General features: G+C 39.4%; 3 protein-coding genes, 2 long non-coding RNA genes and 1 pseudogene across 9 annotated transcripts; 3 read left to right on the top strand and 3 right to left on the bottom strand.

The window, feature by feature from the left end:
- Positions 1 to 21087: 21087 nt before the first annotated feature.
- Positions 21088 to 58149, top strand: LOC119859013 (annotated as a pseudogene).
- A 33203-nt stretch (positions 58150 to 91352) lies between these two features.
- On the bottom strand, positions 91353 to 145280 carry A1CF (APOBEC1 complementation factor). The gene is given in 15 exon segments (XM_043519135.1): positions 91353 to 97225; positions 100058 to 100191; positions 103240 to 103376; positions 108078 to 108286; positions 111117 to 111390; positions 113433 to 113530; positions 120938 to 121102; positions 126016 to 126029; positions 126031 to 126175; positions 126178 to 126251; positions 127467 to 127597; positions 129255 to 129295; positions 129298 to 129388; positions 133090 to 133233; positions 145180 to 145280. Coding segments are annotated over 14 exon segments (1794 nt in total). The 5' UTR covers positions 133189 to 133233; positions 145180 to 145280; the 3' UTR covers positions 91353 to 97043.
- Positions 145281 to 211519: 66239 nt separating this feature from the next.
- On the top strand, positions 211520 to 1080907 carry PRKG1 (protein kinase cGMP-dependent 1). Of its 5 annotated transcripts, none has more exons than XM_038411702.2 (18): positions 211520 to 211923; positions 336250 to 336416; positions 540916 to 541029; positions 761113 to 761218; positions 820706 to 820769; positions 888947 to 889024; positions 894821 to 894915; positions 960434 to 960499; positions 970454 to 970528; positions 1021708 to 1021804; positions 1047483 to 1047622; positions 1052851 to 1052940; positions 1056484 to 1056625; positions 1060475 to 1060638; positions 1066413 to 1066535; positions 1066632 to 1066694; positions 1072714 to 1072780; positions 1075917 to 1080907. In XM_038411702.2, the coding sequence occupies exons 1-18, from the start codon at positions 211658 to 211660 to the stop codon at positions 1076013 to 1076015; spliced, it is 2016 nt and encodes a 671-aa protein (XP_038267630.1). In that variant the 5' UTR covers positions 211520 to 211657; the 3' UTR covers positions 1076016 to 1080907. The 5 variants fall into 5 exon arrangements, with proteins under 5 accessions (XP_038267630.1, XP_038267628.1, XP_043374597.1 ...); XM_038411700.2 differs by lacking the exon at positions 211520 to 211923 and adding an exon at positions 290887 to 292766; XM_043518662.1 differs by lacking the exons at positions 211520 to 211923; positions 336250 to 336416 and adding an exon at positions 412796 to 413155.
- On the bottom strand, positions 790334 to 800010 carry LOC122461000. The gene is made up of 3 exons (XR_006282682.1): positions 799999 to 800010; positions 794223 to 794226; positions 790334 to 790468 (listed from the first exon to the last, which is right to left on the bottom strand). It is a non-coding gene; the product is annotated as an uncharacterized LOC122461000 (long non-coding RNA).
- LOC122461001 lies at positions 830609 to 854354 on the bottom strand. Its single transcript, XR_006282683.1, has 3 exons — positions 854314 to 854354; positions 845727 to 845730; positions 830609 to 830929 (listed from the first exon to the last, which is right to left on the bottom strand). It is a non-coding gene; the product is annotated as an uncharacterized LOC122461001 (long non-coding RNA).
- An 8323-nt stretch (positions 1080908 to 1089230) lies between the features above and the next one.
- DKK1 (dickkopf WNT signaling pathway inhibitor 1) lies at positions 1089231 to 1091274 on the top strand. Its single transcript, XM_038410370.2, has 4 exons — positions 1089231 to 1089645; positions 1089738 to 1089900; positions 1090140 to 1090283; positions 1090624 to 1091274. Exons 1-4 carry the CDS (start codon positions 1089391 to 1089393, stop codon positions 1090872 to 1090874), a joined length of 813 nt encoding a protein of 270 aa, XP_038266298.1. The 5' UTR covers positions 1089231 to 1089390; the 3' UTR covers positions 1090875 to 1091274.
- Positions 1091275 to 1153433: the final 62159 nt, after the last annotated feature.

Below are 1153433 nucleotides of genomic sequence, written 5' to 3'. Positions count from 1 at the left end.
AAGTTAAGCCAATATAAGCTGTAGTGTAGATATAGCCTTTGTCTTTGTTCCTTGATTGTGGGAATCAATGTACATTCTGTCTGAAGAATTTGTTACTGGCTGCCGTCAGATGGTTTAGTGGACTAGGTGACCAGTGATTTGATGTAATATGTCTTTCACTTTGGCCATGTCTACACTAGAGACCTTGCAGCGGCAGAACTGTACAGATCTCCTGTGTAGCTGCTCTGTGCTGACAGGAGAGAGCTCTCCTGTCGATATAAGTAAACCACCTGTAATGAGTGGTGGTAGCTATGTCAGCAGGAGAAGCTCTCCAACTGACATAGTACTATCCACACTGGTGCTTCTGTCAGTGGAACTTAAGTAGCTCAGGGTGTATTTTCACACCCCTGAGTGACGTAGGTTATACCGACAAAAGGGCTAGTGTAGACATAGTCTTAGTTACTGTGTTACTTTACATTTGCCTTTAACAAGAGATCCGTTAATACTGAGTTCTCTAAATTACAGAGGGGACTGAACTGTTCCCCACCCATCCCTCGAATCAGGGGAGTGCAAATACCCATTGGGTCCTCTGCCAAATGCAGCTCAGCCTCACCTGGTGATCCGTACGCCTGTGTGTGGATGAAAGGATGGTCTTTGTGATGGTCCCATAGTTGATGGTATTTTGTGAAGTCTAGGTATGGCAGAATTCAGAATATAGAAATGTTCTTTTAGGAAACTGCTTGTCTTGGCCCTGTATCTTAATAACATTTAGATATATTCTTATATCACTGGTGGTTGTTTATACTCTCCCATGGTCAAATGGGTTTGGTCACATTCAGGCTGCCATGTGTTGTGGGAATGACACATTTTCAGCAGTTCTGTCACACCTCTGCATACCTGGTTGGATGTCACCTATTCTATTCTAGATGTAGGTGGTTAATCACTAGCATCTGAGCACCTTCCTGTAGTGCAACGTGACTATTCTTCTGTCACCTGTTTGTTCTCTCATCCTCTCCCTTGAGGGAGAAGCTTGTGGAGTGCAGTGTCTTGTTTTGGTAGGTTTGTTTGATTCTTTGGTTGTTTTTCCGGGGCTTTTTTACATACATGTTTGTATTTATACTAGAGAAGGCAAGTTCAAAGAAATGGACCTTTCATTTGAAGTGGGAAGTGGTGAGGTTTGGGATAGTCCTTAGTTCCTTGGGGACAGGTACAGCTGTAGGATTTTTGCTGCCCCAAGCAAAAAATATTTTTGGCTGCCCCTGCTTTTTTTCATGCCCCCCTGCCCACCCCTGGCTCCGCCCCAACTCCACCCCTTCCCAACCCCTTCCCCAAATCCCTGGCCCCCATTGCTTCCTGAGGCTTCCCCCCCGGCCCCCAACCCTAGCTCACCTTCACTCCACCTGCTCCCCTGAACACGCCACCGCTCCACTTCTCCCCTCTCCCTCTCAGGCAAGGGAGAGGCAGCACTTTCAGGGGAGCAGGGGAAGCGCAGGAAGTAACGGGGATGGGGGTAGAGGAGCAGCTCCCCGCCCCAGCTCACCTCCACTCCACCACCACCGCCTCCCCCGAGCGCACCACTTCTCTCTCCCTCCCTCCCAGGCTTGCCACGTGAAACAGCTGTTTGGCACGGGGCAAGCCTGGGAGGGAGGCTGGAGAAGCGGAGCGGCGGCAGTGCGCTCAGCGGAGCAGGCGGAGGCGGAGTGGAGGCGAGCTGGGGCGGCAGGGGCACATTTCTAGGGGTGGCGTGGCCGGCGCCAGAATGCCACCCCTCGAAATGTGCCGCCCCAAGCACCTGCTTGTTTTGCTGATGCCTAGAGCCGGCCCTGCTTGGGGAGTTCATTGCACTGTGTCATACCATCCCACACAGACAATCTTTATTCTTGTTGTTGACCACAGTCTTCATCCTGGAATTTTAAACAGTCTTTTAGGTATCCTGGACGCAGACCATAGAGTGCTTTAAAGATAAAGACTGAGACTTTCAACTTTATTCGAAATTCTGTGGGAAACCTGTGTCAAGACCAGAGGACAGGTGTGATGTGCTCACAGTAGCCTGTTTTGCTGAGGAGATGTGATGCAGTGTTTTGTACTAGGTGCAGTTTCCTAAGCACAAGAAACAGAAAGATGACTGGGGAAACTAATGGGGACCCGGGTATTTGAAGGAATATGGGACAACTTGAGATGGAGGGAGGGAGCCTGGGGCTTGTTTGGAAGGAAGGAATGAGAGAACCTAAGGCAGCTAAGAAGCAAGATAGGGAGTCTGGAGTTGAGTCTTAAAGAGGGGGGCCTGGACCAGCCAACCTTATTCTGCTCCTACTTCTGAATGTCTCACACTCCCCCACCCTCCTCCCCACTTTTACCTCATCCCATTGGCCTCCTCCAATCTTACTCTATTCCCTCTTGAACTCTCCGCCCCTGAATTGGTGGTTGCATATGTCAAAAGTATGCAGAGGTAGTCCCCTCCTGCCACCAGAAACAACTGTGACCCTGGTAACAGATGCATCTACCAAAGATTGGGGAGCTCCTGTGCACCAGAACTTTCATCCCTGTGGTAAACTAATAATAGACCACTTTGTGACCAGCCTGAACAAAAAATGCAAGAAATTCAGAGCAGGTTGCAGCCTGAGTTTTGTAACAGATGCTTTCCTGCTTCCTTGATCAAGCCTTCTGATATAGGTGTTTCCTCCTATTCCTCTAATCTTGAGGTTGATCAGGAAGCTAAAAAGAGACTCAGCAATTATAATTCTCATAGTATCAGTCTGGCCCAGGCAGTATTGGTACACAGAACTACATCAGCTCAGTTTGACATCCATAGGACCTCTGGTTAGGAACCTTCTGTCTCAGAATCAAGGCATTTTATTGCACTCCAACTTACAATCACTTCACCTCACGGCATGGACCATTTCAGAGAGAGCAGTGAGGAAAGAGTTTGCTCCCCAGATTCAAGCCATTTTGGTGTGCAGAAGAATGGCTCCCTTATGCAAGAAAATGGAAAAGGTTGTCAACCTGGGCTAACTTTCACCACCTGTCACCTAGCAGCACAGAAATTAGACATGTATTAGACTGCCTGCTGATGATGAAATCTTCTGGCATTTCCATCAGCTCTGTGAGGATCAATTTAGCATCCATCTCCGTGATACATCTGTCACTTTTCTGTCTTTTGTATCTAAGCTTTCTTAAAGAGCTTCACTCACATCTATCCTCCTGTCTTTGATCTAGTACCTTCATAGAACTTGAATTTAGTTTTGTCCCATCTGATGGAGTCTCCCTTCGAACCATTAGCACCAGCTTCCTTGTCATTGCTGTCAATGACAAGAGCATTTTGGTAGCAGTTACTTCTGTGAGAAGGGTGTTGAAGCTCCAAGTGCTACTAACTGACCTCCCTTTCACACAGTTTCACAAAGACAAGGTCTCCCTGAGACTGCACCCTAAATTCATGCTGAAGGTTGTACCTGTCTGTATGCTGCGTCAGTCAGACCATTCATCTTTTAGTATTCTTTCTGAAACTACATTCTTGCAAAGCTGAAGAGAAGCATCATAGTTCGGATATTTGGAGGGCCCTATCCTTTCACGTGGAATGTGCAAGGTCTTTCAGGTCATCTCCTAGCCTTTTTGTAGCCTTTGCTGAAAGGATTAAAGGGCAACTGATTACAGCCTAGAATATGCTACACTGGATTTCTGGCTGTATCAAGCTCTGCTGTAATCTATCAAAGGTTCCTCCTTCTCTGAGAATATGAGCCTATTCCACTAGGGCTCATTCCACTTCATCAGCCTTCTTGAGCAATGTAACAGTTGGGACATTTGCAAAGTGGCAACATGGTTTCTGTACATACCCTTTCCAGACACTAGACTATCACTCAAGCATCCCAGGAGGATTCCAGTTTTGGCAAAGAGGTCCCGCAGTCTGTCTTCAAGTAATCTGAAGTCCCACCACCTTTAAGAGACACCTACAGTGGACCGTGTATGTGCATAGCACACTTTGAAGACCAGCAGTTACTGTATGGGTAAGTAACCATTTTTTACTGTTCAGTGCTGTACACACGTTCATTCTTTTCATGCAGTCCTAATTGATTCTGAGAAGTATGAGATTTGAGCCATCATTCTTATTGCTTGAAGAGTTGCTAATGTTAATTATCTGAAATATATTTATTTCCTCTGTGAAATCCATGAGCTGCCCTAAGCAATTCAAGACTAATAGCATTAGAATCTTGAGCACTTCCTGGTGGCTGATTTCAGGAGTGTGCTTGACGTGTGATCACTTTGCTTTTTATTTCTTTTAATATCACTTAATCTAATTCTCATTTTTTGACCATTTTAGTCAATGTATTCTTTGATAAGCAATAAACATTGCACATTTTTATAGAAAAACTCATTTAAATATCTTTCCACTCACTGATATTTGATGGGATAACTAGCTATGTATCTATCTACACACACACACGTATATACACTCTATAGCTTTTTTTTAATCCATCAGATTGTCTTGCAGACAGAACACACTGTTAATTTCAGAGTCAATCTTACTTTTAACTTCCAAAGCTTTAATATTTGCCATGATAAAGCTGGTTGTGACTAAATTAATGTCACTAATGTTCAATACCATGAAAATATGGGCAAACCAACCAATTCTCAGCACTGATACAACTTGACCATCTAATTTCCATTATATTAGCATGTGTAAATAGATGAGGTGTCATGCATAACGTATGCTTGTAAAAATGCGGGGGTCTCCTGTATTTTAGTTGACAGACATTCTCAGCCAGGTTCAGACATGCAGAACAGTGAGCTGTCAAAATGATAAAACACACATTGCTCTTTTTTGTTTATTTTTTATTTTAAACTATTTATTTATTTATTTATTTATTTATTTAGGGAGTATTAACAGATTGACAAATCCTTGCCATGTAAACATCACAGATAAAACAATAACCATTACAACAGTGAGCTTTTGTTCAGAGAAGCATATAGTAATATAATCACCTTATCTCTCTATTAACAGGCTGTTACCATATTCGAGAGATTATCTTTACACTATCCATTACATGCCATTTTTGAGTTTATAAATATAGCCAGGAGTTAGAATATGGTATTTTAGTTATAAAATCGTATACTTTTAAAAAAAAGTCAGTGACCAAGTATTTTGTATTTCTATTCTATATTTGTTCTGTAACTACTAAACTCTCTTCTGTTTGAGTTTTTATATGCTTACTCTCTATCTAAAAATAGTGGGTATATTCACAGGCATGACACTTTTTAATGCTATGATCAATCAAATATTAAATGTATGTAAAATTATCAGGATATGGCAGTCCAGAATGTAGTCAAATAATTTAAATTCTCCAGTTTTCTCATAAAAGTCACATTTTGGTATAGATCTGATAACTGCATTACTCACTCGTTAGGCCCCAATGTTTGTTATTGGGGACTAACAGCAGAGTAGAGAAAAGTATTTGGTTTTTGTAACACCTTTCATAATGGAATGCTCTTGGAGCACTTTACCAAGTAACTATTTAAATGCTCTTATTACACTCATTGTGGAGGCTAACGGACTGATTGTTAATCAATCAGCAATGGTTCACACACAGCCTTGGCCTTCAGAAACATTATCAAAATTCTGCTTTTTTCACCCCCTCCTACCATCCATTCCAGAACCTCTTGGTCCTTTCATGAATTCTATTAGCTGTTTTCTCTAGCAAGAATTTCACTTCCTGGTAAAAAGCAGGATATGGAAGGATGGTCCAAAGATTAGAGCATTACTCTGGGACTCAGGAGATGGTTCCTTGCTCCATCACATAGGGTACGTATACATTTGAGCTGGGAAGTGGGATTCCCAATTCGTGTAGATGTATTCATGCTAGCTCTGCTTGAGGGTTCTGCAGGGATTGATTCTTGGCCTTATGCTATTTAACATTTTTATCAATGACCTCGAAGAAAACATAAAATCATCACTGATAAAGTTTGCAGACAACACACAAATTGGGGAGAGGTAAACAATGAAGAGAACATGTCACTGACAGAGTGTGATCTGGATTGCTTGGTAAACTAAGTGCAAGCAAACAATATGCTTTTTAATATGGCTACATGTTATTGTATACATCTAGAAGCTAAGAATGTATAACATATTTATGCAATGGGGGTGTCTCTCCTGGGACTCAGGAACTCTAAAAATGATCTGAGAGGTCCTGGATAATCAGCTAAACAGCTGGCTGCTCTTTTTTTGTATTGTTATTCCCCCTCCCTCCCTTTTTTTAATTTTTTTAAATCTTGCAAAACAGTTGAAAGACTACAACTACACTAAATTTCATAGCTACTTGCTGGAAGAGATCCTGGGCCATGCAACACACCAGGTACATTAGCTGGAGCTGGGCGCTCTTCCATGGGAATCCTCTCCCAATTTTGGCTTTATCTAAATAGTAAGCAAAAGAGGCTACAACTTCTTGACACTGCTGCTGCAGGAAGGCTCGGCTGATGAGCAAGCAGTGGCAGTGGTTTGAACAGAAGTTTTGTCCAGTTTGTGCCATCATAATACCAGTGCTAAGGGGCAGCTATTTATGGAAGAAGTGAAAGTGTATCGGACATGGAGTGTAAAAGTCTGCAATAAGAAGTACTTTTTTAGGTTCACCACTGATGGTATATAAAGTGAACTTCCCAGATATGATGCTTTATGTAAGTGGGGGGAATGGTCCTGGTATTGTGGGGAACTTTCCTGGCTTATACACTACCCTGGTGAAATGGGCTAGTGAAAGGATCTGAGTCCTCGCTCCCACTTCCTTTACCCAGAGGCCTGCCTGATCTCAAGGGCTCCCCTTCCACTCTCCTGTGTGGCAGAGTCCTCATAACCCAAACAAGTCTGGGCCCAGGATTCTGGGGGGGCTTGACCCCCAACCTTGTCGTGGTCACTTAGGGCAGCAGCTAGGGTGTCCCCACTCTGGGGTGCTCTCTTTGCATTGGATGCTTTCCTGATCCATTGATCATTACATACAGTTCAAAGCAAATACAATTTATTAAAGAGCAATCAATTTTTAAAAATAGGAAAAAATGGGAAAGGTTTAAGGAAAACACATCACCCCGCTCTGTGGCACAGGGACATCACAACCAGCCATCTCTGGAATGTCCGGGCAGTTCACAGTCTATTCCTCACAAGTCCCAGGCCTCCTTCTCATGCCCTGGCTGTGCTGCAGGGATGCTGCAGGTTGGACACTTGCTCTGGTGGTGGCCACACACCCTGAGGCTTTAGGTAGCAGGATCCTTCTTCTCAGAGTTGCCCCCGCTCTGTCTGGGTTATGATCCCCTCCAAGTCTGGCCTGCAAGGTGTCTTGTCTGGGGTGTGTCTCCAGCTCCATTCTGCCTCAGCACTGCTGCTGCTCTGTCTCCAGCTCCCTGGGCTGCTTCTCCCAGCACAGGTCTGTTGTGTGGGCTGATTTTGTGACTCTGCTCCCAGCTCTGATCTGCTTCCTGGGCTGCTTTTCTGGCCCCTCTGGCTGGCACAGCTCTGCTCCCCAGCTCAGCTTGGGCCCCTGCTTTCTCCTTAGCTCCGCCTACTCTGTCTGACCCAGGTAATTCTGGCTCACAGGGAGGACAGGACACACTCCACCCCCCTCTCCCCCCGGCTGCCTGACTCCCTGATTAGCCTGCCTGCCCTGTCAATCAGGCTGACATGGAATATTGGCCGCTCCCCATTGTTCCTGGGGACTGTCAGTCTTGGGGTCCTGATTTCCCATTGACCCCATCTCTCTTTTGGTACTGGGAGCTAGCTAGTGTGACCAGATGTCCTGATTTTATAGGGACAGTCCCGATATTTGGAAATTTTTCTTATATAGGCACCTATTACCCCCCACCCCCTGTCCCAGTTTTTCACATTTGTTATATGGTCACCCTAGAGTTAGCCAACTAAAACACCCCCACTGAGTTTTAGTAAGGAGACAACAGTCCCCTTACATTTAAGCAAAGAATGAGAATGTAACACATAGAGCATTAATAAGCAGGTGGTAGCAGCTGTGGGAATGCAGCCAGACGTTCTAGTTCCACAGCAGAATTTACAAAATGTTCCAATGTTTAAAAAAAATTGATTTAAAAATTCAGTGTTTCTTCAGGAAAAGAAATGTCAATGTATTATTCATCACACATAACCCCTGCATACCATTAACTTCCATTCAGTGTGAAGCAAAGAAAAATAAATACATCTAAATTATACCCTGGGTAGCTGAAAGATCACTTCAGAACATCATGAACATGGAAGATTGTGCCAGCTTGGTTTCTTGCAGTTACCAATTCCCCAAACTGGCTATTATTTTTATAAGTATTTCATTAACTTACAATCAGTCATTGCCTATGAATCTACAAATACAACAATAAGGAAGTCTTCACATATTAAAAAAACATGGCAAAAAACAAAACACCCTTGGCAATTAATTATAGAACAAGGCCCACACTTTCAAAAGCATTCTTGCAAATGAAATCCTGCATCCAATGCACTTATGCATTGAGTGTTGCACATGTACACCATTTGAGGGTGTAAGTGATGCATAGGAGTTTGATGAGGCCCTGTCATTTTGAGGCCACACAAGTTATTAAAAGACAAGCTAAAATGTGAACAATGTTCATTTACATTTGATTCACACATTACTCATCCCAAAATGATTTTGGTGAGATCAGAGGTAAGATGGGGGTTATTGATTTATTTGGCAAGAAAGCATGTTGAGAATTTTACTTTCAGATTATTGTTCTAACTGGTGTCAGGACAGTAATACAATGTCAGAATGGCAACCACTTTACAAAAGAAAATTGTTATTCTACATAGCATGAAGAAAAACATCCCCACTCCTCCTTCCCCCCACACCCAAAAAACAATAAAACTAAATACTTTTTAGTTAGAATCCAGCTCAGATCATTAATGATCAAAAGCCATTATTCTCCAATGATTGTTCTTTGGCCAGTGTGAAATGCAGTGGTTTCAGTCCAGTTCCTAGAGGGAGAAGTACCTGCATAATTGATATCCTTACTAGCTGTCATAGATAAGTGCCCAAATACTGAATGGACACAGAAGTTGAACACTTCTATATGGTTATTTCATAAATAAAAAAACATTATAACTGTGCTACCTACTGTGGATTAACAGAGGAATTCACTCTTAAGGATTTCTAGCCTAGTTCGTCTCATTAGTGCCACATTTATTAAAATAAATCAGTCAATCAAGTATTAATGTGTCAATAACCAAATGCCTAAAGACAAATGAAATGGTGTAGCATAAAGATAAAAAAACACTGTTTGATTGGCTTTGTTACATTTTTTGAACAATGTTGATCTTTAAGATCTTTGGCACAATTGGTGAAACAAGAATGAATTCAATATACATTTTCCTCCATTAAAGCTAGGAATCTTTTTCTTTTCTCCTTCTACATTTCATTGGAACAAAGAAAAAATGATACATTAACGTAAAGCCACTGATCAATTTGACAGGTAAATTCAATAATGTGATATCTAATCAATGTTATGCGGTTGTTTTACAAGCTGAATGTATCATCAGGAGACATGATGTAGTATATACTCTGCTTTATTTTTTTTCTGCTGTGTCAAGATACGTAGCAGCTATTTACCTACCATAGAATGTAAGCTGTGTCAGAGACTCCTTTTCGTGGTTCATTGCGATTTAATTAATAGGAAAGATTTGTAGATGCCAAGCTGTTGTTGAGTAAAATGAATGTCTTTTATGCACTTGTGCCAATAAAAAGGCAAAAATGCAACCTGAACAAGATCTGCACAATTATGCACATTTACTAGCACGTGTTCCCTTTAGTTTTGTATTGGTTTAAAATGGAGATCAGTTGCTTCACTTTACATATCAGAGAGAAAGAGTTGAAATGCTTTTTTTAAATAACAAGTTTCAATATACTGCTACTGTTTCACTTAAAATTTTCACAGTGTAATAACCAGCAAGGTTAGACATGCACAGACCAGTATGGCTGTTGATGAAATGTTCAGTGAATTATTCCTCTTAATTTCAGTCCGTGAAATGATTTTTCACTAATAACTGCAGGATTAGAAGGAGGAGAGGAAGGAAAAAAACTATATCCCATATCTGAAAAAGGTGAGGGGAAAAAAAGGCAAAGGAACAAAATAGGTGAAAAAGCATAACATTTTTCATCTGGTCCTTTTTTGGCCTGGCTAAAAAAATTTTTTTTCATATGTCTTACACCTGGAATGTAGATAAGTTGGTTCTTGGCATATTTCACTCCAGCTGGATTTCTAGGCTAGTAATCTATGATTCATGGTGCACAGAAAAAGAGTTAGTGTATGGCCCACTGCAAGCTCTTTTATTATGACACACAGAAATATATATATTGATTGCCATGTTAACCTTTTCTATCAGGATTTGTTATATATTCTTTCTGTAGAGCCATAATGTGCTTGGTGCTGTACAGATCATTTGAATAGATCTATGTCCCAGGAAATTTACAATCTAAATTTGGTAAAGGATAGCAAGGGATGGACAATGTGAAGTATGGATGAAAGTTACAATAAACATAAGAGAGGGTTTTGTTCCTCCACATCTTAGTTGTTGTTTTTTAAAAAACTAAACTATGCTGTATACAGGTTTTTTTTCCCTATAACCAAACCTGCATGCTGACATAGGAGGACAACCAAGACAGAAGGGCTCACCTTCATGAGATGTACAGAGAGGACACAGGTATTGTATGAATTTATTAGGACAGAACCTAACTACCAAACTAGCTAATTTTTAAAGTTATCTGTAAGGCTGCAAGTTAAGAGAGACTGAGATTCAAGAAAACAGCATGTCTCAGTTCTCAAATCTGGAAGGAAACATTTGCATATTGAAAAAAGGGGCAATGTAGTCTAACAATTAACTGGTTGCCTTTGTGAATTGTTGTTGTTTTTTTTTTAAACATACAGACAGGCATTGTATCTGATTAGGTTAATTCATGAAATGTGCAGTGAGGGGATGGAAATATAACACTTCCCATTCATCATCTTCCTGAGAATACAGTTTGTCTATAGCGTTGTCAATGTTTTTTTCCTTAGTTACCAGTTACTTACCTTATTGGTTACCCATTTGAGTGTCACATTCCTAGTGATTTAGAAGTACAATCTTACTGCTCAAGGAAGTATATATTTATAAAGTGTGTGTGTGTGTGTGTGTGTATATTTACTTTTACTCTCATCTTTGTTGATTTCTTTAGTGGAATGCTAGAATCAAAGACCTTCAGAGGTTTGTTATCTGTAATCAAGAGGGCATTGATCAAATGCTTTGAACTAAGAGAATAAATTTCTTTAAATATATTGCATATTTCCAATGCAGAAAAAATAGTCTCAGCTATAGTCCATTTATCTTGGAACTGAAGGCTTCATTATCTGTCTTATCTATTGAGCTGAAAGAACCTTTGAAGTATGATTGCTTTACAACTAAAAATACTTCCTTTTGGTCCTGCAGTCTTACAATTTAGCTAATAGTTTACTAAGTTTTAAATTCCACTCCCTAATCTTTGTAACACCAAGTAACTCTTGCTAAAATAAGTGCTGTCCTAATGCCACCAGAATGCCATCCTTCCACTTCAAAAAATCAAGATCGCTCTTCTCTAAATAATGGTTCATTTTTTGTTGCCATCTACTGTGTATACAAACTCAGTGGAACACTCCCCTCACGACCTAGCCTGTTGACCTAGATCCTAATAAAACACTCTAATTTTGTGTTATTAATTATATTAATGTGGCTCATTACTGATGATGCCATAGAAGAAAGGAAGTCCTAATAAGTGATTTAATATAGTCCCAGCATACATACAAACTGATGTATAGTATAGTGTATTTGAAAGTACTTTGAAGTGTGAAGAAGCGTATACATTTTCAGACACTTTCTCTGGTATGTCATGTATCATGTAGGTACATAATAATGATTCCAGTCAGAGAGACTCAGGAAAGTGAGATGATACTGTGATCTGTTTGGTTTCTGTAAAACAACTGTTTCACAACCAATGGCACACATTTCTCCAAGATCTAACTGCCTACACAGTCAATTAAGCAGAATTTGTAAGACTGTACCAGTGCCATCTGGTGACATACAATAATACAGTATGGTTTCTTGCAGCATTAGAATTCCATTTTTTTCTATAGCTTTCAGCTGTGGAATATTATTAGTCTTCCCTGCCCAAAAGTTGATCTAAATTTTTGTGTATAGTTGTAATTGCTTAGTTTATATAATTTCTTTAACATCATCTTTGTTGTTACCACTTAATACCTTTGAAAGGTACAATGTCCACTTTAGTTGAGTAAAAAATATAGATCAAATTATTGATTTCTTTATCTTATTTGGGTTGAAATAACAGATTGAGGAAGTCTGTGGGGGCCTGACAACGAGGTGATATTTCAGTGCTTCCTACTTATAACAGCCTAGGGAAGCTGTAATTCTCTGTTGTTTCTCTATTGTAAAACTGTATCTTCCAAAATAAATAGACTTTGCACAGTGAATTCCTATGCTATGATTTATTATCATTTGGAAAGCAGTTGAAAGGAGGATTAACTCTCCTGGTTATGATATATAATTTTTAGAAGCTTGTTGCATTCTACATATGAACATGTGTGTGTGTTAGGGGGCAGGGGGTGCGCATGTGTGCAGTACGCTCCTGTTTATTCAAATGTCCTGGGGAACATCTGAAAATTTCAGATAACTGAATTTTTGGATAAACGGAAGTGCTATTTTGAACTGCAGTTTCACTGAAAACATAGTTTCATTCTCAATTTTTTTTTAAATCTGACTGCCATTTGTGAGGATTTCTTTTTTTGTACAGCATTCTGAGATAGCTGATGCAACAGTAGCATCTGTAAGATTCTGTATTCATCTGGTTTCCTAGCCAGATGATAACTTTCTCCAGGCAGTTGGTGGCCTCACGATCACTTGGGATTCTCACATCCTCAGGCTCCACCTGAGTTTGTTCATTATTGATTTCAAAGACTTTGGTCTGCTCCTGCTCTAAGATAGTTTGCAGAACGTCACTGTCAGACAAGTCACTGTACCCCTTATCAGCTCCCTCAGTCTGGACCCAGTGTTCGACCTCTTGAGCATTAAAAGAAAATTGTTTGGCAAAGAGGTTGCTGACTGCTGCTTGCTCTTGACTGGGGGGTATCAGATTCAGAGGCATTTTTGGGAATCTGCAGCAGTGTATACTTAGTCCAGCTTTTTTTTTTTTTTGGTGATGTTCAGATATCCTTTCATGACTTGGCCACCATATGGATGGCATCCTTAATGGACATTCACTCACAGTTAGCTTCTTGTTTTCATCATTAAGGACATAGCGGGGCAATTTGCCTCTGTCCATTCTTTAGTGTTGCCAACATCTCCTAGTCCATTGGCTGAATTTTTGCTGGGGAGTTAGCCAGCAAAAATTCACATTATATGGACTGGACCATCAGCAGTTCTGAAGCTCTCTGTTGGTGCATAGTCCTTTTGAACGAAGAAAGGAGCATGCAGCAGGGACGAAGTTATCAAGAACGAGGCACAGAAGAGCTCAGTGTTCATCCCTGCACTCCTTTGGGCTTTGTAAATCATGGGAGGGGAAGCAAGGTTGATGTGCTTAAAACATTAGAAGTTGGCAGACTTCCCAATGAGTAGGAGAGGTTATGTGGTGTTACTGCAGGCTAATTTAGTCAGGCTCTCCTTTTTCTTTTTGAAGCCTGGGTCATAGCACTAGTCAGAAGAGGGCACTGTTTTTTCTATCCAAACACCACTGCCCATGGCTGCAGCAACGGTCTGCAGCTTGTCCCTCACTTTCCAGATATTGCAGATAGTGGAGTTACCAGCATTGTACAGCTGTGCCACATCGACTATTTTTCTCCTCTTTCTAGGTCCCTGAGAATCTTTAGTTTCTGCTTTAGATTCAACGTTGATATTTTTCTTTTTGGTATTGTCCTGCCAAGCTGCTCTTGCTGCTGCTGAAATATTAGGTCTCAGGCTATGTATCCACTTAAAATGCTACAGCAGTGCAGCTCCCCCACGGCAGTGCTTCTGTGTAGACCAGTGGTTCTCAATCAGCAGCCCAGGGGCTCCTTGTGACCCAGTCAGCACACAACTTGGCCCATGTGACATCCTCAGGGCCATGCAGGTAGTGTATTTATATTGTGTGGATACAGCCCACATAATACATATGTATTAGAGCTGCAAATGTGACCCACAATGGTAAATAGGTTGAGAACCACTGCTGTATACAATACCTATGCCTGTGGGAGGGCTTCTCCCAATGGGATGAGTAATTCACCTCCCTGAGAAGCACTAGCTAGCTCAACGGAAGAATTATTCCGTCTATCTAGTGTAGTCTACAGCAGGGGTTAGGTCAGCATCCTCTTGGGGGGTGGAGTTTTCACACCCTAGAGAAACATAACTGTATGGATGTAAATTCCTAGTGCAGAATGGGCCTCAGTTATTGCAGGTAACTGCTCATACAGAGCCACTGATTAGCTCTAACTGCTATTTGACACATTATTAGTAGGTGATTAATGCACAGGGGTGTATGTGTGTGTGTGAGAAACATACTGTGGATTCAGATAATTAAGCTTTTTGGGTAAAAGGAATTTGGATAACTGGAATTGTACTGTATGTGTATATTTGCTTATGTAAAAATAAATGTTCAGATTAACAGTTTTCACTTAATGTAGGTTTTATATTTTAGTCAAAAGTATGAGATTTCCTAAGATTTGGTGATTTTAATTACATAAAGCATTCAGTAGTGATCAAAGAGCAGTACTTACTGAGTTTTAGAGAAAGAAGGGAGGACAACTATACTTCTTTGAAAGTTGCTATTAGCAACTTATTTGCACATAACTCTGTGTAATGTCCCTGATACAGTGATAGCTATAAATATATTTATTTTGTACAGATGTAACCTTGTATGTCAAAACAGGCCAATTTTTGCTGATGGCAGGTGCAATAAATTCTTTCTGTATCATTGGAAAGAGATAATATATCAGAAAATGCTACATCTTGAAAAAGATTATTCTGAAAATTGCAGAGTCAAGCAGCTATTTATCTGACCTTAGCGTGTTGAGTTTGATTTATCATTCCCAGGGGTAACTGGGATATTAACTATTTGAATCCTATTAGACAAAAGTATGTATTAATTTCAAGAGGCAGTTATCAGAATCTCCTGGTTTTCAGATTGTGCACAAACTGAGCATTTAAGAAAAATTGGGATTTACACCTGCATTTCTTGATTTCAGTGTGAATTCAGAGTATTCAATGGGAGTTTTGGGTGTTTCAGGAAGTGAAGGGCAAGATTCCTACTGTGTACTTTTTTTCTTTGGTTACAAGTTTGGGCAACAACTGGTTTCAGGCATAGGTTGTAACCTAAACATATAGAAAGATTTGGTAAAATGGAATTGCTCCAAGCAACCATCAACATGTAAATGAAACCAGAAGGTGTTTTGCTAAAGCAATGGAGAAGTCTGGTTTTAGGAGATGGTGAACTCATGCAGTAAGAAAATTGAAGTCTAGATTTGGTAAATACAAAGAAAAGTGATTTTCAGAGATTTTGCTTTAAAATATAATCCGTTTGCAAGTTTTAAACCCATGTTCTGTTAATTATTAGAAATCTTACACTATTTTTTAAATTGTTTCCATAAAAATCTCTGCAGTTCACCTTTTAAAATTTGCATTTCTTTGCAGATATGAAGTAAGTGCATATTTGGGGAGGATAATGCCTGCAGCTCTCTACAGTTATCCTGTTTGGGACATACAACATTAATACTCAGCAGTGGTTAATGCATCGACTATAGCAGTTGCCTGATGAGACTGTTGCATCAATATATCAGAGTGACAGCTCTGATATATTTAAGACCAGATTTCTATTTAAAGCTCAACTATTCTAAGTAATCTAAAAGTCATTCGGTTAATCAGATTGCCTTGAAATTTGGTGTGCTTCTTGCAGGTGTGTGGTGCTGTTAGTGACCCAACTTTGAGTCCACTGACAAAACAGTTCCCAAAATACAGTCTTCATGGGGGAAAAGCTTTTCTTAAAGTTGACACATTTTGACAACATATTTTGCTCACAGGTACTGACCTGACCAGGGCTCAGATCGTTGCACCAGGGTCTCCAGTGCTCAACAGTTACCCCAATTATCGGGTACCCATCTGAATGTAAAAGTATAGTTGTTGCTCTACATCAGCCATATGAAGAAGAAACCCAACAGAATGTATAGCCCGCACTAGCCCTTTGGGGATAATCAAATTAAAATGTATTTTAGCAACAGTTTTTTTGTCCAGCTACGCATACACAGGCTCATAGGCCTACTTGGGTGCCTAATGGATTACGCTGGGCACCATAAGCTAATTTTCTGAAAACTACCTCAACATTGCAGGAACTGGGTAGATCTGAGCACTATCCTAGAACTTTGAGTTCTAATCCAACCCAGGGCAGAAATCTCAAGTGAAAGAGGCAGTCACGTTGGTCCAATCTGCCTTTATAAATTTTTTTTTCTTTTTTTTTTTTTAATTTTGAAGAAATGTAATGTGAATACAGCAGAATATTCAGGAGGTACTGAAACAATTTTCTGAACAGATGATAAACTACACAAGCAAATGCTCACTGGGAGACAAGGGTAATTAGGGTGAAAAAGTTTATGGAAATGTGGGAGAGGGGTTCCGGGATTAGATGATGGGGAGGGGATGAGGACTGGGGGAGTGAGAAGGGAGTAGGTTAATCAGGTGGGACACTGGGAAAAGAAACATGGGGCTGGGTGATAGGGACTGTGGAAGAATAGGGGCAAGGACACCTATTAGTCCACGTTCCCCTCCAATGTGTGTGTCATAATCTGAGGGTACCCAGTGCATCCATGGGGTGTGATCCCCCTCCCTGCCCCTTCACATGAGCCAGGTTCTCGGGGCTTGCTTTTCTGGGGGAAGGGAGTCTGAGCCTGTTTCCCTCTCCCTATGTGAGCCAGGATCTGGGGAGACCTGCACCTTTGGGTGGGGATAGGAGCATAAAACTGGCATGCTCAGAGCACGCATGAAGAACACACTGCTGACACTGGGGTGAAGAGCTGAGAATGGGTGTGTTGACATGTTCAGAAATTCTTCAACACGGCGGTTGGGGGTGCGAAGGGAACACCCACTGACATGAACAAAGCAGTTCACACATCTAATAGCTATTGTTTCAGGCTGTATTAATCTGCAGCAGGTATTCTATTTCAGCCTGTGAACAATTCATTGACTGGCCACTTCATACCTCTCTGGGCCTGCAGTGCTGCTGATCGGATGTGGAGTGCCCAATTTCTTCCATTCCTCCATCTAATTTCATAAAAAATTATGGGAGCACCAGCTCTGCTCTGGTCTTAACTCTATGGGCTCATCTACATTTCTAATGCTACAATGGCACAGCTGTGCCACTGTATTGCTTTAGTGTAGACACTGCCTATGCTGATGGGAGCTGTTCTTCTGTCAGTTTAGGTATCCACCTCCCCAAAAGACAGTGGCTAGGTCAACAAAAGAATTCTTCTGTTGACTTAGCGCTATCTACGTGGGTATTTAGGTCATTTTAACTATACTGCTGGTGGGGGGGGGGGGAGGGGGAGGGCTGGATTTTTCACTCCCCTGATTGACACATTTAAACTAGTCTAATTTTCTAGTGTTTGAGTTTTGCTGATCTTGATGTTCTGGAAGGGCACAAGATATCAGCCAGCAAACCTAACTCTATGGCCATGAAATTTGTTGCCATTTAATAAAGTACTAAGGTTGGATTACAAGGTAGGGTTACAAGGGTACTTTTAGAATCTATTAGTTCATTGTTAATAACAGTTATTAACATGATAAGATATGTTTTATTTCCAAATAAGCTTTTGTAGCGCCATGGAAGGATGAGCCCTTGATATTGCTGTTTATATTGTACAGAGATATTCACTCTTAGAACTGAACTTCTGAACTTGGCAGCCTTGGCCCAATAATAATGCAAGGATTAAAAGATCAGTGTTTTGATAAACCATGGATGTACTGAGGTTGTGCATGGCCTTCATGTCGTAGTCAATATAGAATAATTTATAAACTGAGCTTTCATAAAACAATGTTTTTGATAGATGTTGCTTAAACTTGCCTCCTGCTAAAAATATATATTTTACAGTTCCTAATATTATTGATGTATGAGCTTCTTATCTTGTACAGTCACTGACTCATAGGGGTAATAATAATAATTTCAATAAATCTAGAAAGCTTTCATGTTACTATAAGAATAACCTGACTTTCCTTCAGACCTCTAGAAGCTCATGAACAAAGAGAAGTGGGATACAAAAGCTGCACATTTTACTAAGGGATTATTTGAGTTTCCAGAATTCTGATATCTTTAATCAATTATATACTGTAAGGTAAGATTCTCTGTTTTGAGGTTTAGTCGTTGCAATTAGCAAATACTTTTGTTGCTGGTGGTTTGTTTTGGCACTTTGCTTGTTTGCCAGAAGCTAGGGAATGGGCAACATGGGAATGGATCACTTGATGATAACCTGTCTGTTCTGTTCATTCCCTCTGGGGCACCTGACATTGGCCACTGTCGGCAGACAGGACACTGGGCTAGATGGACTTTTGGTCTGACCTAGTCTGGCCATTCTTATGTTCTTATATAATAGCACAGGGACACATTCAAAATAATCTGGACAAATTGGAGAAATGGTCTGAAGTAAATAGAATGAAATTCAATAAGGGACAAATGCAAAGTACTGCACTTAGGAAGGAACAATCAGTTGTACACATACAAAATGGAAAGACTGCCAGAAAGGAGTACTGCAGAAAGGGATTTGGGGGTCAGCGTGGATCACATGCTAAATATGAGTCAACAGTGCGACTCTGTTGCCAAAAAAAAAAAAAAAAAAAAAAAGCATCATTCTGGGATGTATTAGCAGGAGTGTTATAAGCAAGACATGAGAAGTAATTATTTTCTCTACTCTGCACTGATTAGGCCTCAACTAGAGTATTGTGTCCTGTTCAGGGAGCCACATTTCAGGAAAGATGTGGATAAATTAGAGAAAGTTCAGAGTAGAGCAACAAATGATTAAAGGTCTAGAAAAACCTGAGCTATGAGGAAGATAGAGAAATTTGTTTGTTGAATCTGGAGAATAGAAGACAGGCGGGACATGGTCAGGGGGTAAATAACACATCCTGATTCACTTTCTCTACACCAGTCATGATGTCATAGCTCTCTAGCATATCCCCAACCCCTCTAGTTGTCTCTTTCTAAGCTGAACAGTCCCAGTCTTTTTAACCTTTCCTCATTTTTGTTGCCCTTCTCTAAATTTTTCCAATTCTAATATATTTTTTGAGATGGGGGGGGGGGGGTGACCATAACTGTGCAGTATTCAAGGTGTGGGTGTAACACATATTATATAGTGGCATTGTAATATTGTCTGCCTTATTATCTACCCCTTTCCTAGTGGTTCCTAACATTTGTTAGCTTTTTGACTGCTGCTGCACATTGAGCAGATGTTTTCAGAGAACTATCCACAGTGACCTCAAGATCTTTCTTGAGTGGTAACAGCTAATTTAGACCCCATCATAGTGCATATGTAGTTGGGATTATGTTTACCAATGTACATTACTTTGCATTTATCAACATTGAATTTCGTCTGCCATTTTGTTGCCAGGCAATAGTTTTGTGAGACACCTTTGTAACTCTTTGCAGTCAGCTTTGGATTTTAACTCTATTTTAACTAGTTACTGGTCCATGAGAGGATATCCCCTTTTATCCTTTGAGTGCCTAGATTTGTTCTTGGAAACAGCTGACCTGTTTTGGCTGAAACTTTCCAAAACAAACTCAACCTTAGCAGAAACCCCGCATGGAAAGTTCAGCCCCAGATGGTTTAAAGATTGGCAGTTATAAGGAACTGAAAAACAGAGGGAAGGGTCGGGCAACCATCATAATAGGCAGTGCTACCAGTCCTTGTATAGTCTACTTGAAAAATTCACAGCACAAGCTTTAGCATTGTGCTTCCTTCCACCTGTGTGGTTTGATATATTGCCTGCATGATAGTAAAATAGCATAAGGATGCATAACAATGTTAAAGGTGCAGGGGGAAATCAAAACTTTCCATTAAGGAAAACATTACTGAGGGCACATGTGCAACCCCAGGAAAATATATAGTTAAGGACGTGATACATTTTTAAAGTCCACACCCAGAAAAGACAACAACCATGTAGCTGAGGGGTAACTGTTCGTTAAATCCTATCCACTTCTTTCAGCACTGCGTAGGAAGAAAGCTGCCCATTCACCTGTCAGTTTACAAATGAAGTAGAGGTGATTTTCATTTAATATTCATAAAAGATCATGGTGTGGATGAAAGACTTGGTGAGAGAACTCTTTACTACAGAATGTGAAACCAAGAGTATAATATGCAGTATTTTTTATCCTAAGGAAATTTTATCTTCAATATTGATAATTTCAGCAGATAACTTTAAAAATCATATAAATTATGTTGTAACAGCTAAGTAGCAAAATATTTTCCATTATAACTCTCTGTTTTTTGAACATTTTGCCTCAGTTGGTCTCTCCGCATTGTTTTGGAGAGCTGGGTAAACATATTTAGGGCTTTATAATGTCATCACAATCATGACGTTTTCAAATGGAAAAAATGTTGCTGAATGATGACACTGAATTTGCCCTGTGTCCAATTCTACTGAGTAGTTTGTGTTTGCTAAGTTTAAAAATGTCATTTGTACAATGAATTCTGTACGTTTTCAGAGGTGCTCTGACATATGCACTGTAGGAAATGCTTGTCAGGTATAAGCTGCTATATTAACCTCAGATACTCTGTGAATGGAGGATTTTCATCCACTGAAGGGCTTCCAATCAGTAGGGCTTTATTTAAAAGTCAAGAACATTTTGTGGGAAACCCCAGGACGTGGTTAGAAGAGATCCCTCCTGCATCTGCTGTTCTCCCTATTCAAATGTGCACTAGATAGGGAGCAAGGAAGGTCCCTAAAGGGAAGGAGTTTCGTATGATCTGAAGGTTAGCTGTGACACCGGAGGTCATGGCCTAAACTTGCTTTGGACACACTGAACTGGGTCAATGTGCTGACTTCTATTTGAATTTCTTACAGCTTCTTCTTCTTCTTCTTTTTGTAGTTTTGTTCCTGCAATGGGTTGAAAGTGCAAATCCCGTTTCTCATGCCTGGAAGTGGTGCTCATTGTCCTCTTCACGCTGATGACAATAATTGCTTTGATTCTTCTCATTTTTCCTCTTTGCCCCTAAAAAAAGCAGGACTGCAGATGATAATGGCAAGTTACTTAAGGTATTTTGATTCCATTGTCAGATGCCATGCAAACTGTTTTGATATAGAACGTTGTACTGGTCCTTGATTGAAGCTTCATGAGCAAAGGCTGAAAATGAATTTATTACAAACTAACTGGAAGTGTGTGAATTTATGATACTTATTTCTATTATGTTGATGTTTAGTTAGAAGCATCAGCTAGGATTTGGTCCCATTGTGCATAAAACACAATATAAACTATAAACACATAGCGAGCGAGATTTCCTGCGCTCAGGATTTTACAGTGTAAACAGCATGTAGACTAACGTGGAAGAGGAAACAGAAACAGAAAAGTGAGTGACTTGCCCAGAGTTACACAGCAGAGACAGAATAAAAAAAATCCTTATCGCCTGACTTTCTATCCAGTGCGCTCTCCACTAGACCAGTGGGTTTCAAACTATGGGTTGCGACCCAGTACTGGGTCGTGGAACGTAAGGCTCTGGGTTGCAGTGGCTCTGGTCAGCACTGCCGACCGGGCCGTTGAAAGTCCCATTGGCGGTGCTTCCTGGCTAAGGCAGGCTCGTCCCTACCTGTTCTGACACCGTGCTGCGCCCTGGAAGCAGCCAACAGCAGGTCCGGCTCCTAGGCAGGGGAATCATGGGGCTCCACGTGCTGCCCCCACCCATGCACCGGCTCCCATTGGCCGGGAAGTTGGGGGGCGGTGCTTGCAGGTGAGAGCTGCATGGAGCTGCTTTCGTGCCTCCACCTAGGAGCTGGACCTGCTGCTGACTGCTTCTGAGGTGCAATGCCATCTGCTGTGCCAGGACAGGCAGGAAGCCTGTCCTCTGCACTCCTGCTGCAACTGCTGCACCTGAGCCCCACAACCTGGAGCCCCTCCTGTACCCAAACCCCTCATCCCCGGCCCTAATCCAGAGTCTGCACCCCCTCAACCCAGAGCTCCCTCCTGTACCCCAAACCTCTCATCTCTGGCCCCACCCAGAGCCTGCATCCCCCAGCCTAGAGTCCTGACCCCCTCCCGCACCCCCAACTCCTCTGCCCCAGCCCAGAGCCCCCTCCCACACCCTTGAACCCCTCATTCCTGGCCCCACCCTGCAGGCCTCACCCCCGCACCTCAACCCTCTGCCCCATCCCTGAGCTCCTTTCACACCCCAAACCCCTCATCCCAGCTCCATTGGGTCACGGTCATCAACAATTTTCTTCAACTGGGTCACCAGAAAAAAGTTGAAAACCACTGCACTAGATCATGCTGACTGCCATATATTGCTTAACAATTGAGTCATAATAATCATAAAATGAAAAGAGTCTTGCCCATAGGTCACTGGGAACTTAGGCTCCTACAACTACATTTTTTTCATAATAAGATCAATCTTTGAATTAACTGAATACGTCATCCAATTATGCACATACACAAATTGTGGTGAGCAAAAATTGTTTGTATAGTCTGAGTAGATAGACATAGGTATACCATGGGTTGTAGGTACTAGGACCCACTTGGTTAACACGAGTCAAGCAGAAGTAACTGCCTGTCTGACCAAGGTCTTAGAACCTTCCACACTGTTACACACCCTGTTATGTCCAATCTGTTCTAACTAAGTCTCTATATGAGGCTCCCTTGTCTGTCGAAGGATAACAACACAGAGGGTGAGATTGTGTCTTGCACCTCAAAGCAGCACACTCAGAGCCTAAAGGGAGGATGTGCTATGTGGTTTTAAGAAGGCTTTGCAGCCTCCTCATCCCTTGATTGCTACACAAAGGCTACAAGGGCTCCAGCATAATTTAATAGTACTCTGGGCATAAGTTATGGCACCCTTCTTGAGCTGTCCTGGGGGCCACTGTATGCCTGAAATCTTTGCAGTATATAAACAGTGCACACCCTGAGTACAACCCTTCCTGCATGTCTTTTCAAAGGAGGCCTTGGAGGCGTAGCCTTATGGCAGTTGCCCCTCAATATCTGCATCAAGAAATCCTCCCTCCGCATTTCTGGAGCTTGTAGGCCCCCTTTATGCTGCTCCAGCTCTTTTACCTGGTGTAGAGGAGCTGGAGTGGGGGTGAGGATCTGACCCCAAGAATTAAATGTTAAGTTTTGAATAGGTCCAGGATTTAATGGTCTGTTTTTCATCTTTCTTTATTACAAGTTTAGTGATTTGTTTTTCGGATTCAAACAACTGTCAGTAGTGTGAAACACTGACTGCCATGCCACTACCTATCTTAGGGTCTTTATGAAACTACCGGGTTCCTATCCACTTCTGTGAGGATGAATACTGAAATTGAATAATGTAATCAGCAGAATAACCTTTGAGTTATTTATTTTGATGTTAATTCAATTTAGTTTTCACTTTCCCCACATTTTCAGTTTTGATATTCAAAAGAGTTTTGCCCTGACAATGCAGAACTGCATCATAGAAGTTGTCAAGGACAAGCTTTAAGTTTAGCATATTGAAGAAGCATCATTGAAAAGAAATTATCCCATTATGGTTAGTGAGTTGGGCTGTATACATAGGCCTGGAACATATTTTTCAGCAACATCCGTTTAAAAAAGCTGGCAGAAGCTCTATGTGCATGTAATAGTGAACTACGCTGACACAAACAGAATATTGATGGAGTTGAGAAGACTTGTTTCAAAGGTTAGTGTACAACGATTGTGAATTTTCTTCAGCCTATAAGTAGGACCATGGGTGCTTGCTCTGAATGCAGGGATCTGAAACCCCATATATGCTACAGGAAGGTAGTTTTGATATCAGGTTCAAAGATGGTAAATCCCACAGCTATTTGGCAACCATATATTAATGGGACTCCTCACCATACACAGCAGTTATAAATAACAGAAAATTTACCTGATAATCCAGTGTCCTCCTGTTCAGTTTTGTGAGGAAAAAATATGTCTGTTCGTTTCTGATATGTTCATTGCATTCATGTTTTCACTCATATTAACTCAAATCCCTTCAGCTGATGGTTCCTAAAACTACCTGATTGGTGTTGGTCGAGCTGACTGCACTGGACCAGTTGCAGAAGTCCCTTTGGTATGTATAGGAACTTAATAAAGTATCTGTTGAAACATGTTATCTTAGTATTCTTTCATGTACCAAATCCCAGAGCTTGTATAGCACTGCTTATGTTTCTTACAAATAGAACTTTACATTACATTTACATTACATGGGGCAGGATCACCCTTTGTTTTCAGTCTTCAATCTACATAGAATGAATATCTCAAAGAACCATTCTTCAGAAATTTGCTTGATTTTTTTTTTTGCTGCCCAGATATTTAAATACTGAATCATCAAGTATAATTTTATTCAATGTTGGTAGACAGAAACCGGAAAAATCAGAGGGAAAATATTTTTTTTTAATTTTAAAACTTACATAACTGTATTATGAAAACTGGGTGAACATAATCACTGTGTAAATGTAATACTCATGGGGTGTGTATGTGCATTGAATATTTTTTTTACTGTATGCTATTCTAACTTACCCCTCCAAGCTCCCCTCCCGCAGCGCGCTGTGTCCCCGCTCCTCTGTCTACCTCCAGGTGCTTCCTGCCGCCAAACAGCTGTTTGGCAGAGCTAGTGCTTCCAGGAGGGAGGGGGGAGGAGCAGCGGGGAGCCGCAGCTCAGGGGAGGAGGCGGAGAAGAGGCAGGGCAGGGGCAGGGATTTGGGGAAGGGGTTGGAAGGGGGCGGGGGGGAGTTGGGTGGAGACTTCGGGGAAAGGGTGGGCAGGGCAGCGGTGGAGTGGGGGTGGGCCGGCGGGCAGGCTTTTGTACCTTATATGAAAAGTGTCAGTGATGCGGCACTTGGGCCAATATACTAGACCTCATGTGGCCCTTGTGGTGATTCAAGTTGAGATCCCTGAGTTATAGGATACTTAATATTAGGGCTGTCAATTAATCACAGTTAACTCGTGATTAACTCAAAAAAATTAATCGCGATTAATCGTACTGTTAAACAACAGAATAGCAATTGAAATTTATTGAATATGTTTGGATATTTTTCTGCTTTTTCAAATATATTGATTACAATTACAACACAGAATACAAAGTGTACAGTGCTCGCTATTTATTATTTTTATTACAAAAATTCGCACTGTAAAAATGATAAAAGAAATAGGTATTTTTCAATCACCTCATACAAGTACTGTAGTGCAATCTCTTTATTATGAAAGTGCAATTTACAAATCTAGTTTTTGTTACATAACTGCACTCAGAAACAAAACAATGTAAAACTTTAGAGCAGGGGTTCTCAAACTTGGGGTCAGGATCCCTCAGGAGGTTGAGGTTATTATGTGGGGGAGGCGGTCACGAGTTGTCAGTTTCCACCCCAAACCCCACTTTCCCTTGAGCATTATAATGGGGTTATATGTGTTTTTAATTCATAGGGGGAGGGCGCACTCAGAGCCCTGCTATGTGAAAGGGATTACCAGTACAAAAGTTTGAGAATCACTGCTTTAGGAGCCTATAAATCCACCCAGTCCTACTTCTTGTTCAGCCAATCGCAAAGAGAAACAAGTTTGTTATATTTATGGGAGATAATGCTGCCTGCTTCTTGTTTACAATGTCACCTGAAAGTGAGAACAGCACCAGTTGTAGCCGGTGTAGCGCCAGATGTGCTAAAGATTCATATGCCTCTTCATGGTCTGGCTATCATTCCAGAGGGCATGCTTCCATGCTGATGATGCTCATTAAAAAAATAATGCATTAATTAAATTTGTGACTGAACTCCTTTGGAGAGAATTGTATGTGTCCTGCTCTGTTTTACCTGCATTCTGTCATATATTTCATGTTATAGCAGTCTCAGATGATGACCCAGCACATGTTGTTCATTTTAAGAACACTTTTGCTGCAAATTTGACAAAATGCAAAGAAGATACCAATTTCTGAAGATAGCTACAGCACTCCACCCAAGATTTAAGAATCTGAAGTGCTTTCCAAAATCTGAGAGGGACAAGGTGTGCAGCATGCTTTCAGAAGTCTTAAAAGAGCAACACTCTGATGTGGAAACTACAGAACCCGAACCACCAAAAAGAAAATCAACCTTCTGCTAGTGGCATCTGACTCAGATGATGGAAATGAACATGCGATGGTCTGCATTGCTTTGGATTGTTATCAAGTAGAACACGTCATCAGCGTGGATGCATGTTCTCTGGAGTGGCGGTTAAAGCATCAAGGGACATATGAATCTTTAGTGCATCTGGCATGTAAATATCTTTCAACGCCAGTTACAACAGTGCCATGCAAAATGTCTGTTCTCATTTTCAGGTGATATTGTAAACAAGAAGCAGGCAGCATTATCTTCTGCAAATGTAAACAAACTTATTTGAGCAATTTGCTGAACAAGAAGTAGGACTGATTGGACTTGTAGGCTCTAAAGTTTTACATTGTTTTATTTTTGAATGCAGGGTTTTTTAGTACATAATTCTACCTTTTGTAAATTCAACTTTCATGATAAAGAGATTGCACTACAATCCTTGTATTAGGTGAATTGAAAAATATATATTTTGTTTTTTACAGTGCAAATATTTGTAATAAAATAAATATAAAGTGAGCACTGAACACTTTGTATTCTGTGTTGTAATTGAAATCAGTATATTTGAAAATATATAAAACATCCAAAATATTTAAATAAATGGTATTCTATTATTAACAGCACAATTAATCACAATTAATTTTTTTAATCTCTTGACAGCCCTACTTAATATATAACCTATATCATTCTGTTTTTAATGGTTAGCTATAATTTGGGTCCTGTGATGATTTTGCTTGGAGAAATATATGCAAGTGGAAATATGTATCAATAAATTGGTCAGTGGGCTTGGCCTAATGCTGTGTTCTGCTGCAGATGGGCTATGCCAATCCAAAGCAGCTGGCTGGTGGAATTCTCTCTCGTCTATATAGTCGAGCTTTCATTGTGGCAGAGCCTGATGATTCCAAAAGAGTGGTGTTTGTTAGTGCTGACATAGGCATGGTGTCTCAAAGACTTAGGCTGGAGGTATGTGAATAAAATCATTGCTCTTTCCTTTTTGTGTTAGTTTATTATTATTAACAATAATAAAAATAAATATTGTCACACTTACCCCAATCAGGCTTGCAGCCTCATTGTTTTAGATGCTGTATAAACATGTAGGAAGAGGCACTGCTTGTCCCAAAGAGCTGACAATCCTTTGATGGACAAAGGAGGGCTTTATTATGTTTGTATTAGTGGAAAACTTAGCAACAGATCATGCCTGACAGTCCCCTGTAATATATGATTTCCATTACTACTTAGTGGTGCTAACAGGTGTACAGAAATTCTGAAAATGTATTTAGAATAAAAATTTGTAAATCAAAAATGTATTTAATTGTTTTCTGTTTAGCTAACAGAATAGGTGGCTTCTAGATGATGTTTCAGTGCAGGTTATGCTACCTCAGGTAATTTAATTATGATGAGTCTAGTTTCAGCCAGAAGTTAAAATCGAGTATTTTCATCTCACTTATGTCCCAGGCACCCAGAACTGGTCCTATGGATAATGTATGATACTTGTCTGCGGTGCACACTTGGTTGCCAAAGCACAGTGGCATATTGTTTTCTTGCCTGTAGTGCCTTCTTGGTAGCCGGCGAGCTAGTGTGGGATGAATATCATCAATTAAATGTTCCTAATTTACATTCTTAGAAGATCAAACTGGTGAGAGTGTCAAGAAAGGGTGAATGGTGGGAAGAAATGGGAATCGTCTACATAATTTTCATATGTCTTGTAATAATAAATAAGACTGGCTATAAATAAACCTTAGCAGCCTTTATTTACTGGATTTAACAACTTCAAGGGTTCTTTGCTGAGTGGTCAGATACACTTCCAATTACTCAGTCATTAGTGTGTCGGGGAGAGGGTAGGCGGATGGCTATGGGAAAGGAGGACTATGCTATTACCAGAAAAATAAAAAAAAGAAAGAAACCCAGGATTATACATATCTATTACTGCCTTGATGCAAGGGCTGACCTTTCAGGCATAATAGAAAAACACTCCGTAATTACTGCCTCCTTCCTTTTAGGTAATCAAGAAATTGAAGAGTAAATATGGGGAGCTATACAGACAAGACAATATTATACTGAGTGGCACTCACACCCATTCAGGACCTGCAGGCTATTTCCAATATACTATCTTTTTGCTAACTAGCAAGGGACTTAACAAACCATCCCTTAATGCCCTTGTAAATGGGATTATAAAGGTAGGTGTTTTCAGTTAAATTTTCTCCCTAAAATTTATGAAACATGTATAGCAGGGATAACCTTTGGTGTTATTTTTTATTATTAGTATAGGAGTAGCCGAAGAACTGTCATGGGGAGATTAGTTTTTAGTGTTTCATGACATCATCATCTTATTTGTTGAAATGTTTTAGATTTATCATGACCAATTTGGTCAGGGTAGCAAACAAAATGCGGCGCTATTTCTTATGAAGAGATGATTTAATATTACTTAAAATGTTAAGTAGTTTGAGATATTAGCTCTTTTAATTTCTAAAGGATAACACTACATCAATGTATATTAAAAAAAAAGTGCAACAAGCAATAGTCGCAGATCATTATTGTAGGTATAATGATCATCTTTCCGTGTCTGGACTTTTAGTAAGGTCCTTAGACCGAGAAGACTCAACTTGCTTTCTATGTAGCACTTCTTCACGGTTACTGTACTGAATTTCCTTGCCTTTCTGCTTTTCAGAGCATTGATATAGACAACAGAATATGAAAAAAGGAAGACTTTTTATCAATAAAGGTTTGGTAGAAATAGCCAAATCAACCGAAGTCCTTACTCTTATCTTCAGAATCCAGAGCTTGAAAGAAACGGTGAAGAAGAAGGGGGAAGCTGTAGCTCTTAAAAACAAGCATGAACTATTGTCAAAAAAATGTTTGAAAAACTACATTTCTGTATGTCATTGAAGGCAAATCAGATGTGGAAATTGCCCTAACCTGGGAAATTCAGAGCCCAACTTTCCCCTACCAGGGGATGATGGGATCTGGGACTTTTTAGCAACAATAAAGTGCAAAAAACTGCAACTTTATGCTGATGGAAAAGGAGTACTTGTGGCACCTTAGAGACTAACAAATTTATTAGAGCATAAGCTTTCGTGAGCTACAGCTCACTTCATCGAAAGCTTATGCGCTAATAAATTTGTTAGTCTCTAAGGTGCCACAAGTTTCCTTTTCTTTTTGCGAATACAGACCTACACGGCTGCTACTATGAAACCTGTCTTTATGCTGATGGTAGCCAACGCACCCAGGTGGCTCATGCTTCACTTTTTACTGTGCTCCTGAGAACATGTGCTGGTACCTCTGGTATCTTGCTGTGTAGGGAATCTTCTACTCTAGATGACCTCATGCTGGGTTTTTGAAATTAAATAAAGCGTTCCAAGGTTAGCATTGTGGTCAGATACACCTCTTCCGATTGGAAGAACTACTACGTTTAAAAGAAACATTTGGGCATAATTCTGGCAGCTAAGAAACTAAACAGATTTACTGGGCCCGATTTTCAGTCAACACAAGCCTCCTTTATGGCCCCCTATCAGTGTAAAAAGGCCTTAAATGGGATCAAATAGCCCCTGAGAATACCCCCCCCCAATGGGAGGGCCTTCCTGACTGGGGAAGGGATTCTAAACCAGCCCCAACTCACAGCCCATGGTGTTTCTCGGACACTGGGTCACACAACACTATACCTGTTCTCTGCTACCCATGGTCCATAGGAAGCCTCAGAATGCAGAGCGTAAGTTACAGAGGCTCAAGGCTATTCTAAGGTTTGCACTGGGGGCTGCCCACCCACCCCTGCAATTGCCACAGAATATGGGATGCCCAAAGGGACCTACAAGTCACTCATTTTTGTCACTCCCCATTCCATTCCTGCCCTGAGTGCAGAAAAACAGTAACTGAGAATCTGGCCTCTATGTTTCATTTAGAAAACATGTCACTGTTATAAATTCAAATTTTGGTTAGATAGTGACAAAAATGGAAAGCAATATCTACAGGCTTTGTAGAAAATAGTTTTATCTCACAGCAAAATGAGAGTTCAGTTTTCTTCAGGCAAGCTGCACATAATACGGAATGTGATTTTTGTCATTGAATTCAGCAGCTTTTTACCAAAGCGCCTTGTAAATATAGCAGTTGGAAACTGATGATCTCAATTCATTTTCTTGTTTGGCATATAACAGAGTCATTTACAGGTCATGATGTTGGTTGTGGCACTAAAGTGATTTCTCTGTTTTGTTGTCCAGGTATTCATCAAACACAGACAAAGAAATGGTGGTACTGAAGATGGTAGATGTAAATGGACAGGAGCTAGGCCTTCTCAGGTACTGAATCCAAAAGTAAAATTCACTCTCAAACACTAAAAATAAGCTATGCCCCCAAACTTGTCTTGTCTATTGATTGTGTTCTTTGTAGTCATCAAAAATGCCCATGATAACCTTTCTCCTTGAAGTCATTCATTCAAATCCCTCTCATAGACCAAGGGCAGTGGAGGCTAAGGTAGCTTTAAGCCACCTTTGCACCCTACCTATTTAAGTTACGGCCACCTCCCCAGGCTGCCTCATGGGCTGCAGCACTGCCCAGGATTTCCTCAGTGCAATGTGCTGTGGCCGTGCCACTGGTGCACTCCCTACATCAGGGCTTGTGAAGTAGTCCATGGAAAGCAGCTCCACAGCTGTCTTTCCCCCTTAGCAACTGCACCAAGGGAATCCTCCCTTAGCTGGATGCAGGGCTTTTAGGGTCACTTTATGCTACTCTGGCCCTTTTACCCAATGCAAAGGGGCTGGAGCAGGGGATGAGGATCTTTCTTCTTGTGTCTATTTCAATAAAATATCTCATATATTGTGTAAAATATGCCATTGTCTCACTAAGGCCTTGACTTCATATGCTGAGATATCATGTAAAATAGTGCATGTCAGTAACTCATTTTCTATTAAGCGATTTGAAACTGAGTGTTTGGCTGTACAAAGTTCAGAAGTCAAGGCCAGGTACACAAATAACAAAACTTGCAATACTTGCCCAACTTTTGAACTTTCCCATTTAGCCCAGGGAATGAACAGCTGAGTGGGGTCCAGCTCTGTCACAAGGGACCTGAAGCTTTACTGTGCAGGGGGATTTTTGTACCTCTTTTTCACCCTGCTGCACACAGTTGTGCACTCTATAGGTGAGGGGGAAAGGTTTGTTACTTAGGCAGTTTGTAACATGGAATAAACCTTGTTATTTTGCAAGATTTTGTATGCATTCATATCACATGTCACAAGGTGCCATATAACACCTCCTTGCATTAAATATCACGATGCAGACATATTAATAAACATTGTTAATTTATAATATACCTCTTTACTACATGAAACTGGTGGCAATTACTGAGCCTAAAGCTGAAAGACAATTTGCATTACAAACTCCTCTTTTATAATTCTCCTAACTTTCACCTTTTGAGTTGAAATTTCTGTGCTTGGACTTGCTTTTTCTTCTTTCTGTGAGCAAAATGCTTAAGCCACTTTTAAGTGACAAAAAGGGACAAAGTGCACTTTCCCATTGTGACCATCTTTTGTCTGTGGGAACAACTCCAGGAATTGGCATGTAAACAGAGCTCAATGACCAGTATGTGCTTTTAAGTTTGGGGGGGAAAAACTGAATCTAACAAAATTATGAATATTTGAAAATGCAGAAGTAAGCATGTGCAGTCAGACGTTCAAAGATACAGTGAGCATATGACCACAGGTAGTGAAATACACAGTGGACACTAGGGGCCTATTAGCTTTTAAGCAAGGGGAAGCTGATTTGCTCTGGGGAAAGAGGATGGCAAGCTGTGTCAATGAATGACATGGAGCTGATGTACTTTAAGCTTCCATGGGAAAACAATGGAAGTTGTTTCATGTACAATCAGAATAGTGCAATATAAATGTGTTAGCTGTGCACTTAGAGTCTGATCCAAAGTCCATTGGGGTGAATGGAAAGACTACCATGGACTGCAATGGCTTCGGATGAGACCTTTAGCCTGTCATTCTATTCTTTGGCGAGCTGACATCTGTTATAGAACAGGGAGCCTTTATTTTTTACACCTCTATTTTTTCTCTTAAAAAAAGAGAAGGAAATCAAATGCAAAAAACTGACTAAATTAATGATGCACTTCTAATTTCACAAAAGTCAGGAAAGACAAAAGTTCAGGATGAAGCAACAAATGTAATTTTGCCTCCTTTCTGTTGGTACATTTTAGGATGTCATGTTACTGTGTATGTGTGTAGCTCACAAACCTGGGACTTCGGAACCTTAGTACATGAGTCTCTACTGCATGAGCTAAAAGCCACATGGCTCTGAGCTAAGGCTGTAGCAGACTCATTAATTTCCAAGTGGTCTTGGTGCCACTAGAGGGAACAAAGCACCGAACCGAGAAGGTGTGTGGGTTACATGATCACAGGTTATTTTAGTTACTAGTATATCAAATCTAGTAAGAAATGATATTGTGCTATATCCTCAGCAGTCTGCAGCTTGGGGACTGGGGCCACACTTCACCCTGATCCTCAAGCCATCAGGCACTGATCTATTCCTGAGAAGCAACTCACAACAGCCTCAAGCTGGGCCAGCTACACTGGTCCCCAAGGTCTCATGAATTTGGAGTACTCTTTGGTAGTAGGGAAAGAATGGACTTTCCCAAGCTTTTGAGCATGACAGCTGGCTGTAGTTAAAGGTAGATTTTAATCAGATGTCTGTATTCAAGTGAAGGTTGAGAGATGGAGGAGGGAAGAGGGGGCAGCAACTCAACATTTGCTGATATAGCTCCAAATGACTAACTGGCTTTTTTTCCCAAGAGGAAAGATACCAGTAGGTCAGCTATAACTAATATTAGTGAATGCATTTCCTTTAATATTTGTTTTCTGATTGTTTATTAGCTGGTTTGCAATTCATCCCGTCAGCATGAACAACACAAACCTTCTCGTAAATAGTGACAACGTGGGCTATGCATCTTACCTCTTTGAACAAGAGAAGAATAAAGGACTACTTCCTGGAGAGGTTGGACTATATTATGGCTATCCTGAGGAGTGGGGGATAAAACATAAATAAAAAAGGGCCAATAAAATGTCTTTTATGGATAGACGCAGTCTTATTCAAACCGTGATCGTAAACAGCAGGACAAATACTGCAGATGCACCGTAGAGATGTATCATACATTTTACCATCTATTTTTTCCTATTATAGAAAAGAGAAATTACAAGGCAATTGCTGACTATGTATTGCTTCCCAAAATAGCAGTTGACAGCATTTATTTAGATTTCAAGGGACATGCTGATCTGTTAAGATCCAAAATTTGATGTAGATTTAAAAAATCCCACAATTTTCTAATGACATTTGGTTCAATAGGAACTACTCACACGCATAAAGTTGAGCACATGGGTAAGTGGGATTGGGGCTTTGTAGGACTGGGGCTTTGGTCAATTTCACTTTATCATCAGTTTCTATGCAGTTCCACTTTCTGGTTTTCACAGGTTCTTGGAATTCTGCAGTATTTGGAATTCAAAAACTGTAGGACCATATTATTTCTTTGAAAAGACAAGGTTTTAATTGAAATGTAAATGTATATTTAAAATAGAAATAGGTGAACCTCATGAAGTAGAAGTGTTCAGAGCCCTTTGGAACTATTTTAAAAGTTTTTTCTAGTAGGTGAACTGCCTTAAAAAGCAAACCTGACAGAAGTGGTGCCCTATTTATCCAGCATAGAATATGAATTCACTTCTTTTCCCTTAGAATTTTTCTATTCTATTACATTTCCCCCCTCACAATTGGAAAGCAAGCCTAATACCCATTAGATAGAGTCTAACTTTCAAACCAAAGATGTTTGAATGAGTTGGAAATTAGACAAAAAATGTTTGCTCATACCTACATGAAAGCATTTCTTTTTGAGGTTAGATTTTATAAAAACGTTTATTAAACCCAGGATCCCAATCTTGCTGCCAAGGTTTCAGAGCTATTCTTACTCAAACTAGGTAGACCAAAGCAATCTTGGATATGTCTACATGTGCTGCAGTCATACCTCTGATTGCAGTGTAGACATACCCTAAATTGACATGTTATGGAGGGTGAGATATGCCATCTGTAAGGGCTTATCAGAAAAGTTAAGATGAATCAACTAAAGCTGCGAAGTTAAAGCACATTCAAAAGCTGTGTGGATGCTCTCATTCTAGAGTAAAGTGACCTTGAATGAAAGCATTAACACAAAGTTTTAATGCACTTTAACTTATGCATGTTAGCATTACAACTTTAGTTAAGTTTCAGAGTAGCAGCCGTGTTAGTCTGTATTCGCAAAAAGAAAAGGAGTACTTGTGGCACCTTAAAGACTAACAAATTTATTTGAGCATAAGCTTTCATGAGCTACATCCGATGAAGTGAGCTGTAGCTCATGAAAGCTTATGCTCAAATAACTTCAGTTAATTCATCTTAACTTTCCTAACTAAGAGATGAATACTGCATGTGATGAATTAGTGTTACATTGTATAAATGTGTAGTCTGTCCTTGATCACCCATTCAGTTTGCTACCTTTAATGCTAAATTTTGCTGTCTGTTTCTGTGCTCAGTGGCTCACTCAAATCATCAGAACAGAGAACGTTTTAAGCTAATCATCAGCTAAATCTGTCAGTAGAAATCATAGTGAAAAACAAGAGGTAGAATGGGAAAGTCAAGCAAAAGTGAGGGCAAGGATTGCTAGAATTCAATATCTATACATAAGAATTTACAAGACCTTGGGCTAAGTCACTTAACCATTTGTGCCTCAGTTTCCTCATCTGTAAAATGGGAATATCAATACTTAATTACCTCTAAATTGCTGAGATGTGTGAAAGATTAATGTTAAGTGCTTTGAGATGCTCAGGTGAAAGAGATATATAAATTCAAGGTAATGACCTTAAGTTTCTATTTGAAATATTTAAAAAATCTTTACTGCAAAAAATGTAGGGCCTACATTTTCAAAAGTAATGGTTTTTAGGTGCTGAAGGTTTTGAATGCCCAACTTGAGGCACTGACTTAGGGGGTTAGGTGCTCAGCATATTCCTGAGAACCAGGTGCTTTTAATGTAAGTCAAGTTGGGCACCCAAAAATTCAGTCATCCAGAGCTACTAGTCACTTTTGAAAACTTCACCAATGTCCTATCACTACCAACTGAATATGATATCAGTGATGATATGATTTTGCACATGTTGTCTGCAGTCCTAGGGGAATTTACACAAGCATTTGTTATTTTGGCAATTCAAGTTTATTTCACATCTTTGTATTACATGACGGGATTTTTTTTATTGAAACACCAGTATACATCTGATGTCCGCAGGTTGATGGTAATCAGTGAAAGAGACAGAAAAAGCCATAACACTTTATTTTCTTTTTGCAGGGATCTTTTGTAGCAGCCTTTGCATCATCCAACCTGGGAGATGTATCACCCAATATCAAAGGCCCACACTGCATAAACACAGGAGAGTCATGTAATAACCCCAACAGTTACTGTCCAGTAGGCGGGGTAGGTATATATCATTTTAAGGTAGATTTTAAGTATGGAACTGCAAATATAGGGCCAGATTGTGGTCCATCCTGCTGTAAAAGGATGTAAGGTGCCCCTATATTCTCCTGTACTGGTTACCCATATAGGCAGCCTCCTTGGGGTTGCCACTTACTCATCCTGTACAGCAGTGGTCTCCAAACTTTTTGGATTGTGCACCCCCAGGGCCAGCTCTAGGGAAGCGCAAAAAAAAAAAAAAAAGAGCTGCCGCTGAAGAATCAAAGGTCTGGGAGCGCTGCTGTCGCCATGCCAGTAGCACTCCTTCGGTGGCGCTCCTCCTGCCGCGCACCCCCATGAATGGTCTTGTGCACCCCACTTTGCAGACCACTGCTGTATAGTGTTGCTAGCATGCTGGGGGGATGTACACTGTGCCATGGATAAAATGCTGATTTCAGGGAGGCAGATTATGACTTTCAATATGCAGCTGGACTATAATACAGAATCTCTAGAAAGTTTGGGTATAGCATAAAATCAATATAATATTACAGTAAATAGCAGAGGATACTGAACTGAGGGCAAAATCCTCCATTTTTGAACTTACTGCAAGTTGCCACAGAAATTCCAGTCTTCCATGAAATTCGGCACTGGTGTGCTCAGAAACCATAGATCTTGCCACAGAATTTAGTCCCAGTTTATAAAACAGTACCTGGTGCATGGATTAGTTTTTGTTCTAAAAGCAAAGATTTTTTCATGAAAGTGATCACAATAATTTGTGCCCTCATTCACAGATCAAGAAAATCTTGATATTGCTAGAAGGATGTCTTATCCGTTTACATTTGTTTAATTATTTACTTTAAAAAATCCTTAACAGGCTAAAATGTGCATGGCTGCAGGTCCTGGCAGTGATATGATTGAAAGTACAAAAATTATAGGACAAAATCTCTATTTGAAAGCAAAGGTAAGTTAAACTGGGCTCTTTTACTTGTGTATTCAAATGCAATTATTGGAAAAGCCAGTAAACATTTTCTTTTTGACAAGTGAGTTTCTGAAATTTATTTTGCTAGAGATATTCTCAAAACATGTGGGTCAAGGCTGTAGGTCTACAGCTGTGCACTTAGATCCATATTTATGAACCTAAGTAAAAGTTGTCTGAAGTTCAAAGCAGTCACATTTTTATTTAGGTACCTAATTTTAGGCACCAGCATTTGAAAATGCTATCTTTTTATCATAGCCTCTCTGTTCCTCACTGTACATTTCTGTAAAATGTGAATGATACCTACCTACCCCACAGAGAAGGTGTGACAGTTAAGTAGCTAATGTTTGTAAAGAGCTATCTAGGCCCCCAAACTCACAAGTACCCATGACCCTTTCACGTAGCCCTTCAGTGTCTTGGGTTCCCGAGAATCACAGCTTATCTGGAATCAGGGCTGCCTGGTGGGGGGGGGCAAGTGGGGCAATTTGCACCAGGCTCCAGGCCCCGCAGACAAGGCGGGGGCAATTTCGGCGGCAATTGGGCTGCAGGTCTTTCAGTCCCTCTCTTCCTCGTTGGTGGCACTTCAGCGGCAGCTCAATCGCTCCACTTCAGTCTTCTGTGGCAATTCAGCGGCAGGTCTTCTTGTCCTCTTCTTTCTTTGGTGGCACAAGTTGGGTCTTTCTCTTTTTTTTTTATTCGCCGCCTGGGGCGGCAAAACTAACTTTTTTTTATGGAAGGGGCCCCCGAAATTGTTTTGCCCCAGGCCCCCTGAATCCTCTGGGCAGCACTGTCTGGAATATCAGTCCTGGCAAAACTCTTCCAAAATTGGATAACTGGGCACATATGTCATCATAAGTAGCTGGGCTCTACTTCTGCCACAGAAGCTAGGGAACAGAACCAAAAGGTTAACCTTTCCTCACACTTTACATAAATTATTTATTATTTATTATTTATTATTTTACAGCAGCTAGTAGAAGCAAACCTTTTCCTACAGGAATTGCATTATGTATGTATTTATTTATTTTTTAATTGCATTGTCATAGCTATGACCTGGGAACCTCTTGATGCCAACTTGCAGAGGGCACTGGGTTGCACAGGGTTTTGCAAGAATCTCCTAAATCAGAAGTCTGCATAATAATTCACTAAAGAGTAGCAAGAGGTAGTATCCCACTAGTCATTGCAATCACTGCAAAAGGTATGCATTCATAATATGTAAGAAGGTATGTGTACATACTGAAAATTATATTATTGAGGCTGGTAACCAAGAGTAACAGAACTCAAGGGTGTTCTTTTCAGGCAGATGGTAACAGATGCTTATTTCCCTGTCTGGTAATTGTGCAGTGGGTTTTGTCTGCTTCACAATGCATGGCAATTTGAGCCTGAGGCTAATCAGGAGATTATGATAGTGACAGGAGAGAAAAGCCACAGGAAAAAAACAACCAGCAGGGGGGTATCCTATTTTGAACAAGGACAGTGGATTGATCTGATATATGTAAGGGTACCAAGAGACACCTAGGAGACAAATTGACTGTGTGTCTCGTCTCATAAAAAAGGAATCCCAGCCTGCTTGGCTGGAAAGTGCTGGTGAGCGATACTTTATTAGACAAGACAGTAACTTGTTAATTAAGCCTAGTCTCTAGAATGCGTGTTATGGTTTTATTTTGTATGTAACCATTTGTTTCCAATACTTGTTATCACTTGAATCTTTATACTTTGTTAAATAAACTTTTACTTGTTTTCATTATAAACTAAGTGCTGTATTTTATGTGGAACAGAGATCTGAAGTGTAACTGATAAGCTGGGGCATATTGTTCCTCTGGGAGCAGTTGATCCATGAATACTGTGAGTGCCTAGTGGAACAGGGGCTAGACATTCCAGGGAGATGCTCCGAGGGCTCAGGGGTTGGAGAATGCCTATTCATAACCTGTAGTGAGTGGGGCCTGTGTAGGCTTAGAGGGGAGTGCTTGGGTTGCCTCTAGCCAGTGGAGTCTGAGCATTGACTCCTAGCTGGCATAAACAAAGCTTCCTCATGCTAAGGTGCCTCGCAGCCCCGGATGCTCCTGGGAAGCATCACAATAATGTTCAAAGGCCCAGTCAAGATAGAGACCTCACCATGATGCTAGGTGGTGTGGGTGGCATAAGAACCAATATACAATAAACTATGAAGACTAGAACTATATTGTGCACTGTAATATGTCAGAACACAATAAATATAGGCCTTCTCCACTTCATAGCTAACCATGCCCCCAAAATGCTTTTCTTTCCTGAAAGAGATACCCAAGAAAGCCACAGATTTCGTTTTTCTTCTAACCTGAAATGGATTCTCCTTTATCCATACTATCTATTTTAATGTTTGTCAAGGGCAGCAGGAGGAAGTGCAATACCATTGCACTTGGAGATTTCAGTGTCAGCAGCTTGCAGGATCTGGAACAGTTTCAGTAAATTGATGACAACAGCAGACTTGATTATAGCAGTTTTCTTTTTATTGCCATTTTTGAGTGTCTGCAATAGAATTACTCTAAAATGACAGTGATTTGTAGGTTAGTGGATAGTCTAGTCTAATTGTACATTAGGGACTTGCATGTGTATCTAATTTAGAGGGAAATGATTTTTGCCATATATGACCATTGTGGGTGGTGGTACTATGGATTTCAATATATACATACATACCATAGTAAAATGATACTTCACATGGTTACATGAAATGTTATCAAATCTGTATAACTTCTATTAATACTTCATATGTACTAGTTCTATGAACCTAAAAAAATTACTCATTGTGGAAGATATCTTTAATGAACAATTATAAATGAATTGTGAATTTAAATAAGGAAATTATATCTTGAATATGAATATCTAATGATCAAACTAGAATTGAAGAATTGGTAAAGGTGTTTCAAGCAGGTACATTTCCCCAATGAGATGGTCATCTAAGATGAGAGAACAAAAAAAACTTCTACTATAAAATTTGATGAGGCAACTGCTGTTCCCTTAATTTTAGTCATTCCTTTTTGTTACTAACTTATAGAATATCCTCACAAGAGCTTTTCCAGGTACTTGATGAGCTGGTTCATTTTGTATAATCTTTCTCTACTCCCTATTTGATATTTGAAGCCCTAATTTAATTTTGAAATTGCAATTTAGAGTTCTGGGTTGGTGGACTGCTGAAGGTCCACAGAAAACTTGCTGCATACCTGGTTGCTAATTTTTCTCCTTATTTCCGCCTGCTAATGGTATGCAAGACAGATACCAAATATTATTCTTCCCTGTAAGCAATAGCTGTAGTTGCCACAGAGATGTATGTGCTCAGGAATGGGAAAGGAGATGTTCTCTGCAACTGGGAACAAGAAGGGAGGTGATCCCTGAGGACACTCTCTCTATTGAGGTATGGCCACATTGCAGAAAAGTTAGAGAACTCAGTTCCAGTATAACTTATTTTTGGACAGTTGCTGTTGGAACACCCTCTTGAGCTCCTCATTCATGGAGGAGAAAATTGAGGTTGGTTGTGAGTGACCATCTACTTATTGCTTATAGGCAAAGACACTGATGGAATCCTCTGCTTTGGATCACAGAAAGCCCGATGATGCTGAGAGATCATAAAGGAGCAAAAAGGTCAAAATAACGACTGTGATCTCAGGAGAATAAAATTGAACTTTTAGCTGAAAAGAAAGGAACACCACAAAAAAATCCCACTAAAGGCTCCTTGAACACTGCTCAGAGAGGTAAAACTTAACAACAGAGAGGGTGTGCAAAGAGTGGTCCCAGATAGACAGGGATGCGGGGCATTGTTTATGCCCTAATCATGTCTGATAGCTTGGGAAGGATTGGCTAGTAAAGCGCTAGCCGCTGTACCTGACCCGATCACAGAAACATGTTCTCAAAGATTTAGGCACATCATTTCTTCTACCTGAGAGACTAATGGCTTCCACCTGCTCCCAAGGAAGCTGAGATTGTATTAAAATAGTTCATATTTGTCTTGCGTCTGTTTTAACAGTTCTTTGTGGGTCTAATTTCAATAAAATATATTCTTGAGTTTTTTGCACCCCAGTGTTAATCAGTATATATGGGTCCTGTGTTTTAGGAACTGTATACTTTAGCTTCCCAGGAGGTAACAGGACCTCTCCATTCAGCTCACCAGTGGGTGAACATGAGTGATGTCACTGTCCAGCCAATGCAACCCATACAGTAAGTACTGGGAATTTCCTCCCTGTAGATAGGGAATCCTCATTAGAAATATTCCAGTAGAATGTTGTGGTTTTACATCTGGAGTTGATATACTGGATGTATCTAATTTTAAAATACTTTTATTAAGGGGAAAACATGTAACCAGCCTTGGGCTACAGCTTTGCAGCAGGTACTATTGATGGAGTGGGATTCTTGAATTTCACACAAGGTAAGCAGAAGAACAGAGTCTGCAGATCTTGTTCACTGAGGTTTATTGTTTATGTGGCAATAATGCTCTCGGTCTTGTTCATGGAACTGTGCAAACACAGTCCCTGCCTCAAATAGCTTACAGTCTTAAAATACAGACAAGAGTGGGTGATAGGGATACAATGTATAAGGAAATTGGAGAAGGTGAGAATTGGAACATGTCTTTTACTTCCTCATTCATTCTTTATTTACAAATCTATCCCTATTGCCCCTCTACCTAACTATTGTTAGAGCTTTTATTTGATATTTTTAAAATCTGCCTTTATTTGCTCCCTCTTGCCATTAGTTCCCAAGCCAGTGAGGAGGACGGTCCTTCTATTTCTGTAATTCAGGGTCACTACCCACATAGTATGGTCACAGCCATGTTCGAAATGCTGATTGGTTAGAGTTGGAATATTTAAAGCAACCTATGGGAGTTAGGTGTCCAAAATCCCATTTTAAGATGAATGGATTCAAATCCCCTAAACTCCCCTGAAAATCCCAGCCTAGATACGTAGATACTTTGAGGAAATGCAGGTGAGGAATTAGACTTTGTCAAATATACACTGAGAAAAAACTGAAGAAATTGTATTAAAAGAGGTTTCTACTTACAGGTTCACTAGAAAGCCAGCCGTTCTGGGAAATTGTTCATAACAGCTGCTTGGAGAGCCATCCAATGAAACAAAAGAGTGCCACAAACCTAAGCCAATCCTTTTAAATACTGGAGAGGTAGAGTGTGTTGGTGTATATCACTCTGAGCAGAGCTCGGGCTTAACTATGCTGGATTTTCCTGCCAAGAGAAAGGATATCCATTTCATTCCCGCCATAATTAAACTAATGATGCAGAAGTAAAGGCAGTGAATGGTCGTATGACACTAATATTTTAAAGAGAATCTTACTTTAAAAGACATGAAAAGGAACACAAATATATGCTTATCAATATTCTGAAAAAGCACTAAAAGAGACAGGATTTTTATTAGGTTTTTATTAGGATTTTTATTATGAAAGAAGCAGTGTTTTCCATACATTCTTATTGTAGAACTTAAAAAAAGGGGGAAAAGACATACATGCCTCATAATGAAGGAGACATGTCTTTGTGATAAAATACAGTGCAGAAAATGTTCAAGAATGTTTGTCCTTATATAAAGATTATTACTGTGATGCTAGAAACGGCAGTTCGATCTTTGGTTACCTGCCAAAATATATAATTTCATGGTAGAAGAGTTTTTGACTTGTGGAAATGTGTGATGAGAAATTTTGGACTAAAAGGGCAATGCCATTAAAATTTTAAACCTTGGGGCTTGGATAGTATGTCAAGTTCTGGAATATTTAATTATATAAATGTAATTATATATTTGTAGCTCCAGTTACAAAAAATGGATAGAAAATAACAAAATGGGATTTGTTCTGGAAAAATGTAATCTGCAAAATTCAATCTAAAAAGAGCCCATCTATACTGTAATGCCAAGGAAGTAGTCTTAGAGCTGGAATGAGAGTGAACATCAAATTAAGATAGGGAAAGATTTCAAAAGTGTCTGAGTGAATTATGATCTTTAATCCCATTTCAAAAGAGACGTAGACATCTTACTGAAGTCTTACTGAACGCCAATAGGATTTAGGCTCCTAAATCACTTGGGGCTTATGAAAATTGTACTCGTGATCTTGAAATATGATTTGTGTTTTTTTTAAACAATATCTTTTTGAGCTGCCAGTTCCTAGGCATCATGTTGTTTTCACCAGAGTGCTCATGGTTCCTTTCTCTACGGTGTTGTTAGACTGCACCAAGAATGTTTCATACAGTTCTGGACACCTCATTACCAGAAAGATATTAACAAAGTGTTTAAATCCATGGAGGTATTGACCCATGGAGCAAAACATAAAAGAACTAACTAGATTAGCTAAATGCCAACTGAGGAATGATATGATCACTGCCTACAAGTATCTGAAAGAGAGAGGAATTATTTAAAGTAGGTCAAGTAGGTAAATCGAAGTAATGGGATGAAGTTAAACACAGGAAAATTTCGAATCAAATCATTGTTAATGGTGACATCTGTGGAATAATGTCCCAAGAGAAGGGAATGAACACCCATTGCTTCCATCATTTAGAACTGAACAGAACAAAGCATTTAAGAACGTAGGATAGGGAAGAGTGTTGCATGGGCATTTAGACAGACTAGATAATACAATAGGTTTCGTCAATTCCTAATGAATATGGTTCTAGTTGAATGATTTAATGCATGGGTAGCACAGAAGATAAAGTGAGACAAAGCATTAATTTTCTATAGACCAATGTAAATTTCTTACAAAAATAAATGTTTGCATCACTATTTTTATGAATATGGAAAGAACAAAACCAGATTGTATCTCATTGTCCTTATTAAAAAAAATGTAACACTATATTCTTTTTTCTTCTTCTTCCAAGATTTCATTACCTTATCCATGGCACCCTGAAATAGTTGATGTTCAGCTTTTTACCATTGGGTCCTTGGCAATAGTTGCTTTTCCAGGAGAGCTGACGTATGTACTATTTTTACTCTTATTTTGTATAACAAAGCAGACAGTTTTTATATCTAAAGAACTCATAGTACTTGTTATGCATATTTTTTATGGGAGGGATATAAAGCCAGAAACTACCTTATCACTGGTACAATGTGATATAAAGCCACTGTATGTCAATGTCCATTCTAAGGTTCTAATGCAGGTGCATTTTTGTGTGTGTGAGCATGTGTGCAGTCTTTAACTGGGTACATGGGGATTCCCTCTTCCCTATTTTTAGACCAGCAGTTGCTGATCTATAGTTGAGGTTGAAACTAGCTTCCCATTCTTATAGCTGATCAACTTTTTTGACAGAACCATTTTCCATCAGAAAATGTAGTTTCAATTCAATGGACAAAATTAGGAAAATTCTAGACCTCAGCCAGGGCCTGCATGATATCACATGTAGCTGATAAATTATTTATAGTCTCTTTTCCACATAGTGATGGTGATTTCTAAATGCCAAACTGTTGTAAAGGGGTGGATTCTTTTATTGGCTCTAAATATACAGATAGTTCAGGTGAGATTCAGCAGAGCATCCAGGTTTTGGGAGCCTTGTGTGATCCAAACCTTTCCTACTGATGCTCGTCCACAGTGATTCCAACTCACCTTGCATAGATTCATAGATTCATAGATACTAAGGTCAGAAGGGACCATTCTGATCATCTAGTCCGACCTCCTGCACAGCACAGGCCACAGAATCTCACCCCACCCACTCTATGAAAAACCTCACCTATGTCTGAGCTATTGAAGTCCTTAAATCATGGTTTAAAGACTTCAAGGAGCAGAGAAGCCTCCCTCAAGTCACCCATGCCACAGAGGAAGGCGAAAAAACCTCCAGGGCCTCTCCAATCTGCCCTGGAGGAAAACTCCTTCCCGACCCAAATATGGCAATCAGCTAAACCCTGAGCATATGGGCAAGATTCACCAGCCAGATACTACAGAAATTCTTTCCTGGTAACTCAGATCCCATCCATCTAATATCCCAACTCAGGGGATTTGGCCTATTTACCCTGAATATTTAAAGATCAATTACTTACCAAAATCCCATTATCCCATCATACCATCTCCTCCATAAACTTATCGAGTAGAATCTTAAAACCAGATAGATCTTTTGCTCCCACTGCTTCCCTTGGAAGGCTATTCCAAAACTTCACTCCTCTGATGGTTAAAAACCTTGGTCTGATTTCAAGTCTAAACTTCCTGGTGGCCAGTTTATACCATTTGTTCTGTGTCCACATTGGTGCTGAGCTGAAATAATTCCTCTCCCTCTCCTGTATTTATCCCTCTGATATATTTATAGAGAGCAATCATATCTCCCCTCAACCTTCTTTTAGTTAGGCTAACAAGCCAAGCTCCTTAAGTCTCCTTTCATAAGACAAGTTTTCCATTCCTCGGATCATCCTAGTAGCCCTTCTCTGTACCTACTCCAGTTTGAATTCATCCCTTTTAAACATGGGAGACCAGAACTGCGCACAGTATTCTAGGTGAGGTCTCACCAGTGCCTTGTATATGGTACTAAAACCTCCTTATCCCTACTGGAAATGCTACTATCTCCTGATGCATCCCAAAACCACATTAGCTTTTTCACAGCCACATCACATTGGCAGCTCATAGTCATCCTATGATCAACCAATACTCCAAGGTCCTTCTCCTCTTCCGTTACTTCTAATTGATGCGTCCCCAACTTATAACTAAAATTCTTGTTATTAATCCCTAAATGCATAACCTTACACTTCTCACTATTAAATTTCATCCTATTACTATTACTCCAGTTTATAAGGTCATCCAGATCCTCCTGTATAATATCCCAATCCTTCTCCGAATTGGCAATACCTCCCAGCTTTGTATCATCTGCAAACTTTATTAGCACACTCCCACTTTTTGTGCCAAGGTCAGTAATAAAAAGATTAAATAAGATTGGTCCCAAAACCGATCCTGAGGAACTCCACTGGTAACCTCCCTCCAACCTGACAGTTCACCTTTCAGTAGGACCCGTTGCAGTCTCCCCCAATTCCTTATCCACCTTTTGATGTTCATATTGATCCCCATCTTCTCCAATTTAACTAATAATTCCCCATGTGGCACGGTATCAAATGCCTTACTGAAATCTAGGTAAATTAGATCCACTGCATTTCCTTTATCTAAAAAATCTGTTACTTTTTACTGTTACCTTGCACTTCAGTATATCACACTTTCTCTACATTACTGGAGTTTAACATTACTATCATAATACTTCACAGGACAATGTCTGGACGGAGACTACGAGAAGCTATTAAAAGTGTAAGTTACTGGCTAAAAACTTGAAGAGAACTTTTCTAGATTGCAGAGTTTATGGAACCTTTATTCTCTTGCCTCATACTGATGTTGTTCCTTGGGTGTAGCTGGAAGGTGTAATTTCCTACTTGAGTAGACCTACCCTTTCAAGCTGTGATTGACCTAGTGCACAAAAATAGAAATATAGCTGCAGCGGCATGAGTAGCGGCATTGACTGACATTGACTAACTGCCTGAGTACATACCTAGAGTTTTAGATGAGATTGTACTCAGGGCGGCTGGCCCCTCCTGTCACTAGCAACGTGGTGGCTAGTCTTCTGTTTTTAGCATGCTAGATCCCATTGAACTAGTGTAGGTGTGTCTTCTGAAGCTGGAGCTTACATCTCCAGCTCCAGTGTAGACATCCTTTTGGTCTCACATATTATGAAGGTATTTTTTAAAGTTAGTTGTATATCTAATACAGGGGCAGGCCACTTTTTGGCCTGAGGGCCGCATCGGGTTTCAGAAATTGTATGGAGGGCTGGTTAGGGGAGGTTGTGCCTCCCAAAACAGCCAGGTGTGGCTTGGCCCCTGCCCCTATATGACCCCCCCTTCTTCTTTCCCCCTGACGGCCCCCCGGGACCCCTGCCCCCATTCAACCCTCATGTTCCCCACTCTCTGACTGCCCTGCCCCCTATCCACACCCCCACCCCCTGAACACCACCCCGATCTCCCCTGCCCTCTATCCAACCCCCCTCCCCCGTTCCCTGCCCCCTTACCGCACTGCCTGTAGGATTGGCAGCACTACAGCACTACAGCACTACAGCCGCACTGCCCGGCTGGAGCCAGCCACACCACCGCACAGCACAGAGCAGTGGTCAGGCCGGGCTCTGCCGCAGCTCTCAGCCCCACTGCCCAGAGCATTGCGCCGGTGGCACAGTGAGCTGAGGCTGCGGGGGAGGGAGGACAGCCGGGGAGGGGCCGAGGGCTAGCCTCCTAGGCGAGGAGCTCAGGGGCCAGGCAGGAGGGTCCCGCGGGCCAGATTGACCACCTCTGATCTAATACCTATCTATCAATCAGCATACCCGACCTCCCAATATGGCAATAAATAAGGCCATCCAAACAAAACATGGGTGAAATCTTGGCCCCACTGATATTAATGGGAATTTTGCAATTGATTTCACTGGAGCCAAAATTTCACCACTAACTCTTATCAGTGTGGTGCCACCGTGAGAATGATTAGAAACACTGTGACAATCAGAACGTTATCCATCCATCATACTGAATATTATTTTTATTAATCTTATTAATGACCACAGAAATGTCAACACCTTCTTCTCTGACCAACATAGCTACAACAATACTAAATAGAAAGTATAACATGTGATGGATATAATTGTATATTTAATATTTATTAAAGTAATTGTGTATTTGTTCCCATCTTTCTTAGGAATTTGAATCCCATGGGACCCAGGGAATGAATGTCGTAATTGCAGGCTTGTGCAATGTTTATACTCATTACATTACTACTTATGAAGAATACCAGGTAAACAAAATAGCTCTAATATAGGACAAAGATGTTTACAGGACATGTTTAACATGCGTTTTTACTTTTCAGTGATAATTTTCACTGAAGTTTAGATGCCTGTGGAATAATTTTTCTTTTTCACAAAGAAATAAAAACAGCAGCAACAACAAATCTGTGGAAGAAATGCAGTGATCTTTTAATCTCTTTTGCAGGCTCAACGATATGAGGCAGCATCCACCATTATGGGCCACACACTCTTTCTGCTTATATTCAGTTGTTCAGAGGACTGGCCAAGGCTATTGCTACGGTAATAAAGATCATTTGAATCCAGTGTACACTTTCATATTTATATATTCTTTAGAAGTGAGGTTTACATAATTTTTCTATCCTATTATTTTAAATGCCATGGTCCTGATTCTCTGATCTGATCTAACTGCTGTATTGCTCTGGCAGTGCAAAATCACCAGAAACCAGCCTAATCAGCTCCCTGGGAATTTCCCTTCAGTAAACAGAATCTCCAGCTGGTACAGAAGCAGCATGGTAGCTCTATGTGTCCCAGCTCCTGGCCCTGCCATGAGGGTGATGTCAGCGTTGCTGGAAAAGTCTCTGCACTCTGACAATTCCTGGCTGCTAAAACAACCCTGTTGATCTGTGGACAGCTGCATGTACGTTAGATCAGCCCTTAAGCTGTTGCAGCTTTTGCTTGGGGCTGAACAGGATGCTAGCTAGAGCAAGAACAGAGGAGCTGCAACTTGGTGTAAAGTCATATGGAGATAAGATCGAAGAATGAAGTGGTGCTGAAAGTGGCATATAAACAAGAACCCTCTCACTTTTTTGGGTCACTTTCTTATTCTTGGCATTACAGCCAATTAGAGTCATTGTAGTTAATTAAAAAGACACATTTGACTTCTTGGATTTTGTGAAATACATCATCATCTGTATATGATGTTTTGTCACAATTGTTCACAGTAGAATTGACAAACAATATTTCTGCTTATTAAACAAATGTTCTTTTTCCCTAGAATACAGTTCAGGATCTGCCAAATGGTCCAGAGCCACCATTCATCAGCATAACCAACATGACTTTGTTACCTGGTGTTCTTGCTGACGTTGCACCAATCAATAAAAAATTTGGGGATGTATTACAGGAAGTACAACCACAGTACAGAGTGGTAAGGCTGTCTGGGGAAATATCATTTATTTACTACTAGTCTGAATACTTGTCAGATTCTTAACCATCTTCTTAATTAGTGTGGGATCTCTATAGAGACATAGGGCCAAATTCTGCTTTTGGTTACACTGATGTTAATCAAAATTTACATCAGGATATATAAGAGCATAATCTGACCCGTGATATCTAGACTAAGTAATCTGGAGCTTGGTTGTGATAGCAACTCAGTTTACCTCTGCGTGAGTTGCAAGAAAAAGTGAAACTGAAATAAAATTATAATAAAAGCAAATGAGAACTGAATAAGTGTTCTGATGTTTATATAGCTGACATGAATGTCAAAATGCTCCTTTTCTTCCTTATTCTTTATAGCAATAAACCAAACATGCCCCTTGAATATGAAATTCACATATGAATGAATTACTGAGTAAAGAGTGTGCTTCTGAGAATGGATAATCACATCAGTGTTTTTATATTAAGGTTATTTGTCCTTATTCAGAGCAACAATATAGATATAGATATCCTATCTGCCAATGTCTGAATACGGAATGCAGCTAAAATCAGTGAATAAAAAAAGAGCCCTTGACATCTCTCTATGAAGGAGAATCTTCTTCTTTCTAAACATAAAATGAGGATTCACTGTGAAGTAGCAATTGTTGCGTTATAATGTTTTGAAACAGAAATCTGATTGTCCTTTGATATACTTGCTTTGGAATCTGAATAAGATAAAATGTCATAAGGATTAATTATTTTAAATACTTGACAAATTAGATGATAAGATATTCAGAACAAGGGTCGTGTCATCTTATTTGCATACTCCTGGGTGTAATAAAAGCAAGTGGAAGGTGGGAAGCAGCTACAATGTAGTACTTTAACCTTAAAATCCCACCTTCTTTTTTTTAATAGAGCAACTTAATGTCACATAATAGAATTCATCCAGCGGACAAGAGAGATGGAATGTTAAGGCACTGTACATAGTGGAATTCACGATAAAAAAAATCTACAATCCAATAGCAACTATTAAAATAATACAGAAATGTTAATAAAGATGTCTTAAATCATTGATTTTACTATATAACATATAGTCCACTCTCAAAATAAATTCTAACATTTCCTCAGGGAGAAGTTGCTGAAGCAACTTTTGTAGGTGCGAACCCCAGGAATTCTGCTCAGAACACTGTAAGTATAATTAAATTATGTTAAATTTTTCTATTCTTTCACAATGGCTAATGTTTAATTATTGTTCTGCTTGCTTACATGGAGGATTTTGAGCTGCACCCTTCTAAAGAAAGATAAGGAGAAGCGAGAGAGAGTAAAATGAGAAATAGAGGGGGGAAAAAAAGCAAATGGCATGGAGATAGACTAGGTCAGACATGGAAAGAGAAAAATAGGCAGAGATGTTAGGCCTGCTCTACACCAGAAAATTAGGTCAGCATAACTGTCTCTCAGGAGTGTGTAAAATCCACACTTTTGACTGGTGTCGTAAAGCCAACCTAAGACCCTATGTAGACAGCATTAGATTGACAGAAGAATTCTTGCATCTTCCTCTCGGGAAGGTGGATTACTTACAGCGAGGGGAGAGCCCCTCTCTTTGGTGTAGGTAGTGTCTACACTGACGTGCTACAGTGGCACAGCCATAGTAGCACAGCTGTGCAGCGATAGTGTTTTAAGTGTAAACATATCTTTACAAACACACACACGCGCGCACACACACACCTCTCAGAGAAGAAAATATTATTTGAGCTCTATTATTTTATTTCGGTGGCCAGTTGGATTAGTTGTAAACTGCAGGGAAGAGTCACTGAAGTTTATAAGTTTATAAACAATGATTCTTGCATATTATACTAAAACTATCATACTATAACTATGCATTTACACTAGGATGAATACTGCACATTAAATAATACATCCCAGATAAACTCTTCATTTTAGAATGTTTATAAATCACAACCAATGATATAGGTAAAGTATCCTAAATATAATTTTCTAAACTTCCTGTAACTAAACACCCATTGAAGGTTCCTATTGGGTCATATAAAAACATGTTCACCCTGTTGGTACTTACATGACTTACTGACTTCAGCATATTCTTTGGGGTCTTACATTACTAGAAGCTCTTTGATTGTAAAGTTCCAGCTTGGAAGTTTGTCCAGCTAAGGGGATTTTGAGCATTGAATAGGAAAAACTGCACAAAGTTCAGTCCTAGATAATTCCTGACCTCTTCATACCATGTGAGTCAAAATTGCACATATGAGCAATGCAGAAACCTTTTCTCTACGTTCTGATACAATTTAATGCAAGTCCAAGCTTTCATTCTCAGAATCAAAGTAAGTTCAAAATGTTAACGTTTTTTAAAATAGAGAACAGACATGTCATATTGGTTATTTTTACTGGAAATTTGTTAAATACCATATATTTTGCAGTCTTCTTGCTATGAATGTGTCCTTTATTATACCCTACATTATATGTACAGCCTAGTCTTGTTACGTTTTGCCAATAAAAAGTTAAAACAAAGAAAAAAATCTGTTCTTCAATTTAAGTTAAGCACTAGAAAGCTTACATGATTGGTCATTCAGTATCTGACTAGTTATATTAATTTTATTCCAGACTCACCAAACCTTCCTTACAGTAGAGAAATATGAGAATATTTCAGGAAATTGGCATGTAATGTATAATGATGCCTCCTGGGATACCAGGTGAGTAACTTCCCCGGGACTGACTCTTTCACAAATTCCACTGAGTATTAAGGATTCAGTGAACTGCTTATAAACGGGGTGGCTCTACCAATTTTGCCACCCCAAGCAGTCGCCACTGAATTGCTGCCGTGCCTGGAAGAGCGGCGGAGCTGCCGCCCAAAAGCTGCTGCCGAATTGCCGCTGCGGGACACGGACTGCCGCCCCATTCTGATGCCGTCCCAAGCACCTGCTTGGAAAGCTGATGCCTGGAGCTGGCCCTGCTTATTAAAACCCCAGGGACCATGTTCTGGGACTCTTTTGCATTTTCCTCAACGAGGTGTACGCTAACACTGTAAGACTGTTAATTGCACACACACATTCTGACTAGCCACTGTCTCATGCACAGTACCCCAGTGTAGTTTATGCCTATCCTTGTAGAAAAGAGTAACCTGCACGCACTCTGGAGATACTTGAGCTATGGCTGTGTCGGTAAAATGCTCAGATCACAGCCCCCAGACCTGCCTTTGAACATCAGCAGAAGGTCTGTGAAGCAGCCTTCTTTTTAGGTTGGAATGCAGGGAGCAGAATCAGAGTTGGAACCATTCTGCCTTGTGAATTCCCCTTCTGGATGTGACTTTCCTTTAATGTATATAAACAAGAGGCAGATTTTAGAATTATTCACAATTACTGTATAACCATGATGAATTACTCACAATTACTATCAATAGTGTGGAATGTAAGATAATTGAATAATTACTGTAAAAACAATGGGTAGAACTACCTCCTTCTGCAGAATGAATTCATTGTTTTAATAATTTTTAATTAAATACTGCATTTTGCACTATAGTACTTGTAAAGTAACTTATATGGACTAAAAAGGTTGCCTCAAGCCCAGTCATTGAGATGCAAGATGTTGGTTCACTAGAAAGTCAAAAATCTTTGTTCTCTGCACAGGACTTGGTTTAGGGGTGACTTTATGCAGCTTTTGTACTTTCCATATTCTGGGGCTGCCTGCCTGGAGGCCAGCTGGCCCATGGCATAAATTAGAGCAACCTCAGGGCTGCTTAACTATATGAGGATGCTGGTCCAGCAGATGAACATAGCTGAATGACAAAGGCTTGGCCACATTGCCTCTGCACCAGGTGATACAAAATGGAGGGGATTGCATAGTGTTGCTATGCCAGCTTTATGCTACATTGGGATTTGCTTTTGCCATGGGAATTCCCAGCAGTGGGATCCACAAACTTTGTATTCTTTTGTATTCAGTAAAGTGATGCAAGCAAGCCATAACATGATAGACAATTAGGCCTGTGGAGTCTTGAGATCTGGCCACAAAACTTTAGGGCTTTTGATATTGTGAGTTTCTGCCTGAGATATATCCTCACATTCCCTAGCCCCAGTACATTATAGAATAGTAACACACTGTACAGAGTTAGGCAGTGGAGATCATTCAATTTTGGTGTTACCATGTCCTTTTCCATGGTGGAAATGTAACAAAAGCCAGCTCTCCTTAAGCCAGAACTTTCATTTTTTGAATACTGTCGTCTGTATGGGAAAGTCTATTGTACATGATGTCAGTGACACTTGGCACACGCTGAGTTGAAAGTAAATTTAAAAATGGCATTTTAAAAGAATCCACCTCTAGAGACTAATTTGTGGTTTTGTACAACCTTATGCAGAGCTCTCACCAATACAGCACTGAGAATATACAACTAAATCTTATTTCATCTTAAGGAAAATCATGGTGTGAACCAACTTGACAAAACCCATTTTTGTTAAAGCATTTTTATTACATTTTCTAAACAATTTGTATTTAATGTATGGAAATTTCATGGAGATAGTACTATCTGGCTCTCACGTAGAGCTTTTCATCCAGAGAGCTCACAGTGGTTTGCAAAGTCACATAAATATCATTATGCCCATTTTACAGCTGGAGAAGTGACTTGCCCAAGATCACTTAGTAGGTCAATGGCAGAGCTAGGGCTAGAACCCACATCTCCCAATTCCTAGTCCAATGCCCCATTCACTGGTCCACATTGCCTAAGAGTTGGATATTAAAAAGAGGATATAAAAGGTTTCTACTAACACTGTTATTTTTGGGAAAAGCGTTTAGTGGCTCTGATATGTGGAGAAATTTCATTTAAAAAAAAAGCGGGGGGGGCAGTAGAAATCAAATGTGTGGTAGGCCGTCAGCCTTATGGGGAATGCATGTATCAGGAAGAAAAGATAGTGTGGCTTTTTAGAGCTATAATCAGTAGAGCTAATAATGTTAAGATACATAGAAAGAATACAGAAGGGTTGTTTATCAGATCCTTGTTCAAAGAAGTAATTGCCTAATCTGATTAAAAACCGATGACTTATTTACCTCAGTCTCCTAAACATCAGTAAAAGGATGGATCCCAAAAAGGATTTCAGGATCCTATGATGTTGGAGATATTCCAATAAAAACACTTTACACTTCAAAAGTAGAGAGACAAAGTTCCCAGTATAACAGACTTACATCAGTAGATTCTGCTTCTCTGAATTTATGATGGCTTCTTCCTGGTAGTGCATAATTTTCTCTGTCTGAGTGCAACCAATCGCTTTCTGAATCTGATCTGGTACCCAAAGGACACTGATATTAAATCCACTGTCTCCTGAGACAGCTTCTGACACACTTTAGTAGCATACATAACAGCACTAAACTGGGAGTTTTAGGAGATGGAAATCATGCCTGTGTTTATGGAATACAAACTGACACGCCCCTTTCTACCAGAGGTTATTCTGGCCTTTCCAGTGTATCTATGTATTTTGGGGGTTAGGGGGATTGTGTAGCTCTCTTATGTTGTCACAATATATTAGGATCCCCATTTCTGTAGGTTTTCCTCCTAATATAATCTACTCAGATAAAGGTAGTGCTGTGTTTCATTACTTGTCAGTATTATTTATAGGTTTCAGAGTAGCAGCCGTGTTAGTCTGTATTCGCAAAAAGAAAAGGAGTACTTGTGGCACCTTAGAGACTAACAAATTTATTAGAGCATAAGCTTTCGTGAGCTACAGCTCACTTCATCGGATGCATTTGGTGGAAAAAAACAGAGGAGAGATTTATATACACACACACAGAGAACACTAAACAATGGGTTTATCATACACACTGTAAGGAGAGTGATCACTTAAGATAAGCCATCACCAACAGCACGGGGGGGAAAGGAGGAAAACCTTTCATGGTGACAAGCAGTTAGGCTAATTCCAGCAGTTAACAAGAATATCAGAGGAACAGTGGGGGGTGGGGTGGGAGGGAGAAATACCATGGGGAAATAGTTTTACTTTGTGTAATGACTCATCCATTCCCAGTCTCTATTCAAGCCTAAATTAATTGTATCCAGTTTGCAAATTAATTCCAATTCAGCAGTCTCTCGTTGGAGTCTGTTTTTGAAGCTTTTTTGTTGAAGTATAGCCACTCTTAGGTCTGTGATCGAGTGACCAGAGAGATTGAAGTGTTCTCCAACTGGTTTTTGAATGTTATAATTCTTGACGTCTGATTTGTGTCCATTCATTCTTTTACGTAGAGACTGTCCAGTTTGGCCAATGTACATGGCAGAGGGGCATTGCTGGCACATGATGGCATATATCACATTGGTAGATGCGCAGGTGAACGAGCCTCTGATAGTGTGGCTGATGTGATTAGGCCCTATGATGGTATCCCCTGAATAGATATGTGGACAGAGTTGGCAACGGGCTTTGTTGCAAGGATAGGTTCCTGGGTTAGTGGTTCTGTTGTGTGGTGTGTGGTTGCTGGTGAGTATTTGCTTCAGATTGGGGGGCTGTCTGTAAGCAAGGACTGGTCTGTCTCCCAAGATCTGAGAGAGCGATGGCTCGTCCTTCAGGATAGGTTGTAGATCCTTGATGATGCGTTGGAGAGGTTTTAGTTGGGGGCTGAAGGTGATGGCTAGTGGTGTTCTGTTGTTTTCTTTGTTGGGCCTGTCCTGTAGTAGGTGACTTCTGGGTACTCTTCTGGCTCTGTCAATCTGTTTCTTCACTTCAGCAGGTGAGTATTGTAGTTGTAGGAATGCATGATAGAGATCTTGTAGGTGTTTGTCTCTGTCTGAGGGGTTGGAGCAAATGCGGTTATATCGTAGCGCTTGGCTGTAGACAATGGATTGAGTGGTATGATCTGGATGAAAGCTAGAGGCATGTAGGTAGGAATAGCGGTCAGTAGGTTTCCGATATAGGGTGGTGTTTATGTGACCATCGCTTATTAGCACCGTAGTGTCCAGGAAGTGGATCTCTTGTGTGGACTGGTCCAGGCTGAGGTTGATGGTGGGATGGAAATTGTTGAAATCATGGTGGAATTCCTCAAGAGCTTCTTTTCCATGGGTCCAGATGATGAAGATGTCATCAATGTAGCGCAAGTAGAGTAGGGGCATTAGGGGACGAGAGCTGAGGAAGCGTTGCCTGCTTGTCACCATGAAAGGTTTTCCTCTTTTCCCCCCCTGCTGTTGGTGATGGCTTATCTTAAGTGATCACTCTCCTTACAGTGTGTATGATAAACCCATTGTTTCATGTTCTCTGTGTGTGTGTATATAAATCTCTCCTCTGTTTTTTCCACCAAATGCATCCGATGAAGTGAGCTCTAGCTCACGAAAGCTTATGCTCTAATAAATTTGTTAGTCTCTAAGGTGCCACAAGTACTCCTTTTCTTTTTATTAATTTATAGTATGTCTATGCTTAGCATTCTAATAATAATTCCAGAAAGCAAATAATGCTACAAACAAGGAATCTCTCCTTTTGAGTAACAAAATTTAAAACATTTAATAAAATTTCTATGAAAATTCCCACAAACTTGAAAGAGAAACTTCAATAACATACTCACTGTTACAATACTGAAAAGACTGGGTACCATCACACCCTTACTTTTGCTAGTGCACAAATAAACACAATAAGTAAAGAGGTAAGATGCTGTAAACCACTATGAACTCCATGTATATTTAAGGGAAGCATTTCCAGTTACAGTATTCCAGAATAATGGTCCTATTTAATCACACATGCGGACAGAGAGCATACATCTCTGACATCCATACCATTTAGGATTTAGGACACCAGGTCAATGGATAGATGTTTATTATTGTTCTTTATCGGTAGCACTGAGAATCCCAGGATCCCATTGTGCTAGGTTCTGTACAAAACTGAACAAAAAACAAGGTTCCCACCTCAAAGAGATTATAATCTAAGTACAAAATAAGACACAACAGATTTTGACAGTCGCAATAGACAAGACAAGGAGGAATGAATATAGAGATAAACTAATCTATTTATAAACCCATTGGGGCTAGCTGGAAAAAAAACAATTCTGTTTCACAAAAAAAATTTAGAGGTTTTGAAATTGTTTTTATTCTGATGTAGAATGAAAATGAGACCTTTCAATAAAATTTGTGAAAAAGCATTGTGGGGTGTGTGTGTGTGTGTGTGTGTGTGTGAGAGAGAAATAGCTAATAGGCTCTCACCTCGGATGTGGGAAACCTGCCTGATTTAGAGCAGAGCCTTAAACCTGGGTCTCCTACGCCCCCCAGTGAGTGCCCTCACACTGGGCTATTTGGGGGTCTTACTCTCACACCAGAAACTCCATCTTACAAAAAGTTCCCAACAATTTTATTTGTCAAAATAGATACATAAAACATTTTGACAGAAACAAGTATTGTCAGCATTTTGGGGACTAGCTCTGTTCCCCATAGGACATGCATCCCTGTTGAGACACATTGGTGGGGGCAGTGGGAGGAAGTTTTGCTCTTGTCTGATGTATATAGCACATGCTCTATGGTTAAAAAACTTCAGGCTCCAGTTATATCAGCCTAAAGCGGTTCAGTTTCCTGAGCCCATTTTAGCAATAAACATGAGGAAGGGGATGTGTGATTCTGGCGCAGGTCTAGGACTCATCTTATTTAGGTTCAATTTCCGGCTCTTTCACAGATTTTGCCTGACCTTTCACAATTTTCTTGCTCATCTGTGCCTCAGTTCCTCTTTTGTTAAATGGAATAATAATTTCTCATCTGACAGGGGAGTTTTGAGGGTTAATTCATTAATATGCAATAAACATGATAATGATGTTGGGAGGTGCTCATTTAAGACACTATGGGAGCCACATAATTACCTAGACAGAAATACTTTTTACCTACAGAAATAACCACTTATTTGTCATTTAGTGTTCCCTGGTGTATTTCATTGTTGTGCATTGTGTTATTAACAAAACAACAAAAATAAAAACACAGTAATTAAAAAAAAAATCACAGAATCCTCTTGGACAAATGGAGCCGGAGTGAATTAGTTAGTGTCTGTCACTTAACTTGTAGTAAAAATATTTCTGTTATATAATGATTTGGGCATTCAGATATGTTTAATTCAGCCAATTAGAGATCTTGGCTGACTATTGCAATACACATTAACATGGATTATATTTTTTAACCTGTAGTTTATTATTTTTCCATTAGATTTTACTGGACCAAAGGATTGTTTGGCCGCAGCAAGGCCAAAGTAGATGGCATATTCCAAGTTCAACTGAACCAGGGTTCTACAGAATACAATACTTTGGGCACTACAAGTTCAAACCAAATCTGAAGCCAGCTCAGATTTATCCATTCAATGGCACATCTTCAGCATTTGAAGTTGTAAAATTGGAGCTACTTTCTCCTTGGGGAAAAAAGGTTGCTTCATAGGAATAGTGTGCATGTTCCTGATTTTATATAAATATATAATTTGGAATTGTTGTTAGAGTACCAGTAATTCAATCTTGTTCTTGTTCTTTGGAATGATTTTCTCTATTTGATCTTCAGTCCTCCTTGGCTGTTCTGATTATTTCCATTCTGGTTGCTCAGGTCCAGCCCTGTTATCGTTGCAATCAACTCCCACTCTAATAATGATTCACCATCTTTTTAAAGTCATCGACTGCACTTAATTTTCATTCCTTATTTCATATAGCGCACTCAGAAAGAGTTGTTTCCTAATGGGGGTTATTTCAGACAATCCAGTCCATATAATACGGTGACCACAGGCATGCGTACGGGTTGGCCGGGTGTTCCCAGGCACACCCTAATTCAGGGGTCGGCAACCTATGGCACACGAGCCGAAATTTAATGGCGCGCTGCTGCCTGCTGGGTCCCAGCCACCAGCCCTGCTCAGCCTGCTGCGATCCCAGGCCGGGACCCCAGCAGCAGCAGTGAGCCATTAAAAATCCTGCCCCCCCGGCCCCGCTCTTCTCCGCCCCCCCTCCTCCGTCCGGGGCAGGGTGAAGAAGCTTGGTCCTGCCAGCTGCTGCTGCAGAGCTGGTAATTTCCCCTCCCCCACCTCTTCCCCAGCGCGCTGGGTTCCTGCCCCTCATCCTCTCGCTCACAGCTGCCGATCACCTGGTGGCCCTTGCGAGGTGGGGGGAGAAGCGGGTAGCCGCAGCACGCTGGCTGCTCCGGGGAGGAGGCGGAGAAGAGGTGGGACAGGGCTGTGGGGAAGGGGGTGGGAATCAGGGTATATCCCCTCCAGCCCCCTGCTATGAGCCGTTCTGGGCAGGGGGCTGGGAGCACCCCCATGACTCCAGCCCGAGCCCTCTGCCCTGATCCCTACACCCTCCCACACACACCTCTGACCCCTGCACCCCCCTCACACACATCCAGCCCTCTGCCTGACCCCTCCACCCCCCATGATGCCAGCCCTGACTCCAGCATCCTGACACATACCCAGCCCCTTCACACTCCATGCCCTGACTCCTGCACCCCCTCACGTGCCCCCAGCCCTCCGCCCTGACTTCTGCACCCTCCTCACACTCCCTTAACTCCCTACCCTAAGTCCTGCAACCCCCCACACATACCCAGCCCCCCCATGCCCTAACTCTTGCACCCCCCACCTTCCCACCCCCACCCTGAGCACCAAAAGGGAGCTCCTGCAACCTACCTCACATTCCCACCTGCACCCCTCGCACTAAATGGAGCTGCCCAGGTAAGCACTCCACACCCCAACCTCCTGCCCCAACGCTGAGCCCCCTCCCTCACTCTAGCTCCTGGCCAGACCCTACACCCCAACCCCCAGCCTGCTCCTTCACCCCCAGCCCTGTGCTCAGTGCACTCCCACTCTCAGCTCAATGCAGAGAGAGAGGAAGAGAATGGGCTAGAACCAGGGAGAAGGTAGGTACCCACTCTATGTGGGCAGGGCTGGGATCCCAGATGGGCAGCAGGCTGAGTGAGCAGGGCCGGCAGCTGGGACCCTGGCTAGCAGGAGCCAGCGGATGGAATCCCAGGCCGGCAGCAGCTGAGTGGCAGTGGGCTGAGCTGCTCAGCCCACTGCTGGTCTGGGGTCCCGGCCGCCGGCCATGCTCATCACACTGCCAGTCTAGGGCTCTGACTGCCGCCCCTTGCCAGCCGAGGTCCCGGCCACAGGCCCCACTCAGCCTTCTGCCGGCCTAGGTGAACGTAACCCCAGGCTGGCAGCGGGCTGAGTGGGCCGGTGGCATAAGATCAGCATTTTAATTTAAATTAAATGAAGCTTAACTTTACATACAACAATAGTTTAGTTTATATAATATATAGACTTAGAGAGAGAGAGACCTTCTAAAAAAACTTTAAAATGTATTACTGGCACTTGAAACCTTAAATTAAAGTGAATAAATGAAGACTCAGCACACCACTTCTGAAAGGTTGACGACCCCTGCCCTATGTCTCCAAAAAAAAAAAAAAGGGGGGGGGCTTTGCATTTTAATTAATTGCATGATACGCTCTTTAGTTTTAAAATATGGATTGTTGTATTATGCAATAAGCGCTGAATTGCATAATATACATGTTGTAGAAATGTATAGAAAGCCCACGTTCACTCGCAGCATGCTTCCCCACTACTGCGGAACCGCATTACCATTGGTCCTCCCCTCCCCACCCTCCAACTACTATTCTACAAATTCTTTGCCCTATATAAGCGGGGTGTCAGGCGTGCCCAGCTCAGTGTCTAGAGTACTTGTGGCACCTTAGAGACTAACAAATTTATTAGAGCATAAGCTTTCGTGAGCTACAGCTCACTTGCATCCGATGAAGTGAGCTGTAGCTCACGAAAGCTTATGCTCTAATAAATTTGTTAGTCTCTAAGGTGCCACAAGTACTCCTTTTCTTTTTGCGAATACAGACTAACACGGCTGCTACTCTGAACCAGTGTCTAGAGTGTTTGTAATCTTTGTCACGTGTATTCTACTGAAATAGCATAACAATATGGATCGTTTTGGTTGTTAAGAAAAGGAGCAGACAAACTGAATTATAATGAATGTGCTGATAGTAGTGCAAATACCTCAGACTCCTCAGTTTAGAACTTACATGAAGATAATGCCGCCACCAGTTCCAATGCGTGCAATAAACTGAGTAATGGCCAACAGAAACAGACTTTGTCTCTTAGTTCAGGTCAGTGTATTTCCTATTCAAAGCCATCAAACATTCCAGCTAATGACCTGGTTTGTGATATTCCAAAAATAGATTAGAATGCCAGTCTCAATTATCTAGACCGTCCTTATCACCCTAGATTGAGCATGTTTCCTAGAAGTAAAATAGGGAATAAACAAAGAAGTTTGCAGTCTGATTGGTATGAAAAGTATAGGTGGTTAGAATATAGCCCATCAAAGGACACAGCATTTTGCTTATACTGCCGTTTCTTCTTCTCTAATGATGCAGCAAACAAAGGTCACACTGATCCAGCATTTATTGATAAGGGATTCAGAAACTGGCATAAGGCTAATGAATATTTTAAAAACCACCAACTGTCAAAATTTCATGTGTTGAGCTGTTCTTCTGGTCAAGTTTTAATAAAGGGAAAACCATTGATGTATTGTTGGATGAGGGCAAGCAGGCTTATCTGTCTTAACAAGAAGAGAATGGTGCCATAACTGAAGTGTAATGGAGCGACTGATTGACATTGTCTGTATTTGGCAAAAGGTGGGAGACCATATCAGGGGTCACAATGAAAAAGCTGACAGTTTTGAGAAAGGGTTTGGTTTTCTAAATCTTGTCAATATGCTCCAAAAATATGATCCCGTGATGGCAAAGCATGTGCAACAATCTCCTCAAACGCTACCTATCCGAGTAGCCCTAAATGATTTAATTGTAGACTTGCACAACCGTTGTGCAACAAAAGATTGTGTCTTCACTAAATGGAAAAATGGTCTCAATAATTGCCAACGACACTACTGATCATGGGACACCATGAACAGATGTCCATTGTGGTGTGGTATTTTGAAAAAACATAGTCAGTTGACCATTTTGTGTCTGTTCAGAGACTATTAACAGTTGATGCTCAGTCTATTTTTGACCACTTTGACGTCCTTGGCATTCTTAAAATTGACTGGTCATCAGTGATGTCTGTCTGTTTGATGGCACAACTACTATGTCTGGATGTACTGCGGGAGTTCAAATGAAATGTAAAGAAAAAAACAGTGAAATACACTATGTACACTGCTATGCGCATTGCTTGAACCTCCTCCTAGTAGATGCATGAACTTCAAGTAAACGAAACAGAACTGTCTTTGATTTTTTTGGTGGTGTTCAGATTTTTATGCTTTCGTGGAGAGGAGCCCTGTGCTACATGCAGTAATGGAGAAGATTTCACAAGAAGTAGGATCCCAGTTGAAGACTTTGAAGTCCCTGTCAAACACAAGATGAGCATGCAGAGCAGAAACAGTGGCTGCTGTAAAACCAAAACTACTCTATCATTTTACAAGCTTTACAAGAGATTATTGAAACAACTTGCCTTGCTGACACTAAAATAAAAGTCAGGAGGGCCTTTATCAGGAACTAAATTCATTCAGTTCATCTTTGCCCTTTACATATGCACCCTATTCTCCAGATGGTGGAACAGTGAGTAAGGCTTTTCAAGCCTCCAGATCTCAACTTACTTACTTCAATGACGGGTGAAAAGCTTGTGTAACTCTTTGGCTGCGATGAGAAGTGGCCCAGAATATTTTAAGCTATTTTCAATGACAGTGTGAAATGTGTGTAGAGAATGATCACTCGATTCCTCCAGTTAAGAAGAGAAAAGTCCACTCATATTGTTGACTGCGTTTGAGTCCCAGCATCACTTTGTACAAAGAGGAGCAGGAGAGAATAACTTCATTTTAACCCACTCCTAGACTCAATGATTACCTGCAGCGACCAGCGATTTGAACAGGAGACTTGTAAAATTGTGACTGCAATGGGAAAACTGCTGAGCTTAGACATTGGCAGGGATGATATGAGAATCATTGCCAACAAATTTAAAATGTCCTTGGATGAGTTGGAAGCTGAAGTTGGATTGCTTTGGGGTTATGATGGATCTGTTCCTAAAAGTAGCACTATGAATACCACCAGAGAGTGGCTTGATTGGCTAAAGGAATCGGGATCGGTCTTCCATGTTCCAGGCCTTTACAAATCTATTCAATGCTTTGCAGTCTTATCTGTTACAAGCTGTTCATGTGAAAGAGCCTCTTCGTAACTAGCACATGTAGAAACAAACTAAGACCTACAATGTCCCAATAGTGCCTCAACTCACTAATGATTTTGTACCTTGAACAGATTGGCTTCGTCAGTTATTACAGTGATCTGATTGAAGAATTTAAGTCCATAACACTTGATGAGCGACGTCTCATTCTCTAGGACAGGAAGATGAACAAATTCATCTGTTTGGTCAATTTGGGTTAGCTCATTATGTGGTTGAAGATAAAGATCATGAAAATAGACTGTATCTTTGTATATGCCTGATTATCACTACAGCAAAATTGGATATTTTCTGTCTCATTTTTTGTGTATTTTTAAGTAAGTTTAGTTCTTATTTAAAAAAATTAGTTTAGTTAAGTTTTAATTTCTTTAATTTGTTTGATGAATAAAAATGTCATTTATGTTTGAGTATTCAAATAAATGTTCGCCTTTAAAACAAATTCTCTGGGTGCACACCTTAATGAAATGTGCTGGGCATGCCTATGACTGTTACGATCTGGACGAAACTTGTTGTGATAATAGTTAGTTCCCCACTTGAACAGAATGGGTCAGAATCTTTCCCAGCCTCAGCATCCACAGTTATATTTTCAGATTTGGGGGGCGGCCATGCTGAAATCCTTTCCCCCAAGCTGTAGCATTAGCTGTCTTGCTTTTTGTTTCTCTCTTCTCTCTCTCTCTCTCTCTCTCTCTCTCGTGTGAGTTTCCCTCCTTCCCCTATCCACCTAGTCATAATACCCCCAGTGCAACCTCTTCCCATGTGGTGGTAGTTTCTTGGCTGATTCTATTAGACCTTATTTTAGCTGTTGTCCCTTGAGTGTTTATTACAACTATCTTAAGCAAAGAGTGTTCACACATCAGTTTGAATGAGGTTTTAACTCAACCCAGAACAAGGTTTAACTCCGCTCACAATCACATATTATTAAGTAGAACTTCGAAAATTCACAGTGCATTGAAAAAAAAAAAACAGGCTATGAACCTAATCCACAATCACATGTTGCAAACAACTGGAAAAGTTAATTTCAAGGGAGACACTGGGGGAAACATTATTATATACTTCCTCATCAATGAGGTCTAGGAGAGCAATGATTTTCTTCTTAATGATTCTGTACAAAACCAGTTGGGTTATTTTTTATGGATGAATAGAAGCCTTAATTCCCTCTGTTAAAACCATTGTAAATCATAAGTGACTTCACTGAAATAAATGAAATTACAATGGGGGGAAACCAGTGTAAATAAGATGTGACTCAGACCTAGGATTTCTATATTCTGTACACTGAACTTGGAAGTTTTTTTTATTAGCTTTTTACAGAATCCTATTTTAGCAGTCAGCCAATGGTCTAAAGCAGGAAGAAGAGGGTCAACAAACCTAAATAAAATATTATCATACAATAAAACAATTGTAGTTTTTTTTAAAAAACTATCACATTATTTTCCAGAAACGTTACTTGTCAGTTATGTGCAGTTCAAAATTAGATGTTTTGTGTGGGCTTTCTGACCAAATCAAAGGAAGCCAGATTATTATTGCTATTCCTTAGTATTGCAGCAGCTCTTAGACTTGGGCCTGGATATGGGCCTTAATTTGTTAGGTGCTGTACAAACACACAGTAGAATGACCACCCCTGCTGCAAAGGGCTTACAACAAGTACCGCACAGGTGTGTGTGTTTTGGGGGGAGACCACAGTAAAACAAGTATGTTTTTGCACAGAGTATCTGTGTTCACAATGTAGCTCACCACCTGCCTCGCTTTCATCAACTGGCAAGGGCCTGTACGCATCATAGCTCATAATCTTACAGAGAGAGCTGAATAAGGTGGCAGCTTCACAAATTTATTTAGGGAATTTATTACATACAATAAGGGCAGTGTGGGATAAAGTCCTGAAGTTCTTGTGGATTAACAGGTAGCAAAGGCTGGCAATGTTGATGAAGCAAAGCTGATAATCAATGACACTATAAGATTACTGGTATAATAGGCGGAGTGTGGCTAAGTTTTGTAGGAACCTAACCCCCTCCAGCAAAAACATATATTTTATGGGATCAAAAAGGGAGAAATGTCAGAGTGGGAAGGAAGATGAGAGTAAATCAACAAGAAAGGAAGATATTTGGTAAGAGCAGTTTGAATGGACTTGAGGAACGTTTGCTTTAAACAGGACATCCACAAGGAGATGTCAGAGAGACAAGGAGCTGCCAGAATAGATGGAGGGCAGCACAGACATAGTGATCAAAGTCATGAAAGGGGCTAAAATAATCTAGAGAGCCGTTTTAGAGACAGAAGAAAAGGGAGCCAAGAACAGAGCCCTGTAAAATGTACTGTATAGATCAAACAAACCAGACACTGAAGGTACAATCAGAGAGATAGGAAGAGAGCCATGAGGGAATGGAACTATGAAATCCAATGACTGTCAGTATTCAAGAAGAAGGGAGTGTTCAATGGTATTAAGGTCCAGGTCCAGGTCCGTGAGGAATGAGAGGTCCAGGTACATGAGGAATTTAATAGAAAACTAACACTTGTTTGCTGATTTGGATTTCTTTGTCTTAATTAGCCAAAAAAAAAGACAAATTACAGACTACATATGTGTATTTAAATTGACTATGCTCTGTTTCCCTGTTGTACATTTAGAACTCCCTTTAGAATATTCTCTAAATAATTCTTAATATTTTATTGAATATAGCAACACACATATATAGCATGGGGCATGGTTGACTTGAGGGAGGCTTCTCTGCTCCTTGAAGTCTTTGAACCATGATTTAAGGACTTCAATAGCTCAGAGATAGGTGAGGTTTTTCATAGGAGTGGGTGGGTGAGATTCTGTGGCCTGCGCTGTGCAGGAGGTCGGACTAGATGATCAGAATGGTCCCTTCTGACCTTAGTATCTATGAATCAGATATATTGTATATGCAATCTGTGGAGGTTTACAAAGCCTCATTATCCAAATAATTCTGCCCTTCTCAAAAATCAGTGGGAGAGAAGGAATTCTTCATTTAAAATCCATCTTCAAGTACGTGTAAGACACTCCTACCTTCACATCAGAGTACAAATAAATTTTAATATAGATTTAGGAAATAGAGGGTGCTGGAAAAAAATGCCTTGCATGTTTCCTCAGAGAAAACTGAGAGTTAACTCCACTATGCTTTAAGAAAATCCAAACTGATTTTTATAAAATGAAAACATTACAAGAAAAATGCTTTTCTGAACAAGGAACCCACACACCAGTATTATTTTCTGTTTTCAACACCAAGTGTTGTTGCCCCAGTGCCAAGAGATAGCAGATGTCTTGGTCTTGCAGGCTTGCTTGCCCCAAGAGGGGAGATCAGTGAGACGGAGTCTGGGTATGTTCTAAGTGTAACTTGATTTATTTACAAATGTATAACCAGCCCTGGAACAGCGGTGGTCACGGCCATCATGCAGGCAATACCTTCTTTCTGGTGAGTGCAGCTCACACAGGTCTTTATGCACAGAATCTTATACAACCAAAACTAAGACTAATACAAATATTGGTCACCTGCTAAGAAAAAGAACTTGGCAGACTGTGTAATAGGATGACCTAGTGACACCTGTCACAACAGGGTAGTTTTTAATATTTTATTTTAAGATTCTAGTGTGCTTCGCTGGAGCTTTGTACTTATGACTTACAAATCAGACTAATTTAATCAAAATACAGTTGTTTTGTACGGAACTGGAAATATGGGACATTTCAGATTCTCTATGTAGACTTATCTATTACATCATGTTATGTTGTGGGATGTTATTTTGAAGCAGATCCAGCTTCCCTGTATGTAGGCACACCAGGGCTGGAGCAAAGCAGCTCCGTTGCACAAGGATGCTGAGAGAAAATTCTGGAGGTCAGACTGGTGAGCTCTGCATCCTCTGTTACTATGGAGTTACTCTTTTTCAGCTCTCCCATTGGTAGCATAGAAGCATACAGGGACCTGGCCCTATGAAACTGTGAACTAGGTCGTTCCAGTGGCTTAAATCTTTATGCTCAAGGACCTCATATTGAGCTGAGAAACACTGCACAACTACAAAGAGTAAATATCTACAATAAATTACTGTTATATGAAATACCTGCAGAAGAGGACAAGCTGTACACATGCATTGCTGGACAGGTTTAAGAGCAGAACTAGTATCAATGCATAAGTGTACAATTGAAATTTGCTACTTTAATTGCAAAATGGACAAATTTACTGCCTGTTTTGTATAACAAACACTTTGTTCTGCTTATTTAGCAAACCAGGGAAGAACTCTCTCTTTCAAAATATGCAGTCTATCTTCCTACAGATTGTGCATAACTAGACAGGGGTTCTTGATTATATTAGTGATAGTCAGTAGCAGTTGCTTATTCTGAAAATTAAACAGCAAACTTTCTTTCCATGAATAACTAATCATTCAGATTAGATATAACATAAGATGTTATACATATTGATGGTAGCTGGAGGCTACATTTATTTAATTAGAAATGCCTGCTTTTGCTATTAGAGAGACAAGGTGGGTAAGGGAATATATTTTTATTGGATCAACTTCTGTTAGTGACAGAGACAAGCCTTTGAACTACACAGAGCTCCTCTTCAGGTACTTTTGCTATTGTCATCTATGTGCTTTATATCTAGGCCTGGCAGAATGTGATTTTTATTTTTTTTTATAATTGATGGATTATTTTGATGTTTAATTTTAAGCATTTTTTAAATCTATTTAAATTTTTACAATTCTGGAAAATTATGTGGGGGAGGTCAGGCAATAGTTTAATGGCAGTAAATGTTGAGATTCAAAAAGTTAAAGCTTTATAATAATTAAAACACAAATTCTCAACATCACAGGTCAAGATATACAAAACAAATACAGTTAAATGAAACTCTAATAAGTTCTCAAACACCATTTTTGTTACTTTACCTATCTGTAAGTTTCAATTATTATTGAGGGAAATATTTTTTGTTCATTTGTGTGTAGAGTGAAATCGACGTTTACTGATATTACTGAAAATTAAGGCTGCGAGTCTGTCATGGAAGTCATGGATTCCATTACTTTCCGGGATCTCCATGACTTTTGCAGTGGCTGGTGTGGTTGGCCCGGGATTCTGCCTGAGCAGCTCAGGCAGCCCCGGGGCCAGCCGCACTGGCTGCTGCTGGGACAGTCTCAGACCACTGCACCCGGCAGCAACAGCAGGAGTTTGGGTGGGGGGCTCAGGGAGCGGGTGGCACTTACCTGGGGGGTGCTCCCAGGAAGCAGCAACATCCCTCAGCTCCTATTGCTCCCATTGACTGTGGTTCCCAGTCTCGGGGCAGTGCTCGGGGCAGAGGCAGCATGCAGAACTGCATGGCCTCGCCTCTGCCTAGGAACTGAGGGATGTCACCGCTTCTGGGGAGGTAGGGAGCCTGCCAGCCCCACCAACTGGCCATGCACCGCTGTCTGTCCCCACCCCAGCACCAGCAGGGGTCCTGGGCCACTCCCCTCTCCCCCAGAGAACCCAAAGTACCTTCCATGCTCATTCTATCTTTGGTCTCTGGGTATGTTTTACTGCAGTCAGAGGGTGTGACAGAAATTTGAGTAGACATACCCAATCAAGCTAGATTATAGCTAGTTTGGGTCACTGAGCACTGAAGCTGCAGTAGTGCACTTCAGTTTGGGCTAGCCTTGCAAGTTATCCAGGGTTCTGGGGTGGCTTGCACACCCTATGCTGAAGTGTGCACTGCCACAGCTTCTCTGCTCTGGGACTCAAGTTAATTAGATTAAAGATAGCACTGGTATGTCTGCCTGAGCTGAGGTCATACCCTGTGATTGCAGTATAGATATACCCCCTGTCAGGAGATTTGCAATAAGGTTGTTTATTTGCCTGTTGAGATGAGGACACCTGCCTACTACAAATTAAGTAAGTTAATACTGCATAGCCCTTTTACACAGAATGTAGTGATCAGCTGTTGGATAACTCACAGTCTCTCTCAAGAAGAAGTACAATAGATAGTGTCACCTTATGTAAAAAGAAAAGGAGTACTTGTGGCACCTTAGAGACTAACAAATTTATTAGAGCATAAGCTTTCGTGAGCTACAGCTCACTTCATCGGATGCATTTGGTGGAAAAAACAGAGGGGAGATATATACACACACAGAGAACATGAAATAATGGGTTTATCATACACACTGTAAGGAGAGTGATCACTTAAGATAAGCCATCACCAGCAGCAGGGGGGGGAAAGAAGGAAAACCTTTCATGGTGACAAGCAATGTAGGCTAATTCCAGCAGTTAACAAGAATAGCTGAGGAACAGTGGGGGGTGGAGTGGGGTGGGGGAGAGAAATAACATGGGGAAATAGTTTTACTTTGTGTAATGACTCATCCATTCCCAGTCTTTATTCAAGCTTCCGCCGACGTGCACAAGCTGAAATTGTGGAAAAGCAGCATCGCTTACCCCATAACCTCAGCCATGCAGAACACAGTGCCATCCACAGCCTCAGAAACAACTCTGACATCATAATCAAAAAGGCTGACAAAGGAGGTGCTGTCGTCATCATGAATAGGTCGGAGTATGAACAAGAGGCTACTAGGCAGCTCTCCAACACCACTTTCTACAAGCCATTACCCTCTGATCCCACTGAGAGTTACCAAAAGAAACTACAGCATTTGCTCAAGAAACTCCCTGAAAAAGCACAAGAACAAATCCGCACAGACACACCCCTAGAACCCCGACCTGGGGTATTCTATCTGCTACCACAAGATCCATAAACCTGGAAATCCTGGACGCCCCATCATCTCAGGCATTGGCACCCTGAAAGCAGGATTGTCTGGCTATGTAGACTCCCTCCTCAGGCCCTTCGTTACCAGCACTCCCAGCTATCTTCGAGATACCACTGACTTCCGAGGAAACTACAGTCCATTGGTGATCTTCCTAAAAACACCATCCTAGCCACTATGGATGTAGAAGCCCTCTACACCAACATTCCACACAAATGGACTACAAGCCGTCAGGAACAGTATCCCCGATAATGTCACGGCAAACCTGGTGACTGAACTTTGTGACTTTGTCCTCACCCATAACTATTTCACATTTGGTGACAATGTATACCTTCAAATCAGCGGCACTGCGATGGGTACCCGCATGGCCCCACAGTATGCCAACATTTTTATGGCTGACTTAGAACAACGCTTCCTCAGCTCTCGTCTCCTAATGCCCCTACTCTACTTGCGCTACATTGATGACATCTTCATCCTCTGGACCCATGGAAAAGAAGCCCTTGAGGAATTCCACCAGGATTTCAACAATTTCCATCCCACCATAAACCTCAGCCTGGACCAGTCCACACAAGAGATCCACTTCCTGGACACTACGGTGCTAATAAGCGATGGTCACATAAACACCACCCTATATCGGAAACCTACTGATCGCTATTCCTACCTACATGCCTCTAGCTTTCATCCAGATCATACCACTCAATCCATTGTCTACAGCCAAGCTCTACGATATAACCACATTTGCTCCAACCCCTCAGACAGAGACAAATACCTACAAGATCTCTATCATGCATTCCTACAACTACAATACCCACCTGCTGAAGTGAAGAAACAGATTGACAGAGCCAGAAGAGTACCCAGAAGTCACCTACTACAGGACAGGCCCAACAAAGAAAATAACAGAACGCCACTAGCCATCACCTTCAGCCCCCAACTTAAACCTCTCCAGCACATCATCAAGGATCTACAATCCATCCTGAAGGATGACCCATCCTCATCACAGATCTTGGGAGACAGGCCAGTCCTTGCTTACAGAGAGCCCCCAATCTGAAGCAAATACTCACCAGCAACCACACACACACAACAGAACCACTAACCCAGGAACCTATCCTTGCAACAAAGCCCATTGCCAACTCTGTCCACATATCTATTCAGGGGATACTATCATAGGGCCTAATCACATCAGCCACACTATCAGAGGCTCGTTCACCTGTGCATCTAGCAATGTGATATATGCCATCATGTGCCAGCAATGCCCCTCTGCCATGTACATTGGCCAAACTTGACAGTCTCTACGTAAAAGAATGAATGGACAGAAATCAGACGTCAAGAATGATAACATTCAAAAACCAGTTGGAGAACACTTCAATCTCTCTGGTCACTCGATACAGACCTAAGAGTGGCTAAACTTCAACAAAAAAGCTTCAAAAACAGACTCCAACGAGAGACTGCTGAATTGGAATTAATTTGCAAACTGGATACAATTAACTTAGGCTTGAATAGAGACTGGGAATGGATGAGTCATTACACAAAGTAAAACTATTTCCCCATGGTATTTCTCCCCCCCACCCCCCCACCCCACCCCCCACTATTCCTCAGCTATTCTTGTTAACTGCTGGAATTAGCCTACCTTGCTTGTCACCATGAAAGGTTTTCCTCCTTTCCTCCCCTGCTGCTGGTGATGGCTTATCTTAAGTGATCACTCTCCTTACAGTGTGTATGATAAACCCATTGTTTCATGTTCTCTGCGTGTGTATATAAATCTCCCTCTGTTTTTTCCACCAAATGCATCCGATGAAGTGAGCTGTAGCTCACGAAAGCTTATGCTCTAATAAATTTGTTAGTCTCTAAGGTGCCACAAGTACTCCTTTTCTTTTTGCGAATACAGACTAACATGGCTGCTATTCTGAAACCTGTCACCTTATGTGTTTGCATGAACTCTCCATTGTGCTATCCAAGCATTAACAGTCTTCAATTATGTTAAGGGGTGTTATAAAGAGGATGGGCATCAATTCTTCATGTTACTGAAGGTAGGACTAGAAGTAACGGGCCTAATTTGCAGCAAGGGAGATTTAGGTTAGCTATTAGGAAAATCTTTCTAACTATAAGGTAGTTGAACTCTGGAACAGGCTTCCAAAGGAGGTTGTGGAATCTCCGTTATTGGAAATTTTTAAGAATGGGTTGGATTGGGGAGGAGGTGAGCAGCTCTCAGTGGTGAAAGGACAGATTAAGAGCTATTTAGAAAAGTTGGACATGCACAAATCTATGAGGACGGATGCAATGCATTCGAGGGTGCTGAGGGAGTTGGCTGATGTACTTGCAGAGCCATTGGCCATTATCTTTGAAAAATCGTGGTGATCGGGGGAGGTCCTGAACAATTGGAAAGAGGCAAATACAGTGCCCATCTTTAAAAAAGGAAAAAAGGAAAATATGGAGAACTACAGCCTCACCTCTGTCCCTGGAAAAATCATGGAGCAGGTCCTCAAGGAAACCATTTTGAAGCACTTGGAGGAGAGGAAGGTGATCAGGAACAGTCAACAGGGATTCACCAAGGGCAAGTCATGCCTGATCAACCTGATTGCCTTCTATGATGAGAGGACTGGCTCAGTGGATATGGGGAAAGTGGTGGACATGATATATCTTGACTTTAGCAAAGCTTTTGATACGGTTTCCCGCAGTATTCTTGCCAGCAAGTTAAAAAAGTCTGGATTGGATGAATGGACAATAAGGTGGATAGAAAGCTGGCTAGATTGTCAGGCTCAACGGGTAGTGATCAACGGCTCGATGTCTAGTTGGCAGCTGGTATCAAGCGGAATGCCCCAGAGGTCGGTCCTGGGGACAGTTTTGTTCAACATCTTCATTAATGATCTGGATGATGAGATGGATTGCATCCGCAGCAAGTTTGTGGATGACACTGAACTGCAGGGAGAGATATATATGCTGGAAAATAGGGATATGGTCCAGAGTGACCTAGACAAATTGGAAGATTGGGCCAAAAGAGATCGGATGAGATTCAACAAGGACAAGTGCAGAGTCCTGCACTTAGGATGGAAGAATCCCATGTACTGGTACAGGCTGAGGACCGACTGGTTTAGCGGCAGTTCTGCAGAAAAGGACCTGGGGATTACAGTGGACAAGAACCTGGATGAGTCAACAGTGTGCTCTTGTGGCCAAGAAGGCTAACTGCATATTGGGCTGCATTAGTAGGAGCATTTCTAGCAGACGGAGGGAAGTGATTATTCCCTTCTATTCAGCACTGGTGAAGCCACATCTGGAGTATTGCATCCAGTTTTGGGCCCCCCCACTACAGAAAGGATGTGGACAAATTGGAAAGAGCCCAGTGGAGGGCAACAAAAATGATCATATGACTTATGTGGAGAGACTAAGGGAACTGGGCTTATTTAGTCTGCAGAAGAGAAGAGTGAGGGGGTGTGATAAACTAAGTAGGGGGATAGCTCCCTTTGATGGACACCCAGCTAGCCAGTTAGCTGTGAAATCCCTCCTGGTAGCTGTTCTTTACTTGATTTACCTGTAAAGGGTTAAAAAGTCCCCCAGGTGAAGAAAAAAAGGTGAGCATGTAACCAAAAGAGCCAATGGAAAGGCTAGAACTTTTTAAAATGGGGAAAGAAACTTTCCCTTTGTCTGTTGTTCTCTGGGCTGGAGGGACAGAGCAGCCATGCTGTAAGCAGCTTTAAGCCAGGTATGATCATCAGATCATACCTAGAACTATTTATCTGAACTGTTATTTTTGTAAGGCTTGTGGATCTCCTCTGTGCTAACCCCTGATGCTTTTGTTTGCTTGTAACCTTTAAGCTGAACCCCCAAGAAAGCTGTTTTGGGTGCTTAATTTTTTGTAAAAAAAGCTTGCATTCCAGATGTATTTTTTCCCTTTTTGTTTTTAATAAAATTTACCTTTTTAAAGAACAGGATTGAATTTTTGGTGTTCTAAAAGATTTGTGCACATTGTTTGATTAGCTGATAGCCACAGCTAATTCCCTGGAGTGGTGGTGTGTGTGTGAAAGGGCTTGAGGGTATCCCACAAGGAGAAATTCCCAAGTGCTTGTTCCTGAGTTCAAAGGAGTTTTTTTTTTGCATTTGGGTAGTGACAGCATTTACCAAGCCCAAGTCAGAGAGAAGCTGTAACCTTGGGAGTTTAATACAAGCCTGGAGTGGTACTTATAAATTTTTAGAAGCCTTGCAGGTCCCCAACTTCTGCACTCGAAGTGACAGAGTGGGGATTCAGGCTTGACAGGTGGAATTTGATAGCAGTCTTCAACTACCTGAAAGGGGGGTTGCAAAGAGGATGTAGCTAGGCTGTTCTCAGTGGTGGCAGATGACAGAACAAGGAGCAATGGTCTCAAGTTGCAGTGGGGAGATCTAGGTTGGATACTAGGAGGGTGGTGAAGCAATGGAATGGGTTACCTAGGGAGGTTGTGGAATCTCCATCCTTAGAGGTTTTTAAGGCCCAGCTTGATAAATCCTTGGCTGTGATGATTTAGTTGGGGTTGATCCTACTTTGAGCAGGGAGTTGGACTAGATGACCTCTTGAAGTCTCTTCCAACCCTAATCATCTATGAATAAACTTTTATTTGGTCCTGCCTCAGCAGAGGGGTCTGCATTTGGTGACTTCTTGATGTTCCTTCCTTACATGTCTATGATTCTATGAATAGCATTCATGTGTTAAGCTGTAGATCTACAGAGTTGGAAGGTTTAGAGGGATTGAACTCTAGTTCCTTTTGTAGACAAAAAGAGGACAAGCTAGTTCTAGCAGGCTTAATTGTCTATTATAATGTCACCCCAGTGCTTTTCTGCCCAGCATTTGTTTTATTTTGCATGGTTTGGAGTTTGGTTGTGTTCTGTTTAGGAAAGCACATTAAATGATTATGTATATGTGTTTCTGTAAGGGGAGAATTTTGGGAGGTATACGTTGTGATAAGTGGGTCACCCTGGCTAAAGGTAGGCCTCTGGAAACAGCCCCAAACCTGAGGAGACAGAGAAAGATGATGGATTTTGTCTGAAATACCAGGGGCTAGGACTTTGTTTGGGGTCGTGCAGTGCTCTGGATTTCCCACCTGGAGATTTGGAACCCTATGAGGAGCATTTTCCACAGGATGGAGTAATGTCAGCACAAACCCTTAAGCTTAATTGAACCAGACTGGTGTTAGTGGAGTAGAGTAAACTCTATTGGACGAACAGGTTGAAGCAAAATGGAGTGGAGCAATACCTGGTGCTACGTGCCTCACTAGACCGAAAGAGATAGGCAGAGTTGTCTGCCAGCATGCACTTGACCACTACAGATCTATCTGGATTCATTAACAAGATTTTTAGGTGAGTGGGGATGGAATTCCTGGTCCACACTCAGTGGAGTAGCTAGCTAAGCCTCGGGTGGGCTGTACTTAGTGGTGAGCTGGAGCCGGTTGTTAAATTTAGAAGCCCTTTTAGAACCGGTGGATGGACAACAAGTTATAAAAGGGCTTCTAAATTTAACAACTGGCCAAAAGTGGTGCTTTAGGCGCCGACTCCATGGGTACTTCAGGGGTGGAGCACCCACAGAGAAAATTTGGTGGGTGCAGAGCACCCACCGGCACCTCCCTGTCCCGCGCTTGACCCCAGCTTGCCTCCGCTCCCTGAACGCGCCGCCCCGCTCTGCTTCTCCACCTCCCCAGCTTCCCGTGAATCAGCTGTTTGCGCGGGAAGCTTGGGAGGGCTGAGAAGCAGGCAGAGGCTTCCCGCTCAGGCCCAGGGAGGCGGACATGGAGGTGAGCTGGGGGGGGAGCGGTTTCCCTGAGCACCCCTCCGGGTTACCTGCTGCGGCGCGGGCAGCCCTCCTCGTGCCCCTGCTCACTTCCACCTCCGCCTCCCTGGGCCTGAACATGAAGCCGCCGCTTGCTTCTCAGCCTTCCCAGGCTTCCCGCTTGAACAGCTGATTCACGGGAAGTGGGGAGGAGGGGCAAAGAAGGAGAGCGGGGCAACCTGTTCAGAGGTGGAGTGGAGGTAAGCTGGGGCCGGGCGGGGGGAGGGGAGCTGCCGGTGGGTGCTCTGCACCCACCAAATTCTCTCTGTGGGTGCTCCAGCCCCAGAGCACCCATGAAGTCGGTGCCTAAGGCGCCACTTTTGATGTGATCAGTGGGGGAGTGGCCGCTCCCCTGTTTCCTCCTTAGCTATGCTCCCCCACCCCTAGGAGCCAGAGGGACCTGCCGGATGCTTCCTGGAAGCTGCCCCAGCTAAGCACCAGTGGGACTCCCCACCTTGCCCCGGCAGGTCCCTCTGGCTCTTAGGGGCAGGGTGGGGTGGGCACCCACTACAGTGGCCCATGAGACCCTCTTGTCCGGTTTTGTGGTCAGTCAGGGGACAGGGGAGGGGGTGGATGGGGCAGGGGTCCCGGGAGGGGGGGCGTCAAGGAACGTGGGGCGTTGGATGGGGCAGGAGTCCCGGGGGTGGGCCATGACTCCCTTGTGGGGTGAGGAGGGAACTGGTTGTTAAGATTTTGGCAGTTCATCACTGGCTGTACCCACATATGCTATATGGGTTTTCCTAATTGTATTTTATAGTTGGCAGTTGTGTTTTCCCCAAATACAAGATTTGAATGTTTTGATGTTATAGAGGGCTCCCATATGCTTGTGAGTAGAAGAAGAAACCTTTCTAAAGCTGAACAGGGAGGTTACATTTTAGTTTCCTACAGCTCAGAATGGAGCATACCTTTGGGTGAGGGCTTGAGCACTGTTATGGAACCTGACCTGTGATGCTGCAATCCATACTGACAAAAGGGTCACACAGGCAATCCCCTTTTTTCGTATTCTGAGACAAAATATCAATACTCAGTTCCCAGGAACCAACTGTGTCTCAATAATTGTTGTTAGAGAAATTAAGTCAGAGAACACATTCTCCTGCTGCTTGCAACAGTTCCCCCTACAACTGTTTCACAAAACCATCAAAGTTTAGCATGTTTTTAAGGACTAAATGCTGCTCTCATGCAAATAAACTTGGCAAACTATGTGTAACCATCTAGTGACTCCCATTTTAATAATAAAAAAAATCCTCATTCCTTATGTTTCTGTGCCACTTCTGCTGTCAGTATTTCTTACTCTATATAAACAAGAGCTGGTCAAAAAATGCTTGTTTACATGCTGCATTTCAAAAACGCAGTTTGTTGAAAGTAAAACATTTCACAGGATCATATGGATTTAAATGAAATTATTTGAAAGGAAACGTTACATTTTTTTTCAGTAGCACTGCTTCAATTCATTTTGTCTTGGCTTTTATATTATTAAAATAATTTAAATATATGTATGCAATATATTCTATATAATATTTTAATACCATATAGAAATTGAAATGAAATGAAATGAAATTAACTATTGAAACAAAACCTCCCGAATTTTTATTTAGCAAATTTGTCTATTCCTTTGGATTCAAACTGATAGTTTTCCCCTAAATGTTGGAATTTCTTATGGAATGGAAGTTCTGGTTCCTGATCAGCTCTGATATAGATGTTAAATATCAAGAGTATCAGTACCTGTGTGTGTGCGTGCTACAAATAATGGGATACCTACTGCCACCTTTGTAAAGCACTCTTGAGATCTTAATACAAAAGACGCTACTGTAAATAAGTGCAAAGTATTAATAATAGTAACTGGTTTAGAATGAAAGTAATTTGAATATTACCGGAAATGCCTTGGGAAGATGACTTGAAGATTGGGATTCAAATAACTTTTTCTTTGTTGTCTGCCGTATAAACACTGCAGAAATAAAAGGAAGGAAAAGCTAATGGGGCTTAACACTAAACAAGTGGTGTAACATAGTCCAGAAAGCAGACAAGTATAGCACACAACAAATAGATAACTCAAAGGCCCTGCTAAATATAAGTCCAGCAAAGATAGAATTTAAATTCTATACATTCAAAGATGAAGCAGACCCCAGGACACCTTCTTATTTCAAACCTCTTCTTTCACAAGGCATCTAAAAGCAACACATAGATATTAATTTAATAGACTTTAGGGCCAGAAGGGTCCTTTATGATTGTCTGAACTCCTGCATAACACAGGCCATAGAATTTCACTCAGGTTTCAAAGATATTTGATATATTATAACAGCATATGTTAAAAAGTGTTTATCCACGTTCTCTTGAATGCCCTTTCTATCCCTTGTTGACCATGATTACATAGTATTCAAGAAGCAGAGGCTCTCACAGCTTCTCTTGCTGGCCTGGTGATACTGCATTCTAGAAGTTAGTGATAGTTTGGTGTGAGCTACTTAGATCAGTAGTGATATAGTAGGCAGCCATTTAGAGTTAGCATTCAGGCTGGTCAAGGTAGCTGACCATCTAGTGTACCAAAAAAGGCTGCCATTGGAATTATAGGTAAGTAAATTGCCTCAGTTGCTTGTTGCAGGAGGATGTAGACTTCAGGCTCATTCTGAAAGAAAAGTGAGACAGCCTGCATGTGGCTCATGAAAGCAATGAAGAGGGGTTTGGAGTGGGAACTCCTGGTGGCTTACAAATTATTTAACTCAACTCTTATTTAGATCCTTCAGGAAATTGATGGGCAGGATCCCCTGAGGAGGGAAAAGAGTCCAGGAGAGCTGGCTGTATTTTAAAGAAGTAGTATTGAGGCTGCAGAAACAAACCATCCTGATGTGCAGAAGGAATAGTAAATATGGCAGGCAACCAGCTTGGCTTAATGGAGAAATCTTCGGTGCGCTTAAACACAAAAAGGAAGCTTACAAGAAGTGGAAATTTGGACAGATGATGAGGGAGGAGTATAAAAATATTGCTCGAGTGTGCAGGGGTGTAATCAGGAAGGTCAAAGCACAATTGGAGTTGCAGCTAGCAAGTTATGTGAAGGGTTTCTACAGGTATGTTAGCAACAAGAAGAAGGTCAGGGAAAGTGTGGGATCCTTACTGAATGGGGGAGGCAACCTAGTGACAGATAATGTGGAAAAAGGTGCTCAATGCTTTTTTTTTTGCCTCAGTCTTCACAAAGTCAGCTCCGAGACTGCTGCAATGGCCAGCACAGTATGGGGAGGAGGTGAGCAGCCCTCATTGGTGAAAGAACAGATTAAGGACTATTTAGAACAGCTGTCCATGGGGCCAGATGCAACGCATCTGAGGGTGCTGAGGGAGTTGGCTGATGTGATTGTGGAGCCATTATCTTTGAAAACTCATGGCAATCAGGGGAGGTCTCGGACAATTGGAAAAAGGCAAATATAGTGCCCATCTTTAAAAAAGGGAAGAAGGAGAACACAGGGAACTAGAGACCAGTCCGCCTCACCTCAGTCCCTGGAAAAATTATGGAGCAAGTCTTCAAGAAATCCATTTTGAAACACTTGGAGGAGAGGAAGGTGATCAGGAACAGTCAACAAGGATTCACCAAGGGCAAGTCATGCCTGAACAACCTGATTGCCTTCTATGATGCCCTCTATGAGAGAACTGGCTCTGTGAACATGGGGTAAGCAGTGGATGTGATATATCTTGACTTTAGCAAAGCTTTTGATACGGTCTCCCACAGTATTCCTGCCAGAAAGTTAAGAAAAATGAATTGGATGAATGGACTATAAGGTGGATAGAAAGCTGGCTAGATTGTTGGGCTCAATGGGTAGTGATCAATGGCTCAATGTCTAGTTGGCAGCCGTTATCAAGCGGAGTGCCCCAGGGGTCGGTCCCGAGGTGAGGTTTTTCAACATCTTTATTAATGATCTGGATGATGGGATGGATTGCACTCTCAGCAAGTTCACGGTTGACACTAAACTGCAGGGGAGAGGTAGATACACTGGAGGGACAGGGTCCAGAGTGACCTAGACAAATTGGAGGATTGGGCCTAAAGAAATCTGATGAGGTTCAACAAGGACAAGTGCAGAGTCCTGCACTTGGGATGGAAGAATCCTATGCACAGCTACAGGCTGGAGACTGACTGGCTAAGCAGCAGTTCTGCTGAAAAGGACCTGGGGATTACAGGGGATGGGGATGAGAAGCTGGCTATGAGTCAACAGTGTGACCTTGCTACCAAGAAGGCTAACGGCATATTGGGCTGCATTAGTAGGAGCTTTGCAAGCAGATCGAGGGAAGTGATTATTCCCCTCTATTCAGCACTGGCGAGGCCACATCTGGAGTACTGTGTCCAATTTTGGGCCCCACACTACAAAAAGGATGTGGACAAATTGGAAAGAGTCCAGCGAAGGGCAACAAAAATGAATAGGGGGTTGGGGCACTTGACTTGTGAGGAGAGGCTGAGGGAACTGGGCTTATTTAGTCTGCAGAAGAGAAGAGTGAGGGAGGATTTGATAGCAGCCTTCAACTATCTGAAGGGGGGTTCCAAAGAGGATGGAGCTCGGCTGTTCTCAGTGGTGGCAGATGACAGAACAAGGAGCAATGGTCTCAAGTTGCAGTGGGTAGGTCTAGGTTGGATAGTAGGAGGGTGGTGAAGCATTGGAATGGGTTACCTAGGGAGGTGATCACAGGTTTCAGAGTAGCAGCCGTGTTAGTCTGTATTCGCAAAAAGAAAAGGAGTACTTGTGGCACCTTAGAGACTAACAAATTTATTAGAGCATAAGCTTTCGTGAGCTACAGCTCACTTCATCGGATGCATTTGGTGGAAAAACAGAGGAGAGATTATATACACACACACAGAGAACATGAAACAATGGGTTTATCATACACACTGTAAGGAAAGTGATCACTTAAGATAAGCCATCACCAACAGCAGGGGGGGGGAAAGGAGGAAAACCTTTCATGGTGACAAGCAGGTAGGCTAATTCCAGCAGTTAACAAGAATATCAGAGGAACAGTGGGGGGTGGGGTGGGGTGAGGGGGAGAAATACCATGGGGAAATAATTTTACTTTGTGTAATGACTCATCGATTCCCAGTCTCTATTCAAGCCTGAAGCAAATACTCACCAGCAACCACACACCACACAACAGAACCACTAACCCAGGACCTATCCTTGCAACAAAGCCCGTTGCCAACTCTGTCCACATATCTATTCAGGGGATACCATCATAGGGCCTAATCACATCAGCCACACTATCAAGGCTCGTTCACCTGCGCATCTACCAATGTGATATATGCCATCATGTGCCAGCAATGCCCCTCTGCCATGTACATTGGCCAAACTGGACAGTCTCTACGTAAAAGAATGAATGGACACAAATCAGACGTCAAGAATTATAACATTCAAAAACCAGTTGGAGAACACTTCAATCTCTCTGGTCACTCGATCACAGACCTAAGAGTGGCTATACTTCAACAAAAAAGCTTCAAAAACAGACTCCAACGAGAGACTGCTGAATTGGAATTAATTTGCAAACTGGATACAATTAACTTAGGCTTGAATAGAGACTGGGAATGGATGAGTCATTACACAAAGTAAAACACTTTCCCCATGGTATTTCTCCCCCTCACCCCACCCCACCCCCACTGTTCCTCTGATATTCTTGTTAACTGCTGGAATTAGCCTACCTGCTTGTCACCATGATCACTCTCCTTACAGTGTGTATGATAAACCCATTGTTTCATGTTCTCTGTGTGTGTGTATATAAATCTCTCCTCTGTTTTTTCCACCAAATGCATCCGATGAAGTGAGCTGTAGCTCACGAAAGCTTATGCTCTAATAAATTTGTTAGTCTCTAAGGTGCCACAAGTACTCCTTTTCTTCTAGGGAGGTGATGTAATCTCCATCCTTAGAGGTTTTTAAGGCCCGGCTTGATAAATCCTTGGCTGCGATGATTTAGTTGGGGTTGGTCTTGACCTCCTGAGGTCAAGCAGATGACCTCCTGAGGTTCTTCCAACCCTAATCTTCTCTGGTTCTTCTAAGTTTATGCATGAAGATTTATGTCTCTGTGATTAGCACATAGCGAATCAATTATAACCCCTACTAAGTCTCAATAATGAATGAAGATTTTAGTAGAGAAGAGAGCATGGGCTGTCAGGCCTGGTCTACGCCAGAAATGTGTTTCTGGTATAACTATACCATTTAAGTGCTCCCAGTGGTTTTGCCAGTATAGCTTATTCCAGCCTCCTTGAGCTAAATAAACTATACCAGAAAACAACAGTTTCACTGGTATATCTGCATCTGGATAGGAGCTTTTGTCAGCATGGGTTTGTTGGTTACAAATCTTACCTCATTATACCCCTGACTGACATAACTATGCCAACAAAAAATTGTCATGTAGCCTTAACATTACTTGGTTCTAAAATCCAGTTTAGCACAGTAACTTCAATAGAATATTGACTCTGAGAGATATCATGAGGGTTATTCAAAACACTGAACTGTCATTAATTTCACCAGCCAGTGGGTGACAGTGTTGTTCTACACAAAAACAAGGCTGTCACTAAATAAATTGATGTATGTAAAATTCAATGAGAATGGTTACCTAATGTGTCAAATCTTCAGATTTAGAACTTCTAGTTTATAGATGCTTCTATCTTTCCCTAAAGTTGACCTGAAGAAGAACTCTGTGTAAGCTCAAAATCTTGTCTTCCTCACCAACAGAAGTTGGTCCAGAAAAAGATATTTCCTCACCCACCTTATCTTTCTGGGAGCAATATGGCTACAACACTGCATCTAAAATTTCTGTCCTTTAAAAACACACATTTGTGTCAGCAATCCAGAGTTGCACTTTTCATTATAGGACATGAAATAATTAGGGCTTTCAAGCGATTAAAAAAATTAATTGTGATTAATCATGCGATTAATCGTGCTGTTAAACAATAATAGAATACTATTTATTTAAATATTTTTGGATGTTTCTATATTTTCAAATATATTGATTTCAATTGCAACATAGAATACAAAGTGTACAGTGCTCACTTATTTTGATTACATATATTTGTACTGTAAAAAACAAAAGAAATAGTATTTTTCTCTTCAACTCATATAAATACTGTAGTACACGCTCTTTATCATGAAAGTTGAACTTACAAATGTAGAATTATGTACAAAAAATAACTGCATTCAAAAGTAAAACAATGTACAACTTTAGAGCTTACAAGTCCACTCAGTCCTACTTCAGCCAATTGCTCAGACAAACAAGTTTGGTTACAATTTGCAGGAGATAACACTGCCCACTTCTTGTTTACAATGTCACCTGAAAGTGAGAAGAGGCATTCACGTGGCACTGGTGTAGCTGGCGTCACAAGATATTTATGTGCTACATGTGCTAACAATTCATATGTCTCTTCGTGCTTCAACCACCATTCCAGCGGACATGCGTCCATGTTGGTGATGGGTTCTGCTCAATAATGATCCAAAGCAGAGTGGACCGACGCATGCTCATTTTCATCATCTGAGTCAGATGCTGCCAGCAGAAGTTTGGTTTTCTTTTTGGTGGTTCAGGTTCTGTAGTTTTCACATTCGAGTGTTGCTCTTTTAAGACTTCTGAAAGCATGCTCCACACCTCGTCCCTCTCAGATTTTGGAAGGCACTTCAGATTCTTAAACCTTGGGTTGAGTGCTCTAGCTATTTTTAGAAATCTCACATTGGTACCTTCTTTGCATTTTGTAAAATCTGCAATGAAAATGTTCTTGAAATGAATATGTGCTTGGTCATCATCCAAGACTGCAATAACATGAAATATATGGCAAAATGTGGGAAAACCAAACAGTAGACATACCATTCTCCCCCAAGGAGTTCAGTCACAAATTTTATTAAAGCATTATTTTTTTAATGAGCATCATCTGCATGGAAGCATTTCCTCTGGAATGGTGGAGCAACTATGAAGGGGCATACAAATATTTAGCGTATCTGGCACATAAATAACTTGCAATGCCAGCTGCAATAGTGCCATGTGACCGCCTGTTCTCACTGTAAGATGACATTGTAAATAAGAAGCAGGCAGCAGTATCTCCTGTAAATGTAAACAAACTGTTTGTCTAAGCAATTGGCTGAACAAGAAGTGGGACTGAGTGGACTTGTAGGCTCTAAAGTTTTACATTGTTTTATTTATGAGTGCAGTTATGTAAAAAAATACTACAATTGTAAGTTGCACTTTCACAATAAAGAGATAGCACTACAGTACTTGTATGATGTGAATTGAAAAATGCTATTTCTTTTATCATTTTTACGGTGCAAATATTTGTAATAAAAATAATAATATAAAGTAAGGATTGTGCACTTTGTATTGTGTGTTGTAATAGAAATCAATATATTTGAAAATGTAAAAAAAATCCAAAATATTTAGTACATTTCAATTAGTATTCTATTGTTTAACAGTGCGATTAATTGCGATTAATTTTTTATCACGATTAATTTTTTTGACTTAATCGGGTGAATTAACTGCAATTAATTGACAGCCCTAGAAATCTTTAAAATCTTTAAATCTTTACAATCTTTAAAAACGAAACTGTCAAAGAAATACTCTTGTAGCCTGATATGACCCGTGTTATGCTTAAGAGTCCACTGAAATATTTTACATTATTTTGGAGAAAAGTGCTAGGTTTAGCTGATATCATGTTTGCATTCATAACTTAAACAACCGTATCTTTCTAGGGATCCCATAAAGTTGAGCCTGATCCAAAGCCTATGAAAGTAAATGGAAAGTTTACTCATAGTTGCTAGCAAAGGTACAGATAAAGATCTGCCTAGTGATAGTCTGGTATAGCGTTAAAATATTTTCATGTCACATGTCAGCAATAAGAAGGAACTTTAGTACTTAACATGAACAAAACACATCATTACTAGCCTGATGAATTCTTATGCTGTTGCTCTGCCTGATTAAGGACATGTCTGTGATCCACTGCAATGTGCTCTAATCCTCTGTGCAAGTAGCTGCTTCTCATTCATTTCTGCATTATCATTTCATCTCTGGCAGTTTACATGCATAATTTACATCTGAGTTAATGCAAGTTAAATGTATACATGCCTCTTTGTGGAAATAAGCATTTACTGCAGTCATGAGGGGCTAATGGTGCGAAGCCCCACCAAACACATTTCCTCTTTTGTTTTCTTAACCCTCCCGCACGTGCCACACCAACTTTCTGCTAGTTCCCTTCTCTCCCAGTGCAGTCCCTGCCAGGGGAAGAAGTGGTGGAGGGGAGTGGGTGAAGGGGCTGGTATGATGGGGGCTGTTTTAGCTCTTGGAGTGCAGTGTACAAAGGGAGGAAATGTCTAGAGATCTGAGTGCAGTTGTAGCACCATGAGGTAAAGTCCACCAATAGAGGGAAAGGTGATTTTCATCAATCTGGACAACATCCACATTTTCCCCCTAAAAGCTCCTCCCTCCACTGAAAGAACCGGTTACTCCTCTAGCTGAAATGGAAGAAATCTCTTTTGTGGATCTGAAGCTTGTTGTCTCAAACTGAAGGGATGGAAAAAATACATTTTGTATGCAAGTCAGCGTGAGTACAAAAAGCAATTGTTGGAGTGGATTTTCATTTTTTCTGAAAACAGACCCTTCATGAATATCATGTCCACAGTATCCTAGAGAGGCTCCATCAACACCATCCTTATGCAAAGCCAGAAAAGTGTAAGTTTGACCAGGATGCTATTTACTTCATTTGGTATGTTATCTCACCCAGACTTCCGACCATGGAGTGCAAGGTCGCTGCCATATCCGACTGGGCTGCACCCAAGGATGTCCATGGGTTAAAGCAATTCATAGGGTTCACCAGTTTTAAAGGCAATTTATTAAGGCGTTTTCTAGCTTAATTACCCTTATGATTGCCCTTCTGTGCAATGGAACTCAGTTCATCTGGTCTCCAGGGGCACAAGCTGCCTTCAGTCAACTAAAAGAGACTTTCACCATGGTACATGTCCTGATCCATCTAGATGCCACAAAACCATTTACAGTAGAGGCAGACATGTCCAACTTCATGCTAGGGCTGGTCTTGTCCCAACCAGTGGACCCTTGTGATCGGCTGTACCCCTGAGATTTCTACTCCTGTAAACTAACTAAGGAAGAGAAAACTATGAAATACGGTTCAAAGAACTGCTAGTCATCAAAGCAGTATTTGAAGAATGGAGTCATTTACTGGAGGGAGATAGGTACTCCTTCCAGAGTCTGATAGATCACAAAACCTGGAATACCTCTGGACAGCGAGACATCTTAATCAACATCAGATCCACTGGTCCCTCTTATTTGCCTGGTTCGATTTTTGTGGTCACCTATTGCCTGGGGGCCAGAAATGGACAGGCTGATGCCCTACTCTGAAAAGATGAATACCATGAACCTTGTAGAAAAACTCCCTCCATGATCAACTAGGTGTCCAACTTTGTTTCTGAGACAGTAGGGAACAACCTGATGTCTTCCATCTATTCCCTGTTACCCCCGTCTCCTTTGCCACTCGAACCTGCCAGACTATGGGTGATGCTGGAACTGTCGTTGAGTTCAGGCTATACGATGGCATTCTATTACAAGGACTGTGTCTGTGTCCCAGACGGACAGTCCTGGCTTAAGGTCCTCAAGCTCTGCCATGATACCCCTCTTACTGGCCACTTCAGTTATTTCAAGAATTGGAACTTGGTCTCAAGGACCTTCTTGTGGCCAGGCCTGCATACCTCTGTCAAGCAATGTATAAAATCTGTGACCTCTGCATCAAATGCCCAGGCTCAAGACTTCTTGGTCTTCTCCAGCCCCTGCCCACTCCACCTCAGCCATGGCCCACCATATCTATGGACTTTATTGTGGAGCTGCGATGCTCTCAAGGGCATACAATGATTTTATTGATGATGGACCTTTTTGCCAAAATGGTACACTTTATCCCATGTTCCACCATCTTACCACTCCAAAGACTGCTTGTCTTTTCCTGGGGGACATTTTTCATTACTACCGATTGACAATGGTCATGTCAGACAGAGGCTGTCACTTCATCTGCCATTTCTGGCAGCAGTTTCTAAGTCTTCTGGGCATATAATCCCAACTCTTGTCTGTTTATCACCCATACAATAATGGGAAAGCAGAGGGGATTAACCAGGTCCTTGAGCAATATCTTCATTGTTTCGTGAATTACTACCAAGTTGACTGGATTTCCCTGCTGGCAATACTGGGAATGTGAAGTTAGGGGGACAGAAGTTATATTGCTGGGACCTCCTAGGTGTGAGGCCTGGTGGCCCTGTGGAAAGGGGAAGGAAATTGATCCCTGCCTTCCAGCTTTGTAGGCACAATTACTCCACTGAAACTAACTGTCTTTGTAAGTGCTATAAATATATAATATGCTATAGTTGAGACAGAGCTCCTTCTAAAGGAGATTTTAGTAGGTTATCCGACTTATTTTCAATGTGTTAGTGAAATAGAAAATTTCTATTCCCTGCCTAACATCTGCCTAGCTCCAAATATGGGATCCCACAGGCAAGGTTTGTTTTTGCTTCACTACCTCAGAGGCGTCACAGATACTCCTAGGAAAGCTCTGACAGCACCAGAGGGTGAGAACAGTCCCAACATAGTCTCAATCTTTGGCACCTTCTGTCCAATAAACTGATGTGTGTGTGGCCATCTTCAGGTTTTCCAGGTCTTCAATCTTCTCTCTGAAGGTTTCAATTCCCCATGTTTGGCCTATTTCAGAGAACTAATATGATTTTCAGTTGCATCTTACCATCCAACATGAGCATATTGGTTTAATTTAGGGAAGTATTATTTCTCTGGTCTTCTTTGGGTTTTTGAATTTCAGTCACTGGTATTCATGAAGAAAATCTGACTGTTGCTTGATGTATCATCTAGTCAGGTGAGAAAACAGAGTGAATGGCAGTTTCTGAGAGCTCTAAGAAACCTTCTGAAGGAAGAAAAAAACCTGAGTTCTGTGTTTGCCATGATTTTAAAAAGAAATGAAAGCAGGAAATAAGTGGAGTTAAATGAGGTAGCAGAAAATTAGTAAAGTAAATGAGGTAGAATAATAGAACTGGCAGAACAAATTCTTCGTGATGGAATAAAGCTCAGAATACAGCTGACCTCCTTAAAATTCTTCAGAAATTGCTTCTGGGTATTTAAGGCTATTCTTCAGTTCTTCCTAGGCTGCTGTTTTTTTTGATTAAGTATCTACCCAGCTTTGGAAACCTTCCTAGTGAGCTTTTATAATATAAATAGTTAGCAGAATGTTGAATTCTCTCTAATCATTAGGATTCAGTACTTCCATAAATAATGATATTGAAGAATGCAGGAACAAAGCAAATTGTAATGCTACCTATTCTAACACAGGGAGCTCTGGACACTACTGCCCAATTCAGTGGAACAGGTAGAATTCAGAATTAATGTAAAGCAGAAAAAATGTAAATATATACGTTCAAGCATTTTAAGGAATAATTTCCATGTCTCTATTCTGAGACAAGCTCAATGGAAACTACATTATAACTTCTGCTCACACAAGTCCCAGAGCTTGCAATTCTAGCAGGTTACCGATAATAGCATCATTGCTGACTGTCATCTCTTCTGTGTACCCTTCTCCACTGCCCTAAAATGAACTCACTGACACGGTATGATGGCTAAAGGTTTCGACAAAAATTTTGTTTTGAAAACTTGATTGAACTAAATTTATTTACTGCAAGAGTTAACTGGCTACCCACTCACCCTGTCCTTCCAGTCAACCAGTTCAAATTTTGGTCATGAAGAAGGCCATATCCTCCCATGCAACTATGAGATGGTCTCCTCCAAACTGCTCATTTCACCTCGTCTTTTCCTCTTGAAAGGAATTGGGGCTTCCCAAAGGGAGTAGTGTCCCAAGGAATACCCCAGCATCTAAACTAACTGGTGATGGGGCCTTTTACTCCTGACCCCTCACCATCTGCCTGAGGTCCTGTACCACCCGCTTCTGGCTGACCACCCACTTGTTACTTTGAATACTCTTACCTGACCTTGTGTGTGGTCTATGCAGCCCCACACCTTTCTGCGACTCATGTTTGAATGTATGTCAGGGGCAAAACCATTTCCCCTGTTAAACACTCAACTGACCTTTTATTTTCGTGTCTCAGCCTGTGGGCTCTGCAGTTGAATGGGGATTTAAACTGTGGATCAGAGTGGGGTCATGTCTTAGACACAAATGAGAATCTTGTATCCTTATCTTCCCTAAGCTACACTTCCTTGTTCAGGAATCCTGACTGGCCTCTTGCTGATACATACCTCCATATTACATGGTACCCGAACATAACAACACATCGATTTGGGTGTTTCTTCAATAGAAGGTTAGTGCTTTGGAAAATGCTGCTGCTGTGCAGTTGACCAATATAGTGGCATTTTTCTGACATTTTGCTTTCTTCTTGTCCTTGTTGGTACTGATACCAATGTTGCCTGATTGCACTTCGCAGAACAAGAAGGAAAAAATATCCCTGTGATGCACCATCCAAATATATTTCTTTGTCTCTTTCAACAAGTATAACCTACAGAAATCTCTTATTCAGCAAAAGGCTGCCTCTTGTCATGTCTGATCATTCCATTTACTTCTCTGCTAGCACTTTTCATTTGTGCCTTATTCCCTGAAAGAGCCAGGTCTAAGCTAATGGTGAATGGGCTAAGACCAGTCATGCCTATGTCTATCATGGGGGGCTAGACAACCCAACAAATGCCCTGTTCCCTTGGGAGTCTGAGGGGAAATTCACTGTGCAGGCCAGACACTTTGAGAGCTGGTTGTTATAGCCCACAGAAATCACTGCCTGTGCCAAGGTTAAGCATGCTGCATCCAAATGCATTTATAGCATGGTGGTATCTTTAGATAGTGACTCTGTTTCCATTTGTCAGCACTGTAACTGACATTTGGGATCATTTTACTCGAGATAGTCACCGTGTTAGCAGGAGAAATGAAAATTACACAAACCCGGAACTTTTGTAAACATATATTTTCAATAAACTGCAGCTTTTCAGATGTTAGTGAATACATTTGTGTTTTATGGTCCAAATTGTGTGTTGATATAAAGGAATGCAGCTCCACTGACTTTAATGAGGACACCCATTTACACCAACGGGAATTTGGTCTGATAACTATTGCCAGAAATCCAATTTCAATTGACATCTGCTGTAACAGTCCCAGAGAAGGTTTGTCTTGATACCCTTTTTTTTTTTTCCCACTTGAGTGGTTAGTCAAAGTTTGGTGCCCTGGGATGTTCCAGGTGGGAGAAGAAATTGATGGAGTCTGGTATTTTCTTTGATGCAATCTTGTTTATTTACAAGGAATGTACAAAGTCCTGCTTCTCTGAAAGCAGGAGGAACCACGAATAAAAGGAGCTGTTTCTTAGCTTACAGATACAAGCCTTTTTAGCCAACAGACCTCAGTGCTCTCTCTCTCTAGCTTTTTTTCCAGGGTGTCACTGTGCACACTGGCTATAACTTGTCTTTCTTGCTTTTTTCCTTTGCCTCTCTGTGTTCTTTCTGTGCATTGCTTTTCTGTCTCTCTCTCTCTCTCTCTCTCTCTCTCTCTCCTTTCTTTAGACAATGACCATAGAGTGCTGGGCTCTTTGCTAAACAAATTAAACGGATGATCCTTGCACTGAGGAGTTTATAATCTAATTAAAGAAATGATTCAATCCTGGCTGAAATAGGGTGAAAGGGAGGGCAAGAGACTGATAATAAATTATGGGGTTACTTTCATTATGAGTAATATCTTAGTGGTATTTCTATATGTTCCTTTAAATATATTTATGTCACATATTGAGTTATCTTAATCCATTCCATGGAATTTTATTAAATCTAGGTCCAGTAATCCAATTGAGAACAAGAGTAAAATTCTGGTTTCCTGAAAGTACTAGAAATATCATGAGACATTTTCTTCTTGCAAGATTCCTTGTTCAGTTTTACAGACCTAAGAAGCACAGGTAGTTTGGAAAAGATTCAGATAAGAATCCAGAATTTTAAATGCTTATATAACCAAAGTCCCAAACCCATCCTTCCTATAGCTCCGATTCAGATCTTGTATATACCATTTACAAATTCTTAGATTTAATGGAATTTATATTTTTCTTTAATAATATTTTACATTTACCAAAGGACTACATGTATGTGCCAAACCAGATTTTTTTTTATATGAAGCTTGGAAATTTGGATTTGAGACATTCCATGAAGAAAAAAAGCAGTGAGCTTTTGAAAAATTGTTGTTTTTCTAATAGTTCAGGGCTGGCCAGCTTTCAAACAAATGCTGTTATCTGAAGTATTGGAATGACCTTGGCTGTACAAAACAATTTAGTACTGTCTACCCTGATGGACTGCAGTTGTACAGGAAGCACAGATTGCTTTGAAAACGCGTTAGCTCTGTAAACTCTGAACTGCTTATGCTGTGTGTGCTCTAGCTCAGCCTAAAGCAGGAGAGAGGAACCAAACTAATATTGAGTTTTTTGCAAGTTGCAGGCTACATTTTGGCTTGCTTTTAGAATAATAACTAGGCTTTTCTGCCTGTTTTATACACATGAACCCACCTTGGATTCCAAACCCCTTAGACTTCCAACTATTCAGTTTAGAAGATGCATGTTTTCCTTAAAATTAAATAAGCCATTTAGTTCCCATTCCAGGAAAATAACAGGGCCTCTGGATCTTGATTGCATTATATCCTTATGGAATGTCCTTCTGAAATCCTCGTTTAAATTGAAGATGTTATATATCTAGTCCTGAGTGAGAGTCAGCAAAGGGCTCAGGGCTTACTGTTGCAGTGCCACTCCTATAGAGATCACCAGTACTTCTTTGTGAGTCTGGTGAGAGTGATCTGATGGGACACAGCATTGTTAAATAACGTATAGAACTATTCCTATTGTAACAATTTTAAAAAGCAAATGTAACTGTTTATTTTTTCCACTAGGTGGCACAGTTAAATTTAATTTCAGTGATCACTTATTTATTATAAATGGGACATCAAATCAAAGATTAAGGGTGTTTTCAGATTTAAGATGCAGTTTAATAATGATATTTTTATTAGCATACTTATTATATGGCATCACTATATTTACATCACTCCATACTGAGATATTTTTACATACTATACACAGAATGACCTTAGATGAAGCTATGGCCAATTGACCAAAAAACCCCAACAGAGAAACTTTCAGGTTAGTTTAGAAAGTTTAATGATATTTCAAAGTCCAGTTAATGCCCTTTGATGAGCCTAGAATTACAAAATTGCTTCACAGTATTTAATCCAATTCACAATTTCCCTTGAATTCCTGATTCTTAGATGGCAATTTTATTTTATTTTTTCAAAACAGATGATTGCCTTTCCAGTAAATGGATGGTATGATTTTTATTACATTTCACAGTATAGAATTCTATACAATATTGTACTAAAAGTACAAAAATAAGTGCTTTATGCACACACTTTTTAATACTGTTCCTGTCTCTTTGCTTTGGCACCTGTTATAACTTACCTTATATAAATAGCTGGAAAAAAAGAAGTATATAGTTATTTAACAAATAAAGTGAGAAACATTCTTTTTACTGACACTAGCCTTTTTCATTAATAGTAGATGTATGGGTACCTTAGTTCTTGGCAATTTTCACTGGTGAATCATTGCTAAAAATGATTTAAAATGGATACGTATAAGAGAAAATTGAGCTAAACACCAACAATACTATTAATTATTTAAACTTCTGAGTACAATGGCTGGGCTTAAATGATTTCCATGCAGTGCTGTCATTCTCTGCAAGCAAATAGTTCTGTAGCAATTGCAGAGGAGAATGCCATGGGTTTTTTACATCACCTTAATGAGATAGTTTCTAAAGTATATAAATAGAAATAAGCTCATTAGCTCCAGCAGTTACAGAAGAACTGAACTTTCACAAATGTGGCCAGATCTTGCACTTTTTATTCAGGCAAAACATCCATTGAAGTTAATGAGAGTTTTACCTCACCTAAGAAGAGCAGGACGGGCCCATTTCATTTCAGTGACTCTGACATATGAATAAGCTTTTGACAATACAACAATGAACTAAATTAATATGACACTCTAGAGACTAAGGGGCACCAAAGAATTGACAAACAGTGTAATTTCCTTTTTGTTTTCCAAAAATCCTTAAAGGGATACTGCCAAGGTGGGTAAATCCCAAATGATTTTGTGTCCCCTTTTATATATGAGTATTTTGACTTAGATACTCTCTATCTGAAGATATTAAAGTGCTTTACAGACATTAATGAATTTAATCTGTGAAGAACAGTTTTTTTAGGCAAGTTTTACAGATAAAGAAAGTGAGCACAAAGGCATTAAGTGACTTGCCAAAAGCAGGGTTCCTCATTCTAAGTGATAAAACCATCCTTCTTCCTACAAACTTTGCAAAGCCAATGTGCTTGATTCTCCTTTCATGCTAGCCTAAATCAAGAATAATGCCATTGAAATCAGTGGAACTACATGGGTGTATATCTGGTGCGTATACAATCAGAATCAGACCATAAATATATAAACTATTGTTTTTCTTACCAAAGCTAATGCTTTAAACCTTAAAATGAACAAACAACCTGGAAGCTGGAAACAGCATGGATAAGCAATCCTATGATGCCAAACCAGGGCATGGGTGTGATGGGTGGAGAGGCCTGATTCTGCTCCCATTGTAGTCCAGGGCAATGGATTTCAATGCCACTGTAGCGGGCCCAATGTTAAAAACATAGTTTACGCTCAAGCTTCCAGTGGGTTACAGAGAATAATGAATTAAAAAGAAAAAGCAAGAGTTTTAAAAATGATTACAAATATCTTGACAGTGTCCCTTTAAGTTTCCTATATAAATTCCATAGAGCATATACATGTAAAAGAGTGATTAGGGCTTAGAAGAGTGATCCCTGTCTCTCTATAACAAAGTTGCAAAACACTGCAGGAATAGGTAGACTAATAGCATTAGAGACTATACAATTTATACATTTGTTCCATTACTACTACAAGTAACTCAACAAAATACAAGAAAAAAGTAAATACAAACACTTAACTGTTACTAGTCTAGTAAACAGTATTTCATATACCAATGTGCTTTGAAGAGCTTTATATATTAAAAACTCTACTTAGAAAAGCAAAATAATTTTCACAGTGTCGTTGTTTCCCATATACTGGTTTACAAATTTGGAGCCTAATCCATTTCTCATTGAAATCAAGACAACACTCTTAACTACACTGGGTGCATGCAGGATTAGGTAATTTTTTAGCATTGAGTGCCTCTCATGTGACCAGTGTGTCAGATGGTGAAATGTGGTGAAAGTACTTGTTTTGCTCTTTGCGTAGCTGAAATGGTGGCATTAAAAAATGACTAGTGACTACAATATGAAAATCTGATAGTGTAAATCCTCTCCATTAATAATGGAAGGTGTTCGGATAACGTTGAGATATAGACTGAGATATTGTAAGCTTCCTTTCTCTCTGTACTAAATCTATTATCTATGGGGACCTTAATAACCATTTATTAACGTGCATGACATTTTGTCACTAAAAAGAGACTAGTACTGAATTATTTTGAATAATAACTTATTGCACTCTCTTGTCTCTCTGTATTTTGAACTCTACTAGTTTTGAACTTATAATTGCTTCATACTCCTAATTGTGCAATAAAAATATGATTTTTTAAAGGAAGAGAGATTTGGGTGAGGACTTATTTTTCTTGATTTCATATGCATAGAGTAAAATTTACAGTTCACCTAATAAGGAAAACCAAGAAATCCAGGACCATAGGTTAAGCTTTCTTATTCTGCTCTTATATGTGCAAACTGTAGCATTGTCTCAAGAGCATCCTGTTAGAGTGAAGTCGGTTGTCATCAGAGCACCTTACAAGGCAGTACTTTGTGTCTATAAAAGCAAGTTTGTGTTATACTGTGTGATTGCTATTGTCTGCAGCTGCACAACTGTATTGTGTCTGGTTCTTGCTTCCTCACCCTACAAACAATCTGCAGTGTGTTTTCTTGCTGATTATTTCATTTCATTTCAAGCATTGCAAATTATTGATGTTAATTAGGTGCAACTTCTGTAATTTAGTATAGTTTAGTCTTAGCTCAAGTTTTATTAACTAAAAATGGGTGCAAACCAAAACCTCATATATGGACACTCTTGAATTTTGGGAAAGTTGGATCCAGATCTGGTGCCTCAGGTACACTTCTGTGTGATATGTCTGGAACCAAAGAGCCCTACGTTTTCTATAATGTTTGCGTATTTACAGTAGTAAAAAGATCAAGTCTCATATTCAGCAACTCTTTTGGGCTTATCTTCTCAGAAATGTCGCAGCTTTCTGAGTATACAATTTCATAACTAGTGTTTCACTAGGCTTAAAGTGAAGTGAGTACCATAGGGGTACCATGGGATACAAACTAGGAGGTCTGTGTGGCTACAGTATGCATTATAGGCTCTACATCCCGCAGAAAGATCATGTGAAAGGAAACGCAAGCTTTCTGAGTTGCTCAGAAAGACCAGTCTGCCATATCATCCCCTCAGGAATTGGAATGCAGTATCTTACAGTTGGAAGCTCTCCACATTTGGGTGTGATTAAAATGTGTGCTATACCTCAGTCTTTTCACCTGTTGGAGAGAAGATGGTTATTCCTGGGTAGGTCTGAGGTGACTGATATTGCAATGAAAGGATGATTCTCCCATGCTGTAAATCAAAGGGGAATTTTAATATCACCATAGCTTGCCTGTATGATATAATGTCATTTTACAGCCTATAGACTCTGGCTAATGAAGTCATCAGGTCGTTTCAACAGCTGATTTTTAAGAAACTTGAAAGGCATATGTACAATGGCTTTTGGGAGGTTCAAAAGATCACCATCAACTTGCAACCCTCAGAAACTGTAATAAGATAGGCACTGCACAAACCCTTGCCATACTTGTTACAAAACTAATAAATATAATGGGAAAACATATTGTTCAATTAATTAGTCAATTGCAAGGGCCGGCTATAGACTGCAACACATGATATTTCAGTTATTAAATTGATACTTCACTGGATTTTGGCCAAAAGGCCATAAAAAAAATTCTATTGGTTTAAATTATAATGCAATTTTTGACATGGCTTCAGTGCCGTTGATGAACACACAGATTTCTCCAAAATTCCATTTTCTTACATTTTACATTACTTTAAATTTCTCTTAGTATAATTTTTATAGTAGAGGACAATGCTCTAAGGGACAATACGTAATTAACTGCTAGTGTAAGAGGGTGTAATTCCAAGAACTTGCTTACACCTGCAGTGAATTTGTCCCATTGAGATGACTTGCGCTAGTAGGACACTGACCTTCAGAGAGGTTTAGCAAGCATGATGATTAAATCTCACTTCTGAATTCTCATGGCCTGGTTTAACTGAAAATCAGCCACGATAAACAAACCCTTTTTTGGATTTCACCATTAGTAGTTATGGGATGCTTTTCTAAATTATCTACTCTGAAAGACAAAGGGATCGGAGCTGAAAATACTACATTATTTTGTTGAGATTTTGCCTTCTTCTATACAGACCTGAGCACTACAAGAGGATAGAGAAAACTCCAGTGACTGAAACCTATCCACTACATTAAACATCAAATCAGCTCTGAAATGCACATAAACAAGTACATTAGATTTTTCTGCTAAATGTTGAAAACCAGCTTTTGCTGTCAATTTCAACCTGGCCTTTGATATATTGGCCAGAGTTTTCAAAACATTTTAGATACCTAAACAAGCATTTAATGTCTGTAATCAAGTGTTTATATGGAAGATAGGCTCATATATGATTTTCAAAGGAAGCAAAACTGTGCACACAGGGTTGCCTTAAATTTCACACATTGTTTGCTTGACCTAGGGTATAGTAGGATTTTCTAGCTGGGTGGAAGTGTACATGGGCCAACATAGGCTCATGAAAGTTAGGCATGGTCAGGGCACATCTAACTCATTACGCTTATTATGGATGAGCAGGCAGAGAATCAACTCCCCATTGGCTTATGTGAATAAGGTACAAGTACAAAGAGGCATCCAAGGACACAAAAAGCCCCTCCTATCCATACACACAGCTGAGAGGAAGAAAGGAAAACAGAGAATGAGACATAAGTAGCTTGTTGGAGAGAGCCAGGCAATTAGGTACTGCACTGGGGTGGTAGCCAGCGAACACAGTCTCGGCTGCGGCTAGCATCGGAGCTTTGTTAGGTGGAGGAAGTGAATTGTTTTGTAGAATGGGGTGAGAGGTTTTCTGTGTTTCTCAAGGGGAAGGACAGTGATCCCACCAACCATTCATGTCATACAGTAGTGGTTGAGGTGCAATGCTACCACTCAGCAACCTGGAAAGAGGATTCTGTTCTAACTCCTTTTTGCTCCTCTCCCCACTGTGTATAGCCTAGTTGTGCCCCTGAGGAATTAGGAGGAGACTTAAAAAAATTGTGGGAGTTGTATGCCTAACTGCCCCCCTTTATGCTTTTAAGTCTTGCTAGGCACCACGAATATGGATATGATAACATAGCTGGCTTAGAGCATAGAGATGTCTGCTTTTCAAGCTCTAAAGTCGCTACATAATTGGGAATATTTCTGTGTTCGGCATGGATTATTGTTTGTAAACACACACAGTAATATATACCTGAGAACCTTTAAGAACTTTTTCCTGGGCCAAGGTAATTTGTTGTTGTTGTTTTTCCAGTGTGAAAATTGATTTTTAAAATTTGTTTGGTATATATTCCATTATAAAACTATCAATCTAGAAGTATAAAACTATTACTAAATCTAATTTGGACAATAGATTAGTTTAAAATTATGAGGTCACAATAATTATCAGACTGAGCTAGCCTCTTGCTGCACTTGATTAAAAGAAAACCTTCATTTAAAAAAACAAAACAAAACAGTCCTCTCAAACGTTCCATAACCATCACTACGAGTGGCTACTGCAAAGGCAGGGTAGGCTTCATACGTTGCGTAAGGTGCTAAATCTTGTCCCAGCGTCACTGCTTGTTTTAGTTGTGTAGCTGGTACAGTAGCAGCTGGATTAGCAATGGTGTATCCTGCAGTGAAAAACAGACACAAGTATTCATTTAATGCAAATGTACCTGCAAAGCATGATATAGCTGATAACCATCCTTTTGTCTACATGATTACATAAACAGGTGGAGATTTGATTGTCAATGGTAACAGTATATTTGTTAGATTAAATATACTTACTTGTTCTGACGTCTGTGTTTATCAGCTGTTGTTATAATGATAATTTTCTCTACTTTGTAGTCATATCAGACAGTGAAAATTTTGGTATAGCTAATTAGCAGAGTTTTCAAAAAGAACCTGTAGAACACATCATTTCCCAACTTTTTCCCCCACCCTGTTATTCACTGAATGATTTTCCCCAGTATTTGGTTATCTCGAAACTAAGGATGTTACTCTAGGCCTATATACTCTACTTCACACTTGGCATATGGAGGACAAGACAGATATCTGTAGCACAAGGATGTTCCCGGTCAGGTTTCATGCGGAGAAATCTGTATAAATGATGGAATTGCATACTACCATTCAGTCATGCTTAGTCACTATCACAGTCTCCTCTCAAAATGTGTGTGTGTGTATAAGTAACATGATGTAGAGAAGAGATATTTCCAATATGTAAACTTGGGGAATAGTGGAAATTAGCTTCATATGGCTATATAGCACACCTCCCCAGCATGTCAAGTGGCTCAAGTGGGATGGGCTAAAGTGGGTGGTCCCTGGGAGGGGGGGGTTCCAGGGAGGGGTTCAGGTACTGATCCTGGGATTGGGTGGGAGGCTGTGGAGAGGACTTCCATGTGGCCCCTGGGGCAGAGTTCAAGAGCAGCAAGACTATTGGGAGGGCTGGGGCTACATGTGAGCAGTGTTGCAACCCCATGCACCAGAGGCCAGGTTACAAAGCCTGGAGCAGAGAGCTGAGCCCAGCCAATAGCTACTTCAGCCAGGACAGGGGTTTTGGGGGTCAAAGTGGGACAGTCTTGCAAAAGCCAGGGCTATTGAGAGGTCTGGTACAGAGAATTTTCCATCTGAATGATTTTTCAACAGAAAATACAGTTTCCAAAAGTTGAAATGTTCTGTGTAAAACTTTTGAATTTGCTGAATTTTTTTGATATTTTATCAAGAAAACTGAAGCACAATAATATTCAATTTGGGTTGGTTAGACCAGAATCAAAATATTTTCATTTGTTGAACTGAGACGAAATCTTTTGTTTTGAATTAAGTCAATATTAAACTGCATTCCATAATCTCCCATGATGCAGCATTGTTTCCCCTCTGAGCAAAGGGTGTGGTGTATCATGGAAAATGTAGGCACACCAGGGAGCGTAGCCTAGACAGTGGAGAGGATCAGGCAATCAGAACCACAATTCTCATGAGGCAATGCACCAAAATAAGGAAATACAATTTAATCTTTAACTTGTTCAAAATGAAGTATTTTTGGTCAGTTCAACAACCAGAAGGAAATATTTAAATTTGAGAGTGTTGAAATTTTTTGTTTTTGATCAAAATTGCCCAAACATTCATTTCTGAACTGAAATTTTTCTAAGTTTTTATTTAATAAAAAATGCTGATTTTTCAACTTTTTGACCTGATTGAGAACAGAAAAAATGGGACGGAAATTCTGATTTTTTTGCTCAGCTTTAATATATATGTGTGTATTGATTATGTCAGTATCAACTCCCACTCCGTTCACTGTGAACACAATTGAATCACATGAACGAGAAGAGAAGTCCATACCCATGCCAGAAGTAAAGCGAATAAATGCACGTGGACTGGGATCTGCAGGCTTTCAGCCATCATTGACTAAGAATCTTTGTTCACTAGTGATACTTCATGCTCCTCTGAACATTGAAAGCAAGATTTATCCCCATATGCCTAACTTAGTATTCAGAAAATTATGGAAATATAACAGCAAGTCAAATGTGTTGCAGGCTGAAAAGTTAATGTACATGTATTTGTCAAGCTTCCAAGAGAAATAAAAAGGGTGGGTGAAAGAAAGGGAGATATTATAATTAAGCAGTAAGTGGAGACTGGATTCAATAAAAAGTCCATTTGGTTTACATGCTGCGGAAGCCTTCACAAACCCAGACAAATTGATTTTTCTGTGGCTTTTGCGGACTTCTGTGGCAGGAAGCTGGATATATATATAAAAAAATGATTGACTCCATCCTCAAGACACTGCGAAAAATTCAGTAGTATGATTAATGCATGCTTTGTGTGCAGTTTGGCTCAAGGCATTCCCAGGATCTCAGAACTACATTCACAGTGGAGAACAGTGTAAATGCAGTATCTATAAATTGGATTCGTGTTTCTGTCTGACATTTTCCATAATTTTCTGAGCCATTTTGGCTAGTTATTAACCTATTTATCAGAGATGGGCTCCCAGACTGGAATAATGAGTCCTAATGCTTTTGAATTTTGGGAAAATTTGGATTAGGACCTAAATTTAGTGACTGCCCTCATTTCTCTTGTGGGTCAAAGCAAAACTGTAGCTCCAAACACTCCCAACTTTGAGGAAGTTCTGATGTAGATTATAGTTCATAGCTCAAGCCCATCTCCAATACTTATTTAAACAAGTTTTCTCCTCCCATTCTCTCTCACTTGATCCTACTGTGGAGTCAGAGTACATCATTTGAAAACATGCATTCTTATGCCAGCAAACTATCATAACTTAGAGTATTATATTCTGTTCTCCACAAATAAGGGACAGGAATGGATGCATGGATATGTAGACAGATAGACAATATGTGCATTTCCATTCAGTAGATTTGAATCTGAACATGCCTGCAATCCTGCTATATGTAATTAAGTAGCTAACAAAAGTATATCTTCAGAAGAGCATCTCAGTACAGACCTTCACATACCTGGAAAAGCAGGAGCTGCAGCAGGAGTCTCTGCTCCCTCTGTGGGAATGCCCAAGATCTGAAGGGTATATTCTGCAGCATAGGTCTTGGCTTCATCAACATATGCACTAAGCTTAGGAGGTGTGAAGGGATGTCTATGAATCAGAAATAAAACATTAGCTGTTTTTAGTATTCTAAGGATCAGACACACACTCCTCACAGACCAGGATACACCAACTCAGAGTGGCACCAGCCCCTGCCAGAACAACAGATGCAAAACCTGCAGACCTACCTCCTCTGCTACAATGTTCAAAACTTCCCACAATGCACCTTTCAAGGTCTATAAACCCTACACCAGCCTACCACAACGTGTGATGTATCTCAACCAATGCACTATATGCCCCTCAAAACACTTATGTGGATGAAACCAGAAAAGTACTATGCTCTCAAATGAATTCAAATGATAAAAGACAAAAACACTGTATCACCCCTGGGTGAACACTTTTCACAAAATAATCACTACATGTCTGACCTCTCAGTTTTATCCTCAAAGGAAACCTGCATACACCTCCAGAAGATGAGCCTGGGAGTCTAAATTCATAACTTTGCAAGACTAAAAATCATGGACTGAACAGACACACTGGATTTATAGCTTATTACAACTAGCTATAACCCACTTACTCTTACGACCCCTCCCCCCGCATATGTCTTTGTTTCTCCTTTCCTTTCCCCCCTAACCCCCGAAGACTGGAGGGTGTTAACAGCTCACTAATGCTAGTCTGTTCTACCATGTATTTAGCTGTGACACTCTGGGTATGTCAGACACCTGCGGCTGGCCCATGCCAGCTGACACAGGCTTGTGGGGCTGTTTAGTTTTGATGTAGACATTTGGGCTCATGCCAGAGTCTGAGAGCTGGGCTCCTCCCACCTTGCAGGGCTCTAGAGCCTAGGCTCCAGCCTGAGCCCGAATGTCTACACTGCTATTAAACAGCCCCTTAGCTTGAGCCATAGTCAGCTGGCACAGGCCAGCTGCAGGTTTTTAATGGCAGTGTAGACAAACCCTCAGAGTACAATTGCCAGCCCTGAAGAACAGCTCTGAGTAAGCTCAAAAGCTTGTCTATCTCACCAACAGAAGCTAGTCCAATGTAAGATATTACCTCAACCACCTTGTCTCTTGCATATTCTGGGACCAACAGGGCTACAACAAAACAGTGTCCTATTCTAAGGATGACAGTTTGACAATTCATACTGCCTGTGAAGAATTTTGCTCAAATAGAAAAATGGTGCATTATTGATATTCTGTGAGAGAATACGTATTTGAGAAAAACACTACTATAAAAGAAAAACACTTACTTAATATTAATGTATGCACTAGTACACAAATGTTAGCAGCCTGAAGTTCACTGTTCATGCAGGAAAAAAAGACATGTATCTTGAAAACTTGCATATTTCTGCTTATTTTTGCAAACTTCCTCAAACTGGAGGTGTAACTTTTAAATCTAGAGTGGATATTTGCTAAATATGATTTGTTAACCATTCTTTTTGATTACATGATGTGGTGTGACCTGGTAAAATGAATCCAAAATATTGTTTAGGTTAGCAGTGGAACTATACCGTATTTGATTGCTAGCTAGTATAATTATAGACAGGGTTAGTGGCTCGACCTATTATTAAGGTTGCCCAACACTTCCCACTGTAAAACCCTTATACTTTGTTTATACTTTGCTAAATTTAACAGTTTGGACTGAAATTTTCCAAGCTAGTTGTCTGCCTCAGACTGATTTTAATTTGGAAAATTAAAAAATGGTTCAGCCATTTCCAAAAGTTGAGTCTATGGAAAAATGTATTGTTTTTGCTGACTGTTAAAAAATCCTGGAGAACTTGTCTTTGAAAAGCTGTAGTGCGCCAATGTTTTGGAGCAGGGGCTTGAAATTTGGCGGAGAGTCATGGTGGCCTTTGCATCAGGGATCTGGTTTTTGCCATCCCTGTGAAAAATCAGAGAGAGAGACATACTGAGAGTTGTGGGCAGGGAAGGACAGATCTGCAAGGAGCTGGAGTACAGGGGGAGAACTGGCATTGACTAGGCAAACAGACTGGGACAAGCAGCCAGTGGTGGGTGGACACTGAGTTTGGACGAGGAACTCGGGTTCTGTGAGACAGTGGGGATGAGCAAGATATATAAGGGTAAGATGGTGACTGGAGACCAGGGGCTGAGGCGACAGAGACAGATTAGCTGAGGGGCGAGGAGGGAGGGAACTGAGACTGGCTGGACAAAAGTCTGAGGAAAGGAACTTGGGGGAGATTGAGTATGGGAGGAGGAAGACTACAGCTAGCTGGGCAAGAGGCCTGGGATTGGTATGAGAAGCCTGAGGAATGGAGAATGGGATTGGGTAGATAAGAGACTGGGATGAGTAGCTAGGGTGGGGAAGAGTTGAACTTTGACAGGGGCAAGTTGGAGGGGACAAGACAGAAAGAGTCAAGCTTGAGGAGAATGGGCAGAAAAGTTTGAGCCCTCTACAGAACATTCCCCTGCAGACTGGGGAATAGAATCCAAGGTTCCTGAGTCTCTCCATTCCTCTGGTATCAGCAAATACCTGTGAAACCCACTAGCAGTGTGTGTGATAAATCCTCCTCTAGTGCTGATTCATGTAGAGCATAACAGCCCACTACTGCTATTAGCTCAGGTAACAGAAGTCTGTGAGGTGGGTCTAAAGGTTCCAAACCTGCTGATGAACCATGTGGGTATCACTATGATGCCACTTGACGGATTTTCTGTTTATTCAGTTTGCTTTTTAAAAATCCTCAGAAATTACCCAGCAAAAACTATTTAAAAAGCATTATTAAGGTTGAAAAGTCAAGCACTTAATTCTGGCATTTCCTAAATTTTAAGGTTACCTGTGCAACTTTAATTTGTCTCCCTTATACATATACTTTGATATAGCCTTTAATTACCTGATCATATACTATTTTTTCCACAGGACTCTTGCCTCATTCAGTAGACAGGATGGATAGTGCATACTGAATGAGTAGCTATCTAATGTTTTGTTTTATCCTCCTTGTTCAATGTAGAACTTTATCCTTCCTCTCCAAATCTAAAATTAATATAAATAGTGGTCTATGTAGTTGTTTCTAGCAATGATGCTAAATAAATAGAAAAATTTAAAAATTGATTAAAAACCATACAAAATGGAATAGTTACATACATAGTAGGATTCTGGCTGGCAAGGGCAGGAATAGTGATTTTATATAGGAATAGTTGTCTTTGGTCCTGGCCAATTGCAGAATGAAGCTGATAAACAGGTTGTCCCCAGTTATTTTTCTGGCAGATTTCTTCTAAGACCTATAAGAGAAAAATGTATACCAGTTACAACCACATTTTAATGTTCTGGCCCACCTCCGGCACTACCTGCTGCAAAAATATATTGCTTTCCATAAGTTTTCATCTGTAGATTATATGCTCCAAATTCTTAGTTATATATATAACTATATATATACAACTATATATACACACACACAGAAGTTTTGGATGTTTAAAGGGTCATAAAATCTAGGAATAGTGTAAGCAACTTAAACATTCAACCATCAATTATTTCATGAAGATAATTGTTACATCACTGAATCTGATGTATTTTCAGTTTAGCCCATTAACTGTTTTACTTTGATGCAGCATTGGAATAATTTCCTTTGACTTCTATTCATTAACCCATTTATGCACTCTAGAATTCTGCATTTTTAACGGCTGTTAAAGAATTGCGACTGTATTATCCTTCACTTTTTCTCTGCTTCTTCTCCTGCTTAGTTGTGTGTAGTGAATGAATAGTGGGGGTGTATCCCTCTCCAAATTATTTGCCTAAAACCTATTTAAGTTACATTTCTGCCCAGTTTATTGCAGAGGCTACTTGCTTGCTGATGCTCTTGGTCTGTAACAGAAATTCTGAGTGGTATTGCCCTCTTCCTTTTCATTAATTATTCCACAAAATAAATCATTGTACTCAAATGTTATCACCCTACTTTATATTCTGTCTTCCAATCACTGAATATATAGAGTATCCCAAATCAGTCTTAATATTAATAATTAAGAGTCCTACTGGGGCTCACTTTCTACATAGCTTTCTATTAATGATGCTCAAGCCAGTTGTTTGTTCAGACAATGTCATCCACCAGTTTTATGGATAGGAATCTTGATTGGATCCTCAAGGTGCCAGCTGGCTTTAGAATTAAAGGAGGAGTATCTACAGGGGAAGGCCCCATATCCCCTTGGGTGCTCTGCTGCTCATCAGCCAACAAGGGAGATGCAAGGTGATTGGTTCTTGCTTCCCACAATCATGTACTTAAACCCCTGTACAGGATTTATCAGGCCTCTTGCCCCATGTTTAGCTAAACTCACCCACCCTCCCTCCTGATAGTTATATAATATAGGAACTGTGTTTTTATGTTGCTTTGGGTCTGACTAATTACTTGTTTAAAAGTTCAGGAAGGAATTTTTCCCACTGGGGCCAAATTGGCTATGGCCTAATGGAGTTTTTTGCCTTCCTCATAGTATTGGGAAGACATATTCAGTTTAAATAGGTATAGGATTTAGGAATTTCATTTGAGGAACTTTATGAATGTTAGTTCATCGCAACTTGAGGCCGGTGTCCAGTGTGGACAGAAGGCCAAAGGGCCAGTGACCAGAAGAGCTGAAGGCCTTTTGCTGGTGGACCCCAGGTCTATGGGCAAGAGGGAGACTAGATTTGAGTTTACAAATGGCAGTGCTACATAAATCTGTGCAGACCCTCTTTGGTACCCTCTGTCCCCTTTGTAGGGGAAGCGGGGGAAGATAAGAAGGCTCAGCAAAGCAAGCTGAATCCTTGGGGTAGGCAGTGGAGAGTCTGCTCTGAGTTATGGGTTATATAATTGGAGCTATGGAAACCTCTCACTGAACCCACGTATATGCCTGTTATTGGGAGATGTGGGACAAGGTTGGTGAAAGATTAACATTGGAGAAAAGCACTAACAACGTTGCAGCCTGCTGCCTAAAAATCATCGCTGTCTCTGTCCTCATTCACTTGCGTATTCTGATCAAGTAACTCTACCATATACCATGTTCAGTGACCTTAAAATGGAAACACACTACTGCATAAAAGACTATCACAAGTTTTCCAGTTAAATTTTCATCAAGGCTGCCTCCTCTAAACTGTTTGTTCAGTGTTGTAATGATTTGCACTCAAATTTGCTCAAAGTGCATTACAAACACTAGTAAATTTACCTCCCTGCTCTCCTCTTAGCTGGGAAAGTATTAACTCTACTTCTTTGTAAGTGTGGAAATTGAGGCAGAGGGTAGTAAATAGACTTAAAAATGTCATAGAGGAAGGTCTCCTGATTCTGTTATCTGATTTATCCACAAGAATATCCCTCTTCTAATGTGATAGACCTTATCTTTGTTTTATAAAAGTGTGCAGGCTATTCATCCTCATATTCATTCTTATAGCACTGCTCTGGACAAGTTTTTCAAGGCATCACAATCCATCCATCAAAACCACATTAGTGATTTTTCACATTTAAAATTTTACATATGTTCAATTTCATTTTTAAATTTTTATTTGAATAACAAACTCAGATTTGAGTTTGCAAATGGCAGGAGTTCATAAATTGGGTAGTTAGGCATCTCAATGTAGCTTGTGTGCAAAAGGGCAAATGTTTGTGTATGCAAGAACTTAGATATGAAAAATTGCAAATGCAGAATCTTAAATATGAAAAATTGCTGGCAACATTTTAGAAGCTGCTTTTAAAATATTAGCCACCACAGCCCGAAGCTAGTTTATGAACAACTGGTTAGGCCCATTTTAAGATGTCCTATCAGTATTGAAATCCCATGTGAGACATGTACATATATATAAAAACTTAGCTGGGGAGAGGAAACAGAATTTGGAAGGGTCTGACATTTCAGCCTTTCTGAAATGGACCTAGATTAATGAATAATATTGACCAGGTTCAAAAGTGAATCTAAACTACTATCATTTATGCCTTCTTCTATCCTGCCACCATGAGTGTGGGTTTGGTACTTTAATTTATATCTGCGTATTAGTTGTTTTTCCTTCTAAACAATTTTTTTTTTACTCCTTAGCCTGTCAGCTACAATACCCTAGACTCTTTTAGATTCAGTAAGCCAAATGCAGAAGTAATGTGAAAGGGGGTATAAGTTCTATGTTTGGATATGAGTGTGCTCTCAGTGAGTCTGCTTCTCAACTGATATAATTTACATACTGAAGAAACTATGAATTACACCAGAGTAGTGTCCCAGGCTTAGATTCACTTAAGCCCACCTCAGAATTTGTCACTGTGACACCATTTTGTATGTTCCTAAGCAAACCACTTTATCAGGAAGATTTTCATATTAAATAAAAATAAATGTCAGTATCAGTTCTATTTCAGGTTGTCTCTTGTATATCCTTAAAATCTTTAGAGATAATTTATCTATAACAATCAAAGAACAGCCTCTGGGCACTGGGACACAGGATTCTCAGGAGACTCACATAGTCATACTTGTGATTGGAGAGAGAGAAGTTTTCAACTGTATTTTAGCGGGAATATGCATTCTACTACATGTTTCTTGTGCTAATTAACAGACCTCTTTTATAATAAGCAGTGTCACTTTTAAATATCAAGGGCAACATTTTCAAAAACATTTAAGTGATTTAGAAGTATAAATCCCACCATGTGGAATTAAGTGGTGCATCACAGAAGATATCATCCAACCAGGGAGCCCAGTCTATAAAAGAAAATGAGAGCATGAGGTACCTGAACTACACCTCCTGTCAGGCACTGCAGTGCTATTTTTAAATGGAAATGTTTAGGTTTTCAGATATTCCATATTTTGATGGAATATCAGAGTTTTCTGTGGAGAACAGACGCTTTTTGCAAAAAAACTCATTTAGTCAAAAACTCAATTCTCCACTGAAAAATAGTTTTGACAGAAAATTTATGACTGGTCTTAGCCTGTAGGTACTACTGTGATGGTAAGTATTCATAACAATAAGTTTATATCTAATCCAGAACTTTCCCAAAATTCAGGATAGTCTGAATTGAGAATTTTGCATTGCCCAATTAAAGAGAGAGAGGGCTCATCATATCATGAAGGTCAGACCCTCAAAATTCCAGGGAATTCTGTTCTGATCTGGGATTCTGTTTTGAGCCTCTCTCTAATTTCAACAAGTTTGTTATCTGTGTTGAGCCCAGTCCTGCATGTTTTACCTATAAATAACTTTGTGACTTCCATAGGAGTTCTGCTTTTGTCAAGGACTGAATGATTGGATCAGTACATTAACTTTAAAAGGAGGCTTTGTTGAGAAAATATTCAGGTTCTCAGCAGTAGTCTTTCATGTGAGATTTCACGGTATGCATAAAGTTCTGCCCTCGGATCTGGCGTGTAACTCTCATAGAAATTATGAAAGTCAGTGGGAGCTGACATGCTGAGAACTGAGGGCATGTTTAAGTTCATAATTTTTTATTCTGTTACCATATTGGAATGATTATTATAGTTTGAGGCCTCTAGCTATGTAATGTTAATATTGTGATATATTATGCTATGGAAAGCAGAAACTTTTTTTTAATTTGACACCATTCTTTGTTTTTCGGTTTTAATAAGTGTTTTTCATTGCTTCTAAACTAAATGTGTTTTTTAAAAATAAAACACATCAGTAATAATTTCTGAGCAGATATCTCTTTATTAGTGCACTTCCCAAGGATATGCTGGGGCTGAAGTGATAGTAAAAGTAACTTCAATCCAACTTGTGTAGTCTTCAAGAATAGTTGGAACAGGCCCTAAAACAGCAAAACCCTTCTTTAGGCATAACAATGGTAACTTGTAGTTATTTTCTGTAATATCTCTTTCAAAGGTGAGCAGATCACTGTGTGAACATACTTATGATCAACTATCAGCATTTTCAAAACAGGTAACCATTCAAACTGAGTCTAAATCTATTGTATTGTTCAGAAAGCATTAAAACGAAGACTAATATGGGTCTGACCAGAGAAATTTTTCCTAAGTTATTGTACCTACCTGAGGAGCAAGTTTAATTCCATGTGGTTTTAAAGCAATATGGTTCATTGGGGTAAGCTCCATTCCAGGCAAAAGATCATAGAGTTTGTCTTCTCCTCTCTTTTCTCCTTTGACCTGGTATCCACGACCCAGGCCAGTGTAAGCCAAGTATCCACGTCCTCCTAGTCCTCTAACTCCAGCAGCCCCTACAGGTACATTCATGTAAATTTCTAGGAATGTAAGAAGCATTAAACTGAATCAAATCACCGGAAAATCACCCTGATTCTTACTGTAATGGAAAAGTTAGCCCCATTTACTGATTTCTGATAAGAAGATGGGTAGTAACACTGACTGACTGAGAACTGCTGCAGATTCATACCACACTATTCACCATGAAGTAGAACTCACAAGAGGAAGTTTCTTTATTACCTTTGGAGGAAAATACAATAATACCATGAATATAGAGCTAGTACCTACATAACTGTATCATTCTGGCTTTTATCATACTTCTTGGGAGGGGGGGTTATTTATGTTTAGTGCCTGTAATTTCAGGCTGTAAGCTATGAGCAGCATAGTTTCCTTAGAAAATTCATTGCAGATGAGAAGATATGGTGAATCAGGAAATTCTAATTGATTACAGTACATAACTAAGATTGTCCTTATTCCTATGGTATCACTTCTCTTAGGGATTATCAATAATTTAATCAATATAAACCAGATCTCTACCCCTCTGCATCTTTCAAATTGTTTTCCTAAAGTGCCTTGAAATGTTTTAGTTAAGAGGAATGTCCTAGTTGTTTCTGACTGACTTTCCCATCTTCTCTGTTCTGTTCAGTCAACATAGGGCTTAACTTTCCATTGAATTAATGCACAGATTACTTTTGATTTTTTGCCATGTTTCTAACCTGATTTACAGTTGAAGAGTAACAGGGACAGTTAAAAATTAGATTGATTACTGCCCGTTGGTATAATTTAAGATTTTTAATGAATTTGGAATACATAGATTTCCCCCCCCACTTCTTTGAACTAATGACCATTTTCTCACATTACAACTGGTTCCTTTCAGAAGGATTGTTTGGGAATTTAGGAGATTAACAAGTGAGAGCATACTAAGGAAAAGTGAACTGAGTGATTTGGCAATTTTGACACTTTTCCAAATGTAATTTTAATGGGTTTTAGATTTATATATGCACAGTAAAGCTAAAGTATGGGCAGCAGCAGTGCAAATTTCCCAAACCATACCATCCAGCCAATGTAACTTGATCTTTCTCTGAAGGGATCACTTCTAGGGGAGTTAGAGATTAGGTTAGTTAATTCAGTCCTCATCAACTCTACTAGAGTACTTCAGACTGAGAACTGTTTTCTTTAGGACTTCTTTCTACCTGGAAATGGGTTGAGAACACCATCTGATTTCACTTAGGACATCAATCTTCTGTCAGTTATTAATGATCTCAGTCACTACTAGACATGAGTGAGAAGATTTGGATTTTGAACACCCCACCATTTAATTAAACCATTATTAAGTAAGTGGGCATGTGAAACATTCACGCCTTAGTTTTGGGAATTTTTTGGACTGAAAGCTTCATTCAGGCTTCTTTCTAGTCTTTCAAAAATTAACTTTAATTTTACCAATCTCTTATGCTATCCATTCCAATAGACTGTTGTTTTTGTTTTGTTTTGTTGCAGGAAACAAAACAAAACAAAAACCCTGCTAAGAAGTATGGCCTTTTATCATGTTAAATAGTTAATTGTCTACACTGTGATAGAGCAAAATTGGAACTATATTTTCAAATCTGTGGTGGTGAGAAATAATAAGATCCCACACTGAAATACCAATCATTTGATTGTTTCAAAATTAAAACCCAACCAACAAGATAGTGCAACAAAACCATCCCCAGTTTAGATTTCTGTAGTCAACATACTTGAAAAGATACTTAATGTCGACAGTGTAACCTGTTAGTGCTTATGGCCACTTCTTGTAGCACAGCGTGAAGCACTTTCTTGTTTTCATCTCTGTTTTGGAGGTTCATTTGTCATTCCCTGTAATGATGCTTAAGGCCCCAGGATGACTAGGGTAATGGCCTTGCCAGAAAATTTTCTGCTTGTGGGGAGGTAAGAGTCAATACACAGAGCACTGAAACTCGTGGGACTGGTTAGCTTTCCTGAAATCCAGCCTTGAGCCACTAAAAGGAGGAAAAAGTCAACTGCTAGGCTTCTGGGACTGAATCAACAGCCAGATGTGGGCAAGGAGTTCTGTTGTGAGTAGAAAACTCTTGTTTTGTTTGTTTTATCCCTCCTGGGACAAAATGGAGGATTTTTGGTTTGTTTACTTTGGAGCAAGAGTAATTCAGAGACTGTTAAAAAACTTTCAGCTTTCTCCTGGGCTGATGAGGGAGTATATATATTTTTTTGTTTGCTTAGCCTGCCTGAAGGTTCTCATCTGCTTTTAAAAGAGAGATTCCAAAGACTGTGGCTATTTTGCAGTGCATGAAGGCTTTTAGTCTCTTTCTTAAAAGGATGTATGACCTGAGGCTATGCAGAATTATAGAAAGCTGGGCTATATGCATAGGTCTGCCCCAGTGAATGGAGATTGTGGTAGGTGTAAAGAAGAGGAAGTAGCTGAGAAAAGCAGGAAGTTTGGGAGATGATTGTGTGTTCCAGGAAGATTTATCGAATGTTTCAGAGCTAGTAATGGGAACTCCTAAGAACAGGTGGGCTGGAGTACCTTCATAGTGAGGAACCATAGGACAATGACCATGAGACACTCCTCAGATCATTAAAGACTCAGGAGCAGCCCCAAATTACGGTCCTCTCTGAAAGACTCTGAAGTGCCTGAGTGATGGGGATATGCTTCAACTCATATAATCCAAGGTGGTTTATGCTAATTTCTCCATTTAGTTAAAACTGGTGGCTGGTGTAAGGTTTTTAAAACTGTTTAGTGGAACCAGCTTTAATGTGGTGCATGGATATTTGATTTCATAAATTTATCTCCTACTCTAGCTACAAAGCTATTTCAAAGATAGATTTCTGGGTTGCCGTAGACATAGCTGCTGGAGTTACCTCTAATGGATGGAGTCCTGATAATGCCCCTACTGCTGAGGTCACCTTTGGTGGCAGGGAAATGAAGGTTAGGAATAGTCGCGAAGGCCTGAGGTGCATAGAAGACTGGAGCTCCAAGGTAGGCTGTGGAAGGATCATACACATGTCCAAATGTGTAAGTGTATTCTCCTAGTAGCACGGTACCTCTTCCCCCTGTGCCTCTGGTGTGTCTAACGTAACTGTCTTTGTCTACTGGTTTTGCTAATGTCACTTCAATAGGGGAACCATCCAGCACCTTTAAAACAAGGAAAAATGCATGGAAAAATGCAAAGGAAGCACAAATGCAGTACAATATCCAGCATCATAATGACTGTTTTGTATAAGGCCAAAGTTCTGCATCTAAGCACAGCTACTTAGGTGGGGTGGCTGAAAGAGTTTGAGAATCTTCTGCAGTGAAGTCATGTTCCCATGAGCAGAAAGGGAAGACGGCCCCTGGCTGCTGTTGCAAAATGTGTGAACCATGCCAGTCTGCTCGTCTTCTGCCTGCAGCTGCTCTGAGGTTAGAGGAATTTCGGCTATATCTACGCTTGGAGCTAGAGTGTGTGATTCCCAGGAGCTAGTGCTAGCTCATGCTAGTGCTCAAGGAGTTAGTGTGCTAAAAATAGTAGTGTAGCTGCGATAGCTCAGGCAGTGGTGAGTGTCAGCATGGGCTAGCTGCCCCAGGTACAAACCTTCCTGGACCTCGTGGGTGTGTACTCAAGATGCTGAGCTGTGTCACTGCTGCCTGTGTTACCATGGCTACACCACTGTTTTTATCTCTATGAGAGCTAGCACAAGTATGCTTATAAGAGCCGGGAATCGCAACCCCAGCTCCAAGTTTAGACATAGCCTTAGAGACACTCCTCTTCTGCCCGCAGTAATGTGTGGATTCAATCAACTGCTCATTTTAAAACTACACTTTCTGAGAAGGTTCAAAATTAGGTAAGATCTGTTTGCCCCTTTCCTAACCCAAACATTACCATTTATATTAACCTGAAAACAATAATGAGCACATGAAAACGGAATCCAGTTGTCATTGTGATGTTAATTGTAAGTACCACAACTTCAGTGCTGATTCCAACAGGTGATGCAAAATATGTATCAAAGGGCTTGATGCAGTTTTTCAATGAGGTACTGTAGTACAGCACCCTTCAATGGAAAAGTGACTGCATTACCTATTTTCCAAAGACAGATGTTCAAGATACTGATTGCACATCTCAGAACATGTGGAGTACATTTGTACATGCACAAGGTGGCTTTATTCAGCTTCTAGATTGAAAAGCACTGCAATGATAAGAAAAATAGTCTCTGTGAAGAGAGTTTTTGAGCTGTATGATACCTGATCAATGGCTGTTTGTTTTACCAGAGACAAATGGATTTATTTTCTTAGCAAGCATGTATTCAGTTGCAATGCAAAGCCTATCGAGCGTGTGAATAGAATATCCCATATCTTTGAATTCATGGACACTGAATTTCCTCTCTTGCTGTCATGTTCTCAGCACAAGAATATATTTTTAATAGGTGTTTAGCTCCTATTAATGTAAGTTGGGGTTATGTTAACACACTGTTTTGAAAAGCTTATGCTCAAATAAATTTGTTAGTCTCTAAGGTGCCACAAGTACTCCTTTTCTTTTTGTTTTGAACTGTACACTCTTCAGAGCAGGGGCTATTCCTATGTGTTTGGAAAGGATTTGGCACATTTGAAGTGATTCCTCAGTAGAAGCAGGAATAAAAGAGGGATGAGTAACACCCCATGATAAATATGTAATACTATTACATAATATTATACACAATATTTGCCACATATGAAAATAATAAAATAGTTAACTCTTAAGACCTGGTTATTGCATTATAATGCCAAAAATTGTATATGGCATTAAAATTGGCTGAATTCTGAAAAAACAACAACAGTTTTGACAGATCTTGGTTTGAATTCTGAACAGATGTTTTGGTTTGACCATGTTTGCAGTCATCATTTACTATTGCACATTGCCTTGTTTTTTGTTGACACATAAGGAAAAGGTATTCAAAGTGCAAGCATGAGATTTTGTGACCTGTTATTCAGTATTAGTCATTTGTTCATTATTCTGTTTCTTGCATCGAGTCAGAACAGAACACTACTATATGATTTAGGTGATCAGTTTCCCATTATGCAGATAAATAGTAAATAGTCAAAATGAATAGTTTGGGAACACCCAAAAGGCCGAAACTTAATTACATAAATTGCAAACAATTACAAAAAAGCAAATTCAGTTGTATGACACCAATATACTATGAATGCTACTAGTGCAGCATTACCTTCCCGTTTAAGGCTTTCATAGCTTCAATTGCATCGTCTCTGTTATTAAAGTGTACAAATGCATAGTCTCTGATTTTCTTTATTCTTTCAACTGCACCTACAAAAATGTTGGGATATTAGTTCTGCAACTGTCTTTTCAAAGGAATACAGATTCGAAATTAACATTCTGGGTTGTGTTTTTAGCACTCAGTTTTACAAAGCACAGTTCTGATCTGCAGATGCTTGTGCATATGAGTATCTCACTGAACTCAGTAAGATTACTTGTGTGTAAAGCTAAGCCTGTGCATAAATAATTGTAGGGTCATGATCAAAATGAGTAATTACTGAACCTGTCATGCTATTGTTTTAATTTGGTCTGATTACCCAACTCAGAATGTTACACTTCTCAGAGTTTAAAAGTTTAAACAAAGTTAACTAAGTAGTCTACAGATCTGGTATTGCCAAGTACTTTTTAAAACTACATTGGTTTAGTTTTTCATTTATGGTTACAGAAAAATACAGTTAATTGAACAGAAAAAGTAAACTTAAATATACGTGATGTTAATACACACTAAGATAAGAAGAAAAGGAGTACTTGTGGCACCTTAGAGACTAACAAATTTATTAGAGCATAAGCTTTCGTGAGCTACAGCTCACTTCATCGGATGCATTTGGTGGAAAAAACTCTCCTCTGTTTTTTCCACCAAATGCATCCGATGAAGTGAGCTGTAGCTCATGAAAGCTTATGCTCTAATAAATTTGTTAGTCTCTACGTGCCACAAGTACTCCTTTTATTTTTGCGAATACAGACTAACACGGCTGCTACTCTGAAACTAAGATAAGAGTAACCCTCTTTTACCTAACAAGTCAAGGCAACCCTTGCAGTCCTATTTTCAGATATATGAAGTCAGCTAGATCAGACTTTGTAAAAATCAGGGCTGAGAAGGAAACCATGTGCAGTAAATGGAAATAGAGCAACAATCTTTACCGAGTGCAAGAGAACTATGATCTTAGCTTTTAAGTGAAGCTCTTAAGTATTCTAGAACCAGATATATGAAAATTTAAAAAAAAAATTACAGTGAGAAAGTGCATTCGAGTGCATTTCAACTCTGAGGATTTTTTATGTCTGGTAGTCTCCACCAGGATGGCTGAATGAAATTGTCAGCTGGTTATGTAATATATTCTTGAATTATGTCAGATTCCATAGAACATTCACATTTCAGTTTGTTTAAAATGTCATTTGGTGTCATATGCTTGCATGATGGATTCAGATTTCTTCTAGGCATATGTGATACAAATTCACTTTGGTTTGTTTATTTATTGCAGCTTGTCCTGACTTTTACATCCAGGCAGCCTCAGCACAGCCAGCAAGTTTAGAAGCACTAGTTTTCTTTTACAAAAATGTGCCTCTTTCTCACTTTGTATCAGAGCCTTTTCCTGTGTTTCCACTGGCTACATGAGATGTGATAGGTTTCAGAGTAGCATGTGTGTGTCAGTACCCATTATAAAGTCAACGAACAGGTTTGTCATCTGTCTTGAAGAATGCAAGGCAGTCCTGATTTCTGAATATTTGTTCTACCTCCAGGGGTGAAAGTAAGTCGAGTGACTTACCGGTACTCTGGGGCCAGCTCTGGCCCCCGGAAGGGGCGGGGCCTAGGGTGGAAGGGGTGGGGTTGAGGGGATCAGAGCCAGCCCCAGCCCACCCCACCCTGTAAGGTAAGTGCCCCCCCACCGGGATAGCAGCACCAGCCCGGGGTTCCGGGAGCTATTTAAAAGGCCCGGGGCTCGCTTCTTCTACTGCCCTGGCCCTTTAAATAGCTGCTGGAGCCCTGGGGAAGCGGCTGGGCTCCAGCGGCTATTTAAAGGACTGGGGAGGCAGAGGCAGCTGGACCTCAGACCCTTTAAATAGCCCCTGGAGGCCTCGCTACCCCAGGGCTCCAGGGGCTATTTAAAGGGCCCACAGCTCCCCTGCTTCTACCGCCCCAGTCCTTTAAATAGCTGCCAGAATCCTGGAGTAGTGGCGTCGGGGCTCTAGTGGCTATTTAAAGGGCCTGGGCGGTAGAAGCAGGGGAGCTCCAGGCCCTTTAAGTGGCTGCCAGAGCCCTGCAGCCGCTACCCTAGGGCTCCAGCAGTGGGGCTCTGGAGGCAATTTAAAGGGCCTGGGCTCCAGCAACTGCTGGGAGCCCCAGGCTCTTTAAATTGCCCCCTGGTGAAGCCGGGCTGCCCAGTACGGTGCACCAGCTCTTACCGGTACGCCGTACCGGGACGTACCGGCTTACTTTCACCTCTGTCTACCTCCTGATTGCCAAGCAATTTTGCAGAACACATGAATATACAGACACATCAGCCAGACAGCAGGAGTGGGGGGAACAAGGGTCAGAGAGAGAAACATTACTCTAAATCCAATTAGTTTATAATCGATGGTGTATTGAACATGCATCAGCTTACAGATTTTCAGTGAAAATGTCGGATTTTTTTTATCAATACAACAGGCCTTACTGCCCCATGCTGAATACAATGCCATCAACAGCCTCAGGAACAACTCTGACATCATAATCAAAAAGGCTGACAAAGGAGGTGCTGTTGTCACCATGAATAAGTTGGAATATGAACAAGAGGCTGCTAGGCAGCTCTCTAACTCCACATTCTACAGGCCATTATTCTCTGATCCCACTGAGGATTACCAAAAGACACTACACCATCTGCTCAAGAAACTCCCTGAAAAAGCACAGGAACAGATCTGTGCAGACACATGCCTAGAACCCCGACCAGGGGTATTCTATTTGCTACCCAAGATTCATAAACCTGGAAATCCTGTATGTTCCATCATCTCAGGCATTGGCACCCTAGCAGCAAGATTGTCTGGTTATGTGGACTCTATCCTCAGGACCTATGCTACCAGCACTCCCAGCTATCTTCGAGACACCACTGACTTCCTGAGGAAACTACAATCCATCGGTGATCTTCCTGAAAACACCATCCTAGCCACTATGGATATAGAAGCCCTCTACACCAACATTCCACACAAAGATGGACTACAAGCCATCAGGAAAGGTATCCCCGATAATGTCATGACAAACTTGGTGGCTGACCTTTGTGACTGTGTCCTCACCCACAAAATATTTCACATTTGGGGAGAATATATACCTTCAAGTGAATGGCACTGCTCTGGGTACCCGCATGGCCCCACAGTATGCCAACATTTTTATGGCTGACTTAGAACAATGTTTCCTCAGCTCTCATCCCCTAATACCTCTAATTGCACAACACTGATGACATCTTCATCATCTGGACCCATGGAAAAGAAGCCCCTGAGGAATTACACCATGATTTCAACAATTTCCATCCCACCATCAACCTCAGCCTAGACCAATTCGCACAAGCAGTCCATTTCCTGGACACTACTGTGCTAATAAGCTATGGTCACATAAGCACCACCCTATACCGGAAACCTACTGACTGCTATACTTATCTACATGCCTTCAGCTTCCATCCAGGACACACCACAAGATCCATTGTCTACAGCCAAACTCTAAGATACAACCGCATTTGCTCCAATCCCTCAGACAGAGACAAACACCTACAAGATCTCTATCAAGCATTCTTAAAACTACAATACCCACCTGATGAAGTGAAAAAACAGATTGATAGAGCCAGAAGAGTACTCAGAAGTCACCTACTACAGGACAGACCGAAAAAAGAAAATAACAGAAAGCCACTAGCTGTCACCTTCAGCCCCCAACTAAAACCTCTCCAGCGCATCATGAAAGATTTACAACCTATCCTGAAAAATGATCCCTCACTCTCACAGTTCTTGGGAGACAGACCAGTTCTTGCTTACAGATACCCCCCCCAACCTGAAGCAAATACTCACCAGCAACCACACACCACACAACAAAAACACTAACCCAGGAACCTCTCCTTGCAACAAAGCCCGATGCCAACTCTGTCCACATATTTATTCACGTGACACCATCATAGGACCTAATCACATTAGCCATGCCATCAGGGGCTCATTCACCTGCACATCTACCAATGTGTTATATGCCATCATGTGCTAGCAATGCCCCTCTGCCATTTACATTGGTCAAACCGGACAGTCTCTACACAAAAGAATAAATGGACACAAATCTGACATTAAGAATCATAACATTCCAAAACCGGTAGGAGAACAGTTCAACCTCTTTAGCCACTCAGTAAAAGACGGAAGGGTGGCAATTTTGCAACAGAAAAGCTTCAAAAACAGACTCCAACGAGAAACTGCTGAGCTTGAATTAATATGCAAACTAGATACCTTAACTTGGGTTTGAATGGAGACTGGGAGTGGCTGGGTCAATACACATATTGAATCTATTTCCCCATGTTAAGTATCCTCACACCTTCTTGTCAACTGTATAAATGGGCCATCTTGATTATGACTACAAAAGTTTTTTTCTCCTGCTGATAATATCTCATCTTAATTAATTAGCCTCTTACAGTTTGTATAGCAACTTCCACCTTCTCTGTATGTATATATATATATATCCTCTTACTATACGTTCCATTCTATGCATCCGATGAAGTGGGCTGTAGCTCATGAAAGCTTATGCTCTAATAAATCTGTTAGTCTCTAAGGTGCCAAGAGTACTCCTGTTCTTTTTGCAGATACAGACTAACACGGCTGCTACTCTGAAACCTATTATCACTAAAGTTAATGGGAAATGTGGGTTTCAGAGACTCTTTGGGTAATCTGATCCATAGTGGCAGCTCTAGATTTTAACTCCTCTAAACTGAACAAATTGTTACTGGATGCTGTATTACTGTCAAAAGGCTTTCCCGGTACAGAATCACTGGCTCAAATGTACAATTCAGTCCCAAGGTGTTGCAGTACAGTATTATGTCCAGTGCAAGAGGCTCAGGGGAGGGGGGAAAATCATTTCAGACTGTTGCTGACATTTCTGATTATAATTTCACTATAACCTAGAGCTGAGCTCGTTTCCCCAAAGCTCAGATTTTCTACTATATAACCAGTTTTTTTAGAACATACAACAATCTCAAAAACGAGTTGTTCCAGAATTTTAATCCATCTAATATAATAATAATAAATATTATTAATAATAAAATAAAAAAGAGGGAGAGACAGAGAAATTTCAGTTTTCAAAATGATCAAACTGCAAAAACATATCATTAAAGCAAATGCAATTTAAAAACTTCCATAAACTGTTTTGGAATCCATTTCCTTTGAGCAGATTTGGTTTAAAAAATGATGGAGTTTTATAGACACTTCAGGTGACTATAAACGTGTTTTTTAGGGAGTGCTAATAAGTTAAGTGTTCTGGAGCAAATTGGGATTAATAACGGGGGAAGAAGCTGAAAGTAAAATGATTTATCTAACAACTTCGTGTTTGCTAAAAGTATTATACTGAGGGATTAAAAGACAGGAATGACTCATAAAGGAATTTCTAATATATCTTTCAGCTGCAGCCTAATGTGAAAAAGAGAAATATATGTAGCAGAGACAAGCAGAAGAGTTAAGATGCTCTGTAATACATCTTTAAACTTTAAGGAGAAAGATAATAGAAGTGAGTTAAATTATGAATGATTTCCTGGTGCTGAGCACAAGAAAGTAGTGCAGAGATTATTGTATTTCTTGGAGTTCCAAAATGCACTTCTTTATACAGAGTTGGATTTTCAAAAGCTTCTGCATGATTTAGAGCAAAACTCCCATTGAAAATTAATGGAACTTGTGCTCAACTCATGTAGACACTTTTGAAAATTCCACCCTACATACTCATAGGTGGAAAGGATAATATTAGGATAATTTATGGATTAAATTATAAATATTGGTTTGTATTTTTATATAAGTTTCTATATGTTATTCATTTCTATGATGGGCAATTAAGCTTATAAATTTTCAAACGTTGTATTCGATGCGAGTTTTAGAATGTAGAACATACGAGAATTAAATCCAGAGCAACCCACCCATCTCACTTGGTGAGAACATGAATGGACCTGCAGTGTGGTAGGCAGCTGGGCGGGGTTGGGGAATACATGCCTGGGAACTCAGGGGCGGCTTTTCCCCTGCCTCCCATTGGCCACCCAGAGGGAGATGAGATCTGAGTGACCCCTCACCCCTATAGCCCTTTATTATTTTAACAACTGCCTGGGGTTTTTTGGAGTATCTAGCTCCAAAAAGCTGCTCCTTAGCTGTCCCACTCTCCCTCTCTGTAGTTGTAATATAGAAGCAGTGTTTTTTGAGTGTTGTGGGCCAAATGCCTCTTTTGATATCAGGAAGGAATTTTTCCCTTTGGGGCAAAATTGGCAGATGCCTGCAGGGTTTTTTGCCTTTCTTGAAGCATCATGGAAGCACATTTTGGTTTAAATAGCAGTAGAAATGTAGAAATTATTAGTCATTTGTAGGAATGTTGCAACCGGAGTTCAGTGTGGTTACAAAGCCAAAAGGGCCAGCAGCTATAGGTAATTTACTGGGATTTTGCTGATGGACCTTGTGCCTCTGGGACAAGAGGGAACTGAAGTCTTCACAGAGTGAGATATCTTTTTAGTACCTTCTGTCCCACTTCTGGAGGTGGGGAAGGTGAGAGGATTCAGAAGAGTGAGCTGAGTACTATGCGTAAGCTGAGGAGAGTCTATCCTGATGGGATATAGGGTGGGAGCCTGGAATGCCACACTGAACCCACTCAAATGCCTGGTACTGAGAGATGGAGAAGGAGGGGCATACAGCCCTCTCCCCAGTGTTAATAACCTTGTGGTCTGTCACTTAAATCCCTCACTGTGCCTGTCTTCATTCACCTGCATGCCCTGGTCAAGTCAAATATGGGTTTAAAAAATCCAAGTGCTTTGTGATTCTTCAGTGTGCAAGTTTTATGTCAATATTCATTATATAAAACCACCTTTACAAAGCGTATGGAATTTTCAAAGTCAGTCAATCATTGTGGGGAGGAGTGAAGCAGCCATACTGAATCACTCTCTTTTGAACATTATCCTTTTTCATAGAAGAAGAATAGTGAAAAGAGTCTATCCCACTTACATACGCTCACTCTCCTTGGAGGTAAAACCTACCCCTGTAACAAAGCTAATGTTTAAAAAAATCAAAATAACCTTTCTGCAGAAATCAAGTTACTGGAGAGCATATATACAAAATCATGTCACAACAGAAGTAATTTTACTAACGTAGAATCCTTAGGACTTTTCATATACCATTTTGGACTGCAGCAGAGCTATTTGACTTGCCAAACCGCCCTGAAAATGTCAGTTGTCCTGTCAATTGGAAAACAAGAAACTTACTGGATGATCTAATGCCAGCAGTCGCTGTTTTAGGAACTTAAACTGGGTGAAAATTGTTTCAGCACTTGAAGGTTTTACAGGGGAAAGAAACAGCTATTTCATCCTTTATGCTGGTGTTCCACCAATTTAATATTTCAGAGAAACGACCACTACTGTTAGTTTACTACAACTGAACAATATCTACCAATTTAATGGACTCAAACCCGCAACAGCTAAAACCTGCTTTATGTCATTTCCTAACCTGGTTTAATATTGTTGAATTCTTTTTCAATCGTCTCTTCAGTGGTTGATAGCATAAGGTTTCGCACATAGAGGATTTTAACTGATGACATTGTATCTTCATCAACTTCAACTTCTGGTTCTGCCCAGTCTACAGCAATAGGATGTCCCCATAACTGTATTCTTCCTGCAAAAAATAATAAATAATTGAAAGTACCATTGTTCAATTAGTTTCTAGGCATATTGATGTTTTGTATAAAATTATGCTGTGGTAGTAGAAGTAGTAGAATGGACTGATTATACAGAAGGTCTAAAATTTCATGCTCAAAGCAATGGCACATGTTTCCAGAAACAGATAGTCAGATGCCCAGATCTTATTCTTCCAGCACTGCAGATGCGCAGCATCGAACAAGGATGGAGAGAAAACATGGTACAGTCCTCAAATATTTTCATTCTATGAACCATTTAGAGAGATCTCTTAATGAACCTGCTTCTCTTTCAAAAATCCCTTCCCTCCACTGCTTGGTTTCAAAATGTTTCTTTCTGCAGCTGACTGGAAAGGTTCAACAGACTACAGTATGATAAACACTGTGATTCTAAGAAGTTTAAGTAAGACTTATGTTCTCAGAAATTGATTTGTGTGCAGTAGTTTGGTCCCTATAGCATAGTGCTTCAATGGAAATAGTGAAGATAGGGGAATGCAAGGCAATACATTATTACAAGAAGGGCCTTATGTGGGGGAAAAAAAATCTCACTGACTTGGTGTGTTTTGGATGAGTCCCCCAAGGAGAAATTGTAACTGATTTGGGGAACTCTAAGGGGAAAAAAGGGAAAAAGTTAGATGGCTAAAAATCAGTGCTATGGCAGCATCATGCATCTAATGTCCATAATAATAATTTACATTTGGTTAATTAATCCACTGCTTTTAAATTCATCAAGAGTGTTGGCATACCTTTGCATGCAGCCACAAAGCTGGTCTTGAGGTCATGCAAATGATGCTAATAAGCACTGGCAAGCAGCCTTGTCTCCTACAGAGGGCAACAGTAACTGCTTCACCCAGCTTTCCTTCCATTCCTGCACATCTTGTAGGGAATTTCTCCTCTTCCAACAGTAACTGAAGCTTAGCTCAGCCACAAAAATCTCAGGACCTTATTTCCTGCCCAGTCTTGTCCTGGATTCACCCAATAACATCAGAGATGTTGTGACAGAGTCAGTACTTTTCATTGGCAATTTTAATGAGTTCAGCAAACAAGTTTTCTCCAGATGATGCATTTATATCCAGCCTAACAATGGAGGTTAACAGTGCAGTCCTTCCCTTATCTTGTCTTTCTAAGATTTTTTTTTTTACATTTGACAAAATAGAAACAAATTTTAAGGACTCTCTCCCCTTTTCCCTTGGGAACGGGGTGGAGGGAGGAAGGGGAAGAAAATAAAGGAAAACTTATTTTTGTTGAAAAACTTGGAACATTTACGAAAACAAAAATGTTTCCTTTCAAAACAAGATACTTTTTGTTCGAAATAAATCTGAAGTGACTTTGACCAACTCTAGCTCTATATCTTTTCAGTGCTAGCCTAAACTTGGCTTGAACTAGTAATGACTAAAAGTAGTCATCTGATAGCTAATTGATAGCCTATGTAACATGTATGGCTTTGGTCCAGTTCTCAGTGGTCATGTTCCGATCATCAGTAGAAATAACTGGCTGGTTTTGCCAGTAGTCTCTTCAAGGCATAAATAAGCTTGGATGCTGAACTTCCCTCATACTAAAACTTGATAAAAAATTGCATGGAGGGAGGAGAAGAGACAATGTTTTTTGCAAAAATTGTGTTCCTATTTTTGACCACCTCTACCTCTTTCCCTGAACTAGCCTTAGAAATAGTCCCTCAAGCAGTGGTTAGGCTCATAGTATGATATAGCTTGCTCTGCAACTACCTGAGTTCTTGACAGGTTTCAGGGTAGCAGCTGTGTTAGTCTGTATTCGCAAAAAGAAAAGGAGTACTTGTGGCACCTTAGAGACTAACAAATTTATTTGAGCATAAGCTTTTGTGAGCTACAGCTCACTTCATCGGATGCATTCAGTGGAAAATACAGTGGGAAGATTTATATACACACATAGAAAACATGAAACAATGGGTTTTATCATACATACTGTAAGGAGAGTGATCACTTAAGATGAGCTATTACCAGCAGGAAGTGTGTGTGTGGGGGGGACCTTTTGTGGTGATAATCAAGGTGGGCCATTTCCAGCAGTTAATAAGAACGTCTGAGGAACAGTGGGGGTGGGGTTGGGGGGAGAAATAACATGAGGAAATAGTTTTACTTTGTGTAATGACCCATCCACTCCCAGTCTCTATTCAAACCTAAGTTAATTGTATCCAGTTTGCAAATTAATTCCAATTCAGCAGTCTCTCATTGGAGTCTGTTTTTGAAGTTTTTTTGGTTGAAGGATAGCCCCTCTCAGGTCTGTAATCGAGTGACCGGAGAGATTGAAGTGTTCTCCGACTGGTTTTTGAAGAAAATCAGTCATCAAGAATTATAACATTCTTATACTTTAAAGCAAAACATATCTTAAAACTTTGCCCACTGCACCATGTGGTGATATCAGAGTATAATTTATTTAAAAAGCTTTGTGTGATATTAAGTTGGCCAGCTGCATATGATCCTAAATTATGCTCCCATGCCAAGGTGAATATAGAATAAACAAAAATGGCTATCTAGCACCATACTTCAGCGGAAGAGCATTTTACAATTATTTGACCCTCACAGCACCTCTGTGAAGTATTATTCCTATCTGGCAAATAGGGAAAACTGAAGGAGTAGGACTTGTCCAAAGTCACACTGTGAGAAACAGAGCTACTTAGAGAATCTTGAACTCTTAACCCCATCTCCTTGCTTTTGTCACTATTCCACACTTCTGCCCATATGTAAAGTTCAGTATAAACATGGAACTTTTGTAACACTAGATGTGTTGTAAGAGTGATGGTACTAAGATCTAGTTCTCTTTTCTGACTTTCATTGTTCACAATTTGAAGATCTAATATTGATGATTAATAATGCATGGTGACTTTCACATGCTGTGTGTGTTATGGAAGCGGATCTCCTAAAGGCCAGTTGTGTAAACTTATCTTGGGGACTGACAGTCAAGTTGCTTTCTTTTCACCTTGATCATTATCACAAGTATTAGAGGTGCTATAGGTCAATTATAAGCCACCTATATAACTCTACTGTATTCATATTACCACCTTGATAATACCTGTACAAGCCTACTTAAAAATTAATCAGATCTCATGGCTAAATACTAATAAACTTTGATCATGTCTTCAAATGTAGCATGTAGTAAATTCTTATTCAAAGATAATCCTTGTGTAATATAAGTCTAGGCATAAATGCAATTCCTCATTAGAGATTTCTTCATTAGACTCCAGTTAGGAAAGCATCCCAGTTCAGGAAAATGCTTAAGTACATTCCTAAAGCTAACTATGTTCATAGCCACTTTCCTGAATAAGTGCCTCAGATTGTATTCTCCAAATCCTGCAAGGTTCTGAGTACCATTGATTCCCACTGTAGTTAATTGGAGTCCCCAAACTTCTGGATTAGGGCCCATAAATATTCCCACATTCAGCAATCGTGCCATCTCCCATACCATCCTAGGAAGAAACATGTTTTTTTCTTTAATGCAACTTTATATCCTTGCAAAATCTGTACCAGCTATACTATTTCAAATATTAGACTGCACCAGTACAAAGAATGATAAATGGAGTTTATCAGAGATTTATTTCTAATTTCAGCAGAGATTGAGCCTAGCAAATCTCTTTGAACTAAGAAAATTCCCAGCAGGCTTATTCCACTGAATTCCACTAAATGGAGATTAATCTGACCTGTATTAACTGCAAAAGTATTGTCTTTTGCAGCTGATTTTGATGTATATAATAAAGTACATGCATGTGTATGTGTTGGGTATCTTTGTATTATATAAAGGTAATTTCATAAAATTGATGCATCTGAAATTAGACAGGAATTAAATCAGGAATACAGGGTTAAATTCCTGGCTCAGTAAATAACTTATCTTATCTTGAGCAAGTCACTTAATGCACAAATAAAAGGGACTATAATGGTGCAAAGTAGTAGTATTCAGGTGTAATAATAATTTACAGGGCCAAATTCAGTCCAGGAGACTCTGCAAAAGGAAGATGGCATAGACACTGAGTTGGGGCCTTGGCAGTTTTAAGTCCAGCAGACACACCTTCCCCTCTTTCAGGGGGCCTGTAAGCTGCCAGCGCTGCCTCAAGAGAGGGTGGCAATGGCTGGGGAAAGATCAATCCCCATCAGTGCAGCTCCTGAAGTGATAACTGCTATATAAGTGCTTGCTGTAAGGATGATTATTTATCGTGTTTATTATGGTAGTGCCTAGGGACCAACCAGAATGTGGTCCCATTGTGCTAGGCAATGTACAAAACACAGAGTAGTAGACAGTCCCTGCCTCTAGGCACTTTCAATATAAATAGATAGGATATGTAGGAAGGGGAAAAAGGTGTAACACACAATCAGTGTTAACAATGTGATGGTGGCAAAGATCACATTAGGCTTTGGACTAGAGTAGAACTGGCTGGGAAATTTTTGTTGGAATGATTTTTCAGATTGAAAATGCCCTTCTCCCAAAATCAAAACTTTCCATGGGAAAATTTCAATTTTGCCCCAAAATCTCTTGATCAAAATGATGGCTTCTCAGCTGCTCCCTTGGAAGGCTCTTTCCAATTGACAAAGCTTTCTGGGGGGCTACAAAGACTGAGCTGCCTGTCTCTGCCTCCCAGTGTTCCCCCAAGTTCCGGGACTGGATAGTCAGCCAGTTGGGAGACTCAGCCCCCACTCCTCGTGCCACTCCAGGGCAGTAAAGGCTAAGCATCCTGTCTCCCTCGCTGGCCCTGGGGCTTGGGAGAAGTGAAGAAGTTCAGTAGCTAGGCTTTCTGCCTCTCCATTAGCTGGGCAGGCAGGAAATAAGAAAGCTGAAAAATGTCAGTGTTTGCTGTTGGTTTCTTTAATGCTAAATGACTTCGTGAAGCGCCATAGTGAAGGAAGCTGCATGACCAACACTGCAGACAAACCTGGTAGCAGTTTTTCTTGCCATTGCTGCTGCTCGATGACTTTCATATTCCACAAAAGCAAAGCACGGTTTTTTTGTTTTGTCTGCTGCGCTGGGATACACAATGACATCAATGACCCCATCTGTGACTTTCCTCATCTCTGCTAAAATTTCTTCTCTTTCTTATTTTTTGGGATTCCTCCTACAAACAAACGGCAGTTGTCTACACTGGCACAAACCCCTAGGAGTCGTCCATTCCTGCATACAAACAACAGTTCCAGTTGTAATGAATCAGGCTTATTTCTTTGAGAAATCACAAGCCTCATCTTCCCAAAAAAACATAGTTTAAAACTTATCAATCAGACCAGTCCATTTGAGCAGTGTACTCCATCCAATACACAATCAGCAATCATGCCAGACAAAAAGGAATATATTCAGAATTGATTTTGAATGTTCACACACCGACAACTTGAAGGTGAAATTGGAGCTGCAGGCAGGTATCAGTATTTTGAGAATATATGCTTGGAAATAATTTGAGACTTTGGGAGAAATAAATTTCAATCTTTAACTTCCTAGGTGTTTATTTCCACAACCAGCCATTGAGGATTGTCTTTACCCCAGAACTTTACCATTGAAGGACACGACAGTGAAGAACTGTGTTTAGCTAATATGATGCTGACCGTGATTTACAGTCACTGTAGACAAGGACAAATCATGTTCACCAAAGTGTCAGCTAACTGGAAAATCATAGTCAGCCTATGGGTCAGCACAACTGGGGGTCTGGGGAAACAACTTCTCACTGTTCTCCAGCCTGCATGATTCAGGCCACAGGGAGTGCTAATCCCTGTTCTCTCTGGGTGCTTCCTGCTTCTCTCTGTGCTCTGTGGAGAGTCCCAGGGAGTGAAAACTCCTTTTCATTCCCATTTTACCTCCTCTTGTTTCCCAGCCCCTCTGGAGGCTTTTGAGGAGTTACAGCTTCCTTCCCCACAAGCCTTAAAAGGCTCTTCATTGCCTAGACAGCTTCCAAATTCCATCCCCAGACAGCCTTAAATAATACATCAGAAAGTCCAATCCCTCATGGGCCTTTGCATGATGCCCCACTCATACTCTGTGAACTTAAGAAGGCTCCCCGCCCAGTTCACAACTCCCCACAAAGCTCAGGAGGGGCTAGTCAGCAGCTCCTCTTGCCTCCCCAGGAGCCAAAATAGGGTTGTCAGAAAAGCTGATCCAGAATTTTTTTAATAAAACACATTTTTGTTAGAAAATGCAGATTTATCAAAATGGAAGCTTGTGTATTTTCATCAATGGGAAACTGACTGATTGTACAAGGGAATGGTGGTGGAAGGTGTGATTTTAAGCTTTAGATAACTACACATTCATTTTGCAAGTCGCAGGAAAATACATAATGTGTAATAAAACAGACTAATACATCATTTGATTTCAACTTTATATGAACATACCAGTCATGCTCACCTAATTTCATAATTATTAAGTTGCTTGATTGCATTCTTAGCCTCCTGTTTGTTAGAGAATGTTACAAAGGCATATCCCCTATTGTTTCCATTGAAGTCCATCATCATTCTCATTTCATAGATTTTACCAATCTGCAAATGAAAAGGAAAGTCAATAACCCATTCTGAAAGGAAACTTTCACCAACAGCACAGAAGCTATTTACACAAAGCTGGTTATTTCCCTGACTGTGTCTTGTGTGCATATCACCTCAGAGTTGTTTGAACATCTCCATCAATGTGACCATCAGCCAGAACCTATTTTACTTGAGAACTGTTTTCTGACCCATGAATGAAGTCAGAATAAATAAAGGCAACATATGTTTAAGTGACAGTTAGGGCTGAGTTAGCACTGCAGCTCTCTTAGCAAGGTAAATGACCTCTATTCACACCATCTGATAACACAGTACCAATGTTCCAATGTGTGCCTGAGGACCCTTATTCTGCAGTTGTCACAGTAATGATTTCTTGCACTGATTTGCTCTTTGTTTTTAAATATTTAATTTCAGTCTGTGCTATGAAGGAAAAGGACTGCAGGCTCCAAAGTCACACAGTCTCAGCCTCATTCTCAAAGTCAGTATGTGAACCTCAGTTAACCAAACTTTTTTCTGTGCCACTATTGGTGGGATTGTTCTCTTTCCATATAGAATTAAGAATGGCAGTGGAGGCTACTTAGAAGTGCTGCAGGAGGATGAGGACAAACTTTTGGGAGTTTCCTTATTTGGGAATGTGATTACTGTTAGTGATAGGGAGGGCACAGTATGTGCATGTCCTGATATAACCGTTATTATCAAGTACCTGAGGTAAGCTAAGCACTTTACAAAAAATAAGACATGGAATGAAATCCTGGCCCCACTGAAGTCAATGCAAGTTTTACCACTGACTTCATTGGAGCCAGGATTTCACCTATGTTGTCCCTGCTTCAGGGAACATACAATCTAATTTTGGAACTCATGCAACAAAGAGTAGAGTTAAAAAAAATTAAGGGGGGAAGGCAGAAGTTTTACAATAATGTAATTATGTGGTGACTTAGGTTAATCAAATGATCATGTTGCTGCTACTACTTTCATGCTGTTAAACTACTCCCTTCTTGTGTGTGCAAAAATATGTGAGTGACTGCATGCCAATTCACACATACAATTACAGTGGCTGCATGTGCATATCAGTGAAGGCTTGTTATAACCTGTGGTGTTTCATGCTCCAGTAGGGGACATTAGACAGGATGGGGCACATTAAGGGCCCTACACACCTGCTAGGATCTGGAAGGAGTCACTGAAGGAGCATGCTGCTCCTCTCAAAATCAGGTGGAAGCAATGCTATATCACGCTTTCTCTGCCCAGTGCTCCCGGAGGCATTCTGCTTGTATCAGCCCTGTGCAGATAGCATGCGTCAGAGCACCTCTGCTCAGTGCTTCTGATCTATACCCCCACATTTCCGTAGCTCCAGAAAAGTATAAGCATACAGCTTAGCCCTGTAATAGAAAGTGAGACTCAGAACAGATTTAGGTAACAGGAGCAAACTATACAGTAGCCTCACCAACACAGAAGTACTATGGGTTATACACTGAGCAATGTACACAAACAAAAGAATAGTCGCTAATGTTTGTGTATTAGAATGATATGCATTTCAATTTTCCATTTGTTATTTCATGTACCAGGCCTTTGAAAATGCAGCCTTCTTTCTGAACACAGTTTTATCAGGAACATGTGTATGGTACAAGAGGAGGAAAATCTCTTAAATGTAAAACATTACTTTTTCACATAATGGGATAAGTTCATCTTCAAAAAGGTCTCGGGTAATTTCCCAATGAAAATCTCACAGCCCCTCTCTGGTGGCGGGGCATCCCAGCCAGGCGGTGGACCTCCATACTTTCTTTGTCCATTTTCCTGCATCAAAGAAAAGAAACGTAGTTTAAAATATATAGAATCAACAGAAATCTCTAAAAATTGCCTTATTTGTTTCTATAACTCTCCATGGACTTATCTGCATAACCGTGCCTTTCTTTCTATTCCCGCCCCTCCTCCACTTGGCCTCTCTGCTCATCTAACACTGGCATCCTCTCTGACCCATCATAAAATCCTGATTCAATAACATCCTTCTTTTCAGCTCTTGCCATCTGAAACAATGTCTCTGTGCAACTCCCCCTCATTGAGACGTGATCCAGTGCCCAATGAAGTCTCTCAATATTTGCTAAAATGTTACCTATCTTTGTTTACTTAAAGTTGAACTAAGTGGATAGATCCTAGTCAAATACTACCTTTCTGATGCTGTAGTGTTTAATATAACATGATGTATTGGACAAGGATGCCAGCCTGCCATAGGCTAAAACTTTGCCTGCCAAGCATCAATCTCCTTTTACAGAGTCAAAGTTTATAATTTACTAGTGTTTATGAGCTTCAGAAAGCAACCAGGTGTCATAATCCAGCTCCACTTAGTCAATGAAAAAAACCTCCCATCGACTTCAATAAGAACAAGATCAGCTCCTGTGTGCCTTCTACAGTGGCTAATGACAGTTTCCTGATGTACTTGAGAGATGACCAGTTTGTACTGTAGACTAGAGAGTTTCTCTGAGGGTCACAAACAACATACGTTAGAGTATTGGAGAGATGAATGTCTTGACATCAGTTATTTCAGGCAACATTTTTCAAATGTTTGAGTTGGCTTAAAAAGTCAATGTCCAATGGCTTTTCTAAACCCGATGTGACAGGTGCACTGAGCACTGTTAGTTTTGGTTCTAGCCTAGTAACACATTCAACAAAAGTACAAGTTTTCAACAATCCGCCTACTGCTCAGAAGCATTTTATTAATTATTACATTTATACTGGATTTTTGTAGTTAATGATGAGTTTCTTACTATACACAACAAAGAGATGAGCTTACATGTCTGCTCTTGGAAGAATTATGTTTCCAGGAGGTATTAAAGAGGAGAGAGGTGGGACATTTATTAAGTTACAGCAGTGTCCACACAATGAGTTACTGCATGAGAAGCTGGTCCACTGTAGAGTCACACCCTGGCTTGCTGTATAGACAAGCCCTAATTCTCTAGTTATTTGCCCTCCGTAGTAATTCCAACCCTAAACTATTTAATAAACAGGGAAACTGTTTCAAGCTCCTTACATAGTAAGAGAGCACAGCAAAGTGAAACTGATTAGGATCTTGAAGGGAAACTAATTAGGAATATAAGCGATAAGGGACCAAGAAGTCTCTTCCAGCCTATTGTTTATGGATTATCACTTGGACAGATGTAGTAGTAAATTATCCATTTTCATTCTTACTGTAAAGATTTTCATCATAATGGGAGAGTCATAACAGTACTTTCAGGAGTGAATTCCTGCAGTATCAAATTTTAAAACATTGAAGCTGGCAACATTAAACACCATTTCCCTGAAGGTGTAATTTGCTGAGTGATGCATGAACTTCTATTGATTCATTTGGTATAGCTAAGGTTTGATAAATCTGTTCAGTTTTGTCACATTCTTAATTGTGATTACTATGTAATGCATGCTATGGATCCTGCAGGATCCATTCAAGAGAGGCTAAGAAAAGGAATTAAAAAAAAAACCCTGACCCAAAGTAGATTCAGATGAGAAGGTTTGAGAAGATATACCATGCCACTGCAAAACAAAGGACTGGAAAAACAAAACCTTTTATTTTAATTAGGTCATTGTGTTAATGTAAGTGAATGGGATGACTCAGCAGAGGAAAAAATCCCCTATTTCAGTCAGCAAGGTCTTCACTTCACCGGTTGAAAGAAAGAAAAAGTACTCCAACCCAATTCTCAGCTCTCCACAGATTTGGTGGAAGGAGGAAGAACTGTTTTCTTAAATCCCCTTCCCTTTTTGCAGGTGAGTGAGTGGGCAGTGGGGGGAGAGTGAGGGTGGATAAGGGGCAAGCTAAGAGCGCAGATACTTGGATACTGTGGTGACAAGTTTGATATAAAATCCCAGAGAATGTGAGGAAAGGAATGGGGTGAAAGGAGAAATAGAATAAACTCTGAAAATGGCAGGGAGGGACAAAGAACCTGGGAAGCAAAGAGAAAAGAAATGTCAGAGGAAGAAGAGATGAAGTAACTGTAAATGGAGGTAAATCAAATATTGAAAAATACAGATGAAGGTAAGAAAGAGAAAAGAAGACTGGGATAAAGAAACTAATGCAGAATATAAATACAGCAGACTTATGTGATTTTTATCTTACTTTGTGTAAAGTATAGTAGATAACAATGTTAAAATGCAGCAAACTCAAATGCTTGCTTACCTATAATGTGTGCACACAGCTTTATATGCTATAAACACTCTGTTTTTTGTTATTTTAATTGTCTGCCCTGTAGTTTTGGTAGCTCCAAGTTCCTTTTAGCCCCAAACTGCCTCTTTGGGCTACTGTGCTGCTTACCATACTTCTGTCCTTAAACAACTGACAGGATCTGAGCCTTAGTAAACTCCATAACGCTCACTCTCATTACCATTTGCAATTATAGTCTAAGGGAGTTTACCAGATTATTTCATAGTATTGCCTAATTTTCTATTGCATTTGAAAATGAAATATGTTGAGGCCATGTTTGTTTTGAGGATGAGTCCAAAATTCAGTAAACAGATGGATAATTTGACTTTTGAAGGGCTCCCCTGCCTGCTACAAATTTGGTAAAAATAAACAAAGATGGCTCCCATTTTGAGACCTTCTCAAACAGACTTTAAACAAACCTCTGATTATTAAGGCTGATAAATAATCTCTCTCCTATGTCAGATAAATGAAATACTTAATCTTTAGAGACTAAAAATGGTCCCAGGATGTCAAATTCAGCCCTGGGTCTAAACACTTTTAAAGTACAAAGGTTTCAGAGTAGCAGCCGTGTTAGTCTGTATTCGCAAAAAGAAAAGGAGTACTTGTGGCACCTTAGAGACTAACAAATTTATATGAGCATAAGCTTTCGTGAGCTACAGCTCACTACAAAGGGTTTCTAATTCAGGCCTGGTCTACATTAAATGTGAGGTTGACATAGCTACAGGACTCAGGGGTTGTGAAAAATCTACACTTCCGAGTGCTGTAGCTATGGCTACCTGCCCCCTGCTGTAAAAGCAACTAGGCTGCTGGAAGCATGCTTCTGTTGAACTCACTATCATTGCTTCGGAAAGGGTGTTCCTATGATGATGAATAACCTCTTCAATTGCTGTAGGCTACAGGGTTAAGCCAGTATAGCTACAACACCTCAGCTACGCCACTGTATGTCCCCACAGCATGGACATTGGGTTTGCTTTGGTATATTATAAAGATAAAGTGCAGCTGTGATGTTCAGATTGCAATCCAAAACTTCCCTGAGATTCAGAGACATTCAGCTCTAGGTTTTTGGTTAGCTTATCATTACTGGTTACAGTGTAACAAAAAAATCAATGGAAGAATTCAGTCCTACTTATTAAAATAAAGCATCTTTCAGACATACACAACAGAGAGAAGGGAAGAGAACCAACAAAGAAGGAAAGTTTCCTTGTTAAATATTTACCACTCAAGCCCTTGACACGCAACTACTTAATTAAAGCTAAAATTAAATAGTATGCAAAAAATATCACTCAAGCATGTGACCACACGTTCTTACCTGGATCAAACTATATCCTGTGCGGTGAATTAATGCACGGAGAGCAGCTTCTTTCTGTGTGCCGGTCAATCCATCCCCCGATTTTTGATTTGATTCCATTGTGAGTGATTATCAGCAAAAAATCAGGTTAATTAGGGGTGCTCGCTGCAATCAAATTTAAGATAAATTAAGTAAATTAATTTTTCTGGGAGAAGAAAGTCCATTTACTGAGGATATTTACATGACTCATTCTCCCTAAATAAGTAAGTTGAGACAACTTTGTCAGAAAACAACAGGACAAAAAGGAAAGTGACCTCTCCCTTTACTTTATGCAGAGTAGGGACATGACACAACATGTTGATCCTGCAATCGCTTAGATTTATGTATGTGAATAATCCCATTTAACTAAATGACACAAATCACATAATTAAAGTTGAGCAGAGTAGGGACATGACACAACATGTTGATTCTGCAATCGCTTAGATTTATGTATGTGAATAATCCCATTAAACTAAATGACACGAAATCACATAATTAAAGTTGAGCATTTGTTGACATGTTTGTAGGATCAGGGTCCTTGTGACAACTTTGGAAAACAAAGTATCTAAGTACTTATATGCAGAACCAAAGTCCAAAAAGACAACTAAACAGGATTGTTTATTGCAACGCTAATACAGCACATGGAGTGTAAAATATCCCAACCCTGCACACTTAAAATAATTTCTAGTATTACTTTCAATCTATCAGATAACACTAAAATGTCACACAGTTGCTTCCTTTTGTATAACACATCTGTTTACTCCTAGTTTTTTAAGGCAGGGCTGAAATCATTGCTTTAACCCCACTTTTCAGGAAAGCAAGGGGAGGGTGAATACATGACAAATTTTAGTCTTTAAAAAACTGTATATGGTATTTTGGGGGCACCATTGCTCCAACTGTTGCTCTTTCTTAGAAGCCCTGTATTCTGCTGCAAGTTGCTGCTGTCATCAGCATACCGTATAATAGAAACACCAGAAAGAGCAGCGGAGAACAATCAGCCTGCTGTTGCTTTAAAGTGAGTACATTGTCTGATAGAAGCGCAGAATGAGTGAAACTGGGTAACCTGTGTAAGTGTGTTAGAATGAGAAATTGGGGCACCTGTGAGAGTGAGTGAGTGCAGTGACTACCCCTGAGTGGCCATATGAGTGATGAGCATAGGGGGTAGGGAGGGAACAGAATGAAAGAATATGGAGGAAGGGAAAGAAAAGGAGAAATCAGGCTGGGGAAAGACAGGCATTAAAAAAGGGAGAAGAAAAGAATACTGCCTGCCATCGAAAGAAGGAAGAAAACAAAAAGCAAAGACCACCTTGTCAATTTATTTTAGTTAAGAATATGTAATCTCAAAACATTGTAAAAGGCACAATTGTATGACAGCTACAATATGCCATTTTTGGAGGGCCCCATAAAATTCTACTGTGCTTCCCCTCAGCACACCAGAACTGTTTGTGTACGAAGCATCTCATTATAAGCAGGTCTTATGCACCAAATTAGCCCACAGGGAGGGGGATGGAGAAAAAGGAAGGCTTTTTGTAGGGCTAAAAACAAATAACGCAGACTAAATTGAGTTATATACATAAAAATAAACCTTTATCCATTAATTTCTCTCTAACACCAAAATTATTTGATTTGCACTTGCTGTAGTGTGTATTGCTTTGGGGTTCATTGAGAAGGACCACATTTTTGAACTAGGAAATGGCTAGCATGCTGCTAGGCTACTTGTTGGTGACTGGGACTACAGCAGACCTCAGAGAGAGCAGAAGGGGAGAATTAAAAATTCAGTAATGCTAGGACTGAATTAGTGCCTTGGTGCTTTGCCATTGCAGTTGTCCCAGTCACTGTGCAATGGCAAGTGTTTCTCTAGTTTGTTACCCTAATAAGACGAGCCTTATGTGTCACACTTTACAGTGAAGGACTATGAAATATTGTTTTCTTCTAAGCTAATTCTCAATTTTTTTAAAGCCACTTGAGATGTAAATGGTTATAGCTGACTTCTCTTCCTTGAGCTGCTGCTTGATAAATATCTGTACATGGATACAACCTGCAATATAAGGGTCCCACCATTACAGGATGAGAGCCTGGAGATGCAAAGACAAGCGAATGTGCTTGATCTGAAATCAAGGGGATATCTCTTAGTGCATGAAGTTAAATGCATGCATGTGACCTTACTTACCAATTTAGGCCTCAGTCCTGTAACTCGACCTTTGTTAAGGTGTGTCCTTCAGTGAGAAACTTAATGTCATGAAAAATGTAGTCACTATAGCTATGTATATATGTATATAGCTATTTGACTAAAAGTAATCTTTTTTTATTCCAAAAGTGGTATTTCTCTTCACTCACTCTTTAGTTTGACCATTTTGTATTTATAATTTCTGCTCCCCCTTTTTCCTGCCATGTTGAGTTGAGCTGTAAAGATTTTAGGATGGACTTTAATTTTAGTGTGTTTAAAATTGTCCTTGTGATTTAAAGTGGAACCAGTGATAGCTGCCTCAGAACGTTGTTACATTAATGAGCTGTTTTCAGTTTTACTTAACTCTCTAACTGTGAAGCTAAAGGAAATTACATAATGTACAGTGACTGTATCACTCTGAGGTGTCTCTTCTTAAGTTTAGTGGCCAAATTGTGCTATCAAATGCATGTGTGACATTCCTATTGAAATAATTGAGTGAAAGGCAGATTTTGGCCTAGAGGATTTTTGAGTAGAAATTGGGTCTAAAGAACTCATGATCAGTTTTTGTTATGTGTTCATTGTATAGGTAAATGGACTCTTCTTCTTTAAGGTGTTGATAAAAGGCATAAAAACTACCTGGCTCCAAATCTTCACTGACATTCAGTACAGTTAGCTTTATTTTCAGATCTTATTGTTTTGTAGCTCTTGGTCTGTTGTTATTTATTTACAGTTTTCATTATCTACAATACAACTTAATGATGATAGTCCCTGTAAAGTTGTACACTTGAACTATTTATCACATAGGGTTGGGCCACCTGGGATATCTATTCTGATTCCTGCGTTTTTGTGTTTCGTTCCTTGTAATGTCTTAATTACCACTCATGTCCACTGGGTGGTGATGGACTAGAGAATATAATAGGTCTTTTCCACCTCTAATTACAGAGTGAATGTCTTCTTTTAAATCAACTAAAGCCTAATTATTGCTTGTTTTATAGGCACTTGTTTACAGAAGATAGTATATGTTTATTGCTTTGATTTTTAAAAATAGTTATCTGAATTGCAATTAACTTGCTATGAAATATTTTTGTGAAAACTACAAGGAAATGTGTAATATATTTCAAAGCTGAGGACCAAAGGCTACTCATGACCCATGCATGACCTGACTTCACAACTTTGTTATACTGCTCTAAGCCCTGATCCTGTTTCTACTGAAGTCAATGGCAAAACCATCATAGAACTCATCAGAAATGTTACTTCTATGGACATCTCCACAGCACATATGAAATATAATTTGTAATGCAAGAACTCCAGCTTTCAAAGCCTCTTTAAATTCCTGTCCTTACTTACCAATATGTGGTTCAGACCTGTCACAAGAATAGAAGTTTTTTGATTGATAAAGTTGAAAAGGAGAAATAAATGAAATGCTCTGACAATTTTGTTCTAAAAATGAAGAACCTAAATGTTGTGTAATAATCTCTTGTTTCAAAAGTCAACAGCTAATCAATGACCACTTAAAGGAATACAATTAAAAAAAATCAGATACTGCTCTTGAGTACTCCAGTCGCTTCCTGTGGTTTTACTATTGCATTTTCTTTTCACAAGGCAACAAGTGGTATTGTTAGGAAACACCCACACACCTATGAGCTGCTAAAGGCCTCATGTCCTGAAACTCTGAGGACCCTCAACTCCTGTTGAAAATATGCACCACCTTACGGGACTGTCCTTGCCAATGATATACTGGGATATCCTATATATAATTTTCTGTACATTAAAAGTTATTTTGTAGTTGCTAACTATTCAGGGAAATAGTAGAACTTATCCAGGCATTACCATAACAATCTCTGATCCACCTCCCCCCCGAAGTCAGGGATCTTCCCATAACCACATTTCAGATGCGGTTTGGAGATGGGAATCATAACTCCCTTTTGCTCTCAACCAGCTCTTAAACTCCTAATCACTTCTGATAAGCTTGATCTGACTTCAGCTCATGTCTGAGATGCCTCATGAGTGACTGGTTTCTACTTCGTTTGGGTTGAATTCCATTTATGGTAAATAAACAGATTTTATTAGCATAGCACAGAAAACAAAGCTGCAAAACAAAATCTCATGTTAGCTAAAAGACTTTAAGTCAGATTCCACTAACTAGCGACAATGTTTGATTTTCAAAGTATCGAAAAATGTACCTGAGCCCTAGTCATGCCTGAAAGCAGATGGCCTTGCATCAGCCACTGGTCAGAAGTTATGTCCAGGCTACACAAATAATTTCTCAAAGGCAATGCAGGCAAAGGAAATAATACTCACATTACAGTTCTTTTCCAGTCCAACCAAGATAATTTTGATCTTGTTGGTATTCCTACACAACTAATTGAGCCATCAAATCATGGATTTCTATGATGCAAGTGTCATAACAGCTAATGTCCTGCTCAAAATCTGGAGGCAGGTACCATTAGATAACACTTAGTCCTGCCATGCATGCAGGGGACTGGACTAGATGACCTCTCGAGGTTCCCTTCCAGTCCTATAATTCTATGATTAGTATAACAGCAATTTCCTAAACCCAAATGTTTCCGTTAAGAAATATATAAAAAAAGAGGAACAGAGATGAAACCACATGGCCCAAGAAGAATTCCACAGTGGAAGACTATGGGGTATGACCAAAATCAATTGACATTCCCATCCATACCCAACTGTGATCACACAGCAAAACCCCATTAGCTGTAATATCAAATGCTATTGATACACCTCCGAGGATCAGGCCTCTACTGTCCATTGCAGTAAATAGCTCAGTATTTTTGTCCTAAGCTATTGTAAAGGCTGTCATATAAATCAAGTGATATCTAATGAAGGATTTTTTAAAATTTGTGTAGGGGAATCAGCAAGTGGCAAAGAGGTTATATAGTAGATTCTTTCCTACCCTCAATCCCTGCTGACAGGGTAAAGGATATGGCTAGGGATTTCTTATGCCCAGATGATTCCAATCGGACATTGGTCCTTTTGAGACCATTAGCAAGCAGCCAGTGTAACAAAGGCTACCATGGCGCACAAACTGCACTATGTACTCCTCTGCTATGGGTCAGTATCTGAGTCATATTTTTTTTATGCTGTGTATCATAACCTACATTAGGAAATATGACAGGTTTCAGAGTAGCAGCCGTGTTAGTCTGTATCTGCAAAAAAAAGGAGGACTTGTGGCACCTTAGAGACTAACAAATAAATTTTAAGTGCCACAAGTCCTCCTTTTCTTATTAGGAAATATATTTATCTAGATGGAAAGATCACAGGTCAAACCCCATTTGCCTTACTAGCATTGATAGGCTTACTGGAATCTGTGAGTGAGGCAAGCTGAATTATTGCATTCTAATGAGTCATTTGCACAAGTGTGTTTCCATAGCAGCTGAATTTTCAGGTTATTACTTTAGTGCTGTCTCTGTCCTCTGTAGTGACCTAGATAGAGAACTACTGTAACAGGCTTTTTTCAGTTAATGTGGTATGAAGTAGCCCCAGTTCCTGATCTGTACATTTCTGAAACCCCATGTAGGTTCCCATGAATGAATCCCCATTTGCCCACTTGAATGCTGCATAGGTCTGTATTAGCCTTCTGCTCAGACATGAATTTAATAATACATTGAATCCAAGTTTATCCAAAGTGCTATAAGTACTTTACTGTATGAACTCTTCACCATTTTCCATAACTGCAAATGGTTAACGTGATGATTTCATGTAGGAGTCATGGTAGATAACCAACTAAATGTGCACTTTCAGTGCAATGGTCTGAAAAGAAGCTGACAACTTGGAAAGGTTTCAGAAAAGAGCTACGAGAATGATTTGAGGTCTAAGGAAAATTTGTCTTACAGTGAAGCACTTAAGAAATTCTATCTATTTGGCTTTTCCAAGAAAGAGTGAAGAGATGACTTCTTCGTGATCTAGATGCACCAATATACTGATTTCTGACAGGAGAGCACTATTTTAGGTAGCAAAGGCATAACAGGATCCAGTGGCTGGAAGTTGAAAATATGTCTACCCTTATTTAAAGTGTTAATTTTTTAAATTGAGGCCAATTAACCATTGGAACAACTTACCAAGGGATGCAGTTGATTACGCATCACTTGAAGTCTTTAAATCAAAATTAGATGTGATGTGTACAAAATGTGCTATCGCTCAAACACAAAATATGGTAGAAATTTCTGGGTGAAATTCTTTGGGCTGTGTTAGAAAGGAAGTCCGATTAATCATCATCATAATCCCTTAAAATGTACAGCGCTATGCAATTCTCACTTTTGTTTAACCGTTTTATTACTATCTGATAAACATGCTTTCCTTCTTTGCACCCTGCTAAATAGTTACTATATTTATTGTTGTAAGACATATTACATGTGATATGATCAGTTTTCAAAACTTCTAGGAATCTCTCAGCTGGAAGTAGCTTGTTTCTTACCTATAAAAGATGATACATTTTTTATGACATTTGCTTTTTGGTTGTGATCTTTTGTGCTCTGAGAACATTAACATATACCTTATCAATTTAAAAATTATATTTACAATTAAAATTGTAAAGTAACTGATCTCAAAGATACCCAATACTGAAATTTACTATTTCTCCTAAGGTAGCAAAAGCAACCCAGCTGGTGCTGTAACTTGGTTTTTGGTGACTATAGCAGCGGAAAGTAAATGATTTACTAAAGTCCAGTCATTTCAGCCTCTCTTTGGAAACATTTGTCTGGTGGGAAGACCTTACTCTGACTGTATGTTACCTGATAAAAAAAATGCACAGAGTATGGATTTATGACTGTTTGGTATTGTCATACTCCTGCAGAGATTACTGTGTGTTTTGGTGACTTATGCAATGCACGGGCATTATGCTGGCAGTCTGCAGAGCAATGAATTTCAGACTCTTCTTAAAATGTAATGGATATGTATTTATACGGATCTGATATGTTGAAGACTATTGGAGAATTTATAATAGGTATATACTGTAACATATAACTACCATCCAACACACTCAATCCTGCTTCAGATTTGAGAGGTATGTGCAATGCTGGCAGCAGCTTTTGCACTGTGGTATACTAGCAAGAAATAAATGGCTTTCATTATATGTGAAATCACGATTACCCTTATTTTTATTGATTTTAGTCTTTTAAATCCTTGGATTGGATCAATTTGTTTAGACCACAGTATGTCAGTAGCCTGTTCATGAACTCCAGTGAAAAACCTACTTTCAGCAAGCTGTTTGAACTAACCGGTGAGGTACTTTCAGGATAACACAAGGTATTAATCACTGGAATCTGGTGTTGACTATTTTTAATTTATTTTCTAAAGGAGCCTATGGAGAAATCCTTGCCTATCATGTTCCAAAAACATTTCCTAAAATTCTTTCTGAGGGGTAAGCAGAAATAGTGATCTCTGAACTTAACACACAGCATAACATTTTCACTGACAGTCATAAAAATCCTTCAAAAATGTATGGCAAACAAAGTAGGACATAGGTACCTCTGGGTTATGCTGTTGCCCTCTTAAACTCTGATTGTTCCAGAGATTTGGTTTGTTGCTGCTGTTAAGATTTTTTTAAAAAAATAGTGTCTTTCAGTAGGTAGAAACTATCCATCTGTGTGCTGATAGTGGATTAACTTTTAACCAATTAAATTCACATACACTTTTTTGAAAATTGATTTGTAATTCAGTTTTGTAATCTACCAGAAAACATTACTTGACTGCTGAATGAAGGGTTAAAAATTCAGAAAGTAGAAGCGACTAAGAGGAGCAGCAGATGGTCAATTCCTTGTATAGCTTTTTCACCTTTGAAATTACTAGTTCAAAGCCCTGTAGTAGCAAAGTTCTTTAGCATTTGAAGATTTTTTATGACTTAGGCTACATGAAATCTGGGCCCTTTCACAATTATACAATTACTTAGAAGGAAATGGAGGGGAGGAGGAAGGGAAACCTTGGCATGGCTGGACCAGATTTTCATTTGCAATATCTTCAGGGATGCTTCGGTTTTTTAGTAGACTAATACCAGCTTTTGAACAGTGCAAAATACCATAGGAGTCCACTCATACACAAGCGAGTATTCATCCTAGGATTGCCAGTTTTGGTTGGAAATATTCCTGGAGGTTTCATCACATGATTTAATCTTTAAGCAAAGATTAATCTTTTATTCCTGAAACCTGCTGGACAATCCTGGAGGTTTGGCAACCCTAATTCATCCCTTCCAACCTATATTCTGCTTTGTGCTTCTACAAGCTGCTATGTGAAGGGTGAATCATCCTCCCCTAAACCTTGCTCTAGCTCTTGTTATTTCATGTATATTGGGGACATTTACCAAGTCATAACTCCCATTAAATGTATTGATAAATTAAATAAAAACATGTTCCCACAAGCATTTGGACCTACAATGACCCAGGATTAGTATCTGGTGCTACAACAGTGCAATATTACCATATTTTACACTACTAGGAATACAGCCTTACCACTCTAGCCTGCCTGCTGGCCTACTCTTACTGAGTATACCTTGAGTAACATGACACCAGCAAGGAGATTGCTGCCATAAAAGTTGAGGGATAATTATTACTTTCCCTGTTGTTTCTTGCTGAAGTCAATAATCAGTTAAAAATGAACATTGCAACAGCGGAAAACCAATTTCAGTACTCATCATTAAAAAGCTGTTAATGACTGCATTTAAATCAAGGGTATGTTTATAAATGCATCTTAATGAACAGTGATCACTAAAGTAGTTAAATTTGTGACATCACATTGTTGAAAATATACTGCCAAGTTATCACTGGCTGAGAACCAGGAATATCGATTGACTCCACCCTTACACCCATTCGGCAAGTGCTCTAATATTTTTTCTTTTCTAAATGATTTTCTTTCACCTTTCTATGTTAAATACTTTGAAAAGAAAATGTAAACATAGTCATAATAATTCCCCAACATAAGAAAAATCCAAGTTTTTATAGTATTATTTTGCTTATGTCATTTTACTCTAGTCGTCTATAGTATCTTGTATGAACTATGAATCTTTCATCTACTGTGTTTTCCTGAGGCAATAAGCATTCAGGAACACTTGCTCCTTGAGTATAATTTTTGTGTGTGATGATGGTTTGGGGAAGCTCTGCTGAACATTATGCTTCATTTTAAAGTGAGAGAATAGGTGGTAATATAAAATATGAGAGCTATTTGTCCGATTAAGTGTGACAAAGTGTGACAATGAGGTTCTGATCACTCATGGTCTTCAGAGGTATTTCTTAGTAGATTGAGATTGTTAAACCCTCAAATTCTAATATGAATAGTTGTGTTCTGCCTACTGAAATCCCTTTGCAACTTCAATTGGTGCAGTACTCTCTACTTCCTTTCCTAAAATGTTGCATAGCTCTTTTTACTACAGAAACAGCAATTTGGTATGTGAAGTGATGAATCTTGAGAGTGAGAGAGGCAGAGTTTGTAAAATACTTTGTGATCTTTCAGGATGAAAGGCACTACATAAATGTTGCTATTTCAAAATCAAATTATATTGAGCCAAGTCCTGAGAGGAGCTGAACATATGCAAGTCAGTGGGAGTAGCTGCTGCAGTGGCAGAACCAACAGGGGGGCCAAGGGGATGGTCTCCCTTCCCCCACCCTGTGCCCTTTAGTGTGCATGGTACTTTTTCAAAACATTTTTCAATTATCAGCCTACCTACCGCCTCCCCTCCCCCAACTCCTCTTAGTTACAAAACCTGGCTCCACTACTGTGCAATTGCTCAGCATCAATCAATTAGTTTTGTCATGTGGCTGGTCTCTGTGGCACTGAATAGGGTGAAAGGATAAACACAATATTGAATGTGCTTGAATGAATTCTCAATGTCCAAATTATGTACTTTTGACACTTCAATATGCATTGTACAAGATTGGTCTACCACAAAGCAGCTGATACCATGAATATTTCTTACTCAGATGGAAATTTCCATTTCCAATATACTACTCTTTGCATTCAGGTCTTTTCATGTTTACGCATGCTCTGGTAAACCTAAGCCTGTACTGTTTATGCCAAGAAGATAAAACCGTGTTTATCCAGTGCATTACAGATCAATATGGTGTGGTGTGAACCATATGTTTGCTATTGCATTCAAACACATCTAATGAGCCATTTTGCTGTCATACTCACAGCAATATCACTGCTTGTGAAGAGTAGCGTTTTTTGAAAACAGCTACTCACTGAATTCACTAACTAAAATGTATATTTACTTGAGAAACCATTCAGTTCTTAACTGGAATTTTAAGGATACCTTTCACCCCTTTTAAGGCCTCAGCTAAGATTCTTAATTAACAAAGTATTCTTTCTTAAACTATTTTTTCCAATTAATCCAAAGAGAAGAAATGTTTTGCTTTCCCCCAGGCTTTTACCCCAGAAACACTTAGGGTATTAAGCACTTTAGTAGGTTGTATTTGCAGAATTGGGTCCTGTATTAGCCGTACAACCACAGAGCTCAATTCTGACACCCTTACATATAGTATCTATCTTCATGTGGTCATAATGAAAATTATTACTACTCAGTGTCAATAGGGGTAGCAAACTGGGAACTCTGAAAGCTAACCTACATTTAGGCTATTCAAAAGAGCCGACAGATGTGATGGGTAGTGATTACAGTCCACAGGTTCTTTACAAGATGAATATTAATATAAACTAAAAGCTTGTGCACACTCTATTTACATATCTTATTTACTCTTGAAAAATTGCTTATGCATACAGTTTAAAAAGATCTTAGACCACATAATTAAATATTTGTTCATTACCAATTGTTTGGGACTTTTGAACGTGACAGAAACAATCAATACAACTCTATTACAGAAAACCATAAACATGCCAAAAAACTCCCTCTAAAGATTATGTTTATTGCTGAATCCACTCCACCTCTTATTTTAAACATCAAAAAATCTAAGACTTTGGATTCATTTAATAAAGAATCAACCTCCCCCTGTGTGATCTTTGAAGCCTTATACCTTGTGGGAGTGAGGAAGAAGAAACTATTTGAGAAGCTTAATATATTAAACATTATACTTTTTTTTTCTGTTTTGATGAAGTTGTGCATATGAACTCAGATATTTTGGAGCACTGATTGCCTACAAAATGGAGAATAACATTTATAAAAGGATTAAGAAATATTGTAAAAATAGATCTTGGGAAATATACCCAGCTTGTTGGTGAAATGATCCAATATCCCTGGTGATTAGCAATGGAAAATTGTGATTAAACAACTCAAAGTGAATTATCGTGGGTAAAATCCCCCTTCTCTTTCTGCCAGTCCAATTTCTTAATAGATGAAAGTGACCAAGCACATTTTGCTCCTGTTCAGAAAAGGGATCAGCTAAAAAAAGCTTCACCTTTTCACTATCCATAAAAAATGATGGCAACATTGGGCAGATGGAGTTCTTTAAATGCCCCACTTGCTTTCTGGGGCCTGCAAAAGCTTTGGGGTGGCACTAGCTAAAGAGCCTGGGGCATAAAGACTGTAAGCTGATGTGAAATCTGATCAAGAGCAAGAAGTGCCGTCTCTAGCTGTTGTCACTACTATGTCTGCTTCAGCACTTTTCTGTCTGACACAACAATGAGAAATCTTGCACAGCCTGTGATGTTCAGTGGTGGTAAGCTTTCCAGAGTGTTCACGTTCTCATTGTTTCTGAGTTAGAGAAATTAACGCAAGAAATAAGCAGAACACATGAAAACTGTGAACGCAGGTCCTTCCTATATTCTCTAACATGTGCATTAAAATATTCCAGTGGCTCCTTTGTAGAAAGCAAGCAAGCTGTAATTAAAACACTCCTTACAAATCCTAGTAAAGCAGATAGCGATGAAAGCTGCTTTTAGCTAGATAACAATATTCCTTCTTTTTAGAGACTTAAGATGGAAAAACCAAACAACATGGACTGTACCTGAGCAATTTCAGAGATCACCACCCGGAAAAGTTCGCCTTGATTATGGGGAATTTGCGACGTGTCACTCTGGTTATTCTCTAATCATCATATCAAACTCCAAAGGTTCAGCAGCCTTAGCTTGGTTTACAGTCCCTGCAGGTTAAACTTTAACTCACCCTATCTCTCAGTTCCATGCAGCCCTTTGACCAGCTAATTGGTTCACTGCAGCTCAGACAATATCTACATGAACTGCATTTGTTTACAAAATTCAAAAGACTAAGTCAGAATTTTACTTGAATAGAAGTATATAAGCTGAGAATGCAATACCATTTTGAAATTGATTACTGTTTAGTTTTTATATCTAATTTCCTGGTTCACACATCCTCACTTTAAAGATCAGATTCTTTAACTTTGTTCTCTTAACAGGGTTCTAATGTAGCTCTTGAAGGAAGATAGTGGTGTCCTATCTCATCTATAAAAAGAAAAGGAGTACTTGTGGCACCTTAGAGACCAACAAATTTATTACAGCATAAGCTTTCGTGAGCTACAGCTCACTTCATCGGATGCAAATACGATGTAGGAAGCCATTCTCCAAGGATTTCCAGAAATTAGTAGCTCTATCCCAGTTTGTCACACTTCCTCTGATAAAAGTAGAAATATGAAAGCTAGTTAGAAATTTCTATGAGCACCCCCTTTCTTGCCTCATCACCAACCTGCCCCCATGAAATTCTCCCTATGGGAGGAATGCTGAATCACAGACAAAACAGGAAGTGATTGATCAACCACTTCTAGATGAAAATGGTTACTTATTCTTCCACACTATGAAGTCAGTGAGAATAGTGAGACAATGCAAACACCATCACATATATAAACCAGCAAGAAGAAAACATTGCCCCTTTGAGAAATAGCATATTTTGGAGACTTGCATGATGACTTCCCAATGGAGGAGAAATTAGTGATGCAGAGTCTGGATATATTCTTTATGCCACTTGTCCTATTTAAGAGGTCCTGGACCAGAGGAAGTTGCAAACAGCATGCAGGAAATTCCCTCTTTCAGGGGTCCCAGCTCAAATCCAAACACCTGGTTCCAAAAGAGCAACTCTACCCTAAAAGTTAACTCTAGTTAGATTAAGGAAGAGCACAACTTCCTTTGCTGCTTGGCACCTATGCTTCCCCAAGAAACTCAAGAAAAGCAACATCCTACAATTTTCTAAAAACTTGCTCTCCTGCTTAAAAACCCTGTAAGACTATGTATAACAGTGCCATCTGGTGACAACAATATAGCCCAGGATAGCAAATTGCTCATGGTATTAGACCAGTGTTTTTTAACTTGTGGTCCATGGACCCCTGCGGATCAGCAGACTATGTCTAAGATTTCCAAAGGGATCTGCACATCCATTCAAAATTCACAAATAAAAAATGTTGAAAACTACTGGTATAGACAAAACCTAACCATCCCTATCTGTTCTTCACATAGCTGGAACAGGCTGTACATTGCATCAGTTGAGCAGATTGTAAATATTTTGGGGAGAGTGGAAAATCATCACACTGCTTTTGAATGAATTTGCCACAGTTGGAGGCGAGTGGAAAGAGATTGATCATGAAGTCCAGCAGAAAAGTTTCCAGGAACTGTTTCCATTTAATGTCAGGCATCTAGACTGGCATAAAAGATCTCAAAGTAAGAATTAGTAAGTAAAGGAAAATTTCCCTTAGATTTCCTGAAATTAAGAATGAAGTTCCTGTATAATGGAAAATATTTTATTTCAATTTCACATCTCTTCAGAACAATTTAATAATGGAATTCAATATACTTGAATGACTTGACAGAGTATGCTCTAATGTGGGTCGCCATGTTCATTAAAGTTTAAATATATAACGCTAAAGATCTAATCCTGCACATGTTTACTGCTGTCAGTATTCTGTCTTGCATCAGTGAGACTGCTCAGGGTAGTAACATTCCAGTTGATACAAATGGTAGCAGGTTTGGGCCCTAATAAGCGTTCTGGACTTTGGGGAGTTTTCTATCATGCTATTGCACAGAATTAGTATTAAACTAAAATTTTTAGGGTTTGTTTTCAGGAATTTCAAATACAGTTTGCTCATACTTTAGAATTGGAAAAGTACCATATCACTGTTTGTCTAGTTTTTAAAGGAACTAGCCAATCTCCACAATGTGGCTAGATTACAGAGGGGCTTACCCAAAGCAAGCAGAATCTATTTGTTAAACAGTGGAACTGAGTCATGTTAATAAGCCAAACAAATCTCACTGACATTGCATTACATTTATCAATTTGATGGTGTTGCAGTGGCACAAGTTTACAATACAAAAATTATTTAAAAAAAAGCATAATTGGAAAAAAGCCAGGAAATGCAGAGTTCAGAGTAAAATGTAGGGACAAAATCCTTGGCACACAGACCAAAAAACCAGAACAGTACAGGTGGTGGTTGTAATATTTGTTTAATGACCATTGAATCTTCTGGTGCATATTTATCAGTAGACACCACCTCAATTCTAGCAGCACAGGCATGTGCAGGTAGAGTACAGTCTTGTAATATGCTTTATGCTGTGTTTATGCTTTTTGCAACCTCTTCCCACCCCTGTGGGAGCGTATTAAAGTTGATGGGAGGTAATTGCATGTGCATTGGAAGGGAGAACTTGTATATAAGATAAAACACATTTTCTGACAACAAAAGCAGTGGTGCACCATGGTATCCCTAAAAGTTATTCCTATTTTTAACTCTTGAAATGCTACACAGAGTTTACACTGTAGAGTCCTGAATCCAGACTGTTTTGTTTTGGAGCATTGCGAGGGGAATTCAGTCATAAAGCTAAATGGCTTTCTAAATAATCATGGGTTCAAATGAAGGCTGCCCTCTTGAGAGGGAACAGTAACATCAGCACAGCAGGAGGAACTTCTGGGCCACAAGGATGTCCCTTGAACTCATGAGGTTCAGACCTGGCTTCCTGCAGATATTTAATCTTCTGAGGGCCAGATGGCCAGGAGCCCTTGTCCCCATCCTGTCAGGTTTCACAGTAGCAGCCGTGTTAGTCTCTATTCGCAAAAAGAAAAGGAGGACTTGTGACACCTTAGAGACTAACAAATTTATTTGAACATAAGCTTTCGTGAGCTACAGTTCACTTCATCAGATGCATTCAGTGGAAAATACAGTGGGGAGATTTATATACACAGAGAACGTGAAACAATGGGTGTTACCATACACACCGTAATGAGAGTGATCAGGTAAGGTGAGCTATTATCAGCAGGAGAACGGGGGAAAAAAACTTTTTGCAGTGATAATCAAGGTGGGCCATTTCCAGCAGTTAACAAGAACGTCTGAGGAACAGTGGGGAGTGGAGGGGGGGAATAGACATGGGGAAATAGTTTACTTTGTGTAATGACCCATCCACTCCCAGTCTCTATTCAAGCCTAAATTAATTGTACCCAGTTTTCAAATTAATTCCAATTCAGCAGTCTCTCGATGGAGTCTGTTTTTGAAGTTTTTTTTGTTGAAGAATTGCAACTTTTAGATCTGCATAATCACAGGTTTCAGAGTAGCAGCCGTGTTAGTCTGTATTCGCAAAAGAAAAGGAGTACTTGTGGCCCTTAGAGACTAACAAATTTTTAGAGCATAAGCTTTCGTGAGCTACAGCTCAAATGCATCCGATGAAGTGAGCTGTAGCTCATGAAAGCTTATGCTCTAATAAATTTGTTAGTCTCTAAGGTGCCACAAGTACTCCTTTTCTTTTTGTGAACTTTTAGATCTGTAATCAAGTGACCAAAGAGATTGAAGTGTTCTCCAACTGGTTTTTGAATGTTATAATTCTTGATGTCTGATTTGTGTCCATTTATTCTTTTACGTAGAGACTGTCTGGTTTGGCCAATGTACATGGCAGAGGGACATTGCTGGCACATGATGGCATATATCACATTGGTAGATGTGCGGGTGAACAAGCCTCTGATAGTGTGGCTGATGTGATTAGGCCCTATGATGGTGTCCCCTGAATAGATATGTGCAGCCACAAACCCCACCTTTTTAGAGGAGAGACTATATCAGATTCTCTGCAGACTTTTCCCCATCTTGTGAATATTTTGAATATTTCTCTCTTATTTAAAGAGCTGTCCTGCTTCTTGTTTTTAGTGACATGTTTAGGAATAAAATCTAATCACTAATTTTTTAAAACCACATTACTGGTAAAAATTGTGACGCTTGCTTGATGTTTCATTTCTCTGATTGCTAAGTAGAGTAAAAATGCTTCAAACTCAAGAAACAACTTTTTTTTAATTTAATTTGAATGAACATGCTCCTTGATATTTTAATTGTTAGTTGTGTGCCATTGTGCAATCATAAAAGCACAATGAAGACGGTAGGAAGAACTCAAACCTCCTGATTAAGTGACTCAAAATCTTTATAAAATATAGTGTAAGGGTTTAGTTACAAAGCCTCAAATAGCACAATAATAAAATCACATAAAATCAAAATCTTTGATTTCTCTACCCATGTTCATTATGTGTTATTCAGCAGTTAGTAAACTGCCATGACACATTCTGTGCAGAGCTGGCTGGTCATTTGGTGCTTGCTGGTTTCACGGTGCTTGCTCTTCCTACTTGTTGAAACATCTGGAAATAGGTTTCCAAGTGTTGTATTGCAAAAAAGAATAGAAGAATTGTTCTTTCTCTCATGGGGATTTAAATACTCAGCCTCTTTGAAGTGGCTGGGTGGAGGGGGGCCTACTTTTTCTGATCCACTATAAAAGCCAAACGGGGCAGATTGCTTACAAAATACAAAGAATATGGCTACATCTCTATAGACGATCCACAGAAGGCTCACTGTACTTTTAGTTTTATCTCCCGAAATACTCCTGCTATCTACATATTTTTTTAAACAGGACCTGTCCTTGAAGCTGCCACTTGTGAAATTAATTTTTTTAACACTTGACATTTAATTCGTATCTTGTTAATGGAAATAGAAAAATAAACCCATCTCTTTTTCCCTGATCCATGCACAGTTGCGCACAGGAATAACTAAACATTTTCCTGACACTGACATTTGAAGAGAAAAGGCAGAGAGCCAATTATTTCCTACATTCTTAATGTAAGAGAGTGAAATTCACCCATGAGTGAGGTATCAGGCAAGTGTCTCCACACTACTTAACCTCTGCAGAGGGCATGAGTGAGCAGTGTGGTCATATTATGGGACTTGACACATGCTTCCTGTACTACAGTGGGCCAGTCTATTCTGGATCCAAATAAGCTGGTGCAGAGCGGGCTATTGGATGGACTGGGAAGGAGCCGTAGAATTTCAGACCTTCTAAAAGATAGCTGGTAGGGCAGCAGTTACTATCCAACCCATGACCAGCACCACTTTTGGCATAATTCCAGAGGATCACTGCAGACATTGCTGGCATCAGCTGCATCCCAGTACTTGGAAGATTTTCTTAAGGCCATGGTGAAACAACACAATATGCAATTTCACCCACTGATAAAATAAACAACTGGAGATAATGCAGGGATTTTATGAGAGCCACCTTTCATCAGCGCTAGCACAGGGGAAGGCAAACGTTATATATACCATGCAGAGTTACAGGAGAACAATCACAAATACGACTGGATTAGAAAATTCATTGTTTAGTACTGTCTCCTTCCTTCTTGCACAGGGTACCTCTTGATGAGCCTTCACAAGGACAGAGCATAGGTATAGCTGCCCACAATTCCACTAGAATGGTAATAGAAAAGCCAAATAACTTTTTTAAAATAAGATTCAGGTGTCTGTAATAGACTGGTGGCACATTACAATGTGCACATTAGTAAGTTAATATCTCTGAGGAGATAGATACACATGAATTAATGGAACCACTTAGGGAAGCTGAGGTTTGGGCTGAAAGGGGCTCAAGATCCATGAAGTGCTGGGGGAGCTCGGCCTACAAGTAGCATCCAGCTGGGCTGACTCCTGGGACTAGTAGGATAGGCTGGTCACTAAAAATTTTGTGGTGACAGCAGGCTGAATGAATAGTTGTGAAATTATTCATGTTGCCCGTGAAAATGTGACTGTTTTTTTCAGGATATGTGGTGCCTGTGGGCAAAACAAAAAGTTTAATCATCCTGTGAGGTGAGAGGATAATGAGGCTGGGGAATGGAAAACTAGCTGTTCCGACAGCCCAGTGATGATGCGGGGGAAGGACCCTTCATCAGCCTGTGCTTATGTCTATGCAGGATAGGGAAAGGGAAAGGGTGGGCTGTTGCAGTATCTTGTCCCAGCAACTGCTTGAGATTTTGCAGGCTTTCTGGCGTTGCTGGTTTTTAAGATTATCTGGTAGTCACTGCTTGTATTCTGTAAGGCTTACTGCTGGGTGCTAGGGTCCAAGAAAAGTGAAAGAACAGTTCTTAATATTTGGTACTTCATGTTCACAGCAGTTGCTGAGTACTGGAAGTTAATGACAGCTGCCTTACTGAAAATCTCATAGACTACAGACACAGCTAGTGTCAAAGCGCTCTGGCAGCTCAGACACCCAGACAGAGCTGAAAACTTCACAACCTTAGCACCTTAGCACTGTCCATTTCCTTTTTGGAAATGCCCCAGATTTCCAAATCATCTAAAACTAAGCACTACATCAAATACCTTATTGCACACCTGAGTCACCCTCCCCCTCCTTTGAAAATGACCTTTCCATGCACACTGGGTAGAAAAAGGCAAATTACAATTGTTAATATTGGGGAGTGAATTAAAGGAGCATGGGAGTGCAGGCCTACACTTCCAAAGTAGGCAGTGATTTCTGGAGGTCAGGCTTCAAACATTAGATCTGATTCCTCAGCAGTGCTGAGTCATTCATAGCTCTCATTGAGTGAGCTGGAACTGTAAGTACTCGCACTTCTGAAAATCTGATCCATTGCTTTTCAAGTTTGGTACACACATTTAGTCTCCACTTTGGGAATTTAAGCCTTGAATATGTCAAGAGTACATATTCCACTAAGAGAAATACCACCTCCGGTTTGGGAGTAACGAGGCTGGGAAATGCAAGTGAGACTTACAGACAAAGACATTCCTTTAATGCTTTTTTATCTAGCAAATGAATCACCAATGGAATGTGGTGTTATTTGAGCAATAGTGGGAAATACATAGAAAACACTTATATGTCTGTCAAGGCTTGTGTATTATATATTCTATTTAACTAATGAAGAAAAATCTTCTCAAAATAGCAATGTGAACATTTGAGATTTTTGACTCATAGCCAATAGGGATTGTTAATTGTAGACAAGATCGTACTTTTTTTCATCTGAGCCTTATTTTATTGGCTAAGGGGTGGACTGTGACTTTAAGCTGCTGTTCAGATGGGGGGGGGCGGGCAGAAGGATGGAGGGATGCTGCCCTGACAGTAGTTTCCAGAAGCCTTATGCCTCAGGTGGACACAATGTGTTCTCTCCTGAGCCTCACTCTGCTGCCTATTCAAGGCTCTTGCGGCATAAAGGGAGAAGAGAGCATCTAGATCTCCCCTGTTAGGGATTCCTCTGGCATGCATAGCCAATTCCTGTGCTACCACCCCCACAGCTGTCCATGCTGAGGGTCTGTTGGGCGATAAGAGGGAGCATGGCCAGTGTGTGCAATATGTCCTGGCAATCCACAGATGGTAGCAGGACCATTGTAGGTGTCAGTGGACAGCCAGGGTAGCATAGAGCAGCTCTCGGTGTAATTCTTACCATCTTATACCTGGCCTAAGGCTCAGGGAGCTGCCAGTGCAGGTGAGTGTCTAAGAAGAAAACAGTGATATAACCCAAGTGCATCCTATAGGCTCAAAATCCAGAGGGAAATAAAAAACAAAAAATAGCACACAAAAATAAAAAAAAATGCAATAGAAATAAATTATCCCATGATTTTAAAACCATCTCATAACTTTTTGGGGTCCTCACTCATGACTTCTGAGCCTTCAGGGGTTAGCAATATTGGAAATGAATTCTATATTTCTGAAAGTGTATTACCATAATCTAGCTTCAGTTCATGTGAGACGTGTCCCTTCACTCGCAATCCTCTCTCTACTAGTCAACAGTCTTGCTGTAGTGGCTGTTGTAGCATGAAGGGAGATGTGGCCAATCCACAAAGGGCTTTGAACATCAACAGAGAAGCCTTGAACTGTATTCAAAGGAAAGCCAGTACAGATTAGGTGGGGAAATGTCTTCATAGATTCATAGATACTAAGGTCAGAAGGGACCATTCTGATCATCTAGTCTGACCTCCTGCACAGCGCAGGCCACAGAATTTCACCCACCCACTCCTACGAAAAACCTCACCTATGTCTGAGCTATTGAAGTCCTTAAATCATGGTTCAAAGACTTCAAGGAGCAGAGAAGCCTCCCTCAAGTCAACCATGCCCCATGCTACAGATGAAGGCGAAAAACCTCCAGGGCCTCTCCAATCTGCCCTGGAGAAAATTCCTTCCCGACCCCAAATATGGCAATCAGCTAAACCCTGAGCATATGTGCAAGATTCACCAGCCAGATACCCAGGAAAGAATTTTCTGTAGTAACTTCTGGTCAACCTGTGTTGCTAAGCAGCCTGGTTTTAAGGAACAAGAATTATATATTATTAATTTATTTACTGTCTGTCTTTCCCATGAATTATACATTTGCACACTCAAAATGCCAAGACAAAAATGACATATTATTCCATTGTACAACCACAAAAGATAAAACTGAAATGTCCAATGGGGTTTAGAAGCAGTTCTCACATTTCAAAGTCCAAGAAGTGGCCAGAGCAGAGAATAGCAATGATGAGTAGGCTGACCAGAAAACAAAAATTCTGATTAACAGAACGCCTTTTGGGGGGGCGTGTTTGAAATGTTTCATTACAATGCAGCACAATATGAGATCTTTAGAAGCTTTATGGGGGGGGGGATCATCAGTGACTCTCACTCTAGAAGAACACTTGCCTGGGATGTGGGAGACCTATGTTCAAGTCTCTGCTGCTCTGCCTGATTCAGAGCAGAAACTTGCGCACAGTGTGTGTGTGTGTCTCTTTCTCTTTCAGTCTCTTGTTACCACTGTTCTGCTTTGTATAACTAATTATTCATAGGGCTGGGTTGAGAGACTGACTCCAGGGCACTAAATCCCTGCTCCAAATCAGGCAGGGCCAGGACTAGGACTTAGGTTTTCTATTTCTCTGGTGAGGGCCCTAATCACTTGGCATTCCTGCTCTCATTTTATGTTTCTGTGAAATGTTTTGGTTTAGACAAAAGGACCTTTTTTGATAAAGGGAAGTAGTTTAATTGATTTTTTTTATCAGCTGTAGTTGAGTAACGGATATTAATAATTATTAGCCCAGCACTGTATATTATCTTGAAAAACACAGAGTTGTTGTTTGTTGGCAAAGGGAATAGAATAAATAAGATTTGAATAAACACACAAGATAAGGCAATGTTAATAAGAAATATTCAGCATATAATATTTTGTGCAATGAGTGATTAATATAGTAAGCAATGTTCAAGCATTGAAATTACTTTTCCAATAACTAAGACTTTCTATATTCAGTTCCTAGTTCAGTGCTGAGGGATGTGTTGTTTTTTAAAGTCTGTTATCTTTCATGAGCCTTCATACCGATGACCTAATACTGGATATGATCAGAGACTTATGATTTTTTAGCTCTCCAGAGCTATGTGACATTTGTTAGTGACACTGATGGATCATGAGACAACAGATTTTAAAGATGTCGTTTGGATTACTATTTTACTTCCTCCCCCTCCCACTTACATTCTTGTACTATTTTAATGGTCACTGTCATGAAAATAGCCTGAAGTAGGAGGTAATGTTTTCTGCCACCTGAAACAGGGTAATGCCATCTGTTAAGCAGTATAAAGCATTAATTTTTAACTTTAGATGTCTCATGAAATTTGCTTCTAAAATCCATGTCAAAACTGAATTGTGAAAAAAGAAGATATGGCATAATAATGGAAGCCAGCTGCAACCTTTACTAAAGAGAGTATGCCTCCATAATATAATTTTAAAAATGAATTTTTCTGTATCTGATGGGAATGAACTTCTGATGTTCCAGAGTATGACAATAGAACCAAAGTTCCTGAGAAACTAATTATATGCTAATTCTTTCTAGTTACTCAGATAATTTCCCAATTTACCTCCTGGCCATCCTTTCCTCAATCTTATATGTCTGAAAGCTTTTATTTCTAATATCACTAAATTCTGGTTTAGAAAAGAATAATGATATATTCTATTACAAATAGCATTAAAACTTCAATATATGACTAAGCAATGAGTTAAAAGCAACATATTTATATAGAAATATCTTATGAAAATATGAAGGAAAAACTTAAGAACTCTTTATGTGAAAAAATGATGCTTTTATAGATTTTAGAATTTTTTGTTGACACAAACTTCTAAAAATACTCATTTTATAACAGAGAAAAATATTGTATAATGTCAGTTCTTTCCTTCCTACTAAATATACAAAATTAAGTTGGATGGCTCATCACTTTCTTTGATCACAGTTCTTGGGAAACAAATGGAAATATTACCAAACAGCAAATGCAAGCTGTAGGGGGACAAAAATTAAACAGTAATAAGTCACCAGGACCACCAGCTGGTATTCAACCAAGAGTTGTGAAGGAACTCAAATATGAAACTGCAGAACTAACTGTGCTATGTAATCTATCATTTAAGTCCACTTCTGTACCAGATGACAGGAGGATAGCTAATATGATGATTTTTAAAGAAGGCTCATGAGGCAACTCTGGCAATTAAAGGCCCGTAAGTCTAACTTTAGTACCCAGGCAAACTGATTGAAACTATATTAAAGAACAGAATTCTCAGACACATAGACAAATACAATTTGTTGGGGAAGAGTCAATGTAGCTTTTGTAAAGGGAAATCATGCCTTACCAATCTATTAGAATTCTTTGAGGGGGGTCAACAAACGTGGGTAAGGGTGAGCCAGTCAATATAGCATACTTGGACTTTTAGAAAGTCTTAAAAATAAATTATCATGGGATAAGAGGGATCAGTAACTGACAGGAAAAGACAGGAGACGGTAAGAATAAATGGTCAGTTTTCAGAATGGGGAGACAAGTAGGTAGTGGTGTCCCTCAATAATCTGTACTCGGACCAGTGCTGTTCAACATATTCATAAATGATCTTGGAAAAAGAAGTAAACATTGAAGGGCAAAATTTGCAGACAATACTAAAGTATGCAAAATAGTTAATTCAAAAGCAGACTTCAAAGAGCTACAAAGGATTTTACTAAGGATGTCAAGGGATTAAAAAAAGTAATCGCAATCAATTGCGCGATCAATCGCACTGTTAAACAATAATAATACACCTTATTTAAATAGTTTGGAATATTTTCTACATTTTCAAATATATTGATTTCACTTACAACACAGAACACAAAGTGTACAGTGCTCACTTCATATTTTTATTACAAATATTGCACTGTAAAAAACAAAAGAAATAGTATTTTTAATTCACCTAATACAAGTACTGTAGTGCAATCTCTTTATCATGAAAGTTGAAATTACAAATGTAGAATTATGTACAAAAATAATTGCATTCAAAAATAAACAATGTAAAACTTTAGAGCGTATAAGTCCACTCATTCCTACTTCTTGTTCAGCCAATTGCCCAGACGAAGAAGTTTGTTTACATTTGTAGAAGATAATGCTGTCCACTTCTTGTTTACAATATCACCTGAAAGTGAGAATAGGCATTCACATGGCACTGTTGTAGCCGACATCGCAAGAAATGTATGTGCCAGATACGCTAAAGATTCATATGTCCCTTCATGCTTCAACCACCATTCCAGAGGACATTCGTCCATGATGATAACGTGTTTTACTTGATAACAACCCAAAGCACTGCAGACCAATGCATGTTCATTTTCATCTGAGTCAGATGCCACCAGCAGAAGGTTGATTTTCCTTTTTGGTGGTTTTGGTTCTGTAGTTTCCGCATCGGATGTTACTCTTGTAAGACTTTTGAAAGCATGCTGCACACCTCATCTTTCTCAGATTTTGGAAGGCACTTCAGATTCTTAAACCTTGGGTTGAGTGATGTAGCTATCTTTAGAAATCTCACATTGGTACCGTCTCTGCGTTTTATCAAATTTGCAGTGAAAGTGTTCTTAAAATGAACATGTGCTGTGTCATCATCTGAGACTACTATAACATGAAATATATGGCAGAATGCGGGTAAAACAGAGTAGGAGACATACAATTCTCCCCCAAGGAGTTCAGCCACAATATAATGAATGCATTAATTTTTTAATGAGCATCATCAGCATGGAAGCATGTCCTCTGGAATGGTGGCCAAAGCATGAAGGGGCATATGAATCTTTAGTGCATCTGGCACACAAATATCTTGCAATGCTGGCTACAAAAGTGGCATGCGACGCTTGTCCTCACTTTCAGGTGACATTATAAATAAGAAACAGGCAGCATTATCTCCTGTAAATGTATACAAATGTGTTTGTCTTAACGATTGGCTGAACAAGAAGTAGGACTGAGTGGACTTGCAGGCTGTAAAGTTTTGCATTGTTTTGTTTTTGAGTGCAGTTATGTAACAAAAAATCTACATTTGTAAGTTGCACTTTGACCATAAAGAAATTGCACTACAGTACTTGTATGAGGTGAATTGAAAAATATTATTTTTTTATTTGCCATTTTTACAGTGCAAATATTTGTAATAAAAATAACAATATAAAGTGAGCACTGTCTACTTTGTATTCTGTGTTGTAATTGAAAGCAATATATTTGAAAAAGGAGAAAAACATCCAAAAATATTTAATAAACTTCAATTGGTATCTATTGTTTAACAGTGCAATTAAAACTGCAATTAACTCAATAAAATTAATCATGTGAGTTAACTGCGATCAATAAACAGCCCTAGATTTTTACCAAACTGCATGACTGGACAACAAAATGGCAGATGAAATTCAATTTTTGATAAATGCAAAGTAATGCACACTGGAAAACATAATCCCAAGTATCCATACTAAATTAGATGTTACCACTCAAGAAAGAGGTCTTGGAGTCAATAAAGCTAACTATGTTAGGAACGATTAGGAAATGGATAGATAATATAGAAAATCATAATTTCATTATATGTATCCATGGTATTCCCACACCTTGAAAACTGCATGCAATTCTAGTCACCCCATCTCAAAAAAAATATATTAGAATTGGAATAGGTTCAGAGAAAGATGACAAAATTGAGTAGGGCATGGAACAGCTTCCAAATGAGGAGGTTTAAAAGGACTGGGACTTTTCTGCTTGGAAAAGAGATATCTAAGAGAGGTATGATAGAGATCTATAAAATCAAGAATGAGGTGGAGAAAGTGAATAAGGAAGTGTTCTTTACTCCTTCACATAACACAAGACCCAAAGGACACCAAATGAGATGAATAGGCAGTAGGGTCAAAACAAACAAAAGGAAGTACTACTTAACACAAGGCACAGTACACCTGTGGAACTCCTTGCCAGGGGATGTTGTGAAGGCCAAAACTATAATGGAGTTCAAAAAGAACTAGATAGGTTCATGGAGAATAGGTTCATCAATGGCTGTTAGCCAAGATGATCAGGGATGCAATCCTGTGCTCTGGGTATCCCTAGCCTCTGATTGCCAGAAATTGGGAATGGACCACTTAATGATCACCTGTTCTCCTCGTTCTCTCTGAAGCATCTGGCGTTGTCCACGGTCTGAAGGCAGGATACTGTGATAGATGGACCATTGGCCTGACCCACTATGGCTATTCTTATGTAGTAGTAAGAGATGTTTTAATATTGGGCAAAATTTTCTGATGGCTGAAATTGAAGGCCACATAATTATGCTAATAAGGAACTTGACCAACAGAGGTCTTTCATTATTAAGTAATAAATATAAGAACAGGGACATGGAGAAGGAGTCATATGATTCTTCTTGGTCTGGAATTCGATGTATAATATTGCATTAATTCAACATACTGTAGTAGAGGTTTATGATATTTAGACTCTATGATTATTATTTCCTGAAGTACCTTTCTGACAGGAGAGGAAGGCCATGTGATCCTAGAAGTATCACCGAATTGCATTGTTTCATGTGTGGCGGGGTGAGGCCAGACTGCTATAGCAGAATGATTTTTTTAAATTTATTTTTTGTGAAAAACTGATCTTTATTTTCCAGAAATATACAAACTTATTCTCTTATTTCTCCATCTTCTTCTTCTACTCCTCTGATGTACAGGACATTGTTACATCTTATCAAAACTTCACCAATTCTTCCTGAAAATGCATCATCTACGTATTCTTCTGTGTTTGCAAGCTGCATGTTCATGTAGCCATTGACAGACCAGGTAGCCCCTGTACTCCATCCCTACTTCAGCTTCACCATCACTGCTTCCCATCACCTGTTCAGGGAAGGGGTTCAGGGGCAAGCTCATGGTAATGCAGTCTGGCATTAGACAGCAGTAAAAACAAAAATTACTCGCCGGGCTGCACGTGCACCCAGACAGGTATATTAGCCCCAGGTTAAGCAGGTTACTCCAGAGTAATTAGGACACCTGGGCCCAATCAAGGGCCTTCCAGAACCTGTTTAAAGTCTCCCCTCCAGTCAGATAGGTGCGCGCAATAGGAGCTTTGGGGAGCAGGCGTGCTACTGGAGAGCCAGACAGGACAGACACTGACAAATGCTGGAGACAGACCTCACAGGTACAGAGGTGAAGAGCAAGGGAAATCATGACCAATAGGATCCTTTAAGGCCCCAGAGGCTTGGGGAGAAGAGACCCCGCCAGACCGGAGAGACTGAGCTGGGTGCCAGGACTGCCGCCACTACACCCAGAGGAGTTACTAGAGACTAAGAGGCTCCTCTTCCCCTCCCCTGTCAGGGAGGCTGGAAGGAACCCCTGCCCAGACAATGTGAGGGCAGTAAATCCAGGCTTGTGGGGAAATTCACAGGGAGAGAGGAATCCCCCAGCGTGCTGCTAAGAGGACGTGCAGAACCCACTATGGTGGAGAAGGAGCTCTGCCACACATGAGTATTAATGTATAAGCAAGATCTGAATGAGCTCTCCCGTGCCATCTAGTGATGAGCTGAGGGGGGTGGTGGGTGGAAAGATTTCAGGAACAGACTGTAATTGCATAAACACACCTATTTTGGCTAGGTATTCAACAAGTGGAGCTGGTTTGCCAAAGTGATCAATTTTGGCTGGTGCTGGGTTACAAACCAATTTAGTATTGAGTGCAGGGACAATGAAATGTTACCATGACTGTATGAGTAAAGGGCAGCAGAATTGTACTTAGCTGCTTTGACTGAGGGGGTCACCCTAAACAATCATATGATTTCAAATCATGATTGTGGTGTTTTCATGAATTAATGCTGGGGTCCTTTTCCTACATCGTCTTTGCTATACACAGACTCAGTGCTTACAAGAGGGGAAGTATTGCCTCTTAGAGATGCCTGGGTTAGTGGTTAATTCTCCAGATCACTGGGTGGGGGAGCTCAAGCCAGTTCTGTTTTGTATTTTTGAGATGTACCCTGAGATATTGAACCCAGCCCTTGTTGCTGCTGCCTCCACCTTGCAGAAAGTTTCCTTTAGTGTCTGTAATGTGCATGTCTAGGGGCTCGTCTACACTAATGCTGTAAATTGATCTAAGTTACCCTAGTTCAGTTATGTAACTGAAGTCGACAAAACTTAGGTTGACTTAGCTGAGTATGGACACTGATGTATGTCAACAGGAGACACTCTCCCATTGACATAGCTTCCACCTCTCGTGGAGGTGGAGTTCAGACATTGACAGGAGATCACTCTTCCATCGACTTAGTGTGTCTTTGCCAGATCTGCTAAATCGACACTGCTGCATTGATCGCAGCTGTGCCAATTTAGCCTGTAGTAGACGTGGCCTGAGAGTGCCCCAATCATTTCTTCAGGCACTCCTCCTATTGGTAAGGTTAGGTCATTCAAACAGGAAACAAAAACCATGTCACATGACAGCTTCAAATGGCAAACTCCAGATGATGAATACTTGAGAGAGCATTTCAGTTGGGGGCAGAGGGGAGGAGACCCCAGAACATAGGTGCAGATGTTTGTAAAAGGTATTCAAACAATTGCAAATAATTAAAAAAATCATTAAAAACCATGATCTTTCTGTAGACAATTTCCAAACAAAGACTAAATCCCATAATTTGACTGTGGAACAAAATCCTTCAGGATCGAAGAATCAACTCAAACATTCCCATTTTTCATTCCACATGCAAGATGCACTTGATATTCCCAAACATATAGCATCACTTAATGCACTTGAATGTAGTGGCCTCATTGCCATAAAAAATTAAACAGAATAGAAGGAATACATTGTTTGTTTGTAACAAATAGTTTGACCAATGCTAGATGTTAGCCTTATAAAATGTGTAGAGTAAAAATGAAGCAGTAAAGAACAGAATGCAGAGACTTGTTAACTGCTTTATTTGTTTTTTATTCCTTTTTTCATTGCAAACAGTCTATTCTGTAAAAAGAAAAGGAGTACTTGTGGCACCTTAGAGACTAACAAATTTATTTGAGCAAAAGCTTTCGTGAGCTACAGCTCACTAACACGGCTGCTATTCTGAAACCAGTCTATTCTGTATATGCTGTATAGACAGTGACTTTTGACCTACTCATATTTTAATAATATCGTGGCCAGTGAACTCATTTTCAGATCTCATTGCTAATTTTTAAACATGTTGAGTCCCTTTTGTACTAGTATAAAATTAGACAACAAAATCAAACTTGTTTCAGAAAAATGCCAAGAGAGAAACAATGCTTGTTGAAATAGTGGAATTTTTCAAGTTTGGCCCAGCCTCTTAATGATAACATTTAGAAGATGCAAGAGACTTAGCTATAGATCAGATATTTTGATTCTGTTCTTGTAACAGAAGTCATTTTGAATAAGCTTCTGTTTTTTCTTATCTTGGCAGGAGCTTAGCTAGAGATTGAGGCCATGAATGGGGTGACGAATTTAGTTTTGCAAATAAACTATTTTTCATTAATAGACAAAGATGTGTTCTGGAATGATGTACTGGTACTTTATTGAAATTCATGCTGATCATTGGGCTGATTAGCCCATCGGTGCTGGTGCAGAAAAAGGAAAACCAGTCTCATAAATCTACAGTTGTCAGCTGTTCTGTCCTTTTTATTCCATTGGCAGGGCCAGCTCCAGGCACCAACTTTCCAAGCAGGTTCTTGGGGCGGCATTCAGAATGGGGCGGCAGTCCGTGTCCCCCGGCGGCAGTTCGGCGGCAGCTCCGTCGCCCTTCCAGGGGCGGCAATTCAGTGGCAACTGCTTGGGGCAGCAAAATTGGTAGAGCCGCCCCTGGCCATTGGTACACCTATACTATCTAGTGAATACATTTTCAGGCCTCAGGGACAATAACCAAGACATCAGGAGCCAATATGGAGCTGAGGAAGGCGACAGCACTGACATCAGCCCAAATTTCAGTGTATAATGAATAAAGCGGGAGATCATCTTAAAGTAGGAATATTTGGGGTGTGAAATTGGAGAGTGGCAAACCTAATGGCACAACTTTCGCCTTCAGCGGGGTAGGAGCTAGTGAGTGTGAAAGAGCAGAATTGCAGATATGTAATTTAGGGTAAAACGATCTTGTGTGAGAGAGGGAGTTGAGTGGCATAGCTGTGGGGGGAGAAGGGCATTATGAAGCAGGACAGTAGCTTGTCTTTTGGGTAAAGTAGTAGAGAATGCTACGTATAAGAGACTAGGGAACAGGCTGTGAGAAGATTAACTGAATGTGAAGCACTTGGTTTTGGATGTATTTATTATATTTTGAAATGATTAATATGGGAAACCACAAACACTAACTTACCATAAATTCCTTTTTTTAATCTGAAGTCCAAATGGTATTTACACAATTTCTCTAAACATGCTAAATAATAAGCAATTTACAACATCCAAACAGTAACAAAATATTTAACAATTTGATCAAGGTACCTACAAATGGGTCACCCTTATTTCCAGTATGAATCCAGGTAAGATTTGCAGCTTCTTCATTCCCAGGTTCTTTCCTCTCCTCCTTCTGACTGCCCATCAGTTTTTTCCCCATTGCACCTGGGTTCACACAGGCTTTAACACTGTTATGTTAACCCTGGTGAGTTGGAAAGGGCTATGCTGGCTCACTGTAAAACAGATTATTTATCTTATTTAAAACCATCTGTAATCACCCCTACCAGTCAGAGGCTGCCTTTTTAGAAACTTTCCCTTATTTCATTAGTGATTCTTTGAACCAGGCATCCTCCATATTTCATTCCTTCCTGCCTTATAATTTATTTTCAAAGCCTTCCTTCTACTTGCTAGTCAGGTTCCTTCTTTACAATACACACATTTCCTTAACCAAACTTCAACTAACTTTAACTCTTTAATTTCATATTTAACATACAATTTGGGGCTTTTTCTTGATTTTGTGGCCTTTTGGAGGTGGGAAAAGGGACTCTATTTTGGAGACATTTTCTTCAGATAATTATTGTAATTTGACTCCAAGGAAGTCTCACTTAACTCCTCTGTTAAAATGTCCTTGGTATGTTTCTGTCTCTTGGTCTGTTTTTGATCCATTCAACCTAACAAACTAAAGAATGCAAGAGGGAAAACTAATTCATGGCAGTTTTCCTAAGTTTCCTACATCTCCAAACACTCGTGTTATGGTGTTTGGTTAGTGTAATCTAACTTCCCCTGTATCAGAGGCATACTTAATGCTTCCATTGGTTAAGACAAATGGCATTGTACAAGACCTTTGAAACCTGATGGATTTCTGATTCACTTATCAAGTTTTTCTGACGATAAGCCCAGTTATATTTGTGCTGAGTTTTGCCAGTTGTCTGGCATGAGCTGAGAATTGTGTAAGGTCTGCAATGGGCATTATAACTGGATATTCCAAAGCGATAATAACTTAAAGCTTTTGGTGCTCATAAACTCCAGCTGGGTCAACCTGATCACACCTCACCCTTACCTGGGCTTCAGAAGCAGAGGACAACCGTATGGTCTTCTGGAATTCCAAAAAAAAGTACAGCGCTAATCTTCTTCATCTGCAGAGCTCCAGCTTGAGCTCTGTCCTACTCCACACTTGATGGCTCTTGCATAGAAGTACAACAGTGATGATGGAGCTCTTGGATTATTTATACAGTGGCTATGAAAGGACACGTTACAGGATATCAGAACATTATCCTATGGGGAGTGGAAGGATGGGATCTGTGGCTCAACAGCACTTCCTCCAATCCCATGGAAACCCCTATGTGGCATGTGAATCAGGATTGTGTGTGGAGAAGGGGGAATGGTTGGCTGGGGACAAGGACAGTGATACTGACACTGTATGTACTGTTCTTCCCTCCAGTTTCCCAGGACATCCAGCACAAGATATTAACCAAGTTAGCATTACACTGATAGATGTGGGCCACTGCACAACTGGGAATACACTTAAGAACAGTTCAGAGGTAGTGTCCATGTTGGGAGACTATGCAGCCATGAGGGTTGAAGGCAAGCCGCAGCCACAGGAATGTGCATGAAATCAAACAGGATGCTCCTGGGCCTTCTCCTGTTTTCAGAGATCTGTGGGTTTAGGAGTCCTGACTAATTCCATTGAGAAGAGAGGAAGGAAACCCAGCCTATCCACTGTGATGAGTCAGTGTTGAGGAAATCGTGAGTGCAAAGTTGCTGAATTTTCATAGTTTTTCTCTTACTGTGAGACAACCTACCCATTTGACATCCCTTTGGACTGGTCTCCACTATGGGGAGATGGACGCTTCTGCAATTGATGAAGCAGGGATCGATTTAGTGGGTCTAATGAAGACCCATTAAATCAATGGCAGAGCGCTCTCCATTCGACCCCGGTACTCCAGCTCTTGGAAAAGAGTAAGCGAAGTCCAGCAATCTAATTTCCTCTCAATAAGAACAAAATTAAAGCAAACACAGAAATCCCAATTCCTTCCCCACCCCCTAAAAGCATACATGACTTTTGTTTGGTTATAACCATTACACATTCCAGGACATGCATGTTAATCAGAATTCCTGGGTTTTGTTTCCAGCTTTGTCAGTGGCTGAGTAAGTGCCCCTATGTGCTACAGAATTTAAAGAATTATTATACTATAATAAAACAATAACACTTCTCAGGTGCATGAAAAATATACCTGTGTATTTTAGTATTAAACTATATTGCACACTCTCACATGTGATCTTACTACATACTGGGTATAACTGTAAAAAAAAAAAAAAGGAGTACTTGTTGGCACCTTAGAGACTAACAAATTTATTGAGCATAAGCTTCGTGAGCTACAGCTCACTTTCATCGGATGCATAACTGTACCACTCCTGTTCTTAGCACAGCAGAATGAATAAAACTTACAATGTGATTTAAAAACATAAGTAATGAATTCACATTTTCCTAGGAAATGTGTTTTTTTAAAGGTTCTAAAATTGCTAAAATGTTATGGAATCAATGTAGAACTGTTACCAAAAGTGTTACAATGAATCACAATTTAGAGTTTTCTTACCCCTCAGTGTCATAAGGAATGCATATCATTGCTTAGTAAGTTCACAGAGAAATAAACACACATTGTAGAAGAATTATTGAAAACAGAACAATGATAGAACTTCTAAACTTAATTACATATCTTTATAGCCTGTAGGTGCGGACAAGTTAGGCTGGGGAACACTATTCACTTGGCTACACCTGAGCCAATTTTCATCTAATTAGGGATTGGCCCAAACCAAAGACCTAGATCTAAATATGTATGTGCTACATCTTCCCATCTTTCTTTAAACAAGATATTTTTACTATTGTATTAGTAACTATCTACCATCTCAGATGTGCAAAAATCATCATTCAATTTACAATTTGCTTATTTCTACATCTGTTCTCCTAAAGCACTGCCATTTCCTATGTACATCCTTATTTATATGCTATGCCAATGGAGCTGAGTAAGGTATAGCTGAGTGAGGAGGCCAAGTGACCTTATTCTATCAACATGCACATAAGCCAAAAAATTCATCCAGTTACAAGACAAATTCTTTTTAATTCAGACATTTTTCTTCCACCCAAGTCATCACTCACGTATATGGTTTGTTATAAAATCTTGAAAAGGTAGAGGACCTGAAGCTGGCTTACGTTTATAGAGAGACAATTTCCCCCTTTCCATTCCTGTAACTTTACTTTAATTCCCTGGGAATTCTTGCTGATACATAAAACAAAACATAGTTCTTTAGGATTAATTCCCCACAGTATGCCAACATTTTTATGGCTGACTTAGACTCAGCTCTCGTCCCCTAATGCCGCTACTCTACTGGCACTACATTGATGACATCTTCATCATCTGGACCTATGGAAAAGAAACCCTTGAGGAATTCCACAATGATTTCAACAATTTCCATCCCACCATCAACCTCAGCCTGGACCAGTCCACACAAGAGATTCACTTCCTGGACACTATGGTGCTAATAAGTGATGGTCACATAAACACCATCCTATACCGGAAACCTACTGACCACTATTCCTACCTACATGCCTCCAGCTTTCATCCAGATCATACCACATGATTCATTGTCTACAGCCAAGCTCTACGATACAACTGCATTTGCTCCAACCCCTCAGAGAGAGACAAACACCTACAAGATCTCTATGAATCATTCTTACAATTACATTACCTACCTGCTGAAGTGAAGAAACAGATTGAAAGAGCCAGAAGAGTACCCAGAAGTCACCTACTACAGGACAGGCCCAACAAAGAAAATAACAGAACGCCACTAGCCCTCACCTTCAGCCCCCAACTAAAACCTCTCCAACACATCATCAAGGATCTACAACCTATCCTGAAGGATAACCCATCACTCTCACAGATCTTGGGAGACAGGCCAGTCCTTGCTTACAGACAACCCCCCCAACCTGAAGCAAATACTCACCAGCAACTACACACCACACAAACAGAACCACTAACCCAGGAACCTATCTTTGCAACAAAGCCTGTTGCCAACTGTGTCCACATATCTATTCAGGGGACAGCATCATAGGGCCTAATCACATCAGCCACACTATCAGAGGCTCGTTCACCTGCGCATCTACCATGTGATATATGCCATCATGTGCCAGCATTGGTCAAACTGGACAGTCTCTACATAAAAGAATAAATGGACACAAATCAGACGTCAAGAATTATAACATTCAAAACCAGTTGGAGAACACTTCAAACTCTTTGGTCATTCGAACAATGAAGTCCAAGATCTTTGCTGAAGCATGACTGATCAATGATTGGGAGTTGTTTCATTCTGGGAACTGCACACAGGTTGGAATCAAAGAGGAGAGAACCTAGCTGAGTGTCAGCATGTAAACAGGGAGGTGATATCTGGTCAGTATGATCTTCAAGAAGTAGTAGGCACATAAGGAAACAGATTGATGACTTAGGTAGTCAGCAAAGCAGTGTGAGATACCCATAGAAGAACTTGTTTTGAGATGGGGATGCATCTACTCATCCTGCATCTCAGCAATCCTGCTTTGTAAATGTGTTTAACAATGCATGTTAAAATGCCAGATATTTACCAGAAAAATGTGTGTGGACGCAAGGCACTTAGAGGTAAAATAACACATATTAACCCACAACAAATATCCAGTGTAGACAAGAGCAAATGGAATGTGGCTGCCCTGCCCTGATAGTGCTGCTCTGCTGGGGCATCAAGTTGGGCTTTAAAACCTAACTTGTGAATTAAATGACTGCATACTTCTTCCCAATGTCCTCCTTAAAATGGTAAGTCCTCATTCACAGAGTGCAAGTTCCAACACAGTACATAAACTACAACACATCTGCTTGTAGAGAAGAGTTGTTACAGGTGACTGGTAATTCTGTTGTTTAATGACAGTTTAATAATGGGTGATAATTTTGTAATGATTTTTGGACTCAGTGTGACCTCTTGTCACTCTCTCTTCATTTGATCCCTTGTCTGGGTGGTGGGCTTTACATGTTGCCATCTTCCCCACAACTGATTTCACAGATGCAGAGCAAAATATATCAGGGAGGATATGTGTAAATTCTGTAGTTGTTACTCAGGCTGAACTGCCACTGGAATAAGTGAAGAACTGGCTCTTATTCTGTGTTGTGAGTTCACCTTGCATGGCTTTTGGCGGGAAAGTACTTTGAAGTGGAATATTTCAGTTACACTGCAGATATGAGAAGTGACATGTGAGCTGGAAGAAACATTGGCATGAATACATTGCTAAGCTTTTTAAAATGCAATAAAACATATAAGAGAAGATTAAAATGTTAAGCTTTAAAAAAGTCACATGCTTGCAAAAATTAGTCTCTCAGAGGCACAGCATGGATGGATGCCAACTTCTCTGTTCAAATAGAAAGTTTTCTAAGTCATTGAAGTTATCTTAATGAGACTCTCTCTAGTAGGAACACAGCTCAATGGTCTGCCAGGTCCTGCCTGATGCAAGTGCACAGTTTAGTAAGTATAAAATGTATAAACAGATTTGAGATATAGTGAGAGAAAAAGGAGATAAAGTGGGAACTTTTACGTTTTCTTTATCTCAGGTTTGTGTCGTCACCCTTGTGCTAACTTCAAGGTCAAGCGGATGCCCCCTTTACTTTACTGGGCTTAGCTTACTAGCTACTTAGATCTTTACAGGGCTAGACGGGAACCTTATGATCCAACCCAAGTAAGGGGCAGTATGAGGCTGCACTGACCCAGGGGCAGACTTCTCAGACCTAACTTGTTCCCTGCTCTATGGGGAATTAAGCTGTTCATCCCTTTTCCTGGTGCAACTTACTCCCATAATCAGTTGCCTGGCATGTAGGAAAAGGGCAGAACCAAGGCTCCATTTACTGCCTGCTTCTGCCTGTCCACTTCTTAACAACTTCTGCAGGCAGTGCAGTTGCAGCCCAATACTAGCTGCTCTCCCCACAACTTGATTTGACCTGCAATGCAGGTACCCCATGTGGAAGAATATAGGGGAATCTTAACACCTCTTATCTCTCTCTGCAAGCACATAAGCTAGCTCACAATGTGAAATAGCTAAGGTCTCTTAAAAAATTGCTGAGGGCAGGCACAAGGGTTACTAAGAAGTCTTATTCCTTCTGACCATCTTTTGTTTTTTCCATTGAGCTTATGATATTTTGTTGATCTCTAGAAGTCTGGGGCCTGAGAGTTACAAGCTACAATGTCATACAAATTAGCTGAATATTTGTTCTGATGTATGAGATCCTGCTTGACCTCAGCAAAACAAGCAGGTGCTTGGGGGCAGCACATTTATAGGGGCGGCATTCCGGCCTCTAGAAATGTGCCCCCGCCACCCCAGCTCGCCTCCACTCCACCTCCACCTGCTCCCCTGAGCGTGCCGCCGCCTCCCCCCCCCCCCGGCTTGCCGTGCGCCAAACAGCTGTTTCGCATGGCAAGCCTGGGAGGGAGGGAGGAGAAGCCAAGTGGTGGCGCGCTCAGGGGAGGCGGCAAGGATGGAGCAGAGGTGAGCTGGGGTGGGGAGCGGTTCCTCTAGCCCCCCGTTACTTCCTGTGCTCTCCCCTCACCCTCGCTCCCCTCCACTCCACCTGCTCCCCTGAACACGCTGCCTCTTCCTCGCCTGAGAGGGAGGGGGGAGAAGCGGAGCGGCAGCTTGCTCAGGGGAGCAAGCGGAGCGGAGGTGAGCTAGGGCGAGGAGTTGGATGTGGAGCCGCAGGAAGCAATGGGGGGGAGGAGAAATGTGGCCCGGGGGAGGAGACAGGGCCCGGGATTTGGGGAAGGGGCTCAGAAGGGGTGGAGTTGGGGAATGGGGGGCACGAAAAAAAAGACGGGGCAGCCAAAATTTTTTTTGCTTGGGGCAGCAAAAATCCTAGAGATGGCCTTGTCAGCAAGAAGGAGATATGAAAAGTAATGATGGGTCAAAATGATTAAATTTGAATCCAGAGCCTCATCCAAAAGTGAACTTATCTGGGGATTTGGTTTTCAGGTTTAGTCTATTATTAGAGAAACCCAAGTCACAAAGTTACTATTCAGATCCGAATCTAAACTCTCCCAGAGTCCGGGTGGCTGGGTTGGGTTGATGTTCTGGATTCGATCCAACTCTAACAAAAAAATTGTTTGTGATGCAAGGGTAGTGGCACATATTTTTAGATGTGTGTGTACAGTAAGTATTTAATATATTAGGCTGGAAAAAGGAATGATCTGACTAGTCTGGGCAGGCTTATGTCATTTGCTGTTCTAAAAGGAAATTTAAAGTTTTTCTTCTTTTAATGTTTCTTTTTTGAATAAATATGAAAACATATTAGCCTTAGGTCCATCGAGGTTTTTCTCTTCTGAATTCCAGTAACTGGTATTTTGCCAGCACCCTCAGTGAAGTTGCCCTGGCATAATTATATGTGGGAAATGTAGCCATTTTGAAGCACTGGTTTACACAAACCATTTATTTTCTAATGAGCCAAGTTTAGACCTTAAAAGTTTTCCTGATTAGAAATATGGTGCTAGTTTAAATAATAATAAAACTCACTTCCTGGGGAGTCTTTTTCCACTCTTCCTTCCGAACTGTGGCAGAGGAACAGTTGTGAATGTCAGTTTAATGACACTTTTTTATATATAGGTTTCTTATGTTATTGAAACTGAGGTGATCAGAGAGATTGAGGCAAGAGTGGTGCAAATTTCTCTAAGCAGCTCTAATTACAACATATTTGAATCCTAACCCCCAAATGCTCTTCTTAATGTAGTCTTAAGCCTCTGCTGAGCAGAGAATACCAATCATGTCAAATTTTGCCAAGATATGTGTGGTGTTGACAAATGTATATCTGGCTTTTCGAATCCTGGACAAGACTCAACTTCAGCCAGTTAACTCTGTTCTTGATAAGATGCTGGCTAAGTGATACTGGGGGAAGCAGCTTGGAAATATTTACCCCTGTGATTGAAGGAGTGAGCTTTCCTATAGCTGCCCACTGAAGTTCAGTCTTGCATTCTCTTTTTGGTGACATTGTAACACTTACCATAGTTCCATAATATCACAGAGCTAAAGACTTGGATCTTGTGACCGGTATTTGCTAAGAGGACAAAGACCACTAATGGAACTACATATCCAGCCATGGTTACTAACTAGGGTCTCAATTATAGGTTGCCCTTGGTGGCCCATTTATGCCATCCCAGTAGCATAAGGGGTCTGTGAATTGGGTGGAAATGACACGCAGGGAAAACTCCTGATGTAGAATGATTTCTTACTCAGAACTGAGCTGTTGGAATGGCTTTGTCAACCTCACATGACCCCCAATGTAGGGGCATATGAGAGGAGGGATAGGGTGGGGCTGGAGCCCTACCATGCTCTCTGGCTGTTTTCAGCTGGTGAACAGCTTGTAGCAGGTCATTACAGCCAGAATAAATACTGTTTCTGTGCCTTGATGGAATGACGTATGGAGCTAACCAGAACAGCTCAAATTGCAAATATTAAACTGAATCTGAAAATTTGACATTCATTTTTAGCCAATTTTGAAACTAAAACTTGGCTTTTCCCTGAGTAGTTGCATTAGTTTGCAGAAAAAGACCATGAAAGTCTAACGGAAAGGGCAGAACTTAAATTCATTTTCAAATTCAAAGGAATATTCAGTGAAAATTTGTTCCCTACTCCTCGCTCCTTTTGTGTTTAGATTATATTTTAGATTTATAAAAGGTCAATTCTATTGGACCTTCTATTAGATTCTATTCTAATCTGTGTAGACTTCTCATAAAAAAAATCATTGCCATTAAGAGACAAACATAATTGTGGGACTGCTGTTTATGTTAAGAAACTATCTCCTGATGTAGTTGGAGGAATGTTCAGAACCCCTGATTTTAGGTCATATTTCCCAATGTCATGACTCCTTTTTTTAAAAAACCCATCCTTTATTTTTGCCTTCCTCTTTTCTCCTAACAGCTCTGCCCATTGCAAGTGTGAGCACTGTAGATCCTGTCTAAACTCAGTAATCAGTGGTACGAGAAACAGAATTTACCCTCTTGCCTTGCCCTGGCCTTTCTTCTGTGTGGTATGCATTCTCCCCTACCTTCAACCTCGAATTTCTGTTAAAGGCAATATTTACTGGGTAAACTTCTTTATTTTGATTGTCGCAAGATTTACAAAACGTGTCACTTTTCTGCCCCTTTGTGGAAAATGGCACAGAACCAAACTTGACTGTTTCTTACAGACAATTTTTTTTCACAGCTACTGTAGTAATTGTTTAATTTTATTTTACCCAATGCTTAGCGAGTAATGCTGTTGACTTCAGCTTTACAAATGGAAATATCTCTCAATGACCTCTGAAGCCATATATTCAAATTACTTGTTTGAAGTTCATTGACATTATGCTTGGCTACTCAATGATTAAGCAAAACATGGAAATTTTGAATCATGTACAAATACTTTTTTCCTGGAGTCTTTAATTTTACTCTGCTTACTGTTAATGATCGAAAACAGATCAGTTTTAAGTTTAGATGTTGATTTATTCAGATATGCATGAAGCCAGTTAAAATATCACAGATGTCCTAACAGTTGAGATTTGGCCAGCCTTGCCTCACAACAACAAAGTACTAGTGTTACACCTTGTTAAGCACAACCTTCCCCAAATAGGGACCAATGTTATATTTTAATCCGAGCAGTCTTTCCTGTAGGTATTGAAATCCTTTAAGTGCACTATTTTTGGTTTTCTCTTATTTTGGTCCAACAGATTCCTATATACAGAACTAAAAGCTAGTGAATAGGAAAGGAGACTAAACAGGAGCCATGTATGCTGCAGTTCCAAACTGGATGCATGGGATGAGGGAGGAAGATGATGGCAGTAATGCAGCCGGGGAGTTTCTCCAGGCAATCTCCTTTCACGTTTCAGATTCTCGTGGAGACTGTAGTCCAAACATGGGCCCATTCTGTGAGCAGTGTAAATCAGGTTTTCTTTTTCAAAATTTCACATTTAGAACAATAATGCCAGGTTATATATTTACTATTTTGTTCTGTTTCCCTTTGAGAATATGAAAGAATTGTTTGAAGTAACTCTCCTGTAGGTGTGCTATTGACCCTCCCTTGAAATGCATTATATGGGCCTCAGCAAATCCTCCTTGAAGTCTAGGGCTCTGATTCTCTGGTGCGATGACACTCAGTTTGGAGGGGATTGGCACCATGTAGTATATAGGAATTGAGTAGTAGCATGTTAAATAGTTTGTGAACTATCAAGTGGTGCTCGCCTTGTCTGGTTTCAGAAACCAGCCAGAGCAGTAGGTTGTATCTAGACTACAGTATATACCAAGGTTTGTGGGACTCAGGATTGTGTATTTGGTGTTTACAAGCCTACGCTTGAGTGTCCACATCGAATTGTAAACCTGGGCTTACAACTGCTGGACCTGGCTTTCACTGCCATGCTAATAAGTCCATACTGCACTGCACAACCCTTCTGACTCAGGTTTGCAGTTTCTGACTCAGGTCTCTGCATCCATGCTGCAGAATTATAGGGCTTGGATCCAACCACAGAAGGGCTCAGTCTCTGACCCATCCTCTAGCACAATTCTAAGACCTGGGTCCTGAGTGTTTTCTGACCCTAGTCAAACTGATTTGTGTGTGGACAGAAGGGAAGCTTGGATCAAACCTGAGTCAGAGTCTGGGCTTAGTGTGCAGTGTAGGCATACGCTATATGACTAGGCCTATTCATATAGGATATGTTGGTAAATGCCATTCTCTGGAGCTCTGCCATGCCTGTGTGGCTTCTACATGTTATTTTGTTGTGTAAAGGGACAACACACCACATTGAAACTTCCTGATTCTGGGACCAGCTCGGCATTGGTTCAACCCCCAACATAAGTAAAACCCACTCCTGGAGCCCAGAATACTGGAGCCCACCTCACCCCAGCCACATCCTTTTTGTTTCACTTTCTTCAATTCTGGGAGGATATGAATGGGGCAACATATAGTCTATGGCACCAGTCAATCCTCCTTATGCTGGGTGGATTTCCTGTGGCTTGGTGGGTTTTCCAACCCATGTGTGCTAACAGCACCCAGAATCAAGGCTAGGGAGTTTTTGTTTAGGCAGACAGAAATTTCAGGTCCTGCAATTGCTGAAGCCCTAACTTTATTTTTCAGTGGAAGGTGCTATATAGCCAGGTCTCAGTGGCGCTTTCCATGTCCTCTCTGGGGGGCAGGAAGGGGGGAGGATTGAATACTGCTCTATTCAGCTGCGGATTCATTTAAGACCACAGTATTAACAGTAATGTTCTCACCATATAAAAGTAGGATGAGTTTACTACAATTACTCAATATCAGATTATATTTTTTATTTGATATGAGACTTTAGGTTGTTTTAGCTAAGTGGGAGCTCTGCCGCAATCCTATGATGAAGAGCTTTCTAAGATCAGATTCTCATTCACATAAGAATTCTGGTCCATTTCACTGTTTCAGGTGACTTATAGTTACTTGCTATTGGCTGGTAAATTGTAAAACACTAGTATGTATTTGTATGATAAAGAAAAGCATCTGAGAAAACTAGAGCTGTCTGTGTGAAGAAGCCTTTATATACAAATATAGTATGTAGCTGTATATTATTCACAGACAAATGTCACCTTTATTAAATCCCATAATGTGACTGCGTTTTTCTGTTTAGGAGTAGAGGAACTCTGCAGTTTACTAATAAAATATATAACTATGTGCATGTCATCCATTCTGCACTGAACCATACTAATATTCATTTGACATGCCTTTTAGAAAATGACTTTTGGCAGATACAAATAGACAGCATTCTAAGAAATGACAAAACGAATTTACCCAAGTATGGCTTTCAAGCCCCAGCAAAATTCCTTACATGTATTTTAAAGAGAAATAACCTTGGTAAATAACTGTTTTTTAAAAGTATCTGTCATGCCGTCCAAAATGGTTCACAACGGTGAGTGCCAACCTAAGGGCAGACTGTCAAAAAGCAGGGCAAAGACTTCAAACTGGTTGTATGCTCTGTAATTAGATTTCACTAACTTTGTAACAAATGTGAACTCCTAAAGCCCTATAACAGTCTTACCGTGGAATCACAGATGGTCCCCTTGGGCATTCCAGTCTATCTTGCAAGCCCAGCAAACTAAATTTAGTGATAATTGATTGCTATACACCAGTGTTTCTCAACAACTGGTCTGTGGACCAGTGCTGTTCCCTGAGATCTTCTTGACACAGTTAGGAAGGCAGCAAGCTGGTCCTTGGTATCAAAAAGATTGAGAAACATTGCTATATGCCAAACATCACAAAAGATTCAGGTTGCTTCCAGTCCCAAGAGACCAGTAACTTACCCAAAATCAATTTGTACCTTAGATCTCTCATTAAAGACAAAGCTTGTAGCCAATTCTATAGTAAACTATTTTAGGATTTATTAACTAGGAAAAGAAATGCATTATTACAAAGTTAATGCATGCAAACCTATATACACACATGAGGTATAGTCTGTGGCTTTAAAAGGTCACAGAGCTGTAATCTGTCAGATCAGAATGTGTTTTAGAGCTAATCCAGGTTGACCCATAGGATCTCTGCTTTGTAACTCCAGCCCTGAGAGAGTGAGACATACGGGACTATGTGATCAGAAACAGTCAACATGGATTCACAAAGGGCAAGTTATGCCTGACCAAGACAATTGCCTTCTATGATGAGATAACTGGCTCTGTGGATAAGGGGAAAGCAGTGGACATGATATATCTTGACTTTAGCAAAGCTTTTGATATGGTCTACCACAGTATTCTTGCCAGCAAGTTAAAAAAGTATGGATTGGATGAATGGACTATAAGATGGATAGAAAGCAGGCTAGATCATCAGGCTCAATGGGTAGTGATAAATGGCTCCATGTCTAGTTGTCAGCTCATATCAAACAGAGTGCCCCAGGGGTCGGTTCCGGGGCCGGTTTTGTTCAACATCTTCATTAATGATCTGGATGATGGGATGGACTGTACCCTCAGCATGTTCGCGGATGACACTAAGCTGCGGGGCGAGGTAGATATGCTGAAGGGTAGGGACAGGGTTCAGAGTGACCGAGAAAAATTGGAGGATTGGGCCAAAAGAAATCTGATGAGGTTCAACCAGGACAAGTACAGAGTCTTGCACTTAGGAAGAAAGAATCCCAATCACTGCTACAGGCTGGGGATCGACTGGCTAAGCAGCAGTTCTACAGAAAAGGACCTGCCGATTACAGTAGATGAGAAGCTGGATATGAATCAACAGTGTGCTCTTGTTGCCAAGAAGGCTAACGGCATATTGGGCTGCATTAGTAGGAGCATTGCCAGCAGATCAAGGGAAGTGATTATTCCCCTTGATTTGGCACTGGTGAGGCCACATCTGAAGTATTGTGTCCAGTTTTGGGCCCCCCGCTACAGAAAAGATGTGGACAAATTGGAGAGAGTCCAGCAGAGGGCAATGAAAATGATTAGGAGGCTGGGGCACATGACTTATGAGTAGAGGCTGAGGGAACTAGGCTTGTTTAGTCTGCAGAAGAGAAGAGTGAGGGGGGATTTGATAGCAGCTTTCAACTACCTGAAGGGGGTTCCAAAGAGGATGGAGCTAGGCTATTCTCAGTGGTGGCAGATGACAGAACAAGGAACAATGGTCTCAAGTTGTAGTCGGGGAGGTCTAGGTTGGATATTAGGAAAAACTATTTCACAAGGAGGATAGTGAAGCACTAGATTGGGTTACCTAGGGTGGTTATGGAATCTCTATCCTTAGATATTTTAAGGCCCAGCTCAACAAAGCCCTGGCTTTGGATTTAGTTGGGGTTGGTCCTACTTTGAGCGGGGGTTGGACTAGATGACCTCCTGAGGTCTCTTCCAATCCTAATCTTCTATGATTCTTTAACTGCTCCTACATGGCGACCGTCCCTCCATCACAACCTCCCCTTCATAGCAACCGACCTCCAATTCTGTAATTAAAGATTGTATCATCCTGCATTTGCAGTAGGGAGTAGAACTAGGTTGCACAGGCCTTTCCTAACTTTTTGAGTGCTTGACTTTGCAACCTTAACTTTCTTTTAATGTAATTTACTTTTACGTAGACTGCAGTATGGGATATATATGGAAAAATATGATTTGACTGAGTGGTAATGGGATGTAGATGTGTAGTTTCTTAGTTTAGATTTGCAGCAACTGAAAGTTAACTTTGGAGAGCTGTTTTGTGGCGTATGTGAAATGCATTTGAGGTCTCAGATCAAGAACATCATAATGAGCATTGTGGGTCAGACCAATGGTCCATCTAGCCCAGTATCCTGTCTTCTGGACAGGACCAGTGGCTGGACCAGATGCTTCAGAGGGAATGAACAGAACAGAGCGTCTATCAAGCGATCCTTTCCCTGTTGTCCAGTTCCAGCATCTGATAGTCAAAGGCTTAGGGTCACCCAGAGCATGGGGTTGTGTCCCTTATCATCTTGACTAATAGCTACCTATAGACCTATCCTTCATACACTAATCTAATTCCTTTTTTAACCCTGTCAAGTTTCCTTCCCCACTCTGAACTTTAGGGTACAGATGTGGGGACCTGCATGAAAGACCCCCTAAATTTATTCTCAGCAGCTTAGGTTAAAAACTTCCCCAAGGTACAAACTTTGCCTTGTCCTTGAACAGTATGCTGCCACCACCAAGCATTTTAAACAAAGAACAGGGAAAGAGACCACTTGGAGATGTCTTCCCCCAAAATATCCCCCCCCAAGCCCTCACCCCCTTTCCTGGGGAAGGCTTGATAATAATCCTCACTGATTTGCATAGGTAAACACAGACCCAAACCCTTGGATCTTAAGAACAATGAAAAAGCAATCAGGTTCTTAGAAGAAGAATTTTAATTAAAGAAAAGGTAAAAGAATCACCTCTGTAAAATCAGGATGGTAAATACCTTACAGGGTAATCAGATTCAAAACATAGAGAATCCCTCTAGGCAAAACCTTAAGTTACAAAAAGACACAAAAACAGGAATAAACATTCCCTCCAGCACAGCTTATTTTACAAGCCATTAAACAAAAGAAAATCTAATGCATTTTCTATCTAGATTACTTAGTAACTTTACAGGAGTTGTAAGGCTTGCATTCCTGATCTGTTCCCAGCAAAAGCATCACACAGACAGCCCAAACCCTTTGTTCCCCCTTCCAGATTTGAAAAAATCTTGGCCCCTCATTGGCCATTTTGGGTCAGGTGCCAGCGGGGTTACCTTAGCTTCTTTACAGATGAAAGGATTTTGCTTCTGGCCAGGAGGGATTTTATAGCACTGTATACAGAAAGGTGGTTACCCTTTCCTTTATATTTATTGACAAACCCATTTACATTTTTGGCCTTCACAACATCCCTGGCAACAAATTCCAGAGATTGACTGTGCATTGGGTGAAGAAGAACTTCCTTATGTATGTTTTAAATCTGCTGCCTATTAATTTCATTGGATGACCACCAAGATTCTGCAATGTCTATTATAATAATATCCTCTGCTCGATACCAGTACGTCCCTCGGCCCACGCCGCTTCCAGCAGCTCCCATTGGCCTGGAGCAGCGAACCGCGGCCACTGGGAGCCATGATTGGCCAAACCTGTGGACGTAGCATGTAAACAAACTGGCCTGGCCCACCAGGGGCTTTCCCTGCACAAGCAGTGGAACAACTTTGGGAACCGCTGGTCTAGAGTATCCCCTCTAATAAATCCTCCCCTAAGGGATGACTGTCTGAACTGTGTGCTTCTTCTGGTCATTTCATTTCAAAATCTAGTTGTCATTTTACCACAAGTCCATTAGAATTGGCACTAATTAGGGCCTGTGCCAAAGCTAATTGGAGTCAATGGAAAGATACATATTGACCTTCTAGTAAGCTTTGGATCAGGTCCTTGTTTTTTCTTCCTTCCTCCCCCCAATTTTTTCTAAAAATGTATTTAATGAAGCAAGAACTGAATGAACACTGAGCCTGAACCACTCTTTTCTAGAGATGATACCTCTTGGCAAGAAGATGTAGTGTATTGACTGAAGAGACTTCCATTTTGCTGTCTGCATATTAAGGTCTTTGGGAATTTGTCATTTCCCTGTTTTCTGTAGCGCTCAAATGCCCTGTAACTGCACTGGTGCTCCACAAGTATTTCCTAATTTTGTGTGTATGTGTGTGAAAGAAATGATCCTTATTAAAGTACTGATAGTTTCCTAGTCTACCAAAATACTGTAAGTTGTCTATCATTTGCTATACAGTACTAGAACTGTTAGCATTTGAATTATGTCCCAACTGGCCCCTCATACTATTCTGTTGTTACCGCCTTTTCATCAGATTGATTAGCCAAAATGTTAAGGTCCTGTGAGTTGTTTACGTTAGGAGGAGAAATTAATGATGGAGTCAAGTATTTCTCTGCATCCTGTTTTATTTACATAAACTCCTATTTCGCTGAGCACAGTAGGAGACAGTTTCTTTCCTCACAGTTCAAAGACCCTTTCTAGACGGTTCTTTTTTTTTTTTTTTAGCTTTTCTGAGGGGTCATGTTAAAAGGCCTTCTCTGGCTATACTTGGCTTTCTGCTGCCTTCTCTGTTTTCTAGGGTGTTTATTTCTCCCCCCACTCTTCCCACTCGCCTATTGTGCACAATCTACCCAGTCACGTGCCCCTACCTTTATCAGATCTGTGGGAAACTCTTTAGGCCGAATGGCTCAACTCCTACTCTAGCCTTGCATGTGGCCTCCGTTTTGGGTGGAGACTGTGACGGTTTCAGCTAGCTATTTCACAATTGCTTTACTATGAGCTTGAATAAATGATGGCTCTTACGCCTGCCAGTTTCAGTGATGGGTTCACCCAGCCCCCCAGTATAACAGCACAGTGTTCTTTATTTTGTTACATGTTTCTTATGAACAGTAATCTATTTACATTCATTCTTTCTTGGGAGGGAAGCTTTTTATTGGACATTTCTTCACTTGGTAAGAGAAGTTAAATACGCTAACTGGGTTTTATTTGAGGATGCTATAACAAAGAGAGGGAAAAATTATTTGACTATTTGATAGGAATACTGACTTTTTTTTCCTGTTGTTACCACCAGGTTCTAAAGTCCTGTAAAAATATAAATTGCTATATTATCTTAAGGACCATCAATTTTATCAGTTAGATACTATAGGAGTTCTTTAAAAACCTTTAAGATTGCAGACTTTCACTGCATATTGTTCCACTGACGTGCAGCAAGGTCACCCAAAGCACTGTGGGAGACCTAACTGCTCATATTTCATATCAGCCTCAGGTGATATGAGTAAGTGGTTATAACTAATTAAATCACTTTGAAGAATGGCTTTAAGAGTCTTTGATCATATTAAGCATTAGGGGCTATGAAAATGCACCTGAATTATAACTAAAACACCAGAATGCATTTGGATTGCTAAAGGATATCAGTTGAATTTAAAATATTCCTGCAAAAAAAATATATATATTTAAACCCTGGCTTTCTTTATCAGATTTAGATTATGAAATAAATATTTTTATACACAGACTATTGCAAAGCTTTGAGTTTAAAATTCAAATCTTCACCGCACTGAAACCCATCTAGTTACTAACAATGACTTCTAGCAAACCACTTCAGATAAAATGAACTCAGTGAGTTGGTGAGGGATTTAGATAATGCTATGACAGATTATGAAAAACCAAACTGCCATAGTTTAACTTTGGTAAACAATGAATAAGGTATTTGGTGGTTTTCTGATACAGTAGACTTTCAGAGTTTACTTTCCATCTTTATGGCAAACAGCTCTGTGTCTCTTTGTGAGTGATATAGTGGTAAGTGCACACTGATTTTGAGTTTTAGAGACAGAGGGTTGGCTTCTTTTCATCATGACAAACTGGTTAAGATGAAATTCTTTCCCATGCAAAAAGCCTATACAAGACCCAATAAAAGCTTATATTAAGGCTTGGATCTGTTTGCTCTGTATATGAGGATGAATTTCACACTTAATGAACTAAACAAACTGACTCGGAGAACCAGCCTGTCCTTTATCATTTGCCGCATAAACTCTGGCCTTGATCCTGCATACAGTTATGTGTATAAATAATGAGGCATCCTTGTGGCACTTAGAGACTAACAAATTTATCTGGGCATAAGCTTTCGTGGGTTAGAACCCACTTCATCAGATGCATGGAGTATAAATACAAGAAAGGATGGGGGTTACTTTACTAAGTGTGAGGTTACTCTAATGAGATAAATCAATTAACAGCAGGATACCAAGGGAGGAGAAAAAACTTCTGAAGTAGTAAGAGAGTGGCCCATTACAGACAGTTGACAAGAAGGTATGAGTAACAGTAGGGAGAAATTAGTATTGGGGAAATTAAGTTTAGGTTTTGTAATGACCCAACCACTCCCAGTCTCTATTCAGGCCTAATCTGATGGTATCCAGTTTGCAAATTAATTCCAGTTCTGCAGCTTCACGTTGGAGTCTATTTTTGAAGTTTTTATTGTTGAAGAATTGCCACTTTTAGGTCTGTTATTGAGTGACCAGATAGATTGAAGTGTCCTCCTACTGGTTTTTGAATGTTATGATTCCTGATGTCAGATTTGTGTCCATTTATTCTTTTGTGTAGAAACTGTCCGGTTTGGCCAATGTACATGGCAGAGGGGCATTGCTGGCACATGATGGCATATATCACATTGGTAGATGTGCAGGTGAACAAGCCCTTGATGGTATGGCTGATGTGGTTAGGTCCTATGATGGTGTCACTTGAATAGATATGTGGACAGAGTTGGCACCGGCGTTTGTAGCAGGGTTTGGTTCCTGGGTTGGTGTTTTTGTTGTGTGGTGTGTAGTTGCTGGTGAGTATTTGCTTCAGGTTCGGGGGCTGTCTGTAAGTGAGGACTGGCCTGTCTCCCAAGATCTGTGAGAGTGATGGATTGTCCTTCAGGATAGGTTGTAGATCCTTGATGATGCGCTGGAGAGGTTTTAGTTGGGAGTTGTAGGTGACGGCTAGTGGCGTTCTGTTACTTTCTTTGTTGTAGGTGACTACTATAAGACAGGCCCAACAAAGAAAATAACAGAACGCCACTAGCCATCACCTACAGACCCCAACTAAAACCTTTCCAGCACATCATCAAGGATCAAATGACTGATTTTTTTGCCCTTTTCATCACATAATAAGAGCCAAATTCTCAGACCCTTACCCAGGCAAAACTCACATTAGCATCTTACTTTTTCATATTTCTATAGAATTGTCATTTAAAATTTATTTTTTCAAAGATGAACGCTGTCTACACCAGGAGTTCAGTCGGTAAAACTGCCTTGCTCATGGGTGTGCTCATTTTCCACACCCCTGAGGATGTAGTTATCCAACACAAATTTGTAGCATAAACTATGGCTTAATCTGCTGTGCAACTGAGGACACATAAACCAGTACCCTGACTTCTCTGAGAAGCCAGTATCATTGGTGATTATTTGAATTTTAAAACTTTCATTTAATTGCATGAATAGTAAGATTCTTTTCAAACAACTGGATATGGAGACAAGATTGAGGACATCTGAAAACAGCAAACAGCATACCAAACAGAAAGCCAGATGGTGAAATCCTGGCCAGTAAGGAAGAGTCAAGACTGACTTCATGACTTCAAAACCATCTGAGGAGAGCCTAACTACTTTATCAGATACTGAGGGGAACTTTGCATCTTTTAATAGGCTCCATGATATATTTGTTTTTGTAATATAAAGGTGGGGTAGGTGGGTGGGTGTGAGTAATGCCCTCTAGTGGCTGTTCCACAGACAGGATAAGGGACTTGCTACTTTTACTACCAACTAAGGGAAATCTTTTTCAGCTCAAGTGGTACTAGAGATCATTTTTTTTTGTTGATTGGAAGGACTAAGATTCTAGTCTCAGTTCTTCAGCTGTGTGTGTTGTTTATCTAACATTTGTGTAAATGATCTAGAACACATGGATTATCCCCCAAATATAGAAATTTTGATAGAAAATGGAAACTGCCTTCAAAATATTGAAGGGAATGTTTTAAAAGTGTTTTGACCACTCTGTTTTTGTTGTGAGGAATACGTAGTCTTGGAAACAGTCCCTCAAAGAGCCACTGTGCAAAGTACTTGGCTTGTTGTAGTTCACTTTTCACCACAGGGGGGTGCATTCCAGTAATTTTTATAAATTATGTAGTTTGTGAATGGCTTGGGATTCTTCAGGATGAAAGGTGTGACGAATGTGTGTATGTATATATATACCTAAGACAATGATGTTATACACATATGATATTTCTTTCCCATCTCTCTAATTGAAAGCAAGCCGTCCTGAGTTGGGATTAACTGTGCTTGATTTTTCATTTTAAAAACTATTGTTGCATAGCAACTAGACATGCTGAGATCCTGGACCTGCCTCGGGGGGCGGGGGGGCGCCACCGGGCCATCTGTGAAGTGTGGGAGACCCGGGGACCTGCCCCCATTCCATCCCAGCATGGGCTGCTGCAGGGGAAGGAGGGAGGCTGAAAGGGGAATAGAGATGCTGCAACATAACTACTACTTTGATCAGTTGTATCTCAAACTGCATGTAATGTTTAGGACACTATTTTCAGCTTATCAATTACTACACTAAAATGCTATTCCAAAATTGGTATCAGGAGTTGCTTATTGCAATGTGGTTGAATCAAGACTACAGAGTGTCTCATAAAATACGTCCCAAGTTTCATGTTGTCAACATGAAAATTATTCTGATAAAATGAATTTTAACCCAATTTTAATGCAGAATGGTTTTAGGAATGCCACATTTTTATAATGACCTCAATATATTCAATCTAAGTAGATACATTTAAAGTGTATCTTGCCTATACTAAGGGAACACATATTCCAGATTTTTTTCATTTTTCACCTCTACTATAGTTTTAATTACAACGACAGGTATGACTAAAACAATTTTTTCTTCACTAATGCTTAGTTTGAAAATATTACCATTCAAAGCATAAAGACTAAACGTCTATACACATTATTTTCCTCTAATAAGCACTAGCTGTAGCTTGGTCAGTTCCTCCCCTGCTAATACAGATATCACATACCAAGTATGTTCAAAAGAGATCAAAAGTTTTATTCTGCAAAGTCATTCATGTCTGTACTACCTAAAGACATTTTTTTCCATAACATCATCTGATCCTGCTAATGCATTACTGTACTAAAAAAAAATCCCTCAGTTTGATGTGAAGTTCAATGAAAATGTGGTGTTTGTTTTTTTTTTTCCAAAAGTTTGTGTCTTGGCTATTCCATGATTCAAAAATATACACTGAGTCACTTTGATAATTGAAGGGATGTGATGTCAATGAGAGAATTTCACTTAGTACTTTTGGATGATTTTGCTATGCACAGTAAATCAGTATTTGTAGTCCACGCAAATCTTACAAGGTTCACAATTCAAGCAGGGATTAACAGATTTGTAGCTGATGCCAGAGATTATAACTTTTCTTGAGAGGTCAGCAATGATTCCTGGAATATTTTTGCTCTCAAGATATAATGTGATATACAGATTAAAAAGTGTGTGTACTTTCTTTACCCTTTTTTTATCTTGAATTTCACACAGTAGCTGACAAATTCCAGCACAGATTTATTTCAAAGGAGATCACTTCAGTGTGGTAAAGTGCTAATTTTAAGCCTTTGTAGACTAAAGAATTACAAATATTAATATTTTCAAAAATTATATTGATATAATCTAGTCTAAATACAAATATTGAATAACCCCTAGATTATGATGTGAGCTATCAAAATTCAGTTACAAGAGAACTGCTCATTTTGAAAGGTCCCATGGTAAGAAAAAACATTGGCAAGATCCGCGACACCCACATCCCTCAGTCTTCTATAGTCAGCTATAAGAGGATACCCAAAAGTGTGGTCGCTAATATTGCCATTTTAAAGACCCTCTTCAAGACATCATGTAAAGATGCTATTATTACCGTTGGCACTTGAGACCTCCTGGCAGCAGTTTTCATATTGATTTAAGGTATAAAGTTATACAGAGCACATTGTAATAACCTAATCTTGAGGTTACACGGGCATGGATGATGGTAGCAAGGTCTATATCCAGTTGAAAATGTCTCAACCTCCTGATCAGACACAGATATAAAAAAAGCCATCCTGGTACTGTTATCTGTTATCTGATCATCTAACAGAATTTGGGAGTCTGACTGCCAAATTGCAAACTCAGCTAACAAAATCGGGTCTCAAAACCTCTGACAGAGGGGCAGATATAACTCCCTCCAGCTGCATAATTAGCAAATTTACATATATCCTCTCAATGACAAAATGTCCCAAACCATCTTACTTAATTCTCATTTGTTTATTGTGACTGTTATTAAACAGTGGAAGATTGGACAAATGACCAGGGAAGAGTATAAAAATATTGCTTGGGCATGCAGGAGTGAAATCAGGAAGGCCAAATCACACTTGGAGTTGCAGCTAGCAAGAGATGTTAAGAGTAAGAAGAAGGGTTTCTTCAGGTATGTTAGCAACAAGAAGAAAATCAAGGAAAGTGTGGGCCCCTTTCTGAATGAGGGAGGCAACTTAGTGACAGAGGATGGGGAAAAAGCTAATGTACTCAATGCTTTTTTTGCCTGTCTTCATGAACAAGGTCAGCTCCCAGACTACTGCATTGGGCAGCACAGCATGGGGAGGAAGTGACCAGGCCTCTGTGGAGAAAGAAGTGGTTTGGAACTATTTAGAAAAGCTGGATGAGCACAAGTCCGTGGGGCCAGATGCGCTGCCTCCAAGAGTGCTAAAGGAATTGGCAGATGTGATTGCAGAGCCATTGGCCATTATCTTTGAAAACTCCTGGCGAGCCGGGAAGGTCCCGGATGACTGGAAAAAGGCTAATGTAGTGCCCATCTTTAAAAAAGGGAAGAAGGAGGATGCTGGGAACTACAGGCCAGTCAGTCTCACCTCAATCCCTGGAAAAATCATGGAGCAGGTCCTCAAGGAATCAATTCTGAAGCACTTAGAGGAGAAGAAAGTGATCAGGAACAGTCAGCATGGATTCACCAAGGGCAAGTCATGCCTGACTAATCTACTTGCCTTCTATGATGAGATAACTGGCTTTGTGGATGAGGGGAAAGCAGTGGACGTGTTGTTCCTTGACTTTAGCAAAGCTTTTGACACAGTCTCCCACAGTACTCTTGCTAGCAAGTTAAAGAAGTATGCGCAGGATGAATGGACTATAAGGTGGATAGAAAGCTGGCTAGATTGTCGGGCTCAACGGGTAGTGATCAATGGCTCCATGTCTAGATGGCAGCCGGTGTCAAGTGGAGTGCCCCAAAGGTCGGTCCTGGGGCCGGTTTTGTTCAATATCTTCATTAATGATCTGGAGGATGGCGTGGATTGCACCCTCAGCAAGTTTGCAGGTGACACTAAACTGGGAGGAGAGGTAGATACTCTGGAGGGTAGCGATAGGATTTAGAGGGACCTAGACAAATTAGAGGCTTGGGTCAAAAGAAATCTGATGAGGTTCAAGAAGGACAAATGCAGAGTCCTGCACTTAGGACGGAAGAATCCCACGCACCACTATAGACTAGAGACCGAATGGCTAGGCAGCAGTTCTGCAGAAAAGGACTTAGGGGTTACAGTGGATGAGAAGCTGGATATGAGTCAACAGTGTGCCCTTGTTGCCAAGAAGGCCAATGGCATTTTGGGCTGTATAAGTAGGGTCATTGCCAGCAGATCAAGGACGTGATTGTTCCCCTCTATTCAACATTGGTGAGGCCTCATCTGGAGTACTGTGTCCAGTTTTGGGCCCCACACTACAAGAAGGATGTGGAAAAATTGGAAATCATCCAGCGGAGGGCAACAAAAATGATTAGGGGACTGGAACACATGACTTATGAGGAGAGGCTGAGGGAACTGGGATTGTTTAGTCTGTGGAAGAGAAGAACTACCTGAAAGGGGGTTCCAAAGAGGATGGATCTAGACTGTTCTCAGTGGTAGCAGATGACAGAACGAGGACTAATGGTCTCAAGTTGCAGTGGGGAAGGTTTAGGTTGGATATTAGGAAAAACTTTTTCACTAGGAGGGTGGTGAAGCACTGAAATGCATTACCTAGGGAGGTGGTGGAATCTCCTTCCTTAGAAGTTTTTAAGGTCAGGCTTGTCAAAGCCCTGGCTGGGATGATTTAGTTGGGGATTGGTCCTGCTTTGAACAGGGGATTTGACTAGATGACCTCCTGAAGTCCCTTCCAACCCTGATATTCTATGATTCTAAGGCACTGATTACATCATGCATTTCTGTAGAATAAATGTGAAATACCACACTTACATTTTAAATATTTGGTCTGTCAACTGTAATGAGAGGATAAAAGATGACATGAGATTATAACATGAACTTTTCCTGGCTGAGAGAGAATGATTGCTTAATGCAAACCTTCTAATGTGTTGTACTTCTAAAGAGATTCATAAGAATCAAAACATTGATAGACAGAAACAAATGGATCTAGATATGTGCATACTGAATATGACACAAATAATCCATCCTTAAATCCTTTCTGTCATTTCAATTTGAAAAATGAGTAACTGTTTTTGAGTAAAATAGTTTTATGGGCACACCTTGAATATCTATCAACTTTCAGCCTTTAATTCAGGAATTATCTGATATCCAAAATCTCTGAAGAAAAAAAAACCTACCACAGGAAGGATGCTAGTTTATAAACGGCATCTGCATGCTCTGTGTGTTCACCTCATTGAATTGGTCTCCATATAGAAATAGTTCAGAACCCCGCGTGGCTCTGGTTTTTATTTATGCATCTTTAACAAAAGGTGTAAAGTTGAGGTGGTAAATACTGACTTGGACTTATAAGTGAAAAATTAATAGACAGCTTGTCAAACTCTTTAAATTACAGAAAAGAGAGAGGTTTTCTTCAGAGTCTAATACTGATAACATTCTTTTGTGAGTTGTAAATATATTTCCTACATAAAAACCATAAAAATGTGACACTTAGGTAGACTGTGCTGCACAGTTGATTTTCTAATACTAAAAGTGGGATAAAACTCAGTGAAATATGTTTCTACTTTCTTGCACCACAGCAGAGCTATCACTTATTAGGCACTCTCTGGCATGGCCAGCCTTAGGGAAAATGGCACCCTGGGTGAACTTTCTTTGGCACCCCTTTAAGTACTGCTCCCTGAGCAGTGGGTGGCAGACAGAGCAGCAGTAGGTGGAGCATCGGCGGCTCTGTAGGTGTCATGCGGCTGGGACGGTGGAGAGAGGACTCGTATGAACACCTGGTCCTGCCCCATAGCCCAATTTCTCCCCTCCCCCCACCTCCCGGGTGGGCACAGCCCTTCTGAAGCCTCTTGACCACAGTGCCTTGAGCGGTTGCCCACCCGTAAGGACAGTCCTGTGTTCTGGCACTAATAAGTACCAAATACCACATACATCACTTCCAAAACCTTAACCTTTAAATATTGATATATTTGAACCTAATCAGACAACCACTTATTTAAAACCATTGGATCCAATGTATTCTCACTGAAGCACTGGGACTTTTGAAATGAACATTAGTGGGAGCAGGATTGGGCCCATAGGCTTTATGTATTACTTTGTGACAGAAAATTAGATTTTCTCCATTTCCCTTTGAGGCAAAACTTTTGCAAAGGGTGAGAACATCTGTGCTGTACTATGGTCATTGTTATTCCTTAGTCAGAGAGGTACTTATTCTGAAGAGTTTTGTAATTGGCAGCATTCAATTATACATGCAAGCTATTGTTGCAAGTATTTGTAGGTAGCTAAATAATTGCCCTCATTCTCCAAACAGTTGTTGGGTCAGCAGTTTACCGAATTGTAATGGACAGCAGAGGATTGGGTACCTGAGAATATCAAAATAGAATGTGTTAAGTACAGTGTGCTTAAAGGAAAAATACATTCTGTACATTTCAAAACATAACTAAGTTTTGCAACAATGAAAATATACATTGATTTTAATCAGTGTTGCATTTGTTAGTTCGTTATGATGCTATATTAATTCACTTAAAGGACTGTGCAAGAAAACTACAGTTGAAACCCAGAGAACAGTAAACCCTAAAATGCTACTCCAGGGCATCCTTTGAGATTCATACATTTAATGTGAAGCACCAAAATAAAACAAAGTTTTTCTGTTAAAAGGAAGAAGGCTTTCTAGCCTTTGTAAAATAAAACAGACAATAGTTACAGTAGAACAACCCAAGAGCAGTCAGTTCCACAAGATGAGGGAGTCTATGTGGCCATGCACTCAAATTTAGTTGAAACCTATGAATGGTTCTAGCGTGGTTTCCAAAAACATAGAGTGATTTGTTTTTTCTGAGGATCTGTAATAAAAGTAAGTTATAGACTGCTTGACTGGGTACAATGTGTTTTACAAGGAATCTCTGTCTATGCTGTTCATGGGAAAACATGCTGAAACTATGCTGGGTTTGAAATGTGATAATTACCTGAATGGTTTTACAAAGTCTATGTGTTCAGATTATAAAGCAGATGAGCTAGGGATGACCAGCCAGTCCAATGAATTGATTAAACTTTTTTATACAGTTCCTATGATCAAGATATTTTCAGCACTACAGGTCCTACAGCAAAATTCTGACATATTAGCCAGATTAAGTTGAGATCTGAAAAGAGGTTTGGTGGAGGATCCTGTCTTTAAAAATAACGAGGAGTATTTGTGGCACCTTAGAAACTAACATTTATTTGGGCATAAGCTTTTGTGGGTTAGAACCTACTCCACTGATGAAGTGGGTTCTAACCCAGGAAAGCTTATGCCCAAATAAATGTGTTAGTTTCTAAGGTGCCACAAGCACTCCTCATTATTTTTGCTGATCCAGACTAACACGGCTACCACACTGGATCTTGTCTTTGTTACCTTCCAGGAGTGAGCTTAAAACTGAGGTTTTAGCAACTTTAATATATTTGAGGCAGCCTGCATAAACCTTACATCAGTTTAGTCACACACATGCACACACACACACACACACACATCCCCAATCATGCCTTGCTTCCACACTTTGTTCCCTGTTACCTCTTCAGCAATGCTCCAAATCCTTAAAGGGACAGTCCACAGGTAAATTAACTCTTATATTCCCTTATGAATGTTACATTTTGAAGATTTTTTCTTGGAGAAAGAGCTAAAAGTTTTTCTTGTAAAAGTCTTTCTTTCTATTTTCTTGCTCTCTGGATGAACAACTCTTAATTAGTATTAAGCTAAATCCAAAGTATTATGGGCCTGAAGGCACTTTTGAGAGTTTTGGTTTTAAGGAATGCCCTAACTTGAGATTACAGGCCGAATCTTGATCCTGTTGAAGTCCAAGAGAATTCTGTCCATAGAACTTAACTTTTTTGGGATTTAATTCATGATGTTGAAATAGGAATAGTGTTGTTTCCAGAACTGAAGAAATTCTTTGAAACATTTACATATTGCACATAAATTAAAGGTCCACTAGGGAAGACGTACTTTGCTAGAGTGAGCATTGGCATTTTATATTAAAGCCATGGCCAATTATTTCTTTCCCTCAAACGCTTTATAATGTGAAAATACGTGGTATTTAAGGGGCTTGAGTGTTCTATCATTAATGAATCAATTAGCAGTCAAAATTAATATTAATGAACTCAGTGAATCATCCATTTCTATTTCGTGAATGAGCTTTACTTCATCAGAAGCCAAGTGATTTCAAAGTGGAAATAGTTTAATCTCTTACTAAGTGTCAGCCATCACCTTTTGGCTATACAGGATTGTTTTTCCTTGTAAATTAAATGGATAACTGACCATATTTAGAATGACTAAACACAGTAATTCAACAATATCTGTCACTTAAATGTTCATTCTTTTCATTGTGCAGAATTTTGCTCACTCAAGGGACCAAAAACTCTTCCTGAATTAAACTGATAGCAAAAGTCACATCAACTAAATTGTGATGGCTATAAAAGGAAGGTTGTATGGCTTGCAACAAATTACCTGTTACATTAATTTCAGCAGGTGTTTAAACAAAGATAAATGCCAAATCCTTTTTTCAAAATGAAATATGTATATCTTCTAGTGTTTCATTCTCAAGTCTGTTTCAGATAACATTTAAATTCGTAGCTATGTATTAACATGTAGTTATAATCAAGTGATTTGGTAAATAATGTGTATAACTGATGCAGCATGTCACATCTGCTAACAGACAGACCCCCAACCTGAAGCAAATACTCATCAGCAACTACACACCACACCACAGAAACAGTAACCCAGGAACCAATTCCTGTATCAAACCTCGTTGCCTACTCTGTCCCCAAATCTACTCTAGCGACACCATCAGAGTACCCAACCACATCAGCCACACCATCAGAGGCTCATTCACCTGCACGTTTACTAATGTTATATGTGCCAGCAATGCCCCTCTGCCTTGTACATTGACCAAACCGGACAGTCCCTATGTAAAAGAATAAATGGACACAAATCAGACATTAGGAATGGTAACATACAAAAGCCAGTGGGAGAACTCTTCAATCTTCCTGGACATTTTATAACAGATTTGAAAGTAGCTATACTTGAACAAAAAAACTTCAGAAACAGACTTCAAAGAGAAACAGCAGAACTAAAATTCATTTGCAAATTTAACACCATTAATTTGGGCTTGAATAGGGGCTGGGAGTGGCTGGCTCATTATAGAAGCAGCTTTGCCTCTCCTGGAATTGACACTTCCTCATCTATTTTTGGGAGTGGACTACATCCACCCTGATCAAATTGGCCCTGTCAACACTGGTTCTCCACTTGTGAGGTAAATCCCTTCTCTTCATGTGTCAGTATATTTATGTCTGCATCTGTAACTTTCACTCCATGCATCTGAAGAAGTGAGGTTTTTACCCACGAAAGCTTTTGCTCAAGTACATCTGTTAATCTTTAAGATGCCACCAGACTCCTTGTTGTTTATCTGCTAAGTATAGTGACAGGAAACAAATTTGCCACTATAAAAACTGTAGAGGAAGCTGTATTCATCAATAATCTATTTTGCCTCCTGGAAGTAGTAAAAAAGCAAAATTATTAACTAAATTAGGATTCCAGAAACTCTGTGGATATTTTTGTGATTACTTGATATAACATACTGAGCTTAGTGTTACCACTTAATAAAAAGAAAGCCTTTGTTTTTGTTTTGTAAATTAAAGTGGCTCAATACAAAAGACATTGGTGGAAAATAAATATGGAAATTCAAAACTAGATTTCAAGGTAGTTATTTCTTTAAAATTTACACAGACCTGCAAGCCCATTTTTTGGGCGTCATGTCAAGTTGCTTTTGATACAGCCTCTGCTGAACCTTCCTTATTTGGCAAATGAGTTTGTGGTTATTTTCCATCAGTTCTGTCACCTGCCTAATTTTAAAGAGCTATATTTGATACTTAAAGTGAGAGTTGCCTATTCCTTGGTACATTTTGGGTCCGTATATTTAGTACTGTGTTCAAATGCAGTGGATTAACTGATCTCAGTTAGGAAAAGATGGATTATACCTTTAAGTAGACTTCCACAAATACTGTTGCTAAAAATGCAGTCTGCTTTCAAAACTGATCAAATATAAACACTGACTGGTGTTTACAGTCTATTTGCCTGGTGTCATTTTCCCAAGATAATCTTCAGTTGTCATACTAAGTATGTTGGTTTTATTTTGGCTCTTGAACTTAATTATAAGAAGTAGAAGGCCTTTCGGATTTGTCACAGATGAGATGGTGAGCCTTTTAGAGAAACATTTCATTCTCCAAATAGAGCTTCTCTAGCTTAATGTATTTGTGGTTAGCCAGGTGGTGGTTAGCAGCTGTGTGATGCTGCTGAAAATTGTAATCTAACACATACATTATTTAGCATAACAAAACATAAGGAGGAAGGTATATGTAAAATCTATATTATTTTGCACACACCAATTTAAGCAAGAAAACCCCCAGTTATGGCTTAAATCCCTCCTTTAGGATTGACCCCTATTGAGATCTACTTCCCACAATGGGAGCTGCTGAGTGCTCAGAACTTTTTGAAAATCAGACCACTTATTTAGGTGCCGTGATGTGGAATTTTCAAAAGTTCCCAAATGACTTGGGAGCAGAAGTTCCACCAAAAGTCAAATGGACTTGTCACTTTGGCTCTTTGGAAAATCCCCACCACCAAATAACTGTTCAGGAGAACTAATTTTAGGGTCTGATGTTAGTGCTCAAGTTATTTCTGAGTAACAACAACAAAAAAAGGGTTTTCTGTTCTTTCCTATTATGGGTCCATTTGATGGTCACTAGACTCCATGATGATGGCCATGATTCCTTTAGGCTTTCGGTTAACATACTCAGCATCACTCTTTCCTGAGAATTATAGTTTTGGCAATGTAGAGGGATATCACTTCTGAGCTGTCTGCTAGCTCTTCCCTTTAGAAGGGATGGCCTTTTAAGAAATTATGTGTTCAACTTTGTCTGTGCCAGCCTCCCTGAAAAGAACCTTAAACCTTCTACTTCATGGAGAAGTGTTTTCTTCAGTCATTATCTACAAGATGAGATAATTGAAAGTGATGCTACAATATAGGAAATATAGAAGGATCAGGTAATATTTTGGTCATCAGCACCTGGAAGCAAGAAATAATAAATGAATTTATCTAGGCAATGGATATAATTTTTGTTTGAATTATGAGATTTTGTCTAAGGAATCTAAGGATCTAGGTGAATTTAACATTAGTCTGTTTATAGTCCATATCAATAAGACCTCAGAAAAAGTGGAAAAAGGAATTAATGAGTGAATCCTTCTATGGTAATTGTTGGGAAATGAAAACAAACCTTAAGAGACCTATTAATACATCCTGTACGTCATGCTGCACAGCGGTTTTGTGAATGCCATTGACATTTTGTACCAAAGAAATATGTAACATATTACATTGAGTTGTTAATCACTGATACATGAGAGCTGTTAACCCTAACTACAATTTTAAATTAATCTATTAACCCTGTTACTTTTTCTGTAAGAACTGCATGTTTTGTTGGCCATAATTTCTTATGGAACCACCTTTTAAATGACTATGAAGTCAGACATGGGATATGCAGTCTTTTTGAACAGTCTCATTAGATTTGGAGATGTTATCTCCTTTGTGAAATGGTTAACAGAGAAGCAAAATCTTAAAAGCAAACTTTCACCACCTCCTGCACTGAATGAATCTATGGAAAACAGCAAAAAGTGCCCATCTGATAGATACATAGTTAGTTCAAGGGGAAAGAAAAGGGTTTTATCAGTTTGTCATTTCGCATTAGGCTATTGGAATATTTGCCTTATGAAGAATTTAAGCTTTTTTAGTCTTTCTCATTCAGCTTTGTGTCAAGATTCTAATACCTCATCCTTTAATGATTGAGATCCATAGTTACTAATGTTTTGGATCAAATATTTATGTGCAGTAAGCTTATTTCATGGTTAAAATGCCATTAGCAGTCTATATTGTAAGACTGAGAACAGAACTCTGAAATGTGGTGGTTTCCTTCCCTGTCAGAATTCTGATAATATCTCCAAGGCTTGTTTAAGTCCTTTTCCAGCAAGGTGCTTAAGCTCAAGCCTAACTTTAAACATGTGAGAAGTCTTACCACTGAAGTGTTCAAAGTTAGATATGTTGTTAAATACCTGTTGAATCTTGGTCTTTTACCCAAAGATCTTGCAGAAGAAAATGAAGAAATAACAGAGGATGATTGAAATTAAATTTGCCCCAATTTTTCTGTGAGTGGTTTTCAGTACAATTTATAATGAATAGTTGCCATTGGTGAAAATTTTGTGTTCCAGTATAGACATTTTAAGAAGAGCATAATTGCTAAAATATTTTAATATGACCTGACTTCCACCCATTGTTAACTAGACAGTAGTAGAGGTAGAAATAGAAACCCTTTGTCAGATGGTAACTAATTTTTGTTTTCTATTTAAGATGGGGAGAAGAAACCTTGAAGTTGCGTTTGACTTTTGAAACCTATGTATTTTAAAATGTCTTTCAACATACTTTAAATTTTTCAAAGATGGGGATGATTTTGTAGTCCAGAATAGTAACTTCAAAGTTGTGGCTGATGCAGTTCATAATTTCTGAAGAAAATATTCTCTAAGCCTCCTCAGCATGCACATTTGAACAGTCTTTATTCACTACTGCATCATCTAGTTTCAGATCAAGCAGTTTGATTATATTTTCTTCCTTGATTCTACATAAATTCTAAAGCTATCTTAATTCCATAAGTTCTGATTGCAAATATACGGTGTCAGCAGAGTATACTAAATATTATTTGATATAAACTGACTCTTGCTTTGCTAGAGAACTATTAATGGCTCCACCAGCAAGCACTGTAATAAAACTCACTTTTCTATATGCATTGCCAGAATACTTCCTGAAGAGACTTTGTAATTGCTTATCTAATGTCTTTCATTGCATGATTATTGTTATAGTTTGATCTAAGCTACTGGTTCAGCCTTTGAGACAATTGTGAGCTATTTCAGAGGTATCCATCCCACATATGGAGGGTGAAATTTTCAAAGTGGCTTAGGAGCACAAGTTTTAGTGAAAGTCAGGGAGATCTGGTCCTGTACTAGGTTACTGGTCAGGCCAGAGAACTGAACTCAGTAATAAAAAGTTGTCACCTAAATTATTTTTATTGCAGAAGTAGAGTCAAGGGATGAAGTGGCCTGAAAATGTTTTGCTGGAGGTCATAGCCCTGGAAGATGATCATAGCCCTTATATCTTAAACTTCTCCTTAGGAAAGTGGTAAATATGTCTGGGTTTTTAGAGACAAAGCTGTAGAAATTCCAGTCTATGTGCTTGATGCTGTCATTCAATGTTCAGATACTAGATTTACCAAACTACAACTACCATTTACATAGATTCAGTCCTTTGACTCTATACAGTTGCCTACTGATAAAAACAGAATTGCCCCGTTATGGGAATATAACAAATTAATAATCTGCTGTACAACATTACACGGGTATTAAATGAGGGGGGAAAGAGAGAGAGAGAGCTCTAGATCAGTGGCTAAACAGACAGTCACACTTAAAACACCAATTACCCAAATGAGCATATGTGTAATTTTCTGTATAACAATTGATCTACAGCTCTCTCTCTCTCTTTCCTCCTCATTTAATACCTGTGTAAAGTGGTACAGAAGATTATCAATTTATATATTGTCCTAATAGGTCAATTGGTCTATCTGTCTAATCATGTATAATGGCAAAGCACACACCATGTCTTTCAGATTTCAGTGAATAAAACAGGGTGAAATCCTGACCCTATTGAAGTTGAAGGGAATTTGTCCTTTGACTTCATTGGAGCCAGGATTTTGCCCCCCAAGTGTAGATACTTTCCAGACTTAGCTGGTTATTCACTATTGGCTTGAAGGAGGAGCTAGGAGCACCACATTAATGCAGAGTCATTGTGAGCACTGAACAGCAAAAGCAGGCAGCTCTAATGGAGGGCTGAAAGTCATGCTATTGCATATGATAATGACTAGATTTCAAACAGGATGGACATTATAGTATTAAGTTGTTATAATTACTTGAATTTAAATGTATTGATGTCCATTCCAATTCCGTCTCAGACTTGTGATGGCAGTGCCATTTTAATTTTATGTTAAAGCAAGGATAAACTAAACATATAGAACCAAGTATGAGTCATACTCAATTTAAAAATAACTAAATAATAATAAAAAATAAAACAGCCCAAACTAGAACAAGGATAATGCAAAGAAATGCAACCATAGCAGCAATTATATTTACCTGAGAGAGGAAGACTGAAAACTTGGACAACAGTTTCTTTTCAGCCAAATACTACATCTTAGTGTTCATGGATAGGTGATCAGAATTTTATTCTAGTTTGTCGTCACATAAATAAAGTCTGTATTGCAATGCACAAGCATATGGGGCAGAGGTAAATTTTATGAATGGAACCTTTTATTATAATTTCTTGACTTTAACTGCACAACTAGACAACCTCGGTGTCCCTTTAACATAATTTTAATGGAATTTTCTAGGGTTTTCCCCCAATAGAGAAGAGGAATAGAATCATTTTTTGTGCACATCATGGAATACCTCACATAATCCACGGAAATGAGCCCTTCTTTTGCACAAGTTAATAGCTGCACAATTTACAAGTTGTGATGCTTTCTCAGGGTGGTCAGGACTGACTCACCTTGTCTCCCAGCTAAAGAAGTGCTTGTGCTTAGCTGGGTGTCAGCTCCTTGATACCTCCAATCTGTTAGACACACAAACAGTGTTTTCAACGCAATGATTGCCCTCACTATTCTTGGCAGGTTAATAGGTGTACTCCAATCCCTGAGCCCCTTTGAAGCATTCTCCTGTGTTATCCAGCCCCTGTCACTGGCTATTCACAGAAATATCACATTTGCTGCCTACCAAGGAACTGTGTACACACTAATTTCTCAAAAAGAAAAGGAGTACTTGTGGCATCTTAGAGACTAACAAATTTATTAGCGCATAAGCTTTCGTGAGCTACAGTTCACTTCATCGGATGCATTTGGTGGAAAAAACAGAGGGGAGATTTATATACACACACAGAGAACATGAAACAATGGGTTTATCATACACACTGTAAGGAGAGTGATCACTTAAGATAAGCCATCACCAGCAGCAGGGGGGGGAAAGGAGGAAAACCTTTCATGGTGACAAGCAAGGTAGGCTAATTCCAGCAGTTAACAAGAATATTTGAGGAACAGTGGGGGGTGGGGGGGGGGGAGAAATAACATGGGGAAATAGTTTTACTTTGTGTAATGACTCATCCATTCCCAGTCTCTATTCAAGCCTAAGTTAATTGTATCCAGTTTGCAAATTAATTCCAATTCAGCAGTCTCTCCTTGGAGTCTGTTTTTGAAGCTTTTTTGTTGAAGGATAGCCACTATTAGGTCTGTAATCGAGTGACCAGAGAGATTGAAGTGTTCTCCAACTGGTTTTTGAATGTTATAATTCTTGACGTCTGATTACTCACCAGCAACCACACATCACACAACAGAACCACTAACCCAGGAAACTATCCTTGCAACAAAGCCCGTTGCCAACTCTGTCCACATATCTATTCAGGGGATACCATCATAGGGCCTAATCACATCAGCCACAATATCAGAGGCTCGTTCACCTGAGCATCTACCAATGTGATATATGCCATCATGTGCCAGCAATGCCCTTCTGCCATGTACATTGGCCAAACTGGACAGTCTCTACATAAAAGAATGAATGGACACAAATCAGACGTCAAGAATTATAACATTCAAAAACCAGTTGGACACTAGTTTCTGTAATTCAACTGAGAGTTAGCTCCTATGTAACATCACAGCACTGAGATATAGTAAAAACAATCACAAGTTTACTATCAGAGGCTCAGATCTGAGGGTGAGTGAGGATAATGGAAACAAATGGTTACATATAAACCAAAATTATAACATGCTTCCTAGAGTCTAAACTTTAACTTGCTAAACCCTTGTCTAAAGTAGTTTCTCACCTAAAGCAATCTCAGTGTCTCCAACCAGCTTCAGTGGGATCCCTCTTTAATGAATGCAAAAAGCACTGTTCTTTTTGCTTCCTCAGTGAAGGACAAAAATATGTCCTTTTGTCTTCTCTTATCTCCCCAAAATCCATTATATGTACCTGGGGTCAGATGCATTACTGTCCACTGAGTCTATCCTACAGTGTGCTGACTTCATATGGAAATTGGGCTTCTGCTGTGTTGGCTTACAATGCTTGATTTACATGTGAACTGAGGCAGACAGGTGAATATACATCCTGTGTCTAACAGAAAACGGTTTGTCAACCCTGTTTTGATTCAGTCTTTAAAACTTATTTATCTGTGTGTGTACACACAACTTCTTAATATTGTTAGTACATACATTTCACAACACTAATGACCAGTGTGATCCTGGCTTTCATTTAAGATCTCACATGAAAGTCTTCATAGATCAATACTATGAAAGTAGTGTGCTATGTGTAGTGAGTTTGTCAGGTCTGATAGGAGTTGCTGTTATATAATAGTGAACCCTTTGCTAGCTGGTGTAAATGGTCCTTTGTGTCATATTAGTGAATTAAGAAAGAGCTTCTCTGGAACACCTTGGAAGCACCTCTTTGGAGCACTACATACCACCAATGCACTCTGGCATTGTGTTAGCCACACAAATTTAAACTTTTTGCCGAGGGCAATTTTAGTGGTAGAGCTTTTAAAAAAAAAATAGAAATATATTTTTGATAATAGGGAAATTATTCTCACTATCATTCCAAAACTACTCAACTATGTTTGCTCAAACAGAATTTACTTTCAGGTAGGTACCATATATGGAAAGTTTCAGCCAATACATTAAGTTTCAGAAATGTACGAATTGACCAAAAATGGGGCTTAAAATAGACTTATGCAACCTTAATTATAATGGGCCTTGATTAATGATTTGCTATATAATAAAAAAGTTGCAACATTCAAGGAAGATTTTGGTCAGATAATCTGCAAAATACATATACATTGTAGTTTAATTTAAAAAAACTTCTTATGCCTTTCCAAGATGACCACTTTTCTGTTCACATATTTACAAACTAACCTGTGGGGGAAAGGAAGTCTAGTTAACTAGTTTTAAATTATATATTGAAAAGGTTATAAACTGTATCTCCATAATATAATGTGAAATATATTATATATTCAGTCCTGATTCTGTTAAGAATGATAGTAATTAGGATAGACATGCCACAAAATTAATTCATTCTAACTCCAGGCTCATTGTAAATGATCTTGAATACTATAAAATGATGGGGAAGCAATGTGAAACTAAAAAAAAAAATGAAACTAAGGGAGATCATATTATTAAAACTGCATAGTTTACCTATCCACTAAATACTATGCAATGTTTTCTTTCTATTATGATATTCCAACTAGTAACATCATAGTCAAACACTAGCTAAATTACACGTTGTTTTGTACTTAGTATCACAGGTACAAACAGTTTTCAGTCCTGATTAATCACTGTTTGGGTTTTATTATGACATCTGCTTTATTCCACATGCAGATACTAATACATGAAACATTCTCACACTCTGTAAGCCCATGACATTCATAAAGAATGCACTTATCAATAAAATGCCAGTAGCAGACATTATAAAAAAGACACACTTCTGCATTTTTGGTCATGTCATACAATTTTGAATGTAATTTATTAGAATTTAACCTACTCCCAAGATGTCCATTACCACATCATTCAAATAAAACTAAAACCTAAAATAAGAAATTATGTAATTGAAATAGAGACATTAACTGTTCTAATGAAAGAATGAACTCTGTTTCTGAGATTCTCCCAAGAAGGAAAAAAGTATACTTGATAGATGTAGATTAAATCTAAATCTGGATGGCTTTGGCCTTATGGCCTCAACTTATGATGAGATACACCACTAGAGTAATTTACCTCTAGTTCACCAGTTTTATTATAGCCCAGGTAAACACTGACCACAAGTCATTGCCATGTGATGACTGCTCATTGGCCTATATAAAGTGAGTTGGTGACTTCGGTCAAGTTCCCCTTGGTCAGTTGTCTATTCGTCAAAAATCACTTTCACAACTGGCAATCACTGAAAGCCAAGGAATGAATAATCATAAAGACAGGAGCCCATCCGAAAGGGGGTAGAGGAACTTTAAGGAAGCAATTTGAGGTCATACTGTGCCTCTACAGAGGATAAAATAGTTCAGTTTCCACTGCTAGGTGTCAATCCTGCAGCCTTGAACACTGTATTTACTTAACACACAAACACAAAGGAATATAGCTTTATAATTTCAGCTAAAGTAAATATAAAAATGGAGAAGCTCTTTCTTCCTGTTAGGCCTCTTCTTTACTGCTAATTGACCATATTCATTTGGATAAAAGAATAATTTAGCTTCACATTAAAAAAAATAAGGCTACAGTTTTGTCACTCTTGAGTTATGTCACAATGATATATATGGACAGACTCAAAGCACTTATTGAGTCCACCTAGCTCCAACTTTTCTTAAACATCATAGGTCAAATCTGTGGCCTTAATTCTATTATACAGCCTCATAATTTGGGCATGAGGATTTCAAAGAAAAATAGTAGGGACCTGACACCTTTTGATCTGTTATACACTAAAGGTTTACTGGCATAGTTTCTAACGGGATAATTACAGCCACAGTCCGAGTAATGTCTACATGCTTTTCTTTTGTAAAGTGATCTCTTATTATTAGAGGGAGTTGTGAATGAAAAACGGAGGCGCTGGCTCTTCCTGGTTTGATAACTGGCATGTTCTGTGTGTCTGTTTTCTGTAGTCTGTTTTCTATAATGCTGAGTAACAGTGATGCAGTTTAGGACCAGGAGTATGCTTTGGAAATGCTAGCCCAGCCCAATAGTTACTTTCAGGAAATTAAATTTGCCTCTTTTATAAATAACATACTTTCTTCTTCTACAAGTAATGTCCTATTGGTGCGCCACTTCAGTTGCACATACACTCCATGTGCTTTTGATCAGAGATTTTCAGTAACAGTGCCCATTCTGCCTAAATATGCACACTCTAGTGCTCCTTGTGCCGCATACTGAGGATATATAAAGCTGCAGGGGTGAACTACCCTTAGTTCCTTCTCAAATGCTCTTCGGCCTGAAACAGAGAATCTAATTTGCCCACTTTACAGTAGTTTGTAGTTTAGCCCTTCTGCTTAGTTTGTAGCTTTAGTTTACTTGAGTTTACATAGTTAATTATTTTATTATTTGATAATTCTTTTACTTGGGGCTTTTCTTTCACTCCCTCCCCCCATCCCAGCTCTCCCCTTGTTGAGCAGGCCCTGAGACCAGCCTCCAATCCAGGCTCAAATAATCCAGCTGTGCAACAACCTTTAAAACCCACTTAGCCCCTCTCTCTCCCACCAACCTCTATGTTCCTGTCACAAGGCCTTTGTGGTATAAGAATGGCAGTACCAATAACACGTCCACAAATACAAGCTCTAGATCTCCCACCAGAGAACCTTCTTCAAAGAAATCTGTCACCACACAAAAGGACCATTTTCAGAAACTTCAGGTTGCAAAGTGAGTACTGTTGAGGCTCCATGTGGTTCCAGTACAGAAAATTTGTTGAAGACTTCAACTTCTCCAGGAACCACGGTACCAAGCATGCGCCTGTATTGAAACTTCTCCTGGTATTGACCAGACATAGCCATTCCAGCAGAGATCATATTTAGAAAAGTTCTACACCATCAGACTTCCTTATACTAACCCTGGTACCCAAACTGGTGCCCCAGGCTCTTATACCAGTGCACCAGAAGATGACAGCTTCTATAGTACCATCTTTGTCCAGCAAAAATGCATCACCAAAGCATTCAACATCCTCAGTACCAATGCCATCTTGATGGGCACTGATGTCCTCAGGTACAAACATCGGTCATCTGTGAATCCTATCAAGTTTCAGCTCACCTATGTCCAGTACTGCGGGAGTTCAGATATTCCAGAGATCTATTTGTTTCTGAGTCGCCAGAGTCCCCATGGCTAGCTGGTACTTAATGTTTGTTGGTAATAAGATCTTCTGGATCACTGAGACTGTAGCTCACGAAAGCTTATGCTCTAATAAATTTGTTATTTATTTGTTTGTAATTTGTTAAGGTGCCACAAGTACTCCTTTTCTTTTTGTTTTTCCCTGATAAACACTCCGGGGGACAACAGTCCCTATTTTCATTATCGGTTCTACCTTTGGAGTATGTTGAGAAGGATTCCTCTGATTCTCAGATTTCTGTCCAGGGATCTCCTATCTACCCTACAGGGCACTACTCTCCTCTGACCTATCCTGAAAGAGAAACTCTAGGGGAAGTATGATCTCAAGTCCCACCTCACTGATATGACCAACAGTGGATGCCTCCTTCCCTATCCTCTGGGCCCCCTTGGTGGCCTTATTTGAATCCGTTGGCTCTATATCACCAACAGTTCAAGAGCTCTAGTTTCTCCTGTGGAGAACGTATAGGGAGACATTTCTCTGATCCAGTTCTCCCTCATCAACAGCCTGAACATATGAAGGGGACTTTTGAGGAGCAAATAGTCAAGCGTCTTGGTTGCAATTATTGTGAAATTTCTCTAGGGAGGTTCAGAAGAACTTTCTTTTGATGTACTTAAGCTCTTCTGAGTCCACAGATAAATCTCTTGTGCAGGGCAAGGGGAAGGGTTTCTATTCAGACTATGTTCTTGTTCCAAAAAAGAATGGGGGATGGAGACTGATACTAAATCTTAGACTTCTAAATGCATTTGTAAAATCACAGCAGTTCAGGATGGCTAATCATTAGACTCAGATTGGTTCATGGCCCTTGACTTTCTGGAGATGCATTTTCATGTTGTAATTTATCCCTCTCTCACAAGAGGTTTCTTTTGTTTTACAGTCTGTCAGGATCACTTCCAGAATTCAGTGCTTTCTTCTATCCTAAGGGTGATCTCAAAGATCATAGTAGCAGTAGCCACTCTCCTATGGAGCCTAGGTATAATAGTCTTCCCCTATGTTTATGACTGGAAGTTCTTTCTGCAGTTCAGACAACCATGTGCCTGTTCCAGAGGTTAGGTCTTCAGCTCAACATCAAAAAGTCAACTTTGTCCCCAGAACACCTGAAGTGGAGCGCCCATGTGAAAACTACTTGAAGATTATTCACTTTTGTGCAGTAGCTGGAATTTTGTGAGATATGTCCCCCTAAGGGTGCTCCACTACCTTCACCCCTGTCCCCTTCTCTTCTGCTTCAGAGTCCTCCATCTTGGGGCTTTGCCAGGGATAATGAAACTGAGAATGGTTTGCCTGTGCAGCTTTATATATTTTTGGTACAGTCACAAGGAGGACTAGAACATGTGCAAGGCAATATTTGTCTTGAACTCCAGTTACTACTGCACAAGATGAATAACCTCTCCCTGTCACTGAGATTGTTCCTCTGTAACGTGGATTTAGTGATTCAAACCATGAAACATGCTTATTCAAAACATCACCTGTGGAGAATCTAGTGTGGATTGGCAATTTCCTAGAAATACTATTCTTAAAGTCTGATGCAAGATCCTTTTTTGCAGATAGAATGGATAATTATAATTAAGGCCCTACTTTAATTGTGGGATGATTATCAAATAGTTGTGGCTGAGTTGCAGACAAGACATGGAAAATCATAGAAAAGTAATTAATGGACCTTTATTAATTGAAGTAATTTGGAAAAGCCAGAGAAGACTTATTTGTTTTTTTTTAAATTGTTGAAACAATATAAACACTCAAGTATTATGTTATGCTTGCTAATTTTTTGATAACCAAACATTTTGCTGCAACTTTCAGCATTATTAGTCATTAATGTGTGGGGCTGACAGCCTGAGCCCCAGCCACTCGGATAAATGGGATTAACCTGTACTAATGGTGGAAAAAGGTGTAAGTTGCAAACCTCAAAATGTATTCAGAATTTTGGGCTGTGCAAAGTAAATTAATTAAAATAAAAATTGCAGTGGAAGCCTAATGTTGCAGGATCTGCAATTTCCCCAATGTCACAAATTAAGTAGGGCCTTAATTATAATTGCTTTGGGTATTACAAATTGGTCTCAAAATTATAGAAACTTAAAATAAAAATGCAATTGTAGAGCACTGACACTGATGCTATTATAAAGTCATCATTTGTCAAAAGCTGCAACTTAGAGGTGTCTGAGATACTACAGTTTTTTTTGCTATACTTACCATGGGAAATAAATATAACTTAGCAGTAATTATTAGCAAAGGTAGAATGTTTATTGGCAACCATTTTTGTTAAAAAGTGAATAAAACACTGTTTGTATACTTTAGCAGTGGAATTCTTTGCTATTGCCATCTATATAATGGCTTCTATGACATTAGCAAAATCGTCATGGCTTGTCTTCATTTAATGAAATTTTATCATGTATTCTGTTGATTATGTGTCACAGTGGAGGCTAGAAGAGCTTTTCTTTAAGGCTTTTCTGTAGCAAGGACAGGGAATTATCTATCTGTATGGAACTCTTTTGGATTTACGGGTATGTTGGTAGCATGATGAACATGATCTGCCTGAAACCTAGAATAGGCACAAATGTTTCTTCTTGTGATAATGTTTTTGTTTATTGGCAAGTAAATGAATCACATTAGAAGTAGCTTGATGATCACTATGGCATTATGTAAGCAGGAGGTAAAGAATGCCCAGTTTGTCCTGGCTATTTGTTGGACTTTGAGCTCTCCTAAATCCAAGTGGTGCTTGTGGCCTCAAGAGACTTGCGTTCTTTTCAACAGTTGAAGGCTAATGGAGAGGTTCTGATCCTGCAGCTTGTGGAAGTATGTAAAGTCTCCCTGGGAAGGCAGAATCTCATTTATATATAAAGGTGTAAAAGTGTGTTCCAAACTTAATAACAAGAGAGAATGTATTTTGTCCTCTCTTCTTGAGGGAGGTTATTGACAAGGGATTGAAGCTACCTAGCCACAGCCCTCTGGATCAGGCTAGCTTTTATGACCTCTTTTAATGTGGAATGATAAAGTCTGCATTGCATAGAAGCAACTCCAATCAATTTGGTAGATCATATTCTCCTAGCAATGTACAAATGATATATGTCCTTGCTGATGATGATAGTTCTGCGAGTGACTTTTGACACAGTCGATCAATGGAATGGCTAGCTAAGCTGAACTTTCTCTTTAATGGAACTGAGGTCTCAAAAGCTGGTGATGGGCACTTGATGTCATTGCTCAAACATTTCCCATTTGGGGTTCTGCAGGATTCTATCTTGCCCCTCCCAAGAGGGTATAAGCCTACATGTCACTGAAAGTGGCTGAATATACATAATGTTTTGGTCCCTTTAACTGTTGCTATGTTGTAGGCTGTCTTTTGTCTTTGTGATTATCTGGCAGATGCTTTTATGCTTAGATGAGATACGGTTGCTTTAAGCTGAACCTGGATAAGATGATGGCAATGTTCATGGTTGGGAGAAATGTAGATATTCTGTGAACTGGAGGATAACTTGTGCATGCACATTGCTCAGAAGTGAGACTGACATATGTCAGATAGGCCTGCAGTTTAGTGGTCCTTGTAAGTTGCTATCTCAGCACTGAAGCCCGTATTAAATTCCACTCTTATTTGGGCTTCTCCTGAAATTGACTTTGAAGCTGTAGCAGTTGCAAAATTGTTACCAATCTCCTTCTATGATTTATAGTAGCTGTCAGTGAGCTAACAAACTTGGTGTGTGTGTGTGTGTGTGTATATGTGTGTAAATAAATAAATAACTGTAACCCTTAATGTAGGTCCCAAGTAGTCCAGTTTTCCTCTGTTCCTCAGCTGACCTTTGTTATTTTGGAGGTATTAATAATAATCCTGCAGGCACTTTAGATGCACAAATAATTCTGTATTGAAGTAGAGGATATGGGGTCTCATGTGGAGGTGCTGAAAGACCAGGGATTACAAGAAGGTGGTATTTCAGCTTCTATTTCGACACATTGTTCTCCTGGGCTCCTAGTGAAGTGCTGCATAGATGTGGGAAAGAGCTGGCTCAGCACTGAGAGCAGGGGTTAAAGCAACTGGCTCCTCACCATACTTAGAGACCTTGTAGTGGAGAATGGTGAAGGAGGAATAAGGTAGAGGTAAAAGCCTGCAGCTCAGGGACTTCAGTTCACGCCACTGGTTCCTAGTAGCCTCCACACATTGTATGGTTTGCTGTGACCTCTGACTTTCCCCTTCTAAGGGTTGTGAGCCTTAATCTGAAAACTCCTGTTGTAGTTAATTCCATTGGTTTATATAGAAATGTGCAGATATTAATCATTAAAGTGCACATACCTTGTTAAAAGAAAGTATGACCTATCAATTTTTTTTATAATACTTTAAATTCAAAGTACTAATGAAGTTTAAATTACAAGAGGCCAATCGTGATCCATACACAGAAGATCTTTTGTTGTTGACCTCTTTTAAAATGCCAAATTGTATTAGGTGATTTATGAAACAGATAAAAGATAGGACTTGGTCTGTCCCCAAAAGATTACAATACAATTGTAGATGTGTTTTGTGGGCACAAGGAGAGTAATTAACAGTAGGAGTGAGAGAGGGTAAGTAAGGCCAAGGATTACAGTAATGTAGTCATGCTTTATTCAATTTAAGCATACATTTGTCTTTAAGCGTACATTCATGGTTCAATGTAGTCAGTGGGTGTCCCACACACAATGGAGTTGCAGGATGATTCCGTACTTACGTGGGTCTCTACTCGTGTGAGAAGTTTCATTTACTTTGCTGGGAGCACTCATGTAAATAAGGATCAGGAAACCTTCCTTCCTTTCTTGACTTCATGCTTTACATAATTTAAATGAGAACAACAGGCCATTCCATATCTATTTTCAATTTCCAGTCTGAGTGGAGTGTAATACATTTTAAATTAAGAAAGCTGGGTCAATCTTGGCACAGGGGTTAATGTGACCTAATAAGATTGGAATTATACACATACTATCCAGCCTCAAAATAAAATTTAAAGTGAGCATGCATTATTTAGCAGACTGTACAGCACCAGCTTCAGAGGCAATTTATAATGATATATTATGCTGTGAGCGCCCCAAAATAATAATGGGCTTGATCCTGTTCCCACTGAAAACACTGGCAAAACTCCCATTCACTACAGTGGGAGTAGAATAGAATCAAATAATTGATGGACAAATTAGTTCTCTAGCAGGTGCATGCTGTAAATTAATCTTAGTATAATATAGATTATTGGACACAGTAATATTGTGTTCCTAAGCTTAGCTCATAATTCCTTTGAATGGCAATGCTGAACAGAAACTTTGAACTTCCATGTTCTGGAAATCCTGGAAAAATTATATTGTTGGCTCTTTTTTTGAGAAGACTGTTTCTTCTCAAACCAGAGATTCAAACTGGAAACCCCAAACTACCAGATATTCTTCTTTTACAAATAATATGGGAAAGCTGCATGTAGTTAGCTTGGTAAATTTTAGACTTAACCACTAGCAATTTGTCTACAATAATATTTTTCCCTAATCTTGAAATTAACACCACTGTGTTAAAACTCATAATACGACTATAGAAAACTGTGATCTAGGGATTGGAGAACCTGTTTTGCCAAATTTAAATTGCTTGTGTGCATCTGTTGGTCTTGCCTTTTATTTTGTAAGATCTTCAGGGCAGGGACTGGCTTCTCTGTATGTGAAGTGTCTAGAACAATGGGAGATTGGGACCTTCAGGTACCACTGCAATATTAATAACAGATTTTTGAAAAGAACTAAACAAAGTTAAGACTAACACTTGATTTGATTTTGGCAAAACCTGCATATCTTTTTCTTTTGTGTTTCTGTTTTATTTTCCTGAAAATCCTGCAAGCTGGAGAAGAATCAAACAAGAATCTGAGTAGCACAGATTTCCATTTAAAAATACATGTTTTAATCATTTTTTCCTCAAAAAACAAGAGTTTTAGATGGAAAATGTTTAATAAAAATCCAGAAGTGGGAAAATAAGGCTTCTTGAAATACTAAATTGTATTGAATTCTCCATTTCTATATACCTGATCCAAAATTCCATGTAAGTACTACAGGACTGGACTGCCTTTAAAGTATTTAAATGTTTTTTTCTTTATTTTAGGCTTTTCAACAAGTGTATGGATAGCAATCATATCACTTATGATTTGTAGGTGTCTTTCCATCATTCCCGAAAGTGTTCTGGTATTGACCCTGGAAGCAGTCGTCAGGACCATGTAGCATAAAATGAACTGGTAAATGAGCTATTTGAGATTAGAGCACAGCTGAACTTTGTATCTGCCCTTTTTTTCAGTCTTGAATAATGTGATTTATAGACTTTATAAAAAGCTTGTTGCTTTTGTTCTACAAGTCATTTTTTCACACAAGATGGCGCTGTTTTCCTTTTAATGAGAAGTGTGCAACAAAACGAAGTTTCAGCAATCTGCCACTGATTTACAGTGTTGTTCACATTTCTGATTCACACGTGTTGAAATAAGACTCTTTGAAGAACTCCCTTATTAAATATGTTTCCTCCATATGAATGTTTTTAAAATAAATAATGGTGGCGGGTTCACAAATTCTGTAGCTGAGGATTTTTCAAACTTTAAATATTTTTATTTCATTAGAGAGACTTCATTGGGGCAAGAAATCAGAAGTAATTTCACAAGAGAATTAAAAAAATCACTTAGAATAGTTAAATGGAGGTGGCCAACTTGACTTTTTTTTTTAAATTGATATAGCTTATGTTTTAAAGTGTTCTTTCAAGAAAAGGAAATGCTTTCCCTCCCATCCCCCTTCCTTCTGTGTTCACATTTAGAAGGACGTTTTACGGGGACCTGAGAGCATGACACCAGACATGCTCAGACCCACTCTTTCTCCTTTCTTTTCATGCACACAAATACTTGAATGCAGTCTTTTGACTTTGAGTTTCATCCTTGCTGTTATTGTTACTAGAAAAGGACCTTCCAGCTTGAAGTACTCTTCAGGAAACTGTGAACCCTGACAATTCTCATACTGCTGTCAAATGCACAAAGATAAGAAACTAAAAAGAGATAAATATATTTTTCCTTTTATCTCTTTAAGCCATGGGGGCATTGAGTCTGAGGGGCTTACTGTAACACAATTTTCAGACAGAAATGTGATAGTAAAGTTGAATGGTGTCTTTTTTTTTTAAAGCTTCCATAAAAATCATGTGTGGTAGTCTGTTCTTAATAAGTACCATAAGGGTGATATCCTGGCCCAGTTTAGGTCAAGGGCAAAAATTCATTTGACTTCAGTGGGGCCTGATATGAGGCATCACTGTTTGGTATCATATAGAAATGTTCCATTGACCTCACCTATTGTAATAGATCAGATTCTGATCTCATTTACACTAGTGTAAATCCTAAGAAATCCCACTGATATTAGTATAGTTTCTTAGCACTGGCACTAGATAATATGAGAACCAGATCTTGCCTAGGTTATATGAAGGGGTAATAAGAAGAATGAGTAAGAATTTAGAATGCATTTCAATGTGCTGTGAATCACCGAGGCCCACATCCAGAAAACTGCATCATGTAGAGGCTTATTAACTTGCATGACATTTTTTATTTTGCTTATCAGTCAACTTGCTACAAATTTTAGATTTTATTGGATGAAAATTTTAACTTTCAGAGGCAGTGAAAGCTCTTTCTACCACCATTTGGTGAGTATGAATATTTTTTAATATTATAAAGAGGCATTGTTAAACAAGAGTAACAAGCAAGAACTTGGAAGTGTACTCCGGTGTTAGAGCCTTATAGTTTATAAGTGAGAGTGTGAATTGTTGAACATTTAGTACTATAATAAAGAAATACTGAAAATGCACTTCAGATGGGATGCAAAAATGTAATTTGATAAGAGGCTATACTAATAGTAAACTGTAATATTTTTTATTTTTTAGAATAAAAGTTGCTATAATTTATTTAGTGTCATGGGTGCATAAAATGCTTGGTTTTAAAATTACATTCCTTCCATATAATTACGTTAGTGGGGTTATGATAATGTAAAACTAAGCTGCTTTAAGCAACCAGCGATTGGATTTTTAGGGTGTTTTCTGAAGATCGGAAAAGCAGTTCTGATGCCCCATTTGTCCTCTTTCCAGGAGATAACTAGTATCTACTATCAAACAAATACTTTTTTTAAAAGTACAGTGAAAATGATGCCCTATCAGCGCTCCTCATATAAATTGGTAGAGTATGAGTACAGGTCATTAAAACAGAAGAATAATTCTGCACACTGAGCTTCTATGTACCTAAAAACTCAAACGACAGACAAAACAACCAAGCCCATAGATTTTTAGTTGTCCTTTGCCATCAACAGCTACTTACTCTTTGTTACCTTTCAGTTCATGAACATAAAACAGTACAGTCTTAGCCTCACTTAACGATTTAGTAAAAATATTGAAGCTTTATTGTGGGAAAAGTCCTGATTCTTGTGTCGAAATCTAGTTACAAGTGATCTTATCCACACTCGTCTTACAACAAACTGGACCACAAAAGCCTTGTCATGCAACCCAGACAGTGGCAAGAGATTGGGGGGGGGGGGGTGGAGAAAGAGAGAGAGAGAATGGATTCATGTAGTTATTAGCTGAAGACGCTTTAATATTTATGAAGTGCTCTTTTTTTTAATCCAAAGTCTTAGGATCCAGTTACAGGGAGCTGCGTCACCCTCTAGATCACATGGTAATTGTTGCTATTTCAAGGATCAAGTCTTGCAGAGTGGCACAAAGCCCCCCACCCACTTCTTTTGTACCATTTAATGTCGGACAGTGATTATTGTATGATGGAGGGAGAGCTGCTGTTCTGATCAAACGCAGTTTAGGAGCTCAGTGTACTGTGCGTACTCCTCCCCCCCCCCCAGTGAATTTGGGGGCTATCAAGGGAGGAAGGACAGCTCTAATTGGTTTCTCAATGAAAGATAATCACCTATTCCCAGCAGAGCGTTCGGATTAGCACTCAGCATCTCCTCTCCACTGATTTCAGATTTCTCTGCCTCCGTTTACAGCCCATTCAGCAGTAAGTGGATCGAAGAAAGCTGTTCACCACCCATTAGTGGCAGCAGATCTCCCTGCTCACTTATTTAGAAGCTTCATTCACTCAGCGCTCGCCTTCCCTGCTGCTGCTGCTGCGGGCTAACAAAGTTAGCAAAGGTTGGAAAATGAGCGAGCTGGAAGGGGACTTTGCCAAGATTTTGCAGCTGAAGGAAGAGAGAATTAAAGAGTTGGAGAAGCGATTGTCAGAGAAGGAAGAGGAGATCCAGGAACTGAAAAGAAAACTGCACAAATGCCAGTCAGTGCTGCCAGTGCCTACCACCCATATCGGACCCCGCACTACCCGGGCACAGGGCATCTCCGCGGAACCCCAGACCTACAGGTCTTTCCACGACCTCAGACAGGCCTTTAGGAAATTCACCAAATCGGAAAGGTAGGGCCAGCCGCTGGGGACATGGGCAGACCCCCTCTGCCCCAGGTCGTCGCCAGCATCGCGTTAGGTTTCGGGAGGGGTGGGCAGAGATCCTGTCTCCTCGGAGCTCCGCGCACCTCCGGTTTAGGGGACCAGGTGGCAGATGGTAGCGAGCCGAATGGGAAGAGTTGTTTCTGCCCGTCCCGGGCTGCTGTCAGAAGGGTCAGAGCCCCGAGCGCGGCGGGGGCTGAATCCCCCCTGCGGGGCAGCCGGAGCAGGGAAGCCTCCCAAAGTTTCTTTGGGCTCTTGTATAAATCGTGGGCTGACTCCAACCCGGCCCAGCTCCCAGGCTCGGGCGAGCCGCCTTCCCTGGCGCCCCCCCGCCTTCCGGGCCGCCCCCTCCCCCCCCCCGCGGTCGGGACGTCCCGGGATGGGCAGGGTCACAGCCCGCTCCCCATCAGCGTGTGCGCCCTGGCTGTTGTTGAGTGCCGGAGCGCTCTGCGCATGCTCACTAGCCACCCTTGGCCCCGCTAGACGAGCACCACCGCTTGCTCCCTCAACCCAATGGGGGTGCGGGGGGGGGGAGTCTGGTGTGCACGGGGTGGAGGGGGGGGTGCGGTTCAGGACTGGAGACAGTGACAGCGGAAAGCGGAGGGGAGGGAGCGGCTGAGAGGCAAAACCCGGCTCCGGGCCCCCTCCTGCCTGGCGGCTGCTGCTGCGAGACTCCCGGACACCGGAGAAGCCCCATCGATCGGCTCCAGCCTGAAAGCCCCTGTGGGCAGCCGCGGGAGGAAGCCCAGAGCGCATTAGGGGCTTTTAGGCGCGGGAAGTGCAGAGCACGCAATGCACACGGCAGGATATTGAATATCCCATTAACCCGAGCGCCCCCCTTCCCCTCCCCCGCCCGCTCTGGCCCGGGGTGCGGGGCGCGGGGGGGGGGAGCAGCGGTGCAGTCACGCTGCCGGGAACCCGGGGTGGGGGAGGTTCAAGCCATAGGCGCGTGACAAGTTGCTTGGCGGTGCGCCTCGGCTGCATCAGGGGTCACCCCCCAGAGCCCGCCCGGGCGGCCCCCCCCCGTGCTTTGGGCCTCGGGGGGTGCTGGCAAAGTGGGGGCCTGCCCCGCCGTTTCCGTGGCGGTGGAAGCGGAGGGGGCAGCGGCCGCTGCTCCGGGGCCCGGCCAAGCTGGCAGAAATGTCCGCTCCTCTCCCCCGTCCGGGGCTGGAAACTTTGAGCCTTCCCCGCCTACAGCCGCAGGGGCAGAAGAGGCGTTACCCCCCCCCCCTCCCCCGCATGCCCCCCGGCCGCCCTAGAGGCTCTGTTCCCCGTCCCCTACTAATCTCCTCTCTGGGAGCCGCGCTCCCCGCCTTCCCCAGAGAAGCGCTGGGTTCAGAGCGCGGCCCGCGGGGCGGCGAGGGGGTGGCCCGGGCACAGTGGAGGATTGTTGGTGTGAGGGCAGCACAGGTCCCCAGTGGGCCTGTGTGAGAAACGTCTGCGAGCCTGTGCTGCAGACACGGCCCATTTGAAAGAGCCAGAAGGGCGTGATTAAAAGTTGGCTTCGTCACGGCGTCAACTGCTGCGCCTCTGTGTGTGTGTGTGTGTGTGATGTGATTCCCTTGACTATTTCCCAGCTGGTTTGGGTGACTTACTCCCCTCCTTTCTAGCAGACCCAGACTTCGGCCTGTCTGCCTCTTGAAGACACTCAGTTCCCCAAAGATTGATTTGGGTGTAAGCCTGATTCCCCCCTCCACCGCCCCCCCCCCCCCCATTCAGTGGTTCCTTTGCTACATTTCGCCACGCTTTTTAATTGCTACTTGACGACTGGGTTTATTTTTAAATTCCTCTCAGTCTGACAGTCCGGCTTTTCAGGCTGGAGGGGGTTCCACCAGAGCTTGAAAGAGGGCACTGTGGGTCTACAATTAAAATGCATTTGGGCTTGCAATATGGCATTCCAAGTGATAATTGTCAAGTGTGTGACATTCCCCCTGGAAAAGCCTTTAAAAAGAGATTTGCTATGGAAGTGGCAGCCACCAGCACCCTCCTGCTGTGTCCAAAGTCCAGAAAAGCTCCTAGTGGAGGGATCCTCTAGCTGCAGACAGATTATTCATTCTATTAGATGTGTCAAAGCACATATTTTTCTTGCAATATACTTTGCAAGTATGTCCCCACTTCCTCCTCTTTCTGGTTTACACTAGGACAGAGGGTAAACTTTTCCACTCAGTATTTGGGCTCATGCTTTAGAATGGAAACCATAAAGTTTATTTTCAGCAGGCTGACTCACTATAGTGTAAAGAGTTATGACAAGTATAATATATGGATATAGCAATGGTTGAAATTGGGGTTGGGGGGTGCACCAGAACATTTAAAGGAGCAGTATGTGGTTAATAGCAGCATCGTACAATGCCTTTTTTTCTTTGTCAGAAAAATATGGCTGATTGGCTCATTCAGACCCAATATTTTATTCAGAAATAAGGGTGTGCCCTTCAAATTTCTGACATTCCACTTTAAATGCTTTACTTTTTAAATGTTGGTCTTGTTCTGGGTTCTGTTGCGAAAAGTTGAAGTAATCTTGATAGGGGCTGAAAGAGACAGTTTTATGGAATGACTGAACCTACAATAACATAGCCTCAAGCACTGTGCCAGTGACAGCTGTTAAAGTTATAAAGTCTTTAAGGTCTTATTTTTAATTGAAGGACCACTTTGAGATTTCTCATCAACAAGAATAAACGTACTATGAATATTTTGTTCCCATTTAGAACCTGAAAATGACACAATAAAAGCTATGTATGTGAATATGATTGTTACTGAAATTGTGTTCAAAATATTTGAACACAATAATAGAAAAATAGATATTGAAATATTTATTGCTACAAAATTCAAACAAACTTCTCGAACTACAAACTATAATCACTACTCAAATGCCTTATGATACATTATCCAGATTTACTTGCATTAGTGTATTTATTAAGACCTCCATAAATAATCTTCACAAAATGCATATGTCATCAGTGAGAACAGGGAGAAAAAGAGATCTGGGCTCTTAGCATATTTCAAGCAAATAATTACATTATTGAGAAAATATAAAAATCCTACTGATTGAATAAGGCCTGTGGACATTTCAAAATTCATAGTATTGATCAAACAGATGACTGAAATGTACAGCATTATCTGAATCTATACTATAAATTGCCCCCAACCTGATATTCAGTGGATGAGACAGCTGTCCATTAAAAAAAATTAAAAATAAAAAGCTAAGATCGGCATTGGAAATGAACCCTTTTCTTCAAATTAAAACAAACTCATCTTCATTCTTTCACAAGTGCTATTTCTGAAACTAAATATGTTTTCTTCAACAACCAGGCATCTGCAATATGTGAGCTGCAAAAACCGGAAGACCTGCATTTTTTAAAATTTGGCCAAATTATCCATAAAGAAATCAATTTGGATCATAGGCTATTTTGGTTGTCACTTCAGAAAACTGCTCTGCATTGGACAAATTGTTATAAAATAGAATCTCCCGATCTTTCCCCCATATCCCTCTCCTCCCCTGTGCTTTCCCCTGTAATGGTGAACAACACCATTGTCCCTGTGGCTTAGACCGGTCATCTTTGGCTTGGCCTTCTCCTTTGACCCATGCATCCAGACCATATTGAAATCTTGTCACTTCTTCCTGCATAATATTCCAAGATTCAGCTTCTGCTGTCTCCCCATGTTGTCAAAACTCTTGTCCAAGCTGTGATCATCTCATGCCTTAACTACTGTAACCTTCTCCTCTCCGGTCTTGTAATACATAGAGAAAACTACAACCTGATAACAGCCAGAGAGGTGACAAGCTGTGACCACTACTAGGGACTGGCTAGGGATCACACATTCTATTATATTTGTTGCTTTGTCTCCCCATCCTGCCCGATTTTTGTTCCATCCATCTTTTACTTTTTTGTCTTTTAGCCTGTGAGCTCTTTGGGACAGGGACTGTCATTTGTTGTGTTTACACAGTGCCTAGCACAATTGGGCCCAATCTGATTGAGGCAGTACTGCAGTGGGAAACTTTTCTCTCTTCCACCAGCAAAATGCCAGTTAATGAGTTAATACTTGCATATCCTTAACAATTTTTGTTTCTCCTCTTAACATTCTCTCCAGTTTTTTGACGTCTTTCTGCCACTGAGGTGCTCAAAAAGGGATACAGAGTTCTAGGTGCATTCTTCCAGGCCATAGGGGAGAGATGATTTTCTTGTTCAATGATGCCTCTGCATGTATATTCCAAAAATCTCAATGACTTTTTATATTGTTGCATCATACTCCAAGTTCACATGCTCTATCACCCCTGGTCTCTTTCAGCATTTCTGCTTTCCAAATATCTCCCTCACATTAATTATCTGTGTTTTCAGACTGTTTTTATCACATGTATTTGTTTATATTTTTCCAGAGTGAATCTCATTTTGGTCTTGTTCCTGAGAGATGCTTCTGTCTTTTGTAGGAGTTGTAGGTGCTCAGTATTTCACAGGATCAGACACCTATTTCTTGAACATATTTCTAACTTGGTAATATATTCTGCAGAATGTTTCCATTGTTTTCCATTGTATTAGTCCTATGCACTTACTATGTCCTTACTGGTGGTTGCAACATTTTTCAATTTAGTGTCTGAGAGTTTGTTTAAGGCTTTGAGTTCTTGTCCCATATAATTAATGAAGTTAAACAAAACTTGGCCCAGTAATGATCCTTGCAGCATTCACTAACCAACCTCCTTCTCCTCCATTTACTCCCAAACTAATGTATTGAAAATTACTGTATCATTCCTAACTATTTTTGCTTCATGAGTTTTCAGCGGGCATGGGTTATATCAAATCCAATCTTTCAAATATATAATGTATCAAAATGTTAAAATGATTTGCTGAAGTCTAGGTGTATTGCTAGTCTCCAACTACTGTGTTTTGTTTGTCCATTAAGCCTAAACCCTGCAGGTGACTGAAAATGAGATCTTATTTGTGTGGAATTATGCTTATAAACACATGATACTTAGTAATTATGTTCATACAAGTTTATAATTGCATGCAATTTTGTTCCAATATTTTACTAGGGTTAAAAGTGTGAGCTTCTAGATAGTAATTGCCAGGTAGATGTGGTATCATTTTTCTCTAGGTATCGATGATTCTCTGACTTTTCACCTAAAATTGCCAATAATTCAGTATCTTCATTAACTAATCACCTTGGGACTCCAGGATATGATATATATATATACATATATGTGTGTGTATCTCAGATAGGATTTCCATTGTATATGTAATTTTTCCAAATATTCCTCTGTCTGCTTTTTAGCAATAACTACTGACCAACTACTCTTATTGTAGTTCTTTAGAGCTGAAATTGATTTGGAGAGTACAGGATGAGGCTCATTTCTAAATCTGAAGACAACTTCCATATAGTAGAAGCCAATAAGATATTTAGACTAGGGCTGTTGATTAATCCTAGTTAACTCACAGGATTAACTCAAAAAATTAATCATGATTAAAAAAATTAATTGCAATTAATCACAGTTTTAACCACACTGTTAAACAATAGAATACTAATTGAAATTTATTAAATATTTTGGACGTTTTTCTACATTTTCATATATATTGTATTCCGTGTTGTAATTAAAATCAAAGTGTATATTATTTTTATTACAAATATTTGCATTGTAAAAATGATAAAAGAAATAATATTTTTCAATTCACCTCATACAAGTACTGTAGTGCAATCTCTTTGTTGTGAAAGTGCAATTTACAAATGTAGATTTTTTTTGTTACTTAACTGCACTCCAAAACAAAACAATGTAAAACTTCAGAGCCTACAAGTCCACTCAGTCCTACTTCTTTACATTTACAGGAGATAATAATGCTGCTGTCCTCTTATTTACAATGTTACCAGAATGTGAGAACAGCCATTTGCATGGCACTTTTGTAGCTGGCATATGCTAAATGTTCGTATGCCCCTTCATGCTTCGGCCACCATTCCAGAGGACATGCTTCCGTGCTGATGATGCTTGTTAAAAACATAACGTGTTAATTAAATTTGTGACTGAACTCCTTGGGGGAGAATTGTATGTCCCCTGCTCTGTTTTACCCACATTCTGCCATATATTTCATGTTATAGCAGTCTCGGATAATGACCCAGCACATGTTCATTTTAAAAACACTTTTACTGCAGATTTCACAAAAGGCAAAGAAGGTAACAATGTGTGATTTCTAAAGATAGCTACAGCACTTGACCCAAAGTCTAAGAATATGAAGTGCTTTCCAAAATCTGAGAGGGACGAGGTATGGAGAATGCTTTCAGAAGTCGTAAATGAGCAACATTCTGATGTGGAAACAAAAGAGCCCAAACTACCAAAAAAGAAAATCAACCTTCTGCTGGTGGCATCTGACTCAGATACTGAAAGTGAACATGCGTCGGTCCGCACAGCTTTGGATTGTTATCGAGCAGAATCCTTCATAAGCATGGACGCATGTCCTCTGGAATGGTGGTTGAAACATGAAGGGAAATATGAATCTTTAGCGCATATGGCATGTAAATATCTTGCAACGCCGGTTGCAACAGTGACATGCGAATGCCTGTTCTCATTTTCAGGTGACATTGTGAACAAGAAGCAGGCATCATTATTGTCTGAAAATGTAAACAAACTTGTTTGTCTGAACAAGAAATAGGACTGAGTGGACTTGTAGGTTCTAAAGTTTTACATTGTTTTATTTTTGAATACAGGTTTTTTTGTACATAATTCTACATTTATAAATTCCACTCTCATGATAAACAGATTGGACTAAAGTATTTGTATTAGGTGAATTGAAAAATACTATTTCTTTTGTTTTTCTACAGTGCAAATACTTGTAATAAAAATAAATATAAAATGAGCACTGTACACTTTGTATTCTGTGTTGTAACTGAAATAAATACATTTGAAAATGTAGAAAATATCCCAAAATATTCAAATAAATGGTATTCTATTATTGTTTAACAGTGCGATTAATCCCAATTAATTTTTTTAATTGCTTGACGACCCTAATTTAGACCAATATTGACATCAGTCTAACGTTAAGTTTTGAATTGTTCTTAATTTAATCCATTAGGGCCTGATCCAGAGATGTCAATGGGAATCTTCCTATAGATGCCAGTGGGCTTTATATCCCTTTGCTTGCCAAAAGAACACTGAAAATTAATTACGCTATATTTTTATAACAAATATTATTGTAATATATACAAATGAATCTGAAATCCTCATACTAAAGAACATTAAATAAACATGAGAGAAATTTTGAAAAACAATTATCTTACTGAGCACAGAAAATAGAGTAAATTGTAGTTATGAAATGTATTTGGCAGAATGTTAATATTATTTTAATGTTTTGTTCTATTTCATTCACAATTTAATGGGTCAGCATTTTAAAGATTCACTATGATCTGAAGAAATTTGTATTAAAATAGAAATACATTAATATTTTCCCTTTTTATATGCAAGTACTTTTCTTTTTCACCTTAATCATATTGTGCATTAAAGATTTGCACCTATAAGACCAATACTGTTTTTTTTTAAAGGTCACTATTGAGGAGTAATTTGTCTTCACATAACAGAATTAGTGTTATATGCAAACATCCTAAAAAGACTCTTAAACTATATCACTCCAAACTATTGGATAATATAATTTAGTTGTAATGAGAAAAGAAAAGCATTCTTGCGTACACTTCTATAGATTTCTGAATATTCTGGTATAAATTAAAACCTTGCAAACTTTACAGATAGTCATCCTATCAATGACGGCAGGTAGCTTTCTATGTGTGTGTGTAGTCTTCTAAAAACTGCAGTTCTTTCTGATTTTGGAAGGGGTTTGTATGTAAGTAATTATGTTGAAGAAATAAATGTGCTTGTTTATAAATCTCACAGAAAACTTTTGAGGAAGGGATCATGCTACCTTTTGAGTTTGAAATAGACCTAGGATTTTGTTGACTGGGGGGAAAATTGATGTGATTGAAGAAAATCATTAACATCAATCCAACGGTAATAGCATGTAATCTTCTATATTTGTGATTTGTTTTTATATTCACATACCATGGGTGTGTTTAAATACTTATGTATATAAATACAGAATACTAGATGAAGTCTAAAAGATCTGTCCTCTAGTTGCTGGTTATCTGAACCTAAAATGGAAAAAAAATCCCCTAAATTATTTCTTCTATAGCTTAGTAACAGCTATATAGCTAGTAACTAGGTACTATAGGCATGTCAGTAGTGTCTGAGAGAGATAGTATAGTATTCCTAGTTGTTAAGCAAAACTTTTGGGCATTGAGCACTTTTCATGTACAAAGCACTGCCAAATTTCAAACGTTTTGGTGCCTAAAGATGCAGATATGTGCTTAGTGGGACTTTCATACATCCTTATTTTACTGTTTCCACAACAAAGTAGCAAAATGGAAATGATCTGTCCACTGTAATTTTGCTGCAAGGAGTTTATCCCAAACTATTCAAAGGTGTTTTTGCTTTTAAGTTCAGAAAGAAGAGTTATGGTGTTTGCCACAAGATGGCAGTGGGACGTAATGTTTAACACTCAATTTTGATGTGTTTTGGTTTCCGTCAAAAATTCCATTTTTATTCTTTGTGCAACTACTTGTTCTCCTGACAAGAAGACATAATTCAGCTTTCCAGAATCAATAAACCATACCATGTCTTAATTTTTATGTCTTTGACATTGTCTAATATGTCAAACTATAGGAAAAGAATGTGTAAAGAGAACACTGTACAACTTATCTCTCTTCATGCTAAGATTTGCTAGATTTCAACATACACCTGTATGATTCATCCAGTATAATGCTAGGATTTGGCTCTTCCAACATGATCTCAGGGAACATTGTTGATGAATTCGCCATGACTTCATCTCAATAACATTTGGAATAAACAAGTGTCTAATAATTTTTCTTGAAATATTTAATCAAATAAATATCATGTAAGGTCTAGAATCTGACTAGGTACAGCCCTGAGTACACAGTGGTGGTGCATAAATTACACCACTCTAGGGGTAGTCCCAGGAAGTATTCTTACTCAGAGAAAGACACCATTGAGTCAAATTCCTCTTGCTCCCAGAAGCTAGTTACTTGCTGACCTTTATTACTAGCCATAAATTATGACTGCTCATGCTGGCTTGGATACTATAGGCAGGGAGAGTGGGGATGTAGCCAAGCTTTCGTCCATTCCCTGCTCTCCTCCATCCCACTTGGTTTGGTAAGGAGTAAGCAGGTGAATAGCATCGCTTATTCGTATGTGCCTGGATCCAAGGCCTCAGAAGCCTTCTTAAAGACATTTTTTACTTCCTTATGAATTTGCATCAGCATCTAGTCCTATGATTTTTTTTGCATCCTCTGTTGAAGGAGAAAGAACCTATTCCCCATAGCTAAGATACCATGGTAGGGGATGAGTTAATATGAGGTCATGTCTATTTCACTGCACCATTGGAAAATACCATTCAGCCTTCTTGTATGAAACCTATGCAATTCAGCTCTACCTGTGTGTCTACTCACAAGAACAGCCAAGAGGCTGGAAATGAAGTAAAAACTCTGGTGCCATGGCTTGTGTTTTTTATACCCTTGATGGAGACTTAGTACAGTATATTAATATATATATATAAAGCAAAACTTGAATGATGCTAAGGTTAAATCTTTAATGAAAGGAAGGGAATTCAGATCTAATGTTATGCATAGTATTTCTTGGACTCTGGATCACTTGCTGATAGAGCTGGAGTGGCTTCCCTAAAACAGTATTTTCTTGATTTTTTTTGTCTTGTTAAAGTTACTAAACTGTCTTGAATGATTTTTCGGTGTGTTTGTTATTTCCATTTGGCTTTAAATCTTTACTAAAATCAGAATTGTGTAAAGATTACTATAAATGTATATGGAACTCCATTTTCAATATAATTACTGCAGCATCTTTTGAGATTGTAAAGGCTTTGTTAAATATTTTATGAGCTTTACGTCTGAAACTGTGTCCAAGGTGCTTTGGGGTGTGTTGCAATAGGCCAAGCCTCATCATGCTCCTAGGTAACTACAATATGCAGAAAACAGTTACCAGTGGTTAATAGTCAACAAGATAGATAACCAAAGAATATCTTCTTTGTCTGTATAGGTTAGCCACCACAACATATTCAGGAAGAGTATAATTGTTTTAAAGGTATAGTTTAAAAAGAAAATCTCCATGTTAGTCATCCTCCAGATTACTGATACGATGCTATCTGGCTTCAGTGTGTTGCTACAGGGCATACTTTAAGTACTTAGTCCATGGCTGATTGACACAAAAGATCACAATGGCTTCATTAGAATCATTAGGCTCTATTATGTCAATATATTTTAAGGAGCCTTTATTCCATAGATCCTTTCGTAGAAAGTAACACAGCATAAAAAGCCCTTATGAAATTTTTGATGCAAACTAACTGCTGTGTGCGTTCAGCTGCTACCTCTAAATGGTAAATCGCTCATTTGCAGTTGTATTTCAGTAATAAATTCAGAAGCATAACTCTACTTTTGACTCACTTCCTGCAAAAAGAATCCCTTTTGCTAATGCAGAGAGCATGGTCTTGCTAGGTGATGAGTGTCCTTACCTTTGAAAAGCAGCTAACGTACTTGAAGTAACTACTTTTATTATTTCATTAGAGGCCCTAGCATTTTGCAGGCCTTGAGAGAAGATAATCTCTACAGGAATTCTACTGTAACTTAAAATATATATGAACATTCTGAAAATTATGGCTGAATCTAAGTCCGATCTTTCTTGACTAATCCTTTCTCGTTCAAGCTGTTCTGTAGAATTCTTTTGTGCAGAGATCGGGGCTTTAAGTTTTCCAAAGTAACAAACGTCCAATTCAGCTCATTTCATAAGTGTTTAGAAAAGGAAGCAAGAGTTGCAGACAAGTATCCAGTTACTATCTGGATCACTTAAGTAAAAAGAACTCCAGGTACAATCAGGGCTTGGCAAAACCACAAGCTGAAAGATCCCAGAAAAGAGAGGAAAAGCTTATAGTTTAAAATCACTGAAATGTGGTGTGGTTGATTTTAATGGGATGAGGTTGGATATTCTTTTATGTAAGGAGCACTGACAAGAATAGTGGGATGGGTGGACTGCAAGGAGTGAACTTCACTATCATGTCTGCTAATCCCACCTTCTCCTGAGAGCCACCATGAACTGTTTTGTTTTCTTGATGCTGAAGGCAGTTAACAGGACCAGGCCATAGAGTGGAAATCAGATGAGATCAGCAGCTTCAGCTAAATCCTGAACAACACCTGAGATGTGAGCCTGAGGTTTTTGCTGTCACCCTCTCTCTCATGTATCACTCTGCTCTTCCCCATCTTCCTTCCTACCTTGCTCTTTCTGCCTCTCTCTACTAAGAGTCTGGCATAGCCAGCAGAGACAACTTCACCTTTGCAGTGCTGCTGTGGCCCTGTGACCAGAAAGGCAAGCTAAGCAAAGCCTTTACTTCTGCCAGCACCTGTCAGCCTTTTATTAAGTCTTGGAGTGGCTGATCAGGCTGTGTGCTGGGTCTGTTTATCCAGAAGTGAGGTGGCAAGTGAGAGTCAGCCATAGAGATAGAAGTTGCATTTTCTATCTTTGCTATTATTTTCTCTTTTGTTTGTGTCTTTTTTTCCCTTGAAGGAAACAGAATTGATCTTGAACAATAGTTTGACTTGATGCTGTTTTCTCTATACTATTGTTTTCTCCACAAAAACAAAAAACCCAGTAAATACTACGTTAGCTCCATCTAAAAGGTTATCAAACAGAGGTTTTCCCTGTGCAAGACTATACAGCTACAGAAAAAAGGAATAAAGGATATCATTAAAATGAAAGTCTTACTTAATGTTTTAACTGTTTTCTATTTTCTGTGTCTTTAGTAAAGGGCTAAAAAGATATTTAATCAGGTTTGTTCCAATGGGACTAAGCCAGCAATAGCTTGACACAAAACTCTGGAACACACTTAACTGTTTAATGATATAACAGTGAACAAGGATTTTATTAACATCTTATCCCTGGTTGGTCCAAAGATACCTGATTATCAACACAACACTTCAGTGGAACTACTCATATGAGTAACACTTGCAGGATTGGGCTCAGAAACAAAAAAAGATCATCCTGTCTTTCCTCCTGCCAATACAGAGTTGTCCCCAATAGTGTATTCTTGAATGCTTTGTTCTGCCTTCTTTTAAATTATGTAAGTGATAGGACTTTCACTGCTTCCCTGGGGAGACTAACCCACAATCAAGCAGACTTCACTGAAATTGATAGATCACAGTATAATGCAACCTTAGCCTGGAGAAAATTTTCCTGTTTTTGTTTTAATAAATACTTAAAAGTGTTATATATAACTTTATCATAGCATTGCCTGGAACCACCTCTATAATTTTAAACTGTTTTTGTCTCTCAAAACTTTGATCTCATTTTAAAAATAAAAAAAGGGGGATGTTTATGTGGGGGATATTATCTTTCAAAATAACATTTGGATATAATAGAAATGATATGTGTGGAGCTTGGAAAGGAAAAAAAGTAAATCTCTCACTTGCTGTTGTATTTTTAAGACCAGTGCATAGATTTAGACATATATGTCATTGTAAGCTACTCCGCTACAGTGGACCTTTTTTTATTTTTTTTTTAGTCACACAGAATGTAGTTTTCATAAGAATTTTAGGCTACGCTTTCTGAAAGATGGTATAAAATATATAATATATGAATAATAATAAATTCCTCAGGGTGATAAAGTCTAGAAAAGGAAAATTATATACAAAGGGATAAAATAACAAAATAAGCCCTCTTTGCAGCCTAACTGACGGATGTAGGAAAAAAAGCCCTCCCAAGATACCCATTCAGTTGCACCTGGAGTTAGATGCTGCTCCTGGAAAATATCTTGCACAGCTCGGGTTCTGTGAGAATGTTGTAATGCATGTTGGCCTCGTTGCTGCAAAAGAAAAAGGACTGTTTCAACATTTTATTATTTAGCTTTTTAATATTCCATTCATGGAAGTTCTTTAAACATATTTGTTCCCTTTGTGTTAAACAATTTGTAGATGAGTGTAATTAAAATAGGTGGACAGTAGAAAAGGAATAACTAGTGAAAGTAATAAGGAAATAAAATGAAAATAAAATTCTTAATCAAATCCGAAAGTGTCCATTTTCACAGAAGAAGCTAATATATTGTAATATCAGTTATCATTGCTTGTAAACAGCAGGATTCATTAGCACAATATTGCCTTTTTATTTTGGGGTAAACTCCCCCCCCCCAGTATAACCTGAGAAAATAGGCTTTGTGAATGATACTACCCCAGGATTGTTGAGGGGAGTGTGGAATTCACTGCTTCAAGCCATGGGCAGGCCATGGCCACTCATACACAATATGTAGGTATGACAGTGTTGATGTATTCCAAGACTATCTTCCACTAAATTCGCTGTTTCCACTATTCACTGCTCACTAGGACTCTTGAATTCAAATCCAATTGAGAGAGAGACATGGTATAATGGTCTGTGTACTAGAATAGAGAATTTGAATTCCTGAGATTAATTTGTACCTCTGACACTTCCTGTGCCATCATCTATCTAATCTATATTTCCAAGCCACCTATTATCTTAGTTCTGCTGGTGCAGTGCCTGGGGGGAGCCCTGATGTTGAAAAACCTGTTAGGAGGGTGATTGTGATGGCTAACCCCCCACAACCTCCCTGCTACCAGGAATGATCACACTTGACCAATGCAAAATTGGACAGTCGTGATTTGGGAATGGGTTTGGGCATGGCAGCAGTAGGGTGTGTTGATTCAGTAGAGTCTTCAGTGAGGTTCCACTTACAGGATTACTATAGAGCTCCTGAAAGATTAAAGCTGTCCACCCCAATGAATTCCTGTTGGGATGCAGTGGCCCTTTCTGGTTCAGGGAGAGGCAATTTGCCTGATTCTAATTGTATATATATATATTTAGATGCTGTTCTTTAGTGGTTTCCTTTGTTGTTATTCAGTGGGCTCAATTCTGCCCCCAGATACACAGGCACAATGTGCATTGGCATCATTAAGAGTTGTGATTGTGTAATTGAGAGCAAAATTAAACGTATGAAACAGTGTGTAGTACTAGTCCCTGAAACCTGTAATTTGTTTACCTATAACCGTGGAATAATGTTGCTTGTATGTTATTTCAAGGACACACTTTTTTCTCTAATCTGATGAACTGGCCGAGACCTTTTAAAAAGGATGGTGAAGAAAAGGTGTAGAGGTCCCAGAAAACTCCTTGGTTCTTCAATGTGTATTCTGCTCAGCATATTTGTGCCATGTATGCTGGAGCTGGAGATTTTTTCCCTGCAGCAATACCCGTTGGTACGACTTGCCTCAAACCCCCTTGTGGCCCCTCCTGAGGCTTTATGAGGTTGGCACCACTCCAACCCCCTTTATTCATCTTATTGCCAGTGGCCTTAGTCAGAACTCCCCATGTGTGAGCCTTCTTTAGTTTTTCTTTGCATCACACTTGTGTCATTGAGTCTTACCCTATAAATAGTTAGTACCTGTAGTTTATTGTAGTTCCTAGTTCTGTTATTTTTATACTAATTTGTGATGCTTAGAACTGGAGAGTTTGCACCATTCTCCAGGTTTCAAATGTTGCCTGGGGTGGAGGAGGGGTCTTGATCCCCAGCAGTGACTCCTATGCTCGCTGCTTGCTATGTGTAGACAAAGGGAAAGTATAATATCTGCTGCTCCTTCAGAAAGAGAATGCAGATTTCACGAGACCTTTGCCTGAAGCAGCATCTGTTGGAACAGGCTATGAGGCATTCATTGGCACAGGAATCTTCTTCAGCCAGTGGGACTGGCTGCCCTCAACCATCTTCCACTTTATTGGTGATAGTGGATGGACTCCTGGGCTCTGATTCTTCCCTGAAAAAGGGAAGTGGGTTGATCCACATCTTCTCACGTATCTCGGAAAAGGACCCATAAAATGAATCAGGAATGTTCAAAGTCAACAAGAGATTTGTCCTCTTCATCAAAAATAGTCGCACAATGTTCACAAGAGTCAGGCACCCCGGGTAGAGCTGTGCCGTTAACTTGCGTCTCTCTGGTATCAAGGCAAGAAAATTCCAGTGCTGTACTGTTGACTCTGGTACTGTCTGGGAGATAGCTGCCAATTCCAGTACCTGTGGATAGTGTGATGCTACTTCTTTCCATACCAATGACACTAAAAGCCTATGTGACAGTGATGGACTTATTCTGCCTCCCCACTAATTCAAGAGGAGGACATAGTATTGGTACTGCTGGCTGTCCAGGCTCCTCAGCTTCTACAGATTCAGGGCTAGGGCTGCTACAATCAATGGCCTTGATACTGACAAAAAAGCAAGCACCTTCCTTGGTGCAGAGGCCTGTAGAGCTGGTACCGATATGGTCCTCATCCTGGCACAGTCTACATCCCCTATTTCGGCATCTGTCACTTTGGCACCTATGTGCCCCCAGGAGCCCACACCAACTCTGTTATACTCTTTGGCACTGACAATGGAAGATTTCCTGGTACTGGACCCTTTGGTGGAGAACTCTACTCCGAGAGGCTTTTCCAGTACCAACGATGGTTTCCGACCTTTGTACTGACTTTGCCTGTTGCCCGATGGCCTGTAGGTCAGATGCAAAGTGATACTGCAATCATTGTTCAAGTAGACTCCGAACCCATCCCCCAAACAGTACTGCTTGGGAGTCATCTGAGTGGAGTACAGACCTGCAAACACTCAAAGAAGAAAAAAGCTTACTAACCTGTTCTGTAACTGTTGCTCTATGAGATGTGGGTGCAGACTTGTGTTCCACAGTCTTCCCTCCATTCCTTCTCCACTGGAATTTTAAACCACCTGCTCTGGGGTGAAGCAACTGAGGGTGCATCAGGGTGCCGTTGCCCTTATATAGGCTCTTCAGGAACTGTGAGGGGGTAGGGTGTGTGCACTGCCCTGACTGGTACTGTTGCAGAGAGAAAACCCTCCAACAGCAGTGCGCTTGGCATGAACAAACTTGAGTGGAATATACGTCGGCACTCACATCTCAAAGAACAATTACAGAGCAGGTTAGTAACCATTTTTTTGTTATGAAGGTAACTGTGCTTTTAGAATGTACATCTTGGAACATGAACTATGTAGTTTGAGAAACTGATTCTTTATAAGGAAAAATAAGTTCATTTTTGCATGTGTGTACACAGAGCAAAATTGTGCATTGATTTTTTTCACTCTTCTGTTCCTCTGAAGTAACTGATTTTGAATGGGATGCAAGTCAATGCAATTTTGATCCATGATGTTCATTTGAGGCAGCTCATCTATTCTGAGGATAGTTTTCTAAACAAGGCTTTGAATCAGTGAATCAGACTTGTGGTTGGTGTAATGGGTTTTCTTGTAACTAAAATTATCTCATCAAATAGTACTAGGCCAAATGAATAGGTTTTTAATTGAATAAATAAATTCCTTTTTATTAAGCCTGGCTTTACAGTAAATGGGCCTATTAGTTACCTTTAGATTTCATAGTGCAATCTGATTCATTCACTTGAATGACAAATGAATTGACTAACGTTGTTTCTCATAATCAAAATTTGAACTTGAATAGGAAATATATATATATTTTTAAGTCCCTTTACACCATTTTTTAAGAAGGAGCTTTGCAGGACATGTAAGGAGGACAGATTTTTTTTTTTAAATTCATTGTTGATGTAGCACAGGGGTTGGAAACCTTTCACAAGTGGTGTGCCGAGTCTTCATTTATTCACTTTAATTTAAGGTTTTGCGTGCCAGTAATACATTTTAACGTTTTTTAGAAGGTCTCTCTCTATAAGTCTATATATTATATAACAAAACTATTGTCGTATGTAAAGTAAACAAGGTTTTCAAAATGTTTAAGAAGCTTCATTTAAAATTAAATTAAAATGCTGATCTTGCACCGCTGGCCCGCTCAGCCCGCTGCTGGCCTGGGGTTCCGTTCACCTAGTCCGGCAGCTGGCAAGGGCCTGGCAGCCAGAACTCCAGATCGGCAGTGGGCTGAGCGGCTCAGCCCGCTGCCAGTCTGGGGTGCCGTCCGCTGGCTCCTGCCAGCCAGGGTCCTGGCTGCCGGCCCTGCACAGCCTGCTGCCAGTCTGGGATCCCGGCCCTGCCCACATCGAGTGGGTACCTACCTTCTTCCTGGTTCTAGCCCATTCTCTTCCTCTCTCTCTGCACTGAGCTGAGGGTGGGAGTGCACTGAGCACAGGGCTGGGGGTTGGGGTGTAGGGTCTAGCCAGGAGCTAGAATGAGGAAGGGGGCTCAGGGTTGGGGCAGGAGGTTTGGCGGTGGAGTGCTTACCTGGGCAGCTCCCATTTGGTGCGAGGGGTGAGGTGGGAATGTAGGGGGTGCAAGAGTCAGGACATGTGGTGTGAGGGGGCTGGGTATGTGGGGGGGGTGCAGTAGTCAGGGCTGGGGGTGTGTGAGGAGGGTGCAGAAGTCAGGGCAGGGGGCTGGGGGCATGTGAGGGGGTGCAGGAGTCAGGGCAAGAGCTGTGTGGGGGCTGGGTATGTGGGGGGGTGCTGGAGTCAGGGCTGGGGTCGTGGGGGTGCAGAGGTCAGGGCAGGAGGCTGGAGTGTGTGTGGGGTGCAGGGGTCAGGGCAGAGGGCTGGGTGTGTGGGGGGGTGCAGGGGTCAGGGCAGAGGGCTGGGTGTGTGTGAGGGGGATGCAGGGGTCAGGGCAGAAGGCTGGGAGGGTGTGTGGGGAGGTGCAGGGGTCAGGGCAGAGGGCTGGGGGTTAAGGGGGTGTAGGGGTCAGGGCAGAGGGCTGGGGGTGTGGGCTGGGGTCGTGGGGGTGCTCCCAGCTCCTTGCCCTGAGCAGCTCACGGCGGGGGCTGGAGGGGATATGCCCTGATTCCACCCCCCCTTGCCCACAGCCCTGTCCCCACCTCTTCTCCGCCTCCTCCCAGGAGCAGCCAGCGCGCTGCGGCTCCCGCTTCTCCCCCCCTCACAAGGGCCACCAGCTGATCGGCAGCTGGGAGCAAGTGGATGAGGGGCAGGAACCCAGCACACCGGGGGGGAAGAGGTGGGGGAGGGGAAACTTGCCAGCTCTGCAGCAGCAGCTGGCAGGACCAAGCTTCTTCACCCTGCCCGGGGAGGGGTGGAGAAGAGCGGGCCGGGACGGGGGGGGGGAGGATTTTTAATGTCTCGCCGCTGCCTGCCGGGATCCCGGCCTGGGATCGGCAGTGGGCTGAGCGGGGCTGGTGGCTGGGACCCGGCAGGCAGCAGCGCGCCATTAAACATCGGCTCGCATGCTGTCTTTGGCACGCGTGCCATAGGTTGCCGACCCCTGATGCAGCGTATCTGTTCTATCTGCTGAGGCATTTCATAAGGCCAGATGCCTGAAAGACTTCAGTGAGAAGTCATGCCAATTGTCCAATACAAGTATAATATATTATTATATATATTTAAACATTTAAAATTAGAAAACCAAAGTAATTAAAGAATTCAAGTTCAAAAACATATCACTTGAACATACAAATTGCAGCCTGTCTTCAATCTTTAACTTGCTAAAAAACTGCATTATCAAGAGTATTTATTAATACAGCACCAGATGTTCATTGCACTTCATAATGAAAAGACATTGTCCCTACCCTAAGGAAATTATGATTTGGAATAGATAAGACACAAAATGAGAGAGAACACCTTACTAAAGGTGGGCTAATACTACAAAGAAAGTCTGACTACTTGCTCCAATTTTTAAATGAATTGGCTTGGTATATGCTTGCACCACTTTTGCATTTGCTTTCTTGGGTTATCAGTATATACTAATTCACATTTTCCCAGAATGTGCACGTGGAACTATTTGTGCCAGTGTGCTTGCAAGAGAATCAATACTCTGTGACTTACCTGACCAGTTACAACTCAGCACAGGTAAGATGTTGAATCTACAAAGTATTGAATGCTCTGAATGAACTTGTCACAATCTTTAAAATTTTAATCTTTAAAATTAAAATAGATTGCTTTAAATTGTTTAATAAATTCAACTAATGAATTACAATGTTACATACCATGATATGCTCTGATTTTTTTAAAAAATAAAATCTTCAGACAAATTATGAATAGTTCATTCAGTTTTAAGATGTATACAGTATAAGGCCATCAAGTTTCTTGATTTCCCTATGTTTTTTCAATAAAGATTTATGTATTGTAGTTAGTTTGGCATGGGACTATGGGTTTCTTTTGACAAGGCATTTGAAAGAGGTGGAGTTTGAGGAGGTATTTGGAGCCAAGAATGGAGGTAGTATGGCATATGACACCCAGGAGATCATTCCAGATGTATCTGAGAAATATGTATGGGAAGGCACAGAAGTGGTTATGGAAGAAGGATACAAAGTGTGTATGAAAGGAAGGAGAAGTGGCAAAACATAGGGTTTTAGCAGTCAGAGAGAGGCAGGAATGGAGATATGTAGAACTGTGAAGGTAAGGTTGAGGAGTTTGATTTTGATTCTCTCTCCATGCAAATGTATAGAAAACAGAATGGCCCAAACACTGAAATGTTTAACCCCAAAGCTAAAAAATTGTATGCTGAGAGAAAATGACGCCAATGTAACAATTAAAAAATTTTGTTTTTTTTAATTTACAGTATACAGTAAAAAAACACCCTTAGATTTTGCACATATAGAAAATTGAGAACAATTACAAATTGTGTTGAAAGGTGCGGTGAGAGTTTTATTATTTTTTCTGCCATTCTGAAGCTGCTGTATCAATCAATAATCAAAGATTATTGCAAGGATCATTTCATTTTAATTGGGAAATCAATACATTTCTATTTAAATTAGTTTTTTTCCCTTTAATATAATTATATGACTCAACCAAATTCTTGTTTTAAGAACATAAGAATGACTATACTGGTATACCTGACGTCCATCTAGCCCAGTATCCTGTCTTGACAGTAGGCAGTGTCAGAAGCTTCAGAGGGAATGAACAGAACAGGGCAATTATCAAGTGATCCATCCCCAGTCATTCAGTCTCATCTTCTTATTTTATCATTTATATGCTTACTTGCCCCATGTCCAAAATTGATTTTTTTTAAAACTTTTTTTTGGTGCTTTGCATAGTATTGGTAAAATATGAATATTTAGTTCTCTTCCTACCATGTGTTATTTATCCTCCGATGCATCCATTGTCTTGATTACTGGAAGGAACAAAAATTGAGTGTATAATATTCAAAGATCCCAGATGGATTTCCCAGAGTTTTCTGAATGACCTGGAATTCATGCAGCAGTTTGACATATATAGCATATGCCATTAAACAAGACTAATTATAATGCAGAAGTGCAATTATGGTAATTGGAATCAATCAGTGACTGTGAGAATGACAGGCCTCATAAGAAATTACACTTATTAAAGGTGTCCTAAAGGAAGGTTTCCAGTTTGGATATTTTTGTATAGCTTTGAAGAATCCCCTGAAGCGAAAATAGTACAGAATTAGATAATGGAAATGGGGGCATTTTAACAACTATGGAGCCAGATCCTGGAGTTTGGCTTGTGTGAGAATTGCTGGATTGGGCCGTTAGTTTAGAATTCTGCTACAAAGTATAGAAACATGCGGACATTTTTCATCTTCAGAATTTATACTTCGGTGGAGGTAACAGGTGGTGTTGGAATTACTGGCTTTATGAAATACTCTAGAAAAATTGAAAAAATATGTAATATTGATTTCTAAACAATGGTTGCTGTAAAAGTAGTTTTCAAAGTTTTTTTTTAAACTGTGTGCAGGGAGGAATATAGCATATTTACTGATAATTTTTAGCACAAAGAAACAAGATTTTAAGTGCACCTGAAAAGTGAATTAAGCTATTAGCAAACTTTCAAAAAATGGATGCGTCTAAATTCTGAATACATGTTCATTTTATAATATAAAATTGTTGTATTGTAATTAGAGGATGGATTTGTTTAACCTCCATAGGAGTATGTCTATTTCTGCACACCCAGGTGTGTATTGGTTATTGTATTAGTTGGTACAGTTCAACAATGTAAGACCATACCTTTTTGTAAAATATGTGAAGTCTGGATTCTGATCTGGGGATAAGGATGACTATTATTGAAAGAACAACAAGAAAGAAGCAAACTGAAGCAAGAGACAGTGTTTCCATCAAATATTTAAACAGTTTTTCATTCTACCTCTGTAACCTTGAGGTCCCGAGGCTCCCTGTCTGTTAGCATGAACCCCTAGCTTTCTCATTTCTCAGGGTTCAGACTATAATCACTCTTGAGCCTCTTTTTTTGTGACTTTGGCAGTGCTGGGTCAGTGGATTCTACCTGTTTGTTTTACATCATCCAAGAGGAGAGCTTTTCTTATCTTCCAGAATGGACAATCAGCACTTGGTCCCTCAGTATGGACAGCCAAATACAAATAATAGTTACTATTTATTTATGTAAGAAAGGAAACAGAAAAAATCCTCAGACATAAAGAAAAGCACTGTTCTGTTCTTTCCTGTGCAAGGACTGCACAGAACCTCAGTGGATCAAGTAGACATTCTTATTAAAGAGGTTAAAGGAAGGTAATTTACATGTTTAAATATATTGAACAAATTCTCTGCTAGCATAATTCTGACTTCAGTGGAGTTATGCCAGCAGAGAATTTGCTCTCAGGTCCGTACCTTTCCCTTCCCATCCTCTCTTTCTCTCTCTCTCTTCCCTCCCACACCCCACCATTTATGACCAGCTGATGAGCTCTTTTTTCTTAGCTTCCAAATAGTCTGTTTTCTCCCCCTCTTTCAGGAAGAAACTCCTCTAGATAGTCAAACTAGTCTTTTATATAGTCAAACTCCTGCCATATTATTTCCAGTCCATGTTCCTGAGGCATGTTTGAACACATTTCTTGCCTCTGGGAGTCTTCCTGTACACAAGTCCATAATGTATGATAATTTTTGTATGATTTTAGTAAGGCTTTTGATATAGTCCCTCATGACATTCTCATAAGCAAACTAGGAAAATGCGATCTAGATGAAATTACTATAAGAGTGGGTGCACAACCTGTTGAAAGACTGTACTAAGAGTAGTTGTCAATGGTTCATTGTCATACTGGGAGGGAATATCCAGTGGGGTCCTACAAATGTCAGTCCCTGGGTCCACTACTGTTCAATACGCTTATAAAATTTGCAGATGACATTAAGCTGAGAGCAATTGCTAGCACTCTGGAGAACAGGAGAAGAATTCAGAAGGACCTTGATGAACTGGAGAATTGGTTTGGTTTCAGCAAGATGAAATTCAATCAAGACAAGTGGGAAGTATTACACTTATGAAGGAAAAATCAAAGGCACAACTACAAAATGGGGAATAACTGGCAAGTGGTAGTACTGCTGAAAAGGATCTGGGTGGTAGAGTGGTGCAGTTGAGAAGAAAGGCTAATATTCTGGGGTGTATTAACAGGAATGTCATATAAACAAAAGGAGTACTTGTGGCACCTTAGAGACTAACAAATTTATTAGAGCATAAGCTTTCGTGAGCTACAGCTCACTTCATCGGATAAAGGCATCCGATGAAGTGAGCTGTAGCTCACGAAAGCTTATGCTCTAATAAATTTGTTAGTCTCTAAGGTGCCACAAGTACTCCTTTTCTTTTTGCGAATACAGACTAACACGGCTGCTACTCTGAAACCTGTCAGGAATGTCATATGTAAGACATGGGAGGTAATTGTCCTTCTCTACTTGGCACTTGGGAGGCCTTAGCTGGAGTACTGTGTCCAATTCTGGGCACTATACTTTAGGAAAGATATGGACAAATTAGAGAGTCCAGTGAAGAGCAACAAGAATGATAAAAGATAGAAAATCTGATCTATGAGGAAAGGTTAAAACTGGATATGTTTAGTCTTGAGAACAAAAGACCGAGGGGGACTTATAATAGTCCTTAAATATTTTATGGGCTGTGACCAGGTATTTTCCATGTCCATTGAAAGTAAGACAAGTAGTAATGGGATTAATCTTCAGAAAGGGAGTATGACATTACCCAGGGTACAGTCTGGACAGTTGAACAGCTGTGTCCCCTCAATTCTCCAGCCTGGGATTCCTTTTACACTGCTTTGCTGTGAGTATAATCACTCCTTGTCAGCTCACACAGCCTCCAGCCTGTATATTACTCCCAGCTACACTATAGGAGTGCTAAGGCCAACCACTTTTAAAGTGGTTACACTGCAGCCCAACACCAGCATTTCCCAGTCCCAGATTCCCTCCCCAGAAATGTCCTTTTTTTTTTTGCTGCCCAGCCCTCTCCAGGTCAGCACAAGCTCCACAAGCTCATATAAAGTCTGTCATTTTATTAGAAAATGATATGCACAAATCCTGTTATCTCAAATAGAGTTTCCCAAACACTTCAATTCAAGAACACTGGTTTAGAGAAAACAATAAACAAGTTTATTAACTACAGAAGGATAGATTGTAAATGATTACAAGTAGTGAGACATAAAAGTCAGAATTGGTTGCTGTCTCAGTGCAAGCAGACAGTGCCTTCTTCATTCCCTTGTGTGGCTAGAAAAGACCAACACAGAGGAGGAGAAAGCCAAGGCCAAGGATTTCCAGAATCATTTTCCACCTGAGAAACAGATCTTTACATTGTGGACATGAATTAATTTATTTTAATACAGTAAGAAAATGCTACTTTGCATTATACTGTCCCAACCATTCAGCACAATCCATGTATACAGAGACCTTCTTTCATCTGGTAAATATGTACTTGGAGATTTTTTACTTTGGAGATTGTGCAATTAAGGATTACCTAGCCGCAACTCATTTAATACAGACAGTAGAGTACCTTTCCTTCACCAGGACATTTCCGACTGCAGGAAAGCTTGGTATTTTTCCCCAAAGTCTTTCAGTGCAATTGAAATACCTTGAACTAACCACAAGTACATAGCTCAGGAACTTGAACTACGACTGTCTCCTTTTTACTTGCAGTATCTGTTCTGGAGGAAGGGTGGAAAAAAAGCCAGGGAAAAAAGTGTGGAAAGCTTTGGTGTTGCTAAATTCTGTGACATGTTACTGCTGTTTTCCAGGAAAATTTCCCCTTACTTATCCATGTCTTGTTGCTTTCCTATTTTGTTCTAAGACTATTCAAATGTACTTTACCTCTGAAGAGTTACTAGATCACAATGTCTTGTCTGTAAATAAATGCAGCTTTGCCAAAGTTGCAGAATAGCAAGAAGGATGACAAGGTGAATAAGATATATTATCTACATTCCACTATAGCAGCCTTAATTGCAATTAGTTTAGAACAAGAGGGCAGGCATTGAGAAGACTAGCATATCAACTTCATAGGCTACTGTGGCTTTAAAAATCTGTTTCACCTTCAGGAGAGTCATCAGTAAACGGATTGAAAGGATTAGTTAGCTGATACCACTAGCATCAACAATTGCTGCTTTAAGGGTTAACAAGGTGGCATGAGTCTTGTTTAAATCCCAGGGAATGGGTGAGATAAACACCTTCACCCTTGATATTTCTGTAGTGCTGCAGAATTATATAGCTTTCTTTTCCAGCTATTTCTTTATACAGAAAAAAGAATTTCATCTAACTAGAATGTCAGCTTCCTCAATAAGTGTTTGCTTTTGGCTCCTGGAGATTTTCTGCACTACATTCAACAGCTATCCTACAGTCCTATCTTGTTTTGCAGGTTATTGTGTAAAATTCAATTGCACGTTAAGCAAATCAAAGGCTATCTCAATAAGTCATGGCTAAAATCGTTAATGGATTTGGGCGCCTCACACTGGGCAAATAAATTTGAAAATTGTATTCTATATATTTAGGATTATCTCTTATTTGTATTACAGTAGTACTGCGCAACCAAGATTAGGTTCCCATTGTGCCAGGCTCTGTACAAACACACAGTGACAGCTTCTGCCTCAAAGAGTTTACAATCTAAATAGACAAGACAGAAGAAGGGTGAGCAGGGCAACTAAGGTACAGAGGGTGAAGTGACTTGTCCAAGGGCATATAAAAGGTCAGTGACAGAGTTGGAAATATTGTACCTCTATTTGTTTGAATCAGTCGCTTCCTATCTGTCTTACATTGGACTACAGGTTAGGCAGCAATTCTGAAGTTACTAGATAAATCACACAACGCACTGTGGAGCAGGGACTCAAACATCAGCTCTGAAAGTAGGCAGATAGGCCTCTACAACATGAGCTAAAAGAGATTGTCCTTAGATGGCAATATTTGTATTTGTTGTGGGCCAGCCATCTAAGACAAAATTGTGTTGTGTGTGTGTGTATAGAGGGGGGTGTGTGTGTGTATATATATATATGCATGCGTATATATATGTGGGCCAGCCATCAAAGGCAAAATTGTGGTGTGTGTGTGTGTGTATACGCATATACCCACCCACCCATACATGTGAAGTCAGTATATTCTAGGAGAAAGGATGTGTGGGTGAATGGACTAGTCTGTCCGTTTGAGATACAGAGAAAGGATGGAGACAGAGGGTACACCATTTTTCTTGGGAGGGATGTAATTTATTTTTATCCATGGACACTGTCTGGCAATAAAATAAACCAAATTACACCTAACTGAAAACATTTAAAAATATGCATAATCACATAAGACAGGCATTCAAAATCCAGTGCTTTCCAATTGATGTGACTGCAGTATGTTACATCCCACTCTAATTTCTGTTACTTGTTGCTTGCTAGCAGGAAAATGGCAGTTTCAGCTGATAAGTTTTATATTTTTAAAACTGACTATGTTAATTAAAAAAAAAACTTTAAATGAAAGTTAATTTTGAAACTTTTGACAGGTCTGGAGATTTTATTTCTATTTTCTTTTAAAATAATACAAAAAAGCACATCTTATGCTTAAAAAATAAATTTTACAAACAAGCTTGTTTCCGCTTTTTTGAAGGGCCCATTCTTTGCATTGACCAGAATGCAGCTTTTTAATAGTGGAACAATGTTTTGCTACACCAAAGTGCATAAAACTCCATTATACTTTAATCAGTAGGTGTAGTAGAAATAAAGCAGTTTGGCATAGCTGCTACACGAGATAAATATCTCCCACTTTAAAAATAAGTGTCTCAGCTTGGCCTCAATGTTTATCTTAGATAAATGCCAAGGCAAAGAAAAGGCATTTATCTACTAACAAGAAAAGTATGTTATAATTACAAAAGGGGAACACTCCATAGAAGTGTGATATTTGGAAGAATAAATAGTTGTCAAGATCAGTAGGTGAGGTTGTCCAATTAAGGAATTTCATTCCAGAGTGCCTAAACTGAGAGTAAGGAATAGCCAGCTCTCAGCAGGGCTTACTTGTGAGGTGTGGATTTCCTATGCACTTGGCCCAGTGTTCTCGGTACAATTCTTAGTCTTTCATATTAAAATTATAACATATCATAAATTTAATCATAAAATTAAACTGAATTCCAACAGTAGGGATTCTCTTTTTATAGACTTTTGTACTTACTTTATATTTGGTGAAAATCTTGGGGAAAAAGCCTTTTGGTTTGTTAACTATATAATGTTAACTGATCTTGACTTTGAACATCCTGCTAACAATTGTATCTAGTATTGCTTTTCTTGGAAAGGCAATTGAGAAAGGGGAATAATTCTAGAAGTAGCTGAGGCCTGAGAAATCCTTGAACTTGGCAACTTGGGGTACAGGATTTGGTATAGGATTTATGGGTACATTCAAATATCTACTCCTTGCAGCTATCGATTGGCATGAAGTACCCATCTTACTTTGTTAGTGCCTGAGTTTGAAACCATTGTGATTCATAGCAAGAGCTAATAGAATCCTTCTTGAATCATTGTGTTATTTTCTTCGTGGGAGCTCCCAGAGGGTAGTTTTGGGAAAGTGCTCTGCTGTGTATGCTAAGTACAGAAAGTTCTAGCTCTTCACCTTTGCTTCTCAGCATCTGTATAGGAAGGTTGGTAGGGATTAGGAAGAAGCCATGAGCTCAAGCATCTTTAGTTCTTTGAATCCTCTCTACATCTCCATGTCTTGTACCCAACTGGTGCAGTGAAACAAGTAACCTTGTAACTGAATGAGATTGGAGCTTGCACAACAGCTAGCTGCCTGAGGCTCAGCTCGCACAAGACTGAGGTAATGGGGGAAGCAACAGAAGAGGTGGCAAATATAGTCACAGTCAGAATACAGATTTACCATTTAGCATCCTTACTAGATTGTTGGGCTGCTCATAGATGCTAAGTCAGCAGCTGTAAGAAGAGCACTTTCTTTGTGCACCTGATGAATTACCTTATTAAGGCCATTCCAAAACCTAAGCTGGTGTAGAATGTTACTGTGCTTTAGATAGCAAACACATCACTCAAGTGTGCTATAAAAAAGCTTAGGAGTAAATTTTGTTGCAAAAATTACTGACTCAGGAAAAAAATATCTTTATTTCTAGTGTGGACTAGAAATTGTTACCTTGGAATCTGCAGGTTGCAACCTTGCTAATCAATGATCTACAGTAATCTACAACATTAAAATGTTTATTTTTATTTTTTTCTTTGAGCTTTTATACATTTTTAACATGAGCTGTTATGGTAATACCTGTCCTTTAAAATATAAGTTGTTTTGATGAAATTCTTGGGTACTTATGAGTTCATAAGTCTATACATACTGCCGGTATTTTCTATAGTTTCCTGAAGAGAACATGACATTTACATGTCTATGTTTTAATGATTTCATGTTAAATATTACATATGAAGGGCTGACACAAGGTATCAAAACTAAGCTTTCTGCTGCTGTCATGGTAAATGCTACGTGTTCTTTGCTTAAGTTGTGGGTGGTGTCACTTGCTGCGGTCCTGGCAGTGCTGGGAAAGCTTTGTTATGAACTCTGAGGTGATTCCATGTACTTTATGGCTGGTGAAGGTCAGCAGGGAAGTACTGAGATGGGCCTTATCAACTACTTCCTTCAGGAGGATAGGGTCCTAGTTCCCTTTTTCTGTTACCTTTTAGGTTCCAGGCTTTTGCAGATAGAGCTGATGAGGGATGTGGGATGATTGGTTCGTGGTCTTAGTCTTCATGATAGACTATATTTTACAGAGGATGTTGCACTGGGGCTTGACTGCTGCCTCTGTACAGTCTTATCTGAGTTGTGTGCAGCACCCAGAGCTTGGCCTGGTGCTATATTGAATTTCAATAATTAAATAAGCAAGTTTAGGTGGGTATTTTCTTTGTGTAAGGGTCACGTATATTTGCAGTCCCTGTGCTTTCCTGACTGCAGGAATAGCTCCATAGGGCACTAGCCACCCCAAAAAGGACAGAGAAGGGTGGGAAGAAGTCATAGCCATGGGACCAGTTACCTTTCACGACCATTCATCAGATCTGGATAGTCACAGAGGAAGCGAATGTTGTCCCCTCTGAAGGAGCGGTGGGACAGGCACAGTTGCTGCCACGAGGAAGCTCAGGAAGCATTGTGAATTCATGATGCACAGTTGTTACTGTTCATACTCTTTTATTATTTGTTTCCAAACAAATCCTATGTCCTTCTTATGCTAGGTGTTGTACAACTACAAAAGCACAGTCCCTTGTCCTAAAGGGCTTACATGCTAAGAGAGAAGGGGAGGGTAGGAGAGAAGAGAAACAAACAAGAAATAAATGGATCAGCTGGTAGCCACCATGTCCTTATGACACAGCAATGCTTCTGGAGCTCCCTTCTGGGCCGTGCCACCGTGAACTGCCACCGTCTCAGTCAGACTTGGGCCTGTAAGGCACATCTCACCCTGGTCTTGAAGCCTTTATTTGCGTTTGTCTTTTTGTACAGTTTCCATTGTAGAATTCAATCATTGCATAGGATTTTATTAGTCTGAGGATTATGCCTTTGGCTATATTTGCTATTGTTTCCCATTTTCTCAAAGATTGTGTTAACTAAGTGATGTCATATGGTGGCACTGGCCCATTAAGAAGAAAGAGGCTAGAGACCAGCAGACTGTGGGAGATCCCCAAGGGAAGCTGTAGCTGGTTCCTAGGAGAAAGTTGAAGGCCAAAGAGCAGAAACAGTGGTTTGCTAGATGACTGCCCCAAGCTGGAGAGCCAGGGCTAGGAGAGAGTAGAAGGTCAGAGAACAGCAGAGGGAGCTGCCTGCTGTCTTCAAAGCTGGAGGGATGAAGGTAGGAGGGAGAACAGCAGAGGGTCTTACCCACTAATACATCCAGGATGCTAAGCTGGAGCCAAAAGGGCGAGAGAGGGCTGAGGGCTAGGGGAAGTGAGGGATGTTCCCCTGGTGAAGATGATCTCCTAGCACAGACGCTGTGGGGGCTCCTGCTGGAAAGAGCGGGGTTGCTTTCCTGCTGGAGGAGCAGGGCTGGCTGTCCTGGAAAAAGGATAAGGACCAGAGAAGAGCCCAAGTATGGTGGAAGATGCCAGAGTGTGGTATGTGCTACCCTGACAGACTAGATGATGTGGATTTTAAGGATTTCATGCACTGGGGTAATACATGGAGTGTATGCACCAAGTTTTTGTTTCAAACCAGCCCCAAAAAGGCTTGTGTAGGGTTACTGGGGACTCTGAAGGAGGGAAACTGAGGCAAGCATGCCTGTTCTGCCACAATCTGCCACAGGAGAGGGCCTCAAGTAGGAGTTGCCCTAAACATGATCTTTGAGTAATCATTGAGGAGACAGAAAAGGGGTCATTTGGCATCTTCGTCACTAGAATAATAATGCACAGAACCTTGTGTATTCTACAATCAGCTACCGAAACTTTGGAATCTTGGAAATGAACTTCAGTGCTGTTTTAGGAATCTAGCTGAGGTGTTAATACAGCCAGGATACAGAGAGCATGCAAAGAAGTAGGTCTAAGCTAGCAGACTACAACACACTGCAACTGGTTAACCTAAGTAAGGTTTGATTTAGAATAGAAGAAGCAGTGAGTACTATAGATCTAGAGAAAATAGAACTAGAAGCAATAAGTGCTTTATCGGTTTGAGGTAAATTATGTTTACTTAGCCATGTACCATTTACATGAACACTTCTGTAAACATCTCCCCCTCTGCATCATAACAAGGAACAGAACTCAAAACTAACATCTCGGAGAGCTCTGAGATAGCAATGTCATGGTTCTGTGTTCTTCTTTGCTCATTTTGCTGTACCAGCTTTTGTAACCTTAAACTGGACTTGTGAACAGCCATATTAAGATACTAGTTATAACTAGGCTTTTAAATAAAGTCCAGTGGAGTAGTGCAGGTTGAAAGAAATATCTTACTGGTGTTCTCATAAAAGGTGGGTACTGTGACTCCTCGTGTTTACCTGAAATCCTTGAGACTTTATTTTGCAATGTGATGCAGTTTAATACAGTGGTTCTCAAAGCCAGTCCGCCGCTTGTTCAGGGAAAGCTCCTGGCGAGCCGGACTGGTTTGTTTACCTGCTGTGTCCGCAGGTTCGGCCGATTGCAGCTCCCACTGGACGCAGTGCACTGATCCAGGCCAATGGGGGCGCGGGAAGGGCGGCCAGCACGTCGCTGCTTCCTGCAGCACCTATTGGCCTGGAGCGGCGAACCACGGCCAGTGGGAGCCGCGATTGGCCAAATCTGCGGACGCGGCAGGTAAACAAACTGGTCCGGCTTGCCAGGGGTTTTCTCTGAACAAGAGGCAGACTGGCTTTGAGAGCCACTGGTTTAATGTACACATTGGGGCTGTTCTTGTGACTTAAAACATCAAATTAAATTAAATAGTACAAACGTTTTTACACTCACACAGGTGCATCCGCTTTGGAAGCAGAATAATTATGCTTGAATAAAAAGACTTTTATTTCAGAATACATCCACAATATAATTATTCCACTATAGCTATGCCAGTCAATTTCCGCATGTAGATGAGCCCATGGATGGGAGACAGCATGGTATGATGGAGAGGGTGACCATGGGCAAGACATTTAACCTCTCTGTGCCTCTGAGCAGCTGAGGTTTATCAGCCAGCGCAGGCAGTCCACCTAGGAGAAAGACAACACTGATTTCAAACCAAGCATGTCAGGTCTGGCCAGCCGGTTTGCAGAAGTTGTGCCAATCACACATGCTGTATGGCTTGCACCACTGACCGCAGCTAATGGTCAAGGTGAAGCAAGCCAGCAAGATAAGTCCATAGAGATATACTGTGTGTTTTAAATTCAATCCAAATAGTGAATCAAAGCTTAATTGAGGGACCAAATGAGTACAGGCTCAGGGTAATTTCTTAATTCGGTAGCAAGGACCTGGCGATATTTGATATATGCAAAGGTGGAAATATGCTGTTCATGCTTAAACATCAATAGCTATGAATCACAGAAGAGCCATGAATTAACTTTTAACAAGGTAACGAATATATATATTTATTATGATTGATTTAATTGAGACAAAGTTTATTATTTAAACACTGTCAGTGGTTGGTTGATCTCTGTTTTGTTAATTACATTTGAGGCATTAAATTATTACTAGCTTAAGAATAATACATTAATGTCAACTTCACAGCAGAAAATAGAATAAAATGTAGAAAATTGGTATGTAAGGACAAATGAAGGACCTCTGATGATGCATCAGAGTAAATTAAAACAAGTTTCAGATAAAATCTGTTTTTACTTGCAGATACTAGAGATGGCTGAGAAAATGGTGTTCAGTTCTGGATTGTGGTTAGACTTGGGGCTTGGGTCTAAGGCAAAGTCAGGCTATAGTTTAGACTTCATAGTGTCAACAAATCATGCAAATGGTTCTCATGAACCCAGAATTATTAAGTTTTCCTAAGATCAGCTTGTACAGTGGAAAACCAGCAAGGTCAGTTGCTCTTAGAATAATAAATATCCAGCACTTGTACAGTGCTTTTCATCTGTAGATCACAAAATGCTTTACAAAGAAGGTCAGTATCATTATCCCCATTTACCTCAGATGGAAAAACTGAGGTAAAAAAAGGGAAGTGACTTGCCCAAGGTCATGAGCAGGATAGGAGCAGAGCTGAGACTAGAACCCAGCTCTTCCGGGTCCCCATTCAGTGCCCTAGTTACTTCATAGGCAGAAATCTCATGAGAACAGCTGGTCTCATGACATTTCAGGGGCATCCAAACCAGAACAGGAAAAACAAGCTGCTTCTCAGTTTTGGATCCAATCTGGAGCCAAAGGTACTGGAGTGGGAGGGGGATCAGTCCTGTGAATTTGAATTCTAATCTTGCTGAAATGTGCAGGGATTTAGAGTCCAGTTTCCAGATGGAATACCTCCTAGACATCTCAGTTCCTCACTCCTGTACATAACAATCAGTTATTTATTTAAAGCTTTGATGTTTTGTCCTTTCTCCTTCCTAAAGTGCTCACATTAAATGAACAAATGATCTCAGATGGCCCTGTGGGTGCTTCCACTATGAATGCATTTGCAAATATGAGCTTCCCCTTGATGTGAACAACACCTACCTAGCACAAATGTTCATGGCATGTGATTGAACTGAAATCTAAGTAGAATTCAATGGAATGATTAGAGAATCTTTGTCATCAGGTGAAGTGCACTATTTCTCTACTGTTTCTAACCTTGCCAAAAGTCAGGAATTGCACAAAATTCCTTAAATTTGTCTGCATTAGACCTTTTTCCCCCAAGAGATTTCCCACTACTGCTATCATTGGTACTGCTCCACTAGTGGTGACAATTATGAGAGTGCTAATGTTGAGTGATTACCAGCGTTTCAACCCGTGTCATCTAACCTTGCTCTGAGCAGCATTACAAGACTAAGCTAAAATGCTGACAATGGCATGTCTATGCAAGTGCTCCCACTGTCACTACTAGCAAAGTTGCAATGATGATAGCACGAGTGAGAAATTTATGCGGGTGGGGGTGAGTCTAGACTTTCAACTTTCATTCCCAAATGGTCTATTTTTTTCCCTCAGAATGTTGTCTCTACATTATGATTATAAGACAACACAGCAGTCTTTATGACCGTGAATTACTATTTTCCACCAGGGCAAGTGGAATATATCTATGAACTTTAAATAACCTTATAATCACCATCTGTTTTAAATATATCCAAGTAATTACTAATGCTGTGCTATCTTACTTTTTTGTTCTAGAGTGTCTGGTTAAAATCTGTTGCATTAGATGCATTTTAAATATCTGCTGTGATTCACTGCTTTTATACAAATGACAGTTTCTGATCCAATATTTAAGTTCCAGGAAGTGACGTGTATATCCAGAGTGCAAAACACTTGTGTGTTTTTAGTTCTTGCATGGGTCTCTCCAAAAGAAGGAGCTCCAAAGATAGCTGTGTGATCCCTACCACTGCTGTGCAGCTAGCAGTCAAGGAGTCATCTCTTCAAAGAATCAGCAGATGACATACAAAATTAAATGAAACATGGTGGGTTTTTTAAAAAAAAGGATGAGTCACATGCCATTCATGATCAAAGTTCTTAGCTCTCTTTTGTCTGAACCTGGCTGGCTTTATAGCTCAGGAGAGACTAAGGAATATTTTAAAAAAGAATACCAAAGTAGCATAAAAGGTTTTTCTATTGATTTTCATGCTACATTAAGAAAACAAATATGTCTGTCTTAGGCTAACGGATGAAACCTATATATTTCCTTTTATTGCATAAGCTTTCAAACTGTATTTGGCTGGTGCATTAACCTAATGCTTTAGTAATAAAGCTTGGAGACTAGCATATGTTTGTTAGGCCTGAATGCCTCATTATTTGGACCCTGATCCAGATATGGTTGGGACCTTCCATTCTAAGCAGCTGGTAGGGAAAATCTGCCTCCTCCATGACAACTTCCCCCACCCCCCCTTAGATTTTCAGGAGGGCCTTCTGTGATCTGGGATTCCACAGGGGGAGGTTGTATGGGGCAGAGGATTGGCCTGTGGTTAGATCAGTGGTAAGAATCAGAAATCCTGGCTCCATATGAGTCAGTAGGAATTTTGACATACGTGTCAATAGAACTAGAATTTCACTCACAATATACTAGTAGGCTATAAAGTGTAATTTCAAAAGGGGTGATTTTTTTTTACTTTGGAGAATTATCATTGGTTATTTTTATGCAGGTAAAGATACCTAATGGGGTGTTTCTTAGGGCCTGTCTATATTTTTAGAAAACTTGCATGAGTGGACCTAGATGGATTCAGAATCAATTTAGTTACAATGATACAAACTTACAGTAGAGGCACTTAATGCAGTTTAAACCAGTGGCTCTCAACCTTTCCAGACTACTGTACCCCTTTCAGGAGTCTGATTTGTCTTGCATACTGCCAAGTTACGCGTCCCTTCAAAACTACTTGCTTACAAAATCAGACCTAAAAATACAAAAGCACACTATTACTGAAAAATTGCTTACTTTCTCATTTTTACCATAGAATTATAAAATCATTGGAATATAAATATTGTACTTACATTTCAGTGTATAGTATCTAGAGCAGTATAAACAAGTCATTGGCTGTATGAAATTTTAGTTTGTACTGACTTTGCTAGTGTTTTTTATGTAGCCTGTTGTAAAACTAGGCAAATAACAAAATGAGTTGATGTACACCTTGGAAGACCTCTGCATACCCCCAGGGATATGTGTACCACTGGTTGAGAACCACTAGTTTAAACCATGCTTAAACTGCTTTAGTTAAATTTAATAAATGTACTGGATGAAGCTAAATTGTTATAAGCATTGCTTCAGTGTGTGTACTAACCTGAGTTAGCTACATGTGTAGCTACACGCTTCCCAAGAGTACCCAGGGCTGTGAGATACCTCATTACCACCAACCCTTAGTGTGAGGGAGCCTTGTCAGATCATGACTGCAGGGGTCAGCCCCTTTAACTCTCCCAGCCACAGGCTACACAAGCACTTCCCTCTCAGCTGATGTGGGCTAGTGATAGGCACACTTTTGCCCCCTCCTCCCAGTCCTTTGAGCATCCCTCTGTTGTAACCAGTGCCTTCTCCACTGAACATTTACAGAATTACCAAACCTGCTCTTTCCAAAGGAAGAGTATACTGCAGCTTACTAGTTACACCTCAAATCACAGCTCTGCTTAACACACAACACTTAGATTTGTTTATAGAGAAAGGAAGTATGTTTATTTAACAAAGAACAGAGCTTCAAATGATAGCAAGCTGAAATACTGGAAACACAGGTTTACCTATAAAACAAAATTATAACATGTATTCTCGAGCCTAAACTCAATTAGCAAGATTAACTCTTGTTAGTTGTCTCACAATTAACAAGTGAGAAGTTGTCTCACAGCATTTTTCAGCCCGGATGATTGACACTTTTTTTGGAGGCCAAGTTTTCATCTTTCCCCTAGTGAAGGATGCCTGGGTGTCTTTCTGCACCTCTAGATGTATCAGCTCAGGCCTTTGATTGTCACCTGAAAACAGGGTCCCTTCCACTCCCTTGCTGATGACCTCTTTCTGTTCATTTTCCTTCTGAAGTCCTCTCATACTCTTCATTAGTATTTGACTCTGTATGCTAATAGACATCTAATGTAAGACACACAATGGTCAACCATGGAGATGCTTTCCATCTTCGACTTTCTGGAACCTGACCTAAGGCATAGTATCTCTGGGTGTCCTGCCTTTAACTACAAGGCCACAGGAATATATTTTCCAATATACATATATCTCTCCTTATGTATTATCCACACATACAGTTTGCAATGATTATGATGTTCTAGATGACACAGGCTTTCAGTGGAGACCTTACATGATGCTCCTTAGTGAACTAGAATGTAAGTACCAGGCCCAGGGGTTCCCTGTAACACTTAGGCACCTCTAGTTGGCATCACAACATGGTACAAAAACATGTATTCTTCATCTTTGCAATATTGGCAGATTAAGTCACAGTAAAATAATAATTTAAGAGATTTATTTTTTCTGGTTAGAATATGAGGGCTGTTATTCAGATGAGAGAATATTGTTTTTCATATTTATGCTCTATTTTGATCCATAATGATCAGACTGCTTCCCAGTTCCCAACAGCAAGGAGGAAGGGTAGGTGAGCCATGCTTATTTTTAGTCCTGCAACTGGTTGGCAGGCATGTATGGGTCTATTTCAGCAGTGGTGGCTGGTGCCTACAGAAATTGGTTTATAATTATCAAAGTGAAAAACTAGGACATTGGTTGGAATGTGTAGTTACAGGGAAGTGCTTTATTGAGGGATAAGAGAGGTTGGTGGAGAAGCAGGAAGAAAGAGGGCTGCCCTTTCTCCCGCTCCCCATTTCAGAATGAAAAACTGGGGTATATGTCCTATAATTCTGCAATGCCATTTTGTAAAACTAGACAACAGACCACTCCAGCTTTGGCTTGAAGTGAGAATTACAAACAGAAGGATTTTTGTATTTTCAAGTTTGTGTGAAAAAGGATCAGTTTCCCAGTATGTCACAGAAAAATGGAATCTCAGGGATGTGAAATTACCTGAAATGAATAGCTTAAAATGTTCATCTGAATATACTCCTCCCCCACAATATACATGTTTTTTGTGCTGCTTTAGCATTCACATTCTTAAAGGAGTAAGATGATGTTTGGATTGTGGATGTGAAAACTATGATGACTTTTGTCATGGCATTTTCTTGAATTATTTCACAAACCAAAATTATGTGCTTGGAACAGATGTTGGAGAAAAGAACCATTTTGGAGAGGAGAAAAGAAACCATATCAAGGATCAATCAAGAATGATTTCATAGTAATTTTGCTGTCTTCTGATTAGGCACAATAAAACAGTATCTGAAACAGTATATTAGCTTAGTGCTGTCCTAGAGAACGGAATACACTCAGTTTGTGCTGATTTCAAGTCAGCAACTATAATTATGGGGGAGAACCAGAAACAGTTAATGCTGTTATCTGTTTTATTATGCTGGTTCTTGCCATAATTATATGTCTGCAAATGTTCAGAAGGAATCAGAGGCCCTTGAGATGAATTTACTTGAATAATAATAAGAAACAATGTACATAATTTGATTCTTTCTTGATTTACTAATATATTGAAATTGTAAAGGTGCCGCAAGAAAACATGAGTTCCAAAATATGCAAGATTTGAAAAGACTCTCTTCAACTAACTCTATTTATTTACAATGAATACATTAATAGTAGCTGTTGAGAGCAGCTCACTCAGTCCCAGTGCTGTAAAACTTTTGTCTATTTTGGTTTTTTGTCAGATGTAGATGGTGTGCTAAGTGTCTGTTTCATAGGATTTAGGTTGCAAAAATAAATGCCCCTTAAGAATACATCTGCAAAGTGATATGCAAACTGGTGACCCTATATAATTATACCAATATGGAAATAACAGGGCAAAAGTCGTGTTCAGAGGAGGAGATGGGATAGGGCCTGGTCTAGAGAGCATTTCATCTCCATGTTTATCTTTTATTAATCCTCTTATGAGTTGGCTGTGTCCAAAAGCCATAGCTCCTTCATTGGCCAATACAAGTGAATTGGTGATCTCATATCAGTTACTGTGTGTGCACTCAGAAAAGCCATTCAGAAAACAAAGTAATCCTATCACTAATTAGCATCCTTCTTGACAATATAATCTATGTTCAGGAAACATAAGTACCTCAGCTTCAAGGAAGAATGGAGCTAGCCATCAAGGAATCAGAAAGGGGGGTGGCGGGGAGTCAGAGGAGGTCAGATGTTTGTAACCACTAAAGGCAAGAGGTCACTGTGACATTCTACATGACTGGAGACAGATGAGGATACTTGGGCTATGTCCACCAGAGAGAAGAGAAGCAGGAGGAATTCCACACTTCTAGAAATTTCAAATTGATACCAAACTCCTTTGAGTTCATTTGTGTCCCATGGGTGAAGAAAGAAGGCAGTAGATTATGAAAGTGAACCGCTGGCTAAGTAAGTGGTATGGGGTGGAGAGTTTTGGTTTTCTGGCACATTGGTCCACCTTCTATAGGGACGTATGGCTGTAGAATTGTCAGGAGAGCATTAAACTCATTGCAAAAGAGGAGGGTAAAAAAAGCGAAAATATGAGCACTCAGTTAACACAAAATCAAGATGCTGAGAACAAAATCAGGGAAATAAAGGACACAAAGAGAAGAAATTTAACTGCTTATATACCAATGCTAGGAGCATACCATTTTGTTTATCTTTTTAACAGTGCAAATATTTATAATAAAACTAATAAAAAGTAAGCACTGTACACTTTGCATTCTGTGTTATAATTGAAATCAATATATTTGAAAATGTATAAAAACATCCAAAAATACTCATAATACATTTAGATTGGTATTCTATTATTGTTTAACAGAGCAATTAAATTGCTATTAATCATGACAGTTATTTTAATCTCACAATTAATTGTGATTTTTTTTAATTGTTTGACATCCCTACTCGCAATAAAAGTTTATTTTCACATTCACAGGCATAACTTTCATTTATTTTAATAACAGATCTACACACATTCCTGTCAATTGATGGAGGAAGAGATCAATATTATTTCCAGTACATTGGATCTACAACTTTTTTGGAAACTGGTGACTAACTTTTATTTACACTAAGGCTACTTTTCATCCCTCTGGTAGTGTAAAGGGGCTTTAAAGAAAGTGCAAATGTAACTGTATAGTGGCCTTAGTGTACATGAGAATTTGACAACCTGGAGAACCTTATGATTGGATATTTCTAGCTTGGAGGCCATCCAAACTGGACCATCCCCTTTCCTCACAGAAGATGGACTAATGTTCCAAAAAACCAAAACCCTTTGCCTTGTACCACTTATCTAACAAGTTGTTCATTTACAGAAATATCTATCTTCTGTTTTCCTTCACTTGCAGGGCAGGAAAGATCTCTGAGAAGATCACTTGTATATTGTTCTAATACAGCACCTTTTAAAATTCCTTGAAGTCATCTATAATCTGTGAGGTATTCCATGAAGCAATGCCATTAGTGCCAGTGTGCACCATCACAATGGATCTTGGATCTTGGCCCACTGCCTTCAGAAGCCTATCCAGTCTTAGTCATATCATGTGCCTTGTCTCCAGGCAGAAAGATTTTTCTATACTTCTTAGCATAGAAGCTTTGACAAGGATCATCTGTCTTCCTTGGATATCTCCTTGTGGGAATGTTTTAGTGTCTTTCAGGTTTGGCTGAGCAGCTATCCACATATTATGTCATGTACAACTCTCCATTCCATTTGATGAGCTCAATTATTAGTTATTTTCTGCAGTTTCCAAGCTGAGAACATAATGGCTGGGTACCTCTACTATGTGGCCCTCATCTCTCTGGTGGTCACAACCTGCCTATCCTCTTGTACCTCCACCAGCTATGTGGAATGCTGCCTGTTCCTCTTGTCTGTAGTGGTTATGTACTGACAAGCTTCCTCTCTGGGTTCCATTGTCTGCTTCCTTCTCTCTTGAATCTGTGAATGGAAGGTGTCCTGAATTTGCTTGTCTAAGAACTCCTCACCCTCTGTGGTGCTCCCGTAGTGTCTGTACTTTTCACAAATCTCTTCTTCCAGCATAGTCACCAGCTTGTACTTTCTATAGAAATCCCTTCTGGCTTCCAGCAGGAAAGAGAACATGATGCATCTATTGTTGGTCACGATTAATGGAGATAGATCAGTGTAAAACTGGAGCAATCCAGTGGTGAATCATGGCTGAAATGGGGGCTGTCTAACAGTTTTGGATATATGTGTCTGATGCACAAAATAGGTGATGGAAAGGGTATTTGGTTTAATCAGAACCTCAGATTAATGGTTATTTTTGTCTTCCCTCCCCCCAAGTTTTAGATCCTCTCAGACCTCAAGTTTTAGCTCCTTTTATCTATTTCACTTTTTGATCTTTGGTTTTCATAGTCTTCAGTCCCATATAATGATAGAATCATTATGACTGCATTATATGATTTTAGACATAGTTCCCATTACAGATAGGTTCTGAAAAGTATTTTTAATACTGGTTTCCATTTAAAATCCTTCTGTCCTCCCACATTTTTTGTTTAAAAAGCCATGTACTCAAATATCTATTTAAGGCTTATACATTAAGATGAAATAAAATAATGAGATCAGCGCTGTTCATCAGTAAAGCAATGTGTCTGAAGAGATTCCTGGCACAGCATGAAAATAAATAGCATTTGTAACATTATTTTAAAAGCAAAACCATTATTTCATCATATAAAGGATTGAAAGCAGATTTTAGAACTTTCTTTCAAATAAAAGAGAACCAAATCATGGTAAAACATTTAAACAAAACATACTGGATCAGATTCTTTCGTGAGTTACACCACTGTAATAACAAAGAAACCAAGTTAAATGAGATATAAATGAAAACAGATTCACCTTCTGGAAAAGCTACAAAGCAAAAAGTTAAGAACTAGATTCTTTGGCCCATCCCATTCACCCTGCACTACCGAGATGGTTCAAAGGGAGCAAAGATTGGCCATATTCCCCTAACCTGGGGCTCCTGTGATATGCATGAAGTTCCAATGGGCACACATCTAGCAAAGCCAGCTCTTATACAGCCCTCCCTTCAGCCACTGGCACAGCTTCTGGTTAAGGCTAAATTCCACTATTTTTAAAGAGGCAAGACTCTCATTCAAATCCATGGGATTTTTGCAGGCACAAGAAATGCAGTGTGTGGCCCTTAGGAGACAACTGAGGTGTGTGTGTGTGTGTTGTGTGGCAGGGGTGGGGGGGTGGGGAAAGAGGAACCATGAAGTTCCTTAAATATTAACTGGCTTCTCCATCTGGAATAAAGGGGTCAAAACATTGGGTAGGGGGAAGCTTTATTTTAGAGCTGCACATACATATACATGTATTTTTAAATTAAAGGAAATAGATTACTGCAGGTGATGACAAATGTGCATAATTTAAGGTCCACAGTTGTGTGCAAATAATGTTACAAAATTAAGTATACAGATACAAGCAGAAGACTATTCAACAAGGAGAAAAGTTATTCAAGGCTTGGGCTTATATAAATTATTAGTTTTTTTAATGCTAATATAAAGGAACCATCATATGGAGTGAAACCATGTAGCTAGATAGTTTATTTCCTACGGTGAGGATTTTTCATTGCTAAGGAATCCTGCAAGTTCAGAAACTAATTACCAGTTAGTAGACCATGTTCAATCTTCCATTCGGCTGCTCTGATCATCTTAGTGGCAAGTTACAGTAGCTGGAGAAAAGCTTGAGTAACTTTGTTAAATTTGTTCACCAAATGCTAGTCATGCAAAGGTGGTGGCAAGACCCTTTCCCAAATAGCAATAAGAGCATTGATTCCAGAAAAGCTTGATAATATGCTAAAACTGTCACATACTGTCTGGTTTAAATGACCTGTGGCTCCATATCTTCTCCAAAATGCATCAATCAGAATTACCCATATTAAAACAGTTTATTGGCAGCTAATGGAAGTTGTATAAAGTAAATTTTTTTAAAATTGGTAATTAAATGACTTTTATAGCTGTAAACATCACTGATATGCCCATGGATTTTAAACTACTATTCTTCAGTATGAAGTAAATTAAAATACCTTTGGCAGGCTATGGCATCGAACTACTAATCGTAGAGAGAGTTTCGAGGGCAAAAAGAAACTAAATATAATGTAGGTACCTTTTGGACAGGAGTGAAAATGCATGATACGTTAGATTTCATTTAAGGGCTTTAAAAATGCCTTTCAGTTTTTGCAAGTAAAATGTCTGATCTCAAAACATTGTATAAGGGGGAGTTTACTAATTGGATACTTTCTGAAATATGGTCTAGTGTAATGATTTGGCTGTTTTGCAACTATAAATAACAAAACTGAAATATGCTTCACACATGACAATAATTAAGATCAGATGACAGATTGAGAACAGGGATGAGCCTGGATATGGGTTAGAGGGGAGAGAGAACAAGAAATTAAGTAATGTAGTTAATCTTTTCCATGTGTTCAGAGCAAGTACAAAGTTGTGTGAAGTTGGGATATATTTCTGTGACTCTAAAAGCACAGTTGACACACTGTTGTCATGTTATATACCTAAAAGAAGGCATGTACTATATCATTAGAAAACTAACTTTTCATGGTTCATTAATATTCTTGTGTGATGTATGTCCAGTAAACCCACAAATGACTTTATAGATATGTGCTGCAAATATGTTCTTAAAACATATTTGGCAAGTATTGCCTAAGCAATTTCTGTTTCATACAAAGGAATGTGGTTCCACCTGCTTGAATGTGTCTCCAATGTAAACTAAGCCAAGTGTGACCAAAGACAGAGAAAAACACATTTACATGCCCGGTAAACAAAGCCATCAGGAGAACAAGTGGGGAAAAATGACTATTGAACAATCTTGACCAGGGATGGAGACTGCACTTCCAGGAAGCCTTGCTGCCTCTTAAAGCAGGGTCAGTGAACTCTGGGAAGATATAAGAGGGAGAGAGCCATTTTGGCATCCATCTCTTGAGGGACTAAAGGGGTCACAGCTCTTGAAATCTGCAAGTATTGGATCCTTCAGACAAGGGGGTTGAAGTTTCTGGAAACTAAATATAGGTGAGAAACCTGGTTAGGCAAAGATTGTAACTTGCTGAAATTAAGTTTTAGTCTAGAAGCATAGTTTTACTTTGTTTGCTTGTAACCCTCTCTATTTTTATGCTGTATGCTGGTATCACTTAAATCTATAACCTTTTGTTTAATAAACTTGTTTTACTTTTACTATAATCCAATTCAGTGCTGTGATTAAAATAGTGTGTTAACCACAGTTAAGGTAGTAGGATGCTGAGTACTGTCTCTTTAAGGAAGCGGTGAACTTAATAATTTCTATTAGTGTTCAGTGAGAGGGGGCAGGTATTTTTGGAGAAATTTGGGCTTGGGGGTCGGTGTTACCCTGCAAAGGTAACTGGGCGGTGTAAAACGGGGTGTGACCTGGATGCTCCATTGCTGGCTGTTGGTGGCAGTTCTGTGAGTCACAGCAGCATAGCATATAAAGCACCCAGATTTGCAAGGCAGGCACCCCAGAACACCACACTTTACTAAGTACAAATGTGGGATTGAAGCACTGAAAATTAAAAAGAATTATTTTGGCTTGGGTTTTCAAGTGCTGATGGTAAAAGTATGACAAAGCCAAGTTGCCTTTTCTTTCCTTTGGCAGAGTCTTTTAGATTCAATGACTTTGATAGAATGTTTTAGTTAGTGTTCTGAAGGGGAAGAAAAAGATTCTGGTACCATTAGTAGAAGAAATCTGAGACCGATTAAGTCAGGATAAAAATATTCATTTAAGCCATTTGAAGATTCCCTCTACCTAGGGTAATCTTTGGGTGGCATAGAACTGCTATAGCAGTTACGATACCAACTTGTCTCCTGACTGCCGGTGCAGGATGGAGGAAAGAGGGCATGCCAAAAGCATCCCTATGTATCAGCAATCTTGAGTTACTGGAATGGCCCTTTGGGTCTATCAACAGACAGTGTAAGTTGGAACAGCCTGAAAGCTACTTTATCTTGTGCTGGAGACTTAGCCTGGTACAAACTAACTTTAAGATTGATGGAGAGCAAAGGTAGATTAAGGTTTCTTCGCCCCACCCTCAAGCTGTGCTAAGAGTACTGATCTGAGGCGTCCCTCAACTAAATCCTTAAAATTTTGATCAAAAGCAAGAGGCCTGTTTTTCAAGTAACACAGACCAGAAAGATCATCAGTAATATAAAATCCTAAATATTAAATACAGTAGAACCTCAAAGATCTGAACACCAGAGTTATTGGCTGACTGGTCAACTGAACACCATGTGAAACCGAAAGTAATTAATTAGGCAGCTGTGGAGACAAAAACAAACTCCAGGATATACTATACTGCAGGGGTTCTCAACTGTTTTCTCTCTGAGGCCCCCTCCAACATACTGTGAAAACTTGGGCCTTCAGCTTTGAGGTGGGGGCCTCTGGACTTCAGTCATGGAGGGGTTGCGGCTGTAGACACATGGTGGGGAGGAGTCAGGGCTCTGGGTGGGAGGCTCGGCTCGGGGCTTCTGATCCTCAGGAATACCAGGGCTCAGAGCTTCAGCCCCTAAGCTCCATTTCTGGTTTCAACCCCACAGGAGGTGCCAGGGCTTGGGGCTTCAGCTACGAGGGGGAGCACTGGGACTTCCTGCAGTTCTGCTCCGAGGTTCAGCCCCAGCGCTCCCCCCGTAGCTAAAGCTCTGAGTCCTGGTGCCTCCCCCAAGTCCCTGCGCCCCTCATAGGGCTGAAGCCGGGAATGGTGCTGCAAAGCTGAAGCGCCGAGCCCAGGCAGCCCCCAGGAGGCTGAAACTGGGAGCAGAGCCATGGAGCTGAAGCTCTGAGCTCCTGCGCTCCCCCCGGGTCTAAAGTCCTGTGAGGCTCCCCACCCGGAATCCTGGCATCCCAACTTGGGTCAGAAGCCCCCAACACCCTCCCTTGCCTGAAGCCCTGATCCCACCGCAGCCCCCCCTCACCCCTGAAGTCCGTAACGTCTTGTTCAGAGTTACAAATCACCTCCATTTTCATGGTATCCATAACTCAGGTTCTACAGTAGTATGCTTAAACCAATCGCAGAAAATTTTTGACAAGATTTTCAAAAGTGACTGATTTTGGGTTTCTCAAATATTGGCTTTTTGACTTGAGAAGCCTTAAAGGGGCCTGGTTTACAGAGGGTTTGTTTTTAGTACTTTTTTTTTAAAGGCCCTTTCACAGGGTCTCAAGCTTGGCACCCAAAAATGGAAACGTACCTGACTAGTCATCTTTGAAAATCTTAGCTCCAAAATATCTAGGGTAGCTGGGGTAGGGAGATCACAAATACTTTGGTTTTGAAGATTTTCTTTTTTAAACTAAGAGACTACAAGGGACTCTTGCCCAGGTGCACAAAGGCAGAGGAGTATTCAAGAAACTTCTCTGGCTCCTCCTTGCACAGCCGTGCAAGGGACTGCTACAGTAGCAGCCCTGTGCAATGGGGAGAGCAGGGACTGTTTTGGTCCTGTTCTTCCTCAGGAGTAAGACACCACAATGGAGGTTGGGAGGAGTAGGGTCAAGCTGACACAACCCCTTCACCTCAGACTTCTAAGAGGAGCTGGAATCCAAGAAGGGGAGTAGCCTTTCTCACACCTGTATGAAGCCAATTGCTTGTCCCTGTTTGCATAGAGAAACCCCCAGAGACAGAGTTCTTGGCTGAGATACTGTACACCTGCTATGCCTCCTGGGGCAATGTGGTTCCCCCCTATAGGCTGTGACTTAAATGCCATTAATTAGCCTTTTATATGGAGTAAATGTTAAAGGAGGGAAACATCAGTATTTTCTGGTGGTTTGATCTTATAACCCCTTACCCATGTGACTTCATTTGGGCTACTCGGATGAATAAGGGGTTTCAGGACATGGTAGGTTTCAGTTGTAAGACTTAATATAAACCAATAAACACTGTTCTAATTGATGCAATCTGACGAAGAGGATAAAAATGGGCAATAAGGAATGGCAAAATGTGATGGGGTATGCCTGGATCTTTGAGGCCCTATCCTGGGGGCCCTGCAGTCCTATCTCACCCCACCCCAGGAGAGGAGCAACAATGGTGAGTCCTTCAGGCCTGCCTAGATATGCTGCATAAAAACAGCCAATTAGAGCCTAGCAGGCTCAAATAAAAGGAGATGCAAGTCCTGAACAGGCCAGCTCCTGGCGGGGATGAGAGGAAGAGTGCTCTGCCCAGAGGAGCTCAACAGGCTGATTTATTGTCTGATTACTATACAAAAGGACCTGATTACTGTAACGTTAAGATAACCAGTGAAAGGAAAGAGGCTACATGGGAAAAGGCCCATAGAACAGCAGCAATGAACTGGAGGCAGCAGTACATGGCTGCTGTTTACAGGGTTCCTGGGTTGTGACCAGATTAGTGGGCAGGGTCCAAGTTCCCCCCACCACCCATGGAGAAAGTGGCCTAAGCCTTGTGAAGGGGACAAAGCTCGTCGAGAAGCCAGAGTGTTAAAAGGCTCAAAATTGGGGCAAAAGACCATGGTGAAGACCAACAGTGTGCTGAACCCTTTGCTACCCCAGAAGGGGTTCATCCATTTGACTGTGTGGCTTGGCTGGAGGGCTGATCCACTGAAGATTGCCTAGTGAGGTCAGCAACCTGCAAGGGGCGCCAGGAGAAAAAAAAGATTGCCGTACCACACTGAGCTGACAGGAGGCACTCACGAGAGGTGAGTGTCCTTCTATCACACCAAGTCATAAATTAAATGATAACATCTCATCATCATAATATAAATCTGGTAAGCAAATGCTAAAATCTAATCATTGTACTAAAATACTGTGGTCCTGATTCTCTTCTCATTTACATTGGTTTAACATTAACTTCAGTGCAGTTACACCTATTGACAGCAGAGTAGGAGGAGGGAAAATCTGACCATATGAATGAAAAAGATATTGACGTCAGTGCTGAGACTTCAAGATTTCTCTAAGTGTTTACGTACTAGGGGAGGAAGACTTTGTGGGGGAGGAGAGAAAGAAAGGAATGATAGATTCAAAATATTTTGAGATCCTTTCTACACCTACTGCAAAATAATTTGAGAATGTGTAATAATGTCAGACTGTTTTTCTCCAAAATTAGTGTTTACTGACAAAGAATAAAATGAAGTGACTACTTCTTTCATATTTTTTCAGAGAAATAAAATGGTTTATGGAAGAAGGTGCTGGAAGTTCCATGCCTAGCAGCTTGGAGTTCAAGTAACACACCTCTTGAAAGAGCAGATACAAAACCTGGTGAGGGAAGTGAAATCCAGAAGATGGCAATTGGCATGATATTAGGACGCTGTGTTGAAAAAAAATATATAAAAACATCTTATTTGCCAGTGAATGAAAGAGAAGGCAGTGTTGGGAGGAAAAGTTTTATATTTGTTGAAGGTTTGCACAGAGCCAAATCTTTCTAGTGCATGAAAAATACTTTTAAATTTAGGTCCTTACCTTATGCTTTGAAAGAAAGAAGTCTTAGAATTTCCTGAAAGACATAATTCTTTAAATAGATGGTTTGAGCAAGGTACAGTACATAAACAGTGGGCCAAACTCTGCCCTCAGTTACATCCATGAAACCTCATTGGCTTGAGTGGGCTTACACAGATCTGAGGGCAGAATTTGGCCCAGGGAGACCCACGAAAATTGAAAAGCTTCAGTGTTCAGTCACTGGTATTTTTATCTGAAAAAACAAAACAAAATAAACATTAGGCAGGGTGAAGACTGTGTGGTTTGCTAGCACACAAAATTTGGCCATATTAAATATTTTCATTGCTGTCAGGAAGATGACTATTAGCAGCAACTATAAATGGAGGGTCCATTTAGGTGACTGGAATGTTCACAAACAAAAAATCTTCACATAGAGTGAAGTTTGTAAATTATCTAGTAGTGAGTTTTGTTTTTTTTTATAATAATCCCAGTGTTTGAAAGTCTGAAAACTCAAAAGCTGTAAGGATAGTTAAACAGCTAAGTATCAAAAAGTCACGAAATAATGAGGATTCTGATGCCAGCTCTGCACTCCTTACTTTTACTTACCATACAGGTTCCACTGGTGGCAGAATGCAGCACATAGCTACCACAATAATGAGTTCTACAGAGAAAAAAACCCCACCTAATATAGAAAAGAATGCTACTAATGGTACTGAAAGCAATTTGTCTGTCCTTTTGTGTATGCGGTGTTTGACAATCTTGTGATCTTTTGCAATGCAGTGATTGTAAGTTATGACTTCCTTTCCAAGCAATAGTAAAAGTAGACTAAAACAGGAAGAGGAGCTCTCACTAGAGCCACCAGCCAAAGAGAAAGGAGAGTTCTCTTTCTGCTGTTAGCAGGGGAGCATGAGCTGGACTCACTTACCTTCATTATATTAGCCCCTTCTTCCACCTGGCACAGATGTTCTTGGACCCTCTTGCTAGGGTATGTGGGCCGCTGTATTCAAGGCAAATATATAAAATGCTGATCTCTGACTTATATTTCAAGAGTGTGTTTTGACCGATTATAGATTCGTGGAGTTTAAAGCCAGAAGGATTATCTGATCATCTAGTTTGACTGCCTGTGTATCACATGTTAGGTCTCTGGGTGAAGATATAAAGGAGACCTGGAGTGGAAAACCAGGGTAATGTCCATGGTAGGGCTCTCCTACTGGTCACCAAATCAAGAGGAGGAAATGGATTAGGCATTTCTACAACAAATTAGAGGTAGCCAAATCACAGGATGTGGTTATAATGGGGGACTTTAATTATGCTGTTGGCTGTGGGAAAAACAATATGGCAGGATACAGGTCATTGAACAAGTTCTTACTATGTATTGGAGATAAGATTTTGTTTTGAAGGTGAAGAATGTTCTTGTGGAGCTGCTATTTTAGAATCTGTTCTGACAAATCAGAGGGAACTGGCTGAAAATCTGAAAGTGGAAAGCAACTCGGATGAAAGTGACCGTGAAATAAGAAAAGGACTACTTGTGGCACCTTAGAGACTAACAAATTTATTAGAGCATAAGCTTTCGTGAGCTACAGCTCACTTCATCTGTAGCTCATGAAAGCTTATGCTCTAATAAATTTGTTAGTCTCTAAGGTGCCACAAGTACTCCTTTTCTTTTTGCGAATACAGACTAACACGGCTGCTACTCTGAAACGTGAAATAAGAGTACGTCATGATCCTAAAGAAAGGAAGGAGTCCAAGCAGCAAAGTGCAGACTTCAGCAAACTCCAGCAAACTCATGGAATTGGTGTGGTCCTAGATGGAGGGTTATCTAATGGAAATGGAGAGCTGGCAGTTTCTCAGAGACATTAAAAGCACAACAGCAAACTATCTTGATGCAGAGGAAAGATAGGAAGAATAGTAAGAGGCCAATATGGCTCCATCAAGAGCTCTTTAATTACAAGAAAATCAAAAAAGGAAGCCTACAAAAAGGAAACGAGGAAATATTTCTAAGAATGAATATTAATAGAATAGCACAAGGATGTAGGAACAAAATCAGAAATGCTAAAGCACAAAATGAGATAAAACAATCAAGGGACATAAAAGACAATAAAAAGAAGTTCTAAAAGAGGTAAGAGAATGACAAAAGAAAGTGTTGGTCCATTACTTAACTGGAAAGGAGAGCAAATACCAGACAAAAAGACTGAAATATTTAAAAGGGTTTTTATTTGTCATCAGTAAAAAAAGCTAATTGTGATGATTAACCAGATGATTAACACAATTAATATTAACAAGGCAAAAGGATCTTAGGCCAGAATAGGGAAAACAGGTTAAAAATACTTATCTAAGATAGATGTATTCAAGTCAGCAGGGCCTGATGAAATTCATCTTAGAGGACTGAAACTAGACAAAGTAATCTCCATACCTTCAGCAATTATCTTTGAAAACTCATGGAGGACAGGTGAGGTCCTAGAGAACTGGAGAAGGGGAAACATAGTACCTATCTATGGTGTGAAAATGAGGACCCTGGGGATTATAGACCAATCAATCTAACTTCAATAACCAGAAAGATACTGGAACAAATTATTAAACAATCAATTTGTTCAAATTTGGAGGATAGTAACGTGATAAGTAATAGCCAACAGGGATTTGTCAAAAAAAATCATGGCAAACCATTTTTTTTGACAGGGTTTCTGGCCTAGTGGGGGCTGGAGAGGAGCAGTAGATGTGATATATTTTGATTTTAGTAAGGCTTCTGACACAGTACCACATGGCATTCTCATGGGCAAACTAGGAAAGTATGGTCCAGATGAAATTCCTGTGAGGAGGATGCAAAACCGGTTGAAAAATCAAACTCAGAGTAGTTATTAACAGTATGCTGTCAAACTGGGAGGAGGTATCAAATGGTGTCCTGCAGAGTTTGTATTTGGTCTAGTGCTATTCAATATTTTGATTAACGACTTGGTTGGTTGAATGGAGAGTGTGCTCATAAAATTTGCAGAGGACACCAAGCTTAAAAAGGAAAAACCAAATGCACAACTACAAAATGGGGAATAAAGAAGTTGCTGAAAAAATCTGGTGGTAATAGTGAATCACAATCTGAGTATGAGTCAGTGTGGTGCTGTTGCAAAAAAGGCTGATGTTCTGGGATGTATTAACAAGAATGTCATACATAAAACATGGGAGGTAATTGTTCTGCTCTACGTGGCATTAGTGAGGCCTCAGCTGGAGTAGTATGTCCTGTTCTAGGCATCACACTTTATGAAAGTCGTGAACAAATTGGAGAGAATCCAGAAGAGAGCAACAAAAATAAGAGGCTTAGAAAATGTGACGTATGAGGAAAAGTTGAAAGAATTGGGCATGTTTAGTCTAGAGAAGAGAAAGTTGAGAGGTGACATATGTCTTCAAATATGTAAACAGTCATTATAAAGAGGATGGTGATCAGTTCTCCATATTCACTGAATGTAAGACAAGAAGTAATAGGCTTACTTTGGAACAAGGACGATTTAGGTTAGTGTAGCGGGGTTGTCATCTCGCTCTGGCCCTGAAAGGGTTAAAGCAGCCCTGGAGAGGGCTGTGGCGGGGAACAGCCAGGCTGATTGGGGGAAGCAGCCACAGCTGGGGCCATGCCCCAGTCAGGCCACAGCTGGCCATTATAAGAGGGCTGTGGGCCAGAAGTTGGAAGAGTCTCACTGTAACCCTGGCTAGCTGCTTGAGAGCAAGGAAACTGGAGCAGAGCAGTGCAGTGCTAGGGAAGGGCAAAGGGAGCGGGGGAGCTCCAGCCTGGTAAACCCCCCAGGCTGCAGGCCTTGGTGAAGGCCTACAGAGGTACTGCGGCTGCAGAGGTGTAGCCTGAGCACAGGAAGAGGCAGCAGGTCCTAATCCCTTGCCAGTGATGAATGACCATTACAGACTGCAGTCTGCCCCAGTGAAGGAGGTAGAGTCCTGTGAGAACTACGAGTGCAGCTAATATCTGGGATACTGTGGGATGTACCATGAGGAGAGGGCTGTGACTAGCATTTGCTCTCTAATGTGTGAGTTTGCAGTTTATGGGCTCTGATCTTGAGTTTTCTTTGCAGAGGAAGGGGAGGAATTCTGTTACCTATAGCTGAAGATTACATGGGGATAACTGTCAGAAGTAAGAGGGCAGAGATTTGGATGGTATAAACCTTTAAACTGTTTTTTTTAATTTTTGACTATTTTTGTCTGAGTGACAAGGGCAGACTTATAAAGTGATGATTTGGAGAAACTGGAGGCAAATTTCATAAAATAAATATATTAAACATGTCTTGGTTCTTCATGCATTTTGGACTTCTTATATTAGCCAAACCAGTACCTAAATGGCAACGGAACTTTTACATCCTTTTCTTTCAGCAAATCTTTTTATATGTAGACCTCGCTATGAGCAGGGTTTCCAGAGCCATGCTTCTGGCAAATATCGTTGGTGTCTAACCCATGTTTATGCTTATATATTGTTGTCTATTTACAGTATATTATCATGTGCTTTTTTCTGACCATCCAATATGCCTAGCCATTTGGTTACTTAATATACTGTAGATAAACATAGCAACTATGATTGTCTCTTCCTCTCATAATCCTAATAGTTGTCTCACTGCAGAATCTACACTTAAAAGTATGTCCAGGAAATAATTATATGATCCTTAGATGTAAGGAACTCTATAGAAAGGTCCCTGTTTCTGATATTTATTCCCTACTGTTACAAGCAAAATGTACATAAAGTCTAGCAATATAATTTATTGATCAGTATAGATATTCCACAATTTCTTGGCATGTGTAAAGAATTGGGACCTATCTTATACTGCCCTCCTCTGACTGAGCCAGGTTTTGCTCTTGCTGAGCCAGCTCACTCCAGGGGGCAAAGATAGGGAATAAGTTAAAGTCAAGAAAATATTGGTTCTACTGAGCTGACAGCAGAGATTCCTCATAAGAATGCTAGCTAAGGTACTCCATATTGCACAGTCCATGATTGCTAGGGAACTCTGTTAGTTTCTTGGTTCGTATGCTGGGGATTGTGGGATGTATGGGCAGACAGCTCAATAAAGACAGTAACTGGCAATAGAGATTTCAGCACTGAAGTCTTGTCACCTTAATGTATAATAGAAAGACTAACCAAACCACTTGCTGTGTAACAGAGAAATCTGTTCTTCTGTTTCCTTTGAACTTATCTGTGTCCTCCATACATCAACCACTAGAGGGTAGAAACAAATAATGCACTGATGGCATTTGATGGCTAAAAGCATTGCCTCCCACTTCCCTCCTGTAATCTCAGTGGTAAGGTAATACTGAGTATGGAATTTGCCCCCCAGGGGCAGCACTTTGCTCCATCTGCCAAGTCTAATAATTGGAGCTGGCTCCTAATAACTTTGAAAAGAAATCTAAGGTATAAATAATTAATACCTGTTAAATAATTCAAGATGAAATATGGTACATTAATTTAGCAAACTGAACTTGATAGGAATGTGTTTTATGGGTTAATAAAATAATCAATTAGTGGGATCTTCAGTAAATTCACTCTTATGATTTGCATTCTTAGGAATTGAGATAAGCCACATACTGTAGTAAACAAAAAGTAGATTTAAAAATATGGGTTGAATTTTAAGGTAAAATTATGAAAAAGCAAACTTTATTCCAATATGATTGTATCCAAAATGAAATACCTAACAGATTTTTTTTCTATTTTGCAATTTATTTTCTTTATAATGTTTTTAAGTCATAGTCCCTAGTAGCTTTAAAAACTTGAAACTGTTTCAAAGTTTTGCTAGCATTGTGATGGAAGAAGGAAGGAAAAGCTATCTTTTGAATAACTGTCTCTAGTGTTCCCTTTTCTTCCTACTACTTCAAATCCCTCCTAAAGACTCACTCCTTCCACAAAGTCCACAAACAACTAACTAAAATCATTGAATAGTGTTCTCCACCCTAATATAATGTATCCTAGGGGGATAGGAAACCTAAAATGAAAGTAAAGATACTTACTTTTGTAAGTAAAACCCCAGTTCCACAATAGAAATAAATAATATACAAAACCAAGCCCTAGTTCTTCAAACACTTATGTAAGTGAGTAATTTTAAACTATGGAATAGTACCACTGAGTTCAATAGAACTACTTGTATAAATTTACTCACGTGGGTAAGTGTTTGAAGGATGAGGCCCAAGTTATTTTTTCGGAGTTGTAAATTTAATTAAATCTGAAAGCACTGTACAAGGCTTCTCCAGTAGAATGCATAACATAGCTTAATAAAAAGCAACACCATAAAATTAATTTGTCATCTTAGAACTCATTAATATTAATTGAGGTTTTAGAATTTACTAATGGTCTATGACCAAATCTTCAGTACTTTTATCTGCATCATACCTCGCTGCAGACAAATAATCTGAGTTTTTCATGAAAGCAGAGATTTTTTTCAAACCATATGAATTGGTGTGTATTAATGTATGAATGATGATTTTATAGAATTGTATATAGTGTTTCCTGTGGAAGTATACCCATGATGACTCTCCCTACTTAAATATATAAACAGATGCACATTGATCTTTTTTTTTCTTCTCCCCTCCCACTTTGGCATTTTCTGTGTGCATAGACTAAGAGCCTCATCCTGCAAATTTAAGCATATTACATGAGTAGACACATTGATTTTAATGGCACTACACCTGTGAATAAAGTAGTGTACATGCTTACATTTTTGAAAAATCAGAGCCTTAGGCAGGATATTTCAAGAAGTTGTATTGGATTTTGAAAATATCACTTTAATTCTAACTTTATTCTCTGCTCCTGCTCAGTTAAATATTAATATATGTTGATTTTTCTTATAAAGGTAATTTTCATTTATTCTTGAGTTTTCACTGATATATCGCTACTTTTTTAGTTTTCTTCAGTGAAGTGGAAAATCTATGGGATTGTTTTCCCTTCCTCTATGTATCTCCATAAGTTTTATCTGACAGGTAAATGTGTTCATTGAAGAATTGGTAGGGCTGAGACACCCAGTATTACATTGCTGGCTTTTACAGGATGATTGTTTAAAGCACTGCTGAAAGGCTTTATTGCAAAGGGTTGTTTTACATTTTCTAGGTTTCTGGTGGTGTAAAGAAAAGGGAGTTCTTAGCTTAGAATCTCAAAACCAAGGCTTGAGTATTTTTGGTGACAGATTTTCATAGAATCATAGGACTGGAAGGGACCTCGAGAGCTCATCTAGTCCAGTCCCCTGCACTCCTGGCAGAACTAAGTATTATCTAGACCATTCCTGATAGGTGTTTGTCTAACCTGCTCTTAAAAATCTCCAGTGATGGAGATTCCACAACCTCTCTAGGCAATTTATTCCAGTGCTAAACCACTCTGACAGGAAGTTTTTCCTCATGTCCAACCTAAACCTCCCTTGCTTCAATTTAAACCCATTGCTTCTTTTCCTAGCCTCAGATTAAGAACAATTCTTCTCCCTGTAACAACTTTTTATGTACTTAAAAACATTTATCATGTCCACTCTCAGTCTTCTCTTTTCCAGACTAAACAAACCCAATTTTTTTTCAATCTTTCCTCATTGATCATGTTTTCTAGACCTTTAAACATTTTTGTTGCTCTTCTCTGGACTTTCTCCAATTTGTCCACATCTTTCCTGAAATGTGGCACCCAGAACTAGACACAATACTCTAGATGACGCCTAATCAGCGTGGAGTAGAGTGGAAGAATTACTTCTCATGTCTTGTTTACAACACTCCTGCTAATACATCCCAGAATGATGTTCGCTTTTTTTGCAACACTGTTACACTGTTGACTCATATTTACCTTGTGGTCCACTCTGACCACCAGATCCCTTTTCACAGTACTCCTTCCGAGGCAGTCATTTTCCATTTTGTATGTGTGCAACTGATTGTTCCTTCCTAAGTGGAGTTCTTTGCATTTATCCTTATTGAATTTCGTCCTATTTACTTCAGACCATTTCTTCAGATTTGTCCAGATCATTTTGAAATCCTATCCTCCAAAGCACTTGCAATCCCTCCCAGCTTGGTATTGTCTACAAACTTTATTAATGTACTCTCCATGTCATTATCTATATACTTAATGAAGATATTGAACAGAACAGAACTGGACCCAGAACTGATCCCTGTGAGACGCCACTCGATATGCCCTTCCAGCATGACTGTAAACCACTGATAACTACTCTCTGGGAATAGTTTTCCAACCAATTTTGCACCCACCTTATAGTAGCTCCATCTAGGTTGCATTTCCCTAGTTTGTTTATGAGAAGGTCATGCAAGACAGTATAAAAAGCTTTACTAAAGTAAAGATATACAATGTCTACCGTTCCCCCGCTCCCATCCACAAGGCTTGTTACCCTGTCAAAAAAAGCTATCAGGATGGTTTGACAGGATTTGTTGTTGACAAATCCATGCTGACTGTTACTTAACATCTTATTATCATCTAGATGTTTGCAAATTGATTGCTTAATTATTTGCTCCATTATCTTTCTGGGTACATAAATTAAGCTGGTCTGTAATTCCCTGTGTTGTCCTTATTTCCCCTTTTATAGACTGTCATTATATTTTCCCTTTTCCAGTCTTCTGTAATCTTGATGACAAGTATCAATATACAGATGTAATTTGTTTTTTGGTTAATACCCAATCATAGGAATATCATTTATCAATAAATGTGAGGGGCTAAGAAAAGTTAACTGTTCCAAATGAGCACAGTATAATTTTTTAAAAAATCAGACACCAATTCACTAGGGATGATTTGCACAGAGCACATTTTCATGTATGTGTGCAAGTTCATGAAACTGTTACAAATGCTTCCAGGTATTTCACATCTAGTCTTAAGATATACAGCTATTTTAGAACAATATTGTTAAGACACAAATGTCTATGGCCAAAATTGACTCCCTTTTCACAGGGACACAAATTTGCAGAACTGCTCATTTTTATGCCACTGCTTTGACATCTTATGTGCTAATTTTGGCATGCACTCTGTCAAGACTTATGCTACTAGTTCAACATTACATTTTTGTTACTTAAAACAGAGGGGCATCATATGATCTAGTACATTTTGGAAGTTTGTAAATGTATTGGGCAATTTGAATATCCAATATAAAAGGTGGCTGTGGCCACCTTTAACGACATTATTTTTAGGCCTGGTCTACACTAAAAAGTTAGGTCAACCCAGCGTGTTGCTCAGGATGTGAAAAATCCATATCCTGGATTGGCATCGTTAAGCTGACCTAACCTGCAGTGTAGACAGTGCTAGTTGATGGAATAATTGTTATCTTGACCTAACTACTGCCTCATGGGGAGGTGGATTATCTTCATCAATGGAAGAACCCTTCCCATGAGCATTGGTAGTGTCTACACTGAAGCACTACTGTGGCACAGTGGCAGTAGCGTTTCAAGTGTTGACAAGCCCTTAGAGATGCTGAGGCAGATCCTCAGATGGTGTAAATTGCCACAGCTCTATTGACATCCGTGGAGCTATGACAGTTTTCATCAGCTGGGGTTCTGTCTCACTATCTTCAAAAATGGCACTCCCATGAATTACATTACTGTTTTTGTACTTACTAGCTAATGCTGTTATTACCAGAAGTACAGCCTTTCATAAAAAAAATTCTCAGTCATGTCAAAGTATGATTTGCCAGTGAATAAGAAGGCTATTTAAAAGGTGTCCTATGGGTCATCAGAGGGAACATTGTACTACTCAAACCTAAACCTTTGGTAGTTTAATGTTTAGTTCAATATTAAAAATTGAACTTGCAGGTATCCAGCTTAAAAAAGAGCTAGTTAGAAAAAAGTGAACAGAACCTGTGTGAGCAAAGCTCAGTTACATCAAATTCTAGTCGTAAAACACATTCAATACTCAGGTCTCTGTGCTTCATGAATAAACCAAGATTTAATTATAGGTGGGTCTGGTAGCATCACCTGTTAAGGTTGCAAGTTACTTTGCATTATAAGACACTGTTTTTAATTGCTTATAACTTTGCCAGACATTAACTCTTTGGGCTGACATTTTCCATGACTGATATCTGCCTGAGGTTGCATATTTTTGGAAAATTGCAGCCAAAATACTTTAGCCATTTCTGAGAAAAGGGCTAGGGGAAAATATGTTCTGCTCACTTAAAAAAAAATCTGGTGACCTTTTTTTCGGAAAAATTATAGTGCCCACATGCTTTGGATCAGGAACTTGAAATTTGGCAAGGGGATGTCTTTTGTGTCAAGAGTCTGCCATTTGCCATCCTTGTGAAAATCTGCCTAAATTTGGCCAAGTTATAAACCTTTGAAAAATTGCAGTTCACATATGCTCAGTAGAAACTTCTTCAATTTTAGCTGCTAAAATTGAAGAAGATTCCATCCTTGCTAAGCATGATTGAGCTTCGTAGCATTTAGGGACCAGGTTGTGCATGTGCCATCCCCACATAGTAACTGATCATTCTCCTGCCCTGGGCAGCGGGGCAAAAGCCAAACTTTCCTTCTAATTGCTGCTCCAAGCCAGGAAGGGGCCAGCCACTAGAGCTGACAGCAGGAAGACTGTCTCCCTCACTCTTTAGCGATATACCTGTGTGCAGCATGGAGGAGGAAGCAGCCTTCTTCAAATCTAGAGGGGGGAACAGCATAACAAAGAGGAGTAGACTGGAACAAGGACAATAATATTATTGATCAGTATGTGATTAGTTTTCTATTGATATTTTAGATGACACCTTCTAGACACAGTTTACTTTATTATTGAGCTGGGATACACTGAACTGGTCACGCTAGTTGAAATGTACTACCAGATATCAGTGAGCGCCTTACTCTCTTGCATTGGGATGCTGTTAGGGTCACAATCATACACAAAGATACATTAAAAGAACATTGTTAAGGTTGCAAAGTCAAGCACTGAGAATTTAAGAAATGCCAGAATTAAGGTGTACAACTTTAATTTGGCCCCTTTGTATATGTTAGAATATAATCTTTAATTACATGATCACATTTTTTTTTTACACAGGATCATGTAGTGCACAGATCATTCAGTGTCTCATTCAGTGCATAGTATGCAAGGTGCTCACTTAATGAGCAGCTATTCCATATTTTGTTTTATACTCACTGTTCACAGTGACCCGAGGACTTATTTATTGCACACTATTTAAATCTTGCCATGAAGACAGAATTATTTGTTTTCTTATGGGCATTTCAATGGTGCTCATCATTCTAGTATGTGTGTGCTTCACAAACTTTAATGAATTTATCTTCAAAGCTCCTGTGAGGTGAGAGTGGTATTCTCTCCATTTTGCAGATAGGGTGCTGAGGCATAGAAATAAATGAAAAATATTAGGGCTGTCAATTGCAGTTAACTCAAGCAATTACTGCAAAACAAATTAAGTAGGTTTAAAAAATAGCCATGATTAATTGCAGTTTTAATCGCACTGTTAAACAATAATAGAATACCAATTTAAATGTTTTATATTATGGATGTTTTTCTACATTTTCAAATATATTGATTTCAATTACAACACAATACAAAATGTACAGTGCTCAATTTACTATATTATCTTTGACAAATATTTTCACTGTAAATAAAATGAAACAAAATAAATAGTATTTTTCAATTCACCTCATACAAATAATGTAGTGCAATCTCTTTATTGTGAAAGTGCAACTTACAAATGTAGAATTTTTTTTACATTACTGTACTCAAAAACAAAACAATGTAAAACTTTAGAGCCTACAAATCCACTCAGTCCTACTTCTTGTTCAGCCAATTGATAGGGCAAACAGATTTGTTTACATTTATGGGAGATAATGCTGCCTGCTTCTTATTTACAATGTCACTTAAAAGTGAGAACAGGTGATCACATGGCACTGTTGTAGCTCGCGTTGGGGTATTTACCTGCCAGATATGCAAAGTATTCATATGCCCCTTCCTGCTTCGACCACCATTCCAGAGGACATGCTTCCATGCTGAATTTAAATTGGTATTCTATTACTGCTTAACAGTGCGATTAAAACTGTGATTAATGGCGACTATCAATTAATCTCATGATTAATTGTGATTATTTTTTGAATCATTGGACAGCCCTAATAAATATATCCACTAATTTTGGGTATCCAATTTGAGATGACTAGAACCTTATTTTTCAGAGTACTTAGCAATATATAGAACTTACACATTCAAGTCCAGTTTCCATTGACTTCAAGTGCAGCTGTGAATTCTCAGCACTTCTGCAAATCAGGCCCAGGGTCGCAAGCTGGGCACCTAGAAAATGAAGAACACAAATTAATCCCCGCCAGTGAGAAGTGTGGATTAGGATCTCTGTCTTAGACAGAGGTAGAAAATATTCTTCCTGCACAGCATTTAACTGCCTTAATCATGAGACCATCCCTTTTCCTGGTTCCATCAACTTTTTTTTTTTACATTACTGTACTCAAAAACAAAACAATGTAAAACTTTAGCACCTACAAGTCCACTCAGTCTGAAACAGCAGTTTTAACTGCACACCTTCCAACTTCTGCAACAAACCAGCAGTGTCCTACAGACAATAGTCTTCTTTACTACATAACCCCAGTCCAGGCTATGCACTGAATGAAGCGGTGATCCTGTGGAAAAATAATGTGATTGTGTAATTAAAGACTGTATTATAGTGCATGTGAACAAGAGTACTGAATTAAGGTTTCAGAGTAGCAGCCATGTTAGTCTGTATCTGTAAAAAGAACAGGAGTACTTATAGCACCTTAGAGACTAACAAATTTATTAGAGCATAAGCTTTCGTGAGCTACAGCTCACTTCATCGGATTGAATTAAGGTTGTACAGGCAACCTTAGTGCTTGACTATGCAACCTTAATAATGATCTTTTTACATAGTTTTTGTGTGTAATTATGGTCTCACAGCTGCAAGACCGTAATTACAATTGCATCAGAATTTTCTGGCTTGAGAGCTATGACTTTCTGAATATTTACCTTTTTAAAAAATGGGGGGTGGGGGGGGGAATTATAGCTGAGTCCCTACTTAGTTTTCTGTCAAATAATTTAAAAAAAGTCACTTAGAAGTTGCAATAAAACTGAAGTTGTGTTTAAAAATGTTTTGTTTGTATAAAGTTCAAGTTAATTACTTAGAATATATTGGTTAGCATGATGCTGAGTGGTGAAATATGGACCTTCACAAAAATAACAATGGCAATAAACCATACATTGAGACACCAAATGTGTAAGTGCTTTTTTTAAAAAAAAAGCAAAGGAAATTCACAAAAACAAAACTTCCTTTAATAGGAATTAAGATAATCAATAAAATAAACTATGAAAAACTAAGAAAAACAAAATTAAGGATTAAAAAGGATTATAAAATTGCAAAATCAAGCACTGACAAGTTAGGAAATGCCTGAATGAATATTTTCCATGCACTCATATTTTGTTTCCCTTTGTGTGTAAGTATGTATGATACCACCTTTAATTACATGCAGAAGTGACTTCATGTGAAAAGTTTGGTGTGACTTGCCCATCATCACATAGGAAATCAAAGGGAGAGGCAGGAATAGAATCCAAGTCTCCAGGGTAGCATTCAACTTCCCTAACCATTAGACCATTCCCCCCCACCCCCCCTGTCTCATTCATTATAAACCTTCTGACTTCTGCAACAAATAAGGCAGGAATCCTACAGGAAATATGGGATCATGTAATTAAAAATAGTCTCATAATGTGTACGTACAAGAGGGTTTGTGACAGTATGTAGGGAGTGAACAGGTGAGCTTGCACGTTGATCACTTATGCTAATTAGTTCCCCAGAGGAAGCTAGTTGTGGTAATTATTTGATCAGGTTGGTGGGGCTGGGTGGGGTAAAAATTCAATTAGTCTATCAGCCCAGGTATGATAGAGACAGAGGAACAAAGTGCCCAGAGGAGGAGGGAAAATAGATTGAGAGGGGCGGGGAATAGGGTTAGCTGAGGCCAGTCATACAGAGGCCTCAGAGAAAGGAGACCCCTGTTCCTCTCAGGTCCTGAAAAAGCACTGTAGATATAGTGAATAGATTGTTGCATGGAGTCTGTAGTGATATTGGTGGAGGTAACTTGAAATAAAAAGTCACTGAGTGCACACCTGGTAGAGTTGGTGCAGTTCTGCAGGGAAGAAGATAGGAGTGGAGCCACACCCTGTTACAGGGTGTATGGGTAGTGTTCATTCTGGCATTTCCTAACTTGAGTGCTTGACTTTGAAATATTTTAATCGTTAACTTTGTTTAATGTTAGTTAAGATTGCTTTCACCAATCAACTAAAGCAGAGGAAAAATAGGAATATAAAGGTTTTTGTTTGTGAATAAGAAATGTGGAGCTGAAGACTTGGTCCCATTGAAATATATGGCAAAACTCCTATTGACTTCAATAGGGCTAGCATTTCATGCATAGCAACTAGTAACCTTTGGTGTAATGGCATTGCATTCAATGCCATTAAACTAGGGATGAAATTTGTCCCCGTTAATGTCTTAATTTAGTCTAAGTTTTTCTTAGTGTTTGGCTTTTTTTAGTTCTTCTGCCTCCTTGTAAATTTCTCAAATTGAAATACTTAAAATTTTAAATAACAGTACGCCTGCATGTATAAAATATTACTTTCTTGCAGTGATGATATATTGATTTTCTCCCCTCCCTCAGTATTATGGCCAACTACCACGGACCTGTTAGTCTCTCTCTCAATCAATATAAAATTTCTTCTGAAAATTACATTTTAATGTACTTTGTTAAATTTAACATATCTATATTTAAAGAGCTATAGAATTTTTTGAGATGATGCATAAAATTGCCATTTTAATGGTCTAAAATATTAAATCTGCTTTAAACTAGTTGAGTTTGACGAGCACTGGGAAAACAATGATTTCAAAGTGATTTTAGTAAGATAATCAAAAATATTTCTATATTTTGGTATTAACCCCCCCCCCCAGAACAGAGAAGATTGAATATATTTTTACTGAACAGCAATCCTTCAATTTTTAAGTATTTTTGTTCAAATTGGTCATGTTTAAGAATTAGATTTGTCTATTAATGTTCATAAATAGAAACTACACTATTAGGTTTATGTGCCCTTGAATTTGTATGAAAGCCTTCTGAGTTGTCTGTCCATTATTATAAAGGCAATAGTGGCCTAATACATTATTTTTAGGGCTGGAAGCCAGGAATTCCTTAGTTCTAATCAGGCTTCTTCCTGTGACTCACTAGTCTTGGTTCTGTGAGTGATTTAAATAAAACACTTCATCTCTTTGCCTCCCCCCATGGGAATTTCTGTAGGATATTGCACAGAATTATATCCCTGCTATAAGATTCTACAGAAATCTTAAAACAACCTATAGAAAAGTTACAGTTTTCTATTAAATTACATAGAACCCTTCCATAATGGGATTAATTCCCCTTCTGTAAAATGGAGATATTCCTCTGTCAGAGAGAGTTCTTGAGAGAATTCATTAGTTAATATTTGTACAGCATTTTGAAACATTTAAGAATGCTAAGTATTATCCCAAAGTCCAACTTGAGTACAAAGATTATGGTGGATGGGTTTGGCGAGGAGAAATAAATGCACACAATCTGCAAGTGCTTCATTCACACTTATTTCTTACCACCCTACATATCTTGGAGTCGGAACAGGGCAAAAGTAAAGCATCCTGCCCCCCCAACCCCAAACGAGATTCAGGGTATGGAAATGATGGGGAACAACAAATTTTTGTGTGGGGGCATTTTACATTTGTTTGGGGTCTTCTCTGAATATTGTTACATCCCTGCCAGACATAGTCAAAAATGCTTTAATTTAGGTCCAAATGTTTGCTAAGAAGAAAAGCTGTCATTGCAGTATGAGATGTTACCCTGCTTGCTTAAATAAAATGTATTATTCTAAATGCAAATATGACTCTTTAAAAATGTTATATTAACTTGTTCTAAATTCTAATAAGACAAAGAACCAATTATAAAATATCCTTTTAGTTACAAAAGTAACAATGTTGCCGAATATTATCATACTGATAGATGTACTACAGCTTGAGTTTGGATTGTGTTTCTTAATGTAACTGCATGTATTTGGATTTTCACTTTCAAATTTTTGTTTTCATATTGATATTTGTTTCATTTTCAGTAATAAAAAGGGTCTAGAGAGTGGTTCTGGTTGTCATCGAATTAAAGAAGCTAGACACTAGAGGGTGCAATTGTACCTTAAGTTTTGTCTGATGTTTACAAAAATTAACATTAAATAACGGGAAAAAATCTGAAGAATGTAATGCCTATAAAGCTATATAAGGGAACATATTGAAGGCTGAATACCCATAGAAAGGTGACAGGGAAAATGAAGGTTGAAATTACGTTATGCCAAATAACAAGTTTCAGAATAGCAGCCATGTTAGTCTGTATTCGCAAAAAAGAAAAGGAGTACTTGTGGCACCTTAGAGACTAACAAATTTATTTGAACATAAGCTTTCGTGAGCTACATCATATGCATCCGATGAAGTGAGCTGTAGCTCACGAAAGCTTATGCTCAAATAAATTTGTTAGTCTCTAAGGTGCCACAAGTACTCCTTTTCTGTTATGACAAATGAAAGAGTTGAAAACAATCCAATTACTAGATACCTATCCTTTATGTATAGGTAAAAACAATCATGTATTTTATAATAAAAGAACAGTGACAATTTACAAAATTGTCTTGAATTAATAATCCTGGCTCTCAATAGAGGACACACAATAAATTTACTTTGTATTTTCCATTATTGAACAACATTTTGGCAATGATGGATAATATTAATCATTTATATTATACCAGCAGTACATCCATTAACAAGGTGTCTAATGCTTTTAATTTGAAACTGAAGTTGGACTTCACATGGATGGATTCTGTATGAAAAGTTATCATGATTGTTTGGGGCAAGGTTCAAATAAGAGCACGGAAGATAAAGCAGTAGTCTTAGCCAAAATCTGTTCTTTCATAGACACAGATTAACCATGAAAGGTTGTGACCATCATAGGTTTGAGACTGAAAAGATTTGTTAGCAAAGCACAGACCAGCAGAACCAAGGGTCTTTTGTTTTTCCCTTTAGAATGACTATTTGAAAAGGTATTTTTATTGTGTATTGAGAAAGTTTGTATGAGTTAATATCATTGTTCTCTTGGGATTAAATTCATCTCACCCCACACTGCAGAACAGATATGAAGGTGAAGGGGCATAGGTGAAGCTGTCATGCAGCAGGATATGTACCCTGTCTGCATACTACAGAGAGGATTCCATGTTGGATCAGGAAATTTGAAGCTTGCAGTGATTGTGGAGGTAGGCTCAGGGGGTGGGCACTGGACCAGTGATTGCGTAGATCTGCTTGCTACAAATTCCTGTATAAGCAAACTGTGGTCATAATTTCAACTCCTAGGATAGAGTAGTGGCCATATAATAGCCTGTTGACGGGGATGAAATTCAACCCTAGTTCCCAAACCTAGGGTGGGTCATCCTTCACGTATGCACGTAGAAGAACTTTGTTTCACAAATTTGGTGTTTTGTGAATATGCAAGCAAGAGCACCATTCATCTCCTGAATTACAATGCAATTCCAGGACAGTCAAGATTTAAAATAAATAAAAAAAATCAGGGATGCTTAGTGCAAAATCTGACAAAAGTTGATCTATTATGTTTTGATGAATGCAGCCGTTACTTACTAAAAATATTAACAAAGAGAAGAGTGCTTTTTTTTATAAAGAATTTTTGTATTAACCTAAATATTTTTGCATACTCCAGGGATTGATGCTGATTTATTTTACACAGTGTAAATCAGAAATAATTCAATTTAAATCAATGGAGTTACAGCAATGTAAAATCTGTGAGATCAGAATTTGGTCCTTGACCTTTAGATTTTGCTTGGATAATCCCTGGAGACTACATCAGTATTCTTAGCATAAAAAACACAAGGCTAAGAAACAGTTGTGCCTTCAGTGTGAGAAAGCAGCATATGATGATGGAAACCAGCTTTTTTAAAGTTACGCCCACATTGGAGTTGTCTCCTGAAAGAGAGACTTATCATTACTGGAAACCTGTTATAATTCTGGATATAAAATCTTCATGGAAAACTTTATGGATTTCTAAAGCCTATTGAGATGCCCTACCTAAGTTAAACTTTTATAGTTGCATTGGACACATAGATATTATAAAAAAAGCTTCAGATTAAATTATTTCATTTTAGTCTCAAAATCAAAAAGAAAAGGAGTACTTGTGGCACCTTAGAGCCTAACAAATTTATTTGAGCATAAGCTTTCGAGAGCTACAGCTCACTTTATCGGATGCATGCAGTGGAAAATACTCTCGTTACAGTGTGTATGGTAATACCCTCCCCATTGTTTCATGTTCTCTGTGTATATAAAATCTCCCCACTGTATTTTCCACTGCATGCATCCGATGAAGTGAGCTGTAGCTCATGAAAGCTTATGCTCAAATAAATTTGTTAGTCTCTAGGGTGCCACAAGTACTCCTTTTCTTTTTGCGGATACAGACTAACACGGCTGCTACTTTGAAATTAGTCAAATCGGTCTCTAAAAAGGAAGAAAAATGTAAATTGCACTGAAACTGATCTGCAAGAAAAACATGTATCTCCTTACAAATAGTGCAAATACATACAATAGAAACAAATATTTTATAAGTATGTATACTCATAGTGAATATGGAATAAATTTAATAAGTATTCCAAGTAAATTTGATCACTTAGGTTATCTATTTGCTTATGATGCACCCATTCATAAACATAACTTTAAAAAAGTACAGGGTATTTTAATACTGGTAGAGTAGTAGACTTATATTACTCATCCAATTTCAAATATTATTTGAGATATTTTGAAGATTGGCTAGATCAATACAACAGACATAAGCATGATAGTTAAGTGGTACATTACTAGCAAAAGGAGGTAAGACAAAGGGCCATCAGAGGAAAAGTCCAGGACTAGACACCAGGAATTGACAATAAAGCTGAATCTTTTAGTTAGAAGTTGTAAAATATCACCAAAAGGCTTTTTTTTTTAAAAAAGCAGTAAAATAGAAAAACATTATGGAAAAAAATGACTTGGATAAAAACAATGAGCATCTCACTATTTCCTGATGTGCCTTTCTGAAAACATTCTGTTGCTATTTTGCTGTCTAAGAACTACAATAAAAAAGCATATTGGGAAGGTTGATAGAGGCTTGGGTAAATGAAGGATGGCACCACTAGAACATTGAGATTTAAGTGGAACTAAGCATAGATGTTTGAGAGTTTAGTTGAGATACCAAATAATGTTTTAAAAGTAGAATGCCACTATAGTACATTTTAGATTAACTTGTAAAACAAACAAAGTTGATATTTTCACTCAAACCATAGTATATTCTATATACTGATTTTTGTCAATGTAACACGGAATATTGGTGCAACAAATCACCATTCATAGATGTATGAAAAACGTATTTAGTTGTGTTACAGGAGTGTCTAGAGGACCCACATCTGTTAGGCTATATACAGAGTAAGGCTTTGTCTACACTGACAAAAGTTTTACCGACAAAAGTGCTAGTCAGGGGTGTGAAAAAACACACCCTGGATTGACAAAAGTTTCACTGACAAAAGCGCAGGTGTGGATAGCACTATGTTGGTGGGAGATGCTCTCCCACCAACATTGCTACCGCCGCTTGTTAAGGGTGGTTTAATTATGCTGGCAGGAGAGCGCTCTCTAACCGGCATAAAGTGGCAACACAGGAGACCTTACAGCCGTGCAGCTGCAGCGGTACAGCTGTTCCACCATAAGGTCTGTAGTGTAGACAAAGCCTAAGAAACAAACCCTGTCCTGAAGAGATTACAATCTAAATAGACAAGCTAGACAAAGGGTGGGAGGGGAAACAAAGGCATAGATACAGGACAGTGACAAAGAGAATAGAACATAATATGTCCTAGTCTGATGCCCTCTCATATGGTCCATGTACAACAATTGCCAAAACGTTTTCACTGAACAACCTAATAAAAATATTTTGAAATATGCTCTTTTAGCATGTGAAAAGATGGCCGGCTGCATAAGCTTCATTGTTTAACTTAATTATCTCCTGTGCCAAAGCCATTACCTGTCTGTAAGGATTCTTTCATCTCTGCAAAGGAAAATTTGCGATCTGCATGAAGCTTTCACTTACACTTGCCCCACCTACTGTGTGCTGATTTTTATCTTTCACATTTCTCATTTAAAATGCAAACTGTAGAGTTACTAATCTTCCAGTTTTCATCTTGATGAAAAAAATATAAAGGACTAAGAATTGAGTTGCTCTAGTACGGAAATGCGAAGGAGGGGGAGAAGGTACAGGGAGTCGTCCCCATCCTGAGTTGGATGGGAACTGTTGAATGGCAGTGTTTGTGTTCATTAAGTGCAAGGAATGGATCATCTAGGATGACATGGGGTATTCCATGCTCTAAAGAGTAGATGGGTGGAGGTCTACCCAGGGTGCTGCCCTTTGAACACTGACCAGCAGTCGGAGGCCTTGTTCCATAAACTGTAAAGGTGAGTATGGAATGAGGCAATGTTCCAAGGGAATCCGTGCTCTACTAAAGAGCCATGCCGCATTCCATATGGTCTATTAACATGCACATTAAATGACACAGAGCTCTGTAGGCCGTTATGGTCACACTTAGTTACATGATCACATAATATTTTTTTCTCAAGAACTCTGTGCTATTGTGTACAGAATGGATAGTAAATGAGGCAGGATTGTAAGGACTGAGTTATGGGGAACCCCTACCGAGTTTCTTGGGAGAGGGGGTCTGCATGATTACAATGAATGACGAAGAGATCTTACACTGACTACTCAAGATAAAAAAATTATCTGAGCACCATCCATCCTGCACACTGATGACTGAATTAAGGTAAATGGAATGTGAGAGTCTGATTGGGGCCTGAATGAGGCAGGACAACCAATTTCAAGGAGCAGGCCTGGCTTCCCTACCCTTACCACAGATCCTGCATCTTCAAGTGCCCTCCACATTTTGCAACCTCCCATATATCCTCGTCACCTCTTGTAAAGGACTGTACATGACGATCAGAGTGTGAAACATACTTGGCTTACATTTAACTTCATCAGTCCTTAGGTTCATATGTCAGTAGCTTTAGCTGGAAGGAAAAGGAAGCTATACTTACAGGGTTTTCCTTATTTAAGTGGTGCTTTTGCTGTAAGCAGTTTGTGCCCTGGGACTACTGAGAAGAGCTTATCTGTGCAGGGATGTACTCAATGTCTGACTGCAGTAAATGGAAAACAGCAGTAAGAACTTGTTTTGACAGCATTCAGAATGCTTAACATGTCCCCCAAAGGATTATTTAAGGTATCTAATTCCCCACTCATTTTGAAGATGCCTGTGACCTGATCCATCTTACACCACCATGTACCTCTGCTCTACACTAGATTGACTTATTCACATAGTCAGCCTTATGTCCTTGGGCATGGAGGGAAGGGGGAAGCATGGGTGTCGGGTGAAATGCTGGCTCGGGGAGGCTAGCCTCTAGGTCTAGCCCTAGACCTGCCCCTTCTGCCCTCGGCCCTGCCCCTTCCATGTCCCCTGCCCCCTGGAGCCAAAAGGTCTTCCCCCCCCACTGTGGCCACTGGCCCCTGCCCCAGACTAGCATGCACAGCCCCAGAGTGCCAGGAGGCCAGGCAGCACAGCCCCAGCTGGGGCCATGGCACAGGGGAAGAGCCACCCTCAGACTGGTAAGCAGGATGCAGACTGGGGGTAGAGTGTGGGCAAAGCCACACCTGGCTGTTTGGGGAGGCTCAGTCTCCCCCAGCCTATGATACCCACCGCCTATGGGGGGAAGTAAATAAAACTTCACCTCAGGGGTGCAGGAATACAGTTGCTCAGTATCAAGTAACTCACTCAATTGTGCTCCTGTTCTATCAGGAATTATAGGCTACTGGCCTACCTCAAGGTCCCAGGAAGGGATCCACACTCAGTCTCTTTGGGCCTTTCCTTCAGGGCACAGTTTTATTCTTCAGACATCAAACTTAAGCAAAACATTAAAACAGAGCCGTTCTTCTGCTCATCGTTGGCTGTATATCCCAGAATCATTTCCCCTTGACTCTCTCTATGATGAAAAGAGGGCACACTTTTCCCTTCAATCTCCCTGCTTCAGTGCCTATCTCAGGAGCCCATCTCTCTTATACAGCAGTGTGCCTCTGCCAACACTTTACAGGGATCACCTGATCCCTTCCATGCTGGGTCTGATTATAGAACAGGGCTGGATGGCTGTAGAATCCCCTGGCCCTGAAAGGGCTGACAGTCTTCTCTATTTTCATTTTATCCTGTGCCTCCATGAGGTAGCTGTGCAGGGAATGGGAATTATTCTCTTCCAAATGCTTCACAGTCCCAAAAGAATGGAGAAAGACTAGGTGTTGTCCGTTTAGGACATTAAACAACAGAGCAAATATCTGGATGAGGCATCCAACTCAGCTGCCAAACTATAGGGGACAGAATGAAAGCTTCTAATTCCACTCAGATGAGGAGGCGGTGGACCCATTAGTCTCTGACAGACTCTCCCAATTAAAGGGGACTCGCTTTTCCCCCAGCTTGTCTTAACCTTAGTGTTAGTGTGGCACTATAAAAAAAAATCTTCCAATGAAAGAGTGTCTCCTTTTATGTTCCTAGATGATATGTCTAGCCTGTTAACAGGGGGGTTAGTCGGTAGAGTGTTTTAGGCAGATTGGTCCTTTAGCAACCTTCACTGACAGCCTGCCAGTCAGGGAGGAACCTACTTACTCATCATGGGACATTGAACATGCATGTAGCACCTTGAACGTTTTCCTTGTTAGTGTTTTATGGGTGCAGAGAAAGAGACAATGCCCCTGGTGAATTGGGGAGAGATTACAGGACCCTGGTAGAAAAGTGCTTTGGTGGTATTACACGAGTATTTCTCAAGTGGAAGGAGCCACTGGTAGAAGCAAACAGCTTCTGTGACTGCAGACGCAAAGTGGATTGTAGAGGATCTGTGCCTTCTATAGTCACAAAGGCAGATTAGGGCCTTTTTCTAAGTAAGAGAAAAAAACCCAGAGGGGACAATTATGGTGCTCTATGGGAAGGACTGGATAATAGGATCCTTGAATGTGTATAAAAATGCTTCATCAGGCATGACACAAAATATTTTAAATATTTTAATATCATGTTTAAAATATCTCAACTTTAAAATTTTATGCATCTTCAGGAAATTTGCCAGTTTTGCCTCAGTATTTTTAGTTTTCAGAGTGATAGCCCTGTTAGTCTGTATCAGCAGAAAGAATGATCTTGGGAGACAGGCCAGTCCTCGCTTACAGACAGCCCCCACAACCTGAAGCAAATACTCACCAGCAACCACACACCACACAACAAAAACACTCACCCAGGAACCTATCCTTGCAACAAAAGCTGTTGCCAGCTCTGTCTACCTATCTATTCAAGTGACACCATCATAGGACCTAATCACATCACACTATCAGAGGCTCGTTCACCTGCACATCTACCAATGTGATATATGCCATCATGTACCAGCAATGCCCCTCTGCCAGGTACATTGACCAAACCGGACTGTCTCTACACAAAAGAATAAATGGACACAAATCAGACGTCAAGAATTATAACATTCAAAAACCAGTTGGAGAACACTTCAACTCCCTGGATACTCAATTACAGACCTAAAAGTTGCAATTATTCAACAAAAAAACTTCAAAAACAGACTCCAAAGAGAAACAGCAGAACTGGAATTAATCTGCAAATTGGACACCATTACATTAGTCTTGAATAAAGACTTGGAGTAGATGAGTCATTACACTAATTAAAAACTATTTCCCCATGCTAATTTTTCCCCGACTGTTGCTCACACCTTCTTGTCAACTGTTTGAAATGGGCCACCCTGATTATCACTACAAATTTTTTTTTCTCCTGCTGATAATAGCCCACCTTAATCGATTGGTCTTGTTAAGAGTTGGTATGGCAACCCCCATTTTTTCATGTTCTTCCTACTGTATTTTCCACTGCATGCATCTGATGAAGTGGGAATTAGTCCATGAAAGTTTATGCTCAAATAAATTTGTTAGTCTCTAAGGTGCAACAAGTACCCCTTGTTCTTTCAGTACTTTTAGTGTTCCCGGTTTCCTGTTCTTCCGGTCCCCAAACCAGGATTTGCAGATGCAGGCTCACCTCCAAAAGGGCTGAAGTGAAGGGGTATTTAATCTTTTTTAAAAATCTCACCAATGCAGTAATTTTCTCTTGGATGCTTTCTGTCATTCATGTGTCTAACTTCTATGGTTCAAAGGTCCATAAAAGAATACAAGAAATCTAAATATGATTTTTGTTGTTGTTGCAGAATAGGGTGAGGTGAGAGAAGCAGAATCCATTTTATTACGTAGATGATTTTGTGCTATTATGTAGTAGTAAAATCTTTTCACTTACGTGATATGGGCATTCATTTTTGCTGTTATGTCTGTAACATGATATCAAAAGCTAAGTATATTACTAATTATAATATAGTGCACTATTATTTGCCTTTGCAGCAAGCTTTTTTGTTCAGGTTTTCTTTTTTAATTTAATAGCTCTTGAGGTTTTTTTCTCTCATGTATTGTCTGGTTTTATCTGTTCAAAATGATCCTGCATCAGGATGACTTTCCTGGACTGGCAGACTGGAACAGTTGCATGTTCTTTACAAGTGCTGCCTCTAATTGTTCCTTTTTGATAACTGAAAGAATACAGGTTTCAGAATAGCAGCCGTGTTAGTCTGTATCTGCAAAAAGAAAAGGACTACTTGTGGCACCTTAGAGACTAACAAATTTATTTGAGCATAAGCTTTTGTGAGTTACAGCTGACTTCATTGGATGCATGCAGTGGAAAATACGGTGGGGAGATTTTATATGCACAGAGAACATGAAACAATGGGTGTTACCATACACACTGTAACAAGAGTGATCAGGTAAGGTGAGCTATTACCAGCAGGAGAGTGAGGGGGACCTTTTGTAGTGATAATCAAGGTGGGCCATTTCCAGCAGTTGACAAGAACGTGTGAGGAACAGTATCCTGACAGCAGGATTGTCTGGCTATGTAGACTCCCTCCTCAGGCCCTATGCTACCAGCACTCCCAGCTATCTTTGAGACACCACTGACTTCCTGAGGAAACTACAATCCATTGGTGATCTTCCTGAAAACACCATCCTGCCCACTATGGATGTAGAAGCCCTGTACACCAACATTCCACACAAAGATGGACTACAAGCCATCAGGAATAGTATCTCCGATAATGTCATGGCAAACCTGGTGGCTGAACTTTGTGAATTTGTCCTCACCCATAACTATTTCACATTTGGGGACAATGTATGTCTTCAAATCAGTGGCACTGCTATGGGTACCCGCATGGCCCCACAGTATGCCAACATTTTTATGGCTGACTTAGAACAACGCTTCCTCAGCTCTCGTCCCCTAATGCCCCTACTCTACTTGCGCTACATTGATGACATCTTCATCATCTGGACCCATGGAAAAGAAGCCCTTGAGGAATTCCACCATGATTTCAACAATTTCCATCCTACCATCAACTTCAGCCTGGACCAGTCCACACAAGAGATCCACTTCCTGGACACTACAGTGCTAATAAGCAATGGTCACATAAACACCAGCCTATGCCAGAAACCTACTGATGGTTATGCTTACCTAAATGTCTCCAGCTTTCATCCAGACCACAGCACACGATCCATTGTCTAAGCCAGGCTCTACGATACAACCGCATTTGCTCCAACCCCTCAGACCGAGACAAACACTGCAAGATCTCTATCATGCATTCCTACAACTACAATACCCACCTGTTGAAGTGAAGAAACAGATTGACAGAGCCAGAAGAGTACCCAGAAGTTACCTACTACAGGACAGACCCAACAAAGAAAATAACAGAACGCCACTAGCCATCACCTTCAGCCCCCAACTAAAACCTCTCCAACGCATCATCAAGGATCTACAACCTATACTGAAGGACGACCCATCACTCTCACAGATCTTGGGAGACAGGCCAGTCCTTGCTTACAGACAGCCCCCCAACCTGAAGCAAATACTCACCAGCAACCACACACCACACAACAAAAACACTAACCCAGGAACCTATCCTTGCAACAAAGCCCATTGCCAACTGTGTCCACATATCTATTCAGGGGACAACATCATAGGGCCTAATCACATCAGCCACACTATCAGAGGCTTGTTCACCTGCACATCTACCAATATGATATATGCCATCATGTGCCAGCAATGCCCCTCTGCCATGTACATTGGCCAAACTGGACAGTCTCTACATAAAAGAATAAATGGACACAAATCAGACGTCAAGAATTATAACATTCAAAAACCAGTTGGAGAACACTTCAGTCTCTTTAGTCACTTGATTACAGACCTAAAAGTTGCAATTCTTGAACAAAAAAAATTTCAAAAACATACTCCAATGAGAGACTTCTGAATTGGAATTAATTTGCAAACTGGATACAATTAACTTAGGTTTGAATAAATACTGGGTGTGGATGTGTCATTACACAAAGTAAAACTATTTCCCCATGTTTATTTCCACGCCCCCTACTGTTCCTCAGACGTTCTTGTCAACTGCTGGAAATGGCCCACCTTGATTATCACTACAAAAGGTCCCCCCCCCACTCTCCTGCTGGTAATAGCTCACCTTACCTGATCACTCTTGTTACAGTGTGTATGGTAACACTCATTGTTTCATGTTCTCTGTGTACATAAAATCTTCCCACTGTATTTTCTACTGCATGTGTCCAATGAAGTCAGCTGTAGCTCACAAAAGCTTATGCTCAAATAAATTTGTTAGTCTCTAAGCTGCCACAAGTACTCCTTTTCTTTTTGAAAGAATCCACATACTAAATAAGGACCTTGAATCTCCCTACAACCATAAGATAATAACATTCAATCATGAGACACTGACATGACTTCAAGCACATAAGAATCATTGGTGTTTAAGGTGCACTGTTCAGTGCAAAAGATTCTAGCTTTTCTGGACAGCTGTGTTCTCTCTTTCTTGTTCCTCCAAGTGGAGGAGGGATGGACTTTAGTTATGTTTTTGTATTGGCCACATATTCATTTAATAGTGCTTACTGGGGAAAGGAAAAAAGTCCAGAAACTTCCTCAATGTTGAATCATAAATATCATGAACTAGTGATGTTTATTTAGGAGAGAAAAAGGAAAAATACATTGCCTGCCATCATTAAAAAGAGTGAGAGTTATTGTAACTTAGTCTTAGTAAAGTAGACTTCTATGAACCAGTAACTACAGAAGCCCCACTATTAACTCCTAGAGTTGAATTGTTTCATAGTTCATTAATCTGATTCATACTGTAGGGCTCTCTGATACCTTTGAGAGGCTGTCTTGTGTTGTAGCAGCAGGGGGGATATAGAGCCTGAATGGGAGTTGCTGGAGGCATTCTGTGACGGACACAAGCAGACAGAATGCTTCTGAAAGCACTGGGGAATATGCTCATAAATGATAATGCTACACTGTTTTATAAGGCGTAATGTGTGCTTCTCCCCCCAGTACTATCCTCCATTTACAAGAAAATGTGCACAGGTTACAGAGCCAGAGCCAAACCCACCTGACCATGCCTCCTCTAGGGTGTGGAGTGCTCACGACCTTGCTGGCCCCTCCCCCACACCCCATTTGTGCTGGAGGAGAGAAAACACAGACATTCTGGATACCCTCTGTGTAGGTGCACTAGAGGGAGAAACTGAGGGTCAGGTTCCATGCTTTCTTTCTCCTACTTGTTTTTTTAGTCCTGTTGGTATCCAGAATCTAACATTTGTAGACTTTATTAATTTAAGGATGTAATGATAATTTGCAGACATAACATCTTGGACTATGATCTTCTCAGATCACCTAAACCAAACCAGGTCAGGTTTGCTTAGCCCTTCCTTGGAGACTTCAGGAAAAACTCCTATGCAGGGAAATGGTGTTGGTGTTTCAGTAGGTGGCACTCTTTCCTCTGAGTCAGTACCCCAAAATAATGAAATAAGGGAGCAGTGTGCAGCTGAAGGTATCATCTCTCAGATGGGACAGAATGCATCTTTTCTGATGAAATGTAAAACTAATGACCACTTGTCACCAAAGATAATATAGCACTTTTTATTGCTAGAATCCCAGTGCGAATCAAATTCCAGTTTACTTACACACTACTTATCTGAATTTCCACCTGTAGTTTTAATAGGGCTTGCTCTTCAGTTCTTGACTTAAACTGTAATGTAGTGTTGCTGTACACTATTAAATAGTAATGTATTCCATTTCATAAGTGGCTCTGTTCTTTTGGTAGTTAGAGATACATGTGATATTTATTTACAGAACTCTGGCATTGCGTATTCATATTTCTACTGCTTGTGGGAAAATGTCCTATAGACTCCCAGCAGTTCAGATCTCATAAACCCTGCTTCCTACTTAAAACTGTAATCTGATCTCCTCCTACAAATAGTTTGGAGAGGAGCCAGTAACAGGACTGCAGTGGATTAAACCAGAACAAATATCCCCAGCTGGAGGACGATATTTAGGCATGCGTAAACCATGCATCTCTGGATCCTGGGGCTCAGACCTCTCAGCTACTCTGGCTTGTTCCAACCAGATGGTGGCAAATCTGATCATTGAGAGGTGCTTATTTTCAATTTGATTGAAGGGCTTTGAGATATCTGTCTTCAATTTGGAGGATGGCAGTTAAGTGGAAGTGCTAGCTGCGTCTGTTGACAGATGATCCTTGCAGAAGGATTAGTAGCAATGCCATTTAAAACAGAGGAGCTAGGAATATAAGGACCATCCAACTTTAAAGGGATGTATAATCCCTACTTTCAGGAACAGAGGTGTGTGTCCTCTGTGGTGGGTTCATTCTTTTGGGCCAAAGATTGGAGGTCTTGTTAGATGATGGGTATGTATCAGGGTGCTGGCCCTTTTGGACCTGAAATTACAGCTATGTGATCTGAAATGGACTTGGGGGGTCCACAAGAACACTTACTCTTACAAAGATTTACACTGCCAAAGATTTCAGGTAGATTACAGCTAGAATTTGTTCTGTTCCTCAAAGAAGTTGCAACCTTCTTGTGTATAAATTGCCTTTTTGTTTTCATTCATTTGATCATTGCCTTACCTATGAGAGTATGGCAGCATTTAATATGCGCAGCATCTAGAGCAGATACTTAAGGAAAACTAAGTGGCCACTCTAAAATCAGAATTTTACCTTGGGGTATGTAGCTGCACATGAACTCATTAACTGTAGGCCCTTTTGTTTGCGTGCACATTCTTCTACTGTGGTTTGCTATACACTATGGAGCTCTAAGGTAGGTGCCTCACAAGGATTCCTCAACTGGAAAATAGAAGCATTAAATTATTCAATTAATACTTACAAAATGCAAAGAGAATTGGGATTAAAGCACTGTGATAAGGTGGCTGGCCCCTGTAAATGAAGCAGGTCTAGCTCCCCTCTACTGGAACAGGTACTCCCTGTCTGGCCAATTAAGAAGATGGGGCAGCAATTGGAGGCTATAAAAGATTAGGGAGTGATCCAGTGAGAGAAAATTCTAGTGAGTCAGCCAAGAAAAATCAGGAGAATCCAGGAAATCTGTGTGGAAAACTGCAGAGAGCAGAAAAGCTCTCTGGAAAAAAAGGAATGATCAAGAAGACAGTGGAGGGGCCAGCTTGCTGACTTTTAAGGGCCAAAGCCAATGAGAGAAGGCTGAAAAGGGTAAGGGGCTAAGAAACCAGTGAAGGGGCAGTCTGCTGTCCTTCCTGAGCCACAGAGAGCAAAGGCTGGAAAGGACTGAAGTCTGAAAATAAACAATGGATGATGCCTGTTGGCTTTAAGCTGGAGCCAACAGCCTTTGAGGGCTGAAGGTGGGGAGCAGTGAAGGAACTTACCCACTGACATTTCCAGGGCTGGAGAGCTGGACCCAGAGGAACCACCAGAAAGTCAGGGTGAGTGCGGGATGCTCCTAGCCAAGGGGCTATGGGGGTTCCTGTGAGAAGAGCAGGCTTGTACTCCAATTGGAAGGGCTGGAGTGGCTTCCCTGGTAGAAGGATGGGAGAAGACTACAATGAAGAGCCTGGGCACGCTGAGTGCTGCTGGGGCTGTGTCGGAGAGCCAAGTGTGATCAGGGGTGTTGAGGTTGTATTAGATGTGTTGCCGAGATTATAGTGCTGGGACTTCATATACACAGGGTTTTCCTCTTCTGATAAATTAACTCTCAAAGGGCTCTTTATATTCAGAAAAACTCTTTAAACTATTTGTGGGGATTGTGATACAGGAAAACTGAGTCATGGTGCAGCCTGCCACGGAGGGCGCTCTAGGCGGGGCTGCCTCATGACAAGCACATTTATTTGTAGAATTTTTTAAAAATTATTTTTGAGTGGGACAGCCCTCCAGGTCCCCCAAAGACAACTGTCACTGAGAACACAAACGAGATCACTAACCCATAAGCTGCCCCGGAGATTCAAAAAAGGAGATACATGCTGTTTTACAATTGCCCTTTGGTGTCCTTACAAACAAATGCTATTAAGCTAATGTCAACCGTCTTCAGAGTTGATCACCTGGCAAGATTTGGCTGATAGTTGGTAAAGTGCTTTGGGATTCTTTGGGATAATATTATCCTTACGTTTATTTGTTACATTATTTGTTTGCTGCAATGTGTCACTCAGACTGTCTTTGGATCTCATGGTTTCCTTGGCTACCACAAGAGCCTGTCCTTTATGCATAATCATGTTTTTTATTTTAGAAATAATTTAAAGTAACCCATTTTATTGCTCATAAAAATGAGAAGCCAATAGCAATGGCTTAAGCGACAGAGTAAGCAGAAGATATGTGCACTTTTATAACCATTGTTGTCAACCTATTTCAGAGCACCGTGTGTATGATGTTTCATAAAACACATCAGTCCTGACCTTCTACACCTTTGCCAGCATTATTGATCCAGTGTAATTTCATGGATGTCTTTTCTCTTACAAGTAACATACAGATATCTAGATCGTAGGTTATGCACTGTTAATGAAATCTAAATAAAAGAATTTTATGTAGCTTTGTTATTTGTTACTCAAAAGTTGTATGGAACAATTTCCATTATGTGTAACAAATGTTTTGTAGTCTTGGCTTGAATCAACAGCCTTAATCTCATTATCTAGGTGTCCGTGTCTGATCTGATAGAGAAGAAAATGAAAAAATAAACACATACTACATCCATTTTAACATTGGTTTCTAGTTTATAAACAGCTAGAGTATATCTGCTTAACTTTAAAATTGAAATATTGTGATAGTATTGGGTGTTGTGAATCTTAGTAAATTGTGCAGGTTTTATTTAAGTGGGGGAAAATATGCAGCAAAATGGGTTCTGAAGTTAAAGCACTTTAGAAAATGTCCATATTTTGGAAAGACAAATTAAATTGCATCACTTTTGGGTTTAACACCAATGCAGTCAAAAGATTTAAACTGCTGCATATTTATTTGAATGGTATTTGAACATTACATGTAACCCATAGTTGTTCCTTGAAAAATATATAGGGGACCAAATATATTCAAGCAGCACAGAGGCTCACAAAATATTTATGGTAAGTGTCGAGCCCCTTAAAACAATAGTTTACATACATGATTTCTGAAGTATTTTTCCCCCCAGCTCTTCATTCCTCTTAATATTATAGAGACCATCAGCAGGTGGAAAGCTGGGACCATGGAGTCAGTCAAATGACTGTAATCAACAACAGAAAAAGATTAAAAACTGGATACATCTGCAGTTTGTCGGATCTTGTATATTTTCAATCATGTGCCCTGAATTATACTTTCAAAATAGAGAACAAGTCTAGCCACTCCTACCACACACACAAAGTTTGCAGCACTCATGCAGTAAGATGTTAGGGCCCAAACACCCATTTGTGGCACCCTACACCTGCTATATTCTGCCAATTTTGGGGCCTTGCCCCAAAATTCTAATACCTAAAAGAAGAACAGATGTAGCCACTTCTACTTCACTGACAAAAACTGAACCATAACACATCTTGGTACATGAGGGCTGCAAAAACCCACATCCAGTACCTGGATCTCAGCAACTTCTGTCCCTAAACCCCTAAATTGTGTAAGTGTGATAGAACACAAGTACTGCCTGTGCATTGAGCCCTGCTGGATCCTTCCATTTTTGGCACCAACCCCCCAAGTTGTACTGTCCAAATCTATATCATTGCTCTACTAGACAAGAAAATCTATGCTCCAGCACATCATCTGCAAAACAAAGCTAAAACTCACATTTTGTGCCTGGGTTTTGCTAGATCTGGAAAAAGTTCTATTGCACATGTAGAAGCCAAGTGTGTCTGTTCCTATTCCATTATAAAAATATCATCTGATCCATCCTGGCACATGAACATGTGAAAAATCCAAATAGACACCTAGATCCAGCAGGCTATAGCCAAGTTTTTTTTTTCACTTACAGTATGGGGATTTATGGCTAAAGGATTGTGTGACTTTATGGACAGTGGAAGTTGGGTGGTTGCTGTCAAAAATTGGCAGGACCAAAATGTCGGGTTCTTTGCACTGTTGTTCAGTTGGAATTTGGTTGGGTCTGGCCTTTTTTTTTTTTTTTTTTTTTAAGTGCAGTAGAATAACAATCATTCTCTACTGATGCTGTGGAATTTGGGAGATGAGGGATTAAAAACTCTCTGGATACAGCTACTGGAACCATTTTTATGCCCTTATTCTATTGGAATGCATCAGAGTCCAGAAACTTTTATGTACCAAGTGGCTTGTTCTCTATCCATGTAGCGGAATTTTGGGGATTGGTGCCCAGCACTAGAAGGATCCACCAGGATTCAAATGATGTCAATTTTTTTTTGAAGCATCCATGCACCAGGATGTGCCAGCTACACACTTTTGGGGAGGGGGAGATGCAGTAGGAGTGGTTATACCTGTTCTCTATTCATGCTGTGCAATTTGGGATGTGGGACAAATCTCTGCAAGATCCAATAGGCACCCTCAGCAACACTATGAACGGATCTTGTGCTTAGCAGTCTGTTTCAGGCTAAATGAGAGTTTAAGTTTCTTCTAAATTTAAAACCGACTTACTGGCATGTGAAACATTAACCGTAGTTGCTTATTTCTAATAGTTGTAATGACAGTGAATTAATGAACTAAGTGTTGGCTGTAAAATCTGAATGCCTAGGAAAGGGGGAAGCAAAGAGATCCTACACTGTAACTGTACTGGGTGGAAACAGATCAAGTCGCGAAGATTTTTTTTCCCGTTGGAGTAGATTTGGCAGCCTGATGATGTATTTCTTTATTTGGGGGAGTGTAACAGGGGTAACTGCAAGAGTGTAGCGAACTGCAGCCCTGTCGGATGCCGGACGTGCCCTTAAAAATGTGGCATTGAAAATTAAGCGGCTGGAATGCAAAATCACCTTCTGATGCCCCCGCTTCCAAAACAATGTCGGGGCAGAGGCTCGTTAGCCTTCAAGCAGCCCTACCAGTGCCACAGTCATAGGGGCCGTGCATGTGCCGCGGCACCCAGCAGACGCCCCTTTCTCTCTATCTCCCCCGCCCCACTCTGGCTCTGGCTCTCTCCAGTCTAGCCTGACGCAGGCAGATCGAAATCACCCTGGACAACCCAGCCTCCGGTAGAGTGGTGCCGGTGGGGTTCCGTTTAAGATTATGTCTCTAATCCTCCTTCCGTAGCTCAAGCGCGGCTCGCTGCCAGATCGCCCAGCCAGCCGGCGCAGGCTGGAGGCGTGTTTAAAGGGCGAGCGGAATCTGCCGGCGGCAGGTCGATCGGGAGCGGTCGGCAAAGTTGGCTGAAGTGGGAAGCTGCGGCTACTTCGGGGAAAGTTGCTGGGAGCGGGGGAGAGACCGGCTGCGGAGGAAGGCGCCCCTGGCCCGAGGAGGAGCATGGGCACTTTGCGGGATTTACAGTACGCGCTGCAGGAGAAAATCGAGGAGCTGAGGCAGCGGGATGCTCTCATCGACGAGCTGGAGCTGGAGCTGGATCAGAAGGACGAACTGATCCAGAAACTACAAAACGAGCTGGACAAGTACCGCTCGGTGATCCGGCCCGCCACCCAGCAGGCGCAGCAGCAAACCTCCAGCACCCTGCAGGGGGAACACAGGACCAAGAGGCAGGCAATTTCAGCCGAGCCCACCGCATTTGACATCCAGGATCTCAGCCATGTCACCCTTCCCTTCTACCCCAAGAGCCCACAGTAAGCAGGGTTTAAGCGTTGTGTACATCCTGTCTTTGGTAGTTGAATGGTCTCTGTATTGTCTGTCCATCCACTTGTTTAGACGAGTCCTGCACCTTCTGTTTTCCATTTCTGTTCTCATTCTCAGAAATATTCCTCCTAACGCTTCTCTTGGGCTGCCCACATTTCTTCGACCACGGTAACTGCTCGCATCCCTATTCCGCCGTGTCTTTGTCAGAGGTCCCGGTATTCCCGAGCCCACTGGGAGCAGAGTTCCTAGACCGTGACGGGGGAAAGCGCGTTCTCTCTATTACTGGGGTGAAATTGCCCTTCCAAAAAATAACCCCGCTAACGGCTGCTTCATCAGACTGTCTTTTCCAATGTGGTACATTTTGATGTCTGTTTTTGTGCTCATGGTTTCTGCCCTGAATTTGTCCGCATTGCTGAAAGGTTGACGTTTGAACTCTATGAAGCAAAACAGAATTGACTATCCTGATTATTTTTCCCCTCTAAGAAAGGTGTTGCTAATTCCTGAGTCGCTATAGTTAGCGCCCAGAATTTGACAGGCAAATCCAGTCTTTCTTTCTTTCTTTCTTTCTTTCTTTCTTTCTTTCTTTCTTTCTTTCTTTCTTTCTTTTTAATTTGGTATTGCATCTGACAAGTGTGAGGTTTTTAAAGGTCTTATCTGACGCAGATCCATAGTGTTACTGGTTTCATAGCGCTCTGCACAACTGCTTTGCATGTTTCCCGGGGTCAAGGCTGTATCTGAGCTGTGGCTGCTGGCGCTGTTGTCAGGTAGCTAAGTTTGCACATTTTTAGGTTTAAACATCATCCTCAGGGACGGAGAACTTGGATATAAAAATTGGCTCCTGGCTGTAGCTTAGCAGCCAAGCCTACCGAACTACTAGATGAGATTTAAAATATAAATCCGACACACAAGACTCGCTATACTGCATTTCAGTCATCACCGATGTTGTAATACAAGTGACACAACCAAGGAAATTCCGAGGTTAAAAGTTGTGTTGCATGTATACACTGAGCCAATTATTGCTAAGTATTGGAGCAGATGTTGTCATGCGGTTCTGGGAAACCCCTACACTGTCTATGCGCAACAGGAGTGAAGGGCTGAGGGGAAGAGTGTTTGTTTGTTTCCTTGCTTTTTTGGTTTTATTTCCATCCTCAATAGTCTTTGTCTACAACATTTTGTAACTAGACTGCTCTAGCTGTAACTTGACTGCTGAAAACTTGGCAGTCGTCCTTGGTTCAGGTGTGTAAAGTGTTTTCACTGGTGCTCGTCATGCAGCATCTCCCCTTCAGCCTGGTGTGAGAGAAGGTGTTCATAGTTTGATGGGGCAGGGAATGTAGGTAATTGCGGATGCTGTTTAGAAGGGAATGTCTGCTGATTTTTGAGCTCCGAGAGCAGTTTTTGTGGCTCAGCTAATAACGCTTACTTGGCGACACAAGTTCTCACCCCACTTTTAACTTAGTCTTGTAAATTAATTTAAGAGATTCATAGATACTAAGGTCAAAAGGGACCATTCTGATCATCTAGTATTGGCAGACATACCTGTGTATCTAATGAGGCATGTGGCCTTGTCTACTTAGGCACATTTGGCTAAGGAGAAGGTGCTAAACTAACAGTTCCCTGGATAGTTCTGTGGCATTTTATGGAGGGCTTTGGAGTAATAAATATCAAGCAATTAAATGTATTAAAAGATAAAATGAGAGATAGCTAGTTTGGGGTGAACAACGATCAACACCAATAAGAGACCTCTTGTCAACGAAAAGTATAGCTGATCAAAGCTTTGCAGACGGTGTAATGTAGAGTGAGAGGTGAGGAGAAGTTGGTGGGTGAGTGACAGGTGTGGGGAATTCCTTATCTGCCCAACTACAGGACAAACGGGGAAGATCCTAAGGTTGAAAACCATGCGCAGGTTTCCATCAGACTCACGTTCTGAGTAATGCCCTGTCTTTCTTGATATTACTCCTCCCCGCGCTTCCGAGCTTTTTCGAGGGGGAGAAAGCTACTCCTGTGACTTGGTTGTCAACACACTAGATGAAGGGGCAGTTGCAATAAATCTCTTTCAAGCTTTAAATAAAACTGGGAGATCATCTATCCTTGTTTCACACTTGCCGTCACAGACTATGCAAAGTGGTTTAAGTGAGAAAACTGAGCATGTATGGAAGAGAGACACTATCCTCCATACAGTGCTTAATATCTTTTTCACTCCCCAATAAATGTTGATGTGTTTTGGTCCCATAATCACGAAAAAGCTTGTATACTCTTTAATTCATGGCTTATATCAAAACACGACCCGCAGTTTCATGTGTTATCAGCACGATTATTTTTAAGTCATTTTGGAAATTTTTCATTTTTGATATATAAAAAAGGTTTGCAGTTCAATATCTTAACTTAGAACATTCTCCTAGACCATAAGGTGAGTAGGAATTTGTGTGGGTGAAGCAAATCTGCTAGAGGAAATATCTCCTAAATAAAATATATACCCAATACTAAAAGCTAGCATTGAGTCTCTTGTACACGTTACAATAGGCTAGCCTCTTTCTGTTAGAGTCAGTTCATTGCTTGCCTAATGTTCTGTTTAATTATTTGACGCGTCCAAATGTATTTGTCTGGTCTGTAACCATCAAATGTGTCTTATTAAGAGTTAAAACTCAGAATCCCTGCTTCTGGGAAGTCTCTCTCTCTCTCTCTCTCTTTCTCTTCCATTCCCCCCCCCCCCCAAAGCTAGTCAAAGACTGGAAGGGGAGAGGGACCTCATTAAGTCAAATCTGTCTGATGTTTATAGCTGACGTTTTCCTTATGGTATGAGCTGTTAGTGAAAGGAAGGCGGGAGGGGGGGGATGTCTCACAACATGGCTTATGTTAAAACCATTCTTGTACTACTTTTTCCCATGTGGGAAGTATGAAGCAGGGCACTCCAGCAGTTTGACACGTGGCTATTGTATTCATTCCAGTTTGTATGGGATTTCCCATAGAAAAGTCTTTGAAGACTCTCTATTTGTGTCAGTGAAGCATAATAAGCAAGGATAATATAGGTCTGCACTGTCCCTCAGTCTGGCTGAAGTGAAAAACAAAGTGGCTAACAGATCTGGAAGTTTCAAAGTGAGCTATAGATTCACTGAAGTGGTTCTTGGAAAGTGACATAATGCAATAACTCTGATAGGTAATACAAGATCACAAAAGCTTATGCTCAAATAAATTTGTTAGTCTCTAAGGTGCCACAAGTACTCCTTTTCTTTTTGCAGCTACAGACTAACACGGCCGCTACTCTGAAACCTTAAATAATTGATATAGCGTGGTGTTTATGTGACCATAGCTTATTAGCACCATAGTGTCCAGGAAGTGGAGTTATTGATTATGAATATCCAGATTGTTTTAGATACATGGGTTTAAATGACCACCTTTTAAGCAAGTGAATGTGAGCGCATATAGAAAGTGCTATTCAGAGTTTACAGAAATATTGTCTTGCATAAGAACCACTTTCCCTTCAAGGTTAAGGGCAATTCAGGTCCAGTTGTGAGAGTCAGAAATAAGATATGTAATTCACTGTGTTATCCAAATATTGACGGGGGAGGGTGTGTGTGTCACGAAATCATACCAAAATAAGGTACTTTGCTGGCATCCTTTTTATTTAGGGAACAAATTCACAAGAGTGCCCTTCTAATTCTCTCGGGCCTCTTTAGGTAAGGGAGTGATTTCCTACTGTAGTTTGGCTGACTTTTTTCAATAGTTTAAGAATGTAGCGATAATGTGTAGTTTTGAGTGACTGTAACATTTGACTGAGAAGACTGTTACATCTCTTCAGGAGGAAAAGGGATTGTATTTTAAAATGCATCATTCCACGGAGTACTAATTCCATTGTGAAACCTTGCACGTCTCATCCTCTTAATTGTTTCAGTGCTGTATAACCCTTGTAGCAGGTCCATAACCCTCTTACGATTAGTAGAGATCACAAAACTTTAATAAAAGGCAGGAATCATTAACACGAGGCCTTCTTTAATTCGCACGGTTTGGCTCAAGGTTTGCAGCAGTTATTGCGTTTCCCGGCAGTTCCAGGTAGACGTGGAGTTATGTGTTTAATTTACTTATTCATTCATAGCCATTTAGGAGAGAATCCCCCAACTCCTTTCAGTGAGGGGGGAGGGATAGCTCAATGGTTTGAGCATTGGCCTGTTAAACCGAGGGTTGTAAGTTCAATCCTCAAGGGGGCCATTTAGGGATCTGGGCAAAAATTGGGGATTGGCCCTGCTTTGAGCAGGGGGTTGGACTAGATGATCTCCTGAGGTCCCTTCCAACCCTGATATTCTATGATCTATGTAATAGAATGCTAAACTGCTTCCACGGCCACTAGAACAAGGAAGACCTCAACAGGCTCCTGGGAGAGGAGGTAGCGGGATCGTTTGCGGGGCCGCCAAATGCTGCCCCGCAGAAGAGGGGGTTTATAATGGAAACGCTAACAGGGTCCTTCAAGACAGCGGCCCTCGCGGCTGCCCCTCGAATACAAATGGCAGTTTCCTCTGGCGGCTGGGGCCCCATTTCCAGGCTTGTGTTCCTGGTTTCGCTGAAGACTAGGGTTTGGTTTCCGGGTGGGGGAGGGGAGCAGACTCCCTTTCCAACGCTGCCATTGGCTGCGAAGGCCCGGCACTTGTCGGCCTAGCCCTGGAGGAGCTCCACGGTATCCTAGCAACCAGTGGCCCCCGCTAGGGCTGCGGGGTCTCTTCGCCCCCTCCCCTCTCGGGGCCCGCCCAGGCCCGTGAGTGGGCTGAGTTCGCCCGTCAGCCCAGCCGCGCTCACGGGCACCGTCCTGATTTCGTTAGTGTCGCTGCTGCCGCCTCTCCCGCCCCCCGCGCGCGCGCGCTCTCCGGTCAGTACCCGGGGGCTCGGCTGCTCGCAGGGATCTTTCAGCGATTCAGTCTTACGGGCGGTGCGTGGGAATTTTCTCGGCAGATTTAACAGCCCCTCCCGCAGCTAACGTGTGACGGGGGAGCAGCCGCCGGGGAGACTCTGCCGTGGACCAGCTCTCTCTCTCCTTTAAGACCGGACACTAGCATGGGTGGAAGCGTTTGAAGGGCTCGGCGGGTCCCAGACTCTCCTGCTGAGTCGACCTGACCCCCTGTGTGTGGAGTGGGAAGAGGGAGAAGCTGAGGATGGGGAGCAGAGCTAGCTAGAGAGGATACGGGTATTTCCACTCCCCCCCGCCCCCCCCCCACCTCAGCTTGGACACCTGGGTTACCTAAAGGTACGGTCGTGGGCGGGGAAGTTCAGCGGACCTGGCCTGTTTTGTGGGGAAGTTGGGGGAGAAGGTTGCACCCGTTCAAAGCTCCCTCCAGGCCTGACCGCGCTTGTGCTGTATTTGCAAGTCATCCGTATCCCGCAGCGGCTAATTCCCCGCTTTGCTGGGGGGGGGGGGGGCAGCGTTTCCCCTACGAAGCAGCTCCTGGGTATTTGCGATGGTGACGACTAGCTTGCATCGGAGGAAGACGTTCACCCTTCGCAGCTCCAGACTGTAGCAGCCTCCTCTCTCGCCCCCCCCTCCCCGCCCCCGTCTTCCCAGCCAGCTGAAGTTTTTCCATAGCTATTTTTCCTTTTAAGGCAAATAGCCGGAGCTCAACACTGGATCTCGAATTGAAACAGGCGGCTCCAGGAGCGAGAGAAGCAGAAAAGAGACACCCCCCCCCCCGACACCCCCTCCTGCCCAGCCCCCCCTTGTCTGGTTAATTACAAACATCCGGGTTCACGTTAGTCTAACTCGCTGCTCTGCGAGGCGCTGCGGAAACGAACGAGCAGCCGCCGTGACCAGGGGAGGTGGCGACACCTGGGGAGAGACAGAACTACCTGGGTCTAGCCCCACATTGTGGTGTCAATTTTCTCCTCCCTCTTCCCCGCTCCCCCCTTCACATTGTGCAATAAAAATACAGGGAACAAGTCTTGTTGTTCCAGTCCTACGGGGAGGAACCTGGACCTTGCCACAGCTCTGCTCAATACAGCCCCCTTCCCACCTCCACCCACTTCCCTACCAAAAAATGGGTCCAGCACCTAATTCAAGATGGAGCTACACAAACTTTTGCTTCAAATTCTAGTGTTTAGAAAACCTGTGTAACCATTCCTACCACGTGAGGACCATGTTTTTGACCCTGGCACATAGGCTAAAAGCTGGCTGTGGCTCCCAATTCCACAGTGAAGTAAGAGCAGCTACGCTTGTTTAATATTTAGCTTGCATAGTTCGGGGGTTAGGGTAAAAAGAAATTGCTCATATCCAGGTTCTGGATAGGCATTTTTGGCTGCACTCTTGTGCCCCCAACACACAGAGGTCCATATTTTTCTGGGAGAGTAGGAGTGACTCTTGTTCTCTATCCCATAGAATTTGGGAAAGTGAGGCCAAAAACTGGCAGAATCCAGGTATATACATCTTTTATTCCCTCCTCTCACTCCCAAGACTGCATATCTCTGAACTTCCATTGAAGCTCTGGCCCAGTTGCCACCACCTCACCAGCCCTCCTCATTTCTGGATTCAGGCTGATGGAGGGTACTGGTAGCTTATCTCTCCCTCTTACTGTAAATTCTTTGATAAATGGTTAGACACTTCTAATTGTTTCTGATAGGGCCCATTTAAACGTGTAATTTAATGATTTCTTAGGGCTAAGAATGGCAAAAGGAAAGGCTTTATATGCGAGATGAATGTTTAATATAATTGCAAATACCTCTGATGAAAATAAACTTCATCTAATCAATGTCAGTAGCAAAGTATTATTTTCCTCTCTGTCTTAACATATGAAAATGTATTCAGCAGTTATATAGCACAGTAGATGTAATAAGGATGTCTGGAGGACCAGAGGTGTTAAATTACAGAGGGACGTTAATCCTCAGGAAAAATAAATTTATTAGGAATAAATATTTGTCACACATTTGTTGTACCTAAATGTCATGGATAAAATCACATGAATTCTGATAGGAAAGATTAGTTTCTAATTTAACATTTTATTCTCCAGCAATTTGATGTGAAGGAATCCGAATGATTGTCAAAGCACTAGAAAATCCACAGAACCCTGCCTCATGATTTTCAGATAATATTACCAAATTTAGGATTTGTCACATTAAACTGTGTGGTCAATAATTGACTGTAAAGCTTGTGGAAGTGATGTGACTTGAAGCAAAACAGGTTCTGAATTTGTGCAGGGTATCATAAAATATAGAGAGCCTGGCAAAGTTTTGATATATCTAGTGTGTCTAATAATTCAAACTTACTTCCTCATCCCATGGATCACTTATTTGTTTTTTTTTCTGTACACATTGGTGATAATGGACTATAAGGTGGACAGAAAGCTGGCTAGATCATCGGCTCAATGGGTAGTAAGCAATGGCTCTGTCAGGGTTCCCTCCCCAGTCTGAACTCTAGGGTACAGACATGGGGACCCACATGAGAGACCCCCTAAGCTTATTTCTCCCTGCTTAGGTTAAAAACTCCCCAAGGCACAAATTCTCCCTTGTACCTTGGATTAGGTAACGCTGCCACCACCAAGTGATTTAGACAAACTCAGGGAAAGGACCACTTGGAGTTCCTACTCCCCTGTAATATCCCCGCAAGCCCCCACACCTCCTTTCCTGGGGAAGTTTGAGAATAAACAAGATGAGCACAGACCAACCTTGGCTTTTTTAGGACACTAAAAAAAACCCCCATCAGATTCTAAAAAACTTTATTAGAAAGAAAAAAAGGTAAAAGAAGCACCTCTGTAAAATTAGAATGGAAGATAATCTTACAGGGCAATCAGATTCAAAAACACAGAGGATTTCCCTCTGGGCCAAACTTTAAAGTTACAATAAGAAAACCAGGAATACACCTTCCACCCAGCACAGAGAAAAATCACAAGCCAAAACAAAAATAAGCTAACGCATTCCCTTGCTAGTACTTGTTAATTTTAATGGAGTTGGATTGCTTGCTTCCTTGATCTGTGTCCAGCAAGCACCCAGAACAGACAGACCAAAAGCTCCCCCCCCCCCCCCCCCCCCCCGATTTGAAAGTATCTTGTCCCCTTATTGATCCTTTTGGTCAGGTGCCAGCCAGGTTACCTGAGCTTCTTAACCCTTTACAGGTAAAAGGATTTTGTGCCTCTGGCCAGGAAGGATTTTTATAGTACTGTATACAGGAAGGTTGTTACCCTTCCCTTTATATTTCTGACCGGCTCCATGTCTAGTTGGCAGCCGATATCAAGCAGAGTGCCCCAAGGGTCAATCCTGGGGCCGGTTTTGTTCAATATCTTCATTAATGATCTGGAGGATGGCATGGATTGCACCCTCAGCAAGTTTGCAGATGACACTAAACTGGGAGGAGTGGTAAATATGCTGGAAGGTAGGGATAGGGTCCAGAGCGACCTAGACAAATTACAGGATTGGGCCAAAAGAAATCTGATGAGGTTCAACAAGGACAAGTGCAGAATCCTGCACTTAGGACCGAAGAATCCCATGCACCGCTACAGACTAGGGGCCAAACAACTAGGCAGCAGTTCTGCAGAAAAGGACCTAGGGGTTACAGTGGACAAGAAGCTGGATATGAGTCAACAGTGTGCCCTTGTGGCCAAGAAGGCTAACGGCATTTTGGGCTATATAAGTAGGGGTATTGCCAGCAGATCGAGGGACGTGATCGTTCCCCTCTATTCAGCATTGGTGAGGCCTCATCTGGAGTACTGTGCCCAGTTTTGGGCCCAACACTACAAGAAGGATGTGGAAAAACTGGAAAGCATCCAGTGGAGGGCAACACAAATGATTAAGGGACTGGAGCACATGACTTATGAGGAGAGGCTGAGGGAACTGGGATTGTTTAGTCTGCAGAAGAGAAGAATGAGGGGTGATTTGAGAGCTGCTTTCAACTACCTGAAAGGGGGTTCCAAAGAGGATGGATCTAGACTGTTCTCAGTGGTACCAGATGACAGAACAAGGAGTAATGGTCTCAAGTTGCAGTGGGGGAGGTTTAGGTTGGATATTAGGAAAAACTTTTTCACTAGGAGGGCAGTGAAGCACTGAAATGCATTATCTAGGGAGGTGGTGGTGGTGGAATCTCCTTCCTTTGAGGTTTTTAAGGTCAGGCTTGACAAAGCCTTGGCTGGGATGATTTAGTTGGGGATTGGTCCTACTTTGAGCAGGGGGTTGAGCTAGATGACCTCCTGAGGTCCCTTCCAACCCTGATATTCTATGATTGCAGCCTAATGCATTATGTTATGCATATAATATTAAAGTTCTATACAGTTACCTTAAATAATGCTTTTATTCTAAATTAAAATATTTTACAATGTAACTATTACAGTGAGAGAGGGTGATTTCCATTTTAATTGGCCACAATTTTGCAGGTGATAAATATGCTTTGCTCAAGAAAAATACCTGATATTTTCTTGAACAGTCATGACACAGTGGCATGAAGCCTTGTGCCTAAGGGTAATACCTTTTCAGGTAATGTGAAGTCTTCTGGAGATATTCTGTTCATCATCCTAACTGTCCAGTCAAATCTGTAAATTATGGCTTTGATAGCATTTCTAACTTGAGCCTCAGAATTAGGGGAGGGAAAGAGAGGGAGAGAGAGTACTGTCATGCCAAAGAAGAAAAATGAGAACAGTGAGTTTTGCCCCTCTGGAGTTACTGTTTATGATAGAATATAACATGTATTAGTCACACTCTGCCAGTTGTGCATGTACCTAGATAATGTACTGTATGAGGAAGCTGATACTCTTCATGAGGAAGTTGATACAACTGATACTCTTGTCATTTTTAGACTTAGTTTACTGAAATCCTTAATGACTGAATTACAAGTTTCACGTACATATTTACATGCAAAGAAAATATCTTCTATTGGGTTTACGTGGGTTTGGCAGGAAAACATGTCTTTTTGCTTATATAATTAAAGTCAAACTAGCAGACAGGCAAATCTTGGAATAGCATGTGATGTTCTGTGAAACAATTATGGCGGCAGGGGGAAGCTGGATACAGAACAGAAAATAACCCGGAATATGCATCACAAGCAGTAACATACACATGGGCAAAGCACGATCAGGGCCTTACTGCAAGTAATTCCATTGACACAATGGGATCAAACCTGCAATTTTGAGGAGCTTTGAAGGTCACTGGAATGCAGAACTACTTGGCCCATGTCCACTTTCTCCAGCTATACATCTGGTGTACTGTGACTTGAAAGTGAAGCAGCAGACATCTTCAGATGACTGGTTAATACATCTTTACAGGATCTGGCCTTGCTAACATGAGTAAGGACTAATCAAATCAATAACAGTTAATTAATCTGGGTCCTGAAAGTGCATCATAGGGACTAGGAAAAGTGATCCTAGACATTTTAGAAGGCACTATGCAGTTAGTTGTGTGGATGAATAGTACTGGAATGAAGCCGTATAGTAGACTTTTTGTGTACGAGAAGACCCTTGGTCTAATATTATTCACTTTACTCACATGACTGAGACTACTTATCTGAGTAAGATTGGCAGGATTTGGTCCTATTATAATTCTAAACTCATGAAGTCCAGATTTTGGGGGCTAGTAGTAATACTGAGTACATACAATGTTGCATATGAAAAGCTGTGTACAATAACAAACTGCAGCAACTCTCTGAGGATTTTCTGCAGATGGAAAAGTTGAGTCACAGAGAAGTTAAATAGCTTACTCAAGGTCACACAGCAAGTCTGTCAGACGCTAGAGCTGGGATTAAAACCCAGTCATTCTTGGCTCTTTGTCCCATAGCTGGATCACAAGGGCTAGGTAATCGATCAAAAGACAAATTTCGATTGCTTTAGTCAGACAAATAGTGATTTCAATTTCAATGGGACTACTTGCATGAGAACAGCGAACAGAAGGCCATAGGTTTGCTAAACACAAAGATTTATAATTAAAAGTAATGCCGGCCTAAAATTTTCTTATAACTGAATAGCTTAAAAGAAGTTTGAATAATTGGCAAAGATTTTGGGATAGCTGACTAGCTTTCTACTATGGAAAACTGGTCAGGCAATCCTATAACAAGTCTTGTTTTCCTATCTGTGAAAGTTGTCTCTGTTTTTCATTGCCTCCAATTTGATTTCCCACATGTTAATATATAAAATAGCATCAGGCATTAAAGGGATTATGTTAGACTGAATTTGTACCAAAATTGAGATTTATTTAAAAAAAAAATATTTAAATCTAAGACCAATAGAGTTTCCCACAACTAGGGAGTCTAATTTCTCCCAAGAATCAGGCTTTCATGCTGTTCCAATTTGCACCAAAATCAACAGGCTTGTGCCCCTTGATGCCTAGAACATTCCCTAAAATTTTTCAATTGATCAGATATGGAACTCCAAAGTTATTGGGTTACAGAGAAGTGCTGTTGAGTTGAGTGTTGGACCTTACGACACTCAGCTTTGGCCGAACAATTCACTCCACTTTTATGATTAAAGATGCTATTCACTTCTCTGTGATATGATTTGATTGGAATCAAATCAGGGAATATGACTAAGAGTGCTCTTTTAACAACTGTTAAACTTTATACTGGCTATTTTCCCATAGTAAAAACAAAAATGATTTTTAAAAAATTGTCAGAAACAAAAGCAGATTCATGCTTTCTGAAGGCTGTACAGTTTGTCCCTGTGGAAATAATAAAATTATGCTGGGAATACAAACTTAGTTTTACAGAAAGTAAACAGCTAATGGGTGTATAGCGTATATTGAGCCTAATCTTATTCCCATCAAAGATAATGGGCATTTTGCCATTGTCTTCGGTGAGAATAGGGTTGGGACCATAACAACTAGGGTGGCTGATTAATCACTGTTAACTCATGCAATTAACTCATACAAATTAACCGCAATTAAAAATATAAATCATGATTAATCACACTGTTAAAGAACAGAATATCAATTTAAATGTATTAGATATTTTTGGATGGTTTTTCTACACTTTTCAAATATATTGATTTCAATTACAACACAGAATACAAAGTGTTCACTTTATATTATTTTTGTTTACCAATATTTTCACTGTAAAAATGATAAAAAAATAGGATTCACTTCATACAAGTACTGTAGTGCAATCTCTTTATCATGAAAGTGTAATTTTCAAATGTAGATTTTTGTTTGTTTGTTACATAACTGTTTTGTTTTTGAGCAATGTAAAACTTTGGAGCCTATAAATCCACTCAGTCCGACTTCTTGTTCAGCCAATCATGCAGACAAACAAGTTTGTTTACATTTACAGGAGATAATGCTGCATGCTTATTATTTACAATGTCACCTGAAAGTGAGAACAGGCATTCACATGGCTCTTTTGTAGCCAGCATTGTAAGGTATTTACATGCCAGATATGCTAAACATTCGTATGCCCTTTTGTGCTTCAGTCACCGTTCCAGAGGACATGTGGTGATGCTTGTTTTAAAAAAAAGCGTTAATTAAATTTGAACTCCTTGAGGGGAGACTTGCGTGTCTCCTGCTCCGTTTTACCCACATTCTGCCGTATATTTCATGGTATAGCAGTCTCAGATGACGACTAAGCACATGTTCATTTTAAGAACACTTTCCCTGCAGATCTGACAAAACACAAAGAAGGTACCGTTGTGAGATTTCTAAATATAGCTACAGCACTTGACCCAAGTTTTAAGATTCTGAAGTGCCTTCCAAAATCTCAGAGAGAGGAGGTGTGGAACATGCTTTCAGAATTCTTAAAAGAGCAACACTCTGATATGGAAACTACAGAACCTGAACCACCAAAAAAGAAAATCAACCTCCTGCTGGTGGCATCTGACTCAGATAATGAAAATGAACATGTGTCGGTTCACACTGCTTTGGATTGTTATCGAGCAGAACCCATCATTGGCATGGACGCATGTCCTCTGGAATGGTGGTTGAAGCCTGAATGGACGTATGAATCTTTAGTGCATCTGGCACATAACTATCTTGTGACTTCGGCTACAATGGTGCTATGGGAATGCCTGTTCTTACTTTCAGGTGACCTGACATAAATAATAAGCAGGCAGCATTATTTCCTGCAAATGTAAACAAACTTATTTGTCTGCGTGATTGGCCAAACAAGAAGTTGGACTGAGTGGACTTATAGGCTCTAAAGTTTTACATTGTTTAATCGTGTGATTATTCACAATTAATTTTTTTAATCGTTTGACCGCCCTAATAAAAACACATTTTTCTTATGTAAGTATTTTCTGTAAATTACACAGCATTCTTCCATACAGTCTAGTAAGAAGAAAAGTGACTTATTTTTATCAGTTACCAAACTTTTAAAAATGCTGTGAATATAAAATTGGGAAATCTGCCAAAATCCCACAAATGCATTTTCTACAAAGAGGAAATTCTACAAGTCATTTATAACTACAAGAGTTATGATTTTTTTTTTAAAAGGTTGTATAGCCTTGGGGAAAGTACAAAATATATTTTATACACACACACACACACACACACACACGATTTAGATGAATCCTTTAGAAAGCTAAATTGGTTCTTTGAAGACATATGCATACATCTTTTGTGGACCAGAGGGATATTTTCAATAGCAATAAAGTAAACCAGAAATATTTATACTGAGGTGCTCTTTCTAGTTCAGAGTGTTTGCATAAAGTAATATACTAATTTATAAATGGTACATTTGTATCAGTTTAGATGGAACATAAGGGCCCAAAGAGTCAAAGGTGTCAATATGTCCCTGTAACTGTCTAACTTGATACAAGGTTTGGTATACAGAGATCTTAGCCTGCTTAGTATCATGGCAACCACTATTAAAAATCCTTTAAAATATTTTAATAAAGGTACTGAAAAAGAAGAAGAAACAGTTAAAGCATTTGAGGTGTGAAATATTATATAAGACTCTCATTATAACATATTTTATTCCCATTCCCTTTCCCTTTAGCTATGGAGTTGTTAGAAGGAGACCTCCCATACTCAACAGTTTCTAAAATGGTATTAAAGATGGAAATAACTGTCCTTTTTAGGGGAACAGAGAAGAAGTCAGATGAGATGGTCTGGAGCGGTGGTTGTTTCCTAGAAGACAAAGAAGACACATGCACACAAAAAGAAAGAAAATGCAACTTCTGTCTCTGCAGTTGGCTCTCGCTTGCAACCTGACTGTTTGGAAACACACAGCCCTAGTACATGGTCTTATGAGCTGACAAATATGTACCAGCAGCATTGGGCTGTTTTGGGCATTAATTTTACCAGCTGCTTGTCACACTTACAGCAGCATAGGCAGACTCTCTTAGTAGACAGAACGCAAAATAAGAGCAATACGAAAAAGAAAATGAGGTGTGAAGGGAAAAGTATCCACGAGAGGAGTGGGAGGAGGTGACCCAGCTTTAGCACTTCAGTGTAGATTCTACCTATGCTGGTGGGAAGGCTTATCTACTTCCCTGAGAGGCAATAGTTAGATTGATGGAAAAATTCTTCTGTTGACCTAGAACTGTCTACATTGAAACTTAGGTCAGCTTAACTGTGTTGCTCAAGAGTGTGGATTTTTTTACACCCTAGGGTAGTGTAGTTAGGTCGACCTAATTTTTTAGTGTAGACCAGGCCAGAGTCTCCCAGCCCAGATGGTGTTTAGCCAGAGCCAATGGAGGAAGTGATGTCATCTGGGTCCCTCAGTTTGGGCAGGACTTCACTCAGGATCAGGATGAAGAAGGTCTGACGGTGTTACGGTAGATTCCTGGGGTCCATGAGACAGCAGGGGTAGCAGTCATGATGGTAAAGCTCACTCCTTCCTTATCTTTCAGTGACTAATCATTGCATTCACTCCTCTCCCCCAAAATCTTTCCTTTTAAGGACACCAAAACGGAATGATAGGCTATTCCACCCATCTCCTCATTACTTTAGTAACCAATTAGGCCTGATTTCCAACACACCAATTTTGGTTCATTGGTTTCTGGTCCCACACTTTGTCACACACTGTGGTGTAGGTGGTGCAACCAAGTGGTCAAAGCAGGAGTCAGGCTTAGTGGTAACAACACAGCTAGAAGGCAGAACCAAAGTCCTGGTCACAAGGCAAGACAAGCCAATGGTCGGAATCCCGAGTCAGAACAGAACCAGAGTTGTGGTCAGGAGACCGGTGAGTGGCTGGAGATGGGGTTGGGAGCAGGAACAAGTGCAGGTCGGATCTACAGGAAGCATCTGTGGCACAGCTGTGGGTGGAGAACACATTGAGCAGCTGCTGTATTACTGTTGCTACAAGGCTTAAATGATGATCTGTTGGCTTTTTGGTCCAAGCAGGGAGCACAGTCTCTTAGTGAGAGCTCATTGGGCCTACTCAAGGTTGTGGGGTTGCCAGGCGACGTCACTCAGAGACAGTGCTTTTCTTGACGTACTTTTCTTGTTTACTAGGCATGATCTTAACACACTCCATGAGTTATTAAAGTAGGCCTTTTTGTTTAGACTAATTCAGCCTGTCTACTTTTTAAACCACTTTTCCATCAACATTTATTATTATAGGTTGTTGTGCTTATTTTATGAACTTTAATCAACTTTCCTATAGCTAGGCTCACAAGTGGGTTAAGTTTATAGGCCCAATTATCACAACAGTCCATGCTGCGGTAACTGGGAGCTTTACATTAACTAAATTCACAAAATATAGGTGCTTGAAACCCATATATTCTATTTGTAAAATGAGGTCAGTAAAAGCCATGACTAAATCATTAGAAACTAAAATTCATTAGGGAGCTCTCATTTGAGAACTACACAACCCCCAAAATACAGCTTAAATTATTACTATCTAAAATGGAGGGAGAAAAAAGCAGTCAAAGCTTACAAGTAATACTAGCATCTATACTTTAGTTACATTACATTATGGCTTCAGTGTTTCACTGCAGAAAATGACATCTCAAGAACAATGTTGTAATGGAAAACGGTGGTCAGTCATTCTAGCACATAGTAGGGGGATGGCATTATAGTAGGTTACAGGTATCATATCACCTAATGGGGTAATAATGAGAACTGAAGTTATAAACTAATTTAATTTGGCATATATTCAAATAATACAAGATAAATGCATTTTCAAGTGATCCTATTTATCATTCTTTTGACCGTAATTAGCATTTAAAAGTAACCACAGTGGGACAGTGATACAATGTTAAACTGACTGAATGTGGTTTATCTTGATTTAAAAAAACCAGAACAAACAATTTATGTACACAGGGAAATCTGTTAATTCTCAATTAAACAGTAAAATTCACTAATGTCAGTAAGCTTCTGCTGGTAGCAAAAGGTTGTGAGTTCCACTCCCTTGGGTTTTAATCAAATGCTGACATTGTGATGTAATAGCAGTGCAATGATGCACTATTAGAAATGTCAGCTTTCAGATGTGATGCTGAACAGAAGTCCTTTCTGCCTGTCTTTGTGGCTGTCCAATGGGAAGTTAAAGATCCCAGGTCAGATTCTCTCCTGCTGTTGTGATCATTCTGTACCACTCAGGCTGTATAAAATGGCTGGTATCTGGTGCTAGCTGAGAATGTCCCTCCACTATCCTGATGCGAAGGAATGATATGAAGAATAAGATGCCAATGTGGCTTCACCAGGAGCTCTTTAATGATCTGAAAATCAAAAAGGGGAAGCCTACAAAAAGTGGAAATGTGGACAAATTGGTAACTAGTACAGAAGAATAGCACAAGCATGTAGGAACAAAATCAGAAAGGCGAAGGCACAGAACGACTTACACTTAGCAAGGGACATAAAAGGCAATAACAGATTCTTTAAATACATTAGGAACAAGAGAAAAAGGACAAGTATAGTGTAGCAGTGGGGGGGGAGAGCTATTAGCTCATGACATTAAGAAAGGTGAAGTGTTGATGCCTATTTTGATTCAGCCTTCATTTAAAAAGGTTAAAGATGGCCAGATACTAAAACAATTAATATGAACAACAAGGGGCAAGGAAGGCAAGCCAACATAGGGAAAGATCAGGCTAAGGAATATTTAGGTAAGTTACATGTATTCAAGTTAACAGGCCTGATGAAATTCATCATAGGATACTTAAGGAACTAGCCAAAGTAATACTGGAACCATTAGCAATTATCTTTGAGAACTCCTGGAGGATGGGTGAGGTCCCAGAAGACTGCAGAAGAGCAAAGGTAGTACTTACCTTTAAGAAGGGGGAGCAAAGAGGACCATGGTAATTACAGACCAGTCAGCTTAATTTAAATACTTTTAAAGATCCTGGAGCAAATAATAAAACAATCTATAAGTACCTGGAGGATAATAGGGTTATAAGAAATAGCCAGCACGGATTTGTCAAGAACCAAATAATTTCAAACCAATCTAACTTCCTTCTTTGACAGGTTTACTGACTTTGTGGATAGGGGGAGGAGCAGTAGATGTGATATCTTAATTTTAGAAAGGCTTTTGAGAGAGTTCCACATGACTTTCTCATAAGCAAACTAGGGAAATGGGATCTCGATGAAGTTACTACAGTATAAGATGGGTGAACAACTGTACTCAGAGTAGTTATCAGAGGTTTGCTGTCAAACTGGAAGGGTATATCTAGTGAGGTCCCTAATGGGTCTGTCCTGGGTCCGGTACTAGTTAATATTGTGATTAATGACATATAATTTGTAGATGACCCCAAGCTTGAGGAGTTGCTAGCACTTTGTAGGACAGAATTAGAATGCACAATGACCTTGAGAAATTATTGAATTTCACCTTGTTGAATTCAGATCAAAGACAAGTGCAATGTACTTCACTTAGGAAGGAAAAATCAAAGGCCCAACTACAAAATGGGGAGTAATTGAAGAGGTGGTAGCCCTGCTGAAAAGGATCTGGGGGTTATAGTAAATCACAAATTGAATAATCACAGGTTTCAGAGTAGCAGCCGTGTTAGTCTGTATTCGCAAAAAGAAAAGGAGTACTTGTGGCACCTTAGAGACTAACAAATTTATTTGAGCATAAGCTTTCGTGAGCTACAGCTCACTTCATCGGATGCATCCGATGAAGTGAGCTGTAGCTCACGAAAGCTTATGCTCAAATAAATTTGTTAGTCTCTAAGGTGCCACAAGTACTCCTTTTCTTTTTACAAATTGAATGAGTCAACACTATGATGCTGCTGAGAAAAAGGCTAGTATTCTGGGTGTAGTAATCGGAATGTTGAATGTAAGACATGGGAGGTAATTGTCCTTCTCTATTTAGCACTGGTAGGGACTCAGCTGAGGTACTGTGTCCATTTCGGGGTGCCACACTTTAAGAAAGATGTGGAAAAATTGGAGTGAGTCCAGAGGAGAGCAACAAAAATGATAGGTTTTGAAAATCTGACCTATGCCGAAGGCTTTTAAAAAAAACTGGTCCTGTTAGTTTTGAGAGAAACAATACCGAGTGGGGACCTGATATCAGTCTTCAAATATGCTAAGGACTGTTGGAGGATGGTGATCGATTATTCTCCATGTCCACTAAAGATAGAACTAAAAGTAATAGAGTCAATCTGCAGCAAGGGAGATTTAGGTTAAATACAAAGAAAAGCTTTCTAAGTATAGGGGGCAGTTAAGCTCTGGAGTAGGCTTCCAGGGAGGTTGTGGAATCCCAATCATTGGAGGCTGTTTAAAAACAGGTTGGGTAAACACCAGTCAGGGATGGTTTAGATTTACAGCTCAGGGGGCTGGACTTGATGACTTCTCAAGGTCCTTTCTAGCTCTACATCATGGACGGCCGGTGACCCGGCCATTGCGGGAGGCTAGCTCCCAGCCCCTCCTCTTGTGTCCAAGGCCCTGCCCCTCCCTATCTGCGCCCCCACCGCAGCCCCTAGCACTGGGTGGCCATGGGGCAAAGTTCCAGCCCCAGTGCTCTGGGCGGCACAGCCAGCCCCAGTGTGCCGGGCGGCAGCGCTCCCAGCCACGGTGTTCCGGGCGGCCAGGCAGTGCGGCCAGTCCAGGTGTGCCAGGCGGCGTGGCCCCAGCACCAGCTGCCCTGACTCCCTGTGGGAGGCAGGCCAGCCAACCCCAGCCAAGGCAGAGCACTCTGGGAACTGCAGGCGAGGACCTAGCCTGGCCTGGCTTGGGGGCAGAGTGTGGGCAGGGCCATGCTAGGATGTTTGGGAAAGCACAGCCTACCCATGCCTACGATACCTGCAACCCATGCCCTACATTTATATGATGCTTTGGAATAAAAGCACCACATTCTCTGGTGTGGTGTAGCCAGAGCAAAATGACCCTAGAGTTGGTGTAATTGGACAAGAGAGGATCACTGCTGTGTAAGCATGATCCCTCAGTGGCATAGTAATGACAAACAGGGTTTTGTGCCCTTCAGTCTGTCTGCTGCTGGGATGGCCGAGGATCGTATAGGTATGGCCAGGTTGAGCCTCTGCCACAATGATTCCCCTACTGCTTTTTAGCTCCTTGAGGCTGTTTGTATTAGGCATAAATTAGAGCAATCCTTAGGATACTCTTACTTTGAGCTCTGTGCAGGACAGGACCCTGTGCATGGAGTGCAATGGTGATATTTAAAACCACCTTTTCACATGTACTCTGACCTGTGCTCTGCCAAAGCTTAAGATCGTGCCTAGGCTGTTTTAAGATTTTATGGGAAGAAGCTTTTCCTATGATTTTTAAGTAAGTTAAATTGAACAGTCTTCAGTTTGTTCCCCAAAGTGAGTATTTTGTTGTGACCAACTCTCCAGACTCATTGTGAAAGTACAATTAAGTTCTAGCAGCTTGTATTCCTGAAAGCATTGTGCACCTTACAGGTTGGGTAATTACTCAGAGAAATGAGCTAATGTCCTAATATTACAGAGGAATTACTATACCAGAACAGAGCAATGGCATATCTAACTTCTAGCAGTAATCTACCCTGAATGCTTAAGAGGAAGGCAAAACACAAACATGCCCACTGCACAAAACATAATGTTCTCTGTCTCTGAGATGATTTCATGAGTCAAAGGAAAAATTTGTTCTGAATCACATATTGGTGAAGAATTGTATGTATTTTTAGAGAATATAGCAAAGGACACACTGACTTGATATGTCACTGCTTTTTTGACTGCTGTGCTCTTTGGTACAGATATTGTATGATTCTAGTAGTCCAGAAGCACAGTCATATTCCATGCCTTATCCAACTATGTTAAGGGTAATGGAGAAACTGAAATCTTTTTAAGTTAAATTGTGGCTGTTAGTAGTTCCGATGCTAGATCCATTGTTACAACTCCATTTAATGTCATTGGACATCCTCAATGCCCTATGTCATTGCTACTTCTAGTCCACTGGCTTTCGTTCTGCATAAGACCTATTAAAAATTCCTAGAATTTTTACTGTTTTTAAAAGAGAAACATTGGCTGGAAATGTCTGAATATGTAGGTTATTTTTGAAAAAAAAAGGCTTATAATTTGGAAGAAATCAACCTAGGGTATATATGTATGCAGAGAAATCCATACCACTACCTTGTTTTTTATATTTTGTGAAAAGTTGGTGGAATGAGGAAGACTTTTAGTACAATGAAGCTTATTACTATTATTTTTTCCCCCCTTTTCTTCCTTTAACAGCCGTGATGGTTCACTGTCATCTATAGCAGCAAATCAGATGGATTGATTATAAAACGAGTGTAAAAGATAGGCACATGTATACTCCGTAGGGTGTTTACTACAACCTCTGCAATTGCATTAAAGTCTATTAGTTACAATGGTAGACTGCATACCTAACCTCCACAGTAGGGTTTGTATCATGGAAATAACAGCATACTTGTGGTACAACAGCAAGCACAAGAAACTACATTTTATAGTGTTCATGCAGTTCATGCATGGTTTCCTAGGAAACTAGTACCTGAACACATATGGTAAAACTTTAGCAGTGGTGGTTGGTTTTAAAGTATATCAATAGAAAATAATCTCAGACTTTTTAAAATGGAGAAATTAGGATTCAAATGATTGGACTCTGTGTAAGCCTTGTTTATGTTAGCAAAAATCTTGAAATAAAATATTGCTCGCTAAAACTGTGGTTGAGCCAGATTGTAGTAATCGTGGGGTTTTTTTCTGTCTGTGGCTGCATTTCCCCCCTTCCCCCGAAATCTATCTGTGATTAGGTTTATAAGCATATCTCTTAGAGATGCCTCTCTTTAGAATCCACAAAACTGTTGTGACATATGAGTCTCAGACCAGATCCGGGTACATTACAAAAAATAGATTTGAAGATTTCACTGTCAGAGCAGTTCATTTTGTTCAAATATTTAATTTTCTGTGAGCTGAATGAAAATCTCAACAAATAGGAGAGATAACTAACATCTGTCTGTTGCTCAAACCTGGATCTTGGACAACAAATACAAATATTTTTATAGCTAAAATATGCTATTTTAGGTACAAGAAAAATATGTAATTAATTTTACACAGGCATACTAATATTTATACTGACTTTTAAAACGGCACAGATATTGATTTTTAACATATATAATCAATAGATTCCAATATTAAATTGTGTGTGTGTGTGTGTGTGTGTGTGTGTGTGTGTATATATCTATATGATTCTGTCCAAAAAAATTAAGCTTTGCGAGTACAGAATCTCCATTGGTTTCTGCAGCTTGGCAGCCACAGTCTAATTCTGATTCAATAGTTTAAAAATAATTTCAGACATGGAACACTGGCTTTAGACTTTTCATCTCATCCTATTCCTTCCCTTTGCCCCGCTCCCATAACACAGTCCCTCAGACTGGCCAAGACTTATTACTATTTAACCGTCTGTCTGATGTGGATTTTTGCACCAAATTCACAAGGGGAGAAGGATTTGTTAGTGTCCGTGTGGCCCAAATATAAATGGAAAAAAACGAATTTCATGAGATGGACATCCTTTCTGATGAATTCTGTGGCTCAGACAGCAGAGGTTCAAGATCAGCCAGATTTAACCATCAGCATGATTTAAACCTATATTCTCAATTGAATTGGTGATTTGCTTTATATAATTACAATGTGTCACACATGAAAGAATGCATTTAAGCTGTTAAGTGGGTTCACAACACTGACAATCAGAATAGCTGTGGAGATGTTTTGAAAATGCTGAACTTTTAACATCTTGAAAAATCCCTTCACTAAATGGAAACTAAAGTATATTTCTATCATCAAATATTTTCACCTTCCTCTTTTATTATATATATATTTTGTACTGTAAAGTGCATTTACATTTGTGGTGATTGTTCTTAATTTCATTATTGTTTAGATCAGTGATTAGCACATGCACAATTTTATAAGGGAATGTGTATCAATCTGAATTTTTCTGGTGGGTAGTTGATACTCAACCAGAAATTCGAGATGAATAACTTTTTTTTATTTTTATTTTTAAATTGCTCTGAGAGGGTCCTTTTTCATGTTTTGGAGTGGTGTAAAAAATTATTTAAACCAATGATACCCAAATTGTGGCATTGAAGTTCAGTATATCTTTTGTGGAAACCCATGTCTGATTACAGCTGTTCTGGCTTTGCTTGGTCTTGACTAGACTGAGCAAAGTGTCAATTTGAAGAATTGACACTTAAGGCTGCAGAAGTTTGCTGGGCAGGTGGGCTGTCCTTCACAGCAAAAAAGGAGTTGGTGGTAAGGAGGTGGGGGAGAAAAGAAAAATACCATTTACTTCTCTGAGCCAACAGCAAGTAAGGAGGGGGAAAGGAATCTAACAAACCCTATCAGTATTTGGGAACAAGGAGAGGAAGTGGGGTGAGGAGAATGTAATGAGATTCATTTTATGCAGAAATCCACAAAATAGTCACAGCACCACAGGCTGACAGTTTTTCCCTTCTGACAATTCAAAGACTAAGTGGTCACACTTCACAGCTGCTGAAGGCTGAATACATTGCACCCACCAAGGGCTCCTTGCATTCCTCCTCACAAGTTCCTTGTGTGTCATCCTCTCACCCTCCTCTATTTCAGGGACTTTTTGCAAGTCCCCCATTTCCCCCTCTGCCAGATTCCAGGGGTGTGTCCCCCATGTTCCTCCCTTATACCATCGTTCCCCCCCCATGGCTCCCTATTTCTTCCTCCCCACTTCCCTGGCTGAGGCTCTGTGTCCCCATTTTACCTCCTCCCCCAATACCAGAGTCCTGCATTTTCTACCCTCATGCTAGTGGCTCTGTGCACCCTCCCTCTGCCTGCAGCATCAGGCAGTCTTGGGAAATGGTTTTCCTGATGTTTGTTTTGCACCAAAATCAATAGGCTTGGAATTGATTGGCTATGCATTCCAAAGTTATCACATTACGGACAAACAGAGAAATGCCATCAAACTGTTAGATCTTACTTTGCTTGGCCAAAAAGCAGATAATACCCATTCTCTGCCATAACAAACTTACAATGTAAAGGACACAAAATGAGACAGGACAGTTTGCCTTGTAACTTTGCATTAATTCATGATGACATTGAGTTATATCGACAAACATCATGACTCAAACAATCCAATGACAGAATGTCATGCTATGATTATTTGATGTTTCTCTGTGACTCCATTTGATAATAAAAGCTCTTCAAGGACGCAAACCACAGCTTCAGTATTATGAATCTTGTTTATTTTCCACTGAATGCATCCGATGAAGTGAGCTGTAGCTCCCAAAAGCTTATGCTCAGATAAATTTGTTAGTCTCTAAGGTGTCACAAGTACTCCTTTTCTTTTTGCGAATACAGACTAACATGGCTGCTACTCTGAAACCTGTTTATTACAGTGGTGTCTAAGAACCACCAAGACAGGGGGGGCCATTGTCATAGGCACTATATAAACATAAAGTAGGCACTGTCTAATTTCACACATACCTCAGAGGTACATAAGCATCTGTCCAACTTTTAACAGATGAATGGGGTGCTTTAAGTTATGCACTTATTAAAAACTTGCTGAATTAAAGCCCATTGCCTCTATTTTCCCCATGGTACTGTGCACACTGAAATCCCATTAATACGAGTGGAGTGGCATGCATTGAGAGAAGAACAGACCTCATATTAATCAGATATTTGATTCACTTTCCGTAATGGAAGTCTAGACAAATGATGGGAAGAAATGCAGAGCAGATATGCAATCACTTTTTCTACAAATAATATATCCAAAACAGGTGTGTCAAGTTGCTCTTATTTATGGAGCAAATCTGGATAAGGCACTTGTAAATCATAATGATGTGTGTGATGTAAGAATTTAAGTAGAGAAGATTCTATTTTATTTGATATTGCCTTGGTTCAGACCACTGCTTGCCTTTCAAGAGTGAAAAGCACATACTGTGCTTGGCGCTTGGAGATAGGCTTGTTACTGTGGGAATAAAATTACTCTTTTATGGACTTCCATATTTTGGGGAGTGCAGGTGGTGCAACTTTTTGTTACTTGTTAACTGCTCTGATGTGGCATTCATACTCATAGAATGCATTGACAGGGTCAGATCATGTGTCTTCTTTGGAGACAGTGTAATATTCCCTCGCATGATTTCTATTGTCCTACAGCAAAGCAATCTTTCTTTAGAGTACTCACTGGGGAAAGCTACATCTGTTGGTTTTCTCCATATATTTTGTAGATTTATTAATCTGCTTGCAGGAAGAGGTGGGATATGGAGTATGGAAGCGACTTTGGAAATATGGCAGGTTTGAATACCATAGTATTTTAGCCAATAATCACAAACTAGGTTTATGCGCCATTGTTTGTTTGATACCAGGCACTGGGGGAAAACTAGCTTTGATTCTTCATCATGCCAGACCTCTGCTCCTACTATGCAAGAACATCTGTTACACCTTCTGCTTTTACAAGTATCATTATTTTCCCATCAACCATCCTGGCAGGTACTTCACAAACATCTGTTGTCTAAGACCAAGAACAGATTATCATTTAGTCATCAAAGCCAAAACCATTCTGCAATCTTTTCTCAAAGTTTCAGTCACTCTAGTGTGTGATACAAAGGTGATTCCTCAGATCAACAACCACATAAAGGTAAACAACCACCATGGCAAAGGTAAAGCAAGTCTAAAATGCCTATCATGAATTTAAATTATACTTGTGTGATTTATCTCTAAGCCATCAGCCTTGGTGTGATACCACAGGCATAGCATATCAGGAAGTGTTCATGTAGCCAAATATTTTGTGAAATCACTCAGCGTAATTGTGACACATCCAGGGTACAGTCTGAGCTGGTGAACAGTTGTCCCCTCAGCTCTCTAACCTGAGGTGCCTTTTACACTGTTTCGCTGTGAGAGCTACCACTCCTCCTGGTCTGCTTACACACAGCCTCCAGTCTGTAAATTACTCCGTTATATTGTCTGAGTGCTGTAGCCAGCCACTCTCTTGATTTCATTGCAGAGTGACACCAGCAAATTCCCAGTCACAGACTTTCCCCAGAAGGAGAGAGCTGGACAGTACAATTTTGTATAAAGTTCATTTTATTAATAGAAAATTACATGCACAAACTCTGTTATCCCAAATGGAATTTCCCAAACACTTCAACTCAAACACACTGGTTTATATTCAACAATAAAACAAGTTTATCCACTCCAAAAGGATAGATTTTAGTGAATAAAAGTAATGAGGATGAAAGTCAGAATTGGTTACGAGAAAAAGAAAAGTAAAATGCAACTAATGCCTAACTTAAACTAGATTGAATTCAGAAAGCAAAGGTTTCTCACCACATTTCAGCAGTCCTGCTGGCTGAATTTGTTTAAGTCTAGATCCCTTCTCCAGTCCAATGCTGCTTCCTTTGTTCAAGTGCTGTGGGCAGAGAAAAAGGGAGGAAGGATTTGGGGTCTGCCCCACTTTTCTTAAAGTTCCTTCCCATCTTTGAGAAGCATCTCCAGCTGAGGTTCAGGAGACAAAATCCCATGATGTTTCTTTTTAAGATGTAAATTTTTCATATGTGTCCCTTTTCCTGCCAACTAATAGGCACTTAAGCAGGTGATGGCCCATTTCACCTGTTTACACCTGGCTGAAGTGTCTGCTGGTCTTTTGTCTCTGAGTAACTGATCTGGCTGCTCGCCAGACTTGGAGTATGTTTTAGAAACACCATACAATGGAATCTTATAACATCACATACAATGTGTCCACACATTTTATTAGGACAATGTCGACCAGCAAGTTGAGTTTCAAATGATACTTCACAAGCTGTAATTGTACAAAGATTATCATAAGTGTGCAAAGGGTGAATACAGGGATACAGAGCATCACAGTAATAGACAATTGCAATTAAGAACTAGATCAATTCATTGTAACACCTTTGAAAAAAATTCTATGCTATGGAAAAGAATCTGCAAGTAGTGAAAATTTTTTTTGCCATAAGACAAAGTGGTCTGAAGAAGATTGAATAATTGCATTTAGTAGTAAGTAATAGTACTTGCTGAACATAAAATTTCAAGACAAGGTTGTAGTGGTAACATTGTCACAAAATGGTGCAAATGGATAAACCATTTTTGTTTGAGGAAAAGCTTTACAAAATGAATATTTTCATAAATCTACTAGCCTATGGCATTTGGACTGTGTGGAAACTGGTAGCACATGTACAGTAGATGGAGAACTGGCTGACTTGTGAATTGCAGCAGTACACAGGTCTCCAGACATGACTGAGAGAACCAGGTAGGACCTGCAGACACAGTAATTCCTAAGGAAGGAGAGAATCTTCAAAAAATTTGGTGTAAATAGGTCTAGAAACAGCCTTAAAGATCTAAATTTTAATGCATTGATTATGCTATGGTCAAATTTACGAAATATGGTAGTTTTGTAATCTTGTTCTCTGTATGTATTCCGAATCTGAGTTTACTGAGCTTACTTTAGTGACATTATTTTTATCTTTTTGTTAGCACTGTGGAGCTCATACAGCTACTATAGAGTGTGCTGCATTCTTTTCAGAACAGCATATATTCAGTAGAGTAATTTAATAAGTTCTAATTGAAGTATCATAGAAACTGGTGGTACTACGCAAGCCAGAAACTAACTTGATTTCAAGTTCCCAGGCTGGTCACTGTGCAGCAAGTTAGAAATGTGTTGTCCTGATTCTCCAGTCGGACATAGCTGACAGCGCTGATCACAGGGATCTGGATGTGGCTCCCTAATTCAGGGACACCTGAGAAAGCTGGTGTAATGTCCCTTATGCTAGGAAAGGCTCCGAGGTAGCATTGCTCAGCTTTGCCAGATCCTTACTGTGACGTGCCCTCATCCCCCTTACCTCCCAGCCTCTGGCTTATCTCCATTGCTTCCGCCTGTTTGGTGCCATTGGAGATTCCCCTTACACAAGTAGAATTATCTGCTGGGAATCTCGGGGCATTTTAAGGCCACTCTGCACTGTTTAAGTTTTTTAGGAGACCAGAGACTCTGCCCAGATAGCTCTTTATTGGTAAAGGTAATACAGAGGTCACTGAGAGACAATAAATATTGAGCTCCTTGACCCTTTTTTGAGGATCGCTTTCTAGAATAACAGCACTTTTAAGCAGTGCCCATATAGAGGATAAGAGTTGCTACCTCAGCAAATCAATGTAAAAATATTGACAATGTTTCATATTTTTAAAGGGGTGGGGCGATTAGCAAAAAGGCACGTTTTTTCTCTTGTATGCCCTTTTTTGTTTTATATAACTGTATCTACTGTGTCGTAAGTATCTTGTCTCTCATTTAGTAGGCTTGATAAAATTGCAGGATCCTAAAAGGGTGTTTGTGTTTTGTCAGTAGGTATCATTGGAGAAGCCAATGTAGAGCTTCTCCAAAGCAATTCCTGGAAGTTAAATCAGTTGTCTGGTTGCATAACTACTTCCTGCACATTTCTCAAAAGATAAAGCATACCCTGAGAGTGATGAAGCTTCATATCTGGATTGTGAAACTTCTACAGTTTGAGGATTAATTTTTAATTTGGGTGATTAGTAGAAAAAAACATGACATTCATTGTTTCCATTTAGCAAGCTGCGTATATAACCATCCCTTTCTCATGTGTAAAAAAATTAGAAATATTTCTGAATGGAGAAAACGGGTGTATGTGGGGTAGGGGAAGGGGGTCCCTCTCTGTGATGCTGCCTAGGAGTCCCTTGGGTTGTGAGGTGCCTCACTACAACCTCCCCTTAGCATGAGGAAGCATGTCTGTGCCTGCTGTGAGTCGGTTCCCCAACACCGCCAGCCTCTGGTACCACAAACACTGCCTTCTAGGCCTCTGCGGGCTCTTCTCTCTCTTTATACATTAATGATAAGCACAGTTCAAACCCCAAGTCCTCTAAGTGTCTCCCTGGAGTGCCCAGTCCCTAATCCACTGGGCACTCACAGAATTTCCAGATCCTCTGTTCTCAAAGGAACAGTACACACAGCTTACCAGTTACATAGTAGAATACAGCTCTGCTGAACACACACTACTTAGATTTGCTTACAAAAAATAAAGTATAAATTTAACTAAACAGAGATTCAAATGACAGCAAGCTGAAATATTGGAAACAAAGGGTTACATCAGGGATCAGAAACCTTTGGCACGCAGCCTGCCAGGGTAAGCCCCCACTGGGCTGGGCCGGTTTGTTTACCTGCTGCATCCACAGGTTTGGCCAATCGCAGCTCCCACTGGCTGCAGTTTGCCGCTCCAGGCCAATGGGGGTTGCAGAAAGTGGTGGCCAGCACATCCCTCGGCCCGCACTGCTTCCCGCAGCCCCCATTGGCCTGGAGCAGCGAACCACGACCAGTGGGAGCCGCGATCGGCCGAACCTGCAGACGTGGCAGGTAAACAAACTGGTCTGGCCCGCCAGGGGGCTTACCCTGGTGGGTCACGTGCCAAAGGTTGCCAATTCCTAGGTTACATACAAAGTAAAATCGTAATGTGCATACTAGAGTCTAAACTTAACTGACAAGATATTCACATTGTGTAGAGAAAAAAGCTCATCCAAAATCCTTCCACCATATTGCAGTTTGGCTTGGCTGTAATCTTCCAGTCATGAGACAAGCATGCTGTCGTCTTGACTCCTCAGTGGAAGGATCCAGCATGTGTCTGTCTCTATAGTTTATATACAGTGTTGTTGTAGCTGTGTTGGTCCCAGGATATGAAAGAGAGAAGGTGGGATGATGTAATATCTTTTATTGGCCCAGCTTCTGTCAGTGGAAGGTACAAGCTCTCAAGCTACACAGAGCTTTTCTTCAGCTCTGTCTCTGCTTCCTTCCCTGGACATGAAGGAGAATGCTGTGTTAGCTCCATGAAGAGAAGTTTTGATCCAATAAAAGATATTACCTCATCTACCTTGTTTCTCTATGGGTATTGTCCACAAATCCATTGTCTTTACTTGCAAACAGGATAAGCCCTGCTGCTTATGTTTTCCTTTCTAGGATTCCCCAGAGTCTTTGCAATTACTAGATTAGGATTTTGCTCAGATTGGAAATAGGTGTACATTGTGAAGTATGATACTCAATTTACATGTAGAAAGAGCGATTAAACAAATATCTTCTGCATGAGAGAAACCTTTTTTTCCTCACATTAGATGACCAGCTCCAAGTCCAGACATTAAGAACATAATGTTAGGTGTATATGGACATAACTCCTCGCATATTATCTGTGCGTACATTTCACAATAATTATGAAGACCACTGTGACACAAGCTATCAGAAGAGACCTTGCATGACTCTCTTTGGTGAATTACTATGTAGATATACTGGGTCTTGCAGCCTTTATGCATCTCTCTGCCAGTTGGCACCAAAAGGTCCCTGGATCACTCTCCCTTCCCCCACAAGTGTCCATTGATTAGTCACATTTAACGAAGAAAAAAATATGTTGCAGCTACATAGTGCTTTTTATTCAAGGATTTCAAGATGCTGACTCAATTAGTCTTGCTTGCTAACTGAACAGACTTCTATAGAAGACAGCACGTGTTATGAATGTTATCTTTTACTATCATCTGTCTAGAATAATACCCCTTCGGTCAAAATTATGAAATGAATATCTAGATTTGACTGTAGGTGTTAGAGAAAAGTAGTACACTATATGCATTTATTTTCATTATTAGAGGCTCGATTCATATCCAAGCATGACAAAGCAGCAGTCTGTTCAGAGCTTCCTCATATAAGGTTGACTAAGAGCATATGTTATTACTAGCATTCTAGTTGAAATCAGGATGTGTACAGTAAAGCTTAAAATAGCTTTCATGGCCATTTAAGGCAAGTATTGCCTCTGAAAAATCGTATTTAGTAAGGACACAAGAAAATTGTTATAATGCATCCACAGAACCTAAAATCTTAGTCAAAATGGTGTATGGCATAGCAAAATTTTTAACTGAGTAGCTAGGCTGTATTGAGAAGCCAAGTCTACAAGTTCTTCTTTCTGTGATGCACAGACACCCCTCATAATTTCTGCTACAGAAAGTCTTAAAATGATGGCAATAATTAGCCTTTTGCTGTGTGTGGCTTTTTTTTTCCCAAAAAAGTTTTTATTCATGAACAAAAGCTCTGGAATTTGTTCTTTCACCAATTTATTTCTGTTACAGTAGTGCTGGCACTAGGTGTTATCTGTTTTAGCTACTTCCAATTACAAGTGCAAAATACTGTTTGTATCTTCCTAAAAGGGGAAAAGTATGTTTAAACTTCTGCCAAAACAGATGTAGGAGTAGGGGGTCATTTTTAAAAAAAAGACTTGTTTTAATCTGCACACTGGAACAAAAGTGTTCTATAATGAAAGAATAATTTAATACTGAACTTTGGTCACCTATAAATTGTAAGAAATATTTTATTCAATCTGCCTCATTATTCCTTTCCTATGGCAGGCTAATGTTGTTAATACATTTTAACTAATTTGTCAAATTAGAAAAAAAGCCAGTAATCATGGGGTATCCAATGTGCTATCTGAGATTAACAGGATACTGACCAGAAGAGTTAGTTCAATCTGTATTTACAGTAGGTTATACAGATCTTAATTTAATGCATCTGGTTTTCAAGGTGGATTATTAGGTTTTTGAAAAATCCTAATTTTTTTATAATTGAAACTATATTATACCTACTGAGCAATTACAGTTAAGAACTTGGTGATTGGAAGTTAGATTTTATAGTTTATTAAATGGCAAACTGCAAGTCCTTAAAAAGCCTAACACATACACAGTACAGTTACACATTCAATATTAGTTTATCTGTCAAGCTGTGAGCTAATGAACATTGATTATTTTACAAAGTCTTCAGCCAATATAACAAACCTAAATTCCTGTTTAACAAGAGTGCTTTCTTTCACTAAATAAAGCAGTAGGAACTACGAGTAATTTATACAACAGAAGCTCCATGATAGTTAGATCATATTTAGAAAGAGTCCAGAACCTCTCTATCCAGAATATCTTCCAGTTTTGGTGAGAGAGGCTATTCAGACTATCAGTGGTGGATCTGAACATCCCCACCTCTGATATTTTCTTTTTCTTTTTTTTTTTTTTTTGGTCAGAGCTGAATCTTGAAACGGTTCTATTTCCTAGCTCCGTTTCAGATATAGTCACTCTTCAGAAAACACACTCGGAGGGGTAGGACAATTGGACAGCTCTGATCTAGTGACCTCTTGCTATGCGTGCATTGCTCCTATTGACATTGTAAAAGATACATGTGTTTTGAGAGGAGAATAGGCCAGCCTCTAATTAGACTGCATAGACTGCATTCCTATTTGATGTTGGTTCCCTAGCACAAGACAGTATAGAACTCTGCTCTCAAACATTCACTAGTCCCTTGAGGTACTAGCAGGTGAATCTCATTCTGCACCTAGCTGCTTTAGAGTCCCAATTCTTGAGCATTTAACTTCCTGGCCATAGCCTGCTAAGGAATTTTCCTCATATTGTGACTTCATTCACTGAAGCCAGTTCTAGCCTCCAACAGTGAGTTGATCTGGATGGTATTTCTGTGCACTTTCATTGATATGCTGTGTTCCCTTTTAGTTCCCCAGGGCACCACCTAGGCTCTGGGGCAGGCCCCTGCACTCAGATGGGCCTCTGGTCTGCAATGTCTGGGTATTCCACTAAAGTCATAAAAGGCTGAGCCCCACACAGTCAGTCCCTTCCATAGTTGTCAACAAATGCAAAAACAAATTCTCTTTCAGAGAGCCTTCAGCTGTGGCCCCAACAAGGCTCACAGGCTTCTATGAAGAAATAGTCCTCTCAAAGATCAGTCAGTATTGGTCTGCCCTTCTTTCAGGGAGGGACCATCAGGCAGTGGTCATCTGAGGAGCTCTTGCCTAAAGCCAGCCCTCTTTCTAGGAGAGGAAGATTCAAGGTCTTCTCTCTTTTTGTCTGACACAAACTGCTGTGTCTTCTGGTTTTAAGGTCCTCCCTCCAGGTCTGACATCTCTCAGAAGTTGTCTGGGATGGGGGGTTAAGGCTGGCTGAGCCCACAATAATTTATTAGCCCTGTGTTGCCCAGTGTGGGGCACCTTTTGACTAAGACCACCGAGATGGGCCTTCAATCTCCCGGTGTCCTGAGGACTGTTTTCTGTTTTGGAGACAGCCTGTCTCTCTTAGAGTAGAGAGAAAACATCAAATTCCAACAAAAAAAAGAAGTCTTACATACTTAATCTGGATACTTTGCAAAACTCAGCAAGATAGGTAGACTAAACGTAATTAAAGTGAATATAAAGGAAATATATATTTGCATAAAGCAGCATCCTTTTCTTGGCTCTGCTTTGGTCAGAGAGATGCAGTCAGCAATTCCTTTCTTTTCTAACTCAGAGACCCACTGATCTTGTATCAATGCACACCTTCATTATTGTGGCCCATGATCTTGTTGCACTTGCTCTTCTTTCCCCGGTTAAATCTTGTCAAGAGAGATAATATGATATTTAAGTTTACAGAATTCACCATCATCTTTCACTATTTACTCATCTGTTCTGGTTGATTATCCCTAAAATGCTGGCCCCCAAATCCATTCAGGGTTGTATTCATTTCTAGACCTTCTATTCCATTTTATCCTGAAATAGCCCTTTTGAAGGCAGTTGAGCACATACAATAAGTGTCTTTAAAAATGAATTTCCCCTCTCACTCAGGAAGATCTTTAGGGATGCTAATTTATTTTTCAAATATTTAATTGTGTGTAAACACAGGTGTTAACTTGCTCTCACAGGTGTCACTCACTGTATCTTAATGGGATGAAGGGGTGTGTGTGTGTGTATTTTATTATAAATCTCTATTAGCAATGTTTGTCCTTCTCCTCCAAAAGAAATATAAGCTATGGATAGCTACCCATTCCTCTGTCAGCATCACTTTGCAAGTTTCCTACTTAACCATCTGAACCAAGTTATTTTGATAACTGATTTTTTTTATAGTCTTTTCCTATGATAAATACTCTTTGGACATCTATTTGTGGAGCTATTTGCTTCAGCTAAACAAGGATTTACTGGAATGCCATGTTCATGGCGTTACAGAGGCACTGGGAGTTGCTCCTCAAAATGAAACTCAGTGCCTCAGAGACCCCCAAATCTTTGAGAGCTAGGCATGTTCTAGTCTTGTGTCAGTGAGTGTGATGTCCCTATAGTTACAGTGAAATAATTACAAAGAATATGGTTTCCCATTGCCTAGACAGATAGGCTTTGAAAGACATTGCTAAATTTTAGGCTAAAGGTACACTTTAGCTTGGGTGATTGGGACATTGTATTGACATTCTTCCATGTAATTTTTGCTTGCACTTTAATGAAGAAAGCTAAAACATGATATAGTGAGCAAAACTGCAGGTGAATTGCATATTTAAAAAAAATTTAAATGAAGAAGATAATTTCAGCCAATATCAGCAAAATATATTAATGGCATATTTAGATATTAACACTGGGGTGCATGGTCAACACAGCTTATAATTTGGAAACTCTTTCCCATAAGGAAGTAAACAATAAAACTTTAGAAACAAGTGTGATAAATACTCTTCATGGTGTGGTGTGTTTGTGGTGTCTGTGTGGTGGGTTTTTTTGTTTTTTTAAAAGACCAAATGTTTCATTTTTAAAAAAATTTAGGTCAAAAACCACATTTAATTTCTCTAGGGTCTAGGTTTTTTCAGTTCCAAACACTCCATTTCAAAAGTTGTGTAGTAGTCCAAAAGTGGTGGTCCCATCGTTTTGTCAGATACCCTTCTTGCCAGTGAACTGTTGTACTCTGCGTAAGTGAACACTTTTAAAAATTCACTCTAATCACACGATTATAAGGCTTACAAATTCTCCTGTTGAGCAATGCTTCTATTTTCTTTTTTAGTTAAGCTGCTGGGAGGAACACAAAACAGGTTTTGTATTGCACTTGATGGAAAATTTGTTGTTCACAGGTGTTATGAATGCATGTTAAAGGAAAAGGGGTCTATTTTTCCTTCAGCTTTGGACTTGACTTTTATTCTGTTTCCAGTCCATGAGGTTAGACTATCTGTCAAACCTAGGAATTATTATATTTAAAAGTCTCTCTTAAAAAAACAAGAAAAATATTGCTAAAATACACAAGTAAAATACAACCACCTAGTGTAAGGAGGTGCAGCACAAACAAAATTTAAAGATTATTGCTAGGCCTAAATTTCTGCCTGATCCATTTTACCTCTAAGATTTCTTTATAGGACATTTCCTAGAATTCCCTATCCAAAAGATTTAAAATCGTCAACCACTTTGCTCCTGTACAACAAAAAAACATAATACTCATATGCTACACATATACCTTAATCCACTCCTTAATGCAAAATTCCCATAGTGAAAACATTTTTATTTAACCTCCCACAAATAATATGTCCTGTAACAAAATTGCCGCAAATACAAAACTACATCTGAAAAAGGGAATAAGTTTGATCTCTGATTTTTAGGCTATCTTCTCAAGCATACGGAGTCTAAGCTTCTGCCTGCATCTTCTATATAGGAAGATCCAAACCACACATAAGAGATCTAGGTACAACCACCAGAAGCGTGTGTGTGTGTAAACAGGTTTCCCTCAACTTTTTGCTGTTCTGGTGGTGTTCACTTTGATATGGTTAATGGACTGAGACATTTTCACTGTAGATCCCTCCATAACTTCTGCATCTTTGATTGCTCAGAATGAGTAGCAGTTTACAGCTCTCACAATTTAGTTGCATAAGCAAACATATAATTTACAAACCAAAAAAGAAGATATCATATGTGAATCAATATGCATGAGTAATCTGGTATACAACAACCCTCTCTGGATTGAATATCAGTTTGGTAATCTGATTCTTCTGTAATCTTCCTATGAAAGAACAAGTCACTTTTATGTCCTAACGGCTACTTCTGCATCCAGAACCTTCTAAATATCTTTCTTTTTGTACTGTACATGTAAAACCTTAACAATTCCTGATTATTTTTTTTCTCCCCTTTTGGTAAGTTAACTTTGCATTCTTTTAACATAATGGATATTTCTTAGGTTCTTTTTGTTCATGGTGTGTGTGTGTTTTTGTTTTTGTTTTTAAAGAGAAAAATAATCCATAATCTGTAACTATTTGGCCAGTCACCACCAGAAATCATCCTCTTCTGTAGGTATTCCCTGTTTCAGGACAGCAAGTACAAATTTAACGTAATGTACTGTACTGAACAGAGAAGGACTTGAGCATGTGTGTTAAAAGCTTTCCTGAATCAGGGCTTTAATGAGGAAAGGGTTGATAGATGAAAGCTTTGGAGATGTCATGAATGACTTAAATCAAAGGGTCACAGGTAGGCAAGCTGTTATAACAGTAACTTGAAAATACTCTGTAAATTTGGTAATAATCACATTCTGAATTAATATGCTTTCCAGCTTTTTCCTTTGGAGTTTATTACCCCGGGGCATGGATAATACCTTATAAAAAGGAAGTAACTCAAGGTATCATTTGAATTAAGTTTCTCTACTTCTCATAAATTGCCTTTGAGACTTTTACAGACAGTTTGGGTCCCATTGAATAGCTAATGGAATGCTAGATTAGACAACATTTCCTGGTACTTGCTCCCAGACTGTAAATAGAAAATGTGTATCTCTGTTGCCATGTTTTAATTTTGCAGCAAAATGTCCTCATTTTAAAACATCATGTGTGATGGATTTAAATAGGAGAATGCTGGGATGGTAGTCTGGAGTCCTGCACTTACACTCTAAAAGGAACTGATCCTACAGCATGTCTCTTTTACAGTAGTCTGTTGAACTCCAAGTGGGAAAGGACTGCAGTCCTACCCACTGATCTGGAGATATTCAGAGACCATTCCAAAAAGACAGAATTTAACCATAAATTTAAAGAAACCAAATGGATTTATTTGCATGTTATGAAATGAACTGTATTTGGCTCATAGGAGGTTTTTTTTCTCCCCATCATAGTGATGTAATAACACAAGAAAGACAGATACTATTGATGGTTCTAAGGGGTGAGTTTGCAAGAGATAAACCTCACCAACATTAAGATTTTATTTTTACCTTCTTGAACTCCATTCTCCTCAGTAAGCATTTATTGTGTATCTCATAACCCAAAGCCCTGCAAGTCCTTCCCTATTATATGTGGTACTTAGTCTGGGAGCCAGTAACTGAGAATTTTTGTATGGGTAGGCTCCAGGCAAGTTTGTTTCCCCTCTGTGATGATCTGCATGAAATTTCCATATTGAAGAGTCAAGCAGTTAGTTAAAAATAATATTTATTAAGTATATAGAGAGGTTCAGTTTAAAAAATTTTGTACAAAATTATTCTGGTTCTCTGGAAAAACTCTATCAGATACTTCAATTACACATAAGGGGAACTGAATACAAAATATGTTACCTTCTGAAAAGGCACTTTATTTTCTCTAGTTCTCTTAGCCAGCCAGTCTGCCTGATATATTTCCTTCTAGTTTTGCCCTTAACTGCCTCCCTTCAAGTGTTTCTGGTGTAGCTGATATGTTTATACTAGACTCCCCAAGTTATGTTCCTGATCTCTGTTCCTAAATTTGTTCTGGCTTGCTGTTTCACTTCCCATATACTTGGTCCACCTTTGTTTCTTTAAATGTCCCATTTGAAGGTACAAACCACACAAATGGCAGCCTGTCTAAATTAGGGAAATTGGCACCAGTGTAAACTATACTGGTTCAATCTTCACCAAAAAGTAGAGAGTAAATTCCTTTAAGCATGCTCCAGTTCATGCCATGCAGCACATCCACATTAGGGCTAGAGGTGGGTTCAGCTATACAAATGCACATTTTCCTGATGTTATGCAGGACCTGGATCTTTCCATCCACATTTGCACTTTCTCTTTCTTCTCCTTTGAGTTGAAAAATCCTTTTGGGATGTTAATTAAACTTTGTTCTCTTATCTATTGTGTGTCACCGAAATTGTTGTTCTAGCAGACAGCTAATTGCCTACTTTTAGCCCAGTGTTTCTAGAGACTGGGATCATATTCTTAACATTAATTCTGGTTTCTCTAAAATGTGAATTATTGACAGATTAACCCCAGTCTGTCACTGAGGTTTTGGTGCATTACTGTGTACATTACTAATTACTGTAGCATTAACTTATCTTGTAATCTAAGGTTGTGTAGTGCTTCATGCTATTTTGAATTGCCCACTATAGTAAATCTTCCTATTTTAGTGAAACTTCTCACATTTTATGCAGGTGTTATCAACAGCTTGTTCGCTAATTGGGCCAAACTCTGCACTGAAGTGTGCCCACTTCCAAAAAGCAGCTCTACACCTGGCATAGGTGGATCACTCCAGTGTAGAGAGAGGCTCTGTTGGCATATAGCTAGTGTAGTGGCTTCTGAGCCGCCTTCCACTTGCTGATGTAGGGGGTGTAGTTGTATCTTCCATGTGTTCTGGCAGTCTTCAACTGCCATATTGGCTCCTTGGAGCTGTTGGCAGCAACACAAGTTAGAGATACTCAACATACACACTTGAGTACAGAACTATTACAGGATTGGTAACTCCATAGGTGTTTTAAAGTCACTTTTGAATCTTCTCTTGAGAGAAGGTCACAGCTGAAGATCTGGGCCTTTATATAGTACAATTATTTAAATAAATGTTTAAGATACTCTTTTTCAAATCCTATCAATCCCAATATAATTAGTTTGGTCGTTGTCCTGTTGCCTTATTGATTATCTTGATGGTACTAAAATTGACTTGGAAAAGATGAAGTCTATGGAGTTGTTGAGTGCCATTATTTCCCCTCTTATTCCTGATAGTTTCTCCATTATAATTAATCATTAATTTCCTCAGAACACAATGACTGCTTATTGCCAGGGTTCCTATCTATTCCGGTATCTTCCTTTAGAGAGTAATAAGAAAATGAATAAGTGCTACTTTCTACTCTGAGTGTCCCGTACATATTAAACTCCGTACTAAATAAATATTCATGAAAGGGCACTCTTCTTCAAAAGGGGTCATCTGGAGATAGCCTGCTCCATTAAAAATATTGTAGGTTTATTTTACTTACAAACGGCCTCCATTGGGATAGCAAATCAGAAAATACAAATGAAATAGTGAGTCTCCTTCAAACATAAAAACAGAATGCAGTAACTGTCCATTATTAAACCACTTACTCTTGATGGAAAAGAACATACTTTGGGGCTGTTTATTCTTCTCCATCAAAAAGTTTAGACACATACTTTTGTTAGTTCAGGGATTGATGCAATTTTATAAAACTAAAAATTAAGGAATAATGGGTGATAAAATATGAGTTTATTATGCTGTGTATGAATTAATTTCACATGCTTGGATAAATGTCCTATATAAAATACATTTTTTTAAATCTGAAATACTTCCAAAATTAATTTTATTATATGAAAACTGTATTTATTAGACAAGCTAGAGAAAGTTAAGTATCTAGGAATGATACTGGACTTACACACGTAATTCTGTATATTACCAGGCTGACAAATATCCACCCCTTGGCACAACAGAATAAATCTTACTGTAATCATGACCATATATTTGCACTTAATTTTGGATTAGTTCAAGTTGAGCATTATTTTATAAAATGGATGCAAAAAAAAATTGATTAAAGGCATTCACATTGCTCAAGCAATTTTTTTTGAAGGTGGTGGTAAAATGTGAACACTGGCATAAGCTTACCATTCATTCATTCATATGTGGTTTCTCTGTATGAAGAGGAAGACTCTTTACAGACATTGAAATAGTGCTCATCACTGTGGTTGCTGTCTTCTACTAAAAATATCTAAGTCTAACTACTTCCACTGAATGCATCCAATGAAGTGAGCTGTAGCTCACGAAAGCTTATGCTCAAATAAATTTGTTAGTCTCTAAGGTGCCACAAATACTCCTTTTCTTTTTGTGAATACAGACTAAGACGGCTGCTACTCTGTAACCATTTTTAATGATATGTTGATGGGTAAATGTGATTGAAATCAAGATTATCCACAATAGTCTGTGGAGACATTTATTTTTATGATTTTTCACTTTTGGCTAAGATGAAGTATTATCAATATAATATTTGGCATATCTTTTGTCTCATCAGAGTGTCCTGTACTGGTAGGGAAACGATCTGAGTGATTTAGTGGGTCGTAGCCTTAATTTCTGCAATCCTTCTTCATGTGCTTCTTCGTAGGACCTTCATATGCAGTAAACATACTATGTTTGAGCTTTCCTTACATGGTGATAGGAAGTCTGTGTGAAAACATTACCAGTTCCTGTAGTTTGCTTGTATCATACTTCCTCTGTGGCTTCTGTTCCCCGAAAGAGAATTCCTAATGGTTTTTCTGCTCCTTCTGCCTACTATATCATTCAGACTTTCTGAGGCCCCTTCTGGAGCCCCTGAGTTGTGTCTCTCCTTCCCCCCCCTTACTTTTCATAGTCTCTGCAATAATTTATATAATTTCTGTTGCCTCCCTAACTGATCAGATTTGTCTTCCACTCTGTGTCTGAATTCCCTACAGTCACTTGATGGATATTCTTATTCTTATTTATTATTTATTATGAACACTCTATTTGAAAGAATTGGACCTTATTTTATCAAGAGGAGTCTTATTTTGACAATTAAAACTGAAATAAATGTCTGTAAATGTAATGTTAGTTGATATGATTAATGTGGAGGCTTCTGTTATACTTGTTGGCACTTGTGAATGTAAATAATGAACACTCTTTGGTGTGGTGAGCGTCTTTTTTTTTGGGGGGGGGTAGGAAGCACCAAGAAAGCACTTAGACAAATCACAGTATTAAAACAAAAAGAAAAGGCGTACTTGTGGCACCTTAGAGACTAACAAATTTATTAGAGCATAAGCTTTCGTGAGCTACAGCTCACTTCAGCGGATGCATTTGGTGGAAAAAACAGAGTGCATCCGATGAAGTGAGCTGTAGCTCACGAAAGCTTATGCTCTAATAAATTTGTTAGTCTCTAAGGTGCCACAAGTACTCCTTTTCTTTTTGCGAATACAGACTAACACGGCTGCTACTCTGAAACCAGTATTAAAACAGTACTTCTGAGAGCATGACAAAGGCTCAGTCTTGTATTAGCATAGAGAAGCCAATGAGGGAGGAAGCTGAATATCCATTTCTTCATCCTTGTAAATTTCCATAGTCTTTCATTACCAAGAACAAGAGCAATAAAAGAATAGGTGTGGTTTGGGTTGTTTTTATTTGCTTGCCCTAGTAATCATAATGATGAAATTTTAACTTTAATTAGATATCATGAAAGTAAAAAGTTTTCAACAAAGTTAGTCTAGCTGTTTTTCTAAGTCATACTGAAAAGGCTTGTGTGCTCTGGACACATCAATTAGGTCAGTGCTGTTTGTGTTTGATGTAAAGCATTTTGTTTAAAATATTTCAATGAAATAGAAGACTGAAAGCCATATTTGACATTAAAGAATAAATTCTATGCCTATGATCTGTGTTTTCCCAATACACATGAAACACACATGCTATATGGAGTAATATCCACAAGGCTTATTTTGAAAGACAATTTCTATAATGCAAGCAAAACAAGTGTATTTTTTTAGTATGTATTTTCTATATTTCATTTTTGTTTTAAGCTTCTAGAGCCACAACTTGGGCTCCTGTTCAAGAAAATGTGGTTGTGTCTTGAAATAAACTTGTTTTATATTGCTAGATTATACTTTCATATAGTAAACTTCATCCCAGTGCAGACTCTACACATGGTCCTACCTACCGCTTAAACTCCTTTCCTCAGATCAAATGCACAACATCTACTCTTAATAGTTGGACTGGGCACTGAGGAAATGTACAGGAGGAAAAGGTGGAAGCAACACTGCTCCATTAGGACCAAGCATCCACCTTATGAACAGGGAGGATGGGAGGAGCTGGGTGGCAGCAAAGCATCCTCTTGTAGCTATCAGCAGCATGTTGGTGTTCAAACAGCTGCTGAGAAGCTAAAACTAACATCATGCCAAGGATGTGTGATTCCTGCATGTTCCCCGCATATCTTGCTTCCACTTTATGTGGAGCTTAAGTGATGCATACAGTTTTGTGAGGGTCTGCAGCACTAGAATGAGTTTAACTGAGAACGGCAGATCATTTGGCAGGTTTCAATTGTCATTGCTCCATTGAAGTATATTGACTTCAGTATAACGATAACAATTTACACTGACAGAAAATATGCTCTTCTGTCTGAACGCCGAATATAGTAGTGACAGACTATCTGGTAATGTACTATATAAGAAAACTGACTACGCAGGGCACAAACCATCTGAGCCCTTTAGATGTGGGGCCTGATTTTGATGTCAGTTTCACTGGGAGAAATCATGAGACTTCATTTAAATCAAAAAGAAAAGCAGTACTTGTGGCACCTTAGAGACTAACAAATTTATTAGAGCATAAGCTTTCGTGAGCTACAGCTCACTTCATCGGATAATGCATCCGATGAAGTGAGCTGTAGCTCACGAAAGCTTATGCTCTAATAAATTTGTTAGTCTCTAAGGTGCCACAAGTACTCCTTTTCTTTTTGCGAATACAGACTAACATGGCTGCTACTCTGAAACCTGTCATTTAAATCAAGTAATCATCTGGTGTAAATGAAATCAGAAGTAGAACCAAGGAGTCACTAATCAAATTAATCAAGTCAAAGTTCTTCAATACAATAAGATACCTTTTACATCTTCTTTATTATAGATAGATAGGCTTTGAGGTGAATTTTTAAAATTCAAATTCTTACGAGCTTTTTCATCCTGGAACAGACCAATAGACCATTTGGTCCACTATTCTGCCACATACGAGTCCATGAAAGGACACTCCTCACCCCACGGACCTGGCATATTTTGTAATCTAGTATAAGGAGCTGGTTTTGGGGAAAATAACTCTTCCTAACACCAGATGGTGATTGGCTTACTGAACATTAATACTCCCTCTTTTAAAATCCCAGCTTGTAAATGTAGTAGCTGTTTTGTTTTTGTTAGTGTCTATTCTCTAAAAAGTAAAAATCATTTGCACTCTAATCAAATTTTTATATAAAGCCAACATGTGGATTAAAAGTGTATATGTCTGTGATCCCACAAATGCTAAAGACAAAGGTATCAAACAGAGATGGATTAATGACAAAGATATTGCTTCCAAATGATCCTTATTTAAATTATCTTTTTTAAGCCCTAGTCTGTACACATACCATCCTCAGGTATTCATTTGTACAAAATCATTTAAGAAGCTTTTTTTTAAAAAATTGTGTAGTGATCTTATTACTCTGTACTAACAGATGGCTTAAGATGGATATGATAGACAATCTGGGGGAAATGTGTTGAGAATGAATAATAGTACACTATTTAACAGTTACACCTGAGGACTCAATATAGGAGATGATCCTTCACATAGTAGGAGTTGATGATACCTCAGTAAAAACTTTGTAAAATATTTAGAAACGATTCTGTTGGTCATAGAAAATACATATTCTCTGGTGGCAGAGACACTGAAGTACTTCTGAAAAAACAGGTTAAACTGTACATTCTGCTATACGTTCCAGAATATTATAAGAATAAGGATGTTAAAATAACTGGTTAACAATTTATACCTTTTTATATTATGTTGACAATAAACTGCTTTCCTGCTAACACTATCAAAAGTTGCTACTTAAGTTGGGAACCTCTGACTTCTACTTCTAAAGCAATTGCATGCAAAAAACCCGAACAATTGTATATTTTTTGCACATGCTAATAAAATAATTCCTTAAAAACACCACTAATGTATAATCAAAGAAATTAATTCTTATTTCTGTAATAATGTTTTCTATGTTGTATTTAATGAACTTTTGGAATATCCTTAATACTACAGAAGGAATGCCCAACATGTACATTATTGCAACTTTTTGTATTCTCTATTTTTTGTCATTATTATACAAATATAAATAAACTACAAGTCACAAAATCTTAAATTTCTCTTTTGTTTTGTATACATTGAGAATAAATACTGGAGTAGTTATATTATTCTCATGACATCAGTATAAACATGAAACCTGTAGTTAAAAGAGATGACAAAATTATAAGTATTGAACTCTACTTCTCTTCAAAACTTGGTATATCTAATGTTCTATTTATGATAAGCATTCACAAGTTAACAAACATGTGCACACGTACCCTTTTGTATTTTTCATTTCTTCACAGATGGACTTTGCTTTCAGATTTTTTGGGAAAGTATTGGAATCTTTACAAGCAAATACATCCATCAGCGCACCAGGGCACTGTGTGAATGTTCTAAACTTCACATACTGTTAATTAACTAAATTGTCAGACAAGTGGATAAATCTTGCCTTTCTTGCCATAGGTCCAAGGATCTAATAAAGGAGGCAATCCTTGACAATGACTTCATGAAGAATCTAGAACTATCTCAGATCCAGGAGATTGTGGATTGTATGTATCCAGTGGAATATGGCAAAGACAGTTGCATCATCAAAGAAGGAGATGTGGGTTCACTGGTGTATGTCATGGAAGGTATGGTTTGTAACCCTGACACTTTGACCATTTCAATTTTTCCTTTTCATCTTAACAGCCTGCACCCAGACTGAAAGTATATTTCCTGACACAGATCTATTTTTATCTGTAGGGAAAGTGTGTGTGTGTGTATGTGTGTATTTGAAAACAAGGTGAAATACGACTTAGATATGATTACTGACTGGTGATAATCTATTACTTGTCCACCTCCTGGAGCGCTTTGAAGCTAAATTAACTAATGTTTGTAATGCACACTATGAGCCTCATATATGAAAAGCACCATGCAACTGTGAAGTATTCTTATTTAGGAGTAATGATGGAGAGTAACTATAGATTCATCACAATGTCTGATAATACAAATAAAGTAACAAGAAGACTTTATTTTCTCTTTTGGAACAAAATAGTGTGTATGGCGATGGGGGGGGGGGTAGTCTATATTCTTCTCTTGGGTAGCCACAGTATTTCTGAGAATCTCGTGATCTGATTTTTATAGGTGCTCAGCACTGTGAGCTCCCTTTGCTGTCAGTGCTCAGCCCCTCTGAAAAGCAGGTTATTGATGCATATCCTGAGACTCCTGAGTTGCTCTAAGACTTTCTATACACAGTATGTGACATTTTCAAGATACTTTTCTGAAAAAGAAAACTTGTCTGTATGGGAACACAAGAATTGTCATGTTGGATCAGACCAGGAGTTCATCTAATGCAGCATTTCTCAACCAGATGTCTGGGGCACCCTAGAAGGCCATGAGCAAATTTCAGGGGGTCTGCCAAAATAAACCAGACAGCAGGGCCAGTGTTAGACTCACTGGGGCCCAGGGCTGAAAGCTGAAGTCTGAGTAATTTAGCTTTGGAGGGCCCCCTGTGGTGTTTCAGAGTAGCAGCCGTGTTAGTCTATATTCGCAAAAAAGAAAAGGAGTACTTGTGGCACCTTAGAGACTAACAAATTTATTTGAGCATTTGTTAGTCTCTTAGGTGCCACAAGTACTCCTTTCCCCTGTGGTGTGGGGCTCCAGGCAATTGCCCTTCTTGGTAACCCTTAATGCCAGCCCTGGCTTTTAATCTACTGGATATGCAGAAAAACAGTTGTAGCACAGGTGGGCCGTGGAATTTGTATAGCATGTTGGGGGCACGGGAGGGGCTCAGAAAGAAAAAAGTTGAGAACCCCTGATCTAATAGAGCATCTTTTTTTCTGAGAGTGGCTAGTACCAGAGGCTTCAGAGAGAGGTGCCCCTGGCATTGGCCACTGTCAGAAACAGGTTGCTGTACTAGCTGGACTATGGTATATCTGGCTGGTATAGCAAAATAAATATACATGCATACAATAATTTTCCTATTGCTTGTCAGAAACATCTCTTATAGTTATGTTAGTTTGTTAGACCAGGTAAACATTGAAGAAGAACATAGTTTTGAACTGTACGTACCATACTGATTCAAGTCTCTGAACCATGTACTGGAAAACATGTATCTATGAATTCATTTCCTATACTTAGAATGTTCATTTAAACAAAAGGATGCTTAAGGCAGTAAGCCATGCTTTTAAACAGAATTTCTTGCCAAACTCTTAATAATGCTCTCCAGTTGCAAAATTCTTCAGCAGTTTCCTAAAACAGTTTTCATTTTTCCATCCTTTTAAGGCTCACTCCTTTCTCAAGGCACAGATTTGATTTCTTCAGCTTTTGATATTTATATATTTTATGCATTAGAATAATATTCTGCACTGTGAATTAGTAAATGGGAGAGTAAAAAAAAACCAGACAGGTTTTTCCCATATTATATGAAAAGGCAAGTAATTTTAAAAATATCAGTTTGATTGTATGAAATGTCAGAAATAGTCATTTTTACTTAACTTTAAAACGTACCATGTTGAAACAGAACACGTGTTTCAAATGTGTTTTTTTTTTAATTTTTTACATTTTTTTATTTTGTAGCGTGGTAAGTTAAGGTTCATAGACTTTTGCATGCATTGTTAAATGCCATCTCTCAATACAAAAGATTTCCAAAATGCTCAAAATCCAAACCTGTGATAACACAATACTACTAATATACGCAAGGAGCATGGCTGGTGACAGCCATTCTTTGCAGCATCATCCCTTGGCAAATCTGAGAGGAAATAATTACAAAACCAATGTTGACTCTGTTGGTTCCTGTTGTATGCCTTGGAGAGGAATTTTGGGGCCAAAGTACAAATGCGAAGAAAGGGTTCCTCAGGCTGCCATTTTGTCACTAGAATAAATGACACTAGAATTTTGTCACTAGAATCTGGTTGGGAGTACTAAAGAGGATTTGACTCTTCACTGGAAGACCTGGGCTTACATTACTCCACGAGAGTTATAGAATTTCTATAGACTTTAATTTTAATGTGTTAGTTTCACTGGAGAAATCTTTCATTAGTTTACTATCAACACTATTTTCTCAAATCATGTTGAAAACATTCTTTTCATGGATTCTATTCTTTACTCCTGAGGGAATTCTGCACCAAAAAAATAAATTCTGCACAAAATATTTGAAAATTCTGCAAATTCTATTTGTTGATAAATAACTGTGGAGTCTTCACCATGGCAGATCACTGGCTGAATGGAGGAGGAAGATCCTGCACCCAGGACAGAGACTTTGGTGGTGAGGCTGCACCCTTCCCTGACACAGCGCAAGGCCAGGCTTGCCCCAGACACATCCTGGAGTCCTGCCCCTCTGTGCCAGGTGCACCAGGTGTGGACAGGCATGCTCAGCCCAGCAGGATCCAAGTGTGGAGGAGCTTAATGTTGGGGGATCCAGGTGTGGGGCAATCTGGGTGCAGGCAGCTCAGTGGGGAATTTGGATGTACAGGAGCTTGTTGGGGGAGGGTTCTGAGTGCAGGGACAATGGGACTTTGCAGGGGGGGTCCATGTGAAGATGGTTGGGGCTCATGGGGAGGGGTGTCTGGCTGTCGGGGGATCAGGCTTGGCAGGGGGGATCTGGGTGCTGCAGGAGTGGGGCTAAATCAAGTGGGGACTTGAGTGCGGGAGGCTTGTTGAGGTGGTCCAGGAGCAGGGGAGTGGGGCTTGTTGGGGTGTGGGTTTGATGAGCCTGCTTGATGGGGGAGCTCCAGCTGCCACTGCTGCCACCATTGAGGGGGACACTACATGCTGGGTTTCTGATTTACTGCCCCTCCCCTCTATTCTCTGCTACCCCTGCCCCTCTTCCCTGCCCCACTGCTGGCACTCACCGTTGCACGGAAAACAGGATGGTGGCCATGTAGGGTACCAAGCGCACATAGACGGGAGGATGACTGGCACTAGGACCCAGGAAGTGGCCTCCAGCTGCAGAGTCAGCAAACTGGAAGGACACTCTCCCTCACCTGGACAGCTCTGCACTTGCAGAAATGGGGTTGGGGGGAGGCCGTGGCATGTGACCCTGCATGACCCCTACATGTCGCCTCTGGGGGGGAATGCCCCTCAAACTATGCCCATAGGCATCCCCAGCCCTATGGTGATTTACTTCTCCACCAGCTGCTCTGGGCTCCGGAAAGGATGCACCCACGCCGCTGGGGAGGGGTGAGTGATTGCTCTTGCTGCTTACCTTTGCTTCCCCGTCATCTTCTGTGAGGAGGCAAAAAAATCTGCAGGGGACATGTATTCCGCTCATGCAGTGGAGCAGAATTCCCCCAGAATTCTCTTGTATCTGTAACTCCCATGCATGTTAATGGAAGTTATTCATGTACAGCACTAGGTAACAGCTAATGCAATGTCTATTTCTAGCTTTTAGTTCAACATTCCGATGCAGACTTTTTTAATGTCTGAATTAGACATCTGTTCTGTTTCCTTTAAATATCTTAATTTTCTATTGGTCTAAATACTGTGTAGTGAAACACACATCACTTTTGTTGTCACTTTCTTCTACACACATTATACTATCCATTTCATGGAGGTTGTGATAACCTTACATTGCCCACATGTTGCACTGATATCTGATTATTGTGAAGGAACAATAGTGATTCCATGATTAAGTCTGAAAGCCATTTGTATTCACCCATGTGAGGTTTATAAAATATGCCAGTTCCACTGGCTCTAGTGAAGTTTTGACAGTTAAAGTCCCTGTGCTCCATAGTTTGAGTTCCTAATTTTTCTTCAGTTCCCTTTCCATGAACATTTTTTTAAAAAAATCTATGTATGTTTGCAGAATTCCAGAGTGAACGCTGTAGATCTGAGAATCTTGATAGAGTATTAAGCTCCTAAACTCTGGCTTGACCACTAGGGGTTTTCTACACTTTGTGAAGGTAATTCCAGATCTGCTAAATTCCTTAGCCTAGATTGTGTGGTTTTACCTGCCAAGAACAGCCCAGGGAAGGATTTATGACTGAGTTACAATTCCCTCCTTGGTTCTCCACTAGCTCCAGCAGGGAAGTAATCTGCTATTGCCCTATATCAATATCAGATTACTTTTCCATCTCTGCTAGCTGGTGTACTGGGAGTCAGTCTATCCGTTCCCCACCCTCAGCTACAAATATGGGTCCTCTGACTCCAGTTCCACTGACTATGATACACTCCCCATTGCTCAAGCTCTGACCAGTGATGTGGGTAGCCTATGCTGGGGAATATGGGGGCTTTCTATGCCTCCCTTCTCTATTGCACAGAGGCATACAGCAATAGACAGCCTTGCCTTATAAGGGCTACTGAGTGATCTCTATAGAACTATATCTTATAGTACCATTCAAGAAATAATTTTTAAATGTCTATATAAAAATTGAGGCAATTCTTATGGAACAGCTTTAATTAAGGCAATTCAAGCTGTAAATAATTATACATTGAGCACACATCTTTAGAACATTATCAAAAACTTAAATATTTAAAGTGAAAAATCACACTTAAGGCTCCTAAAATAATGTTACTACTTCCACATCACTCTCTACCATTCTGTCTTCAGTGTAATCCCCTAATCACCGGTACAAAAATACAGTAACACTATGTTCAATCAGGACCCTTGACGTACCTCCTTTCAAATTGTTTTTTGATCTTTTTTTTACTAACTAGTGTAATTTATTTACACTTTTAACTCTCAGATAAATTTTGTTTATAAATTCTATACATAGAATTATGACATTCTCTCTCTGTATGCCTTCTTTTTGCCAGTCTTTCTTCTTGGTTTCAGCTGAAGTGGAGAATGAAGGCATTACACAAGGACACGGATTTTTCTCTGACTTCATGTCAGGTTGTGATTGAATTACCTCTGAAATTAGAGGTATTTAGTTTCAAAGAGGTTATTTTCTTGTCTTTATTCCTTTGCTCCTTTCCCCCATCTTTTTATATATATTTATATATAATATTTTTTAAAAGGTGCCATGCATCTTTGTTCACTTGATCCAGAATTAAACAGCTCCTATTATGAGAATTTTTTTTCAGTTAAGTGAATTCTACTTTACTTAATCCCAAGTCTATAGCTCTTACAGTTCTTTTGTTTCCCTCATTACTCACTCCTCCATCCATCTTTCTGTTATGTAAGTACTGATTTTTATTCCTTTTCCGAAGAATGGTCCATTGACCATTGGTCCTTTAGCCTAGGACTGGGAGACATAGGTTTGGGTCCCTGCTCTTCTAAAGACTTCCTGGGTAATCTTGAGGAAGTCACTTAGAGTGTCTATGCTTCAGTTCCCGAGCTATAAATGGGTTAACTGTACTTCCTTACGCTTGCAGGGGTGTTATGAGGAAAAACAAATTAAAGCTTGCGAGGTGATCAGATACTGTGGTAATGAGGACCATATGGGTACCTTAAAAGGGTTGATACAGCACTGCTTATAACTTACTGGTTTTGTCATTTAACAATGATTCCCTCTTGCAAATAGATGAAACAAAAATAAATAATGAAATGGGGGAAATCATGTTCTATTTGTGCATCAATGATATTCCTGCCCATATTCATTAATGTTCAACATTTGCTAAGAGCATAAGGGTATAATTTTCACATGAATGAGGTCTTGAGTAAATTTAACATGAGAACATAGTATATTAATACTCTGAAGAACTTTGGCCTTATGTAAGTAAGTGTCTCTCTGTGACCATTGTCAGGTAAAGTCCACATGGTAAGCTTACTCTATTAGTAAGCTAACTCTGCTGAAGCCAATGGAATGACACTGATGTAAAGTGACAGGAGAATCAGCCCCACTGTCTCTAGTTTCTAACATCCAAGTGCATATTTGTTTGTCATTTACTTAATTTTCTTCAGAAAAGAAATTAAAATATGTATTCAGTCTATGCATCATAAGTTATTTCAGCATTATTAACATAGTGTAAAAACTAACTAAATTTAATCAGCCTTCAAGGCAAAGGGGCTAGGTAGTGGAGCTATTTTTATAACTGGTTTTCATCGTATTTTATAGACCTATAAGAAGATACAATCCCTTCTTTGATCTTATAATCTAAATAATATATCAGAACAGGTAATGACAATATGGCATGATGGCCAGATGGTAGTAAAGGGGTAGAAGAGAACAGCAAGCAATGAAAAGGGAATGGTGCCAGCAGAAAGGGCTGTTTCTCAGGATTATGTGAAGTTTTTTGTTCTTTATCTCATTTCACTTTTTTTCTCTCACTCTTTGTTCTTATCCTTTCTGTTTCTTTCTTTCATCATCAAGAAGTATTCTATGCCTTTTATCATACCATCTGACACATGTAGAAAAAGAAAAGACTGCCTCCTTCTTGCATTCCAAGTAACCTCAGTCTTTCCTCAAATCTCACTTCCTCTATCTTCTTGTCATTGGTCTCCATTCTGGCCCTACTCACTCAATTCTATGCCTATACAAAAGGCATAGAATTGTAAATAGGGGAAAGAGACAAGAGCAGCAATAATAGGAGAAAAGAAGGTGAAGCATAGGAAGCAAGAGAATAAGAACAAGAAGAGGTTTAGACAGGTTCAGAAGTATACAGATGTTTGAGCATGAGGGCAAGTAGTTTTGTCTTAATGTGGAAAAAGTATAGAAGCTGAAGAAAGGAAATGAGAAGTGGGTGACATGTTCACAGTGATGTGAGGAAAATTTTAGCTACAACACTTTGGATAACTGAAAAAAATTGAGAAGTAGGAAGCAGGACTTTTAAGTGTGCCATATTTTGTGGGAATTCATCATTTTGATGTAGTTAGACTTTCTGTTCAATGGTCCCACAAAGTCAGGCCCCAGAATGAGAGAGATCCCCATCCAAATACTTTTTAGTCTAGGGAAAAATCGACTCATCTGGGAGTCCATGTGTGACCTCTACTGATTGCTGTTTATATTTCTATGCATTTATTATTGAACAAAGCCTCATCCATCTCCCCTAGAAGATACTCAAGTATCATTCCCATTTTACAAATAAGTTTACAAAGAGGTTGCACAAAGTCACCTCAGGCCATGGAGGGCGTTTACAGTCTTGGTTGAGCTCCCTTTCTTTGATGAACACTAGGCAGCTGAATTTGGATCCATGATCTGGATCTGTGTGCTTCTAAACTCTCCTGGGCAGGCACCAGCCACAATCTCTGGCTTCTTGGACATACCTCCTGAGTGCCAGTGTTTCTGTAAGTACTGATAAAAAGGACTTGCGTATAAATGCCAAGTACACCATTACAGAAGTATTTATAAGTACAAGTATGCTGTGGAAATAGTACTTATGTATATATAAGTACAAGTACTTTCAACACCTGTATTCCCTGCAATTGTCTGGCTAATATATGGATGACAACAACCTAAATAATATAAGCACAGTGTGGAAGAGAAATAAAAAGAGCAACAGGATTTTATTCATATAAACAAGTAAGCATTGAATACCATGAAAAAATCTTTCAAATGTAAATAAATTTATACGTTTCCTTTTCATTTTGTTTGTGCGTGTGTGTGGGCATTTTTCTTCAGTACCAGCATAATTTCAAACATGTCATCCTGAAGACAGTTCCTTTTTTGGCAAAAGGATTTGTCCATAGGGTAGGCAACTCTCCAGGATTGTCCCAGAGTCTCCAGGAATTAAAGATTAAGCTTTAATTAAATATTGTCATGTGATGAAACCTCCAGGAATACATCCAACCAAAATTTGCAACCCTATTTTTCCAGCATTACAGAAGAGAAGGGAGTGGGGCATCATCCTGCTGGTGTAGCAGCAGGGCCAATGGAAAAAAACAACTGTCAAATGGAACTCAGGGCCTGAACACCCAAGCCAGTACAATGGGCAATGGGGCCCAGCCAGAATGCAGAATAGCTGTGACTGTTTCAAAAAAATTGTTTTTAAAAGTACTTAGATTTCAAAAAGTTACTTATGCTTTTTAAGTACCTTTTTAAAAAGTACCTAAATATAAGTCCTAAGTACAGAATATTTAAAGTACTAAGTATAAGTGTGAAAAATACCTCAAAATACTTAAGTACATGGTAACACTGCTGGGTACAGACTGTCTGGTACTACCTCTAGGGAATGGTACCCCAAATCCTGCTGCCCTGGGTCGCCAAATCAATTTTGAGCACCGCCAAGACCCCGTAATTATTCAAGCACTCCCTTCCCTTAACCGTGCCTTCATGGGTACTTTGATTTATCGTTTGTCCCTTCAGGGACATGTGGTAGTTGAAGCAAGTAATGTACAGACTTTGCAGAGGAATTTCTAATCCAATCACACTTTACTCATAGACAAATCAAAAAAGGTGCATGGCTGGGGTGCCAGAATAAGGGGTGATGGGGTCATGGCGAGCAACGGAGGGAGGGGAGTGGTGGAGAGGAGGGAGCTAGGTCTTGAGGGGGTGGGGGGAAAGGCAGCACAGGAGCAGGGCCTCAGGGGAAGTGGTGGGGCAGGGTCTTGGGGAGAGTGGGTGGTGTGAGGGCAAGTCTAGGGGGAAAGGGCTGCATGGGGGAGAATATCCACAGTGCAGGCAGCTGAGCCTCCCCCCAGTTTTAGGGTGTGTCCTCCACTCCTGTGCATGGATCTTTGGGCAATATAATAACCATGTGTGTGGAATTCACTCCCTTGTATTCCTTGCCACTTTTTGAGTGTTCTTTGGATTTTGTTCACTATCTTCAGGGGTTCCAAGACTCCAATTCTGGACTCCTCCATCTCAGGTTTGTTTTCATGGTCATGAAGACTTCTCAGACTCCTGCAGCAGCCTTCCTTCCATTGTTCATGACAGACAATTATGAGTTTCCCCACTTAACGAACAAGATTCTTCTTCTTTTTTTAAACAGTAACTCCTAACACTTTTTTTCATCTTTGTTTCTTCAAGTCTGTTGGGGATTTTCCACGGCTCCAACCCTACCCTCTGCAGACAATGTGGGGAAGAACCGATTTCATTAGGCTGCAGCCATCTCCTTGTTCAAGGGTGCTTCCATTTGAATGGAAATTTATTTAGATTAATTACTCTTAATTGTTCCTGTCAGACCTCCCTAGCCCAGGTGACACAGCTCATTAGCAAATGGCTTATTTAGTATACCCTGAGGCACTGAAGGATACAGCAATTTCATAACATCAACCAGAAATCATAAGTTTTGCATAAATTAGACTATCAGGGAGGAAATAGAATCCAGGTCCCTAAATGGCATTCTCAAGTCACATCTGCTCAGCTTTTCATAGTGAACGTTCCAATGTGCGTTGGCTGTCCTGTCTGTAACCATTTGACTACACTCTCGTGTCAGGAATAGAACACAACATTCTGCTATTGTTATGACCTGCTGAGAGACCTTATGTCATTTTCCCCACCTAGGTCCACAGAGAGGATAACAGTTATTCCTTTAAAAGAAAAGGAGTACTTGTGGCACCTTAGAGACTAACAAATTTATTTGAGCATAAGCTTTCGTGAGCTACAGCTCACTTCATTGGATGCATCCGATGAAGTGAGCTGTAGCTCATGAAAGCTTATGCTCAAATAAATTTGTTAGTCTCTAAGGTACCACAAGTACTCATTTTCTTTTTGAGAATACAGACTAACACGGCTGCTACTGTGAAACCAGTTATTCCTTTAGCACAGAGGTTCTCAACTTTTTTCTTTCTGAGGCCCTTCAACATGCTATTAAAAACTCAACAGCCCACTTGTGCCACAAGAAATGGTTTTCTGCATATAAAAGCCAGGGCTGGCATTAGGGTGTAGCAAGCAGGGCAACTGTCTGGGTCCCCATGCCATAGGGGCCCCTATGAAGCTATATTGCTCAGGCTTCAGCTTTAGCCCCAGGCAGCGGGGCTCAGGGACCTGGGCTTCAGCCCCATACAGTGGGTTTCGGCTTTCTGCCCTGGACCCCAGCGAGTATAATGCTGGCCCTGCTTGGAAGTCCCCCTGAAACCTGATCAAGGCCCCATAGGGGCTCCCGGACCCCTGGTTGAGAACTACTACTTTAGCTGAAGTGATAAAGGTCTGTTCTAGAGATCTGGGTCCAGGTTCAATTCCTGCTGACAGTCCATTGGGGGAGTAGTCTTTATGGCTGATGGGATGGAATTTCTCCAGTTTTCTTTCTTTAAAACTGTTTAATTCAAACACTGAAAAAATATCCTTTTAAAAACAAGTTTTAGAGTTGAAACCAATATAATCTGTCAACTCTGGCATGATGCTCAACAAAATACAGATGTTCCACTATCTGGCCACTTTGTCATATGCCTTGTGTCATACGTTTAGAGATTGAAGGTTGGGAGACAAGGCAAGGAGGCCAGAATGGATTGTATAAGTCAAGGAAGTAGTGGATAGTGCTAAGACTGTATGGAAAGTTCACACTGAAACCAAAGCCCAATCAAAATGAGGTTCTATGACACTTTTAAACCTTAGTCCAGGCTTGGGAAAGATTCTTAGGTATGGGCTCATACTACTTGCCCAGTCCTTCTTACCATTTTCAGTATTTCTCTGCCTGTGTTTAGTTATATAGTCCTCATCACTTATCTAAGTAGTGAAAAAATAGAAATAACAGCAACTCTCCCTGTTTCCCATCATCTGTGTGTGGAGCGGGAGCGGGGAGGAGAAAGAGAGAGAGAAGACCTTTTCTGGGAAAGCTAAATTGAAGAAATGAATTTTGCTTTTTGATTAGAAAGTAATTATCCTTCCCCTTTTTGTGGGAGTGAGCTCTACAGTCTAGTGCCCATGAAAGTTCTGTCTCTGACACTCATGAACCTCTGCTTTTTTGGCAGTGTGTTCTAGTGTAATGTAGTTGTCATGAGAGATTGTAGTCGTGGAGGGAGAAGTGATATCTTAGGCAGTTTGGGCCAGTCCCTTGGAGGGTTCTGCATATCAAGACAGACCTTGGACTAGAATAATCTGCACTATAGAGCAAGTACAGGGAGTGGACTACTCTCCCATTTGTGTATAACCTGAATTAGCTGCAGAGACATCCCACAATCCCTACCAACACCTTGGAGGTTCCTTAGAAACCATGCTGTGGTGAAGAAATTGATTTTTAGGATGTGAACAAATATCCACTAGAGAGATAATTCTCCAGATCACCTACAACAGGCATGTTCCACTAGAATGATGAAATTTTCAATGACCAGATGGAGACTTGTCTCTTGCACAAACAGTGAAAATCTGCTGTTACCTGTACATGTAAGATAACATCTTTGCCTGGAATCAAGCCAGTTTGCTCCAGCAGAAAATAATTTGAGAATTAAATAAATTTAGCAGAAATTTTACATTAGTGTTTTGGTTTTTAAAATCATATGGGGTATATGTTTTACTTCTATGTGCAGTTGAATTGGTTCTTTGTTTCCTGCTTGAGAACTGTGGTTTCCCTCAAAGCCTAAGAAGTGGTTGTCTTAATCAGACAGTCACTTTCTGCCCTGATATTTCCCTGTGTCCCTACCACCCTTAACTTAGTCTAAGGGCATGTCCTCACTAGCAACGTGGGTGTGTAGTGGCAGCACCAGCACAGGGAAGAGCTCTCCCAGTGCTGTAAAACCTGCCTCCAGGGAGTAACTACCAGCACTGGGAGCGGGCTCCCAGGCCTGTAACATGGCAGTGTAGACCGTGCTACAGTGCTGAAACTTTCAGCGCTCAGGGTATGTGTGTGTTTTTTCACACTCCTGAGTGAGAAAGTTGTAGCACTGTAAAGTGGCAGTGTAGACAAGTCCTAAATAAAAAACAAAATCAACAGTTCAGGGTCAGATATGGGGGGAGGCCCAGTGAAGTTATTTGTTGTCTTGTACCCTCTCTTTAGGCAAAATATTGCTGGAATTTAGCAATTTTAAACACGTTGTAAATATTGGGAAAGGTACATGTGTAAAGAATGTGCAGCATTTTCATACATCCAGCTCTGCTTTGTGTTAACAGTTTTGACTTGTGTGTGGAAGTTACTTCTCACTAATGAGGTGGTGTGATATATGCCATGTCGAAAACCAACTGTTTCCTCTTGTGCTCCTTCTCTGGAATTTATCTACATCAGTGTGTTCTATCTGATGGTTGGATTACAAAAGAAAAGGTGGTCAGTGTGACATTACCCATGGTACAATCTGGACTGTTGAATAGAGGTGTCCCCTTAACTGTCTCACCTGGGATGCCTTTTACAGTCAGTACAGCCATCCCTAGCCTGCTCACACAGCCTTCATCATGTAAATTCACTCCCAGATGAACACATGAACACTCTGACCGGTCACTCATGAATTACACACAGGGCAACACCCGCACACTCTCTAGTCCTAGCCTTGTTCCCCCACAAATGTGCATATTATACTATTCAGCTCGCTATTGAACAATGCAAGCACCGTAGAAAGTCCATCATTGCATCAAAGGAAAATATGTTCAACAGTCTAGTTTATCCCAAATGGAGTTTCCCACACAACTTAATCCAAAAACACTGGTTAAGATTAAACAATAAAGTAAGTTTATTAACTACAGAAAGATAGCTTGTAAGTGATTACAAGCATTGATGCATAAAAGTCAGGATTGCTTAAAAAAGAAAATAAAAGGTATTAGCTTTGTATTACTCTAATTTAATATGCTAAGTAAACTTAAAAGCAAAGATTTTGTCTCACTGTGATTTGTTGTAAATTTCACAGTCTAGGTCTCTTTCCAGCTTGGGACCACTCCCCATTAGTTTTGTTCTTTGAGAATCGTTGATGTTGAGATGAAAGGAGGAGAAGTAAAATGGAGGCCACAGTCTCTCTCTGATACCACCCTCCCCTCTTTGAGGATTGCCCCGCAACTGGGGTTCAGGTCACAAGTATTCTATTGCGGTCATGAGGCGTGAAAATTTCCTGTGACGCAATGCACATTTCTTTTTCATGCCTTCCTTCCTGCCAAGGAGTAGCTGTTTAACTAGGTGATTGTCCAATTGATTATGCTGATAATTGGCTGGGGGCAGCAAGGTATCTTTGGATTTGAAGAACTTGTTTGAGTCTGCCTTTCTAACTTTAGAACATGTTACAGCAATATTATACAGTATAAACTTATAAGTTTACATAAAGTGTTGGTACACATATTTTACCAGGACAATGAGTTTTCAAATGATACCTCACAAAATGTATGATAGTCTTGTAAAAGTGATAACCATAATAGTATAGACTGTCACAGTCAGGAAGTATAATAGATAAACCAGCTGATAATGTTCATCTTATAGGCTCTCATATGAACCTCAAATATGCCATTCTAAACAAATGTTCTGGCATTTAAAAAATCTTTTAATACGTCTAAAAAGAAATTTGTTTATGCTGTTTGTATGGAAGAAAGTGTATTTAACTGGGAAAAAATGTTATTTATTGCCATACCTGAAGATATTCATATCTGAATTTTTACCAATTTTTTTCATTTTTAATTTTCTATCACAATAGTGATAGATACTGTATATTACTCTGCACAGTCAATGCTTTTCATAACTCTGACACAGAATAGAGGTTCTGAACACTCAGTCTCCATCCCCACCTCCAACTTTGAAGATGTTCAGATTGAAATCTAATATCGGATCCATCCCTTGTCTTAACTGCTACATCAGATGTGTTATATTTTGTTGTTCTTAGATTTAAGTTACAAAGAACACATTTCTCAAAGAATGTTCATTTCAGGTAAACAGTTCTGCTATTTCTGTAACTGTTTAGTAATTGTACTTTTGTGGTGTTTACCCATAATTCTACAGCCTCAGTGTTTGCTGAATTGACCAGATATCAATGACCCTGTATGGGAATCTGGGGAGAGCAGGCTGCATTGTGCATATATTTGTATACATTAAAATGTATATGACTATATTTGTATACATGGAGAGAAATAAAACATAATTTGATTAGTATTTCTTAATTCCCATTATAAATTGACAACACAAGCACAACTTTTTTTAAAAAAAGACTACTTCCACAAACTGTAGGCTTTTTATTAATGCAGTGTGAAAAAGCTTGCAACACAAGAAAATCACCATAAATTATATACTGATTCAAAAAAGCTATACAATTCCTTCAGCAGTCTCTGAGATGTAGCTTGGGCAACCTATTTTGACATTTAATTGAAGGCCTTATGCATCTAAATAGCTTTTTGTGAATTTTAAAAATGCAAAATCCATCAGTGTACAGATAGAGAATGAGCCTGTAGCTAGGTTTTCTAGGTGAAGACTTCTTAAATATTATTGGGGGGAAAAATCTGGAATTGTTTAAATTTAGCATTACTACAATTGGAAGTCGTGACACTTGGATGCTTTTTTCAAAATAACAAGAAGTTATTACTAAATACATTTACATTAATAATCTGTGCAGTCTTTTTCATGCATTTACTGTATAAGCCTATATTAAAATGTATTTGTTTCAGAGTATTAAAAACAAGGTATATGTATACATCATTAAAAGATATGGGAACAAATGCTTTTGAACCAATAATTGTCAACCTACTTCTAGCAATCTTCAAGAATTTAACAAGGGTGTTGTTGAATGTTCAGTTACTCTGCTTACTTTTTCCATATCAAAGTAATATTAGAGAGCATCTGTTGAAGATGGTCAAACTCTTATGAAAAAAGTTTTTCTGTTGCGTTTATGTATTATCATTTTTATATTTAGCACAGTAAAAATCAAAGTCCTCCATAACTGCATATCTACTTAGTTTTCAGAGTAGCAGCCGTGTTAGTCTGTATTCGCAAAAAGAAAAGGAGTACTTGTGGCACCTTAGAGACTAACAAATTTATTAGAGCATAAGCTTTCGTGAGCTACAGCTCTTAGTGTAACCTTTCTTTCAAAATTCAAACTACCTTAACAGTTATGCTTCTTGAAAATAATTTTTTATTCCCTAATTCTAGAGAGAGATTATTCTATTTCCTGTGGATATTAATTTGTAAATTACATGGTCACATTTGAATAACGCGACTAATGAAAAATTGTATTTTGTTGCTGGCGGTGTTTGGGTGCCTTATGTAATGAGTATACACATATATACAGAATGATAGTAGTTACAGGTATAGCTGGTCTGGAAGTTGTCAATGAAACATTTTTTGGTGGAAAATATCAATTCATCAAACTTTTTGCAGAAACGTATCTATTTAAACTCTTGTTGGAAAAGTTTCTAAGGTCGAGGAAGGAATTACTTGTCAGAGAGTGAGGGAGGAAACATCCCACATCCAAAAATATCCAGTAGCCCAGTGGATAGGGTAGGAGATGCCTGATTCAGAACAGGGATTTGAGCCTGCTAATCCCATTTAAGTGTCCTAAACACCAGTTTATCTGTCTCTCTTTCCGTCTCTTCTGTTGGAGCTGTTCCACTTGGTAGAAATAAATGTTAATTGGGGCAGAGTGAAGTGGAATGAAAATTCCAAAACCTCAATGTTTTTGTGAACTGGAATTTTGTTTCCTGGCCAGCCTGAGTTACAGATCAAATACATTTGTTTTATTTGTTCTGTGTATCAAAATTTTTTTTTCCCTCGGTATTTTTCTAAAACTTACACAATAGTGCTTAGCACTTTAAATAAACAGATAAGAGAGGATGTGTTATAGATGTACAAAATAATGAAGAATACTGTGCAGAGATGTTGTATTGGGTGTTTCAATTTACCCTTTCTCATAATAGATGAGAATAAATCCAATGAATCTGTAAAACAGCATATTTAAAACTGATTAATGTGTTATGAAAATGTATTTCCATTTAACTGTGTAAGTTTGCTGCTATAAGAAAGCTTAATCAAACTTAGCAGAATTAGAAAAAATTGTTAGACATTTATGCAGATAATGAAAACATCCACAATTACATTAGACAGGATTAAAAACAAAAATTACAAAACCCATATGCTTCAGGACATTAACTAATTACTAACTAGTGGGAGGGCAGTAAGAAGACACTTCCATAATGGGCAGGTTATTCCATAATGGTCATTGTAGAGGTCTGTGGTGTGGTTTGTTTTGGTTTTTTTGGGGATCTTCATTTATGTATCTAGCACTAGCCAGTGTTAGGACATGATACTGGGCAACATGGGTTATTGGCTGTACAGAGTGGTATCCTGTGTTCCTCTGTACCAGTTTAATAATCAGGAGGGAAAAAAGAACTTTAGCATTTAAGAATGTTCACTAACTTTATAACATTAAAATTCTAATGTGGGCAGAGTATTAGTTACTTTCTCATTTGGTCTTGTATTTAATAATTAATTTAACCACAGCAATATTTAAATTAAATAACAGGCCCTTCGCACCTTCCAATGAGAGAATCTGTGGGAGGGACAGAGGGAGTGGAAAACTCAATGAGATTTTCCTTGAGTTTTCTCCAGAATTGTTTAGGCAGGACAGATAGTGTTTCCTTTTTGGAACAGGCTGCTGAGCCAGCTAACTCTCCCCTCGCCCCCAATCTTCTGGCAGAGCAATCGGGGAATATAGTAATTTTAACACTTCAGTAAAAATGAGCAAATAAACATGTCTATCCATTTATGATAATACTGTGCTTTAACATCTATTTAAATGCAGGCCTTAGACTTTACATTTTAAATAATGGCAAGAAGGATATGTGTGGTTTTTGTTTGTTTATGTTTGTTTTGTTTTTTTAAACCTTGAGGACCTGTTTGATGGCTAATCCAGTCTGATCAGATTTATATATGTTTCAGTGAACGTACTGTGGCCAGTGTAAAGCTCAACAGTTCAATACTAGAAAAAAACAATCCAAACATAGGCTAATGAATCTGATATTACAAAGTACTTCCATGTAACCACATTTAATTATTAATAAAACAATTTCTACATTAACTAAACATCAAGACAAACTCACAAATTTATAAACAATAGAAGAATGAAATATAGATAGTGCTTTTATGTATCTATTAGGTACTGAATAGTGAAGTATCTCATCTGTTCACAGGGTTAAATTGTGATGTATAGAGCTTACCCATTGGGTTGGGAGGCAAATATAAATGGTCAGTTTTTCATAAAATCTTTTTTTATTCTTGTACTACAATGAAGAATTTGTTCTAAAGCTGAAGCTGGAAGGCAATTTGGGTGAAAATGATCATGAAATGGCAGATTTTCATGATTCTAAGGAAAGGAAGGAGTGAGAGCAGTAGAATGAGGACAATAGACTTCAAAAAAGCAGAGGTATTGAACAAATTGAGAACTGGTAGGTAATGTCTTGTGAGAAGAAAATCTAAGGGATAAAGGCATTCAGAAAAGCTAGCAGTTTTTCAAGGAGACAATGTTAAAGGCACAACTGCAAATGATCCAGATGCAAAGGAAAGATTGGAAAAATAGTTAGAGGCCAATATGGCTCCACCAGAAGCTCTTTAATGACTCTGAAAATCAAAAAGGAATCCTACAAAGTGTAAATATGGTTGAATTGCTAAGGAGGAGTACAAGAGAATAGCACAAGTGTGTAGGAGCAAAATCCCAAAGGCAAAGGGACAGTGTGGGTTGCACCTAGCAAGGGACAACAAGAGGTTAGAATAGAAGGCAGTTTAAATAATTTAAATAACAATAGAAGTTCTTTAAATAATTAAGAGCAAGAGAGAGAAGAAGGAAAGTGTAGGCCCTCTATTTAGCAGGCAAGGATCGCTAATAAAGACATCAAGAAATCTGAGGTGTTAATGCCTGTTTTGCTTCAGTCTTCACTAAAAAGGTTTAATGGAGGCCAGATACTCAACACAAGTAATATTAACAACAAAGGGGAAAGGCACAAGCCAAAATAGGGAAAGAACAGGTTAAAGAACATTTAAATGTTAGATATATTCAAGTTGGCAGGGCCTGATGAAATTTTTAAGGAACTAGCTTAAGCCATCTCTGAACCATTAGCAATTATTTTTGTGAATTCATGGAGGACAGATGAAATCCCAGAAGACTGGAGAAAAACAAACATAAAACCTATCTTTACAAAAAGCGGGGTGGGGGCGGGGAAGAGGATCCAGGGAATTATAGACCAGCCAGCCTAACTTAGATAGTTGGAATACTGAAACAAATAATGTAAACAATTAATTTATAAGCATGTAAAGAATAATAGGCTTATAAGCCAGTGTGGATTTGTTTAGAACAAATCATGCCAAATTAATCTAACTTCCTTCTTTGATCCCATTACTGGCCTTGTGTAAAGTGGGTAAGCAATAGATGTGATATCTTGATTTTTCGTAAGGCCTTTGACACTATCCCATATGACTTTCTCATAAGCAAACTAGGGAAATAGGGTCTAGAAGAAATTACTATAAGGTGGATGCACAACTGGTTGAATGACCATACTCGGAATAGTTATCAATGCTTTGCTGTCAAACTGGGAAGGCCTATCTAGTGGGGTCCCAATGGGGTCTGGTACTAGTCAATATTTACATTAATTACTTTGATAATGGAATGGAGAATATGGTTATAAAATTTATGGATGACGTTAACCATTTTGGATGACAAGATTAGAATTCAAAAGGACCTTGACAAATTGGAGAATTGGTCTGAATTCAACAAGATGAAATTCAATAAAGGTAAGGGCAAAGTATTTCACTTACAAGGAAAAATCAAATGCACAACTGCAAAATGGGGAATAAGTGGATAGGTAGTAGTACTGCTAAAAAGGATCTGGGATTTATAGGGAATCATAAATTGATTATGAATCAACAGTGTGATTACAGAATCCTAGAATCATAGGACTGAAAGGGACCTCGAGAGGTCATCTAGTCCAGTCCCCTGCACTCATGGCCAGACTAAGTATTATCTAGACCATCCCTGACAGGTGTTTGTCTAATATGCTCTTAATCTCCAATAATGGAGATTCCACAACCTCTCTGATGCGACTGAGAAAAAGGTTAATATTTTCCTGGGGGTTATTAAAAGGAGTGTTATATGCAATAGATGGGAGATGATTGTCCCATTCAACTTGGCACCAGTGGGGCCTCAGCTGGAGTCATGATCCAATTGTGGGTGCCACACTTTAGGAAATACCTGGAGAAACTGGAGTAAGTCCAGAGGAAAGCAACTAAAATGATAAAAGGTTTAGAAAACCTGACCTATGATGAAAGGGTTTAAAAAATCTGGGCATGAGTTTTGTTTTGAGAAAAGAAGACTGGGGGGACCTGCTAAGTCTTCAAATATGTTAAGGGCTGTTATAAAGAGAATGTGATCAATTGTTTTCATGTTTGCTGGAAGTAGGATAAGAAATGAGCTTAATCTGCAGCAGGGGAAATTTAGGTTAGATATTGGGAAAATCTTTCTAACTATAAGGGTAGTTTTTCTCTAGATTAGTCTCTATACTTTCCAAGGGAGGTTGTGGAATCCCCATCATTGGAGGTTTTTAAAAACAGGTTGGACAAGTACCTATCAGTGAAGGTCTTTGAGTTCCTTTCCAGCCCTACATTTCTGTGATTCTATCACCTGAAAATTCTGGGAAAGTATAAATATTTTACAAATGATGTATGGTTTCCTCAAGGGCTCATTCATATTCACATTTATTTGATTATTCTTAACATTTTTGCAAACCATGTCTCAGGGTTCTTGGAAATATGTTAATTGTTTCTTTCCTCTGAGAGGTCACACTTAGATGTGATATGAAGAAAGCAAAGCAGGACTAAATTCAATCAAATCAAAAGCTTGGATTGATAGGGATGAATACTTTGAATGTATCAAGTAGAATATATCCTTTTGTAGAGGTATTCATGCACTTGGTTTCCCAGTAGCCAAGTATGCATTTCCCCCAGTATTCTACCTTTCTAGCGAAGAACATGCATAGCTATGGCTTCCTCCTAAAGGAGTTCTGACCCTCACAAATGTTAGTGTCAGCCATAAGTAACTATGGGAAACAGAGTAAATGTTTTTTCTCCCCCTTTAAATAAGAGCATGACTGACATTCTGTGCCATTTTAGTTTCGTTTTTTCAGCAGTTATGCAAAATACTCGTTTGGTCTTGAATGGTTTCTTTTACAAAATGAATTGTTTAAATAAAGATCTCATTCATTTTAGTGGTAGATGAAAAAGGGGAAAAGAATATGTCTTTCTCCTTTGCTTACTGTCATGCCCCCACCCCCCAAAAATTGCATGACTCCTATTTAATTTAAAACTCCCACAACTGAAAATTAAAATAAAAGGAATTTTTATTGTAATACTATACATAAATGTGCTCGGATTCTTGACCTTTAATTCTTCCCATTAAAATATATGTATGACAATGGAAAGAATACAATGTTAGAATCCAAAGCCATTATTCAAGGAATGTTAAATGTAAATCTTTCCTTTTATGATTTTTATATTTGTTGTGTAGTTTTTTGTGGGTTTGATTCTTAAAGGTGACCTCCAAAAATAATTAGGTCTTTTGCCCATTTTTTGCTGCTTTATAATGCATAAAGAAGACTTTAAATGTGTTTTGTTTGTGTTAGTGTTTGTTCTTTTTCTGCTTGTTCTATACAATGAAAGCTCAGTTCCTGTGTATTTTGGAAGACTATCTTATGACTGGAGAGTTAGTAAAAGGATGAGGGAATGAAAACTGAGCAACTGAGAAGGCAAGGGATTTTTAGTCATGTTGTTTAAAACCCTGTGGACTCCAAGCTTTGGTAGTGGCTGTGGAGTGCACAGCACAAGTCAGTAGGAATGGGCAGTGAGTTGGGACTTTAAGCCATCTCTGTGTTCCTCTGATTCTGGGACAGTGGTGTGCTGGTTCAGTCCCTCATAAGTAAGAAGTAAAATAACTGAGAACCACATGTGCTCGTGATTGTCAAAGATCTAACACCACTTTTTAAAATCAGAGTTTAACAGTATATGTGCACATACCCTACTCTTGGATCTTTGGTGATTGCTAGTTGATCTGGATGTAGTTTTAGTGATAATTTATGACCGTCACTACTTAGTGCTGCACTGAATAGAGGAACAGAGGCTAAAAACAGGGAAAGGGCACAGTGGCAAGAACTTTTAGTACTTATACATACTCCCACAAACCTTTCATTTTGTTGCTGTTTTTTATTTGTGACACACCCAGAGGTGAGCTAGGTGTGCCACAGAATACTGTTAATAGGTCCATTCCCCAAGGAATTTAGGGGTAGATCCATCTCCCATTCAAATCAACACTCATGGACCTGAATGAAAAAAGATCAAGTCCTTACACTCTAGAATTTAGGCATGGCATAAATGGATAGTGAGCATAAACAAGAGGTAATATAGTGGGTTGGACAGGGATGTGAATACAATCATACATAGACTCATTTCTATACATTGCTTAGTGAGCATTTCCCCCCCCCCCCTTTTATTTTGGTTTTTGTTTGGTATAGTCAATTCTTGTACGTTTCACTGCATGAGTGAGCCTTTGGGAGGAATTTGAAGATGGTCCCAGGAAACAAATACTTCATAAATATCAATATGTGTTATCTATATTTGCACTGCATTTTCCCAATAAATGATGAAAAGTACAAAATATCAGCAAAATATTAGCTGTTTAAAATTCAGCTCTAGATAATTATTAGGTGCCTATTTAATTCTGTATCATTAAAAATTTGAAAGTTATCTACCAGTTGAACATTTTAATGACTGGCAATACCTTTTGGAGTTTCTTTCATATTATGATTTCTAAGTCTGGTGTAAAATATTTGAAACTAAACTTGTGGAAATTATGATTTAGAAACTAAAGACATATTAAGAAGTTTGTAATCCTGTTGCTAAAGATTCGTATTAAGGAAAATACCTTTCTGGCCTTGGTTTAGGAGAGCAATTTCATGAAATATCTTTGGGAATATATTCGAATATTAAAAATAAGGCGACAGTAAGATGTTCTCAATGGTGTAGATTTTGAAAAGGCAGTATGTAAGCCTGTTATAGTTATAAGCCACATCCTTCCAATCCTGATCCATAAAGGACTCCTTTTATCACTGCCTAAACATAAACTCTTTTTATCTTGGAGAAGAGGGAGGAAAAAGGAAAACCACTCTTTAAAATAATGAAAAGCTTTGTAATAACTTCACGTTTCTCACATCTATCTTGTCTTTAATTAAAAAACACACTGAGAGCCTTAAGAAGAAGCAGCTTTCAGTTTAGCCATATTTTATGCTATTTCTTGCAACACAACAACTATATGGAATGTTTTTATAATCCTATAGTTATTCTCTAGGGACAGTGGAGATTTCCAGTAACATAAAAAGGAAGTTTGTTTAGGATTAGGTAAAATAACTTAGAAACTTCTCCCCCAAATTCAGTACATATTTTTTTGAGTAGATTCTTTCCGAGCATTTGAGTTCTGTGTTTTTTTTAAATTTTATTTGTGGATGTTGTTGTTTTGTTTTAATTCAAGGGCCATGCTCAAGCTGTTTAAAACAAAATATTACTCTACTTTTCTGTGTGGTCTTTATTCGGAAGGTCTTTTATAACCATCTGAAAATATGACACAAGATTTACTGTAAGACTGATAAATTGGTGCATATTCTCTATAATGGGAAATAAAGAGAAGTCAGTGGCAAAGCTTAATTAATTAATTAAAAAACACACTGAGAGCCTTAAGAAGAAGCAGCTTTCATAGATTTTTTCATTTTAGATTTCAATAGTACAACACCACATGCATCTGATGGTATGCCAAGTCACAGCTATTTTGTTAACAAATTTCAAATAGGTCATTAATACATTGCATACAGAATGAATATATTGCTAAATTTCAGAGGGTAAAATTTTCCTGTTCTGTAAGCAAAGAGAGGTTATTTTTGTGTTTCTAATTCTTAATAATGTAGTTTTAACACTCTGTGACACACTATCTAGGGGCTTTGGATGCTAATAATGTTTATATCCTCTCTAATTTAATGGTAAAAGGAACACGTGGCTTTTGTGCCTGCACATGGGCATCAGGTGGATTTAAGTCTTCCTCTTTTTGCCCATTTGTGATGTCTGCAGACCAAAGCCTGCATGCACAGGGGAAGATTAAGCCAGTGCCATGAGATCACTACTTCCCCTCTGTGAGCAAGTGGCTGGGTATTGGGTGAAGTGTCTAGACAATGCACTAGACAAAACAGCTGATCTGCCAGGGGGGAGCTCTAGTAATTTTCTACTGGTGAAGGCCTGTAGGAGATTACTACCCCCTGGAGCAAGGGGGAAGAGGGAAGGAATTGTCCTCCTTCCCCATGCTGCTGCTGAAGTGGAGCATCTCTGTGCTGCTTCTTATGCATGACACATTGCATATGTGTAATCTATCCCACCATAGTTTTTTAGGTCCTGTTTCTGATGTGATTTCTCAGCTCTTAAAGTCATTCTCTCAGACAGATTATAGTTTCCTGCCTATCTGAATTAAACAAGGACTGTTAATTTAACAATTGAAAAAACATACCTCAGATTAAACAAAATTCTGATTTGGTGATCAGAATTTGATGTGCCAAATGGTAGAGGGCATGAAGAGGTCCTTGGGTTACTTCATTCCAGCACATCCTTGTTCAAGGAAGAGGGCCTTGAGTCAGTTCAAATTTTTATGCCAAAAGCTCTTTCTTTGCTCATTTCTGGTAAACCAGTTTAAATGAGCATATGGTGGTGGTACCTCTCTGGTGTTTACAACCTAAGTGACTCACCTTAACTACCCCCCCCCACACACACTGCTTTTTGTTTCTTGGAGTAGTGGTAACCCTACTTCACCTGCCCTGAGTTGCATGCAATCACCAACCCACAGTGATGATTAACCCATTCATACACTGAATACAATATGGTCGTGTGACAGGGGGCTAGCTGTAGCACCCTGGTCACCAAGGTTGCTGCAATACAGAGAAAGCTTAATGTGGAAGCAATTAACCAGTTTCTGTTGGGGTGGGTGGGATTACTGACACCTGGGTGGAATTGCTGGGCTAATGAGGTAATTTGCTCATTAACTGGGAGGATATATAACTGGGAAGAACAGGAAGCAGGAGCTCAAAGGTTGAGCTGTGGGATGTGAGCCAGAGCTATGTATAAGTGCTCCGTGGTATACCTGATACGTTCATTTTGCTTGGGACTGAAGAATAAATATACACATGGTGAAAATGACACAGCCTGGGTGTGACTGAGAGACCACAAAAACAGGCTAGGCAGAGCTGGTCACTGGGTAGCTGATGAGGCACTCGGTAACATGTGGAGGCTGGTCTGGGATCCTAACCCTCTTGGTTGAGAGAAGGAGCCTTGAGGGGTAACTGATGCTAGGGCCGTGGTTCTGGATGTAATGGATGAGATGGTGCACTGGTCACTTGAGAAACAGAAACATACGGAAGACACAGCAGGTAGAGAGACGAGCACTTCTGAATTGGCAGGTGGAGTAGCAGCCATCAGTGTAAGAGTTCATCAAGGAGCAGTCTCGGGTACAGCAGCAACTGCTGCAGAGGCTTATGAATTCCAGAGTGGGAAATAGTCCCAAATCTACCACCTGATTTCTATGTGAGATGACCCTGTTGCCTTTTTGCGGACTTTCGAGTGGGTGGCTACCAGTGCTGGATGGGACCAGGCCACCTGGGTGCTACAGCTAGCCCACTAGCTGACCAGTGAGGTTCAGGAGGCTTATATGGCCCTAAGTGAGCATCAAGCTAAAGACTATGATCCACTGAAGATTACTGTTCTGGAGAGGGTGGGCCCGTCAGTTGAGAAATATTATCAAAAACTTAGAGCAGATGAAATAGTGGGATATGTCCCCAGGATTTTGCACAAAATTATCTGACTGGGCCAATCACTGGTTGAGGCCAGATATGCAAGACAAAGTCCACCATGGACTCGATTATTCTACAGCAGTTCATGCAGAGCCTCTCCTGGAAAAACACCCAAAGCAATCTTTCTGCCCCTGAACCTTATTGATTTGATGATATACTGAAATCAAGGGTTGTTTGTATGGAGGCTGCTAAAATTGCTGTCAGGCCCCCTGCCCTCTCCTGTTCATTCTCTCTCTCGCCCTGTGTGTGTGTGTATTTTTATGGGAAGTATGCTGACAGAATTGCAAGATGGTAACTAATACCAGAGGTCTCCTTTAAACAGGAATTTTTCATGCAGAAGTCAAGGCAGCTTTGGACTGTATTAACGGGGAATTCAATTCTAAATTGGTGGAAGAGGAATGTTTCTGCCCAGGTAGATGACTGTGCCTGATCGGTACAGGATAGTCGAAAGCATGGAGGGTCCATGTGCGTTGATCATTTAAAGGGAACAACTGGAATTCCAGGACCAAATTCCTCACTTGGTTAAATTAATTCTTGATTATAGCCTGTTCCTGGCTGTTGTCATTTACCAGCTACAATAATCTTAAATACTTTCTTTCCTCACAATATGAGCCTCTCTGCAGTTATCTTCATAGCACCCACCTAGCTGCAAACATATAACAACATTGCAAAACTGACCAGGCTCACAGTTAAACTCCACCCCTGGCCTTTGTTATTTATTAGACTCACTTTTTGTTGGCTAGGATTTTCCTGAGTGGCAGTATTCAGGACTTGGGGGTTATAGAGGCCTGTGATGCCCATAGATTTTCTGACTTTTTGGCCTTATTAAATGTTAATGGCAATTTCAACTTCCTTTCCATCTTTAGTTTGTAAAGTAAATGTATAACCTATTGCATTGCAAAGATAAACCTGAATTGTCTTGCCATGCTGTGAGTTAGATTGCGGAGGGATGAGGCTGTGGAGCTGCAGTAGTCAAGTGCAGGTTTAGGAGCCATTTTTCGCTAGCAGGACAGGTCTAGCAGGGTTTTGGACTTCGTGGTCACTACTGGTACTGAAGAAAAAGTGTGCATTCTTCCTGGGGTCTGATTCTTCATGGCAGGAGGTAACCCAGTGGGCTAAAGGAAACCATTCAAGGCCCTGACTGTGACTCCAAATTGATTGGCCTACAGCCCTTTTGGGGTCATGAGACGCCACTTGGATCATGGACTAGTGCTAGATCAACATTCTGCATAACTCATGTACAAATGTAGTGGGAATGAGGAGAAAAGAGGTGTCTTCCTCCTCCCCCCAACAAATGCTGATATATCACAGGAAGACTTTTGCACCAAACCTTCAAAATATAAACTCCTCTCTGGACAGAGTCTGACAATTTTTCAAACATTCTTATATTCATAATTATCTCCAAACCCTACAATGAGTACATTCTGGGAGCATGGGACCAAACCACCATCTTGGAGGTCTTTCCAATATTCCTAAGACTAACCATAACAATGTCACATGGAGAATCGATCAGATTTCCCACATTTCTTTACTATTGACTTTTAATTAGTCTTCTCAGTGGCCAAACCCTTGTTGGGGATAAATATGATGAGCGACAACCTCAGGTAGTATAAATTGTCACCGTTCCAATGAAATAAAGGTAGCTACACTCATTTATGTTGGGTTAGGACCTGGCCCTCTGTATTTTACATTTGCTCTTAAAACTACATTATTTATCATAGCAAGAAGATATTTACACTGTACACCGTCAATAGGGAAAAAAACTAAAAAGGAAAAAAATCCACCCATACAAGCAGAGGATAGTCACTGGGCACAGATAGTGTTGGGGAGAATGGGAATTGAGAAACAGTATACATATGTGGGGACAACTAAGCATTTTTTCAATATAAAATCTGACATGATCACTGTGAAGCAGAAACAAGATATTAAATTAAGCAATAACATTTGAGGCCCATGGAATTTCATATGTAATTAATGACTGGATGGGGTTAATGGCTAGAAACTCTCTCAGTCCATCATTAATCCTGAGGATATGCCAGTGTTGTTCTTACAAGTATTCAATTTTTTTCATGCCTTTAATTTAATATTGGTTCTACTGTGCCTTTCCCATAAAAATTTGTGAATATGAGCTCTGCTATAGATAAGTTATTTCTGACTTTTCATTTGTTATGACAATGTTATATAATATGCTAATTGTCTGTCAAACTATGCTGTGACATGGAAACTGAGAGTTTTTTAGGAACATGTTGGTTTGAGGATAGAAACCAGTCAGGCATCAGATGGTTTTTTTGTGTTGAAGAGTGTTTTATTTAAAATTCCAAAAGAACTGGATGGAATCACCAAATAAAGTTTCAAGTAAAAATGTATCCTTAAACAATAATTTAGTTTTTGTTTTGCAGTTCTGGCCATTATTAATATTAGTGTTTATTCTAAAGTGCCTATCAATGAAATATCCAGGTGGCCCTACATCTGTTTGTCTTGTACACAGAAGGGTTTCCTTCACCACCCCCTCTTACTACAGAGCTGTTTAGTATGAGGATGGACCCACAGTTAATTAACAAAATGACTGCACAAAGATGTGAAAATTGCACTGTTCTTTGAAGGTGGTAAGATTTTGGCTCTGCCTAAGTTCCAGCAGGAGCTTGTTCCACAGCAACAGGTCCTCAAGCAAGACAGCTTGATCCTTGGTTCCTGAAAAATGTATTCTGCACTTCATACACTACATTGCCCCAGCTCACTCTGCTGGTGCTTTGGGCACAGAAGGAGAAGCAGTCCCTGAAATACCTCCTGTTTTTAAATGAAGACTTTCAATTGGGCTCAGAACCGTATAGGTAGACTTTGAAGTACTGGCTTGATATGTTCCCGTCTTTGTCTTGATTGATTGCTGCATGCTTTGCAAACTTTGTTTCCCTGAGAATAAATCTACTTGAATTCAGAAGCTTTCATGCAAACATTCCCATCACTTCCATAACCGTTAAGAAGCCCACATTCACCACACTAAAAAATATATCCAGAAATGCAAAACTAATTTAATTTCTGACCTCTGATTCATGGGGACCATCACTTAATATGTTGACAAATTAGTGCATTTTACAATAGTTGAAATGGTCAAGATAAATAGTAATATGTTCATACAGCAGAGAGAAGAAAGTTTGTTAATTGGAACAATTGAAAAAGACCTCTTGAAAAGGTGACATAAAGATTAAAGACTTAAGTTATCTGGCATGCAGGAAAATGTGAGATTACCATTAATCCATAATGGGCACTACCATAATACAAAGGGTTGTAAAAAGTAAATTTTAAATACTTGCTTTATGTCTTTCACAGGAAGTTGCTTCTAGTAAAATGTTGAATATTTGTAGCCTTGCTGTGAGAGACCCATACCTTGTCTTTCAAATATAACTATTTTAAAGGTGCACAACTGTATATATGGAAATTCACCCACAGTTTTACTCAATTAGCAAACTACTATTCTTATGTTAATCTATCTTTTAAGTAACAACATTTACAGCATGTATTAGCCAGAGATATGAAAGAGGAAAGAGGTGGTGTTCTGCCATCTGAATTACATAGGTGTCACTTCCATGCCTGTGCTATGTCAACAACTATAATTTCTTTCATCTTAACAATGTCTTCCCAGGTGAATACCATTCTGCTTGGGCACACACTGAAGTTCTAGTGGCCAGAATCATCAGCATGCTTCTGCTTTTGTTGTTTAAATAGTGAAAATAATTGGTGCACTTCAATTCCCCATCTACTAATGAATGTATTTGCAGGAGTTACATAATCTAATCAAAACATATCACATTTACAAATAATCAAGTTAAAGGAACATTTCTATTATTTAAAGCTTTTGGTGATTAAAAATGACCGTACTAGAAAAGAAATAATTATTTAAACCAGATCAGGTTAAAACAGGCATAGCTGCAGCTAACTTGTTCCTTATCTTTAGGATTCACAATTACATAGGATTCATAACTGGGGAGAGAAGCAAGTCAGTGTTTTAATGTAAGAACTGTTTAATAGATGGACGATGTAGGTTTCAAAGTAAAAATGATAGCTTTTACTTAATAGCTGCTCCCTGTGTGTCTTTGGGTCATTTGCTTACTTCCCTGACAAAAGTAAGATTTCCCCTGTTAGAATAGCTGAGCTAATATAAGCAGAGAATGAGCTGGTTCCTATTTCACCTTTGCAGCATCAACTAAGCTATCAGTTGAATTCTAATTGCAGAACCTTTATACAATAAATGTGAAATATTTTCATGTGTTACTTTCTTTCTTTGTTTTTCAGTAGGACAAAATCTTGCTCACAGAAGTGGGCTCATAGCATAAAATCCTGGCCCCACTGAAGACCATAGTAATTTTGCCATTGACTTAAATGGGGCCCAGATTTCACTCACAGGGTCACAAAGGCAACAAAATCAGTGCAACTCTACCATAAAACAGGGTTAGACCACGAAGAACAGAACTCAAGAGCTTACATCCCAGTGTACTGTGGAACACTTCTCTGCGGGAGTTTACACTGTGCGTCTGAGTGGGCATTTATGTTGAAAGACCAATGAGTCATCAACGGTAAAACTCACTGTCCGTGCAGTACAGTGGACATTACTATAGCCTATTAGCTATAATGGCAAATGTGGAGCAGCTGCCTTATTGTTCTTCTGTCTGGGGGAAGGATTTAATACCCTGTATTCCTATGAATTTCCCTTATTCAAAGCCCATTTACTTGGTCTTTGTGGAGTATGAATGGATTTGGAACCTAAGAAACTGGTAAGAATAAATCTATTTTATAGGAAAATATTAACAGAAATTCTAAAATGCGAACTGGTAGGACTGAGCCACTGCCCTCAGACAATGCACACTCAGTTTCATGAATGCAATGGAAACGTTTATACTGACTACATTATATTAATAAAAAAACGGGGGCGGGGGAGAGAACTAGTTTTGTTGTTGTGATTTCTGTATCAGGTAATATTGGTCCTGTGGGTGCAGAGAAATGTTGATAAACTTCTGATACAAATTACACTGACGTAAAACATTATGAAATAAAAGCAGCTCTTCAGGTGCTGCAGACATACACCTGTTCTAAGGAGGACTGATGTCCCAATAAATTACATTACATTATTCTCTGGGCTAATACTCCTAGAAATGTGTAGGAAGCACCAATGATGATGATGATGAGGAGGAGGAAAGTGGGTTAGGCCACGTGTCTCAACTTATTTTGTAAGTGTGGGGAGGATGTCCAGTTCAAGTACTCCATAGGGAACGCATCCAGTGACCAGTAAATGGCCTGGTAAAGGATTAAAAAGGAGGTTTCAGAGTAGCAGCCGTGTTAGTCTATTTTCGCAAAAAGAAAAGGAGTACTTGTGGCACTTTAGAGACTAACAAATTTATTTGAGCATAAGCTTTCGTGAGCTACAGCTCACTTCATCGGATGCAAAGGAGGTGCTGTATAAAGGAACAGAATGGGGGAGAAGGGAATTCAGGGCTCCTATGATTGGTACAGCAGGAAACCAACCCTGATTTCTTATAGCCTACCTAAACCCTCCTACAAGGTATGGATTTAAGAGGTTTGAAAATTTTGTTCTGAGTCTATAAACAAACTCTTAAATTGTAAACTCATTGTATGACAGAAACCATTTCTACCTGTGTATTAGTACAACATGAAATATGTACCTGATACTGATAGAGGCCTTTGGTTGGTATCACAGTGCAAATAACTAATAATTGATTTTTGACTGCTTGGTATGATGTACTAATATATAACTGATGACATCAAGAAAGCTGAGGTGTTTAATGCCTATTTTGCTTCATTCTTTATTAAAAAGTGTAATGGTGACCAGATATTCAACACAATAAAGGTTAACAACAAGGATGAAGGAATGCCAGCCAAAATAGGGAAACATCAGGTTAAATAATATTTAGAAAAGTTAGATGTGTTCAAGACTGCAGGGCCTGATAAAATTCATCCTAGGGTACTTAAGGAACTAGCTGAAGCCATCTTAGAGCTGTTAGCAATTACCTCTGAGAACTCCTATAGGACGTTAGTTCCCAGGAGACATGAGAAGACCAAACATAGCACCTGTCCTTAAAAAGGAGAACCAAGAAGATCCAGGGACTTCTAGACTAATCAACATAACTTTTTTTTATGTGGAAACATACTGAAACAAATTATGAAACAATCAGTTTAAATACTTGGAGGATAATAAGGTTATAAAGAATAGCCAGCATGGATTTATCTTGAACAAATCACACCAAACTAACCTAACGTGTTTCTTGACAGGATTACTGGCCTAGGGGATAGGATGGAAGTGCCAGATGTGATGCATCTGTACAGCTTTTGACACAGTTGCACATAAGCAAACTAGGGAAATGTGGTTTAGATGAAATTATTATAAGATGGATAAGCAGCTGGTTGAGTGACTCTACTCAGAGTATTTATCATTAGTTCTCTGTGAAACTAGGAGGGTGTTTCTAGTGGGGTCTCACAGGGGTCAGTCCTAGTTCAGGTCCTAGGTCCTAGATCCAGTTTTCATTAATATTATAAATGGTCCTAGGTCCCAGTTTTCATTAATGACTTGGATAATGTCATCCAATTATCCATGACTTGGATAATGACTTCATTAATGACTTGGATAATGGAATGGAGAATATGCTTATAAAATTTGCAGATGACACCAAGCACTTTGGGGGACAGGATTAGAATTCAAAAGCACCTTGATGAATTGGAGAATTGGTCTGAACTGAATAAGATGAAATTCAATAAAGATAAGGGTAAAGTACTTCAGTTAGGAGGAAACATCAAATTCAGAACCATAAAATGGGGAATAACTGGCTCGATGGTATTATTGCTGAAGAGGATGTGAGGATTATAGTGGATCACAAACTGTACGTGTGATGCAGCTGCAATAAAGGCTAATATCCTTTTGCGGTGTATTAACAAAAGTCATATGTAAGATATGGGAGGTAATTGTCCTGCTCTAGTTGGCATTTGTGAGGCTTTAGCTGGAGTACTGTGTCCAATTCTAGGCACCACACTTTTGGAAAGTTGTGGAGAAATTGGAAAGGATAGCAACAAAAATTATGAAAGGTTTTGAATACCTGACCTATGAGAACAGGTTAAAAAAAGGGGGGGCATGGATGGTCTTGAGAAAGAAGACCAAGAGGGAGACCTGATAGTCATCTTCAAATATATTAAGGGCTGTTTAGAAAGAGGATGAGGATCAATTGTTTTGCATGACCACTGAAGGTAGGACAAGAAGTAATGGGTTTAATCTGCAGCAAGGGATATTTAGGTTAGATATTAGAAAAACCCTTTCTAACTATAAGGGTAGTTAGGCTTTGGACTAGGCTTCCAAGTGAGGTTATGGAAGGTTTTTAAAAACAGGTTGGAGAAACACTTGTCAGGGATGGTCTAGATTTACTTGGTCCCACCACAGCGCAAGGGCCTGTACTTGATGACTTCTCAAGGTCCCTTCCAGACTTATCTTTCTATGATTCTATATAACAAAAGAGAGAAAAAGTGGAAGAATTGGGCAGAAAAAGGGTTCCATTTAATATAATACTGAAAAGTTGTTTTCAAATTGTAGCTGTCACTAGGTAACTTTGTTTTGGCACTAATGCATGATTGTCCATTGTCTCTAGCATCATTACAGAAGACCTCTAGACATAACTGTATCCTTTGATAAAGTTGCCACTTAATCAGGCACACTTAAGGAAGACCCAAAAAAGGTGTGTATAAGATCATAAAGATTAAAAAGGTCTATTTCATTATCAAACCCATTCTGGTTTCTATATCCCCTTTTCCATGGTGCTTACCAAGATAAAGCATATTTCTTGAAACATTAAAGTTGCTAGATGATGATATTGTCAATGTCTAAAAAATAATTCACCTGTTATATATCCCCTTCTCAGTTTCTTCATCACATAACTGTTACATATTCTTAAGGCAGCTTTGTATTTCAGGTCAGTTTTCTATTTCTGAAACTATTTAAATGAAAGAACAGCACCAGTATATAGCATACCATATCCTAAAACTGGTATGAATCTAAAACCGTCTACCACAGACAAGTTTCAGAGTAGCAGCCATGTTAGTCTGTATCCGCAGAAAGAAAAGGAGTACATGTGGCACCTTAGAGACTAACAAATTTATTTGAGCATAAGGTTTCATGAGCTACAGCTCACTTCATCGCTTATGCTCAAATAAATTTGTTAGTCTCTAGGTGCCACAAGTACTTCTGTTCTTCTTACCACAGACAAGTTATTCATAATGTCAGTAAGCAATAATTTAGACAATTATGTGAACTAGAGGAATCCATTTTACAAAGATTGCAAAATCTTTCCATCAGCCACATATCACAAGTCAATAACTCTGATAAATGATTTTGACTTGCAGCTAGTGTGCTGAAGGTTTGAAATGAAGTATAATGAATTCCTACACAGCTTATGACAAAAAAGCATCTCTAGCTTCTTTCAAAACATGTTATTGATCTACGAGTGTATAGAGAGAAGTAAAATTCTGCTATGTTCATGTCCTCTAAGTGAATGGAAAAAAAGAATTAGTAAACGAAGGAGGTCCATTGAGAAAATGGCAAGTAAGAGGGGGAAAAATGGTGTGACTGGGTGCTGTGATGGAAAGAATAAGTGAATGAAGAAAGTTAATCAGGACCAGTTCCTGCACACACATCTCTCATAATGACTGACTATAATGGGAATTACGTGCCAGGAAGAGCTGCAGTATTGGCCCCAAATGATGGCCTAATGGTTAGAGGCACTGAGCAACTGCAGCATTGACTTAAAGGGGAGCTGCTGCTGCTTAACATCTCTTAGTAACTGATACTGAGCGAGTAAGAAAGTCTAAATAAATGAACATGCAAGCAAACAAATCCGTAAGAAGTGAACAAACAATAAGTAGGATGAATGACTAACGGTGGTGTGAGTTAACCTGAGTTGACAAATTAGTAAACCCTAGTGACCATTCAGAAGACTGATTAAGAAGTGACATAGCTGAGTGATGAGTAAGCTGAAGTGAGTGAGAAAGTATGCCATAAATCCAGTAGATGAGCATCAATAAAACAAGTGTGCACAGAGAGCAAAATGCCTTCTCACATAATCAGAAACCTTTATATTTTTTTTAAAAATCACAGTTTGCACTGTGTGGATATGTTTAAAGAAGTCGTACATGTATGGAACAGAGAAGATACCACATGTAGTTGAATGAGTACGTTATACAGTATGAGTGTTCTAAACAAAATGCTCCTGAATGATCTTCAGGCAAAAGTTGCTCCACTGAATGCGTCCAATGAAGTGAGCTGTAGCTCACGAAAGCTTATGCTCAAATAAATTTGTTAGTCTCTAAGGTGCCACAAGTACTCCTTTTCTTTTTGTGAATACAGAATAACGCGGCTGCTACTCTGAAACCTGTCATTATGCAAGGCACTGAATTTAGCCGTATGGAGTGGAAATCTATCAACTTCATGAAAAAACTCATACAGATACAGACAGACATCATCTTTCTTTCCAAATGCAAACAGATGGACATCATACAGTCCACTAAATGCATCTGATGAAGTGAGCTGTAGCTCACGAAAGCTTATGCTCAAATAAATTTGTTAGTCTCTAAGGTGCCACAAGTACTCCTTTTCTTTCAGTGGAGAAAATTGTGAATAATTCCAAATAACAAATATAGTAGACAATTTGATAATCTGTTCACCAACAGTTCACAAACATAACAGAAAGGTGAAATTGTTCAATTTACTTGTAATGAATTATTTGCAGAGTTCTACCTAAGACTTCAAAGGCTGAATATTTTATTTTAATTTTTCAGAGCTCTTTTTACTTTTCACCTGTGTTTTAAAATTCTAGCCCATTATCCTAATAAGCTTTTATGCATTACAGGCTATCTCTTGAGCCTGGTATATGTTACAGTAAGGAACTCATAACCCATCTGTCTAAGTAAATCAGCTGTACGCTAGGTCAGAGTATGGTATTGCATAAATCCACACCTGCTTTGCGTGTAAATAAGCTGCAAGTTTCCTTTCTCTCTCTCCCTCCTCCAAAAAGCTGTTCTCAAGAGATTTGCAACCAAGTCTTGCAAATTTGGTAGGTTCAGATAATCCTCCGCTCTACTGTTTGCTTATCTGAACTGATCTGAATCTTTTGAGATATGCCTGTTTACTAGCTAAGATTTTTAAATTTAGTTTTTCTTTGTCTTCACCAGGATCATCTCTATTTTTGAGGCTCAGATTTTTCTTCAGGAAAGCTTTTTAAAAACACGATAGGCCTACTCCACAGGCAATCCTAATTCAAACAAGAATGTGTTTTGGTTCACCTGCAATATTGCATAAAATAGCACCACTGAAAGGCTTTGGGGAAAAAATGGAAGACACTTTCATGGTATCAATGATTGGGAAAGATGGGAAACACTTATTTTATTCAAATAAAAATTCTCAGAGTTCTACATGGGTAATTCAGAATAGCCATTGGTTCACAAATAGCTTCATGTTTAATATAAAATATATTATTAAGGCAATGTTTTGTTTGAAAATGTACAAAGCCAAGAAATATAGTTATGTAATAAATAAAACTATAGTTCTCAAAACAAGTGAAACTCATTAACACTGTACACAGTAGACTGTATTACTCAATATACTATTACTTTAAGAAAAATGGGGATAAGTTACAGTGGCTGTAGGAAACATCTCTTTGGATTTACTGAATTTGGTCCATTTAAATTTTCTGTCATAATATTGTAATAATATTGGGTCAGATCATACCCAATATGATAATATACCTACAGTCAGTGGGGGATACTGCTTAAAATTGCTGTCAACATATGCTCTATGTATCTTATGCTAATGGAAGTTATGTACTATGGTGAATCCAATATTATCCAATCTCAATACTAAAAAATCATGAATCGGCTCCAGAAATTTTGAAATTAGCTTAACATTACACTTTTTAAAAAAATTAATAATTTAGGGGTTCTTTTTATTTGCCTTCCGGTATTTGAGCCTTTAGCAGATAGGTTTTCAAGCTTTTCTCTGCAACCATTAGGGCTAGAAACTTACTTTTAAAAAATGAGAACTGAGATTCTTAAGTAATCACATGACTGTAGAAGCCAGAACTTTAAACAAAACAATTATTGTGAGATTTGTGATAAGATTGAGAGATTTATTCTCACTATATTACTGACTCCTGAGTGACTGAGCAAGACAATTCATCGTCTTGGGTTACCTACGTGCAAAATGGTGAAAATAATATTTATCTCTATAGTGATGTTCTGAGGATTAGTTAGTTAACATTATCACAACATTTTGAAGAAACACTAGATAAGGTTGAGAATTATTCTTGGTTTCTTATTGTCTAATTACATTTACAAAATAGGACAAAACATGCATTTTTCATAGAGGATTTACATGATTGAGATATAAAGACAAAATTCAATATCTTCCATTGTTTGAGGAGTTGTTGTACCATGTTGGTCCCAGGAGATGAGTGAAACATGGTAAGTGAGGTATTAGCTTTTAATGGACCGACTTCTGTTGGGGAAAGAGATGAGCTCCACAGAGCTCTTCTTCTTTGCTTGTCTCTAACCAATAGAGTTAGTCCAGTAAAAGATGGTACCTTGCTCACCTTGCATCTCTCATTTAAAAACAAAGCAGTTTGTTACTTAATTACAAAAACACCCAAAAAACTTTAGATATGGAAAAACATCTTTTCCCACATTTTTTATAACTTAAAAAAATAGCTAGTTTTTCTTCATCTATGATGTAACAGTGTCACTGTACCAGATACTTGATAATGGAGGCTAATAATGATTGTGTCTCCTCAAGCAAAACAATAATGTACTACTATGATGCATAATATATTTTCCAGTGTCTGTGGAATTGCTTGGATTGTGGTTCCCCTCCCCCTCAAGAAAGAGTGGGTTTTGAGTAATCTAATAGCAAACTGAAACCTTATATTTATTGGTGCTATCATAAATGTAAAGGGAAGGTAAACACCTTTAAATCCCTCCTGGCCAGAGGAAAAATCCTTTCACTTGTAAAGGGTTAAGAAGCTAAGACAACCTCGCTGGCACCCTATCAAAATGACCAATGAGGAGATAAGATACTTTCAAAGCTGGAGGGGGGGGGGAACAAAGGGTTCTCTCGGTCTGTGTTTTGTTTTTGCTGGGACCTGAGCAGGAATGCAGGTCAGAACTCCTGTAAAAAGTCAGTGAGCAATCTACTTAGATATGCGTTAGATTCTGTTTTGTTTAAATGGCTGATAAAATAAGTTGTGCTGAATGGAATGTATATTCCTGTTTTTGTGTCTTTTTGTAACTTAAGGTTTAGCCTAGAGGGATTCTCTATGTTTTGAATCTGATTACCCTGTAAGGTATTTACCATCCTGATTACAGAGGTGATTCTTTTACTTTTTCTTTAATTAACATTCTTCTTTTAAGAACCTGATTGCTTTTTCATTGTTCTTAAGATCCAAGCATTTGGGTATGTGTTCACCGATGCAAATTGGTGAGGATTTTTATCAAGCCTTCCCCAAGAAAGGGGGTGTAGGGCTTGGGGAGATTTTGGGGGGAAAGACATTTCCAAGTGGGCTCTTTCCCAGTTATATTTGTTAAATGCTTGGTGGTGGCAGCAATAAAGTCCAGGGACAAAAGGTAAAATAGTTTGTACCTTGGGGAAGTGCTAACCTAAGCTGGTAAAAATAAGCTTAGGGGGTTTTTCATGCAGGTCCCCACATCTGTACCCTAGAGTTCAGAGTGGGGAAGGAACCTTGACAGGTGCATATTTCTGAAATATGCTTTATGAAGTATACTGAATATTATCATGCAGGAAATGTATGATTTACTTTTTCATGTTAAAGGTGAACTACAAATTATAGAAACATTATTTGTGCCCTTTATTGCTGCTTTTTAAAGACTCTTTTATATAGATTTTTCCAAAAATACATTTTTTTTCTTCTTTTGCATGTTACAGCACTATCAGCTCTTCCATATTTTGGGTAGGGAATTCTTTGGAAAACTAGAGAACTGCAGTGAATTAGTAACAGTGCAATAAGCTGAAACCTGAGCTAATGTATGACACCTAATGCAATGATTAGAATAGGTGTACTGTGTATTGATATTAAATAGACAAGAGTTTCAAACAATAGTTTTCAGTAAATAATTTGTTACTTAATACACAAGAAAATGGAAAAAAAGGGAGGGAGGGGAATCTTCCCCAAGTAGTGATTTCTAGGGAGAAGAGACAGAGATTGCATGGAGTCTTCTAAGCACTTTGCTGTTGGTGGTCATCTTCATGTGGAGGACACTCATGTTACAGTGATGGAGCACTACATTTGTCTGAGTTTAACATTTTCACTGTTATAACGTACATCAATATAGTTAAACTGCTGTGTCATACTCAGATTTTGTGTTTATTTTGTTGTAGTTACACTGTGCAATTGAGCCATGTGTCTACACCGTGTAGTTATAGTGCCTAGTCATATTGGTCAGTATTCTGGAGTTCTTGGGACTATTCCCAGGTCCACTCCATTTTGGTCAGTTTTCACACCAGATTGTGGGATACTTCCTAGAGGCCATGGGGAGTGTGGACATAACTCCTATTATTTCCCCTCTGTATCCCAGAGCTCACCTGGTGCCAGTGGCATCCCCAAATTAATCTGTCATCATGGAGGAGGCCCAGAGGTATCCTATCCATTACTGAGTTAGAAAAGCAAATTATGGTGTATTTAAAAGCCTGCATTGTGGTGTCTGTGGCAGCAATCAGGAGGCAATGTGAGATTTTGCATTATTCAAGTAGAGATAGTGGAAATTGAATACTCAGTCTGATCAAATCCCAGCTGAATTTTTCTGATTTACTTTCTGATGAGTTTCCCTCAGTGGAACTGTGCTTGGTTCAGGCCAATGATACCAGAGAGTTCTGGAGACCTGGGATGATTAGCACCAGATCACCACCTTTAATGTTAGCTGGTTGGAAAAAGTCCCCTATGCCAGATATTAAGAAATTAAATTCTATTAACAAGAATGAAACAAGGAACTCTCTTCTTTTCCTGTACCATAGATATTAATAGGGTGAATGTACCAACTTTGTAAATGTATCTCGCTGGTTTACTGGAAATCTTGACCAGGGCGTGGAACTACTAACATCAACCAGAATTAATGTAGGATGCCTGTGGGGTGTGCTTTTGGTAAGCTGGTGGAGGTTCCTGATTACTTTGACTGTGCTGTGGATTAACTGTCCACATATTAACTGTTGTATTTTTAACAACATTTGTGAAGCCACAAAGAGGAAGTGTTTGCTGATGACTGGGGATAAGAGATATGGAAGCTATTTACACTGATTTTTATTTTGGATATAGTCCAGTTCATTCAATTAGATGCTGCTAGACATTAGCATTCCAGTGCTGCAATCTTAGCTGTGTCTGGATGTGTTCCTCACTTCACAGAGCAATGAGGACAATGACCTTCTCACCCCTGCGGCAGATGAATGAGGCATTGTGAACAAAGAAAATGTTGGTACTGAAAAAATGGAATTTGCTCACTTTGAAAATAGTTCACAAATGTCACCACTACTAAGATAACCTCAAAGCAATTCAGTATAGAATATCAACCAGACAGGTCATTTCTGCAGTGAGGGACAGCTAGGAGAGAACTTATTTACATGTATTTAGTTACCTTGGAAGTGGGGATATATCCATACAGGCACTATACTGTAGTAACTCTCACTGATGCAGATTTCTCTTAGATATTAATAGGGTAATTTGCATTGATGGATGCCCAGAACACCACTGATAGGAGATGTATGTCGATGAATGACAGATCCCACAAAAGGAAGGGAAAGACGATTCTTGATGGTACTTTCTAATTCAAATAAACTACAAGATAGAAACTGTGTTTTTAAGGTTCATCTTCATATTTGGTATGTGATGACATTTCATACCAAATAATTAGTTTCTGACAATTTAAAAAAAGTTTATTAAAATTACTGCGAAAGTTGTGTAGCTTAATCTTAATTTACATTGTGATAAATAAGCTATTTACCAATTTTGACACATTTTAGTCATTTTGTACTGTAACTAAGTATCAGTGACTTGGATTCCAACTGCCCCTGAGGCAAGCTGCTGGTATTTGCATTTGAATTGCTTTCCTGAGTCAGTCTAAACTTTAATTTTCAATTTCTCAATTCTTTTGCAGTTCAGATAATCAAATAAATTGAAGATGAAATTTTGCTGGCTCTGTTTCTATAGTTACAAGTGTCACTTTTGTACAAGTTCAGGATTAAGGCTTGCTGTCTTAGTGTTTCCTTGTTTGTCCCATTCCAGTAAATCCTGAGTGCCATAAAGGATAGTGTACTTTTGCTTGGTCTGTGGCATTCGTACTCAAATCAGAAGATAGAAGGCAGGAGAGAGGCTAGTCATTAGGAGAGAGGGGGCATTAGCTAGACTGTAAGCTCTTTAGTGGGCAAAGACCATTTTCCAGCCTGGATATGTATGTATAGTGCCTAGTATTATGGACCTGATCCAGATTGGGGTCTCTAGGTTGAATCACAAGAGAAATAAATGATGATGATAATTTGCTTGCATCATAAGAGTCTGAGATCACTTCAATTTTTTCAGTACATTTTAAAATGTTTGGATGACATGAGCTTTCTTCTATATTGATGTCGAACCTTGAGAATAAAGTGAAGCAAAATCAGACCGCCTTTAATACAAGTATATGTGGCAGCCCACAGTAACTCTCAGCTATTGATTCAGTATATGGATGAAAGAAAAATGTAACTTGATTACACACACAAGACCTGTTTCCTTAACAAGAAAAGAGGATTATAAGTGGCTGTCTAGCTTACAATCTGAATGCTAAAAATGCACCAGAATATGGTATTTGTTCCCATTATTATGTATTTTATTGGTTAAGCACTGTCAGTGTTTGTGGCCTTGTCAATGAGCTCATAGGGAAGTAGCTTCACATGACAGTAAAAGTCAATTCAATACACCAATCCAATGGTAATCCAGTCTGTAACAACCAGCATGGCCATCATTATGGAGGTACTGTAACCGTAAGAGTACCCCAATGCCAGAGGCTAGGGGGTTACCTGGTATTTAGCAATTAATCTTAGCTGGCCTGACCAGCTGAGTGTATCCCACATGCTGTCATCATGATATTTATTTAAAAAGTGTCTTGTAATATTGTGACATTCCACAGGATGTAACCTGAACTGCTATGTCCCGTTAGTTCTCCAGCTTGGGATGCCTTTTACACTGCTTGCTGTAGTGGACAGCAAACCACTCTGGGCTCTGTTCACTCTCAGCCACCAGGATTCAAAGTCATTCCCAGCTGAGTACATGAATGCTATGTCCAGTCATCCATGAATAAAAGGCAACACCCATATATCTCTCAGTCCCAGCCTTGGCCCCCATTCCCTACAGAAGTGTGCATCTTGTACCGTTCAATAGAACACTGGAGCATACAAGCTCATAAATTAGTCCATCATTCGAACAAAGGGTAACAAATATGTACTTGTTGTCTCAAGCGGAGGCTTCCCAAATACTTCAATCAAACACACTGGTTTAGATAAAACAAGTTTATTAACTAGAGAGAGATCAATTTTAAGTGATTTACAAGTGATAAGGCATAAAAGTCAGAATTGGTTACAAAAGAAGTAAAAAGATAAAGCCTCAATCTAATTTCTAAACTTTAAAAGTTCTAATAGCTAATTGTTCTAAAAGCAAAATAGATTGTCTCACCATTAGCTGCAATACAATGCACAGGCTGTTTCTCTTTCCAGTCTAGGAGCACTCCCTTTAGTTTAGTATTCTTTAGATATTCACTGGTGTCAAGGGAGGCAGAGACGCAAGGTGGCCCAAGGTCTTTCCCCTACCATTCTTATGTTCTGATCCTTTGTACTGAAAAAGTATTTGCTGGGTCGTGGGGTCAGTAGTTCCATTGCGAACGTGCTCTGCAAGCTGCCCTTCAGGTGAATTGTTTTTAATTCCCCTGCTAGTGACACTCCAAAGAAGGTGCCTAGCTGGCGTGCCAGTGTGCCTTTGAGAAAATGGTCTGAAGGCGTTACCCAGAACTACACTGTATGTCAGTAACAATCAGGTTTCAGAGTAGCAGCCGTGTTAGTCTGTATTCGCAAAAAGAAAAGGAGTACTTGTGGCACCTTAGAGACTAACAAATTTATTTGAGCATAAGCTTTCGTGAGCTACAGCTCACTTCATCGGATGCATTCGATGAAGTGAACTGTAGCTCATGAAAGCTTATGCTTAAATAAATTTATTAGTCTCTAAGGTGCCACAAGTACTCCTTTTCTTTTAGTAACAATCAGAAGTAAGATCTCCATAGATTCATATACAATGTTGATACACTCATTTTAACAGGTCAGTGAAGTTTAGTAGATTGTCTTTTCAAATGATACCTCACAAGGCATACTTTGTACAAAATATATCATAACCATATACAGTAACTCCTCACTTAACCTTGTCCCAGGGAATGTTGTTTCATTCACACATCGCTGATCTATTAGAGAACATGCTCTTTTAAAGTTGCGCAGTGCTTCCTTATAAGGTTGTTTGGCAACCGCCGGCTTTGTCCACTGTTTGCAGGAAAAGCAGCCTGGTGGAGCTAGCGGGTGGGGGCTTGGGGCTGCAGGCCCACCCTCTTTCTCCTATCAGCTCCCCTAAGTGCCCTGTGTGGCAGCTGCCCAGCAGGTTATCAATTGCCAGGCAATTCAGCTGTCCCTCCCCCTACTGCCATGTGCTGCTCCTGCCCTCTGCCTTGGAGCTGTTCCTGGGAGCTTCTGCTTGCTGCGCAGGGGTTGGGGGGGAAGAGGGGTGCTGATGTCAGAGTGTTTCCCTCCCTCCACTGTTGTACCCCATCTCCACAGAGTGGAGGGGCGGTTGGTGGGGGGGAAGACAGGGCTCAGGATGGAGGGGCTACCTGGCAGCAGCTGTTGTCTCAACTTTTCTACTTAAAGAGGCAGTGTACTTAGAGTGGGGTCAGCATACTTAAAGGGGCAATGCGTGTCCGTCTCTCTCACACACACATGCACCTCCCGGCATTTTGAAAAGTGGAGGAAGTGCTGTGCTCCAGTGGGATAGCGTGGGTTCATCATCATGTTCAGTTTCTACAGGGAATGTTTGCAGCCACTGCCATGCATCTATTGTGTCTCCTCCCTCCAGTGATGCTGCCTTGTAGAGTGTGAGGCTACATTAACAACATGTTAACCCTTGAGGGCTCAGCCGAATGCTAGTTCATCATTTAGCAGCAAGGCATTCCCTGGGAAATATCCCACCCTCTTCCACCCTCTGACTCCACCACCTCAACCAAGCTTCACAATCATCATTGCTGTGTACAGTATTAACTTGTGTGTATGTATAAATAAAATGTCTTTTGTCTGGCAAAAAAAATTTCCCTGGAACCTAACCCCCACTACTTACATTAATTCTTATGAGGAAACTGGATTCTCTTAACATCTTTTTTGCTTCAGGAACATAACTACAATGTTAAGCGAGGAGTTACTGTACAAATGGTGAACATGGGGTACAGGGTGTCACATGGGGTACAATATCACAAATATATCTTTGGAAAACTAGTAACACATTGATCATTATCTTGTGTGACGTACGTACAGTTAATATATGGAAAATTATAAATGTGTACTGGAAATATGTTCTGAAAATGTGTGTGGCAGGTACAGCGTTAGGCACCCCAACCTAGACAAAGGAATGTAGTTTTACCTGCTTGAATGTGGCTCCAGTGTAAATTGTCCAAGAAGAGACAATGGAAGTATATTTACATAAAATGTAAACAAAGCCATCAAACTAGAGGGGAAAATAGTCACTTAACTATCATGACAGGGAGAGGAGACTGCAAAAATTAACATGGTCTCAGCTCTCTAGTGGACACAACAAGCTGAGCCCCCAGAAGGGCTTCCTGACTTTGAAACCAAAGATAAACTTTGAAAATATAAGTAGAGAGAGTGAGCCATTTTGGCATCCTTCACCGGAGGAGACAAAGAAACTGGGCTCTGTTTGGATCATGGCTAAAGACTGGCCAACCATGTTGGAAGAATGACTGTGGTGAGAAAGCTATTCTGAACAAAAGGCTCTAGTTTGTTAACTTTAGTTTTAGTCTTAGAAACATATTTTTGCTCTTTCTTTGTAACCATTTCTTTCCCAATTTTTTTCCTTGGTATCACTTAAGTATCTATTTTTGTTAATAAACTTAATCTTGGTTTACTATATAACTATCTCAGTGCAGCGTTTCAAACTGAAGAGTAAAATCCTCAGCCAAACTACCAGTCAGATGCTGTGTTCTGTCTCTTTAAAGGAGCAGTAAACTTAGTAAGGTTTTAGAGTAGCAGCCGTGTTAGTCTGTATTCTCAAAAAGAAAAGGAGTACTTGTGGCACCTTAGAGACTAACAAATTTATTAGAGCATAAGCTTTCGTGAGCTACAGCTCACTTCATCGGATGCATTTGGTGGAAAAAACAGAGTAGAGATTTATATACACACACACAGAGAACATGAAACAATGGGTTTATCATACACACTGTAAGGAGAGTGATCACTTAAGATAAGCCATCACCAACAGCAGGGGGGGGAAGGAGGAAAACCTTTCATGGTGACAAGCAGGTAGGCTAATTCCAGCAGTTAACAAGAATATCAGAGGAACAGTGGGGGGTGGGGTGGGAGGGAGAAATACCATGGGGAAATAGTTTTACTTTGTGTAATGACTCATCCATTCCCAGTCTCTATTCAAGCCTAAGTTAATTGTATCCAGTTTGCAAATTAATTCCAATTCAGCAGTCTCTCGTTGGAGTCTGTTTTTGAAGCTTTTTTGTTGAAGTATAGCCACTCTTAGGTCTGTGATCGAGTGACCAGAGAGATTGAAGTGTTCTCCAACTGGTTTTTGAATGTTATAATTCTTGACGTCTGATTTGTGTCCATTCATTCTTTTACGTAGAGACTGTCCAGTTTGGCCAATGTACATGGCAGAGGGGCATTGCTGGCACATGATGGCATATATCACATTGGTAGATGCGCAGGTGAAGGAGCCTCTGATAGTGTGGCTGATGTGATTAGGCCCTATGATGGTATCCCCTGAATAGATATGTGGACAGAGTTGGCAACGGGCTTTGTTGCAAGGATAGGTTCCTGGGTTAGTGGTTCTGTTGTGTGGTTGCTGGTGAGTATTTGCTTCAGATTGGGGGGCTGTCTGTAAGCAAGGACTGGTCTGTCTCCCAAGATCTGTGAGAGCGATGGCTCGTCCTTCAGGATAGGTTGTAGATCCTTGATGATGCGTTGGAGGGGTTTTAGTTGGGGGCTGAAGGTGATGGCTAGTGGCGTTCTGTTGTTTTCTTTGTTGGGCCTGTCCTGTAGTAGGTGACTTCTGGGTACTCTTCTGGCTCTGTCAATCTGTTTCTTCACTTCAGCAGGTGGGTACTGTAGTTGTAGGAATGCATGATAGAGATCTTGTAGGTGTTTGTCTCTGTCTGAGGGGTTGGAGCAAATGCGGTTATATCGTAGCGCTTGGCTGTAGACAATGGATCGAGTGGTATGATCTGGATGAAAGCTAGAGGCATGTAGGTAGGAATAGCGGTCAGTAGGTTTCCGATATAGGGTGGTGTTTATGTGACCATCGCTTATTAGCACCGTAGTGTCCAGGAAGTGGATCTCTTGTGTGGACTGGTCCAGGCTGAGGTTGATGGTGGGATGGAAATTGTTGAAATCATGGTGGAATTCCTCAAGAGCTTCTTTTCCATGGGTCCAGATGATGAAGATGTCATCAATGTAGCGCAAGTAGAGTAGGGGCATTAGGGAACGAGAGCTGAGGAAGCGTTGTTCTAAGTCAGCCATAAAAATGTTGGCATACTGTGGGGCCATGCGGGTACCCATCGCAGTGCCGCTGATTTGAAGGTATACATTGTCACCAAATGTGAAATAGTTATGGGTCAGGACAAAGTCACAAAGTTCTGCCACCAGGTTAGCCGTGACAGTATCGGGGATACTGTTCCTGACGGCTTGTAGTCCATCTTTGTGTGGAATGTTGGTGTAGAGGGCTTCTACATCCATAGTGGCTAGGATGGTGTTTTTAGGAAGATCACCAATGGACTGTAGTTTCCTCAGGAAATCGGTGGTGTCTCGAAGATAGCTGGGAGTGCTGGTAACGAAGGGCCTGAGGAGGGAGTCTACATAGCCAGACAATCCTGCTGTCAGGGTGCCAATGCCTGAGATGATGGGGCGTCCAGGATTTCCAGGTTTATGGATCTTGGGTACATGTACATTGGCCAAACTGGACAGTCTCTACGTAAAAGAATGAATGGACACAAATCAGACGTCAAGAATTATAACATTCAAAAACCAGTTGGAGAACACTTCAATCTCTCTGGTCACTCGATCACAGACCTAAGAGTGGCTATACTTCAACAAAAAAGCTTCAAAAACAGACTCCAACGAGAGACTGCTGAATTGGAATTAATTTGCAAACTGGATACAATTAACTTAGGCTTGAATAGAGACTGGGAATGGATGAGTCATTACACAAAGTAAAACTATTTCCCCATGGTATTTCTCCCTCCCACCCCACCCCCCACTGTTCCTCTGATATTCTTGTTAACTGCTGGAATTAGCCTACCTGCTTGTCACCATGAAAGGTTTTCCTCCTTCCCCCCCCTGCTGTTGGTGATGGCTTATCTTAAGTGATCACTCTCCTTACAGTGTGTATGATAAACCCATTGTTTCATGTTCTCTGTGTGTGTGTATATAAATCTCTACTCTGTTTTTTCCACCAAATGCATCCGATGAAGTGAGCTGTAGCTCACGAAAGCTTATGCTCTAATAAATTTGTTAGTCTCTAAGGTGCCACAAGTACTCCTTTTCTTTTTTAGTAAGGTTTTGTGAGTGAGAGGGGCTGAGCACAACAGAGGAGATGGTTTTTGGGAGATTCAGGAGTGGAAGGCCTTTGGTATCACCCTGCCAAGGAGTAACTAGGCTTGAGAAAGCCATGGTGAGATCACTGTACTGCTGGTGTCCAGGCTGTAAGCCAAAGCTGCACAGCACAGAAGCACCCAGGGTTACAGGGCAGACAGTATCACAAGCCCCTTACTGATCTGGGCAAACCCCCAAAACAGCACAGGCAGGACATAGTTTTATTGATAAATTTTTTCTAAATGTTTTCATTACTTTGTGTGAATTTTCCATTATTCAAATTGACTTGCTACTTGTTTTTTTTCTCAGCAAATGTGTATTGATCAAATAACTTCCTATTCAAATCCCTCTTTCCTAGAAAATAGAATTATATGTGCATTTGTCACAGGCTTATTCTTGTTAAACTGATCATTTCAGAGGTTATGCAGGGTTATGTATTCTTCCAACCCTTCATTCTTTCAAGGTGACATTTCCTAATTCATTTATATTCTTGTTAATTAAAGAATAAAATACAACAGTGCATAGTGAACAGCACAGCTCATTATTAAATGACACCACAGGTGATATCCCCAGCCACCTTCTTCTCTTTTTTACTCCTCTTCATTCACTTTCAGTACACAACTCGGTTGGTTGTAAGACAAGTCAGTGAAAGAATGAATGCAGTCAGATATGTATGCAGTGTATGCTGACTGAGGCTATTATAAATTTTGTAAAGATATAGCCTTAGCCTCTGGATTTCCTCTGCATTACTTCTGTCTTTAAAAATTGGTTACTGCACCAATAAGACTTTTTCCCCCTTCAAAAATCTAGTTTCTTGTAGATCCTAGACATTATTAAATCTGTCCTTGTGTACAATAAGAGCTATCATAAAGCATGTGCATAGCTTTGTTTGTTAGGAGCTACAAGAAGTTGTGTGGCCTCTTAAGGAATCACATGAAGTGAATCAGAGATTCAAAGCTACAGACCAATACAAACCTTGAATTAAATGCAGCCTATTCATCTAACTTGGTTATTAAAAACTTCTGGGGGGTCAGAATGAGTTTCCATGACACAGAGAAAAAAATGGGTGAGGTAATATCTTTTATTGGACCGACTTCTGTTGGTGAAAGACACAAGCTCTTGAGTTATACAGAGTTCTTCTTCTGGTCTGGAAAAGTTGCTCGGAGTGTCACAGTTAACACAAGATGGAACAGATTACTGAGTGTAAATAATTAACACACATTTCAAGGGACCATTCAAGATGAAGTGGTCAATACCTCTGCAGTCATAGGACAAAAAGTGGGGGGTGAATTTAATGGGTTATAGATTGTTGTAATAAACCATAAACCCAGTGTCATTATTCAGACCATGATTTTTACTGTCTAGTGAAGTTATGAATTTAAGCTCCCAGGTTCATCATTTCCTTGACAGAGAGGTCAGCTGTGGATTGATCATTTTGTGAAAAGTGTTCACGCACAGGTGATGTGGAGTTTTTGTCTTTTATCATTTTCCTGTGTAAATTCATTTGAGAGTGTAGTAATAGTCTAGTTTAATCCACATGGTTATTGGGGGATTTAATGTGTTGGATGAGGTACATCACCCATTGTGATAAGCATGTGTAGGACCCATGAACTTTAAAAGGTGTGTTGTGGGGGGTATTGATTATTGCATGGTGGAGATGTGTCTGAAGGTTTTGCATCTGTTCTGGCTGGGTCTGGGGCCACTTTGAGTTGGTGGGTCCTGGCTGGTGGGGAGCTTGCTTCTAATGATGAGGTTGGGGACTTCTTTGAAGGTCCGAAGAGGAGGTTGAGGAAAGGTGTCTTTCAGGTTAATTTTTTAATGATAGCCGATATGGGTTCTAGTTGGGCTGGTAGGTGAGAATTAGGGGTCTGTGGTTGGAAGAGGAATTTCATTAGTTAAAAATACTTTAGTTTTTGTCAAAACAAATTTATGATGGAAATGTCTGGTTTTGACAGCATTTTAAGTTTTTCCAACAAAAACCTAAAAAATCCTAATGGCCAATTTTCAGTTTTCAGACTTTTGATTAAAACCTTAGAACTTCTGAAGGAAAATAAGTCAAATAAAATGAAAACTTTGTAGTTTTAATCTAAATATTTCGCTAGGACAAAAAACATTTCCCAATCAGCTATAATTAATTCCTCTTTGGACCTGAAACTGAGGTCATTCATGAAAACGTGAATTTCTTCAAGTATATCAATAAAAGTAAAATAGTTTATGATCTAAATGGTATCTCTATGCTGTAATTAAACATCTCAGATTTATGGGGCTCGAGCTACAGGGCTGTTTAATTGTGGAGTAGATGTTAGGGCGTGGGCTGGAGCTGGAGCTGGAGCTCTGGGACCCTGCTCACTTCACAAACCCAAGCATCTACACTACAATTAAACAGCCCTGGTGCCCAACTCAGCTGATGCAGGCTAGCTCTGGATTTTTAACTGCAGTGTAGACCTACCCCAAATCCCTAATAAAAGGGAAGGAAGCCATATAGTTTAACCAATTAAAACATTTCCTTATCAATTTACTTTGCATATATCTTAATTGCTGATGAAACATTCTTCAAAATATTGTCTCTGAGAAAAAAGCTAATAACCATGTTTTAAATTTCCCAATTTTAAAAAAGAAACAAAGTACAGAAACAGATACTCATCCATTCTTCTTTTTCACCTGTTGTTCCTTTTACTTTAAGTCAGAAGGGTCAAAGAGTAGATCTCATAAAAAAGGGCAAGGTTGCTTTTTATATAATAGTTAAACAGTGTATTGAAAATGTGTGGTTTCTGACTATCCGTATACATCTCCCTCTTCAAGCCTGTAGGAAGGACAGATTAAATGCACCCAATTATACTGAAATTGAACCAAACAGATGTTTATATTACTCATCAGTTTGCAGGGTAGCCAAAGAGCAGTAGTTGTATATTGGAGTTAATATTATAACAGAGAACATTACAGAGAGGACAGTGGATTCAGTTAATGCTTTTTATCCCAACAGAACAAGAATAGCATACAACTGTCAGACATCCTGCAGGGTATAAACCAGAAACATTCCAGTCACCTACAGTTCATGTTTGTGTCTGACTGGGGAACAGTAGGGAAAAGTTCACAGACCTCTGTTTGCTGCATTCCACTTTGCAGCTGTTTTTTCCGCCTTGCTTCGAAAGCCTTTTTATAAGTTGGTAGCAATATCCCAAGCCAAAAATATGTGAGTAGTGCTTTAACATTTTGGCAGAGAGCTATAAATAATCATTTAGTGGAATCACTTTGTTAGATTGCAAACATGGCAGATTAGCCATTTATTTACAGTGTATTGACACTACTGGATTAAATGATAAATACACCATTCCTTGTCATTATACATGTGTATTATCTTAGGTTTACCTAATAACATATTTCCTCATCAGAAAAATGGCAGCAATCTAGGAGTCATTGTTCAAGGAAAAAGCAAATACAATCCATTTACTAGTATTTGAGCCACTTGAGAAATGTTTGTTACAGTAGAAAAGAAAAGGAGGACTTGTGGCACCTTAGAGACTAACAAATTTATTTGAGCATAAGCTTTTGTGAGCAACAGCTCACTTCATCGGATGCATTCGGTGGAAAATACAGTGGGGAGATTTATATACACACACAGAGAACATGAAACAATGGGTTTTATCATACACACTGTAAGGAGAGTGATCACTTAAGATGATCCATCACCAGCAGCGAGGGGGAGGGAGGAAAACCTTTCATGGTGACAAGCAAGGTAGGCTATTTCCAGCAGTTAACAAGAACATCTGAGGACCAGTGGGGAGTGGGGTAGGGAGAGAAATAACATGGGGAAATAGTTTTACTTTATGTAATGACTCATCTACTCCCAGTCTCTATTCAAGCCTAAGTTAATTGTATCCAGTTTGCAAATTAATTCCAATTCAGCAGTCTCTCGTTGGAGTCTGTTTTTGAAGTTTTTTGTTGAAGGATAGCCACTCTCAGGTCTGTAATCGAGTGACCAGAGAGATTGAAGTGTTCTCCGACTGGTTTTTGCATGTTATAATTCTTGACGTCTGATTTGTGTCCATTTATTCTTTTACGTAGAGACTGTCCAGTTTGACCAATGTACATGGCCGAGGGGCATTGCTGGCACATGATGGCATATAACACATTGGTAGATGCGCAGGTGAATGAGCCTCTGATAGTATGGCTGATGTGATTAGGCCCTATGATGTTGTCTCCTAAATAGATGTGTGGACAGAGTTGGCAGTGGGCTTTGTTGCAAGGATAGAGTTAGTTAGTGGTTCTATTGTGTGGTGTGTGGTTGCTGGTGAGTATTTGCTTCAGGTTGGGGGGATGTCTGTAATCAAGGACTGGCCTGTCTCCCAAGATCTGTGAGAGTGATGGGTCGTCCTTCAGGATAGGTTGTAGATCCTTGATGATGCGTTGGAGAGGTTTTAGTTGGGGGCTGAAGGTGATGGCTAGTGGCGTTCTGTTATTTTCTTTGTTGGGCCTGTCCTGTAGTAGGTAACTTCTGGATACTCTTCTGGCTCTGTCAATCTGTTTCTTCACTTCAGCAGTGGGTATTGTAGTTGTAAGAATGCATGATAGAGATCTTGTAGGTGTTTGTCTCAGTCTGAGGGGTTGGAGCAAATGCGGTTATATCGTAGAGCTTGGCTGTAGACAATGGATCGTATGGTGTGATCTGGATGAAAGCTAGAGGCATGTAGGTAGGAATAGCGGTCAATAGGTTTCCGATATAGGGTGGTGTTTATGTGACCATCGCTTATTAGCACCGTAGTGTCCAGGAAGTGGATCTCTTGTGTGGACTGGTCCAGGCTGAGGTTGATGGTGGGATGGAAATGAGTCATTACATAAAGTAAAACTATTTCCCCATGTTATTTCTCCCCCTACCCCATCCTCCACTGTTCCTCAGACGTTCTTGTTAACTGCTGGAAATCGCCTACCTTGATTATCACCACAAAAGGTTTTCCTCCTCCCCCCCCTCCTTCCTGCTGGTAATAGCTCATCTTAAGTGATCACTCTCCTTACAGTGTGCATGATAAAACCCATTGTTTCATGTTCTCTATGCGTGTATATAAATCTCCTCACTCTATTTTCCACCAAATGCATCCGATGAAGTGAGCTGTCGCTCACGAAAGCTTATGCTCAAATAAATTTGTTAGTCTCTAAGATGCCACAAGTACTCCTTTTCTTTTTTGCGAATACAGACTAACACGGCTGCTATTCTGAAACTTGTTACAGTAGAGCTCAGTAATGGAGGGTTCATTTTCATGCTAACTTACATAAACGAGGAAGCTGCTTAAATTCTCTCTCCTGTAAATCAATCTGTTCCTGATGTTTTTTTAACTGAAAAAAATAAGAAATCTCGATCTCCTAGTATGGAGTCAGCAGGGAGGGAGAGTACAAGTAGGAAGAACTTAGCTAGAACATGAGCAATCTTGATATTTATTTTTATTTTTGGGGTTTAAAACACAAAAAATTCCAATACAAATTGTACCAGGTGCCCTAACAATTAATTAAAAGTAGCAATAACACAATTATGACCATCCAGCAGCTTTTAGCTCTCATTCTGGTAGCAAATTGCAACCTACTGGTAGCAAGCAACCAGTAAATAAAAGTAAGAGAAGATAAGTGCTATTGAATAACCCTGAAGCCACATTTTCAGCAACCTCAATATTCCTGTATACCATGTAATTGTTTGCATTGTTGTTTTCTTCAAATAGGCTTTCCACCCCCCTCCAAAAATAAAAAAAAATCATACAGTAATTAGGAGAAAAAACTGTTTTGTCTTCGTTTCATGCGTGTGTGTGTGTGTGTGTGTGTGTGTGGTCAGCTATATTTCCCTTTCTGATCTGATTTGATCCTCTCAATCTGGTCATGTCAAAGCACAGAGAAAACTGATTTTTAAAAGATATATTTGCTTTCTTCTATTAAATCTTGGTAGGGCTTGTCCAGCTGTCCTGTTGTGCCCACAAAAACTGCTCTCTCATGCAGTGCTTCCTGACTGTTGACTTTTGAGGAAAATACACCCTATTGTGGGTATAATGTAGCAGGGGTGGAAATATGCAAACTACCTGTAAAAACATCAACAATCCTTCCTTCCAGCAGTGAAAATTGAGATTCTTTTTTTGACACTGTTACATGCATACAGTGAAACAATAGGCCTCTGTATTAGACAACTTTAATAGTCTTAAGAGTCCACTTAAAATGCTGCCAAATTTATAATTATGCAAAAAGACTACTTCATTTAGCAACTGATTTAGTCTGCTCTTTGCATAAGAGAAGTTTCATATGTTTATATACATTCTGAGGTACATATTTCCAGGAAAGAGAGATGATGATTTGGCCATTGTTGATGTCCAAGAAGCTGATTTCTGGCTAATGAGATGTTCTGCTCCCTGATAGCATGTGCAAGGTTCCAATCACCTGGCAGATTCACAGACATGGCTCTGCCATCACTATGAGTAAGTCATAAACAAAATCTAAATTATGCACTGTGATAATCCATAATTATATGCTGACTATACAGATCCCATGTTTGTTAGCCAACTGCAAACACAAAATATGCTCCCCCGCATTTCCTATATCTGCTTCCTCATCTGTGTCTGAAAGATTGGAACAAAGAAAGGTGTTGAGCATCAAGCAGAGGAGCATTTATCTAGTCAATGCTGAACTGCCTACTTGAATGACTGAGTGAGAAGAACAGATTGTCAGAGTGCTGTACTCTCTTGGAACCAGGGGCATCTGCTGAGATGGTCATTTTTCTGTTTCCTATTTTTATGAAACATTACTTCTCCCTGTTTCTTTGTTTGTTTTTTAACTATTTGAAGCAACATTTCCTGCCTTTTCTCTGTTTCATATTCTGCTTTCCCCACTCTCCCTACCCATTGACTTTCCTCTCTGCGCTACAGCACAAGGTCCTTTAATTTGTGCTTGTACCTAATAGACTTCAAAGTGAAATGTAGCTAGTTTGGGATGTTCCATTGTGCTCAGATAAGGGGCAGAGAATGATGATTTATGATCAGAAACGTGAAACTTGTTCAAGACAATACATTTCTGTAGGGAGGCCGACAAAATAAAAAAGCTATGTTGGAGAAGGGGGAAGGCTAGGAAGAGAGACAACTAGAGAACAAGTCCTGGGTAGATGCTTCTAATAGTGGTAGATAGGAGACTTGGTGGATAGGAGAAAGGAGTTACCTGCATTATGGACCTGTCTGAAGCTTGCATTTTGGCAGGTCTGTATCAGGTCTGATGTATTCCATCTAGTGTAAGGTAATCACATCTATGTACATATCACAAAAGGCATAAAACAATCAAATTGCAAAAGTGACTCTCATTATAGAGTGAGTTCCTGTACTGGATCTCTGTGGGGTTTTGGATAGTAAGGTTGGGAAAGAGTAGAGCTGGGGAGATGCTGATCTCCAATACATGCTTTCCTACATAGGTGGCAGATAGTTAAGCATTGATCCTCATTTACGCTAATGGTACTAGACACAGCATCAGTTGAGGCTTTAGGTCTGCTTCCCTCTCAGGAAGGTGTGTTTTGCATGGGGCAGGCAGTCACTTGAAAGGGGACACCGGAGCAGTGCAGATCAGATGGGCAGTTCATAAAACTTGAGTTTCCTTTCCCATGATCCATGGGACTAGAAGGTCAAACTCCCTACTTCCACGAGGAAGTACTACATTGGCCCTCACAACTTATTTGTTCACACAAGAAATATTTATTTTGGGCTAGATCTGGGAGTCCTCATTCAGGCAAAATACCACAAGGAGTTCAGAATCACATCTTTTGCAAGAAATATATTGATTTATACAGGATAAGATATGACAGGAGAATCTGATGTTATAGGTTGCTCACACCCTCTTCAAGCAACCAGAATCTTTAGAACTGAACCCTGATATAGTTTAATATTTGCAACATTTCTCATAGACCAGAATCTGATTCTTTTTTATTACCTAAGATATTATCCATATGGATAATATATTGTTAATAGATGCAGCACTTCTGCCTAATGATGGAAAACTAAGCCAGTTCTCATATTAAAAAAACCCACAGGTTTTTGTTTGCTCACTGTCTAAAGAAACGTCAGGAATTTCAAGTAAAATAAATAATTGTGGCAAGGCATGTCCTTATTGTATCTAGAGTGCAGCAAATGCAGACTTCCATTTTATTTTCCTTGTAGTCCATCCATGAAGATAATATTGCACAAGAGTTCTGGGGTTTATATGTGGTGTTTTGCTTTGGAATTTCCTTCATAACGACTTAGTATTCTATTATTCTTTAATATGTGAGCAGAACCCTTTTCAGGGAACAGAATACAAGGCATGAAAATGCAGACTGCCAATTTACCCTGTCTTGCTCCTATTTTATTAGTGGTAAATAGAAGGTGAAAACAGACCTGGTATTCGCACATTTTTTTCCTGCCTGAGGAGCATTATATTGTACTACCAGAAGTAATTCATCTTAGTAGTTCAAAATATTATTTGTTTTCAGTTTACATGCATAGCTAGAAAAAATGACTCTCTAAAATTGTGCATTTTTTATACCTTGAACTTTGTTCTAGAGTATTTACAAAATATATTTTGCATGTTCCAAACTGAAATCATCTGAATAAACTCATCTGTGGCCATAAAATAATACAAACTGTTAAGATGCTATTTCAGAAAAATTGGATCCTGCCTGAAGCCATACACCTCAGAAGTTTCCTTTTCCTTGTGTGACAGAGTGCTTTCTTTTTGTTCATGGATCAGTCTGCTGTCTATAATAAAGTGAAAGCAATTACAAATGGCACTTCTGAGTCTCTTAAATTAGCATTCTTAATGATCTTGAAAGTAAAAAGAGATTGTCTTTCCAGAAAAACATGTTTTTCTAACCACTTGTAGGATGTAGTATTGTAGGATGGCTGGGTATTGAAATAGCATTGAAATTTTAGATGCTCTAAACTGGATATTTTACATGCCTAATCACAGGACTCAGCTTTTCAAAAAGAACATTATTTTGTTTGTTTTGGGAATTCAATAGTTTTGCTTTAGGAGCTTCTTGCAGATAAAGACCTCCTCAGTGCTCAGCTACAGGCCAGCCTTTAGCAGCAGCACACTCCTTGACATTCTGTCCCCTACAGTAACTTTCTCAGTGTGTTCCAATATTCAGCAACTACTATTACATATATTTCTATTTCCCTCTCCCCCTAAAATGCAGCTTAGTTTTGGTGGCTGGCCATGTCCACCAAACTGTAGACTTGAAAAAGCTGATCATCCCAAATGATCATATGTCATGATATCTTTTGGCTGTTGTAGTCTATCTGATTGTCTTTGATGTTTTCCTACAGATAGTGGTACCTCCTCTTGTACTGACATAGTCTCATTTCCTGATGACTGTAGCTGAGTTATGTGTTCTTCCAAATGTTCTGAAATGGAGTCATCAGCATGCAGTTCAAGATAGTAGGTCCCAATCCCTCTGGAGATGGCTGTATATGGCTGGAGCTGTTAATGAATTTGCTTTCTTCTCTGTGCAGAATGTTTTTTGTCTTGTAGCAGGAAGACAAGATAAGCTGGGTCAACTGATGAAACTGGTTCAGTTCCAAAAATCTTCTCTTTCTGAGCTTTCAGAGTCTTCTAGAACAGTCTGTGATTCCTTCAGTCATTCTACAAAGATGCTCCCTTAATTTGGAAACATCTTTCTGTTGGATGGCTCTTGACTTTCGTATTCAGAAATAATGCAGTTACTGGGCACGAGCAGGTTGTGATTAATGATGCTACTTCTCCCCACTCCACTTTCTGTTTTAACCTCACACACATAAGGCTGACTTTTCTTTGTCTTGTAGTGACTATATGAATCTGATCCTCTCAAAATGCTCAACATTTTCCTGATTCTCCCTTCTCTGACAGATTCCTCACCAACATGCAGACAACCAGGCTGAAGCTCAAGTTCTTGCACTTTTCTGTCATAGTATTCTTTCTCTTAGTAACTGATTTCTGAATATTGGTTTGTGCAATATAGTAAGCTTCTTTAATCTGCCTCTTCCAGTGCCCAGCATATCAGTCATCTGTGTCACTTTCTGGATTTGGACTCAGTCCAAGTAATAAGACTGTAGGTAGCTTTGGGTGTTTCCCTTTCAAAAAGGAAGACTCTTCTTCACCCTTGATCAACCTATCACTTTACTAATTGTGCAATTATAGGCATGCATCACTTTGTGCTGATACTCCTTCCAGTTTGATTTCTTGTCTTTCTCAAGAGTTCTGAGCATGGAGAGTAAAGTTCAGGTAAAACACTCAGTTGGATTTACTTGAAAATGGTAAGGAGTTGTTTTTAGAATTTTGGATACCTGTACATTCTTGGAATTTTTTAAACAGCTGGTTTTCAAATTCCTTTCCTTGGTCATGGTATATTTTTGAAGGAAATATAAATTTCATTATAAAGTCATTGACAATTTTCTCAGTAGTAGTTCTGCTTTTTATAGGGTATGCATGAATAAATTTTATGATATTATGCACAGTCACCAAGATCTTTCCTACCTTATTGGATGTGGGACTTGCCAAACCAATTTGCAGCAGCCTCATCAGTGAAGTGTAGAGCGCACACCATCATCAAATTTGATTAGAGGGCACTCATCAATGATGTGTGACCTTGTCTGTCTCTCTTTGGCCACAGCTGCATGTCAAATCCTTTCCTTGGCTCCACATGTGAAGGTTGGCTGTACGTTGATCTTGGCCAGTTTGAAATTGGCTCAGAAAGCTCCACGAGTGGCATGGTAAATCAAAGGTGGATACACACATTGTCGGGTCAGTTATAAGAGACTGGTTTCTGATGTCAGCTGCAGATCATTCTTCCCACCACATCAACATCACAGAGAAATCTGGGCAGGGCAAGTGGACCCACAATAGGTACCCTGACAACAAGCACACTTTTGGTGGTCAAAGAGGTCTGTGCATAGTGCTAGGCTTGAGTTTGCCCTAATTTTCTCAACTATTTAGGATGTATCATCCTCACAACAGATGTGTGGAGGAATGAAGTTGCTTAACTCAGGGAGCCACAGTACTGGTGTGGGTTGAATTATCCCACTTATGATAAGTAGTGTTGAGTGTAGCTTTGTGTCAACCAACTTGATAGGAGACAAATCAAGCCAGACCAGAGCTATGACTAGAAGCATTTAATTCAGGCAATGTCATCACATACATTAGATGGTTATTATTACTATAGACTGTAAGTGAAGGTGATTAGAAAGGTTCGGAGATTATCTCTTCTGCTTCTAACTCACTTTAGAACTAGAAACTTCAGTTTCCCAGAATGCAAGTGGTAGTTCTTCTTTGTAGGTGTCAGAGTTCTGGATCTATAGGCCCAAAAATCAACTAGACTTTTCCTTCTTAAACTGGTACAGGACAGCCCCCAAGTCCTCATTTGAGTTATTAATATGTAAGGTGATTGGTTTACGGAAATCTGGGTAGGCCATGATTGGAGGAGTGGGCAGAGCATGAATCAGTTGTTCTAAACTCCTTGATGTGGTTCTGTCCATACCACCAGTTGGTTGGCAGGTAGCTGTCCAGTTCCTTTCACATTTTTGTCTTTTTCTTTTGGAAGCCAGGATGTTCAGTGGTTTCGCCACCCATGAAAAATCCTTTATAAACCCCCTGTAATAGCTAAGGAACCCAATCATATATTTTTTCCTTCCCTCTTTCTTTTCAAAACCTGTGCAGCAGCTATGTCTTTTGGATCCCTCAGCTGACAATATCCTTCTACAGTAACATATCTCCTCCTTGAACAAATCTAATTTATTTGGTTGCAATTTGCTACCACTTTTCTGCAGACTTTTGAAAACTTTCCTAACATCTTCCACACAGTCCCTGAAATCTTTGTTGTAGATAAGTACATCATTAAGGCAGAGTGTAGAAATTTCACCTGTCAAATATTTCAGGCCTGCTTCCATGCAGCACTGTTATGCTACAGAGGCATCAGTGAGTCCAAAAGGAATGTGAACCCATTGATATCCCTGGGCTGTAATGAAGGCAGTCAGATGTGTACTTCCCTCACTTATAAACCGCGATAGGCTTTACCTTGATCAAGGATAGAATAAAATGAATTTTCACCCAAGTTGAATCTCTTGAATTCTGGGCATAGGATTTCTATCTGGAATAATTTTTATTGTTGTTAATGTTGCTTTTGTTTAGCTCTGTTGTCCATACTTAGTTGTAAGATGCCATCTTTCTTTCTGACACAAACCATGGGTGAAGATTACGTTGACTTACATTTTTTTAGCCAACTTTTGGCAAGATGATGTTTTATATAGCTCTTCACTTCTTTATACGATGTTGGGGATAGCATTATATGTTTCATGGAAAGGAGTCTTGTCAGCTAAGTTTTCAAAATACTCTACATCTTAATCATCTCTTGAAAAGGTGTTGCATTCTTTGCTCAGCATTCCTCTGATTTCCTGTTCTTCCTCTGAAGTGTTGAAGAAGGGTCCCGTATTTCGTTAGAGGTTTGTGAAGTGCCTTTATGTTCAACCAGCAATATTGATTGGTTATTGTAATGCTCATTTCCTTTCAATTCCACTTCTTGGCTTCTGTAATTGTGAGGATAGATAGTCTCAACAAGCTATAAACAAGGTGACGTGTTCAGTGACATTCTTGACATTTACTCCAATCTGATGAGATTTTCCTTTTGGGAGACTATTAAGGATTCTGTAATATGCAGACCTTCAGGCCATGATGCGGTTTCATTAGGAATAAACTGTATATCTCCCTCTGGGAACTGTTTCCTGCTACACATGTCACTTTAATGGTTTGTCCTCTTGGAATAGTGATCTCTCTTGTTTCTATATTGACTGTTTAAATATGCTCTGTCCTTTTGTTCTTCTGCTGTATAAAATTAATTAAATTAATTATGTTTGCTTGATTTACCTCTGTGAAGTGCTGTGCTTAAAAAAGGATAAATGTTAAATGTTCCTTGAACCATTCTAATAATTTCTTCAATGATGTTGAAGCCTATTGCAGGTTGCTTTATGCTAGTGAGTTGTGAGGAGATAGGGACACACATCTTAATAGTATGATTGGCAGTAGGTAGTGATAAGCAGAATTCTATTTTAACCCAACGTTCAAAAGGAATTTTAGTGCCATTGACTGCTTTTATGTCTAGTCTTTCTTCAATGTCTAACAATTCTTCAATGAATCTTAATTCCAGCTCTGGAAGATGGTCATCTTTCCATTGTTTGTCAATAATTGATATCTGGGCACCTATGTCCCATGATGCTTTTACTTTCCTATCATTGAGATTATACCACACTAAACACTTTATTCCAACTCACTTGGCAACTTCTCCTTGCTATCTAGAAGCCTTTACGTTTAAAACTTTGATGAGCCACAGGATTACGTAATTTATTACTGTTCTCTCTAGAGCTTTGCTAGGCTTGGCAGATAGTTTTGTTTTTTGTAGTGCTGTAGGTGACAATTCCTTGAACAATACCTTCCTGAAGACCTCTTGAACACTGCATAAATGGTCCTTTGTCTCCTTTTTATTGGCAAAATGATTGTGACTCTCTCATTTTCCAATTGCTAGTATTGACCTCATACCCAACATTCTCTTGTCCATTGTGTACTGCCAGCACACTTGTAGTCATGACTGCACCTTTCAATTGACTTCCTTCATGGGCAATTTTGACAGTGTCCCTGGTAACTCTGCGGCATTTGTCCTTTCTGGATAGCATAATATGGGGAATTTTATAGGTCTTGCCTGCACCAATGGTCTTTGACATTTTTGATTGCTTCATTGTTCTGTTCCATCTGAGTAGCTAATGAATTTGGCTTTGGCAGTTCTTTGAAAGTAGTGAGATCTTTAGTTTCTCCTTCTTTCACAACAGATTGCATAGCATTTATTTGTAATAGCTTCAGTTGCCCTGATGCTTAGATTTTGCTGGTGCTCCAATGCTTCAATGCTTCAAGTAGTATTCATTTTTTCCAACAAAAGTTCATCAGATACATTTAAATACTGTAAGTATTTACAGGTCAGCTGTAATGTTCTCATTATGTAACCTAGACAAAATAGACTGTAGAAACTGACTTTGGACTAAGGCTGATACTTTAGTACAGAATCTGTCTTCTCTGATGCAAAGATAATTTTTTGATGAAGATCTATTGCACACACCATGAAATCCAGTGGAGTTTCTTTAGGTTCTTGAACTACTTCAATTAACTGCTTCAAAATAATAGAGTTCTGTGGCATTTTCTTCAGAATAATGTATATGTAGGATCTGACTTAGTTTGATCAACGTGAGGTAACTCTTGCCCTCCAGATAATTTCAGAGTTTTAATTCTGTGCTGACTGCACAAATTGCACTTTCTATAATTTCTGGCTCTGGATAAACCTTTCTTTTATCCCTTTTCAATTTGGCATTCCAGACTACTATATTTAACTTGTCCTGTTGTGTGGAATAATCAGTCTGACCTGTAATTCTGAAACCTTTCTAAGTACTAATAGCAGATTTTGATGGATCTGAGGTTGTTTCCTTATTACTGTCATTTTCAGGAGGCTGCACTGGTTCATTTCTCATCCTCTTAGCTCTAAATTGCTCGATTTTCTTTTGATGCTGCAGCACTACCTGTTCCATGTTGTGACAAACTACCAAGCTTCTTTCCACTCCTGAGAGGGGCTTTCTTGTTTCGCCTTTTCTGGCTCTGATTTGTCTTTCCCATTCTGAGTCCTAAAAGTGATCGTTCAGATGGAGTAAGATGGACATTCCTTCCTCCTCCATTGAGTTAACAGATTCACTCTCTAAATGCTGGAGAATATACTCGGTCAAACCTCTGTGGCTTTTGGTTCTTATGTTTGTTTGATCATCCTCTGTGATTTGCAGCCATTCAGTTACACTCAGGGGATTCTGCTCTGCTAGGAGCCACAGGCACTTCTCAGTCTCAAGCAACAAGTTGTTAGTCACCACTATTTTGTGTCCTATTCAACTGCACTCCTTCAAATAGGCCCAGAAAAAATAATCTCAATGGGGCCTCCAAATTTGTTACACCCTTAATCACAAGACTCATCTTTTCAAAGAGAGCATTGTTTATTCTGGGAATTCAAACCTTTTGCTTTAGGAGCTTCCTGCAGATAGAGACCTCCTTTGCGCCCAGCTACAGGCTAGCCTCGTTCATATACACTGAATACTCTAGCCTCTATGGTAGCTCATTCAATGTGTCTCCATGCTATTCTTAAAGGGGCATATCCCATTTCTCATTATATTTATCTCTATTAACAAAAATATGTACAAATATTATAAGCAATATATTAAAATATCTAAATAATAAATAACTAAAACATCTGTTCCAGGGACCTCACACAAGCTAATAGTAATTCTGATACATGTATACTATGGTCGTCATATTTTCAAAATCAAATAGTGGAATGCTTTGGTGGGAACATGTTTTAGGGTCATGAAATCTACTTGAATTCAGTATTTTAAACCATATGTAAAAAGATTTCAGATCAATATGACATGGTTTCCTAACTGTATGAAACCATATGTTATCTACATACAAAATCCATATGGCTCTGGAAGGGAAGGGACAAGGGACGAGGGAAGTGAGGGATGGAAGAGCCAGCATGTGTTTCACCACATTTACCAATTCTCTTTCGGGCACACAGCAGGGTGCTTGCACTGTCGAACCTGGCTTGAGTATGTAGATGTGTATTACTGTGCTGTTGCCTGACAAGCTATGACAAGTTTTGGCCTTGAATGATACTTAGCTTGAAATACTTACTATGTGAGGAGAGTTAAATGGGGGTTGTACAAAATATTAGATGCAAGGTAGACAATAAGGGCAAAATGGTGTGAAATTCCTGGAAGACATAAAGATCTTAATTTTCTCCCCTCCCCCATCCACTCACAAAATAAATACCTTATTTTGCTCTTTAATTTTAGTGATTTGGGTTGGCTACTAGTTTGCAAAGTCTAGAGTTTGGAGGCCTTTAGATCTCAGAACAGGCTCAGGGGTGGCACAAAGGGAATTAGTCATCCATAGAATCTCCTACTGATACCAAGGTGGTGTGGAACAGGCTTGTTCTTCCTGGTCCTTGAATAATATTTTAGCTGTTTTTGAAAAGCAGTCACCAGATGGGCGATATTAATATCATTCTGGAGTTGCTGGTTATGGCTACATAGTTAAGATTGCATTGACTCTATATTTATATAAAACTATATAATGCCTATTTGTGAACATAAGATCAGTCCTCTTAAGTAACATGAGTCACTTTTTCATTCAGGTCCTGGTTTTTTTGAAATTCTATGACTATAATTTGCCTCCTTAGCCCGGACCAGTGCCACCTCCCCCACTCAAGTTCTTTAAAAAGGCCATTGATAAAATCATCTTCCCAGTCCGTCCCTCTTATCATGTCACACATACCCCCTCTCCATTGCTTTAAACATAAATTGTTGGTCCTTGCCTTCAAGTCCCTCCAGAGTTTAGTTCATTCTTATTTTTCTAATATCTTACATCACTGCTTTGTGACCCACCCCTTGGCTCTGACAATAATGGCAGCTTCCCACAGGCACCTTCCTCCATGCATAAAAATTCTAGTCCCAAATCAGTTTTCACAGTCACTACTCTGTTTTCCTTCAGATCTCTTCTTAAGACCCACTACTACTCTGCCCTTCATAGTAAACTACCTAATGATGGTGTCCAGATAATATCCAGATAGCTAGCCTGTTTATTGATTCAGTATTATCTCTCGTTCACTCATATCATTTAAAAAACAAAAAAGCTCCCCACCCCTTACGACCTAAATATTGTGTTATCTTGTGTATCTCTTACTGTCACCCTCTGTTTTGTTTTTACCCCCCTATTGTATCTTGTTCATATTTAGATTTTAAGCTTTTTGGTGCAGGAAATGTGCAGAGACCTCCAGCTGTGGGAGAGGCGCCCCAGTAGCTGAACAGCTCTGCAGCACGGCAGGGAGCCCTCTGCAGCCCCTCTGTTACAGCCGAGAGTGAGCGGGGATGGGTGGAGCTGCAGAGGGCTTCCTGCTACAGCGCTGGTGATACCCTTTCCCTGCAGGGAACAAGGTGCAGGGAAGGTTGCGGTCCTGGTGGGGCAGAGCAGAGTGCTGGCCAAGGTGCCCTTTGTAGCCTCGCAGTGTCATGGGAGTGAGCGAGCAGGCCATGACAGCAATGCTGCAGAGAGGTCCCTGCGCTGCTGCCCCTGCCTTCTCAATTATCCCAACTCCTGATTATCTGAATAAAATCCGTGTCCCCCGTGCTGTTTGGAGAATCGGGACCATATTGTATATTCATTAATCATTCCATCCCCTCACTTCCAACATACACTTCCCTAGACCAATTCAAATGCAACCCAAATCTTTCATGAAATTTCCATCCAAAAATAGTAGAAGGTTTATATTTTCAATTTTCTTCTTTGTTTGTTTTTAAATACCTGGATCCCTGAAGGACCAGTTCAGAAGATATAGTGATAAAAATTGCATAATCCTAGTATCTTTTCTTTTACCAAAGGATCAAGTTTAAAGCTTGACGTTGATAAAATGTGAAAACTCTGGAAAGCTTAACAATGAAAAAAATTCACTAAAGTCCAACAGGAAATTTATCCGCTTCTAACATTTTGCAGTCGTTATGCCAAGAAAGTATCTACTTTAAACTGTAAAGCATCTGGTTAAATTATTGCTTATAGCACCCCCTAGTCAAAAACAGTATCCTAATTAGTTGCTAAACATTTTTAATTAATTCTTCGGCAATGTTTAAACTACAGTGCAATATCTAGCAGGTAAGTAAAGGATTTACCCCAGAACCCTACATCTGTAATATTTTTCTCTGCAATTGTTTATTCTAGAAAATGAAGTTCCCAGCAAAATGGAACATAAATGAATAGGACAAAACATTCTGAAAACAGTGGGAACTCCCAGGACAGAGAACAGCTTTTACTATGCATTAAAAACGCCGAAATGTATGTGACTATCGTTGCATTGTATTGTATTTGCTACCACCACCACCTATACAATGCAACAGGTGATAGAGTCTATAAAAACAGTCAGTGAGGAATATGAACTATTTCTGAATGTGACAAAAACAGGATGTAAGTGGACATCTTTATTAATGGACAAGCCATAGATGAATTGCAGTTTCTGAGATCATATATATCCAACTAAGGAGCTGTTCCAAAGATATGAGAAGATAAGGAATTGCTTGCTCAACTTAAGAAAATGTGGCATCTCAAGATGTACGAAAGTGCGACTGGTGAAAAAGTCTAATTTTTTCCCATAGCGATTTATGAATGTGAATAGTGGGAAGTTAACGCTGCTTACAAGAAAAAATAAACAAATTGTTAAAATGTGGTGCTGGTAAAGACTCTTGAGTATCTTTTGGATGGGGAATAAAAAAGGAATGACTGTTTAGAAATATTGGAGGGAAACAAACCCTGATGTCAGAAACCAACAGATGCAAACATATGTACTTGTATCACATTAGACACAGAGATTGAAATAAATCTTGGGAAAGTTATTATGGAAGGAAAGGGCAAGGGTCATCCTAATGGGGGGGGGGAATCACCAGAGAGGTGATGGATGGTGTGCAGCAGGTCACTGGAGGGTCAGCAGCTGAGTGCTCAGTTAGGGATGGATCCTGAAAGCTTCTGAAAATTCTGCTATGATGTCACTGATATTCAGACATGAACAAATAGATATACTTACTTACTTATTGTATCCACAGATGAACTAGTTTGTAGTTAATAGTGTTCTAAGTTTTATGAGAAAGTCAAAGTAGAGCTCAGGACTAAAATTCTTGTTTGTATACGTGATATCAACCCAGTTGTCGTCCCCCCTGCATCCCCCTCAATCTAATTATAGTAAAACATACAACCAAGACTTTCAATATATTGCTCATGTCCTTGTCATGCTGATAAATGCGGGGGGAAATAACAAGATAAAATATTTACTTAGGATTTTAAATATTTTAAAAATGAATGTTTTCCTTAAAATACAACTTATATAATTTAGAACCAGTTTAACCCCATTCTTTTATAAGATATCATTACCATACATTTTCAACTACTTGCGAGAAGTTTATGGTAGCTAAATATATCTGGAATGGTATTTGACTATACCATGGTTTGATTATACCATTATTTGAACTTGTGAAAATATGCAATGAGTCTCCCTAAAGATTTTTAATTAATGTGTTTTCCCTGAAACACACTGAAATGTAGGGCCAAACCCTTGCTTCATTTCCTTCAACTGAGCTACTCCGATTTACTCTAGGTTAGGATCCAGCCCAAAGTGAAGAGAATAATCTCACTGAATCTAATATTTTGTCAAAAAATTAACTAAATTTTTTTTACACTTTCAGAATAAATATGTTCATGGAAATATATAGATTTTCATTCAAAGGAATATGATTTACTAGGACTGGCAGCTTTTGATAGAAATCAATATTTTAGTTTCAACTCTAATGCATTTTAAGTTTTAGTGATCTATATCACATCAATACGTTTTTGTAGTTGAAAACATTTACTATAAGTAAATCCCTCAGTCCTGTATTTGTCATACTTTGAATTTACCCTGAGTTAGATTAAACCAAGAAAGAACAGGAATACTTGTGGCACATTAGAGACTAACAAATTTATTAGAGCATAAACTTTCGTGGGCTACAGCCCACTTCATCGATGCATAGAATGGAACATATAGTAAGATACAGATAAGTTGGAAGTTACCATGCAAACTGTGAGAGGCTAATTAGTTAAGATGAGCTATTATCAGCAGCAGAAAAAAAACATAATCAAGATGGCCCATTTAGACAGTTGACAAGAATGTGTGAGGATACTTAACTTAAGGAAATAGATTCAATATGTGTAATGATCCAGCCACTCCCAGTCTCTATTCAGACCCAAGTTAATGGTATCTAATTTGCATATTAATTCAAACTCAGCAGTTTCTCATTGCAGTCTGTTTTTGAAGCTTTTCTGTTGCAAAATTGCCACCCTTAAATCTTTTACTGAGTGGCCAAAGAAGTTGAAGTGTTCTCCTTCCGGTTTTTGAATGTTATGATTCCTGATGTCAGATTTGTGTCCATTTATTTTTTTGTGTAGAGACTGTCCGGTTTGGCCAATGTGCATGGCAGAGGGGCATTTCTGGCACATGATGGCATATATCGCATTGGTAGATGTGCAGGTGAATGAGCCTCTGATAGTGTGGCTAATGTGATTAGGTCCTATGATGCTGTCACTTGAATAAATATGTGGACAGAGTTGGCACTGGGCTTTGTTGCAAGGATAGGTTCCTGGGTTAGTGCTTTTGTTGTGTGGTTGCTGGTGAGTATTTGCTTCAGGTTGGGGGGTTGTCTGTAAGCGAGGACTGGTCTATCTCCCAAGATCTGTAAGAGTGAGGGATCATTTTTCAGATAGGTTGTAAATCTTTGATGATGCGCTGGAGAGGTTTCAGTTGGGGGCTGAATAGAAGGCAGACTTTATTACATTTCTGCCAGCAATAGTAATATGAGAAATCATTTTCTGCCCCCTTTCTGTGGAAATCTAGAAAAAGCAATATTTTTAGTCCAGAAAATTCCATTCTCTGGTTTACAGTCAAGGAGTAAATTAACTCCAAGTTTATCTTGTGTACGTATCCTTACACTGACTTGCTTGTTCTTACCTTTGTGATATAATTGGCTTATACAGTCTATTGTTCTAGTTCTTGTTTGGTCCTTGGACCTTTGCTCATTTGCATCTTCCCACCATTCATATTTTGGACTTTTGGAATCCCTGAGTGAGTAAATATAAGCTTAAAATTTATGGTATATTGTGGATACTTTAAATGGATTTGTGTTTCACTTGATCTGTGAAGCACGCTGAGAACGTTAATATAAATAGATATTGATATTTGATTTAAGAATAGGTCTGAAAAATAAGGGTGAGGGGCTGCTTGTCCTCACCCTCTGTTGACTTCAGTGACAGTTGAGAATGTTTAGCATTTTACAGGAGCAGGCCCTAGGTAGGAAGCTCAAAATGTCATTTGTATTATAATTCTAAAATAAAAGTAGAAGAGGAGGCAGCCAATGTAGGTTTGGAAGGTAGGAATAGGACAAAATATAGAATTTCAATGGTGCATGAAATGATCCTTTCATGGATTCTCTCCAGATGAATGTGAGGAAGCAGTATATAGATTTTTAAAAGAACAGAAAAATGTAACATTAAGGGTGGCCTCATGCTTTGTTTACACACACAAACTTCTTCAAGTGGGTGTTTTGGGTGCAGAAGAAATGCAGGATCTGGACCCAATTAATATGTTTATATATCTACTTTTGTAACTGGAGTTTTGCTTAGATAAATAGAAGTCTAGATTGTGTATTCCTCTGGAAATTTCCTTGATTTAGACATTTAATAATCCTCTCAATAGCATTTTAATTAAACTGGTATATTGTCTTTGTTTGAAAACTACTTTTTCTTCAGAAGGTTTAAACCAAAGTCACCATCTCCTGCTAAATTATTCCAGAAAAACATCAGATCTCTAGTCTCACTTTCTCCCCCTAAATCCTGAGGTTATTCTGATAATTGCTGACATTTTCCAAACTTATATGTACAAAGATTAGGTAACTGTAATTTAAGCGGATTTGTTCCAAATAACCTTGTATACTTGAAACTAGGGAAGTGGGGGGAGGTGTTCAAATAGCCTTCTTGCAGATTATTTGGATGCTTCACAGGACCCTTTAATGCAGTGGTTCTCAAATTTTTGTACTGGTGACCTCTTTCACATAGCAAGCTTCTGAGTGCGACCCCTCCTTATAAATTAAAAACACTTTTTATATATTATATATATAACACCATTATAAATGCTGGATGCAAAGCAGGGTTGGATGGAGGCTGACAGCTCGCAACCCCCCATGTAATAACCTCGCGACCCCCTGAGGGGTCCTGACCCCTAGTTTGAGAACCCCTGCTTTAATGTAAGAAATTTCATTTCAAAACCATAAATAGAGGAATACTTGCAAATCGGTCAGTGAACTCAAGCATCAGTGATTTTAAACAAGTGTTCAGAATGAGGGTGAAGTTTCCACAACGCCATTCAGCAGCCACCATTAGTAGGGCACTTTATTCAGCCTTTGGTAATATTAGTCTATTTAGTTAGCCGCAGTTCAGACTGTGAATATGGGTCATTCAACATGCTGAAACCTATCCCTGATGGGATTCTTAAAATTTTATTTAAAAAAATGTTTCTTTTTCTGGTAACTATTTGCAGGGTTGATGGAATACACGTAGCTTAAGAAAGTCATCATCATCCTTTTAAGAAAATTAAATGGTTGGTCTCCTTAATTAGTGTAACTACATAGTCAGCAATGAATGTCCGGTTGACTGGGTTACTGCATGAATCTTATTTTTGCTGCTTCTGTTCTGGAAAGTAAATGAATAGCTGTAATCCAGTTATACTCCTACATACTTCCACAACTGTCTTTCCAGCTGCCAAATGCTGACAAGTAATTTTGATTGAATAGTTTTTGCTTGGCACCCGAATGATACAGAAACAGGGTTGCAATTGACAGTCATGAATACAAGGGAACAATTTTCAAGGACAGGTGTGCATATCAGTCAGGTCTGTGAGGAAAATGTAGAAGCGGTGTCCAAATGAACAATCCTCAGAAAGTGAAATGTTGTGATTTACTAGTGAAAACATACTTCAGTTGAACCTCTAAACTGGCCTTATAGACAAAATCCAACATATGGCCTCATAATAAGTCACATTTACAAATTCAGAGATAAATAGCACAGCAGAACAATTGGTTGTGAACAGCCTTCTTGTCTAACAGAGAATGATAACTAATTTCTTATAAAACAGCTGTTTACTAGGTATGTAATATTGCTGTCTGAAATAGTGACACATGATGCAGTAGATTATAGTTAAGTGTGTTAATGAGATGAATATGACAGTGTTTTGCTATTTTATAATAGGATGACCAGATGTTCTGATTTTATAGGGACAGTCCCAATTTTTGGGTCTTTTTCTTATATAGGTTCCTATTACTCCCTACTCCGTGTCCCAATTTTTCACACTTGCTGTCTGGTCACCCTATTTTATAATGACATTTATTAGCATTGGAATAGGGTTCGTAGCAATCCATAAGGATGAATGTACAAGCAATTCCTATCTTGGAAAAAATACTGCAGTTTCAAAGGACAAATGAGAGAAAGTTTAATAGTTTTGGATAATGATTAAAATCTTGTGGGTTGCTCCTCATACCAGAACAGCCAATCAGTGGACAGAGATTTTCTTCCTTTTCATTTTAGCTCAGCACACTTGTTTCCTGTACCTCACCAGACATCAATCATGGCAGCTCTATGATGGAGTCCAGCCTCAGAAAGGGCAACAAATGCCCAGATCTATGGCTCTCCCTTGAAGCCAGCTGTGGGACCGATCTTTATGGAGTGAAAAGCCAGCAGAACAGTTTGAAGATATCTGATTTTTAACTTATCCATCTATCATGGCCTATCCACTTTATGCATGAGAAGAAAGGACAAGGATTCCAAGCTCTGTTATTGAGGAGAACTTCACTTCACCAGCTTCTTTCCTCTCAACTCCAATATGTATTCAGAAATCAGGAGGCATAAGTTAGCTAAGCACAGAAGGAAAAGCAGCCCCATCATAAAGGTTGTAAGCTGCACAAAATATCACAATTCACCTCCAGGCCCTGCCTATTGGACCTCTGAATCCAGGCCTCACCGCTACCTTGAAAGAGAAGACTCTTTTTCCTCTTCACAGTACAATCAACAACTCCACTAGTTCTCACTCATGGGGAGGACAGACCTGAAAAGCTTTGGAAGTTCTTGCAACCAGATAGACCCTCTTGTAAGTGTCAATCTGCAAAGTCCCTCCCCTACATAAATTTTATTTTTGTCATTCATATTCATATCTTCAAAAAATTACTAACAGTTCAAAAAAGATGGGGTTGAGGGGGAAAAGTCAATAAGGTATTGCAGAACAACAAAATATTCTCTGACTTAGATTAAAATACCACACAACAACTACATAGCTCTCTTTGAAGCAGAGAACTGAGCTGACTTATTTCTTCCTAATTTACAGGCCGCCAAACCTCACTCAATCCTTGCTTTCACCAATAACGCTAATATTACTTTAGAGATACTTTTCTTCACAGAATTATTGGAAAGGGGAGAAGGGAAGATTCTTGGGAGGATGGTGAATAGTTTACCATCATCATCATCATGGCAAATCCCAAAGGGACATGCTTTCATTGCAATTCAAGAGCCACCCAGATCAATTTCTGGCAAGGTGCACCTTATTTATGGACTTAAATACAGTCAAACCATCATCACTTGTGTAATAGCAGCTGCGTAGTGACATTCTTAGATGTCCATACCAAGAAATCTGCCAAAATGGAACCAGTGATGATGGAGATGGTTGCTGGTATTTGGCTTCAGATATCCTTGTTTCTGATATTGTCCTGCCACTTGATGTGGAGCATTTAGCGGGGAAGATGAAAATTGAAAACATCGATCCAGTGTTCTTCAACCTCCCTCAGTGCCCTCATTTTAATTCTGACCAACACCAAAGTTGGTCTAACTGTTATTCTATAGAAAGAAAGCCTGGTAGCAAGTCTGATGTCATGTTGTCCCCACAAAGGCTGCTGAAGGGACCAAAACATCGCAGCAGCTGCAGCTATATAAGCATCCACATCTTTTGTGCATCCTCCAGCACAGTCTACGATGCTGCCCAAATATTTGACAGATGGTACCTGCTTGAAGTCCTGTCTGGTCTCATTAATGCTGAGCTAGTAGTAATCTGGAGCTAGAGGCTGTTTGATGGAAATGGCCAAGGACTTTGCTTTATCCAGATTAATAACCTGACCAGAAAATGCTGTTTCATGCTCAACTTAGTCAGCCATCAGCTTCAGAAATTCACCAAAGTGAGCCAACAGGACAATGTCAGCAGTGTATACAAGATCTCAAAGCAGAATGGTAGTTCAGTGTCTCTAACAGTTGCCTCCTTAAGCTTATCCATTAAGCAGTCAGTGCCAACGTTGAACAAAGATGGTAACAGAATGCAGGCTTGCCAAACTCTTGGGGAGATAGGAAATCATGTCCTGTATCTGCATTGACTTGAATACAGCTTTCTGTTCCATTATAGAACTGTTCTATCAATGACACTATTTTCCCAGGGACACAGAGATGCCTCATCAGATCCCACTAACTTGCCTTATGCACTGAATCAAAGGCCTGACAGAAGTCTATAAAAAGTGCTGTACACAACTTATCAAATTTAGCTGTCCTCTCATAAAGCTGTTTCAAGGTAAATATCTGGTTAATCATGGAATAGTGAATACTTTCCCTGGGATCAACAATAGTGTAGTACCAATAACAATTTACAGTATCCTCTTAATCACAAGCAGGACCCACTTGTCCATTGCACAAATCCTCACTCTTCCCCAAAGAGCATCAAATGTCTTCTGAAAAGGAGTCAAAAACTGCATTTTGTTCAGGTGGTTTCCTGCTGATACTGTCCTCTGCAGAAGATGCCTTAATAGTTAGGGCTCTGCTCTGAAGCAGGAAGTGCAGGTACTTGAACTTGTGTCTTCCACAGTGCCCTAAGCAGTGGGCTATTGGCTATTCAATGGCAGTTCCTCTCTCTTTTATTTTTTTGGAAAAACCTCTAAAGGTCTGGGTTCATCCTATTGTGCCATGAACAATTTTTAAAAACATTTCAAAATATTTCATGAGAGAGAAAACCTTTTCCTAGCCAGTTTTAGAAAGTAGAAGCATCCAAATCAGCATGCTGAGATTCAGATTTGCATTAAAGGTTAAAAAAAATATTTGACATATCTAGCAAGATGCTTGACCTGGACAGTACTAAAGCAATTCCTGTACCATGAGAAGGAAACAAAAGATACTGCATTAATAAAAAAGGATTTATCAGAAGCATCGACATTATATAGTCTGGTTGTTTTAGATTTATAATTCCATATACAGAAAATAAAAGTTGTTCCTTAGAATAAATCTTAAAATGATACAAGTAAAATGACAAATACATAGGGAATCTTTTCCCTTTTTATCTTCTGTAGGTATTTTTTCCAAAATTTAGAAACTATCAATTTCTTCGTCCTCTAAAAACAATTGAGTTCCTGAAGTGAAGGGAGAAATATACACATATGACCATTAAATGAAACACTGCATACAAAAAATATCAAGTAGAGCACAGTTCAAACCCTTTATTTCTGGCTTGACAGCCCTGCTGGAGTAAAAGACAGCCATTATCTGTAGAAAAGAGTATGCTCAAACCTTGAAAATTAAATTTACTAGAGATTGGTATGCTAACTTCAGATATTATTTCTCATGCCAAGGACTAAATATTCCACTTGAATTGTGTCCCGACTGTATTTAACTGGCAAAATGTATAAAGGAAAGAGAAAGATCATACATTTTAATCCATTCACAGAGAAGTATCTCTTTTCATGACTCCATGCTTCTAGGAACCCTTACTAATGTAGTTTTCTTAAGTCTCAAGTTATTTTTTTAAGGTTACTGATGATATGCTTTCTTTGGCATTCAGTCATAATACCATCAAATTTGTTATCAAAATCTTTTCTCCATCTTTCTCATCTGCCTTGCATAACCTCAATTCAGAGCCTTCAAATATTATATCCAAACCAGAGTGTTTCAAGCTAAAGCATCTACACTTAGAGCTTTTCAAATCTCCAAAACTGCACAAAACTACAATATGCCAAATGCCATTGGGATGGGGAAGGGAAGGACCAGACAAAATGTTTATCATTACGAGTATTCAGTATATTAGCCTACCGACTGTATGTTACTCCTCTCCCACTGTGAGGAGTTTTGTTGTTAAAATTGTGTGTGTGTTTGTGCAAGAATACAAACAAGTGTGTTCATGCCTGACGTCACTCAAGATCATTGTTTTAAAAAAAATTTTCTTGTCGCAAACCTGTGAAAATAAGAGTTAAGCATAAGAGTGGTTATTTTAATAAACGTGCTTTAGAAGGTGTTTGAATGGAGTATGGTCACCCGAAGGTTTTAAATACAAACCAGTCAGAAAAAAAATCCTGAAGATTTGCACTTAGAACACAATCTCTAAATGGAAAAGTAGCTCCACTTTCCCTACCACCTTTGCACACACACACAAAAGGCTTATTATGAAACTAATCAATCATTACAAAGACAACACTAAAATAAATAAATAAAAATAAATAAGGGAATTTTAAAGGAAAAAACGCAGCAGACCTAAGCCACTTAGAAAGTCAATCAGCCAGTGGAATAACAAATAGTAATAGAAATTAGAACAGACAAAATCAAACTCCACTCACCCAAAGCAGATCATTAACAGACATACATACAATAGTTCAAAAAAGTACCATTTGTGGGAGAAGTGACTATAGAAATAGGTTACAAAACCAATGGACAAGAAAGTTGCATGGAATTATTTGCAAAAAGAAAAGGAGTACCTGTGGCACCTTAGAGACTAACAAATTTATTTGAGCATAAGCTTTCATGAGCTACAGCTCACTTCATCGGATGCATTCGGTGGAACCCCAGGTCCGGGTTCCAGGGGTGTGTCTGTGCGGATTTGTTCTTGTGCTTTTTCAGGGAGTTTCTTGAGCAAATGGTGTAGTTTCTTTTGGTAGCCCTCAGTGGGATCAGAGGGTAATGGCTTGTAGAAAGTGGTGTTGGAGAGCTGCCTAGTAGCCTCTTGTTCATATTCCGACCTATTCATGATGACGACAGCACCTCCTTTGTCAGCCTTTTTGATTATGATGTCAGAGTTGTTTCTAAGGCTGTGGATCAGACGACAAGAATTATAACATTCAACAACCAGTCAGAGAACACTTCAATCTCTCCGGTCACTCGATTACAGACCTGAGAGTGGCTATCCTTCAAAAAAAAAAACTTCAAAAACAGACTCCAACAAGAGACTGCTGAATTGGAATTAATTTGCAAACTGGATACAATTAACTTAGGTTTGAATAGAGACTGGGAGTGGATGGGTCATTACATAAAGTATAACTATTTCCCCATGTTATTTCTCCCCCCCACCCCACCCCACCCCCCATTGTTCCTCAGACGTTCTTGTTAACTGCTGGAAATGGCTCACCTTGATTATCACCACAAAAGGTTTTCCTCCACCCCCCCTCCTTCCTGCTGGTAATAGCTCATCTTAAGTGATCACTCTCCTTACAGTGCGTATGATAAAACCCATTGTTTCATGTTCTCTGTGTGTGTATATAAATCTCCCCACTGTATTGTCCACCGAATGCATCTGTAGCTCACGAAAGCTTATGCTCAAATAAATTTGTTAATCTCTAAGGTGCCACGAGTACTCCTTTTCTTTTTGCGAATACAGACTAACACGGCTGCTACTCTGAAACCTGTCATAGAATTATTTGGACACCTACTTCTTCCTCTGTCATATATCTATATATGTATATATAGATATGGGTAAAATCTTAATTTCATTTTTTTCCTTAGGACAGGTGAAAAGATGTGGCATTGCCCTTGAGTTCTGTGGGCCAGTTTGATGCCATAGTCACGAGGTGTAGACCCTGGTAATTCTCACACTGAGTTCAGTGAAGCTACTTTCAGAGTAAAGTGCCACTCAGCATACCTAGTTACAATGGTATCAGAATCTGACCATGTGCATTGAATTTATTAGATATTATTTACATACATTGTACCTGAATACTTTATACACCACCTTATATTATTTATGACTTAGTAATATTATGTACATATATTAAGTCTCTCTAAGTAAATATGTTCTTGTTTTACGCACAATTTATGAGGAAATGGATCAATGCGTTTCTATTAAATTCATGCTAATATAAAACTGTAGCAATATTATGACAGTACCTGAAGAGTAATCCCTTGTTGCAAAGTTTATATGCTCTTTCTGTTTTCATCACTGAATGCAAGAAATGTTTTTGTTGAAGTCCTCCTACTCAAAACAACATTGTTATCTTTTTCTATTTTCAGAGTTAATGTAAAACAACACTTCCACTGGCAGCCCATATAGTGGGACAGTGCCCATCCGCATACATTACCACACTTCTTTTTTTTCTCTATGATGGAAACAATTCAAAGTCTCAGATTCACTGTACAACTATTTATTTTTATAATAAAAAATCTTAGTGGAAACTTTCACTTTTATATAAACTTAAAATCACGCAAGCTGAAAGGATAAGTTCTTATCAGTTTAGAACAGAATGATAACTTACAGATCTATGACTTTTTTCACTATGCAACTTCTATAGAATCTGTTTCATGTAAAGCATTTGAAAAAAAGTATTATCTGCTACATTGCCGTGTCCATCCCACATAAGGCAGAACAGATTAGATTAGTTTAATTCACCTGATAGGCTGCACCTGGGGGAGAGCCAGGGCTTGAAAGGCTAAATGATGATGAAGACCAGCTGGGCAAGGGTAAATTGAGCTTGTAAAAAGCCAGTGAACTGAAAACAGTAGGGCACTGTAGGAGAAGTAACCTGCAGTTATTCTCTGGGAGAAGGAAGATGTGTTTAGGGCTGTAGAGCTAAGTAGTCTGCAGGTACTTGCTGTAATGAGGGAGTTTGAGCTGGTAAACCCAGAGGATAGGGAGACCAGAAGATAGAGCAGAAAAATAGGAAGGAGTTCAGGGAAATAGCAACAGGGTCTGGGAGTAATGAGATCATAGTTAGTGGATATAGGGTCCCTGGCCTGAAACCTGGACTAGTGGGCAGGCCCAGATTCCCCTACAAGTGGCTGGGAAAGTGTCACAGGACCTTGCTATGGATTGGAGAGTATGAGGACAGTTGATCCAGTGAGAATGGGATACCCCAGAAGGGGAAGACTATAATGACTTTGCTGAAGAGCCAAGTCATGAAGAAGAAGGAGGACTCTGAGGCTGAGAAAAAGAACCAGGTGAAGCCATAAGGTGAGCAAGGGACCTCAGGCCTCAGTGGAGCTAATCCCCAGATACAGTCCCAAGGAGGCACCCCAGTGGTGAGTAAATCCTGTGACATCTAGAATAATCAGAGTCCATCATAATTATTTCAGATAACTTTGATTAGATTAGAGGGGTAGCTGTGTTAGTCTGTATCCACAAAAACAACAAGGAGTCTGGTGGCACCTTAAAGACTAACAGATTTATTTGCACAAACTTTTGTGGGTTTAAAAACCACTTATTCAGATGCATGGAGCAAAAATTACAGATACAGGCATAAATATACTGGCACATGAAGAGAAGGGAGTTTACTTTACAAGTGGAGAACCAGTGATGACAAGCCCAATTCAGTCAGGGTGGATGTGGTCCATTCCTTATAACTGATGAGGAGGTGTCAATACCAAGAGAGGGAAAATTTGATTTTGCCCAAATAAATCTGTTAGTCTTTAAGGTGCCACCAGATTCCTTGTTGTTTTTATGATCAGATTATTTAAAAAATGTTGCTTGTGAATTAACAAGGTGAAAACTGAGGTTGGGTTACTGTGAATTTTCATTTACTATTCCAGACTGAAGGTTTCCTAGCCTTACCAGTGAATCAGGCATAATGCTAGAACAGTGGGATTTTTATAGATGTTTATTCACCTGAATATGCAGAAAGTAACCTAGTGGGACTTTAGGCACTGAGGTGTTTTTAAATAAATGAGAGCTGAACTCCTATGTGCTTTTGAAAGTGCTGGTGTGCATTTTAGGTGCCTAATTACCTTTAGAAATCTGGTCCTGGGGTGATTAGAACTTTGCTGCAACTGGTTCAGAATTCTGCAGCTTCCCTTGTGTTCCCCAGTCGTCATTCTGCCCACCATTATGTTCTCAAATTATTATGTTACAGTGTAAAGGTGGAGAGAAATATTGTTGCCATGCAAGAGCAGTAAGCTATGATCAGTCTTTGTTACAATAGAGCTTCAATCAAACTGAATTCTGATTCAGAAATATGAAAAACTCCAGATCTTTGCATTTAGTAAGAATCCTTGTGGTTGGATTAGCCTAGCAGACCACCAAAAGGAGAAGATTTACTTAGAAATGGCTAGCAGTCCTGTAAATGACTTCATGCATCACTTTCCTTCATGTAGAGATGTCCACCACAGCTATTTACAAAACGGTGATCTTGAGTATCACTTTTTTGGGGGTGATGGTCCCATATTATTTGTCAATGGTTCAGCTACCTCCAGCCTTAACAAAAAGATCCTTCAGCACAGAGCCACTTTTGACTTCTAAACTCCGAAAGAGGACTTTCGGGGTGTCAGATTTCCCAAAGAGCTTGATAGTCCTTTCACATCTGATCTTTAAATTAAAGCTCAGTACAGTTGAGAACAAATTTACTCCCTCTTTTGAGGAAAAATACTTTCAACTTTGATGTCATGTTGGGCTTTTGGCTACTACTGGATGTCCAAGAAGTCTTTGTTGAAAGTGTCAGGTTTAACTTATAAAGCTGTAAATGAGGAATTTCTGTGCCTTGTCTTTATTTTTTTATTTATTTATTTTTTTTGCTGATACAAACTAACACGGCAACCACTCTGAAACTTGTTATCTTTCACCATGTGATCCCACAGTGGTTATGACCAACTCTGCTGCTCAAGTTTATGGACCTCAGGTTTTAAATAAAAAAGGCCTAATGGCAGTGTTAACTGAGACGGGGCCTGTGACTCTGGAACTTGCATACCCTTCTATCATCTGGTCATCTACAATGCCTATATACATTATTTTCCCAGGCTTGCCCTGTGAGGGTTGGTTGAGTTGGGGCCTCAGTGGGGGAGAAATTTATTTTTAATATGGTGGAAGATTTTTTTTTTGAGAGAGAGAGATTTTTTTTTTTAAAGACATTGATTGATTTAAATGTCTGTATTATTTAAAGCCTTGAAGGCGCTTAGAGATTCAGATAGATGCTTCAGCAACTTGAAATAAATAAATGAAATTTCTGTGCTAAAATATGGGTAGTTGTAAGTTTTATGTGCAGACATGTATCTTCCTTTCAAAGTCCTTCGTTACTACTTCTTATGTAATTCAGTGCTTTCTGGGATCTGTGAGATTTCTTGTACTTGCCCCTTCACATTCATTTCTTAGAATTTCCTCTTGTTTTCTTCCGCTATTGGGTAGCAGAACTGCTTCTGAGTCTTAGCTTCTCTCTCATCTTATATACACACAAGAACTTTCCCTACTCATCTCTATCTACAGTCGAAATGAGTGCTATATATAGAACTTCTTAAAAAAAGATTTTATCCAGTTTGGCTCCAAATCTTACTTTTTAAACTATTTTAGAATTAATAATAATTTTAAGGACTTGATCCAAGCTAAACACAGACTCTTTTATAAATGATTGATATACTACATTATTATCTTTATGCAGAAAGTATATACTCCCAAGATCATCTGGAGAACTAGCTATTGCTTAGCTGGCACAGAGGACTATTAATACTACACAGATAATTTTCCAAAAAGTACTTCTATTTCTGTTCAAAAGTTCATTTATACTTTTGCCACTGGTTCCTTGAACCAACAGAAATATGTTTTACATTGGTGCCAAAACTAGCTCCAAGGCGCCAGACTGCTCAGCTCACAATAATCAGATGGCATATTGTTCATTGCCTTTGGCAATAACCTATACCATTATCATAATATTTTTCATAGTGATGAAAGGATTTTCAATACTCATGATCTATCAACTCATGACCTTCCTTTGTGGTCATTTCTCATATTCTTGGAAGCTTTTGGTAACTATAGTAGGAACAACATTTTCAGACAGAAATATGATTAAGTTGACATGGCCCTTTGAAACTGAGTTCTTTTCTTTCCCTTTTATTTAAAATTCATTAAATGTTGTACCCCCTTGCATCTCCTGGTATGCTGTATTGGCCTTTTATAGGTGGCCCTAATTGTCGACAGCAATGACCAGCTCAGGAAAGCATGGCACCAAGACTATTAACAGTGGCAGTTGGACAACACACAATTAATGAAAATTTTTATAGCTGGGATTAACTGGATGGGAGGAGATGAGAGAAAAATGAGCTAGAAAGAGGGACCCCTCTTCTATTTTGTCCTATCCATGTGCCTCAAAAAATTGCCATAGGAATGATTTTGATGTCACTAATGCAATACTATGATTTCAGTGTAAATCAATTATGAAGAAAAGGCAGGCTGTAAGGGAGCAAAGCATTGCTACTTTAAATGTATTTAATTTTACATTGGTCACAAAGCCTTTTCTGTTTACTGGTAGGGCTGTCGGGCCATTTAAAAAAAAGTAATTGTGTAATTAAAAAAATAATAGAATACCATTTATTTAAATATTTTTTGGATGCTTTCATTTATATTGATTTCAGTTACAACACAGAATACAAAGTGTACAGTGCTCACTTTATATTTTTGATTACAAGTACTTGCTCTGTAAAAAACAAAAGAAATAGTATTTTTTTCAATTCACCTAAAACAAATATTGTAGTGCAATCTCTTTATCTTGAAAGTTGAACTTGCACAGGTACAATTATGTACAAAAAATCATGCACAAAAATAAAAAATGTAAAACATTAAAGCCTACTTCAGACCTACTTCTTGTTCAGCTAATTGCTCAGACAAACAGGGTTTTTTTTACATTTGCAGGAGATAATGCTGCTTGTTTAGTGTCACCTGAAAGTGAGAACAGGTCCATGCATGGCATTGTTGTAGCTGGCATTGCAAAATATTTATGTGACAGATGCGCAAAAGATTCATATGTCCATTCATGTTTCGACCACCGTTCCAGAGGACACACATCCATGATGATGATGGATTCTATTCGATAACGATCCAAAGCAGTGTGGACTGATGCATGTTCATTTTCATTGTCTGAGTCAGATGCCACCAGCAGGAGGTTGATTTTCTTTTTTGGTGGTTCTGTAGTTTCTACATCATAGTGTTGCTCTTTTAAGACTTCTGAAAGCACGCTCCACACCTCGTCCTTCTCAAATTTTGGAAGGCACTTCAGATTCTTAAACCTTGGGTCAAGTGCTATAACTGTCTTTAGAAATCTGATATTGGAACCTGCTTTATGTTTTGTTGGATCAGTTAATAAAATGTTCTTATATCAAACAACATGTGCTGGGACTACCATAACACAAAATATATAGCAGAATGTTGGTAAAACCATGGAAGGAAGGAGACGTGCAATTCTCCAACAAGTTCAGTCACAAATTTTATTAACACTTTTTTTTATTTTATTTTATTTTTTTTTTAAAAGAAGCATCAGCATGGAAGCATGTCTTCTGGAATAGTGGTCGAAGCATGAAGAGGCATATGACTGTTTAGCATATCTGGAACATAAATACTTTGCAATGCCGGCTACAAAAGTGCCATGTGAATGTCTGTTCTCATTTTCAGGTGACATTGTAAATAAGAAGTGGACAGTATTATCTCCTGTACATGTAAACAAACTTGTTTCTCTTAACGATTGGCTGAACGAGAAGTAGGACTGAGTGGACTTGTAGGCTCTAAAGTTTTATATTGTTTTATTATGGAGTGCAGTTTATGTACTAAAAAAATCTACATTTGTAAGTTGCACATTCATGATACAGTACCTGTGTGAGATGAATTGAAATACTTTTGATTACAAAAATTTGCCATGTAAAAATGAAATAGTAATATAAAGTGAGAACTGTACACTATGTATTCTGTGTTGTAATTGAAATGGATATATATTTGAAAATGTAGAAAAACATCCCAAAATGTTTAATACATTTCAATTGGTATTCTAGTGTTTAACAGCGTGATTAATCACACATTTAATTGTGATTAATTTTTTAATCGTGATTCATTTGAGTTAATCATACGACTTAGCTGTAATGAATCAACAGCCCTAGTTACTATATACCACTCCTCCCCAACACATCTTCGATCCTTTGTTCACACAGTGTACAGAGAAACTCAGATTGAAATATTCCTTTTAGTTCGGTTTTTATTATGGTCTCATCTTTTTTTAGATTAAATCAAGTTTTACTGCTTGTGTACTTTCTCTGCATTGTGTGCTATCATGTACAGTTGAAGCTCAGTTATGAACACCTTGGGATTGTTTGTAACTCTGAACAAAACATTATGGTTCTTTCAAAAGTTTACAACTGAACATTGACTTAATAAAGCTTTGAAACTTTACTGTGCAGAAGAAAAATGCTTTCTGTTTATCTTATTTTTATTTCTATTTATTTTTTAATAGTTTACGTTTAATACTGTACTGTATTTGCTGTATGTGTGTGCTGCTTCCTGATTGCGTACTTCTGGTTCCAAATGAGGTGTGTGGTTGACTGGTCAGTTCATAACTCTGGTATTCATAACTCTGAGGCTCTACTGTAATAGTACCTTTCCCTTGCTTGGTTAAGTAGATTAAACAGTGTTGGTGTTTCATGGCATTTCTATATGCTTTGCCATTTTTTTTAAGTTTCCCAAGCGGGGGGGGAGGGGGCCTAGATGAGCTGCCAGCAACTGAGTTTCCTCTTGTAATGCTGAGCAGAGAATTTTCTTTTATTTCTATCCTTAGGGAAGGGAAATTCATGAATTTGTTCAGGTTCATGTTCTACAAGAATTTGCCGCACACTGTCATCGCATCTGGGCCATGAAGCTGGGCCCCCATATTGTAACTTGTTTGTAATGTCCTCATCCTTTCTTTCCTTCTACTTCATTTACTTCAATTACTGCATGTGTCTCTGAAGATGAATAAATTTTCTCCACTTCCATATCAGTCTGATGCTGTGAGCTGCCTTCATTTAGAAGTAAGTTTCCATCATCTTGAGTTTCCAAGTTGCTTTTTTGTGGATGTGAGCTACCCTCATCTCGAAGTAATGTACTTTCATCTTGATGTTCCAAACCGCTTCCATGCGGATGTGAGCGAACCTCCTCTCCAAATAAAATTCCTCCATCTGGATGCTGTGAACTATTTCCATCTTTATTTGGATTAAAGAGAAGATATTTCAGGAAGGATCCTTGCTGTTTTGCTTGGTCCTTTTCCTTCTCAGCCTTTCATTTACGATACTCGGCTCCTGAGTGTTTTTCTTTTTCCTTTTTCTGTCATGGGGCATTTGAATATTGTTCTGTACTGTGCTTCTGACTGCAAGCATTATAGCGTTAAGGATGGTTGACACACCTACCACATGTTTGGCGATTTAAACCACATTGCAGCTATCCCAACATGTTTTTTCACTGCTTAAAGGTTCAATGATTAGTAACATACTCACCTACCTATTAAAACAGTTAGTTACAGCATTTACATGGAAACAAAATTACCTTTTTGGACATTATAACCCGACACCGGTTGTTTGGAAAGTAATCCCCTTTCTCATGGTTACCCACTTGGAGTGTGATGTCATCACTTCCATAGTCTATTAAGTGTTAACGCTGTTCCTTTTCTTTTATGGACCTTATTTATTACATGTGAACCAGTTATAACAAAGAAAAGTTCATAATTATACAACCCAATAATAATGCTAAGGTTTAATAACGCTTAAAGATGTTATTCTTTATTCTTTGAAACCAAGAAACACAATTTTCCATGGTATTCACTCGATTCTTAACCATCTACCTGCAATGTGTGTTAAAATGACCATTTGACATGTATCAACTCACAATATCTCCACTCTACATGAATTTCCAGCTATTCGACCTTGATATATATTTGAGTTGGGTGTCACTAGCATTGCAGTTCTTACCGCCGGCGGATGTGTTTCATTGTGGCTGAGTTACTGCTTATCAAAATTGCGGAGTGGGTCATCTTGACCCTACATCGCAAATTAAAAAACAATTTTGCTAAAATATTTATTTTTGCAGTAAATAAAAGATTTGACATTAATAAATCATATTCCCTCTGTAAATGCACAGGAATTGAAATAATGACGTCTTTGTTGTTTTGTTTGTATTTTTTTCATTTTCATTTTTTTAATTAGATTTTTTTCCTCAAATTTGGCGCCCCATTTAACTTGGCACCCTAGGTGACTGCCTAGTTTGTCTATATGGAATGGCTGCCCCTGTTCCCTAGTATGACTACACCAAAGTACGAGAATTTAGAATTGTAGAATATTCTCAACTTTTTGCACAAATAAGCAGTTCTTATTAATGCTAGTCAGGGTCACACGTCTGAACTTCAGTATATTAAGAAGAAAATGTTTTATCTTATTTTTTGTTTTGACCATACGTTGGATCCTCTTGTCTGGCTGTGGTGCGTATGCACAAGATCAAAGGAGGGAAGTAAAGATTGTTTTAAGCTACCTTTAGGGGTCCAGTCAGAAAATAATGCAGTGCTTAATCTAAATTAGAGAAGACCCAGGGTTCTAAGGGTTTCTCCCAGCAATCAGGGACAACCAAAGTAAGACTTGCTGTCACAGTTGGAGAGTACATGTGATCAAATGTTTGACTCCTTTATCCCCATTTGGAAGTTAAGGTAGCTTAAGGGGGGGAGACATTTGGAACTCTTCAGTTGAAGGCTCTGCATGTGCTGATTACCTTCTTCAAGTTGCTTTACAGGGTTATATCCAAAAGTAATCCACTTTGAGTTGGCCTGGTCTGATGTTACATGCCAGATCTGTTTTTATACTGGGTCCAGGTCATTACAATTAAATAAGGCCTATTTAAAGTAGATAAAGTGAAGCCACAATTTCAGAAGTGTCACTGTCTAGTGATTTTTTGTGTGCCTCTTTAGACACCTTGAAGGCACCTAATTTTTAGAAAGGGCTCAGCATCCACCCTCTGAAAATCATGCTAAGGTGTCTTAATTTGGAAATGCGGAAACTGACCCACTCAAGATCAATAATTACTTTTGAAACTCATGTCTGTAATTAAGTAGGAAATGGCAACTCCCAACCACTGGCAAATTCAGTTTGTTATATTTGGATTTGGAGACTCTTGTTGTTCTCTTCCAAATTCTCATACAATTTCTCTTTTTTTGACTTAAGTCCCATTTCTTTCAGTTTCATGCAGTGCAGGAATGTCATCTTGGTTTAATAAATTGCGTGAGCACAAAAGCAAGCCATGCTTATACGTTTGTTGTGGTTTTTCTAAGCCTGGGCAAACACTTGATTTAATAAAATAAAAAAAGTTAATTGGCAGGTATAGAAAATGGAGAAACATTCAACATTTATTAGACAGATAGTAGTGAGCATTTTTTTTTAAGAGTCTACTAGTTCCCCATCAGGTCCATATGTTGGCAGTAAATTATACTTTTTTAAATACAGTATGGCTTACAAAAATGTATTTGGGTTTTTGTTTAGAATAAACCAAAGCTGCGTATTTTATTGCCGTTTCAAATGTACAGTAGTCTTTGGCATTAGTAGTAACTGTGCATTGAAAGTTAACACATAAAATACTTCTGTGCCTTTTTGCAGTTGGACTTGGGCGATTAAATCAGTTTGCAAATGCTGTTTTTATTAGAATAAAAATAATTCAGATTCAACACATAATTAGCATATACAGAATATGAGTTTGGTTACTACATGAATGTTCTAATACCTAGAAAGACAACAATACAGATAAACAAAGGTCAGAAAGTCTGGTCAGACTTTACTTCACTGTCAGATGTCTATTTTTCTGCCTGCAACCAAAGTGTGCTTTAATGAAGCTTTCAGCACTTTACCACATTTTTCCTCATTAAAGTATCCATTTCAATATAGAAATGAACCAGAAAATTCATGAAATCTGCCATGTGGAACAGATGGCTTTCATTGCAGTTGAAAAAAAAATCGAACTGTTCATGAACACTGGTCAGTATTTTTTTTTAATCAATTAACTACTTTGCTGTAGGAATAATAGGTCAGTTTCTGTGCTTTAAAAATGGTCAAAGTTCACATATACTGATTCATATTAATTAATCGCTAAGTGAAGTTCAGAACTCTAAATATTGTTTAAAATACAGGTGATGTGGTTTTCAGCAGAGGTTTTGTGATGCAAATGATTTACTGTAGTTTTCAAATTTCAGAATATTTTCTGACAATGAATTAAGGAAAACTTTTTTACTCTTTTTAAAAAATCCTACTTATTGAATATTCTGCACAGGTAACATTTCAGTGTCTGCATGATGTTTGAATAACAGAGTCTTTATTAAGAGCGTGCCTACCCTTGACAAGCTCCATTGTTGTTTTAATGTCACCATTAAGACTGCTTTGGCAATGAATGTGAATGATGGCTTCAAGTGCAGTATAACGTAGTTTTCTGTGTCGTATACTGCACTGATAACTGGTTTCCAGCTGTACTGCCAGTCCGGCTGATTGTAGATTGCTGTATGCTAGTCCAGGGAGATGAGACCCTGATTGGTCTATGCTGCTGACAGTGGACTGAAAAACAAAGTTGGAGGTGACTGCCTCCTACAGCCCAGCTAATAGCAAGCCCCAGGCTTGAGCTGTTATGATTATCCTGACGCTCATTTCTGCTTGGTAGTCTTTTTGTGAACCTTCTCTGATTGGAACTATAAAGTGACATGCTTCCCAGGATCTTTTTTCTTCTTCCTCATTGTCGTGGTCTTTGTCTTCTTGAGCTGAACCACCTCCTCTCCACATAGCATCATGGTTTGGTTTGGTGGACTGTCAGGAATCCAACCATGCCCCATATCATGAGTCAGTCAGCGGTAGCATTGAATTATCTGGAGTTGTTCTGTCAGATAACCAGTAATATTTTAATGTCCTTTTGAGAGAACTTTATTTATATTGCATTTTTTCATGCAGCTTAATTAAAGTGTGTTCATACCTTGGTTGGGTGGTCATATAAGCTCCTGGGAGATGCATCTATATATTTTCTCTTTTGTTCTCTCAAGATAGCAGGTTGAAGCAGGTTGTTCATCTCCCAGACCCTGGGCTCACTACAACAACTTCACAAGATGAAGCTTGATCAGGCAAATCATGGGAAATGCACTTGTTTGTGCTATGTAAAACAGGGCTTCATTGTTGGGAGAGTGCATAGACACCACATCCATGTTCAGATTTTATCCTTGTGGTGAGACAAGCTGTTTAAGGAGGAGCTCTGAAGGCTAATGACGTTTGGCTCTCTGCACAAAAGTTTCATTGTTTCTATAGTTCACAAGGCAAGGACTATTAATTTGCTAGTGGTATTTCCATGATGGAGACCTCTTTGATAGAGCAGCTCCATAAGACAGGGGAGAGGGTAAAGCAGGATGCTAGATAGCCACAAAGTTGTGCTATGCAGATGGCCCCACCCTCCTTCAAGTCCATGGGCATCTGTGGGTGTAAGAGCAGAAGTGCTTCAAACCCCACTCCCAGGATGATCCCAAAACATCATGTAGAAAAGATTCTGTGACAGGGAGCACAGACCCTGTCCCTGGGGTGGCAGAGAGCTGGGCTTCTGCCTAATCTACTGACATCCATTCTTGTAGGGCATCGTATATGACAGGGTGTGCAAACCCCTTCCCTAGGCTGGAAAGGAAAGAATTAATCCAGTTGAACTGGACAGAGTTACAGCTGTTTACACTGAGTGCAAAGATATTCAGAAGGTGATAGAAATAGCCTTACACTGCATAAGAACTTAGTTGCTGGAAGACTGTAGAGAGGAAGGAGATGTGTAAGAGGAGTAGTAGGTCTTACTAGAGCCTGATGAAGGATTGGGGGCTGCTTGAGCCTGTGGAAGGCGGCTCAGGGCTTCTCCATACTTACAGCACTGCAGTGGAACAGCTGTAGCTCTTAGTGTAGATGCTACCTATGTCGACAGGAGAGCTCCCATCAGCGTAGGTACTCCACCTCCCAGAGGCAGTAACTATGTCAATGGGAGGGTGTTAGTATAACTGAGCGACATAATTATACTGACAAGTTAGTAGTGTAGATTAGAGCCAAGGGATTTTGTTTGGGCGGGGGGTTGACTGCTTGCTTTCCCAGAAAGGGGTGGACTTTTATTTATTTAGCTTGTCTGCCAAATCGCACCAATAATAGGGGGAAATTGAGACACGCATATTTAGGTGCTGGATTTGGTAATCTCCCACAGTCCTCATTTCACTTGCCAGAGCCCCAGGCCACGGGTATGTTCGGAGAAAGGTTGATCCAATCCTAGGTGAAGAAATGGATTTTTCTCATATGTTGAACTTTTCCATTTTCTGCACTTAATATTAAAAATGAGCTACTTGATGCCAGAAGAAAAGGACTACTTGTGGCACATTAGAGACTAACAAATTTATTGGAGCATAAGCTTTCGTGAGCTACAGCTCACTTCATTGAATACATTCAGTGGAAAATACAGTGGGGAGATTTATATACATTGGGTGTTACCATACACACTGTAACCAGAGTGATCACTTTAAGGTGAGCTATTACCAGCAGAAGAGAAGGGGCGCGGGGGAGGAAAACCTGTTGTAGTGATAATCAAGGTGGGCCATTTCCAGCAATTGACAAGAATGTCTGAGGAACGGTGGGGGGGGGGGGGGGGGATAAACATGGGGAAATAGTTTACTTTGTGTAATGACCCAATCCACTCCCAGTCTCTATTCAAGCCTAAGTTAATTGTATCCAGTTTGCAAATTAATTCCAATTCAGCAGTTTCTCATTGACTAAGAGAAGAGAATCTAATAAAGCTATTAGAAAGGTGAACAGTTGGCTTTGGTAGATTGAATGTCAGTTTTCCCTAAAAATGCATGCGTATGTGTCTCCAAATCTCAGACAGATCTCCTCTGGCTTTAGTTGATTATGGATAAAAACAATAAGAAATTCTAACCATGATAGAAAAGATCACAGTTAAATTACATATCTTAAAGATGAAAATTTGAAAGCAAAGCTCCCCATTTTATGTGAAGAAATATTATTGGTCAAGGGATTGATCAGAAATGTCAGTTAATTGTTGATGGTCAATACTGAGTCACATTTAATCCACTAATCAAGTGCTTTCACACTAGTAAACTATAAATCATAATTATGATTTTATTGAATTAAATCCCAAATGGACAAATTTTGTAATTTTCATTGAAAATGGACATATTAGACATGTCTTCAAGTTAAATAAATCTAATAAAGGCCAGCAGAATCCTATAAACTAGAAATACAGAGATCAGCTCTGAAGTTAATGTGTTGCCATGGTTATTTTTAGTGGATTGCATCTTGGGAGAGTGAGATTTCTTTCAATTGTACTGTACGATAAACAAGGCTAACTTGTTTGTTAAACAAAGCAAGCTGCTAAACAAGCAGCTGATAATATTTTGCTGAATTAATTTAAAGCGAATAACTATGCACAAGAAATTGCGTAAGCTAAGAGTGGGGTTGAAAATGCACACAACTCTTATTTAGGAAGGGAAACAAAGCCCTTTGTGTTTTGATTGGGGACTATCGGGATTTTCACATTTATGGGAGAGTGACAGTAGATGCTCCTTTCCATAGGTGGCTGAACATACTGCCCCTACAGAGTTCCCAGCTTCTGTTTAACTCGCTTCCCTTCTGCAGCCAGAGCTCTGATGCTGAAAATGACTGTCTAGGTTGGCTTCAATTCAATTTTCTTTTATTCATTTGAGCCTGAAACTCAAAGGAAACTTGAGTTGGTGTGAACCCAACGTTAAAACTAAATAAAGTTCACAGAATCATCTGCAAACTACAAAGTTATGCACAGTTCTAGTTGCAACATAATGCCACTAAACTAATTGAACTGTGCACTTTCTTCTTACAGTTTCTTATTCATTCTCTTCCATTATTCAAATCAAATTTATTAACCCAGTATCTTAATCACAATCATATTAGTCATAATGCTCAACAAAATATATCCTCACATGGCAAAAATAAAAGCAAAGATGCTCCTAGAGTCCATTTCGATTTTTTTTAAATTGACCCTAGAATATTATTTTGAGCAATAAGCCTAATTCTGGACCATTTGGTTTCAGCCAAATAGGCTAGAAGCTAACAGGATTTACAAGAAGGACTGGTAATTTGTTTTATTATTTGTATTATTATTTAACCTTTTCTACGGAATAGCCTCTGTAGCTAAGGAGAACTCTCATACTCCAGATTTTCTTAATAGCCCCCCCCCAGTCTTTAAATTCTGCCTCTACTCTTGTAATCCTGTGTTGGAAACACTTTCTATCTTTTGAATTTGATTTCTGGGAAAAGAATAAAACACTGCTCTCTCTAAGACTATGTATATATGGTGCTGCAGTCAGGCTTCTCTGGCTTACCTTTTCCCCTAGAAACATTATTAAAAACCAGAACCACAGCCACTTATAACTAGGATTTCTTAGTCTTAAATCTGAAATATTTTCAGTTAAACAAGGTTGAGAGGTTGGAATACTTCACAAAGGACCATAGTACGGCTCTCTGTCAGAAGTATGAGAGAATTGTTTGGATGTTGGCATTACCCTTCTGACACATACTCAACTCTTTATTACTAGGCCTGGACCGGGTTAACATGGTCCAGCTGTTCCAAATCAAAGGGAATGCCAAATACCCTATTGGGGTAGCAGTTCCAAAGGGGGGGCGTCAGGGTACTAACTCTAAGATTTTTGGACTCTTGCCAAATCTGCCACAATCTCCCCAACATAGCCTTGAAGTTAAAGAAAGGTTTCTCTGAGTACCTGAAATGTCTCTAAAAATGTCTCACTTCCATTAATTTCTGTATAGTCAAACAGCAATCCCAAAGTATTGGCTTTGTTGATAAAGCCTAAAGGTGGGGCATTACTATTTCCATGTGAACAACTGGGGGAGCAAGCATTCTCATTGTAAATATAAAAGAGAAGTTATTGAATGAATGTTGTTGAAGCATTACCTGATCTTGTTCATTACTGGAAGCCAAACACTCAACCAGAAAACTCAGCGTGGGGCTGAGACAAGAATATGATAGTAGCACTGGTGAATCACAGAGTTCATCAGATAATATTTTCCATAAGAACTTTGCCCAAAAGTAACTGAGTTGAAACTGGTGTATAAGAACCTGTGATACTTTAAATTGGGGAGAGGGTATGTACCTTTGCAGAGTCCCCTCCTCGTCTCCCACCGTTCACCGATAGTATGTGGGATTATAAAGACTCTAATCTTGCTTTGGACAACACTGGAAACACAGACAGCAGACTCCAGAGCAGTATCCAGGGAACCACGTGACCAGACATTTTGGCTCTGATAGCTAGTGATGACAATCACTTCTGGGGTTAGTCTGCTGGATACAGGTCCCTACCAGGGACAGACCCAACCAATACAGATCCCTTCCGGGATCACTCTCTGCTGGAAGCCATCTTTTCTTCCTCCTAAGTTCACCCTGGCAGTCTCTGCTTGCTCTCTCCAGCTCACTCTGCTCCTGTGCCAAGTAGCCTGTGCTGCTGCTGCCACTGCTTCTCAAATGGTGGCCCAGGGCCTGCCACATCCTGGAGCTGGGAGCAAAAGAACGCGGTGCACCCAGATCATTTCCCACAAACTCAGTCTTAACAACTCACTCTGTGGGAAGCCAGGAATCCCCGCTACTGAAGCTGCCAGGCAGCTCTGCTGATTCCGAAGAGAGGGATAATATTTGGAATGAGACAATACTCCTTAAAATTCTAGCACTATTGTATAATTAGTGGGAAGGATGACACTTTTGCCTGCTCTCTGACTTTAAAATAGGCTTACGGGTGAGCTAGATGTTCCTGTTCAAGTTAAATAAAAAAACAGACTTGACTTCCGCCCAACACTTGAACTGAGCTCAAGTCTATTTTATACACTGAAGTTTTACTTAGGGACCTCTCCTTCAAAAAGATTTTTTTTTTTGCGGGATCCCATAAACTTCAATGAGGCACAAGCAGATCTCTTTGCAGGGTTAGTCACTCAATTTATCACCCAATGTCTCTTGTTTCCAGGTTATTTGCCATTGGGCTGAAAGCAGAAGCACTGAATAGCTAAATTCCCTTTTTGAAGCAATTTCTACCCTTGCAAAAAGTTAGATGTATAGGAAATCTTTCAAGGGAGTCTGTTCTCCTGAGACTTCTAGCCTGGTTACTACATCAAAGGAGTCTTGATAAGCACTGAAAAGTTCAAGTGCGTATCTGAACAAAAGTGAACCCCTTTTTTTCAAAACACTAGTTCATAGGAAATGTTTATTGTAACTAAAATAACCCCCTATGGTTTACTGATAAGTCTCTCTATTTTTCAAAAAATGTACAAGCTCTACTACTAAAAACATGGGCATAAAAATAACTTGCACTAAAACAGAGATGAGGTAGGTAAGATAATATCTTTTTATTGGACCAATTTCTGTGGTGGAGGGTATGAGCTTTCAAGCTACACAGAGAATTCCTACTTTCTTTTTTTTTCTGTCTCTTTCCCCTGTACAATTGCTATAAACTAATTACCTGCAGAGTTTCCTTTTTTATTTGTACATTATTTGTTAAGCCTAGAAGAAGGCAGAGCTGGGCAAGAGAAGAACATTGTATAGTTCATATTAACTTTGAAACATTTAAAACCACTGCCTGTGCTGCTTATTCTCAAAGAATAGAGGCATGCTCTTTGTATTGTAAACACTTCAGCATTCTGAATTTCTTTAGTCATTGTAAATGTATGATATCAAGTGTTGGAGATAGTTTAATGCATTTTGATACGTGAGGCACTACAAATAACTTTTCAGATGTATTCCATAGGGCAGAAGAAACTATGGTAATTGCAGGTCCCAGTAATTTACCCTCAAGTTTTCTTTTACCTTTGTTACCAACAAGGATTTTATTAGTAATCAGAGAGACCTCAGAGCCAGCTTGATTGATTTATTATTAGGTGGTATTAATGCATAATGGAAAGGCATATACATATCACAGTCCCTAAATCCCTGTTGGAACAAGATGCTGAGAAGCTTGCACTGTTGTTTGGATCAATTCTGAAGTTAGCTTGCAATTTGGTACAGTAATATAGTTGCATATAGTTTTACTTTCACTTATTTCCTCTTCCTCTGACAAACAACTTATTTTATCCATATATTTCCAATATATTTAGACGTCAGTTTATCTGTCTGATGCATTAGATTTTTCCTGACTTAAGTGTTTGTACTTGTTATGACATCAGTTTAAAAAAAAAAAAAACCCAAACCCTTCTTAACAATACTGGTAAAGATTACGTCTTTCTGGTGATTCTTAGCAGATTAGTATTTTCTCTTTTCAGCATGATACAAGCAAAAGCAAGCTATAGGCCACATAAAAGCCAGTCCCAAAAATCAACATCCTCAATATATCTAGCTAGCACAATTATTATGGATAAGCGATAGTGTCATCAGAAAGGTGAGCTACATCTACCCTATCTAATGGGTTCTATGCTGGTGGAGGGAAACACATCTTTTACTTGTTAAGGGGCCTCCTCTGATCTTTTTTTTTATTTTATTTTTTTTTCTCCCTGGCAAGCAGTACCAGTTCCTACAGACTTGTCAACTTTGGCCCTTGAATCGATCATAAAAACCCCTCTATTCAATTGTAGTTTAAACCTTGGATTAGATTGTGAACCTCTTTCCTTATTTTGGAGTTTATCATGTTCCATGTGTAATTATGAAGCTACATATAAAGTAATTTCCAAAAGCAGGAGAAAGTCATTTATTTTTCCATTTTTGAAGGTGCTCAGATCTCTCCATAACTTCAATTTCAGTCTCCAATGTGGGGAGGAGAGAGCTAAGGTAGTCATATAATGAGTTGTTCAGCTGCCCTCAAGGGAAATGAGCCCCTCCAAATATTAAATAGAAGAGCTGAGGAGGATTGGACAGGCTCTAGGCTCTACAACCATGCACCTTTTGTCTGAACAGAGACCTGAAATGGTGCAAATGAAACAAACATACACACATGCTCTCACTTTCCCTTTTTGTTAGTTACAGATGTTGGAAGTGATGCTTGAGGGGAGTGAATTTTAAACCACTAAGGAATTTAAAGATTGTAACTAGTACCCTGAATTTCACACAAGAATTCACTGGTAGCCAATGTATATGGAACAGAGGTAAATAAATATTCTAGCTAGCTTGCCTCTCTTCTAATTAGCTGAAGTCCAATTGGCAGTTTAGATTTGTGCCTGGAAGTAACAAACTATGCATGTCCAAGGAGAAGACTGGGGGTAAAAATTTCCACAGCACCTAGATGAGTTTGGAGGCTAAGGCCAACTTTTAAAAGTGACATAGGCTTGACGTTGACTTTCAATGAGACTTAGTACCTAAATGACATAGAAGCCTTTTGAAATTTTACCCTGGATGGGAGAAGGATTAAATCTTCTAGCCAGATGAAGGTGGAAAAAATTATTTCTGGCCATAGTTGTAATTTGTGAATCTAAGTGCATTTAGTAAGGCCCTGAGACTGCATAACATGCTAACAATGATTGCTCTGACATCTTACATTGTTGTATTCTCCCTACCAGTTGGTATCCTTTCTCTTTTCTGGATTGAATTTAAACCAATCAATTTTCATCTAGGTCTCTTTCTCTGTGCTCATCTAATCCAATAAAAAGGAGACAAAAGCAAATTTCATCAGCATATTTATCCATCTTAGGGGGTTTTATACTACTGTCCATCACTATAGTAGCTGAGCACCTTCAACAAAATAGATAGTGCTAGTAGTTATCCAGCTCATGTTGCCCCCTAAACTTCTCCTGTGACTTTGTATATACCTTGGAGAGGTAAAATGTTTGAGCCCTAAGCAAGGGAAGCTCCAAGGGAAGAGGAACCATCACCCATCAACACCCTTTGGTATCTGTCATAGAGCAATGCGTAGAACCATTCTTATGACATTCCATCCATCTCTTCAGGGTCTCACTATTGAGTTAACATTATTTCATGGTGTTGCAGATGCTGAAGATATTGCAGAATTAGGAAGGACCTCTCACCTTCTTAATTGCCATGAGAAGATATTGAACTACTGAAGTTAACACATTTCTGTATCGTGTCCTGGTCTGCTGATTGATATACAAAAGAGGGAAACTAACAAAGGAAATTAAAATAACCCTTATTTTTGAAACTTTTTAAAAAACTTGGAGAAAAATATTTGAAGTTTCAGGTATTCATTAAATTGCAATCATCTTTAGGACAATATTTGAAATGTGCTTTCTTAAGTAGTATCTTCTTTCGAATGTGATATGCATGTACACTCCTAACAATATTCCAACAAAATGCAGTTTGGAGCACAATTCCCACAGAAATAAGTAGGACTTGTGCTCTTATAATCCTCAGATATTTTCAAAAATCTCTCCCCTAGAGATTCTGAGTTCAGGCTTTGTTGTCATTCTCAGTATGAATGTAAATTGATGCTACAAATGCAGCATTTGTAAACATTCGCATATTTTGGCCTACTGTGCACTTAAGCACAACTTTCATTCAGTGTCATACAAATTACTGGTGCACTGGGAGTAGATCTAGTAGGTGTACTTTTAAATACAAAGACAATGCTCTTTATCTATAAATGTCACTCTAGAATTCCTCTCTGCCATTATTGCATGGAAAAAGTGTGTCCCTTCTCTCGATGGGCAAAAATATGGTGCTGGATGGCGGGTGGGTTTATTTGTTTGTTCAGTTGAATTATCTTAACATGACTGAAAAGCTCTCAGTCCTTGTTATGATGCAAGTAAATATGTTTTAAAGTTCTATTAGCTGGCCACATTTTAGCCTGTGGAGAACATAGCCTCAACATGGCTTCTAAGATGGCGCTTCAATCATAGGGCCTTTCAGTCATGTTAAGCTAACATGATTGAACACACACTTTTTATCCATTAAGACAGGGCCATGGGAAGTCTGCTTTGTAGGTTATTAGCAAAGCTAGCTAGGTTTCCACAGTAACTCTTTGTGGTTCCTCTCTAGAATGCCTCTCTTCTTGGTGTAGACAGAAGGACCAGCCATAAATCTTATTTTTGACTATTTCTGGTATATGTACTCTTTAACAGGACAAAAATGAAAGCTGCGTATAGGAGTGAGGAGATTATAATTCAGTGTTTAATTCACTGGGGGGTGGTTCCTATGGGAAAGGGGATGGGGTTATATCCAGTTCAGATACAACAATGTGAACATCTCTGGATGAGGGATTTAAATGCAAAATCATTTTTAGATAGATGCAAAGAGGCCAACTGAATATTTTTCTGTAGACCAAAAAATAAGTAAACAGAAAAGTTTCCAAATGAACAATCGTGAAAAATTCATAAACACTAGAAGTAGAATAATGAAAAATGGGCAATGGAGGAGCACTATTTTTAGAACAAATATATATTATGCATTTTAAGGATCTATTTCTCCTTTGGCTCCTGTAACTTGCAATGGGCAAAATTGTCCATGAGTAAATATTTCAGTTCTGCTCTTTTCTTGTGGTTTTGCTCAGTTAGTGTCTTGTGTCATGGATATCATGAATTCCACTTAAAAAGCTTATCCTTGTGGTTCTCCATAGGCCGTGGTCTGTCTTTCTTTTGCTTGAGTTACTTGCATTGTGCTATTCTGGCCATGAGGTACTGAACTTTTGTGTAATTTTCAATAGAATTTATTCACATCTTGGTCTACTAGGCAAAGCAGGTTAGGTGGCTGCATAGATAGTAGGACCCAATGCACTGCCATTGCCCGTTCTTGTTTATGTTTGTAATGTGTCTTTGTCTCTGTGCTACTCCTTTAGGCATGCACATAGTCTGGTCACAATGTTCCTTTGCAGAGGCAGAAATTAGATGGTTTGGCCAAGAGAGAATTATGAGATGTCAGTGTTACTGCTGGGGATTTTGGGGTGGGGGAAATGTTGCTTCTCTCAGGTATGTACTAAACAGGATACCACAAATCCTATCAGTAGCTGGTGATTATGTTTTCAGTAATTATCTAACTCTGGAATGCTTTCCACTTCAGTTTGTCTCAGGCCATCAACCACACAACTCCACAGGGCAACTTTCTGATCTCTTGAGATGTTACCTAGATACATGTACCAGAGGGGTTTGTTTCCATATCTTGCAACATTACTAGTCTTCTAAAGATAGAGGCACATCAGATCATCTTGGAAAGCCCCTAGAAAATGCTAATTGCAATAGTAGCCTTTTCAGGTTCTGCTGACATCACTTGAAGCCATGCAGCTGCTCTGGCTGTGAGACTAACACAGCCTTGAGGTGCATTATGTTGTCAGGGTAGTGCAATCTTCAGGTATTATAAAGACACACTTTTTTTTCTTCAGGTGACACTAAACTTTTACTGTGAAAGGTAGCTTCTTGGAACAGCTACACAGAGCTACAACATTGCTCTTTCTTTTAATTTAATTTAAAATTCTTTTAATTTGCAATGATCAGACTAAATCAGCTAATCACATGACTGAGGACTAGTTCATGGTGCTATTATATCCAGTTCTTTGCAGTTTGGTGTGGGATTCTTCATGGCAATCGATATATATATTTACTTGCATGAAATTTAACCAAAATAAAATAATCATACATACAGTATTCTGGTAATTTTGCTTGCATGAGGTGAACGAAACCCATAAAAAAACTTCTGTTGCATAAGCAGCCAATTTGAATTTGTCAACTAATTTTGCTGTTTATTAGAAGAAAATAACTCTGCGGTGGAGTGTAACCTGTGTTGTGTGCAGAATAGTCCTCAAAATGTATATTTAGTCACATCTGCATTAACATCTGTATTTATATGCACATATGCACAGGCATATGCTACACAGTGATGATAGCTCAGGAATGTCTTGTGTTCTCTTCCTAATCGTGCGCTCTGTCAGATATAGTGTATTGAAATTCAGATTGCCCTAATTCCCTGCAAAATCCAACTCTGGAGGGAATTTTGCTTTTTTAATAGTCTCTACTCTATATACAGCATTAGAGATCAATTTAGCAATTAATAAAAGTATACTGAGGATTAGCACCAATTACCAGGGCTGCTTCAATATAATATGCTCCTTTTCCCCCTAAACAATTGAGGGTGATTCATATTGTGTGTGTGTGTGTGTGTGTGTGTGTGTGTGTGTGTGTGTTGAAGTTTTAAGGTAAGGTGTAGCCATAATGAGGTTAATTTCCTATCATTATGACTAAGGCTATTAAGAGAAGTGATTTTAAAAACTGCTATTGTGTGTAAGAAAAGAGCCTATTATCCTGTGTTATGAGATAAGGACTATATTCTTCTTTACAACATGAAGCTCACAATATGAGTTTATTGTAACCAGCATATAAACAAACCTTTTAAGATGTTGTGAATGTTCCTCTGAGAACAGTTTTCAAGTGATTGGAAAATTGCTGATAATTTTTTCAAGAGAATATGAGGCATTTTTATTTTGGACTGCAAGATAAGGGTTTTAATAAACAAATATACAAAGAATTTTGAGATCCTCAATGTGAAATCCTAGCAGCATTGTAAATGGGAATCTCCTCTTCCTTACCATGTATTTTCTTTTCCTGCTAGAATCAAAGTTGCAAAGATACTTACATTTTGAAATAATGAACAGAGAAATGTGGTGTCCGTTATGAACAATATTGAATGTAATTGCTGAAACCAGGTGACAATTTACATCACAAAGTGAACTCCCCAGGCACACATCTGTTGTCAGACCTGCCAAATCTCATCTCACTGAGCAAGGCTCAACCAAGGTCTGGCACAGCACATGCCTTTTTAAAATAAATATATATATATATAATTTTTTTTAAAATTTTTGGGTGGCTTTTTTTTTTTGCATGCAACTGGGGAAAATTGTTTTCTTTGCATCTGTACAACCTTTTATTTTTAACATTTCAATTCCTTACAGCTTTGGGATATAGCAATTTGAAATTTTGTTGTTAGATCTTGAATATTAATCTACATTATGAAAACAAATGTACAAATCTTACTCACTGGGTTACATTCTGACCATCCCTACTGTTACCCGGGGTTCTTTCAACCCAAAGCTCTTGGTAACTTTTACTCTGTGCGAGGTTTGTCAGGAAATAAATCAGGGGAGACACGGCCATCCAACCGATAGATGGCTGGCACAAACAGGACAACACAAGAGTGCTTTCACTTAAAGCTAAACTTTACTTAGTCTCAAGCACTTATACACATGTCTGCAACAGGTTAGTAAAACACCCCAACCCTTGATAATTACCAAAGCTGAGTGTGGCTCTCGAGTGGCACAGCGGCAGCCTGACTGCTAGTGGGGAACACAAGATGCATCCAGAGGGAGAGTCCCCCTACCTCAAACTTTTTCCCCTTATTTTTACATTAGTAATAGAATGACATGTCCCTTAAAGCAAACTTGTTAAGTAAGCAGTTTCAATGGTCAAGCGAGAGGTTCCTTCTGATTATCTATTAACCAGGTGTGGGTTTTTCCAGAGTTTGCAGCCTTGAGACCCCAATAGACATTCCTGGGGCACATCCTGCTCTTCTAAGATGCATGTATCAGCAACTTCAACACAATTCTTATCAGGAAGGATGCAGGGCAACTTGCCCTCTCTGTGGCACCCAAACCCCGCCCCCCTCCCCTCCTGCCTTGGTTAAACTGAGACTTCTGAATGGCCAATTTACAGCCTGCTGACTTGGCTGCTTTTAGCAGTAAGCCATAGTGGTTTCAGGCACTTTACTGGTTTGCCAAAGTCTTCCTGTACACTACAACCTTGCAAACCCATTGAAGCCAATGTTATTCAGGAATGTAACTAAAGCGGAGTTTGGGCCAAATGTACTCACACCCGAACTGGGGAGATTTTGACACATTCACTGGAGGCACTTTCATGAGTTTGTTCTCATATTCCCTTTCAAATGGAGATTTCCCCCTCCCCGTACCTTTCAGTATGGGTATTTGTCTTCTGATAGATTGGTAATGATCATTTGGTGGTAAATGTGGTTTTCCATTTTTTTTCTTTATGATGATTTCCTCTAGGTTATTAGATTATGGATGTGATTTTTTTTTTAAAGGAGCCTTAAGGGAGATAGGTGCCTAAATCCCACTGAATTTTAGGAGGGAACTGGGTGCTTGACTCTCATAAGCCTTTATAATAATCACAGCCTACAATATGTTGGTTCTTCAAGATTCTTAGATGACTGAAAGTATCTGTCTGAGAGGATGGCAAAGCTATGGGTGAAACTTGGAATTCTGTTGGATTTGGGCCCAGATCCTTTGATCTGAAAGTCAGTGGTGGTGGTCTGGAGAGCATGGGAGCCTGACACAAACTCTTAATGTGATTTGTTTATCCATTCTGAGTACAAGGCATGACAGCATAATTAACAAGGTGACACAGTAAAATGGACTTGATGGAGAATTTCTTTGGGCATTTCTAGGGCTTATTCTGCCAGCAAGGCAAAGGTCAACAGTTGGTTAGAGATGAGATATCATGAGTAAAGAATATGACAACTTGAAAGCTCATCCACACTTATTATGAAAGTAATGCAAACAAAGTGTTGGGGTCATTCTATATGCAGTACAAATAAGCAGGATTTTGTCTACTGACCAAGCAATAATACAATTTTGGTGGTGGTGTGAATCCAATGCTCTAATTTCTGCATAATCCTACAGTATTCCTAGAGTCAGATTGCTATGTAATTAAATACTCATTGTAAAGTGCTTTGAAGACTAAAGTAGAGATGAGTGAAAACCAAATTCCTGCATCTGAACCACCCTAATTTTTGAGTGTTCCTTTCTAATTCTGAACTTGCTAGTGTTGTTATTATTATTATTATTATTATTATTTTATTAGGACTAATGAAGCGGAAGTAGATAAAGTTGATTGATTAACATGTTTGTGACAGTTTAAATGCTGCCCATAGGGAAGACATATATGAAAAATAAAGGAAATAGACAAGAGTTTTATCGATTTCACTCTGCATTCTGCTTAGTAGAGTTATAAGCAGCAGTAGAGGCACTGAAATTGTTGCAGACACATGCAGACAGCACTGCCTGTTTTGTATTTGGTCTGTTACCTTTTGAAGTTTCTTTTCAAACTCTTATTTTCAACAAGAGTGATCAACAGGGTGGATTACTTTTGATTATGATAGTGCAGGTAGTAGTGAAAAAAGGTGAGTTCCTCATAAACTTGCTAGGTTGTGAATCTGTGATAGTGAGAATCACTATCAAGTAATGTGAGGTGACAAATCTGCACAAGTTCTGTTTCCATGTTATTTTGAGATTGGAATAGTACACCAATTACTTAAAGTATTTACAAAGAGCCAATATCTCATATTTTTATTTTCTTACTGCTCACATATATCTGGTTGTCAGGGTTCCCTCCCCACTCTGACTCTCGTAAACCTTTGAGCCTTTATGAACTCTAGGGTACATTTGTGGGGACCCACATGAAAGACCCCCTAAACTTATTTCTAGCAGCTTACGGTAAATCTTCCCCAAGGCAAAAACGTTTTGCCCTTTGAGGGTTCGCTGCCACCACCAAGGGATTTAACAAAGAATTAGGGAAGAGTCCACTTGGAGACGTCTTCCCCCAAGCCTTACACCACCTTTCCTGGGGAGGCCTGAGAATAAACAAGATGAGCACAGACCAGTCTTGGGTTTTTAGGCGCCTAAAATAGAAACTTAAAATAGAACTTTATTAGAAAAACAAAACAAAAATAAAAGAACAACTCCGCAGGATTAGAATGGAAGATAATCTCACAGGCAGTCAGATTCAAAACATAGAGATCCCTTTAGGCAAAACCTTAAATTACAAAAAGACACAAAAACAGGAATACACATTCCCTCCAGCACAGCGAATGTCACAAGCCAAAAACAAAAGAAAATCTAATGCATTTTCTAGCTAGATTACTTACTAACTCTATAGGAGTTGGATTGCTTGCTTTCTTGATCTGTCCCCGGCAGAGGCATCACACAGACAGACAAAGCCTTCCTCCACCCCCCAGATTTGAAGGTATCTTGTCCCCTTATTGGTCATTTTGGTCAGGTGGTCAAGCCAGGTTACCTGAGCTTCTTAACCCTTTAGAGGTAAGAGAACTTTGCCTCTGGCCAGGAGGGATTTTATAGCACTGTATACAGAAAGGTGGTTACCCATCCCTTTATTTTTATAACACTGGCACTTAAATGTAAATAAATACAAAATATGGCCAGACATAATTAAATATGATCGATCAACCCACAGCACAAAATCAGCAAACATTCAAATGTATACAGAATACCTTAGGGTTTTTTTTAAACATTCTGCAACTAAAGGCTTCCTTCCTACCTTTCCTTCTTTTCTTATATATTCCTGTTTTCGCTGATAAGGAGATTGTCTCCGCAATTAGACAAAGCTTTGCAATGGGTTTCTGTATTTTCTATTTCCTATATTTTATTATCCTCTATCATGTGTACAAGAAAGCTAATTCACAAACATTTTGTTGTTTTTATCGTTAGTTTTATGTATCGATTCTCTTAATGCACTCATTGCATTGTATACATTCAGTATAACATTTGAATGAAACTGTCTACAGTGGACAGCTCCCCGCCCTGTAACTCCCTGAACCACCCTTTATAAGTTGGTGAGCAATCATAGTCCAAGTCAGTAGGCGAATAGCTAGAAGGAGCAAGTTTCACCGCCTAGTCCTCTCCTGTAATAGAATCCAACCTCTAGTTCCCAAATGGGCCTGTTGGAACAGTAGCTAAAATATCTTGGCTTATTAAATTAAATTACTCTGGCTGCTGGTGTTGCGTCCATAATTTATACACACTGCACTGTAAGAGTCTAGCATTGTAAACACCAATTATAAGGACAGTAGCAAGCCTAGCAATTATCTGAATACTCCAAAGAACATTTGACTTAGTTATTCACAACTAGCAACCTTTATTTCTATGAGCTGTGTCCCATGGACAAACACTTCAGTTGGATATTTGTGTCAGCAGCATTAATTAAAACAGACTGCAAAGTTAAAACTTCATTAAAGTGACTGAGGAGAGCACAAGTCTTTTTTAATGCTGTTGTTTAACACGTTTCGGCTGCAAACTCAAACTCCCACTCTCTCCCATGAACACCACTAAAGCAGCTCTCCATCCCACATGTCTCATGTCCCCTCCCTGAGGAAAAACTAAAAAACTAGTGCATCGTTTTAAACTGTAGAGATCTTTGCAACCAGATGGCTAGCATTTTATTTTAGTAAAACCTTAAAGGCTAGAGTTGACAATCCTAGAGGGTTGTCCTGGAGACTACAGGAATTGAAGATTAATCTTTAATTGAAGATTGTCATATGATGAAGCCTCCAGGAATATATCCAACCAAAATTGGAAACTCTATTAAAGACACTATCAAAATCTTTCCAAAATCTGTGTCTGGGAAATTCTTAGGTCCTGGTCCTGCAAAAACATAGACACGCAAGTAACTGTATGGTCCAAATCTTCAGAAATGGACTAAAGACACAACATTCAGCCCTTGATTTCAAACACCCTAAAGTTCAGGAGGATCCCTATTCTGGGTGTTGGTTTAGACTCCTTTCTATAAACATTGAAATTCATGAATATCCTGTGACAATACTTCGGTTGTTCTGGATGGTAGTAATTGGAAAGATCTCTGTGACATGTTGTGCATACATGTACAACACTGATGGGAGTAATATAGTGAAAGAATTTTGTATTTTTTGTAATATAGTGAAATCATTCAAGCAGGGCTTTGTGTGTGTTTTGGCAAATAGGTTAAGAGGTTCTGGAGAAATCTTGTATAATATATTCAGTAAGAACAATAGTTTCTTAAAATAGTAGTAAAATGTAGACGGCTGTAAATAGTTTCCAGAATTTGAGTGTGAAAGTTTAAGTATTCACTCAGATGTTACTATACACAGGTAATGAAGTATTTGTGGAAGTTTATAGAGTCATTGGCCAAAGTGTCATTTAGAAACTTCAAGACAGAAAAAGGGGTTGTCGGTTTTTTTTCTCCCAAACATTGCACAAAAGATTATTTTCCAACAGCAATGGTAATTTATCGCTATCCACTGTGCCTGATTATATGATAGTGGTTCTGGATTTTTGCACAAAGATAAAGGTATTTCTAATTTACTAATATGCAGATCAGTAGTTTCTAATCTATAAAATACAACAGTACTTGATAAATACAAGTGCCTTTTCTATTGTATTATACAATAGCTCTGTACATTTTATAATTTTAGAACATCATGCTAAATTTTAAATAAGGTGTAGGATAGAACAATCAGGAACATATTGTAGAGTATGTATATGCTCTTTGTCATTTAGCTAATTTAAAAAGCTAAATTGAGCAGAAATGTTAGGTTAATTACCATACATAATTGTGTTATACTATAAAAAATAATTTTAACAAGCCTATAAATTGAAAGCCAGCTATTTGTGTTTTAAAAAAAGTCTAATTTCCATGAGTGGCTGCATTAATTTTAGGTAAAATTTTATTCAGGATTTTAAACAACAAATTACAACTCTCAGATCTAAAAGATTTTCCTTGGTAGGAAACACTAAAACTGAAAAGAAGAGTGCGGTATTGTCAGTTTAAACAATGAAAATGATGATTTGTGTTCTGTTCAAGGGGAGCAGCTTTTCAGTTAAAATACAAGTAGATAAGATCCGAGATGAAATACAGCTAATAATGGTAATTCTTTTTGTAGAAGACAGTTTTCTGTATCTCGTTGTCTCACTAACGATCTGTGCTGCTTAAAACACAGGGTTGGAACTTGGAGAAAAAGGGCGCTACTTTTACTGATATGAGTAAGAGGTGGAAGAATCAATGTCTAAGATCCAATGATGATTCAAGGACTCAGTTTGGCCCTTTCCCTATTAAAATGTTTGTGTCTCAGGATATTTTCATTGTTGTGGATTGGACACCAACAATCTTATTGTTATGCAGAGCAAATTGGGTACATGTGATTTTGCATGTTGATTGAGGTTGAGATTCCATTTACACAGTTATGCATTTCAGTATGGGTATACAATCACCTATGTTTCCTTGTGTGTGTGGTAATGACTGATGTCCAAATATTTTTTGCTCATGCATAGTATCAGTTTTTTGATTTCAGAAGAGCTGCCTTTATAAGGCTCTTCTGAAATACATTTATATCATTTTGAAATGATAAATACAAACCTATAAACATCAGCTTTTCCCATTATTAAATAAGATAAGGGATATCCTCTGAAAAAGTCTTCCAAATAGGTAGAAGGAAAAAAATCCATCATAAAATATTTTTATTTTTGTGGATTTGATAATACAAAATAATACCATATAAATTTAGAATGTGTTTTATTCCTGACTAGCTGCCTACTGGCATATAGATAGAGCTAAGAAACAGAACACCTTAGGAGATGTGTGTTCAGTTTTAGAATGAAACATTTGGAACAGCCACATAAACCTTTATATTATCTTAAGTTGCTGAAGTATCACAAAGCTCTTCACAGCTTTAAAATTAAAGTTAGGTTAAAATTAATTTGTTAAAAATGAGTTAATGCATCGAAGTGAAATGTTTTAGGGTTAAACTTAAACAAGAGATAACTTAGTGACTTTAATGTTGTTAGTATTACTGTAGACAGTGGAAAATATTCAACACTAGAATACCCAGAAGAGTCAAGTAGAGGAAATAGTAATACTGTTCAAGCTGAAATGAGGACAAATGGCCCCTCAAACTTTGTCTAATATTTGCACCCACCATGTTTACTCTAAGTTCTTGCGTTAATGGTTACAGCGTTTATTGGTGCCTTGGTGTATACGTAAAACACATTAATTTCCTTTGGTATAAGGCTTTTCAAAGATCCCTGTTCCTTTTCAAATTGATACCCTTGTGTGTTTGAAACTCTTACCCTCTCAAATACGTTTCTTTTGTATTTACACCTGCATTTTTGGTGCTCTTTAAAATGTTACACTCCCATAGCTAGGCTCACTTTCTGGTGTGTTTTTCCTCATTCTCTTTGAACAATGAGGGAAAAAAAGTAATTTTTCCCAATAAAATCCTCCTCATCAGTCCCCAAGTTTCTGAGGCTATCCTGCAAGGGCCCTACAGTTCCTCCCAGTGATTCTTTGTTCCTTACTTGTAAAATCTTTCATTGTTTGTTAAACAGAGCATTTTAAATTCTCTTTTCATTTATATAATCTACTCACTACATTTTTTTTCTCCTCTTCTTTCTTTATCCCCTATCATTATTCCTTTTCTCTAACACTTCTCCTCTCATTTTCTGTTCAACAGAACTATTTTTCTTGTGCTGGTAACATAACATGTATTTGATTCTGGTCTGGTGTCTAATTTAGATACCCCTTGTTTTGATTGTTAAGTCACCATCTGTTAACAGTTTTCTAATAGACTTTTCACTGCATTTTATTGGAACCTCTATGGCAAGATGAAGAAGTTGATCTAATCTGTCATTCTTCTTTATTGTTGCCTTACCTGAAGAAGAAAACTGGTTTTGCACATTACGCAAGATTCATGCTCAGCAATTGGAAAAAGCAACAGTTTAGCCAGAAGACATATATTTTTAACTTAAAGAAAAGGAGTACTTGTGGTACCTTAGAGACTAACAAATTTATTAGAGCATAAGCTTTCGTGAGCTACAGCTCACTTCATCGGATGCAACTCACGAAACTGTAGCTCACGAAAGCTTATGCTCTAATAAATTTGTTAGTCTCTAAGGTGCCATAAGTACTCCTTTTCTTTTTGCGAATACAGACTAACACGGCTGCTACTCTGAAACATGTTTTTAACTTGTCTGTGAAATCTTTTTAATTTTGTGAACTTCTATGGTAGTGGATTTGATTAACTGGATAATGTTGTGGTAAATGCTCTTTATGTAAAATTCATGTTTGCATTTTATTTATTTTTGGCTCATTCCTTTAGCCAGTCCTATATATCTCTATATTGCTCTACTGCCTCCTCTCCCTCCCCCAGACTGTATCCCCACCCACACTGGGCACAGAAGAATGATCATAATCCTTTGTTTAGACACATTGGGCAAAAAAAGTTGTATTGCTTTATAATGGAGTAAATTAGCAGTTGGGTGCAAGGCATTAAAAATAGTTGTAAGAGGCAAAGCAGTTTAACTTGTGCCGGTGAAGCATGAAGCAAATGGACTGTAATTGTCACTTTGGAACGCTTTACCTTTCACCTCTTTGACATGAAATTGAAAAGGTGGCCTTGTCAGGCATAATAGTCTGGGCACCCTTTTACTCTATACCCAGAACTATGTATTTCTTGTTTCATTCTTTGTACATTTCAGAGTCTTAATTCTGTTTTTGCTTCCATCTTTGGCTATGACTAATTAACAAAGTACACCTGTTTTGTGCATTAATAAATTAACTTAGAATTTTTTTCCTGTTAGCTCGCTGAAATTTCTGCTTAATTTGAAAGCTTTGGTCACCTGATATATCTAGGATACTTGTAATTATTTTTTAAACAATTGTTTAGTGGTCATATGATATCATTTGAAAAACATTTTATCAAAATGATGAAACTGTGAGGGCATTCATCAGATATCACTAAAAGAGTTGTGAATACTGGATCAGCTGATAACATTGCTTCTCAAGCAGCATTATCATCCACTTTTAAAGGCTAGAGAATCTGTATATGTTTAACTAGCACTCATGATACTTATGAAAATGTCAACAGTTATTAGCAAATCAAGTAACCGTACTGATGCACACTTGATTATGGCTATCAGACAGTTACAATGCACAGTTAATGTAGAGTTATGAGACTGTACTGTTTTCAGCATGTGGAAGGAATGCACACTTAAACTCAGCAATTGTACCTTCAAAATTACGGTTAAATAGAAAAAAGTATCCTGATGTGAAATGACAGAATTAATGATTTTTTTCCCTGCAGTTCTAGTCATCAGTGACATCAAGGAAAATCATTGCTAGTAAGTTCCTACTAGCATTTGTTTGCAAAACTTGCCTGTTTGCAATCAGTTAAAATTGCAAGAATTCAGATAGACTACATCTACCTTCAGGAATTTTTACAAGAAGTTCTCACTTTTGCTAAGATTTCTTCACCCCCCCTTCTGGAGACCTATTGTGACATCCTGGAAGGGGGGATCCCTATCTGTGATTTGAAAAACAATGACTTGAGGCTAGGAAATGCATTTGATTTGCTCACATTAAGACAGAGACTGCAGTGCTTATCCAAACACACCTCCCATTGAGCACGTAAGGGAAGCACTGATAAATTATCAGTAGGCTCCGTAAAGAATCAGATAAGTATTTTTACTAGTGGCACAAGAAGCACCAAAAATATCAAGTATCTTTAAGTTTCTGTTTGGAAAATCAGGGAAAGCTCTTGTAAACATTAAGTGCAATTTTCCTTTCTGGATAAGGTTAATGAGAAAATTCTGGTGGGGTAACTCCCACAAGCCTCTATACCTCAGATTTCCATGAAAGGGAGTGCAGTTGACTGACTCCCATTGGCCTCCAGCTAACTTTGCTGGAGAGCTGTGGGTGGAACTCATTCTCCATCTTTCCTTTCCTTGGGGAAAACATTTGGAACACACCTTCTGTGTTCTTCAGAGGATCTACCCTGGACCTGGATTGCCCTAATTCAGGCACGCACAGAGTTGGCAAGAGCGTGGAGGGGGGCTTTAACCCCTCTTACTTCCCTGTTTGGTTGCATTAAGGCTAGTTCCCACCATGGGCTTCATTAGTAGTTGCATAACTCCTTGGCTATTGACTATTTTTGTCCATTCTCTTGATGTTTATTTCTTTAATATATGAGTGAATTTAAAAAATCATGACTTTTGAACAGCTTCTAAATGTACAAAGCAACATCAATGTGAAAGTAATCAAATTTCCTATTTATATTGTAATCAAATGTTCAGTGAATACAGAAAGATATTACTTCAGCAATTTTGTTTGCCTAAGTTGTGCCAGGCAATACCCACAGTGATGCATGCGTGAGGCAGATAAAAAAAATTAAGCTCTTCCTATGAATTAGGTGAAGTGGCTGTTACAGTGAATAAACCAAGGAATCCAAAGAAGACTTCAAAATTATGATCTTATTGTGGCACAAAATAGTTTAAGCCAGAGGACTTAAAAAGCTGCTATTATGTATTACTTATATGTTTGAATAAAAACAATAGCATCTTTGCCAAATTCTTGAGCAAGAACATGTGGTTTGAATAAGAACTGATCCAGTCTTGTTGCTTTGCATGCTGAAAGTCATATGGCTTTTTTTCAAACCATATCTTTGTACCTTTGTTCAATTCTCATCTATTGTGCAGCTCATGAAAATAGCTTTATCTTTCATGTGCAATTAGCTGACCTTGCTTTCCCTTCAAATCTGTCAGAGGGCAAATTTTCCATTCCTGATTATTATGCACCCTCTGTTCATTTGAATTATTTATGCAGTTGATCATAAAATGATAAATGTGCTTTTGAAAAAGCTTAGTTTGAGATAGTTCATTTTAAATATAATGTACCTAATTATCCAAATAAAAAAATCTTATTTGCTTAGAAAATAAATAGAATTGGATGTTTTGAACAGTATTTACAAGCAATGTTCTAAAACAATATGTTGTTGCATTGAGCTGCTGCCATGTAGCAAAACTTCATTCAGGCAAACTAAGGGTCAGATTTTCAAAGGCATTTAGATATTTAAAGGTGCAAATAGGCTCCTTGTGCAAGTTTCAAAAGGACCTAGGTGCCTAACTCTCACTGGAACCCTAGATGCTTTTTAAAATTCCATTGCATCTTTGAACACCTAAATATCTTCAAAAAACCTGGCCCTAATGTTCGGAGGAGGGGGTGGGGGGGGGGGTTGGGGAGGAGGCAAATGTGGCTAAAAGGGTTTCTGTGTATTGACCAGCCAGCACAACTGTCAAATATTCTCTTTAAAAATTTAGTTTTCTCCTCACTTCTCCCTGAAAGAGTAGCAGAAACAAATGTATGCGTCCCAGAAGTTGTTCACTTTTTACTTCTATGGAGAAAGGTCACATGATTACAATGAAGAAGAGAAGTAAGTTTCTGGTTCTTGTCTCTAGCAAACTGTTGGTTTGGAGCTGAAGGGAGAGGCTTGTGTCTCCCCCTTTTTAGGACTAGAGAGCATGGCTTCATGCCACCTCTCCTAAACCTGTCCAGCCCTTGCGCTGTTCTGTGTTCTGGTCCATTGTCTTCCTACATTCCTACCCCTCCATATATCCATTGTCTCCTATGTTTCCCATCTGTCTCTTCCCTTTTATTTATTTATTTTTACTCCACCTGGAGTTGCAACACATCAGTTTATATCATGAATATTTAAAATGTATACATGTGAACACCACTGTCCAAAGATAGCCCAGGCTAGAAGAAAGGGGGAATGAGGAAGAAGTTGGTAATCAGTGGGACAGGTGCAGTGTAAGAAACTTTAGAGGAGAGAAGAGAAAATACTTCACTCTGACATTCCTTATAGAGTCACACCCAGTTGCTATCTCCAATGTCTTCACTATGAAATCAGTGTCTTTATCATATTTACTGAACACCCTCTGAATTCCTGATTGGGCTTGCAGTCCCCAATCAGGCCTCAGTTAATTGTCCTCTAAAATTAAATGGGTTCTAAGGAGACTCCGCTGGTTGGGAGGCATGAGATGCGATGTCCTGAGGTTGGGGGTTCCACGACCACCACTCCCAAGAGGAGAAGGCGGGTGGTGGTGGTCGGGGACTCTCTCCTCCGGGGGACTGAGTCATCTATCTGCCGCCCTGACCGGGAAAACCGAGAAGTCTGCTGCTTGCCAGGGGCTAAGATTCGTGATGTGACGGAGAGACTGCCGAGACTCATCAAGCCCTCGGATCGCTACCCCTTCCTGCTTCTCCACGTGGGCACCAATGATACTGCCAAGAATGACCTTGAGCGGATCACTGCGGACTACGTGGCTCTGGGAAGAAGGATAAAGGAGTTGGAGGCGCAAGTGGTGTTCTCGTCCATCCTCCCCGTGGAAGGAAAAGGCCTGGGTAGGGACCGTCGAATCGTGGAGGTCAACGAATGGCTACGCAGGTGGTGTCGGAGAGAAGGCTTTGGATTCTTTGACCATGGGATGGTGTTCCATGAAGGAGGAGTGCTGGGCAGAGACGGGCTCCATCTTACGAAGAGAGGGAAGAACATCTTTGCCAGCAGGCTGGCTAACCTAGTGAGGAGGGCTTTAAACTAGGTTCACCGGGGGAAGGAGACCAAAGCCCTGAGGTAAGTGGGAAAGCGGGATACCGGGAGGAAGCACAGGCAGGAAGGTCTGTGAGGGGAGGGCTCCTGCCTCAGACTGGGAATGAGGGGCGATCAACAGGTTATCTCAAGTGCTTATATACAAATGCACAAAGCCTTGGAAACAAGCAGGGAGAACTGGAGGTCCTGGTGATGTCAAGGAATTATGACGTGATTGGAATAACAGAGACTTGGTGGGATAACTCACATGACTGGAGTACAGTCATGGATGGTTATAAACTGTTCAGGAAGGACAGGCAGGGCAGAAAAGGTGGGGGAGTAGCACTGTATGTAAGGGAGCAGTATGACTGCTCAGAGCTCCGGTACGAAACTGTGGAAAAACCTGAGTGTCTCTGGATTAAGTTTAGAAGTGTGTGCAACAAGAGTGATGTCATGGTGGGAGTCTGCTATAGACCACCGGACCAGGGGGATGAGGTGGATGAGGCTTTCTTCCGGCAACTCACGGAAGCTACTAGATCGCATGCCCTGATTCTCATGGGTGACTTTAATTTTCCTGATATCTGCTGGGAGAGCAATACAGCGGTGCATAGACAATCCAGGAAGTTTTTGGAAAGCGTAGGGGACAATTTCCTGGTGCAAGTGCTAGGGGAGCCAACTAGGGGGAGCGCTTTTCTTGACCTGCTGCTCACAAACCGGGTAGAATTAGTGGGGGAAGCAAAAGTGGATGGGAATCTGGGAGGCAGTGACCATGAGTTGGTTGAGTTCAGGATCCTGACGCAGGGAAGAAAGGTAAGCAGCAGGATACGGACCCTGGACTTCAGGAAAGCAGACTTTGACTCCCTCAGGGAACAGATGGCCAGGATCCCCTGGGGGACTAACATGAAAGGGAAGGGAGTCCAGGAGAGCTGGCTGTATTTCAAGGAATCCCTGTTGAGGTTACAGGGACAAACCATCCCGATGAGTCGAAAGAATAGTAAATATGGCAGGCGACCAGCTTGGCTTAATGGTGAAATCCTAGCGGATCTTAAACATAAAAAAGAAGCTTACAAGAAGTGGAAGGTTGGACATATGACCAGGGAAGAGTATAAAAATATTGCTCGGGCATGTAGGAAAGATATCAGGAGGGCCAAATCGCACCTGGAGCTGCAGCTAGCAAGAGATGTCAAGAGTAACAAGAAGGGTTTCTTCAGGTATGTTGGCAACAAGAAGAAAGCCAAGGAAAGTGTGGGCCCCTTACTGAATGAGGGAGGCAAGCTTGTGACAGAGGATGTGGAAAAAGCTAATGTACTCAATGCTTTTTTTGCCTCTGTTTTCACTAACAAGGTCAGCTCCCAGACTGCTGTGCTGGGCAACACAAAACGGGGAAGAGATGGCCAGCCCTCTGTAGAGATAGAGGTGGTTAGGGACTATTTAGAAAAGCTGGACGTGCACAAGTCCATGGGGCCGGACGAATTGCATCCGAGAGTGCTGAAGGAATTGGCGGCTGTGATTGCAGAGCCCTTGGCCATTATCTTTGAAAACTCGTGGCGAACGGGGGAAGTCCCGGATGACTGGAAAAAGGCTAATGTAGTGCCCATCTTTAAAAAAGGGAAGAAGGAGGATCCTGGGAACTACAGGCCGGTCAGCCTCACCTCAGTCCCTGGAAAAATCATGGAGCAGGTCCTCAAAGAATCAATCCTGAAGCACTTAGAGGAGAGGAAAGTGATCAGGAACAGTCAGCATGGATTCACCAAGGGAAGGTCATGCCTGACTAATCTAATCGCCTTTTATGATGAGATTACTGGTTCTGTGGATGAAGGGAAAGCAGTGGATGTATTGTTTCTTGACTTTAGCAAAGCTTTTGACACGGTCTCCCACAGCATTCTTGTCAGCAAGTTAAGGAAGTATGGGCTGGATGAATGCACTATAAGGTGGGTAGAAAGCTGGCTAGATTGTCGGGCTCAACGGGTAGTGATCAATGGCTCCATGTCTAGTTGGCAGCCGGTGTCAAGTGGAGTGCCCCAGGGGTCGGTCCTGGGGCCCGTTTTGTTCAATATCTTCATAAATGACCTGGAGGATGGTGTGGATTGCACTCTCAGCAAATTTGCGGATGATACTAAACTGGGAGGAGTGGTAGATACGCTGGAGGGGAGGGATAGGATACAGAAGGACCTAGACAAATTGGAGGATTGGGCCAAAAGAAATCTAATGAGGTTCAATAAGGATAAATGCAGGGTCCTGCACTTAGGATGGAAGAATCCAATGCACCGCTACAGACTAGGGACCGAATGGCTCGGCAGCAGTTCTGCGGAAAAGGACCTAGGGGTGACAGTGGACGAGAAGCTGGATATGAGTCAGCAGTGTGCCCTTGTTGCCAAGAAGGCCAATGGCATTTTGGGATGTATAAGTAGGGGCATAGCGAGCAGATCGAGGGACGTGATCGTTCCCCTCTATTCGACACTGGTGAGGCCTCATCTGGAGTACCGTGTCCAGTTTTGGGCCCCACACTACAGGAAGGATGTGGATAAATTGGAAAGAGTACAGCGAAGGGCAACAAAAATGATTAGGGGTCTAGAGCACATGACTTATGAGGAGAGGCTGAGGGAGCTGGGATTGTTTAGTCTGCAGAAGAGAAGAATGAGGGGGGATTTGATGGCTGCTTTCAACTACCTGAAAGGGGGTTTCAAAGAGGATGGCTCTAGACTGTTCTCAATGGTAGCAGATGACAGAACGAGGAGTAATGGTCTCAAGTTGCAATGGGGGAGGTTTAGATTGGATATTAGGAAAAACTTTTTCACTAAGAGGGTGGTGAAACACTGGAATGCGTTACCTAGGGAGGTGGTAGAATCTCCTTCCTTAGAGGTTTTTAAGGTCAGGCTTGACAAAGCCCTGGCTGGGATGATTTAACTGGGACTTGGTCCTGCTTCGAGCAGGGGGTTGGACTAGATGACCTTCTGGGGTCCCTTCCAACCCTGATATTCTATGATTCTATGATTCTATGATTTACTCCTTCTCTGCTATAAAACAAACAAAACACACCATGTGCATTTTGTCCTATCAGACTTGAGAGTTCCCTTTTCAATTTGTATGCAGAAAATGTTTGCAGCCATACTAGTCCTTGAGAATAAGGGCACAAGATAGATAATATGGCACACTTAATTGGTAGTTGGGTTTCTTGGTACCTTTTATTTGGTTAAGAAAAAGTTCTTGTCATGTTTTTGTCAGATTCTATCCCCTCCCTTTTCTATTTCCCATTTTCATTTATTCTTCTCTTCTACTCATTGTCAGGCCACATTGTTTTTGAAGGGTCAGCTCATGTGGCTCCAGCTTAAATCTTTGGCCCCAACAGCTACCTCTGTGAGGGCATATAAAATCAAAAGACAGTTGTAAAACTACATATTTATATACATTGGGTATGTAATAGCTATACTGAGGATTTCGACTTTATCTTCACTTGATAGGATGTCATCATTATCTACTCATAACTATGCCACTCAGGACTGGAGAGGTCACCCTTCTTCCCGAATATAAATTCTGTGGACTTCACTTCTTGTGAAGTCTTTTGTCCTCTAAAAAGTTTAATTATTAAAAAGTTTCAACTGAAAAACACCTGTGTCAAAATGTTCCCTTTCCTTCACCTCTGCATTGGTGATGAGATCTCCCTCCTGATCCCCTGCAGTTGCAGGAGAGGCTGGAAGGGGCATGTGTGTGTTCACGTTCCCCTTCATTCTCCACTGAGACCAGGTACAGCAAGACTGCATTGGATCCCTTTTCATTTGCTGATGGGAGTAGCTGAATTAATACTATCCTAGAAGATTTATGTCTTTATTCCTCTGTCCCATGTCATATTACCAAACTCTTTTCTCCACTGGTTTTTGGTCAAGGGAGCCACTGGCCCAATGACAGCCCCTTATGCCCTTCAATGATATCATGGGCAAAGCAATGGCCTGGAAGTCCTAGCATTTTTTTCTCTATGCTCTGTCCTTCTTCCTGATAAAGGAGAAATATTAGACCCATTTAACTCATTGGGAGTTTTGAGACTGACTTCAGTGGGACCAGAATTTCATTCATGGTAACCATTGCATTTCAGAGGAGGAGTGAAGTTCTGGAACAGCCTTCCAAGAGGAGTAGTGGGGGCAAAAAACATATCTGGCTTCAAGACTAAGCTTGATAAGTTTATTGAGGGGATGGTATGATGGGATAGCCTAATTTTGGTTGACTATCCCATCATACCATTTGATCTTTGACTATTAGCGGTAAATATGTCCAATGGCCTATGATGGGATGTTAGATAGGATGGGATCTGAGTTACTACAGAGAATTCTTTCCTGGGTGTGTGTCTGGTGAGTGTTGCCCACATGCTCCGGGTTTAGCTGATCCCCATGTTTGGGGTCGGGAAGGAATTTTCCTCCAGGGCAGATTGGCAAAGGCCCTGGGTTTTTTTTTTGCCTTCCTCTGCATCGTGGGGCACAGATCACTAGCTGGAGGATTCTCTGCACCTTGAAGTCTTTAAACCATGATTTGAGGACTTCAATAGCTCAGACATAGCTTCGGGGTTTATTACAGGAGTGGGTGGGTGAGATTCTGTGGCTTGCATTGTGCAGGAGGTCAGACGAGACAATCATGGTGGTCCCTTCTGACCTTAAAGTCTATGAGGAGTTGGAGGGACACTGAGAAGAAGGTATGGGAATGAGTGGCAGGGAGACTGGAGAAGAATAAGGGATGGGGACCCTGTCAGCCACATATTATCTCCTTCTGCTTGTGCATGCCAGGATGCAGGAGGGTCTGAGCCCTACGCCCATGTGAGCTGGGATCTGAGTGAGTCCCCACTCTGGGGAGAGTTTGAGTCTCACTTCTTGCCTTCATGTGTTCCAGGATTGGGGGGTGGGGGGAAGGCTGCCTCTCTCTCTCTCTCTCTCTCTCTGCTCCTGTCATGTGAGCTAGGATTTGGGGGTCCCTGCATATTGAGGTGTGCTTGTGCCTTGCTCTTGCCTCTGTGTGTTTGCTAAAATCTGGAGGGTCTGAGAACCCCCTTCACATGAGTCACGCTCCTGACCAAATGTTAAACTGATCTAAGCCCCGGTGTGCAAAGTGCTACGTTGGTGGGAGAATTCTCCCCTTGTTCTAGCTACCGCTTCTCAGGAAGTGGATTACCTATGCCAATGGAAGAGGCCTTCCCATCGGTGTAGGTAGTGTCATCACTGAAGTACTACGGTGGCACAGCTGGACCACTGAAGCTTTTTAAGTATAGATAAGCCCTTTGCCTACTCTCCTGCAAGAATATTACACTTGTGAAATTTAACAACCACTTCACATTTACTCACAGGATACCATCTAATCCTGTACTTTCCCTTACCTATTGTTAAACTCGGAGAATGTCATATTCCACCTCATTATTGACAATTCCCTTGGTAAGACCACCTTTCTCCCCCCTTGGCTACAGCAACAACCTACACAATTTTGCAGTAGCTCCTCAAGGTGCACATGATCCCTTTTCCTTCAGTTGTATGCATGGGGTGGATGCAAACCTTGATATTTTTTTTTTATTACACAATCACAGTTTTGTGACGCTCCTCAAACTAGTCCCATCTCCTTAAGTCACATGCACACCTCTACCATTTTCCCACTGACTGCCTTCACCATTCAAAACAATTACAGCTAACACCATGAATACAGCTGGGGTGCATGCAGATAATTGCCAATGGCCATTGCTAGCTCCAAGAGGGAAGAGTTAAGCTTACCTGAGTGTGTTTGTTTTAGAAAGGCACAATGGGAAACATTCGCAAAAAGAAAAGGAGTACTTGTGGCACCTTAGAGACTAACAAATTTATTAGAGCATAAGCTTTCGTGAGCTATAGCTCACTTCATCGGTGAGCTGTAGCTCACGAAAGCTTATGCTCTAATAAATTTGTTAGTCTCTAAGGTGCCACAAGTACTCGTTTTCTTTTTGCGAATACAGACTAACACGGCTGCTACTCTGAAATGGGAAACATTAACTCTGTGCTTATGAAGTTTTTTGCCATTTAATTATATATGACCCAGCAATAGCATGTGTATTTTTTACAAGTTAACTATAGCACTGAATTATAATGTTTTGTTATACAGTTTTTTTTGGGTTTTTGGTGCATGCAAAAGAAAGGATGCCTCAAGCAACAATCCATAAAGGAAAATATATGGCATTCTCTACTGACTGAAATCCGTGAATCGTCCTCTTATTTTTGCAGAAGCAGTTGCCGTGGGCAGTGTATAATCTGGACAAGTGAATTCAGTGAGATATGTTTCTTCCATTTCACAGAATAGAGATCTTTAGATTTTGAGTGGGAAAAACTTGACTTTTCATCTGCTATGTCTTAAAACCCTGTGAAAGCTAAACTACGGTATGATTTCTCATGAACAGTTCGTGTCTGCAGATGAGTAACATCGTGTAAAACTCAGCTTGAATGCTTTCCTTGCAGACAGAATCAGGAAAAAGCTTGATCTTAGTAACAGTATCATCTAAATAACAGAATTCAGTATGTAAACTTCTGGGTATAGACTATTGAAACTACAAAAAGTAAAAACTCTAAGGCTAGTCTAGGATGCCATCCATGTCTTTCGATGGAAAATTGTCATGTGTTCTGGTATAGTGTATCTATTTTTAATTTTAAATAAGTAGATAAACTATCATAAGTAAAACATAATTGAGAATAAAATCATGAAAAGATGATAGGCTGGAGTGAATTTAACTAATTCCAACAACCAGTTTAAGCCCTAAATATTAATGAATTCTCCAGAGCATTTTTAGAATTTGGTGAATCCTGTAAAGTCTGAATATTTTATATAAAAGTTGGTTGACAAATTCCATTGGGCGTATGGTCCTAGTAAAGTGTATCAAGTTTTAACTTTCTGATAAAAATTAAAATAAATTAAAAGTGCTGTTAATATTTTTCTAGTAAAAATGGCATATGGAATCATTGTGCTTTAATGCCCTGATCCTGTAAACCCTTACACATGTATTTAACTGCACTGCTATGAACAGTACAAATACTCATGGCAGAATAGTTAAACATGTATGTGTGAGCAGGATTGGGACCTAAATGAAATAGCCTCTTAGAAAATGCTGTTTAATTTGTAACAGGACTTTAGTTGGTGCTTGAGCATAAACTAAATAAAAGGCAAGATTTTAGTTATAAGATATCACATAGGTTCCAGTGACAAAAACAAGAGGAACTGTTCATTCCACAATTAAACACCAAAGAAAAATACAGAAATATGAAATATCAATAACATGAAGTGAAAATGAGATTATTTTGCAGGAAGTAGTGAGATGATATCACAATATGTATTGAGCAAAAGAATAAATATGGTGTTAGAGATAATTGTTTACTGAGATACCTGCTAGCAGTACTATAGTTAATATTCCTAGGTGAATAGCATGACTGTGTAACATTTACTTTTAATTTAATGCATCTGCACCTTTCCCTAGAAAGGCGGTATGCATTGTTCCTTCACAAAATGTGACTGTGTTAATTAGACACTCCCATATTGGAGCCTGTCTGTTGTCAATGAAATATGAAAATAATGGGTTACTATGCAATTTTGAACCAAAGCTTTTAGATCCTTTCAGCAGTGTTCAAAGTATGATTTAAGGATGGATTGGTGTACGCTGTGGATCAGTGTATATCAATGCAATTTTAAATGTCTTGTCGCATATGTCATTGAATCATTATGGCACTCTTACTATGTTTTATAGACTTCGGTTGAAATTCCATCAGCCCTGCAAGAATCCTTACCATTCCTGACTGCTTTCATTCATCATTTGGTTGGTTGGTTTTAATTACAGAAAACTCTCAAATGATGTTGAGGCTAAACTAATTGTCTGTATCCCTTTAATGTTGCTAGAGCAAGCACTTTCTAACCCTTGATGTAAAAGTGCCCAGATGCTGCAGGTCATGCATATGCTTTTGTGAAATCATTGTCCATGCAATGCTAACTTTGAATTTCTTGCTTTTTGTTTATATCTATAGTGCAGTTGAAGGTGTAGTTTCCATCTTGGTTAGATGTACGTGCTCTTGCTTTGATCAAGCCAACATGCTAAATGTAGATGGTCACTGCAGCATGGGTCGTGGCCCAGGCTAGCTGCCCAAGTATTTATTTAGTCTTTTGAAGATGTTGTGCAGGTTTCCTTTGAGGATGAGAACTGACTAGTCCTGTATGGAGTCATCACTTTGTGAAAAAATGTTTGACCATAGGTGACAATATTTTTGTCTTATCATTTTTCTGTGTGAGTTAATTTGAGAGCATAGTGATTTGTCTGTTTTCACCCACATCAATGAGGCATTTGATGCAGTGGATGAGGTGTATATATTGTGACAAGGATGTGTGGGACCCTTGGATTTTGAAAGGTGTGTTGTGGGGGTATTGGTCATCGTAGCAGTGAAGAAGTGTCTGCAGGTTTTGCATCTGTTCTGGCAGAGTCCGGTGCTGCTTTGAATTAGTGGGGCCTGAGCTATGGGGAGATTGCTTCTGCTGATGAGCTTGGCCGTGTTAGAGAGTTATTTGAAGGCAGAATAAGGGGTTTGGAAAAGATTCACAAAGACAATAACACACTATTGCTTGTGGGTGAACACTTTTTCTAAAGTGATGACTCCATATCTGACCTCTCAGTCCTCATCCTCAAACGAAATATGCATAACACTTTCAAAAGACAAGCCTTGGAACTCAAATTCATAAAATCTGCTGAATACTAAAAACCATGGCCTTAACAGAGACCTTGGTTTTATGGCTCTTTAACACTTCTGCAGTCATAGGATAATGGAGGATTATCAGGCACCAGGATGTGTTACAAATTGTTATAATTACCACTTCATTTTAAGTGGTCTCCTACAATGTGTGTGACCCCCTAATGCTTAAAAATCTGTCCAACTTTGTATTTAGCTTGGACACTGGTTACCTTCCCCAGACCGGACCTGAAGAAGAGCTCTGTGAAGGTCAGAAACTTGTCCCTTCCAGTAACGGAAGTTGGTCCAATAAAAAGACATTACCTCACCTACCTTCTCTTTTTGGATTTTTTTTTATGTTAATTTCATGGTAAATTTCAACTTTTACTTCTGATTTGGAATAATTGTTTTTTTCAAAATTTTGGGATTTCCTACGTAATGGAAATTGTGGTTTCTGACTAGCTCTGTGTAAAATTTTGTTTGATCAGTCTATCTTCTTTACTAAATACACGAATACTTTGCACCATTAGCTGTGTTCAGCCGTGCAAACATGTAAGAGCATGTATGATTGGCATAACTTTTACAAACCAGCTGGCCAGGCCTAACACTTAGTTTGAAATAAGAGTTTTCCTTCTCTAAGGTGGATTGCCTGCCATGGCTGATGACCCCCACCTGCCTGATAGAGACACAGAGAGGTGAAATAACTTTTTCAAGATCATTCAACAGCAGAACCAGAAATAGAATTCAGGTCTCCTATAACCCAGTGCTGTAGCCTCTCCATCATCCCACACCTCCTTGGGTTGTGTGTCAGTGAGATTTCAAAAGGGTTCTGGTATGTGAAAGGTGGGAGAAGTCATGGATCTTGTTGAGTGGGTCAGATCAGCATTTCTGGGGTGATAAATTTATAGATAAGTTTACCTGTCAGCAGTCACACAGTGTTTTTTGGGGACAAGATACTTGTGCGTTATTATATGGGTGAAATAAGACGCACTAGGTGCCAACAAAATAGCTTTCTAAATTGAATGACTGCACCGTACTTTAAGTGGTGGGACGGGGGACATTGTCTGACTTGCCGGGGGGAAGGAATATACCTCTTTAAGAAGTAGACAGGCAGGACTCTGGTGCAGCCACAAAGCAGGTGCAGCCACAAAGCATGACTCATTTCCCCACCCCCACCTCATTACCTATCTAGAAGGGCGGGGAGAATATATAGCAGTAAGCAGGGTGAGAAAAGCCCTCACTCAGAACAAGCAGAGCAGAACCCATCCTCCCACCCTTGGAAGTGGCGAAATACCAGTTTGGTCAGGATCCACTATGGGCACTGCGCTCACTGCTCCTTTCTCTGGGTGGGGGAGGGGAGCCTGAGAGAATTTTTCCTTCACTGCCTGATTGGCCAAGGCACAGTGGAGTTTGTTGCACCTTCCTCACAGCAGGGTCAGGGGGTGTAGTTAGGACAAACATGGAACAGAAGTTGGGTTATGATGTTGCAACTCATTATGTAAGCATTGGATGGAGGTCCAGGGCAGGCACTTCATAAGGAGTGATCAGATAAATCAAATGAGGCTTAAGGTGGACTTTAAAGGAAGTGTTAGTTCAAGGAGCAGAAATGGGGGCTCCCATGACTGGCAAAACAGTGAGCCAACCCACCCCCTTCTTTATAGACCACCTTAACCCTCATTTGAGGGGAGGGGTGGTAAGGTCCTAGCAACGGGTTGGTTGGGGACCAGAATGGAAAAGGATTGGGGGCTGATGGAGGCCCCCAAGATAGACATTGAAATGGTCATGAATTTACCTACACTGAACACTTTTATTTTCTGGTTACTCCCAGACTGTTGATGATAAAGTTATAGCCTAATTAAACCATATCCAGTGATTCCTGGTCTCCTTCTGATATAGCTGGACAATGAATACATCTTAGAAGGGTGGGGAAATAGAATACCTTAGGGTGACAAACTAGCCACTGAAATGCATAGTATTTCTGTTTTATAACATACAGATGAAGATACAGAATGTATACATTTCTGTGGAATTCACCATAATCTGAAAAATTGCAGGTCTTGTTTAGTATGGAGAAAGTGCTGAGGCTCTCTCTGGGATATTAATTAGCAAATTAAATGTAATCCTAAATCGTAATGTTACAGTATTTGAGTTCTGCATCTTACTCTGGTCCTAATGAGTGTCCAAGCCAGTTGTTTGTCTTACCAACTGCTTTTTTGATTGATTGTTTTTAGTTATATTCTATTTGAAATATGATGGTTTAGTGACTGTAACCATGTTTAGTGATATTAATTCATCGGTATAAATTTTTGTATTACATGATGCCTAAAGTTAAAAGTATGTAGAACATATGAATTAAAAACCTGGAAGCTAGTGGTCAGTGCAAAATTTGTCTTTGGTAAATTTATTTTAATATTATAGGCTTTAATGTAAATGTTGCTCAGGGGGCATCATTATAATATTCAGATCAGGTCTGACTGTAAGAATTGTTAGTTCTTATTTTTTAAAGGGCATAATTTTGCCTTATTTGAAATATATTTCTTTAAAAATGGAAACACTATCAATTCTCCTATATAGATGTTTTTTGAGTGTGAGTAGCAGACTAAAGTGGTATCTCTGAAAATAATTGCAGAATCAATTAAGAACACTGTTATAATGACGTTTCCCGGGATTTTTGTTTGTTTAAATCACTGGCATCAGAATCCTACTGGTTAAGCTTATTTGTTTTACATTTCTGTACTTTGCTCTGAAATAACTTTTGTTGGAACATAGTATGTTCACGTATTCTGAACATAAAAACACCTGAGAGGCAAGTGAAGTAAATTTTAAGGTACTGTTTTGTATACATCCTGGCATCTTGATAACTGTACATTATACCAGCACACTCATTGGTAGTTTTGTTTGAATTAGACACTGTATGTTTCAGTGCAATAGCCTGAACTTTAAATTACAGTGCATCTTTATACTTTTAAAGTAATTTAGAGTAATAAAATATATGTGCTTTAAACAGTTAGCTATGTATGACATGGTTCCTTTTAATAACACTGCAACAAATCCTAAATGAACCCATAGCACACCATGATCAAATAGAGCTCAATTTCAAATCTGCTCTTTAGTATCACAATAACATTCCTTAATGAAGAATTCCTGGCCAAAACAGTTGCAGAAAATATCCTTATTTCATATTTCCCTGGATGACTAAACTATTCTTTATCTTAGATTTTGTATAAGGGAACTCTGGTTTATAATGGAATATGGTGGGATTATTATCTATTTCTAGTGCAATACTTGCCATGCCCACAAACAAAAAACATATTTTGTCTCTTTTTTTTAATATGGTAGAAGCAACAAATTTTGCTAACTTTTATTCTATTCCTTTTTTCTTCAGCTGAGGCTTCTAGAAATTTATTGGAAATCAAAATCCTTTGTGTGTATTGCAGCTAAAATATGATTGTGTTCTTGTTTGATTGTCTTCCTTTATTTCTTACTCAGCTACCTTCCCTAGGTTCAGCAAATACTGCAGAGCAGTTAGCAGTCTGGAAATGTGTCTTGTCAGTCTCTCATTGACAATGATCTGTCATTTGTCTTGGTTCATGACAGTTGGATTTTTTTAATGCAACTTATAATTTTGTTTGGACAACCTAGACTAACAACGTCATCTTCTTTTAATGTTCATTTTTCACTTGTAGCAGCAGACTTTCAGTAGCTAAAAGGTCTTTGATGAAGACAGAAATAAAATACATCAAATTAAAATATTCCATTTGGCTAGTTTTCTTAAACCATTTTAGACGAGTGCAAGTGACTACAGGGGCAGATCTGCCTTGTTTGTTTTTTTTATATACAGTGAAACATTTTCCATTTCATTTCATGTCTGACTGTCGCTGTTGTCAAGATGGAAAACTTTAAGGAATGCTGTGAATTTCTCTCTGCTGTTTTTTCCTGTCTCTTACCTCAAAAAATGTAACTGTCTGCCAAAACACACATTTGTTCTATCAGAAATCACGTACTTGTCTTTAACTTGTGTTCATTAGCAGTAGATAGATATGGAATTGATTTGCACAAGGCTTATAAATATACAAAGGCCTGATCTTGCTCAAAGCATCAATGGGAATAGAATGGGTTTTCAAAGTCTCTTATTGGTTTGCAGTAGTGTCCAATTAAGAGCCTTTCCTTTCCTCTGTGAAAGCAATACTTTAATAAGATCATACCAAACTGTGGTTCTTTACTTTCAAAACAAAGGCTAAGAAACATCTTTTCTAGGCTCGTCCTACTGCTCTTCAGAGACATGTTAACTTAAATTGAATATTCTTCTCAGTTTCTCTTCATATTTTTTTGAACAATATTCATGGAACATTTTTTTCGTGAAGGTATTACAATATTGTAAGTAGTAATACTATACATACCAGCTGTTTCTGGGACTGCATGATACCTATCATAACACTGCATGATCCGTCTGATTCTAAATGCCTCCTGTCTTCTTATAGATGCAAATAATAGTTTAGTTCACTGGCAGAGCAAAAACTGTAAATTATTCTCTAAACTTTTACTTATAGGGCATGATCTCTTGCTGGTTTCATGCCACTCTTTAGTTCTTTGATTTAAGTAGAATTGCTTCTGATTTATGCTGGTGGAAGTGAAATCAGGCTCATAGTTCTTAACTTAACCAGCGGTGCTGAAAGTCAAATCTCAGTACTAGCGCTGCCTATAATAAGTGTGCTGAAGAACACAGGGAGTTTTATTTTAAATGCTTTATTTCTTCTAGTCACTGAGCTCCAAAAAAATAAATAAAAGTACCCCATTTTCTTTTTAGTCAAACTTCTCATTGAGGACATTAGAGAACATGAGATCTGAAAATGATCTGAAGCTATCTGTGTACAGATTTTCACTGATGCAGCAAGATACGTGTCACAGTCTACTAATATAGATCAAACCTGGATTCAGAAAGTCAAGGAGAGCTTTGGATTCTGTTGTTCCTCTCATGTTATGATTACAAACCTGTTTGGAGAAGACTTGAATGACTTGTAAATAGAGAATGTTGCTACTTTATAGGTGTTTGAGTATAGTATGTGCATATGGTGGGGTATATAAGTCCCACAGTGGTAGTCAAAGGGTTAATGTGAGCCTGTGGGCTCAGTTAGTTCACCTGATTACACACCTCAATTTGTTATCAGATCCACAAGTTAGGTCATCTTCATAAATAAATTTGCTCAGAGGAAAAAAAAAATCCAAAATCCACACGTTTGTGAAATTTAGAGTGTTAGAAAGTTAGATCTGGATTTGTTGTTTGATCCCAGCTCATTAGAGTCTGGTTAACTAGTAGCAGGGATTAAATATAACATGCCTTTTTTCATTTTGTTTTAATTTTCTGTCTTTCCAGCAGCACTTTTATTTGACCCAGAAAGTTTCTGCAGACCAGCTGTCTGCTGCCAACACTAGTTCTTGCTGAATGTTTTTATTCAGTTGTTATAATCTGGCTGTCTACATATCTGAAATCTGCCATAAAAGTACGAGAGTTGACTGTACTTTTCTCCCTCCAAAAATATGTATTTTAGATATCTTTAGTAGAGCTGAGCTAATAATGGATTTTTTTTTGGTGTGGTGGTCAAGTCCAACAAATAATTTTGTTTCAGATCAAACTAAATATTTTGTTTGATTCACCTTGTTATATTTGCAGATGTCTTAGATTTTTTAAAAAATGTTTTTAAACAAATCTAGTTAAATTTTGAAACTTTTTTAAAAAAAACTCTAAATGGTTCATTTGACATTGTGAAACAAAGCATTTTTACTTTTCATTTTGAAACAATTTCATATTTTTTATTCTGATGAAAATGTTTGAATAGTTTTGGTTGTGTTGAAATGGCCTTTTTTATTAATAAACTTTTTGACTAAATATTGTCATGCTGCTCTAACTTTTTCCTCCTCTCTTGAGCATAGCTATTTTAATAAATTTTTGTCTTTGAGTCAGCCAGTACTGCTGTTAAACATCAGAAGAAATATAAACAAAAATGAATTAATTTTGGGACAGGTGCTCTGGGAGATGTCATGTATATTATCATTCTACCCTCTCTCCCTGTTACTTTCTCTCTGTCTTCATGGCAATTTTGCTTTTCTTGGACATGGCAAAACAATCAAGATTTTATTTTTCTAACCTGTACTGAAAATGAATTTTGTTCTTGGTGGTCTTGCACATGCTTAGAGAGAGACCTATTGAGAAAACTTAAGATTTTATATTCTTTTTTTTAGGTGTTGAAATTTTACTATCAAAGGTACTCTCACTTTTTGTGTAATATCTCTCACTTGATCCAAACTAAGATACTTACTCACTGCAATGCATTAAATTTTAAAGCTTTGGATTGACACTTGCAAACAAAACAACTGGTAATGTAGTTAATTATTTTTCATACTCAAAGAGCAAACTGATACCTTCAGTCATAATAAGCTTTCTTTGATATCAAGAGGAAAAACTAAACAAGGAAGAATTGAAGCAAGGTCTCCACATGAGAGCATGAGGTCTTTATTTCCCCTGGCTGTGTGTACTGATTACTGAGGACAAAAAGCTTGCTGAACTTTTCACAGGAGAGTGCTAGATATGTAAAAGTTCAGCATACAGAAAACATATTGTGCACAGTCTTTTTTTCCCCTTTGGTATCTACTGTACATAAGCAAATGCACATTCTGCATATGAAAGCTATTTTGAATTTGGAATTTTGCTTGAGAAATTTGTCAGTATAGGTATGAAAATATAACTAAATATAACCTCACAAAAATGTATATTTTTTTTTAGATTTTCTTTTCAAAGGAAACAGGTTGTGTTCAAGTAACCTTGAACTTGGTGGACTGTTTTGGATTATTGTGTGTTTTTCATAAATTATGTTCTGGATCCAGTATTTTAGTAAGACTAGCAGTTAGCAAGTGGAGCTAAATAATATTGGGTTGCCTTCCTAATGTCAAGGCTAGGTTCTGAGTCATTTGGTTGAGATGTAATAGTATTTTGATAGGTTGAGTTAAGCCTTCTTGAAGCTTGTGGGTGTACTTGCTGCCCTCTGTTTAAGATAGTAGAAAGTTAAGCTCCTTTATGAAATAACCGCCAACGCTGTTTAAAACAAACGCACATCCAAGGCCATTAAAGCATTTGAAGTATGTGGGTGGGGACAGGCTTTTCTGGGTGTTTGAATAGGGTAGGGACTAGCAAAGAAGCACCTAGAAAGAAACAGAGCCCCAAATACAACTTGGACAATCAAGGCATATGGCCCTGAGAGCAGTGATGAGCTGCCCAAAATCTTAACAGCCTGTTCCCTATAAAAAGTTCTGATTTAAGGGATATGCCACAGTATGTATTTTTTGTACCAGTAGGGTTACCATACATCCGTATTTTCCCGGGAGGGATTTTTAAAACTTAAAAATTCCTCCCAGATGGCAATTTAAGAACCAAAAAGCATGACATGTCTGGGAAAATACGGATGTATGTTAACCCTACCTAAAGTTCTTTTTTAAAAAGATGGGCCTGAACTAGAAATTAGCTCCGTTTTACATGTATGGGTCCCCACCACTCCCTGGGAGTGTGCTAGGGTGACCAGATGTCCTGATTTTATAGGGACAGCCCTGATTTTTTCTTATATAGGCTCCTATTACCCCCCACCCCGTCCTGATTTTTCAAACTTGCTGTCTGGTCATCCTAGGATGTGCACATGTGTGGGTCCCAGCTGCTCCCTGCCCCCCTCATTGAAGCAGGTGTGCAGGATTACTACCCTTGGAACTGCAGGCACCAGTGGATGTGGGGCCAGCTGCAGACAGGGGTGTAGGGCAGGGCTAGCTGGAGGCAGGGGGTGCGGGGCTGGCAGAGGGCAGGACAGGGGGTGTGGGGTTGGCTGGAGTCAAGGGGGTGTGGGGTTGGCTGGAGTCAAGGGGGTGTGGGGCTGGCTGCAGGCAGGGCAGGGGCTGACTGGAGGTAGGGGCTGGCTGCAGGCAGGGCAGGGGCTGACTGGAGGTAGGGGCTGGCTGCGAGCAGGGCAGGGGGTGCGGCAGGGGCTGGCTGCGAGCAGGGCAGGGGGTGCGGCAGGGGCTGGCTGCGAGCAGGGCAGGGGGTGCGGCAGGGGTTGGCTGGAGATAGGGCAGGGGGTGCGGCAGGGGTTGGCTGGAGATAGGGCAGGGGATGCAGCATGGGCTGGCTGTGGGCAGGGGGTGCGGGGGTGGCTGGAGGCAGGGTGGTGGGTGCTCATGGGGTGAGCAGCTCGGAGCAGCCCAAGCAGCAGGACGCAGCCCAGGCCCAGCAGAGCAGCTGGAGACCCACCAGGCAGCAGTGGGAGCCCCAGAGCCAGGGGAGCAGCAACTGGACTCGTGTCCAGGGCCAGGCAGCAGCCCACATGGCTCCTGCAGCGCAACGCCCCCGGCGGCCAGAGGAAGAATTACGTCACTTCCTGGCCGGAGCCCATCAAGGAAACTATTTCCTGTTGTTTTTCTCCTGTGACCATGGAAATATGACTTTGTATATTCTTCATAAATGAACAAGATTGCATGAAAGGTACCTGACTCCATCAATTTCTTCTCCTAACTGGACTATCCTAAGAGATGCCAAATTTTGGGGTAACTGCTTGGGTCAAAAGGGGTAACAGACTTCTGAATAATATGGGGTTTTATAAGGTTAACAGGTATAAAGAGTCTGTTGGTAGCATTCAGTCAGCAAACAGTGCATGCTCATGCTGCTCTTCTGTTAAATCCAGATGCATCTATAAATCTCCATGTTAAGAAGTGAACGAAAGTTGTAGAAACAGCAGTATACAAAGAAATGTGCATATTTTGTCATTGGAACCTCTTATAACAAATCTGTTATAGCCTTTTTTATTCTGGTATTGGAGCGGAACTGGGGATCCACATATTTCTAATATTTAAAAAGGGAAACGAAATCATTTTATGTAGTAATTCTTTTCAACACATTCGACAGCAGAAGGATTTTGTTTTTCACTTACCTTCTTGAATTTCTTCCTGCTATGAAGGTTTTTTTTAGTAAAATAAAAAGTGTAATTTTGTCTTGGATGTACTCTTTTAGCGAACACTTAGAAGTAGTGGCCTTCATATGATTTAATTGTACTTAAAATTGTAATTGCCATCTGTCATTTTGAGCTATCATGAAAAAAGGCATGTTACATTTAATCCCTGCTACTATTTAACCAGACTCTAATGAGCTGGGATCAAACAACAAATCCAGATCCAACTTTCTAACACTCTAAATTTCACAAATGTGTGGATTTTGGATTTTTGGTTGCTTTGTACCTTTCTCTTATATGTATACTGTTGAAATCTGTTGAGAATTCTGGTAAAGTGTTGGCTTTGGAAACATTTTAGAAATTTTTGCATGACAACTGGAAAGAAGTTAATGTTCAAAATTCAACGGCTATTTTGTGTTTTCCTTTTAAATGTCTTGTTCCTGGAAAAAGAGAAACTGCTGAAAGAGGACCTCATGAGAAGACATTTAGTCTGACATTTTCTTTTGCAGTGACTGGGTTACAGCTCAAGCATGTGTGTTCCTTCACTTCATTTTCTTTGCCTTTCTCTACTCCTCTTTCAATAGGTAGATCACTAGGCCTCTTTTCTAGGGCTAGTGAATGGTACTACTTGAAGCAGTTAATCATTATAAATGCTCTTTGTGGTTGCCTCTATTAATTGTTGCATTGCAAACCATATAGATAGCTATAAAGACCTTCTCTACCCACTGTAAAATGTTACCACATCACTGAAGTGGTGCTTTTGCTCTCATGTCCATGGGAGTATGAGAGGTTTTCCTGCAAGAAAAATTGTCTTTTGCTTTTAGGTAGTGCAACAACTGCAGCTGCAGTTTTTTGGTAAAATTGTTCAGGGAAAGATGTGGTGCCTATCTGAACCAAACCAACACACCCTTTGGATCGGATGAAGTGAGCTGTAGCTCACGGAAGCTTATGCTCAAATAAATCTGTTGTTCTTTTATTGTGATTGACAAGGTGAAGAACATGATACGTAAGGGTCAACCAAGAATGGGGCCCCATTGTGCTAGGCCTTTTACCAACACACAGTAACAGAGGGTCACTACCCTGAAGAGCTTACAAATTAAATAGCCAAGACAGAGGCATGATGGAGGAAGGGGTATAACACATAAGCAGAATGAATAATGTAATGGTGGCAAACGTCATGTTACACAATTCTGGGAGGGGACGCGGGGGTTAGTTAGGAGGGGATAAGCTAAATGGAAGGAAGGAAAGGAGTGAGGAGGAAAGGGAAGACAGGGTAAGGGGCAGGTGTGAAAAGATTTGAGAGGGTGAGGGAGAGGTTTGGAGCAAACAATCAGTCAACACAGAGTCTCTGAATGTCTGAAGATCCTTATTTTGGCTACTTCTGTAGCTGGTCCTACTGGCTGGAGTCTCTTCCTGGTTCCTCTCCACTGTTTCTCCCTAAGTCCATGTGTCAATGGGGAGGGGAGGCACCACCTGTGTCCTAGTGACTCAAAAGTGTGTACGGTGGGGTCTCCCATGCACCGTTTTGGGTATGGAGAGATTACTGAGAGGGAGGGATGGCCCTGAATGGGCTCCTTTTTACCTCCTTCCCCTACTACAGACATCAGTCTCCGCTTTGGTTACTTCAAGTTCAGCAGCTGCTTCGGTGGCTGGAATCTCTGGGTGATTCCTGTCTGCAATTTTTCCCAAGGCTTCTTGTTGGGGGAAGGAGAAGTCTCCGCCTGGGTCCTGATGTCCCAGATGGGAGTTGGGGGAGGAGAGGATCAAGAGGTTAAACTCATTTTGCATCAGAACTTGAAGTGAGATCATGGAATGGCTGAAAGGTGACAACAGGAAGAAACTGTGAATGCATGATTCCTGCACCAGTTGGAGATTATAATGGGAATGCTGGTGTCTTTCTAGTCGTGAGAGTTCAGGGTGATGCATGTAACTATACTGTTTAGGAGAAGCAAACAATTAACTTCATGAATTTAGCCTGTCTTTTTCTGTTTGCAGAATGTCTCTGAGCACATCGCAATTAGTTCATTATTCAAATTTAGTCAATTAATGTTTTGGCCATATATTGTTTATGCTCAGTTCAAAGAGTACTTGATGCTCAATATTTGAAATTTGAGCTGTGCTGCCTATTTGTGATTGGTGAAATAATATTGTTTCTGTTGCCTGAATGGGTGAACATAATTCTTAAGAGTGGGAACATGAAAAGTTAAACATGTTCTGGGTTTTGTCATTTCCAAATAAAAATCCTTTAATTGTCTGGACTATGTTTGAGGGAATTTCTCTTACACATAAACATATATCTCGACCTCTCAAAACTCTGGCAAACTGTTTGAGAACACAGCCAATCAAATTCTATCCTACAGTTGTTTCCTAGGTAACCAACACAGCTACAGAAAGAATTTAAAATACTTGCATTGTTTCCTATCTGAAATGCTAAAATATTATAAAGTATGTGAAAATTATAATATAAATTTACAAAACAGATGGAAGTAGGATTGCTATCTTTAGTGGTTCATGATCGTTCTATGACTCACACACCAGTGAGGAGAAGAATATTGTACCACTAACATCCTGTGATGTTGCACTCCATATGTTTATGGAAATATGGTTGAGTGTAAATATAATGTAACTGGAATATGCTTTATGCAAAAGGTCTCTTGTAAGGTATCATTACAAAGCTTATAATCTACTGAGTATGTTCAGTCTATTTGTATGAATGTATCATTCTTGTATCTGAAGCTAGAAATATGAAGTATTATTTTAAAGTCTTATTGCAATTATGCAAAGTATGGGCCATTAATGGTGGTTTGGAATCTTGATGGCTCCCATTGACTAGGACAATTAGGTCTATTTACCTGCAAGCCTTCCTGTGTAGGTGATGTGGGTAATGAGGAATGAAGTCTTACAGTGACATGTGACCATGTCACACGATACTAGAATCCATCTTAAATCTGATGCTTTTCCATTTAGAAGGAGCAGTGGGGACCCAGAGAAACAAGAGTCCCACCTTGGGCCAAAGCTAGAAAAGGGGGTGGAACAGAACAAAGGGGGCTGCCAGTCATGAGAAATCCCCTAGTTACCACTTGAGCTGGAACTAACAAGGTCTATACCAGGGGAAAGGATTTGGCCCAAACTAAGAAGGAGTCTAGTCTGTGAAAGAAGCTTATTGGAACATCTCTGAGTGTGAGATTTACCTATATTCAGTTTCTTAAACATATTAAGCTTAGACTTGCATGTTTTGTTTTATTTTGCTTGATAACTTACTTTGTTCAAATACTTTTGTCAGTCTCTAAGGTGCCACAAGGACTCCTTGTTTTTGCTGATACAGACTAACACGGCTACCACTCTGAAACTTTGTTCTGTCTGTTATTACTTGAAACCACTTAAATCCTACTTTCTATTCTTAATAAAATCACTTTAGTTTATTAGTAAACAGAGTAAGTGATTAATACCTGGGGGAGCAAACAGCTGGGCATATCTCTCTATCCGTGTAAACGAGGGCGGACAATTTATGAGTTTACCCTGTATAAGCTTTATACAGAGTAAAATGGATTTATTTGGGGTTTGGATCCCATTGGGAACTGGGTGTCTGGATTCTGGAGACAGGAGTACTTGCTGAACTGTTTTCAGTTAACAGAGTAGCAGCCGTGTTAGTCTGTATTCGCAAAAAGAAAAGGAGTACTTGTGGCACCTTAGAGACTAACAAATTTATTAGAGCATAAGCTTTCGTGTGCATCCGATGAAGTGAGCTGTAGCTCATGAAAGCTTATGCTCTAATAAATTTGTTAGTCTCTAAGGTGCCACAAGTACTCCTTTTCTGTTTTCAGTTAAGTTTGCAGCTTTGGGGGCATGGTTCAGGGTCTGTTACAGCCATCTAGCATGTCTGGCTCAACAAGGCAGGGTTCTGGAGTCCCAAGCTGGCAAAGAAAATTGGCTCAGAGGTAGTTTTAGCACATCACGTGACAGTCCCAAGCGGGTCTCTGTGACCAAACCTGTCACACATCCATTTACTGTTTGTTCAGAGGATAGGTGGTATTTAGAAGACTCATTCACGAAATGGGATACTCCAAATTTGTCATGACAGGTATATCTAACAATTTTGAAGATGTTTATCACCATGTTCTCTAAGTGCTATAGCAATATGTCTGTTTAATGCAAAGAAAAACAAGTTTTGTAAATCCTAATAGTTAGGGGCAGAGCAGACTGTAGCCATTTATCTGGTCTGACCTGAGGACCTATTTCATGGTTCTGGAGCAATGGTTAATAGAAGTCCTTGCCAACACTTGTGTTCTTCAGTGCATTGCAAATAACTTTACCATCCACAATTTCAAATGAGATGCCCAACATTTCTCTTGTGTAACTGAAACCTACAGCATACTTCTATCCCTATATCCTTCCCCATGTAGACAGAGTTCTCTTTGGAGCTGGTACTTGAATTTTCAAGACTTACTATTCTGGAATATTTAAGTGTTCAGTGGCAATGACTTTAGTACATTCATTATCTCATTCCCTCCATTAAAAAAATGTGAAATAATTCCAAGTGGGTTCAGACTCAACTCTTACCAGGGTATGCACTTTTGATCTTATTTTCAGGGTGTATATGATTCTGGAAGAACTTTTTGCATTAGGCAGGTCAAATCCTCCAGGTAGGAATCGGGGTGTGTTCATTCTCTGTCAAGGTGGAAGACATTTCTTGTTGGTCTGTCTAAAGAGGCTGGTGGATCCATTTAAGGTTTAGCATGTTTGCTTCATACTGCTTCATGTCACTGAACTGCTCTGTTAGTGAAATATCATATCAATCATTTATCCATAAATGCTGACAGCCTGAAACCTATATGATCCTTACTTTTGCATGGTTTTCAAAGGTGGTCATGCAACTAATCAAGTGACAAGGAGGGAGGCTATTCTGATGATCGTAGAAAATGCACTTCAAGTCTGATTGCAGCATAGAGAGTTTTTACACTCCAGTGCTGTGAGTGTGACAGAGAAAATAAGTTGTTGTTTACTCATGTTATGTTACAGCCAGTAGAACAGCACAGAGTGATGGGCAGTCTAGTGAAATACAACTTGTCTTAGCACTGTTACAGAGTTGCAGTCTTTCTCATTGTGAACTCTGTTTAATTTGAGGAAAAGACTGATTCGATTCAGAGAGGTCTGGCCAGTCTTCTGTGAGGAATATATCAGCAGGAGGTTATAAATGAACTGCGTTTTTGGTGGAGTTTTTATTCAGATTTGCTCAGTGAGGCATAAGATGTATTGGGGCAGATGCAGCTAGATGTGTATGAGATGGGACTTTACCCTCACCATTAATGAAGACCAGTGAGGAGGTTTGGGGCTTGTTAATGCTTCCCTTTGTGGAGCCAGTCACCTTTAAACAGGTGATGAAGCAACTACTCAAGTAGTCATCACATCATTAAAACATTATTTGTTTTTCACTGTCTGACTTACCATTAAAAGGAAGATACGTGAAAGTGCTATTGGAGCCATATTTACTTGCATCATGACCTTCTGGGGGGCCTTAGTTCTTATCAGTCTGGCTTCTGGCATGTGTATATCACAGAGATAGTTCTCTTATCTATGGTATTCAAACTGGTTCTGAAGATGGACTCACATAAAGTGTGTCTGCTGACTTGTTAGATCTGTCAGCAGTCTTCAGTTCCATTGACAATGTGATATTATTTACTCTTTTTTGGGGAATCCTGCAGGATTGGATTGCAAGGCTCCTGTGTGATTTTATTCTTTTTATGCAAAGAGAAGGGGATGAGGAAGTGCAAGCTGTGCCAGCCACTGCTCCCTGTTAAGTGTGTTTTTATAAATGAACTGCCTTTTGGGGGGGGGGGGGGGAATGGAGTTCACTGTGGAAGGTATTGAAATGTTTTGGCTCTCACCATCATCAATATCCACATAATGTTTAGGGGCAAAATTTTTCAAAAGCACTTAAGTAACTCAGGGCCTTAAGGCACTTACGAGCCCAAGACTAATTGAAAGCTAAAGTTAATATAGTTGTCCACTTGAATGGGATGAAATGCTATGAGCAAATACCAGTGCTTTACACTCTTCACTGTCCACTTACTTATGTACAATTTCAGTTCAAGGTGTTGGTTGTATTTTATAAAGGTTTCTTGGGTCTTGGATCTAATTTTCTGAGATTTTGTCACTCTCCCTTTGCCCTGTCATTTACATTACAATTCACTGGGCTGTTACTGTCTATTGCTAGATTTACCTATAAGCTTGGGCAAGAGGTTCTCATTGGAAGGGCCATGCCACTGTTTTTCCAGAGCTTAGTTTAACTCACTTCAGAGCACAGTATTATCCTTGTTTGATCAAGTCTTTGAGAGAGTAGTATTGGTATTTACAGGTATTCTGTAAGCTGAAAGATTGGCATTGTGCTGTGTGTGTGTGTGTGTGTGTGTGTTTTTAAATAAAAGTAAAGAACCATGGTGCTTGGTGAACAGCACTAACATCAATTTCTAGGTAAATAATAGGATTGTGAGTAAAATCATTACAATGGCTATTTGGCAAGTAATTAACCTTACAATGGAATTCACAGTATTCCCTCTGCTATATTAAGAATAGACACTTCCAGTGTAATAAGTTCAAATGTGTAAAGAATTGTAATTTTTAAGCACAGTATTTGCCTGCCCTATTCATAATTCCTACTCCTTCCTTGCCCACTTTCTTCTGTTCTTTTGCCTCACCTGTTCTTTTACCTCCTCACCTGTTGTCATACAGCAGCTGCTGAAGAGGATTCTTCAGAACACCAAACACTTTGAAACATGTGGCGCCTTCTTTTAAAGCCTGCTCATATAGGTGTGAAGGATCCTGTAGTGTATCAGAGCATGTAAGATGCCAGCTGTCACAGCTCAGCTGAAAAGAGATTCCTGCTGTAAGCAACATCAAGGCTCTCTGGATTCTTTCCAATTTAAGAGTGAGAAATGGTTAGTTTGAAACAGTGGGCAATTTTTCACCTCCTCATTTACTATTTTTACAAACTGTAAAATACTTGTGGTGCAGTTAGCTACATTATCATTTGTAAGGATGAATAATTCACGCGAATCACTACCAGGAAAGAGCATGAAGCTTGATCTCCTAGAACATGAGCTCTGCTCTATGTAGTGCTATACCAGCAAACACATTACATACGTCAATTAGCAATAGGTAACGTAAACTCTTTAATTTTCAACCCTTTTAATTGTCAATCTTTATCTTCTCTCAGGAATGCCCATTTAAAGGTGGTTGTAGGATACTAAATGGAGTAGAATTCCACATGCCACATGTCCATAGGATCTTAAAGGCCTTTTTCCGTCTTCTATTTTTGGTTTATATTTTTAAAGTAGAGATAAGATGAGGAGGCAGTGTTTAAAACTGAATCTGGGAAAATAGGGTCCTTTTGGTTTTAGATGTGACCCAAAACCAAAACTGCAGGGGAAACTTGGCTTTGGGATTTGAATCTAAACGCACTCACCCCCAACCTTGCCAAATCAAAAGTTTTTTACTTGAGGGGCTGGTTCAGGCCCAACTTGAGCTTAAAAACAAGAAGTAGGAGTTGCACATAACACTAAATCCTGTGAATATAGGATACATACATGCATTTAGCAAGGAATGCTTTGATTTATTCCATATACCCTGGAGAAATTCACCTATTTTTCTTTCAAGTTTCTTTCTTTGCAGTAGCTTTAAACATATTGGATATGGCATATTTAACACTAAGAGTTGCATTATAAAACTATACACTGGGGAACTATTAGTACTGATTTGTAAGTCCTATTCGAAATTATACAGAACTTTCCATCTTGCCCTCAGATACAGAATGAAAAGTATTATAGAAGAAGTTGGAGCTTGAATGATCCTCTTAGTTCCTATCTCTTTGTCTGTACTGTAATGTCTGTCTTTTAGATTTAGATTTAGATTGTAAGCTCCTTGGAGCATGGACTATGGCTTCCTCCACATCTGTACAGATCTGAATACACTGTCAGTACTCATTAAGAATCTAATTTACATAGATAATAGGGTATAGGTATCTCACTACAATGCCAACCATCCCTCTCAGTAAAAGATTTACCTGAAGTCCTTACTCTTTATTCTTAATCAACTTTTGTTGATTTAAATGTGAGGTCTGCCTGAATAAATATTAAATAGGAAGAGGAGGATAGGAGCCCTAATAATAATAAAAATAAAGTCATACACCGACATGAAAGATAATGTTCTGTAACTTCCTTGGGCATTCACAAATGGTTCAACAGCAGATGAACAAATCCTAGGGCTAGAGGAATGGGTGTCAGGTTTCATGTTTACTGTTATGTTGTGGATTGGGTAAAATCTCACCGAAGTTGATGGGCATAACAGCCAGTCTTCATTCAGGCTAGATGTAAGAAGGCATTTAAGTTCCTTTAGGGAATAAGATAGCTGAAAAAATAGAGCCCGTTATACAAAACAGGGGGCTCATGCAAAGCTGGTTACAATTCTGATCTATGTGGGCAGAAGGGTGTCATTGGGGGCTAGATGCAAATTCAAGAGGCTGGATATTGTTTGATTGGAGCTGGTTGTGTGTGAGAAGAAGCAACAGTGTAAGCACAGGAGAAGCTGACAGACAGCCAGAGAAGCACTTGTAGCATGATCCTGAGAAAAAGCTGAGGGCACAAGTGCTTTTTGGGTAGAGTTCTAGCTTAAACCAGGCTTGGAGCTGTAAACAAACGAATTGTCTCCTGCATCGAAGAAATACCTGACTCATCATCAATTTCTCCCCCAATAGAAACAACCAGCAAGACTCCAGCTATTGACTAATCTCTTGGGTCAAAAGAAGTAACACTAATTATTTATTATTTGAGATAGACTTGAATCAAAATCACTTGACGAACACCCCCAAACTGTGGGTCTCAGGTCTGTGCCTGTCTTTTATTATTTTATTTTTATTTTATTCATTTTGTTTAATATTTACAGGGTGCTTTAAATTTTCAAAGCCCTTCACGAACATTGCACTCTGTTACGTGGTGGAATATCAGTTTCCCTTTTGCAAATTGTTTGGGATGGTTAGTGGAAAGAGGCTGTTGTCTTTGCCCAGAAAAGCTGTCACATGGAAATGGCATGTGGTGTAAGAGCAACTTTCACTGGAGCAGTGACATGAAATTTTGTTTTAAAGTGGTGAGTTCATTTGCTGACTTCATTTTACTAGTTACTAGTTCAGAGGATAGCAGCAAAACTCATTTTCTTCTGTTTCTTTCCTTTCTGAATCCAGAGAGCTGACTTAGTTCATGACCTTGATCTTTAGACAATTTTTGCAGTAAATCAGCCTTTCTAGTGCTTATTCACTTGCAGTGGAAAGGATCTCAAAAATAAACAATATTGAATAAAAACACTGAAAACATTTTTGTTTTGTTTGAATAATGCAAAAAATGAAAACGCTTTGGCATCTAATCAGCCTTAATTTGCATAGGAAAATTGGCTCCAACCTAGTAATATAGAGGTGGCACTTTTTTGTGTGTGTGTATGTGGAGGTTGCTTAAAATTTTAAGATTTTTTGATTATTCAGGTGCTCCAGGTTTGAGTATTATCATATGATGGAAATCCTGAACAGAGTTAGTGTTTGTACTTCCAGTAATAAAAGCAGCATTCAAGCAACGTTCTGATCAGATGGAAAATGAGAAATGTAGAGATAATGTGAAGAATTCTTTAATGTCCTTTTCCCCTGATTTTACTACCCACTATTGTGGCAGCTTTGAGGGTAGTGTGCGCAGCTTTGTCTAAAAAAAATCATAGACTGTCTGGCAGAGTGTGATGAGGTATACCAACCCCACACTGAGCCTGCAAAGATTAACAAATTTATTTGGGCCTACTACACATCCCCACCCGCACTACATCTGCACTTGCTGTCAGGTAATAAAGAGGCCCTTAAAAAGAGAAGAGGATTTCTCTGTAGTTGGCTAACTGGGAACTGGTCTCCTGCTCCTTGCTTCATACTGACTGCCTCTGCCTTTTGGAGGAAGGTAAGCCTGGCACAGGGCTATTGAGTTCGTTTTCTTCATTGGACTCTTGCTTTGCCTTATTATAAAGGTACTATAGGGCTGTCTGTCCTGACTGGGAAAGACCTGAAAGACCTAATGACACTGTTGCAGGGAACCCCTGCTGAGAGGTAGGTGTGGGGAATTGTCTGAAACTTGAACTTTTTGCATCCCACTTGAGTTTGCACTGTAGTTTGTCCTGGATCCCGAAGTGTGGTCTCACAAGGGTTTGAGGTAAATTGTTTGGCTGTTGTTTATCCTATCTAAATATGGTAAGGTAGCTGCCATGTAACTTACTCTTCACTTTCCAAAGCTTGGAATCACTGCACTGGGCCGGGCTGGCCTCGACTGTATAGAAGCATACATACTACACTTGACTGTGTCTTTCACACTGGGCACTGCATAATTAATAATATATCAGTTAAATTATAATAAATCATGCCAGGTTGATATTTACAGATATGAAGGAAAATGTTCTGAATCTATACTAATAGGGCTTATCAGAGATGGTAATAGTGTTTGGGTTGAATTTCAATGGCTTGTCATTTGAGCAATGTAAATGCAAGGAAAGGGCAATATACACTACAAGGTTACTTACTTTGTATTAAAAAATGTTTAACTGTTTGAGTTCACCTTGACTTTATTATGGCAAGTGAGAGCTCCAGGTATATTAACCATGTAACTATGACTGTTCTTTTGGTATTAGCAGATCAGCTGGACCTAGTATATTTTTGTGTTGCTGAAATTTTGCCTTTGTTTGGTCATCCTTACTGATACCCTTTTTCTATTATTACAATTAAAACAAATGGAGCAAGAATTAGCTAGTTGTGTCTAGAAGCTATGATTGATGAGTGCCTTAGAAATGTATTAATCAATGATATCATTATCAATAATCATAATTATAATCCCCTTTTGATGTTTGTTCATACATACACTAATAATAAAATGAAGAATTATCAATGAGGAACAGTGCTTTTAAAAAGCTTCACTAAAAGGACAGGTTTCAGAGTAGCAGCCGTATTAGTCTGTATTCGCAAAAAGAAAAGGAGTACTTGTGGCACCCTAGAGACTAACAAATTTATTTGAGCATAAGCTTTCGTGAGCTACAGCTCACTTCATCCAAATGCATCCGATGAAGTGAGCGGTAGCTCACGAAAGCTTATGCTCAAATAAATTTTAGTCTCTAAGGTGCCACAAGTACTCCTTTTCTTTTTACTAAAAGGACATATTCTGTTTGATCAAAACATCAATACCGCTACTAAGTGAATTCTCTTTGAAAGTTAAGCATTTTTATTTTTACTGTTCTGCAAAGAAGAGAGAAAGGAGAAATAGCTACTTTGGATCGCGATCTCGTGTCGTATGTTTCACAGATCAGTCTCATGTAAGCACAAGCAAAGGCTTTTATATCTATAACATGTAGGGCAAAACCCTGCTTTCTGTAAGTGCTCTCATAGTGGGAAAGGATAAGGGATGTTCTTCACTCTCATTTAGTAGGCAGAACAAGGGACCAGATCACCTCCTCCTGCTGAAAAGTCCACATGAAAAATCTGCTAGGACCTCTCATAGAATCTCTTCCAAATTTTTCTAATGGTTGGAGTGGAGCCAGAGACTTTTTCCTTAAGAAGAACTAAAGGTTGAGATCCAAACTCTGCTAGATGTTCTAGATCTCAACATAAGGAGACATAAAGCCTTATGTTGCTACATCACTGCTTGCTCCTTTTCATCTCCCTGATGGTGCACCTCCTCAGTCCACAGCTAATTAACTACCCCTTCAATGGGAGAGTTCCTCAGCCTGGAGTAACTCAGGATAGTTCTTATAGACTTAAGATGTATTAATTTACCTGTAGATGCCTCAGTGGGTTGGTGGATGGGAACAATGAGCTTTTCCCTGCTGCTGCTCCTTCACCTCTCTCTGGCAGTGAATCTTGGTTTCTAAGTTTGTCAGTATAAGACACCAAGACGATATGCATTTCTTAAAGGTGCAGCTTATATTTGAAGATATTTAATACATTTTGAAGGCTAAAACAGATAGATTTGCTTAATGCTAAAATTCTCTTCTGAAGAAATTATGTGTCTGGACTCTGGACAGCAACTCAAGATTGTCAGGAAGCAGTCTGCAGCACATTTTACTTGAGAGCCTAGGCTTTCCTTCCTTTTGCTGTCTTGCTAAAAACTCTTTGCATTTCCAATTTGTTGTAGATGTTTATGAATATTGATATACAATATTTATTTGTACAATATGAATAAATGTACAAAGCTTGATCTTCAAGATAAACTTTATTTTTGTGGAATTCTTTGAATATGAAAGGGGAAAGGAGGGGTTTTTTTTCAGTAAAAGAGCAACTGTTTTCAAAATACTATACTGCACAAGGAGGCAAAAATTGCTGTGGGAATGTCTTCCCCTCCCCCCCCAGTTAATTTTTTACTGACCGCAAACAGTGCTTCCAGTTTCCTTTCAATAAGTTTTAAAGACCTGTGATGTGATGGCGTATTGCAAACAGTGTAAGTAAAGTGATCCCAGATTAGGGAATCTGGTGTATTAATAATTACATGATACCAATAACCAGGAACTAGCTCAGAGGTAGCCTTGTAAAGAGCGCTGTATTAACATTATGGCTTCCAACTGTTTGCATCTGTCCAATGGAGCACGTAGGTATGTAACGATGTGATTCTATAACTGTTCCCTTCATTCTCCCTTCCTTATTGTTTGTTCTCACTTGATGTGTCTCATTTAAAAATGCACAGTTAAATCCCTGTGTGGGGACAACGCCATCTTGTATAATTGTATAGAGCCTATCACAATGGAGCAACTAGGCTGATTGAGGTCTTTGGGTAGTACTGCATATAAATATTGCCTGCCCCTCTCCAAGCAGCTTCAGACTCAGAACTTCTTTTCCTGGGGCTAAGTCCATCCATGAGTGGGGCTGAATGTTCTGGGCCATATTAAAACAATCACACATGTTTACCGTGTCTAAAATCTTCTCTCCACCATTCCACTTCTCTTCCTCCCCTCCTTTCTCCTGCCACCCAGGAATCACCAGTTTGATTTTCAGTGTGACTCTCTTATTAGTCAACACTACCCTGAGGCAAACTATTGTTGCTTTTGCCTGGTTTTTTCCATTAGGAGGAGAAATTGATAGTCAGGTTTTCCATTTAGTAAAATCTTGTTTTATTTACTAGGTCCCGTTTTTCTGAGTACAGCAAAAATCAACAACAGGAGGCAGTTTTCTTGTTCACAATTTCCAAGCCTTCCTTTCCAGCTGTACTCTGTACTGTGGCTTTCTCTCTGGGCCACACTCACATTGCTCTCTGGCTCTCTCTCTCTCTCTCTCTCTCTTCCCCCCCCCCTCCCCACACACACACACTCTCTCATACTCGGATGCATGGATTTATAAACTGGAACCAAATCAATGATCCAGCCCTTTTATCTGCAATCAATCTACAAGGAAGCCCCTCCGTCTACCTGGCTCAGCTTCTACTCTGGCCTACCCATGCTGTCCTGTGCCTTGGGTGGTGGCTTCTATTGTTTCAGTTATCACTAAGCAAAAGATCATGTAATTACTCTATAAGTTTGGGATGACCTAACTAACTCAGTCATAGTATTGCCACTTGTGAATGATGTGGCCATGCCAAGCACATGGCAGTAAAATCCGTATACAACACTACATAATCAGGTTTTCTCTCACTGTGGTTTTTCAATTTAAGAAACTATATGCAGTTATTGCAAAAAATGTTTCATTTGTATTTGCTTTGTTTAAATTTGATTTCACTGGTCATGCTTCTACACCTTTTGAATTTACTTTCTGTGATTTGAGTTTTATTCTCACAAATGTCTTTGAAAAGCAAATATTAAATCCACAAACCTCACTGGAAGTGGCATATTTGATATAAATACACACACAAATTGCTGAAAGAACATTATTTGGGTTGCAAAGTCAAGTGCTTAAATTAAGAAATACCAGAATTAGGGTGACCTGTGCAATTTTAATTATAGGCAGTGTTACCAGCTCCATCTATAATATGCTTGATGCAGCAAAGAGAGAGGTTTCCCAAAAATCCTAGCCAGAGAGAACTGATGCAGAGGCAAAAGGAGGCTATACAAAATCTAGCTACTCTTTGCAGTGATCACACAATTGCTTTGTAATAGTAAGGAGAGAAAATTTGAACCATGAGAGAAGCTTACAGTAGACAAGTATTATTAAGAGTTGCTGGGGCAGGCAAGGAAAATTGTGAACACCTAAAATTTCCTAATCCTGGTTATCTGCTGCTTCTTCCTGATTTCAAAGCCCAAGTCAATTCTTCAAATGCTCCTATCCAGTACAATTCCAATCCACCTCCCATGGAAGTTAATGTAAAACTCCTGTGGACTTGTTAGTTGGACTGATCTGTCCAGAGTTTCATTTATCCAAGCAGAAGAAACAACAACGTCACTTGTGTCGCTTCACATGCTAGAGGATCATACAAGCTCCTAGATACTTAGAACTAAAGTGAAAGTCTTAAAACAAAAAAGAGATAAAATATTTTAATATAAACAAATGCAAGTTATATGTCACTGTGGTAAGAATTCATTTTTTAAATTTACGGTGAAAGAAAATAAAGTGTAAAATTAATTATATTCTTGTTTAGAAAATTGTTGGCAAGGTATATTCTACTGCTTTTATTAAATTGAAGTTCATCATAAAGCACTTTTTTAGACTAAATCTAAAAGCCTAACTATTTGGAAATGCTCAGTTAAAATAGACTTATGCCTTAAGATCTTTTTTGTTTTGTTTTGCCAGCTAGCTAACACTGCTGCTGTTCAAAGTATCCAATATCCCAGCAAATGATTCATAAGCAATCTGACTAAAGAAATTCATCAAAAAATGTGAAGGAATCATTGACTCTCATTCATAGAGTAAATTATTCACTGTGAATTATTGTCTCTGATCAATGGGAGTTGTTAGTGCTGAGGAGAGTTGCTGGTGCTGCAGAGCTGTTAATGAGGCTACTGCTGCTGTTCTTGGAGCTCCAGTGTTAGCTGCACTAGCCGAGAGTGCAGCTTGCTGATTCAGCAGACTCAATGTTCTTCATAAAGAAGACCACAGGCTTGGTTCAGTGGTGAACGTGCTCAGCTAGGCCAGCAAAGCAGAGTACTAGTGGCCTGTCCAATGGTTCACAGGGACACTAACACATGTACACCCGTGTCAAGGTAAAGGCTCAGTGAACGTAATGGGATGCTGTCGCCTTGTTTGATACGAAGATGCCCCTCCTAAGACTTCTCCTTTTATACATTGATATGAACAAATTACATATCACATTCCATATGCTTTCCATTATTATTCTGTACATTCTACCTGCTAGTTCAAACAAAACATCCTTATCCCTTATCCTATCCTTCCCTCCTTGTCTTACAAAGACTCTGAGAGCCCCTTTACCATCTGCTAGAAATGTGTTTATGCAGTTACTTGAAAACTCTGGGTGTTTCTGTACCATGTAGCCTGATCTGGGGTGTGTTAGTACTGTTGATTTAATTTATCAACTTAATTTAATTTTAATTAATTTTAATTAATTATTAGTAGTAGTAGTATTATTTATTATGGGTTTAGGTTCACCAGTCTGTTTGATCAGAAGATAAAGTTCTTGTCCCAAATCAGGGTCGACAGAATTTATAAGGGACCCTTGGGGGTATGACGGGAAGCTCACACTTGGACACATATAGTCATAAAGACTTTTAATTAAAATCAATGAAATAGTAAGCAAATGGTAAAATAGTCAAAGTTACAAAATTACAATTGTATTACAGTTATTCAAGAGATACATTTGGTAATACAATATTATGTACTGTAAAACTCGCACCCTGTTTTGATAACCTGGTATTGAAAGACACAGGACCTCGCCTCTGGCGGTTCCGGTTTCTCACCTCTTGCAGAAGTGTGCAGAGGAAACTAATGCGAAGAGCTGCTTTAGAATTTACTCTCTAACTTAAATAAAACCTAATACACAAACTAAGAATAAACGTTTAGGGAGCCCAAGCTTTGCCTAGTCCCTTTAAAACTTAAAGTTTGAAAAGAAAATAAGTATGGCCTATTTATAGTTAATAGCTATTATAGGTGTATAGCATCAATATGTAGTTGAAGATGATCTAGAATAGATGAGATGATTGAATCTTGGAGATAAGAATCTAAAATAGCAAGGTGGATCACCTCTTTTTATAGGGCACCAGTGCTGGAAATTCTTCCTTTTATGCCCAAATTTCATTTCCCCCCCAGAAATGTTAGGGTACACTTACCCCATAGGTTAATATGTACGTGCGTGTTGATGACAGGTATGTATGCACTTGTTAAGTCTGTGGGTACAACTTTGAACCCCCCCCCCCAGTGCCATCATTCATTGTCTGTTGGTCTAGGTAAAGGTCTTAGACGTACGTGTGGGTGCTTTATCTATTTGGGTAACGATGAAGGTCAACTTTACTTTTCTGGGTAAAAGGTCCCAATATAGATATGCTAACTTTGCCTTAGCTTAGCATGCGGGTTTTTGGCCTATAGGTCTCTTGCATTACAGCCAAACTTATTTTTAATATAAATCTATAAACCTATTACAATACATCAAATACTTAAACGTGTAAGAAAAGATATATCTATGCAAGCAAGCAGGTTAAACTTTAGGGCTACAATCATCCTTTTAGGTCAGGAATGTGCTTACTCAGTTAACTAATACCTAGTGTATTGCTATTCTGGCAAGACCAGCCCTACTCTGCTTCACACTTTGGTTCTTACTGTTAGTTATGCCTAAAGCTCAGCAAGGCCTAAACAAGTGAGCGCTGTTCATTGTGAGTAAAGATTGCAGAATATGCCCAGAGGGAGTTAGTGAGATGGGGATGGACAACTGCAACATACAATGTTCTCTTTTTAAATTCATATTGTTCTACTAATATTTCCCATGAAAGTACTGTGAATGTAAGAGAGATGTTTTAAAACCAAGAGAAATAAACTGTATTGAAAACTCACTTAGTAATACAAGGATGGATGCAGTGTTACACGATCAGTGGGGTACATGTTTTGAAGCTGTGCATGCAGTTGTAGCTCTGTTTTGTACTTCCATTTTAATTATCTGCTGAATTGCAGCACAGTGCTTTTGCTGTGCGAGTGTGGGGGGAAGATAAGAGTTGATGAAGAAAGAGAGCAGTAAATCTTCCATGACTTCCTTTCAGTTCAAAAATGATCCAGAATAAGAGCAAAAAGGAAAGGGGTTAATATGAAAATCTTTCAGGCTTTTATGGCAGTATCTACATTTTAATATGTTGTTTTTTAAATCTTTTAGATAAAGGCAATAAAGTAGTTTTTCTTTTCGGAATTTTTTTCCACTAAATTGAACTTGATATAAACGTTTACATCAGCATTTTACATAGTACTTGAATTGAACTTGTCTCAGTGACGAGCTTACATAACAAATGTTAAGTGGTTTCACCTTTCATTAATATGCTTTAATACACTAGAGAATATAATCTCAATCTTAGTACACAGATTGATGAAAATTGTTTTCAGATAGTAGTTGATATTTTTCAATTTTTAGTGTGCAGTAATCACAGCTGTTGATAGTTGTTTTGTAACCCTATCAGGTTTATAATTTGACCTGTTTCCTGCAATTTACTATATTTACTTATCTATTTATTCCAGCTTTTTTTTCCAGTTGTACCTGTCTAATGCTCAAGGCACATCACACATATTTAAAATGTGAAATGTAGAAGATAAATTAACTGTAGAAAAATAGATCTGCTGAAAAAAAAATGGTTCAAGCACTAAGTGAAATTTCTCCCATCAACCCTTTCTGGCCACCAATTACCTCTTCCTATACTTGAGGGAAGTAAAGGAAAACAAGTGCATTTTACAGTGTGATTTATGGGTCACCAAATCCAGGCTTTAGTGCACAAATGGTGAAAGTGAATTCTTGATCCAAGTATTGGATAGATTGTTCTCATACTAAAATTTTGAGCCCCCCCTTTTTTATTCTGTTTCACAAGGATCAGGTCATATTTTATTGGATATTTTGAACAGTATTAACATCTTACTTTCTCTGTTAGATAACATAACCAGAGTCTAAGCAATTTAGTGTGGCTGGCCATAAGCCAGATTCATTGGACATTACTGTCTAGAATCTAGGCATTCATTCATGGCTATATGATGTCATTTCAACTCTCCTTGACATTCAACTCCTTCAACTTATCAGAAGCCAAGAGTTAATGAATCAGTCTGTGGTACACAGTCAATTGTAATCAAAAGGCCAAGTTTTGTTCTTATGTAAATAGGGTTGCATGTGTGGAACGGAGGGCAGAATTCAGCCCATACTGTTTCAACAGAACTGACCATATAATTTTTAACAGTGTGAATCAATTGACCATTTTCTAAATATAAAACAGTCCTTAAGTTTGTATAGTCAGTCCTCTTCCATGTCCTGTTCTCTTGGTCCAAATTAATGCCCTTACCACTGTTCCCACTGCCCCCCAGGAAGCTAGGTTCAAGCTGAAATTAATCCCTTCCTAAGTCCCTTTATCTTTAATAAGCTCCCCACAAAAAACCATCTACTGCTGCTGCTCCTTGTTTCCTCCTAGCCCAGGGGTTCTCAAACTGGGGGTTGGGACCCCTCGGGGGGTCACAAGGTTATTATATGGGGGGTCGCGAGCTGTCAGCTTCCCCCCAAACCCCACTTTGCCTCCAGCATTTATAATGGGTGCTAAATATATAAAAAAGTGTTTTAAACTCATAACGGGGGAGGGGCGGCAGGCAGGCGTGCTCAGAGGCTGGCTGTGTGAAGGGGTTCACCAGTACAAAAGTTTGAGTACCACTGTCCTAGCCTCAAGCCATTGGCTCACTCCCACTTTACTCTCATTCTTCTGTAGAAATAATGAGCCACCAGGTGCCACATTCTTCAATATCTCTTTCCTCCTTGGAAAGATGAAAGTAGGTAGAAGAGCTGTAGCTTCTCTCCCCTCTCTTGGGTTAGGGGAATAAATGTGTGGACCCTCTTCTGCTCGATTCTTCTCCTGAAGAGCAAGGAAAGGCAAGTTGGGAATGTTTCTCACTTGCAGAGGTGAGTGGGGGTATGTTCTCTGCTCCCGCCTTTCTGTGGCAAGAAAGGAGCAAGTAACAAGGATCCTCTGCTCCTGCCTACAGTGAGGGAGAGGGAGTCATCTGACTTTTGAAGGGCCCACCACATTTGGTGGTTTCTGCTCAGAGTCCTTGTGCTCAAGCAGGTCTCTGGTAACAATGAAGGCTGCAGGGATGAGTTGCAGTAATGCTGCTGCAGGCTTAATATACTTTCCTGTATCCAGTCCATAGCAAGTTCAAGGGATGTTGTATAACAACACACATGCTGTTCCTAGGAGGAGCACTCAGGTGCTGGAACAATTTGTATAGTGGGGGTGCTGCAAGCCATTGAACCAAACTGTAAACTCTGTATATGATGGAAACCACTTCAAGCAGAGGGTAAGGCAGCACCCCTAGTTCCATCACCTGTGCCAGCATTAACAGGAAATGTCTGTAGAATGGTAAGGAATATACTGTTTGTTTTTAATACTGAAATATTTATAAGAACATCGTCCCTTTGATCTTGGAGGTGAAATTCAGAAAGGTTATATGTACTGTTAATTTTTTTTTTGGCCAGGGAAACTTATTTCATCACTCCTTTTATCTATAGCCTATGGTGAATGCCGCTTTGGACTGTGAAAATAAACCGTCCAGGCCAAAACAAAACAAGGCTGAACCCACTCTTTTTTGCGTGGCTGAAACAATCTAGCAAACCTTGTTACAAAGTACTACAATAAAATTGTATTTGAATGAGGAAATTGTTAAATGCCATTTACGGTGACAAGGTGCATAGATTAACATTTCCCTTAATATATTTTTAATAACACGTGTCCTACTGAGACCTACTAGATGGATCATTTGTACAGATTTATGTACTTGATTTTTCCTTTGCATACTTGTTCCCTTGTGAATCCTGGTCCTTACACTGTCAGAAAAGCTTTCATTAGAATATATCCTTTTTTTTATTAACCTGCTTCAACAGAGCACTTTGACAGAAGTCGGAAGTATTAAAAGAAAACGTTCTGTTTTATTTTGACATTGATGATATCATAGGTGCAGGAAGTAGGAGAGTGTGTGCAGCCACACCCCCTGGCTTAAAGTAGTTTCCATTATATCCAGAGTTTACAGTTTGGTTTAATGGCTCTCAGCACCTCCACTATAAAAATTGTTCCAGCACCACTGGATGATATGTTGGAAATGGTGAGGCTAGTGAAGTTCTTAGTATGTAAAACCCTCTTATCCCTTAACCTGTAACTCTGTTTGTTTCTCTGAGCAACATTTAACTTGAATTCTTTAGTTGGATTTGTGAAAATAAGTCAAACTACATCCCATCTTAAACCCTTCCTAATCCTATGAACCATTCATGCCCAAAGGGGAAACAGGCTAGCCAAAGCCATGTTGGTGTGGTGGCTCAGATTCATAGCTCTGCTGCTGTTAACAGGGTGGGGTCCTCGAAGGGCTGATTAGAGTAATTTTGCTTTAGACAGCCAGTTCTCTTTTTCTATTAATGACTGCATGTGACATCTCTTATTCAGTTCCCAACCTCAAGTTTTAGTTGGCAGCACAATGAACTACTTCCCTGCAATTCAGTTGGCAGCAGTCCCTTTCTTATTTACAGCCGGAAAGTGTGATTTAATACCCATGTGGGCTCAAATCCTGCACTGTATGCAGAGTCATTGACTTACTCCCTTGTGTACTGCTTACATTGTGCAAGAAATTAAAAGCATCCTATTCACCTCATCCCCTCCCACAGACATGTCTGAGTCCTTGGAGCTGGCTGTGGCAGAGACTAGCACCTGGAGGTGAGCCACAGCTTCCCATACGTAATGTTTGACCTCAAGCACACAGAACCTGCTATGCAAAGCAGTGTTGTATATGTAGTTCTCACAGACATAGTGACAGTTTTCTTCATTTCACTGTGTATGAAGGTCAGGTTTTCTGCACAGTTGTGTGAGAATAGCACCTTTTGCCTTGGGATCTCTCTCTTGCTGCCCTTTGCAGCTCCTGGTTTTATTTTTGCTTTCTCTTTTTACACACACACACACACACACACACACACTGCTCAGTTTTTCAGGCCTCTTGTTTTGGGGGACGGGGGGAGATTTGGCAAGTCGCTCTGCTGTTGGAGTGGCCTACAGTCTTCTGTGAGCACCTTTTCTGGCTTTGGTTCTGATATTTGGTTTTTGCACAATTTTTCTTATTCCAAGGCATGTCCTGTCTGTGGATATTGATGCTGTACTGCCTTGTCAGCTGTCTGTAACCTTGTCTGGCTATTGTAAATGCACACTTGTGCCATCCTTTTCTGACAGTGGGTGCCAGCATGAGTGTGCCAGGTCCATTGTTGAACATAAATGGCCGGTACCCTGTGCTGTGTGTGGTGAGCTGAGATTGCTGCTGAACAGCCATGCGTCCTTATAGAATGGCTTGATCTGATTTTATGCTTCCTCTTTGTTAACTCTTACTTTGAGGCACGTGTGTATGAAAGGACCTGCTTTAGTCCTAGTGTTTGACTGCCTCTTACGAAGCGATCTTTCTCCCCTGTAGCCTTTAGTGCTGAGAAGAGATGTAGAGTACTCTACTGCCTTGATATACCAGCCCTATTCTATTCTGTCCCCTAACACAGTCATTTGGGGTATAAGCAGTCTCTAGCAGGTAATGTATGCATTACCTAGGAGCTTCCTGTTGGTATGCCAAATGATATGCAACTGGTGTGGGATATGTAACCCACTGATTGCTCCCCTGATTAACAGGTTTATGCACCAGAATCAAGAGCATCTGCTTTACAGATATATACCCTTTGCCCCAGAAAGGGACTAGGGCCTTAATATCTAATTACAGCTTTATCTACACTATCTCATCAAACAGACGGTTCCTCAGCTTCAGCCTCTTAAAGGCAACCAGCATTCTTTACAATGCATTTCATGGTCACTGAACCTCAAAGATGGATGAATATTTAATGATCACAGTCTTGGGCCTTATGTTTCAGGAGGGAAAATCATTTCAGTACAAGAGACTAAAGTTTTGGTTCGTTAGGTCACCACATACAATCATCTACTCTTTTTATGGGACAGAGGTATTGCTCTTAAGGGATCTTACTAGGAAGCACAGGATATAATATATCTGTGCTGTAGTAGAGATTACAGTGTTCTCTACTGATGAGTAAAATATTGGGAAACACTAAAGGTCAGTTGTGCAACCGACGGCAAAGGCAACCATTAATACAAGTGGTAGAAATAGGCTTTATTCAAATCACCTAGCGAAACTGAGTGGAATGAATGTAGCATCTTGAAAAATCAGAAGAAAGCCATGTAAATGAAATTTATTCTTACTTCAAATGTATTTATATAGCATCCATCACAAGAGGATCCTTATTTAAGTCCAATCATTGACTGCTACTCCCCTCCCAACAAAGGCTATACATAAAATATAAAGTCTGAGAATTTTTTGTGGATGGTGAGCCACTCCACTTTGCTTCTTCTAAGCTCCATCAATCTTCTTTTTTTGTGTTGTTCTTTAGGTAATATCCACTTCTAGGGACAAAACTTTAGTCTGTACACCTAACATTGGTGCACTGATTTATTTCAGGTTTCAGAATAGCAGCCGTATTAGTCTGTATCTGCAAAAAGAAAAGGAGTACTTGTTGCACTTTAGAGACTAACAAATTAATTTGAGCATAAGCTTTCGTGAGCTACAGCTCACTTCATCAGATGCATGCAGTGGAAAATACAGTGGGGAGACTTTATATACACAGAGAACATGAAACAATGGGTATTACCATACACATTGGAACAAGAGTGATGAGGTAAGGTGAGTTATTACCACCAGGAGAGAGAAAAAAACCTTTTGTAGTGATAATCAAGGTGGGCCATTTCCAGCAGTTGACAAGAACATGTGAGGAACAGTGTGTGGGGGGGGGGTGGAAATAAACATGGGGAAATAGTTTTACTTTGTGTAATGACACATCCACTCCCAGTCTTTATTCAAGCCTGATTGAATTGGGTCCAGTTTGCAAATTAATTCCAATTCAGCAGTCTCTCGTTGGAGTCTGTTTTTGAGGTTTTTTTGTTGTAACAGTGCAACTTTTAGGTCTGTAATCGAGTGACCAGAGAGACTGAAGTGTTCTCTGACTGGTTTTTGAATGTTATAATTATTGATGTCAGATTTGTGTCTATTTATTATTTTACGTAGAGACTGTACAGTTTGGCCAATGTACATAGCAGATGGGCATTGCTGGCACATATCTCATTGGTAGATGTGCAGGTGAACAAGCCTCTGATAGTGTGGCTGATGTGTTTAGGCCCTATGATGGTGTCCCCTGAATAGATATGTGGACACAGTTGGCAATGGACTTTGTTGCAAGGATAGGTTCCTGGTTAGTGGTTCTGTTGTGTGGTACGTGGTTGCTGGTGAGTATTTGCTTCAGGCTGGGGGGCTGTCTGTAAACGAGGACTGGCCTGTCTCCCAAGATCTGTGAGAGTGATGGGTCATCCTTCAGGATAGGTTGTAGATCCTTGATGATGCATTGGAGAGGTTTTAGTTGGGGGCTGAAGGTGATGGCTAGTGGCGTTCTGTTATTTTCTTTGTTGGGCCTGTCCTGTAGTAGGAAGTAGGTAACTTCTGGTACTCTTCTGGCTCTGTCAATCTGTTTCTTCACTTCAGCAGATGGGTATTGTAGTTGTAAGAATGCTTGATAGAGATCTTGTAGATGTTTGCCTCTGTCTGAGGGGTTGGAGCAAATGCGGTTGTATTGTAGAGCTTGGCTGTAGACAATGGATCGTGAGCTGTGGTCTGGATGAAAGCTGGAGGCATGTAGGTAAGTATAGTCAGTAGGCTTCCAGTATAGGGTGGTGTTTATGTGACCATCGCTTATTAGCACTGTCGTGTCCAGGAAGTGGATCTCTTGTGTGGACTGGTCCAGGCTGAGGTTGATGGTGGGATGGAAATTGTTGAAATCCTGGTGGAATTCCTCAAGAGCTTCTTTTCCATGGGTCCAGATGATGAAGATGTCATCAATGTAGCGCAAGTAGAGTAGGGGCATTAGGTGATGAGAGCTGAGGAAGCGTTTTTCTAAGTCAGCCATAAAAATTTTGGCATACTGTGGGGCCATGCAGGTACCCATAGCCGTGCCGCTGATTTGAAGGTATACGTTGTCCCCAAATGTGAAATAGTTATGGGTGAGGACAAAGTCACAAAGTTCAGCCACCAGGTTTGCCATGACATTATCAGGGATAGTGTTCCTGATGGCTTGTTGTCCATCTTTGTGTGGAATGTTGGTGTAGAGAGCTTCTACATCCATAGTGGCTAGGATGGTGTTTTCAGGAAGATCACCGATGGACTGTAGTTTCGTCAGTGGTGTCTCGAAGATAGCTGGGAGTGCTGGTAGCATAGGGACTGAGGAGGGAGTCTACATAGCCAGACAATCCTGCTGTCAGGGTGCCAATGCCTGAGATGATGGGGCATCTAGGATTTCCAGGTTTATGGATCTTGGATAGCAGATAGAATACTCCTGCTCGGGTTTCTAGGGGTGTGTCTGTGCGGATTTGTTCTTGTGCTTTTTCAGGGAGTTTCTTGAGCAGATGGTGTAGTTTCTTTTGGTAACCTTCAGTGGGATCAGAGGGTAATGGCTTGTAGAATGTGGTGTTGGAGAGCTGGTTTATTTCAGTCTATAAATATCTGCTCACACAGAGCTCTTGTCACATGTACAATGACTATAAAATAGTAATTAGAACTTGATTCTTCCAAGTCTCCTACATCTCCATGCCCAAAGCTCTTATTACTCCATCCATTAATTCATTCTTCCCTAGTCCCCCAGACAAAAAGCCAAGAACAAAAGAGCCTTGCAGCCTGAGCTGCTGGTAAACAATTATGGGCTTTGGCAAACCCAGGAAGAAGAGGAAATGCTCAACCGCAGGCACTTTAGCAACTTTGTCAAGGGATGAGGATAGAAGCTGTTTGAGGTAACCAGAAACCATCCCATTCAGAGCTTTCTAAATTAAAACTAACACCTTAAATTGCACCTGGAGATGGATACATAAGCAGTTTCATGTATATTATGGAATATGCTCCCTGAAAGACACTGCTTCTAACAAATGGACCACTGCTTTCAGATCCAGCTAAAATTAATTGCACTGCTAAACAATGGAATACTAATTGAAATTTATTAAATATTTTTGGATGATTTTCTACATTTTCAAATATATATCCATTTCAATTACAACACAGAATACAAAAATGTACGGTGCTCACTTTACATTATTTTTATTACAAATATTTGCACTGTAAAAATGATAAAAGAAATAGTATCTTTGAGTTGACCTCATACAAGTACTGTAGTGCAATCTCTTTATCATGAAAGTGCAACTTACAAATTTAGGTTTTTTGTAACATAACTGCACTCAAAAACATAACAATGTAAAACTTTAGAGCCAATAAGTCCACTCAGTCCTAATTCTTGTTTAGCCAATTGCTCAGAGAAACAAGCTTGTTTACATTTATGGGAGATAAGACTGCCCACTTATTAATTATAATGTCACCAGAAAGTGAGAACAGGCTTTTACATGGCACTTTTGTAGCCGGCATTGCAAGATATTTATGTGCCAGATGTGCTAAAGATTCATATGCCACTTCATGCTTCATCCGTGATTCCAGAGGACATGCATCCATGCTTATGACACTCGTTAAAATAATAATGCATTAAATAAATTTCTGACTGAACTCTGTGGGGGAAGAATTGTATATCTCCTACTCTTTTACCCACATTCTGCCATATATTTCCTGTTCTAGAAATCTCAGATGATAACCCAGCACATGTTGTTCATCTGAAGAACTTTCACTGCAAATTAGACAAAATGCAATGAAGATACCAACGTGAAATTTCGAAATTTAGCTATAGCATTTGACCCAAGATTTAAGAATCTGAAGCGCCTTCCAAAATCTGAGAGGGATGAGGTGTGGCGCATAGTGTCAGAAGTCTTAAAAAATGAAGCACTCTGATGTGGAAACTACAGAACCCAAACCACCAAAAAAAGGAAATCAACCTTCTATTGGTGGCATCTGACTCACATAATGAAAATGAGCAAGTGTCGGTCTGCACTATTTTGGATCGTTATCGAGTAGAATCCGTCATGAGCATGGATGCATGTTCTGGAATGGTGGTTGAAGTATGAATCTTTACTGCATCTGGCACATAAATATCCTGTGACGCTGGCTACAACAGTGCCATGAGAATACTCGTTCTCACTTTCAGGTGACATTGTAAACAAGAAGCAGGCAACATTATCTTCTGCAAAAGTAAACAAACTTGTTTGTCTGAGTGATTGGCTAAACAAGAAGCAGGACTGATTGGACTTGTAGGCTCTAATATTTTATTTTTGAATGCAGGGGATTTTTTGTATATAATTCTACATTTGTAAGTTCAACTTTCATGATAAATAGATTGCACTATAGTACTTGTATTGGGTGAATTGAAAAATACTATGTTTTGTTTCTTACAGTCCAAATATTTGTAATTAAAAATAAAATTAAAGTGAGCACTCTACATTTTGTATTCTGTGTTGTAATTGAAATAAATATATTTGAAAATGTAGAAAACATCCAAAACTATTTAAATAAGTGGCATTCTTTTATTGTTTAATAGCATGATTAATTGCAATTAATTTTTTAAAACGCTTGACAGCCCTAGTCTTAAAGTTTAGATTCCATGCAGGATTCAATACAGTAATTGAGGGACAGAAGCCTGGATCACAGCAATGAAATCCACATCTGAAAGAAAAAATTTGCTACCTTCTGGCTAAGAGCAAATGATAAAAATCACTTTTGGTCACGGCTATTAACTGGTCACCCAGAAGCATCTGAGAATCCAACAGGGACTCAGAGGTTGCAAACCTGAAATTCATCCAGATGAAGATTATATCAATTCTGCCATTTATGTCCCTAAACTATATGTTGTAATAACCACTGCATTCACTGGCATTTCTGCAGAGAAAGATACATCTCAGATGTGTATTTTTGCAGTAACAAAGGAAAATATTCAAAATGACTCTTTGTTGCTGAGAGTTTAAGGAGGAAACGCATTCAAAGAAAAATATACAGGTGACAGGAAGGGCCCTCAAGAGTGGAAGGTGAGGTGTGTGGGTGAGAAAAAGAAAAAGATCAGAATGCACAGTGGCCAGGATGTTGGCCAAAGGGAGAAGTGTGAATTGCTATGGCTCAGCAGCAGCTGCTACCCTATTTTTGGACTTCTGTATATCTTATGAATTTCATTCCAATGGAATCTAGACTAATAGCAATCCTTTTAACACCTCTTTCTGTTTAAATACATATCAGCTATTGTAAAATGTCAGTTTGGAATGCAGACTGAATGAAGGCAAATCCTCACCCCTATGGACAATCGAAAATAACCAAACCTCCTTTTTTCGGTTTTCAGTTGCTAGCGGCTATTCTGAATTTCAAAATGCATATGTTTATCTGTGTGCCAGTATTTAAAATGTTTGGCTTTCAAACCCTCATAAGGATTATTGCAGTCTATCTAATTCAAACATGAATAATTAAACTTTCTTTTGACTCTCTGAAGAAGATACTGTTTTATGGCACTACTTAGCATAAAGCGATTTAGTGTGAGCTGGAACAATTGATTGTATGCAGATCATCACCTGTGTTTTCTGAAAGTTATTTTTTACTGTATGCTATCAGATTTTTTTTCCCATGGTCAGGAGCTTGACTTGATAATACAGAACCAAAATGTGATTTACCAATCTATATTACTTCCATCGCTTAATGTCAGTGCACTGATTTTTGCCTTTGTATGAGGTGCACAAAGAATAATAAATCATGTGAGACTGAACTGAGTCAACGTTCTTATTGGTAAACACCAAGTAACATCTAATAAAAGTACACATTTTAGATATTAAAGGTCTAAGATATTGGCTTACCTGCAATATTGCAAATTGTAACTTTATTGACATAATGGGCTGCTTAATTAAAGTTACCCAGTGTACACTTGATGCACACAAATTATTAAAACTCAGTTTGCTCTTTCAAGGAGAGACTTTTCAAATACATCTGACTGAAAAGTGACATGCATTTACACAATGTATATTTCTCATTTTTTAAAAAAATGCCTCCTTCTATTTATCAAATCTGTTTTTTAAACAAGGGCTTCTCCCGTCCAGTCTATTTTCTCCTACAGTGTTTACCCAGACTACTCTTGAAGTTGATTTTATAACTAAAGAATGCTACCTTTGTGTTTACAATGGATGGGACTCAAGTTCTGTACTGCTGTATGCTGGCCCTCTTCCCACGAATGAATTTCACCCACTGTTCCTTATGTGTTGACTATATCACGTAAAGAGAGTATCACAGTAACTCTGTAAAGATTTTGAGCAACCACTCCATTCATTCAGACACAAACTTATGTACTTTGATCACATCAGGTGTAGATACCATTCCTTCCATAACTTTCTCAAGGTTGCCAGGTTATCACAGTAGGAGATGACCAATAAGGAAATGGATAGATGGTGTGCCACAGATCTTTAGGAGGTCAACTGTTAACTATTTGAAGTTAGAAATGGATTGAGAAGGCTTCTGAAATATCTGCTATGATGTCACCAATATTCAGAAATGAATATATGGATTTTATTTACAGGTCTGTTGTATACTGGAACACAGTTAAAATGGTCAACTTATAACTTTGTATCTATGACAATAGACTGTGATGCCAGGGTTAGGACTTCACTGCAGAAACATGACAGAGATGCTGATCTGTAAAGCAGACAGTTCTTAAAAATCATACATCTGGGAAAAACTTTGGAACTCATTTCACCCTGAAACCCAACTACAACATCATTCTCTCTCCTCAGGTCCATGTGGGATGGGTAGAGGTGATAGAAGCGAAGGGCACCCAGCAGCTTGTATCAAATAACCTGCAAGCACCATCCCTACCCATACGAGCACAAGTCCACTCAGCACACCCAGTAGCTCACAAACTCCGGTTCAGAAGCCAGCAACCCAGAAGCTCTGAATCCAGAACCAGCATTCTCTCATGGCATTATTCCTCCAGCCCCAAACCTAGCCCTCCCACTCAGCACAAGCAACCCCTTCCACTCCTATATCATACTCCTTACATCCCTAACCCTCACTATCCCAGCATTCCTGGCAGCAAGGCCCCTCCCACAGCAACATTCCCCACCAACATCTCCCACTGTGCATAAAAATACTATTGCTGATTTCTTGCTCTTGGTTTTACAAATCAGGCCACCTGCACCGTCTGTTTCTTCTTTTCCTCTCAGCCCTTCCATTCATGGGGTGGATTCAGCAGTCTAACTCTTCCAGACCAAAACAATGGGGGTAGAAAACTTACCAATGAAAGTTTTTTCTATCAGTACATGCTGACTTGACTGAATCAAAATGTTCTGTGAGAATGTGTTGATTCCATCAAACATCTTGATGGAAAGTGGGCAGGCTCTGAGGAAGATTAAGTTACTGTTGCTAAAGGCCACTTCACTCCTGAATGAAAGAATCCACAGGATGTGGTGGGGATGGGTAGTTAATGAGCTATAACTTATGCATGTTGATTTCACACCTTTAGTTGATTCGCCTTTAACTTTCTTGAGTAGACATGCCCTAAGCAAATGAGATCCTGCATTAAGTATCCACCCTTGCCTTTGCCGCAGGTGTTTATTGCCATATTTCATATCCTTACTCCCCTTACCTATACTCCCTGTTCTTCCTGCTTAGGGGCCTTGCCACATGGACAAAATTTGTTTTTGTTCTGTTTTCCTCGCCATTAAAGCTGATGGCTTCAGGTATTTGATAATGACCTTTAAGCAGAAACAATTGGATGCCTCTTTAAAAAAAGAGCCACATCCCTCCTGCTCTTCAGTTCTGACTCAAAGATCCCAGCTACTCTCTGGAGCAGGACATACATCTAGAATGTCACATAACTCCAAGTTGCCACAGAGTCAAGTACGTTCATTAGTAAATAACTCCATATTCATCATATACTACTATGCAGTGTCAGTAAAATGTGAGATTTAGATGTTTCACAGTATGAAAATATTGGTGGACTTTGGTTCCGGATGGGAAAGAGTGAAAGATGCTGCAGTTGGTATACTGACTCTAATTTTTCTGGAATTCTATACATACATTTTCTGTCCATGTCTCCTTTCTCTGCAGCTTTCCTGGGATATTTATTGTCGACCTGGCATCCTTCAGAAAAGTTGGGAGGAGGAAAGGAGATGCCAATTGAAGAATCTTAACATGTTTTAGAAATTACAGCTGAATTTCCTTGTCTTGCTGTCCTTAGTTTGTCTTTTTCAGACTGAGCACAGTAAGAAAATCTCTATTGTATCATTTTCTCATTAATCGGTTAACTTTATTTTTTTAAATTATACTTGTGTAGTGGACAAAAGAGCTGATTGCTAGCTTTGTCTCATCTAAACTGTTTTGAATGTTTGGGAGTTACGACCATTTGCTATGAGGGAGTAAATTTTTGGAAAATATTGCTGGAAAGATGCATAAACAAATTTGGTTAAACAAATGAGTCGTAAGCTGTGCACCTTCTGCCTCTCCTGTACATGGACTAATATGAGGATTCACGTATTTGGCTGCTGTTGACAGCTGTTTCATATTCTTGGTTCTTACCTTGATTGTTTCTGGATGGGTTTTGACATACTTGACATCCAATATAAAAAATTGTAACCAAAGAGGCATGCTGCTTTTCACAGTCTCTCACCGGCCGGCAGAGTTGCATACTGTCCTTCCTTCATCTCCAGAATGCTCATAGGTGTTTAGCCAGGCTTGGTAGTCATTGCAAGCAGTAAAGTAAAAGCAGTAGAGTAATAGCATCCTGAAAAGAGAGCCTGCTTTTTGGTTTTCCTCTTTCAGTTTGGAAATAAATAATACTGACAGTATAAATGTAGCATCTCTAGCCTTGCTGTTAATTTTTCTCCTAGTTATAGTTCTATGATGTGCTCATTTTCCAGGGAAGCTTCTCTATGTTGTCTCTGTGTGATTTTTCTGCTGTTACAGATTTCCTTGCATTTTGTTAATGATGCTAACTGTTCTGTTGGTTACAGAGTAGCGGCCGTGTTAGTCTGTATTCGCAAAAAGAAAAGGAGTACTTGTGGCACCTTAGAGACTAACAAATTTATTTGAGCATAAGCTTTCGTGAGCTACAGCTCACTTCATTGGATGCATTTGGTGGAAAAAACAGAGGGGAGATTTACACACACACACACACACACACACACACACACACACACACACACACACACACACACACACACACACACACACACACACAGAGAACATGAAACAATGGGTTTTATCATACACACTGTAAGGAGAGTGATCACTTAAGATGAGCCATCACCAGCAGTGGGGGGGAGGGAGGAAAACCTTTCATGGTGACAAGCAAGGTAGGCTATTTCCAGCAGTTAACAAGAACATCTGGGGAACAGTGGGGGGTGGGGAGGGAGAAATAACATGGGGAAATAGTTTTACTTTGTGTAATGACTCATCCACTCCCAGTCTCTATTCAAGCCTAAGTTAATTGTATCCAGTTTGCAAATTAATTCAAATTCCTCAGTCTCTTGTTGGAGTCTTTCTGAAGTTTTTTTTGTTGAATAGCCACCCTAAGGTCTGTAATCGAGTGACCAGAGAGATTGAAGTGTTCTCCAATTGGTTTTTGAATGTTATAATTCTTGACGTCTGATTTGTGTCCATTTATCCTTTACGTAGAGAGTGTCCAGTTTCACCAATGCACATGGCCGAGGGGCATTGCTGGCACATGATGGCATATATCACATTGGTAGATGTGCAGGTGAATGAGCCTCTGATAGTGTGGCTGATGTGATTAGGCCCTATGATGGTGTCCCCTGAATAGATGTGGACAGAGTTGGCAACGGGCTTTGTTGCAAGGATAGGTTCCTGGGTTAGTGGTTCTGGTGTGTGGTTGCTGGTGAGTATTTGCTTCAGATTGGGGGGCTGTCTGTAAGCAAGGACTGGTCTGTCTCCCAAGATCTGAGAGAGCGATGGCTCGTCCTTCAGGATAGGTTGTAGATCCTTGATGATGCGTTGGAGAGGTTTTAGTTGGGGGCTGAAGGTGATGGCTAGTGGCGTTCTGTTGTTTTCTTTGTTGGGCCTGTCCTGTAGTAGGTGACTTCTGGGTACTCTTCTGGCTCTGTCAATCTGTTTCTCACTTCAGCAGGTGGGTATTGTAGTTGTAGGAATGCATGATAGAGATCTTGTAGGTGTTTGTCTCTGTCTGAGGGGTTGGAGCAAATGCAGTTATATCGTAGCACTTGGCTGTAGACAATGGATCGAGTGGTATGATCTGGATGAAAGCTAGAGGCATGTAGGTAGGAATAGCGATCAGTAGGTTTCCGATATAGGGTGGTGTTTATGTGACCATCGCTTATTAGCACCGTAATGTCCAGGAAGTGGATTTCTTGTGTGGACGGGTCCAGGCTGAGGTTGATGGTGGGATGGAAATTGTTGAAATCCTGGTGGAATTCCTCAAGGGCTTCTTTTCCATGGGTCCAGATGATGAAGACGTCATCAATGTAGCGCAAGTAGAGTAGGGGCATTAGGGGACGAGAGCTGAGGAAGCGTTGTTCTAAGTCAGCCATAAAAACGTTGGCATACTGTAGCGCCATTGCAGTGCCACTGATTTGAAGGTATACATTGTCCCCAAATGTGAAATAGTTATGGGTGAGGACAAAATCACAAAGTTCAGCCACCAGGTTAGCCATAACATTATCGGGGATAGTGTTCCTGACGGCTTGTAGTCCATCTTTGTGTGGAATGTTCTGTTGGGTAGGTGTAGCAATGCTGATTAGCTGCAACCTCCCCTGTGCTGTATTTAGTACCTAACATTTATTTTGTCTTTAGCAGATGTTTGTCTGAGATCAATAGGGAGTTCACAGATCACTTTACACTTTCTGTATAGCAATGGAAACCAGCCTGAAGTACAATCATGATATTTTCACCTGCCAAGATTTAAAACAGTTCTACACACACTCTTATTCATTACTGTGTTTGGTCACTTGGATGGTAGAGAAGAATCCAGCTCAGATTACCATATTAACAGTTTGAGGAGAGCAAAATTACTACGGTATTTGCTTCCAGTGGAGGCTAGCACTAATGGGGCGTAATAAGGGGGAAACCTTTGTGGTTACCTTGAAGGATATATTTACCTTGAGAGGAATACATTGCAATGACAGCAGTTTTCTTGTCTGGTAAATGAAAACGAAGTCTAATAGTCTATTATGCTAACCACTAATCCAACTTTCTTCAAGAGTTTTACTGCAAAGCAGGGTCTGTTTTCCCATTTTTATATTGCATGAATGTACACTTGATTATTAGGAAGAAGTGAACTAGCTAAAATAATAAATGACCAAACTGAGCCAACCAAAATCTTTCTGAAAACAGGAAAATTAGAGTTTTTTTGTTATAAATTAGAGCGGGTTGGAAATTTTCCACCTTTTTTTTTTAAGTTGAAATTTTTTTTCAGTTAAATGGAAAAACATCTGGTTTCATTAAATGACAACCCAAAAACATTTCAAAGTGAAAAAATTCAAAGTAAATTTTTTGACAAAAACATTTTTGTTGACATTTTTCAGAAGGGGAAGAAATCTTTTCCTGGCAAGTTCTATTTTAAACATTAAAATGATTAAATATTGCATTAAATATGCAAAATTGAAATTGGAATGGAAATTGGAGTTGGAAATACATAAATACCACTCACTGTAACTCACCAGAAAGCTGGGGGGCACTCAACAGAATCTCAACAGAAAATCTAGTTTACATGAGGCCTTATTCTGCACCATTTGAAATTAATGGAAGCTTTGCCATTGACCTGAATGGGTTCAGGTTCGAGCCCATTTTTCCAGCCTAATTCCGAGACCCAAGAATTCTGTGTAAGCTTGATTAGTTTAGTTTAACTTGTTAATGTATTAATTATTTATTAATAAAGCACTGAAAATGTGCCAGGAACATTAAACACATAATCGAAGATAGTCTTTTCTCTGACAAGCTTGCCACTGCTAATAACATTACTGAAGAGAAAGTGAAGAGAAATAGTGCAAAAGAACTGGATGAGATTTACTTTACAAATAACTAAAGATTAAGAACCCAAATCCCATCACATTTATGCCTTTCACTGAAGTCAGCCTGTTTTATTTCCACAAGAAAAATGTAGGTGGAGATGATAACCATCTGATGCTCTCAGTAGATACTGGCAACTAGCCAGGTAGACAATGATTTCCCCCTGCTCTCCTTATCTTGAGAGAACAGCATTGGCCCCCCCTTACTCTAAGAGTTTAAATATTCTGTAAAACATTTTTTTATCCAAGAGGTTTGACTGACTTAAATTGGAGATAAGAGGAAGAGGAGAAATACTGATAGGACTTCAGCACAGAAATCTAAGGACATATAACTGGCTTGTTAGTATTTAAGGAGGACTATGTTTCCAAATTATACAAAGAAAACTTTTGTTTTAAACACTTGATGTTGTAATGTTCTGTTTAGTTTCTATTACCTGGCTTTCCAGTAGTGCATGGTAATGTTCCATCAACCACGTTCCAAATATTATAATAGTGTAAATATCAAGAACACCAAGAATGTCAATGATATACCTTCAAACTAAAATCATTACTTAAAAGATATATAGAGGCTTTTCTGGCACAGAGACAACATCTGTTCTGGTGGGATAACCATCTCCTTTCCATAGACAAGGGAATATATCTGTACTCCTCAGGCTGAACTTCTCTCAGGTACTTTGATACTAATGATCATGAAACAAACCTGAGACATGGAAACACCAAGAAATGGCTCCAGTCTTTTTCTCTTTGACCAAATCCAAGGCTCCATCCCCCATATTATTTCACATCTATATAAAACTAATGAGAGAGCTAGTGAGGCTACATGGGCTGAAGTGCCAGCAGTATGCAGGAGGCACCTAATTTTACATATTCTTTTTGGAAACATAACCAGCACCATTTCCCGACTCTCTGAGCCTGGATATAGTTGAGCTGGATAAAACTGAATCCAGAAAATGCTGGAGTGATGCGTCCAAAAGAGAAGTTCTTTGAAGAACTTGCCTTCTTCAGGTCATCCCCCAACATCAAGGGTATCTGCCTTCAGATTGTTAAGGCAGTTCATAGCTTTGGCATCCCTTTTGACTGCTCAATTCCCACTTCCATCTGCAGCTGGCCAAAAGATATCTTATTTTATAAGACACCAGATCTGGTTACTATGATCCATGGATTCATGACCTCTAGGCTAAGTATTATAATTTATTGATCCATGTCTTCCATGGCAAAAGATCAGAAGATGGAGGCAAAGGCGAGTTTCAGCCACTTCTTGTGCTCTTCCAATTCTCAGGCCAGAATACTTTCTGGCATAAGTGATCTCTGATTTTTGCCCAGTTGTTGTTGTTGAGAAAAACGGACCATTCCAAAAGCCAAGACACAGTAAAGTGGAAAGATTCATAGATACTAAGGTCAGAAGGGACCATTCTGATCATCTAGTCCGACCTCCTGCACAGCGCAGGCCACAGAATCTCACACACCCACTCCTATGAAAAACCTCACCCATGTCTGAGCTATTGAAGTCCTTAAATCATGGTTCAAAGACTTCAAGGAGCAGAGAAGCCTCCCTGAAGTCAACCATGCCCCATGCTACAGAGGAAGGCGAAAAACCTCCAGGGCGTCTCCAATCTGCCCTGGAGGAAAATTCCTTCCCGACCCCAAATATGGCAATCAGCTAAACCCTGAGCATATGGGCAAGATTCACCAGCCAGATACTACAGAAAATTCTTTCCTGGGTAACTCAGATCCCATCCATCTAATATCCCATCTCAGGGGATTTGGCCTATTTACCCTGAATATTTAAAGATCAATTACTTACCAAAATCCCATTATCCCATCATACCATCTCCTCCATAAACTTATCGAGTAGAATCTTAAAGCCAGATAGATCTTTTGCCCCCACTGCTTCCCTTGGAAGGCTATTCCAAAACTTCACTCCTCTGATGGTTAAAAACCTTCGTCTGATTTCAAGTCTAAACTTCCTGGTGGCCAGTTTATACCCATTTGTTCTTGTGTCCACATTGGTGCTGAGCTTAAATAATTCCTCTCCCTCTCCTGTATTTATCCCTCTGATATATTTATAGAGAGCAATCATATCTCCCCTCAACCTTCTTTTAGTTAGGCTAAACAAGCCAAGCTCCTTAAGTCTCCTTTCATAAGACAAGTTTTCCATTCCTCGGATCATCCTAGATGCACTAGCCATGTTGGCTATCCCTTAGTTATGTTGCCAGTACCAAGTGCTGGACAAGGAGGAGTTTAGTAAGAGTTGCTGAACGGCTGTATTCTATCCATGGATTCCCCTAGATAGGAATTCCTTCCTTTTCTCTGCCTGTGGAACACAATAACTTAGTCTTCTGAGCGTTGTAATACTTTGATCTAATTCTGATTGTGATGAAGTGAGCTGTAGCTCACGAAAACTTATGCTCAAATAAATTTGTTAGTCTCTAAGGTGCCACAAGTACTCCTTTTTTTTTTTTTTTTTTTTTTTTTGGCGAATACAGACTAACACAGCTGCTACTCTGAAACTTGATTTTTGGTGTGGATGGTATTGGTGACCTGTGACATACTACAGGAGGTTAGACTAGATAATCTGGTGGTCCCTTTTGGCCTTGAACTCTGATTCAGGAGTCTAGAGCTCCTGGGTTTATGCCTACTTTGTCATCTCTGAGCTAACCTCCACTTAGCAGAGACCAATTCAAGATATCTATCCTAATTATTCAACATTCTCTACGCCATCTGAAATAACATGTTACCTATGTCGTCTAGCTATCTGAGATAACTCTTTTCCTCTGCAGTCATGGTCTCTGATAACAGATGCATTTCACAAGAAGTCAATTGAGTTATATATGAGATGAATTTGACAAATGTATAGTAATCAAATTGTGTGTACACCTACATGTACAAACAATTTTAATACTACATGGATACTTTCTCTCTCACATTCATTTTGTGTTTTTGTTTCTTACTTTTGTGAAGCTATTAGTATTTTGTATTGTGCCTCTCTATGTAGTAGAAGATTATTTATATAAAATACATTACGAAAGGCTGGGTGGACAAATATATATCTACTATAGCCAGCATCCATTTTTCCACAAACAAGGCTTGCTTTTTGTTGTGAGGGACGGTATCTGCCCACTTATGTGTAATTAATAGATAATGGTGGATCATGAATGAAAGAGAGGCTGAGGTTAGCCCTTTGAAAAGCAGAACACTCAATCTCTGGTCATGTTTCAATGACTGCAATAATGAGATATTGCAATGTGTGCTTCTCTTTACTATTTAGTATAGTACATACCAAATGTTTTTCATTTTAACAAAAAATTAATTAATTTTCCTACCTGCTCAATTCCAATATTTCACAGCATTATAGTTTCTAATTTTTGATTTTAGATAAGATCCTAAAATACTTCTAAAATATTTTCAAAAGCCAGGAAATGAAAAACAGAATGCTGAAGAATAGGGGAGGAGCATTATGGCTAAAAAATCTATTTGAATAGCATAGTCCAACATCTGTTTAAGGCAGATGAACAAAAATGCATCTTATGCCCTAGTGAATGTCAAAAAAAAACATAGTGTTGTGAAATATATCAGATCATCCAAGTGGCACAAAGGTTCTGGAAGGATATGAAAGAAGCCAGGATATGTTAGTGTTTAAAGATTCTTTAGTAACCCAAAGAGTTCATTTAAGGAAATCCAGAAACTGTAATGACAACATATCATAAATACTAAGGTCAGAAGGGACCATTCTGATCATCTAGTCTGACCTCCTGCACAACGCAGGCCCAGAATCTCACCCACCCACTCCTGCAAAAAACCTCACCTATGTCTGAGCTATTGAATTCCTCAAATTGTGGTTTAAAAACTTCAAGGAGCAGAGAATCCTCCATCAAGTGACCCGTGCCCCATGCTACAGAGGAAAGCGAAAAAACTCCAGGGCCTCTTCCAATCTGCCCTAGAGGAAAATTCCTTCCTGACCCAAATATGGCGATCAGCTAAACCCTGAGCATATGGGCAAGATTCACCAGCCAGATACTACAGAAAATTCTTTCCTGGGTAACTCAGATCCCACCCATCTAATATCCCATCTCAGGGGATTAGGCCTATTTACCATGAATATTTAAAGATCAATTAATTACCAAAATCACATTATCCCATCATACCATCTCCTCCATAAATTTATCGAGTTTAATCTTAAAGCCAAATAGATCTTTTGCCTCCACTGCTTCCCTTGGAAGGCTATTCCAAAACTTCACTTCTCTGATTTGTTAGAAACCTTCGTCTAATTTCAAGTCTAAACTTCCTGGTGGCCAGTTTATATTCATTTGTTCTTGTGTCCACATTGGTACTGAGCTTAAATAATTCCTCTTCCTCTCCAGTATTTATCCCTCTAATATATTTATAGAGAGCAATCATATCTCCCCTCAACCTTCTTTTAGTTAGGCTAAACAAGCCAAGCTCCTTAAGTCTCCTTTCATAAGACAAGTTTTCCATTCCTCGGATCATCCTAGTAGCCCTTCTCTGTACCTGTTCCAGTTTGAATTCATCCTTTTTAAACATAGGAGACCAGAACTGCACACAGTGTTCCAGGTGAGGTCTCACCAGTGCCTTGTATAATGGTACTAATGGTCCTTATCCCTACTGGAACTACCTCTCCTGATGCATCCCAAGACCGCATTAGCTTTTTTCACAGCCATATCACATTGGCAGCTCATAGTCATCCTGTGATCAACCAATACTCCAAGGTCCTTCTCCTCCTCCGAGTATCAACTGCATTATTTTGTGAAGAATTAAGACTGGTGCAATTTTAGGCACCATAATCAAAATCTTGTTATGTGCTGCTGTCTCTTCCCCCCCCCCCCCCACTCCCCCCGCCAAGTAATAGTAATGTAAGGCTGGAAGTGACCCCAAGAAGTCATCTAGTCCAGCTCCCTGACACAGAGGCAGGATTAAGTATACCTAGACCATCACTGACAACTATTTGTTTACCCTGTTCTTAAAAAAACCCAATGATGGGGATTCCACAACCTCCCCAGATAGCCTGTCCCAATGCTAAACTATTTTTAGGAAAAACTTGCTAACTATAATATCTAACCTCAGTCTCCCTTGCTGCAAACTAGGCAGATTACTTTTTGTTCTACCCTCAGAGGAACAATTATTCACTGTCCTCTTAACAATTTTTGACATATTCAAAGACTGTTATCGCATCCCTCCCAACCCCTGCCCCAGACTTCTCTTCTCTAGGCTAACCAGGCCCATTTCTTTCAACCTTTCCTCGTAGGTCATGTTTTCCAAATCTTTTTATTGCGCTCCAGTTTGTTCGTATCTTTCTTAAAATGTTGTGCCCAGTACTGGACACGGTACTCCAGCTGAGGCCTCAGTCATGCTAAGTAGAGCAGAACAATTACTTCAGATGTCTTACATACAGAACTCCGTTAATATATCTGAGTGACATTTGTCTTTGCAACAGCATTGCGCTGATTCATATTCAGCTTACGCATTATAAAATCCATCTCCTTTTCTACAATACTGCAAGCTACCCAATTATTCCCCATTTTTTATTTGTGCATTTGATTTTTTTTCTTTTAGTTCAGTGGCTCCTTCATCAGTTCCTATACTGAACTCCACTTGAGTGGATGTTGAATTGGGCCCTAGATTAGATGATCCACAGTTTAACTTTGGAGAAACAAAGTTACATATCAAAAACATCCAAGGTATACTGCAGTTAAAGCATCAATTTAGGTGACATTGTCTTTTGATGATAATGGTGTAAAAGCACTAGAAAAAATCTGAAAAATATTGACTTCAAGAGTTCCTTCCTGCATTGCACCAGTACACTGCAAGTGAAAGCGGTAAATTAGCCATTTTGGTGTGTGTGTTTAACAGTTCTGTCCAAGTCCAACACATGTTAAATACCACAGTGAAGTCCTGTTCATAGCGATCAATCAACAGATGTATATAATAATGTATCAGGCCTATAAAAGTCCAATGACTCAATATTAAAAAAGGGCAAACTGCACCTGTTAGGAAGAGCACTTGCTGGCACCGATTTAAGGTATCTGGTGCCAGTCAGCAGAGAGTGTGTAAATGATTCCAATTTAAGGATCACTCAACCAAAACCTGAATTTTAAATGAATACAGAAGCTAGCTAGGGAGGAATGTCTGTTGCAGCAAACCCACCTGCTCTTTTGAGGGAGGAGGATTTTATATTTTTTTTTCATTGAGATTGAAATTTACTGTGTCTTATCTAGAGAAATACTAAAATGGAAAAAAAAAACTTTGAAAATATTTGGATGAGTAAGGAATGCATTATCTATGAAAGGTGTATGTAGTATTCTTCATTTCCATTATACAATCTTCTTCATTTCTCCATAGAAGGCTCAACACCAATATAATAGATGGATGAGGATGAGTTGACAATAAATCTGTTTATATCCTTCACCTCACTCACTGATTTTGCGAAAATAATTACTTTTCGTGGATTTAATCTTGCCTGTTTGAGATTCCCAAAACTGAGAAATATTAACCAATACATTCTGAGATTGTCTAAATGTAAATTTAAATTGAATTTTATCTTAGCACACTTTAAGTCATCCACAATAAAAGGCTGAAGGATTATCAACGATGAAAATTTTAATGTTTGATCTTAGTTACTTCTATGAGTTTGCCTTATTTAGTGTAATTATTTTAGCACATTTAGGAAAACATTCCCAGAAAAGCAGATTTTTGTTTTCTTTTTTATCTTTTAAAAGGAAAATTTGGGCAGGCCTAAAAGCAAGAACACCAAACATGCCTCAAGCCCACCAATTCTCCTCCTTCCCTCCCTCGTCTCCTTGCCCATACCTGCCTGAAGCAGGTGGCAGCTTCACTGACAGCTATTTTTTTTGTTTTTGTTTTTGTTTTCATTTTACTGTCTCATCTAGAGAAATACTAAGTTTCAATCTCAATGAAAAAAAAAAACACAACAGACTACAAAACCCTCATGCCCCAAAAGGTTCACTGTCAGCTCTGCAGTTGCTGTTGTCCATAAACAAATTCTTATAGGTGCATCACCAACAAAATAGCAGAATTGGCTGTCATAAAGTGCTGTCAAATGCACAAAGTAAAATCTCATGTCACTTACAATAATTTCAGGGATAACCTGAAACAATAGTAAGTTCAAAATTTGAAGATGGGAAGATAAGTATTAAGTTGACAGTATCTTGTAAACGCACATAATTTTTTAAAGATTTTTTTAATCCATGTTTAAGTAGAAAGAATTGGTCCCGTCTTTATTCTTCATTAGATTCTCTAAGCAACCAAAGGAGTAACTAGAATCCATGTAGCATAGGCAAGAAATTCATTCTGAGCTTTAACTGTGCTGTCACAGATGAAAAGTATTTGTTAATGAATTATGTCAAAGTGAAGAGGCTGAGGTCCTCACAAATCACTTATTTGACATTAGTGTACACTTCATTGGGATTTCTCACTTATTACTGTCACACGTGTCTTGGAATTTCTTTTCTGTGGTAAATGGTTTCTAGCTACTCCCTTGTTCTTCAAAGAAGACCTTTTTTTTTAACCTGCTGGACGGTGTCCAGGAATATTGTGTAAAAGACTGCAGCAATAAACCTAATAGATGCATTTCAAATGGTTTTATTAAGAAAGTTAGGCACATCTCATTTTTGTACTTGCTTTTTATGTTCTCTTATTCTCCAATTAATACTCTGTTTCAAGATGCACACCTCCAGTGGCTTTATTCTCAGAGTATTGTCCTATTGATTTTAATCTTGTGCTACACTTGTATTTCAAACTAGCTCAATATATGAGTATTGGTGCTGATGGCAACATTGCAAAACATGAAGAGTGTTCCTTCTGGGAATTGAATTTTGTAGCAAAGTAGATTATAGTATGTTCAGTTTGTAAGACTTTTAGATTCTGGAGCAAGTACTGTCTCTTTATCTGTGTTTGTACGGTACCTCTGCATAATGGCCCTCAATCCTGACTAGGACCTCTAGGTGCTATCATAAGTTTAAATGTTTTTGAATAATAATTTTTGGATCCTTCAGACTGTACCAGGGCTGTCTAGAAACATAAAATATTATAATTTAGATTTAATATAATTTAAGACAGAGACTCTAGTTCAGGATTTACTTGTGACTACTTTTTACTGTTGCTAATTATTTCTTATGCACTTCACTGACACAGGTAGAGAACTCCTTCAGGCTGTTTATTCTCCTGAAATAATTCATTAGCAAATTGTGTTCACCCATGATAATCACAGTTAAATTGCTTGTCCTTTTAATAAGGGAATGCTAGTTACTCCCCCTAAATAGCATTGTTACCCAAGATTTTCAGAACCCAAAGCTCTGGTAACTTTATTGTTTCTCTCCAGGAAGTGTCAGGAATAAATCTGTGGAGCAGAGCTCATCCATCCGATAAATAATTGTTACAAACAAGAGTGCTTTCATCTAAAACTACTTTTTTATTAGATCTGAAGCAAACACACACACATGTGCTGTCACAGTAGTTTTAGAGCATCTCAAAACATTTATATTTACTTAAAGTTAAGAGATGGTTTCAAGGAATCAGTGGCCAGGCTTCAGGTGGCCCTTCCTTCCATCTGGCTGATGGGCCAAATCCTTGCCCAAAGAAAACTTCCTCTGACAGCTCCAAAGCGCTCTTTCTAATTATACTTTTTATAAATTTTCTCCAAACAAAGCACTTAACTTATGATAGCCCCTAATAAACTAACAATTTCCCTAGGAGCAGCAAATAACAATTCATTATTCTCATTATCAGCAAAGCACTTCTAATCATAATAATACAACTTATTTGTCAGAGGTGCCTAAAACCAAAGTTGTCTGTCCAAACGTTCCTTCTGTTTTCACAGAACTTTAACTCCCTGTCCCAACCTCCCATTCTGATTAGCAGAGCTGCAAAAATGCAGCTGCATGGCTTTGCCTCTCAAGTCCTAAGATTATCCCTAGCTATTTGATGTTTGGGTTTCAGCTGTCAGTGGTTGAACATACGAAATGGCTGGCTGCAATATTGTCAAATTTGGGCGTGACAGCATAAGAACTTTACAAGTAGTTTGTTTTGGGTAGAAATATCATAGTAGGTTCAATGATAACATTTACAGACAATTTAATTGGGAGAAAGATTATAGAAGGTGTGGACCATAGTCTATCACAGTTAAACCAGTACCTATCCAAAGTCCAGTGAAGTCAATGAAGTTATTCTCTGGATTTACAATGAATGGTGTAGCTGAAATCAGAATCTGACCCTGAACAAATTCAAGTGGATTTTTAATTTTTGTAATCAGGCTTTCACCCAGTTTCTATGGCCCACAGTCTTGTTTGTGCTATTTTATAACGCATTCTGTAAAGTAATGTTGTCTAAGGTATTTTTACATTCAATAGTCAATATAGATGATATTAGTGCTTTAAGTTTTAATCCACATGATTAACCCATTTCTTCTGAAATAACGTTACTTATTTGTCTCTGTCTTGCTTTTCTTTTGCACTGCAAACCCATTTTGTGTTCTCTTGGGCTTTCCTTCACCTTCCCCCTAAGTGAATGGACTCCTCTCATCTAGATTTTTGCACCAACATTCTTACCATTAAGGCCCACCGTAAATTTTTTTTCAGGTACTCTCAATCCTTCAAGGTTGCTCTCTGCCTCTAACCTGTTACTCACAAATTTTGGTGATCAGTTCCGTTATTTCCTTTCTGTATTTTAAAAAGAGTTTTCCCAGAGTTCATAGAAACTTAGAATCAGATCTGTTCCAATTGTAATTCTTGGTTTAAATCTAAGAATTATTTTCTTAAAATGTTTCAGGCCTCAGAGATTCTACATGTTAATAGACTCTACATGTCTATTTCAAAAGTCAACTCATTCAATGCCAAAAGACCACTACAGTCAACAGTGCATGAAAATGTTCAAGTGCTACATACTATTGAATTGTGTGCTTTAGACCTCATGAAACTTGCCAAATATTTGTTCAATATAAAAAGATGGAAAATATTTTCATTTACATTATTCTGAAATAAATTATTTTCCCCCTCCTTCCTTTCCCTTTTTCAAAGTTATCACTCCTGAAAGACTGAAACTCAAGCAAATAGTAAGGGCTTGTTTACATGAAACGTTACTGCATGGCAAGTCAGGTTGTGAAGCTACAGCGCACCAGATTTTGGCATAGTAACATCCCATGTGGGCACTGCTACATTGCACTAAAAGTTCTGTAGTGCTGTTTGACATATTGCTGTTTGAAACGGTAGCATGACAAAGTGCACTACAAAACTGTTTTAATGCACTGTAGCAGTGTCCACATGTATGTTACTGGGTGACAAGCTAGTGTGAACTGTAGATTCACACTTTTGGCTTGCAGCACAGTAACTCTATGTAGATAAACCCTAAATGGAGGCAACTCTACGTTGCTAGAAAGTTTTAAACAACAAACCGAGGTGATGCAGCAACTCTGCATAGATATCCCTGTACATGTTTCAAACTTCCCTTTTGGAGTATCCTTTCTTAAAATGTGCCTAAGATTTCCATTGGAACATAGAATTTTACCATATTGGATCTCACCACTGGTCCATAAAATTTGCTATCTTGCCTCTAGCAGTGACAAATAAAAGGATAAAATAAGTCAACTACCTGACAAATTGTGTAATATTGCACATGGAGAATCTGCTGAAGAAATGGGTTTTACTATCTTTTGGTCCTGCTAACAGGTATCAGATTTAATTTTATTTAAAAAAAATTTCTTTCAAATGTTATAGGTAAGTCTGATAGAATTGCTTATTATTAAAGTTGTTCAATATTTCCCCAAGATCTTGTTTTCAACTGCTTGTAACTTTAACTGTTTTGGGGGCTGAAATTTCCATGTCAGATGTCCTCCACAGGCTGACTTTTTTTTTGGGGGGGGGGGGGTGGAATTATAGTCAAAATGGTTCAACCATTTACATGAATGAGGCTAGGAAAAATGAATTGTTTTGCTAATGTTAAAAATTCTGGCAACCTTTTATTTGAGAAGCTCTAATGTCCCCATGCTTTGGAACAGGGACTTGAATTTTGTCAGGAGGTAACCTTTGTGTCGGGATGTACCTTTTGCCATCTGTGTGAAAATCCATCCAGTTCGGAATTAGTTATACACTTTTAAAAAATCAGTTTGCATGTGCCCAGTAGAGAATTCTCAGCAGCTAAATTTCCTGAAGATTCCATTTGCGCTGGACATGATCCACTCTGGAGCTGAACAGGACTTTCCTGCAGTTGCAGATCTGGACTACTGCCACGTCTGAATGCAGAATCTGGAACTGACAGCAGGGAGCCTGCATCTACTGTGCTTTGAATGATTTCCACCTTTCCCCCTCTCTCCCCAATCCAAACACACACCTAGACCCAGGCAGCATGGAGGAGGAAGCTTCCTGGTTCCAAAGCAGAGGGGATAATAGCCAGACCTGCCAGGGGAGGGGATTAGATTGTGAAAGGGAGCCGGAGGAGTGGAGACTGGGATTGGAGGCTGGCAGGGTGTAGAGATAAAGTAAAAGTGGGAATTGCCGTGTGGGAGTCTGACTGGACACTGGTCAGAGGGAGGAAACTGGGATTGGTCGAGCAAAGAGACAGGGAATGCGGAAGGAAAAGGGATCAGAAATCTGAGGAGTTTCTAGAATTGTCCCGGAACAAAAAGCCAGGGATGGGGAAGAGTTGTGACTGTGACATGGATAGGTTAGAAGGGACAGGGCAGAAGAGGTCATGGCTGGGGGAGAGGCAGAAGAGCCCATGACCACCAGAGAGCAGTTCTTCTAGTGCCTGGAATGGACCACAAGATTCCCAAGTCTCACCATTCCTCTGCTGTCAGAAAATATCTATGAAACCAATAGGAAAAGTATCCCATCCCCCCTCTAGTGATGGATCATATAGAGGATGACAACCTACTAATGCTTACTTTGTTATTCAAATGGCAGAGCTGTGGTATATCGAAAGAGTCCAACCTTGCTGATGACCCATGTTGTTGTCAAGATGATGATGTGTGTTGGTTTTTTTCAGTTTGCTTTTTTAGAACTTAGAAAATTATACACGAAAAGCTATATTAAAACAATATTTAGGTTGCAAAGTCAAATACTCAAAAGTTAGGAAATACCTGAATGTAAGGTTTCTGTGCAAATTTAATTTGGCCTCTTGTGCATATGCATTATGATCCAGTCTGCATAATTACATAGTCACATACTACTTTTTCCACAGGACCCCTGGTTCATTCAGCGTACAGGATGAATCTACTCAGGAGATAAGGGCTGTACGCAGGAACCTGTCTGTAGGACCCCACTTCCATTTCTTCCAGAAGTTGGAAGTTGTATAGTGAATAAGATGGGGTTGCAGACAAAGAAAGGCTAGTTTAAGTGTTAAGGCACTTTAATTGTTGCCTTGGAGATTTAAATTCTTTTCTTGTCTTTGTCAGTGTTCCTCTGTGATTCTGCGCAAATCGCTTAAACCTGACTTTTTTTCCCATAGGTAGTCACTAATTGTGTAATACCACCCATTTTCCTGATGGGGGTGTTGTGAAAATACATATATTAATGTTTGTAACGCACTCAGGCTATAGTGATGACCAACATAAAAGAATCCACGAAAAACTAATAACTCTGTCTTAACAGAAGGATTTGAATAGTGTCCAGTAAATAAGGCATGGGCCAGTGAACAAGGAAGAGAAAACAACAAATTGAATAGATGCTTACCCAATGAGCACAGTTCATCTTGTGGACAGAATGAGGCAGGGAGACTGTTGGAAAAATAGTCTGTGATCATGTAAATAAAGACTGTTTCATAATGCATATGCAGAAGGAGACCAAATTAATGTTGTACAGGAAACCTTTGCAGCCTAAATAAAGTTTTTAATGCTTTTTGTGTGTAATAGGCAATAATGGATCAGTCCCACTTCTTGGAAGAACTCATCATTGTCTGAAAAGGTGAAAGATCTAAAAGGTGAATAATAATGTGAATACTAACAATACTGATAGATATTCTCTATTATATGCTTTCTCAAAATAAAAAACTGAATATCAAAAAAAGATTCAAACCCCTCAGTCACCTTATTTTGATCCTGCAGGAGAAAAAACAAACTAAAAATACTTTTTCCTGACATTAATGGTTTTACAGTAAGATAGAAGAATATTATGACTGTATAGCAATAAACATCATACTGGTACAAAAGCACACTTCTGAAACAAAATGAATATCTTAGAAGCTGTCTAAAAGCAAAAAGAGTTAGGGAGAGAGTCTGTTGTCTGCTGGTAAATTGTTGAAGATGTTCTTTGAATTAAAATAGCCTCAGGTAGTTTTTGATGCACTTCTTTAAATTGTTAGGAGGAAAAATGAAAGCCAATAATATACCACTAGATTATTGGCCATTATATGAATTACATGCACACAGACAAATTCTTGATGTCAAGTTAATCTGTTTTCTTCTGCACAGGAAATAGAAAATGACCATTTAATTGTCAGAAGAAAAAATTATCTTACTAATTGAGAGAGTCACATTAGGTCTATTTAGTTTATAGTCTGATTTATTTGATAAATTTGAATGCAATTCAGTTAAGGATGCTGTTTAATTTTTAATTGGATGTAGTTGGTATGCTAAAGTACCAAATGTTCCCATCATAATCCAAAAAAAGTCTTTAGCTTGTTTTTATTATTATTTTTTATTATTATTATTATTATTATTACTATTTTATTCTAGAGGACAAGAGAATGTACTTTTCCATAGTAAAACAGGATTTTCTAAGATGGAAAATTTCCCAGCAAGTATTGTGTCAAACTTTATGCAAAAGTAGTATTTTATGTATGAATACACACACAAAGTGTGTGTGTGTGTGTGTGTGTGTGTGTGTGTGTGTGTGTGTGTCAATATATAACTAATAATGGGTCAATCTGATAAGATTAAGGTTTGGTCCATTTTCATCAGAACTCAAACATTTGGATATTTACTCAAAATTTATCCAGACTTGTCTCATCCCTCCCATATTTCTCCCTAATCCTGTGAATCATTTACTCGATTATGATGATTTTGGTGATGGTTCATTATAGTCTTTCATCCTACAGAATTTCAAAGTGTTTTCCAAACTTAAAATATTGCCATGGATCACTTCATCTACTGCTGAAATGCAGCTTTTGAGTTGAACTGTAGTAACTGGTTAACAGCTCACAAGAACAGTATACAACAGGTTAGCTCAGAAATAAAGAACATGCAACTGAGTTTACAGGTGTCTTTTCTTTCCATTCCTACATCTACCCCATCTCTGTTTCTGTTTTTCTATGCTCCTGCCTCATTGCTTTCCACCTCAATGTTTCCCTAAATTCTGAAGGATGGCAGTAAGGGAATTTGTTCTCATCTTTCCCCTGGTCATGGGAGACCAGTTTTGCCTTGCCTTCCAGGTTCTCTTTTTCAGACCTGGTCCCTGCCCTGTCCATTGGGTTCTCCACATTCTGGATGGCAGGTAGGGTGAGCATGGTTGGTGGCTGAGACTCCCACCACTCTTCTCTCAGCCAGTTAGGTCCCCTTTGCCCTCACTTCCTCCCCATCCAGGGCCCTCTGAGGCTGCAGGATTCTTGGGTGGAGGTAGGACTGTTCCTGTTCATCTCTCTACAGTTGACGACTGGTAATGAGAAAAGAAACAGTGCCAGAGAGGAGTTTGCTCAATTCTAGAAATCCATCAATGGTAAAATCTTTCATTGTCACCAAGAAAAGATTAATAAAGGACTGGTACGGTCATGGTGAATGCCTATCTTTATATTGGAATCAGACTGACTGATTCAAAAGTACCTTTACTCTTGTGTAGACAATAATCATTACTAGTACAATTCCTACCCTTTGACGTTGCTTAGCACCAAGCTCATAAGCAGTAGCTGAGTATAGTGCTAGGCGGTGACTGAACCATGCCATAAGTATCAGAGCACTGATGGGCAGCAAGTGGTATTTTAAGGTGTCGAACACCAAGTAATTTTTATCCAAAAACTTACTTGAAATGTATAGACTACAGAAACAAGAAATGATAGGCCAAATCTTAATAGTTTGTCTGTCTTAATGCCAGTTAAGGAACATGACTTTGATTTATTGTTGTCACTCAGGGGTTCTTCTCACCGTGTTTTAAGGGACACCACAATTAAAGACAAGCAAAATAATCACGATTATTAACTTGAGTATCTTATTATTGAAGAAAGGAAAAAATGAAGCCAAAACAAAATAGAACACAAAGAATAAAGAATAATTTCTTCAGGTACAATTCAGTTGCTTCAGTTGGCCTCTCTGTGGAGAGCTTTCAATAGAGATTACACATTTTGGGAGTGGGTCTACCCTGCTGTGGACACTCTGTTCTAGTTAAACTGAAACTTAAGTATATTATTCCCAAAATCAGAGCAAGTCCTATATGAGTGTACCATGGATAACAGATGTCTATAGATGGGCAAAGGGATTTCATTTAAGGGTCAGTGAATCCTTTTTGTATAACCTGAACAGTTTAGAAATGGACAAAGGCAAGTACTCTTATCTAAGACCTTTGAAACTAAAGAATTTTTTTAACTCACTTATTTAAAAGAAGCTATTCAAGGAGTGGTGTTGAGACAGGCAAATTAATGATTATTAAGCATTTTAAATTCAAATTAAATCCCACTGTTTCTTTGTCTTTCCAGGAACACCTAGTATAAAGAATCTGATATTTGACAGGAGAAATTTCATCTTAAATTACAATAGAATTTCAATAGCCCGTTGTAAATATTACAAGAAACATTTAATCCCTTGCAGTGTTCTTGCTAACTCCATTTTATCAATGATGCTGAGATCTGAGTGATGTCATTGTCACACTGTCTGGAGTGGTTTATGACCATGACTGCCCACCTTGGGGCAGATTGTCAAAAAGCAAGCAGAGACCCCAAACTGGTTGTATATTCTATAATTAGATTTCACCAACCCAGTAACAAATGTGAATTCCTGAATACAACAATCTTGCCATGAGACAGTCCCCTTGGGCATTCCAGGTCTATCTTGCCACCAGGCAAGTTGGACTCTAGTGATAGTTGGTTGTTATACATCAAAGATCTGTAAAGGATTCAGATTGCTTCCAGTCCCAAGAGATCTGTCACTTAACTCCAGTCAATTTGTACCTCAGACCTCATAGCAAAGACAACGCTTGTAGCCAATCCTATAGTAAATTTACTAAGGATTTATTAAGAGAAAAATAGTTATTTATAGGTTAAACCAGGCAAACATATATACAAATGAGTCAGTCTATTGTTCTAAAAGGTGACAGAGCAATAGTAATCTGTCAGCACTAAACGTCTTTTAGGGCTAATCCATGTTGACCCTGGGGATCTCTGCTTCTGTTTCATAGCTCCAGCCCTGCAAGAGTACAAGCAGCAGAAGCGATGAAAAAAATTATTGTTCACTACCTTTATTTCCTTCTTCCAGAGTTCAAGCTGATGGGAAGGGCCCTTTTGCATGTAGCCTCTTCATGGGCATGGAGGGGCAATTAACGAAGTCTTTGTATTGTGTTGGCCCATTTAATTTTGGTAGCTGTCTTAATGAGCAGGAGATGATCTCTTCTGACAGGTTGACAGCTCCAGAGCAAACATTTTTACAGTTAGAAAGCAAAAAAATTAAATATTACCTTATAGCAAGTTATAAAGATATAAGTGAGATTAAAGCATTCAGCAATTTACAAGCATTTCATGAGGAATAAACACTGAGCATATTACGTTCAACACCCATTTTAACCACACTAACACACAGGTGAAATGGACTGGTTTCCAGCAATGAATTTGTCAGTGATTGGCTGAGGCCTAAAGCCTTGGCAAAAGCTGGCACCTCGTTTGCCAGCATCACGGTGGTCATATTGCAGAAGCAGTGCTAGGCTGGAAAGTTGCCTCCTGATGTTGCCTGGCGGCTTTTTGTTCTTAGCTGTCTTATTGCTCCTGCTGTTTGCTTATAGCGATGAGTTAAAAGACTCAGGTGAGATACAAGTGCTATGAGTGTAAGAGAATAAACATGTGTAGGAGTGCATTAGGGTAAGGAAAAGCAAGAGCATAAAAGTATATGTCTTAATTCATAGGAATTTATATTCTTCTCTTTCCATAGTCTCTCTGAAGGTAGAAGAGACACCTTCTCTTTCAGGGACTTAACTGGCTTCAAATAATAGCTGCTTTCATCTTTCACTGGCTCTGCACCTTCAATAGATGGTGTTGATAGCATCGTCAGCTCATGAATATGCTGTCTGCAATGCATATGCAGCAGGGTTGTATTTCTTCAGCTTTATGGTTATATTGTTTTTGTCTTTTTCTGGTGGGAAATTCTCAGAACACCTTTAATGTTGGAGTATTAACTCTTTCTTTTATTCAGTTAATATTTTGAGATATCCCTTTAATTCCATCAAGGTGTAATAGTCATTAAAATTCTGTTTCAAATTAATCTAAACACTCTATTTCCTATATAAAAATCTGCTAGCTTCTAAAATGGCTCTTTTTAAACTTAAATGATTCCTAAAAAGAATCTTTAAATGTAATTGGTCATCAAAAAAGATACTGTATTTTCTTAGTATCTTTGGAGAAGTTCTTGTTTTTCTGAGTTTGGTAAGGAGTTGCATAAGCATTGCCAGAGAATTAATTTACCAGATAATTAATTTCCCAATTAATAATATAAATATTTTTACTCAGATTGCTTCTTACATGAGTAACTAGTTATAGCATCAAATGACCTTGCTATATTTATACATAAAACATCTAACTACTCACAGCCATTTCCTGTTAGAAGAATGTTTACATTTAGAAACAAAATATTTGAAAATATATATGTCGAAAGAAGCTTATACCATCTTGAGCAGTTGAGATGGAGCAAAGGTTTTTCACCTTTAGGTGGAAACATGAGTTGGACGTAACCAATATCATCTTTAATACATTTCTCAACCACAATTGTTCTCTTTAACATCTGAAGATTGCAAACTTTATTGAAGAGGATCTATTTTATTAAACACTAAAGATATTTCTAGAATTCTTTGGCTTTAAAAAAAGGCTTTTCTCTTTGCAAAGAGGTAGCCTAAAAAAACCACTTTTCTGACTTGGTATATAGTTGTGATAAGACATCCTAACCATCACTTCTTTTGTCATATGTTAAATAAAGAACATTCTCACAATCTTTTACACAATCAGGCCTTTTTCTAAACATGAATATCTTATCAAGTTTTTAAATCTCAAGATCATGTCTGAATGTCTTCTATAGTGTAGAAGGGGGGAGGTCTCCTGTTCTTTGAGAAGATGTTCTTGTTTAACTTTTAACCAAATAATTCTTAGCTTTACAATATATTGTTTGTAGTACATTTACAATTTGCAGTTGGGCACACTTATCAAATATTCTGTATGAGGCACAATTCACAATAACTAATTTATATATATCCTTCAAAACCTAGTATAAGAGAGGATAAAACATTAAAGCAAAATAAAAGTGATAAAGCTGCATCCCAAAATCAGTGTGAACACTTGGAGGTAATAAATATGATTTTATGGCTTAGGAGATGTCATTCCTTTGACACCTGGCTGACAGAAAGCAGAGCATTCCTAAGAACTTCCTCAGTTAGTGTGAACAGTTCATCTAAGTAAGTAACCATCCACAAACATAAGCATGCAAGGTTTCAGAGTAGCAGCTGTGATAGTCTGTATTCGCAAAAAGAAAAGGAGTACTTGTGGCATCTTAGAGACTAACTGAGCTGTAGCTCATGAAAGCTTATGCTCAAATAAATTTGTTAATCTCTAAGGTGCCACAAGTACTCCTTTTCTATAAGTATGCAAGCTATCATAGTCTCCAATCATTATGTGTGTGAAAATAAGTTTACGTATTTCCTAAGATTCAGTAAAGGTGAAGTGAAGATTGTAATAACATAAAATAAACAAACATCTTTGCATCGATATTGAGGTCTACCCCCTATCAGCATCCATGTGTGCCCAATCCTAGTCAACTGGGTGGTTCAGGTCCACACACGGAAAACCTGGAAGAATCACTGATAGTGATGTGTGACCTACTTGAGGACCATATGACTATGGACAAACTGGAACAATTTTTTTCTGAAATGTACCCAGAAAATAGCCTTTTTCAATGCTATCTGGACTCTGCCATAACCAAGGCTTCCCTTGGATGTTTCCCAAACCTTATTCCTTCTTAGGAAGACCCTCAATAATTGTCAAGAGTTCTGGCTAAGAAATATGCATCTCATGGCCTCCTCTGTATGCACTGCTCCTTTACATTTGACTACAGAGGGCTTCAAAAGAGTAGGATAAAAAAATTTTCAGTGGAAAGTATTCAAACATGAGCCCATTTGAGAAATGAATATAACATTATGATTTTACTTTAATTCTTCTAACTGTACAATAAACACCACACTGAAGAGATACGTTAGATAGATTTTGGCACACTCCAGTGCATAATATAGGCTATTGTAATTCTGCTTTTGAAACAAACAAACAAAATATTAACAATCTTAATCAGACTAGACTTGATCTTGGCCAGCCATAATGCAATTAGAGTTTTAATTGCCTGGCAATTAAATTTTTCATTACAAAGCAATTTGCACTTACATTTTTAAGTTACAAAGGCTTAACTACAGTCTAGCATTACCAATGATTTGGGAAGCAAAACTAGGTGTCTCATGGAACAGGGTGGGGGAGGGGAGTTGTTTATTTGGCCTATGCAAATTTATTTGGCAGTCACGCTAAGCCACAGTGTTCTTATCAGCAGTGTTCAAGGCATGAAGACCTTCAGGAAATTGTGTCATTTTGCAGTCCTCAACAATATGTATCATAGTTTGTAGCTGCCCCACATAGACATAGTGGACTGTCTCTAAAACACCATGAAAATTCCAGTGCAGCACGGAAGGCGGGTAGGAAACAGTGTGAGGAGGAAGCAGATTAATTTTTGTTCAGTTCATAAACACTTTAAGGCAGGGACTGTCTGCTACTCTATTTTTGTACAGTATCTAACAAATTGGGACCCCACTCTTGGTTGGTCCCTAGGAGCAGTCATAAACTAATAAACATCATTAACAAATAATCATCATTAACATCGTCTACATGCATCCGGCGAAGTTGGTATTCACCCATAAAAGTTTATGCTCCAATACGTCTGTTAGTCTACAAGGTGCCACAGGACTCTTTGCCATGATTAACAAAGTTAATAGCAGTAGTATAGGAGGCTACAAGCTTTCATGGACCTGCCGACAGCAACTAGGCTCCCCAGGCCTCAGACAGCTGCTGAGTGAAATTGACATTCTTGTTCCACCAGGGCTAATAGCAGGAATGTCAATTTCACTCAGCAGCTGTCTGAGGCCTGGGGAGCCTATTTTGTTTCAGAAACACCATGTGTCAGTGTTTCTGAAACAAAATAAGTTTGGGATTTCTGGTTTCAGCCAGCTTGGTTAAATTTACCCTTCTATTTACCATATTCCCTGTTCACAGTGTGGGGAATAGTCTATAAGCAGTAGTATAGGAATATATTGTGAGGCAGTAAATATTAAGATTTTAAGGGTGCTCCATGGGAGTGGAGAGCTGAGAGCCTGGGTAGCAGCCAGGCTCCAGCTGGGAGCTGAGAGTCCAGCGGCAGCTGAGCTCCCAGCTGGGAGCTCCACAGGGAGCTGAGAGCCCAGGCTCTCAGCCCCCCCCCCCCCCCACTGCTCCTCTTAAGTTGATACACGTGTTCCTGGTGCAGATGTGCACCACTGACCGAAAGAAGGTAGCATGGACATGAAAAACAGCCGTAATTACTGTGGTGGCTGCAAGTTGATCTAATGTTGGCAGACTTAGTTGTGTAGAGTAGACTTGCCTCAAGTAATACACTCTAAACAGAAAGAAAAGAAATGATTTAACAAACCTAAAATGGTATGAGGTTAACAATTTACATATGTTCATTGTCTAGCTATTTTCATATCACCACACACGAATTTTATATCAACCCAAATTTCTCTGGGGATTTCCCCTTCTCGGAGTTTCCTTTCATCATACTCTTTGAAGTGTCTGTTTTTGTGGAACTTGCTGGCTGTGACAGTCCCTGCCCATTCTGTCCAAGTGGGGGAGTCATTACTGTCACGACTTGCCCAGCCTCAACTTCCATAGTTATGTTCTCAGTTCCAGGTTGCAGCTATGCTGAAATTCAGTATCTCTGATATTTTTTAGATGGTTCCTATAAACCTCTGGGTTTAGTCCTGGGACCTAACTATATTCTATACCCCACTTCATTTATCTGGGTCAGAAGTGTATAGGCTACCTCCCATTTTTATCCAGCTTACAGCTCCTGTCATTCTTTCTCATAGGATTGTGGAACTTGAGCAGGTCTCCTCTCTTAAAAGTTTCCCCATATGTACTTAAATAGAGTCTCCATTTTGTCAGAGGCTATTGTCAACTTTTCCGAGCAAAGGGGTCAACTCTTGGATTGTAGGGTTTCTACATAGTCCAAATAGGTCACATCATTTTGTTCCTCTTCAGGAACTCGATACCAGATGTTTGCTGGGGTCCTTAGCTCATGCTGAAAAATGAGGAGTGATGGGGCACACTTTGTACTCATTGACTACTGTTCCATGAGCCATCAAAAAGAATGGAATGTGCGGGTCTCAGTCCCTAGCCACCTGAACCCCCCAAAGTCCTATTGAAACTTTTCACCATCCCATTCAATTGTATATGTGCTGTGATTGTGTGTGTTTTGTGGATGCCTAGAATCACTCAAAGCTGTTAACGTTTTGAATTCAAAGTTTCTACCTTGATCTATATGCCCCTCACCCAGGATCCCAAATATGGTGAAGAATTCATTCACTAGGACCTGTGCTACTGTCACAGCCTCTTGATTTCTTATTGGATAAGCCTCAAACTGTTTTATGAAATAGTCCATAGCTACCAGCAAGCATTGATTTCCATTCTCTGTCTCAGGCCAGGGTCCAAGCACATCAACCACAAAGCACTCTATTGATGGCCCCCTGAGATATTACTACAGAAGAGTTCACCCTGTATTAGGGGGAGTGTTCTTTGCAATGCATGACATTTCCTGCACCAGTTTTCTACATCCAGTCTGCATTTTACCTAATGGAAATTATCCCTTAGCATGGCTAAGGTTTTTGCAACCCTAAAATGTCCGACAGTTTTAAGATTGACGTAATCTCAGAACCTCCTTTTTCAGTTAGTACCTGTATCCATCTCCTCTACAATATTTCATCTTTAAATTCCAAGCTTTCCCACTGTGACCAGAAAACTTTTACTGTGGTATTGAGAGGGGTCACTATATTCCAGGGTAGCTGTATTTGCCAGTTGATTTTCCAATCACACTCTATCCTGATATCAGGATCCTTTCTTTAGGAAATTTAATTGCTCTGGGATTTGTTCCTATAACCATATCCCGATCGTATAAAACAGGAACATGGATACTTCTGTGAATTAGAGGGACTGAGGCTCCCCCATTTCCTTGAGCAACTAATTCCTTGCTCTCTTGCCTAGGGCAATGTTTGCCATTAGCCTTCCAACAAGGCCATTTGGACAAAGCATCTGTATAAACATGCTTATGGCTACCAGGCTCATGGGTACTTATGAAATCATCACTGCAGTCTCTTAAATCACCTGGCATGCTATCCCTCAGGTTTCCTGACTCTGAAAAGCCATTGTAGGGAAGCATGGTCTCTCCTGACCATAATATTTCCTCTACAAATAGTGATGAAAACGTTCTATAGATTTAAACCCGGCTAGGAGTTCCTTTCAGGTGGTGCAATAATTTCTCTTGAACTTAGATTTTTGCTATAATAAGCTACCTACCCTCTCAAGTCACTTGTATTCTCCTGCCAGTACTGCTAAACCATGAAGATCTAGCACTTGTATCCAACAAGAAAAAGGGTTTGAAACATGGATAGGCCAAGACAGGAGCACTTGCCTGGAGACCTTTTCAACTCTGAAAATGGTACATCACACTCTGCTGGTTTCCCTTTCTCATCCAACTTATGCAGTGGTTTTGGATTATTGGCAAACCTAAAAATGATCTTTCTGTAACAGGTGCACAACCTTATAAAACTGCACATCTGGCCAGCTCCCCAGACACTCGCAATTCTTCAGAGCCTCAATTTTCTTTTTGTTGGTGGAAATTCCCTCCTCGCTAATTGTGTGCCCAAGGTAAATAAACTCCTTTTGGAAAAACTCCCAATTCTTTGTGTTCAGTTTCAAATTGGCAGCCTTCAGTTTATCACAGACTATTTGTAGATGTATGGTCAAATGTTTTAGCATGCACCAAGATAGCATCTAGGTATAATAATAAGTAGGCTAAGAGGGGCATGTCATGTAATACTCTCTGTTAGCCTCTCAAATATGGCTGGCGCATTACACAAGCTAAAAGCCATCACTTTAAATTGCCACAGGCCCAGCCCTCCTATGAAAGCAATTCCCCCCCGCCCTCAGATTCATTTCCACCTGCCAGTACCCACTTATAAGATCCAGTGAGGAAAACAATATTTAACCTGCCACAGCACGCAGGGTATCATCTATTTGCAGTAATGGATAAAAGTCCTTTAAAGTGACTTCATTTGGTTAGCTATAGTCTACATAGAATCTGATGCTACTATCCATTTTCTTACCCAGAACTACGGGTAAGGCCCAAGCACTGGTTGAAGGCTAAAATATGCCTTCCTGATAAATTACCTCAAAGGCCTGTGCTCAAAGCTTCATCCAAGATTTAAAATCCTGTTGATCGCAACTCCTTTTGGACAATTGAAAATGTCTATAGCCTGTTAGTAAGGCGAGATGGGTGAGGTAATATCTTTTATTCGATCAACTTCTGTTGGTGATAAACACGCTTTCGAGCTTACACAGAGCTCTTCTTCAGGTCTGGGAAACATACTCAGAAGGTCACAGCTAAATAAAAGTTGGAACAGATTGTTTAGCATATGTAATTAACACATTTCAAGGAACCATTCAAGCTGAAGTAGTCCATTAACATCCTTCCAGTCATAAGAGGGAAAGAAAAGGGGGGAAGGAAGAAGTCCTCCACGATGATGACTACATTAATGAAGGCAACTCTTTTACCACCTACTGTATAGAATTCAAATAAGACCCCACATCATAATTTGCCCAGGAATTTACAGATATCCTCAAATCCTTCCTCCAAACAACTCCACGAGAAACTCTACAAACTCATCCCCCATGAACCTACTCTCAGGGACTGTCTACATTTTTCCCAAAATACATAAACAAGAGACCCAGGCAGACCCATCATATCTGGCCATCGCACTCTTACTGAAGGAATATTGGGACTCATAGAAACCATCATCTCACCACACAAAGGGCCAGCTTTCTCCAGGATACAACCAACTTCTTCCACAAATTCCACAACATTAATAACCTCCCCCAGAACACCATCCTTGCCACTCTGGATGTTACTTTCCTATACACCAACATCCCTCCTAATGACGGCATAGCTGCCTGACTCAAGAGAACGGACAACCCTCAATATTCACCCCTAAGACATCACCAAACTCATTCATTTCATCCTCACCCATAACAATTTTACATTCAACATTGAACTTGTCAAAACCATGGGAGCAGCCAGGGATACTTGAATGGCTCCCCAGTAGGCCAATCTCTTCATGAGCTACCTATATGAAGAATTTCTGGATAAATGCACTACCAAATGGATGATTACCTGGGATACTTCAAATGATATTTTCATTCTCTGGTCAGACAACTTTAACTCTTAGTGTCTTTGCTAGACACTAAGAAATTATAGGCTGAATAAAGACACTGGATTTAGGGCTTATTACAACAATTTATAATCTACTATTGTCTTCTCTCCTCCCCCCACCTGCCTTTTCCATTTTCCTTTCCTGTATGACTGAAGGGATGTTAATAAGCCACTTTACTTTGAATGGTCCCTTGACATTTGTGTTAACTACTTATGCTAAACAGTCTGTTCCATATTTTGCCATGACATGTATGTTTATAATAAGTATGTTTCCCAGATTTGAAAAAGCGCTCTGTATAAATTTGAAAACCTGTCTCTCTCACCAACAGAAATTGGTCCAAAAAGGATATTACTTCACCCATCTTGTCTCTTTAAAAACCTGGGACCAACACAGTGGCACCAACACTGCATTAACTATCTTAGTAGCATTTCACTATTTTGCATGTCCTGGGCAAAGGCAAGAAGTGAAAATGCTAAAGTACACTGAGAGAAACCTGACCCACAAAGGCCAGGAACCATTGGACATTTTCTTGAGAGCTGGATCTCACAAGTAATCACTGAATATATTTGTGTTTAGTGGTTTTTACAGCACCATGCAAATTTATGGATCTACATATGCAATAAATATAGCATATAAAATATCCTCTCTTAGCAACATGCCTTTAAGTGTATAGGCAAAAAAATAAATAAAAAGGATTAATATGATACATTTGAATATTTTTTTTAAAGAAAGCAATTAACTCCATATAAGAAAGTTTTACTTTTTCTTAAGCCTGGTCTTCACTTAAAAATTAGATCCTTCTAGCTATTTCACTCAGGCTGTAAAGAATTTTGCATCCTGTGTAATGTAGTTAGTCTACCTAACCCTCGGTATAGATGATGCTAGGTCAATGGAAAACTTTTTCCATTTCACCTAGCTACTGCCTTTCAGAAAGGTAGATTAACTACACTGATGAAAAAGCCCTTCCATCAACGTAGGAAGCGTCTACACTGTAAGACTACAGCAGCACAGGTGCAAAGCCATAGCTGTGCCATTGTAGTAGCTGTAGTATAGATGTGGTTCACTGGTTAAGCACTTTGTAAACTGGTTGTAACAGTTATGGTAAATTTACATCAATATAACAAAGATCAAAGTTTGACCCCACTGCAGCTATATCAGAGAAAGTCCCATTTTAAAATGGCCTAGATAATCCAAGAGTACTTGTGGCACCTTAGAGACTAACAAATTTATTTGAGCATAAGCTTTCGTGGGCTACAGCCCACTTCATTGGATTCATGTAGTGGAAAATACAGTAGGACAATTTTATATACACAGAGAACATGAAACAATGGGTGTTACCATATACAGTATAGCGAGAGTGATCAGTTAAGGTGCACTATTACCAGCAGGAGAGAAAAAAAACCTTTTGTAGTGATAATCAAGGTGGGCCATTTCCAGCAGTTGACAAGAACATGTGAGGAACGGTAGGGGGGAAGAATAAGTTTTTATAGTTTTACTTTGTGTAATGACACATCCATTCCCAGTCTTTATTCAAGCCTAATTTAATGGTGTCCAGTGCTGCTACTCTGAACCCAGATATCTTTTATTTTAATCTGTTTACTGTAACACTTATAACAATTAGATCATTTATTTTTGTCATTCTTTTACTATATTTTCTTCTACAAAATCAGTTTGTGGGAGAGATATGCAGAATTCAAACCAGAAATGAACATGCTGTGGGAAAGAGGAGGGGGAAAATTGCATGAAAAGGCTGAAGTCATTTTGACATAAGTAGAGCAAACTTTAAATAACACAATCGGACAGAGAGCCTCCTGTGGAATGGACAATCTTCTGACCATTCTGACAGAAACAAAATATTTTGACTAGTGTAGGATGGTCTGAGCAGATTCAGACTGAATCTTGCACAGTTACTCTCTGGAGAGTGATTGAAATGTCTTTTGTTTCTAGAGTTCTCCACATGTACTATATCACCATGTTATTCACCATCTTTATTTTTCTCTCAGAACACTAAGCTGATAGCAGTTTCTAGGTTAGTGAATCAGATTAATGAAGTATTTCTTGTGATAATATACAAATAGACCCGTTAAGGCAAAGACATGGAGATTTTGCATTCTCACTTCAGTATTCTGCATAAATGAAACTACTCTTCATAATTCAGCTAATACTGGTGAATGGTTTATCAGGGTATGTGTGGCAGTGGGTAGTTGGTACAGTGGATTTTATGTGCACATATGACATTTCTAGTGAATTATGTGAAAACAAATCTTTAAAAATAAACTATTTAAATGAGGTGTTGCATGAACTCCTACCACCTGTACTGCATAAATGGGGTAAGCAGAACTGTTGTAGGTTATATTCTTTTTCTATTTGCATTCTTCTGGATGTTTTTTAAATTAATTGCTCTGTTTTGATCACAAAGCTGTGGAGAAGAGGCCCCTAAGACCATTTCTTTACACTACAGAGCCTTTTTAAAACATAATTTCAAAATTTTTCATATTTTGGATTCACCTAATTTATTAGCTAAATGGATCTTGGTACTGTTTTACAATTTAAATTACATGTACACACAGCAAAGCAGAAAATCGGTTATTGGCTAGATCTAGTTTTATTGTCACTATCATTCGCTCACCAGTCTGGGATGACCATATCAATCACCAGTGTTGTACCTATCTCAACTCAGTATTGTCTCTTCTTTTCAAAGAAGGAAAAAAGAAACCTCATTGTTCAGCATTCAGGAATATTTTCTCCTTGGATGGAAACATATAATTTCATTTAGCGTGGCCTAATGTGGCATTTGATCAAGGCACCAAGAAAAGCATGGCAATGATAAAGCAAACGTGGTCATTCCATTGACTCCCAGTCAGGTTCCGCTGCCATTTTAAGACACTTGTACTAATCCTGAAGCCATTAATATATTAGGTTCCAGCTAATTTGACGCTGCATCACCATCTATGATCCTCCAAGACAATTATGATTATTTGGGACAATGCAGTTAAGAAAGCATCTGAGAGCCAGAGCCAAAGCCTTCTCAGTTAAAGGGATCCATGTTTGAAACAAAACATCAGGGAAGTTGAGGTGAATCCAGAATCTGACTACATTAGGAAGTGTTGCAGAACCTGCTGATTGATAAAGCTTTACAGCATAACCAGAATGACATTCACAATGTCAAATGCTTTCCGTCTTCTCTTTGTCCACTCCTCCCACTCAATAAAAAATACAAAAACCTAACTAAAGCAAAGCTTTCCATCACCTGAAAAAAGAGAAGAGACAGAGACTCCATGAAAGAGCTTTGCTATTGCCAATCTATCTTATGTGAAAAGTGCTCAGATATTGCAGTGTTGTGTGGCAGTACAAACCCCTAAGATTGATAGATAAGGCAGTTTTGATAATAACTAGAGCTAAGTAAAATAAGTTCACCTTGAAATTCAGCCCATTTTCAAGTTAGCAATATGTCTGCAAAAATGCAGTGTTCTTCAGTCTTTTTGGTCTCAATTAAAATGTCACTTGCTTTGTTCATTGTTTTGCATTACCCAGATGTGAGTGGAAATTACACTTCAGATTTTCAAATTTTAAACTGGATTGATTGACTTCATTACTTGGTCACAGAATCTCTTGGTATTTCTTCCAGTTTTCTGATTGGCTGGATCTACTCCATATGTTCAGAATATATTCTTCTCAGTTGAAGGTAGTGCCAACCAGAAAAAAAGAATCACAAGTGGATCAAATTAATTATCTTATTTATACCTGTACTGCTCCATTTACTTCTTAGGAGATTAATTTGGCCTATTTTCTGTTTCTCTAACATTTAACATTTAAAATGATTTAATAACTATACAGGTTGGGAACTGAGTACTTTTTCCAGTACATGAAATTCTAATTAAACTATACATTTATTAAAAAGAAAAGGAGTACTTGTGGCACCTTAGAGACTAACAAATTTATTAGAGCATAAGCTTTCGTGAGCTACAGCTCACTTCATCAGATGCAACCGATGAAGTGAGCTGTAGCTCACGAAAGCTTATGCTCTAATAAATTTGTTAGTCTCTAAGGTGCCACAAGTACTCCTTTTCTTTTTGCGAATACAGACTAACACGGCTGCTACTCTGAAACCTATACATTTATTGTATCATATTACCAGTGGTATAACCCCTGCAAATTTCTTTATTTGCTCTGATATCAGAGCACTAGTATATTTGTCTGTTTTATTGATTCCTGCCCTCCTGTAGGCTCTTGACCTTTCTATCCTTCACTTATGCACTCTGGGAACAAATTCTTTGCACTATTGGCATTAAGCCTCATGTTTTTAGTATATTGCTCTGTAAGGGAACACATGCCCCAGAAAAGAATTGGAATTCTGTTCTGAACCAGAGGCATTCCTGACAAAATGAAAAGGCTCAGGAGATGCCACAGCAGAGTGGGTCCTACATTCACAAAATCTGTTCTCCAAACAGATACTACTAGAAAAGAATTGTAGTGGGAGGCTGAGGACCAAGCTTAGAAGCTACTTTAATAGCTTCTTGATCACTGGCTTCTCTCAAACCAGACAATTCTGCCTCTAGATCTGTGGGAGTTGATACCCAAAAATCTAGGTCCAATTTCCTAAACCCAACAAGGAGATCCCTTTTGTCAAGGAAGCACTTTCCAGAGACCAACTAGGGTTCAGGTTGCCCAGGAAGAAAATGAGGTGGAGGGAGGTGGTATCTGCTGTTGCTGTTAAATTTGGAAAGGAGGACTCTTCTTGTGTCGGTTCATCTGGAAATAGATGAACATGCTGCCATGGAGTCCATGAGAGGAACAGCAGGAGGCTACTGAGGATTGGAAAACCAATATTAATTGCTAAGAGATGGCTACAGATGGAGGTCAATCAACCTTATCCCAGTGCACTGCCAGTGACAGCATCTCTAGTTTTCAGGAAGCAGAACAGCAGCTCCAGCAGCAAGATATGTACTGAAATGCTGTTCTCACTTTTACATTTACTATGTCTTCAGAAATGTTGTGATGCTAGTTGGCATACCTCTCCACCTGAAAACACCCAAATGTGGAATGCAATGTGTGACAGACCCAGAATGAAGGACACAAATATTTTATTCGTGCAGGAAACTTAAAATGACATGGGGATTCATTTCATTAGCGTTACTGATTTTTTTTTTATAATCTTAATTTCAGGATTCTTTACTTCTTTTGTTAATTTTCAACAATATAAATGAGGAGACACCAAATCTGGATGGAGTGCAGGTAACTTTGGGACTAAAGTGAGAGACATTACTAAAACTGAGGTAGGCATGCTAATTGGGAGCAGTATGGAAAGACAAAAATGATAGTCTGTAGTCCTGTAACTGAATGTAGTGTTTGTGGCACCTTAGAGACTAACAAATTTATTTGAGCATAAGCTTTCGTGAGCTACAGCTCACTTCATCGGATGCATACACGGTTGCTACTCTGAAACCTGAATGTAGTGCATAGATCAAATTCAATGCTGCTTAGATTAATACCAGAGGAATTCTGCTCTTTGAGACAATGATAGTGTTCCATATGATGTTACTGCAGCAACTCTGCTCCATATGCATTACATATACAGTACCTTCTTGTCTAAATTATGCCTGCTCTTTTGATCCTGCTGCTGGTAGTGTTTGATGCAGTGTGATGCTCTTGATCTCTGTGCCCTTCCTGCTTTGACTAAACTCAATCATTCTCACTTTTTGTTTAATGCCCAAACTGACAAAAATGCTGGTACTTGACTTACCAATGTTCTCTTTCGTTGAGAATATATGTGAAAAAGACAGTTCATCTTACAGCTACTACATGCATGGGGCCAGATCCAATCAAGCAATGTTGAGGATATGGCCTATTTAGTATCATCAGATCACAGATAACAGAGCAGCAAGAGTAGAATTTCTCTCATATTATGTGCAAGGGATATAAAAAAGGGGAGAACAGAAGCAGTGAAGTGCAAGGTTCAAGTATTGGAACAGGATAATGGTTAAGGTGACAGTTGACACTGGACTCATGGACAGGATTTATTTTTAAGTTGAAAAATCAAAAACGCATTATAGTGATAGTTTTTAGGTCCTCATTAAGTGCTAATGCTGGAATTTTAGTGGCAGAGTTGCCCTGGTTAGTATTGATACCACATAGTATTTTGAAGTGTATAATGTTTGTGATGACCCAAGTATAAAAAGATGATTTACTGTATCTTCTAATTTTTTTGATTATATTATGTTTGTACATTTGCTTTCCACTTAAGTGTTGTTTTTGGTTTTTTTTAAGTTGGGGTTGTGGATCCCTTCTGAATCAGTACTTTTATTAATCCTTATGTTGTTTTTGACCTCTTCCCTATCATAGCCTGGGATCTAGTTTTTTCTGGGCAAAAGCTTGTGATAAAATCTCGCCTTTCTCCTGTCCTGTCCTCTAAAAGAATTTGGGGGAAACCCAGGTCACAATTGAGGGAAGGAGTGTTGCGTGGTTAGAACACAGAATTGCCCAACAAAGGGCTGGAGAATTAGTGCTGGCTCTGCTAGTAGCTTGTGTGACTTTAAATTAACATCTGTGTGCTTCCATTTTCTCACCTATTGTAAATGGAGAGGCTAGCATCACCCTACTCAATAGGTCTGTGAAGACTAATGTTTGTAAAGCTCTTGAAGACTCTCAGGTAAAGATGCTACCAAAACACAGAATATTACTTATATCATTAACAGTTCACAAAGGTGTTAATATTCACTAGTGAAATTGTAGTTCCCAGAAATAAATGAAGGCATCTGAAATGAAAATGCTGAGTTCAGAAAGGCAAAATCTGTAAAATGTCTTAAATACAGTAGTTGCAAACTACATATTTGCTAGTTTGTCCTTTCTCATTATTCCATACTGTAGATGTGGATTGTGTAAATTAAACTGTACAAACTCTTCTTTCCTAGCACAGAGCCCATTCTTCTATGGATAGTGTACTGCCAGGATTCCTTCTAACTTATTCCTTTTAAAGAGCCTAGTCCTGCTAAATTCTTCCTACTCCATTCATTTTGTTAGATGCTCAGCAGGCTGGCTGAGCACCTCTAAAATCAAGCTCATATTGGTGGCAGTGAAAAATAAGGTTGTGGTGTTAATTGATTATGAATTGAGCTTGTCAGGAACCAAAAAAATTGTGGTTACAGTAGAACCTCAGAGGTACGGACACCTCAGGAATGGAGATTTTACGTAACTCTGAAATGTTTGCAACTCTGAACAAGACATTATGGGATGCTCCTCAAGGAGGACTGCTTGGAGCGGGGGCTCACATCTATGTCTGCAAACTTCAGCATCTTCACCTCCTACCTGTAAATGGGGGTGTGCACAGTTGGTTCTAGCCCTTGGCTACAAGGGTGATGAGTGAGGCACCCTGAGTCATCGCTGTGTCAGAGGTCATGCGGTGCAGGCTGTGCGCCTTTAAAACTGAGCTGCTCCTCCAGAGCACAGTGTATAGGCAGGAGCTTGGGTGCCAGCTCCAGCAGGAAACACTCCAGACCAGGTTCCAGCAGGAACTCAGGAAGTTTCTTTCCCAGGGGAGAAACTCTGTGAAACTCAGTGTCTTCACCTCCTACCTGTAAGTGGCTGGCTGCCCCCCATGTGGCGAGTTAGGGGTAGGGACAGGCAGCCCAGATGTGCCTACCTTTAAGATGCAGTAAAGGCACAGTACGGTATTTGCTGGTGGGGCGGGAGGGGTATTTGGGTGGTTTTTTTTTTTTTTTTGGTCTCCACTGCTGCCTGATTATTTACTTCTGGTTCCACATGGTATCCGATTGATCTGTCAGTCCGTAACTCTGGTGTTTGTATCTTTGAGGTTCTACTGTATTTCCAAGGAAAGTGTGAGACATTTTTGAAATAATAGGTGACATACAAAAACTGTGTGTGTTAATATCAATGTAAAATTAAATATAAAAACACCGAAACCCAAAGGCCAGTTTCATCAAAATGATAATGGCTAGAAAACTTTGTGTGAACTAATGAACAGATGGGATTCTCACTTGTTACAATTCAAACAACAAATTTTAATATATTTATAGAAAACAAACACTTTAAAGATAACTGTCACATGTAAATTTGGACAAAAGAAAAGGAGTACTTGTGGCACTTTAGAGACTAGTAAATTTATTTGAGCATAAGCTTTCGTGAGCTACAGCTCAGTTAGTCTCTAAGGTGCCACAAGTACTCCTTTTCTTTTTGTCAATACAGACTAACACGGCTGCTAATCTGAAACATGTACATTTGGGAGATGTAAATATCCTTCTGGTTTTTGTATCACAAGAAGTCCTCCACAACTTCTTGCTAGTCAGCATTTTGGATTCATTCCTTAGATGGAATATGTCCTATGGTCATTTTTCATTGTTAATAAAACCAACAACTTTAGCTTGCATTTACGAACATAAGAACAGCCATGCTGGGTCCAACTAGCCCAATATGCTGTCTTCCAACAGTGGCCAATTCCAGGTGCGTCAGAGGGAATGAACAGAACAAGTAATCATAAAGTGATCCAAATGGGCAGGGAATCAAAACCATGTTCTGAAATGTCCCTAGTCTCTGTTTGCCAGAAACATTGATTATAAACATAACCTGCTTTCTGAAGCAAGAGATCACATCTTGGACAGTATGACAGAATTTATAGTGCTTTCAAACAGTGTAATCTCTTTAACCATTACTGAAAAACATTGATGGCTTTATTTTCTCTGAAACCATTTATGAGCTGTAAACAGTCTGGCAAACTCATTCACTTTGTAAATATTTGTCATTTTATCCTTTCTGCAGAGCACTCTGTGGAAATATCCATGCTGTAGCTCTGCAGAAACCCTGCAAAATCCTCTAATAATCCTGCAAAACTCTGAAAGAGTTTTCTGTACTTACCAAGTATGTACTTTCACATTGCAAATTGTTTTGGAGAAGCACTGGAAATCATGACATCTATTAATTGATCAGGTGAGATAACAGTACAATAAAAGTTGTGTTATCTGGCACTTTACCACCCAGAAAGCTCTAGAAACCAGCATTTCAGATACCCATTAGAAGTCTGGTTGGCACGGGGCTGGCAGGCTCCCTATCTGGCTCTGTGTGGCTCCCCGAAAGTGGCGACATGTCCCTGCTGCTCCTAGGTAGTAGAACAGCCATGGGGGCTCCATGCGCTGCCTCCACCTGCCCCAAGCGCTGGCTGTGGGTGGAGGCAGTGTGCAGAGCTGCCTGGCTGCGTCTCCGCCTTGGAGTAGCAGAGACATGTCTCCAATTGCAGGGAGCCATCCAAGGTGAGTGCAGCCCAGATCTGGCACCCCAAGCCTCCTCCCGCATCCAAACTCCCTCCCAGAGCCCGTGCCCCAACCCTGATCCCCATCCCACATTCAAACTCCCTCCCTCCATTGGTAAGTATTACTCTTAGTTAACTGGAATTTTTGACTACTCAGCATCCCCCCATTCTCCCAACATGCTGGATAACAAAGCTTTTACTGTACATTGACTCAAACCACTCCAACAGACTAGAATAAAATACATCTTGGAAATAAAGATTTTAATGAAGTTATTAAATGAAAAATTTCCAAAAGTTGTGTGCCTAAGGCATAGACAATGAATACCAGGAGTGAAATTCTGACCCATTTGAAAACAGTGGCAAGATCCACGCATTTCAGTTAGCCTGGGACTTCACCATTGGTCTTCTATGCATTCTGATGTATTCTACTATACATTCTAACATTTCTACTCATTCCTCTTTATTATGTATGTTGATGAACACATTGTTTATTGGGTATTTGGTAGTGGATGATTTACAGGGCATAATCAGTGGCAAGTATTAATATCTGGTTTGAGTAACACAGTATCTTTAGACTTTTATTTCCCCTTTTACATTTACAGCATTGACATACAATTTATTTCCTGCTGTTATGTTAGGACCTGCAAAATTGTGCACCCCATGCTGTACCACAGTAACTGGAAAACAGCTTCCCAAGAGAATTCCATAGAGCCCTCCTAGGTGGCTGCAACTGTGTTTTGTGCTAATAATATGGGTGATGATGCTTGAGACTGCTGTTGTTTATAGATTGGGGTTTCTTTTGTGGTGATGGTGAAAGATTTGGTCTCAGTATTGCAGGTTTATTCTACTACCCAGGATTATTTACACATGTGGGATTAAGGCAGCTTTTTTTGAAGAAAATGTGAGTCTATCCATAGTAGTTCTTCCAGTATTAAGCTACTTTTCTACAAAAGGGATATAGAAGAGATTGTTTGTTTGTTTGTTTTTCTCTTTTGGGCAGGTTGTTTCTAATCTCTAAAGCTCTGCTCTGCAACTGCTCTTCTCTGCAATGGCATGCTGGCTTCAGTGCATGATAGCAAACTTAAATGAAATTAGATTTAACTGTTTTTATAATCTAAAGGGAAGACACACAGCAATTTGTTTGAGAAACTGCGACAAATAAAATGTGGATTAGGTGTTGATGCTGCTCTCTGTGGTATTTACTGTACAATACATGGAGGCGTTATCACAAGAAAGGTCAGCTTTTGTCAATTCATTGCTTTCCTATAAACAAAATATGTGGTAAATGTGAACAGCATGTATAAACTTTTTCTGTTTTGGCCTTGGTTTGGATCTTTAATTTCCTTTATTCAACATAATCCTAGATACATAATCTGGCACCATGCCATTATTCATTATTCTTTTTTTCTTTTTGTGCTTCCCTATAGAGAACAGCTGCTTTCAGGAGTCTGTCTATAGTGCATTAAAAGCAAAGCCAAGCCTCAGGGCTGCTGCACCTTTACGTAATTTCTGTTGTTAAGAAACAATGATATGCAACCGTTGTTCTTAATTCAGATGACTCTAATAACAAAAGCTACCTGTAACATTTTATCTTTCGCCCCCTATTTAATGTACACACTCAATGCTGGTATCTCATTGTTAATACAACCTACACAAAGCATGTAAAATACATGATTAAATGAATAATTTGATCCAAACTGTGATTTTTAAGGTGATTGTTTCTATACTTTTTCTCAAATATGAAGCTGAATTTTTCTTTGGGCTTGTTTACGCTGTCTGTTAGTGCATGGCAAGCCAAGGAGTAACCATACAGCACTCTAGCTTTTGCTGCATAGTAACTGCCTGCATGTACCCTGGTACCATGCATTAGAAGTTTTGTAGTTCACTTTGACATATTGCCATTTCAAACAGATCATGAAGTTAAGCCGTTTCTTGCAATATTTATTTTAGTTTTACATCGTGTAGTTTATTTGAATAGCACAGAAGTAAATACACTCTGAGATTTCGATACGAGTTCCACCTTATCAATTGCACAGCAGTGGAACCACAAGTCTGATTCGTTGTTTGAGGATTTATTACATAAATACACACATGTAAGCAGCCAGTATGCATGCACAGGAGTGATATACACAAAGGAGCTATGTGCACCTATTCTACACTCAAACACTTTAAGAATAGATGTGTTTTTTACAGTTTTTCTTGAATTTTTCAAAGTATCATGAAGGGCATGTTGGTTCTTCATTAAACACAGCCTCCATTGTATTCAACTGTGGACCAGAAGTTGATATATTCAAGGTGTGTGTGTGTGTGTGTGTGTGTGTGTGTGTGTGTGTGTGTGATTGATGCACAAATCTGTGCACACACGAGTGTGAATATGCTTGTTTGAATGGCCATTTGACTCGTGCATGACCCAGTGGAGGCCACTGATTTAATGTAAGCAAAAAAGTGCTATATTCATGTAAAGTCAAAATTGGCAGAGGTGATCAGCTGATTACATCTTGTTTGTTTGTTTATTGTTATTGTTTGAGAACAATCAAACATGAATTCTAAATACCAAACTTAGGTGCAACAAAAAACAAAACAATTCAGTAGGGTACTTAAGTGAGTGCCTAACTTTAAACATGTGAGTAGCTCCATTGATGTTAATGAGATTACGCTCATGATTTAAGTTAGACATGGGCTAAGCACCTTACTGTATCAGTGCCTTGGAAAATGTCCATGTTCTGTACGTAATACAAAGATAATTTGAAATAATAGAAATAAAATAGCATTTATTCTCACATAAAAAAGTTTGCTTTAAAAAGATAGAGTTGAAATTGCATTTAATTGGAATCCAACTCGTACACCAATTATCCAAAATAACACTTTTGGTAGAAAAATTGTACACCTTTAAAAATCACCCAAACATTAAAGTCTGAAAAAGAACAGATTCCTCCTTCATTGCTCACTATAAACCTCATTCAATTTATACTATCCACCCTAACTTAACATCAACCACTCCATGCACTAATTTTATTCCATATTAGAAATATTTGGTTGATGTTTACTGTTGAATTATTTGTTAACTATCTAAAAAGGAAATGGTACATTAAGTTATGCCAGAGTTCTATATGTTTTCTCGTACTGTGAGATGTTGATAGAACAGAATAATAATATGGATAGTAGTGGAATGATTGTTTTGCTTGTTCTGAAATGTGTTTATTATAGGGTGGCTTAGGTTTATGTAAATGTGTGTAGATTTTGTATTCTTCAAGTAGATGCAGCCATGTATTCCGTTTATGTGCCGGTGCACAGAGCACATTGGAGTTGCCTAACAGTATCCCTATAAGGGCAGTACCGCCCAGACTCACTCATTTCTTTCTCACCACCCATGGCCAGAATTCATACTCTGTGTGGTGTTTTCATCTCACACTTTTGGTCTGTTTTCTGATCATTTTTTTCATGTATATAGTACTTAGTACCTTTATGTAAAATTTAGTGTTTAATATAGTATTAGAGTAATTGGCTGCCCTGTGTGATGCCCTCATTGTGAGTCGGGAGTGGGGGAGGCAATGAGGGCATCACAATGAGGTGCTGCTTTTGACAGTGAAGGATGCATTAAAGACCTGTGCTCCATCTGCAAGTTGTTCATAAAGAAGACTTGTGAGATACTTCTGGCTGAAGCAGCACCTTCTTGAGCAGGCTATGAGACCTCCTTTGGCACCAAGGCCTTTATCTGATCTGCAGTTGACTTCAAATCTAGCAAGTGATGTTGCTCCACATTTAGGCTGTGGTGTTTTCCCCGAAGAAGATGGCAAGAAAGAAGTCCCATAAAACAAAATTGGGATCATTTCAGGGCTCAGGAAGACTCCTCCTCATTTACTAAGAGGAGCGCTGACTGGCATAGTAACCATCTGGCACATAGGATGGAGCAGATTTATCCAACCGCTTCCTGGTATTGTGCCTGTACTCTCAATTCCATTACCAGCCAGGAGGTATCCAATGAGTCTGGTACTGATGATGCCAGTGCCAATTATTTCCACATTGACAGCATACCCACAGGAGGCATCAGACCTGCCTTCTTCCTGACCTGGTGCAGCCATGCTTCAACCCTCCTTCTGACATCCTTCTGATGCTTGCTTACCTGAGACCTGTGAAGCTCAGCCCCAGTTTGAGGGTCTGCAGCTGAAATCCTTTTAGCCAGTCCCAGAGCAGCTGATTGGCCTGCTGGCCCTCCTTAAGCCAGTAGCAGGAAAAGAGAGCTGTCTGAACAAATTGGCTCCACTCTGTTCTGGACTCTGTGCCCTGTTCTGCTCTCTTGTCTTGATTTCCTGGCATCTGATTTTTGGTTCTGACACTCCAGTTTGTCTCCTGACTCTGATCTCCTTCTATCCTGACCCCGCTGACTCCTATTCAGGGAAGGGGTTGGAATGGGGGCAGGGAAGAGGTGGGGCAGGGGCGGGGCCTCATGGAAGGGGTGGAGTGGGGTGGGGGTGGGGGTGGTGAGTGGGGTGGCCCTCGGGCCAATGTACTAGTCCTCATGTGGCCCTTGTGGTCATTTGAGTTTGAGACTCCTGGTATAAATCCACACTTAATGGCAAAAAGTCCAAGAGGATGGACTTGATGGCAAGAAAGATTTATACCTCTTCTTCCCTGCAGATGTGCTTTGTGAACCGGCAGGTATTGCTTTCTAAATAGGACTTTAATTGGGTGGCCATATATAAACTTGTGGATAAGTTACCAGAAGCCTCAGCGAAGAATTTAGGGAATTAATTTTACATGGCTTATATGATGGCCAAGACCTCATTGCAGTGGGTTCTGGATGTGCAGGATGCCTCATCCAGAATTAAAAATTGGCTGTGACCATGAGGAGGGCCTCATTGCTGTAGTATTTAGGCATTGCTCCCAAAGTGCAGCAGACAACTGAGGATTTACTTTTTGATGGATGAGTTTTGTTTTCAGAAAAAAAGATGAAACACTGCACTCTTTTAGAGACTCCTGAGCTACTTTGAGTTCTTTGGGAGTATATACTCCAGCTGTGAAGAAACGCCACGATAGGAGCAACCGCAGCAATACTGCTTGCAGAATTTCTTTGGACAGTCCTCCCTTCCTGTAAGGCATTGCGGCTACTCCAGGAAGGGTCACAGATCCCAGATGAGAATGTCCTCTGGTTCTGGGTTTAACCAGCTGGCCTCTCCCACACCCCATCCCCTGGCATTCAAGGACGGCCCATTTTGACTCGTGTCCTGGACAGGAGTGGTGACCTCTCCTTCTCTGACCCTTCTTGGGGAACTGTCTGGCTCATTTTTGCTTGGGACTCAATTACCATGAACAACCTGGATTCTAAGCACCGCCAGATTGGGTTATGCCATACAGTTCCTCTCCATCCATTCTCTCTACCTCCCCCCATACTCCATTTGTCTTTGGGGACCCCTCTTACAAGATTCTGCTCCTCAAGCAGATTCAGTCTCTAGTGACACTGGGGGCTGTAGAGAAGTTCCCCCTTCAGCATTGGGGATGGGAGTTCTACTCCTGGTATTTCCTGATCCCAAAGCCCAGGGGAGGGATAAGAACTATCCTTGAGCTCCGTGATCTCAACAAATACATCAGATACATCACCCTAACAACTATCCTCCTCACTTTTAAATCACAACAACTGTAGTATGTTATGTGAACAATCCAGGTGGAGTAGACTCCAGTGTGCTGCAACAAGAGGCAATCGGGACTTCCTTTCTTGCTTCAGGGAAAATATTATCTCTTGGCTAATCATTTACTGGGGAATCAGAATCATCTGGAGGTTCACCTCAGCAGAAATTTCCACCCGAATCACTAGTGGTCTCTGAAGCCCTGTGTCCTGCAGACCATTTTTCAGTTTGGGGAATCCTGATGATTGACCTGTTCCCCATGAGAGAGGACAAGAAAGGCTGTTGTTTACTCCTGAAGAGTTCTCAGTCCAAGCTCCTTGACTGATGCTTTTCGCTTGAGCTGAGAATCAGCACTACTGTGTGGTTTTCCTCCCATCCTGATCTTCCCACAGGCATTTCTCAAGCTGAACTTGGACCATGTCAAGCTCTTTCTCATTGCTCCATCATAGCTCAGACAATGTTGGTTCTCCAACACCTCATGTTTTCAGTTCAGCTCCCGTATCCCTTCCCTTTTTACCCCAACTTCCCAACTCACTGTCCCAATCAGGTTTTGCATTCAACTCTCTGCAATCTCACAATGTGGAAGGTGCATGGTTTGATGAGGAAGAGCTTCTGAACATCGTTCCTATCTGGCAAATCTTGCTTAATAATAGGGCGCTCTTGTTGGGTCTGATCGCAAGTTACCTTGGCCAGTTATTACAGAATGGTCCAGGTGGAGCTAGTAGTGAGCTGTCTTTAACTGGCTGGGCTGGTTTGCAGCCACTCTAACGGGATAAAGAAGTGAAGACATAAGCAAGGCCCAAGAGTGTTAAGTGTGGGAATAGAAAGCAATAGTGTTTCCTGCCAGAGCCTGCTTGTGGATGTGTATGCCCCCTGAGAAAGAGATGATGATAAAAATGGCTTTGAGAATTGCTTTAGACGAACAGTCTCACCTGCGGACCTTGGCCTTGTGGGTGCCCAGGAACTCCCCATGCTGGAGCAGTGCTTGCTTGAGCCCTCAAGGACAAGGCTGGAGGGTCCGGGACTGTCTGTAGCAGAAGGGGCATAAGCATTGATTCTTGCTTGCCTGTTGCTTGCTGGAAAGCATGTATTTAGTAATACGTGAAGGCTGGATAGCTTATTATATTTTGGCAATAAAACCAGTTATACTTATACATCTGGTGTGGCTTCATTGAGTGTATCTGAGCCCCCTTTTAGCATGACAGCTCTCGATCACAGCAGCCTATTTAGCCAAGTGGAAGTGGTTCTCAAAGATGGGCAGTGTAGATTTTGTGAAAAGAGACCATTAAGATCATCTGGTCTGACCTTCTGCAAAACACAGACCAGAGAATTTTATTCAGTGATTCATGAGTGGTGAAGAGTTGAATGGCAATATGGAATTGTCTATTCATTCATAGAGTTTAAGGCCAGCAGGGACCACTAGATCATCTAGACTGACCTCCTATATATATCGCAGGCCACCACCACCACCCAGCCTCTGAGCACTTAATCCAACAACCAAAATTAGACCAAAGTATTATGATCTATAGAAGACTAGACTATTATGTACCACAGGTTGGGGTTTTTGGTTGGTTGTATCTTTTTATTTTTCTTCTTCATTATTCACTGGTGTCTTGTTTCCCTTTCTTGTGATCTTTTGTCTCACTATAAATGGCAACACTGGGCATAATAACCCATGCATTCCCCCCACATTTTACTATACTTACTTTTCATGTTGTCCCTTATGAATCGTCCTTCAACACTATATTTTTAAACCAGTATGCATATAGTAGGTGATATGGCTGTTTTCTTTCAATTTTCCTCCTCTAGCAGTCTTTTGTCTGTAATTGTTTGAGGAATATAAATTGGCATTGACCTCCTTTCTTTCTCTGCAGTCCTTGCTTTTAAATACCCTGTATAGTCCTACTATGTGTGTACTGTAGGTAATCAGATAAAGCAGACTTGCCCGAGAAAGAAAAGATACTTTAAGATGTGAATTAAATAATGGCCATGAGTCAAAGTAATTTTCCTTTTGATGATAGCTGCCTTATTCATGGATGAATGTTTCTAAGGATTACTTTTTCTGTTAAAATAGAGCAAATTAGTCAATATGTTTTTCATGTATGATGTTAAACGCGAATGTCCTGATTTTTAATACAAAACTTCTGAGAGAATTTCACTTGAAAGGCTTATGTAAAATAAACTACATGTTGTTCTAGTGTGCCATTAAGCTTTTATCTCCATTAAGAAACTTCAATAATCAATACCACTTTATAAGCTTTATTTATAAAATAATTGTTTCCAAGGATTATGGTATAATTCCCTTTCTGTAACATACTTTTTAATTAGTTTTAGAATTAAAGGATTCTGGTACTCTCAATTACATTTTATCTAGAACAAATTTTCAGAACATAGCTGAGAAAGAAGCGTGCAACTTACAATGGTATTTTTTTCCCCCACAGATGGAAAGGTTGAAGTGACAAAAGAAGGTGTGAAACTGTGTACCATGGGACCTGGCAAAGTATTTGGGGAGCTAGCCATCCTTTACAATTGCACCCGGACAGCAACCGTCAAAAGTAAGACAATTTTAGAATTTAAAAGCTTCAAAATATTTACACAGCTATTAATACTTGGCTTGAGTACACTTAGATCTGTTATCAGTTTCATAGGGGGTTCTTGACAGAAAAACATGATTAAAATATTTCAGCTTTATTAATTCAGTCCCCTTTTTCCAAATTGATTTTGGATATTGTAGCATGGATATGTTGTATCCTGGTACGTACATGTTTCATTCTTTGCATTTCAGCAGAGTTGACGTTTTCTTTGCTGGAAGGATTTTATAAAAAAGGAAAGCCAAGTTTCTACCTTCTTAAATTGTGTTGTGTCTGCAATACATTTTCCTTCACTCAAACTCTTTAAACTCATGAAAATGAGAGAATATTTTCCCATATTAAACAAAAGGAACTTCAGTAACCAAGTTGTCACCGAAGTACAATGAACGATCCCTCTTCTGTTTGTTGGAGAGGCTGATGGCAGCTATTAGATGCAAACTGTTTTGGCATCGTCCACTTTATCATTCCATTGTTTCACTTTCTACTTCTGCTAGGAAAGTCCGACAAGGAGCTTCACTGACAGTGATTTCATTTGTTTGGCTTGACCCCCCTGATGAAGCTGCTTGTTTTATGTGTTAATTTAAGTCTTTTTATGATGATTATTCGGTGCACTTTGAATTTGAAGAAGAAAGGAAGAAAATGTCTCACTTGTGCATGACATTCAGCTCCAACTTTGTTCTAGTAGAAACATCCCACATTTGTGTTGTGACTTATATTAGCTTATACAATAGCGCAGCCTGTGGCTAATTCAGTGCCTTCTCTTGCTACATTCTGAGGGTTAAGCAGGGGCCCCAAGCATCAGAAGTTTGATAACGAAGAGTCTGTCTAGGCGGGCAAAGACTGAGATAATCATACCACATGACTTCAGGTCTTGAAAACGTGGGTAGTTTTCTTTCTAAGGTGTTCTGGGCCACAGTGCTCGAAGCACCACAGGCCTGGCAGGAGTACTCTGAGAAAAACGAGGCTTACACACAGCTGCGAGTTATTGGCTTTATTGAAGGTTAGTGACCCACCTGCAATGGGGACTCCAAGCGTTGCAGTCATGGAGGCGGGGAACCCAGCACACCGGAGCTTTACCTGGGACGGAGTCCGACAGAGGGGCAGACAGTCAGCATTAATAAGCATTACACAAAAACAGCTCATGAATATAGATTTAGGTGCTTCTTAAAGGGGGGCTTTCTACTACCTAGCGAAGGGCCATGTAAAGCAACTGTGTCCTTCAAGAACTATCTCCTACAATAACAAAGCAGCTATGTCCTTCAAAAACTATCTTTATCCCACAATAACGAAGCAGCTATCTATGTCCCACAGTAACCTCTCGGCTCGAGAAACCGGAAGTTCCCTGGCTAGGCCGTAACAAAGTCTTCTGCAGTCCCCTTACATAAGGTTACCATAGGATTTAGTATCTCCGTCGTCTCCCATTGCACTCCAGACCTCCCATTGCACTTCAAGACACATTCTCAGCCAACACACCACAGTGTGGAGCCAAAGGTGGTTTTGGTATGGGGATGGACGCAGAATGGCAAGTCCCTGTCTTTATTTTCCCCACTCCATGGTGACGTATTATATGATGAGGATGCTGGAACTTCAAATGTGGTTGCACCAGATAAGAAAATGTCCAGTAGCTTACAGGTTTAGCCTTCAGAAAGAATTCTATAAGAATTGGAGATACGTATTTTTCTGGACAGGTCAATTTCAACTCTATGAAATAGCTGGTTAATACATATTGGAATGCCCCTGATTCTAAAAGTCTTTTTTTCGCAACACAAGCTGACCAGCAATTGGATGGTGCTCATCCCCATGTTAAATTCAGTTGCCATTTTCCATTGTTCCTCTGTAAAACAAGGTGTTCTAGGAACATGCTTTGCAAAAATGTGTTGAGAAGCGTGAGGGAAATTTTTACCTCATACATGAGAATTTTTTTAAAAAAATTTGTCATGTAAAATGAGATTACAGGAGGTCATTCAGACTTGTGTTCACACATTCAGAACTAGGGATGATAAAATACACTGACAGCCCTTTCTGATCTTGAAAATAAGAGGATGGTGATGACATGTGAAATATAGACTCACAAGATTTCTATAAAAGATAAGAAATAAAGAATACTTTTGTTTTAAAGACTATCTTAAGGCAGTGGTGGTAGATAGGTAATTGGAAGAAAAAGGTAATATAAAAACCAATGAGACATGTCAGACTCTGTGTGAAAGAAAAACAATTGAAAATGCCCAACCTAAAAAAACAGCAGAATTATGGCAGAAATAACAGAAAGGTAAATGTAGTTAAATGTCCTGGAAAACCAAAGCTCTTCACAGTCACAGACAATGTGGCCAAAGTAATCAGTGATATGTCACTGCAAGAGAATGGGAATGAGAAGAAGACAATGAATTTCTAAAATAGAAAATCAGGTGATAGTTTGTTTGTTTGTTATTATTAATGTTGACTTTTGTATGCTGTTCATTTCCAGCCAGCAAATGAACAGATAAGAAAACAGTAACTGTATTGCTAGTCATTGTTAGTTTTATTATACTTATTATTTCTCACTCTGTCCTTTCTCATTAGCCTTCTTCTAAACTGTTGATTGGTGCCTAGTTGTAACTGCATCTTTCTTTGCTTATTAAATTAGGGGCACTAGTAAGGTCGGTACTATTGCCACCCTGAAAGACCTTTTCCTTAAGAAAGAAGTAGGAAGCATTATTATTAAGTATTCTCTTGCTTTCCCATTGGCATATTAAAACGGTAGTAATTATGCACCTTCTTCTGTAGGCAGCTGTTGTGAATGTAATCTCATTTAGAATGCTAACAAGAGACTTTAATGCAATTTCTCTTTCTCATTATTGCACTAGTAAATGAGTAGCAGTCATGACTATAATCAACTCTATATCCTTTCAAGTCTAGTGACATGTGAGGTCACCATTTGACTTTTTTGGAGCCATTCTGGCTAGACCTACATGTATATATCCATGATTTTGAGGTGCATGGAACAATTTAGGAGACATTATTGACTAATAAAGTTAAATTATAACAATAGCCACTGACAATCTTATTAAAATATCTGTGGGTTTTTTATTTTTTCTGTGTTTAAACAATAAGTAAACATACTTGTTAAAACTCTAGAAAGTTAAATGCTAGTAAAAATGATAAGTCTGAGGGGAATGATTCAGCTGAAACAAGTACCTTGGAGAGTAAGCTGCTAAACCTTTATTTGAGGAAGTAGGTTGACTGAATAACTGTGATGAAAGTAAACATTCATCTGATTTTACTGATGGTGATTATAAAATATACCAAGGGACATATTTTGTCTTCTATGAAAAAAAGTTAAAAGAAAAACTTTCTGTTGTAAACTACTGTCCCCATGCCTCTCCCTCCTCCTATCCAGGACCTCAAACTTAACCACGAGCAGATGAAATTTGGCAATCCTAACCATACCAGAAATAACTACTTATAAAGTTTGTAAAAGCAAATTTTAATAAGAGGTACAACACTTTAAATACACTCACACATGAATGTGATGAATGAACCTGTCTTACTCATGAAAGGTGTTCTGCAGCTGGTTAAAATCGGAAACTAAACAGATTTAAGGTTTCAGAGTAGCAGCCGTGTTAGTCTGTATTCGCAAAAAGAAAAGGAGTACTTGTGGCACCTTAGAGACTAACAAATTTATTAGAGCATAAGCTTTCATGAGCTACAGCTCACTTCATCGGATGCATTTGGTGGAAAAAACAGAGGAGAGATTTATATACACACACACAGAGAACATGAAACAATGGGTTTATCATACACACTGTAAGGAGAGTGATCACTTAAGATAAGCCATCACCAACAGCAGGGGGGGGAAAGGAGGAAAACCTTTCATGGTGACAAGCAGGTAGGCTAATTCCAGCAGTTAACAAGAATATCAGAGGAACAGTGGGGGGTGGGGTGGGAGGGAGAAATACCATGGGGAAATAGTTTTACTTTGTGTAATGACTCATCCATTCCCAGTCTCTATTCAAGCCTAAGTTAATTGTATCCAGTTTGCAAATTAATTCCAATTCAGCAGTCTCTCGTTGGAGTCTGTTTTTGAAGCTTTTTTGTTGAAGTATAGCCAGTATCTTAGGTCTGTGATCGAGTGACCAGAGAGATTGAAGTGTTCTCCAACTGGTTTTTGAATGTTATAATTCTTGACGTCTGATTTGTGTCCATTCATTCTTTTACGTAGAGCCTGTCCAGTTTGGCCAATGTACATGGCAGAGGGGCATTACTGGCACATGATGGCATATATCACATTGGTAGATGCGCAGGTGAACGAGCCTCTGATAGTGTGGCTGATGTGATTAGGCCCTGATGTGATGGTATCCCCTGAATAGATATGTGTACAGAGTTGGCAACGGGCTTTGTTGCAAGGATAGGTTCCTGGGTTAGTGGTTCTGTTGTGTGGTGTGTGGTTGCTGGTGAGTATTTGCTTCAGATTGGGGGGCTGTCTGTAAGCAAGGACTGGTCTGTCTCCCAAGATCTGAGAGAGCGATGGATTCTGGGTGGACTCCTCCTGAAGGTCGAAACAGCAGCCTGGATTTCTACATAGACTGCTTCCGCCGACGTGCACGAGCTGAAATTGTGGAAAAGCAGCATCGCTTACCCCATAACCTCAGCCATGCAGAACACAGTGCCATCCACAGCCTCAGAAACAACAAAGCCCGTTGCCAACTCTGTCCACATATCTATTCAGGGGATACCATCACATCAGGGCCTAATCACATCAGCCACACTATCAGAGGCTCGTTCACCTGCGCATCTACCAATGTGATATATGCCATCATGTGCCAGCAATGCCCCTCTGCCATGTACATTGGCCAAACTGGACAGTCTCTACGTAAAAGAATGAATGGACACAAATCAGACGTCAAGAATTATAACATTCAAAAACCAGTTGGAGAACACTTCAATCTCTCTGGTCACTCGATCACAGACCTAAGAGTGGCTATACTTCAACAAAAAAGCTTCAAAAACAGACTCCAACGAGAGACTGCTGAATTGGAATTAATTTGCAAACTGGATACAATTAACTTAGGCTTGAATAGAGACTGGGAATGGATGAGTCATTACACAAAGTAAAACTATTTCCCCATGGTATTTCTCCCTCCCACCCCACCCCCCACTGTTCCTCTGATATTCTTGTTAACTGCTGGAATTAGCCTACCTGCTTGTCACCATGAAAGGTTTTCCTCCTTTCCCCCCCCTGCTGTTGGTGATGGCTTATCTTAAGTGATCACTCTCCTTACAGTGTGTATGATAAACCCATTGTTTCATATTCTCTGTGTGTGTATATAAATCTCTCCTCTGCTTTTTCCACCAAATGCATCCTATGAAGTGAGCTGTAGCTCACGAAAGCTTATGCTCTAATAAATTTGTTAGTCTCTAAGGTGCCACAAGTACTCCTTTTCTTTAAACAGATTTAAGTCTCTTGTGATCAACTGGTGAATGCAATTCTTTTTTCATCACTTCCATTAAAAGTAACTTGACTTGCGATATACAAGAAAGAAATTGTGATAAAAATATTCAAGGCTCTGACAACTAAATCTAGGCATTCCTTCAGCAACAATCAAAATCTGATGATTTCCTAGCTAGATAGAGTATTGCAGGGAGCTCTCACAGAAGAGGTCTGTCATTTTGTCTTGCCATGGCCCAGACTTAAATTATAAAGACAGATGAGACTACTATGATCATCTAGTCTGATCTCCTGTATTCCACAGGTGATAGGACTTCCCCAAATGAATTTGTTTGTACTATAACATATCTTTTGGGAAAAAAACAGCCATTTAGATTCTCCATTACTGGAAATGTTGGTAAGTGCTTGGTAAGCTGTTCCAATGGCTAGCTATCCTCATTGTTAAAAATTTACTCTTTACTTTTAGTCTGAATTTGTCTAGCTTCAATTTTCAGCCACTGGAACTTTATATATACTTTAGTGTGGTGGAATGAAAGGTCATCTTTTTGAGATGATGAAAGGTCAAGCTCAGATTTTTTTGTTCTTTATGTAGGTCTGTGATCAAGCAACCCCTTAACCTTCTCTTTGTTTAGATAGACTCAAGCAGCTCAACTTGTTTATCACAATAATGCATGTTTTCTATTCCTTTAATCATTCTTGTGGCTCTTCTTTGAAACATCTCCAATTTGTCAGCATCCTTCTTGAATTGTGTGCACCAGAACTGGACACAGTATTCCATTAGTGGTCACGCCAGTGCCAAATACAGAGGTAATATAACCTTCGTAATCAAGATTCTTCTATTTATACATCCAAGGATTGCATTAGCTCTTTTGGCTATGGACTTGCACTGGGAGCTCATGTTCAACTGATTATCCTCCAAGAGCCCCAAGTCCTTTTCAGAGCCACTGTTTTCCGAAACAGAGTTCCACCATCCTGCAAACCTACGTTGTCTGTTCTTAGATATGACTTTATTTAACCATATAAAAACACACATTGTTTTCTTGCATCCAGGTTACTGAGCAACCTAGAAAGCCCTATATCAGAAACCTGTTCTCCTTATTATTTACTATTCCCGCAATCTTTGTGCCATCTGCAACATTTATCATTAATGATTTTGTTTTCTTCCAGTTCATTAATAAAAATATTAAATAACATAACGCTAAGAACCAATCCCTATATGACACTACTAGAAACACCTAATCAGTGCTGCTAAGTAAACATCAGATTGAATGAAGGTGTGATTCACTGAGAAAATAATCCTAAGAAAGTTCCGTGGGGTGCTGATGAGATTTCCTGATCATTCCTGACTGGTTATTCAGTTTCCTCATGAAGTCAGAAGCAAGAAGAAATGACTCCCTTTCTTCCTTGTGCTCAGTATTACCAATTTCCAAGCTGTCTGATGAATGCTTCTACCCCATCATGCATGAACCGATCATTCATATTCTGTCCTGAGAGAACAGCTCCACTTGTTAGATGTCATCAAGGTAAGCTAAGCATGCCACCCAAGATAAATTATTGAAGGTTTTAGAAAGGGTTGATAGCTGATCGTTCAGAGAAACAAGCACATGTACTCTGAATTCAGAGTGTCAAACTGGTACTTCATCTAATAAGTGCCACCTCACATTAGTATTACAGGAGTTGCAGCTGCAGGAAACTCATGCCACTGCAGAGCAATTTAAACTGTCCAGAATTCACTGGATGACCTTTATTGAAGCTCACTAGTAGCACACATTTTTAAACACTTTCTTAGAAGCACAAGCCTGATGGTCTATGAAACAGTGAATCTATGAGACATAGGTACAATGTTTGAGATCTTTGTAATAAGGATTTTGTTGTTAGTTGTTGCATTGGCACCATGCATGGGTACTGCACTACATCACTCTGGCTGAAAGTGAGAATCTTTGACTGCTCCATGAAATCCTGAATCTGCATTCACCTGTTATGTGTCCTAGCATAAAAGAGGATATTGTCTTCAGTAGAAACATACCCCACAAGGGCAGGCACCAGAGCCTTCAGTTGACCGACTTATCAAGATAATTTGCTGAAAAGTCACTTTTCCTGAGAATTGAAAGTTGTTGTTGTTAGACATCCTCGGTCATCTTATTAATAAGACATGAAAGTATAATCAGCAAAGTAAGTGTTTTCAGTTTGGTAGATATTTTATGCCTCCGATAGCTTTTAAAGTCATATCTATTGTGCAGGAAAGGATAAGAGCTTTTAAGAGGTGTGCACCTTATGTTGCAAACTATTTGTAGAGATACTGGCTCAGTTGCTTGAAAAATATATGAATATTTACATTTCCAATTTGAGAAATCCAGTCTTTTTTTTTTTTCTCCAATGTTTTCCATGACTGATGTTTGGTCTCTAAATATCACAATATCTTTGAAGGCTTCCTACTCTTGGCATCCAGCAGTTCAGAACACACTATGGTTTCAAATCAATTGTTGTATAATCAGTATTCATTATATTTCAACATTTTTCTTTTTTTTTCTTTGAGCTGGCATTGGGACAAGTTGCCACTGTCCTTTTCACAAAATGTCGTACCTTCTTTGAATGAGAATAAAGTTCCAACAAATATTCAATTGCATATGCAATGCAGTCACGTAATACTCAACAGCGCCTTGGGGCCTCATGTGTTGATAGGTCACAAAATGTGAACAATCTTGTCATGCTTCTTTTGTATGGATACTTCCACTTTTGATTTTGTCCATAATAATGATATTAATGGGGCTACATCCTGTGTTAGTCTACACTGATCCATTAGTGAGGATTCTCAGTTTATAATATAATGGCCTTAAAGGGGTAAACCATTACAGAGCTTATATATCTCTTTTAAAATAGTTTAAGATGCATTGAATTTATATTTTTTTGCAGGAAATCTGGGACACTACTTACCCTACACATTTTAGTCGCAACCAACATATTGGGAAAATCTAATCTAAGGGAACTACTACACATATTTCTTTATTCGATTAATATTTAGCACAATATTGTGAAAGTTAAAGGACGGTAGATTTTAGTCTTAAGGATGAGAGAAGAAATAGGGTCTTTTGCACTGCACCAGCATAAGCTGGCTGTAATGGTAATTTAACCAATGTAAGGGTGAACTGCCTTTTGGTGGCACAGAGCTAGAACAGGTGCTGTTATAAAACTCAACATCCATGTTTCCAGTGAAGCAGAGAAAAGGGAGTTTAATCAAGACATCCTGTGCTATTCTAGGCTTCAGATGCAATATTGGTCCCTTGTAGCTGTTGTAGCCAAACACAACTTACAGCATCGTAGAATAGCTCAAAAATGATGGAGTAATGGCCGGCACAGAGCACCATCAGAATCTAGGGAGTGCTATGGAGAGACTTAAGCTATTTTTGACCTTCACCCTAAGACTTATGTTCTATACAGAGGATCTGGCCTATTGAATTTAATATACCAAGATCATTTTGACTTCAGAGGAGATGTTGTCCAAATTAGACCATTTTATTGGGGAAAAATAATTTGTTCTCACAACCTAAAGTGCAAAATTTAAGTTAGAAATTAGGTGAGGAGGCAATGATACCATAAACTCCTCCTAAAGAAAAGGAAATTATGCCAAAAATTTTAAAATAGGAGTATGAACAAGCTCCTATATCCATACTTAAGTGCCTAAAGTATTAGTGGCCAGATTGAAGTTTTGATACCCAACAGCTCCTATTGACCTCAATGGGTACTGCTGAGTGCTTGGCATTTTTGAAAATCTGGCCATTTATTTAGATACCTAAATATGATTTTGGAAGCCTAATTTTAGGCTTATAATTTTGAAATTTTTCTTTTGGTTTGCGAATACTAGAGCAAAAAGAGGATGTGGAGAGTCTGCTTTATATGTCTCCAATTGTGTCTTATCATGGTTTTTCTCAAGTACTTCGCTGTCCCATGATTTCACTTTCACCACAAATACCTCTAAAGCAAAACTGACTACTCATCTTGTATTGTGTTTCACTCAAAGTTCTTTCAAGGCCAAAATACAAAACTTTTGAAGCTGCAGACAGCTGAAAGTAGAAACATAGCAGAAAGGACTGAACTTCAACAGTGTTTGCCTTCTCCCCTTGTACCTTGAAATCATGAGAACTCATGTTGAAATTACTAACCTGATCCTAGTAGTATGCCAGAATAAAGAGAAAACAGCCCCGGTATTTAGTTTCTGCAGATATGCATCGCTCTATATTTGGACGTCACTTTAACCCTTTGCACTGAGCAACGTTTTTCAAAGATAGACATCTGATCACCTATATATCCCACATTATTATTGCATCATCTACATGCAAAACTACTTTAACTTCTTAAAACGGTAACAGTTAAAACTGTATGTTTCAGAGTAGCAGCCGTGTTAGTCTGTATTCGCAAAAAGAAAAGGAGTACTTGTGGCACCTTAGAGACTAACAAATTTATTAGAGCATAAGCTTTTTAGAGCATCCGATGAAGTGAGCTGTAGCTCACGAAAGCTTATGCTCTAATAAATTTGTTAGTCTCTAAGGTGCCACAAGTACTCCTTTTCTTTTAGTTAAAACTGTAGTTTCAGGTCACTCAGAGACCACATTGTTTGCAGGAATAATTCTAAAAAGAGCATTTTGGTATTCAATTAGTATTCTACATAGCAAATGTGGATTTTTTGTTTGTTTTGTTTGTAGCTACAATACTTATGCCAAATAAATGTATTCTAAGGAGCAAGATAGCAATAGGATTCTTAATATTTCACTCCAGAATCGCCGGCTCAAATTTGACAGATGGAGATAGTGACTAAGAAGTCTTGTCCCCTAGAGACTGTTCAAAATGAGCTGGTGGACAGGTTTCTGCACCACAAAAACACCATTGCAACTGACGCTAATCAGCAATCTTGCTGGCAGATCCAACAGAGGACGAAGACTGGGTATGTTATTGGTAGGTATGAATAATCCTACTCATCTCCAAAAGTAGCTTGCCAAATCATGAGAAAGCAAATTGGTGCAGTAGCTTGCACTGCCCATGTTGTACTTGCTTCATGACTTCGGATTTCTGACTGGACCATAGACCGTTACAATGCTGTTTTCTTTACATCCTTTTATAGCCCCACTTCCTCCAAGCTATTTCTACCTACTCCTGAACAATAGGTAGTAGCTTCCCTTTGCACCTAACCTTATAAATTAATTTATAATTTATAACAATTTATAAATAAATTGTTGTATGAGGCGAAGAGCTACTAAGTGGTTGTACATTTAAGCATCTCTGAACACTGTTCATCAGCTGAGTGTTGGAACAAAGCCAGAAGTCAAAATTCAGTTGTTGTTTAGAGAGGTATTCCATTGCTCTTCCAATACCAGCAACATATGCAGTTATTAGCAGAAGCAGGCCTGGATTAAATAATTTTGTGGTCTAGTGCATTATGGAAATGACCCCCCTATGCATACTTTACATAAACTAGAAAGCAAAGCATCCTTTCCCCACACATTTGGCACCTTTGACCACCAAATACCCCTACAACCCTGCACCAGCCCCCATTTATCCTGACAGCCCACATGCACATCCCAGCTGCTCTGACATACACCCTGCTCACCATCCCTTCACCCTGCAGCCCTCCAACACTCCCCGTTCACCCCATAGCCCATGAACAACTCATTCTCAGCCCCCTACTGACTCATCCCCATTCATCCATCCCTAGGCTAGAGTGGTTCCACTTTCTCCCAGCACCAGTCCTGCACTCACATGGCCCCAAGCCAATCAGGTTTGGCATTGCTGCCCCCATCATGCTGGAGGAGTGGCTGGCCCAAACTTGAGTGAGCAGTGTTGCAACCCAACACAGTGGTTTGGCCTGGCTGCTCCTCCATCATGATGATGATGGGGAGAGGGGCAGTGAAACTAAGCCAAATTTGAGTAAGTGGTGGTGTGATACCTGGTGTCACAGAGCCAATCAGTTTTTTCATTAGCTTTTATTTTGTTTAGTTGTCTTCCCTCCCCACAAGTCACTGGGGCCTCCTGAGATAGGGACACTGTGTAAGAACACCAAGTACACATTGGTTAATCTGGGCCTGAGCAGAAGAATGTGGTTTGAATGAAAGGGATTCTGGGAAAGTCATGTGGAAAGACTCCTAGTATAGACACACCTTGGCTGCAGAATCAGCCCAGTCGCTCTCAATGCAGTCACATGCTGAGCAACATAATTCAAAGCCACCCAGAAAACCAGCTGGAAGGACAATATAGAACAATCAACTCCCCTATTACAGAGTCATGAACCTTGGATACAAGCAAGATAGTGTCCTTGAGGGGGATGGAGTGTATGTAAGAAAGACACTGACTTCCCCCTTTGTCAGTTCTCCAGACTATACTTTTTCATTGTTATTTGGATCATGACCTATAAGACCTATAAACAAATCTGCTGTGATATGTAACATTTTGCTAACACAAAACTTAACAGTAACAAATATTTTGTGAAAGTGAAAAATTAAAATCTAGTTGCTGAATGAGAACTAGCTCAAAAAGTGAGAAACCTAAAAATCTTAGAAAAATACTATTCGGTCGGGATAAAAGGAGAAGTCAGAGCAGGTATTTTACTTCTAATTCAGCATACTAATTCACAGATTACACAAGCGTAATATTTTATATGATATAGATGCTTCTAAATAAGAAACTGAAACAGCATGCATTCCAGGCGACTGACAGAGAAAACAATTAATTATAAATGCAGTTATCTCTAGGCGTAATGAGGAAGAGTGATCCTGCACTGTCATACTTCTTCCACCACCCTGGAGAAAAAAATGAGGTTAATAGATAAAACCTTGCTAATTAGGAACTTTCTCTGCATCCTGATAGGGAACTAAGTAAAGGAAAACTTTGTTCTGCTTATTCCTCTGAAAGCAGAGCCTTGTTTGCCACTGGAAGAATCAGAAAGAGAGCGAGAGACCAAGATAGATAATGTAAAAATTGTAAGTGACTGTATTTATGAGGAAACATCAACAATGAGGCAGTAGCAGGTAGTGAGTCAAAGAGAAAAAGTCAACTTGTATGTACAATCAAGCTTTTTAAAAAATAAATATTTGATAAAGGAGTAGACTTGTTTAGCCAATTAAAATGTGTTTCACATGAACAATGTGCAATGGTTGTTATGACTCTTAAAGAATAATCCCAATAGCTCTAAAACTCAAATTTTGAGAACAAAATAGTGTTAAGAATGGAATAGATTATCAATGCACAAAAGAAAGATGTTTTGTGTCTTTAAGAGATGGCCTCTGTGTCCAAATTACACTTTTTGGAGTAGGCATAATTCTTTATAAAAATATCCATTGCCCCTTCATGAACCAAAAACATGCAGATGTAACTGTACTGAATTCAGAGGGGGCTACGCTTAACCTGAACTGAGATCCATATGTTTAAGAACTTTAAATATGAATAAAATAGAGAAGCACAATCTAAAGACGTTAAATTATAAGTTATGCAAGTCTCTTTGTTAGAACTAAAATTGCTTCTCTGCAAATAGAAGAATAATAGTTGCTCCAGTTTTTATGCCTATCAGCAATATTAATTGTACAAAAATCATTCTACATTGCAGAGCTAGGGGAGCAATTTTTCTGTTTCGCTGCAAGCTAGGATAAGTTGGAACTACGGTTTATTGAGCCCTCTGGATATCGATCTCCAGCACAATAGCCAGTTACATTTACAGAGAATGGCATTACATTGACAAGATAATTTGCTGAGAAAACTAAGACAACAGACTTCCAGTTGTCTATGAAAACAAATAAAGCTACTCGGGGTAAGAACCATTTTAAAGCCTTAGTGATAGAAAGTTGTCTTTTACTGTGTTTGTTATATAAACCTACTGTGGAAAGTTTATTCAGTGCTCATTGAAACAATCAAATTGCTGTAAGAAAGATAGCAGTGCATTCTAGGTATTCAGATACTTGGTTAAAGTCTATTGAGTATTGCTTATATTTGTCAAAGAATAAAACATTGCAAAGCCTTCAATGAAGATCAGGCCTCAATACATTTTGCATTATAAAGGATGAGTGGCCCTCTACATGCTTCGTGATGGGTAAGTGATAATACAGTACTTACTTTATAAGTAAATTTTAAAAATCATGTTAATAAATGGAACTAATTAGCAAGGTTAAAGCATTTTAGAATATTTGAAGAAATAAACTTGCCCTCGTGCTGTTGATGTGCAGAAACAATTCTGGGGCAAGTGATAACTTCAGTTTCCAGGGCTGTCAGTCCATGAGCGTTGCACGTACATACATAAAACTCTTCTAGAGGTTTTCATTTTTCTCTCTTACATAAATGTGACAAAATTTTAAGTTCTACAATAGTTTAATATGTCTCTTCTAATACAACATTAACTTAAAGTTGTGGAAACCAATCAAGAATATAAGCACTAGCCTCATCTTTTTATTATTATTTTGTTATTTATTTGGAAATGGAGATTAAAAACACAGAACGGAATGACCGTGAAAATATTTGGATTTGGTTCTGATTATGATTAAGCCTCTCAGAAATGTTGGCCTTTGTTTAAACTTGTATCCTTTCAACATGGTTAAAACATTTTGTAAGCATGATGTCAATTTGTAGCCTTGGATTTCAGCATTCAAATCAGTGAATAGAGTATCAGAGCAATGCATCATGACATGATCTCAGTGCAACTCTAGCATTTCCAAACTTTTCCTACAGATGGTTGCATTCCTGAACACACTGTACAGTTCTTGTTCATCTCAAGTTTTCTTTATCTTCACCACAGTTTTCCAACTTTTAAGCTGGAACTAGTCTCCAGCCTGTGGACTGAATCAGAATTAACTGCTGCAAATACAGAGATAAATAACAGCAGAGGGAAAAGAAATGTCAGTGTATAAAAAGGGGGGAAAGATGTTCTCAAACTATGAGCAATTCTGCAAATGCAGTGTGTCATCCTCATGGCTCCATATGGAATTCAAAACAGACCAGTCACTGGGTCTGTTCCCCCTTCCCTCTTCTTCTAATCCCTCTGCTGCAGCCGAGGGGTTAGAAGATATGGGAAGGGGAAGGAATTCCCAAACCCAGCATGAGATGGACAAAGAGGTGCTCTGGGAACCTCCCTCTGGGTGGGGGCTTGGGAGCCCTGGAATCCTCTCTGCGTAGACAAGGGGCAGGGCCCAGTACCAGCGATAACAGGTCACAGCATGGTCTGCCTCCCTACCAGGAGGATGCCACTCTCTTGTGGAGTAGCTTGGGTAATCAAGAGGAAAACTGTCCTACTGCTGAACTAACTATATTAGAGGTTGTGGTATGGGGAGGGGAGTGCATCCAAGAATTGATTCAAATTTTGCCTGCTGTTGCTTCAGAGGTTGTATCAGCAGTATTACAAGGTTTGTGGGTAGCACAGAGTCAGGAGGTGAATGAGCTACCATCAGGACAGTGTGAGGAACAGTGTGAGAGGCATTGCTGACAGGTGTCTGTGATGAAATTGGGTGTGGTTGCAGGACAGCAGGGTTCAAACGGGAGAGTGGATTGTACATGGTGGGGGGAAGAACGGATTTGCATCCAAGGGATAATTATGGGGTAGGGGAGAAAACAAATTGGTGCAGTAGCTTGCACTGTCCATGTAATTGTGAAAGTGATGTAACTCCAGTGTGGCAACTCGTAATGGTATGGGGGACTGTGGTGGGGCTCAGGGCCCTTACCCACTGCTCCACACGGGGGAACTAAATAAGAGAGGGAATAATAGCCATTTATCCCCTCCTTACAGGTCAGGGGACAATAAAGCAAGCAGGGTAATAGAATCAGCCATTAGGCTAAGGGAGGGAACTGGTGTCCTAGGTTCTGGGTCTGTAATGACTGAGATAGGAACATCCTCTACAGAGGCAACTGGCATTACACAGCTGCTGCAGGCTAACATCCAGTTGTTGAAGAAGCTCCATTGGTAAGGAATCAGGAGTAGGTAGTCACAGACAACCAGAATGGGCCAGAGTTTGGGTCCAGACTATTGTCAGGTGGGGCAGACCCCTTACCATGGGGTAGGCATCCCTGTGGTGCAGAAAATGGCTGAGCAACATACAAATCACACATTGATAGGAAATGTGAATTTGTGGAATAAAATCGCTGTCCCATGGGTAGCTGGGGGCAGCAAGGCACAGACGGCTCCATTGTGGTTTGTCAGGAGTGTAGTTATGCTGGGGTATCTGACCCAATGGGAGTTCACCTTCGTGATGCTACTAAAGATAAGATTTTTATCACTGTCACACAGGGAGATACTGATGGAGAGTGAGCCAGGACTGGGTAAGCCAGATAATGAATTACCCAAGTAGCCCAGGGTGACTAGAACTTGAGAGAATTGGGAAGCTGCCTTTTTAATCTATGCAGGTGTTAGTGCAGAGGCATACTCAGACAGAAGCCCAGCGGTAATCAAGCAGTGATTGATACATTTAGGGGCATGACTTGGTTTAATTATGATGAAAGGTTGAGGGCTGCAACACAAACTGGATTTGGTGGGACATATTGTATCATACACTGTGGTTAGAGTTTCAGAGTAGCAGCCGTGTTAGTCTGTATTCGCAAAAAGAAAAGGAGTACCGGTGGCACCTTAGAGACTAACAAATTTATTAGAGCATAAGCTTTCATGAGCTACAGCTCACTTCATCGGATGCATTTGGTGGAAAAAACAGAGGAGAGATTTATATACACACACACACAGAGAACATGAAACAATGGGTTTATCATACATACTGTAAGGAGAGTGATCACTTAAGATAAGCCATCACCAGCAGCAGGGGGGGGGGGAAAGGAGGAAAACCTTTCATGGTGACAAGCAAGGTAGGCTAATTCCAGCAGTTAACAAGAATATCAGAGGAACAGTGGGGGGTGGGGTGGGAGGGAGAAATACCAGGGGGAAATAGTTTTACTTTGTGTAATGACTCATCCATTCCCAGTCTCTATTCAAGCCTAAGTTAATTGTATCCAGAACACTTCAATCTCTCTGGTCACTCGATCACAGACCTAAGAGTGGCTATACTTCAACAAAAAAGCTTCAAAAACAGACTCCAAGGAGAGACTGCTGAATTGGAATTAATTTGCAAACTGGATACAATTAACTTAGGCTTGAATAGAGACTGGGAATGGATGAGTCATTACACAAAGTAAAACTATTTCCCCCTGGTATTTCTCCCTCCCACCCCACCCCCCACTGTTCCTCTGATATTCTTGTTAACTGCTGGAATTAGCCTACCTTGCTTGTCACCATGAAAGGTTTTCCTCCTTTCCCCCCCCTGCTGCTGGTGATGGCTTATCTTAAGTGATCACTCTCCTTACAGTATGTATGATAAACCCATTGTTTCATGTTCTCTGTGTGTGTGTGTATATAAATCTCTCCTCTGTTTTTTCCACCAAATGCATCCAGGGTTATGGAGTCTTAAGGACTCCATAACCCTGGCCGATGAAGTGAGCTGTAGCTCACGAAAGCTTATGCTCTAATAAATTTGTTAGTCTCTAAGGTGCCACCGGTACTCCTTTTCTTTTTGTGGTTAGCGTGAATGACACCATGAGGGCATGGTGGTCACGCTAGCACTGGCCTGTTCATTCTACAGGAAGCCAGCTGATGCTTGAGGCACATAATGACATTTGGTCAGCATTTGACAAAGGTGGGTGTTTTCAGAGCATCTGCATATTTAGACATTTAGACAAATGTGCCTTGGGGACAATACAGTCTGACATTGCTATAGAAGTCGAGGGGGGCAGCAGTATGGTAACAGAATGGGGGGGAAGTTGGGTTGAGGAGAGGGCGAGCTGAAAGTGGGGCGCTGGACAAAAGCTCCATCTCATTAAACTGGAAGTGTTAAGGGTTTTCCTAACAAAATAGATGGGGCATATTTATGGGCCAGATTTACTCCAGGGTATAGAATTCCCTGAATGGGGGAAAAGAAGCCATGTAATGTCCAAAATAAGTTCTCAGTGGGGATAGGTCATATTGTAATGAAAAAGATTGCACAAGAATTAAAGGCTATTAGAGTGGGAAGGCCATTCAGTCATTTACCTATAAAGAAATTGTGGGGTTTTCCCCTAGGCTTGGTCCCTAAGAAAGCCCCAGGCAAATATTGCTTGATGCATCACCTCCATACCCACAGGGCAGCTCAGCTAACAATGGAATAGACCCTGGCTGAATGTTCCATTTGCTATTCCTCCATTGATGATGCTGTGTGCATGATTAGGTCTTGTGCTGAGGGGCATTGATGGTGTAGTGTGTTATCAAGTCTGCTTTTCAATTACTGCTAGAGTATCCTTCCAAGTTTCATCTTTATGAGTACGTTTTCCAAAGGATTGTATTGTTTGGAATAAATCTAAGTCCATGAGATGTTCACTATCCTATCTGGCATTTAAAAAATTGAGAAAAATGCTCCACTGGGCAGCAGTGTGGGAATCTGGTTTATAGTAGGAAGTGCACCACAGAGATGACTTTTTGTTTGAGAGTGGATTCAGACAAGTGTGCTAACCTGATCGATACCTTCCAGGCTCTGTCTGATAGATTGGGGGTACCTCTTGTGAAGTTTAAAATGTTTCAAGTGGAGTGGGTTTGGAGGTATTTTACCAAGGCAGGTGGTGTGCTCAGAAATGGCCCTCCAATGGCATACAAAAAGGGAAAGTAAAGGATACAGCGTTCCTGGAATATTTTCCCATTCTAGGTGTCAGTGATGATTTGGGGAACAGTTTTCTAACAAAAGGATGTGTTTCTGGTGTGACAACATGGTAATGGTACATGTTATCAATTGCCAGTCCTCTGGACCACTCCGGGTTTTGAAGTTGGTGTGGGTATTTGTAATCCAAATGTTTATTTTGCAAAAACGTGCCCACAATAATGGCATAGCTGATGCATTGTCTTGTTTTCAGATGGACAGATTTCAGAAGCTGGCACCAGGAACCAGCAAGGAATCTAAACAGATGTTGCTGGAAATCTGGAATGTTGGCAAATGATGGCTTTCAGTGTAGTTCAGCAATCAGTAGCTCTCATGGACATTTAGGAACTATGAGAGAAGTTTTAATGGTTTTGTGCCATTTCAGGAGAGGGTCATGATGTGTCTGATCCTGAAAGAACAGGTGTGTCAGTACGTGGTATCACCGGCAACCACGGGGCTGGCATCATTGACCATTTCCACTCACCTATTGGATCTTACATAGAGAACATAAGAATAGCCATACTCGGTCAGATCAAAGGTCCATCTAGCTCAGTTTCCTGTCTTCCAGTAGTGGCCAGTGTCAGATGCTTCATAGGGAATGACCACAAAAGTGCAATTGCTGAGTGATTCATCCCCTGTCGTCCAGTCCCAGCATCTGGTAGTGAGAGGCTTAGGGACATTCAGAGCATGGGGTTGCATCCCTGACTATCTTAGCTAATAGCTATTGATGGACTTACCCTCCATGAACTTACCTAATTCTCTTTTTAACTCATTTATGCTTTTGGCCTTTACAAAATCCTTTTGCAATGAGTTTTATAGGTTGACTGTGTGTTGTGTGATAAAGTACTTCCCTATGTTTGTTTTAAACATAGCTGCTTATTAATTTCATTGGGTGACCCCTGGTTCTTGTGTTATGTGAGTGGTAAATAACACTTTTTCTCCACACCATGATTTTATAGACCTCTGTCATAGACCGTATAGACTTTTGTTGTTTTCATGCTGTTTGGAGTGGCAATCTTAGTGCAGACTGTCAAGAAGCAGGGCAACCACCCCCTTCTCCCCAAAAAACTGGTTTGTATCTTCTGTAATTAGATTTCACCAACCCAGTAACAAGTGTGAACTCCTAAAACCCTATAACAATCTTGCATGAAGTCACAGATGGACTGGAATGTCCAAGAAGACTATCTTGCCACCAGGCAAGCTTGACTTTGAGAGAGAGATGGTTTACGCCAAAAATCACAACAATGTTCAGGGTTACTCTCAGTCCTAAAGGACCAATCACTTAGCCCTAGTCCATTGTACTCAGATCTCAAACAGAAGACAACGCCTGTAGCCAATTGTGTAATAAACTAACTAAAAATGTATTAACTAGGAAAAAGAAATAATAGATTTATTTACGAGGCTAAAGCACGTAAGCATACATATAAATGACTAAGTCAGGTTCAAAAGGCAATAGCAACTTTTCATAAGCAGACTCTATATATTTGTTAGGTGTAACCCAGGCAAAACAGCTGGGGACTCCTTGCATATGCTTAGGCTAGCTTACACCAACCTAATTATGTCAGTGTACACATTTATACGACCTTTCTCAGGCTGATGTAAGTGCTCTACTACACCAACATAATAACTCCACCTCCATGAGAGGTGTAGGGCTTATGTCACTGTAGTTAGGGCTATGCAGTGTCTGTGTGTAGACATTGGAGGTTACTTACATCGGCTGTTGTCTGTCATTCTTGTCAATTTCACTGATCCATGCTGGAACCATGAAATTAACATGAAAGCCACTCATAGCTTGGGCTGTCACCATGGGTGGGGAACGGTCCAGCTAGAGCCTGGCTGTCCTGCCTCCTTGGCTCCTGACTCCCTGATTTCATCTGGTCTGCAGCCTGGGATCTGGGATCTCTGTTCCCAGACAGGTTGCTGCCCAATTCCCAGGCTCCTTGCTTGCAGGCAGACTGCCCCTCGGACCTCCCAGCCAGGCTGCTGCGCAGGCTCCTCACACTGAGCCACTCTGTGCCAACCCCCATCCCAGCTCACTGCTGGGAGCCCAGCAGCTTCCCAGGAGAACCAAGAGCCTGGGCGGCTACCCTGTTTGGTGAGTTATAGTTTTAGAACAAAAACTTAAGTATTATCTTATAGAATGATATATAGAGCTTATTAAGTGAGATTAACGCATGCAGCAATTTACAAGCAATTCAAGTCTAAACACTGTACACATAGATGTAAGTCCAATAACTGTCTCCACAGTACTACACCCAGCTAAGACAGGTTGGTTTCCAGATATGCATTTGTCAGTTTTCAGTGAGACCTAAGGGCCTTGGCATGAGCTGGCACCTGGTCTGCCAGTGAGTGTCTCAGTCATCCTTTTTCCAGGCTGAACTATCCCAAGTCTTTTTAATCTCTCTTCATATGGAAGCTGTTACATGCCACTAATAGTTTTTGTTGCCCTTCACTGTATTTTTCCAATTCTAAGGTATCTTTTTTGAGATGGGATAAGTAGAACTGTATGCAGTATTTAAGGTGTGGGCATAACATGGATTTATATAGTAGTGTTATGATATATATTTTCTTCTTATCTATCCCTTTCCTGGTGGTTCCTAACATTGTTAGCTTTTTTGACTGCTACTGCACATTAAGAGGATGTTTTCAGAGAACTATCCACAATGACTCCAAGATCTCTTTCTTGAGTGGTAACAGCTAATTTAAACCCCATAATTGTGTATGGATAGTGGGATTATTTTTTTCCAATGTGTATTACTTAGCATTTATCAATGCTGAATTTCATCTGGTGTTTTTGTTGCCACTGTTTTGTGAGTATAACTCTTCAGAGTGTGCTCTGGACTTAATTATTTTGAGTAATTTTGAATCCTCTGCAAACCGCCACCTCACTGTTTACTTTTTTTCAGAACATTTATGAACGTATGTATGCTGAAAAGCACTGGTTCAAGCACAGATCCTTGGGGGGAATCCCCCGATTTACCTTTCTACTGTGAAAACTGACAATTTATTCCTATCCTTCTGTTTCCTGACTTTTAACCAGTTACTGATCCATGAGATGACCTTCCTTCTTATCCCATAACTGCTCACTTTGCTTAAGAACCTTTGGCGAGAGACCTTGTCGAAGGCTCTCTGAAAGTTGAACTACATTATATCCACTGAATCCACATATTTGTTGACCCCCTCCAAAAATTCTAATGGATTGGTGAGGTGTGATTTTTCTTTACAAAAGCCTTGTTAATGATTCTCCAACAAATCATGTTCATATATGTGGTCTGATAATTCTGTTCTTCAGTATAGTTTCAACCAATTTGCCTGGCACAGAACTTAGTCTTACCAGCCTGTATATGCCAGTATTATCTCTGGAGCCTTTTAAAAAAATTGGCATTATGTTAGCCATCCTCCAGTCTTCTGGCACAGAGGCTGATTTAAGTGATAGGTTACATACAGCAGTTAGTTGTTCTGCAATTTCATATTTGACTTCCTTCAGAGCTCCTGGTTGAGTTTATCTGTAGGCTGAATGGTTACCTGTATCTTTTTGGCAGGTTTTTAGTTTGGAGGTTTTAAATTGGGTTGTTGCAAAGCACTGGCTCTGGAAACAATCCATGTTATTCTATCACTATTAGTATGTTTAGGGATTTGGTGCAAATGCTCAATTCCATATGTCATTGTGAACATGAGACAGCCCTGTTCAGCATTCCTGGTAGCATTTTAGGGAACTTTTAGGATGAGCAAACTGTGCCTGGGTCATGGAGGGATGCTTTGGAACTGAGCGATTTACATTGGGAGGGTCTATCAGTAATCTTAACCTTGAGGTTTTCAAGGACAGATCAGAGAGACCAGAGTCGCTCCATTTTGCTCTGGGCAGGCAACGAGGCAAGGATCTGCCCTTTGGGGGCCATGAGGGCATATATGTAATAAGACGTTCAGGTTGGGCACCTCTATATTCACAGTGACAGGAGCCCCCCGCCCCCTCAACATGCTGACGTTTTACAGTTTTCAGATGGGGCTGATGAAGTTGGGGCTTCCAGCTTGTGCATTTGCTTCCCACTCATTCTGGATCAGGGCAGCGTTAATAGCCGCACAACTGGGGCTGTGGGCTGGGGCAATTCAGGCAATTGGGAGTTGGCATTCTAGTGCATGCAAGACACATCTGAGATCTCAGGCTGGGAATCAGAGATGATTTTTCTGGTGTTTCTGTTTCAGACAGTTGCAGGTGCACCAGGCACATGGTGGTATGGATCTGCAGGCAGGGTATTGTTTACTCTGCACATAGGCAAGCTTCTGGGTTGTTTAGAGGTTTACAGCTGGGCCTCAATGGTAAAGCAATCCTGAGATGGCACGGTAGGAGGTGCAAACTAAGTGACCAGCTGAAGCCTCTTATATTTTCTGCGGTGACCCAGAAGCAAGCACTGAATGTGATTGTGGTTCACGTTGGGGAGAAATGATTTGGGCAGGTGTAAAGGCGTTGAATTGATGCTCAGACCCAAGATGGATTTGGGATGTATCCTACTTTTTCCAGGAGTAAAAATTATTTGGTCTGATGTTGCAAAGCAGGGCTAAGTAAGGATCTGTGATGCCCCTGTGGGGCGACAAGGCTAGGAGTTGTGTGAACAAAGAGGTGGTCAAATCCATATGTAGTCAAGGGGGTATTGGTAATTTATCATGCGGGCATAGTTTACGGGGCACCAGAGTGGTCCTGACTGGGGAGCAGATGCATTTTTGGTTGACATTAAACAAAGTGTCAGCAAACATGTGGAAACTCAGCAAGGTATAGGGAGGAGGCAGCCAAGCTAGCTGCTCGCACCTTCTGGTAGCAGATGTCCAGTGCAAGTATTCAATGGGGAATAGATTCGATGATCAGATAAAAGGATTTTTAAAGGATTTAAAGGCCATATTCTTTGAAGAAGTGAAGTCGGGGTTCAGGGTTCCTACAATTGGTGTGGTGGGGAGTCAACTTCCGCAGTCCTTTATAGCTCCTTTATCTCTTATATAAGGAGGGGTTGGTTGGGACTGGGGTGGGTAAAGGAGAGGGCTGATGGCAGCCCCCGAGTATATGGAAAAGATTATGGAATTAGCTGCTCTGTATAATTTTATTTGCCAGGTACTCCCAAACATTTAAGAATAAAGTTGCAGCCTAACTAAAACTACATCCAGTGTATCCTGTCCTTTCTCTGGCATAGCTGAACAAAGAAGCTGAAGAGCAGGAGGCACCATAACTGAGTGATGAGCCTGGGGAGGAATAGATAAAAGGACACTATTAGATGAGATTTAAAAACAAAAAACAACAACAACAACAAAAAAAAAAACCAGCACTGTGCTTCTTTGGATGATAAACTCATGGATTTGTGGAGCTATGTTTTATGTGTTCCATTTCCTCCCTTAGCACTTGTAGGAGTCTATAGCTGCTCTGCAGTTATATTAAAATATAGCATATGTCTTTTCTAACTGTATACAGTAATTTAGCATATTGCCTTTTGTATACTACTACAGGATTATCTGAGCAGAAGGGTTGGATTTTTATCACTTCATTGTAATTTGAAGAAAATTATCCATTTATCTTCAAGAAAAGTGGAAGAGCTGCTCATCCTTTCACCTCTGAGGTTTCAGCTCTAAAGACTCTTATCAGTGTTTTTATTATGCTAAGTACAACTAGCTTCTGGTAAATAGTCAGATTTGGTAGAAAGCATCTGTTTCCTTTTAATAGCAAATTAGTAATATAGTAGGAATTAGTTGCTTTTTATTACCCACTAATTTTTTCCTTTTGAGGTTCATGCTGCTAAAATACTCATTACTCCCACCAAAAGCGCATGTTTGCCTATTGTCTTCACTCCTGAATACATTTCTTTATTAAAATGTGTCTCTGTGCATGCATGCATGGTTTTGCAATGAAGTGCGGGAGATGGAAGGGACAGGGTGAAATACGGGGGGGGGGGGGGGGGAGGAAGAGTGTTTTGGTTTTTTTCAGTACTACCATCCACACAAGTTAAAAAAAGAGTCAGTTCCCTCAAAATCAAGGGATTGGCATAAAATTCATGAAATTAAAAATAAATTTTGAGGGAAATCTTATTTCTTTGCACTGCCTTCATGTCATGTAAGGGCTAGAATCTTTCCTTTTTAAGGAACAACAGGCAGTGCTTTAAGAAAAAAACTAGCTATCACTTGATTCACAATAAAAATGCGAGAGTTGGCAACATTGTATTTGGCACTTTCTTCAATAGTATATTGCCTTCCTGACTTCTATAGACATTGATCATGTAACTTGAAGGGCAGTGCAAAGAAAAGGCACTTTATTCACAAGTTTATGAACTTGTGTAGATTTAGTTAAATGGAAGCATGTGGTGAGTTGGCTGCTCATGATGTAATGCTGCTGTGCTGAAGCACTGTTACTGCCTCCAATAGTTTTCACTGTAGATTTTTTTGGTGGTTTGATGTTTAGTTTGATTTTTTTTAAAAATCCCTAAGACTAATTTTTCTCCTTAAACAATTTTGCAACTAAGGTATCTGAGTATCTTTTTGCTTAGCAAAATTCTGATTTTCATTTGTTTAACTTAAGTCCTGAGATCTTTTGATTATTTTAAATTTATTTTAAAACTTTTATTTATTTGTTATTCTTCAATTTTTAATGCTATTGTTTATTATGTTGACCTGCAGCTGGCTGCCTCCCCCTCCCCTCCCACCTGCTTTTTCCGAGCTTTTGTCTTATGCTGGGAGTTTTATGGTTTGATTTTATTATTTCCCTTTATACAGCTCATTTTACCTTCATTGTTTGTTTTTGTCAGAATTGGTTGCCTTCCTCTCACTACCATTAAACTTCTTCTGAATTATGTTTTTACACTGATTACCTGCTTTGTACATGCTGCTCAAAGTTTTCCCCTTGGCCCTTCTAGCTGATGATGTGTGATAATACTGTTATTACCTTTATTAGGTTACTATGTATACTTTGGAGTGGGAGTTGTTATGCATGTGTCCTCTATTAGCAGTGCTCATTAGATTGGAGAGGAAGTGGTGATTGTTTTTGGATCTGGATGAGCTGTTTGACTGAGTGAAGATATTAAGATCTTACTTCAAGGAAGATGCCTATGGGAATTTTTGTCTGGCTTATAGGGAATTTATGGTGCAATTAAAGTTGCTTGCAAAATTCAGAGAACCTTCTGCAGCAAAGAATTGGAGTATTAGGTCCTGATTCAGTAAGCTACTTAAGCATATGAGTCTTGTTGAAGTCAATGGAACAATTCACAGTTAAACTTAGGTACATGCATAAATACTTTGTAAATTGGGGGCTTTGGTGAGTTTTGTTGTGTGCTGTTTGTCTGATAACTTTCAGTTTCACTCCAGTTTGTTCTAAATATTCTTGGAGTTCTGGATTTAAAAAAATCATAGATTCCAAGGCCAGATGGGACCACTGTGATCATCTCATCTGATCTCTTGTATACCAGACCATAGAACTCCCCCACACACACCAAAAAAAAACCCCCAAAATATTAAAAACCTAGAGCGTATCTTTTAGAAAAAAAAAGTCTAATCTTGATTTGAAAAATGTCAATGATGGAGAATCCACCATGACCTTTGGTAAGTTGTTCCAGTGGTTAATTACTCCCACTGGTAAACATTTATCCCTTATTTCCAATATGAATTTGTTTAGCATCACCTTCCAGCCATAGGATTATGTTTATATATTTCTTTGACAGAATGAAGAGCCCATTATTAAATGTTTGTTCCCCAGGTAGACAGAATGTGATCACTTCATCCCTCTACCTTCTCTTTATTAAGCTAAGTAGATAGACTCAAGGAACGCTATCACTATAAGCAGTGGTTTCAGAGTAGCAGCCGTGTTAGTCTGTATTCGCAAAAAGAAAAGGAGTACTTGTGGCACCTTAGAGACTAACAAATTTATTAGAGCATAAGCTTTCGATGAAGCATCCGATGAAGTGAGCTGTAGCTCACGAAAGCTTATGCTCTAATAAATTTGTTAGTCTCTAAGGTGCCACAAGTACTCCTTTTCTTTTTACTATAAGCAGTGTTTTCTAATCCTTTCAATTCTTATGGCTCTTCTCTGAACCCTCCAATTTATCAAAATCCTTCTTCCCAGGATACTGTCCCCATCCTGTAAGTGTGGCCTACAAACTTTGTTCCTAGATGTGTACGTTTATATTTGGCCAAATTAAAACACACATTGTTTGCTTCCACCCTTACTAAGCAAAATAACTGTTTTGAGTTGACAGTATTTTATTTACCAATATATTTTGGTACTTTAATTTTTTCAGGATCATTCGCTAAAAAGTTCCACCACCATAGGTTGATAGTTAACATTCACAGAAATTTCTGTATTGGTATATATTTATTATATCTCTTATGTTTTCTCTATTGTTTACTGCACTATAGAACTTAGGAGTCAGTTCAGGTAGGTGTCTTACCCTCCACCTCAATACCCTTCTTCTAGCTTTATCAACCAATCATCTGCTGGGATGAATTTTATAACTAAGGACATCAACAAGATTAATTGGTACATTTCCTATTGACAAAATTGGGCCTGCAAACCTTTACTACCAAGAGTATTTCACAATATGTGTCACTGTGTAGTTCCATTGACTTAGTAAAACTACATGAGGACATAAAAATAAGCACAGCAGTAACCACATGCCCATAGTTTCTGTCAGTCTTTTTTGATCATCTCATCACCCAGCAGATATTTGATTACATAAGTTAATCAAAATTATGGCTGTTATATTAAAGATGCACATGTTTGTTTTCAGTGTGCATGCTACCATTCTGGTTTTTGCCTCCACTTCCGATATTGTTTTTGCAGTGAAGTGGCAAAGCCTGACCTAACTCAGTTCTGAGCTGCATCTCTCAAGAGATGTGTGTACCTGGAGAGATAGCCCAGGGGATCGGAAGAGGGGCTTTATTCCACCTTTGTATGTTATGCTAGGGTCTGATTTGGCTCCCATTGTAATCCAGAACAGTGTCATCTGGGTTGCAGTGGTCCCCAGAGACTGTCAGGCAGCCTGGGATAGCAGGAAGGCAGATCAGTTTGGCCACATCCAACACTCCACTCTCTAACATACTCCCTGACCTGTTATGCTGGTCGCATGGTGCCTTGGGAACACCAGTGTGCCAAGGGAGATCCTTAAGAGATGGGGGATCTGGCAGCTGAATGTACACTGTACACTGCAGTAATGGTTTAAATGGATTGTGATGCAGTCTAACTTAGGTCTGCAGTCTTATGGGAATATTTCCTGTTATTTGAAGAGGGCACCTATTCTTTTCTGAAAAAAATTGTTTTTACCATGAAGAGGACCCTAATAAAAATGTCTGTCTTTATAACTTATCCTCCATGGGAAAAGAATCTGAAAAGGTGAAACAGAACAGCAGAAGAAACAGTCTATAAAAATTTCTGTGAGAGGTTTCAGTGGGTTTCTGTGAGAAGTTTTAGTCATAGTTCCAAGTCTTCACTGGTCGTGGTTTCTGTGACCTCCTTTCTCTGCTTTATTGCAGCATGGTATTTATTATAGCTCTGTTTCTGCTTAAATAGCTCTTCATGTTATAGTTACTTTGCATCCGTGAATATATCAGGCCTGATTCTCCCTTCCCTTATGCTCATGATAATGAGAAATAACTTCAGTTACATTACGTGGTACTCCTACTAGTTACAAAATTATTTAATAATGGAGCAATAGCCCAGCAAAAGGTTGGGGATCCTATTTGATTTAGTGCCTATGTTACTTTTCAATATATGTTGATTGTTTTCTTGTTAGTTGTAAAATTTCTTGAAGAGGGGTTTTTTTGGTCCTGTATTATTAATTGTCTACAGCTTTCCTTCAGTATCTACCTGAATGAAAGTACCTTTAAAACTCTCTGATAGTTTAAATAAAGAGCAATAGTTATAATTAATACTATTTATGTTTGTTGTGGTTAGCATTTTAAGATGGATCATTGAGGAATTGAACATGCTTCCTTACTAATTTTATCTTGTAATGATTTTAAAGCACCTAGGAAAATATAGCACTGCAAAAAAATTCAGACCATTAAATTTCTTGAAGAGCATTAACCAAACTTTTCCTGTAAAGGTAGTTACTGTAGAATATGTATCTGGAGATTTGGAATTAATGTGTGTTTTTATAAATTCTTTCCTGTGTAGTAAACATGTAACCTATAGTCCGATGTCCTATGGCAGAAGAGAAACCTTTTTCTCTTCAATTATATTATTTAAAATAATTTTACTCCCTCTTATTTGAAAGGTATGAAATTGTTATGTTTCCCTTCAATAAAGAAAGAACACCGGAAACTTTCAATGTAAATCCAGGTTAAAGAACAATACTGACTCCTCTCTATCACTATCTCCAAATTAGAGCTAAATTCATCACGTCTGATATCGGGAAGGTATCATTACCATTAAGGGAATTTAAGCATTTCAATAGATTTTTAAATACTTCTGAGAATGTATTTTTTTAAATTGTGGTCTTAGATAATCTGAGAAATTTATACAGTTCAACATATTTAGAAATAGATTATGATCTTTCTCATTCAACCCATGAAGAAGTGGTGAATATTAAGAGCAGCTGTAAAATAATTACTCCTCAAGAGCTTCATTTTCATCTTTTTAGTCATGCCTCTAAAACATTATTGATGCATGAAATGATAAGGCTAGAATAGTTTTGATAAATGAGATGATTGAACTTTGCTAATGATATAAAATCTTTGCTTTGAGCAGGATTTGACACACAAGGAAACGCAATAATATGATTTTCACTGCATATTCACTTACATTCTCACCAACACATTGTTTTCCTTTCAGACTAAAATATAGATGAATGAGATTTTATGATTATATGGGCTCAATTCTGCCACACTAACATGAAGTATTGTCTTAAACTGCTAGTGTGCCTATTGAAATCATTGATGCTAATTGTGGTGTAAGGGACTAATCAACGTTAAGATAGCAGAAAAAGACCAATAGAAATGATCAACCTATTTTTGGAACAAGAAAAACCTTTCCAAGTCTATTTCTCCATCCAGAGCCACTTAAGAGTCTGATAAAATGAAATTAGCACACACTGTATTACCAAACACCCACAAAAAAGTAGATTATTTTTATCAGTATTTTTATCCTAAATTATCTGAAATCAGGTTTCCTTTGGCTGATAACAGAATTAAAATTATTATTAAATTAAATAATAATTTAAATGTATTTTTAAATCTACATTTCTTCATTATGGGAACTACACTTTTCTCCCTAAAATACCGACCTGTCAGTCCAACTCCCACTAAAGCGAGTAAACAAACAAAGAAAACGCACCTAACAATGGCCTTTACTGGAATAAGATTGGACACTTAATCAGTCAAAAGAAATAAGCATGCAGTAAATATCACCTTCAATACCAGAGCACAGTACTGTATATCTCCGTGTTGTTATGCTGCTCATAAGAAAGGATCATTGCTCACCTGGACAACCAAATAATAACAAATGTCTGAGCATACTAATACTTGAAGGCCCAGGCTCTTGCATTACAATAAGTATACTTTGCGAGGCTCTTGTATTACTGAAGGTCTATCAGGCATCCCGACGACACCCGTACCTCCAACTTGAGCAGTTTTATGCCCAGGTATATAATGTGTCAATTTCAAAAAGTATAAACATGTTTAAAGAGAGTCACTTTAATTATTTAAGATCATGAGTCCAATCCCACAATTCTTTTGCTGTTGAAGTAAATTAGAGTAGTGCTTGACTGAGGACTGCACCAGTGGACCCTATAGTAAATTGTTAGATATTAGAGGTTTGGGGAAGTTTGGCAGTGTTTTCACTTTTTAAGGCTTGAGCCTACTCTCAGATATGCTTGTGCTGAAGAGAATGTATCCAGTAACATTAGCAACTGTGCTTGCACATATATGCTAAATAATTGATTTTTATAATATACAGGTCAATGCAGCCATGTGTCTAAAAGAAGACTTGAGCCTTCAGCTTACCTGCTCTGATTTAATAAATTTAATATTCTTATATAATTACTTGTTGAAAACTTTAACCAGTTCTATTAAATGTAAAGGACACGTGGGGAAGTAGCTCATACCAATGACTTGACTGGGTTAATTGTATTTAACAAACTCTTTGCTTGCCCACATAGCAGTCTTAAAACTGACCTCAAAAATTATAAGTACTCTCAATGTATTCTGAACCTTACTGGGCTCAGAATTTCACATGATGTTATAATGTAATGTTTCCTTCTTTTTAAAATTTATATTGCTATCAGTTTACTAGTATTTAACTGTGTTTTTGCAACAATCCATTTTTAACAAATGTCATGATTGTGCTATCACAATTCTGAATTATAAAATATTACACAAGGCAAATTGGCAGGATTTTTTATTCCTTCTGTCCTGAGAGAATAGCCATCACTTAACAAATAGAAAATCAATAATTTGCAGTTATGTACATTGACTTGTTAATTTTTTTATTAAAACTATTCTTTCTACTTCACTTATGTCCTCATCCTACTCCCCCTGATGTCAATGGCAAAGCTCCAAATTTCTTTGACGGAACAAGATCATGACCACATAGAACATTAATTGAGCAAATATAAAAGCAAGGTCTCTGAGACCTTATAACTATGATATCCATTAAAAAGTCAACGTTACTAACATTTAGCACATGCAGTATAATTGTAGCAATGTCAGTCTCAACATTTAGTACACATTTAGTGTTCAAAGTTTAAGGAATTTGAAGTGACAGTGTGGAACATGGTTGAAATGGAGCTTGCTAAAACACACATGAGTCTTAAATCAAGAAAATTGCAAGTGGAGCTGACTTTTAAAATTCATCATGTTTAGAAATTTTAAACAACATGGTCCAGTGCAACAGCAGCTCTAAGACCAATGCAAGGAGAAGCCTTGTCTAATTTACAGAAGTTGCTGTTTAGATAATAGTAAACTTTTTTTCTGCAAATGAACCATTCTTTCATCCTTTGGTTCAGTGAACCATTTTGAAACCATAAACAATTAGCTTGAAACCTACTTTCATGCTCATTTAAAAAAATCTCTTCCTCAAGTCTTTCTTCCTCAATCCCCTTGCTCTTTTTACTCGCTCATTCTGTAATTATTTTAAATCTTGAGGTGAGGTGGTTCTTCCCCTTTTTTAGAATGTTCTCCTTCAAGTGGTAATCTCTCTTTAAAGCAAAATTAGTATGCAACACATGAACACTTGTATTCTTTTCTCAGCACTGGTTAAAGGGCGTCACTAGATCTATAAAACCATTTAAAGAGCACATACAAGATGTCAAAAGTGCATTCTGACAGATTGACATAGTTTGTTGCATTATATCATGCTTTATACGGGGAAGAAGAGACAGGAAGTGTAATTCAGTGCAGTCTAAACAGATACTCCAGTTTACCTATAAGAGAAGCACACATTGTGCAAAATCCAAATTAGGTAGTGCAATAACAAAAAAATCAAGATATTCATGATGTTAGGGAAGTTATAAGTTTCCCTTGCTGTCCATACTGAAGACACATTGGCTGGGTATAGTAAAGTTGACAGTCAGAAACTACATTTTCCTTTACTATGGACATTCATATGCATGAGCAAAGCTTACAGATGGGGTTGCTTCAGTCAACAGCTGGGAAACCAGTGTCTGACTGGATTGTCATAGCAATCTACTGCCTAGAATAAATGTTGCATAACAATGACCTGTTGTTACGCACCAACAGAAGCAGTGGAACAAGAAGCTGATTTTATGAACAGCTGGCTCACATTGCAGATGAGTTTCCTGTTATGATTCTGATAGTGGGAGATATGAATGCACAGGTTGATAGCAGACATGGTAAGCAAATGAATAGTGTTGGACAACATTGCATCAAGACAACAAACAATAATGAGGAAAGATTAAGAGTTTGCTGTGAGAAACACAATCTGATTATTGACAAGTACGGGTTTTCCTCACAAAAATGTGCACAAGGTTATATGGAACTCACCAGATGGTCAAAACAAAAACCAGTTTGACCATGTTGTTATAAGTAAAAGACATTAGATGGTCACTGTTAGATGTTAGGGCTTGTCTACTCTACAAAATTAGGCTGACTTAAATTAGATCAACCTACAGCCACTGTAGTAAGTAAATCAGCTGTTGGGTCTATGCTTCCCTCATTCTGCCAGTGGTCCGCACCAGGAGCGCTTGCACTGACTGAAGTGAGGCATTGTGGGGCATCAAGAAGCCAGAGTGTGGGGCACTGACAACTATGTGGGCTCACAGCTGGACCTCCCTCTCCCCTCCCCTCACCCCAAGGCTGACAGCCTGAGATGTGAGCCAGGAGTGGGTCTCAATGTCACTGCAAGGAGCCTACCAGTGGTGAAATTGACTTTTTTTTTCCAGTTTCATGGCTGCTATTTCACATTTCTTCTCCAACTCTGGCTGTCAGCCCTCATGGGGCTCACAGCTGGAGCCCCTCGACCCCTGGGCTGACAGCCTGAACTATTAGCACAATGCGGGGTTCACAGCTGGAGCCAGAGACCAAATGTAAAACAACAGCAGACACAAAACTGACAAGAATGTCAATTTCACTGCTGGTAGACTCCCTGCTGTAAAATTGAGCCCAGTGCAGGGCTGACAGCTTGGGCTGTCAGCCCTGAAGTGGGGAGAGGGGGGCTTACACTGTGAGCTCCACACCAGACCGCTCAGGCTGTGCACCCTGGGCTGGGGTGGGAGTGCTCCTGCAATGAGTCCCACTGCCAGAGGTAACAACCTGGGGTCCTGCTGCCTCCTCCTAATTGAGTGTGAGGGAGGAGACCCTGAGCCTGGGTGGCAGCCGGGCAGGCTCTCTTTCTCCGCATCCATCAATGGGAGGCAGTGGCCAGGCTCCAGTCTGTCAGCCCCAGCAGCTGGGCTCCAGGCTCTCAGCCAACAGGCAATGTAAGTAACAGTGTCTACACAGATCTACACCATTGACCTAAGCACTATGCCTCTTGCAGAGTTGGAATTATTAGGTCGATGTAGTGGGCGACTTACATTGGCAGGAGCACCATTGTAGTGTAGACACTTACATAGTTATGTTCACATAAGGCAATTTATGTTGACCTAACTCTCTAGTGTACAGCAGGCCTTAGTCTATAGAAGTGCTGGATATGTCAGTGATCAAAAACTACTAATGGAAAAGGTTAAGTTCCAGTCCAAGAAAAAGATGGGTGCAGGTGCAACTGGAGCCAAATCTGATATTGATAAGTTAAAGGTTAGTTCTGTGAGGGTGACATACAGGGTGACACCTGGAAGGAAATACCAGATGATTGGTACAACTGTTGCTTTTAGACATTTCTGAAGAAAGGAGTTCCTGACAATCTGAATAACTATAGATGTATAAGCTTATTGTCAGTACTAGGAAAAATCATGAAGAAATAATTATCTATAGATTAAGGCCAATTTAGAGGAAGCAGTAGGCAAGGGCTAGTACAGCTTCAGACCAGGATATAGCTACATTGATCAGATATTCATGCTCTAATAATTGATGGAAAAAATTGATAATGGGGACTAAAAATGTTTGCTATTTTCATCGACTTCATAAAGGCATTTGATGAGGTTTTGAGAGAGGCATTATAGAAAACTGCAAAATCATATGGAGTTCCAGATGAGATAACTGCAATTATAAAAGCTATATAAGAAGACTCCTGCAGTGCACATAAGAATTTGACTCAAACCAGGTATTTAATTTCCCACAAAGTTTGGTGAAAGAAAGGGGTTATGAAATCACTGTCATTTTTCAGCATGTTCTTAACCTGGACACTAAGAATTTAGATAGTTGGAGAGTGTGACATTAGATGATCTGGGGTTAAACTCCTTAGCTTTTGCAGATGATGTACAACTGGAAGTTGTTTGAATGAATGATGATACTCTTTGCTACCTTGGAAAATTAGTGTAGTTGGCTTGGATTTAAAATAATGCCAGGAAGACAAACTGGTTGCATCTTGGATAAGGAACAATAGATAAAATGTTGAAATGCAGCAGCTCTGAAGTTGTATAACAAGTAGAATCTTGTACTTGTGGCACCTTAGAGACTAATAAATTTATTTGAGCATAAGCTTTCGTGAGCTACAGCTCACTTCATCGGATGCTTTTGGTGGAAATGCTACTCTGAAAGTAGAATCTTGTGTAACTAGAAAGCTTGATCAGTGCTGATGGTTCCATCAAGGCTGAAATTAAAAGGAGATGTGCCTTAGCCACAAGTGCTGCACAGAAATTGACAAAGTATTGACTGATTAAAAACATTACCTTTGGTGCCAAAGTGAACATTTATGAAAGCGGTGTACTAACAGTATTACTCTTTGTGGTCTCTTTGTGGCTTTAATTGAAATAGATATCAGAACTCTGGAGGAAGTAGAGATGAGTTGTTTGGAAGATATGAAGTGTAAAAGTTCAGGCAAATTAAGTTAGGAGGGTAGGATGTGAAATCTGGGATTGGCTGCAATCAAAAAAATTATGATAGTGGGGACATTGCAAAACACAAACAGATGATAAAGGCAAAAGAAAACAATGCAAACACAACCAAGGTCAGTCCAACCTAGAAGCTGACCACCAACCAAATGGTAGGACGTTGAATGTAGGAACAAGCCATGGACAAGAATTAATTTCAATGCTGTACTATTCTCTGTGTTTGCAAAGAGGCTTTGGGATGAAAGGGAGAAAATATTCATGCTGTAAATTATGGCAAGAAGTATTCTCTTCTTAAACATCCCCTTGCATCACTCAAGTTAATGTTTCCTTAATTCAAATTGTTATGCTATACAAAGCACATGGGATCTTTTATAAGAGAGAAAGCAAATACGCCACATTTATTGAAAATACAACAGTTAGCATATGCTTTTAGTCTCTCTCTCTCTCTCTCTCTCTCACACACACACACACACACACACACACACACACACACACACACACACACACACACACACACACACACAGTCCTGCCAGTTGATGTTTTTATAGTTACCAGTCTGGAGTCTGGATCAATCTAGTGGCCAGCCAGAATGGTCGCAGAGGGGAGCTAGGGTTTGTCGGTCGCGATCCGATGATCCTGGAGTAGTTGCAAGATGAACCCCAAATCCCATGGCAAAGCACCCTATTCTTATAGTTTCTTTTCTCTGTTGAAGTCTATGGATTTTGCTGTGTCAGTTTGTGACAGGTTACTCCTTAATTGGTGTATCTTTTGATGTAAACATTCCAAAACACCTCTGAGAGGGTTATCCTGTCCTAGTTCCGATTTAATCAATTGTCCTGTCTTTAGGGGTTTCAGCCTTCACCTCAAGGTTGTCAATTTGCCCTTCCTTCATTATGGATGCGTGTTGATGATTTTTGATGGTGTTAAGTCTATTTACTCCTTTTCCCTTGACCATCTGGCTATAACAATGGCCTTCACACCTTATCTTTTCCTGATGCATACATTCCTCATTCACACAATCTTTTTACAGAGACCTTTGAGAATACAAACAGTGTCAGTTTATTTTGAATCTCCTTAACATAGACATAATACAAGATCCTGTCTTTTTAATTGTTCTGGTCTGTCTCTGCCTTAACATCAGTACAGACACTGGCAATCTGTCAGATGCATTCCTTCCAATATCCCAGAGGGTCATTTCTTTCTGCTATTCAAAAAGGGTGTCTGGTAAAATGAAATCAAGACATACATTAGTACCTCTATTCTTATAGTACAATTATAAAATCCTGCTCCTATATAATCTTTCTTTCACATTCATTTATTTTCCTTTAAATATTTAAGTCAATTTTGGCAAAGTGTTTTATTCCAGAAATTCCTATTTGTAGTGCCGTATAATTAAGTATGAAGTAAATTATGTTTCAACTAGAATAGTTAATTTTAAAGGCAAACAACTGAAGACTTCTAAGTTACGTCAGCAACATGCCATTGACCCAGTCATGGAGATTTGGATATGTGGGTGATATTGAACTTGTCATCCAAGCAAGCACTTTTACCCAAGAGGAATGCATCCTCACAGAAAATCTGAAAAAAAACTGGAGGAGTACTACCAGTTATGGTGACTCCTTTCAAATCCTCAAAAAACAGCTGTCTTCACACTCCACCTGAGGTAACATACAAAGAAATACCCATATGTCACCTTCTGCAACCAAATTCATGCATGAGGTTGCCTGAAGTATCTTGGAGTAGTTCTGGATCGCAGACTTACAAAATCAGACTTCCTCATCTCTGAAGCTCTCCAGCCCCCCATGAGATGCTGCTTTAAGTCCAGGAACATCTTCTGATTAGTGGCCAAAACTCTTAAAACCTCAGGATTGACACCAAAAGACAAATATGGAGGCTATGGGAAAATAGCAGGCTCAAGAATCAAGACCTGATTACAGACCAACCACCTGCCTTCACCATGACACATAAAATATGGATCACAGTAAACTGCATCCAAACCTCACAAGGGCATTGATACGTTCCATGTCACTGGAAGCCACAGAGTGAGTGACAGACTTGGATGTTGACCTTTATAGTTCCTTTTCAAGTTGCTATATGAAAGAAGTTATTTCAAAAATCACAAGATGTACTGTGACTTTCTACAATTGCATACTGTTATGCAAAGGTCTGCTGATGCTGAATCTCATTGGAACAGTCTATGCACAATAGTACAACAGATAATGTATTATACAAGCTTAGCTTAATGGTGGATGCATTATGTCTGCTCCCTAAGAACACAGCTTTTTTTCTGGTGAATATGAAGTGTGTGTGTGTGTGTGTTTAAAACTATACACATTGTTTCCTGAAATTGTTTGCCTTACTAGAAAGAACCAACGACTAGTTACTGTGTTAGTTGCATATTTCCTATTTATATGGAAAAACAAAAACAAATCATGACATGAACAAATCAGGTGCTATCTACCACATTTGTGTTATCTTTGATTTGGGGGATTCAAGGTTCCAAAGCTCTTGAAATCACACAGTATTGGAGCCTTTAGCCAAGGGGATTGAAGTCTTTGGAAACTGAATATAGATGAGAAACTTGCTTAGGCAAAGCTTGTAACTTGCTGACATTGTTTTAATCATCGAAGCATAATATGACTTTTCTTTGCTTGCTTGCTTGTAACCTTTTCTGTCTTTATACCTTATATTTGGTATCACTTAATCCTATGTCCTTTTGATAAATAATCTTGTTTTACTTTTACAGTAAACAAATTCAGTGCTGTGATTGAAATCAAAGTGTTTGTCTAACCCTGGTTAAATTAATGAGCTGCAGTGTATTGTTTCTTTAAAGGAGCAATTAATTTAATAATTTCTGTGAGTATTCTAGGAGAGGGCTGGACAGTAGGAGGGAGACCTCTCTGGGAACTGGGTTGTTGGGGTTCATTGTTTGGTACCTTCAAAGCAAGGTTTGGATTGGCAGAGTCCTGAAGAGTTTGCTGTCTGGGAAGACAAGCTGGTGTGTCAGGGAGCTGTGTCACAGTTTAGTAGTAGCAAAACTTTCACTTCCTGAGGCTGGGTGGTAACATGGTAACTTAAAATTCTGGGAACCTCAGCAAATTGTCATATGGGCAGGAAATTTTGGGACTGGGAGGCCCTGAGGTTGCGAAAAGTAACTGGGCAGAGGTATCTAGGGTGTGACTGCATGCTTGTATGCTGGCTGTTGGTGTCAGGACTGAGAGTCACTGCATTATAGCATTTAAGGCACCTGGAGCTGCAGGCCAGCTGGTGACACACCCCTTACTGGTGTGGGTTGAACCCCAAACCTTCACACTTTGTCTTCCTATAGGCTTGTATATTGACTTCCACATCTGGGGACCTAGTGTGAAATTAAACAGTGTTACTTTCCTCCTTCTCCCAAAGAACACAACTGACTTGTAGCATACAAATCATTTGCAATCTGCTGCAATGCAGGAAATGTATATCACATACATTCAAATTCCTCATCTAGCACTTTTGAGCAGATGAAAGCAGTTGCTAGTTTTTCATTTTCCTTTTAAGCTTTTGATAAAATACTAAATCATCTTGAGCAAAGCGAGACAGCAGTCCACCAGAGGAGGAGCATAATAAGAAAAGCTTAATTCTTCTGTGCAAATGGCCAAAAGGTAGAATTGGTTTATTATGGACAAGTTGTAACATAATATTAACCTTTCCCACACAGAGCCAGAATGAACACACTGTCAAGTTTTCTTCCAATAATAGAATACCAGGCCATCACTGAATGTAGATGAGGGTTGAGAACAACCTATTCAGAGGTCTGAACTATAGACACGGAACTGAAACAACCGCCCCTAAAAGCTCTTAATATGTTGTTAAACCTTCCACAGTGCTTAGATGGTATATGCTTAATGGAGAGATTATGTGGGCTCTCTGGATTTCATACTGTCTTGAAGAGATTGGTAACAGTTTGTTTCTTCAATTAAATGTAATGATAGCAGTGGCAGCAGAGTACGTAACTATAATAGCCTGTTGCAGAAAATCAGTCTGCGAAGACAGGAGAAGTTAATTTTTAAAACAGACCTTCATGAATATGGGCCAATCTTTGTAACTGCTAGGAACTAATGTTCTCAATAGTGTATGAAGTTGTGAAAAAATCTGAATAGGAAAAGGAGGCTTTTTCTTCTCCTGTTTGAAAGCTAATTTTTCAGATTTTGCAGAATTCAATCTACATTTCCACAAATAAAAGCTATGGTTAATCTCAGACTCACATAGTTGTATTTTCTGAAGATCTATAAATTCTGGGTAACTTTTTCAAAAGCACCTAAATGATTTAAGAGCCTCAGGACTTGATCCCAAAGAAGTCATTGGTGAAACTCCCATTGATTTCAATGAAGCAGGATCAAGCCCTAAGTCACCTTTGAAAATTGAACTTTGATTCCTAAGTTATTTAGATGCTTTTGAAAATTTTACTCTTAATTCAAACAGAAATGTGTCTGTGCTTTATTTAATACTCATTGGGCCAGCTTCATCCTTGATATAATTCCATTTATACTGATTACATTTCCACCAGGAATGAGCTGTTCTTTTGATTTTTGTTTCACAGAGTCCATTTTGGATGATTCTTTTATATACAAGGTATTTCAGAGAAGTGTTTTTTAAGTTAGGGAGAAGTGGTTGGGGAAAAGTAGTGAGTATATGTTAGCAAGCCTTCTTTTGAGATGCCATTGTGTTGCTGCAGTGATATATCAATTTAGAAAGAATAACTAGAGATTTATCCCAGTTGCAGTCACTAAAGAGAGATTTTCTGGTAGTAGTAGGCAGCATTTGCATAAAAATTATTTGTTAAGCTTATTTCACTTTGTGTGTGTATGTATATGTGTGTATATATATGTATATACACACGTATGCATGAACCCAGACATTGCATGAGAAGGAGCTAAAATCTTCATTACAATAATATTCTAATTATAAACTGATAATCAACAATTGATTTGTAGTCAAAGAAAAAATGTATAGGTTTCTAATATAGTTGGATGCCACAGATGTGGTACTTAGCTATTAGTATTTGAATAATGTCGCTCTGTAAAGTAAATAGGTAATATTTGTAATTTCTTTTCACTTAGATTCTAAAAATGTTCCTGGCAAGATTGCATTTAAAATTCTTTAACCACCAATCTTTGAAATCTCTTGGATACAGCATTGTCATGGGACCAATGGCCCTCCAGGAGAACTAGGTCCTAATTGGCCCATGAGGACTGTATGGACTACACCTGGGAGAATCAGGTATTCCAGGTGGTGCCCCTCCAGCTAATTAGAACTGGAGCAGCTGAATTAGGAGGCTGCTAGAATAGTATAAAGAGGAAGGTGCCCTAAGGAAAAGGGAACGCTTTGCAGGCAAGCTCTATGGTTGCTGCAGGAACCTACAGGGATTGGGGGAAACATGTCCTGAAGGAAAGTTTGGGTCAACAATAAGAGCTCCTAGAGAACCATCAGAGTCCCTGGGGGAAGGGCGATCCTGTCAGTAAGCTCCAGGAAGCAGGGGCTGATGTCTGACGGTAGAGCAGAGAGGCCTACAGTCTGAGTCTGCCCCCAGAGAAGGGAGTTGGAAAGCTGAAGAATATGCTGTAAAGTGAGAGAGACCCCCTAGAGTGGGGCAAGTAACTGAGAAGTTAGTTTTCCAACAAGTAGTACATGATCCAGAGACTGAATCCCAGTGTGAGAGGTAAGAGGGACTGCGGGCAATTTACTGATAAGAAGAGGTAAGGAGAAGAATAAGACTGTGGTAAGGAAGAAACAGAAGCCTTGGAAAGTTTCTTTGTTGGTTTAGTGGATGTTGCTAGATAAAATCTGCCCGGATACAGGAGTGATAGAGGCAAAGCCTGAGTTGAGACTGATTTATATGAGAAAAAGGGGAGACTGAGGCATGGCATGGTGTGAGGGCTGTGACAAGGATAAATTAATCACAGACTTTTTAATAAAATATGATCTCTGAGTATTATAAGAGTGAAACTTACATTTCTCTCTGAATGTAATTAGAGTGGGAACATTTTATTTGTCTTACGACAGCACTAGAAACCACCAAGACAACAGACTTTGACAACTGTATTTACTTCATGGTGGTGTTTGCAGAGACCTTTGCTTTTGAGTTGAAATGTAATCATGGTTTGAAATGTGTTTAACAGTTTTAATCTCTGTAGCATCTACACAATTTCAAGTAGAATGAGATAATAAAACGTTGTCATTATAATCATGAAAAGAGAAGGCAGATAGAGTCAAGAGAGAGCGTCAAACACATGCTTTGATAATTATCTCATTTTCTCAATATTGTTTGCAATCTCTGTATCTGACAACAACATACAGTGCAATTGGCACAGTGGTGGGGAGTGCACTAGAAATGTAAACATGTATCTCCTACCTTTTATATGACCCATAATAAGTATTCCAAGTTGCTGTTGTTTTTCATGGAAATTTGGATTAAACTCAAAATGGCTGAAGTCAATTCAGTAATTCAATTAGTAGTTCATACTTCTCATAGAAATTACCTATTGAGAGAGTAATACAATTTTTTCTATATTTTGTTTCCCAGTGTTCTGTTCTTGTATCTAGCATATCTATGTTCATGTTCAAAGAAAAATCCATAACAGACCCACTCAGATCCTCTATTTTTTTTAATTTAATTTCTCTTAAATGGAAGGGGGGGAAGTAACCACTTCATGGCTTGATATCTGTGTTAAACAAATTGACATGTGGGGATATAGAAATTGATGCTGAGTGATTCCTGGCATGGCAGAGAATCAAGCTGGAGTACTTAGAGTTCAGTAGAGTGTGCATTGAGAAACTCAATGATGTTTTTTATTTCCTTAAAGAGGGATCTTTTGGTTGAAGCTCTCTAGAAATTATTTCCCTGATGTGTGGAATGAAAATTACATTTATGAAACCAAATCATTAAAAGTACTACAAGTGCTCTTATTTAAATCATTTGAGTACCAATGAGTTACTCCAATAATGCAGTGCTCTGTATCAGTGTTCCTTGGAAATTTTTCAGGAGAACAGCACTCTCTCTGTTGAAATGTTGCTACCAGCTTGGTGTATCTACCACTTGTAATAGTTTCTATTCTATCAAATCATATTTGAGCTTAAGTGGTACATGGTTATCTTGCATACTCCCACTAACAAAAAAGAAAATCCTGTGAACCAAAATCAAACGATAATGCAACATAAGTGACCAACACTATGAGCCTAATAATATTATCATAGAAGCATAGAATATCAGGGTTGGAACGGACCTCAGGAGGTTATCCCAACCCCCTGCTCAAAGCAGGACCAATCCCCCACTAAATCATCCCAGCCAGGGCTTTGTCAAACCTGACCTTAAAAATCTCTAAGGAAGGAGATTTCACCACCTCCCTAGGCAACCCATTCCCGTGCTTCACCACCCTCCTAGTGAAAAAGGTTTTCCTAATATCCAACCTAAACTTCCCGCAGTGCAACTTGAGACCATTACTCCTCATTCTGTCATCTGCTACCACTGAGAACAGTCTAGATCCATCCTCTTTGGACCCCCTTTGAGGTAGTTGAAAGCAACTATCAAATCCCACCTCATTCTTCTCTTCTGCAGTTCCCAGTTCTTCTCTTATCCCAGTTTCCTCAGCCTTTCCTCATAAGTCATGTGCTCCAGCCCCCTAATCATTTTTGTTGCCCTTCGCTGGACTCTTTCCAATTTTTCCACATCCTTCTTGTAGTGTGGGGCCCAAAACTGGACCCAGTACTCCAGATGAGGCCTCACCAATGCCAAAGAGAGGGAATGATCATGTGCCTCGATCTTCTGGCAATGCTCCTACTTATACAGCCCCAAATGCCGATAGCCTTCTTGGCAACAAGGGCACACTGTTGACTCATCCACTTTACTGTTTGACTGTTCTCGTCCACTTTAACCCCTAGGTCCTTTTCTGCAGAACTGCTGCCAAGCCGCTCAGTCCCTAGTCTGTAGCAGTGCATGGGATTCTTCCGTCCTAAGTGCGGGACTCTGCACTTGTCCTTGTTGAACCTCATCAGATTTCTTTTCGCCCAATCCTCTAATTTGTCTAGGTCCCTCTGTATCTTATCCCTACCTTCCAGCATATCTACCATGCCTCCCAGTTTAGTGTCATCTGCAAACTTACTGAGGGTGCAATCCATGCCATCCTCCAGATCGTTAATGAAGGTATTGAACAAAACCGACCCCAGGACCGACCCTTGGGGCACACCGCTTGATACCGGCTGCCAACAAGACATGGAATCATTGATCACTACCCATTGAGCCCGATGATCTAGCCAGCTTTCTATCCACCTTATAGTCCATTCATCCAGCCCATACTTCTTTAACTTGCTGGTAAGAATACTGTAGGAGACCATGTCAAAAGCTTTGCTAAAGTCAAGGAATAACATGTCCACTGCTTTCCCCTCATCCTCAGAGCCAGTTATCTCATCATAGAAGGCATTTAGGTTAGTCAGGCATGACTTGCCCTTGGTGAATCCATGCTGACTGTTCCTGATTACTTTCCTCTCCTCTAAGTGCTTCAGAATTGATTCCTGAGGATCTGCTCCATGATTTTTCCAAGGTCTGAGGTGAGGCTGATTGGCCCTGTAGTTCCCAGGATCCTCCTTCTTCCTTTTTTTAAAGATGGGCACTACATTAGCCTTTTTCCAGTCGTCCAGGACCTCCCCCAATAACCATGAGTTTTCAAAGATAATGGCCAATGGCTCTGCAATCACATCAACCAACTCCCTCAGCACCCTCGGGTGCATTAGATCTGGCCCTATTGACTTGTGCAAGTCCAGCTTTTCTAAATAGTCCCGAACCACTTCTTTCTCCACAGAGGGCTGGTCACCTCCTCCCCATACTGTACTGCCCAGTGCAATAGTCTCGGAGCTGACTTTGTTCGTGAAGACAGAGGCAAAAAAAAGCATTGAGTACATTAGCTTTTTCCACATCCTCTGTCACTAGGTTGCCTTCCTCATTCAGTAGGGGTCCCACACTTTCCTTGACCATCTTCTTGTTGCTAACATATCTGAAGAAACCCTTCTTGTTACTCTTAACATCCCTTGCTAGCTGCAACTCCAAGTGTGATTTGGCCTTCCAGATTTCGCTCCTGCATGCCTGAGCAATATTTTTATACTCTTCCCTGGTCATTTGTCCAATCTTCCACTTCCTGTAAGCTTCTTTTTTGTGTTCAAGATCAGCAAGGATTTCACTGTTAAGCCAAGCTGGTTGCCTGCCATATATACTATTCTTTCTACACATCGGGATGGTTTGTTCCTGCAACCTCAATAAGGATTCTTTAAAATACAGCCAGCTCTCCTGGACTCCTTTCCGCTTCATGTTGTTCTCCCAGGGTATCCTGCCCATCAGTTCCTGGAGGGAGTCAAAGTCTGCTTTTCTGAAGTCCAGGATCTGTTTGCTGCTGCTCTCCTTTCTTCCCTGTGTCAGGATCCTGAACTCAACCATCTCATGGTCACTGCCTCCCAGGTTCCCATCCACTTTTGCTTCTCCTACTAATTCTTCCCTGTTTGCGAGCAGCAGATCAAGAAGAGCTCTGCCCTTAGTTGGTTCCTCCAGCACTTGCACCAGGAATTGTCCCCTACACTTTCCAAAAACTTCCTGGATTGTCTGTGCACTGCTGTACTGCTCTCCCAGCAGATATGGGGGTGATTGAAGTCCTCAGTGAGAACCAGGGCCTGCAATCTAGTGACTTCTGCTGAAAGAAAGCCTCATCAGCCTCATTCCCCTGGTCTGGTGGTCTATAGCAGTCTCCCACCACAACATCACCCTTGTTGCTCACACTTTTAAGCTTAATCCAGAGACTCTCAGGTTTTTCTGCATACTGGAGCTCTGAGCAGTCATACTGCTTTCTTACATACAATGCAACTCCCCCGTCTTTTCTGCCCTGCCTGTCCTTCCTGAACAGTTTATATCTGTCCATGACAGTTCTCCAGTCATGTGAGTTATCCCACCAAGTCTCTTATTTCAACCACATCATAATTCCTTGACTGTGCCAGGACTTCCAGTTCTCCCTGCTTGTTTCCCAGGTTTCTTACATTTGTGTATAGGCACTTAAGATAACTTGCTGATCATCCTGCTTTCTCAGTATGAGGCAGGAGACTCCCGTCTTGAGCTCTCCTGCTCGTGCTTCCTCCTGGTATCCCACTTCCCCACTTATCTCAGAGCTTTGGACTCCTTCCCCCAGTGAACCTAGTTGAAAGCCCTCCTCATTAGGTTAGCGAGCCTGCTTGTGAAGATGCTCTTCCCTCTCTTTGTTCGGTGGAGCCCAACTCTGCCAAGCACTCCTCCTTCTTGGAACACCATCCCATGGTCAAAGAATCCAAAGCCTTCTCTCTGACACCACTTGCTAGTCATTCGTTGACTTCCACGATTCGACGGTCTCTACCCAGGCCTTTTCCTTCCACAGGGAGGATGGATGAGAACAGCACTTGCACCTCAAACTCCTTTATCCTTCTTCTCAGAGTCATGTAGTCTGCAGTGACCCACTCAAGGTCATTCTTGGCAGTATCATTGGTTCCCACATAGAGAAGCAGGAAGAGGTAGCGATCCGAGGACTTGAGTCTCGGCAATCTCTCCGTCACATCATGAATACTAGCTCCTGGTAAGCAGCACACTTCTCGGCTTTCCTGGTCAGGATGGCAGATAGATGACTCAGTCCTCCTTAGAAGGGAGTCCCCGACCACCACCAACACCCGCCTCCTTCTCTTGGGACCGGTAGTCATGGAACCCCCATCCCTAGGACAGTGCATCTCATGCCTTCCAATTGGTGGAATCTCCTTCTGCTTCCTTCCCTCAGATGTATCATCTAGTCCACTCTCTGCATTAGTACCTGTGGAGAGAACATGAAAACGGTTGCTCACCTGTATCTGCATTGCTAGTATATGAATGCTCCTCTTTCTTCTTCTGGAGGTCACATGCTACCAATTTTCTTCACAGTCTTTATGTCCCCTCTGCGCAGTCTGCTCTGAATGGTTCATATTTAGCTCACCTTTACAAAATACTATGGAAAGAAAGAATTAACTTGTGACTGAAATTCCACCAGTAAAGGCTGCCTGGGGTACTTGGTAAATCAGCACATCTAACTCGCAACTACACACACAGAGTACAGTTCTCCCTCCTACCCCCAATGAAAAGATCTCCCACTAACCCTGCTGTGCTGGTGCAGACCTAGAGCCTGCTAGTGTCTCCAAAAAATCGGACAGCATGGAGGCATATGGGTGTGGCCACTAGTGTAACCCAGAAATTAATCAAATATGTCATCCATAGACGATAGTGTCTTACAAAGATGAGTAGGCATTATCATCCCTATATTAGAGGTGCTGAAGCTCCTGGCCAAAGGTTACACAGTCAATCAGTGGCAGAGATAGCAATAGAATGTTGATCTCCCAACTTCCTGGATCATGTCCTGCCCAGTAAAACACATTCTGCCCTTGGAAAGGTATCAACAACTTCCAGTTAAATCAGCCAATACTTTAAATTTATTCTTCATGTAAATCTCTTCAGTTGATTTTGAAGATTTTCTTTTATTTTAAATCTGGTGTCTGAGGTTTTTTTAGCCTAGGCATTTTAATTGTTTTTTTTTTATCCTTTCCACCTTATCTGTGTGATTTTTTTTATTATTATTATTCCACACACACACACACGTCATTGTAAGAATCCTAGAATAGTCTAATTGCTGTGAGACACTCTGTGGGAAGAATGAAGTTTGTTTTGTTCCAGGGTTGGAGTTTTTTGGACTAAAAGTCCTTGTCCCTTATCTTTTACAGTAATAAAATCCAACAGCGATTAATACTCTAGTACATCATGTCTCTTAACACCCTGACAATATAACCATTAGTACTTTAATAGATGCTGGCCCAAAACCTCAGCTGTTGTAAAACAGCTTAGCTCCATTGTTGGATCATTTACAGCAGCTGCGGGTCTGCTCCATCACTGCTAAATGCTGTTGTTCAGTTTTACTTCACATTCAAATGTTTGCAATTAGAGTATTAATGTATTATAGTCTGATTTGAATTTAAGAAATATATTTTCTAAGAAAAATTAATTATAATTAGAAACCGTGACCACATTTATTTCTTCATTTCATTACCACAGTTCATGCTTATGCTTTTTGTGAAACAGGCTCTACAAATAATGAAGGTTCTTCTTAAATATTAGCACAATTTGAAACTGGCAATTTTTAGCAATCATTTTATATTCTAAATGGTGTGTGTGTGTGTGTGTGTGTGTGTGTGTGTGTGTGTACTATATGGAAGAATTCAGTATGTCACTCTTTAACAGTTTTTAGCAGAGATTGTCCCAGTTCAAAAACCGACATCTGGGTACTCCAAACTGTGGTGTGTTAGAAATCCTTATCTGGAACTGAAAGTGATAATGGAATCTAAAAAGTTCCAACCCATGGACAATGTCATTTTGCTGCTTTCAGTTTGAAAGACCTAAGGAGTCTTGTGCTTAGTACAAGTGTTCTGTAGGTCAAATCAGAGCCAAGCAATAAAAGTTCCCTGTCAGGAATTAAGCCTTTAATCATATATTGCTTTTCCCATGTGCCCCCCCCCCCCAAAGTAGTAGCTAGTAATACACGTTCAGGATTGATGCCTCTCACACTAACTATACTTTCTGCTCACTCAGACACCTCTAGATCTATTTGCTGTACCATATGTATGGGAGTCTAATTGGATCTAATTTATGTGCCAAGGAAATGAAAGAAAGCAGAGGTTAAAGTAGTTTTGAAGGCAGCTTTTATTTATACCCGCTTACATCAGTTCAAACATATCTACATGGGGACCGTGTGGAAAGTTAAGATGAGTTAATTTAAGTGTGAAATAAAAGCATATTGGTGAAAGCTTATTAAACCCTTATGTGGAAGCACTCATTTGCTAGTTAGGGACCTTAGTTCACTGTAGCTTAATCCAGAGTTTTAGTTAACTTGACTTAACTTTCCTGAATGTCCCTGTGCAGACATGCCCTTCGATTTCTGTATATGTGGGTAGCATGGGGATAAGTATGTGTAAGGGATTCTTATTGAATGTAAAGTGGTCTAACTTGTACCACTTATGTATATTTTCAGACTATGGCTCTGGAAATCCATAACTATCACTGAATCACATACATCAATCTTAGCCTGGGTTTTCTATTGACTTAAGAAAGTATAAATGGAAGTGAGTTCTCCCTAGCTGACATGGATTTAAAGGATTAGGTAAACACAAGCAAATGAAAGGTTGTCTTTATCCCCTTCAGATAACCAGAATCTGTTTTCTGTAATCAGTTTTTTAAATCTGGCAAGTTGGCAAAGAGGAGTGAAGTGCCAGTAACAGAGGGTTGAGGAGAAACCCCACAGGAAAGTTTTGTACTATAATATTAACAATTTTGTTCAGTAAAGAACAACTCCCTAAGGAAACACTACAGAATGTTTCTTGAATAGTAACATTAGTGTAAATTGACAAGTACCTGTGTAATCAGAGGAGTGGTGAGGGAGAGAAACAAAGTTCCTTATAGGTTGGTATAAAAATGGAGTTGTTAATTTATAGTAGCACAATAGTTGTTAAAAGATGACAGTTGGAGATCTGTATGTTTGTCAGGCAGGTAAAGGACTCCTAAATCTAGTAACTACCTTGGAACACATAAAGACTATACTAACTGGATTTGCAAACTTCTTGAAACTAGGGATTAAATCAATCATTAGGCCAACTTTTTTCTCTTTGAAAGCATCTTCAAGTACTGACATTCTATCCACTTTCCTTGTACCGGGAGCCCCTCTAGAGTCCCACGAGTCTCCTTGGCTCCAATTTTGGCTATGACAAATTTGATTACTCTTTTGTAGTTGCCACAGGTTTTAGGGTCCCATAGAATATATAAATACAACTTTCAGAGTAGCAGCCGTGTTAGTCTGTATTCGCAAAAAGAAAAGCAGTACTTGTGCCACCTTAGAGACTAACAAATTTATTAGAGCATAAGCTTTTGTGAGCTACAGATCACTTCATCGGATGCATTTGCGATGAAGTGAGCTGTAGCTCACGAAAGCTTATGCTCTAATAAATTTGTTAGTCTCTAAGGTGCCACAAGTACTGCTTTTCTTTTTATAAATACAACTGAAATTGAGGTTATAAAATGTCATTCGTGTTTACGTGTTCCCTCAGAAGAGGAGGATGATTCCTTCTTTATTTGTTCTTAAACTACGTTACTTTGACAGTTTTTCTTCATCATGCTAAATCCAGGGATCCATTACACTGAGTCATCAATCTATTAATGGTTTAGTATCAGAACTAGAGATGGATGAATAATTGAATTTTTTTGGTTTACCTAGCACACCAAAAATCAGGGAAAATCTTCAGTTCAGCTCCAAAAATGTTCAGAACTTGTAAGCAAATTTGAAAAGTCCATTTCAGACCAGCAAACTGTGTGTGCATGTGTGTTCTCTTCTATAACCATAAGCCCAATGTTTAGGGCACTTGCCTGGAATGTGAGAGACCCAGGTTTGAATCCCTGCTCTGGAGTGGGGACTTAAATTTTGATCTCACCCTATCCTAGGTGAGTATCCTAACCACCAGGCTATCCTCTCAGGAGGATCTCTCTCAATCTCTCCCTTTGATGCTGTTCCACTTTGTATAACTACTTAAATACTCATTGGGCAAAAAGAGAGAGTGAGAATGTCTCTATAGTCTGGTATTAAAAGGCACTCATCTGTGAATCCACATCTCCTATCTTCCAGATGAGTGCTTTAATTACCAAGGGCTAGTGTATGCTAGAACCTCAGTGTGTCTGGTGAAGACACTTTATGCTGACAGAGAGCTCTCCTGGAAACTATACAGACTGCACTTGAAAGAGCAAATGGGGGGTGGGGGGCAGCATGCCTGGCTACAGTAATTACATTCTAACATATTAAGGGAACATACTTAGGTCCCAATTATCATAATTTTATTAGGTTTAAGCATAATTTAAGGAGTTTTTAGTTGTACTGCCAACATATAAATGTAGAAGGATTAATGTGCTACATATGCAAACTAAACTAAGTCTTAACATGAAAGATCAGAGATAAAAATGAGAGAAACTGATATAGACAACAAAGAATACTGATTGTGATAAGCATGAGGAAGAACATTACTTAAGTAAGAATTGTTCTGAAAGCACTTGATGAGAGAAGGTAATATATTAATACTCTAATTTTCTATCACTTACAAAATAGCACACCTATTATTTTAGTCAACATGATCTCTTACACAGCATTTTAAAGGAAACGTTTTTATAGTGAAGTTGTTTTTGTCAGAGAAGCACTTCACTATAGAAGCAGAGATTCCACTGTAAGTGGAATTGCAATTTTCACCTTGTAATGTATAGAAACATCCAGGACTTTTATTCTACTTTAGACAGAGTTTAGCTACAGCATATCTGAATTCACTAATAATGGATTTTTTTTAGTAAACCAACAACTTTTGTGCCTTTTTTCCCATATACAGTTTTTACAAATATGCAAATACTTTTTTGTTTTACCTTGTGCATTTTTAAGTCAGTGAATGTATAATTAATGTATCTGTTTTAAGAAGGACAACATTCTTTTTTTCTGTTTTTATACCAGATTTATTCATGAAGCCAACTTTTTATATTTGCAATGAAATTATGGAGATGCCTGATGGAAACTCCAGAGATATAGTTATGTTTTAAAAATCCTGTTTTTCTCTACAGGTAGGTGTCCAACTGGTGTGACGTTTCATACAGAGTGAATGTTTATACCCTTTACCTTTTTTGTTCTGTTTCTTTTCAAAATTTTTAATAGAGAATCTTTGAATTTGGATTCTGGCTGAAGTTTTTCTTTGGCAGTCGTACTTTCCGTTATCAACTGATACCTCTTGACAAACACTGTCAACACAAAAATTGGTAGAGGTGGATCCTCAGTAGAACTCATGCAATGGATAGGTTTTTGTTGGATTCAGGGTAATTTTCAGTTGTCCTTCGTGTTATAACTGAAAGTTATGCACAGTGCACACCTCCCCCACTCCCCATGGAAGCCAGAAGCACATTAGCCTGATGGACAGGGATCAGATGCACGTAAGTCTGATTGATACTAATGGAGGCTGAATGCACACAAGCTAGATTGATGGGTCTGAGTGCACACAACCATCTCTATCAGGTGCTACACTGTTCTGTCAGATTTCATTTTATAACAGAAGCCTTTACACAGTTTCTCTCATATGAGGGTGATGTGCAGCTACTCTTGGGTAAATTATTTTCCATCAGCCACTTTTTTACATCCCTCTCTCAGTCCATCTTCTTCTTTAACAGCTATTACCAAGCATTTAAAAAACAAAGGAAATTAGTAAATGAAAAGCCTTGGTTGGAAGCCATTAGGGTTGCTACACATACAATATATCTGACAGAAAAATATACAAGTAAGGAAAATAAAAGTTCAGCCACCTAAGGGTACATACACTTTTCTTCTCCACCCACAGACACAAGTCTTACCATCACCACAACCATTAGCGTACAGCACAAACTGCTCACCCCAGTCTTAACTTGAGGGATGCTAATTTTCTATCCACTCTATTTAACCAACCTTCTGCACAAAAATCTTTACCAAACCACCCTTTCTTAGCACAACCAACTAATATACCAAACATTCACAGCTACTACAGTTGGGGAAAAATATATCCTGATAAAAGTTTGTGTGCAGAAGGGTGAAAGAGGGATAATAACGAACTACTTCATAACAAATAGCTTGCGTATTAATTATATTGGTACTTTTGCTCATATTTCCATTCTACAGCAATAAAAATATTTTAAAATGTGTTGTATTTTATTTTTCATTGCTTAAAGAAAAAGCTGATCTTACTAATTAGTGTGTGTGTGTGTGTGTGTGTATATGTGTATATATATATGTATATGTGTATATATATATGTATAATTTAACTAGGTTTTATTAAAAACAATGAGGCACCTTAGAGACTAACAAATTTATTTGGGTATAAGCTTTCGTGGGCTAAAACCCATTTCATCAGATGCATGGAGTGAAAAATACAGTAAGCAGGTAAGGCAACTCCCATCTTTTCATATATATGTACTGCTTACTGTATTTTTCACTCAATGTGTCTGATGAAGTGGGTTTTAGCCCATGAAAGCTTATACCCAAATAAATTTGTTAGTCTCTAAAGTGCCACAAGGGCTCCTTGTTGTTTTTACTGATACAGACTAACACAGCTACCAAGCTGAAGCCTGTTACCATGCTAGGTTTTATTAGAAATCCCACACTTTTACCATACCATTTTTCCATTTAACTTAGTGCCTTGCTTCTAGAGGATGGTGAAAAACTTCCATAATGTGCCTAATTCAGTAGCTCACAAACTGGTGTCTATATGCAGTGCTTTCTGGTGGTCTGAGGTGAGGTGGCTGATCACATGGTACTGACTTGTCATCCCTTTTTTACCTGCTTATTTTCTGTAAAAGACAGCTAAAATATTTATTTTCTCTCATGGTTACAGGGTGAGCTGCATTTTAGACCGCTTTCAGACCCACTCAGGTGACAGTCCTGGCTTCCTGCACTTTTCTCACAGGTAAAACTGTGCGGTCCTACAACTCTTAGACTGGATCTCTGAGTTGCAGCCACCCTGTTTCCCAACTGTGTTGGCATGACAAGCCCAAAATGTTTGGGACCTGTAAACCCTTACCTTTGGGAACCTGTGACCAGTACTGATTAAAGTGACTCAAAAACAGCTTCCTCAAAATAAAACATTATTAATTCACTCAAAGGCATATAGCATGCAGAGAAAACTGTTAAAACAATAAAACCCTATACTCTTATTTCCTCTTGTCTAAACCATAATCTTTCTTTGCAAGTTTTGAGAAGTTCCTCCACCTCTGGAGTGGGAGAAGCAGACTGTATTGCAGCAGCATTTTCTCCATCTCTCTGTTAGAAAGCCACATACAGCAGCTGCTGCCAAACTACCTAACCCTACTTTTCTGCCTGCCTTCTTTAAGGTTTTAGTATCTCTTTGGATCCAGGTTTGGCCTGGGAAGAGTAAACGTCGCCAGCCTAGTTGGAGCCAGGCTGCAGGTATTCCCCAATTAATATCTTTCCCCGTTGTTTCTGCAAGGACCCTGGGCATTCGCATCATAGTACCATATCTTTGTCATAGTTTCCTCCTTACAACCTCCTTTGATTTTAGTGCTATGCAGTCAGTCACACAGGTAAACTGTGATGCACATATTGAAAAAAAAGACATGTTTCCCTTAGTCTCCCCACATTCCATGTAATGAGTCACTGTAGTTGACATTGGCAATAAAATAATTTACCTATAAGAAGCAAAGTGATATCTACAGCCACAAATGGAGAAGGGAAAAGGTCCATCCGACTGGCTTTGTTTATTAAGATGTGGTTCTTGCTATGAAAAAAATTAGAAACTCTTGACCTAATCAATTGCCCAGTGCTGTATATGAGGTGTGGAGAAGTTTCCATCTCCTGCAGGTGATCGCTCTAAAAGCTGAGAATTTTTCCATATCTGCTTTTCTTGCCCTTTAAATTCATCAACTGTCTCTTAGTTCATATATATGTAGTAAGGGTCAAATGAAGGCTTGATCAGTTTTTACTATAGTCTGTGATTTTACTTGTAAATGGATAAAACGTTATATTGAATCAATGAGAGGTGATGGTGTCATTTTAACTGACATTTTTCATAATGTAACCACAGTTCAAGGTATTCTTTTTTTTTTTAATTTTCCATCTATTTTAGCATATCATTTAACAGCCTCCAGGATCTGAAGGTTGGGTTGTTGCTTTTTCCATACTGGAATGTTCAATTAAGTTAGATAGAAATGTGTTTCTAGCTCATGTGGCTGGGGTGCTCAGGAGACAGGCTGTCACCAATATGATAGACTAAAACAAGGTGGGAAGCATTTCTATTATTGCAAACCATCTTATGGTTAGTCCTAATATGCAGCTGCTATTTGCATATTAGCAGCATCAGCAGCTTTGACTGTATGTGTTTTTGAAAGTGACTTGACTCTAGGGGAAATAGTTTTAACAAAAGTGGGTAGTTTTTCATTAAAAAAGATATAGCTTGATCAAACCATGAACCAGGATTTTAAGATTTCAAAACTGTGAAAACAGCTTATTTAAAAACCAAACAAAATTGCTTATCCACCTATAGCGAAAGGACAGGAGACACTTCGTATGGATTTAATCAGGCTGCAACTTTATTATTAGATGTCTGAGGCTAGCTGGTAGTGCAGGCAACTCCATGTTCATTCAAATAACTACCCGGGGCTTCCACCAGCCCACCTTTCCATCCAGGTCTCCCAGCAACCCATGGGTTGGACCTTACCATCCATCCCCCCTCAAAGGAGGGCTAAGATGCATTATAAGAAAGGGAGGTTGGCTCCCTGCCATACCAATCATAGGAGCCCCGACCCCCACTCAGTTCCATTTCTTTATCCAGTACCTCCTTTTTAAGTTCTTTACCAGACCATTTATTTGGTCACTGAATGCATTCCTTATAGAGTACCTGCACTGGACATCTGTCCCACGCTTACGAAATGAGTTGCGACATATGGCCTAACCTCCTTTCCTCTTCACCATAATAGGTTTTCACTGACACCTGCTGTGGGGAAGGTGAAAACCCCCCCACTCCACCTCCACCAATATGGGTGTGAGGGAAAAATTCCTTCCCTTCACCCCTAAAAGTAGTGACTAGCACAATGCCAGCAGATCCTAACCAAACATGATATTCACCAACTCGACAGAAGGGAGGGCAAGTGCTGCCTTTCTTGCTTCCTGGATAAAGGACTTCTAATACCCAGACTTGTGCCTTTTAAACCTTTTGCCATATGTTCCCAGGGGATGAGCCATCATCGCCAAGCTGATCCCCCACACACGTGTTTTGTGGCAGTTTCCGACCTCTTCCCCTCCACCCATAAAGCACTTCCTCGGGCAAGCCCAGACAATGTTCTCCCCTCCCCTACACACACTTCAGGTGCGGTGTGGACAATCTGCGGAAACTGAAATCTTCCTGAGCTCCATCATTATTTTTAAATATCCTGCTTTTAGATGAAGTTATTATTCAAAAGAGGTGGAGAATAAGCAGAACCTTTTCAGTGCATATGCTATATTTGTATTACAAACTTTGGTTGACATAAGTTGTTGGCATAAAGCCATTGCAGTTAGTATATCGCTCATGCATATACTCCTTGTGTCAGTGCTTCGTGTACTCACCAGGAGTGCTTGTCAATGCACAGTGTGGTGCACCATGGATAGATATCCCAGTGTGCAATTTTCCATCATCCAGTGCACTTGGGAAATTTTAGCAATGCGTGTGGAGCAGAAATGAGTGGCACAGTTGTGATTAGGAGCAATGGGCCAAGTTTTCATTGTGTAATTTTCTCCATCCCGTAATGCCATCCATCTCCATTAATTTTTGTGCCTTTTTAAAGAATACCACAAAACTTCTTGCTGCTGGCCATTTCTGACAGAAGCATGGAGCCCGTACACCTCTGCAGTATTATGAACATTGCAAATGCAGGATGAACAAGCAGAGCCACAGAAAGAACTGCAGCAGTGGGGAACATGATGATGTTGTTGTGAAGGACACATTGCTGTGGGTCATAGTAAAAACCAGGTCAAGAGTGGTGGCATTCAGGGAGCAGCTGCAGACGTGGAGAGCCACTTCTGGGCCTGAGAAATCAGCACTGACTGGCGGGATCACATTGTAATGCAGTTTTTGGACCATGAGCAGTGGCTGCAAAACTTTTAGATGCAGAAGGCCACAGTCCTAAGATCTGTTTCAGAGTAGCAGCCGTGTTAGTCTGTATTCACAAAAAGAAAAGGAGTACTTGTGGCACCTTAGAGACTAACAAATTTATTAGCATAAGCTTTCGTGAGCGACAGCTCACTTCATCGGATGTCTGTCTGTATCTGTGCACAGATACAGACAGACATCCGATGAAGTGAGCTGTCGCTCACGAAAGCTTATGCTAATAAATTTGTTAGTCTCTAAGGTGCCACAAGTACTCCTTTTCTTTTAGTCCTAAGATCTGTGTGTCAAGTTTGCCCTAGCCTTCCAGCTCAGGGACACCAGAATGACAGTGGAGAAACAAGTGGTGATCACTCTGTGGAAGCTTGCAGCACAGGGTTGCTACCAGTCAGAGGGAAATCATTTTGGCGTTGGAAAATCCACTGTCGGGGTTATTGTCATGCCGGTGTTCAGGGCCATTATTTGACTCTTGCCACACAGGACTGTGACTCATAGTAATGTGCAGGACTTATTGGATGGATTTGCAACAATGGGGTGATAGACAGTATACATATCCCTATTTTGTCACCAGCCTGCCTTGCCACAGAGTACTTCAAAAGGGCTATTTTTCTATGGTTATGAAACCACTGGTGGATCACCAGGAATTCTTTGCTGATTCAGTGTTGGCTGGTCAGGGAAGCTCCATGATGCTCAACTCACATCTTTAAGAATGCAGGACTGTTCAGGAAGCTGCAGTCAGGGACATTTCTTTCCCAACCAGCAGATTACCACTGGCAATGTCAAAATACCAACAGTGATCCTGGGGGACCCAGCCAACTACCGCTACCCCAGCTCATGAAGCAGTACGCTGGCCATCTCAACAGCACCAAGGAAAGACTCATTTATTAGCTCAGCTGATGCAGAATGACTGTTGAATGTGCTTTTGATAGATTAAAGGGACACTGGCATTGTTTACTCACAAGACCAGACCTGGGTGAGAAAAATATCTCCCTAGTTATAGCTGCCTATTGTGTTCTGCATAATATCTGTGAGGCAAAGGCAGAAAAGTTGCTGCCAGGGTGGAGGTGGAATGGCTGCCTGCTGGGTTCAAACAGCCAGTCATAAGGAGTATTAGAAGAGCTCTACATGAAGCTGTGTGGCTGAAGGAGGCTTTGAAAGAGCACTTTAGTAGTCAGCCACAGTAATGTGGTATGGCATAATGTACTCTACCTGGTCCTGAAGTTTGGGGGGCTATTAGGAGCTTGGAGTACATTTATGAATATAACACGGTCTGTTAATGCCCCAGTTATTTCTGTGATGTTTTCTCTACGTTTATACTTATGCTGTGTTTGTCACTGATCCTATGCGTTCTACCACCCTGAACAATAACAAATAGTGTGTGCTTTCAGTAGTGCTAGGCATTCTGCAGCATATGTTGCGTAGGAATAAAGATGAACTATTTACCAAAAAAGTAAATGTTTATTGCATACTAAAATCAGTGCAAAATCCAATCTGCAATTAAAATAAATACAATAAAAATTTCTAAAACAAATTAATGGAACAGAACTTAAAAAGGAAAAAGAATATTAGTGTCTCTTTCAGTGGTAGGGGTAGGAATGCAGCCCCAATGCTATGTGGAATATTGGGGGGGTTTGGGAGGTGCTAAAATGGAGTTCTCCACCGACTGCAAGTGGATGATTGTTGAATCTATAGTTCAACAAGAATCTTCAGTCATTTGTGTTTGCTGCCAGAAAAGCCGCATTATGTCCTGGTGCATCTTCCTCTCTGACTCCTGGGTCTTTCTCCTGTCTGTTATTTCCCTCTCCGTACTGTCTACAATATTAACCCTCCAGGCCCTCTGTTCACAGTCCACTGCTGCACTGGCTTGCAGGATCTCTCTGAATGCTCCCATGTCCTCTTCTTTCTCTTCACTGGGGTCAGGCATTTGATGGGTGTGGAGGGGGACCCTTCAAGGCCACTATGGTAGTAAATAAAACACAAAGGTATTGTATGTATAGTCACAACAGAAAGCAAAAGGTTGGTTTCAGACCTCCATTCTCTTGCTCTCCTAAAGTTTTAAGCAAGGCATATTGATTGACATTTCAAGCCTTGGAGCGCTTGTGTGCAGCACTGCTCTCCACCCCCAACCATGGTGAGTATGGCACAGCGGAGGCACCAAGGGGGGGACAAGGAAGGAATTGTTTAGTTGTGTGAAACAATGCAATTTCAGTCCCTATTTCCATGCAGGGCAATAGCTCTGGGCACTGGCACTTTTTTCCATAGGCAGTGGTGATTTTAGCTAATATCTTGCTACTAAAGGTAAAAATAGCAGAGATCGCAGCAGCTGCTGGTGTGGCTGGGCCTGTATGCTGCTAGCCTGTTCACTGCAATGGTGCCTATCAAAGTCATCGCAGACTGGCGTAGGAAAGGTGTCCTGCCATAGAGGAAGGAGTAATGCAGCCATCCCTAGAAACCTTCAGAGAGGATTGCAGAGTACCTCCATGACAGTTTCATAGAGATCTCTCAGGATTCAAGGGACTTCCCTGTGTATATAAACAAACTGGTTTGCATGCCTCCTCCCCCCCCTAATTCTACAGGGGAATGAAAAGCAAATGACAATTCTATCTCTGTTGTACTACTACCTCTTCTAGTACAAGTAAATTAATGAAAAGTTAATATCTGTATCCTGCCATGTTGGGGTCAGGAACCATCTGAACATTTAAACATTGAAATGGGAAATGCTTTCATAAACTTACCCGAGGTTCCTTCCGCTGCATTGGGGTTGCCCATGCTCAACTGGCTAGACAGTAGTGGAGTCTCAAACAGATCCTGGCTTGCGGCACAGCCGGAGCTCTTGGTCAAATGTCTCCTATCTTCTTCCTCTTTGCTGTTCATGTCATGCTCCTTGGGTAACTGAGGTGCTATGCAGGGTAGGGTCTTTGCCAAGTATGATGTGTAGCTTGTTGTAAGAGCGGCAGTTCTGTGGCTCGGCCCCAGATTGACTGTTAGCTTACCTGGCCTTCTGGTATGCCTGCCACAGTTCCTGTGCTTTCAAGAAGTGCTACTTCTGATCCCTAACATACCTCTTCACCTGCATCCTTTGTGCAGTCTGCATTTCCATGACTGCTTCATAGCTGTATCTGCAGAGTCTCTTCTTCCCGCAGGTCCAAGAGATCCAATATCTCCTGCTGTTCCAAGCAAGAGCCCATCTGGAGTGTGGAGTTGCCATGATTGGTTGGGTTGCACATAACAAGGATGTGCAATCAGGAAAAGGCATTTCACAAATATGCAGGGTTTTTAAAGGTGGGGTGGCTTCCCGTCTCCATGATTCCTGGGCAATGGTCATATTTGTGACCAGAGTGGATAGTGTCTGGCATTGTGGGACAGCTGTGGGAAGAGTGTTAGGGTTTACATACAGTCATGCTTGGTCTACACTCACATTGTGTTGACCACAATAGGTCAGACATGGCTCAAAGCTATTTGGTGAGGTGGTGTTTTGCCTCACTGTAACGGGGAGATTACATCGGTGAGAGACACATTTGATTGTAGACACATGCACAACTAGGTTGGCACAAGGTAAATAGTTCATCTTTATGTCAACCTAACTTTGTAGGGTAGACCAGGCCATAGTAGACAAACTCACATCGTTAATATTATTGTGACTGTTACATTTCCCAGTGGGGGGGACACACCCTAATGAATTCTTGCAAGGAAATGACTGGCTGCAATAAGTCCTTTTTTCTGTGTGGCTACTGCAGACTCTATTATGCACTTCATTTGTGACCATCAGGGTTAAATCTCAGATCAGAATTTTCTGCTTGTGTTGAACTGATACTATCCTCTTCATGTCCTGCTTGGACCATGTAGCTCCTATCTACAAATTCATCCATTCATTTACTAAATCAAGTTCCCTTAATCCACTGTGCCAGGGATTTCACCTTTAGCATTCCCATCATTTCCTTCTCCTTTGCTCCATATGCCTGGAATAACCGCTCGCTCCCAATGTTCTGGGCTTCCTCCTCTTTATATTTAAATCCCTCTGGAAAACATGTTTCTGAGAGGCTCAAAAAGGCTAACCCACATCAGCATTACCATTATAAATGCCAACACAGATGTCCCCTCCAGAATATAAATGTTTTTAAAATGTTGACAACATTCTGCTGCTACTGTCCTCTGGGCCACCCAGTGTATTGTTGCCTAATCTTTGTCTTTTAGATTTATAGCCTGCAGATGGATACATCTGCGTGCATCCCTGGGCCTGTATGGAACCCTACTGAAGTGCATCTGGGTGATGAATTGGGAAGATGTAGCTCTTACGTTTATAAGGTCTCCAGAGAAAGGACTGTTTTTGTTTTTCTTAAATGCTGTTAAGTACTTAGTCAGTGCTTAACAAATTATTATTATTAATAATAATTGGTGCTTCCCTGGAAACCAGCTTTGAGTGTTTCTGGAAGTTTGACTGAGCCATTAGGCATGATTCTAATCATACACTGACAAAAATCCATTTAAGTCAAAGTAGCAACGCTAATTGATTGTGGATCTTGTAAACCTAGACACTTCTCCCCCAAAGTTCACAGTGTGTCAGAGAGTCATTTTTTTTTCTGAGCTGGTTAACCCACCCATAGGTCTGGCTTATCACCTGTCAAAAAAGCAATGGCTTGCTTTACCAGCGCACATGTCCTCATTTCAGCCTATAAATACAGGGCCTGTGTATAGAGTATTGATGTTCCCATATAGTAGATCTCTGGTATCTCCTTATTTTGCCTGAATTTTTGACAGATGATGCATTTTTAACCTTTCCATGTCCCTAATACAGTTTATCAAGTAATTTATCAAGTTTATTGATTCCCTTACATGATCCATACTACAAAAGAAAGATGACTCAATTTCACTTAATTGCTGTTCACAAACCACCTGTTGATGGATACATTCTGTTAGCATCTTAATAGGGTTATATTGTATTTCTAGGATTCGTAGTTAGACTAGAAAATCCCATTATTAGTCCTGTGATTAAAAATATTGCTCTACAGAATAAGATTTCCCGATAGAAAGTCAAAGGATGTGCATGCTTACAATTAAGTGCTTACCTTTTAAATGTTGTTTTGGGGGGGTTTTGTGGCAGTTTGGGGATGGGGAAACATAAGAGGACATTTAGTAAAAACACTTCAATGGATTAGATCAATTCAGAACGCTATACTGATAGTCCTTCCACAATGTATCCCTGTTCCATAGAGAGAGTTATTCATAATGTAAATGTAAGAGAGATCTGAAAATGGTCCAACTATGCCACTAAATTCCTATATGAGCATTTCAGGTCACTTAATCTCTGCACCTCAGTTCCCCATCCCCCAGTAAAATGGGGATAATGGTATTTCCCTATATTTCAAGGGGTTTGTGAGGGCAGATCCTCAGGTAATGTAAAGCAGTGTAGCCCCATTAACTTTGCTCTTTACCACTTGAGGATCCCTTTCATTAATATTTGTGAGGCTACAAGATGATATGGTGGTAAAAGTCACATAAGCATATAGTATTTCCTGAAAAACAGAGTCTAGAAGTGAACTAAAGAAAACCACACATTCTTAGTAGTTTTTACTTGCATAAATGTGTTAAGCATGGCCATGGGTTTGATATATATATATCACCTAACAGAAATAGAAACAACTTATCCAAACAGAATGGTGTATATTCTTTACTTAGGTTGTTTTAAAACCTCTTCTGATTTTAATGCACAAAAGTCACCAATCCCCTCAACACATTTGATTGTTATTATTACTTTAAAAATGCTATAAGTACAAAAATGTTTCTGAAATTATAACATTTTATGTTAATCAGTAAACACAGGGGTTTTGTAATTACAGAACTAATCCTTCTTGGGCTGAACATTCGTATGGAAAACCTAAGTCCCGGGGGAGCCTTGATGCCAAAATTATAAACCACTGCAAGTAGGATGCATAATGAAAATGAAACCCAGACAAGATTGTCACTGATAGTAGCACTGCTGAATGCCACTACAATACATTACATCATATCATATTCACCCATACAAGATAGAAACTAAAGAAAAATATTTCCATTAGGAGCAGAACCAAGCAAATAACTTGTTGCCTGCTATTTTACAAATCAATGGTGCAGTTCACCTTTGATCTGGAGAATATAGGGGAAATAAATTACAGATTGTGCTATTTCCAATGCAGACAGTTGATAATCATGATACAACTGTCTTCTTAATGTTTTATAGCTGTACCATAAATGGAAGATTCTTGTAAATAAATATCCATGCCAGCCATCAGTTCAATTTGTTGCTCATTGAAATGGACAGTCTCCCTGTTATAAGGGGCAAACTAAAAGAGAACTTCCTACTTTTTCATGCTTTGGAAAAATTAGACTATGATTGGTTGAACTATACAGACTTCTTTAATATTTGTTCATGGAAAGTTAAACTCACTCCTAAGCTAAAGGTTTGCAAATAAATTAAATTTTAATGGGAATTGGACATCCAAATCCCTTATGCGGCTTTGAAAATCTCACTTGTAAAGTTTATAATTATGCCAATGTTTCTGACAATAGAAAGTGAAGTGATACATATTCTATCCTGTTCTGGTGAATAACAAATAATAATTTGCAAGACAGGGTAATGTAGTTAATATATTAAATTATTTATGTAGTTGAAGACAACAGAAATGTAACAAATGTATTTTCTGCCTCATACGAAAACTAAAAGCAGGCAGGGGAGAGGGAAAGGGAGATCAATCAGATGTGACTACTATGGCCTTAGCTAACGCAACTTTTCAAACACACTGCCTTTTTCCAATCTAGACTAAACCAAATGGTGTGCACCTGAATGAGGTCCTGTGGAAAAAAGAGCATGTGGTCATGTAAAGATTATACCATAATGTATATACACAAGGGGAAGAATTATGGGTGTAAAGGCAACCTTAATTCTGGGATTTCCAAACTTTTGAGGGCTTTGCTTTTCAATTTTACTGTTCTTAGCTTTTTTTTTTTAATGGAACGAACAAACAAACTACATGTATGGTGATGACAGCCATGTGATGCATTTATTCACATACCCTTGATGACTACAACTCCACCCTGTCCAATGATCCATTTCCCTCAGGACTATTTCTAACATCTCAGATACTGAAGCAAATGCAAACACACAAATAGCCTACTACAAAAATATTTCTCACTTTTCCCCAAATTTAAAATAATACTGGACTGAGGCCTGTTACTGATAATATTCACTGCTTCCTCATTGACCGATTCAACATCTAATATCTTGTCACATTTATGCTTTTGGAACGGGGAGATTCTCAGCTTTCCCATGGAACCCAACATTTTCTTATGCCACTTATTTATGAATAAAACTACCTCAGATAATTTGTAGAGGTTTTTAAAATTAATTACGGTTTTCTGTTCCCTTAACAATTGGATACATGACCCTAAAAGACTTTGGCTTTACTGATGGAGGGATACAAAAAGTGGCCTAAAATTTTAAAACTTTTTAAATAAATGCTTTTGATGTTTGAAATATGGCCCGTAAAGCACATACAATGGTGCCATGTTGTATAAAAATTTTACTAACATTTATTTGGTGTGACCTGCGTATCATTCCTGGCTTCACAAACATCAGGCAATATAACCAACCCAAACCCATGTCAATAAAACCTTTATACCATAATACACTAGTCTGTGTTCTCTATTAACCAGCTGTAAAAGAAACACAATGGGAAAATATGTTTACATTGTTTCCATGCTACGCAAATAGCTACTGTCATTCTTTTAAAATGCCCTATATTATAGCAGTTGTCAGCCCATTTTGTCCAAGACTTACTTTAAAATAAAGGAGGAAAAAATATTGCCATTAGGACACTACCTTTGCCATCTTCAAAAGAAATGTCATTTTTCTCAATGGCAAAATAGCTGGACTTTGTTTTAAAGAAATGAATAATTGCTGCATGTAAATATGCCTCACAAATTATTTAAATATACATTTGTTTTGCTGCTGTTCTATTAATCTAATATTTGTTTTGAACTGAAGGACTAGTGAATCAAGATAGACATGCCTCAAAGTGAAAGAACAAATTTAAAATACATTTTCTAGTCATTCATGCAAAATTTTAACCGAAATACCATATTTTACTAAGTAATTTGAATTTTGGGATTAAACTTTCCCAACTAATCAGTTTAGAAATTGAGATGATTTATCTGTATAGCACAAACTGTGTGCTAAGCATGTTACAGACCAGTATAAAGATAAGGGAATAAATCATGGTTTCATTATATTCAGTGGCAAAACTCTCATTATGTTTAGGAGGGACAGGATTTCAGCTAAGATCCCTGTCCAAAGACCGTACAGTCTAGATAGAAAATGTACAAATTTAGAAAGTGGCATGGACAACAACAAAAATAGCACGAACAAACAATGAAGCTGACTATATACATAAGATAGTGTCAAATGTGGAAAGTAAATAAAGAGGAAAAGTTGTGGGAAAACTGTCTTATAAGCAGTTTTACTAATATTAGGAGTTACTAGTAAAACTGTTTGTAAATTTTTCATCAAAATGTTCTTTCCAGGGAAAATGCTTTTTGTCAAAATGGAAATGTTTGGGGAAAAGTTTATAGTTTGACAAATATTTCCACATGAAAAAATATTTTGAAATACAAAAATTGGGAAAAATGTTATATCAGGGAATTCTGAAATTGTTTCAAATATTTTATATATATTTACATTTTCTTGTTAGTATTACTACTGAATATCATAATGACAATAGTTGAAATATTCTATTTTATTTTATTTTATTAAAAATTATTAAGGCAACTGCTATTTAGTACTGATTAAAACATTTTCTTTTCTTTTCTAGATTCAGGTGTCTCTTGTTTGTGTTGTAATGAAACAGTTTGACACGTCTCTCTCTCTTTCTCCAGTTTATTAGCAACTTGTTTACACTGCCTTTCCGCACGTGTCGATCCTATAATTGCGTTCCTCATTCTCCATGTTCTAACTTGGCAAGGATTGACCTAACAAACTACTTTGCGGAGCAGTTAGTTCTGGATTGCATTTTAACGAATGGTTTATTAGGATCAATTTACAAAACAGTAATATTTCCTACTATATTTGAATAAGTACATTTTATGACACCCTGGAAGGGAAGGCTTGTTAATAAACTCGAGAAAAAAGTATGGTGTAACATAGTCTGTAAAATTTTGATCTGCTGCTTCAATTATTTCAATTCTGTAAAGCTTGACTAAAGTCTTTTCTGAGAGCACACTTGATTCCACTTAAGACAGCTAAACTCTCTAGTTTTTTCTCTGACAAACATTAGTGAGAGTTAAATCTTTTGGAACACTGATTCATATAATGTAGTCATGCCCCAATGTGACCATATACTGACAGGTTTCAGAGTAGCAGCCGTGTTAGTCTGTATTCGCAAAAAGAAAAGGAGTACTTGTGGCACCTTAGAGACTAACAAATTTATTAGAGCATAAGCTTTCGTGAGCTACAGCTCACTTCATCGGATGCATTTGGTGGAAAAAAATGCATCCGATGAAGTGAGCTGTAGCTCACGAAAGCTTATGCTCTAATAAATTTATTAGTCTCTAAGGTGCCACAAGTACTCCTTTTCTTTTTGCATATACTGACAGGAGATGCAAGATCATTTTAAAAAGATTACAAATACAAATGTCCTGATCCATCCCAGAGGACATCATACTTATAAACCAATACGGGTCAGAGGAAGGAGATCAATATGTAAGTGAGCAGCAACATCTCTTGGAAGACATTCTTCACACGTGGAAATGCACTGGGATTTCTGTCTGTAACAGTGGCAAGGGTGTTTTGAGCTGAAATGAATAAGCTGAATGTTTAAGAACAATGTAACTGTAACAGTATATATGATCATCACTATCTCCTATTTCCAATGCCAAGGTTGGGTAGAATTGACTTCTGTTGGGTTTTTTTGGCCTAGGTAAGTACCTAACATGCCATCCATCTCAAGTCTAGGACCATTTTACAGATGAGCAAATTTTACAGAGAGGCTAAGTGACTTGCCCAAAATAACAGAGGAAGTCTGTGGCAGAGCAGGAACATGACTCCAGTTCTCCCATGTCCTCTGAGGGTATATGGGTTTCCTTTTTTTGATGGCTAAAGTGTTGAAAGGACAAACTTACTTGGAATGTGATCCAACATGAAAGGAAAATCAATGTGTCTTGTTTGTTATTGGGGATAAAATAAGTAAAGCTGGGTAGGGGAGGAGAAGTATGGCCTCCCCTCTTCTATTAAAAAGCAGAAAGAATTTATGAGAGACTCTTCCTCCTCTCCCTGGTTTGAGAGACCAACACTTCCACTTTGGCTGGTGTAGTAAAAGCCCCCTTTCCTTTTTCAATCTACTTCCGTTACTACTTACGATAACAATTAATATCCTAATTTGTTACATGTAGTTTTCCAAATGAAAAGGAACATATTACTAAGGGAATGAATGAGGTATGTTGTATATCATGTTGATTTATAGCTGAGCTCTACATACCTGCAGGATTGCTTTTGCAGATTTATGACCTTACTCAACAATCTTTTTAGGGGAGAAGACTCTGCAGTCTCTCCCTCACCCCCCTCCAGCTCTCCTCCTAGAATCATCCATATTGTGTGTACAATATAGCCAACCCCAAAGGTTCAAAACCATGAGACAGTCACTATAAAAATATGAAATTGCCCCCCAAATCATGGAATTATTTTTTAAGATTATATTTTGTTTTTTGGAGTGTTGCTTGATTTTGTTGAACTCCCTCTGCCTATCCCCATGTGTGCATGTGACAACTAATGTTTTCGGGGTCAGGTGATTTTGCCTTCCAAAACAAGAACTCTCACTCCTACGTGCGCCCACCCACTGTCCAACAATTTATTCTGCCCCTCAGCCTCCACATCAGTTCTTCCCACCCACATCAATTCTGCCTCTTCATTTGTTCTGTCCCCAAAGACCACGTCTCTGCAGCTCCAGGGAGTCTTCACCTGCCTCTCAGGACTGCTGCAGGGTCCCTTTTTCATAGACTCGTAGACTTAAGGTCAGAAGGGACCATCATGATAATTTAGTCTGAACTCCAGCATATTGCAGGCCACAGAACCTCACCCACCCACTCATGTAATAGACCCATAACCTTTGGCTGAGTTATTGAAGTTCTCAAATCATGTAAAAGACTTCAAGTTACAGAGAATCCACCATTTACATTTGTTTAAACCTGCAAGTGACCCATGCCCCATGTTGCAAAGGAAGGTGAAAAACTCCCAGGTTCTCTGCCAATCTGACCCAGGGGAAAGTTCCTTCTCTACCCCAAATGTGGTGATCAGTTAGACCCTGAACATGTGGACAAGACCCAACAGCCAGACACCTGGGAAAGAATTCTTTATTTTAACTCCAAGCATTCCGCATCTAGAGTCCCATCACCAGCCATTGAAGATATTTGCTGCTAGCAGTTGTGGATTGGCTACATGCCATTGTAGGCAGTCTTATCATACCATTCCCTCCATAAACTTTTCAAGCTCAGTCTTGAGGCCAGTTAGGTTTTTTGCCCCCCACTGCTCCCCTTGGAAGGCTGTTCCAGAACTTCATTCCTCTGATGGTTAGAAACCTTCATCTAATTTCAAGCCTAAACTTGTTGATAGCCAGTTTATAACCATCTGTTCTTGTGCCTACCTTGGCACTTAATTTAAATAACTCCTCTCCTCCCTGATATTTATCCCTGTCACCTCAGCCTTCTTTTGGTTAGGGTAAATAAGCCAAGCTCTTTGAGTCTCCTGTCAGGATAGGTTTTCCATTTTTCGGATCATCCTAGTCGCCCTTCTCTGCACCTGTTCCAGTTTGAATTCACCTTTCTTAAACATGACCAGAACTGCACACTGCATTCCAGATGAGGTCTCATCAGTGCCTTCTATAACAGTACTAACACTTCCCTATTGCTACTGGAATACCTTGCCTGATGTATCCTAGGACTGCATTAGCCTTTTCACTGCCACATCACATTGGCAACTCAGAATCATCCTGTGATCACTCAGTATACCCACATTTTTCTCCTCCTCTGTCACGTTCAACTGGTAAATCTCCAGCTTATAGCTAAAATTCTTGTTGTTAGCTTCTAAGTGCATGACCTTGCCATTTGCATTATTAAATTTCATGCAGTTTCTCTTACTCCAGTTTTCAAGGTCATCCAGATCATCTTGTATGATATTCTGGTCCTCCTCTGTATTGGCAATACCTCCCAACTTTGTCTTTTCTGCAAATTTTATGAACACACTCGCACTTTTTATGCCAAGATCATTAATAAAAATGTTAAATAAGATTGGGCCCAAGACCAATCCCGGAGGAACTCCATTAATAACTTCCCTCCAGCTTGACCATTCATCTTTCAGTATGACTGAATGTAGTCTCCCCTTAAACCAGTTCCTTATCCACCTTTTAATTCTTATATTAATCCCCATCTTCTTCAATTTAACTAATAATTTCCCATGTGAAAGTGTATCAAACGCCTTACTGAAATCCATATAAATTAGACCTACTGCATTTCCTTTGTCCTTTCTCACCTATCCCAAGATGCGTATTGCAGGGAGGGAGACAGGAGGAGCAGAGGAGCCATCCTGTTACTCTCAGGTTGGGCTGGAGGGGAAGATGCAAGCCACCCTGAGCTTCTGGGCTCTTTCTTTCCCTCTTACCATCTTTCTTCCTATGAGAATTATGTTGGCTTTTGTGGGGAGGGAGATAGAGCTTTGTGTGCTTCCTGCAGACACCCACATGGGTGTAGAATCTGATGCTTCAGAGGAGTATTATGCTTTCTGGAGTGTAGGGACTGTTTAATAATACCCAAAGTGTGGAAGCAATAGAAGTGGGCCTCCAGGAAGAGATAGTTAGAGGGAACAAGTTAACTGGACATTCCCCAAACTATTAAGTCATAAATAACTCTCAATACTGAATTCGTTTTATTTCTTGACTATCGGTTTTTGTCTTAGCCTCAATTAATGTATCATATTAAGTGATAGTTTAATTACACCTTAATGGTGGTAATACTTCATAAGTTGGATTTTGTTTTTAAAATTCACATAATAGGTTAATATTTTGGGGGGTGAAGCCATCTTTTTGACTATTTGCTATCTTCTATGAACATTAAATACATTCTGGGTCCATTTCCAAATGTTTCAACCCATATAATTAAATTAATTGGTAGGGTGTATGAAAAAAGACAGTGTTAATACATCATGTGTTTGACAAGCATGAACACAAATGTGAAATGAATGCAAAAGTTAATTTGCTTTAAACTGGCAAACAGCTTGTGCGAGCTGTGACGGGGCAAGGTCAGATGGCTATGGAAGAGTAGTGGGAGATAGATATATTATCTCCAGGCTAAACAAATCCCTGGTACCAGGATAAGTGAAATGGCAGCTGCTCCAGGTCAATTAAGACACCTGGGGCCAATTAAGAACTTTCCAGAAGCCAGGGAGAAGGCAAGGTTGATTGGGACACCTGAAGCCAATCAGGGGCTGGCTGAAACTAGTTAAAAGCCTCCCAGTCAGTCAGGTGGGTGTGCATGTCAGGAGCTGTGCGAAGAAGTTGCGCTGTTGGAGAGGCTGAGTAGTACACACCATATCAGGCAAAAGGAAGGAGGCCCTGAGGTAAGGGTGAAGTGGAGCTTGAGGAAGTGAGGGCTGCTGTGGGGGAAGTAGCCTAGAGAATTGTACATGTCACGTTTCTAAAAGGTCAGCTACCATAGCTGATACTATTAGGGTCCCTGGGCTGGAGCCCGGAGTAGAGGGTGGGCCCGGGCTCCCCCCCCCTTTGGCCCCTGATTAATCACTGAGACTGGGAGACAACAGAGACTGTGCAAGGAAGGATAACTTTTCCTCACCTCCCTGGCTGGCTTATGATGAAAGTGGCTCAGCAGAATGTGACCCTTGTCTCTAGAGAAAGAAGGGTTACGTGGAGGGTCACAGTGAGCCTCTGAGGCTAGCGAAATCTGCCAGGAAATGCGGGACCCACGGAGGCAAGGACAGAGCTTTGTCACAGAGCATAAGATAGATAACGGATCTCAGGGAAATCAGCTCTACCTGTTTGATATAGTCACGCTTTTCTAACTTAAATTGTCATTTAGCAACTTTTACAATGACAAACTGTATCTTAAAATCAGCTTTCACTATTACTGGCCTATTTCTGCTGGTGAGCCAAAATTCTAAACTGTCTGACATGTCACTTTTTTAGCACACACAACATTTCTAAATCAAGAATGATTGGCTCATGAGTATGCTGTTCCTATGGATTCACTCTCCACTTTCACAGCAAATGTACACTACAATGGTTTACTATCACAGCTCCTTATGGAAGGCACTGAAAGTTCAAATCAAGAATGCTCCTGCGCTGTGGGATTTTTTTTAAAAACAAAGGCTTTTTTGGTCAAGGAAAAGTATAGACGGTAGCTGAGAGTTGTGGTGTTTGTGCATTTCCTCAAGTTCAGTCTGATTCTGTTCAGCAGTCAAAACAATAATATGGAATACCTTAGAATTGTATATAATTGCTAGAAGTGGGAGGTCAATTAACTATATTTGCTCCTTTTTTCACCCACATCAGAAAATTGGGGAGGTTTGTGTAATACTGTTGGATATACTCCCAGTCAAACTGTAGTAGGCATTAATATCCCACAGGAAAAGAAGAAAGAAATGCAAGGCACTATGTAAATGCCAAGTATTAACTCTCAATGCAATTTTATATCTGAAATCATAGGGCCAGAATCTGGTTTTATCAGTCAGTTGGAGTTTTGCTATTACAAGGATTAGGCCTCCAATACCTAGTTATGACACTGGAATGGAAAGTGAAGACAGATGGAGGAATGTGTAATCGAGGCAGAGTAATAAACTGTAACAAAGCATAGGGAGAAGCTGTATGGATCCTTTTAATCTTGATACCTGCAGTAGGTATTCAGCTGTTGTTAAGACTTAGTTAAGAAGTGCTAGCATGAAGATGAGACAATATGCTTGATAGTAAAGAAATGCAGCTAAGGACATCTTGACCCTAATAAACAGCATGCTGTCTTATTTTCTGGATGCTAGAAAAAACCACCACAATAAGAGTTTCAGATATCATGAAGAATGCTGTGAAAGTTTCACTGATTATTGTCCACATGTCCACAATAACATCCATGAAAGAGAAACTATAATCAGGCCCCCTGGTTGTCTACAGCACAATGTAAATTCCTTGGAGTGAACCCTTCATTTCTGTTTCAGAGTAGCAGCCATGTTAGTCTGTATTCACAAAAAGAAAAGGAGTACTTGTGGCACCTTAGAGACTAACAAATTTATTTGAGCATAAGCTTTCGTGAGCTACAGCTCACTTCTTCATTTCTGTGGCAAGCATCCCTGTGGCAATGTTAACATATTCTATCTCCATGAAATCCCCAGCCCTCTCACTCTACAAAAACACACAATAGAATATAAAACTAGTCAGTGCTAATTGGGGAGGAGGGGAAGCGAGTTATCGTGTTTTCCAGGCAATATGTCTCCTGTGGCATCAGCACTCACAAAGTTGTCCAGGAAGCCTGCATGATAGAGAAGGGGAAGCAGCTCCTGTGACCCATTTCCCTGGTTCTCCAAGCTCCAGACAGCTCAGGTCACCAGCCTACATTTTTGGTTACCCCTGGTTACCTGACTGCATACTGGACTCCAACTCTGGTTCTTTGACCCCTTATCTTGCTCCAGATAACAGCACCGGGAGCATTCTCTGTAATCCAATTAACTCCCCCTTCTGGGGAAAGCTGGAATGCAACTGATAACTGGAACAAGATCTCAGTAGATAGGTCTCAGCAAGGCAGAGAGACAGAAAACAAAACGTTAGGTGCCTGGAAATGCAAACTCCACAGCAAAAATTCTGAATTCCATAGCATTTTACAGTCAATTGAATCAATTTACCGCTACTTTTTCATGCTTTCAGGCAGACATCACTGCAGTGGTTTACACTCAATTTGCATTTTAAAGGTAATCCTGAAATCATGAGGGCTAGAAACATTCTTTAAAAATGAAAAACAAAAACAGATTTTGGAGCATAATTCTGGAAGGGTGAATTCCACAGCAAATTCCTCTACCACAGAATTGGTATATATAAGGTTCTGAGTATAGTCAAGAATTATGTCAGGAACATAGAAGCAAACTAGAGCTCTGATACAGGTGATAAGAGACTTCGGATATGTCTACACTATGAAATTAGGTCGATATTATAGAAGTCGATTTTTAGAAATCGATTTTATACAGTTGATTGCGTATGTCCACACTAAGCGCATTAAGTCGGCAGAGTGTGTCCTCACTACCGTGGCTAGCATCGAATTATGGAGTGGTGCACTGTGGGTAGCTATCCCCCAGTTCCCGCAGTCTCCGCTGCCCATTGGAATTCTGGGTTAAGCTCCCAACCTGATGGGGCAAAAACATTGTTGCGGGTGGTTTTGGGTACGTCGTCAGTCGCCCCTCCCTCTGTGAAAGCAACGGCAGACAATCGTTTTGCACCTTTTTTTCTGCACAGACGCCATACCATGGCAAGCGTGCAGTCAGCTCAGCCCAGCTCAGCTTAACTCAGCTCACTGACATCGCCACTGTTGTGTCCTGGGTGCTGCTGGCAGCAGATGGTGCAGTAGGACTGCTAACCGTCATACACCGCTTCCACTGCAACTCTGCTCTCCTACAGACGCCATACCACGGCAAGCATGGAGCCCGCTCAGATCACCACGGCAGTTATGAGCATTGTAAACACCTCATAGTATGTGCAGAACCAGAACCTGCAAAAGCAAGCAAGGAGGTGATGGCAGCGCAGTGACGAGAGTGATGAGGACATGGACACAGACTTCTCTCAAAGTACGGGCCCCGGCAATTTGGACATCCTGGTTGCAATGGGGCAGACTCATGCCAGGGAACGCTGATTCTGGGAAACAAGCACAGACTGGTGGGATTGCATAGTGTTGCAGGTCTGGGATGATTCCCAGTGGCTGCAAAACTTTTGCATGTGTAAGAGCACTTTCATGGACCTTTTTGACTTGCTTTCCCCTGCCCTGAAGCACAAGAATACCAAGATGAGAGCAGCCCTCACAGTTCAGAAGCGAGTGGCAATAGTCTTTTGGAAGCTTCCAACACCAGACAACTACCGGTCAGTCAGGAATCAATTTGGAGTGGGCAAATCTACTGTGGGGGCTGCTGTGATCCAAGTAGCCAATGCAATCACTGAACTGCTCCTATCAAGGGTAGTGACTCTGGGAAATGTGCAGGTCATAGTGGATGGCTTTGCTGCAATGGGATTCACTAACTGCGGTGGGATGTGGGACCGGACCACCTTGGCAGCCAGTACGTAAACCGCAAGGGGTGCTTTTCACTGGTGCTGCAAGCACTGGTGGATCACAAGGGACATTTCACTGACATCAACGTGGGATGGCTGGGAAAGGTACATGACGCTCGCATCTTCAGAAACTCTGGTCTGTTTGAACAGTTACAGGAAGGGACTTACTTCCCAAACCAGAAAATAACTGTTGGGGATATTGAAATGCTATAGTTATCCTTGGGGACCCAGCCTACCCCTTAATGCCATGACTCCTGAAGCCATACACAGGCACCCTGGACAGTAGTAAGGAGCTGTTCAACTATAGGCTGAGCAAGTGCAGAATGGTGGTGGAATGTGCATTTGGATGTTTAAAAGTCCACTGTTGCAATTTACTGACTCGGTTAGACCTCAGCGAAAACAATGTTCCCATTATTATTGCTGCTTGCTGTGTGCTCCACAATATCTGTGAGAGTAAGGGGGAAACGTTTACGGTGGGGTGGGAGGTTTAGGCAAATCGCCTGGCCACTGATTACATGCAACCAGACACCAGGTCGATTAGAAGAGCACAGCAGAGCGCGTCAGAGAAGCTTTGAAAACCAGTTTCATGACTGGCCAGGCTACGGTGTGACAGTTCTGTTTGTTTCTCCTTGATGAAAACTCGCCCCTTTGGTTCACTCTACTTCCTTGTAAGCCAACCACCCTCCCGCCTTGGATCACTGCTTGCAGAGGCAATAAAGTCATTGTTGCTTCAAAATCATGCATTCTTTATTAATTCATCACACAAATAGGAGGATAACTGCCAAGGTAGCCCAGGAGGGGTTGGGGAGGAGAGAAACACCAGGTGGGGTGGTGGAAGAGGGGAGGAGGGAAGGACAAGGCCACACTGCACTTCAAAACTTATTGAATGCCAGCCTTCTGTTGCTTGGGCAGTCCTCTGGGGTAGAGTGGTTTGGTGCCCAGAGGTGCCCCACCCCCACCCCCCAGGTTCTTGGGCGTCTGGGTGAGGAGGCTATGGAACTTGGCAACGAGGGTGGGCAGTTACACAGGGGCTGCAGCGGTGTCTGTGCTCCTGCTCCCTTTCCTGCAGCTCCACCAGACACCAGAGCATGTCAATTTGATCCTGCGGTAGCCTCAGCATTGCATCCTGTCTCCTCTCATCTTGCTGCCGCCACCTCTCATCTCACTCGTCCCCCCTGTCCTCACTTTCATTTTCTGCTTTCCTGGACTCTGATATTGTTTGCCTCCATGCATTCTGATGAGTTCTTTCAGTGTGGGAGGACTGCATGAGCTCAGAGAACGCTTCATCGTGAGTGCGGTGTTTTCGCCTTCTTATCTGCACTAACCTCTGGGACGGAGATGATGGAGGAGTGTTGAAACATTTGCAGCTGTGGGAGGAAAAAAAGGGAGAGTAGTATTTAAAAAGACACATTTTAGAGAACAATGGGTAGACTTTTTCACAGTGAACCAAGCTGTTAACATTACATAGCACATGTGCTTTCGGTACCAGGTCGCATTTTGCCTCTTATATTGAGAGCCTGCCAGTTTGGTGTGAGAGATCACACACGCAGGGCCGGGCAACAGAATTTGGCTTGCAGGCAGCCATGGTAAGCCACAGTCTTTTGGCTTCTTCAACCTTCATAACATATGGGAATGGTTTCAAACAGCAGCGCCCTCCTTTCCCATACCAAGCACCGGTTGGGTGGGCCATTTAAAAGGGGAGGCTGTGCTGGCCGCGAATGCATCCCAAGTCTTCAGAGAAAATTAATAATTAAACACGCTTGCTTTTAAACCATGTATTATATTTACAAAGGTACACTCACCAGAGGTGTCTTCTCTGGCTTCATGGTCCAGGAGCCTGCCTTGGGAGGGTATTGGCTCCAGGGTGATAAACAGTTCCTGGCTGTTGGGGAGAAGGAATTCTCCACTTGCCTGCTGTGCACTATCCTCCTCCTCATCTTCCTCATCCCCAAAATCCTCATGCCTATTGCATGAGACTCCCCCCTGGCAGGTGTCCACGGACAGGGATGGGGTAATGGTAGGGGCACCCCCTAGAATTGCATACAGCTTATCATAGAAGCGGCATGTTTGGGGCTCTGACCCAGAACGGCCGTTTGCCTCTTTGGTTTTTTGGTAGGCTTGTCTGAGCTCCTTAATTTTCACGCGGCACTGCTGCGGGTCCCTATTGTAGCCTCTGTCCATCATGCCCTTGGAGATTTTTGCAAATATTTTGGCATTTTGTCTTTTGGAAGGGAGTTCTGATAGCACAGATTCATCTCCCCATACAGCGATCAGATCCAGTACCCCCCATTCGGTTCATGCTGGAGCTCTTTTGCGATTCTGGGACTGCATGGTCACCTGTGCTGATGAGCTCGCCATGCTGGCCAAACAGGAAATGAAATTCAAAAGTTCCTGGGGCTTTTCCTGTGTACCTGCATAGCTAATGCATCTGAGTTGAAAGTGCTGTCCAGAGCGGTCACAGTGGAGCACTCTGGGATAGCTCCCAGAGGCCAATACCATCGAATTGCATCCATGCTACCCCAAATTTGACCCAGTGATGTCGATTTCAACACTAATCCCGTCGTCAGGGAAGAGTACCGAATCGATTTTAAGAACACTTTAAGTCAACAAAAATGGCTTCATCATGTGGATGAGTGCAGGATTAAATCGATCTAACGCTGCTAAATTGGACCTAAACTTGTTGTGTAGACCAGGGCTTCTTTGCTGTGTTAGCAGTGAAAGAACACACAGGCTGGAGAGTAGCTAATGGGTGTACAGGTGATGTATCGAAAAGGCTGTGGACTTGACTATAGGCGTAGTTTGACTTCTATATTTTTTCAGGGGGGCAGTTCCAGTCAGGTCAGTGGGGCTGCGTGGGGGTGGGGGGCAAATGACATGCCTGCCTGAGGCTCGCAGTTTGGTGGAGCAACGACCCCCCCTTGTCCCTCTCAAACTACACCCATGGACATGATATAGGGTTGGAATGCCTTCTGTGAGGAGAACCTGTTTGGATTAGATGGTCTACACCTGACAGGCTAGGCTACCAACCTCCTTGGTTCCAAATGGATGCAGCCTGTTAGGCCGGCTGTACACTAAGTAAAGAGGGAAGGACAGAGAAGCTTTTGCCTACCTTGGATTTTCTCACCTACATTTCCAATATACAATACAAGACAGAAGATAGAACTGTTTAGAAACAGAAGATGAAGAATAAGAATGTTTATGTACTATATAGTCCAGTGATCCCCAACCTTTCTGTGGGAATAGTATATTCTTATTCCCAGAAGACTGTGGCGGGCACCAGACACCCTGCCTCTGAAATGCTGCCGAGAAGCAGCAATGCTTGTTGGCGGCATTTCGGTGGGCGGTTCTCCGGCAGCTGTGCTTGGCGGCAGTATTTCGGCAGCATGGTGTCCTGCGGGTGCACACAACTGCCCCAGCGGGTGCCATTGCACCCTCGGGTACCGTATTGAGAACCCATAATATAGTCTATGCACAAATGTGAGGAAGATGGGAAACAAGCAAGAACTGGAAATATTACTGAAGAGAGAGACTCTCGTCCACTTGGAATAATTTTAGGACTGGTAACATGATTTCCATTATATTGTAAGTGGACACAATCTGCCTAAGGAAAAGGAAGATGAGATGGCTGCGGGAGTAGCATTAGGTCAAATGTATTCACAAATCCTAGCGAGTGTAGTTTGACAATGGAGGTGTGTGGCTGTGAAATTTAATTGAGAAAGATTACACAATGAAATACAGAGGAGAAATAAGTATTTTTTTAAATACTTGTTCCATAGGTGTTCTCTCATACAATTTTATTACAATGTTGGATTGTTTATATCTTTTCTTTTGATTACGTTGGGTTATATTTTTTGGCTGTTCATTGTATTCCATTGCTATTACACATGGGTGGTTGCTTGCTTTCACTGGCTTTTTTTCCATTAAACAGTGACAGATGTAGAACTAGTGGACACAATACCTGAAAAGATAAAGATTAGGAATTACACATAGGTAAGCATATTTTATCTTAAATCATAACCATAGCAAATCAATCTAATTGTTTGAAATAATATTTTTAGAAATAACCACAAAAAAGACAAGATGCAAGAAAAAGCCAACATCCAGTAAATATCATGTTTCAGAAGCTCTGCAGTCACTGTGAAAAGCTTTTTAAATAAGCCATGTAGCTGAATAAAACGGTATTTTTCAGTGTTTTAAAACAAAATAGTCAATTTACCTGAAAAATTAAACACAGATTATCTAAGTAGGACATTTACCTGAAATATGTTAACTTAAAATAATGCTCTTCAGTGTTTTTGAAATTCAAAATTAAACATAATCAGGTAAACAGTAGCAAACTTGATGTAGTAGTTTATCGTAACAATCACGTACTTTTACACTGTAAAACTAGTGGAGTTTAATTTTGGCTCTGATTAATTTTTCCTTGGGCCTCATTCTCCATATTTCAGTTGTACCTCACTAATAAATTACACCTGAACGCAAGCAACGGAGTAGTGACAAAATGTACAAGTGGTTATGTACAAATGATAGAAATCTAAATACTAAGATGGGTGAACTACAGTGCATATCATTCAATGAGGATATTGGTATAATAGGCAAAATGGAAACTAGGTGGAATAAGTATAATCAATGGTAAATGGTAATAACGGTATAAAATATATATAGGAATGACAAAGTGGGTCAGGCCGGTGAGTGAACATCATTATATGTAAAACAAAGCATAGTCAAATAAGGTAAAAATATTAAATGGAAAAAAATGTACCATAGAATCTCTATGGATAGAAATTCCATGTTTCAATAAAAGGAATATAGCAATCAGATGATACTACCAACCACCTGACCAGAATAATGATAGTGCTTGTGAAATGTTAAGGGTGGTTAGAGAGGCTATAAACACAGAAGGTGCAATAATAATGGATGATTTCATATTAACTGGGTATATGTCACCTCAGGATGTGATTCAGAGATAAAATTTCTAGAGACCATAAACAACTGCTTCTTGGAGTAGCTAGTCCTGGAACCCACAAGGAAAGAGGCAATTCTTGATTTAGTACTAAATGGAGCCACAGGAACTGGTACAAGACATGTAAATATGGCTGAACCACCCAGTAACAGGTCACTGAAGAGAAGCTAAATGAATTATTTGCATTGGTCTTTACTGCAGAGGATGTGAGTGAGACTCCCATACCTGAGCCATTCTTTTTAGGTGATAAATCTGAGGAGAGGAGGTTTTGTAACAAATTGATAAATTAAATAGTAATAAGTCACCAGGACCACATGGCATTCACTCAAGAATTCTTAAAGTACTCAAATATGAAACTGCAGAACTACTAACTTTGTAACTTTTCACTGACACAAACCTCTGTGCCAGGGGACTAGAAGGTAGCTAATGTAACACTGGTTGTTAAAACTGCTCCAGAGGAAATCCTGGCAATAACAGGTTGTTAAGCCTAACTTCAGTACTAGTTAAATTAGTGGAACCAATAGTAAAGAATAGAATTCTCAGTAAGGCTACGTTTTAGTCATGGGTACTTTTAGTAAAAGTCATGGACAAGTCATGGGCTGTAAACAAAAATTCACGGCCCGTGACCTATCCATGACTTTACTATATAGCCCTGACTAAATCTTGGGGTGGGGGGCAGCTTGGGGGAGTGGCCTGGGGGCACCGTGGGTGTTGGGGGGGTGCCACAGGTGCTGGGGGGTCACTGTGGATGCTCAGGAGGCCATAGCCCGGCAGGTGTCGTGGGTGCTCGGGCAGGGAGGTGCCGTGGGTGCCTGGGGGCATGGTGGGTCTTAGGTGGGGGCTGGTGGGGCTGGGGCAGGTTCCCTACCTGGCTCCTGGGAAGTGGTGACCTCCAGCTCCTAGTTCCGCATACTGCCTCCGCTCTTCACCAATCCCTGGTTCTGCAGCTCCCATTGGCTGGGAACCATGGCCAATGGGACCTGCAGGGGCGGTGCCTGTGGGTGGAGGCAGCATGTGGAGCTTGGAGCTGAGGGAGGGGAGTTCCTGTTGCCATTCTGGGGAGCCCCTCCCCTCAGATAAGCACCACCCCACACCCCAATCCCCAGCCCTGAGGCCCCCACACCCAAACTCCTGCGGCTGGAGGGCAGGGCGGGATGATGTGACTGCTCAGGCGGCTCCTGGGCCAGCTGCATGGGCTACTACAGAAGTCACGGAGGTCATGGAAAGTCACAGAATCCATGATTTCCATGACAGACATGGAGCCTTAATTATCAGACACATAGATGGACACAATTTGTTGGGAAACAGTCAACACAGATTTTGTAATATTTTGTAATATGCCATGCCTAACCAATCTATTAGAATTCTTTGAGGGAAGTCAACAAGCATGTGGACAAGGATTCTTCAGTGGATATAATGTACTTCAATGTTCAGAAAGCCTTTGACAAAATCCTTCACTGCAGGCTCTGAAGCAAAGTAAGCAGTCATGGAATAAGAGTGCATATTAAAACCACAATGAATAATACAGCAATAAAAGTAAAAATTATGTCACTGATGTCTAAATTTTATTATTTAATCTCATCATTTTCATTAAAGGCACATTTTCTTCATGTAATGCAGAAAAGATTATTTAGCATTCAGCTGTCTGCGCTGTGTTTGAAGTTGGTCATTTAATGGCACCAAATTCTGACATCTAAAATCTTTTGGCAAGAACCTCGTTTAATTCATTATTTGTTTGACTTTATCAAGAGCAAAAGAAATAATGGATTATATAAACTGTGTGACACTTAATGAAGATAAAGAGTAACTTAATTTCCATGTTAATTCCTTTGACTGAAGTGACAGTATGCAGCAGCATAACCTTTAAGGTAAACTTAATTGCTTCATTTATGTACATGTATATGAAAATAATCTAGTTTAAATATCCATATACTCTGGATCCATTTTATTGCAGAACACCTCAATTCAGACTGTTAATTGGAATTTTATAAATTTAAGGGCAACATTTCTGGAAAAACAATCTCTACTCCTAATAGTTTTTTACATATGTGCAATGCATATGATAGTAATGCTGTAAAGTTTTATTCAAAGTGTGAATGGTGGTAGGAATAATCCCTGAAGTAAATTGTTCTTAGTTTTTTGGGGTTGCTCCATGATTAAGTTGCTATAGAAACAGGTGAGTTTTTGTCATGTTTCATTTTATGCTTTGTGATTTCCAAGATTCCAAATGTGGAGGGTATTTCAGGGAATATTCCTATACCAAGACGTGGCAAGAACATTTTCCAGGTAGAAAATACATTTAGACGCTGTAATATATCACCTTTAAATAATTAGCTTTTACTCAAATAAATTTGTTAGTCTCTAAGGTGCCACAAGTACTCCTTTTCTTTTTGCGGATACAGACTAACATGGCTGCTACTCTGAAACCTGATACTTTTCACATAGTATTTTTTTTCTTTAAATAGTAGCAGAAATAACTACAGTCATTTTATATGTAGGGCCCTATTCAGGATTTCTTTCTCAGGCAAAACTCTCATTGATTTTAAAGATGGTTTTGCCTGAGTAAAAAGTACAATATTGGTCTTTTGACTGCAGTATTGCCAATCCTAAGCATTTCAAAAAATGAGTAAGGCACCCAAAATCATGGGATTAAAAAAAAATTGCTTCCTTTTATTTGCCTTCTATTTTTTAAGCATTTAGGATTAATGTTTTCAAGATTTTCTTCACAATCACAAGGGCTAGAAACTTCATTTTTGGAAAAATGAAAGGTGAGATGCTCATATAATCAGAAAACCCCAGGAATTTGCAGCTTTAAGAAAAACATTAAGTATCACGAGACTCCTGATCAGATTATGGGAGTTGGCACCACTGTGATAAGAAATAGTTTAGGAATTGATCTGGTAAGGTGGTTTTTTTTTTCACTTCCTGCCTGGTGAATGTAACTTTGTAGTTGTTTTTGTGCATTATACCTTTTTAAGGTATGTGTCTAAACAGCAACTTGGCAAGTGTTTGCCATCCCAAGTAGACAGATGTTCCAGTGTAGCTCGACCTAGCACACAAAAAATAGTGTTGTGGAATGCAGGGGTTGGGAAGAATTGTACTCGGGTATCAAGCCACTGCCTGTGCCTCATTACAATGAACAGAGGACCCAAAGCTTCAAGTCCAAACTGAGTTTCCAGTGCTCGGCAAAGGGAAGAAAGCTGCACAAAGCACACTTTAGCATTCTATTTATTCTGTCTATTCTAGCGTTCTATTTTAGCATGTATTTTCTTGATTTTATAACTGTTTTGATGATCTATGTAAGTCAAAAACATGGGCAAAATTCCAGTGCACCATGGATCTTTACATACAATATGGCTTTTTGTTGCATATTTCACATTCATTCTGTGTGTAGAACCCACAATAACAACAGTGAAAGCTTGAGAGTTGTTCATGTGGAATAACAGTGAAAATAACTTTACTGAAATTTTAAATTCCAAAGGTTACTGTCCATAAAATAACTAATGTCTATGACAGAAAAAATGGCTGAGTTTAACTCCTGTCATCCTAAACTTCATATTTGAGTCTTAATGAAGATATAAATAATGTTTAACCAAATACAGGTCTCAAATTGTAAAGGGTGAACTTATATTTGTTCATTATTTCATAATTGTTATAAAGTCATGACTTAGAACAGGGGCAAGTAAGCTTCCTTGATTTCCATTCGCTCCAACTCCCCGTGTTCATGGCTAATGCACAAGATGGTGTTAAAAATGCATTCAGCAGGTTGCACTGAAACTGATTTTGGTTTTAGTGTATTGATATCACCTACATAGGTCAATGTCTACAAGGCATTATGAGTGCATTACAGACTTCATATCAGTTCCAAAATTATCTTAACTGGCTCAGACATTCTGTGTTTTAGCTTATTGACCCATTTACTTATTGTATTTAGCACAAACATTCTCTTTTAAACCTGATGATCAATTTACCTCCCTAATCCTGTCTTCTAAAGAATGACCCCTCCTCTCCATGTGTTTAATTACCATGTCATGCCAGGCCCACCTACATGAGGCATAGCAAGGTCTTGAATCTGAGTCTCCCAGATCCAAGACTAGTGCCCTAATCCGCTGGGCTGGGCTGTAGAGTATGAGATTCATTCTCACCTTTCTTTGCCTAAACATTCACAATTGACCAGAGAAACAAGGGACCCAAAAACCTTTCCAATGAAAATGTTGGGGAAGCCAGTATATTTTTGCAAAATGTTTCAGCTTCAACCAAATAGCATAATTTATTGATAATGTTCTGACCAGTTCCAATACCTAGCAATATAATTTTTCAGCAAAACTAGGGAAAAGACTTCTTTATTTAAACTGAACGTTGACTCAGTATAAAGGACACTGTGCTTTTGACCAAATATTTATTTTTTAGTCCATAACAGTAGCTAACCTAGAAAATTGACACCAGGCCAATTATATCTCATGTATCAAATTCCATTGAAATAGAAATCAGTCTGAGGAGCTATATGTTCTGCATTATTCACGAAGTAACACAATGAAAGTTTAAAAAGAAAAAAATATATTAAGGAGGTTGAGAAATTGCTGTAGCAATTTTCATGTCAGATTTTTCACTGTTTGGCTTCTATATCATATTTCCTGAACCATAGCTTTGCAACTGCTAAGGCTTTTGAATACCTGCTGAAATAAAAATGATCCTCTGTAGGATATAAATAAGACAATAGCTTACTTTCAAGCAGCTAGTAGAGTGGAGGATGCAAACAAGCTCACTTTTGCAGGAATCAAGGGTTGCCCATTAGTAGCAACTGAAGTACTGATTCAGATATAAAATGTAACATATCTCTTCACACTTGAAATCTACTTAGTGTCCTCAGTATTTGATATATAGTCCTGATTACTGGGATTGAAAATTTTGTCATCTTTGCATTATCTTGCCAAGTGAGATTCATAGTTAAGAGTTGTCACTTCAATAAATTGTGTTCATTGTTAAAGCAGTGTTATATTCAGTAGTTGGCAGTTTTATTGAAGGAATAATGTGGTCATGGCTCAGTGCTATAGGTTCATAAAAGTCAAAAATCCTAATAAGCTTTAATTGTCAGGATTTTTCATTCTTCTCAAGAGGAGCTATTCTGCAAGGTTATTTATAATGTACCTGAGATGTAGAAATGGTATCCAAATTTATGTGCTATTAGAGAGCAAAATTCTGAATTTTATTCTTTCAGTAGCATAGTTTCAGAACTTCAGTTCCACTGACCTCCTTAATGTGATTCTCCAGTGAAGTTTACAGATGGTACATTGTTATAGGTGTATGCTGACCTGATAATATTATTTTTACTTTTTTCTTCCTCTCTACTTTTCTGTCCTTTGGTTAGAGTCGGGTAGGAGATAAACAAGAAGATAAGTACCAGGGAGAGTATTTATCTTCTTTAGAATGTTATAATCCCAAAACTCAGTTCTGATTACTGTAATTTTTTTCTCAGCTTGATTGTCATGTCTGGAATCTAATGCAAGTTTTTGGTGTTTAGGATCTGTAGCATTTCACAACATTGTTATTAGTTGTCTTTGATTGTAAACCATACTCTGAAATGACAGTTTCCTTGGCACTAAACTGAGTTCTCCAAAATTTAAAGATAGGACTTTTCACAACCTTTTGCTGCTGGCGAGGCCCCAGTGCCACCAGTAGAACCATTAACCCTTCCATACTCTGCGTCTCTAACACAAATTTAATTTGTAGATTGAGATTAAATTAAGCCACATGTATACTGTTGTCCAAAAGAGAAACACCAAACCTTACACAATCAGGTGTATTAGCTTCTTACCCAACCAACTGTTACCATGTCTAGGAAGATCCTGGTGTGTTCTGGCTTTTCCTCCGTGTTACTTGTTCTATCATTGTTTTTTGAAAGTTTACCTTTTAGCTCTTGCTGCTGATCCTCTTTTGTCTGCTTTCTTCTATTGTGAATCCTTTTGCCTGCTCAATGTCTGCTTCAAGTCGACTTTGAAGGGCATTAAAAAGTCAAAATCCAGATTTTGATGGCGGAATATTTTGCTTTTCAACGTGCATCCTCCCCATCTCTCTCTTGGTACCCCATGCCACTTTCTTCTGCGATATAGATTTCAGAAAGAGAAAACTCTGGTGGACCAGGTACACTAATCTGGAAGTGGTATCCCTCACGTTAGTGGTGTTCAGCATTATGACCACCCTTTCTTCTAATATAGATAATTGTATTACCCTAATATGTTATAAGTTCTGTGACCTCTGGCTGACATGTATATATCAGAAACCATCAAGAAGAAAAGACTTTGACTTTGTCCTGTGCCAGCAGCTCATTGCTGAAATACAACTGTAGATGCGTTATTCAGGTTCCTGCTGGAGGTTTGATGTGTCCACAAAAGCCACATTTGAAATTTATATTACTGTAAATCAAATCAGAAACAAAATAATATAATACAGACTTCATATCCAAGCAGTTATCTTGCTTGTAAGTTACAGAGCTGTGTAAAACTCAAGTGTTCCTTTTCAGACTGGTTGCGTGAATCCTTTCTTTGGGTTTAGTTCATTAGTTTTGTTTGAAAAATCTTAAATTTCAGACTGAAATGCAAGAGAATTGTGATAGTTTTGACCGTTTTATGATTTTGGTGCAAAACCGCATATCAGGTCACATTCAGTCCAGATTGTGTCCGAAAAGCCAACAATCTATATTAGAACAATCAATATATATTAGAATGTCTCTCTGTTTATATGGTGTGAGTTCCAAGTTTAAAACAACAATTGAAACCAGATAATTAAGTTTTATGATTTTCAGTCTAGTTGTTAATAGTTTACGAAGTGCGGGTGTAGGTTACTTAATACTAGAAGCACAATATAATCTACTACACTGAATACAGAAGTTAAATTCAGGAACTTCTAAGTTCTAATCATGGGTGTCTGCCAGATGATCACAGTGTGGCTATGGCAAACTATTTAATTTCTATATGTCTTGGCTTTTGCAAAATAGAGTAAATATTTGCCTACATTCTATGGGTGTAGTAAAGATCAGTTCGTTATTTAATATTTGTACAGGATTTTGTCATACTTCCTAAATTTTGTAGAACTATGAGTTTACATTAAGAATGACTTAATTGCAAGTCCTGGTTTTTTTCCCCATAATAATGCTATGAGTAACTTCAGCTTGTTTTGATAATTGATAGTGAACAGTTACTTCAAGATTTGAAATTACTTTTTTCCCTTTAATATCATTCTCTTTGTAGTACTTGGAGAGAAACTTCCTCTCTTTCATCCACTCCACCTCCCACTCGCCCCTCTTTGTTCTTTCTGGTTTGAAACAACTTTCACCTGGTCACAAAAACATTGTATTAACAACAAAAAGTATAAAATCTAATTTCAACTCTTTGATAAATGTACAGTACATGACATTCCTCAAGGGCAAAAGATGTTCTTCAAAATAACTACTGGTAATCAAAATATCTAAAAAGAAATGTACAGTTCTTTCAATTAATACAACACTTACATTTTCACTGTGTTTTCTTTCCTATAGTCTGGCCTTTTTTATGTCTTCTGTTTAGGGTTTCCTTGGGAAATATATATTTTGTATTCCTAAAAACACTTTGCTTCCTCTTCAGGCAATAGGGTGGTGATGTAGCCATCCTGGTCCTTTCTCTGAATCTCCCCCCTCTCCCTTTTGCAGAGTGAAAAATAGAAGCATGGTGAATGTCTAACTGCAGTATTAAGACAAATATGTAACAACTGGGAATAGCAAGTTTTAAAGATAATATATATTACACACACAAATCTTTGTTAAAAGACCATTAGTAAAGTTGCAAAATCAAGCACACAAAAATTAGGAAATGCCAGAATTAAGGTAGTCTGTGCAACATTCATTTGGATTCCTTGTGTGCATGCATTATGATTAGAGTAGTTTGAATAATAGAATCATTTCATGCCAACCCAAAACAAAATTTTTTTGGTAAACTGAAAAATATTAAAAAAAACTTGAGGGAGTCATGCTGAACAAAATGCTTTGTTTGCCCAAAATAAAATATTTTGGTTTGGTTTTGAGTTTTACCTTTTAGAAAATAAAAATAAAGTCAAATTCTAAATTAAGTTGTTTTGAAGCAATAAATTGAAGCTTTTTTATTTAGAAAGTGTCCAAACGAAATGTTTTGACTTTTTGAGAAATATATATTTATTGAAACAATTCCTCAAATTCGACATGAATTTGTTAACTGTTCCTGCGAATCCGAATCTGTGTGTGTTGATAGGAAAAAAGGGTTTTGTCTGGAAAAAAAAATGCCCATCTATCTCTAATTATGAGGCAGTCTTTAATTACACATTCTTTTTTCCACAGAAAGCTACAGAATTTGCTAAGTTCAGTTTTCCTGTATCCACAATACAATAATCTTTGTTCCAGACAAACAGAGCATGTAACTCTATTACTTGGTTACCCCTCCATAAAATGAAGACCATTACCATTCTTACTTACAGTGCACATGTGTTGTCCTGTCCTTGTAAACCCGAGGCTAAAAACAGTTTATACATATATAGCTGCTCCAAGGAGGGTCTGTAAAAGCTCCTCCTCCAGGAACAGGAAGGTACTGATAAATTTTATAGTCAATTGCCTGACAACACTTGGGTTCATTATGAAGTCTACTTAAGAGGCTAAATAACTAATATCAGGTTTATTGCTGTAACCCAATATAGTATAGGAAAAGGGTTCTATATGATATCAGTCTCTGAGAAGCCATCTCATGCCGTGATGTTACATCTACTTTATGTAAAAGATGTGCTCCCAAAGTTATACCCCTAAAGCCATCTTTTTATACACTACTTGCTCACAAGTAAAAGATACTTGTAAGTGATCTAAAACTAGATTTAATCTTCCTACCTTTTTTTTTCTGGTACCATGGTGTACCCCTTATCTTTTTGCTCTGACAACGTGCATTTCAGACACTAAAAGATGTGAAGTCACCTCCTAGATTTGTACTAGGGTAGATCAATCATATGTCTTGCCCTCTTCCTTTGGGATATTCCAGTACAGACCTGTGAGAGTAACTCCCTTTCCGTTGCTATGGTAAAGCACTCATCTCTCCTGATCTTGACAGCTTCACTATTTGCTCAAGCCAAAATTATTTGCATGAATGCAAGGGATCATGGAATATTTAGCATACGTGAGCAGGGTTATATAAAAATCAGGCTAATTTAGGCTATGTAACTTCTATTTATGCTTAATGCATTCAAAATATATATGATATGGGTAATACAATCATAAATATGATATATATCAGTTCACAAAGGTATACAATCTTCAGAGAAGGCTGGACCCAGGGTTCCAAGGCTGCATTAGTAGCCCTGAATGGGAAACTTTATTGTAATGTGTTAACTGCTGTTCATTGCTGATAAGGATTCCCTATGAAAAAAAAGACATGAGTAACAAACAGGTTTTTTCCCCCTGAATCATTTCACTTGTCATTGTTTACTTTCTTCAAAAGGATATTGAGTGGAGCTGAGTGAGTAATTTGTAACAAATAAATGACAATTTTTGCTTCATTTTCTGTTCACAAGATGTCTGTTTGCAGATTACAAATTTATTTATTTCAATTTATACTCAGAATAATTTCTCTGAATGATTTCTGAGGCAAGATACTCAGCTGGTGTAACCTGACATAGCTCCTTAGACTTTAGTGGAGCTAAACTGATGTTCACAAGCTGAGAATCTGATTCCTGGGCTGTAACCTGTTCACAAAAAGTTTGCTGCAACTCTTCACTACTTTGAAATCCATGTAATGAAGGCACTATGGAAAGACTCCCATTAAGCTTGTTTGGTTTTGGGTCATGCCCTATATAAATTGTAAGTATCATTTAGTATTATTATTTGATTTTTATTATATGAAATTCCTTCTTTAAAGTAAAAGAGATTTATTGGTGAGATTTTTTTCAGAAAGCTTCCAACTTCTTTCACAGCCTTACGTCCTCACCCCTCCACAACAAATACTCTCACCTATTAAGAGCTCACATACCCATAGAGTCATCCAAAAGATTGCACTGAAAATTAAATGATGTCTTAGAATTCTGACTATAGAAAAATAAGAATTAATACATGGTGTACGGTATTTAATAACTGGAAGAGGATTGCTGCTTTTGAACTTTGCAGTGCATGTAAATTATCTGGATGATTGACTTAGTTATATTCATTAAAATTTTCTCATAAAATAGATATAAATAACACTTCCTTCTGCAAACAGATCAGGTATTGGTGTTTCACAAATACTTGTTCAGTGGACTTAAGGAACCTTTTTCTAAAGCTATTTTTGAGAAGCATTGGTCAATCATAAGGCAAAATCATTTTGCTTGCTGAAAATGAACCACTTGTTAAATGAACCATGATCTATGATGAATACTTTTAGCATTCTTTAAATCAGTAGAAGTTGTTTACATAATCCTTTGACAGTGTTCAGTGGTTTTGGATTTAATGTTAGTGTCCATTTTCAGTCATTTCTGGTGAGTCTTTTTTAATTCTCAAAATAGAAATACGGTGGGAATAATCTGGAATTATTAAGCATTAAGATGTCTGGAAATGCCAAGTGATTTTTTTTAAAAAGAATCAAATTACAATTGCTTTATAGCTTTAAATTTCTACATTATCATCACTTATTTATAGGTCATTGTAAACTTGAACTGAGCAATTCATGTTACCAGTTTTAAAAATAATATTTACCCAAAAAACTAAATTAAAAGAAAATAATTTTGATTGTCAAATCATGCACGGAAACAGTGCCAGACTTGTGGTTGCCTGTGCTATCTTAATTCTGCCTTTTTCTGCATTCAGTTTGTGCAATAAATGAAGCAGGTGTCTGTGGAAAATGTAATATGTGCTGATGTAATTAAAGACTGTATCATAATGCATACAGACAAGAGGTAGGAGGGGGGCAAAATTAATGTTGTATGGGGAAACTATGGAACCTGACATTTCCTTACTTTTGAGTGTTCGTCTTTGCGCCTAAATAACTAACTTTTGTGTGTGTGTAATTTTGTACTTTTTTAATGAAAAAAGTAAAAATTCCATTATATAGAGCTATAATAAATCCTCCCCAGCACTCCTAATGTATTGTCAAGGTTTGGGCCCTGAACCTTCAGCAGTGCAGCACAGACTGCTACCACTTAAGCTCCAGGACTAAATACATTAGTTGGCACCAGGGGAAGGCTGTTATTACAGCCAAGTATAGGCAGTTGGCACTATGTGCTGGGTCCAGGGTTGGCTGAACCCAGCTTATCTCTTTCCCCCACTCTGGTAGTTGGGGGAGCTCCTGTCCCATATGGTGCCCCAATGGGGCACTGCTGCTTTGGCAGCAGCATGAGCCTGGGTTTTTTTGTTTTTTTGTTTGTTTGTTTTTAAGAGACACAATGATCTAATGGTTGGGGCACTAGCTTAGTATTTGAAATATGTGGGTTCAATTCACCAGGTTCCTGAGTGATGCTGGACAAGTCACTTAGCATATCTGCATTTCAGTTGCACATTTATAAAATGGGGATAAGCCCTGCATTACCTCACGGGAGAACATGTCACAGGTAGTGAGGCACTCACATATTACAGTGGTGGGGAACATATAAGTACCTTAGCTGGATTCAGTTATTTTGGCTGGATGCCAACATTTTTGTCAACAAATGCAAGCAAGAGAAATGTAATGGCAATTTTAACAGTTTATAATTCAGAGACATCTGAGACAAGATTAAGGCATTTCTTTAAGCTAAGGGTTTTATCCTTGCTGAATTTCAAAGGCCTGTGGCAAACAATGTAGATGTTAATTTTAAAAAAAAAAACTTTTATAATAAGTCTTCCTTATTTCACAATGCCAAAAAGTATCTCAGTGGAGTAGATGATTACTTGTCCTTTATTTTAATGTCACTTTCATGATGATGTAGTTAATTCCATTAGAATTTCCATCAGAAATATATTTTGTAAGCTTCATACAAACTACCAGATACATAGGGGATGCATCACTTAATATTTTTTTTTAAAAAATCATCTATTATGCTTGCTTACTTTATCTTATTTTCTAGATAAGTTATGATATGCATCTGCCTATTGCAGTGAAAGATCAAGCTTTAAGAATCCATAATTCCTCCCCCAGACAATAACTCTGGGCTGAAATTATAGCATGTCAAATCTCAGCATATAGCAGATTTGTTTACTAGTTTTGAAAAATATTTATTCTGTTTAAAGTCAGACCTGCCAAAAAGTATTGAATGAAATTAAAAATTGGCAAGCATTTACTCTACAATATAGTCCAATAAATTTTTTGGGCGGGATTTTTTTTTTTAAAAAAAGGCCATCTAGTTATTGTAGTTAAAAAGGTCAGTGACTGAGTTGGTGAGCTTAGAAGTTTGACTTTACAATGATGTGAAGTACTTGACAGAGTCCTCCTAATTCCTCACATCCTTGCATTTCTAATAAATAAATAAAATCCTGCATTCCTTTATTTGGCAACAGAGGGGGAAAGAATGTTTGCGTATATAGGGCCCTCATTCAGACATAAAGTTCCTCGCAAAAACACATCAGGTAGGTGAAAGAATCTTTCTTCAAAAATATAGACCGGGGTGGCCAAACCATGGCTCACGAGCTGCATGTGGCTCTTTTACAGTTAAAATGCTGCTCATGGAGCCCCCCACACCTCTCCCAATTCTTGGCCTACAAGACTGGGGGTGGGGAGGGGAGGAGAGTTCAGGGTGGTGGGGTGGTGGGTCTGGGGACTTTTGTCAGAGACAACTGGTGCCTGCTGGGTAGGGCACAATATAAAGATTCACTCTCCCCCGCCTCACCCAACAGCTTGAGGCATGCCCACCCTCTCTTACTCTCCATGGCCCCTCCCTGCAGTTCCCAGGTGTTAACTTCCCATGGAGAGGCAGTGACAAACAGCTGCAGGGAGCCGCCCCTGCTTTAGCTCCATGGGAAGAGGTATCAGCAAAAACAGCAGCTCTCCCTGCAGCTCCCCACTGTTTGCCACTGCCTCTCCTCAGGGCCACAGCTCCCAGCTTGCCAGCTCTAGCAGCTGCCATGTAGGGATGGGGGCCTGTAGCACCATGTGATCAAGTGGGGCCAGCAAACCCTGGCAAATATCTGGGGGGCATCTGAACCCATGTGTCCCCTCACCTGTTGCCTCTGGTTTCTGCCCAACGGAGATGAGGGGCTCACGGCTTCAACCCCGTGGGGCATGCCTGCCAGGGTTCAGAGCTTCAGCGGGGCTGAAGCTTCTAGACTGCTTAGGCACATCCCATGGGTCTGAAGACATGAGACCCACTTCCCCACAGGTCTGAAGCCCTGAGCCCCAGCAGGTATGCCCGCTCTTGAATTTCTGAAGATTGTCATATATGGCTCAGAGGGTCAGTAAGTTTGACCACCCCGATATAGACATTTGCTCAAGTGCCCTTTATTTTACTGATGACTTTTTGTATAGATTTTAACTATCCACTATATTCAGATTTTGGGTTTACTTCAGTCTTCTCACATTCTGACTTTGTGTTAGGTTGAGCTGTTTGGAGGAAAATGTTGGTCTGGGCAAATTCTTCCTCTGGAGCTAAAGCCCCAAGTTTTGCAGCACTGCAGGTGAAGGAGAGTTCATGCAAGCTTTCTCCTCAATGTCAGATACTCTGGTTACCTTTCATCTTCTTCAGTCCCTCCGTCTGCCCCTTTGCACCACTTACACAGCACAAAGAGACCATAAAACTGCCTAAACAGGCACAAATTTCCATTGCATAGCACTATGCTACCTTCTCCTGACACAGGGATACTTTGGGGATGGAAAGGGACATGGCTGGAGTATACTGAATTTTAGCAATCCCTGCTGATGTGGTGATTCTGAGAGAGCTGTTGCAAACTGATGAAAGTTTGAGGCTGTTCTCACCTGTGATGGTTGCTACATGGCTGTCCTCATGGATCAGGGGAGCTCTGGCATGGCGTAGGATCTGGGCCTTCACCTGTGCCCACAAAACAAGAGTAATCAAGCTCCTGGCTTTGTAGAATGCCCTGCCTGTTCCCTCAAAGGTGAACTTCCTTCTCATTTAGCACCCTCCGCACAGCCTAAATATCCATTTGCAGTTTAATTGATTGATTGGGCCCACCTGGCCTAATTCAACTCTTTGGGGTATGGAGAGTACACCCCATCACACACATCCATTAAGTTTTTTCAAAATATTTATGAATGTAAGTTTAACTGATTCTTGTAAAGGCACTCTTATGATTTCAGGCTACATCAAAATAACTCAGGCCAGAATGAATCCCAATGAGTCTCCTCCTTGGACCAAATTCTCATCCTCACAAAAGTTCTGAGTAAACAGTCTTTGTCTTAGGACCTGTGCAGAGAGTGGGGGAAACTTCATGCACCCCCCCAACCTATAACCAGGGTACAGAGCAGTTGTGTATGTATTTTGCAGCAGCTACTATATTTTCTAAGTTACCACAGCCTGCCATGCAACTCTTGTGTGCGGGGGAGGGAGGATGGTGGGAGAGGATTTTAATGCCAGTGGAACTGTATAGTTTGCATGTTGCATGTCATTGTTTTTCAGATGTACAGTATATATATAAATGAGAGACACCAGGTAGGTGAGCTAAATATTTTATTGGAATGACTAATGGTGTGGGAGGAACAAGCTTTTAAGCTTCACGGAGCTCTTCTTCAGATCTGGGGAAGATTACCAGAGTGTGTGAGCTAAATTCAAGCTGAACTAATTATTAAGCATAGGAGGTTTACACTTGATCTAGGAGAACAGTTATGTACCATGAAACCAATGATATAGCTGAGATAAACACATGATATTTTCATCCTCTCAGCAGAAGACCTAAACTTCCTCATAGAAGTCTACCACTATGTCAATAACCACCACCCATCCTTCAAACTCTCCCTAGAACATTCCCACACCGGCTTCAACTTCCAGGACACTATGATTAACTTCAACAATGGAACCCTATTAATGACTATATCCAAGAAACCCACTGATCCCCACGTTTACTGCCACTGATCCAGCAACCATCCCAGACACAACACAGAATTTGTTCTGAAGAAAAAGTCCAAAATACACACCTTAACACACTTAAAACTGCCTTCACCAAACAAGGACACTCCAGTAGAGAAGTAGATCACATTATGTAGTGGGCTACCAATATACCCTGGGAGAACCTGCTTCAACACATGTACTGGGGGGGAGAAGAAACATTGACCCCACAATCCCTAGTCTTCATCTACCACCTCACACAAGAACCTATACAGGATATCTTCAAACAATTACAACCAGACTTGATGGAGACCACATTCTTCTAGACTTCAAACAACTTCCAAAACATTGCCAAGATCATCAGAAGCTAGCTCCCCACAGACCAGGACATGCCAACTCAAAGAAGCATTAGACCCTGCCAAAAGAACAGTTGCAAAACCTACAGACGTATCTCCACTGCTATGGAGATCAATACTCTCCACTTCAAGATTCACAAGTCCTGCACATGTGGTGTACCTCATCCAGTGCATCAAATGTCCCAGCAACAACTACAGACAAGCACTACACTCTTGAATAAACCGACATAGAAAAATGATAAAAGGCAACACCTGTGCAAAATCTGCACAACACCTTCAAAAAAATGAGCCTGGGAACTTAAATTCACAACTGGACACTAAAAACCATGAACTTAACAGACACTGGTTCTACGGCTCATTACAACAGTTTGCATTACGACACATGCTACAGCCTGCTAACCCTTAAGTTCCCACTTCATTTCAAGTGGTCTCCTACATATGTGAATCCCTTATGTCCCAACTTCTGTTTAGCTTAGATTCTCTGTTTCTCTTCCCCAGACCTGAGGAAGAACTTTGTGAAGTTTGAAAGCTTGTCCCTTTCACCAACAGAAGTCGGTCCAATAAAAGACGCTTTCTCACCTACCTTGTGTGTCTCTCATCCTGGGAGAATATGGCTACAATACTGCAATCAAAGTACACATAAATGGCATTTAATGTAAAAATGTCCTGACTTATGCTGTATTTAAATAACATACCATACTAAAAGAAAAGGAGTACCGGTGGCACCTTAGAGACTAACAAATTTATTTGAGCATAAGCTTTCGTGAGCTACAGCTCACTTCATCGGAAATGCATCGGAAATGCATCCGATGAAGTGAGCTGTAGCTCACGAAAGCTTATGCTCTAATAAATTTGTTAGTCTCTAAGGTGCCACCGGTACTCCTTTTCTTTTTGCGAATACAGACTAACACGGCTGCTACTCTGATACCATACTAAATGTCCTATACAGGTATAAAAAAGACTTTTGGATCAGATTTTTTTGATTCACTTAAAGAAAAGGAGTACTTGTGGAACCTTAGAGACTAACAAATTTATTTGAGCATAAGCTTTCGTGAGCTACAGCTCACTTCATTGGATGCATCCGATGAAGTGAGCTGTAGCTCATGAAAGCTTATGCTCAAATAAATTTGTTAGTCGCTAAGGTGCCACAAGTACTCCTTTTCTTTTTGTGAATACAACTAACATGGCTGCTACTCTGAAACCTTTGATTCATTTGTAATTCTTAAACAAAAAATGTTTCGGGTTGAATGAAAGTGAACATTTTCAAAATATTCAATGAATTGAAAAGTTTAAAAAAATCATTTGGGGGTTGAATTAAATATTTTATTTTGGAAAAAAAAAGTTTTGATTTTTTAAAATAAAATGAAAGGAGATTGTGAACCAAAAAGTCAAAAAAAATGTTCCATTAAAAAAAAAGTCAAAAAACATTTTTATCTGTTTTTTTGCTGAAAAATTTAACCAAACTCTATTTCTAATAATGGTGGGGGAACTGGTTCTGGTAAAACAACTGACTCAAGCCCTCCCCAAAAACTTAAGATGAGGTGGAAGATTTTAACTTTCCTGTTGTTTTTAATTTATTTTTATTCTCATTTTCTTACACCTGTTCACTTTTTCCATTTAATCAGGGCCTGAAGGATATTCTCACAGTAAAATTGAGCTGGCCAGAAACTATCTGTAATCTCTTCAAAAAGTCTATTCTCATGAGACTTCTAAGCTAATTTCTAAGATGAAGAGGTCAAGATAAGCTTTTGGTAGTCATCTGAAATTTTAAATGTTTATCTGAACCAAATATTTTGCTATTTATAGAAAATTAATGTATAATGCTACATTTCAGAATTTTGAATTCTCTTGCAAGTCAATTAAACAGGAGTCTTCTTTGTTTCAGAGAAACCTTGTGTGCTTACTGGACATTAAGTATTCCTTAATTGCACTGCTGATTGTAAAATTTTACGTGATTTTGATGTCTCTATTAGTATTCATCAGGAGAAAAGAGGTACACACAATAGTGACAAAAATTAACTCTTTGAATGCAAATGTATGGCTAACCCTTGTGGAGACTGCAGATGTTTCATTCAGCTTTCACATTAATTCAGTGAAGTCTGGAATTTTGTAATATTGATATTGCATTTACCAAATACATATAAACTTTAATACCAAAAGAACTCAAAATATTTTAAAAGAGCATCTTCAAATTATACACAGGCATTGCTTTGTCACCACTGCCATTCAGTCAAATCTAAGGTGAAACGTAACATATGTTTAACAGTGCACAGCAATCCTACAAAAGAATTTTAAGATAGGAAGTGAATATTGCATCCCACTGGGAATACTCGGGGATTTTATGTAGGCAGAATTTAGCTATCTCCATTGGAATTTTGTGAGAATACTACAACTAAATTTGTACTCTTGCAAAGAGTACCATTGAAACTGTAATGACCATATGTTGCCAGGACTTCACCTGTCTGTCTCGTTAGAAATAGAATAGCACTGTTCCCCCTAATATTCTATTGGGGAATTGTTTGACTAGTTACTCAGAAGAAAGAATGCTACCTGTTAAGTCTCTGAAAGTTCTTCCTGCATTATCTCAGCATTCTTTAGGGAGCTGCCACCCAAGAATTAATTTTGCCTGATCCTATTTAACTCGTGAGATCTTATGTCTTCAAAATATGAGATTATATAGTAAGGCAAGAGTTCTAACTGTTGGATATATGCATGACTTTTGTCAATTTATACCAGATTGCTAACATTATTTTAACAAACTTTTTTGTAAAGAAATGTTATAATTATGATTTGCATAGTGAATACATCAGCACAGCTTTTTTGCATAAGGAAATAGAATCTCTGTCTTCAGACTTGTGGGAGTTTACCCCTCAAAGCTTCTGGGTCATGCTTAAATTCCCAAAAGTATTGGGTTGGAAGTTTGCCTTATTAAACCTTTCTCTCAAAGGCAAAATCTTGCTAACTAATCAGTTAGGAGGGATTGTATTCTCCCCTTGATATCTGTGCATATGAATGGAAATTATATGCATGTTGATGAGAGAATTAACTCCTACCAACCCCAAACAGAGCAGTTTACAGGACTAAAGTTTAATCTTTTTTTTCCGATGAGGAAATGAATGAAGATCAGCTGAGGTTCCTCATGTCCTATTTAATTGATAACATTAATACAAAAGCCTATAAATTCATTCAAAGATGAACATTTTTAAAAGCACTAATCCACTGGCATCATACTGCTATGTTGTTGTCAGTCATTAAAATGTTTGTTTGTGTACAGATTAGAAGAGCAGAAACTACATATTTAAATTTTACCATTAGCTTTTTCTGAGAGGCTGTAGCTAGACAACTAATTAGCAGGTCTTGAAAGGTTTTTAATTTCAGAAGATTACTTGATAAATTATTAATGCTGTCTAATACAAGCAGTATGAACTGAAAATTAAATTATTATTTTGGATTACAGAAGACTAAATCAATATTGGCTCTTAAATACAAAAGATTATCTTGCGTTTATATCAAAGTGGAGGAAGCAGCTTGCACGCTCCAATGAAAACGTTACCTTTTCATGTAGCATTACAAAAATAAGATGGTTTATTTGCTGTTTTAGTATCTTCATGGGATATAGCAAAACTTACTATTTCTAAGAGCTCAGTGTAGTTTATTAATTGAAGCCCTCATCAAACTGTTTTCCAACTACCAATCATTTCCTCTCTTCTCTAATCCTGGTTCCCAGACGGAGGCTGATATCAGCCATCTTGAAATTATGGTATAGTAAAATGGTATACTGAGGTCTGAGCAGTAGTTGCAGTGGGGAACTGACCTGGTTGGTGGGTGGGGGAGGAGGGTTGTGGTGGCTTAAAGTTAAATCGTCATCCCTAACATATCCTCATGCCCCAATTTCTTCACATGTCACAACTAACTCCTTACTGCTGAGCCCTCTTCCCCATCTTCTCTCTGATTCTAGCAACCAGACCATTCATGTGGCTTCTCTGTCCTCTCATCCCTACCATATGCAGCAATGAGATTATTTTCTGAGGAGATCCATGCAAGAACTCAGTGAAATTTTTTGCCCGAAATTTTTCTCCTCCAGAAAAAAAAGATTAAAGTTGACTGAAAAATTTTGTGAATTAATGTTGAATTCGCCAAATTGTTTTGGATAGGGGCAAAAATAAAAAAAGTTGAAAGATTCAATTTTTTGCACTTTCTAAATTAAACATTTTGGGTTTTTTTTCAATTTTAAGTCATTTTTCATTTCAAAATATATTTCAATTTCATTTAAAAAATTAAAAATTAAATTAAACACTTTTGGGTTAAACAAAAGATTTTGTTTTACGCAAAATATTTTTGACTTTTTGGTTCACCAAAAATTTTGAAAAATTTTAGTTTTGGGTTGACCAGAACATTTTATTACTATTATTATTTTATTTATTCAGAGTGGCCATTGGGGGGAAAAAACCTAGTTATTAACTCAACTCTAATCCTTGCCCGTCGAAGGGTATCTGAGAAGGCTAGCAGAGGTTTCACTGTAGTCCTATAGGTGGGATAGGGACCATACACTGCATCTTTTCTCACAGTACTCTTCTCTTCTTCAAGTCTTATCCTTTGAGAATGTGTGGCAGCAGCTCTTTCTCTCCCAATTGCTGCAGTAGTTGTTTTTGTTCGCTTTTTGTTTCTGTGTTTGCAGTGAGGAATACGCTTCTGATGTGGCTAAGTTTACTTCTCTCCTTTGGTCTGAACTCCTGCTTTCAGAATGAGGAGTACTTGTGGCACCTTAGTGACTAACAAATTTATTTGGGCATAAGCTTTCGTGAACTAAAATCCACTTCATCAGATGCATGGAGTAGAAAATACAGTAGGCAGGTATATATACACAGTACATGAAAAGATGGGAGTTGCCTTACCAAGTGGGACGTCAGTGCTAACGAGACAATTCAATTAAAGTGAAAGTGGGCTATTATCAACAGTAAAATACCAAGGGAGGAAAAATCACTTTTGTAGTGGTAATGAAGCCAATGTAATCAGGGTGGCCCATTTCAAACCGTTGACAATAAGGTGCAAGTAACAGTAGGGGGAAATTAGTTTTTGTAGTGACCCGTCCACTCCCAGTTTTTATTCAGGCCTAATTTGATGGTGTTCAGTTTGCAAATTAATTTCATTGGAGTCTTTTTTGGAATTTTTTTTGTGGAAGAATTGCCACTTTTAAGTCTGTTATCGAGTGTACAGGGAGATCGAAGTGTTCTCTGACTGGTTTTTGAATATTATAATTCTTGATGTCTGATTTGTGTCCATTTATTCTTTTGCACAGAGACTGTCCAGTTTGGCCAATGTACATGGCAGAGGGGCATTGCTGGCACATTATGGCATATACCACATTTGTAGATGTGCAGGTGAACGAGCCCCTGATAGAGTGGGTGATATTGTTAGGTCCTATGATGGTGTCCCTTGAATAGATGATGCGCTGGAGAAAGATCAAGCACTTATTTATAAGCCAGACAACCATGTGAGGAATTTTGTAAACTATTTTCAGATACTTGATGAGGCATATTTCTTGTTTTAGCATTAAACTGTAGTATTTCCATTGTTTGAATACTGTTTCTAATAGCACAGATTTTTTCCCCAGAAATCGCTACAGTAGTTCAGAAGCATCCCTTATGTAGACAACCACTATTTATATCAAGAAATCTATAACACATCTAGGAGAAATTCTCCTATTTACTTTTATATTAAGTTATTTCTTTGAATCCCATAAATATAACATAAGAAAGCAGCACCCAGAATATATTCTTGGTACTTACTATGGAATACTTACAAAATGTTTGGGGAAATAGATGATCCACTTGTCTCATTTATGTTAAAACTATTCTCTGGGTTTTGATAATTTTTCACACTTTACATAAAATCATTGGTTGTACATCACATTCAAGTGTTGTTTGAATTATTGCATCATTGTTTCCTTTCTCTCCATGAACTTTTGTAGTGTAAACAAATTACCAAGAGGAAGTGTTTGTCATTGTGGAATAACAAAGATTAGACTATCTGTCAAGTGAGTTGACTTAATGTGTGAATGCAATCAACCTGATCTAAATGACAGCACATTTACAAACAAATTATGCTTCTGAAAGATCATCATAACTGTATGTTTTTTGCATTAGAAAATCATTTACATTCAAAATTATACAGAATGTCAATGCTCTTCAAGTTTTCAGTTCAGCTCAAGTATAAAAAGTAGCTTTGGACAGACCTGTGATTGATTGATCACCACTTAAATGACTGGTTAGCATGATGGCCCAGTGACTGTTAGGAACCTCCTACAGCAGCTATTTTCCATTTTCCTCAGCTCCTAATGTGAGTGTTCTCTATTTATTTAAAAACCCACTCTGATGAGTAGTTTAAATGCAAAATTCTTCACATTGTTATGCCAAAGTACTAGAGATCTATTTTCTGCATGAAGACGACTCTCCACGCACATACTGGTCTGTCTTCTGAGACCACCAATAATGATATAACTAAGTTTCAGTTGTGATGAAATTGTTTATAATATATGTACCTGCCCCCTAAGAACTGGAATTAAAGAATTAATCTATTTCACATGAGTTACCAAACTGCCATCAGATGGTATCAGTAATTACAAGTGGTAAACCACAACAACTTTATAGATTCAGTTTTAGTAAACACTCAGTCTAGATTCTTTATCTGAAATTCCTCACCCTGAAAAATTAGGCTGAAATCTGATGAGGACAGGGTTTCTTGTAAGATTTCCCTTATGTTCTTGTCTGGCTAGAAATGCTTTGAGAACAATTTAAATGAATTGCCACATATACAGTTCTGGGCTTACATGGAATAGGGAGAGTAGCAATAAGCAACATGCAATAGTCATAATCATAATACATTTTTTTTCAAACTCCAAAGGTTTAGTTAAACTTTCAGTTGGTGGTTCTTTTATTCTAACAGTTTTGCCCTTCCCTACTACTGATTTAATCATAGCTGTCATTTGTTTGGTGCTTTCATTTTTGGTGCAGTCCAGTACAAACAGTACCTAATTAATGCTCACAGGTGAGGTTGGTAAACATTGATATTCCTGTTTCACATGAGGAAGACAAGAGACAGAGAAGCTAAGTGACTTGCCACGTCAGTGGCAGAGCCATGATTAGAATAATAGCTGCATGATCTCAGCTTCATGCTCAGACCGTTTGACTGCATTGCTTCTGTCATAATCATGTGAGTTGGTTTTAAACCAGTGAGCTAGAGGTGCAAGTTCGTGTTTCATTAATTAACCATCATGCCAAAATTGTCTTCAGAAAACTATTTGAATAAGTATCTTCCTCACCTCAGATGCATCATGAAAAGAAATAGCAGTATGTCAGAATAGTTCTGATACTTAATGCAGTGGAATGGTTAAGTCACAGTTCCTTTGATGTATTATAAAAAAACCCAAAACCTCACCATGCAGTTTTTCTGAAGAAATTGTGCCAATGTAATAAATGCTGGAAAATACTTTCTCATGCCTGCATAAAACTCCACATGTTATCTAAAGCTTGCGCCCTGGCGTGGATGTAGTCCTTTTTGCTTTATAACTCGTACATATTTTTTTCTACACCTTCCTTACATGTTAAGAATCTTATGCAAAATTCTCCAGTAAAAAGATATTTATATTATTAGTCTGTTGGTATGTTTATAGAGAAATAAGATCACTACCAGTGAAGTGTCCTTGTTATGCAAAAATATTAATCCTGGCTTGTTCACTGGCACAAAGGATAGCCTTTTGAGCTGTTGTGTGAGAAACCAGGGCTTGGGGGCTGCCATGAAACTTTAGCTTCCTGGAAACTAGGCATAATGCAGAAAGGATGTTCTTTGTGCTGAGGGAAAGGAGCTAGCTGAGTAGTCTCCATTTAGCAGAGAAGCTTTAAAGGTCACATAAAAGGCTGAGAGTTCTGGGATACAGAGATTGGTAGAGGTGTGGTGCCTGAGATATGTCAGGAGTATAACTGGGATTACTTAGAATGATAGGGCAGGGTTTTTTCCCTGTTTTTAAATATCTAGCCAGCAAAGCTGGAATTCTTTCCTAATCACTTGCCAACCATTTGTTAAAAATAAAATTCTGAAAAGTTGGTGTAGAAATAACAAAAGGGATGCTGCATGGGGGAAAAAAAGCAGATAAGTTCTTATGTTAAGATACTACATAAAAAGTAACTTCTCTGCATTATATCTTCCCCGTGAACATAGATTTCTAAAAACAACATTTCCTCTTTTGGGGAGAAAATTGTTTTGGCACCAAGGAAAGTGAGCCCTTTTACTTTCCAGAGCTAAACCTGAGGTGTACTCGTTGCTCATTATAAGAACTCTGTGTTGTTTCTCATGCAGGAAGTCTGAACAAAGTTAATATCACTGTGGTGATATTCAGGCTTGTTATTATAGTCGTGCATCTCAGCATCACCCTTTTTAATCTATTTATTTATTTAGGAAGGTTTAACAGATGTGGAAATAATTGCCATATAAATATCAGAGACAAAATGATAATCATTACAACAGTAAGCTTTTGTTTAGAGAAACATTGTATTGTAATAGAATCATCAGATCTCTCTATTTAGCAGGATGTTACCATTTTACACAGTAAACCTTTCTCCACTATGCAAGCCATGATGTTTCTGGTGATTTTATTAAGTTAAGTGAACCTTCTTATTATATCTATTTATCAAATATGACAGGTCTATTAAATATTAAAATATATAAACATATCAACACCACCACCACTCAACAGGTGTGCTGGGTTATTTTTGCAGTTCAATGTACTTTGCCTGAGTACTGAATAAATGGCAACCATATATCTAAATATTTATTTTCCTGTATCTATTTTGCTGGGTATGTAATTGGGGTATTAATATTTTAGAGGCTTAAAACTTGATTATCAAAATTAACCGAGGACTAAATTTTGTCATATAAAATCTCCTACAAGAGACATTTTGTTTCACCAAATTTCAGGAAAATTAGTTTAGCCAGTTATATACATTTTAAAAAGTAGCTGAGCAGATTAAAATAGGGAGCAAAACCATTAGCTTTTTCAATAGGTTCTGATTGTATCAAATTTATGGCTAAGTTTTAGTCTTTTCAGTCCAAGGTACATGGTGTATGTGCATGTAATGGGTACATAAGTATAGTGATTATCAGTGATTGGTGGAGGCATTTGGTTTGAAAATTGCAGAGCAAGAGTGCTTCAGTGAGACCTCAGTGGAATGTGTTTAGAAATAGAATTTTGTGCATGTTCTAAATGTGCAGTATGAACTGTCTCTAGTGCGACACCCCGATATTCCCCACTGTCATGTAATTAGCATATGTTTTGTATAAAGTATGTCCTGTGAGGTATCAGTCTAAAAGTCTTGATCTGCTAGATTAATATCTCATTGGATTTTATGTGTTATCCTTGTATGTGAAGTTATGAAGTTTGGCTATGTATGTGTTACATGAAACGTGAGGTTGAAAGCAGCCTTTCAGGTACAGCAATAAAAAGGCCAAGCAATGTTAATAGCTTATTGAGGAAATGCACACAAGCACAAGGATTACCCCATGAACTGTGTACAATAGAAACCTCTCAGAGATTGCACTACACAATAGGAACTGTTTAACCCAGGTCACAGGAAAAGAGCTTTCAGCAGGTAGGAAGAAGATATACAAGGGGGACAATGACATCATGAGGGGACCTCACTCTCCCTGAAACAACACATCTGGAAACACCTGAGGGCCAAGAGTGAACTGAGGGAAGTGATGGTCCAGGCTAGAAGGATCTTTAGCTTGTGTATGAAAACCTGGGAAAGCCAAGGCAACTTGTGCCTTAAGAATCTGCCGGCCTAAGTATCACTCAGGGGTGAGAATTTGCAAATTAATATCCTACCTATCTAGTGTGTTAAGCTCAGTTTGCAGTTTTTTTATTTACTAAGGTAATCTGCTTTGATCTGTTTGCTATCACTTATAGTCACTTAAAATCTATCTGTTGTAGTTAATAAACTTCTTTTTGTTTGATCTAAAACCAATTTGTGGAATTCATAACTGGGGGGCAAAAAGCTGTGCATATCTTCTTCCACATTGAGGGAAGGGGTGGATTTCATGAGCTTACGCTGTATAGTTCTCTGTGCAGCACAAGACGATACAATTTTGAGTTTACACTCCAGAGGGCAACTCTCTAGCTGAAGCCTTCCCATGCAGTACTGATTTCAGTGTCTGTGTCTTTCTGCAGCGGGGTGTGTCCCTACCTGTGTGTGTGCTGGAGGAGGCTTGAGGACCTGGCTCAGCAAGACAGTGTAAGGGAGTCCAAGCTGATGGAACAAGCCGGCTCAGTGGTACCCAAGTACATCAAGTGGCACCCCAGAGGGTGGGCAATCTGTCACAACTAGCATAACCTCTAGATGGTAGCTGGTCCATGTGAACTGGGGGATGTGGACATAGCCACGGTACCAACTCAGCTATTAACACCATCTTTGGCATGTAAAGTATTTCTGGACATGTGCTTCAGCCCTTCTTGTTCGGAGAGCACAAGCTGCAGTGTTTAGGCTATGTCCTATATGCAGACCTGATTGAAAATCAGAATTTCTGTCCCATATGGAAATTCTGATATATTGCCATTTGTTTTCATCTCAAAGTAGGAAAAAGTCAGATATTGAAATTTTTGGTGAAAAATAGTTGAGAAAAATTTTGATTCAGAAATGTCAAAATGTTTCTATTAAAACAAAACATCTTGACATTTCCAAATTGAAACTTTTCATTTTGTTGTGTTGAACCAAATCAAGTCATTGATTTGCATTGAAAAATCATTTGGACAGATCATTCCTGACCAGTTCAATCTGTATGGATGTGTGCCGGGGAGCAGGGGAGGGGGCATGGCCCTTTTCCTCCTCTCCCATCACCTCAATGCAAGGGCAGACACAATTTGGCTTTAAGTGTCCTCTTGCTGTTCTTCTGTGTTATTGTGGGAGCATCCATTTGTGTGCACAAATCAGTTTATTTGATGTGCAGTTGCTTGAGCATAAGTGCAAAATTTGAGTATGAACATTTAGAAAAAATATTCAAATCTGACTGAAAATCTTACCAGCTTTTTTGAACAGTTAAAAGGGAATTCATAGAAAAGGACATCTTTTTTTTCAATCTTTGTTAAACAGTTTAGTCTGGTCATGAGTAAAATCTGACTTTTGCTTGCTACTGATTTTTAAAATTTTTCTTTTTAGAATCTATTGTTTGGATGAAACAGAGTAGGAAGAACTCCTTGCAAGACAGAGTTTGTGGAGTAAATGTCATAATGTTAATGATCAGCATGTGCTATTTGCATGTACTTAAAAAACCCTCGTATTATATTGCCTATAATATATGCAATTGCTTGGACATTTAGACCAGTGTGATTCAACCTTGAACAGTTGAACAGCCAATTAGTCACTGAATAGAGCTTCAGAAAACCATAAAATAATCATGACCAACATTCTGACATTGCATTGATTAAATTGTCATCATTATTCAAAGAAAGAATGAAAACATTTCAGAACAATAATAATAAATTTGTTAGTCTCTAAGGTGCCACGGGTACTCCTTTTCTTTTTGCGAATACAGACTAACACGGCTGCTACTCTGAAACATTTCAGAACAGTGTCAGGACTGCTATTATTTTGTGTCTCTCGGCTATTCCAATTGACATATTTTCTCTTTTTACCACACCATTTCTGTTTGCTGGAAAAGACAGAGGAAAGCCTGACAAATTCAGTCAATTTTTATAGTACTCTCTATTCAGTTTTGCATGTATAACAGAGTGTGGGAAGTGTTCCTGTGATCATCAACACTTGACTTCCTATGTGGTTAGAACTGTGGATTCAAGAAGAGCCTGTATAAAACTCCAAAGAGTGAGTTGGGACTCAAGGAGGCAAATTCTGATCTTTCTTGCAACCCCCACAACCCCAGTTAAATCAGACTTGGCTCAAGCCACTGGGATATGTGATTCCTTCTCTCCTAAATGCCATAATGATAATAAGGGATGTCTTGTCAAAGGAGAAGGAGTATAAGAAAAAAGACTCCAGTAATCTACACTTTCAACTTAAGATAGGTTTTTAAAAATAATTTCTAGTCTCTATTTCTTTGTGTGTCTAGTCTGTTCATGACTTTGTAATCAGGTCCATGACTGCTTTTGAGGATTAGCCAGGATGACACTTAAAGTCACAGTATACTGTGTATATATAAAATGAAGTACAGCAACAAAAGTAGAATGGAGAGCTACCATCCTCCTAAAATGAGGACATTTCTACCATACATTTTAATGCTATTGTTGTTTTGCCTGAATCCCTGAAAACTTCAATAGGCCATAATAATGAATTCTTCTTATAATATCTAGATGTATTTGTACATGTTTTTTTCTACTCTGCTCTGGGCAATGGCTGCTGTTTGAGATTTCATAGGAAGGAGAGCCCCTTCCCTCAGTAATGTTCATAACCAGTTATGGATTCATAGATTTTAAGGCTTGAAGGGATCATTATGATTAACTGCTTGGACCTCCTGCACAACACAGGCCATAGAATTTCATCCAGTAATTCCTGCATCAAGCCCATACATTTTTGTTGAGTTAGAGCATATCTTTTAAAAATTCCTCCTTTATGCAATGCTTCCAGTACATAAGGAGAATATCCTGCTTGAAGATGAATTTAAAATCTGTTAAAGAAGGATTAACAATGTGTGGAGATGAATGAAGTGTTCGTCTGTAAGCAAACCTTATCCCCCATGATTCTCCAACACACTACATAGCTTGGGCTTCATAGAGCCGTTAAGAAAAGAAAATAATGTCTTATATAGGCTGGCTAATGTGTTGCTGGCTTATGTGATCTCAGGGAGATTGTGTATCTATGGTTTCTTTTCTTGTTTTACAGACTCCTCCTTAAACTAAACATTTTTATTGGGTTTATTGTGGTCTGGTAAAAGAAAAAAACAATGCATGTATTGTTTACCCTGTCGGGTATATATTTTGATCTTTGCTTAAGACTCAAGGAGACCTTTAGAATATGGGTGGATAAGAAATACAACAATGTAACCGGGGTCCTGGGGGGTGGAGGGGCACACTGAGATTACTCAATGGGCAAACTGCAAAAAAAGGGGCAGCTAATCCCCAAAATTGATGGATATTCCAATATTTAAATTTACCAAAACAGCACAAAACAGCTTCTACAATACTTTACTGGTTGCACAGAAGCCGAAACACAGTTCCCTTATAGCAACCCAGCCTTGGGCTTCCACCCAGACACCCAAGTCTAATATGATGAGGGTTGCTAAAAATCTTATTCATCATATAAGAAAGTTCTACCAATCCCAAAGGATTGGACATGTTACCTCCCAGGTTAATGAATAATTCAGATCTTACCCAAATACATGTTTATAGACAATTCTTATTAAGTTAACTGAAATTTATAAAAAAGAAAAGTGTGTGTGTATTGGTTAAAAGATACAAATATAGTTTATAGAGATCAGTTTCATAGTAGAGATGGAGTACTTGTGGCACCTTAGAGACTAACAAATTTATTTGAACATAAGCTTTCGTGAGCTACAGCTCACGAAAGCTTATGCTTAAATATAAATTTGTTAGTCTCTAAGGTGCCACAAGTACTTCTTTTCTTTTTGCGGGTACAGACTAACATGGCTGCTACTCTGAAACCTGTCATAGTAGAGATGGTGAGCTTTGTAATTGCAAAGAGTTCTTTCAGAATTCAAGCTTCCCCTGCATAAAGCATCAAGCAGATCTGAGGATTTTTATATATTTCTAGGCCTTCTCTTGACAGCTCAGAATCCTTAGGGGAACAATAGACAGTCATTGCTGAATTACATTGTTACTCTCTAACAATATGTATGTAAACACGCAAAAACATAAATATTATCTATTGATGTCCCTACAGGTTGAATTTGGGTCATTTATCCAGCAGGAGGCTTAACCCTTTCTGGCCACTTGTCACACAATGTAAAAAAGAGAAGAAAAGCCATGTGCTGTATCTATCTAGGCCACCATGGTATTTAGAAATTATCCTTAATTTCCTAATTGGTGAAATAGTGACATTTAATATATTCTCTTTAGTATTTTAGAACAATATTTCTACAATGTTGTCCTCTAAGTTTACCCAATATGAAATGCTCTATCTTCAAACAGTAGGGTACTTGAATAGCATCACAAATATGTCAGGCTAAACTGTAATATTACAGTCTGGCCTTAGTATGAGGTATCTTATAGCTATACTGCCACAGGAACTGTGATTCAGTCACAATTTGGTCCTTATCATCCCGTTGCTCCATGGGGTATGAACCCTATTTCAGCATTTTGCTGACAATGTAACCGGGGTCCTGGGGGGTGGAGGGGCACACTGAGATTACTCAATTAGGGCAAACTGCAAAAAAAGGGGCAGCTAATCCCCAAAATTGATGGATATTCCAATACTCAGTTTACTTCCCACAATGTGCTATCTTACCTGCACTGGCTGGCACATTAGTTGGGGATGGGAAAGCAAAGTCAAGGCTCCATCCACTTCTTGCCCTTGCTTGTCCACTCCCTAGTCTCCCATGCAGGAAGTGGAGTAGCAGTCCAGTAGTTGTTCCTCTACCCAAGATACAAGTAGAAAGCATAGGGGTTCAAGAAGCACCTAAGTCAGAATGCCTGAGGGCCCTGCATTCCCATTGACTTCACTAGGAATTGCAGGCACTCAGAACTACACTGGATTTGGCCCAAAATGCTATTGAGTGCTTGTATTGAATGATACTGTGTGACAGAAAAAGAACGCTATAGTTAATAGCATTTTTCCCTATATAACACAGCTTTGCTTATCTGTGGCATATTTGCTTAATTACTTTACAAAACTGATTTTTTTAAACAAACAACAGAAGCAGTTTCCTTTCTAATAACATGTGAAACCAAGAAGATACTGTTCTCAACCTTTATAAAGAAAAAAGTTGAATGCCTGAATATTTAAGTAAGTAAGCAGAGAATTTTTGGCTACTAAAGCTGAATGTCCTTAAACTTCCCAAGAGATTAACATTAAGAAAAAGAATGAAATAAATTGTTTCTAAGATAACTTTGAGTAGATAGAAAATCAATTTGAAGACTAAAACTATTAGTAAATCATCAGAAGAGCTTTGCTACTTTTCTAGTCGGTGAAGTCCATTTCTCTCAGGACTATAAAGTTAAATGTCAGTGCATTCTGCCAGTGTTTATAGCATATGAAATTAGAGTGTAAGAACTTGAGAAGGTTAAATGTACAAGTTAGGGTGTAGTTTTTTAATGGAGTTTGATAAAGAAGAAAGAAGTGGGTTTTTTTTTAAATACCTTTATTGTTTAAAAATTGCTATCAGCCATCAGAGGACTGCAGGAAAGTAAGGATAGTGGCTCTAAAGGTAGGTCACAAGTTACTAGGATGGGAGTGATGCAAATGAGATGATGTAATGTTAATATTGGAGTAAGTAGGCTAATACCTATGTAAGCATCTGAACATACACAGCATGAACTTGATGTTTCAAGAAGCCTAAGCAAACTGAATTGAATGTTTATGCAGTTTTTAAAAAACGTTGTGCCATCTTCACTGAAAAATGTGATTCCTCAGTATTTACTAAATGCTTCATGATGTCAGAAATTATATCAAACCAAAGATTGAGAAAGTACTTCCTCCAAGTCCACTAGATTTTCCTAGAAAACCTTCCAAGAGAAAAGCCAGTGTAAGCAAGTGTTTGAAATATTTCTTGTCACCATTGGGCTGCAGAGAATATACCTTCTGTTCAAGGAATGACATTGTTCCACAAGTAGGGCCATGCAGCAATCCAGCCAGCACCGAGTGAGTGGACAATGGCCTTGCCTATTTCTTCTTCCTTCCTCCAGGGGGTGCTATCAGGAAGCACACATACTGCAATTGCACCTGAGCTCTATCCAAGCAGCCGCAGGAGGGGCAGGCTCTTTGCACCACACTCTTTCCCACTGTCCAGCATATGACCAAATATGCCATAAATGAAATGAAAATTAATCTTTATTCAAAGATAGGTCAACCAGTTAAAGTCCAAGCAGTGTATGTGCCTGTAGAGCAGCCAGGTATTGACATAGATTCATATGTAGTTAAAGTGACTCCATAGCAAACTACATCAGGCAAATTTGGCCCCTTATTAGTGGCAGAGTCATGTCCTTTAAACTGGAGCACAACCTATGTTATTCCAAGGAAAACACATAATACAGTCGCTACAGGAACTGTACAGAAATCTAAATCAAACTCTGTTTCATAGTGAGGAAAAAGATACTAGTATAATGATCATTAAGTGTTACAACTTGCGCTTGGCATCCCTTCTTCAGTTACTCAAAGAGAACTAGTAACTAAAAATCTAAAAATATAGTTAATTTCTCTCATATTGAAAAGGTAACTAGTAAGGATTTTTTTCTTCAACTTTTCAATATGCGGTAAGCCATATGTTGCAACTCTTTATTTAAGTGTATAGCGGATGTTCAGTGCAGGTACTCCATAAATTAAGGCACAAAAGAACGGATATATGGCTTGGAAAAGGAATTAAGGAGAGGTGCTTGGTAATTGAGCGATCTGGGGACAGTTGGGAACTCCTCTAATTGGTACAGCAGGGAGCCAACCCCCCATCATTATAGTCCGCCTTAATCCCTCCTATGAGTGGGGATTGGTCGGTAAGGTCCCGGCAAGGGAGTTGCTGGCGGGACCTGGATGAAAAGGGGGGGAGCTGGTGGAAGCCCGCCCCCCGAATTGGCTGGAATAGGAGGTTCCCAGCAGTGGATCTGCTGGAGGGACATGAACAGAAAGGTGGGGAGGGGGGTGGGTGCTGAAAAAAGCACTCCCTCCTCCTGGTGAATTGTGCGGGTTTTCACCTGCACTGCACATTTTATCTGCTGGGTGAGTCCCAGACATCTGTCAATAATAAAGTTGCGGCCTGATTAAACCCGTATCTAATGTCTCCTGTCATTCTTTCGGCCTAGCCAGACAATCACAAACAGGGAGAACAGACAGCACAGTAGGAGAATTTTCAGATGTCTTCCAAGGCCTAACATGTCTGGAAGGAGAATATTGCCTTATGATAAACAAATCTGTGACTGCTGTGATCCATCCACAAAGAAAAGTTACATTTGCTCTAAGAGAAAAGTTAAAAACTAACTTGATAATATGGAAAATTGGGAGTTCTTCCCTCATTTGAAACATGATGGGATCTAAAATTGTGATAATTTAGTTGTTGAAAATATCCTGCTTTAATTGTTGAAGTGAATGTGCACCATCAACAGCTCAAGTTGAGGGAAGTAGAAAAGTATTTTCTTAAAGGTACTCAAGAAGTTTTAGTGTTGGTTTATGGTCAAGAATCATTAGGAGTCTCTTTGATAGTACTACATCAAATCTCTAGGTAGAAGAAATATGCAGTTCCAGTGATAAAACTCTCATGTTGTGCTTTATTATCTCTTAATATCAGCTATGGATATACCTATTTGTATCTCTGACATTTCTACTTTGTCTTGTATTAAGCATTATTTGACAACTAATACAGTTGTTAGTATATATGGTATTGTACAGCTACATATAAGCATTTGTGAGTGTATTTGCATACTGTTGTTTTTCTACACTATAAGGTTTGGTTTGGTTTTTAACTGGAATATGTGGAATTCTTCAGGCATTATAATTTGTTTTAGTGCCAATGATTTGTATACTACTTTTTGGTGAGATTGTTTTGTTTTGAGTTAGTTTCTTTTCCTGGTCAAAAGACAATATAACTATTCTTGTGTGATAGCCTATATCTATATAGATATAACTCCATAGAACCACACTAATCTGCACATTTTTTTACAATTATCCAAATAACGGTGCTGTCTTCCCACTTAGCTATAACACTTTGCTATTATATCTTTGCTGAAAAGTTTTCTGTTGCTAAGACTTCCTTCTTTGGCAGAGTAACTGTCTTAGTGAATAGTGGGAGAAATAGTAGACATGGTATATCTGGACTTTTTGACATTCTCCCACATGACATTCTCATAGACAAACAAGGGAAATATGGTCTAGATGAAATTACTCTAAGGAGGGTGCACAACTGGTTGACAGACAGTAATCAAAGTAGTTTATCAATAGTTTCCTGTCAGACTGGGAGAGGTCCTACAGGGGTCTCTTTTTGGATTGGTACTAGTCAATATGTTTTTTATTAATTACTTGGATGATGGAGTGGAGAATATCTTATAATATTGGTGGATAACAACCTGGGAAGGGTTGCAAGCACTTTGGAGGACAGGATCAGAATTCAAAATGATCTTCATAAATTGAAGAATTGTTCTGAAAGCAACATGATGAAATTTAATGAAGACAAGGGCGGAGTACTGTGTTTAGGAAGGAAAAATCAAATGCATGAATACAAAATGGGGAAAAACTGGCCAGGCAGCAGTACTGCAGAAAAGAATGTGGGGGCTATAGTGGATCACAAATGGAATATGAGTAAACAGTGTGATGTTGTGGCAAAAAGACAAATGTCATTGTGGGGTGAAGTAACAGGATTGTTGTATGTAAGACATGGGAAACAATTGTTCTGCTCTGCTTGGCACTGGTGAGGCCTCAGCTGGAGTACTGTGTCCAGTTTTGGTCACCATGCTTTAAGAAAGATGTGACTAAAATGGAATGAGTCCAGAGGGTGAGTAACAAAAATGATAAAAGGTTTAGAAAACATGACCTGTGAGGAAGTATTAGGCGTGTTTATTCTAGAGAAGAGAAGACTGAGAGGGGACATAAGTCTTTAATTATGTAAAAGGTTGATATAAAGAGGACAGTGACCACTTGTTCTCTATGTCCATTGAGGCTAGGGGAAAAAATAACCTATTTAGTTTGTAGCAGGGGAGATCCAGGTTAGATGTTAGGAAAATGTTAAGCACTGAAACAGGTTACCTAGGGAGGTTGTGGTATCCCCACCATTAGAGGTTTTTAAGATCAGGTTAGACAAACACATGTCAAGGATGATCTAGATATACTTAATCCTGCCTCAGTGTGGCGGGACAGTCTAGATTACCTCTCTAAGACCCTTCCTGCTCTACATTTCTAAGAATCTGTGGTTATTTTTACAAAATATACAACAATAAACCTTGGTAGCACTGCCCTTAAAGTAGTTAAAGTAGTTTGTTAATGTTAATAATTAAAATTAAACAACAAAAAAGGACAAAGTACATTTTGTGGTCCATATTCTTGTTTTTTTATTTGTTCACTTATTTGCTAATTTGAAAAATCCAGCAAATCTTGATCTGTGTCTCAGCATTTAGTGCAATTTAGTGAAGTTATATTCTATAAACTTCACTGTAGGATCCTTCAGGAGAAACACTATATAAATTAAATACAATTAAAACAATGTCATTATTATAGCAAATTGAGTCTATACCAGAGGCACAACCAGCATTTTCCTAAGCAATGAGCCAATGTTACCTGCCAGGTCTTCACCAGGCTCCTATCTCTTCTTCTGGAGTAGGTCTGGAAGCAGAAGTTAAGAAAGCAGCATGAAGAGATGAGAGCCCAGGGTTCTGGGAAGCAGAGAACAGGGTCTGGGAGATCTTGCGGGTAGGAGGAGCTGCAGCTCCAATCTAGCTAGTCTCTGACAACTTCAATCATAGCTTCTTTCCATCTCCTGCAACCAGCCCAGGAGAGAGACTGGCAGGGACCTCTCTTCTCCTCCCTGACCCTCCTACCAGAGAGACCAGGCAAGACAGTGAATTTGTGGTAGCATCTCTGGTCAAAGGGGGGATCTGGGCCATTCCCTTGTTGCATCCCTAGTGTACACTAAAAATTTGTTCCATGTATCTAATCCTTTGTATTCCAATGCCCCTGACCTCAGGATTCCAGTAATTTGCTTAGCTATTCATTGCTGATTGTTATAGCACCAGTTACTGAACTAGTTACTGGTATATCAAGCCTTTACTCCTCCATCAGTGAATAATTAACTGTATAGTGCAAGACTTAAATATCAAAAATAATTGCTTCATTAACATACTGTACATATGGATTATAAATGTTCTCCAACAGTCATGCAGTGGGGACCTAATTTTGTATACTTTTAATAGTCTGAAGCAAAAAAATATTCAATCATTTTAATTAGAGACTGTTATTGTATTAGTGTTTTGCAAAACTTGAGGGGAAGAGAGAAAAATCTTTAAATGCAATTACTTTAAAATTCTAGTTGCTATAACAACAAGATGCAGATCTTGAGGAGTTTCCCATGCATCCGATGAAGTGAGCTGTAGCTCACGAAAGCTTATGCTCAAATAAATTTGTTAGTCTCTAAGGTGCCACAAGTACTACTTTTCTTTTTTTTAAAAGTTAAGTTGCCATAAAAACAGAATGTTTTTTTAAATTTTTGGTAACCAATATTGTTGGCTTTCAGAAGCAAGCTGGGTTTCTTTAAAAAAGCACAAAACCCCACATGCTTAGAAGCACACAATACAATGTGGTTAATGTTCAGATGCTCCAGTGGAATAAATAGCAATTAATACATTTAGTTGTATGCTTTTTTTTAATTTTTAACATGGCTATTTACAATAATGAACACTGTTACAGTAAATATATCTTTCTGGAATCTTAAAACCACTTCTCTTTCAGATAATGAGTAATTTTTAGAGATGCTCAATGGTTTTCAACCGGTAGGACCAGAAATACTTTGCAGTGAAGTGGATTTTAAAGGCTGGAGAACAGTAGAGTGGATTCCATAAAACTGGAGAATGTAACACATTGCACTATTTACCATTATCACAGTGCATTTCCTTGTTGGAATGGGAAATACTAACAATATTGCATTATATTTAACTATGAGAAGTGGTAAATGTTCAGTTTGGGCCACTTTGAGTTCAAAAAGAAATAACTGTACAATGACACGTTCTTCATCTTTTTTATTAGATTTTCTTTATGACTTCTTCTGTTCTTTTCAACATAAACAATTTGGTCTCAGACCAATAATATGAAAAAGTAATACTATTTTACATAACTAATTTTTATGACTATACATTTTATTACACCACAAGAGCTGTTTCTATATTGACAATCATTTTTATATTGCTGTTCTTTTTATCTATTGGTTCTATGGATGTCAAGTTTCATATTTTCTGTGAACTCAAATTCTGAAGTGATCTAAATCTATGTTATATAAGTTCCTAAAGAATTATTGCAATCAATCACAACTGGAACAGCCAGTAAAACATTTTTTCAATAGTAGGATCTGAAATTAGTAAATATTACATTTTTTAAAAGTTATATTTTCCTGTATATTTTTCTCTATTTTTAAAATTAGAGACAAAGACATATTATTTGAAAACCAGAAAAAAGTAACAGCACACTGTAAATATGGAAAACATCATTAGGAGATTAGCTACATGTAGTATTACTCTGTAACATTGTTTTTACAGCCATTTCAACGTTATCCAAAGAAACACAGTAAATAAATAAAACAAGGTAAATCATTCATTTAAGTTGTTTTGGTTTAACTGTGCAATGTGATGTTCCTACCACATCATTGACTTGTCTAGATTTTCTTATCACATCAGTCACTCCTTCCCCTCTCTGCCATGTCTCATTTTCAAGATGCCAAATCAAAGTATGCAGTGTGATTATTGTCACATGAACAATGAAGGAAGTTTGTGCTTTCTTTTTTACTGACTGTTATTTTCCATTATTACTATTTTAGAAATAGAAAGAGGCATAGAACGATCATTCAGACTGAATATCTTTTTCTGAGTTGTGGATAGTATTGGTGTTCTGGCTTGTTTTTGAATTTCAGCTAATTTCAGAATCATTCTAATTCGTGAATTTAAACAACGGATACTTGAAAGTAATCACTGGCTAGATGACTGACTTAACTCACTGGAAGTTGGGAACTTTTTTACAGTTTTCATGATAAAAAGGGATCTTCTTTTAAAGGTAGAGTAAATGAAAATAATATTTTATTTCTGCTGTAACTGTATTAATGTAGGACACATTGTGCCATTTTGAAATAGCCATTCATAAAGAGTGGTGAACAGTACATCATCCTTATGGTACCATGGGGAGAAATTCTGCTTCAGAGAACTGGAATTCTTCTTGGAATTTACCAGTTTGCTTATTTCTACCTTCTTCAGAAGATGCAGTTTATTCCCTACACTGCACTGTTCTGCTGAGGCAGTATAGTAAGATGGCAGAAAATAGCTGTGCTCCTCCCTTATCATTCCTGCCTACTTTATTGGGATGCTGTGTTTCTCCCTTGCTGTAAAGAGGGATTATAGTTTTGCCTGGCACTTTAACCTCCCACTTACTAAGCCATTTAAGTTCCTTCCTGCCATTCCATGTCTGAAAAAGGGTCAAGCCCAGTCTTGCCCACAGAGTGTTGTTGTATAAATGCAGTTCAGGTCTAGATAAGATCCATAACCAATATGTCAACATGGCTATGTTAATTTCTACCTCATCCCATAATTCAAAACACACTAACTAAAAATTCTATTCAGGTAAACTTTAATCTAGAGCGTGATGTGCATTTAAAATATACTATACTTTCTTGGTCCAGAGCTGGGGGCTGCATGTAATTAGATTATTAGATCTGGTCAGATGCTTTTGATTCAAGACCTCAGGTGACTGTTTAGATCACTATTGTGTGACAGAAAGAGGAGAATATTCATTACCTGGTCATTTTAGTTAATGAGGAGCAGGTTTTCATCGCAAGTATAAGGTGGTGGAAAGAAAGCATGTTCCATGGGTCCCAATGGCCTAGTGCAAGAGGCTTGCAATAGAATTTGAAGAGACATATTTCATAGGAAAGCCTGCTTAAAGAATTCATCAGGGAGGCTTATTTTGCCTCCTCCAAGTATCAGTTGGGGAAATAATATAAATCTGAAAGTTAACACAGCTTAATTGGGAAACCGTTGTTAAAGGTGGGTATTTTTGTAGGCATTATGGCAAAGAAGAATGTTAAGGAGGGAATTGAAGGTGTGTAACCTTTCTATCAGGTGGTGGTGGCAGAAAAAAGACCTCAGTTTTTACAATCGCGGAATCATAGGGTTAGAAGGACCGTGAGGGTCATCTAATCTAAACTCCTGCCAAAATGCAGGATTTGTTGTGTGATTCAATTTTCTAGGGGATTCCTTCTTGTGACAGAGTGCTGAGAGCTATTAGCTGACCCAGCACTCTGGTCACTTAGGCTTTAACTAGTTTCCCCAGAGACGCCCTGATTGCGGGCTGTAAGACTTAGTTATGCAATCATACTGTGGGTTGATGAGCTAAAGGGCTAATTATCCCATCATCTGAGAAGATAGTTAAAAAGTACAGGAAAAATGCATAAGGGAGGAGAGAGGGCTAGCAGAGCCCAGGGAAAGCCAGGTCTCCATCTAGTGAAATCGGTTCCTCTTCCTGAAGAAAGGGCTGATGATCGAAGGATCCTGTTGGTGTAATTGCTGCAGGGGGATTGTGATGGTATCTTGGTGGAGGTAACATAAATTTAAAAAACTCAGAGGCGTTGACAATCGAGTTGTTTAAGACTGGCTTGTGAGGGACCCCAGGGCAATTGATGATTCTGCTCTGTTACACTTCTAAAGACTTGCGTAACACTGGCTTTATTCCCCCACCCAGGAACCCGAGAAACTATATACACGATATATATATCGTGGTTTAAAGACTTCAAGGAGCAGAGACTCCTCCCTCAAGTGACCCGTGCCCCATGCTACAGAGGAAGGTGAAAAACCTCCAGGGCCTCTTCCAATCTGCCCTGGAGGAAAATTCCTTCCCGACCCCAAATATGGCGATCAGCTAAACTCTGAGCATATGGGCAAGATTCACCAGCTAGATACTATAGAAAATTCTTTCTTGGGTAACTCAGATCCCATCCATCTAATATTCCATCTCAGGGGACTAGGCCTATTTACCATGAATATTTAAAGATCAATTAATTACCAAAATCACATTATCCCATCATACCATATCTTAACAATAGTCCCAACCTCTGTCCTCCTCTGAGAGTTGTGAGTGGCTAACGCATACTCATCACTTCTGACCTCCCCAGCTTGCCCACTCAGTTTGATTTCTTGGGTTGGGAATCCTAGGATTCTGGGAAGTCAGTGCTGCTTGGGCTACTCAAGGGTCTCTACTACCTGACCCAGCTGAAGTGATTTCAGATACTGGATAGGGAGACCTGTATCAGAGTCCCTTAGGTAAGCTGTTGCACTCTTTGCAGCCTCAGCCCAAGGTGCCTCAGCTCTGCACCATTTGTCACCTCAAATTTGCCTCAGCTCCTCACCTTCCATTGCCAGAACTTGCCTTAGCTCTGCATTGTCCACTGTTTTGTGGCTATCTCAGTTAAGCTCCTTAAAGAAGAAGCAGTGGTACTAGGACTCTTAACAGAGTTCTGACCACTAAAAAGGCACTCCTTCTTTTTTAACCCTGTCTAGGTTCCCTCACCCAACTGGGTCTTGACTATGGTCTTGGGCAAGGTGACCCCTGTCAGACTTGGTGTCGTTCTCTTCTCCCTTCACATCTCAATATGGTGAATAGTAAATTCAAAACTTAACTGTATTTTAACAAAATGCCCCAAATTTCAACATAACTATAATGTACCTGAGGTCTGGCCCATTCACGCAACAGATGATGGCAGAGAATTTCCTCCTTAATAGAGCCCCAGCTCAACTGAAGTTCTCAAGCAGCTCCGACCTGTTATTCTCTATTCACCAACAGATGCAACAGTGAGCTCCCAGCTTTCTAGCACTTGAGACCACAAGGCTCATAGGAGGATAATGAGATATGTTTACAAAGTATGAGGAGCAAAATGAGGGAAAATTTAACAAGTGGGTGAGGAAGATTGCTATAACTAGCTGGTGGGAGTCAACATTTCAGTCATGAATGAGAGATGATATAGTGTGTAGGGCCTTGAAAGAGAAGACAAGTAGTTTGTTTGATATGAGAGAGAAGGGGAAGCCAGTGAAGGGATTGAAAGAAAGGGGGTGATATGATCAAAATGGTGAACCAAAAAAATTTTTTCAGTAACGTTCTGAATGGATATGAGCAGAACAAGATTGCATTTGTCAAGGCCAGAGTCACTCATAGTTGAATCTAAATGACCAGAAATGCAGGATTTGTCCTCTAAGTCACACCTATCTGTTGTGAACAGGCTGATTGTTGAAGACAGTGTGCTGAGGTCTTGGGAATACCCCAGCAATTCCTGCTCCACAGCCAGTCTTCCATTACCTACTGGGATACCTCCATGTACTTTCCTGCATTCCTCTGGTATGGTTGTTGAGCCCTCCCCTTACTTTCAGTGAAGTTGCCAGTCAGTTCTCTGTGCACTACAAATGGAGCAAGCTCTTTCTTTTTGTATTAGCAAGGAAAAAGTTGCCTAGTTTTGTAATCACTGTGTAAGGTCCCTGCCAACAACGAGTAAATTTGGGGTGCTTTTTTTCCAGGCTACTTTTTCCAGTTGTACAGCCACTCCTTCTCTCCTTCCTGGATGGGTACATAACTTTTCATTTTCATGGAATCTTGTGCCTGGCATGCTCACGTCTGGCTGATCAGTTCCTCCGCCTTCTGGAATGCTATCCTCTGGTCACTGATGTAACATTCTTCCCTGTTATTCACCTGTGTAGGTGCAGGATGCCTTGCCAATTCTTGCTTCCTGAATATCAAGTCACAGGGAAGCATGTGTTTGCAGTGTCCAAAAATAACTTAACGAAGAGGGTAATGGATCGTTGAGTGCCAGCTATTGTTACATGCAAAGATGATAAAAGATGACTTCGTATCCCAGTCTCGTTGGTCTTCACTGGCTAAGACTTTAAATATAGAACCAATGGTGCAGTTTACTCTCTCCACTCCCTTGTTACTCACAGAGTGGGCAGCATTGGTCCTCACCTTGGTTATCTGGAGTTATCAGAAAACTTCATGTCACAACTGTGATTCAAATTCCTTCCCTGATCATTGCCAATGCACCTCAGTGGGCCGAACTGCAACACTACGTATTTGATCAATGCATCAGTAACTGTCTCAGTCCTTTTATCCTTCAGGGGTTGTACCATCACATATTTTTAAAAGGTGTCACAAACTACCAGCAAATAATGATTTCCAGCTGATGTTCCTGGTATGGACCTTTCATGTAAATCTGTATGGCCTTCCAGTCCTTACTAGGGTGCTGCATTTCCCCTAAAGGAGTTCTGCTTCATCTTGTTGGTGCTTTCCTATCTTAACAATTAAGACAGGAAAGTACCCAATCCTTAACATCTGCAACTTGCCCAGCCAAAAAAATGTGTCCAATACTTGGCTTATTGTATTTTCATACCCCAAACAGCCAACTGCTTCATAATCATTAAGAAGCTCCAATACCATTCAGTGTAAGCATACTGCCAAAACAATCCTGTTATCTTCAGACATCAGCAAGTTGATAGCCAGATCAATGAATAATAGCTCATGAACTGCACTGAAACTCCCTGCTCTGGGTCTCCTTCAGTAGATCTGTTGGTGCATTGGGGTCCATAGACTATTCTTGCCAGATATCTTCACAAAACCAGGCTGCGTCCATTCTCATTGCCCTGACCTAGCTAAGTACATCAGCCACCACATTTTGCTTTCCAGATTTATGATGAACTGTGAACATATATTCAGATGGTTTGTGAATCAGTCTCCACAGGTGTCCTTCTGGGCTGTGCTTTGTAAGGAGCCACTGGACTGTGGTCTGTGTACACTGTGAATTCTGTACATATGAGGGCCTCCAGAAGAGTCAGACATGCCAGTGCTGTAACTGAATACTTGGTTTTCCTCTTTTAACTCGCAACCTTCAAAAGTCACCAGACTCTGCCTCCTGAGCTCATCAATTTTTCCAGTGCAGCACTGGAACCAACACTGATCTTTTGAGGTATCACAGGTTACCATGAACGGATGGAATGGATCTGGGAATTCAAGTACAGGATGATTTAAAAGTCCTTCCTTCAGTGACTCAAATGTTTTTTGGTGTTCATCAATCCAGACCAAGTTGTTCTCAATTAGCTGGTAAAATGGTGCTGCTGTCGGCTCTGCGAATTTTTTACAAATGTCCTATAGAATCCACGGAGGCCTTCAACCCTCTGTATCTCCTTCACATTTCATAGTACACAGTACCTTTTATAACATCCCTTCTTATTTTCTCAGGAATAAGCATGCCTAGTTTTTTAACCTTTCCTTTCCCTTATAATGTATAGACTGGATTTCACACTATTTGAGCTTATGCTCTCCAGTTGCTCTATTTTTTTCACTTATGGAAATAATGTTTTTACCATGTATTCTGAACACTTTTGCTCACTATTAGGCAGCACATATTTCTGCTTCTTTTAATGCAGTCAGTACAATGGGAGGGATACAAATATCAATTTCTAGGTACATATATCTCAGCTGGATCACAAATATATCTGTTGTCTAGAAAAGTTTGTTCCTCCCTATCAATTCTGTTGACTCTCATTGTTGCCCTTTCCCCTTATGAATTCACTGTATTCTGATTCTTCTGATGGTGCAAGGCAGTGCTTGTGCTCTGCATAATGATCATGAACCTGTATTTGTCCCTGTCATTTTCTTGATGGTCTTCTAAATGTTTTGCTGATCTACTTCGGCCTTTGTAGACGTATTAGCTTCATATGTATCTGACAAGTTTAACCCTAAATGGAAATATTAGTTCCTTTGCAATCATATTCCTTGACACACACACACACACACACACACACACACACACACACACACACACACATATATATATATATATATATATATATATATATGTCAATCTAACTTTTATCTGAAAGAAATATGTTCATGAATCATGGGCCCCCAAATAGACCAGTCCTGAAAACACAGAATTTTTAAAAAATGTTCCCTTGAGAGTGGAAAATAACTACCTGGACTTCCAGAATGAAGCCAATAATAGCATTAATATCCTTACTCATAAACTGAGTGACCCGGCAGCAGACACAAGACACAGGATTGCAATTGTAAAAGAGTATGTGTGTCACACTGTTCCTTGCTTGGCTCCCTGTCACCTCCATTCTTGTGATCCCCAAGGATGGATGGTGTGGAGAGCATGAGCTAATGTATTTGGCCTCTCTACCATCCTGGGAGACCTTATGCAAAGAAGTTATTAAGGCAATTTGTGTTGTTGTTTTTTTAAAAGGATTACATTAACATCCTAGATGTGACAAGATGTGTCACTTCTGAGCATGGAGGAGGAAAATCACTTTGCATATTCCCTGTAATCAAGTTGCAGAAAACATTAGAGTAATGATGTCCTATTTTCATCTAGGCTTTTGTGCCACACCCATTCCTATTGCATCTGACTACCTCATCAGAATATCTGAACACTTAATGGGTTTAGTTAATTTAGAAATGTCCCAATGAGCCAGATGAATGCATAAGTGAAGAAGGACATTCACTGTCAGTCATTTCATTTTGATATTTACATTACTTCTCGTTGTCAAGTGAAATACAGAATCAAGCTTCAGTAAAAGTTGGTCAATATAATATTAGGGGATATGGATCAGTGTTCACATTGCATTTCCTGTCAGTGCTCGGCCAGGGAAGCTAATGATCCAACTAGAGGACCAAATTTGGTGATGAATCCTGGCCACGTGCCACCTGATGTATGTTGCACATATGCTAAGAAGAATATAATGTCTACATAAATTTTAGAAATTGTTTTCTATACTTCAGAATGCATAAATTTTAGATCCAAAAATAAATGGTATAGCGAGAGATATATTTACAGTAAACAGAATAGTAATGGCCTCTGTATTTATCATTGCTTTAAAAAGCCTTTAGGAGGATTGAGTGTAGGGAATGGGAGAAGATGATGGCAGATTGTAATAAGAGATTGTAATGATGTAGCCACATTTTGTTCTGGGATGTTTTCAATTCCCTCTACTGGTTGGGTATTTTTCTAGTTTGGTTCATTTGATTAATGTTCTGCAAAGATCAAACACTATAGGAAAAAATCTCCACCTTTTTCATGTGTCAGGATTTATAAATCTGATACTAATGGAGCACTGGTTGCTGTGCTTGACCATGAAACGTTAACAAAAATTTAACATGAGATTCTTATTGTGCACAAATGACATTTGTTGACATAAAACACATAAATAGTTAAACAATAGAAAGAGAGAATTTCATAAGTAACAACACAAGTGAGTAAAGATAATTTAGAATGAAATACAGTCTCTAAACTATATTGATGTTTTGCTAACCTGGCCTGATATTTCCTTCATTGATAGCTGGAAATGGAAAATGCTGTTTCCTTTGCTTGTATTTTGATATCAGGAGAAACTATAGCCCAGTAGGATGACAGGTTGAGAAACATTTTGTGGATGTATAAAACATTTAGACTGAGGTACTGGATCATAACTTTGCTAATGTTCTGAGATGTCAATCACAGTTTTATATTTTTTCAATAAGTGTTCCTGGAACAGCTTTCCAGTTTACATTACAGTCATCTAAAATGAAGATACAATGTGACTGAATTATCTTACTGATGATCTGGTAATGTTACTTTTATGACTGCCTAAAAGTTCCAGTTATGTAGGGTTTAAGGTTTCATTCTGTACCACTATTTTAAAATTAATATACAAAGACAAGCAAAAACCTACTTCTTTTTTGTCTCTGAAGGCATGGAAGTCTTTTCTGCTTTAAGCCACAGAAATCATAGCTGAAAACAATTGGCATGGTACTGCATTACAGTGTTTCCATCATAGTGGAAAAATCCAAACAATACCATTCTTAGCAACAAGTAATATATCCAGACAGGGAAGTGAAAATAAGCAAAAAATGCTTAATGCTTGCACAACACATTATAGTTATAATAGTATGTATAAAACATGGCCCTATTGTTGACATCCAAAATATGGGAAAAGAGAGTATTTCACAGTTGTGCTCTCATTATCATTAAATCATCCTTCCTTATGCAAATGTTTTCAGAAATGGAGGCCACTGCCTTCAGTAGAATTTTTGGGTTTTTTTTGTTTTTGTTTTTATTGTATACTTATAGCTCAACTGGAAGCAATAGATGTTAAAATATCTGAGATTTTTTTATACTCAGTTTAATACAGAACATAAGAAACAGCAATACCAGTAAATCCAGTAGACTAAAGTTTTATGTAGATATAGTGATTCAAATTTTATGATACCCAGACCCAGCACAGATTACAGCAGCCTGGAGCCATTCTAAAAAGTACCACTTTGCAGCTTTCCCCAGGGGGATGGAAATCTTTTTTTTTCCATACTTATTTTGATATGAAAAGAACCAACCACTTACAAAAGTAACTCAAAAAGTAAACAAACTGATTAATCTGATTCTCCCAGATTCCCAGAGCTAAGATTTGTTCTCTCAAATGTTGCTAGTATTGACTTTTGCATAATTTTATTTTTAAAAAAATCAGTTATAAAAGGGATTAAAGTTACTTCTCGTTTTAAGAAAGTTATGCATAATGTAGTTTTAAAGTTAACTGATGATTTAGGGCCACTTTGTGACTTTGACTCTCTGCTGAGGCAGATGGGGTAAAGGAGCTGCTTTGTGCCCCTGCTTGAGCTAGGTGCATTGTGGGTAGCAGCATAGCAGGGAGATCAACTGCCACAGGGCTGATGCTTCCTCTCTTCCATTAATGGGTCAGCATGAGCAAGGGCAAGGAGTTGGCAGAATTGTGGCTATACAGCTCTCCCCCAACACGCTGGTCAGCACATCTGAGCAAGTGTATCAGGAGGAGTAACTTGTTAATGGTGTTAAACTGGGATATGTTGCAAATATTTTAACACTGAGCTTCCACAAAAATCTTCCCCTTTAGTCTGTGTTGAACTGTCTCCCAATGGTGAATGTGCTGCAAAGAGAGGAAATGAGATAGACTGGGGAATATTACAGCACGTTATTCAACTGTGGTGTTTGAAGGTTGAGATTTCTGGGGATATCTCCCATCAGGATTTTTTTTTAATACCTGCCATTGGGTACAATCTGACAATCAGAAGCATAACTTTAGTCTTCTGAAATAATCTTGTGGGTCCTACAAATAAATCATCTGCTACTGGGATGGTTAGCAGTGGGTGAACTCCATCACAGACAAGAAAATCATCCCAACTTTCCCTGTAAATTGGTGACCAAGAACCCATAATGGTCAGTGTATCAAACATCAGTTCTGGACTTTCATAGTAATATAATCTTACCCAACCCAACAGAACTATTATAGAAACATTAAAAATAAAAGTTGGGGGGAGGTGAATTATCAGTACAAGCTAATACACACATTAGTTGGATTAACCACTTGATTTATTATTTTGCATGTGTGTCACATATCCAAAATTTCCGCTAGCTGTTGTGTGGCAGAAGCTTAGTTTTTTTTCCACAGTGGTGTATATATAAATGCAAACAACACAAAATAGGAGCTTTAAATGTTCTTTTTTAGTATTAAGCTATCTAAAATAAATTCTGAAAGTAAAATTGCCATAACAGTATTCTATAGTTCCTTACTACCACAGTGTGTTGGTTATACTGTTTGAAAACTAGTCTGTTATACAATGTTTTAATAAGTTAGTTCAATGGGAGATAAGCATCTACTTTGGTGTTTTTTATATAAGATGTTGGAATGATGCTTGATACTGATTAGAGCTAGACAAAAATTTTGGCTGGAATATTTTTCTGTTGAAAAAATAATTCATCATAATCTAAATACTGATTATTTGGAGGATCTGTTTAGAGCTACAAGTGCTGTTAAAAGAACCGCTTCTGATCCAAAAATCTTTCCTCATACAATTGTTAAGTGGGCGAAGATGACGGGTTGTCTCCTTACTGTACCAGGCATTAGGAAACCCACCCCAATTCCTCACCTTCTTTAGGAAATGCCTTCTCTTAATCTGGTTCTGGTTCACTCATGTTGATTGAGTACCAGCTCTGGGCATCTGCCGAGTTGTGACTAAATGAATTTTACATCTACCGACTGGGACCCTGAGCTACTGACTGAAAGGCAATATAAAACCAACACTTCCCAGGCCTTTCTGGTAATCTGGTGAAAAAATCTTTAATCTTTAAATTTTTAGATCTTCCCAGATCTAAAAAGGCAACTAGCATGATGCCTACAGCAAAGCCCCCAAACTGAATCCTATTCTAATCCCGAAGTGAGCAGGTGGGAAGAGAGTTTTAAATCCCAAAGCACAATGGTGTCCCAGGCAAGAGGAAGAGCTATCTAAGTCCTCCCCATGGGTGTGCGGGAGCCAATAAGTTTACTCTGCACCCTTCAAACCAATCAATCAGCTTCAGAGGCCATAAAGAGGTTGAGTGCCCACAAGGACGGGAGGAGAGTTGCAATTCTTAAAGGGACCAAGGCTTTTTGTCCCCCCACTACCAAGGCACAAAGTATACCAACCTTTGAAGCTGGGTCTGGGAGAGCATTATATTTATTATGGGCACAAAAGAACAACATGTTCTTAACAGGACCAGGGAGAGAAACCTCAAGCACAAAGTAAGAGAATGTGAGGACTTGAGAGACCTGTGTTTAATTCTTAACTGACTCACAATGGATTTCCTTTGTGACCATGGGCAATCACTTAGCCTCTCTGTGCCTCAGTTCCCCATCTGTAAAATGGGGATAATAGTACTGTTCTGCCTTTTCAGGTATTGTGAAGGTAAATATATTAAAGATAGTGATGTGCGCAGAAAATATGGGATTGGGAGCATCATAAAAATACCTTATCTCTAGAGAGATAGGTTTCAGAGTAGCAGCCGTATTAGTCTGTATTCGCAAAAAAGAAAAGGAGTATTTGTGGCACCTTATAGACTAACAAATTTATCTGAGCATAAGCTTTCATGAGCTACAGCTCACTTCATCGGATGCGTTCGATGAAGTGAGCTGTAGCTCACGAAAGCTTATGCTCAAATAAATTTGTTAGTCTCTAAGGTGCCACAAGTACTCCTTTTCTTCTAGAGAGATAGTTATTTACAATAATTATAATTCATATGTAGTTGACAAAACATTAAGATATGGATTTATGTTCATTAGCTTTACAATCATAATATCACAACATCTTTGGAGGGCTGATAGGGTACATTAATAGTTTGTTTTCAAGTTAAAAATTGTGTATTAAAATTAACCTATATCCCTTTGTTACTAATACCTTAGATTAGGCAAAATGAAATGATTTAATACATCTAATTTACATTAATCATTTATGCTCTTTGTGTACTTTGCTGTCAGCTGGTCATTTTCACTGTTCTTAATCAATTTCATTTTCAGGTTCTTATGCATTAGTAATGGCACAAAGTTTAGACTACAAATATTGCAGGGAGACGTATAAATGATTAAAAGAGGTGCTTTCATTCAATTTTTTTTAAAATGTCATGACATCTTTAAATTTTCTCTTTACAATTAGTAACATTCAGTGTTTTTAATGAACCTGAAAGATATAGGAGACAGTTTCTGTTCTCATTTATGCTGGCGTAACTGGAGTAAAAGAATGACCTCAGAGTCTGGACCATGGTTTGTAATAGTGTGTGTTGTTACAGAGGTTTCTAACATAGGTGATTGATATTATGCATTTTTTCATATTATACTTCCTGTATTCCAATTCTTTGAATTTTTTTCACAAGTTTTATTATAATCAGTGCATTTCTTAGAGCCTTCACATTCAGCCCGCAAGAAAGTTCATGAAACATAAAAGGCAATATAAAGATTTCTTAGTTTATTAAAGTTGCCATAAACAGACAATAAAATATTCAACAGGATGACACCTTTGTATTGGTGCAAAAAATTGTCCTTCTTTTCTATGAAGGCTTTAAAATCAGTTGAATTCATATTTCATAAGAATAGCAGTTGGCGATAATCAATTGAAATAAACAATCTATAAACCACTAACACCGCCTCCCCGCCCCCCCCACCGAAGCTTATTTTCTCCTCCTTTCTCCCTTGTGACTGGAGAAGTATTAACTGGCCACTTCACCTTGATTAGTCCCTTGAAATATGTGTTAACTAACCAATTTGTTCCATCTTGTATTTAGCTGTGACACTCTGAGTACATTTCCGAGACCTGAAAAAGAGCTCTGTATAAGTGCAAAAGCTTGTCTTTCTCATCAGCAGAAGTTGGTCTCACCCATTTTCTGTCTCTAACTGCAATTTTTCTTATCTCTTCAGTGCCTTTTCATTAGTTCATTTCAGATGTTGAATCCCTCCTTCCACATATTTCTACCCTCCCCCGCACCGAAAATTCAGGAACACGGGAGAGAGAAAGAGAGAGAGAATGGGTATATGGAATCATGGGGTGGGGGGAGAGAGAGAGAGAATGGGGATGTGAAATCATAATCAGTGATGGCAATTGCTTGAAGATTCGGTGGGCAGTGAGACAGGTTGTGTTCCTGAGCAATGCAGGAAAAAGAGCAGCATGAGGAAAAGACACAATGTGGTAGAAGTGTGCAGCCAGTATGGGGTGAAACAGAGCAAGCCAGGAGTAGAAGAAGAGAGGGTGGCAGGGGGGAGAAAAGTCTGAGAACCAGATTGTGATTAGTTACTCCCTGGCCTGGCATCATCATCATCTAAATGTTTCAACACTTCAAAAGCCTGGTAAATCTTTTACTCCAAGAGAGGTTTCATTATGTCAGTGAAGTGACACTTTGGAACCAAGAAGAGATTTCATTATGTCAGTGAAGTGACACTTTGGAACCAAGAAGTTAAGATTAAGTAGACAATATGCATCAAGGCACAATGTTTTTGGTTTTTTTTGCATGTTTGTTTAAATAATTCAGTTGCATTGCTTTGAGTAAAAGCCAGACAAGCCTTGCATATTTCAAATGGTAAGTGCAAGGCCAAGTTACAGCAGGTTTCAAAGATTTTGGAATAAAATTGGTGCAGTGTGGTGTAAGAGCAAAACCAAGAGGATATATTTGTGCACATCTGAAATGAAGCCCAGCCGATAAAAGGATCCTGCACATTGGGAAATATATTGTGCATCGGTGCATTAAACAAGTTTTTTAAAGCCCTGTTGCTTCTCTCCAAATAGCAGCATTTCCCAAATCCCATGAGAAAATTCTTAGAAGCCCTGAGAATATTTGTAGCTAATATAGTATTTTGTGTTTTATAGTCCAATAAAATATTAATATCATACAAATTATTATGAAATTGACCACTACAGAAAAGTATAAATAGTTTGATAATTTATTCTAATTCCCTTAGCAAAAGTGTTTCTGCTTTGAAATTGATTGTATTAAATGCTGTCCTTTAAACTTTTCAAATAAAAAATCAATGCCTGCAATGTGCATGAACCTATGTAGCAACAGCCAACATCACAGCAAAGTAGTAAATCCCCTTTGGAATCACAAGCATTGATCTCTCCCGGCCCACTGAAAACTCATTCCTCTGGCAAAGTGAGATCCACAAAAAGAATTACATTTCTAGCAGTTTTGTTTATGTAATTATTAAACTGCTCAGACTCCTACAGCTCAGGGTACGAAGGGAGAATATTTATCAGTGGCAGAAGCTACTGAACAATAATATAGAGGCACAAAAGGCTTGCAGGGGAAAGATAAGGGAAATGCTTAAAACAAAAAAAAAAATCAGAATGAATTAATGTTTCCAAAGGAGTTAAAGAAAATAAGGGATTTTGTAATGTTATGAGGGAAAACAGAGACACTAGAGGGAGAATAGCGTAGGTCATTATTAAAATATAAGGAAGATGAAAAAGATTGATGTCTCCAATCCAGCTGATGATTATTAAAATCTGTATTTAACATGAAATACAAAGAAGAGAAGTTTGGACAACTACAAAAAATGATGTTAAAAATAACTTTTGATAACCGTCAGGTAAGGGAATCATTAGAAATTATGAATTTATACAAATCAGCTAGTCAAAATTATTCACATGCTATGATATGAAGGGAATTAGCTAATGGGTTTACTGTATCACCTTCAATTTTCTTTGAAAAATTATGGAACAATTTTCAAAAAAGCAAAGAGTGACCATAGGAATGATTGCTTCATAAATTAACTTCTCCCTCAACTAAAAGAAGGAACAGCATTTTTGGAAGGAAAATTACTAGCACCTAGACTACTGCTTTGAATACTGTAGGAGTGGCGTTATGCACCCTAGCAGTAACAGAAGGCAGCATTATTACTGTAGAAGTCATAAGCCTCAGCTCAGCAAGATGCTTAAGCCTTTTTGAAAATTTTGAGTAAAGGTTTTCATTTTTCAGTCATCAAAGTTTTTGGTTTAGGGTGTTTTTCATGAAAGAAAGAAGAAAATCTGTTTTCCATGGAGAATTTCCACACACACAAAAATTTCAATGGAAAATTTTGAGCCTGCCCTAGAACCAGGGCCATATTTTTTCCAGGAGGTAGCGTGTTGAGCAACAGACTTGTTACACCTGAAGTAGAGGAGTACACTGTTGGCATCCTATTATCCCCTGCCCACAGCTGCTGGTGAGGATTGCAAGACCACTCACATTGCCTAGGCACTTTCTATCTGGGCTAATGCTGCCAATGTTGCTAGCTAGTCCTCCACCCTTCAGTTTCCCAACACAGACAGTCAAATTCTGTGTTTTTCCTTGTATAAATGTTCTAGAAGGCTTTGTGTCTTCTGCTAACTGTACTGCATCCATGAAGTTCTAGCCTCAATTTAGCTCTAAACATCTAGAGGTTAATGGATCTGTTAGCAATAAACTGTATTGCTATAGCAAGAATAAGAAGACAGAAGCTTATTTAATAGAATTATTAATTTAGTGGATGAAAGAAACAAAGCAGATGCAGTATATTTGATGTTTAGTAAAGAAGTTGATCCTGTTTCACATGTAGTCTTAATTAATCTCTTGGTTCAAATTAGGACAAGGACAGGAAAATTGACTGACTGAAAACTGGCTTAAAGAATGAAAAAAGGACATTAGATAAAGGACAAAAATATATACCATTTCATATAATTTCCACAAACAGAACACAATTAAGCTTCAAGCAACACAACTCTCGTAATCTGGCACAGTCCCTGTCTCTGGAGAGTCATTGGATCCCATTGCCTCTAAGCCCTCGGCTCTGGGTAGAATCAGGTCACTCTGTCTGCAAGGCACACTCTGAGGTATAGACCCCCCATGTTTGCCATCCTCCTTTGGTGCATAGAGCTCTGCATCTCACTTAAACCCCAAAACTAGTGCCTCAATCCTCCCAAGCTTAAACATGCTTCCTCAGTGTTGCACCTTGCTATGAGCGATCTGAGTTTCTCAATCAATCCTGTTAAGGACAACATGGCAGGCAAGCTGTCAAAGTTCCTTCCCCACTCTGAACTCTAGGGTACAGATGTGGGGACCTGCATGAAAACCTCCTAAGCTTACTTTTACCAGCTTAGGTTAAAACTTCCCCAAGGTACAAACTATTTTACCTTTTGCCCTTGGACTTTTGCTGCCACCACCAAAGTCTAACCGGGTTTATTATTGGGAAAGAGTAGATTGGAAAGTCTTTCCCTCCAAAATCCTCACCAAAACCTTGCACCCCCCTCCTGGGGAAGGTTTGATAAAAATCCTCACCAATTTGCATAGGTGACCACAGACCCAAGCCCTTGGATCTTAAGAACAATGAAAAAAGCATTCAGTTTCTTACAAGAAGAATTTTAATAGAAGAAAAGGTAAAAAGAATCACCTCTGTAAAATCAGGATTGTAAATACCTTACAGGGTAATTAGATTCAAAACATAGAGAATCCCTCTAGGCAAAACCTTAAGTTACAAAAAGACACAAAGACAGGAATATCCATTCTATTCAGCACAGCTTATTTTCTCAGCCATTTAAAGAAATCATAATCTAACGCATATCTAGCTAGATTACTTACTAAATTCTAAGACTCCATTTGTGTTCTGTCCCCGGCAAAAGCATCACACAGATAGACCCAGACCCTTCGTTTCTCCCCCCCTCCAGCTTTGAAATTATCTTGTCTCCTCATTGATCATTTTGGTCAGGTGCCAGCGAGGTTATCCTAGCTTCTTAACCCTTTACAGGTGAAAGGGCTTTTCCTCTGGCCAGGAGGGATTTTAAAGGTGTTTACGCTTCCCTTTATATTTATGACACAAGCCAAGAAGTTTTTAAACATAGTCACTTTTACTATAAAGCACTAGAGAGTTTACAGATCTGTGCAAAATAATAGTCCAGGGAGACACTGTCTGATTTCACTCATTCTGTGAATCTGAGATCTGGTCTGTCCTTCAGGAAAGGCAAAGTCCTTTCTGCCTTGTCTCTGTTAAGCCTAATCTTCTGGCATGTGGTAGTAGATAGCCAGCCTTGCTCGAAGAAGCTCTCTCCTACACATTTTTGCCCATATATGCCATCTAGAATATGCCATATCCTTTGCCAGTCAGGCTTCTTCCACTGTCTTAAGGTGATGGGCCTGCAACTGAGAGTCAGTCAAAGTTGGTGGTTCTAGATTGCTCTGTGATGGCTTTTCAGCCATAGTCATTCAGTGAGGTACCAAGCTGCTACTACAAAATAGGTGCTCTAAATCCCTTTAGAAGTTGCACTCTGAAATGAAGATTAGAATCCAAAATGGAGGTTTGAAATACAAATTGGAATTCACAGTTTGATATAGACATACCCGACTCTGCCACAACAACATGAAACACTCAGCAAAAATACACTTGGGGATGAAATGGATAATATGTAAATTGAGCTTTCTAGAGCTACACCTTCCTCACAGGGTAAAGTAGAGAGTTCAAATCCTCTAAGCCTTTATACCTCTGACATTTACATTACAACACAAGCAAATTGGAGAGAAGACACCATACTTTTCTTTACTGCACTACTCTGCCCAGAATTCTTGAAACTTCTAGTTAATACTGTGCATATTTGGAAGATTAACATTTTCATTAGCATAATCGCTGCCTTTCTAAAATCATATAATCCACCTTCCATAGTCAATCCAATGCTAATAACATAACACCTATCTGTACACACCATAAGAGTGTTGATTTAGCAGTTAAATAAGCAAGTTTGACTTTTAGAATTCCTTTATGGAGTTGTTCAGGTAAAAATCAGACTCGTTAACTCGTGTTAAGGTCTGGATTATTTCAGTTGGGGAATCAGCTTGTGTTTTAGTGTTATTTCTTTGGTGTGACTCAGCAGGACTCTTTGAAATGAGGTTGCTTTGGTTTACCCCTTTTCCCTAGATGTTGGGCAGTGGCATAAGATATAGGAAAAAAGAGGACAGACATGGGGGACTGGATCTTAGGCTCTGGCTCAGACATCAGGGCAAATGTAATCTTTTGGCAGTTATGTTTGTCTTCAGGATTGAATTATGAATTACAACAACTCTTTTGATAGGACTGAGGCTTTGGACACATAGTGTGTCCTCTATGGAGATGAGGAATACTGTGGAGACGAGATAAGTAAGAGTTTACTGTATATTTAATTACAAGTTAAAGTTGTATTCAGTGACCTTTCAATCCACTTTTGTGTAACTTCGTATTTATTGGAGGTATCACAAGTTGCAATTGCAATGAGAGATTTTTTATATTCTATAAAACATTTATTTGGGTGACTGGAATAATAATAATTTGCCCTAAAGACTCCAAAGATTGAAATCACTCTTATTTTTGGGTTAAAAGTTCATCCATTATACTGAACAATATGACACCTAGGTGTAAATATTCCCCACAGCTGTGGTTTAAGCCTCTTCTTCTCTTCCAGGGGATGGTATCACCAGTATTTGGAGCAGCTTCTCCCTCTCCTTGTGAAAGTTGAGTCCTTTTTTTTTGGTGCCTGGTGCCTCCGTTCAGAGTGACTCCTCATTGTGCCACATATCTAGAAGAGCCATCTCTTGAGAAATCAGTGATAATACTAGTAGCTGGCAAGGAACGTAAAGCCCAGTACACAGGGGACAATAATGTAAATAAAATAAATGCCAGGAAAAAAATGACCTATTAAAAATAATAGTATAAAAGAGTTGTGATCTTTAGTGGAATGGGAAAATAGGATCTGGGGAAAGAAGGGGTTAAAGTTAATTAATAATTCACCAACAGTTATAAATAAGCCAACTCTTCATCTCCTAACATTCCCAAATGCCTCGAACCCCATGTCTCTTCCTGGCACTTTCCAGAGACAGATGGCATAGCTGAGGTTGCATGGTCTGAGTGACATATTGTAATACTGTGGTGTTGACCAGCTTAAATAAAAGTTACCTTTTTTGTCTACCTCTGGGTGGGGCAGAGGCCTGGGCCCACTGCTTTCCCTAGTCTGGAAACCTTCTGTGATCTCAAGTGGCTCTTGGTAGCCAGTACCGGGTCTCACATCTCCCTCTCTCTGGATGCTTGTCATGTCAGTTCAGAAGTCACCTGATCCCTGCAGCTGGACTCTGAGCAATGCAACTCTTCAAGGGGAATGGCAGTTTAGCCTGAGCCTTGTTGCTCTTCCCTCTTCCAAACTCACCCCGGCCTCTTTTTTTTTTTCTGTCAGGCGGCTACTTTCCTTGTGAGCTTGTTGGGGTCTGTTCAGCCTTGGCTTGTCATTGGGCCAGTGGAGCAGTCCATGCAGAAACCCCTCTAATTGGATCTATCAGGGGTTTCTCATTTATTTTGGCCCCACCCTGACTCTAAACATGTTGGGAATGGGATCATAGGACTTTGGTCACCATCTTAATTGTAGACCTTTAGGGAGGGCCTCAGAGTCTTAGACCGGACATCCAAGAGTAGGGAAATCCTCAGCAGATTATGTAAGTATTTCCCTGTAATAGTTCATCTAAATCCCTATTTAAAAAAACCCATCTGAGACTTTTATCAGCAAGAACATGCAATCCCCTTTTAGGCCGTATTCTCACATACATACATAATGTGATGAGTATATATTTACTTATAACCATATTCTCTAGTTGCTCACCGGAAAAGATCTGTGCTTTCTCTGTTCCCAGGAATGTCATCATCCCAGGAAATTAAAAAATTGATTCTAATCAAGGTGTATTTAGACAAATAATAAATTATACTAACCACGTCACAGTGAAGTAACACACTGTACAAAGCTGTGTCTAAGCAATTACCTATAAAATACAGCAAATAGAAAACAGGGATCCTGGCTAGATAGATTTTACTGTTTTATTCAGCTTTATTTGTTGAGGAAAATAAGCTGCCAATGTATGGCCCCATTAATTTCCCTTTAGCCAATATTGCTTCCAGTGTTATGGGCCAGTTGTTCACTATGCCTGGGAATGGTCATTCTAAACCAGTCTAATTACTTTGCCCCACAAAGTGAGCATGTTATAACACAATCTGGTTTTGTTTTGTTGTTTTTTTGGTTTTTTTAAATTTATAAACAAGTAGCAGCATATGTCTGCAAAACTACATTACATTTAACTTCTGGGACTGGGAATCCCATAATTTAGATGACCACAAATCATAAAACAACAAATTCTACTGTCAGAATTTGAGGATAAGCCAATCACCATTCTCTTTAAGTGTTTGAAACAGACTGCTCAAAATAAAATTCGTTTAAAATATTCCATGTTTTGGGGTTCTATTACTTAGCTGGGATATAAATATCCTTCAACTTCATATATATTAGAACTATGCATAATTCAAAGTATTTGTTTTGTAGAATTTCTATCACTCTTAAGTACTTTTACGGCTCCCATCTCCGTAGTATCTGAGAAACTCAAAGTCTTTAATGTATTTATCCTCCCAATATCCTTCTGAGATGAGAAGGTACTATTAATCCCTCTTATTATAGATGGGGAACTGAGGTGTAGAAAGATTAAGCGACTTGACTAGCATCACGCAGGATGTCTGTGGCAGAGCAGGAATTAAACCTGGGCCTACCACATACCAAGCTAGGGCTATAACAACTGGAACATCCTAATTTCACATGAAGTATTTTGCCTTTTTATGTTATGTAGTTTCTCCACAAATTTTGCTTAATGTGAAATGACAGCTAAATATCTATTTTGCATCAGAATATATGAAGTTAAAATATCTGCATGATTTTGATGTAAAACTGATTTCTCTCAAAAATTGTGTCATTATGCTTTAAAAAAGTGAGACAGAGGCCTATTTTTGAGCTTACAGCAAAATGGGGAAAACCATGGTATTTGTATTAGTTGTGCATTGTTTGTACAGTTCTTATCAAGATGCTGGATTTTTTAAAAAATGTATTTATCACTTCAGAGTAATAAGACATTTCATTAAATGATACAAAACAAAATTTTTCATACACTAAAATAATCTTTGTCTTAAAAGAAGAATTCTCAGAAAAAAAGAAAGCATCTTGAGGAATAGAAATAAAAAAATATAAAGGAGGTTATACTTACATGATATGTTTCTCCAATAGTAATTAGCTTTAATCTGATTTTTTGTAAGAAACTAAATAAACTTAGGGACTAAATTAATTACTAAATATTTAGTAAAGTGTGTAGTAAAAGAAAATGATCATGAATCCTGAGTTAGGTAGGTAAGCTGTAAATGCATAGAGCCAGATTCAGATAACATTACTCATGTTGTATAGTACCTTACTCCACCAGGACTCCCACTGACCAGGTGAAGTAATGTGGTGTTCATTGTGAGTAAGCCCATAGAAATTGAAAATAATATTCCCAAATGGTTTGGTGTTTTCTGATTTTTGTTCAGTTCTGTTAAGACAATTTATAATTAGGGCTGGTCAAAAATTCTCCATCAAAACTGTTTTTGACAGAAAATGGAGTTTGACTAAGCCACATTTTTTTATAAAAAAGGTTGACTGCTTTCTATAGAAAATGTTGACTTTTTGTTAAAAAATGGAAGATTTTAATTTGGAATGTTGTCATGGTGCCTCATTAGGGTTACAGTTTTAGGTGCTTTGTGTCCCTGTTTTCTTCTATGAGCTCCTTATTATCTGTTAAAATGCACTGTGGCCCTGGGACTCCCATAATGCACTACTTGCCTCACCAAGAAAAGAGCCCAGCATGTAGAAGAGAATGGGAGCATAAGGCCCGCAAGTGAAAACTCCCATGAGGCACTTTGGAGGCATTTCTGAATTGAAATATTTGATGTTTTTGTCGAAAGGCGGTGGGGTTTGGGAGGGCAGTTTCCAGTCAGCTCTATTTATCACACATCTAAGAGGACCAAAACCCCATTTAAAGGAAAAGAGAAAGTTACTCATGAAAAAAAGCAAAAACATTATTTGCAAATAGTGTTGTGGAAAAAGATAATGGTGAGAAACACCGTAAACTCAAAGTAGCATAGACAAAGGCAGTGGAAGTCAAAGGAAGAACTCCTATAGACTTCAAATGAACTTGGTATGAGATTCTTTGTGCTACCTGGTAGGCTTAAAAGTGCTTACAGTTCAGTTGTCCCTTCTTGCAGGAAAACTCTCAGAATGAGACAGTTTAGGAAGACTCCATGACAATTCTTCCATGAAGTTTTTACCATATTGTTCTGCTGGAGGGGAAGAATGATCAATGGATAGGTCTTCAAATGTCTCAGATCCCTGGGGATCTGCAGCAGGCAGATTTACAACTTTGGAGGATGGTGAGGTGAAATGGAGGCAACGCAGAGCTGGTACACGCAAGAAACTGGAGAATTCAGGGAACAGGATTCCCTTCATGCTCTTACAGTTGGGAAAAGGTAGCCTTTGACAATTTTTTATGATATTTGCTATTAGGAATATAGAGTGAACTTATTGTCTAGACCACTGTCTGCTACATTTTGTTGCTTTATTCTGCCTCTTCAACTAGCCAGAAGACAGATCTGATGGCTCTTTGTTGAGATTTGACTTGTCAAATTGTGTTACTTAAGAACACTGTGAAAAGTTTCAATGTGATTTAGGGTACAATCTTTACAGAAGATTATACAGTAAGTTTGAATGCTTTGATTGAAAATTGAAGACATGCTGATAATGATCAATGTACAAGACACTAATCTAACTGAGAATGCTAAACTAAAGATTTAAGAAATGGAATTGTTGACTTGGAAAACAGGCTCAGATTAAGAAATGTCAAGTTGGTATGATGTCCTACAGACATAAGGACAGCAAAATTGAGATATCTGGTTTTAGGAGAGCATAACTGGAGACAGATAATTTTGGCCTTCTTCTGCAGTGTGCTTTGAGTCATATCACTGTTACATCCCAAACATTGTTTGAAATATTTATTGTTTATATGAGACAAAAATATTTTTGAATGTAGGATAAATATTTTTAATTTTTCATATAGTCTGTCTGTATGTGTGTTCTATATATTTTTATAGTGAGAAGCAGTAATCCACTCTGGAGGTCACAAAGAAGTGGATCAACATGACCAAGTCATCATCTGCCTTCTGACCCTAGAAGATCTTGAGATATAGGAATGTGATATCATGACATTTATATGCATAGAAAAGCTAATTTGAGTCATTTTAGAGGACTCTATTGCTTACATTGTGACCTGTATATTTGCACTAAAGGTAAATAAAGCACCCAGCATTAGAATAATCCATGAATCAAAAATCCATGTTGATAAAGCCTTTATACCACATCACATTATCTCTTCATATACTCTCTATTTATTCTCATGCATAAGTCCTAAGTGCCAATTAAACTTTTTCACAAAACCATACCATTATATGATACAACAAAAGCTACATTAGATATGTTTAAAAGTTTTAAAAATTACAGTGGGGCTTGTAACAGGGTGGCATGATCTGAAGGGCCTTGGCCTAGCCAACCCTGAATACAAAGGAGCTACACCTGGGTTGAATCAGGTGGTTCCACTGCAAGAGCAGTGGGATGCTGCAATGAGGAAGAAGCTGGAGAGAGAGGTGCTGTATCTTGCCTTGCTGTGGTGTTGTGTGAGTTGCTAATACTGCCAGAGGCAGTACATGAGGGAAGAGTTATCTCTGAGGACAGAACTCAGGACCAGCAGGGTAATTGTTATGCCGTTTTCAATTTTGGTTTGCTGTGTTGGGAGAATGAAAATGGAATAAAAGCCTGGCCAGAAGGGCCTGTAAGCTTTTATTTTTTGGTGTGAATAGACTAGGAGAGTGGAGGAATTGTTAGCAGGACGCCACAGAATGACCCCTGATTATGAGAGGACAATCTTGCTGCGGGACTATTTCTTTTATTCTTCTGCATCTAAAACAAGGTACACAGGTCAAAAACAGTCATTGTGGCATTAAAATGATTTTGTAGGTGAAGTCTCCTTTGCGGAAAACAGATGAAAATGCTATTTCTTTATATTCATTATGAACTATTTCTACAGATGACAGCAACATCAGGATAAAGGCATTGTACTAGGTATTGTACAAATCACAAAAAGACAGTCCCTGCTCCAGAGCACTCTCAGTCTAGGATTTACAGTATGCAACAGACTAGACAAAAGGGAGGGGAGGGAGACAGAATGACTTGTCGCAGTCTTTATTTGTTCTTGGTATTTCAACTGATTCAGTCACCAGAGAGGTTCAGTCTGAGAGGACAAAGGAATCTGTGAGGTGTTTTGGAGAAAGAAGGTGTGGTTAAAAAGTCATATTGAACTACCTGCAAAGCATTTCAGGGTGTTCTTGCCTTTCAGAAGCAAAGCTCTAGGCAGGGCTTTCTGTTACTGACTTGAAGTCCTGTCATTTCTTGAAATATGCAGGAGGATATACTTTAGTGGGCGTGGCTTTTTAGGATCATTCGTTTATTTCAATTTCTATATTTTCCTTTTATTTTGTTTTTAAAATGTGCCAGTACAAGGACAAAAGGCTGCCAAGGCCCAAAGATTGTATGACCCTGAAGCCTCATCTTGTACATATGGAAATATAGGGCAAGCTACTTTTGAAGCCTTATTTCTGGAGCCCTGAAAATCCACGGATATCCGCCTCATATACATGGGTATCCACAGACCATTTTTGCGGATAGTGGATTGGATGCAAATACAACCGCTCTGGGCTCTACTCACTGGTAGCACCTGGCCCGTGGCATCTGGCTCAGGCAGCAAGGAGGGGCCCAGCTTGCTCAGGGCTGGCGGCCAGCAGCCAGTGCCTTGGACCGGATGGTACGTCAGAGTTGGGCCTGTCCAGCGCCCGCTCACCATGCCACTTCCTGTCCAGCAATTCAGGCCTCTCAGGGAGCACCAGTGTCCCCACCATGTCCCGGCCGTTTACATAAGTTCTTTTAACTCAGAGAATTGGTAGGGAATGTGGAAACTTTGGAGTGTATTCCAAAGCAAGAGAATTGAATATTACAAACACTACAGTAAATATGGGAAAGGAAAGAGATATGAAAAATAATCCATACTAAGACACTTAATTGCTAGCATTTGTGGGTATCACAACATGATATGCTATGTACATACTACAACTGTAAAAAGCTATTTCTATAATTCCTACCAGTTTCTTTCACTTACAATGGCATAAATCAGGATCAACTCCACTGAAACTCTGTTACACAGGTGTAAAACTGGTGACAGTAAGAAGAGAATCAGGCCTTTGGGTTTGGATAAATTAGCTGTTTCTATTTACTGTATATGTAACAAACTTCTGAACACAGATTCTGGTATTTGACAGCACAGGATTCTTTATTTCAATTAGTACAAACATACCTGTAGCACAGAGTGATGAGACACTCAGAAATATGTATGAAACGGGGCTCAATTAAAATTTCTGCCCTCCAGTAAGGAAGAATAAGGAGTGCTTAGGAATTACCACTTCGGTAGAGCACAGTGGGGTTTGTCCAGAATTTCAGCCACTGGGTGCTCCCTTTTGAGTATGCCTTACATATGCATTAAAGAAGAATTTGCCTAACATTGAGTTGGGAGAGAATGGAGCCCATTTTATTCAAATAATCTAATGTCACAAGTGATGATATCCTAAAGTGTTTTTGACAGGTTTCAGAGTAGCAGCTGTGTTAGTCTGTATTCGCAAAAAGAAAAGGAGTACTTGTGGCACCTTATAGACTAACAAATTTATTAGAACATAAGCTTTCGTGAGCTACAGCTCACTTCATCGGATGCATTTGGTGGAAAAAACAAAGGGGAGATTGATATACACACACAGAGAATATGAAACAATGGGTTTATCATACACGCTGTAAGGAGAATGATCACTTAAAATAAGCCAACACCAGCAGCGGGGGGGAGGGGAGGAGGAAAACCTTTCATGGTGACAAGCAAAGTAGGCTATTTCCAGCAGTTAACAAGAATATCTGAGGAACAGTGGGGGGTGGGGTGGGGGGGAGAAATAACATGGGGAAATAGTTTTACTTTGTGTAATGACTCATCCATTCCCAGTCTCTATTCAAGCCTAAGTTAATTGTATCCAGTTTGCAAATTAATTCCAATTCAGCAGTCTCTCGTTGGAGTATGTTTTTGAAGCTTTTTTGTTGAAGGATATCCACTCTTAGGTCTGTAATCATAGAATCATAGAATCATAGAATCATAAAATATCAGGGTTGGAAGGGACCCCAGAAGGTCATCTAGTCCAACCCCCTGCTCAAAGCAGGACTAAGTCCCAGTTAAATCATCCCAGCCAGGGCTTTGTCAAGCCTGACCTTAAAAACCTCTAAGGAAGGAGATTCTACCACCTCCCTAGGTAACGCATTCCAGTGTTTCACCACCCTCTTAGTGAAAAAGTTTTTCCTAATATCCAATCTAAACCTCCCCCATTGCAACTTGAGACCATTACTCCTCGTTCTGTCATCTGCTACCATTGAGAACAGTCTAGAGCCATCCTCTTTGAAACCCCCTTTCAGGTAGTTGAAAGCAGCTATCAAATCCCCCCTCATTCTTCTCTTCTGCAGACTAAACAATCCCAGCTCCCTCAGCCTCTCCTCATAAGTCATGTGCTCTAGACCCCTAATCATTTTTGTTGCCCTTCGTTGTACTCTTTCCAATTTATCCACATCCTTCCTGTAGTGTGGGGCCCAAAACTCGACACAGTACTCCAGATGAGGCCTCACCAGTGTCGAATAGAGGGGAACGATCACGTCCCTCGATCTGCTCGCTATGCCCCTACTTATACAACCCAAAATGCCATTGGCCTTCTTGGCAGCAAGGGCACACTGCTGACTCATATCCAGCTTCTCGTCCACTGTCACCCCTAGGTCCTTTTCCGCAGAACTGCTGCCGAGCCATTCGGTCCCTAGTCTGTAGCGGTGCATTGGATTCTTCCATCCTAAGTGCAGGACCCTGCATTTATCCTTATTGAACCTCATTAGATTTCTTTTGGCCCAATCCTCCAATTTGTCTAGGTCCTTCTGTATCCTATCCCTCCCCTCCAGCGTATCTACCACTCCTCCCAGTTTAGTATCATCCGCAAATTTGCTGAGAGTGCAATCCACACCATCCTCCAGATCATTTATGAAGATATTGAACAAAACGGGCCCCAGGACCGACCCCTGGGGCACTCCACTTGACACCGGCTGCCAACTAGACATGGAGCCATTGATCACTACCCGTTGAGCCCGACAATCTAGCCAGCTTTCTACCCACCTTATAGTGCATTCATCCAGCCCATACTTCCTTAACTTGCTGACAAGAATGCTGTGGGAGACCGTGTCAAAAGCTTTGCTAAAGTCAAGAAACAATACATCCACTGCTTTCCCTTCATCCACAGAACCAGTAATCTCATCATAAAAGGCGATTAGATTAGTCAGGCATGACCTTCCCTTGGTGAATCCATGCTGACTGTTCCTGATCACTTTCCTCTCCTCTAAGTGCTTCAGGATTGATTCTTTGAGGACCTGCTCCATGATTTTTCCAGGGACTGAGGTGAGGCTGACCGGCCTGTAGTTCCCAGGATCCTCCTTCTTCCCTTTTTTAAAGATGGGCACTACATTAGCCTTTTTCCAGTCATCCGGGACTTCCCCCGTTCGCCACGAGTTTTCAAAGATAATGGCCAAGGGCTCTGCAATCACAGCCGCCAATTCCTTCAGCACTCTCGGATGCAATTCGTCCGGCCCCATGGACTTGTGCACGTCCAGCTTTTCTAAATAGTCCCTAACCACCTCTATCTCTACAGAGGGCTGGCCATCTCTTCCCCGTTTTGTGTTGCCCAGCACAGCAGTCTGGGAGCTGACCTTGTTAGTGAAAACAGAGGCAAAAAAAGCATTGAGTACATTAGCTTTTTCCACATCCTCTGTCACTAGCTTGCCTCCCTCATTCAGTAAGGGGCCCACACTTTCCTTGGCTTTCTTCTTGTTGCCAACATACCTGAAGAAACCCTTCTTGTTACTCTTGACATCTCTTGCTAGCTGCAGCTCCAGGTGCGATTTGGCCCTCCTGATATCTTTCCTACATGCCCGAGCAATATTTTTATACTCTTCCCTGGTCATATGTCCAAGCTTCCACTTCTTGTAAGCTTCTTTTTTATGTTTAAGATCCGCTAGGATTTCACCATTAAGCCAAGCTGGTCGCCTGCCATATTTACTATTCTTTCGACTCATCGGGATGGTTTGTCCCTGTAACCTCAACAGGGATTCCTTGAAATACAGCCAGCTCTCCTGGACTCCCTTCCCTTTCATGTTAGTCCCCCAGGGGATCCTGGCCATCTGTTCCCTGAGGGAGTCAAAGTCTGCTTTCCTGAAGTCCAGGGTCCGTATCCTGCTGCTTACCTTTCTTCCCTGCGTCAGGATCCTGAACTCAACCAACTCATGGTCACTGCCTCCCAGATTCCCATCCACTTTTGCTTCCCCCACTAATTCTACCCGGTTTGTGAGCAGCAGGTCAAGAAAAGCGCTCCCCCTAGTTGGCTCCCCTAGCACTTGCACCAGGAAATTGTCCCCTACGCTTTCCAAAAACTTCCTGGATTGTCTATGCACCGCTGTATTGCTCTCCCAGCAGATATCAGGAAAATTAAAGTCACCCATGAGAATCAGGGCATGCGATCTAGTAGCTTCCGTGAGTTGCCGGAAGAAAGCCTCATCCACCTCATCCCCCTGGTCCGGTGGTCTATAGCAGACTCCCACCATGACATCACTCTTGTTGCACACACTTCTAAACTTAATCCAGAGACACTCAGGTTTTTCCACAGTTTCGTACCGGAGCTCTGAGCAGTCATACTGCTCCCTTACATACAGTGCTACTCCCCCACCTTTTCTGCCCTGCCTGTCCTTCCTGAACAGTTTATAACCATCCATGACTGTACTCCAGTCATGTGAGTTATCCCACCAAGTCTCTGTTATTCCAATCACGTCATAATTCCTTGACATCACCAGGACCTCCAGTTCTCCCTGCTTGTTTCCAAGGCTTTGTGCATTTGTATATAAGCACTTGAGATAACCTGTTGATCGCCCCTCATTCCCAGTATGAGGCAGGAGCCCTCCCCTCACAGACCTTCCTGCCTGTGCTTCCTCCCGGTATCCCGCTTTCCCTACTTACCTCAGGGCTTTGGTCTCCTTCCCCCGGTGAACCTAGTTTAAAGCCCTCCTCACTAGGTTAGCCAGCCTGCTGGCAAAGATGTTCTTCCCTCTCTTCGTAAGATGGAGCCCGTCTCTGCCCAGCACTCCTCCTTCATGGAACACCATCCCATGGTCAAAGAATCCAAAGCCTTCTCTCCGACACCACCTGCGTAGCCATTCGTTGACCTCCACGATTCGACGGTCCCTACCCAGGCCTTTTCCTTCCACGGGGAGGATGGACGAGAACACCACTTGCGCCTCCAACTCCTTTATCCTTCTTCCCAGAGCCACGTAGTCCGCAGTGATCCGCTCAAGGTCATTCTTGGCAGTATCATTGGTGCCCACGTGGAGAAGCAGGAAGGGGTAGCGATCCGAGGGCTTGATGAGTCTCGGCAGTCTCTCCGTCACATCACGAATCTTAGCCCCTGGCAAGCAGCAGACTTCTCGGTTTTCCCGGTCAGGGCGGCAGATAGATGACTCAGTCCCCCGGAGGAGAGAGTCCCCGACCACCACCACCCGCCTTCTCCTCTTGGGAGTGGTGGTCGTGGAACCCCCAACCTCAGGACATCGCATCTCATGCCTCCCAACCAGCGGGGTCTCCTTCTGCTTTCTCCCCCCAGACGTATCATCTGGTCCACTCTCCGCAATGGTACCTGTGGAGAGAACATGAAAGCGGTTAGTTACCTGTGTCGAGTGACCAGACAGCTTGAAGTGTTCTCCAACTGGTTTTTGAAGGTTATAATTTCTGATGTCTGATTTGTGTCCATTCATTCTTTTACGTAGAGACTGTCCAGTTTGACCAATGTACATGGCAGAGGGGCATTGCTGGCACATGATGGCTTATATCACATTGCTAGATGCGCAGGTGAACGAGCCTCTGATAGTGTGGCTGATGTGATTAGGCCCTATGATGGTGTCCTCTGAATAGATATGTGGACAGAGTTGGCAACGGGCTTTGTTGCAAGGATAGGTTCCTGGGTTAGTGGTTCTGTTGTGTGGTGTGTGGTTGCTGGTGAGTATTTGCTTCAGATTGGGGGGCTGTCTGTAAGCAAGGACTGGCCTGTCTCCCAAGATCTGTGAGAGTGATGGGTTGTCCTTCAGGATAGGTTGTAGATCCTTGATGATGCGTTGGAGAGGATTTAGTTGGGGGTTGAAGGTGATGGCTAGTGGCGTTCTGTTATTTTCGGACATCGCATCTCATGCCTCCCAACCAGCGGGGTCTCCTTCTGCTTTCTCCCCCCAGACGTATCATCTGGTCCACTCTCCGCAATGGTACCTGTGGAGAGAACATGAAAGCGGTTAGTTACCTGTGTCGAGTGACCAGACAGCTTGAAGTGTTCTCCAACTGGTTTTTGAAGGTTATAATTTCTGATGTCTGATTTGTGTCCATTCATTCTTTTACGTAGAGACTGTCCAGTTTGACCAATGTACATGGCAGAGGGGCATTGCTGGCACATGATGGCTTATATCACATTGCTAGATGCGCAGGTGAACGAGCCTCTGATAGTGTGGCTGATGTGATTAGGCCCTATGATGGTGTCCTCTGAATAGATATGTGGACAGAGTTGGCAACGGGCTTTGTTGCAAGGATAGGTTCCTGGGTTAGTGGTTCTGTTGTGTGGTGTGTGGTTGCTGGTGAGTATTTGCTTCAGATTGGGGGGCTGTCTGTAAGCAAGGACTGGCCTGTCTCCCAAGATCTGTGAGAGTGATGGGTTGTCCTTCAGGATAGGTTGTAGATCCTTGATGATGCGTTGGAGAGGATTTAGTTGGGGGTTGAAGGTGATGGCTAGTGGCGTTCTGTTATTTTCGGTCCTGTAGTAGGTGACTTCTGGGTACTCTTCTGGCTCTGTCAATCTGTTTCTTCACTTCTGCAGGTGGGTATTGTAGTTGTAGGAATGCATGATAGAGATCTTGTAGGTGTTTGTCTCTGTCTGAGGGGTTGGAGCAAATGCGGTTATATCGTAGAGCTTGGCTCTAGACAATGGATCGTGTGGTATGATCTGGATGAAAGCTAGAGGCATGTAGGTAGGAATAGCGGTCAGTAGGTTTCCGATATAGGGTGGTGTTTATGTGACCATCGCTTATTAGCACCGTAGTGTCCAGGAAGTGGATCTCTTGTGTGGACTGGTCCAGGCTGAGGTTGATGGTGGGATGGAAATTATTGAAATCCTGGTGGAATTCCTCAAGGGCTTCTTTTCCATGGGTCCAGATGATGAAGATGTCATCAATGTAGGGCAAGTAGAGTAGGGGCATTAGGACACGAGAGCTGAGGAAGCGTTGTTCTAAGTCAGCCATAAAAATGTTGGCATACTGTGGGGCCATGCGGGTACGCATCACAGTGCCGCTGATTTGAAGGTATACATTGTCCCCAAATGTGAAATAGTTATGGGTGAGGACAAAGTCACAAAGTTCAGCCACCAGGTTAGCCGTGACGTTATCGGGGATACAGTTCCTGATGGCTTGTAGTCCATCTTTGTGTGGAATGTTGGTGTAGAGGGCTTCTACATCCATAGTGGCTAGGATGGTGTTTTTAGGAAGATCACCAATGGACTGTAGTTTCCTCAGGAAGTCAGTGGTGTCTCAAAGATAGCTGGGAGTGCTGGTAACGTAGGGCCTGAGGAGGGAGTCTACATAGCCAGACAATCCTGCTGTCAGGGTGCCAATGCCTGAGATGATGGGGCGTCCAGGATTTCCAGGTTTATGGATCTTGGGTAGCAGATAGAATACCCCAGGTTGGGGTTCTAGGGGTACGTCTGTGCGGATTTGTTCTTGTGCTTTTTCAGGGAGTTTCTTGAGCAAATGCTGTAGTTTCTTTTGGTAACTCTCAGTGGGATCAGAGGGTAATGGCTTGTAGAAAGTGGTGTTGGAGAGCTGCCTAGTAGCCTCTTGTTCATACTCCGACCTATTCATGATGACGACAGCACCTCCTTTGTCAGCCTTTTTGATTATGATGTCAGAGTTGTTTCTGAGGCTGTGGATGGCATTGTGTTCTGCATGGCTGAGGTTATGGGGCAAGCAGCTTCCCCCTTAATGGCATTCAAAAGAAAAATGGACAGTTATTTGGATGCCAGAGGATATTTAGTTATAGTTAGGATTTTAGTCTGGCCCCATATTTAGCAATCTAATCCTATGTATACACTCTGAATTTTCCTGCTGGACATATTCAATGAGGCCCTTGGGGAGACTTTGCCTTTTCACTGGGAGTAGTGAATGGATACCATTCGCTCAGATGGGGCCCAATTTCTGTATTCTTTGTGCATCCACATCACTGTGGAGCTCATGATGTTCAAGGAGTGCAGGATCAGGCCAATGAACAGTGTCCTGTGTTAGAAAAAACACAGATGTTGTTGAAGTTTGGTACTTCCTGATTTTGCTTTCTGTGTTTCTGTAATTCTTATCAGCTCAAACAGAGCTGATAAATTTCAAATATTTCAAGATATGGATTTAGAAACATTAATTTGAGATCCATAAAAATTGACTGTACTGATATGCTAGTCTGTAGTAATTACAGAATAAGCTTCAGCTACTGTTTATGCCTTTATAAATAGAGACTAGTAGGCTGATTTTTTCTGGTGGAAGGAGTGTCATATTTAATATGAGTCCATCCCAATTGTAGTGCCCAACCCTTAAATGAAAAAAATACCAACAAGATCCTGTTTCCTGCTGAGGTATTCAACGGTCACGTAGGTAAAGACAAGCCATCAGAAGGACAACTGTTATGTCAGTGGTGGGATCCTTGTAACTGAGCTGATAGTAAGCAGCCCAGATGGAACCAGCATCACCCCAACAGGGGCTCTTTAGTACCATATATGAATAAGCTCCTCAAGCTTACAAGAGTCAATACTTCTGGGAAACGTTTTGCGTAAATTAGGAGGTTTTGCTTAGACTCAAATTGGCTTGAATATGTGTATTCGTAGACATGATTGATTTCAATAATGTTTTAAATTTATTATAAGGAAAATCATAGGAAAATCGAAGCCTGTATTATTGTACATTTGACTTTTTTCCCTTTTAAGGTCCAAAGCATGAAACTAATTGAATAAATTAAAATAATTTATAAACTCAGCTTCAGTGGCACTAGCATTCAACATTTATGTGATGTGCAAAACCTTCTAGAGAGGTTAACAACATCAGATAACTGTTGAGAAATTCAGAAACCAAGATAAAATTGATAGCAAGAAACTCAAATACTTTTGAACACTAGATAGCATAAATCATTAGTGGGACCAAGTTGCAGACTTCTTTATTTATAGAGACAGATGGGGAGGAGGGAAGAAGGTGTCACATTGTCTATGAAATAGAATTCTTTTCTTTTGTGATTTGAGGATCCTGCAGAGAGCGAATACTCTAGTTTGATTGAATTTGATGTACAAATGTGGCCTTTTTCTTTCCACTACGGTTAACTTGCTCAGCAGATTCTTTATAGATAGTTCATCTTGATTTTTTTGTGAAGTGCACTACATTGCAATAATTTACTCGGAATGCAAATCTAGACTAGAAGTCAAATAGTTCTGAAGCCAATGCTTTTAAGGACAATAGTTTGTATACTAATTCACCCACACATTAAAGATCCCATGATGTGTGAGCCACTGAGCCCCTTCTGAGTAGTGATGAGCATCGTGAACTCCTGTTGACTTCAATATGCATTGAGGAATACTAAGCATATCACAGGATTAAACCCCGGAAGCAGATGTGTCTTCAAAGGGAAATTGGCTTAGTTGTTTTCTCAGCCAGGCATCTTATGATGTCTATACAAAATATTTTTAAAAAATGTTTTATCACTTTTCAAATACAATTTAGTGGAACTTTTGAGAAATAGGGTTTTTTTCCCTTATGCCATTGTAGTTTCTTCATCTGTGGACAAAGTGACAGTATGTGTAATTATATTCCAGTGTTCAACAGATAGAAATATGTTAATCCTGTTTTCATCAGACTGCTGAAAGATTATTTTTGTTGAATAGTTAAATGTGCATAGTTTAATAATAATAATTTCCCATTAGTTTTACCTTTGTGAAGACTTACTTGAAAGGGTATTTCCTTTTCAATCTAGGTCTATTTCAGGGGAAATTAAAAAAAAATATTACAGACTGAAGTACCAGAGAAGTTGTTTGCCAGTGAATGAATCACACTAGTGCAGTGAATGGGCTTGTTTTACTGAGACCAATGCCTCATTCAGGGTCTGCCCACTGTTGCCTTCAATGGGCTTTGTAGCAGGGCTGTATAGTGAGCTGTGAATTAAAGTATAAGATGAGTTTGAAAGATATGGATAAAATTATTGAATAGCTGTTGTATTCACTGAACATTATTCATCCTAAGCAGTGAATGAAAGACTATTCTTGTGGGGTTAAAAATGCTATGTGATTATATATATAAAATCTATCATAAACTTTACACTGCAAGTTGCACAGATAACCTTGACTATTGCATTCCCACACTTTTGAAGGCTTCTCTTTGAGTTACATTGTGCCTTTGGCCCTTGCTCAAGGCCATGCCCAATGTGTTAACTGTGCTATCCCACGAGCAGTTCTGAATGGCAAGATGATTATGGAGCTTATTTTTCCTCAGTTGTTCTGAAGAGGAAGGAGTTGATTTTCTTCTGGTCTGTACCAACAGCAGATTATGACATTTCCCATGATGTACTGCCATGCTGGGATGTATGTCCCACCCTCCCTGCTCTTCATTGCCTTTCATCTCTGATGGGGAGTGAGCAGCATGCAGCTTCATGCCTCTGCATGCCTTTTCCCAAGGAATAGTAGACCACACCAACATGAAAGGGGAGTGGGTGCTCTCATTTCCCTTTACCTGCATAGGCATGTAGTCCAAGTGACGATATAGCTGTTTGTAAACTTAATGTGTTTTTTGTATGGAATACAATTCATAGTATGTAAATGCCTGAAAGGTGCTATTATATGAATATTGTTGTTCTTAGCTGGAAGTTCTTAGCATATCTTATGGCAATGTATAAAACCCATAGGTTACCATGAAATATTCAGAAAGAAAAGGAAAACCACAGAACATAAGAAAATTCAGCGTTGAGACATTGTGATGTATAATTGTTAAACAATGTAGATCTGAAATTGAAAACAAAGTAGGTAGTTAGCAAGAAACCTCTTGAAGGGGATGATGGAGGGTTTTCACAATAAATAAGCAGGGCCAGCCCACAGCATTTTGGCATTTTCACTAGGTTCTGTGGCGGGGAGCTCAAATGACTCCCCAATGTCCCCTCGCTTGGGCCAAAACTTTGAAAGGTCTCAATTCTGACTTCTTCCCGTTCTACTCCTCTCATGGTGCTGCTCCGCTACCTACCCCAATAAAGGAGAACTAACAACTTAAAATGCCTTGTTCAAAAATTTTAAGTAACACTTAACTTTCAAACGCCTGAACAGCAAATGTAACTTTTCTTGTCTGCATAGTAAACCCTGGCATTTTTATCTGTTTGAATAATTAAAGTGGTGCTTTCCGTGCCTTCTTGGTTGCAAGGATTTGAACTGCTTTCTGAAAGTCCACAGTCTGGGCCAGCTCATGTTCTATTGAGATGGTTGCAAGGCCAACCAGCCTCTCCTGTGTCATTGTGGAGCATGGATGGGTTTTTACTAACTTTTAGCTTGGAGAAGCTGCATTCTCCACTGGCAACTGTTACAGGAAGTGTTAGAAGTATGCGCAGAGCAACAAAAGCATTTGGAAAAAGGGTGGTCAACTTATTTTTGCACATACATTCAGAACAGCCTTTGGAGCTGATCTTGCTGAAATGTATCTTGAAAGGGCTTTCAGTTTATCACCTAAATAACTCGCATCAATATCGCGCATGTTATCATGTGTCAACACTGTCTCTAGTGCCCTGCATTGCTGGTGTAGGTCTTCTTCAGGTATAGTGAGAATATCATACAGCATTCCAAATACACTGCTGTGTTCCTTGGGCTGCATGAAATTTTCAATTGACTGTATTGCACATTTTAGCACCTGGTTAAATAATTCAACTTTGAATTGTTGTTTGGCGTCTCTTATGGAATTATCCTATGCCTCATAATCAAAATGTCTTCTTCTTCGGTGACTCTTGTATTCTTGAGTGGATGGAAAAATAACTTGAGTGTGAAGTTCCTCTGCCAACTTCTGTGCACTCTTCAGAACGTTTTGAAATCCCTCCTCTGACCGGTAAGACTGTAGGTATGACTTTGCTCTGTCCAGTTGTTCCATTGCTCCAGATATATCAAGGTCAACACCTCAGAGTCTCTTGCTTACAACAGTTATTTCAAACAATATGTCATGCCACAACACTAAGCCACACAGAAATTTGAAGTTACATATGTTTCTGGTGATTCCATTTCCCTCTGCCACTGTTCTTTCCTGTCATAGCATAATCCTCCATAATGGCAACTATGGCATAATCTATCTTCCCAATTTGGTGATTGATAGGGTTTATCGCCTCCACTCAACTTTCCCATCATGTAGCACTCAGTGGTTTCCGTGTCAGAGAGGATGTTCCCAGATGTTGCTTCAAAATTTGCCATCAATGAGTTTATGCAGAGAAAAATACATAGATGCTTTGAATTACATTAAAAAGTTCAGCAGCCTCACTAGAAGCTGATGTTGCATCACTGACCACCAAGCTCAATGAATGATAACTGCATGGGACAAAAAAAGCTCGAGAGTTTAACTCTTAGATACGTGTCTGCACTCCTCTGTTCTTTCCTCTCAAGTTGGCACCATTATCGTAGCCCTGACCTCTCATGTCAGCTATCGCAATTCCCATATCTTCCAGCTTTTTAAGAAGCACATTTGTCATACCAGCTCCTGCAGTATCATCAATGTCAATAAATTCTAGAAAATGCTCTCTTACAGTCATCATTGCAGGGACATTTTCACTAGGTTCTGTTGATACAAAATGCACCATTAAAGTCATTTGTTCCGTAAGTCTGATGTCAGGTGTGCAGTCCAGAATAACAGAGTAATAGCTTGCTGACTTCTGATCTGCCACAATCTTCTGTTTGACTTTTGTTGCCAGTAACTGGTAACTGATTTAGTTGGGGTTTGGTCCTGCTTTGAGCAGGGGGTTGAACTAGATGACCTCCTGAGGTCCCTTTCAACCCTGATATTCTATGATTCTATTATTCTAACTGTATGATTTCATTTTGAATTGTTTTTCCAAGGTAGTGGTGTGTGTACATTTCTTGGAAGGTGACCCTTCTTAGATGTTCCTGGAGTACAGCATCAAACTCAGCCATCAGTTCCACAATTTTAAGGAAGTTTCCATTGTTTGGCACATACAGTTGATTTGAAGTGCCACGCAGTGCTAGGTTTTAAGTAGCAAGCATTCTCACAATGGCAATGAGCCTTTTCAGAACATTTTGCCAGTAAAGAGACTCTGATGCAATCTTCTCTTGATGCTGATCATCTATGGTGGCCTTTAAGCTTAGTCTCATCTCACGCTCTTTCCACCTATGGAATGCTCTCTGGTGATTTTCTGTCTTCTCATGGCATGCCAGATTTCATGCCAGATTTTCCAGTCCTTTGTTCCTGTAGAACCCAGTGTGGCTGGAACATTAGACTGGAAGAGTTTGCAACAAAACCAGTATGCAGCAGTCTGGGTTTTTGAGTACATACGCCATGGCCTCTCCACTTTGTCACCATTGGGGATTTCATGCCAGTAATGTGTTGGATGGAAACTTCTATTTTCATTGTCTTTGGGGAACATGAAGTTTTTCACTTGCTGTGGCCCATGCAGTACAAGGAAGTCCCTCAGGCTACTGCTCAAGTGGGTCCACAGTCCTGGATCATCTAGATTTAAGGAACTAAACTCAGCAGCAGCTGTTTCTTGCACCTTCACCACACTCTTCTCTGATCTACACTTTTCTTCAGGAATGTGCATGGTTACATCCATTTGAGATGGAGATATGGATGCTGCAGTAGCTGCCAGGTCACCTGCACTCTGACTAACTGGAAGATCAGGCATCTCCTGACCACTCACATCCTCACTGGGGTCGGAAGGCTCACCGTGAACATTTGTGTCTATGTGTCTCAGGAGAGCTCCTTCCTGCTCAGATAGAAAAGCTTCCTTTGCTTTCTTTCTTTTTCTGAATGCTGCCCCAAAGGGGTGTTTTCTTGTTTCACTCATGACTGCTGTTCTGTGCCAGCTATAGTGGCTCTCAACACTCAGTTGAAGGGGACAAATAAGCAGGCTGGTAGCAAGGCCTGAATGAGGGAAGATATCAGCATCTTAAGGGCATAACTGGCTCCTACTACTTCAGTTGATTGTTCTCCTCAAGTGAGTTCAGGAAGCAGCAGAGAACAGGAAGCTCCCTGAGAAGCTGGTGTTAATCACTCCAGGCTCCTGGAGGTGCTAGAGAGGTACATAAGAGGCTCCTCCTCTCTCTCCCTGCAGCTCCTGCTGCTTTCTGTTGTTCCCTCTCACCTTTTCTCCTGCCTGCCTGTTATGTCTCTTGTGCCCTCCTTCCTCCAGCACAGCACTCCAGCATCTCTGTGTATCTAGAGCAGAGAGAATACATATGCACCAGCAGCAGACATAATTTTCTATACTCTGGGTCCTAGTGGCACCCCCACACAGTCTGGCACCTGAGGCAGCCGCCTCAGTTCACCTCATGGTAAGGCTAGAATAAGCAGGTTTTTCAAACTTCACATTACATTTTTACTGTGATATCGCAGGGACATGTAGGTTAAAGACTTTATCTACTATTAGGTGGCTTTTGAACTATGTCTATGGCCTAATAAGAAAATCAAGAATGTATGAAAACTTTAATTATATAATTTAGAACCAAAACCATTTCCATTTATGCACAGATAGTGCTCCCTCTGTCATGAGCTAATGTTATATTTTAATGGGATGGTTGCAAGGATTAACATGTCATATGTATTGCATTCTTTGACAAAAGCAGAATTAATATTCTTAACTTTGATCAATGAATAATAAAATGGAATTTTATACATAGCAAAGTATTTCGACTCTGAAATATTTCTAATCTTTGTCATGTTCTAAGATTCATATTCATAGCTAGTATTCAAGACCATTCAGAATATTATAAGCATCAGGGTTTCAATAGAAACTATGCAAATGAGGTATACATTTTACTAAAACTGTCACAAAATATATTTTTTCATGTGTTGAGATTAAATACTGTAGGCTTTTCAAATTTCAGACTAAATTACAATTTGCAGGGTTCAACTGATTTAAATCCACAAAAGGGGCTTAATTTTGGTGAGGAATAAGAAATTAGAAAGCTTGCAGCTATTGAGTGATTTTGGTGGATTCCCCGGAATTGGTCCTGAATTCGATTCTTTAAAATCCAAACTTGGTGATCTAGAGGCAAAATCCTATCTATTTTCAGTAGGCTTTGCATATCCAGTGGCATTGAGATTAGCTTTATATAAACAGTATATCTTGTTAAGGCTAGTATATATTCCATTGGAATTTAGATATCACGGCTGACAAGTGAGTCCTTGCAGGTCATACTTTGATGAAAATATCTTTATAGATGCTGATCCAGTTCTAGTGGAAAGAAAATTGTAATATAGCAATATTGTCACAAAGAAGTCTGCAAAAAGAAAAGGAGTACTTGTGGCACCTTAGAGACTAACAAATTTATTTGAGCATAAGCTTTCGTGAGCTACAGCTCACTTCATCAAATAAATGTATTAGTCTCTAAGGTGCCACAAGTCCTCCTTTTCTTTTTGCAGATACAGACTAACACGGCTGCTACTCTGAAACAAAGAAGTCTGTACAACTGATTTCCAGTTGTTGCATTTTGCTTCCTCACAGAGTGTAAAATAAAAGGAAACACATTGCTTGTGTTTCAGAATCCTTGACTTTTAAGCTAACAGTTATGCTTCTGTGACTTTATGACTATCTTGTCTAAAAAAAACCATTTTTCCTTATACATCGCTCAGCCTATGGTTTTGCTATGATTTAGGAACTGGAACGTTAATGTTGCTTGGCTGCAAGAATAATAACTCAGGAAACGCAAGCCTCCAATTTTTGTAAACACTTCCTTGTTGGATTATAGTCAATGCATTCCTCAAGGTAAATTTCAAAAATGTCAGATTTAGGAGTTTGTTTATTTGAGGCAATAGGGCCCCTGGGATTCAAGATGTACTTCCTTTTATCCATCACCCTTTGTCAACAGAGCTGTGCCAGGGAGATGAGGCCATTGGGTGAATTCCTGACCCCACTGAAATCAATTGAAGGTTTGTTATGACTTCAATGGAGCAAGAGTTTCAGCTATTGTGTTCAGTTGAGGATACACAGAGTCTTGTTCACACTTTCATTCTTAGCCCCATTTTGTAATACCTATGACCAACAACTCCTTCACTATTATCTCTATCGCAGCAGCAGTAAATATGGTACTTACATCCCTGTAAGGATACTTCTTGGAGAAAAGACACAGGCACTGCAACCTGAAGTTGTTATGGAGGAGCAAAAAACAGTGTGTGGAATTCTCCAAGTGGTCCTCATTTTTAATTTGTATGTAGAAAAGAACATGCAAAAAAAAATTTCTCAGTAAACAAAACTAAAGCCTGAACAGTGTCATTCCAGTGATAATAACTATAACTGGAACAGACTTTTCCCCTCATTTGGTCTAACCAATTCCTTTTCGCTTGCTGACTGAAGAATAAAATTGCTGTGGTGGATTTGAATAAACTGTATCTCAGGGACAGCTGTCACAGCTCTGGGAAACTGCCTTATTCCCCTTCCGTGGTCCCTCAAGGGCACCCATTCTAGGCTCCCAGCTCCTCAGTAATCAGTTTTCTAGGGTGGAGATCAGAATCTCTCTTCCCTCTGACCATGATTTTCCCCAGGCTGCACAGTTTCCTGCTTACACCATGATATTCCCAGCAAGCCAAGTGGCCTAAACAGGCCAGCCTCTGCACTTTGCACTTTTCTGCAGAGATTAACTACATCATTTCCCACAGTTAATTTACCATACGCTGCTTTCTAAACCAGCCCCTTTATTCTTCAGGTGAAATCATGACAGAGAAAATATATTAAAAGCAATAAAAGAATTTTCACACATACTAATAAGCTTTCCAGAGATCACCCCCACAACTTCCACAAGGGCTCTAGTAGGAGTCAGTCCTTCCAATCCCACAAAATGGTCTTTCTGTGATTACAAGTTTAGAATGGCCTTAGCTCAGACGAGAACAACCATGAAAAGTTTATTCTTTCCTTTATACAGCTTGGGCCTTTGATCTTGGTGCAGGTGATCTGTAATAGGTGATCATCAGCCAAAGGTCCTTCCCCCCCAGGGTGTAGCTTTTTTTGCATAACCGGGGGTGGGAAATTTGCATTCAGCTCCCCCTAGATATTTCCCAGGAAATCCATTCACATGTGTTGTCTCAAAAAACCATTCTTGTCTGCCACATTGTTAAGATAGTCCTTTGATCATCCAGGCCCACAATAATACATAACTTTTGTATTTAATACAATGGACTGCAAAGAAACATAATTCACTAATTTTTTTCAAGGATATTGCAGGAAACTGCCATATTGGTCACAGCAGTTTCCTAAGCTGGAATGACATTTGTGTTTTCACACAAATATATTAAAACAATGTTTTTTTAAAAATCCAGAATCCCTACTTTAAAGGTTTCAGAGTAGCAGCCGTGTTAGTCTGTATTCTCAAAAAGAAAAGGAGTACTTGTGGCACCTTAGAGACTAACAAATTTATTAGAGCATAAGCTTTCGTGAGCTACAGCTCACTTCATCGGATGAAGTGAGCTGTAGCTCACGAAAGCTTATGCTCTAATAAATTTGTTAGTCTCTAAGGTGCCACAAGTACTCCTTTTCTTTTTACTTTAAAGGTTTTGCTGTTAAATGAATCAGCTATCATCAAATATATTTGTGTGGGGATATTAATTAAGAAGTTTTTCAGGGACTAAGTCATGTATTCTTAAATAAAATTTTCCTCCCACATACACCTATACTTTTCAATACCCATCAATATCCATTTAATTTCCCACTTTATAACAGCACTTATAACATTGATGTTTATTAAAAATTCTATATAATATATCAAATTTACATTAGAGCTACTAAAACTTAGCTATGTCTGGTATTCCAAACCAAACCTACTTCAGATTTATGGTAACTCCTAAAAGAAATGAAGTTGCTGTCTCTAGGTTCTAATTTTTTACAAACGACCAGAGTTAACAATAGGGAAGGTTCTGTCTGGTTCAAAAGTAGTAATGCTATAAGAATTATAATTTTTACAAGTGTATGTGTGCTTTAAATAACACTTTTTGCCATATTCCCAATGGTTGTGTTTAAATAAAGGGAATAACCTCCAAATTCTGTAAAGCTCTTAAGCACATATTTAAAAATAAGTACCTGCTTAAATCCATCACTATTCAGAAAAGCATTAGGACAAAACACGTGCTTAAGGGTCTGATCCAGCTCCAGTTGGAGTCAAAAGTCACTGATTCACTGGTGGAAGACTAAGTCCTAAATATTTTGCTAAATAGGGTTGGACTTAAGTAGATGCTTAAATGTTTTGCTAAATTGAGGCCAATATCTTGAAGTCTAGAAATGAAAAATACAGGAGTCATTGAATTGTGACCTTAAAGTCATTGGACCTGATTGTCTACTGTCTTACACCTTATACGGTCATTTTTTCCTGTATAAAGTGAGTGCAAAGTAAGTGTGTAATGCTACAAAATCATAGTGGTAGCATTTTGCGCTCTTCTCCCCAGATGCAAATGACTGCACAAGATGACAAAGCAGTGGAGAATCAAGGCCCATATTCTTAGGGATAAAGAGGAGAGAACACCAAGAAGATCTGGGTTATGTGGGTATATGTTTAATAACCTGTGAAGTGCTATTTGTGCCAGCATGCCTTTAACAAGAACTTTGATTAGCTAAATCCCTTAGCTCAAGCTGTGTCCACTCTTTGTAGATTTTAACTTATGTCAACAAATGGAAGATTAATTGAACTATTATGAAGTTTTTTGTTTGCTGGTGTAAATTAGGATAGCTCTATTAACTTCAATGGAGCCATACCCATTTACACATTTGGCCAAGTTTTTTCTTGGAAATGATTTTTGTCACAGTAATTTTATTGTCACTTCTAGAAAAGGAGTACTTGTGGCACCTTAGAGACTAACAAATTTAGTTGAGGATAAGCTTTCGTGAGCTACAGCTCACTTCATATGCTCAAATAAATTTGTTATTCTCTAAGGTGCCACAAGTACTCCTTTTCTTTTTGCGAATACAGACTAGCACGGCTGCTACTCTGAAAACTGTCATTGTCACTTCTGTCACTCTCTGCAGTTGAGTTTTCCCTATGTGGTGAGAAATACAACACAGTCAGAGCCGAGAAATTCAGGTTTGTTAATTCAAACCTTTATTTGATCCAAAAGCATGGTCTTACACTTATAATTACTATAAAAGCAATTAATGGCAGACTCAGAAAAATGTATAGATCAATTATTTTTTCCTGGAGCATAAGCAGGTCACAATGAACTTTTCCTATGAGGTTCCACCAATCCGCTTATACGCTAGCATTTATTTATCATTCCATATTATATGACCATCCAATCAACATTAAGCATTGTGTCTCACATAATCTGTACAATGCACATGTGCAAGCTTCAGTTTACATAAATTTTGCTATTTTCATGTCATGTCCATTTTCCAATTCCTTATTTCTATTGACCACACACTGATAATATTGCCTTACACAGTTTAGGGACTTTCTTGTTTTTGTTTTTTCCCCTAATACAGGGACTTTTTGGCAGAACACTTTATGTATTTGTTGTACTAATTACTTTCCTCTGATCTGTGTCCTTCAACACAGTATGTTCCATAAACAAAACATCAACATTGTTCTGTTCAACAACTATAAGCATTATTAAGCAAGTTCGTGTAAGGAGAATTTAGTAAAGCAACATCATGTCAAGCAAAGATTAGGCTGAAGCTGGCTAGCCTAGTATAAATATTATGTGGACCATTGAAATTCTTTCACTATACTTGACCAATGCTTATGACATTTTGAACACCTGTAAGTAGGCGCTACCTGAAGTGAAAAATTCCATACTTCCCTTCTATGTCTCAGTATTCAGGCACAGGACAGAGAATGTATCAGTTCAAAATGTCTTTCTATTACAAATTAGCAGATATTTTATGTGGAACCTTCTCATTTCTGAGAGAATATTGTTTTGTCTGCAACCTCTCCACTTTGTTTCTGGCTGGTTACAGTGGTCTCCACCCCATTCCCTTTTGTGTTTGGTTGTGTGTGTCCTGTTACTTATTTTGTCCTTCTGCCAAGAGATAAGCAGTGTTGGGTGTTTAGAATGCATCATTTCCTTGGTGGGAGAGAAACTGATGACCCAGACTCAGGATATTTCCCTTTAATTTATTTTATTCAAAAGACCTGTTTACACTGGGTAAAGAAGGCAAAACAATAGCAAAGTTTCAGAGAGCTTTTTCAGTGCAGGTCAACTTTTATCAGCCCATTCAAATGCTTTCAGGTATTTTGACAGGTCTCACTTAGGTTTAGCCCTTTTTATGGAGTTACTATCTAATTATGCAAAAAGAAAATGAGTACTTGTGGCCCCTTAGAGACTAACAAATTTATTAGAGCATAAGCTACAGCTCATGAAAACTTATGCTCTAATAAATTTGTTAGTCTCTAAGGTGCCACAAGTACTCCTTTTCTTTTTGCGAATACAGACAAACACGGCTGCTACTCTGAAACCTATCTAATTATGGAGTTCATATCCAGTGTCCATTTTCCAAAAATTCTGTAACACACATTCACTTCCACCTTTGCTATAACAATATTTATTTATTTCACATCCCTCATTTTTTATTACTATATTAGATTAATTTACTCATTTATTAGCGCCACAAACATCAAAATAATGGAAGAACCAGGAACATAAGAACATACATTTTTATAAATGCTTTGTCATTGTTTAAACACTATTTACTTCAACAGTATTATATTACCAAGGAGTTTAGATTGCTACGAGCAAGTAGCCAGACAATAAGAGGTTATTGAATCCAAGTGCTCTTAAAGCAAATAAATGTGGCGTTTCAAAGGGTTTCTTAATGCTGGGTTTCTACATTAAATTTCCTGCAGAATTGCTGGTACATACATTTGACAAGAAAATTCTTAAGGACTTTTTACCCTAAAGGTTTTATCCTCCATTTCACAGGTACTGTGAATAATAACAGGTACTGCTGGAGGAAAATATGTCAGGTTCAGAATGTTCTGTAATGCCACTAAAAATCACAGCTATGATTTTTTTTGCCTGTTTTCTTTGTTTTTATTTTTTATCAGTGATCCTGAGGCTTAGCTTCAGTACACAGCAATCCACTGGGAAATTAAAAGGAAACTGATACTAGTAGTTCTCAAGTAGCATCATACACAGAGCTTTGTGAACTTCAGAAAACTAGCACTAGCATCTGGATTAGCAACCTGACAGGGTCTACAGCTGCCAGACTGGCAAAGAGGACAAGATGAATTAACTAGGCTGAAGTAGAAGGGTACTCTATGTGAAGGAGTGAACTGAGCATAGAGTTCACAATCAGAACAGCCTGGGGATAATCAAGGAGACTCCCTGCTTTGCTCTAGGATGGATCTATTTAAACAGAAATAGGAAACTGAGCAGGGGGAAAGAGACTAGAATTCTGGAAGGCTAGCCTGGCCAATCAGAGAGACTTTGTTTTGGATTTTAAGTTTGGTAGCTCTCAACCAGGATCCTGAGGTAAGGGCCTTTTGAAGTGTCATTTCACATCCTCCTTCCACGGGACTTCAAAGGAGGCACGCTTCTTTTGACCAGTTTGTCCTGCTTTGTGCAAGCAGATTTATTGATGCCTCATTTGGGGAAAGTAACACATGGTTCACCCGCAGTGCCACATCTTTCCACAAGGGGGCATTAAAGGTGGCCTAGCTGTTCACACATGGCTCCTGAACATGGCCTTTTGGGAGCTCTCTTTCTTCAAGAAAGCTCATGGAGGAGGTCCTCTAGTTACTGGTGAAAAAGCAACAGGCAAAATGTGACAGGAAGTGCTAGGTCCAGGAGGCACTGCTGGCCACCTAGCAATGTCTGCAGGAAGCACAACTGGCACAGCATGAGGGTAAACAGCAGCAGACTGGAAGAAAAGGGAACCTAAGGGAGAGACCTGCCCTGGGGTTAACCTGAGCCTTGCCTTTACCGAGCCAAGCATTGATGATCCGACAACTTTGGAGTGGGTTGCTACCATGGTCAGGTAGGAAAGAAGTTCTTGGGCAGTGCAACTGGTTCCCTAGCTTACCAGGAAGGCACAAGCAGTCTATTGTGTGCTGAGTGTGGACAAAGCTCAGTTGTATATGGCTATGAAGAGGGCCATAATGGATCAGATCGGCCTTTTCCTAGAGCTATATCAGAAGTTGTTTCAGGCTGAACTCTTTCCATTGGGGCAGGTGCACATGCCAATGGCAAATGACCCTGAGACCCAATTACCTGATGGCTGTGTTTAGAGACCAAGACTGTGGAGAAACTAATGGACAATATCATCCTGGAGCAGTATTTGCACATCTTCCCAGTCTTGGTACAAGCCTGAGTTCAGTGTTTTTGGCTGGCATCTACAGGAGAGGCTGTAGAATGACAGAGTTTCCTGGAGGCTGAAGCACTTACAGCTGGAAAGCCAAGCCCCACAATGGGCCAGCCCAACCAGAAATGATGGTGGGAGACATTGCAACAAGACCCCAGAAAATGTTGCATAGTTGGTCCTCTCCAAGCAGAGAAAATTCTAGACCAGGGCCTGTCCATGACAACAGCTCCAGCTTGAGGTACTACCACCCTAAAGACCCAAACCTTCAGGGGACTGCCAGTTCCTGCCTTTGAAGGACTGGTGGTATGCTATTATTTCAGGCAGCCAGGGCACATCCAACATGAATGTGACCAATGGAATTTGACTATGTATGGTCCTACTTTTGTCAGTCTGGAGAAGCACATGGCTAACTTCTACAGTCAACCATGGGACTTGTATATAATCCAAGTAAAAAATGGTGGAAGGCTGATGACTCAGGCTGTGAGCTAACCTTGCTTTAATGAGACCTGGTTTCACCCAAGTCCTTAGATCCAGAACAACCTGATCCAAATTTTGTGCATCTACTGGGAGAGTTGAACTACATAATATTGCAGTTGATGAACCAGCTAGGCTGTCTCCAAGTAGGAGAGGCAGATTGCCTACATTGGCCAGTAATCCTGGGATGGGACTAGAAACCTCTCCCAGCACTCTTGGAAGGAGAATCTGTCCCCTTTGCCCAAACCCCTGCAGAAGCAGGAAGGCTCCCACTCAGAGGATGGCTAAAATCTGTTTCCCATCACCTAATGGGACTGTTTTGAAATTTTCCTAGAGTCGTGGAGCTTGCGAAAGCAGCAGAAGGCTGGGAAGGTTGGGCAAGTCTGGACCTGTGCTGAAGGTGACTCCCGGGAACATGAAGATGACCCTCCCCAGAGGGTAGATCCTGAAAAGGGGACTTCTCAACAGACTAGATTTCTAATATCCAGGGAAGGGACACTGCAGAGCCTCGACTACAGTGCCTTGGGGGAAAATTTTGACACTGTAGCAGCCCAACAGAATGACCAGATACTCCAGGAATGTCTTACCCAAGTGGCAGCTCTCAGTGGAGTGTTCATGATGATTGATTTACCACCAGTTTCCCCACTTTGAGTTATGGAGGAACATACTATACTGGCTGAAGAGACACCCTCATACTAAGGAACTCTGATACCAGCTTCTAGTTCCTAAACCTGCACAGTGGGAGTTTCTACAACTGGCCCACACTGTGGCCACAGCTGGGTACCTAGGTAGGCTTAAAACCAGGAAACATTGTTCAACCAGTTCTTTGGGTTTTTCTTTCTCTAGGCATATATCAAGAGGCAGCAGATTTCTGCCTCTCTTGTCCTGACTATCAGAGGGTAGCCTCAAAAGGCTGTGTCAAGCCCTTTTAATTTCCATACACCTCATTTCAACACCTCAAAGAGGATTGGAATTGATATAACAGGCCCCCTAGAAATGAGCGCCCAAAACCACAAGTTCATTCTGATATTCATGGACTTGCCACACAGCATCTTGTGGTGTTTCCCTTATGAAATAACATAGTTTCCATGATTGTGCAGGAACTATAACAAGTATTTTCCTGGCTTGGCCTTCCTTCAGAAGTCATCAGAAGAATTTTGTGTCCAATGTGCTCCAGCAGGTCGGGGACACTGTTGAAAATAAAACTTCTTCATACCACCATCCATCACATTCAGACCAGAGGAAAGCCTTAAATCTATGTTAAAGAAGTTTGTGGGGATGGAGGCTCCAGACTTGGACGAGCTACTCTCCTATGTTTCGTTTGTGATGTGGATGGTGCCGCATGCCTCCACCGGTTTTTCCCTTCAAGCACCTTTATGGGAGGTAGGCCCAATGTACCATAGATTTGGTTAAAGAATCCTGGGAAGCTTAACCTATGAGCACAACCAATATCCTGCAATATGTCATCCAGATAAGGGAGAGGTTAGAGCCCCTAGGCATAGGCATGGGAACTAGGGGTGTGGCAGTACATGATACAGAAAGATCCCATGTTTCACTGTGAAAAGTTTGCAGGTGCTATCAGAATAGAACTAGTATTATTTCGTGATTCTTGAGATTCCTGGAGCTGTGCTGTACCCATGAGGTGTGAGTGGTAATTGCGCTTTTACACATGGCTTTTGAACACATGTTTTAATTTCCTTAGCTGGCTTTCAGAACCCCCACTATAAAAAGTGTTCCAGAGCCACTGCCCTTAGTCAGTTTGGCCAGAAATAACCTCTCTCAGGCTAAATAGGTACAGCACTGCAATGAAGGGTCTAAAGCTACAAAATTTCACTCACGAGATCAGGTGCTCCTACTACTTCCCAGCTCAAAGAGCAAGCTCCTAAATAAGAGACAAGATCTGTACAAAGTGTTCTGTCAGGTGGGACCCATACATTACGAGATTCGCTGCCTGGGCAAATGGAAACAAAGACATGTAAATCTATTAAAACACTGGAGGATACAGGAAGGATTCATTCACCCAGAAGAAGGAGAAGAAAGAAGACCTCAGGTGTGGAGGAAGTGCCACTAGGAAGTGGTTAACTAGCAAACAGAGGGCAAATGAATAATCTCCTGAGAGCCTATGAGGACGTGTTCTCCCCAATACCAGACCCAGCTAGGATTTCTGATGATGTTTGGCCCCAGCTCTGTGGAAATCAAAGCGATGTTAAAGGTGGAGGATATGGAGGACTTCCATAATCCCTGGTGTAGTCTAGTGGTCCTTATGCCAAAACCTGATGGGACTGTCCGGTTCTGCATTGATTTCAAGCAGGTAAACACCATCTCCAGCTTTAATGTGTACCCAATGCCCTGGGCTGAGGACCTGCTGGACCATCTTGGCCAAGCTCAATATATTACAACCTTGAATTTGTCCAAGGGCTATAGGCAAATTTCCCTTTCCCCTAACTCCTGGTAGCTACTCTAGTGTTCCTATTCCACATTGTCACGATGCCCTTTGGGTTACAAAGTGCCCCAGCTACCTTGCAGAGATTGATTGAACCAGCTGACACACCCTCCCCATTACTACCCATCAGCCTATTTTGATGATAATGTGGTCCACAGTTGGGACTAGTCCATCCATCTCTGGAATCTGGCTGTGGCCCTGCAGGCTGAGAGAGGCCAATCTCATAGCAAACCCAAGAAAATAGGAGACTTCTTGGGTGAATAAGGTTGAAGCACTATCTAACACCCACACCCAAGAACTAATGAACAAGTATGATCCTTCCTGGGCCTAGGTGGATACTACAGAGGGTTTGTGCTAGATTATGCCTCACTGACTGCCCCTCATGGACCTTGTCAAGAAGTCAGCCCCAACAGGTCACATGGTCACCCGAGTATGATCAGGCATTTCAAGAAATTAAGCACCTACATAGTAATCCCATTTTCCACATCCCTGATTTCTTGTGATAATTTATTTTGAAGATGAACACCTCACATTAAGCTGTAGATACAGTCCTGTGTCAGCATTCCAAGGCCATGAGCACCCCATCCTCTATATGAGTAGAAAGTTCCTGGACTGAGAGAGATGGCATTTGGTCTTTGAAAAAGAATATTTGGCTATACACTTGGCAGTGAAGGTGATGAAGTACCTGATGCACAATTTGTCCTGGTCACCAGCAATGCTGCTCTGTGGTAGCTACAGACAATGAAGAACTCAAATGCCTGTATCACCCAATGATACTTAGCATTACAACTCTTTTAGTTCCAGGTGGAACACTATCCTGGAAAGGACCATTAGCATGCGGACTTCTTCTCATGAACAAATAAAGACATTGAGATATTTGATAAGTGCACCGACTAGTCCACTCAAGGGAGGAAGGAATGTGAATGAATGTTCTACCCGTTTAAGAGGCAGCCAAGTGCTCATGATCAGAACAGCCTAGGTATAATCCAAGTAATTCCCTCCTCTGCCCTAGATCTGACCTATTTAAGCAGGAAGCTGAGCAGGGGAGAGGAGACTAGAAGCTGTGTAACTTGTAAGGATAGGTGATCTCTCTCCAGCTCTGGATGGCTAGCCTTACTAGGCACAGAGACATTGGTTTGGATTTTAAATTGGGAAACTCTGAATCAAGGTCCGGAGGTAAGAGCCTTTAAATTGTTGTTCAAAGTTCTCCTCCATGGGCTTCAATAATGAAAACATACTTTATTTTGATTTAAGTGGGGGTTTTTTTTGGTAGGGGAGGGAGGAAGAATGGAGAGGAGCTTCTCTTTGTCTTGATCTATGAAAACAGATTTACTGACACCCAGGTAGTGTGTCAGTACCACACATGGCCACAAAGGAGCATTTCAGACCCTCTTTATGTGCTATCAAAAATGAGTAAACCTTCTAAACTAAAAAAACAAACAAACAAACCACTTTTCAGATTAAATTGTCAAAGCCCACTCTCCAGAACGCAAGACCTCCTTGCCTCACTGAATTCGTTAGTTTCGCAAAGCTAGAAGTCTTAACCGTTCCACCACCACTCCTTACTTTTAAAACTCTCTTCTGTACCAAATACGTAGATTTCGTCTGTAATGCTTACTTAATATAGTACTGCTATTAATTAACTTTTTGTCTATAGATATTACATAGAATATTCATTACCTGATAAGACCATTGTTCAACCAAGAGACCAGAGTACAGTTATTACTTTAACAATACTGCATTTCAGAAAGTTGTTATGGAAACTTCATTCAAGGGCATCTTTTCCAATATCCGAGACTGTACAACAAAAACTAAAAAGTACCAATAGTAGGACTTCAGAGTGTTTCTTGTACTTCTCTGTGGAAGGCATCCCACACTGAGGAATGGAGACACTTTTGAAAGTGATCTTAAATAATGAGTGTATGGGAGTCCGTGATGTGGTATGTGATGCCACAGCAAAGTTTTAACCCAGAGTTGCTACTGAAACACAATACTGTCCAGAAGGCAAAGGTAGAAGAATCTTTCTATACCACTGACTTGCAGGGTACACGGAATAATATGTAGTCTATCAACAAGGAGCACTTTAATCTTATAGTTGATTCCCAGAATGCAGATATGCATAAAATTATATAAACCTAAAGTACATTCTGAGAATTGACATGCAAATAGGCGTTCTAAGCCTTCCATTATATTTCTGAATTTGTACACTTCTTCAAATGAACAGACTCATTATACATGTTTTGTGCACCCAGTGGTTCCCATATAGAATCAATGAGTATTTAAGTCTTGAAAAAATAGCTTTTCAATTTTTGTATTCAATATTTTTCTTTCTGCTATGAAAAATTTAACATTTCTTTCTTCAGTAGGACATAATGCCTTAGATCTTCATTTTTTCTGGCACACTGGCCAAATGCCCTCTTGTGAAAATGGATACTTTCAGTCTAGTAAACTGGGGAATTACTTTATTACTACATCGGCATGCTGCTTTAATGTAGTCAACATAGCACTTACATAAATATCTGAATGTAACTATTGTATCTGAGAAGAAACGGCAACTTATTTTATTTAAAGAGAGGAAAATATGACATTACTCTATTCTGTGGTGCATAAAGTCTAATGAGTTCAGTTCTTTAATAGTAATGTTAATGTCACAGAATCTTGGATGATTCAATTTCAAGGAAGGATGCATTTCCTGCTGTATAAGAATTGAAGATTAAAAATCTCAGTGCAGTTAGCTGGCATTGATTTATTTCTAAACTTGCCAATGTCATTTCCAGCTCTGCCACTAGCTGAATTTAACTAAACATATATAATTAGATTATTTTATTTACTGTGTTAATAATTAAATGGAATTTGGCAAAAAAAAACCAAAAACAAAAGTTGTTTTTTATAAATGTATTTATCTGGCTTTCACCATGTTTGATAATTTAACACACAATAAATATACCCAAAAAAGAGAAATTCATACTATTCCACAAAAATAGATAGAAATTGGTGTACAAAAGCAGATCTCTTTCAGATTTCATTCTACTTTCTCAGAAACTGTTAAACTGCTTGTTTGTCAAATCAAAACCTCTTTTTATTTATTTAGTTCTTTTGAATTTTGGTGCTCATTAAAGGGAGGGACTAGTAACCCTGGCTAGAATAAAAAATTAGTGGAGGCAGGTGCTCAGACAGTTTCTTCAGACTGAACTGTTGCTACCCACCTTAGTCTTAACTTTACAGTACCCCTTCTCTTGCAGTCCAGAGCGACACCTTATGTGCCCCTAAGCACAGTATCTTCAGCACCCTCCCCCCCCACCTACAGCTGACCTCTGTGTTGCACACAGTTTTAGACGTCAGGTGTCCCTAGAATGATGGTGCCCCTAGGCACGGGCCTACTGTGCCTAATTGGAAATCCGGCCCTACACTATTGCGCTTATTTTCAATAGTGTCCTACATAAGATTGTCATCTCACAACAGACCCCTGTGCCCCTAGGCTCTGTGTGGGTGCAGGTTTTTGCCTTTGTGGAGTCCATTTCCTGATTAAGGCCTAGTTATGGTACCATGTAGTAACTCACTCCCTCTCACCCCAAAGCATAATTCTTTTGAACTGTCCTTTAAAGAGTAGAGGAAATAGACATTCTCAACTTCCTGATGGTTTTCTCAGAATAATGTGCCTTTTTGGTTTTGGATGGCTATATAGAAAACAGGTTTAACATGCAAGATTTTTTTTTTAACTTCATCCAAGGTATGTTGGTTTATAAAGTGGTTAAAGAAATCTGTATGGTAATTAATTGTCTTTGAATCCCTAAAGCCCAGATATGTCTTCCGCTAAGGACTTGATTCAACAGCTACTGTACAGGAAATTCTATTTATTTCAAAGTTAGTTTTGCCTGAATAGGGGTTGCAAAAGTGGGTCCAGACTCCTACATTATTTGGGGCCTACTCAAAGGTGAAACTGGGCCAGTAGGGGCTGGTACGGCGTACTGGTAAGAAGTGGCCGCCAGCACCGGCGTGTACACATCCTATGTTAAAGCGCTGCTATGGCAGCACTTTAATGTCACTGCCCCTTCCCCCCCCGGCCACCGACGGGGGGGCAGGGGGCAAAAGGGGCAGCTGCCCCAGGGCCCGGCAATTTAAAAGGGCCCAGGGCTCCAGGCTGCCACAGCAGCAGCTGGAGCCCTGGGCCCTTTAAATCACCAGTGGAACCCCAGGCGGCGTGGGCCGGGCAGCATGGAAGGGCTGACTGGGGGAGGTTCACCCCAGTCCTGACGCTTCCACCTGAGGCACCACCCCTTCTGGGGGCCCAGAGCCAGACCTCCGTACTGGTAAGTCTTTTATGTTACTTTCACCCCTGGGCCTACTCCTGCTCTTTAAGCCAGTGGTAAAACTCCTGTTTTCTTCCGAGGTGTGGTGTTGGATTCTTGATAATGTGAGACTTTTTGGTAAATGAGACTGAGCTTATTTTGATGTAAAACCATAGAGAAGGGGAAAAAATACATGTTTGTTTATGTTGAAAATTCAATGGATCTCAAATCATCCCACAACCAACCATAAAAGATTCCAATTATGCAAATTTACTTTCTTTTCTAACCAAACCAAAAATACCAAAGCCTAATTAGGACCATAAAAGACTGATGCAGAGACTACATGCTCAAATGGCAAGTGTGTGTATTTCAATACATTATTTACCATTGTAAATACAGTACTACCTTGATGAAACCAATTGAAAGTCTCTTGATTTCTTTATTAAATTGCCACAACATTTTGTAAGAAAAGTACTTTAATATTGGTCTAATTAGGAAAGTAATGTATTGATTTGACTAATTTGCAATATTGTTTATAAGAAAGGCCAAAGATGGCATACAAAGAAACAAATAGCTGTGTTATCTAGATATCATGTTCAATAACTCTACTGAAAAGGGGCTTTAAGAGCTAGCACAAAGCAGGTCCGTTTTCATACAGTTTGGTTCATCATGTTTGAGATATTACATTTTTGTCTATTTTGTGTTTAAACAGGATAACTGTTAAGAGTTCCTTAAGGGCCTTTGATGTTCTGTGAAGTGTGGGGGAAAAATATCACAGCTTTACTATTAAATCTTTTCAATTAAGATCTGATTTGAAAGCTGGCCCAGTAGCTTATAAATAGTGTTGGAGGTTGTCACTCAGAAGATTTGAGTTTTGGAACAAGTCTCTCCTACCTTTCTCGCCCATTGCCTTATCTTTTTTTTCTTATCTCATCTTCCTGTTCTTTAAGCATTGTTCTTCCTCTTGCTGTTAAGTGAAAACAATTCTTGCCAAGCAGTGAGAGAACAGAGCATCTGGCATGTGGAATGCACTGTTATCCACTATTTTCACACATGGCAGGCAATCAGGGAAGATTTCTGTGATCTGCCTGTGTGAAATTGTAATTCTAAGAAGCCAATTTTTGTGTGCTTGTCTCCTTTATTAGAAGTAATCTAAATAGTCATTCCTGGTTAAAGAGATTTCACTGAATAAAAATCTTTCAACTGTCTTACATAGAGTCCGTCAAAGAAAATTCCATGCGTTTCACAGGTTTGGTTTCAGACTTTAATAATCTGTCAACAGTAATTGCGTTTTGGCTACATGAAGAAAGTCTTTTCTGTGCTGTTTAAGTAATCAAGATCAGTACTTAAATAACTATCTCATCAGCAAAGTTATTTGAATACTACACATCTTGACTGCTCAAAATATCAAATGGAAATAATCACCAATTATTAATTTTTGTTTGGGGAAAATGACTTTTTTCATTTCCATTCTTAAGATTCATATTTATATTCAAAAATCAAGACCATAACCAAAGAGTTTACACACTTTCATATAAATAAAGCCTAATATACTTTTTTTTCATAACACTTTACACAAGAGTGTTGTGCAACTCCATGTGTCCTGGCTAAATTCCTGTTTGACAATTCAAACAGCGTTGGATTTCTGATCCATGGCTCATTAAGTCAATGAAAAGTCTCCTACTGCTTATGGTGGGCTTTGGATCAGATTCTTGGTGTCCCAGTCACAATGAACCAAAAGTTACACATTTTTCATTCACTTTCTAAAGAAAGGGTAGAATATCGGCGGTCTTTATTCACCAGTAGAAGTTGGGTTATCCTAGGATTGATGCTCCCATTAATCATATTCAGGCCCCAATTCTGCAATCCCTTGCTCACATGAGTTGTCCTTATGTGAGCAGACTCAGGTATTCATATAAGTGAATAAGGTTTTCAGGATTGGGCCCCCACTGTTGACTAAACCAAATTTAGCTTGTGTGAGCTGTCTTTACCTAGCTAGTTATTTAATCTATCCTTCCTCAGAGCTGTGGTATTTGTAAGGCATCTATAACCTTGATAGCACAAATATCACCCCCAAAGTGGGGAAGGCTCCCTACTCCTCGTCACTAGGTTAAGAGCTCGAGGAGGAGATTTATTAATACCAGCTGTAGTCATTAAAGTTGCCTGATCATTGATGTCCTGTGGATGTGTTCCTTCTTGGGTAAGGGAGTTTGGGACTGAGGAGGGACATTATAATTAATATTTTTGTTTCATGCTGGTCACTTGTGCTGTATCTCCACTCCTCATTAGTGATCTTGGGGTGAAATTATTGCTATGTTATTCATCTACTGTCTAATGGGAACAGGCAGGGTAAATAGTGCAGCTGCAGATTGTATGGTAAAAGTTTTATTTTTTTTCATCAGTGTATTTAGTGCAAGGGGATGCCTGAAATTTTTAAAATATTTTTAGCGGGAATCATTTCTCTGCCTTCTGTGTCAGGAGGAACAATGGCTTTACCTGGATATATGTGTTGGATATATAGCATAAAGAAAAGGAGTACTTGTGGCACCTTAGAGACTAACAAATTTATTAGAGCATAAGCTTTCGTGAGCTACAGCTCACTTCATCGGATGCATTTGGTGGAAAAAACAGAGGAGAGATTTATATACACACACACAGAGAACATGAAACAATGGGTTTATCATACACACTGTAAGGAGAGTGATCACTTAAGATAAGCCATCACCAACAGCAGGGGGGGGAAGGAGGAAAACCTTTCATGGTGACAAGCAGGTAGGCTAATTCCAGCAGTTAACAAGAATATCAGAGGAACAGTGGGGGGTGGGGTGGGAGGGAGAAATACCATGGGGAAATAGTTTTACTTTGTGTAATGAATCCAAAGTCTTTATTAAGACCATGATTTTTAGAATCCATCACTCTCACAGATCTTGTGAGACAGGCCAGTCCTTGCTTATAGACAACCCCCCGACCTGAAGCAAATACTCACCAGCAACCACACACCACACAACAGAACCTATCCTTGCAACAAAGCCCGTTGCCAACTCTGTCCACATATCTATTCAGGGGACAACATCATAGGGCCTAATTACATCAGCCACACTATCAGAGACTCGTTCACCTGCGCATCGACCAATGTGATATATGCCATCATGTGCCAGCAATGCCCCTCTGCTGTGGGGCCATGCGGGTACCCATCGCAGTGCCGCTGATTTGAAGGTATACATTGTCACCAAATGTGAAATAGTTATGGGTCAGGACAAAGTCACAAAGTTCTGCCACCAGGTTAGCCGTGACACAGTATGCCAACATTTTTATGGCTGACTTAGAACAACGCTTCCTCAGCTCTCGTTCCCTAATGCCCCTACTCTACTTGCGCTACATTGATGACATCTTCATCATCTGGACCCATGAAAAAGAAGCTCTTGAGGAATTCCACCATGATTTCAACAATTTCCATCCCACCATCAACCTCAGCCTGGACCAGTCCACACAAGAGATCCACTTCCTGGACACTACGGTGCTAATAAGCGATGGTCACATAAACACCACCCTATATCGGAAACCTACTGACCGCTATTCCTACCTACATGCCTCTAGCTTTCATCCAGATCATACCACTCGATCCATTGTCTACAGCCAAGCGCTACGATATAACCGCATTTGCTCCAACCCCTCAGACAGAGACAAACACCTACAAGATCTCTATCATGCATTCCTACAACTACAGTTCCCACCTGCTGAAGTGAAGAAACAGATTGACAGAGCCAGAAGAGTACCCAGAAGTCACCTACTACAGGACAGGCCCAACAAAGAAAACAACAGAACGCCACTAGCCATCACCTTCAGCCCCCAACTAAAACCCCTCCAACGCATCATCAAGAATCTACAACCTATCCTGAAGGACAACCCATCACTCTCACAGATCTTGGGAGACAGACCAGTCCTTGCTTACAGACAGCCCCCCAATCTGAAGCAAATACTCACCAGCAACCACACACCACACAACAGAACCACTAACCCAGGAACCTATCCTTGCAACAAAGCCCGTTGCCAACTCTGTCCACATATCTATTCAGGGGATACCATCATAGGGCCTAATCACATCAGCCACACCATCAGAGGCTCGTTCACCTGTGCATCTACCAATGTGATATATGCCATCATGTGCCAGCAATGCCCCTCTGCCATGTACATTGGCCAAACTGGACAGTCTCTACGTAAAAGAATGAATGGACACAAATCAGACGTCAAGAATTATAACATTCAAAAACCAGTTGGAGAACACTTCAATCTCTCTGGTCACTCGATCACAGACCTAAGAGTGGCTATACTTCAACAACAAAACTTCAAAAACAGACTCCAAGGAGAGACTGCTGAATTGGAATTAATTTGCAAACTGGATACAATTAACTTAGGCTTGAATAGAGACTGGGAATGGATGAGTCATTACACAAAGTAACAGGTTTCAGAGTAGCAGCCGTGTTAGTCTGTATTCGCAAAAAGAAAAGGAGTACGTGTGGCACCTTAGAGACTAACAAATTTATTAGAGCATAAGCTTTCGTGAGCTACAGCTCACTTCATCGGAATGCATCCGATGAAGTGAGCTGTAGCTCACGAAAGCTTATGCTCTAATAAATTTGTTAGTCTCTAAGGTGCCACACGTACTCCTTTTCTTTTTACACAAAGTAAAACTATTTCCCCATGGTATTTCTCCCTCCCACCCCACCCCCCACTGTTCCTCTGATATTCTTGTTAACTGCTGGAATTAGCCTACCTGCTTGTCACCATGAAAGGGTTTTCCTCCTTCCCCCCCTGCTGTTGGTGATGGCTTATCTTAAGTGATCACTCTCCTTACAGTGTGTATGATAAACCCATTGTTTCATGTTCTCTGTGTGTGTGTATATAAATCTCTCCTCTGTTTTTTCCACCAAATGCATCCGATGAAGTGAGCTGTAGCTCACGAAAGCTTATGCTCTAATAAATTTGTTAGTCTCTAAGGTGCCACAAGTACTCCTTTTCTTTTTGCGAATACAGACTAACACGGCTGCTACTCTGAAACCTGTGATATATAGCATGTATCCTCAAGTGCTGTGAGTTGTCTTGCTTATGTAAATAACTGTATTTGAGTTTCTGTGAATCAAGCAATTATACCCAATTCATCTTTATGCAAGTCTTATTCTGACATTTAGGATTCATTATTGCTAGGTGCTGAGCTTTCTGGCTCTAATCCAGCAAAGCAGTTAAGCACAAGTAGTCCTATTGACTTCAGTGGAATTTACTCATGTTTAAAGTTAAACATGTGCTTGAATTCTTTTTGTCTTGACTTCTTTGGGCCTTGTATTAAACTATTAAAAGAGCAGTGAAGGCATGTATAGTGCAAACAAGAGGCAATTAAACAATGGAGTAGTGATGGTGAACACAGGAACAAAGCTAAGCAGTGACTCATCAGTATTGGATACTTTAAAATGGCAGCTGCTGGCTATGTCAAACAGCACATCTGCCTAACCTGAGCCAGTGATAGTATGCTAGAAGCTCCTCCCTCTCGATGCACCCTTTCGCCATCCTCTCAGTTGCATTTCCTCTCACAATTGCAATTGTCTCCACCCAGTCTGCAGCTCCACTATCTAGCTCTGTATTTGATATCTAATGGATGAGAATCCAGAAATGATAGAAAACAAATAAAAATTACTCTTAGAATTGCATAGAGTATTACATCCTTTCAATAGCATTCTACGGGCTGATTTACAATTATATAAGTGTTGTTGTTCACAAGTAAATTCTATACGACTTTTCCACAAGACGTATTTCTGAGAGGCTGGAATTTGATGTAAGGGCTGTGCTGATTCATTCTAACAGGCCAAAATGATTATCATTCAAACCGTGAGGATGATTTTTTATTATTATTATTATATATTCACGAGTATACTGAATACTTAATGTTTTGTCAATGGTTTCTAGCTAAGCTAATGTATTAAAAACAAAAAGAAAAATTCAAAAGAGGTAATTAGTAGTTTCCCTGGAGTTTATTTTCAGCCCTTGAATTCTGTTCTGTGACTTAAATTGCTAAAATACATTTAACTCAAGGGACTCTCTCAGAAGTCAATGGGAGTTTAACCATTAGGCGCATCTTGCTCCCATTAATCTCAATCAGGGCATGTTGTTAATATGACAACATAATTGAACATAAATTATTGTAGGTATACAGCAACTGAATATGGAAAATATCAGTTGATCATGGAAGAGACAAAGAATTAAGTAGCTACAGTGTGCATGAACCAAACTTTGTGAAATTATTAGAAATCACGATGATGAATGGAATTCTTGCTAACTAACAGCATTTCAACATATAGAAGTTAGCTGTCCTTCATAATGAAATTTGTTTTAGATGCTGAATTAATTAACCAGTAATTTTTCTTTTCTGTGACTGATTTACTTCTTAGGCAGTGCTGTTGCTTATATGTTATACCCACCCAATCAAATAAAACAGTTATGATGTGAAAACATTGTAACCTAATACTTGCCAAAATACACAAGGTTTTATGAAATATTTTATTATTACTAGTGTTTGTTCACAAAAATATATATCTCCAGTGTACCACAGTTAATTTGTAATATAAAAATACTGACATTAATGGCATTCTATTTATCTTATAGCGCTACAGATTAAGATAAAAAGTGCTGTGATTATGAGGACACATTCAAATGGTCAGTCAGGGCATAGAATTAAATATATTATAAATTAATGCAGAATTATGCTAAATAATAATAAAGCAGGAAAAAAGATGCAAATATTAAATATGAGAGCATAGCTGCAGAAAGGTGGGCCCTGGCAATGCGTCTCCCAGGTCCCCCTAGCTACAGTGTGAACTGAAGTTTCAGCCAATTTCACTTCTACTTATGAAGCTGCAAGGTGTGCTTACTATATTTGAGACCAAATGGTAGACAAAGTGCTAAATTGCAACACCTAAAATCTCCTTGTTTCGCCACACAAATTATATAATTAATAAAAAGAAAAGGAGTACCCGTGGCACCTTAGAGACTAACAAATTTATTAGAGCATAAGCTTTCGTGAGCTACAGCTCACTTCATCGGATGCATTTGGTGGAAAAAGCAGAGGAGAGATTTATATACACACACACTCTGTGTGTGTGTGTGTGTATATAAATCTCTCCTCTGCTTTTTCCACCAAATGCATCCGATGAAGTGAGCTGTAGCTCACGAAAGCTTATGCTCTAATAAATTTGTTAGTCTCTAAGGTGCCACGGGTACTCCTTTTCTTTTTGCGAATACAGACTAACACGGCTTCTACTCTGAAACCTGTCATTATATAATTAATAAGCATAATGGATTATTAAGCATTCAATCAGATATACTAAAGCAAAGCTCAAGTAGAAGTTCTATTCAGTATATTAAATAAAAAATATTTATGAGATAGACAGTTGGCATGCTTAGCAAGCTGTTTGTTAAATTTGTGCCAATGTACATAGGTAGTTATGGCTAAATTTCTCAGGATCTAACGCTTTAAACTTGGAATTCTGTAGTGAAAATTTGATATTGCTACACTAACTTCAAAGTAATCAAGCTAAGTTGTGGTATAAATATTAATTATAGCTATCATGCATATAAAAGAAAAGAATTACCATTGCAATAGATAAGGAGTGTCTTGTGTAATCAGTAAGTAACACTAATGCATGGAAGAAAACAGGTTGTACAACTCTGATAAAAGATGATAAAACTGCATCTCAAAGGTAAAATGCTTTTGCAAAACAAATATACATTGAATGATTCAACTTCTTGTAGTTTTGATCTCACAACTGTATTCATTAAATTATCCAACGACTAGCTATTGGATTTTCTTTTCTTTTTCCACATGTAAGGTAATACACTGATTACCTTGGGGGCAACATAACAGCTAACTCTCTACTTTATAATGAAAGATACCAGTTTTCAGTAGAAGGCTGAAAACATATTTACGACTTCTGAGACTGAGGCCCAGATCCTGAGCGGCTGTAAATCACCAAAGCCACTGTCACAGCCCTGGTAAAGCTCCCCCATGCTGGATACTCACAGGTGTCTCTGTGTTTGGGCCCCACACAATGGGCTTTTAAGCTTCTTGAAACGAGCACAGTCCAGGCACTATCTCTGGCTTTAGAGAGAAAATCCATTATCTCAGAATTCATATATTGTACATAGATATTCTACAAATCTTCAGAGCCCCTTTGGCTTTAGTGTAGTCCTGCAGGATATATATCTCAGGATTTGACCTTTCAAGCCTAATCTGTGCATTTCCATTAGGAGAAATACAAGTTTACAAATCAGAAAACTGTGACAGCCTATAAATCAAGTACACTGTGAAGTTCCATGTTAAATTGTAGTTAGGGTTGCCAACCCTCCAGGATTGGCCTGGAGTCTCCTGGAATTGGCATCTATCTCTCAGTGACTATTGAAAGGAATCCGGGAGATTTTAATAGGATATTTTAAGAAAATGACTTTGTGTTGTGTTGGGGAAAAAAAATCTCCTGGAACAACTTCAGTCAGAGTTGACAACTCTAGCTGTAGTGTTTGAAAGACCACATAGTCAGATTTTTAGGGGCAGAATGACCATTAAAATGATCTAATCTGATTTCCTGTATGACCAAGGCCATATAACTTTATCAAGTGATTCCTGTGTCAAGACCATAATTTATGGTTGAGTTACAAAACCTCTAATCAAAATCACTTTGAATTTCAGAGGAGTTGGGATTCAAATCTGGTTTTAGGGATGTGGAATAGATTAGTTTCCAGTTCTGATTCAGATGCAGCTGTTCTCATGAGATTTCACCACAAGTGTGCATAAGCAAGGATTCTGTCACCTAGGGCCTTCATCTCATAAGAAAACCTCATTAGATTTTAGCACCACTGAATTCAAACTTTAACCCAAACTGTAGCCCTGGTTCAGCTTTAAAACTGAAGTTTAATCTAAACCTAATCCAGATCTGAGCACAGGCTTCTTAACATAAGAACGGCCCTACTGGGTCGGACCAAAGGTCCATCTAGCCCAGTATCCTATCTTCCGACTGAAGCCAGTGCTAGGTGCCTCAGAGGAAATGAACAGAACAGTTAATTAGGTGATCCATCCCATGTCACTCATGCCCAGCTTCTGGTAAACAGAGGCTAGGGACACCATTCCTGCCCATCCTGGCTAATAGCCATTGATGGACCGATCCTCCATGAATTTATCTAGTTCTTTTTTGAAGTCTGTTATGATCTTGGCCTTCACAACATCCTCTGGCAAGGAGTTCCACAGGTTGACTGTGCATTGTGTGAAGAAATACTTTCTTTTGTTTTAAACCTGCTGCCTATTAATTTCATTTGGTGACCCCTAGTTCATGTGTTATGAGAAGTAGTAAACAACACTTCCTTATCTACTTTCTCTACACCAGTCATGATTTTATAGACCTCAATCATATCTCCCCTTAGCTGTCTCTTTTCCAAGCTGAAAAAGTCCCAGGTTTATTCATCTCTCTTCATAGGGAAGCCGTTCCATACCCCTAATCATTTTTGTGGCCCTTTTCTGAACCTTTTCCAATTCCAGTATATCTTTTTGGGGATGGGGCGACCACATCTGCACACAGTATTCAGAATATGGGTGTACCATGGATTTATATAGAGGCAACATGATATTTTCTGTCCTATTATCTATCCCTTTCTTAATTATTCTCAGCATTCTGTTTGCTTTTTTGATTCCTACTGCACATTGAGTGGATGTTTTCAGAGAACTAGCCACAATGACTCCAAGATCTCTTTCCTGAATGGTAACATCTAATTTAGACCCCATCTTGACCCATCTTCAGTTATTACTATCTAACAAAGTGGTGCTTACACTTTTAGCTTAGTTTGTCAAAAGAAATATTGCGATCCCTAAAAGTCTCTCAGCAGGAAGCATTAGTTGTTGAAAACTAATAGATGCTACACCATTTATACCAAAGCAGCTCCGTGGACCCCATTATGTTGCTACTTTAAAGATCCAAAGAAATTAAATGATATTGTTATATCTCAGCCATGTTCCTTTGGATAAATCTCTATTTCACACAGCATACCACCACACTTTAGCATTAATTTGTACCCTTGTTAGTTCTCAGCAGAGAAGTAAAAAAGAGTGAATGTGTTTTGAAAGAGAACTATATTTTCAACCATATAGCCGGTTCCTCCAGATTAGAAGTAAGGATTTCATTTTAACAAGATTCCTTTAGCTGGAGAAAGTTTGTAAAAGGAGAAAACACCTTGTTTGACAGTCTTTTGGGTGGTGTTAAAGGTGGTAATAACCTTCTGGAGAAAAGAGAAGACTTCAGTAATACAGCCAGAGGTTATGGGCCTATTGCAGGAGCATATGGGTAAGGTTCTATCACCTACAATGTGCAGGTTGTCAGACTAGATGACCCTTCTGGCCTTTATGGACTTGTCTACACCACAGTAAAACACCTCCAGCTGGCCATGTCAACAGAATCAGGCTGACAGGGCTCAGACTGCAGGGCTATAAAATTCCAGTGTAGACTGTTCAGATTTGGGCTGGAGCCCAGGCTCCAGCCTGAGACCCAATGTCTATACTGCAATTCATAGCCTCATAAGCCTGAGTCAGCTGATACAGGCTAGCCACAGGTGCTTTATTTAGGGTGACCTAATGTCCCCTTTTTAAAGGGACAGTCCTGTTTTTGGGGACTTTTTCTTATATAGGTGCCTATTATCCCTCACCCCTGTCCCGTTTTTTCAGTTGCTATCTGGTCACCCTAGCTTTATTGCATTGTAGACATACCTGAAGTCTGAATCTAAGAGAAGCAGGGCAACCCTGCTACATGTGCAGAAATTGGAGAAACACAGAACTTCAGTGCCCAGCACTACCACCTGCCACTTTTTTTTAAAGTGAGATTATTACTTCCAACAACTTTTATTGGACTCTACTTTTACATAGTTTCCATACCAGATCATTTATATATTTTTAAAAGTTGTCTTAATGTGAAAAATCACGAAATATTTGTAAACTATTTTTCCATCACTTAATAAAGTAAGTAGTTAATTTCTTTTGAACAGTTGGTAGATGCTATACCATGTCATTTTGCCATTTCATTTCAGATGAGTAGCCAGACTGGCAGTCATAGTTGGCTTGCATAGTAGAATAGCTAAGGTTTGCCTAATTATTAAATATGTACCACACATTAGACTGTAAATATATGTGTACATACAGTTCTCCAGGATAGCACTTGAGATCTCATTTGCTCCATTTCACTTCAGGATTTAGATCCTTAGTAATCGTTGAATAGGTTAAGATGATTGGTGAACTATATCAGTTTGGAAAAAGTATAAGCCTTCCCAGACCTCACAATACCGTTATAATGCATGCATGATTACAAGATACTGTTTTTTTTCTTAGCATGAACTTAGCCATGCTACAGAGAAACAAAAAATGGATTCATTCATTACAGGTTTCAAGGAAACTATAATCCAGAGGCACATTGCATGTCTAACAAAAGGTTACAGTTTCCATATAACAATCATGGGTTTTGTGGTTGAATAATAAAATGGCTGTAAAAAAGGGTTACCTTGCTGCTCATTAAAGAGAATAATTTCTTCAATACATTTTTTCATGCCTTTCCCAATGGCTCTTACAGGAAAAGGAATAAGATATTAGAAAAGAGTAGAGTTCAGAAAAGTTTTTAGGTTTAGACAGTGTTTTTGGTTTGGACAGAAGACAAAAATATGCTCTGAGGCATAACCTTAAAGGAATGTTTAGCACCTTTATCAGTTACTTTGTTTAGCAACTTGACAGGCAACTGACTGAAGTAGGTTCACTCTGTTTACTATAACCAGGAAACACAGGGTTGCCTCGGGGCCATGAAGGCCCCTGAGCTGGAAATGTATTTTTTTAAGGACTTTTCAGCTTTTTAATGTGAAAAAACAAACTATTGAAGGTTCAATCATTTTGTTTGACTGGACTACAGTCATTAAGAGTAATAAAACTTGCTATTTAAACATATGGGTGTTAAGCACTATGATGATGATGCAGAATCCAATTTGACAGTGAGATATTCAGCAACGACAGTGAAGGTATCCCAGAGCAGGGCTACTATGCAGTTCTTCTGCTTGAAACATGCAATTCTGTGCCAAAGAAAAAAAAACATTTCACGGTCATTTCCTTGCTACTCATACCCTTATACAGTACACAGGCTGGAGGAAGTAGTTTCATCTACACAGCAGAGATGAGAGTGTGGGCTGAGCAAGTCTGGCTCCGTCTCCATTACTCCCCATACTTTGTTGTCTGTGTGTGATATGAACTGGGCAAGATATGTAAAGTAAATAGTGACTCTTTTTACTAAAGTACTGGAGCAATAGGCGCTATGTGTAGGACACTTTGTCATCAATCCTGCTTGTTGGAGGGTCAAGACTATTTCAAAGACAATTTTATGCAGACTAACGTGCTGTCCCCAACAGCTGAAGAGCAAACGAGCAAGGAACAGGGAAATGGCTTTCCATCACAAATAGCTTATAGAACAGCCTACTGAAGTATTAGCATCCACTATTACCATTTTACAGCATCCAGTATACTGTAGTTATTTTATGTGCTTACAAAAGCAAAGACATCATATGGTAGCTACTTGTTTATGTGTGTGACGACTTTATCACAGACATGACCTCAGACAGAACTGCACAGAGGAAAGCAACAGGTGCTCTTGGGTGACCTCACTTATAGGACAATTGAGAGAAATTGAAAGATGTACAGCCGGCTTTGGGTTAAGGATGGACCAAATAGGACAAACTAAAAATAAACATTATTATAACTCCTGCAACACCAATATGTGTTATCTTGGTAACCCAGGACATGGTCGTCTTTGGCACTGTTGTATATTCTTATATTGTACACCTGACACCCTCTCTTTTATACTTATGCAAGAAAATAATTTGTACCTATAGCATGGTATGTACACCCTGTCTCCCTTTGGGGCATGGCAGGGTTGTGATACCACCATGGTTACAGTCTACCAGACAGTCTTTAGGCTGAAGGTGGCCCGGTCCAGAGACCCAATTCATTAAGGGGTCAGGACAGTGCCGTCCAATAGCCAGTGTCAATACAGTGGCCTTTGCATTCAGGGCTGTGAGGCCTAGCAGCCAGAGTCAATACAACAGCCTCAAACACAGGGCAGTGCAGCCAGTACCTGGGGTGGGGGGTGCACCGCCTGGGCGGGGGCATGGCAGCCCACGTAGGGGGGCCCGGGCCCACCTGACTCCACCGGGCCCTGACCCTGGGTCCTAACAGTGGTGGACTGTTCTGCCACTGTGTCAGCAGGGAATCCCACTGAAACACACTGACCTCACTCAGGTTGGCGGTAATAAAATAAAATAAAGGTATTTACAAGTTAAACATTAAACAATGGATACTATATTATAGTATCTAAGAGACCACAATCACTTCTGAGTTTTATAGAGGAAAACTGATTTCTTACTTACCAGTGGGCAATTCTGACATTTTAATGACAGCCATTGTAGCTTTCTACTAGCTGCCCTTGTACGTCCAGCAATAGAGGAGAAAGTCTGCAAAAATATTGGTTCGATATATTTATTCGATATATCAGCCAACCCGTACCTTGATATTATCAATGCATTATTAGTGTTTTCTGAGCACACATCGTGTGCTCCACTATATGCTACATTAATGTTTCACCCTGAAATATTCTGGGTTTGGGGAGCGGCCATCAGTGCCTACATTATTGTCGATAAATTATCCCTGTATCACACACTCAAGGAGTCAGCTTCTTCCTCTAGTGCACCTCAGCCTGCTAACGTCCATACTAGCATTCGACAGTTGTATCTGATAATGTTTTGGAGAATGGAGTTTCCCTGGTTTAACTTTTGCTATAATGAATATCTGGAACAATGTGTAGCTGCTTAGCTTCTTTCTTCATTTGACAATACAAAACTGCACCCAGAGTGACTCTCATTATTCGTTAGACCTTAAAAATGTTAGCACCCCCCTGCCCCCGGAATCATGTCTCTTCCAGCTGCAGCCATGAAAATGTTCCATTTCAAGACTGTTGAATGATTTAACTGACTAGTATATTTTTCTGCCTTTTCTTGTCACTTCTGCTTGGTTCCTTGACAATTCTCTGAAGAGAAGCAGCACGTAACTGACAGCAAGAAACTCCAGCATCCGTGGCCACATGAATAATTGCTGACATATTCCTACAAAATCTTAATTTGTTACCAAATAGAATTGCTAAAAAATGCTGCCAGCAGTTTGTGGAGTTTTGCCAAAAAATGCAAGCCACAGATACATTTTAAAATCAGAAATGCAATAATATATGAAGTAATTTAGTGTGGTTAGTGTGGAAACCCTATTGTGGCACATGCTTATGCCAAATATTTCTAAGCAGGTGAAATATGAAAATAGATTGCACCATAGCTGCTTTTACAGAGAGGGAAGAAAAGTAACAAACAAAATGAATGTTGCACACAAAATAATGTGTGAAATCCTGGTCCCACTGGAATCAATAGGGGTTTTGCCATTAACATCAATGGGGCCAGGATTTCAGCTAGTAGGTTGTTATGAAAACTTGATTCTGTGGAAGGCAGTAGGTATGTTAATATAGCAAAAGTAAAATGTTTGCAGGTAAGTTGTATATTCCAGTAGGAAATCCATTAGTAAATAATACTATAGTTTTAGAATAAAAATATTGAATAAACATTTACTTTTTTTCCCTCACTGAACGTTGGAGGTGGATATAACAATTCTAAGATGTACTAAAAATAATGCTCTGCCATTTTGACTTGACAACTACTCCTTTTTGCTGATAGTTTCTTCACCCCAAATGTACTGATCTTTACATGCATTAGTGATACGACTTAACTGTATCACAGTTTTCAAAAGAAGATTTGTGAGGTGGCAGTAACATGATATCCCATGAAATAGTCAGAATTTACAGTTAAATGACTATGTAGTTACTGAGTTGGTACTATTGAATAGTACACCTCATATTGTACACTACACTGTGCACATGAACATATCAGGTCTCCTTAATTAAAAGCATAGAAAAATTCAAATCTTTTTAGTACTTATGCACATGCATAACTTTCTACTAAAAGGTTTTAAAAACAAGAAGAGCAACACTACCATACTCTTTCCCAGTAAGAGCTTAGGTTCAAATCTGCATTATTAGGCCTTTTATCAACATTCTCATATTTCACTTAAAGACAATGAGATATCTCTGTAGGATGATCTATTACTGTACAGGACACCTCAGGTATAGGGTACGGACACGGTAATAAAACACCTACGGCTGGTCCGTGGGGTCCCACAGCCCAGACTCTAGCCCAAGTCTGAATGTTTACACTCCAATTTTATAGCCCTGCTACCTGAGACCTGTGAACTCAAGACAGCTGACATGGGTTTTATTGTGTTCTAGACATACCATTAGAGCAGTGGTTCTTAACCTGGAGTGCAAGATGCCCTTTCTGGGGGTGTAAGACATGCCAGATTTTTTTAGAAGGTAAATCATCGAAAACACAAATTAAGCATAGGCATGTAAGTACAACTACTTTGTTTCATCAAACCTATGTATTTATTAACATAATTTTTAACTATTACAGTAATCTCTAATATACAAACAAAAATATATCTAGGTTTAAAAAACTGACCTACTTCAACGATTTTTGATAAGGGGTGCGAGAACATATTTTGAGAACCAAAGGGGTGCAGGCTGCAGTAAAGGTTAAGAAACACTGCATTAGAGGCTAATGAGAAGTTTTATTTCTGTTTCCGTATGCAATCTTTTTTTGCTTCTTGAAAGAAGCAGGTATTCTTAGACCAAAAGTTTCAACTTCGTACTCATCTGTTGGTGGAGGTTGTAAATGTAAAAAACAACAATTTGATCTCCTCTGCATTTTAATCTACTCAGATACAAAGCTTCCAATGATCACCCATACATGTTTAGCGTTGTAGACATTTGTGTTTTGACAAGGGGAAATTTCTCTAGAGTTCATATCATTTTTTTATAGTATGCAAACAAAATGTATGTGTGGTGTTTTCTGTGTATTGTTTTTCCATGGTATCATTGTATATTACCATGCCACAATTTCAAAGCAAATAATGAAATTAAATTATTCATAGAATGGATTTCTATGCTATGAATCTTTATAGTCAAATTTTGTTCTCTGGTTAGAACACTCCCTAACAATTTACATGCACAATTTATTGCACTATACATTAAGACACTAAAAATGTTAAAACAAAGATAATAATTTAAAACATAATTTAAAACAGTGGTCATAAAAAGGCAGTTAAAACATTTTTTAAATTGTTCAGCTAAATTAATCACTGACCAAAACTAAAAACTCTGCTCACAGTTCTGAAAACAAATCTTACAATATCATCGATACAATTACATTCTGTAGCCCTTTCTTTAGGCAACCTATATACAGCCAAAATAATATTGCACACAGCAGGTTGCATCATAGTCTGTTACAAAAAATAATATAGGAGGAGAAATCTGAAAGGGGGGGAGCAATGCAGCCTAACCAGTAGCAAGATTTGCTGCAGAGCATTATCTCAGAAGAGCTCTAACAGCTCATTATATCCAGTGGGCATTTTGATAAAAATACACATCCAAAACCCCCTGCTGGTCCATTGAAAATAGTGCATTTAACAGAAATGATCTTCCTACAAAACTGGTGGCTTATAATGGAAATACAATCATCGAAATAGACTGCCCAATCTTTGGTTGGACAATATAATCATTTGTTCTCCTTTATCATTGTCACATTGTATCACAAACAGCTTTGTCCTAAAATGTGACTATAATATTCAGCAGATCTGTTACTAATTGAATGGGGGGGGGGAGAAGGACAGCTAGAACAGCAATGGTGGAATTCTTGCTCTCAATTGGATCAATTTTGGCAGAAAAAGGTTTTGAAACTTATAGTGTGCCTATGCAGGAGGTGGATAAAAGTTTCTCTATCATATCACCTGCAAAATCCTAATAAGCAGACCTGTTCATTACTTCATTAATCCAGAGACCAGGTGGGTGAGGTAATATCTTTTATTCAACCAACCTCTGTTGGTAAGAGAGAAGCTGCTCTTCAGGTTTGGGAAAGGTTCTCTTAGCATCACAGATAAATGCAAGATGTTAAACAATCTGTTACATCTTGCACTTGGCTGCGATGCTTGAAGTAACTTTCCCAGACCTGAAGGGGAGTTCTGTGTGGCTCGAAAGCCTCTTTCTTTCACCAACAAAAGCTGGTCCAATTAAAGATATTACTTCATCCACCTTGTCTCTCTAATATCCTGGGTCTGTCATGGCTACAACTATATTGGCAAACATTTTATCAATAACTCCCCTATTCCCACAGGTGGAAGATGTTATATTTTTTAAAAATGGCAGGTATTATATCGAAACATGTAAATAAATGTAACACTGCCTTTAATTAATGGACTTTGTCGACTGCTTGTTTTAAAATTTAAAATTAAGGGTCTTGTTGGCTAGTTGTGAAGAGCATTTCTTACCACCTACAGTTTGCAAGAGGCTGCATCCTTTTTCTTGCAGTTGTGGACCTCCACCTGGTTACCCTTGCATCAGTCTTCTCCAGGTTATATTATCAGAATGACAGGTTTCAGAGTAGCAGCCGTGTTAGTCTGTATCTGCAAAAAGAAAAGGAGGACTTGTGGCACCTTAGAGACTAACAAATTTATTTGAGCATAAGCTTTCGTGGGCTACAGCTCACTTCATCGGATGCCATGTGCTTACAGCCTCAAACGTGTGTGTGGGGAAGGAAGCGGGGGGGGGGGGAGAGGAAGCATAGTGGCTCCTTTAAGGTTCCCTTGGAGTTTGGGAGGGTGGGTGGCTGGCAGGCAGGAGTTGGGGGAGGAATCACCTGAGTGGGTGAGTGAGCCAGTTGGGTTCAGGAAAGTTATTGGCCCCAGCACACCTGGGAGAGGGTATACACACCCTATCCCTCCAGTCTGAGCCCCCTTCTCATGTCTTGAGCTCAGGGACCTGGGCGGATGGGCAGGGTTGGGGGGTTAGGAGGTGGCAGGTATCCAGTGCAGATACTCATTCTACAGGGAGACCTGTTCCCTGATAAGTCCACTTCTAATATCAGTTTAAGGGGAAGGTATGCTCTAAAAAGCTGGGGAATAAGGCTGCGGCTCCTAATGTTTGGTATAGTGAAGAGACAATCCCTTCTCCCCAATACCTTAACTCTCATTTGAGAGAAGAGTGGTAGGGCCCAGAAGTGGTCTGAGATCAATTGTGGTGGGGTTTAGGGACTGATGGCAACCTTACACCAGGTGAAAATGAATGAAGGATTAAGGAAGGAATGATGACCTGCATTGTGCCACTTATTGCCAGATGACTTAAATTAACAGAGTTAAATAAACTACAGTTAATTAAACTAATGCAGTCTAATTAAACTACATGACTTGCATCCTTTCTTCCCTCATGTCTGGGACAAAGAGCTTTGTATGGTTCTATCTGTCAAACCTCTATCCTCCTTTAGCTCCGTGAGATAAACTGGATACACAAATGAATCCAGAGTGAAATCCAGTGGTGTTGGTTTTGATCTATAAAGTTTTTATGGTTTGAACCTTAATTGTGTGACATGGCAGCAGCTGCAATTGTCGAAAATGCTTGAGTTAACAACCCTCTGACTTAATTAGAAAGGCTTGTGATAGGATATTCTCTCTCAAATGTATCTCTCTTTGGTTTGCTTTGGTTGATCAGAAACCAGATTTAGCAACCTGCAAGAGTCACCTGTTTTCCCAAGCTTTTCCAGTAGGAGCCAAAGGTCTACTTTGGGACTAAGATTTGTAAAATGTGCCTTGCTATGCTCATGGTGTTTAAAATTTGTATTTCGAATGGGTGTAATGTGTTGAGAGAACCTGATGAGTGTAACTAGAAAGCAATCGGTATTAAATAAATAGAGAAAGAGGGCAATGGTAGAACTTGATATAGAAGGTATGATTATTATTACTTTTATTTTATTAATAATTTTTTTCACACTAAAAAGGAACCTGGTGTGTGCACAACGCGCTTGAGGCTTTTCCCACTATATGTTTAGGAACCTTTCTCGTACTTGTGAACAGTATGAAGTGTTATGATCTGTTTCTTCCTACTACATATTTTGCATGAGTTTATATATAGTATTAACACAAAATATTTTGATTATACTGCATTTAGGGACAAATAGAACTTCTCTAGTCAATAATGATGATTATAATCATAGAATAAGTTACACGGAAGAAGGATAAAGTAATTGGGCTTGAAAAGAGTCTGAGAATCCAAAGGATAACATCTGCAGTGATTTATAAAGAATTTGCAACAAAAGTCTTCTTAAATAAAGATATTTACATTAGTGGAGTTAGTTGCTGCAAACAAATCAATACTAAACTCATCCAAAAGCAGATATGATTGCTTGAGAAATGGTGGAGCTGCCAACAGTCAGTGCTGATATTTTTGCATCTGTTGTCACTGCAGATGTGATTGTGTGAACTGTGGCACCTCTAATTAAATAGTGCTCTTTTCAAAATAGTTCAAATACCACTATTTTAATTTTGGTTTGAAATTTCTGCAGAGATGTTTAGCTGAATTGTTTGATCGGTGCTGCATATTGACATTATTACCTTTAACAAACATTGAAAATATAATGAGAAAAACTTGGTAGTGGAAGATAATTGCCATGCTGATTTTCATAGCTACTGAGCTCAATATTTTCTATTTGCAGTAAAAGCAAGCAATTGATTCATTTTAGACGTCTCTTCACAGAGATTACCCTATTTGGAGCTGGATAATTACTGAGAATTAAGGAGAATGTTAAACAACATCTACAAGGATAAACATTTTTAAATTAATGGGCCCAGATAACTTATACCAAAGAGTCCTAAGAGAGTTGACTGAGGCCATCTCTGGCCTGCTGGTGTTAATTTTTAATAAATCTTGAAATACCAGTGAAATTCCAGAACTGGAAGACAGATGATGTTTTGTCTATATTCAAAAAGAGCAAATAGAATTACATGGATAAGTGTAGTCTAGTTAGCCTGACAATCACTGGCAAAATAATGGACCAGCTAATTCAGGATTCAGTTGATAGAGAATTCAAGGATAGGAATATAATTAATGCCAGTCATTGTGGTTTTATGGCAAATAGACCTTCTCAAACTAACATGATTTTATTCTTTGATAAAATTACAAGTTTGTATGATAAAGGTAACTGTGCAGATGTTATATACTGTAAGGTATTTGACTGACTACCGCATTACATTCTGATAAAATTAGCACTATGTAATGCATTAAGAACAGGCTAACTGATCTCAAAATTGCAGTTGTAAATGGGGATCATGATCAAATGAGGGTGTTTCTTGAGGGATTTCACAGGGAAGGGCACTAGTCCCACCACTGGTTAATATTTTCACCAATGATCTGGTAGTAAATATATAATTATAAATATATAATGATAAAATTTGTGGACACAAAGATTCACAGAGTAGTAAATAATGATGAGGACAGGGCAGTCGTATAGAATGATCTGTGTAGCAACTTGCATGAAACTTAGAGGAAGAAAGACAGGTTGCAGGAGGGAAGTGTTTAGAGGAGGCACAAGGAAATTAGTCTGTATTCACATGGCTTGAACGCTAGCTGCAGTTGCAACACCTCTATAAATAGTTTTCTTAATAAAGAGCCAGTTTAGCTCTTTACAAGCATGAAGTCCTTTGATTTTAGGAAACATGGAGTCAGATGTCATTCTAGTGAGATCCGCAGCAAGGAAGAGAGTGATTTACAGGCAAACAAAGCAGCACCTATAAACAGGCAGCATGGAGGCACTCAGACTGCTGGGAAAGCTGTATTTCAAGACAAAGAATTTTGCAGAAGCAGGGAAACAAAAAATGCTTTTGTATACAGTATGGACCATGGGAGGCAAACATGAAAAAATGAAGATAAAACTTTTTTAATTATATCATTGATGAAAAAGGACAAAAACTGAATGAGACACTGTTGCCATGAATAATGGCAGAAACACTTGAACAAATGATAAAGGTGTTTGGTAAATACTGTGATCCCAGGAAGAAAGAGGCTGGATAGAGAGAGCATTTTTTTTACCTGAAATCAAGAAACAGAAGAAGGGATAGATATGTTACAGAGCTGTGAACTCTGGTATTAACATGCAACTCTGGAGACATAAAAGACTCACTAATTAGAGACAGGATCATTTGTGAGACATTTGATTCCAGTTTACAGGACAGATTGTTGAGAGAGACAGAGCTAACCCTAGAAAAATGCCTCCAAATAGCATGGTCAACTGAACTGTCCAGGGAAAGGATCAAAACAATGCCACCACTAGTGCAGAACACGTACACTGGGTCATACTGAAGGAATCCAGAAGACAGGACGGAGACAAAGCAACTGAGAATGAAGAAAAATGAAAGGCAGAAGGAAAATCCAGCCTGAGACTGATGGTGCAAGGGGTATGGGAAAGAGAACCCTTCATGTTGCAGCTACCCTTTGAAGAAAAATGTAGCAGTACATGAAATAACTGAGGATGTAGAGACTTCTGATCAAGAGAAAAATGTCTTGCAGTGTGACTTTAATAGAGCCAAAGACTCTCAAAATAAGCTGCAGAAGAAAGCTGCCAGCCATTCAACTGCCATATTTGTATCTTTACTATTAGATCAATGACCAATTGGCTAGCAGTTTTCTGTCTTTGAATCTATTCAAATCACTCCGAAAACATCTTCCTCTTCATTCAAAGTCTCTATGTCTTCAGTCAGCACTTGCCCACAGAATAGTTTTATTGACTGTCACCAGCATTTGGTCACATTTCTCCATTCTAATATTGTTGCTTATCAACATTACTAGGATTACATTGCACCTGGCTCCACAATCCTAGCAATATTGAAAAGCAGCAATATTAGAATGCAGAAATCTGTCAAGTAAACTGAAGATCAGTAATAATTCAAAATCACTGAACAGAGAACTGAAAAGTAGTAACTACCGATTATTTGTGACTGAGGATATACTACCTCATCTATCCAGATCAAAAGTGTTCACTATTTATATCAAGAATAGATTCTGGAATATTGGACTAGATAAGCCATCCATCAATCTAACAATTTTTATCATACCCTTTGGCAGGTATTGCTGGATACAAAGGCTTATGAACACCAGCCCAGAGGCAGAGGTGTTCCAAGGTGTTCACTACAAGGAACTGTATGGTTACAGTAGATTACTATTCCAATTTCAGGAAGGTGGATTAGTAACCAAAGGAGCATTTTGCAAGGTATAGCATACTGACACACTGTTCAGACAATGGGCCATAGTATATTGCCGCAGAATTCAAGTGATTCTATGCCAAGTGGGATTTTGAGTACAAGACCTCTTCACTTGGGTGTGCACAAGGCAATGGGAAGGCAGTGTCAGCTATGTATTAACCCATAAAGGTATTTAGGGGTCATAGTAGACAAGCAACTGAATATAGGCTCCCAGTGCAGCTCTGTGGCAAAAAGGGCTAATGTGATCCTGGGATGTAGTGAGTAGCAGTAGGGAGGTGATTTTACGTCTGTATATGGCAGTGGTGAGACTTCTGTTTCTAGTTCTGGTATCCACATTTTGAAAAGGATGTTGAAAAATAGGAGAGAACGAAGAAGAGATCCACAAAAATGACTTTGGGGCTGGAGAAAATGCCTTACAATAAAAGATTTAAGGAGCTCGATCTATTTAGTTTATTTAAAACAACAACACCACTGAGATATGACTTGATTACAATGTGTAGGTAACTTCACGCATAGAAAATACAGTGTACTAAATAGTTCTTTAATCTAACAGAGAAAGGCATAACAAGAACCAATGGCTGGAAACCAGACAAATTCAAATTAAAAATTATGGGCACTGTTTTTTTAACTGTGAGGATGATTAACAATTGGAACAAACTACCAAGGGAAATAGTAGTGTCCCACTCTTGATGTCTTCAGATCACGACTGGATGCCCTTCAGGAAAATATCATTTAGCAAAACACAAGTTATTGTTCAGTCAAACACAAATTATAGGCTCAATACAGGGGTAACTGAGTGAAATTTCATGGCCTGTGATATACTAGTTCGAGGTCAAACTAGATGATCTAATGGTCCCTACTGGCATTCATTGCTAAGAATCTATGAATTGCAATTGACTTTAAAATATAGTTGAATCGGATATAATTTGATAGGCACAATTCAAGTTTAAATACAGGTTTCTAGAGTGAGTGTCTTACATTGAAAGTAAGGAGGATGCTGGTTCCCTTGCTGCACAGTGCCCCATACTTTCCAGATGGGCAAAGTAAGAATGAACAATTCTGAAGATAAGGGAGTAGCTGTATGGGTCAAGTCTAACATGAAGTGAAATAAGGAAAGCAGCATGGAAATGACAGCATCCTCTATTAAAAGAAATTCTGGCATACACAATTTAACATCAGTTTTACACTCTGCCTGAGAGAAGTACAATATTAACTTCATTTGAAGAAAGAATTATCTGCTATCTGACAGCAGGGACCCATATATGTTTTATAAGAAATAAGAAGCTGGACTGCATGGGGACATTTAAAATAAAGTGGCTTTCACTAATATCTTTGATTTGCAGTAAATTAGCCAAAATGTATTTTGAACATTTTGTACAGCATAAGCCAAACAAAATAACAAATCTCATAGCTGTATATCCAACCTGTATATGCCAATGAAAATAATAGTGCTGCCATTAGAGAGAGTTCTATAGTCATATTTTGTGTGGAACTACAATGGTTAGTTTGAAATTCAAGAGTCCCTTCTGTGTAAATAAATTGTTAAGGGAAAATAACTGAGAAGAAAATAAATAAATACTTCAATTAGAACTACAGACTGTAATCTTGTCCCATTTAAGCCAGTGGGAGTTTTGCCATTTACCTCAATAAGGCCTGAACTCACTAACAAGGTTTTAAGAAATAGTTAGTAAATACTGAATACCTAGAAAATTTATATCAATTTCACATCATATAGTGGACCAAATTCTGCCCTTAGTTACATTAGAACAAATCTGGAGTAGCTCCACTGAGACAATTGCGGTACTCTGGATTTCCATTGGTTTACAGTAAGAGTAGAATTTGGTCTTGTATATTTATTTGCTACTAGTTTTGTTCATAATCAAACATTTATTTTACATTTATTCTTAGACTATAAGCTCTTCAAAAGCAAGCATAGTCCCGGATTGTCTGACACTAAATCTCTAACAGACTTCACACGGAAAGACCTCTGCGCCCACTGAGAGCTTCATTGACTTCATTGCAGTTGTGCCTCATGCAATGTCATCCCTATACTGCTCAGACCCTCTGTTGCCATAGTATAAATATTAAATAAGAACACTCAGTAATGTAAAGAAAATTATTCTTTCAACTTGATCTGTACTTCTTTGAGTCCCACAGGCCACATGCAACGTCCTGAGAATCCTGCAATAAAAGACTGTTCCAAACGTGTCTTGTTTTGGAAAGTCTTTTTCGGCTTTACAAATGGGAAATTGTTGATATTTTTACATTAATTCTGTCTTTGTTGTTAGGAAATAGATTTTCTCTTTTTGCCAGGGAAAGATTCAGAATATATCCTTTTTCCTCATTGCCTAAAATGTGTTTGGTGATGCCAACAGCCCAGAAGATGAGAAGGTAGCCAATTTTAAGGAAGCAGAAGTGAAAACAAACTGCTGAAAATGTTCTTTCCATGCTGGTCTTAAATGATCTATATGACACACTGATTATGATTAGGTATATACCAGAATCAGAAGGTAGAGAGATGTCATCTAGTGCATCATCTAGCTAATGCAGGATTTTTCCTGCATTGTCTTAGCTTAAAACATTTTGTAACGGTGTGACAGGATTTAAGATTTCCCAAAAAGAGATTGCCAGGCTCTTCTGTTGATCTACCCTGTCAGCAGCAGAGAGACTCTTGTGTAAAGCTGTTGCATACTTCTGTGTGGCACATGGTTGCAGGTACAGTTGTTAATTTCTCCAGGATAAAAAGTGTGGTGTGGCTTCCCTTTGTCACAGGAGCTAGGAACAGAGATAGGGAGAGGCCCCTAGAAAAAAACAGGTTGGGGTGGATGGGGAAACTGATTCAAGTTACCAGTAAAGTCAAACCTCAGGGAGGGTGTAAGTTTGATATTTTACAGTATTGTGTGGACTTTATTTGCAGCAGAGAAAAAATGCTCACGCCATGTTAAAGTGATTTTGAAAACCCGTTGAATCTTCCCCACTGAAATATATGGAGGGGCATTAGCTGTACTGTACTTATGTAATAGGAAGGATATGCTTTCTGTTAGTCTCCATCTTTTCACAGTTCAAATAATGTCTGGGCTTTAAAATACAAAACTGTGGTCATACCTATTGATTTGAATATGATTTATTCTTGAGAATAGCTCAGTGAAATATTTTTGTTCCATTCAATGTCTTATAGATTCCTTCTCTCTCTGTCAAATTCTCTGTCAAAGCAAGCATCTCTCCATGTTACCACATTTTTTTATTACTACTATTTGTGGATGTTTCCTGTGAAAATATACACATGTATAGATAGTATGCCTCTTTGAATTAACTAGTTTGACATTAATCAGTGAGACATGGCCCAATTCTGCACATGTTCTGTTTGTGGAATGCCTGCAAGATTGGGCCCAAAGTTTGATAGACTGAAGGCTGAACATGACCTTTTATAAAATGACTGTTGCTTTGGACAATGAGATGACTATCCTAATGTATTGTTTGAAGGCAGAAATAAAAATGCATCGTCTCTTAATTCCATGCGATACATAGATATGAAATCTAGTAAAACATATCAAGACTCTACATCTCAATTATATTTGCTTTTTCAAGGCAATAAAATATTGTGGAATCTGGACAATTATAAAGTGAAAAGATAAAAATTAAACTGCTAAGGCCACTGTCACTGATGGTTAATATGCTCTACAGTTTATAGATAAATAAGAACAGCTCTCTGGAATAACAAGACAAGCACGTTGTGTCCAGAACAGTTTGTTTTTAGCTTTTTGCAATAGCATAATTGCAGAAAACAAGTAAATTGAGAGCCTAGAGTAATGAAATGTGTAGATATTTGCTGTATCTTTTTCCCCAGTAGGAACTACTCAGGGGTCTTGCTTATTCATAAAATATTTGCATTGGATTTCAGTAACCTACGTTGTTTGCTGTCAATCAGAGAATGCGCTTGAAGGATTTTTTTACATGGAAAATAGAAGAGAAATTTAAAAAATGTATGATATAAATTGAATGAAGCTAATCAACACACTTAGCCCTTGGATAAACTGTAGATCCTTCTACCATTTAAATGTAATGTGTTATCAAGATAAACGCAGAGATACTGTTGCGGATCAAGTGCGCCCTGTCCCTTCTTGGGACGGGGTGGGGGTAATGATAGTCTCGCGGCTGAGTATATACAACCATCCCTTGTTTTAGGATAGCTTTTGCCTGGGGGCAAAAGTCAATATGGCTGCCCTATCTCAGGGCTGTGTGGGCTAGTGGCCAGAGCAAAAAGGCCAGTACCATTCAGCAGGGCTGTTTGGCCCAATATCCAGAGTCAGTATAATGGCCCTCTTCAGTAGGGCTGTTTGTCCTGGCAGCTGGTTGGGAGAGTGGGCCACCACTTGGGGTGGTGGGTGTAATGGTAGCTGGATAGGGGGATCTGGGCATTCCCTGCTCCACTGGGTCCCAGCTCAGAGCCCTGTCAGTGGCAAGTATGCCCGCCACTGGGTCAACAGTGAATCTGCCCAAAACATGATGACCCCACATGGCACAATAACTAGTCCCCCTGAGTTACTTCCTACCCTCTTCCTGATGCAGTGTTTCCGGCATCCCCAGGCTCCTCGGTCAGTGTGGTTCCCAGAAGCTCTGACACTGCTTGGGTGTCCGCTGTCTGGGGCTTCCATGGTTCCCAGGCTGGAGCTCGCAGCATGCGTCTTCCCACTTTGGTAGTCAGCCCTGAATGAGCCGAGCTGCTCCCTTTTATATCTAGTCTCCAGCCAGAGCGTGCCAGCAGGACCGCAGGGGCATGGTCCCTCAGCCCAGAGAATAGAGTTAATCCTCGCAATACCAGTGTGGGGTAAGTGCACCCCATCATACGTACTCCAACTCCCCATTTTAATATATATAGTAAATCATCCTAAATACACTTGCAAGCTGTGCTACCAAACAGCAACCAAAATTACTTTATCAGAAAACAATAAAAATAAATATTAGGGATTAAATTCTCTCTGACCAACATAATGAAGACTCAGCAGTGAAATACAGGCTAGGATTTAGCCTTTTTATTGTAATAAGTAAATCAGATGTTAAGGAACAAGTTTGGGGTAGTTCATAACCATTGTTAATTATTAATGTCTCTTCACTGTAGTCTCTGGCTGCATTTCAAAACACACAGATTATGAACGTTCCCTTTCCTCCCTGTGCAAGATCTGATCCTTTTGGCAATACTCCCATGGACTTTCGTGGTAGTTCTCAATCCAGTAAAGAAAAGCATGCGCTCACATGCTTCAAGCATATACATAGTACTATTGAAATGAATGGAACTATTTGCACTCTTAAAGTTAGCATATGCTGAAGTGCTTCATTGGATCAGGTCTAGAGTGCTCTGCAGTGTCAGCACTTTACAGGATTAATCCTTTAGGGAACAAATACATTGCAACTCCCTCTCTGTATCAAAAAGTCACCCACTGTGAAAGGCCCCGAGACAAGGCAATCATAGCCAGTTAAATGGGATTCCAAAATCTGCAGTTAGTATATGGATAGGTATCATTTAATTTTAGCATAGAAGTGTCTGTATTAATAAATCTCTGAGTATGGGCAGAGAGATGTAGGTGTTTCCAGAAGCCTGTGCAGTCTTAGATTGATTGGCTTCTGGGGCAGTTAATAAAAGTATGATACCTTTCATATGATGCAAAGAGTTCAATCTCAAATAAATTTATTTTGGAACAAATAGACATGGAACTCCTCCAGGACTTGCTTGGACACACAGTCAAAACTATTTGAGCTGTTGGAAGTGGGATTTAAAATAGCCACCCTGTACAAAATAAAAGCAGATGCTTTTAGCACCAGACTTCCTCCCTCTCTCCTTTCAAATGTGTTGTATCAGCCAGGCAGGGTACTAACAAGCTTCAACAGGACTTTGTTTTCAGAGTGGAAACCTCTTTATCAAGCTGCTGCTGCACCCTCTGTAGCTTTCTCCCAGCCTCTCAACTCCTCCCCCCTCCTTCCTGTTTCCTGTCTTTTCACACTCCCAACAGCCAGTGCTCCCAATTCTAAGAATTACAAGCAACATGTAAAACCACAAAATGCCTCCTTAAAACTCCGTTCTTCCCAAATTGTCAGCTTTAATCCAGCAGACTCAGAAGTGTCACTCTTCTTTCATCTATTTTTAAAACCTGCTTTACTAAATCCACTCTCTGGCCAACCACAACATCTTGTGTCTGATTGTTCACTGTGTTGAGCACTCTTCGCACTACTCCACTGATGCAAAAGGGCCAGAAACTTTATGCATATGGACAGGTGCCAATTTCCTATGTAGGAGTGGTGTCTAGGTAGCATAGTAGCTCAACACCTTCCTCTTCTTTTCAGTCACTGGCATATGAAATATCCATGCCCCAGCTATTCCTGGTTACCAGAATGACCCTGAGTATGCTGTAACTTATTCTCGGGACTAAACCAGTCTCCAGCTGGACCCAGAATCATGAAGCCATCTTTGTTTTCCCACCTCCATCACCTCTGATCAGTTCTCCTTTCCCTACCTCAGTGTAGGCAGGGATCCTTGCCATCCTAGCTGTTTTGTCCTAATAGAGGTCTGTAATGACCTTCACTGTTTTTTCTCAAAGTCCCTCTCCAGCTGTTCCATGGTTTGGGAAACACCTTAAGGGTGCAGCATGATCAAAAATAATCTCTTATTAGAATGTCAAACATTGCCTGTATTTTTAATATCATGGTTGTTTTTAAACTACACAGAAGTTATGAATAATCTTGAGAGAGTTATCCCATCAAATTGCCTAATATCTTAGAATCCTTCAACATTTAAGATCCAGGCCAAGACTTCATCCCTAATTTTTGTGCTTGTCATTTTGCTTTGCAGAAAAAAGATTTCTTTACCTTTAACATCAAATTGATTAAGTTTTGTTGAAGTGCTAGAAAAACTTTCTCCATGAAGTGGACAATCAAGTTAATGTTTTCTCTGATATTTTTGTATTTGTATATAAAGGTTATCATTATATGTAAACATGTCCTAGTGTATACTCCATCTTCATAGTAGACGGTATTTACTAAGAAAAATATTTTTTTTTAAAAATCTGCAGTATTCCACAACTTAAGAAAACAAGTCTATAGGACAGAGGCCTTTCTTAAATTTTGCGTTAGTGATTTCTCAGACTGGTGCCAGTATCAAATTTCTAGAAGGCTATGAAGCTAAACACATCTACTACGTTAGCCGATCTTAACTATGTTGTAACATCAAGATCAACAATTTTAGAGGGGATAGTACTTGAAATATGAAGGGAAATCTGGGGAACCCTTTAGTTCCTGTCGCAAATTCTATATACTGGTAATGTCAAGTGTTTTCATGAATACCATAACTGAGAGAGATACTGAAATGACGTTTTGCTGCTTGTTAGCGTGTATAATAAATGAGTTTTTCTTTCTTTTCCTGATTTAATACACTTTGCAGCTCTAATTAGAATGGAGGTTTTTTAAGAGCTGTTGTAAAATGGAGATTGTTTTGTCAGAATGTGCCAGTTGTCAGTTTCTCGTACATATTAAAGTCACACCAGAACTTTGTTTTGGGGTTTTTTGTTATTATTTATTATTATTCATGAATTAAAGTATCCAGCAGTGCAGAATTGTAAGAGAAAGTGTCTAACTGTGTAAATGGATTTCCACATGGCTTCATGCTGGTCTAGTTGCTTCAATAAGCTTTTTAGGAAGTGGGCTCTATTAGCCATTCATTGTAATAAGTGCCCAACCAGTGATGAAATATCCCAGAAATAGTGCCTTTGGAACAGAAAAGGGCAGTAAAATGATGTTTTGATGAATGTTAATACAATTAATTTTCCTTTTTCCTATTTTGTTAAACTGTGAGTAATTATTTTTATGTTCCAGATCTTTTTATAGCCATTTTTGGTGATTATAAATGGAAAATGTATTTCCTAATCATGTGTGTTCTTGGTTCCCCTTCACTAACCAAATCCCAAAGCAAAGTCATCTTGGTACTTATTCAGAGGTGAATTCTATATTTAGTCCTGCCTGAGACATAAAGCTGTCAATGAGAGATTTGTCTGAGTAAGGATTGAGGGAGGGATCTTCTGAGCTGCCCAACACTCTCAACTTAGTATTGAGGATATTCAGAACTTCACAAAGATTCCAGTTCATAACTGTTCTTCAGCATATGCTTAACTTTAAGCACACAAAAAGTCCCACTGAAGTTAGAGAGTCTACACATAAGCTTAAATATGCTGAAACAGGATCAACATAAGGACAGCCAGATATAACCCCTAATTACTAACTATAAAAGCTATTTCATGCCCATTCTGCAGAAACTATATTCAATTCTGGTGATTATTCTGAGGAAGAAAGGGAAGGGATAATTGCCACCAAACACATTTCTAAGTAGCAGTGCTATTTTATATGATATGGGAATTACAAAACAGCATAAATTAAATGAGGTGGAACATCTTGTTGATATGAGAAAGCGAGCATGTCTAGTTGATGGAACAGGGAACTAAGAGGAGGGAAACTTGAGTTCTGTTCATAGTGTCCCATATGATGATAAGCACGACACTGAAGATTTCTGTGCTTATTTCCCTTTCTGTGAAATAGATATAATACTTTTATTGTGAGGCATAATTAATGTTTATAAATTCTTTAACAGCCTTAGAGGAAAGGCTTCTGTGTGAAATCTATTAGTAGAATAGCAGCCATGATCTAGTTAGTAGACTGATTCCTCCTATCTTAGATCCAATACAGAGTAAAATGGTCTTTCTTCCAAAAGTGCGCTTCCACATACTTTCTAATCATTCTTTTTAATATTCAACACTATTACATGTTTCAAGGGTAACAGTTACTTTAAGAGAAAGAGCTATACTTTTCTGCAGTGTTTTAAAAATTTAATTTTGCTCTACTATGAAACAAACTAGGTCTGAGTCTGTGCAATGATCTCTTGAAAATTCATTCCAAGTTCTATGCCATCATTTACTGTCTTGCTACTTATTTAAAAAGTCACATCTGATACTGAGTCATCTTTTGTTTGCATTTTGAAAGAATTTTTCTTTTTTGTAAAATGACTTACACTGTCTTGGTTGATCCAGACTTTTTTGAGTAGGGGTGCTGGAACAATGTGTACAGTGGGGGTGCTGAGAGCCATTGAACCAAACTGTAAACCCTGTATATGATGGAAAACACTTCAATCCAAGGGGTCTGGCAGCATCCCCAGCACTCCCAATTCCAGCAGCTATGTTTTTGAGTTTCTGGGAAGCAGGGAGGAGAGGAAGCAAACAAACAGTCAACAGTTTAACGTTATATCCATCCCACTCAAAAGCATTACCACTTAAAGTATTTTCAAAATTATTCAGCTACACTGAGTGCTTGTAAAGTTTTTGGGTGAAATCTTGGCCCATTGAAGTCAGTGGTTTACATTAATGGGGCCAGGAATTCAACCTAGCTTTTTGCCATACTGAAAAATACCTCAGAACTGGGGTATTTCCTATACTTCAAATGAGTAATACCCCAAATACTGTGGAAAATTTAACTACAGTATGTCAAAATTTTAATGGTACCAAATATATATTCAACCCACTTTTATTTTTCTCAGTCCTTGGCAGCAGTGACTCATTAGATTATGAAACAGAGACTAAAGACCATGTTCATCCACTGTACTAGGCTTGGTTTGTTTGTTTTTTACTGTTTTACTAGCTAACGTATTCTACTGTCTCCAGAGATCATTTCCTGAAGTACAAGTTTTGCATAATTTTCAAATATGAAGTAGTGGAAATAATCTACTCTTTCAGCAGCACTAGCACAGATGATTTGTGCAGCCTGAAGTTTGAAAAAACAACTATGCACACAGCATATATCCACAGTAGCATTACACAATGTTTGTTGTTAGAGGAAACTGGAGGCAGAGTTCTCATTTACTAATGTATCTCTGGTACCATCCATACCAGTTTCCCGTAAGCTTAAAATTGCATATTTATGATGCTCATTATGGTTTTAAACTACTTTGACTAGTCAAAAAGTAGAATACAGAGGTTTTGCAGATCCTTTACTAATTAGTTAATTACACTGTCATTATTTTAGTTTATCATTTACAAACACATACAGTACTATACTAAATACAATTTCTTAAATATTTTTCAGTTTAAGGAAAGTTTAATTAAAAACATGGAAAGACTTCCATTTGAGGTAAATAAAAATATTAACGCTATATATTTTGCAGAGGAGATGCATGAGGTGACATGCTGATGGTATATAAAATAAGAATAAATTTAAAAACAGAAATTTTCCTGTGGCTAGATTATTCCATAACCACCCGTTATGAAATTTCTTGAACCATTCTTTGAAGCATTTGGTACTGGCTATTGTTGGTGTTAGGATGCTAGTTACATGGATCAGTGATTTGATCTGGCAATGCAAATTCTATGATCCTGTGTAATATGTAGCAAAAAACTATACGGAATACTGACAGTACAGAAGTTAACTGATCCAAAATTGTCCTCATAAATTATCTTTTAAATACTGATCTACACACTGCAGATGAAATCCAGCCTTGCTGAAGTCAACGGGAATTTTGCCTTGACTTCACTGGGGGGGGGGGCTACAGTGTTTCCATCAGTCAATTGCACTTAACTTACATCCTCTCTGCAGGTATTCCACCTTTTGTTGTGATATCAAGAATTCTTAGAAACAAAGGGGAATCAAGTCTGGTCAGCTTATAGTTGGGTGACATTCACTGAACATCTTGGTGCTGCAGAAAGTTGTGATTCACTAGCTGGACCTCTTTCCTCTGAGTCAAAAATAAGAATGCACAATACAACATTGTGATGGCTTCTCAGGGTGCCTAGGACTGAGAGAGGAAGATTTGCTTGTGCTTGACTGAGTTTCAGCTCCATGATAACAACAATCTCCTCAGGGCTCTGCCCGCCTTTCCTTTGACTTGTAGTTTAACAGCAGGTTAACGCTGCTCCCATTTCCCTCTGAAATCATCTCCCCATAGCATCCCACCCCTGTCACTGGATGCTCACAGAAATCACCAGGTTTGCTGACCCCAAGGGAACAGTAAACATACAGTTTGACTGATACAACTCAGGTCCTTTATAACATCACAGCAATCATAAGTTTATCATCAAAGTAAAGATTAAAGAGATATTGAGTAAGGATAATGGAAACAGAAATGGTTACATATAAAACAAAAATATAACATGCTCTTAGAGTCTACACTTAACTTTAACAGGCTAAAATCTTTGTTTAAAATGGTTTCTCACCTAAACTAATCTCCCATTGTCACCAACCAATGTTGCTGGGATTAACCTTTCATGAATGCAAAAAGCACTGTCCTTTTTCCTCACTCACTGACTGGTGACAAAACGTCCTTGTGCTTCTCTTATAATTCCCCAAAACTCTTTGTTTTGTCTCCAGAGTCAGGATGATCTCTGTGGGTCCTTTCCTGGTGTGGTGGCTCCAAGTTGTCATCTCATACTAGTTTTAACTCAATATGCAAATCAGGTTTCCACTGTGTTCACTTACAATGCTTAAACTACATATGAACCTAGGCAAACTTTTTGTCAAGTCACCTTGTCTGGGACACAGAATCTAAAATACATTTCCACTACCTAAACACAACTCCTTAAATATCCATCCAGTGGTTGAGAATCATGTGACATAAGCTTTTATTAGATACATTACCTGATATTCTTTATGGATAAATATGAAAGCAGTGTGCAGGGTATAGTGACTTTATCAGGCCTGCTAGGAGTTGCTGAAACAGAGTATTGAACCTTTTGCCAGCTGGCACCAATGGGCTTCTATGTCACAAATATCCCTATACCATCAGAGAATATGTTGTAGATACAGGGCAAAATTCTTCCTTCAGTTATACCTATGCAACTGAAGTCAATGGGGTTCCATAGGTATACCTGAGGGCAGAATTTTTCTTTTAAAGAATAAGTAGAGGAAGGGTGAAAGTGGATTGTATCTTTGCATTTGTTTTTGAGGTTTTTTTCTTAATGGTACACACAGACTTATTGATTTCAATGGGAGAAGGAGCTGGCCCAATTTTTCAGTGTAATTGAGTGAAGGGAATAAAGTAAGTCTAATAATGAATTATATTAATTATAATTAAATACCAGTTGCATTCTGCTATTTATTTACTAATTTATTATTAAAGATCAACTCTATGCATCCGATGAAGTGGGCTGTAGTCCACAAAAGCTTATGCTCAAATAAATTTGTTAGTCTCTAAGGTGCCACAAGTACTCCTGTTCTTTTTTTGAAATTCTGATCTTAGTTTGGACCTTGAGTCATTTCTGCAAAGACACCTGCAATTCTTCATTACAGACCTCTCTGTCTTTCCCGAGCTTTACGATGTCTCTGTAGCTAATGATAAGACCACAGAACTGAAATGAATGCATCTGATGAAGCGAGCTGTAGCTCACGAAAGCTTATGCTCAAATAAATTTGTTAGTCTCTAAGGTGCCACAAGTACTCCTTTTCTTTTTTGCGAATACAGACTAACACGGCTGCTACTCTGAGAGCTGAAATGGATTTTTTAAAAAAAACTATAAATTTTATCCTAGGAAACTGGTGGTGAAAAAGTATATAGGCAGATGTGGGCTAGAGTTAATGTTAGGTAATCAGACAAAAAGTGCTTATACAGAATTGTACATTTGACACTGTACCAAAAAAAAAAATTCCACTGGATTTGCTAAAACCTTGTGAAGAGGATTTTGTGCTTTCTGTGCATTCTTCCTGTTCTGTAACAAATCTTTTATTTAGTACACTTCTTTTGTCAAATGGAAAGGATACGACTGAAAGAAGTTCCAGTAGAAAGCTGTTTTGTGTTAAACCTGCTTATATAAAATGTTGTATTTTAGTCTGTTATTAATATTTATTTTTATCAATTTATCATTTTGGCAGTCAGATTGGATTAATCCATTCTTAGTTTGCTCATATAGCTGTGCATCCAAGACCTTGGGGCCTCTGCATTTTATCTCAGAAAAAACACAATATCTAAAACAGTGTTTGTTACCACTTATCCTGTCTGATCTCTTCCCATCCCATCTAAATTAAATGTGGTGTCAGCATTGTTAGCAAGCACAGTGATTCTAGCATAAATAGTTATAAAGAAAACTTTCTTAAGAAATTAATGTAACTGTCCACTAGCCACTACTACCCTTAAGGGACAGACTACCCATTCACATAAAGCTACCTGTGTTAAAGACAGGTATGATAAAAATACTTTAAATGAAACACTTATTAAGGAGACTTAAATACAATAATACTTCAATTAAGTAAACATTTATAAAAGACTCCTTCAGTTGAGACATTCTGAGTTTAAAAAAAAACTTGATTTTCTTTGGTGTTGTTTTCCTTTTATTTTTACCTTAGCTCTTATTTACTTAAGTTTTAAAACTGGGACATTTTATGGGAAAAAATGTATCATCACAATATTAAGTTTGTGAGATCAAGCATAGAAAAGTCAGGACATTCCAAATTTATTGAGTGATGTTCTGGCTCCACTGAAGTCAATGGGAGTTTTGCCTTCAACATTAATGGAGTTAGTATTCCACCCATTGTTTCTAAGATAATATTAACCATGTTGTTACAGGTCCTGATTCTGCTGTTCCTATGCAGGAGAAATGTCCACTGAAGTTAATTGGAGAATTTACTGAGAAAGGCCAAATCAGTCTGTCATACTATTTTCTACTGAAGTGGAACAAGTAGTTTGTGCTCATGGAATTACACACTGTCTCCTAATTCCTATTCCCCCCACTTTCCACTGGCTTCTGTCCTCCAACAGCCTTCTCTCCAACATCTCCAACCACTACTATATCCCTCTCCTCCTCTATTTCTATCCCTCCCCACTCCTGTCCCTGTCCTTTCCCATCCTTTAGTTCCTTCTACGCAGTTTTCCCCCATATCTTCCCCAAACCCACCCTATTGCTTACCTCTCTGTATCCCAGTGTGGCTGATTTCTGCTCCTTCTCAACATTGCCAGCAGACAAAAGGCAGACTCACAACATATACATTCTCACATCAATGGAGCTATGACAACTTACACCAGCTGAGGATCTGCCCCTATGTACTTAGTAAATACAACCAAACTGACCCTGAAAATAACTACTCCTAGATGAGTGAATATATGAGTTAAATACTGATCTCAGTTACACAAAATAAGAATATGGAAACCCTGCCCACAGCCACATTAACACAAACTAATTTGCCAAGACACAAAGGACAGTAATTTGAGCCTCCTATAGAGTGCAGAATAGTACCTGGTTTACCTATATGGGTTTTTTGGTTTAAAAAAAAGGGCAAAATTGAGTCTTAGAAGGTAATGTGATGCATTAATATATAGCACATGCTAATGCTCCTGTCATCACTTAAAAAACCCTAAAGCGGTTTGAAACATAGATGTGTAAAAATATGTGCTTGGATGTAGCGTAATATGCTGCCACAAGTGAAACGGGGATTAGAGTCCAATGTTGGGACTCACTTTTTTGCCCCTCTGTGGGGTTTTCCAAGCTACTGCTGAGGTCTTAGGATCTTTTCCCCTTCTCATTTTTTCCCCCTTTTATTCTCAATGTTTTGGAAGTGGCAGCTTCTTGTACGAGTAAGATATTAGACAAACACAATTTTTTTAAAAAATGGATGTTATTTTCCCCTTTGTAAGTGGATTGGGTGATATAGTTAGACTTTAAGAAAATTAGCCCATTAGCACTACCAAGTGCATGCCTCACTGCACAGCTCTTAGTGCATCTATCAGTGCAGTGCCTACAGGAAAGGATAGGCTTTCATTTTTTATTGAAAAAGTATACAAATCAAATCAGACAATATCTCATATATGGCCTGTAAATACTCCAGATATTCAAACATTTGGCTTACTTTTGAACAGCAATTACCATTGCTGCTCCAAGTAAGCAATGTTGGTGTTTTGATATTCCCATTCAGAGTGTATCATGGTTTTGTAATACACATATGTGTACATTTCTGACATATTTGAACTCAGCTCCCTGGAGATAACATTTATCTCATAGAACTAAACAAAAAGGATTAAAATGTCAAGATAGGAAATGGAAAGCTAGGGTAAATGGCATAACCCATAAGCTAACCCAGATCAACTTAACATAGGCCTTTATTATCTGCTTAAGCTTAAATCGTTTCAGAAGGCTTGTAAAACTTTACATCTTACTTCACTTGAGTACAATTATTGTGAAGTGTTTATAATTACAAGGAAAATCCTGCCCTTTGCTGTACAATAGTAATGGGTGTTGACACCTGCCCTCAGTGCACACATGCAAAAGTGGGATAGAATTCCAATACAGCAGTAGTTAGAGCTAAAAATCCCACTGGGATTCAATGGGCACAATTAGGGTATCTGCTGGTTAGCAACTATAGTCATATACCCAGCAACATACATCCATCACTGGAAATTTTTAAGAAGTTAGACAAACACCTGTTAGGGATTGTCTAGATCGGGGTGGACAAACTTTTTAGCCCGACAGCTACATCTGGGTGGGGAAATTGCTTGCAGGGCCATGAATGTAGGGCTAGGGCAATGGGTGGTGTGCGGGAGGGAGTGCGGGGTGTGGGAGGGGTTGTGGTGTCCCGGAAGGGGCTCAGGGCAAGGGGTTGGGGCAGAGGAGGGGTGTGGGGTGTACAAGGAGGCTCAGAGAAGGGGGTTGGGGTGCACAGTGAGGGAGGGGTTGGGGTGCAGGGAGAGGTGCAGAGTGCGGTAGGGGGCTCAGGGCAGGGGGTTGGGGTGAAGGAGGGGTGCAGAGTGTGGGAGGGGGTTGGGTGCAGGCAGGGGGCTCAGGGCAGGAACTTGGGCTGCGGGGTGCAGGAGAGGTTTGGGCTCTTGCCCTTGCCCAAGGCCACTTACCTGGAGCAGCTCCAGAGTGGCCCTGGCCTTGGCCCTGCGCTGCTCCAGGAAGTGGCCTGCACCACATCCCTGTGGTCCCTGGGGGATGGGGAGCAGAGAGTTCCCCATGTTGCACTTGCCTGTGGGTACCTCCCCCGAAGCTCCCATTGGTCATGGTTCCCCACTGATGTGTAGATGTGCTCTAGGAGGTGCAAGCCAATGGGAGCTTCGGGGGTCGGTGGGGGGTACCCACAGGCAAGTGAAGCGCGTGGAGCAATCTGCTCCCCCCCCCCGCCCTCCAGGGTCACAGGAACATGGTGCTGGCCGCTTCCAAGAGCGGTGTGGCCTGCGTGCAGTAGTTTGCCCACCCCTGGTCCAGATAATACTTAGTCCTGCCATGAGTGCAGGGGACTGGGCTAGATGACCTCTTGAGGTCCCTTCCAGTCCTACTATTCTATGATTCTATACTAAGTATTACAACACATGCTAGCCTGACATGAACAATAACTCCTTTTAGGAGCTATGGAGGTGCATCATTTAGTGAGATGCTTCTTGGCAGAATGGCTTTTGTACACACTGTAACTTTGCTGGTGTTCTGATTCTCTCCCCTTTTCCTTTCCTCTTATTCCATCTTTGCTTAGAGAGGTTTGGGCATGTAAGGGTACATCTACACTACAACTGGGAGCATATCTAGGAGCAGGACAGGTGACAGCTTGGATTAGTTACCTGAGTACAAACCCCCCTGGACACTCTGGGTATGTACTTGGACAGCTATACATCTGTTTTTAGCACTCGAGCTCGAATAGAGCTAGCATGTCTATCTATTCATACTGAAAAGCACATTCCCAGCTGAAGTGTGGATGTGCTCTAGGCGGTGAAGTTCAGTCCCTGGAATGCAATAAGTGAACTGTTTTCATAGCTTTCTGTGCATTTTATCAGTTTTGGTTACTGACAATGTTTCCTAATACCAGAGAAAATGAAAAAAAATCAGATTCTTGGTTTATTTTGTTGAAAATCAACTGTAGTCTCTGTCTGACTGAAAAAAACAAAAGCATTAATGTTTTCCTGGGTCTCTGCAGCATAGCTTTGACTAATATAAAATTATTACACCTTTTGCAGAACTTTGGATGACAAAAATTTACTACTATAGATTTCAGTTAGGGGAAGCATTGAGAAGACATTAGTATTAGAATAAACTCGTATTCTTACTCACCAATATTACAAATTGGACAAAAGTGTTTTAGAGTGCAATCACTTATCTTTTTATTCTACTCCAACTAAGTACGTTTCCTCCATAGCACTTTTTGTAATATCCATACTTGGAGTCTGCTGGTTGTTCATTCATGAGGTATCTGGAAAGGTAAAATAATTTAATGTGGTGCTTCTATTTAGTTAGATGTGCATATGCTTTTCATCATTATTTTATATGATATAAACTATATAACATGAGTAACTGAAAACCAAGCTAGTCTAGATCAAAGCAATTTTACAATAATTCCTCAGAAACTGATGATAAAAAAAAGGAAATTGCTTAAATTTCTGTTGGAAAGTTTTACAACTTGCTTCTTCCAAAATAACCCCGAAGACCTGAAGATGCTAATATTTATTGTACCTGTTGTTTACCTATACAAGCTTCATCACGCTACTCACAGATCATTTAAACAACTCTTTGGATATAGAAGGTTCAGGGGCATAGTCCAGACCAGTGAGGGGTAGTGTCAGCACCTCAAAATGCTCTGTTGCTGTGGTTCTTTTGTCAGGATGCTTTCAGCCCAGCATACAAGCATGCAGTACCTTGAGCGTCTGTCCTTTTCAGCCCTGGTTCAGTGCTCTGACCCCAGCAGCCTGCCTACATCACAATATCCCCACTTTAGTCTCTATAACCCAGTTACTACATGCAGGGGAGACACCAACATGCTCCCAGTCCCGAATATTCCCTGAAGTGTCCAGCCTTTTCCTGGAATATTCAGAGAACTAATAATATGGTTTGTTTGCTACTTTTAGAGAGACAAAAGCATAGCACAGCTTATTAACTTAACTAGAGTAAATATACCCTTTGTTGTAAACAAGTTTATTAACAAAAGGACATAGTTTAATTGATACCAAGTAGAAGGAATAAAGTTAGAAAGGGTTACAAACTAACAAAAGTAAAACTATGCTTTCTAATGATTAAGACCTAACTTAAGAAGCTACAGTCTTTGTTCAAGGTCCTTACAAATCTTCTATGCTCAGAGACTTCAACCCTCATGGTTGAAGGACCCATCTTTCTCAGTTTGCAAGAGCTCTAGCCCCTTGTGTATGTCCAGTGATGGATACCAAGATGGCTTCTCCTCTCCCATTTTATATCTTCCCAAACTTACTGTTTTATCCCCAGACTCAGGATATCATCACACTGTTCTTCCCTTCCTGTGGGCTTCCCATCCTCCAGCTGATTTGTATGTAAATGGAGCTTCCATTGTTTTTGGTCACCAACTTTAAAGCATAATATCATTAAGTATCCATATTTCCTCATATAGTGTTAATACATGCATATCTTTCACAATCATATTCATCACCAGTGTGTCATTAGATTTCAGAAAAGACCTTACTTGGTATCCTTTATAATACAGGAATATTGTACACAAGCAGTTGATTAAATGACTTACCATTTGGTGTTCAGTCCCCCGGTTTCTATAGCCCAGGTAAAATTTCTCCCTGCTGCTGGTGTATAGATGCCATGCTGTCTAATCCCCCGTGGAATAATTTTGTTTACCTTATACATAAATCAACCTTCATTGTGTTTTCCCAATGAGCAGGCTGGACAAACAAACAAATACATGTTCCTTTGCAAGGGCAGACTGGCTTATGCATTGCTTGACAAACACATTTTAAAAACTAAATTCTAGCACATATTCATAACTTTTTGCATATATCCTGTGTATACATCACGGAAGAATATTAATGATCAGTGAGTTATTAGTGTTCCAATGACATGCCACCTTTTAGATGCAGATTATGACAACATTGTGTTAGGTGCAGTGAGTGTGTCAGGCGTGACCAGAGCTGCTGACAGAATGGTGATCCACAAATGGGCCTATGTGTCACAGCAGACTAAAAACTACACTGTGAACATGAACTCAATATACTATCGCAGGCAATGAGAACATTTAAATTCCAATAAAATATTCAGCTAGTGTAGTAATTTATTTGTGATTGAATCACTCAGTGATCCTTGGAAAAAATTAAAAGGTTTCACTAAGCAAATGAAAACTGGAATAAATAAGAGATTGTATGAGCAGCCTCAAGAATTTAGCTTCTTTTAAAATATTACAACTGTTTAGTGTTGTATCAGTAGGGGTTTGTCTGCATGGTGAAGCTATTGTAAAATAAACTAGGATGTGAATTTAAAGTACTTTAAAGTGTGCTTCCCAGCTCAGATGGACAGATATGCACTAACTCTGCTCAAGCTAACACGCTAAAAATAACAGTGTAGCCGAGGGTAACACTGGTGGTGACTTGGGCTAGCCATCTGCGTACAAACCTGATTCCCCACCCACCCCTGGCTATATACTTAGCAGCTAGCCCGAGCAGCTGCCTGTGCTACCCCTGGCCACACTGCTATTTTTAGTGCACTAGCTCAAGCAGAGCTAGCTCACATCTATCTACCCAAGCTGGGAAGCACACTTCCAGCTATAGCATAGACATTTTCTAACCATTCTTTTTTTGTGGTTTAGAGCATACCAAGTGCTATTCTGGGCTGTTTCCCCATGTAGCCAAGTCCTAAATCTTGTGATTCTCGATCCACTGAGCCCTCTGAGATTTGACTTTGATTGGCAGAAAAATACACTTTTAAAAAAAATTTTATCAGAAAATATAAAAATCACATTTCTCTTCATATGCAGTGTTTGAATAAAGGAAGTTTATTGGGATATAAATTAATTTAGATGGACATTAGCATAGCACGTTATCACTTAATCTTTCAGTTAATTCCACCATTTTATCTTCTTTCTTTGCATTTACTTTTGTGACACTTAGGGTACGTCTACATTTTGAGCTGGGGGTGTGATTCCTAGTTCAAGGAGATAGAAGCGACCTCTGATCAAACTAGCATGCTTAAAATAGACTATAGCTGCAACAGTTCAAGCAGCTGGATGGGCTAGCCACCTTGAGTAAGTGACTAGGGTCTTTGACAGGCACATTCTGGGGTGGCCAGTCCATCCCACATTTGTGTTGATTTATTCTTTTACGTAGAATAATAATGGACACAAATCAGACGTCAAGAATTATAACATTCAATAACCAGTTGGAGAACACTTCAGTCTCTTTGGTCACTTGATTATAGACCTAAAAGTTGCAATTCTTCAACAAAAAAACTTCAAAAACAGACTCCAAGGAGAGACTGCTGAATTGGAATTAATTTGCAAACTGGATAAAATTAATTTAGGTCATTACACAAATTAAAACTATTTCCCCATGTTTATTCCCCCCTCCATCTCCCCCCTCCCCATTCCTCAGACATTCTTGTCAACTGCTGGAAATGGTCCACCTTGATTATCATTACAAAAGGTCCCTCCCTCTCCGCGCTCTCCTGCTGGTAATAGCTCACCTTAAGTGATCACTCTCTTGTTACAGTGTGTATGGTAACACCCATTGTTTCATGTTCTCTATGTACATAAATCTCCCCACTGTATTTTCCACTGAATGCATATGATGAAGTGAGCTGTAGCTCACGAAAGCTTATGCTCAAATAAATTTGTTAGTCTCTAAGGTGCCACAAGTACTCCTGTTCTATTCTTAGTGCACTAATTCAATCATAGCTAGACAAAATATGTCTGCTAGAGCTGGGTGGTGATTTATTTCCAGCTCTGGAAGGTTAACCTGACCAGGCACAGAGACTTTGTTTTAGACTTTTACATTGGGAGACCTGAACCTGGGTCCTGAGGTAAGGGCCTTTGATTTGTTATTTCATGTGCTCCTTGCCTGGGACTGCATTAAAGGAGACATATTTCTTTTGACTAGTTTGTTTTGGCTTTTCATTTTCCTGATCTGTGCAACTAGATTGGTTGACACCCAGTTGGGGGAAGGTAAGGTAGAGCTCACCTGCAGTGCCACATTTGGCCAAAAAGGTGGCTCACCCCATTAGTTAAATGTCAATATTAAATTAATTCATTCATATTATACACTAAATTTCTCTGAAATGTTTATGTAATCTCTGCAGAAATACATTTTATATACATACTGATATCAGAATACTATTGTTTAATTAACAGTAGTACAATAACTATCAAATATTAGTTGACCCACAACTATATCTTATAAACGCTGTGTATTCATTTGGAAGACAAAGATACATAAAAGAAAAGTGAGTTCTAACTTTAGTCTTTCATGCAAGAATAAGAAGGGGAAAATCAACCTCATGGACTATTACTGTCAACCTCATATCCCTCCTCCCACACGTCTTTGTGTTCTACATCAGGCTGTCATTGTTTCCCCCCACATTGTGATGTGTGAGAGAGGATCTGTAGAGGCTCGATCTAGATGCAAAGGCTTCCTGAGTCGATTACACCGGAGGATGAAGAGACCAAGAAAAATCAGAACTAAACTGACTAAGAACCAAAAGTCTGTAAAATAGTATTATCTTCTTTTAACTTAAGGCTGTGGGTGAAATCCTGGCTCCATTGCTGTCAATGGCAAAATTCCCATTGATTGCAATTGGATAGGGATTTCATCCTGGATGTCTTACAATAATGCAATATGGCATAAGGCCCTGATCTTGCACTGAAAACCATGAAGGTGGACCTATTTACAAAGGTGCAGAGGTCCACCTGCTTGCTTATTGGCACAGGATCTTTGGCTTACATTTTAACTCTTTGATTCACAAAACCAGTGTCCCTGAACATATGTATAGATGTCACAGATGGTTACATTGCTCTCTGAAAGTGTGCTGTTATTTGGACATCAAGAAAACTGATGAAAGATGGTATGTTATGCTAATCTTTTTTTACAGATTCTTTGCTAAACATGATGCATATACAAGGTTAAAAACATTAAATATCCATTTAAAAATTACTTTTGACGATATAAATAGTTGTGGCTGTTATGCAACTTTTAGGAACTTCATGGAACATTTAAAAGTAACTTCCAATCTACTCAAGTTATCCAAAGGCTATAAATTCTTACTAAAGCCAACAAATTTGAAACACGTTTTGAGTTTCTAGTTAAGTTGTTCTTAAGGTACTACAAGCCACAAAAACATTAGTAAAATTTCCAAAGGTGAAGGAACTAAAATGTTTGTACATTCATATCTTATGAAAAGCCTAGTCCAATTTGCCTATACTTTCCAGAAAAAGTTCTCCCTGATATACAATCATAAATACAAAATTTATAGGTTTCAGAGTAGCAGCCGTGTTAGTCTGTATTCGCAAAAAGAAAAGGAGTACCCGTGGCACCTTAGAGACTAACAAATTTATTAGAGCATAAGCTTTCGTGAGCTACAGCTCACTTCATCAGATGCATCCGATGAAGTGAGCTGTAGCTCACGAAAGCTTATGCTCTAATAAATTTGTTAGTCTCTAAGGTGCCACGGGTACTCCTTTTCTTTTTACAAAATTTATACTGGATTATTTTACTGTGTTCCTCCTGAGCTAAAGTCAGGTTTATAATTGAACATGTGATTAAACTATAACCATGGAGAAGTTACAGTGTCTCCGTTGTGAACAGAAAGCTTCACTTGTATAGTTCAATGCTGTAAGGACAAACCTATATTGACTTTTAAAGTGAATAGCAAGCTGCTAAGAAAATGAAATGGGTTTTTTTTTGTTCTGTTTTACCAACGAACATTGCTTTATATAACATATGTATTTCAAAATTACTTTGACATTCTACAACCTAGAATCATGACTGTTGGTTTGGAATACTATGTCCAGGGAATCTAGAAATCTGTGTATATGTATAAAAAAAAAGACAATTGCTTATCAGACGGATGGAATGTCTTTCAGAAGGTTAAGCACCACACCCACTAAACATCAGATTTAGTTACATGGCAAGATGGGGAGGAGTTAAATTTTTTTGGTTATGTTCAATAGTTGTTTCTTTCTCATCCCCAATAATAAAACCTGGAAGAAGAAAACTTTTCTTAACTAATATAATCAAAGTACTGTTGTGGTTGTCATAAGGAGGACATTGTCAGTTGGTATAATCTTGATGTTCAAGTAATTAAGTGGACAATATAGAGCCCGAAACTACAGTTTTGGAAGGGAAAAAAAGAAGGGGGTGGTTGAATAGATTGTAATTTAATATTGTTTATAAAATAGTGTGTCTTGTAATTTAACATTTACAAATGAGTATAAATAATGATTTTGCTGAAATGTTTTTCTTACTATCTTCAAAACTTTCTTGGCTTGATTTTTAATTTAGCAACCATGTCATTCCAAGAATTAAGATTTGGAAGGGAAGTTTTATAAAAGAAATATAGATAAAAATGCATTTGTAGTCTAATTTTGAGAACTGACTAGTAGTTTTTTATAGATTCCAAGGCCTGAAGGGACCATTGTGATTATCTAGTCTGACCTAAAGTGTAACATAGGTGATAGAACTTCCCCCAAAATAATTCCTGGAGCATATCTTTAAAAACAAAAACAAACTATTGAAGAGTTTGACAGCAAATGACTTTATCATACCAGAAAATTTTGATTTTATTTAAATAGCATTAGATTTACACCTAAAAATAGCTTCACATACTTATAAGAATTCTTATTGTTTCTAAGAAACAGGTAAGTGGGTGTTTTTAATGTTTTTAATTCTACAATACAAAATATGGAAAGCTCAATGCAAAATTTGAAGTCACTTCTTAATCCAATGTAAAACATATGAAAGCACAGTCTATCCTCTAATTCCATATTCACTCCATCACTATTTTTGCTATTCAACACCATACCAGTATCCATACATTCAATGACGCATTGAAAATCTAAGCATGAAAGATAAATGACAACCAAAAAATGTGCCAAATACAATCAATTTTGAAATTGTCAGACAGAGGAGATAACTTGAATTTTTGAGTTTCTGCTTTTTCATTTCTAAAAGAAAGTGACTGTTTTAGAAGGACACCTTTTCCTGCGTCTAATGAGTTTACCCAGCAGGATTTTACTGAACATGGAGGATGAAACAAAGTGACTAAAATAATCAGCAAAGAATGGAGAATAGGGAGGCATTCTTCAGACTTTTCCTGTTGATTTGCTAAACAACCTGTGAATTATTCCCTCCCCTTTGGAGGCAAGTAACCTCTATAAAAATAAGTTATATTACTTGTATCTTTTATCAGAGAGAATCAAACACCCAGAAAATAGATGCCAATTTCATATTAGTTTTCTTTTCTTACTTGGCCTGTACGGCACTATTTTTACTGAAATATCTTGGTAACTATAATAAATAAGTAATACCAATGTTTTATATTGCACTTGTCATCAGTAGATATGAAAGCTCTTTACACAAGAGATCAATATCAGTATCCCATTTTACAGATGGAGAAACTAAGGCACAGAGAGGGGAAATTACTTGTCCAAAATCACCCAGCAGACTGTTCATATACATTTGACAACAAAAAGCTAAATATTAAAATGTAGCTCTTGAATGTCTGTCTTTAAACTAAAAAGACTTCAGATCTAGTCTAAGAACGTACTTCCACAACATAATTTGGAGAGTCTAAAACCTTGTAAACGCTGCTTATGGTGGTTTAATTATAGGGATAACAGAATTTTTAATTAACCATTGTAGCAAGTGAATGTCATTCCTATTGATTAGGACATCATAATAAATAAATAAAAGTTACTGCTAATGGACACACTACTAAAATAACAGACATTTTAACAAAATAAAAATGGAAGTTCCCTAAAAGCAGTATATTCAATTGTATTTTTAAACTATTGGTTGTATCTGTATGTCGAAGAGCTCTCATCACTATAGATTGATTGAAGATTTAAATATGCATTGCTTATTAATATATAAGAAAATTTCAGGGTCTAAATAATCAGATGATGCACAAATGTACTTCTCATTCAGAAAGAGTGATGATATTTTTAAAAAACTGTATGTTGTTGAAAATCAGCTCTCTACCGGAAATTGTAACACTAGCTCATATCTGCCAAGAATTAAGGGACAGTCTATCTGAACATTTTGATCACATGAAGCTGAGATGTGACTGTCCCTGTGGAACTTGCTGATGCACACTAACAGTTCATTAGTGTGCTTTGATTCAAACCCCAACTGTCCACAATCTATATGCTCTGATAGATAGATAAGCCCGAAGTCCCAGCAATTTCATTTGTTACCAGCAGTTTCCATTTTCTCTTCCCTTTGGACATACAATGTGATGAGTCAGCCACTACTATTGACATGATGTAGGGTACACATATATAAAATATAGGCTGATATAAAGACCTATATCTGGGTTGCATTAATTCAGACTCTGTGAATGCAAATGGCAATTACCCAGGAATTTTATTGTATTTGTTAATAACTATTACCAGATAAAGCAATTGCTTCCTTGTCTATATGAGACTTTAATTGTTTTATTTTGCACATATCTAAAGCATTTTAATGTGTAATCTTGGAGCATTACTGGCGTTTAGGGACATTTGATCATATAAACATACAGGGCCTTATTTTCAGAAGTCATAGGAATTGTGGATGCTCTGCACCTCTGAAGATGAGATCCACAGAACTATGCACTACAAAATCATGAGTGAGCATACTCTCTTCTTGTTCACATTAATATATTATTTTAATTCTTGGACGCTGACTCATATAGTTTTGGCAATATCTATGGCCTTCAGAATTTCTCTATTTGCAGTTCACTATAATTCTTTACTGTCTCTTTATATTCTTATTGATGGTTGACAATTCTGCATTTGAATGAGAGCAATGTGTTTTGTTAGGAAGAGAAATTATGCCTAGCAGAAAGGCAAATCACATTCTCAATTACATTTGACTAGAACTGGGAATTTGGAGTACATAGGAACTTACTTTGAGAACTCCCAGACAAAAAATAAATAAAAGTGGAATTATGGTTGAGAGTACATAAAATATATTAGAGATATTATAATTATCTCAAAATCCAAGCATTATTAACCAAGGAAATTCAGAGTTAAGCTTAAACTTAAAAGACATCCAAAATGTTAAAATATGGAAGTGCACAATTAAGGCACCCAAACAACCTTAACTTTGCTCTGTAGTGACATCATGCAATAACCATATAATTATGATGAAGGCGTGTAGTTTGTGGTGCCAGATTAGATGCAATTGATTTTTGAAGACACATTCAATGTTTTCTCCCTCATGATGTTTAGATGACCTATCCTTTATAAGAAGTCTTGAGCCCCTTTTTCTGATCACAGATTATCTGCACACCTCCATACTTGTTTAATTAATCTAGAATCATAGAATTGTAGGACTGGAAGGGACCTCATCTAGTCCAGTCCCCTACACTCATGGCAGGACTAAGCATTATCTAGACCATCCCTAACAGGTGGGCTCGAAGATTTTTAAGAGCAGGTTAGACAATGACGGAGATTCCACAACCTCTCTAGGCAATTTATTCAAGTGCTTAACCACTCTGACAATTAGGAAGTTTTTCCTAATGTCCAACCTAAACCGCCTTTGCTGCAATTTAAGCCCATTGCTTCTTGTCCTATCCTCGGAGGTTAACAAGAACAGTTTACCTCCATCCTCCTTGTAACAGCCTCTAATGTACTTGAAAACCATTATCATGTCCCTCCTCAGTCTTCTCTTCTCCAGACTGAACAAACCCAATTTTTTCAATCTTCCTTCATAGCTCATGCTTTCTAAACCTTTTAATCATTGTTTTGCTCTTCTCTGGACTTCCTCTAATTTGTTCGCATCTTTCCTGAAATTTAGCACCCAGAACTGGACACAATACTCCATTTGAGTCCTAATTACCGTAGAGTAGAGTGGAAGAATTACTTCTTGTGTCTTGCTCACAACACTTCTGCTAATACATCCCAGAATAACGCTTGATTTTTTTTTCTGAACGGTGTTACACAGTTCACTCATATTTAGCATGTGATCCACTATGACCCCCATATCCCTTTCTGCAATACTCTTTTCCAGGTAGTTCTTTCCCATTTTGTATGTGTGCAACTGATTGTTCCTTCCTAAGTGGAGTACTTTGAATTTGTCCTTATTGAATTCCATCGTATTTATTTCAGACCATTTCTCCAGTTTGTTCTGATCATTTTGAATTTTAATCCTAGCCTCCAAAGCACTTTCATCCCCTCCCATCTTGGTATTTCTGCAAACTTTATAAGTCTATCCTCTATGTAATTATCTAAATCATTGATGAAGTTATTGAACAGATCCGGAGCCAGAACTGATCCCTGCAGGACCCCACTAGATATGCCCTTCCAGCTTGACTAGGAAACCACGGATAACTACTGTCTGTGAATGATTTTCTAACCAGTTATGCACCCTTTTATAGTAACTCCATCTAGATTGTACTTCTCTAGTTTGTTTATGAGAAGGTCATGTGAGACAGGTTTCAGAGTAGCAGCCGTGTTAGTCTGCATTTGCAAAAATAAAAGGAGTACTTGTGGCACCTTAGAGACTAACAAATTTATTAGAGCATAAGCTTTCGTGAGCTACAGCTCACTTCATCGGATGCAGTCTTACTAAAGTCAATATATACCATATCCACTACTTCTCCCCATTCACAAGGCTTGTTACCCTGTCAAAGAAAGCTATTAGGTTGATTTGACATGATTTTTTTCTTGACTAATCCATGCTGACTCTTACTTATCACCTTATTATCTTCTAAGTGTTTGCAAATTGATTGCTTAATTATTTCCTCTGTTATCTTTCTGGGTACTGAAGTTAAGCTGACTGTCCTGTAACTCCCCAGGTTGTCCTTATTTCCCTTTTTATAGATTGGCACAATATTTGCCCTTTTCCAGTCCTCTGAAATCTCTCCTGTCTTCCGTGACTTCTCGAAGATAATCGCTAATGGTTCAGATATCTCCTCAGTCAGCTCCTTGAGTATTCTAGGATGCATTTCATCAGGCATTGGTGACTTGAAGACATCTAACTTGTCAAAGTAATTTTTAACTTATTCTTTCCCTATTTTAGCCTCATTTTCACTGGCATTCACTATGTTAGATGTCCAATCATTCCTAACCTTTTTGGTGAAAACTGAAACAAAAAAGCCTGTTAGCACTTCTACCATTTCCACATTTTCTGATATTGCCCCCCTTTCCTTGAGTAACGGGCCTACCCTTGGTCTTCCTCTTGTTTCTAATGTATTTGTAGAATGTTTTTTTATTACTCTTTATGTCTCTAGCTAGTTTAATCTCATTTTGTGCATTGGCTTTTCTAATTTTGTCCCTATATACTAATCTAATGTGAAAATAATACAAATTTTCAACATGGCCATTACAGTACCGCAGGTGTGTATTTTCTCATAAATATTTGAGCTGGTATTTGTGATGCTTTTGCTTTCTGCAAATGTTATAATTGATAAAACTCACAAATATGAATATTTGTGAATTAAAGGAGATGTGAATATCAGCTAAGTGATTTTATGGCTTTTATTCACAAGAATATTTGTGAATTCTTTATACCTAATTCCATTTCCCATAGTTTATCTCTACTGGATATGAAGTTTGCTTGAGTTACTTCCCAAAAGTAAAAGTAGAAGTGGTGCTCTTTAAAGAGAAATTCTGATTCCTTACGTATTCTTATTTAAGCGCAGCACCATTAGAAATTTTTGTATAACCAAATGTCTAAGTTAATGTATGTAAAATGAAATTTGAATTTATTATCTAAACCAAGTCAGAGGTGATACTCTCAGAGGACCATTTGGAGCCTGCATCTGTGCTTTCACTTCAAGTGAGAATACAACTTTAATATGACTTATTTTCGTCTCTTACATTGAGCACTCCTATTTCATAAGACAGTACAGTTGTCTGAACATGCAACAACAGTAATACTTTTCATTGTAGTGAACATTTTCTGAAGTCACTGTTAAACTTTCACAAATAATTTCTACAAATGATCATTGAATCTGTCTACAGCAGGAATTTTAGAAATATCATAGTATAGGTGCTTCTTAATACAGAGGTTGTCTCATGGCCACTGTACAGCCACCTCAGCTCCTATTTGAAGATGTGTAGACCTTCTCCCCTCTCATTTATGATTGTGAGACATCCCTGTGGCAACTACAGCATTTGCCTTTGAAGAAAAATATTTAATTCACTTTTAGCTGTCTCATAATGCAATTTGACAGATGAGAATAGGAAAGAGAGTCAGCAACATGAGACCAGCCAGCTCTGTGTGGATGAATGAAAGTGCTTTGTGGACCACAAGTGTTCCTTATTCCCTAGTTGGGGACTTCTACTATAAAGCATATGATGTGTGTTAATAATCCATGATTGAGAAATACTGGAATTTGTCATAGACACTGAAACCAAAGTTTGGGGGATAAATCCTTATTAAAACAGGTTTCCCCATCCCCTTTAAAAGTGTTCTAACATCAAGATATAGTAGGACAGGTTCTTGAAAAACCCTTTGATGCTGGTGGAAATTTTACCATTTACTTTGATGGCAGTAGGATCAAATCCTACTTAACTTTGTTCCCTCTAAATCATGGATAAGTCTAAATCAATTCTCAAATCATGTGGTATAAGTAATAGTGTATATGACATAACTTATTGCAGTGATTAATAGAGCCCCTTTTTTCCTTTCCTTCACCATACACTATAAAAACTTCCTATGTGTATTTATCTCAACACTTTCTGATGACACAGTTCTTCCTAAGGCATTTTCCCAAAACCCCACATACCATGATGAGATCTTTGAGTAAAATTAGATCTATTTTTGGATTGTGCATGTTCAGTCCATTGGCCAGTAGATTAATTTTATGTTAATAGTTTAAGTTTGTAAAAGCTAGTAATTTCCGGGTTCTCATGAATAATTAATTTCCTCTGCAGTTCACAAAAGGTTTTTCACATTTCAGATTTGCTAATTAAATTTTCCCCTTGTCTTGTTTTTTCCAGCTCTCGTAAATGTGAAACTTTGGGCTATTGATCGGCAATGTTTTCAAACAATAATGATGAGGACAGGCCTCATCAAGCATACTGAGTATATGGAATTTTTAAAAAGGTATGGCACATGTTTACTTTTTGAAAAATACATTAAAACTCCTATCCTCACTTATGGCTTTTGGTGAGTGCAGTGTATTGATTGTCTCCTCTTCTAATGTGTTGTTAAACCACCTATACGCCATATCATACAGAAAAAAGGAGGAATACTGGAGATAGTAGTCTCATTACTGTTCATTTCTTCTAATTGTAAATTATGGTTTGCATCATCATTTGCAAAGAGGACCACATCGGAATTGCACCGAAACACAGTTTGCATTTTAAAACTGAACATTTATGAGAGTCATTCAAAACTAACTCATTAAAGAAAATACATATCAAATAAATAAATAAATTATAATTATAATATATACATGAATTCCCAGTAGAAAAAAATCTAGTTTATATGCTGTTTAGGAAATCATTCATTTTAAAGTGCATTTTTGTTCCTCTGTCAAACAGATACAAAGGCAAGTGAAACAAAATTTTGTTGTATAGACTTCTATGGGGAATGGGTCAGTTGACTAACAAAAAGGAGTCATAAAGTGATGTCTTCTTCTTCAAACCTGAATTTAATCTTACAAATTTGATTCAGTTTCTGCAACCATCTCAAAGCATCATAAATCTGCCTTACTTTAGTAATGCATAATGCCCCAATAACTAAGTATATTTTGGCAATAAAGAATGAAGTCAGTTTTATGTTGATGAAATACGTTTTAAAAGGCCAAACCCTGCAGTTCTTTTTCTGAAAATTTACCACTTGAGGTCAGGGTGAGATTACAGGTAGCAACTTAATCACTAAATACTTCATCACATGTTTTTTCCTAGATAACAACCTTTCCCATAGACTTTAGTGCTATTGAATTATTTCCATTCCAATGCTGGTCCCTATCACTGTGTGTCACATACAAGGAATTGGTGAGAGACTGGCTGCTATGACTGAGGTGCTGAATAAATACATGGTGGAATCACCATTTTTCTCCTCCTCATAAAGTTTTCGGTGAGCAGGGATTCTCAGATTTGGCCTCTTCCAAAAAGAAATTAATTTTATTTAATTGTTGTTTTTTATTGTTTTTCAGTTTGCTTTCAGAAGTAATCATGACTATTTCAGTAATTTTATTATTACATTTATTTACAAGGTATTTCCAAACTATAGTTATATTATATCCTTGTTCTTTAAAGACCCTTTTAATTAAATGCATTATATGATACAGAAGTATTGCAAACAGTAAAAATTAGTGCAATAAATACTGAACAATGAATAGACATTTTATTGACAAATTATCCTTTCTGCTCTACTTTTGTTTTCTTTTGTTCTAAGATGAAACATATATCTACCAAGATATATACTTCTTGATACTGTAACATAGCGGAACTTGCTAACATTGAGATCACAAATATTTTATATTATACAGTTTCATGTGGTTAATTTACTTTGTTTTTGACTTACTTTTCACATATTTTCTTTTTTTTTTAAAAGCATATAATTATAAAACCATACAAAATACATTTACCCTTTCTTTCAAAAATATAATGTATGTAGAGGTAAGCTGAACTGACTCTGGAAAATTCAAATGAGGACTCTGGAAGAAGAAGGGATCCTGTGGGGAAAAAATAGTATGTAATTATACAGTTAAAGACTGTATTATAATGGGGGGGGGAGGAATTAAGGTGGCACAGAAGATGACAAAGATCCGTAACTGGAGCAGAAATAGTTCAGCATGACTTTAGAAAAACAGGGAAAGTTGTCACAGCGGGAAGGTGTAGGAATTTGACAGTCTGTTCAGAATGCCTCAGTTTCACAGTAAATGTGAGGTGGAATAGTTCCACAAAGGACAGGGAGTGACATAGCTGAGAGATTAATATTGTAATTAAACTCATGGCAGGAGTGGCGGGGAGAAAGATTTTCAGAGACACAAATGGCAGCTAGGCATATGTGCCTTTGAAAATCTCCCCCATAGATATCTTCAACTGGGAATCAAAAAACAATGAACTGGCCTGAACAACTTCCAAGTAGAACAAAATATGTAGCAAGAGGGAATTGAGAGTACACTGGGAGTTGCCAGCTTCCTAAGAACTACTTGCAAGCCTAGCCAGTAGCTTGTTTCATTCCCCCACATTCTTGGTTCTCTTTCTGATTTAGTGAGGGGGTAGCTCTACCTACCAATCCTCTAGTTTCTCAATAATTCACTAGTTTTGGGAATTAACTCTCTGTTTTTCAAGTCTTTCTATTGTATAAACATTTACAATGTCTCTCAACGTTTTCATTTCTCATATTTCTGTCTTTTCTTTCTACAAACATTGTATCATTCATTTCTTTGTTTCATTATGCCCCATGAAGCTTCATCTCCTTCATAACGTTTTCCCCCTGCATGGAATGTTACCATCTTTACAAAAGTTTTCTTGAGAGAGAGAACAAAATCTCTAACTTTTTTTCACCATATTGAAGATTTTTCTAAAACCATGAACCCAGATGTTAAATGTTGCCCTTATGTATTCCAGTGGATTACAAAAGTAGATGAATGTAAGATCAGTTTTGAAGTTAAGGCTTTTTGATTCTTTTTCAAAGTATAAGCTATATACATGTTAAGCTCCTAAGCTTTGAGATTTAATAGAGCTTTTCAAGAAGATTGTCAAGATTAATTTGTATGCATGTTTTATAGAGCCTGCCCAGCTTTAATTTGAAGGCAAGGAGTGTGAGACAGAAATTGAGAAGAGCTTTCTCATACTCTTTCTGAGGGTTTTTTTCTTGCAGCCCATTACATTGTGGTGCACTGTATATTCATTCTTATTGGAGATGATATTTAAAAGCAGGAAAATATATTTTTCTTTAAAAGTTGATATTTAGCATTCTTACAGTTGTTTTTATCTGTTCATCATTTATAGCATGAGAAAAGATATTTGCGCAAATGTCATCAAATTCATTTCCCACTTTTATCTCAAGCTCAACACAAGTAAAATTAAAGTTTTTCAATTTTTTTATTTTTAATGAAACATACAGAACATTGTGTTTTAAGCTGTATCAATCCTCATTTTTTTAATGAAGGAAACTTTACTTGAAATCCCCAAGATGAAGGTATGAAGATTTCATTTGTATAGCTTTTGTTACTAAATTAATTGTAAAAAAAACTCTTGTTAAAAAACACAATGGCAATTCTTCTGACACAAATTTTCAAGTGGAACCTGTTCACATGAATTCAGTAATAATAAAGTATTATTTTATGGTTTCGTGTTATCAAAAAGTTACAGTTCATTGCTGTGACATTATAGTCATGAAATATAGACATCTTAATTAACATAGTTTTACTTAGCAGAAAAATGTAATAGAAATTATGCTTTTGGTGAATAAATTAAAGTATTATACTCACAATTTGACCTACCTGAAATCCACTATGTTCCAGACTTTTTCTTTAAATAATGTTTCCCCTTTTAAACAACAATTGCCTCAAGTAGTTGGTCAATATTTGGAGTCTGGCTGGGTTGTTTCCATAAGGAGAAGTTGATGATATGAGCCAGGTATTTTTCTGTTGCAATTCTATTTAATTACAAAGAATGAACACAAAGTCCTGTTTTCCTCAATTCCATAGGAACAAACAAAAGGAGGCAGTTTCCTTGTTCAGAAATCCAAGCCTGCCTTTCCAGAAAGTATTATGCCCAAAGGAACCCTTTCTCTTGACTTTCTCCCAGGGCCACACTTACTGCTTTTCTTGTTTTTTTTTTCACTTCCCCTTGGCTTTCTAGTTGCTTTCTGCCCCTCGTGCACATAGCTGCAGCCAATCAATCCACCAGCCCTTGTATTGGATTTGCAATCGGTCTCCAAGAAAACACCTCAGACCATGTGGTTTAGCTTCTACTCAGGCTTTGTCATGCTGTTGAGGCCTTGGGTGGTGGTTTTTATAGTTTCAACTGTCACCACACAATAGGGCATTTTATTTCTTCTTCCATTTAGCCTGAATGAAAGGTGTGTCATACCACCAATCAGCTTTAACCAGGTTTTTGATTGATGGCAACCATTAACATCTCCAAGTATAACAATAATATGCTATTCAGCTGATAACTTATTAAAATAGCAAATATTTTATAGGACATACAGAAAGATTTTTGTGCCCATTTGTGACTTTTATCCTTCTAATCTGTGGTAATTAGCACATGCTGTTTCCCTAAATCGTATGCATCATAGAAGGAGATAAAATGAACCCATGCTGGTTTCTATATCACCAGAAAGGAAGTGGAAAGTAAATGATTGCCAAATAAAAAGGGAAAAATCAGCATGCACATAAATGTTACTTATCTTTTTGAGGTGATGTTGGTGGGAATATTTTTCTTTTTCTTTTTTTGGTGGTTTGTTACTGGTTTTCACAAAGATGAGACACAAAAACACTAATGACTCAGAAATTTTAGTGATAGTACCTTTTTGAGTTACTGAGTGAAACGAGGTATTTAGGGCATAGTATGATGACTATTTATGTGAATCATTTTGATCCCTCTGAAGTCAATGGGGGAGGTTTGCAGTTCATTTCAGTATAAGTAAGATGGCTTGATCCTGCAGGCCTTGCTCTTTGAGGCCTTTTCAGACCTATATTAACATATTTGTATATTGCAAAAGTAAAAGTTACACCAGTTATTCATTTATAAACATAGGTTTCCAGCAGTTCATGTTTCAGAGTAGCAGCTGTGTTAGTCTATATTCACAAAAAAGAAAAGGAGTACTTGTGGCACCTTAGAGACTAACAAATTTATTGGAGCATAAGCTTTCGTGAGCTACAGCTCACTTCATTGGATGCATTCAGTGGAAAATACAGTGGGGAGAATTATATACACACACAGAGAACATGAAACAATGGGTTTTATCATACACACTGTAAGGAGAGTGATCACTTAAGATGAGCTATTACCAGCAGGAAGGGGAGGGGAAGGAGGAAAACCTTTTGTGGTGATAATCAAGGTGGGCCATTTCCAGCAGTTAACAAGAATGTCTGAGGAACAGTGGGGGGTGGGGTGGGGGGGGGAAATAACGTGGGGAAATAGTTTTACTTTATGTAATGACACATCCGTTCCCAGTCTCTATTCAAGCCTAAGTTAATTGTATCCATTTTGAAAATTAATTCCAATTCAGCAGTCTCTCGTTGGAGTCTGTTTTTGAAGTTTTTTTTGTTGAAGGATAGCCACTCTCAGGTCTGTAATAGTGTGACCAGAGAGATTGAAGTGTTCTCCAATTGGTTTTTGAATGTTATAATTCTTGACGTCTGATTTGTGTCCATTTATTCTTTTACGTAGAGACTGTCCAGTTTGACCAATGCACATGGCAGAGGGGCATTGCTGGCACATGATGGCATATATCACATTGGTCGATGCGCAGGTGAACGAGTCTCTGATAGTGTGGCTGATGTAATTAGGCCCTATGATGTTGTCCCCTGAATAGATATGTGGACAGAGTTGGCAACGGGCTTTGTTGCAAGGATAGGTTCTGTTGTGTGGTGTGTGGTTGCTGGTGAGTATTTGCTTCAGGTCGGGGGGTTGTCTATAAGCAAGGACTGGCCTGTCTCACAAGATCTGTGAGAGTGATGGATTCTAAAAATCATGGTCTTAATAAAGACTTTGGATTTTTGGCTTATTACAACAATCTGAAACCCATTAACCTCCCTTTTCCCTTTGACTGCAGAGGTGTTAGAGAGCGACTTCACCTTGAATGGTCTCTTATATTATTTGTTAATTATTTATGCTAAACAATCTGTTCCACCTTGTATTTGCTGAAACACCCTGAGTATCTTTCCCAGACCTGCATAAGAGCTCTGTGTAGCTCAAAAATTTATCTGTTTCATCGACAGATGTTGGTCCAATACAAGATATTACCTCACTCACCTTGTGTCTCTAATCCTGGGACCAACATGGCTACAACAACACTGCACAGAAATCTACATAGTCATTGAGGTACTGGCAATTAAAGTATATTGACTTACTATAGATACCAACCTAACTAAGCCAATTTAAATCAAAAGTATCTTAGCCAAATTAATAATGACTACAGTAGGAAAAATTCTGCATATAAATTGGAAGAAGAATTGCCTTTTCTCCAGACTTTTGGGAAAGTAAATAAAGCAAATTTCTGCTGGTGCTATTGCTCATTTTCACCATAAATGAAACACAAGTATTGCCAATGAAACTATGAGGTGTGTTCTGTATCTAATTATTTTATTTAAAACTGTGTGTACACACACACACACACACGCGTGCGCACAAAATGCCTAATCATGTAAAATAAACCTAAAATATTAACTAAAGTGCCTGTAAATTATAAAGGAAATGGTGACCTGAAATGAGAGAAGATGTCGGTCAGAGGGACTATTAAATAAAGGGAGAAATCCACTAGAATTTTTCATAGCTTGAATTTGTAGCTCCACAATAAAATCCTTCAACGAATCTCAGAACAAAAAGTTAGTGATTCATATACAGCAAACCTAGGTATCTGTTTCAAGTGTGTGATCAAATATTTTCAACATATTAATGGTTTCTTCTATATCAGTTATACCTAAAGGTTATTTTACTTAGGTAAAGTAAAAATATGATATAAGCACTGATGCTGCAAAGACTTAAGCATGTGCTAAACTTTTCACATAGAGAGGAATCCCAGGAACTTCACTCGGGTTCCTCGCAGGGTATAAAGATGTATGTATACACCTTTGCAGACCTTAGTCCTTTATTTTTCTTTTAGATAATTCATATTATATGAATTATATGAACAGTCCTGTGTACCTCAGATAAATGTGGGTTATTAAAGAGCTTGTTTTCACCGGAAAATTCAAGAAACAAAGGAAAATGCTAAACCTTTTGTAAGAGCTTTGCATGCATTGTCAGAACATTGTGATTTTGGGACAGCAAAACTTGAAAATGTCAGAGACAGGCTGGCTATTGGGTTAAGAGACAAGAATCTTTTTGCAACAACTCCAGTTAAAGACTTATCTAACCCTACCTATAGCAATCCAAAAAGCAAAGCAGTCTGAACTTGTGAAACAGCAGAACAAAAGGCAGGAGCAACTTCAAAAACATCAAATTAGTTTAGAATCTGTAAACTGACATTGCATGAGTACTAAAAGTTACCATCAAAGCCTTGAGGCTATAAAGAAATTCCAGACAAGTTTACAAAGCCTTTCAAAAATAAATAAAAGGAGTACTTGTGGCACCTTAGAGACTAACAAATTTATTAGAGCATAAGCTTTCGTGAGCTACAGCTCACTTCATCGGATGCATCGTAATGCATCCGATGAAGTGAGCTGTAGCTCACGAAAGCTTATGCTTTAATAAATTTGTTAGTCTCTAAGGTGTCACAAGTACTCCTTTTCTTTTTGCGAATACAGACTAACACGGCTGCTACTCTGAAACCTGTCAAAAATAAATGTACCAGACATGGAAAAATACATAGCCCAACAGGTGTATGGTTAGCCAAAAGCACAAGATGCAATAAATGTGCAAACTATGGACATTTTACAGCTGTTTGCCATACCAAAGCTGTCAGGAAATGGACTAATATCACAGACAATCAAGAGCCATTGTTTCTGGGGTCTATCATGTGGTGACACAGAGCCTGCCTGGAGAGCGAAAATTAATATTCATGATAAGACTACTAACTTTAAAATTGACTTAGGAGCAGATCTGATTGTCATCTCAGAAGGGATTTACAATCACCTTCCACCCCTGCCAGAGCTAAAATCAACAGGCACAGCCTTGATTAGTTAGTCTTGGAGGTATTCTGAACTGCATAGGCCAGTTCTTCATAGAAACAGCTTACAAAGACAAAAGCTCTCCATTCAGCGTGAATGTGATCAAAGACCAACAACTTTCTCAGCTACAGTGTGGTACCCATGAAGGTGTGAGTGAGAAAACTGGAAAAATTTAACAGAGTATTTGATGATATGGGATTTTTGAGAGGAGATCCATTACAAATAAAATTAAGAGACAATGGTGAACCATACAGGACATAAACACATCTACCGGACATATCTTGGAAGAGATTAGCTGCAGATTTATGCAAATTCAGAGCACATTATTACTTGATTGTAATGGACTGTTTTTCACATAACATGTTGCAGTGTTATTGAGAAATTGAAGTGCACTCTTGCTTACTATGCTATTCCAGAACAATTAGTGATGGACAATGAACCACAATTTACTGCATCAGAATTTGTTATTCCAAATGAAATATTTTGATGATATTACTAGCAGCCCACATTACCCACAAGCTGTACAAACAGTCAAAAAAATCTTAGAGCAAGACGATCCATCCCTTGCTCTTCTGAGTTACAGATCAATACCTGTAACACCTACTAGATATAGTCCAGCACAACTCCTAAGGGAAGACAACTCAGAATTACTGTTCTGACATAGGTTCTTTTCCAATTTCCAGAGTGGCAAAATCAGATAAAAAGGCAAAAGGACCTTGCAAACACTTTTATAACAGATGTCACTCAGAGAGCTGCCAGGTCTAAACACTGGTGACAGTGTTTTTGTCAAACTAGATGAAGAACTCAAGCTATCTTAAAGAAAAAGAATTATTATAGATTATGCCCAGATCATACGTGACTGAGGCTGACAATAGAGTTTTCAGCAGAAACTGTCAATATCTATGGTTTGCTTCTCAGAACAATCAAGTGAGGAAACTCTATGATGCAGAGTTGCAGAACAGGAAAAGGACTCAAAATTTCCAAGCTAACCACAGCCAGTTGTTGCAACTAATGGACAGCCAGATCAGTTGTTACATTTTCGGGTTGTGTAATTAGAAAAACAGTATGATTCGGAGACACTTAACAGACTGATCTATACTGAATTTTAAAGATAGCATAATAGAGTAAATTTTGGAAATGGTAGGTATTTAAAACTACCATTGGAAGTGGAAGAAGTAATGGAATGCTAAACTGTATTATACTGTTCAGCCATTAGCTGGTGCCAAGTGTAACATAGCTTAAGCTCACAATAGCCATTCCTGGCAGTGCCTTAAAGGATCTCATAGTGAATATATCCTGTGTATCTGGCTGGGAAGGAATCTCCATAGCCATTCCATATTTGGTACAAACACCTGACCTGCTAGTAGCAGCCCTACAACTTATTGTGTACAAGGTATACATGCCAGACGGCATCTGAGCCTGAAATTCAAACAGCAAATAAGCAATGAGTGTGCTGATGAGGTTCAGCTAAGAGGATGACTGATCTGCTGAGTCCCCGTCTTTGAAGGTAAGAGAAGGGAGCAGCAGTGAGAGTGAGGTAGGAAACTGACTGAGGTGTATGTTCAAAGGGGATGATGTTAATGGGTTATAATGTGGGGGGCGGGGTGGAAGGAGTAGGGACTGAGAATTATTTGGATATCTGTTAGAAAAGAGTAAAAGAGTTGGGCTAATGGTTGGAGTGAGAGAGAAGGCTGTGCTGGAAAATGGGAATCTGGGAGTAGGATTTATGTGAGGGAGACCTCTGTAGGGGATGTTTGTGACTATACCTATGTTTAGTTTAAAGGCCTGATTCTGCGAGGTGCTGAGTGTCTTCCACTCCCCACGAGCCCACAAAACCTCTCAAGAAGTGCTGACCATCTTGCCCATTCAGGTCCTTATAGAATAGCTTGAAAAGAGATTGTAATGTGAGTTTTTTGATATTTAAGCTAGGGATCTAAGGACAGGTCTACACTACAGCAGGGATTGATGCTCAGAGATCGATCCACTGGCAATCAATTTAGTGGGTCTTGTAAAGATCCGCCAAATTAACTGTAGATTGCTCTCCAGTCGACCTTGTACTCTACCCCGACGAGAAGAGTAAGGTAAATTGAGAGGAGAAAATCTCCCGTTGACCCCCGGCGGTGTAGACCCGGTGGTAACTTAACCTAAGGTACGTTGACTCCAGCTACGTTATTCATGTAGCTGGAGTTGTGTAGCATAGGTCAATTTACCGCAGTAGTGTATACATAGCCTAAGTGTGGAAAGGGAAGTATTTTTGAAATAGAGAACACACAAAATCCTGCCTGACTGTTTTGTGCTTTTTTTACTGTTACTTTATATTTAGTTTGCAGTCAAAACACATGAGGATATTTTGAAGGAAGTTTATGTTTGCAAGCAGCTGAATGTAATAAGGTGGTTTTCACTAAACCACAGAGCACAGGCAGCCAGCGGAGTGGAACTGAAATGATGTGCCGAAGTACCAAACTGTCAATTTCATACTGCCCTTTTAAAGAATATTTTTTCTGTTTCCTTTTTTCCTTGCGGGGGAGGGGTGGTCAGGTAAAGAATTTCTTAATTGTGCTTATAGTGAGCAACTCTTCTAGCCATAATCCAATTATATGAATCATAAGTCAGTATTTAAAGAGGATGTAGAGTAGTTGGTGTCTTTTTTTAAGTGTGGAAGGTTAACACTAACTGAGCATGTTTCCGACATTTAATCGAATGGAAGATTTCAGTGGTGCCCATATCTCACCAGCAAAAGTGGGAGGAGGTGAGAAGGGAAAAGATTATATGTTCCCATTGCATACAAAAAATTGGATCCCTGATTTCTCATACACGGAAATTTGAATAAAGTGTGCTAACAGATTTCCCTAACAAATCTTAAATCTGTCCTCCCTCTTTCCCTACTGGGAAGAATAGAAATAGCCAAAATGAATATCTGCACAAGAATGACTTATGTCATTAGCCTGTTGCCTTTCAAGGTTGCTCCCTTGCTCTTTGCTTAAATAAAAAGGCTTATCATGCAATCTATAATAGGATAAAAAAAACAACCTTGCTTGTCACACAGGACCCTTAAAAAATCCTGGGCAACTGGAGGTTGCCAGATTTGTATCTATATTAACCCGCATTCCAAACACATCCTGTTGTAAGGTGGTTCCCCTCAAGTAGGTCAGAATACACACCAGCCTGGGTTGAAATAAGAAAAAGCTTAGCTATGCCTTTGTTTCCCTCTCTCCTTTTATATACCTTAAAAGGCTACCCATGTGCTTAAGGAAAAATCCAGTCTTTACATCTGCCTGGGGCATCCTGCAATGTGTTAAGATGACTACAGCATCCGATCTGATTAATTCTCTTCTCATACCACTATGGGATAACCTATGCCTCAGGATCAATGCCAACTCCATGCTTAAGACAATTTGGATAGAAAAAGGATTAACAAAAATTAGACATATAATACATGATGATAGCAACAGATGTAGACTCTGTAATCAGGCAACAGCAATAAACACAGTTATATTGATGAACAAATAATTTGATTTTGTCAACCAACAGCAGTGATAAAAGTGGAATCACAAGACACCTCATCTAGATTCTGAGATCTCAATATTCAGGGATTCAGGCAAGTAACTGTAACTCCTTCAATTAGATGTGTAACAAATATCAGCTACTGCTGTCTCACACTTCTTCCTTTCAGTGGCTATATTCCAGGATCAATGGAAGAATAGGGGACAATTGGTCTGTTTCAACTCTCTCATCTCTAGAAGAACATGTTAAGAAATATGGACACAAAAGTCACTTTGAAGGAATTACTTATAGGTGGCTTAATGCTTTGCATTATGCTGTCAATCTCAGTTTCAAAGAAAAATGTGAAAAAGAACCTAGTTTTACTATCACAACAGAAACCTGGGAGGATTTCTGGCTTAAAGTGAAGGATACTTCTCGTTCTTGTGATTCTTCCAGAACAAGATATTAAACAGTACGACTGGGCTCCAGAATATTTGTTTAAGGCTAGACTGGCAATACACAGTGGTTGGAGATGCAAACAGCCACATGCCAATCTTTTACGCACATCTCTATACCTATCAAAAATGCATGTGTGCTGGAACACCACATTTAGTGCTCTCTCAAAAACTTTAAGCTTTGCTCTTTCCTTCTCAAAGCCTGTGTTTTTTCGGGGTGCTTGAGGAGTTGATATTACCAGTTAACATAAAGAAATTGATTGTAGTAACTATTTTAGTTGCCAAAACAGTTATTTGGAGCAAATGGAAATCTGCAATTCCTTCCCCACATACAGGCTGGCTTAGTAAGCTCTCTATTATTGCATTAATGAAAAAAATGACTAATATAAATGCTTGGAAAAATATGAGTCTATCTGGTCACTCATGAAACTATTGCATACTTTTGCAGATTAGTATATATTAGTCCCCAGTACACCTAGGTTATGTTCTCACTGACTTATTTATCTATTTAGTCAGTTTAATAATTGATGACCTCTATGGCTTCAGGGGTTTGTTTATTTGGTTTGGTTTTTTTCTTCTGGGTTTTACAAGTAATGAACACTGAATTTAGTTTTCGTCTGGTATATCCGTCTTGTGCATGTATTGATGTATGTTTTGTTTCATTATGTGTTCATACTTTATATAAAAATAAAGTTTAAAAAATCTGTTAAATCTGCAGGGATTTATGTAATACATCACAGGCCTACCTAGAGGTGGGAGTCTGATTTTGAATTAGGTATGCATTGTATTTAACAGACTGATTAATACAGACTTGGGTGGATCTATATTCTCGTCCTAATGTGGAGAGACTTCTGTGCATCACTAACCTTAATGTTACTTTTTTCAGAGTAGCAGCCGTGTTGGTCTGTATTCGCAAAAAGAAAAGGAGTACTTGTGGCACCTTAGAGACTAACAAATTTATTAGAGCATAAGCTTTCGTGAGCTACAGCTCACTTCATCGGATGCATTTGGTGGAAAAAACAGAGGAGAGATTTATATACACACACAGAGAACATGAAACAATGGGTTTATCATACACACTGTAAGGAGAGTGCTCACTTAAGATAAGCCATCACCAGCAGCGGGGGGGGGGGAAGGAAGAAAACCTTTCATGGTGACAAGCAAGGTAGGCTAATTCCAGCAGTTAACAAGAATATCAGAGGAACAGTGGCGGGTGGGGTGGGGGGGAGAAATACCATGGGGAAATAGTTTTACTTTGTGTAATGACTCATCCATTCCCAGTCTCTATTCAAGCCTAAGTTAATTGTATCCAGTTTGCAAATTAATTCCAATTCAGCAGTCTCTCGTTGGAGTCTGTTTTTGAAGCTTTTTTGTTGAAGGATAGCCACTCTTAGGTCTGTAATCGAGTGACCAGAGAGATTGAAGTGTTCTCCAACTGGTTTTTGAATGTTATAATTCTTGACGTCTGATTTGTGCCCATTCATTCTTTTACGTAGAGACTGTCCAGTTTGGCCAATGTACATGGCAGAGGGGCATTGCTAGCACATGATGGCATATATCACATTGGTAGATGCGCAGGTGAACGAGCCTCTGATAGTGTGGCTGATGTGATTAGGCCCTATGATGGTATCCCCTGAATAGATATGTGGACAGAGTTGGCAATGGGCTTTGTTGCAAGGATAGGTTCCTGGGTTAGTGGTTCTGTTGTGTGGTGTGTGGTTGCTGGTGAGTATTTGCTTCAGATTGGGGGGCTGTCTGTAAGCAAGGACTGGGCTGTCTCCCAAGATTTGTGAGAGTGATGGGTCACCCTTCAGGATAGGTTGTAGATTCTTGATGATGCGTTGGAGAGGTTTTAGTTGAGGGCTGAAGGTGATGGCTAGTGGCGTTCTGTTATTTTCTTTGTTGGGCCTGTCCTGTAGTAGGTGACTTCTGGGTACTCTTCTGGCTCTGTCAATCTGTTTCTTCACTTCAGCAGGTGGGTATTGTAGTTGTAAGAATGCATGATAGAGATCTTGTAGGTGTTTGTCTCTGTCTGAGGGGTTGGAGCAAATGCGGTTATATCGTAGAGCTTGGCTGTAGACAATGGATCGAGTGGTATGATCTGGATGAAAGCTAGAGGCATGTAGGTAGGAATAGCGGTCAGTAGGTTTCCGATATAGGGTGGTGTTTATGTGACCATCGCTTATTAGCACCGTAGTGTCCAGGAAGTGGATCTCTTGTGTGGACTGGTCCAGGCTGAGATTGATGGTGGGATGGAAATTGTTGAAATCATGGTGGAATTCCTCAAGAGCTTCTTTTCCATAGGTCCAGATGATGAAGATGTCATCAATGTAGCGCAAGTAGAGTAGGGGCATTAGGGGACGAGAGCTGAGGAAGCGTTGTTCTAAGTCAGCCATAAAAATGTTGGCATACTGTGGGGCCATGCGGGTACCCATCGCAATGCCGCTGATTTGAAGGTATACATTGTCACCAAATGTGAAATAGTTATGGGTGAGGACAAAGTCACAAAGTTCAGCCACCAGGTTAGCCGTGACAGTATCGGGGATACTGTTCCTGACGGCTTGTAGTCCATCTTTGTGTGGAATGTTGGTGTAGAGGGCTTCTACATCCATAGTGGCTAGGATGGTGTTTTTAGGAAGATCACCAATGGACTGTAGTTTCCTCAGGAAGTCAGTGGTGTCTCGAAGATAGCTGGGAGTGCTGGTAACGAAGGGCCTGAGGAGGGAGTCTACATAGCCAGACAATCCTGCTGTCAGGGTGCCAATGCCTGAGATGATGGGGCGTCCAGGATTTCCAGGTTTATGGATCTTGGGTAGCAGATAGAATACCCCAGGTCGGGGTTGTAGGGGTGTGTCTGTGCGGATTTGTTCTTGTGCTTTTTCAGGGAGTTTCTTGAGCAAATGCTGTAGTTTCTTTTGGTAACTCTCAGTGGGATCAGAGGGTAATGGCTTGTAGAAAGTGGTGTTGGAGAGCTGCCTAGTAGCCTCTTGTTCATACTCTGACCTATTCATGATGATGACAGCACCTCCTTTGTCAGCCTTTTGATTATGATGTCAGAGTTGTTTCTGAGGCTGTGGATGGCACTGTGTTCTGCATGGCTGAGGTTATGGGGTAAGCGATGCTGCTTTTCCACAATTTCAGCTCGTGCACGTCGACGGAAGCACTCTATGTAGAAATCCAGGCTGCTGTTTCAACCTTCAGGAGGAGTCTACCCAGAATCCTTCTTTTTGTAGTGTTGGCAGGAAGGTCTCTGTGGGTTAATATGTTGGTCAGAGGTGTGTTGGAAATATTCCTTGAGTCTGAGACGTTGAAAATAGGATTCTAGGTCACCACAGAACTGTATCATGTTCGTGGGGGTGGAGGGGCAAAAGGAGAGGCCCCGAGATAGGACAGATTCTTCTGCTGGGCTAAGAGTATAGTTGGATAGATTAACAATATTGCTGGGTGGGTTACGGGAACCATTGTTGTGGCCCCTTGGGGCATATAGTAGTTTAGATAGCTTAGTGTCCTTTTTCTTTTGTAGAGAAGCAAAGTGTGTGTTGTAAATGGCTTGTCTAGTTTTTGTAAAGTCCAGCCACGAGGAAGTTTGTGTGGAAGGTTGGTTCTTTATGAGAGTATCCAGTTTTGAGAGCTCATTCTTAATCTTTCCCTGTTTGCTGTAGAGGATGTTGATCAGGTGGTTCCGCAGTTTCTTTGAGAGTGTGTGGCACAAGCTGTCAGCATAGTCTGTGTGGTATGTAGATTGTAATGGATTTTTTACCTTCAGTCCTTTCTGTATGATGTCCATCTGTTTGCATTTGGAGAGGAAGATGATGTCTGTCTGTATCTGTGCGAGTTTTTTCATGAAGTTAACAGATTTCCACTCTATACGGCTAAATTCAGTGCCTTGCATAATGACAGGTTTCAGAGTAGCAGCTGTGTTCATATGTGTTACGTTACCATTAACATTTCAGTTTCATCTACAGAAAACCAACGCACAGACAGTATGGAAATAATATTCTGAATGAAAAAGTATGAAAATAAAGACCTGAAAGTTTTAATGGTAACAGATGTAGAAGCAATGAAGTCTGAATTAAAAAAAAACAAATAAAAAAAGAGGAAGGAGAACAAGCAGGTTTAATGACAGGTTTCAGAGTAGTAGCCGTGTTAGTCTGTATTCACAAAAAGAAATGGAGTACTTGTGGCACCTTAGAGACTAACAAATTTATTAGAGCATAAGCTTTCGTGAGCTACAGCTCACTTCATCGGATGTATTTGGTGGAAAAAACAGTGGGGAAATTTATATACACACACACAGAGAACATGAAACAATGGGTTTATCATACACACTGTAAGGAGAGTGATCACTTAAGATAAGCCATCACCAGCAGCGGGGGGGGGGGAGGAGGAAAACCTTTCATGGTGACAAGCAAGGTAGGCTAATTCCAGCAGTTAACAAGAATATCAGAGGAACAGTGGGGGGTGGGGTGGGGGGAGAAATACCATGGGGAAATAATTTTACTTTGTGTAATGACTCATCCATTCCTAGTCTCTATTCAAGCCTACTGGCAGTTACATGCATGAATCCCTGAATATTTAGATCTCAGAATCTAGATGAGGTGTCCTGTGATTGCACTTTTTATCACTGCTGTTGGTTGACAAAATCAAATTGTTTGTACACCAATGTAATTGAGTGTTTACTGTTGTTGCCTGATTATAGATTCTACATCTGTTGCTAAGAATACCATTAACATGGATTGACTTTCTTATTTTCATGTTGCTTTGCATACATTTAGTCTGTTGTCAGTAAAAGGAATCAATGTTTAGGGTTTTTTTATATTTCCATATGTACTCATTGCCTCTTAGCAAGTGTACAGTAAAACACCGGGACCCTACTCCATTACACAATGTCGGACAATGTCATTTAAAATTCTGATCTGCAATTAAGCAGTAAATAATTAAGTAGTTCATAATTTACAAAAAGAAGGTGGTAGATGGTTAATTTTCTCCCTAGTGTCCATCTGTGGGGTAATTTGGGATTTGCTAAAATGATGAATAGATATGTCTGGTAGGAAACACCTTGTTATACAGAACTGCAGAGTATATAAATGGAAGCTACAGCCTGACAACAAAGGCCACAGGTGGTAGCTGGTAATAAGGCATCTGTGGATGTTAAGGATTTTGAAGTATTTGACTTTTTTTTTTTTACTGTTCTTTCTCTTCAGCCTTGAGTTTTCTCACTGAGATAAGATCTAATTTGCTAGGGGGATTGTTGTATTACAAGACACAACATCTTCACATTTCAATGGAAAACAAACCAAGAACCTTTTCTTTTTACCATGCAAGTACTTTTTCCCCACCAAAGTTACTGTACCAGCTGATATGAAAAAGCTCAAAGAACATGGTCCAGCTAGACGCAATATTCTGTTTTGTATGAACTCACTTATATCCTATTTTAGATTGTCTTATTTTACAGGTTACAAATCAATGCAGACAGGTGTGTCATAAAATGGATTTTAAAATGGTACGTGCATGTATGACTATGAAGATTTTATGGGCCAATTTGTATGGAATATGAAAATACTAAGTTTGATCTTTAGTCAGATTGACATTACTGCATGAGATCAAATATAATCAGAATATAGCTTTGTAACATTTTGTACATAAGAAGGCAAGATGGACTGTATTGTAAGAGATGTCATCATATAACGGTGGAAAATAGAAACTGTGTTCTGAAATATCAATCCTGTATGATAAATTCAAAATATATTCTAAAAAGAATGTTATGGGAATTAAATGGATTTCATTATTCAGTGGTAGTCAGGACATATTGGAAGCATCAACAAATCCTCAAATGAGCACATTGCAATAAATAATACAGATGTTGCGCATTGATGTTAACCATTCATCATCATCACTCCAATAACCACATTGGTTGTTGGGGCACCATCATCGATGAGCAATCAACCAATCGTCTCCACCTCTGATGATTGTGTGTCAGTGCTTGAGTGTCTGTGAAGTCCATTCCTGTCCACTCTTTTATGTTGTCAATCCATCTCTTCTTCTGTCTACCTCTTCTTCTCTTCCCGTGTACTGTCCCTTGGAGGATGATCTTGGATAGGCCAGATGATCTTGTTACATGGCCGTACCACTTCAGCTTGCACTTCTTCATGGTCATCAGGAGGTCTTCAGATGACCTAATGCATTAGGTGGTGATGTTGCAGACCTCTTCATTATGACGTGGTCGAAGTAGGAGATACCCAGGATTTTATGGAAGCATCTCATCTCTATACCTGTATTTTCCATTCAAGTTCTGCCATAAGGGTCCACGTCTCACATGCATACAGAAAAATGGAGATGACCAATGTGTGCAGCAGTTTCAGTTTGGATTCCAGGGAGATGTTCTTATTCCTCCAAATTGGCTTTTGTTTGTGCAGTTCTTGCCCAAATTTCTGCAAAATTCTCCAAATTTCTGGATCCTTCATCAGTGACGATTGCCCCCAAATACTTGAACTGTTTCACTGTCTCCAGCTCTTGTCCACTGACAGTGGTATGTGAGCTGATCCCATCATATTTGTTCGTCATCAGCTTGGTTTTCTCTGCACTGATTTCCATGCCACATTTTGAGAAAGTTTCATCCAATCATTTCACAAGGTTGGCAAGTTCATCTTCGCTGCCTGCCAGGCCATCAATGTCATCAGCAAACAGAAGATTTGAGATTGTTCGCCCCCCAATGCTGACTGTGCATGTGTGATCTACTAGGCCATCAGTCATTTTGCACTCCAAGTAGATGTTGAACAGCGTGGGTGAAAGAAATTACCAGACTCCAGTAGTGGTGCGAAACCATTCTCCTATTGTTCCATTGACAAGAACGGTACTGCTGGCCTTGGCATACAGTTGTTTAATGGTAAGAATAAGCTTATGACCAACATTGTACTTCTTTATGGTTGTCTAGAGAACTTCATGCCATACTCTGTCAAACGCCTTCTTGAAGTCAACAAAGACATGGTAGATGTCCTGCTGGTGTTGTAAGTACTTCTCACATAGAACATGAAGGTTGAAAATTGCTTCTGTGGTACTTGTTCCAGCATGAAAGACAGTTTGTTCTTCAGCAATGATATTATCTGCTTGTGACTTCAATATGTTCAATATGACTTTCAATATCACTTTGCTGGGTTGGCTAATTAAGCTTATGGTCCGGTAATTTTGACACAATTGCAGAGTGCCTTTCTTTGGCAGAGTGATGATTAATGACTGTGTCCATGTGGAGGGCCAATCACCGGTCTGCCAGATCTTGTTGCAGATCTTGGTGAGTACACCTATTACTATTTCTCCTCCGAATTTCATCAGTTCAGCTGGGATGCTGTCAATACCTGTAGCCTCTCTGTTCTTGTGTGATTTCACAGCTGTCTCCACTTCTTCATGTAGTATTGGAAAATCATCCACCTCTGCTGAATCTAGGCTGTCTAAGACACTAGGATCTCCATTTGTCCGGTGTAGTTCAGATCAGAGCACTAGTTTGTCCATCTAGTGATGTCCCTTTCTTCTGTAAGACTGTTCCCTTCTTTGTCTTGATTTGTGTTTGCTTTGGTCCATCTTTCCATTCATTAATTGTCAATGACTAAAGGCAAGATAGTGTCCCACAATAAATGTTACCATATACCATAAAGTGTCTATAGAAATAAATGTAAGGAAAACTATACTTTTGTAGAATTATATGAAGATAAATGAAAGTGAGAAGCCTTTGAAGAAATAAGGAAAAGAATATGCCAGACTGTTCTATGGAGGTGCCCAACGGAACATGTCTGGCAAGCAACCAGCTAAAGTAGGCTCAAAATTAAGACAGAACTTTCAGCAAATCAAAGTAGTTCCATATGGTAAAATATCCGAATAGTCTTTCTTGTGGTGTTAGCACTGGTGATGGTGGCTTTGCACAGAGGATTTTAAGGCCATAGACTAAGGCTAAAACTTTGAATATTGGTACTTCTGGAGTATCTGTAAAAACATAAAAACTGCTGTGAGCAATCATGTGACCTGATTCATTCTGTATCCAAGAAAGATGAGGCTGGGGCTTTGACTGCAGTAGATCTGGGGATTAACTAAGGCTTTTGGCTTCTTTTAGATGTGTGGCCATGAGCCTTTATAAGTTATTTTTTTCCCCAATTCACATTCATATTTTTCCAACCCAATGCTATCTTTATATTTCTCATTAGTTATGGCTTTTCCCCTTGCTGAATATCAACATTTTCACTTTTCCAGTAGCGTAAGCATCCTTTGGCATCGCTGGTATTACTCTAGACTCATGCTCATGTAAATGAGAACAGAGTCCGGCCCCATGGCTCTATTTCAACGGCTCTTCAAGACCATCGCTAATGGTTACATGTCTGACATCTCGGTTGTCTAGAGAAGGAAAACTGCTGTCAAGAATTTTTGTGTCAAAAAAAGATACTGTCTTGGTTTTCTCAGTACTAGCTACTGTTTCAGTGAACAGACCACTGTCTGAGCTGCAAAAGAACCCAGGCTTATGGAGTACTTACAGGCATACACTGCTGACAATGCTAGTAAATAAAAAAATAAACGTATCATAGCTAGCCACAAAACATCAGACATACGTGCAAATGTGATAAAGAGTTAGACTGTATTTCTAGTAATTGTACTAAAGAAGCGGATACTATAGCGACATTTTGACAATGTTATGTGAACATCTGTTGCATATAGCAGGGAGATTGTCTTTTCAATTGTTAACTAAAATTTAGTAGAGGTTTTGGGGTTTGCTTTTTTAACTAGAAAGATGAAAGCATGAATTCACATACAAGCTTATTATGTTTGAAGAGAATTTTAATATTCTGTAAATCTATTACAATGAGGCAGTGTTAACTGATGAGTATATTATGACCAAAAAAATGATAGACTACAGCAGTAGCATGAGCTAGTGAACAGGTTCTGGGACAGATAGCTAGGAATTCCTGAGTTCTAGTCCTGGCTCTGCCTATCATTAGCCAAGGCCACACAGCAAACTTGATTATGTTTGCTGGGCCTCAGTGTAAAGCCTTTAGTCAGAAAAGTCTCAGTGACTTCAGTAAACTAATATCAGTTCTCAGTTCAGAATTAATCCTCTCATCACACCCCTAAGATTGGCAATTTAATATTAATGTTAGAGAAACTGGCATAGAGGAGACTTCACTCTGGCATTGACAGCGCTCATTGACAATGCCATCTTCTCAATGTGTAAAATGCCTCTGATACTATTTGCTAACATTCCTCAGAAGAGTATTGTAAGGACTGATTTTTTTTCAATCAAGTTCTTTTTGATCCTTGTTTGAAATCACTCAAGGCCAAATTCTGTACTCAGTTACACTGGCGTGAGACCAAAATAGTGACCCACAACACCAGTAGCAAGGAAGTGGTTGTAGTGCAGCTGTGCTCTGAGCATGGCAGTTTCTATGCTGGCAGACAAGTGGTTCCTTTACCAAATGCCTTTCCCACCTATAGCTTGCAAGCATCCAACCCCATTTGCTGCAGCCACCTCTCAGCTGAAACAGAGTGCTGAAAATGGGTGAGGAGCCTGTGCTATATACAAACAGGCAGAAAAGGAACAGCAGAAGGAGCATGGATTGAAAGAGTGGGCTGAAGTCAGAGCCATTGGAAAGAGGTATACAGAAGTGAGCCATGGGGGAGAAGGGACAACAATGGAGAAGTAGTGGGAACTGAAATTTTACAAGAATTGTGTCACTGGCACCATCTCCATCTTGTATCTCTTTCTTGGCCCATAGGTGATTCCACAGATCCACCCATGGTGCACCTTTTGAGACCATGCCTTTTACAAAGACATCTGCCTGGTGTTAACTCTGCGGACATTCCCTTTACTGCTACTCTGTAGAGTTCAAAGACTTTGATCTCTTCTGGGGTGGCCTGCATAATCCGTGCTTTAATCCATGAATCATATTGTCTTGTTAAAACTAAATGAAAAACAAGGAGAAAATTATATTAAAACAAAGAAACAGTTTCACATCAGAATGTTCTTCAAATTTCAGTGGGGTAGTCTGACCAGAATTTGGTCCAATAAAAGATATTACCTCACCTACCTTGTTTCTCTCATATGCTGTGACCAGCATGGTGGCAACAAAAGCACTGACAATCTCTTGCAACAGCTGTTTATCCAGTGGTGTATTACCACACCCAACAGGCCCCACCATTGTATCTCTTCTTATGCCTAAGTCATCTTTGAAGGTAGATATTCACAATAAATGTCTGAAAATATTTGCATTCCCTCATCGAGGAGATGATCCAGAGGAGAGATGCTGCATTGTCTGCTTTTAAAAACTTTATTTTCTGGACAGATAGCTCTTGGCCTGCTAGGTGATATCCATTCCACATTCCTTTGTCTATTCTTTTAAATGTTGCTCATGGACTTTCAAAAGCCAGTTTTCACATCATTATTTTCTATGTTAATTGTCAATTATTGACAGAGATTCTATGTCACAGAATGACTTTTTTCCAAGTAAAATGGGAGTCTGGGGGCTGCTTAAGGATATAGTGTGTATCCTGGTGTATTTAGCTTATTTTTCCTCTATTTTTCTTTTCCTCCCCCATTTTAAGAAGTAAGTAACTAAACTTTGCCAGAATGTGTACAAACCACTCTGATGACACTCAAGCCCTTAGTTTATTAGAAGAATTGTGCCTAGAAATATTTTTCACATGTCAGAAGCCTATTCTACAGATTTGTAGTTTTATTGGTTTTTCTAGTACAAACTTTATTTAACATTATTCTGATTATTTCTGATAAACACCTCATAAAAATAATATTCCGGTGCAACAGATGACAGATTTTATACACATTTGCTGATTTCAAAAAGCTACATATGTCAGACAACTAAACAGATGCTTAAACAGGTACCAAATAGAATAGTGAACCATCCTTCACCCATTGAAACAACAGATGTGGAAAACTGCTTTAATTTAACTCTGGATTTTTAAAAATTAATTATTTGCCATGAATTTTGAATCAAGAAATTCTATATCAATTATCAATGCATACTTTGCTTCTGTTTTGGTCTTGCAGTGATAGTAAAATAGGCACTGGAGCATCTGGGTTATTGTAACATAGGTGTGGTGTTCTCCTATTACACATGTGGACCTCTTTTAGTCTGTGATGTCTTCTTTTCTTGTTCTTTTTGACATATACCTGTGTGAATATTATTTTCCTATGGTTATGTTGTAATATCTCTTCTATGTTCTCAATTTTATAGGATTGCTCTGTTATTTCTGAACAAAATAACATAATTTTTAATTGTAAAATCTTAAAATAACCCAACAAAATAAAATGTGCAAAGTCAGTTAATCACTTCCAGCTGTGCACCACACAGCTCAGGAACAGACGGTATAATTGGAACCTAGTGCATAAACTTTGGCTGTTGTGAAGGGCAGTGGGAGGTACACAGTGACAGTGATTCCTACCGATCAGGGTGAGGTATGCCAGGTTGTCTAAGGTGTATCCTTTTTCACAATAGTGCCATTGTATGGGGCACTGTCCTTTTAGCAACTCAGCCCTCCAGCTGGGTAACACATTCAAGTCCACCCCTTTCCATAAATGCATAAGTCTTCAGAAATCAGCAAGGGCTTCAGGGCTTCTCTTCTGGGTCGGGGTCTTAGTGTCTGAGCTCTTGCACCTTCAGGATCTTCCCCAAGTAGGTTCCTTGCCGAGGGATAGACTTCTGTCATTGTTCCCTCTTTAGAAGTTGGTAGGGGAGCCTGGGCCCACACTCTTCACCAGGCTTTGAGCCAGTGGCCCAGTGGTAGGTAGCTAAGCCTTGTATTTTGAGGAGCTGTGCAGCTGCCTCCCCGAAGGCACTCCCACCAATGTCTCCTCTTCTCCCAGGGTAAAGTACTGAACACAAAATTTAAGTTTCTCACCTTCAAGTGTCACCAGTCTCTCCTTTTCAGGCTTGGTTGGATCAGCATCTCCAAGCATCAGGCAGCACGAGTTCCTGGGATACTCCTTCCCAGGGTCACACGTCTGCCCCTTTCCACTGACTGCCTCCCTCCTGAGCTGCTCTGCTTCCCTTTTTAAGCTCTGCCTGCAGCTTGTGCAGGCTTTGCACATGCTGCAGGGTCGAACCATCTGGGCCCAGAGCTACTCCCTTCTTTTTCACTGTGGAATTGGTGTACCCCATCCCAGGTGGATTCTGAGAAAAGCTGTATCTGTCATTTTCCAAATGGCAATGCCATCTGAATGGCCAAAGCAGAAAGAATCAAACAGTTTTATTGCACTCCCCTTGCTAAACATACTCTAGATAAATGGAATACAAATAAATTAAATGTTTTGATTCAAAAATTTCCACTCTCTTATGATATCATCAGATCTTTAAGTCCTTTCTGCTAGTATGTGAATCTTGTGGTTATAATAACTGGAACTAGAGGGAGCGCTTGCTAGTGAGCCAGCTTCTTGGAAATAGTAAATGTCTATCTTTTGAGAACATCTGGAAAAGCTTCCCAGGTGCTGGGATTTCCTTGTCCCAGTATTTACAAACCAAACACTTTGCCTCTGAAACCAAACAAACTAAAGATCTTAATAAAAATTTTGTGAAATATCAAAATCCTACGGTAGGAGAGGAACTTCTCAGGTTCTCCACACCGCCATTAGCAGCAACTAATCGACTTCTCTTTCATTCCTAAAAAAATAGATTGGGAGTTAAAGAATTAAAGTTAGTTAAGGTTCCTTACATGGCACTATGTAATAAAAATCATAAACTCATATAACTTAGACGAGGCTTATCGTCTGTTTTATATTTTAATGTCACACACAGTGTCTAACACTTGCACTAAAAGCTATCATTCTCTATGGAAGCTTGGTTTTACAGGCTCTTGAGCACTCACAACTCCCACTGACACTAAAATATTATGTTTTTGTTATTGTGATTCTAAATTTAAATGAGTTTTTAAAATGTAAACAAAATTTTAAAAATTGTTTTATTAAATGTAGCCACAATTTTTCAGTCTGATGCTTTGATTTGAAACAGTACATTTCTTTACACTGAAGCAATTAAAAACGATCTTTTCTTTCAAGATCACATAGCCATTCATGCAAAATGCCACAGTGGGAAGTAATACTGCATTTGATGCCCACCACAAGTAACAAAAATAGGTCAAGCCATAGCAGCTTTGTTACCATGGTGACTATTTAGTATCCAGTTGAAAGAGGGCTGTGGGTGACTTACTGCATAAGTGCTAGGGTTTTTTACATTAGATGTACAATCCAACAATAGGTTTTAAATCAAACAGTTTATTTTTGTGAAGACCTGGTAGGAATCAATATTGTAATTAATAGTAGCCCACTTCTCTAATCCTACTTTTGTAGTTTGACATCATTCTCATTCTCTTTTTAGAGTTTACTACACCAAAGGATATGATTGAGTTTGAATGATCTTTTTGTGTCTGGGGGCTGGGAGATTTTCTCCTGTCAGCAGTGGTGAAATTGTCATAGCCTTAGGGAAATCTTGAACTATGTCTGTATCTTCAGTAATTTGTGAATCTGACTCATTTTTTATAATACTGTGCTAACTCCAGACTCATAAAACCATCTCACATTTCAAAATTACACCCTAGAAGGGAGAACATAGAAGCAGAACTCCCTGGAATAGTCACAGTAGGAACAGAATGCATTTGTTGACTTTTTATCCTTCTATTTGCAGAACCTACAACTGAAAGGACACAATAAGATTCTTGAAGTGGAAAATGCAGTAGGCAGGTATAAATACACAGTACATGAAAAGATGGGAGTTCCCTTACAAAGTGGGGAATCACTCAGTGCTAATGAGACAATTCAATTAAGATGGAAGTGGGCTGTTCTCAAGAGTAGAATACCTTGTAGTGGTAATGAGGCCAATGTAATCAGGGTGGCCCATATCAAACAGTTGCCAAGAAGGTGTGAGTAACAGTAGGGGGAAATTAGTTTTTGTAGTGACTCATCCACTCCCAGTCTATACCCACTGCTATGGGTACCCGCATGGCCCCACAGTATGCCAACATTTTTATGGCTGACTTAGAACAACGCTTCCTCAGCTCTCGTCCCCTAAAGCCCCAACTCTACTTGTGCTACATTGATGACATCTTCATCATCTGGACCCTTGGGAAAGAGGCCCTTGTGGAATTCCACCAGGATTTCAACAATTGCCATGCCTCCATAAACCTCAGCCTGGACCAGTCCACACAAGAGATCCACTTCCTGGACACTATAGTGCAAATAAGCGATGGTCACATGAACACCACCCTGTACCAGAAACCTACTGACTGCTATACATACCTACACTCCTCTAGCTTTCATCCAGACCACATCACATAATCCGTTGTCTACAGCCAAGCTCTAAGATACAACTGCATTTGCTCCAATCCCTCAGACAGAGACAAACACCTACAGGATGCCTATCAAGCATTCTTAAAACTACAGTACCCACCTGGTGAAGTGAAGAAACAGACTGACAGAGCCAGAAGGGTACCCAGAAGTCACCTACTACAGGACAGGCCTAACAAAGAAAGTAACAGAACGCCACTAGTCGTCAGCCCCCAACTAAAACCTCTCCAACGCATCATCAAGGATCTACAACCTATCCTGAAGGGTGATCCCTCACTCTCACAGACCTTGGAAGACAGGCCAGTCCTCACTTACAGACAGCCCCCAACCTGAAGTAAATACTCACCAGCAACTACACATCACACAACAAAAACACTAACCCAGGAACCTATCCCTACAACAACTCCCCTTGCCAACTCTGTCCGCATATCTATTCAAGGGACACCATCATAGGACCTAATCACATCAGCCACACTATTAGAGGCTCGTTCACCTGCACATCTACCAATGTGATATATGCCATCATGTGCCAACAATGCCCCTCTGCCATGTACATTGGCCAAACCGGACAGTCTCTACGCAAAAGAATAAATGGATACAAATCAGACGTCAAGAATTATAACATTGAAAAACCAGTCAGAGCACACTTCAATCTCCCTGGACGCTCAATAACAGATTTAAAAGTTGCAGTTCTTCAACAAAAAAAACTTCAAAAGACTCCAAGGAGAAACTGCAGAACTGTAATTAATTTGCAAACTGGACAACATCAAATTAAGCTTGAATAAAGACTGGGAGTGGATGGATCACTACAAAAACTAATTTTCCCCTACTGTTACTCACACCTTCTTGTCAGCTGTTTGAAATGGGTCACCCTGATTACATTGGCCTCATTACCACTATAAAGTATTCTACTGTTGAGAATAGCCCACTTCCACCTTAATTGAATTGTCTCGTTAGCACTGACCCCCCAGTTGTTAAGGCAACTCACATCTTTTCATGTACTGTGTAATTGTACCTGCCTACTGTATTTTCCACTCCATGCATCTGATGAAGTGGGTTTTGACCCACGAAAGCTTATGCCCAGATAAATTTGTTTGTCTCTAAGGTGCCACAAGTACTCCTCGTTGTTTTTGCTGATACACACTAACATGGCTATCACTTTGAAATAAGATTCTTAAACTGTAGCATATCTTTGTGGGATATAAAGCTCTGTCAGAGATTTTGAGCTGTTTACAGTTACCACAGGAAATCTTTTATTTTTCAAAATTAGCCAAGTATTTTTGAGGAAACTGAGAGAGAGAGAGCCTTTATGTGCAACTTCCATATACATTATAAGAGAGAGAAATCTGTAGTAATGTTCTTAATTGACCTGTTACACATTGAGCTGATCTGTGCAAGATTTTTTAGGGATTTATGGTATGGTGTTTGCTCCTCTAGTAGAATTTGATACAGCAGCTGGTCCTCAGCATCAAGAAAGGTCTGGGGAAAAAAAAGAATTGAGAGTTGAGAAGTAGGAGGGGATGCAATAATATTGAAGTTTGATTAAAAGGTATTAAAAGGTAAAGAGTAAGTAGTAAATGTAAAGATTTAATATGCCATGAGACATGGCCACTGTCTCTTTTATGTCTGAAGATTGCATTGTACTGGCCAAAAAACACCTGCAGAAAGTGTGAACAAAGACTTTGGACTCTGGGATGATTGACTGAGATGTCAGCCTTTTGCAATATGTAATACAGAGCTCATAATGGCAATAAAATATTAACATCTCTTTATTTTGAGAGTTACATTTGTACAACAAATGTTTGTTTCAACTTGCTACAAAAGCTAAGAATTTTTTAGTGAACACTTTTGCAGTGTGGAAGGCCTAGTTTGTTGCTATTTAAGTTGGTTGCTCTAAATAAAGTCTGTATCAACCTGTTTGTTTTAGCAGTGTTGTTAGTAGTTGTGGTGTAGTACAACCCAGAAAACGCATCAGGATTGGGGTCCTGTTGTGTTGAAAGCTGCATAAAGAGATCATAAGTGACATTCCTTACCCGAAGAGTTTAAAATTTAAAACAAGCCAGAACAGGTGGATGTGACACACTAATGAGTAGAGGAGGGAGGATGGGGTAACAGTGATAGGAGCATAGAATCATAGAAATGTTGGAAGCAACCTTGAGAGATCATCTAGTCCACACCACCGTGCTGAGGCAGGACTACCCATCCTCATTATAACAGTCCTTAACAAGCAGTTATCAAGGTGTGGGTCGAGACCCCAAAGTGGGTTGTGACCCTGTTTTAATGGGGTTGCCAGGGCTGGTGTTAGACTTGCTAGAGTCTGAGTCCAAAGCCATAGCCCGAGCCCCACTGCCCAGGGCTGAAGCCAAAGTCTGAGTCCCACTGCCAGGGCCCAGAGCCCAAGGCCTTCACCCCTGGTAGTGGGGCTCATGCTACGGGCCCCTGGCCTGGGGCTGAAGCCCCTCTGGCTTTGACTTTGCCTCCCTCCTGCCCCAGCCTTTAATTTAGGCTCCTCCCACTCCCCTGGCCTGGTGTGGCAGGGTTGGGTTTAGGCTTTGTTCAGCCTGCCCAGGGCAGTGGGGCTTCGGTGGGCTCAGACTTTGGTCCCTCCTCCTGGGGTCATACAGTAATTTTTGTTGTCAGACGGGGGTCGTGGTGCAATGAAGTTTGAGAACCCCTGCCTTAACGTATTTGAAGACTGTTAACAGGTCTCCTTTTCAGTTGTCTATTCTCAAGACTAAATATGTCCAGTTTTTTCAACCTTTTCTCAAAGATTTTCTAAACTTTTCTCCAATTTGTCTACATCTTCCTTAAAGTGTGGTCCCCAGAACTGGACATAGTACTCCAGTTGAACTCTTACCAGTGTAATGTAGAGCAGGACAACTCCTTCCATGTCTTACATACAACACTCCTGTTAATACACCCCAGAATTATATTAGCCTTTTCACAAGTGCATTGTTTCATATGTGTTTCATATTCAATTTGTAATCCACTCTAACCCCACATCCTTTTCAGCAGTACTGCCACCTAGACAATTAGTCCCCATTTTGTAATTATGCATTTATTTTTCCTTCCTAAATGTAGTATTTTCACTTGCCTTTATTGAATTTCAGCTTGTTGATTTCAGATAATTTTCCAGTTTCTTAAGATTTGAATTCTAATCCTGTCTTCCAAAGTGCCAGCAACCCCTCCCATTTTGCCATCATCCACAAATTTTGTAAGCATAATTTCCACTCCATTATCCAAGTCATTAATGAAAATATTGAATAGTACCAAACCCAGGACAGACCCTAGATCACAGTTACCAACTTTCACGTGATAAATAAGCACCCTGACGTTCACAATAAGGCAAAAATCAAGCTAATCCCATTTCCAAACAATCCAATCCCTAAGAACCCCAACACTCTGTGTGACTAGATCATCCTTGCGTGCAGTCTGGGATTGTGGTGGGCCCGATGTGCACCCCTGACTCTCCCCCTCCGTTTCCCCTACTTGCCCCTCCTTGCCCCTGCTTGCCAGGAACTGATTTAAAAAAAAAGAAGAAGCAATGAGCTACAAGCCAAACAAGCTACAAGCCAAAAATTAGCCAACAAGCAACTCACAAGCCAATTAAGCCAATTTGGCATGTCTGCCCTAGATACATCCTCCCAATTTGACAGCAAACCACTGATAACTGCTCTCTGAGTACAGTCTTTCAACCAGTTTTGCACCCACTTTATGGTCATTTCATTGTGACCTCATTTTCCTAGTTTCCTTATGAGAATGTCATGTGGGATTATGTCAAAGCCTTAGCAAAGTCCAGATATATCATATCTACAGTTTCCCTCTTACCCACTATGCCAGTAACCCTTGGCAAAGAATGAAATTAGGTTCATGAATGTTCTTGACAAATCCATGCTGGGTATTCCTGATAACTCTATTATCCCCCAGGTGCTTACAAACTGATTGTATAATAACTTGTTCCAGTCTCATTCCTGGTATCAAAGTTAGACTGACTGGTCTCTAATTCCCTGGATCCTCTTTGTTCCCCTTTTAAAAGATAGGTACTACGTTTGCCCTTTCCTAATCATCTGGACCTCACCTGTCCTCCAGGAGTTCTCAGAGATAACCACTAACAGTTCAGAAATTCCTTCAGCTAGTTCCTTAACTACTCTAGGTGAATTTCATCAGGTCCTGCTAACTTGAATACATCTACTTTATCTAAATATCTTGTAACCCATTCTTTCCCTATTTTGGCTTGCATTCCTTCCCCCTTTTTAATATTAATAGTGTTAAGTACTTGGTCACAACTGACTTTTTAGTGGTTCCTTAGAGTAACTCAGTACAATTTGCAGGTTTGAGTCTATTTGTGATTTGAGATCTAAATAATTGAGATACTAATGATATCTGTAATCTCTACTAGCCACCAGCTGTGAATATGAAAGGTTGTTAATACAATCAAGATGAAAGTCTAGTTTACTTAGATAAGAAAGAAAAATCAAAGGAAATAGTGATCTAAATTACATTTCTGAGGATTAATGAATAACTTCCCAGCTGGTGTCCACAGTGTAATATATTTTCTTCTATATAGTTGTGTGTGAGCATGATGAATTAGAGTGTGTAAATGGATATCTGGATACACAAATGAAAGAACATTAACTACTATAATTTAAGTGTGTTCAAATTGATTGTATGGAAGCCACTTGATCACTTTTTCTCTTTTCTGCTGAGAGACTGTATAACATTTTTGGGAGAGGAACCGTGGTGATGAGGAGTGAACTATTGCTATTCTTTGTGAGCTTGCATACAGAAGTGTTTGTCCTTTTTTCATCACTCATCATAGATTATTCACAATCATCCTACAGCTCATTATGCTCATTAATAAACTTAAAGAAATTAATTCCTAATAGCCCACATGGAGAGGAAACATACTAATGCAAAAATGATAATTGATGAGTTCTTTGTCCCTCGGGGCCATTCTTGTTCCCAGGCCATTTAATAAACCTCTGCTAAAATTCAGTTAAACATGAAATAATAAGTAAAGTATTAAAGGATCAGATTACTTCAACTACTAACAATTGTTAATAAGCAGAAAACACTTAAGATGATGATATGACACAGAAAAATGTGGCTTCTGTAATGGAGACTCTATAAGGATGAGTTCGTGTCTCAATTTACTTTCTTTCAAACAAAAGTAAAATAGTAAAACCACTAAGAACCTATGACTACAGTGTAACTAATTGTGACTTCATCTGGAAATTGAAATCAAACATATTCAATTTAGTTAGTTTTGTTCTGAGAGGATATTTTTTTAATCTTTATAGAAGATCTGAAGGAGATAGTTATTGATTGCAAAGAAATAATAATGTTAAAAAAAAACGTATAGAGACTTAATATAAGCTCTGGGAGTAAAGCAAAAGCCACCAGATTTCTTCTATATGTATTGTATGCTGAACTGTATTAAAGTTTAAGGGCCAAATGCAGAACTGTTGCTTTCATTACAGTTAAGTTTTAAATTTGGTTATCTGTTAGTATGTAGGCAATTAGACAATTCTTTGAAACATTTCAGCACGGAATATTGTGTGTAATTCTCTTTTCCACATTACATAAAGATGCTGTAGCTACAGTCAGATTTAATGCACTCTGCATTAGAGATTTAGTCTTTGGAGAAAGAGCAGTTAGTTTTTGGTGTATTTACCTGGGTTTAGTGAAATACTGCGACAATGTTTTATTGCCATGATCATACAAATACTATGTTGTATAATAATAATGATAAAAACTTTTCATATTTTAGGCATATAGGTTGAGAACAAAGACTATTTTAATATACTGTAGTTGTAAAATAAAGTTCCAGTATTAAGTCCCCTAAGCATTGTTGTCAGTGTTTGTCTTGTTTTTTGTTTGTTCGTTGCTGATGTGGATGGAAAATGGTTCTGCCTATAGTTTGGTAGGCCTTATGAGATGGTGATTTGATAGGTGTGACAATTCAGGGGATCTGTCCGTATAACTTGTAAAATTCTGCTTGAGATTGTGAAGCTATTCTTACGAAAATTGCTGTGATATGGAATCTCTCTATACCTAGCCTCCGTTGCCGACAAGACTGTAAACGCTGATCTCCAAGATGAAAGCCAATGGAGAGTCATTAACCTTAACAACTGTGCACTAAGGAGTTTGGTTGGAGCTGGGAGAAGCCACTTCCTCTAACTGGTCTGTAGGGGGCTATGTAAGAACCTGCAACCCTGGGGATTCTGGGTCACTGATGCTTTTACATAGCCACTGGAGGCTTAGATTGGGCATTTACTGGAAGACCCACAAAGCTAGGCTTGATAGGAAGCACTACTCAATAGGGCCTGAGTGTCACCCTCTCAGAGCCTACTGATACTAGTATTTAAATCAGGAAGCCAGCCTGAGGAGCTGTCTGAGCAACAACACAGATTGGCTTCCTGCTTCTGCTCCAGACCCTGCTTGCAGTAGACTCTAGATGCTGGCATCTGACCTTGCGTAGGTCTCGACATTGGTATTCGATTGCTGTCTATAACCTGGTGCCCAACCCCAACTTCCTAATATTCTGACCCAGCTCGACTCCAACTCTGTTATTCATCTGCTACCTTGGTGCCTGACCCCAGATTCCTGGTATTCTGATCCAGTGTCACAACTGAAATGTGATTGGTATGACCTACTAGTCGGAGCAGGGGTTGGGAGTCAGGCTGGGTCAAATATCAGGTGGTCGGAGTCTGAGGCAGGCAAGAGGGCAAAACTGAGAGTCAGGTGTCAGGAGGCAGGCAGAGACAGGTTGTAAGGAGTGTAGCAGCCAGAACAAGTATTGCAGGTGAAGCAGTCTTAAGCAGGGAAAACCCAGGACTGGGGTCTTATGGCAGAGTTTAGCTTCTATTCTGATAACAGTTTGCAGGTCACTGAGTGGCATATTGGAACTTACTAACTCTGAAGAGCCCTATAGACTAGGGTTAAAGACCTACAGTCCCTGACATCTGGCTTGACTCTGACCGTGCTATCTGCCTGCAACTTGGTGCCCAACCCTGACTTCTGACCCAGCTTACTCCCGACCCTGCTACTCATCTCCTGATCACAACTTAGCAGCTGAGAAGGGCACACCAGCCATCCACAGCCCAACCATGACAGCTGTAGTTTGGAGAGTGGAAAAATACCAGGACAAGGGAACCAGATATTAGTGGCACGACATATAAAGTTGAGGGATTCAGAGTCATGCAGGAAGCTTTGAGCATGAGAGAGGAGAAAACACAGGCAGGAGGGGAGACCCAGTTTAGCTGCAGGACCAACCAAGCTCAAAGCAAGCTGACTAGGAGAGATAGAGGTTCCATGATTGACAATACAAGCTGGGTGACCACACAGGACTTGGATCCCAGCAAGGAATGTTCTAGAGTGGTAAGGAAAGTGAGGAGGGGAAATGTGTTTAGGGTTTATTTCTGTATAGATCTCTGAGTTTCTCATGGTTTAGAATCCTATGCAAAGACTCTGTGTTTTGTTAGACCCCAGAAAAAGCGCACAGCTTGAGTTCTGGGTGAGGGTGTGTTTAAGCTACAGGAAGAGTACTTATCCCAGAGGCTGGACATTTGGGCTGTGAGATTTCATATCTCAGGAAGGAGTGCTAGATGGACAGTGTGCACCCCAGGAGTTTTCTTAGTCATTCCAAGCTAAGGAGAGTGCATGGACTCTGTTTGGACTCTGGAGGCTTAAAGCACATGGAATCCCAAGGTTGGATTCCCTTACAGCAATCTGAGAGACCAAGAGTAGGCACTTGACTAGATCTGTAACAGTAAGCAAAAGAACAGAATCTAATATAATTGAAAGTAGACTTTAGCCTGACTATCTGCAGAGGAGTTAAGGCATAAAGATGGCAAGTGGCAGCCTTGTTCTGGGCTTTTTCTACAAAAAACCTCTGAATTACTGAGAAATACTGATGTATCCAGAAAGGAAAGATATAGTCCAGATTTCTCTTATGTGAGTTTGTGCTTGATACTGCTAGTTCTCTTGTAAATAAGGTTTAAATTCACCATAATGTTATCAGGGAATGTCACTCAGATATGGTGATTATCAGTGAGATTTCAGAGGAGATTGCCAGCCAACATGAAGTACAGAAAATGGTCAGCCATGAATGTGGTTGATTTAGCATCTAAATATTTTGGCTTAAATGTTTCTTTCCATCTCGTAAATCAAAACATTTAGCTTCAGCGTCCTCTGATCTGATGTCTGCATTGCTGTTACAGTTCTCATAGATAATATTGTCTTTGGAAATGTCAGTATGATTGTGAATGGCAGATCTAATTTTTGTCCTGTATTTTCCGGGAAGTAAATTTTCTGGGCTTTACTCAAAATGTTGAGGTGACCAGTAGTTGTTAGTAAACTTTTAGGATAAATACCTGTATAATGTAAAGTAGATCTGTGGGTGGTTGATATAACTTACCCTACTGTACATATAGCTTTTTGGAACATGTTCTAATATGAAATCATGAATTCATATCTTAAAATATGTGTGGTCATTATCTGTGCCCTTTTATCCTCCTTCAAAGGAATAGGATGAATTCCATTTTCCCATCTCAAATACATATTTAGAAAATGCATGCATTTATCTTCAATGTTATGGAAGAAGTGCATGATTTTTTTCCATGAAACCGTAGCATTTGAGGGAGAAGCTGACCCCAAAGTGAATTTGAGTTAATGCCCTCTGGCATTGTTTCTTTCCGAGTCCAAAGAATGTTCTATGTGTTTGATTTTTAGTACAGCAATAACATGTTGATCTTCTATTTTTTGTACAAAGTATAAAACATCCTTGGATGTACTGAATCCATTAATGTACTCATACAAAGACCATTGAAGAAGGAGTATCAAAGAGTTCAAAAGTCACAAAGATAAAACAGTAATGGAATGTGCATCAGTATAGAAGACCCTAGGAGTCCCTTTGGACTCTTTCTCAGCAGGACAGGGGACAGCTAGTACTAATATAACTTAGGTGAAGGAATGCAGCCAGCACCATCTCTTGTGAGCTAGTAGTTGGCTTTGAGGGACTGCTGTATGGAAAAAACGGATATTGCCATTCATAGCTATGAGGAAGATGCTGTGTTCATGCAGAGAACTAGGGTAATTTGTAGAGAAACACTGGGAGATGGCATTATAGTGGCATGCCACGGCACTAGTAACGTAAAGTCCTTACTGGTGTTGGAACCTTTAGAAAATAGTTGCCTAAGACTTAAATTATGAAGCAGCAAAGTGGAGTCATGCAAATTATCATCCCATAGAACTTGTCTGACACCAGAATGTGTAATTAAAAGTATTTAGCCATTTTTAAAGATTTCAACTAATAAATCTCTTTTTAACAATGTGCTTAAATATGAACTTCTAGCAATGTATCTTAGTAAGAATGGGCCATCAGCACCAGGGAATAATAGTGCATATGAATTTCCAATTCTGAACAATCTCACAGTTCCTGAAGGCTTTTAACTAGAGTTAGAGAACACTGAGAATTAAATCTGATCAGATGGTATTTTTCCCAATGTTTACTGATCAATCATTCTCACTAGGGCTTGGCAGAGAGGTGAAGTGGTTTTCTTGAAGTCACACAGCGGTTCAGGGGAGAAGCCAGGAATAGACCCTGGTCTTCTGATAGCTAGTGTAGTTCCCTGAACACTAGACCACATTGTGTTTGTACATTTTGAGGTTCATATCTTACAGTGAGTGTAAAATGAAGTCAAATGTAAAGGCTCAAACTAAATGCAGTGTATCAAGTGTACTGTACACTAGATTTGGCACTTAGGAGACCTTTGGGTTCTGTTCCTGACTTTCTGACTCATTTGCTGGGTGACGTAGGATAAGTCTCTTCATCCTCTCTGCCTCAGTTTCCCCATCTGTAAATAGGAATAATGATAGTAACATACTTTGTAAAGTGCTCTAACATCTATAGGAAAAGAGAAATGATCCATGCAGGAAAAGACAACCCCCCTACAGATATAGTATAAGTAAACAGTGCGAAAAAATGTGCAAAATCTATTAATATGTACTCCATGTAAGGGGAGGATAAAGGTGAACTCTATCAGTTATGTTATTAAGGGCAAAGTCTGTGCCCCATGGGATTTTAAGGCATGCTTAAAGTTAAAGCACATGCTGAAGTTCTGCCTTATAATGATGGACTTAGGGAAATGCTTATGTGGTTTCCTGAATCAGTAATACTGTTTGGCTTTGTGTGTTCATCAGGAAAACAGTCAAACAATGTTTGACTGGCTACACGGAAGTACATTGGCTTTGATATTTTGTATCTCATCATTCCTTATGTCATGATTCTGATTATACTCTTTTATACACTGCACAACTCCCATTGAAGTCAAAGGCAATTACTGCCATGAAAATGAGGGCAGAATTGGACTTCACATATAATTACTATCAAGAGTGAGCTTTGGGCTCTTTGAAAAGCTTCAATAGCTTTTCAAAAGCTTCAATTTGAGATGTAAGAACCTACTAAATGTGTTGGGTTTTTTTGCACAAGTGAATATCCGGTCAAAAACTAGTGTCTTCCTAGAATTATAGAATATCAGGGTTGGAAGGGACCTCAGGAAGTCATCTAGTCCAACCCCCTGCTCAAAGCAGGACCAAACCCCAACTAAATCATCCCAGCCAGGGCTTTGTCAAGCCTGATCTTAAAAACTTCAAAGGAAGGAGATTCCACCACTTCCTTAGGTAATGCATTCCAGTGCTTCACCATCCTCCTAGTGAAAACATTTTTCCTAATATCCAACCTAAACCTCCCCCACTGCAACTTGAGACCATTACTCCTCATTCTGTCAACTGCTACCACTGAGAACAGTCTAGATCCATCCTCCCTGAAACTCCCTTTCAGGCAGTTGAAAGCAGCTATCAAATCCCCCCTCAGTCTTCTCTTCTGCAGACTAAACAATCCCAGTTCTCTCAGCCTCTCCTCATAAGTCATGTGTTCCAGTCCCCTAATCATTTTTGTTGCCCTCCACTGAACGCTTTCCAATTTTTGTTGCACCCTTCTTGTAGTGTGGGGCCCAAAACTGGACATAGTACTCCAGATGAGGCCTCACCTATGTCGAATAGAGGGCAACGATCATGTCCCTTGATCTGCTGGCAATGACCTTACTTATACATCCCAAAATGCCATTGGCCTTCTTGGCAACAAGGGCACACTGTTCACTCAGATCCAGCTTTTCGTCCACTGTAACCCCTAGGTCCTTTTCTGAAGAACTGCTGCTTAGCCATTCGGTCCCTAGTCTGTAGCAGTGCATGGGATTCTTCCGTCCTAAGTGCTGGAATCTGCACTTGTCCTTGTTGAACCTCAGATTTCTTTTTGCCCAGTCCTCTAATTTGTCTAGGTCCCTCTGTATCTTATCCCTACCCTCTAGCGTATCTCCCAGTTTAGTGTCATCTGCAGACTTGCTGAGGGTGCAATCCATGCCATCCTCCAGATCATTAATGAAGATATTGAACAAAACCAGCCCCAGGACCGACCTTTGATACCTTGATTCTGCTTGATACCGGCTGCCAACTAGACATGAAGCCATTGATCACTACCCGTTGAGCCCGACAATCTAGCCAGCTTTCTATCCACCTTATAGACCATTCATCCAGCCCATACTTCTTTAACTTGCTGGCAAGAATACTGTGGGAGACCATGTCAAAAGCTTTGTTAAAGTCAAGGAATAACACGTCCACTGCTTTCCCCTCATCCACAGAGCCAGTTATCTCATCATAGAAGGCAATTAGATTAGTCAGGCATGACTTGCCCTTGGTGAATCCATGCTGACTGTTCCTGATCACTTTCTTCTCCTCTAAGTGCTTCAGAATTGATTCCTTGAGGACCTGCTCCATGATTCTTCCTGTTTCTAGTAGATCTGTAAATCTATATGATAACTTTGTGTTTGTCCTTTTCTTTCAAGAGTTGATTTTTTAGTGTTCGGCCAGCAAGTGACAGTTTTATTCCTAATATAAGCATTTGCAGCAAGCTTCAAAACGTTGATTCTGTCATTGAAAAAACACAGGATTCTTTATGATCTCAGTCTGTATAAACAAAGGGCTTTCCCCTACATTCAGGAGGGAAAAAAATAATGTGCTGGCATAGGTGCTGACTCCAGGGGTGTTCCGAGGCTGGAGCACCCACAGAAAAACAATAGTGGGTACTCAGCACCCACTGGCAGCCCTGCCGATCAGCTCCTCCCACTCTCTCAATTGCCTCCTGCCTGTCATGATTAGCTTTTCAATGGCATGCAGGAGGTGCTGGTGGAGAGTGGGAGGAGCGGGGACAGGGAGCACTCTGGGGAGGGAATAGAACAGGGCTGGAATGGGGGTTTGGGGGAAGGGGTGGAGTGGGGGAAGGGCCTGGGGAAAAGCAGGGGTCAAGCACCTCCCAGTAAATCACGAAGCCGGCATCTCTGTGCGTTGGTACACTTTCTAAAGGCCACAAAGTCTGGGGACCTCAATATGGTCTGATTAGGGAAATCTGAGGTCATTATCACATGATGCATTTGAAATGTCAGACTAATAAGTTGGCTTTCTGCAGGTGTACCAACCATTTCTGAATCAGAAATTCAGGGTCAGTGGCCAGAAGGGTTAGAACTTAGAGACCCTATTCAGAATTCCACAGGGATCATCATGTAAAGTCAGCATTTCAAGTAATTCAGCCCAACATATTGTTACACTCCACCAGCATACAGTGATGGGATGGCTACAAATGATCTAGTCAGTAATTCCACTGCCAGTATCACCCTAGCCCTGAACCAGGACCAGTCAAAATGTAGAGATTTTGATGTGACACTGAGCCTAGTTATGATGACATCAGGTCAAATCAGCCAACTGGGAATTCACATCCTTTTAATGGCTTGTGCCTCAAACTCCTTTATCCTTCTTCCCAGAGCCACATATTCTGCAGTGATCCGCTTAAGGTCATTCTTGGCAGTATCATTGGTGCCCACGTGGAGAAGTAGGAAGGGATGGCGATCCGAGGCTTGATGAGTCTCGGCAGTCTCTCCGTCACATCGTGAATACTAGCTCCAGGCAAGCAGCAGACGTCTCGGTTATCCTGGTCGGGGCGGCAGATAGATGACTCAGTCCCCCTGAGGAGGGAGTCCCCAATCACCACCCGCCTCCTTCTCTTGGGAGCAGTGGTCGTGGAACTCCCTTCCCTTAGACAGTGCATCTCATGCCTTCCAATCAGCGGAGTCTCCTTCTGCTCCCTTCCCTCAGATGTATCATCTAGTCCACTCTCTGCATTCTTACCTGTGGAGAGAACATGAAAACTGTTGCTTACCTGTATCTGCATTGCTGGTCCATGGGTGCTCCCCTTTCTTCTTCTGGAGGTCACATGCTGCCAAATTTCTTCACCGTCCTTCTGTCCCCGCTGCGCAGCCTGCTTTGAATCTTCAGAATGTTGTGCCCGTAGAAGCATACCCTGACATCTGTCCAGGAAATCTTCAGTTTCTCTTATGTAACGCAGGGTTGATACTTGTTTCTCCAGACCTTGAACCTTCTCTTCTAATATGGAGACCAGCTTGCACCTTGTACAGACAAAGTCACTTCTGTCCTGTGGAAGAAAGACAAACACAACACATCCTGTGCAGGTAACAACAGCTAAATGCTCACCATCCATATTATCTCCCTTCTAAGAGCTTCCTTAGGTGTTGTAGTAACTACTCAGAGAAGCCCGCAAGATGAAAGCCTCAGTGGGCTCTCCCCAGGTGAACTTCCAGGCACACTCCCTCTGTTAGCCGCTCCGCTGTTCACTCACTCAATAAGTTGCCCTATTTTGTTCACTCCCTCTGAAGCATCTGGTCTGGCCATTGGAAGAGAGGATACTGGGATAGATGGACCATTGGTTTGACCCAATATGGCCATTCTTATATTCTTAACCTCAGCCAGCAAGGTAGGATGTCCAAAAATTACCTCTTCTGGGGAAAACTAGCATGGAGGGGATGGAGAGTTGTCCAAAAAGTTCAACCACTGTGCACTCCCTTTTGCGTTACTGTGCACACCTTTTGTGCATGCCTTACATACTGAGTACAATACTGTATTTGGAAATACAATTTGATATTACTAATAACTGGAAATCACATAAATAACTGAAAACTATGAAGGATAGTAAAAAACTTCAGAAGGACTTAATGAAACTGGGAGATCAGGTAGCATGTGATACAAGGTATTAGATTAGAAAAATACAAGGTAGTGCAAATTGGGAAAATAATTTGAACTTCTTATATAGACTGAAGATGATGAGCTCCTAGACAGCAGAATTCTCTCCATAAAAAGATCAAGGAGTTCTCATAGCTCCATGAATGTGCTTACACAATGTGCCTCAGCAGTTCAAAAAGTAATCAGGATGGTTGGTTGCATTTAAGAAGGTATAGAAAATTATACAATTTTCTATCTTTTTTTCTATTAAAAACAATGCTACAGCACAGCCTTATCTGGAGTGCTGTTGAATTATGGTTGTATCAAGAAAAATCTAGGAGAGATTAAAATACCCAGAGAAAGGAAATGAAAGCGGCTAAAGGTTAAGTGGTTTTGCATATTACAAGTGACTGCAAAGAATGAAATTATTTTGCCTCGTAAAGAGATGGCTAACAACTTATTGGCTGAGGTACAGAACAAATCAATAAGATACTCCCTTTTCTAATACAAAAACTGAGATACTGAACATTTATATAGTATATTTAAAATTAACAAATGGAAACACATACTTTTTGTAACACTGGCACAGGAATGGAATAACAGAATAGGTTATTGAGAGAAATAATTAAGCAGGGTATTTGAAAGGTCTGAGCATTTGCCAACATAATTTTTAGGAGCATAACATTTGCAGCTCTGTAAACTAGAGTTAAATAAACCCCTTGAAAAATCAGAGTCCTTTCTCAGGACATAAGACAAGTGCACACAGAGGTTTGGAAGGAACAGACATACCCTCCACCACCTACAGCCTAGCTGTTGTCACCCGCGCAGTATGTGCAAGGATGAAAAATCATAAGAGCCATAACTGAAGTCTTTTTGCTCCCCTGTGTGTTAGAATTGCTACTGTATAGTATTGCTAGTGTAAGCGCGGCAATAGTCCTGCAATTGTGGGGAATTTTCCTGGCTTCTGCACTACCCTGGTGAAGTGGGCTAGCAAAAGGATCTGAGTCCTTGCTCCCACTTCCTTTGCCCAGTGGCCTCCCTGCCCTTGAGGACTCCCCTTCCACTCTCCCATCTGGCAGAGTCCTCGTAACCCCAACAAGGCTGGGCCCAGGATTCCTGGGGGGCTTGACCCCAACCCTGCTGTGGTCACTAGGACAGGGGCTACGGTGTCCCCACTCCGGGGTACTCTCTCTGCCCTTGGCACTTCTCTGACCCACTGACCATTACATACAAGTTAAAGCAAATGCAAATTATTTAATCAACAATTAATTTTAAAAAGAATAAGGAAAAATGGGAAAGGTTAAAGGAAACATCAACCACCTCTGTGGCAGGGAACATCACAAACAGTGTCTGTGGAATGTCGGGCAGTTCACAGTCTGTTCCTTGTAAGTCCCAGGACTTCTTCTCAGGCCCTGGCTGTGCTACAGGGATGCTGTGAGTTGGACACTTGCTCTGGTGGCGGCCACACGCTCTCAGGCTCTAAGTGGTAGGACCCTTCTTCCCAGTGTTGCCCCCGCCCTGTCAGGGTTACGATACAAGCCTGGCCTGCAGAGCCTCTTGGCTGAGGCATCTCCCTGTGCTGGGCCCACTGCCCAGGGTTCCCCTCGCTCTCTCCAGCTGCTCACCGCACCCAGCTCCGGACTCCTGCAGCCCCAGCTCCACCACTCTGTCTCTGCACTGCTGCTGCTGCTCTGCCTCCAGCTCCCTGGGCTGCCTCTCTGGCTCTGGTTGCTACAGCTCTGCTCTCAGGACAGGTCTGCTCTGCAGGCTGCTTCTGTGACTCTGCTCCCAGCACTGACCTGCTTCCTGGGCTGCTTTTCTGGACCTTCTGGCTCTGGTTCCTGCAGCTCTCCTCCCAGGGCAAGTCTGGTCTCCCTGGGCTGTGCCTCTAGCTTTGGGGCTGCAGCTCTGCTCCCAGGACAGGGTCTGCTCTCTCTGGATCTGGCACACCTCTGCTCCCCAGCTCAGCTTGGGCCCCTGCTTTCTCCTTAGCTCGGCCCCACTCTGTCTGACCCAGGCAATTCCAGCTCACACACGGAGGATGGGACCTCTCTGGCCTCCTGACTCCCTGATTAGCCTGCCTGCCCTGCCATTCAGGCTGACCTGGAGCATTGGCCTCTCCCCATTGTTCCTGGGGGCTGTCAGTCTCAGGGTCCTGATTCCCCATCGACCCTTCCCCCTATTAGTACTGGGATCTAGCAACTAAAACACGTCCACTGAATGTTAGTAAGGGAGCAACAGTCCCCTTACACTACCATCCCAAAAGGAATTAGGAAGAGAGAAGGCTCCTGAGGCATATAATCTCACCTGGGCTTTCCCTGCATGTCTGGCAATTTCAGGAGACATTTTGATTCCCTGAAGCAGTATATCCCCTGGAAATCTACCCATATCAATGGCTTAAAGGCACAGATGAGCCCAATTTATTTAGAAGTATAATTAGGAAATGTGTCAACTGTGTGGCCATTTTCAGATATTATTACAATAATGAGAATTTGTTATGCAACCAGTTAATATTTTGCATTACATGCCATTTATCATGACATTAACATTAGTCACTTATATATATATATATATATATATATGTACACATTCCTTTAAAGTAAGTAGAATGTGTCAAACAACTAATAGAATCCCTGCCCCCAAAAGCTTACGCTATAAACATGTACAAGCAGATGCAACACTTAACAATATTCCATGGTACAAGCTGAGAGTAGCTCAAAATCATTCTATGTTCTTAGACTGCTGTCCAAAGAGGGATTTCAGAATTCAGCCCAGGGTCCAGGAAGATGAAGGGTGGGATGAAAAAAAAATGCACTCCTTTAATGTGTAAATCTGAATAAGAAAAAAGCCTTGTATCTTCACAATTAGGTAATACACTCTTTGGGGCAGGGACTGTGGGGTTTTGGTTTGTTTGTTTAATTCTGAAAAGGGTCTTAGCACATTTTCCCATGCCATGTAAAGAAATTGTAGTAATAGTCATGTCTGACAGAATGGCTGTCTGACTTTTAGGCACTATAACATTTTTCTTGCTATGTTATGTATATAGTATATAATATGACACATTTTTTCCAAATTAAATACCAGTATATAAAAAAACCTGCTGAATAGCCCTGGAGGGATATTTAGAAATTAGACCACTAAGCACCCATGCACCCATGCAAAGCCAGAAATTCAGTGTTGAAAGCACCTGGAGGCTAATTTCAGAATCAGATTTGCATTTGCTTACATCCTAACCTCAACAGGAGGCTTTTTTTTTAAACTGCTACCTACTATGTGTATTGTCTCCCTATGTAAATATCCGCCTTCTTAATTCATACTGAAGAAATACCTATTAAAAATTCCAGAACTCAAATTAGGTTGTACCACTCATTGGAAACAAAAACAAACAAAAAAGGGGGGAAAACTTTACAGGTTCAACCAAGGAAAAGCAATATAAATGGACATCAAGTAGTCTTCTCTTAGTCTGCTCAGCCAGAAAGAAATTGATTGAAATAGTAGTTACATATGCTGAGAGGTATTTATGAAATACACTTGTGTTTTGTAATCTGTAGGCTAATAATCCATTAACTCTAAATAGAATTGCTTGATTTGAAAAGCTTCTCTAATAATTGTCATAGTCAGTTATATCTAGTATACAATTGCTTGGTTTTGATGTGTTAATATCAGAACTGTGTAATAAAAACAATGTAAGATCTGTGTTGCTGACGTCAGTGAGGTATAGGAAAAAATAATACGCACTGGGTAGAATTTAAAACTATAAATGTTTTCCTTTCAAAGACGGGATGGCAGACTTGGTCTAGGCAAAATGGATGCAATGCACCCAAGTGAGATCTGATGTTCTTCATGTCCTTTAAATAAATTATCCATTTTGAAAGCAATGAATAAGTAAATATTTGGGAAAGTAATTGATGCTAGATGAATGGAGAGTTTAATTTCATAACTTAAATTGCATTTCAGGCATTCTTATGTATATTTTTCCAGTTAACAATTTCTTTGCTTTGAATTTATTTATAATATATTGTACCTGTGTTTAAATTGTGTTTTCAAAGCAACTGAATTTACAAACTTTATTTTTAATACCCTAAACTTATCCAATTATTTCTTTAATAGAAACTATGATCTAATCTAAAAAAAGCTGGATGTTATTTCTGTGTTGTTGTTGTTTTAAACTTCTTATACTGGAAATATAATGTAACACAATGGAGGCATGCTGTCCACTGATAATGTTAGACACCTGAGGAGTAAGGATTATACTGGCGGGATAAAAAAAATTGTAATTACAGGCAGCAAAGAAGCAAATTGTTCTTTTTTCTTTAACTCAGTGGAAGAGATTAAATGTATTCTACAGGAATATAAACCATATGGCAGGGGTTCTCAAACTGGGGGTCGTGACCCCTCAGAGGGTTGCGAGGTTATTATCTGGGGGGTTGTGAGCTGTCAGCCTCCACCCCAAACCCCACTTTGCCTCCACCTTTGCCTAACACCATTATAATGGTGTTAAATATAAAAAAGTGTTTTTAATTTATAAGATGGGGTTGCACTCAGAGGTTTGCTGTGTGAAAGGGATCACCACTACAAAAGTTTGAGAATCACTGCAATATGGGATCATGCCAATTATAGAGAAAAGAAAAAAATGGAGAAGAGAATTGGAGAGACTTCCTACTGTTTTCCCCAAACTGAGGGTATCCTCTGGAATACGTGGAGGAAGCATGCCTCTGAACTGTCTCACGTTCCCAAGCCGTCCATGGTTCTCTTAGCAGCAGGACCCTGGTGCATCTAAGCTGCTCCTTTTCTGGCCAGTGTCCCTGGCACCACATTTCAGTGGACTTCCTGAGTGCCTCGGTCAGTGCTGATTCTATGAAATGAAGTGACTTTTTTGATGTGTTGACAGGACCATAATATACCCACAACTTTAAGGCATAAAAGAGGTTACGGTAGCACAGATACTGGCCAAGTTGACCTTGTACACAAAAACGATTTGGGGAGTGCAGCCGAAGCAGCAGCATTCACACTAGATATGATCAGGTCTTTTCAACAAAACAGGTTTTTTGTCAGAAAATGCTGTTTTGTTCAAACTGAAACTTTTTGCAGGAATGTGCCAGATTTGACAAAACTTTCATTGAATGGTTCTCAGGTCCAGGCTGACCACCTGCCACTGAGTAGCCTGGTATTAGAGTATTCAGCTGGAATGAGGGCCATCCTTGGTTCAAGTCCTTGTTCTGACTTCACAAAGCGGTGATTTGACCCTGGGTCTCCCACATCCCAGCTGAGTGTCCTAATTGCCATAGCACTGGCTATTTTGGATTGCGGGGGCTGGTATTTGTCTCTCTCATTTTTGATGAAAAACTTAAAAATATCTCAGTTTTGCCCTGATGCAGAACTGGAAATTTTTCAAAATCACAAACTATTTTCACCACATGGGAAAATAATTTCCCACCTATCTCTAATTCCCTCCCTCCCATCCCTCAAGTGCCCAAAAACACTACATTACTGGGGCTCCATGGCATTTAGGAGGTGGTGTCCATCCAGTTGAGGATCAACCTCCCTAAACAGCATCAGCTACAGAATTTCTATTTGATAGCTCAGTGTGATTTAATGTCTACAATTTCATCATTAACTCCTGAACTGTTTGTCAACATGTCAGAACTCTCTCACATGGGTAGCATGCTAATGGCAGTACTGCTCTTTGATTATCTATTTTGCAACAGTTCCTGTGGAATAACATAGAAAGGATGTAATTGAAGGGCCACACGCTCTAAGCCCATCTTACAGACCTCTCTCTGCAGGCAGAATAAATTGGTTTCCCCAATAATTTTCCTCCTTCCATAGGAGACAATGATTTGTGTGAGAGCTCATAGTTCTGTAAAGTGCTGCAAATCTTATAAAAGGAGCTATATACCATAAATTAATTTTTAAATGGACTACATCAACAGTCTTTACTTAGTCTTCATCCAGGCAAAAATCTGCTTACCTTCAAGTGGAGTTTTGTCTGTGTAAAGATTAGGGTCTGTAGGATCTGTCCCAATAATAATACTAATAAAAGCAGCTATAAGCAGTGAATTAAGAAGACACACTATTTGTTCGTTTTAAAAAATTCACACAAGGTAAATGTCCTGAATTACAACCTAAAGGTCAGTAATATCTTTTCCATCACTACCTCTAAAACCAGCAAATGAGCACACAGCAAAGACAGTGACACTATTCTTCAAATAGTCAGGGACTTGCTGTTAGTATATTATTGCCTCCGGCAAATCTTGAAGTCAGCATCCCTTCTGTATCTCAAAGCAAAGATCAATTATTAAAGCACACTGTTTAAGATGTCCTTGTGATGGTGCAGGTTAGAAATTTAAGAGGATGTTTTTGATTTCTGCTGATAGGTTAGTGGCATAGTAATTATTTCTAGCAATGACTTTTTGGATCTCTTGCAACACCTGTTGAAATATTCATTGCTTTCACAAAGACAGTGTGTGGACAGAACAGTCTCTGAACACATCTGTTAGGCTTTCTAGAGATACAGAACAAACGTGTATATTAACATCTGCTCTTTTTTGGATGAGTCTACAGAAATCTGGTTGCTTTATCATAGTGCAATGGAAAGGAACAAGGAATGTCTTGGTTTTTTACCCCTCTTTTCTTTGTAACTATATAAAACTAACTATTGTCTGGTGAGGAGTGTACTAAATAGCTTCCTCTAAGGCCATTACCAGTGATGTTACATAGATCAAAAGTGCTTGTATTTGTATGAGAGTTGTTATTGTCATCCTGTGTGGGAAATGCTGAGTATCAGATGTTTTAGAAATGTGTGCCAAGTAATGGAAAATAACAGTACAAGAGGCGGGGCTGCGGGTGGCAAGTTGAAGGACAAGGCCAGAAGATTTTGGCTGGACTGAGGACTAAACTTTGGCTGAACTAAGGACTAATGAGATAAGCAGAACCTGAGAGTCTTTACCACCACAAGATAATGGAACCCAAAGATAAGAATGATGAGAACATTGGGTGATAAACAACAGAAAAGGAATAAACAAGTGCTGTATATATATTGCTGTGGGAAGGGAAATAAAGTGCTTTTTACCAGCAACTGTGTCAGTTGTCCTGTAAGCCAGCCTGCTAGCAGCAACAATCCTACCCATGGCATTTAATTAGGATAAGATGCTCTGGTTCAGTGTGTGAGAAACTCAAGGTCATTCGTGAAACTAGTTCTCCGGGAATTCAGCATGTGTTACAATTGGTAATCTGAGGGTAACCCATACAAGCTCTTTATTGTTCCCTAATACGAATAGTTACAACTGTGCAAAGCATTTTATGAGTATCATTTTCTCATTATTCATTGTTACAACATGTTGTTCTGACCATTCTTGGAGTCCTTTTGAAAATATAGACACACATTTTTTCACACATTTGCTTTACCAATAATATAATCAGTCGATATTCCAGAGCTTCCTGGAGAAATAACTTTTTTTTTTAAATGAAGAGTCTGATCCTATGAAGTGTTGAACCAAACTGCAGCTCCCTTTGGGACTCAACTTGATTTCAACAGCTTTGCAGTACTTTTAACTCTGACTCCACAACTGTGAATTTGTAATTTTTTTTTTTTTTACATTTTTCAATACATTGCTCCTATATATAATTCTGGGAAAAAATGCATGGTGAACTGGTAGAAAATATCCCTTCAGTGACATTGGAAAAGCAAAATATAACATGGGGATCATATTAGAGCAGTGAAAATAGCATGACAAATAGCTTCTCTGTACACTGTGGAAATAATATTGTCACTGTCTTCACAAAACCGATGTTATTATGGCAATTTACTGTCAAGTGTAGTAGATAAATTCATTACACTGAGATTAGATGTTGACAATATCTTAAACCAATTTAAACTGAGCATCTAATTTTGGGAAACATAACAAATGGTCGACATATACATATAACTTATCATTTCTTTAAACTTACATGCACTGTGCCTCCAAAATACTAACCAGTCTTTAATGACTTTTTAAATAAAAAATTTAGAAATGATCGGAGGAAAATCCTAGTTTTAGCATCCAATGACACTAAGGAGATAAATCAAAGCACATCAAGACATTATCTAATCTATTGCTACAAAGAAGTGGTTTTGTTGTGGTTCATTGCAGTGTCATAAGAAGGAATTCTGGTTAATCTAATACAATTTTGCATCCTCATTTTAACATTTTTGTGCCAGGATTTTCAAAGGTGCCAAACGGAGTTAGATGTCCAAGTCACATTAGATCTCAGTGAGATTTCAGCACCTAATTCCTTTATGATCTTTTAAAACCATTTTACCTATGGTCCATATTTTACTTATCCTTGATTATTTATGGAGCATTTAAAAGATAAACTCAGCTTGATACAGTAGCAGCTAATTGTACTGGACCACAGAAAAAATGGTTTATGATTGATTTCTGAAATTTGGGAATCATGGAAATGAAAGGCATGCAATATAATGAGACCCCCAAGGTGTCTTAAATTGGGCATCCAAAAATTGATGCACTGAAAATTGTTGGATACTTTTGAAAAATGCTGTCCTTTCACTAATGAGACCACTCCTGGGAATTTCTGTTACTCAGAAATAGTCTCTTGATTATTAGAGATGAAACGCATGAAAAATGGATTAATGGGTTTATATACCTGCTTATTATTCCCCCTTTGGACATAACAGCGGCTGTTTTTAAAAAAAAATTGCATTACTTCCCACAGGATTTCAAAATGAGATGTAGAGAGAGGGCTGTCTTTCATAATGAGCCACTGTCAGGTGGAGACAGGGTGAGAGAAAAACAGACTCAGGAAGAAAAACTAAATTAACTTCCGACAAAAGAGAATACCTGAGGAGCCTATTAAAAATTATAACTCTATTGACCAAAATAGGGTGATTAATCACTGTTATAAATATAAAGGGAAGGGTAACCACCTTTCTGTATACAGTGCTATAAAATCCCTTCTGGCCAGAGGCAAAACCCTTTCACCTGTAAAGGGTTAAGAAGCTAAGGTAACCTTGCTGGCACCTGACCCAAAATGACCAATGAGAGGACAAGATACTTTCAAATCTGGAGGCGGGGGAACAAAGGATTGGTCTGTCTTTGTGATGCTTTTGCTGGGAACAGATCAGGAATGCAGACTTACAACTCCTGTTAAGTTAGTAAGTAATCTAGCAAGAAATGTGTTAGATTTCCTTTTGTTTAATAGCTGATAAAATAAGCTGTGCTGGATGGAATGTATATTCCTGTTTTTGTGTCTTTTTGTAACTTAAGGTTTTGCCTAGAGGGATTCTCTATGTTTTGAATCTGATTACCGTGTAAGGTATTTACCATCCTGATTTTACAGAGGTGATTCTTTTACCTTTTCTTTATTTAAAATTCTTCTTTTAAGAACCTGATTGATTTTTCATTGTTCTTAAGATTTGGTGAGGATTCTGATCAAGTCTTCCCCAGGAAAGGGGGTGTAGGGCTTGGGGGGATATTTTGGGGGAAGACATCTCCAAGTGAGCTCTTTCCCTGTTCTTTGTTTAAAATGCTTGGTAGTGGCAGCATATGGTTCAAGGACAAGGCAAAGTTTGTACCTTGGGGAAGTTTTTAACCTAAGCTGGTAAGAATAGGCTTAGGGGGTCTTTCATGCAGGTCCCCACATTTGTACCTTAGAGTTCAGAGTGGGGAAGGAACCTTGGCAATCCCATTAACTCATGCATTGAAAAGTAGAGTCTAGAATTACAACGTCTGCCCTGTGATTACCACATGTCCCTTCTCTGTAGTGAAATGACCATCAGATTGACATAGGTGTGAATCCACTGACCTTTCCCCTTGCCTGCCTCACTCTCAATTCAGTCAAAATAATACTGTGTATTATCATACTGTGGAACTCTCTTCCACAATAATTAAATGCTTCAGTGACTCTGTATAAACTCCTCATATCTGGTCCATACAGACGTGCATACGATTGAACCACATTGGTTCTACTGCTGTCAGGGTCCTCTTCCCCTGTGGAAAGAGGAACAATGTTTGTTTCATAGTCAATGCACACTGGTTTCATAATAAAATATGTGTGCTGTAAATGATCAAGATTTGTTCCACACATTGTCTATTGGCCAGTGTAATCCATCTGTCAATCTAGGTATTACCTTTTTACCACAGGGTATAGAAGTTAAGAGTTCTAAGAAGAAAAAACGTAGTCTTTCACTCTCATTTCTTTTCATCAGTCTCTTACTAAAATAAAAATCGGTGCAGCAGGTCATCTAATTATTGCATCCTTCACACTTTTCTACATGTTACAGTCTTTAGTGGATACATAGGTAATTGTTTTTGGAGAGAAATCTTAGTATGAACCACTTTCAGTAATGGAAGTAGTTTATTTACCAGAGTAATGTCTATGTTATGGTTGGCAGAGCTGAAAAGGCTTTGTCGCCTTTTCATTTTCATTCTCTTCAAGATGAATGAATGTGAATGATTTTAGAGCCATTTTAGCTTTAGCACAGCAGGCAGGTCATCTGTGACCATCACAGAGCAAATAAATTCTCCTTTCCTAAAAGTGGTGGTATTGAGCTGATTTCCCCCAAACCAGATGCAACTGTAATTAATGTGTGAGTTTAAAGCCCTACATTTCTTTCTTTTTTCTATGCTTCTTTATAAGCAAAGTAAAATATACTGTGAATTGCTGCAGGAAGACTAGATTTGTCTTATCAGTCATAATTGTGATGGACATATGGAGTCTTTGGAGAGCTCAGATCAAATCTTAATTCATCTTTTTGTGGGGTTGTTTTTGCCATTCCATGCCCATTTACTACCTCCCCTCTTCCACTCCTCCAAGAATATCTGTGATGCTGACAGAAAGGAGGAGTCGTGTTTCATTGTTTTCACAGTGTATTTCAGTGTGACATTTGACAACACAGGGCTGCCATGAGTCAAATATCTCATGTGATACTCACACACTTGACAGCCCTTTCACACATTCCCACAACTAGGCTGAGATATTGACCTATAAGCAGGGCAGTAGGGATGGCCTGTAATTGCTACTGCCAGCTACCAGGGGCTGCTGCTCCACCTACTGGATTAGAGCAGGGAAGGAGCATCCAGAAGTGGAGGCAGCAGGAGCATCAAAAGCAAGCATGAGTGGTGACAGAAGATAAGGTGACTAGACTTGGATCTAGGAGCCCTCATTTCCCACACACTTCCAAATTCTCCTCCCAGACACCTCCACCCAGTCCCTGTTCAAACCCCAGCTTCCCCTCCCTAGATATCCCCACCAGGCTCCCTCTAGGCATCCCCAGCTGGCTTCCTCCCCAAAAGGCTTCCTGCTCATTCCCAGCAACTAGGTACAGCCTCCAGACATTCTAGCATTCCCCAGACACTTGTCAGCATGCACCCAACTACTTAGAACTTCCAAACATCCTCCAGCACAGATGCACCCACCCAGCGTCCTATCCACCATAGCTCCAATGATTTGTACATTTCCATATCTGACCCCAAACTAGGGTATATTGATCATAATCTGAAGTATATAATTATATGCAAATTTCTTACAAATATGTATATTGGCTCTTTAAATGTTTACATGAAATGTCCCACATGGAAGAGCACAGAATTTGGCAGCTATGGAAATAAGGGCCTTTCTTGCATTGGGTTTACTTTACTCCACAAGCAGTCCCACTTATTTCTGCTGGATCGTGTTATACATACCAGACAATATATATAAAGGTTACAGAATCTGGCCCTCGAGGTAAAAGTAGAAGCTAAGTCTCTACAAGGCTATTTTCCATGGAAAGCGGTACCAATATTCTACAGATAACTTCCTTGATTATTTTTCAGAAGTATTTTGTATAAGCAGATCAGGTAAGCAAAAGTAAATCTAAAAAGAACAGAGGTAATAATGGAGAAGGTAGTCTTAGGTCTGTGCAGACACCAGCTGGACTGTATGTGGTGTGCTGCTTTGATACACTAGTTCCAGAAGACAGAGGAAACACAAGACCAAGGATATCACAGTAAATGTATGTTTTCAGACTTCAGTGGATAAGGTTCAGCTCAAGTTATTTCCTTCTCATTTTAAGGCCATAATTTATCATGAGGATGACTGCGCCAGCAATTTATTCCTTGACACAACTTGCAGACAACTGGACAGCTGCCAGTTGGATGGCATTTCTAGCTCAAGTTCTTTAGAATGTAATTTTTTTTTGCCAGTAACCTAAATCAAGTGTCAGATTCTACTCAGCAATATTTATCTTGAAGTCTTTGAGCTCAGAAAGGCAATGCCCTTTTGGCAATAGTGGGGAAGGCACTTGCTGTGAAGAAAGGATAAGCACCTTAAGATACTTTGATCCTCATTCTACTGTGTTGATACAAAAATTAATTTCAGGCAATGCGCACAGACTGCAATTTTATTTCCTTGTATTGATTTATTTTGAGTTTTAAAATGCACGTAACTATGTGGCTTAGGTGAACCTATTGTAACAATTGCATGTACTACAATATAAACCAATGGGAAATTGTGAAGTCTTCCTTTTGTAATTAACCGACTAGGAGTATCTGTAATACACACTAATGCTATACATACCCTCCTTTCAAAAGCTTAGCAAAAAAAACTTTTTGCAGGTTTTGCAGCATGCTCTTGAAAATCAACAGATGTTTTCTTTCTTGAATTGAGAAGGGAAGTTAGTCAAGGGCATCTTTAAGAACACCCTATTTCCAGCCTACTCCAGTTTAAACCATGCAGTGACTGCGTTAGCTGATCTCAACTGCTTGACACCACATAGGGAGATATGTGGCCTCTTGGAATCTAAACAATTTAAATGCTTTATAGGTCAAAAACTGCACCTTGAATTACACCCAGAATGAATTGGAAGCCATTGCCAGCCTTTGAGCAAGGTGCGGTATGATTTCTGTAATAGGCACTGCAAAGCAAACAGCCTTCTATATTCTTCACTTCCATGCAGAGCACATAGCAGTAACCCAAAAGGAAAAAATAGTAATCTTAGGTATCTGATACCAGAACATCCAGAAGGAGTTTGATAGCCACGTGAACCCAAGTCACAAACAAGGGAGCCAAAACAGCCTTCTCTGTTTCTTCTTCTTTGTTCCTCAACCTACAAGTATGTCCTCATCGCTTCCTGTGTTGTGTCTCAGCACTAATCCAAGACTTCTTTGTACAGATGTGTTGAACAGGTGGGGCCAAAGAATAGAAATCCTTTGAATGCCATATAAAAGAACCCTCAGAGCTGATGAATAGTAACACAGTATTACTCCTGATATCTTTCAAAAAGAAAGGATCAGCTAATGGAGAAACCATCTACCCTGCAGTGTGTATTGGCACTCAAAGAACATGCTGTGGTTAATGGTTCTGAAGACAGCAGATGGACCAAAAAGTCTTCCTGGACGTTTGAACTTCATTCACCACTAGGAAGAAATTATCAGCCAGCACAACTAATTCCGTTCTCTATGCCATACCCAGACTTAAAACCTAAAATCACTTGGTCAAGGAGACTAAAGGAATTCAAATATTGGTGTTCATCGTGACTTCAATAATGGCAACAATTGCTATCTATTCTATTACTTCAGTCATCATTTTGACAAATGATAAATACCATTTAGTATGCCAATTGGTAAAAGACCAAGGTTTATTGGCATATTTTGTTAAAATTCAATTTCCTTACACTGTCTTGAATGTTGAAAAAACTAACCAGATAGAAATTCATACAGAAGAGGTGTAACATCTTGTCAGTCCCAACATTACATATGCTGACATTTCTGAGTAAAAAGCTGCTCAAGCTTCTCAGCCTCAGCTGTCATTCTGTAAATGTAACTCTTAATCACACACTACCACTGCCTTTAAATGTTTAGCTTAAAGGCATCTATTAATTGGAATTGGTGTAAAGTTTTTCAGGAAGGTCATTTATGTTGCATACTATGGTTTCCTACCATAGTTCAGAACTGGAGCACCCAAGCAGAATTTTATATTCAAGTGTCAGCAGTCCACCAGGTCAGCTAGTGTGAGTTCTGCAACAATATCTATACCCAATTATTACTGCCTAAAATGGTCATGTACATTGTAACCTGATGTCATGTAGAGCAGATACTAGGGGATGGATTTTCAAAAGTGCTGTGCTCTCACTTCTACAACTGATGCCAAAGGAAGCTGTGGGTGCTCAGCATCTGAGAATCAGGATCTGAGATTCAACAAAGTCTCTTATCCAAAAGCCCTATTCAAGATGTATAAAATACTTTCTATAAATCTTTGACTACAGGACTTGCCATATAATAATTGAGAAATAAGTAAAAACTATGCAAGCCAGCTCAGTTTTAATTTAAAATCCAGAAAATGAAAACTGATGATCTTAACATAAAAATGGAATTAGTAGCTCTGATCCATAGCCTCTTACAAACTTTGCTACAGATATGTTTGAATTGATAAACACCAGGTACTTCTCTTGCTGTCTTTATTAATTTGCTGCATACCTTTTCAAATCCATCTGAACTGGTTATGTACAACTTCCCTCCTTCAGTTCTTAACCACTAGTCTGAAAATTAGTTACTATGCAGGGGTCCCATCTCCATTCTCTGAACAATAATTTCAGTTGAATTTTGGGGTATGCAAGTAATGAAGGATCAGCCTAATTAAGTATTAGCATTCATTAGGGACAAATAGAGTGAGTACATCTAAGAGCATTCCAGCTTTGCCTTATCTAGCACCATCTCAATACCTGCAGTGTTTCCTACAAGAAATACCTAGGCAATAATATAGATGTTGACAAAATGTGATATTATCTAAGGCAACTGGAAAAAATAGTGTTCACTGAAATAGTTCAGGAGAAAACATGAATGTGCCTGAATGGGCATTGCCAGTCTGCTATAATGATGAGACAGCCTGCTAGAGGAATCCATGAGGTGGGAGGCGAGAGTTCATTTGCTTCTACATGGCTGGCCAAGAAGAACCTTGTGGTTCAGAAACCCATCTCTGGAGTCCAAGGAGAATCGGTACCATTTGTTTCTAGATAGCTGGTCCAGAAGATCCCTGGCCTTCAAAAACTCCTCAGACACTGAAGGGAAGGGGGGAAGAGAGAGGGATATCAAATTTCTCCTGCTCTTTGGGGAGAATATCTATAGAAAACAGGCAAGTGAAAGAGGTTGGGATTAGGTTCTCCTGCAAGTGTGTTGAATTTTCTGACCTTGATGGTGTCACTCCCCTAGTTAGCATGAACTGATGCCTTTCCATTTAAGATCTTACTTTATGAGCTTGCATTCTAATCTTTCTTTTTCTGAAGATAACAGATCTTTCTTTATAAATTAACATTACATCCAGAATAATGTTTGTTCTGTTTTACATATTTTCAGACTTTGCCTTCTCCACTTTTAAGCAATCAACAAAAATAAGATTTTTTTCTACTTGCAGCCTTCTGAAAACATTGTATGTAAAAAGTTAGAAAAATATTAATATTAAGCCTTGTATCACCCTATTATCTTTCTGCTACATATCTTTCTCTTCATGACCACTTTTTTCTTATCTCTTTGCTAATGCTGTAGTCCTCACCTATATTATTCTTTTTGAGTTTAGCCAAAATTTTCAAACATGGTTGACTAAATATGGGTTCAGGTGCCTAATTGAGGGTGTTCATACTTGAAAATATTGGTCTTTGTAAGTAAATGTGTTGTATAATATAATATCAAAATTTTTCCTGAAATCCAACTAAGTCTGTTGTTTTTCCTCATCTATCAATTTGATAATATCAATAGCAGATTTCAGAGTAGCAGCCGTGTTAGTCTGTATTCGCGAAAAAGAAAAGGAGTACTTGTGGCACCTTAGCGACTAACAAATTTATTTGAGCATAAGCTTTCGTAAGCTACAGCTCACTTCATTGGATGCCGTTATTCATGATTTTTTATATATCAAGTTAATTATCCAATACATTTGAGTTATACATTTATAATGTTGCACATTTCATAATCTTATTCACTTCATAATCTTGTTCCTTATCAGTCTATCATCATCATCTCACATCTCACCATCCTCATAAAATCAGGCTCACAGATCAATAATTGTTTTTTTCTATCCTGTTTCATAAATATGTTCTTTCTACGTTTTTATAAACTTGTATATCACTGTGGTATCTGAGCATCTTCCACAATGTAAATACAAGCTAACTATATTACCAAACTCCAGTCATTTAGAAGCACCCTGGCCCTTTCTGAGCTATCATAAATCCTTTCTAAAGGCTTTCTGTTTACTAAGATATTAATTTTGTAATTCTGGGATATAATTTGTTTGGGACTTGTGCTTTGTCAACATTTCTAATTGTCTAATTATCTGCTCCATTGCAATGAAAAAGCTTTAAACATTTCTTCCTTCCTTCACCCTTTTATGTTATGAACTTTATTTGTTTAAATACCCTAAGCTTTTGACAATAGGACTATTTAGTTCATTGAGATTGTTTGTCTGATACAACATACACAAAGCCATTTCTCTTACCTGATTAAGGAACAGGCTTCATAAAAGTTTTTTCTCTACAACTTAGACTGTAATGGATCTATTTCCTTCATTGTAGCATAGTTTTTTCAGAAGATTCTGTGTTCTAAAAAGGAAATTACTTTCATTAAAAATGTGTTGTGCTAAATTCTGTCCTAATTCTGACTTAGGTGAAATTTCACAGTGCAAAATTTTGGACAGCTATTTTTTGTAGGAAATATTACTCTATCAGTTCATTCTTTCTGATTCTTCTTGTGAGAATGGTAAAGCTGGAATAATGAATGTCTGTAATACATGGATATCAAGGCAGTAATTTCTGTCCCATCTTTTTACTTTGGTCCACAGTATAGTAGCAGCAGTGTACCTCCATTAGAAACAGTGTTTTGCAGAAAAAATACTGTGAATTACAGAAGCTTGGACTTACATTTTGGCAAATTTAAGGGTTTTTAAAATGTATTTATTACTGAATAGCAAGCATTTAATTACTCTGAACTCTTGCATCATTATTTTTATAGATTGGATGGAATTCATATATTTAGATTTTTGCTAAAGCCTTTGGAAATTACTGTCAGTATCTAAGTGATCCAAAGCCCATTGAATTCAATTTAAAGGGTCTCATTGATTTCAGTAGGCTTTGTAACAAGTACTAATTGTATATGTTATTTATCTCATGATTTAATAAGTGGCCAGTTTTGCCTCAATTAGTAATTAATAATACACAGTTAATTTATACATATTTTATTAATATTTAATAAATGATGACTGCTTCTGTCTACTTTAAGAACTTAATATAAACCATGTCACAGAACACATTAATTTTAAGCTCATACAGGGACAAATTCTGGGAAATACACGCTCAAAAATGTTCACTGGGAGATTTGGCCCCAAATATGATACTGTTGCTATTAGGTATGGAGCATATTATAAACTACCATAAATAGTGTTAATGTTCTGTTAATTTGGGGATTTATCCTAGGAGTATTTAGCAGCCACAACTGCCATAAACAGCAATGGGAATTACAGATGCTTCACTCCCTTGCAGGACTGAGGACTCACAGGAGCCCAATTCTGTGAGATGCTGGTACCTTTAATTACTTTGATGTGCAACGAGAACAGTCAGTACCTCTCAAGACTGGATTTACTCCACCAGCATAGAACCAGACTTTATATGGCTGGAATATTGACCACTTAGCGAGGTGAAATCCAGCTCAGGTCCGGAGTCCAGGAGTGCAGCACTGCCTCTTTCATCCCTACCCTAGCATTAGGTTGCTAATGTGGGCTACAATCTGTGGCCATGGTACTCAAAACAAGTATAATTGGGGACTGGTACTTTGGGATCTTTGGTCCCTCCCTGGACAGTCTCTGGTTTACCCCTTGGCTTTCCATGCTGGACTATATGGGGCTGCCAAGAACGATCTGTGCCTCATGTGAGTGTGTGCACACCCATGTGTGGCTGTCCTGCCAGCAAATCCCCAGCACAGTCCTTGTGGAGGGTTTCTATGATGCAGAGGGCCTTCTGTTGGCTCTCTACACTATGGGAGGATTCTATTTCTGTGATCTAAAAAAAACCTGAACCCACATCTACAGAGGCAAAAATGACTAATTCATGTAGGGTACACTTTACCCTGTATAGAGGGCCCACCCAAAGCCTATTCACCACTCATCTCCCACCTACATTCTGTTCTGACAGTTAAAGTGGAATGTAAATGATTGGCCTTGGGCTGGCCCTCTGCACAGGATGAATTCCACTCATAATTTACTGCATCTACTAGCCTTCTCTAATACAAGTATTGTTAAAATGAGGAGAACATAGAAGCCTAATATGTCACTTAGTATGATTATAAAAATATTTTAAATTGGCATTTAATTAGAAGAATAATGTATTGATCAGTGAAGTTTTACAATGTTGTTAACATTTAAATCTAAAATAGCATTGGAAAATCCTGTTAATCAAAGTTAATGAAGAGCGGGTGGGGGAGGGTTTAAACTGTAACTCTTTAACAAAATCAGATGAAATTTATTTCAAGTGGTTTAAAAGATAATTTAAAACATAATCCTAATGTGAACACATTTCTGTGCTCACTCTGAAATGAACATGATTCACATGAAGGAAAAATAGTCTGATGGGAGCAGAGACAAAGAACCCAGGTCATGACCAGGGACCCAGGGATTACAAATGGTAGTGGGTATGAGCCACCTTTTTAATGTTTTTGTTTACTCCTGCTTGGCAATCAGAGCCAAGCTTTTCATAAATAAGACCCTAAGATTAGTCTCCTATATCCTGATTTGGCTCCTAAATAAATGGGCTAATTTTCAAAAGTTTGGAGCATCTAGTAGCTCTCATTGAGGTGAATTAGGAGCTGCTGGGCAATAAGCAATTTGAAAATCAACCTAATTATTTAGAATCCAAAATTTAGATTTAGGAGCCTACATTTAATTCTTGTGTTTGAAAACTTTGGCCCAGGTGTTGTGGCCCACTCAAGTGTGCATAGAAGCTGCACTTAGAAGAAAGTTAGAGCAGGGGCAGCTAAGAAGATAAGCCACTCGGAAGAGTTTGTAGCATAGTTTCATTTAGCTGATTCCCAATATGAATTTTTTAGAAGATATTCACATTTCACCTTATACAGGAAAGGCGTAGCTTCAGAATGTTTATTCTGTGTAGCTTCCTGTTCTGTAACCATTGAATGTCTCAATTATACCCAAGGAGACATAGAGACATAAGAATTCACTGTGTATGCTGCTTTTATGATGCTCAATCCTGAAGAGTTATGATTATTAAGCTAAAATTGGTAGTTAAGAACTACAGTATAAGATTGAGTCCATATTGATTATAAATAATAAAGTTGTTTGGCTCTCGTGGAATCTTGTTGATTAACTGACTTTATGAAATAAACTAAACAATAAATTAAACAATAGTTCTTTTCCATTTTATATTACAGTGTTCCAACATTCCAGAGTCTTCCTGAAGAGATACTCAGTAAGCTTGCAGATGTCCTAGAAGAGGTAAGTGATTTTAATTCTTGAGGATAGTATGAGGTCCATGGGCTGTAGGTCTTCTTGTAGGAAAATCTTCTAGGCTGTCTTCAGAACTCACAACTTCACAGTTTTGTTCCAGATCATGGTTATCTGTTTCATTATTTAGACATAATGAGCTTGATTAAACCCTGAAGGTTCAGATAGTGAAATATGCATCTTTCTACATTCACTGCAGGACAATATCAGCCTTGGAGGAGGATGGTAACAGTATGTCTACTGCCCTCCCATTGAGATTACAGCAGGGTAGGGCAGACATGTCTAGATATAACAGATGCCCTGCTGGAAGGGTCTGCCCAGGAGCTATACCAAATTATTTTTTTTCCTAGATGAAATCCTGACTCTGCTGAAGTCAATAGGATTTTTGCTTCTAACTTCAGTGAAGCCAGGATTTTCCTTCACATCTTTCTGGTCTGTGCTTGCTGACTCTGGCCCTCCTAAGTGGAGTGGGGATTGTGGCCAGCCTGCTCCACTGCTCCCATCGTCTGGCAGACTTTCCACCACCAGGGGTCAGTAGCCTAAATAGATTCCGCATATAGATTTGACTTATTTAGCCTGAGAGGGAGATCAGTTAGCATTTAGGAAACTTATCTTGGAAGTTTATTTGCTAATTTAGGGCCTTAGCCTGCAAGTTGTTGAGTGTTGTCAACTCTCAAAGCAGTTAGTACATTCTAGGAATTGGGCCATTTCAATACTCTGTTGGCTTATGAATTTGTTTTCACTTTTCTTCTGCTTTGTACATATGCCACACAAAATATATTTTGATTTAGCCTTTGTATAAAATCTAGCAATAAGACATTTGATATATTTAGTGACATGCTTTCAATGAGTCCTTAACAGGACTTGCAGCATTTTGGGGTTCCTGTTTGCTCTTATAAATTTAATTTAAAATAATTACATTGCATATAGCATAGTTTGTATTTGCCTACTTAACTGCCCATTTTGCACATCAGAATTACACACTTCTGTATATTACAGGCACAATTAATGAGACCATTACAAATTTAACTTGTATGCTTTAAATGTTTGATTTTTTTTTCACAACTTGACCAACAAAACCAATAGTGTAGTCATGTAGCAAAAGAATGAAGGCATAATACTTAAATATTCAAGAAAAAAGCTGATTTTTTAACTTCTTTTTAGTTCTGCAACCTCTGTTAATATGCTGTTACTTTTCCTTTGCTTTCTTTTATTTAATATGTGAGAAAATTTTGCAACCTCTGTTTTTATTAGAAATCTAAGCAAAACATACATTTGTCAAGCACAATAAAGAAATCATGGGGCATTCTGTGCTGCTGCCAGAGAAATGTTTGGAGTATTTTGAAAAATAGCCATAATAATTCAGAATGCTGTGAATAAGCGTGTGCTGAATTAAATCTGTGTATATCAAAAATACGTGCTTAACTGGAAATAGTTTAATTTATTTGGATCATGTTAACAATATTAAACTCTATACATCAATTTTACACGAAAATGTGTAAAGTCAATAAAATACTTTTTCTAGCTACATGTTAGCTGTCAGGGAAAAAAAACATGATGAACAAATGAGAGACAAAAATATAAAAGTAAGTATTCCTGGGAATGCTTATCTAGCATTACTTCTGTTAATTTTACATATATGAGTAAAACTAGCAAGATTTGGCTCTTTTAGTTTTATGTTGATCTCTTGATTATAAGAAAGTTATAAGAAAATAGCTATCAAGAAAAAGGGTGAAGTATAGAAATAAGCTGAATCCTAATTGGAAAAAATAAAAGAAACACAAGTTGCATAACATTAATGGAAATGATGTTAGTTCTTTGGTAGGAGAATATATCTTTTTCTTTTTAAAGTGGTTTGCCCTGTGTAACCAATACCTGCACGGAGCCAATTATTTAAGGCTAGACTGTACGCTCCTCTATCAAGAGAATTGGTTAATTGCATCTAGTCTGTACTAGATGATCTGTTAGAGGACTTTCCAACAGACATTTTTACATTTCCTAAGTGATGAAAAACATTTTTGCTTTTCAATGTGTTATTCTTTGTTTTCATGTAACAAATTCTTCATAAACTATAGAATTACCTGTAGTACTTACTGCAAGGCTGTATATTTAATGTTTTACAAAATCAAACATTTGTAAATGAATTAACAAAGTAATTGTATTTTTATCTTAGCTTTTACTCTAACAAAAATTGAATGAAAGTGACTGACTTGGCACAGTGTGAGGCAGGGAATAATCTCACTCTTAATGTCACAATTTAATACACTGTTTCTTTTTAAGAAACTCTGTGGATAACGCAGCACAGGTGCACTACATTTTTCTAACACCTTCTAAAAGAGCTGTTAGCTAAAAATGCAGAAACTAAAGGCCTGCATTTGTTATCCATCATCCAAAGCAATTGTGGAAATGTTAGGAAGACAGTGAGAAAATGACCATGTTTGATAACATGACCACACCTTTAAAGTTGATACAAAAATTAAAATGACTTATTTAGCAGAGATAAATTGAATGTGAATTAACAAAACATGAGTGCAATTCTCCTCTGTCTTCTAGTGGTTTCACATTAATGTAACATCACTGCAGTCGCTCATGATTTATACCAGAGTGAAAGCAGAACCAGGCCCATCGACTTGAATGTGAGCAGATTTGAGCCCCAATTAATAATTGTGTTGTAGTTTTGTCATCTAATTTATTCATATTAATTAGGTAAATTTTATCTTTACCTGTACAGATTGAATTTGATTACAAATGTTGGGTGTAACCTGTGTACTTGAAATCAATTCTGCTCTGTTACTAACCCAATATAGTTTAGAGCAGTCTCAAAGCTTCAAACTGCACCAACTGGTAGTGGCCCCCAAAGGCCATTATAACAACTGGGGCTCACCAGAGAACACTGCATTCTAGACACACTGTTGGCATCTCCTTAAAGAGGCACAGAACCAGAATTTTAGCTAGCTGATTCACATCAACTTTCTGACCTTTTCTGATGCTAGGGTGATGAAAAGTGGCTAGAACAGAGCAAAGGAACTGTTCTATTTTTTTTTAATTAAAATGATTATATTCATATTTTTTGAAAATGTATGAGACTGAAATTTTTATTACCATTTTTCAAAGTGTTTGGTCACAGCTGATTTTTTTTCATTTATTTCAAAACCTGAGAATCTTTGTTTTCAGGGTTTGATTTATGTTGTTTTAAACTGAGTCACAGTTGTCTGTGTTGAAGCAGATCTTTCTGGTCTCTGACTTTATTGGGTTATTTATCCTTGGGCTTGCCAAACATGCTAACTCTGTCAATGAGTAATATGTTTCTGTGGCTTATATGAGACTTGCACTGATTTTTTCTTTTGTGCATTGTGGCTGTGCATATCATCTTATAGTTGGTGGTTGTTTATCTGTAATAATAAAATATATAGATATTTTCTATATGAAAAATGCTGTACGTATTATCAAAAAGGAGTATTAAAAGACTTTTTAACATGACCAGTACATGTCAAATAGTGTATTGTGAGTCTGAATCAAGTTGGGATTTTCCATTTGGCTTATCCAGAACATCTCATCCAGTTCTGGGAGGACATTTCATCTAGTTCTCTGGGAGTCCAAAAAAACTCAGTTCAATTCCAGTTCATCACTCAAGTTACTATAGGCCAGGACCAGATGTAAGGGGTTTAGGTACATAGTGATACCACAATTCCAATTCATGTTACACATCACACAGTTTGTATACATTTTTCCTAACTACTAAAATCTGAATTTCTTGAATCTAATTGGTTTGGACATTGTATGGATTATGTAGGAACCAGTTCTTTATGTCCTTCCCTTATCTGCATTTCAAGTTTATCAGTTATCCCACTTATCTCAACTTGCCCGGGAGATACTGTCTCCAGCACATGGTCTGCCACACCCTTGTTTACAGATTCACTCAAAATCATATGGCCTATCCACCTTTGTTTACAGTTTAATCTTTCACTCAAATTGTACGTATGTCCAGCAAGATCTATGCCTACAAAATGGCACCCAAAGACTGGCTTATGAACTCTACCAGAACTACTATACAAACAATACACCACAATATAAACTCTGCTTCAATGGGCATGCCAGCCCATGACTTCTTCCTACCCATCTCCACTCCAAATTGACCAAAATTTTAGCAGTAGGAATAGACCTGAATGGGCAAATTAAAGAGATGTGTTTAAAAAAAAAAAGTGGTGACAGGATTGTCAAAAGCCTGGACAGGAGTGGGAAGGAGAATAGATAAAGATTCTCCATGGTTGTCTGCCTACACATCTACATCAGCTATATAGTCTTATTTTTGCCTACTACCAATGTAAAATCTACTGTCCAAATAAACTCTGTTTCACCGAAGGAAACTATAAATATTCAATTGCTATAAACATTCATTGACTATAAAAATTATGTACAAAAAGAGGGAAATTCAGTGAAAAATGAAATGGTTCACAATAGTTCTATAGATAAGACAGACATTTAAAAGTCCTTCAATATATAAAGCTGAAACACTGCATGTAAATATACTGGAACTCCTCCACCCCACCCACCCTTTTGTTGGAGGAGTTCCAGTATAGTTACATGTTTTTAGAGGAAGTCTTTGTTTTAATAGTTTCTATTTCCCTTAGCATATTACAAATTTGCATCACTTAGTTTTCCCTCATCATGCAGTTAGTAACTCACTTAAATTAATTTATGAAGAAGACAGATGATTTTTCCTATTTAGGACACTTTAAAAGAAAATGTATTAAACAGTTCCCTTTTAATAATATGCATAACCAGTTCTTGTCTTCTAGCAATTCTTTACCATGTATGTGATTTGGAAACAGAAAAGGAATCTGTAATGAGCTCTAAATCAGCTCTATTGAAAATGTTAGAAAGTACTTTGAAGAGCCATGTAATATGCATAGCAATTTACTTCAAAATGACTTTCAAAACAAAAAATGACTCTGTGATGAACTGCAAATGAGTTGCCTACTATCAACATTTTGAATTCTATTCACAAAATATTTATGGTATCCCTCATATTATGGTAAACTGGGAAAATGTTTTTGAAAACTGATCTCACTTTCTTCGTTAGTTATACCTGTAAAACAATCTACCAGAAGTTATCTCTGGTCTCTTGGGTTGCGGAGCAGGCCAACTTCATACCACTACTCAGTATCTTATCTCTGTTTCCCTTCTTTCCACCACCTTGCTCCCACATACACCCATATACCTCATGCTGAAGCCTACACAAGTTACCGGAAGTCCTAGTGGTAGCCCATAATGGTCTGTATAGCCTCCTAGTAGAGGCCTATTTTCTGGAGGGCTTCAATCTTGAAGAGAGTGAAAATTTTAGCCTTGTATACTCGTGTTTTGGTGGGAAGAGCAGGGGGAAACTTTGACTCAGCAAATACTACTTTACTTCCTGGCTGAGCTGTGGAGCAACCCAGAGAAACATAATCCTTAGTAGTTCCCCCAAAGATTTGTACTAGACCTGTGCTGTTCCACATATTCATAAATGATCTGGAAAAAGGGGTAAACAGAGATGTGGCAAAATTTGCAGATGATACAAAATTACTCAAGATAGTTAAGTTCAAAACCAACTACCAAGAATTACAAAGGGATCTCATTAAACCGTGTGACTGGGCAAGAAAATGGCAGTGAAATTTAGTGTTGATAAATGCAACATAATACATAATCCCAACTATACATACAAAATGATGGGGTCTAAATTAGCTGGTGCCACACAAGAAAGAGATCTTGGAATCATTGTGGATAGTTCCCTGAAAATGTCCACTCAGTGAGCAGCGGCAGTCAAAAAAGTGAACAGAATGTGGGAATTATTAAGAAAGGGATAGATAATAAGACAGAAAATATCACAATGCCACTATATAAATCCATGATATGCCCACATCTTGCATACTGCATGCAGTTCTAGATGCCCCATCTCAAAGTTATATTAGAATTGTAAAAAGTCCAGAGAGGGCAACAAAAATGATTAGGGGAATGGAGTAGCTTCCATAGGAGGAGAGATTAAACAGACTGGGACTGTTCAGTTTTGAAAAGAGACTTTGGATATGATAGACGTCTATAAAATCATCACTAGTGTGGAGAAAGTGAATGCGCAGTCAAACTGTGGAACTTGTTTCCTGGGGATGTTGTGAAGGCCAAAAGTATAATTGGGTTCAAAGATTTAGAGAAGTTCATGGAGGATAGGTCCATCAATGACTATAGACCAAGATGGTCAGGAACACAACCCTATGCTCTGTGTGTCCTTAAACCTCTGACTGCTATAAGATGGGACTGGATGACAGAGGATGGATCACTTGATAAATTGTCCTGTTCTGGCCACTGTTGGAAGATAGGATACTTGGTTAAATAAACCATTGGTCTGACCCAATATAGCCATTCTTATGTTCTTACCATGTACACAGCATCACGCTAGTCTAATCTCAAGGTGCTGAAGGTATGGATCACAATAGTTATCTTTAGTTGCTTCATTTAAAATCTTGTTAGTCTTTTTGGTGATTATTTTTTAGTTAATACTTCTTTTTAAACAAAAAGCTGATAGAACTGAGTAACACAGGACAAGAGCTGAAAATGATCAAACAAACACGGTGAGCTGTGTTTATTAAAGATGGACCATGCTTCTGAATTACTGATATAGTTTGCTGTAATGTTAAAACAAAAAAAAGCTACATCATTCAGTTTAATGATATTCCTGTCAAATGCTCAACGTTCTCACCTAGCTTTTCCTAATTAGAAGCCTGATCCAAGGAAACATGAGATTTTTCCATTGACTTCAACACACTTTGTATCAAGCCTTTCTTCCTCCCCACATCCCTCCACTTGTACAATGTAACATTAATACATAACACAAATTCTCATGATTACAGTGTTTAACTGAAACATAAAATTCTGAATATAGTCTTCCCCCCCCGCACTGCTTCCTAGGCAAAGTTATACATGAACACAGATTAGAACAAGAAAGATACATAGTGCTTGTGCTTAGCATTTCCTGGTTTTGCAAACATTTAGTGCTCTCTCTCCCTGCGATCTCTTTCTTGGTGAATGCTAAGGGTCAAATCTTAGGAATCAGGTATCTGTAATTCTATGCTCTTCAATGCATCATGTCACAATTACCTTCTAAATTTAGAACCCACTGATATTACCGCATGGCACAGAAGCATATTTTAATAATAACCTTAGGGGGAAAATGGATATGAGAGAAATTTCAAATAAATAAGGGGAGAGGGTCTTTCTGGAAGCAGCAGCAGCAAAACTGCTTTTTCCATTTTAATTCTAAAAGATAAAATATGGCATTTGCTCAAAAGAAGTCACTGTAGTTTATGGGCATACTTATTGCCAAAGGAGGCTGTGGATTATAGTTAGAGCTGGGCTATTCATGGGAAAGATTATTCCTAAACGTTTTGTCAAATTTTGGAAATATATTTCAATTCTCCATGTTTGCATTCCTTTGTTAATAACTTTTCATGAACATGCCTCCAAATTAAGTTTTGTTTGTACGAATGGGCAAGGAAAAACACATTTTGGTCCCAATCCAATTTTTTTATGACTAATCAAAATATAGTAGTAAGTGGTAGTGCAAATAGTTTATTAGTCATCTAAGGTAAGACTTCTAAATTAAATATTAGCACTATGTAGCAGAGCAGCAGCCACCCACCTCATTGCACATGGAAGCAGGGGCAGCCCTAGACTAGCTGCCAGCAACTGGTGCCCTAGGCAAATCATCCAATCGGTGCCGCCACCCCCAAAGTCCAAGGGCAGATCTAGGCTGAGGTTTTTGGTAAAGTGGGAAACATTTTGCCCCTTTTTTCCTTTTAATGTTTTTTAAGCTTTTTTTTTTAAACACAGGCTTAATTATTTGGTTTGTCCGTCCGTCTGTCCAACCAATGTTTCTGAGATCTGATAAAATAGAGACACAAAATTTTCAGAATAGATTTGTACACGACAGCTAGATGATATTTCAGTCCAATTTCAAATAAAATGCATTAAAATATTAATTATTTTTATTATTACAAATCCAAAATCATCCATTATGCTATCCTGCTTTAACTGCCATTACCACCACATCCAATATAGAAAGAAATAAGAAAACTCTTCAATGAACTTTAACGTGTTTTTACAAAACGCTTTGAATAAAAAACACTCTGTGCTCTTAAAACATGACTTTTCTTGCTTTAAGTTTTGAAAATTCAGTCACTAGTTCTTTTAGATCCAGTTTTCCAGCTATTTCATGCTCAACTGATATTGTGGAAAGTCCAAGAAGTCTCTCTTGCACCATTGTTGAACGCAGATATGTTTTGATCAATTCTAACTTTGAGAAGCTACATTCCCCATTAGCTATGGAAACTGCAAAGTTAAAAGAATGCGTAGACCTATAAAAATGTCTGGAAAACTGTCTGTGAATTTATTTTCACAAACAAACTTCAGTACTTCTTCAAGAGTGGAATGTTTCTTAAGTCATCTTGAAAAAAGTCTGACCCTCACTACACAAATCTGTAGCATCAATGTCTTTTGAATTTTCATGAGTCAATGCTGACTCCAGTTTTATACAAAATTCTCTTATTTGTTTTGCTGTTTTCTTTTGCAAGCTCTGGATATCATATAGAAATTGAAATACTAACTCTAGCTGTTGCATCTATTGAAAACTTTCATCAACAGAGTGAATAGCAGTATCAAGGACTGTGAAGTAGAAATTCACTTTCAACCTTTGTTTTGGGTTCCAAATGGGTGTGTCTCGTCCTTCATATGAAAATGCTGTTTCTTTTGCCGAATGCGAACTGGCTGTGGTTCAAATTCTGTCGGAAAATCTATTTCTTCAGCAAACTCGAGAGAATCTACCAGTGTTCTTTTGAACAGTTCATAACTTCTGAATTCCTCCAGAATATTTTTAGTTGCTGCAGTTTTTGAATAGCAGAATGTATGTTCAAGTTCTTTTCCTGAAGCTGCTTACTAATGATGTTAATCTTGAAAAGAATATTAAAATGAGTGAAGTCACAAATTTGAACTTGGAAAGGCCATTTGCAAGAGCTTCTGCATCTGAACATGCCATATTGCCAGATGATCCAGTAAAAGTAGTATCATCAGAAATTCCAATTAGGGCATCATAAATGTTTCCAAGTTCATCGTGAAGAGGCTTCAAAGCATCAATGCGACTCCCCCATCTTGTCTGACTAAGTGGTTTCACAGTTAGAGAATTCAAATGGTGAGTCAGAATCTTCCAACATCTTGTTGAGAAAAACACATAAACATGTTGCATCAGGTCAAAGAGACTGCTTGCCTCCAAACAGCATCTAGCAGCATCATTGACAACCAAATTCAGAGAATGCACACTGCAAGGAGCTAAAAAGGCCCTAGGATTGATTTCCATCATTCTCCTTTGCACACCATTGTCTTTACCCTTCATATTACTCCCATTATCATAGCTTTGGCCATGTAAGTTTTCAACAGATAATGACTTATTTCAAGCTCTTGTAGAATAGTTTCAGTCATAAATGCTCCAGTCGTCTCCTTCAGTGGTAGAAAACCCAAAAAATGTTCCTTTTTGAGCACTTCAACATTATCTTCATCTGCAGACCTTTCCATATGCACAAAACAAATAATCATCATCATTTGTTCAACATGACTCACATCTGGTATACAGTCCAGCATTATTGAAAAGTATTTTGCAGAATGGGCAGTTTCTACAATTTTCTTTTTAATGGCATTTGCTAGTAGTTGAATCAGTTCATTCTGCATATTTTTTCCTAAGTAATGAACCTGTGTTTCATGATCATGATTTTACGTAGATGCTCCTTCATGACTGGATCAACAAAGCTAGGTATTCAACAAATTTTAAAAAGTTTCCATTACCTGGAGTGTATAATTTTTCATTTCTACTGTGGCTGCGGAATGCTAAATTTTGCCCACCAAGAACTCTCACTAAAGCAATCAGACGCTCTAATATTTGTTGCCAATATTCTTCTTTTTCCTTGATCACACATAAATTTTCTTCATTGATAGTTTTTCCTTTTTTCAATCGTAATTAAAGTTCTTTCCAATTTCGAAAACATTCCAAATTTTCTATACTACTTTCATGTAAAGAGAGAATTGAAGGTATGTTTTTCCAGTCCTTCGAACCATTTTCAGTAAGTGAATTGCTTGATTTCTAAACAACTTGCAGCAAAAGCAAAACACAGAATCCTTCGACACTGAATATTGTAACCAGTTTCAATGAATTTCTTCCCCATTAATGAGTTTCCTCTTGTATGCTGAGCAGAGAATTTTCTTTTATTTCCATCCTTAGGGAAGGGATATTCATGAACTTGTTCGGGTCCATGTTCCACAAGAATTTGCTGCACACTGTCATCACATCTGGGCTATGCAGCTGGGTCCCCATACTTTAACTTGTTTGTAACTTCCTCAGCCTTTCTTCCTTCTACTTCATTTATTTCAATTACTGCATGTGTCTCTGAAGATGAACATTTTCTCCACTTCCAAATCGGTCTGATGCTGTTCATCTAGAAGTAAGTTTCCATAAACTTGAGTTTCCAAATTGAGTTTTTGTGGATGTGAGCTACACTCATCTCGAAGTAATGTACCTTCATCTTGATGTTCCAAACTGCTTCCATGCGGATGTGAGCTAACCTCCTCTCCAAGTAAAATTCTTCCATCTGGATGCTGTGAACTGCTTCTATCTTTATTTGGATTTAAGAGAGGATATTTAAGGAAGGATCCCTGCTGTTTTGCTTGGTCCTTTTCTTTCTCAGCCTTTCATTTATGATACTCGGCTCCTGAGGGTTTTCTTTTTCCTCTTTCTGCCATGGGACATTTGAATATTCTTATGTACTGTGCTCCTGACTGCAAGCATTATAGCGTTAAGGATGGCTGACACACCCACCTCAGGGCTGGCGATTTAAACCACATTGCAGCCATCCCAACATGTCTTTACACTGCTTAAAGGTTCAATGAGTAGTAACATACACTCACTTACCTATTAAAACAGTTAGTTACAGCATTTACATGGAAACAAAATGACCTTTTTTGACGTTATAACCTGACATTGGTTGTTTGGAAAGTAATCCCCTTCCTCACGGTTACCCGCTTGGCGTGTGACATCATCACTTTCATAGTCTATTAAGCGTTAACACTGTTACTTTTCTCGTATGGACCTTATTTATTACATGTGAACCAGTTATAACAAAGAAAAGTTCATAATTATACAGCCCGATAATGCTAAGGTTTAATAATGGTTAAAGATACTCACATTTTGGATTTATAATGCTAAAGGACATTATTCTTTATTCTTTGGGACCATGAAACACAATTTTCCACAGTATTCACTCGATTCTTAACCATCTACCTGTGACATGTGTTAAAATGACCGTTTGACATATATCAACTCGCAATATCTCCGCTCTACATGAATTTCTGGCTATGCGATCTTGATATATATTCGAGTTAGGTGTCACTAGCATTGCAGCTCTTGCCACTGGCGGATGAGTTTAATTGTGGCTGAGTTATTGCTTATCAAAATTGCAGAGTGGGTCATCTTGACCCTACGCCATAAATTAAAAAACAATTTCACTAAAATATTATTTATTTTTGCAATAAATAAAAGATTTGACATATTAATAAATACACAGAAATGTAGAGAAATGAATAATAATTCATATTCCTTCTGTACACACATGGGAATTGAAATAATGACATCTTCATTATTTTATTTGTATTTTTTCATCTTTTTCTCTTTTTTTTTCATTTTATTTTTTTTAATTTGATTTTTTTCCTCGAATTTGGCTCCCCATTTAACTTGGCACCCTAGGCGACCACCTAGTTCACCTAATTCACCATGGACGGGCCGCCCCTGCATGGAAGTATATAAAGAGAGATATTCTAGTTCACCACAGGTTACTGGGCTGTATACAAGAAATTGCTGGATGAATTTCTGCAGTCTGTATTATGCAGGAGGTCAGACTAGATGATCATATCGGTCCCTTCTGGTCTTAAAACTTAAGAATAATTGACTGGGTAGAAGATCTCACAACATCCTGTTTCTTCAGGAGCTTACTCCTCGTTAGCATCAGTCCCAGTGTGTTCTGATTTGACTTGATTTGAAGTTAGGCATATTATGCTTCCTTTTCCACAGCAGAATGCAAATATTAATGAAATTCACTGCAATTTCCCCATGCAAACTATATAAGAAAAAAGGGGATAACTTAATAGGGCCACTACTCTCAGGCATTTTCTGTTCTTACATATAAATGAACGTGCAGGTGAATTCAACTCTCATGTACTCATATGTCACAAAAAAAAACAGAGAGAGACACCAACAAAGCTACAACTACACTGAATACAAAAAAACAGACATTTGGGGGAGAAAGGAAAAAACAGATATTTTCTCTGCAGCAGATCACTGTGGTCTGCTGCTAGCAGAAGTGCTATGGTGTGGTGATTTAACTGTACTGGTGATGCCCATTTTAGAATTTACCCTGATGGCTATATTGGACTAAAAAGGATAATTTGGCACACCCTTTCCTCCCCTCAGTTTTCTTCTCCCACTGTGAGTAATGATGACTATTAAAGAAATAGAACCATTCTTACTTAGCACAGCAGAGGGACAAATTTCTTTAAATTTCCCCTGAGCCACAGCTACAGCACTGATATGCAGATACTTGTGGGGATCTGCTCATGAATGTCTACCCCACAATTAATGTTTTGTTTTATTCTGTTACCATGCTGAATGGTAACAGAAATTTGGAGATCAACAATCCTATAATATGCTTGGAAGGTGAAAAATCCAAGTTTGTTCACAATTTGCAAAGTCAAACAGAATTTCATCAGAAAAATGGATCAACTATTCAGTTTGAACTATAATTATAGCATAACTCCCTTTTATATTAATTTAGCAAACTCTGTTAATTAAAACCAACATTGAAGACACACTGCTACAATGAAAATTCATTAACAAGTTGAATATGGGATTTAACTTGTTAGCTCCTTTTTAAAAAGTAACTTATTATTTTTGGGATTACTTGCCCGGCGTAGCACAGAGGAAATGAAAAACAGAGAATCTGAGTGAGTAATTGAGTTATTGATTCAGGGATTGGTCACCTAAACTGTACATAAATATACTTGTTTTGTTCTGTGAGAACTGAGTGAAAAGTCTGATTTACCCCAAGAATTACTAACTGCTCTAGAAACAGAATTCAACCAGTCTTGCATGAATAATTTGGATGGAGAGTTTGAGAGAATGGAGCAGCATGTCTCAAACACAGAAACTGATCTGAAAACCCAAGACAAATAAGGGTGAACGTTTATTTTAACTTATTCAATAGCATGGTGAAGAACAATAAGGGAGAGTACTGCCATTTACAATAGAGGTGCTGGAATGTCAAGCTATATCTTATTCCTTGACTACTGATGGAGAAAAGGGAGACAACCTTATTGCTTTTTTTTTGAAAGAGTGAATATCATATTCTGCAGCTACAAATTGGGGATGATCTGTCTCAGCAAAGATTTCTTTAGGGAAACAGCAGTGAGGGAATTATAAATGGGTGAACCAGTAGCTCCAAAATCTTTGATCTATGAAATAAGGGTAGGATTTTCAGAGGAGTATAATCCCAGAAGAGAAAAATGTCATAGTCCTTTTTTCACAAATTTAAACTCAAGCATGCAGACTAAAAAAAGAAGCTCTAGCTTCAGGATGCAATAGAGTGGGATAAGTCTGTACTGAATTATGAACTTCAGATTTTGTTATATGTTGAGACCATGTCTTAACTTGCCTGAGGTCATCTTGCTGCATAGCTTTTGAGATAGTGCCCTGCCCAGGAAAGGGGCTAGGCACCTTGTTGAAGGACTATGCCTTGCTATCAAGACTTCTGTCTAGTGCCATCAACTTTGAATGACTCTCGATGGCTGGTTTTCATTCTACACAAGGGCCCTTGCGTGGGGCATGCATGACTGGGGGAGAGGGGCTGGAGCATCCCAGTGGAGGACATGGACGAGACAGAGACTCTACTTGATAGCGGGGAGTCCACCATCATCACATGTAAGGTGGACTTCCAGGAGAGTGGAGGCCGGATTCATTCTAGCTTGAAATGCTGACAAACCTCAGACTCACAAGAAGGGGTGAGACTGGACCAGGAGAGGGTGTTCTCTATTATTTTTAAAGATCTGTAATTCTCAAATGTTCTCAGAGTAAAGTTTCTGTGGTGAGGAAGTGCCTTGGTTAACCCTTTATTCCTTGATTGCCTTCCATGTTGTTCTGAATGGGTTAAACACTTGGAATGCCCATTGTTTCTGTGGCGCTCTGGGAGAGTAAGTGACTGGAGGTCTTGGGAAGCCTGATGCTGAATTTGGGCAGCTGGTCAGTGGCACTCCATGTGCTAAAAAAGGATATCAGACAAGAAATCTGGGAGCCCTACAGTCCCAGAGCTAAAAACGGTGATTAGACTCTATCCAGACCCAGTTGGATTGGAAGCACATTGGACCCACCAGTTGGGTCCAGTTGCAACAGACTGGTGATGAAAGTGGTGTATGGGGCCAGGTCATAATACATTGTCAGGGATTTGGTGAGAAAAAAATAGCTGTTTTGTACCCTGTAAAACTGTCTTCTCTTTATAAAGCATACTTGTTTTCTATGGAGTACTGCAGCATTGCAGCTGAGATTTTGTAAGATTAAACGGGCAAAGCTTTGAGACTTGAATACAGATACTGAACATGTGAAATAACAACCCTGCCACAGTTCTTTCCATCTTGATATTCTGTCACCTCATTTAAATATACTATTTCTTGTCATCTGGTAATTCTAAGGGACACACGATGAGATTGATAGAAAGCACAATGTCCTTGTTATCATTTATTGTGATGCCACTCATCTGTTTTGTTCACAAACACTGAAGCTGAATGCAGGCCAAGTTGAACAAGTGCAACTTTATTAAACCCTATGCACCACTCTGTCCACATAGCTGAGTTGCTTCCACCTAACTACCCATATTCCCTGTTCGGCTGGTGCCCGGTCAATAACAATAACATTCCCTCCCAGGAAATGTGGGCCCATTTACTCCAGTTCTACCAATTGTGATAAATCTTTCCTGTTTTTCAATTAATATTAATAAAAATAATATTAATAATTGACACACAGGCCCCCTTTGCCAGAGGTTGTTAGCACACATCTGAGTTGGAGTCTCATCTTTACTATAGATTCAGCTGGTTACATAGTCTTTTAGATAGTTTGGTCTTGTCAACAGGTGACCATACAACAAGTGACCTAGCTCTATCTTTCTGTCACCTGTCTCTTTCTCTAGCAAATTATCTCTCTGTGGAGTCTCATCTCTCCCTGTAGGGTTGGCCTCTGGATGATTCTGTTTCTCAATTCCATGATGATTTCTGTAGGATCCTTTCTGGCTTTTGTATTTGCTGGCTCGTAAGTGCCTCCTGTTCTTCAGATCACTTTTTCCTCTTGCATAGTCACCTCATATAACTTGGGTACCACTGCATCCCTTCTAACTCTTTTAGTCCACTCCTTGTATGTCTCTCTAATGGCTGGATCCTCAGAGGAGAGCCTGTCTCCAGGCCAGTAGGTCCTTGGCTGGCCTGTCATATTCTAGTGTCTGCTTTCTCTGATAGTTGGCAATATCCTCTTGGTTTCATTCTTGTGGCTGCAACTGGTCTCACCTCACTGATGATAGAATTTTGGTCCTTTGTCCCATCAGTGCCTGCACTGTACTGTTCTGGCACCCTTTTAAATGGGATATTCCTGTGTACCAAAAATGCTAACAAGGGTTCTGAACCAGAAGAAACACCCTAGCTGTTGTTTATTCTATCAGGCAGGTCATCTACCTCCCAAAAATTTGAATATTAGACCACTGTAATCAATTACTGCTATCCCTTAAAGGTAAATAAGTCCATGCCCACCTTTTCCCATCGTTGGGTGGACAGCTCATGTAGTAACAGTGTTTCTTTTTCCTGGTGTTTACTGTACAACTGGAAGTGAACACAGCTCTTTTTATCAAGGAGCAGAGCTGTGTACTCATTACCCACCAGTAAACATGCTCTTAAGCCTGTCTAAGGCACCTGTCAATGCCCGGGCGTGAAGCATGTATTTTTTGCATGACATCCTTATGTAATGAGGCAGGGACAACAGCTCTTTGTCCTGGAAATATCATTCCAGGTCAAAATATGATTCTGCTCCTATCGGTACTTGGCTTTTGTCTTCTGGCTACCCTGCTAGTATCACTTTCTTGACTGTCTGCAGTTGGATGTCCTTTTCTGTAGTCTCTTTTATTTCCACCAGCTTCACTGATGAAACTGGGAGATATTGCAGCATGTTAGTGGATTAAGTGCCCTGATCCCCCTTCCCCCAACTCTCTGATATTGGGTGTTCATGTCCTTCTTAGGATGTCGGCTAACCCAAGTAATCATCCTGGACAATATCTGATCTGTACCTGGTAACGCTTGACACATATCAATATGCACTGCAATTTCTTTGAATCACTAAGGAGTTTTCCCATAATTGTCTATAGGTGTTTGTGTTCTGATTGCACTATTACTGTGTGGCCATAGGTACTTATGGAGTTGTTCCATTCCAAATACCATAGCCAGAAGCTCTTTTTCTATTTAGGCATAGCCCTGTTCAGTCTCTGACAGAGCTCCATAGAGTAAGCAACCAGCTGCTCCTGCAAAAAGAACCACACACAGTCTTTTCTCCAGTATCAGTGAATGTCCTGGCTGGTAGCACTTCAGGACAGGGACATCCATTATCCTTTGTTTCAGTTGGTCAAATGTTTGCTGTTGGGGACCTGCCTGGTCTCACTCGACATCCTACCTTGTGAGCTGATGTATGGTTTCTGCTACTGCAGCCAGGTGTGAACAGAATGCGGACAGAACAATTATCTTTCCTATGAAACGCTATATTCCTTTCACATCCACTGGAGCTGGCATGTCTCTGACTGCCTTGATCTTGTTGGCATCTGCTTTCAGTCCCTCTGCTGTGAGCAGATGTCCAATGTCACCTCACTCTGTTTGAGTTACATTTTTTCTGGGGTGAGCTTTATGTTCTTGTCCCTGCATCACTATAGACAAGCTTGTAGTTGTATATCATGGTCTCATTCAGCTTCTTTTGTATCATTGTTCACTTCAGCACAATGTGGATATCATCTGCACTTATTTTAACCCCAGAAAGTCCTTCCAGCACCTGGAAATCTTTTCTGGAACACCTCAGGTGTTGGGCTTGTGTCCATCATCATGTGCAATCTCTGTAGTGACCAAATGTTGCAAAGTTGTCAGCAAGCTGGACTCTTTATTCAGGCTTATGTGCCAAAACCCATTCTTCAAATCACAGACAGTAGAGATTCAGGCTTTGGAGAGTTCTGGCAGAATGTAAATAATTGTGGGCAAAGGATAGTGGCATCTTATCAATGCCTAATTCAGTGGCTTTGGGTCTATACCGATTCATAATTTGCCTGATGGCTTCTTTACCACCACCACCATGTTGCCTATCGAGACTGTACTGGTCTACAGGTACTATAATACCCCTGCTCTCAGACTTCTGATGTCCTTGCTTAGTGGACTACATAGTGCTACTACAATTTTAATTTATGATAAGCATGAAGGTTTCACTGTGGAATCTACTTCCAGTCACAGCTTGCCTTCAAGGCACCTGTCTCCTTTGAAAACATCCTCTTGTGCTCTTAAAATTCTCTGTTGTATGTGGGATGCCTAATTTTCCTTCTTGCACTGAAGCTATAAATTGTGATGCTGCACCCAAATCAGATCCATCACTTGTATGGCTGTATTCCTCAAAAGGGCTCTGTGGTGCTTAGAATCCACCACCACAAACTTCAGTTGGTACCATCTGTTATTTTTCAGGGTAGTTACTATGAGTTTAAATTTCCTTACAGGCTGCATTACACTCTCTTTGTACAATGCTTGATCATGGCTGCTTTCTGTAATGGGTATGTTCATTTCCCATTCACCCTAAGGAATCACATTACAAGAGGCTTCGCTATCAAGCTGCAATCACACAGTGTTTCCCTATTAACATTGTTGCATGCGAGGAGGTTGGTATTGTCCCTTGTTGTTTTCATCTCCTGACATCCTAAACCTGATATACTCTCAGACTCAAGGAGAGACTCATGAGGTCATCCCCGCTGTCTGATGTGCCATCTTCCTCTTACACAAGTCTAACTGAATCTTCCTATGACCTTCTTCTGCTCTTGCACACACTGCTAAAATGGTTCAATTTGCCACATTCTTTACAATGCTGTCCCAGTGCAGGGCACTTCTCCTTCACCCACTCATGCTGTCTCCCACCATAAATTTCTGTAAGTATGTATAATCAATTAATCAAATTCAATTTACCAAACGCACTCAATTTATCAAATTTAATGTTGATAAACGCATAGTAATGCACATTGGAAAACATAATCCCAACTACACATATAAAATGATGGGGTCTATTAGCTGTTACCACTCAAGAAAGAGATCTTGGAGTCATTGTGGATAGTTCTCTGAAAACATCCATTCATTGTGCAGTGGCAGTCAAAAAGCAAACAGAATGTTGGGAATCATTAAGAAAGGGATAGATAATAAGACAGAAAATATCATATTGCTTCTATATAAATGGTATGCCCACATCTTGAATATTGTGTGCAGATGTGGTTGCCCCATCTCAAAACGGATATATTGGAATTGGAAAAGGTTCAGAAAAGAGCACAAAAATGATTAGAGGTATGGAACGGCTTCTGAATGAGGAGAGATTAATAAAACTGGGACTTTTCAGCTTGGAAAGGAGACAACTAAGGGGCAATATGATTGAGATCTATAAAATCATGACTGGTGTGGAGAAAGTAAATAAGAAAGTGTTATTTACTCCTTCTCATAACACAAGAACTAGGGTCACCAAATGAAATTAATAGACAGCACGTTTAAAACAAACAAAAGGAAGTATTTTTTCACACAATGCACAGTCTGTTAAACTCTTCACCAGAGGATGTTGTAAAGGCCAAGACTATAACAGGGTTCAAAAAAGAACTAGATAAGTTCATGGAGGATAGGTCCATCAATGGCTATTAGTCAGGATGTGCAGGGATGGTTTCCCTAGCCTCTGTTTGCCAGAAGCTGGGAATGGGCAACAGGGGATGGATCACTTGATGATTACCTTTTCTGTTCATTCCCTCTGGGGCAGGTGGCATTGGCCACTGGATACTGGGCTAGATGGACCTTTGGTCTGACCCAGTATGGCTGTTCTTATGTATGGAACCCTAATCACCTACTCTCTTTTCTATTGTCTCTCACTGCATGTATTTCTGGGGTGTTATGCTTCCTAGAGTTTTTATCCTTTGACTAGAGGCTTCCTCTGCACAACCCATGTCTAAACATCTATCTACTGTAAGATCACCTTCCCCATCCCGGAGTGACTGCTCTCACAGATAATGATCCCCAGTGTCACAGACTACCCTGTCCTGATTCAGGGAGTCTGTCAAAAATTGCCTATAGCCGCCAGTGAGTCTAAGGCAGTAACATGGGAATCTATCCCCTCCACTTCAGATTGGTCTCTAATGAAAAACCTGTGTTGCTCCACAGTTTTGCTGTGTTTTGGGGAGCAATATTTCTCCATGGCTCCTAGGACTGCTATGAGGCTTCCAGCAGTGGTGAGATTCAAAGTGGTGCAAACCTCTCTATCTTGTTCCCCAATAAGGTAAACTAACAGTATAGCTTCCCAACTGTTGTCATCCTCCTGAATGGCCAGCTAAGTGTACAGCTCGAACTCCTCCTTCCACCAGGTCCAACATGGAGCTAAGTTTATGTTTGCAAAATCCAGAGCTCTGAGGGGCTTCAGACAGAGTTCCATGACTCTCACTGCCAGCTGCTGCATGTAAGAAAACTCACAGCTCTGATACTGCCACCACGTTTCATTAACAAAGAGCAAAGTGGAATGCCGGTTAGGTTTAACAAGTGGAACTTCATTAAACCCTGTGCACAGTTCTGTTCATGTGGCTGAGTAGTATCCAGCCTAACTCCCCACATTCCCTGTTCCACTGGTGTCCCATCAATAACAGTCCCTCCAGGGCACATGAGCGCTCTGATCCAGTTCCACTGAACTTAATACATCACAAGTGGTATTATGTTGCCCTAAATTTTCATCTCCAGTCTATACTGAATCGAATACTTTATGGATTTACTTTGCCTTGTATTAGGGCATTGCCCTAGCAATTTATGTTGTTGCTATTTCTGTTAATTTTCATATTTTTCTAATTCATTATGACTATTTATTTGAGCGAGGTGACTGAATTTGACCCATAATGCTCTATGGGCATTAACAGTCATATATTTCCTTGAGTCCATATTCAAAGCATTTGCAAAAGTGCTTGTGGTCGATATTTTACAAACATACTCCCATATTTAAAGCTGTTAGGAGGTTTTTAGTCTTGATCAGAAGGAGGTATGTGTGCATATCTAAGAATATCTAAGTTTATTGTGATCTTTCTAGTCCGAACTTATATCATTCTCCATTATTGGTACTATTACTGCTAACCACTCGATTGTTTGCTTTTTAATGATCTCTGATTGTTGCAGACATTCCATCAGTACATTTTTCACACAGATCATGTGCATCAATACATGACTTATAAAACCTTGGAACAGTAGGTCAAGGACAGACTCTGGTTTAGCTTGAAATTAATTTATTACACCAGTGCCTTCTTTAGAAGTCTCTTATTGTTGTCAATAGATTTTTCAAATAATCTATATTTAGAGTTAATTTTATGTTAAATTCTTTACAATCTGTACATATCTCTTGGGAATAATGCTAGAAGCTCCCTTTCTTCAGCAATCGAAAGAGACAAGTCAGCTTTTAAAATCCCCAAACTGGACTTGAGCAACAGTGTGACCAAATTTTGAATCTCCCCAGTGTACATTTTGAGCTGTATTGCAGCTCAAGATACCTCTTGCATTCAAGACATGCTTAGACCAGTGTCATGCATGTTGCTGTATCTGTTCCTATCTCAATGTGTTTTCCATTTATAACAGCTATTATTTTAATTTCATTTAATTTTTTAATATATGCAGTACATTGGCAGTTCTTTATTACCTTGACTGTTATCCTTTGCCATTTTAGTGAGACTGAGTTTGTCTTCTTTAGGTAATGCTAGTACATCTTCATCTGCTGACTATATGTTAGTTGGGTTTTTATTTTGCTCCTTCTCTGTAAAGTTTCCTGTATATTTGCTTCTCCCCTTCTCTGTTTTTAGGTAGTTAAATATTAATGAGTCTTCTTTTTCTATGTTACAGCTATTGTAATGATCATAAATGTGACCACTCCACTTATTGAAAGTAACTTCTCAATTTAAAATGTCTAAGCTAAATAACCTTGATCACATATAAACTTGACTTTTCTTTCCCCTGTATATGTTTTTCAACAGTTTCATTACTCCTTGTAATATTAAATGCTTTCTTATATGAAGTCAATCTCAGCTAAGTGTCTGCACTGGATGTGAATGTTAAGCAAGCTACAAACCTATGATCGTGAAAGACTTCTCCAAATATACATTAAAATCAGAGAGCCCTGCTGATTTAAAAAAATGCTACCATGAAGAGATAACATCCTTTACTTTTGTGGAGTGAATTTTAAAATTTCTCAAGAATCAGATTGTCTTAGATTGAAAGCTCCAGATAGGACTCTTCAGGAGGCTTTCCAGGGGGCAGATAGTTTCCGCTACATAGCAAATGAGTTTTTTATTATTTCAGTTGATAAAAAGTTTGTTCCATTTGTCCAATATATTCCTGGGGTAATTCTGCACCGAAAAATAAAAAATTCTACTCACAATACTTTAAAATTCTGCAAAATTCAGCATATTTTATTTGTCAAAATAACAACATAATATAATCATGCCAATTTCATTTATTTTGGTGATTTATTTCAAAATACCTGTCAGCAAGCATGTCTGTAACAGTACAGACAAAAAGTGATTCGGGAAATGTTTTTCCCACAAATAGATTCCTTACTAGGCATAGTAATACAGAACTTTGAGTAATTCATTTAAACTACAATACAGAAATGTATTTCCTGCACCCCTCAGAAGCAGTGCAAAGGCTTGGGGGAGTCAGTGGTCACAGAGGAGCTGAGGGATGGGATAGGGAAGGAGCCAGGGAGTGAACCTGAAAGATTATTGGGTGTGGGTGGGGAAAGTATGGAACAACTTTTTTTTTTAAGGGGGGAATTTTGGGGAGTTGGGGGCTTCCACATGCAGACCCTGGCTGACCCATAGCCTCTCCCATTCAGTCAGGCACATCTTCCCCCGTCCCCCTGTGTACCTGCACCTCCTACCTCCTGTGGCCCTGCAGCCCTCCTCCCATTCAGCCCCAGCCTCAATGCTGTCACTCCAATAGCTCCTGAGCCCGTGCCCCAGTCTGTCCTCCCACTAGCCCTTCAGACCCCAGTCTGTGACCCCTGCACAGTAGCCCCATGTTTCCCACTCTGTCCATCCTGTGTCTCCTCACCTGGCCCTGCTGTGAAGAATGCATTCTCTCCCTATGCCTCTCGGCCCACTGGCTGCCCTCTCTTCTGGTGCCAGAGCAGCCCTGGTGGGCAAAAGGTGTAACTTCAGTGCCTCTCCAGCAGAATCTATATTCTGCAGAGGAAAAAAAAAATCTGTGAGGGGACATGAATTCTGTGCATGCACAGTGGCGTAGAATTCCCCCAGTATTGAACACAAACTGTAAAATCCATTGAAGTAGGATCATAACGTTCCAGGGGAACTCAGAAAGAGAATTATACATGCCATTGCCATTTGAAGTTTATCAAGAAATATCTTAAATCCAAGCCCTCTCCCTTCTCCCCTGCCCAAATACAGATGCTCTTTCAAAAGGCTGGCACACTGTGGATTTTTGAACTGAGATTACTTAAACACAGTTGGTGCAACAAAATATCTCACTGTATTGTTTCAGAATACACACCAAAAGTCTGACCATTCTTGCAGGAAGTTGCAGTATATAAAATGGAGCTAGAATAGCCAACTAACTTAAGGTATGTGTACAACAATATTATGTTTACCAAATGTACAATCCAATCATTGTGTTAAATGTTAGCTGCTTTGGTTTGGCTGTAGTAGAGGAGTTGAGGGCTCAAGGAGCCCCTTATCCACAGCATACCTGTGCAAGAGGTAGGCTAGTTTCATTGCAAAGTGTGAGGGAGCTCTAGATAGGAAGCTGGACAGCATTGCTAAGTTGTGGGGCCAAGCATATAGAACAGTACTGGAGAAGCACATGTAACAATAAATTCAGAGGTAAATGCATTCAGCAACCCTGGAGTCATTATGCCTGCTTTTGGCTTCCAGAGACATGACATCTCAAGAGGATCCTATTGCTGCTTCTCCCCACTCTGCTAGTGAAACTGCAGCCTTAGTAATTCCCTTAAAGTCTATCAATATATTAAATTCCTTTCTGAATCCACATTGTACTAACCTTGGATTCTCTTAACAGAAAACGTCAGGTGCTTAAAAGAGGGGTCATAAAATGGGAGCCTCCCACATCAAATGAGATGCTTTGCAGATACAGTATTTAATTTTATTATTTAAAATTTCTAGCATCATTTGTAAGTATATTAGCATATCCTATTCCTCAAACTCCCCATTCTGTGTACACTGTCCTGACCAATTTATTTTAGCACCCTGCTACATTAAATGTACACAGATAACCCTTCCCCCATTAATATCCTCCTTACACCCAGCTCAGCTGGTAAAAGGAGGCACTCGTTAGACTTTTTTTGTGCTGACCATCAGGGAGTAGGCTACAGTAGTGACACAGCTGTAGTTTCCATGGCACAAAAAAAGATGAATGCAATGGTGGTTGGAGTTACAGTATTTCAGTTTTCATTAATATATTTACAATAGGATTGTGTACACACACTAATTAAAAATTAAATCAATGGATTTTAAATCCCTTCTGTTACCTTTCAGTGATAAGATACTAATTTGTAAAATTCCCACATTAAGATCACAGGATCCAGTTTAAGCAACTTTATAAGCATACATGTTTGCCATTTGATGGGATGGATTTCAGAAGCTGAGGCTATCTGTGGAATATATTACTATATAACATGGTCTGGTTGTTTCACTTAAACATCTTTCCCAGGTCATCTATCCCAACTATTAAAAAAAATCTTCAAAGCTGCTATTTTTTATGACCATTCTCAGACATGTTCCTACAGATTTGCAAATATGAAGGAGGGATTTATGTAAATCTGTAACTTAGTGTTTACACTTGCAGACTGGTATCTCTTCACAAATTTGCAAGATGAATGTGAACTTTTCAGTGAATACAGAACAGGAAGGTCACAGATAATCATGTGATAGATCATATGCTCTAAGTAAATATGTCCCCAGTGAGCAGGCTTTGCACTTTATTTCCCCATACTTGGGTTAGCTAATTATTTGCAGTTTTATCATCTGAAATTTCTCTAATCTCCCACAGGTCTGACATTCAAGAATCCCTGGTGTGTGTGGCGGAGGGAGGGGGAACAGAACATTGTACACTGTGTATCAGCCAATTATCTCCTTGAAGTGAACGTTAAAAGATTTTTATTAGCTATTCATAATAATTATTTTATATAGGTTAAGACCTTTCTGCTAATTCAAAAGTTGGCAGCTCTATGACAAACAACATACATTTAGAGCATGACCACACGTTTTGACTGAATTGGGGCATGCTACTCCAAAAACTGGTTTGGGTGGAAATGGAATTTTAATTTTGATTTAAAATTGCTTTAATGTGGTTAATTTTGCAGCTCCTTGTTCTATTTAGGCAAAACATATAAAGAATTATACCTTGTTGTAAATACATTTGCCTCATTTTTCTGCAGACAGTTCAAAATTTGTCTGGCTAGAACTGTCCTTTATTTCTACTGTTGACCTGCCTGTTTGTTCCTGTTTTCTGACAATCCCATCATAGGCAGACTTTCCTCCCAGGCACTGAAAAGAAGTGCTACTTTTGATAGTATCAACTCTATGCAAGCTGAAACAAAATCTAACAGCTAATGAACATTAATGACCAAGCAGGCACCATGTTAGCTGGTATGAAGCATTAAGCAAATCTGTTTTTCAAGGGAAGAGAAGCAACAAAAAAGCAAATGGTGTGAGGAAGGGGAAAACAGTGGGAAATAAAAAAAAAAAAACAACCCAAAACTATTCAAAGGCAGTCTAGTCATATTTAGTCAGAATTTGGTTTCAGATTTACCTGCCACAGGGGCCTGATTGTGCAATATGCAAAGAACCCTCAACTCCTGCTTGGCCTAATCCTGAGAAGTGCTGAACACTTGCAGCTCCCTCAGGTGGGGAACTGAGAGTGGCAGAGCCCATCTGATAGCCCTGTAATTACAAAAAACCTTTCCAGCCTTAAACCATCAGGCTGTAACCTACAGCTGATGACTTCCAAACAGAGGTAAAATAGGTCCTGGAAGATGGCCCTCAAGAACGGCTCACAGGGAAACGTGAAAAACATTCTGCCTAGAATCAATTCTGCTTATAGCATTTTTGAAATGTCTGTAGCTTTGTTTCTGTTTACAGACTGTACATTGGTATGAAAAAAGGGTGCATGTTTTATGGTGCAGCTTGACTGGGTTTGGTGCAATACCAAATGGGGGGTGGGCCTAAGTGATAGTAAGGGCTAACAGGTATCTTTTGGTCCCTGATGTAAAATACAGCAGAAAGTGCCTTATTTTACTTGAATTGCCAACAGTCCCTGACACCATTCAACCATCCAGGCATCAGCTGGATGTAGGGTTGCACCATCACACACTTTCTCTCGGGCTGTCCTTGCACCTACTGAGGAGAGTGTGGCTATCACAGGAGCTACTATGGCATGTATATACCACTGTAGGATTCCTCCACATTGGGGCCATCTTTACATGCACAAAGCAGATTTAAGAGCCCAAGAATTGGGCCCAGGATCGTTGTTGTTTGAGTTTTTCTCTGAAAGCGTATTCCAAAACTAAATTTATCATCCTCTATTGTGATATTGTAGTTGACTGGGATAGCTGACTGTGTAATGTCACAAATGAAGGTTTAAGCTTTAGATGCTGTAGGCAAACATAGCAACAGGAGCAGATTAAGTTTAATAAAAAATGTTTTCAGATACTTCCTAAAGTATCATAAAAATACCAAACATCTAACATGCAGGCTAAATGAATTGTTTCTTAATTGCTTGCCAAAGGAGTCTAGTTTTCTTGCCGCAGACACCGGTCATCTGGGGCTATTATTCTTAATCTTTGCAAAAATGTCAGGTACTGGATCATACCGTTTTGGCAGAGAAAAACTGGGAGTGCAGGGATACATATCTCCTAAGTTTTATTTGGAAAATCAAGTTTGCGCTCCCTTTACATTAAACTCCATCCCACTCTGACTTCAGGTGTCTTCAGTGAATGGGCAGGTGGCCCACTGACCTCTAAATCCCAGGTATAGTACTATTGCCTCCTCAAGCAGGAGGGGAGGGGGAGGGCAGGTGGGCTGCCTACTTCCCCTTTCTGCATCAGTGTGGAGTACCATGAAAGGAACTACAGTCCCACTGCTACCTCTTAACTTTTAATTTATTCTCAAGCCAAGACATCCCAAAGTGCTCCACATTAAAGGAAAATCAATTTTAGTTCAAGAAATTAACTTGGTTTCAGATTTTGTCCTAAAAGTTTTGTATGGCCCTAATTGCTACCATATAGTTTTTCATCAGTTTGATGGATGCACTCACTTTCTCATCCTACTCCAATTGCTAATTTTCCTTTCAATGACTCTTCAAAGGATCTGACAAAAGTGTCATTAGAGAGGAAAAGAAGCATTTGCTGGTGGGAGAGTATCTGTCTCTGACTGGGAAAGGATGAAGTCACAGCTACCAGATAAGCACAACTTAAAGGGAAAGCCATCAGGGTCAGCTGGCTTTCTGCCATCTTTCTCCCCAACTCTAAGTCTAGGAGCAGCCTGGACTCAACTTGAGCTTCCAGCACAAGATAAACAACCCCTGATGGGTCATTCTATTCACCCAGGATCATAAGAGGACAGCACAAGCTAGCCATTTAGCCTCCCTGCCCCTTCCCAGTCCTGGCATGGCCCCAGAATTCCCACTACGCTGAAACAGAAGCAGCTGACATAAATGCCTTACGTAGTAAGTCACCTACACAAGGGGAGTCCCCAGCTGCCTTGTTAGGGCAGAATTCTAGCTGCTTTTGTACTAGAGCCAAGGTTTTGGCCCTAAGGCTTTATACACTTTTACTTGCACCAGAGAACATCTGATTTCCAAAATAAGATAGCAAAAATTCTCCTAAAATAAGTTTTTCTGGTAATGTCAGCAGTAAACTCAAGAAGAATTTTGGAATCTTTCTTCTACGTGACTAGTAGAGGTGTACCTCAGACCCAGCAATCATCTTACTCTTTTTTAATGAATTTCTTTGTTCATGTGGGATGAGTAAAGAGGTCTATGGGACACAGTAAGAAATGAGATCTGAGATGTAGACTGAGGTGAGCTAGGGTACGAGGCTTCAAAGGTGCACTTGAAAAGTTAAAACTTGATTCAATTAGGTGTCTGAGAGCTCTTGAGGAAGATAACTTTAGCCTAATAATGCAAGTAAATCTCCCTGGTTAAATTATGCCATATGATTTTTTTCAGATTTCAGATTTTTTTCAAAAATACAAGATCTTTTCTAATATACACTCTGTGATATACAAAGTTATATCCAATGAGCTCAAAGTGCTTAACATACATTAATTTTACCCCAGGTAACTATTCATACTCATTTTACATTAGGTGAAATGAGATGTAATGAGATTAAGAATTTTTGACCCTATAAGGGGCTGAGTGCCCTCAAATCTTGATGCAGTCAGTGAGAGTTTGAGGACATTTGGCACCTCACAGAGTGTTGCTCAGCACCTTACAGGTTCCATCTCTATGTAATTTGCATAACAGTATGCCAGAGACAGTCTGGATCAAATCCAAGAATCTTGGTGTCCAGTTCTCTGCAATAAACTCTACATGATACTCTATCTCTAGTTTGTATCTTATATTAGAAACATTTATATAGTACTAGGCAATGGCGTTTGGACTTATTCTGATTCATTATCTGACCCTCATTTCTTCATAGAGACTTTTTCTGGTTTATTTTGTGAGTAAAGTTTACTAAGTAGTTTCCATCCTATAGGTCTTTTCATCTTGTCCCTGTGAGAATAGATTGTTACTTTGAGCTCTGATGCATATTTTCAATCTGTGAATGCCAAAGATGAGAACAAATGTGAAATGCACCCTTCTCTGTTCCTGTTCTGTTCAGAGAATGCTCTTCCACCTGGTTCGTTTGAATAGCAGTTTGTAAATATCTACTGTTCACATGTCTTGGAATATAAAACAAGGACTTTTTTTGTAATCAGCTTGCCTGATTCCTTCTTTTGCAAATCTGTTAGATACAAAATGTAATATTTATGTGGAAAATTTGTCCTACTGCAAGTTACCATCCTGATGCTCTATGAGTATAATACAGCATTAATATGAAAAATAAAATTAGTGACTATATTAGAAACAAGGAATAATTAATTTGTAATGTATGTTTTTTGTTCTATCCCAGTCTCTCTTTCTCTTACAGAGTTCATCCAATACCATTGTCCATAGTGACACCTACTGGTTCCTTTTAAGAAAGCCATTCTTGAAGACTTTACTATAATATACCATTTGTGCAGTGAGACAATTAGTTACTGTCCCCTTGATTTTCCTTTCTTCATGGAGACAAAAGCAGCCATCCAAGGAATGGCTGTCAACTGCCACACCAAAACTCAGAAAGATGTTATACGCTCTATGCTAGGATGCCCATCTGTAGCACTTGCTGGGGCAGTTAAACAAGATCTTAAGAATAACGTGTCCAAGCCTCAGCTCTGTGCCAAGCAAAAGCTTGAGTTTTTAAAATGGCTAGATATTCAGCTGTAGAGAATTAGGTGGTGCAGGTAAAATATAGCAGCTGGCAGGTGGGTGTTACTGCTTAGAGATTATTTTTGCCTTGGGAAATGAGTACCCTTACTTGCTCTCATTTGAGTAACTTTCCATTTGTTCACCACCAATGCCTGCATATATATTAAACATTCAGTTAAATTCTTAAGAATGCATAAGTGATAGAATCTTATTTTCTAGCACTTATCCAGTGTTTTGATTATGTCAGTTCTAATAATGGTGGTGACTTTAAAATGCTTTTATGATAGCAGAAATAACTTTCACCCTTAATCCTTGAAATACTGGCACTGGACATCTTAATAGATAGCCACCTGACTAAACAGCTGAAGGAGAAAAGGAATTAGAAATGGCGTCAGTGATGTTGCAAAAATTGAAACCTTCCTATTTCCATAGTTCACAGCATGCAACATAAGGGTATTTGAGATAGATTTCATTTGTCTAGGTGGGATTGGTTTGTTTGTTTTTTTGCTACTACAGCAGGACTTCAGTGAAACTCTGCCTGAAATGACTTTCCCACTTCTCTGTGGGCCAAATCCTGACTCGTAGCCCCAATTTGTGATCTGGACACAAATATAGAAAACATCAGATTCACCATAGTTCCATTGCCCAGGATGGGAAGAAGCCATAAAGGAGGACTTCACATTCTTTGTGCATTGTGGATCAGCTCTCTATGACAACACGTTCTGGGATCGCATGCAAAAGTGTTGGAGTGGGTCTGCAATGATGTCAGTCCACTGGCCAAAATGCATATGTAGTAGTGGCTGCCACCTGACTGTATCAGTTCTTCTTGTCATGGTCCCAGATTGGGGGAAGATTTTTTTCCCTAATCCCTATGTATTTCCTATGTGCAAGCCTGTTTACTTGTCTTTCCTCATCAAATACCTGGGATGCCATCCTTTCTTGCAACCTTCAACATAGGAACGGAGTATATGGAGCCAAATTGAGAGGGAAAGAGACGTGCATCTGGAGCACAGAAGTTCTCTGGCAAGCTCCATTTACCAGAATGGTTCCGGTGGTTCTTTTGCAGCCAGGTGCAACTTAGAACCGCCCTGAGATGTGTCAAGTCAGAGAAGGTTCAGAAAGGAGTTATACGAATGAGCTGGAAAACATTCCTTTCTGGCAGAGACTAAAGGAGCTCAATCTATTTAGTTTAAAGAGGGAAGGTCTAGAATCTTAGGAAGAAGTTATCTAATATCAGTTAGCTCTTTAATCAAGCAGATAAATGCATAATAAGATACCATAGCTAGAAGTTAAATTAAGCAAGGTTCAAACTGTAAATATGGCACACAAATGTTTAACAGTGAGGTTACTCAACCCCTGGAACAAGAATGGATATCTCTCTAAAAACAATAAGCTCTAGCTCAATCACTGGGTTAGATGCAGAAATCAGTGTATGAAATCTGTGGCTTGTGTTACCAAGGAGATCAGACTAGATGATGGTTCCTTCTGGCCTTAAAAATCTACAAAATGAAGGAATATGATACTAATCTACAAAGTCTTCAGAGGGTTGAGCCCAGGCTGCATCAGGTTGTGCTGTTCACATCCAGATCATGAACTTCTATGAGAGTTATGATCTTGGGAGATAATGGAAGTTTTAGCTTCATGAATTTAGGCTTGTGAATGTAGTAGACAGATATGTTTTGGTGCATGGCTTTAATCCACAGTAAATTAAAGTGACCATGAAATTTATCACCTATGGGACAAAATATAAGATTAATGTTTTGGGTGTAACTTCCTTAAAATATTTATATATATTACACATCCTTCTCATCAAAAGGAAGATCAGGGAAAAGTACAAAAGATCACACATGCATTTGGAATACACATGCATTTTTGTAAACCACTCAGATACCAAAAAGACGAACAAAGTATACATACTGATGGAAAATCAAATTTGACCATATGTTACAGCATCAGTTACTGCAACTAAAAGTTTGCACGTTCATTACATGTGTGTGTTAGGATTGGATGAATTTTACAATACATTTATATTTGCAACTGTATATTGTCAGCTTTACATTATCTTATATAATATTAAATATAATAGTTTTTATCTTTATTTCCACTTTACAAATTAAAAACTTTTTAAGGGGAAAAAAAAAGAGTTGGACGAATGGAAAATAAAAAAAATGCAAAAAACCTTTGCAGGGTCCACACAATATGGTCTGTTTGTATGTCTAATTGTCAGATCAGTTTCCTGTTCATATACTTTGTGTTGTAGATAACTGTTTATTTTAACTCTACCTAGATTGTGTTAAAACTGAATTAGAAAGACATATTGCAAAGTACACTATTTATTCTAGCTTCTAGAACAACAGCTATTCAGGATGTGCTGGGATAAAGCCTGTTGCTGTCTCAGAGGATATTTATTTTCAGTTCATATGTACTGGATTTCATACATTGCTGAATAGCAAACATTGTTAAAAAGGGAGTGGTGTATGTAGAAATACCCACATACTGCAGCCTTGTTTGCATTCCTCAACTAAGCTTCCTGTGATGCTTTATGTATTTAAAGTACATAATTATAGAGTAATACTGAGAATCTGACTTGTTTCATTGCTTTAATGAAACCTTCATGTTACTTTATCAAACTGTCATCTGATATAAATTGTCTTATTAAAAACAAGAGACATCTCCAAGAAGTTGCATTGACATGCTGATAGAATCAGATACGATTTTTGTGGAAATTCTTCACAGGTTTTTCCTAATTTCTCTTATTTCCCGCATCATGGCTGACATACATGCCATTCTTCATTCTACTGTAATTTGACTGCATTTACTATTGTTTTTTAAAGGCAGAATTATTTTGTCCAGCTTGTGTGTGTATAGCAGTTGACTGTAGTTGTAATTAACAGGAGCTAAAACTATTTTTTTTCACAAACTGTCATAAATACAGACAATATATACATCCAAAAAAAGCCAAAAGTCTTTGCCTGCTGGTGTTCCACTTATTCTGTTGCATTTGGCATTAGCAACTTTAGCAAGTTGTATTTTTATTATTTAAATTCCAGTCATTATGTGGATGTTTTGCATTAATAATGTTCACAGGCATGCAGATGAAATACAAATCCTAATGTGCTTGCTTTAATCAGACATCTTCTTTCATCACTTGTTGTATCAATGCAGGAAACAATTGTTTGCCTCCATTTTTGGCCTCAGGTGAATCTGATCTGTCTCATATGAAACCATCATATACAATTAGAATATGATTGTATAAAAATTACTCTTTAAACATGCAAAATGTAGTAGAAAATTATACCTTTTCTATAGAACTTTTAAACCAACCTATACATTGAATAGAGATTTATAGCCTTGCTATATGCTTCTGTGTTGTTGGTTCAGGTGGCAAGATAAGGGCATTATGGTCTGTAAAAGATTAACAGGTGCCTGTCTGTCATGTGGATGCTTAGGAAATGGTATAAAAAAGGAAGAGGAAGCTGGGTCAAAGGGAAACTAAGGAGTAGGATGTCCCCTCTCCCCTCCTGGTTGGTTAAAGCAGGGAAAACCTATGGAAATTGTTGCCCAGTGTTTTCCAGTTGATTTGGCTTTTTTTTTTTTGTGGACAATAAAGGAGAGAGCCTTAAAAAAACTCACGTGTGAAGCTTTCTATCCCTTCCTTGGCCTATCAGCCTATGATTGGTTTAAAACCTCTATTCAAAAGCTATAATTCTCATTAAATTGTACAGGATGTTTCCATAAGGGGGGGTTCCCAGTAATAAAGCATATCTTATTCCACTTTGTATCCTTTATGCTTGTTGTAGGCATAAACAGTTCCTGGGCACTACAAAATGTGAACCAAAATTTTTAAAAAATAAAGCAAACTAGTGTTTGCCCTAAGTGAGCAAGGTTAGTTTGCTTTATGAATCAATGACCTTGAGGAAATGGCAATATGCTTTTGAATAAGGAGATTATAAAATTCCTTTCCTACTTTTTCCCAGTGGTGCATAAATGGAATTTACCTTTCCTGCTGAAACATTACCCTGCTAAATAAATACATGTGATAATTAAGGTGGGATGTTTTATATTCAGTTAAATACTGAAAAGTCATGACATTTTAAAAAGCCAGATATTTTTATCTTCCCCAGCCCCAGTCCTGGAACTAATTTTTGGTTGGTGACCTCCAATACAATTTAGTACTGCCTCAGCAAAATCACAGCAGTGCTTCAGCCACATCCCTGCCATGATCAAGAACTATGGGGCACTAAAAATTGGGCATGATGTAGAATAGTCCCAGCTGTCATTTTGTTTTCAACTGCTTTGTGTTGCTAGATGGCAGAGGATCTGGAGAGGGAGACGCTAACTAAATGGCCAGCTCTGCAGCCTTTCTCACCTAAACCACCAACAGAGTCCAATGAAAATTTTTGGTATAGAAAGAATGAGGGTCAGACCTCAAATGAGAAATGCTGATACCCAATTGCAATTTGAAATTATCCCAGGATGCTCCATGACTTTTGTAACTATGAGCTGACTTGACGTCATTCCTGTAATAATCTCTACCAAATGGAAACTGGGATGAAAATTCTAGGCACAAAATTTTTGGTGGCAGAAGGAAATACTAATATAAAGTGACAGAGTAGCAGATGGGTTAGTCTGTATTCACAAAAAGAAAAGGAGTACTTGTGGCACCTTAGAGACTAACAAATTTATTTGAGCATAAGCTTTCGTGAGCTACAGCTCACTTCATCGGATGCATTCAGTGGAAAATACAGTGGGGAGATTTATATACACAGAGAACACGAAACAATGGGTGTTATCATACACACTATAAGGAGAGTGATGAGTTTAAGATGAGCTATTACCAGTGGGGCGGGGGGAGGAAGAAAACCGAAAACCTTTAGTAGTGATAATCAAGATGGGCCATTTCCAGCAGTTGACAAGAATGTCTGAGGAACAGTCGGGGGGGGGGGGGGAAATAACATGGGGAAATAGTTTTACTTTGTGTAATGACCAATCCACTCCCAGTCTCTATTCAAGCCTAAGTTAATTGTATACAGTTTGCAAATTAATTCCAGTTCAGCAGTCTCCCGTTGGAGTCTGTTTTTGAAGGTTTTTTTGTTGAAGAATAGCCACTCTTAGGTCTGTAATCGAGTTACCAGAGAGATTGAAGTGTTCTCCGACTGGTTTTTGAATGTTATAATTCTTGACGTCTGATTTGTGTCCATTGATTCTTTTACGTAGAGACTGTCCAGTTTGACCAATGGACATGACAGAGGGGCATTGCTGGCACATGATGGCATATATCACATTGGTAGATTCGCAGGTGAATGAGCCTCTGATAGTGTGGCTGATGTGATTAGGCCCTATGATGGTGTCCCCTGAATAAACAGAGTTGGCAAAGGGCTTTGTTGCAAGAACAGGTTCCTGGGTTAGTGGTTCTGTTGTGTGGTGTGTGGTTGCTGGTGAGTATTTGCTTCAGGTTGGGGGGCTGTCTGTAAGCAGGGACTGGCCTGTCTCCCAAGATCTATGAGAGTGATGGGTCATCCTTCAGGATAGGTTGTAGATCCTTGATGATGCGTTGGAGAGGTTATGTATTGGAGAGGTTACATGTATAAAAATGGAGAACATTTTGAAAGCAAAACAGAAAATGAGAAGGGATTTTTTTTCTACAGATAATTTTCTTAGTACCTTATTTTAGTCATACTTAAAAGGATAGTATTTGACAAAAACAAGAAAATCTAGCTGTGCAGTGTAAAAACCTTAGTCATTTTTAGATGTTATACACCAGATGGAAGGGCAAAGGTCAGAACAGAATGAATCATGTTCAGCCTCTCTTTGTGGCCTCTTGTACACAGTAAAGAGAACTTTGATCCCCTGACTTCAGTTATTAGATTCTTCATCATTAGTGTGAAGCTTTGATAACAGATGTCTAGTATTAGAAATGAAATATTAGCTGCCATGTTGACTCCATATGCTTGGGGGCTATAACATCTACAGTTTGCTTCATTTTTCATATTCACATTTCCCACAGTTAGGTCAGAATTCACAACTGTAGTATCAGGAAGGCTCTTGATCTCAATGTCGCTAACAGTGCATCTGTACCTCTAGAAAGGGGAAAGTTAGAAAATTCTTCTATCTTGAATAGGAACAGTTGGCTGACATGGGTTTTGGTCACTTGTAGAGTGATCTACTTGGGAAGTCTGTAAAGGTACTGTAGGATGTATTACTGACCATTTTTTTAAAAAGAAGGTGAATAAAATTAAACAACATTTTCCAGTAAAGTTAAATAAAAGCTGTCAACTCTGATTGAGTTTTAATTTTGCAAACAGTTTAGCAAGTAAAATATGACCTAATTAAAATATTGTTAGCCAGTTAAGTGACTCAAGATTGTTGTAATAACTAGAGAGGAAGGATTGTTCAGTGGCTAGGGACTCACCTCAGATTTAGGAGACTGGGGTTATAGTCCATGCTCTGCCACAGACTACTGCCTGTTAATGGGATTTTGGCTCCTAAGTAAGTGCTTAAATCATTTTTAAAAATTAGACTTAGTCTCCTAAAACAATTAGGCATTACAGTACTGAGGTCACCAATGCCTAAATACCTTTTAAAAGCCCCCATTAATGCAGTAATGAGGAACATATAAGTACTTAAGATAGGTAGAACTTGTGATTTGGTTCAGATAGTAACCATCAATTTGTAATAAGAAACTTCTGTATTAACAACTGAAAACTATAGCTGTATCTCCTCAAACATCCCACAAAGCCTGTGATAGGCACAGCTATGTAGAAAGATTAGTTCTGAGCAGACTTCTCAATGTTCAGAGGTTGTGTGACTTCACATCCATATGTCTGGATGTTTATCTAACTTCATGGGTTGGGAAATAGGACCATGATTTGGTATTTCAGCCTTTGGTCCTGATCGCAGAAGCATCTAGAAAAAATACATGAATGATATTGGAGCTCAAAAACAATTTAGATGTGATGTGAGTTTGAGGAGAACTCAAGGTTCATTTTATCTAGTATTCAGAAATATATCCTAGGAGGTACATATCTGCCATTTATGCTTTAAGATCCCATAATAATGCTTGATATTATTTTTCAATATGTAATTGAATCAACCCACTGCCAGGGCTACCAATAACAAAGGAAGTATTTGTGGGAGAAACACTGCAGGAACAAATCAAAGGTAATCTTTGGGCATGGCTACACTTGCAGATGTAGAGTGCTTTGAGTTAAACCTGCCTTTGGAGAGTGCAGTAGGGAAAGCGCTGAAGTCTGTCCACACTGACAGGAAGAAGTGCACTGGCATGGCCACATTTGCGGCACTTGTAGCGATATTGGAAGCGATGCATTATGGACAGCTATCCCCCAGAGCACCTCTTTTCCATTCTGGTGCTGTGGCTTGTGGGAAGGTGGGGGGGGGGGCGGGGCATTCTGGGTCCTGTCCCAATGCCCCGTTATGCATCGGTTTGCATCCCTGTGCTTCCGTCCACATTTGGAGCCATCTTTCAACGGTTTTTGTACTGCGCGCTCTGTCTTCCCTTTCACTGTGCAGGAATGGAGCCCAAACTGCTGAGGAATATGCTGACGAATCTCGCCAGCACGTCACGTTTGGCAGTCGAGTTATTCCTTATGATCCAAAGTGGCAGTGAGGGTTCCGACGATGATATCGACTCAAGTAACGCATGTAACACGAGTTTGCTTGTGGCATTCACGGACATGCTCACCACCATGGAATGCTGCTTTTGGTCTCAGGAAACAAGCACTGAGTGGTGGGATCACATTGTCATGAAAGGCTGGGATGATGAGCAGTGGCTGCAGAATTTTCGGATGAGAAAAGCCACTTTCATGGAACTGTGTGAGGAGATCGCCCCCACCCTGCGGCGCAAGGACATGAGACTGAGAACTTCCCTGACAGTGGAGAAGTAGGTGGCTATTGCAATTTGGAAACTGGCAACTCCAGACAGCTACCGATCAGTCGCTAACCAGTTTGGAGTGGGAAAGTCGACTGTTGGAATTGGGTTAATGCAAGTTTGCAGGGCCATTAATCACATCCTGCTCAGAAGAACCATGACTCTGGGTAATGTGCATGACATTGGCTTTGTACAAATGGGTTTCCCTAACTGCGGAGGAGCGATAGATGGCACATATATTCCAGTTCTGTCACCAGCCCACCCAGCCTCCGAGTATGTTAATTGGAAAGGGTATTTTTCTATGGTTCTCCAGGCACTTGTGGATCACCATGGGCGTTTCATTGACATTAATGCAGGCTAGCCCAGAAAGGTGCATGATGCACACATCTTTCAGAACACTGGCCTGTTCAGGAAGCTGCAAACCGGGACTTTTTTCTCAGACCTAAAGATCACCGTAGGGGAAGTCGAAATGCCCATTGTGATCCTTGGAGACTCCGCTTACTCTTTAATGCCGTGGCTTATGAAACCCTACACAGAAAGCCTTGACAGCAGCAAGGAGCGGTTCAACAAGAGGCTGAGCCAGTGCAGAATGACTGTGGAGTGTGCTTTTGGCCGTTTAAAGGGCCACTGGTGCTCTCTGTATGGGAAGCTGGATCTGGCCGATGACAGCATCCCCACAGTTATATCCGCGTGCTGTACCCTGTAGATTTGTGAAGGGAAGGGTGAATGATTCACTCAGGAATGGAACTTGGAGGTTCAACACCTGGAAGCTGAATTTGAACAGTCAGAGGGCAGGGCTATTAGAGGAGCCCAATGTGGGGCTGCAAGGATTAGTGATGCCTTGAGGGAGAAATTTGAGGCTGAAAGCCACCAGTAATGTGTAGTGCCCTGCACAGGAGTGAAGTGCAGTGGTTCCAATGTTAGTAGGAATCTGTGTTTGCTACACTGACTTGCAGTGCCTGTTTCTTTCCTGGGCTAAGGTATCTTTTACTTTATGCAATAAAAAAGAATGTTTTCAAAGCCAAAAAATCCATTTATTGAAAAGAAACCCATCTGCTTGGGAAACAGAAAGGGCAATGGGGTGGAGTAGGGAATGGTACAATCACAGATTTGCATATGTCCTGTTATCATACTCAGCCTTCCTGTTTGGAGTGCTGTGCAATGAGTGCTGCACTTCAGGATGGCTATACTGCATGGTGATGGAGGTTGAGTGCAGTGGATAAGGGTCCTAGTTTTCAGGGCTGGGTGGTGAATCTACTCATGTTGGAGGCAGCTGGTGGTGGTAAGAACCTGGATGTTGGGGAAAGTGGGTTGGAGGAGACATGGGGGCACAAGGGAAAGAGTTTTAGGACAAGGGCTGCAGTGAGGGTCGGGCACAGTAGTGTTCCGCCTGCATGGCTACAAGAGCCTGGATCAAGTCTGCTTGGCGCTCCTTTATGCTTATCAGCCTATCTGTGCTTTGCTGCCGGAGCACTGTGCTTTTGTGCCAGCGCTCCTCATTCTGCTGGTGGACCCGCCTTTCCCTGTCCTGCCACTCCTGCACTTTTAGATTTTCATTACTTGAATGCTGCATTATTTCATGCAACATATCTTCCTTGCTTCTATGTGGCCTCTTTCTGAGTCTTTGGAGTCTTTCAGCTGGTGATAACATGGATGGCTGAGATCTCTGTTGCATTTTGCTTTTACAGATGCAGCCTTCTTAACAGAGGCAGCTTTATTCACACCAGACAGAGCAATGATTCCCCCGTACTTGGGGGCAAGTACAGTCTACACAATAGCATAATTTGCCTGTCCCAAATTGAGTGCATATAACCCATGGGAGTAAGCACAGGCTCAAAATGGTGAGTAAGCACAGGATCAAGCATGACTGATTGTTTCACAGCTGTACTGTTCTCTGGGTTTCTGTGCATTGGGGAGAGCCAACAGTGGCAGGGGGCCCCTATACTGAACACTGTCCCCACATTTTCCGCAGGAGTTCATCCTGGAAGATATCTTGCTACTGAGGGTGACCTGGGAAGCAAGGGAGGGTCTTTTACTGCAATGCGGCTTCCTCCCTGGCCCATATGCAGCTTGCCTGTGTGCAGCAAGTTCATGGGCCAGTGGCGCAAACAAGTTAGCCTGACTGGGACAAGGACCACAGTGGCTCTCCCAAGAAACCTGCGCAAGTGCATTGCCCAAGTTCTGGATGAAACCTTTGAAGAGATCACTGAGGCCGATTGCCATGATGTTAGAGAGCACATCAACGCCCTATTCTACATCTAGGCATGGATGCAGCCCTAACCCTCCTCACCCCAAGAGCCCGCACCAAATAACTTCCTTCCCAAAATAAAAGCCGCTTATCAGGAACCTCCTCTAGTGTTTGCATGTAGTGGAAAATACAGTGGGGATATTTTATATACACAGAGAACACGAAACAATGGCTGTTACCATACACACTGTAACCAGAGTGATCACGTAAGGTGAGCTACTACCAGCAGAAGAGTGGTGGGGGGGAACCTTTTGTAGTGATAATCAAGGTGGGCCATTTCCAGCAGTTGACAAGAACGTCTGAGGAACTATGGGGAATGGGGGGGATAAACATGGGGAAATAGTTTTACTTTATGTAGTGACCCATCCACTCCCAGTCTCTATTGAAGCCTAAGTTTATTGTATCCAGTTTATTTTGGGAAGGAAGTTATTCGGTGTGGACTCTTGGGGCGAGGAGGGTTAAGGCTGCATGCATGCCTAGATCCGGAATAGGTTACAGTGTGTATGGTAACACCCATTGTTTCATGTTCTCTATGTATATAAATCTCCCCACTGTATTTTCCACTGAATGCATCCAATGAAGTGAGCTGTAGTTCACGAAAGCTTATGCTCAAATAAATGTGTTAGTCTCTAAGGTGCCACAAGTACTCCTTTTCTTTTTGCGAATACAGACTAACATGGCTGTTACTCTGAAAGATATTTATGTATGGCATGAAAAAGAATATTACTTTCTATGGCTAGAGGGCCAGGAGGCAGCTAAATGAATTCTGTATCCGTCTTGGAGTTCTCCATGCCACAAAAATCTTTAGTGGCCTGTTAAAAGTAGCTTTATGGCCCCTCTGTGTCATTGAAGTTGTACTTTGGCCCAAGATTGAGTCCAGAATATATATCATGCTATTATTCTGTTTTCTGTTCAAGTATGATATGGATATGTACTTAAAAAGTAATTTTAAACAATATAGTTGGGCTAATTAATTATGTATTCATGTAACTGATTTAACAGATCAGAGAAGAGACAATTAGGGGCAATTAATGATGACAGCATAGCTGGAGTTTTCTACTTATAAATCTATTTTAGTAATCTGAATAGGGTTCTTAATTCATAATACAGTTTTATTTTAGTTTCATGCTAGAAAGCTAAAACAGGTTTTTTCAGAGGATTGGTTTAGTTTAATTTTCTCTGCAGTAAGATTTTGGCCACTTCCTGAAAGACATGTCTAAAACTGTATAAACTGCTTCATGTGGTATTTTGTATTTGAAAACTGGAAACTTGTCAGTATTCATTAACTTAATCCAAGACTGACATTCATTTGTCAGTGAATATAGGTTGGGCTCTTTTCGGTTGTGGTGATGTTTTTTGTATTTTATTTTTTGTACAGTAAAACTGAAATTCTCCCCAGGAGGCACAATCATACATTTATCCCAGGCAGGCTTTCAAAGCAAATTATTCTCATGGCAAAATGACAATTTGACACTATTGAAAATTACCATTTCTTTAGTAATTTTTTGAGAGCAGAATCAAGAATGTTTTTCATTTCACACATCTCTGGTAATGTAATTTTTAGATAAATTTTGCAAGTTTTGTCATTGGTAAGACTGTTGTAACATAACCTTAGATATCTTATTCCATTTAGAAAAGTTGCTGTTTCATAGATACCTGATCTGATTTTAATTTCTATCAGAAATGTAATGAAAATCATTTTGTTTTTTCCAAATCAGATGCCAAAACAACTCAGCGGTAATAGATTAAATTTATACACTCTGGGTCAAAGTCTGCTCTTCGATACACCAATGTAACTCCGTTGATATTAATAGCTACTCTATATTTATACTGGTTTAACTTAAGCAAAATTTGAACCTCAGTACAGAATGTGTGCAGGCTGATAAACATCACAGTTTATTCACTGTACACTTTTTGAGAGAACATATTTGCAATTAAAATGTTATTTTATATCAGTTGATAGAATCTATAGATGCATAGAGAGACCTATATGTTGTAATAACTAGTGTTAAGTTTACTGATTTCCTATTCTTCAGGTATTAAGTCCTAACAGTTTTTACATCTAGAAAAACTAAAGGGATTGCAAAACTAAAACTAAGGAGGAGGATTAAGTGGTTGAGGTAAAACCTGATTCAGAATGGATAAACCTTCCAGTATCTCTGCAGCTGCCAATTTGTAGGGTCAACTCCCATTGACATTTTAGGGAGTTTTATTTGCATATGGAGAAGGGAGTACATTCCTTGATTCCTACCTTTAGAAGAAAATGTTTCTTGGCAGGTCATTGAAAAAGTTTCTGAATATCTCCAATTAAGATTTTTTTTATTCACTGTAATAAACTGGAAAATTAGGTTTGTTCCTCATGGCAATGCAGCTAGTTTGTCTGAATAAGCATAAGAAATTTGTTACAAATTAAGGAAAATATATGCAATAAAATATGTTGATTTACATGGTTTACTACAAATTTCATCTTTGCAAGAAACTGCCAATTTAGTTCTTGTGGAACTGATCTATGGATTTCTGGAGGGAAAATTAGTGCTTCACCATTCTCATTCTTCCATTATAAAAGGAAACACAAATAAGAGAAATTAAGGAAACAGGGAAGGAAAGCACCACTTGAAGAAAAGTCTTGGTTTTTTACAGTAAAAAAGTCTTGCATTTTTATTATACTTCAGTTAAAAATAAAGCAAGATACACATTTCTTAAAAGGTGTGTAAAATGTACTATGGATATTTTACAGTGTTGTGGTACTAGCAAAATATGAGCAGTCTGGGTTCAGATTGTAGGTCTTCAAAACAAAGATGTTCTATCACAAATCAAAATGAAAACTAGACTCCATATACTATAATGTAGACTAGGAATATTTTTGGACAGTATAAACAATGTAATACAAAATTTCCTTTCTCAACAGTTAAGTATAACTGTAGAGCACTTTAACAAAGCAAGGAGCTCATATAGGAAAAATAAGTATAAAAAAGAAGCAATTTAATCAATCTTACTCCTGAGTCATGTGTATAAATATTTGGAAATAGACTAAAATGGGTAAACTGATTGGTTAACACAAGGATATGGGACAGTGGATGTACAGGTATAGGTCTCAATCCTACAAAGGTTTATGCACATGCTTAATTATAAGAACATAAACCATTGTGACTACTCACATGCATAAAGTTAAGCACTTTCTTCTTTTGGTAACTGTTCTGAATCCCAATTGGAAGTTTGATTGCCTTTCTTGACTTCTCATTCTTCCAACACTGATCACAAGTATCAACCAAAACAATTTATTCTCTCAGTGCCAACTGTTTCATTTAATAAATTTTCACCTGCTTAATTGATTGTCTGCTTATTGGTTTATTCCTCAGCTATTTTTAAAATCAGGTTAACTGATTAATTATAGTATGCTGCTTGTGTATTCTACACTTAATTAGTTTAATCACTCAGATGACTCTCCACCTATCTAGTTGATTATACCCCAAACACTTACTGTCTGCTAACGTCAATAATTTAATTATTCCATCCCAATTAATTGATTACTTGATTTCCTAATTCCACTATCACCATATTCCCAATTAAATTGCTGTCTCTAGCCACACTAGCCATTACCTCACCCTTTCTTTATATCATACCCTTCTGGGGTGTCATCATCTCCTTTCTCCTTCTCCCTCATAACCCTCCACTTTCTCCTACCTTTATCTCCACCTCCCTTTTCCTCTTGCCCATTCCATCTACAGCTCCCATAGGCTTTACAGTCTCTATACTCTCCCCCTGTAGCTCATCCCTTGTCTTCATTGCCATCTGTCCTGACCCATGCCCTTCCTTTATCTCCAGTCTTTCTCTTCCTACACCTATCTCCATCTTCATCACATCTCTGTCTATAGATACTTCCCTTCAAACCTCAGACCATCCCCATTCTCTTTCCTACTCTCGGCTCCCTCTGGAATGGCTGTTGCATCTCAGAAAACATCATTCCATCCATGACCTCTCTATATCTGTTTCCCTCTGTTTTCTTGCATTCACAGAAACTTGGCTTTCTCCCTGTGACTGTACTGCAGCTGATCTCTTATTGTGGTCTCTCTTTAGCCATCCTCAAATGAATGTGTGGTGGAGGTGTTGAGCTTCTCTCCTGTTCCTGCTGCTTCCCACCTTTCCTTGTTTCCACTTCTCATTCGTACTGACTTGAACATCTTTCCATCCAATTATTTTCTTCTCTCTGCACCCATGTTGCTGTCTTCTACCCTACCTCTAATCTTCCACCATCTACTATTCTGTCTTCTGGTTCTTCCTCCTCTTCTCCTCCCCTTCTCTAAACTTCATGCTCACTACTTATTTGCTCAGTTAGACATCTGCTTCCTATGCCTATGGCTGATGAGTAATATTTCTTAGTCTCAGTCATTACCCTTCTGAAAATGTGTATACATTTTCTGTACAAAAGATGTTCCGGCTCCTCTGTCATTTCTCTGAAGCCTGTGACCCAGTGGTTTCAACTCTCAGCACTAATCATAAAACCATGGTAGCAATCTGGACACCAGGGATGGAGTATGATAAAGACCAGCCCCTGTGGTAGTTGTAATAAATGTTGAAGAGTTGATCAAAATCCCAGCTGGAAGTAGAGAATATATATACCTCAGCACGAGTGAGTAGCAGTAGCTGTCACTAAGGCTATTCACAGTTTAGAGAAACTGCATTCTAAAATAAAAGGAGTACCCGTGGCACCTTAGAGACTAACAAATTTATTAGAGCATAAGCTTTCGTGAGCTACAGCTCACTTCATCGGATGCATTTGGTGGAAAAAGCAGAGGAGAGATTTATATACACACACACACACACAGAGAGAACATCATACACACTGTAAAGGAGAGTAAAAAGAAAAGGAGTACTTGTGGCACCTTAGAGACTAACAAATTTATTAGAGCATAAGCTTTCGTGAGCTACAGCTCACTTCATCGGATGCATTATGAAGTGAGCTGTAGCTCACGAAAGCTTATGCTCTAATAAATTTGTTAGTCTCTAAGGTGCCACAAGTACTCCTTTTCTTTTTGCGAATACAGACTAACACGGCTGCTACTCTGAAACCTGTAAAGGAGAGTGATCACTTAAGATAAGCCATCACCAGCAGCAGGGGGGGGAAAAGGAGGAAAAACTTTCATGGTGACAAGCAAGGTAGGCTAATTCCAGCAGTTAACAAGAATATCAGAGGAACAGTGGGGGGTGGGGTGGGAGGGAGAAATACCATGGGGAAATAGTTTTACTTTGTGTAATGACTCATCCATTCCCAGTCTCTATTCAAGCCTAAGTTAATTGTATCCAGTTTGCAAATTAATTCCAATTCAGCAGTCTCTCGTTGGAGTCTGTTTTTGAAGCTTTTTTGTTGAAGTATAGCCACTCTTAGGTCTGTGATCGAGTGACCAGAGAGATTGAAGTGTTCTCCAACTGGTTTTTGAATGTTATAATTCTTGACGTCTGATTTGTGTCCATTCATTCTTTTACGTAGAGACTGTCCAGTTTGGCCAATGTACATGGCAGAGGGGCATTGCTGGCACATGATGGCATATATCACATTGGTAGATGCGCAGGTGAACGAGCCTCTGATAGTGTGGCTGATGTGATTAGGCCCAATGATGGTATCCCCTGAATAGATATGTGGACAGAGTTGGCAACGGGCTTTGTTGCAAGGATAGGTTCCTGGGTTAGTGGTTCTGTTGTGTGGTGTGTGGTTGCTGGTGAGTATTTGCTTCAGATTGGGGGGCTGTCTGTAAGCAAGGACTGGCCTGTCTCCCAAGATCTGTGAGAGTGATGGATCGTCCTTCAGGATAGGTTGTAGATCCTTGATGATGCGTTGGAGAGGTTTTAGTTGGGGGCTGAAGGTGATGGCTAGTGGCGTTCTGTTGTTTTCTTTGTTGGGCCTGTCCTGTAGTAGGTGACTTCTGGGTACTCTTCTGGCTCTGTCAATCTGTTTCTTCACTTCAGCAGGTGGGTATTGTAGTTGTAGGAATGCATGATAGAGATCTTGTAGGTGTTTGTCTCTGTCTGAGGGGTTGGAGCAAATGCGGTTATATCGTAGCGCTTGGCTGTAGACAATGGATTGATGGGTATGATCTGGATGAAAGCTAGAGGCATGTAGGTAGGAATAGCGGTCAGTAGGTTTCCGATATAGGGTGGTGTTTATGTGACCATCGCTTATTAGCACCGTAGTGTCCAGGAAGTGGATCTCTTGTGTGGACTGGTCCAGGCTGAGGTTGATGGTGGGATGGAAATTGTTGAAATCATGGTGGAATTCCTCAAGAGCTTCTTTTCCATGGGTCCAGATGATGAAGATGTCATCAATGTAGCGCAAGTAGAGTAGGGGCATTAGGGGACGAGAGCTGAGGAAGCGTTTTTCTAAGTCAGCCATAAAAATGTTGGCATACTGTGGGGCCATGCGGGTACCCATCGCAGTGCCGCTGATTTGAAGGTATACATTGTCACCAAATGTGAAATAGTTATGGGTCAGGACAAAGTCACAAAGTTCAGCCACCAGGTTAGCCGTGACATTATCGGGGATACTGTTCCTGACGGCTTGTAGTCCATCTTTGTGTGGAATGTTGGTGTAGAGGGCTTTTACATCCATAGTGGCTAGGATGGTGTTTTTAGGAAGATCACCAATGGACTGTAGTTTCCTCAGGAAGTCAGTGGTGTCTCGAAGATAGATGGGAGTGCTGGTAACGAAGGGCCTGAGGAGGGAGTCTACATAGCCAGACAATCCTGCTGTCCGGGTGCCAATGCCTGAGATGATGGGGCATCCAGGATTTCCAGGTTTATGGATCTTGGGTAGCAGATAGAATACCCCAGGTCGGGGCTCCAGGGGTGTGTCTGTGCGGATTTGTTCTTGTGCTTTTTCAGGGAGTTTCTTGAGCAAATGCTGTAGTTTCTTTTGGTAACTCTCAGTGGGATCAGAGGGTAATGGCTTGTAGAAAGTGGTGTTGGAGAGCTGCCTAGTAGCCTCTTGTTCATACTCCGACCTATTCATGATGACGACAGCACCTCCTTTGTCAGCCTTTTTGATTATGATGTCAGAGTTGTTTCTGAGGCTGTGGATGGCACTGTGTTCTGCATGGCTGAGGTTATGGGGTAAGCGATGCTGCTTTTCCACTATTTCAGCTCGTGCACGTCGGCGGAAGCAGTCTATGTAGAAATCCAGGCTGCTGTTTCGACCTTCAGGAGGAGTCCACCCAGAATCCTTCTTTTTGTAGTGTTGGCAGGAAGGTCTCTGTGGGTTAATATGTTGGTCAGAGGTGTGTTGGAAATATTCCTTGAGTCTGAGACGTCGAAAATAGGATTCTAGGTCACCACTGCTGAATTGGAATTAATTTGCAAACTGGATACAATTAACTTAGGCTTGAATAGAGACTGGGAATGGATGAGTCATTACACAAAGTAAAACTATTTCCCCATGGTATTTCTCCCTCCCACCCCACCCCCCACTGTTCCTCTGATATTCTTGTTAACTGCTGGAATTAGCCTACCTTGCTTGTCACCATGAAAGGTTTTCCTCCTTTCCCCCCCCCCCCCCGCTGCTGGTGATGGCTTATCTTAAGTGATCACTCTCCTTTACAGTGTGTATGATAAACCCATTGTTTCATGTTCTCTCTGTGTGTGTGTGTATATAAATCTCTCCTCTGCTTTTTCCACCAAATGCATCCGATGAAGTGAGCTGTAGCTCACGAAAGCTTATGCTCTAATAAATTTGTTAGTCTCTAAGGTGCCACGGGTACTCCTTTTCTTTTTGCGAATACAGACTAACACGGCTGCTACTCTGAAACCATTCTAAAATAGTCTTTCATTCTACTTATAGCTATAGTATGGATGTAACTAAAGTTAAAAGCATTGTTTGCAATGCTTTGTGTTTATTTGGGTATGGAACCTGTTTATTGGAGATACACTAATAATTAAATAGATATTTTCTTTCATCCTTCTCCTCCTGCAAGGATACAAGCTGCATTAAGATATGAAAGTATCTGTAAATTCAACTGCATAGATAAAGATATGTCTTAATGGGCCCATCCAGCCCAAAACACTATATCTGCAAAGTCTGCTGATGTTCCACAGTTTATTTGAGAACTGCTCAGATGTGCTTAGTAGGCCCTGATACTAACAGACTTACACATGTTCTCTTTTTGCTCAAGTGATGGGGCATCTGTGTTTGAAGGGGAAGACTTGAGTTCTATTTCTACTAACACCATGACATTCCAAATGGTCTTATCAGTGACAATTAAGAAGCACCTAGATTACTGCAAATGTATTATAATAATTACACTAGAACCATGCAAAGGTTTAGACTTGAAATCAGCCTTGGTGAAAATCTGACCTATATTTGTGAGGCAGCAAGACATTAGAATATTGCGTGTGTCCATTACTGTCCAACAGCTCTTTTAGTTTTAAAGGGTTTTTTTTACCCTTCTTAAACATCTACAGTCTTTTCAAAGTTGTTATTCATGCTGTATTTTGAGTTCAGCTCAGATTAATTGGAATAGATCAGATGAGGCCATTCACATTTTCTAATATCACTGCTAGCCTCAGTTCTGTTTCCAGTGAACTAGGAACCCAGGAAAATGCATGCAACCTATCAGATGCAAAACTTGCCTGTAGTTTGCAACAAGAATTGAATGTGCGAAAGCCAGATTCATTTGAGCGTGAACTTCATGCCTTTCTTTACTCCCTTCTCCCCTTCATCACAATAGAGGGACCATGAGGGGATGGGTGGGAAGTGGAAGTGTCTGGCAGATTCTAGTCTCCTTCAATTCAGCACCATAGAATACAGTCCATGTAGCGAAATACTGACACTGCAATCTCTTCAGTTCAACAACACCATTGATTGCAGTCAGGGAGTGATAAGCATGGGGGTCTGCAAGCTGCTAAGAATGCTTTTCTCTCCACTGAAAGTCTGTCTGAGATCAGGACATGCTCCGAGACTCCCTTCTTAGTCCTATTTGGAACCAAGTAAGATTTTCCCAAAAAGTCTGAACAGATTCAGTGCAGAGCTCTATCCCCATGTCTAGAGCAGTACCAAGGACCCATGCCAGGATCCTATGCCCATGCCATGCCAAGCTAGATCAGAGGGAGTGAGGAATCACCCAGCTTGCTCATATTTCAAGGAGGCACTCAGTAGGGACTAGTGGACAGGGAACAGGTCCCTGTGACCCAAGAGGACGGAGTATGAAAGAAGGAACAGGGGAGCCTGTGATCTGGCAAGGGCAAAGTGAAGCATGGGGGCATCATAGACCTAGGGGTAGGGAGGAGACAGGAAGTGGAACAGAGGAGGGCTACTTGCTCTCTTTCAGGAGCTGGGGAGCAGTGGTAGGAATTGCTGCAGAGGAGCTGTTCAGGAACACTTTTTATTGATCGGGGAAGGGGGAAGAATTGGTTGTTTTTTATTTGAGAGATCAGAAACAACTTTTGTGGGGAGAGGAAGAGGACAGACATCAGAAATAATTGTGAAGAAGGGAGAGGACAAAGGGAAATACCAAATTGCGACTGTGACAACCTGCTGGAGCTCCTAGAACTGTGGGCCACGCTATTACCTCTCTCAGCATCAGCAAATGAGAGCTTTGCTGTTGCTAAGCTATGTATCAGCTCCTTGACACACCAGCCTGTTTGCCTTGCCAGCAAACTCTTCAGGATTTTGCCTGTCCAAACTTTGCCTAGCAGGTAACAATCAGTTAACCCCAATTCCTGAGTTCCTCAGAGATGTCTTTCTGCCTGAGTTCCTCAGCCCCTTTATCTGTAGCACTCTCAAAACTTATCAAATTCACTGCTCCTTTAAAGAGACCGCATACAGCAGTTTATTAACTTAACTGGGATTGACAAACCCTCCACTTCACACAAAGCACTGAGATGATTTATGTAAAAGTAAAACAAGTTTATTAACAAAAGGGTTTAGGTTTAAGTGGTACCAAGTAGAAAGAATAAAGATAAACATGGTTACAAAGAAACAAAAATAAAACATGCTTCTGAGACTAACTCTTAATCAGCTATAGTTGTTGTTCAAGATGGTTTCCCTACTTACAGCAACTTCTAAAGCATGTCTGGCTGTTCTAGCCAGGAGCCATCCTTACAGAATCAAAGTGCTGGGTTCTTTCATAGAATCATAGAATCATAGAATATCAGGGTTGGAAGGGACCCCAGAAGGTCATCTAGTCCAACCCCCTGCTCAAAGCAGGACCAAGTCCCAGTTAAATCATCCCAGCTAGGGCTTTGTCAAGCCTGACCTTAAAAACCTCTAAGGAAGGAGATTCTACCACCTCCCTAGGTAACGCATTCCAGTGTTTCACCACCCTCTTAGTGAAAAAGTTTTTCCTAATATCCAATCTAAACCTCCCCCATTGCAACTTGAGACCATTACTCCTCGTTCTGTCATCTGCTACCATTGAGAACAGTCTAGAGCCATCCTCTTTGAAACCCCCTTTCAGGTAGTTGAAAGCAGCTATCAAATCCCCCCTCATTCTTCTCTTCTCCAGACTAAACAATCCCAGCTCCCTCAGCCTCTCCTCATAAGTCATGTGCTCTAGACCCCTAATCATTTTCGTTGCCCTTCGTTGTACTCTTTCCAATTTATCCACATCCTTCCTGTAGTGTGGGGCCCAAAACTGGACACAGTACTCCAGATGAGGCCTCACCAGTGTCGAATAGAGGGGAACGATCACGTCCCTCGATCTGCTCGCTATGCCCCTACTTATACAACCCAAAATGCCATTGGCCTTCTTGGCAACAAGGGCACACTGCTGACTCATATCCAGCTTCTCGTCCACTGTCACCCCTAGGTCCTTTTCCGCAGAACTGCTGCCGAGCCATTCGGTCCCTAGTCTGTAGCGGTGCATTGGATTCTTCCATCCTAAGTGCAGGACCCTGCATTTATCCTTATTGAACCTCATTAGATTTCTTTTGGCCCAATCCTCCAATTTGTCTAGGTCCTTCTGTATCCTATCCCTCCCCTCCAGCGTATCTACCACTCCTCCCAGTTTAGTATCATCCGCAAATTTGCTGAGAGTGCAATCCACACCATCCTCCAGATCATTTATGAAGATATTGAACAAAACGGGCCCCAGGACCGACCCCTGGGGCACTCCACTTGACACCGGCTGCCAACTAGACATGGAGCCATTGATCACTACCCGTTGAGCCCGACAATCTAGCCAGCTTTCTACCCACCTTATAGTGCATTCATCCAGCCCATACTTCCTTAACTTGCTGACAAGAATGCTGTGGGAGACCGTGTCAAAAGCTTTGCTAAAGTCAAGAAACAATACATCCACTGCTTTCCCTTCATCCACAGAACCAGTAATCTCATCATAAAAGGCGATTAGATTAGTCAGGCATGACCTTCCCTTGGTGAATCCATGCTGACTGTTCCTGATCACTTTCCTCTCCTCTAAGTGCTTCAGGATTGATTCTTTGAGGACCTGCTCCATGATTTTTCCAGGGACTGAGGTGAGGCTGACCGGCCTGTAGTTCCCAGGATCCTCCTTCTTCCCTTTTTTAAAGATGGGCACTACATTAGCCTTTTTCCAGTCATCCGGGACTTCCCCCGTTCGCCACGAGTTTTCAAAGATAATGGCCAAGGGCTCTGCAATCACAGCCGCCAATTCCTTCAGCACTCTCGGATGCAATTCGTCCGGCCCCATGGACTTGTGCACGTCCAGCTTTTCTAAATAGTCCCTAACCACCTCTATCTCTACAGAGGGCTGGCCATCTCTTCCCCATTTTGTGTTGCCCAGCACAGCAGTCTGGGAGCTGACCTTGTTAGTGAAAACAGAGGCAAAAAAAGCATTGAGTACATTAGCTTTTTCCACATCCTCTGTCACTAGCTTGCCTCCCTCATTCAGTAAGGGGCCCACACTTTCCTTGGCTTTCTTCTTGTTGCCAACATACCTGAAGAAACCCTTCTTGTTACTCTTGACATCTCTTGCTAGCTGCAGCTCCAGGTGCGATTTGGCCCTCCTGATATCTTTCCTACATGCCCGAGCAATATTTTTATACTCTTCCCTGGTCATATGTCCAAGCTTCCACTTCTTGTAAGCTTCTTTTTTATGTTTAAGATCCGCTAGGATTTCACCATTAAGCCAAGCTGGTCGCCTGCCATATTTACTATTCTTTCGACTCATCGGGATGGTTTGTCCCTGTAACCTCAACAGGGATTCCTTGAAATACAGCCAGCTCTCCTGGACTCCCTTCCCTTTCATGTTAGTCCCCCAGGGGATCCTGGCCATCTGTTCCCTGAGGGAGTCAAAGTCTGCTTTCCTGAAGTCCAGGGTCCGTATCCTGCTGCTTACCTTTCTTCCCTGCGTCAGGATCCTGAACTCAACCAACTCATGGTCACTGCCTCCCAGATTCCCATCCACTTTTGCTTCCCCCACTAATTCTACCCGGTTTGTGAGCAGCAGGTCAAGGAAAGCGCTCCCCCTAGTTGGCTCCCCTAGCACTTGCACCAGGAAATTGTCCCCTACGCTTTCCAAAAACTTCCTGGATTGTCTATGCACCGCTGTATTGCTCTCCCAGCAGATATCAGGAAAATTAAAGTCACCCATGAGAATCAGGGCATGCGATCTAGTAGCTTCCGTGAGTTGCCGGAAGAAAGCCTCATCCACCTCATCCCCCTGGTCCGGTGGTCTATAGCAGACTCCCACCATGACATCACTCTTGTTGCACACACTTCTAAACTTAATCCAGAGACACTCAGGTTTTTCCACAGTTTCCACACTTTGTTTCCTCAAGAGATGGATAACTTGGGGGTTTGGTCCCCTCTCTTTATAGTCCAGTAAATCTTTGACATGTATTCTTCTGAAGCGTTTCCCCAGATAAAGTTCCTTCGCTCTGCTGGGTATAGAGGCCATGCTGTTTGGTGTAGACTCCATGCTGGTTCTTCCCCAGCTGATGATTTTTACAGTTAAATGATCTCTTCTTGCAATCTCTGATACAAATGAATAGCCCACTGAATTTGGCCACACCTTATTTGAAGTGTTGGCCTCTTTCCTTTGTGTGGTGAAAACCTGTTTATCCACCCCCCTGACATGCCTGGTTTAAACACATTTTAGTCACATATTTCCAGCACATCTGTAAAGTTCTTTGTGAGTGAACCATACATATGCCACAGAAGAATATTAATGATCAGTCAATTTTTAGTGTTCCAATGATATTATTGCATGCCACCTTTTGGGTAATATCATGACTTCAATGTGCCATCTGACATTCGGGTGCTCTTAAGGTCACACCAACCTCAACTCCACCACTCATAAAGGGCACCAACAAGCACTGCGTAGCATACTCCCCTCGCTGCGAGGCACCCAGCAGGGTCTTCTTGCCGTGTTAGAATTTTAAATTATAGAACTACCATGCCAACCCCCAAAAGATGTAAATATGCAATTAAAGGAGTGTTTAATCTGAGAATGTAAAATTGGGAACATTTATTAGATTTTAAATGTTAGAGGTGATGGGATTTTTGTGGCTTTATTTGTTTGGAATCTAGTGGACTTATTTTGCACAGAATTCATTTTAAATTAGTGATATTTGGACATACCTTTCAGATCAGATGTTTGTTGGGCTAAAACCCAGATGTATGTTGGGCTAAAACCTAAAGAAAAGAAAAAGATTGGGAAGTTATGCCATTCTATTTGTTAGTCTAATTGGAGAAACTGATATAATCAAATTTTGAGAAGCATGCTATTTCTCAAGTGAAAGGATGTGAACATTCAACTCCTTTTGTTCCAATAAAATAGGTATTTACTAGAGTAACGTTTTACCACTTACTATTTGAACTACAGTTAATGATTTTTGCAGTGCTCATTTACTGTTTTATTCAGTGAATCACATAAGCTTTTCCTAAACTACAGACTCACGCTTTGGAAAGATGCTAAAACAACTGCAGTGGCGATGAGTAAAAACTCAACATTTCCCACCCTGCAGTGATTTGCATTACTACAATATCTTCTAAAGCTCTTATGCTATCTTATGATAGTCCTATTAAATACAGTGGAACTACTGATAATCAAGAGATATTGTACTAATGTAAATGTGTGCAGAATTGGGGCCTGAATCAAGGAAGACACACAGTTACTAAAGGTACTAGAGGTGGTGAATGCTGAGATTTTAATGTGATTTGATGAGGGAATGTTGAATATGTGTATTATTTTTAGCTCCATTGTTTTACTCTAGGGCATGAGAAAGCCATAGTAAATAAGCACTATTAAAATAAAATGTTTACTTCAGAAGCTTCACAAAAATGAGTACTCAAACATTATTTTATATTAAATTTTAATCTTAATGTGCACGTAGGCTCTCCTGAGTGGAGCTACCAATCTTATTTTTAAGGCAGATCAGTGGAATTATAATCCTTTAAGAGAACAATAAAGTTATTGGAGAATAATTAGTGCCAACTGTGAGAGGGAGAGAGATTGTGGCCCTAAATTGCTGCTGTTCCATTCACTGGAATTCCCACTGAAGTTAATGAGAGCTTGAAGTGGCAGGATTGAGTCTAATATTTATGCCTCATACAAATCATAGTGACCAGTCTTATCATGGGCCAGACTGTGCCAACCTGCTACTTGGGTGCATGGGGCAGGGGGTTCAAGAAGCCACCCACTTTGTCTCCTGTATAGTTTTAAGGCAGTCACTGTACTCCTGAGAATGCAGGGATTGCCATCTACCTAAATCCCTTGGGGCACAACTGAGGGAGCAGGCTTAGGAGCCGTAACCCCTACAGAATGGCCAACTAAGCTGCTCAGGTATGAGGAGGTTGTATGCTCCCAACCCCTCAAGAAATATAATAGCCGGCATGCTCCTCCTGTGTGCTAAGGAGAGAGTTTTCCCACTCACAGTTCTCTCTGCAGCCATAGGCTTTGTATTGCCCCTTATGTGATATTTTAAAGACTGTGATTGAGCCCACATTTGTCCAAATACCATCTATCCCCTGCCTATATTTAACTTTTCTATTCTTCTCTTTTTTGGGTGGAGGGGAGGGGTAAACTTAGTTGATGTTCGAAGGGACACTCGAGTCTGTAAGGCCAAAATACCCCCTTCCCCAACTGCAATTTGGTTTATAGGGTGAACTAGCAGAGCAATGAAATATTATAATAATTTTGCCTTTCAAATGCTTGAGTGCAAGATTGCAGTATATTTCGCTACCCTTTTGGCTCACAGGAATGAAACACAGTCAATGCTGACAGTGAATATGTGCAATGTGATCCCTCATGAATATAACTGTGAGGACACTCAGTAATCTGAGCTTGTTTTTGAGGAGTCTTCAGGAAAAGAAAGTTCGATGTTTTATCAGTACTGCAGTTGTCATTCTGAAGAGTTAATAAATTATTTAAGATGAGATGTACATAACAGAAACCAAATATTTTGAAAATTGCTTACATTTGGAGCCTTGTCAGTGTGCCTTTAAATATTTCTTAAACCGCCAGTAACATAACACATTTAAACGTACAAAAAAATCCACAACATATCTTGGTATAAATGGATTATATATTCAGAACTGACATCACAACCACATTACCATCACCTGTTCATGTGGTGCAAACCTGTGGCTTATTAGCAGAGCAGTTGGCTGCAGTATGTGAAGCTAATAACTTCAAAACTAGCCTTGTAGTTTTGTTCCCCTTATTTGACCTTGCAACATGTTTTGGCCCAACCACTATGCAGCTGACATGTGCTACATTGAATTTTAAACATAAAGCCTATTTTTCATCTTTTTAAAATGTTCTGAATATAAATGCAAAAGTAAAAAGAATCCAGCTGGAGAAAAATAAGGTATTTTTTTAAGTTTAACTATGCAGATGGTCTAAGGAGTGAAGGCTTCTGTTTTAGGCTTGGCCAAGCATTGACATAGTACTAAAAGCTTCTCAGTTTTTGATGCAGTATGCTGCAACAGAAACTTTTATTGAGGCTGCTGAATGACAAAATAGGCTCAGACAATCATAATGGACAAAAGGCTGCTCCCTGCACCTCCCATACGCTCTAGAGTGGGTGTTCAGAGCTAAAAAAAGTAGACTTAAAGTCTTCCTAATAAGAGGGAAATGGGATTGTCCTTCACCTGGCCTCATACTGCTGTCCTTACTCAGAAAAAAATCCCATTAAGTGTAAGGTATGAGTGTGTGCAAAGGTGGATTATAATGGAAACCCTTTTGGAAACATGGAGTCACAGTGAGTAGCTGCTATAATATTTATCAAGAGTAGAAATCTGGACCTCATACTCTGATCTTAATAAAAGTGTGTTGATCACTGTGCCCAGTCCCAGCCACCACCTTACTTTTGCAGTCCCTTCCTCCCCCGCAAGAAAAAAGAGTAAGGTTAAAGTAAGTTCAGTGTGAGGTCACATTTTATTTCTCTTTTAATGTAGGAAATAAATTGTGCCAACTTTTACCTTCCCTCATGGGTGCTGTAATGCATACTCACTGAGAATCTTGGTTTCAGAGTAGCAGCCGTGTTAGTCTGTATTCGCAAAAAGAAAAGGAGTACTTGTGGCACCTTAGAGACTAACAAATTTATTAGAGCATAAGCTTTCGTGAGCTACAGCTCACTTCATCGGATGCATTTGGTGGAAAAAACAGAGGAGAGATTTATATACACACACACAGAGAACATGAAACAATGGGTTTATCATACACACTGTAAGGAGAGTGATCACTTAAGATAAGCCATCACCAGCAGCAGGGGGGGGAAAGGAGGAAAACCTTTCATGGTGACAAGCAGGTAGGCTAATTCCAGCAGTAACAAGAATATCAGAGGAACAGTGGGGGGTGGGGTGGGAGGGAGAAATACCATGGGGAAATAGTTTTACTTTGTGTAATGACTCATCCATTCCCAGTCTCTATTCAAGCCTAAGTTAATTGTATCCAGTTTGCAAATTAATTCCAATTCAGCAGTCTCTCGTTGGAGTCTGTTTTTGAAGCTTTTTTGTTGAAGTATAGCCACTCTTAGGTCTGTGATCGAGTGACCAGAGAGATTGAAGTGTTCTCCAACTGGTTTTTGAATGTTATAATTCTTGACGTCTGATTTGTGTCCATTCATTCTTTTACGTAGAGACTGTCCAGTTTGGCCAATGTACATGGCAGAGGGGCATTGCTGGCACATGATGGCATATATCACATTGGTAGATGCGCAGGTGAACGAGCCTCTGATAGTGTGGCTGATGTGATTAGGCCCTATGATGGTATCCCCTGAATGGATATGTGGACAGAGTTGGCAACGGGCTTTGTTGCAAGGATAGGTTCCTGGGTTAGTGGTTCTGTTGTGTGGTGTGTGGTTGCTGGTGAGTATTTGCTTCAGATTGGGGGGCTGTCTGTAAGCAAGGACTGGTCTGTCTCCCAAAATCTGAGAGAGCGATGGCTCGTCCTTCAGGATAGGTTGTAGATCCTTGATGATGCGTTGGAGAGGTTTTAGTTGGGGGCTGAAGGTGATGGCTAGTTGCGTTCTGTTGTTTTCTTTCTTGGGCCTGTCCTGTAGTAGGTGACTTCTGGGTACTCTTCTGGCTCTGTCAATCTGTTTCTTCACTTCAGCAGGTGGGTATTGTAGTTGTAGGAATGCATGATAGAGATCTTGTAGGTGTTTGTCTCTGTCTGAGGGATTGGAGCAAATGCGGTTATATCGTAGCGCTTGTGTAGACAATGGATCGAGTGGTATGATCTGGATGAAAGCTAGAGGCATGTAGGTAGGAATAGCGGTCAGTAGGTTTCCGATATAGGGTGGTGTTTATGTGACCATCGCTTATTAGCACCGTAGTGTCCAGGAAGTGGATCTCTTGTGTGGACTGGTCCAGGCTGAGGTTGATGTGCTTAGACATAATAAGCCAAAGTATTGTATACAACTTTTTATAACCCATTTTATTTCACCTCATTAGGTTTCATCTGGAGTTTTCCCTGACTAAGGACTTGCAGCTTCAGTCCAGAGATAACAAAAAGCTAATATAGGGCTCAATAAAATAGTTATCGTCAAACTTTGGTGCAGCTTGCTACTAATACTCTAGATAACACAGGAGAACCTTACCATTTCTGACTGTGTCAGTCTGCAAATTGATAATTCTCGCAAAAATCCAACTACTACTTAGAAAAGATTTAATCACCAAGGATGGAATTCACCCTTGCATCATAAGCTATATGCTGGCACTCTTTACACGGGTGCATTTCACTCAGAGTGCTTTAATGGAGTCTTATACTAAAATTTCCATTACTTTTTCAAAATATACTACAGTAAATTTTTAGCACAAAAGATGGACTCCATTCTGTGAAATGCTAAGCAGCTCCTATGAGGAATTCAGCACCATACACCCCTGTGGAGTGGGTTGAGCATCTCAGAGGAGCTAGTCTGTATCTCACAAGATCTAGACCAATGAGTATAAAATATTTCTTTTGTAAATGTGTGCAACATCCAGGCCTAAAGTAAACTGGGTCTTTTGTGGAGAGACATACTTAAATATTACAGTGATGGGCACTATAGAAAACCTTAGGACAGACAGGCTGGGTCCAAGGATCATTTTGTAATGACCTACGTGTAAATTATGCTTATGGTTCTTCTAGGTTGCAAAGGGTTAATATTGATCTTAAAAGCCCTTTGATGGAAGATTTATTGACTGACACACTTTGTGGGGGGAGGGGGCAATCTATTTCTTACTTGAGAGGAATAAAATTGTGTTGTTATGAGCTTTTAGTTTTACCCTTTTGATGGGGAGATGATATCAGGCTTGAGATGAACACAATGATCACTACTTTAATGGAGATCTCGTTGTTTTGAGGTCTTGATTAATATATTTTTTGTCTTATACTGTACATATTTATACATATACTCATATAATACAGTGATTGCTGGGAATGGCCACTTATAATGAAAAATGTTTTGAAGTCACAACTATAATTCCCCTTTTCTTTATATATACTTTCATATATCAAGTCGTGAACCTTTTCTATCGATAGTACTATGCTTTGTCTTTGACTAAAGATGCATTCATTTACTATTTTATTTTATTTCATTTTATTTTAATTTATCCTTTCAGATTTTGGAGCATTCGGAAGAGTAAAATATACACTTAACCCCCCCCCCAAATGTGAACATTTTTTTGCATTAAAAATGGCTGACTTTTGAAACTGAGTACACATAATTTTATATAAGAAATGCATTTATTTGAGATATGGGGAAAACAATTAAAAGCACTGAAAAATCACTTCTGAGCATACTCCTTGAACATAACAAGATTTTAGCAGAGTTTGAAAAAGCCCAATCTCCTCCCACCTGGTTCCCTTTGTGAAGTCACTGCACATTCACATTGTCTAAATTAGGAGGTACAGGAGCTTCTTCTGGGACAATTTGCATGAGGATTATCGTAATTGTGTCATTAAAATAAACACAGCAAAATCCAAAAAATATCCGCAGGAGATAGCTAATTGCAGATGAAGAGAAAAAAGCTTATTCATTATTTATTAAAAGCTTATTTATTCATCTTCTATGTTTAAGGTGTCTCTGGACTTCTGCTGTATTCTGCATTATTTTGCAAACTCTGAGCTTTCATTTAAAACCACCATAACTTGCTGTATTTTTCTGTTGTGAAGACACAGCCATCACAGTGTAACCAGTCTGCAATGGCCCTGTTAGCAAAATGATTGCAGAAGGATATTTCCAGTCAAGCAGCCACTGTAAATTGAAATTGAAATTGAAAGCATCCATTTAAATGACATTAAGTATAAGCAATTTTCTTTTTTTCCCTGTAAAATTAAATACAAAACATATAAAAATGGTTTTTATGTAATATTAAGGTTGTACAGTTAAAAATCACAGAAAGAAAAGAAAAATGTTGTTTCCAATAGCAAGATTAACTTGGGGTTTATCTACATGAGTTTGGTAATGCATTCTACAGTGGTATTAATATGTTACTGATTAGTTCATCCCTGTAGACCTTGCTGGTGCACTCTAATATAGTGCTGTTTGAAACAGTACTATGTTAAAATGTACTAGCAGGATCTAGACCGACCAATTAATAGATAAGAAGTTAGTGCGCTTTAGTAGTCATATCCTGGTGGAGCGCATTACCTCACCATATAGACAAGCCTTTGGTTATATTCCTCAGACACAGTATTTTCTTTTCCTGTTTATTCCTGTTTAAATATTTAGCTTAATATATTGATTTTTATGTAAGTAAATCTGTAGTGTATAGTATAGGATAGGATAAGCAATGGAGTTTCAAGGGTTGCTATTGTGAACTTACCTTTTGCATTTTCCAACGTTGTTTTAATTCTGCAATGTTAACACTGCATTAACTTTGGACTGGTTTTGCTAGTATTGTTTTGAGTTTGCAAGTGTTCTGACCTCTCATGTCCTTATACTGTTCTTTGGAAAAAATGATAATTATTTTACATATGGTTAATATAAATCAGGATTACCAATTATTGAGGTTTTCTAAGGACAAGCCATCCAATGGCTTGAATAGCTAATCAAACCTAACCTCCCTCAGAACACAAACATAATCATTGGGATGAGTATCCAGGACCCCTCCAAAACAGTTTTCTTTGGCAGTGCTCATAAGTAGCTGGCACTATGCTGTACTCTTGGCCTCTAGTGTCTTCTAGCTCAGAACTCAGTTAAATAGGGAAGCATTTTGGTGTGCAAGTCCATTTATTGTATTTTATATCATTATATGCAAACAGATATTTGAAAATACTGTAACTTTCACAACTATTTATTGTAAATAGAACAGTTTATAATAGATATGCTGGCTCAGGAACAAGAGAAAAGACTGAGGGCAGGTCTACACTAGCACTTATTTCGATATAACTTAAGTCACTGGGATGTGGAAAAGCCACCCACCGAGTGACGAAAGTTACACCGATTTAAGCGCCGGTGTGGAAGTGATATATCGGTGAGAAGCTTTTCCCGCCAACAAAGCTACTGCCACTCAGGGAGGTGGAGTAATTATGCTGACAGGAGAGTTCTTTCCCTTTGCCATAGCACATCTGCACTAGCAGTGCTACTTCAGTACAGCTGCGTTGCTGTAGCGATTCTGGTGCAGATTAGCCCTAAGCTATTTCTCAGAACTTGGTGGTAAAATTTAGAGAGGTAGATATGTGCACAAAACTAAGGTTGAAATCCTGGGTCTGTTGAAATCAGTGGCACATTTTCCACTGTCTTCAATGCATCTAGGATTTCACCCTGAATGCTGAACACTTAGAGCGATTATATATATAGTTCACATTTTGAAACAATCCTTCTCTCCTAAAATCAGGGTGTTCAAATCAGTGGTTTGATACATCTTCTGAATTATGTACTCCTGACTAATGGGCTACATTTTGTGATGAGCCTCCATAGTTATGGACAATTTTAACCCCAGAATTGATTGTAGGTACAGAATTACAGACTCAGTTAATTGTACCAACTGCTGAAGTTGACCATTTTAGATGCATAACTAAATGATTATACCCATTTATTCAGACAGACAAATAATTAGCCTTCTTAATGGGTGCAGTGGCAGGTTCAAAAGATTGTGCGGATACATAATTATATGTCTGCATTTTATTACAGACGCCAAATTGTGTCTGTGAGATTGGAATCCAGGTTGGATCCTTGTTAAAAATGAGGTCATATATATGTGTTAGTTTATATAAAAAGAAATGTAGTTTTAATTTCTGAGAGTATTAATTTTAAAGCAGTGATTTGGTTAGCTCCATTAGTAAGAGTTTCAGAGTAGCAGCTGGGTTAGTCTGTATTTGCAAAAAGAAAAGGAGTACTTGTGGCACCTTAGAGACTAACAAATGTATTTGAGCGTAAGCTTTCATGAGCTACAGCTCACTTCATCGGATGCATCCAGTCTACTTGAATCCAGTTAAAGGCCGTCTCTTTAGGGCATAGCTTCAATAACTGGTTTTTTTTGCATAACTGGAGTTGTGGAATTCACATTAACCACTTCCCAGGGATTCTCCCACTCAATAGCGATTGTCCCAGAAGTCCATGCTTGTATGACACATCTCAATATAATGTCATGAACTCCTTACACTTCCCAGGACTCACTTCCCAGGACATCTGTCACAATGGGATTCCTGCAATGGATGCTACAGTACTTAAAATAAAAACCACTAACATTATAGGAGGAATCCAAAACAGCTGAAAACTTCACTCTTTGGAGACTTTATTTACCTTTTTCATTGTACATAAAGGGAAACTAAAAAAAATATCAAACAATGAAAAAACTTATTGGTCACTTTATTAGGAAGAAACATATTGTCTAATGTTTCTTTGTTTTCTTCTTTACGTATTTGTACACATGGATCTCATTCTTGGTATGCATGCATCCCATGCTCAGAAGATCAGAACCTTTTAACCAGCAGTGTCCATTAGGATTAAGTTTGCATTTTGCATGACTCATGCTACCCTTCCAATGGCATAAAGGGCAGAATGACCCTAACTGTCACCATTCAGTTCCTTTTTACCACCCAGGACGGTGAGACTGGACAGCGTCAGTGTCCTTTTAGCTACTGTAGATTCTTATTACATAGTTGTTACTGTAGTTACTGTACTTACTTTCTTTTATTTCTTATATTTTTGTTCTAGCCTGTTGCTGCACATGCATGCACGCGAACACACCCAAACACCCACCCACAAATAAATAAAGGTAGTGTTAGGCTTCTGTTAGCTAGCTGCCTGACTACGGGGGCGATCAACCCTAGGAAATGAATCAAAATGTCCAGGTTTTAAAACATGTGCATTATGTGACATGGCTATCCCCTTGAATGATGGACACATTGGGTGTATTTTTTTGCCTAGGGGAGGGTCATATCCCCCACCCCCCCCATGTGTACAGTTTGTAAATATTTTTCAAAACACACAGAAAGCCAGCAAAGCATGTTTAAAACTGTTCCTGATGGAAAAGCCATTGAGAGGAGCATCTGTCTCTGAAGTTCTCTTAAGGCAGTGATTCTCAAACTTTTGTACTGGTGACCCCTTTCACACAGCAAGTCTCTGAGTGCGCCTCCCCCCTTATAAATTAAAAACACATTTTTATATATTTAACACCATTACAAATGCTGGAGGCAAAGCGGTGTTTGAGGTGGAGGTTGACAGCTCGTGACCTCCCCATGTAATAATCTCGTAACCCCCTGAGGGGTCCTGACCCCTAGTTTGAGAACTCCTGTCTTAAGGGAAGAAGCTCCTGTTCCTTCTTCAAAACTTCACTTATTTATTCTACTGTCCTCTGGGATAATCACACTTCTGCTTTAACTTGTTCTGCGTTGGGCTAAATTCTGCCATCCGTGTACTGCCGGCCCCCATCAGACCAATTTCTGTGACAAAACACACTAAGTTATGTAGCAGTGCTAAATTATTCTATTTCCATGAGATAACCTTCATCCCTATTGTCCCATGCTTACAAAAACACACATTCATGGTTCTTGGTATATAAAATTAGTCAATTATTATTTCAGCAATGGACTAATTTCAACTTTTTGCTGTTTTCTTCAGATGACTTGTCTCCATGGGCCTCAGCCATCACATGGTTGTCTAGGCTGCCCAGCTAGGGAAGGGGAAGCTTGTAGCTAACTTCAGTGGCTCATCTTCCCAGCTATTTGGGCCTTGGCTGCTGTACTCTTCTCCAGAGAACCAACCTTAACAGCCTACATTTCTAATTTCTCCTGCTCCTTAGCTAAACTGGAATCCAGCGCTAACTCCCTCCTATCTAGCTCCTGGAAGTAGTGCATCAAGTATACAGTGTAATCCAATTAAATTTCTCTGTGTGGAAAGAAGGGACATCATCTGCCTCCAGAGCACTATGACCTCTTTCTCCTAGACTCTTTGTAGAGCACTCCATGGCACTGGATTCCCTAGAGTTAGGAAGCGACAGGCACATAGTTGGCTGGAGGTAGAGCCTGAGTGTTCACACATTGCGTGGGAGAAGTATTGTGTGAATGCATATGCTCTCTCTAGTTTGGCCCATGTTGAGATAATGTGGGAAAATACATAAATTCTGGACTTGATCCTCCAAACCTTTAGTCATACAAATAATGCTTGATCTCACAAGTAGTTCCATTTGTCACTGGAACTACTTCAGGAATGAAGTTATTTGCAGAAATTGGCCCAAGTTGTTAAAAACAGTTTTAATGTATTTACTTCCTAAGTCCTGCTTGAATAACATTTTAAAATTCATTTTCTGATCAATGTGTGTCTTGGAGTCTTCTCCCTCCTAGGAGATATACCTTAATCTCCTAAGTAACTCTCAGGTTTCATACCAATATATACAAGAGGGTGAATTAGCTCTCTTCACCCTGGGTGGCGCCCTCTGAAAAATACAATCGTTGATATACTGCTACTGTGTGATCCAATTTTCTTGTCTAAGTGCAGAATACTCTTTTCTGGAGTAAGGCAGGGTCTGGAAGTCAAACACTTTGGAATTTTAATCCTGACTGGTGATGACTCTATTTGTGGTCTTGGACAAGTCAGATAACCATTATGCTTCAATTTTCCAACCATAAAATGTGAATATTAATACTTATTTACATACCTCATACTGGTGGTTTGGGATTTTTACTTAATGTGTGTAATGGGCTTTGAAGATAAGAAAGAAGTCTATAAATGCTGAATGTTTGTTTATTTTTAAAGGCCCCCTTTCCAAATAGACTCTCTAAAATTTTTACTAGAGAAGACCTGTTAAAAATTAGGTCCTTTAGTGCAAGTGTAGACAAATAACAATCCTAGCAGAAATGTCAGGTGACTATGTCTCTTTATCTGCTTAGCTGGTGACTAAGACATGACAACCTCATTAAACCTGCATCCGATGAAGTGAGCTGTAGCTCTAATAAATTTGTTGGTCTCTAAGGTGCCACAAGTACTCCTTTTCTTTTTGCGAATACAGACTAACACGGCTACTACTCTGAAACCTGTCATTAAACCTGCTTGTTCTCCTTCCTCTTATTTTATTTGTTTTTTTAATTCAGACTTCATTGCTTCTACATCTGTTACCATTAAAACTTTCAGGTCTTTATTTTCATACTTTTTCATTCAGAATATTGTTTCCATACTGTCTGTGCGTTGGTTTTCTGTAGATGAAACTGAAATGTTAATGGTAACGTAACACATATGAACCAGCTATAAAAAGTGTTTTGTTGGTTAGTTCAAGTCATGTTGAATAATACTCCCATATACATGGTGAGCAAATATTACCATTTTAACTTGCCTGACTAACAAGAAAGGTGAGGAAGATCATTATTAGTTCTGTTCTTTTATATAACATTATAGGGGAGCATGGCACTTTACACAGATTCTTGCACCAAGGAGCATATAGTCTAAATAAATGGAAAGAGTAAAATTAAAAAAATGAAGCATGAGAATGAGCAGAGTTGATTAATAATAAGAAGTGGAAAATTCTGAGAAAGAGCGGATTCTTGGGTAGTGTAGTGTGAAAAAGACATGGAGTCAAGCGTGAGAGGAGAAGACAAAAGAAACTATAGGGAGAGCATAGGTCTGGAAAGATAGAAACAAGGGATGAGATTAAGCAGCATGAATACTATATAGAAGCCTCAGGTTGTAAACAACAAGACTGAAACTGATGTGGAAAGATATAGGAGGCCAATGAATGATAGAATTCAGTGAGGAGTCAATGATCAGGATGCAAAGAGAGCAAAAGCTACAGTGTTTTGGATGGCCTAGAGACTGAAGTGCTTTGAAGGTTGCAAAGAAAGATGATATAATAAAGAAGGCAAGAGACAGTTATGTTTCAGCAGATGAGAGAGAGAGAGTAAGGGAGATTTTGGAGAGCCTGAAGAGACAGGATTTGGAGAAAGCCTGAATGTGGGGGTAATTAATAGGGAGGAGTCAAATATGACAACTAGCTTGTGAGTCTTGGTAATGGGGAGGTTGATGCAGAAGCAGTGTGTCCTAGTGAATAGAGCACAGGATTAGGACTCAGAAGTTCTCAGAAGCTCTGCCACTGGCCTGCTGGGTGACCTTGGACAATTCACTTCACTGCTTTGTGCCTCAGTTTCCCTATCTGTAAAATGGGGATAATGATACTGACCTCTTTTCTAGAGCATTTTGAAATCTGTGGATGAAAACACTTTTCAGAGGTAGGTGTTGTTGTTGATGTTATGTTATTTATTTTGTTTATTAAAAGGAGTGAAACAAAAGCGCTTGAGAGGAAAGTTTAAGTTTAGCTTTTGTCATATTGAGTTAAGGTGTTTGTCAGACTTCTAAGATGAACTATGATGCACTCAGAATGGCAAGAAAATATTGAACAAATGACAGAGAGCATAGAAACAGTGAGATTGTTGACAATGAGGGGATGAGAGAGGGAGCAAGGGGGGATAGGAGTTTGAAGGTATATGATCAATAGACAGCTGAAGGATTAGAGGCAGATAGGAGGATCACAATAAATAGGAAACATTAGGATTAAATGCAATTGTTTAGTACCCTCTGTGCTACGAGAATGTCACCTGTCACCTGAGCATTCCTTAGCAGAGAGATATTTCTTTGAGGCAGGTAAAAAGCTCTTTTAGAAAAAATCAATCTGCTTACATGTTTAGATGTCCTGTGATTGTTCATCCCAGTCACCTTTCATCACCACCTTTCAAAGGCTGAGGAAAGATCACATCTTTCTTGGTACTTTTGTTTAAGTCTTTCTGTCCACAGATTTAACAGGGATCCAGTGCACCAGTTGCATGGTGAAGATTAGCTTCCCATCCAGAAGTTCTGGAAACTTTCTGCCCAGTATTTTCAGTGACTAGTGATATTCCTCAATTTTTGGGTGCCTGTCTTGAGGCACCATAAAAGGGTTAGATATTCAGAGAATAGTGCTCAGCACTTTATAAAATTGACCCATTCAAGGGTTTCAGGTTGTTCACACAAAACTTTATGAATTCAAAATCCCTATCATTAAGCCGTGTCAGGGACCGGGAGCTCCTGAGTTTGTTCTTCCAGAGTTTCATGGATTCCACTTGAAGATTGTTGCTCTTCCAACTTTGCCATATGGGGGGCAAGAAGGGAGTTCTGCTCCCAAATCCAGAGGCTCATGAGAGACTCACCAGAAGCCAGGGCCTTCTACACAGCCAGAGTAATGTTTCCATGGACTTTCCCTTCCTGAAGAGTCATGAGAATTATTCAGCATTGGTGACTCACCATAAATGAATGTCTCTTTGGTTATATTTTTCTTTAGATTGTAACGGATATTCAGAAACTGGAGTTACCTTCTGATGCTAACATTTTCAGTTTTCTCTAACATTTTTGTCATGATCAATCAATGCGAACATTGTACAAACCTCTGTAGACTCAAACTAATTGCTTTTTTGGAATAAAATATCTTTGTCAATTGAATTATTGTTTAATTAGATATGCATACTTGCCTCTCCTACCACAGAGCTATTTTACTTTATATTTACTTGCTCCTAAATCAAGTGCTTCCACAACAAAGATTTTTTTTCAGCTATATTCAGTATTTTACATGAATCCTAAAATATCTTTTCATGGTAGAGTGTTGTTACCTGAGTTCAAGGGAGACCAAAAAGACTGAGGATGAAAATGATAGATCAACAAACTGATTTGGAAAAAATAAGGATAGTTCCAAACCTCAGCAAATTTTGAAGGTTCAGATTAGTTCAAATAAATTCTTTCACTTTGAGTCAAGGTCTTTTCCACCTATACTTCTGCTGATATACTACTTTGAGTACACAGCAGATTTGGCAAGCTGGGCCTTGCTGCAGTCTTCAAATAACATGTTCACTAGAACTTACTTATTTCAAAGGTTCATATTGCTATCTGGGGGAGCACAAGAGGTCTGAATACAGTAATCACTACTGCATTAAGAACATAAGAATGGCCATACTGGGTCAGACCAAAGGTCCATCCAGCCCAGTATCCGGTCTGCCGACAGTGGCCAATGCCAGGTGCCCCAGAGGGCGTGAACCTAACAGGTAATGATCAAGTGATCTCTCTTCTGCCATCCATCACCACCCTCTGACAAAAAGAGGCTAGGGACACCATTCCTTACCCATCCTGGTTAATAACCATTAATGGACTTAACCTCCATGAATTTATCTAGATCTCTTTTAAACCCTGTTATAATCCTAGCCTTCACAACCTCCTCAGGCAAGGAATTCCACAGGTTGACTGGGTGCTGCGTGAAGAAGAACTTCCTTTTATTTGTTTTAAAGCAGCTGCCATTAATTTCATTTGGTGGCCCCTAGTTCTTATATTATGGGAACAAGTAAATAACTTTTCCTTATTCACTTTCTTCACACCACTCATGATTTTATAGCCCTCTATCATATCCCCCCTTAGTCTCCCCTTTTCCAAGCTGAAAAGTCCTAGTCTCATTCACCACAAAAGCCTGATAAGGTCACCACCATTTATTTAACCTGTGGGAAATCTAGGTCAAAATTTTAGGAGGGATGCTTTAAGTTGACTTACCTCTGCATTTGCCTGTTATTGATCTGCTGACACCCAACACCTCTGAAAATCATACCAATTATTTAGAAGCCTAAATATGGATTTAGGGACTTAGCTTGGAACATTTTATTTTTTTGTCTAAATTCACCCCTTTATTATTAAATTGGTGTAATACAAGGAATTTCATCTAGCCCATTTTTTGACACTCACTCTGACTGGATAGGACAGAATATTATTAGTGAATTTTAATATAAACCAGGGGATCAAATCAAGACTAATAATAAAACTTATTTTAAGTAAAAATAACTCCTAAATAAAGCCACTGATAACAAAAGTATAAAATAAGATGAACACCACAAACATAAATAAAAATATATGGAAAAGGACCACTGTTACAAGCAGTTTATTACCATAGTTTTGTTTTGTACTGGATGTTCTTCTGAAAAATTCCTGTGTCTTGTTCCATTAGGATACAGGAATTGAGGACTGAGGATAAGGCATCCAGACAAAAGCTGGCACTAACAAAATAATAAGAAAAATGGACAAGACAAAGTGATTTATTTTTCACTGTTATATTTCTTGACATAGGGTAATTCTTAACTTGTGACAGATGTCAGGCTTGGATAAAACTCATTCAGGCTTACTGCCTCCCTAAGAGTTATCTTGTGAAACTGCTGGACTGCAAACTGAGTGACAGCCTGATTCCTTTTGTTCTTGTTAATTTTTCCACAGACGCACTATGAAAATGGAGAGTACATTATCAGGCAAGGGGCTCGAGGGGACACTTTCTTTATAATCAGCAAAGGAAAGGTAAGTTGTTGTCACCCCTTTCAAAGCAAATGTCATGTACAGTGATGGTGTAACTCTGGAAATGCAGTGTCAATCAATCCTTTTCTTGCAGGGCCACAAAGGTTACAACATTTCACATTTAATTAAACTTCTTGGCACAGTGTCAGTTGGGAAGAATGACCTTAAATAAAAAATCCACTCACACCCCAAAGGCAGCTCTCACACACTGTTTTACACGTACTCACAATGAATACTTTTTGGTTCATGAAAAAAGTTGTTAAGCCACCTTGGTTGAATGACCAGCAAGATCAAGACTTTATTTACAGCATTTCTAGTATAGACATAATCTAAGACTGCCAACATGGGTGCCAGTTATGTTGGTAGGTCTTGTAACATGGATATATGCCTTCTAGGAATGAGACATAACTGCTATTGAGTTCCATTTAGTCAGTGCAAAGTTGGGCTAGATTTGATCCAGAAATACATATTTTAATCCCTTGCTCAAATTTAATAATAATAATTTTATTATTTGTATTGCTGTAGCACCTATATGTATACACCATTGATGGATAGAACAAATAAACACTGACTGAACATTTATTTTTTGTTAAGATTTAAATCATGGGGACCCACAGAACTGCTAAGCTGTCTTTCTGAACTAAAATAAAATATATTGTACCATATTTCTATTGAACATTTACTAAAATTTGGTGCCTTCTTGATGCCTTAGCCTCTACTCAGCAAGTTTCAAGGGGGAAAATGCTTTAAACCTCTTTGTTTTCTTTCACAATCTTGGTAGTTTTAGGCAATCCTTTTTTGCCAGTTGAAAATTCCATTTTATTTGGTGTAAAGCTTGGCAAACACATTGCTCCTTACCACAGCAGGATGCAGATGTTCAAGGGAATGCACTGCAATTTCCCACTGCAGAGACTGCATACTGAAAAACAGATAAAACTAAACAAAAGAGGACAGATAAATTGGTTGGGTCAATCCCAACCTTCTTTTTACCATTCTTATATTTGCGCAAAGTCACAGGTTAATACAGGCAATTAATTATGAAAGGCAACAAAAAAGCCCAGATATTGGGGAAGAAAAGAGAGAGTAGTTTAGTTAGTTCTGACATGACTGCCACACATGTAGGGATGTCTTCTGAGAGAGCATGTGACATTGCCAGCTCACAAGTACTGAAGCTAGTACTCTGTCTTGCTCACATTCTCTCTGTCTCTGTAACCAATATTTATCAAACAGCTGAAGTGAAATGTTCACTAGAAGGAAAAAAAGCCGTGTATTTACCATGTGAATAAGTCAATCATGGCAGATTTTCTAAATGGAGTACGTTATGGGGTGTGCATTTATTATGAAGCTTCAGAAAGTTCCTTCATGTTATCCTCCCCCTCCTTCTCCTGTACTCCTCCACTCCTTCCTCAACCCCCCCCCCCTTCTTTCATGATACTCTCAAGCTTTTCCAGCTTCTTCTGATCAGGAGTAACTGATCCCATCATAATCTTTTCCTTATCTCTCTGAAGAAGGAAAACCATGACACAAATGATCCCCACATGAACATTCCTCTCCAGACATACTGGCCTAATCTGTATCCTCCTGTAGTCAAAGCAGGTTGCACCCTATCCTCTGTACTCAGAAGAGTCCCCAGATCCCTGATTGGCAGATTTACCAGTCAGTGTGCAAAATAGACTGATATTTCTGTGCACCCAATTGTCAAGGTCTGCCACTAACAGCAATGCCACAATGTTATGGTGGACATCTACATGGGGTCTAAATGTTTGTTTGGCAGACTTCCTTTTCCCTTTATTACTTATTCCCATGTTGACTGTGAGAGCTGATGGGCAGCCAAGGCAGTTGAAATAAAACAATGCTTGCTGAAATTTGCCTCAGACCCTTGACCAGAGACTTGAGATGGAGGCTGTTACAGGGATTCCCACTGTGCCCTATTTAACTAGAAGTGTACACATCCACCCCACTACTACAGATTTCCAGAGAGGACTGTGATGAAAGGTGATGGATGGCGAAACTGGAGATCAGTGAATTTAATAAATGCCTTTGGCAAGTATATGAAATCTTTGCTGTATATGGGAACGGTGCCATGACAACAAAACAGCACAGGCCTGAATTCCCAGGACTCACCGCCAGAGCCCTGGCACTCAAACAGTTAAATAAGATGGATTATAGTATATGACCGTACCTTGCACAAACATCCCAACCTGAACTCTGGGTCAGACAGTTAAATAAATCAAACAAAGGATCTGACTGCAGCCCACGTGCCTGGGAATGTACATGCTGCATGCAATTAATTGGTTTGAATATTATCAGAGACCCTTAGTTGTGAAACTGTTTCCAATTTCTGATATTCATATAGCTCAATGTGTCCAGCAGTGTTATCTTGGGCAAAACCTGACAGAACTGAACAAGAAAGGTCCTAAAAATTCCTTAATCTTGCCAGCCTAGCTCCTCTCACAAATTACTCCTTTGGTCTCCCAGGGTATATCTACACTGCAATTAGAAACCTGCGACCGGCCCATGCTAGCAGATTCTGGTTTGCAGGGCTTGGGCTAAGGGGCTGTTTAATTGCAATGTAGATGTCCAGGCTCAGGATGAAGCCCTGCTGCTAGGATCCTGCAAAGTGAATACATAGTTTACTATCAATAGTTTGCACTCTTCTGCTCACCACATGCTGATAGTCTGGCACCGTTCAGTGCTCAGTCAGTAGAGTGAAATCATGTGCCATGCTGTGCTGTAGCATGCCATTTTTCCTGTAAAAATCAATGTCACAAATGTAACAGGTGCATTATTGGTGCCATATTATCTGGTGATTAATGTGTATCATCACTTTAAACTGTGATCCCTTGGCATTTCTTTTCTAGGACACACAGAGGATCACAGAGAAACAGATTAAAATGTATTAAGACTTTCTTTACTTAGTTTTTTTCCATCTGCTACAAACAGTTTTATCCTATCTGTTACATTTTCCCTACCCTCATCTGATCTTTGATGACTTGCTGCAAAACTTTATTGTAGGCTGAGTGCTCATTAATGATTCAAAACCACTATGTTGAGCACCCATAACAAGAGACGGTAGAGGAAATGTTTTTTTTTTAGGTTTTCACAACAAAATTAAACTAGAAAGCTTTCCATATCCCCCATGTCAAAACTAAATTAAACTGTTTGAAATCCCAAAATGCTTTGTGAATTTTCGTATGCAAAATCTGAGATTTTCACAAAATGCAAGTGGGATTTGCAAATTTGATCTAAGGGTGAAATGTTGCCATTTTCCTCTGCCCGCTAAATTTATTGCACTGGATGTTGCACCTAGCCCAGCATTCTCTCTCAATCTGACCATTTTAAAACATTCAGAGTTCACCCTAGTTTGTCTAGGTTCAAAGAAAAGAATTGCCTCTCATATGAGGGTCATATACATCCCAGATCTACCTATCACCTTTTCAAGGGGTTTCTGAATCTTTGGTGGACTAATGGAGTGTGCTGTATCCTCCTTAATACTAGTGGAATATCCAGGAAGGATTTGCAGTGGTTGCTAGGAATTTACCAATTTGTCATGGAGAGACAACAAGCTACAAGGAAATCAGGGTTTCTTACTATCTTAATGCAAAGTAGAATAGTCTTCAGAAGAGCAATTAGAATATATTAGAAGAAAAATTAAAAAGAATGAGCACCTCCAGTGCTGGAACTCCATCTCCTATGGATGTGAAAACCTCCAACCATTGTGTATTGCCCATATATATTTTTTTAATCTGTGCCTACATCAGGCTCACAATACGCATCATTTTTCAGTTGGGCTGGAAATCAACTTTTCATCTGCAAAACCTGCTTTTCTTTTTCACAGCAAAAAGAAAAAATGTCAAGGCACAGCTGCAGACTGCCACTTTTCATTCATTAAATTGGCAAAGATGGTTAAAAGCTGTTAAGCCACATTTGCAGTTTTTAATTTTATTATATTGCTTTTTACTTTCATTTTTTAAATCAAAAATACATGGAAGTTCTTTATTTCTGCTCCAGCTAGCATTTGGGGTCCATGACTGTGTACTTTCATTGCATTTAATGATTCAAAGAGGAAGGGTTTTCATCCTGTAATGTTCTCTCTTCATTTCAGCTTGTAGACTGTTTTCCTGATTAGTGAATGGTGCAGAACAGAATAACCTAGAACTCTGTAAAAAGAAGCCCACATAATAAATCTATCCTGTAATATAAAAGATTTGGACCTCCAGTTCTACAGTTGACTCCATACAAACAAACCCCTGTGCTCACACAGTCAATTGCTGGATTGGGGCCTCAAACGCTAAAATAAATGAGAGGATACAATTCATATTATTATTTTCAAGAATAATACATACCCCAATAAAAGTAATTATACATTTCCATGAATGGCCTAAGAGGCTTGTTTGGGGAACTGACCATAGTAATACGCTTGATTACACAGATCTAAAATGGTGATTGGCAAGGCTCTAAGGAAGTTCAGGATACAGGAATGCGCTACGATATAACCGCATTTGCTCCAACCCCTCAGACAGAGACAAACACCTACAAGATCTCTATCATGCATTCCTACAACTACAATACCCACCTGCTGAAGTGAAGAAACAGATTGACAGAGCCAGAAGAGTACCCAGAAGTCACCTACTACAGGACAGGCCCAACAAAGAAAACAACAGAACGCCACTAGCCATCACCTTCAGCCCCCAACTAAAACCTCTCCAACGCATCATCAAGGATCTACAACCTATCCTGAAGGACGACCCATCGCTCTCACAGATTTTGGGAGACAGACCAGTCCTTGCTTACAGACAGCCCCCCAATCTGAAGCAAATACTCACCAGCAACCACACACCATACAACAGAACCACTAACCCAGGAACCTATCCTTGCAACAAAGCCCGTTGCCAACTCTGTCCACATATCTATTCAGGGGATACCATCATAGGGCCTAATCACATCAGCCACACTATCAGAGGCTCGTTCACCTGCGCATCTACCAATGTGATATATGCCATCATGTGCCAGCAATGCCCCTCTGCCATGTACATTGGCCAAACTGGACAGTCTCTACGTAAAAGAATGAATGGACACAAATCAGACGTCAAGAATTATAACATTCAAAAACCAGTTGGAGAACACTTCAATCTCTCTGGTCACTCGATCACAGACCTAAGAGTGGCTATACTTCAACAAAAAAGCTTCAAAAACAGACTCCAACGAGAGACTGCTGAATTGGAATTAATTTGCAAACTGGATACAATTAATTTAGGCTTGAATAGAGACTGGGAATGGATGAGTCATTACACAAAGTAAAACTATTTCCCCATGGTATTTCTCCCTCCCACCTCACCCCGCACTGTTCCTCTGATATTCTTGTTAACTGCTGGAATTAGCCTACCTTGCTTGTCACCATGAAAGGTTTTCCTCCTTTCCCCCCCCTGCTGCTGGTGATGGCTTATCTTAAGTGATCACTCTCCTTACAGTGTGTATGATAAACCCATTGTTTCATGTTCTCTGTGTGTGTATATAAATCTCTCCTCTGTTTTTTCCACCAAATGCATCCGATGAAGTGAGCTGTAGCTCACGAAAGCTTATGCTCTAATAAATTTGTTAGTCTCTAAGGTGCCACAAGTACTCCTTTTCTTTTTGCGAATACAGACTAACACGGCTGCTACTCTGAAACCAGGAATTATCAAGTTAACCAGATAGGAACCTGAATTGGTATTAATTGAAAATGCCATAAGTTGACTCTTACATTCCCAAATGAGTAGGTTTTATTCATAAAAAGTTGTTTTTTTTTCTTTTCCACAGGTAAATGTTACTCGTGAAGATTCACCCAGTGAAGAGCCAATCTTTCTTCGCACTTTAGGGAAAGGAGATTGGTTTGGAGAAAAAGCACTTCAGGGGTAAGTACTACAAATTATATAGCTGTTCAACTGTGATTCACTGCAGGTAGGGATTCTGGAATAGCTTATTGGGGTCTTGCAGCTAGATGATAGAACTGAATTCTAAGCAATCTTGCTGAGTCATTGTCCTGGAGGCACTGATAGCCAGTCTGTAGTGAAGGATTGTTGCATTGGAATTTGTCCTTAACTTGATATTAAAATCCCTGTTTTGTACTTAAATGGCTGAATCTAGACCTCAATTGGGGTCTGATAAGCTTTTCTTATTTTCAAAATTTTCCACCTTGTGGTATGTTTCACGTGTTGGGTGAGCACATAATAGCAGATTGCATGTAAAGTGGTCGTGTGAGCACTTGAGCAACTTAGACTGTTTTTAATGAAGTATTTTGTTTAGGAGTTATAACTATGCTTGGAGGGAACTTAAAGATGTAAATAACAGTCCACCATACATGTTATATGTCCACCATATAATACTTATACTGTCGTGAGTGCAGGGGACTGGACTAGATAACCTCTTGAAGTCCTTTCCTGTCCTATGATTCTATGTTAATATTAAATAGGAGTATAGAAGTGTAATACTCCATTTCTTCAATGGTGTACTAAAGGTACATAGAGAAGGCAATGTAGAGACTTTTTATAGGTTTAGATGTACGGTAGAACATGCAGGGATATAGTTGCATGACTCCTATTAATGTTAGTGGACACCATACTGTTAAATCTCTCATTCTTAAAATTTACCTCTGCCTATAAGCTCTATGGCAACCTTTCCTTTCTCATATTGTAACCTCCACATTCAGTCATTCACAAACCAGTCTTCCTCAAAAGAGTCCAAGAACCCTTTTAGCCAAATTTTGTGGCGCTTCTGATATCTAGAGAGAACTGGCCAACATTATTACCCATCTCAAGTGTCCAAAATGTATGAGTCAGAGGCAGGCCCACCAAAATCACGAGATCAGCTTAAAAACCATGAGCTTTTTTAAATGATACATTTGAGGTTATTTTAATTTGCCTTCTGATTTTCTAACCTTTATGGTATACTTGAACAATATATCCAAGCTTTTCTCTGTAGTCTGAAGAGCTAGAAACTTTTTTTTTATGAAAACTGAAATTCTCAAAAAACCACATGACTCCAGGAGCTTGGGTTTCAAGAAAAACACCAAATATCATAAGACTTGCAATAAAATTTTGAGAATTGGCAACACTGGGCCAAATAAGTCTGGAAACAAACAGGTCTGACAAATAGAAGAAGGCACCTCCTCAAACAACTTCTAATAATACAACTACTCCAGAGTTTAGGTTCTTATTTTTTAATAATGAATTTAAAAAAATATTTTCAAATACAGTTGTGTTTGTTAGCTGCCTTAGACTAAAATGAATTAATTCACAATAGGTATTTAAACAATTTGTATATTTTAAAATATTCAATATAAAATGGCTTTTATCTTCTGAAATTAACTTGAAATCTTGCTATAATTGGTATTGTATTTTCAATTCATAGAGGTAGGATAATACCCAGATGCTTTTTGAATGAAAGTGTACATGTCTGAGATGCTGCAGGCCCAGTTTACTAGTAAACTCAATAATGCTGTAGGTAGACTTAAATTTGATAGTTTGGAAGTATATCTGCAGCTAGATAAATAACTGACAATAAATGTGTGTGTATGTATATATATATATATGATAAATGTTTAGACATCACTGTTGTTTACAATTCAGGATGTGTCTATATGCTTCTCTTAAATGTGTTTGTGAATATGAGTTTAATATAGATAGATAGATATAGGCAAGCAGTACATGTTTTCTTTTGATATTTTCGTTGTGCCTAGTTAACAGCTAAAGATAATTTTTCAAAGCTTTCTTTGGAATTTTTAATCATGTGACACCCATTGACTTCAATTGGAATTGTTCAACAATAACTTCACCCAATGCTGTGAAAATTTACCCCACAGTGATAATGTGTTAAAAATAAAAACTGAGGTTCATGTGTAATTTCATATACATTTTATCCAGTTACAACTAATAGCAATAGGGAATATTTTACTGTTTCAGCAATGCTGAATAGTTGCAGTCTTCATTATTCATACTGCTGCACAGAAGGAATTTGGATAACAAGTATTTTGTATGATACATTGGAAATACTTATGCTGACGTACAAATCTTGTGATAACATGCATTATCCTATTTTTCCAGCCAGTACACGATACATTTCATTTTACACTATCCCAGTCACAATAACAGAAACAAAACAAGTCACAACATTACCACAGCCATATTTTTTACAGTAATAGTTAAACTTCCCAACACATTTGCCTTTCAGTTTCCTGTCTAATTCAGTCTGAGATGACAATATATACTGTAGGACTAGAAATAGTCACTGTACATTATTTTTTGCTATATTCCATAGTTAAATTAATTTTTGACAATTTTTAATGTTGATTATTTCTAGCACCAGGCAGGTGGCAGGACTCATCTACATAGTCCAGCAGGGAGCATGAAAATAATGTAATGTAAACAACTATTGCACCTAAACAGCTCTATAGTACCTTATACATTCTGTTGTGCTCTTTCTGTACCATACCAATGGGGAATAATAGCAGCAGCTGAATTCTAGCATTTTCCAAAAATGTGAGATACAAGGGATTCTAATCTGTAGTGTAGATACACTAATGCAGTTGTTCTTAACCTTTTGGGGCTCAGGACCCATTTGTAAATGTTTATGGCCTGTCACAACTCAGTAAATAGTCTTGGGGTGAAGGCCCTGGGGCAGAACTGTAACTAGGCATTTTAGCTCCTGGGGTGAGCAATCGTATTTTGTGCCTGCCACCAGAGGTGACATGGGGGGAGGGGCCCCCAATTTTTTGGTTGTTCCCCCCCCAACCCAGACAGCCTGGGTGGCCTGCTAAGGTTCATCAGAGGGTGCAGGTGGTGCTCCCCTACCAAACCTCATCTCCTAGCATCACCTGCCTGAGTCACCCAAACTCTTGTGCTGTGAGGCTGGCTGGGCTTGGCTCTCCACTCTGGGCATTGCAAACTCCAGGGTTGCAGCGCCACTCGGGTTCACCTCTGCCTTCCTTGCTGGACCAAATTTGTGTAAGTGGAGTTGTGACCTGACTCATGAGGTTGCAGTGCCACTCACTCAAATTTGGCCTATCCAGACTCCAAACCTGAGTGGCGCTGGGACCCTGGATGTTGCAGGGAGGCAAGCCCAGCCAGGCCTTTGGGACAGGAGCCATCTGTGATCCTTTGAAACATTCTGGCGACCCAATTTTGGGATCCAACCCTCTGGTTGAGAACCTTTGCACTAGTGTACCCCTTTCAGAAATCCAGTGTCAGTGTTTCTAGAATATGGTGTTCATTAAATCCATCTTCCTTGTTCCCCCTCTTTCCTTTCCTCCTTTCCGCATTGCCACTGCGGACCTGATGTCCAGCAGCGTGTCGGTGGCAGCTGCACCAGGGAAGGATTAGCCTTCACTGGCCTATTATACCTGCCGTCCATGGGTGTGATATCGTCAAAGTAACAGGGTAGGAAAATGATCTTTGCAACAGCATTCTAAGTGGATATGAGTGGGAGGAAATTGCATTTGTCAAGGTCAGAGAGCAGGACGTTGCAGTAATTGAGACACAGGCTAATGAGTGCTTAAATGAGAGTTTTAGCTGTGTAGATGGATAAGAAAGGCCGTATCTCAGAGATCTTATGCAGAAAGAATTGGCAAGATTTAGCCTGGATGTCAGGACCTAGCGAGAGGTCCTAGTGAAAGGCAAAGTTTTTAATTCTCATTAATTTCTGATTTCTACCTTTAATCTTTAAGCTTTTCCCTTCTCCAAAATGGCCACCAATTCCCATTTCTGCAATGGAACTGAAGCCACAGTTTACCCTTGGAAGGATGGATGCCATATCCATTTAAACCTTTACAGGTGAAAGCGAGGCTGCTCCAGCAAACTGCTGAAGTTTGTGTTATGTAGGGCTTGCATTTAGGCCTCTCAGAGCAGGTTCTTACTGTAATACATGTGCTCATGTTGAAACCATAACTTTTTGGATCTAATTTTTTTAAGTATGTTCTTTGTGTATTTATGTGAAATGTAACAGGCCAAATCCTAAAGTCAATCAGCAAAATCCTACTGAGGTTTAAAAGCAGGCACATTATCTCAAACTACTGCTTTCTACCAAATACAGCTTATCACTGATGGGGAAAACTCACTTTCTGAACTTTTCTGAAGACATTCTAGAATACATTGGAACACCGTTAAATAAAGAATTAGAAACCTGATACTCAGAGGTGCTGAGCATCTGCATATCCCATTGATTTATGAGGAGTTTGGGGCACTCAATATTTCTCAAAAGCAGGCCATACATACACAGCTTCAATTTTTGCTACCCAATACACTGAGAATTATATTAAAGAGTGTCCTTTGTGTTTCTTCATATTAGAAACACTGAATACGTATGTTATGGTCGTCATTAGTGTGATTGTGTGTTTTGTTTATTTCATAGAATATCAAGGTTGGAAGGGACCTCAGGAGGTCATCTAGTCCAATCCCTTGCTTAAAGCAGGACCAATCCCCAACTAAATCATCCCAGCCAGGGCTTTGTCAAGCCTGACCTTAAAAACCTCTAACCAATGAGATTCCACCACCTCCCTAGGTAACCCATTCCAGTGCTTCACTACCCTCCTAGTGAAAAGGTTTTTCCTAATATCCAACCTAAACCTCCCCCACTGCAACTTGAGACCATTACTCCTTGTTCTGTCATCTTGTACCACGAGAACAGTCTAGATCCATCCTCTTTGGTGGTGTTACTATTTCTGGTGTGATGCATAATCTTATTAAAAAAATAAATAAAAAGATTATGGCATTTTTCACTACAGTTGCTATTTCAGTATTAACTGTTATACCCAATCCAAAGTAGTTGCATTTACTCTCAAATTCACAACAATAAGCAAATGTTTCTAGGAATAGGAAAATAATGCTGGTACTCTAAACCAAAAACAGGACTCTTAACTGTGACGGGTTGGGTCACAAACCCCCTTGGGACTGCCACCTGATGTGCTGGGACTACCTCTGAGTCTGTTTTCTCTAGCAGTTTGGGACTTCAGTACCCTGCCTTCTTGTGCCAGACATGCTAGCCTGCTACAAACATAGACCCAGGTCTGAAACACTTCCCCCAAAAGCTGCAGGATTAATTGAAAACAGCTTAAGAAGTGCTCCTGTCTCCAGCACCCAGATATCCAGTTCCCAATGGGATCCAAACCCCAAATAAATCCGTTTTACTCTGTATAAATCTTATACAGGGTAAACTCGTAAATTGTTCACCCTCTATAACACTGATAGAGAAATATGCACAGCTGTTTGCTCCCCCAGGAATTAATTACTTACTCTGGGTTAATTAATAAGTAAAAAGTGTTTTTATTAAATATAATTTAAGTGGTTCCAAGTAATAACAGACAGAATAAAGTAAGTTACCACGCAAAATAAAATAAAATATGCAAGTATAAGCCTAATACAGTAGGAAACTAAATGCTGGTAAAATCTCACCCTCAGAGATGTTCCAATAAGCTTCTTTGACAGACTAGACTCCTTCCTAATCTGGGTCCAGCAATCACTCATACCCCCATAGTTACTGTCCTTTGTTCCAGTTTCTTTCAAGACAAAATGGAGGGATTTCCAGGGCCTTACATGGTCTTTCTCTTGTGCAACATTACAGCCACAAGATGGGGTCTCTAGCCCCTGGGCAAGTCATATATCTATGAATGTTTCAGCTTTTTGTTTACATGTTAGTTTGAACATTCCCAGGAAAGCTCAGATGTGGATTGGCATCTCCCAAAATCCATTGTTAGTTAAGTACTCCCAATTGCTTGAATAACCCCTTCACACTATAAATAGTGTATATGGATGTAACTTTTAAAAACAGGCACAATGTTTTTAACTATATCTTTGAGATAGTAAGATGAAAATTGTAGCTTGTTCTGATGTTTCCATCAATATATGTTCAGTGGATTGTCTTTGAATAGAGTATATTTTATGCTGTTACCCCAAGAGGTAGCTAGTTCTATGTGACTGAGGTATATATTGCTGATGTGAGGAAAAAAACAAACAAACAAGTTTACTGAAACAAAATGTTACTCATGAAGAAACATAGTTTGTTCATTTGTCCATCTAATCTTTCTTTGAAATGAATGTATCTGGTTTTCAATTCTGTGTTTCCATTACAGCTTTATCTTCTTCAATTATGTTGGTTTCAATCCATTCAAATATATATTTTTCTGCAAATATTTTTTTGTGATTTAGTTAAATTACAATGAAATGCATTTTTTAAATTTAATGGATTACAAACATAATATAGTACAATGATGACCCATTTGAGGAGACTAGTTTTGGCAAATATTGTGAATTACTTTAAGACAGTCCATATTGAAAAAACCACGTGGAAGGCTCCCTGCACAAGTCTTTTACATATCTAAAGGGTTGGGTGATAAACCATATCTGCTCATCTCTGCACCAGCTGGAAGCTCAAGGTTAAGGCAGGGAGCTCTGTGAAATAGTATCCTCTCTGATGTGTTTTCCCTTCCACAAAGAGCAAAATATGTATTTTCTAAATCCAGATTTAGGAAAACAAAAAAGATGCACGAACTCATGCATGCTAGATTTGCAGTTAATACAGTGAACTGGGATGCAGCGGATCTGGGTTCAGTTCCTGGCTTTCCACAAGCGTCATGTGTGGTCTAGTACTTAATCTTTCCCTCAATTCTCTGTCTTTCTCCTAAATCTTGTCTGGCTTGTCTGAAGAGTTTACAGTCCAAATAGAGCAATGACTATCTCTTACTAAGTGTTTTTATGGAGCCTAGCACAATGAGGCCTCTGTCTTGGTTGATGTTTGTAGATATTACCATAATATAAATAATAATAATAATTAACACTTTTTTACCATTCTAGATCAGTTAAACTGGGTTTTGATGTATCTTTTTTTGTATGCTGCATTTGCTTTTGTCTTTTTGAAGGAGGCGGCTGGGCCAGGGAACTTTCTTTAGTTGTATGACATTTTGATGTGTGTGGTAGAAAAGATCATTTTGTGAAAGAATATTTTATTTTGTTAATTGAATAAGTTGACTTACTCTGTCATCTCACAGACCATTTGAATAGTGAATGTTTTTGTTCTGTCTTTTGTAAGATGTATCTTATAGGGGTATCTTCCATTTTCAAGAGAACTCTTACTGATTTCCATGTATATCCCCCGACCTCCTGCTTAGTTATTCTGCTACTAATTTTAAGATTAAGAGTATTAAGGTTCTTGGTGGAATGAGGATAATCAATAGGACACAGTAATACCAGGGTACAAAATATATCAGAAGGACAGAACACATTGTGCTGGTGGGGGAGTAGCACTATATGTGAAAGAAAGAGTAGAATCAAATGAAGTAAAAATCTTAAATGAACCAAACTGTACCACAGAATCTCTATGGATAGTAATTCCATGCTCTAATAATAACACTATAGCAGTAGGGTATATTAAAAACCACCTAACCAGGATGGTGACAGTAACTGTAAAATACTCAGGGAGATTAGAGAGGCTATTAAAATAAACTCAGTAATAACAGGGTATTTCAACTATCCCCATATTGACTGGGTTCATGTCACCTCAGAATGGAATGCAGAGAGAAAGTTTCTTGACACCTTAAATGACTGCTTCTTGGAGTAGCTAGTCCTGGAACCTACAAGAGGAGAGACAATTCTTGATTTAATCCTAAGTAGAGCACAGGATCTGGTCCAAGAGGTGAATATAGCTGGACTGCTTGGTAATAGTGACCATAATAGAATTAAATTTAACATCCCTGTGGCAGGGAAAACACCAAAGCAGCCCAACATGTATCATTTAATTTCAGAAAGGGGGACTACACAAAAATGAGGAAGTTAGTGAAACAAAAATTAAAAGGTATAGCGCAAAAAGTGAAATCCCTGCAAGCTGCGTGGAAGCTTTTTTAAGACACTATAATAGAGGTTCAACTTAAATGTATACCCCAAATTAAAAAATGTAGTAAGAGAACCAAAAAAATGCCACCATGGCTAAACAACGATGTAAAAGAAGCAGTGAGAGACAAAAAAGCATCCTTTAAAAAGTGAAAATTAAATCCTAGTGAGGAAAATAGAAAGGAGCATAAACTCTGGCATATGAAGTGGAAAAATATAATTAGGAAAGCCAAAAAAGAATTTGAAGAACAGTTAACCAAAGACTCAAAAAGTAATAGCAAAAAAAAATTGTAAGTACATCAGAAGCAGGAAGCCTGCTAAACAACCAGTGGGGCCACTGGATGATCGAGATGCTAAAGGAGCACTCAGGGATGATGAGGCCATTGCGCAGAAACTAAATTAATTCTTTGCATCGGTCTTCACGGCTGAGGATGTGAGGGAAATTCCCAAATCTGAGCCATTCTTTTTAGGTGACAAATCTGAGAAAATGTCCCCGATAGAGGTGTCATTAGAGGAGGTTTTGAAACAAATTCATAAACAACAAGAAGTCACCAGGACCAGATGGTATTCACCCAAGAGTTCTGAAGGAACTCAAATGTGAAATTGCAGAACTACTAACTGTGGTCTGTAACCTATCATTTAAATCAGCTTCTGTACCAAATGACAGGAGGATAGCTAATGTGATGCCAATTTTAAAAAGGGCTCCAAAGGTGATCCCAGCAATTACAGGCCAGCAACCCTGATTTCAGTACCGGGCAAACTGAATGAAACTGTAGTAAAGAACAAAATTATCAGTCACATTTATTAACATAATTTGTTGGGGAAGAGTCAACATGGTTTTTGTAAAGAGAAATCATGCCTCACCAATCTACTAGCATTCTCTGAGGGGGTCAACAAGCATGTGGACAAGGGGGATCCAGTAGATATAGTGTACTTCGATTTTCAGAAAGCCTTCGACAAGGTCCCTCACTAAAGGCTCTTAGGCAAAGTAAACAGTCATGGGATAAGAGGGAGGGTCTTCTCATGGATTGGTAATTGGTTAAAAAATAAGAAACAAAGGGTAAGAATAAACGGTCAGTTTTCAGAATGGAGAGAGGTAAATAGTGGTGTCCCCCAGGGGTCTGTACTGGGGCCAGTCCTATTCAAAATATTCATAAATGATCTGGAAAAAGGGGTAAACAGTGAGGTGGCAAAATTTGCAGATGATACAAAACTACTCAAGATAGTTAAGTCCCAGGCAGACTGAGAAGAGCTACAAAAGTATTTCTCAAAACTAGGTGACTGGGCAACAAAATGGCAGATGAAATTCAATGTTGATAAATGCAAAGTAATGCACAATGGAAAACATAAGGTATAGATAAGACAGAAAATATCATATTGTCTCTATCTAATTCCATGATACGCCCACATCATGAATACTGCTTGCAGATGTGGTCACCCCATCTCGAAAAAAATATATTGGAATTGGAAAAGATTCAGAAAAGGGCAAAAATTATTAGGGGTATGGAATGGCTTCCATATGAGGAGAGATGAATATGACTGGAACTTTTCAGCTTGGAAAAGAGATGACTAAGGGGGGATATCATAGATGTCTATAAAATAATGACTGGTGTGGACAAAGAAAATAAGGAATTTACTCCTATTGCTATTTACTCCTTCTCATAACACAAGAACTAGGGGTCACCAAATGAAATTAATAGGCAGCAGGTTTAAAACAAACAAAAGGAAGTATTTCTTCTCACAACACACAATCAACCTGTGCGACTCTTTTCCAGAAGATGTTGTGAAGGCCAAGACTATAACAGGGTTAAAAAAAGAACTAGATAAATTCATGGAGGATAGGTCAATCAATGACTATTAGCCAGGATGGGCAGGAATGGTGTCCCTAGCCTCTGTTTGCCAGAACAGTGACAGGGCATGGATCACTTGATGATCACCTTTTCTGTTCATTCCCTCTGGGGCACCTGGCATTGGCCATTGTCAGAAGACAGGATACTGGGCTAGATGGATCTTTGGTCTGACCCAATATGGCCATTCTTATGTTCTTACATTTGTTATTATTTTGCTGTAACTTCTACCTTCTGTAACCTCAAACATCTTTGTAGTGTATTATGCATCAGTACACACAAGCAATTCACATTAATGTTAAGAGTATTTTTATATATGTAGGCGTGATAAATCTCCTCTGTGATTGCCCAGAAACTTTTTAGGCCAAATTTCTACCTTCAATTTAATTTTCTTAAATCATTGTGATCAGAATTTAGCCCTATTCATTTTATAGATATAGGAACCTGTGTATAAAAAGAGGAGGAAATAAATCATGTAGCCATGTTGGAGTGAGAATTTGCTTTGGGAAGTTAGAAATAATGCAGGTTGAAATGTTAATGCTTCTTTAGATCTCGAAGGCAGTCTATAGAGTATCAAAACTTTAAGGTGTTTTTCTAGATTAATGTAGGAACCACATATATTCCCTAAAAAGTTTTCTGAACATCTAATAGCTGAAAGGCCTATGACCAAAATCAATATGTGAAACATCAATAAGATATTAGAACATTGACAGCATTGATTTTTTTGTATCCTCCTTTTTAATATAATGTTTTTGTTTGCTCCTGCTGTAGACAATATTATGAGTCAGTTGCCAGAATAGCGGTTACTTTCTTTTTATCTGCCCACACAGCATGTATGTTGCTGGGAATATTTCTAGAACCAACTGAGCTTAGCCCTACTATAATTCTAATATTGTTTATTTTCTGCCTTTTTCATATTCCTTACACAGACAGGAAATCCTCAAAAAGTAAGACAGTTTGGTTCAGATAAGACCCAAAATATTTGGATGTGCATCCAAAACTTAAATGTATTTGAACCTTTAAAAACCTGCTTTCCATCTTCAAAACCAACCAGATCCTTCTCCCAAGATAACCTTTTCCACCCTAGCTATCTGATCTTCATCATCTCACTTCCTTCCTGTCCCCCTCTTCAGCGGGACTCCTCTCATCCTGGAATCCCTTTCCCCTAAGTCTTTCCGTTCCCAAAGCCCTTACATATCTGCCTGAGCTAATATCCTATGTACTCCTTCAAGGGTTATTTGATTTGTCTTAATTAACTGTCTAATCTGCGATTGACTATTTTTGATTTCTTAATGTTTAGAAAAGAGGTAATTTGTACAGTGAAACTGAGGTATGTTCAACATGTTATATTGTTCATTTCCCTCCTCTAATTTACAAAACTCTCCACTTAGTGAATTTAATACCTCCCATGTGACCTGAACATGTCCTAGAAAGACAAAATGCAGAAGGGTAATGGGTCTCTTTTTAAAAAATAATAATAAAATTCAATATCCTATTGAGATCTATCTCCTATCTAACAATAGGAAACAACTGTTATCTCTCTCACTTACTTATCAAATATTTCTTATTTTCCTCTTCATTTAACACACAGAAATTGGGAGCTTATTACAAATCTCCTGTAGGGACAGATAATACAAGTTTTAATTTACTAAATTTATTGCCATTTCTCTCTGCCCCTGTTTTGCCTGAACAGTTGTGTGTTGTAAAGTCTTTTGAATGTCCTTGACTAAACTTATCATTGAATATCAATATGGTGTATCATGTTAGTTGGACATTTTGATTGCACAGCACTGTGCCTTCCATTAAAATCTTAAAAAGAAAAGGAATACTTGTGGCACCTTAGAGACTAACAAATTCGTGAGCTACAGCTCACTTCATCGGAAGCTTATGCTCAAATAAATTTGTTAGTCTCTAAGGTGCCACAAGTACTCCTTTTCTTTTTTCGAATACAGACTAACACGGCTGCTACTCTGAAACCTATTAAAATCTTAGCAACAGTTGACTTGTTAACCTGATTATTTTAGATTTTGTATATTTTTGATTTTGTTGCTGGAATGTTTTGTTATAATCTGACATGTACCAGTAGCTAGGAAGTAGTGATCATTCAGGTGTGTATGTGGCCAGCACTCGTCTGAGCTCAGACCAGGTTATTTGACAGCATAGTTGGGTTCCAGTCCTGGAAAGCAAAGAACAAAGAACCTCCCTCTTTTTTCAACAATGTGTGCTGTACAGCATACTGGTTCTCTCCACTGGTTCATTCTATGCTATGCTTTGACTGTGCTAATATTGTTCTTACCTGCTGTTATTTTCAGTAAAAACATTTTCTTCTGTCAGTGTCTGTTATGAATTTAAACTATTGGAAAGGTGTGGGAAGCTTTCGACTGACCAAGAGTGAGGAATTTGATCACAGTGGAGATTTAAAATTACCTAATGTCCAATGGAGATATTACTGGGGGTCGGGGGGGGGGGGGGGGGGGGGACTGTGAATTCTAGCCCCTGAACAGAACAGATTATATTCTGTAATACATCTGTTTCCTGCATTACTGACTGTATCACCGGCAGGATTAACTTGTATTATGTAGCTGAAACACTAAGAACTCGCTGTATTGAGCTGCTCTCATATTGTTGAGTTCATTTCTGGGACTGGTTCCCTTTCTTCCTGAGCCACGTTTGGCAATCACAAGAGTCCTACTCTCTGTGGCAGTAGTTCTCAGATTCTGACCTGTGAAGAGCTGGCCAGTCACTTTGTACTGGCTCTCTTTCTTCCCAGCTGCTAAACTGTATTAAAAGACAGCTAAAAATACATTAAACTTTCATAATTTTGCTTTTCTATGTGAGCAATTGCTGCAGTTGCCACAAGGGTATCATTATCATGAATGGGAAAGGGAGTGGGCCACGCTGTGAGACTGTAAGGGGTCCTCTCGATTAAAAATGGGAAGGAAGGTGATCTGAGCAATCCTTTATAGGAAAGAAGGTATCCATGGCACAATTAATCTATAAAGAGCAGATCCAAATTATGAAAATATTGGAGGACACCACCCCTACAATAAATGGATTGTGTTGGCAAAAAGCCATCATCCCATTGCCTTCTTCTTGCCCATTAGGAGCTGGAACATTTACTTAGGTGCTTTAATCTCTGAAGGAGGAATGTTAAAACTACAGTTTTAACAAAAACAAAATCTATAGCAGCAGCAGGTTTTTGGATGGTGGTTGGGTTTTGGATAAAACAGCACATTTGAGCTGGGCAAACATTTTAAAATATATTCATCTTTTTATTAACCTTGCAAGATTTTTTAGCTATATCAGCCAACATGCCTCAATAAACAAGCACTATAACTCCATCCCTTACTCCAAATAAATCTTCAGAGCCTTTTCTGTACTTCTCTCTCCCACCTGATCCATCAGAAATGGATTCATGCAGTCAGGGAAACTGGTTGTGTTGCAGAGCTTGGACCAAGAGACTCATTTCCATCAATACAGGGCTCCTTGAATTCCCACCTCAGGCTTCTAAAAGGAGGAAAATATAGTACAAAAATATCTAGCGGAGATGAAACACAGGGCTTGAGGCTACAATACCTGTTTAGAAAACCCTCAGTGAAATAAGGCCTGCAAGACTGGACAAGCAATAGTAAACAAAATGAGGGATAAACACGTAAGGACTTTCAGCTTTTGTTTTACAGGGTGTAAAACTTGGGGAAATATTTTTCTATCTTCTTGACTCCCTGTCATCTCAGGCATTGGCATTCTGACAGCAGGATTGTCTGGCTATGTAGACTCCCTCCTCAGGCCCTACATTACCAGCACTCCCAGCTATCTTCGAGACACCACTGCCTTCCTGAGGAAACTACAATCCATTGGTGATCTTCCTAAAAACACCATCCTAGCCACTATGGATGTAGAAGCCCACCAACATTCTACACAAAGATGGACTACAAGCCGACAGGAACAGTATCCCCGATGCTGTCACGGCTGACCTGGTGGCTGAACTTTGTGACTTTGTCCTCACTCATAACTATTTCACATTTGGGGAAAATGTATACCTTCAAATCAGCGACACTGCAATGGGTACCCGCATGGCCCCACAGTATGCCAACATTTTTATGGCTGACTTAGAAAAACGCTTCCTCAACTCTCGTCCCCTAATGCCCCTACTCTACTTGTGCTACATTGATGACATCTTCTTCATCTGGACCCATGGAAAAGAAGCCTTTGAGGAATTCCACCATGATTTCAACAATTTCCATCCCACCATCAACCTCAGCCTGGACCAATCCACACAAGAGATCCACTTCCTGGACTCTACGGTGCTAATAAACGATGGTCACATAAACACCACCCTATACCAGAAACCTACTGACCGCTATTCCTACCTACATACCTCCAGCTTTCACCCAGACCACACCACATGATCCATTGTCTAGAGCCAAGTTCTATGATACAACCGCATTTGCTCCAACCCCTCAGACAGAGACAAACACCTACAAGATCTCTATCAAACATTCTTATAACTACAATACCCACCTGCTGATGTGAAGAAACAGATTGACAGAGCCACAAGAGTACCCAGAAGTCACCTACTACAGGACAGCCCAACAAAGAAAATAACAGAACGCCACTAGCTGTCACCTTCAGCCCCCAACTAAAACCTCTCCAACGCATCATCAAGGATCTACAACCTATCCTGAAGGACGACCCATCACTCTCACAGATCTTGGAAGACAGGCCAGTCCTTGCTTACAGACAGCTCCCCAACCTGAAGCAAATACTCACCAGCAACCACACACCACACAACAGAACCACTAACCCAGGAACCTATCCTTGCAACAAAGCCCGTTGCCAACTCAGTCCACATATCTATTCAGGGGACACCATCATAGGGCCTAGTCACATCAGCCACACTATCAGAGGCTCGTTCACCTGCGCATCTACCAATGTGATATATGTGCCAGCAATGCCCCTCTGCCATGTACATTGGTCAAACTGGATAGTCTCTACATAAAAGAATAAATGGACACAAATCAGATGTAAAGAATTATAACATTCAAAAACCAGTCGGAGAACACTTCAATCTCTCCGGTCACTCGATTACAGACCTGAGGGTGGCTATCCTTCAATAAAAAAACTTCAAAAACGGACTCCAAAGAGAGACTGCTGAATTGGAATTAATTTGCAAACTGGATACAATTAATTTAGGCTTGAATAGAGACTGGGAGTGGATGGGTCATTACACAAAGTAAAACTATTTCCCCACGTTATTCCCTTCTCCCCCCCCCACTGTTTCTCAGACGTTGTTGTCAACTGCTGGAAATGGCCCACCTTGATTATCACCACAAAAGGTTTTCTTCCTCCCCTCCACTCCCCTTCCTGCTGGTAATAGCTCATCTTAAATGATCACTCTCCTTACAGTGTGTATGATAAAACCCATTGTTTCATGTTCTCTGTGTGTGTATATAAATCTCCCCACTGTAGTTTCCACTGAATGCATCCGATGAAGTGAGCTGTAGCTTATGAAAGCTTATGCCCAAATAAATTTGTTAGTCTCTAAGGTGCCACAAGTACTCCTTTTCTTCCCTCTAAAGAAACTGAATAATGATTTTTTTTCACATAATTGCAATTCATAATGATTTAGCTTTCTTTCCTATGTGCAGCACTTATTATGTAGTGAGGAAAGGAAAATTTTCCACCGAATGCATCCGATGAAGTGAGCTGTAGCTCACGAAAGCTTATACTCAAATTTGTTAGTCTCTAAGGTGTCATAAGTACTCCTTTTCTTTTTGCGAATACAGACTAACACGGCTGCTACTCTGAAATATGTAGTGAGGATAACTCAACAAATACATTTCTCTGGCACACGACCCGTAAACACCTATAAAAAGTAATTTGGCCTATCAATTACTCTTTACTTTTATACTAAACTTTACACCATCTACCCTATCTTTTACTGGACTTTACATGGATTTTTTCTTGTTACGTTCTCCACTTAAGATAAACTAATGCATATACAGTATAAAATTACTAAGATCCAATTTTCAGAATGTTTATATGTAATCGATGATCAACTGTTTCTACAAGTACTGGTCTTTGCAGAGTAACTGTGTTCTACCATTTGTGTCTCCCACTCCTGGACTCCAAACTGAATGACCTAAGAAGCATATATATAAATTGTCCACCAATACCAAGATGATGGTTTAGTTGTACTATATATCAGAAAGTTTTGCTTGTGTTGTCCAATGATTCATTCTTGTTCCAATTAGGGAATCTTCTTATAACCTTTGCATTTTGTATTTTTTCATTATTGAAAATTATTATTGGTTACTGAAATAACATTACTCCACTCTGTGCAAATAATAATCCCTCACTATTTCTATTTTTCATATAATGCAATCTGATGCTACATTTGGCACATACTGGATTTTGCTCTTAACTTCTTCCGTTCATTGCCTCATGTTCTTAATTCTGTGTGAAATTCTCTGGCAGGCTATAGGTTTCTTTATTAAGGGCCTCATCAAAAGCCCATGTGAAAGACTCGCACTGACTTCAGTGGACTTTTTGATCAGGCCCAGTGTTATTTATGATTGCAGAAACTTCAATATAGTTTTGCAGCTAAGGGGATAAGTCACTTTCTAGTCCCTTTATTTAAGCTGCCACTACTGTAACAAACAGTGAACAGAGTATGAAAAGAAAGGGGTTACAGGATGTATTGCTTGATTTTTAAGAATATCCTTCTAGTGATCAACTTATCATTATTATGGGAATGTAGTTCACATGTAAAGGATAATGGAAATTCAAGAATGTGATCAACACATTCTCTCTCAAATACATTATTTACTCTTAAATAGTCAGGCAGCTGAAGTCATGTCATGTGATACTACAAATGTGATCATATCTATTTCAGTTCAAACTTATTTAATGTTTGTTTTTGTAAGAGATATAAAGTAATTTTCTCCCCAATTTGGTGCTAAAATGATTTAGTGCAATTTGCCAAACTGGGATCTCACTTTTCCGTGAACTTCTGATTGTCACGGAGTACCCTTTCTGTAAAGGTGTTCTGGAAATAGCAACAATCGATTTCAGTATCATTGTTGTTGACAGATAATTGCTTGACCAATGATCTGTGTTTTGCTAATCCATATGTTGGTGATATATGAAGATAATATGCAACTGCTGTTTGCCGATGATGTTGACTTTCATATTTGTGTCTGAAAGCTGTACAACTTTTTAGATTTGAGCCAGCTGGCAAAGAACAGGGTAGTTTCTCTTCCGGGTCTAAACATGCTAAAGGTTTCCTCAGGACAAAAGCATATGGCAAGTACAGCACTTGAAAAACAATGAGATGTAGATGAGTTACAAGTATCAGAATAACACATACAATCTGTTATCCTAGTTCACATCTTCTCTTTTATAATCTTTTTGGTTTCTTCCTTTTGGCTTTAGGAACCACTTTTTAAATATAGCCTGCTTTGTAAAAGTGACTCACTACATGGATATTAAGCTGATTAGTATGCTCAGGCAGAGATAGCTTTAAAGCAGTTACAAAATGCTCTTGCCTTCTCATGTTTCTTTTAGTGTGTTGGATAAGTTGTTTAGGGTGATAGCTTTTAGTCACCTAGATTTCAGTCACACCACCATTTGGCACATCTCATTGATTGGAACTTTCTTGAGGATGACTTCTCTAGTTAACGATGCTGCAATGGATTTTTTTCATGTTTCCTTCTCCATGCCTTCAAGTGGAAAAACTGTAATTATAAATTGAAAATGATCATTTGAGTGAGCTCCATTCAATGGCTTTGTTCTGATGGGCACCTAAAATGACTCAAGTAGCTATTAGATTTATCAAATGTGGGTATAAAGCAGGAGATTGTTTTTCAGCTGCCTCATATACCTTCCCCAAATGTCTTTCCTCAAGACTCTTGGGTTGATGTGGAATTGACAAGGAAATTAGATGTAGATTTATTTTATAATAAAGCTGAATAAAAACAAAGTGTTCCAATCCAACAACATTAATAAATACTGCACTAAGAGTTAGGAACAAATGAATATATACTGGAGCTAGAAGATCAGTGAACACTAAACTTGGAGTCTTTTGTGTTTTATCAGTCGTCTGCCTTCTGTGCTGAATTTCAAATAACCATTTTGAATTTCAAAAACATGTTTACATAAAACACATAATAATGAAAATAATTTGATACTGATGGAAAATAGAGAATCATGTTAATAGAAAGAAAAGGAGGGCTTGTGGCACCTTAGAGACTAACAAATTTATTTGAGCATAAGCTTTCGTGAGCTACAAAAGCTTATGCTCAAATACATTTGTTAGTCTCTAAGGTGCCACAAGTCCTCCTTTTCTTTTTGTGGATACAGACTAACACAGCTGCTACTTTAAAACATGTTAATAAAACATCTGCAAATAAAGTATTTTCTGTGTGCTGAAACAAAAATCACAGATTTTTAATTTATTCTATCAAATAGAAAATTTCCTTTTGACAGGAGTCCATTAAAAGACAGTTACCGGTCTATCTAAAATGCCTGGATATTTTTTCTATATACATTTGTTAAAAGGAGAGTAGTAAAGTTGCCTCTTGGCTTGATACAAAAACACATTTAATTTCTACAATAAAGTAATGTTCAAAAACAGTATAAATCAAGTGAAACTAATAAATAATCATGTCATTTTGAATCTTACAAGAATATAAGAAGACGGGATATTAATTGAATGTATGATTGAACAGAATCAAACCCCATGAACTAAAAATTTACGATACTTAAGAAGGTATTATATATTGTTATACCCAAAAGGCACAATTGTACAGTCTTTACTCAAGGAAAACTGATATTGCCTTTAGTTGGAGTAGCAACAGATAATATTGGGCACTGAGATTTTGCCAAAGTAAAGACTGCAGAATTGGGTCATCAGATATTACTATTATTTTATTATTATGAATATACTGTTATATTTGCATATATACTGTATGGTGATTGCTCTTACCAACTTTACCGTTGTGTGGGAGGTCTTTATTTTGCCTTTGTTTATGTTATTTCAGAATTTGCAATACACCCCATCCCTAATCTAATCAATACCCAGGTAATATTGCAGAGTCTGAGGTACTGTTGTTTAGTTATCTGAGGCATCTGATAAGTTTTAAATGGTGACTGCTGTTGTACTGGATAGGAAATACATATACATATATTGCAATGTTTGGCAGCTGGGAGTGAGTCATAGATTCATTCCTGGGATATGAAACTCTATAAAGTGAGGACAGTCTGTTGTTAGGGGGACCATATCTGGCTGCTTTCATGTGTTTAAATAAACAAAATAGTATGGTTATTTAAATGCGCAATCATTAGATCACATAGTCAATTTTAAATTTCGTGTGCTCTGAGAACGTACATCCCAGAGTGCAGTTTGCCTTTCACAGTGTACAGAATATGAAATTGACAACCTGGCAGTGCATAGCTGAGGAGATTTCACCAGACACGCTGGTCTTTGCCAGTGCTGTGTGTGTCCTCATAACGGCTGCCTTCTGCCTTTCAAATGACATCAGAAGGGGCCCAGCTGAGGCCTTTTTGCTGGGTTTTTGGGGATGTCTATTTTAAATCTCTCTTGCATTCTGAAGTAGAGATGTTTGGAAAATGGATTTTATATCCTGCAGAAAAATCCACTATTTGGGTATTTGTTTTGAACCTGAAATGGGACAAAGTCAAAATATATGAAGAACATATGCAGTTCTGAGATTTTAGACATTTCAAAATGCTGAAATGCCAATTTGAAATCAAATGTTTCATTTAAAATTTTCCAACTGAAAAATTTCTGAAATTTTATTTGTAATAAAAAATTTCCCATGAAAAATGTCTGTGCTGTCGAAACCTCATGTTTCCCTGGGAAAATGTTGGGGTTTAAAATGTCAGCCAGCTCTCTCTCTGAATGATACTTCACAAAACCACAGAGCATGTGAAACCTGAACGCAACATGTGATATACTTATTGTTCTATAGCAGCTCTTTTTAAGAAGTCCCATTATAATCAAGCCATTGGTCTTAAATGCCTGATCATTCTTAGATGTTAAGTGGGTGAACTGACTTTTACGGATGAATATATAGTAATTCTGTAAGATTATTTAACAATTCAGAGTAAGATCCTTAGCTCGTGCAAATCAGCTATATTCCTTGATTTCAGTGAAGCTACAACTTTACAGCACCTGATCATCTGAGCCATTATGTTTAGACATAATGTTTAGAGGATACCACTGCACATATAGTATGTGGAAGGAGAAATAGTGCTGGTTGGCTACAAAAAGAAAAATAATATCCCCAATATTCTGTTCCAGTCTGTTATACAATCCCACAGCAACATCTAAGTGGAAGCACAACAGGGAGCTGGTAGACCAGACCTATTCTGAATGTTCTGCAAATCCTGCAGCTGAAATCCTTGTCCCATTGAATTCACAGAACTCCCACTGACTTTAAGGAGGCCAGAATTTCACCCTCCATTCCTGTCAATATCATTAAAATATCAGCACTGGAGGGCTGTCTTTCTAAAACTTTGTAGTTTACAAAAGTAAATAAATAGAATATCTTTAGGACAATTTAAGAGTGTCTGTTTATTAGATAGGACTGCAACATGTTGTACTGCTGCCATTATGGACTTCTGGATTCTCTGGGCTTGTGTGTAGTTGGTCTCCTGTGGAAGAATGCAAAGCAATTTAGACTTGGAGCATTTTCTTCCTTTATCAATTTTTTTCTCTTTCTCCATATTTCTATGAGGCTCATTACTATTACTAAAAGATACTGAACATGAAAACAAACTTTACAGGTTTTCATAGAAAAATCCAACTTTTAAAGAAGCATTTGTAATTTTAATAAAGTTTAGATTTTGCTCAGGTGACTCTGCAGGGAAGAGGAGTTAATACTATTGTAACTTGATATTTTTAAGTATAAGTTTCTGTAACACCACTGTGAGTACATGTTGTCCCTGAACAACCTAGTTCCCTTTTTAAACTGCTATCATCTAGGTCAAGATCACAGCCCTGGAATGTGCAGCACCAGACATTAGCTTCAGGTTACATTCTAAATAAAATATTCTACAATCCAAATGTCTTTATTTTGAGTACCAGAGTATTAGTATACAAAGAAATAATTTCAGAAAGCATAAAACCAAATAAACTAATGCTAAAGAAAATTGGTATTCATTTTATAATTCTGTAATACTAAGAATATTACATGTGTTTTAATGGAAAAAGATGTGATCAGATCTCATTATGTTGGGGGCATTGGCTTTATTTTCTATTGGATAATAAAATTATTAAGTAAGTTATGGGGCCTAATGACAAATATCATTTTTTTCTAGAATTTTATCAGGTCCAGGCACAGACAGGCTCATTCTCTCTCTTGCGCGCTTTCTCTCTGTCTCAGAAACAATGGCTTCTGTCTAAATAGCAGGGTCAATGCTTGACTTCAGTGAGACATGCCTAAAGTCACATGTTTAATGTTAAACATGAAAGTGTTTGTAGGATTGGAACATTAATATAAAAAGAACTGATCCCTATTTGAATGCTTATTCCAGGATCTCTCTAAATAAAAAGATAATTTAAGATCACCCCTTTCAAGAAATACTTATTTAAAATGGTAATGAAACCTCCTATTCATAAAAATCCCCTTTGACAACACTTAATTTAAGAATTTGCTTCTGCCTGAAATACTTAATAAACAGATTCATAGATTCAAAGTATGATTGTGGTCATTTCCTCTGACCTCCTTTATAACACAGGCCATAGAACTTCCCCCAAAGAGTCCTTTTTAAAAGGATTTGGTTGGTAAAGTTTTCAGGACATTCTTGATGTTGAGTTTAAGATTCAGCAATCTCTCGCAGGATCACATCCAATGAAATAGGAATATAAATGCCTAAATAAACCTTAATGCAAGCATGTAAAACTTAGTTGCATAAATACCAATTCCTTCTTTAGCTTCTGGTCCTGCAAGTTGTTCTTGAAATTAGTGGTACTCCATATGGGCCCCATAATACAATGGGGTCACGGTTTGTCCTATATGCTATATAAACAGTATATTCTGTACCCAAACATTTTGGGTCAGATTCCGATATCCTTACAGTGAAACAAGTAATGCCACTGAAGCTAATAGAACTACTTGTAGAGTGAGGTATCACTTGATGTCAGTAATCTGAATCTGTCCCCTAGAGTCTGCTTTGCCAGTTCCCTTCCTTAATCTGCCAAGAAAACAGCCACATTTTGGGCAATCTGACCCTCATCAGAAATATCTTCATGGTTTCACTCAGAACAGGGGATGCCAATTACTCTGTTGCCTTGAATTTGCCCCTGTACTTTTAGAGCAAAACTTAATGGAGCAAAATAAAATATTTGTTTCCTATTGTTCAGCTGTATTTATATTCTGTTCCATTCCTGTCAATGGCATCACTAATATCCATAGAGCTCTTGAACCTGTTTATTTTTCATCCAGTGCCTGAACCCCAAAAGGTTTTGCAACTGGCAATATGAAAGGAAGTCAAAGCTGCCTGGGGTATATTGGACCACTGCAAGCAAGTAGGGAAGCTTTATAGCTCCGAGAAAACAAACATGAGATTACTCTCTAAGGAAACCGGGGAAACAAATCTATTGACTTGGGATGTAAAGGCTACACGTTACATTGTGCTAACGGAGAAAAATGTTTATCAAAAAATAAGACAACAAATCCTCATTTTTATTTAATTAAAGAGGTGGGTATTTTACCTAGAATATGTTTGACATCAGCTGTTTGTTCATCTGATGTTCTAATGACATTTTTTCTAGGGTTGGGCACACTTACCATAATTAATTATGCAGAGTAATGGTATGTAAACAGTTGAAATGGCCCTGTGGAAAACACAGTTTGTGATTATGTTCGTTATGGGTCCTAGAGAAAGAGAAGGATTTGGCCCATATGAATCAATCTTACCTATAAACAATGTCCGAATGATTGCACTTGACGAATGCTGTGTGGCAGCAAGGAGCTCCAGTCATCACTGTGTCAAGTTGAACTCAGTGATCAACTCTGACCTTCGTATCATCACTGGTGCAACCCAGACAACTTCAATCTCCAACTTCCCAATCCTGGGCTGGCATTGGTCTTCTGGCAATTCGGTGTGAAAGAAGGGCCCTGGCCACATAATTGTGTCCAGCCAACTGCCAAAACAGCTTACATCACAATTTCATCTCAAAGCCACATCAAAAACACTGGTTAAAATCAAGAGCCCCTTTTCTGAAACAGTTGAGCCTCTTCAACTGTACATCAGGCACAAACTTTCTAAGGAACAGCATCAAAAGGTGATACAGGACTACATTTTGGATTGATCATGGCACATTGCTTGGGTGATAGACTATTCAGCTCTCCATCCCCTAGTCTCTCTGCATTAGTTCTCGCACTCTCTTCAGAACAACTATATTACTCAAAAGATCCTTCTACATTACAGCAGGATATGTTGTGATCACGGGCAGTTTAACTTGCATCTTTATCACTGGGGCTTCTTGAGCTCCCTGTCCTGTCCCCTGTGGAGCTCAAGAACAGTGTGTCATCTGGTTTTGCACTGCCTTCTTTATCATCTTGGCGGTGGATGGATGTGCTTCATGTCTCCGGATGATGTTTGTATGATAGAGAGGCTACACTGATTACCCAACATGTAATTCATTGTTTGTGCCATCAAAATCCATATGACAGAAAGGAGACCTATAAACTGAAGAAACAAAGTCATTTTCCTTTAGTCTTAGAAAGAATTATCTTGTGAGACTGGAGTATGTCTATGACTGAGAGAGTACCACAAATACATAGGAAATACCATTTCTAAAGCATTTTGAAACAGTAAGTATAATTAAGGCAATTAACATGGAATAAATAAATGTTTTCTCACATCTATGTTTAATCTTCTTTTTAGTATAAATGACTTTCAGATTTTCATGAGTTCATATCCATTTTGCAGGTGATGGTGCAAATGATTGGTAATAGTATAGGGAGCTTTTCACCGCTAAATCAGTGGTTTGATCCATCCCAGATTGCAAATGACTGGCACAAACTATTAAAAAGTGCTTGGTGGTCTGTCTGAAATAAGCTAGTGATGTCAGACTAATTTCTAGTGGGCAAGTGTGTTCATGTCACAAAAACCATCATCTGTAGTGGTACCTTTTTGTTGCTGTGTCAATAGAGAAGCCAAGGACTGAACAGGTTTAGAGCCTCTGATCCCTAAAAGTGGCCTTTCCTCCTCAGGATTGAGGCATAATAGTTGGGGGATGTGGAGCAAGAGCTGAAGGACTGTCACACAAGCAACTTTCATGAGTACTACACTCTTTTTTTTTTTTAAGGTAGGTTTTAAGGCTACCTTCATACCCTCTCACAGGTTTCCTGTATCAAATATGGATCACCCTATATCTTGACAATTACCAGCATATTTAAAATGTAATTTTCCAAGAATTCTTGTCATTACCATAACCTTTTTAGGACTCTAAAACTGATCTATTTGTCTTTCCTTAACCTTGCATAATGCTTGTTTGTGTCAGTGATAGTCGGAGGCATTTGTCCATAAAGGGCTACATTTTCAGTTACAACCTTTAAATGTGAAAAAGGAATATGTATATATTTATATAGATGAGGTATCTAAGCCTCCTTCTGTCCAATAAGTGAACATAAATAGATATGTGTCCACTCCTATAGCTGGCACCCCATTAACTTCAGTGGGACTCTACAAGGATGGGGGGGGCTGCCTTCATTGGAACCACTTCAGACCTTAGAAATCAATTTGAGACTGGTTGGAAATGTCTTCTTTAGTGTTTCGGTATTTAAAAAATAAATAGACTGCATTATCAATATACAAACCCTGCCTTTATTTTCAAGAAATCTGAGCATGCCCTTCCAAATGTGCTCTAGCGGTCTTACTACTATAACGACAGAACTCAGTGTGCACAGGCCATGTCACCTTTATTCTGATTAATGTAATTAATAATGTTTTACAACTGATTTTTTCTAGTGATTTTCTGACAAAAATATTCTGGGTATAATCATTTAAATCCTCCCACAAAAGTTTATTAACACAAAAGACCTAAATCCTGCAAATATTTAGGAATATTCCATAGTTGTATATGCTTGACAATCAGTTAACATATGATGGGAAGGCAATGATAACTCGAAATACTCACACAAATCGTGCTTTTTATTTCCATTTTAAAGTCCAATTTACCTTTGCTCTTTTAAGATCTATTGTGGTTTACTAGAGTGGGATTTACATAGATCATCTGGAACACTTTGTAAATCAGTCAGTCTGTGGAATGGAAGCTGTACTGCCAAGTTCAGCTGTAACCTTCATAGCTTAAATTGTGGGAGAACCTGGTAACATGAACTAAAAAGATATTTATTATAGTGTTGTTCAGTAATGCCACTGCAGACCTGGGACTTTCAGGCTTTCCTTTGTAATTCTTTATTATGAGAAATTTGTAACTTGTTGGGAAAATACTTTCTGAGCTGAAACTTGTCTAATAAGTATTTTAATTAATAGGAAAAATATCATGCAATGATTTTGAGTTATAGAAGAATGTAGAAAGAAATAATTTGTTATTTATTCTGAGTTGTTCAGTCCTAGGATTCCTACAGAACAAAAAAGGAGATATTTAAAAGTAACAGGAAGAATAATTAGTCCAATATGAATGCTAAATGTGTTGCAAAAAAGACCACCTTGATTGGCTAAGCCCAGACTCTTATTAGATAGAAGGAATAAGGAGGGAGGTAGGGAGGAAAATAAATAGGTAGGGCAGGAAAAGGACACATGGGGGAGAAAGAGACAAAGTTTCACATCCCAGATAGAGTTCAGGATTTAGCCAGAGCTGGTGAAGGTGGCAGTGTCATCTGTATTCCTCTCTCTGGCCCTATTCAGTAAGAACATCTCTCAGGATTAGGGCAAAGGTGATGGTGAGGGTGGCAGCCATCATGGTGACACTTGTTCCTTCCCTTTCTCTCATTTTCCAGTCAGATAGCCTTGTGGTAGCCAGCTTCTAACCCTGCCCCCCTCAAAAAGTCTCTTTTTGAGGACTTAGAAAGCAGAGTGGTGGGTGGAATATCCTATCCTTTCATTATTTTATCCACCAATTAGGCTTGATTTTCAACAAGCCAATTTTCGTCCATTAATTTCTGGTATTACACTTTCCTGTTTACCAGGTGTGATCCCTGAATTATATCAGTTGGCCTTTTTGTATGGACTAATTCTGTCTCTCTTTTGCATCTTTTCCCATCAACATTTATTATTATTGGTTATTGTGAAACTTTATTAACTTTTATTCACTTTTCAAAATTGAGTTTACAATTAGGGTAAATAAGCCCAATTATTACAACAGACTTTTTTTACTCTTTCAGCTCTCTCCTTCTCTTCTGTCACAGGCAAGGAAGTTTCTCATCTGCTTTCCTCCGGTAACCCCTTCAGTGATTCTCATCCCATCCCCTTATCTCCCTTGTGCCAACTGTGAAGAACTTCAAAAAGATTTCACAAAACTAAGTGATTGGGCAACAAAATGGCAAATGAAATTGAATGTGGATAAATGTAAAGTAATACACATTGGAAAAAATAACCCCAATTATACATACAATCTGATGGGGGCTAATTTAGCTACAACAAATCAGGAAAGAGATCGTAGAGTCATCGTGGATAGTTCTCTGAAGACATCCACGCAGTGTGCAGCGGCAGTCAAAAAAGTGAATGGGATGTTAGGAATCATTAAAAAAGGGATAGAGAATAAAACGAAGAATATTTTATTGCCCTTATATAAATCCATGGTATGCCCACATCTTGAATACTGCGTACAGATGTGATCTCCTCATCTCAAAAAAGATATACTGGCATTAGTAAAGGTTCAGAGAAGGGCAAATAAAATGATTAGGGGGTTGGCACAGGTCCCATATGAGGAGAGATTAAAGAGGCTAGGACTTTTCATCTTAGAAGAGAGGGGACTAAGGGGCGATATGATAGAGGTATATAAAATCATGAGTGGTGTGGAGAAAGTGAATAAGGAAAAGTTATTTACTTGTTCCCATAATATAAGAACTAGGGTCCACCAAATGAAAATAATGGACAGCAGGTTTAAAACAATCTTTCACTGTGATGTGCAAGCAGTGTACCCCTGCACATATACGCAGTCCCATTGACTTCACTGGGGGCAAAGGGGTTAATTCACCTGAATCACAATACAGAATTGTGGCCTAAAAGATACACCAAGTGCCCTCTTTTGGACAGCTTGAGGTTCTAAGAGTCTCTGAGAAAGACATTAATCATTTGGCATTTTGCAAGAGAAAATTCTACCTAAGAGACTTAAAAACACTTTGAGCACTGAGACAATTTGACTCTTTTGTACAGTTGGTTTATTGCCCTGCTGCTACAAAGCAATTGCAAAATGTTTAGGTTTTATACTAATCCCAATGTGTGTCTTTGTGAGAGATTTGATATTTTACAGATAAAGGCACCTTATTTCTAGTCAAGAAGTCACAGTGGAATACAGATTAATTTAGAAAAGTATTTTGTAGTTGACAAAACACTGTACATGTTGGAGATTTTTATCAACCATCTTACTTAACCTTTGACAATATTCTTCTTCTTTTATTTTCCATTTCTTGGAAGTGGAACATAGATTCCCCTTGTGGAGATTCTGGATTAAGGAGATCAAAGTGAAAAGGGAATTATCTGAAATTATTCAGATAATAGTCCTAGTCCTATAGGAAAAGGGGAAGAGTCAAGGGAGACTACACCAAATATGAGCCCCAGGAGGATACAGGATGGGTTGAAGAAGATTATAAGGGAAAATAGTAATGGAAAGAACTTGCAGCCAGAGGGAACAGGGGAGAGACTGGAGAATAGCACCGTCACCAGGAAAAGGCAGGTCTATGTGATCGGGGACTCTTTATTGAGAAGAATAGACAGGCCTGTAACTAGAGCTGATCCTGAGAATAGAAGGGTGTGCTGTCTTCCGGGTGCTAAGATACGGGATGTAGACCTGAGGTTGAAAAGGATCCTAAAGGGAGCGGGAAAGAATCCCCTAATTATCCTTCATGTGGGAACAAATGATATGGCTAGATTCTCGCTGGAAAGTATTAAGGGAGACTATGCTAGGCTGGGGAAGACGCTTAAGGAAATTGAGGCTCAGGTGATCTTTAGCGGGATCCTTCCTGTTCCTAGAGAAGGGCAACAAAGGTGTGACAAGATTATGACTGTCAACAGATGGCTTAGGCAGTGGTGCTATAAGGAGGGCTTTGGCATGTATGGCCACTGGGAGGCATTCACGGACAGAGGACAGTTCTCTCGGGATGGACTTCATCTGAGTAGGGAAGGAAATAGACTTCTAGGATCGAGGCTGGCACAACTGATAAAGAGAGCTTTAAACTAGGAATTAGGGGGAGATGGATGGGAGATGTCCAGAAAATCTCCACGCCAGATTTTAGCATTGAGAGGGAAGAAGATGAAGTTAGAAAGGATACAGCCGTGAGTAGGAGAATGTATATAAGGAGCGAGGGCAGTGTGGATACTAGTCTAATAGGTTATACTGGCTGTAGAATGACTGTGTCTAATAGGGTACAAAATGTGAGCGAGGCCAAACAGCAAAAATTAAGATGTTTGTACACCAATGCGAGGAGCCTAGGTAACAAAATGGAGGAACTAGAGCTACTGGTGCAGGAAGTGAAACCAGATACTATAGGGATAACAGAAACATGGTAGAATAGTAGTCATGACTGGACTACAGGTATTGAAGGGTATGTGCTCTTTAGGAAAGACAGAAACAAAGGTAAAGGGGGTGGAGTAGCATTGTATATCAATGATGAGGTAGAATGTAAAGAAATAAGAAGCGATGCAATGGATAAGACAGAGTCCGTCTGGGCAAAAATTACATTGGGGAAGAAAACTAGTAAAGCCTCTCCTACGATAGTGCTTGGGGTGTGCTATAGACCTCCGGGATCTAATTTGGATATGGATAGAGCCCTTTTTAATGTCTTTAATAAAGTAAATACTAATGGAAACTGCATGATCATGGGAGACTTTAACTTCCCAGATATAGACTGGAGGACCAGTGCTAGTAATAATAATAGGGCTCAGATTTTCCTAGAAGTGATAGCTGATGGATTCCTTCATCAAGTAGTTGCTGAACCGACTAGAGGGGATGCCATTTTAGATTTAATTTTGGTGAGTAGCGAGGACCTCATAGAAGAAATGGTTGTAGGGGACAATCTTGGCTCAAGTGATCATGAGCTAATTCAGTTCAAACTAAATGGAAGGATTAACAAAAATAAATCTGCAACTAGGGTTTTTGATTTCAAAAGGGCTGACTTTCAAAAATTAAGGAAATTAGTTAGGGAAGTGGATTGGACTTGGAAGTGGAAGTGGAAGTGGAAGTGGAAGTGGAAGAACTTATGGATCTAAAGGTAGAGGAGGCCTGGGATTACTTTAAATCAAAACTGCAGAAGTTATCAGAAGCCTGTATCTCAAGAAAGGGGAAAAAATTCATAGGAAGGAGTTGTAGACCAAGCTGGATGAGCAAGCATCCTCAAGGATCGGTTTTGGGACCAATCTTATTTAATCTTTTTATTACTGACCTTGGCACAAAAAGTGGGAGTGTGCTAATAAAGTTTGCAGATGATACAAAGCTGGGAGGTATTGCCAATTCGGAGAAGGATCGGGATATTATACAGGAGGATCTGGATGACCTTGTAAACTGGAGTAATAGTGATAGCATGAAATTTAATAGTGAGAAATGTAAGGTTATGCATTTAGGGATTCATAACAAGAATTTTAGTTATAAGTTGGGGACGCATCAATTAGAAGTAACGGAAGAGGAGAAGGACCTTGGAGTATTGGTTGATCATAGGATGACTATGAGCTGCCAATGTGATATGGCTGTGAAAAAAGCTAATGCGGTTTTGGGATGCATCAGGAGAGGCATTTCCAGTAGGGATAAGGAGGTTTTAGTACTGTTATACAAGGCACTGGTGAGACCTCACCTAGAATACTGTGTGCAGTTCTGGTCTCCCATGTTTAAAAAGGATGAATTCAAACTGGAGCAGTTACAGAGAAGGGCTACTAGGATGATCCGAAGAATGGAAAACTTGTCTTATGAAAGGAGACTTAAGGAGCTTGGCTTGTTTAGCCTAACTAAAAGAAGGTTGAGGGGAGATATGATTGCTCTCTATAAATATATCAGAGGGATGAATACAGGAGAGGGAGAGGAATTATTTCAATTCAGCACCAATGTGGACATAAGAACAAATGGGTATAAACTGGCCATCAGGAAGTTTAGACTTGAAATCAGACGAAGGTTTTTAACCATCAGAGGAGTGAAGTTTTGGAATAGCCTTCCAAGGGAAGCAGTGGGGGCAAAAGATCTATCTGGTTTTAAGATTCTACTTGATAAGTTTATGGAGGAGATGGTATGACAGGATAATGGGATTTTGGTAAGTAATTGATCTTTAAATATTCAGGGTAAATAGGCCAAATCCCCTGAGATGGGATATTAGATGGATGGGATCTGAGTTACTATAGAAAATTCTTTCCTGGGTATCTGGCTGGTGAATCTTGCCCATATGCTCAGGGTTTAGCTGATTGCTATATTTGGGATCGGGAGGGAATTTTCCTCCAGGGCAGATTGGAGAGGCCCTGGAGGTTTTTCGCCTTCCTCTGTAGCATGGGGCATGGTTGACTTGAGGGAGGCTTCTCTGCTCCTTGAAGTCTTTGAACCATGATTTAAGGACTTCAATAGCTCAGACATGGGTGAGGTTTTTCATAGGAGTGGGTAGGTGAGATTCTGTGGCCTGCGCTGTGCAGGAGGTCGGACTAGATGATCAGAATGGTCCCTTCTGACCTTAGTATCTATGAATCTATGAAATTATTCCAATTATCTGAAATCTTGAATCTTAATAAGGGGACACTTTCACTCTGACTCTAGGCTTCAGTGGTAGGCTATGCCATTACAGAGTTTATGTTGTTTGGAATTTTTTTTCTAGCTGGCCCAATTAGCACATAAATACAAAACAGAGATGAGTCTGAGCCACAAGATTTGGATTCAGATTTCAACCCTCTCCAACCCTGCAAAATTCAGGAGCTTTGTTTTCTGATAATCTTTATTTTTGAAAGAACTTTATTTTACAGTTATAAGGGCTCTCATCTTATGCGTGAAGTTCCCATTGACTTCAGTCAGAGTTTTTGGTGCATAACTAGGATAGCATACTTTATAGCTTTAAATTTCAATTCTCGGTAGAAAAACCCACATTTTTTAGAACTTTTTTATATCAGTAAACATTAGAACTGAGTGAGTTTAAGACATTAAATTAAATAAAGTGATATATGATTTTATTGGTATAATAAAGAAAATGTACATAATTTATAGGAGATAATTTGATCACCGTGTCTATTTTAGTTTGACAAGATGATTGAAGTAGTATGTTTTATTGGACCAACTTCTGTACTATTTTAGTCTGTCATATCTGCATGTGTTTGAGACAAAATAGAAGAGAAGGCTATAACTTAATACATCTCTTCACCACAATGGATAGCTTAAAAATATCTTTCTTTGATGCACTGCTAAAGAGTTTACAACAAACTCAGTACACTGATGTGTTATCTCACTCCACACACCATGCTCAAATGTTCTATTGTTTTATGCATGCAGGATTTTCAAATGTACAGATTATCAAATTTACTACTTTACTGCTTTTCTCTTTGCCTGTGTTCTTAGAAGTGCACAGGAGGCTTGTCTCATATATTCAATTATTCTCCTTATTTACAAAAAACAAAATAGACAAACTGATTAATATAAAACATGTAAAAATATGCATTTAATTTAAAACAAATTTGGTAGGTTTAATGTTAGGCCTAGTAGCCTTGACCGTGCTTCGCTACCATTCAGTTCTGTTAGGAGTCAGAAACCTGTAAAATTACTAACTACTGTCCACAACTTTTAAATGTAATTTTCTGACTTAACTCTTCAGAGCGGTGTGGCCTTTAAGTTGCACTGCCATTGGAATATTACCCTAAAGGCATTGTGCTGGATATGCATTAAGATGCAATTTTATTAACTCATCTGGGAACGGTGGCAGTAACTCATACAGTGCAGGTCATCCTTCCTTCTGCTCCCCATCCCTCCAGATGTGGTCCTCAGCCCATTACTGGGACTGCATCATCCTCCCCTCAAATGAGGTTTTTAAAGACAGTAGAAGTGCCAGCTTTTACAGGGGATGTAAGAAGTTTTGGGGATCATAAACCCAGTAAGTGATTCTGTCATGGACTAACCCGGGTGCTTTAATGCTATGCTGATATGGCTCAGAGCCCTGACACCAATAGCCAGCCTACACGCATAAAGGTCTCACATCAGCTTCCACCGGCCTAGTTAATCCTTGCAGGGTGATCCCAACAGCCTCTTTCAGTGCCACATGTCCCCAGGTCCATCCACCCTGATTTCTTAACTACCAGACCCCTGGACTTTTCCCCTCTGGTTTGTCACCCCCAAAGAAGTAAAACCTGCCCCCAGTTATAAGTTGTAAAGTTTAGTAATTTAAAAAAAATCCTGTTTTGCTACACTGAGGTTTGAGCCAAGATGGCTGTCTCAAAGACTGAACTTGGTGTGGATGAGTTTGGTTTCTATGAACTCTCTTGAAGTTGCTGATGCCTATGAAAATGTGCTTAAACCACATAAAAATCTAAATTGTGCAATTTGTGCAAAGGCCTGCACAAAAGGGCTATTGCAAAGCTTTAATACCCTGCAGAACCATTGGGGGCTTTTTGCTTATGGTCCAATCTTTATGCCATCCATTCTTCAGATTTCTAGTTATAACTTCATGGTGTCAACAAAAGATGATGTTGCAAAGTGCAGATGGTTCTCTGCTGCACTTTTTCTCACACCCAACATCCTGCAGTGCCCTAGTCCTGTGGAAAGTCTACCAAAGAACCCATCAAGGAGTCATGGACAAGGAAAAACAATTTTATTGAACTTACATTCCACCCTCCCACACACATGCACACACATACTTTTCCAAGCCCTCCAATTGGATCAACTGGCGGCTTCATCCTCTCCTTCCACAAGGATGGAGATGACAATCTGGCACTTCATTCACTTATTCTGAATCTTCCTTGTACAGCTGATTAATAAAGATGTTAAGCAGTGCTGGACCTAATACCAACCCATCTGACCCTCACATAAGGCATCTCTCCAGAGCTCATACATTATCATTACTCTAATTTATGGTCCTTCACACAGTTTTTATTCCATGATTTTAAGCAATTGCCATCCCTCCATTGCCAAACCTGATGTAGAATGATGATGCAGATAGTGAAATCTTCTTGAGACTCAGTATTTTATTTTTAATTGTCCGGAGAAGGAGAAAGGGGAAGAAATCTGCATGCCAGCTATTAATATATGGAACTGGGTTTGATACACAAACTTGAATTCAAACATTCAGGCACACAGAAAACAAACAAGATGAAAAGATTTTAAAAGTTTAAGATGTAGCAAATAACAGAATCTTTGTCTTAATATGGGTAACGTTTCTCACACACAACTTGTGGCAAATGCACCTAAACCAAAAATAAATTCTTTCCTAATGAGTACATACTTTCCAACAATTGAATTGAATTTCAGGATAGTAAATAGATTTGAGATAGTGACAAATAATGTTGAACATTATAAGGTCTTAAAAAACAAACAAACACTGGGGCTCTCTCTTCATTCCAAGGAATGTAATGGGGCAGAGAGAGGAGGGAGTCGTAAGGCTAACACATGAGAGCATGAGGGAATGTATAGGATCATAATGGAACTGCTATTATTAAAGAACTCTTTTCTTCTGGGAAATCTCTGTTAAAAATAGGAGTAAATTAATTGGATTCTAAAACTGCTGTTGAGTAGAACTAAATTCACTACAAAGAAATGAAATTCAGTTTTGACATCCACCTCTTCCAAGATTATCATAATGATCTCTTGCATAACACAGACAATAGCCCCTCACCCAGTACTACCTTATTGTGAATTGTATTTGATTTACGCCTGATGCTGAATTAATAAAGTGATTGTCACAGGCATCTACTGAAGAATCTTCAGGGAGATGCAAGAGACTAGAACCATAGCGAGATCTTTGCAATTACAACATTTTACAACAGATAATTTCTTGCTATGCATGAGTTAATAGCAAAGAATAAAGAGGATATTTATCTGCATGCTTTTTCACCCTTGAAAGACTGTGTGTAGCAGTGACTTGCACTGAGGACCACAGTACTCATTCTCCGATCCTTAGATATGTGCTCCTCGCTGATCTGCCTCTGAGGGCCATTGCTTCTTGACCTTATAAATCTTCTAAGAATGAAAGAAGGTAGACAGAGGTCATGTGAGGAGCACTTGTTGGGTTGAAGAATATTGCTTATAGCAGGGCAGAGAAGAACCACTTCAGCAAGAGTCTTGAGCAATTTCATCTTTAGAAAATTCCCCGAAGCCCAGCACTCAACTCTCAACACATCTGATTACATACACACATCAGAAAACAGTTAATGTTTATCCAAAGAGGGTATATTATAAGCATTAAGAAAAGGGATAATTTTCAGAGAGGCCTCAATTTGGTGTGTGTGTTTGTGTTTTTCAAATGCAGAGTTGCACCTACTAAGGGTATGTCTACACTACGAAATTAGGTCAAATTTATAGAAGTCCGTTTTGTAGAAAGCATTTTTATATAGTCGATTGTGTATGTCCCCACACAAATGCTCTAAGTGCATGTAGTCAGCAGAGTGTTGCCAAGGCAACTGTCGACTTCCGGAGTGTTGCACTGTCAGTAGCTATCCCACAGTCCCCATAGTCTCCGCCACCCATTTGAATTCTGGGTAGAAATCCCAGTGCCTGATGCAAAACATTGTTGCAGGTGGTTCTGGGTGCATATCATCAGGCCCCACCTTCCCTCCCTCCTTCCGTGAAAGCAAGGGCAGACAATCATTTTGTGCCTTTTTTCTTGAGTTACCTGTGCAGAAGCCATACCATGGCAAGCATGGAGCCCGCTCAGCTAACCGTCACTGTATGTCTCCTGGGTGCTGGCAGACGCAGTACTGCATTGCTACACAGCATCAGTTTATTGCCTTTTGGCAGCAGACAGTACAGTATGACTGGTAGCTGTTGTTGACGTAGTCCTGGGTGCTCTTTTAACCGACCTCGATGAGGTCAGGGGTGCCTGGGCAAACATGAGAGTGACTCAGCCAGGTCATTTCCCTTTTAAGTTTCGTCTCATGGTGATTCATTCCTACTGGCAGTGCACTGTCTTTTAATCAGCAGCCACCAGAAGATGATGGCCAGCAGTCATACTGCACTGTCTTCTGCCAAGCACCCAGGAGACGACGATGGCTAGCGGTCGTAGTGCACAGTCTGCTGCCAGCAAGATGTATAAAGATAGATGAAGTGGTTCAAAACAAGAAATAGACCAGATTTGTTTCGTATTCATTTTCTCCTCCCTCCCTCCGTGAAATCAACGGCCTGCTAAACCCAGTTTTGAGTTCTACCCTTGAGGTTTTGAGTTCTATCCTTGAGGGGGACATTCTGTTTCTCGCAAAGCCACCCCCTTTGTTGATTTTAATTCCCTGTAAGCCAACCCTGTAAGCCATGTCATCAGTCGCCCCTTCCTCTGTCAGGGCAACGGCAGACAATCTTTCTGCGCCTTTTTTCTGTGCAGAAGCCATACCACCACTCAGATCACTTTGACAATTAGGAGCACATTAAACACCACATGCATTACCCAGCAGTATATGCAGCACCAGAACCTGGCAAAACGAAACCAGGTGAGTAGGCGACGTCAGCGCGGTGATGAGAGTGATGAGGACATGGACACAGGCTTCTCTCAAAGCACGGGCCCTGGCAATACAGGCATCATGGTGCTAATGGGGCAGGTTCATGCAGTGGAACACCAATTCTAGGCTCGAGAAACAAGCACAGACTGGTGGGACTGCATAGTGTTGCAGGTCTGGGACGATTCCCAGTGGCTGCGAAACTTTCACATGCGTAAGGGCACTTTCTTGGAACTTTGTGACTTCCTTTCCCCTGCCCTGAGGCGCAAGAATACCAAGATGAGAGCAGCCCTCACAGTTGAGAAACAAGTGGCAATAGCCCTGTGGAAGCTTGCAACGCCAGACAACTACCGGTCAGTCGGGAATCCATTTGGAGTGGGCAAATCTACTGTGGGGGCTGCTGTGATGCAAGTAGCCAACGCAGTCAAAGATCTGCTGATATCAAGGGTAGTGACCCTGGGAAATGTGCAGGTCATAGTGGATGGCTTTGCTGCAATGGGATTCCCTAACTGTGGTGGGACCATAGACGGAATCTATATCTCTCTCTTGGCACCAGAGCTCCAAGCTGGCGAGTACTTAAGGGGTATTTTTCAATAGTGCTGCAAGCACTGGTGGATCACAAGGGACGTTTCACCAACATCAACGTGGGATGGCCAGGAAACGTACATGACGCTCACATCTTCAGGAACTCTGATCTGTTTCAAAAGCTGCAGGAAGGGACTTTATTCCCAGACCAGAAAATAACCATTGGGGATGTTGAAATGCCTATAGTTATCCTTGGGGACCCAGCCTACCCCTTAATGCCATGACTCATGAAGTCATACACAGGCAGCCTGGACAGTAGTCAGGAGCTGTTCAACTACAGGCTGAGCAAGTGCAGAATGGTGGTAGAATGTGCATTTGGACGTTTAAAAGCACGCTGGTGCAGTTTACTGACTTGGTTAGACCTCGGGGAAACCAATATTCCCACAGTTATTACTGCTTGCTGCGCGCTCCACAATATCTGTGAGAGTAAGGGGGAGACGTTTATGGTGGGGTGGGAGGTTGAGGCAAATCGCCTGGATGCTGGCTACGCACAGCCAGACACCAGGGCGATTAGAAGAGCACAGGAGGGTGTGGTGTGCATCAGAGAAGCTTTGAAAACCAGTTTCATGACTGGCCAGGTTACGGTGTGAAAGTTCTGTTTGTTTCTCCCTGATGAAATCCCCTGCCCCTTGGTTCACTCTACTTCCCTTAAGTTAACCACCCTCCCGTCCTCCCTTCGGTCACTGCTTGCAGAGGCAATAAAGTCATTGTTGCTTCACATTCATGCATTCTTTATTAATTCATCACACAAATAGGGGGATGACTACCAAGATAGCCCAGAAGGGGTGGTGGAGGAGAGAAGCACCAGGAGAGGTGGTGGAGGAGGGAAGGACAAGGCCCCACAGCACTTTAAAAGTTTAAAACTTTAAAACTTATTGAATGCCAGCCTTCTGTTGCTTGGGCAATCCTCTGGGGTGGAGTGGCTGGGTGGCCGGAGGCCCCCCCACCACGTTCTTGGGTGTCTGGGTGAGGAGGCTATGGAACTTGGGGAGGAGGGTGGTTGATTACACAGGGGCTGTAGCGGCGGTCTGTGCTCCTGCTGCCTTTCCTGCAGCTCAACCATACACTGGAGCATATTAGTTTAATCCTCCAGCAGCCTCAGCATTGAATCCTCCTCCTTTCATCATGCTGCTGCCACCTTTCAGCTTCAGCCCTCTCTTCAGCCCGCCACTTAATCTCTTCAGCCCGCCACCGTCCTCGCAGTCATTTTGTGCTTTCCTGCACTCTGACATTGTCTGCCTCCATGCATTCGTCTGTTCTCTGTCAGTGTGGGAGGACAGCATGGGCTCAGAGAACAATTCATCGCGAGTGCATTTTTTTCGCCTTCTAATCTTCGCTAGCTTCTGGGAAGGAGAAGATCCTGTGACCCTTGAAACACATGCAGCTGGTGGAGGGGAAAAAAAAGGGACAGTGCTATTTAAAAAGACACATTTTATAGAACAATGGGTACAATCTTTCACAGTAAACCTTGCTGTTAACATTACATACATAGCACATGTGCTTTCGCTCCAAGGTCGCATTTTGTCTCCCCCCAGTGCGTGGCTAGCCCCTCCACCCTTAAGAAAAGCACCCCTATTTCAACCAAGTGACCATGAATGATATCACTCTCCTGAGGATAACACAGAGAGATAAAGAACGGATGTTGTTTGAACACCAGCAAACATACACTGCAATGCTTTTTTCTACAATGATTCCCGAGTACATGCTACTGGCCTGGAGTGGTAAAGTGTCCTAGCATGGTGGATGGAATAAGGCTGCCCTCCCCAGAAACCTTTTGCAAAGGCTTTGGGAGTACATCCAGGACAGCCGCAAATGCCAGGGCAAATTAATCATTAAACATGCTTGCTTTCAAACCATGTTTAGTATTTTAAAAGGTATACTCACCAGAGGTCCCTTCTCCACCTGGCGGGTCCGGGAGGCAGCCTTGGGTGGGTTTGGGGGGTACTGGTTCCAGGTCCAGGGTGAGAAACAGTTACAGGCTGTCAGGAAAACCGGTTTCTCCGCTTGTTTGCTGTGAGCTATCTACAACCTCATCATCGTCATCTTCCTCGTCCCCAAAACCTGCTTCAGTGTTGCCTCCATCTCCATTGAAGGAGTCAAACAATGCAGTTGGGGTAGTGGTGGCTGAACCCCCTAAAATGCCGTGCAGCTTATCATAAAAGCAGCATGTTTTGGGCTCTGACCTGGAGCGGCCATTCGCCTCTCTGGTTTTCTGGTAGGCTTGCCTCAGCTCCTTAAGTTTCACATGGCACTGCTTTGGGTCCCTGTTATGGCCTCTGTCCTTCATGCCCTGGGAGATTTTGACAAATGTTTTGGCATTTCAAAAACTGGAACGTAGTTCTGTTAGCACGGATTCCTCTCCTCATACAGCGATCAGATCCTGTACCTCCCGTTCGGTCCATGCTGGAGCTCTTTTGCGATTCTGGGACTCCATCATGGTCACCTCTGCTGATGAGGTCTGCATGGTCACCTGCAGCTTGCCACGCTGGCCAAACAGGAAATTGAAATTCAAAAGTTCGTGGGCCTTTTCCTGTCTACCTGGCCAGTGCATGTGAGTTAAGAGTGCTGTCCAGAGCGGTCACAATGGAGCACTCTGGGATAGCTCCCAGAGGCCAATACCATCAATTGTGTCCACAGTACCCCAAATTTGACCCAGCAAGGCCAATTTCAGCACTAATCCCCTTGTCGGGGGTGGAGTAAGGAAATCAATTTTAAGAGCCCTTTAAGTTGAAAAACGGGGCTTTGTCATGTGGACGGGTGCAGGGTTAAATCTATTTAATGCTGTTAAATTTGACCTCAACTCCTAGTGTAGACCAAGGCTAAGATCTGTACATGCACTACTGAGCATTAACACTTATGTGAATGAATGAATGATAGATTCTGTCAGTCATGTGCACAGGTGATGGAATTTACACACACACACATATGTAAGTGCTCCAAATGTGCGCACACAGGTACTGGTGCTTGAAAACTGTGAAATCTACTTTTGAATATTGGACTTTAATTCTACATCATTCACTTAAATATAAATCATTGAGGGAGATATGGGGGATTATAAAGACTGAGATGAAATTTGATCAAATGAATGTTCACAATAAAAACAAGTTACTTTTCATAAAGTAAATAAAAACAAGTTACTTTTCAATATATTTGTCTGTACTGTTAACAAGGCATTGTTAGTCTTTAGCTTTTTTTATGAATTTAGTAAAGATATATGTTCCTAATTAACATGATAAAATTGTACTGACTGATTCAAATCAAGTATTTTTAATAAGATGTCACAGGTACAGTAATATTAACCTGCTAAAAATTCTCTTCACATGGAAAGTAAGAATAATTTTTTTAATCAATATTTTAGTCAAGTTTGATAAGACTGGTATTTGTAAAGAAAGATGTGGAAAGAGATGTGGGACTCTTGGGCTCACTCAACTCTAACTCATATTCTGTTGACAGCTTTCCAATCCCCTTGAAGACATTTTGGAACTGGTCCTCAATGTATGTGACACTCCTCTAAAGAATACATTTGGTATAGGGCCCAGGGTCTGACATGATTTCAACCCTTGTATTGGTACACTTTTACCTTGCACAATTACAGACATTATCCTTTCCGCATTGTCTTTTACCTTTATTTCAAGCTTATACATGCCAACAGATGGAATCAGCTCCCTACTCTAAATGCTGAGCTTTGCTTGTTTTTTTCCAATGTGCCTTATTTCCACCTTTCCCTCCTCCCCACCCTCACCTTCCTTCTTTAAGCCTGTGTAATAGATTCTGGCACCACATTTACTTGTGCACCAGTGTCCAACTTAAAAAGTCACAAAAGTTCCATTTGTTTCTAAAGTAATAGTACAGTCACTTGATGCTGCTGTTTCATGTACAGTTCCTTTAAAGAATTCTTCTTCACTGGTTCTTGTGCTGTTCTCTTTGGTACAGGGTGTGTACACTTCCTTTCTGTTCGAGCACATGTTGTTCCTGCCTGCAAACTCTTGCAAAGTGGTTAAGGTTTTTGCAGTTGCAGCATTTTCCACATTGCTGAGGTATATGTCTGCCATCACAAGGCAATTTCCTTTTGGAAATTCATTCTGACTGTTTTGGGTTATTTTTCAGATTTCTCTTTAGATTTCTAAAATCTATTTGGTCTCTGTAACTACTTTTCTGTAGCTTAGATGAGTGGTAATCCTGTCTACTGTTTCAGTGTATCCGTTTCCCTCCAACTGCTTCCATCTGGCCTCTGTAACCTCAGATGCCTGGCAAATTCTGATTGCCTTTTCTAAATTCAAGTTGGGATCTTCCATCAGTCTCTTTCTGAGCTTTATGTCTCCGATCCCCATAACAATCTGGTCTCTAATTAGGAAATCTGTGAGTCTCCATAATTATATGATTGACTCAGCAGTCTGAGAACAGTCATAAATTCTTCAAAAGTTTCTCCCCTTTATGTGAAAATTGTATCTTTCAAAAGACTCATTCTTTCGGGGGGTGGGGGTGTATTATTCCTTTAATTTTTGCAGCACTGTCTCATAACTAGCCTGCTCTTCCTGGCTTAACTATAAAATATTTATATACACCTAGTGCATCAGGCTCAGCTATATTAAGGAAAACAGCTACCTTTTGTTTATCTGCTTTCCCAGTTGCTCCGCTTTCCAACATGTAGAGAATGAACTGCTGCTTGAAACTCCCCGGTTTGTCTGCTGCATTGGTGAAGAGTTTGAGCTCCGAACTGCTCCATTTGCTGTCTTTGTCCTCTTCACCTTATTCCTGTTACAATGAAATATTCATGGGGATTTTATGAAGGAGATTTCACTTAGACAGAGCTAAGAGAGATCGTTCTTCATGATAAGTAAGACCTAGACCATCTGCAAAGTCTGACCATTTTCTAAGAGTTTCTGTGTCTCTCCACCTCCTTGTGCTCAGTCAGATTAGATGGAGCCAGCTCCCAAGGATGGCTCTTTTAAAGAGATATCCTCAGACAAAACCCCCTGAATTTTGTATTTTAGGCAAATAATGTTTGTAATGGGATTTAGACCCAAACTCTAAACCTTAGTCAAAATATAATGCTGCTTCTGGAAGCCACATCCTCAGTATGGAGGTGAAACATAACTTCAACAAAACGTTTTCAGAAATGTTTGGTCTGGCCAGTGTAAATGAGGCCAACCTGTTTTAAAATTATTTTCAGAAATGCTGTTCAAGCCTAGACCCCTGGCTTTTCCCTAACTACACCCATCAACTAGCTATTTTTGAAACCTGTCAGCTGGAATCTCTTTTAAACTAAAGAGGGGCTTGCGCCACACATTTCAGATCCAGTTTCAAACTAAAATCTGGATTTTCAAGATCTCTCAAAGCTGGTTTAATTCCTATTTGAAGTTCTGATTCAGCCCATCAGAGAGTGATTGTAATCAGAGCATTTGGATCTGAGGGTGAGTCGCTTGCTCCTCAAAGTACACAGGTATTTGGATTCAGGATTTCTTTTCAGGGTCATTTGTGGTTTAAACAGAGTTCAAATTGGTTTACAAACATGACTGAAACCTACTGGGGATGTTAGGGGGCAGAATGACAAACCATGGGTGAACAGTCAGAGAGAGGAGTGAGTGACATCTTCTCATCTGAAGTGAAGCTGCAGAACTGGAATTAATTTGCAAACTAGATACCATCAGATTAGGCCTGAATAAAGACTGGGAGTGGTTGGGTCATTACAAAATCTAAATTTAATTTCCCCAATACTAATTTCTCCCTACTGTTACTTACACCTTCTTGTCAACTGTCTGTAATGAGCCACTCTCTTACCACTTCAAAAGTTATTTCTCCTCCCTTGGTATTTTGCTGTACATTGATTTATCTTGTTAGACTGACTTCACACTTTGTAAAAAAAAAAAAAAAAACCCACATCCTTTCATATATTTATACCTGCTCCTGTATCTTTTACTTCATACATCTGATAAAGTGGGTTCTAGTCCACAGAAGCTTATGCCCAAATAAATTTGTTAGTCTCTAAGGTGCCACAAGGACTCCTCACAAGAAGGACGACCTCCTTATCACTGCACCAACATTTAGCATTCTTACAGTAATTGATATGTGAGTGTTTTGAGTATAAATTCCCTATTTCCAAAGATTCAGTACTCAACACTTTAAATTCACATCAGGCTGAAATGTATCAGACAGTGTTTTAAAATGCATTTTGAAAAAGACCTATTTGGCTCATTTAAAATACAGATGTGAAAAAGACTACGTTTCTGAAGTGATATTGTGGTTTAAAACGTAGCTGTAGCACATACGATAGCTACTTACAATTGGGTTTTTACTGTGTGTTCTGTGAAGCTAGTCACTGAATCCTGCATCCTGGTATGTGGGTGTTCAGCAGTGCATGCCTTGTAAAACCAGTGAATGAAACGACAAAATCTCACTCATCAGGGGTAGAATTCAGTCTAGTGCCTATGAATTCAGAGGGGAAATAACTGTTTATCAGCATGCCAAAAATTGATATGTTAAAAAGATACAATGAAATGGTACACTGTTTGACTAGTTTAATAGAATTTTACAAAACAATTGCTTGGGAAAGGTTTTCACACATAAGAAGTTGGGAAATGGGACAAATTAGGTAAAGGGGTGAAGGAAAAGTCAGCTGTGCATACATTGGGGTACTGAAGGAATCCTATAACTTGGAATTGAAACAATGGAGCAGAGATCCTTTAAGTTCCTGCTTTAAGTTAGTGTTAAAGTAATATAATATTCATCAACAAGACATTATGTGTAAGACATGGGGCCAAGAATGAAAATCCATCATATTCCTCTTGGGAATATGGCAGGTGACAACCCTAATTGCCCTCTTAACACCTGTATCATGCTCCCAGCAACATAATTTCTTGTAGGTCAAATGAATGGCATCTCCATTGGAGCCAGAAATTAGTTCATTTTTTTTCAAGTCAGTTCTGTGACCTGGATAGGATTTTTAAGATGACAGACCAAAGCTGTTCACATACAGTATTTATGATACTTGTAGAAGCACTGGTTGTAAAATTTAATTAAATATTAAGGCTATTTAAAAAACTCATATAATTTATATCAGCATAAAATAATTCTTGCAACTGAGATTTTTTAGATTCATAAGGGGCAATTCCATTCAACAGTGTGTGTTTAATTCAGTACATGGTAATTTTTTCTTCTGCAGCTACTACAGAGTACAGCTGGAGTATGTAAGAGGCAGATAGGGAGTCAAATATTTTGCATATTGCATATTAATTCCATGATTCTTCATTATTATTAATTTTGTTATTAGTGTATTAAAAATTGCAATACATTTTAAAAATGAGGTCTCTTTAATGCTACATTAAGTTAGACTTCTTAGTGGTTTGTGGCATGACAGAACAGTGTATGCTGAGGTACCCCCTCAGAGCAGGAGCCATTCATTGCTGGCTGGATGTTGCAATGGCTGAAAAAAGAAAAATAAAGTACATTTTTGGTAGTGTATCAAATGCCTTTATTTGCTTGGCTGTTGGGTGTGTTCTGCACATATTGGTAATGTTATTGGGATTTGATTCTTTACCTGTCACTCTCGTTTCTTGCATTTACTCTTTAAAAAGCACAGCATTGGTATTCAGAGCAGCATTTATTTAGAAACTAAACATTCAGCTACCTGCTCTCCTACTGTTTGTGAGGCCACAGCTGATTGCTGGTATAACAGCCAGAATTGCTTATATGTGCACCCCCTTCCTCCAAGTTTGTGCTTTTCATTACTTTGGGATAACTAAGTGTTGGCTAGTCAGTCCTTCTGAGCTAGTATTGTGCACATTATAATAAAAAAAAGGAGTACTTGTGGCACCTTAGAGACTAACAAATTTATTAGAGCATAAGCTTTCGTGAAGTGAGCTGTAGCTCACGAAAGCTTATGCTCTAATAAATTTGTTAGTCTCTAAGGTGCCACAAGTACTCCTTTTCTTTTTGCGAATACAGACTAACACGGCTGCTACTCTGAAAATTATAATAAAGAAAAGTCAATATGGGTGAACCAGAGCCCCTAAATGTTCACAGTTTCCATTCAGTTTGGATAAAGTTACAAAAGTACAGGTGCTGCTTATCTGAATACCAGAAAATCAGGCCAGGGTAGGGGGGGAGTTGTACTTTCTCTCAAGGTTTCAAATGTTTTGTCATTTGGCTCATGTTGTAAATACCATGCAGATAAAGTATTTTGTTCATCTTTAAAGTATGTTGTTCATCAAAAACTGGGCTTTTCTGTATCTGCAATAACAACAGTATTTGGAGTTGACAGAGTTGAATAGCCTCCATCTTTTTTAGTTACCTGTATTGTGCTTTCTTTCTAGTATTTTAACAGATATATAATTCTACCCAAATAAGAAAAGCAAAGGCAAGACATTTTTATTCTGTGTTTGTACAGTGCCTAGCACAATGAGGGCCTGGTCCATAGTTAGAACTTCTAGGCACTATGGTAATTAAAATAATAAATAATATACTTTTTATGTTTTTGACTGAAAACTTTTGGGTTTTAATGTAAGGATTCCACATCCATCCGGATTTAGCAATGTTTTTTGAAAGGCGGAGGGTTTTTAACTATTATAGGCCTTATCCAAATACCATTTTAATCAATGGAATTATTTTCATTTACTTCAGTGGGCTTTGGATCAGGCCCAGTAAGCATTTTTTACTAAACATAGTGCTTAGATCTGAATTAGATTAAGGCTAGGGCTCAGGGTTCAGGTTTAAGACCAAATCAGTCCTAGTGGTTGTAGCCAGTGGTGAAGAAAATATCATAATTAGTTCTTGTGGGATTTCAGATACATCCAAATCAGAACCAGAAAATAGTCCACATCCACCTTCAAATTAGATGTTAAACCAAAACTGTTGAGGAAATTCTGGAATCAGAGGGTTAAATCCACGTAGCCTGAAATGTAAATAGGTTTGGGTTCTGAGTTTGAGGTTCTGGTTTAGGCTTGGCTACACTGTTTACTAATTGAGCCAATTGGAAAATGGATACATGTACTATCCTTGACTATAATGAAAAGAGACTTTTCACATCACCATCCATTATTCTAATAAATAGAGACATAGTGATTCCAAAATTAAATGCAAAGAGTGTATTTTTGGAAGGATCTTTTATTGGACAGCAATGCAGTTTTCCATTATAAGACTATAATGTGCATAGAATGGTAATATCTAAGCTAAAACATCTAATGTGAAAAAAAAAATTAGAGAGAGACCAGATCAGCCATAAAAAGAATTGACCTAAATAGCCATGCTAGAAAAGTATTGACCCAGCCCCACTCTGTAATCCCAAGCATGTGTTTATGAAATCTAAGTGGAGGAGTGGCTTATTTTATAGGCATGTGATAATAAAGAAAAATATAATTATCCATAACTATGAACAAAACCAATATGAAGCTAGTTTAGGATTTACCCCTGAAAGGCGCTTTAAATTGTGGTAAACTACCTTTGATACCTGCCTTTCAGGTATCTGGCAGCTCTGTCACCCATATGTTTTCCCTGTTTGAATATTTCACCATCACTCCAAATCTTCCATAACCACATCTCAACTCAGTTTCTGCTTCAGACAGCACCATTCCTAGTATGCTACTGCTCATTCTGCAGTGTCCCTTAGTTTTAAAGGAAGGTCTGTTGAGGTCAGTTTGGAAGCAAACCTCTGATTGTTGTGGGCTGTTGTAACTTCCTTCAATATTATGGTAAATAACCAGTAAGATAGCATGCAACCCATGCAGTTCACAATCTCATTCACTTCAAAGTAATGAAGAAAAAAGAGATAAAAGGGTTTGCACTTCAACTGCCTCTAAAAGGGAAGAAAAAGGCTTTTTTTTTTAAACAGGAAAATAATTACTTTTCTATAAAATCCTAAATGGAGAAAGTGCACCTACAGTTTTTACTGTGAGGTAGCTAGATGAGGTTAGCAATACACCTCAGGCTCATAGTTGACCTAGCTTCGTTTACCTTATGGTAACACTACAGTGCCATGTTGATACTATGTTTTTACAACAGGATAGCTAGATAATTAGTGCAGAGTAATTCTCTCTCTAAAAAATCCTAAATGGAGACAAGCTACCTATAGATTTTACTGTAAATTAGGTAAGTGAGGTCAGTTTATACCCCATGCCCGTGGTTGACCTCACTCTAGTGCCTTGCCTCCACTAACATTATCCTATGGTAAAAACAACCTTTTTTGTCAGTAAAGTCATAGATTCTGGCGCACATCTCCACATTCTTGGTGTCAGAGGTAAATTAGGAACTACCAGCAAAATTTATGCCTGAGGATATTCCAAATCAAGCCACCAGAGTTAAACTAGTTTTCTGGGCCTCTAATCCCTTCGGGGAATGGAACTTTCATTCATTCTCTTGTTAGAAGCGCTGCCTTTTTTACTAACCAAAATGAAGAGGTTTCTAAAATATCCTGAAATTTTTTCTTTTAAGACTTAATACTCTCATTCTGGGGATGATCTTGCAACCTCTTCTGATATCTGATCATCTCTATCTCAATCTTAGAGAAGAAACTACATTGTCTGTACCAAGACTCAGTTCCTTACAGACTATAACCATTGGCCTAATTCTGCATTCCTTACACCTTGCTAGGGAGTCTATTTTATTCTGAGTGACTCAAAGAGAAGAGTGCCTCTTGTTGAATCAACAGAATTACTTCATACAACATTGAGATTTTTCCTTGACATGCTCTTGTCCAAGCATAAATCTGACAGGTCTCAGTCTGTGTAACAGTGTGATTTGGCCCTTAAGAGCCAGGAATCCTGAGGCTAGCCAACCCTGTTCAATCATCACAATCTGTGGCATAATTAATTAGCTCCTTCCCAGTTTGAGGGGACTAGACTAATTGGAGTCAGGTGACAGCCTGAAATACCTAAGCCATATAAAAGGGCTGAGAAAGCTCACTTTGGGAGTGGGGCCACAGAGAGCTGTTAGGCTTCTGTGTAAGACTGTGAGTGAGGGTCTGCAGGATCCTGGGAGGAGACTCCAGGGAAGGAGCCTGGGAATCAGGGCTCTATTTCAGAGCCAGAGAGAAAGTTATCCCAGAAAAGATTGGGAAATAAACCCAAAGGGTGGACTGATGAGGAACCCAAGTGGAGCAAAGGAACTTTTGGTTTTGTTTGGACTTCTGTTACCTCAAAAGGGGATTGAACCCATTGGAGGCCTCAGCCATGTGAATCTCCAGGAAAGACAGAAAACCCCTGTGAAGGAAATTGAGGCAGTGCCATGCTCAGCAGACACAACCCATGTAGTCTTATTATCCTTTTCCTTCTCAACATATCCAAAACCCAAAGTATCTTTCCAGCCACACTTCCAAAATCCTGTCTACATCTGGATTATCTCCCATTTGGACTACTGTCACTTCATTCTTTTTGGCATTTGACACTTTTATTCTCTTCCAGTTTATCTAAAATGACACTAACAGAGTCATTTTCATGTGTTACATTACCCTCTTTCATAAACCCTTCTCCTCACTTTCAAATTCCTTGTCCTTGCTTCCAAGGCTCTTTCCAGTTCTGCTTCTGCCTACATCACATCATTTGATATGCACCACTCTGCTTAAGATCCTGCACACTGACAATTCTGCTTCTCTCCATGTCCCTTTGTACAAGTGCCCCACTGCCTTCTTTTTATCCTGAATTAACCTCCCCCCAATCCTTTGCAGCTTTCAACTCCTCCAAATTCCTCCTCAAAACCCACTGCCCTTCCACCCCCCCCCCCTCCAGTCCCTATGGTGATCAGTTTAGATTGTAAATTCACTGACTTGTTATATAAAGTACCATGCACATCTATAATGCTATATACTGTACAAATGTTAATGGGTGGATTATTAAAATATAGCTTTGTGGTATTATCTACCTATATCTTTCATTTGCATGAGATTTTACAATCTACTGTATATATGCTTTTTCATTAAGAGAATGTGAAGGAGTATAATAATTGCTATACAGGTTGGCTTTACATTTCTCCATAAATTGGGCTCTAGAATGTTTAGTCTAGTTTGAGACCATGGTGATGATCTGTAAGGGAATGACTCGGAAGTCAGCAGTTTCTAGTTTATTTTGTGTTTGAATGTATTTTGCTGATAGTTGTTAAAGGCTGGAAGTACTGCCAAGAAACCGCTTCCTTCTACTTTTCTAGCTTTGATGCAAATAAAATTAGAAACCTCTTTTGGTTCTTTAATTTTTTTTCTAATTTATTTTGTATCTTTTTCAGTCTCCAGCAAATGGGGTTTTTTTTCTCAGGTTTTTCTGTACTTCCTAGGAGTGTAACCAGACTGCGCTCTAAATAGCACATAACCATTCTTCCCAGTAAACATCAGAGCATATGTATAGTAATCATGTCTTTTATAGCAACACCTAGTGTAAAATGGACCCATGTCATTACTTTTCTAGCTAGTAAAATTGTGCATATAAGGATACAAATACTTTTACAAAAAAATGTGAATCAAAACTATGTTTCTTCTCGAGGTGACCCTCAAAGGAAAAAAACAACTTTTGCCCCATTTTGCTTCTTTATGATGCATAATAGCTGGAAAGATTGCTTTTTGTTATTTTTAAAGCCTTTTTCTTCTTGTAGTTTATATTAGAAATTCAGGTCCCATCTTGGTTTTGAAGACTCTGGGATGACTACAGAACTAGTTAAAAGGTGAAATCGTAAGAGCCAGGAGAATGAAAGTAGAGCAATTGAAAGGGGGAGGGATTTTTAGTCACAAATCTTTGATTTTTTAATTTGTTGTTAATGCCTATTTAGCTTGAGTCTTTTGGATAAAGGAAGCCTCTGTTAAAGACTCAGCACCTTCACCGCTTCAAGTTAGAGTCAGAACTCACAATATAAATTCCTTAGACCTCCCTGAGGTCATCCAACAAAGCCAGAGAAGACTGCAAAGAAGTCTTCAAACCATCTTAAATATCTAATAGAGGATTCCCCCTCTGTAAGACCTCTGGGGTAGTGGGCATGTCTGGGTGAAGGGCTTGGCCATAACTGAGCATCAATTAAACCAGCAGAGCCTCCTTAGCCAAACCATAAAATCTGCCCCATCATGTTCTGTATTGAATTAGAAGAAAAGATATAAACTAGGCATCTAGTAATGTTTAATGAAATTGTGCTATCAATTGATGAAGAACTGAAGACTAAGTACTTAACAGCAATCATTAACTGATTGACTCTTTTTAAATGTATTCCTTACATTTCACAAATCTGTTAAGATGTTGCCAAGGCTTTGTAGGAGAATCCAGTTTGTTTGTTAAATGAAAGTAAAAGTTGTACCATTAATGATTAGATAGAAATTGGGTCAATCCCAGAATACTGTTGCATTGACAGCCAGTGTGTTTTGAAGTGCAATTGTATCTCAAAGGAATTGAAGCATTAGTAGTTCAAAGAAGTCCTGAAAATAGTATTCTCAGTCATTAAAGGGATCGTTCACATTATTTTTCAAATATATAGATTTACAATTGTTACATGTAGACTTTGAATCACAATGGCAGTCCAGTGGTTTTCTTGAATATTTCATAAAAATATAACCTCCCTCCAAATATGTTTTAACTAATAAATGAAAAGGTAAGGAACTCCATACACATCTCGTTGTCTGTGAGCTTACCTGCCATGGTATTCACACTTTAAAGTAAAATATAGATTACATATTGAAAAAATATAAAGTAAGCACTAAAATAAAGAAATTAGCATAAGAACAAAAGAACAAAAGAATGGCCATACTGGGTCAGACCAAAGGTCCATCTAGCCCAGTATCCTGTCTGCCGACAGTGGCCAATGCCTCATGCCCCTGAGGGAGTGAACCTAACAAGTAATCACAAAAAGAAAAGGAGTACTTGTGGCATCTTAGAGATTAACAAATTTATTTGAGAATAAGCTTTTGTGAGCTTTTCATCATCCAATGAAGTGAGCTGTAGCTCATGAAAGCTTATGCTCAAATAAATTTGTTAGTCTCTAAGGTACCACAAGTACTACTTTTCTTTTTGCAAATACAGACTAACACGGCTGCTACTCTGAAACCTAACAAGTAATGATCAAGTGATCTCTTTCCTGCCATCCATCTCCACCCTCTGGCAAACAGAGGCTAGGGACACCATTCTCTACCCATCCTGGCTAATAGCCATTAATGGAGTTAACCTCCATGAATTTATCTAGTTCTCTTTTAAACCCTGTTATAGTCCTAGCCTTCACAACCTCCTCAGGCAAGGAATTCTACAGGTTGACTGGGTGCTGTGTGAAGAAGAACTTCCTTTTATTTGTTTTAAACCTGCTGCCCATTAATTTCATTTGGTGGCCCCTAGTTCTTATATTATGGGAACAAGTAAATAACTTTTCCTTATTCACTTTCTTCACACCACTCATGATTTTATATATCTCTATCATATCCCCCTTAGTCTCCTCTTTTCCAAGCTGAAAAGTCCTAGCCTCTTTAATCTCTCCTCGTATGGAACTCGTACCAACCCCCTAATCATTTGAGTTGCCCTTATCTGAACCTTTTCTAATGCCATTATTTCTTTTTCGAGATGAGGAGACCACGTCTGTACGCAGTATTCAAGATGTGGGCATACCATGGATTTATATAAGGGCAATAAGATATTCTCCTTATTCTCTATCCCTTTTTTAATGATTCCTAACATCCCATTCATTTTTGACTGCCTCTGCACACTGCGTGAATGTCTTCAGAGAACTATTCACGATGACTCCAAGATCTCTTTGCTGATTAGTTGTAGCTAAATTGGCCCCCATCATATTGTATGTATACTTGGGGTTATTTTTTCCAATATGCATGTGACATTTTAGGAAAATAAATCTAGATTAGATAATGCTTATAAGGTTTAAGAGCTGCCAAATTAAAACCTGAGTTGCACGGGAGGCTAAGAGAGTACAAACTCTGTTAGTGCTGGTCCTATCAGTGGGAAGATTTCAAGGCTCCATTGAATTTTGTGCTTTATTGGATGTGGAATGTGTGTGGGGTGAGTCACAGGTCTTATATAGTTGGTTTGAGATGTGTCTGAGTAAAACTGCAGTCTGAGAAAGGAAAATACCGCTGAAGGAAAGGCAGCAGCAAGTCCTTTCCTATCTATATTCCTGCACTATTTGCTGTGCAACTGCATCAGCAGGCTCCAGGTTTTAAATGGTCTTTAACTACTAAGGGCATGCACACTTTGTAACTTCTGTCAGCTGATCTTATTGCACACATCAGGACTCCTTGCACTTCTCCATTCCACCCCACAAACTTCCTGTGTGCCACTCTCCCATCCGCCTTTATTTCAGAAGCTCTCTGCATCTCTCCCCAATCTCTCCCCTCACAGAAGTGTTGTGTGGCTCCCTTCTTTCTCCCTCTTAGCAAGGTCCCCACTCATTCTCCCCCACCCTGGCAGGGGCTCTGTGTATTCCCCCATTCTTCTCATGTCTGCATCTCCTATACCAGAAGCTCCCTCATACCTCTCTTTCTCCCAATGCCAAGGTCATCCACTCTCTTCCTCCTAGTATAGGGAGAGAGAATGGGGAGCAATGGGATGAGGGAAGAGACATGAGGGACACACAAAACCCCTGGCATAAAGGAGGGGAGTTGCAGGCAGCCCCTGAAATGAGAGGTGGCATACAAGAAGGTTGTGGGGCAGAGGAGGAGGAAATGGAACTGTGCTACATGATGCTTGGTGCAATGCCATCACCCGTGGTCACTCTGGCTGGTGCAACAGTCCTTTGTAGGAGCGGGAGGGGAGGGAGGAATGCAAGGAGCCCAGAGTATGTGCAAGAAGCTCAGCCTAGTTATTATCGTTCAAGGATCTAGTGATTTCATTTACTTATTGATTAAAAAACCTCCAAGGATAATCAAATAAATGATTGTTTAAAGTTATCAGAAGAAAAATCTTTAAGTATAGAATGTAATCAGCAGCCTATCTCAGTAAGAGACTCAAAGCCCCACCTTCCCCCCCCCACCACCTTCCATTAGAGCTGTTATTGGTGTGAACCAAGGAGACAGATGTCACCAGCAGAAAAAATAGTTGCACAACTTGTCCTGTAATTGACATCCATAAAGGAGAAATTGTAAATAACACTTCAATATCCCATTGCAACCGTTTCCCCTTAATTAGCACTTGAGCAGAAATATTGTTTTAAAAATATAATCTCAGTTTAAAACAATCAATTAATTTCAGAAAAAAAATTACAAAAATGTTCTTTATCGGAAAATATTTTATTATTTCCAAAGAATACAGCTAGCTTTGGTATATGAAGGTGTTTATTTTAATAGATAGAACCACTGCTTGGCACTTAGACATAGTAAAGAATATGTGATCCAAAACATCTGACATGTAAAAAAGCCAAGTTATAACAGATCAGCCATATAAATATTTTGAGAAAAAAGAGTTAAGTGTTGCTCTGCTCTTGCAGATAGTAGACACATGAGTACAGGCACTTACTAGGTGGAGTTTTATTAAAGAATCTTCTGTATGGGTGTACACCACTTGTAGCATTGGTGTTTAAATGGTGACAATAATATAAATAACACACAATTAGGAATAACTTGTTCCCCCCTCTATGTGTGGCTTTATGTAGGGAATAAGTTAGGCCCAGTTGAGGTAGCATGACATAATAGTTAAAGAGAGGGGCTGGCAGCCCTCCATTCTATTTCTGGTTCTGCTAATTACTGGCTGTATCATCTTGGACACATAAGAACATAAACATAAGAACAGTCATACTGGGTCAGACCAAAGGTCCATCTAGCCCAGTATCCTGTCTTCCAACAGTGGCTAATGCCAAGTGCCACAGAGGGAATGAACAGAACAAGTGACCCATGCCCTGTCACCCATTTCCAGCTTCTGGCAATCATCGTCTACCTTCAGGTCACCAAGGGCCTATGCCCATTACTCTAATAGCATCTAGCATCCATTTGTTGTCTGAAGCCTGGACTACAGTAACATCCTGTATGATAGCTAGGGCTTTCATTCACAGTCAGTCACAAACTCTAGCTTGTACAAATTTAGAAAAAAGCCTTTTGAATACATCATGCCTGTGCCCCTTTCCCTCCACTGTTAAGAGCATAAGAACAGCCATACTGGGTCTGACCAAAGATCCATCAGCCCAATATCCTGTCTTCTGACAGTGGCCAATGCCAAGTGCCCCAGAGGGAATGAACAGAACAAGTAATCATCAAGTGATCCAAACCCTGCCGCCCATTCTCAGCTTCTGGCAAACAGAGGCTATGGACACCATCCCTGCCCATCCTGGCTAATAGCCATTGATGGACCTATCCTCCATGAATGTATCTAGTTCTTTTTTGAACCTTGTTATGGTCTTGGCCTTCACAACATCCTCTGGCAAAGAATTGTACAGACTGAGTATGTGTTGTGTGAAAAAAATACTTCCTTTTGTTTGTTTTAAACCTGCTGCCTATTAATTTCATTTGGTGACTCCTAGTTCTTGTGTTATGAGAACTACTTATTTACTTTCTCCACATCAGATTTTATAAACCTCTATCATATCTCTTTTCCAAGCTGAAAAGTCCGAGTCTTATTAATATTTCCTCATACGGAAGCTGTTCCATATCCCCTAATCATTTTTGTTGTCTGTTTCTGAACCTTTTCTAAATCCAATATATCTTTTTTGAGATGGGGCAACCACATCTGCACACAGTATTAAAGATGTGGGTGTACCACGGATTTATATAGAGGCAATATGATACTTTCTGTCTTATTATCTATCCTTTTCTTAATGATTCCCAAAATTCTGTTGGCTTTTTTGACTGCCGCTGCACATTGAGTGGATGTTTTCAGAGAACTATCCACAGTGACTCCAAGATCTCTTTCTTGAGTGGTAACAGCTAATTTAGACCCCATCATTTTATATGTGTAGTTGGGATTATGTTTTCCAATGTGCATTACTATGCATTTATCAGCATTGAATCTCATCTGCCATTTTGTTGCCCAGTCACGCAGTTTTGAAGGATCGTTTTTTAGGTCTTTGCAGTCTGCCTGGCACTTAACTATCTTGAGTAGTTGTGTATCATCTGCAAATTTTTCCACCTCACTGTTTACCCCTTTTTCCAGATCATTTATGAATATGTTGAACAGGACTGGTCCCAGTACAGACCCCTATGGGACACTATTTACCTCTCTCCATTCTGAAAACTGACCATTTATTCCTACCCTTTGTTTCCTATCTTTTAACCAGTTACCAATCCATGAGAGGACCTTCCCTCTTATCCACCGTTTCCCATTGGCTTCCAAGCCCAATCTTCAGGATCCTCAACAGTTTGGCACCAGGTTACATCTGCAACTGTTTTTTTTTCATTTGTAGCCTGCCAAGACAACTATATCTATCAATGTCTGTGATGTTATTGACATGAACTGTGACCTTTAACTGTATAGATCATTGTTGCAACCAGGGTCCTATAATTGCAACAAATCATGTAGAAAGTATGTCAAGTAAGGTGTCAATGAAAATGTTGTAATTTGCTGGTTATAATTATGCTGCTGTATGTGTGTATCATTTTTGTATTTGAAGTTATGAATATTGGCTATGTATTTGTATCTCAATGTGTTTGATTCTAAGTAGCATTAGTGAAGCATTTGTTCAGCTTCTTGAGAAAGAGTTCTTCAGATTAAGTGCCCAATCAAGATACACTTAACTGACAATGGACTTTGGGAGATTCCAATCCACATATGAGGAGCTTTCCTGGGAATGTTCAAGGTAGCATGTGAGCAAGGGCTGCTCTACCTGTAAAGAATTGAGTTATGCATGGACATGTGACTTGCCCATCTGACTCCAAACTCCAACTTGCTGCTGTGATTTTGCACAGTAAGAATAAAAGGGTATCCTTCCACATGGCAGAGGATATAAAAGGCAGCTACATCTTCTCCATTTTATCTTCAGTCCTGCTTCTTACCTCTGGAGGAACTTTGCTACAATGAAGCTCTGAACAAATGACTGACTGACCCATCCAAGCTATGGATGTACTCCAGAGACTTGATTTGAGCCTTTAGTTTATTCCATCACTTCTACAAGCCTGAACCAAGAACTTTGCCATTGCTGTATGTAATTGATTACTTTGACCTATTTTAGCTCTCATCTATATTTCTTTCTTTTTATGAATAATCCTTTAGATTTTTCTAAAAAGCAACAGTGTGATTTGTGGGTAAGATCTAACTTGTATATTGACCTGGATCTGGGGCTTGGTCCTTTGGGATTGGGAAAACCTTTTTTCTTTTACTGAGGTATTGGTTTTCATAACCATTCATCCCCATAAGAAGTGGTGCTGAAACTGGAGTATCTGAGGGAATTGCTTATATGACTTCTGGTTAGCCATTGGGGTAAAACTGAAGTCCTCTCTGTTTGGCTGGTTTGGTGTGCCTTAATAATAAAGGACACCAAGCCTTGAGCTGTGAATGCCCTGCTCAAAGCAATTTGTCCTGAATTGATACTCTCAGTTGTGTCCCACCAGAGGCCGCATCATTACAGCCTAGGAAGAAAATCTTCTGGAGTTGGAGGCAAGATATTCTTGGTGGTGGATCTTAAACTGTGGAATACATTTCTGGAATACGTTAGAAAAAAGCCCATGTCTAAGCATCTTCAGTGTGAACCCCACCTACCTGTCATAAAAAATGAAGATATGGGGAGAGAGAAGATACAAAATTAGGAGGCTGGACAAGCTTATTGACTCCAGATCTTACAATGATTAGCATGAGGCTCAGGTCATGATTGTCTCAGGCCCATGGGGCTGTGATGATTACTGATTGAACTGAGTTTGGATATAGCTTTTACTGATAATCTTTTCAGGCTTTTGCTGGCATTTCCTCTATTTATTTCTTCCTATTGCAAATTATGTTGGGGAAGGATGCAAGATTGATGTTGGCTCAATTGGGAGTGGTGAGATAGGTATGTAAATAGAAGCAAGAGTGCTCAAGTTCCAAGGAGACTGAGTTAAGATGAGCTGTTGGTGAAGGTCTGGAGTTGTGCAAAGTTCCCACAGTACACCAAGTGGTGTTGACACATCTGGGCACTGTGCTGTTGGTCTGCTGTGGGAAGGAGGAGAGGTAGTGAAGCTTTACTCCAGAGAAGTGGAAAGTAGCATTGCAAATGAGAAGCATTTTTATTTTTAATTCAAAGATGTTATTTGTGTGTAGGCTGCATTTACCTTACCTTTGTTCAGAGGTATTGGTGATAATTGTAGTGCCTTCTGGAGCAGACCCAGGAATTACAGCTGCTGAGCTATTTCTTAGGCTTTTCTTCAATTGGAAAAAGATAATCTCTCAACTTGAGTTAACTAACACAAAGTAAAATCCTAGTGAAAACCAGACAGTTTTTTGTTTTCATCCATATTAGCAGGTTAAGTTGAAAACTGTGGGGGGAGCACAGGGTTTTTCTTGACCTGATAAGTCATGTGAAAACTACAAACTGCTTTGTCTTCACTAGAATTTTTCCCTGTGTTTAGTTAACTTATGTTAAGAATACACCTTTTCTCCTAGTAAGGATGAGGTCTTGGTGACAGGGAAGCTTTTGATGTTCCTGCCTGCTGGGTGTTTCTAATACATAGCATCTAAGTTCTGAGTCAGTGCATAGCACTCTGCATTAGCACTTGGCCTACAACTAGATACAAATTAAGCTGTTGGTTATCATCTGTAAAGTCTTAAATAGTCTGAATCCTAGGCATTTGAAAGACTGCCTTTTCCACTCTCCCCTGCTATGGCTGTTGCATTATGTTGTACAAGTCTTGCTGTCTGTCCCCCATGGCTGAACTCCTGGGGCATGGCTTCAGGCCATTTTTAGTGGAAAGATCTTGGCACTGAAATTTGCTCCCTCTTACTCTTTACCGCAGCCCAAGATTAACAATTTTAGGGAATCAGTGCAACACATATTGTTCATGTTGACTTTTTTTTTTTTTAAATTTAAGCCTGAGTTTTGGAAGAGTATACATCCCATTACTAAGTTCAGGTAGTAGAAGTTAGGGTCAGTTTAATTTGTACCAATTACTGCCAACACTTGTTTGTATTAATTCCCTTTATATGTAATGATGGGGACAATAAGAATAAATGAAACCCCTCTATTGCAAAAAATATTGCTTTGGTTACATAAGTCAGTTCTCTATAATTTCAGATCTACTGTTGGATAATAACAATACCTAGCTTTTCTATAAGGCTTTTCATCCATAGATGTCAAAGGGCTTTCCCAAGGAGGTAAGTAACATTATCCCTGTTATATAGATGGGGAAATTGAGGCAAAATCAGTGAAGTGACTTGCCCAAGGTCGCTCATCACACAAGTGGCAGTGCTGGGAATAGACCCAGGCCTCCTGAGTCCCAATCCAGGGCTCTGTCAAGAAGGCCACCCTGCCTTCCAAATAAATATGAATAGTTAAAAATAAATACAATCATTACAAAGTCATAATATTTTTCTTTTAGAGCTTTTGTATAAAATATTTAAAATAAGACATTTCTAATAGACAGGAATTAATTTGCATCATTCACCAAACAAAAAAGAATCAAAAGCACCCTAGCATTTTCCTGTGATCCATTCTTTATAAAATAATATCCATAATTGTCATGAAACAAAAGGTAATTCACAGGTCTTGGCAGCATTTCAGAGCATCCTTTGTAGTAGGATTTTTTAATTAAATTTTACTGTGATATTAGCAGTAAGTGTCTGGAATCTCAGCATGATTTTAGAAGCTTCCAGCAGAGTAAGGGAAAGAGCAGAATTTTTGGATAGAAATACCTGTTATCTTGCTGGGTTCCTGGAAAAACTGTTTCAATATGATCCCCAAATCTTTAACTTTAAAAGCGTTAAAATAACAACAGTCAGAAGGAGCACACACAGCTCTCTCTCTTTCCTATAAAATCCTCCCTGAGGCTAAATCTTTTCAGTTGGAATCCACTGTGAATGCAGCTAAATATTTGATACAGGAGTCCAGAGTAAGTACTATTTATATTCTACCAGATGGAATAGAGCTATGAATTACTGTAAGCGGTTGGTACATTTTTTTCCAGCCTATACAGTGAATCATAAAACTTAATTTTAATGAATAGAGGAAAGGAAGCTATAAATAATGCCTGTAAAACTTTGCTGTTGGACTGAAGTGAAATGATGGGCTGAAGGAAATGTTTTTCTTTTCCAAAGCAGGCGTGAATTGTTGTATGAGCTAATTATATAGTAGTGTACATAGTGCTTCCTCTAATGTTATTTCAGTCTGGCGGTGTTTCATAACCAAGTTTCTCTGGGATTGCATTTCTTTCTTCTTCCAAAAAGTTGTAATTTAATTGAATGCATTTCTTCTACAGCAATTGTATTAATTCTGTATCTTAGATTTAAAAAAATCATACTTCATTACAGCTGAAGCTTTTTCAGGTTGCACATTTCACAGATTTTCGATGAACATTTATTTCCATATTTGATTACACACTGATATAGGTGTATAACTATTATTTAGGCTAACAGAGTTATGCTCAGACATTGCTATCAAGGTGAGAATGTATCCCCAAGGTTTTCTTACCAGCATCTGCACTGCTATATACTTTATGAGAATACATGACAGATGATATAACTTTACAGCAGACATTGTTACACTTTTTTTCTTTTCAACATTGTGAAAGAACATGGTCTTCCATGGTTTAATTTTATAAATTCAGGCAAGAATAAAAAAACATTTTATGTCTATAGGAAACTATAATATTTAGAAACATATCCCCAGTTTATAGGGGGAAATCTTTTTAAAAGTGTAAACAATCACAAAAAACATAGTTCTTGCAACTCATAAAACAAGGGAAGAATTTGACTTGGAGCTACTGAAGTACTCCTGATTTGCAAGATAATATGGGAAGTGGTCTTGCAGCCTGCAGCAGCTTAAAAGAGGAACAAAGACCTCTTCGGAATTAGAAGAGAGGATATCTCTAAATAATAGTAGAGGCATTTCAGGAGCACCTAAACTACAGGTCCCTTGGAGACTATGAATTACACACTAGTGACCAGTAATTGCCAGCTGTACGAGATTTAATGTGGCTCTGCTTTGTTGGATACAAATTGAATTTTGCTAATATTACATGGTAGCTTGTTATGCACAGATGGTTTCCAAAAGAATAGTTACATTACCTTCATTACAGTTCAGTTGGAGATCTATGCTTAACCATATTTCAGTAACAAATAATAAAAAAGTTTTTAGGAAATGTTGCATAAATTATATTCACTGGGTTTTATATAAATTAGATCTATTTCCTCTCTTTCTTCCCCCTACTTCCCAAATGTGGCATGATGGATGGGCCTGGGAGCAAAGGCTTACGTTTTAGGATCTTCAACAACCTTCAGGCAGCAATGCCTTCAGGAGATATCGTTCGTAATTGGACTTCATGTCCCCAAAGAGTTGTGGTGGCAACCTACATTGTTTTTTGTACTGGGTAAGGGCCAATGACACTTTCTTCTGATGGCACTGCTAGCACAGACACTGAAGCTAAGAGCAAAAACTAAAGGAAACTGGAGAGCATATGAAGAATGAAAATTCCACTTATCCATGCTCCCTTTGTTTGGGATGGCAAAAAGAGAAGGTGCCAGGAGCAGTAAATTGATTTCTGGAACTTTAATAGCTAATGGCAGGTGCTCAGCTTGTGAGCTGTAATTTTTCCACTTTTATTTTCAGAACAATTACAATGACAGCCCATCTTAGGGTCCAAATCTGATATCCTTTCCATAGCAGGACTATTCCTGAAGGAAGCTACTACTTGACTTGATTGGTTTGCCTTTTGGAAGCTCTTGCTACATGGAAAAGGTCCAGGTCAAAATTTTCAAGCACCTACATTACTTTTGAAAATGGATCTTAGGCTCCAAGTCATTCAGATGATTTTGAAAATTTTACCCTTAGTTTTTAAATAAAAAAGAAGGAAATAAAGCTTCAGTATTCACCAGTCATAGGGAAACTTCTTAATCTTTTGCAGGAAGAACAACATTCTGATGTACCTAAGATGCTAATGTATAACTTCCCAAAGATACCTTTCTTTATTTCATCATTATTCCTGTGCACTAGTTCTTGTCAAGATTTTCTTAATATACCTGATTTGAAATTTGTAGAATGAGTCATTTGAGATAAGTCAAAGCAAATAGAAATTAGAAAAAAAATATTGATGCACAAAAATGTTCAATATTTCTACTGTGTCCCAATTTAGGACAAGAAAAAAAAATCTCAAGCTCTTGCAGGATGGGGGAAGAAACATTTCCTGCCCAGCTCTAATTAGTAGGTAACTTTTTACAGGACTTGTCTTCACTGCAGTATTAGCTGGAAGTATAACTCAAGTTTTGCCCTTAACCCACTACTCATCCACATACCAAAATCTCTATCTCCAGTTAAGCAGTGCTTTAAACTCAAGATATTTGGCCTGTTAAGGAGTATGGGTTGCAGCCTGAGTGTTTCTGACATTTGAGATAGTAATGCAGTGAGGATAGAGCTACGGGCTCCACCTCCAGTTAGCTCAATTCATCAGCTGCTAATCCAGTCACTTTGTGCTGCTAATCAATTTGCTTTAATCACTTTGCCTAGCTCTAGTGTTGTTCCACTCAAGCTAGGCTGACTCAAGAGGAGCATGGATAACACAAGTTAACTCTGCAGTGAAGACATACCCTTAGTGTGACAATCTATTGAAGACACAGTCTTTTTATGGTCCATGTACCACTTTTCACTTTCTATGAAAGGAGAGAGAATTTTGAATCCTCTGATCATCATTAGTGCTGGTGAATACTGTAAAACATTTTAAGAGCTATTCACATTTTTAAATGAATTGCTTAATTGTATTTGCACCATTTTTTGTGTTCACTTTCAACAAATATTCTAGAACTGAGTTTACTGGTAACACAACAGCAAATTTTAAGCAAACTATTCACTGAATAAATAGTCTATTTCAGTACAATTTGTTTTTAGAATTACATTAATTTGACTATTTTGTATTATGGTAACACCTAAGAGCCAAGTCATGGACCAAGACCCCTTTGTGCTAGGCACTATACAAACACAGAACAAAAAGACAGTTTCTGCCCCCCAAAATTTACAATTTAAGGCTTTGTCTACACTAGCACTTTTGTCAGTTGGGGTGTGAAAAAACACACCCCTCACCGACATAAGTTTCACAGACAGAGTGCTGGTGTGGACGGCGCAAGAGAGGCTCTCCTGCCAACATAGCAAACACCACTCGTGGGTGTTTTAATTATGCCAACAGGAGAGCTCTCTCCCGCCAGCAAAGAACAGCACAGTGGCACGCCTGTAAGGCTGTGTCTACACTGTCCTGCAGTTCAGCATACAGGGGTGGGAATAACAGTGTGCACCAAAGTACTGCACTGTAACTCCCTGGTATGGATACTGCTGGCACACGCTAAAAGGTTCCTAATTCACACTAATGTAATCTTATTCAAACTGGATTACATTAATGAGGACTAAGAACCTTTTCATTCATACTTTCAACATCTACACTGGGGAGTTACACACCGCAGTTTGGTGCATCCTCCTATTCACACCCCATTAGTCCAAGCTGCAGGGCAGTGTAGAGAAGCCCTAAATAAATATAATCAGAGAACAGAAATGTACCATGTAATCTATGTCTCCAATCAAAACTGCAAATTTCACATATGAAATATTTCACTATATTCATGAGCCGTTGATTGGAAGACCAAGAATTAGTCACAGAAACTGTTCACAACTATGTTTAAAAATGGTTGTTTGTAGGCAATTTGTCAGCAGAAAAATGATTAAATTCACTGAAGTATACATAACGAATTAATCACCCAGCTCTAAAATGTGAATTCTACCTGTATGCACACCTATTCTCCTCTAAAATGACCCTTAACATGTATTTCAGTAGTAGTACCCTGATTTAAAGAGATATAATACACTTTTAAAAGTTCTAGTAAACTTGGATCATATTTTTCCTTTTAGAATTTTCTGTTCATTTTAGCGAGTATCTTAATTTGGAGAAGAATCCTGCTGACCCTGTAACTTGAGACATACGTTTGTCGCATTGTATGAAACTGCTGAGCTTCAAACAAACAATAAAAGGTTTTGGCATTCAGATTAGTTTGTCCCTATGTGCAGGTTAACAGGTGTCCGCTTAAGTATGTCCTGGCAGAAAGGATTTGCTACTATGTCTGTTGACAGCAAGCACATTGCACCAGAGCTGTAAGAGAGAGTACCAGTGATGAGAATACTGCCTTCTTGCATTAATTATATGCTTCTTTGTGGCTCAGCAATATACACTGCTTACAGTTCCCAGTGATACACAGTAGATATCGCCACAGCAGCTGTGACCTTTTCCAAGCCTAGAAGTTTTAAGTTCCAGAGCTAGTCCAGAGGACAAGATGCAGGAGCTGGGCAGAAATAAACAGCAGTTTTCATAAAGGCAAATGGTGGATGCGAACATCGCCTATGGATTATTCAGACACTAAAAGTGACTCTTCCGATGAAGAGTGCTGTTTCTCGGGAAGTAGTGAGGAAGAGTCCAATGATGAAGTTGAGAAAATATCAGAGTCAGTGTTCACAAAACAACACTTAAAAATCATTTCATGTTGGATTGTTTGCTTGTTCTCCATTGTAGCTAATGGCTACCTTTAAGTGGCACACTTTTAAAAACTTTTGACTGAAAATTTATTTTAACATAAGTCTAAAGTTTTATTAATCAGTTGCATGTTTGTAGCTGTGCATGCAATTTTTATAACCTTAACATTAACTAGTATAATAGTAAGAGAATGGGTATTAGTGTACATATGTTATAGAACAATATAGGTACTGTATTTTAAAGTTGATATGCATATTATACTGTACTTGTACTAATGTTTCTGTACTGCTGAGAATACAAAGTCTTTTTCTTCTGCTTTTGAAAGTTTGAATAGGCATTTAATCTTAACTAGAACAGGATTGCCGAACACCAGTTAAATAAACTCCGTAATGTGGCAGTTGGCCAAGTATATGATATCCTTTTAAAAATGATTAAGCACAAAGCTTACAGTATAGTAATGCAAAGGTTCTTACAAAATGCTGAAAAAAGCAAGGAAATTCTGAGCTTTCCTGTCTCTGTTCAGTTCCAATAAATCTGTTCACTCAAGGCTGTACATACTGTATGGCATACAAGCTAACAGAATCAGCGATAAAAGGGCATATGTGCTACAGTAAGGAAACATAAGTTTATGCAGGTAGTGGTACTACAGCAACAATAATTTCCTTCCTGTTCAGAACCTTAAGATTTGTAACATAATAGTAATGGCATGATTTCCTTTTTTAAAACTAGTCGTGCCACAGTCGCATATAGACAACTGAATGGATATTGTTTCATTTTTACCTAATAATGACTCTTCTTCGGCAGAAGCTGAGTGTTGTGGAGGCAGTTTTCTCAGTTTCTGCAGGAAGGGAGTACCTGCTTTTCTTCTGCAGCATCCCCTTTGTCTGAACAGTGTCTCCATAGATTCAGAGTAATAGTTATTCCATCATGAAGTCCCATATATGAAAATGTTATGGCATCGTTCAATGGCCTAGAGACTTGCATCAAAGTAATTTTCCCAGTGTTATTTAATGTTGTAGCTTCATAGTATGGCAATGATACAAGAGTTTCCAATTACATGAATTTTAATTGTTTGGCTTTTAAATTTAACATAAAATCAGCTTCATAATTATGTCCTCATAAACTAATGTTAATATTGTTTTGCTTTCCTAATTGTATATCAAAACAGTATTACAAAGAGACCAGCATAAATTTCACTGCTCCTGCTACAATATGAACTCACCATGTAAATGCATTTCATGTGTGTTTTTTTGGTTTTTTTTTTAAATTGACAAGAAATGTGTATCCTTGTTCAATACACGGAGTTTTTCCAAACTTATGAATATCATGTTCTGGCCTGATTCACCACTATTTTGTCATAATTTATGCATATGTGGAGAGTGTGCTTAAAAATAAAAGACTCTGATGAGTACCAGTTGTAGACTTTTACACCCACTTCGCACAGGTTAGAAAGACTAACCAGGGTGCACAGCAATGGGGAGCATCCAGCTCAATTGCCAATGAATTTTCATCTGTAAAAATAATGACTTAGTTAATCAATGTAAACTGAAACCATAACCATCTCTATTTTTACCACTTTATAATTTTTAAATTTCGATACAGTTAAACTCTCTTTTTGTGAAGAAAAAAAATTGCATCTAGGATGACATTTATTATAAGCTTCAGTTAGGACTAATGAACAGCTAAGGGCTTAACTCAAGTCATGGACCTGTTTGACTGAAATCAAATGTTATGATCTGTAGCCATGTATTGCAGTATGATATAGAACAGGAGATACAAAGCATTGATTAATGAAGATTCAGAAAGTAAACTAAATGTATTTCTAGGTAAATGTATGGTTTGAAATGACACATTTTAGTTCCTGAAGAAGGATTTAAAAATGAGAGTGGGATTTTCAAACATGCTCAGAAATGGCCTAACTGCTTCCACTAACATCGATAGTAAAACTCCCATTAATACCAATAGGACCAGAGTTAGGCCAATGCTGAGGGCTTTTGAAAATCCCAACTAATTGAGCTTCCCACAAGGCACCATCCCTTCCCAAGCTCCCTAATGTGCAGAGTGGAGAGTTCATACTGAACCATGCCTTGGATGTGATGTAGCCTGCTGTATTTTGCACACATCCCAAGAAGCAACATTGTGTGGATGGGAGTGAGTGCATCTAGGGTGCACTAAAGAAATAATCCCTGGACTCACTTAAGTGCCTGGCCTGTGATTCTTCCTAGTGCTTGTACAGGACACCCAAGAGACTGGAAGCTTTGGGAATCCTTCTCTCCCTATCTTCCACACTACACACAAAACAGTGACTATTTAGCTCTAAAAGTCATTAGTTATTGAGAATGATTCAGTTATATTTCTGTAATGAGATACTGTAAGGTGAAGTAAGGAGCAGATGAAATATAGTTTATTGGGGGAAGACAAGACTCATAGCCCTGAATATATGTATTTTTTAAAAAAAATATGTGAATGTCTAATTTTCTGACAACTATGATTGTTATTGGCTTATATAAACAGTATATGGCAAAGAACAAACCACTCATTAGGAAAGTGAAAAACACAGCACATTTCTTAACTGAATATCTGATGTTATCTACAAAGGGCAATTATATTTCTGTTATTTCATTTGTATGAAATATTTTTTTAAAACTTGAACATGCTTAAAATTTGTGTGAATTATGGACACTTTTCAATGATCAATTAAATGTAAAACTGTGTAACATATAAATATCTTTCATGAGACACTTCAATGACTCTAAACTATGAAGATTATTAGCAGAAAGTTATATCTTACTTAAGAGATTTTTTTTTCTTTCAGGGAAGATGTCAGAACAGCCAATGTCATTGCTGCTGAAGCAGTAACTTGTCTTGTCATAGACCGAGAGTAAGTATATTGTTTTCTTATCATACGATCTGAATATCTTCAGTTGATACTCATTATAGTTCTTAACTAGTGACTTTGATCATTTTGTAGGGAGATGTTATTTAACTTTCATTTTAAAAATTTGATTAATGACTTTGAGTAATACATTTATAAGATTTTATTATTAAACTGCAACTGAATAATGCTTTTAAAAAAACCCTTCCTGTATACAATTTAAATTATGAACAATTAAGAAAACACCGGGGATCTAGCCAATATACACAAATGGTGGACATTAGGACTGTCAGCTAAGCAGCTTTATTAACACATTCACAAGCAAGGTATATGTTACATAAAATAGACAAAAAGAAAAGGAGTACTTGTGGCACCTTAGAGACTAATAAATTTATTTGAGCATAAGCTTTCGTGAGCTACCGCTCACTGCATCCGATGAAGTGAGCGGTAGCTCACGAAAGCTTATGCTCAAATAAATTTGTTAGTCTCTAAGGTGCCACAAGTACTCCTTTTCTTTTTGCGAATACAGACTAACACGGCTGCTACTCTGAAACCTGTCATAAAATAAACAGTATGCATCATCATTCCCTGGGGATAAAGGGAAATTACTTAGCCCACTCATTTTAGCAAATATTCAATAAGAAAACTATAGACCAACTATCACATTTTATCTGAACAATTCTGTACAGACATTTTGTTTGTCTTGCAGCTTAATCATAAGTACAATTAATAAATATAGTCATTCAAAAATTAATCCTAATTGGGTTATATTACCAGTTGGTCATTTTCCAGTCTAATATGTTTTCATTTCACCATTAAAAATGTTCCCGAACTAGTAAGAAATCACACATTTAAATTTAAACTTTTAAGACAGTAGTTGATCCACAGTATATACTGGCGATTCCTAGCAATGTTCTGCAATTAAGGGAAGAGTAGTTGCATAATTCTATTTATAGCTCAAGGCAAGCATAACAGTTCTGTGGCCCTAGAGAGTCTGTTTTTAGCTTTTAATTGATTATTTTATATATGCAATGGTAAGTGGAGAAGCTTATCTTCGTACAGTGAAAAATCTATTTTGAAGTGTACAAAGTACATATTTAAAGCCTTGGTAAAAAAAAAACCTGTCTACATTAATACCTAGAGGATTGTGTCTCATCTTATATATTATTCAAACTGCACTTTAATTTTAGAAGACACATCATATATTTCATTTTTCCCTGGATAATAGTTGTCTATATTATATTGTTATAATATCTATATTATTACCTCTGTTTGCAAAGTCACCAGTGTTGTTCTAAGTTTGCATTTTTCTAATTTCAGTCATTTTTGAATTATCCACATGCAGAATTCTGATTAGAAAATGCAGAGGTTGCCATTTAAAAAGTCAACATTTACTAACAACTACTATACTGTAGCGTATATGGTAACCCTGCATTTATCTATATCTGTAGTACAGGAAATTATTTGGATATTTCACATGCTGCAGTCTGATAATTGTTGATAAATACTGTGCAATTACTGAGTTCACATTCAAATAACTCTGAACTCAGGCACCAGTTTTGTTCCCACTTTCCAAGAATATTTGTCTTTGGGCTGAATTAAACATTAAAACATTAAGCCTGAAAGGAATTTGTTTGAAAATATGAGCAACAGGAAGGTGTCAATGGAAATTAGGACTCTACTTCACCTACAGTGGCTGATACTGTGCCCTCTATTATGGACAGAGCTCGGAGTGATGCCTAGAAATAAGTTGTCTGATAATTTCCATTAGAAGACCCTGTTTTCAGTAGCTTATTACTTTGCTAAACTTTAACCATTTGGGCTGAAATTTTTCATGCATGTGTCTGCCTCAAACTGAATTGTAATGGAAAGTTCCAGCAACAATGATTAGCCATCTCCAGAAACAAGAAATAGAAAAATATATTGTTTTGCTAATGTTGAATTCTTATATCAAATTTATTTAGAAGCTCTAGCACTTCCTTTCTTTGAAGCAGGGACTAGAAATTTGGCAGGGAGAGTTCTGTACTCAGAAAAATGAAAAGTGTCTTTTGGTATCCTTGTAAAAATCCACAAAATTTGGCCAAATTATAGGCCTCTCAAGTTTCTGCTTGTACTGAACATGCTCCAGCCCTGGTTTGCAGGGGCTGAATAGAACTTTCCCTGCAACTGCTCCTCCCAACTGCCAGGATCTGCTGAGGTACCAGAATTAAGAGCAAGGATATTGTTTCTCCTGTACTCTGAATGCTCCCTTCCTGGAACCTAAGCAGCATGGAGTAGGAGGAGGAAGCAACTAGAGCGAAATAGAGAAAAGCGGAGAGTACACGGGGGCACAGAGCTATGGGGCGATGGTAGTAGTAGAAGGGTCCAAAGCCAGTAGAACACATTCCCTTCCAAACCCTGTAACAGAACCCAAGACTCCTGAGTGTCAATAGTTCTCTATTATCTATCAAATAACTGTGACATTATTTGACAAAATATGTATCTTATCCCCCTCTAGTGGTAAGATTGAGGATAACAACCTAGTCTTGCTACCAGTTACTCCATTAGCTAACAGGTGTCAGAGTAGCAGCCATGTTAGTCTGTATTTGCAAAAAAGAAAAGGAGTGCTTGTGGCACCTTAGAGACTAACAAATTTATTTGAGCATAAGCTTTTGTGAGCTACAGCTCACTTCATCGGATGCATTAGCTAAAACAGTAGAAGTCTGCTGTTAATTTGAAGTTTCCAACCCTGCTGGATTCATGGACCCCAAACTAGAGAAGACTTGCAGTGTGTCAGTTTCCATTACAAATCCTACACACTGGCAATGTTCCAAATAACGTTTTGGTAAGATTTGTGAATGTGGAGCAAGTTTAGAGTCAAACTGGGTTAAGTTTTAGCTGCTGGTGAGACTTTTGGGTTTGGGTGGAAATCACTCAGAAGTCTTGTTTTGCAAGGTTTAAGTCCAAACCCAGGCCAAAGCAAATACGTTTTGGATGAGCTCATTTCAACATTATTTCAAACTTAAAGAAATCAAAGTGTGAAAGAAGGTTTGCATGAAATCATTGTAAACTGAAATCACCAAGTGAAACACAGCTCTATGTGCTAGGCAATTAGGGATTGAAAATAGAATGAAATAGGCCAAATGGTATCATGTAACTGTGCTTGAATTACTATACATTCACTGCTTTCATATCTCAAGAAGCTTTTGTTTTAGTTTCCTTGTAAAGTAATAAAGTACTTACAGTGTCAAAAGATTACTGGCAACATATGCTCTGCAACAAAACAACTAACCTGGTCAGCATGATGTGATTATTGGCTTGCATGTTTATGTAAAGTTTATCTTTGAAGAATATATCTCCAGCAACATCTATTGATCTACAAGTCGAGAGACTAAAAAACTAACATTCTGAAACACAGAGAAGGGGAACAGTGTTTCAGAGTAGCAGCCGTGTTAGCCTGTATTCTCAAAAAGAAAAAGAGTACTTGTGGCACCTTAGAGACTAACAAATTTATTTGAGCATAAGCTTTCGTGAGCTACAGCTCACTTCATTGGATGCATTCGGTGGAAAATACAGTGGGAAGATTTATATACACACACAGAGAACATGAAACAATGGGTTTTATCATACACACTGTAAGGAGAGTGATCACTTAAGATGAGCTATTACCAGCAGGAAGAGGGGGGGAGGAAAACCTTTTGAAGTGATAATCAAGGTGGGCCATTTCCAGCAGTTAACAAGAACGTCTAAGGAACAGTGGGGCGGGGGGGGGGGAATAACATGGGGAAATAGTTTTACTTTGTGTAATGACCCATCCATTCCCAGTCTCTATTCAAGCCTAAGTTAATTGTATCCAGTTTGCAAATTAATTCCAATTCAGCAGTCTCTCGTTGGAGTCTGTTTCTGAAGTTTTTTTGTTGAAGGATAGCCACTCTCAGGTCTGTAATCGAGTGACCGGAGAGATTGAAGTGTTCTCCAACTGGTTTTTGAATGTTATAATTCTTGACGTCTGATTTGTGTCCATTGATTCTTTTACGTAGAGACTGTCCAGTTTGACCAATGGACATGGCAGAGGGGCATTGCTGGCACATGATGGCATATATCACATTGGTAGATGTGCAGGTGAACAAGCCTATGATAGTGTGGCTGATGTGATTAGGCCCTATGATGTTGTCCCCTGAATAGATATGTGGACACAGTTGGCAACGGGATTTGTTACAAGGACAGGTTCCTGGGTTAGTGGTTCTGTTGTGTGGTGTGTGGTTGCTGGTGAGTATTTGCTTCAGGTTGGGGGATTGTCTGTAAGAAAGGACTGGCCTCTCTCCCAAGATCTGTGAGAGTGATGGGTCATCCTTCAGGATAGGTTGTAGATCCTTGATGATGCGTTGGAGAGGTTTTAGTTGGGGGCTGAAGGTGATGGCTAGTGGTGTTCTGTTATTTTCTTTGTTGGGCCTGTCCTGTAGTAGGTGACTTCTGGGTACTCTTCTGGCTCTGTCAATCTGTTTCTTCACTTCAGCAGGTGGGTATTGTAGTTGTAAGTATGCATGATAGAGATCATGTAGGTGTTTGTCTCTATTTGAGGGGTTGGAGCAAATGCGGTTGTATCATAGAGCTTGGCTGTAGACAATGGATCGTGTGGTGTGATCTGGATGAAAGCTAATGAGGATAACAGCCTGCATAAAGGAAAACCACTTCTTGGGGTGCTGAAGTGTTCGTAGTGCTTCCACCTAATGGTAACGTAAAGATCCATGCTCATCTAACAAAACTGACAAAAAATGTCTGCTGGAGAAGAAATGTTCTTTCCGCCATCAATTAAATACAGACCCAGCTGGCATAGTTATATGCTGAGCTTGGAAATCTTCAGCAAGCGGGTTTGACATTGAATGATAAATGCCAGCTCACAACAGAATAAATAAAATATGTTGGTTACTTAGTTAGTTTCTGTGGGAAAGAAATTTATCCAAATTATATACAGCCCATATTAGAGCTTCAGGAGCCAAAAGATGTGGTAGATATCCAAAGGATCGTGGGAATTGTGAACTACAAGGCAAAGCTTATATCACCATTGACTGACCTTACAAAACCCTTCAGAAATGTTGAAAAGCCTAGACATGGGATTTTCAGCACCAAAAGGCATATGCAAGAACTCTATTTTCTTGTGATCAAAGGTATGGCATAGGTAAACATAAACATTTATGGTACTCTTTTACTTGCCAGGTGTCTTTGTTTATTTTCCCTTGTGGCTAAATTCTACCCACAATTGCAGGATTGTACCATGTGTATATCTAAGGGAATATTTGCCTGTGTTTTGTGAAGCCCCATGTTAAATCAAATAAAAATGGTTACTGTTAAAATATTTCCTCTTGTTATACTTCTGTTCATCCAGTTTAAATGGAAAGAGGCTTGTATCAGGGAATTTGGCTCTGGAAATCTTTGCATCTCTGGTCTGACACAGCATGAGTTTGTTAACTTTCAGTGCTCACTGAAAAGATTATATAGGCTTTTTGTAGAATAAGAAGGAAGACTTACTAGTACTGATGAGTAAATTGAGAGGGTACAATTTGAAAATTTATTAGTAAGTTTTGTATAAAATGTGTCGATAATTTATACACTTTAAATATGGAGCAGCTGTGTTTTATAAACCAAATTAAAGAAAGAAAGGATAGGATTTAGTTGTGACCCTTCATGTAGAAAAAATGCAAGAAGGGGAAGGGTGAGAAATCCAAAAATCATTCTTGGTATGATTTTGAATATAATTCATCATGAAACTGTAATGTATTGCCCATCAGGTATACTGAGAGGGAATTTTGGCATTTGCTCCAAAAGCTGAGCAAAAAATATTTATAGAGATGGGGATGAATCACAGGTTTCTTCCGCATGTATGGGTGTTTGAAAGTTCTGATGAGGCCCATCTTTTATTTATATTTGCCATTTTTATAACATTTGCATTTACATTTGTATTGATCTTTTTCTGGTATCCCAAGATGAACTAAATATAAATGTTCAGGGTAAAAGAAGTGCAAAATCAACGGGTGTAAATGCTTCAAAACTGTAATATGACAGCCAATAAAACTTGAGCCACAGCTACTCCTAAAGTAGCCTGTTCATGATACAATGCTACATGGCATTTGTTGTTACAGAATGATAGATGCTCCCTTGCATTTGACAGCATGCAATAAAGTATAATATTGTTTTTCCTTTTGTTGGTTAATTCATTGAGCAATGTTAGGCACTTTGTCAAATGCTTCATCCTTGTTGTCAGCCCTTTAAGCAAATGACTGACAGGCTTAATCATTTGACTGACTGAGGGCCAGATTTTTAAAGGTATTTGGGTGCCTAAATATGCAGATAAGTGCATAGTGGGATTTTAAAAAGAAATGGGGGTTAGGCTCCAAGGCACTTTTGGAAATCCCATTAGTCTCCTACCTGATCTTTATGTGCCTAAATACCTTTACAAATCTGGTAGCAAGTGATTAGTATAACAGAGCAGTTGTGACATATATGCAGTGTAGTTGTAGCCATGTTGGTCCCAGGATATTAGAGAGATAAGGTTGGTGAGGTAATATCTCTTATTGAACCAACTTCTGCTGTGTCTCTCACCAACAGAAGTTGGTCCAATAAAAGGTATTAGCTCACGTACTTTGTCTGTTGACATATATGTTAAACTATTGCTTTTACTCTTCTGAGTCTGAAGAAGAAAGAAGCAAAGAGAATAGTTAAATTTTTCGGTTTCTCTTCACTGTCTTCTTCAATTACACCTGTTAGTTGCAGCAAAATGTCTTAACAAAACAGACCTTAAATAGTTCAAAGGCTGTTACCAGTGAGACCCTGATTGTGATGGGGCAAACAGGCCACCACTCTGGCAAGGAAGGGATTAATGAAGGCCAATGAGCCCAATTGGATTCACTCTGCTACACCTGTAGAAGATGTCAGATGTGCAGAGGGGAATTATTTGAAAGAAGCCCTGCTCAGTTTGAGGCTGACCAGGAAGGAGAGCAGATATAAAATGCTATAAGTATCCTAGTACACTGCTGAAGAGATAGCTTGCTGCCTGGATGTGCCTCCTGGTGGATGGGATGACCAGAACCAAGGAGACTTACCAAAAGGATTGACTGCATGAAGACAAACTCTGTGCAGAAAGTAGGAGTCCTGTCAAAGACTTGTCACATGACCCTGTTTTGAGCTAATAGTATTCCCTTTCTTTTTTGATTTTAATAATTCAGCAGCTCAAATACTGGAACTCCCATCACAATCAAATGCATACACATGCCTGTGAAAATCAAAGAACAAAATCTGTTAAGGACAAAGCTGAACTTCTAGGCAAAGAGAGCCACTGTTACTGAAATTTTGAGTTACGAACTGTTTTCTTCAAAAAGAAGAAGATTCTGACAATGAGAAAGCTCTCAAACATATGGTATCAAATTTAAGCATAACTCTATTTTACTTGATTTCCTAACACACTTAGGTACAGTGTCATGACATATTTGTATTTAAGCAGGAGGTGTCTCCTCCACTGACCATTTTTTTCTTTAGTAGATTCTGCTATAAAGTCATTTGCATGATCTCAATCATTTTTGTTGAAACTTTAATATCATAAACATGTTTATATGTCTCTTCTGTTTCTCCTGCTGTGTCCTGGATTGAAAGTTCATATTCAAATACAAATATCATCAGCAGTGGGATTACAGAATATTGTTGCAAAAAAAAAAAGTAAACTCCATTGTCTGAGAGGAAGGAGAGGGTACAGAAAGCATCCTGCCACTCTTGTGCCCCTGTTTTGGGAATGAGCGACTGGTGCTACATATCCTACAAAGGGGTGAGCTTATGACCTTCCCTTCCTGCCAGCCTGCAGATCTGGCCCCACTAAGTGCCTCATTTGCACTTCCCAACTAAGACACGGTGCATTCAGGAGCACGTGATGATGCTGCTGTCCTCTCCCCAGCTCTTTTAGCAAGGCAGCAACTGAGCCCAAATGTGCTACTTTCTGCATGGAAATGCTTAGAGCCCTTGTTTTAACTTCTCATGGGTTGGCCGTGAATTTGGGGATTTCAGCAAGGGTGGCTGTGTCATCTCTCTATATTATGAGTTGTTTGACTCACAGCTGAAGCCTGATGGAAAGTAAAACAGATTTCGTTCTATGCTAGCACCATTGATCTTATGCAGGCTGTGGTTTAGGATTAAACATTCTTTTGAGATTTGTTTTATTAATAAGTAATGATATTGCACAAGGTCCTTTCAAGTCCATTCCTCTCATAGCTTTCAGGAGACCGAAGGCTGGGGTAAGATTTGTTCATGGAGACAGTTGGATAGAAGAAGAAGATGGAAAATGCTATAAGTATCCTGATACACTGCTGAAATCCTGGGGAAAGTCAGCTTGATGCAGTGATGGAAGGTTGGAATGGAAGAAAAAGAGATTATTCCTATGGACCTTAGGATCCAGCAGTGTCCTAAGCAGCATGCATTGTTTAAATATTTAAATAGAATATTAACAACAACAGACTAATATTTGTAGTACTTCTAAATATTCTATTACATGCTGTTTCACTGTGGAAACACTTATTCATGAACATTGCAAAAATAATTTTCATAACTACGTTCAAGCATATCTAAGCTATCATTTTACGCCTCAGGCAGTTGGCAAAATACCAGGGGCATTACAAAATATATGGGGCATTACAACAGCACCTCCTTCTTGCTCACATATTTATAGGTGATGCAAGCAAATAATATACATAAATTCATCTCTTCTTTTTCCTTGTCATCTTTCACGGATTTGGCCAGTGCTCATAACCCCAATGGCATATAATTGGCACTCACAAGACACAGATGTCAAGCTGTGAAAGGTATTCTTCCAGCGACATCTGGCTGATTGGCAGGCTTCACTAGCAGTAATGCCGATGGGTCAGGAGTTGCCTATGTGTATGCCACAGGGTTAGATTATGGATAAGTTTTGTCTGCTGTAACTTTAGCTTTTTGTCCTTTGACTAACCTTACATTAAAATCTTTATAGAAGTGAACATACTGTACAAATCGCCCATGAAATCTAGATTCAGAGCCCAAAGGTTTAATAAGATGTTTGTCAATTAACATATTTTGTGTATGTAGGTTTTGATTTCACTGTTATCCAGATAAGAGTTTGCAGCCATGCACATGGCCAGGTTTCTTTGCCAAAGACAACCCTGAATGTGTCTAAACCATGATACAAATTTATACATATTTTCGAAACACTACTGAGTAATCAGCTCCTTTGTCAAAAGAGGTTTTAGCTTAACCACGAACACATCTCAAGGGTTAAAATTATAGCCCTACCATGGTAAAATTCTTAAAAGGACATAATTTTCATGGAAGCTCAAAGATAGTCTTTCATTTCAGTTTTTAGTTAATGAGTTTCCTGTTGCTTTTACCAAGCTGTGTGTAAATGGTGGTATATGTCATATAATTTGAAAAATTCTGACCTCAACAAAGTGGCAAAACTAAAGAGTTGTGTTGTGTGTATGTTTGTGATATTTCAGTCATAACCATGATTATTATTACATAAAAGGTCATGTCTGATGGTAATTAGCACTATATACACAGTTATAAATAACCCTCATTATTATGATCTTTTTGCCTAACATTTTATAGAAATTATAAGCAAAGTATGGCCATTGCAGTCAGTCGGTGTTTTGCCACCGAGTTCAATTTGATCAGTCCCTAAAATAGCTTGAGGAATAAGATTGGGCCTTACTTTTAATTTATTTATGTGTTATTATTTTTTATTAAACATTTATGAAAGTGTTTTGAAAATGAAATGTGAGATGAGAATATTAGTTCTCTACTTCTTTCTCTTTGTGTCCTTTCCCAGTTTCTGTTGATTATATCTGTCCTTATTGATAGCTCAAGGTCAAGATGATGACATGCTGTTGAATAAACATGTTTTTCTTGTTTTAATTCCATATTAGAAAAGTCATATATCTTAGAAATTTCACTTTATTCTTACAGCTCTTTCAAACATTTGATTGGAGGTCTGGATGATGTTTCAAATAAGGCCTATGAAGATGCAGAAGCAAAAGCAAAGTAAGTGTCAACTAATGATTTTAGCTTTAACCAATTAATCTCAATGTACTGCCTGTACCCTGTGTTTTTAATTGAAATCAAATCACGACATTTTTAAAAACATTCACTTTTTATTACATGATACTATGACATAGGAAGTGAAATGTCTGATAGGAAATAAAAGAAATATAGTATAATGCTTTGTTAATCTAAAGAGTTTAATTTTAAAAGTGGTTGGCAAATAGTTGTCATGAAATATTTTAAGGTAGGAAATAATGTATGTAAATTCTAAACTGATTAAAAAACACCTCAAGATGACAAAGACATTGCCTCAATAGAAATTATTGACATATTTTGGGCTATTTTCAAACAGTCCTGAGTTTTTCAAACCTTATCAAATAAAATATGTTCTGTAAAAGAAGGTTGAAGAGGGGAAAGTCAGGTATTTTTTGAATGATATAGTTACTTTGCTATGGAATAATATTTCCATCCAAAATACTGGCTTAAAGTATTCCTTTTAGAAGTTAAAACTAGTGTTTAATCACTTTAAAATGTTTTAAATAATAAAGGTGCTAACAAACAGAAACAAGAGCTGCAACAACTCCCACTTGGTCAACATCTTGTGCTTAACAGAAAGTCTTCTATATGTTTAGACTCTAGGGATGGAATCCATGAAGGGACTTAGGTGTTGCAATGCTGAGCATCTTGGATGCCTAGAAATTCACAGGAACAAGTCTGATTCACAAAGCCTAGTGAAGCTCTCCCTAATGGGGAGAGAAAGGCATCTTTGAATGTGATCCACAAAAGCCAGCATGCTAGGTGGCTCCCTGCCTATGCTAGCCAATGGAAGATGACAATGTGCTAAAGAGTGGCCCTTTCTCAGGATAAGCTCCTAAATCCAGGCTACAGCGAGGCACCTAGCTCTGCTACAGACCCATGAACAGGAATCTCTTTCCTGGCTTAGGTGCCTACATAGTTTCTTGCAAGAATAATTTAGGTGTCAGCATAGAGGAGGAGGTGGTGGTTATGTCCAATTTTATAACTTTTGGCTCAGTGGTTAGAACACTCACTTGGGATGTGTGATACCCATATTCAATTCCCCCCTTCCTGGCAGAAGAGGAGAAAAGATTTGAACAGGGAAGTCCAACCTCTCAGGAGAATGCTTTGACTACTGAACTATGGGATGTTCTGATCTGGGGCTCCCTCAGTCTTTCCTATTGAAGCACTCTGATTAAATCATTAAAGAGTGATTGTGGGGAAAGAGTGGGAATGACTCTGTAGTCCAGTTGTTAGGACACCCACCAAGTTTCACACATCCCAGGTGAGCACTCTAACCACTAATATAAAGGTCATAAGGTGGGTGACAGCACCACCATCATCTCCTACTCCTCTTCTGGACAGCCTTTGAATGGGGCCCAATCCAGCTGGTGTGCCCAAAGGATGCTAACCAGATCCAGCCCCTGGAGCAAGTTAGGGAAATGAACGACTGTCTTCACTAACTCATGAATTGTTCTGGGGCTTAGCAGGAGATAGGTGTCCAGGTGTCTAAAATTAGGCAGTAATGCATATGCCCAGAGGAAAAAACTTAGGCACCAAATGAGTTTAGGCACCTACAGGGTTCAGCAGGAGTTGTGTGGCTTGCAGTAGGGGATTTAGGCACCTAATGAGCTTTGTGAATTTCACCCTAAACCTTTAGCTGATAAGCCTGGAATATCCTTCTTAACACTTCAGAATAAATGAATAAAATCAAGATTTGCCATAAAGGTTAATAGTGACTTTAAACGCAAGTGGCTCTAAGTCAAGAATAATTTAAAGAGAAACTGAAGCTATTGTATAAAAATCTGATGTTTTCTCTTTTGCAGATCTCTTTACCATTACCACTTTAAGAAAGGGAAATGATTAGATATTAGGGTTCTTCTCAGAATCAAACAGTTGAAAAGTGTGACTATCATAGCCTTTCAGTTCTGTTGGCCTAAATTAAAGGTTACTACTAAAATATACATAGTAGTTTCGCATTAGTCTTTGTGGGCATAGGGAAGTCTGTATGAAGAATGTATGGTTTTATTGTAGAGAGAAATGGAAAGGAACTAAATATCATTAGTGTTTTGTAAGAATTTAAACTCAAAATTCTTCTATCATATCATAAGTCTGTGTCCCATTTTCAGTGTCTTGCATTAATTTTGGTAATGCTGGAAGGTGCCAATAGAATAAAGAGACATTTTCTGTTTATCACTCCGAACACCTTTTTTAACATATTGCACCTCTCTACTAAGTTACTTTTCTCCTCATTGTGCAAAATTATTGCCCCGTAACAAAATATATAGGATTTCATCATTGATTCCTTAAATAAATAAAACTCTCATTAATTTCAATGGGAATTTGGGGTACAGAAGAAATGCTGAATCAGACTTGAAGTGATGATCTTGCAGCTGATAACTAGGCAGACCTCCTAATTTTATTTGAATGATCAGTAGCAGCTTATACAAAGAACAATTTTATGAAGTTACATGTAGTCCAGTAAACTAACCACAGGCAACTAAACATTGCTTTGGAGAGAGAGAAAGTTACAAATATGCCATGTCAGTGCTACTATTTAGATTTCCAGGGGGATAATGTGGGGAGTAAATTTGGTAGTAGGTGTGGGGATTTGCCGAGTAATATAACTCAATTATTGCATACACAGCCTTTGTTAGACCATCACTTTCTAATTCATTAGCAGCTAATATAAGATGAAAAAAAGTAATGCACTCTCTTCATCATTTCAAAGAAAATTCTCTCAGGTTTATGTCATTTTAAGCCATGTCTTCGATATGCAGTATGTGCTCCTCAGATACCGAGGTGAGGTAGGTGGGTGGGTGTGGTCTAAAAACCTAAACAGATTAAATTACATTGATATGCACGTCAACATAAGTATCATTTTAATGTCCATTGACCACTTTTAAGGCCTTATGATCACTTGGCTCATTTAGCCCTAATCCTAGTAAAACTCCCATTGACTTTAGTATATATTTTGCTTGAGAAAGCCTGCAGAATTGGATCTCTTGTGGAGCAACCCATTTTTTTAGAAGCTAGAATGTCAGCAGATAGCTTTACATTCTGCTATACTTTTATCTTGTGCTTTTCCTTGTTTGTTTTCTAGTACTCAATATTTCACACAAGAGAAAGATGAGACAGAAGACTCCTAATGTTAGAGAGACCTTAATTATGTGGGCAGTTTCACAGTAAGAAGAACAGACAAGCTGTTATGGCACCTTCTAGGTCCTTACCTGCAGCTTTACAAGTCAAGGGTTAGCCCTTGCATACAATCCCAAGGTGCCAGAGTCAGCAATCATGCCATTGCCCCCCACATAGTGACATTTTGACTTTAAAAAAGCAGAAGTCATCAGTGCTGTCTACCTTTACAAAGGTTATAAAGGAAATGTTTTTTTCAAAAGATATGGCCTTTATTAGTTAAATACCACATTTGGATTTGCTTGACTTCTTGAAAGCAATTGCCTGGAAAAGGCATGAATAGAACAGTAGAAATGACTGAAAAGCTATGAGTAAAAGGAGAAAATTTGGAACCTGCTTCGTCACTCAACAGTTGTTATATCTATGTCTGACAAGATAAAATTCCTCCTAGAGAAAATCTACTTGGCAGAAACTTTAACCTGGATTATTTTTCAAACGGATCTTAATTAACTTCAGCTGATTGCTCTTTAAGGGTTTATTTTTTCAAAATTTAAGACTGTGAAGTGAAAGAGCTTGGCATAGAAAGCATGAGACACAATTGTGCTTAGTAAAGTGCTGTGATTTGCAATAACTGAAAATTGCATAATAGTATTTTGTCACTTAGTAGTAGCAAGCATCACATTTTCCACATTGGTATATCATAAACAATTCTTTGAATGAATAAGGATTACTACATAACCTTACATCAGGTTTGTCAAGGATGGTTCACTAAAAAGATCAGAAATTTAGCAAGCATCATTGGAAACTCTAAATAGTAAGGACCTCATTCTAAGAGGTGTTGACCACCCTCAACGTCAGTTCAGCTGAACATTATATCATATTGATGTCTGCCATTACTTGCTATAAAATTATGATGAATTTTAGCAGCTCAGAAAGCCAACAGTTTTTAATATTTTAACCATGGTGTTTTTTTATTTCAATGCATACTATGTCCTCATGTAATTAACACATATTTATTAAGCCAAGAGGAATAGAAAATGTGAAAAGTATAAATATTGTTTCTGATGTATTATAGATAGGCTGGTAGCACGGTAACACATTTTATTTACCTTAAGCACACTCCAACCCTCACACCCTCTGAGTGTCTCCTTGGAGTGTCCAGCCCCTGGACACTCACGGTATTCAGATTCACTATTTCCAAAGAAACAGTACAGTTTACCAGTTCTACCTCCAATCACTGTTCCACTTAACACACAGCACTTAGATATGTTTATAGTGAATTCATGTATACAGTTCATAAGTTTATTTAGCAAAGCATGGAGATTCAAGTAATGAAAATATTGGGAATAAATGGTACTTCGAAAACAAAATTATATCACACATTCTAGAGCCTAGACTTAATTACCAAGATACTCTATGTCTTGTAGAGTTTGGCTCATCCAAATTCCTTGCAGTACTTTTTAACCAGACTTGGCTGTGATCCTCCTTTCATGAGACAAGTATGCTGTCAGCCTGGTTCCCTGGTGAAGGATCCAGTGTGTTCCTTTGCCTTCCAAGATATACAAGTTCTATCCTTTGTTTTCATTTATAAACAGGATACCCCCCCTCCTGTTTTTGTTTCTTCTTGCAAATGTTCTCTTTCTTGTAGATTTCACAATTTCTTGACTGGCACCTGGCTTGGTATACAAATAGATCTTCATTGTGTGGCAGACAATACACATATGATGAAACAGAGAGATGGGTGTCTGTTACCTCCTGCCTGGAAGGAACATGTCCAAGTGACATCACTTTCTGGTGACCTTTCTTGACTCCAGGACCTTAAGAACCTAATATTCAGTATAGACAACTTCTTAAATATTATCCATGCTTACATTTAGGAATGATTATGATGACCAGTGAGCTACTGGCTCTCAGTGGAGATCTCACATGTCACCCTTTGGTGAACTATTACATATATATCTGACCCCGAGGATTCCTGTAAAATCCTATGAACCCACTGTGCACTCTGCGATTTGGCACAAAGAGGTCGCTGGGTCACAAAGAGAAGCATAAATTTAACATGATTCTTGTTCCCAAGGATAACAATAGTCGCAGAAGAACTACAATGCATACCGGAGGCAGGATCCCGTTCAGCAAATGTTACATAATAAGTTGAATTATTATTCATTATATATAAAGAAAATTTGTAAAAAGAGAGCACCTGTTTTCTTAAATTAATTCCAGGTGGAGCCACTGCTGAAGCTCTAACAAATCCAATAGGAAACAGGTGGCTTCTAATGCAGTTATTGAAATCACATGGGGTGACAGAGTTCTTAGAACTCTATGAATTTCACATACTCTTAGAGAGAGTCCAGATGCTTTTCTCCCCATCACTTCTACTGGGATTTTTCCATGTTCCATAGATTCCTGAAGTTCTTCACATTCTACACCACTTTAACCACTACCAGGTCCAGATTAAGGCAATCTGGGTCCCTTTGCACACCACAATATGAGACCCTCTGCAATTTGGCCTTGTCCCTCCCTTGGGTGGCAATGTCAAGGGGGGACACATTCCTGGCTAGAGAGATGGGTCAGCAGCAAGCGGTCACCTAGAAGCAGCAACAGGAGCAGACTCCTCTGCCCATATATAGGCAGGTTGGCAGAAGTGTACGCCACTCAGTATTTTCCCCAGCAACCAGGGCATACATGCTTAGTGGGCTAAATCCCCTACATGCTTCTCCTCCTACCACATAGAATCCCCAGACAGTCATGAAATTAACACCCTGTTGAGATACATGCAGCAGTTCATCTATCTCTCAGAGCGATTGTTCCAGACCATCTGCAGAATCAAGCAGATGTTGTTTTGGTTATGCTCAGATTCCGTTTTAAAAAGTTTTTGTTTTTTTACTACCCTGAGGGCTTACTTTTTTAAAATTAAAACTGAGATTCTTCCCTCGTTACTGATACTAGGAGCTGTGGCCCAAGGCAGGGACCTATGTCTTAATCCGGCCCTGACTAATAGCTTTCCTCATTGTTACCTTAGCTGTGCTTTAAGACATGTAGTTACAGTCACTGTACTTTTTTTTTTGAAGGGGGTTTAGATGAGCTGCATCCAAATCTATCAATGTTTTTCTTTAACTGACCAAAGGAGTAACTGTCATTTCACCACTTCTCTTTCATCACTCCTAGCAAAATCTCATTTTTCATGCAGCTAATTGACTTGTTTCAGTGAGGCTTTTTATTATTATTTTTGCTGATATAGTTACATTTTACTAGTCAGAATTAAATTCTCTCCCTGGTGTTATATATTTTCTCTTTCCCTTAGGCTTTAATAATAATATTTATACTGGCATTGCTACTTAAAATATAGTTCTATGACTTGAGCAAACATGAGTTTACTATGCCTGTCCTGCATTCTTTTCATTGGCTGCCTATAGAGTAGCAGGTTGTCATTAAGTTAGCACTATGGGTTTTTGAGGCCCACTTCAGCAAAGCATGTAATTATTTAATCCAGTCATGTGCTTAAAGTTAAGTGTGTGCTTAGCTGAATTGAAACTTATTCCTAGTACTGACAGGCATCTTGTCTTTTTAAGGATTCTCCTCCACGTCCCCACACACCCATTGTCTGAAGTTACTCTTGTTGTGTGAGTTTTCTAATATGGAACTCACTGTCTCCTGAAATCCATCTCATTTTTCTTGTTTTTAAAAAATCGAAGTGTTGCTTTTTTCTTCAGTGTTGCTTTTTTATTTTTATTATTTATTTATTATCTATATTTATTACCTTCCTTTGCAATCTTTTCTTTCCTTTTGTTTTTTATTAGACCTCCCTCATTTGTTTTTGTATGTCTGAAGGATAAAAAGAAGGTATTTTATTAGGTTTGCATTATAGTGACTTGCTGGAGTCACAGGGGAAGGGAGAGCAATGGCTGCATTCAGTGAAACACATAACCAAAAAGGGCAATTACTATTTAACTAAACCTAAATAATGGCAAACTATTAACAGAAACTAATGGCGGTATTTCAAGGTTAAGGCTCACAGTCTGGTTTTCACTCATGGATCCTCAGGAAACTTAAAATTTGGAACTGTCTTTGAAAATTTAGGCTTTAATGCATTGCACTTGGGGACATTTAGGGACAAATTTTCAAAGGGCCTTCATAAATGATCTGGTGTATCTGTTTGTGTACACAAATGAATTTGTGAATTCAAAGGTGCACATTCTGGTGACTCCTTATACACATGGGTAAAGGTTGGAATCTGCCTCCACCTTCTTGCTCAGATGAAGGTAGTGGGGTGCAATGGGCCTGCCAGAGTGAGTGACTGGTAGCTCCTAAGAATAATTCCAGTTAAGTCAGCCAGGATTCTTTCTGGGGACTCCAGCTGCTGTGTGGCCCATCAGCTCACCACCAATTCATATGAGGTCATGTAGGGAAAAATCTAACCCCAAATGGGCAATTGTCAGTTCAAGTGCCTCATTTGTTTGTGCAAATAGGAAGGGTCTGCATATGCAAACTGTATTTCCAAGTGCATTTTTGCAAACCATATGAAAATATGGCCCTTTAATATAAAGTGATAGCAGTCCATGGATTTTGTAGTGAATATTAGCAGAATGTTATCAACTACGGTATGTTAACAGAACATTATCAACGTTATCCGTATGTATATGTATTAGAAGGGGCTTTGTTTGTGTGTGTTTCTTAGAAACATAAGCCTGGGAACATTTTTAGCCATGCTGAAAATCAACTTTTTAGAATCAAGTTCAAAAATAGGAACTATGTGCCAATTAAAGAGAATAATTTAATTAGGGCCTTATGTTTTTGCTGAGCCTCAAATATTTTCTCAAATAATAGACTTACTCATGGGATCAGGGATTTCTCTATTATAAAAATTATTTTCTGGCTCATGGCAGTGCAAATATTTAGACAGTTTGAGCATGTGGAAACCATATTTTCAACTTGGCTGAAGGCAGTGCCAGGATATACACACACACAAGTGTAGCCTGCAAGTTCAAAAAGAGTGTTAATGCTATCAAAGCAGGATTTCCAGTTTCCTCTTTCAGGTCATGCAAATAATGAAAGTGACTCTCCTAATCGGTTAGTGTAGTGGAGAAGAAAGCTTGTTTGGCCACAGCAATTAAAAAAAAGTGCACTACAGACATTTTATGAACTAAAATTGTATGACAGTTTTACATATATTAACACTCTGAAATGCATATTGAACACAGTGTTGTAAATGATAGATTTTAAAGTATTTGACAAATTGAGGGATTTTTTTCTTTTAATTAGAGAGTTTAGAGTGTAACAGGATGATCTGGACCTCAATTATTTGTGGCTTTTATGTTGGAGTCCACTGTTAACTGTAGTTTTTATCCTAGTATATCAGTAGGATTTCTTGTTAAAATTGATATAATCAATAGGCACATATGTGGAGACAGAGAAAAAAGGAATGGAATTGTCAAATTATTTTAAAAGATAAGACCACATCACAATATATTGCAGTATAGTCATTCTTGACTGTATGTAATGTGGGTTGCAAAATAAAGTGTTTCCTTTTAAAATCAGAAGACATTGCATATTGTTATTCCTGAAAAGGCTTACACCAATTATATTGTGCATCATATAAAGGCGCAACAGCAAATTATTCCAATGCAAAGAAAAGTTAGGAAGAATAGTAAGAATCCAGTATGGCTCCATCAGGAGCTCTTTAATGACCTGAAAATCAAAAGGACTGTAACAAAAAGTGGAAATATGGAAAACTTGTGAAGGATGAGTATAAAAGAATAGCACAAGCATGTAGGGACAAAATCAGAGAGGCTAAAGCACAAAATAAATTACACCTTGCAAGGGTTATAAAAGGTGATAAGTTCTATAAATAATTAGGAGAAAGACAAAGACGAAGGTAAATGTAGGCCCACTATTAGTGGAGAAGGAGAGCCAATAACAAGTGACATCAAGAAAGCTGAGGTATTTTAATGTCGATTTTGCTTCAGTTTTCTTTAAAAAGGCAATTCGTGACCACATACTTAAGGCAATTAATGTTAACAACAAAGGAGAAAGAATGAAAACCAAAATAGGGAAAGAACGGGTTAAAGATAGGTTAGATGTATTCAAGTCGGCAGGTTCTGATGAAATTCATCCTAGAGCACTTAAGGAACTAGCAGAAGCAATCTTTGAACCATTAGCGATTATTTTTCAGAACTTAGGGAGAATAGGTGAGGTCCCAGAGGACTGGAGGAAAAGCAAATATAGCACCTTTAAAACGGGGAACAAAGCAGACCTGGGGAATTGTAGACCAGTTGGTATACTTACATACCTGGAAAGATACTGGAACAAATTATTAAGTGATAATAGGCTAATAAGTAATAGCCAGCATGAATTTGTCGAGAAGAAATGACAAACCAACCTCATTTCTTTTTTGACGGGGCTACTGACATAATGACCGCCCTGCACCTTTAAGTGGGGGGTGAGGGGGAATTGGCTGGCTGGCCGAATGAAGGGAACAGTGTGTGATACAGGAGGGCCAGGGAGCAGTGGGAGAGCGCTAGAGGGGAAATATATAAACTCCAGGCTAATTAAGGCGTGGTCCCCTGTAGACTAGGGAAGGTGGCTGCAGGTTAATTGGAGAACCTGCAGTCAATCAAGGCCCTATTAGGAACCTAATAAAACTCCCTGCTTCAGGCAGACAGGGAAGGAGGAGGAAGGAGAGAGGACTGGAGCTTGGAGATGTGTTGAGAGATTTGGAAGACCTGAGAAGTGAAGTAAGGGAGACCCTGCCCCAGCAGCACAGGGAGACTCCTTTCCCCCCCAGCATCTAAGGACCGGGAGTAACCCCACCTAAGGGGGAGGAGGGTAAGAAACCCTCAGGGTTGAGAGGGGCTGGGACTCAGAGCGAGGAGCAAACCCAGACCCCTCTCCCGCTTCCCTCCTCTACCACCTTCCCCGGCTTGTAGCGGGGCTCTTGGCACCCAAGAGCAGGGGCAAAGGGTGGCATCTTAGCTCCCCGCCAAGAAAAGCACAGGACCCATCAGACTAACATCAGCCATCTTGTCACAAGTGCTTTATGGCTAGCGGTGGTGGGGAGATGAAAACAGTTGCAAAGGGGGACAGCATGGTTGCTGACTCATCCCCTAGGAATGCAGGGTTTAAACTTGTTTAAAACTTGTTTAACTTGTTTCTCCTCTCCATGAATCCTTTTTCAAATTACATTTCCTGGGGTCAACACACAATACCAAAAATCTTTGCTTTCATAAATATATAAAGGTAATGTATTTTATTGCTACCAAAAATAATTATCTATTTAGCCTATTAAAATAATGTTAAACCACATAGTATATCTATAAGTGCAACACCAATTTCACTTGTGTACCCAAGGGAAGAAATTGATTCACTGAATTTTGATTTCCTACTTTTGTGAAGTAATACACCATCAACCAAATTAATCAAAACCGAAGATGCATTTTAAAATGTTTAAATATCTCAGTTTAAATTAAATCACAAGATTTGGTAGATTTCCTAATCCTTTCTGTTTTAAGAAGATGATTTATAATAAAGGTTACAGAGTAGCAGCCGTGTTAGTCTGTATCCGCAAAAAGAAAAGGAGGACTTGTGGCACCTTAGAGACTAACAAATTTATTTGAGCATAAGCTTTTGTGAGCTACAGCTCACTTCATCGGATCCATGTAGTGGAAAATACAGTGGGGAGATTCTATATACACAGAGAACATGATACAATGGGTGTTACCATACACACCGTAACGAAAGTGATCAGGTAAGGTGAGCTATTACCAGCAGGAGAGCGTGCGGGGGGGAGTGGAACCTTTGTAGATATAATCAAGGTGGGCCATTTCCAGCCATTGACAAGAAAGTGTGAGGAACAGTAGGGGGGGAATAAAGATGAGGAAATAGTTTTACTTTGTGCAATGACCCATCCACTCCCAGTCTTTATTCAAGCCTAATTTAATGGTGTCTAGTTTGCAAATTAATTCCAATTCAGCAGTCTCTCGTTGGAGTCTGCTTTTGAAGTTTTTTTGTTGAAAAATTGCCACTTTTAGGTCTGTAATCGAGTGACCAAAGAGAATGAAGTGTTCTCCGACTGGTTTTTGAATGATATAATTCTTGACTTCTGATTTGTGTCCATTTATTCTTTTATGTACATTGCTGGCACATGATGGCATACATCACATTGGTAGATGTGCAGGTGAACAAGCCTCTGATAGTGTGGCTGATGTGATTAGGCCCTATGATGGTGTCCCCTGAATAGATATGTGGAAACAGTTGGCAATGGGCTTTGTTGCAGGGATAGGTTCCTGGGTTAGTGTTTTGTTGTGTGGTGTGTAGTTGCTAGTGAGTATTTGCTTCAGGTTCGGGGGCTGTCTGTAAGCAAGGACTGGCCTGTCTTCCAAGATCTGTGAGAGTGATGGGTCATCCTTCAGATTAGGTTGTAGATCTTTGATGATGCATTGGAGAGGTTTTAGTTGGGGGCTGAAAGTGATGGCTAGTGGCTTTCTGTTATTTTCTTTGTTGGGCCTCTCCTGTAGTAGGTAACTTCTGGGTACTCTTCTGGCTCTGTCAGTCTGTTTCTTCACTTCAGCAGGTGGGTATTGTAGTTGTAAAAAAAACTGTAAGTTGTAAAAAGTTGCTTGATAGAGATCTTGTAGGTGTTTGTCTCTGTCTGAGGGGTTGAAGCAAATGCGGTTGTGTCGTAGAGCTTGGCTCTAGACAATGGATCATGTGGTGTGGTCTGGATGAAACCTGAAGGCATGTAGGTAAGCATAGCGGTCAGTAGGTTTCCGGTATAGGTTGGTGTTTATGTGACCATCGCTTATTAGCATTGTAGTGTCCAGGAAGTGGATCTCTTGTATGGACTGGTCCAGGCTGAGGTTGATGGTGGGATGGAAATTGTTGAAATCATGATGGAATTTCTCAAGGGCTTCTTTTCCATGGCTCCAGATGACGAAGATGTCATCGATGTAGTGCAAGTAGAGTAGGGGCATTAGGGGACGAGAGCTGAGGCAGCCTTGTTCTAAGTCAGCCATAAAAATGTTGGCATACTGTGGGGCCATGCGGGTACCCATAGCAGTGCCGCTGATTTGAAGGTGTACATTGTCCCCAAAAACTATTTCCCCATGTTTATTCCCCCGCCCCCACTGTTCCTCACACGTTCTTGTCAACTGCTGGAAATGGCCCACCTTGATTATCACTACAAAAGGTTCCCTCTCCCCCCACCCCTGCTCTCCTGCTGGTAATAGCTCACCTACCTGATCACTCTTGTTACAGTCTGTATGGTAACACCCATTGTTTCATGTTCTCTGTGTATATAAAATCTCCCCACTGTATTTTCCACTACATGCATCCAGTGAAGTGAGCTGTAGCTCACGAAAGCTTATGCTTAAATAAATGTGTTAGTCTCTAAGGTGCCACAAGTACTCCTTATAATAAAGGTGCATTTCTTGCACACGTTATCTTAATGGATAGCTCTTCTTTATTTCATTTAGAAAATTTGTGTGCGTGTAGGGAATATCATTCAGCTTTGATGGTTGCTTGTGTGCTTCATCAAGTCCATGTTTTAATATCTTGACTCGGCCTCCATAGATGCTATTGCTGGGAGGTGGGGAAACACCTGACTTTTGGGACTCTTAGTCAGCTGCTTTAAATTCAGTATCTTCATAGCTTGTATTCTAATTGCAAACATCTATGGGAGATGAATGGCTCAAGTTAATCATTTCAGGATTTGAAAACTGAAAGATGTTTTATGATATTCTAATAGCCTATGATGCCTACACATTATTTTTAATATTTATGTACAAATTGAAATGCAGTATATTTGGCCATTTAGTCACTGAAACAATGTTGAGTAGGCTCACTCTTCATTATTTTCCATAATGTGTTATCAGCAAGAAAATAAAGCTCTGAAGTTCATCTCAGGAAAAAGAAAGCCTTGCATGTAAATTCATGCTGTTTCAAATGCTCCCTTGCTACAAATTAAGTCTGACATTTGAAAAAAAAAAGTTTTAATCGTTTTATTGGTCCATTCTTAACTAAGCCTCTGATTAGACTATGAAGGGCCAGATTCTGCAAGGAAGGGACTATTTGTGAGGTGCTGAACTCCATGAACTTGATTCACATTCCATGGGAGTTGACCATGCTCAGCATCTTACAGAGTCTGGTCCAAAATTAACCATAACTGCACAACTGACTTCCAATTTATTAGATAAAGAAGCAATGTTAAGGGAACTTTCTCTCTAAGAAAACATAAAATATGTCTTCAACCTGTTAGTTGGGGAAGTTACTGTCTCCTTCTGAATGCCTTCCAGCATTTTGCAGTATTGTTTTGAACTTGAAAAAAATGTATTCAAATGTTTGTTTGACCCGCAGCAACAGCTGAGCCAGTTAACAGAAAACCTAACATTAAAAGGCATACTTTGGGGCATGCCAGGGGCCATAACAGTCCAGAAGGTAACAGAAGCTACCAATAATTAATTCTTTCCTTGATGCCATTGGATGTCAAGTTTTGACTTTAACAAAAAGACTGATTCTAAACTCACTTGACCTGCATAAATATCTATTTTATTTCCTACTAGTTTTTAACAGAAGAACATCAAACACTCTGAGTGCTAATAATGAAGGGTGAAAGCCCTGCACTAGACTCCTCCATTCCACATAACCTCTGTGCTAAGGCAATACAAGGAGGCTAAGTGGCCATGCATGGAATTTCTGCATCCTCTGTGTGCTATGGCAGTGTCGCCACATAGGCTGGTATGAAGAGTGGCATTAGAGGTGTGTTGGTTGGAGGCTAGAGAATTGTGCATGGAATCTGCAATTACATATATTCAGTGGCCCTAACACCCCATGCATCCAGGTTGGATGGATAAGCAATACTGTTCTAGTATATAAGCTGGAGTAGGGGCTGTAAAAGGAAAATGTGCATCAATCGTGCTCCACACTCTAGCTGAGGTTGTCAGTTTTGATGCCAATAGCTTCAGTGCACTTCATCAACATGAAACTTAATTATTGGTTTCACATAGGAAGTAGGAGCAGAGGCAGGAATTATGCCTAGTTCTCCTGAGTTCCACTCCAGCACCTTAGCCACAGGAATGTCCTCCCTTCTAGAAAGGATGCTCCTAGCAGCTGAATAACTTTCTATGAAAATCTAAGACGCTTTCCAGGACCAGCATCTTTAAAGTGATTGACCTGCTCACATGGTTCATAAGACCTTAGCCTAAATCTGCTCCAAATTTCCTCTAGGACAGCCTTCAGTTTCTCACGAGGAGCTTCCATATGGGATTATGCCTCAGTTAGCTCAGAGTATGACTGTGCCCTATGCTATGAAAAAAAAAGATTTGCATGGTTCCCAAGGAGAGCTTTATGCCATCTTTGGTCTCCTTCAATCCTCATACAATCTGCACTAGACTCCAATGTGACCCAGGTTCTGGCTCCTGTGGCTACCACCCTGCACTAGTCACAAGGAGGGCAGTGCCTCTGGTGGCCTTGCACCACCCAAGGATCCCCATACACAGAGGAGAATCTCTAATAGCAGATCCACTGGGATTAGTGCTGCTTTGTGCCAGGGAAAAAGAACAAATGTGCTCTAATCCACCAAATAATCATGGCCTATAGTTGTAATTCTACTGTTTTTTTTTTCAGTTTTGTAAGTCCTTGCATAGAGTCAGAGGGTGGTGCAGCTGCCATTCAGCTGAGGGATACGATAGTTCAAAGAAGAATGGGGAAGGGAGTAGAAACCTTATCCCATGTTACTACTCTAATCTATGAGTAGTCTCCTGACCTGTGAATTCCCTCCATTATGAGAAATAAATATCACAGGTATGTTTGCTAATTTCCCCTTTTACTTCTTTATTACTTCTAACAAAGGATGTGCCTGCCATGTAGTGCCCCCTGTTGGCAGAGTGTGGCTCTCTAGGCACTCCTTACCTCAGTATCCTCCTCCCCAATGTTTTCTGTCTCCCCCCGGGATTTAAGTGTGTCAGCTCTCTGGCTGGGTCACTCTGATATCAGTCTCCATTCAGGGTAACAAAACAGTAGCTTTAGGAATATAAAACATAAATTGGAAGAGACCTCCCCAGGACTGCTGAACTCTGCCTCTACCATCACAAGTAACCCTATTCTAAAATTCCACTCATAAATTTGTCCATCTTTCTCTCAAAACTAATTAAGTTGTTTGCCCCCACAGATCCTATTTCATCCCATTTCTATCACTCCAGTGCCATCCAGATCTTCCTGAATACTATTCTGATCCTCCTCTGTATTGACGTCTCTCATCAGCAAATTTCGTTACAACACTCCTACTTTTTGTTCCAACATCATTAATAAAGATATTGACTAAGAATGGTCCTTCAAGAACTCCCCCTAGTAACCTTCCTCCAGTAAGATAATTCACCTTTCAGAATAACCTCTTGCCTTCTCTCATTTAGCCAGTTCCTTATCCACTTTATAATTCTTTTACCAATCCCTGTCTTCCATGTGTTACTATGTCAAATGCTTTAGTCGAAGTCCAAATATATTAGATTTACTGCATTTCTTTTATCTAAAAAATCAGCTATTTTCTCAAAGAAGGAATCAGGTTAATCTGGCATTATCTATTTTTGTTAAACCCATTTTGCATTATATCCTCTTTTCCATTTACCGCTAAGAATGTAATTATTCTTTCCATCACAATATGTCCAAAATCTTGCAAACTACTGACGTTACCCTAACAAGTCTGTAATTGCCTAGGTAACTGTTTTCCCCTTTTTTTAAAATACGTTAGCTTTCCCCAGTCATACGGTGCTACCCACAAAGAGAGAGATGTATTAAAAACCTGTGCTACCAGACTAGCAATCTCATGTGCCAGTTCTTTCAGTACAGGGATGGAAATTATCCAGTCCCTCAGAGTTGAGAACATTAAGCTCTTTGAGTTTTGCTTCCACTTCAGATGTAGTAATTCCCATTTCTATACACTCATTTCCATCAGTCATCCTGCCTTCATGTCTAAATTCCATATTTTCATTCTGACTGAAAACTGAGGCAAAATATTCATTTAGTTTCCAGTCTGTACCTAGATTATCTTTAATCTCCTCTCCTTCCACACTGCATTTTGGTCTGACCTCATCCTTCCTTATTCTTTTTGTATTTATATAGCTAAAAAACGTATTTATTTTATTTCCTTGGCAAGATCTAATTCAGCGTGACCTCTAGCATTTCTCACTTTATTGCTACATTTTCTAACCTCCAAGATGTACCTTTGCTAATCAATCTCTTTTTGATTCCCTTTAGGCTCTCTGCTTACTCTTAAACTCTTTATGAGGTAGTTATTCTTTCAACTGGGGTCTGGATGCTTTCCCAATAGGTTTTTTCCTACTTGGGCTCCTCTTCAGCACACTCTTTGGGTTCAGTTCTCACTCCCTTCTGGGTTAACTCTCAGTCTCTCTGCCTCCCTCACTCCTTCTCTGGGGCTCTCCCACTGTCTTCTGAAGACTCACACTCAGGACCCTTCACAGAAGCTTGTCCACTCTGTGTGGTTCCATTCTCAAACAGAATGTTCAGTCCTTTTAAAGAATCACCCAACTGATAAGAAAAGGAGTACTTGTGGCACCTTAGAGACTAACAAATTTATATAAGCAGGGTACACCATCATAGGGCCTAATCACATCAGCCACACTATCAGAGGCTCGTTCACCTGCACATCTACCAATGTGATATATGCCATCATGTGACAGCAATGCCCCTCTGCCATGTACATTGGTCAAACTGGACAGTCTCTACGTAAAAGAATAAATGGACACAAATCAGACGTCAAGAATTATAACATTCAAAAACCAGTTGGAGAACATTTCAATCTCTCTGGTCATTCAATTACAGACCTAAAAGTGGCAATACTTCAAAAAAAAAATTCAAAAACAGACTTCACTGAGAGACTGCTGAATTGGAATTAATTTGCAAACTGGATACAATTAACTTAGGCTTGAATAGAGACTGGGAGTGGATGGGATATTACACAAAGTAAAACTATTTTCCCATGTTTATTCCCGCCCTCCACCCCTCACTGTTCCTCAGACGTTCTTGTCAACTGCTGGAAATGGCCCACCTCACTGCAAAAGGTTCCCCACCCACCGCTCTCTTGCTGGTAATAGTTCACCTTAAGTGATCACTCTTGTTACAGTGTGTATGGTAATACCCATTGTTTCATGTTCTCTATGTATATAAATCTCCCCACTGTATTTTCCACTGAATGCATCTGATGAAGTGAGCTATAGCTCACAAAAACTTATGCTCAAATAAATTTGTTAGTCTCTAAGGTGCCACAAGTACTCCTTTTCACTTTGCTAATAGTAATCATGAACTGATTTCAGACTTGAGAATGTGTATCTAATTTATTTTATAAGATATAGTGTTATTTGGCTTACTTATTAGAATGCAGTGCATACATAGTACATACTGTTTGCATTTATATGTCTAATGAAACATAACATTGTCAGTTTAGACTTGTTCAATTGTATTTTACGATTTCACTCTTTAGTCCCAGTTTCTATGGAAACCCAAATTGGTATGACAATAGAGAATAAGAAATGAAGACAGTTCTTCAAAGATATAGATGATCTCAGTGCAGAATTCCCAGAATTATATAGCAGCCAGAAACAATCTAAGTATGAGCACATGAACTGTATATGTTGTGAAAAGAAATGAGTGTAAAGTGTAAAGCTTAATTTGTGATTGGCTAGCTTTTGATAATGTTTACCTAAATATTAGAATAGTTGTGTGATGAGGAAATATATGAAGAACATAGAAACCAATCATCAATTTCAGATTTTATTGCTACTTAATTAGAAGGAATTCCAGTGCACCAAAAAGGCTTAAATAATCATGTCTCCACCTATTTTATATAGCTATTAGTATCTTATGACTTGAAAATACATTATATCCAGTTAAGGACACATTAAATTTGTAAGGAAAAAATCCAATTATATTATTTAGTGTCTGTTGCTACAGTATCTGCCATGTGTATGAAATAACTAGAAAGACCTCCTAAAAGCATTTTTTACATTCTGTGCTATATAAATAAATCCCTGGGTCACTTAAATTTGAAAGGGACTTTGGGATAAGTGTGAATTTAACAATTTGAGTATATCAGCTATACCACATTTCAAATAAAGTGGTACTCTTAGGAGCTTATGATGTACAAGAGGAATATGACACCACTCAGCAGGTCTGGGTTTACAACAGCATGTCTTCTGGAGTGCTTCTCAAAAGGATGTATGCAGAAGGATTTAATGATGCTGATGACTATTCTCTGATGAGGCAATTACTGGAAAGTTTCATAAAGCTGCCCCTGAAACATTTCAGTGTACTATTTAGTTTTGCTTTTAATGTCCACATGCATCAAGGTCACTGTTTCTCATCTGTGTCCCTAAATAGTTAGAAATTTCTCTCATCACATCTCTAGGTATTTCTTTGAGAATTAATTGTGGTGTGTACAACACTTTGAAAATAAAACAGAATGTTAGGTCTTATTATCATTTTATTGACAAATTCAAGTCTGTTTCAGCACTTCCATTTTGAAAGCCTATTTTGCACAGTGTAATGACTCAAATCATACAAAGTTCTTCTAGATTACAATGTGACATACAAGATTTCTCTTGTCTGTATTAACTTCCATTAATACTTTTTAAAAAATATGTTTCTGAGTATCACAACAGCCCTCCAACTGTTTCCTATTAATTTGTATCTCTCGCGCCTGCCGGGGATGTGCCTCTGTGCTTGTCAGTGTGCAGCACAATATGTATATGCCAGTGTTACAGGACTGTCTGTTCTCTTTGGCTGGGCATCTGATTTCTTTGCTCCTCCTCCCCAGAGAAGGTATAGCACAGCTTATTTCCTGCTTGGACTTCTCCTAACTTCTGTGCATTCATGGGGCAACCATATGTGAGATGACCATTTTTTGGCAGATATCCTTAAGAGAGTTGATTTGGAGTGGTCATGCCCTAGCTGGCTTAGAGAGAGCAGATTTCCCACTGTGTGAAGGATCCTCCATAACCCCACCTTTTGAACCTGTTTTGTGCCAATCCTTTGTTAACTCTTATCTACCCCAGGCCAGCACTTCATATCTATCTATCTATCTATCTATATCTGCTTGTTTGCCTGCCATGGATAGTGTTTTGGAGTTACATTCAATAAGGCCTGCTCTTAACTCATGAGAATACAGTTTACAGAAATGTTTTATTCCCATCTATACTATCCCCCTCTTTATATTAATGTATTATCCCTGTGGTCTGTGCAATTAGATATGTGGTTTCTGTCTCCATTTACAATCATTCTAGTTCATGCTGGATCCCCTTCCCCACTGTCTGAACGTCTTTCTCCCAGCTGCAGTCTCTCCCAATATAACCTGAACTTATCCGGAGCACTCAGCCATGATGATAATCTAGTGTTTCTCCTGTCCGGATAGACACACCTTTCATCTTCACAGATGATGCAGTCTTCCTCTGCACTCGCATTTGCAATGTGCAGGAGGTCAGACTAGATGATCATGATGGTCCCTTCTGACTTAAAACCTTTGAGTTCATGAGTCTTCCTCTGCCTGAATTCTCAGGGTTAGCCTGGTCCAGTTCACCCTCCCTGAGCCTCTGCTGTCTGGACTGGTTCTTGGCACCGTTTGTTCCTGTTTACCCTGACTTAAGGTATCTCCAATCTCTTCAACTTCTGAACCTCTATTTGGCCCCGCATGACCACTCTAGTCATGGTCCCACTGATACAGCATATAGCAGAGCTGCTCTTTGTTAAGATGCTAAAATAGAGATTTCTTGCTCTGCACAGCTCTGTTAGCTGCTTCTACATTAACTCATCAGCTCTGTCTTTTTCCTATTATCTTAAACAGAAAATAAGAAAATAACAGATTTTTTCAAACTGCTATTTCTTGTAGGTTGTTAATCATATTTGTGATTGTGGCCAACACCATTCCCAACTCTCATCTCCTCCTAGGTCTTTCTGCTTCTTCGATTCTTCACATTCTGATGAGAGAGGATATAGTTGCCCATGCCCCCTTGACCAAAGCTAAGAGGGATGGGTCAGTTCCAAAAACACTTTAGGCTGTGGGTTCTCTTTCTTCTCAGGAACATCTGCATGGAATTACCCTCTACTAGTAATCTTAATAACAATAAAAAGATCCACTAAAACAGAAAATGAAATTAAAACAAAAGAATCAATTTGCTTAATATGGCTAGATTTACATTTCTCAAAGCTAAATTCTGCAGAGGCAGCAAGTGGGCCTAGTAAGAAGACAGAGCTCTGCTGACTGGAGTGGGACCCTTGTAGCAGGGTTTGTGGGGTGGGATTTTCTGTTTCAAACAGCACTACGTGAATGCACACTAGGGAACTTTTAATGCACAGCAGCAGGGTCTGCATAGCAGATCAGTTAGTTCACAAGACATTGGTGTGCTTTACAATTCAGAACCCTGTAGTGCACATTGCCATGCCACGTAGACAAACCCTGAATATGCATTTTCGTACTTGTCCTCATATAGGCTCAGATAACTGTAAAGTTTAAGAAAACCACAAGTGCTTCCCAGCCTCTGCCCCTCTGTTGTGTGCAATTATAAAACAAGATAGTCAGCCTTTTGCTGAATGGTGCATGTTAAAGAGCAAATCCTCCTCACCTTACTTATGTAAAATTCCCATTAAGTTCAGTGAGTTAAGAAGAGCAAGAAGTCAGGTGAGCAACAACATTTGGTTCTATATCTACTAGAGCGCAATTTACAAATGGTAGCCTGGATAGATAGCCATCTTTCACTCTGGCTTTTTCCTTTTCTTTTTCCATTTAAAAAAGAACTCTACTATTCCGCTTTAGAAATTCTCCCTGAAATTAAAAACAGAAACAACTAATGTTTTACAAAAAAAGCCCTCAAAAATCACAAAATGTTAAATTTAGGTTTGACTGTGTAACCTTAACTGTTCTCTGTTATACCTGTGAATCTGAATTGTCTATGAATTTCATCTATAGTCATAAATTATGTTAGAGAGAGAGAGAGACATCTTTGTAGAAGAATGTTTACTATATCATACCGTATTTTTTGAAGTGAGGCAGTGTTACCTAGTAGATAGAACATTGGCTTGGGATTCAGGAGAACTGGGTTGTGCCACTAGCCTGCTGGGTGATCTTGGGTAAGTCATTTCACTTCCCTGTGCCTCAGTTTCCCCATCTGTAAAATGGGGATTATTCTACTGACCTCCTTTATAAAGCATTTTGAGATATATTGATGATAAGAGCTAAGCATTATTATTGTAGTATGTGATCACAGAATAGAAAATTGTGTCATAATTCATTCATGCAAGAAAACTAAGTTAAGATGGCATATTTAACTATAACTTTTTCATTTCCTGATTTGATTGTTTGTTTTTTAATATAATATATAAATATATATCTATGTACTATATACTGTTGAAAGGTATCTTTTGTTCCAGTGCTGGGTATATAAATTAGTTAAAAAATAATGCAATGAAGTCATATTAGAACTATTAGGTAGCATAATCAAATCAGAGGGGGAGTTAATATTTAAGGAACAAATTCACATATAGCATATACAAGCACAACTCTTACTGAAATCAGTGAAAGTCATGCTAGTTTGTATCAAAGCTGAATTTGTTTCATAAATATATATGAGTACATATTATCTAGATAAGAAAATCCTTGTTCTCTTGGATAAACGAAAATATTTCACATTTTACAGTAAATGCAATTGTATTAAATTGAGCTGACTTGGGACTGGATAACTCATGGGTCTTGCATAAAGATACAAAGTGTTTCACATTTACATCATTGTTTTAGCCAGGATCAATAGTAATTGAAAGTTATGTTACAGCCAGTTAGTGATCTTTATTAAATGAGTTGGTGGGCTAAGTTTCTATTGCAAAGTTTAGTGGGTTGCATGGCGACAGATGAAGAAAATACTTTTGTAAAAAATTCTTGTTCTGGTTCAGGTATACTGATGACACGGACTGTCTCTGTCATTTTCTGTATGGACCTGCTTGTGGTTAAACAAAGGATTATAGTTTCCAGTGATCTCAATTTGGTACATTTCATGATCCAAGAACAAGAATACGTTCAGGTTATTATGAGTCAGTATAAATGTGTGTGAGTGTGAAAACTTTATATAATATACTTGAAACTGGTGTGATTATATTTGTTATTTTCATAAATAAAATATGCAGAATTTTGCAGAATTTTTAATTTTTTGTTGCAGAATTCCCCCAGGAGTAACATGAGCTCCAAATATGATGCTGTGGCCAAAAGGGCTATTGCGACTTTTGGATGTATAAATTGGGGAATCTCCAGTAGGAGTAGAGAGGTTATTTGACCTCTGTATTTGGCACTGTATATATATCACGGCTAAAAGCTTTATGTATATTTTGTTTTGGGGAAGAAGAGGGAAAAGATTACCGATAAGCAATGTGTTCTCTTAAGGTATTGTCATTCTTGTGCAGTAATGCCCTAACTTCCAAGTCTAAGGAGAACTAGTTAGATAAACATTGCAATACTACTCTCCTGAACTGGGTATCACATGTGGAATGCAGGTGAAGACAGAAATGCTGTATGAATTTTGTTGAGTATCGTATTTGGGGGGAAAACAGTTAAACTACTTTGGTGCTACTTTGTCTACTTTAGATAAGAATTCAGGGCTGGGTGTAGAAACATCTCATTCTTCTAGAATGCTTTATATGAAGTTTCTTTAATTAGGGCCTGCACCACACTGGCTTTCCTTTCTGATGTTATTGTTATGAAGAATGTAGTCTTCAGGGACATATCATGCAGTAAATACTATCACAAGATTTCCAGTGGAGATTCTATCAACTTGTTGAGAAGTAGATGTAGATCCCAAGAAGATGGTTTGTGCTCAGATATGATAATCATAAATGTTTTAAATGTGAATCAGTCATTTTAGAAATTTTGTAACCTCTGGATATCTGAATGCAGAAGATCCATGAAATAAATTAGGCTGATGTGATTGCTAGATGAACTTTGACTATATACAGTATTTAAAAAGATTTATTTAATGATAACAAATAGTCCAAAATAACAGATATTGAAGGAAAGGCTGGAGTAAGATGTCTCTGAAGTGCCCAGATAGAAAATCATTTCCATTTTGTTGCATAGTAGGTAGTTTGTGACTTTCTAATATGATTTTCTGCACCTTGAAAGAATACTCACATTTCCCGTCTGCCAGGGTTTTATGTTCTAGGCAGCCAGTTCTAGGGATTTGAAATTTAAAAGGAGAATTTGACCATCTTTTAGAGAAGAGATCTCGAAGAACTAGGAGCAGGAAAGAAACTTCTCTGTCAGGTTTAGGAGGTCTGAATACCAGATGAGATCAGTTTGAGGCTATCAGTAAAACTTCAGGTCTGTACTGTCTTCGTGATGACTTAGGAATTTAGGGAAGTTAGAAGAAAATCATATGTCTTGTGCCACAAGAAAAGGTCATATGGAGTAAAGAAAGTTTCATAATTTTCTGTCTGCAAGGTTACAGAGGAGTATGACTTCCCTACCAGTATGTCTAATCTCCTGTCTTACTTTGCTTGAGCAGATTTGTGGGTTATGTCTGGACCAGCCTTCTCATTGAGCTGTAGGTGCTACTAGGGAATTTAGTTAGCGATATTTCAGGAAGAAGTCAAAGCCAGTCTGAGGGTATTAGGAATGGAAAGAAGATTGTTCCCCACTTATAGATTGTGATCAATTCAACCCTTAGTCTTCTTTTTGTTACGATACATAGATTGAGCTCACAAGGCATGTTTTCCTATCCTTTCATCATTCTCATAGCTCTTCTCTGAACCCTCTCCAATTTGTCAACATCCTTCTTGAAGTATGGACACCAGAACTGGGCACAGTATTTCAGCAGCAGCAGTCGCACCAGTTCCAGATACAGAGGTCAAATAACCTCTCTACTCCTACTGGAGATTCCCCAATTTATACATCCAAAAGTCGCAATAACCCTTTTGGCCACAGCATCATATTCGGAGCTCATGTTACTCCTGGGGAAATTCTGCAACAAAAAATTAAAAATTCTGCACACAGTATTTGCAAATTCTGCAAAATTCTGCATATTTTATTTATGAAAATAACAAATATAATCACACCAGTTTCAATTATTTTTGGTCATTTGTTTCAAAATATCTGTCAGCAAGTATGTCTGTAACAATACAGACAACAAAAGAGATTCAGAAAATGTTTTTTTGACAAATAGATTCCTTACTAGGCATATTAATACAGAACTCTGGAAATAATTTATTTAAACTACAAATCAGAACAGTATTTGCTGCACCTCCCCCCCCCAGCAGAAGTGCAAAGGCTGGGGGGAGTCAGGAGTAACGGAGGAGATGAGGGAGAGGAAAATAATTGCTGGAAAGAGCCTGGGTGTGAACCTGGGTGTGAACTTGCCTTCTGGTGCACAAAAACTGCATCAATTTTTCAGCAGAAGCTTTTTTCTGTGCAAAAAATTAAAAATATGCATGGCTCATTAATTATGCACATGTGCAATGGTGCAGAATTCCCCCTGGAGTATCATGTTCAGCTGATTATCTACTCCCACCCCAAAATCTTTTTCATAGTCACTTGCTTCCCAGGATAGAGTTCCACTCCTATAAGTATGCCCTGCATTCTTTGTTCCTAGATGTATACATTTATGTTAGCCATATTAAAACTTATATTGTTTGCTTGTGCCCAGTTTACCAAGCAATCCAGATCACACACTATTAGTGACCTGTCCTCTTCGTTATTTATCATTCCCACAATTTTTGTGTCATCTGCAAACTTTCAGTGAGGATTATATGTTTTATTCTAGGATCGGTCATTAATAAAGACGCTAAATAGCGTAGGGCCAAGAACTGATCCGTGCAGGACCCTCCTAGAAACACACCTGCTTGATAATGATTCCTTCTTTATAATTACATTCTGAGACCTATCAGTTAGCCAGATTTTATTCAATGTAATGTGTGCCATGCTAATTTAATATTGTTCTAGTTTTTTAATCAAAATATTGGGCAGTAACAATTCAAACACTTTACAAAAGTCTAAGTATATTACATAAACAGTGTTACCTTTATCAAACAAACCTGTAATGTCATAAAAAAGATACCTAGTTAGTTTGACAGGTTCTATTTTCCAGAAAGCCATTGTCATTAATTAATTACCTTTTTAAAATTCTTATTAATTGAATACCATATCAGCTGCTCCATTATCTTGCCCAGGATCAATATCAGACTGACAGGCCTAATATTAGGTGGGTCATTCTGTTTACCCTTTTTAAATATTGGAACAATCTGAGCTTTCTTCCAGCCATCTGGAATGTCCCCAGTGTTCCGAAATTCACTGAAAATCATTATTAATGATCCAGCTCCTCAGCCAGCTTTTTAAAAATTCTTGTATGTAAGTTATCTGGACCTGCTGATTTAAAAATATCTAACTTTAGTAGCTTCTGTTTAAAATCTTCCTGAGATACTAGTGGAATGGAAAGAGTGTTATCATATGACATGACTACATCATCTGTTTGTTTTTCCCCAAATACAGAACAGAAAAATTTATTGATCATTTGTGCCATTTCTGCATTATTTTTGACAATTTCATCATTTGCATCAAGTAATGGATCAACATCATTGTTCCTAACATACTTAAGAAATTCCTTCCTATTCTCCTTAATTCTGCTGGCTTCAGATTTTTCCTTATGTCTCTTTGTTTCCCTTATTAATTTTATGTAATTCATAGCATCTGATTTATATTAATTACAATCAACTTCTCCCTTCTTCCATTTGTTTTATGTTCTTTTTATAGCTTCCTTCATAGAATCATAGAATATTAGGATTGGAAGAGACCTCAGGAGGTCATCTAGTCCAATCCCCTGCTCAAAGCAGGACCAACACCAACTAAATCATCCCAACCAGGGCTTTGTCAAGCCGAGCCTTAAACACCTCTAAGAACGGATATTCTCCCTAGGTAACCCATTCCACCCTCCTAGTGAAATAGTGTTTCCGAATATCCTACCTAGACATCCCCCACTGCAACTTGAGACCATTGCTTCTTGTTCTGTCATCTGCCACCATTGAGAACACCCTAACTCCATCCTCTTTGAAACCCCCTTCAGGTAGTTGAAGGCTGCTATCAAATCTCCCATCACTCTTCTCTTCTGCAAACTAAATAACCCCAGTTCCCTCAGCCTCTTCTCGTAAGTCATGTGCCTCAGCCCCTAATCATTTTCATTGCCCTCCGCTGGACTTTCTCTGATTTGTCCACATCCCTTCTGTAGTGGGGGGACCAAAACTGGATGAAATACTCCAGGTGTGGCCTCACCAGTGCTGAATAGAGGGGAATAATCACTTCTCTCGATCTGCTGGCAGTGTTCCTATTAATACAGCCCAGTATGCCATTGACCTCCTTGGCAACAAGAGCACACTGTTGACTCATATCCAGCTTCTCATCCACTGTAATCCCTAGGTCCTTTTCTGCAGAACTTCTGCTTAGCCAGTGGGTCCCCAACCTGTAGTGGTGCATGGGATTCTTTCTTCCTAAGTGCAGGACTCTGCACTTGTCCTTATTGAACCTCATCAGATTTCTTTTGGTCCAATCTCCAATTTGTCTAGGTCGCTCTGGACCCTATCCCTACCCTCCAGCATATCTATTTCTCCCCCACAGCTTAGTGTCATTCATTTCCCTCTCAATCAGGTCTTTTAACAACTGATATGGCCTTTTTCTAGATTCTGGGATTGTGGCTTTGGGGACATCTAGTAAAGTGTTCTTACACAATTCCCAATTATCATTCACCTTTTTCTGATTAAATTCTTCCTCCCAGCTGATTTGGCTCATCGTTGTTTTCAGCTTTGTGAAATTGGCCTCTTTTAAAGCACCAACTATATATATCACTGTCCCAAGAAGGGGCTTTCTGTAAATCTGGAGTCACCAAGCATAGGAGCCAACCCAAGCTGTGGTAGCTACATGGATCTAAGAACTCCTGAAATGTACCTTGAATTCAGATGCCATCGAGCCTGCAGAATCCTTACCTGTAACCTCAAATAAAATAATAGGTGAGGGATCTCTGTTCAGGCATGCAAAGGAACCGTTGGAAGAAGGAGACTGGACAGTCTTAAAAACCCATAATCACTGGAAACCTACCGGCACTTGGATTCAGACTGGCCAGATGATGCGTTGGAGAGGTTTTAGTTGGGGGCTGAAGGTGATGGCTAGTGGCGTTCTGTTATTTTCTTTGTTGGGCCTGTCCTGTAGTACAGAAAATAGCAGAATGCCACCAGAATGCATCATCAAGGATCTACAACCTATCCTGAAGGATGACCCATCACTCTCACAGATCTTGGGAGACAGGCCAGTCCTTGCTTATAGACAGCTCCCCAACCTGAAGCAAATACTCACCAGCAATCACACACCACACAACAAAAACACTAACCCAGGAACCTATCCTTGCAACAAAGCCCATTGCCAACTGTGTCCACATATCTCTTCAGGGGACAACATCATAGGGCCTAATCACACCAGCCACGCTATCAGAGGCTCGTTCACCTGCGCATTTACCAATGTGATGTATGCCATCATGTGACAGCAATGCCCCTCTGCCATATACATTGGCCAAACTGGACAGTCTCTACGTAAAAGAATCAATGGACACAAATCAGACATCAAGAATTATAACATTCAAAAACCAGTCGGAGAACACTTCAATCTCTTTAGTCACTCGATTACAGACCTAAAAGTGGCAATTCTTCAACAAAAACACTTCAAAAACAGACTCCAACAAGACTGCTGAATTGGAATTAATTTGCAAACTGGATACAGTTAACTTAGGCTTGAATAAAGACTGGGAGTCATTATACAAAGTAAAACTATTTCCCCATGTTATCCCCCTCCCCCGTTCCTCAGACTTTCTTCTCAACTGCTGGAAATGGCCCACCTTGATTATCACTACAAAAGGTTCCTCCCCCACCCCTCCGCTCTTCTGCTGGTAATAGCTCATCTTAAGTGATCACTCTCCTTACAGTCTGTATGGTAACACCCATTGTTTCATGTTCTCTATGTATATAAAATCTCCCCACTATATTTTCCACTGTATGCATCCGATGAAGTGAGCTGTAGCTCATGAAAGCTTATGCTCTAAAAAATTTGTTAGTCTCTAAGGTGCCACAAGTACTCCTTTTCTTTTTACGGATACAGACTAACAGGGCTGCTACTCTGGAACAACTACAGTACATTACCTCGGGTCCAAATGTTCAGCACCATAAAGGAGCATCTGTGATCCGAACATTCACTGCTTTCTAGGTGGTTCCAAATTCGGTGCTGAGTGTGTATATCAGTGAGCATGTATAATGACAATACTTAATAGTCTGTTATTTGGAGGAACGTGTATTTACACTGTCTAAGAACTTCATTTTCTAGACAGCCAGTATCAAGAAAAAACAAAGAAAAAATGCTTTGTGACAGCATTAAACGCCAATTCTAAAGAAAAACAAATAATAATTGTATACTAGCCGGACACATTGAGAAAGCAATAGAAATAATGTAGAACAATATATCAGCTGAGCAGAGACAACCAGCATATGAGAGAAGAGAAACATAATAAAAGGAAAGAGAAAAAAGTGTGTTTAGTAGGAGTAGTGCAGCAGAAATGAATGAGAACCCCTGTATGTTTAATAGCACTTAACCCTAGTTATTCATTATGGGTGAAATTCGCCTCCATTCCTATCTACACAAAGCATAATTATATGTGATTTGTGCTGCAAACTAAGCCAAAGGTATGGAAGAAAAAGGCCTTGGGCAGGCCTGGGGATGCATCCCAGCCTTTGGATTGGAGTGTAATAGCATTCTCTTGTCCCTCTGTGTACTGTTATGCAGAGATTACTGGCCACTGGATCTGGTGGTTCAATTCAAAGATTGTTGAGGTCCCTTTCCTGGTCACTATGTCAGCAAACCCTTCCTACCCAGGGCTATTATAGGAACCCTGGGACCAGATTTTTATGTGGGTCCTCTTCAAAGGGATATATTCTGTGCTATGAGGAAAAATATATATTTTATACTAATGTTGGCTAATACATTAATATCTATTTAGAAAGTAAGTGCTTTTTAGCTTTGATAAGTGCAGACATTCAGTATCATTATAATTTCCTTGTGTAACTTAAAAATTATATCTGAACCTGCCTGTAGCTCCTTTTACAACATGATTGAATTCATTATTATTAATCAGGAGTCAGCTGTGTTTTACCGTAAAATGTTTTACAGTAAAATTCTACAATTATACTTGTTCAACATGTAGCTGAGTTCAGCCCTTCTTGTATTCATTTTCAATTCTGCCTTGCAGCAATAGGAGCTAATTTGAAACCACTGTTGCTAATACCAGGAAATGTAGAAGCCATTAAAGTTCTTCTGGGAGTTTCAAGTGACGATGTGCCCATTAATGGAGAGGAAATGTAGAAAGATGATCTTCAGAAGAAAAGCAGGTGTAAGGTTAAATAGTTCTTTCCCAAAAGTCATTTGTTTTTTCCATTTGGCTGATAAGTGTTTTTGTTCCACTATAGAATAAATGTTGCTGTATATCAGGTCTCTTCATGCCCTTGGAAGAAATTGTAGAAAAATGACCTAGTATATTTTTGTAGTTCTACTGAAAACAATATTAAGAAAAAAGTTCCTTACTTATCAGTGGATGCACATTATGTTCTCTGTGATGGTGTGTGTGAGTGCATGCATACGCATGTGTGCATATTGTGTGTTCTTCTTTTTAAGCAGCAGTGGAGCCAACTTTAAAATATTTAATGTATTTTTACAATAATGCTGAAAATGACTTAAAGATGATATTGGACAGTATGTTAGGCAGGAGTTTATAATGAAATATTGGAGGAAAAAAAGACTTGTGATTTGGGTCTTCATATACTGAAATATCACATCATGAATAAGGAGGGAAGACACTCTCTTTATCTATGACTGGTCAGGCTACTCTTGCAAAACCAGTCCTGGACACTTCATTACCAGAAAAATATAGACATATTAGAAGGACTTCAGAGAAAATGATCAAAGAAATAATAACCACCATAATATCTAAATGTGGCGGGTGGATTCTCGACCCTGGTCTCTTTGCAGCACTGAAGAGCTACAAGCAGAGGGTAAACTTACCACAAGTCTCTTGCTGGGGATAGATCTGGTAGGGAGAAGTCCCTAGCAAGAACGGATTCAGCTTCTACACCTCTTTGCAACCACCGGTGCGTAGGATTTATGGGGCAAGAAATGTGTGTTGTGAGGGCAGGCACATATCAAGCAATCCCCCATTCTGGCAATCCCCATATGGCAGAGGACCATATTCAGCTAGCATAGTTTAGAGCATCCCCTGGGATGTGCAAACCTCTGAGGCAGCGAATTAGAGTGCAGTAATTGGCAGCTGACCGTCCAGCCCCTCTACTTCATCTGCTATGTATAGTTTGGCCAATTAACAATATTGCCCAACCAGGAGGAAGAGTATCACAAGCAAAACTGATTTCTTTGAAAAGAATCCTGCTTCTTCTACACTAGAATTTCAGGCTTTACAATACAGCCTGTCTACATTAAAAATGTATCAAAAAGCATCCAGTTTTATCTCTCTTGGCTGTCCCCTTTAACTTCTCATGTTCTACCTCAGTAACTGGCTGAGGTTGTCTGTTTTGATTAGGGTTAGTAGAATTCAATTTTTGTTTTGTATAAGTTTGACAAACAATATTGATGTTTATTTTTAAGCTTTCCTTTTGATTTTTATTGATTTACATTTTCACAGTTGTAGGAAATTAGGACGGTGGAAGAGACTCAGACAACAATTATTTAATGACAGTAGATGTTGCGATTCAAAAAGTTAAAGTTTCCAACCATTAGAATACAAACTGTCAACATCACATGTCAAAATGTACAAAATATACTCATTAAAACAAACTATAATTCTCAAGCAACATTTTTCTTAGTTTGCCTATCTGTAAATTCAATTAGTATCGATGGAAATATTTCTCACAGGTGAAATCAACATTTACCAACATTTACTGATAAAAATCTAATCCTTCCAAGCCTAGTTATGCCCTTTGTGCCATCCTGGTCAGTTACAACAGGCATCTTCTCCTGCACTACACTTCCCAGGATCATCACGGTCTATAGAACAGCTTGAACTTGAAAAATTTGCGGTTCAGTCGAGCAAACAGCTTCACATTCACCATCATCAGCCCTGTGTGATCTTCAGGGAAGTCAGGCAGGAGCAGAAAGGTGGCAGAACCCCAGCAGGATGTAAGGTTCCCCTAAATATAGTCTATAATTTAATAATAATTTTCCCTTCTATAGCACTGTCTCAAAATGGTTTGCAGATATTAATGAATTAAGCTTTATAATACCCCTATATGGTAAGTAGTTTCTTTATTTTACAAATGAAAAAACTGAAATACAGAGAGGTTGTGTCCAAGGTCACAGAGGAAGTCCGTGGCATAATTAGAAATAGAATCTTATCTGCTGCCTCTTAGTTTAGAACTCTAAGCAATTTAACACCACAGATCTCCTTGTTGCTGCTCACTGTAGTTGAGGGAGATAATTTTTGTCAAAGGAGAGAAAAATCAATTTTACCCGCAAAAAGTATTGATAAACTGACACATTCTGGCAAATGTAGAATTTTTGAAAATTTGGTATTAAAAAAACACCCCAAACCTGCTTGACTGTGAAAGAAATAGTCTTAAAAACTCAAGATTTAAAACTTGTAACTATAAAAGGAGTGGAATTTATTTTTCTCAATAAATTGTACATAAATTCTGAAAATACACTATGTGTATCATCATCTATATTCATATGTACTTAAATTTGGAAAATATTTCTTTAAAGAAGAAGAAATTCATTATGTTCCTAAACAATGTCTATGAATGCAGGTATTTTCATAAGAATAATCTCTTTTTGTGATTAGAATAATGTTTTAGTATATTGTGTTAATCTTGAAAATGTCAAAGTAGTGAGTTGGGAACAAAAATGCCTTTAGAAGGCCAATGCTACTATAGTTTGCAAAAATTAAATTGTTAGCAAATGTAGAACACAAAAATAAAGCTTGCATCATAAATAAGAACATCTGCCAGAGGCAAGAAGTAGACTAAAGTATTTAAAACAAACAAATATGTAGACATGAGCTTATATTTTGCTTGGGAAAACCTAATACACTTGTGCCCTCCAGTGGAGGTATGAGAAAATACCTGACAGAAGCTTTTATTGGGTGCTGGAAAACTGATGAATGGGAACCAGCAAAGAGGCATCACAAAACAATAATGAGCTATTATTAAACTGATTACTGTACATCTTAGTGCTTCTCAGAAGATCTCCTTACCGTTTTTTTTATTTCACCCCATCCACTCTCAAAAAACATACCTTCACAGCCTTCCTTTACTCAACCATCATCTGAGGAAGATTGAACTGTGGAAATTATCAAAGCAGTTCCCAAACCAGCCAGCTGTCTCTAAAATAACACAAGGCATTGTGTTATCCACTCTTGTTGCTTTCCAGGATGAACACACTTGTTTCTGTTACTCACATGCCTTCTCAGCCTAAGGGTGTGTCAATGCCAGAGGAAAACGTGAGTTTTACATGTTAACTAACATTTGTAACATTCTAGTGTTGACAAGGTAGTTGTAGTTTTCACATATGTTATCTAGTTGAAGTAAACCCTGGGCTCCTCCCTAGTCCTTACCTAGACCTGCGAACATGAAAACTACAAATTGTCTTGTCTACACTAGAATGTGATCACATCATAGCTACCAGGGAAGTGTGCAGTTTTCACATGTTAGCAGTTCTAGGTAAGTACACAGGGGAGAATGAGCAGTGGTGGGGGGGATCCCTAGGCTTACCTTAACCAGCTAACATTTGCAAAAACTACAACTGTCTTGTCCCACTAACATTTTACCACATATTAGTTACCATGTGTCAGATAATATGTGGTTAAAAAAAACAAAATACTATTTTTTTCCTAGTGAAGACATGGTCTAGAGTGAAGGCCTGACGTTGAGTCTTCGATTTTAATCCTCAGATGTGAGTAAAACATGAGACAGCCTGGCTAGGCCTCTGATACAGTGAAATAAAACTCTCTTAGTGATCTCATTTAGTGGTGAGTAACTCCTAAGGAAAACTAAAACAGAGATGCTGATTTTCTACTCCATAGACACAATGAATCATACTAGTTTTCTCAACTAAATGTTGTTGGTTGACAAACATAGTGACACAGCAAGTATCCAAATCTTTACAGCATTTTGTAAACTTGAGAGGATTTAGCATAATAGCAGCAATAATAGGGCTAAATATATGAACCTACTAATGTTTAATGCATCCCACAACTTTATCTCCCCATCAAAATAAACAAAACTTTATCTCCCCTTCCCGCCTATACCTATTTTATATTTTAGTACATCCATATACATAAATCTACTTCTTCCCAGCTCCCACCCTTCCAGAATGTACTTCTGAAAGATCTGGAAAAAAAATTTTTTCCAAGCACATTTAGGAGAAATCACATACCTCCCTATGAGCAATTTTTTTGTTTTTTGATATCTCTGGAAGAGAGGTCAGGCATGTCCTCCGCACTTCAGAAATAATTTCCAACTCCCCTTTCCCAAGAGAAGAGCATGTAGAGGAATAGATGTCATGCCCCCCTGCCATCCTCTCTGGATCTGCCTACTAACAGACTGGGCCCATCATGGGGAGCAAGCTGGAGGGTGCCATGAGCACATTCCCCTTCCAAGGACGTTCAAAGATTAATTTTTCTTTTTTAAGCACAATCCCTCCATGAGTATCCCTGGAGGGAGTGAAGTTCCACATGACCTCAGATTCAGAGCTGTATCCCATAGGCACAATCTACCCTTTACTAATCAGTAATTTTGTTGCTGCCAATAGGAACACAAAAATGGAAACTATTGAAATGATATAGACGAGGATCACAACACATTTTGGATTTGTTGTGTTTTGTTTGCAAAATGTTTAGTGATGGTATGTGATTTCTGTGTGCCATCATATGAATTACATTATGTTATAGTGTGACATAGTAACAGTAGGCTATTGGCATTGTTGAGTTAAAAGAATATTCATGTAAACTTACTACTGATCAGTAAGAGTTTGGCTCTGATTATGCCTTCAGCAAATATCCTACCTCACCTTTCAGAAAGGATATTTCAAGCCTATTCAAAATATTTATATAATACAAACTTTTTGTCATATTTTGAATAGTTGCAGTTCTTCAGCAAAAAAACTTTTAAAACTGCTTCACTGTTTGATATAGGATGCAGTGGAAGAACACTACAAGTAGCTCTTTTAGAAAACCAATGTTTTCCTAAACATCTCAGAAGATGTCACAGAAGTTCACTAGAGAGAGACTTACACTGTCCCTGAGGGTTTTAAAATGTTTCCCAAATTTAAAACACATTTAATTTATTCCAGGTATTTACTGATGTTTCAGCCATTGGAGCCTTCAGCAGCAAGGCCAGAGTGACTGAAATACTGCTTAATCTGTGGACTGAATGAAGGACTTAAACATATTAAATAAAATTTTGGAAACTTCTGAAACCCTAATACAACAAATAATTCTCATTGGTGCCTTCTGGAAATTCTTATGAGCTGCTGAAGCTTGTCAGGAACCACAGACTCCCACCCATATTTTCATATCTGCTAAAGCAAAATTGTAACAATATTACGATAAATCCAGGTCTGTTTAGGAATTTACAGTAGATTATGCAGGCCATAGTATATGGCAATGTCTCTCAGCACCCCTTGATAGGTGAGACCATGGGTTGGCAGTTGACTGCTAAATGTTGAATCAATCTTTAGCAAGTAAGTCTTTGCCTGTGAAGGAAAAGCTTTAAATGATGAACAGGTTAATATGGCTGTTTCACATAACACTCCCAGAGCAGAAATCCAATCATGCAGTATTACTTGATACCTGTATGACTTCAATCAATAAGTAATTAATGAAGAACATGGTAAGTTGCACATATATCTATGTATAATATCAAGAGGTCATGAAACAAGGCTGAGGGGACCTGATCTTTTCTTCTTTCCTTTTTTTTATTTTTTCTTTAAAAAGCAATCAAGTTCTTCATCAGAGCATTGCTGTTGCCATGGTGAACATTTACTTATGCAAGCAGTGCAGTCTTTTTATGTTCAGCCTAGAAACAAGGGGGTCATCAAGTGTTTACATGCTTAGATGAGCAGATTGTAAATTCACAGGCTCTAATTAGCAGTATGCAATACATTTATAAACTCCTGAGATTTTGGAAAGTAGTACAAAAAAGAACAGAATTAACTGAACAAAATGACTGTGATTTAACCAATTGGAAGCTGTAATTATACTGCTTTTTCCTTGAGACTGCATGCTACTTATTGAGGAGCTGTTAGCTAATGTTTTAACACCAATGCACCTTTTCCTTGCCAAATGCTGCAAATTACCTTTGAATAAGTATTTTACTCTTTTTACAAGTATGGTGTCAGGCACTTGCTTTAAGTCTATTTATTGATCTTTGTTATTCTTGAGGTGATAGATTCGCCATTAAAGAGCACAGTACTTGTCATAATCAAAGTAAGTACCTTATGTCTAAAGTCAAAGTACACAATTCTCTCACCGGTGTATACAACCATCTCCCACTGACAATAATATATGAGGTAAGGACAGAATTATACATGGCATATAGTATTCAGGGATTAATTTCAAGGATCAAACAGGTTCTCAGCACATTCAGAAAGAAACAGAAATTTATACCAGGTGAATTAGATTAAATGTTTAACAAAATGTTCAAGCAATTTTGAATAAGATGTCCCTGGGAGATAAACTTGCTATGGGGGGAAATAGCAGATACCCAATTTTTATATTTTAGAGGCTATATTGTCCCTTCTGTTGTGCAGCAAGGAGGATCTCATAGTAGCAGAAATTCTGTTGTAGTGGGCCCAGAACTGACAGGGAGAGAGAGAGAGAGAGAGAGAGAACACCCACAGAAACTCATCTGCACAAACATTGGTTAGAATTTTATTGGCTTAGGTGGCATGGCCATCCAAAGGAGTTAGATGTGGGGATAGGCGTTCTACACAGCAGTGTCTTCATAGATCACTTTTTAGGTCGGTCCTCTTCCCCTTTCCCCAATCCCTGCTGGTTGGTAGAATATATTTAACCACAAGACAAGGACTGATGAGATATGAAGAGATTAGGTTTTCCCCAACAGATGAGGATGGGTGGAGGTGTCTCAATGTTTGTAACAATGTTAAATATGCTTAATTTGCATTTGTTTATGTAGAAGATTCTCATACTTTTCCCTGGTATTTTCTTTTAAATAGAGATGCCATTTGGTGCATTCCTATGGCAAAAAAGAGTAGTCTTCAGATATTTCTTTATTCATCTAAATGATGTTCATTTCTTTCAGTCCTGTTCCCTAAGGATTTTTTCTATAGAAATCAAATGGGAGGGTGGGAGGAAAACGTGAAGCCTTATCTTCCAAACATGTTTTTCATATGCACGCTCAATTATAGAAAAGACAAAATTGATGAATGGGTGGTGAGTAGTAAAAGGAATTTAGTGAATTACCTCCCAGTCCTGAGATTTTGAGGACCCATTGGGAGCAGGTAAAACTAGTGAGCCTAATACTTAGAATGTAAGACTTAATTTACTACTTCATTCTGATAATTTAAAAATTAGATTTTTAGTACTAGATTCTGCGGTAATACCTGGACTCTAAAATCATGCGTCTCACTGAATACTAATGAAGATGCCCAGTGGCCAAGTCTTAGCCAATGCAGTTTATGTCAATCTCTTGCTATCTTTCCCTCCTTCATATCTGCCTGCCTAAAGGGCCTGGATTCCTCTTCCCAAAGGAAATTGCTTCAGCATGGAGAAGTGATGAGATTAAAAAAAAAAGGAATTTAACCTGTGGGATAGAAATGGATTCAGTAATTGCAAACAATGTTCTGCAACAAGTACTAGTAGAGCTATCACCTACGGTGATACTGCCACTGCCAGCTGTGTCAGCTCTGCTGCAATCAATATGGATACTGTAGATCACTGTGCAGTGCTAAAAAGTTCATAAAGCTAAAGCAGTAGCACTGCATTCACAGTTTATGCTCATATTCTATGCAGACAGGTTTAGCATATCACTGAGCCCTGCACACATTTCTCTGCAATATTCGTCTAACACTGTACCCCTGTTGAAACAAGGATGGCTGAGGAAAAGGAAAATATCCCTACAGGGAGTAGAGACTAGGTATGATCAGGGCATAGAGGCTTAAATATAATTCAGTGAAAATAAATTATGTGTATAGTGGCCATTTTTTAACTTCTGCCAAACAGGACTAATAGCTCACTTGAGAGTGCTTAACACCAGCATTGAGAAAAAAGTGATAGCAGGGGCAGCTTTGAGGACTAATCATTGGCACAGAATGTGTTTGAGGTTTCTAATAAAACAGCATCTCTCCCAGCCAGCTGCTGGTGATGCCTGCTGGGCACAGTGTCCTTGCCAGTTTGCAGGTCCTGCTCCTCTCAACTTATTTCCTGTATCATGAGTAAAGCGGGAGAGAAATTTTGATGATTCCTTGAACGCAAAATGTTTCATGGAAATGTGTCCATTTTGACAAAACTGAAAATATGTGTTATGGTTTTCCATTAAAAATGATGTTTCTTTTATTTTTTTTTTAATTTTACAATATAAAATGAAGAAAGTCAAAATCATAATGAAACATATTGATCTTATTTAAACAAAAATTTCAGTTGATCCCAAACAGAATTTTTTCAGAATTTTGATTCACAGGAAGTTTCAAAAATGTTTTGTTTAGTTCCATTTCTGAACAGAATTTTTTTCAAAATCCTGAGAAACAAAAAATCTGGCTCCCAGCCAGCCCTAACCCTGAGACTCAAAGCACCAATCTCAGCAGCCCTGTGAAAGGCTGTTCTATCAACCCACACCTGCACTCCACCAGAATGGACTCTGATCCAAAATCAGTGGGAATCTTCCCATTGTCTTCAGTGGGCTTTGAACCAGGCTCTTAGAGCTAGCCAGAGACAGGGTCAAAAATATTTTTTTCAGGGATGCTTTAGCAGTACAAAGAAAAGGAGTACTTGTGGCACCTTAGAGACTAACAAATTTATTAGAGCATAAGTGAGCTGTAGCTCACGAAAGCTTATGCTCTAATAAATTTGTTAGTCTCTAAGGTGCCACAAGTACTCCTTTTCTTTTTGCGAATACAGACTAACACGGCTGCTACTCTGAAATTTAGCAGTACAAGTAAGGGAAATGAACTCTACCAGAGGGAGGAACTCTCAGGCGTCCTTACTCCCTTACAATCCAAAAACTGAGTTTTTATATATTCATATATTCAGGTATGTATATAAACTTGACACAGTAAAATGTATCAGATGCTCTGTAGCCATTATGGGCCCTGTTTCATATTATGGAAAGATACAGTGTTAAGAAAAATGTCTTTATTAAAATTTATGTAATAAAAAAGTCTTGTTACCAGTGATGTTCAAATTTTAACTCATCTATTTTAATTAAAATAATTAAAATCCCTTGTTCCTAATAAGGGCTAAAATTGTGCTGTATGAGAAGTGCAAAAGTATGTTGGAAACTGTTATAAGCTTCTTGTTTTGTTTTGTTTTAAATTCTCTGGGTCTAGTCTAGTTTTTAATGAAGTCAGTGGCAAAAGTCTCAGACCAGGCCTCAGCACTCTTAAAAATCAATATGATGTTTTCAAAAAATTTTGTACATGCAATAAATAATTGGCTCCAGGGCCGAACCCTGCCTGACAAACTCCAGCTGGCATCACATGTTTATGGCTGAGTTTTAAATTGCTGGAAGTAGGAGTTATACTGAAAGTGATAAAGCAACTGTTGGATGGATGAATTGGTTGCAATGTCAACAGCAGTGTTCTGTTTAATTGTTCTAAAGAAAATAAAAGTACCAAATAAAAGGAAAGATGATGCCTATTTAATTAGTCACATATATATGGAATACTTATTGAGTATTCTTTCAGTTAGATAGATAAAGTTCCATTGAACCCAATGGAATTTCATATTTCATTTATTTGAATTATTTGAGTACCCATTCTAAACACTAAGCACTTTATTAAACCGCAAATAATATTTCATGACACACTATGGGGAATTCATGTAGGCACTTGCAGCCCTTGTATGCAGACTTCACCACTGTAAAAGCTCAACAATGCCACTGTATGCTCACTGCCCCTTGGAAAATATTCCTGGTGTAAGGGTTTCCCCAAATGATCAGCATAGTCAGCTCTACACCACAACATACAGGACCCTTGAGTTTATTCTAAGCCCAGGCTATTTCCAGTGGTACCCATAGGTTTGGTTATAGCCAGGACACAGCCTTTGAGTCTGCCCTAATATTTGTCTTGGACTAAACTGGCCCTGGCAGTCCTAAGATCAGGAACTGATACCCTCCCCTTCAGCTCTTCACTGGACTCAGCATCAGTGCAGAGATGTTAAGTCATTTCAGTAGGTTCAGTGAACTGCCCAAGGGGAAATAAAACCTACCCTCCTTAACATCAACATCTATCAACAGTCCCACTACTTCCCCATCCCAGCAATCCATCTCCACCAAATGCCCAAGAAAGAAGGTGGGCTTTTCAGCCTATGTGAGTAGCAGGGCAGAATTCGGCATTGAATACTGTAAGTACATGATATAACTATTTCTGGGTGGCATTTTCAAAAGCACGTAAGGGAGTTAGGCATCAAGTTCCCATTGGTTTTCAATAGAAATTGGATGCTTAACTCCCTTAAGGCATTTTGAAAATTCCATCCTCTGTCAATAGCATTCCATATGATAGCTATAGAATTTATAAAAGCAGGAGGAATTGGTGTGAAATATCTTTTGTGAACTCTTGTTCAGTTGGCACAATAAATCTGAGCCTAGAGTAGAGCTTTCATTCTGTTTCATGTTAAGGATTTTTTTACGTCAAATATATTTGGTGTCTGAACTGATTACATTCAAATTTCTGTTGTTCTCAGACATATCGAATGTACAATTTAACATTTTAAGGAAGTTACCAATTTTATTTGAGGACTGCAAGTAAACTCATTAATACTGTGATCAAAGATTTGCTTTGGATTTTCTTTGTTTGTCCTTACAGTAAGACTGACCCAGTGAATTGCTCAGTTTTTTAATCTAATTGCAAAATTGTCATGCAAATTGGTCAGACACAAAATCTATTTCCCAAACTTTACAGTTATGATAATAATGAAAAAACATTTTACTCTCTCATCAAAAAAATTATTTATTCCTGACAAATGGGCAGATAGAATTTTGTAAGATGGCAGTAAACAATGTATAAGCCACCTAAACACATCTTGTTGCAATGAGGAGTTTCGGAGTCAGAATACACATTTTTTCCTGCCAACAGGTTGAATTTGGATTCAGACAAAAGCAAAAACAGTGACACTTTTTGAAAAGAGTAATGTATTTTTTCACTTCAGAAGAGAGCAGGTTATTGACTTAGCAAACCATAGCATGAGATGAGCCATTTCTGGCAATCTTTCTCACTTTATTTGCAGGGTTTTCAAGTTTATTTTTCAGTTAAGGCTGATCAAGTACTCTCCACACATTATTTATCCAGAGAAGGAAGGTGCTCTTGATATAATCCTACTAACTTCTAGTCATAACATGTAAATTACTGTTAGGCATAATCCTTTTACTAAGGAGCAGCTATTATTTTATTTATTTTTTTCATTTAGAAATACAACTGTATCAGCTTGGAAGTAAAATATGACTTTGCACATGTATAATACAATAAATGAGACTGCTCTTCTCCTATCTAAGATAAATCTGAGTGCATTAACTGGCAGTTCTATGTAAAACTGGACCCATTACAATACCTACTCTGCAGTGTCCTTGAATTCAGACTTATTTATTTGTCTGAGTATTAAAATAGTTCAAAAACATTACAATTATTATGAACGAATTGTGAACTTAGATACTACATGCATATTACTTAATAATTCTATTTCCTAAGTAATGTAGTTTGAAAATAAATAAAAATATTTTTCTAGTGAAAAATCACTTCTCTGTTAGTTTTAACTTTATGTTTTTAATTTCAGATCTCCTTCCCCTTCCAGAGGAAGTTAGTGATGCCATAGCTTTAATGTCTCTTTTAGCTGCAACTCAAATGTTCACTTTCTGTTAGAAAATCTAAACTAGGAGATATGCTATTTCTCCTGATTTGGAATTCATTAAAGGCAAGTAAACTGTAAATTAAAGTGGTGGTAGGTTAATCCAAAATGCAGAGCTTTAGCAACATTAGCTTGAAAAGAAAGAAAACCTTTCTTTTTAATGCAATTGTCTGTGAAGCTGTAACTTTCAATTGCATAGTTGCCACGAGCACAACAAGCTCACTATTCATTGCTTTTAAAAATCCAAATATAATCTCTCTGATTTGGATTTTCAGTAGAAAGTAAAAAGGGTAAAACGAAGTGGTAGCAGCTAAACCAGGAATTAAAGCCACTGCACTGCTGACCTCAGAAGGATCTTGGTCTGGAAGAAGGAGACCTGAACTAAAGAAAGGTTTTATTATACTCTTCTTTTAGAATATTTTTCCTGCTAATATATGTTTCTTTCTCCCTTTCTTTTAATATTTATGAAAAAGTAAGATTAGGGTGAAAGATTAATGTGATGGTTTCGTCTTTGTTACTCTTTGGTGCTCTTACTGGGGGTGCAGCAAATACCTGTCTGTTACTGTTTAAATGAGTAAAGATCTGTTTTTATTCCAAGTGTTGATTATGTCTGTCCCCTGTAGATATGGTCTACCATGAGGACAGCAAATAAGTGCAGAAAATGGACTGTATGGACATACTAGAATGCCTCCTGTTCCATACACCATGTGGAAAGGGCAAAAGGTCCTGTTCAGAATCATAGCAATAACAGGCCAGCCCCTTCTGGTGAGCTGTAGTGGACAAAAATGACAATCCTGCAATAAGGGGATGTCAAAGTCTTGTTGTGTCATTATTTTTATCTAACAGTGCAGTGTCTTTTTCGAATCATTTTGTCTTTTCCTATAAATGGAGAAGTCCCAATATGATTTTGTGATACTGTATTAATAAATGAACTAATAAATTAATCTGATGTAATGGGACATTACTAGTATGATTTGATGGGCCATAAAAATGAATACAGTTTTCTGTACTACTATATAATTACTATATATTTGTCAGTAAAATAATTGAAAAAAAGGCCTCTTTCTTGACATTTTTATCTTACTAATGGCAGTTTTCATTCAAAAAGGGTCTGTATGAAAGAGCATTTTTGTGCCATGAAAGAGCATCTAAAAATCAGTTAACGGGTACCTGGAGGTAGGAGATACAAAACATAGGCATTACCTATACAAGTGTTTTTTTCCACTCAGGAAAATTCAGTCTACTGCTGTTGCCTCTTGTACTCAGACTTGGACATCTCAGCCATCACTGCACCTAATGATAACTTGGGGGTCAATCCTGGGAGGTGCTATGGTCCTTCAGCTCCCATTGAAGCCAGTGGAAACTGGGGATGCTCAGCACCTTGCAGGATTGAATCCTGAAAGAGCAATATCATCTTCATAATTCTTTGTACTACAATGGTCCATTAAGGGACATCTCCACCAGCTGTGTGTAATATTGAAGATGACCAACACACTGAGCATACGATAGAAGATCACTGGTGCCCACACATAGGGTGGGAGCTCTGAGAGGATGACTGACAACATCTCTGCAGCTGTTCAGCCTTATAAAGAAACACAAAATGCCTCTCAAGAATCTGCTTACAGGCATTTCCAGGCTCTGGATCATGCTGCTTGTAATATATTCTGTCGATCTTCCGTACTTCTCTCTGTTGCCTGAATGTGGCTAAGGTGTGCAAGTTGATTTATCGTCTGTGCCCCACACAAACAGGGCATAGTTGAAGGTAAGGATCTCATGCAAAACTGACATGAGAAGTTTATTTTTTGCTTTTGCCCATGTGTTCGTTCATAAATTCCATATTCTCCAAGGGTAAATCACAAAGAGTAGAAATAAAATATTTCAAATTTGACCTTTAATGAAATATCCTAATCTACATTACAAAAAATTGGACAGTCAATAATACAGTGGGAATGGAAACAATAATACCACTTACCTCTTGTTTACATTACTAACAAATATGAATACTCTTTGCTTGAATTTAATCCACCAATGCCTAGAATTGCACTTCTATTTACCAACTGGTGTACACAAATCTAATCCAGAAAATGTACCTAGTTTGGGGTAGCAAGTTATCTGTATAGCCATCAGAAGCCAGTTTGTATATTTTACAAGGTACAGTGTGAGTATACTAGATTATAGAGAAAAGAAGTGAGAAAAATACTTTATCAAAATGATCAATTCTTTTTCATAAACTTTGTTCTTAAGTGTTCGAAGATGCAGTTTCATTAGGTGAAATTCATTCTTTCAATAATTTAAACCAGTTTATCAACTTCAATTTACTTACCCTAAAAAGCAGGTTCATTACCATCACTGAAGAATCTGTTGCTTGCTAACAAATTTTCAATATGCAGTTCAGGATAACAGTTCCTCCTAAAACTGTTCTGGTGCAGCAGTTGATTGCCTGTGTTATTTAATATAATCAGACCCAACAATTTTAGAAGTTCTTGTCATATTACAAAATATCCCCAGCTACATAAGCACATGTGTAAGTTTAAGCACATAAGTCCTAATGTATTCAAAGGAATCCATTCACATATTTACAGCTACATTTTAAAGTATCTTGAGGCCTTAGAGATGACCGTAAATTTCAATGGCTTTCCTTCTGCTCTCTAAAAGAAAAGGAGTACTTGTGGCACCTTAGAGACTAACAAATTTATTTGAGCATAGGCTTTCATGAGCTACAGCTCACTTCATCGGATGCATTTCACGAAAGCTTATGCTCAAATAAATTTGTTAATCTCTAAGGTGCCACAAGTACTCCTTTTCTTTTTGTGAATACAGACTAACACAGCTGCTACTCTGAAACCTGTCTTCTGCTCTCTGTGTAACACAAACACAAGATTCTATAGGGATGAAATCCTGACCTCAATTAAGTCAATAATAGTTTTGCCATTAATTTCAGTGAGGCCAGGATTTCACCCAGGGAGGAGATTAGGTGTAACTTGCTTTCTGAAACAAATCATAATGATTTTGCATCAGTTCCCTTTCAGACCAAACACATCCCACTAGTGTACGTCTAATTCTGCACAACACATATATAAGTATTCCAGTGGCAGAAAACGAATATCAAAGATGGCAAGTATGCCAGTTTACAAAGCTTTTGTTTGAAGCACAAGAAAATCAGTAGGCAGTGATAAACCACAACAAAATAAGGGTCAGTTCAATGATATTGAAATTGAGATAGTTAAGGTCACAATGCATAGAATAAAGACACTTTTGTTTCACTTCTTCATAGATTATTTAAATTTCATTCTTTAAGCAGAGTGCTCACAGAGAGCTAAAATATTCTTTTTGACTATTAGGAAGAGGGAGCTAGATTACAAATATTTTTTAATTTAGGTTGTGTTATTGAATGTTTTTCTGATTAAAATACAGGTTGATTCCTGGAGCTAGAACAAGTACTAGTTAGCACTGTGCAGCCTTCTGCACTAGTCCTACAAATGTGCCCACTCCGGATCCAATTTATTGCAGACTCTTAGTGAGCAAGCAATATTCATTGTTTGGAAATAAGATTTGCTTTTGCTGCATTGTCTTGTGCCAATTAAATAGGTTGAGATTATAAAGCTTATTACATATTACATGACATATGTGACCTGCTGTAGGCCAGACTTGAACAGAGTCGTCCAGATGCTAGAAAGCGAATTTATCTAACATTCTGCAAAGAGTTCAAAAATCTCTTTTGCAAAATTGCACTGAGTATGGCAAAATAGCTAGAGTATGGAAACAATTCAGCTGGCCAATAAAATGGAATGTAAAACCCAAGAAATTAGCCATTGAATAAACAGATATCATTGAAAAAGACACAGAAATTCTTTTTTTTTCTTTAAAGTCATTTAGTTTCAGTGAGTTTATTGTTGGCTCCCAATTGGTTACAATTTACATCTAGTTGGCAGTGTACATAGAATTAAGCCAAATTTTGTATTGGAGATAACTGCTTAGTAACAGATGTCTAATGTTTCCTAACACATTAAGTTCATTTATTAGCTAGCTCTGTAAAACTAAATAATAGGGTAATTACAAATTTCTGTCATTTTCTCATTCTTTTTTGAGTGCCTGAGTGATTAAGATTGTGGTGACTCTTGATACATTTCAAGCCCTATTTAAAATTTATTTCAAAGTAATTCTTTGTAGTTTTATGCAGCAATCTGTTAGTTAAATAGTTGGAAAGTGGACATTCCAAAATACTATGCAAATGGTCAAAAGCTTTCCTCACCACAACCTCCCAGCATAACATGTGTTATACAAATACTAAAGCTTGATTCAGTGACTGCTGTTTGAAACTAATGGGAAATTCTGTGCAATGGGATTTCTGCACAGTGACCAGCAACAGGTTGGGGCCTCTTGAAAACTTTTTTTTTTAACATATAAAGTCAGTTAGTGCTAAATGTGATATAAAATCAGGATACTGATTGGAACTCTTTGAATTTTGGGAAGGAGGTGGTTTGGATACAAGCCCTAGGGTGATCAGATGTCCCGATATTTAATTGTTTGTCCCGCGTCCCGACTGGTGTACGGTCAGGATGCCATTTGTCCTGATATTTTGCTTCGGCTGCACTCCGACTTTTTTTTTTTTTGCTTGGGGTGGCAAAAACCCTAGAGCCAGCCTTGGTGTGAGGGGTGAGCCTGTGGCTTTCCCCCCCTCCCTCCATGTGTCCCGATATTTTGTTCTTGTCATCTGGTCACCCTAACAAGCCCCCAGACCAAAATCTGCCGAAACAAGAACCAAAAGAAGCCTGATTTCTAGTATTTGTTTTGTTTTCTGAGATATCGAAAGGATAACCATTTTCATGAGATTTCAGAAAAATAAGGTGGGCAAAATTGCTTCTATGCAGATTTGCAAAAAATTTTAGTAGAACAGCTCATGAGATTTTGTTACCATCAAAACTATAGCTTATGTTTTATTTGGATCTGAATACCTCCTTTTCTGTCCATCTATAACATAAATGGACATTAAACATCCAAGGCAAGGAGATTAGACACCTAAATGTCCGTTAAAACAAGGGGAATCTCTCCCATTAAAAGAGTGAGGTATTATTTTTATCTAAGGAAAAAAAGATCTTGAGGGAGTTAGGCAGACAGTTCCCACTGGAATTCAGTAGGTGTTGATTGCTTAACTCCCTTCATCTCCTCTGAAAATCGCTGCCTAAATTCTTGAAAACGGTTTAAAAGAAGTTTGGTTGCTTTGCATGGATAACTTGGGTTATAAGGCATGTTTGGTTTTTTTCCTCCTACCAGCTGAATACTTCAGTGAGAATCCATGGTCGCTAAGAATAAGCTAACTCCCCCTTACACATTTGACACATCAACTTTTTTTTGTTTGAAAAAGTTCAATCCACCTTTTTTCCTTTGTATTCTCACTTGTCGTTTTCCTGGCCCTCGGCCTAGTGGTTCTAGGACAGAAGTGGAAATGCATAAATATCTTGAAAAAGGTTGTTCTTGAAATATTTCTTAGCCCAACTAAGGAAGGAAGTACCAGAAATCTCAGTATAGCCAATTTCTTTCAAATTCACTGAGCTGCTGTCCAGATCCAAGAATTTCTGAGCATTTGAATATGGTTCAGAGAAGTATTTGGACCTTTGCATACTGAACCACACTTCAGAACCTCTCTGTGGCTGCTTATTGTACCCTCTATACATTAATTACTTTATTAAATTATATAACTAAATATTATTTTTATGGCTGTCACCAACCCTTCCAGAGGTCAAAAAGGATCCTGGCTAGTTCAAACAAACCTGGAGAGCCCATTTATGAGGCCAGATATCTTCTCCCCTAACCTACCTCAAACACTTCTGCCATGCCAGCTGGAGAAAGGTTTTAGAATCTCTGTCATGGAAATCATTAAGAAATATGACCAGAACTTGTGTGTATATTTTTCCAAGGGGATTCAAGTTATTTCAGATTGTACAACACACCAGTTATCACTAGAGCATGAGTAATAAACATCCCACTAGCATTTCATCCTGTCCCTGCTGGGGTGGGTTCCCAAGGATCTGGATGTCTCTGGCAGCAGCTGCTTCTTTGAACTGCCCAAAACAAGATATGCCTGTGTATATATATTATTTAACTTTCACATGTATCTGTATTTCATTGACCTGCCCTCCTATTCCTTTATGACTAAATGCACTTTGGAGAATATTTTTGGAATTAAGCAAATTCACTATAGAATAACTCATGTAACATGTGGTTGGTAAAATTATAAGATACAGCTTCTCTTTTACATGAAATTGAGTATTCTTATTTCAGTGTTGTAGACAGAATGTTTTGAATGTACTATATTTGCCCATTGTCTGTCATTAGTAGTGTGACTGAAACTGATTCTGAGAGACTGCACACTCCAGTATCTCTCAGTTTTTGATTTAGAAAGCAGTACACAATCAAATTAATGGATAAGAAGATAGTAGATTGAAGTCATATCCTTTTAAGGGCAACTAGGATAAAGAGTTGATTCCTAATTTATGGCATGAACAGGCATGTTCTAACTCTGATATTTTTGCTTAAATTATATTATAGATTTATTGCTAGGTTTTCCCAGTGTTGAGTTATATGACTCCTGTTAAAGTTAGCTCTATAGCTAAAACCCAATCTAAATCTTTGACTCTTAGAAGTAGGGGCTAAATTTTCTCCTTAGATATGTACAGAAAGTTTTCCATGGCCTAGGGGGCCAATCTTTTTTTAATTGACATCCAGGAAATCAGAAGTAACTGACTTCAGTGAAGTTACTCCAGACTGACTTCAGTTTTTTCAAGGATTTCCATGCACATATATAAGGGCTGAATTTGGCCCTAAATAATTTTCCTTAAGATGAGAATAAGATGCGAGTCTCCTACTTTTATAGGAGGTTGAATGGGATCAGAGTTTGACCTTTACTTTTAGGAATGAAACAGAATTAGGGTGTAATTATCATTTTTAGACAAAATAGGATTGTTGTCTGGTCTGTATGCTTTCTTTTACATATATTTTTGTTTCAGAATATATATAATTCATTTCTTTCTTTTCTATAATGCCCATGACAAAGTATCTGGGACACTGTACAAAATTTGCTCTGCAGTCTTCATTGAACTGACCAAAGAAGACCAGTCTATCTACCAAAAAAAATTAGCCAAACAGAAGAAAAAATAAATAATGCATTGTAGAAGCTTAAAAATATTTTCTTTTAATTTTTTTTTTAATAAGACAGAATACCCAACTTAAAAGCTGTCAGTAGAGCATCAGTTTTTGTGACTCTATACAGAAAGATGAAGATTATATGCTTGCTGCAAAATGCTCTTTTGTACTGGGGGTTTAAAAGAGGGTTCGTGAAATACCCAAGAATCAGAAAGAGCACCTGTTCTTCTGTACTCTATTTTGGGAGGTTGGGGCAGGATTTCTCCTCTCAAATGGAATTGTATGTACTGTACATAATTTATGCAGCACTCTGTAGTCTTTCTGCATAAAAGGCATTATAGAAATGAAAACAATTTATTCCATGTCTTTCCTATGTAAAAACTGATCACGGAGGCCTAAATAACATTTGAAAACATGCACTTAGCATGTCAGATCCCCTGCTTCCTGAGCATTGGGGCAATCCAATCAAGTTTCCCAGGACAGGGGAAAAGGGCTGGACTACCGGATCCTATGCCTCCCTGACATCATGGGTTGGCCAGCATGGCACTCCCCAAGTGCATATCACATGTGCTATGTTGTGGAATAAATGACTTGGTTTAGTGCATATAAAACTCATTTGATAAACCCAGTCACCACATTGTCTTGCTCCTTCCTGCCACACCATTACAAAATGAGTTTCCACAGGTACAGGCCAGAATCAGGATGGCTAATGTGGTGCTTTGTGACTTGGAAATGGGAAGCATTCCATCAGTTGTTTCAACACTGGGGTGCAAATCCTTGACAGGATCTCAGCCCTACCATTACATCTAAACCCTAGAAACTATTAAATGTAGCAAATCAGCCAAAAGGGCTAAAATATCAGAAGTCACAAACTGTAATATATTTATAGTTTAAATCGGTCCAGGCAGCCAGACTGAAGTAACATCTCACCTGACTGGACTGCAACTGCTAATATAATTTGTTCTTTGTTATTTAGAAATAAGGAGATTTATAAGTAGACCTTTTATTTACTGACAACACTTAGTTTTTATGTTGCCAGTTTAATATGCACATCATGGCTAGTATAAAATGATCAGTAAGCAGCCATGTCATGCAAGGTTATTCCAAGTACTAAACAGACTCAGCAGTGATTAGCTTTCAATATCAGATGCAGTCAGACTGCTATGGCCATAGGTTCAAGGTTACTGAGAGAATCTGACGACATTATAAATAATAAAGCAGAACTCAACTAATTTGTCATCAGAAACCACAAGATAGGATTGCCTTATATTACATTTTAATTTGGTCTTTGTTATATTTGGCCACTCCAAACTCCTTCCCTGCCCCCACCCCCCCATCCCTCTTTTTCTGCTCCTTTGTTACTTGGAATAGGTCAACTGCTGCTTTCCCTGCCCTCACAATGTCCTTTCACTTTTAAAAAGAATAAAGAATGTTGGTTTGAGGGGAATAAAGTGGGAGTAAATTAGTTACATTCCATTATTGAATTAGATTAGATTATTCAGTGTCAGCCCTGACAGTTTAGATAGATAGATTAGCTACATTAAAAAGATAGGTGGATGGATAGGTGTATATGATCATCAATAACATTATAACATTTTATCATGATTGTATTATTATGAGAAAATATTAAAACCTTATCTGTAGTGAGCCATGCTTACTTGTTATGTTATCATGAAATAGCAGTTTGTAGGCTATTTGGATCCTCTAAATGCAAAATATGGACATAAAATTAAATATTATATATTGGAAAACTCACTAAACAATTCCTACCCTGCATGCTTGTGTTCATAATCCTCTCAACATTACTTTCACATACAATTCTATGTTCCTGAAAGTCAAAGGTTGCATTTGACTATGCACATGCACTGGGGACTTTTTTTGGCAGCTGAATGCCTCCTTGTCCAAAGTTTATTAAGTGGGTGGATCCTGTTCATCCATCTGCCTTCTGAGCCTTCTAAAAATACCATAATCCTCAACAAGGAGATATTTTAAGGGATTCATGTTCACAAGTATATTTGTGGGAAGCTTATTTTGGCAGGCTTGCATGTGTCAGATTTGCATGCTTGCATAGTTAGTGCTTTGTGAACTTTTATTTCAAGCCACTTGTACACAGGCTAAAGAGAGCTTCAGGACTGTGGGATACTAGTTGGGAATTTCTGCTCCAAGTAGGCTTATAAATGTAAAAGAAGTGAAGATGCATTTTTAGGAATGTTAATATGTGTCTGAAGTCATTCATTTCAGACATTTGCACACCAGCCCTCAGCTTATTGGATCTGATTTCATGTAACTTGGCTGTGATTGTTCTCCAGGGACCTTAATGATCTTCCTACTTTCAATAAACATTTATAGAAACTACTGCCAGCCTGTGGATAAGGGAAACTCATATGAGAGACTTTATCTTCCCAAAATACTAAAAGGCAAAGCAGTCCTCAGCAGAAGATTAATAGGAAGTATCAAAATGTAGCATTCAACTGATAACTGGAATTGAATTACAGTACAAAAATATTGTTTTATAGACATGCAGTAGGAATACTTTGATTTCCTACTTTGGGGGGAAAAGTGCAAATATATGTTACACTTTACAAGTGGGACCAACAAAACTATGAGTGTGAACAAACACAGACTTTGAGACAAGATGGAAGTTAAACAGGTAAATCCTGTTCCACACTCATTCCATTCAGGTAAAATCTTACGCAATACCCAGGTTTGCACCTCTAAGAAATTTCCATTTTTTCACATAAAAAACTCCAGATATGAAGCCGAAGCTGCCTTCTTCGCCAACCTGAAACTGTCTGATTTCAACATCATTGACACTCTTGGAGTTGGAGGTTTTGGACGAGTTGAACTGGTAGGTAACCTTTCTTTGTTTTTTAAATAACTTTGACGTTTATATAATTGTATTGTTCTGGAACAAATGCGGCTTTCCCCTCTTTTAGTCGTTCCTCATTATAGGACTTGATTTACTGTAAATTAACCACATCCAGGATTCTAAAGTTTCCAGTAACTGAGGAACGCTGCATTACGTTTTAGAGTGAATAGAAATGAATGAACTCAAGCAGTTAAGTTTAAGAAAATCCCGTCAGTAAGGGCTGCATTCATTATGTCTTCATCCTCCTGTGTAGTCTTATGTTTAAACAGTACTACCTATGCACATAGCTTACATTTTATTAAAAATATGATATGGATGAACATAGAAATGTTAAAGATAAAATGTAAGCAAAAATCTAAAATCTTAATTAGTGATAATTTAAAAAACAATTCAGAAGCAGAGACAAATAATGCCATTGATTAACAAGAAAACTGGATTCTGTATCTATTTTATAATATGTGGTTTAATTGTAATAACAGAAATTCACAGAAGAATGTTCTTTGCTTGCAAAATTTGCAAGGAAGAAATATAAATGATGCAAAATCTACCTGGGCATTTTGGTATGTATGGATAGTTTGTTTATCAAAAGCAAAGATTAAGCAGGGAAAAACATCAGATGTTATCACTTGAATGACCCATTTGAAATATCAAGTGAATAAGAAACTTATATTAATAACTAAAGGTTAGTTTATATTACTGTGCTGACCAAAGAGTCCTTGATATATGACTCCAGTTCAATATGTTAGGAACTCCTATAAGTTATGTACAGTGCAGTAAACAGAGTTACTGATGCCATCTCAAAAATGAAAGGGAACCCCCGTTCCATAAAAGTATAGGGATAACACACTATTTTTACATTAACGCCTTAGTGCTGAGATCTTGAAAAGCACCAAAAATCAGTGAAACATATAGCCATCAATCAGCATTTGTATTATTACTTGTGAAATATTGTAAAAATAACACTGGAATGTTTGTGAAAGTTGCTAAAAGCCAGTAAATTCTATGTTAAAACTGTGACCCTCTGATTTACATCATTTAGTTGTGCCTTGTGATTATAGCTCATATGTTATGAGAAGTCAGAGTACAGACTCCTGACCTCTGTTAATTTAGCAATCTTAACTTTGTCTCAACATTTTGTAATATTGAATGACATACGTTTCATTTGTTTGGTTTTATTTTTGAGAGGGTTTTATTTGGTTTGTTTTTATTTTGTTTTTGGACTTTTGTTTTTATTAAAATTTAACCAAAGATGATCCTTCATGGGAGTTTGCAATAGGTGTATCTTTTAGCATTGTTGTTTCTAGGACCCTAATCCTGTAAAGATTTCTGGACTAGGACTAACTTGAACTGTGTTATTCATAGCCAGTTATGATATCTGTGCCTCCAACTGGTTAGAACATTAGTCAGAAGTCATATCGTGTGGGCAGAACCTAAGTAAATACCTATTATAGTATGCAAAACAGGATTTGGTTGAGAAACAAGAGTAGACACAGCAACATTGGTGCTATAACCTCATTGTCTATATAATATAGGAAACCTATTACATTTAACACTGAAAAAAGATCCACAAATTTGATATTAGGATTTTATACACTGATGATGAAATACTATCCAGTACAAAGGGCAAAACCCCTCTAGCTAAAGGCTTGAATGAAAGCTCAGTATTCAAATGGCCTTATTGGCATTCTCTTCAGAGGGGAATTTAACTTTAAACAACAAAACATTTAAGATAATGTTGTTTCTGAATAAATTCCAAGTGTGTTGCTTAATTATACAAGAAAGTTTATATTTTCTAGTCAGCCTGCCCCTCTTTCTTGATTCAGTCACTGATGACACATTTCTGTGTTTGTGACATCAGAATTATCGACACTATAATTACACTTACATTCATTGTTGTATTAGTAATTAATGAACCAGCCAGTAGAAGGAGGTTGATTGGAAAAGAGATGTTTTTCTCTCCCCAAAAGTATCTTGATTATCAACAATAATTAGACAGGAAATACAGAAAACGTATGTGAAAATTTAAAAGCTTTTGCACTTCATATACTAAGGGACTTTAGCCACAGCCACAGATCTGGTCCTAACAAAAATGCACACACAGTGATTCAAAACTGCAGTCAGGACACCTTTGTCTGACTAGGCCAAAAGAATGACAGGAGACATTAGATATGGGTTTAATCAGGCCACAACTTTATTATTGACAGATGTCTGGGACTAACCTGGCTGATAAAAATGTGTACAATGTAGGTGCAAAATTTATGTTCCTCTAGCAGATTTACTGCTGGGACCGTACCAATTCCGGGCATGGGGGGAGCTTCCATAGCTCCCCCCTATTTATCTATTTCCCTCCAGCAATTCCCTTGCCATGATCTTATCACTTCCAGCCAGCTCTGGGGCGGTGGCTCTCACTAGCTCCCTGCCCCTGCCCTTTTCGTCCAGGTCCCTTCAGCAATTCCCTTGCCGGGACCTTACCGACCATGCCTCTGCGCAGGAGGGGGTTAAAGTGGACTATAATGATGTGAGGTTGGCTCCCTACTGTACCAGTCATAGGAGTCCCCAACTGCCCCCGGCTTGCTCAATTACCAAGCACCTCTCCTTAATTCCTTTTCCAAGCCATTTTTTCTTTCTTTTGTGCCTTAATTTATGGAGTACCTGCACTGAAACATCCGCTATACACTTACATAAAAAGTTGTGACATATGGCCTACTGCCTGTCATGCTATGCATGAACCGAGCCTACCTGAACCTGCTGTGAGGAAGGCGAAAAACCCCCCACTGCACCTGGCCAATATGCTGGTAAGGGAAAAATTCCTTCCCAGCCCCCCTTAGTGGGGCGGCTAGTGTAATGCCCACAGCAGACCTAGCTAAACACCCGGCATATTTGTGATCTAATTAGGGAGGGAGGATAGGTGCTGCCCGGCCTGTTCTGAGTCAAGAGGGAGGGGCCAAGCCCAACTGAGCTTTTAAACCCCACATTCCTATGTGGTGAGTCATTTACCACACGTCCTGCTCTTTCCAGCAGATCTATGTCTTCCCTTCTGCCCCAAGCCAGAAAGTATTGCCTTCTTCTCCCGGCCAGCCAGCCAAACTTCTCCCTGCTTAAGTGCAGGGTGGTGATCATATAAGCTTGTAAATAGAGATCTAGGTGCCTAACTTTAGATATCCAATTCTGAAAAAGTTGGTCTAAAAAAGTGTTGCATATAATTGAATAGTTATGATATATTACCATTCAAGTGACCATGATTGTTTATGATAGATGATTAGCACTTTGCCTATCAATTACTATATAATTGTCACAGACATTAGTAGTTTTAAAATAAGTACCAGGGTAGCTTATGATTTAATATCATTCTTCATCACACTAGAAGATAGGTAAAACATTTTTTCTTGACTTAATTTAGTTTTTTGAACTTTTAAACACTTTTCAAAAGTTGTCATCACTGTTCCATATACTGGTAGGAGGGCTGGCTATAAAAGGATGACTAATTCTCCTTTGCATAAAGACCAAGCATATCACATCATCTAGCATTGCCACCTTTTTCAGAGAGAAATCTATCTTGCCTAAAAAAAAGTATGGTATGACATTTTACAATATGAACCTATAAAATGTTGATGCTATATGTACCAAGGAAATCTATTTCCATCTTTTATTACATAAGCATAATAAAAATGTTATACAAGCTTGTCATCATGTAGCAGGGGTGAAATTGGTTGCTCAAAAATGTTATAATTATTTTGCTTCTCCAGAAAAACTGTGATCAAGTAAAATGCACTATATTGGAAAGAACAATGTTTATAGTTTAATCTCAACTTTTGCAGTGATAGCTTTCCATCCCCAAGGTGTGACTTTAAGCTCTTCAATAGTGTATCCAGTGATGAGGTTAGAAATTGGAAAGTCTGGGATTCAAATCTTGGCTAAATAGCAAGAATGTTACTATTGGACTGTAGTTTAACTTTCAGATATGGTTTGTATAATATAAGGATGATACTCCAGACACCTCTGTGAATGCTAGACTGTTTTGAGAGTTCATCCCTTGACTCAATTTAGATGCAGGTACATGTCTCTTGGCGAGACAGTCAGTTGCTTAATTGTCAATTCTATGGAGATTAGAATGGAATTGGTTGGCATTTTTGTAGCAAAAAGTTGAAATGTAACAGTCATATAAAATCATCTGTAATGAAAAATCTTAGCTGTCAGATGTGGTGATGTGGTCTTTCCTGTGTAATTTTGTTGTCTGTATAAGTTAATAGAGATTTCCAGTAGGTTTGTATTGTTATACATGGAGTTTGCACAGTTTTTGTTAGATATCTGACCTCTGTTCCATATTACTCTTATCATCATGGCTGCCATTTTTGTCCTTTGCCCCCAGTGACTTCCTCTGTAGTAAGCATCTATCAAAGTCTTTCATTGGAAGGAGAGACCAGAAGAGGCTCCAAAGTTGTTACTGCTATTTCAGCTGTTAACTGTCTTGTTATAAAAATAATGGCACATTTCAATTAAGCAAAAACCAAACTAAGCTTATGCTTTTCTATCAAGCACACACCATATGCCAATTCTTTCCTTCCACATAGAACCACTAAAGAACTCTTGGCTACTGGTAAAAGGGACTGTCCATGAATTCCAATTTTCTCACTCTCCTTCTACTGGCAGTTTGTTGGTTTCTATGTTGTTTGACCCATTCCCTTAGCAACTCAGTCCTCCCTTCCCCATCGCTCTGGTTGATATGTACATCCAAAATGTGGTGCAATACACTTGTGATCAAACTAGTACTCACTTTACCTAAGACAAAGAACAGCTACTGAATTAATAGAATCAATAGATGTTGATACCATGAGGATGTCACTGAGGTAGAAAAAAAGCTGGAGCTTCACTTTGAACTGCAAGTGAACATGGAAGCGTTCCATAGAATCATAGAATATAAAGGTTGGAAGGGACCTCAGGAGATCATCTAGTCCAACCCCCTGCTCAAAGCAGTACCAAACCCCAACTAAATCATCCCAGCAGGGCTTTGTAAAGCCTGACCTTAAAAACTTCTAACGAAGGAGATTCCACCACCTCCCTAGGTAATGCATTCCCATGTTTCACCACCCTCCTAGTGAAAACGTTTTTCCTAATATCCAACCTAAACCTCCCCCACTGCAACTTGAGACCATTACTCCTTGTTCTGTCATCTGCTACCACAGAGAACAGTCTAGATCCATCCTCTCTGGAACCCCCTTTCAAGTAGTTGAAAGCAGCTATCAAATCCCCCCTCATTTTTCTCTTCCGCAGATTAAACAATCCCAGTTCCCTCAACCTCTCCTCGTAAATCATGTGTTCCAGTTCCCTAATCATTTTTGTTGCCCTCTGCTGGACTCTTTCCAATTTTTCCACATCTTTCTTGTAGTGTGGGGCCCAAAACTGGGCACAGTACTCCAGATGAGCTTCACCAATGTCGAATAGAGGGGAATGATCATGTCCCTCAATCTGGTGGCAATGCCCCTACTTATACATCCCAAAATGCTATTGGCCTTCTTGGTAGCAAGGGCACACTGTTGACTCATATCCAGCTTCTCGTCCACTGTAACCCCAGGTCCTTTTCTGCAGAACTGCTGCCGAACCATTCTGTCCCTAGTCTGTAGCGGTGCATGAGATTCTTCCGTCCTAAGTTCAGGACTCTGCACTTGTCCTTGTTGAACCTCATCAGATTTCTTTTGGCCCAATCCTCTAATTTGTCTAGGGCCCTCTGTATCCTATCCCCACCCTCCAGCATATCTACCTCTCCTGCCAGTTTAGCATCATCTGCAAACTTGCTGAGGGTGCAATCCACACCATCCTCCAGATCATTTATGAAGCTATTGAACAAAACCGGCCCGAGGACAGACCGTTGGGGCACTCCACTTGATACCAGCTGCCAACTAGACATGGAGCCATTGATCATGACCCATTGAGCCCGACAATCTAGCCAACTTTCTATCCACCTTATAGTCCATTCATTCAGCCCATACTTCTTTAACTTGCTGGCAAGAATACTGTGGGAGACAGTGTCAAAAGCTTTGCTAAAGTCAAGGAACAACATGTCCACTGCTTTCCCCTCATCCACAGAGCCAGTTATCTCGTCGGAGAAAGCAATTAGATTAGTCAGGAATGACTTGCCCTTGGTGAATCCATGCTGACTGTTCCTGATCACTTTCCTCTCCTCTAAGTGCTTCAGAATTGATTCCTTGAGGACCTGCTCCATGATTTTTCCAGGGACTGAGGTGAGGTTGACTGGCCTGTAGTTCCCAGGATCCTCCTCCTTCCCTTTTTTAAAGATGGGCACTACATTAGCCTTTTTCCAGTCATCCGGGAATTCCCCCGATTGCCGTGACTTTTCAAAGATAATGGCCAATGGCTCTGCAATCACATCTGCCAACTCCTTTAGCACTCTCGGATGCAGCGCATCTGGCCCCATGGACTTGTGCTCATTCAGCTTTTCTAAATAGTCCCAAACTACTTCTTTCTATTCTTTCTCTGGTTACCTCCTCCCCATGCTGTGCTGCCCAGTGCAGTAGTCTGGGAGCTGACCTTGTTCGTGAAGACAGAGGCAAAAAAAGCATTGAGTACATTAGCTTTTTCCACATCCTCTGTCACTAGGTTGCCTCCCTATTCAGTAAGGGGCCCACACTTTCCTTGACTTTCTTCTTGTTGCTAACATACCTGAAGAAACCCTTCTTGTTACTCTTAACATCTCTTGCTCACTGCAAATCCAGGTGTGATTTGGCCTTCCTGATTTCACTCCTGCATGCCCAAGCAATATTTTATACTCTTCCCTGGTCATTTGTCCAATCTTCCACTTCCTGTAAGCTTCTTTTTTGTGTTCAAGATCAGCAAGGATTTCACTGTTAAGCCAAGCTGGTCGCCTGCCATATTTGCTATTCTTTCTACACATCGGGATGGTTTGTCCCTGTAACCTCAATAAGGATTCTTTAAAATACAGCCAACTCTCCTGGACTCCTTTCCCCCTCATGTTATTCTCCCAGGGGATCCTGCCCATCAGTTCCCTGAGGGAGTCAAAGTCTGCTCTTCTGAAGTCCAGGGTCCGTATTCTGCTGCTCTCCTTTCTTCCCTGTGTCAGGACCCTGAACTTGACCATCTCATGGTCACTGCCTCCCAGGTTCTCATCCACTTTTGCTTCCCCTACTAATTCTTCCCAGTTAGTGAGCAGCAGGTCAAGAAGAGCTCTGCCCCTAGTTGGTTCCTCCAGCACTTGCACCAGGAAATTGTCCCCTACATTTTCCAAAAACTTCCTGGATTGTCTGTGCACCACTGTATTGCTCTCCCAGCAGATATCAGGGTGATTGAAGTCTCTCATGAGAACCAGGGCTTGTGATCTAGTAACTTCTGTGAGTTGCTGGAAGGAAGCCTCGTCCACCTTTTCCCCCTGGTCCGGTAGTCTATAGCAGACTCCCACCATGACATCACCCTTGTTGCTCACACTTCTAAACTTAATCCAGAGACTCTCAGGTTTTTCTGCAGTTTCATACTGGGGTTTGAGCAGTCATACTGCTCCCTTACATACAATGCAACTCCCCCACCTTTTCTGCCCTGCCTGTCCTTCCTGAACAGTTTATATCCATCCATGACAGTACTCCAGTCATGTGAGTTATCCCACCAAGTCTCTGTTATTCCAATCACATCATAATTCCTTGACTGTGCCAGGACTTCCAGTTCTCCCTTCTTGTTTCCCAGGCTCCTTGCATTTGAATATATTCATTCAAACTTACTTTGTATCAACATGCACTGCTTACAGAGTTAATTGTCATTAAATTCCATTCAGTGTTTATATTGTAGTGCACTCCGCTGGAGTAAGCATGGCTAGAACAATACTAACATGTAAACATGCAAATAGGAGCAGGGTTTTTCATATGGCAAATAGAGACATAAGACACACATAACTACATGCTAACATGGATTCACAACAAAAATGTGATACCTGGTGGAATGTATAGCCCTGGAGGCAAGTTTATAGAACAACCATAAAATCTCACCATAATATAGACAAAGTAAGCTAAGGGTTCTTATTTACAAAGAGTTGAAATTGTGTCTAGTATTCCTAGTCCATAATATATCAAAGATAAACAGGACTGTTCAGACAGCCCACAATCTACGCATGTATTAGACCTTGTAGCATTCCCAGAGCTACCCTCATACATTGCTAATGTCTGCCAAGTAGGTAGAAACTACTCCAGGAAATATCTTCCGCAGCTTGGTATCTAGGCCCTTGGACAGCTGTCCAAGGATGTGAGAAAAGGAAGTAAAACAAGATATCTAGGTATTCTGTTTTTAATTACATAACCTAACAGAAAAAAATCCAAAACATTCACACAATGATGCTGATTCTCCTAGGACATCATTGTGGAGGAAAAGAAGGAGCTTTTTGACCAAGCCCAGCTGTAGTCTACAAAGGCAAATCCCTCAATGCTGTCTCTCTCTCTCTATCTCACTGTTGACTCATTTACTTACATGGCATTCATTATTGTTATATCTAAGCATCTTCCACTGACACAATCTGCTCATATGGTGTATGAAGTCAAGTTATTGAACATTAAATCGATATGAAATATAAAGAAACATTATGTAAAATAAAAATGTTTTTAGTGGGTTTTTTCCTGAAAAATAATCCAATTGTCTTAATTTCTGAAAAATATCCTGCACATTTTCATTCTTTTTGGGAGACCTAAAATTTAAATGAATGTTATTACCCATAGAATGTCATTTTCCATTAAGGTTTACCACATGTTCACCTGCTCCCCTTAAGCAGGTCATATCTTCTAATTTATTTATTACTGTTATTATTGCTCTCTGCTTTCCTCCTACTTTCAATCCTTTTTTAGAACTATCTACCCCAAACTCTATATATTTTAGACTTAAATGCAGGTTATTCTTGCCAGCATTGGAAGAAGTATATCAGCTTATCTAGAGATATAAATCTAAATTCAAAGCTGCAAGAAAACTGAGTCAAGTGAAGGGGCCCTGAGCTCAAGTAGAGTAAAAATCAGTTCCTTTGCTGAGCACATTTCTTTAGTAAATTGACTTATGCAGTTATCATCTCAGAGATGCATGACTATCACTCAGAGACCTTGCCAGATGAATGGCAAAGAGAAGGTTTTAAATTTCTAAAGCTTTGTTTATAAAAATGCAAAATTAGTACCACTACTCCACACCTAATCATAGACGTGAGTGAAATCATTGTCCAATTTGACATCATATCTGAAAATATAGTCAACTCTTTAGGTCCTGTATGTCAATCAAAACTATTGACTATGAAAAGCTCATCTTTCCCACTGTCTTCATATACTTTGATATACCTAATATTCAAATATAAAGAACTGCCAAAGGGCAGGATCCTTTTATTGTTGCCATGTGGACAAAGAGATTGTGAAAACTAAATGATAAATAACTTGGGTAAATTAGTCTGGTCTTTTAGGTCTCAGTTCAACAAAGAACGTAATGATGTGTTTCACACTGTGCATGTACTAATGTTCCATTACTGTCAAGAATGTGCTTAACTTCTTTGCTGAGATGGGATGGACTTAGGCATATGGTTAAAGTTATGCATATGTTTAAGAATTTTGCTGCATTGGGCCTATACAAAACAGGTTTTAAACAGACAGTATGGGCATTTTTCATGCTAATTTACATTTTAAGAGATAGCTTGCCATGGAATTATTCCTAGAGTGCTATTAAATTTGCTGCAGCCTCTAGGCATTCTTGTAAATAATCCTTTTTATGGCTTTTCAGAAGTCCTGCTTGATTAATTAGCTGGCTTGGGAAAATCTAATTTTATTCCAACAGGATGACAGAAGTGAGATTCTGGCACTTATGTGGGTATATTTCCACGTGCATAGAAATTCTCTCTGTTTTTGTGTAAGCAGGCTTTTCTTCCTCCCTCTTTTTTAGTTTGCAAAGAATAATACAAGGTTTAAAGAAAGCAAGTTTTGTGTGTGTGTGTGCACGTGTGCACATATGCACACAAGGAAACAATTAGGGGCCTTATCCTGGAAGATTCTGAATCCCTTCCTTAAAAAGAATGGGTATTCTGAATGCTGTAATTGGCAAGGAAGATGACGTTCTGTGAAGGAACTTGAAGATTAGAGATCTGAGTAAGAACTCCACATAAAACTGACAAGGAAAGCCCACCACCTTAGCTGAGGCTGAAAAAAATGTTGTTTACAGAGCACACATACACACAAGACTGGATAATTATTTTTGAAGGCTTTGAGTGACAATATCATACTAGGCTTGAATACTACAGAAAGAGTGAATTTTCTTTATTTGTTTTTTTCTGATTTTAATATTTATTGAAAGCATTGTACTAAAATACTTTTTGAGTGTTACTTTTTATATGGAAACTCTTACCCAGAAGGACTGACATGGAGTTCCAAAACTGATGAGATATTGTCTGTGGCACCTCTATCAAATCTATCATTTATGCTTAATTTTCTTGACTGTAGTGGCTAGGTGGATATGAAAAGGGAAAAATGAATCAGGAAGAAAGAGTTTGATTGCTGTTGTATTTGTTTTTTGTTTTTGCCAATTGGCCTTGTTAGGTTGAATTTTTTTTTTAAGATTAGTGAATGAAATGATTTGAAGACTTTGCAACTTACAATCTATTTGAGAGTAATAAGTCCAATAAATGTAAATAATGAATGAAATCCTGGCTCCATTGGCATCAATGGTAAAACTCCAATTGACCTCAAAGAAGCCAATGTATAATATAGGTTGCTCCGACAACAATGTGTAGAAAGAGGATTTGTTTTAAATCTAGATTTCTTAATTAAAATGGGAAATAAAATTGAGCACGTGAATGATTGTAGAAGTGAATATTATTTTCAAGAAACACAGTAATATGATTTATATTTTATTTAATATATATTACCTAAATAACACTTATTCTGGTACTTAACTTTTATTGGGATGATTTTATGCATAGAATGGTATGTATTACTCACATGTTTTCTTCTGTTCTCTCCAACGTCTTTGACTATAAGACTTGTCTTTAAGGTTTATACTGGGACAAAAAGTTAAATAAGTACCCTCTGGTAAAAGCATATTTGCACATGTTGTCAAAAGCCTGAATATAAATTCTTAGTAGTGGAACCAAATACATTGTTAAAGATTGTTAGCAAAGTGCAATATTTGATTAAGTGGGTATGATTAATTAAATAGGCAAATTAATTTTAATAGGATCATTAGCGTGCATGTTTATTAAGACATGTCTGTACAATGTATAATTTTACAGGTGATTTCCTCCCATGTTCTATGGCATTCAAAATTAAATTGTCTTGCATAACAATACGACATTTAGTGCTCTCCACAACAGAGGTTTGTCATTTAATTGAATCTAATCTTTTTCAATAACAAGGAAATAAAGCCATTTGCAAGTCTGGATTTACACTGCTATCCACCACAAACTCAATTCTAACTTTTTTTTTTTAATTTCAATCATCACAATTAAAACAAAGCCAGAATCTCTAAGTTCCAGAATCTGCCACCCCTTACTCACACTAAGTAATATCTTGCTCTGTGAATAGCCTACTTTAAGTGGGCTACTCACGAGATAATGTGCTGCTCAATGACCCTGATCCAGCAGATTTAAGCACATGTTTAACTTTAATCACATAAATAGCCCCATTGACTCCAGTGGGATTACTTATGTATTTATAGTTGAGAACATGCTTAAGTGCATCCTATATCAGGACCAATTTTAGTAAGGATGCAGAATCAGGCCTTAAATAAATGGGTATAGTGCATTCAAAACATTCACTGTACCAACAAATCTGAAATAGTGAATGCAGAAAAATACTTGGAGGCAGATATCTTCCCACAATTTTTTTGCGAGCACAATTTGTAAAGCAAAAGAGTACTATTAATAGAGAAAACAATTTCATGTTGGGACAACATGAATACTTTTGGAATTAAAAATACGTACTCTTTTACTTGAAAAAAAATATTTGCTACTCCTGTTCATGCAGCAGTTCAGCTGTTAGGATTCAGATAACTCAGCTTGCATTCTCTTTAGCCTGTCTGTATTCTAAATGCTATGCTCAGTGACAGCTGCTGCTATTTTAGTTGGTCAAACATACATATTTTGGAGACCAGAGAAAGCAGGAAACCTTGTAGATGGCAGGAAAGAAAAGGCACTTGTATTTTAATTAGTGGACAGAATTTTTGAGTGAGTTATTACTATCACGATAAAGAGACAGTAGGATGAGCGTGTAGATTTAATCTGTTCCTGTCCATAGCAATCATAGTTTTCTGAGTTTTGTTATATCAAGATATCTCTATTAACTGTATTACAGGGTATCTGCAGACAATTTCAGAAGTGTCAGATGATCCTCTTTTGTTAAGAGGTATCACCTGTGCTAGCCATTTACAGCCCACACTTTGCTTCTCTACAGAGGAAAAAGGACACTAAACAATCTAAACTCCTACATGCCACAAGGGGCCACAACAGTGGTTCCCTTAACTAAACCAACAATATTGTTAATCTATCCAGCTATACTCTTAGCCCGGCAGAAGAGTCTGTCCTATCTTGGGGCCTCACTTTCTGCCCCACCGCCCCCACAATCATGATACAGTTTGCAGTGACCTAGAATCCTACTTTTGACATCTCCGACTCAGGGAATATTTCCAACACACCACTGAACAGCGTACTAACCCACAGAAACCTTCCTACTCACGCTACCAAAAAAAAAAAGGATTCTGTGTGGACTCCTCCTGAAGGTCAAAACAACGGACTGGACTTCTACATAGAGTGCTTCTGCCGACGTGCATGGGCTGAAATTGTAGAAAAGCAGCATCACTTGCCCCATAACCTCAGCCGTGCAGAACTCAATGCCATCCACAGCCTCAGAAACAACTCTCAGAGTAGCAGCCGTGTTAGTCTGTATTCGCAAAAAGAAAAGGAGTACTTGTGGCACCTTAGAGACTAACAAATTTATTAGAGCATAAGCTTTGTCCACAAGTACTCCTTTTCTTTTTGCGAATACAGACTAACACGGCTGCTACTCTGACACCTGTCATTATGCAAGGCACTGAATTTAGCCGTATAGAGTGGAAATCTGTCAACTTCATGAAATTACTGTAGCTCACGAAAGCTTATGCTCTAATAAATTTGTTAGTCTCTAAGGTGCCACAAGTACTCCTTTTCTTTTTGAGAAACAACTCTGACATCATAATCTAAAAGGCTGACAAAGGAGATGCAGTTGTCATTAATAGGTCAGAATATGAATGAGAGGCTGCTAGGCAACTTTCTGACACCACATTCTACAGACCATTACCCTCTGATCCCACTGAGGGTTACCAAAAGAAACTACACCATCTGCTCAAGAAACTCCCTGAAGACACACAGGAAAAAATCTACACAGACACACCCTTAGAGCCTCTACCAGGGATATTCTGTCTGCTACCCTAGATCCATAAACCTGGAAATCCTGGATGCCCCATCATCTTAGGCATTGGCACCCTGACAGCAGGATTGTCTGGCTATGTAGACTCTCTTCTCAGGCCCTACCCTTCCAGCACTCCCAGCTGTCTTCGAGACACCACTGACTTCCTGAGGAAACTACAATCCATTGGTAGTCTTCCAGAAAACACCATCCTAGCCACTATGGATGTAGAGGCTCTCTACACCAACATTCCACACAAAGATGGACTACAAGCTGTCAGAAACAGTATCCCCGATAATGTCATGGCAAACCTGGTGGCTGAACTTTGTGACTTTGTCCTCACCACAACTATTTCAGATTTGGGGACAATTTATACCTTTAAGTCAGCGGCACTGCTATGGGTACCCACATGGCCCCACAGTCTGCCAACATTTTTATGGCTGACTTAGAACAATGCTTCCTCACCTCTCGTCCCCTAATGCCCTTACTCTACTTGCTCTACATTGATGACATCTTCATCATCTGGACCCATGGAAAGAGGCCCTTGAGGAATTCCACCAGGATTTAAACAATTTCCACCCCACCATCAACCTCAGCCTAGACCAGTCCACACAAAAGATCCACTTCCTGGACACTACAGTTCAAATAAGCAATGGTCGTATAAAAACTACCCTATACCTGAAACCTACTGACCGCTATACTACCTACATGCTTCCATCTTTCATGCAGATCACATCACATGATCCTTTGTCTACAGCCAAGCTCTACGATACAACCACATTTGTTCCAATCCCTCAGACAAGACAAACACATTCAGGATCTCCACCAAGCGTTCTTAAAACTACAATATCCACCTGCTGAAGTGAAGAAATAGATTGACAGAGCCAGAAGGGTACCCAGAAGTCACCTACTACAGGACAGGCCCAACAAAGAAAGTAATAGAATGCCGCTAGCCATCACCTTCAACCCCCAACTAAAACCTCTCCAGTGCATCATCAAGGATCTACAACCTATCCTGAAGGATGATCCCTCACTCTCACAGACCTTGGGAGACAGGCCAGTCCTTGCTTACAGATGGCCCTCCAACCTGAAGCAAATACTCACCGGCAACTACACACCACACAACAAAAACACTAACCCAGGAACCTATCCTTGCAACAAACCCCATTGCCAACTCTGTCCGCATATCTATTCAAGGGACACCATCATAGGATCTAATCACATCAGACACACCATCAGGGGCTCGTTCACCTGCACATCTATCAATGTGATATACGCCATCATGTGCCAGCAATGCCCCTCTGCCATGTACAATGGCGAAACCGGACAATCTCTACGCAAAAGAATAAATGGACACCAATCAGACATCAAGAATTAGAACATTCAAAAACCAGTCAGAGAACACTTCTGTCTCCTTGGACACTCAATAACAGACTTAAAAGTGGCAATTCTGCAACAAAAAAAACTTCTAAAACAGACTCCAATGAGAAATTGCAGAACTGGTATTAATTTGAAAACTGGACACCATCAAATTAGGCCTGAATAAAGACTGGGAGTGGATGGGTCACTACAAAAACTAATTTCCCCATACTAATTTTCCCCTACTGTTACTCACGCCTTCTTGTCAGTTGTTTGAAATGGGCCGTCCCATTTACATTGGCCTCATTACCACTACAAAAGTGATTTTTCCTCCCTTGGTATTCTACTGTTGAGAATAACCCATTTCCACTTTAATTGAATTGTTTCTTTAGCACTGACCCCTCGACTTGGTAAGGCAAGTCCCATCTTTTCACGTACTGTGTATATATACCTGCCTACTGTTTTTTCTACTCCATGCATCTGATGAAGTGGGTTTTAGCCCACGAAAGCTTATGTCCAAATAAAATTGTTAGTTTCTAAGATGCCACAAATACTCCTCGTTGTTTTTGCTGATACAGACTAACACAGCTACCACGTGGAAGCCATACATTAAAGAAGTACCAACTAGCTCATTTAGAGTTAATGTATGCAACGCTATAACTGAGGTTTCTATACATCCACAAAAAATCATTCTGATCTAATGTTTAAAAAAAAGGGCCTAGAGAAATCTATACGTTTTACTTAAACAAATTCAATTTACTGTGTATTTTCACTTACCTTGAAGCCAGGACAGCTATTATACATAATTTCTTTCCTCCAGGATTTGTAGCTAGTAAACTCGGAGGAGATGTGCAGATAGTAAGCTCGGGTGGTTTCTTACTGAGAGTAGCTTCTAAAAAGTTGCAGATGAGCAAAAACAGTTAGAAATTTAATTTGCAAATACTTTTATGTACATCAAAAACAGCTTGGAGCTTTTTAAATTTAAATTTTTAAAACCACAGAAATTGCAAATCCCATATCAGCATACAAGACTATGAATACTAAAAGTATCATTATTAATAAAGCTGTCAAATTACTAGGAGTGGCAGTTCAGCCATCAGCACATGCTCCTGCACCAATCTGGAGGTGTCAGAGGCATAGATCATTTTAGTGAGATCCAACTCCACATTCAACAGGAAATGTTAGAGCCATTTTACCAATGCAGATTGGAAAAAGCAAAAAGCACTGGTGCTATCTAGATATCCTCAACTGATTCTCTAGCTAGCTAGACCCTCAAGCAGTGAACCAGAAATATAAAAAGACAAGCAAATTCCCTTTTTCAAGGAAGCTGATATAACTTCAACTATTGTTTCTCTTTGTTTCACCTAGCTAAGCAACATTACCCTTTGTCTTGTCTTTTTGGGCTTGGGCTGTCAGGTCTCAGCCATGCCTGAATCTCAGCTTGATGCTAGAAGAGACGAGCAACTTCAACATCAGGGTAATGAAATAGAAATAGAGCTGAGCCTTATCAGTGTACTGAAGGCACCATAGCCCATCTCACCTCAACTAATAATCTGCAGAGGAAACAGGAGCAACAGAATATAATCTATAGCAACCCTCAGAAAGAAAGAACAGAGCTATTCAAGAACAACTTTGTGCATCCCTGCCATAGTCCACAGGCATTTCAATAATATCAAAGGTATAATAGTAAAAAAAAATTGCACGGTTATCTGACTTCCATTCATCACAAGAGGACCAGTGCAGTCTCTGTACCATACTGTAAACCCAGATTATGACAGGAGTCAAGATCATCATGAGGACTCCATAGCCTGCTTTAACTAATCACAACCTCCTCAGTAATATTCACTAAAAAATCCTTCCTTTGGAAAATTATTTCACATTCTAGTAAATATTTACAGGTTTCAGAGTAGCAGCTGTGTTAGTCTGTATTTGCAAAAAGAAAAGGAGTACTTGTGGCACCTTAGAGACTAACAAATTTATTAGAGCATAAGCTTTCGTGAGCTACAGCTCACTCGAAGTGACTGTAGCTCACGAAAGCTTATGCTCTAATAAATTTGTTTGTCTCTAAGGTGCCACAAGTACTCCTTTTCTTTTAGTAAATATTTGTTAAGGGTTAATTAATCAGAAGGATGATTAACATTTTATCAGTACAACTCTAATTGAAACTACATACACATTGCGAATACATCATGGAGTTTCTTTGACTATTTTCCCATGAAGGCCTCTTTTTTTCCCCCATGCTAACCATTCATTTGGCTGGAAGTCTGAAAAATGTTTTCAGGGTTAAAATGCGTATTTGTCTGTGAAATATAACTGCCTTTAAAAAAACAGTCTTTGCATGCATTGTGTGTGTTGAAAGCTAAAGCATTTTACACATTATAAGCAGAGCAGCAACTTTGGAGTAGTTCCAGCAGAGAAACATTTCTTGTTAAGCTGAGTGAGCAATGCAAAAGCCAACTGAGGTGATTGAAATAAGAATTCAGAAGAGTGAGAGAGGTAGATCTGTTTTCTTCTGTTCTCCCTGATAACAACTTGGCCTAACTAATTTTGTATGGATATTGCTCTAATTATTGAAAGCTCTTCATTTCTTTCTGAATGTATTTTTAAAACATTTCTTTACAAGGCTCTGGCTCTAATCCTCAGGCCAAAATCTGAACAGTCATTTTTAAACATTCCAACAGCCAAAGAGCAGAAAACCCTTGAGCTGTTAAAGACATTTTGAACAGTAATATTTTCTCAAAGAAAAAAGGGTAGAAGCTGTCATGTGAATTCATAACTGTTGGTAGCAAAGTGATGCCCATTTCAGTTAAACGTCCTCATGTTTTCTTCGAAGAAGTTTGTCATATTAATATTTTTTCAGAATCTGTTCAGGTTTGCTTAAAAGAAACCTGTTGACCTTTAATATTAATGACTCAAAATATTGTAATAAACAAATGATAATGTGAATTGGTTCATCACAATGAAACATGGCATGACTGGACTGTCACGTGGAGCCGTAGTGGTGTCAGCTTTGTGAATGGGCAGAGGCTCGTAGTTTCCATACCACTGACCCATTCATGGATTTTTGAGGACACCTCCCTGGCCCACTTATATTGCGCATCCCAGGCATACACAACCATTTGCACCTGTTTGCTTTGCCCCACCTCTCCTTCCCTGGTATTGTTCTGTTTTTTCCTTTCCTGTTTTTTACTGCTAGATTTCCCATTTTGCTCTGAATTTCAGCCACCTCCCTTTTAAAGCTCTTCCCTCATTGCAATGGGGGAGGGGGAGAGGAATTACCCTCCTGGAAGTACACAGGAGGTTTGGCTAGGGAGATTGATAGTTATTTATTGCAACTGTAGCAGGTGCCCAGTGCAAGTTAATTGAGGTAACAGGAAGGCCAGATTTGCTGCTGCAATCCAAGGCAATATCAGGGTGATATCGACTGGATTCTTGCTGCATGTTGCCTGGAAAGGTGAGGACTATGCTGTCTGGTGCAGAAAGAGACTTCCCTCCCTTAAACCCACATTCCACACATAAGAATATGGCGCTTGCTTGGTGCTGACCATAAGTTAGATTTCTCATGAACAGGCGAGGGATAGTCTCATGTTAAGAATTTACTTTTGTTTGTTTGGGAATTGTTCTGAACTTAATCTAATGGGTAGCTTGTGTGGGGAGGAGACAGTTGGCTGTTTTCCCTAGTACCGTTATTTTAATTTATGCTAATTAAAGTTGCAGACACAACTTTACCAAATCTCTATATTGTGTGTCCTATTCTCTCTGGGCCAATGGAAAATAAATGGAAACAATTTTTCCCATAGCATTTCTGTTGTTACCATTGCAGACTAATTTACGTTTAAACAAGGTTTCACCTCGCTCTCTGTCATTGGGATGCAGTTCATTTGCAAACAAAGAGTCCTTCAGAGCTGTCTAATCTAATTCATCTAATCTAATTTTATCTCTCAACCTAGATTTTTATACATCACCCTTCAGCATGGAATCTGAGCATGAGTTCTGTCTCCACTCATTGCCTTATTCCTTTTCCTTTGCATTTCAGTTAGAATGCACCAGTGTTACTTTAGTTTGCAACTGTGTTTACTGAAAATGTGGTGGAAAGAAAAACAGGAATTCTGCTTCATGATTTCATTTACAACAAAGATCAAAGAAAGAGGAGCCGTGCTCAGGCTTTATGTTTTTAACAAGCTCAATGCAAAAGAGACCTTGCCCAAGACATAAGAATAGAGACGTACATTCCTCAGTATACTGAGAGCTCTCTAGACTGCTCTAATACCAGGTTCAGTGTTCAGTCTGTTTTGCATTCCACTACTCAGTCTGTGCAGATTAGAGGGAGCACTGAAGTAGTGGACCAGATATCAGAGCAACATGAAGATCTTTGAACATAGTGGAAGGTGTGAAGTGCTGCTTGGATTGGATACACACATGCACTGTCTCTGGAATCCTGGGTCCTTCCGTGAATATAAGTTCTGAATATTGTCATTGCTTAGCTGGTTCCAACTTCTCTACACTTTTTCCTTACACAGTCTCTGCCCCTTCACCAATTTAAAAAAACGTAATATTTAAAAGGCTCTTTACATGGGTAGTGAGAGTTGGCATCCACTTCTGGAGACATGTCCTTTGTTCAGATCTATGCTGCTCTGAAAAGAAGACTGTAGAGGGGTGGAAGGAAGGATAAATGACCAGTATGTTTTCCAGCCTGTAAAGAATTGATAGGGAAAAAGGTCAGGCAGTAGCTACTATGTAGATTCTCACAGCTACTATTCTGGCCTCAGGAGCAGGTGATTGGTGTGATTGATGTGGTTCTGTCCAGCAGGACTCCTCTGAACCTGCAATTATTCTAGGGCCTTTGAAATTTACTGTGTTGTTAAAGGCAGGTTTTTAAAATTCCAAAAGGATGGCTTATTTGCAAAATTCCCCAACAATTTTGCTTCATACATTCCACTGCAAGAATATTTGGCAAATTTTTTATGGTGGATTTCCCAGAAGACTGAACTAACTTTCTACTGAACATGTCAGCCTTTTGATGAATTGGGATACACAAACATTTTTGGCTTCTGTGTCCTTGTGTGGCATTTTCTTGTCAAAACTGTGGTCAAATGTTCTTGGCTGCCCTTGTCTGATTTGGTCAATAATGATCATTAAATGGAAAGTTTAAGCTTTTTTTTTTTCATTTTAAAAATTGTAATTAAAAAAATCTGAAAAATATATGAAAGTCCTATTAAATGTATGACTTAATTAGGAGACCACATCATTCAGAGGGTTGTTAACGAAAGATGAACCTTTTCCCATCTAGATCATTGGGCTTAAGAAAGGTCAATAGTTACTGAAAATCATAACAAGATGATGACTGTTCAGTGGATTAATAGAAATGAGTTGGTGGTCTGAATCCAGGAGTTTACATCATAACCTCAACCAGCACAATTAGCACTATTTGGCAATCTCAGCAGAAACACCAAAGATGGATTGGGCATGGAGACTTATCAGGTTTGAGGCTCCCTGAAGAGGGTCGGGAAGTTTACAGTGCCAATACCTGTACTTTACCTGTAATCAAATGCAGGATTTCCATTTCCAGGCTGTAAAATCAGCAATAAGTTCACTTCCAAAAGGTCTGGCAAACCCATAGGAAGGAAGGAGATCCAAATTTAAGCCTCTGGGTCTGAAACTCCCTGGGTTTGTTTTGGTGTCTCAGGAAGATACAATACAAATTAATCCCACACTGATCTCAAACTCTTGCAATACCTATGTGATTTAAAGTAAGTTAAGAATGTGAGTGGAAAATTTGACTGAATTTTCTTGTGGCTGTAGGTCAATTCCTTGCATTGGTTAGTTGTTGCTATTTGTGTGTTCTGTATGGAGCTGAGGGTAGAACTGTTATTAGATAATAAGAAAACTTCTGAGTTTTTTTCTGTCCAAAAAGTAACTACTCTTGCACTATTTATTTTGAAGCTTCCTTGGAACCTTCAGTAAGTTACTTGCATCACTAAAGCCAGCCATTTAAAAAAAAAGTCTTTGATATAAATGACATAACCCTTAGCAAAAATCCATGCTATTAGAATGACCTACTAGAAAGGGAAGAGGAAGTATGATTTATTGTTATTACCAGTCATCATAAAATTTTAAAAGTTATTGATCTGAAAATCACTCAGATCATTACAAATATTTATTATATGTCAAAGTTAAAAATAAAGGTAGGCAATAGTAATGTCCTACAAATAAAATTCACATATAAAAATGGAACACTAAATATAATTTAAAAAATTCTGTGATTCAGATTAGGCTGAGACTGGTTGCTGATACTTTAGCTTTTGTGTTGAATCTTCTAATGATTTTCTGTTGACTCCTTTGTTTATATATTTGTTTTTTTTGTCTGAACTATTTATCTATAAAAAATAAATGACAAAAGAAAACAAGTGCTATTTGTAATGCCCGCAGTACCACCATGGATGGTGCACTGGCTTTTGTTTGAAATTATTAATGTTGGCAGCTGTTTTCTCTTTATTGAATGCATAATTCTGATAGACGACTGAGACATTTGGGTACCTGACAGAGCAAACTAGATTTTGCAATGTCACTGTTACAAAGAAAACTATGCTTTATTTTCTGTTTAGTCTCTCTTCAGTGCAATCTTGGTGGGACAGGTTTACTACTTTACCCCTTTCTGGGTACAACCCTGCAATCCTACCTCTCTTAGATTGGATCTCTGTGCTACAGACCCCCGGTTTCCCAACTGTGTTAACCCAACGGGCTCAATTGTGTTTGGCACCAGTATCCTCTGGGAACCTTTGACAGTGACTGATTAAAGTGACTCAAAAATAACTCCCTCAAGACAAAGCATAATTTATTTACCCAAAGGTATATAGTACACAACAAAAGGAATAAAACAAAAAAGTCCCATGTGCATATTTTCCCTTATCTAAGCCTTACTGTTTCCTTGCAAGCTTTGGTATGTCCTTTCAGCACGGTCACTTCCATCTCTGGGTTGAGAGAGACAGTCTGCTTGCTGCCATTTCTGTCAGTGCGTCTCTGTCAGTATCTTTCCCTCAGAAGCTGCTTCTTTCGGGATACTATTATTAAGGTTTTAATATCCTCTTTGATCCTAAGCTCAGGTCTGGAAAAAGTAAACTTTAGAGCCAAGTAGGGGCATTCATCAATTAATAATTTCTCCATTGTGTCCTGGAGGACCATTGGTATTCTCTGGACTGGACTATACCTTATCTTTGCCATTGTTTGTTCTCTTTGTTCTCCTCTTTGAGCCTCCTGTGATTTAACTCTATGTAATCAGTTAGAATACTATCAAATGGGTGAGCTGAAGTATATGTGATATTTATGCAAAATAATACACATAATTCTCTCACTTTCCACACGCATTAAATCCTGAACTATTCCCCTCCTCCCTATTTTTAAGTTATATAGGCATAAGGCATAGCAGTATAGCACAGTGCAGTGTAAATGTAACAGAGTATTTGGGAAACATTGATGGATGAGTGACAAGAAACATTTGCCTTAATTTTATGTGGATTGCATAGGTCTCCATACACAGTCTCTCATAAAATGAGATTGCAAACATAAGCTTAATGTAAAAATAATAATTTAGAGTCTTGGTGTGGGAAGCAAGAACTGTTCTTCTGGAAAAACAAAACTTTCATGTGGGACTGAAAATGCTTGCAATTATGGAGAAAATAAAAAAAACACAAATACCAGGACTTAAATTATACTGACATAACAAGAGGTTTTTAAGAAAAGAATGGTTCAAAATTTAAAAACAGACTTACAACCACCTAAGGATATATATCCCATTTATTGCAAAGCAAAGACAGGCAAGCACTTGTATCAGTGGCAATGGCAAAACTTACAGAACTTCAGCATATCAGTGTATGCCAAGAGCAAGAAATATGAGCCAGCAAATCAGAGTCTGAAACAAGGTACTTTTAATGCAACTAGTAACAGAAACATATGTAAAAGTAAAATCCTCATAAGTGTTATCAGAAAGGTCTAAGTAATGCTAGGATGTTCAATCCATCTTCAGATTTTCTTGATCTTATTAGAATTCATCAGTCTTACACTGTGTCATACAAACTACTTGTCATGAGATTCTGTAGCCTTTTTCCATGAGGCAGCAAGCAAATGTGATATGTCTATGACAAATGTGAAGAACTATAATATAACCATTTCTGTAGAGACAGACCCGCTTGCAGAACTCACAGGTGCTAGACATAACACTACAGTATGGGACAATCTTGAACTGATTGGCTGTGAGTCCAAACCAGAGTCTGAGCATGCCCTTGGTCTTCACAGTTTACCTAAAGCAGTCAACCATGCCAGAAAAATGGACATAATAGATAAAACTTCTGAAGTAGAATTAAAAAATCAAAGAGTTTATGATAAAAATGTTATATGTATAAAAATGGATTGACATTTATTAAACATTGTTGCTGAATCACATGGGCAAGTGTTGCTCTTTAAGTCGTACTATCTGGTGTACATTTATACCAGCTGAGGATCTGCCCCTTGGTTTAAATTTAGTATATCCATATGTGTTACCCTGGGTTTAGAGAGGACAGCTGTTATGTCAGTTTAATTTCCAGTAAAAGCTCTGATTCTGAGCAAATCAATCTACAAATTTTTCCACTCTGTTGTTACACAGTTGGCATGAACTGAACCATTTGAAGTGTCTTCATAGCCACTTAGCAAGGATTGATGGGAAAGTGGAAGGATTTAAAGATTATAGTTTTTAAAGATAGGCAAGGAAAATTTTTGAAGGTGACTTTTCTTAGACCAACCTAGATTTTTTTTTCTTTTCTCTTAAGAAAATATGGTTGTCATTTTTTTTAATAAAAATGATTTTTTTTAATTAGGCTATGTTGCATCCACATTGTCCCTTCGTCAGAAACCAACTAGAGTTCTGATCTGGCCTGCATTTCAAAATCCTGGGTACATTGATAGAGAGGTTGTAAAATGAAACCTGAAAAGAAAAGCTGGCTTCGTCTCTGTGTTTTTGTAAAAATTGCCAAATAGCATTTGTATCATACACTGCACTATATGGAAAAAATTGAATTAGCTATGTGCACTCTTCACAATGCGACAATGTGATGTGATATGACTGGTTTACTGTAACAAGAGGAGGAATTTAGGAACATAGTAGGCCAATTGGGCGAATTATCAATTTATTCTGTCATTTGGTGATAGCTACAAGGAAACTGGTTGAAGGTCAATTTTCCTTTTCTACTGCATAAAAGATCATGTGAATCAGTCCTAGCACCTAAGATTATTAAGTGCATGTCCGCTTGTCTACCGATTTGTAATTATATTCCATTTGTTCAGCATGGGAGGTTTTGGTTTGTTTGTGGTCTTGGGTGGCCAGACTATAAGATATCACTTAGCCAACTCCAAGAAATTTTACTAATTTCTGGAGAAGGGAGGAAACGGGACAGATCTCTTCTGTTAGTTCTGCATTCTTGGAAGCCCCTCAGATGCCATACCAGTAAGTTCTTATCTGTGAAAGCAGATTAATATATCAGGCCAAATTTTCTATTAACTTAAACACTATTCAACTCCATTGTCTGCAAATGGATACTGATGTCAATTCACAGGATGTAAATCAATGCAGAATTTGGCCCACTGCATACCGGGAGATGTTCTGACTTGTGAGGAATCTTAAGTGATTCCTGTGCTTAGGCTAAGAAAAAAAAAAGCTTAAACTTTAAAGACATCTGTTTTCTTAACAAGAAAAATAGATTGGTTGACAGTCAAGGTTAAAAGTAAAGACATGCCAGAGCAGCACCATTGGAAAGCTAGCTTTGCTAATCCATTTAAACCTTTCAAGGACTACAGTTCCTTGTCAGAATCAGTGGAAATGTGATAGTTATAGAAAATATTTTTATTAAAGTTGTACACTTATTATAACCAGCATCTTTATGTTGTGAGTATAACTGAAAGAAATATATAATGCTGGTGTGGCTGTTTTTCCCCTCAACATAGAAAGTTGTTGTAAATGGCTTTTCAATTCAATGGCATACTGTACTAGCAAATGTATCAGTAGACAGGGTGTAGCAATATGTCACATGTTTAGAAATCTGGTTTACAGTGAACAAATCCAGTGAGTTGAAACTTGTGTTTTATTAAGGCATAAGAAACTGGCTAATTTCCAAATAGTTATCCCCTGTGGGGCCAGTTAATTTCCTAAGAGAGAAGCTAGGGAACACTGTGCTGGAAAAAAGGGAGGGTTCCTAGCTCTTGGGAGCTGAAATGGATCATAACTTACGCCGGAATAAATTATTGCTGCTACAAACTATCCTCCTGTCCTTCCTCTGGCATGGCCTGGCCTCTTAATGTGACCCATCTATCCATTCTGTGAAATTCTTCTCTTGGCCTAGAAATCAGGAGTGGGAGATAGGTTGCACTGGGGTGTCATGCTAGGAACAGGAAAAATCGATCATGAAATTCAGAGTTGCTCTGTGCGGGGAGGATGAGTCAGTTGATGAGAGTGAGCATTCCAGGAGTATGAGACTTCTGTTCCATTGAGGAAGGGGAGTTCTGGTGTGCAGTCATGAGGTTGGAGATTGTTAAAAAGGTAGGAGAAGGAGACAGCATATTTGTGGTAGATGGAGGAACTGAATGAAAGTCAATTTATCAGTCCCTCTGAGATTACAGAATACTGAAGACAAGAACAGTCATCTTTAGTGCTATAAGAATTAGGTTCATTTTTATTTCAGTTTGTTTAATTATGTTTATATCCCCCTATGAAATAAACTTTCTATTCTCTAGAAGATCTAATATTTTTGGAAGGAGCTAAAATGTGCCCATCTCAAATTCCAGATGGTTAGGGAGTTCAGATTGTTAGGGAGTTACGGGCACTGCTTCTAACTAATTATTTGCCACTTTTATTTAAGGTCCAGTTGAAAAGTGAAGAATCCAAAACATTTGCAATGAAGATACTGAAGAAACGTCACATAGTGGACACAAGACAGCAGGAGCACATACGCTCAGAGAAGCAGATAATGCAGGGGGCTCACTCAGACTTCATTGTGAGGTACTGTCACTACACTTTATAAACTCATTTCACGTTGAGAACATTGCAATCTTGCTATTGTTTCTTATAAAATTGTAGTGTGTTATGGAATTGGTCATGAATTGTCCCACAAGCATTATAGGTAAAACACCTTTTAATTGTAGTTTGTCTCTGTCAAGGAACTCTGCAAATATGGCACCATGGTGTTCCATCTTTATTGTCTCTCAATGAGTTGACAAGTCTGCTCGGTATTTTTAACTCTCAGCCCTGCAAACTCAGCCTAGATTCTGGAAGTCAAGCTGTACTCTTTCTGGATCATGCAGCAACAGCAGTAGTAGAGAGTCAACAATATTCAGCAAGTCTTTTGATTATGCACATGCCAAAACAGAATGTAGCTGTAACAGAAAATTATCCCTTAGCTTTATTGGCTCTCCAAGAGTAAAAAGCAGCAATACCAAATGTTGATCAGAAAGATAAGCAGATGTGACTCTGAATGTGTAACAAGAGGCCATTTCACTTTTCTGACCATAATCACACTTATATTATCTGACACGGAGCATCCCTTAAACTTGTGAATATTTGTGGGGAAAACAGGATGGTGAGATGCTCCCTTATGTATTCAAGATTATTGTAAGAGCCTTGGACAGTTGAAAAATCTGACATTCAATAAATATTGCCAAAGTATTGGCAATATTCTTTAGCAAATTAGGTAAATTAATAAAACTATCATCCAAATCGTTCTCTCTGTGGTAAAATCCATACACAGGTCTGTGAGGAATGAACTCTCCAGGAGGACACCCTTACAGAGATCCCCCCCACACACACACACACATCACTCAGCTGCAGGTGTCTCCTCCCCAGCAAAACATGCTGCAACACCCTAACGAAACCTGGCAGATACTCTGATGCATGTGCCTTTGCACCAGCTCTGGCCTTTGGCAGAACCCCCACTCCTTTGCAGCTCAATTCCGCTGGAGATGGAGGCTCAGCAGAAAAGATAATATAGCATGGGGCTTTATTGTTTACCCAGGTAAACTCCACACAGCTGGAGCAGAGATGATGTGTCCCTAACATACTAACTTCTCCCCCAGCTGTCTAATCTCATTTTCTACCTCTGTGCAGACCTTGGATGGCAGAGGGACCTCTGTGAGGTTTAAAAGAAGAGGGAACAGGAGGCTGCTAAGTCTTACTTTCACTCTGGAGGAAGGAGAGCTGCACACAAAAGATTTCTCTGTGCCTGGATCTAGACCTATAAGAGTAGCAAATACTGTGTCCTAGTATTGAGATGAAATGAAACAATAACTTTGCCAGGGAGTTACGTGTATATTTCTGATGCGTAATGGTTTATTTTCCTGTAGTCTACATTAGACATCAGACAAAGAGAAATGTTTTCTAGTATCTTATCTTACATGAGCACTAAATTACACAGGCTTGAAATGAAAATTGTATATGTATACATTTTATTAGGGATTGAAGCACCATCTGTTATAGCCTTTGTAATATGTTTATTTCAACCTCATACTTGATTCATTTGCCACCACAACAAGTACTGTATTAAGTAAACAGAGTGGCACTATGTAATGCTTCAATTATTTACACTTTGCTTTTCTTTCATATTTGATCCATAAAAATGCCTCAGTTATCTAGATTTGAGATAGCACTGAAATTGCAAGTAATCCTTATAGACTATTACAGCATACAAATTATTTTCTAAAGTTTTTAATGTGCCACTGTCTGAATCAATATACTAATGTAATGAAAGGTGCCATTATATAACAGAGCCAGCAGAACATGTCCACTAAAACATAAAGGATATTTTAATATAATTGATAGAGAACATATTCTTAAGATGAGGAGCCTGATCCTGCAAACTTTTACATGACTAGTACCATTGACCTAAATGAAATGAAATATATACTAGTCAACTTTTTCCCTTCTTTTTGTGTGTAAGTAATGCTTATGTAAGATAAACAGAAATACTTTCCAGTATCTTATCTTAAGGTCTATGCAGAATATTGGAAAAAAAAGCACTAAAATAAGGCTGCTCATGTAATGAACCATTTGCAAGACTGCTATAAGGATGGATAAACCTAAAGATGTTAAAATTGATCAGAAACTGTTTAGGTAGGTTTATGCTATGTACTTCTTATGGTGGCATGTAGAGTATATACTCAATAGCCCCCCCCCCCCCAGCATGGGTATAAATATCAGAGTAGCTGGTGAGAAGAGTAAAGAGATGCCCAAGTACATGCCCTCCATGGCTTTCTACTTGCCCAAGTCATGCCTCTCATCTACATTGCTATTTTTAGCAATATATTGTCCTGTTGCTGGATCCTTTCCACAGATCTTAACCATAATAAGTAGTTAATTAAATTACTCTAATTTTGACTGACTATACAAGTTTGTACTGAAGCCTAATAAGTGTCAAAATAAGGTGCAAAATTTACCAGTATTTAAGTGAGGATCTAAAAGATGGGTTCATTTTTCTTTCCTTTAATCTTTTGTGACCACATATGGTACTTTTTAGCTACGGTGATCAAGACTAATGTTTTACAAGTAGAGGAGCATTTACTGTTTTTAACTGTTTTTTCTGTGGCTATTGGTACTCTTGAAAGCAAGAGACAAGTAACATTGACTCAGGCAAACTTTGCCAGCTTCCTAACACAGGTCAGCAAGTGCTCCTCAGTCCTGACCTGGATCCTAAGCCTTAGACTTCCAGTAGAGGTGAAAAGATGAATAGTTATGCCAAAATGTGTGATAGTTTTTTTATTACTATTGTTGTTATCATTATTACCCTAAGTGACAATGTGCGGTGTGCTGTACATACAGAGACCAAAGACAAACTCTGCCCAATTTTGTAATGTAATGTCCAATAGGGACTATGTTGAGACCAACGTGTTTCATGTTAACTAAGCTAGTATTTAACCAAATATCTCCAAAAATAAAAGATTAATGCATTAAACAACTGCATCTTGATCAATCAAGCATCCCGCTAGTCTATCCTTGCCTCATGGCATATGTCACACAACAGCTCCTTGAGAGATACAACAAAGTATGCTTTTTACTTTGAACTGCTCGATTTTACAACACCTTCTGTTTTCATTATAGTCACTTGAGATTATCAGGCCCATAATGCTTAACACAAACAGAGCCCTGTGCATGGGTGTTGTCATAAATATAAAGGGAAGGGTAACAACCTTCCTATATACAATACTATAAAATACCTCCTGGCCAGAGCACAAAATCCTTTTACCTGTAAAGGGTTAAGAAGCTCAGGTAACCTGGATGGCACCTGACCAAAAGGACCAATAAGGGGACAAGATACTTTCAAATCGGGGGATGAGGGGGGTTTGGTCTGTCTGTTCTATGTGCTTGCCAGACACAGATCAAGGAAGCAAGCAATCAAACTCCATTAGAATTAGTAAGTACTAGCAAGGGAATGTGTTAGCTTATTTTTGTTTTGGCTTGTGATTTTCTCTGTGCTGAGAGGAAGGTGTATTCCTGGTTTTCTTTTTGTAACTTTAAAGTTTGGCCCAGAGGGAAATCCTCTGTGTTTTTGATTTGATCTGATTGCCCTGTAAGATTATCTTCCATTCTAATTTTTCAGAGGTGCTTCTTTTACCTTTTTTCTTTATAATAAAGTTCTGTTTCTTTTAGAATCTGATTGGGGTTTTTTTAGTGTCCTAAAAGAGCCAAGGTTGGTCTGTGCTCATCTTGTTTATTCTCAAGCCTCTCCAGGAAAGGGGGTGTAGGGGCTTGGGGGGATTTTCGGGGGGAGTAGGAACTCCAAGTGGTCCTTTCCCTGAGTTTGTCTAAATCACTTGGTGATGGCAGCGGTACCTAATCCAAGGTACAAGGGAGAATTTGTGCCTTGGGGAGTTTTTAACCTAAGCTGGTAGAAATAAGCTTAGGGGGTCTCTCATGTGGGTCCCCACGTCTGTACCCTAGAGTTCAGAATGGGGAGGGAACCCTGACAGTGGGGAGGGAACCCTGACAGGTGTAATTGCACAGTCACAGAATATACTACAGAATCCACTCATTGCTGAAGAATTATACTCCAGAATCTAACCTTTGAGATTTTTTAAAATAATGTTCTATATGTTGTGGTTGCAAAGAAAACCTTCCAAATGTGAGATCTGAGTATAAACAGACATAGCATAGTGTGCTTCTTTCTGCAGAGAGCCTGAAATGATAACTCTCACAGACATAACAGTAGCTCTGAGAATAGTTTGCCTCAGTGCTGTGGTAACTCTGAAATCTAATGATAGTGATTTAAATGTCAACACTGGGAGCTAATGTACTTATCCAACAAACCCAAATTGTTTCCCAGACCTTAACTTCCCAGGAGCCAAAAACTCCAACGGTCCTCTACCCATCTGCCAAAATGTACAGCTTCCTCCCAGAAAGATTCTGCAATGCAGCTTCATGTTGTCAGTACGAAGATCTTCAGCACCTTTAAAATGAAAAATATATGGGTAGAGTAAAATTAATTTAGTTTAATATCAAATGAGATAATATAACAATGTAGAATTCCTTGTATTAGTTTCATATTTAATTAAATAAATAAACTCAATGTATTAAATTTACCTGAAGCTGGTACACAATTTCCAGTCTGCTTCACAAGAATGTTGCAGAAATGTGTAGTAGGGAATGTTTTCCCATAGAATTTTGGTCAAGCCTGACATACAGTACATGCTGAATACATGTTACTTGCCCCAACTATCTCATTAGGCAGATTTTCCCACATAGTCAATCATCCTGGATGAGGAAACAAGCATCTTTTGATATTTTTATAAGGTCTATGAAATGCATTAGCAAATTGTGTTAAATTCTTGCATGAACCAAAATTAAGAGACATTCTTTTGAAATTATTAAATGAAAGGAAGGCTTCAGATCTATAGATTGACCCCTTACTTTAAAGGATAAATGATCTACTCGTTACAAGAAATGGTGTACATATTGTCTTGCTTCTCTTTCAAGTGATCTTGGAAAGCAGCAACATCAGGCTAAGTAGTTAGAAATATCATGCCCTAAATTTAGTTCCCAGGGTAGCAACATCATCCTCTTATAATACACTTCAACACTAAAATACTGCATCTGTTCTGCTGAAACATTTCAAGTATGATACAACAGAATTAAGACAGTAAATGATATTCATGGTTAATAAGGAGTGTGAAGTATCACAGGAATACCTTTTACCAAAAAGAATGCTTTAAATTTTATCGCATTTTCTTGTTTGCAAATAATAGGCTATACAGGACATTCAAGGACAGCAAATATTTATATATGTTGATGGAAGCCTGTCTAGGTGGAGAGCTTTGGACAATTCTCAGGGACAGGTAAGAAATTTTAGAAACCTATCTAGAAAGGAAAATTATATGTCAATATGAACTGTAATATTGTATATCTTTATTCCTAGCAGACAATCTCTAACATACATTAAAGGCAAGATCACTAAATCTCACCAAGCTGTGCTTGGCACAGGACACAAAACGTGCAGAAAGTCTTGTTTCCCTCCCCACCCCATCCTTGATATGACCAGTGACTAAAGTGGCCTGTCATAACTTGGAGTAACCTAAGGGTTGCTCTAAATTACACTAACTAGGACAGTCATCACCAGCTGAGGATTGTCCTCTGCCACCTTACCATGCCCCCTTCCAGACCCTTTCACTTAGCCTGAGCCTCTTAGGATCCATAAAAAGGAAACAGAGCCAGGGGAGAAGATCTGATTTATAGTGTCCTAAATTGCAGAGAGTGTATTCAGAACTTTCACCCAAAATATTTGGGGAGGGAGAGTGAGTAAGGGAGACAGAGGGAAGAAGCAAGCAAGAAGAGGCAGTAGCCTCCCTTATAAACTTCAGATTAGCCCAACAGTGAGCGCACTCACCTAGGGGAGATGTGGGTTCAATTTCCCTTCCCTGATGTGAAGCTGGAATTTGAAATTGGATCTCTCACATTGCAGATGAATTCCCTAATCAAAGTTATTGGATACTTTTAACATTAGTGTGTCTGGCCCAAATCCACAAAGCTACTTAGGCACCTAAACCTGAGACTTAGTCGGGTTGAGGTATCTAAGTCCCAGTTTTGGCTCCACCATGATTCACAAAACTCCTGCTGAACCCTATAGTCACCTAAACTCACTCAGCACCTAAGTTTTCAGAATAAAAGTTCCCTATGTGCCGCCTGTATTTCAGCCTCTGATGACGTGTGTTGCTGCCTCCCTTTAGGGATATGTGTACACTGCAATTAAAAACTCGTGGCTGGCCTGTGCCAGCTGACTCGGGCTCATGGGGCTCAGGCTAAAGGGCTATTTAACTGAGGTGTAGGTGTTTGGAATTGGGCTGGAGCCTGAGCTCTGGGACCCTGTGAGAGGGTCCCAGAGCACAGACTCCAGCCCAAGCGAACATCTACACCACAATTTTACAGCTCTGTGGCCAAAGCCCCGCGAGCCCAAGTCAGCTTACAAGGGCCAGCTGCAGGAGTTTAACTGATGTGTAGATATAGCCTTTGTGGCTCCCTCCATCTGTGTCTCAGTTCCTCATCTGGGGATAATATGGGGATATTAAATAAAATGGGGATAATAGCCCCTTACTCCACAGGGGTTTTAAAAAGATAAATTCCTAAATATTTTTGAAGCACCTCAGACACATAATGATGAGTGCCATAGAAAAGCCCATGCGGGAATTAATAATTCTCTCATCAGATCAGGATTTGAATAGTGTGTAGTCAATAAGGCATGGGCCAATGAACAATGAGGAGAATACAAGGTGCTCAGGCAACTTTAATTCTGGCATTTCCCAACTTTTGGTTGCTTGACTTTGTAACCTTAATAACATTCTTTTATCTTAGCTATTTGGGTGTAATATATATATTACGTATGAGGGGAGATAACCATGTGATAAACTGTACACAAGCATTCTATAAATATATGAACACAATTAGAAATGTAATAGATATGATTACATTTGTAAATTGAATGTTGTTCTCAGAGTAAACAGGAAATTCAAACATTAAAGGAAAATGGAGCAGAAAACAAATATAAAACTGATATTTTAATTATCTCTAAGAAGTTACTTTTATTTTTTATATATTCTTCTTCTTTTAAAAATCTGCCTGCCTTCAATATATTTAAAAAGCATTACAACTCCAAAGCTAACAGGTGTCTGGATTTATTCTTTTTTAATTTTTTTCAAAAGTCTGATAAATTCTTTCATTCTTTTGCTCTTTGAATTGTGGTTTCTACTGCCATCTAGCTTAGAAGCACATTTATTTTAGTTTCAGTTAGTAGAGCTCAAACAATTCTGCTGTCAAAAACTAATTACAATTTCAAGTAACTATAAATTAATTCCTAAAGATTGGGAAGTGATTCACTTCTTTAAATAGTTTCCAAACTGGTAATAAAATAAGATTACTAATGCATTTTATGCTAAATTTGAAATTAACACTTCCAATTCCATTTTATTTTTGTCTCAGTCATGAACAGTATCTAACATTAGTCTTTGATCCATTTTAATAGTTTTAGTTCAAAACATATATTTTGAAAGTATGAAAGATGTATGATACAATTTTTTCTTTGAATTATATATCATTCTTTTTTGTTATGACTTCATATTTATTTCATAATTGTGTCTAATGTAACTTAATATTTTTGTTAAGTTTGGAACTTTGGTTTAAAACAATGCTTCATGTGAATTCAACTAGTGGATAAAATGCTAATCTCATGAGTGGAAACCAAAACAGAAATGAGTTTGCTAATGGCTATTTTCCAATTAATAGAGGGCTTCCAAACTGTGTATATATTGTATTGATTATATCAAGGAAAGTGAGTAGATCAGATTGGCTATTGAAGAAGAGTCCATTAGTAGGAGGAAGTAAGTGGGTCTCCCTTAAGGTTGCTAACTCTGACTGAAGCTATTCTGGGAGATTTTTTTCCCCAACATGACATAATGTCATTTTCTTAAAATATCCTTTTTAAATCTCCTGGATTGCTTTCAATAGTCACCGGGAGATCAATGCCAATTCTGGGAGACTTCAGGCCAATCCTGGAGGGTTCGCAACCCTAGTCTCCCTAATTATAAATATAGAAGACTAGTTTGGCAGCTAAAGAGTAAATAGCTAACCTATAACTGTAAATGCATCCGATGAAGTGAGCTGTAGCTCACGAAAGCTTATGCTCTAATAAATTTGTTAGTCTCTAAGGTGCCACAAGTACTCCTTTTCTTATAACTGGATAGTGGCTATTCCTCTGATCAATTTGAGATACCAGTATCTTCTCTTTTCCCACCTGAATAAAACATAAGAACAACTTGAACTAAGAAGCTTTCCTTATTTATCTCAAAGCTATAAACTTGCCTTTCAACAGATTAAACAGAGAAACAGAGAAACATGATTGTATCATATCTATACAGCTATTTCACAGTATGTTTCCTTCTAGCAGCTAAGGAGTGGCTAGAGTAAGATCATAAAATATGTGAAATGTACTGCCTTGATGCCACAAGTCCTTGAGGTAGTTACAGACAAAACTTTTTGAAAAATATGGTTTCATAGCAAAATTGTTTTGAACTATAATTATGTTTTAGAGCTTGATCCTTCAAGGTGAAGTAAGTGGGACTATGCATATGTTTAAGTTAAACATATGTTTAAGAACTTTGCTGGAATGGGCCAGAATACTTAGCATCTTGCAAGGTCGAGGCCTTAAAATCTAGAGTAGTAAATCTACGTGGTCTTGCTTCCCTACATGCATAGAAGAGATTAATTCTTGTTAAACTTTATTTCATTGCTGTAATCATAGTGACATGTAGTAATGGTACAACCAAATATACAACATTAAATGCAAATATTTTGAATGGCCACCAGATCTTTTCCCATTGTCTTTTATATAGAGGTTCATTTGAAGATTCTACGACCAGATTTTATACAGCATGTGTGGTGGAAGCTTTTGCCTATCTGCATTCCAAAGGAATAATTTATAGGGACCTCAAACCAGAAAACCTTATTCTAGATCACCGAGGTTATGCCAAACTGGTGAGTGCTTACAATGTCGTTTTTTTCTGTGTAGCAAAAAAATACTACAGTGCCATGTTTACTACACTAGAGTTAAGTTTCCATCGCCTTTTCCATCAGAAACTCCTACTCTAAGGAGTTTATAACTCACCCACAAAATAGTACTTTTGGCTGAAACTTAGCATTCAGAGTTGCAGTCACAGAGCAAATTATTTAGAGAAGAGAACTAGGAAAATACTTCTAACCATTTTGATGCATACAGGGGCAAAAATAGAAGTTTATAATAGATGTTTCAATATTTTATTTGGCTGACACTCATGAATCGCTTTACAGCCTACTGGTGCCAAATCCTGATGTGAACAAGTTGCTTTGCTTGTTTAAAAAAAATAATGATTTGTTTTATGGACATATTAATCACATTTTGTTATTTCAAGAAATGATTACTCTCATTAATTGTTTTAAATCCTCAGGCTTGTCCTGCTAAAATGTAGCTAATACAGAATGTTGCTATATTAAGAGTCTTTTTCTATTTAGTTATTTTTTAAGCCTAAACTTCTAGATGAAGGCCTCGATCCTACAAGCACTTATGCATGCGCTTAGCTTGATGCACAGGAGTATTCGCTTGATTTCAAGTAATACCCTTCACTGTTGCTTTGAATTTCGTATAGCCACTCACATGCGTAATGTTAAGCATGTTTAAAAGTGATTGTAGGATCAGGCCCTAAGTAATCTGAGAGACAGATAAAACAATATCACTGCTACCAGAGTTTTTACATATCTGTGTTACCTGATCTTGTTACTCCCTTTTTAAAATCTTTTTGAAATCTTTACAATGGTCATTAGAGAAATTCTACATAGTCAAAATGTAGAAATGTATATTAGGTTTCATATAGATTTGCTTAACAATGTTGGGCAACTAACAGGCAGGGGAAAGGTAACCCAGATTTGTCCTCATAATTTAGTTAGTGGGCATAAATAATAGCCATTTAGACATTTTAATTACCTGATTTCACCTGCAAGCCAGGAAATTAAATAGTCAAATATCATTATTTGCCCCTGCAAAAGCAGAAGCTGGGCTGTAAAGGTCTGACTGGCTCTCTGAAAAGTATCGGCCATTAGACATGTGCACATGACTACTAAATATTAAGGACTGAATTATGTCCCTTCATGGACAACTTGCTAGAAGAATGAGGGTCCAGAAAGCCTTTCCTTCCTCATTTATGCTCCCCCACCCCACCCCACACACACACACCCCTCTTAATCCCTACCCAGGCAAAGTGTAAGCATAAAATGCTGCAGAGAGTATTTATATGTATAATACTTTAAAAATCTTTTCTTTTAGTCAGAAATTATTGATTTGAACCAAGAACACAATATGCAAACACTTGCTTAGTAGCATTACTAAAATATTCACCCTGAACCTACTAAAATAATATTGGGTTCAGGTTGTAGGCCAACCAAGCAAACATCATCCAGGAACACAAAATGTTTGCAAAACTAGACATAGGCAATTCACTTAACCTTGGGCTTTCCATCCCCACACTCTTGTCCAGAAACATTCGGTGAACCCTAAAGTTTAAAGTGACTTTGAGGGAAGGCAACTGGGGAGGAGGAGATTTTTCACTTGTTTATCCAAGATATTTGCTGCTGAATTACTGCTAGAGCTCTCCTGTTGACTCAGCAAGTCATAGGATCTCATGAGTTCAAACAGAGAAGTTTCAGTAGTTGGCAGCTAAAGTTTCACATCTTTTGACAACCATTTTAAAATGTAGTATAAATGGAGTTTTTAGTTTATTGAAAAGTGATCTCTAGCTTGCAGTCATGCCCTCCGTTTGTGGCTTCAAGCTTTATATCATATTGTCAGCTACTTTTTCAAATTGTGAAGCAAACACTTTCCACTAGAAATCTCCAGAAAATATGTCTATATATGGTCAATAAAAAGGTGGCATTCTTTTATTTCTTTACTATCCATGCCTTTGTCACCACATTACTGGATTATCCAGAGCTCTCAATATGGAGCTATAGCTTCAAAATATTCTGCAGTCAGGGCAGAAAGCAGCAACCTACTTAGTAAGAGTACATTGTACTTACACTCCACCATCCACACGGGCTACAGAATGATTTTTCTGGTGAAATTTAACATGTTAGTTTTGAGCTAGAACTATAAATAATTTTGTCCTGACAACCTGAGAGAGCCTCTGACTCCCAATCTGATACTGTGGCAGTAGTAATCACCAGAGTTGCTTGAACTCCCTAGTGTAAATAGGAAGGGACAGATGGCAGAACATTCTCAGACGGGGTCCTTAAATTAGAAATTAATGTGCTTCATCCAACTGTGTCTGGACTTGGTGATCTTCTTAATACACTGCAAGTCTCACCTATTTTCCTGGACTTTTTCCAGGGAAGGGGATTTATTAAGTGGAGCTTGTTTTGAGTGTACCAGAAAAATTAAGAGCTATGGTGTTATGGGATTGTTTTTACTGTCTTTTGGTGTGTTTTCGGTTAAATGTTTTGGCCCTGATTCTGAGTGTCACTACAGCCTCCATAAACCAGCTCTGGCATTAAGCTGGAAAACTCCCTTCTGAGGATTCCAGCGTAAATCAGGGATATTCCCAAGTGGTGCAGAGCCATTCTCCCAATCCTGTATCTCCCTGCCACAGATAGCATGCCAGAGGTGTAGCTAGGAGTTAAATGGGTTGTGTCAGGGGGTGGAATAGATGTGTACAGAAAGATGTTCACAAAAGATATATTTATAGAGAAAACTTCATAGATATAAATAGAGCTCTCCATAGGCAGTTGCTGCTCAGCACCCATCATTCAACCCAGTAATACAAAAGGATGGATTCTAGTCTGCTTGTATTTATTTGTTAATTTATTTAGATTTATCTCCAGCTGTACCTATCAAAATTCTCTAGGTGCTGAGAAGCAGTTAAAAGCACAAAGGCCCAATTCTGTTTAGCTTGGCAGAATTTGGCATGAACAGGTGGCTGTATGCCGTTTTGATCCCTGGTCTAAATTATAACAGTTGCTGGGGCTGCTCTCTAGCATTTATGCTCTGCTGCAGTCACACTCTGTGGGTTGTTATAAAAACTCAGAATAACTGGAGTACAGTGCCATCTCCTAGCTGGGTAACAAATTGTTTTACTGTACCACTCTTTCTATTAAGTGAAAGTGAAACCTGAGGGTCTCCCTGGATACTGTCATTTTCAAAGCATAGAACTTTCTTCCACTGGCAGCCCCTGATCAAATCCCCATTGATGTGGTTCCATGTCCTAATCAAGGGGGAAAAATATGGCCAACTGAGATTATTTTTGTCATTGTTTGCTCTGCCTAAATTGTAATTCTTGGGAATTGGTCAGATGGCATGAGTTACCATAGGAAGAGGAGAGTAAGCACAGCCTGCAGGACAGGGCCTGTTCATGCTGTTCTGAACTGGTGCCTATCCTTTGATCTGGCCATAATAAACTGACATGAATAGTTCATTACTCAGACAGGAGTTTGGTATTAAAAGAGGAAAAAAATGTGAGCCATGTGCAAATGTCCAACATCACTTGAACAGGGCAAACGTTGATGCATGAATTTATTAGAAAAGATCTAGTAACCACTAACTACCAAGAGATGTTTGGTTCATTGTCACTCTCTCTTCTTACCTCAAGAAAAGCATTGAGTTTACACTATGAATGCTAACTCAGGAAAAATGTCACACAGTGGTTGTATTTTATTTTTTAACAACCTAGCAAGCTCTGGTTTATGATAATATTCCCATGAGGAAACCTTTATTTCTGCTTTGCTTCACTCTAAGAAGAACAGAACACATCACTGAAATGTCCTTTATTTTTCTGCATTGATGGAATTCCTTTCCTTTCACAGGTCGATTTTGGCTTTGCAAAGAAAATAGGATTTGGAAAAAAAACATGGACTTTTTGTGGAACTCCAGAGTATGTAGCCCCAGAGATCATCCTGAACAAAGGTCATGACATTTCAGCAGACTACTGGTCACTGGGAATCTTAATGTATGAACTCTTGACTGGCAGGTATGGGCATTGGAACTGGAACTGCTGATAAAAATAGATCAGCAAATTACAGAATATTTCTGCCTTTGTCACTTTGATTAGAACACTGTTAGACTCAGAGCTGGCATCTGTGATGATGACCTACAACAATCTGAAAACTTTACTGTTAAATCTAATCATTATTAAGAACTCTCAAATTACAAGGAATTTTGTCACTAGGCAGTTTAAAACTTTATTATGAAACACATGTAAAATGATACTAAAATCATGGCTATACTCTACCCTCATTTTCCCCCAGAATTCCTAATGAAAAAGGTGGAGCTGAATTTGCTGGGGGAGGGGGGGTGAGGAGAGAGGTTTGCAGTTCAGCCAGTGAGATGTTAGGGCAGTGGAAGCTAGCAGCATCTGAAAGAGTAGGCAAACATCATGTGGTACAGCATCTTCAGTTTTTTACTAGTATAGCCAAGAATTTACAACAAGATGACACATGAATGTTATCACCTCATGATCCTTAGACACTGCTCTTGCCTGTACTCATTAAGCATTTCTCAAGGCATCAGTGCTTGAAGGGCTTCCCTGGCACTGCTGCCTCAGCTCTCCAGCACACAAGGCAGCAATGCCAAGGGAACTGAGTGTCCGCACTGAGGCATCAAATCATCAAGCGCAATCTATGGTCAGAGTTCAGTGATGCTCCTTAGTTGTTCAGAATGAGGTTTGAGATATATGCCAGTGGCAGACAAAGGAGAATACTGCAGGCTCTCCAATAGGCATCCTGCCAGCTCTGCAGAAGGGGAACAGGGACATGGCCCTGTCTCATCCCTATCCCTTAAAGTTAACTTCTTCCTGTGGGCCAGGACACAGGCATGCCCATCAATATATGTTTCTTAGCTATTCTAAGTCAATAGCTAATGTTACTTCCATTCCTCGCTGAGAACAGCTCATTGGTGGCATGAAGGACAGCGAGGTCCAGAAAAGTTATAATACACAAGCTATAATATTTCATATTGTGTGGGGTCATAAACTCCTCCTCCTTTGCCTACCACTGTCAATAGGAGTTATACACATGGAATAAGGGGAGAGTTGAGCCATTAACATTGAAATAATGCAGCTTTTTCAAATGAGAGTCTCAAGCAGGTAAGTAGCCCAGTTATAGTTATCTAGTGTATTCTACAGAATCATTTGAACAATTTTTAAAATGTTTACTTTAGTATCTGTTTTATACATAAAAGGTTACTAATATTTCCATGATTCAGAAATTTATTAGAATGTTCCCCTTTACCTAGAGTTCCCTAAAGGAACTTATTAAAAACACCAGCACTGAATCACATTTGGGATAGAAGATGCAGAACAGACTCAATAAGCTAGATACAAAGTCACTATTACCATCACAGATTCTGCATAGTAAACTCCCTGAACTATGACAAGAGGTCAAAATTAAGTTTTCATTAAAAGCTATAAATAATTAAAAAGGCATACCCAGACTCCACTTTAAACAGTTCAATTTCTAATTCCTATGGCACTCAGAAAAGAAAATACACCCCCTCAGCACCTGTTGCTAAAAAAAAAACAACCTGCGTCTTTTCAGAGATCTGTGAATGGATGTAGGAAATAAATTATACAATCAGAACAAACTCTACAGAGCAAACATCCTATTGAATAATTTGTTTTTTAATGTTACCGTAAAACATAGTTCAGTTACCTATAATTCAGTTCTTTTTTAATAATATTTATTTTAAGAATGTTTTCTATTTTAATCCATTTAAATGTTCACAGTTGCGGGAAGTAATGAGGGTCAGATAATAGGGGAATCAGCAGTAATTATTAAATGACAATTGATTTTGAGATTTAAAAAGTTAAAGCTTTATAACAGTTAATATACAAATGGTCAACATCAAATGTCAAAATAGGTAACAGTAAATTTCTTAAATCAAACTAAGTTCTCAAGCAGCATTTTTCTTGCTTTGCCTATCTACAGATTTAGATTATCAATGGAAATATTTTTCATTGTCTTATGTGTGCATAGTGAAATCTAAGTTTACCTGTATTTATCAATAAAATTTGAATCCTTAAAAGCCTATTTATAATTTAACCAAATTCTCTGTTAAATGTTGTATATGCTGTTAATAATTATACATAGATTTTGTCAAAAACCCACAAAATATCATGTGGATTTTATTATCATAGTATAAAAATGGCATCATCTGTATGTTTAAATTCATTTATGCACATACTGCAGGAACATAGCATTTGTCATAATGATCCATTAACTCTGATTTCCTGGTAGTGGCTTATATCATTTGGCTTCAGCAGGAGGTAAAAACAAAGTTGTACATGGCTAAGGCTAAGATTTTGTCATGGCTATTTTTAGTAAAAATCAGGGACAGGTCACAGGCTTCCGTGAATTTTTCTTTATTGCCCTTGACCTGTTCCTGACTTTTACTAAAAAATATCCATGACAAAATGGGGAGCTGCTGGGCAGCTGTGGGGCCGGCTGGGAGCTCTTCTCCCCCCCACCACCCATGGGGGCTCAGAGCACCAGAGTCCCCCTCCGCCACCTGCAGTGACTGGGAGCTGCAGGGGGGCTAAGCCAGGAGCTGCAGAATCCCTCCGCAGTGGCTCGGAACGCCCCCGCCACCCAAGACAGCCGGGAGCTGCAGGGTACCCTTTACTGCCCGTGGCAGCTGGGAGCTGGGGGGGTCCTCCTGCTGCCCATGACAGCTGGAAATTATGGGGTCCCTGTGGCCTGTGGAGACTGGGAGCTGTGGGGTTCTCCCATTGCCTGCGGCAGCTCAGGGACCCTCCGCTGCCTCTGGCTGAAGTTGCAGGAGGCAGCAGGACCCTGCAGTTCCTAGCTGCCGCAGGCTGAAGTTATGGAGATCTTTGGAAGTCACAGATTCTGTGACTTCCGTGACAAAATTTTAGCCTTATACATGGCCAATGGGGTTGGAAAATACTCCTGATATTCAGGAAGCATGAAGATCACTTTCCCATGGCACCAGTTTTGAACTAATATGGCATCTTGGAAAGACATACCACTCTCAGCCTGTGTGTTAAATCCCCACTAGCCTACAGAGTGTTCTTACACACACATTAAGGGTACCCTTTAACATTGTTATCTATGTTCCCGTTATTTGTCCACCAGTGTAGATCCCTTTAAAATATCACAAAGCTATTTGAACCAATTTCTGATACTGAATTTCACACATACTTTATGTAAACATATATTTCCATGTCAGTTCTAAATTTTGTTACCTGTCACTTTTCAATGCTCTAGCTGTAGCATTACAGACAAGAAGCAGCTAGTGACTGTTTCATCTTAACTAGACCATCCGTTATTGGGAATATATCCATCAGGTCTACCCTTATTCTTTCTCACTCCAAATTGAGATTATCCACATTTCTTTTTTTCAATACACTTGTAAAACTTTAAATTCAAAGAAATATAACAAATTTGAATCTTACTTTTGGCCACTGAACTTCTGTACAGAACATATACATGTTTAAATTGATATTTTCTTACATTACACCTATCTTATAAAAATACTTACACCTTAAATATACAATAACTTAAAAATCTATGCAGAATGACATAGTATTTCACAATATTACGTTTACAAATAATTTTTAAATATTTTAAGTATTTTAAATATCCCTAGATGACTGTGCATCGGAGGAATACATGCATTTAGTCTTATAAACTACTCTTGTTGAAGGTACAGAAACTTCTGTACAATGTCTCATTATTCAAGGTCTTGCTACTGAAAATACTAGTCCCACATATTCCTTTAAAGGCTGTTTAATGTAACTTCAAAATTAATTTACAAAAACCTCTGTATTAAATAATTTCAGAACACACAAAATCTTTCAGATTTGTACTAGATTCTGCAATTTTTTTCTACCTTTCCAAACCATATGCAGTCTGTTTTTCAGTTATAAACTACAGTAATTCATTTTTGATGTGATGCATAATTTATGATGAAAATGTCATCCCATGTTTCAATATACTGACAAAATATTTCTTTCAACATATCAAACCCTAATCTTCCCTGAAGTAATGTGTATTAATTCTGAATTCCACATATCTCTTAGCATCTGCAATTATCTCTCATAATTACCAATTAAAAACTACATCTATTAGAAATTTTTTTAGAAATTAGTGGAGTGTTAACATTTTTCCAGTTTATTTATATGTATTTATTTTTCTTTATTATTGAATTGAAGCTCTTTATTTTACAAAACTGCTATCAAATAATATTTAAGGGACAAATCCTGGTCTTCTGCACAAAGCTCAGGTAACGGACTTTCCATCTGGGCTATCTTGGGAGGTTGAAAGGAGCAGAATCTTCTCATCCTCAGGAGCTGTAATACTATCTGCTGCCCATGTGCACCTCCTATACAATGATTTTTTATCCAGTGGATCCACACAGTGACAAGCACACTGGCCGTATACCCAGCCTCCCCAGCTACAGAGAAAGACACCAAGGATCGTAGGGCCCTGGACTGTCCCCAGCATAGCTTTGTTACATTTATCAAAAATACACAACAGCTTCATTATGCCCTTTTCTTCATAAAGTTCCCAAAGAGGATGGATATTGTTTGTTATATTGATACTTGTCCAAATTTAACATGCATAGAGGACCTAACGGTCTAAAATGTGCAAATAAGTTAGAAAAGACTCTTTGAGAATTTAGATTGTACAACACTTCAGTTTGCTAGCTCTACAAAATGCTTTTTTTCTGTAGGATAGGGAAAATTTAACTGTCAAGATGGGTCTGAATCTGCACTGGTGTTGGATGAATTTCCCCCACGAGACAGGGCTAGATTGTGGCTTTAGGCACAGCCCTACATGGTATGTGAACTACACTAACCTTGGAAAATATTGTCACTCAGAGAGACACAGCATGGAGTCACAGCTCTTTCCTTGCCTCTTTCTTGTTCTTGGGGGTAATAAGCCAGCAGTAAATTACTCCTCACTCTGTGCTGGCTCGGCTATTCTGGCCATTGAGCAAGGCGTCTAACTTTTTCTCACCCTTTCTCCACTTGCTTCTGTCAGGGAGAAAGCAAGTGAGTTAACCCCACTTACTCCTATGCATCTAACCCCAAGACCTGGGTAACCTGCATTAAGGTGTAAAAGGGGATTTCTTACTCTCTTGTATGGGTTTGTAGTCCAAGTCACAATCTAGCCCAAAGTGAGCAACCTGTACCATCCATATTTAAGGGCATTTTGTTCACCTATCACTGTACTCTGACATGTCTTTGTGCTTTTAAATGAGAGTATTTATTCCATCCTCTATCCAGTGCCATTTGAAAAGTGATTATATAATAAGTCTAGTACAAAAGTAAGTCAGGAAACAGGGGACCTGAGATCAGGACTGAGTCCAGCCCCTTGCTTCTTAGGCTGGCAGGACATGGGATCACGGCTGAAACAGGATGTTTAGCCCATACGGAAGAAGGACTGCCTTAAATTGCTCTTTAATTCCCTCTCCTGGCCAACCCTTGGAGCAACGTTGATGAAGTCCAGACAAAACCACACCCAGAACTCCTTGGCCGTAGAAAGGATTATCATGGCATGGACTTTGGAGAGGGAAGGGAACATCCTGGAGAACTTCCTAAAGGATATAAAATAAAATGTTAATGGTCCAGCCTTTCAATTTTCCTGAGAGCACAGGATAAGAACTATTATTACTTCTGTAATTTATCTCCTCTGATTTGTTGTATAATAGGATGGTAGGAGATGTATTTTTTAAAGACAAACCTTTAACTTTCACTTTCCACCCTCCTCCCACTTCCTAAAGTCCACCTTTCTCAGGCCCAGATCCCATGAAGACCTATAACATCATATTAAGGGGGATTGACATGATTGAATTTCCAAAGAAGATTGCCAAAAATGCTGCTAATTTAATTAAAAAACTATGCAGGTAAATACTTTAAATACAATAACCTTTATCTTATGAGTAAAGAAATATGTCCTTCTGAAAAAACATTATTAAACAACTTTGTCACTCTCTTTATAGGGACAATCCATCAGAAAGGTTAGGGAACTTGAAAAATGGAGTAAAAGATATCCAAAAGCACAAGTAAGTGTGTTTCGCAACTATCAGTTAATTACTTTCATATGGAAAAATTGTTCATTTCAGACACAAAACACTTTTGATAACATTTCTCTTCTAACTTGTTCTTTGGATGTTAGATTATTTTACATTATATCAGCAGTCTTTTCATATTTTGGAGTCTATTCTACCCTTCCTTACGTGGCACATAGGGTGGTATGTTAAGTGAAAGAGCTTTTTTCCTTAAATTTGCTTCCAAATGGCATTTTGCAATATGGAAAATTAAGTCACCATCAATTTATTTTTAACCCCCTTGTATATGCCACCAGTTTCCAAAGTCATCTTTTGCTTTTTAACTGTGCCTCTGCCCCTGTGGTTAAGTCTATAGTTCCTGTTGATCCTATTCCATTGGCACTGACAGTGTAGAGCCTCCGATTAATATTTCACTTGCTCTTCTTGGTCTCAGTAGATTCATAGATTCATAGATACTAATGTCAGAAGGGACCACTCTGATCATCTAGTCCGACCTCCTGCACAGCGCAGGCCACAGAATGTCACCCACCCACTCCTATGAAAAACCTCACCCATGTCTGAGCTATTGAAGTCCTCAAATCATGGTTCAAAACTTCAAGGAGCAGAGAAGCCTCCCTCCAGTCAACCACGCCCCATGCTACAGAGGAAGGCAAAAAAACCTCCAGGGCCTCTCCAATCTGCCCTGGAGGAAAACTCCCTCCTGACCCCAAACATGGCAATCAGCCAAACCCTGAGCACATGGGCAAGATTCACCAGCCAGATACCCAGGAAAGAGTTTTCTATAGTAAATCAGATCCCATCCATCCAATATCCCATCTCAGGGGATTTGGCCTATTTACCCTGAATATTTAAAGATCAATTACTTAACAAAATCCCATTATCCCATCATACCATCTCCTCCATAAACTTATCGAGTAGAATCTTAAAACCAGATAGATCTTTTGCCCCCACTGCTTCCCTTGGAAGGTTATTCCAAAACTTCACTCCTCTGATGGTTAAAAACCTTCGTCTGATTTCAAGTCTAAACTTCCTGGTGGCCAGTTTATACCCATTTGTTCTTGTGTCCACATTGGTGCTGAGCTTAAATAATTCCTCTCCCTCTTCTATATTTATCCCTCTGATATATTTATAGAGAGCAATCATATCTCCCCTCAACCTTCTTTTAGTTAGGCTAAACAAGCCCAGCTCCTTAAGTCTCCTTTCATAAGACAAGTTTTCCATTCCTCGGATCATCCTAGTAGCCCTTCTCTGTACCTGCTCCAGTTTGAATTCATCCTTTTTAAACATGGGAGACCAGAACTGCACACAGTATTCTAGGTGAGGTCTCACCAGTGCCTTGTATAATGGTACTAAAACCTCCTTATCCCTACTGGAAATGCCTCTCCTGATGCATCCCAAAACCGCATTAGCTTTTTCACAGCCATATCACATTGGCAGCTCATAGTCATCCTATGATCAACCAATACTCCAAGGTCCTTCTCCTCTTCCGTTACTTCTAATTGATGCGTCCCCAACTTATAGCTAAAATTCTTGTTATTAATCCCTAAATGCATAACCTTACACTTCTCACTATTAAATTTCATCCTATTACTATTACTCCAGTTTACAAGGTCATCCAGATCCTCCTGTATAATATCCCGATCCTTCTCCGAATTGGCAATACCTCCCAGCTTTGTATCATCTGCAAACTTTATTAGCACACTCCCACTTTTTGTGCCAAGGTCAGTAACAAAAAGATTAAATAAGATTGGTCCCAAAACCGATCCCTGAGGAACTCCACTGGTAACCTCCCTCCAACCTGACAGTTCGCCTTTCAGTAGGACCCGTTGCAGTCTCCCCTTTAACCAATTCCTTATCCACCTTCTGATGTTCATATTGATCCCCATCTTCTCCAATTTAACTAATAATTCCCCATGTGGCACGGTATCAAATGCCTTACTGAAATCTAGGTAAATTAGATCCACTGCATTTCCTTTATCTAAAAAATCTGTTACTTTTTCAAAAAAGGAGATTAGATTGGTTTGGCACGATCTACCTTTTGTAAAACCATGTTGTATTTTGTCCCATTTACCATTGACTTCAATGTCCTTAACTAATTTCTCCTTCAAGATTTTTTCCAGGACCTTGCATACTACAGATGTCAAACTAACTGGCCTGTAGTTACCCGGATCACTTTTTTTTCCTTTCTTAAAAATAGGAACTATATTAGCAATTCTCCAATCATTCGGTACTATTCCTGAGTTTACAGATTCATTAAACATTCTTGCTAATGGGCTTGCAATTTCAGGTGCCAATTCCTTTAATATTCTTGGATGAAGATTATCTGGGCCCCCCGATTTAATCTTATTAAGCTGTTTCAGTTTCGCTTCTACCTCTGATATGGTAATATCTACCTCTATATCCTCCTTCCCATTTGTCATGCTACCACTATCCCCAAGATCCTCTTTAAAGACTGAGGCAAAGTATTTGTTTAGATATTGGGCCATGCCTAGATTATCTTTAACCTCCACTCCATCCTCAGTGTTAAGCGGCCCCACTTCTTCCTTCTTAGTTTTCTTCTTATTTATATGGCTATAGAACCTTTTACTATTGGTTTTAATTCCCTTTGCAAGGTCCAACTCTACTCGACTTTTAGCCTCTCTCACTTTATCCCTACATCTTCTGACCTCAATTAGGTAGCTTTCCTTGCTGATCCCTCCCATCTTCCACTCCCTGTATGCTTTCTGCTTCTTCATAATCACCTCTCTAAGATGCTTGCTCATCCAGCTTGGTATACAACTCCTTCCTATGAATTTTTTCCCCTTTCTTGGGATACAGGCTTCCGATAGCTTCTGCAGTTTTGATTTAAAGTAATCCCAGGCCTCCTCTACCTTTAGATCCATAAGTTCTTCAGTCCAATCCACTTCCTTAACTAATTCCCTTAATTTTTGAAAGTCAGCCCTTTTGAAATCAAAAACCCTAGTTGCAGATTTATTTTTGTTAATCCTTCCATTTAGTTTGAACTGAATTAGCTCATGATCACTTGAGCCAAGATTGTCCCCTACAACCATTTCTTCTATGAGGTCCTCACTACTCACCAAAATTAAATCTAAAATGGCATCCCCTCTAGTCGGTTCAGTAACTACTTGATGAAGGAATCTATCAGCTATCGCATCTAGGAAAATCTGAGCCCTATTATTATTACTAGCACTGGTCCTCCAGTCTATATCTGGGAAGTTAAAGTCTCCCATGATCACGCAGTTTCCATTAGTATTTACTTGATTAAAGACATTAAAAAGGGCTCTATCCATATCCAAATTAGATCCCGGAGGTCTATAGCACACCCCGAGCACTATCGTAGGAGAGGCTTTACTAGTTTTCTTCCCCAATGTAATTTTTGTCCAGACAGACTCTGTCTTATCCATTGCATCGCTTCTTATTTCTTTACATTCTAACTCATCATTGATATACAATGCTACTCCACCCCCTTTACCTTTGTTTCTGTCTTTCCTAAACAGCACATACCCTTCAATACCTGTAGTCCAGTCATGACTACTATTCCACCATGTTTCTGTTATCCCTATAATATCTGGTTTCACTTCCTGCACCAGTAGCTCTAGTTCCTCCATTTTGTTACCTAGACTCCTCGCATTGGTGTACAAACATCTTAATTTTTGCTGTTTGGCCTCGCTCACATTTTGTACCCTATTAGGCACAGTCATTCTACAGCCAGTATAACCTATTAGACTAGTATCCACACTGCCCTCGCTCCTTATATACATTCTCCTACCCATGGCTGTATCCTTTCTTACTTCATCTTCTTCCCTCTCAATGCTAAAATCTGGCGTGGAGATTTTCTGGACATCTCCCATCCATCTCCCCCCAATTCCTAGTTTAAAGCTCTCTTTATCAGTTGTGCCAGCCTCGATCCTAGAAGTCTATTTCCTTCCCTACTCAGATGAAGTCCATCCCGAGAGAACTGACCTCTGTCTGTGAATGTCTCCCAGTGGCCATACATCCCAAAGCCCTCCTTATAGCACCACTGCCTAAGCCATCTGTTGACAGTCATAATCTTGTCACACCTTTGTTGCCCTTCTCTAGGAACAGGAAGGATCCCGCTAAAGATCACCTGAGCCTCAATTTCCTTAAGCGTCTTCCCCAGCCTAGCATAGTCTCCCTTGATACTTTCCAGCGAGAATCTGGCTGTATCATTTGTTCCCACATGAAGGATAATTAGGGGATTCTTTCCCGCTCCCTTGAGGATCCTTTTCAACCTCAGGTCTACATCCCGTATCTTAGCACCCGGAAGACAGCACACCCTTCTATTCTCAGGATCAGCTCTAGTTACAGGCCTGTCTATTCTTCTCAATAAAGAGTCCCCGATCACATAGACCTGCCTTTTCCTGGTGACAGTGCTATTCTCCAGTCTCTCCCCTGTTCCCTCTGGCTGCAAGTTCTTTCCATTCCTATTTTCCCTTACAATCCTCTTCAACCCATCCTGTATCCTCTTGGGGCTCATATTTGTTGTAGTCTCCCTTGACTCTTTCCCTTTTCCTATAGGACTAGCCTCTCTTCTCTTCTTCCTTACCCTTCCACCTTCAACAAGTACCTGCTGAGCCCCTTCTTCATTTTCCAACTCTGCAAACCTGTTCCTAAGCTCTATTTCTCCTTCACTAGCCCGTCTTTTTCTCTGCCTGGTTCTTTGAGTCACATGTTTCCACTGACCACTTTCCTCACCCAGTCTCTCCTCAAAATTCCCCAGCCCTGCTTCCATCTGTGAGTCTGAGCTTTTCCCTTCAGATACCTCATATCTTTGCTCCATCATCTGCTCAAACCCCTTCCTAAACTCAACCAGACTTTCCACCTGCATCTCCAAACCTCGGATCTTTTCCTCCATCAGCTCTATCAGACGGCATTTCATGCAGAAAAAACTCTTACCGGTTCCCCCCTCCAGGATCATGTACATACCACAGCTTCCACATCCAGTCATCCTCAATGTATCTTTCACTACAGGAGTCATTCCTACAGCTTCCTCTGTATCTGTCATCTCCTTCCCACTTAAATCCTGTTAATCTGGGAAACACAAGCCACACCAAAAAGACCACCCCCCCCAGCAAAAGCAAACCCCAAACAAGCACCACAAGCCAAACTCCCCTTGCAAACTCCCACTCAAACTCCCCTGTTTAGAGCTCTGTTTGCTAGCTCCTGTGCCGCTGCAGCTGTCTCAGTAGTTCAGTGATGGGCACAGTCTCCACACTGCTTGACGTATAAATAGCAGGCAAAACAGAGCATGGAGTGCCAGCATCTATTGGAAGGAAAAAATTTGCCTTTCGACTCTGCACTGTGGAAGTGGTATGAGTCCTTCACTGCTTCCTCCTTGCTCCAGGAGGGTAGCCCCGTAGACTGTTCTCCCCCACCTCATCCCCAATCAGTTTAGCTGGGCTGGCCACTATTTTGTGTGGTGGAGCCAAGACTGTACCCACTCTCTGCTTAACTGTTTGAGCAACCCCTTACTCCTATGCAACCTGACCCAAGGTCTGTGGAGGCCACACAAAGGCATGGGGATAGTGCTGTGCTACTTTCCCTTATAATCTGTGCAGGCCTGCAGCCTGAGCTACAGTCTCGCTCAGAGGATCTGAATAAAGAACTTTGGGAGTGTGGGACCCACAAAGACCCTGCAGGAGGTAAGAAGAAGCTGTCAGGACACCTGTAGTGAAGACTGGCTAGGTCACACCCTTAGCAGTCAGGAGGATGTCACCTAGTGCACTTTTCAAGTCATGTGTAACTTACGCCACCCTTTACATCACCATGAGATTTCTGTGCATATTTTGGTTTACATAAAGAAAAACTTCAAAAATGTATTTATAAAATCAACAGAAAAATTATGATGACTATAAATCAGATGATCTTAAGAAAGTGCATGTAGGAATTAAAAATCTGTTTTAAGCTATTTGAATCATGTTGTGTGTGTTACAGTAATATTTGAGCTGTATATCTAACATCTTGATTTGTTCTAACATTATCCCCTTTCTAGATGGTTTGAGGGCTTTAACTGGGAAGGGTTAAGAAAAGGTACATTGACACCTCCTATAGTACCAAGTGTAAGTACACTTCTTACTTTTGTCCTTGCCAGTCAATCAGGAATGGTTTCCTTTGTGTCATTTGTGTAAAGTTCCAGTATACCGATAACTTAGTAAAGGTAATAGTAGCACGCAGCAAAACTTGTCTGAAGATACTTGCCAAAGACCAGTAAAAATAGATCACTTATGACAGATTTTCTTTTATTAATGTCAAATACATTTGTCTTGTGGCTGGGTCTTCATCGGGAGGCCCTGTGATGAAATGTTCTTTCCTGCAGCTGAAGTGGGGTGAGCCTGTCACTAATGACAGGTTTCAGAGTAGCAGCCGTGTTAGTCTGTATTCGCAAAAAGAAAAGGAGTACTTATGGCACCTTAGTCTCTAAGGTGCCACAAGCACTCCTTTTCTTGTCACTAATGAGTTCTTCTTTCTCTTTGCCTCTTCTCCTTCTGCACCACAGGGTTCTTGATCTCTCAATATTTCCTATCTTTTTTCTCTCTGTTCTCTTTTTTTCTTTCTTTTTGCTCTTCTCTTCTTTTGGGCTTTCCTCTATGCACTATTTCCCCTTCCATCCCTCTTTGTGGCTCTTTTCCTTTTTTCAGCCATCATATACTATGTGAAGAACTTGTAGACAAGTCAGTTACAGTTAACTGGGAAAGTACTCAAGAGGAAACAGGCTACAATACAAGTTAGTTTCCTTTTACAGCAGAGCTCTTAGGCTGATGCCTTTCTGGGAGCTCTTTACCCACAGAGCCTGAAGGGAAACTGAATATACAATTTAATCCTTTTCCCATTGTTTATCTTCAGAAACATCAGCATCAGAGTGAAATTTAACTATCTTATTTAATTGCACTTTGCTACTCACTTCACCCACAGAGTTGGGCAGCACAGATACATCAGCAGATGTCATGATCATTGTACCACGCTGTATGACCCTACTTCAGTCCCAAGTTATTCCTTCTCTTAACTGTGACAGAGCAGAAGAATCCTGTGCCCTCCCCTCTCTGTACGAGATGGGGAAGATGCAGTCACTCAGTGGCTGAAAGGAGTCTGTACCCCCCAAAAAAGGTTCAGAGTAAGGGGCACTGCCAATAATGTTTAAAATAATATTTATGAACATAACAATGGCCATACTGGGTCAGACCAAAGGTCTATCTTGCCCAGTATCCTGTCTTCTGACATTGCCAATGCCAGGTGCCCAGAGGGAATGAACAGAACAGGTAATCATCAAGTGATCCATGCCCTGTTGCCCATTCCCAGCTTCTGGCAAACAGAGGCTAGGGACACCATCCCTGCCCATCCTGGCTAATAGCCACTGATGGACCTATCCTCCATGAATGTATCTAGTTCTTTTTTGAACCCTGTTAAAGCCTGTATTCTATTTATTTACTTCTTAAAGACAGTAACAGATATTAAAACTGATTCTTCTTTTTAAAAAATCTGCTGTTCATTCTTTTTGTTAACTTTCTCTCAGTTTGGCCAATGAAAACAAACTGGTCAATTTCACTTGTTTGTCAATATCTATTTATTTCATATTCAGGCTTATGTGCACTACTAGCAGAATGCTGCAGTGTTTAGGTGGAAACACAAGGAAGTGTTTGTGTTTAAAAATGTTTCTATTGAATTTTTAATTTAGTAGAAACATTTCTACAGTTGTTTTGTAAATATTTGCTTATATACAATGTATATATATATTTGTGCTAAATCTGACTTGACAATGTGTCTTTAACAGTTCTAGTTGCACTGCAAGGGAGCTCACTGTAGATATGATGCTAGATGATGGGGCTAGTTGTGTTCATCACTTATCGCAGGCCATCCCCTATGAAAGACTGCTGCTAACAAAAAATTTTACTGTACTGTAAATCAATTCATTCCACAGTCTTCAATTAAACTGTTCACATATCTTTCAGAAGAGTCAGACATATGTTTTTTAAGGATCATAATTCCTTCCAAGATATATTAAGGAGCTAATAAGTATTGATGCAAATGAGGAGCACTTACTAATTTTGGGTTGAACCCTTTGATCCAGTTAAGATGTCTGTGTGTCATCCAAGAGGACATTATGCCATACAGAACTCAACTATATCCCTTATGTTGTAGCCCTTAGATTGTGGCAATGCACCCTCCAGATGCTACACTTCAGATAGGGTTACCAGTATAGGTTGGACATATTCCTGGAATTTCTTCGCATGAGATAATCTTTAATTAAAAATAAATCTTTAATTCCTGTAAACTCCAGGCCAATCCTGGAGGCTTGGCAACCCTAACTTTAAATCAACCTGGAAATTGATCTGGTGCAAAATGCAGTAGCCTGCTTAGCAGTCCATCTTTTGGGAGCACAGTGTCTTGGGATCTGTATTGGCTACCTCTTATTTTCCAAGCAGAGTACAAGTATTGGTTTTGCTTTAGAAATAGCTTGGAACCTGCCATATTGAGAGACAACCCCTCTCCCTATGCCATATCACCTCAATTGCATCAGTTGAGCTACTTAAAATGGCTCTCCTTTCCTATAAAAGAAGGGGAGCTGTCATTGTGAACTTCTTTGGTGGGCCCTGACCTTTATAATTCACCCCCTCTGTGGTTTAAAATTGGCCTGTCTGTTGGCATACAGAGCATGCTGCAAGGTCCATCTTTTTACACTAGATTTTTTGTATGGGAGGAGAATGATAATAACTGGTATTTGTGGGAGTGGTTGGACATTGTTGATATGCTTTGATTTTATGGGTGTGGAGTACTCTGCAGGTCTTATTTGACATTACATCTTTGGTTATTTTCTTCATCTGAGGAAACCACTGGATTTTTTTGCACCACCATAGTTTTTTAATTACATCAAATGCACATAGAGATCAGCATAGTCACTTTTTAAATTTTGTTATACATTTCTAAAAAAACCTAAATAAACACCCTAGCAGTGGTAGCTTTATTTATGACAATATTGCCAAGGGACAAATGTATTTTCTCTCCCTTTTCTTTGAAAGCTTTTACTAGTCATATTTAACTAGTGAGCTTTTCCACAGATAAAATGTTTTAGGTTAGTGAATGATGTTGAAAGAGCATTGTTTTGAGATAGGAAAAATGGTCTTTCTAAAGGTCCAAAAACAAAGATTTTGTTAAAATAAAAAGCAACTGATGTAAACACATTAACTGTTCATTTGATAGGTTGCATCTCCAACGGACACAAGCAATTTCGACAGTTTCCCTGAGGACAATGATGAACCGCCACCTGATGACAACTCAGGATGGGATATAGACTTTTAATGTATTTCTCTTACCTGCTTCTGCCTTGCTGAAGACAGCTTCCTGAGACATGGCTGCCAGCAAAACTGAAGGAATTGGGGAGGATTAGTGCTCGGGGTCACCATGATGCCTTGATTGATGCTGCTACAATAACTACAGTGGCATTAGGACTTATTGCTTAGATGACAATAGTACTCTTCACATGTTTTATGTTTGAACTTATAATAGCAGTTGACATGGTGGTCCTGAAGCAAACCTTTTCACCAGTAAAGAAATATGTTTTCTATCACTGCAATTATCTTGCTATGCTCTAATTATAATTTGAAAGATAATAGTGTAAGATACACTTAAAGCCAGTATTTTACAGCTAGAATTATCAGTAGGATCAAATAGTAACTTATTATGTACTATACTTATCTATGGTACAGAATGTGGGGTACTCCCACACTTCAGAGTGAGTTTGTAGCATGTTTTACTGCAGGCCACTGTGAATACAAAGGAGGACCACAAAACTATTGGTCAATGAGTTCATGTCAAAGCAGTGCTAAAAGTTGTCCTTTTTTCAAGCAGTGTTCATGACAAGACTGAATGTTACCTTTCCTTTTTCTTTCTGACAGATTTTTTAAACTGATACAACAAAAGCACAACTGCTACAGATGCTGTTGAGAATCTGTTAAGGCAGGTATGGGTCGGTTTTCGCATACAACTGAGAACATGATGTAACTAACATTTTTTTTTCTTTTGGTACAATAAATATTTGCATGAAAAAATCATAATTATTCATTCTACATATTAAAAATCTGTGCTTAAATAACGGTCCTAGAAATAGAATGACAACAACCGACTGGTCTTATTAATTATTAGAAATAAAGACTGATCTTAAAATAACCCTTAGCTTTTAAAGCCCAATGAGAAAAATCTAAGACCCGTAACATACTGTATAGGTGCTATGTACGTCTTTCATCTGTGAATATAAATGTTCAACAGTCAATAAGCATTTCAGAGATATGTAGCAAGAGACATCATCGTTAGTGATGCTCTAAAAACAGAGAATCCTTTAAGTCTCCACATTTGCCTCTTCTCTGCTTTTACTCTGCAGTATTTGGGAGCCATCGTAGTAGTCTTACTTTTCCTGCTTCTTTAACAATATATCAATACCGAGGGTAGTTTGCAGATGACCTGGCTATATTTTTAGCACTATATTTCAAAATGTAACTAAACCAACGTTTTCAGTTACAACACAGTATTATAACAATGAATCCTAATACTCTGCCTGGAGTAATGGATGGGATTCTGATGGCACACCACATAAGTGGAAAACTAATATGAGAGCAACACGTGTATTTGTGTGAGATCTGCTGGCATGTATATTTCCAGTACACAGACACTTCAGTGATTATACTGAGTTGCTGCAATGGCTATAGAATTAAGCCACCACAAACTGCTATAAAAAAGACAGGGGAAAAGGATACTATAGGCCTGAATTCTTTTCTCACTTCAACTGCTTTTACATCACTGTAACTCCAGGACATAAGTGGAATCAATCCTGATTCACAATGATGTGAAGAAAAAAAATCAAACCTTATTTGCCAACTAATCAGAGATGTGTTAGATTGAATGTAAGTTTATCCCCTCACACTTATAAGAGGCATTAGTTTTCAGAATTTGCAATACATTTTACCAGGGCCCCATTATATTCATTGGAGCAGGATGAGATGCCACATCTGATTATACCATGATATTGAGTCAAAATATGTGACTTAATTTGTTGTGCTCCAACACATTATATATATATATTGAAGCCATTAAAAGATCAAGATTTCCCACATTTGGTACCACACAGTTATTATGGATATCTCCTGTTCTAAATTTACAGGAAGACTATGGTAATCCCAAATATCACTGTGCAGTAACAGTTAGCAGATGTTATTTTTTTGTGGTGACCATTGTACGTGTCCTAATATATAAGCATATTAATGGCATACATGATTTTTCAAAGCATGGGAATTTAGGAACTGATCTTATCCCACTGAAATCAATAGAAGTTTCACTACTGACTTCAACAGGAGCAGGCCCCGTGTGAAGATTTTGTGGCATTTTTGTCTTTACCTTTAAATACAGGAGAAGCAAATAATAGGGGATTTATCAATAATAGAATGCCTACCATGAATACATTTTAGCAGGTTTTCATACTCATAAGGACATACATTGGTTTAATAAATCATTTTAAAGATAACATTGTCAAAGTAGAATAATAAATATACAAACATTATGTCTACAATTTGTCAGCAGACTAGAAAACCTCACTTACCGCAGTTTCCTTTAACTAATCTATTTAATTTAGTTTTAGTTACATATAGTAGGATGAGGCAATATCAGCAGCACAACATAACTGCAAATTACTTCTGCTATTCATTAATCACGTGTGGCATTGCATTAAGATTTGTACACTCTGAAGCAATCATAAAAATAATAATAATTACATCTACCAGGAACTATTTGTATACAACAAGTATACCATATACTTAATTTAAACATTTAACATAGAGATTTAAAATACCATCTGAAAGCAGAAACTAGATATTAGGGCTAAAACAGTCTCATAGTCATCTTAGTAAAAAAAATGTATTCACCTTATTTCTGCATTAAAACTGAATCCCTCCACCCCCATTGTCTGACATGGAGTGATGTGGCCACATTGGACAGTGAAACTTGTTTAATTTGTTAACTGACTTTCTTGTTATACATAAGAACATGAAGAACAAGAGTTTACCATCTCTCTTAATTCTAAATAGTTATTTTGGTATGAGTACTTGGGATTCAACTATCAGTTACAATGAACTGAAGAACTGCCAAGAGAAAAGAGCATCACAATATTTTGGGGGTGAACTGAAAACAATACAGGAAGAATGTTTCAAAATGAGCTTGTTATCAATTACTTTTATTTGTTCCTATCAGTTTTGTCCTTGTGCCACATACAATAATATCCAAATCCTATGGCATGCTGTGTATTAATACAAATTTATTTTGATATAAATCTTCACTCAACTTTCATCTTCTTTATCAGGTATATTTTAAATAACTTGAATTATCATATGTATATGAATAACCCCTTCATTTATAATTAATATATTTGATTTACACATATACATTCACATAAATTGATTGCCTCAGTATTTCCACCTGCTTTTTTTTCTTTATGCCTCCTTTATCATGTATGGAAAGATGATGTATTTACATAAGGAGATATCAGCTACCATATTTAAAACAAGTGTGTTAGCATTGGGTTCATAAGATACAGATGATCTGTAGCTCATTACATTGCTGCATTATTCATTAAAAAACCCCCTCTTATTTAACAATAGGACCATAAGCAAATATTTATGTAAATAGATATTCTTCGTGTTGATATTTTGTGGTACTCATATAACTTTTTATTTGGAGTTCCATGGCATTATTACTTCATTTTTCTTATTTGTAATGTAATGTTTTAGATCAAAGTAAACTTGAATTAACGTCATAATTGTCAGTATTATTGAACTTTGTCAACTGTACTCTTATTCATCTGTTCCATAGTTTAGAACATGACCTAGCTATTTGGCATTGTTGCAAGTGCCTTAAAGTCGTGGCATCCTATAAAAATACAAATTTGGTGTTATGCTGCATGACAAAGACAAACACACCTCAAAATGTTGTCCTTTCTTAGCTTGCTGCGTTTTACAGTTCTTTCTGCTAACAATTTATAAGCCTTTATTATATAATATTGAAGAATTACAGAAATGATGAAGTTGTTCTCTTATTTCTGTTAAATGTACCAGAGCTGTGAATCTGTTAATGAGATACAGCGTCATTTCTGTGAAATGTATAAATGTATGTGCAGGTCAAATTAATATATGACATACTATCAGTCTGTATACAGGTATTCCTGTTTTGCTAAGCTGTGCAGATTTAAAAAACTATAGTGCGGTAAAGTTCTAACATATCATATTTTATACACTCCATTACAAATGTTCCACACAGACAAATGATTAGCAATTAATGTAATTTACACCAAACAAAATCACATCTCAACATGAAACCAATGACTACAAAAGAAATATCTTGTTGCACCACTCAACAAAACAGGATCAGTGCTTTATATGAGCTCTTGTATATGCAAATCATTTCTGAGGCAAGCTCTCAACACACCTAGAAAGCTAAATATTGAAAGTATGTTATTAGTTCTCTTCTTCCATAACTGTCTACTACTTTGACAATTTCTCAAATGTTTCAGGCTTTACTAGCAAAGGGAAATTTCATTCAGAGTTGCCTACCATACTTATTCCAATGTATGCTGTTTTTACACTGGTTGTTTCTTTTGTATTCTTATGGCTATAATTCTTTGGTTTTCTTCTTACAATGGATTCTACATGAAAGAGTTTTTTGTTTGTCAAAATACAATGTCCGTCATCAAATGGTCATTGACCAGTTGCACTCTTTTGATGTAGATGTAAGAACTTTTTTTCATAAATTTAACTGCTTTTGTTTTGCTCTGTATTTTCCCTGCAGCTGTAATTGCTGAGTGCCTGTTGTATACTTTATAGAGTTGAAATAAAAATAATTACTTTTGAACATTGTTTTGATGTGCTCTGCAATGTCAGATTTCTAGTTTTGTACAAGTTGTACTTCAAATCAGAATCTAATCATATTTTATTATATTTTATGATGATACATGATCTAACAATTGTTAAAAAGTACTTCTATATTGAGTACTCTTAAAGTATTAATGCAGTCATGTCCTTATCTAAAATAGACACAAGGTGACCATGCTGAAGAGGTGAGATTTCCATGGTGACTGAAGTGTGATGTTTCATTTGATTATCACAGATATGTTAGATGGCATACTTGAATGTATTTATGGTACCATCTATTTATGTGTGTGTACAATTATTAGAGGTTGTAAAAGAATTATGTACCTCTACTGTTATATCTGTGTTTCTCTGTCTACATAAATATATATGTAACATGCATACTGAAAACAAATATACTTCCAAAAAAAGTAAACTGAATCCCAAAGAATACTGTTTGACCATAAATAGTATATGTGCTACGAAAATGAAAATAGATTGATGACGATAAAACAAAAAGTAGTCTGTTATGGCTATCCCTTATCCCTGTCATGTCTAGAGATAGTGACTGACCAACCATGGACAATATGCCAGGAAAATGTGGATTACTACAAACCGACCCACAGACAATGCTGTAATGTAGATCTCAGCTTTGTAATTAGAAAGCCACATGAGTTCTGCAATGCTGAGTCAGGGAGTGCTGGAACAGCAGCACCCCCTGTCTTGAAGTTGTTTCCATCATATACGGGATTTACAGTTTTGTTCAATGGCTTTCAGCACCCCTGCTATCTAAATTGTTCCAATGCCACTGTGCTCAGGATATGAGGAGTTACTGCCTGATCTCATCATCTCAGTAGTAAATGTGGATCTTGCAAAATAGCAAGATTAGGGCCTGAGTTTGTGTGCTAAAAGCTCAATGTGTACAATAGGTACAATGTGCCCTTCCCTACTGAGCAACTCATTTAAACATCTGTGTAAATCCCACTGAAATAAAAGTCAAGCATATGCTTAAATGCTTTGCAGCAAATACTGAAGGAAGTGAAATAAAGATCCAAGTAAGAGAAACTATCCTTCAGCCCCCCAGTAAGGAAAGCCCCCCTTGAAACGTGATATATGGGGAGATACTGAGAAAATATCATAACTGTTTTCAGGATCTGGTTATTACAAATGTTGCAGTTTGTAGACAGATAAATATGGCCCTATTTGAAAGGATCTAAGTAGCTCAAGTAATTTACAAAATTAATGAAGTACCCCAACAGTCCTATAGGCTAGAAAAGAGATGCTGTATACAGGGATCACTTCATGCACTACTGACATGCAGCCACATCTGACATAGAATGCAACAGCTGCTTTACAGCAACAGCTTAGGAAATGTAAAGATGAATTCAGTTGAAAATTACAAAGATAATTTAGGTTTCAGAGTAGCAGCCGTGTTAGTCTGTATTCGCAAAAAGAAAAGGAGTACTTGTGGCACGTTGGAGACTAACAAATTTATTAGAGCATAAGCTTTCGTGAGCTACAGCTCACTTCATCGGATGCATTTGGTGGAAAAAAAAAACTTTTTTCCACCAAATGCATCCGAAGAAGTGAGCTGTAGCTCACGAAAGCTTATGCTCTAATAAATTTGTTAGTCTCCAAGGTGCCACAAGTACTCCAAAGATAATTTAGTGTCATCACATAATTACCAGAATCAGATTTTGGCCAGAGGTGATGTTAGCTATCCGCTATACGCTAAAAATAACATGAAGTCATGGGTTCTCTAATGACTATACAAATGTAAAGATCATGGTTTCACATCTCATCTGAGAAACAACAGCACAACACCTAAAACACCATGCTCCAACAATGTTTCATCACTGATTCAAAGAGAAGTGCCTTGCCTACACCACTTCCTGCAACACCTGATGTGTTCTTTGAAGAATGCCCATCCAATTACTGACCTGGCCTGATCCTGCTTTGCTTACAAGATCTGACAATACCCTAGCACAAGGTAACAAGAGTATCAATAACACTCTATGTGGGTGGTCAATACTGTAGTTCTAATTAAAGGGTTGTATCTTCTGAAGTAAACACCCAAGCCTTAAGGGAATTAGCATTTATGATCTGCAAAGCTTTGATGAAGATGGTATAGTTGCAGTATTTTTAACCTCATTTTACTTTCAAAACAATCTTTTAATACCATTTTCATGCTGATGATAGTTTAATGATATTTTTTATCTAACCTTAGTAAAGGAAATGAATAAAATGCATAAACTGCACTCCCTGTAAATAAAGTCTGTTTAAAGGAATGAGAATGAATTAAGTAAATTGGCCAGGTGGAAAGAAAATAAATACCTGCTGGAGCCTCCCTCCCACAGCCACTAATGCATTTTATGCCACCACCATTGTGATATATCATTCTGTTTTAACAGACATCTGCTGGCATCACATTAAAGATGTCGCTCCTTTTTATAGCTTGGAGTAATTTCCATAATAAAGCCCAATCCAGCTTCAGATGAAATCAAGAGGAGTTTTGCAGTTGACTTGAATAGGAGTGGAGTCAGGCCCTAAGAGACATTATAGCAACAATGCCACTCTTGAGCAATGTTATTGCATGGTTTTCCAAGTTCAAGTTTCAGAAGCAAAATAAATTCTCAGTAAGAAAATCTATTCTCTTATATTTGCACAAATTAAATGCCATCAGTTAATCACCCAAATGCAAGCACTTTTCTACTCTTCTACCATCTGCCTGCTGATAGGGGGAAAAAGGGATCTCAGAGAGAAATTCACTCTGGATAGAGGAGAGAAATATCCCATGAGGAATAGTTATAGAAAGTGTTTTTCACTACCTAGCTCCTCTTTTTTTCCCCCTCAGGAAAGTTGTCATTATATAAAGCTTATGAAAAACCTCCTGTGTACCAAGGGTCCTGAGCCTTCACATCTCTGGAGATACTCTGGGAAGTTATGTAGTATCCCCAAGTCACTGTACATTAGTGTCAGGAGAAACCATGTGCAGTACTGTTCTGAGGAATGGAGCCCACAATTACCAAATCCATAACATTATTGCTGCTATCCTCAAGACAGAGTTTATGGATTATAGCATAAAACAGTATTTAAATCCCTAATTTCCCCAGCCCTTGTGGTTCTCAAGTTCTATATTGGATTCTTCTCCTCTGCCAATGGAATGAATTATGGTAATAAAGTCTCCTTGTTGCTTAGGAACTCTCAATCCCAACTCATTAGAGAATGCCTAACCTCCAGCAACTGGACAAGAGCACACAAAGAGGGTCCCAGGTAACCAGCTGCAGTATTTTTTGGCCTCATTTTACTTTCAAAACCATTGTCATGCTGATGATCGTTTCAGCTGACTAGTTTGTTATAACTGTCTGCCAGGCTTCCCCTACAAAATTATCAGATTTAGCTACATTTTTTTTCCCTCACTCCTCCCTCTATTGGGTGGAAATGCCTGACTAACAATTTAAGATCATTCCTCCTATTGTTTCAAATGCTTTCAAGGTGTATTGTTGTTTAGTGAGGTAATACTCACATTTTAGAGTGGAGATGCCCCCAGTGTCTGTGCCGGGTTTACAATGGTGCCAGGCCCACATTTGGAAGGGGCCCATATTGACTGTTTGGAGGCCCACAAAGGGTTAATCCAGCCCTGGCCAAGCCAAGCAATGTGCTGCAAGGTGTGCTCGGAGCTGTAGTTCGCATAAAGCTGCTTTCCACCGGGGCCCTTGGACGTGCGCTGACAGCTACACTAGTAGTCCCATAATGCCCAACACCATCCTGTGAGCTGCCCCAGTTGAAGTGAGTGGCAGGAATGGACCAAAAAAAAAAAAAAAGGAAGTGGTGCAGGGAGAGGGTTCCCAGTGCTGGGGCGCTGATCCTGCCACACCGCCCAGCCCATGGGGCACGAGTTTCTCACCCCCCCGCCTCTGAGTCTCACCCACTCTCCAGTGCTCCAGTCCAGTGCTGTGACTCCCAGCATGTGGCCCCCAGCAACCCTGATGCCCAGCCATGGGCTCCTGGGCACCGTCTTGACCCTGCAGCTTCAGCTCGGTGTGTGTGTGTCTCCTCAGCCGCCATTGGGGGGGCAGTGTGGGGGAGGCCGGTTCTCTGTGTCCCTCAGGGCCAGCGGAGTGGTGACAGTGGGGCTGGCTGCCACCACTCCCTGCCAGTGAGAATGCCCAGAAACTTCTCCCCTGCACTCTGGAGAGGGATAGAGCGCAGTTCGGGGGCAAGGGGCAGTTGGGGGGCAAGTCCAAGTGCGACGGGAGAACCAGTGGTAACTCCTTGGGAAAGGGGTAGGAGAAGCAGGGTGTGAAGATGGGGATTGGGTGTGGAGGGGCAGAGGGAGAGGAGTCTGAGATGAAGGGGGGGTTGGGGCTGTATGTGGGAGCAGAGGGAGGGAGGGGAGTCTGGGTTGAAGGTGGGGTTGGCTCGGGGCGGGGGAGCAGTAGAAGGGAGGGAGATAGCCTGGGGTGAAAGTGGGGGGTTGGCAATAGCAGGGTGATTAAGGAGAGCCCTTGTTTGAAGGTGGGGGTTAATTGTATGTGGGAGGACAGTAGGAGGCATGGGGGAAGCCCAGACCTGAAGTTGGGGTAGGGGCTTACGGCTGGATTGTGTTGGGAAATTGTAAGTGTGTGTGTACCTGTCTGTCTGACCCTTTCTCCCTGCAAATGACAGGCACCAGCAATTTTCCTCCTCACACTCCAGCACAGTAACTTTTCTGTTTAAAGTCATGAGGGATAGTTAGGCAAAGGGAGAAATAGACTAAAGAAACTATTTTTTTTAATATTTAAACATTATTGCAACAAAGTAGAAAATCCAGCTTTCAAAAAATGTATTTGCGAAACATAACTGTAGGTAGAGAAAGTGGGGGGGGGGGAGATGCAGGTGCAACTCCATTGACTGCTACATCCAGGCTTTATATGGCTCATAACAGTGCTAAATGAAGACTTGTGTTCACGTCCCCAAGCAGGCCCTGAGTATTTAAACAAAAAAGACAAAAGCCCTCCGACACAAGTAAACCAAAATCAAGAATTTTTTGATGATTGCCCACTTTGTTCTCTGTGGGCTGGGGGGAGGTTTCAATCAACCATGGCGTCAAATATATTATTTTGTTTTTGAATAAATGTTTTCATCCCCATCCCAGCAATCCCGTGACACCAATGGTGCCGTCGGGCTCACTATATGGGAACCCACAACTATGTTTGGCACCAGGCCCCCAAAAGGTTAATCCGGCCCTGCCCAGCCTTTTGTAGGTGCTTTGCAAACTGACCCTGAGCGACCACAGGAGGGCGCTGAGCGCGTTGCTTTTCCCTGTCCCCTGCCAGACAAGGCCCGGCAAGTCCCCGGGAAACGCTTGACGCCAATCCGCCCCTTCCCGTCTCATGCAGGCAGAGGGCTGTGGGTGCGTTTGGCCGGCCGCAGACGCACACTGCCAGCCAACAGCGCGCCCTGTCGTGTGACTGGATTTGCGGCCAGGCAGACGCTGCCCCAGGCTGTGCTGCTAATGCACAGGGGCTGCGCGAAGCCCCAGCGAACGGACTGTTTGGGGCCTCGCCATCGAGGCTCACGGCTGATTAAGACCTGGCATCCCCGGCGCCTTTGATCTCCGCTTATCAAAGGCAGCGCGCAGCAAGCTTCGCTAGACACGCTGAGCAAACACAGCCCCGGCCCCAGGGACGGCGCTGAGCCCCGTCAGCTGCCGAGCCAGCGAGCCGGCCGCCGCGTGGTGCGGGGAGCCCGGCAAGCCGGGTCCCCCCCGCAGCCCCAGCCCGCGGGGCCCAGAGGGCTGCGAACCAGGGCGAGTGGAGACACACGGGGCGGGGGTGGCACTGCCCCGTGCGCAATCGCAGCGGACACGGCGCCATGGGGGGAGGGGGGGGCTGCTCGAGGCTGTGTGTAACGTGCCGGAGGGCACGGCGCCGACCCTGCAGCGCTGCGCAACGTGGAGGCTGGCACGGTTCCCTATGAAGGAAGCGCGAGTGGGGGAGATTAGCCGGACACGTTCCTGACGTTCAGGCCCGTGCCCGGAGCCTGTGCAGCGCAGCCCGCTCGCTTCCAGCGCTCCTAGGTACCCAGCGCGCCTCTCCTGGCGCACGTGCTGGGCAGCCCGAGCGGCTAGCTCTGCTTTTAGGTAACCGGGGGGCTGACTGGCGGAGGGATAGCTCAGTGGTTTGAGCATTAGCTTGCTAAACCCAGGGTTGTGAGTTCAATCCCTGAGGGGGCCATTTGGGGCAAAAATTGGGGATTGGTCCTGCTTTGAGCAGGGGGTTGGACTAGATGATCTCCTGAGGTCCCTTCCAACCCTGAGATTCTATGATTCTATGATTTGGAGCCATCTGTTTCAGCCCTGCGGAGGCACAGGGCTGGGAGTCTTGTGGGACGTGCCGCAGGGTGGCCCCAGGGAAATACTGCGCTAAATGAGAGCGGAGAGGCGGGAATACCCGCCTTTTAATGGGCGAGCGCGCAGCCAGGGCCGGGCATAAATGATTCTGGGAATAAAGGGATAACTGTGTTTTCTTGAAAAGAAAAGCAGGACTTGTGGCACCTTAGAGACTAACAAATTTATTAGAGCATAAGCTTTCGTGAGCTACAGCTCACTGCATCGGATGCATTTCTTGGGAACTGATTTTACTGTGAGGCCTTACAGGTTCCTAAAGGGCTCAGCTAACAATGTTGACTAATACAGCAGCTAATAGTCCACATTAGCTGAGTCCTGCAGTGGGAGCCCACCTAACCTACAGAGGTGAGGCACATCTTTTCACACCTCAGCACCAGCGTTTCCCTAGGTGCTCCATTATAAAAGAATACATACCCTGCAGCATAGGCAGTTAGACCCCAAAACCCAGAGCTGAAGAAGGGCTCTGTGTAATACGTGTGTTCACGCCCAAAACTTGTCTCTTGCACCTTCTTGGTCCAATAGAAGATACTACCTCACCCACCTTGTCTCGCTAATAGCCAGGGACCCACACAGCTACAACAACATTTGCAAAAAAGTGTTGTCAGACGTGGCCCTCCTGTTCAAACAGATTTTAGTCCTCATGGCAAAGCCCTAATGAGCTATGCCAAGCCTTTGTTTATTTCCTATTAGCCGAGATAAGCTTGCCTGGGAAGTTTAACCTCACACTACAAGTCCCTTTGAAGTCAATGTGCGAGTAAAGGCTACAAATCCAGACCATCGCTTGCATATGCCGCAGTGGGATGATGCAATGTGGTTTTAGAGTACCAAACTGCGCTACTATCCCATTAAGAGCGGAAAGGGACTTCTTTGGTAGCTCAAAACCTGTCTGGCAGGTGAAAACCTCACAATCCAGGCCTCTTAAATGCGCAACACCCCCCAAAACCAGAGGGGGCGAGGCAGGCTCGCTCAAGAACCATTGTTATGAAATCCTGGCCAAATCGTAGGAACAATATACAAACACTTGCTGCTGCGGCTATTTAACATCCGGCTCGAGCGGGGGGAGCACGGGAGCGCTCATAGTCAAGGCGCCCCGTCCCCAGGAGGGATGCTAAGTCACCTCTTTACAGCAAAGGCTGATTTTGTAACTTCGTCCCTTTGCATTCCCGAGTCGGAATACCCCTTTAACTTATGTGCCACAAAGTTATGAACTCTTAGTGCTGCCCAGTGCCTAAAAGACAGTTAAAAGGACCGGCAGCCGCGCCTTATCACTACGTGCTAATCAGCCTAGATTTGCTTTAGGGGGCTTCGACCAGATAATTAATTTGGCAAACTGTTTTTGGCAGCTTGGCGCTGCACCAGCCTTTGATCTGCGTTGTATGTTTAACCAGCCTCTCCCATTACACTAAGGGGGCAAATGCTGCCAGTTGAGGAAAGCATTTGAATAAAGTTAAAACGTACCTCTTGAAATGGGGACTTGACAGCTTCGGACTCTACCTCGCCTTCCTACATTTGTACAGGACAAACCATCCTTGAACTAATTTGCAACTAACAGATGCCAGGCTCCCTCTAAATAGCCCATCAAAGGATAATTAGAAAGCGTGGCCTCCATTCTTACGCAGCGTTTGATGTGGAAATTAGGTGTGTTTTGTTTTGTTCAAAGAAGATTATTTACAGTGAAAAACGCCAACTCAAACAGCGCCCTGCGATTGTGCCGCGTTAAATGTCCTACTCACACGTAACAGAGCCGAGTAATGGTCGGCTCCCCCCTGAATACACAAAAGTCCACACTGGGGTGACTGGTAACGGCGATTGGGCAGCTGGTCCTGAGCACAGGCGACACCCAGCGGCCCCGAGGAGGGTGCGGGGCTGGGCGCTGCGTGACAACGTGTTTTAAAAGGAGGCATGAAATTCACAAAGCGTCCGCGACTCCCACAGAACAGGCAGCCGCCGGTGCCCGCAGCTCAGCGGGAGACGTTGCTCGGAAGAGACTTGTGGAAGCATCAGCTGCCGGGAAATTCATTGATAATTAATTGCCACGGCGGCGATTGCGAAATCCCCCTCTTGGGGCTCGGCCAAGGAGGGAGCCTTTGTGCGGGGGGGGCATCAGCGCAGCCCCCAGGCTCGCTTTGAAATCTCATCTTTGCCTGTGGCGCCCTCCCCCCTCAGCCCGTAGGGGCGGGACCACGAACCAGCCGCCGGGAGTATAAAGGCAGCAACAGGCAGGCAGGTAGCTACCAGTGGCGGGCAGCTGCGCGGAACGTCTCTCTGCGACCTTGCTCCCGGCTTGCGCTCAGCAGCGGCGCCCCAGCCCACCACGCGAACCGCTACTGCGCGGGTCCCCCACCTCGTGCGGGGCGGATCTGACCCCCCCCGGCTTCAGCTCGCGGCCGCTTGGACGATGCCGCTGTGCGCGAAGGGCGCGGCCCGCCTGTGTGCGGCGCTGGCGGCCGCTTTGTGCTGCTGCTGCTGCTGCCCCTGGGCAGCGTCGGCGTCGAGTGCCGGGTTGGGCTCCAGCCTCCTCAACTCCAACGCCATCAAGAACCTGCTCCCGGGCGGCGCCGCCGGGCAGGGGGGCTCCTTCGTCAGTGCCGCGCCCGCAGACTCGGCCCTGCTCGAGGCGGGCAACAAGCACCAGGCCGTCGAGACCCACCAGGTACGTGACCGGCCCGTGAGCTGGGCGCCGGGGGCTCCTCTGCCCCGCTCCGCGCGGTGAGCCCGCTCACTGGCGCTGTGTCTCCCTTGCAGCCTTACACGTGCTCGGCGGACGAGGACTGCGCCCCGGACGAGTTCTGCTCCAGCGGCCCGCGCGGGGCCGGCTCCGCAGCCCCGCTCTGCCTGGCCTGCAGGAAACGCCGGAAGCGCTGCCTGCGCCATGCCATGTGCTGCCCGGGCAACTACTGCAATAACGGTGAGGGGCGCGGGGCGCTGTTGGAGGGGCGGGGAGGCTGGCCCTGGCCCGGCTGCAGGTGCAATAGCTAGGCTCGGATGGGTCCCAAGGGCCGTGTGTCTGCGCTACTGCGGGGAGCACCTGCCTACCCGATAGCCACGCACCCGGGGAGGGGGGCGCCCTGCTGGCGTGGCGGCCTGGAGCGGGGCCCTGGTGCGTTACCCAGGCTGTGCTGACCCCTGCCCCGTTTCCCCGCTCAGGGATGTGCGTGCCATCTGAGCAAGGTCACTTTCTCCCCGGGGAGATGGAGGAGACCATCATCGAGAGCTTCAGTACTGCCCATGGAATCCCGGACTTGCCTCCCAAAAGGACCACATCGCCATCCCAGCTGCACCACCTGAAAGGTAAGGGGGCCTGGTGGCTCTTGCACTAGCAAGTGTAACTAGGTGGGGGTGGGTTTTCCCCTTAGTCCTGCTGTAGACTAAACCCATGTGAAAAAAGCATTTTAACTGAGGCACAGGGCAACTGAGGTGTCTGCCAGAAATACCACCTGAGGAAGCAGTGAGGCTAAACGCAGCCATCCAGCTGCTTGTCTGTGGCTCTCTCCCCCTCAACTACTTTCTGACAAGCCCTGGACAAAGTCTGCCTCCTATACTGAAATTGCTTGTTCCAGTCTTTGCTGTCAGACTCTCCTGCAATCCAGATACTCTACCCCAGGCTTTTAATCACTTTCTCTTTTCAAAGGTCAGGAAAGTACCACCTGCCTCCGCTCTTCCGACTGTGCTGCTGGATTGTGCTGTGCACGTCACTTCTGGTCCAAGATCTGTAAACCTGTCCTTAAGGAAGGCCAAGTATGCACCAAACACCGAAGGAAAGGCTCTCATGGCCTGGAGATCTTCCAGCGATGCTACTGTGGAGAAGGTCTGTCCTGTCGGCTACAAAGAGATTATGCAACCACCAACTCTTCCAGACTGCATACTTGTCAAAGACATTGAACACCACTCCTCACTACATATGATGGACTTTGGAGGAGGTTTCTGGGCAGTGCATTGTTTGGTTTTTTTTTTTTTTGGCAGTTCATCTCCTAAGGATGTACAGATTTGGAAGTTACACTAAGTACTCTATTTCCCCTTCCTACAGCTGGAATATGAAGCTTGTTTCTTTAAGAAACTTTCGGTGACTAATTGCAGTAAATTACTGTGTTGTAAATACTCAATGTGGCACTTAACTGTACATATTCCAGAATTTTAATTTTTCTAAAGGTGCCGCATGATCTCTAGTCTTCTATTGTGACACATCTTGTACACACTGGTTTTATATCTTCCTAAGTCTATGAATTGTCCATCTGGAAGTGAAATAAATAACTTTAAAAAAAAAAAAAAACCCAAAACCGGGCATAACTGATAAATTTCTCCCTACCTCTGGTCTAAATGAAGAACCATCTGAAGCTGAGCTTAAATAACACTAGTAACTCGTTAACTCTACAACATGATCTCCTAAATGGATGTACACTTGTCATAAACAATTATATGCATATAAACTGATATGTTTCCTTTTCTTAAGGATCTGCAGTGGAAGAGGTGCACAGTTGGTTAAATAAGAGTGGGGAGGCTTGGTAAATAGTGGTTGTCTCTATTTCCTTTCCCTCAAAATAGGTCAATTGCCCTGGAAACAATAAACCCTAAATTGCGGATGCTCTTAATGGGGAGGAGAGAATCATCTTCTCCCCAAATGTGTGCATTTGCTTTCACTACCTGTGTTTTGTTCTAGGTATAAATAACCATAAACAAGACCTCTTGCCACAGACAAAATGCATTTGATAGATGGGAAGTGTATGTGGGGATCAGATATCATCACACTACTTCAAGAGAGCATTCAAGAAGGCCTGAGTAGGAGAAGGCTAACCCCTACTCTCCTCTGAGAGATGAAGGTGGTTGCTAGCACTTTTTCCATTAATTTGTAGAGTAATGTGTGAAAGTAGTTTCTGCTGGCTAGCTTTAGCTCCCAGTGTCTTTTTCAGGAGCTTGCTTCTCAGCCATTAAACCAAAGACACTGGATGCACTTCCTAGACTCAAGCATCCAAGTGGCAGAGCTTCAGCTGGTGTGAGTTACCATTGGCTCCACTGGTACTTTTTAATCCCGCCACACACACACAATTGTTGTGACAAGTCACTTTTCTTCCAGTATCTTCTTACCTTTGTGAACTTCAGCTCTAGGCCAGCCTGTGAGAGGGGCGTAGGAGTCTGGGCTGCCTGCAAGTGTTGCAGGAGAAATCTTTTTTTCCCTCCAAATCACTGATTTGCTTTGTTTGCCTGCTGAGCCCAAGTCACTGTGATTGCCTCTCCTAGGACGTGTGGAAGCTGCACTTCATTAAATGTGAAGGCAGTGTTAACGTCCTGTGAAATGTACTCACATAGAAATGTAGCCTCTTCAGTAACATTAAAGCAATGTAGGGAAGTGAGTTCAATTTCATCTCAAGGGCATTCAGCCAATAATAGCACTGGGGCTTGCTTAATGCAGTGACCAATGGAGCCGTATTAAAGCACAGGAAATTGGCGTGTTGTGACACTACCTTTTAGTGGTAAATTTCATCTCTGAGATTGAAACGCTCTTTCCCCTTACAGAGCTTTAAGCATCAGGAAGATACAGTTCTCACTGATCTAAGGTCGGGTCTCAGGAAGACATGCTAGAGGGGAGGAAACGGGAAACCATTTGCTGCAAAGTGAAGAAAGAGGATCCTTCTGACTCAGAGGAAGCAGCAGCCAATTCCTGAAGGGTGAAGTGCACTTAAGTTATCCTTCAAACCACTTCACCCTTAGGACTGGATTTCAGTTTCACCTGGAAAATGGTAAGGGGGTTTCCACATAGGAGGGCAAAGATCTTGATGTTTTACCAAGTAATAAATGGAACTGTTTCCACCCACTTGGTTTTAAGGCCATTCATAGCAGCCTCTGAATAATCCAGGGTTGGTTACAATCAGAAATGAGCCAATTGTGACCTAGGTTACTACAGTTATGGATTAAATCATAACCCAGGGAAATACATTTCTGCAGCATCATGCTGGCAGCATTTCATTTTATATTTTATTTTTATTAGCACCAAAAGCATGCAAGATACCAGTCTAAAATAAGTTTTTACTTTTGTTGCAGTGAGCCATGTATCTGAAACGCCTCAATAAGCAACTCAGCATTTCTGGTCAATAATTTAACATAATTGAACTACGTTGCTAGTTTTTTTTAATGCATATAAGTGGCATTTGAGCTCTCAAGATAACTTGGTGAGAGTACAAAAGTCAATGCATATTGGGCTCAGTTGAGCAGTGATGGTAATGGTAGTGTAAATTGCATGTTCAGACGGTATGTTCAGAAAGTGGTAAAGTAACTCAGTGGTTTTTGGCATTTGGTTGGTGTTTAAAAAATGAGTAACTTTGAGGAAAGCGCAAGCGTAAACTGTGTGGGTGTGGATTTGCAGTGGGATCACATACTTTACCATGCATACTCTTGTAACTTTCTTCTGTAGTCCTCCTTCCAGGTTATCCTCTGGTTTTGGCATCTGTTTGATGCTATTGTTTTATAGGGGCATCATTATAGTATCCGGGATCTAGATTCACAAAGGTACTTAGGCACCAAACTCTGGGGTTAGGTATTTAAATCCCAGTTTTAGGCTCCAATTCATGAAAAATCCTGCTGAAGCCTGAAGGCACCTGAACTCACTCAGTACCTACGTTTTTGCAGTAAAAAGTTTCCTGGGTGCCTATGTTTCTGCCTCAGGGTGTGCACAGTGCTGCCTTACACTAGGTATCCAGATGCCTGTCTCCTGCCTGAGCCCCAGAGCAATTCACAAACTCAGGAAGATAGGCTTTGGCTGCCTAATATGTGTTTGGGATCCTATCTAATCAGCCTGCTCAGAGCACAGAACAGCTGGGGAGTAAGGAAGAGGAGAACCTCCCTCATAACTTTTATCCCAGGGGTTAGGTTATTCAGTGTGTCATATTACCTCTCCACAAAGGGGAAGGGATCTGTCAGCTCTCAAGTGAAAGCCCAACCTCTGGGTTATTGGATAGTCTGATGTAGGGCACCCTCAATTGCTCCTGTGGAAGCTGTTCCACATTGGAGCAGAGGGGATGGACTCCTGCATCTCCAACATCCTGAGACAATGCTCTTACCACTAGGTTATAGAGTCATTCCAATGCTAACATGTTTTCCCTCTCTCTCTACACCCAGTGACTCTCTACGTGGGTTGTGGCAGATCCCTGACAGAAGGTTATGAGGGAGGTCCTCCTCCTCCTCCCTCTCCACCACCCTGGCTTCTTACAAAAAACTCCTTAGATGCCTAATTCCAAAGTGGGGTCATTGCTGACTTCTACAAATTATGCCAGTGATGAATTTGGGCCATTTTTTTCATTCAGGGTTTTTGTTTGCTCCATTTCTCAGGATACTAACACCCAGTGGTTTTTCTTTTCCATGTCAGAGATTTTTGAGGGGGAGGTGCTAAAAATACAATGCTTTAGGGAAGTGGGATATTGTGTGTGTCTGTGTTTAGTTTACTTTTGTTTACCTTTTATCTTTCAAAGAGTACTCTGACAAAATAATGAAGAAACGTCAAAGAAAGCTATAATAATAACTTGGAGATCTGAAAAAATATGCTATATAAATGAAAAGCACTTTCCAGACATTAATTATTTATTTAAACAGATACACACGATTGTCCTGAAGTCACACAGGGTGATGATCTCCCCTGTCCAGAGGGCTATCAGAAGCTCCATGAGCCATTTAAGTCCTACTTCAAATCGCAATTCTTAGCACAGATGTGAATTTCACTGCTACTGCATCATTTGCAGAGCCAACACTCAAACCCCACGATTCCTGATTCCCAGTCTTGTGGTTTAACAGCTACACAGACTGCCTCCACTATTCATAACAAAGTAGAAGTTATAAAATGAAAAGTTATAATTTTAATAATTCTCCTAAACATTTTTCTGATGCTTTTTTTTACCCTTTTGTTTCCTGCTGGAATTTAATTTTGAAATGGTATAATCGTTTACTTTCCAGACAAATCTCCACTTACATAAACAAATGTTTCAAATAGGTCAGTAATAAAATCCCTTCATAAAAGAGACGTTCTTTGTTCAGTAACATGTTCTTACATTTGAGATGACGATATCATTATTTGCACAAAGTCATGCTAATCTTACTAGCATGTGGTGAAATGAAGAGGACTGTACGTACTGCAGTTTTCCCTATGTCTGATTTTTGAGTGGTTCATCCTCAGGGTAAACATCTTATTCTTTAGATTCAACTCCCATTTTTATACTTCTAAACATTATTTCTGATTTATCTTAGGCCCAATATAGAGATGCATCCTTGCTCAAGAAAACATTTAAGTATGTGCTTAATTTCCATTGACTTCAGTGGTACTTAACTTTAAGTGTGAGTTTAAGAAGGTGTTTAGGTGTATCCTGATTTGGGACTGCATCGAACACAAAGTGATTAATTAAGCCAGGCCTCCTCACGTTCAGTCTCCCAATCTACAAGTCTAGCCACTAGCCACCAGTGACTCCTTTAACAGATAAAAAAGAAAAGGAGTACTTGTGGCACCTTAGAGACTAACATTTATTTGAGCATAAGCTTTCGTGAACTACAGCTCACTTCATCGGATGAATTTATTTTGCTTGAGGGCAGTGTATCAGGAGCACTAGCATCAATAGTAATGTCTATTAATATCACAAGGAGTGTGGCGTGCAATTAAAAAAAACATGATTGTCCAAAATAATGAATAAAATTTCCACTATACTTCTGTGGTGCAAGAAACAGTAATACGTGTTTTATACTTTTGCTTCTGATGCAGACCCCCCCTCAGAGATTTCAGAAAACAATATTGAGAAAAGTTTTTTTTTATTTTTATAGAAATCATTGGTTGATTCAACAGCGAACGCAGCCTGCAAGTATTTCAAAAGCATGAAAGCACTGCACTCAGAGATCAGGTGAAAAGCTTAGTGGAAGTAAGGCTATACAGAAAAGCTGTTAACTACAAAAACATTTACCCTAAACCACCTGCTTAAGCTGTTTTTATTCTCTTCTAATTTGTTGGATTCAGGTCTCTCTATAATTGAGCCCTGATGTCATTTGAGTTGGGAAAAATCCATACAGGTGGCTTAACATCTAATTATTTCATTCATAATGAAAGGCACAGGTGTAAAAGTATAAATGTTGTTTTCTTTATGTTTTGCAGTAAGTCACGTTTCTTCTTTAAACAAAATAGCTACATCTCTGGTAATCCAAAATGATGTTTATGGTTCCTTTTACCTTGTACTGTTTCTCGTTCTTTATCTGTGTCTGATTTGTGTCCCTAATTAAAGCTTTAATTGTGCTTGAGGGTAATGGAGAAACTGAAATGGAAGGCAGTTCTAGGCAGCAGCTCTTCTGATCTTTGATCTCCTGTTTCACAGACTTTGTGGTTTGTTTTCCTTTTAGTTACTAACTTTTTGTTAAAGATAAGCAATTGTTCAGAGTACAAGTTGTTTCCTTAAGTATTAAAAGAGTTATACAAAATTAGGGAATACAACAGAGTTGTGACAGTATAGGTTGTGTTACACTAAGTACACATCTGCCACTTCAATAGTGCACAACTCGTGAACCAGAAAGGAGTATCAGACCTATTGTTTTTATAAAAGTTTACATCAATCCTTTATCGATTCATCTTTCCTCAGCTAGTTCATCTATTCATACTTCTGTTAGTTGAGCTGTGTGGCTTACTGTGTGGGCTATACCTGCATTTGAGGATAAGTTTGGGTCTGGGTTTTAGGCCGGCAGTGGCCTTGAGTCTCAAAAAAATGCCTTATATGGGGACCTATACTGATAGGACTCCACTACATTTAGGCAAGTGGTGGACACTACCAATTTGGTCACTTTAATAGGACCTCTCTACACAAATACCCCTCATACATCATTTGAATGCTTATGACTACTTTAAGATGTCTGATGTGGAGCTTTTAAGTGGTGCTTTTACCATAGAAACTGATATGGCACTGTCAGTCAACAGATTACAAATGACCATTTTGAAGTATTTGCATTTTTTTCTGTTAGTTTAATGATTTGTTTCAGGACATAAAATTGCATTTCTTTATGACCTCCAAGCATCACAAAAACAATTGAAAGGGTTAAACAAAACCTAATAATAGATTTGTGCAGGTATTATTTAAATATAATAGTGCTGGTGATATTTCTCGTCAACATTATCGTTGTCTTGTTCATTTATGATCTCTATCTTCTTTGTCTTGGCACATACACAGTTTTGTATAGGGAAGATTGTGCAATCAATTGTCTGTAGTCAGAACAGTGACCTTTATGTTTTTATCACCAAAAAGAGCAGCTCCAAAATGGTAAAGATGTAACACTAGGTGTTAGTGTCCTGAGAAATGCAGCAAAAAATCCCTTGAATACAGGAAGTAGTTCATCATCCACATTTTTCCATTCATGTTGCAATAATGATCTAATATCTGGTTTACCTATGTAAATGGTGGTAGTTTCGCTAGTAACTTGTCCTTTTTTGATGAGTAGATGGAGGCACAAGTTATTCCGGTCTCTGTGCCAACTTCCTTGCTGCAGAAATTGTGGTTTGTCTGTCATACTCTCCCAATTTGTCAAGATATCAGAAGCTTCCTTTGTGTGAACAATATCAACATCATTTGGCAGTGACAGCATGGCGCAGTAGTCTTCAGATACCAGGAGAGACCCAGAGAGCATTCATTTGTAGGTGACAAGAGTTTTTCTCAAGTATTTTTCATGGCAACTTGATTCTGGATGTGTTATAGGTTTTTCAAATGCTGTATACAGCATGAGAGACTGATTGCCCAGGGAAAATAAGAGACTTTTCTTTCCCAAACTTATTTCATGTGAAGCTGGAGTATATGCAGACTGTTCTTGAAATATGACTCTCGTCATCGAATGGAAGGTATTCTTTCCATCAGTGGGCTCTACATTGATGTCTATATTATCATCTCCTTCACGGATGCGATTTCCACCTGCAGGAAGTGGAACAATTCCATTTGGAGAGAACAAACCTTCCTGGAGTCATTCCACTTCAGTGTTTGCCGCATTAGTGATGAACCGCCTCAGTTTATAATTGATACCGAATCCACGAAGCTGTAGTATGTCACACTTTATACAGCATCATTGTTCACGCAAACTCATGATGTAACTCTGCAGCATGGCTAATGTGTAGTGGTGTGACAATTTTGTAACCATTAAATACCATACCCTCCATAATTGAAAAACGCCTTCTTTAAATGTCTTCTTTTTGAAACTTCTTGTTGGCTGAGTTATATGCTTCTTTATCTATCAAACTGCTGTACCAACAGGCACAAAAGTAGCTGACCTCTCTAAACTACAATCACCTGGGTTTGAATAATGTTCTGAGGCTTTTATTTTGGCCATTTCAGACCAAAAGATTTAAGTGGCTTCATATAAAATCACTTGTTTATTTGAAAGCTGTTCATCAGGCTTACTTGCCAGAAAAACATCCACAAAACATTTGGATGACTTACCAGTAAGTTCCTGCTTCAGATTACTAGCAGCTTGTGTAGCATCACCTAACATTATTGCATTGCATACAAAGATGGTAGAATTGCCTTGTCCATGCCATGCATAGAATGAAATTGCACAACCATAGTATTTGCCTTTGGTTTTCTACTGGAATTGCTTGTCATTTCTACATCAGGAGGAAATAGAGCTTTATATCTCTGTAGCAGCCTTCTTGTTCTACATAAGATCTGTCTCTTCAATCAGTTGATAAAATGCAGTGTCATAAGGTGACTGTAATTGTTGCAGTATAACTAGATGATTTTGCTTTAATATTCGTTTTACTCAAGTAGGAATAAAGGCATATTGAGTGAAACCGCATCCTTTGCGATCAAACTTTTGTGACAAAGTTCCTGCTCTACCTTGGTGGGTCTTGCCCTTATTGGCAGATTTGCTCGCCTTGGAGCTTCATGGCAGCCCTCAGCTTGGCCGTTTTTCTGAACTCACAGTCCAGGTCGACTCCTCCTGTGTCTGACCAGGAGTTGGGAGGATTTGGGGAGAACCCGGGCCTGCCCTCTACTCCGGGTTCCAGCCCAGGGCCCTGTGGAATGCAGCTGTCTAGAGTGCCTCCTGGAACAACTGTATGACAGCTATAACTCCCTGGGCTACTTCCCCATGGCCTGCTCCCAACACCTTCTTTATCCTCACCATAGGACCTTCCTCCTGGTGTCTGATAATGCTTGTACACCTCAATCCTCCAACAGTCCATATTCTCGCTCTCAGCTCCTAATGCCTCTTGCTCCCAGCTCCTCACACGCACACCACAAACTGAAGTGAGCTCTTTTTTAAAACCCAGGTGCCCTGATTAGCCTGCCTTAATTGATTCTAGCAGCTTCTTGATTGGCTGCAGGTGTTCTAATCAGCCTGGCTTAAATGTCTCCAGAAGGTTCCTGATTGTTCTGGAATCTTCCCTGTTACTTTACCCAGGAAAAAGGGACCTACTTAGCCTGGAGCTAATATATCTGCCTTCTATTACTCTCCTATAGCCATCTGGTGCGACCCCTGTCATACTTTATACAGATATTGTGCACAACATGTCATCATCTCATCTTTGGAGCTGCCTCCTTAGGTTGGTTCCTCCCTCAAATATTTCTATTTTATGAAGTTTTTTGTCTTTGTGTATTTTCTCAAGCAAACAATGCTACAGGACCAATCGCTGGAGGATGTGCTTGCTCTGGTGGCTATGGAAGCAGGTTATCTGATCAGACAGAGATTTTTTTCTGTTCTGGGCTCAATTCAGCTCAGACATATGTCAAATTTGACTTTGTTGTTTATTTCTGAGAGTATTGGTGGCACAACACCTAAACTAGAAAACTGATCCAGCAGCTGCCAGTATAATTCATCTCTCCTGGATTCTCCTGCTAGCATCACAGAATTCTGTCCCGACTGGTGACTTGACAGTTTTGTTTTATTTTGATTTTCTTGACAAAACACATTTTTCAAAGTTTGCGAAGAGTCTTTCTCTCTGATGTAATTTTAAGGGGTGTGTATTGTCCATTTCTTCATATACTGTAACTTCCCTGTAGAGATACAATTTCCAAAGTATATTGTTAGCATACCACCACTTTTCATCTGTACAAGTATACAGATGTGCTAAATTAGATAGCCATATTTGTTTAATGAGTACTTTGATTGAAGCCCAATATGAGCCAGTGTATTGTCATCTCTAACATTAATAGCGACCTGTGGATAAGTCAAGAATCAGAGGGGTAGCCATGTTAGTCTGGATCTGTAAAAACGGCAGAGAGTCCTGTGGTACCTTATAGACTAACAGACATATAGGAGCATAAGCTTTCGTGGGTGAATACCCACTTCGTCAGATGCATGTAGTGGAAATTTCTAGAGGAAGGTATAAATATGCAGGCAAGAATCAGGCTAGGGATAACGAGGTTAGTTCAATCAGGGAGGATGAGGACCTCTTCTAGCAGCTGAGGGGTGAACACCAAGGAAGGAGAAACTGCTTTTGTAGTTGGCTGGCCATTCATAGTCTTTGTTTAATCCTGAGCTGATGTTGTCAAATTTGTAAATGAACTGAAGCTCAGCAGTTTCTCTTTTTGAAGTCTGGTCCTGAAGGTTTTTTTTGCTGCAGGATGGTTACCTTTAAATCTGCTAAAGTCTGTGACTTTATTCTCATGCACAATTATTTCAAATTTGGTGATAATATATACCTCCAGACCAGTGGCACCGCTATGGGCACCCGGATGGCCCCACAATATGCCAACATTTTTATGGCTGACCTGGAACAACGCTTCCTCAGCTCTTGTCCACTCACGCCCCTTCTCTACCTACGCTACATTGATGACATCTTCATCATCTAGACCCATGGGAAGGAAATCCTAGAAGAATTCCACCACGATTTCAACAGCTTCCACCCCACCATCAACCTCAGCCTGGACCAATTTACACGGGAGGTCCACTTCCTAGACACCACAGTGCAAATAAGTGACGGTCACGTTAACATCACCCTATACCGAAAACCCACCAACCGCTATGCCTACCTTCTTGCCTCCAGCTTCCATTCCAGACACACCACACGATCCATTGTCTACAGCCAAACGCTGAGGTACAACTGCATTTGCTCCAACCCCTCAGATAGAGACCAACATCTACAAGATCTTCACCGAGCATTCTCAAAACCACGATACCCGCACGAGGAAATAAGGAAACAGATCAACAGAGCCAGATGTGTACCCAGAAGCCTCCTGCTGTGAGACAAACCCAAGAAAGAAACCAACAGATCTCCAGTGACCATCACATACAATCCTCAGCTAAAACCTCTCCAACGCATCATCAGTGATCTACAACCCATCCTGGACAATGATCCCTCACTTTCACAGGCCTTGGGAGGCAGGCCAGTCCTCGTCAACAGACAATGGAAAAGCATTACATTAGGAATTCACGTACATTTATATCTACCCACTATGTAGTACAAACTGTGGGCATGCAGTCTACTGCTACTAGTGCACAACCTTCAGTGTGAGACTGATCTGGTCAGCAAACTTCAACTGAAAATATAGAAAACTACTATAATCACCTGTGAGATACTCTGACAATTAAGAATATGTGATGGGGAATATTTCATGTTAGTATATTGCAAAATGTTGATATTCATATTTTTTGCCACATGTTAAACAGCTTCATTTTTTCTGGGGAAAAAAAGATACTTGACCATGTAAAACCAACAAAAATCTTGTAATGCATTGTCATTTGGTAGTTTTGACCAATAAAGACCACATTAAGGTGTTGAAATTAATTTAAAACAGTAAAAACTGTAGTCATAGTTCTGTTTCATATTTGCAGTGTTTCTGGAACTGTGCAAAAACTGACACTCACTCATTTTAAGTACCATTGTTTGACCTTGCCTACATCTATATGGCACCACTCGACAGCTCCATATCATACCTCATATAAAGATACATAAAATAAGCTTTCAAACGATACCCACCATGTTTGAGTTGAGTGGATACATCAAACTCCAAAAATATGGCCCTTTCTGGAGAATTGCAGCATGCCTAATTACTATGAGTCCTCCTGACTAGACATAAAAGTGGAAGAAAATGAATGTCAAAAGCAGGGAAAGAAGGTATACACGTGTTAATGTTTGAATGCTAAGGACACTGTATGAAAAAATATTAAGATGTACCAATCCATCACTGAGGTTAGTAAATCCATGTGTGTTGTGAATCCATTAGCAGGCAGTTCAAGTAAATAATACATCCATGAGCATGCCACACAATCTGGCATAAACTATGAAAGAGCCATCAGTGAAATATGAACAAAACCAGAATCTCAAATCTGTAAATTTTGGGGGTGATAAGTGTGCCAGTTTCAAGTCCAGGATCTGAACAACTCAGGTCAGATCCAAAAGGGGGGGAAGACTTATTTTTCAGTTTTGAGTTGGATCTTGTTGTTAAAAAAAAAAATCACAAGACCTCAAGATGGTGGAAATCTCACAAGAAAAATGGATTGTGCAAGATTTCCACCATTCACTACAGCAGAACTCTTGGAATATAATGTTGCTTTTGAATTCTATTTCAAACCCTCACTTGGATTCATATTTGAAATGAAAACCTGAAACTTATATCTGATCTGGATTGGAATCCTCAGTCCATATTAAATATATGTTTCATTATTGTTTGTTTTATTAGTTAGTAATCAATCAAATTATGAAATCTGAAATGTTAATCTATCCTAAAACATCACACACATGCAGGAATGCTTATGGCAGGGCAGTTTATTTGACCCAGTTTACCTTCATGGCAGCTGCATTTCTACATTTTTCAATGTTCAGTGTGCAGGGTTTAATACTCCAGACCGACCATTAGTTAAAAGATGCCAACTCCATGGAAAATTAATTATGAAATGTAAGAGTCTTTATATGTTAAGTAACTCAAGTAAGTGCTATATCTAAGGAGTTATTAGCCAAGCGAGTTGCATTGGAGGAGAAGAGTTTAGAAATGGTAAGAATTAGTGAACAAGCAACAGGAACAACAACGCATCAGAAAAAAGCAAGTGTTTCACTATCAGTAAGAAGTGTGTGTTGTGTAGGTTTAAGTATTTTATATTTCACTGATATTAATACATTATTAGTACAGATATGGCAATCTTTCTGTTACGTAACTTTACACTCAGTCTGCTGGTGCCTGGACTACATTTTAAACTGATGACAATCCAACACAATAAATGGTAAAGCCATTCTTTTTCTCAGTGAAACACATCTGTCTCTTGGCTTTTTGCTTTAAAGTTATTGGATTAATAGAAGGAAAATTAAATCAACTTTATTAGTAAAAAATACAATAATGAGGATGATGGGCCTGGAGAACATCTTGTGGTTGCTTGCCAAGTGGAAGAGGAGTGTCATGAATTTTGTGTTGTACATATTTATTCTATAATAAACACAGGTAAACGGTGTTGTGGCAGTAAGGTACTGTGGAAAAAAATCCTCGGTGATGGCACCAGCAAAAGAAAATATTTTTGTTTCTACAAGCTTCCATGGAAATAAAACACAGTATCTGTGAGTAGAAACGTGCCAAGTAAAAATATGGATTTTCTCATAGGTCCAGTGGGCCTGTGGTGGCATAGTGGGTTAGCTGGTCTTTCATCTCTGGAAAAATAGGTTCGGGCTATGGCTTTATGTAGTGCATAAATGAAAATAGAGTATAGTTTCACGTGATAATGTTTTCTACATGCAGTATCTCAGAATGCACAGCAGTTACAAGTTACAATGAAAATATTGCATTAAGGTAGGGACAGCTGGCAAGGAGAAGCATGAAGGGTTGCCAGAGGAGACCCAGAGATATTTTCCCAGGTCACATCATGACTCTGTCTTAACTAAGAGTGACCTGAGGAAAGAGAAGGATGGGGCTGCAGGGAAGTGCTCTAATGAGGGTAAGGCTGATGAGCAGTCAATCCAAGACATGGTCATGGAGAAGCCTGATACTTGGGGCCGGGGAGGAGAGAAAGGGAGTGTGTTTGCTAGCTGTATAGTAGGGCTGCTAGAAAAAATAATTTTTCTTAGTTGAATATTCCATCATTGGACAGGCCCCAAGGCTGGAGAGGAGGAGGGGCACTCAGGAGGAGATGGATACTCAATTCAAAAAGACAGTTTTCAGGAAAAATGGATTAAGAATCTGATGTGATTGGTGTTGAGGGTTAACCTGCTGAGCTATTCAAGGGGGTACATTTTCTGAAGGTGGGAAGCCAAGTTAGGGAGGCAGGAGGAATGTGGTCAGGGAAGCTGCTGGGCTGGGAAGGAAAAGTCTGCAAGGGCGGTTTGCAAGTGATGCAGCATCAGAACGGATTAAGGCCTCAGCTAGTTTTACTCCATCCTTAGAGACCAAGAAAGAGCAGTTAAAGAGAGTAAAAATTACTCTTTTAAAATAAATTTATTTACATTACAAGAATAATAATAGGTGAGGCGAGAGCTATAATATAAATACCAGCATCATTTTCAAGGTTTTTGTTTTCAGTAATATCAACTGTTTCACTGAAGTCTAGGAGATTAATTATTGAAGATCATTGTGCAAGAGTTGGTTGTAGGACAGAAGTTGTTAAATATGTTGGGGTCAAGAGTAGGCGTTTTGAGAAAGCAATAGCAGTAATTTAATTTTGCCAGCCTTCCTTCTGCCTCACACACACACATCTCCAAATAATGCAGTATGAATGGCAGTGTTAATTTTTCCAGAAGTCCAGAACGGGTGCATTAGCAGAGATGTGTGGAGAACCCTGTACAGTATCAAGCTGCGCTAGTTCCGATGCTAGCTAGTAAGCATTCCTTTACAGTATTTAAGTACCCAGTGACTTGTCAGTTTAAAGAGTCTCTCTGTATCTAGAGAATTTGCTTTGATATGAGATTCTCTTTCCAGAGTGCAAATAGTTGATACCATTTGCATCAGTTGTTCTTAGCTGTATGATAGGTTCCTAAAATATGATTCCATCATTAGTAATTCCTGAAGTGCTATATGGAATTAAAAAAAGAAGCTTAGATATTGTCTAGCCTGCTAAACCTTGTTTGGATCTTGTTTTTAGGCTGGCAGATTTTTCTAGACAACCTGAGATAAAGGATTGTTGTGGCATAAAACTCTTGTAAAAGAAACTGCCAGTCAACTGTGGTCTTTATTATCTAATCAAATCTTTTCTTTCAGCTGGGCAAGTTTATTGCTCTCAATTGTATTATGACTGCCTGTTATCAAATAGGCATTAGTACTGTACAACTGTTTACAAGGCAACTGTTTTGTAAATGCATCAGCGAGTCTATCAGAAAAACATTGAGTTTCTGTGTTGCAAATGTTATATATCTCATTGATTTAAATGTATTTAGTGATAACTTTGAACTTTTGATTGTATGCCGCAGTCTTGATAGATATTTGACTTTCTTTATTAAAATTCAGAAACTAAATGTTTCTAAAATTGCTATAAAATGCTTCAAATATTTTAAACTTGCCTGCTAGTTCCTGAATATTCTGCAAAAGAGCAACTATACATATTCCACTTCTGTGGTATAACTGTTATTGTCTCGAACCTTGTTTTCTACCTTTTAAAGCTCCATCTGTTTAATTAAATAAATAGTGGTACTAAATCTAGGGAAAGGCACGTTTGTGTGTTCGTAAATTTTTGTAGGTGACTGTAAAGGACACAGGGCCCAAACCTCAGGTTTTGCACACTGTGCTTAGCACAGGCCCTCAGGTGGGAAAAAAAAAAAGCCACTCAGCTACCTCTCCCCTATCTCAGGTGCCCATTGCAGCGCTTTAAGCACAACGATGCTGTGGCCAGGCCTCCTTCCCCTCCCTACATCCAGCATGCCCTCTACACTGCTCCCTACATTTTAGAGTTCCCCTTCAGTTAGGGGCCAGTTTAATTCTGCTTTTTGGTGCAAGAGTTGCAGATGTTAGTGGGGTCATGGCTCACCCCATCCCATTCGGGTTTTCTGGTGCTGTCCGTTTTACTGAAGTGCCCAGAGCCCTTAGCTCCACGAACACAAGGAGGGGGATTATATCTGACTCCTGCACAAAGTGAATGGAGAAAACTCTTTGTGCCCTCTTCACTCTTCTTGTGTCGCTGTGCCCAAACTGAGCACATTTCACTTTACACAGTGAGATACATTTCTCTTCACACCATACCCATGTCCATAGTATAGAAGTGTTAATCCCAATTGCTGTGCAGGAACAGGGTCTTTGCACACTTGTGCTTATTTTAGTAGTCACCATCATAATTAATTCTGCCCAGTTTAATTTTTTCCCCTAGATTTGTATATTGAAAGGATTGATTTTTTTTTAATTTTTCCATTTTAACTTTTACATTTTGGAGATGAGGTAGAAAAGGAGGCTGTGAGGAGCTCACATAATTAAAAATGCCAAAGAGGTAGAGGAACCAGGGCTGGGAGGAATAAACCTTCTATCGGTGGCAGCTCCCACTCCCCTTCTAAACCATTGTTTAAAGGCAGAGAAAGTCAGAGGCAGATGGTACAAGACAGCAGTACTGGAGGAAGAGTTGGCGGGGACAGACAGTGCATTGGCAGGAATGGCAGGGGTAGGAAGGTAATGGCGCAGATGGCACATTGCCAGGGATAAGGGGACTAGTGGTGGGAGGCAGAAAAAACACCGATGAATAGTAGGGACAGCTGGGATACTTGCTGGAGCCATAGAGTGAAAGGAAACTAAAACATTTGACAAACATTTTGCTAATTTAGTCCATTCTATTTTTAGCACCTTTTGAAACCTAATTTCATATTGGCCAAATGACTTTCTTAAGCTGCTGTTTTTCTCTCATTCATTTTTTCTACTCAGCCATTGTGTTTCTTTTGTGTCACTGACTCAGTGGGACCCACTGCAAATACACCATTTTACTATTAAAGATATTCTCTAGTCTGTTCCAATTTCACTAAAAGACATAGGTGCTGGCGGAATCTACAGAACTCTCAGGAATGAAAGCACCACAAGTGTAATGACCCTCATCACAGATTGTTAGCACGCCTTCATCCCAGGCTTCTAAATTGTTGGAGCCAGCCCCATTAACTGTTAACTCTTATCTTCGCTGGCATTTGCAACTAGAGGATGGGATCACACAGCCTACTAGTTTGTTATATGTCACTAGGGCAGGGAGGGTATAGTGATTTGAGGAACAAGGCTGAGTAGGGTTAGCAATTACAAAGGTGATTGGGTGAGTGCTTCTTGTAAGGGGTTTTGTGGGCTCGTTAGATGGCTGGTAGAGTCAGTTGGATTCTTGTCACTCCGGGTTGTGGGAATAAAAAATGTCATGATGGAGGAGAATTTGGCAGCTGGAATAGGGTTGTCAGATCACTGGCTAAAAGAGAACCAATATATCTCTAACTAGTGTCTCGGCAGGGAATGAAGGAGAATATATTTTTTCAATATTTTGTTCTCCAGTATGTGTCATTTCTATTCCATGTAATAGTTTTATCTTACTAGTGTACTTACTAGTGTATCTTACTAGTGTACTTATTTGGGTTTGTTAAGCCTTTTTAAATATCATGTCAGTTGACCTCTAAGCTAGTTGCAGATAAGAAAAATCCACTGGATGGTTTGTTATAAGGAATTCTAATTGAGTATGGCCAATTGAAAGAAAGCTGAAACAAGGTAGGGACACGTCAGTAGTTCCTAGAATGCCATTCTAGAACTATATCTCTGCAGAATTGTATCTGAGGAACCACATTACTGCATTTTAGTTATACCTTGGCTTTGTATTTTGCAGAGACATCCAGATGTGACTATTTCAATATGGAAAATTAAAAAAAAGAATTTATAAACATCTCTTCCAAACACTCAGTTACATCTTTTCTGACAAGAGGGAGACATTTGAAAATAATTGGAAATAAGGCTAAAGAGTTAAACAACCATTGGAACAATTTACCAAGAGTCATGGTAGATTCTCCAAAACTCACAATTTTTAAATCAAGATTGGATGTTTTCCTAAAATACATACTCTATCAATTATTTTGGGAATGCTTTGTGGCCTGTGTTATACAAGAAGTGAGACTAGATGATCACCAAGGTCCCTTTTAGCCTTAGTATCTATGAAAAATGTCCTAAACATTATTCCAAATAAGGTTATTTTTCTTCAAATGAGACTTCATACACTTGTACAGTATGTGATGAACACATTTAAAAGCATCTGAGATAAACAGGAAGGAGCAGGTTTGATTTTGCTAAGATGTGTGGAACATCATACTGAATTTTGCCGATTTTCAGGTTTTTAGGGTTTTTTAAGGAAATAGATGCTGACTCAGAATGTGACCATAACAAATCTTCTAAAGAAGTGACTCTCTCATTCCATCTTGAAGATTTTTAATGTACAAACATTATCCTTCTCCATCTTCATCCTTATCATTTCTTGAATGAAGACGATTGATGTGGTATTTGAGTAGATCTGCAGCTATGGCTGTAACCTCTGTCTAGAAAGCTTCTTAAATCTCTTAAACTATCTCCTTCGTCATTAGGTCTGCTTTTTATCTTGAGGAATGTACTAAAAATCATACAAAGTCATCAGGCAATTCGTCTTTGGGGTTTTTTGTTTTTATTATTATTACAATACAAAACTAAAATTGTTGTTGCACCATATCAAAATGAGTTGCGGCAGTATGATCTCTTTCTAAAGTGGGAAATTTTTCTTGGTGTGTGGACAACAAGCCTAATAGTGGATGGCGTGACTGCACTAGAGTGACAAACAGCAGGGGAGAGAGATGCATATTTCAGTGGCATTCAGAGGACAGATATTGGATTGGAGAGGGTCTGGTAAAAAAGTGAAGGAGAGGAACTCCAGATAGTTGTTCTCAGCAAAGTCACTAATGACAGTTCCAAAGCTCAGAATTGGTACTCCATCTTCCTTGACCTGTCGCTGCCTTCAACATGGTCAGCCATGCTCTTAGTCTCAAAATCGTGTCCTCCCTCAGCTTTCGTGACTTTTCTTTCCTGATTGTCTTTCCATCACATTGTCACCATTTCCTCTTTCCTACACCAACTTTCTGTGAGGGTCCCTCATGGCTTTGTCCATGTCCCCCTGCTCTTCTCCCTATGCAGCCTGTTTCCGAGTGATCTCATTCACAAAAACAACTTCAACTATCACCTGCATGCTGATGATTCTCAGATCTCACTCTCCACTCTTGACATGTTTCCTTCTGTCCAAACTAAAGTCTCAGCCTGTCTGATGTCTTCTTGTGGATGTCCAGATAGCAGATTAAGCTTGATGTGGCCAAAACAGAGTTCTTAATCTCATCCCCTAGACTTTCCTATCATTGTGCACATCACCACCAGCCTTCCTGTCACTCAGGTTTCAGAGTAGCAGCCGTGTTAGTCTGTATTCACAAAAAGAAAAGGAGTACTTGTGGCACCTTAGAGACTAACGAATTTATTTGAGCATAAGCTTTCATGAGCTACAACTCACTTCATCTGATGCATTCAGTGGAAAATACAGTGGGGAGATTTATATACACAGAGAACATGAAACAATGGGTGTTATCATAGACACTGTAAGGAGAGTGATCACTTAAGGTGAGCTATTACCAGCAAAGGAGAGGAAGAAAACCTTTTAGTAGTGATAATCAAGGTGGGCCATTTCCAGCAGTTGACAAGAACGTCTGAGGAACAGTGGGGTGGGGGGGGGAATAACATGGGGAAATAGTTTTACTTTGTGTAATGACCCATCCACTCCCAGTCTCTATTCAAGCCTAAGTTAATTGTATCCAGTTTGCAAGTTAATTCCAATTCAGCAGCCTCTTGTTAGAGTCTGTTTTTGAAGTTTTTTTGTTGAAGAATAGCCACTCTTAGGTCTGTAGTCGAGTGACCAGAGAGATTGAAGTGTTCTCTGGCTGGTTTTTGAATGTCACTCAGGACCTGTAACTTGCATATTGTTTTTTAACTAGCCCTCTCTCGACTCATTCATTTGTTCAGGCTATATCTAAATCTTGCTGCTTTTTTGCACATCATGTCTTAAGATCTGGCTTTTCCTCTCTTCCACATAGTTAATCCTTTCATAAACACATTTCTGGACTACTGCAACCTTCTCTCTGGCCTTGACATATCCTACTTACATCTATTCAAAATGCTGCTGCAAATATCATTTTTCTGACTTGTCCTTTTGACAGCATCACCCTCCTCTTTGCAGTCCTTCACTAACTCCCCTTTTTCCACCACATCAAACACAAACAATTCATCTTCACTTTGAAGAGCCATCATGGCATACCCATATTCTCTCTCTGCCACCTGAGATGATCTCCACCTCTACTATTGATGCCACTCAACTGCCTAGTTTTCAAATTTTCAAAGATGCATCTTGGTGCTTTCTCCCATACAGCATTTTATACATGGAAGGAACTTCCCATTAAAATCCACCTCATTGTCTTCCTTTATATTTTTCCTTAAAACACTCCACTAACATGAACCCATTACAAAACAAACAGACAAACAAAAATACCTTGACAATGGTTAGGCAACTGGTGTGCTGTGACTGCTGCTTAGTATGCTGACCAGTATCTTCTCATCTATTGTTCTGTGCTCCCTTTACCCCATCTGTTTGGTGCAGCCACCTGTTGTCTCTCTTACCCTTAAATGGTAAGCTCTTCAGGGCAGGAACCATCTATTTGTTATACATTTGTATGTTGCTTAATGTAGTCAGGCTGGGCTCTCTAGTTACCAACACAATGGAAATAAATAATGATGCAAATGTTTTGTGTTTCTAAAAAGTGTCAGAGAAAGGGGGAAGTCCAAAAGTAACTTTAGTTAAAGCATGCACTTACATGATTAAGTTGGGAAGGAAGCATGCTTATTACAACTTAAATCATTTGCATAAACCAGAGAAAACTAGAATTTTAGAGCTGAACCAAAACACTCAAGTGTTCCAGCCATCCATGTATATTTGTTAAAAGCAATCTTGCCTGTTAGCTTTTTTTCACTGACGCACATGTTGCTCCTTAATAAACAATACCCTATGTGGAACTGCAGTTTGGTTCAAACACTAAAAATAAAAACAGTTAACGTAGATACTTCAATCAATGCATGCTGCTCAACAATTTAACTTCTAATTGGCTTGCAGCTATTCTACAACTAAGAACTGACCCTGTTGAGTTTAAAAGAGATTGACCATCTATGAAAACGGGCACCTGAAACTATTTTTTGTGACAACATTCTGATCTTTAGTCAAATGACAAAAAAATGTATATTTTACATAAAAATCTCACACAGACTGTATGTTTGCCTGCTATTTACCTTTCACTTGGTGCTGTTTCATGGCTATTTTGAGCATGTTGATATTTGTGGGTAAGATTCAGCTCTGTAACTCTTATTCATCAAGGCCAGTTTCTATGGTCTCTCTATGGTCTTCCTCATTTAATTTGGGGGCTGGAGGAAACTGAACTGGTTGAGGCTCAGTCCACACAACACTAAAGTGGTGCTAACTGGCTGGCAAAAGCATCTAGCTCTCTGTTGAAGAAGAGTGTCCATCCTACTATGGTTTGAAGTCTCAGGCTCTCTTCTCAGCTATCAGCAGTGGATTCCTTTCCCAGCTATCATTTATTTAGTTTGATTTTATTTTAATGTACTGCTTCTTCCTTGCTGGATGCACAATATAAACACTTTAAAATGTTCCAAATAAACTAGTAACAAATTAGTTGTTTACGCTGTGTACTGCAGCTGCAGATAAGGGTGGGGCTAAAAGGGTACAGGGTTGGACTTGGATGGAGCACGATGGCTGGGATTCCTGGTTGCTGCAATAACTGTCACTGTGTAAGGGGAATTTATCTCATTGTAGGCCACAGAAGCCTTCTCTTATTTGGTACAGCATCAGACTTAGTGTTGCCAACAAAATGGGGCTTATGGCCATACAAGTTAGGTCATGTGTCACAAGAGAGAAAAGGATATTTAAGTGAAAACCATGTTTGTTTATTGTGTAGCAGTAGTTGTCTTTCAAGCCCCACTGACCACTGCCATATATTGCTTCTTGGCAGAATTAGTTAGATACAACCATTGGAGGGGAAGAATAAGAAGGGGGAGTGGACAGTGGTGCTTCTAGCACATGTAAAGTTTTATTTTAGCCTTCATTTTGCTGTAATTGGATTTTGTCAGGATGGCAGAGCACTGTGCTAGGAGTAGAAAATAATGGAACTGTGCCATGGCCATTGTAACTGAAGCATCTGTTCTATACCTGTAATCACAGGTACTATTTTTTTTAAAAAGAAAAGCATGCCAGTCTGATTTTTCCAGACATCTTGAGGTATTGCAGGGCAGCTCATGTGCCAAGCACAGAACATTCAGCCCTACAGCATTTGGCAGCTGGCCTCCAGAATGGTTTCATCATTTTCCTGGAATGAGGAATAGTCCATGTAAGACCTTTCCTGGGACTGATCTCCATACCAGCCTCCCCATGCCCACAACAATCTTATTAAAATAACCAAAAATCCTATTTGCTGTATTTTGACAGGCTCCCTTGTGCTGTGACTTCGCCACATTGTTTACCAATGAGGAGTCTTATCCAGAGGAAATTAAGAATTCAGGAAAAATTGAGGGAGGAGAATGGTCCAGCTAGCCGATATATCTCCTTCTCATTATCCAGTTGTCACAGGGTCCATTCACCACTCGGGTGCTTCCTCCTGGCTGCTCGAGGGATTAGCAACTTCCATATGCTGCGCCCTCCTCTGGCAGTCTCCCAAAGTATCTCTCAAAAAAAGAAAAGGAGTACTTGTGGCACCTTAGAGACTAACAAATTTATTTGAGCATAAGCTTTCGTGAGCTACAGCTCACTTCATCTCTGCAATTTCAGGTGCTTCTTCTTCGCAACTTGGCCCTCCAGCCAGGTCATTATGCATGTTTTCCGCTTCCGGAGTAATCTGTCCCAGGCAGTCCACTCTTCACTGCTGTGCCACTTCCTCTGTCGCTGTGGTGTGGGAATCTGGATCCACCCTCTAATTTGGATTCCAGCTCAGGGGCCCTCTCATCAGCAGCCAAGGTCTATCCCATACCTTTCTGCTTTTCCCCTGAGCCTTTCCTACCTTTGCAGCTCCCCCGCCACTCTGGTTTGACAGCCCAACTTCTTCCTCCCGAGGAGTGACTGTAGGCTACTTCCCTCTATAGCCCCAGACAACCTCCCTTATCCAAAGGAATGACTGAAGACCACTTCTCTGCAGCCCCTAGCTGCTCTCAGCTTCTGGGCTTTGTACAGGCCCCTCCTGTTCCCATCCAGCCGAGCCTCATCTAAATAATCCTTGGCTCCTTCTCCAGGTGCAGCCTGGGTAGTTATTATCCCTCCCTCCTCCTGGCATTCTTAACCCCTTCAAGTTTTGTGGAGTTGACAGCCTATCACATAACCTAAATGTGATTATAAAATTGCCTTTAACAGAATATGGTTTTCTTGCACCAGTGTCTAGGTTATATTGCCTGAATCCCATTCCAGTAATCATGGCAGTGGAAGCAAAAATGATAAAGTACCATTCTGATCTGTGGCTTTTCTGAGGTGTAGAGAAGCAGTGGACTTTATAGCTGGATAGCACAAAGAAGCCCCTTGCGTGTGAGACCAAAATCAGTCTACACACCCAGACTTTACCCACATAGAGTTCTGGCTTTATTTTCAACCAGCCTCTGCATACAATTAAATCACTTGCCTGTAAACTGCACTGCTTAAGTGTCCAACATACTTCAAAAAGTGTGGTCCTGAAAATCCGAGCACTTTCTCAAATATAAAGGTGCCACTGGGTACAATTACATGAAAATGTTTATTCCCTCATTTTAAGGGAAAAAACACAATAAAACAATACTTAGTCTAGGTTGGATGAAATTCAGTTCAAGCCCTCTGCTTGAAATCACATAAGGGCAAGTTCTTAGAGCCAAGCCTTACTTTTGTAAGGAGTGCTTACTCAAATAAGAAGTCCCACAAAAGCCATTGTATTCTGAATGTTTCATTATTCAATATATATTAATCCTATAATTATCTGACTCATTTCTAAAACTGTATGGACAACCAATCATGTCATACACAGTAGAAAAACAATTAGGTGATGTTTTTTTCTTGGGCCCATATTCTTATACTGAAAGTAAAAAGTATGCAATGAGTCATAGTGGTTAACAAAGGGTGAAGGCAAGTGTCTCAACTGCTAATAATTCACACATTAAGTAATGACTAAGCTATTGTAAGGTAAAAGTCACAATTGTGAGACAAAAAGAAAAGGAGTTCACTTCATCGGATGCTGCAGCTCACGAAAGCTTATGCTCAAATAAATCTGTTAGTCTTTAAGGTGCCACAAGTACTCTTTTTCTTTTTTGCAAATACAGACTAACACGGCTGCTACTCTGAAAATTGTGAGACATTGGTCCTTGGATATTTGCACATAGTACAGATAACACCAGGTGACAGCTCTGCATGACAAAAGTAGACATTTAAGTAATTCAAGCTGTTACCAGGAATTTAATCTCCAGTGAAAGTTCTGTCTTCATAAAGTATGATTTATCTGTGTTGTTCAACTGACAGGGTAAGGGCATGTAGACTATACTGTTCAACTCACTGGCATAGAAATTAGGCTAGCTTTTCAAAAACAGCAAGAACAAACAATTATTACCTGTTTTCTCTAATGAGTACGAGGGACTCAAAACGTTACAGAAACCTAACTTTCATTTTCTCTGTTCTTAGTTGTCACTATCTTTGAGCTAGTTTATAAATACGGATATTATATTACAATATATTGTTGGAAGACAGGATACTGGGATAGATGGACCTTTGGTCTTACCTAGTATGGCCATTCTAATCTTAAATAATGTCTCAGCGATATTATTATATTATAGTAGGATTGAAAGGTGTCACCCAGTGTCAGAGCCCCATTGTGCTAGTTTTGCACAAATTCATAGTATGACGCCATTCCTGCCTCAAGAAGTTTATAATCTAAATAGACAGGACCAAGGAAAGGTGCTAATTATCTGCATTTTACACATGGGGAACTCGTACAAAGATTAAGTGACTTGCCCAAGGTCACATAAAATGACCGTGGCAGAGACAGGAATTAAACCCAGAGCTCCTGAGTCCCAGTTCAATCCTTAATCACAAAACCATCCCTCCTTTCATGATTTCAATTAGCAAAAGGTCTGATGGCCACAGTTCAGAAAAGGGTAGCATTATTCTCTCTTAAATCTCCTAACTTAAATAGAACATGAGATGCCAACTGCTGGAAACCTACCAGATTAGCTATGGCAAATGGAAAAGTAACTAAACAACAGGAACAGGAAATAGCTACCCAAGGTTTGCCAGCTGTCAGCAAAATTCTAACCTACTTGAATAATTTCCTGGTCCAGGATACTAAAAACTGATCTGGAGTTAAACATAGCATGATGAAAACAACATAGGGTAAAAGTTGGTTTGGGAAGTTTATGGAACATGGAATATTAACATAACTCTCCCTGATAAAGCATTGTGCTGAGCATCTCCTGTGAGTTTATAAGCACCCATGACTCCTTACAAATTAAAGATGTTCAGCACCTCACAAAACTTGAAGTATCAGTCCCTTGATAGTAGATTACTGGTTCCCCAAAGCAAACACAGAATATTTGGGAATACATTTAAATGAGACAGTAGAGATTAACACATCTGAGCAAGCCAATTAAGTACTTGGTATCCTTTCATAAACTCTAGACATGAACACATTTGAATTAGGCTCCATCAACAGCTCCTTGGGGACGTCAAGTAAATGGTTCCCAAACTACTTCAGCAGGGCTCCCAAAATGTAAGGTGACCTTCGGGCTACTACTGTGACAGTGTGCCGGAGTATCCAGTATGGTCTCTTGGACCCTTCAAATGCAATGCAGAAACCTTTTATTTTCTCTGTTTTTAGTAGTCACTATCTTTGTATTTTGGTAACAGATAATAATGTTAGTTGAGGTATTAACAGTTTCATTGGCTTTAGAAATCCAGCTGGAGAGTTCATCAGCTCTCACACAGCTGAGCAGTTACGATAGGAAATCATTTTTAGGCTAAATTTTCAACAAAGGGGCCCTCGTTTTTTCCACATTAGAAACAAAAAGCCTCAAGAATTGTTTGCTTCACTTTTGCTCAGCAAAAGTCAGAGAAATATGAACTTGGGCAAGAAACAATATACTGTCCAATACTTAACTACTCAAGATAGTTAAGGCTAAAGCAAACTGCAAGGAGCTACAAAGGGATCACACAAAACTGGTCAACAAAATGGCAGATGAAATTCAATGTTGATAAATGCAAAGTGATGCACATTGGAAAACATAATCCCAACTATACATATAAAATCATGGTGTCTAAATTAGCTGTTACCACTCAACATAAGAATGGCCATACTGAGTCAGACCAAAAGTCCATCTAGCCCAGTATCCTGTCTTCCAACATTGGCCAATGCCAGGTGCCCCAGAGGGAATGAACAGAACAGGTAATCCTCAAGTGATCCATTCCCTGTTGCTCATTCCCAGCTTCTGGCAAACAGAGGCTAGGGATACCATCCCTGACTATCCTGGCTAATAGCCATTGATGGACCTGTCCTCCATGAATTTATCTAGTTCTTTTTTGAACTCTGTTATAATCTTGGTCTTCACAACATCCTCTGGCAAAGAGTTCCACAGGTTGACTGTGTGTCGTGTGAAGAAGTACTTCCTTTTGTTTTAAACCTGTGCCTATTAGTTTCATTCAAGAGCGAGATCTTGGAGTCATTGTGGATAGTTCTCTGAACATCCACTCAATTGCAGCGGCAGTCAAAAAAGCTAGCAGAATGTTGGGAATCATTAAGAAAAGGATAACTAATAAGACAGAAAATATCATATTGCTGCTATATAAATACATGGTACGTCCACATCTTGAATACTGCATGCAGATGTGGTCGCCCCGTCTCAAAAAAATATACATTGGAATTGGAAAAGGTTCAGAAAAGGGCTACAAAAATGATTAGGGAAATAGAACAGCTTCTGTATGAGGAGAGGTTAAAAAGACTGGGACTTTTCAGCTTGGAAAAGAGTCGACTAAGGGGGGCTATGATAGAGGTCTATAAAATCATGACTGGTGTGGAGAAAGTAAATAAGGAAGTGTTATTTACTCCTTCTTATAACACAAGAACTAGGAGTCACCAAATGAAATTAATAGGAAGCAGGTTTAAAACAAACAAAAGGAAATATTTCTTCACACAACACACAGTCAACCTGTGGAACTCTTTGTTATAAAGGCCAAGACTATAACAAGGTTTAAAAAAGAACTAGATAAATTAATGGATGATAGGCCCATCAATGGCTAGTAGCCAGGATGGGCAGGGATGGTGTCCCTGGCCTCTGTTTGCCAGAAACTGGGAATGGGCAACAGGGGATGGATCACTTGATGATTACCTGTTCTGTACATTCTCTCCGGGGCACCTGGCATTGGCTACTGTTGGAAGCCAGGATACTGGGTTAGATGGGCCTTTGGTCTGACCCAGTATGGCCGTTCTTTTGTCTTTGGTTAAGCTAAATTGAATCCACATTATGCATCTCTCCAATCCTTCACAGGCATCCTACTTTTGTTGAATTCCCCCTCTGAAGGTATGATAATCTGAACTGGCTGCTGTTTATAAATCCCTGTTCTTTCAAGGAGAAATATCAGGTCAATCTGATCCAGGATAGCCCTAAACCATGAAATTTGAACAGAGTAGACCAGGGAGGGGAAACTATGGCTAGCAGGCTGCAACCAGTCTGTGAACCATTTTAAGCCGGCCCATGAGCCTCACCATGCGGCTCAGCCCCGCTCTGGCCAGGATGCTGGGTTGGGGGGCCGGACCACGTGGCTCAGACCTGCTCCGGCTGGAGCGCTGGGTCAGGGGCCACACCAAGCAGCTTGGCCCTGCTCTGGCGCTCTGGCCGGGGCACTAGGTCAGGGCTGGACCACACGGCTCGGCCCTGTTCCGGCTGGGTTGGGGGCCGCACCACGTGGCTTGGCCCTACTCCGGCGCTCTGGCCAGGGTGCTGGGTCAGGGCCGGACCATGCGGCTTGGACCCACTCTGGCTGGGGCGCTGGGTCGGGGGGCGAGACCACATGGCTCGGCCCCGCTCCGACTGGGGCTCTGGGTCGGGGGCCGCACCACACGGCTAATGGAAGCCGCGGCATGGCCCCATTCCTGCTCCTACACGCTCCAATGAGAGCTGCAGGGACGGTGCCTGTGAACAGCCTGGCTGTGCCTCCACATAGGAGCCAGAGAAGGGACGTGCCATTGTTTCTGGGAGCTGCTTGAGGTAAGCACCACTCGGAGCCTGCACCCCCAAGCCTCTCCCTATGCCCCAACCCCCTGCTCCAGCCCTGATCCCCCTCCCAACACTCAATCCCAGCCCTGAGCACCCTTCTGCACCCTAAACCTCTCCTCCTCAGCCCCACCCCAGAGCCCACACCCCCAGCTGTAACCTGCACTTCTTCCCGCACCCTTGCCCCAGCTCTGATCCCCCTCCCGCCCTCTGAACCCCTTGATCCCAGCCGAGAGCACCCTCCTACACCCCAAACTCTTCATCCCCAGCCCCACTCCAGAGCCTGCATCCCCACCCCAATTTTGTGAGCATTCATGGCCCGCCATACAATTTCTATTCCCCGATTTGGCCCTTAGGCCAAAAAGTTTGCCCACCCCTGGAGTAGACAGATCAAAGCAGAGGGCAACACTCGTGAGAGCTCCTGGTTAAATACTGCAATCTTGCTAAAGGTAGAGAACTTTTATGAAAATCAAAAAGAAAAAGTTGTGTCTCATGTGATGTTAGGAACAGGGGAAGCGAAGGATAGGGACAGAGAGAAGGATCCGGTTAGCTTGGAAGAAGGTTGGGAAGTGACGAAGGGAGGAAGGAACACATAACAGATTCTGAGATGATTTAGAGACACACACAAATGTTGAGGGACTTAGCTCAACTGACCACTGAATGTTGAGGATCACCAGCACAAAACAAGATGAAAATAATCAGAACTGACCACCAAAGCTTCTGGCTTCTGCACACACACGTGCGGGTGTGCACACACCCACACACACGCACACACACAGAGTCTACATGACACACCTTAGAGTTGCACAGCCGTATCATTGCAGCTGTGCCGCTGTAAGGTCTCCCTTGTGGCCACTCTATGCTGGCGGGAAAGAACTCTCCTGCCGGCATAATTAAACTACCCCTAACAAGTGGCGGTGGCTATGTTGACGGGAGAGTGTCTTCCACCACCACAGCACTGTCCATACTGGCACTTTTCAGGGTTGGGATGTGTTTTTTCACACCCCTGACCTACAAAAGTTTTACTGATAAAAGTGCCAGTATAGACAAAGCCTTAGAAGTTGACATTTGCCAAATTCCCCAACTGGAAATTCTAACTGATTCCCACTGGTTAACTGTTCCACTTGGCAAATAGTTTTTGGCTCAGCACATCTATTAGCCTCCTGGTTCCTGGGTCAACTGGGCCTCCAATGGACATCAATAAAGACTAATTGAAAGATTCTAATAGAACCCAATCCTCAGCGGTATTTAGGCACCTTACACCCATTGAAATCAATGGTAGTTTGATGCCTAAATACCTGTGAGGATCTTTGCCTAATTCAATTCCAACAGTGAGCGTGTATTCTACATTTACCATTATTTTTTATTTAAGTTCCTGAATGTTACAATAGCTAGCTCCAGCTGTGCTGTGATGCCCAGAATGGATTATTCCATGATGTCACAGATACCAGGAAATTTGCTGAATTACAGAACTGACCTATAGAAGTACAGTTAAGTAGCTTTTTTATTTATGGCATAATTTTTTTTTGGGGGGGGGGAGTCATTATTTTATATTCTGCATATGCCTGTGTATACTTCTGGGCCAGGGAAGCAAGAATTCTTGACAAAATAGCCAGCATAGCATAAACTGCCAGGCTTGCTGAGGTCCTGCCACAAATGGAGTAGGAGCTTGGAAGTCAAAGGATGAGAAGAAGAGAAAGGGAGTGGCTGAAGGGTAGGGTGAGTGGGAAGATCAGCTAGAGAGGTGGGTGCAGTGTAAGGTAAGATTTATGGAAGCTAGAAGAATTTAGAAATGCAGTTGTGTGAACTGAAAAGGATCAGATTGAGCATGGGAAGCAAGGAAGAGAGACAATGGGATGTGGGTAGAGGCAGAAGAATTCTACACATTTGGGTAAGTTTTGGGGGGAAAATCTGAATTTTTGGAGGTTTTATCTAAACCAAATGCTTCATCTTCTTCAGATTCATGGGTCACTACTGAGGTTTCTTTGGTAAAGTCATTTTTCTCTGAAGTAAATGATTGTATGCCACTAACTTGCTATACCTGCTACACTAGCCATTATGAAGCATTGAAATCTTCAAAGCAATTTTGCCTCCTTCTAAGCATTTTACAAGCCTACTTACAACTTTTCCATCTGTCTCCTAGACTGTCTCCAAGGATGAAAGTCTGGGATGTTACATCTGCTGTTTGAACATGAAGCTCAGTTTGTAAAATTAAAAAAAAAATCGGTCTTGTGTTTAATGAACCCCTTCATGAGGATTATCAGTCTCTTCTGGTAAAAAAAGAAAATGCTGAACTAAACAAGCCAGGCTGTCACCTATAGCTGACAGTTCTAAAATTAAGATGATTAGAAAAAAGATCATTTTCTTTTAGTTACAAAAATAAGTACTTAACCATGTCATTCTTTCCTATTAGCCTCTTCTGCATCCCACTGGCTTGAAGGGATATTTAAACTTCTCAAAAGCTGGTTTTCAAAGAGAAAGGAAAATGGAATAGGCAAAATATAAATTTATCTGACCATTTAAAGCAGCATAAATTCCCATAAAAAATAGAAATTGACTATTTACATTTGGCACAGAAAACTAGGAGCTAATGAAGGAAGATGGCACAGAATAATTTCCTGAATATACAGGTTGTACTTTTATTCTCCAGCTGTGATGTTGTTTTGGAATCTCCAAAAAAACTTCATAACGGGAAGAAACTATATTGTATGCATGCAGTATAACAGTATATGAACCATAAAAACTTGCTTTGGGTCACCGAGAGCAGTGTAGATGACTGTCCTTTTACCTCTTATTTCTAATGTCAGATAAACAGCAATTATAGCTGTGTAAGGCCTGGAGGAAAGGTTTACAAATGGGCATCTTGTTGATAATCATCGCTTATGAAAATTTTAATGCCTTCTTTTTAAAGTATCAGGCATAGGTCACAGTCAGTGATCACTGCTAGGAGCTGGCCCATTGTTCTGACCCAGCATGGGAGGTACCGTGTTCCTGTATAGGACTGAGATGTGACTGTCTATGTTGACTGAATATCACACTGAGCAAGATAAAGGTCTATTGCCATTGCTTATGCTGTTCCTGTTCTGCAATAGTGGACTTCAGTTTAAAAACTGGCACTTTCAAGCTCTCTGAAGTATAGTTAATTCATGAGATGCTTCAGTTGTCTAGCAGAAGGAAGGGATTCAGTGATACGGTTTAAAAACAAAAAAGTGACAGTATTGCTTTCTTTTGTCACCTTCAAAACAAATAAGGTTCTGGCAAAACAATTCTTGACATTTCTGTGTGAACACAGTGGTAGCCAACATTGTAAAAACCCTTGTGTGGGCAGGGCCTGAATTAAAGTCCATTCCCCCCCACCCTCCATAACCAAGTGTATACACTATGTAAAAGTGATACCCACAGATATTCTTAATTAATATAAAAACAAAAAATTCTTAAAATGGATGCATTAAATATAAACATAAAAGAGGAGTAGAACTATGGGTGTAGCTGAAGAATAATACTCTAAAAAAAGAAAAGGAGGACTTGTGGCACCTTAGAGACTAACAAATTTATTTGAGCATAAGCTTTCGTGAGCTACAGCTCACTTCATCGGATGCATCTGATGAAGTGAGCTGTAGCTCACGAAAGCTTACGCTCAAATAAATTTGTTAGTCTCTAAGGTGCCACAAGTCCTCCTTTTCTTTTTGCGAATACAGATTAACACGGCTGCTATTCTGAACTCTAAAAAAACAACAAAAGAGAAAGCACTGATTAGTTAACTTTGCATATCCTGTTCTGAGATCAAAGTGGCTAATCTGCAGGGATCAAAGGGGGAAAATATACTATGCAACACCCTTAAAATATATATATTATGCCTATGATGTGATGCAGCACAAATCAGTACCACGCCACATAACATCTGCTGAGAAAGAAAGAAAACCATCATGAAGACTACTTCACTGGCCAGGTTCATGCACTACATGCCTTTTTTTTCAAAAGGACTCAGACAACCCTAACAATTAAAGTTGGGGATTTCTTTGCAGAATACCAACTGGTTCTGTATAAAAGCAGGTCAAGGACTATACATAAGATTGATGCTTCAATACCAGGAGTTACAGCCTAGAATGACTTTCAGAACTTTCTGCATAATTTATAGTAGGAGCAGTAATGGACTTAGTCTGGAAAGTGAGTTCTACAAGTCAGCAGAAAGACCTGAAAACTATCACAGAATAGTCAGCATTCAGAGGTGCTGATCCTGCAGAGTGTGCAAGCAGCATGCTACTCCCACATGGAGCCCTGCTGACTTCAGGAGGCTGCCTTAGTGCTCTGTGTTGTAGGATCAAATCTGAGATTGTTAGTCCCTGTCCCCAAAGAGCTGTCTTTTCATGATATTTGTTTATAGTACTTAGCACAAAGGGGTCCTGATTCCTGATTGAGTTCTTTAGATGCTTCTAGGTTATTAAAAATAATAAAAGCATCATACTGTATTTATTTTAAATGCTAACATGATAAAAAGGATTATGATGACCTGTAAACTTACAAGACAGAGACACATTGTATACAACCCATTTTCTTAGTATAATGAAGTGCACCTGTCTTGTATATGTAGCCTCACAAAGTATACAGATATACAATATTAGATTGTATGTCAGATATCAGTTAAAGCAATACTTTCATTTGCTCAAACTTTCAGAATTCACCATGATATATAGGCCGGGGTTCCCAAACTGTGGCATGCATACCTGGGGGACGCACGAGACATCTTTGGGGGAGGGTACGTGGGAGAAATTGTGTTTTTATTTATTTTTAATTTTTTTTATTTGTATTTTTTTATTTCATAATAGGTGACTCAAACCTTTAAAACTCTGTGGGACTTTGTTATATATAAAATACAGTAGTTAATTTACTTCAAGATGTATCAGTGAGAATCCAGATACACTGATGTACAGAGCCCTTGCCTCTAATCACTGTATAACACAAGTTCAGGTGCCCAGCAAATGTCCAGTCTAGCTGAGCTCAGACCTTAGTCAGGTTTTTCTTTCCAGTTGTATAAATCACACCATAAATATATCTGTACATAATGGTGAAATTTGGATAGATGGCTAATGACAGGTAGTGTTAAGAACACCATACAGAGTATCAATAATGAGAAAGGTAGGGGTATGCGAGCAGCTGATCTGGACGGGGGTACACAATAAGAAAAGTTGGGAACCTCTGATATAGGCCTTTGGGATTAGGTAACTGCACAGGTGTGGTCTCATAGCAGAAAAAAAAGTTATTTCCTTGCCATGTTATAAGGTTTACAGGTTTATTTTTTAATCTGTAGCTGGATCTAAGATCTTTCATAAATTAAAGAACAATTTAGTAGTGTATTCCATACACATAATACTTGTTTATTTATGGTTTTTATTACAATAGGTGTGTGCATAGAGGTTCACTGTTTAATGTGATAACTATAAAAATGTTTACTAAAGGGTAACTTGTTTAAATGGTCAAGTTATACAAACCCAGTTAACTTGGTTCTCATCAGTCAATTTAGAGCTGCCATGAATGGTTTTATAAACTCTAGTTGATTGGCGAAGGACAGATCAAGTTAGCATTAATTGTGTCATAACTTAATCTGATTATTTAAACAAGTAACCAATTCCAAATATAGTTAATGGTATAGATACAATCCAACATGATATGGCTGAACTGTTCTTTTTCCTAACTTGGCTATCTCTATATGTGTTCTCACATGCCAGCTTTAGAAAACTGGTAAAACTAATCACATTATAAATGTATCGCTGGAAAAGAATGAATATATATTTTGAAAAGGTTTTATCATCTTTGGTTTGTACAGGGATTTTTATAGGCAAGTATAAGTATATACACATGTAAAATACACAGGCAGGTTTTAGGTGTGGTTTGGATATTCATAAGTAAGAACACAGGACCTATGGGTACTTTTTGTATGAATGTTAGCACAAGACTAATAGAGACAAATATAGAGATTTTGGGGGGACAGTATTGTTATTCATGATTACTCCACAAGTAGGTGTGGCATTTTTATATACAGGTAGGTACATGTGTATTTGGATGAAGAGTTATTATAAGATAGGTATGTATGCAGATATTATTGATTCAGTATCTGAGTTTCAACCAAAGTAGAGAGATCCAGTACAAAGCCCTCTGCAGCATTTAAGAGCAATTGTGGGACTGTATGTCAGATCAGAGGAAGCTTTGTTCTGGAAATCTATGGAAGCCCAGAAGAGGCTCACAGAGGTTGAAGGTGGCCCAAAATAGAGGCACTGGAATCTTGTGGCCCAACCACCCTCTCCCCCCCTCACTCACTCACTATATGGAGTCTGGAATGACAATGGCTCTGTCTCAGCGAATGAGCTAAGTAAGAGCTGTAGAGAGTCTGCATTATAGTCTTGTAGCCTGCCCATACACTGGGTTTTAAGTCCAGATTGTCAAAGGTATTAAGGTTCCTAACTTCCACTGAAGTTGGCCACCTAAATACCTTTGAAGATCTGGTTCTTAGTGCCCTGAACAAAGCCCACCTACATGCAGGAGGGATCAATATCACCCAGTGACAAAGTGACAGGCAAACATCTTCTAGCTATAGTTCAGCATGATTCTAGCTTGATGGGATGATTTTATTTAAATTTCTAGTGATGTGCTGCCAGTGTTTTAATAAAGGCTCACACCAAATTTTTTGCCTTAGCTTGTGCTAAACCAAGGCTACCTAGAATAAGTCCAGTTCCAGAACAATATGTTCTGCCGGTTGAAGAAGTGAGAGACTGTGGTTTCTACTAATTTCTATTCCCATTTAAACAAAAAATGCTTTTTGCCAGTGATGATACTGAAGTTGTGTAATTTGATCTTGGTTGGGTGTCTCTTGGGGGACCCTTTTCTGAGCCTTCCCCCCACCCCCCGTTTACTCATGTTTACTCTTCAGAAGCATATTTATGAGCCCAAGGGATGATTTAGCAGTATCCAGAAAGGGCGTGAACTCCAGCAAAGGCAGGGAACTCAGCCCCAACTTTCCTTCATTTCAGCCCTTTGGCACATCAGTCTCTTGTGCATTACAAGTAGTTTTCTTGCTAAGCCTGTTATTTCTCAAAATGGTCTTGGGGTGTCTTTTTTTGGGCTGTGACATGATCTATATCTGTTTAGCTGGGTGTAGCATTCATGCAAAGATCTGAGAGCTTGTAAAATTCATTCAAATTGAATTTGTTTTTCAGTTTAGCTATAACATTTCTCTGTGTATTACTTTGATATTTTAATGGGATATTGAATTGATTAGTGTGCAAAGTTTTATTGCTGGCATTTTCAAAGCAGCACTCCAGATTCCTCATTAAATTTGACCTTGATGCAATAGATGGGAGTTAGAATTAGGCCTGCTCTTGAATTGCAGCTACCAACTAACCTTTTTTTGAGGGGGGGGGAGAAGAAGGGGGAGCAGCAGAGAAGGTTGAGGACGTGGATCACTGCATAAGGTGATCCTGATTTGGGATCCAATTAGATCTAAATCCTGGAAAACAGCCTTCTAGGTTTTGAAGGTGCAAGTGCAGCCTACTTTGCCAAGACTCCAATACACGTACTCTTCTCCTAATTCCCCAGGTCCCCCACAAACAGTTTCTGTATTCTGGGAATACAGGTCTCACCTTCGTCCCCAGCCACTTTTTTTTGTTAAGGAGGGGGAACACAACTGCTAACTCCTCTCTCCATTGCTTTTTTCAGTGTGCTGTCACCTCAGGCATCATATTCAACAGGGGCCTTTGCGGGAACACTGGCCTTCTCCCCACTTCATGCACACATAGAGAGAAGGGGGAGCCACTAGTTTTGCCTTCCCCCACTAGTGCTGAACATAATATGTGGTAGGCAGCTCTAAATTTACAAATGAGGACTAAGTTAACTGGGTTTGTTTAATCAACCCTCTAATAAACATTATTTTTATAAAAAGAAAAGGAGTACTTGTGGCACCTTAGAGACTAACAAATTTATTTGAGCATAAGCTTTCGTGAGCTACAGCTCACTTCATCGGATGCATGCAAAGTAGGCTGCACTTCCACCTCCAAAACCTAGAAGGCTGTTTTCCAGGATTTAGATCTAATTGGATCCCAAACCAGGATCACCTTATGTAGTGATCCACATCCTCAAACTTCCGATGCATTCGATGAAGTGAGCTGCAGCTCACGAAAGCTTATGCTTAAATAAATTTGTTAGTCTTTAAGGTGCCACAAGTACTCATTTTCTTTTTGTGGATACAGACTAACACGGCTGCTACTCTGAAACCTGTCATTATTTTTATAGTTATCACATTAAACGGTGAATAGTGGGTCCCTCTATGCACACACCTAATGTAATAAAAGCCCTAAGTATTGTGTATATGGAACACATACTCAGATACTACATATCACTGTAGTATGCGAGTGCCATAATAAATGTGTACTTCATGTGCATGTAAAGCCGGAGTTTGGCCTAAGAGTAGACAAGCTCCAGCTTGCACAGCTTCCCTGTGTTTCTTATTTAAATCTGTAACTGGGTGTTTTGCCCATGTTTGTTTCTGGTAAGCCTAAATTATAACTGTGATGGGTTGGATCACAGAAACCTGCTTGGGGCTGCCAACTGATGTGCCAAGACTACTTCTGCCCCTGCTTTCCTGCCCTGGCAGCTTGGGACTTCAGTGCCCTGCCTGGTTTGAGCCAGACCCGCTAGCCTGCTGCAAACCCAGACCCAAGTTTGAACCACGTCCCCTAACAGCTGTAAGCTTAATTGATAACAGCTTAAGAAGTGTTCCTGTCTTTAACACTCAGATGCTCAACTCCCAATGGGGTCCAAACCCCAAATAAATCCGTTTTACTCTGTATAAAGCTTATGCAGGGTAAACTCAAATTGTTCACCCTCTATAACACTGTTGAGAGATATGCACAGCTGTTCCCCCCGCTCCCCCCCGCCAGGTATTAATACATACTCTGGGTTAATTAATAAGTAAAAAGTGATTATATTAAATACAGAAAGTACGATTTAAGTGGTTCCAAATAGTAACAGTCAGAACAAAGTGAATTACCAAGCAAAATAAAATAGAACACGCAAGTCTATGCCTAATACAGTAAGAAAACTCAATACAGATAAAACCTCACCCTCAGAGATGTTTCAATAAATTTCTTTCACAGACTGGACGCCTTCCTAGTCTGGGCACAATCCTTTCCTCTGGTACAGCCCTTGTTCCAGCTCAGGTGGTAGCTAGGGGATTTCTCATGATTGCCCCCTCTTCTGCTCCACTCACTTATATAGCTTTTGCATAAGGTGGAATCCTTTGTCCCTCTCTGGGTTCCCACCCCTCCTTCTAAATAGGAAAGCACCAGGTTAAAGATGGATTCCAGTTCAGGTGACATGATGACATGTCACTGCAAGACTTCATTACCCACTTGCCAGCACACATGTATACAGGAAGACTTACAAGTAAAACAGAGCCATCTATAGACAGTTGTCCCGGTTAATGGGAGCTATCAAGATTCCAAACCACTATTAATGGCCCACACTTTGCATAACTACAACAGGACCTCAGAGTTGTATTTCGTATTTCTAGTTTCAGATACAAGAGTACTTGTGGCACCTTAGAGACTCATTTATACAAATAAAATAATCACATTCAGTAGATTATTAGCTTTGTAATGATACCTTACAAGAGACCTTTTGAATGAAGCGTATTCCAGTTACATTATATTCACTCATTAGCATATTTTCATAAAATCATAGCGAGTGCAACGTCAAAACAACTCTCTCTCTCTCTTAAATAGTATTGCTTTTCCTATGACTATGTCCAGTCACTTCTCTTTAAGATGAAGCTCGCAGACCTGTGACATCTCATGCTCAACAGAACTACAAGTCCCAGAAACCACAGTGTGCTTGCTACCTATGAGGCCTTCATACCAGAAGCCAGCAATGGTGAGTGGGGCTCCTGGAGGAAGAAAGATGCAGGTAGAGAAGGTAGAAATGGTTTATACAAGACTGATGAAATGTTTCTCAATATGCTTCCTTTCCTTAAAGCATAGTATGAACTTTGATCCTGAATTTCAGTTATACTGAAACTTATATTATTGATGTTTTTATTTCTCTACTAATTTTTTTAATATGACTCGAAAGCTCATTTTTCAGTATATGTTGTACAGATCTTCAAAAGTTGTGAAAAATCATGTGTGTACTCTGGCAATGTTAATATAAGCAAAAACCAGTGGTAAGCAAAAATAAAAACAGTTATAATGTGGTAAACAGAAGATTGGGTTAGCAGCAAATTAATGACCACTAAGTGTCTGATCGTTGGATCAAAATTGCATTGGGTTGACAGAGCCAGAAGAGTACCCAGAAGTCACCTACTACAGGACAGGCCCAACAAAGAAAATAACAGAACGCCACTAGCCATCACCTTCAGCCCCCAACTAAAACCTCTCCAACACATCATCAAGGATCTACAACCTATCCTGAAGGACGAGCCATCGCTCTCTCAGATCTTGGGAGATAGACCAGTCCTTGCTTACAGACAGCCCCCCAATCTGAAGCAAATACTCACCAGCAACCACACACCACACAACAGAACCACTAACCCAGGAACCTATCCTTGCAACAAAGCCCGTTGCCAACTCTGTCCACATATCTATTCAGGGGATACCATCATAGGGCCTAATCACATCAGCCACACTATCAGAGGCTCGTTCACCTGCGCATCTACCAATGTGATATATGCCATCATGTGCCAGCAATGCCCCTCTGCCATGTACATTGGCCAAACTGGACAGTCTCTACGTAAAAGAATGAATGGACACAAATCAGACGTCAAGAATTATAACATTCAAAAAGCAGTTGGAGAACACTTCAATCTCTCTGGTCACTCGATCACAGACCTAAGAGTGGCTATACTTCAACAAAAAAGCTTCAAAAACAGACTCCAACGAGAGACTGCTGAATTGGAATTAATTTGCAAACTGGATACAATTAACTTAGGCTTGAATAGAGACTGGGAATGGATGAGTCATTACACAAAGTAAAACTATTTCCCCATGGTATTTCTCCCCCCCACCCCACCCCCCACTGTTCCTCTGATATTCTTGTTAACTGCTGGAATTAGCCTACCTGCTTGTCACCATGGAAGGTTTTCCTCCTTTTCCCCCCCCTGCTGTGGGTGATGGCTTATCTTAAGTGATCACTCTCCTTACAGTGTGTATGATAAACCCATTGTTTCATGTTCTCTGTGTGTGTGTATATAAATCTCTCCTCTGTTTTTTCCACCAAATGCATCCGATGAAGTGACCTGTAGCTCACGAAAGCTTATGCTCTAATAAATTTGTTAGTCTCTAAGGTGCCACAAGTACTCCTCTTCTTTTTACGAATACAGACTAACAGGGCTGCTACTCTGAAACCTGTCATAAACAAATGTACTGATTGTTAGTCCTAAACAGCTCCAAAGATATTTTAGAAAGCATATTTCTTCAACACATGAAGAAAGTTAAAGTTACAACAACACTGTGCTCTAAAAATATCAGTTTGTAAATTCATCTGTTTATCATTTATTCTTTGGATGGTGCAGTCTTTGAGAATAGTGTTTATGGTAGGTGGTCCCTTCAAAGCTTTTCATTTCTTTGGAACATTTTGATTTGCTGTGGAAGGCTCTCACAAACTTTTCCTTTAACTGTATCCAAACACTGCTATGAACTAGTGCAAGAATGGCTACTGTTATCATACTTCCTGTTTTAATATAAGATGACACTTTGAATTTCAAGACCATAGTGCTTGTTTTCCCTCATTCCCCAAGGAATGGTGTTTTTTTAAAGCCTTTATTGAACTCTCAATCCCATAACAGCTCAGATGTTCTAATTTACTATAGAGACTCAATTCAGAAAAAAGAATGTCTGTTTCTGCATTCTGCAAGCTGTCTAAAGCCCTGAAAATCCCATGGGTCCATGCTAAAAAGAATAAAATCCTCCTGTCAAGTAGATTTGTGGCCAGCTTTTGTAATTGTCTGTGAATCTCTTACGTAGATGGGCAGCCAGTTCCTTTTCTGTCTGCTATCTGGTTCTGCCTGTGATGTTTCTGACTGTGAAAGAAATTCCCAATTCCACACTCCCCCTTCATGTGGTCACTGTTCAATAAGGACTTGATCCAATGCCACTGAAGTCAATGGGAATGTTTCATTCCATGAAACATTGAGGAGATACCAGTGCAACTGCCCTGCAAGGAGAGTTTTCAGTTTAATAGCTCCTCTCCTGGCTGACAATTCTGTTTCAGGGTTTTAACCAGGATTTTGTTTTATATGTTGCATTAGCCCTTTAAGATTGCCCCTGGTTGCTTGTTAGTGAGCTAGGTGGAAATTGCCCCACCTCAGGGTGAAAATAGGTATGAGCACTGTTTCTCCAAAGTCATCTTCTAGGGCCCAGGAGAGGAGGAAGGGAAATGAGGTGAGTAGCCATGGACACCTTACACATCAGCCTTACATATCACATCACCTTACACATCACATTTAACAACTGAGACAATCATTTGAGATGATGATATCATTATTTGCATAAAGTCATGCTAATCTTACTGGCATGTGGTGAAATAAAGAGGACTGTACGTACTGCAGTTTTCCCTATGTCTGATTATTGAGTGGTTCATCCTCAGGGTAAACATCTTATTCTTTAGATTCAACTCCCATTTTTATACAACATCTGATTGTTAGGAAAAGTCTACCTCTTAAAATGATATTTAGTAATTTACCCATTATTAAGGACTTCATATAAGGCACTAATATAAGAGTTCATATTCTTCTGAACTTACTTTGCTTAATCAGGGGACAGCCTGGCTCCAGCTGTTTCCTTGTCCACAGTACCAAATTATTATTATTTAACATTTGCATTGTGGTAGTGCCTAGAAGCTGACAAGGTCAGGGTTCCACTGTATTGGATGCTGAACAATGTATCATTTGAATATAGGTTTATGGAATTTACTGCACACTTATTCTTTGTATAATAAAAATAATTTTAACTGTGCACCAAAAAAGTCTTTTTGATTTAGTTGCCACTTCCTGCAGTAGAAGATTTTGTGCTTCAAACAATCTTGAGAAAAATCATTATCTACGAATGGAACTTTACAAACTATACATCATAAGAATATGCAAATACAAACAAAATAAAAAAGCCTAAAATATTTTCATCTAAACCTGGAGAAAGTAACATTTAATCCCCTTTAATAGACCACATTCCAGGGAGAAAGCCTCTCTCCAAATTCTTCGCTCTTTACTACTTAAGAAAAAGTGACAGTTTGAAAAGTATAGGCATGCTCTTCTTTAAATAGCCCGGCCTGGTTATCAGACACTTAGCATGAACATGCCTGCGTAGTGTGATACTAAGGCAGTCTCTGCAAAAAGACAGGAGGACTTGTGGCACCTTAGAGACTAAAATTTATTTGAGCATACAGTGTGGAGATTCATATACACAGAGAACATGAAACAATGGGTGTTACCATACACACTGTAACGAAAGCGATCAGGTAAGGTAAGCTATTACCAGCAGGAGAGTGCGGGGGTTGGGGGAGAACCTTTTGTAGGGATAATCAAGGTGGGCCATTTCCAGCAGTTGACAAGACTGTCTGAGGAACGGGGCGGGGGGGTTGGCGGGGTGGGAGGGGAGCGGAATAAACATGGGGAAATAGTTTTACTTTGTTTAATGACCCATCCACTCCCAGTCTTCATTCAAGCCTAGGTTAATTGTATCCAGTTTGCAAATTAATTCCAATTCAGCCGTCTCCCATTGGAGTCTGTTTTTGAAGTTTTTTTGTTGAAGAATTGCAACTTTTAGTCTGTAATCGAGTGACCAAAGAGATTGAAGTGTTCTCCAACTGGTTTTTGAATGTTACAATTCTTGAAGTCTGATTTGTGTCCATTTATTCTTTCACGTAGAGACTGTCCAGTTTGACCAATGTACATGGCAGAGGGGCATTGCTGGCACATGATGGCATATCACATCGGTAGATGTGCAGATGAACGAGCCTTTGATAGTGTGGCTGATATGATTAGGCCCTATGATGGTGTCCCCTGAATAGATGTGGACACAGTTGGCAACAGGCTTTGTGGCAAGGATAGGTTCCTGGGTTAGTGGTTCTGTTGTATGGTGTGTGGTGCTGGTGAGTATTTGCTTCTGGTTGGGGGGCAGTCTGTAAGCAAGGACTGGCCTGTCTCCCAAGATCTGTGAGAGTGATGGGTCATCCTTCAGGATAAGTTGTAGATCCTTGATGATGCGTTGGAGACGTTTTAGTTGGGGGCTGAAGGTGATGGCTAGTGGCGTTCTGTTATTTTCTTTGTTGGGCCAGTCCTGTGGTAGGTAACTTCTGGGTACTCTTCTGGCTCTTTCAATCTGTTTCTTCACTTCAGCAGGTGGGTATTGTAGTTGTAAGAACACTTGATAGAGATCTTGTAGGTGTTTGTCTCTGTCTGAGGGGTTGGAGCAAATGCGGTTATATCGTAGAGCTTGGCTGTAGACAATGGATCATATGGTGTGGTCTGGATGAAAGTTGGAGGCATGTAGGTAGGCATAGTGGTCAGTCGGTTTCTGGTATAGGGAGGTGTTTATGTGACCATCGCTTATTAGCACTGTAATGTCCAGAAAGTGGATCTCTTGTGTGGACTGGTCCAGGCTGAGGTTGATGGTGGGATGGAAATTGTTGAAATCATGGTGGAATTCCTCAAGGGCTTCTTTTCCATGGGTCCAGATGATGAAGATGTCATCAATGTAGCGCAAGTAGAGTAGGGGCATTAGGGGACGAGAGCTGAGGAAGCGTTGTTCTAAGTCAGCCATAAAAATGTTGGCATACTGTGGGGCCATGCAGATACCCATCGCAGTGCCACTGATTTGAAGGTATACATTGTCCCCAAATGTGAAACAGTTATGCGTGAGGACAAAGTCACAAAATTCAGCCATCAGGTTTGCCGTGACATTATCAGGGATACTGTTCCTGACGGCTTGTAGTGCATCTTTGGAATGTTGGTGTAGAGGGCTTCTACATCCATAGTGGCTAGGATGGTGTTTTCAGGAAGATCACCGATGGATTGTAGTTTCCTCAGGAAACCAGTGGTGTCTTGAAGATAGCTGGTAGTGCTGGTAGTGTAGGGCCTGAGGAGGGAGTCTTCATAGCCAGACAATCCTGCTGTCAGGGTGCCAATGCCTGAGATGATGGGGCGTCCAGGATTTCCAGGTTTATGGATCTTGGATAGCAGATAGAATACCCCTGGTCGGGGTTCCAGGGGTGTGTGTATGTGTGTGCGAATTTGTTCTTGTGCTTTTTCAGGGAGTTTCTTGAGCAAATGCTGTAGTTTCTTTTGGTAATCCTCAGTGGGATCAGAGGGTAATGGCTTGTAGAAAGTGGTGTTGGAGAGCTGCCTAGCAGCCTCTTGTTCATATTCCAACCTATTCATGATGACGACAGCACCTCCTTTGTCAGCCTTTTTGATTATGATGTCAGAGTTGTTTCTGTGGATGGCATTGTGGATGGCATTGTGTTCTGCACAGCTGAAGTTATGGGGCAAGTGATGCTGCTTTTTCACAATTTCAGCCAGTGCACGTCGGCGGAAGCACCAGTCTGTTGTTTCAACTTTCAGGAGGAGTCCACCCAGAATCCTTCTGTTTGTAGTCTTGGTAGCAAGGTCTCTGTGGGTTAGTATGTTGTTCAGAAATATTGGATAATGTTGGAATTATTCCTTGAGTCGGAGATGTCGAAAATAGGATTCTAGGTCACCACAGAACTGTATCATGTTCGTGGGAGTGGAGGGGCAGAAGGAGAGGCCCCAAGATAGGACAGATTCTTCTGCTGGGCTAAGAGTATAGTTGGATAGATTAACAATATTGCTGGGTGGGTTGAGAGAACCACTGTTGTGGCCCCTTGTGGCATGTAGTAGTTTAGATAGTTTAGTCTCTGTAAACCATAGAGGATCAACAGATATATAAATACAGAGCAGTAGCAAAGTGAAGTATTTGGCACTTTTTTAACTTTGCATTCCATCCAAATTTTTAATAGGAAATATTACAGTATAGTTTCTAATTGAATCTAAGTTTGCCTTTAAAGAATGAATTTACATTCAAACTGTATGAAGATAAAAGCTGCAATGTTTTTATTTAGCTTTATTTGACTTGTCTTAGAGGACCTGATTTTGCAAGTCACTGCATTACTTCAATGAGACCTCATGCAGGCCCAGTAAACTGGGAAGATGGGGTCTAAAATCATAAGGCCTACTCCAATAACCCTTTCTCACACTTGTAAGTCCCATTAATTGATTTAAATGGGATATCCCATTTGAGTGAGGGCTATCCATATGAGTAAAGATAGCAGAGTTGAATCTATAGGGCTGTGAGCCCAACACCGTTTCCACTGAACTAGTGGCTAAACTCCCAATGATTACAAGTGGAGTAAGATAAGAACACAAGTAACTGCAAAGGCAGTACTCAAAGTGAAAGCCTGATGGCATGTCATGAAGTATATAGTTTCTCAGGCTGTCATCTCAGAAGTATTTCCATTAGGGACATTTTTCTATAAAGGCCTTAGCTCACACACTTTCTCTGGCACATGAAATTTACCTAGCATATGAATAGGCTGATTTTTTCCTAAGGTTTCTTTAAACAAATATCCCTAAATTACTTCCCCACACAGATCTTTAATTTATCGTCAATCACAGAGATCACAATTATGTAGCCTAGAGTGTTTTTCAGTTCAGCAATTGCTATAAAAGCAACTGAATCACATGCTTGCATCCTCTCCCTCATACTGTCCATGGAATGAAATGTCCCAGCTGGACTGTTCAAACTTATTCAGAGTTTTCGTGTGCTACATGAAACCTCATAAATCTCCACGCTTCTGCGTTGTGACCTTCTGACATGACCAACAGACAGGAAGATGCAGGAGTGTGAAAGAGAGTGCCCCTTAGCAGGTGATTGATAACTATGAAGCTATAATTTAAAGAAGTGAAAATGACATGTCAAAATGTAGCACTTATATTATATACACTTCTTTCTTCTTAGTACACCACAATGGTGCACATACAGGGCTGGATACACCACATTAAGTTCCCTTTAGGCTGATCTGGCAATGTAATGGGACCTTGAAATGGATTTAAATGTAAAAAGAAAAGTGTGGGTAATATTGAAGTAATGCTATGCAATTACAAAGGCAAAACTGAAATGGTTTTAATGCTGTACATTGTCAATATGATGCTTTTTTGACATGGTATTTGAAATGCAATTTATACCCACTTGGAGGCCACCTTACCTATCAGAGTGATAGAATGGCCTTAGTGTAAATGAGGATCAGACCAAAGGCCTTAGGGTAAATGAGGATCAGCTCCATAGGCACTGACTTCCTCAGCTTGATCCCTGCTCCCACTTTCACCCTTCCCCCAATCCCCTACCCCAGCCTTGCCTCTTCTCCTCCCCCTTTGCCCCACCTCTTCCCACTCCTGCTTCTCTTCCTCCTCCCAGTGCCTCCTCCAAGCTACCGAACAGCTGATCGCGGTGGGCAGGAGGCGCTGGGAGGGAAGGGGAGGAGCTGATCAACGGGCACACTGACGGGAGGCACTGGGGCAGAAGGAGAGGCGCTGATCTGCAGGGCTACCATTGGGTGCTGAGAACACCCTATTTTTTTCTCCGTGGGTGCTCCAGCTCCGGAGTACCCACAGAGTCGGCACCTATGACCTCCAGTTTTTATACAGCTGAAAACTGTGGTACAGAGATAAGTAATCATATGCCTTTTACATGGTGTATTACTTTTATCCATTTAGAAACCTGCCTTCCCAACAACTCTCTGTGGTCTCTTATCTTTTATCTGTTCCCCTTTCCCATCTTCTTATTGTAAGTTCCTTATAAGAATTTTTGGGATAATACTAAACCCCTTGGAATGAGGAATGAAAGTATTTTTTTGAGCCACACATACATTTGTAAGAAACTTTCTTATTTATGAAATAAAATTAAATAATTGGCCAAATTGTTCTCATTTACATCTATGCAACCTCACTGGAGGGGAGGGTTAGATTTTTTTTTTTTGGTATCATATACCAAATACTGATACTAATATTTTTTTAAATTATGTTATGAGGGAGTCTTAGAGAACTTGGCTAGTCTAACTTCAGGTTGTCACGGAACTCCTAATTTTTTCATATTATGCTTTGGCTTTATTCCACTGGAATTGTATTAGAACAGAAAATGTTCTGATATCTTCTAAAAGCAATATTGAAGTGGGAAAGACAGTCTGTAAAATCTGCTGTAAACCACAATATTCAGGTGAAATTCAGTACGTAGGTTCAGCTCCTGGGGGTGAAATCCTGGACCCTTTGAAATCAATGGTAATTTTGGTACTGACTTCAGTGTGTCCAGGATTTCACCTGGGAGTTTTGCTGCTAGGTCAGAATGAGTAGGATGAAGTCCACAGTGCTATGGATTCCACACTTCAACTCTTACAGGAACAATGATTACTTGGCTACCCATGTAAAGCTGAGTCATTTTTAGGGACTAGATCAGTGCTGGTCACCCCTGTATCTGGGTGTGCAAAGGTGATTTTGCCCCTCATTTCACCTTCGTGCCCCAAGCTGCAGCAAGCACAGTCCAGGATCTGGCCATAATTTCTGATAAGACTGGCTCCATAGCCACTGGAATCTCATCTGTTATTCAAACTACTTGTAGAGCCGTAGTAGACAGAGTATAATGGTAAGACTGAAGTACAGAGGTTGCTCTTCTTGTACCATTTTTCCATGGGAATTTCTAGCAAAAAAGTATTCTTAAAATAGTCATTTTTGTCTGTGCTTTGAAAGCATAATAGATTTCTAAAAATGAGGAAAATATCTCCTTAAGCTAGTGAGAAAATAATGTTGAATATATTTTCAAGACCAACCCTCCCTCCTTCCCCAAATCCACCCACAGTATGAACCACAAGGTGGCCTGCTAAACCACTGAAATCTAATTTAGAAAACTATTAAGTTATCTCTGTGTGTATATATACAGGCTACCTTGTGTATACACATACACACACTTATATCATTACCAATGTGCTGTGTATATGCCCCATGCACATTTATACAGACATCAGTTTTGATATAAAAGCATGAAGCAGTTAACTGAACAAATGTAAATACTCTGTACCAAACAAAATAAAACCCTTATGTTGATAAAAGTCCAACACATACAATTATAGCTCCACAAAGGACTTAATAAGCCCATATGAGTGAAAGCCCTCACCTATGAAGAAAATATAAATATGAGGGAAAAGTTTTAAGTCATCACACGGATGTCAGAGATTTGACAGTGGCACCAGGCATACTGGGGACAGAGTGATGACTTTATTCTCCACACCCCTGGGAATATCCTTGACATATTCAGTGGTGCTTAGGGACTCTGGCAGCAGATAAAGGGGCCCATCCAACAAAGTGCTTAAGAGTGTTCTTAGTTTTCAGCAGGTAAATAGTCCCATCAAAGTCACAGGGAATAATCATGACCGTAAAGTTAGGCATGTTGTCAAGTGTTTTGCTAGATTAAGGCCTTTTGTGAGCAATCTTGGCATAGAGGCTGGGGGTTAAGGACTTCACAGTGGCCAGAGCTCTCTCTTACTAGTAGTTCATATGCAAGGTGTCAAACTATTACTTGGTCAGTTAAAAGTTTGTTTTCCTCCCCATTTAAAATCCAGGTTACCAGTCTCATAAGGAGAAATGCAATACATGCAATTAAAGTTATATTAGGATGACAGAAAAGTCCAATAAAAAACCACTATGACTGGCAGTTTCAACAACTCTCAAACTCTGGTTTTTGATTTCTCTTCCTTTTCCCCACACCTGCTTATTAACCCATTTGGAATAAAACATAAAAATAACACCTTTACCCCTCTCCAGATCATGGTTAAGGAACATTGTCAGGGCAGGTTTCAGAGTAGCAGTCGTGTTAGTCTGTATCCCTAAAAAGAAAATGAGTACTCGTGGCACCTTAGAGACTAACAAATTTATTAGAGCATAAGCTTTTGTGAGCTACAGCTCACTGTCAGGGCAGTGTGGATAAGCTCACCTGTCAGTATTAATGTGCCAGTTGCTTACCTTTCTCACTTGAGTGTTAATGAGTTACTCTTTGTAAAGTGCTTTGAAGATGAAAAACATTATAGAAGTACTAATACATGTTGTGCCTGTTTGATGGATAAACAGAACACTTTATTTTCTAATGGAGCAACTTTCAGGGGCATTAAATTCACTTTAGAAAAAGAGCCTATTCTACCTTTGTACCATTGTTTGCATATAGGAGAGAAAACAAATTTCATAGCTGACATTTTTTGCTAACAGTTCAATACACAAAGCATTTCTTATTTGCCCTTGCAGTGTGCTTCTGAGATATCTGTAACTGTGTTAAGTAGGTTAATTTAGTTACTCCAACAAGCTGTAAGCTAAAATAAAACTATAAACCTGCTGAGTAAACATTTTCTTATTGTTTGTACAGATTAATAACACAGAAGTATGTTCAATCTATCTTTGTGTATTGGTAGAGTTTATCAGACAGGAGTATCATCCTCCTGGTATCAAAGTATCTCACAATGACATTAGCTCTGACGAAAGCCTCTGTAAAGTCAACAATCTGAGATGGTCATTAATCTCACACTTCAAAAGAAGCAGGACATTAAATAGTAAAATCTCACATCTGGTGTTCTACTTGCTGATTACTGTGGCCTGAAATCAGATAATGGATTGTTTGAGATCATCTATACATGCTAGACACTGCAGAATGCAACAGTGACAAAATATGAATACTTAATCATTTTACTTAATCATTTAACCATTTTTAATCAATTGTTTCTTAGGGACTGAATTCAAAGGGGAAAACACTCTTTTGTCTTACATCCAATGAAGCAGAATTGCCCTGAACCGATTTTCAGTTTTTCATACAAAAGTGCATTCTGATGGATTTCTCTTTAAAAGTGGAGCTAATGTATGTCATCTAGAAAAGTTTGCTAACTTTTGTTTCATAAATAGACATTAACTGGTGAAGCTCCACAAATGCAGTCTTACTGTTTGGTACTATATAAAAATTTTCAGCCCATTTACACTGGGTCTCGGAGGTTAATGCCACATGGAAGCTCCAGTGGGTTCAACATGCAGCAGCCCTCCACTTCGATAAGACAAACTGACAAAAGCACAGTGCCCTAGAACTCCACAGTCCTGGTTCTAATCTTTAATTAGATCCCAGCTCTTCCAGAGGCCACCATAAAAATTGCATTTACTGAGAAATCTATGGCTCAATGATAAAGCTCTCAGCGATTGGGGACAGTGTGTATTCAATAGAAAATGCTCCATTGTGAAACCGCCTGACAACAAAGATTAGTGTGCCTGAACCTTGTCATGTAGAGTTTAATATGTGACCTCTCTCTTTGTAAGAGCCTTCTCTCAATAAAGGTGGCTGCTGAATGTAACCCAGAAATACATTTATGAGACAGACAAATATTCCCATTTAAGAAAGTGGGGCAAACAAAGGATGGGTGGAGCAATATGATGCTCTCACAGAAACTGTCTTTATTTTTTTTTTAGTACCATCCACACTCATGGTACTGTATAAATATCAATTAATGGTAAATGTTGTTTTCCTTAACTAGCTATATAATTTCTAGAAAGCATGGTGATTTGTACATCAGAAATGGACAGATAGATATACTAGCTAGTTCATTAGTGCTAAGGTTTTCACAGTTGGGGTGAAAGGATATGTATCTGAGAATGTCCATAATTAGTTTTAGGAGCGTGTCACATTGAGAAAAGTTTTCAGGAGGAAATTATGGTGGGAGACTATAGCCCAGATCTTTGAAGGTATTTAAATGCCTAACTCCCATTGAAATCAGTGGGAATTAGGCACCTAAATGTCTTTGGAGATCAGGTCCTATGTTCCTATATTCCAGGTAGAAAAATAGGGTACCTAGGAACACAGGAATTGCCGTATGGAATCAGACCCAGGGTTCATCTAGTCCAATATTCTGTGTCCTACCGTAGCCAGTACCAAATGCTTAAGAGGAAGTTGCAAAAGTCCAAAGAAGGTAGACATGGGATAAATCTCCTCCCACTGAATGTCTCATACCAATCATTAATAGTTAGAGACTGGCATAAGCATCAGGTGCATGTTCAGAACAAATAAATAACCATGACTTGCGTGCAGTTATCTGTATTAATCTTGATGGCACTTAACTTAGTGCTGGTCTACACGGTGGAGTAATGCATTCATGCTATGTGGGTGTGATGTCTAAAGCTCATTAATGTGTTGTAGAATAGTTAATTTATGTAGGCCCTGATGGTACAGACTAAAGATTCCCTAGTAGTGTGCTTTAACCTTTAGTGCACAATAGTCTGACCTACTTGGCTTAATCAATGCGTAATCTGTTAGTGTGCTACAGACATCACAGCCCGGTAGTGTGCATTACCATGTAGACAAGCCCTTAGTTAAAGGCATCCCCTTGTTTCAGATCCTCTCCAGCTAAATCTGATTTCCTTATATGGTAAGCAGCCATTTCAATGGGTATGAGAAAGTGAGGCAGGCAACACTGCTTCTATGGGTCAAGGGGAAAAAGATCTTCTTATTTAAAAGAAATGAAAACATGGTTTAAGACATTTATCAAGATCTAAGTGTAATTTTTACAATAATAGAAAGGAAGGGGGGGAATTAATGAGGTAAATGACTCTCTTCCCCATAGGCCACCTATTTATTTGCACCTAAAAAGGAATATGAGGGAAAATAGTGCAAATCCCCAAAAGTATTCTCTTTGCATTTTGGTCTTGAGATTTATAGCTGTCTACTAGACCTGAGCTAAATCTTTTAAGTATGTTTGTTTATATAACATGCAGCAAGGAGTACAACACAATCTTTACAATAGTCTTTCCACTGGGCAGGAGGTTTTCATTTCATGCATCATCATTCACAATTTGCTACAGTGATTCCCTGAAGTCATTTCATAACCTTAAGATGAAAAAAAGAAGAAATATTTGGTGATGTTGCTTTGGAAGTTAGGCACATTGGACACAGATTTCATTTTAATCATTTTACAACAACACAAACCACATTGACTGCAGTTTACATATTCATAGCGAAAGAAGAATGAAGGATATATAGGTTTTTTTCCACCAAATGCATCCGATGAAGTGAGCTGTAGCTCACGAAAGCTTATGCTCTAATAAATTTGTTAGTCTCTAAGGTGCCACAAATACTCCTTTTCTTTTTGGATATATTTGAGATATTCTAGCCACATTTGGCAATAATTCTGTTTCATGGCTACTGTACAATTTGCAATGAGAGCAAAGTTATCATAGAGACATCTTAAGCACACAATAAATAAAAGTAGGTTTTAGAAAAAAAATTATGTTTAATCTCTGAAAAAGTGTTGCTGTGTTTGCTATACCTGTTAACCGAAGTCCTTCAGAGCCACACTACTAATATAGCTTGTACTGGCCACTCAAAATCCAGCAAGATGCTGTAGATGCCAGAACAAGATCTTGTGAGTCTTAAGGGATTTTCTACTGAAGTGATGAGATTTGCAAGATCTTACTCTTACTTGTGATTTGCAAGATCTTACTCTACTGACCCTTTTACTTCCTGCTGATGAATCCTAAAATCTGAACAGGAAAATAGGCTGAGAAAAAATATATTGTATGATCTTCTGAAAGGGGAAAGTAAATACATTGGGGGGAAAAAATCACACAAAAATAATCCAGTGCTTATGGAAAGCCATGTGTATTTGGTGATGACAAATCTTTCCAATTTCATCTTTAGCTACCAGGACAGTTTTCTAGGTAATGGAAGCAGATAGGTACATAGACAGAAAGATATGTCAGACTTGTGCTATAGCTTATATTGCATACTTTGAAGGCAAAACGTGATTAAAAACCAGAGGAGTGGGGGAGGAGTGAAAAATGGGGATACCTATGATGGAAGAGATTACCATTAGTGCTAGTGGATAAAGTCTCTGTCCCTTTCTCTCTTTGTGAAATAGCAGAGTGATTTTTCTAAAGAAACGTGGACATGGGTTTCTAGCTGACCAACTAATAAGAAGGCACCGACATTGAAACACTTGTGCCAATAGAACTATACATGTGCTATTTATACAGTACAGCTATGCTGTATGCTAGTTTTCTTAGCTATAGTAGGATATGAAAGGAATTATTTAGAATGCAAACGTTCACAGCACATTCAAGAACCACTCCTAAGGAAATTATGCTAACTTCAGTTTGGCCATAATGCTTTGTATATTAGCACTGCTTATCATTACATAAGTTACCTGAAGAAGAACCCTGTGTAAGCATGAAAGCCTGTCTCTCTCACCAACAGAAGTTAGTCCAATCACAGATATTAACTCACTCACCTTGTTTTCTAACATCCTGGAACCAACATAGCTACAACAGTATATAGTCACATAACACATTCTGCATACTCATAGAATATCAGGGTTGGAAGGGACCTCAGGAGGTCATCAGGAGGCCCTGCTCAAAGCAGGACCAATCCGCAACTAAATCATCCCAGCCAGGGCTTTGTCAAGCCTGACCTTAAACACCTCTAAGGAAGGAGATTCCACCACCTCCCTAAGAAACCCATTCCAGTGCTTCCCCACCCTCCTAGTGAAAAAGTTTTTCCTAATATCCAACCTAAACCTCCCCCACTGCAACTTGAGACCATTACTCCTCATTCTGTCATCTGCTGCCACTGAGAACAGTCTAGATCCATCCTCTTTGGAACCCCCTTTCAGGTAGTTGAAAGCAGCTATCAAATCCCCCGTCACTCTTCTCTTCCGCAGACTAAACAATCCCAGTTCCCTCAGCCTCTCCTCATAAGTCATAAGTTCCAGTCCCCTAATCATTTTTGTTGCCCTCCACTGGACGCTTTCCAATTTTTTCACATCCTTCTTGTAGTGTGGGGCCCAAAACTGGACCCAGTACTCCAGATGAGGCCTCACCAATGTCGAATAGAGGGGAAGGATCACGTTCCTTCAATCTGCTGGCAATGCCCCTACTTATACAGCCCAAAATGACATTGGCCTTCTTGGCAACAAGGGCACACTGTTGACTCATATCCAGCTTCTCGTCCACTGTAACCCCTAGGTCCTTTTCTGCAGAACTGCTGCCTAGCCATTCTGTCCCTAGTCTGTAGCAGTGCATGGGATTCTTCTGTCCTAAGTGCAGGACTCTGTTGAACCTCATCAGATTTCTTTTGGCCCAAACCTCAAATTTGTCTAGGTCCCTTTGTATCCTATCCCTACGCTCCAGCCTATCTATTTCTCCTCCCAGTTTAGTGTCATCTGCAAACTTGCTGAGGGTGCAATCCATGCCATCCTGCAGATCATTAATGAAGACATTGAACAAAACCGGCCGCAGGACTGACCCTTGGGGCACTCTGCTTGATACTGGCTGCCAACTAGACATGGAACCATTGATCACTACCCGTTGAGCCCGACAATCTAGCCAGCTTTCTATCCACCTTATAGTCCATTCATCCAGCCCATACTTTAACTTGCTGGCTTATCCATGGCCCATTGTAACTCCTACAAACTAATATACTGAAAAATTATTAGCACTATTACAGTATTACCAAAAACAGATATAAAGAAGTTTTTAATAATAAAGGAATAGGTTATTGTTATCAATGTTTTTAATTCCTTCTCCTCCACAAAATATATTTTTCTCATTGCTCTGGTATGTGAATGTGTGTGTATATATATATATATATATATGTGTCTGTGCTACTATGACAGAGGTGTGAATGTTGCACTCAAGATGATGCATTTTTCAGCTCTTTTCTTCAGACAATAAAATACCAAATTTGAGATTTTTTTCAAGTACTAGTAGTTTGGATGCACCACAGGGCCCTATGGTATTCAGGTAGTGAATTCAGTGGGTAAATTGGATATTTCAGTTCTAGCACATATCCTTTGCATATCACACACACTTCCAATATAGTGAATTGATTTTTCCTTCAATTTTATTGGGTTGACTAAATTTGTTTTGCACACAACTGAACACAATAAAATAGAAGAAAGATCATAAATATGCTCTAATGTGTAAAATATATGGATCAAGCAAAGAGAGACTGACAAGTTGAAAGATGCTTTTACGTATGTGTATACCATTCCAGACAAGTCATGTTTTACGGGGGAATGGTAATAGTTATTTTAATTGTTCCTATTTCGGTTTTGGCACGTTGTCTTGCACACAATCAGTCATTAGCATTTCAGAATGTCCCTATGGGAATACTAAGCAAATTCCCTCATTCATGCTAATAATGCACTTTAGTGACTATGATCTTTTAAAATTGTAATTGGCTAATATATTTGTAGTCTTAAGGCTCGAGCAGTTATTTATCTCTTTCATCATAAGCTCATGTGGGCAAGGAGCAAAATGAACAGTATTGCATGATTGTATGTTAGATCCATCCTGTAAGACAAAACTTTTTCCCTCCCCACCAAATATTTAGGAATCCTGATAGTTTATGGTCTCATAGGGCTTTTGGAACACACAGGAGAAAAAGAGGGGATGTGTGCAAGAATAAAGAATTTTGGGCAGGACAAGCTGAAGTTAGAAAAGAAAAGGAGTACTTGTGGCACCTTAGAGACTAAAGTCTCTAAGGTGCCAAAAGTACTCTTTTTCTTTTTGCGAATATAGACCAACACGGCTGCTACTCTGAAACCTTAGATAATAGTGTTTATCAGACTAAATCTGTTGAGCTAGGAATACTATAGGAAATTGAAGGGTTTGGAAGTCTGTCTCCATATATAGCAATATTTTCAAGGATCACAGAGGTTCATTATTAAGAGCAACTACAGAACTTTTCTTTCCGCCTTGCTTAAAATAGAAGGAAGGGAGGAAAACTGACGTTTGAGAAGTCCGTTTTGTTTTTAACCCAACTTGCATAGCTAATTACAGAAAAAAGTTATCCTTTGGTATCACTTCTTCCTAAATAGTAGACATAATTTCACCATTTGTTCTATGCAACAGTAAGATTTGAGCTGGGAAGACACAGTTTAAAGGAGTCTCATTTGCTCAGCCATACAAGTAAGTAATTGCAGAAAGAAAAAATCTTTGATCTCAGTGAGGTGCTAATTTGTAAGATTTTGGGGTTGTTAGGACCTTAGGAAGCAAAGATCAGTACATAAACAATGGCACTTATCTGGCAGGCTATTACTGACACATTACTATCTCGACACTTATTCATTTACACAAGTGTTTGAAGACAAGACTATGTGTCAATAAAGGAATTAGACCAGACACCTTGAGTCCATCAGGTTTATCTCAGTTTGCTGACAGGAACAGTAGGTGACAATAAGTAACAGAAAACACTTCAAAGATTCACAGCCCTAGGTTTTCCACTGAGGACAAACAACATTTACTGCTCTGGTAGCAACAAACAATGAGTAGCAAGACTGCAGCTGGAAGATGAAAGGCTAGTCCACTTAGCAAACACAAAGCTTTCACATCCACTATTTTTAACTGACTTTAATTCAGTTGTGTGGGGTTTCTTTTCTCTTTTTTTTTTAAATGATTTGTAACATTCATCTTGGACATTTTAAAAGGAAAAATATTTTAAAAGGCAATAGAAAGAAATGTGTGGATTTAAAACTACAAAAAGTTTGATGCTTTGTTACCTGCTGTTTATACAAACACAGCATTGGGTAGGAGATAAAGGATGGAGGATTGATTTACAGGGAAAAAAATATCTACTGTTACAGTTCGGGCTTCCACAGGCAAACTTTCCCTCTAATCCATCTCCCCCTCCCTCATATAAACTTTATATTGTTGTGTAGTGGTAACATATATTAAATTCACTTTGAAAACAGTGCATATTTGCTGAAGTATAAAATCTTACATAGTAAAATGTCTAGGCTAGATTAGGCAGTGGAGTGCTAATGAAGGGATAGGTTCTGCCATTCTCACTCTTGTGGAGGTATTATTCAGTATGATTAAGGATCTACTTCAGTAGCTAAGGTACTATATGTAAGTAAAAGTGGTCCAACCTATCCCCAACTGAGCACTTTATTCTTTAGCTAACATGCATTGAGGCTTGTGGAGTAAAATTTTTTGATGTAGGTTAATATAGGTTGTAGACAAAGTAAGGCTGATGCATGGCCTGGCTAATTTATTACTTGAACATATCACAGAGACATTTTGGAAAGCCTTTTAGTTTTCAAAGAAGGGAACAAATACAAAGACTAGATCAGAATACACATTGGACATCGAAGGGATTTGAACGGGTTTCTCACTGATTAAATCCAGAATATCTGAAAACTGCTCATTAGCTTTCAGTATTGTGAATTTTAAAACACAAAAATGGTAATTGTACTTTTAAAAGACCCCCTCTCCCTGATTGGGAATTTTTGTACAATACCTTGCATTTCCAGTTAATCCTTGATATTTACTTAGTCTGTAGAAGAGCAATTAATGGTTTCTCAAACTTTTAAATTGAACTGTTTAAAAATCAATTAAAATCCATACTTCACCCACTTCTATTTGTTATAGTACTTTATCCCAATTTAAGAGGTAAGCACATAGAGTGCCATCCACGGAGTGCCTTTTTTCCCTCCCCCCCAACTATCATAGTGTCAAATGATTTCAATAGGCACTGATGACGCCAATGTCTCTAATTTCTACCTCTGAATAATACTCCTTGGAGCCTGAGTGTTCTCCTTATTACATAACTTTAAAGAGCTTCATCATTAGAGAAAGAGGTGACCTGACAATCTTTCCAATGTGAGAAATAAAGTGCAAGTAGGTATGAATAATTAATATGCTTATAAAGTCACTGGAAACATTTGCAAATAAAAGCAAGCCTTTTAAAATTCTGGCCCAGCACTTGATTTCCTAATGGTAAGTAACTTGTGGTTTGGGTAAGCACGGAGGGAGGGGTGGGTATACGGTTCAGGAGTTGTACATTGTTTTGATCCCAACCCATGCGGAATGTTCTCAGAAGCTCATATGGCCTGAGTGTGTAACTCCTGAGAAGAACTTCCCTTTGCAATGGAACCTCACATTTCGGCAGCGTGGCAGGGGCAGAGATCAATGTCTGCAGGGAAGCCTTGTCAGTGCTGCTCTACCAGAGCCTGACAGGACTCAGGGAAAGTTGGGGGCCACGGAGGTAGCGCAGAGGCAAATTCATGCAGCTAGGATGTCAGACCCCACTTCTTCAGGGGCAATCACCAACCCTCAAAATATATGTAAAAGAAAATTTCAGAAAGAAAACGGTACTTGGAAAGGGGTGAGCGGCAGTCACTGCCTGCCCTTGGTACTGGTTTTATGTAGTCTGAGATTGCAGCTCCTGAGAGGAAACTGCAATAGAACCCCTCACCTTCAGGAGCATTCCAGGGTCAATGTCTGCTGGGATTTCCACCCCCCAACAGGGGACTTCCCCTCCCATAAATTCAAGGAGCTGGGCCATTGTAATTTGGAAGTCATAAATCAAATGCCTAGTTCTCTTCCACTCCTGGCAGAAACAAAAACAGTGATGTACTTCACTTTTTATTTATTTGGATCTCTTACTTGTGGTTCCTGAGTTTTTGCTGCCTTTAATTTATGGCCATTCACTAACCACTAGTTGTGGGCCTGCAGGGAGCAGCCCCCTTCACAGAAGCTATTCTCTGCTACCACAAAAATGTTAGAGAATCAGGATGTAATGGAATATTTACTCTAGGATTGTTGTACAACATTCGTTGAGGATTTGAGCAATCCTGGTAGGACTCTAAGCAAGAATCAGCTTTTGAAAATAATATATTAGGCACTTGACAAATATAATTGTTTTGTTATGTAGAGTCTGGGAGGCAATGAATAGTCGGGAGAAAGAATTACACAATAATTATTTGTTATCCAAAGTAGATCTGGAGTGGGGAGAATGATAATGATGATGGTTGTTGTTTAAACAACTCATAAATCACTACACTCTAAGATCTGGAAGTCCCATGACTCTCCATTATCTAGTAAGGAAGACTGGACAGAGCTGAAATATTTCATTTTTGTTTATTTTTTGCTTTTACGGAGAATAATGTCACAAAACTAGGGAAGGGATGGGCCAATGGATCTGAGAGCTGTCTAGGTGCACTTCTCATTTGTTCTCACAGAGAGTGCAAGAGCTAAAAGAGAGGAAAAATAATTTCCAGTGAACACTCTGCATCACATATTCAATATTCCTCTAATCTGCATGCTTTCCAAATCCTCTCCTTTGCGATCATAGGATTGAGATGCAGTGTTGGTTTTCCTTTACTGCGGTCAAAGGGCTGAAATATTTATGAATCTTTCATTATGTACCATAACAGGAAAAACAAGGCAAGAGCAGGTTCTGTTTTCTGGAATCCCTTATTTGAGAGCTTAAGTGGGATTTAACTAGTACACAGGCCATGTTCTGGCCCTCTGCACAGGAGTGCATTTCAGCACTTACTGTCTGGAACCTTTGATCTATTTCATCTTTCCAAATCTATTTAGTGTATATATTTGGTATCCATTTCCATTTTTGTATATTTTTGCACTCACCCTTACTTTTCAGTGGGCTTTAAAAAAAAAGTTTTTACTGCACCTAAACCCTTTAGACCCAGAAATTTCCACTATACACTACTTGGGCAATGCAATGAGACAGAGATTGTGCATTTTCTCCAGTTCTTGTGTGCTCAATCTGAATGACAAGCATTAACACAGTTAGGTGCTAAACAGACAGTGAGGTTGTAGTGGCACCTAGCTGTTGCCTGAAAAGCAGTTCTGTTTTTCCCTATTTTGTTCTTGATTAATATCTGAAGAGTCCAGTTCTTACATGTAAAAAGATTCTTTCAGGTTCCCTTTGAAATCCACTCAAAAGCCAGATGGCAAATAATGAGAACCCAAATTAAATTTGTATATACATACACATACATACACACACATATACATACATACACACACATATACATACATACATACATACATACATACATACACACACACACACACACACACACACACACACACATTTTAGAAAATTCTGATTTTAAACCAATTTCATGATATCGGGGGCCTGACTCAACTTTTGAATACTTGGGGTTGGCAATACTCTTAAAATCTAAGGCCCTAATCCTACAAATACTTTGCACAGATGCTTAATTTTAATCAAGGAGCATTCCCATTGATATCCCATAAAAATTAAGCCTATGAATAGTTGCAGGTTTGGTACCTATGAATGCACTGAGGAATAGCCTTTCCTAATTATTTAATTTCTTGTGAATTAAAATTGAATAGTTTTTTTTCCCTTTTTTAAGATAAACCATAAAGGTGCCAAAGGTGGTAGAATTTAGTGTTGACACTACAATTTGAAACAACATTAGTTCTGGTAGGCGTAGTTATATCTGACTGAGTTGGAAAGTCATAAAATTCTTAGATGATTTATTGTTTCTGGTGAAGTGCAAATGCTTTAAAGATGATGTAATAAGTCTCAAGATGCCAAGCCTCCATCCCCTGCTCACCTTTTCTACTGACAGCACTTGTTCTCCAACTTTCCTTTTGTAACATTTTGCACTTTCCTGTGTATACATCTGTTCTGAGATTGCTGTTTAAATCACATTATTACAGCCTGATTATAGAACTCATTTGTTCATGAGCATGTGCTCAGGTGAGCATTTGCTCCATTGACTTTAAATTAGACTATGCATCTGATTAAGTGGCCACAAGTGCATGTAAGGGTTCCAGGGTTGAGCCACTTTTTTTTTTTAAAAGGTGGGTTATAGATGTAATCTATATCGCATTGTTTTCTACATTATATTAGCAGATTAGTTATTCACCTTCTACAGAATTGTGCTTCATTTTAATGTGAAACTGTGTCAAGAGAAATATACACGTAAGGTTTAATCTTGTTCCCATTGATTTTAGCAGAAGCAGGATTGGGTCTTTAACAAGTTCTTCATGAGTGCCCCTTTTCACTTTGATTATCCATTGATTTCTCCATAAAAAAGGCCTGGTTGTGTATTCTGGATACAAGTAAACCATATATGTACCACATAAAATTGAGCTCCTTACTGTTACTTTTGATATTACAATATAAAGTTATAGACCCATAATTGTAATTCATAACAAAAATGTTGAAATATTGTTCTATTGGAACAGAAATCTTGTTAAAGAGAAAAGGATCTTAAACCCAAATAGTGGATTGAGCAGAAATTCAAACACTAAAGCACAACAGATCAAGATCTGCAAAATAAAATAAAGTACCAGAGAGGTAGCCTCTTTTTCCACAAAAACAACGAGCCGTCCGGTGACAGTTTAATAAATAAAACCAGTTTTTCGTAGTGACATGAAATTATTTCATTCTGTACAGCACAGGATACCGGTATATATTTTTCATAACGCCCCTTCCTTCCTTAGCTTTCCCCTGAAATACGGGGCAAAATCCTTCCCAGACTGTGGCAGTGACTCACAGGAGAGAAAATGTTAATCATGTAAACAAGAATGGTGCATGATACACCCTACTAGTGCTTGTTGCTATCAGTGAACACTAAGGCCAACTGGAAATAATGAGTATGATTCTGAGCTCACACCAGTTTTATGTTGGTTTGGCTCCAATGACTTCAGTAGAGTTATTCTAGATTCACACTAGTGTAAATGAAGTCAGAACAGATTAAAAGACCCATGCCCCCATGGGGATGTAATGATTGGATCAATACCTTAGCCATCTCTCATTCTTATCAGCCCATTAGGTGATGCAGAGAAATCCTGGCCTGCTAGTCACGGGTAGTAAGATATTCTCTGTGCTTTTCTTCCTGTCTTATGCAGAAGCTAAGAACAGGACAGAACTTAGTCCATAGTATCAGCTTGAATCTGTAGCATCTGTTTTTGTACCATGTAATGTCCTACCAGAAAGTTAGCACACAGATGCAGAACATGTATGCCAAGGGAAAGTTCTGCATATTATTTAAAGCTACCCCATAATAAAACCATTCACTCTGTACAGCATTATTGCTGTTGGAGTCTGCACTCTGGGCATTTAAAGCCCAACTGGAGCTATAATTTTCTATGTGATTTCAATGCAATATATAGCCTGTACCAAACTATTAAACTGAGGTGCAGGTTGAGAATATATATCAGTAATTTAGGAGTTTTAACCCTTACAAAAATGCACTTATTAAAAAGCCAAGACTTTCAAAGTTTGTTACACTAACAAGAAACTCGAAAATTTGAAAACATGGAGTCTTTAGCCTCCAATCCCTCCTTCTTCATGGGTGGAGTATCAAAAAAGAACAACATAGAGCTTTATATATGCACAAGTCTCTGCTACTGATTGCAATGCTTGGTCACCACACTAGATTTTGTTCTTTTCATGTAAATGCTATGTTTTCATGTTGTGAACTTTGGTGGTTTTAAAAGTTCAGAGTTAAATTCCTGGATCCCTCCTCCAGTCACCTAAAGATGAATTAGTGCCTCATGCAATGGGTGCGCTATCAGCACCATAAGTAACCAGAGCCTCAAGTGTCTGGGTAAACACACTGGTGCATGGAGCACCTTAGCAGGCTCATCAGCCCAACCAGTGCTGGGAAAGTCCTGCAGTGCCTTATGAGGCTCATCATGTCCATTGCCTTGCAAGGTCCACAAGAGGAGAGCCCTGCACCTATCTGCCTTCTTGTGTGGGATAGAAAGTGGAGCACTGTAGCTGAGCCAACGGTTGAACAAACTTTGTAAAGCCCATTAGGCATAGAGGAGTGGGTCTCGGGGGGGGGGGGGGATGCTGGACTGTGAGAGGGCCGGGAAGATGTGTGTGTTGGGGCAGTAGAGAATGGGGGTTCTGTGTGGAGTGCTGGGCAGTTGTGATGGGAGTGTGCAGGATTCTGTGCATTTGTGGAGGGGGTCTGGTGGGGGGCGCTGGGCATAGCAGTCCGGTGGGGGGAGGGGCTCTGGCCATAGGGAGTTGGGGGTGGGGGTGGTGTTCATGTTGGGCGGAGGGGCTGTGTGGCTTGGGATGGGTCCATTCCTGAGGGGAAGGAGCATGCTGACAGCAGAGGGCCAGGCACCCCACTGCATCTGGCAACTGCTGGTTTGTAAATAGTGCTCTTGCACTGGGCTGGATGGAGTCGGGCCACCCCTGCCATGCCATGCCATGCCCCATTGCTCCTGGCTGAGCTCGCTCTGGGGACTGACCTCCTCACGCCATGCTCCATTGACTTCATGGGGACCCACATATACGTTTGGTGCCGGGCTCACAAAAGGTTAATCCGACCCTACCCTTTAGCACCTTACTGAACTTGCAATGGTTCAATCAGAGCCCCTGAATGTCTTACAAAAGAGGTCATAGCTCAATGCATGAATCTGAAGTTCCTAATTCAGTATTAAGTAACTTAAAATGTGAGTAACACTGCAAAAATTTTGTTCTGTGAAGCACATCTCTACTAGCTGAATCAAATAATTTTAATTGTTCCCGACTTCCTATTCTCAAGCTAGGATTTGGCATAAAACATCAGAAAAATATTTTGTGATGCATGTTTCTTTTTTTATCTGACTTATTTTACAGACAAATTTACAGTTTGCCTGTTTGCTTCAGTTTTGGTAAAAACAAACAATCAAACCTCAATCTTCATCAACAACTGACCTAATAAATCAGTTATATAAAGAGGTCTTGAGGTTGGTCTCTGCAAGGAAAAGGGGGGTAGACATACTTTTTATGCTAAGGAAAAGCCTGGGTCTTTATTAGTCATTTGGTGGCCTATTTTAGGCCCATTGAAGCCGATGGGCCATTTTACATTAATATTTAAAATGAGAATTTAATCAACTTGACGTTAGTTCTGAGCACTAGATTTCACTAGATGAGCCCAGTAAGCAATTTTATATCTCCTGCCATCTCCGCACCTACACAGAGAGAGGGAAAATGCTAGAAGGTGTTGGACTCTGATGAAGACCAGGGGTGAAATCCTGATAAAATGAAGTCAATGGCACAATATAGGTCAGGATTTCACACCTGTATTTAGTGTCACAATTTATAAACCCCAGTCCAATTTACTTCAAATCTGATAGAAAAATATTAACTTGGACACAGACGACGTGAAGCCCATACTTGATTTCTTATGGATATTAGAGTGAGACCAACAATGGCTTTATAATAGAAAATTAATCACATCCTTAGAGAGAGGCTACTGTTTCTCCATACCCACCTGGGCAAATACGTACATGTACGTGAAGGGTATTCATTTATTGCATCCTAACAAAAAGATTATATTAAAATATCATGCAACAGAGCAACAGTTGTAAGCCTTGATACTGGCCCCCCTCCCCATCCTACATGAGGCCAGAGCGCAC

Source organism: Dermochelys coriacea, chromosome 7 (assembly GCF_009764565.3).
Source record: "Dermochelys coriacea isolate rDerCor1 chromosome 7, rDerCor1.pri.v4, whole genome shotgun sequence".
NCBI classification, from domain to species: Eukaryota; Metazoa; Chordata; order Testudines; family Dermochelyidae; genus Dermochelys; species Dermochelys coriacea.
This window is presented reverse-complemented; position numbering and strand designations above follow the sequence as displayed.

Coding starts and splice junctions, on each gene's coding strand:
- DKK1 (XM_038410370.2), top strand. CDS start 1,089,391: ATGCCGCTGTGCGCGAAGGGCGCGGCCCGCCTGTGTGCGGCGCTGGCG. Junction 1,089,646..1,089,737: donor AGGCCGTCGAGACCCACCAG/GTACGTGACCGG, acceptor TCTCCCTTGCAG/CCTTACACGTGCTCGGCGGA. Junction 1,089,901..1,090,139: donor GGGCAACTACTGCAATAACG/GTGAGGGGCGCG, acceptor TTCCCCGCTCAG/GGATGTGCGTGCCATCTGAG.
- PRKG1 (XM_038411700.2), top strand. CDS start 292,456: ATGGGCACTTTGCGGGATTTACAGTACGCGCTGCAGGAGAAAATCGAG. Junction 960,500..970,453: donor TGTCTTGTCATAGACCGAGA/GTAAGTATATTG, acceptor TTATTCTTACAG/CTCTTTCAAACATTTGATTG. Junction 1,066,536..1,066,631: donor TTAATTAAAAAACTATGCAG/GTAAATACTTTA, acceptor CTCTCTTTATAG/GGACAATCCATCAGAAAGGT.